This window comes from Somniosus microcephalus, chromosome 7 (genome assembly GCF_052327205.1).
Source record: "Somniosus microcephalus isolate GS21.2 chromosome 7, FLI_Smic_1.0, whole genome shotgun sequence".
Classification (NCBI taxonomy): Eukaryota; Metazoa; Chordata; class Chondrichthyes; order Squaliformes; family Somniosidae; genus Somniosus; species Somniosus microcephalus.
The window spans coordinates 237,873,506-239,026,938 of record NC_140993.1 but is presented as its reverse complement, the minus strand read 5'-3'; the positions used below and the strand labels follow the sequence as shown (position 1 = coordinate 239,026,938).

Sequence of the window (1,153,433 nt, the reverse complement as noted above, 5' to 3'; positions counted from 1 at the left end):
GACAGGGCTGGGGAAGTTGGAGAAGATAAGGGCGATCGCAATCCCTGATAAGAGCCGCGGTGAAACGCGCGAGCGGGTAAGCCAGAGCCCGGGAGGGAGCGAGCAAGAGCCGGGCGAGCGGGTGAGCCAGAGGCCGGGAGCCGCTTCAAGTGCGAGGCGCAGCGCGGGCCAGCGATCGGGACCAAAGATAAGGGCCGCACTCGGACTGAAAGGCGCGGCGGCTGCAGAAGCTCAAGGTGCGAGAGCCGCGGTGCACAGCGCGGGCTATCGATCGCGGCGAAGATAAGGGCCGCACTCGGGGGCTGAAGGGAGACGGCGTCGGGGGACGGGTGAAGACCGCCAAGCGCGGGAAAACCGCCATTTTGTGGGCGGAGGACGACGGCAAGAGCGGGAAGCCGCCATCTTTGATAACAAGTAAACAAAATAAAATCTGAGAAATTGCAAATCTACAATGCCTAAACACGGGAATATTAGCACCTTTGATAGTGACCTCGAAGATTGGGCCATATATGTTGAAAGAGTAAAAAATTATTGTAAGGCCAATAAAATTCATGACCAAGATAAAGCTCTAACATTATTAAATTTAATGGGTGCGAAGACATACGGGCAATTGAAACACCTGTTATCACCAGATGAACCGGCGGATAAGACGTTCGATGAGATTGTTACTGTCCTGAAAGATCATCTAAACCCCACGCCGCTGATGCTAGCGGAACGATTTAAATTTTACGACAGAAGGCAGCTACAGCATGAAAGCAATGCTGAATATTTGCTGGAATTGCGTAAATTAGCGAAATATTGCCAGTTTGGAACGGGACTGACAGAGGCACTTCGAGACAAATTTGTGTGTGGTTTATTTAAACAGGATACACAAAAGCGACTGCTCGAGGAGAATGAGCTGACGCTTGAGAAGGCGGTCACTATGGCAGCAGCACACGAAGCCGCAGCGAGAGGCACGGCAGTAATGCAGCTACAGTCACCGGAGCTCAGTGCACACAAATTGGGTGTGAGTTCTGGCAAATGTTATCGTTGTGGAAAGACAACGCATGATCAGAACCAGTGTTGGTTTAAAAACCAAGAATGTAGAACTTGTGGTAGGCTTGGACATATAGCTAGAGTATGCAGGTCAGCGAAGAAGACCAGCAACAAGAAGTCGCCGCAAGGAAAATACGCAAAGGTACACAAGGTGACCGAACAGGAGTCCGATTCAGACGCTAGCAGTAATGAACTGGCTAGCTTAAGAGTACTCAACGCTGGTAAGGGTGCAGACCTCCAGACAATTTGGGTCACTCTTCAGATAGAAGGAGTCCAAGTAAAACTGGAATTGGACACTGGATCGGCATTGACGGTCATAAATAAGAAAGATTACGGAAAGTTATTCCAACATATTCCCCTACAGGATACGGGGATTATATTGGAAACATACACGGGGCAAAGAGTGTACCCCATCGGGAAAATAGAGGTTGCAGTGGTCCACAAGGGCGAAGACAGTCAAATAATGGACTTATATGTGATATCTGAAGGAGGTCCTCCACTACTAGGATGGGAGTGGATTAGGAAAATGAATATGGATTGGCATTTCCTACAAACAATAACGAGTGAGAACTCGGTGAAGATAGTCGGCCCAGACTCTGGAACGGATGATGGTAAGCCCAACTCAGGTGCAAAAGACAAAGTTTCAGCACAGAATTCCACTGAGCAACAACAACATAGTTTAACTGTGGATTCTGAGTCTGGCAAGTCTACTGATGTGCCCATTTCTGAGGGACACCGGGCTCGAACTCAACTCCATTTCAAACTACAACAGCAATTAGAACAAATGCTTCGCCGTTTTGAGCAAGAGTTGAATGCAACGAAAGAGTTCTTTGATATAGAGTTGGAGAATCTGGAAAGACAACAGAAGCAGCTGATGGAGAAAATGGAGCAGGAGCACACAAAACGTCTGATGTCAGAGGAGTTAACGGTCAGCCAACTCCTGCATATGCTGAAGGACAGGACTCTGAAATGGGAAAAACTTGAACATGAACTTCAATATTCAAACGAAAGGGGTTCGGAGCTCTCAAAGGTTATTGGAAGAGCTGAGGTGGCAACACAGACTGAGATGACTGCAACAGAGCAGCCCTTGGATGCCAAAAGTACGCTGACTCACGTCAACGTAGAACAACAGACCGCTGAAACAGCTGCTCCGGTAGAGGGATTGCATAGTCCGATCAATCAATCTCCAAAGGAAGTTGAAGTATTAAAATCACAAATGAGGTCACTAGTAAACGACTTGCTGAAAGCCCAGAAAAAGCTGGATGCAGAGGTACACATGAAGAAGTCTCTTCAGGAAAGATGTCTGGATTTGGAACAAGAGCTGGCTAACGTCCAGCTGGGTATGGAGGAAATAGACGACCCTCTCACTGGTCTAGCTCAGGACGACACCGAATATTACTATGACCTGGTGGACGACACTGAATATTACGATGTCCTGTCCTGCCCAGCTTGTAACTTCGACTCCCAAAGTGCAGAAATCATGGAGGAGCACCAAAAGTCTACGGAACATCGGGAGAAGCTGGCTCTACGACGGAAACAGGAGGAAGAGAAGGAGGAACTGCGCATGCAGCTGGCAGCTGTGGCAGCTGACAATGGAGCCCAGAGAGTCTCCAAGAAGCAGAAAAGGAAAAGTCGAAACAGAAGATGACCCATCTGAACCATTATTACCTCTACCAGATCACACACGTGGTCCCTCCGAACGGAGCCAATTCAGTTCGGAAGTTCAAACTGTTAAATCCATGGAAGGACTATTGAATGAGTCACTCCAGCAACGTGAACCGACTCCACCACAGAGATTGAATCTGTGAACTGTTTTCCGCAGAGACTGAATCTGTGATCTGTTTTGACATGAAGTTATCTATGTATCTATGTTATTCTGTTATGTAAACCTGAAGTTATATATGTATATATGTTATTACGTTATGTTAAATGGGGAGATGACTGTAAAGCTAGGAAGGGAGGAATGTTGTGTATGTAATATCTGTGCTACTTTGAACCTATGGACAGGACTGCACTACTTGTTGGGTGTAGTGATACGCAGTACCACTCCTGGCCATAGGGGTATAAATAGTACTGTGGGTACTGATCTCCCCTCAGTTCCCGCCTGTGGGCATGAAGTAAAGACCTACGTATAGTCCCTACCTCCAACCAGTAAAGACCTGTTTGAGTTATACGTTTAAGTCTTTGTGTTAATTGTTCAATACAATACACATACTTAACAATAGCAACTGATGTAACGGCTTCAGCAATGTTGCTAAGTCTGGAATAAACTTCCCATAGTAGTTAAGTAGCCCCAGAAATGAACGTAACTGGCTCACATTCTGGGGTGCTGGGGCCTCCACGATCGCCTTGACCTTTGACGGCGCCTTATGCAGGCCAGTAGCGTCAATCACATGCCCCAGGTACTCAACTGAAGACTGAAAGAATTCACATTTGTCTTTACAAACTCTGAGTCCATACTCTTTCAGTCGTTGTAGTGTCGCATCCAAGTTCAGAAGATGATCCTCCTCATTTGTCCCAGTGACAAGGATGCCGTCCAGGTAGCACTGGACTCCTGGCAGTCCACTCAAAATCTGATCCATTACCCTTTGGAATAGAGCAGGGGCCGACGTAATTCCAAACGGAAGGCGGCAGTACCTGTATAGCCCCTTGTATGTCACAATTGTCAGCAGCTCCTTTGATTTGTCATCGACATGCATTTGTAGATAAGCCTGGCATAAGTCTATTTTGCTGAACTTTTGCCCTCCGGCCAGGCCCGTAAAAAGATCATCAATGAGGGGAAGAGGGTACTGTTCCGCAGACAGCACCGGGTTAATAGTCACTTTAAAATCCCCGCAGATTCGAACAGATCCATCCTTTTTCAGGACAGGAACAATGGGTGTGGCCCATTTGCTCATGCTCACAGGCTCCAGGACTCCATTCTCGACTAAGGCCTCCAAGTTAGTCTCAACTTTTAGCCTAATTGCATAGGGTACAGGTCGGGCTTTGTGAAACTTCGGCTTGCTGTCAGGTTTAATGTCCAGTCTCACGCTGATCTTTTTCATGCTCCCAAGTTCCCCATTGAAGAGTTCTGCATGTTTGTTTAACACTACAGTCAGACCTGACTCCCCTTTTGACATCATGCGGACTGCAGGCCAGTCCAGCGTGATTTTCTCTAGCCACGCACGTCCCAGTAGCGATGGGTAATTTCCCTTTACCACATATAGTGGCAGTTTTGCAGTCTGTCCGTTCAATTTAACTGTCACCTCAATGACGCCTCTCATGGCCACAGGTTCGCCGGTATACATCTTTAGCACAATGTTTGTTGGCTGAAGGGTAAGATGCTTTAGCATTTTGTTGTAGACAGTGTCTGAAACAAGGGACACAGCCGCGCCTGTGTCCACCTCCATCCGCACTGATTGTCCCTCCACCAGTGGTGACACCCAGTAGCCATTTAAATCACCTGCAACCGTCAGTATGTGCACCTCTTCCTCCTCAGAGGTGTTGCTCCCCTCTGTTTTGCTTGTTCCATCATACTGCACTGAATGAACACTCTTTTTCCTCTCTTGTCCAAATACAGACATTTTGCTTCCATGCTTCCCAGCTCTGTCTGTTCTTTTTTTGTACCTCTACAGGCGCGTTCAATGTGACCCTTTTTGCCACAATTTCGGCATTCCAGCTCCGTACACCAGCAGTCATTAGCGTGATGGCCCGTTTTCCCACAACGGTAACATGTGCCGTTCCGCGCACCTTTAGGCTCAGACGACACCTTGTGAACTCTCCCTGTTGAACTCAACTGGTGAGCCTCCTTTTCCGCCATCTCCATGGAGACACTAACTTCAATGGCCTTTTCAAGAGTAAGGTTGTCCTTAGTAAGAAGGCGCTTCTGTGTGGCTGCATTTTGCAGACCACACACAAGTCTGTCTCTAATGGTGTCATTCAGCACCTCTTTGAACTGGCAGTGTCCGACAACCTTTTTAAAGCAGCAATAAACATCGTCACTGATTCCCCCTCCTCTTGATTCCGTTTCTGAAATCTAAATCTCTCAGCAATAACCAGAGGTTTTGGTGAAAAATGTGCTCCAAGAATTTCCACTAGTTGCTTATATGTTTTAGTTCCTGGCTTATCTGGTTGCACGAGGCTGTGAAGTAAATTGAATGCCTTCGGCCCGATTACACTCAAAAAGGTAGGCACGACCTTTTCATTTGCCACCGCATTCGCCAATACAAAATAGTCAAAACGTTCTGTATAAGCGCTCCATTGCTCCACATTTTCATCAAAATCACCAATGTTTCCTAATATAGTAACCATCTCACGTTTCAACTTAAATTTTCTGTTTACTCACTGCACCCGTAACGTACGCAGATTCATCCGCTCCTCGTTGCCACTTGTTGTGTTGGTACCTTTCTACCTAGACACAATTTAGGACTCAGAACTCAGAGATTCAAACATGAAGTGCTTTATTGGAAGGAAAGGAAGTTCTGGCAAGTTCCAAACAAAGAGAGCTAAACTTAACAGAGAACACCCAACCATTTATCTCCTGTGACAGCGCCACCACAGGTGGGAGGAGAACACACCATAGAACACACAATACATAACAGACTCGAAGTCACTGGAAACAAAGTCTGATGAGGCGTGTTATGTCTGACATTGGTGATAGGTACTAGATTGCCTTGGCCTGAGCACATGGAGTTTGATAGTGCTGTTATCATTGTATTGTGTATAGGTATTTGATTGCTTTTGCCTGAGAGTGTCTGTGTGTGGATCAGCCATTAAAAAGCAACATGAACTGAACTCTGTTACGGCCTCTGGATTATCTTTGCAACGTAACAAGGCGGTCATGGAGTGACCTTGCAGAACACCGATTGAGTGGCTGCCTCCTCCGTTGCTGCTGTTCATCCTCCTGTTCCTCCTGCTCCTCTTCTTCTTCCTCCTCCTCACCCTCGCCCTCGTCCTCCTGCTCCTCCTCCTGAGGTGGTGGAGTTATCCCTGGTGGCAATGGCCGGGCCCTCATGATGGCCAAGTTGTGGAACATGCAGCAGACGATGACGAAAAGTGACACCCACTCAGCCGAGTACTGGAGGGCTCCTCCCGAGCGGTCAAGGCAGCGGAACCGTTGCTTAAGCACTCCGATGGTCTGCTCAGTGATGTTGCTGGTGGCAGAATGGCTCTCATTACATCAGTGCTGGACAGGATTGTTGGGGTTGTGGAGGGGAGTCATGAGCCAGGTGGAGAGTGGATAGCCCTTGTCTCCAACCAGCCAGCTGCAAGCTTAATGTGGTGGCTGGAAGAATACTGGCACACCAGCCTGGCGCAGGATGAAGGCATCGTGGCTGCTGCTAGGATAGCGGGCATTGACGGTCATGATTCGCCGTGTGTGGTCGCACACCAACTGCACATTAAGTGAGTGGTAGCCTTTGCGGTTACGGAATACCTCAGGATTATTACCGGGGTGCACAGAACGGGATTAAAACGGAGTGTACTTAAACAGAGTGTTTTATTTGGGAATTTGGAAAGTGTGGGAATTCGGAGGGGGAAGGAGTTGCTGCTTTTTGCCTACACTACTTGTAGTGCTTTGTGTTACAGGTAGATATTGAATTTCAGTACCCATAACTTAATCTAGATCAAGTAAGCAGTCAAGAAACTACACTGTAAACTAAGTTACCTAATTACAAATTGAATTAAATAAAACAAGGTCATATAGGGATGGCAGTGCAGGTGGTGTGCTGCAACTGCAGCATGTGGGGGTTTGTGGAGAGCATTGTGATCCCGGACAACCACGTTTGCAGTAAGTGCCTGCATCTTGAGGAACTTCAGCTCAGAGTTTTTGAGCTGGATTCTGAGGTGCAGACATTGTGGGGCATCAGGGATGGGGAGAGTTACCTGGACACTTTGATCCAGGAGGCAGTCACACCCCTTAGGCTAGGTAGTGGTACAGGTCTGGTTAGTGGTACAATGTACAGACTTAGTGAACATAGCCTGGCGATCGAAAAAGGTAGACACAGGCAGACCCGGCTACCAAGAGAGGACAGGATATGCTCTCACTGCAGTCAGGGAGTGGTGGAGACAGAGATGCACTTCCTCACAGCTTGTAGAAAATATCAGGGCATAAGGGAGAATTTCTACCCAAAATTCACAAAAATATGCCCGGAATTCAGAAATCTGAATGACGACCAAAAACTCCCATACCTACTAGGGGAAGAGAGAAATTGTGTAACATTAGCGGCACACTATGTTACAGTTTGCCATAAACAGAGGGACAACCATTAAATATAAGAAAAGAGTATATATAAATTATATGAATGTATATTTATACACTCAGGGATATATCTGTTTATACACTGTATGGATAGATCTGTATTTTTGTGTACAACCATGAATGTTTTTCGATGCTTTGGCAACATAAGATGTACCTTGTCATGCCAATAAAGCGATTTGAATTTGAATTTGAATTTGACAGGAGGGTGTGACTGCAACTCAGGCAGGTAAGGGGTCCCCAGGTGCAGTGCTGGAGGAGCCTCAGCCTTTGCCCTTGTCCAACAGGTATGAGGTCCTTGCTGCCTGTGTGGATGAGGGAAAAGCCTGCAGGATGGATAAGCAAGCTGGCCATGGCACCATGGAGCAGGAGGCCATTCAAATCGGGGGAGTGAAAGGGAATGAAGTTGTGGTAGGGGACAGTATATTCAGGGGGAGATACTGTTCTCTGCAGCCGCGACCGAGAGTTCCGAAGGCTGTGTTGCTTGCCCGGTGGCAGGGTTAAAGACATCTCCTCGCGGCTGGAGAAGAACATGGAGTGGGAGGGGGAGGATCCAGTTGTCGTGGTCCATTTAGGAACCAATGACATAGGTAGGACTAGGAATGAGGTTCTGCTGAGGGAGTTTGAGGAGCTAGAATCCAAATTAAAAAGCAGAACCTCAAAGGTAATAATCACTGGATTGTTACCTGAGCCACGCACAAATTGGCATAGGGACAAACAGATTAGAGGTTTAAATGCGTGGCTCAAAGAGTGGTGTGGGAGGAAGGGGTTTCAGTTCATGGGCCATTGGCACCAGTACTGGGGAAAGAGGGAGCTGTTCCGTTGGGACGGGCTCCACTTAAACCGGGCTGGGACCAGTGCCCTGGCGAACCAAAAAACGAGGGCAGTAGATAGAGCTTTAAACTAATGAAGGGAGGCGGGGGGGTGGCGGGGTGGAAGGATTCAGGAAAGAGTAAATTTAAAAGCAGTGAGAGAAATGTGAAGGTTCTAGAGCAGAGTATAGTTTTGGATAAAAATAAGCAGAGTGGGTCAGGAAGGGACAGAGAGAGTAACAAAGGTAATAAGGCATCAGTGACTACAGTGACATCAGGGAAAAATAGAAATAAGTCAAAGCTAAAGGCACTATATCTGAATGTGCAAAGCATTCGCAACAAAATAGATGAATTAACAGCGCAGATAGAAATTAATAGGTTTGATCTAATAGCAATAGAGTGACTGCCCTTGACATCAAGGCAGCATTTGATCGAGTGTGGCATCAAGGAGCCCTAGCAAAACTGAAGTCAATGGGAATCAAGGGGAAAACTCTCCATTGGTTGGAATCATACCCAGCACAAAGGAAGTTGGCTGTGGTTGTTGGAGGTCATTCATCTCAATCACATGACATCACTGCAGGAGTTCCTCAGGGCAGTGTCCTAGGCCCAACCATCTTCAGCTGTTTCATCAATGACCTTCCCTCCATCATAAGGTCAGAAGTGGGGATGTTCGCTGATGATTGCACACTGTTCAGCACCATTCGAGACTCGTCAGATACTGACGCAGTCCGTGTCCATATGCAGCAAGACCTGGACAACATTCAGACTTGGGCTGACAAGTGGCAAGTAACATTCGCACCACACAAGTGCCAGGCAATGACTATCTCCAACAAGCGAGACTCTAACCATCTCCCCTTGACATTCAATGGCATTACCATCGCTGAATCCCCCACTATCAACATCCTGGGGGTTACCATTGATCAGAAACTGAACTGGACCAGCCATATAAATACTGTGGCTACAAGAGCAGGCCAGAGGCTGGGAATTCTGCGGCGAGTGTCTCACCTCCTGACTCCCCAAAGCCTTTCCACCATCTACAAGGCACAAGTCAGGAGTGTGATGGAATACTCTCCACTTGCCTGGATGAGTGCAGCTCCAACAACACTCAAGAAGCTCGACACCATTCAGGATAAAGCAGCCCGCTTGATTGGCACTCCATCCACCACCTTCAACATTCACTCCCTCCACCAGCGGCGCACTGTGGCTGCAGTGTGTACCATCTACAAGATGCACTGCAGCAACTCGCCAAAGCTCCTTCAACAGCGCCTTCCAAACCCGTGACCTCTACCACTTAGAAGGACAAGGGCAGCAGACGCATGGGAACATCACCACCTACAAGTTCCCCTCCAAGCCACACACCATCCTGACTTAATAATAATAATAATTCAATAATAATCCTGGAACTCCCTTCCTAACGGTGTGGGTGTACCTACACCGTATGGACTGCAGCGGTTCAAGAAGGCGGCTCACCACCATCTTCTCAAGGGCAATTAGGGATGGGCACTAAATGCAGGCCTAGCCAGCGACGCCCACATCCCATCAATGAATTAAAAAAAAATTTTTTTTAATTACGGAGATGTGGTTGAAATGTGGCCAAGGATGGGAACTAAATATTCCAGGATACTTAACTTTTAGAAGAGATAGGCAAAATGGAAAAGGAGGAGGGGTAGCCCTGATAATAAAGGATGCGATAAAGACAGTACAGAGATAGGATCTTAGCTCCGAAAATCAAGAAATAGAATCAGTTTGGGTAGAGCTAAGAAACAGCAAGGGGCAGAAAACATTGGTAGGAGTTGTTTATAGGCCCCCAAACAGTAGTTATAATGTAGGGTAGTGTATAGTGTCAGCTGTGGCTCAGTTGGTAGCACACTCACTTCGGGGTCAAAAGGTTGTGGGTTCAGTCCCACTCTAGGGACTTGAGTACATAAAGCTAGGCTGACACTCCAGTGCAGTGCTGAAAGAGTGCTGCACTGTCGGAGGTGCTGTCTTTCAGCTGCGATGTTAAACTGAGGCCCCGTCTGCGCTCTCAGGTGGGCATAAAAGATCCCATGGCACTATTTCGAAGAAGAGCAGGGGAGTTATCTCTGGTGTCCTGGCCAATATTTATCCCTCAACCAACAAAAACAGATTATCTGGTCATTATCACATTGCTGTTTGTGGGACCTTGCTGTGCGCAAATTCGCTGCTGTGTTTTCCACATTGAAACAGTGACTCCACTTCAAATAATACTTCATTGGCTGTCCGGGGGTCGTGAAAGGCGCTAAATAGTCTTTCTATAAATCAGGAAATTATGTAACAATGTAATAAAGTAATCATGATGGACTTTAATCTACATATAGACTGGGCAAACCAAATTTGCAGTAAGTGTGGAGGACGAATTCATGGAATGTATGCTAGATAGTTTTCTAGATCAGTATGTTGAGGAACCAACTAGGGAACAGGCTATTTTAGATCTAGTATTGTGCAACGAGAAAGGGTTAATTAATAACCTTGTAGTAAAGGGGCCTTTAGGGAAGAGTGACCATAATATGATAGAATTTTATATTGAGTTTGAAAGTGATTTAATTAAATCTGAAACTAGGGTCTTAAATCTAAACAAAGCAAACTACGTAGGTATGAGGCGCGAGTTGGCTAAGGTAGATTGGGAAACTATATTAAAAGGTATGATGGTAGAGAAGCAATGGCTAGCATTTAAAGAATTCATACATAATTTACAACAAATATACATTCCTTTAAGGCACAAAACCCCACAGGAAAAGTGTTCCAACCGTGGCTAACAAAAGAAGTTAAAGATAGTATTAGATCAAAGGAAGAGGATTATAATGTTGTCAAAAAGAGTAGTAAGCCTGAGGATTGGGAGGATTTTAGAATTCAGCAAAGGAGGGCCAAGAGATTGATAAAGAAAAGGAAAATAGAATATGACAGTGAACTAGCGAGAGACATAAAAACAGATTGCAAAAGCTTCTATAGGTATGTAGAAAGGAAAACATTATCAAAAGTAAATGTGGGTCCCTACAGACTGAGACAGGAGAAATTATAATGGGGAATAAGGAAATGACAGATAAATTAAACAAATACTTTGCATCTGTCTTCATGGAAGAAGACGCAAAAAACTTCCCGGAAATAGTGGAGAACCAAGGGTCTAGCGAGAATGAAGAACTGAAAGATATTGGTATTAGTAAAAAAATAGTACTGGAGAAATTAATGAGACTGAAAGGCAATAAATCCCCTGGACTTGATAGCCTACATCCTAGGGTTTTGAAAGAGGTGGCTATAGAGATAGTGGATGCATTGGTTGTCATTTTCCAAAATTCCATAGATTCTAGAATGGTTCCTGCAGATTGGAAGGTAGCAAATATAACCCCACTATTTAAGAAAGGAGGGAGAGAGAAAACGAGGAACTACAGGCCAGTTAGCCTGACATCAGTAGTAGGGAAAATGCTAGAATCTACTATTAAGGACATGGTAACAGGGCACTTAGAAAATAATAATAGGATCGGGCAGTCAACATGGATTTATGAAAGGGAAATCATGTTTGACAAATCTGTTAGTTTTTTGAGGTTGTAACTAGCAGAATAGATAAGGGGGAACCAGTGGATGTGGTGTATTTGGATATTCAGAAGGCATTTGATAAGGTGCCACACAAGAGGTTATTAAACAAAATTAGGGCTAATGTACTAGCATGGATTGAGGTTTGGTTAACAGACAGAAAACAGAGAGTAGGAATAAATGGGTCATTTTCGGGTTGGCAGCTATAACTAGTGGGGTACCGCAAGGATCAGTGTTTGGGCCTCAGCTATTCACAATCTATATCAATGATTTGGATGAGGGGACCAAATGTAATATATCCAAGTTTGCAGATGATACAAAGCTGGGTGGGAATGTAAGTTGTAAGGAGGATACAAAGAGGCTTCAAGGAGATATAGACAGGCTAAGTGAATGGGTAAGAACATAGCAAATGGAAAATAATGTGGAGAAATGTGGTTATCCACTTTGGTAGGAAAAACAGAAAATGTAGGGGGTGGTGTGGGGTGGCGCGTGCACCCAGTCAGTTATGCCCCTGACTGTTTGTGAGCAGTTCGAATCGCTCCCACGCCCCTGGGTTCTAGACACCGGACTTAGGTACAGACAGCGATACAGAAAACTCGAGTAGACAGGTGGTTTGGATGCAAGCAAAACCAAGATTTTATTGAACAGGAAAATTAATACAGTCTTGAAAGAAGTTACTAATATAAAATTACAGGCAAATACAAATAACTACACTTATGCAGGGAATGGGGAACACACGGCACATCGAGGGAAAACAATTATCTTAAGAATCCCCTTATTCTTATCCCACCCCTATACCTAACTAGATTAAGCTATGAGGGGCCAGAATTCATGCTCACCAATCCAAAGATAAAAGCCAACTGTTAACGAGTGCGAGTTTTGAAGTCTGGTTTCTGGTCCTTCTAGGTACCTCATCGCCACGTGGTCCTCAGGGGTGCGGTGCTGGGTCGGTTACTGCGACACACCCTCTCCCCTCCGCTGCCGTCGTTGTCTCGTCGCGATGGGTTCTCCTCTTCTTCTCCCTCGGGCGGTCGTCGGCGGTAACGTTACGTCGATGAGACGATTAGCAGTTTTTACTGCTTAGATTTTACTACCCATCCTTCGAACACCAGCATATTCATTATGGCGTGGACACCTGCGTTTATTTGCAGTGTTCAACAAGATACTTGTCTTCACCGTCCTTAAGGACTTTCTTCCCCAAGTGTCAGCTTATAACTAGGCGCTTGGTTTAATTATCGATACGTTTTTCGCTGCGCTGCTCTGCCCTTATCGAGTTATTATCGTCTTCTTCGTCTCCACTCGTCTCGTCTCGTAGGACTACTATACGGTTCCTGGGCTACCTGCTCAACTTCGTCTTGCTCACTTTTGCGGCCTGGGCGTCCTGGATGGCTGTGGACTTGGGCCTCGCTCCCCTTCCTAGCAGTTGGTATGGTGTCTTTGGCTACTGAAAATCTGCTCCGGGGAGAGAACCCGCCACGAGGCCAGGGCACGAGTACGAGCGGCAGCCTAAGAGGCCGGAGCCACGAGAGCAGGATCAAGGGCAAGAGCAAGAGAGATCGCTACCCGGGGCCTTCAGTTATACCTTTTCGAAAAATCCTTATCTTCGCGCCAAATCAGGTTAGTTCTTTGTCTTAAACTTGGCGGGCTAGTTTAAACAATGGTAGCAATCTATACTGACGGGTTTTTAGATGGCCGGTAATCGCATCTACCGGTCCAATAATTGACTTGTATTGTCCTGAGAGTTCTTTGATGGGCTTGTCCAGCCTCGATGGCTGTGTTTAATCTGTTTCCAATTATGTATGCAGGCTGTGTGATGGCTTTAACTATAGGCCTCACTGAATTTAGATCTGTCTCCAATTCAAAGTCCTGTCTCATTCCAAAATACAAAGTTTCTCTTCACAGAAAGCCTGCAGCCTTAGTTTTGATTTCTCCCAAGCTGTCTGTGCTGCAGAATCCATTTTGGAACCCCACAGGCTTTCTGTCACGAGGCACGGACCCTTGGGTACCCTTTTATTAATAATAACCTTCGGGGAGATGCAGAAATTTTGCAAATCTTACAAAAAGCAGAGTATTTTTTAAATGGTGAGAGATTGGGAAATGTTGGTGTTCAGAGGGACCTGGGTGTCCTTGTACAAGAAATGCTGAAAGTTAACATGCAGGTACAGCAAGCAATTAGGAAAGCAAATGGTATGTTGGCCTTTATTACAAGAGGATTTGAGTATAAAAGTAAAGACGTCTTACTGCAATTATATAGGGCCCTGGTGATACCACACCTGGAGTATTATGTACAGTTTTGGTCTCCTTACCTAAGGAATGATATACTTGCTATAGAGGGAGTGCAACGAATGTTCACCAGACTGACTCCTGGGATGGGAGGATTGTCCTATGAGGAGAGATTGTGTAGACTAGGCCTATATTCTTTAGAGTTTGGGAGAGTGAGAGGTGATCTCATTGAAACATACAAAATTCTTACAGGGCTTGACAGGGTAGATGCAGGGCGGATGTTTCCCCGGGCTGGGGAGTCTAGAACCAGGGGTCACAGTCTCAGAATAAGGGGTCAGCCATTTAGGACTGAGCTGAGGAGAAATTTCTTCACTCAGAGGGTGGTGAATCTTTGGAATTCTCTACCCCAGAGGGCTGTGGAGGCTCAGTCATTGAGTATATTCAAGACAGAGATCAATAGATTTTTGGATATTAAAGGAATCAAAGGATATGGGAATAGTGCAGGAAAGTGGAGTTGAGGTCAAAAATCAGCCATGATCTTATTGAATGGCGGAGCAGGCTCAAGGGGCCAAATAGCCTATTCCTGCTCCTATTTTTTATGTTCTTATGTTCTTATTTCCTTCCTCATGGCCAGAGAAAAGCAGCACAAGTGTACATGTGGCTTTGCCAGGACAGCGGGCTTCCCCATGGTACAGGGCGCCATTGACTGCACCCACATCCCTTCTCCTTCTGTACAGAGCGTCTGTGACCTGGCGGATGGAGCAATGGACGGCAAACTGGGAGATGTTGGAGATATCGCCTGTTGCACACTGGAATGATCCGCTGGCGTAGAAATTGAGAGCGACGGTGACCTTGACTGCCACTGAGAGAGCCGTGGTGCTTCTAATCTTGAGGCTCGAGGTCTGGCTGCAGGAGGTGGCAGAGCTCTGCAACCACGTCCTTGCTGAAGCGGAGCCTTCTAACACACTGGTCCTCAGTGAAATTCATGTAGGAGAACTGCTGCCGGAATTCCCTGGGTGGATAAGGCCTCCTGTTGAGAGCCCTGTTGGCCCTCCTACCTCTGGCCACATTTTGCACTCTTTCTCTGTGCCTCAGTTGCCTCCGACATTGACGCTGGAGGCCGAGGTCCGGTGCCAGTACAGCCCCCATGAAAGGATCCAAATATTGCAGTTCCAAATCTCCCCTCAATGAAACTGAAGAATCTTTATGTGCCAGAACCCTCATCAAAATGCAAAACGTTCAAATCGGTCAAAAGGCCTCTTTGCTTATATGAAACTAACAATGCAGCATTGTTGGCTGACAAAAACTAAACCAGATGTGGACGCCTTTAAATAGCGCTCCTCCAGGGGACCTCCGACTGGAAGCCGCCTCCTCTACCTGTCGTTGTTAATGGCGGGCGCACAAGCAGGGGGGCGAGAGGGAATTTTATCCGGGGGTGCTACCGGGGCGCTGCGCACGGCAATGACATCACGATCTCCAGGCGCAGGAGATCGGGGCGCAACGTCTTATCGTCGCCATGCCCGGTCGCAAACCAATTTGCACCCCCTTATGGCGCCCCCCCCACCCCGAGGCGCTAACGGGAGGCACGAAGGAGCCCAATTTATAGCCCCTGATCTCCAAAAGGAACATACAAATACGGTAATAAAGAAGATGGGCTACTTGGTGACATCAAGAGAGTGAGCATGCAGGAGTTGAGGGAGGAGGTAACACAAGGAAGAGGAATATTAGCAGATATGTAGAACATGGCCAGAATGTTAGTTTGGCGCCTGCTAGATATAGGGAGCAACATCAGGAATTTGGTGGATGCAATTGAGCTGTCAGGCTTTGAATTCTCTGCAATCTACAATATCCTCCATCTGTACTATGATCGTATAGTCCAGAGTACTGCAGATCAGATTCACTAGGACACAGAAGGACAAACCTTCACTGGGCGGTTAGTTATATTTAAGGTTTCCCGACCAATTAACAGGAGCGGGCGAGATGACGTCACACATGGCTCCAACTCAGCTCAGATATTTAAAGGAGCACTGCACAGGTGACAATTGAAGGTTGGTGGAGGTGCAAGAGAAGTTGTTGGGGAAGAGAGTGGATTGTGTGGATAGTGAATTGCTTATTGGTAAAGACATTTATATTGCCGGAGAAGAAAAAATGCAGGCTCAATGCCAAAAAGCTGCCCTGAGATTCAGTGATGCCTCCCTGGAAATCCTGCTCCAGGGAGTCAGGGCCCACAGGGAGGTCCTCTTCCCTGCTGATGGGAGGAAGAGGCCAGCTGCCTAGACCAAGAAGGCATTGCTGGAGATCTCTACAGGAGTGTAGTAGCCAGGTCGTGGATCCAGTGCAGGGAGTGCTTTAATGACCTCATGAGGGCAGGAAAGGTGAGTACAATGCCACATTCAACTACATCCTGATGTGCGTGTCACCCCAACCCCCTCACTCTGCCTTCCCAAGCTTCCTCCTGCACATCACTCCTCACACTAACCATCCCTCCCTGTCTACACACTTACTCACATCCCCATCTGACCATCCACCACTGACACTCGCCCTCATCTTAATGCAATGTCACGTCTCTCCCTCGGTCATCCTCTGCAGATGTTGCCCATCCATCCCTTCCAGTCATTCCATGACTCTCACTCAAAGGTCTCTTGTTTCCTTCCTTGCAGGAGAAGAGAGCACAGAACACCCGGGAGAGGCCCTCCAGTCATGACACCACTGACTGCAGCAGAGGAGGAGGCGCTAGGGATCAGCGGAGTTGCGGAGCTGCTGGTGGTGGGAGATGGAGAGAAGGGGAACTCCCAGTTACCTGGTGACAGAAGTAAGTATCACACAGCCATATGGCATACAACAGTCACTCATGTTGACTTGATGCCAGCAGCCAGTGAAATGTGATCATGTGCATAATGGTAACATAAAACATTTTTATCATAACAGTTCTAATTCATATCTTTACTCTCCCACAGGCCCATCAAGTGTCCCCGAGAAGAGGAAGACGACTCCTCAGAGGAGGTCACGGACTCTGTGGGGCACCATCACAAGGCCCATGTACACCGAGCATCAGCACAGATACACACATGTCGTTGAGACCACTAAGTCAGAAAGTAGTGTTGTCACCTGGTGTCTCACACATCACGTGAGCAAGAGCAGATGGTGGAGACAGGGGCAGCAGTGGAGAGTCCTCGTCGGAGGGCGCAGGACGCTCCAAGCTCTGCTCAGCTAGACTCAGATGCTGAACCTCGGAGGCTGCCGACAAAGCGGATGATTCTGGAGGAGCAACAGAAAATACGGGAGGCTCTGGCAGGATTTCCAGCCGCGATATGCTCACTTGCAGGGAGAGTGGAGGAGTCCATCTCCAGCATGATGTCACAGGCCATGGCTGTGATGTGTTCATCCATGGAAAGGGTGGCCACCTGCATGGAGCATCAAACACGGCATTCAGACAAGTGTGTGCTTGCTCTGAGCAACAGTTTGCACACTCTGAATGCCACCTTAACTAGGATGGATAGAAACCTAGACTTGGCTGTTCGTTGCCCCAGTGATGTGCAGCAAAGTGCTCTCCAGCTCCTTGCTAGCAGGGAAGTGCGGGTGAGCCATGAGAGGGATGATCGTGAAAGGGGACATGGAAGTGGGGACTCTGCTCAAAGTGCTCCCCCGTTGACCCCCTCAGTCAGAGCCCCTACATGCTGCCTCGTGTCCCGATGGCTCAGTCTGCCCCTGCACAGGTGCAGTTGGAGCAGTCTTTGGCGGGACCCTCACGGGTTCCAAAACCCAGAGGACGTCGGCCAAAAGCATCTCAGCAGTCAGACGAGGCATGTGAGCAGCCTGCCTTTACCTCTGCTGAAGCCACAGGGGTTGCACAGCGTAGGAGTTGTAGGAAGAGGAAGATGAAAGAATTCTAGATGCACAAGGGATGCACATGAGTGTGTTACAAAATGTTAGATTGTTAAGTTTCTGTTTACATTTTGAGCCACATAAAATTATTTCTTTGCACCACTTTCCCGTCTTGCCCATTTCTGCCAGCTGTCTGGCAAGTGGCCTTGTCAGTTGGAGTGAATGGTAAGACAAGACTTAACTGCAAGCAATGGGTGTGTGTGACAGGAATGGTTTGGTCATTTTAGGACTGCTTTATGGTGGTGGAGCGGGGTGGGAAGTTGGTTCAGCATCTGGGTGCCATATGGGTGCACTGGTGCGACCTAACTAAATCTGGCCATTATGAGGCCATCCTGGGCATCCCAGGCAGCAATGTGCACCACTGCTGGTGCCATGTCCACTTCAGGTTCCTCCTCCTCCTCCTGTTCCTCCTGTACCTATTCCTCCTCCGAAGAGGTTCTGTGCGCTGCGCCTTGCTCGTCCTGCAGCTCCAATCCTCGCTGCTGTGCTATGTTGTGCAGTGCACAGCAGACCACAATAATTCTGGAGACCCTGGTCAGTGCTTATTGAAGAGCTCCTCCACATATGTCAAGGCTTCGGCAGTGCATCTTCAGCATCCCGAATGCTTACTCTATTACACATCTCGTCCTCATTTGGCTTTGATTGTAGCGTTCCTTAGCCTCATTTCTTGGACTCCTCAAGGGTGTCATCAGCCACGTCTTCAGTAGATAGCCCTTGTCTCCAAGCAGCCAGCCAGTAAGTCTGTTTGGAGGTGCGAAGAGCTGAGGGAAGGTGGACTGGCGCAGGACGAAAGAGTCATGACAGCTCCCTGGGAATCTGGCGCACACATGCATGATGATCTTCTTGTGGTTGCAGACGAGCTGCACATTGATGGAGTGGAAGCCCTTACAGTTTGCGAACACACCTCGGTGATCTGGGGGTGTCTTGATGGCCACATGTGTGCAGTCGATGACACCCTGCACCTATTGAAAGCCAGCCAGAGCCGCAGAGCCGAGCGCTCGCCCATTCTGACTGACTTCATCAGTGGCAAAGTGTACATAATTGCCTGCCCTGGCAAACATGGCATCAGTCACCTGTGTGCTGCATTTGTGGGTGGCTGACTGCAGGATCCTGCAAATATCTCCTGCAGATCTCTGGAAGGAGCCTGATGCGAAGAAGTTGAGGGCAGTGGTCACTTTGACAGCCACTGGTAATACGTGTCCACCAGGTCCACTTGGCAGCAGGTCTTCTTCCAGTAGGCTACAAATGTCTTCCACGACCTGACACGATAGCCTGAACCTCCTGGGGCACTGGTGTTCAGTCATGTCCAGGAAGCTGATCTTCTGCTTATATATAGAAAAATAGAAGATGGGAGCAGGAGTAGGCCATTCGGCCCCTCGAGCCTGCTCCGCCATTTAATGAGATCATGGCTGATCATCCAAATTCAGTACCCGGTCCCTGCTTTCTCCCCATACCCCTTGATCCCTTTAGCCTTAAGAAATATATCTAACTCCTTCTTGAATATATTTAATGAATTGGACTCTACTGCCTTCTGTGGTAGAGAATTCCACAGGTTCACCACTCTCTGGGTGAAGAAATTCCTCCTCATCTCAGTCCGAAATGGCTTACCCCTTATCTTTAGACTGTGACCCCTGGTTCTGGACTCCCCCGCCATCGGGAACATCCTTCCTGCATCGAGTCTGACTAGTCCTGTTAGAATTTTATAAGTGTCAATGAGATCCCCTCTCATTCATCTAAACTCCAGCAAGTATAAGCCCAATCGACCCAATCTCTCCTCATACGTCATTCCTGCCATCCCAGGTGTCAGTCTGGTGAATCTTCGCTACACTTCCTCCATGGCAAGAACATCCTTCCTCAGATAAGGCGACCAAAACTGCACACAATACTCAAGATGTGGTCTCACCAAGGCCCTGTACAACTGCAGCAAGACATCCTTGTTCCTGTACTCGAACCCTCTTGCTACGAAGGCTAACATACCATTTGCCTTGTTAACCGCCTGCTGCGCCTGCATGCTTACCTTCAGCGGCTGGTGCACAAGAACACCCAGGTCTCTTTGCACTTCCCCTTCTCCCAATCTATTGCCATTCAAATAATAATCTGCCTTCCTGTTTTTGCCACCAAAGTGGATAACCTCACATTTATCCACATTATAGTGCATTTGCCATGTTTCTGCCCAATCACCCAACCTGTCCAAATCGTACTGGAGTTTCATGACATCCTCCTCACAGCATACCCTCCCACCCAGCTTTGTGTCATCTGCAAATTTGGAGATATTACATCCAATTCCCTCGTCCAGATCATTAATGTATATTGTGAATAGCTGGGGTCCTAGCACCGATCCCTGCGGTACCCCACTAATCACTGCCTGCCACTCGGAAAAAGACACGTTTATTCCAACTCTTTGCTTCCTGTCTGCCAACCAGTTCTCTATCCAAGTCAGTACCTTGCCCCCAATCCCATGTGCTTTAACTTTACACACTAATCTCTTATGCGGGACCTTATCGAAAGCCTTCTGAAATTCCAAATACACCACATCCACTGGTTCTCCCTTATCTATTCTACCAGTTACATCCTAAAAAAAAAATTCCAGTAGATTAGTCAAGCATGATTTACCTTTTGTAAATCCATGTTGACTTTGTCCGATCCTGTCACTGTTTTCCAAGTGCTCTGCTATTACATCTTTTATAATGGACTCTAGCATTTTCCCCACTACCGATGTCAGGCTTACCAGTCTATAACTCCCCATTTTCTCTCTACCACCTTTTTGAATAGTGGGATAACATTAGCTACCCTCCAATCCATGGGAACTGTTCCAGAGTCTATAGAATTTTGGAAGATGACCAGCAATGCATCTACTATTTCTAGGGCCACTTCCTTAAGTACCCTAGGATGCAGATTATCAGGCCCTGGGGATTTATCGGCCTTCAATGCCGTCAATTTCCCCAACACCATTTCCCTACAAATACTGATTTCATTCAGTTCCTCCCTCTCATTAGACCCTATGTTCCCCGACATCTCCGGGATGTTATTTGTGTCCTCCTTTGTGAAGACAGAATCAAAGTATGTATTTAATTGGTCTGCCATGTCTTTGTTCCCTATTATAAATTCCCTTGATTCTGACTGCAAGGGACCTACGCTTGACTTCACCAATCTTTTCCTCTTCACATATCTATAGAAGCTTTTACAGTCAGTTTTTATGTTCCCTGCAAGCTTACTCTCATACTCTATTTTCCCCCTCTTAATTAATCCCTTTGTCCTACTTTGCTGAATCCTAAACTGCTCCCAATCCTCAGGTTTGCTGCTTTTTCTGGCCAATTTATATGTCCTCTCCTTGGATCTTATGCTATCCCTAATTTCCCTTGTTAGCCACGGTTGAGTCGCCTTTTTTGTTTTATTTTTATGCCAAACAGGGATGAACAAATTCTGTAGTTCATCCATGTGATCTTTAAATGTTTGCCATTGCCTATCCACCATCAACCCTTTAAGTAACATTCCCCAATCCATCCTACCCAAATTGTGCCTCATACCATTGTAGTTTCCTTTATTTAAATTCAGGACCCTAGTCTCTGAGTCAAATACTTCACTCTCCATCTTAGTGAAGAATTCGATCATATTATGATCGCTCCGCCCCAAGGGGCCTCGCACAACAAGATTGCTAATTAATCCTTTCTCATGACATAATACCCAGTCTAAGATGGCCTGATCTCTGGTTGGTTCCTCGACATATTGGTCCAGGAAACCATCCCGTATACACCCCAGGAATTCCTCCTCCACAGTATTGTTACTAATTTGGTTAGCCCAATCTATATGTAGATAAATGTCACCCATGATAACTGCTGTGCCCTTATTGTACGCATCTCTAATTTCCCGTTTAATGCCATCCCCAACCTCGGCATTACTCAGCATATCCTGTGTTGGGGGTATTACTTCCTGTGAGCTGCACCCCTGTGCTCATCCCCTTTCACCTGTGGAGCAGCAGGTCAGTGAGGAGAAGGTTGCTGCTGCTCTTGCTTGTGTTGCTGGTGTTGTTGCTGCTGGTGCTCATCTTGGTCCTCATCTGAGATCCAAGGTGAAACATCATAAGCGGCACCCATGCTGATCTGATATTTGACAGATGTAAAGTTGAGATCAGATGCACAATCCTCCAATGTAGTGAGGATGACCTCCAATGTAGTAAGAGTGACCTCCAAAAGTTGTAGAAATCACCTGCAATCTCCTGAAAGCAAACTCTCAGAACAAGTGGGGTCAGCAAAAGCCTTTCCCTCAGGCAAGGAGGCAGGTGTGAGGTCTGAGTATTTATGTGATTTTTTTTGCCTACATTTGTTCAGCTCCCTCAATTGACGCTGTGCTCTCGCCTTACTTTCACTGGCGAGTTTCAGCAAGCCCGTGAATCCCGTGGACACCCAGTAAAAGCTCAAACCACAGGTAAAAAAGGCTGTTAATAGCCTCATAACTATCTCTTAATTTGTTTAAATAGGTAGCCCACCTCTCTCGAAGGGGTCCCTCGCGCGCTGCTTAACCTACTCGAGTTAAAGGTGGAAGCCGGCGGGTTGAATCCAGCTTCCCGATGTGCTGTCAATTTCAGCACTTTTAACTGCCTGCTCCCAAACCCACTCACTCTTTAATGTTAAAATTCAGGCCAGTGTATCAGTTTGAGCATGAGAATTCCCTAAAATCCAGCGAGTGCTGTCTCAGTAATCCAGGCAGATCCAGATTCGGGTCAAGCAGTTTGTACAATGGAGGTTGTAATGCGACAGGCAAGTTGATGAGTGCTGCTGAATGTTTTAAACCTTCATAAATCTATTGCTTTATCTTCAATCTTGGATTATGATGAGCCCAAAAATTAATGTCACATATAAACAACACCCATGTGTTTTCTATATCAATTTAAAAAATATTTTTTGTTTTTATATGACATCAACACGCCTGGACATTTATTTTATGCATACTTAATTTTCAAATCAATAATAAAAGCAACTTAACCGTTGTCCTTGAAATAAGTTATATTTTCATTTCTGTGAGTAGACTGCTTTTCAGAATGTTCTTGGCAGTGAGCCCTTTTCACTGTGTTCATCTTTGTAAATAGATTCTGTGGTACAGCTATTCTATCTGTAAGTACATGTGCCCATTATTTTTCTCCATTAACAGCGCACTGCAGCAGGACTGAATACTCTTAAATGTTTTGTGTGTAACAGCATCACTGATGCCCCTAGCAGCCACGTTATCTCATTGTGCACCTCCCGCTGGGGCTTCACCTTAGCTGACACTTCTGACAGGCCCACCATATACCCTGTAGGGTTGCTATGTTAAACTAAAAGAAATCGGAAACAAAGTACAGTAAACTCAAGTTTCTTTAGCCTACAGTGTGATGTCTAAACAACAGAAATGCATTTTCAGCATCCCAAATTGTGCATGTTATTACTACTTAAACAGATATAAGTGCATTATTATACCATTCTCAGCTTCGTTTTTGGGGTTCAGGGCCCACAACAGGACTTTGAGCTCATAATCTGGACTGGTCCTCCCGTGCAGTACTGATGGAGTGCTGCAGTGCCAGAGGTAAAGACACATTAAATTGAATGTGCTGTCTGCCTCTTCCAGTAGTTCAGGTGGACATTAAAGATCTCACAGTATTATTTGAAGAAAGGTGCGGTCTCTGTGTCCTGGCCAATACTTCTCCTTCAACCATTATCATCAAAAGATATTAACTAGTCACTCAACCCATTTGCTGTTTGGGGGACAATAGCTGGCATGTTTGGATACATGGTGACAGTCACAGCACTTCAAAAGCACTTTGTTATATATAAGATACTTTGAGATGTTTTTTGCGTGATAAAATGCTAAATAAATGTAAACATTCTTGTTATTATGTTTGGTACTAAAGCCTCTGTTAGCTGAAAAAGAACAGAAGGGCACAGAAATTTCCAACATACAGGAAACTTCGCGATATCCAGCACCGACGGGACGGAGCTGCTGCCGATCTATCAAAACTTCCGGATAGACCAGCGCTAATGTTGAAGGATACGGAGGTTTTCATCTCCGTATCTGACAACAAACACTGTTGCTTAGCAACAGCTTGTAAACACTCGGCCCGTACCTTGGAAGCGTCTCTGAAGCTGTTGCTAAGTTACAGAGATGCTTTCCAGAGCCTGACTGTTAAAAAAATGCTAGGAGAAGAAAAAAAAACTAACCAAAACGGCTGCTGATTTCTGCCGTTAGATCGAGGTTTCCGGCCATACAACCTCCGGATAAACCAAAGTTTCCTGTAGTTACTTAACCAGCAGCCAGCCCCATTCAGTTCTCTATCCTTAAAGCCTTCCAGCTAGTATATACAAAAGAAACAATTGTGTTTGGAGTTTGAGCTATTCACAGATATCTGTGCTGATATTCTTAGCCCTGTAAATCTGCTGGACTATTATTGTTAAAGTAATCTATTCGCTGTCATTACACAGATACCTGCAACTGATACCAGACAGGCCTTTAGGGTGTTCTCCTGAGCAATGTTATGATGACTAGAGAAATAAGGCATTATTGTGTTTCTGATGGACCTACGGCCACTCCAGCAGGCAACTGAGAAATGCAGTAAAACCTGTAAGCTATCTTTTTCCTACACTAGTAATATAGAATTTATAGGAGTCTGTCACTTGAAGTCCTTTTAACAAACACCTCACAATATGACAGCTATTTAGAGAGTACAAAACAACTGTACCTGACCAATCAATACAAATCAGGGGAGACAGTAGATTGTGATGGACGATTGCCCCTCCTCAACATGATTGGGACAGCATCTTCAGTAATCGTTTACTATTTAGAAATTTATTCTCAGACTCAATGAACATCTCTTTGTTTATCCCATTTTCTGGTGGAATTAACAGTAGCATAGAAACTGGGTCATTCTCAGGCCAACATCCCCAGCATCGAAGCTTTGACCATGCTCAATCAGCTCCGATGGATGGGTCACATTGTCCGCATGCCCGATACGAGACTCCCAAAACAAGCGCTCTACTCGGAGCTCCGGCATGGCAAGAGAGCCCCAGGTGGGCAGAGGAAACGCTTCAAGGACACCCTCAAAGCCTCCTTGAAAAAGTGTAACATCCCCACTGACACCTGGGAATCCCTGGCCCAAGACCGCACAAAGTGGAGGAGAAGCATCCGGGAAGGTGCCGAACACCTTGAGTCTCTTCGCTGGGAGCAAGCGGAAGCCAAGCGCAGGCAGTGCAAGGAGCGCACGTCAACCTAAGCACCCCACCCACCCGCCCCTTCAACCACCGTCTGCCCCATCTGTGACAGAGACTGTAGGTCCCACATTGGACTAATCAGTCACCTGTGAACTCATTTTTAATGTGGAAGCAAGTCATCCTCGGTTCCGAGGGACTGCCTAAGCCTCTCACCTCTGATTTTACTTTACAGAATTACAACTTCAGACAAACCTGATGTTATTTGTTTGCATAAGTGAAGAATGTGCCAGCACAAAAAATTTGCCCGAGTTCACAGTGGGACTTTAGAATGTTCCACAATGTTAATGAAGGTGGAAAAATGCTGGCTGCCAACTCACGCTACAAAACGCCAACTTCACACATCTAAAACTAGAAGTTCTCTTGGCAACATTAATGAACAAATGCTTAACATGTTCATATAACATTCCTCTGTCTGCTGTTTTAAAAGCTGTGTTAACCCAGTTACAATAAACTAGTTCATCCCTCCATTAAAACAATGGATAAAGGAATGTGATTTGGTGTTTGCCTACTAGCATCAGCGACAGTGATGTCTAGCCTATAATATCCACTGAAATTTAGCCCATGATGTTCATCCCTGTAAGACACACTTTAAAATATCAGCTTGAACAGATCATTGTTTTGTAGTTTTGCACAAAGCAGATTTCTGTGTCTGCTGTGTTGCCTACAGCGACACATTCCCATTCTCCTTCATTACTGTTGCCTTCCTCACTTCTGTAACACCCTCACCCTGTCACAGCATTGGTCATTGTTTATGACAGGACCAAGGGATGAACAGCCATTTCCATGTAACATACAAAATAATGAATGGGCAGGGGATGAAATCGAGGTGTGCAGGCACTCTCCTGTCTTGAACTTGTACATGGATTTGTAGCTCAAGCAATCATACAGGTTGCTGCATTCAAGAACAGCCTGTGACTGCATGCACCTATTATTCATAGCTAGCCATTGCTTTATATTTTAATTGATCTGCTTGTAAGTCCTTAATAATTTTAATTCAATATCAGTGGTGTGCTTGTTGTCTTGTACTGTAATTATTTGCATGTGCTGGTTTAGCCTGATTGCAGATGAGTCTGCCTCACTTCCAACTAAACTAATGGCCCGGATTTTGCGGTCAGCACGAAGGAATGGCGCTCACCGTTCATCACGCTGACAGCTGCCCACAAACATTTGGTGAGCTTTTGAGCGGCAACTTGCGCTATTTAGAGATCATTTCCAACACGGCTCCCTCTCCAGGGGATCTGTGGCATCTGTGAGCAGGTCAAGCAACAGCGAGGTTATTCAACTAATCAGATTGAAGAATCTTCACTGAGACACACAGGGGTAGATTTTCCCGAACCTGTCGGGAAGAAGGCGGAACTTCCCATTTCGGGTTTTTGACCCGCCTACTTCGACGTCCGGCCAATCCATGCGATTTTCCCTTGATTGACCTTGTTGAGCCCGCCCAGCAGGCCAATTAAGGGCCACCCAACAACAGGCGACATCACAGACTGCAATTTCATCTGTCAAGAGTTCTTGACAGATGAAATATCAGTGTTTCACAGCTGTTTGAAGCTGTGAAACACTGGCAGTCTCAGTTCTAGCATGAGTCATTCTGCACAGACTCAGTTAGAACTGTCAGCAGCACTCAAAGCTGAAGGCTGTCACTTTTCACAGATCGCAGCCGTTCAGCTTTAAGTGCCGGCTGAGTGATGCGCTCCCGATGGTTACAGGAAGGAAGGCTGTTAAGATAAGTACAGGTAAGTAAAAGTTCTTTACACACTTTAGACACACCAAACACACTTACCTTTACACTCATGCACCCATCACTCACCTGAGCGCTGACATCGCGACCCCTCCAACTCCTTCAACCCGACGGCCCGCCTGCTCTACCTGGCGTGGTTTGGAGCCGTCGAGAAACCCAAACGAAACCCCTCAAAATAGGGATTAGGCTAAAAACTGCCTGTTAACTACCTGTTAACAGGCAGTTAATTGGCACTAATCCCTTCCCGCCTGGTTTCGGCGGGTCCCAGTGCGGGGCGGGTACCCGCTGCCCCTGAAACTTACGTGGGGCGGGGTTTGGGGCGGGATGGTGTCGGGACCCCCAAATTCGGGATTTCCCCCCACCCGACACACCTGAAACCCCGCCTGATGGCTCCACGAAAATCTAGCCCACAGAGTCTAAACCAGGAAGTATAAATCAGGAAATATAAATTAGATTTAATTCAATGTCAAATCATGTACAGAAAGTGAAATAAAGATTGGGAAAGAAAGATGGGAATAAGAGAAAGATAAAAGAGACAAAGAAAAAGTTAAAAAAAAGTTCTTTTTAAATCTCCAACACGAATTAAATTCTGAAGGACTGAGACAACACACCTGTAAAATTAAATTTTATGGAGCAGAGAGGTTGTTTGGCACTAATTATCACTTATCACAGTGTTAAAAATTCACTTACTCCTCAATGGTTCACTAATGTCCTTTAGGGAAGGAAATCTGCCGTCCTTACCTGGTCTGGCCTATATGTGACTCCAGACCCACAGCAATGTGGTTGACTCGTAACTGCCCTCTGAAATGGCCTAGCAAGCGACTCAGTTGTAATAAACCGCTATGAAACACAATAAGAAGAATGAAATGGGATGGACCACCCGACATTGACCTCGGCACCAGCTACGGACACGGCAACAGCAAACCCAGTCCAGTCAACCCTGCAAAATCCTCCTCACCAACATGTGGGGACTTGTGCCAAAATTGGGAGAGCTGTCCCACAGACTAGTCAAGCAACAGCCTGACATAGTCATACGCACAGAATCATACCTTTCAGCCAATATCCCAAACTCCTCCATCACCATCCCTGGGTATGTCCTGTCCCACTGACAGGACAGACCCACCAGGGGTGGTGGCACTGTGGTATACAGTCTGGAAGGACTGGCCCTGGGAGTCCTCAACATTGACTCCGGATCACATGAAGTCTCATGGCTTCAGGTCAAGCATGGGCAAGGAAACCTCCTGCTGATTACCACCTACCGCCCTCCCTCAGCTGATGAATCAGTACCCTTCCATGTTGAACACCACTTGGAAGAAGCACTGAGAGTAGCAAGGGCCCAGAATGTACTCTGGGTAGGGGACTTCAATGTCCATCACCAAGAGTGGCTGGGTAGCACCACCACTGACCGAGCTGGCTGAGTCCTGAAGGATATAGCTGCCTATGACAGGTGGTGAGAGAACCAACACAAGGGAAAAACCTACTTGACCTCATCTTCACCAATCTACCTGTCGCAGATGCATCTGTCCATGACAGTATTGGTAGCAGTGACCACCGCACAGTCATTGTGGAGATGAAGTCCCATCTTCACACTGAGGACACCCTTCATCGTGTTGTGTGGCACTACCACCGTGCTGTGGGCCATCAGCAGCAGCAGAATTGTATTCCACCACAATCTGTAACCTCATGGCCCGGCATATCCCGCACTCTACCATTACCATCAAGCCAGGGGACCAACCCTGGTTCAATAAGGAGTGTAGAAAAGCATGCCAGGAGCAGCACCAGGCATACCTAGAAATGAGGTGCCAGCCGGGGAAGCTGCAACACAGGACTACATGCATGCTAAAAATCGGAAGCAGTATGTTATAGACAGGGCTAAGCGATTCCACAATCAACGGACCAGATCAAAGCTCTGCAGTCCTGCCACATCCAGTCGTGGGCCATTAAAAAACTTCAGCCAGAAGTGCCGAGTGGATGATCCATATTGGCCTACTCCTAAGGTTCCCACCATCACAGAAGCCAGTCTTCAGCCAATTCGATTCACTCCACGTAATATCAAGAAACGGCTGAGCGTACTGGATACAGCAAAGGCTATGGGCCCTGACTATATCCCGGCTATCATGCTGAAGACTTGTGCTGCAGAACTAGTCGCGCCTCTTGCCAAGCTGTTCCAGTACAGCTACAACACTGGCATCTATCCGACAATGTGGAAAACTGCCCAGGTATGTCCTGTCTACAAAAAGCAAGACAAATCCAATCCGGCCAATTACCGCCCCATCAGTCTACTCTTAATCATCAGCAAAGTGATGGAAGGTGTCATCGACAGTGCTATCAAGCGGCACTTACTCACCAATAACCTGCTTACTGATGCCCAGTTTGGGTTCCGCCAAGACCACTCGGCTCTTGCCCTCATTACAGCCTTGGTCCAAAGATGGACAAAGGAGCTGAATTCCAGAGGTGAGGTGAGAGTGACTGCCCTTGACATCAAGGCAGCATTTGACCGAATGTGGCATCAAGGAGCCCTAGCAAAACTGAAGTCAATGGGAATCGGGGGGAAAACTCTCCACTGGCTGGAGTCATACCTAGCACAAAGGAAGATGGTTGTGGTGGTTGAAGGTCAATCATCACAGCCCCAGGACATCGCTGCAGGAGATCCTCAAGGCAGTGTCCTAGGCCCAACCATCTTCAGCTGCTTCATCAATGACCTTCCTTCCAACATTAGGTCAGAAATGGGGATGTTCGCTGATGATTGCACAGTGTTCAGCGCCATTAATAACGCATCAGATAATGAAGCAGTCCATGCCAGCATGCAAAAAGACCTGGACGACATTCAGGCTTGGGCTGATAAGTGGCAGGGTAACATTCGCGCCACACAAGTGCCAGGCAATGACTATCTCCAACAAGCGAGAGTCTAACCACTGCCCCTTGACATTCAACGGCACTACCATCGCTGAATCTGCCACCATCAACATCCTGGGGGTTACCATTGACCAGAAACTTAACTGGACCAGCCACATAAATACTATGGCAACAAGAGCATGTCAGAGGCTAGGTATTCTGCGACGAGTGTCTCACCTCCTGACTCCCCAAAGCCTTTCCACCATCTACAAGGCACATGTAAGGAGTGTGATGGAATACTCTCCACTTGCCTGGATGAGTGCAGCTCCAACAACACTCAAGAAGCTTGACACCATCCAGGACAAAGCAGCCTGCTTGATTGGCACCCCATCCACTACCTTAAACATTCACTCCCTCCACCACCGGCGTACCGTGGCTGCAGTGTGTATCATCTACAAGATGCACTGCAGCAACTCGCCAAGGCTTATTCAGCAGTACCTCCCAAACCCGTGACCTCTTCCACCTAGAAGGACAAGGGCAACAGGCGCATGGGAATACCACCACCTCCAAGTTCCCCTCCAAGTCACACACCATCCTGACTTAGAAGTATATCACCGTTCCTTCATCGTCGCTGGGTCAAAATCCTGGAACTGCCTCCCTAACAGCACTGTGGGAGTACCTTCACCACATGGACTGCAGCGCTTCAAGAAGGCGGCTCACCACCACCTTCTCAAGGGCAATTAGGGATGTGTAATAAATGCTGGCCTTGCCAGCGATGCCCACATCCCATAAACGAATAAAAAAAATGCACCAGCTCTAACTTTTTCTGGTGTGTTTAGTAGGTAACCAGTGGGTAAGTACCGCAACCTGACACCATTACATTGATTTCCGTGCCGTGTCTTTGGGAAAGGCCTGTTACAGCGCAGCCTGTGGAGGAGCAGGGTAACTCAGACCACAACTTCAGGATTTCCGCATTTAACTGCGCATGTGCAGACGCTGGAAGTTGCTGTCCGATTTACTCCTTAGTAACGGTGAACACTGTTAGCCTCACTGTTATTCTTAACACAAAATCCAGGCCAATATGCTTTCCTTGTTAATGATTTCATCACTGCCAGTATGTCTGAGCCTGGTTCCACATAGTGTGAACAAATTTACTTTAAATAGAAATTCTTGTCTTATCTAATTGATTATTTATCATGAATCAGCATTACACTTGTCATTTTATTGATTGGCAATGGGTCATCAAAGTGACCTTCCACATCTCGGAACTAGGATCAAAGAGTGTCAATCAACAGCACAAAACTGCCCAAAAATTGGCAATCTCACCCAGAGAGGTCATAAATGGCTAGTGTCTGAAGTAGAAAAACTGACAGTGGTGCAGCAAGGGCTCTTTGGGGCTGAAGCACCGTGGAATTTAGCCCATGGTGAAAGGGATATTTACTCGGCATCTGTACCTGACTCGAGAGTCCTGGCTATTGGACAACCAAAATGGTAACGCTTGCATTACTTCCCAGTGGAATAAACAACAGCATAGGAATAGAGCAATGATCTCCTCTGAATCATTTTTTCAGAATTACAACTTCATACTAACTTCCATTCACAAGCACCAGCATTCTCTCGCCCCGAGAGAGCGGAGAGGCGGCGGACCTGCGAGGGAGCACCAGAGGCGGCACATAAAGAGCACCAGAGGCGGCGAGCAGTGAGGCCCAGAGCCCTGAGAGAGCGGAGAGGCAGCGGACCTGCGAGGGAGCACCAGAGGCGGCACATAAAGAGCACCAGAGGTGGCGAGCAGCGAGGCCCAGAGCCCCGAGAGAGCGGAGAGGCGGCGGACCTGCGAGGGAGCACCAGAGGCGGCACATAAAGAGCACCAGAGGTGGCGAGCAGCGAGGCCCAGAGCCCCGAGAGAGTGGAGAGGCGGCAGACCTGTGAGGGAGCACCAGAGGCGGCTTACCAATCCAGGTTCCGGGAGAGGGAAGCAAAAAGTAATTGAAGTGTGATGTCACCAAGAAGCAGGTAAGTGATTGGTTGGTGAGTATTTTCTTTCTAAATTTTTCTAAACTTAAATTTTGTGGCTTCTAAGGTCTCTGTTGTGTAGCGGGGGCTACTATTAAGCAAGGGCCTTTGAGTATATCATTTAATTGAAGTGAAATTGGTGGGATTCATTTAATTTTAATTAATTATTAAAGGGTAAGTCATGGCAGGACAGCCCAGCCCCGTAGTGTGCTCCTCCTGCTCAATGTGGGAAATCGGGGATGCTTCCTGCGTCCCTGATGACCATGTGTGCAGAAAGTGTGTCCAGCTGCAGCTACTGACAGACCGCATAGCGGCACTGGAGCTGCGGATGGATTCATTTTGGAGCATTCGCGATGCTGAGGACGTCGTGAATATCACAGTTAGCGAGTTGGTCATACCGCAGTTAAAGGGTGTACAGGCAGGAAGGGAATGGGTGACCAGCAGGCAGAGTAAGAGGCGCAGGCAGGTAGTGCAGGAATCCCCTGTGGCCGTCCCCCTCTCAAACAGATATACCACTTTGAATACTGTTGGGGGGGATGACTCAACAGGGGAAGGCAGCAGCAGCCAACTTCCTGGCACCATGGGTGGCTCTGCTGCACAGGCTGGGAGGAAAAAGAGTGGAAGAGCTATAGTGATAGGGGACTCAATTGTAAGGGGAATAGATAGGCATTTTTGCGGCCGCAATCGAGACTCCAGGATGGTGTGTTGCCTCCCTGGTGCAAGGGTCAAGGACGTCTCGGAGCGGCTGCAGAACATTTTGGAGGGGGAGGGTGAACAGCCAGTTGTCGTGGTGCACATAGGCACCAACGATATAGGTAAAAAACGGGATGAGGTCCTAAAAGCAGAATATAGGGAGTTAGGAGGTAAATTAAAAAATAGGACCTCAAAGGTAGTAATCTCAGGATTGCTACCAGTGCCACGTGCTAGTCAGAGTAGAAATAGGAGGATATTTCAAATGAATACGTGGCTAGAGGAATGGTGCAAGGGGGAGGGATTCAAATTCCTTTGACATTGGAACCGGTTCTGGGAGAGGTGGGACCAGTACAAACGGGATGGTTTTCACCTGGGCAGGGCCGGGACCGATGTCCTAGGGGGAGTGTTTGCTACTGCTGTTGGGGAGGGTTTAAACTAAAGTGGCAGGGGGTTGGGAACCTGAGCAGGGAGACAGAGGAAAGGGAAACAAGGAAAAAGCAAAAGACAGGAAGGAGAAAAACAAAATTAGAAGGCAAAGAACTCAACGGTTTAAATCAAACATGGTCACAGTAAATAATAATTCATATAGGTCTGTGAGCATTAAAAAAACAAGCCTGAAGGCTTTGTGTCTTAATGCAAGGAGCATTCGGAACAAGGTGGATGAATTAGCTGCGCAAATAGAGGTAAATGAATATGATTTGATTGGGATTACAGAAACATGGCTCCAAGGTGGCCAAGGCTGGGAACTCAACATCCAGTGGTATTCAATATTTAGGAAGGATAGGCAAAAAAGGGAGGTGGGGTAGCATTGCTGGTTAAGGAGGGGATTAACACAATTGAAAGGAAGGATATTAACTCTGATGATGCGGAATCTGTATGGGTAGAACTGAGAAATATCAAGGGGCAGAAAACGTTAGTGGGAGTGGTATATAGACCTCCAAACAGTAATACGGAGGTTGGGGATGGCATTAAAAGGGAAATTAGAGAAGCATGCAGCAAGGGCACAGCAGTCATCATGGGTGACTTTAATTTACATATAGATTGGGCTAATCAAATTAGTAAAAATACTGTGGAGGAGGAATTCCTAGAATGTTTACGGGATGGTTTTCTGGAACAATATGTCGAGGAACCAACCAGAGATCAGGCCATCTTAGACTGGGTATTATGTAATGAGAGAGGATTAATTAGCAATCATGTTGTACGAGGCCCCTTGGGTCAGAGCGATCATAATATGATAGAATTCTTCATTAGGATGGAGAGTGAAGTAGTTGACTCGGAGACTAGTGTCCTGAATTTAAATAAAGGAAACTACGGTGGTATGAGGCGTGAATTGGGTAGGATTGATTGGGGAATGTCACTCAAAGGGTTGACGGTGGATAGGCAATGGCAAACATTCAAAGACCGCATGGATGAACTATAGAAGTTGTTCATCCCAGTTTGGGATAAGAATAAAACAAAAAGGGTGACTCAACCGTGGCTAACAAGGGAAATTAGGGATAGCATAAGATCCAAGGAGAGGGCATATAAATTGGCCAGAAAAAGCGGTAACCCTGAGGATTGGGAGCAGTTTAGGATTCAACAAAGGAGGACAAAGGGATTAATTAAGAGGGGGAAAATAGAATATGAGAGTAAGCTTGCAGGGAACATAAAAACTGACTGTAAGAGCTTTTATAGATATGTGAAGAGAAAAAGATTAGTGAAATCAAGTGTAGGTCCCTTGCAGTCAGAAGCAGGGGAAGTTATAATGGGGAACAAAGAAATGGCAGACCAATTAAATGCATATTTTGGTTCTGTCTTCACAAAGGAGGACACAAATAACCTCCCAGAGATGTTGGAGAACATAGGGTCTGATGAGAGGGAGGAACTGAAAGAAATCAGTATTTGTAGGGAAATGGTGTTAGGGAAATTGACGGGATTGAAGGCCGATAAATCCCCAGGGCCTGATAATCTACATCCTAGGGTACTTAAGGAGGTGGCCCTAGAAACAGTAGATGCATTGCTGATCATCTTCCAAAATTTGCTGGAATCTGGAACTGTACCCATGGATTGGAGGGTAGCTAATGTTACCCTACTATTCAAAAAGGGTGGTAGAGAGAAAGTGGGGAATTACAGACTGGTAAGCCTGACATCAATAGTGGGGAAAATGCTAGAGTCCATTATAAAAGATGTAATAGCTGAGCACTTGGAAAACAGTGACAGGATCGGACAAAGTCAACATGGATTTACAAACGGTAAATCGTGCTTGACTAATCTACTGGAATTTTTTGAGGATGTAACTGGGAAAATAGATAAGGGAGAACCAGTAGATGTGGTGTATTTGGACTTTCAAAAGGCTTTCGATAAGGTCCCGCATAAGAGATTAGCGTGTAAAGTTAAGGCACATGGGATTGGGGGCAAGGTATTGACTTGGATAGAGAACAGAACAGAAAGCAGAGAGTAGGAATTAACGGGTCTTTTTCCGAGTGGAAGGCAGTGACTAGTGGGGTACCGCAGGGATCGGTCCTTGGACCCCAGCTATTCACAATATACATTAATGATCTAGATAAGGGAACTAGATGTAATATCTCCAAGTTTGCAGATGACACAAAGCTGGGTGGGCATGTGTGCTGCGAGGAAGATACCGAGAAACTCCAGGATGATTTGGACAGGTTGGGTGAATGGGCAGAAGCGTGACAGATGCAATATAACGTGGATAAATGCGAGGTTATCCACTTTGGTGTCAAAAACAGAAAGGCAGACTATTAGCTGAATGGCAATAGATTGGGAGAAGGGGAAGTGCAACGAGACCTGGGTGTCCTTGTGCGCCAGTCACTGAAGGTAAGCATGCAGGTGCAGCAGGCGGTGAAGAAGGCAAATGGTATGTTGGCCTTCATAGCGAAAGGGTTTGAGTACAGGAGCAAGGATGTCCTGCTGCAGTTGTACAGGGCCTTGGTGAGACCACACCTTGAGTACTGTGTGCAGTTTTGGTCGCCTTACCTGAGGAAGGATGTTCTTGCCATGGAAGGAGTTCAGCGAAGATTCACAAGGCTGATCCCTGGGATGGCAGGAATGACGTATGAGGAGAGATTGGGTCTGTGACGGCAAAATCGCCATGGCTGATAAGACCCATACCTCAAAAATTACAGGTTTCTGCGCGGTTATGTTGTCGGTAAAAGGCACTGATTACAGAGATTTTAAACTATTGATAATGCCAGATCTCTGTGTGAGTGTGATCTTGGGTCTGGACTTCCAGTGCCACCACCAAAGTATCACGCTCACCTACGGTGGGTCCCAGCCGCCCCTCACAGTGTGCGGTCTGGCTACCCTGAAGGTCAAGCCGCCCTCTCTGTTTGCCAACCTCGCACCCAACTGTCGACCCATAGCGACCAAGAGTAGGCGGTACAGCTGGGAGGACAGACGGTTCATTGCGTCGGAAGTAGAAAGACTCAAGCGGGAGGGTATCATTGAATGCAGTACCAGCCCGTGGCGCGCCCAGGTAGTAGTAGTTAAGGGTAGCGAAAAGAAGCGGATGGTGATAGATTATAGCCAGACGGTTAATCTATACACCCAGCTAGACGCCTACCCTCTGCCCCGCATAGCGGATATGGTTAACCAAATCGCGCAATACCGGGTGTTTTCCACCATCGACCTAAAATTGGCATACCACCAGCTCCCCATTAGGCCGGAGGACCGTCCATACACCGCCTTCGAGGCGAACGGACGCCTCTACCACTTCCTCAGAGTCCCCTTTGGGGTAATGAATGGGGTCTTGGTCTTCCAGCGGGAGATGGACCGCATGGTCGATGAGAACCAGTTAACAGCCACCTATCCATACCTAGACAACGTCACCATCTGCGGCCACGACCAGCAAGACCACGACTCGAACCTTGCGAGATTTCTGAAAACCGCCCTCAGACTCAATCTCACCTACAACGAGGATAAGTGTGTCTTTAGCACCACGCGCCTCTGTATCCTGGGCTGCGTGGTGGAAAACGGGGAAGTCGGTCCGGACCCCGACCGATTGCGCCCCCTACGGGAGCTACCCCTACCAAACACTCCCAAGGCCCTGAAAAGGTGCCTGGGGTTTTTCTCCTATTACACCCAATGGGTCCCCAATTATTCCGACAAGGCCCGTCCCCTCCTGAAATCAACGTCCTTCCCGCTCACGGCCGAGGCCCACGCCGCCTTCAACAGCATTAACCACGACATTGAGAAGGCCGCGCTGCAGGCAGTGGATGAAAACATCCCTTTCCAGGTCGAAAGCGATGCGTCCGTCTTCGCTTTAGCAGCCACCCTCAACCAGCATGGGCGGCCCGTAGCCTTTTTCTCAAGAACCCTCCAAGGGCCCGAGATCAGGCACTCCTCGGTAGAGAAGGAGGCCCAGGCCATAGTGGAGGCAGTGCGGCACTGGAGGCACTACCTAGCCGGCAAACGCTTCACCCTGCTTACCGACCAGCGGTCGGTAGCCTTCATGTTTAACAACAAACAGAGGGGGAAGATCAAGAACGACAAAATTCTCAGGTGGCGGATCGAACTCTCCACGTTTGAGTACGACATAATATATAGGCCGGGGGCCCTCAACGAATCCCCCGACGCCCTATCACGAGGGATGTGTGCCAGCATCCAGGGGGACAGGCTACAGGGCCTCCACAATGGCCTCTGCCACCCGGGGGTCACCCGGCTATTCCACTTTATAAAATCCCGTAACCTGCCCTATTCCATCGAGGAGGTCCGGTCTATGACCAGGGACTGCCGCACCTGTGCGGAATGCAAGCCCCATTTTTTCAGGCCCAACTGAGCCCACCTGATCAAAGCTACATGGCCATTCAAGCGCCTGAGCTTAGATTTCAAGGGACCACTCCCCTCCACCGACCGCAATGTGTACTTTCTCAACATTGTGGACGAGTACTCCCGCTTCCCATTCGCCTACCCCTGCCCAGACATGACCAGTGCCACGGTCATCAAGTGCCTCGGCAGCCTGTTTTGCACGTTCGGCATGCCTAACTACATCCACACTGACAGGGGGGCGTCGTTCATGAGCGACGAACTGCGCCAATACCTGCTGTCGAAGGGGATAGCCACGAGTCGGACCACTAGTTATAACCCCCGGGGTAATGGGCAAGTGGAGAGGGAGAACGCGACGGTGTGGAAGGCGGTCACCTTAGCACTAAGCTCTAAAGGCCTCCCCACCTCCCGCTGGCAAGAGGTCCTCCCAGACGTACTCCGCTCGATAAGGTCACTACTGTGTACTGCTACTAACGCCACTCCTCACGAGAAGATGTTTGTTTTTCCCCGCAAATCAACCTCAGGAGTGTCCCTACCTTCATGGCTCTCCACCCCAGGGACAGTCCTATTAAAATGGATCCCCTCGTGGAGGCAGTACACCTACTCCACGCAAACCCACAGTACGCATACGTCAAGCACGCCGACGGGCGTGAGGACACCGTGTCCATAAAGGACCTCGCCTCGGCAGGAAGCGACGACAACCCATCCTCACCACCCCCAGAAGAACCTCCACCATCCCCAGAGGTATCCTCACCACCCCCAGAAGTACCTGCAACACCCCCAGCACAGGGGTATGCCCAGGAGGGCACCACGGACTCCCGGTCGGAACCCGAGGTACTGTTGCGACGTTCAGGAAGGACTATCACACCCCCGGACAGACTAAATCTGTAGAAGGGGTGAATGTGATGAAATATATGCCTTCATCAGCCCCTGTGTTTTACCTGCATTGTATTGTGTGCACCGCCCCCTTTTTCCTATTGTGTCTATTGGCTCCGCCCCTGTCTTTTGTCATATAAAGGTCTCAAGAGCTGTATGAGTCATTTCTGCCAGACGAATCCGATGTGGAAAGACATGCAATGTTCCTAGTGATTAAAAGCCTTCAGTTGAATCCTTTAATTCCTTGTCTGAGAGTTATTGATGGCACATCAGGGTCGATTGGGATTATAGTCGCTGGAGTTTAGAAGAATGAGAGAGGATCTCATCGAAACTTATAAAATTCTGACAGGTCTGGACAAACTAGATGTAGGAAGGATGTTCCCGATGGCAGGGTGTCCAGAACCAGGGGTCACAGTCTAAGGATAAGGGGTAAGCCATTTAGGACAGAGATGAGGAAGAATTTCTTCACCTAGAGAGTGGTGAACCTGTGGAATTCTCTACCACAGAAGGCGGTTGAGGCCAAGTCTTTAAATATATTCAAGAAGGAGTTGGATATATTTCTTAGAGCTAAAGGTATCAAGGGATATGGGGAGAAGGCAGGTACGGGGTACTGAGTTTGGATGATCAGCCATGATCTCATCGAATGGCGGAGCAGGCTCGAGGGGCCGAATGGCCTACTCCTGCTCCTATCTTCTATGTTTCTATGATGAGGGCAACATTTCAACAAAAAAAACTTACGGCAAAATTTTTTTTTAAACGCCCAGTTTCCTAAGCTGGACAATGCGCGACATTGACGGCCTATTATTTTGAATGTATGCGTAGAGCAGGGAGTGAAACTAAAGAATGATTTTGTGAAACTATTATATTTGTAAAGAGAACAGAGAAATTTTTGTCGGACCACCTCCAGCATATTATCACCAATAAAATCGCACAAGTACAATATCTGAATTGAATGCTTCCAGCATAAACCAGCTATTACCTGTGAGCTTGGAGAAATGTGGATGAAGTAGTGCTGGGAAATGAACACCATAACTGTTATTAGAAGGAGACTGTTCTCTCTGTGCACTGTTTAAGGAAAGTAAAGGAATCATATCAATGGATGAAAATATAGGCCTGGATTTCGCAGTCAGCAGTGAACGAATGGTACTCACCATTCATTACACTTACAACTGCCCACAGACTTTTTGTGAGTTTTTGTGCGGCCACTTGCGATTATTGGAGATCCATTTTAGTGCAGCGCCTTCTACAGGGGATCTGGGACCTGTGAACTGGGCAAGCAACAGCTTCAACAAATCAAACTGAAGAATCCTCACTGAGACACGCTGGGATCGATTTTCATTAAGCTGTCGGGAAGGAGGCGGGACTACAACTTTGGGGTTTTAGTCCCGCCTACATTGACGTTCGGCCAATTCACGTGATTTTCCCTTGATTGACCTTGTTGAGCCCGCCCAGCGGGCTCAGCAGGCCAATTAAGGGCCACCCGGCAACAGGTGACGTCACAGACTGAAATTTCATCTGTCAAGAAGTCTTGACAGATGAAATATCAGTGTTTCACAGCTGTTTGAAGCTGTCAAACACTGACAGTCTGACTTCTAACCTGAGTCCTTCTACACAGACTCAGTTAGAACTCACACCGGCAATGAAAGCTGAAGGCTGTCTCTTTTGACAGCTCGCAGCCATTTTGCTTTCAGTACCGGCTGAGTGATGGACTCCCGAAACCTAGAGGAAGAAAGGCTGTTATGGTAAGTACAGGTAATTTAAACTTCTTTACACACTTTAGACACACCAAACACACTTACCTTTGCACTCATGCACCCATCACTCACCTGAACACTGACATCGCGACCCCTCCAAGTCCTTCAACCCGACAGCCCGCCTGCTCTAACCTGGCATGGTTTGGAGCCATTGGGAATCCCACACGACACCCCTCAAAAATAGGGATTAGGCTAAAAACTGCCTGTTAACTACCTGTTAACAGGCAGTTAATTGGCACTAATCCCTTCCCGCCTCGGGTCGGCGGGTCCCAGTGCGGGGCGGGTACCCGCCTCCTCTGAAACTTATGTGGAGGCGGGTTTTGGGCGGGATGGTGTCGGGACCCCCGAATTCGGGACTTCCCCCCCCCCCCCACACGCCTGAAACCCCGCCTGACGGCTCCAGGAAAATCGACCCCGCTGAATCTGAACCATGATATGTAAGTTAGAATATTTAATTCAATGTAAAATCATGTACAGAAAGGGAAAGAAAGGTGGGATTAAGTGAGAGAGAAAAAAGAGACAGAAAGAAAAAGTAAAACTTTTTTTTTCATTTTTTTAAGATCTCCAACAATAATTTAAATCTGAAGAAATGAGACTCCACACTTGTAAAAGTTAATTTTCAGTGCCAGAGAGGTTGTTTGGTAGTAATTATGACATCACACCATTAAAAATTCACTTACACTTGAATGGACAAGCCATAACTTTTTCTGGCATGTTTAGTGGGTATCTCGTGGCTAAGTACTGCATCTTCACGCCCTTCATGTGTTTGAATGGCAAATCTCTCGGCCAGATACTGGTAGAGCGAAGCTTGTGGAGGAGCAGGGCAAATCAAACAGCAACCGCCTGATTTCCGCGTTAAGATACGCATGTGAGAATGCTGGAAGTTGCTATCCAATTTAATCCATAATAGCCTCAACATTATTATTACCACAAAATGCGGGCCATAATGTTTGAGATTGTACACAAACCAGTGGTTGGTGTGACCAAAAATAGTTCCATTTAAAAGCAAAAGACAAATTCTGTTCTTCTGTGTAAGCTGTTAAGCATGTGATGCACAGTGCTGATTTCAAAGTAGGTTTATTTTGGATATGTATTCCGGTGCATTATCCCCCTAAATTCCTCACCTTTTCTCTCCTTTGTGTAGCAAAGGTATTACCTTTGGCCTAAATATCCCTGAGTTAGGAGGACATAAAATCAGCCATGTTTCCTGCTCCCGATTGCTACTCAGTGACTCCCACTGAAAATGTGTGTAGATATTCCATGTGATGCCATGTTACAAGTTTTGGGTCTTGCTTAGATGTTATCTCAGGTCCAGTGGTGCTAGTCACTCCTATAAGTGACCTGAGCACCTTACATTTAAGGATGTGCCCAATATATAGAATAGTGTTCTGTAGAAAGGTTTCGACCCAAAACGTTGACTCTATTTCCCTCGCAACGGATGTTGCCTGGCCTGCTGAGTTTTTCCAGCGTTTTCTGTTGTTATTTCGGATTTCCAGCATCTGCAGTATTTTGCTATCGTATTAGTGTTTGGTTCACTGCCACCCCTCTTCTAGAAATGCCCACCTTGAAGAAGTTCTGCTCTTCTCTTCGACGAGATCTCCGTTTGGCTCTTCAACCTTGTTCATCTTCATTGCTTTCAGTTTCCCTTCTCATGTTTGATCAGGTATCTGCCAAGACTCGGTTTCACAGCCACGTCATTTTCCTCAGCAACTGTCTCCGGTTCCGACTTATTCCACGTGGATTCCAACTAAACTTCCACCCTTCGTGTTTCGGATCCACCCAGGATTACAAATATCTCCAAGATATTCATCGTTCCTCGAACTACTGCTCTCGCCGCATCTTGAGATCCACGTTCAATGCCATGCGGCACCACATGAACACTCTCGACCTCTCTCTTCAGCAGAACCGGCGCACTCTATCTCAAAGCTGTCCGGGTCTACAGTTCCATTTCATCCTTCGACTCATCCGACGCTTCAACAAAAAACTTTTTTTCTTCCTTTCCGATGTCAAGGATCGCAAGCTTCATCAACTCTTGAACACCAACGCCCCTCCGGAACCTTCTTCCCCTTCACTTTCCTCTGACCCCGCTTCTCCCAATCTCACCACCTGCTGCGTTTTCACTATCCTCTCTGACCTTCCCCTCTCTGACCCCGAACGATCAGTCCTCAGCAAAGGCCTGAGCTTCATCCCCTTACGCCCCACCTCAATGAATTTCGAGCTCGACACGATGCTGAGCTCTTTTTCGGCCGCATTTGTCTCCATGCCTGTGGTGTATGTAACCTGTTCCACCTTAAGAGAACTACCTTAAGAGATGTACTACTTTCTCTTGGCTGCTGTATACTGTAATACCGGTGGTGACCACACCGGTATATAAGTGTTGTGTAGGGATTTGCTGGGCAGTTCAGCCCTGACCTCCGAATAGTAAAGACCTGTTAAAGTTATTCTTGTGGTCTGTGTCCAGTGATTTATAATAAGCATAACTGGGACACACAGACTTAACAGTGGCGACGAGTCCGCTCTTACCCTGCGGCAGTTTTACATCCAAGGCAGCTTCGTCCTCAGAACGGGCGTCGAGAAGAGGCATCCGCCCTCATCATCCTGCTGAGCACCATCGCACGGGAGGCATCGAGAACCCGGGTTAAAAAGAAAAATTCTGACCACGAAGCCCTCCATCAGCGACAGGCAGTGATCATCCCTTCTACCACGGTGGTGGGTAAGCCGATCAGCGACACGAGCAGAAAGTCGGCCGTGTTGACTGTGGAGTGGGGGAGGGAAAACGGAGGAAAAAGGGCAGAGAACTCGACCACGGCCGGTGAAAAGGGCCGGGCTGCAATCGAGGCCAAGAGGCGCAGCGACTGGGGCAGCGTAAGGCACGAGAGCCGCGGAGAACTCAAACGCAGCCGGTGTAAAGGACCGGGCTGCATGCGGGGCTGAGAGGCGCAACAGCAGGGGAAGCGTGAATGCCCACGGGAACCGCGGGGGAGTAAAAGCAGCGTCGGGGAATTGAGAACCGCTGGGGAGGCGAGAACGGCAGCAGCACGGCAATCGCCATTGCAGCCAGCGGGGGAAGAAGGCAAACGCGGGAATCCGCCATTGTAGTCGGCGGGGGAAGAAGACGAGCGCGGGAAAGACCGCCAAGTGCGGGAAGCCGCCATTTTAGTAGGCGGGGGAAGAAGACAAGCGCGGGAAACCGCCATTTTGAGAAAAAGAAAAATTTAAAAACTTGCAAGGATGCCTAAACATGGGAACATTAATACCTTTGATAGTGATATCGAAGATTGGACCACGTATGTAGAACGCATGGAAGTTTATTGTAAAGCAAATAAGGTACCAGATGATGAGAAAGCACTAACCTTATTAAGCTCAATGGGTGCGAAGACATACGGGCTATTGAAGCACCTTCTATCACCAGATAAACCGGCGGATCAGACTTTCGCGAATATTGTTACTGTCCTGAAAAATCATTTAAACCCCAAGCTGCTGATGATAGCGGAACGATTTAAATTTTACAGAAGAACGCAGCTGAAAGACGAAAGCAACGCTGAATTTTTAATTGAACTGCGTAAGCTATCAAAGTACTGTCAGTTTGGAACAGGACTAGCAGATGCGCTGAGAGATAAATTTGTGTGTGGATTGTTAAAAGAAGGAACACAAAAGCGACTGCTTGAGGAGAATGATCTTACGCTTGATAAAGCTGTCACTATTGCAGCATCGCACGAAGCCGCAGCGAGAGGCACTGCGGAAATCCAGCTACGGTCACCGGAACTCAGCACCAATCAAATGGTCTTGGGTACAGTAAAATGTTATCATTGTGGAAAGACAACGCACGATCAGAACCAGTGCTGGTTCAAAAATCAGGAATGCAGAAAATGTGGCAGGCTTGGTCACATAGCTAAAGTATGCCGGTCAGGAAAGAAGACCAGCAACAAAAAGTCACCGCAGGAAAAGTACAGAAAGGTACACAAGGTGACAGAGAACAGTTCAAATGAACAGAAGTCAAATTCAGACTCCAGCAGTAATGAACTGGGTAGTCTAAGAGTACACAATGTTGGTAATGAAGCAGACCTCCAAACAATCTGGGTCACACTTCAGATAGCAGGAGTCCAAGTGAAGATGGAATTGGACACTGGATCGGCATTGACGGTCATGAATAAGCAAGATTACAAAAGGTTATTCCCACATATTCCCCTACGGGATACGGAGATTGTATTGAAAACATACACGGGGCAAAGAGTATACCCTATCGGGAAGATAGAGGTAAAGGTGGTCCACAAGGGCAAAGAAAGCCGAGGAATGGACTTATATGTGCTACCTGAGGGAGGTCCACCACTACTGGGACGGGAGTGGATTAGGAAAATAAATATGGACTGGCATTCCTTAAAAGCACTAATGGTAGATTCCAGTAAAAAGGATGTCAAACCTAAACGATTGTCCAGAATATTGGACGATGCTAAAGAGGTGTTCCAACAGGGACTGGGAACACTGAGAGGAATTACGGCAAACATCAAGGTTGAAGAACATGCAAACCCGAAATTTTTCAAAGCCAGACCGGTACCTTATGCGATACGACCTGCTGTGGAAGCTGAGCTGGAAGGGCTAGAACGTTCAGGAGTACTGTCTAAGGTAGACTGGAGTGAGTGGGCCACGCCCATTGTCCCCGTCATGAAGCGTTCATCGAGCAACAAGCCGGGGGAACCGGGGAATGTTCGCATCTGTGGAGATTTCAAGATCACTGTTAATCCGGTGCTTCACACGGTGCAGTATCCGCTTCCGCGGATTGAGGATATCTTCGCTTCGTTGTCTGGCGGGAAACACTTCACCAAGATAGACCTGGCGCAGGCGTACTTACAGATGGAAGTTGAGGAAGAGTCACGCCAGTATCTCACAATCAACACGCATAGAGGCTTGTACCGGTATAATAGACTGGTTTTTGGAGTGGCATCGGCTCCAGCAATTTGGCAGAGGGCCATGGAGCAGGTATTACAGGGAATTCCAGGCACACAATGTTACCTGGACGATATTCTGATTACAGGAGATGATGACGAGGAACACCTTGCAAATTTGGAACTGGTGCTCACCAGATTGAAAGAATATGGACTTCGAGTTAATCGCCAGAAATGTGAGTTCTTTCAGAAGCGGATCTTGTACTGTGGTCAGGTCATTGACCAGGAGGGGCTTCATAAGTCTCCTGACAAGATCGAAGCTGTTGTGAAGGCTCCCGCTCCGGATAATGTATCCCAGTTGAGGTCGTTCCTAGGGTTGATTAACTATTACCATAAGTTTCTGCCAAATTTATCCACGGTGCTGCACCCGCTGAACGCTCTTTTGCAGAAGGGAGTACCATGGAAGTGGAGCGAGGACTGTAAGAGGGCCTTTCGCAAAAGCAAGGCATTGATCACCTCAGAGGAAGTGTTGGCTCACTTCAACCCAACGCTGCCTATTCGTTTGGCTTGTGATGCTTCTCCATATGGTATTGGGGCAGTACTCTCACACAAGTTGCCAAATGGCCTGGAGAGGCCAGTTGCGTTCGCATCCAGATCATTGACCTCCGCTGAGCGCAACTATGCTCAGATAGATAGGGAGGCTCTCAGCCTTGTGTGGGGAGTAAAGAAGTTTAATCATTACCTGCAGGGCCAAAAGTTTACGCTTCTGACAGACCACCAGCCGTTGGTATCCATTTTTAACCCTAAGAAGGGTGTTTCGGTGATGACAGCACAGAGACTCCAGAGATGGTCCCTTTTCCTAGGGGCACATCAATATCAGATTGAATTCAAAGGTACAAAGCAGCATGGTAATGCTGATGGGCTGTCGCGCCTGCCACTACCTACAGAGGAGGAGGCACCGACGGTTGACCCTGTTGAGTTATTTCACTCGACCATCATCGAATGTTTACCAGTCACCAATGCAAGTATTGAAAGAGAAACCAGGAACGACCCGACACTGTCCCGGGTCTACGAAGTGACAGTGAAGGGATGGCCAGCACATGGTGATCCACTGTTACCGGCATTCTCAGCAAGACGAGAACAGCTGTCCGTCTGTCAAGGAACATTGATGTATGGAACAAGGGTGATTATTCCTCCTAAGTTAAGAGAGAGAGTTCTAAAGGAACTGCATGAAGGTCATCTGGGGGGAGTCAAGATGAAAAGCCTTGCTAGGGCTTATGTGTGGTGGCCGGGTATCGACCAACAGATAGAGGATCTGACGAAAAGCTGCTCAGGGTGCCAAAAAGTGCAAAATGCACCTCCGATTGCACCGCTGCATCCATGGGAATGGCCTTCAACCCCATGGCAACATGTACATATTGACTTTGCTGGTCCATTCATGGACTCCATGTTTTTAATTGCGGTGGACGCACATTCTAAATGGCCAGAAGTGATTAAGATGACTACCACTACCTCGGAAAAGACAATCGCGGTGCTAAGAACGATATTTGCAAGAAATGGATTGCCAGAACAAATATGTTCAGACAACGGACCGCAGTTCATGTCAGAAGAATTCCAGAAATTCATGAAGAAGAATGGGGTGAAACATTATACCTCTGCCCCATATCATCCGGCTACAAACGGGTTGGCCGAGAGATTTGTACAAACGTTCAAAAAAGCAATAAAGGCCATGAGCGAAGATCAGATTCCACTACAACACAAGGTGGACAAATTCCACTGGCATATCAAAACGCCAGTCATGCAGTGACAAACCAAAGTCCTGCCATGATGTTCTATAACAGGAGGTTGCGGTCCAGGTTGGACTTGTTAAAACCAAATGTGCGGAGGGAAGTTGAAAACAAACAGTTCCAGCATATAAATAACAAGACCACTCAGAGTTTCGAATTAGGACAACCAGTGTTGGCCCGGGACTATAAAAACGAGAAATGGCAATCTGGAACAATTCGGGCCAGACAAGAACCCCTGATGTACATGGTAGATATTGGTGAAAATGTAATACGGCGTCATGCTGACCAACTGGTAGAATCGAGAACAAGGGTCGAACCCAGGGTTACAGCAGAGACAACCGTGGAAGAAGTTAGTGAACCTGAAGCATCTACCTCAGAAGTGAATGTACCTGAGGATGATGTCCAATCCATAAGAGATCAACTAGATGAGTCACCCCAGCAACGAGAATCAGAGACCCCTGAAAGGCGTTATCCAACTCGAATCAGGAGGCCTCCTCAGAGACTGAATCTTTGAACTGTTTTGCATGAAGTTGTATCTATATCTATCTATATATATAAATCGGTACTTCTGTCTGTCTGTCATTCTGTCTGTCTGTCATCGCGTGTGCGTCTGTCGGGTATGCGCTCAAAAGTTACAGGGCGTACCTACGCGCGCGTTACCTCCAAAGAAAGCTTACGCTTCCGAGACGGTTTTAAGCGTATTTACGTTTCGGCCGGGCTAAAATTGCGCCCGCGGTATCCGAAAAACCTTAACATTCCGCTCATTAGCATCTCATTATCCGCTCATTAGCGACAGAGTGACCTCGAGCTCGACCAACCGTAGGCCGGGTTGCTGGCGTGTGCCGCCGGGCCAATCGGTGCGTGTGTGGCCGGGCCTTATCGTTCTGAACCGAGGTGAGTCGCCGCCATCTTGATTCCAAACTTTTCCTTTCTTTTTCCCGCTTTCTGCGTCTTTAAAAAAAACGTTGCTTTTAAAACACATATTGTTTTTTAAAAAAATGATTTCGAAAAGAATTAACTTATCTAATCTCATTAATTTTCCTACCTTTCCCCGTTTTTCCAGGTAGGCCTCGAAGCCTCGGCTTCTCCTTCGCACCCACGCCCGAGCTAGGCACCTCCCGGCCCCACTCGAAGGCTGGAGGGCCGAGCCTCAGCCCAGCGCCGCTAGGGTGCGCGCGCAGCAGGAGCTGAGACGCGGTGTCTCTCTCTGGCTCGGCCGGGGGGCGGGGCTTGCTGAGCGTCAATCGTCACCCTGGCAACCGGCCCCCCGGCCGTCTCACACAGCCGCAATCGGCGGTCTTCACCTCGGGGGGCGGGGGGGGCGCGACCCTCGGGGGGAGGGCGCGACCCACGGGGGAGCCGCGACCCTCGGGAGGGGCGCGACCCTCGGGGGCCGCGACCCTCGGGGGGGGGCGCGACCCTCGGGGGGGCGCGATCCTCGGGGGCCGCGACCCTCGGGGGGGGGCGCGACCCTCAGGGGCCGCGACCCTCGGGGTGGCGCGCCCTCGGGGAGGGGGCCGCGACCCTCGGGGGGGGCCGCGACCCTCGGGGGTGCGACCCTCGGCGGGGGCCGCGACCCCCCGCCGCGACTCTCAGGGGGCCGCGACCCTCGGGGGCCGCGACCCTCGGGGGGGGCCGCGACCCTCGGGGGGGCCCCCCGCCCTCCCGCCCCTCCCCCCGCGTCCCCCCTCCCCTCCCTCCCCCCCGCCTCCCCCTCCCCTTCCCCCCTCCCCCTCCCTCCCCCCCGCTCCCCCCCTCCATCCCTCCCCTCCCCCCCTCCCCCTCACCTCCCCTCCCTCCCCATCCCCTCCCTTTCCCCGCCCTCCCCCCCGCCCTCCCTTCCCCCCCGCCCTCTCTTCCCCCCCGCCCTCTCTTCCCCCCAGTTGCTCTCTCTCTCTCTCTTCCAACAACAACATGCCCTCGAAAAAGCCTCGGCACCGCCGGGCACTTTAGCTAGTCTATATATATAAATCGGTCGATCTGTCTGTCCTTCTGTCTGTCCTTCTGTCTGTCCATCTGTCTGTCCGTCATCGCGTGTGCGTCTGTCGGGCTATGCGCTCGAAAGTTACAGGGCGTACCTACGCGCGCGTCACCTCCAAAGAAAGCTTACGCTTCCGAGACGGTTTTAAGCGTATTTACGTTTCGGCCGGGCTAAAATCGCGCCCGCGGTATCCGAAAAACCTTAACATTCCGCTCATTAGCATCTCATTATCCGCTCATTAGCGACAGAGTGACCTCGAGCTCGACCAATCGTACGCCGGGTTGCTGGCGTGTGCCGCCGGGCCAATCGGTGTGTGTGTGGGCGGGCCTTATCGTTCTGAACCGAGGTGAGTAGCCGCCATCTTGCTTCCATTCTTTTTCCTGCTTTCTGCGTCTTTCTTTTCAAATATACATTTCCAGCAAAATAAAATTGAATTTATTAAATTGTTTTAAAATAAATCACTCATTTGTAAATATTTTATCTAACCTGAAGATTCTTTTTCCTACCTTTCCCCGTTTTTTTCTTAGGCCTGAAAGCCTGGGCCTTTCTTGCCCAGCCAGGCCCGAGCTAGGTAATTGGGCTGCTGCTAAGCTCCTCACGCCCCCCCCCCGGTGCCACGTTACCCGGGGCAACGGCGTCAGCCACGAGGGTCAGGGTGCGCGCGCAGCAGGAGCAGGTGAGACTCTGTTCCGCGCTCGGCTCGGGAGGGGGGGGCGGGGCTCTCGAGAGTGCGGATCTCGGCCTTGGTGAGCGGGAAGGGTTACCCCGGCAATGGGAGTGCGGGGCGGCTGGGGCTTGGAGAGCGGGGCTCTCGGGAGTGCGGGGCGGGCTCGGAGAGCGGGGCGGGGCGGCTGGGGCTTCGAGAGCGGGGCTCTCGAGAGTGTGGGGCGGGGCGGCAGGGTTACCCCGGCAACCGGGCGTGGCCGTCTCTCAGCCTCAAGCCCTCCCTTCCCCCCTCCCCCCTTCCCCTCCCTCCACCCCTTCCCCTCCCTCCCCCTTCCCCTCCCTTCCCCCCACCCCCCTCCTCCCCCGCCCTCCCTTCCCCCCTCCCTTCCCCCCCGCCGCCCCTCCCCCGCCCCCCCGCCGCTCGCCCCCCGCCCCTCCCCCCCTGCCCCTCCCCCCCCGCCCACTCCCCCCCTCCGTCCCCCGCCCTCTCCTCCCCCCCGCCCTCTCTTCCCCCCACCCGCGCTCTCTCTCTCTTCCCCCCGTCGCTCTCTCTACCCCCCAGTCGCTCTCTCTCTTCCCCCCTAGTCGCACGCTCTCTCTCTCTTCCAACAACAACATGCCCTCGAAAAAGCCTCGGCACTGCCGGGCACTTCAGCTAGTCTATATATATAAATCGGTACTTCTGTCCTTCTGTCCTTCTGTCTGTCTGTCATTGTGTGTGCGTCTGGCGGGCTATGCGCTCGAAAGTTACAGGGCGTACCTACGCGCGCGTTACCTCCAAAGAAAGCTTACGCTTCCGAGACGGTTTTAAGCATATTTACGTTTCGGCCGGGCTAAAATCGCGCCCGCGGTATCCCAAAAACCTTCAACATTCCGCTCATTAGCATCTCATTATCCGCTCATTAGCGACAGAGTGACCTCGAGCTCGACCAATCGTACGCCGGGTTGCTGGCGTGTGCCGCCGGGCCAATCGGTGCGTGTGTGGCCGGGCCTGATCGTTCTGAACCGAGGTGAGCCGCCGCCATCTTGATTCCAAACTTTGCCTTTCTTTTTCCCACTTTCTGCGTCTTAAAAAAAAACGTTGCTTTTAAAACACATATTGTTTTTTTAAAAAATGATTTAGAAAGTAATTAACTTAACTAATCTCATTAATTTTCCTACCTTTCCCCGTTTTTCCAGGTAGGCCTAGAAGCCTCGGCATCTCCTCCGCACCCACGTCCGAGCTAGGCACCTCCCGGCCCCACTCGAAGGCTGGAGGGCCGAGCCTCAGCCCAGCGCCGCTAGGGTGCGCGCGCAGCAGGAGCTGAGACGCGGCACCTCTCTCTGGCTCGGCCGGGGGCGGGGCTTGCTGAGCGTCAACGGTTACCCTGGCAATCGGCCCCGCCGGCCGTCTCGCACAGCTGCAATCGGCGGTCTTCACCTCGGTGGGGGGGGGGGGCCGCGACCCTCGGGGGGCCGCGACCCTCGGGGGGGGCGCGACCCTTGGTGGGGCCGCGACCCTCGGGGCGGGCGCGACCCTCGGAGGGGGGGCCGCGACCCTCGGAGGGGGGGGCCGCGACCCTCGGAGGGGGGCCGCGACCCTCGGGTGGGGCCGCGCGCGCAGCAGGAGCAGCTGAGACGCGGCGTCTCTCTCTCTGGCTCGGCCGGGGGGCGGGGCTTGGTCAGCGTCACGGTTACCCTGGCAACCGGGCCCGCCGGCCGAGCCAGAGAGAGACGTCGCGTCTCAGCTCCTGCTGCGCGCGCAATCGGCAGTCTTCACCTCGGCGGGGGCCGCGACCCTCGGGGGGGGGCCGCGACCTTCGGGGGGGCCGCGACCCTCGGGAGGGGCCGCGACCCTCGGGGGGGGGCCGCGACCCTCGGGGCGCCCCCCGCCCTCCCCCCGCCCTCCCTTCCCCCCCTTTTCCCCCCCCTTCCCCCCTCCCTTCCCCCTCCCCCTCCCCTCCCCCTCCCCCCTCCCCTCCCCCCTCCCCTCCCCCTTCCCCCCTCCCCCCTCCCCCTCCCCCTCCCCTCCCCCCTCCCCTCCCCCTCCCCCTCCCCTCCCCTCCCCCCTCCCCTACCCCCCTCCCCTCCCCCCCTCCCCTCCCCTCCCTCTCTTCCCCCCAGTCGCTCTCTCTCTTCCCCCCAGTCGCTCTCTCTCTTCCCTCCAGTCGCTCTCTCTCTTCCCCCCAGTCGCTCTCTCTCTCTCTTCCAACAACAACATTCCCTCGAAAAAGCCTCGGCACCGCCGGGCACTTCAGCTAGTATATAAATAAATTGGTACATCTGTCCTTCTGTCTGTCTGTCTGTCATCGCGTGTGCGTCTGGCGGGCTATGCGCTCGAAAGTTACAGGGCGTACCTACGCGCGCGTTACCTCCAAAGAAAGCTTACGCTTTCGAGACGGTTTTAAGCGTATTTACATTTCGGCCGGGCTAAAATCGCACCCGCGGTATCCCAAAAACCTTCAACATTCCGCTCATTAGCATCTCATTATCCGCTCATTAGCGACAGAGTGACCTCGAGCTCGACCAATCGTGCGCTGGGTTGCTGGCGTGTGCCGCCGGGCCAATCGGTGCGTGTGTGGGCGGGCCTTATCGTTCTGAACCGAGGTGAGTAGCCGCCATCTTGCTTCCATTCTTTTTCCTGCTTTCTGCGTCTTTCTTTTCAAATATACATTTCCAGCAAAAAAAAAGTTGCTTTTAAAACACAAATTGCTTTTTAAAAAAGTTAATTAATTTGTAAATCTTTTGTCTAACCTCTATAATTCTCCTACCTTTCACCGTTTTTCCAGGCCCGGGGCCTAGGTTTCTCCAACTGCCAGCAGTGCAACTATAGACCCAGGCTCCCGGCCTAGACAGAGACAAACACTGGCAGAGGGCAGAGGGTGTGCTGCCTCAGCTCCATTCCCGGGGTCAGTAGGTGGGGAGGCTTCATAAGCAACTGGGGTAAGGTTGCAAGCCCCAAATAATAATCTGAAGATCCTGTGTTTGCAGCTGAGGAAATTTCTTCTGCAGACAGCCCCCGGTTAACGGCAGCCATGTTTGTCAAGGAGGGCAAAAAGTTTCAGTGCGACGCCATTTTGATTCAGTGTGTAACAGAGTGCATGCGCGGCCATCTTAGTACAGGAACATATAGTGGGTGGGGCTTCTGTGCTCCAAATCTGTGTCTGTGACAGACAATCCACTGTGTAGCTGTGCAAGGTCTGTAGCTATAGCAACAGCTTTAGCTACAGAGCTGCAGGGCCACACCTGAGTGTTTAGAAGCTGTTGCTAAGCAACAGTGTTTGTTGTTAAATACAGAGATAAGAATCTCTGTATCTCTCAACATTAACTCTGAAGAGTGGGTGCCAGATAGCACAAAATTTCCTGTACTTTAAGTTTATCTCCCCCCTCCCTTTCCACCCCCACTCCCCCCTCACACCCCCTTCCCCCCCAAGCCCCCTTCCCCCCCTCCCCCCCACACCCCCTCCCCCCCACACCCCTTCCCACACCCACTTCCCCCCAGCCCCCACCCCCCACCCCCCATCCCCCAGTCCCCTCCCCCCCACACCCACTTCCCCCCCCAGCCCCCACCCTCCTCCCACACTCCCTTCCCCCCACACCCCCCCTTCCACCCCCCTCCCCGTCCTCCCCCCTTCCTCCCCTTCCCCCCCACCCCCCCGCCCTCCCTCCCCCCGCCCCTTCCCCCCCGCTCCCCCCCGCCTCCCCTCCCCCCCGCCCTCCCCCTCCCCCCCGCCCCCCCGCCCTCCCTTCCCCCTTCCCCTCCCCCCCCGCCCTCCCTTCCCGCCCCCCCGCCCTCCCTTCCCCTCCCCCCCCGCCCTCCCTTCCCCTCCCCCCCGCCCTCCCTTCCCCTCCCCCCCGCCCACCCTTCCCCTCCCCCCCCGCCTTCCCCTCCCCCCCCGGCCTTCCCCTCCCCCCCGCCCTCCCTTCCCCTCCCCCCTCCGCCCTCCCCCCCGCCCTCCCTTCCCCCCAGTCTCTCTCCCTCTTCCCCCCGTCGCTCTCTCTCTACCCCCCAGTCGCTCTCTCTCTTCCCCCCCAGTCGCGCTCTCTCTCTCTCTCTCTCTCTCTCTCCCCCCCTGCCCCCAGTCGCTCTCTCTGTCTCTCTTCCAACAACAACATGCCTTCGAAAAAGCCTCGGCACCGCCGGGCACTTCAGCTAGTCTATATATATAAATCGGTACTTCTGTCTGTCATTCTGTCTGTCATTCTGTCATTCTGTCATTCTGTCTGTCATCGCCTGTGCGTCTGTCGGGCTATGCGCTCGAAAGTTACAGGGCATACCTACGCGCGCGTTACCTCCAAAGAAAGCTTATGCTTCCGAGCCGGTTTTAAGCGTATTTACGTTTCGGCCGGGCTAAAATCGCGCCCGCGGTATCCCAAAAACCTTCAACATTCCACTCATTAGCATCTCATTATCCGCTCATTAGCGACAGAGTGACCTCGAGCTCGACCAATCGTACGCCGGGTTGCTGGCGTGTGCCGCCGGGCCAATCGGTGCGTGTGTGGCCGGGCCTTATCGTTCTGAACCGAGGTGAGTAGTGTAAGGGGGGTTATCTTACACCCAGGTAGTCCTGGGTACCTCAGGCTGATGTACAGTCCCTGAGGAGTTTGGGGCTTTTGACTGTTTATAGCAAATCACAGTCCTCAGAGAATTTCTCTGAGTAAGTGTTTCTTGGTTGTTTATACCAGATACAACCCCAGGCAGAGTTTCAGCCTGTCCCACTTAATCTAACTGCTCATTCCCAATTGCAGCTCATCCCCCAAATTACTGGCGTGAGGTTTTGAATCCCACTTCCCCCACTACTGTTCTACAACGCGAATTGCAGCTTGGACATTTGTGACAGATTCAAATTGCAGTAACCAGAAGCAGACACCGGATAAAAGATACAACTCACTTTATTTGGACACGTGAAACACAAGCAAGGCAATAATCTCAGTACCGAACTCCACACAGCACTTCCCACTGAAAGTTCCTTGATGTCTTTAAACCTGAACAAGTTCTTAAAACAGCACCTTAAACATAGAACTTTAAACTTAACCAATCGTTCTGGGAAGGGAAAACATAGGGTGAAACCGAACTAAAATGACCGTAAACCCTATTCCTATTACCACAAGCCTCCCATCCTCCTATCACTAAGTGGGGTGATCCTCATTGAGGAAAGCTCATACTCACAGTCCCCTTTCGGACGGTTTTGAAAACGCTTTCGGTCCGGAACAGCGCGCTTTTCTCCCCCCTCGCTCTCCGGTCTCTGGTTCCGATGCCTCCGTGGTCCGCGGGCTTCTTCTTCCTTCCTTCTCGTCGGGCGTTCCTTCGACTCTGCCTCCACACGCACATGCTGTCTGTGAGATTCTCACCCCAGTTATACTGTATCTGGGCTTGAGAGTCCTTTGTCTTTAGATACCAATAATGGTCCGGTGATGGCTGTCCCTTTGTGTCCGGTCCGGTGCTCAAAGTGTGAGTAGGTGCGAAGTGTAGACTAGATTGTCCGTTAATCCTTTTCCTTTGTCTTGTTTGGCTTTGGAAGCTCCTGGCTCTGACCAGTCTGTTCCCTCTTTGTGAGGTTTGTTTTGGGTTGAGCTCTTGCCCTGTAGAGGTGTTGCATCTGGTGTTTTGGGTTGGGGTGACCAGGGCCTTTAGATGCTAATGGCCCCCAGTTCACCCTTCCTTCTGGAATGTTCTGTCGGTTGGGAATGATGTGTTGCCTTTTTAAAGAAAATGTTTTTCATGGGATCCAAAAAATCCTCCTTTTCCGGGGACCCCTTCCAACTCTGGGTAGAGGTTCTCGTATGGCCTCTCCCCAACTGGGAGACCCCCACCTTCCCCTCAGCTTAAACTAGAAATTACCACGCACACACACATTTCAAAATCACACAGTTTAAACAGGTTTCTGGGGAAATGCCCCCTTCTTAGCTCGGGCAATCCGCAGCTTTCTGGGACCCTGCTGTGTCCTTGGGATCCTTGTGACCCTTACAGGCCCCCGTTTGACACTCTCCAATATAGAGTGTCACCAAGCGAGGGAGCAAGGATCCTGGTTTCCTTACAAAGTAAACGGACATTTTGTTAACACTCTAATTACAAATGTACATATCTAGGGTACACACACAATATCCAAATAACATTTCCCAATACACCAAATCACTCCACACATTATTTCCATTATACACTGCTCCATATACGACTTTTCTCTGCTTTGCGTCAGAGTCCTATTTGGCTTTTCCATCATTCTGTAACACAAAACAGAGGGCCTTGCCTTAGGTTCACCCAGGCTTGGCTCGTATAACATAATATCCTCAAAAATACTCTTTCACATCATAATTTATTACAAAATGTTACAATCTTAGTTACACAATGTACTCTAAAATTATCGCAAGCACGGAGAGGGTCCTACGCCTTTGCTCAACTTGGAGTTGTCACAAACTGGTCCCAAGCACGGAGAGGACCTCACGCCTCTGCTCAACTTGGGGCTGCAACACAAAATACAAAAAATCATTGAACAACATGCTTAAATGAACCCCGATCATCACGTGCCGATGATGGGTCGCGAAATTCGAGTGGGTATTGCTCCTCCCACTCGGGCAGTAAAAGTACCTTCCACCCCCCTTTGATCAGCTTAAACTTTAAAACAGGCAGAATGGATTTAGCGACCAGCCTGCTCCGACAGCCCCGAACCGTTCCCTTGTCCCTTTGTGGAGGCGGGGTACCCCTCACGTTTAAAATTTACCTTGGCACAGACCGAGACCGGGGAGTATGGGATCTCATGACTCCCAGTCCCTCCCCCTCCCGTCTTCCCTCGACTGGCTGCAGAAAATGATGGGTGCCTGTGTGACGGCACTCCCTGGCCCCACACTGATCCGGCCACCCACTCATCCTTCCCAGCCACAACTTCTCTACTTTGCCCGTGGGCCCCCGGGTGAGTTCCTCCCTCCCCCGACCGCACCCACGCGACTCTTGGGTCTCCCCCTCCTCTATAAAATCATTCCCTGGCCATCACCACCCACCCCCGGGGAACGCGTCCCTATGACCAGGCGCCCGCGCTTCCCCACCGTGACTCCTCAACAGCGAGGTCTCCCGCACGTGAACTTCGGTCAGGATAGTGCTGGGTTGGGGGCCATGCCCCACCCAGCTGGGGCCATCTCCTCCCCGTAGGAAGAGTAGGCAAGTTCCTCCGGACTCTGTCCGGTTTTTCCCGAAGATCGCTGCGGGGTCTCCTGGATTCGTCCAGTGGCGAGGTGATCCCCAACATTCCGTATCTTCATTCGATGTCCAGCTCGGGCTGGGCGAACATGGCTGCTTCATTTTCCCATCTCCTGCAAAAACTTAAAAGGGACATGCAGCCTGGTCTCACTGACCTGCTGCCTTAGGTGGAGATATGGTCGGGTCCCTCGACCTCGGACCAAAATACAAACATTTGGGCACACATGTAAACTTAAACTCTTTAAACATACTTAACAAACTAGTTAAATCAACAAAACTTAAAATACACCTTCCAAGCACGCTATATACACACACATAGCTATAATACAAATACCGCCCGTCTCCGGACAGCCAGTCTAATCTCTGGCACTGTCGCAGATTGCTGCTGACTGCAGCAAAGCTGGACTGCCTCCTGTCTCTGGTCCCTCGCAGCTTATGGCTGTTGAGTGGGGGCCTCTGTTCTCTGGCTTTTCCCTGGCTCGGGAGACCGCCCTACTCCACTGTAAAGTGGGTGACCATGCTTTCTTAGGCTGGGGCACCCGCTGAGACCTTCTGAGGGGTGTCTCTACGGGGGAAACTTTGGCTGGCAGACCCTGAGCTTGGGTCACAGCCCCAGCGGGCTGGGAACCTGCTCCCCCATGCCCAAATAGCCCGCACTGTATAATGTACCTGGCAGCCTGCTGGTACAAATCTCTCTCTCCTGATCCAAAACCTGGTGTCAGCTCCCCTGCAAGAGGAATTGCTATCCCTGCACCCCCAGGGTCCCACATCATGGGGAAAACCATTCTAGAGGCTGGCTGGGAAGCTGGTCCCTTTAAACAGGCGAGTGCGCCTGCGCAAACCTCCTGCAAAAGAGCCACTGTGGTCCCGCCGGCAACTGCGCATGCGCAGACCTCCTCTTCGCAAAACTCTCCCCTCGGGCGCGTGACTGCGCCTGCGCGAAACTTCTGCTCAGACGACTGGGAGATTCCCGTCTCCAGACCAGCGACTGCACATGCGCGGGCAGTCTCCAACCGATCTGTGAATGGATAGGCAGCAGCCTGCTGATTTCTGATCCCAGGCTGCTGTTTCTCCATTTCTAAGCCACATAACCTTTCCAAATTTAAACTTTGGTTTCAATTAGGGTCCCACTCGGGTAGGGAAGTGTCCCAATTTGTGGGCTGGACAACTTTACCCTTAAAACAAGCCACAGTGCCTGTCTTTACAGGCGGTGAACTTGAACTTGTCTGGTGGACAAACTCATGTTCTCTTACCCGGGTGGCTTTAAATGGGGAATTTTGGACTCGGACCTGCCTTTGGTCTGGGTCCAAAACTATCCCCTGTGTGCCTCCCTTGTCCCGGATTTCTGCTACTGGACCTGCTCTACGGTGGCCATGATCTACTTCCTCAATCCTTAGGTCCCAGGCCAGCTTATAAGCTGCCTTTACCTCCCTAACCTTCTCCTCCTGCTCTGTTACTTCTGAGGTGAGGCGGGCATTCTCTTCCCGCAGCCTCATCTCACTCCTCTTTGCTTCTATGATTTGGTACTTTAGGAATTCTGTCTCGTTTCTTGCATGGCTTTTTCCCTCGCTAGCTCCTTGGGTGAGGTGTGCAATTTCCTCCTGTAGCCTCATCTCACAGTCCCTTGCCTCTGCTACTTCCTGCACAAGGCGCTCTATAAATGCCTGGCATTTCGTGACCTCTAGTGTGAGGTGTGCATTCTCTTCCCGCACCCTCATACCACTAGCTCTGGCCTCATACACCTCTCTGAGGCGTTCTACCTCCGCCTGGCATTTTTCAAGCTGGGACTCCCGATTCTTGGCATCTTTAACCTCCTCCTTGACTTGGGCGAATGTGTTCCTCCCTATCTTACTATCAGAGGAGAGGTTGTCGGCCACCTCCTCTTCCAGGGAAAATAGTAGCATCTTGGCTCTCTCTCCCTGGTCGCAACCGTTTAAATCCCCCGCCTGCTCTACTTTAAGAAAGTGAGCAGTGGCATCCCCTTTATATCCCAGTTTAGAGAAGTGGGTGACCATCGCCTGTAACTGAGGCACAGAGTGGGGCAGAACGAAACGGCTAGTCACTGCTCCCGGGACCCCATTTACAGCTGGACCAAATTTAACGTGGGCGATGGGACACACTGGCCCTGGTCCCACCGGCTTGCTTGGCTCCTGTGGCCCAAGCTCCGGCTCCATTACAGGGGCTGTGGGGAGGGGTCTAACCTCCTCTTCCTCCTCCTGCCCCCTTTCTGGGGCCGGTGTGACTGAACACACTACGCCTCTCTGGGACTTAGCTATAGCTTGGGTGAGGTACTTGATTTGGTCCAGGCAGGGGCCGTGGTCCGTGGCCGGGGCTTGACTCGCCTCCTGCCACGTGAGCTTCCCGTTTTTTTCTTAGGCCTGAAAGCCTGGGCCTTTCTTGCCCAGCCAGGCCCGAGCTAGGTAACTGGGCTGCTGCTAAGCTCCTCACCCCGCCCCCCCCGCCGTGTCACGTTACCCAGGGCAACGGCGTCAGCCACGAGGGTCAGGGTGCGCGCGCAGCAGGAGCAGGTGAGACGCGGCGTCTCTGTTCCGCGCTCGACGGGGGGGGGGCGGGGCTCGGCCGCTGGCCGTCTCTCAGAGTCGCAATCGGGCTCGGCCGGGGGGGGGGCGGGGCTCGGAGAGCGGGGCTCTCGGCCGGGGGGGGCGGGGCTCGGAGAGCGGGGCTCTCGGCCTGGGCCCCCCCCCCGCCGCCCCCCCTTCCACCCCCCGCCCCCCCCCTTCCACCCCCCGCCCCCCTCGGCCGGGCTAAAATTGCGCCCGCGGTATCCCAAAAACCTTCAACATTCCGCTCATTAGCATCTCATTATCCGCTCATTAGCGACAGAGTGACCTCGAGCTCGACCAATCGTACGCCGGGTTGCTGGCGTGTGCCGCCGGGCCAATCGGTGCGTGTGTGGCCGGGCCTTATCGTTCTGAACCGAGGTGAGTCGCCGCCATCTTGATTCCAAACTTTTCCTTTCTTTTTCCCGCTTTCTGCGTCTTTAAAAAAAACGTTGCTTTTAAAACACATATTGTTTTAAAAAAAAATGATTTAGAAACGAATTAACTTATCTAATCTCATTAATTTTCCTACCTTTCCCCGTTTTTCCAGGTAGGCCTCGAAGCCTCGGCTTCTCCTTCGCACCCACGCCCGAGCTAGGCACCTCCCGGCCCCACTCGAAGGCTGGAGGGCCGAGCCTCAGCCCAGCGCCGCTAGGGTGCGCGCGCAGCAGGAGCTGAGACGCTGCGTCTCTCTCTGGCTCGGCCGGGGGGGGGCGGGGATTGCTGAGCGTCAAGCGTTACCCTGGCAACCCGGCCCGCCGGCCGTCTCGCACAGCCGCAATCAGCGGTCTTCACCTCGGGGGGGGCGCGACCCTCGGGGGGTGCCGCGACCCTCGGGGGGGCCGCGACTCTCGGGGAGGCCGCGACCCTCGGGGAGGCGCGACCCTCGGGGGGGGCCGCGACCCTCGGGGGGGCGCGACCCTTGGGGGGGCGTGACCCTCGGGGGGGGCCGCGACCCTCGGGGGGCCGCGACCCTCGGGGGGGTTGCGACCCTCGGGGGGCCCCCCGCCCTCCCTCCCCTCCCTCCCGCCCCCCCTCCCCCCCTTCCCTTCCCCCCCTTCCCCCCCGCCCTCCCCGCCCCCCCGCCCTCCCTTCCCCCCTCCCTCCCCCCCTCCCCCAGTCGCTCTCTCTCTCTCTCTTCCAACAACAACATGCCCTCGAAAAAGCCTCGGCACCGCCGGGCACTTCAGCTAGTATATATATATCTATATGTTATTATGTTATGTTAAATGGGGATATAACTGTTAAGCTAAAAAGGGAGGATTGTGGTGTATGTAACCTGTTCCACCTTAAGAGAACTACCTTAAGAGATGTACTACTTTCTCTTGGCTGCTGTATACTGTAATACCGGTGGTGACCACACCGGTATATAAACGTTGTGTAGGGATTTGCTGGGCAGTTCAGCCCTGACCTCCGAATAGTAAAGACCTGTTAAAGTTATTCTTGTGGTCTGTGTCCAGTGATTTATAATAAGCATAACTGGGACACACAGACTTAACAATGCCCACTTCTTTGGCCAGGAGTCTTCCCCTCGCACGGTTGACCCTTTCTCCCGCTTTCAGAATTTTTGTTCTACCTGGACCCCTCCCTCTGGCCTCTTACCCTCTCTAGATCTTTTCATTGCTGACTGCTGCCGCGACATCGACCATCTCCATTTCTCTGCTCCCCTCACTCCAACCTACCTCCCTCTGAACTTGCAGCACTCCATTCTCTCAGATCCAACCCCGACATTGTCATTAAACCTGCTGACAAGGGTGGTGCTGTTGTTGTTTGGCGAACCGACCTCTACCTAGCAGAAGCTGAACACCAACTCTCCGATACCTCCTCCTACCTCCACCTGGACCATGACCCCACTACCGAACATCAAACCACCGTTTCCAAGACGAAACGCTGACTCTATTTCTCTCTCCATGGATGTTGCCTGGCCTGCTGAGTTTTTCCAGCATTTTCTGTTGTTATTTCGGATTTCCAGCATCCGCAGTATTTTGCTATCGTATAGAATAGTGTAATCCAGGGATGCAACTATAGTACCTTCTTGTGATCTGAACCAGATATTCATGTCTTTCACTTGCTATTCCAAGAAAGCACTTGATAGGACTAGGCCAGATATGAATTGTTAAGCTGCTTTATTTCACAGCAAGTGAGCAAACAGATTCAGTTACAATCAGACTTCCTTAATTCAATTAGTGCAACTTGGCTTTGGAAAGTAATATAAAATAATGAACATGCTATGCTTCTGCATATCAGAGCATCATCTTACTTGATTTAAGCAAAATAACTGCCAGCTATTCTTCTTCATTCTCCTTCTGAGACTGACCAAAGCTTGTCCACACAGCTTTCTGTTTAAAAACCTGTCTGGGTTTGCAGCCTTTTCTGGACCTTATTGCCTGTGTCTCTGGCTCTTTGTCTCTCTGTTCACAACCCACAAAGGGAGGCCTACAGCAAACAACGCCTTATGAGCACCTGGGACCAGTGATCTCCCTACACAGTGGGTGTGAGGTGTTTATCGATTGCTGAGGCAAGCTAATTGATTATTTATCATTTGCAGTCTTTGAGGAAACAACATCAAAGCTTATTTCATTAACACTAAAGCATCTTTCATCTCGGTGCCTTTTTAAAACTTATTTTAATACACTTTGCTTTAAAACACAACCATTAAATGTAATTCTATTTTTCCAAATCCTTTCTGTGGAAAAATGGTCAGAAAATCTTGAGATGTGTCTTGCTGCCATGGTCGAACAGGCTGTTGGTGCTCACTGTAATGAAGAACAGGAAACTTTGGTTTATCCGGAGGTTATATGTCCGGCATACTCTGTTGTATCCGTGTGTTAATGGAGACACGGAATGCAGGAGTTGGTTTAACAGGTGTTTACTGAACAAAGTCTGGAGGTGAACTAAAAGATACAAGACGCTATACAGGCTTATATACCCAAGTGGTCACTACCAGTATTACAGTACACAGGGGCTCTTAAAAGGTACATACACTACAATTCCTCCCCTTTTAGATAATTAGTACATAACATTTTAAGTAATCATTAATTAACATGTTTACAAGAACAATAATCTACACATTTGCTGCGGTTAATCAATTATAAGTCAGTCTCTCTGGAGGCTTTCTGACTCGGTCCGGATAACGCCTCGGTGGTGTAGTAGTTTTTGGTGGTGTAGTAGGTTCTCTTGGCAAGGTCGATTCGGCTTGAATGCCAGTGTCGGGTTCATCTGGTTCCAGTATCACCGGATCGGAGGTAGATACTATGGGTATCTCTGCTTCATCATTAGGCGTATAGAGTTGTGGTGTAGGTTGTCCCTTTTCGGATGACTCTATGATCTGGTCAGCATGGTGCCTTATTATGCTTTCTCCAATGTCCACGGTATACATCAGCGGTCCTAGTCGTGTACAAATAGTTCCAGGCTGCCATTTCTCAGTACGGTAGTCCCGGGCCAAAACTTGTTGACCTATCTGGAAGGTTCTAGTTGGCCTTTCATTCATGCCTTGAAATTGTCGGTTCTCTACGTCCCTTCTGATGTTCGGCTTGATCAAATCCAGCCGGCATCTTAGTCTTCTATTGAAAAACATCATGGCGGGAGTTTGGTTTGTAACCACATGTGTTGCATTCCTGTATGCAAACAAGAAGTTATCTACCTTATGTTGTAGATTTATGTCTTCATTACCCATGGCCTTTATGGCCTTCTTGAAGGTCTGGACAAACCTTTCAGCCAATCCATTGGTGGCGGGATGGTATGGGGCGGACGTGTAGTGCTTAACCCCATTGTTTTTTAAGAACTTCCTGAATTCTTCGGACACAAGTTGCGGTCCATTATCAGAACAGATCTGTTCAGGCAGCCCATTCCTGGCAAATATGGTCCTTAATACTGTGATGGTTTTTTCCGTGGTGGTGGAGGACATCTTTATTACCTCCGGCCACTTGGAGTGTGCATCAACCGCGATTAAGAACATTGAGTCCATAAATGGAGCAGCAAAGTCGATATGTACCCTTTGCCATGGAGATGAGGGCCACTCCCATGGATGTAGAGGGGCTTGTGGTGGGGCGCTTTGGACCTTCTGGCATCCTAGACAGCTCTTGGTCATTTCTTCGATGTCTCCATCGATACCTGGCCACCACACAAACGCTCTGGCTAGGTTCTTCATTTTCACTCCACCCAGATGCCCCTCGTGAAGCTCCTTTAGCACTTTATCCTGGAGTTTGGGTGGAATCACCACTCTGGATCCACACATCAAGGTTCCTCGGCACACTGACAGCTGTTCTCTTCTTTGCGAGAATGCTGGCAACAGTGGTTCGCCATGTGCTGGCCATCCCTTCACCGTTAAATCGTAGACTCGTGAGAGAGTCGGGTCATTTCTCGTTTCCTTTTCAATGGTAGAATTTGTTACTGGTAGACATTCCACTATGGTTGAGTGGAACATCTCCACTGGGTCCACTGTAGGTGCCTCTTCTACCGTTGGCAACGGTAGGCGCGATAAACCGTCAGCATTCCCATGCTGTTTTGATCCTTTGTATTCTATGTCATATTGGTGTGCCCCTAGGAAAAGGGACCACCTCTGTAGCCTTTGCGCTGTCATAATGGGAACGCCCTTTTTAGGGTTGAATATGGAGATGAGGGGTTGATGGTCAGCCAACAAGGTAAATTTTTGTCCGTGTAGGTAATGGTTGAATTTCTTCACTCCCCACACCAGGCTGAGTGCTTCCCTGTCGATCTGGGCATAGTTACACTCAGCTGAGTTCAATGAGCGTGACGCAAAAGCTATCGGCCGCTCCGAGCCATCAGGGAATCTATGCGATAATACCGCTCCTACACCGTAAGGGGATGCATCGCACGCCAGTCTGATTGGCAGTGATGGGTTGTAATGAGCCAACACTTCCTTGGACGTGATCAAGCCTTTGCATTTATGGAAGGCACGTTTACAGTCTTCGCTCCATTTCCAAATTACTCCCGTTTGTAGCAGTGCGTTAAGAGGGTGCAGAACAGTTGACAAGTTCGGTAAAAATTTATGATAGTAATTTATCAATCCCAGGAATGACCTTAATTGTGAGACATTTTCAGGTGCTGGGGCTTTTATGACCGCTTCAATTTTTTCAGGTGACTTATGCAACCCTTCTTCGTTAATTATATGGCCACAATATGATATTTGTTTCTGGAAAAATTCGCACTTGGGGCGATTTGCTCGTAGGCCCCGTTCTCTCAGCCTAGTGAGCACCTGCTCCAAATTGGCAAGGTGCTCGTTGTCGTTTTCTCCTGTTACAAGGATGTCGTCTAGGTAGCATTGAGTCCCCGGAATCCCTTGCAGGACTTGCTCCATAGCTCTTTGCCAGATAGCTGGAGCTGATGCTATTCCGAAAACCAGTCAATTGTACTGGTACAGGCCTTTGTGTGTGTTTATCGTGAGATACTTTTTAGAGGCCTCCTCAACCTCCATCTGTAGATATGCCTGTGCCAAGTCAATTTTGGTGAAACGCTTCCCTCCGGATAGTGAGGCGAAAATATCTTCTATCCTTGGAAGAGGATACTGTATCGTGTGAAGGACCGGGTTTACAGTCACCTTGAAGTCCCCACAGATGCGAATTTTTCTCTGTTCTTCAGATTTATCATTATTCAACGTTTTCTTCATGACCGGGACGATGGGTGTTGCCCACTCGCTCCAATCTACCTTGGATAACACGCCTGCTTTTTCCAAATTCTCCAGCTCTGCCTCGACTGCTGGACGAATTGCGTATGGCACCGGCCTTGCCTTAAAAAACTTGGGAATTGCCGCATCTTCCACTTTTATTGAGGCGGTGACGCCTTTCAAGGTTCCTAGTTTCTGTTGAAACACTTCTTTGGCGTTAGCCAAGATGTCTTTTAATCGTTCAGGTATGACATCATCATCATTTTTTTCTTACTGGTCACCGTCAGTGCCTGAATGGAGTGCCAGTCGAAACGTATCTTCCTGATCCATTCACGTCCCAACAACGGTGGACCACCATCTTGCAGAACGTATAAATACAACTTCTGTATTTCCTTGCCGTTGTATACAACAGGCACCTTTATTTTCCCTCTGGGGTATACTTTCTGCCCCGTATATGTCTTCAAGATAATGGATGTGTCTTTCAAAGGTATATGCGGAAATAGCCGCTCGTAATCCCGTCGACTTATGACGGTCAGAGCTGATCCTGTATCTAGCTCCATTTTAATTGGGGACCCCGCTATCGTGAGGGTAACCCAAACGGTCTGGTAATCCTCTTTGGCAATTACATTATGTAATTTGAGACAGCTTAGTCTCTTGTTTCCGGAGTCGCTATCGCTCTTCTGGTCTTCGGAGCTACTGTCCGTCATCATTTGTACCTTTCTGTACTTTTCCTTATTGATTTTTTTTCTGTCAGTGGATTTTTTGTTTCCAGTTCGGCATACACGTGCAATGTGTCCCATCTTTCCGCATTGCCTGCATGCTTTGTCTTTGAACCAGCAGTCCCTCTGGTCATGGGTGGATCTGCCGCAGCGATAACATCTCTCGAAACCCCGTGTCATTTCATGGGTGCCGAAGTCCTGTGGCTTTTGCTGTATCTCTGCAGCTCCTCTTGCTGCTGCTTCGTATGATACAGCCACACTGAAAGCCTTGTCCAGTGTCAAATCTTTCTCAGAAAGTAGCCTTTTCTGTGTTCCTTCACTTAGGAGACCGCAGACGAATTTGTCTCGTAGAGAATCTGCCAGTCCTGCCCCGAATTGGCAGTGCTTTGACAGCTTTCTTAATTCGGTGAGGTAATCAGCGTTACTTTCATTCTTGTGCTGATTCCTCCTGAAGAATTTGAATCGTTCCGTTATCAGCAGCGGTGTTGGGTTTAAGTGCTGCTGTAGGGTATCAACAATCTCCTTAAAATTCTTGTCCATCAGTTTGGCTGGAGTGATTAAGTTTCGTAACAGCCCGTATGTCCTTGCGCCCATCAGATTTAGAAGTACCGATGCCTTTTTATCATCCTCTACTTCATTCGCCTTGCAATATACCTCCACTCTTTCCACATATGTGGTCCAATCCTCTATATCACTATCGAAAGCAGTAATATTGCCAGTCTTAGGCATCCTGAAAAAAAAAAATGGCGCCTCCCGTGCTTTCCTTTCTTCCCTGCCGAGAAAAATGGCGCCTCCCGCGCTTTCCCGCCGCTGCCGCTGCTGACAACGCTGTTCTCCGCAGTTTTTTATTTACACAGATATTTTTAATAGTTGGAGACTCATTCCCGCCGGACTCTCTGGGACTTTTCCCTCCCTCTGCTTGGTCCGAATGTCGACCTGCTTTGCAGCGCCGGCCGTCTCCCGAGTGCTCCACCCTCCGTCTGTGTTTGCCTCCGCCTTCCGACTCGCTGCTCGGCCCCGCTGCAGAGCCACACGATCGAGCCCCAGCCCGCCGCCCAGGAAGGATTAGTGCAGTACCTGCCACCAGCCCGGCTAGCTGGTGAAACCACAGTTTTTTTTTCTTTTTTTTTCTTTGACCTTCGTCTGAGGAATCGATCTCCTTGAGGTGCTGCCGAATTGCAGGTAAGTCCATTTCCAATTCATCACCATTGTTGTATCCGTGTGTTAATGGAGACACGGAATGCAGGAGTTGGTTTAACAGGTGTTTACTGAACAAAGTCTGGAGGTGAACTAAAAGATACAAGACGCTATACAGGCTTATATACCCGAGTGGTCACTACCAGTATTACAGTACACAGGGGCTCTTACAGGTACATACACTACATACTTGATCTAACGGCAAAAATCAGGAGCCGTTTTCTATAAGTTTTTTTAGTTCTCGTTGCTTTTTTTTTCCCAGTCAGGCACTGCAAGGTCTGTAGCTATAGCAACAGCTTCAGCTAGAGACGCTTGCAGCTGCAGCCGACTGTTTTGAAGCTGTTGCTAAGCAACAGGGTTTGTTGATTCACACAGAGCTTTTCAGTTCCGTATCTCTCTACATTAACGCTGGTATGTCCGGCACTTTTGATGGTACGGCACCAGCTCGATCCCGTCAGTGCCGGATATCAGAAAGTTTCCTGAATAACCATTTGGGTGAGGTACCTGTGAAATTCACCCAAGCACGAGTTGGTTGCCTTTAGCAGATGATGGTAGAAAATTGGAAAAACAGAAAAAGAGATTTTTGTTCACAAGGCTTGTGCCTTTTTCTACAAAGTTTTTGTTATTTTAATTTTATTCTTATGAAATATTAGTTGTTGATGCTTTGTTGACCTTCATTTCAGCCTTGGCTTCTCCTTTACCATTACCTAATTTCAAAATGCGCTGTTTTGACTGGGACTGGCCCAGTTATGCCGAGTTGGCCTGGTAAATCTTTCTGGGACAACTTAGTGTCCTAGTTTATTTTAGTAGAATTTTTTTCAGCTGCAAAGTTTACATTGCTGGGTAAGACTTGCTACATATAAGGTACAGTTCACTCATAAATAGATAGAGACAAGTGTATAGATGCAAAAGCAAAATACTGCGGATGCTAGAAATCTGAAATAAAAAACAGAAAACGCAGGAAACACTCAGCAGGTCAGGCAGCACCTGTGGAGAGAGAAACAGAGTTAACGTTTCAGGTCAATAACCTTTTGTCAGAACTTTTTATTTCAGGTATATAGATAGCTGTGTAAAGTTAGGCAGTACAACACATAGGTAGAGTAGCTGGAGACTGGATAAGGGAGACAGGAACTGGCTTAGTAGCCACTTGGCATAAATCGCAGAGGCAGCTCTGCTGTTTGAGCTGTTGATTCTTTTCCCTCACGGTTGGCCTTCCGAGGATGGGGTTCCAATGAGAAATGGAAGGGCAGGGGTGGGGGGAACAGGAGGCAAGCAAGTAAGGTAGAATAAGCCCATAGGTTGAGGCCCATGTGTCTCAGCACTTTTCCAGCTTCAGCCACAGGCTGTATATTACTTTTTTGGGCTAGCGTAATTACTACAGGTGTTTTGCCCATGTGTTTTTATCGGATGTGGTGATACTTTGGAAGAAACTTGGGAATTATGTTATTGGGTTGGTTAAAATAAAGCACTATGTTGTCAGCATACAGCGATATTTCTTGTTTATTCCCTCCTGCCTGTACTCCAAGGGTGCCTGGGTTCACTCTGATACGTGCAGCTAGGGTTTCTATGGCTAGAACAAACAGGGGAATATGGGACATCCTTAGCTAGTCCCTCTGTGCATTAAGAAGGTAGGGGAGCTGAGGCCTCTGGTACACACTTTAGATGTGGGATGTGAAGATAAAATTGTAAGTATCACCAAAACCCATTCTCTCGAGTGTCTTGAAGAGGAAATTCCACTCAACTTGGTCGAATATCATTTTTGCATTCAGGGAGAATATTAGGGCAGGTGTGTTAGTACCATTACAGTGGTGCACTGCATTGAAGAATCCGCCGTGTTGTCCCTTGAGAGGCGGCCCCACATAACCCCTATATGGACCACCCCAGGGATGACTGTATCCAGCCTGGAGGCTAAGATACTGACCAGTATTTTATAGTCAGCATTGAGGAGCAATATAGGTGTCAGGACAATCCTTATCATTTTAACACAATGCAGGCACATGGACTCGAGACAGAGAATTGACTGATGAATAATCTTTATTTATCAAATCAATAGAAACCCAACACATACAGTCCTTATGAGATAGGCATCTTGATACTCACAAGTGACAGACTCATCGGGGATTCGTGAACTGAACCTCTGACCGCTCACGGTAATCTCATCAAGAGAATTTAGGGTTCCTGCAGTTTCCAGGTGTGCTCTATGTCATATATAGTTCAGTACGTAAGCTTAGTACATAAGTACGCCAGCAGTCACACAGACAACTTCCCCTTCTCGCGTGTGTGCATTGTGGCTCAATCTGTTTATTGTTCTTCAGACATTTCACACGCTTGAGTGGTTAGGCTGGCCTTGGGGTTGGCACTTTCATATCTTTTCAGTCATTTTTCACACTCAAGCATCTGCTCGTCCCTGAATTATAACCACTTTTACAGACATGCTGGCACCTAATTCTCTCTGTCAGCTATATTCCCAGCTTTCTGCTCAAAGCACTCAAAGTCCCCCATTGTTATCCCCATAATTATCACGACCACTATTGGACCTTACTTATTATTCCTAACAATAGGTTTGTATGATGGACATTGGGTGGGGTCCTCACCTTTCTTAAGTATTAACACAACTGTCACTGTGGCTATCCGAGAGTGTCTGAGAGGGGCTGTGTCTGTAGCAGATTGTGTTGGAGGTCCAGTAGCAGAAGAGTAAGCTCTGGGAGTAAAGCCTTGTAGAACTTGACAGGTACCCATAGACCCTTTAGCTTTCCTCTGGGAGAGTTGGGGGAGGGGGGGAGGGTGGGTGGGTAGTGTGCAGTCTCTTGTGTCATGGTCTGGCACTTGGAGGAGTATAATGAGGTGTATAGTTTGCTAACGCTGTGTTTATCACAGTAGGGTCTCAGGTGACGTTACCATCAACTCGCTAAATTGATGCAACAGTCCTGCTATGAATTTTCTGTCAAAGGGTGGATACAAGGAGTTTATCACATTGTTCATAACATTTGGCTTTGGTATCCCAGAGGACCTTTCCAGTGCCCATTGATAGAGGATATTTAGTTCCCCTCCGGTCCACATCAGGGGCCTTTCATTGCTTTCCAAATGGTGCCTCTTTTTGGGGAATCAATGTATTTTTTCTGTAATTGAACAGAAATCAGAAGGTTTGCTTCAGTTTATACACTTCCATCCATTCAGTCTACCTTCTGAGTTCAAAATAAAAAGTACCCACTCTGTAAACTTGGTTCAAATCTAAAACCCTTTGCTCTAATTTTGAACTTGGGATATTCCAGCTTTTGTAAATTGGTCAGTTTATTGTCCTACAAGATATCAGGGTCGCCCACAAGTAGCTGCATCAAAAGGTACCATTTGCTGGGTAATCAATAGACCTCTCAGTTGAAAAGGGAAAGTATTTTTAGAGAGCTTGGCTTAGAAATTCATTATCCCCTGAAAACGGGTGCGGGGAGCACTGCGATAGCAACCCGCGCCCATTCGGAGGACTGCAGGTAGCACGTAAATTCATGCTGCCTGTTACTTTGTATGATAGTAGCATTCAGCCAAGCACTGAACACACAGCTGAGTGGCTGAACGCTCAGCAAGGGATCCAAGTTTGTGCCAGGCTAGCACCAATTAAAGCTAGCCTGCACTACTTAAAGGAAGTCTGCACCTCTTAAGAACATAAGAACATAAGCAATAGGAGCAGGAATACGCCACTTGGCCCCTCGAGCCTGCTCCGCCATTCAATAAGATCATGGCTGATCTAGGGCTCAAAGCCACTTCCCCGCCTGCTCCCCATAACCCTTCACTCCCTTATCTTGCAAAAATATGTCTATCTCCACCTTAAATGTATTTAATGACCCAGCCTCCACGGCTCTCTGAGGCAGAGAATTCCACAGATTTACGACCCTCTGAGAGAAGAAATTCCTCCTCATCTCAGTTCTAAAAGGGCGACCCTTTATTCTGAAACTATGCCCCCGAGTTCTAGATTTCGCCACAAGGGGAAACATCCTCTCTGCATCTACCTTGTCGAGCCCCCTCAGTATCTTGTATGTTTCAATAAGATCACCTCTCATTCTTCTAAATTCCAATGAGTATATAGGCTCAACCTGCTCAACCTTTCTTCATAAGTCAACCCCCTCATCTCAGGAATCAACCGTGTGAATCGTCTCTGAACTGCCTCCAATGCACGTATATCCTTCCTTAAATAAGGAGACCGAAACTGTACGCAGTACTCAAGGTGTGGTCTCACCAATACCTTGTACAGTTGTAGCAGGACTTCCCTGCTTTTGTACTCCAACCCCCTTGCAATAAAGGCCAACATTTCATTTGCCTTTTTGATTACTTGCTGTACCTGCATGCTAACTTTTTGTGTTTCATGCACAAGGACCCCCAGGTCCCTCTGAACTGTAGCATTTTGTAATCTCTCCCCATTTAAATAATAATTTGCTTTTTTATTTTTCTGCCAAAGTGGATAACCTTGCACTTTCCCACATTATACTCCACCTGCCAAATGTTTGCCCACTCACTTAGCCTGTCTATACCCCTTTGCAGGTTCTTTGGGCAGGATTTTCATTGGGCCGTGGAGGCGGGATTGGAGGCGTGTGGGGGGTTAAAATCCCGAAATTGGGTGGCACGAACCCATCCCACCTCCAACCCGCCTCCATGTCAGTTTCAAGGGAGGCGGGTACCCGACCCGCACTGGGACCCGCCTCCCCAAGGCGGGAAGGGGATTAGTGCCAATTAATTGCCTGTTAACAGGTAGTTAACAGGTAGTTTTTAGCCTAATCCCTATTTTCATTCTTGAAGTGTGGGATTCCCGACGGCTCCAAACCACACCAAGTTAGTGAGGCGGGCCGTCGGGCTGAAGGGCTTGGAGGGGTCGAGATGTCAGTGTTCAGGTGAGTGATGGATGCATGAGTGCAGAGGTAAGTGTGTTTGGTGTGTTTAAAGTGTTTAAAGAAGTTTTACTTACCTTTACAGCCTTCCTTCCTTAAGGTCTCGGGAGTCCCTCATCTCACCAGCACAGAAAGCAGAATGGCTGCGATCTGTCAAAAATTGCAACATTCAGCTTTCTGTTCCGGGGAGATCTCTAAATCATCCTGAGAGGAAGGAATTAATTTAGAGTACAGATTGTCAGTGTTTGACAGCTTCAAACAGCTGTGAAACGCTGATATTTCATCTGTCAAAAGGTCTTGACAGTTGAAATGTCAATCTGTGACGTCACCTGTTGCCGGGTGGCCCTTAATTGGCCTGCTGAGCCCGCTGGGCTGTCTGTTAGTTAGCCAATTCTCTATCCATGCTAATATATTACCCCCAACCCTGTGAGCTCTTATCTTATGCAGTAACCTTTTATGTGGCACCTTATTGAATGCTTTCTGGAAATCCAAATACACCACATTCACAGGCTCACCTTTATCTACCCTGCTCGTTACATCCTCAAAGAACTCCACCAAATTTGTTAAACATGATTTCCCTTTCATAAAACCATGCTGACTCTGTTTGACTGCAGTATGTTTTTCTAAATGCCCTGCTACTGCTTCCTTAATAAAGGACTCCAGCATTTTCCCAACGACAGACGTTAGGCTAACTGGTCTATAGTTTCCTGCTTTCTGTCTCCTTCCTTTCTTAAATAGGGGTGTTACATTTGCGGTTTTCCAATCCGCTGGGACCTCTCCAGAGTCCAGGGAATTTTGGTATATTGCAACCAATGCATCCACTATCTCTGCAGCCACTTCTTTTAAGACCCTGGGATGCAGGCCATCTGGTCCAGGGGACTTGTCGTCTTTTAGTCTCATTATTTTACCAATACTTTTTCCGTAGTGATAGTGATTATCTTTAGTTCCCCCCTCCCTGTGGCCCCTTGATTATCCATTATTGGGATGTTGTTAGTGTCTTCTACCGTGAGGACAGATACAAAATATTTGTTCAGAGTCTCTGCCATTTCCCCGTTCCCCATTATTAATTCCCAGTCTCATCCGCTAAGGGGCCAATGTTTACTTTAGCTACTCTCTTCCTTTTTATATACCTGTAGAAGCTCTTACTTTCTGTTTTAATATTTCTTGCCAGTTTACTCTCATAATTCATCTTTTCTCTCTTTATTTTTTTTTAGTCATCCTTTGCTGGTTTTTAAAAATTTCCCAATCCTCTGGCCTCCCACCAATCTTGGCAACATTGTATGCCTTCGTTTTCAATTTGATATCATCCTTAGTTAGCCATGGATAGTGCTCCCTTCTCTTAAAATCTTTCTTTCTCACTGGAATATATTTCTGTTGAGAGTTATGAAATATCTCCTTAAATGTCCGCCACTGTATTTCGACTGTCGTACATTTTAATTTAATTTTTCCAGTCCACTTTAGCCAGTTCTGCCCTCGTGCCATTGTAATTGCCTTTGTTTAAGATCAGGACACTGGTTTGAGATACAACTTTCTCACCCTCCAACTGAATTTGAAATTCAACCATGTTATGATCACTCTTACCTAGAGGATCCTTTACTGAGAGTTCATTTATTAATTCTGTCTCATTACACAGTACCAGATCCAAAATAGCCTGCTCCCTGGTTGGTTCCATTACATACTGTTCTAGGAAACCATGCAGATACACTCTATGAACTCCTGCTCAATGCTACCATGGCCAATTTGATTTGTCCAATCAATATGGAGATTAAAATCACCCATGATTATTACCATACCTTTTTTACAGGTCTCCATTATTTGTTGATTTATACTCTGTCCAACAGTATTGCTACTGTTCGGGGGCCTGTTGACTACGCCCCCCAAAGACTTTTCCCCCTTATTATTTTTTATCTCCACCCAAACTGATTCTACATCTTGATCTTCTGAGCCAATATCACTTCTCACCACTGCACTGATCCCATCCTTTACCAACAAAGCCACCCTACCTCCCTTTCCTTTCTGTCTATCCTTCTGAATTGTCAAATACCCTGGATTTTCAGTCCTCAGCCCCTGGTCACCTTGCAACCACGAGAGGAAGAAAGCAAGAAATAGAGAAATACTCACCAACCAATCACTTACCTGCTTTCTGGTGACAGCGCACTTCGATTACTTTTTACTTCTTTACACTCACTGGTCCGCGCTGCCTGGTCTCCCGCTGTTTTAAGTCTTGCCACTGATACCACCTTAAAGGGGAGGTGCCTTCTGCCTGCAACAGGTGATTGATATGCTTGTGGGGGCTACTGTCATAAACAAGAAGACTGAGTAATGGCGCAACAGGCCAGTGAAAGTGCTCCAAGGTTCTCGGATGCAGCACTGGAGGCGTTGGTCCAGGACGTCAACTCCAGGAGAGAGGTCCTCTTCCCACAGGGGGCCAGGAGGCCTTCCAGGCAACAGACAAGACTGCAGTGAGAGCAGATGGCCAATGTGGTCAATGCCAGGAGTACAGCCGTGAGGACCTGGACTCTGTGCAGGAAGAAGTTTAATGACCTCACACGAGTGGTCAAGGTCAGTGAATTCTTCTTCAATTGCCATAACCCACCAGCTGCACCATTAGCCCCACACATGGCTCAATGCACTACACCCCCATCACTCACCTACCAACAACCTCTACCAAACACTCATACCTCACATTCATCGCTTCACCTCACCTGCACACACTGACCATTGCTGCAAGCCTCACACCCACACCTTACAACTTGAACATACTGTCAGCTATTCAACCACGACAGGCACAACACCCAAACACATTGCATCACACTCATTGATACACTTCCCCTTCTCTTGCAGGGAAAAGTGCCACATAACAGATGCCAGTAGACCTTAACCGGTGGGGGACAGGCTCACCTGCATCACCTCACCCCCTTGAAGGAGATGGTGTGGACCATTCTTTGCAGGGGCATGGTTGAGCCCGTGGCCATCGGCAGGGCTGAAGGAATACAAGATGCCAGTATCTTCATAAGTTATCCTCCTTCTCACATCCCACTTCCCCCTCATCCTACAATCACTTCTGATTTACAATCTGCACATGGTGTAAGCATGCACCTCTTGCATTCCCCCCCTCACCACCACCCTACCCTTATGCCTTTCTCACTTCAAGAAATCCAGCCTGCCCAGCCAATGGTTGAACAACAAGAGGGAGAGGAGAGTGAAGAAGAAGAAGAAACACCGTCACTCGATTTCACACTCCCAACCAGCAGCTCAGATACTGACACTCCGCGTACTTTAGATAGGTTAGACATGGGATCTACATGTTGCTGACACACTGGGCATGACTGGCCTGCAGCCAGGGCAGGGAGAAAGGGTAGCTCAGGTGCCAGGTCCCCGTAAGGTAAGGTTGCACACGAGTTCTGCTGCACAGGACTCATATGAAGACCTCGATGTGGTGGCCTGCAGAAGAACGCTGATGGGTATGCACAATGAAATGCTTGGTGCATTGGCAGGCCTGCCAGAAAGCCTGAGTGCAATGTCAAGGAGCATGGAGGAGTCCAGCACCAACCTTGCACAGGGCATGGCGCAGAGTTTGGAGCCCATCCTTTCCAGCATGGAAGGACTGGGCAGATCCATTAACGCACTTGTGGACCCAACTGATGTGCCATCAATAACTCAAAGACAAGGAGTTTAAAGGATTCAACTGAAGGCTTTTAATCACTAAGAACATTGCAGGTCTTTCCACATCGGGTTCGCCTGATAGAATGACTCATACAGCTCTTGAGACCTTTATATGACAAAAGACAGGGGCGTAGCCAATACACACAATAGGAAAAAGGGGGCGGTACACACAATACAAAGCAGGTAAAACACAGGGGCTGATGAAGGCATATATTTCATCACACCAACCATCATACAGCGTCTGATGACCGAAGTCTGAGCTTCCATTGCCGCACAAGCAGAAGCCGCCCAACGTCTGAGTGCTGCAATGGTAGCTCAGACTGAAGTCATGCAAGCTCAAACTGCTACCATCATGGCTGGGTTTATCAGTGTTGAAAGGGGCTTGGAGCGTGTCACAGCAGTCCAGTAATCTCTCCTCCAACAAATTACTAGGATGGCTGAGGCGCTGCCCCAGGGGAGTGGCAATGGATCCGTGGAGGCCGACCCTCCTGTCCTCTCTCAGGATGACAGCATTCGTCCTCCTGCCACTGCCATTCCACCAATGCCCTTGCTGTTGCCTGTCAGTCAGCCAGCCCAGATTGCTGCCACGCTTGCCAAGGTGGTGCAGTCCAAAGCTGGGCCTACTAGGCCCAGAGCTTCTCGAGGTCATCCTGCAAGGCCATTGCAGTCTCCCTCACTGAAAGTCAGCAGCCTTCCACCAGCCATGCTGCAGCCACTGGGGTAGCACTGCATTGGAGCACTAGGACTAGCAAAGGTACACTGAAGACAGGCACTAAGGGAATGCACAAGGGTGATTAGTTGATTTTTTGATGTAATATTGGATGGATCGATGGATAACGTTTGATTGGAATGTTTGCTTTGTGGTGGCTTTTATTTCAGCATTGTGGCCAAGATGATGCTGTGATGGTCAGTAACAGAAGGAAGGTATGGGACAAATGTTAAATGGGGAATCGAGGTTGCGTTCAATTGTACCGCAGGTGGATGATTTGCTCCCGGATATCCCAGCCAGAAAGGAGCTGTCTGGGTTGCCTCCTTCCTTCCACTTCCTCCTCTTTCTCTTCTGCTTCCTCCTCTAACACCTCCTTCTCGACCTCCTTCTCCTCTTCTTCCTCCTCCTCTTGCTCCTGAGCAGCTGGCCGTATCCCTGGTAGCAAGGGCTGTGCCCTCATGATGGCTAGGTTGTGGAGGATACAGCAGACCACCAGGAATCGGGACACACGCTCCGTTGAGTACTGTAGGACTCCTCCAGAGTGGTCCAGGCAGCGGTACCATTGCTTGAGCACCCCAGTAGTCTGCTCTATGATGTTTTCTGTCGCAGCATGGCTCTCATTGTACGCATGCTGGCTACATGTGGTTGGGATGCAGAGTGGTGTCATGGGCCAGGTGGTCAAGGGATAGCTCTAGTCGCCTAGTAGCTACCCTCTGGTTTGTCTTGATGGCTCAAAGACTGAGGGAATGGCGGACTGGCGCAGAATAAAAGCATCATGACTGCTACCAGGATGCTGGGCATTCACCATCATGATGTGCTGAGCATGGTCACACACCAACTGCACATTCAGCGAGTGGTAACCTTTGCAGTTGTGGTACATCTCAGCATTTAGATGCGGTGCCCGCAAAGCCACGTGCGTGCAGTCGATGGCACAGCGCACCATTGGGCAATCTGCTATCCTGGCCAAGCCACGTGCACACTCCACCTGCTTCTCTCCGGCCAGGGAGAAAACAATGAAGTCCCCTCTCCTGCCATAAAGAGCATCTGTCACCTCTCTTGTGCAGCAGTAGACGGCGAACTTGTAAGATGTTACAGATGTTGAAGGATCCCAATGTGAGGAAATTCAGGACCATGGTCACCTTCACAGCCACTGGCAGTGCTGTCCTTGCCCTGGAGTGAGGCTGCAGATCTAATTGCAAAAGGTGGCAGAGTTCTGTGAGCACCTCCTTCGTAAAGCGCAGATGCCTCGCACACTGCTCCTGGCTCAGGCTGAGGTAAGAGAATTGCTCTCAGAAGACCTTAGGTGGGTAAGGCCTCATGCTGAGAGCCTCCTCTTCCTCCCTCTGCGACCAGCTTGTCCTCTTCTTTGCTGCCTCGGCTCCATCTCGCTGTCATGCTGCAGCCCAAGGGGGATGACAACTAGAGCACCCATGACTGGGAGCAAGTGGTCTGACCAGAACCCTTGAAGTCAGGAGCAAGGCCTTCTCCACTCCCTGTCACCTCACCAACTTCAAACAACTCTGGAAAGCTCCAAACTCTTCCACAAACTTACACGGAACCAATAGAAATCAAAAGGCAAGTTACCGGAAAGACGCTGATTATCCCTTTAAATAGCGTGGGTGGGGGGTCCTTCCTGCTGCTGAACACATGTTCAGCTGTGCGAGGTTAAGAGAGGGCATTTGCTCCAGCGATGAGGACGAAAATGGCAGCATTGGCGTCAAATCAGCGTTGCACGCTGATTGATAGCACGCTGATCTGCCTACTTACCATACTTTTAGTGCACTCTCCTAACGGTCGCCCTACCGCCCTCACCAAGATGGCATCCGGGGCAGCCCGCACCAGAAGTGTGCGTGCGCTACTCAGACACCATTTTGGTCCCAATTCGGCACCCGTAGTACCTAAACAACGGGTGCTACGCAATCAAATTTCTAGGCCCTTGTTTTTTTAGCTCATTGATTTATTGCATTTTTATCAAATCTAGTTGATTAATTCACATTTTTTCACATGAAGACAATGTCTGAATAGCTTGCAAATAATTAAATAGGAATCTCAGAAATGTGATTGAAAATGGCCATATTTATAAATTCATAGACTGATATGATATCTACAATGGAGTTAACCCATTTCTTGTCTTAAATATATTGATATTCCAATATAAGAAATTGTCAGAATGATTTAGACCTATTGGACAGCGTTGATTTAATCATTCCCCTGGGGCTAAACTACACATGCTCCTGGCATTTTGCACGTCTCTGGTTTCTCACTGCTCGAGACTAATTACTCACCGGTAAGCTCAAGTTATACTGTCTTAACTTACATAATAGTGCAACCGCCACAGGAAAAATAATAACAGAACAGCTAATCACACCACTTATGTAACCAATTCATTGGACTATTACCAGCTAAAACCAGCTCCCAGGTAAAAGACAAAATAAATATGTTTAAACAGTTCCTAGTATTCAACAACTAAAATTAAATAAATTAAAGTCAAAATACTTTGGGGTAGAAATTGCGGTCAGAGGCGTACCTCTGGAGCACGCCTCCGATCCGCAAAACAAATCCCAACCTAACTCCAGGCGTCCCGGCTACAGAGAGTTGCGGTCTCGGGCCTCCAGGCATACGGTAGCGTAAAAGGCCCACGGATCCCAGGGATGCAGGTGGTTCGGAAGCGTACCTGGGATCACGTGGGCCAGGTCCGCCAATCACAAAGGAGGATTCAATTTCAATCATTTCCAAATGGAATCCCCAAATAATTATAAAATGTTCAGAATTCTAATAAATATAAATGTCCTGAAATTCAATTTTATTCATAAGTCCCTTCATTGCACTAACCGCAATAAAAATTAAATTTTTTGCTAAATAATTTTAAACATCTTAATCTGGGCCAATATTTGCATAAACTAATTTAAAGTGTATGGGCATAATTTTTTGATTTTTAAATGTTTAATTTAAGGCTTATATATACCCTTACGCTGATGAAAGCAGGCCCTAAGCCTGCTTTTACCAGCCGTAAGAGTTGCGTGGACGGGGCGGGTGTTGGGTGAATAGCCCAACTTTGCGCTAGTGATATTGACTTTCCATGCGTTTCGGATGATCTGTCCAGGCGTACATTAACAGATCGCAAGTTCCGGATTTCGAGCATGCGCAAACGCATGCGGAAACCCGGAAGTTGCGGGGCCTTTCAGATGGATCAGGGAGACCGCAATTTCAGGGCCAATCTAACCTATTTTTTAAAATGCACTACTCATGTTTCAATCACTCCTGGTGCGGCTAAACTCCACAATCAGAAAATAACTTTTTGGGATACAGTATATGAGTAATTTCAGACATCACAAGTGGTGAGTGTAGCATGCTTGGAAAGAAAATGGAGACTTTGGACCTATGGGGGAAACTTTAACCTAAAAGAATGGGTGGGTTGGGGTCGTGTGGGAAGGTAAAGTGTTAAAAATCTGAATCACGACTAGAGCCCGCCTCCAACCCGCCCAGCTCCCGATTTAACAGAGGCGGGACGAGGGGGGGGGGTGGGGGGCAGCCAACCTGCGCCCAGGAGGCGGGCCGTCTATTTAAATATTATAATGAGGCTGGAAGCCTCTGATAACCTCCATTTTGAATTTAACTTCAGCTGGTCGGGTTTTGCAGATCTCGTGAAACCCATCAGCTAAAGTAAGGCGAGGACTGCGGGATCCAGGATGTACACTTTACACTTACCTCCTGGATCCAGCGTCCCTACCTAACCCAGTCCCCGCAATTGTAGACCCCCCACGAGGCCTCTGATTCCCCCCGCCCCCCCAGGTCTCCAATTCCCTCCACGTAGCCTCCCCCACCCCCACGGGGGCTCCGATTTCACCCCTCCCCCGGCCACAGATCACACCCCATCCCAGGTCTCTGATTCACCCCACGAGGCATCCCCCACCCCCACCCCGTGCTGCTCCTGGCCCCCAATCTCACCCGCCCCCACCCCATGCTGCTCCTGGCCCCCGATCCTCACCCACCCCCCCACCCCGTGCTGCTCCTGGCCGCCGATCCTCACCCGACCGCCCCACCCCACCCCGTGCTGCTCATGGCCCACGACCCTCACCCACCCCCCCACCCCGTGCTGCTCCTGGCCCCCGATCCTCACCCGGCCACCCCCCCACCCCGTGCCGCTCCTGGCCCCTGATCCTCACCTGACCAACGCCCCCCCCACCCCGTACTGCTCCTGGCCCCTGATCCTCAACTGACCACCCCCCCACCCCTTGCTGCTCCTGACCCCCGATCCTCATCAGCCCCCACCCACCCACCCCATACTGCTCCTGGCCCCCGATCCTTACCCGACCGCCCCCCCACCCCGTGCTGCTCCTGATCCCCGATCCTCACCAGCCCCCACCCCCCCACCCCGTGCTGCTCCTGGCCCCCAATCCTCACCTGACCAATGCCAGCCCCCCGCCCCGTGCTGCTCCTGGCCCCCAATCCTCACCTGACCAACGCCCCCCCCCCGCCCCGTGCTGCTCCTGGCCCCCGATCTTCACCTGACCAACCACCCCCCTGCCACCCCCTGTGCTATTCCCGGCCTCCAACCCTCCCCACCCACCCCCCATGCTGCTCCTAGCCCCCAATCCTCCCCCCCCCCCGCTGCTCCCGTCCCCAATCGTTTCTGACCCCCTCCCTCTGCTCCTCCGACCGCCGCCCGGCCCCCCACGCGATCCCTCCCTCCCGCCTCTCTGCAGCCTAGTGCCACAGGCCTACCCGCACACAGCCAGCCAGCCTCTCAAACATGGGTTTCCCATGCAAATCAGGCCCTGCTGTTAAATTGGGCAGGGTCTGTGGGAAACCCGTTTGTGATGAAATAACTCTGTGTTCTGGCATTTGTATTGTCTGTTGTTGTTGTACTTGCTAATGTCTGGAATGTTCTACAGATGTAACCACTAATGCTCCTCCATAGCCCCGCCCCTCTGGATCCTCCGGATTGGTGTGAGTCTTACTCATAAGGGCTGGGTCGGTGATGAATGATGGCTGCCTTGTGTTAACTCGATGCCATGTTCTTACTTAATAAAAGCCTTTAGCTTTAAGCTTTAACCTCTTGGATTCAGGCAGTTATTTGGCACATCAATTTTATTAAGTAAGAACATGGCATCGAGTTAACACAAGGCAGCCATCATTCATCACCGACCCAGCCCTTATGAGTAAAGAAAAGACTTGTGGTCGATTATAGCCAGACTATAAACTTGTATACCCAATTAGACGCCTATCCTTTGCCTCGTATTTCTGAGATGGTGAACCAGATAGCTCAGTACCGCGTGTTCTCCACCATTGATTTAAAGTTTGCCTACCATCAACTCCCCATCAAAATAGAAGACCGACTTTATACGGTCTTTGAAGCTAATGGGCGCCTGTACCAATTCCTTAGGGTGCCCTTTGGAGTGACGAATGGGGTATCCATCTTCCAACGGGAGATGGATCGTATGGTGGATGAATACGCGTTGGAAGCAACATTCCCGTACCTGGACAATGTTACTATCTGTGGGCACGGCCAACGGGAGCATGATCAAAATCTCGCGAAATTCCTAGAGACTGCAAAAAGGTTAAACCTGACCTACAACGAAAACAAGTGTACCTTCAATACTACACATTTGTGTATTCTTGGTTGCGTTGTGAAGAATGGGGTGATCGGGCCAGATCCTGAAAGATTACGCCCACTTAAGGAATTACCTTTACCTCACACTGTAAAAGCTTTAAGAAGGTGTCTGGGATTCTTCTCGTACTATGCCCAGTGGGTGGCTAGCTACTCAGATAAAGTCCGACCTCTTATTAAGTCGACGTCTTTTCCGCTATCGGTGGAAGCTCAGGAGGCTTTCTTTAATATCAAACGGGACATTGAGAAGGCAGTGGTATGTGCCGTGGATGAGAAGATCCCTTTTCAAGTGGAAAGTGATGCATCTGATTTTGCGTTGGCAGCAACTCTTAACCAAGCTGGTAGACCAGTAGCTTTCTTCTCTCGTACATTGCAAGGACCAGAAGTTCGACATTCTTCAGTGGAAAAGGAGGCACAGGCGATTATCGAAGTAGTCAGGTATTGGAGACATTATCTCGCTGGCCAACGTTTTACGCTTATTACGGACCAGCGATCTGTGGCCTTAATGTTCAATACTAAGCAGAGAGGCAAGATCAAAAATGATAAGATTTTAAGATGGCGAATAGAACTGTCAACATATGACTATGATATTCAGTACAGGCCTGGAGTATTCAATGAGCCATCGGATGCTTTGTCACAAGGAGTATGTGCTAGTCTAGGTATAGATAAGCTTCAAAATCTCCACGACGCACTCTGCCACCCTGGGGTTACCAGAATGAACCACTTCATTAAGTCCCACAATCTACCCTACTCTATTGAGGAGGTCTGGACAATGACCAGAACCTGTCGTGTTTGTGCTGAATGCAAACCCCGCTTCTATAAGCCGTCCGAGCCAGCTCATCTTATTAAAGCAACTCGACCATTTGAGCGTTTGAGTCTCGATTTTAAAGGTCCCCTTCCATCGAGCGACTGTAATGTCTATTTTCTTAATATTATAGACGAGTACTCTCGGTTCCCTTTTGTTATCCCCTGTCCGGATGTGACCAGTGCTGTTGTAATTAAATGCCTCTGCCAACTGTTTTCCTTGTTTGGCATGCCTAACTATATACATAGTGATAGGGGTTCTTCCTTTATGAGCGAAGAATTGCGACAGTTTTTGCTATCGAAAGGGATTGCAATGAGTAGAACTACCAGCTATAACCCTCGTGGTAATGGGCAGGTCGAGAAAGAAAATGCGACAGTGTGGAAGGCTATCGTACTGTCTCTGATGTCGTGAGGCCTGCCGACCTCTCGCTGGCAGGATGTCCTGCCAGACGTGCTGCATTCCATAAGGTCTCTTTTGTGTACAGCGACGAATGCCACCCCTCATGAAAGGATGTTTAGCTTTCCAAGAAAAGCTACTAATGGAGTATCGTTACTCACATGGTTGACGACCACGGGCCTTGTGCTGTTGCGCAGACATGTGAGAGGCCACAAGACTGATCCACTGGTGGAGGAAGTACAACTCCTCCATGCTAATCCCCAGTATGCATACATTCAATATCCGGATGTGTGAGAGGATACGGTCTCTATTAAAGATCTTGCACCTGCTGGAGCTCGAAAAAAGTTCGACTCTGAGAGTAGAGTTTTCAATCGTGGTATTGGACCTTCAGAGACACAAATCCTCAGTGTGGAAAACACTGATGATTCTGGGAATTCGAATGAACCGGAGTTAGTACTCCGGGAGGAGCCTCAGCAAGAGTTACGTCATTCCCAGAGGACTATCAGACCTCCTGACACACTGAATCTATAGCAGGGGGTGAATGTGATGAAATAACTCTGTGTTCTGGTATTTGTATTGTCTGTTGTTGTTGTACTTGCTAATGTCTGGAATGTTCTACAGATGTAGCCACTAATGCTCCTCCCTAGCCCCACCCCTCTGGATCTTCCGGATTGGTGTGAGTCTTACTCATAAGGGCTGGGTCGGTGATGAATGATGGCTGCCTTGTGTTAACTCAATGTCATGTTCTTACTTAATAAAAGCCTTTAGTTTTAAGCTTTAACCTCTTGGATTCCGGCAGTTATTTGGCACATCACCGTTCTCCCAGGTTCCTGACTGGTTCGGAGCCCCCCCTACTCCCAACCTGCCTTCCCCTTTAAAATGCAGGCCATGGTTCCCAAAGCTTTCCACGTCTCATGTCTGGGTGTGTTGTAGACTAATTGACACAGATTGATTGCTATGATTAGTCAACAACTCAATTATCGTTGTATCAGGCGACTACCAGGATGATAGAAGGTGAACTAGAGGGACCTTGGTCTTTTTTTGTCCAGCACTTCCTATGTTCCTATTCTCCTGGCTTTTCCCCTCTGGTCCAAATCCTAATCTCTTGCTGCTCAAGACAACTCAACTTAACAGCTTGCAAAAGACAATTTCTGGGAAACTCAGCCCTATTATCTGTGGTATCCTGATGCAATCAGCAGAGATAAGTATTTGATTTTCTTTGTTTCCAGTGGGACTGAGTTAGAAAATATATCTCAGGCAGACTTACCCCAATTCAACAGTCCTTATGAAGCCAACAGAAAGAGTGAGGCGGGAGACTTTGTGAAACTTAGCAGTTGAATCACAATGGGCCAGAATTTGCATTCGGAGGCGTGCCTCCGGAGTACGCCTCCAACCCGATAAAAAATTCCGCACCTATCTGCTGGCTCCCGAGCTTCGGAGACTTCGAAGGGCTGGATTTTATCAATGGAGGCTAGTAGGAGGCGGGACTCCCACTTTTGGGGTTGTAGTCCCGCCTCCATCGAGTTGTGGCCAACCCACTCGATTTTCCTTTGATTGACCTTGTTGAGCCCGCCCAGCGGGCTCAGCAGGCCAATTAAGGGCCACCCGGCAACAGGTGACGTCACAGATTGACATTTCATCTATCAAGAGCTTTTGACAGATGAAATATCAGCGTTTGACAGCTCTTTGAAGCTGTCAAACATTGACAATCTGTACTCTAATTTAATTCCTTCCTTTCAGGCTGATTTAGAGATCTCTCCAGAACAGAAAGCTGAATGCTGCAGCTTTTGACAGCTCGCGGCCATTCTGCTTTCTGTGCCGGTGGGCTGAGGGACTCCCGAGACCTGAAGGAAGGAAGCCTGCATTAGTAAGTAAAGGTAAGTAAAACTTATTTAAACACTTTACACACACCAAACACACTTACCTCTGCACTCATGCACCCATCACTCACCTGAACACCGGACATCTCGAACCCTCCAAGTCCTTCAGCCCGACGGTCCGCCTCGCTAAGTTGGTGTGGTTTGGAACCGTCGGGCAGCCCACACTTCAGGGATAAAAATAGGGATTAGGCTAAAAACTGCCTGTTAACTACCTGTTAACAGGCAGTTAATTGGCACTAATCCCCTTCCCGCCTCGGGGAGGTGGCTCCCAGCACAGTTTGGGTACCCGCCTCCTGGGAAACGGGCATGGAGGCAGGTCGGGGGCGGGATGGGTTCGTGCCCCCCGATTTTGTGATTTTAACACCCCACACGCCTCCATTCCCACCTCCACAGCCCTGGGAAATTCTAGCCCTTCGGGTCCTGGGCCTGCAGGCGTACACCTGCGCAAAGTCCCAGGGACGCAGGCGGGTCAGAAGCGTCCCAGGCCCTCTAATCAGAAAGGAGGATTCCTAATATACTTATGGGAATTCCATTTACGAATGGATATGAGGAATCCCCAAATAATTAAATAATTAAATAATTTATACAACTGGTGTAAAAATAACTTCCCATTTTCAAATTTAATTAAAAGTCCCTTCAATAAAGCATTTACAATAAAAATATAATTTTTTGAAAAATGATTTTAAACACTTTAATCTGGGCCAAAATTTACATAAACTAATTTTAAATGTTTGCGCATGATTTTTTATTTAAATTTTTTTAATTTAAGACTTATATTAACCCTTACACTGGTGAAAGTGCAATTTTACCAAGCGTAAGGGTTTCGTGGGCATTTGCTGGGCAGTACTGCGCCAGCAAAAGTGATGTTTGGGTCGGTGGGGTAGATCTGTCAAGGCGAACTTTGACAGGTCGCAAGTTCCGGGTTTCCGCGTGTGTGCAGCGTATGCAGAAACCCGTAACTTGTGGGGCCTTTTACAAGGCTTGCCACACAGCGCATGCCGTCATCAGCACTGCAAAATCCGGGCCATTGTAAAGTTAAAGTCAAGGACCTTGTTTCAAGTCCAATTAACGGTGCGTTTTAGTGCAAGAAATGAAACATTTTGTTATGTTCTCAGGATGAATCGTTAGGTTCTGTATATTACTGTAAGTTTGCTGTTCATCGTTACTACTGTTTTCTGACCAATTTATGGCTAATACATTTGTTCTGTAGTTTTTAGTCTATGTCATGATCTGCTGGAGTGTGTATCACTTTCTGAAATCAAGTAGATCACGTGTGGCCATTTGCTGTATTGAGTAAACCATAAGCAGAGAGAAGGGTTTTTGTCTGGGTGTATAAAGGTAGTCTCTGGTTTGTAGGGACTGAGGGCTCACTTACGGAAGCGGGTTTTGGTACTGAAAATGAGGAAAGCATCTGAGGCAAAAGTCCAAAAAAGTAACACCCCACGTATTAGCAACAGTGTGATAGCAGCCTGATCTTTTTAGTAGCATGGTCCTGTGATTAAGAGCATCAGGCTAAGGATATAAATATGCACGGAATAAGGAAAAAGATTCTTCACTGATCTAGCCAGTTCCTTTCACCGATATTGTACAACCTGTTCTAATGTGGCCGCACTGAGTTAAGTTCCTGAGTCAAAGTTCTGTATAAATACTCACTGATCCCCAAAGGTTAAGTAGCCAAACTCCAGACTATTTTTATCTGTCCTCGCAGCACCTCTATTTAACCCTGTCCTAAACAAAAATGGCAATATAAAGCTACTGTTAAAACACTGTGAGGTCAAAATTGGTGTTGACTTCAATGGAAATGAAAATCGTTGGGGTGTAAAATGGGCTGCTGATTTGTGATCACCCATTTTGTGCTACCGCCGAAGATCAATTTCACCCCCAGCGTGTTGCTTCACTAATATTTACAATTCAGTTTCATTCGGATGTAATGCAGAGTGTGGCCTTTGCTTTACTTGCCATCTTTTGCCTTTTCCTGCCAGAGTAAATGTCAGCCTCTTCATTTCCAATTGTCAGGGCAGTGCATTTGAATATTTTCAGTTTACTTCCCAGCAGACGACTCGACTAGTCAACCGTGGTGAATTGAGAAGTCGCAAATTAAAATATTGGGTGTAAGCAACTTAGTGGTAACTGAGCACAGTTAATGATGAGCTGTCACTAAACACGATAGTCTGAACATAGGGCCCCGGAGATTTCAAAACAGCCGGTATTGGTTTATATCAAATCTGAAGGGGATGAATGTCGTTGAAGTGCGTTACACAGCTGTTACACCTTTTAAAAACGTCTTGTGCCAGTGGCCTGTTTAAGGAATTATACACAAGTTTCCAGAGTCTGCTCATTTGCATACCCATTGGAATTGATATTGGCATAAAACCTGTGCTGAACAGGTGTAAGTAGCTGAATTGCAAGGAAACTCACATGCAACCTTTAAAAACACTGTTCAGCCTGCACATTTTAGCAGCGGACTCGGGGGCACCTGGTAAGAAAAATCAACAGAGCATGGCTCTCACACTTCACCTCCCAAACCCATGGCCTCTTCCACCTAGAAGGGCAAGGGCAGCAGGCGCATGGGAACACCACCACCTCCAAGTTCCCCTCCAAGTCACACACCATCCTGACTTCGAAATATATCAGCTGTTCCTTCATCGTCGCTGGGCCAAAATCCTGGAATTCCCTCCCTAACAGCACTGTGGGAGTACCTTCACCACACGGGCTGCAGCAGTTCAAGAAGGCGGCTCACCACCACCTTCTCAAGGGCAACTGGGGATGGGCAATAAATGCTGACCTTGCCAGCAACACCCACATCCCATGAATTAATAAAAAATCTCTCTACTAACTTCACTGCATGCCTTAGCAATATTTTTTATTATACTTTTCAAGAAGTATGACAGCATCAGCAGCATTAGCACCAAGAAGGCAGCAGGGTATGGCACTGAGACAGAGAAGAGGAATACAGTACCTCACTCATTCAGACCTCCCAGCCTTCCTTTCGGGGATTGAAGGCAGGAGGAACAGACTCCTGGCTATGGGTGCCACGAAACTACCCAGAAATATTAGTCAAATACCAGGGATTAGAAGTAAAAGTACAAGGAAGTTAGGAGGAAGAAGAGAAGTCAGGCATAACTTTTTTTACCCGAAGTTGTGAAGTAAGTTACCAGGCGGGACCACTGAAACAGACTGTATAAATGAGTTCAAGTTGGACATCTTTCTACAAAAGAAGGGATTAAGGGATATGGTGAGAACAGGATAGGTGCAGCTAATTTGTCATTATTTGGGCCAAATGGCCTTCTCCTGTTACTAAATTTTTTATGGTCTTATGTACAATATTAGCTGTATAAATATAGAGGTTAATCACTTGCCTTTCTGAAACGGAACGTATCTTTACTCAGTTCCCAGGCACAGCAAAGAGGACATGGGATGGCCATGCATTGGGTTTGGTCTCCACTCTCACAATGCTGACCTGGGATTTCCTTGGTATCCCTAAAACAAGGTCACTGGGCCTGTGCTGATAGTAGGCGCAGGCCCAACAGAAGCATGCAGCTGCAATGGGAGGAGGGTTTCTGACCTAAGTTTCCTCTTCATCTGACCACTGGGCACCCAAACAGAGGGGTGCCTGAAGAAACCCAGTAAAGGGGCTTGTGATGGGACCCTCCCTGGACCTTGCAGGATCTTGGCGGGGAGGGGTGGGAGAAGGGAAGTCCAAAGATTCATGGAGGCAAGTGATCATTTTTAGTCAGGACTAACCTCCCTCTCCCCCTCCCCCCCCGCCGCCCCTGTAAAGTCCGTGCCTCAATAATACATGGACTTCGGGAGAACAGTTTAACAGGTACTTTACTGAACAAGAGGCAGCTTGAAACTGAAACTACAGAAGCCTGCTAGGGCCTTTTATACAGGGGTGGTCACTGCCGGTACTGCAGTCTAAGACCAGTTATTCCCTTAAAGGTACATATACAACAATTCCTCCCCTTTTAGATAAACAGTACATAACATTCATTTAACAACTAAATAATAACTAATTACAATTACAATTTTCTCAGTAATATATACATCAACTGAAATAGTCATTTATAAGTTCAGTCTTTGAGGAGGCTTCCTGATCCGGACTGGATAGCGCCTTTCTCAAGTATCCTGTTCTGGCGGTGGAGTCAACTCTGGCTCATTGTCATTGGTTGGTTCGTCAGCTTCCAATACCCCTGCTTCTGAGGTAGATGCAATCTGTACTTCGGGCTCATTACCAGGTGCACATGCTTGTGGTACAGGTTTGGCTTGTTCCTGTGACTCTAGAATCTGGTCAGCATGGCGTCTCACGATGCTCTCTCCAACGTCCACTGTGTACATTAGTGGTCCCTGCTGTGTGCATATCGTGCCTGGCTGCCATTTTTCTGTTCGGTAGTCGCGGGCCAAGACTGGTTGCCCTATCTTGAAGCTCCTGGTTGGCTTCTCATTTATGTGCTGGAACTGCTTATCCTCAACATCTCGTCTTATGTTTGGTTTGAGCAAATCCAAGCGACATCATGGTCTCTGGTTGAAAAACAGTACGGCTGGAGTTTGGTTGGTTACTGCATGTGTCGCATTCCGGTAAGCAAACAGGAAGTTATCCACCTTGTGTTGCAGTGGTATGTCGTCATTATACATTGCCTTTATGGCCTTTTTAAAGGTCTGAACAAACCTCTCAGCCAATCCATTTGTGGCTGGATGATATGGGGCAAATGTGCAATGTTTCACCCCATTATTCTTCAGGAACCTCCGGAAATCCTCAGACATAAACTGTGGGCCATTGTCGGAACAGATCTGTTCTGGCAACCCATTCCTGGCGAAGATGGTTCTTCGGACTGCAATAGTTTTCTCCGTGGTGGTGGAGGACATTTTAATGACCTCTGGCCATTTCGAATGGACGTCCACAGCAATTAGAAACATTGAGTCCATAAATGGACCAGCGAAATCAATGTGTACCCGTTGCCATGGAGATGAGGGCCACTCCCATGGATGTAGCGGGGCCTGTGGTGGAGCGTTTTGGACCTTCTGGCATCCTGTGCATCTCTTGGTCATATCCTCGATTTCTTTATCGATTCCCGGCCACCACACAAACGCCCTGGCTAGACTCTTCATTTTTACCCCTCCCAGATGACCCTCGCGAAGCTCATTGAGTACTCTATCTCTCAACTTGGGTGGAATTACCACTCGGGATCCACACATCAAGGTTCCGCGGCACACTGACAGCTGTTCCCTCCTTGGCGAGAATGCTGGCAACAGTGAGTCGCCATATGCTGGCCATCCCTTCACCGTCAAATCATAGACCCGAGAGAGTGTCGGGTCATTTCGGGTTTCCTTCTCAATACTTGCGTTTGTAACAGGCAAACATTCGACTATGGTCGCATGGAATATCTCCACCGGGTCCACTGCAGGTGCTTCTTCCGCCGTAGGCAACGGTAGCTGCGACAGCCCATCAGCGTTTCCATGTTGTTTCGTACCTTTGTACTCTATGTCGTACTGATGTGCCCCTAGAAAAAGTGACCATCTTTGCAGCCGTTGCGCCGTCATCACTGGAACGCCCTTCTTTGGGTTAAAAATTGAGACCAGGGGTTGATGATCAGTCAGTAGGGTGAATTTCTGCCTGTGCAGATAGTGATTGAACTTCTTCACCCCCCACACCAGGCTGAGGGCCTCCCTGTCAATCTGGGCGTAGTTACGCTCAGCTGAGGTTAGTGAGCGCGATGCAAAGGCTATTGGCCTCTCTGAACCATCACAGAATTTGTGTGACAGCACCGCTCCAATGCCGTAAGGTGACGCATCACATGCCAACCAAATCGGTAGTGTTGGGTTGTAGTGGGCCAATACTTCTTTTGAAGTGATTTGGCATTTACATTCCTGAAAGGCACGCTTACACTCATCACTCCATTTCCATGTTACGCCAGTTTGAAGGAGAGCATTCAGTGGGTGCAGAATTGTAGATAAATTCGGCAAGAACTTATGGTAGTAGTTCACCAACCCGAGGAACGACCTCAGTTGCGACACATTTTCTGGTGCTGGAGCCTTGACTACAGCCTCAATCTTGTCCGGCGACTTATGCAACCCTTCCTCATCAATCATGTGGCCACAATACGAGATTTGTCTCCTGAAGAACTCGCATTTGGGACGGTTGGCTCGTAGCCCATATTCCTACAATCTCGTGAGCACCTGTTCCAGGTTGGCAAGGTGTTCATTGTCATTTTCGCCCGTAACCAGGATGTCGTCCAAATAACACTGGGTCCCCGGGATCCCTTGCAGGACTTGTTCCATTGCCCTCTGCCACATAGCTGGGGCCGATGCTACCCCAAATACCAGTCGATTGTACTGGTAAAGGCCTTTGTGAGTGTTTATCGTGAGGTATTTCCTAGATGCTTCTTCCACCTCCATTTGTAGATACGCTTGAGCCAGGTCAATCTTTGTAAAACGTTTCCCTCCAGATAGCGAGGCGAAAATATCTTCTATCCGCGGAAGCGGATACTGTACTGTGTGCAGGACTGGGTTCACAGTCACCTTGAAGTCCCCACAGATGCGAACCTTCCTTGGCTCCCCAGGCGTGCTGCTCAATGCTTTCTTCATTACAGGAACGATGGGTGTGGCCCACTCGCTCCAGTCCACCTTAGACAGCACCCCCGAACGCTCCAGGCTCTCCAGTTCAGCTTCCACAGCTGGGCGTATCGCGTATGGCACCGGTCTGGCCTTGAAAAATTTTGGGGTTGCGTTATCCTCAATCTTTATGGTTGCCTTTACTCCTTTTAGAGTCCCAAGTCCTTGTTGGAACACCTCTTCTGCGTCAGATAGAATTTGTGACAGACGTCCAGGTGCGACGTCATCATCTTTTTTGTCAGTCACAGTTAGTGCCAGAATGGAATGCCAATCCAATTGTAGTCTTCGGATCCATTCACGTCCCAATAATGGTGGTCCTCCATCTCGTAGTATATACATGTATAGTTTCTGTGTTTCCTTTCCGTTATATTCAACTGGCACCCTTATTTTTCCTCTGGGGTAGACCTTTTGCCCCGTGTATGTCTTCAATACAATGGACGTGTCCTTTAAGGGTATGTGTGAGAATAGCTGCTCATAGTCTCGTCGATTCATGACAGTTAGGGCTGATCCTGTGTCCAATTCCATCTTCACTGGGGACCCTGCTATCATGAGGGTGACCCAAATGGCTCGGTGATCTTCTTTTGTGATCACGTTGTGTAACTTTAAACAACTTAGTCGCCTGCTCCCGGAGTCCTTATCACTCTCCTGATCTTCTGAACTACTATCTGTCAGTTTCTTTACTTTCCTGTACTGTTCCTTAATAGTTCTTGTCGTGTTGGTCTTCTTTCCCGACCTGCAGACTCTTGCTATATGTCCCATTTTCCTGCATTGCCTGCATATTTTGTCTTTAAACCAGCAGTCCTTCTGCTCATGGGTTGTTCTGCCGCAGCAATAGCACTTTTCGGCTCCATACGCCATTTCGTTAGCGCTGTATTCTTGTGGTTTCTGTTGTATTTCCGCAGCTCCCCGTGCTGCTTCTTCATAGGATACTGCCACGCTGAAAGCCTGTTCTAGCGTCAGGTCCTTTTTTGAAAGTAGTCGTTTCTGGGTTCCTTCCCTCTGGAGCCCACAGACAAACTTATCCCGTAAGGTGTCTGCCAGTCCTGCTCCGAACTGGCAGTGCTTCGATAACCTGCGTAGTTCCATAAGATAGTCAGCATTGCTCTCATCTTTGTGCTGGTTCCTTTTATGGAACTTGAATCTTTCTGCTATCAGCAGTGGTGTAGGGCTTAGAAGTTCCTGTAAGATATGAACAATCTCCTCAAAACTTTTCTCCATTGGTTTAGCTGGGGTAATTAAATTCCGCAATAGGCCGTACGTACTCGCACCCATCAGATTTAATAATACCGACGCCCTCGTTCCATCAGCCACCTCATTTGCCTTGCAGTACACTTCAATTCTTTCCACATACGTGGTCCAGTCTTCTACCTCGTTGTCGAAAGCAGTGATACTGCCACTTTTTGGCATCTTGGGCGATTTAAAATGGCGCCTCCCGCGCTTTTGCTTCTTCCCCAATGGAATAAAATGGTGCCTCCCGCGCTTTTGCTTCTTCCCCAACGGGATAAAATGGTGCCTCCCACGCTTTTGCTTCTTCCCCTTACTGCCACGCTGCTCCTAGCATTCTACGGGGTAATGGCGGCGACCCGCAGCTTCGGCGCGTCTCGCTTTCCTTCCCCCCCGTTTAGTTTCTCTCCGCTGTCCTGTTCTCAAGCACCGACTGCGCCCTGTGCGCTCCACCCTCTCTCTCTTGTTTTCTTTTCCCGGCGACGCTGCGCGGCCCGATTTGTAGAGCCGCTCGATCGAGCTTGAGTCCGCCGCAGTCCGGAAGGGTCAGCGCGCTACCTGCTATCAGCACGATTCGCTGGAACCACAGTCTCTCCCGCAATTCTCCAAACACCGATGGATTCTTTGGGCGGTTGCCCTCGGTCGACGCCTGTTGCTCAGACTATGACCTTCCAGGACCTTCCTTTCAGGCGAGATCCCTGTGAGATGATGCCACACTGCAGGTGAGTTCGAACTTACTCGTCGCCACTGTAAAGTCCGCGCCTCAATAATACATGGACTTCGGGAGAACAGTTTAACAGGTACTGTTGTGTATGTACCTTTAAGAGAATAACTGGTCTCAGACTGCAGTACCAGCAGTGACCACCCCTGTATAAAAGGCGCTAGTAAGCCTCTGTAGTTTCAGTTTCCCGATTGACTCCTTTCAGTAAAGACTTGTTTTGTTCAACTCCTGCTGTCCGTGTCTCAATCATACATGGACATAATACTGGCGACGAGCAGATACGAACTTACCTACAGTCTGCACCACCTCCTGGGATCCATTCCTGCAGCGAAGTGAGCAGAGGTCGAGGCCAGAAGGCAGAAAGAAGCAGTAGAAACGGGCGTCGACCGTGGGCATCCGCCCCTGTGTTAGCGGAGTTGAAGATTGCTGGAGAAGCTGTTGAAAGCGGGGCCTGGTTCCTGTCGACGGTGCTTCAGCTAATCGGGCTGGTGGCAGGAACACCTAAACCCTGCACCGCTGTTGATAGCCGAAAGATTTAAATTCCACAGGAGAACTCAGCATAAAGATGAGAGCAATGCTGAGTACCTTACGGAACTACGCAAGCTATCAAAGCACTGCCAGTTCGGAGCAGGACTGGCAGATACACTACGGGACAAATTTGTCTGTGGACTCCTGATTGAAGGAACACAGAAGAAGTTACTCTCAGAGAAAGAGCTGACGCTAGATAAGGCTTTCAGCATGGCAGTATCGTACGAAGCAGCAGCCAGGGGAGCTGTGGAAATTCAACAAAAGCCACAGGAATACGGCACCCACGAAATGACACGGGGATTTGCAAAATGTTATCGCTGCGGCAGAACTAACCATGACCAGAAGGACTGCTGGTCCAAGGACAAAATATGCAGGCAATGCGAAAAGATGGGACACATTGCACAAGTTTGCAGGTCTGGGAAGAAGACCAGCGACAACAAAAAGGCTACTAAGGAACCGTACAAGAAAGTACAAAAGATGACGGACAGTAGTTCCGAAGACCAGATGAGCGATAGTGAATCCGGGAACAGGAGACTAAGCTGTCTCAAACTTCACAATGTAATCGCAAAAGAGGATCACCGAACCATTTAGGTCACCCTCACGATAGCAGGGTCCCAAGTTAAAATGGAATTGGATACAGGATCAGCGCTAACCGTCATGAATCGACGAGACTACGAGCGGCTATTCTCACACATACCCTTGAGAGAGACATCCATTGTCTTGATGACATATACGGGGCAAAAAGTATACCCCAGAGGAAAAATAAGGGTGCCTGTCGAATACAGCGGCAAGAAAATACAGAAATTGTATCTCTACATACTGCAAAATGGTGGACCACCGTTATTGGGACGTGAATGGATCAGGAAGATAAGCTTAGATTGGCACTCCATTCATGCAATGACGGTGGACGGTAAAAAAGATGAAGACGTCACTCCTGGACAATTGTCAACAATCTTAGCTAACGCCAAAGAGGTATTTCAACAAGAACTGGGCACTGTTAAAGGCGTAACCGCCTCGATAAAAATAGAAAAGAATGCAATTCCCAAGTTTTTCAAAGCAAGACCGGTACCGTATGCAATTCGCCCAGCCGTCGAGGCAGAGCTGGAGAATCTGGAGAAGGCAGGCATGTTGTCTAAGGTCGACTGGAGCGAGTGGGCGACACCCATCGTTCCTGTCATGAAGAAAACGTTAAGCAATAAGTCTGAGGAGCCAAGGAAGGTTCGCATCTGTGGAGATTTCAAGGTGACGGTGAACCCAGTCCTTCACACAGTACATTATCCTCTTCCAAGGATAGAAGACATCTTCGCCTCACTGTCTGGAGGGAAGCGTTTTACAAAAATTGACCTAGCACAAGCATATTTGCAGATGGAGGTTGAAGAATCCTCTAGGAAGTATCTCACGATAAACACTCACAAAGGTCTTTACCAGTATCATCGATTGGTATTCGGAGTAGCATCGGCTCCGGCGATATGGCAAAGAGCGATGGAACAAGTCCTGCAAGGGATTCCGGGGACTCAGTGTTACTTGGACGACATCCTTGTGACAGGTGAAGATGACAGTGAACACCTTAACAACCTAGAACAGGTGCTCACTAGACTACGGGAACATGGGCTACGAGCCAACCGCCCCAAGTGCGAGTTTTTTAAGAAACAGATATCGTATTGTGGCCACGTGATTGATGAAGAGGGGTTACATAAGTCCCCTGACAAAATTGAAGCGGTTGTTAAGGCCCCAGCGCCTGAAAATGTGTCGCAACTGAGGTCATTCCTCGGATTGGTGAATTACTACCATAAGTTTTTGCCGAATTTGTCGACAATCCTGCACCCACTGAACGCCCTGCTACGAACGGGAGTAGCATGGAAATGGAGCAATGACTGTAAGCGGGCCTTTCAGAAGAGTAAGGACTTAATCACTTCAAGAGAAGTATTGGCTCACTACAACCCAGCACTGCCGATCAGACTGGCGTGTGATGCGTCTCCCTACGGCATTGGGGCGGTACTGTCACATAAATTCCTTGATGGTTTAGAGAGGCCGATAGCTTTTGCGTCACGCTCGTTAACTTCTGCCGAGCGTAACTACGCCCAGATTGACAGAGAGGCCCTCAGCCTAGTGTGGGGGGTGAAGAAGTTCAATCACTACCTGCACGGTCAAAAATTTACTCTACTAACCGATCATCAACCTCTTGTCTCCATTTTCAACACTCAGAAGGGCGTACCGATAATGACAGCGCAACGGCTGCAGAGGTGGTCCCTTTTCCTAGGGGCACACCAATATGACATCGAGTACAAAGGAACTAAACAGCATGGGAATGCTGATGGATTGTCACGCCTACCGTTGCCGACGGTGGAAGAAGAAGACCTTGCAGTGGATCCAATGGAGTTATTCAACTCGACCATAGTCGAATGTCTCCCTGTGACGAATGCAAACATAGAAAAGGAAACACGGCATGACCCGACACTATCACGGGTCTATGATTTAACGGTGAAGGGATGGCCAGCACATGGCGAACCACTGCTGCCAGCATTCTCGCCGAGAAGAGAACAGCTGTCAGTGTGCAGAGGAACCTTGATGTGTGGATCCAGAGTAGTAATTCCACCTAAGTTGACGGATAGAGTGCTCAATGAGCTTCATGAGGGTCATCTGGGTGGGGTAAAAATGAAGAACTTAGCCAGAGCATTTGTGTAGTGGCCGGGAATCGATAGAGAAATCGAAGAGATGACCAAGAGCTGTGCAGGATGCCAGAAGGTCCAAAACGCCCCACCACAAGCTCTTCTACATCCATGGGAGTGGCCCTCATCTCCATGGCAAAGGGTGCACATTGATTTTGCTGGTCCCTTCATGGACTCGATGTTTTTAATTGTGGTGGATGCACATTCAAAGTGGCCAGAGGTAATAAAAATGTCCTCAACCACCACGGGAAAAACTATCACAGTTTTACGAACCATATTTGCCAGGAATGGGCTGCCTGAACAGATTTGCTCTGACAATGGACCACAGTTTGTGTCTGAAGAGTTCTGAAGGTTCTTAAAGAACAATGGTGTTAAGCATTACACATCCACCCCATATCATCCAGCCACCAATGGATTGGCCGAGAGGTTTGTTCAAACATTCAAGAAGGCTATCAAGGCAATGTGTAATGAAGATATACCCCTACAACACAAAGTGGACAACTTCTTGTTTGCCTACCGGATGACACATGTGGTTACCAACCAAACTCCAGCCATGATGTTCTTCAATCGAAGACTACGATGCCGCTTGGATTTGGTTAAGCCAAACGTCCGAAGAGATGTGGAGAACAGGCAGTTTCAGAATATGAATGAAAGGCCGACCAGGAGTTTTAAGATAGGTCAACCAGTTTTGGCCCGGGACTACCGCACTGAGAAATGGCAGCCAGGAACGATTTGTACACGGCAAGGACCTCTCATGTATACCGTGGACGTTGGAGAGAGCATTGTAAGATGCCATGCTGACCAGATTCTAGAGTCACTGGAAAACGTCAACTCCACACCACGATCTGATACACCTGGTAATGAAATCGCCGTACCAATTGCAGCTACCGCAGAATCGGCGATATTAGAAGCAGATGAACCAAACAACGACATTGATCCCGACTCAACCTTGCCAGAGGAACCTGATACCCCACAGAGGCGTTATCCAGACAGAATCAGGAAGCCTCCTCAAAGACTGAACTTATAATTGCTTAAACCTAACCAATGTATCTAGCAACCGTAATTGTGATTGTAATTAGTTATCATTTAGTTGGTAAATGAATGTTATGTACTGTTTATCTAAAAGGGGAGGAATTGTTGTGTATGTACCTTTAAGAGAATAACTGGTCTCAGACTGCAGTACCGGCAGTGACCACCCCTGTATAAAAGGCGCTAGTAAGCCTCTGTAGTTTCAGTTTCCAGATTGACTCCTTTCAGTAAAGACTTGTTTTGTTCAACTCCTGCTGTCCGTGTCTCAATCATACATGGACATAATAGGTACTTTACTGAACAAGAGGCAGCTTGAAACTGAAACTACAGAAGCCTGCTAGGGCCTTTTATACAGGGGTGGTCACTGCCGGTACTGCAGTCTAAGACCAGTTATTCCCTTAAAGGTACATACACAACACCCCCGCCTCCACCCACGCCCTCAGAAATGATCTTTAGTCCACAGGGAATGGTAATGTAGTGGTAATATCATTGGGCTAGTAATCCAAAGGCTTGGGCTAATGATCCAGAGATGTGAGTTCAAATCCCAACATGGCAGCTGGCGAATTTAAATAAAAAGCTAGTATCAGTAATGGTTACCGTGAAACTATCAGATCGTTGCAAAAACCCATCTGGTTCATTAATGTCCTTTTGGGAAAGAAATCTGCTGTCCTTAACTGGTCTGACCTATATGTGACTCCAGAACCACAGCAATGTGGTTGATTTTTAACTGTCCTCTGAAATGGCCGCGCAAGCCACTGCGAAACACAATAATAAGAATGAAACTGTACGGACTACCTGGCATCGACCTCGGCATCAGCTACAGACATGGCAAATGGCACACCCAGCCCAGTCAACCCTGCAAAGTCCTCCTCACCAACTTATGGGAGAGTTGTCCCACAGACTAATCAAGCCTGGCATAGTCATACTCACAGAATCATACCTTTCAGCCAATGTCCCAAACTCCTCCATCACCATCCCTGGGTCTGCCCTGCCGGTGGGCACAGTGGTATACAGTTGGGAAGGAGTGGCCCTGGGAGTCCTCAACGTTGACACCAGACCCCATGAAGCATCATGGCTTCAGGTCAAGCATGGGCAAGAAAACCTCCTGCTGATTACCACCTACCACTCTCACTCAGCTGATGAATCAGTACACCTCCATTTTGAGCACCACTTGGAAGAAGCACTGAGAGTAGCAAGGGCACAGAATGTACTCTGGGTGGGGGACAGCAACACCACTACTGGCTGAGTCCTGAAGGACATAGCTGCCAGTCTGGGCCTGTGACAGGTGGTGAGAGAACCAACACGAGAGAAAAACCTACTTGACCTCATCCTCACCAATCTACCTGTCACAGATGCATTTGTCCATGACATTATTGGTAGTAGTGACCACCGCACAGTCATTGTGGAGACGAAGTCCCGTCTTCACACTGAGGTCACCTTCCATCATGTTGTGTGGCACTACCACCGTGCTAAATAGGATAGATTCAGAACAGATCTCGCAGCTGAAAACTGGGCATCCATGAGGTGCCATCAGCAGCAGCAGAATTGTATTCCACCACAATCTCTAACCTCATGGCCCAGCATATCTCTCACTCTACCATTGGCATCAAGCCAGTGGGGGCCAACCCTGGTTCAATGAGGAGTGTAGAAGAGCATGGCAGGAGCAGCATCAGGCGTACCTAAAAATGAGGTGCAAACCCGGGGAAGCTGCATCACAGGACTACATGCATGCTAAAAAGTGGAAGCAGCATGCTATAGACAAGGCTAAGCGATCCCATAATCAACAGATCAGATCAAAGCTCTGCAGTCCTGCCACATTCAGTCATGAATGGTGGTGGACCATTAAACAACTAATGGGAGGAGGAGGCTCCATGAATATCCCCATCCTCAATGATGGTGGACCCTGGAACGTGAGTGCAAAAGACAAGCTGAAGTGTTTGCAGCCATCTTCAGCCAGAAGTGCCGAGTGGATAATCCATATCGGCCTACTCCTGAGGTCCCCACCATCACAGAAGCCAGTCTTCAGCCAATTCAATTCACTCCACGTGATATCAAGAAACGGCTGAGTGCACTGGATACAGCAAAGTCTATGGGCCCCGATAACTTCCCGGCTATCGTGCTGAAGACTTGTGCTCCATAACTAGCCAAGCTGTTCCAGTACAGCTACAACACTGGCATCTATTCGACAATGTGAAAAACTGCCCAGGTATGTACTGTCCACAAAAAGCAGGACAAATCCAACCCGGCTAATTACCGCCCCATCAGTCTACTCTCAATCATCAGCAAAGTGATGGGAGGTGTCATCGACACTGCTATCAAGAGGCACTTACTCACCAATAACCTGCTCACTGATGCCCAGTTGGGGTTCCGCCAAGACCACTCAGCCCCCAACCTCATTACAGCTTTGGCCCAAACATGGACAAAGGAGCTGAATTCCAGAGGTGAGGTGAGAGTGATTGCTCTTGACATCAAGGCATCATTTGACCGAGTGTGGCATCAAGGAACCCTAGTAAAACTGAAGTCAATGGGAATCAAGGGGAAAACTCTCCACTGGCTGGAGCCATACCTAGCACAAAGGAAGATGGTTGCGGTGGTTGAAGGTCAATCATCACAGCCCCAGGACATCGCTGCAGGAGTTCCTCAGGGCAGTGTCCTAGGCCCAACCATCTTCAGCTGCTTCATCAATGACCTTCCCTCCAACATAAGGTCAGAAATGGGGATGTTCGCTTATGACTGCACAGTGTTTAGTGCCATTCACAACTTCTCAGACAATGAAGCAGGCCATGCCTGCATGCAACAAGACCTGGACAATGTTCAGGCTTTGGCTGATAAGTGGCAGGTAACATTCACGCCACAGAAATGCCAGGCAATGACTATCTCCAACAAGCGAGAGTCTAACCACCTCCCCTTGACATTGAACTGCATTACCATCGCTGAATCCCCCACCATCAACATTCTGGGGGTCACCATTGACCAGAAACTTAACTGGACCAGCCACATAAATACTGTGGCAACAAGAGCAGGTCAGAGGCTAGGTATTCTGAGGCGAGTGTCTCACCTCTTAACTCCCCAAAGCCTTTCCACCATCTACAAGGCACAAGTAAGGAGTGTGATGGAATACTGTCCACTTGCCTGGATGAGTGCAGCTCCAACAACACTCAAGAAGCTCGACACCATGCAGGACAAAGCAGCCTGCTTGATTGGCACCCCATCTACCACCTTAAACATTCACTCCCTCCACCACCGGCGTACCGTGGCTGCAGTGTGTACCATCTACAAGATGCACTGCAGCAACTCGCCAAGGCTTCTTCGGCAGCACCTCCCAAACCCGCAACCTCTTCCACCTAGAAGGACAAGGGCAGCAGGTGCATGGGAACACCACCACCTCCAAGTTCCCCTCCAAGTCACACACCATCCTGACTTAGAAGTATATCGCCGATCCTTCATCATTGCTGGGTCAAAATCCTGGAACTGCCTCCCTAACAGCACTGTGGGAGTACCTTCACCAGACGGACTGCAGCGGTTCAAGAAGGTGGCTCAGCACCATCTTCTCAAGGACAATTAGGGATGGGCAATAAATGCTGGCCTTGCCAGTGACGCCCACATCCCATAAACAAATAAAGAACAAGGGCCTTCTGGCTGGCAACCGAAATACCCCATTGCCATCAGCCAGTGCAGAGCTGCAGGCCTCTCATGCCTGCGGCTACACTCCTATTTCTTCCCACTGATCTCATGCTTGGGGGTTGGGGGTGTGGGCTGACTATGTGGGCCATGCAAATAGTCCGGGCCAGTAAAATTGTGGGCAGTCCTCCCCTCTAAGACACAGCTCATCCAGTAGCTGTGCCTCCTGAGCACCCAGCAGGGGCCCAGAGAGGTTTGTGCTTTTTTAATTAAAATTATTTATTTTCTTAACTATACAGACAGTAGCCTGAATATTTGTGTGCTCGAAAGAATACAAGATCACAAACAAAATAACAGTTAGAAGGAACAGGCAGGAGTAAACCGGGGGATTGATTAAGTTCTCACTCTAAGAAGAATAAATTAGCACAATCAATCATTTATGATATAATTTATTGATTTTGCAAAAGCATTTTAACAATTTTCTTATGGATTTGTTGTAAAAGATTCTGGAAAGAAAGGGAATGTCACATAAATTGTTGGAGAATGTTTTATTTTACAATTAGACCAACAGTAGGGATTATATAGATGATCAGCTAACATCATAACTGTTTAATGATAGTAGATTGGCTTTTTCATGCTATTTAATACCATTGCTAGATATTGAACGAGCCTGTTGATGAAAATGGGGAGGCTAACCATTCCCTTGTAGATATTGATCTTTCAGATGTTAGTGCAAACCTTGCTGAATTGTGAAGTAGAATCAAATAATGGATTAAAGATACTTTGGAAATGTTAGAGGCCAATGACTTAGAGTCCCCTGGTTCATGGCCTTCTGTGAGATGTGCAGCCTATTGGAGGGGCAAGGTGCTGGCATTTCCAGGCTAAGCCTTTGTGAGCCTGGATCAGTCAGTTGATCCAAGGTGATTTAACATCCTTGCTGATCTCAGTCCCAGCACAAAGACACAGATTCATGAGGTGGGGTGAGTGTCATTAATGAAAAACATTCACCTGTGAAAAACTATCAACAGAAACAGCTGATAATAGGAAATGTGAGCTGGGATTAGACCGCCGTGAGACAGGTTAGTTTTACCCTAATGCTGAGGTCTTGTTGTAACAATAATCCTGCTCAGTACTAGAGGAACCGCAGGTTCAGACTTGTTTGTGAGAATTAAGCAGATCACAGACAGTGGTACCCGGCTTTCTCATCTGATGCCCATTAGACTGACAGGCGTCTCTCACTCCTAACAGTGCTGCTCTCCTCTTTCAGTCAAGACCTCCCACACTGTGAATTCCTGGTGCAGGTCTGATTCAAGGAGACAAGCGGTGATGCTGGGAGCGGGAGGCATGTGCCTGTGATTTTCTTTAGAAATTCCAATGACCCCATTGGCAGATCTTGGGTCTTCTGGTGCATTTTTTCAGAGGTGAGTGCTTCTCATTAAAGGAAAATCCAAAAGGCAGGACTGCGTGGGCCAAATAAAATCAGAGGTGGTTGGCCCAAATGTTGGACACCCCTAGACTCATTATTTGCAAGTTAATTAATATACAGAAGCTAAGTAATACAACAAAACATGAATCAGCACAATACTAAAAGCAACAATATTGGAATCAGTTCATAAGAGGGTAAAATTCCCTTTTTGGAATGTATTTCTCACACAGTCTATAAGCAACAAGACAAGATGAAACAGGTTTGTCTCTTGGTAGATCTTCCAGTTGTGATGTTGTATATAGCTGACGCAAATTTCAGTTTACCTACAGAATTTGGATTTTAGCCAAAACTAAAACCTATTGCATAATTCACCAGTAATTACCCAGTCCAAAGATCCCTGGATCTGTCAATCATTCATGATTAAAGACATACGTATTGTAGGTAAGAATTATTGTATTGAATATTAATGAGCAAGCGCTCACGTGTCATCTGGCGGAGAGTGTCTGATATTGCGTTGACCATGTACAAATTATTGTGCACCTAGGATGCAATGCCCCATATCCTGATAATCTTCCCGGTCTGGCCCCAAAGACAAGTAGTTTCCTGGCCTTCATTTTGTAATTGATAAGGAAATATAGGCTGGAATTTTCCCATTGCCGAGCGTGCAGGTTTGGGGGGATGGGTCCTGGAAATAGCGAGTGCATCGGGAGCCCGCCGTCATCCCGCCGCCTCGCGCATTTAACTCAGGCGGCTTTGAAGGCGCGACACGGACCTGATCGGCAGAGGCAGGCGACCTCATTGAAGTTATTAAATGCCTGTTGAGAGACCCTTAAGAGTGTTTTTAACGCCAGCTTTGACTTTTACTACAGGAGCACGGGATTCACGGAGCTCGGGTACCTCACCTGTGAAGGGGAGGCGGAAGCGCAAGGCCATTGGCGAGTTCATTCATTGAGAGCTGGGAAAAGCACATAAACACTGCAACATTACATCTCATTTCTTGCCTCATGGAAAGGTTCTTGCTCACTCCATTTTGTCCACAGATTTGGGTGTCTGCAGTTTGCAGGTCATTTCTGAAACCTCGGAAGCCACTCTTACCACATTGCTACTCACTATCACAACATTGAGGGATTGGCCCTCTGATTTCCACTTGCCATCTACTACATCAGCATGGGTGCTGCTTATACTGTCTCACCTTGGTCCTCAGACTCGGACCAAGATGAGCCCCACCACCAGCAGCTGCAGCCACATCAGCAGCCTTCTCCTCAATGACCTGATGCTCCACAAGAGAGAGGGGGCACCACAGGGCTGCACCGCGCCAGAGGTGATACCCCCAACAAAGGGTATACCAGCAGAGGATGAGCTTCCTCAACATGACTGAGCAGCAGTGCTTCAGGAGGCTCAGGCTATCATGCCAGGTCATCACGGACATTTGTAGCTTGCTGGAACAAGACCTGCAGCCCAGAGGTCCTGGTGGACACTCCTTACCAGTGGCTATCAAAGTCACCGCCACCTTCAACTTCCTCGCCTCAGGCTCCTTCCAGGGATCTGCAGCAGCCATTTGCGGCATCTCGCAATTGGCTACCCACAATGCATCACCCAGGTGACTGATGCCATGTTTCACAAGTCAGCCAATTATATCAACTTTGCCACTAATGAGGCCAGTGTTACTGAGCAGGCGCTCGGCTTTGCGGCTCTGGTTGACTTCCCACAGGTGCAGTGCATCATTGACTGCACACATGTGGCCATGGAGGCATCCCATCATCACCCAGGAGTGTTTGTGAACCACAAGGGCTTCCATTCCCTCAATGTGCAGCTCATCTGCAACCATAAAAAGATGATTTTGCATGTATATGCCAGATTCCCAGGGAGCTGTCATGACTCTTTCGTTCTGCGCCAGTCCATCCTCCCTCAGCTCTTCACACTTCCAAACAGACTTACCGGCTGGCTGCTTGGAGACAAGGGCTATCCACTGAAGAGGTGGCTCATGACACCCTTGAGGATGCCAAGTACTGAGGCCGAGGAGCGTTATAATGAGAGCCACATCGCCACCGGATGTCATAGAGCAAACAATAGGCATACTGAAGATGCGCTTCAGATGCCTTGACAGATCTGGAGGAGCCCTTCAGTACGTATCAGCCAGGTCTCCAGAATCACTGTTGTCTGCTGCGTGCTGCACAGCATAGCGCAGCAGTGAGCATTGGAGCTGCAGGAGGAGCAAGGCACAGAGTGCACAGTCTCTTCAGAGGAGGAGGAGGAGCAGGTGGAAGATGAGGAGGAGGAGGAGGATGAACCTGAGATGGAGATGACACCAGCAGCGGCGCACATTGCTACCTGGGAGGCCCGGGATGACCTCATCATGGCCAGATTTACTTAACTTGCTCCAATGCAGCCACATGGCTGCCACATGCTGTACTAAGTTCCCCCCTCCCCTCAACAACACCATGAAGCATCACTACAATGAACAAGCCATTCCTCTCACCCAAAGCCCTAGTGCTCGAGGTTAAGTAATGTCTCACCATTCAATCCAAGTGGCAAAGCCACTTCCAAGATAGCAGGCAAAAATGGACAAGACCAGAAAGTGGTGCAAAGAAATACATTTACGTGTGTGTCATCAAAATAACTGAAACTTAACACTAACATTTTTTCATACACCCATATGCATACCCGTGTCCATCTACTTTTGTCTCATTTTTCTTTTCCGAGTGCTTCTATGAGGTGCAGCCCCTACAGCAGAGGTACAGGCAGGCTACTCACTTCCCTGCTGCGACTGGTTAGACACTTTTGGCGGGCGTCCTCTGGGTTTTGGAACCTGTAATGGCCCCGCCAAAGTCTGCTCCTTCTGCAACAGTGCAGGGGCAGACTCGGCCATCGCAATCTGAGGAGGCATCTGGGGCTCTGACTGAGGGGAGGCAACAGGGAGAAGTGTGAGCGCTTTGAGAAGAGCCTCCACTTCCATGTCCCCTCTCACCATCATCCCTTTCATGGGCCACCCACAATTCCCTGGTAACAAGGCTTGCTGCGTAGCAGTGGGACAATGAACACCCAAGTCTAGGCTTATATCCCTCCTAGAGAGGAGCTCTCTGAACACCTGCCATCTGTTCTCCACAGCTAGCATGTGCTCATGTGACTGGTGTATTTGCTGCTCCATGCAGGTGGCCATCCTTTCCATGGAGCAGCACATCATCGCCATCGCCTGCGACATGGTGGTGCTCATGTTGGAGATGGACTCCTCCATTCTCTGCACATTTGCAGACATCGTGGCTGCAAAAGATGCCAGAGCCTCATGCATTTCTTGCTGCCCCTCCCAGATCACCCTCTTTCTCGATGGCCCCTGAGGTTCAGTGTCTGCATGCAGCTCAGCAGAGCTGGGAGCATCCTGCGCCCTCCAGCGAGGAATCTCCGCTGCTGTCCCTGTCAACACCATCTGCTCTTGCTCACATGTAATGTGTGAGACACCAGGTAACAACTCTACTTGATGGTGCACAGGACCCAGCGAGGTGTGCGTATCTGCACTGGTGCTGGGTGCACTTGGGTCTGATGACTGTGCACCCTCAGAGGTTGGAGGCTCCTCTGAGGAGTCGTCTTCCTCCTCCAGCTGGACAGTGGGGGGGAGGGGGGCACTTGATGGACCTGTGGGAGAGTAAATAAATGAATTAGAAGTGTTATAATAAGAATGGGTAACATTACCATTATCCACATGATGTCATTTCACTGACTGCTGACATCAGTCACCATATGAGTGACTGCTGTATGCTATGTGGCTGTAAGAGATGTAATTCTGTCACCAGGTTGCTGGGATGCCCCCCTCTCTCCGTCTCCCACTGCCAGCATCTCTCCAACTCCCGAGATCTCCAGAGCCCCCTCCTCTGCTGGTGTTAGTAGTGTGAAGACTGGAGGGCCACCTCCAGTTCTCTGTCTCTCCCGCGTGTTCTGAGCTCTTCCCGCAAGGAGGGAAAGAAGAGAAGTTTGAGTGAGAGTGATGGAATGAGTGTAAGGAATGAATGGGTTACATCTGTAGAGGGTGACTATGAGAGAGTGGGGTGACAATGCCAAATGGCCTCCTTCTGTGGTGTTAGTTGCTATGATTGCATTAGGATTAGGGTGAGTGTCAGGGGTGGTTAGTCAGATGGGGATGTGAGTATGTACATAGAGAGAGAGGGATGGGTGGACCTGGAAGGTATGTTGGTGTGAGGAATGATGTGCAGGAGTAGGCTTGGGAAGACAGAGTGATGGGGCACATCAGGATGAAGGTGAGTGTGACATTTCACTCACCTTTCCTGACCTCATGAGATCATTGAATTGTTTCCTGCACTGGATCCAGGTCCTCCTCACCATATTCCTGCTGCTGACCTCCTCAGCTATATCCAGTCAGGTTCTTTTGGTCTCCTTTGGAGGTCTACTTTGCCTATCAGCAGGGAAGAGGACCTCCCTGCATGCTCTGACTGCCTGCACCAGGGTATACAGCAATGCATCTGTAAACTGTGGTGCGGCCCTCTGCCTTTGACTGTCCATCATTGCTGGTTTAGAAGATTACTCAGCCCTCTGGATTTCAGGTTACACCCTCCTCTAGCAACTGTTATGTTCATTAATAACTAGTCGTATTTATTAAGAACAGCTAGCTTTTGCTAGACACTTTATTGAGCACATGTGGACTAGGTACAGTATCTGTAGAGGCCTCCATCTTGACTTCTGCCTTGTGGGTAGCCTAGTGCATTGTGGGTAGCCCACTCTTATATACATACAGCACCACCTAGTGTACCATTCCAGAATGACAGGTTGCTGATCATTACATCCCCCTTTCTTTGAGGTTAAACAAAATCAGTATCAATCAGTATCAATCAATATCAATCAATAACAACATAAACATCTTCAACAGTCAATACATTTTCAATGTAGTTTTCTTTGTACTCAAAGATTAAGTCTATCAGGCTTTTTTACTTCACGTGTGGATCTTCTCAGCACAGGTAAGTCTGATGTGTTTTCATGAGAGCCTGTATGTGTATTTGTGTTAGATTGTTCTGGTGGTGAGTGACAAGATTCAGTTGCGGCATTGTCATCGATTTGCTCTTCGATAGTCTCTGGTGTTTTTAGGAGGGAATGGCGGTTCCTCCTGAGAATCTGTCCTTCCTCAGTTCTAACAGTGTATGACCTTGGTCCTACTTCCTCAAGAACTGTAGCTTTCCTGTTCCATGCATCTGGATCCTCAATCCTGACAACATCATCCCTTGTCAATGGTTTCAGAGTTTTGGATGACTTGTCATAGTATGATTTCTGTTTCAGCTTTAACAGTTGAAGTCTCTGTCTCAGTTCCTTACTCTGCTTTTCTTTTGCACAGCAGGGTAGCATGGTACGCAACTTGTGACCCATTAGGAGTTCAGCAGGTGAAGAACCACAGTCTAAAGGGGAGGCTCGGTAGCTCAGCAGGGCGAGATAAGGATCAGACTTGCTTTCTGTCGCTTTCTTCAGTAGCTGCTTGAGAACTTGAACACCTTTCTCTGCCTTACCATTTGACTGAGCATACAAAGGACTGGATGTGATGTGTTGAAAGTCATAATGTGCTGCAAACTGCTGCCACTCCTTACAGTTGAAGCACGGACCATTGTCGCTAACGGCAATCCTGGGAATTCCATGTCTGGTGAAGATGGATTTCACATGCATTATGACACTGCTTGCTGTGGTGCTTGAGAGCAGCGCCATCTCAGGATAGTTAGAATAGTAGTCAATCACTATTAGATAGTCTTTACCATTTAAATGAAAAAGGTCCATACCAACCTTTTGCCATGGTGCTGTTGGTATGTCAGCTACTATCATTGGTTCCTTTGCTTGTTTGTTTTGGTGTTTCTGACATGTCTCACATTTGCCTATCATGTTCTCAATGTCCTTATTTATGCCAGGCCAATAAACAGTGTCTCTTGCTCTCCTTTTGCATTTTTCAATTCCGAGGTGTCCCTCATGAATCCTTTTGAGCATGTCTTGACGTAGAGCCTGTGGAATGACTATTCTGTTCTGTTTTAGTAATAGTCCACTTGCGACACTCAATTCTGACCTTATGTGAAAATATTTTGGACAGGAACCTTTTGGCCAACCATGATGAATGTTCTCTATTACTGTTTGTAATACTGTATCTTTTACTGTTTCTTCTGCTGTTTGCTTTGATTTTGTGTCTGACACGGGCAGTGCAGCAGTGACCATACTCACATGAACATCCACGTCTTCTTCAGTAGAGCTCACGTGACTCATTGTGGGTGCTCGGGATAGTGCATCTGCTAACACTATGTATTTGCCTGGTGTGTAGATCAGTTCAAAGTCATATCTTTGCAGCTTCATCATGAGTCGTTGAATCCTTGGAGACATCTCATTCAGGTTCTTTTTTATGATGGCAACCAGTGGGCTGTGGTCTGTCTCAACTGTGAAGGTGGGAAGTCCATATATGTAGCCATGGAACTTTTCTAGTCCAACTACCAAGCCTAGACATTCCTTTTCAATCTGGGCATATCGACACTCAGTATCAGTCATAGACCTGGAGGCATAGGCAACAGGCTTCCAATCTTCACCCTCTGCTTGTAGCAAGACCGCACCTAGACCATCTTTTGATGCATCCGTTGACACTTTGATTCTTTTTGTTGGGTCAAAGAAGGTGAGTACAGGTGTGGTTGTCAGCACTGTTTTGAGGTTGATCCACTCTTGTTCATGTCTTTCTGTCCATGCGAACTCATTTGTTTTACGTAGCAGGTCTCGCAGACAGGCTGTCTTGGCTGACAAGTTAGGAATGAACTTTCCAATGAAGTTTATCATCCCCATGATGCGTAGCACTCCTTTTTTGTCAGTGGGTCGGGGCATTTTGAGTATGGCGTTTACTTTTTCCATATCTGGCTCTATTCCTTTACCAGATAGATTATCTCCTAGGAAAGTGACTTCCTGGACGCCAAACTGACACTTGGCTTTGTTCAGCTTCACTCCATTCCGGCGTATGCTCTGTAGCACTTTAGTCAGTCTCTCATTGTGTTCTTTCAGTGTGGAGCCCCAGATGATGATGTCATCAACATAGACCCGAACTCCTTCCAGACCTTCAATTATGTGTTCCATCGCTCTATGAAAGATTTCAGATGCAGATATTATCCCGAAAGGCATTCTGAGGAAACAATACCTGCCAAATGGTGTGTTGAAGGTACAGTATTTGGTGCTCTCATCATCCAGTTTTAGTTGCCAAAATCCTTGTGAGGCATCGAGCTTTGTAAAGTACCTGGCACCTGACATTTCACTGGTGATTTCTTCTCGCTTGGGAATCTGGTAGTGTTCACGTTTTATGTTTGCATTTAAGTCCTTTGGATCCATGCATATTCTTAGATCATTGTTCTTTTTCTTTACACATACCATGGAGTTAACCCAGTCTGTTGGCTCTTCAACTTTCCTGATGACTCCTAGTGTGGTCATTCTGTCCAGTTCATTCTTGAGCCGGTCACGCAGGGGTGCTGGAACTCTTCGTGGAGCATGTACCACTGGCTGAGCATCCTCCTTTAGCTGGATCTTGTAAGTGAATGGTCGAACTCCAAATCCTTTGAACACATCCTGGAAATTATTCACTACAGAATCCACCGAGTCATCTGGTCTGCTTATGGCACAGTTTATATGGTAGACTCTCTTGACCAGTTCTAAGTCCTCACAAGCTTTGTCACCCAGTAGTGAATCAAGTCCTTCAGCCACAACAGAAAACATGAGATGATGCACTTTGTCTTTGACTGTCACTTTAATCTGCATACACCTAAGCTATCTATTTTCTGTCCATTATAGTCCTTCAGTAGTACTGACTTTTTCTGTATTTTGGGCTTTTCTTTCATATTGTTAATGTCACTCATACTGATTAAGTTTGCTTTTGGCCCAGTGTCTAGTTTCAATCTAACTAATGCTCCATTTACCTGCAGTGGGATCATCCATTTGTCCTCTTTTACTGCATTAACTTTATGTTCAGCATTGTTAATTCCTGAGGGCTCCACATTTTCTGTATCCTTTTTGATGTTGTCACATGACACCATTCCTACAAAACATGTCTCACTTAAATCAGTGTCCTCAATTACATTAACTCGTTGCCCTTTCTTAGTTTTTACTTTTGAAAAGCATTGTTTGGCAAAGTGATTCTTTCCATGACATTTTGTGCACATTTTTCCAAACGTTTTAACTGGTGTTTGTAACCACAGCATTTACAATTAAAAATTCCTTCCTCCGATTGCTTTTCACTTCTGTTCTGCCCATGTTTCTTCCCCTTGGAGGACACAGCACCGACAGCAGCACTTACTGCAATCGCATCATCATTGATTTCACTGAAAGTCTTGGCATGCTTTTGAGCTAGCTCGCTAGCTTGCCATATTTTCACAGCAATTTCCAATGTTAGTTCGGTTTCTCTCAACAGACGTTCCCTGACTTTTTTTATCATGAATACCAAACACAATCTGGTCATGAATCATGGATGCTTTGAGCTCAGAGAAATTACATGTCTGTGCTTTCAGTTTCAGATCAGTCAAAAAGCTATCAAAAGTCTCATTTTGCTGCTGTGTCCGAGAACGGAAGATGTACCTCTCATAGGTTTCATTCTTTTTGGGAGAACAATGTGTATCAAACTTCTTTATCACATCTTCTAATTTTTCTCTGTTCTCCTCTGGATTAAATACAAATGTATTAAATACCTCTATCGCCTGTGGGCCTGCAACCATGAGCAGCAACGCTATTTTCCTTGCGTCTGGCTTTGTACCATACCCGATGGCAGCAATCTAGAGTTCGAATTGTTGTTTAAAAGTCTGCCAATTGTAGTCGACATTCCCTGTGAGTTTCAAACGCTCTGGTGGCTTCAAATTCTCCATGTCGCATTGCACAATATTCAGCAGATCTTACCAATCCTGGTACCATGTTATGTTCATTAATAACTAGTCGTATTTATTAAGAACAGCTAGCTTTTGCTAGACACTTTATTGAGCACATGTGGACTAGGTACAGTATCTGTAGAGGCCTCCATCTTGACTGCTGCCTTTTGGGTAGCCTAGTGCATCATGGGTAGCCCACTCTTATATACATGTAGCACCACCTAGTGTACCATTCCAGAATGACAGGTTACTGATCATTACAGCAACCTTCAAATGAGTTGAGTGCAAAGCTGCTTTAAATATCAGCGCTGGAAACGAGTCATCAATGACATCATCAGACCTGCTCCATTTAATTGGGCCAGGAAACACGCAATACTGCTTTAAATGGGGCCATTAAGTGAAAGTCACCCTGAAGAACACGCAGAGCAGAACATTACATTCCCAACCCGTTACGTGGCCCGCACGCACCCAACCCGACTCCACGGTAATAATTCTGGACATAGCTTCTGTTTTAGCTCCAGCTATTTCAAAACGATGTGAAATAAAATATTGCCATCTCCCTATTTTGTCTGCACTGATATGCCATCATCTAACACATAAGGGAAGTTCTTACTCATATAATATCTTTTTATCGCAAAACCAAGGTGAAGGGCCAATGTTAATAGTGCGGAACACTAACAAGGTTAAAAAGAATAAAACAGAAGACAAGGTAAATCAAGAAGTAGTGATTAGGTGACCCCCAATCTTGGTTTTTAAAGTAAAAGATCATAGGTGGAAGGTATCACTGAGAGAGGTAATGAGCACCATAGATTTGCCCTGGGAACAGAAAAGTTAGAATAGGAGACATGATGAATCTCAATCGTGGGGTGTAGGTTGGAGGAAGAGCATATTGAATGGCATATTTGGAGCTTGGAAGGAACAAGAGACAAAATTTCAGAGGAACACTGAGCACAATATTATTGATCAAATGGAGAAAGATATGAAATGTTTTGATGGAGAGAGAGGTTCAGGCTATCTGCTCAGCCCTATCAGGCTATCTCCCCTGCCTCAGCTCATCTTCTGCTGAAGCCCTCATCTATAGTTTTGTTACATCCAGACTTGACTATTCCAACGCTCTCCTGACCGGCCTCCCATCTTCCACCCTCCGTAAACTTGAGCTCATCTAAAACTCTGCTGCTCATAACCTGACTCGCACCAAGTCCCGTTCATCCATCACCCCTGTGCTCACTGACCTACATTGGCTCCCGGTCCAGCCACGCCTCCATTTTCAAATTCTCATTCTTGTGTTCAGATCTCTCCATGGCCTCGCCCTTCCCTATCTCTGTAACCTCCTTCAGCCCTACAACCAACCTTCCCTCTAAGCTGGGCAGCCGAGTGGCCGTGTAGCTGTCTGCCGGTCCTGCGCAGCCCGGGACCGGCTTTTCAAATGTGAAATTTAGCGTCTGCATGGAACTTTGAATGGGCCGCACAGACCATTAAAGGGAAGATGCAGCCATAAAAGAATTAGGTGGAACATTGCCTACAAACCTCTGAGAGTTCTGCGTTCCTCCAATTCTGGTCTCGTGCGCATCCCGATTTCCTTCACCCTTCCATTAGCGACTGTGCCTTCGGCGGTCCAGGCCCTAAACTCTGGAATTCCCTCTTGAAAACTCTTTGCCTATCTCTTCTCCTTTAAGATGCTCCTTAAAGCCTACCTCTTTGACCAAGCTATTGGTCATCTCTCTTAGTATTATGTGGCTCTGTGTCAAATTTTGTCTGATAATGCTCCTGTGAATTGCCTTGGGATGTTTTACTATGTTAAAGGCGCTATATAAATGCAAGTTGTTGTTGTTGTAGAGCAGAAAGATGAATTGTCTATTAGCTGTCAAGATTTGTCCCGGTATTGTGTGCAAGAGTGTGAGAAAGGTGCTAGAAGATCCTATTCAGTTACACGAGCATTATTGAAGCCTTGGACAGAATTGGACTTTGTAGAGATGTCAAGGGCAAAGGAGAAGCCAATTTTAGCAAAGAATGAGATGTGGAAGTTCCGCTTGAGGCCAGAAGAGATAATGAGGCCAAGAATGGAAATAAATGAAGAATCACTAAAGGCGAAGCCATCTGATGTAAGTGCTAGCAGCTGTTTGTTAGACTGCTGAGCTGAGAGCCATCAGGAAAATACATTGTTGAGGAATTTAAAGAAACTGATTTTAAGTACACGGAGAGATCAAGATGTAGGGATTCAGCCATTGCACTCCAAGATTATGAGCAGAGGACGCGTAATAGGAAGAACATTGATGAATATAGAGGGGAATCATCAAGCAAAATGTAAAATAAAGTAAGTCATTGATATGGAGAAGGAATAATGAAGGCAATGACAGCCTCCAAGTTAATGGAAACAGAGTCAAAGGATAAGCCATCAACCACAGCACAGATAGAGAAATTTGAGAGAAAACTAAATAGCTATGAACGGTGGGATATCACGTGATGGTAATTTGCTTAGAAGTGCCTGATGCAGGTAAAATGTCTGTAGACGATAGTGCGCAGTGATCAGGACAATAATTAGCTGTGTGAGCAAACCAGTATAGGAAACCTGTGTCAGGTATCCTGAATCATTTATTGTTGTGTGGGGAAGAAATCCAATTTCCAGGAAAGGTTGGATAGTAACAATATTTTAAAAATCAATATTTTACAAATGTACCTTTGGTTGGCGAGACTTCTGAAGGCCTGATGCCTGCCCCGCTCAGTGAGAACTCATTTCTGAAAGGGGTCCTTTAACAGTGTAAGGGGTTTTCTTAGATCGCAGAGGTCTCTCTCTCTCCAGAGGCCTCCCTCTCTCTTGCACTGTAAAACCTTGAGTGGGTCGACCCACTCGCCCCTTAGGTTCTAGACACTGGACTTTGAGGCAGGAACTACAATGCAGAGAAATCTCTATAGACCAGGTTTAATGAAAACGAAATGAAACTTTATTGCATAAAGGAACAGATCAAACTGCAAGCCAATAAGGTACATGGGAGGGAAAAACAAATCATAATACAGTACTGGCTAAGATATATACAGGCATATTATACTTTACAAAGGTCATCACGAAATGGGGAAACACACGGAACATCGAGGTACAACAACTCATTGTTAAAATTACCCCTTAAATGCCCACCCCCTAAGCCTATCTAGATCAGATTGTGAGGGGCCAGAAACATGCTCACCAATCCAGTTGGAAAGTATAGAGTTTTGAAAAAGGTCTGCGTTTTGATCCTTTCAGGCGTCCTGTCTCCACGTGGTCAGCGCTGCGGGCTGCAACACTCTCTCTTCTTCCTCGAGGTGAAGGTCACGGACAGGCTGGATGTCAGCAGGCCTGGAAGTCGGTGCGGGGAGAGACCAACTATTTTACCATTTTCGCATGGGTTTCGTCGCACAGCCCAGTTGGTTCACCGTTTTCATATAGGTTTCACCTATACTTGTCAGCGTCCCGGGGTTGGTTGATGATCTCCCGACAGTTACCCTGGGGCTAGATGCTGACTCAACCTCCCATCTCGAACCTTGATCCTCTGTCGTCTCTGCTTGAACTCCGTACCGATACCGAAAAGGACTGCGTTTTTCGATGGCTCACGATGTAAAGATGTAGAAGCCCAGCTGAAGCCCAAGATGAAGCCCCTCCAAATCCTTTGAACTTTCTCCAAATATAGATCGCTACCCCGGGTCCCCAGATATACTTCTCAAAAGAGGCCTTTATCTCCCGCCAAAGCAAGGTTAGTCTTTGTTTAACTTTTGGCGGGCTTGTAGCACAGCGGGGTAGTTATTATGTTTTAAACTACTTTGGGATGGCCGGTAACGGCCATCTCTGGTCTGGAATGACCCTGTATTGTTTTTAATGTCCTTCTGATGTCTTAAACGGTCCTTGATGTTCCCCCTATGAATATGAAACTGTTTTCCTTTGTCTGGGTAATCATCCAGATGGCCTTTATCTACAGGCCGATCTGACTGGCTCTGCATCCAATCCATATGTATGTGGTTCTGTCTGGTTTTGTTTTCTCCGAAATGGCCTTCCAGAACTTACTGTGGGTTGAATCCACAAAGGCTGTCTGGGGACTGCAGGAACCATTTTAAAGTGTCCCAAAAAGCTGGTCACGGGGTCTGGTGGCCATTTTGTATGCCCCTTTTTCTGGGTTTCTTTTAAAACAGTCTTTAAAATTAAGGCCTCTTCTGCCAATAGACCCTTATAGGACAATGTTCACATTTTGCAAATCTTACAGTTCCCCCTGATGATACTATAACTTGCTTGAAGTATCATAATTCTGGGTGACCAAAATTTTTTGACTCTCCATAATCAAACCATCCCCTGTATTTACCTATCTACAACTCCACGACACATGCATTTCCCATTTCAGAAAACCCGCAGTGTACATTAAGCATCTATAGATGGCAATACATTGGAATTGAAATCTGACACACACATTTCCAGGTGTGGAGGGGGGCCTAATACCCCTACACCACCTGGTTCATACATATTCTCTTTTATTAATAGCAACACATATAATAAAACTTCAATAAAAATACCATAAAGAAAGAAAAATACACACAAAATCATACATGAATACTATCAAAAATAGAGGAGGGAGGGAAACTTTAACTTTATACATAGCAGCAAAACTAAATGGGTGTCTCCTCTTCTACCCGCACATAATGCTCTCTCCATTCTCCTCTGTTCTCATACTTCTGGACACGCTTGTCCCTCTTACAATGTACAAACAGTAGATAAATCACAATAAAAACCTGACACACTACAAGGATGTGGGAGGCTATCCTAATCCAAGAAGGGACTTCTATATTAGTGAACAGGCCCCACCACTGTGGGGTCACTATATCCAATATGTCTGCCCCTATTTCTAACGTCTTCTGCTCCAGCATGTAAAAATGTTTCTGTGAAACGGCAACGGCCTTAGTATCTTGGTGAGGTGTTCAGGGAGAGGGGGAATGATATACCCAAAATGTGCACCGAATCGTTGCAGATCGGTGAAATGTTCTTTAACAGTGATGTGAACCGTGGAAGGTTCAGGAATGGGGACAATTCGCTCTTGGGCCACTTGAACTTCTGCCTTGGGTTTGAAGCAGAAACTGCTGTCACTGACCAGACACCAGCTGTGCTGTCCATGTTCGTAGTGGGGCGCTGCAGTGGTGACACAGTATGTCCCACCTCCTATATATGCCACCTGCGTGGGCGCATGGCCTTGTGCCATTGCCTCCATGGTGCAATTTATAGGCTTCGCGCCAGCAGTTCTGAACCCGCACTGTGGTTTCGAATAGGCATTCAAGTGCTGGGGACACAGGATGATGTGTGCTCCCCGGCTCCGGCACCCCGAGAGGTTGGTACCCGTCATTGCATGCTCCCATCGAATGACGTACGGTGGGACCGCTGTGTAGCGAATGTGTGCACCCCCTTGAATGACTCCAATGTTCTGCACCCTGTATACCGGGGTGGATTTAGCTGTTTTTCCCATTATCGGCATTCTTACCACTATACCCATAATGGTATGATTAGACCTCCCACAGTCCACTGGGACTGGGTAGGCCTCTGAAGCTAGTCTGAGCTGGCACGGACTCAATGCGTTCTCAAAAGGGTGGAGGGCTGCGAGGTGCTTATTGCTGATCCAGGAGGGGACCAAACCTTGTTTTAAATCCTCCAGATAACTGCGGCCCTCGCCCAGTAACCACGCCTCGTACAGCACGCACGCTTCGTTCTGCGCAGCCTGATCTGACGCATTCCGATCCTCCCTGATGAGAGCATTTACCGTTTTCGCATGTTTCTCCAGCTCAGCTATAATTTCTTTCAAGTGTAGTGTCATGGCCTGGTCCTCATGTAACTCAGAACCCACTACCTTATTCTCGTCCGTCAGTATCTTTCTTAACCACCCTTTTAAATCATTGATCTGAGTCTGCAGCTCCACGTCATCCAGAGTGTTGATGACGGAAGTCCCTGTGTTAAAGGCTGTAAAAATATCATTTACTGTACCCCTTCTTTTTCTCCCTACCCTGTCCAAGACCTCATGTGGTGTGGTGTACAGTCCGGCTCTGTCGACATCGGCAAAGTCGAACTCATAAAACTGTCTGAACATGTTTGTTAACAGGACCTGGTACAATTGCTCCGTTTCCTTGGGGCACCACTCTGGCAATCGCACCTCGGTGAGGTTTAAAATCACCGAGGCCACCACGTAGTGCCCCCCTTGGTACAGCACCTGCCCTGTGGGCACTAATACCAATCTGTTCCCGGGTCCCTTGGTAGTGGTGGGGCACCCTTCCTTGCAGGCTTTGGCTACCGGAATCGTGAGCAGGGGCTTGCGGGGGCGGGTGATGAGCTCAGTGGCGTTTACCGGGATCTGAGAGTATGGGACTCCGCACGCCCGTGTGCTGATGTCCCACCTCATTCCTTTCCCAGCATCCTGCCACTGTCTTTGGAAAAAGATGGAGACGCCTGTGGGGCAGATGCGTTCTGAACCCCACATACAGATGTAAATTCCCTCATCTGGTTCCCACCATTTGTCCCAACAGACACTCAACCCCCCATGAGTCCCCGTAATAGTCCGATGGGTATTGTTACCCAGTCTCTCCCACTCGACCGTGGAGTTCTTCATGGTCTTACTCAGCTTCCGCAGCCACCACCATCGGTCCAAAGGAACATGTCCCGTGCAGACCAAACAAATCTTCTTCCCGATGGTAGCGCTGACTCTGGGTGCGATGATCCTCACCCTGGGACACATTAGAGAAGTCTCTCTGTATGCGAATCCCGACTGGCTGGAGTATTCCGTAGAGTTCGACCCCAGCCATCCTGGCCACCTCCCTTCGTGGAAGTAGGTGGCTGTCTCCTCAACGTCACGCGCGCCTAACCCATCCGTCGCGATGGGGGCTGTGTCCCCGAAACACCCATAAACTATGGAGTCCTTGATGTAGCCCCGATAGGCCAGCTACACCCGATCACCGCGAGCGCGATGAGAATCTTTTCCATGGTACCTTTTGTTCCTGCAACAGATTAAACGATACAGCCAGGCTCCCGAGAGATTCTGGCCTAGGTGAAGGCATGATCGGGTCTTTCGACCCCGATCCCAAACAAACACACATGCTGGGCAGATTCCAAACTACTACTTATACATACTATCGCCTTAAAATTACACACCTTAAACTTAAACTTAAACTTAGACTAAACTTATGTACAGCGCCGCCCGTCCCCGGGCGGCCTACCTAATCCCTGTTTGGACTGCAGCTCACCGCTCCCTGTGGCGGGGCTGCACTGACCTGTAGCTTGGGTCCCCCGCAGCCTTTTGCTGCCAATTGGGGACTGCGTTTTTCCAGGGGTTTCCCAAGTCGGTGTCTGCTGACGTAGGGGAGATCTGGCCAGGTTTTCCTTGGCTGAGGCGTCCGAGACGACCTGCGAAGGGGTGTCTCGGGCGAGGCTCCCTTAGCGAGTGGACCTGTGGTTGGGACTTTAGCCCTCACAGCCCGTGGCTCCACCATGACTGCCGGCTTCGGCTCCCTTCCCTCAGGCTCCGTCCCTTTGGGATTTGGGTCTGTGGCAGACGACTTCTCCCTACCTATCCCTACAGGTGGAGAATTTCCGCCCCCAAGTTCTACCTCCCCCAAGCTTGAGTCGAGGGCGGGACCTCTGTCCTCCGACTCCACCTCCTCCAGAATCGTGTCAGGGGCGGGGCCTAGCTGTTCGGGCTCCCCCCTGATGGCATTCGGATCAGGGGGAGGGCCCTGGTCTTCGGGCTCTTCCCCGTCCGAGTCCCAGGCCAATGGGGAAACCTCCCAGGTGGGCGGGATAGCTTCTCCCCTCAAGCAGACTGCGGTTCCAGCCTGTGTGGTCTGCGACTCATCGTGTGCCTCAGGCTGAGGATTTTTACCCTCAGACCTGGCTTCAGTTGTTGGCTCTTTAGCTCCCGGCTTAAACAGTTTGCACTGATTGATGTGAAACCATTTAGTGCGTCGGGGCAACTCCACTACGTAAACCATGGGGCTGGCTTTGTCTACAATACTGTAGGGCCCCATGTACAGTGGTTCTAAACTCCCTATCGGGCATAGTTTCTCACCATGACCTGATCTCCTACTTTCCACTCCTGTGTCTTACGGGGCTCGAGCAGCAACCGGTTGCCCTGATGCTGCTTTCCCATGTTCCCAGCCGCTTGCCCATAAACCTGTTTCAGGCGCTCAAAAAGGGTCCGGGCAAACTTGTCCCGATTTACCTCTCGGAGCTGACCTTCAGTGAGCACCGGGGCCAGTACATGGGTGGGGGTTCGCATGATTCTCCCAGTCATCAATTCATGCGGGGAGTACCCCGTACTTTTGGACTGGCTAGCCCGGATCCCCATGAGGACTAAAGGCAGGACCTCCGCCCATTTCTGTGGCGAGTCCCTCGTCTCTTTCCTCAGTTTTTCTTTGAGGGTGCGGTTCATGCGTTCCACAATCCCAGATGACTGCGGATTGTGGGCCACGTGCCACTTCCCTTCAATGCCTAAGAGCATGAGGGTGTTCTGCATCACTTGGCCGGTGAAATGACTCCCTTGATCGGACTCCACAAATCGTGGTAGTCCCCACCGCGAAAACACTTCCCAGACCAAGAGCCTGGCAGTACTAAGTGCCGTGGCTGTTTTGCAAGGGAAGGCTTCTACCCATTTGGTGAACACATCCACCAGGACAAGGCAATACTTATAGCCTCCCTGGGCAGTGGGCAGGGGCCCGATGTAGTCGACCTGTATTGACTGCCATGGTCCCTCTACTCTCCTGATGTGTCCCATGGGCACCTTCCTTTTCTGGGGGTCTGGGTTGTTTGCAGCGCACACAAGACAATTAGCACAGAACTCGCGGACATCGTCCCGAAGTCCCGGCCACCATCCTGCCTGTTCTACCCGTTGCCAGGTGACCTCAGGCCCGGGGTGTCCCACTCCTGGACCCTCATGGGCCAGTTGAAGGAATTCCCTCCGGTGTTGCTGCAGCACAACCCACTTTTCCCCTCGGAACAGCATGCCTTCCTTGATGGAGAGGGCTGCTGTACCGTACGGACCCTCTACTTCCTTGCCCTCAGTGATGGCCTTGAGGACTGTTTTTAGGGTGGGATCTAGGGTTTGGACGGTCTTGAGGTCTGGGGGCAGTGTTACCCCTGTGGTCCCCTGATTCCCATCCCTGCCTTGGATTACTGCCATGGGTTTGGACCCATAGGGATCCCATAAAATGCCGGTGCGGGCACCTTCCCGGGCTAGCGTATCCGCTTGCTGGTTACCCTGGTTGCGGGGTTCCGTGGAGGAATGGGCCTTCACCTTGTGGATAAAGACTTCCCCTTCCTCCCCCACTGCAGCCAGGATCTTTTCTAACAGGGGTTTTACAGTCAAGGGTCGCCCGTCCGCAGAGGTATATCCGCAGCGGGACCAGATGGCCAGGTATTCCGTACATGAATTGCACGTGAACATGCTGTCCGAGCAAATCGTGTATGGGGTGGGGAAGATCTCGGGGTGTGTAACGACGTACACTACCGCGGACAGTTCAGCCTGCTGGCCGCTCATAGTGCTGGGGAGCGTTCGCCAGCAGATACCGTGCTGGAACCGTCTACGTAGATCTCGCGGCCCGTGGGATGTATCCCGGCCCGTAAACCTACGTTCACTTCCCATACCCCTTCTACAGAACACCGATGGGCTGTTCCGGGATATACCATGTTGGCCGCGAGCTTGGGCTCGCAGAGACCCTTCACCTTCAGATCCATCTGTGAAACGAGGAGGGTCCAGCGCGCAATGCGGGCACTGCTTACTGTCCCATCCTTAATCCTTCCACCCAGAAGCATCCGGGTGGGTGTGTGATGGGTGAGGAGAGTGATGGGAGAGGTGCCTGTGAAGATCAGTGACCTTTTCACAGCCCAATGCATGGCCAAAAGATGCCGCTCGCAATTGGAAAAACTCCTTTCCACATCTGTGAGCACTCTGGAGGAGTAAACCACCGGCCTTAGCTTGCCGTGTCGCTCTTGAAGCAGTACAGCGCTCAAGCTATCCCCGCTAGCCGCTACCTCCAGGAAGAACTCCTCCCCCCCATCTATGGCCCCCAGAGCTGGCGCGGTCTGCAAGTCCCCCTTGAGTTTTTCAAATGCTGCCTGGCAGCCCTCATCCCAGGACCACTCCACTCCCTTGTGTAGGAGTCAGAGCAGCGGGGCCGCTGTGGCTGCATAATCTTTAATGAAGTCTCTGCAGTACCCGGTCAGTCCCAGAAAGGACCTCACACCCGTTACGGTGGTGGGGATCGGTAGATCTTGCACCGATTCCTGTCTAGCCTTGTCTATGGCTCTCTCTCCAGCGCGGATGGTCAGACCCAGGAATTTTACCTCCTGCTGGCCGATCCGTGCCTTCTTTGGGTTTACCTTGAAACCCTTTCTGCCTAACAGCTCCAATAGCTCGGCCAATAGTGGGCCGTGCTCCTCTCTGGAATCTGTGAACAGGAGCAGGTCGTCCACATACTGCACTAGCTGATTGGGCTGGCTGAACTCCTTTAAGCTTCCTGCCATGCATTGATGGAAAATGCTGGGGCTGTTATGGAAACCCTGTGGCAAGCAGTTCCAGGTGTACTGTTGCCCTTTAAAAGTAAAGGCAAACTTGTACTGATCCTCCCTCCTTAAAGGGATGGACCAAAACCCATTGGAAATATCCAGCACCGCGAACGTGGTCGCGGATGCTGGGATACTCCCTATCAGGTCGGCAACTGCTGTTACCATCAGCGCGCAGGCTGGGATGTTGCTATTGAGGACTCTGCAGTCCACCGTGGCTCTTCAAGAATTGTCCGGCTTCTTCACCGGCCACAAAGGAGAGTTTACATGGGTGACTATCGGTCTCAACACGCCCTGCTGCACCAGTGAAAACATTGCTGTCTCCATGTCGGGCTCCGCTTCCCTGGGGAAGTTGTACTGTTTTTGGGGTTGGGTCATGGGGTCCCCATCTACTCTGACCTCAAACCCGGTGACCCTCCCGCAATCGTGTTTGTGAGTGGCAAACGTAGTCAAGTGGTCTGACACGAATGCCTGCAGATCTTGTGGGACACTGGCAACCATGAGCTCGAGGTCGTAGCCCTCTTTTGGCTTCACGGTACACAGGGTCCCCCTTTCTCCCTTCCCTGGGATGACTACTACCTCGCCCTTCTTACCCTTACCTGCTCCCCAGAGACAATGATTTCTTAGATCCAAGAGGATCCCGTGTTCTGCTAAGAAATCAGACCCAAGGATCCCTTTTCCACCCCCCACCTCCCACTTCATCAGTATACACTTCCACTTGGTGTGGAGTGGTCCTAAACGAATGGAGAGGGGGATGGAAAATGCGCCAGCCTGTTCTTTGCCTGTTAAGCCCGACAGAATATATGGGACCCCGGTGGACAGAGGTGAGGTGGTAGGGTTGTCTGTGTGAATCACGGTGCACGATGCCCCCGTATCCAACAGATAGGTTCCCTTTTCCTGCTCTACCTCCATCTCCACGAGGGGTTGCCTCCATACATCATATCGCAGCGCACACAGGTAAACGGGCTGCGCTGGCTCTAGTCATTGGGGTGAAACGGTCGGGTTTGCGAGAACGACAGGACCGGTGGTGGCTGCTACCCTCCCCTGCGAGATCATAAGAGACCGCATTGTCTCTAAAATTGACTCTATTGCAGCGGGATCCATAGCTGCACCGGTTCCCTTTTCTGGGACAGGGGCTGCGGTCTGGACCTGGACTCGTGCTGGGGCAGCGGTCTGGGCTTGGGCTTGGGCTGTGGGAAATTTTCCCTTATTATCCTTCCACAGATTTTTACAGTCCTTGCGCCAATGTCCATCCTTCCCACACTCGTAGCAATTGAGCTTGGCTTGGGTAGGGCGATTCCCTTCCTGATGCCACTCCTTTTTACTTGGGGCTGCGGGTCTTGCCTCATGCACTTTTCCCTTAGAGGGAGGTGTCTCCTGACTCCTACAATTCTTGTATGCAATGGTGAGCTGTCGGAGCACCGTCTCCTCCGTGACACCGGGACCTTGGGGGTCAAACCAAGATTTGGCTTGGGCCTTTATCTGTGGCAGGCTGTTGGCAACCAGACAACGGAGCCAATTAACCCGCTGGACATTGTTCATTGCGGCCCGTTCAGGCATGCCCGGGCAGCTGCGCCGATACACTGGCCACAGCCTTTCTGCGAAAACCCATGGGGGTTCTCCAGTTAGCTGCACAGTCCCTTCCACACGGAGGAACGGATTACCTTCGTCCACTCCCAGAACTTCCAGGACCTCATCCCTGAGTTCCACATATCCTTTCTGTCCCCTCTTGCTCCCTGCTGAGAGGCACTGAAGGATTGTGCTATCCAGGGAGAATAGTAACATCTTCGCCTGCTCAAGATCATCACAATCATTGATGGCGGCTGTCTCCTCTACCTCCCTGAAATGGACTGAGGGATCTCCCTTCTCGGTGAGTTTTGGGAGGTGGCTCACCATCGCCCTGAGTTGTTGGGCACCGTGGGGCAGCACGATCTGGTTCATGTGGGGTCCGTCCGCGCCATTGGCGGCGTTGGGACCATACCTCTGGTGCCGAATGGGGCACATTGGTGCCGGCTCCGGCTTTACTACCAGGGGTTGTTCCTCCTCCTGTTCCACCTCGGCTTCCTTTTCTTCCACCCCCCCCCCTTCGGGCCAAACCTCACTATAGCTCGGCAGTGCTGAGGGCTCAACTACTTTGCATGGAATCAGGGTTTTGGATTCCTTCAAAAAGTCTAAGGCCTAGAAATTCAGTATAGCCACTTTTGGGGCGGTAAAGTCGGGCGGCCGCTAAAGTTTGCGCCCGGCGCAAAGTCGCGCCCCGTTCGCCGATATTCAGTCGCATCGCCCCAAGAGGTTGCTGCTGCGCAAAAACAGGCGATGCACGACTATCTTTAGGCGCTAAGCCGGCGGTGCTGAGCGATACCCCCGAGGCCGGGCGCAGCGCAGGTGCGGCGAGTTCTTGATTGACGGCAGACACTTTGGCGCCAGTCATCTCTTAAAGGGGGAGGGTGTATTTGTTTGCCTGCCACGCCCTGCACACTGAAGCCCTCAACCTAGGCCTGACCACTTCAGCTTCACCTGTACAACGCCCAGGACTATGGAGAAGGCCAGGGAGAGAGCGCAGCGCTTCAGTGATGGTGACCTGAGGCTGCTGGTTGGCGCAGTGGAGCGCAGGCGCCATGTTTTGTACCCAGAAGGGGGCAAAAGGCTGCTGCCCAGCGCCTACCGGAAATCCTGGAGGGAGGTGTCCAACAGGGTGTCTTCCAACAGCGTGGTTGCCAGGACTCCTGTACAATGCCAGAAGAAGTTCAACGACCTCACTCGGATTGTCAGGGTGAGTACCCTTTCCAGTGTCCTCCTCATCCTTGCATGTGCACCTCACATTATGGGCAAAGGGACCTGAAAGCCCTAATGGCCAGCCCTCACCCAGCAGCTATGGGCCTGGCATGAAAATCAATTGCACATTCAGCACTTTACACACTGTCCAAGCTATTCGACCATGGGAGGCATTGCAGACAAGATCAGGGCTACACACTGTCCAAGCTATTCGACCATGGGAGGCATTGCAGACAAAATCAGGGCTACACACTGTCCAAGCTATTCGACCATGGGAGGCAGTGCAGACAAGATCAGGGCTACACACTGTACTTAGAGGCCGTCCTTTCTCTTGCAGGCCAAGGTTGCGCACAACCGGCGCAACCAAACTGAGACCGGGGGAGGCTGTCCTGACCTCAAAGAGCTCTCCGACCTCGACCAGCGTGTGGAGCGCATTATGGGAGGCCGGCTGATTGGCCCCGTCGCCACTGGAGATGCCGACCCTGTTCTGGGCACCAATGGTAAGGGCATCACCTTTTGGACCTCTCTCGTTCCACTTGCGCATCAGATCAGCATCCTTTGCCACTGTCCGACCAATGTGGTGAATGGCACCACTCATGCCTCCCTCGCTGCTGCCCTGTCCTCACTCTAAAGCTACTCTTGTGCCTTCCGGCTTTCAGATGGTGAATCGCCAGGTGAGGAGGCGGGCCCTCAAGCTGCCACTGTCAGCCCTTCGGAAGACGAGGAGGAGGAAGAGGAAGCCGGCCCATCAGTGCCACCCTCAGCCGTGCCAGCCCATGGCGATGTAGGGGACACGTCTTCCCTGGAGGGGAGCCGGGGGGAAGGGTCGGAGGAGAGTGAAGCTCCGGGGCCCGGTGGCCTGCAGCAATGCGGGAGGGGTGGGGAAGCTCGGCGGACTTCTCCCCAGAGGGTGAGTGCGGCCTCCAGTCCTGCGACGGTGAGCGCAGAGGAGGTGCGCCTCCTAGAGGAAATGGCCGTCCAGGCTGAGCGCAGGCACACTGAGCTCATGGCTGCAGTGGGAAGGATGCTTGACTCCATAGAGTCACTGGCAAGGAGTGTCCAGGAATTCGGGGCAGCACAGGCCAGGAGTCTGCAACAATTCAGTGCAGCACAGGCCAGGAGTCTGGAACAGTTCAATGCAGCACAGGCCAGGAGTCTGCAGGACATCAATGCAGCACAGGCCAGCAGTCTGCAGGACATCGCGGCAGCACAGGCCAGGGGTCTGCAGGACTTCGCGGCAACGCAGTCGGCTTCTAGCCAAGTGCTCAGTCGTGCCGTCCATTCACTGGCTGGTGTGATGCGGACACAGACCAGGGCCACACGGGCACTAACTGCTGCCACCCTCGCTGGATCAGCCAGGCATCGCCAGGGCACTCGCCGCACAGCAGCAGCCCAGCAGTCTGTCCTTCAGCTGTTTGCTGCGCATGCTGCAGTACTGGCCCGTGCGAGTGCCAATGTGTCAGGCGACCAGCGAGCACCTGCGATCTGCCAGGTTGCCACCATTCCTGCAGCCAACACTGCCACTCCGCCATTGCAGCTGCCAGGAGCTGCTGGACACACAGCTGCCGCCCAGCCAGAGTTGGAGCAGTCAGCAGCCGGCCACTCCAAGGCCAGAGCTGGTGCAGGCCGACCCCCAAGGGCATCTGCCGTCTCGCCATCTGCCCCTCAGCAGCCTTCCCCCAGCCTTGCTGCAGCCGCTGATGTCCCATTGAGGAGGAGCTGCAGGGCAGGAAGGGGCCACTCGCGGAAGCGAGGTGGATCACCCTCGCAGGAGAAAAAGTAGAAGGTGTGGCCATGTGTTTTTTTTATATATGAGGCCGAGAAGGTTTTGTTATATATGAAGGCTGAGGCTGTTGTTTTTTTTTGATATATGAAGGCCGAGACTGGTGTCTATCTTTTTTTGTGTAAGGCCGAGACTGGTGTCTTTCTTTATTTGTGTAAGGCCGAGACTGGTAGTTTTGTGTTTTTGGAGGGGGCTTCTCCACATGAGCATGTAATGTGGGAAGGGCAGAGGTGTTCAATAAATTTTTGTTGTTAAATTGCAGTGTGCATGGTTTTTTGGTTAAGTCCTGGTTGCCCTGCTCGGCTGAGGGCTTGTGGAGCGGCTACATTCATCTGCTGACATTGGCACAAGCCAGTCCCTGAGAGGGGGGCCTAGAACCGACGTTCAATAAGCCGGCGATGGGCGGCCCTTGCACTTTGTGCCTCCCTCCTGTGCTGGTCCTCCTCCTCCTCCTCCTGCTCCTCCTCCTGAGGTGGTCCTCCAATCTGTGGTGGCAGTGGCTGAGTCCTGCGGATAGCCAGGTTGTGCAGCATGCAGCAAACGACCACAAAATGGGAGATTCTCTCCGGAGAATACTGCAGGGCTCCACCGGAACGATCGAGACAGCGGAACTGTTGCTTCAGGACGCGATTGTTTGTTCGATGATGTTCCTGGTCGCTTGATGGCTCTCGTTGTATCGCTCTTCAGCAGGGGTGCTGGGCGCACGGAGCGGGGTCATCAGCCAGGTACACAAAGGATAGCCTTTGTCCCCGATAAGCCATCCTCGTGGGCGAGGCTGTGCCTGGAACATGTCTGCCACAGAAGTCTGTCGCAGGATGAAGGCATCGTGGCTGCTGCCTGGAAAGCGGGCATTGACAGCTAGGATGAGCTGCCTGTGGTCACACACCAGCTGTATGTTCAGCGAATGGTAGCCCTTCCGGTTGCGGTAATCCTCGGCATTCTCCAGAGGTGCCCGCAAAGCCACATGCGTGCAGTCAATGGCGCCCTGCACCATGGGGAAGCCCGCGAATGCTGCAAAGCCCATTGCACGCTGTTGCTGCTTGTCAAGGGCCATGGAGAAGGAGATGAACTGACGTCTCCTTTTGAAAAGGGCATTGGTCACCTGGCGGATGCAGCAATGCACGGCGAACTGGGAGATGTTGGCAATGTCCCCAGTAGCGGATTGGAAGGAGCCGGTGGCATAAAAGTTGAGAGCCACCGTCACCTTCACTGCCACCGACAGAGACGTCCTGCTCCTCAGCTGTGGCTGCAGATCAACGGCAAGCAGCTGGCAGATCTCTGTGACCACCTCCCTTCTGAATCGCAGCCTCTGAACACACTGCTCCTCAGACATCTGGAGATAGGAGAACTGCTGGCGGTATACCCTGGGTGGGTAAGGCCTCCTTTGCCGACGCCTGTTGCCCCCTCTCCGTCTAACCAGGGCTGCCACTCTCTCATGGCGTCTGTGAGCCCTTTGGATGTAATTGAGAAAGCCTGCGTTGACACCCATTGCAGCCCCCATAATATGCTGGCAAACAATGAGATGTCAATGAAGGCAAAAACTTTTTGAAAGCTGTGGCCTGAAGCCTAGAAGTACCTGTCCGAGTGTTGGGCCAAAGCAGAAAGCTATCTACCTTGGTCTCTCTCCAAAGATCCGTTTCGCAAGAAGGTGTGCTGCAAAATGGCAGCCTTTTATATTGCAGGATGAGTGCCCTTTAATTTGCGCCCCCCCGCGCCCCGCATCGGCTGAGCACCGTTCCACTTCACAGTCGCTAGGGGCGCCAGGCGCACAATGGGGCGGCGTGACTGAAGTTCCGGTTGGGGGCGCACAAAGGGCGTTGCACGAGGAAATGACGTCATGATCTGCGCGCGCAGCTGAGCGCGCGCAAAGACTTTGCACCGGCGCTAAATCTCTAGTGAAGTTGGGGCGAGGCGCAGTTCGCGCTGCGCCCGGGCGCAACCTGCCTAGCGCCCGACATCTACTCCTCCTAAGGCGCTAACGGCTGGCGCAGCCAACTGAATTTCTAGGCCCATGCCTTTTGCCTTAACCAAGGCCATTCTTAGGTCTTCTATCGTCTTTTGACAGGGGCCATGGTCTGCACTCTCAAACCCGTGCTCGAGGGCCAGCTTGTAAGTTGCCTTAACCTCTACTACTCTCTCCTCCTGCGCTCTTAGCTGTTGTGCGAGGCGGGCGTTTTTCTCCCGTATCCTCGTTTCATGAATCTTTGCCTCAGCAACCTGGCATTCCAGGTACTCTATTCTAGCCTGATGTTGGCTGGCTACAACTTGGCGTTCCTGATTCAGCGCGTGAAGCGCTGTGATGAGTTTTTCCCCACCCATGGCCTTCTCCTCTATCTCTGTATCTTGGGTTTTGATCCTGGCTGCCTGCGCTGCAATGACCCTGTCCAAAATCTGGACTTGTCTTTTGTAGCACATCAGCCACACTGCCTTCTTGACTGACTTCTTATGTTCTTTAATCTCTGTCCACCTGATGGCTGCGTCCACCGGACGCCCATCCCGTAAGAGATCGGAAATCCACTGCTTAGTGAGATTTACCTTTCCAAAGACATAATCCGCTATCCTCTCATCCATAACATTTCGTCCATTCAAACCTGGGTCTAATACATTGCAATCCTGCTGCCAGTGTCCTGCCGCGGTCGCCATTTTCTGTAAGGGGTTTTCTTAGATCGCAGAGGTCTCTCTCTCTCTCCAGAGGCCTCCCTCTCTCTTGCACAGTAAAACCTTGAGTGGGTCGACCCACTCGCCCCTTAGGTTCTAGACACTGGACTTTGAGGCAGGAACTACAATGCAGAGAAAACTCTGTAGACCAGGTTTAATGAAAACAAAATGAAACTTTTTTGCATAAAGGAACAGATCAAACTGCAAGCCAATAAGGTACATGGGAGGGAAAAACAAATCATAATACAGCACTGGCTAAGATATATACAGGCATATTATACTTTACAAAGGTCATAACAAAATGGGGAAACACACGGAACATCGAGGGACAACAACTCATTGTTAAAATTACCCCTTAAATGCCCACCCCCTAAGCCTATCTAGATCAGATTGTGAGGGGTCAGAAACATGCTCACCAATCCAGTTGGAAAGTATAGAGTTTTGAAAAAGGTCTGCGTTTTGATCCTTTCAGGCGTCCTGTCTCCACGTGGTCAGCGCTGCGGGCTGCGACACTCTCTCTTCTTCCTCGAGGTGAAGGTCACGGACAGGCTGGATGTCAGCAGGCCTGGAAGTCGGTGCAGGGAGAGACCAACTGTTTTACCATTTTCGCATGGGTTTCGTCGCACAGCTCAGTTGGTTCACCGTTTTCATATAGGTTTCACCTATACTTGTCAGCGTCCCGGGTTGGTCGATGATCTCCCGACAGTTACCCCGGGGCTAGATGCTGACTCGACCTCCCATCTCGAACCTCGATCCTCCGTCGTCTCCGCTTGAACTCCGTACCGATACCGAAAAGGGCTGTGTTTTTCGATGGCTCACGATGTAAAGATGTAGAAGCCCAGCTGAAGCCCAAGATGAAGCCCCTCCGAATCCTTCGAACTTTCTCCGAATATAGATCGCTACCCCGGGTCCCCAGATATACTTCTCAAAAGAGGCCTTTATCTCCCGCCAAATCAAGGTTAGTCTTTGTTTAACTTTTGGCGGGCTTGGAGCACAGCGGGGTAGTTATTATGTTTTAAACTACTTTGGGATGACCCTGTATTGTTTTTAATGTCCTTCTGATGTCTTAAACGGTCCTTGATGTTCCCCCTATGAATATGAAACTGTTTTCCTTTGTCTGGGTAAACATCTAGATGGCCTTTATCTACAGGACAATCTGACTGGATCTGCATCCAATCCATATGTATGTGGTTCTGTCTGGTTTCGTTTTCTCCAAAATGGCCTTCCAGAACTTACTGTGGGCTGAATCCACAAAGGCTGTCTGGGGACTGCAGGAACCATTTTAAAGTGCCCCAAAAAGCTGGTCACGGGGTCTGGTGGCCATTTTGTATGCCCCTTTTTCTGGGCTTCTTTTAAAACAGTCTTTAAAATTAAGGCCTCTTCTGCCAATAGACCCTTATAGGACAATGTTCAAATTTTGCGAATCTTACAACAGGCATCAGGCCTTTACATATTCAAGGGGCCGAATGCCTGTTTTAGGCATCCACCCAGGATGGTTAAAAATGGGCCGACCATCCCACTGCTAAATTGGTATGCTTCGTGTCTGTTTTAAGCTGAAATGACGGGTGCAACGAGCACCATATCAAGATAAAGCTCGAAATGATTGATTGGGGGGTTTAAAGCAAATGCAAGGGAAAAGCAAAAATCCTTTAAATGATATAATAAGTTCGGAATGATTGTTGCGTGGAATGGAAAAGTAAGTTCAGGATTACTGAAAGGAAAATGAGGTAATAGTAGACTATTGGATAAACAGATTCCTGTGGGTAGCAGGAAAAATAAGAGATTCTTTGAATATATCTGAATCAGGCGACACACTGCAAACATAGAGGAAATCGAAAGGATAAAAATGGAAGCCTAGAGATGGAAGATGGAGGTTTAATTGTGCTTCTTAAATTAGGCCATCTCATCAGTATTCACAGGAGAAGATTGCAGCAATATACCTGATGCTGCAACCTAGTTATCTGTGACTGCATCAGAGCATACAGAAAGAACTGAGATAACTAGGAAATTGTCATTAAGAAACTGGAACAAATGAAGTTTCATAAAGCAGCAGGCAGAGATGGCAAGTATCTTAGAAAATTAAAGGAATTGAAGGATGATGACAAGCTTTGACTGAGGTCCTGTCTAATTTGTTAAAAACTGTGGTGATGAACGGCATAAACTAGAACATAAAAAACACCATGGGGTGAACTTGGTCTTTGCCAGTAGCGCTCATAGCTTTAGGTGTCAGCTGTGGCTCTTGCCTCTGAGTCAGAAAGTTGTGGATTCAAGTCCCACTCCAGAGACTTGAGCATATAATCCAGGCTGACATTTCAGTGCACGACTGAGGGGATGTTGCATTGTCGCAGGTGCCGTCTTTTGGATGAGATGTTAAGCCGAAGCGTGTCTGTTCTCTCGGGGGGGCGGGGGAGGGGGTTCTCCCTGCTGTTCTGGCCAATATTTATCACTCAACCTATATTAGTAAACCAGATGATCTGATCATTTATTTCATTGTTGTTTGTGGCACCTTGCTGTGCACAATTTGGCTGCCGTGTTTCCTATGCTGCAACAGTGACTGCACTTCGGATGTGCTTCATTGGTTGTAAATCGCTTTGGGACATTCTGAGGCCGTGAAAGGCTCTATATAAATGCAAGTGTTTCGTTTATCGCAAATTGGTAGCCTATTTTACATGGAATCTGACTTTCCTTACCAGGGTGTAAGACGGGTTGTCGATTCACTATGGCCTGTCTTGCACTGCCACCCAAGACTAGTTTTACCTCACGCTCCCCATCTTCATTTTCAAAAATGCCCAGAGACATGACCATAGTATTTACAGGCTGATAAACTTACCAATGCACCAATAATTGGGTAATGTTATTCAATACCATCTCTAAAATGAATAACCAATTGCTGTGACAATAAAAATGAGAGGAAGGCTATAAAAAAATATCTAGAGCCGTCTTTTGTCTCTTTACTAGTCCTATCACCATCTCGTCGCGTCTTGAATACCTTTTAATGTCTCTTCACTTCTCTTTTGTTCTTTCATCCCCATTTCCCAGCCCCCAAACTGGTCTTTTAATGTGTTTCATTTTCTGTGTTTTCTCTCAGTCCTGACGAAGGGTTTCGACCTGAAACGTTGACTCTATTTCTCTCTCCACGGATGTTGCCTGGCCTGCTGAGTTTTTCCAGCATTTTCTACATAAGAACATAAGAACATAAGAAGTAGGAGCAGGAGTAGGCCATACGGCCCCTCGGGCCTGCTCTGCCATTCAATAGGATCATGGCTGATCCGAACTTAGACTCATGTCCACTTCCCTGCCCTCTCCCCGTAACCCCTTATTCCCTTATCAGCTAGGAAACTGTCTATCTCCGTTTTAAATTTATTTAATGTCGCAGCTTCCACAACTCTCTGAGGTAGCAAATTCCATAGATTTACTACCCTCTGAGTGAAGAAGTTTCTCCTCATCTCAGTTTTGAAAGGGCAGCCCCTTATTCTAAGATTATGCCCCCTAGTTCTAGTCTCACCCATCAGTGGAAACATCCTTACCGCATCCACCCGATCAAGCCCCCTCACAATCTTATATGTTTCGATAAGATCGCCTCTCATTCTTCTGAATTCCAATGAGTAGAGGCCCAACCTACTCAACCTTTCCTCATAAGTCAACCCCCTCATCTTCGGAATCAACTGAGTGAACCTTCTCTGAACTGCCTCAAGAGCAAGTATATCTTTTCTTAAATATGGAAACCAAAACTGTACGCAGTATTCCGGGTGTGGCCTCACCAGTACCCTGTATAACTGCAGCAAGACTTCCCTGCTTTTATACTCCATCCCCCTTGCAATAAAAGCCAAGATTCCATTGACCTTCCTGATCACCTGCTGTACCTGCATACTAACCTTCTGTGTTTCATGCACCAGGACCCCCAGAACCCTTTGTACTGTAACACTTTGCAGTTTCTCTCCATTTAGATAATAACTTGCTCTTTGATTTTTTCTGCCAAAGTGCATAACCTCACACTTTCCAACATTATATTCCATCTGCAAAATTTTTGCCCACTCACCCAGCCTGTCTATGTCCTTTTGCAGGTTTTTTATGTCCTCCTCACTCACTGCTTTCCCTCCTATCTTTGTATCGTCGGCAAACTTGGATATGTTGCACTCGGTCCCTTCCTCCAAATCGTTAATATAGATTGTAAAGAGTTGGGGTCCCAGCACCGACCCCTGCGGAACACCACTAGTTACTGATTGCCAACCCGAGAATGAACCATTTATCCCAACTCTCTGTTTTCTGTTAGATAGCCAATCTTCCACCCATGCCAGTATATTGCCCCCAATCCCGTGATTTTTACCTTGTGCAGTAATCTTTTGTGTGGCACCTTGTCAAATGCCTTTTGGAATTCCAAATACACCACATCCACTGGTTCCCCTTTATCCACCCTGTTTGTTATGTCCTCAAAGAATTCGAGCAAATTTGTCAAACATGACTTCCCCTTCGTAAAACCACGCTGACTCTGTCCGATTAAATTATGCTTATCCAAATGTCCTGTTACTGCTTCCTTAATAATGGACTCCAACATTTTACCAACCACAGATGTTAGGCTAACTGGTCCATAGTTTCCAGCCTTTTGTCTGCCTCCCTTTTTAAATAAGGGCGTTACATTAGCAGTTTTCCAATCTGCTGGGACCTTTCCTGAATCCAGGGAGTTTTGGAAAATTACCACCAATGCATCCACAATCCCTACCATTACTTCTCTCAAGACCCTAGGATGTAAGCCATCAGGTCCAGGGGATTTATCCGCCTTTAGTCCCATCATCTTACCGAGTACCACCTCCTTAGTGATTTTAATCGTGTTTAGCTCCTCCCCCCCTATAGCCCCCTGCTTGTCCAGTGTTGGGATATTTTTAGTGTCCTCTACTGTAAAGACTGATACAAAATATTTGTTCAGCGTTTCTGCCATCTCCATGTTCCCCACCATTAATTTCCTGGTCTCATCCTCTAAGGGACCAACGTTCACTTTAGCCACCCTTTTTCTTTTTATATAGCTGTAGAAACTCTTGCTATCTGTTTTTATATTTTTTTGCTAGTTTACTTTCATAATCTATCTTCCCTTTCTTAATTAATCTTTTTGTTATTCTTTGCTGGCTTTTAAATGCTTCCCAATCTTCTATCCTCCCACTAGATTTGGCTACTTTATATGTCCTTGTTTTCAGTCAGATACTATCCTTTATTACTTTACTTAGCCACGGATGGCTGTCTTTTCTTTTATGCCCCTTTTTCCTCACTGGAATATATTTTTCTTGAAAGTTGTGAAATATCTCCTTGAATGTACACCACTGCTCATGTACTGTCTTACACTTTAATCTATTTTCCCAGTCCACTTTAGTCAACTCTGCTCTCATACCTTCATAGTCTCCTTTAATTAAGCTTAGTACGCTGGTTTGAGATCCAATTCTCTCACCCTCCAACTGAATTTGGAATTCAACCATGTTATGGTCACTCATTCCAAGGGGATCCTTTACTAGGACATTTTTTATTAATCCTGTCTCATTACACAGGGCCAGATCTAAGATTGCCTGCCCCCTGGTTGGTTCAGTTACATACTGCTCAAGGAACCCATCCCTAATGCACTCTATGAACTCTTCCTCAAGGCTGCCCTGCCCAATTTGATTTGTCCAGTCAATATGAAAGTTAAAATCCCCCATGATTATAACTGTTCCCTTATTACAAGCCCCAACTATTTCCTGATTTATACTCCGACCAACAGAGTTGCAACTGTTCGGAGGCCTATAGACTATGCCCACGAGTGACTTTTTCCCCTTCTTATTCCTTATCTCCACTCAAACTGTTTCACTATCCTGATCCTTTGACCCAATATCATTTCTCACTATTGCAGTGATTCCATCCTTTATTAACATAGCCACCCCGCCCCCCTTTCCTTCCTGTCTGTCCTTCCTAATTGTCAAATACCCCTGGATGTTTAGTTCCCAGTCATGGTCACCTTGCAGCCATGTTTCTGTAATGGCCACCAGATCATACTCATGTGTAGTTATTTGTACCGTCAACTCGTCTATTTTGTTACGAATGCTGCGTGCATTCAGATAAAGAACTTTTAAATATGTTTTGTGACAACTTATTCCTGCCTTTACCCCCTTTACTACTCTACCTTTATCTTTATACATTTTCTGTTGTTATTTATAATAAATATCATTTGGGAATGAAATGATGCAACTAAGAAAACTGCAAAACTAACAATGAGGTTTCTTTTTCCCTTTTGGAGGTAATTCCATTTTAAAATGACTACATCCACGGCTATGGTAATCTTAATAGGATTTTTATCTAAACTGCTTAAATAACTTGGCATCTGAAAGATTTGCTGAGCATTTTCCAAATTTCAAGTAAAGCCCAAAGATGGGATGTTGACAATTTCAGAGTCGCTCCTGCCTACGGTTTGAGTGTACCCATGCCAGCAACAGGAGGGTAGGCCAGGCCAAAGGTTGGGAGGCCAACCCCTCTCACAAATTGTAACCGGCCCAGCAATCAACAATACTGTAGGAACGGTTGGTAAAATAAAAACAAAGAAAATATGTAAAAGTAGTTGCTTTTGTTTTGGATCTTGAGATGTGGGCAACACTGACAAGGCCACATATATTGCCCATCCCCAGTTGCTTTGGGGGCATTAAGGGGGAGAAATTCAGTATCGCCCCATTTGGGGCGCAATTATCGGCCGGGCACAAAGTTTAGCGCCTGGTGCTAATTATTGCCTCCGACTGCAAACTTGGCTTCTATTGCCCCTGGAGGTGATTGGAGCACTAAATCAGGTGCTACACACCTCTCTTTAGGCGCTAACGCCAAGGAGCGAGGCGCTACCTCAGAGCACTGGCAAAGCTCATGTGATGTCAGTCAGCAATGGAACACAGACACACTGGCGCCGGCCAGTTCTTAAAGGGGAGAGTCGATCTTGCTCTCCATCCACACTCTGCTCATTGCAGCCTTGAATCTCGGCCTGGAGAAACCTGTACATCAAATCTGCTGGAAAGAACAATGGAGGGGCCCAGGGAAAGAGCTCAGAGTGCAGCCCCCATAGTCTCTTCTAAATTGATGCAAGGAAGGTCAAATCAAAATGAACCTGCAAAGTGCTGCTCAGTACCCAAAACTCCTTCACAGAGTGTTGAATCTCTCCAGAAGTCTCTCTCTCTCTCTCTCTCTCTCAGAATGCATGGTGCAAAAATGTCGCCAACAAAAAAAGGCAGGAAGCGGTCGCCTTTAAATAGAGCTTCCCCCAGTCCCTTCCCGACTGCAAAACGCTCCCCTCAACCTGTCATTGCTAGCGGCAGGCGGTAAGGCAGGGGGCGCCACTTAATATCCAGTCCGGGGCGCTACCGGGGTGTTGCACGCTCGACTGACGTCACGATCTGTGGGCGCAGGAGATCATGGCGGTAGTGTTTGGCGCTGTCGCAAAATGTCTGGTCAATTTCACAAGCGGCGTAAACATCGCCGCGCACGGGCTCTAGTTGCTTTGTGCCTCATTATCACCCTCTTAGTGCGCTAACGGGAGGTGCAAAGCAACCGAATTTTTCCCCGTAAGAGTCAACCATCTAGTGTGGGACTGGAGTCACATGTATGCCAGACCAAGTAGGTGTGGCGGGCCCCCATTCCTGATAGTCATTCGTGATCCAGCAGTTTTCATGGTCATTTTTTTTGGTCTGTCCCACAAATGACCAGATTTATTGCGTTCAGTTTCACAATTTGCTCCGGTGGGATTTAAATTTATGATCTCTGAGTTGTTCGTGGAGTACCAGAACCCCTAACACACGTTGAAATAGCCTAATGCAGAGAGCAAAGGACAACTAAATGTCTATGCTTCCACCAAAAACCAACACAACTTATCGGGGGAGAAATTCGTTATCGCTCCATTTGGGGCGCTAAATTTTGAAATTGTGATAAATTAGCACCAGGCGTTAATGAGTATGAGGTTCCTCTAAATTGGCTGTTAGCGCTCCAGGAGAGAGCTAATGACCTCATTAGGGCGCTACAGGGGGCTACCAGCAGAGCGATAATGAATTTCAGGGGCTATGCAATCGGGAATGATCCTTCACACTGGCCGCTTCCAACTCTTAAAGGGAAGGTTGCATCATTGTGCAGGTCCTCATTATCAGCAGTGCTGGCTGTGAAGGTGACCTGCAAGGAACTCAATCCCCTGATCATGATGGCTGATCCCACTCCCAGGGAGAGAGCTCGTTGTTTCACGGACAAGGCTTTGGAGGCATTGGCCATGGGAGTGGAGCGAAGGAGGGCAGTGCTGTTCCCGGGCACTGGAAGGAGGCCATCGCCCCAGGTCTTCAGGGCAATGTGAAGGGAAATGGCCCAGGAGGTCTCGGCCAATAGTGTGGTCATATGCAGCCTGTCACATTGCCGCAAGAAATTCAATGACCTCAGTCAGGTGGTCAAGGTGAGTACATTCTTCAACAGGTCCGACATACCAGCATCTGAACCTCAGCCTGTGCGCACAAACAACCACACCCCCACCACTCACCCACCAAGCATCTGCACCTACTCAAACTCACATCCACATCTCACGCCTTGCCTACAATCACAGCTATTCAACTATGGCATGCATATATACCAACCACATAGCTGGACTCTAACTCACACACATTTGTTTCTCTTGCAGGCCAAGATGACCCACAATAGGAGGGAGCAGCAGAGAACAGGCGGGGGTGATGCGCAGCTCCAGCAGCTCTCAGACCTGGAGGAGCGATTGCTGCGACTCATTGGTCAGCAGGCGGTGGGCGGCGTGGCCATCAGCAACGCAACCCCCTTGGGGGAAACAACGGTATTTTCACCCCCTCTCCTTCTCTCATCCTACTTCCCCCTCACACCACAAGCCTTTCCCAATTTCCAGCACCTGATACTGTCTGCATTCCTTGCTCCCTTCCTGCCTCCCTTCCCTCACCTTAACCTGAGTCTTGTGCCTTTATGCTTTTAGAGAATCAGCAACCAGATGACCAGTCTATTCCTGAGCCTCCCACTGAGAGTTGTAAGAAGTCACACAACACCAGGTTATAGTCCAACAGCTTTATTTGAAATCACAAGCTTTCGGAGCGCTGCTCCTTCGTCAGGTGAAGTGAAGAGATGCATATAGACACAGCATATATAGTCAGAGAATACTGCCAGATGATTACAGGTAATCTTTCTAACTGCCCTTTATCACACCTCGGCAGAGAGATAATCACAGCAATCAAAGGTGTGAATGGTGTCCAAACAGGTCAGTCAGGAAAACATTACATCAAAGAACAATGAGGTGAGGTCACAAGGGGTCATATGTTGCAGATGCTGGGGTCTGTATGAAAAACAAAAAAGACAAAAAACAATATTAAATTTTTTTTTTTTTTGCTGGAAATCACAGCAGGTCCGGCCGCATCTGTGTAGAGAGAACAAGCCAACGACGACTCGAGTCTGGATGACTCTACGTCAGGTGGGGTTACATGTAGCGTGACATGAACCCAAGATCCCGGTTGAGGCCGTCCTCATGAGTGCGGAACTTGGCTATCAGCTTCTGCTCGACGATTTTGCGTTGTCGTGTATCTCGAAGGTCACCTTGGAGAATGCTTACCCGAAGATACCCACTGAGAGTGAGGAAGGAGAAGAGTAGGAGGAGCAAAGCACCACATCACTGCATGTCTCACCCACAGACACCGCCTCAGATACTGGCACTACGCGTTCTTTAGAGGCAGATTTAGTAGAGGGGTCTGCACAGGGTGATGCACCGGGGATGAGTGGGCTGCAGCCAGGCCAGGGGGAAAGGGTAGCTCGGAAGCCAGCTCCCCAGAAGGCGAGTTTGCGCACGAGTTCTGCTGCACAGGACTCAGATGAGGACCTTGATGGGGAGGCATTCACAAGAAGGGTGATGGCCATGCACACCAAGATGATAGGAGCAATGGCAAGGGTGCCCGAGAGCCTGTCAGCAAAAGTAAGGTGCATCGAGGAGTCTACCTCCAACATTGCACAGAGCTCTGCGCACACCATGGAGCCCATCCTTGGCAGTCTGCAAAAGATGGTGGACTCCCTGAGAGACCTTGGGGACCCAGACCTCAAGCCGCGTGTCATAGGTGATGTGGCAGTATCCATTGCAGCACCGGCGGAAGCTACGCAACATCTTAGTGCTGTAATGTAGTCAATGGTTGATGCCATTCAGCCTCAGACTGCTCTCATGCAATCTCAGCTTGATGCCACGAAAGCTCTGACTGCTGCCATTGTCACTGGGTCCACCACAGTCCATCGGGGATCCCACGGTGTCATAGCATCATAGAATCATAGAAATGTACAGCACAGAAGGAGGCCATTCGGCCCATCTTGTCCGCGCTGGCCGACAAGGAGCTATCCACCCTAATCCCACTTTCCAGCACTTGTAGGTTACGGCACTTCAAGTGCATATCCAATTACTTTTTAAATGTGGTGAGGGTTCCTGCCTCTACCACCCTTTCAGGCAGTGAGTTCCAGACCCCCACCACCCTCTGGGTGAAAATAGTTCTCCTCAAATCCCCTCTAAACCTCCGACCAATGACTTTAAATCTATGCCCCCTGGTTATTGATTCTTCTGCTAAGGGAAATCAGTCCTTTCTATCCACTCTATCTCGGCCCCTCATAATTTTATACACCTCAATTAGGTCTCCCCTCAGCCTCCTCTGTTCCAAAGAAAACAACCCCAGTCTATCCAATCTTTCCTCATAGCTAAAATTCCCCAGCCCAGGCAACATCCTCGAAAATCTCCATTGCACCCCACCTAGTGCAATCACATCCTTCCTGTAATGTGGCGGCCAGAACTGCACACAGTATTCTAGCTGCAGCCTAACTAGTGTTTTATACAGTTCAAGCATAACCTCACTGCTCTTGTATGCTATGCCTCGGCTAATAAAGGCAAGTATCCCATATGCCTTCTTAGCCACCTTATCTATCTGTCCTGCTACCTCCAGGGATCTGTGGACATGCACTCTAAGATCTTCTGCACTTCTCAGTGTCCTACCATTTATTGTGTATTCCCTTGCCTTGTTCGCCCTCCCCAAATGCATTACCTCACACTTCTCCAGATTGAAATCCATTTGTCACTATTCTGCCCACCTGACCAGTCCATTGATATCTTTCTGCAGTCTACAGCTTTCTTCTTCACTATCAACCACACAGCCAATTATTGTATCATCTGCAAACTTCTTAATCATACTTCCTACATTCAAATCCAATTCATTGATATATACGTACCACAAAAAGCAAAGGACCCAGTACTGAGCCCTGCGGAACCCCACTGGAAACAGCTTTCCATTCACAAAAACACCCTTCGACCATTACCCTTTGTTTCCTGATTCTGAGCCAATTTTGGATTCAACTTGCCACTTTGCCTTGGATACCATGGGGGGAGAAATTGGGTGGAGCCGCAAACGGGGCGCCAAGCTCGCCTGGGCGCCAGATTTTGCGCTGCGATCGGAGCAGCAGCGATCGCCGGAAATTCAGCTTGAGCGCCCCAAGAGGGACACGGGGCGAGGCTCGAGGCGCTCCGCGTCCCTCTTAGGGCGCTGAAACTGAATATCGCAGCGCAACGTGCCGCAGCGCCACACGCTGCGGCACGGCGCGCTGCGGTACTGCAGGCCTTCCTCCCATTCTTAAGGGGGAGGGGCCTGCACCAGCGCGATGAGCGATCGCGAGTGCCGGCAAAAGAGCCCAGCACCGAGGAGAAGTGCCGGGCTCTCGGAAAACAACTGGCAATGCCGCGGGGGGAGAACAGGAGGCTGGGGACGGAGGTGATGGCAGGCGGCCGCTGGAAAAAACGGCCGCCCCACACCTCCACCTTAATTTGCGCCACTGCCGCCACAGGCAGGCCCCGTGAACCGGGCGCGATTAGCGAGCGGCGCGACAGAGGCGGTCGCTGCCAAATATCGCGATCGGGGCGGTGGCGGGGCGCTGCGCACACTGATGACATCATCGGTGGCGGCACAGCGCAACAGGCTAACGCTGCCATTAGCGCCCCAGCTAAATATTGCGGGAGGCATGGCCAGTGGTGCTAAAGCCACTGAGTGCCCTCTTTAGGCGCTAACTGGTGGCGCAGCCCACCGAATTTCTCCACCCGGGCTTTTACTTTCGTGACCAGTGTGCCATGCGGGATCTTAGCAAAAGCCCTGCTAAAATCCATACTGACTACATCAAACGCACTACCATCATCGACCCTCCTTGTTAGCTCCTCAAAAAATTCAATCAAGTTAGTCAGACACGACCTTCCCTTAACAAATCCATGCTGAATGTCCCTGTCACAGCAGCCCAGCAATCTGTGATGCAGCAGATTGGTAGGGATGCTGAGGTGCTGCCCCAGGGGAGTGGCAGTGTGTCAATGGAGCAGGAACCTGCCGTCCTCTCTCAGGATGACAGCATTCCTCCTCCCACCACTGGCACTCCGCCATTTCCCTTGCCGCTGTCTGTCATCCAGCCAGCCCAGACTGCCGCCGCCCATCCTGAGGTGGTGTAGTCTACAGCCGGGCCTTCCAGGTCCAGAGCTGGTTCAGGGCGTCCTGCAAGACCATCTGTAGTTTCTGGCACCGACGCTCAGCAGCCTTCCACCAGCCCTGCTGCAGCCACTGGGGAGGCACTATGTAGGAGCACTAGATTAGGAAAAGGCACAGTAAAGAGGTCAAGTAAGGGTTTGCACAAGGGTGATTTGTTAATATTGTTGTATATATGTGGTTACTGCTTGTGGATAAATTTATTATTGGAATGTTGCAGAAATGGTGCTGTGTCTCATTTCATCTTTGGGGTGTGGTATGGAATGAGAAATTGATGGAATGATGGAGACTGGATGAGCAACCAGGAAGTGGCCTTGAATTCATTGCAACCACAGTCTGATGAGGCAGTCACGGGCTGCCCTTCCACAAGGCCGATGGAGTGGCTGGCTCCTCCGTCGCTGCTGTTCTTGCTCCTGTTCTTCCTCCTCCTCCACCTCCTCCCCCTCCTCCTCCTCCGCATCCTTGTCCTCTTCCTCCTCCTCCTCCTAGGAACATAGAAACATAGAAGATAGGAGCAGGAGTAGGCCATTCGGCCCCTCGAGTCTGCTCCGCCATTCAATGCGATCATGGCTGATCATACAAATTCAGTACCCTGTTCCTGCTTTCTCCCCATACCCCTTGATCCTTTTAGCCTTAAGAAATATATCCAACTCCTTCTTGAATATATTTAATGAATTGGCCTCTACTGCCTTCTGTGGTAGAGAATTCTCTGTGTGAAGAAATTCCTCCTCATTTCTGTCCTAAATGGCTTACCCCTTATCCTTAGACTGTGACCCCTGGTTCTGGACTCCCCGACCATCGGGAACATCCTTCCTGCATCTAGTCTGTCCAGTCCTGTCAGAATTTTATAAGTTTCAATGAGATCCCCTCTCATTCTTCTAAACTCCAGCGAGTATAAGCCCAATCGACCCAATCTCTCCTCATACGTCATTCCTGCCATCCCAGGTATCAGCCTGGTGAATCTTGGCTGAACTCCTTCCATGGCAAGAACATCCTCCCCCTCCTCCTGAGGTGGTGCGGCTATGCCTGGTGGCAATGGCTTTGCCCTCATGGTGGCCAAGTTGTGCAGCATGCAGCAGACAACGACGAAAAGGGACACCTGCTCAGTCGAGTGCTGGAGGGCTCCTCCCAAATGGTCAAGGCAGAGGAACCATTGCTTGAGCACTCCGATGGTCTGCTCAATGATGTTCCTGGTGGCAGCATGGCTCTCATTGTATGAGTGTTGGGCACGAGTGTTGGGGTTGCGGAGTGGAGTCATGAACCAGGTGCAGAGCGGATAACCCTTGTCTCCCAGCAGCCATCCGCTAGCTTGATGTGGTGGCTGGAACAGAGCTGGCACACCAGTCTGGCACAGGATGAAGGCATCGTGGCTGCTGCCAGGATAGCGGGCATTGACGGTGAGGATGTACTGTGTGTGGTCGCACACCAACTGCACATTAAGTGAGTGGTATCCTTTGCGGTTACGGAATACTACGAAAAATTCAAAAATGGGTTTAGAATGCATGTACGTAAACGCACAAAGTGTGGTGAGTAAGGTTGGTGAGCTACAAGCACAAATAGCCATGTGGCAATATGATGTGGCAATAACGGAAACGTGGCTTAAAAACGGTGAGGACTGGGCACTTAATATTCAAGGGTACAAGGTGTTCACAAAAGATAGGGAAGGAAAAAAGGGAGGTGGGGTGGCAGTGCTGATTAAGGAAGACATTGTAATGTTGGAAAGGGAGGATGTTCTTGAGGGGACAAGGACATAATCCATTTGGTTAGAGTTGAGGAGCAAAAAGGGTATGATCACGCTATTGGGGGTATTCTATAGGCCTCCAATTAGTGAGAGGGAGGTAGAGGAGCAAATCTGCAGGGAAATCGCAGAGATTTGCAAGAGCTATAGAGTGGTGCTATTGGGAGACTTTAATTACCCAAATATCGATTGGGATAATGCTAGGGTAAAAGGAAAGGAGGGGGAGGATTTTCTGAAATGTGTTCAGGAGAATTTACTTGCCCCGTATGTTCTTGGCCCAACTAGGAAGGAGGCATTGCTGGATCTGGTGCTGGGGAATGAGGTGGGCCAGGTCGATCAAGTGTCTGTGGGAGAACACTTGGGTACGAGTGATCATTGTATCATACAATTTAGATTAGCAATGGAGAGGAGCAAGGAACAATTTAGAGTGGAACTTCTAAACTGGAATAGGGCTAACTTCAATGGGATGCGAAAAGATCTAGCCAGGGTAAAATGGAACCAAAGACTGACAGGAAAAACTGTAACAGAACAATGGATGATCTTTAAGGAGGAGATGTTCCAAGTACAGGCTAGGTACGTTCCAACAAGAAGGAAGGATAAGGGAACCAAAGCAAGGGCTCCTTGGATGACGAGGGAGATAGAGAAGATGATAAAACAAAAAAAGAGGGTGTATGATGAATATCAGGTGAATTCTTCAAGGGAGAATCAGACCAAATACAATAAGTTGAAAGGGGAAGTGAAGATGAAAATAAGATCGGCAAAGAGAGAATATGAGATTAGAATGGCTGTTAACATAAAAGGGAACCCAAAGATCTTCTACCGGCATGTCAACAGTAAGCGGGTAGTAAGAGGCGGGGTCGGGCCTATTAGGGACAAAAAAGGTGAAATATGCTTAGAGGCACAGGGCAAGGCTAGAATACTCAATGAGTACTTTGTATCGGTGTTTACTAAGGAGGTGGATGCTGACAAAATATCGGTAGAAGTGGAAAAGGTAGAAGCAATGGAAGGGGTGAAAATTGATAGACAGGATGTACTAGACAGGCTGGGTATGCTTACAGTGGATAAGTCACCTGGTCCAGATGGCTTGCATCCCAGGTTGCTAAGGGAATTGGGGGAGGAGATAGCGGAAGGGCTTGCCATAATTTTCCAATCTTCCCTAGATGCAGGGGAAGTGCCTGAGGATTGGAATGTGGCAAATGTGACACCGTTGTTCAGGAAAGGGTGTAAGGACAATCCTAGTAACTACAGGCCAGTCAGTTTAACATCAGTGGTGGGTAAAGATTTAGAAACAATAATCAAGGAAAAAATTAATGGGTACTTGGAGAGGTTGAAGCTAATTAAAGAGAGCCAACACGGATTTGTAAAAGGAACATCGTGTTTGACTAATCTAATTGAATTTTTTGATGAAGTAACAGAGAGGATTGATGTAGGGAATGCAATGGATGTTGTCTACATGGATTTTCATAAGGTGTTTGACAAAATACCACATAGAAGGCTGGTGAACAAAATTGAGGCTCATGGAATAAGTGGGTCAGTGGCAGCTTGGATGAGGAATTGGCTTAAGGACAGAAAACAGCGAGTTGTGGTAAATAGCTGTTTTTCAGACTGGAGGATGGTAGACAGTGGTGTTTCCCAAGGGTCAGTGCTGGGGCCACTGCTGTTTTTGATATATATAAATGACCTGAATATTGGAATACAGAGTAGAATTTCTAAATTTGCCAATGACAACGAATTTGGGGGTGTGGCAAACAGTGAGGATGATACCAATTGACTGCAACAGGACATAAAAAGGCTAGCAGAATGGGCAGACAAATGACAGATGGAATTTAATACAGAGAAGTGTAAGGTGATGCATTTTGGCAGAAGGAAGAGAGAGAGGCAATATACACTTAACGGCACAGTTTTAAAAAGTGTGCAGGGACAGAGGGACCTGGGAGTTAATGTGCATAGGTCCCTGAAGGTGGCAGGACATATTGAGAGAGTGGTTAGCAAAGCATATGGGATCTTGGGCTTCATAAATAGAGGTTGTTATGAATCTTATGATCCATGAAGAAAGACTCATGAAATAACAATGGACAGCCAGCTGGTGGCGCCGTCCAAGGAGTATAAATACTCGGGCGTGGGCCCAGCTTGCTCAGGACATTGTATAAACAGGAACTAGTGAAAGATAACTAGACCTCCATGTTTTGAAACAAGCTGATTAAAGCCTTGCTTTATACTCGAACCAAGTGCGTAGTGAGTTTTATTACGTCAATTTAATCAACTTGATATCGACTCCACGCTCTGAGTGATTTCGGGAACAGCCAGCTACGACTTCAACTGCAGAAGGCAACTCCAGCGTAGAAATCAATCCATCATGGACAAACTACTCAGACCCACCCGTCTTGACCTGGACCCAAATTCACCGACAACTGCTAAGGTATGGAAACACTGGTATCGTACCTTCAGCAACTTCCTCAGGGTGTGTGGTGAGAATGTTCCTGATAAATTAGAGATACTTGCCAATTATGTATCTCCTCATGTGTTTGATTATATCAAAGATTGTGTAGACTATGACTCCACTATCCTAATATTACAGCGACTATATGTAAACGCCCCAAACAAAATTTTTGCTCGGCATCTATTGGCCACAACTCGACAACAACCCGGGAAATCACTTGACGAATTCCTTCAAAAGCTTCACAGGCTCAGCAAGCATTGTAACCTTAAAGCGGTCACAGCTGAGCAGTACCAGAAGGGGCTAATTCGCGATTCCTTTATTAATGGAATTACGTCTCCCTTCATACGGCAGCGTCTGTTGGAGAATAAAACCCTTGAGTTACAGGCTGCCTATGACCAGGCGTGTTCCCTGGACTTAGCAAAGAGGAATGCAGATACCAATCTTTTACCTCGTGTACGGGCTGCTGCTATCAATTTTAATGACTCCTTCGATAGGTCTCGGGCAGAAGCCCTCACTGATGATGATGCTAACCTAGCAGATGACAACCCTACCCTAGAAGCCTTCACTGAAGATGACCCTGCCCTAGCGGCATCTTGGCAATCTGGAAGGAAGTGTTTCTTCTGTGGAAGTGCATTCCATTATAGGAAATTTTGTCCTGCTCGTAACGTAACCTGCAATCATTGCAGCAAGAAAGGTCACTTTTCTAAAGTATGCCAGTCAAGCGCCTCTGTTGCTAAGAAAGGCCCCTTTTCTAAGGTATACCGGTCGAGAGCTCCTGTTAGTTTTGCAGCTGCTATCTATGAAACTGCTCCTCCCCCAAGAACCACTACTAAGGTTACAGCTGTCAAGGGTAAAATTGCCCCTCCTCCCATCACAGCTGTTTTTCCCCAAAGTCTGTCCCATGCAGCCATGAAGGTTTTGGTAAATGGACACATTCTGAGCGCACTAATCGACTCATGCAGCTCTGACAACTTCATTAGTGAGCGGGCTGTCAGTAAGTTAAAACTGCGTATTTACCCCTTGGACAGGGAAATTGCAATGGCTCTGACGACACTGACCACCAATTCTTCCGGCTTTTGTCTTGTCGACCTTATTCTCAATGGCCACACTTATTTCGCCACCCGGCTTGGGGTGCTCAAAAACCTATGCAAAGATGTGCTCCTTGGACAGGATTTCCAGAAACAACACAAAAGACTCACTTTCGAGTTTGGAGGGTCAAAGCCGGAGCTTACTATTTCCAAAGTACCGTTTTGTGCACTTTCGGCGGCTTCGTTCGACGAGCCCTCCTTGTTTCCCAATCTTTGACCCTGATGTGAGCCCATAGCCACTAAATCACGATGTTTCAGCCAAGATGATCGATCCTTTATCGAGGCAGAGATCTCTCGCCTTCTAGCTGACAGTATCATTGAGCCATGCTCATCTCCCTGGCGGGCTCAAGTCGTCGTTGTTAAAAGTCCTCTGAAGCAACACAAGAAACGTCTTTGCATCGATTACTCGCAAACTATTAACCAGCATACCGACCTGGATGCCTACCCACTACCACGCATCGATCACATGGTCAATAACCTTGCCAACTACAAGGTATTTTCAACTTTTGATTTAAAGAGCGCATACCATCAAGTACCGTTAAAGGACTCTGACAAAAAGTATACGGCCTTTGAGGCCAATGGTCAGCTTTACCAGTTTTGTCGCCTTCCATTTGGGGTCACCAATGGGGTGGCCATCTTTCAACAGGCAATGGATAGCCTAGTCAAACAGGAGAACTTAATGGACACTTTTCCATATCTAGATAATATCACCATTGCTGGTCATGACCAAAAAGAGCATGATGCCAACCTCCAGAAATTTTTTGGCGTTCTCCGTCGTCGCAACTTAACCTTAAATGAGTCCAAATCTGTGAAATCAGTACCATCAGTCAACATCCTTGGCTACTGGGTGGGCAACGGTGTCATCAAACCGGACCCAGAGCGACTTCGTCCACTTCAGGAGCTCCCTCCCCCTATGAATCTCGGCTCTCTTCGTCGGGCACTCGGCATGTTCGCCTATTATGCAAAGTGGATACCCCACTTCTCCGACAAGATCCAGCCCCTGCTTCACGCAAAGTCATTTCCATTGGAGGCAACGGCTATTTCAGCTTTCAACCTCCTCAAGCGACAACTGGAAAAAGCCACGCTTCGTTCCATCGATGAAAACATTCCTTTCGTTGTCGAGTGCCATGCATCGGAGGTGGCGATCTCGGCTACCTTGAATCAAGGTGGTCGACCCATTGCATTTCTGTCCAGAACTTTGCAGGGTAGCGAGCTCCATTATCCTCCTGTCGAGAAGGAGGCTACGGCCATCATCAAAGCTGTACGTCAATGGAGTCATTTTCTCGCTCGTCGCCATTTCACACTTATAACCGATCAGCGCTCCGTGGCCTTTATGCTGGATAACCGGAAACGCACTAAGATCAAGAATAACAAAATACAACTCTGGAGGATGGAATTGGCCGCCTTTGGATACACCATACATTATCGACCCGGCAGAGAATGTGGCCCCGGATACCCTCACGCGGGCATTCCGTTCTTCTATGTCAGCTTCGACTCTTGCGGATCTTCACACTGACTCATGCCATCCTGGCGTTACCCGTATGTTGCACTTTGAGTGATCTAAAAATCTCCCATTTGCTACGGAAGATGTGAAAAGAACATGCTCCTCCTGTAGAATTTGTGCGGAATTAAAACCGCAAATTCTTCCGTCCATCGGATGGCTCGCTGATAGACGCTATGCAGTGACTCAGCATTGACTTTAAAGGGCCATTGCCTTCCTCAACGCGAAACACCTACTTACTTATTATGGTGGATGAATATTCACGCTTTCCCTTTGCTTTCCCCTGTCCCAATATGCTTACTTCCACAGTGATCAAATGCCTCGATCAAGTCTTTTCCCTTTGCGGTACGGCCAATTTCATTCACTCTGATCGGGGTCCCTGCTTCATGTCAAGCGAACTCAAAAGTTATCTTTCCCAACGGGGAATCGCCACAAGTAAAACGACACCATATCATCCCATCGGTAACGGACAGGTTGAGAGATACAACGCTATCATTTGGAACGCTGTTCGTCTTGCACTGAGGTCACACAACCTACCAGGCCAGCAGTGGGAAACTGTGCTCCCTGACGTGTTGCATTCCATCAGGTCTCTTCTTTCTACGTCCACCAATGTCACGCCTCACGAGCGATTCTTCAGCTTCCGGCGTCGCTCCACACATGGGACGTCCCTACCGTCATGGTTGGCAGCTCCCGGCCCAGTGTTGCTCCGAAGATTCGTCCGATCTGCCAAAAATGATCCCCTCGTTGATGAGGTGGAGTTAACGGATGTTAATCCCACTTACGTGCACATGCGGTACCCTGATGGCCGGGAGTCCACTGTTTCGCTCAGAGATCTGGCTCCCTGTCCAACCGGTCCCACGGACCCAAATGATAGAGGGTTCCACGGTAATGATGCCGACACTCTGCGCTCCTTTGAAGATGACGCCCTACCTGGGACATCAAGAGATCTGCCGGCTACTCCACCGGATCAACTCAGGAAGCCGAGCGCTCCCCATGGGATGGCCATCCGAAGCAAGGACGCCAGTCAATCCTCGGCTATCAAACAAAATGAAGCCAGCTCTGCGCCTGTGGGGACCCGCACCCGAAGACACCATCTCCCCAGTCTCCCTCACGTCGATCAAGGTGACACGGGCCCTGTCGACCTACCAGTATGGATCAAGCGACCCAGGGACCCAGACACGGTCCGGGGAGACGTGCCTTCCAGCCACAAGCGAAGAGCTAAAAGACTGCAGCTATTTGTAGTCTGGCTAATCCGTTAAAAGGAAGTCAACGGACTTCCAAATCTTTAGGGAGGAAGAATGTTATGAATCTTATGATCCATGAAGAAAGACTCATGAAATAACACTGGACGGCCAGCTGGTGGCGTCGTCCAAGGAGTATAAATACTCGGGCGTGGGCCCAGCTTGCCCAGGGCATTGTGTAAACAGGAACTAGTGAAAGATAACTAGACCTCCATGTTTTGAAACAAGTTGATTAAAGCCTTGCTTTATACTCGAACCAAGTGCGTAGTGAGTTTTATTACGTCAGAGGTATTGATTACAAAAGTAGAGAAGTTATGCCGAACCTTTATAAAGCACTGGTTAGGCTACAACTGGAGTACTGCGTCCAGTTCTGGTCACCACACTTTAGGAAGGATGTGAAGGCCCTTGAGAGGGTGCAGAGGAGATTTACCAGAATGGTTCCGGGGATGGGGGTTCTTAGCTACAAGGACAGGTTGGAGAAGCTGGATGTTTTCATTAGAGCAAAGGAGGTTGTGGGGTGATTTGATAGAGGTGTACAAGATTATGACGGATTTGGATAGGCTAGATGGGGAAAGGCTGTTCCCACTAGTTGATGGTACAAGGACTAGGGGACACAGATTTAAGGTTTTGGGCAAGAGATACAGGGGGGATGTAAGTGAAAACTTTTTTACGCAGCGAGTGGTGAGGACCTGGAATTCGCTGCCAACGGAAGTGGTGGAAGCGGAGACACTCAATGTTTTCAAGGGGAGACTGGATAGGCACTTGAGGGAAATAAACTTGCAGGGCTACGGGGATAGAGCGGGGGAATGGGACTGACTGGATTGCTCTACAGAGAGCCGGCATGGACTCAATGGGCCGAATGGCCTCCTTCTGTGCTGTTATGACTCTATGGGGGAAAAATTTGGTATCACCCATTTTGGGGCGCTAATATCGGCTGGGCGCAAAAGTTAGCGCCTGGTGCTAATTAACGCCTCCGACTGCAAAATTCACCTCTATCGCCCCTGGAGGTGATTTGAGCGTTAAATCAGGCGCTACACACCTCTCTTAAGGCGCAAACGTCAGGGAGCAAGGCGCTACCTCAGAACGCTATCGAAGCTCAGGTGATACCAGTTACCATGGAAGCCAGACAGACTGATGCCGTCCAGTTCTTAAAGGGGAGGGGCCATCTTGCTGGCCAGCCACACCCTGCTCATTGCAGCCTTGAATCTCAGCTTGGAGAGACCGCAAAAGCAATTGTGTTGGGAGCACTAATGGATAGGGCCAAGGACAGAGTTCGGCGCTTAGGAACCTCAAAAGTGCTGCTGAGGGCCAAAACTCCTTAGGACTGCGTTAAAACCAAAAATGTTGCCGACAAGAAAAGGCAGGAAGCGCCCGCCTTTAAATAGCACTCTCCCAGCCCCTTCCCGACTTGAAAACGTTCCCCTCTACCTGTCATTCCTAGCGGCAGGCGATAAGGCAGGGGGCCCGACTCAATATCCGGTCTGGGGAGCTACCGGGGCGTTGCACGCTCGACTGACGTCACGATCTGCGGGCGCAGGAGATTGTGGTGATAGTGTTTAGTGCCGCCGCAAAACGACTCGTCAATTTCATGAGCGGCGCTAAAATCACCGCGCTCGGGCACTAGGTTCCTAGCACCCCATTAGCGCCCCCCAGAGGCGTTAAAGGGAGGCGCTAACCAACCGAATTTTTCCCCCTATGACTCTATGACCTCAGGATTGTTAAGAGGTACTCGCAAAGCGACGTGGGTGCAGTCAATGGCGCCCTGCACCATGGGGAATCCCACTATCCTGGCAAAGCCACATGCATGCTCGCGCTGCTCCTCGTGGGTCATGGGGAAGGAAATGTAGTCCCTTCTCCTTCTGTAGAGAGCATCTGTGACCTCGCGGATGCAGCAATGGATGGTGAACTGCGATATGTTAGATACGTCTCCTGTTGCACACTGGAAGGATCCGCTGTCGTAGAAATTGAGGGCGATGGTGACCTTGACTGCCACTGAGAGAGACGTGGTGCTCCTGATGTGAGGCTCGAGGTCTGGCTGCAGGAGGTGGCAGGACTCTGCGACCGCATCCTTGGTGAAGCGGAGCCTTCTAAGACACTGCTCCTCAGTGAGATTGATGTAGGAGAAATGCTGCCAGAATACCCTGGGAGGGTAAGGCTTCCTGTTGAGAGCCCTGTTGGCCCCCCTCCCTCTGGCCACGTTTTGCAATCTTTCTCTCTGCCTCCGCTGCCTCCGCATTGATGATGGAGGGCGAGGTCCAGTGCCAGTACAGCCCCCATTAAATGATGGAAATGTTGCACTATCAAATGTAACCCAAATGAAAGTGATAAATTTTTCTGAGGTAGAAGACTCCTTCAAGTTGAAAACGCTGAAATCACACAAAACGCCCATTTGCCTATGTCAAACTGACAAGGCAGCATTCTTTGCCGACAAAAAAACCCGGAAGTTGACACCTTTATATTGCGCTCCTCCAGCGCTCATCCGACTGCATTCTGCCTCCTCCAACTGTCGTTGCTAACGGCAGGCGCTCAGGCGCGGGTGAGCGTGAATTTCAGAGCTGGGGCACTACCGGGGCGCTGTACACCCGGATGGCGTCACGATCTCCGGGCGCATGAGATCGTGGCGCGCGTGGTTACCACCGCCACAACCCTCCTCCTCAATTTCGTGGGCGTCGATACTGTCACTGTGCCCGGTTGCAAAGCTGGTTGTGCCCCGTTAGCGCCTCCCGGAGGCACTAAGGTGCCCAATTTCTCCTCCATACTTTCAGAATGGAAAGGTAGCTTTAAGACTTCAATTTCTGCCAGCCAAACCATTGGATTACTAATTCACCCATTTTATAAGGGCTCAGGAAATGCCACATAATGTGAATTTCAGTGTGGGACTTCAGAAGCATAACTTCTTCACCAGGAGGCTGATGCTGGCCAGCAGTGTGGCATCTTTTTTATAATCCTTCATTACCTGTTGCAAATATCAGTGACTGGGGTTCACATGGGTGCCTGAATACCCAACCCAAACTCGCCCACATCCAGTGGAACCTAGCAATTTTGAGGCTTAAATAAAAATAAAATATCTTAATATGGCAATTAATGCACCTATCTTTCAATAGTTTATTCAATCGACAAAATCCGCTCCTAGCTGTTCTGAATCATGGGTTCCTGTATTATGCAAAAATAGAGCTCGATGTTGTTTCCGTATCTTCACACTCTTCCCTTGTACAATAGTGTGAAGTAATGAAAGGAGGCTGATTTACAGACTGACAGGCCACGATGTGACCGCTCCTTCAATGGCCGTAACTATCTTTATACCAGTCACCAGGGTGGTTAGTCCTATGTGGCGAGAGGATTTTCTGGGCTCCCACAACCCATACGATGATGGTGAGCAATCCACACCCACCCGTATCCCGCTGGATGTCAACCCAGGATTCAGAGTCGGAGCTCCAGTCTCCACTCGCTGGGACTGCCTGGAGAAGGGTTCAAACCCTGCACCGTCTGAGTCAGAGGTGGGACTGCTGCTGCCAAGCCAAAGGCTCACTCCGTAGAGCGAGTAAGATTCCATTTTGTTTTGCCAGCAAGCCCGAGCCATTGCTTCTCATCCATGTAATATATCCTGAGAAAGATAACATAATTGTAGCCAGCTTATGCTATAAAGTCGTATTGTAAAACTGTTTTTAAAATGTTGGGTCATAAATAAGGGAGAAATAACTTTGTACAATAATTTATAGTACAAATATAGAGTAAAACTCTGCCTACAGTGATATTAACTTTCACATAAAGGACTGTGTGGTGGAGCAGCAGCAGCATCTCGGTGACGATGAAGACAAACAATGGTGTGTCCTACACAAGGCAACACACGGTCTGGAACAGGTGTTAGGTCACTTTGTTTACAAATTATCTCTTGTATTTTACACTTTTTCAAATAGGATAGAGGTCCTCTTAAACCACGCACTGAAAAATATAACATTTGAAGAGATACGCAGATTTCGTCAGACCATCAGATCCAGAAATCTCTCATACTTTTCAATTATTTCAGATACGGATTTTTGGACTAATTCTTCCATATACTTATCCTTGACTTCATTTTTGTAAATTTTGGGTGAAGTTTCTGCACACAAAAGCAAATTATGTTGGTGCTTGGTGTATGGCTCCAACTGGTGTGCAGGGATTCTGTTGTAGCTGGCGCTGTTTTAATTGATGCTCAGAAGTCTTCTAATGTCATTTTAATGTTCTTTATTGCAATCATAAGTAAGAACCAGTTACATTAATGCATATGTGCATTTCCTGTTGGCGAGCCCGCATAGGTTCGCCACCCCAGAGGACGCCCGCCAAAGGCATCAAGACAGGAGCAGCAAGAGAGTGAGCAAGGGACCTCCACATCTGCTGAAGCCACAGGGGATTAAATACATGGGGTTACGGGGATAGGGTGCGATATGTGTCGGTGCAGGCTCGATGGGCCGAAATGGCCTCTATCTGCACTGTGGGGATTCTGTGATTCTGTGATCTGCAATATTCAATGTGCATGTAACCTTGGCCTCACATCTCTAACTCTTTCCTTTACTCCTCCACAGGACCATCGAAAGCCCCCGTCCCCACTATCCAGGAGGAACAGCCTGAGCCTCCAGACTCCTCAGAGGAAGTTGTAACCTCTGAGGATGCAGCGTCAGCAGATTTCAGCACACCCAGCACCAGCGCAGACACTTACACCTCGGTGGGACCTTCGCGAGATAGAGTAGTGTTGTCACCTGGTGTATCACAGCTCACAAGTGAGCATCAGCAGATGGTGGAGACAGGGACAGCAGTGGAGAGTCCTCGTCGGAGGGTGCAGGACTCTGCCAGCTCGGCTCCGCTGCATGTCAACCCTGTGCCTCCGGGTCCATCCAGAAGGAGAGTGGTGCTGAAACTCCAGGAACAAGTGCAGGAGTCTCTGGCAGGTTTTGTCTCCAGGGTCGCTGCGAGTGTGGAGCGAATGGAGGAGTCCATCGCGAACATGAGCAGAGCCTTTGTGGAGGCATTGGCGCATGAACGCATCACCACGGAAAGGATGGCAACCTCCGTGGAAAGGGTGGATACCTCCACGTTAAGGCTGGCTACCGTAAAGGAGAGGATGGCTACGGTAGAGGAGAGGATGGCTACATCCATGGAGGAGCTTAGTCGCCAGGGTATTGAAAACATGGTCATTGTTCAGAATAGAATGACATCTCTTGAGGAGAGATGGTCAGCTATTGAGCAAACAAACCAGACCTTCATGCAAGACCTCTGGAGTAGGACTTCCAGTGCAGAAACGGGTCCTCATGGCCTCCCTGCAGTGCAGCAAAGTGCTGTCAAGCCACTTGCTAGCTCTGAAGTGGGGCTGACCCATGAGTGGGATGTTGGTGGCAGACAACAAGGAAGTGGAGGCTCCTCTCCAAGTGCTCACACGACCATGCCACAGCGAAGCCCTCGGTCAGAGCCCCACCAGAGTCCTCACCCAACTGAGATGGGCATCTCAGCCCCTGCACAGCTGCAGGAGCAGCAGACTGTTGGCGAGCCCGCATAGGTTCGCCACCCCAGAGGACGCCCGCCAAAGGCATCAAGACAGGAGCAGCAAGAGAGTGAGCAAGGGGCCTCCACATCTGCTGAAGCCACAGGGGAAGCACCACATAGGAGCACACGTAAGAGGAAGATAAAGCACAAGTAATCACAAGGGTAGTCACTTGGGTGCTGTGTAGTTTTTGGACCAGCCATCATTGTGATTGTATTATAAAGTGTTTTGATGGCAAACTGTTGAAGTTGTGGCCTGTGTCATTTCGCAAATGGGACTTTCAGATTGAGGGCTTAGGGCGCCTAGCGATTGTCAGAATGGTGGTCAGAGTGAAAGGATTCCGCAGATTCTTGTCCATTGTTGATGCTCTGGTAAGAAGGAGCGAGACTAAAGTGTTTGATTGTGCAGGCTAAACAAATCTGGGCAGGATGAGTGCGTCCCTTGCATCCCGGGCAGCAATGGTGTCGCGCGCTGGTGCCTTCTGGCCTGTGCATCTTCAGGTGGGTGACTAGCAGCTTGGCGCTCCTGTTGATGCTCCTGCTGTTGGTGCTGCTGTTGTTCATGGTTCTGCTGCTGCCGCAGCTGGTCTTCGTCCGAATCTGATGTCCAGGAGGAAAGGAATTAAATGGTCGCCATGCTTCTGCTATATGTCTCAGTTGAGGAAGCGCTTAGTCAAGGTGGGGAGAGGGGTTTCCCAGGAGGTCACACTGGAGATGGGTGTCAGGCTCCAAACTTCCACAACACTGAGTATGCCTGCTAAAAGTTCCCCCAGACCTGAAACAACAAAGTTCTGCCACCTGCAAATGATCATTGGTGAAAACGCCTTTATAATGGTGGAGCTGCAGCTGTTAGTAAGCAATCCACTTGTGAGGCCACCAGCATTACCTGGCGTGTTCCAGAAGAAGCATGTAGGATGGGGGGAATGTCTAAAAATCGGAAAGGCCTCTCAAAATGGGATTATAGAGGCAATTAAGTGGATGCTAAGGGCCTTAAGGGCCTATCCCACCTCTTGGAGGTGGGATGGAAAGGGGATCAGAAAACATGCATTTGGGAAAATTGCTCAGAGGTGGGATGGATACGGGAACAGGCCCGCCCACCATTTTTGGCGCTTTTAACAACTCGCACGCCTCCAAACCCGCTTCCTCAGGGCTGGTAAAATCCAGCCCTCAATGTTTTCAAGGGGAGACTGGATAGGCACTTGAGGGAAATAAACTTGCAGGGCTACGGGGATAGAGCGGGGGAATGGGACTGACTGGATTGCTCTACAGAGAGCCAGCACCGACTCAATGGGCCGAATGGCCTCCTTCTGTGCCGTTATGACTCTATGGGGGCTAAATCCGGTTGATTTATGCCTCCCGTTTCAGCGAGAGATTAGCGGCTGCCCGCCACCTCCCCTTTAACTAGCGCCGCCCCAGCCTCAGGTAGGCCCCCCTGATCCCGGTGGGCATAGCATCCGGCGGTAAGTCGGGGGGCGCCACCCAATATTACAGACGGGGCGCGAGCGGGGCGATTAAGTCATCGCCGGCGGCACAGGGCTGCTGCTAACCTCCCAGTGAATTTCATGGGAGGTGCTAGCAGCGCCCCGCCCAGGCACTAGTTGATTTGCGCCCCGTTAGCGCCCTAAGGTGCAAATCAACTGAATTTAGCCCCCTAAATCTCCCTCCACACAACTCCTGGAAATGTGCCTGAGTCCAATGTTATTTCATCAGTTCCATGAGGCAAGGTCACTGAAAAAATATTCTGCAGCAATCATTTTTTTTTAAATGGAGTGTCGGCAAGCCTGGTGCTAGACAATGTAATGCTGTTAAAATTCAGGTTTTTGATGGTAAATTCAACTGCCTGGTTGCGGCGGGGGAATCAAGTTTACTCTGACAGTAACCCTGTCTGGCTTCTTTGAACACAGTGGGAGCAGGCTGTCAGACTGGAAAAACTAAGAACTGCTTTCGAAAAGAGCCTTGAAAAGCTCTTCAAGATCATTCAGTCTCAATTAGGTTCATTAGAGAGGGAGCGAGCGGAAGACAACACTGGCAGGCTCTGACTTGTTTGGCACACGTCAATTTTTGCTGCCTTGCCGGTGTGGTCTGTAGTTGTTGCTTCTGTAAAAGGATGAGCTCCTATTAATGCTGCGAAGCCTTTAGATAAATTCAAAGCACATTATTTATTTTCTCTGCTCTGCAGATTCATTTTTCCAGCGTTCTTTGTAAGATGGACCATGTGTGGACCTGTTGGCAGCATCCAGGTACTTTACTTCTACTTTCAATCAAGTGTAATCATAAACAATACAACAAAAAGATACATTTTTATGTTTAAATTATGAAAATCGGCCTATTTAACTGCATATGCAGTGCTGAACCATGCAAACCCATGAGGTCCCAGGTGCGTGTCCTGGTCTGTGCTGAGTCATCAGGTCCCAGCCAGGGTACAAGTTGGAGCACTATAATTAATCTCAGCACCCCAGGGCTGGGGAAGGGAAAAATCAGATACAGAATCCTGCTCTTGATCCCGATCCAACTTCTGGAAAGTGTGCACCATGCTTCTGCTGAGCAAAGTTAGCCCCTCCTATTAGGATTTTAAAAGTGAGTCAGTGCTGGAAGGATAACAATAAATGAAAGTTACTTGCTGGGCGGTGGCACCACACATCCTTGCCAATCCCACCAGTGCCCCACCAAAACTGTTCCCGACAGCTTCTGTTTATTGAATGATTGCTGCAGAAAGGGTAAATATTCTCGGCATGCTATTCCCCTGAAGGTGCAGGTGATGAACATTTAGATTTGGCCCATGCCTTCTAAGGACATAGATGCACGTGTACAAAGGTGTGCACACTGTCATGAATCTTACCATTCATGTAGAAATGACTCATGAGATAACACTGGGCGGCCAGCTGGTAGCGCCGTCCAAGGAAAGTAAAAATACTTGGGCGTGGGCCCAGCTTGCTCAGGATGTTTTTGTAACCAGGAACTAGCGATGTAAACTAGGACTCATGGTTGTGAAACAGTTGATTAAAGCCTTGGTTTATACTCAGACCAAGTGCTCAGTATAATGTCCGAGGATCAATAATACTCAGACTGCAGGAGAACAATAAAACAGGTATTTACTGAACAGAGAGTAATTCAAGACTGAAATACAGAAGCCTGCTATGGCTTTATATACAGGGGTGGTCACTGCCGGTACTGCAGTATAGAATCAGTTCTTCTCTTAAAGGTACATACACAACAATTCCTCCCCTTTTAGATAAACAGTACATAACATTCATTTAACAACTAAATAATAACTAATTACAATTACAATTTTCTCTGTACTATATACATCAACTGAAATAATCATTTATAAGTTCAGTCTTTGAGGAGGCTTCCTGATCCTGACTGGATAGCGCCTTTCTCGAGTATCCTGTTCTTGCGGCGGAGTTGATTCTGGCTCATTGTCATTGGTTGGTTCGTCAGCTTCCAATACCACTGCTTCTGAGGTAGACGCAATCTGTACTTCGGGTTGATTACCAGGTGCACCTGCTCGTGGTATGGGTTTGGCTGGTTCCTGTGACTCTAGAATCTGGTCAGCATGGCGTCTCACGATGCTCTCTCCAACGTCCACTGTGTACATTAGTGGTCCCTGCCGTGTGCATATCATTCCTGGCTGCCATTTTTCTGTTCGGTAGTCGCGGGCCAAGACTGGTTGCCCTATCTTGAAGCTCCTGGTTGGCTTCTCATTTATGTGCTGGAATTGCTTATCCTCAACATCTCATCTTATGTTTGGTTTGAGCAAATCCAGGCGACATCTTAGCCTTCGGTTGAAGAACATTATGGCTGGAGCTTGGTTGGTGACTGCATGTGTCGCATTCCGGTAAGCAAACAAGAAATTATCCACCTTGTGTTGTAGTGGCATGTCGTCATTATGTATTGCCTTTATGGCCTTTTTAAAGGTCTGAACAAACCTCTCAGCCAATCCATTTGTGGCTGGATGATATGGGGCAGATGTGTAATGCTTCACCCCATTATTCCTCAGAAACCTCCAGAAATCCTCTGACACAAACTGTGGCCCATTGTCGGAGCAAATCTGTTCTGGCAAGCCATTCCTGGCGAAGATGGTCCGTAGGACTGCAATAGTTTTCTCCATGGTGGTGGAGGACATTTTGATGACCTCTGGCCATTTCGAATGGGCGTCCACAGCGATTAGGAACATTGAGTCCATAAATGGACCAGCAAAATCAATGTGTACCCGTTGCCATGGAGATGAGGGCCACTCCCATGGATGTAGCGGGGCCTGTGGTGGAGCGTTTTGGACCTTCTGGCATCCTGTGCATCTCTTGGTCATATCCTCGATTTCTTTATCGATTCCCAGCCACCACACAAACGCCCTGGCTAGGCTCTTCATTTTTACCCCTCCCAGATGACCCTCATGAAGCTCATTGAGCACTCTATCTCTCAACTTGGGTGGAATTACCACTCGGGATCCACACATCAAGGTCCCCCGGCACACTGACAGCTGTTCTCTCCTTGGCGAGAATGCTGGCAACAGTGAGTCGCCATGTGCTGGCCATCCCTTCACCGTCAAATCATAGACCCGAGAGAGTGTTGGGTCATTTCGGGTTTCCTTCTCTATACTTGAGTTTGTAACAGGTAGACATTCATCTATGGTCGCATGGAAGATCTCAACAGGGTCCACTGCAGGTGCTTCCTCTACTGTAGGCAACGGTAGGCGCGACAGCCCATCAGCGTTTCCATGCTGTTTCGTACCCTTGTACTCTATGTCGTACTGATGTGCCCCCAGAAAAAGTGACCATCTTTGCAGCCATTGCGCCGTCATCACCGGAACGCCCTTCTTTGGGTTAAAAATGGAGACCAGGGGCTGATGATCAGTCAGTAGGGTGAATTTCTGCCCGTGCAGATAGTGATTGAACTTCTTCACCCCCCACACCAGGCTGAGGGCCTCCCTGTCAATCTGGGCGTAGTTACGCTCAGCTGAGGTTAACGAGCGCGACGCAAAGGCTATTGGCCTCTATGAACCGTCAGGGAATTTGTGTGACAGCACCGCTCCGATGCCGTAGGGAGACGCATCACATGCTAACCGAATCGGTAGTGTTGGGTTGTAGTGGGCCAATACTTCTTTTGAAGTGATTAGGCATTTACATTTCTGAAAGGCACGCTTACACTCATCACTCCATTTCCATGTTACTCCAGTTTGCAGTAGGGCGTTCAGTGGGTGCAGAATTGTGGATAAATTGGGCAAGAACTTATGGTAGTAGTTCACCAACCCAAGGAACGACCTCAGTTGCGACACATTTTCCGGTGCTGGAGCCTTGACTACAGCCTCAATCTTGTCCGGCTACTTATGCAACCCTTCCTCATCAATCATGTGGCCACAATATGAGATTTGTCTCCTGAAGAACTCGCATTTGGGGCGGTTGGCTCGTAGCCCATATTCCTGTAATCTCATGAGCACCTGCTCCAGGTTGGCAAGGTGTTCACTGTCATTTTCGCCCGTAACCAGGATGTCGTCCAAATAACACTGGGTCCCCGGGATCCCTTGCAGGACTTGTTCCATCGCCCTCTGCCAAATAGCCGGGACTGATGCTACCCCAAATACCAGTCGATTGTACTGGTAAAGGCCTTTGTGAGTGTTTATCGTGAGGTATTTCCTAGACGCTTCTTCCACCTCCATTTGTAGATACGCTTGGGCCAGATCAATCTTTGTAATGCGTTTCCCTCCAGATAGTGAGGCGAAAATATCTTCTATCCGTGGAAGTGGATATTGTACTGTGTGCAGGACTGGGTTCACAGTTACCTTGAAGTCCCCACAGATGCGAACCTTCTTCGGTTCCCCAGGCGTGCTGCTCAATGATTTCTTCATTACAGGAACGATGGGTGTGACCCACTCGCTCCAGTCCACCTTGGACAGTACACCCGAACGCTCCAGACTCTCCAGCTCTGCTTCAACAGCTGGGCGGATCAAGTACGGTACCGGTCTGGCCTTAAAAAATTTTGGGTTTGCGTTATCTTCGATTTTTATCGTTGCCGTTACTCCTTTTAGAGTCCCAAGTCCTTGTTGGAACACCTCTTTCACGTCAGTTAGAATTTTTGAGTCGCCCAGGTGTGACGTCATCATCCTTTTTATCAGTCACAGTTAGCGCCTGAATGGAATGCCAATCCAATTGTATTTTTTGGATCCATTCACGTCCCAATAATGGTGGTCCTCCATCTGGTAGTATATATAGACACAGTTTCTGTGTTTCCTTGCCGTTGTATTCAACTGGCACCCTTATTTTTCCTCTGGGGTAGACTTTTTGCCCCGTGTATGTCTTCAATACAATGGACGTGTCCTTCAAGGGTATGTGTGAGAATAGCCGCTCATACTCTCGTTGATTCATGACAGTTAGGGCTGATCCTGTGTCCAATTCCATCTTTACTGGGGACCCTGCTATCATGAGGGTGACCCAAATGGTTCGGTGATCCTCCTTTGCGATCACGTTGTGTAACTTTAGGCAACTTAGTCTCCTGCTCCCGGAGTCCTTATCACTCTCCTGATCTTCCGAACTACTGTCTGTCAATTTCTTTACTTTCTTGTACTTTTCCTTAGTAGTTCTTGTAGTGTTGGTTTTCTTTCCCGACCTGCAGACTCTTGCTATGTGTCCCATTTTCCCACATTGCCTGCATACTTTGTCCTTAACCCAGCAGTCCTTCTGATCATGGGTTGTTCTGCCACAGCGATAGCACTTTTCTGCTCCATACGCCATTTCATTAGCGCTGTATTCCTGTGGTTTCTGTTGTATTTCCGCAGCTCCCCGTGCTGCTGCTTCGTAGGATACTGCCACGCTGAAAGCTTGTTCTAGCGTCAGGTCCTTTTCCGAAAGTAGTCATTTCTGGGTTCCTTCACTCTGGAGCCCGCAGACAAACTTATCCCGCAAGGTGTCTGCCAGTCCTGCTCCGAACTGGCAGTGCTTCGATAACTTGCGTAGTTCCGTAAGATAGTCAGCATTGTTTTCATCTTTGTGCTGGTTTCTTTTATGGAACTTAAATCTTTCTGCTATCAGCAGCGGTGTAGGGTTTAGGTGTTCCTGTAAGATATTAACAATCTCTGCAAAACTTTTCTCCATTGGTTTAGCTGGGGTAATTAAATTCCGCAATAGGCTGTACGTTCTCGCACCCATCAAATTTAATAATACCGACGCCTTCTTTCCATTGCCCACCTCATTGGCATTGCAGTACACTTCAATTCTTTCCACATACGTGGTCCAGTCTTCTACCTCGTTGTCGAAAGCAGTGATACTGCCACTCTTCGGCATCTTGGGTGATTTAAAATGGCAGCTCCCGCGCTTTTTCTTCTTCCCCAATGTAATAAAATGGCGCCTCCCGCGCTTTTCCTTCTTCCGCAATGGAATAAAATGGTGCCTCCCGCGCTTTTCCTTCTTCCCCTTCCTGCCACGCTGCTCCTAGCATTCTATCCTCTCCAAGAAGCTTCTCTTCAGGGAAAAGATCCCCGTGAGGTGATGCAGTACTGCATGTAAGTTCAAACCTGCCCGTCGCCAGTGTAATGTCCGAGGATCAATAATACTCAGACTGCAGGAGAACAATAAAACAGGTATTTACTGAACAGAGAGTAATTCAAGACTGAAATACAGAAGCCTGCTATGGCTTTATATACAGGGGTGGTCACTGCCGGTACTGCAGTATAGAATCAGTTCTTCTCTTAAAGGCACATACACAACACTTAGTTTTTTTACGTCAATTTAATCAACTGTGTATCGGCTCCACGCTCTGAGCGATTTCGGGAACAGCCAGCTACAACTTCAACTGCAGAAGGGAACTCCGACGTAGTAATCAATCCATCAATGACAAACTACTCACACCTGCCCGTCTTGACCTGGACCCGAATTCACCTACAACTGCTAAGGTATGGAAACACTGGTATCGTACCTTCAGCAACTTCCTCAGGGTGTGTGAGAATGTTCCTGATAAATTAGAGATACTTGCCAATTATGTATCTCCTCATGTGTTTGCCTATATCGAAGACTGTGTAGACTATGACTCCGCTATCTTAATATTACAGCGACTTTATGTTAAGGCCCCAAATGAAATTTTTGCTCGGCATCTACTGACCACAACTCGACAACAACCCAGGGAATCACTGGACGAATTCCTTCAAAAGCTTCGCAGGCTCAGAATGGATTGTAATCTTAAAGCTGTCATAGCTGAGCAGTACCACGAGGAGTTAATTTGTGATTATTTTATTAACAGAATTGCATCTCCCTTCATACGCCAGCATCTGTTGGAGAATAAAACCCTTGAGTTACAGGCTGCCTATGACCGGGCATGTTCTCTGGATTAGCAAAGAGGAATGCAGATACCTATCTTTTATCACGTGCACGGGCTGCTGCTATCACTTTTAGTGACTCCTTCAATAGGCCTCGGGAGGAAGCCCTCACTGATGATGACTCTAACCTAGCTGATGACAACCCTACCCTAGAAGCCTTCACTGATGACGATCCTGCCCTAGAGGCAGCTTGGCAATCTGGAAGGAAGTGTTTCTTCTGTGGAAGTGCATTCCACTATAGGAAATTTTGTCCTGCTCATAACGCAACTTGCAATCATTGCAGTAAGAAAGGTCACTTTTCTAAGGTATGCCAGTTAAGAGCCTCTGTTAGTTTTGCAGCTATTATCTATAAAACTGCTCCTCCCCCAAGAGCCACTACTAAGACTACAGCTGCTATCTATAAAACTGCTCCTCCCCCAAGAACCACTACTAAGGTTACAGCTGTCAAGGATAAAACTGCTCCTCCTCCCATCACAGCTGTCTTTCCCCAAAGTCTGTCCCATGCAGCCACAAAGGTTTTGGTGAATGGACACGTTTTGAGCGTACTAATTGACTCATGCAGCTGTGACAGCTTCCTTAGTGAGCGGGCTGTCAGTAAATTAAAACTGAGTATTTACCCCTCGGACAGGGAAACTGCAATGGCTCTGACGACACTGACCACCAACTCTTCCGGCTTTTGTCTTGTCGACCTTATTCTCAATGGCCGCACTTATTTCTCCACCTGGCTCGGGGTGCTCAAAAACCAATGCAGTGATGTGCTCCTGGGACAGGATTTCCAGAAACAACACAAAAGACTCACTTTCAAGTTTGGAGGGTCAAAGCCGGAGCTTACTATTTCCAAAGTACCGTTTTGTGTGCTTTCGACGGCTTCGCTCGACGAGCCCTCCTTGTTTGCCAATCTTTCCCCTCGATGTAAGCCCATAGTCACTAAATCACAACGTTTCAGCCAAGATGATCTATCCTTTATCGAGGCAAAGATCTCTCGCCTTCTAGCTGATGGTATCATTGAACCATGTTCATCTCCCTGGCGGGCTCAAGTCATCGTTGTTAAAAATCCTCTGAAGCAACACAAGAAACTTCTTTGCATCGATTACTCGCAAACTATTAACCAGTATACCAACCTGGATGCCTACCCATTACCACACATCGATGACATGGTCAATAACCTTGCCAACTACAAGGTATTTTCAACTTTTGACTTAAAGAGCGCGTACCATCAAGTACCGTTAAAAGACTCTGACAAAAAGTATACGGCCTTTGAGGCCAATGGTCGGCTTTACCAGTTTTGTCGCCTTCCATTTGGGGTCACCAATGGGATGGCCGTCTTTCAACGGGCAATGGATAGCCTAGTCAAACAGGAGAACTTAATGGACACTTTTCCATATCTGGGTAATATCACCATTGTTGGTCATGACCAGAAGGAGCATGATGCCAACCTCCAGAAATTTTTTGACGTTCTCCGTCGTCGCAACTTAACCTTAAATGAGTCCAAATCTGTGAAATCAGTACCATCAGTCAACATCCTTGGCTACTGGGTGGACAATGGTGTCATCAAACTGGATCCGGAGCGACTTCGTCCGCTTCAGGAGCTTCCTCCTCCTACGAATCTCGGCTCTCTTCGTCGGGCACTCGGCGTGTTCGCCTATTATGCGAAGTGGATACCCCACTTCTGCGACAAGATCCAGCCCCTGCTTCACGCAAAGTCATTTCCGTTGGAGGCAACGGCTATTTCAGCTTTCAACCTCCTCAAGCGACAACTGGAAAAAGCCACGCTTCGTTCCATCGATGAAAATCTCCCTTTTGTGGTCGAGTGCCATGCATCGGAGGTGGCGATCTCTGCTACCTTGAATCAAGGTGGTCGACCCATTGCATTTCTGTCCAGAACTTTGCAGGGTAGCGAGCTCCATTATCCTCCTGTCGAGAAGGAGGCAACGGCCATCATCGAAGCATTACGTAAATGGAGTCATTTTCTCGCTCGTCGCCATTACACGCTTATAACCGATCAGCGCTCCATGGCCTTTATGCTGGATAACCGGAAACGCACTAAGATCAAGAATAACAAAATACAGCTCTGGAGGATGGAATTGGCCGCCTTTGGCTACACCGTACATTATCGACCCGGCAAACAGAATGTGGCCTCGGATACCCTCACGCATGCATTCTACTCTTCTAAGTCAACTTCGACTCTTGCGGATCTTCATACTGACTTATACCATCCTGTCGTTACCCTTTTGTTGCACTTTGTGCGATCTAAAAATCTCCCATTTTCTACGGAAGACGTGAAAAGAACATGTTCCACTTGCAGAATTTGCGCGGAATTAAAACCGCAATTCTTCCGTCGGTCAGATGGCTCGCTCATACACGCTATACAGCCTATGCATCGACTCAGCATTGACATTAAAGGGCCATTGCCTTCCTCAACGCGAAACATCTATTTGCTTACTATGGTGGACGAATATTCATGCTTTCCCTTTGCTTTCCCCTGTCCCAATATGCTTACTTCCACGGTGATCAAATGCCTCGATCAGGTCTTTTCCCTTTGCGGTACGGCCAATTTCATCCACTTTGATCGGGGTCCCTCCTTCATGTCAAGCGAACTCAAAAGTTATCTTTCCCAACGGGGAATCGCCACAAGTAAAACGACACCGTATCATCCCATCGGTAATGGACAGGTTGAGAGATACAATGCTATCATTTGGAATGATGTTCGTCTTGCACTGAGGTCACGCAACCTACCAGACCAGCAGTGGGAAACTGTGCTCCCTGACGTTTTGCATTCCATCAGGTCTCTTCTTTCTACGTCCACCAACGTTACTCCTCACGAACGACTCTTCGGGTTCCAGCGTTGCTCCACTCATGGGACGTCCCTACCATCATGGTTGGCAGTTCCCAGCCCCATGCTGCTCCAAAGATTCGTCCGATCTTCCAAAAATGATCCGCTCATCGACGAGGTGGAACTAACAGACGTTAATCCCACATACGCGCAGGTGCGGTACCCTGATGGCCGGGAGTCCACCGTTTCACTCCGCGATCTGGCTCCCTGTCCAACCAGTCCAATGGACCCCACCGATAGAGGGATCCATAGTAATGATGCCAACACTCTGCGCTCCATTGAGGATGACGCCCTACCCGGGACATCAAGGGATCTGCCAGCTACTCCGCCGGATCAACTCGGGGAGCAGAGCATTCCCCACGGGATGGCCACCCGAAGCCAGGACGCCGGTCAATCCCCGGCTACCAAGCAAGATGAAGCCAGCTCTGCGCCTGTGGGGACCCGCACCCGGAGTCACGATCTCCCCAGTCTCCCTCAGGTCGAGCAAGGTGACACGAGCCCTGTCAATCTACCAGTACGAACCAAGCGACCCAGGGACCAAGACGCGGTCCGAGGAGACGTGCCTTCCAGCCACAAACAAGATCTAATAGACTGCGGCTATTCGTGGTCCGTCTAATCCGCTAGAAGGAAGTCGTCAGACTTCCAAATCTTTCAGGCGGGAAGAATGTCATGAATCTTACCATTCATGTAGAAATGACTCATGAGATAACACTGGGCGGCCAGCTGGTGGCGCCGTCCAAGGAAAGTATAAATACTCGGGCGTGGGCCCAGCTTGCTCAGGACGTTTTTGTAACCAGGAACTAGTGATGTAACTAGAACTCATGGTTGTGAAACAGTTGATTAAAGCCTTGGTTTATACTCAAACCAAGTGATTAGTAGTTTTCTTACGTCACACACTTACCTTGGAACTTCTCCTAATGCCACTGAACCGACGCCAACACAACAGACCTGGGAGACTGTATTCACTTGCTCAGCAAGCAACATCCGTGCAGCCTGTACACGGCTCGAAAGAAGTCCATTCTCCTTTTTTTTTTGCATTTCCTACAGCAGGAACTCTCAGGAATCATCGCTAAATGAGAGAGTCTTCCCTACATCCCTCATATCCCTCATACGCATATTGTGCCAACCAGGTCCTAGCACACTCCTTCATGATAATGCAAATAACTGGAGTGCTCCGCTTCAATGGCGAGCAACAACACTTTAAGAGTTTCGTTGAATTTTGTGACTTCCTGCAGGCCTGGTTCCCTGCACTTGCAAAACATGCGCAGAGAGCAAAATGAAATGAAGTGGAGGGGTTTACCTCACAAAATCCAGCAAGGCCAGTGCTGCATGCTGCCAGAACACATACATCAATGCCACGGGCAAGTACAGCCCTGATGTTGCTGCTTTCGCAAAACTTGGACTAACATTCCCCTTCTGGAGATTAGAAAGTTCATTACCTGCCTAACTCTGCACCTCCATTCTGCTGTAAGCTGACTGCTCCACTGATCTAGGCCACGCTAACAAGTACGTTGTCATTATCACCTATCAGAATTGAAGCAATTTTGAGGAACCCTTAGTTGTATATCTTTTTATATAATAGAGGCTGTTTGTTGGGAAGCTGAGGGCTTTACTAAATAAGCAGCTGAGTGGCACTGACTATGTAGCTCAAGGGTGCCACAGACATGAATGGGTTTTGACAGCAGTGACATTAGCGATTTATTTTGTTTAAACTCCCACTCCCTGATGTATTTTGACTAAACAATATATTGGAATGAAATTAGATATTTTGGACAGTTTAAATCAAGTTTTACTTCATTTTTCACAGAATTTGAAAATATTTACAAGTGCAGATGCAGTGATGATCTGCGGAATGAAACATATGGTGATATAATTATATGAACTAGCTTGGAATTTGCAACAAAACAGCAAGAAAAATTAATAAACTTTCTCTCAAAAAATGAGATTCTGACTAGGTGATTTACAAAAATTAAACCACCTCTTTCTGGGTACTTCAGAATAACAATTTTTCCCAGTGATTTTATGAAAGTATAAATTACTGGAATGCACCAATCATCGTATAACTCATAATAATTACACCTGTAAGTGTATTCAAAGGTATAGTGCCATCATTATTTCTCCTACCCAATGTATCTGTGCTCTGTTATGTTATCCTACTTCGTTCAAAACTAATAAAAAGTAAATCATAGAATGATACAGCACAGAAGGAGGCCATTCGGCCCATCATGCCGGTGCCGACTATTTAGTCGAGCTATCCAATTAGTCCCACTCTCCTGCTCTTTGCCCTTATCCCTGTAATATTTTTTCCCCCATCAAGTATTTATCCAATTCTCTTTTTGAATGTTACTATTGAATCTGCTCCCACCAGCCTTTCAGGCAGTGCATTCCAGATCACAACAACTCGCTTTGTAAAGAAATGTTTCCTCCTGTCGCCTCTGGTCCTTTTACCAAAGACCTTGGCCTGTAATTTGCGGTCAGCGGCGAAGCAAAGGCGTTCGCTGCTGGCCCCCGAAGTAAGCTTCCCACAAAGATCTCCCGAACTCTGTGGTGAGGAGTTCGGCTTTTCCGACATGCAATTGAAATCAACGCAAGTTAATGGGGAATCCCAAACGTGAGCTGTTGTGATGTTAACAAGCTGCCTTAGCAGCCAATCAAAATGCAGAATTCTCAGACAGCGAACCAGGAAGTGAGTAAGCTCCTTTCATTCTAACTTTTTAAAAATGTTAGAGAGAGCAAAACAAAGATTGGGACTCTCACATGGGGAAAAGGAAAACCTGAAATTAAAATGAACAAACTTTCTTTAAATTTTTAAAAAAAATGTTTTTAAAGTTTCTTAAAAAATTATTTTTTATTAAAATGGATTTGACACTCCACAAAATTAAAATTAGTTTTCCAGGGCCATAAATTTTGTTTAGCAGACTGTTAAACCCCAAGTTACACCTAATCCAAAAGGGCCTAACATTTAATGGGGTATTTAACAGCGATATTACCACTGAAAAGCCCAAGTTTTCGACAGTTTCATGATTTCACTGATTACATTGATTGCCGGTTATTGGGGGGAGGGGTGGGGGCCACAGCGCAACCAGTGTCAGAGCAGTGAATGACTAACTGCAACTTCAGGTGTTACATTGTTATAGTATCACATCGTTAAATGGAACTACTTTGGTATGGAACTACTTTGGTATGGTGTAGTTATACTGCTATGTGGCACACTGTGCACGGGCAGTGCACAGTGCAACGTCGGACATCTTGGATCACTCCGCACCATGCGGCAGCACAGAAACAAAGCAAGAATACAGCTAGTAAAAGCAGTAACTAAAATGAGCTAAAAGTGTTTGTATTATTTATAGTATAAGAACACAAGGAGACACAACATGGTGGCAGCGGTATAAGTGAGTACAAAATTGTGCTATACGAACTACGAATAAGACGAAAAGTGATTTTATGAGCTGATTGTGAGTGCCGATGTCTGCAGTGATTTGAGAGTGAATCGTACGGGTAACTAAAATGACGGCTGCCGCTGCACTGACTGTGCAAATGCAACCCCTCATGAACTGGGAAGCCGACGATATAGTAGAAGCATTCCGCAAGTTCAAACAGAAATGTGAGCTTACATTCAAAAGCTTCCTGAAGGGTACTACCAATGAGGAAAAGGTTAGTTACATTCTGTTGTGGACAGGAGAAAAAGGTCTAGATTTGTATAATAGCTGGAGTTTGACTGAAGAGGAAAAGGAAAACCCTGAGACAATTTTTGATAAATTCAGCAACCATCTAGAGCCTAAATCCAATCACTGCATACACAGATATAAATTCCAGAGTCTAAGACAGGAACCCGGTAAAAGAGCTGACAATTTCCTGACAAGGCTGAGAAATGAAGCCAGCAAGTGTAAATTTAAGGAAATGGAGGAAAGGCTTGTGGACCAGCTAATATGGGGGTCAGCGCATGTAGAGGTACAAAAAGCCCTGATAGGAAAAGAAAAGCTCAGAATAACAGAGGCTATAGATACTGCGAGAGCTCATGAAGCCATGAAGCAGCAAATGAAAATGCTGATTTCTCAAACGGCTGACATGCGGACGGCTTCTGAGACGGACAACAGAGTGGATGCAGTGAGAGAAAAGTACAACACACAAAGACATGCACATGACAACGGGGGAAACATGTGCAGAAATTGTGGAAGACCGCACGATTACACAGACAAGAGGAAATGTCCAGCATATGGAACAAGCTGCAATGCATGTGGCAAACTAAACCACTGGGAAAAGAGGTGTAGAACGAAGAAAGAAGGAACATACATCAAAAACAAAGGCGGACAGCAGAACCAGAGAAAGAAACACAATATCCATGCCATGGATGAGCAGGATGATGATGATGATCACGACAATGCACTAAACATCGAAACCATAAAGATATGGCTTCACGAGATGTCCAGAGCGGAAAATACTCCGAGGAGAGAATTGCACACCATCATCCAAATCAAAAAAAAGGTCAAAGGTCGGCCCACAACCATCAACTTAAAGTTGAAGCTGGACACAGGGGCTCAGAGCAACATTCTCCCATTGAGACTGTACCAGCAGATCTTTCCCGAAAACCTGAGAGAAGATGGCTACCCGAAAAATGGTTGTTTAAAGGCAAGTAATGTCACGCTGACAGCATACGGGGGGAGTGAGATTAAACAACTCGGAATAACCTTTATCAAAGGGACACATAAAAGAAAGAACATCAACTGCATGTTCTATGTCACCGACACTGAGGGGCCAGCGATCCTGGGATTAAACAGCTGCGAGAAGTTGAGATTGATCTCAGTGCATCACGAGCTGACGGAAATGCCACTGAAGATAGACAGCAACACCCCACTGGAGAACCACCCACAAATCAAGAGTAAAAAAGACTTGATAGACATGTATCCGGAATGTTTCGATGATACAGTGGGATGTTTCGGAGGTTTCCAATACCATATCAAATTCAAATTCAAATTCAAATTCAAATCGCTTTATTGGCATGATAAGGTACATCTTATGTTGCCAAAGCATCAAAATACATTTATGGTTGAACACATAAACGCAGTTCTCTGCTGTAGACCCTCCTTAGTTGGTGACAGCAGAACCAGGTCGTCTGCATAGAGGAGGAATTTAACCTTGGATTCATATAGGGTGAGGCCGGGTGCTGTAGATTGTTCAAGTAGTTTTGCCAATCCATTTATGTAAATATTAAAGCGTGTCGGTGAGATTGGTGAGCCCTGCGTCACCCCCCGCCCCTGTGGGAAGTATTTTGTTTGTTTGTCTCCAATTTTAACTGCACATTTGTTGTTTGTATACATTGATTTAATTACATCGTATGTTTTCCCTCCTACCCCGCTTTCGATAAGTTTCAGGAATAAACCGTCATGCCAGATGGAGTCGAAAGCCTTCTGGAAATCTACAAAGCATGCGTAGATTTTGCTTTTGTTATGGTGAACGTGTTTGTCAATTAGGGTCTGTAGGGTGAAGATATGATCGGATGTTCTATAGTTTGGCAGGAATCCAATTTGGCTTTTACTCAAGACATTGTGCTCCTCAAGGAAGTTTATAAGTCTTTTGTTTATGATGCTACAGAATACCTTCCCCAGGTTACTGTTTACACAGATGCCTCGATAGTTGTTTGGGTCAATTTTGTCCCCACTTTTGTATATGGGCGTTATGAGTCCTTTGTTCCAGATATCAGGGATCCAGAGGTAAAGCCTGTTATCCATGCTCCACGAAAAGTACCCATCGAGCTGAAGACAAAGCTTGAAAGAGAGCTAAAGGAGATGAAAGAAAAGGGAGTGATCATAAAGGTCACTGAACCCACAGACTGGGTAAACTCAATTGTGGTACGAGAAAAGCCAAATGGTCATCTCAGAATATGTTTGGACCACAAAGATCTAAACCAGGCGATAAAGAGGGACCACTATCCCACCCTAACACTAGAGGAGATTACGCCATCACTGGCAGGAGCCAAGGTTTTCTCAAAACTAGATGCCAGAAATGGATATTGGAACATGAAGTTGGATGAGGAATCAACAACACTGACAACATTCAACACACCATTTGGGCATTACAAATTCCTGCGGCTACCATTCGGGCTAAAGGTCAGTCAAGATAACTTTCAACAGAAAATAGACGAGACATACAGAGGCTGTGAAGGAGCTACAGGAATAGCTGATGATATTCAGATCTATGGAGCAGATGAAAGAGACCATGACATGCACCTACATGAGGCCATGGAGAGTACCAGGAAGGCTGGCATCAAGTTAAATGCAGATAAGTGCATAGTTAAACTCAAGGAATGCCAATTCTTCGGTATGATTTATACACCAGAGGGAGTCAAGCCAAATCGAGAGAAGATTGCGGCGATTGCTGAAATGAAACCACCCAAAGACAAGAAAGAGCTGAGGAGTTACCTCGGCTTGGTCCAATACATGAGTTCTTTCATCCCACACATGTCGGAACATACAACAAATCTCAGAGAGTTATTGAAAGAAGACGCCGAATACCAGTGGTCTGAATCACACGAAAGGAATTTCAAACAACTTAAAGAACTGTTGTGCAAAGAAACAAGTCTGATGTGGCGGAACCATCAGAGGATTACATTTACAGCAATGTAGTACAGCTGGGGGCTGCACCTTTAATGTATCTGTTAACTGTACTAGGGCTTCTTTCCTGTACTCCGCGTGATGACGTCATGCCGTCCGTCACGTGATCTCTCAATGCTGGGAAGAACATGATGACGTCATGACGTCAGAGCTCGGAACCTTCTAGCAGTAGAGCTCGGAACCTTCTAGCAGTTGAGCTCGGAACCTGCTAGCAGTTGAGCTCGGAACCTTCTAGCAGTTTCCAGAGAGGCTTTCAAGCAGACCAGACCTATTTGCATTGTATCCTACAGTTTCCTGTACAGCTTCGTTTGTTCATTAAATTTTATTGTTTTTGATTTTCTGAGTTGATCTCAATTCTTCGGCTAGGAACCCCAGTTCCTACATCGGTGACCCCGATTTCTTCGAACAATTTTCGTTGAAGTTGCATCATGGACATGAACGCCGTCACCCTCAAACTGCCGCAATTTTGGGAACAACAACCGGCCGCGTGGTTTATCCAGGCGGAAGCCCAATTTGCAATCCAGGGAGTAGCAGCGGATTCAACCCGTTATTATTACGTGGTCTCCACCCTCGACAGCGCCACGGCCTCGCAGGTCGTCAGCCTCCTCAAGAGTCCACCGAACGATGGCAAGTACGAAGCTTTAAAAGCACGTTTACTGCAGATTTTCGGTCTGTCCAAGTCGGAGCGCGCTCGCAGACTTATCTCCATGCCCGGCCTCGGGGACTCAAAACCCTCAGAGCTCATGAGCCAAATGCTCACGCTTTTGGGCTCGGAATCGCAATGTTTTCTGTTCTGCGAGCTGTTTCTCTGTCAACTACCAGAGCCAATACAGATGGCCTTGATCAATTCCGTGATCACGGATTGTGCTGAACTCGCCGTGGAAGTGGATAAAATATTCACCATCTCACAACAATCCTGTGCAGCCACGAGGCGCCCATCCCCCACAAGAGTGAATCCGACTCCTCCTCCTGCAGGCTGGTGTGCATACCACGCTCGTTTCGGCGCGAAGGCCAGAAATTGCCGTCCGCCCTGCAGTTTCTCACCAAAAAAAAAAACCTACCTCAAACTAGCGGTTTCTGAGAAGATCAATAAGGCCTAAGGGACGCGCTGGAGTTGCGATGGCCGTCGGGTCTGCAGGGAAACTCCTATACATTACAGACTCCCTGTCAGGGTGACGTTTTCTCTGTGATACTGGCTCCCAGTGCAGTATCCTACCAGCGTCGAAGCTAGATCTTCAATCCAGCGGTCAAGGTCCCCCACTCGAGGCAGCCAATGGTGCGGCCATTCGCACGTTCGGAAAGCGTAGGGTCCAGTTGAGTTTTGGCAGCCAACGTTTTGTTTGGGAGTTCATCACGGCGAAAGTCTCACAGGCCATCCTGGGGGCAGATTTCTTCTGCGCAAACGGGTTTCTCGTCGACATCCGACACTGCCGGCTAATCAGTGCCTCCACTTTTCACTCGGTCCCCTGCCACCGAAGCACCGCGATGTCTTGGTCAGTTGCCTGTGCAGTCCCATCTCCAAATGAGTTTTCTCGTCTTCTCAGTGAGTTCCCTGAGCTCACCAGGCCCACATTTTCTTCTTCAGTCGTGAGGCACGGTGTGGCGCACCACATTACCACGACAGTATCCCCTGTTTATGCGAGAGCTCGAAGGCTGGAACCCGGTAAACTCGCGGCCGCCAAGGCGGAGTTCCATACAATGGAACGCCTGGGTATTATTCTACGTTTGAATAGTCCTTGGTCCTCGCCATTACACATTGTTCCTAAGCCGGGTGGCGGATGGCGGCCATACTGCGACTACAGATGCCTGAATGAGGCTACCACACTGGATCGGTACCCAATGCCTCATATTCAGGATTTTTCGGCCCATCTGGCAGGGAAATCCATCTTTTCCAAAGCAGACCTCATCCGAGGCTATCATCAAGTGCCCGTGCATCCTCAGGACATCCCCAAAACTGCTGTCATCACACCTTTCAGGCTCTTTGAGTTCCTTCGTATGCCGTTTGGGCTGAAGAATGCAGCACAAGCCTTCCAACGTCTCATGGATTCCGTGTTGCGCGATCTGCCGTTCATCTTCATCTACCTAGACGACATCCTTATTGCCAGTAACAGCACGAAAGAACACATTACGCACTTGCGTACCCTTTTTTCTCGTCTCAGCCAACATGGCCTTATCATCAACCCAGCCAAGTGCCAGTTTGGGTTGCACAGCATTGATTTCCTGGGACACAGAATCACCTCAGAAGGCGCCGTCCCGCTGGCCACGAAGGTGGAAGCAGTCACCTCGTTCCCTCTTCCTCAGACCGTCGGGGCCCTCCAGGAATTTCTGGGAATGGTCAATTTTTATCATCGGTTTGTTCCCAAGGCGGCATTGTTGATGCAACCTTTGTACGAGGCCCTCAGAGGTAAATCGGGCAAAGACCCAATCGATTGGACACCCCAGATGGACCAGGCTTTCCTCGACACTAAGAACGCTTTGGCTGCTGCGACCATGTTGGCACATCCCCTTCCGGGCGCAACCATTGCTCTTACCACCGACGCATCTGATTATGCCATCGGGGCAGTACAGGAGCAGTGGGTCGACGGCACATGGCAACCACTGGCTTTCTTCAGCCGCCAATTGCGGAAGAACGAACGCAAGTATAGTACTTTTGATAGGGAGTTGTTGGCATTGTTTCTGGCCATCCGCCATTTTCGCTTTCTACTGGAAGGACGCCCATTCACGGCTTTTGTAGACCACAAGCCACTTACTTTTGCGATGGCCAAGACAGCGGAAGCATGGTCGGCACGGCAACAACGTCATCTTACGTACATATCTGAATTTACAACCGACATACAACATGTCTCGGGCAAAGACAACCTGGTGGCGGATTGTCTATCCCGCGCCCAGCTCCACGCAGTACACCTGGGAGTCGACTATGTTGGTTTGGCAAAAGAACAGAAGGCAGACCCTGAAGTGCAGACATACCGGACCGCACCTTCCAGGCCAGAGGGACCACACTCCTGTGTGACAACTCGATGGGCGTCCCACGTCCAATCGTTCCAGTCGAATGGCGCAGGAGAATTTTCGACATTATCCACGGGTTGTCACAACCTGGCATGAGAGCATCACAACGACTCATAGCAAAGAAATTTGTCTGGAAGGGCATGCATCTCGACGTCCGTGACTGGACCAATACCTGCGTGAGTTGCCAGAAGTCCAAGATACAACGCCATGTTAAGGCCCCAGTTGCCACTTTTCCGGTTCCGGAGCATCGATTCGACCATGTGCACGTGGACCTGGTTGGTCCTCTCCCTTCCTCTCGCGGGTACACTCACCTCCTCACCGTGGTAGACTACACCACCAGGTGGCCAGAGGCAATTCCTTTGGTTGCCACCACAGCGGCAGACGTCTCCAGAGTCTTCATCTCGTCGTGGGTAGCTCGGTTTGGGGTACCGGCTGATATCGCCTCCGACCGGGGGCCTCAATTTACCTCTGAGTTTTGGAACGCCATAGCTCAAGGTTTGGGCACCAAGCTTCATCGTACCACCGCCTACCATCCACAGGCGAATGGTCTGTGTGAAAGACTCCACAGGTCCCTTAAAGCCACACTGCGTGCTAGTCTCCGTGGGCCTAGTTGGGTGGACAGGCTCCCTTGGGTGCTGCTAGGTCTTCGCACGGCACCTAAGGACGACCTGAATTCTTCTTCAGCAGAGCTGGCTTATGGCCAACCACTCAGAGTGCCTGGCGATTTTCTTCCTCCTCACACGGAACCCTGGTCCCCAGCTCAGCAGCTTGTCAGCCACCAGGAAGCGGCTAGGAATTTCATCCCAGTGCCTTCGTCGCATCATGACCTGCAGCGCTCCCATGTCCCGGTGGATCTTAAGAGCGCAGAATACGTGTTCATTCGGCAGGATGCTCGCAAAAACCTGCTCAAACCACCTTAGACAGGTCCGTTCCACGTCATCTCGTCAGGTGACAAGTCCTTCACAGTCGACATCGGCGGTAAGCCTGACCACATCTCCATCGACCGGTTGAAACCGGCGCATCTGGATCTGAGCGAACCAGTCGTCACCACTCAGCCACCTTGTCGTGGTCGTCCACCGTCGACTGCCGGTCCAGTACAGCCACAGTCATCCGTCGAGTCGCCAGTGCCCGCCTCACCGGGTCGACCACAGGCGGCCTCCTCTTCTCCTCCGCCTGCGGCATCATCCCAACCACAGCCAACGGTCAGTTCGTCTTCTAGCTCTCCGTTCCAGCTGCCGGGGTATCGCAGTTGGTCGGACAGACTCGTCAGACCCCCTTCTCGCCTTACCTTCTCTGTTAAAAGCAATTCTGGGGGGACGCATGTGGCGGAACCACCAGAGGATTACGGACAATTGTATATAATTCCTTTTACAGCAATGTAGTACAGCTGGGGGCTGCACCTTTAATGTATCTGTTAACTGTACTAGGGCTTCTTTCCTGTACTCCGCGTGATGACATCATGCCGTCCGTCATGTGATCTCTCAATGGCGGGAAGAATGTGATGATGTCATGACGTCAGAGCTTGGAACCTTCTAGCAGTAGAGCTCGGAACCTTCTAGCAGTTGAGCTTGGAACCTGCTAGCAGTTGAGCTCGGAACCTGCTAGCAGTTGAGCTCGGAACCTTCTAGCAGTTTCCAGAGAGGCTTTCAAGCAGACCAGACCTATTTGCATTGTATCCTACAGTTTCCTGTACAGCTTCGTTTGTTCATTAAATTTTATTGTTTTTGATTTTCTGAGTCGATCTCAATTCTTCGGCTAGGAACCCCAGTTCCTACACTGTCATTTTATGACAGAAGAAAATCAGTCACTCTGCAAGTAGACGCTTCTACCAGAGGACTAAGGGCAGCTCTGGTGCAGGAAGGAAAGCCGATAGCTTTCGCATCAAAGGCCTTGACGTCAGCTGAGACGAGATACGCCAACATAGAAAGAGAACTATTAGCAGTAGTGTACGGATGCGAGAAATTCCATACATACCTATATGGCAGGCGATTTACAATAGAGAGTGACTATCGTCCACTAGAACAGATCTATAAGAAGAATCTGTGCAAAGCACCTGCAAGACTGCAAAGACTACTTCTAAGGATCCAAAGCTATGACTTCACGCTTAAATATAAGCCAGGAAAGGAAATGGTGCTAGCAGATGCGTTCTCTCGATTGTCACCATATGAGAAACACGAGGTGGAGGTGAAGATGGCTGCCGTCCTTGCGGGCTCCGTGCGTACCAGCAGCTAAGTGTCCTTTGCTGCTTGGTGCGCTCGGCTCGTTAAGGAAAAAGCATTTCACTGACTGGATTTCACTTGTTGTATTTGGTTATGTGACAAATAAAATTGAAATTGAAATTGAAATTGATTAACAGTAAAAATCCACCACCTAGTGAATGTTACCCCTACAAAGCTCAGTCAAATCAGAGATGAGACTAGCAAAGATGAGGAGTTGCAACTACTCACACAACAAGTAATACAGGGGTGGCCGGAGAGAATCGAGCAGGTACAGGCGACAATTCATCAATACTGGACGATTAAAGACGATACTGCAGTAGAAGACGGTATTCTCCTTGCTGGATCGAGGATCATCGTGCCAAAGACGATGCAGACACAACTTCTCCATCTCATACATGAAGGCCACATGGGAATGGAGAAATGCAAGCTGAGAGCCAGATCAGCTGTATACTGGATAGGCATATACAAAAATATCGAACAGATGGTCTCTGCATGTGGTATATGCCAGAAATACAGAAATGCACAACAGAAAGAGGAGATGATACCTAGTGAAATACCGTCAAGACCATGGCACACTGTTGGGGCAGATCTCTTCATGTGCAATCAAGAATGGTATCTCATAGTGGCAGATTACTATTCCAAGTTTCCTTTTGTGAGAAGGATGAAAGACTTGAGAGCCACAACTACCACCAGGATTGCAAAGAGCTTGTTTGCTGAACAAGGAATCCCGGAAAAGGTAATCTGTGACAATGGAACCCAGTTCACATCGAGTGAATTCAGAGCTCTGGCAGAAAAGTATGGGTTCAAAATAGTAACCTCATCCCCACATTTCCCAAGGGGACACGGGTTCATCGAAAGACAGATCCAGACTGTCAAGAGAACTCTCATCAAAAGTAGTGAGATGGGGGAAGACCAAAACCTTGCCCTCCTATCACTCAGATCAACACCACTGAAAGCAGACATGAAATCACCTGCGGAATTGCTGAATGGGAGGAAGTTTAAGACTACACTACCAGCAAAAATACATCCTCCCCAGGACCAGGAGGACTTCAGACAAAAGCTGTCAGAAGCACAAATCGTAGGAAGCAAACATTACGATAAACATGCAAAGACGCTACCAGAATTGCTGAATGGACAATCAGTGCATGTGCAAGACCCGGTGTTGAAAACCTGGAATCCAGCCAAGGTCATTGGAAAAGCTGATACTCCAAGATCTTACTTCGTAGAGACTGAACCTGGTAACCAATACAGACGGAACAGACTCCACATCAGACCTTCACCTGAACTGGATAAGAAGCAGACAACATCAGCAACATTGACAACACCAGCTACCACAAGCAGTACAACACCAGAAACAAGCGCTACAAATCAAACAACCATGAGCATGCACACTCCAACTCCAAAGGCGACAGCAACAACAACAACGAGAGCGGAACACACCAAAACACCGCAGAGAGGAATGGTCACCACCAAATCCACAAGATGGAGGGACAACATCCAACCACCTGAGCGATATCGCGAATAAAAAAAAAACTCACGATTCTTTGTAGTTGATAATAATAGTTTAAGTTGATAATAATAGTTTAGATATAATATTTGTTAATTTAAATTGTTAAATTTCATGTTTTAGTTTTTTGAGAAAGAGGGATGTTACATTGTTATAGTATCACATCGTTAAATGGAACTACTTTGGTATGGAACTACTTTGGTATGGTGTAGTTATATTGCTATGTGGCACACTGTGCACGGGCAGTGCACAGTGCAGCATCGGACATCTTGGATCACTCCGCACCATGCGGCAGCACAGAAACAAAGCAAGAATACAGCTAGTAAAAGCAGTAACTAAAATGAGCTAAAAGTGTCTGTATTATCTATAGTATAAGAACACAAGGAGACACAACTCTATCCAATTAGTCCCACTCTCCTGCTCTTTGCCCTTATCCCTGTAATATTTTTTCCCCCATCAAGTATTTATCCAATTCTCTTTTTGAATGTTACTATTGAATCTGCTCCCACCAGCCTTTCAGGCAGTGCATTCCAGATCACAACAACTCGCTTTGTAAAAAAATGTATCCTCATGTCGCCTCTAGTTCTTTTGCCAAAATTTGAACATATTTACAAGTGCAGATGCAGTGATGATCTGCGGAATGAAACATATGGTGATATAATTATATGAACTAGCTTGGAATTTGCAACAAAACAGCAAGAAAAATTAATAAACTTTCTCTCAAAAAATGAGATTCTGACTAGGTGATTTACAAAAATTAAACCACCTCTTTCTGGGTAGTTCAGAATAACAATTTTTCCCAGTGATTTTATGAAAGTATAAATTACTGGAATGCACCAATCATCGTATAACTCATAATAGTTACACCTGTAAGTGTATTCAAAGGTATAGTGCCATCATTATTTCTCCTACCCAATATATCTGTGCTCTGTTATGTTATCCTACTTCGTTCAAAACTAATAAAACGTAAATCATAGAATGATACAGCACAGAAGGAGGCCATTCGGCCCATCATGCCGGTGCCGACTATTTAGTCGAGCTATCCAATTAGTCCCACTCTCCTGCTCTTTGCCCTTATTCCTGTAATATTTTTTCCCCCATCAAGTATTTATCCAATTCTCTTTTTGAATGTTACTATTGAATCTGCTCCCACCAGCCTTTCAGGCAGTGCATTCCAGATCACAACAACTCGCTTTGTAAAGAAATGTTTCCTCCTGTCGCCTCTGGTCCTTTTACCAAAGACCTTGGCCTGTAATTTGCGGTCAGCGGCGAAGCAAAGGCGTTCGCTGCTGGCCCCCGAAGTAAGCTTCCCACAAAGATCTCCCGAACTCTGTGGTGAGGAGTTCGGCTTTTCCGACATGCAATTAAAATCAACGCAAGTTAATGGGGAATCCCGAACGTGAGCTGTTGTGATGTTAACAAGCTGCCTTAGCAGCCAATCAAAATGCAGAATTCTCACAGACAGCGAACCAGGAAGTGAGTAAGCTCCTTTGATTCTAACTTTTTAAAAATGTTAGAGAGAGCAAAACAAAGATTGGGGCTCTCACATGGGGAAAAGGAAAACTTGAAATTAAGATGAACAAACTTTCTTTAAAATTTTTTTTAAATGTTTTTAAAGTTTCTTAAAAAAATTATTTTTTATTAAAATGGAAAAATGGATTTGACACTCCACAAAATTAAAATTAGTTTTCCAGGGCCATAAATTTTGTTTAGCAGACTGTTAAACCCCAAGTTACACCTAATCCAAAAGGGCCTAACATTTAATGGGGTATTTACCAGCGATATTACAGCTGAAAAGCCCAAGTTTTCGACAGTTTCATGATTTCACTGATTACATTGATTGCCGGTTATTGAGGGGGGGGCGGTGGGGGCCACAGCGCAGCCAGTGTCAGAGCAGTGAATGACTGACTGCAACTTCAGGCTTTCCGCGTTAGGATGCGCGTGCGCGACATCCTGAAGGAACAGCATCTCATCTTCCGATTAGGCACTTTGCAGCCTTCCAGACTCAATATCGAGTTCAACAATTTCAGATCATAACCTCGGCCCCTATTACATTTTTACTTATAATTTTCCAGCAATTTCTGTTGTTATCCTGAAGTTACTGTCAGTTTCAAAGGTGTAATAATAGGGAACGCTGTTCGTTTGCCATTATTACCCACCGCAAATTCCAGGCCATAAAATCTGTGTCCTCTGGTTACCGATCCTTCTGCCACTGGAAACAGTTTCTACTTAGTCTATCAAAATCCTTCATGATTTTGAACATCACTATTAGATCTCCTCTTATCCTCATCTGCTCTAAGGAGAACAACCCCAGCTTCTCCAATCTCTCCAAATAACTGAAGTCTCTCATCCTTGGTGCCATTCTCATAAATCTCCTCTGCACCCTCTCCAAGGCCTTGACATCCTTCCTAAAGTGTAGTGCCCAGAATTGACCACAATACTCCAGCTGAAGCATAACCAATGTTTTATGAAGGTTTAACATAATTTGCTTGCTTTCGTTCTCTATTCCTTTATTAATAAAGCCATGGATCCCATACACTGTTTTTAAACAACCTTCTCAACCTGTCCTGCCACCTTCAAAGATTTGTGTGCATACACCCTCAGGTCTCCCTGTTCCTGCACCTCCTTTAAAATTGTACCATTTACTTCATATTGCCTCTCCTCATTCTTCCTACCAAAATGTATCACTTCGCACTTCTCTGCATTAAATTTCATCTGCCACGTGTCTGCCCATTTCACCAGTCTGTCTATGTCCTCCTGAAGTCTGTTACTATCCTCCTCACTGTTTCGTGTCATCTGCAAACTTTGAAATTATGTCCTGTATACCCAAGTCCATGTCATTAATATATATCAAAAACAGCAATGGTCCTAATACCAACCCCTGGGGACACTCCCTTCAGTCTGAAAAACAATCGTTCACCAGCAATGTTCCCCCTAACTTTTTTTGGGTGCACGGTCCCTTTAACGGGCTGTGGGGTCCATTCAAAATTTCACGCATGCGCAAATCTCCCATTTGAAAAGCTGATCCCAGGCTTTGCGGGATCTTCAGCTTAGCGGGAACATTGTACACCATTACTCTCTGCTTTCTGTCCCTTAGCCAATTTTGTATCCATGCTGCCACTGTCTCTTTAATCCCATGGGCTTTAATTTTGCTATCAAGCCTATTATGTGGTACTTTGCCAAACGAATTTTGAAAGTCCATATAAACAATATCAACTGTACTACCCCCATTAATCATCTCCGTTACTTCATCAAAGAACTCAATCAAGTTAGTCAAACATGATTTGCCTTTAAAAAGTATGATGTAGAATTACACAGAATCAAAATGGAAGTAGACATTGTTGAAGTTGGGAAACCATGGGGGCGATTTTCCCAGCCCCGAGGAGGCAGGATTGGAGGCGGGCCAGTAGGCAAAATGGCAAAAATTGAGGGCGGGTTCTGAACCCGCCTCAACCCGCAATTTTGCAATTTTGCTGGAGGCAGGTTTGATGGGTGCGATTTGGTCACGCCTCCATCAGTCAGGAGAGGTAGTTAAGATCCTTAAATAGTAGTTAGCCTCTATAATCCTATTTTGACAGGCCTTTGTTATTTTACCACATTTTCAGCATGTTGCACGACCCTCCTAAACCACGCCAGCTAATCCTGGTGGGTTGACAAGTGGGTGGCCTCCTCACAGCTACAGCTCCACCATTAAAACGGAGCTTTCAGGTGGTAGAACTTTTGTTCCACAGGTCTTTCAGCACTTTTAGCAGGCCTACCAAAGTCAGAGGTGCTGCAGCTTCTATCTCCCAACTGTGGGACCTCCTTGGAAGACCCTCTCCCCGCTTGGACTGAGCGCTTCCCCAACAGAGGTATCTGCCAGCAGCATGGGAACCATTTATTTCCTTTCACCGTGGACCTCAGATTCGGATGAGGAGCAGCCACGGCAGCAGCAGAACCAGGCAGCTCAGCAGCAGGAGCCCCAACCTTTTGCTCACCCACCTGATGCTGCACAGGGCAGAAGGCACCAGCGCATGGAAGCACGTCGTGCAAGGAATGCACTCGTCCTGGCCAGATTTGTATAGGTTGCCCATTGTGGCACATGAGCTTGGCTCCTTCTTAACACATGATAGACAATGGACATGACTCTCTGGCCTCCTTTCACTCTAACCACCAACCTGACCACACAAGTGTCGTGGAGCCTGCAATGTGGAGCTGCCTAAGCAGCTGACCTGGGAGTGCAGTGAGGAGCGAGGCCCGACCAGAGCGGACCTGCGTGAGGTACGAGGCGAGGCGGCAGTTAAAAGGAGGAGTGAGGCCCGACCACAGCGGCTGACCTGGGAATGCAGTGAGGAGCGAGGCCCGACCAGAGCGGACCTGCGTGAGGTACGAGGCGAGGCGGCAGTTAAAAGGAGGAGCGAGGCGAGGCCCGACCACAGCGGCTGACCTGGGAGTGCAGTGAGGAGCGAGGCCCAACCAGAGCGGACCTGCGTGAGGTACGAGGCGAGGCGGCAGTTAAAAGGAGGAGCGAGGCGAGGCCCGACCACAGCGGCTGACCTGGGAGTGCAGTGAGGAGCGAGGCGAGGCATACCAATTCAGCAGCAGGGGAGAGAGGTAAAAAGTAATCCAAGTGTGACGTTACCAGGAAGCAGGTAAGTGATTGGTTGGTGAGTATTTCTTTCTCCTTTTCATTACAAGCTTAAATTCTGCGGTTTATATTTTCTTGGGTCTCTGTGGTGTAGTGGGGACAGTTGGTAAATAAGCGCCCTAGAGTATATCTTTAACTGGTGGTATTGAATTAATTTAAGTTAATAAAAGGGGTAAGTCATGCCAGGAGAGCCCAGCCCCGTGTTATGCTCCTCTTGCTCTATGTGGGAATTCAGGGACGCTGCCAGTGTCCCTGACGACCACGTGTGCCAGAAATGCATCCAGCTACAGCTACTAACGGGCCGTATTGAGGCGCTGGAGCTGCGGATGGATGGGTTGTGGAGCATTCACGATGCTGAGAGGGTCGTGGATTACACGTTTGATGAGTTGGTCACGCCGCAGGGTAGGGCTGCATAGGCAGAAGGAAAATGGGTGACCACCAGGTGGAGCAATAGAAGCAGGCAGGTAGTGCAGGGGACCCCTGTGGCCATCCCCCTTTCAAACAGGTATACCAATTTGGATACTGTTGAGGGGGATGACTCACCAGGGGAAGGCAGCAGCAGCCAACTTCCTGGCACCAGGGGTGCTTCTGCTGCTCAGGAAGGGAGGAAAAAGAGTGGGAGAGCAATAGTGGTAGGGGATTCTATCGTAAGGGGAACAGATAGGCGTTTCTGTGACCGTAGACGTGACACCAGGATGGTTTGTTGCCTCCCTGGTGCCAGGGTCAAGGATGTCACTGAACGGCTGCAGGGCATTCTGAAGGGGGAGGGTGAACAGGCAGAGGTCGTGGTTCACATTGGGACCAACGACATAGGTAGGAAGAGGGATGAGGTCCTGCAGCAAGAATTTAGGGAGCTAGGTAGCAGATTAAAGAGTAGGAACTCAAAGGTTGTAATCTCTGGATTACTCCCGGTGCCACGTGTTAGTGAGTATAGGAATAGGAGGATAGAGCAGATGAATGCGTGGCTAAAGAGTTGGTGCAGGAGGGAGGGCTTTAGTTTCCTGGATCACTGGGCCTGCTTCTGGGGAAGGTGGGACTTGTACAAGTCAGATGGGTTGCACCTGAGCCAGAGCGGGACAAATATCCTTGCGGGGAGGTTTGCTAGCACTGTTCAGGGGGGGTTTAAACTAAAATGGCAGGGGGTTGGGAACCTGAGCAGGGAGACAGAGGAAAGGAAAACAGCGAGAAAAGCAAAAGATAGGAAGGAGAAAAACAAAAGTAGCAGTCAGAGAAATCAACGGTTTAAATTAAACGCGGCCACAGTAAATAATAATTCTAATAGGTCTAAGAGCGTTAAAAAAACAAGCCTGAAGGCTTTGTGTCTTAATGCGAGGAGCATTTGTAATAAGGTGGATGAATTGGCTGTGCAAATAGAGGTAAACGAATATGATTTGGTTGGGATTACGGAAACGTGGCTCAAGGATGGCCAAGACTGGGAACTCAACATCCAGGGGTATTCGATATTCAGGAAAGATAGGCAAAAAGGAAAGGGAGGTGGGTAGCATTACTGGTTAAAGAAGGGATTAATACAATTGTAATGAAGGATATTAGCTCTGATGATGTGGAATCTGTATGGGTAGAATTGAGAAATACTAAGGGGAAAAAAACATTAGTGGGAGTGGTATATAGACCTCCAAACAGTAAGTCGGAGGTTGGGGATGGCATTAAAAGGGAAATTAAAGAAGCATGCAATAAGGGCACAGCAGTCATCATGGGTGACTTTAATCTACATATAGATTGGGCTAACCAAATTAGTAACAATACTGTGGAGGAGGAATTCCTGGAGTGTTTACAGGATGGTTTCCTGGACCAATATGTCGAGGAACCAACCAGAGATCAGGCCATCTTAGACTGGGTATTATGTAACGAGAAAGGATTAATTAGCAATCTTGTTGTACGAGGCCCCTTGGGTCGGAGCGATCATAATATGATCGAATTCTTCATTAAGATGGAGAATGAAGTAGTTGACTCAGAGGCTAGGGTCCTCAATTTAAATAAAGGAAACTACGATGGTCTGAGGAGCGAGTTGGGTAGGATTGATTGGGGAATGACACTCAAAGGGTTGACGGTGGATAGGCAATGGCAAACATTCAAAGACCGAATGGATGAGCTACAGAATTTGTTCATCCCAGTTTGGCATAAAAATAAAACAAAAAAGGTGACTCAACCGTGGCTAACAAGGGAAATTAGGGATAGCATAAGATCCAAGGAGAGGACATATAATTTGGCAGGAAAAAGCAATAATCCTGAGGATTGGGAGCAGTTTAGGAGTCAACAAAAGAGGACAAAGGGATTAATTAAGAAAGGGAAAATAGAATATGAGAGTAAGCTTGCAGGGAACATAAAAACTGACTGTAAAAGCTTTTATAGATATGTGAAGAGAAAAAGATTGGTGAAGTCAAGCGTAGGTCCCTTACAGTCAGAATTAGGGGAATTTATAATGGGAAACAAGGAAATGGCAGACCAACTAAATACATACTTTGGTTCTGTCTTCACAAAGGAGGACATAAATAACCTCCCAGAGATGCTGGGGAACATAGGGTCTGATGAAAGGGAGGAACTGAAAGAAATCAGTATTTGTAGGGAAATGGTGTTAGGAAAATTGATGGGACTGAAGGCTGATAAATCCCCAGGGCCTGATGGTCTACATCCCAGGGTACTTAAGGAAGTGGCCCGAGAGATAGTAGATGCATTGCTGGTCATCTTCCAGAACTCGATAGACTCTGGAATGGTACCCATGGATTGGAGGGTAGCTAATGTTACCCCACTATTCAAAAAAGGTGGTAGAGAAAAAGCGGGGAATTATAGACCGGTAAGCCTGACATCGGTAGTGGGGAAAATGCTAGAGTCTATTATAAAAGATGTAATAGCAGAGCACTTGGAAAGCAGTGACAGGATCGGACAAAGTCAACATGGATTTGCAAAAGGTAAATCATGCTTGTTTAATCTACTGGAATTTTTTGAGGATGTAACTGGTAAAATAGATAAGGGAGAACCAGTGGATGTGGTGTATTTGGACTTTCAGAAGGCTTTTGATAAGGTCCCACATAAGAGATTAGCATGCAAAATTAAGGCACATGGGATTGGGGGCAAGGTATTGACTTGGATAGAGAACTGGTTGGCGGACAGAAAGCAAAGAGTTGGAATAAACGGGTCGTTTTCCGAGTGGCAGGCAGTGACTAGTGGGGTACCGCAAAGATCGGTCCTAGGACCCCAGCTGTTCACAATATATATTAATGATCTGGACGAGGGAATTGGATGTAATATCTCCAAATTTGCAGATGACACAAAGCTGGGTGGGAGGGTAAGCTGTGAGGAGGATGTCGTGAAACTCCAGCACGATTTGGACATGTTGGGTGATTGGGCAGAAACATGGCAAATGCACTATAATGTGGATAAATGTGAGGTTATCCACTTTGGTGGCAAAAACAGGAAGGCAGATTATTATTTGAATGGCAATAGATTGGGAGAAGGGGAAGTGCAAAGAGACCTGGGTGTCCTTGTGCACCAGTCGCTGAAGATAAGCATGCAGGTACAGCAGGCGGTTAAGAAGGCAAATGGTATGTTGGCCTGCGTAGCAAGAGGGTTCGAGTACAGGAACAAGGATGTCTTGCTACAGTTGTACAGGGCCTTGGTGAGACCACACCTTGAGAATTGTGTGCAGTTTTGGTCACCTTACCTGAGGAAGGACATTCTTGCCATGGAGGGAGTGTAGCGAAGATTCACCAGGCTGATACCTGGGATGGCAGGAATGGCGTATGAGGAGAGATTGGGTCGATTGGGCTTATACTCACTGGAGTTTAGAAGATTGAGAGGGGATCTCATCGAAACCTATAAAATTCTGTCAGGTCTGGACAGACTAGATGCAGGAAGGATGTTTCTGATGGCCGGGGAGTCCAGAACCAGGGGTCATAGTCTAAGGATAAGGGGTAAGCCATTTAGGACTGAAATGAGGAGGAATTTCTTCACCCAGAGAGTGGTGAACCTGTGGAATTCTCTGCCACAGAGGGCGGTGGAGGCCAGTTCATTAAATATATTCAAGAAAGAGTTGGATATATTTCTTGAGGCTAAAGGGATCAAGGGATATGGGGAGAAGGCAGGGACAGGGTACTGAATTTGAATGATCAGCCATGATCTCATTGAATGGCGAAGCAGGCTCGAAGGGCCGAATGGCCTACTCCTGCTCCTATCTTCTATGCCGAAATAACAGATGCCATCACGCCAACAGTTTGCCATCACCTAATTTTAATACATTCCCACAGGGATGGCATTTCATCAATAAACAGAAACAACACCTAATCTGCACACAGATCTGGAGGTTATATCCCTTGCCAGCTGGACCCACACAGCCTTGGTTTCTTTGGGAAGCCTCTTCCTCCCAGATGAGGGGAAGAGCACCTCCCTGCTAGCTCTCGCCCCCCTCAACCAGCATACCCAGCGCCTCATCCGAGAACCTCGGGGAGGCCCTTGTCTTAGAGCTGGCCATTCTTCAAGGAGATAACAGCTTGGAGGTGGTGCAGCATCGACCAAAAACCAGTCGAATGAGCCAAGGCAGCAAGCAGCCCTTAAATGAAGCTGGATAAGTGACATCAGCAGAGGCGAGTTTCAGTCCCAAAACACTAATTGGCCCAGGGGAACCCACACCTCTGAAATCAACTGGCCAATTAGGGGAAAATCGGAAATTTTTCCCACCTCTCTGTGGGGACGGGTTTGGAACCCACCCAAACCGAAACCCGCCTCCAACCTGTCTCCATTGGGAAAATCGCACCCAATGACTGAAGAGAACCCAAGTGCCAGGGTTTGTACTATTAATAATCTTCATATAAGTGACCTTGACAAAAGTATTTCAAGCAGAATAGTGTCTGCTGAAGATACAAATTGTGTGGCAGAGAAAGTGTGTCACTGAGTCAGCTGTTATTCAAACAGGTTTGGGGAGAATTATCACCAAGGAGCATAATTGGCATTCAGTATGGATAAACATAAGGTAACCGTTATAGGTGCTAAAAGAAAATCAAATAACACCACACAATGACGAGTCTAATACAGCAGAAGACGGAACAGGAAAAGTAGTTGAGCCTACAATATGCCGCGTTTTACAAGTGTCTCTACAATATGAAGTAGCAGTTTTAGATAGCAACAGAATGTTAGATTCTGTAGCCAGAGTATAGGGGGTAATTTCAACTTTTCACAATAGTGCATATCGGATTGGCCATCCGCTGTACACCTCTCCCGATTTTCTTTTCCAGTCGCTATTGCACGATTTTCACTATCGCCAAAAGTTAAAATGAACCCCATAGAGTATCAATCAAATCAAATAATGAAAATAAAAACAGAACGTGCTAGAAACACTCAGCCGGTCAGGCAGCATCTGTGGAGAGAGAAACAGAGTTAACGTTTCAGCTCGATGAACTTTCGTCAGAACTGAAATGAAATAATTCTGTCATTAATTTCAATTTCTGTAATAAAAGTTTTGAGTCTTCCTGTTTTTATGATTATCTGTCATGCTAATTCTATCACATCTGAGTGTTACCTCTGCCTATCATGGGTGAGTATCATATGTGAGTGTTCGAGTTAGGCTGTAAGGTTTGTATGTTCCCATTGTACAGTAGTTACCTTTCTGTTCTCCTGAATTGGTAATGTGGCACCAAGTTACACAGCAACACCCGCTTTTCTTCCTCTCTCCGATCCCAGCCTGTGGCTCTGGTCAGATCACTTGCCCCACCCTGCAGCCCTGTCTGCAATTCCTGCCACTTCCAGATGCCAGCCTGTGGCCCTGGTTGGATCTCTCCACCCACCAGCAACCCGAAAGCTGGCCTGAGGCCGTGGCTGGATCATTGCTCCACAGGCAACTTGGCACTTGCCACATCCCGCTGGCCTATGGTGCTGGTTAGATCACTCCCCCACTAGCCACCTTCCACCTCCCAACCGAATTGAGAGCACAAGAGACAGAGAGAAGTAGAAGGGTACAGAGAGAAAAGAGAAAGAGATATAGAGAAGCAAAGGGGTAAGCAGAAGAGAAGAGAAAAAGAGAGAGGCCAGCATAAACAGAAGAACTAAGAGAGAGAAGCAAAACAGAGCAGAGAGAGAGAACCAGAAGATGAGCCACAGAACAAGTAAAGGAGAGAATGAGAGAACTACTGAAATTAGGAAATAAAGAGAGAGAGAAACAGCAACATGATGACAGAGACGGGTAAGAAAAAGATACTTCCTACTCACCATGAGCAGTGCCATGGAAGGCCGACTTGAATGATAAATAAATGTTTTGAGACAGATTTGTCAAATATCAGATGTCACACATGCAAATATAACTGTGCCACATGGTATGACATAAAAATACCCATCTGCAGTGCCACCACTAGCGGGAGTGGCAAGTTTACATCGGCAGTTTCGATTATAAATTTGGGCATAAGAATTTGTAATGGAAATATTCAAATAAGGAAAGAATGCATAGCTTTAAAATGGGGACTGAATTAAGTCTGCACATATTGATTAAGAAAGGGAAGATAGATTATGAAAGTAAATTAGCAAAAAATATAAAAACAGACAGTAAAAGTTTCGATAGTTATATAAAAAGAAAAAGGGTGGCTAAAGTAAATGTTGGTCCCTTAGAGGATGAGACTGGGAAATTAATGGTGGGAAACATGGAGATGGCAAAAACACTGAACAATTATTTTGTATCAGTCTTTACAGTAGAGGACACTAAGAATATCCCAACACTGGACAAACAGGGGGCTCTAGGGGGGGGAGGAACTAAATACAATTAAAATCACTAAGGAAGTGGTACTTGGTAAAATAATGGGACTCAAGGCGGATAAATCCCCTGGACCTGATGGCTTGCATCCCAGGGTCTTGAGGGAAGTAGCGGTAGGGATTGTGGATGCATTGGTAATAATTTTCCAAAACTCACTGGACTCAGCAAAGGTCCCGGCAGATTGGAAAACTGCTAATGTAACACCCTTATTTAAAAAGGGTAGTAGGCAGAAGGCTGGAAACTATAGACCTGTTAGCCTAACATCTGTGGTTGGTAAAATGTTAGAGTCCATTATTAAGGAGACAGTAACGGGACATTTGGATAAACATAATTTAATAGGGCAAACTCAGCATGGTTTCATGAAGGGGAAGTCATGTTTAACAAATTTGCTTGAGTTTTTTGAGGAAGTAACATACAGGGTGGATAAAGGGGAACCAGTGGACGTAGTGTATTTAGACTTCCAAAAGGCATTTGACAAGGTGCCACACAAAAGATTATTGCTCAAGATAAAAAATCACGGGATTGGGGGTAATATTCTGGCGTGGGTGGAGGATTGGCTCTCTAACAGAAAGCAGAGAGTTGGGATAAATGGTTCGTTCTCAGATTGGCAACCAGTAACTAGTGGTGTTCCGCAGGGGTCAGTGCTGGGTCCCCAACTCTTTACAATCTATATTAACGATTTGGAGGAGGGGACCGAGTGTAACATATCAAAGTTTGCAGATGATACAAAGATGGGACGGAAAGTAGTGAGTGAGGAGGACATAAAAAACCTGCAAAGGGACATAGACAGGCTAAGTAAGTGGGCAGAGATTTGGCAGATGGAATACAATACTGGAAAGTGTGAGGTTATGCACTTTGGCAGGAAAAATCATAGAGCAAGTTATTATCTTAATGGCAAGAAACTGGAAAGTACTGTAGTACAAAGGGATCTGGGGGTCCTGGTGCACGAAACTCAAAAAGTTAGTATGCAGGTGCAGCAAGTGATTAAGAAGGCCAATGGAATGTTGGCTTTTATTGCTAGGGGGTTGGAATATAAAAACAGGGAGGTATTGCTGCAGTTGTACAAGGTATTGGTGAGGCCGCACCTGGAATACTGCATACAGTTTTGGTGTCCATACTTAAGAAAAGACATACTTGCTCTCGAGTCAGTACAAAGAAGGTTCACTCGGTTAATCCCGGGGATGAGGGGGTGGTCATATGAGGAGAGGTTGAGTAGATTGGGACTCTACTCATTGGAGTTCAGAAGAATGAGAGGCGATCTTATTGAAACATATAAGATTGTGAAGGGGCTTGATCGGGTGGATGCGGTGAGGATGTTCCCAATGATGGGTGAAACTAGAACTAGGGGGCATAATCGTAAAATAAGGGGCTGCTCATTCAAAACTGAGATGAGGAGAAACTTCTTCACTCAGAGGGTGGTAGGTTTGTGGAATTTGCTGCCCCAGAAAGCTGTGGAATCTACATCATTAAATAAATTTAAAACAGAAATAGATAGTTTCCTAGAAGTAAAGGGAATTAAGGGTTACGGGGAGCGGGCAGGAAATTGGACATGAGTCTGGGTTCGGAATGGTCATGGCCCTGTGGGTAGTGGAGCGGGCCCAGGGGCCGTGTAGCCTTGTTCTGCTCCTACTGTGTTCTAATTCTGTTAGATTTCAGGAGATGGTTTTATTCCTGTTCCTGGCTGGGGTGGAGATCGCCTTTACAGAAGGTAAGTACTGTAGAAAATATAGGGACAGAGTGATCTCCTGGAAGAATTTCGATCGCCTAGATGGGTCGGAGAGGAATTTCCCAGATTTTTTTATCCCAAATTGGCCATTGGGTCTTTATCTGGTTTTTCGCCTCTCCCGGGAGATCACATGGGTTCGGGTGGATGCAGAGTGATAGAAGATTTGAGGTTAGGATCAGATCAGCCATGATCTTATTGAATGGTGGAGCAGGCTCGAGGGGCCGATTGGCCTACTCCTGCTCCTATTTCTTATGTTCTTATATTGGTCCAATTAACACCTGCCCTCTAACCCTGCTTCACCTGAAGATGACAATTGGTCTTGACTTTTCATGTGCTCCGCCACAATAGATTGAGTGGCATATTATTTAAAATCCTGTGTGGGGGATGCACATCCTGTCCTTGAACCTCATTTCCTGCTGTTACAGTTTTTGTTGTTTTTCTGTTGTACGATAGTAAATTGCAATGTCAACATTTCCCAATCATCAATTTTGTGACGTCACGGTCATGATGTAGTTGTAGGCTCTATGCACCAGGTGGCTCTGTGGAGGGAGTTTCTGATGTCTCTCTCTCTCTCAACTCCATTGCCATCTTATCTACAAAAAACTTACATTCATCAACTGGCTGTGGGCAATGCCACTGGCTTAAAATTATTGGCCTGGATTTTATGGTCGGCGACGTAACTACAGATTACGCCGCCGGCATCCGAATGGAATGCGCATTTACCTGAGGGGAACTTGCTGGCAGCCGTTGCGTAGTAGAGGGCAGCGGAGTGGCCCACGGATTCCAGGGGCGCACCGTGTGCTGAGGCGACCCTGGATCGATGCTCCAATCAGCAAACAGGAGGTCTCTCATTATTTATAACACATAGATAGATGTTTGTGTACATCAAATCCCAGAAGGCTCTAACAATGAGGGTTTTTTTTCCCTCTTTCCTCCACTTTCTGAATGTTTTTTTTCAGTTTATGCTCCACATAAATGCAAAACAAAATAAGTAAAACCCTCAATGTAGCAACCGCTTCCTCCGACCTTTTCATTGACAATAAATACATTTCATGGACAAAATCCTAAAATGCTTCCATGTCCGGCCTCAGGTAGTTTTTAAAATGACTTGGATTTGTCAGGAGGTATCCCCTTACGCTGTGCAAACAGGCCCTGCTCCTGTTTGCACCAGCCGTAACATTTTTGTATGTAATTGCTGGGCAGTTGGTGGGCAATCAGCCCACCTCTGCACCAGCCAGCAATTAGGATTTCCCCGTCGGTGCGGATCATCTGTCAAGTCGGAACTTGACAGATCGCAAGTCTGGGATTTAGCGCATGCACGGACTTGTGGTCCATTTCAAAGGCGGTGTGGCGGCGTCAGAGTACGCCGTCAAACCCATCGCAAGTTCTGGCCCAATGTTCTTCCCTCGAGGAAGCCTGGCAAATTTTTTTGTGTCCTTCCCTCCTCAGCTGTTTAGGGCGTGGATGCTTTTACCACCAATTTCCTTTTTTTTGCATTATGATCTGCTCACGCTCCCAAAATTAATAATCAACAATTAAGCCAGTAATGAAGAGATGCAACAATCTCAAATAAATAAAATTATTTCCTGCTACTTATTTGAGCACAAAATATCCCTGAGTGCTATCAAAGGATAACTATGCTATGGTTCAATACAGCATTTCTGTAAAATGAATGCTTGATACCAATTTATCTCCTGCTAAATATAAGATGCTGCTATTACCATAAATATTACAAATGAACAATGCCTGTCAGCAATCACAGAGGAGCTTTACAATTACTAAGCAGCCTGCGATTTTTACAAAGTACCTATATAAAATCAAGCTGTAATGTTATCTGAACCCTGTGATGTTACTGCCTTGAAATACATTCCTTTTATTGTTTGTAAAATATACAAACTTACTGTGCTACAAGTACTTTTAACAATGAGTTTAATGATAGCCGACCCACAACATCCGTGTCACGTGCATTAATGACTAGGGTTTAGTTCAATGCAAACAGTTCAAATACTCAGCCAATACCAAACTTTAGGAGGGGGACCGTTGAATTTAAAGTACAGTAACAAGCAAGGACCTTCAAATTAAGTCAAATAAAATTTGTAAGTGGGTGGACTAATGGCAAATGAAATTTAACAGATAGGTATTGCACATGGAAAGAAAAATGGATGACTTACGTACTGAAAAATGGCATTGGGATAACTAACGATGCAGTTAAGAGATCTAGGGGTATTAGTAGACTTGGATTCATGGCTTGGATTTTCCACATTGATGGATTTGCTGTCAGAAGTGCAGTCGGGTGGGACTTCTGCCCGCCCGGAATGTGTGCTGCTGATTCTGTCTAATTTTTCAGGGCCAACATAGTTTGTAATATTGAAGGTGGGCTCCCTCCCAACAGTATTTTCACCTCCTAGTGGGAGCTCACCACTGGGAGCTCAGGCCACAGGATTTAAACACTGTCTATAGGCCTCAGCCCCACTGAGAGCAAGGGAGGAAAAAGGCGAAGGAAGTCCAAGCCGAAGGCAGAAACAATTACCACCAGGGTACCGAGCCCCCAGATTTATAGATGTCTCCACAAAAGTTCTTCCCCATGATATTTGGGACAGGAGAGAGTTCCTGTTCGACTCCGAAGGGAGGAGGCCATTGAAAAGCAAAGTGCAGGCACAATAGAAGAAGGTGGTCCTGGCCACCTCCAGAATCCATCCAAAGCTACTCAGCGACACACAAAGTTCAATGACCAGCTACAGTAAGAAGAGTGAATGCCTCTCACTGTGTTGCACAGCTTAAATCTTCCCACTAATCTCCTGGAGGAGCTGTTGCCTCCTTGACACACCGGGTTAGCCCCCATAAACGGGTGCGGGGATCGCGATGCGCGATTAACCCGCGCCCGTTGAGTGGAATGCAGGCAGCACGCCAGCTTTATGCTGCCTTATAAGTAGAATGATTTCTACATGCAGCCAGCATTTCATTGGTGGCTTGCATCAGCAAGGGGCCCAATATCGTTAGTCACTTGCACTTCATAAAACTAGCCTGCACTACTTAAAAGGGAGGTGCATTGTGACTGCGGCAGGTGCTCGGAGTCGTTCTGTAACTGAATCTGACTTGGGAAAGAGAGAAGAATGGCTGTCCATGGGAGGGAGCGGGCCCCCAGGTTTTTGGATGCAGCACTGGAGGTCTTGGTGGAGGAGGTGGAAAGGAGGAGAGATGCTCTGTATCCTCAGGGGAGCAGGAGGCCCTCCAGACACATGATGAGAAGGCAGTGGGAACAGACAGCCGTGGAGGTTAATGCCAGGAGTGTAGCCCCAAGGAGTTGGAAGCGGTGCCGGAAGAAGTTTAATGACCTCACACGAGTGGTCAAGGTCAGTGAATGCATCTTCATATCCTACCAACTGCACCACTAGCCTCAGCCACTGCTCAATTCATCACACCCCATCACTCACCAACCAACAATCTCTACCAATCAGGACTCATACCTAACATTATATGCTTCATCTCAGCATCACACACTTAGCACTGTTGCAAGGTTCACACCCACATCTCACAGCTTGCATACACTGCCAGCTATTCAACCATGACAGCCACATCGCCCAAATATATTGCACAACTCTCACTGACACACTTCCCTCTCTCTTGCAGGAGAAGGTGGCGCACAACCGGAGGCAGCAAAAAACTGATGTGGCTGTCATGGTTGTATAGCTGGCAGTGTGTGCAAGCTGTGAGATGTGGGTGTGAACCTTGTAACAGTGCTAACCAAAGGGGGTGAGCGTGCCTGCATGCTCTAACCCCCATGAAGGAGACGGTGCTGGCCTTTGTGAGAAGGGCCATGACTGAGGCCTTGGTCACTGGCGGGGCTGAAGCCATTGAAATTGATGGTATCCTCATACTTAATCCTCCTTCTCACATACCACTTCTCCATCATCCCATAGTCTCTTCTGACTTATAAACTGCAAATGGTGTAAGCATGCACTTCTTACTTTCTCCTCTCCTCTCACCACAATCCAATCCTTGTCCCTTTTTCATTTCAGATACCCAGGAACTGCAACCTGCCCAGAAGTGGTGGAAGAGCAGGAAGATAGTGAAAATGAAGGGACATCATCACTCGATTTCACAGTCGCAGCCATCAGCTCAGATACTGACACTGCGCATAATTTAGAGAATAGCCTAGAGGCGGGATCTGCACATAGTGAGACACCGGGCACAAGTGCACTGCAGCCAGGGCAGGGTGAAAGGAGAGCGCAGGTGCCAGCTAGCCAGAGGGCGAGGTTGCACACTAGTTCTGCTGCAGAGGACTCTGATGAGGACTTTGATGGGCCAGGCTACAGAAGAAGGCTGATGGGTGTACACAGCAAAAGGCTTGGTGCATTGGGAAGTCTACAAGAATGCCTGCATGCAATGTCAAGGAGCATGGAGGAGTCCAGCACTAATTTGGCACAGGGCTTTGCGCAGAGCTTGCAGCCCATCCTTTTCAGCATGGAACAGCTGGCCAACTCCATCAACACACTTGTGGAACCATCCATGATGCAGCATCTGATGGCCGATGTCTCAGCTTCCATTGCAACACAAGCAGCAGCCACCCAGCGTCTGAGTGCTGCAGTGGAAGCTCAGACTGCTGCCATCATGGCTCTGGATACCAGTGTTCAAAGGGGCTTGCAGGGTGTCACAGCAGTCCGGCAATCTGTCCTCCAACAGATTACTAGGATTGCTGAGGCACCACCCCAGGGAAGTGGCAGTGGCTCCGTGGAGCACAAACCTGCCCTCTCTCTCAGGATGACAGCATTCTTCCTCCCACTCAACCACTCCACCAGTGCCCTTGCTGTTGCCTGCCAGCCAGCCAGCCCGGACTGCTGCCACCCATGCTGAGATGGTGCAGTCTGAAACCGGGCCTACTAGGCCCAGAGCTGCTCGTGATCGTCCTGCAAGGCCATCTGCAGTCTCCCCCACTGAAAGTCAGCAACCTTCCACCAGCCATGCTGCAGCCACTGGGGTAGCACCTCGTAGGAGCAGTGGGACAGGCAAAGTCACACGGAAGACAGGCACGAAGGGAATGCACAAGGGTGATTAGTTTATTTTTGAATGCAATATGGCATGATTTAATTTATAAATTTGCATTGGAATGACTTTTATTTTTGCATTGTGTCCAAGAGGACAATGTGATGGTCAGTGACAGAGGGAAGGTAAGGAGTGTGGGAGTGTTGGTGAATGGAGAATTGGGGTTGAGGTTACTGGTATCGCATGGGAATTAGTTGTTCATGTACAACCCGGGAAGAAAGGGGCTGTCTAGGTTGCAGATCCTTTTCCTATTCCTGCTCTTCCACCTCCTCCTCCTCCGCTTCCTCCTCACATGCTCAGCTTCTCGCCTGGTAGGTGGTGGCAAGGGCTGTGCCCTCATGATGGCAAGGTTGTGCAGCATGCAGCATACCAGGACAAATCATGAAACCCACTCTGCCGAATTCTGCAGGGCTCCTCCAGAGCAGCAGAATCATTGCTTCAGGGCGTCAATGGTCTGCTCGACCACATTTCTTGTGTCAGCATGGCTCTCATTGTATGCATGCTGTGCACGTGTGCACCGGAGTCATGGGCCATGTCGTCAGTGGATAGCCCTTGTCGCCCAGTAGACACCCTTTGGTTTGCTGTGGTGGCTGATATACAGCTGGCACAGTGGACTTGTTGCAGAATGAAGGCATCATGACTGCTGCCAGGATACCGGGCATTGACCTGCATGATACATTGCCTATGGTCACACACCAGCTGCACACTGAGGGACTGGAAACCCTTTCCGTTCAGGTACACGGCAGAGTTGACAGGAGGCGCACGCAAAGCAATATGCATGCAGTCAATCGCACCCTGCACCATCGGGAAGCCTGCAATCCTTGCCAACCCTCGTGATCGCTCCGCCTGCTTCTCTCTGGCAAGTGGGAATGAGATGAAGCTGTTCCTCTTTTCATACAGAGCATCAGTGACTACTCTAGTGCAGCAATGCACTGCAAACAGCGAGATGTTGCCAACATCGCCAGCAGCAGTCTGGCAAGAGCCAGACGCATAAAAGTTCATAGCCACGGTCACCTTCACAGTCACTGGCAATACAGTCCTTGCCCTGCTCTGTGGTTGTAGTTGTGGCAGGAGCAGTTGACAGATTTCAGTGATGACCTCCTTAGTGAAACGCAGAAGTCTCAAACTTTGGTCATCGCTGAAGTTCAGGTAGGAGAATTTCTCTCCTGCTGAGAGCCCTTTCCCCCCTCCTCCTCCTCCCTCTTCTAGCAGCTTGTCCTGCTCCGCGGGGCCTCTGCCCATTCTCCCAGTCATGCTCAATTCCAAGAGGAAGGTCTACAAGGCCACCCATGTCTGGAAGCAACTGATTTGTGCACAAGCCTTTAAGTTACCAATAAAGTACTTCAGCTCCAGCCAAACCACTCCCTGTCAACGACTGAAACTTTTAACAAGTATGGAAAAGCACCCAAATGCGTAGAATTGCAGCAACAGCCAGGAGAAACAATCCAGCAACTAATCTGTAAGTAGTTGATGATCCCTTTAAATAGTGCTCGTGGGAGTTCCTTCATGCTGTTGAACACGTGTTCAGCTGTGGGAAGTTAAGAGAGGGCGTAGGCTGGAACATGGAGCTCCAAAATGGCAGCGCGGGTGTCATTGACGTCATGACCTGCCTGCTCTACATCCAGTTGATGTTAGGTGCGCATGCTAACCCCTTTACCAATATGGCGTCCGGTGCACTTCGTGCCAGAAGTGCGCACGCATACCGCAGACGCCATTTTGGAACCTTAAGGGGCTTAACGGGCGTTACCGAGCCCAATTTCGCCCCCCCTCCCCCTGCAGTCTTCACCTCCAGCTGCCGCTTCACGGTCGGCCTTGCATGAGTGGACCCCACAGACAGCTCCAGCTGGTATTCATTAGCTTGATTAATACACCTCTCCCCAGCCCACTGGCGTCTGCCTGCTGACATCTGGGTTCAACTGAATTTGATGGCAACCAGAAGGCAGTTACACTGTCTGCTTTCTATTTAAAGGAGAAAACAGCCCATAACCACCAGGAAGGATTGGGAACAACCAATGGATCCGCAACACTGGCGCTGTTAACCTAGTTGAGGAGGAAGCATTACAGCTCCTGAGGAAGCATATCAGAGAGGATGTAAGAGCCATAGCATTCATAGGGCAGTTGCCAACTGCTGGTTATATTTCACATTCCACTTCCCTTCCTCCTTATAATAGCTGGAAGATGACCAATACTGTGACTGCAACATTGGGTCAGATTTTGCTGAAAAAATAACGGCACCTGAACGACGCACACTGTTAGTAATGCACAAATTGGCCAGCGACTTGTAGCAAGGAAGAGATATCTCGTGAATTGCAAATCGCCACAAGTTGTTGAACGATTTTCATTGCTCCGCTGTTAGCTTTGCAAAAATGGCATCTCGCTCTTAACCTCCCCGTGAGTTCATGAAGATACGGCAGTTGTAGATTACTGCTCATTAAACTTGCCACAAAAAGTTAAGTCTTGTAATTAACAGTGTAAGTACACTTTTAATGATGGTATAATTGTTAATGACTGCCAGTCAACCTCTCTGGCCCAGAAAGTAAACAGTTATTAGTATGGAATCTCATTCCTTCAGGCTGTGAACTGTTTTCGGAGATTTTAAAAATGTCAAATTTTAAATCTTACATTTTTTTTCTTACTTTTCCTTTCTGTCTCTTTTTCTTCTCTCTCTTAATCTAATCTTTCTTTCCCTCTCTTTATTTCTCTTGCTGTACCTGATTTGACGTTGAAATCACCCACTCTAATTCGCCCTCCTTCTCAGCCCTTCCTCTATTTATTTTCTCAATCTTTAAATCCCATTGGTTAAGGAGGTCCCATTGTTCACCGAGGTCCAGATGCCCTATTCCCCTCATCGCACCGTTATCAGTTTGCACTTGCAGCAACTTTGTGGGCAAAAAATAAAAAAACCTAAGCGTGCACAAACAAGTCTAACTAACAGGGCACAACCTGAGGTGCTACATAGCCCGCTCCAGCAACATCTGGCCTGATGTGTTTATTGTTGTATTCAGCTTTAGTTTGGGCAGACTCCATTAAACTTGTCCACGATTCAGATATCTAGCAGCTTTTATTCAGAGCTTTAAGAACATATTTCAAAATGTAATTTAAACAAAAATGTAAAATTATGAGCTAAAATTATCACTGGGCACTGCGGTTGCCCAGACCTGGAAGGTTATGCATGCACAAAGGCCTGAGAATAGTCAGGAGGGAAGACCCAGGGGGAGAAAGCGAGGTTGAGGAATGGAGCAAACACGTGTACTAGCCCCCTGAGGGAGGGGAATCCTCTGGGGACAAAGTTTACTGGATGGTTTTCCAACAGGACTTGGACAATTTGATGGGTAAGTTTAAATTTTTTTGTTGAATTATTTTATTTTTCAGTGCATATAATTAGCCAGCTGACGAAACAACATGGTAGTTCAAAGAAGCTGGGGAAACTGTTTGGTTGATTTACTGATAGTTACCGATGATGAATGTCAGCTTTGAAAACATTTCAATTTGATTGCTTGGATTTGTGGTGATTACTGACTGTTGATTGGTAGTCTAGTGAATGGAAGTGGGTTTTGATTGGTTTGTATTTAGCAGGCGAGATATGTGAGCCAATCAGCATAGGTTATTTATCAGAGGTTGGCAGGTTGAACCAACATTATTTTTTAATGCTGACGTTTGTTGCTCTTTAGATGCACACTGAAAGTAAGACTTTTAATCATATAGGTAGGTTTACCGACAGATTGTAACACATCATAAGGTAGTAACACGTTGAAGGGTTCAAATCACATCATAAGCTGCAAGATGTTTCTGACTTAAAGCATAATCCTACATATTTATTTTATCCTTTTAATATAAACTATAAAATACTTGCCAGAGGTAGTGGAGCTAACCAGTAACAACATAGAATCAGTAACTTATTTTTATTAGTTCCGGGATGTGAGCGTCACTGGCAAGGCCAGCATTTATGGCCCATCCTTAGTTGCCCTTGAGAAGGTGGTGGTGAGCAGCCTTCTGAACTGCTGCAGTCCGTGTGGTGATGGTACTCCCACAGTGCTGTTAGGGAGGGAGTTCCAGGATTTTGACCCAGCGATGATGAAGGATCAGCGATATATTTCCAAGTCAGGATGGTGGGTGACTTGGCGGGGAGCTTGCAGGTGGTGGTGTTCCCATGCGCCTGCTGCCTTTGTCCTTCTCGGTGGAAGAGGTCGCGGGTTTGGGAGGTGCTGTCGAAGAAGCCTTGGCGAGTTGCTGCAGTGCATCTTGTAGATGGTACACACTGCAGCCACGGTACGCCGGTGGTGGAGGGAGTGAATGTTTAAGGTGGTGGATAGGGTGCCAATCAAGCGGGCTGCTTTGTGCTGGATGGTGTCGAGCTTCTTCAGTGTTGTTGGAGCTGCACTCATCCAGGCAAGTGGAGAGTATTCCATCACACTCCTGTCTTGTGCATTGCAGATGGTGGAAAGGCTTTGGGGAGTCAGGAGGTGAGACACTCGCCGCAGAATACCCAGCCTCTGACCCGCTCTTGTAGCCACAGTATTTATGTGACTGATCCAGTTAAGTTTCTGGTCAATGGTGACCCCCAGGATGTTGATGGTGGTGGATTTGGCAATGGAAATGTTGTTGAATGTCAAGGGGCGGTGGTTCGATGCTCTCTTGTTGGAGATAGTCATTGCCTGGCACTTGTGTGGCCCCAATGTTACCTGCCACTTATCAGCCCAAGCCTGACAGTCGTCCAGGTCTTGCTGCATGCGGGCATGGCCTGCTTCATTGTCTTAGGAGTTGTAAATGGAACTGAACACTGTGCAATCATCAGCGAATATCCCCACTTTTAACCTTATGATGGAGGGAAGGTCATTGATGAAGCAGCTGAAGTTGGTTGGGCCTAGGACACTGCCCTGAGAAACTCCTGCAGCGATGTACAGGGGCTGAGATGATTGGTCTCCAACAACCACAACCATCTTCCTTTCTGCTCAGTATGACTCCAGCCAGTGGAGAGTTTTTCCCCCGATTCCCAATGACTACAATTTTACTAGGGCTCCTTGATGCCACACTCGGTCAAATGCTGCCTTGATGCTTAAGATAAAAAATCACGGGATTGGGGGTAATATTCTGGCATGGATAGAGGATTGGCTATCTAACAGAAAGCAGAGAGTTGGGATAAATGGTTCATTCTCAGACTGGCAATCAGTAACTAGTGGTGTTCCGCAGGGGTCAGTGCTGGGTCCCCAACTCTTTACAATCTATATTAACGATTTGGAGGAGGGGACCGAGTGTAACATATCAAAGTTTGCAGATGATACTAAGATGGGAGGGAAAGTAGTGAGTGAGGAGGACATAAAAAACCTGCAAGGGGACATAGACAGGCTAAGTAAGTGGGCAGAGATTTGGCAGATGGAATACAATACTGGAAAGTGTGAGGTTATGCACTTTGGCAGGAAAAATCGTAGAGCAAGTTATTATCTTAATGGCAAGAAACTGGAAAGTACTGAAGTACAAAGGGATCTGGGGGTCCTGGTGCACGAAACTCAAAAAGTTAGTATGCAGGTGCAGCAAGTGATTAAGAAGGCCAATGGAATGTTGGCTTTCATTGCTAGGGGGATAGAATATAAAAATAGGGAGGTATTGCTTCAGTTGTACAAGGTATTGGTGAGACCGCACCTGGAATACTGCATACAGTTTTGGTGTCCATACCTAAGAAAAGACATACTTGCTCTCGAGTCAGTACAAAGAAGGTTCACTCGGTTAATCCCGGGGATGAGGGGATGGACATATGAGGAGAGGTTGAGTAGATTGGGACTCTACTCATTGGAGTTCAGAAGAATGAGAGGCGATCTTATTGAAACATATAAGATTGTGAAGGGGTTGGATCGGGTGGATGCGGGGAGGAACTAGGGGGCATAGTCTTAGAATAAGGGGCTGCTCTTTCAAAACTGAGATGAGGAGGAACTACTTTACTCAGAGGGTGGTAGGTCCATGGAATATGCTGCCCCAAAAAGCTGTCGAAGCTACATCATTACATAAATTTAAAACAGAAATAGACAGTTTCCTAGAAGTAAAGGGAATTAAGGGTTACGGGGAGTGGGCAGGAATTTGGACATGAGTCTAGGTTCGGATCGGACATGGCCCTGTGGGTAGCGGAGCGGGCCCAGGGGCCGTGTAGCCTGATCCTGCTCCTATTTCGTGTGTCTAATTCTGTTAGATTCAGGAGATGGTTCTGTGATAGTAGATTGGCGGTTAGGATCAGATCAGCCATGATCTTATTGAATGGCGGAGCAGGCTCGAGGGGCCGATTGGCCTACTCCTGCTCCTATTTCTTATGTTCTTATGTTCTTATGTCAAGGACAGTCACTCTTACCTCACTTCTGGAATTCAGCTCTTTTGTCCATGATTGAAGTGTTTAAGTTTTATTTGATTAAATGCCTTAAATGTATTACTACAAGATACACTGAATTCTTGATTCCATTTTGACTGGAAAATAATTTATTTAGTGTACCCTCCTGTTATGACGATATTACTCTGCAATAATGGCATCATAATAACTTTGAACAGGTTTCAATCAGTGTAGTTTTGGGAAGTCATTGAAGCATATGGAATAAATATGTTTAAGAGACTGATTATATTTCTACAGAAAGAGAGGATTGAAGGATATGAGAGGAAGATGGGGTCCACATGAAGCAAAAAGGGATGGGTTGTCAGGCCATGGGCTCAATTTTAATAACGGATGCGGGTTGAGGGCAGGCCCGCTGCTCGGCAGCTTTCGGACCCGCACCAGGCTGCCGCCTCCCAGCACTTCCGACTTTGGCTTCATTGGCCTCGTTACAGGTCCCTCCAGGCAATTGCTTGCAGGATGTCAGTTTCTCGCATCTGATGACGCGTTGCTTGTTTAAAAATGTAAAGAGGCTGTGTCCCCTTTGCATACAAATGTCAATGGTGTGGCTTGGTGCTTTATTATGTTGAAAGGGGAGTTGACAGCGTCTGTTCTGAGCAAAATTTAATGAATGATATTGCTGGTCATAATATTCCAGAAAGAGATTCATGATTTTTTGATATATGACTTTATTATCTGACTATGAAATGAAAAAGATGCCTGATGTGTTCCAATCATTGGCTTAGTAATATTAATGTTTTTTTCTCTTAAAGGTGCTGGGAGCTGCAGGAATGGCAGCCCCAAAAACTAAGGCTGCAGCCAGGTTCAATTAGGGTGCTCTCCATGCTATTGTTGAGGGAGTTAGAGGACGTCAGGAGCTCCTCTTCCCTGGAAACGGAAGGAAGAGGCTGTAACGTCCGAGTGTAATTGAGACACGGACTGCAGGAGTTGGTTATAACAGGTGTTTACTGAGTGGAGACAAAACTGGAACTACTATACAAAGTTACTACACAGGCTTATATACCGGGATGGTCACTACTGGTACTGCAGTATAAAGGGGCTGCAGAATATAGTTCCTTCTTCAAGGTACATACACTACAATTCCTCTCCTTTTAGCTAAACAGTACATAACATTCGATTAATAATTAAATAACATATTTACAATTACAGTTGCTATATACATTAGCTGAAGTTAAACAATTATAAATTCAGTCTTTGAGGAAGCTTCCTGATTCTGTCCGGATAACGCCTCTTTGGGGTATCAGGTTCTTCTGGCAAAGTTGATTCGGGATCAACGTCGTTGTTTGGTTCGTCTGCTTCCAATATCACCGATTCTGAGGTAGATGCAATTGGTACTTCGGTTTCATCACCAGGTGTATCGGATCGTGGTGTGGATTTGACGTTTTCCAATGACTCTAGAATCTGGTCAGCATGGCGTCTTACAATGCTCTCTCCAACGTCCATGATATACATTAGCGGTCCTTGCCGTGTGCAGATCGTTCCTGGCTGCCATTTCTCTGTGCGGTAGTCCCGGGCCAAAACTGGTTGACCTATCTTAAAACTCCTGGTTGGCCTTTCATTCATATTCTGAAACTGCCTGTTCTCCACATCTCTTCTGATGTTTGGCTTAACCAAATCCAAGCGGCATCTTAGTCTTCGATTGAAGAACATCATGGCTGGAGTTTGGTTGGTAACCGCATGTGTCGCATTCCGGTAGGCAAACAAGAAGTTATCCACCTTGTGTTGTAGGGGTATGTCTTCATTACACATTGCCTTGATAGCCTTCTTGAATGTTTGAACGAACCTCTCAGCCAATCCATTGGTGGCTGGATGATATGGGGCGGATGTGTAATGCTTAACACCATTGTTCTTTAAGAACCTCCGGAACTCTTCAGACACAAACTGTGGTCCATTGTCGGAGCAAATCTGTTCAGGCAGCCCATTTCTGGAGAATATGGTTCGTAAGACTGTGATGGTTTTTTCTGTGGTGGTTGAGGACATTTTTATTACCTCTGGCCACTTTGAATGTGCATCCACCGCAATTAAAAACATCGAGTCCATAAATGGACCAGCAAAATCAATGTGCACCCTTTGCCATGGAGATGAGGGCCACTCCCATGGATGTAGAGGGGCTTGTGGTGGGGCGTTTTGGACCTTCTGGCATCCTGTACAGCTCTTGGTCATCTCTTCGATTTCTCTATCGATTCCCGGCCACCACACAAACGCTCTGGCTAAGTTCTTCATTTTTACCCCTCCCAGATGACCCTCATGAAGCTCATTGAGCACTCTATTCTTCAATTTGTGTGGAATTACTACTCTGGATCCACACATCAAGGTTCCTCGGCACACTGACAGCTGTTCTCTTCTCGGTGAGAATGCTGGCAACAGTGGTTCGCCATGTGCTGGCCATCCCTTCACCGTTAAATCATAGACCCTGGAGAGTGTCAGGTCATTTCGTGTTTCCTTTTCTATGTTTGCATTCGTCACAGGTAGACATTCGACTATGGTCGAGTGGAATATCTCCACAGGATCCACTGCAGGTGCTTCTTCCACCGTCGGCAACGGTAGGCGCGACAATCCATCAGCATTCCCATGCTGTTTAGTTCCTTTGTACTCGATGTCATATTGGTGTGCCCCTAGGAAAAGGGACCACCTCTGTAGCCGTTGTGCTGTCATTATCGGGACGCCCTTCTGAGGGTTGAAAATGGAGACAAGAGGTTGATGATCAGTTAGTAGAGTAAATTTCTGTCCGTGCAGGTAGTGATTGAACTTCTTCACCCCCCACACCAGGCTGAGGGCCTCTCTGTCAATCTGGGCGTAGTTACGCTCGGCTGCAGTTAACGAGCGTGACGCAAAAGCTATCGGCCTCTCTGAACCATCAAGGGATTTATGTGACAGTACCGCTCCAACGCTGTAGGAAGACGCATCACACGCCAGTCTTATCGGTAGTGATGGGTTGTAGTGAGCCAATACTTCTCTTGAAGTGATCAGGCCTTTACACTTCTGAAAGGCCCGCTTACATTCATCGCTCCATTTCCATGCTACTCCAGTTTGTAGCAAGGCGTTCAGTGGGTGCAGAATTGTGGACAAATTTGGCAAAAACTTATGGTAGTAATTCACCAATCCAAGGAATGACCTCAGTTGCGACACATTTTCAGGCGCTGGAGCCTTAACTACCGCTTCAATTTTGTCAGGGGACTTATGTAACCCCTCTTCATCAATCACGTGGCCACAATACGATATTTGTTTCTTAAAAAACTCGCACTTGGGGCGATTGGCTCATAGCCCATGTTCTCTTAGTCTAGTGAGCACCTGCTCTAGGTTGGCAAGGTGTTCACTGTCATTTTCACCTGTCACTAGGATGCCGTCCAAGTAACACTGAGTCCCCAGAATCCCTTGCAGGACTTGTTCCATCGCTCTTTGCCATATAGCCGGAGCTGATGCAACTCCGAATACCAGTCGATTATACTGGTAAAGACCTTTGTGAGTGTTTATCGTGAGATATTTCCTCAAGGATTCTTCAACCTCCATCTGCAAATATGCTTGCGCTAGGTCAATTTTTGTAAAACGTTTCCCTCCAGATAGTGAGGCGAAAATATCTTCTATCCTCGGAAGAGGATACTGTACTGTGTGAAGGATTGGGTTCACAGTCACCTTGAAGTCCCCACAGATGCGAACCTTCCTTGGCTCCTCAGACTTATTGTTTAACGTTTTCTTCATGACAGGAATGATGGGTGTCGCCCACTCGCTCCAGTCTACCTTAGTTAGCACGCCTGCATTCTCCAGATTCTCCAGCTCTGCCTCAACGGCTGGGCGAATTGCATACGGTACCGGTCTTGCTTTGAAAAACTTGGGAATTGCATTCTCTTCTATTTTTATCGAGGCAGTTACGCCTTTAAGAGTTCCCAGTTCTTGTTGAAATACCTCTTTAGCGTTAGCCAAGATTTTTGACAATCGTCCAGGTGTGACATCGTCATTCTTTTTACCAGCCACCGTCAGTGCCTGAATGGAGTGCCAGTCTAAACTTATCTTTCTGATCCATTCACGTCCCAATAACGGTGGTCCACCATCTTGCAGTATGTACAGATACAATTTCTGTATTTCCTTGCCGTTGTATTCGACAGGCACCCTTATTTTCCCTCTGGGGTATACTTTCTGCCCCGTATATGTCTTCAAGACAATGGATGTGTCTTTCAAGGGTATGTGTGAGAATAGCCGCTCGTAGTCTCGTCGATTCATGACGGTCAGGGCTGATCCTGTATCCAATTCCATTTTGACTTGGGACCCTGCTATCGTGAGGGTTACCCAAATGGTTCGGTAATCCTCTTTTGTGATTACGTTGTGTAGTTTGAGACAGCTTAGTCTCTTGTTCCCGGATTCACTATCGCTCTTCTGGTCTTCGGAACTACTGTCCGTCATCTTTTGTACTTTCCTGTACTTTTCCTTAGTAGTCTTTTTGTTGTCGTTAGTCTTCTTCCCAGACCTGCAAACTCGTGCAATGTGTCCCATCTTTCCGCATTGCCTGCATGTTTTGTCCTTGGACCAGCAGTCCTTCTGGTCATGGGTTGTTCTGCCGCAGCGATAACATTTTTCAAATCCCCGTGTCATTTCATGGGTGCCGTATTCCTGTGGCTTTTGCTGTATTTCCGCAGCTCCCCTTGCTGCTGCTTCGTACGATACTGCCACGCTGAAAGCCTTATCTAGCGTCAGCTCTTTCTCTGGGAGTAACCTCTTCTGGGTTCCTTCACTCAGGAGTCCACAGACAAATTTGTCCCGTAGGGTATCTGCCAGTCCTGCTCCGAACTGGCAGTGCTTTGATAGCTTGCGTAGTTCCGTAAGATACTCAGCATTGCTCTTATCTTTATGCTGATTTCTCTTGTGGAATTTAAATCTTTCTGCTATCAGCAGCGGTGTAGGATTTAGGTGTTCCTGTAGGATATCAACAATTTCGTTAAAACTCTTCGCCATCGGTTTGACTGGAGTGATCAGGTTCCGCAATAGGTCGTACGTTCTTGTGCCCATTAAGTTTAGTAGTACTGATGCCTTTTTCTCATCGGCTACTTCATTTGCCTTGCAATATACTTCGACTCTTTCCACATACGTGGTCCAGTCTTCTATTGCATTATCGAAGGCAGTGATATTGCCAGTCTTCGGCATCTTGGAGATCTAAGATGGCGCCTCCCGCACTTTGCCTTCTTCCCCGATTGAACAAAATGGCGCGTCCCGTGTTTTGCCTTCTTCCCCGCTGGATTAAGATGGCGCCTCCCGCGCTTTCTGTCTTTTCCGCTGCTGCTAGCGCTGTTGCTGGCGTTTTTATGCCTTGATGGTGACGCCCTATGGTCTTCGCGCACTTCCCCCCCGCGCTGCTGCCAACGCCGCTCTCCGCGGTCCCCGTGGCAAACTGCAGCTCCTCGCGGCTTTCTGCGCTTCTAATTTCTTTTATTTTAATTACTGTTCCCATCGTCAGAGCAGACCCTATGGGACACTTTCCTCCCTCTTCTCGGGTCTGTACGCTGCCCGGCTTCGTAGCACCGGCCGCGCCCTGTGTGCTCCACCCTCTCTCTCTCTCTCCTCTTCCCGACAACGCTGCTCGGCCCCGTTGAAAAGCCACCCGATCGAGCTCTAGCCCGCCGCAGCCCAGAAAGGATCAGTGTACTACCTGCCACCAGCCCGATTAGCTGGAACACCATAGACTGGATAACCAAGCCCAGCTCTCGACAGCCTCTCCTGCAAATCTTCGAATTTGATGAATCAGAGGGCGGTTGCCCACAGTCGACGCCCGTTTCTTCTGTTTGTTTTTTTTTCTTTTTGGATTTCTTCCTTCTGGCCTCGACCTCTAACAACTTAGCTTCAGGGATGGATCCCCGTGAGGTGGTGCAGAACTGTAGGTAAGTTCGGATCTGTTCGTCGCCAGTGTAACGTCTGTGTGTAATTGAGACACGGACTGCAGGAGTTGGTTATAACAGGTGTTTACTGAATGGAGACAAAACTGGAACTACTATACAAAGTTACTACACAGGCTTATATACCGGGGTGGTCACTACTGGTACTGCAGTATACAGGGGCTGCAGAATATAGTTCCTTCTTCAAAGTACATACACTACAGAGGCCTCCTCAGCAAACCAAGGCAGCTTGGCTGAGGAGGTGAGCTTGAGGTCTGTGTGCAGACGCACATGGTTTTAGTGTCGAAAAAGGTTTAATGATCTGCTGAGATCACCTAAAGTGTGGTCTCTGTGTTCTGGGAAATGGAAGTTCAAGAGTTAGGGCTCAGGGCGATTTCCATGTAGAATGATGGTGGTGTCACTGAGTGCAAACCACCGTTTATTGGACAGATGATGCCTGGGGTTTGAGTTTACGCAAATCTGGCATGGCTGAGTGCATCCATTGCCTGACGGCCATCAATGTGGTCACCTGCTGCTGGATTGGCAACATCCAGCCCCGCAAGATGTCACTCCCCGTCCTCCTACGCATCCTCCTCCTCGTCCTCTTCCTCGTCCTCTTCATCTTCCTCCAAGGAGGCTGTGTGCTGAGCCACTTGTTCATCCGGCAGCACTAAGCCGCGCTGCTCTTCCTCTGACTCTGGCAACCAGGATGAGAGGATGTAAATGGTTCCCCCCATCCCGTTGTTAGATTTCAGTTGAGGCAAGAAGCTTGCAAGCGCACACTCAAAGTGGCCTGAAATTATTCCAATCAGTTCAAACAGCAGACGGGTGTCAGCTTGACCAGTCACAAGGTCATTAGATTTGCAAAATCTTAACCCAAACCTCCAACAACAAAGTTGTTGCATTTGAATGCCAGCCATGTTACAGGAGTGCTTTTAAGGTTCTGCACCAATAATGACTACAGATCATGTCCTCTACCAACTCGTCTCCTTGCAGCTGGACTGTTTCTGACAAGACGGGAAACAGGAGCCAGAGACAAGAAAATGGGAAACCTCTATCAAGGCAGTTAACAGGCTCTTAACTGCCTTAACTACCTGTCCCACCAGTTCCCGTCGGGTCAGTTTGGGAGCAGCTGACCCAACACTCACGAAAATCAGGTGGGGGGCGAGATGGAGGCGGGTTGGGTGTCTGAAGCCATTTTTTCCGATTTTCGCAGCTGACCCGCCTCCAAACTTGCCTCCTCAGGGCTATTAAAATCGAGCCCCATATCCCCTTTTCCTGTTCCTAAAATTCCCTAATTTTAACACTTTTTTTCAGAGATATGCATCATCTTGCCTTGAAGTTATGCTGTGGGATACTAAAGCATGAATGGTTAATACATTTGTCTGAAATTCCTCTCTCCAGTATTTCATTGGCAGTGTTAACCCTTTTAGAATAAATGAGTTAAACCTTCTAGTAAAATATAAAATAGCAGAGAGAAATATCATACATTAAACATTCATCCACTGATATTAAATAATTTCATAGCATCTCTCAAGTCATTCCTCCCCTCAGCTTTTCTGTTCCACACACCTGCTCTCGGCATGCACAGCTACGCTGCAGCCAGCCATGAGGGACCGGAGACCAACTCTGTGGTGACTCTCCCTTGATTTTCCTCTTTTTTTACCATTCAAGTGGGAAAGCATTTGATGTGCCCACAGCAGCACACATACTCCACCAGGCTATCCTGCAGATACCCCATGATAGAGCCACAAACAACATCAGTCACGTTCGGTGTTGTGGGAGATTGTTCCACTGATTCATGGCCCCATGTTAAAGTATATAAGGGTACACGTTATCTTAAGGGATCAGGTGAGATGCCAATAAACCACCTGAGACTGCCAATTGTGGTTTATGGTGTCATTTGAACCCCTAGAGTCAGTTGCAGCCTCACTACTTACTGCTGATCTCATCCATCATTCTACAAAATGATGCAAACACACAGCAGGTCTGTAAGAATCTGAAAGAGAAAATACAGGTTAATGTGTGGATGGTTCTAACAAAGGAGCTCCCTCTAAAACTTTAACCCTGGGTGTTCAAATTTCAGCCTGTGGGCCAGATGCAATCTTGCCCACTTAGCCCAAGCAGCTCAGTCCTATATATTTTGCTACAGGGAGTGGTTGAGGCAGAGACCATTGCATCTTTTAGGGGCACGTTGAATACACATTTGAAGCAGGGAAAGATACATGGCTATGGGGAGATCCTGGGAAAGTGAGATCCATTTTGGATTGCTCTGGCAAAGAGCTGGCACAGGTAAGGCTGGCCGAAAGGCCTCCTTCTGTGCTGTAAACCTTTGTAGTTCAATGTGCTTATATTTCTAATTTACTGGTTTGTCATTTGTTGAATTTTGTGGGCCCCGATGTTTGGAAGGGCTATTCTTAACACTCATACCACCAAGATCTGTTAGTATCAGCAAATTGAGATTTATGTAAATTAACGGAGTTCAACTTTATGGTTGGTGGTTTCTGCCTCTATGCTCATTAAAGTGAATTGTGACCTGAAAAATGCAGAAGTGGAAAATCCTGGATTACTTCCCCAGCCATGCGCTAGATTAGGGAAGGACAGGACGATTAGAGAAATCATTGCATGGCTAAAGGAGCGGTGTCAAGAAGAGGCATTCCACTTTATTGGGCATTGGACCAGTTCTGGGACAAATGGGAGCTATTTTGTAAGAACTTGCTGCATCTGAACAGGCAGGGTATTAATGTACTCAGGGGCGACGTTTGTCTTGCGAGGGCTCTTAAATTTTACTAGACAGCGATACTAAATACTACCTACTTAACCTGGAGTCAAATCTGCAGCAGCATCTGAGTAAAGAAAAGTATTTTCTGGAAAGGACTCAACTTAAAACATTATTCTGTCTCTTCAAATACTGACTGAGCCACTGCATAAATTCCAGCATTTGCTGGTTTAGCTGCGAAGAGTTGAGTAGTAACTAGCTTGTATATTTTTAGTTGGATTCACATTTGGAGACATTCCTTAAATGAATGCGGCCTGAGTACTAACCAGCAGCATGGGATGGGGGAGGAGCATTTCCCAGCAGCACGGAAAGGGATCTGTGAGACAATAAGAAAACAGGTTAAAAGTGGGATAAGGAAAGCTAAAGAGGGAGTATGAGGAAAAAAATTCAAAAACATCAAAAGGATTGGTAAGATATTTTACATGTATATCAGTAGAAAGAGAATGATTAAAAGCGAGGTAGCATCCCTGAGAAGAAGGGATTTGTAGAGGATGAGCAAAAAATGGCAGAGGTATTTAATAAGTATTTTGCATCGGTCTTTATTAAAGATAAGGATATTTGAGAAGAGATAAGTCCGAAGTGGTTGAGAGTGAGATGAGTAATATTGTGGTGGATAAAAGGAAAATTTCAGGTAAATTACTGAAGCTAAGGGAAGACAAAGGGCCTTATTGGATCCATCCAAGGATCGTAAAAGAGTTGGAAGAAAATGCCGAGGGCTTAGAAATTATATTTCAGGGCTCTATTGAGTTTGATGTGTGCCAGAGGACTAGAGTGTACCAATTTTAGAAAGTGTAACAGAGCTAAACTGAGTGGCCTAGAAATTCATAGTGTAAGCGCTGGCCGTTAAGGCCCGTTTCGGGGGAAAAAATGGCGGCCGCCGCACTTCCGCCCGCTGCCAACATGTCCCACGGCTGCTGCCATTTTTGGTTGGGCAGTAGCGCTGCCGATATCCGCGCTCACTAACAATATGGAGATTATGCAGATCGTGATGTCAGCGAGTGTGCAACGCTCACCTGATGCCCGATCTGCCATTTTGGAGTGTGCCGCTCAACTTACTGGCCCGTGTTAATTGTGACCAGCTGACCAAGCGTTGACAAGCAGGAAGGAGGCTCCAACTGCGTTATTTAAAGGGATCATCAGCAACTACTTGCAGCTGACATGTTTGTTTAGTTTGAATGGCTCTGTGGAGTTTTCTGCAACTCCAGCAACTTTCTAAACTTCTTTCAAGGTACTAAGGTGACGGGGAGTGTTGGGGAAATTGGAGAATGCCTTCATTCTTATTTAAAAGCTTCTGCTCACAATACTTGTCATGGGGCAGTCCCCCTCACGCTCGAGTATCTTCGGGAGAGGGAGCGCAGGCAGTGAAGAAGAGGAGAAGATGCGCACAGAGGGAGGAGGAGGAGGGTCAGGAGGGCTCTCAGTAGGAGGCCTTACACACCTAGGGTCTTCCGAGAGCACTTCTCTTATCTCCACTTAAGCGAGGAGCAGTGTATTAGGAGGCTTCGCTTCACCAAGGAGGTGGTCATAGAACTCTGCCACCTCCTACAACCAGACCTGCAGCTTCAGAGCAGGGTGAACACGGCTCTCCTAGTAGCCCTCAAGGTCACAGTGGCCCTCAATTTCTGCGCCAGCAGATCCTTCCAGTCTGCAGCAGGAGACATAGCTAACATCTCCCAGTTCATCGTCCATTGCTGCATCCGGGAGATCACAGAGGCTCTCTACACCAGGAGAAGGGACTACATTTTCTTCTCTCTGAGCAGAGAGAAGCAGGAGGATCACACATGTGGCTTTGCCAAGATAGCAGGCTTCCCTATGGTGCAAGGCGCCATTAACTGCAAACACATGGCTTTGTGGGTGCCGCATAACAATCCTGAGATCTTTCATAACCGCTAAGACTACCACTCATTTAATGTGCAGTTGTTGTGCAACCACAGACAGCAAATCCTGATGGTTAATGCCCGCTATCCTGGCAGCAGTCATGATGCCTTCATCCTGTGTCAGTCCAGTGTGCCAGCAATCTTCCAGCAACCACGTCAAACTCGAGGGTGGCTGCTCAGAGACAAGGGCTATCCACTCTGCACCTGGCTCATGACTCCCCTCCGCAACCCCACACTCATGCCCAGCACTCACATAATGAGAGCCATGCTTCCACCAGAAATGTCATCGAGCAGACCATTGGGCTGCTGAAACAATGGTTCCGCTGCCTTGACTGCTCGGGAGGAGTGGGTGTCCCATTTCGTGGTGGTCTGCTGCATGCTTCACAACTTGCCCATCATGAGGGCACAGTTCCTGTCACCAGGGATTGTGGGACCACCTCAGGAAGAGGATGAGGGAGAAAGAAAGAAAGACTTGCATTTATATAGTGCCTTTCACGACCACCAAACATCCCAAAGTGCTTTACAGACAATTAATTACTTTTTGAAGAGGAAGAGGAGAAAGAGGAAGAGGAGGAGGACAAGGAGGGAGGGAGGAGGCAGACAGCAAATCCCCCTTTGGCACGGGCTGTTGTTAGCACCTCATCAGACTCCAATTCGAGTGAATGAAACTCCAGATCCCCGTTGATCACCATATCCTTATCAACCACATCCCCATCATACCATCCCTCTGTCACGGAATATCACAGTGTTCTCCCGGGCACACAGCTGAAATAAGAATCACCACAAAACAAACATTCCAAACAAAATTAATAAATTCATAACTATTCAATTTCCATTATAATATCAACTAATCACCCTTGTGCAATCCTGTAGTGTATGTGCCTTTAAGACAGAACTACTTTTACAGCTCCTGTATACTGTAGTACCGGCAGTGACCACACCTGTATATAAGCCTTGCGCATGCCTCTGTACCCCCAGTCTTGAGACTACCCTCCTCCAGTAAATACCTGTTTATTGTTAAGTTACAGCATCCGTGTGGTTATTGAAAAACAGCATACTCTCAGAATCACGGATCTAACAGTGGCGACGAGTGTCGATTCGAATCTACCTGCAACTCTGCATTTCCCTTCGAGGATTCGCTCCGGGACGGCGGTGTAACAAAAAAAACCCAAAAAAAGTCGAGGCCAGGAACACGGGCGTCGACCACGAGCAACCACCCAGTCGTCCGGCAGAGAGTGAACATCGCAGGGCAGGCTGTGGAGAGCCGGGCTTGGTTCCCCAGCCACGACGATCAGCAAGAGACTGACGACAGGTCCAGCGTAGACCCTTCCCGGACAGCGGTGGCGGGAGCTGACCGACGGCGGAGAGAAAGCCGAGCAGCGTCGACGGGGTAAGACAGAGGGTGAAGCGCACAGGGCGCAGCCGGGGGTTGAAAACCGAGCGACGTCGAGAAAAAAAACAAACAAACCGGAGAGAGAGAGGGTAAAGCAACAGCCGGGTTCAGGACCGAGCGGCGTCGAGAAAAAAAAAGAACGCGCAGAGCACAGCCAGGGCTCAAGGGCTGAACAGTGTCCGCGGGGAGAAGAAGGGAGAGCACGGGAGACGCCATTGAGCCGTGGAGAAGAAGGAAGAGCGCGGGAGATGCCATTTTTAGAAGCCGCAGCGGAGAAGAAGGGCGAGCGCGGGAAGGAAGGAAAGCACGGGAGATGCCATTTTCTGCCAGCGGAGAAGAAGGGGAAGCGCGGGAGACGCCATTTTTGACAGTTAAATCACACCCAGGGATGCCGAAGAGTGGCAGTATCTCTACATTCGACAATGAAGACGAAGATTGGGCGACATATGTGGAACGTATTGAGGTGTACTGCAGGGCGAATGAAGTGCCAGATGCTAGTAAAGCACTGGTTTTGTTAAATTCCATGGGTGCAAAAACTTATGGGTTACTGCGAAATCTAATAACCCCAGAGAAGCCGGTGAACAAGAATTTCGAAAGCATAGTAGAAATCCTACAGGACCACTTAAACCCCACACCGCTGCTGATAGCAGAACGATTTAAGTTCCATAAAAGGAACCAACACAAAGACGAAAGCAATGCTGAGTACCTAACGGAACTGCGCAAGCTATCGAAACACTGCCAGTTTGGAGCGGGACTAGCAGATACGTTAAGGGACAAGTTTGTGTGTGGGCTACAAAGTGAAGGAACCCAGAAACGGCTTCTATCAGAAAAGGATCTTACGCTGGACAAGGCTTTCAGTATGGCAGTATCACACGAAGCAGCCGCAAGGGGAGCTGCAGAGATACAATGGAGACCGCAAGAATATGGCACCAATGAAATGTCCTATGGAACAGGGAAGTGCTATCGCTGCGGCAGAACAACACATGACCAGAAGGATTGTTGGTTCAAGGACCAAGTGTGCAGACAGTGTGGAAAAGCAGGACACATAGCAAGAGTCTGCAGGTCTGGGAAGAAAACCAACAGTAAGAAATCTCCACAGGAGAAGTACAAAAAGGTACACCAGGTGATGGACAGTGGTTCAGACGAACAGAAAAGTGACACAGACTCCGGAAGCAAGGAGCTGGGTTGTCTGAAACTACATAAGGTAACCAAAATGGAGGATCACCAGACTATCTGGGTTACACTCAAGATAGACAGAGTCCAAGTGAAAATGAAATTGGACACAGGATCAGCCCTAACAGTCATAAACCAAAGGGACTACAAGCGGCTATTTTCACATATACCCTTGAAAGCTACAGAGATTGTCTTGAAGACGTATACGGGGCAAAAAGTCTACCCCAAAGGAAAAATAAGGGTGAAAGTGATATATAAAGGCCAGGAAATACCTAAAATGGATATATATGTATTGCCAGATGGAGGACCACCACTGCTAGGACGTGAATGGATCCGGAAGATACAATTAGATTGGCATTTCATACAGGCACTGAAGGTTGAGGCCAAAAAGGATGACGACGTCACACCTGGACGACTGTCAAAAATGCTAACTGACGCAAAAGAAGTGTTCCAGGAGGGACTAGGAACACTAAAAGGCATAACAGCAACGATTAAAATCGAGGAAAATGCAAGCCCAAAGTTCCTTAAGGCCAGACCAGTGCCTTATGCGATCAGACCAGCTGTCAAAGCAGAGCTGGAAGGGTTGGAACGTTCAGGAGTACTGTCCAAAGTGGACTGGAGTGAGTGGGCTACACCCATCGTTCCTGTAATGAAGAGGTCGTTGAGTAATACGCCTGGGGAACCAAAGAAGGTCCGCATCTGTGGGGATTTTAAGGTGACAGTGAACCCAGTCCTTCACACGGTACAATATCCGCTTCCACGAATTGAGGATATTTTCGCCTCGCTATCTGGAGGTAAACGCTTCACCAAAATTGATCTAGCCCAGGCGTACTTGCAAATGGAGGTAGAAGAAGCTTCGAAACAATACCTTACGATTAACACTCATAAAGGTCTCTATCAATACAACCGGCTGGTGTTCGGGGTAGCCACGGCTCCAGCTATCTGGCAAAGGGCAATGGATCAAGTCCTGCAAGGGATTCCAGGGACCCAGTGTTATTTGGACGACATCTTGGTCACGGGCGAAAATGACAGTGATCACCTCGCCAACTTGGAGAAGGTGCTCACCAGATTAGAGTATAGGCTACGAGCTAATCGCCTCAAGTGCGAGTTTTTCCAGAAACAGATCTCGTATTGTGGCCACGTCATCGATGAAGAGGGGTTACATAAGTCCACTGAAAAGATTGAGGCAGTAGTCAAGGCTCCAGCACCGGAAAATGTGTCACAACTGAGGTCGTTCCTCGGGCTGGTAAACTACTACCACAAGTTCTTACCAAATTTGTCCACGGTATTACACCCACTGAACACCCTACTGCAAACAGGGGTACCATGGAAGTGGAATGACGCACGTAGACGAGCTTTCCAGAAGTGTAAAGAATTGATCACATCAAAAGAGGTGTTGGCCCATTTCAACCCAGCGCTACCAATTCGTTTGGCATGTGATGCATCACCATATGATATTGGAGCGGTGCTGTCGCACAAATTCCCAGATGGGTTGGAGAGGCCAGTAGCCTTTGCGTCTCGGTCACTAACCTCAGCCGAGCGCAACTACGCACAGATTGACAAGGAGGCCCTCAGCCAATATGGGGAGTAAAAAAATTCAACCACTATCTGCATGGGCAGAAGTTCACCTTGCTGACTGACCACCAACCACTTGTCTCCATCTTTAATCCTAAGAAGGGCATTCCAGTGATGACTGCACAATGGTTACAAAGATGGTCCCTGTTTCTAGGGGCGAATCAATATGAAATAGAATATAAAGGCACGAAACAGCATGGGAACGCTGATGGGCTATCACGCCTGCCACTGCCTACTGTGGAGGAAGCACCAGCAGTGGACCCTATCGAGATATTTTATTCGTCAATAATTGAACGATTGCCAGTAATGAACGCGGATATAGAGAAGGAGACCCGCAATGATCCGACGCTGTCTCGGGTATATGATTTGACGGTGAGGGGATGGCCAACACATGGCGACTCACTGTTGCCAGCATTCTCATCCAGAAGAGAACAGCTGTCAGTATGCCAGGGGACAGTGATGTGTGGATCCAGAGTGGTGATTCCACCCAAGTTAAGGGAGAGAGTGCTAAATGAGCTACATGAAGGTCATCTGTGGGGAGTGAAAATGAAAAGCCTTGCTAGGGCTTATGTGTGGTGGCCGGGAATCGATCAACAAATCGAAGACCTAACTAAGAGCTGCTTAGGATGCCAGAAGGTCCAAAATGCACCACCACAAGCCCCTCTACATCCATGGGAGTGGCCCTCCTCTCCATGGCAACGGGTGCATATTGATTTTGCTGGTCCATTCATGGACTCAATGTTCTTAATAGCAGTGGATGCTCATTCGAAGTGGCCTGAGGTGATAAAAATGTCCTCAACCACTACAGAGAAAACGATTGCAGTCCTACGGACCATATTTGCCAGAAACGGTTTGCCAGAGCAGATTTGCTCTGATAATGGACCACAGTTTGTGTCCGAAGAGTTTCAAAAATTTATGAGAAGGAATGGGGTAAGGCATTACACATCCGCCCCGTATCATCCAGCCACAAATGGATTGGCTGAGAGGTTCGTACAAACCTTTAAGAAGGCGATAAAGGCCATGTGCAACGATGAAATTCCACTGCAGCATAAGATGGACAATTTCTTATTAGCCTACCGAAACGCGACACATGCAGTTACCAACCAGACCCCGGCCATGATGTTCTTTAACCGAAGGTTGAGATCTCGTCTGGACTTGCTCAGACCAAATGTGCGAAGAAATGTGGAGGACAAACAATTCCAGCACATCAATGAGAAGCCGACAAGGAGCTTCAATGTAGGACAACCAGTCTTGGCCCGTGGCTATCGAACAGAGAAATGGCAACCCGGAACGATATGCACAAGGCAGGGGCCATTAATGTACACAGTGGATGTCGGGGAGAACATTGTGAGACGCCACGTCGATCAGATCTTAGCATCACAGGAACACGTCAACCCCATGTCTCGAGTACCTGGGGATGAACCCGACATACCGGTAGCATCTACCTCAGAACCAGTAGCAGTGGAACCTGATGAACTACCCGATGAAAAGGGGTCAGATCGCCTCTGCACCAAGAACAAGAACCTCAGGAAAGGCGCTATCCCGAAAGGGTCAGGAAGCCGCCCCAAAGACTGAATCTATAAATGGACTATTGTTGTTTAATGTACATGTTAAAGTGTTAATTGTTATTTGAATATTAGGGGTACTACTAATCTAAAAGGGGAGGAATTGTAGTGTATGTGCCTTTAAGACAGAACTACTTTTACAGCTCCTGTATACTGTAGTACCGGCAGTGACCACACCTGTATATAAGCCTTGCGCATGCTTCTGTACCCCCAGTCTTGAAACTACCCTCCTCCAGTAAATACCTGTTTATTGTTAAGTTACAGCACCCGTGTGGTTATTGAAAAACAGCATACTCTCAGAATCACGGATCTAACAAATCCCTTAGTGCCTGACGTTTGGGTGCACTTTCCTGATCTTGTGCTCCTATGAAGTGCTCCCCCAGTGGCTGCAGCATGGCTGGTGGAAGGCTGCTGTGTTTCCGTGCAGGAGACTTCAGATGGCCTTGCAGGATGAACTCAACCAGCTCTGGACCTAAAAGGCCCGGCTGTAGACTGTACCATCTTGGCATGGGCGGCAGCTGTCTGGGCTGGCTGGCTGACAGGCAGCGGCAAGGGCAATGGCGGAGTGGCAATCGTGGGAATAGGAATGCTGTCATCCTGAGAGAGGACAGCAGGGTCCTGCTCCACTGACCCACTGCCACTCCCCCGGGGGAGCACCTTAGCATCCCTAACAATCTGTTGGAGCACAGATTGCTGGCCCGCTGCGACACACTGCAAGCCCCGTTCGACACTGGTAAACCCAACCACGATGGCAGCAGTCTGAGCTTGGCTGGCAGCAAGCTGAGATTGCATGAGAACAGTCTGAGCTTGGGTGGCAGCAAGCTGAGACTGCAGGATAGCAGTCTATGCTTCCACTGCAGCACTGAGACATTGGGTCGCTTCCGCCTGTGCTGCAATGGAAGCCGCGACATTGCTCATCACACGCAGCATCATGTCTGGTTCGACGTGGTCTCCTGGAGTTGTCCATCATTTCCAGCCTGGAAATCACGGGCTCCAAGCTATGTGCAAAGCCCCGGCCAATGTTGGAGCCTGACTCCTCCATGCTCCTTGACATTGCCAAGAGGCTCTCCGGCAGGCTTGCCATTGCACCTAGGATTTCCGTGTGTGTGCCAATTACCCTTCTTCTGAAGGCTGCCCCATCAAGGTCCTCATCTGAGTCATATGCAGCAGAAATCACACGTGAGCTCGTCCTCCAGGGAGCTGGCCCCCGAGCTACCCTTTGCCCCAGCCTTAATGCGTGTCCGGTGCCTCACCCTGTGCAAATCCTGCATCTACATTACCCTAGTTGAATAGCTGTCAGTGTGTACAAGGTGTGAGTTGTGAGTGTGAGTGTTGCAGCAGTGGAAAGGTTGTGAGGGTGAAGTGAAGCTATGATTGTGTGGTTTGAGTGGTGATAGGTAGAGATTGTTGGTAGGTGAGTGATGGGGGGGGGTGTATGCAATGCTTGTGATGCATATGGTGTGATATGGCATTTGCTGAAGCCTTCACTCACCTTGACCTGCCGTGTGAGGTCATTAAACTTCTTGTGGCACTGTATCCATGATCTGGAAACCACATTGTTGGCCGTCACATATGCAGATATCTCCTGCCAGAGTCTTCTAGATGTATGGGCAGATGGTTTTCTGCTAGTCTGCGGGAAAAGGACAGCCCATCTCTGCTCCATGGCCACCACCAGTGCCTCCAGAGCCACATTTGAGAACTGTCGGGCTCTTTCCCTCTGCTACTGCTCAGCCATCTCTTGCAAATTCACGACTGAATCCAAGCGGAGCTCCAAATACAATGACAATGAGGTGCTGCTGCATCAAAACACCTCCCCTTTAAGTAGTGAAGAAAGCCTAGACCAAACATTACTGGCCATTAGACTGCACCCGATTTTGTCCCACCTGTTGAGCGGTAAGTCAATCAGCAGCTGAGATCAGCACTATAATCATTTGAATAAGCACTCAGCATGAATTTTGCGTGCTACCTAGACCACTTCGACCCGGTGCAGCGAAATAGTGCTGGGCCATGTCACCGCCCATTTTTGGGCCCTATCCAATTTCTAGGTCAGTAATTACAGGCCAGTTAGCCTAACATCTGTTCTGGTGAAGCTTTTAGGGTCTTTAATTAAGGATGAAATTACCACTATCTAGATAAAGAGAAAATAGTTAGAAGTAACCAACATAGATTTCAAAAGGGACAATCGTGCATGACAAACTTTATAGAATTCTTTGAGGAGATAACAGACATGGTAGATGTAGTACACGTGGACTTTAGGAAAGCCTTTAAAAATGTATCACTTGAGAGATTACTAGAGATTAAGGGCTATGGAATTAGGGGGAGGATAGCAAACTAGATTGGTTTGAAGGGTGAAAACAAAGCAATAGACTTCAGGGCAGTTTTTCAGAGTGGTTGGAAGTGGGTATTGATGTCCCTCAGGGTTCAGTTCTGGGGTCACTTCTGTTCACTGTGTATATCAATGATTTGGATACAGGCCTGGAGGGAGTGGTGTCCACATTTGCAGATGATGTAAAAATAGGAGATAAAGTTAATTCTTCAGAAGACCAAACGAAGCTGCAAAGGGTTACTGATAAAATGGAGGAATGAGATTTTCAAAGAAGTTCTAGATAGAATTTAATGTAAGTGTGAGGTGATGCATTTTGGTAAAAAATATAGTAGCAGTAATTATACTCTGAATGGAAGAAGACTCACTCGGTACTGTGGTAGAGCAGACAGACTTGGGATTCTTTAGGTTGATTAGGCTGTTTAAAAAAAGCAAATAGAGGCAGAAGGGTCGGTAACCAGAGGACAAAGATTTAAGGTAATTGGCAAAAGAACCAGAGGTGAGATGAGGAGAATTTTTTTTATGCAGCGAGTTGTGATCTGGAATGCACTGCCTGATAGGGTGGTAGAACCAGAGTCAATAATAACTTTCAAAAGGGAATTGGATAAATACTTAAAGGGGAAAAATGTGCAGGGCTATGGGGAAAGGGCAGGGGAGTGGAATTAATTGGATAGCTCTTTCAAAGAGCCGGCATAGGCACGATGGGCCGAATGGCCTCTTTCTGTGCTGTGTCATTCTATGATTCTAGGTTTTATGTCAAGAGGTATAGAATATAGAAGCCAAGAGGTAATGATCAACCTATATAAAACCTTAATAAGACTTCAGTTAGAGTACTGTGTGCAGAATTGGGCTCCACAGTATAGGAAGGATATTGAACCTTTAGAGAGGACTACAACACAGATCCGCTAGGATGCTGTTTCGCATGAAGAAAAACAAATATGAATAAAAACTTGATAAATTGTATTTTTTTTGTTCAAACAATAACAACTTGCATTTATGTAGCGCTGTTAACATAGTAAAATGTCCCAATGGGCATCATAGGAGCGTTATGAGACAAAACTTGACATTGAGCCACACAAGGAGATATTGGCCCGTAATTTCCGATCCCTACAGCTGTGTACAAGCTGTGTACACACCTGTAGGGACCTCGCAAGTGCCGGTTTCAGGCATGCGAAGCGCATGTGCTGAAAACCGGCATTTCCGATCTGTCAAGAATCCTCTTGACAGATCCTCCGCCTGCCCTGGAGAGGGGCCTCTGCGGGTGGAGAGTTCCGCTTTCTGTAGACCCTCCGCCTGCTGAAGTCCCTTAAAAATCTTACGCCTGCTTTTACCAGCACAAGAGATTAAAAAAGTAAAAAATAAAATGTTTTCACTCACTTATAATTTAAAAATACTTTTAAAAAAGGTAAGTTTATTTTTAGCCCCATAAGAAACTATAATTATTTTTTTCAAAAAATTTAATTTTTGTTTAAAATATTTAATTAAATGTAATTTTAACTCATTTAAAAAATGTGATGGTTTAAAAAAAAATTATTTAATGTTTTGATGTCTTTTTTCAGTGGTCCTCATTCATACTTTTGATAGGTCTACCTGTCAAAACTATGAAGGAGGATTCCCATCTCCCATTGACTCGCCTGGCCCACGTGATCCCAGGGATGCTTGCAAACCGCCTGCGCCCCTGGGATACTTGGGCCTCTGCACGCACGCACCGGGAGGGGCCCAGGATCAGAAATGGCCGGACCTCAGGAGCCCTCAGGTAAGGGCGTAGATTTTTTCCCGATAGGAGGCATCCGCATGCAGGAAGCCTCCTATCGGAAATTACAGGCCAATAGAACAGGCAAACAACAGCTTGGTCAAAGAGGTAGGTTTTAAGGAGCGTTTTAAAGGAGAAGAGAGAGTTGGAGAGGCGGAGAGGATTAGGGAGGGAATTCCAGAGCTTAGGGCCTTGTTGGTCGAAGGCACTGCCGCCAATGGTGAGGCGAAGGAAATGGGGGGAGGGAGGTGCGCAAGAGGCCAGAATTGGAGGAATGCAGAGATCTCAGGTTGTAGGGCTGAATTAGGAGGGGCGAAGCCATGGAGGGATTTGAACACCAGGATGCGGATTATGGGGCAATATCATAGAAGAGTTTAAAATTATTAAAGGATGGGACAGGGTAGATAGAAGCAGACTGTTCCAGTAGTTAAAGGGTCAAGAATGAGGGACCATAGATACAACATTAATTGTAAGAGATTTAGAACAAATATCAGGAGAAACCTCTTCACAGAGAGAGTGGATAAGCTGTGGAATTCACTTCCAGGGTTAGTGGTTGAGGCAGAAACAATGTCAACATTCAAGATTAGATTGGATATGTGGATAAAGGAAAAGGGGTTTGAAGGGATATAGGAACTAGGTGATTAAATGTGATTGGAACTACTTGCTCGCATGGAGGGTAAATGCTGACATGGGCTGAATCACCTGTTTTTGTGTTGTAACTTATATGTACTTTTATATGTGGCCCTTGAGGCTTCATGTTACGCACCTATGTGGCCAGTGAAGACAAAAAGCTTGGTCAGCTCTGCTTCATTTCAGATTTCTGGTATTCGATTTTTCTTGTCATCCATAATTCAATATGTGCTTTGTAGATTCCATCACAAAATGTTAATAATGTTTTGTAAAAATCACCACTTATCAAGGATATGGAGCAAGCTGGTACTTGCCAGCAACCTAAGATTATTAAATTCTAATTAATATTTGGCACAAAGAAAATCTTATCCGTAAATGTCAGGGAAGAAGTTCAGTCTGACCCAGGGATCCGACGATAGTAATCAATAAACCGTGAGAGCAAGAAAATCCTTGATTAGATTACAGTGTCGTAACTCACTCCCATGTACCTGTTATTTTCTGTAAAATGTACTTTCTCCACAGCACTGACACAGCCCTCATCAAAGTCACAAATGACATCCTATGTGGCTGTGACCGTGGTGCATTATCCTTCTTGACCTGTCTGCAGCTTTTGACATGGTTGACCACACCATCCTCCGCCAATGCCTATCCACAGTTGTCCAGCTGGGTGGGACTGCCCTTGGCTGGTTTCATTCTTATCTGTCTAGTTGTAGCCAGAGAATCTCCTGCAATGGCTTCTCTTCCCGCTCCAGCGCCATTACCTCTGGAATCCCAGACCTATCCTTGTTCCCCTCCTATTTCTCATCTCCATGCTGCCCCCTCGGAAACATCATCTGAAAACACAAGGTCAGGTTCCACATGCATGCTGATGACACCCAGCTCTGCCAAACCACCATCTCTCTCGACCCCCCTCCACTGCCTCTGATTTGTTACACTGCTTGTCTGACATCCAGTATTTGATCAGCAGAAATTTCCTCCAATTAAATATTGGGAAGACCAAATCCATTGTCTTCAGTAGTAAAAAACAGAAAATGCTGGAAATCCTCAGCAGGTCAGGCAGCATCTGTGGAGAGAGAAACAGAGTTAACGTTTCAGGTCGATGACCTTTCTTCAGAACTCCCATGACATTTCATCAGGTCATCGACCTGAAACGTTAACTCTGTTTCTCTCTCCACAGATGCTGCCTGACCTGCTGAGTATTTCCAGCATTTTCTGTTTTTATTTCAGATTTCCAACATCCGCAGTATTTTGCTTTTGTACCATTGTCTTCAGTCCCCGCCACAAACTCCGTTCCCTAGCCACCAGCTTCATTGCTCTTCCTGGCCTCTGTCTGAGGCTGTATCAGGCTGTTCGTAACTTTGACCCTGAGCTGAGCTTCCGACCCCATATCCTCTCCATCACCTCCTACTTCCATCTCCGTAACATTGCCAGTCTTTGCCTCTGCCTCAGCTCATCTGCTGCTGAAACCCTCATCCATGCCTTTGTTATCTCTTGACTCACTATTTTAATGCTCTCTTGGCCGGTCTCCCACCTTGCACCCTCTGTAAACTTGAGCTCCACCAAAACTCTGCTGCTCGTAGCCTAACTCACACCGTCCCATTCACCCATCACCCCTGTGTTCGCTGATCGACATTGGCTCCCAGTTCAATGCCTTGATTTTAAAATTTTCATCCTTGTTTTCAAGTCCCTTCACGGCCTCTCCCCTCCCTATCTCTGCAACCTTCTCCTGCCCTACAACCCTTCTAGATCTCTGCGCGCCTCTGATTCTGGCTTCTTGCGCATCCTCGATTTTCTTTGTTCCACCATTGGCGAATGTGTATCCAACTGCCTCGGCCCAAAGCACGGCAATTCCCTCCCTAAACCTCTCCGCCGGTCTCTCCTCCTTTAAGACGCTCCTTTAAACCCTCTTTGACCAAGTTTTTGGTCACCTGCCCTAATATCTCCTTACGTGGCTCGGTGTCAAATTTTGTTTGATAACGCTCTTGTGAAGCAGATTGAGATGTTCTACTACATTAAAAGCGTTATATAAATGCAAGTTGTAAATGTATTTGGGGGCACTCTGTTGACAATATCTAAAGGGAATTGGATATATATGAAAAGGAAAAAATTGCAAGGCAATTGGATATACACACAAGGATACACATATAAGGAAAAAATGCAGGGCTACGGGAAAAGAGCTGAAGATTAGGACTAATTGGATAGCTCCTTCAAAGAGCAGGCTCAGGCACGATGGGCCGAATGGCCCCCTAGAAAAGAAAGACTTGCATTTATATAGTGTCTTTCACGACCACCGGACATCCCAAAGAGCTTTACTGCCAATGAAGTACTTTTGAAGTATAGTCACTGTTGTAATGTAGGAAATGCAGCAGCCAATTTGCGCACAGCAAGCTCCCACAGACAGCAATGTGATAATGTCCAGATAATCTGTCTTTTTTGTGATGTTGATTGAGGGATAAATATTGGCCATGAACCGGACACTCAGCTGCTCTTCTTCGGAATAGAACCGTGGGATCTTTTACGTCCAACTGAGAGAGCAGACGGGCCTCGGTTTTAACGTCGCATCCGAAAGACGGCACCTCCGACAGTGCAGTACTCCCTCGGTGCTGCACCGGAGATGCCAGCCGAGATTTTGGTGCTCAAGTCTCTGGGGGGGTGGGGGGTGGGGGACTGTGAACCCACAACCTTCTGACCCAGAGGCCAGGGTGCTACCCAACTGTGCCACAGAAAAGGTATTAAAATCTTTTTTTTTCATTCCCTTGGTAGAATGATTAGTTTTTGCATCTCACTGACGTTGATCCTGGGAGGGTTAGGTGTGGCTGCTAGAGGTGAGTTATATACAACTGGGGGAGGCTGGGGTGGGATTGAAGTTGTGGTGAGCGCCCTCCTTCTGTCACGTGTCGGCCCCTAACAATGGCCCCCGGCTGACCTGCAATCACACGCCTGGCCGCGCGTCACCTGACTGGCGCCCAATACCCTTTCCCCCCTCTCTTTCTTTCTCCCTCCCCCTGCCAGCTCCTTGTTTAGCGGCCAATCGGACGGCTCGTTACAGACGCCGAGAGGCTGTGCGGGCGCAGCCAATAGCGAGGCGGCTTTTATCGGTAGGGCACATCAACAGTAAGATGGCGGCGGCGACTGCCTGCTGAAGCGGCGGGTGTCAAAAAAAAATAGAGAACAACCGCTGTCTGGTTACAAACGTTTGGGAGACGGTACAAAAAGAAAAATCAAAAGGAATAACTTTCTAAATCAGAGATTTATTTATTTGTTTCCCTCCCCCACCCCCCTTCCCGGTCTGCTGGCGCCGCGCGGGTTCGGCCGCTTCGCTCTCTCCCCTTTCCCTCGCAGCCCGCCCGCCATGACGACCATTCACTTTGTGGTGCATCCCTTACCGGGCACCGAGGATCAGCTCAACGACAGGTGAGCGGCGGGCCCGGCACACGCGGCCTAGGCCCCGGGGTGTGTGTGTGTGTGTGTAAGGGGAAGAAAGGCGGATGTTTCCGCGGATGCGGCCCTTGCCGAGGGCCTGGTCTGGTCTGGGCGGAAAAGTTACCGAGACAATGCGGCTTCGAAGAAGGGAAGGGAGTGGATGGACGGAGGGAGAGGAGACTGGCCACCCGTGCGAGGCAGATTGCTCCCGCTCTCTCTCTCCCAAGTAATAAGAGCCCCCCCCCCTTCCCTTCCTAGAGGACAAAGACTTGTTTTTACCGTCTGGTCTGGCTCCCGTCCCTGTCGGTGGAGGCCCGGGCCTGATTGCCCGTCGCTTAGCCCCCTGGGGGTGCGGAGAAGGAGCTCCGTGCTTTAATTGGACATTTTTTTGTTGGGTGGGGGGTGGAAATAACGCAGGGAGCACATGTCTTGTGTGATATTTGCGCTAGGGCGAGCTCGAGCTGGTGCCGGCTCCGGCCGAGGGTGTCTGAGAAACGGGGTTGTGTAGATCGATGCGTCATTTGCAGAGCGATTGTTGCCCTACTTCCCTAACCCCCTCCCCCGGTTATCGAGCCGGTAACACACGGTTCTAACTCCATATCGGCCATCCGGTTGTATCCATCCCAATAATCGGCGCCGATTTTTAGTTCTACTTTCTGGCGTGTGATGTCTCGAAATCATGTAGAAGGGGAAAGAATTTCAAATTCTGTTTTTTTTCTCTTAAAAATTAATCGCATTGTTTCTAAAGCTTTGGTTCTAGGAGGAAGTTGTGCTTTTTTAGAGCTACTAATCTTGCTAAATATTTGCCATCTGCATACTGTAAAATTAGTTGCCGTCTTTAATGCATTATTTGATCTTGTAATTACCTATTAATGAACTTGAAATGTCTGAGTAGATCTGTGTACGACCAGTTTTCATCAGGTACATTTAGGATGAAGTACATAATGCATTTTATAAACGGTCAAAATTATAGGGATCTGAGCCAGTCTTGTGGAATGTTCAATGTGAATTTCATAACATAATCACATTATATTCTATTTTGTATATACAAAATTAAATTTTGATTTAAATTCAACATTCTGATGTCTTGTTAGCTACATCTCAGGTTAAGAAATACACAGATTTGTTTTTCAAAATAAATTCAGTTTAAATGTATTTTTAAAAACCTGTTTAACCAACTGCATTAAAAATGCTTTTTTCCTACATACCAGATCTGTAGAATCCTTAAAAAGAAGGAACCTAACTCTAAAAGTTGTAACATTCCTGAGTTATTTTGGTCATGCAGTGTTTCATAACTTGATATTTTTGTCATGCTTGCTTTGCTTCAAAAGAAAAAATGAACTAATTAGACCACAATTAGCCTTGGTGCTCCTGGCTTCAGAGGGAGAGGGGAAAATCAGTTGAGGTTTTTTTATTTTCTGCAGTGACGGCCATGCATCGTTAACTGACTCTTGCTGACACATGAACAATGTCCACTTGGCAAAGTACAGGAGGGTTGCTGCCTTCCGAGAAGGTATCGGAAGGAAATGGGAGAAAATTGAACTTTTTACTGTAGTACAATCCAAGATAGAGGACAGATGTGGTTAGGTCAATCCCAGCAGATTTTGCAAAATTGCTTGGATCAAGAAAATGGAGACTAATGTTCATTCATGGGTGGTGTGGTGTAATGTGTTTTGCTCATGCAGTCCAATAAAAAGGATGCTGCAGTATTAATCTATTTGGATACTGGTTTTTTATATAATAAAAGTAATACAGACTTAACTAATTTTAAAATGAGTGTCAAATTTTCCTAAACTGCAGTGAAATCAAATAAAATCTTTCTGAAAAATTGATCTTTTGTGGCAGTAGTAGGACAGTCACAATGTGAAGTGTAAAATACAGTAATAAAATGCATGTTTTTGTAAAAAAAAGTCACTTTACACAATTCAGTTGTGTACTTTTATTTTACATTTAGATAGGAACATGTATTTTAATACTCCAGTGGTGGCAGCTCTGACTTGGATATGGTCACCCCTGGTGTGCCCCAAATTGTAGCCTACCGCTATGTCAAGAGGCAGCACCTGAATAAGGAGATGTCATTCCAAACATGAAGTAATTTCCATGTACATGCTGATACCCAGTGCAACCTATCTGCATTTACTCTAGATTCCACAATTGTTACCATCCTTTCCCCCTACTTATCTGACAACAACCCCAGGATGTCAGAATTCTGCTTCATTGTCAAAGCCATACTGTGCAGTTCGTGTCTCCGATTCAGATTCTCTATCCTTCTGGGGCTTCTCACTCAGATTGAACCCACAGGTGCACAACCCTGGTGTGTCCTTAGCTGAGCTTCAAGCACCACATGTGGTCCAGTGCCAGGATGCTTATTTCTGAAGCATTACCTACTGCCTCAGCTGACACCTTCATCTGTGCTTTTTATCAAATCAAGGCTCAAGTTTCTGCAATGCTCTCCTGGACCGAGCTGCGGTCTACACAAATTCCCAAGTCCTTCAAATTCTAGGGCAGGTATCCTGTATATTTATTCTCGCACATTTGCTGACCATGCCAGTGACTTCCTATCCCATAGCCTGTCCGCCTCAAAATCCATGTATTTGAATTCTCCATGGACTTGCTTCACCCTGTCTCTAAAAAGCACCTGCAATACATTCAGCTGCACCTGCCCTTTGGTCTCCTGTGCCCCTTCCCTCTCCTCCTGTAGGTGAAAGAAGCCTCCAGCTGCCATATCTTGTACTCTGGATTTTTTTTCCTACACTTTACTGTACTATCTTCTACCCCTCTCCACCTTTATAAGCCTCCTGAAAACACACCTCTGTCATCTTCTGTAAATTTCCTTTACTTCCACTGTGCCCACTGTTCTCCATTGGGAAGTTTTGTTAGGAAAAGTACTTTTTTTATAGCAAATTACTGCTATCAAAAATACAAACATTTGACGTGTATGGTTCCAGCAATCATTTTTTCTTGCTTTTTCTCTTCCTCCCCTCAAGGCAGCTATCTGTTAGTCACCTGCTCACTTAAAGTTTTATCAATTGGAATTTTATATCCAGTTTAACTTGTACTCTTCAAAACAGAACCTAAAATTGTATTAAGTAGGTAGTTTTATGGACTAAAAAACCCCCAGAAATGTGTTTGTTGGTATACCCATCCTTGCTCTAAGACAAAAATGGAGTGGTTGTGTTTACTTTCCTTGTTAACCTTTTTACTGACCAATTGTGTTTGTAACAACCTAGTGTTCCCATAGTGAATGCAAATGTATGTTAATAGATTTTTTTACCGTATTAAATACTTTAATGGCGGAAACTTTAATCTCTGTTATGCTGATGGGCTCAATTTGCTAATCTGTTAATATATGCATTTTGATTGGTCACTCTGGTCTGGTTTGACAGACCCTGTTCTGCAAGATTGCTACCTGTGAGTTGAAACATGTGAATTCTTTTTGCCCTGGGCAATGGGCAGATGTTTAACAGGATATTCTCAAATGTCTAAAATGCTGGAGTGGAAAAAGTGAATAAGATGTTAAAAAACTTGCAATGGGTGGAGTACTCACTCTGGATAACCCAGGGCGAACCCTTGATTTGACTTAGATTGCAATTTGAAGAAGCTAAGGTTCATGGTGTGACAGTACATTAAAAGCAGGAATTTCATTGACAAATTTGGCCACTTTTGATCAATTGCTGTATTTGATAACAGTATTAAAATGTGGCATAATTCCTGTTGAATAGAATAGGTCAGATTTATATTAAGTGTGTTTGCATTTGTAAGCAGTGATCCAAATCAAATTAAACTTATGCCAGTGGATTGTGCAGAATATTGTTGGGCATTTGTTTTTTCATGCTTTTCTTCAGCTCACTTTTTTAGAAAGCAATATTTGTTTACAGTTTATTAAATGGGTTAACGTAGGCCATGTATATATTTTTATAAGGGCAAAACTGATGATTAAAAAAAAAAAATCTTCCTGCTCAATCTTATTCCTCCTAATTCTCCCCATACCGCACATTCTGAAGTTGACCTGCATCTGGTGCTGCTCCAAGCCTGTTGGTGAGCAGCATGGCCCATGGGTGACTCTTCTGATTCTCCCCCACCCCTCCTTTTCTCCATAGCCCTTCTCTGAGCTACCTGGTTGGCGCTTCTATCCCAAACAAGCACAGTTGACATAAGGTCAGCAGAATAGGGGAATCAAGCTTGGGAGGTTAGCAGAATAGCTGAATCAAGCATGTTAAAACCAATGTGAAAATTTGGAAGACTAAGGCACCAGTATTTCATCTTTGGGACCAGTGATAATTGGACATATAAAGTTTGATTTAATGCAAGCATATGAATTTTTATACCTGCTGGTAAAATTCATATTGCATAACTTGCATCAGCAGGTTTGTGCTCCATAAAGACCTGAATGAAGATGCTGCAGCAGATTTTAGGTACAAATTACTGTATATGCTGTTTTATGAAATGTGAGGAAATATTAATGAGACTTGTGTAGGATGTAATGTCATTTCTGTAATAAGTCAGGAGAAAATGAGTATTCATAATATTTGTTAAAATTGCATGTTCTGTTCCCTCCTGTGATATTCCCCAGCTGACTTGTTCTTTGGCCACTACTGCTCAGTAACTGCGTGTTGCATCTAGGCAGCTCCTTGTGCCTCTCCCACTTCCTCTTCCCACAGGGAAATGCTTGGCGTGCATTTGCAACTTGTATTTTCTGATGGCAGGAATGAGATTGGGACCTCACTTTTTGTACTGAACTCGTTGGCCCATTGTAAATTTAACAATTGTATTTGCTTTGCTCAGGTTATCTTAAATTTAGTGCAGTAAGAGGCTTGGCAGGTGTGATGTCAGAGTTGCGTTGCAGTTTTGAGTGGAATTCAAAAGGCAGAACTTTCCTTTTACTAGCATCATGTTAGGGCTTGACTTTTATGTGAAGTGGATTGTGCAGTTACTGGTACTAATATTTTATAGAGTCACCTCACAATCCTGTGCAGTGATTTCCTTTGATTGTCTGTTTTGCAGACTTATAAGGTAACTCTGCTTAGCAGTAGTTGTCATAGGAAAACAGTTGGGGATTTAGTCTCATCAGTGTATATTTTTAGGGATGTTTGTTGACCAAAGTAGTAAGGAAAACATATAATGAAACAGTGATGCACTTAAGTTTTCAGTTGAGTTGCAGTTTTATTTCTATAGTTCCTATTCCCTGCTAGATCATTGATTTTGCAGAAACTATGATTGATGGGAATTATACTAACCTACATTTTTCACAATTAAGTACAATAATTAAGTACAGTTAATGAACTAAGCTATGGTTTATATAAGAAATCGGACGAGATTGAAATGCAAAAAGCCTAATACAGCTTGACTACATTCAGACTTCTCTCGTGTACAAACATTTAAATCACTCTTTGGAGAATTACTCATTGAGTTTATCTTGCAAGTTCTGACACTTGTACTTATGTACAGCCACTTGTATGTCTAGTGATCACTGTTTATTGAAAAAAAATTGGCATACTAACTGGATACTTAATCTGTATGTGTCAGCTCCTTTCAGTACTTGATGCAAACTGGTTTAGTTATGTAGCAAAGTATCCACATTTTTCTCTTGCTTCAGCAAAGAAAACGCTTGCCACAAATTTGATCACACATAGCTAAATAATTCATTCCAGAGAACGTTTGTTACTTACTTGGCTATGTATCCACCAGTCCTTTATCACACGGACTGTATCATTAGATGTATTTTTGTTGAGACTTGCATTTCTGCTCAGATTGGCAAATGAGCACTTAGCTAATTTTAATTTTTTTGCCACAGTAGAAATGCTGAGGAGGTATTTTCTGCATCTTTTGGTTAGTTGCTTTGAATTAACAATTTAGGAATTTGAGTAAAGTTAAAACAGGCAGTATTTGGGTATTTTGTGGATTGTCAGTTGATGTACTTTAGTAAATTGTAGGATTTTCAAAGCCAGAAAAATATTACCTGCACAGCAGAGACAGACCTGACCTCTTGTTGATGCTGCCACTGGGAATGTCCCAAAGTGCTTTACAACCAATGAAGTATTTGGTTGCCCCTGTTAGGTTGATTGATGCAACATCACTGTACCTTTTTGGATTAATTGATTTTTCAAATGTGGTTATTACTTTTTCTGATTAGTCAATTTTGATGCCATAGAATTTGGGAGCAATTTAGTTCTATTCCTTAATCAAATAGTGTAGTACATGTTAAATGCAGTGTGAAAACAACAGAAAATGCTGGAAAGTGTGGTAAACCACTGTTTGTATTCCACTGTGTACATGCCTCGGCTGACTCCTCCCACAAGTCCTAGTATAAAGGTGACTGCTCCCCAGCCCTTTGTATTTCTGGACCGGTCGACCACTCGAGGCAGACCTTCATTCTTTTGTTAATAAAAGCCTTTAGTTACTCTCTTAACTCTCAGTCTTTTATGAGTAATTGATAGCGCATCAATTTTATTAACAAAATTTTTATAATGGAGAAGATCCTCACACCAGCATGCCTGGACTTAGATCATCGGGAGGCGGACTCATCCACCAAGTTTACTCACTGGCTTAAGTGTTTCGAAAAATTCCTGACCGCCTCCGCAGCAATCAAATCGGACGAGGACAAACTGGATGTTCTGACTTCCAAAGTGAACCACCGAGTGTACTCGGTCATCCAAGACGCGACCTCGTACGCGGACGCTATCAAGCTCCTCAAGGACCAGTACACACGCCCAGTGAACGAAGTGTACGCCAGGCACCTTCTGGGGAGTCGTAAACAACAACCTGGGGAATCGACCGTGGAATACCTTCAGGCACTGTCTGTGCTTGGCCGGGCCTGTGGTTGTAAGGATGTAAAGGCCGCCGTGTACACAGAGGAACTGATCCGGGATGCTTTTGTAGCGGGCCACAGATCCAATTACACCCGACAGCGACTGTTGGAGCAGAGTGACCTCGACCTCAACAAGGCCTCTGAACTCGCACTATCATTGGATGCAGCCTACCGGGGCATGGATGCCTACTCCTCTGCACCGTGGACGCCGTGGGGAATGACAGCCTGGGACACGGTAGGACCGCCTCATAGTGCCGTGCCACCCCAGCCACACCCCAACTACCGCAGCAGTGTCCCAAGGCCAGAAATGCTACTTCTGTGGCCAGGCAAAACACCCCAGAGCACGCTGCCCGGCGAAAAACGCGATCTGCTTGGGCTGCGGGAAGAAGGGACACTACGCTAACGTCTGCAGGGCCAAAGCCACCCCGAACCCCAGCAGCGCCGCGTGTGGGCCATGCGGGCCGCCATCTTGGGCCTCTCCGGCCCTGTGCGAACCACCGGTACAGCAGCCATTTTGGACGCCTACAGCCACATGGGGATCATGGACGCCGCCATCTTGGACGACAGCCGGAACGCAGCAGGCCCCCAACACCGCCTCATCTGATACCCGCAGCGACACACCGACCCCTACGCTGGCATCCGTTACACTGGACCAAGCGAGACCGCACCAGCTGGCCAGTTGGTAAATGGCCACGATACAATCTGCCTTTTTGACTCTGGGAGCACGGAGAGCTTCATCCACCCCGACACGGTGCGGCGTTGCTCTCTCCCAGTCCTGCCTGCGCACCAGCGGATTTCTATGGCCTCCGAGTCCCAGTCGGCGGACATCGGCGGCTACTGCGTAGTGACACTCGTAGTAGACGGGACCGTGTACGATCATTTTAAACTTCTGGTCCTGCCCGACCTCTGCGCTGCCGTCCTGCTGGGGTTAGATTTTCAGTGCCACCTTAAAAGTGTTACGATGGCGTACGGTGGACCCCTACCCCCACTCACAGTCCGCAGCCAGCAGCTCCCAAATTGCCCGCCGCGCACCAGGTGCAACCTCTCCACACTCAGAGTCACCCCCCCCCCCCCCCCACTGTTTGCTAACCTCACCCCCGACTGTAAGCCCATCGCCACAAAGAGCAGGCGATACAGTGCCGGGGACAGGGTTTTCATTAAAACCGAAGTGGAGCGGCTCCTGAAGGAAGGGATTATTGAGGGCAGCACCAGCCCCTGGCGAGCCCAGGTTGTGGTCGTTAAGACCGGCGAGAAGCAGCGCCTGGTCATCGACTACAGCCAGACAATAAATCGCTACACCCTGCTGGACGCCTACCCACTCCCCCGCATAGCTGATATGGTCAACCAGATCGCGCAGTACCGCGTCTTCTCGACCATTGACCTGAAATCAGCGTACCACCAGCTCCCTATCCGCCCTGAGGACCGCCAGTATACTGCCTTTGAGGCAAACGGCCGCCTCTACCACTTCCTTAGGGTTCCCTTTGGCGTCACCAACGGGGTCTCCGTCTTCCAAGGGGAGATGGACCGGATGGTAGATCAAAATGCGTTGCAGGCCACTTTCCCATATCTGGACAATGTGATCATCTGCGGCCGTGACTTGCAGGACCATGACGCAAACCTCGAAAAATTCCTCCGCACCGCCCAACTCCTGAACCTGACATATAACAAGGAGAAGTGCATATTCCGCACAAACCGCCTCGCCATCCTTGGCTGTGTTGTGGAACACGGAGTCATCGGCCCCGACCCCGACCGGATGCGTCCCCTTATGGAACTCCCACTGCCTCAAGGCCCTGAAGAGGTGCCTAGGGTTTTTCTCCTATTATGCCCAGTGGGTCCCCTACTATGCGGACAAGGCCCATCCGCTGATCAAGTCCACCTCTTTTCCCTTGATGGCAGAGGCCCGCTTAGCCTTCCACCGTATCAAGGAAGACATTGCCAAAGCCACCATGCACGCAGTGGACGAATCCATCCCCTTCCAGGTGGAAAGCGACGCGTCCGACTTTGCCCTGGCCGCTACCCTCAATCAGGCGGGGAGACCCGTGGCCGCCTTTTCACGAACCCTCCAAGGCCCGGAGACCAGACACTCCGCTGTTGAGAAGGAGGCCCAGGCGATTGTGGAGGCTGTGCGTCATTGGAGGCACTACCTGGCCGGAAAACGATTTACCCTGCTCACTGACCAACGTTCAGTCGCTTTCATGTTTAACAACAAGCAGAGGGGCAAAATCAAAAATGACAAGACCTTGAGGTGGAGAATCGAACTTTCCACCTACAATTACGAGATCTTGTACCGGCCCGGGAAGCTCAATGAACCCTCGGATGCACTATCGCGTGGCACCTGCGCCAGCGCGCAGATCGATAGACTGCGGGCCCTCCACAATGACCTCTGCCACCCGGGGGTCACCAGGTTCTTCCACTTCATCAAGGCCCGCAACCTGCCTTACTCCATTGAGGTCAGGACCATGACCAGGAACTGCCAAGTCTGCGCTGCGTGCAAACCGCACTTTTATAGACCAGACAGGGCCCACCTGATAAAAGCCACTCGCCCCTTCGAGCGCCTGAGCGTTGATTTTAAAGGGCCTCTCCCCTCCTCCGACCACAATGTGTACTTCCTCAATATTATTGATGAGTACTCCCGTTTCCCGTTCGCCATCCCCTGCCCGGACATGACCAGTGCCACGGTCATTAAATGTCTGAACGACCTCTTCACCCTGTTCGGTTTCCCCAGCTATATCCATAGTGACCGGGGCTCATCGTTTATGAGCGACGAACTCCGTCAGTACTTGCTAACTAGGGGTATTGCCACAAGCAGGACCACCAGTTACAACCCCCGGGGGAACGGACAGGTGGAAAGAGACAATGCGACCGTTTGGAAGGCCGCCCTGCTAGCCTTAAAGTCTAGGGGCCTTCCAACCTCCCGCTGGCAGGATGTGCTCCCCGATGCGCTCCACTCTATTCGGTCACTGCTCTGCACTGCCACTAACGCCACCCCTCATGAGAAAATGTTTGTCTTCCCAAGGAAGTCCACATCGGGGACATCGCTACCGCCATGGCTGACGTCCCCAGGGCCGGTCCTACTGAGAAGACACGTGAGGACCCATAAAACGGACACCCTGGTCGAGAGGGTCGACCTCCTCCACGCCAACCCCCAGTATGCTTACATTGCATACCCGGACGGGCGGGAGGACACAGTCTCCATAAGAGACCTTGCACCCTCGGGGGCCGCAGTAACCCACTACTCACTACCACACCCCCCCCACGATCCGATATCCAGCCCCAGCAGACGGCAGGCCTGGGCCCCGTGACCCGCTCGACATCTACGAGGACGACACGCCTGTGCCACAGCCCACGCAGGACTCGACGCCGGAAGCTCCACTACCCCTGCCGTTGCCACGCCGATCACAGCGGCAGACAAGACCTCCGGAGAGACTCCAATACACTACCTTTTAATACACTTCACCCTGCCGGACTCAATTTTAAACAAGGGGTGAATGTGGTAAACCACTGTTTGTTTGTATTCCACTGTGTACATGCCTCGGCTGACTCCTCCCACAAGTCCTAGTATAAAGGTGACTGCTGCCCAGCCCTTTGTATTTCTGGACCGGTCGACCACTCGAGGCAGACCTTCATTCTTTTGTTAATAAAAGCCTTTAGTTACTCTCTTAACTCTCAGTCTTTTATGAGTAATTGATAGCGCATCAGAAAGGCACAGCATCTGTGGAGAGAAGCGACAAGTTAACGTTTCGAGCATCTTCCTGTTAGATGATCGGCAATGCCTGAAATGTTGACTTGTCACTGTTCACGGATGCTGTGCCTGACTTGCTAAGTATTTGCAGCAATTTTTTAATTTGTTTCAGATTTCTAGCATCTGCAGTATTTGGGTTTTAGTTAAATGCAGTGTATTTTGGTAACTTTTTAGGCTATAACTATGGTGTTGAAGTGGAAATTGCAATTGAGTGTTCTGAGATGTTTCTGTCATCTGTTGATAGAATATGGGCATTTGTGCAATATCTCTCTGCAATAGAGATGTACTCCGAGTTTGTAAGTCACAAATTTATTTGACATCAAATCTTTGTGGAGTAGTAAAGTTCAGGGATCTATCAGGGAAATCAAAATGGTGATGGGCAGAAAGAAAGACTTGCATTTATATAGCGCCTTTCATGACCACCGGGCGTCTCGAAGCGCTTTGCAGCCAATGAAGTACTTTTGGAGTGTAGTCACTGTTGTAATGTGGCAGGGTACAAAAGCATGAGGGGTGGAAACTGGTTAGCACAGGAATTTTGGAAACCTTTGTTCAGCAGCTGATATCCATGAATAAGACTTCCACGGCATTATCTCCCTAGTCACAAAGCATAACTATCATTAATTTTATAAGTTGGTATGCACCAATTGAAGAATGGATCAAATTGGACAATTTGAGAGGGAGTGGTAACTATAATAGTGTTGACCTTCCATTCGGAGCCCAGACTTAAATAGGAGTACTTTGCGGATTCTCTGATGTACACAAGACTCATGCTCTCTGTAAGAAAATCTTGTTTGCCCTTGGTAAAGTTGGAGGAACGCAGAGTTCTTGGAGGTTGTAGAGGCTGGAGGAGGTTGGAGATGGGGAGGAGCGAAGCCATGAAGGTTTAAATACAATTTTAAAATGGAGGTGTTGCTGGACCGGCAGCCAGTGTAGGTCAGTGAGGATGGGTGAATGGGATTTAGTGCGAGCTAGGATATGGGCAGCAGAGTTGTGGATGGGCTTCAGTTTATGGAAGGTGGGAGGCTGGCTAGTAAAGCATGCGAATAGTTGTCTGGAGGTAGCAAAAGCATGGATGAGGGTTTCAGCAACAGATGGGATGAGGTCGAAGTGGTGATGGGCGATATTGTGGAGGTAGAAATAGACGGTCTTTGTGATGGTGAGGATATGGGGTTGGAAGTTCTGCTTGGGATCAAATAGGACACCGAGGTTGCAAACAGTCTGGTTGAACCTGAGCGGGGTGGTATTGGTGGTGAGGGAGCAGAGTTTATGATGGGATTGAAGACAATGGCTTCAGTCTTCCCAATGTTTAATTGGAGGAAATTTCAGCTAATTCAGGACTGGATGTCAGACAAGCAGTTTGACAATAGAGGCAGTGGAGGGGTGGTGAGAGAGAGCTGGGTGTTGTCAGTGTACATGTGAAACCCAACATTGTGTTTCAGATAATGTTGTCAAAGGGCAGCATGTAGATGAGAAATTAGTGTGGGGGGGTGGCAAGGATAGATCCTTGGGGGACTCCAGAGATAATGTGGCGAGAAGAGAAGACATTGCAGGAGATTCTCTACCTATGACTGGATAGGTAAGAATGGAACCAGGCAAAGGCAGTCCCACTCTGATGGACCATGGAGGAGGATGGTGTGGTTAAGTGTCAAAGGCTGCCGACAGGTTGAGATATATGAGGAGGGATAGTGCACCATGGTCACAGTCACAGAGGATGTTATTTGTAAATTTGGTTAGGGCTGATGTGCTAGCTACAAAATGTTATATATGTATAATTTTTAGGGGAAAATGTTGAGGGTCAGGCAATGTATTTTATTGTACCTGGACCTTTCGTGCAGCTTGTAAGCTGACAGCGAAGAATTAGAATAGGATCTAAATGTGAGATGCTATTTGGCTTGCAGATTGCCTCTTCGCAGTACTGTGAGCCTACACCAGAGAGTTTTAATGACAGTTGCAAAGGTAAATGGCAAAGTACAACGTATATCTTGTTCCAAGAGAATCCTGGTGTAGCACCATGTAGCTCAAGATAATGGCCCATAATTTGTCCTCCGCTGCAAAGCAAAGGCACTCTCCGCGGACATCGAAGAAAGCGGTCCACAGAGATCTTGCAATATCTGTGGCAAAAACGTGCGGTTTCTCGACATGTAATTGATTGTAGCGCTGTGACTAGGGGATTCCTCGAGTAATGCAGCTGTGATATTATCAAGCTGTCTAAGCAGCCAATCACATTGAAGAATTCTCACAGACTGCAAACCAGGAAATAAAAAGCAGCTTTTATCCTTGCTGTATAAAAATGTTAGAATGAAATATAAACTTTCACATGGGGAATAGGTAGAAGCTGAAATATGAACAAAATTGTAAGTTTTATCATAATGGAGAAATTTGACATTCCACAAATATAAAAATTAGTTTTTCGGGGCCAGAATGGTTGGTTAGCAGTCACTACGCTGTTCACCCCAGTAACACCTATTCCAACAAGGCTTAACATTTAATGGGGTACTTAACAGTGATGGTGCGGGAAAGCTTAAGTTTTCGTCGGTTACACAGATTGCTGGCTTTTTTGCGGGGGGGGGGGCGGGGGTAGTCCACAGGGCAGCCTGCGTCAGAGCAGTGAATGGCCGACTGCAACTTCAAGATTTCCGCATGCACTAAATCCTGATGTTGCGGTCAGTCTCAGTGGGGTAATAATGGCAAACGCTGGCAGTTTGCTGTCTTTATCCACTGCAAAATCTGGGGCATTGAGGCATTACTGCTTCAAAATTAAAACCCTTGGGTTTAAAAATCAACATTATACTGAAGTTAACGAAGATTTAAATATTTTGTGAAATGAAGCTGCTTATTAGTTTTATATGTGGTGTCAATAATCTTGTGTGGCTCCATCTTCAAAAAGTACAAGGCAAATTAAATGTTCTGCATTGTAGTTAGTATGGTAACAAAATTTATAGTGGACAAAAAAGTTAATTAGCATATTTTGTGCAGTGTAGAAATTTTCCATAGTCGGTCTTCAGCAGTCGAGGTAAACTATATAGTTCAACACCAGTAACATAACATGTATTGAAGTTGGAGCTGTAAGATGTATCCTTATTAATTAGCGCAGGATGGTGGCGGACCACTGAGTAACTGAAATTATAAATTTTATTATTGCACTGCTTCAACTAGACTTATTTCTTTTCAGATTACGGGAAGTATCGGAAAAACTCAACAAATTCAATCTTAGCAGGTATTGTGAATATTTCATTTCCATTTTTATTTTGTCGCTGTACTCCGCTCTGCTTGCTTTAAGGAGATTTAGATCTTTTACTTCACTGGCTAATTTTAGTGTGGCCAGATCTTAAGCACCTGTTGCAGATTGGGTTTGTAGAATTAAATTTCATTGACGAGGAGTGGAGTTTTACAAACTGAGATAGAAAATTGTCTTTTTGAAATGTAAATGTTCAGTGCCTAGGATTAATTTAGTTTGTGCAGTAAATGTTGGAATTTTAGAATAGGGAGGAATTGTTCTTTGCGCAGAGATCTGTTGTACACAGGATTTTTGTACTCTGGAATAGACCAGTGATGCAGTCTAAAAGTTGCCAACTCTGGGTTTAGTCCTATCTGCTGACACTTTAATGTCACGTATATTTTACATCTGTAGCTTTTGTAAACAGACCTGGATTTGGCAACCCTCTTTGCATTTAGATTATTTCTCAGTACTGATGAATGCACTACTGGTGTCTCAATGATACTGATTTCAGTGTAGTAGATTTTTCTATACTGAGTTGACAAACTTAATTGGTCTACCTAAAAACTTTTAAATTTGTCTTAATATTTACTTGTATAAGCAATGAAAATTCCCTTAAATTTAATCCATTTTAATTAAAAGATGCAATGGGCTGGAAATTGCAGTTGGAGGTGTACCTCTGGAGCACGCTTTTGACCCGATTTAAAAATAAATCCGCACTTACCTTCAGGCTTCGGGTCCTGGGCCTGCAGGCATACGTCTGCGCAAAGGCCCAGGGACGCAGGCGGTTCAGCAGTGTCCCTGGGATCACCTGGGCCAGGTCCTCCAATCAGAAAGGAGGATTCCTAATATACTTATGGGAATTCCATTTATGAACGAATCCCCCAAATAATTAAACAATTTATACAACTGGTATAAAAATAACTTCCCTTTTTCAAATTTAATTAAAAGTCCCTTCAATAAAGGATTTACAATAAAAATTGAAAATAATTTTAAACATTTTAATCTGGGCCAAAATTTATATTAACTCATTTTAAATGTTTGTGCATGATTTTTATAATTTTTATTATGCCAGCGAAGTGATTTTTGAGGCAGTGCAGTAGCTCTGTCAAAGTGAACCATGACATCGCAAGTTCTGGGTTTTCGCGCATGCGGAAACCTGGAACTTGCGGGGCCTTTTACAAGGCTTACGATGAACGCAAAAATCCAGGTCAATATATTAATTGGTGCTTATCGTTGGTCATAGCAAGGTTAGCTGTAGAAACTGCAAAACCGTGCCATTAGTTTTCTCCATTGGCAACTCCTTTCCATTGTTACCCTTCGGCCTCTGGTCTTTCCCCACAGTCTTGGCAACTCCGCTTTGGCCCAGTGTCAGCTTCGCTCAGTTATTGGCACTTTTAGCTCTTGAGTTTCAAGGTTGTAGGTTCAAGCAACACTACAGGACTTGAACACAAAGTCTAGGTTAACACAGTGCAGTATTGAGGAAGTGCTGCGTTGTCGTGATGCTACCATTAAACTAGGCCGTCCGCCTGTTTTGGTGGATGTGAAAGATCCCATAGCCATTGTTTCTGCTAAGCTGTGCGGCCGTGCAGCGATCCCAAGGTCCCGCGCAGGCTGCTCACTGGCTTTTACATGGAAGAAACTATGCATGCATGAAAATTTGAAATGGCCGTGCAGCCAGTTAAAGGGACTGCACACAAAATTAGAGGGAGCTTTGCCCATGGCACTACTCAAGAAGGGTTCTTCTGGTGTCATGTCCAACATTCTGGCCTCAACTGACACCATCATTAAAAAGAGATTAAATGCTCAATTCACCTCATTTGGTATTTGTGGAACTGTTGCTCTGTGAAATTGTCATTTGACTTCACTCTAAAAGTTATTGATAGGTGTGAAGTGCTTTGCGATGTCATGAGGCTGTGGTAAGATGCTATAAATGCTCTTCCTTACAAGTGTAGTTGAAATTCTCAAGTGGTGTAGCAGGTGATCAGAGCAGCCTGCAGAGGTGTGTATGCATTTGCCTATTGTCATAGATACTGGTAGATGCACTGGGCTTACCTGTAACATATGTCCTTCAAGTTATGTTAAAGGGAAGTGGGACCAATGTCTCTTCTCGCCCTCTCCCCCACATTTTTTTTGGATCCGCGGCCCCTTTAACGTGCTGCGTGGCCCATTCAAAGTTTCGCACGTGCGCGGAATTTCACATTGGAAAAGCCGGTCCCGGTCTGCACGGGACCGGCAGACAGCTGAGCTTGGAGGGAATGTTGGGTGGGACCAGCTGTGTGAGGCATTTGTTAATTTTAAGCCCATGAGGAATGAAGTGTTTTAGCATTTTTTAAAAAAGCTGCTCTTTGGGCCGGAACTGAATCAACAGTGGCAGTACGAAAGGTACCAAGAAGCATGTAGGTTTAGCATTTGTCTCTGCTGCAAATGCTATGTCATTTACAATTGCAAAAGGTGGATGTTGTGTCAGTTACAGTACCACATGTTTGGCCTGTCTCTGGAAATGTGTTAATTGGAAATCCAGTGATTTAAAGGAAAAAATGGTATCAAGATTATCTGTATATCAATACTTGAAAATAGGGTCATTGTTAATTACATAGAATTTATAGTGCAGAGACAAATGTTAAACCTTCATGTTTCTTGGTACCTGCAAAGCCACTGAGAACCTTGCCTGCATTTTGATAATGCTACACGTTGGTAGGATCATGATTCTCAACAGGAAGGAGCTCATGCTGCTTACTGTTGCTTCAGTACCGGGAGCAATCCAGGCATTATTTGCTAAAATAGGCATACGTCTCGCATGTGCTCATTCTGTATTTGTTATGTGCATTGTCAGTTAGGAGTATACATCTTGTAGAGCAAGTGTCCCCTCTGCTGCAAGTAGAGTAAACACGAAGATAAATTGCAATAAATAGAGTAACAGGTAGTAAGGCCAGCCATGGTTTTATTGAGATCCAGAATTTGATGAGTCCTGACCAGAGCATTTAAACCTGTAGTTACAGCATAACCTGCACTTGTCTGTCAGGCCAGGGTGGTGGTCAGGTTCATTGCACGATTCTCAGTTGACCACCTGGAGTGTTCCTTTTACAAATGAGCTCCAAGATACTGAGAATTCCTACTTGGAGTGCAGTAAATTTCAAGCATATTTCATCAGTCACTTTTATTGTAGTAAATGCTTGCTCTGTGACTTAATGTGAGGTGAGTAGCTGAGTTTTGTTTCCATTGCTGGGGTAAATTTGTGTACAAAAGCCTGGGAAGGTGGCAACTTGCATAAAATCCTCATGGAGATCAGTATCTGCTTCGTTCTCCATCAATTGTGTGCAAGACTTGTGCATTTCAGTTACATTTACAGAACTTGGTACATAAGCATTGTGCGCAATTAGTTTTGTTTGTCAAGCAGGAAATAAGTTACCAAAAGTTGGCTGGCTTTGGAGTGAATGGCAACAGATATTCCCATTGATTAGTGTACACATGACATTCTGCACAGATGGTCGATCCTAGTTTGTAATTAGGACTGCAGTGACGTTTTGTCTGTTCAAAAGCTTTGGAGCCCTGCACAGGAACTGCAGTAGGAACTTCAAAGTTGCATTTTTGGCTTTGAACCTGCAGGGAGTGAAATGACATTTGAAACCTGATTACAAATCTGTGTTTTCTCAGCTGTGGGGGTAGGAGTGAGTTGCTAACCAGTCAGGTACATAGCTTGACATTGAAATGACTTATTGCAGATGAAAACTAGCAGCATTTAACACTTAAAATCTAATGGTTTTTCATGTTATAAACATTGGGAGTGGAGATGGAACAGTTAGAAATTTAAAAAAAATATATATATTAGTCATGCGTATAACATGCATTATGTTTGACTACGATTCCCTCCTCTGGTATTGTCTGCCTCCCTTTCAAATCTGCCATCATCCCCGCTTCAAAAAAACACCTTTGACCCCTCTGCCCTTGAAACTACATTCTCATCGCTATAACGTCCCTTTCCTCTCGGGTACATTAACACGTTGTCGCTTCCCAAATCTGTGCCCATCTTCCCGCAACTCCAGGTGTGAACCTCTCGAATTAGGTTTCCATCCCTCGCAGCACTGAAATGTCCCTAAGCAAAGTCACAAATGACATCCTCGTCCTTCTCGAGGCTCCTCACCCTCTTCCAATGCCTCTCACTAGTTGTCCAGCTCAGTGGGACTGGCCCTCACTGCCTATCCAGTCATAGCCTGAGATTCCCGTAACAGTGCCTCTGGAGACAGCCAAGGATCTATCCTTGGCCCCCCTCCTATTTCTCTTCTGCTTGCTGACGTCAGGTTTCCCCATGTATGCTGATGATACCCAGCTATACCTCACCACCACTCTCGACCCCTCCACTGCCTTTGTCAGACTGCTCATTCGACATTCAGTCCTGGATGAGTCGTAATTTGCTCCAATTAAACATTGGTAAGACCATGGCCATTGTCTTAGTGTCTCCCCCACCCCCTGGCCACAAACTCCGTTCCCTTTCTGCCAATTCCATCCCTCTCCCTGGCTATGGCCTCGGGCTGCACCAAACTGTTTGCAACCATAGAGTCCTATTTGATCCTGAGCTGAGCTTCCGACCCCATATCCTCCATCTCAAAAACCGCCTACTTCCACTCGGTAACATTGCCCGTCTCTGTCCCGGCCTCCACTTATCTGCTGCTGGAACCCTCACCCGTGCTTTTGTTTTCTCCAGTATCGACTATTCAGCACTCTCCTGGCTGACCTCCCATCTTGTACGCTCATTAAACTTGAGCTCACCCAGAACTCTGCCCATATCCTAAACCGCACCGCGTTCCATTCACCTATCACCCCTGTGCTCGCTAACTTACATTGGCTCCTGGTCCACCAATACCTCCCATTTAAAAGTCTCATCTGGGTGTTCAAATCGCTCCATGGACTTCCCTTCCCCTCCCTATCTCTAACTTCTTCCAGCCCTACAACATTCCAAGAACTCTGTGTTCCTCAAACTCTGGCCTTTGGTGCATCCCCTCTCTTTCTCCCCCCCCCCCCCCCCCCAAAAAAACTCCCTTCGTCCCACCATTGGCAGGCGTGACTTCAGCTGTCTAGGTCCTAAACTCTGGAATTCCCTCCCTAAACCTCTCTATCCTCCTTTTAAGATGCTCCTTAAAACCTACCTCTTTGACCAAGCTTTTAGTCACCCGTTTCAATATTTCCTCCTTTGGATCAGTGACAAATTCATGTCTGATAATGCTCCTGTAAAGTGCCTTGGGAAGGTTTCCTACATTAAAGACGCTATATTAATGCAAGTTGTTGAACATGTTTATATAACGTAAATAATCGGCCATGCTTTCGATCTGTGAAATTTAAGCCCCCCAAATAAATTCACTAGCTTTCGGGGCTCCTCGCATGTAGTAAGTAACCTTCCCCTCCTGCGAATGTGTGCCTGCCTTGCTGACTCGGCATGCTCCATGTATATGTAAAGCCATCTGGATTATGTCACATCTAAATGACTGCTTCAAAGCTGTGCACCTGCTTGGTTGAGCAGACCTCTAACGCGACACATTCTTCTCAGACAGAAACTACCTGGGGTTACGATCCACTGCACCACCACCACAGTTGACCTCTTTGTCTGAAGTCTTCCTTCAACATCCTGGCGCTTTTGGTTAGTTTCTGGGGAATTGAGGGACTTCTTCGATTAAAGGAATTTGGGATGAGGGAAAAGACAAGTTCCACAGTACTCTTAAATCACAACAAATCTACTAGGCAACGAGAGGCCAGAATACAGAAAGTTATTTTTTGTATAATCTCCCAAGCACACTCCCACCGCACTGCAGCTCCACAAATGTTTTTCTTTCGAAACTTTTTACTTCCATCATGTGATACAGCTGTACTAGTAGTCATTTGAAATTCACTGTTCGCGCAATGCTCGGTGGAACAGCATATCTTTTAACTCTTCATGAGCAACATCATGGGAAATCCATTAATATTTTTATAACATTAAATTGTGGTGGGTGTGGTGAGGGAATAAAATTGGCTGTCTTGTATCTTCTGGCACAATGGTTTTTAAACTCTTTTTATGCTGGGAGGAGGTCCCCATGCAAATATTGGCACACTCCAAAAGGCCTTGTCCGCTACCCAAAGGAAAAGGGCTATTCTTGCCGGAAGTTTTTTATTAGTATACAGCATCAGAAATAACATGCTAGTAAGTCAAGATACAGAAATATCTGCTCTCGTCAAAGCAATTGATTTTTTGATTCAAAAGCATTGGATTCATATGATAGTGTAATTTCCAGACTCTACAATATAGAATTCTCGGCACTGCTCATGTGGGTGATATCTCTGACCCCAGACAGAGAGAAATCCGCTGACCCCAGTTTGATAACCCATTTTTTTTTTTGGCTAGCTGGGCCAACATATGTAAATACAATTAAAGGTTAAGTGTAAAATTAGTATGGAAGCAAGAACCAAAAGAGGGGATACTTGTTAAATGGAACAGTAGTGCAGTATCCTGATTAGAAGCCCAAAAAGAACCTGGACAGTAATAGTACCACATTGAAGTATCAATTTAGATTATGTGCTCAAGTCCTAGAGTGGGATTTGGACCTGTAACTACTGTTTTCTTTCCATTTTCTCTCCCCATTCCCTTTTCAGTACACCAGTTCGAGGGGAATTAGACCTAATACGTAGAGTACACTTTTCTTTGACTTGTGAATTATCAGCCTTCCGTTATTTAAATAAAAATGCTTTGCATGTAATATCCCTAATGCAAGTTAATTTAGTTACACAGCCAATTAGAAGTTATGGTGAATTGTGGGTGACTTCACTTTAGAACATTTCAAAACTTGCTTTTAATCTGTTGCACAATTTTCCTATGATTTTTGCCAAGCACGCCTATATTTTTTGTACTGCCAATAGTTAGTAACTACTGCTGGTATCACTAAGCAATATTGTAACTATTTCATTTAAGTAGTTAAAAGGTTGAACAAAAAGTTGTGAATTAAGACTAAACCTGATGTACCAGAAGATTTTTTTCGTTAATGCTATTTTTTCACTGCTGTGTTTTATGCATTGTTCATGAAAATTGCAGTCCATCATTAAATATATGGTTTCAAAACCATCACTTCTGTTTCTGAAATAGAAGTTTAATTTGTCTTGCTGATGTGCACAATCCAGCTGTCATCAAAAATTTATATTGTTTTCTTCCAATTTTAAATGTCATTGTGTTGAATTTCTAGCCTAATTATAAATGTAGTTGAGTGCTGCATTCTATAACAGATAATGCCACACTCTGATAAACTTGCACATTGCCATCTCATTGTTTTGATACCGAGCCAGAATTTCTTGATGTAACCCATTTTCTTGTCAAATCCTTTCTCCCAGAGCCTAGTTGGTAACATTTATGGGATAAATAGAACATTGAGGGTTTGTTTTTAAAACAGCTAACACTGGCCCGTCATTTCTGATAGGCTTCCTGCGTGCGGATGCCTCCTGTCGGAAAAAAATCTATGCTCTTGCCTGAGTGCTCCCGAGGTCCAGACATTTGCGCTCCTGGGCTGCTCCACAGTCGAAAAGTGCAAGGCCCACGTATCCCAGGGGTGCATGCGGTTCGCAAGCGTCCCTGGGATCACGTGGGCCAGGCGAGCCAATGAAAGGGAATCTCCCTTCATACTTTTGACAGATAGACCTGTCAAAAGTATGAATGGGGAATCACTGAAAAAAGACACTAAAACATTAAATACATTTTAAAAATTACATTAAATTAAATATTTTAAACATTAAATTTTTAAAAAAATTTTACAAGGCTAAAAATAAACTTTTTAAAATTATAAATGAGTGAAATTAAAAAAAAAAAAAAAACTTTTAAAAACTCTTATGCTGGTAAAAACAGGCCTTTTACCAGGAGTAAGATTTTTAAATGACTTCAGTGGGCGGAGGTTCTGCAGAAAGCGGAACTCCACCCGCAGAGGCCCTTCTCCAGGGCAGGTGTCCGATCTGCAAAGAGGATGCTTGACAGATTGGAAATGCCGGTTTTCGGCATATGCGCTTTGCATGCCTGAAACCGACATTTCTGACGTCCCTACGGCTTGTACACACCCGTAGGCATCGGAAAATACGGGCCATAAAATCACAAAGTATTGTTGACATCTTCAGATGATCTTGCTAATTTTCAATCATTTACTAGGAAGTGTCTGAACCAGCACTAAATTTCTGACTTGTCTGGGGAGGGAAATGCACTACAGCTACAATGCGATATGTAGCTTATTCCAGTAGAGGTGGTTTTCAAATTTGCTAGTTTTAATCTACTATTAGAAAAGGACTACTGAGACATTTGTCGCAGGATCTGAAAATCACTGTGTTGTTTGACTCTTGGCACTAGGCCAATATGACCTACTGCTATAAGTGCTTTATTTGTATAAATGTCTTGCACTTGCATGAAAAGGCTTATTCTGAGGCATTGCCTTCAAGCTAAAATGATTTGCTTGCAAGTCCTAATGTGCTTTGATAATAGTGAGCTCCTTTTGAAGCAAAACATAATTGCTAGTGTTTTACTACAACTTAACAATTGATAATACTGCTCCACGAATGTGGATAATTTTACAATTTTTAACATGTTCTATTGTGTTAGACCTAGATAAATTAATTTTGATCATGGCATTTGGTAGTTCAGGAATAGTGCAGTGTGTTTGGAATTCAGCAGATAATGTTAGAATGCAGCTTTATGGCTGCACTTGGTCACGTGACTTTTCATTCTTGACCCATGCAGTTGTGCTGTGCTGCCACGCGGAAGCCAGGTACTTCCCTTCAGGGCAGAAGATTTACCTTTGGGTGCTCACTAGTAAGCTATTAAGTGACATTGAAGGTTTGGGAGTAGGTCTCCAATTTCTTCTTTGTGACAGGAAAATGCACGGTGCGAGTAGGCTTGAGCAATGGATAAGAGCGCAACGTATTTTAAGCATTTTGTACAGTGTTTTACATTTTGAGTGACTTTGTAATTTCTTTCCAGTCACCCGCCTCTGAATGCTTTGGAACAGGCCACAATTAAGCAGTGTGTGGTGGGACCAAACCATGCTGCATTTCTCCTAGAGGTAGTGTATATTTATTACGAATGCCTATTAAATGATTAAACCTATAATGTTTATCTGCAGTGATAATTGTGCATGAATTTTCATTTTTAATTAGTATTCCGGAGGTGGCTTGTACTTCGAAGGGAAAGAGAATCAAAAATTAAGACCATATAAATATTTGAAAATGTGGTTAAAAATTAAATTTGTTTGCAACGACGAGGCAAATTAACTGGGGTCCAACTTGAGTATGTAATCATTTAACTTAAATATGTATTCCAACAAAAGGAAATGTTTAGGGTAACTTGTATACAGTGTCATAAATTACTTTCCTCAATTAAGATGTACTGCAGTTTTTTTTCCCTGGTGTTTTGTGAATTCAATTTTGTGATTCGTCCATTTTTTTTCCTGTGAAAATCATACACCAGTGGTCCTAATTATCCAGTACTTGCTTCCAGCTCTGCTGCTGTTTATGCCACACTATTTATATTGCACAGTAATTCTACAGCAGCCAAGTCCACAACTGGGTGTACACAGTTCTGAAATCGGTGTTTGCCTTCCCAGCACAGAGGTTAGCAGGAGCATCAACTATTCAGTTTTTAGCTGGCTCGCCAAAATGAGAAAGCTGCATGTTTGATGGAAGTACTTGTAACAATTTTTCCCTTCCACCTTTATGAAGCTAATCAACTTTTCACTGCGTATATTTGTATATAAACAAGCTGCAACTCATCTGATTTAAATGGGACTACATATCCCACTGTCTTAAAATTAGAAGAAAAACTGGATGTAGACATTTAAATTTTCTAGCACCCTTCGCAGATGAAAGACCGACAAGTATAGATGATGAGGATGGCATTTCAATCCATATAGCTCATCCTTGTATAGAAATGTATTGTTCCCCTATTACACTGTCCAATTGATTTTGAATGATTTGAGTTTTTGCCTGCCAGGAGGACTGTTCCTGGTATCCTTGGCCCCTTCCTATTTCTCATCTACATGCTGCCCCTCGGCATCTGAAGACACAGTTTTGCATGTAGGCTGTCCCTTCTAATGTCTCCTTCTTTGGCTTGGTGTCTGTGTTTGTCTGATTATGCTCCTGTAAAGCGCAGTGAGACATTTTACTATATTAAAGACACTATATAACGGAAAGTTAAACGCTCTTAACATCACTCTGCTTTTTCCTTTTAGCAGTTGATGCATATGTCTTGTCCTGTAATAGTGGATTAACTTGGTAGTTTTCCCGATCTACCTTTTCTATTTTGCTTGTCTTGTATAGTGTATCTCTATTAGAACCTGTCTTAAGTTACCTCATGGATGAAGTGAGTTTTTGTAGCATACCTTTATACATTGGACCTTTTGATTCTAGGGTTCAGTCTTGTGGTTCTTCTCTGCATTGCCTCAGGCCTAGGATGTTTTCCTTGTATATTTGATGACCTACACTGAAGTGAAAGAACTAGCCGACTATTGGGACAGGAAGCAATAGTTGGGGAATGTTGAAATTTTTTGGGACTGACCATCTTAAAGCACAACACAACACAAGCTAGTTGAGCATCTTTTTGTATAGGTTGTCTGACTGGGAGTGGTTGCTATATGGATCATAATAAAGGAAAATATATAATGAGTCTTGTTCAAAAATCTTAGGGCTTCTAGACTCTGCTGCTACAGTTGGCTTCAGTCGGGAGGAATTTAAAAAAAAAAAAAAAAACCCCACAAGATTTGTGTTGAATGTTGTCCAGTGATCTTTGCATGTTGGGCAAGGATACAATTGAGCTCAGCGATGATGACTTTTGTGGTTCAGCGCTTGCTAACGTAGGCTCACGAATGAGGTGTAGGATGATCGATTGAGCAATGTTTGAATTTCTGATGCCATGGAAGCATGTTTCATCCTCCTGAAGAGGGGGGAAAAGCTGGTTAATGGCAGCCCTGATTATGTTTGTGGGAGGGCGAGGGAAAGGAGAGATACTAACCTAGAACTGACTTTGTAAGCGGGAGGGAGAATTGTTTGACTCTGCTCATTGATCTCACTAATAATGTAACTTTGGAAAACTGCATTTACTCCGTTAAATATTCTGGATTTTATTTCCACCACTAAGTGTCCTCTCATCAAGAAAAGCACATACTTTCAATCATTCTAGGCTGTCTGCACCATCTGATCAGGTTTCACACTGGGGCAACTGCTGCCTTCTAGACCAGAATCTCTTCAGGATTGGGGTTTAGGGGCAAAATAAAGAGTAAGAAAATTGTTATCGCAGAGTTTTTACTTTTGTTCTAGTTGACCAGTTGTGGTGTTGCGCAAAAGAGTTGAGACCAAGTGTAGTCTTCAGGTGAACGGAGGTCATGCTGCAGTTACATCCTCCTGCCAGTGATAGCTGTAAGCAAGAGGTCTCTTTTTGGTGGTCGTGAGTGGTAAATTGGGAGTTTGGGTTGACTGAAGGGGAACAGTGAAAAGTTAAGGGATGAAGTAGCGGGAAAGTTAGGGGCGATAGAGTGCAAAGGAGATAGATGAGATGTGGGGTGAATCTCAAGGAGAGAGACTGGCTGGCAACATATTTGGCCCTGAAGAATTTGCAACCAAGAGCTAGGAACAGTCTTTACATTTTAAAAAAAACCTTCCTATTTTTGGCCATCTCCATTTCCCAACTCCCTGGGCCAGGAACAATATGAATTTTTTCATTATATTTGGCAAAGTCAGCCTGACCTCTTATTTCCCAGCCCAGAAATGGGAACAGTGTAACTTTTTAAGTGCAGTTTTTGGGGTTGTGAGCCAGGAGCAGTTAACATTTTTTAACAATACTGTCGGCTGTTGGGAAAGCTTGACAGGAGGTTTGCTGACAAATGAAGGTGCAGTTAAATCCTAACTCTTCGTGACCCCCGAAGGCTGCATTGAAAAGTAAAAGCACACTTCCTTGCTTAGTGCCCGGAACCTAGGTACTAGAGTGTGCTGGCACCAAAGAGATATAAGTAGAAAATCTGCAGTGTTCAGCTCAGGGGTGGGAACCTTGGGGCAAGTCAGCTTTGCCAAATATAATATATATATATATATATAAAAAATGTAGACTGTTCCTGACTGGGAGCCTGTGGGCAGTAAGTCTCATGGCTGAAGACACAATGGATGTGTTGAAACTTAGGCACCAACAGGATCACCTAGAGTTGAGAGATGGAACAACAGAGTTGGGGAGGACCAGAGGTCACATTGGAAGCAGCAGCTAATCACAGGTAAGTGGAAGTAGCAAGCTTTAAAATTATTGTTCTAAAGCATTTGAGGTGTGATAAAATGATACAGGAAGTAATTGTGACAACAGGAAGTGCATACAAGTGCAATAATTCAAATATAACGAATCCTCTGCTGCTGGGTTGGAGTTTTTGATGCTGGGAAATATTTAATTGCACAATGCCACATCAAACATAAGGATCGGTGAATTTCATCTGATGTGCAGTGTTCTTTGGGCTAAAATGATGGATTATTGGAACGTTTACTTGAATAGCCTTAGAAAATTGTTTTAATTTTGTTTTGCTATTGCGACAAGGTTAGATTTTTGCCTACAAAAAGTTAACCCGGGTACACCATCTTTTGACATCACATTTAAAGCCAGGAGGCATGGGATTAGGGTAATTTCATGTGTTGAGCTCCCAAAGGGAGATGGGACAGCCATCAAACTGTTTACTTTGCCTGTTAGTTCAACTTGGGGAATAGTTTTCATTCATTGTGTCGAGCAAGGAGCTGAGCTGCACAGAGACTGGTGCCACAAGACCCCACATCAACATTGACTGCTCAGTGGGCCAATCTCCTTTGCATACTGATTTTGAGGAAGGGGTTAGAGGATCTCTCTCTCCTGCCTGTAATAAAAGATAGTTAGATTTGGGGAGCAGTTAGCTTAAAAGCAAATTTCTGCTTAGAACATTGTCAATTTTATGGTACCAGAAGTGGCAGGAAATGGATGAATCTTGCTGTATAAACTAATATAGTCGTCTTATTTTATGTAAAATAAACCACTTTGATTTATAATCTCTCATCTCGAGTGCTTTTCCGCCTGTCTTCAAGAAACGGGACAATGCACATGTATGATTTCACTAGTTGGTATATACAGCAAAGCATCTATGTTACGCTTCCTGGGTAAGTGCTACAGTTCAGCTAGATATTGGGCAGTAAAGGTGCACCTTACGAAAGTGGCGCTGAATCCCTTTCAGTACCTCGTGCATGATGCACAAAATATGTAACTTGTGGAGAATGTATAGTTTCTTGCTAGCTGCATTGAGATCATTTTTCAAGGATTTTGATTGCAAATGAAGCATAAGAATATAAGAACATAAGTATTAGGAGCAGGAGTAGGCCATTCGGTAAGATCATGGCTGATCTTGGACCTCGACTCCATTTTCCTGCCTGATCTCCATATCCCTCGATTCCCCTAAAGTCCAAAAATCTATCTTAGCCTTGAATATATTCAACGATTCAGCACCCACACCCTTTGGGATAGAGAATTTCAAAGATTCACAACCCCGAGTGAAGAAAGTCCTCCTCCTCTCAGTCTTAAATGGCTGACCCCTTATCCTGAGACTATGCCCTCTAGTTCTAGATTCTCCAGCCAGGGGAAACAGCCTCTCAGCATCTACCCTGTCAATCCCCCTCAGAATTTTATGTTTCAATGAGATCTCTTCTCACTCTGCTAAACTCCAGAGAGTATAGGCCCATTCTACTCGATCTCTCCTCATTAGGAGAACCCTCTTTTCCCAGGGATCAATCTAGTGAGCCTTTGTTGCATCGCCTATAAGGCAAGTATATCTTTTCTCCGATAAGGAGACCAAAACTGTGCACACTACTCCAGGTGTGGTCTCATTAAAGCCCTGTACAATTGTAGCAAGACTTCCTTACTCTTGTACTCCAGCCCCCTTGCAATAAAGCTAACATGCCATTTGCCTTCCTAATTGCTTGCCGTACCTGCATGCTGACTTGAGTTTCCTATACGAGGACACCTAAATCTATTTGAACACTGACATTTAATAGTTTCTCACCAGTTTAAAAAAAAAAATATCTGTTTTTCTATTTTTCCTGCTGAGGTGACTAACCTCACATTTCCCCACATTATACTCCATTTGCCACCTTATTACCCACTCATTTAACCCGTCTATATCCCTTTGCAGGCTCTTTCTGTCCTCCTCATGGCTTACTTTCCCACCTAGCTTTGTATCGTCTGCAAACTTGGATACAAAGCACTCGGTCACTTCATCTAAGTCATTAATATAAGCACTGATTCTTGCAGCACCCCACTTGTTATAGCCTGCCAACCTGAAAATGACCTGTTTATTCCTACTCTCTGTTTTGCCCGTAACCAATCCTCTCTCCATGCTAATATATAACCTCCTGTTGCCACTTCCTTAATAATGAATTCCAGAATTTTCCTGATGACTGATGTCAGGCTAGCTGGCCTGTAGTTCCCTGTTTTCTCTCTCCCTCCTTTCTTGAATAGCGGGGTTACATTCGCAACCTTCCAAATCTAGAATCTTGGGAATTTTGGAAGATCACAACAAATGCATCCACTATCTCTGCAGCCACCTCTTTTAAAACCCTAGGATGTAGGCCATCAGGCCCAGGGGATTTGTCAGCATTTAGTGTTATTAGTTTCCCAAGTACTTTTTCTCTACTGATCTTATTTACTGATCTTATTTCATAGTGCATTAATGTAGGGGTGTACAACTACTGATTTTATTTATTTAAAGTTCCTCACTCATTAGTCACTTGGTTCCCCACTACTTTTGGTATTTTTTGGTCTTCTACTGTGAAGACAGATACAAAATATTTGTTCCATTTCCTTATTCCCCATTATAATTTCTCCTGTCTCAGCCTCTAAGGGGACCAGCGCTTATTTTTGCTACTCTCTTTTTACATACTTGTAGAAGCTCTTCCAATCTGTTTTTATAGGACCTGTACTGCTGCCTAACCTATGCCTTCTGGATCAAGACTATTGCAGCTTCACTAATAGCCATTGATAATTGAAGGCTAGCTGTTCAGTGTTAGTTGAGGAGCTGTGGTAGCAAAAGACCTGCTGTGGGATTATCACTTGTCCAGTTTTCCTCTAAGGCTGCTGTTTTCTCTAGAGGGATGAGAGTACAAGAATTACTTTTGAAAGGATTAAAGTTTTTGCAGGTTATTTTTTAATTCAAAGCTGCAACTCATCAAGTATTTTCCACCGTAAAACTCAAAGGAAATGCAGGTTGCATTGATTGGTATGTATGTTTGTCAATCCATGTTTTTGGTAGAACTTTACAGACAAGAACCAAGATTTGACAACAAATCCAAATTTCAACAATTTCTTAAAGCAAATGAACAGGATTTTTAAAATAGTTTTCATATGCAGCTTGCCATTCCTGACATCTAAAGTGAGAATATCAGAAATGCCAGGTATGGGAGCTGGGTGGAGCAGTGGATTTTAGACACTGACAATTCACTTTGGTTCAAATTCAGCCCAGCAATACAAATCTTTCTGCTGCCTAGCATGACATGAGTTTGAGCAATCTTTCATTCAGTTCCTAGTGAGAAAGGGTTCAGGATAGAAAACTACATGCAATTACTAAATTAACAGTCTCACTTAGGCTGGAAGATGGCTGTGGGAAAAACACAAATGTCAACATAGTGCATTAATATAGGCGTGTACAGCGTGCAGCCCAAGGGATATGTGCCCAGCAATCAGCCCTCCAAACCCAGGCAATTCACTTCTGTTTGTGCTTAGATTTCTTCTTTGTGCTGTGAATTTTATGGATTTGGAAGGTTGTAAAGGACTGTTTAGCACTGTTGCCTCATTCTTGAATAAATCCTAAATCTCAACTAAAATCTGTTGTTAGCATCTTGACATGTATGCACTTTAACAGCGAAATTAATTTAAACTTTATATGTGATATCCAAGGCTCCATGACACTCCACTGTGTGACCCACAAAGACAAACTTCTGCACCCGTGTATTAGTTTGATTGGGGACTGAAGCATGTTGGAATAGTGTCTTTAGCCTGCATCCAACTACTCTACCTGGGTGGGTTTTTTAATCCTTTCATGGGATGTGTATGTCGCTAGTAAGGCCAGCATTTATTGCTCATCCTTAATTGCCCTTGAGAAGGTGGTGGTGAGCTGTCTTCTTGGACCGCTGCAGTCGGAAGTAAAAGAAACTCCCACAGTGCTGTTGGGGAGGGAGTTCCAGGATTTTGACCCAGTGACGATGAAGTATTTCCAAGTCAGGATGGTGTGTGACTTGGAGGGAAGCTTGCAGGTGTTTGATGTAGGAAGTGTTCTGTTATCCAGTACTGATCACTCATCTTGATGAGCCCAAAATTCAGATGTGAAAACTCGTGTTGCCATAACTGTCGTTTGATTTAACATGCACTATATTGGTATATTGTCTTACCAAAAAAATGACTCTGGTAACACGGGGGAAGCTTAAAACTGCACAAAGCAAATTGTTTTGGTGTACTGGTGGTTTTTATGGCATAATAGATCTGTTCAACAGTGTGGTGATTGGCTGAAAATGCACATCAAGCTTTGCCTTCTAATTCAATCATTTTATAAACTGTGTGTTTCTGGGGCAAGGTCTACATGGTTTCAGTATAGAACTGCTGAAGGTGCTGGAAAAATGTTTTCAAGTCCAGAAATTTTAATGTTAATGTGCCACAAATGCATTGATTGAATCTTGATAGCTTAATGGGTTGTAATTATTTGGCTAACGACATTAATGATTCACTTGTCTTCCCTTAAGTGAAAACTTTGGCTTTAGTAGTATGTGTAATTACAATTTATTTTTAATTTTTAGCTGTGTTAAAGAAATCGCATGTTTTGAAGTTCAGTGCACAATTTTATGGTATTTCATGCTGGAATCTCTCTCTTTTCTTTCGCCTCCACACCCCAGGATGGCCGCATCTGCAGAATTAGCTTTGCTGTTCAACCGGACAGATTGGAGCTGGGAAAAACCGATACTAGTGATGGGTAAGTTTGTTTCCACTGATTTTGTTTTTGGTTTGGTCATCTCTGTATATGCTTAATTTGCAGTTTATCCATGTTTTAAAAGGTGTATATAAACATGTAATTCTTTAAGATCTGCATGCAAATTCAGTGCTGACATTTTTTGGTAGTATACCAGTAATTTTTACATGTGCATGTAAGCATTGAAGGGAGGCCAATACATAGTGTGTAGCTTTTATTTTTTATACAGAACTTTGCAGTTGAACTTTTTATTTTTTCATTTAACTGATCACCATAAAATTGTAATCTAATCTGGCATTAAATGTATGATGCACTATTCTGTTTATTCCCATTATGTTTTGATTCAAGAAAACCTTTCTGGTCAATTTTGTGCTTTTTATCATGATTGTAGAATTAAAATTAGGTGACACATTTTGGCTAAATTTGTTTTATGAAAGATCTTGTACCATCTGACCAAACTCTGTCTTGCTTAAATACACAACTGCACATTGCAGCAATAGTGTCTGCTTTGAAGTTTAGCTATGATTTATTACAACATGTCTAGCAATCTTAAGCTGCTTGTACAAATGTTCAAGTATTAAAGATGGTTGTTCCTGACACACACATGGCTGCAAAATGGTGATGCATTGTACGCCAACAACTTTGGAACTGATTAGGTTTTGTTCTCTGCTAATCTGAAAATGAAGCATATCCCAAATTGTGCTTCATATTTGAAGGTCACTTTTTTCTGGACAGATTTCAGTCTTCCAAAAAAAATGTTTACAAAATTGTAAACAGCTACTTTTTTTTAAATAAAGTCCACTATGAATTAAGATTTATAAGATCATGGTGACATCTGACAACTAGCCATGCTAATGAGCCATTTCCTGACAATGAAAATTTTATTTTAGAGCTAATGGGTATTCGAACTAAATGGAGATACTTAATTTTGAATAGTTGTACATTGCATATTGTCCAGTTATACTTGTTTAAAAATATAAGCTTAATTGTAAGTTTTTCCAAATTTTGATTTTAGAAGTAGTTTGCAACATTGCCTTGAGCTGAAAAGAAAGGAAACTTTCCATTTAAATGCAAAGGCAGAATTTGTTTTTAATACTATTTAATTTTTTTATTGGGCAGCGAGCCACAAAAAGTAACAAATCGGTATAAATTTTGAATGCTAAAAATTGCCCAAGGGTGTTGCTCTGGCTGGTCATTCACCAGTTACAGCAAATGTAAAGTCCCTGAGCTGCAAGGCTTGGGATACCTGTGTTGTAACCCATCTCCCATCTTTGTTTCCAGTTCAAAGTTGAGCAGTGGTTCAGGCACAGGAAGGACTTCCAGGCCAGGCAGGAGTAGTGATTCCCCATGGTTTCTGTCTGGTTCTGATGCTCTGGGCAGACTGGCAGGCAACCCCCTTGGGTAAGTTTTGGCAGGGTTCCAGGTCAACATGACCTATAAGTCAACCCGTGTGCCAAAGAAATGTGCATTACTAGGGTGGTTAAAAATTGTTTTGAAAACTGCTTGCTGTAAATTTTAGCTGTTATTTATAGTGCATGTCATTGGTGCATTCAGGAATGTGACTTATCATTCCTCACGGCTAAAATGGGTTGCTTGGTTTCCCCTTGTGTATGGGCTTTCTGCTGCTAAATGTTATGAGCATACATTACCAATTACTGTGTTAACAATTCAGTTGGACACATAGTGGCAATGAAATGGTACTTGCACAAGCATATTCTTTTGAATTCATGAATGGGGATCTTGGTGACTGCTTTTCTAACACTGCCACTCACCTTAAATTTGCGCAGCAATAGATGCTTTATGCTGTTCATATGCAAACTGTTGACTTGAAGTGTTTAGTGTGCATCATTAACAATTAAAACTGTGAAGCATTGTAAATGATCTGTGAAATGGGATTTAACATGACTAAAATATGGGTATACCTGTCAATGAAGTACTAGAATGGAAATTTCAGCTGCCAAAATCTACTGTCATTATGAACTATAGAAAAATACTGGGATCTTGAGAAGGTAGCTAAAATAGTACACATTTGTAAAGAAAAACTGGTTAGGGAGTCTTTTGAAATGAAGTTGGATATCATCTGATATGCAATGCAGGTTCAATTACATTGACTATTACATTGTGCATTCTCTCATTACCATGGCACCTTGACTATGCATCTGAATATTTTTGAAACTTAACACAACCAGAATTCTTTAATAAAAACAGTCTAACATAAGTTTACAAAAGAGTTGAGGACTCCATTATCTGCCAATTTTGAATATCCTCTGAGGGTGGCCTTGGTCCCCCCAACCTCCCCATATTAAGACAGATAATCAAGATTCCCCTCCATCTGGAAGAATCTGCCCCTTGAGATGTTGGAGTATTTGCGTTGCATATTCCGTTTATCCTAGCTGGACACGATACAGAAATATAGCTAGTAGGCACATTTCTTAAAAAAAAAAACTCCCAAGACTTTCTCAAGCTAGTTTGTCATAAATTTTTCCACTCTCCCTCCCCCTACAACCAATTACAAAGCTGTGTTTTTTTGTTACTGGATTCACTGACTGATATACCCATTGTTGAGTAACAGATTTTGACCAAAGTTCCCCATGCATGTTTGAATTTCATATTTGCAGTTCATTTTTCGAGGCTAAGTAAAGCACTTGTTAGAAACTGCGGTTGGCTGATCTAGAATGCATTATTTTAACCATTTTACCTGTTACTATTGAAAAGTTATGAAGCTTCTGGGTAAATCATTATGTATAAAATGCTCCTGGAGCATCTCTAAAGATGGTTTGTACTTTTTAATCTCTCATGGTGTTTACAGGTTTCTTGTATGAATCTTCGCTTTCATCCCTTTCTAATTCCAGTTATACTAGTTTAACTAATTTAGACTTCATGAATTACACATTCAGGAGCCGTTGGAGTTCTGGAGTGAGCGGCGGGGCCTCAGGAAGATCATCAACAGGGGCAAGAGATTCAAGGAGACAGACTAGAGTGATACGTACTGGTCGTGATCGAGGATCTGGACTTTTGGGAAGCCAACCACAGCCAGTTATACCAGCATCAGTCATTCCAGAGGAACTTATCTCTCAGGTAATATGACAGCAACTGCTAGGTATTTGTCCTGTGTGCTCCATTTGGCATTGGGCTATGCAAGGGACTTGATCCCATTGGGCCAAGTAAAGGCTGAATGTGTTTCAAACAATGTAAATTGAGCTGGCACTGATGAGAGATTTTGGGGAATGGGACCTGAAATTCAGTGAGCAGGGGTTGAGACAGGATGAATTTGACCTTAAGAGCAATGGCTCAACTTGAAATGTTGAGCTACAAATTCTAAAGGTATGATATTGAGCATTCAATTCCAGATAATAGAAGTGTGATCGAGATGATTAGCAGCACCTGCATAATTACTAATGGCGAGGTTTAATAGTTGGATTTCAGCTGTAACATTTTCAGGTGTAATAGCTGGGCAGTTGGTGGGCAATTAGCCCAACTCCGCGCCAGCAATGAGGTTTTCCCTGTTGGAAGTTGGCAGAGTGCAAGGGGGGGGGGGGTGGTGGTGTGTGTGTGTGTGTGTGAGATTAAACTGGGGCCCTGCTCGGTGGATGTGAAAGATCCCATGGTACTATTCAGAGAAGGGAAGCTCTCCCTGGTGTCCTGACCAATATTTATCCCTCAACTAACATTAATAGAGTAGATTATGTGGCTATTATCTCATTGCTGTCTGTGTGTTTCCCTACAACCGTGACTACCCTTAAATGTACCATTGGCTATAAAGTGTTTTGGGACGTCCTGAGGTAACGAAAGCTGCAATATAATTTCAAATTCTTTCTGCCTTTATTTATTACAGCAAATGCTATATAACGTGCAAAATTGTGCTCAAAGTTAGAATCACTACATTTTTTTAAATTTCCCACTACTTCTGGGTACTGTGCAGTGCTTGGCTCTTCTCGAATAGTCAAAAAAAGTTTGGTAACATGGCCTTGATATACTCCAGGGATTAGCAGTTTTCCTGCAGTTTTTCATACTATTGGGCAATGAGGGTAGCGCGTTTGATATAGTCTACATGGATTTTAACATGGCTTTTGACAAGGTCCCACATGGCAGACTGGTCAGAAAAGTAAAAGCTCATGGGATCCAAGTAGAAGTGACGAATTGGATCCAAAATTGGGCTCAGTGGCAGGAAGCAAATGGTTCATTAAATATATTCATTCATTAAATATACTTAAGAAGGAGTTGGATATATTTCTTAAGGCTAAATGGATCAAGAGGTATGGGGAGAAGGCAGGGTACTGAGTTTGGATGATCAGCCATGATCGCATTGAATGGCGGAGCAGGCTCGAGGGGCTGAATGGCCTACTCCTGCTCCTATCTTCTATGTTTCTATGGTCAACGGGTGTTTTTGTGACGAGAAGGCTGTTTCCAGTGGGGTTCCATGGGGCTCAGTACGAGGTCCCTTGCTTTGTGGTATATATCAATGATTTAGACTTCAATGTAGGGGGGCAGATGATACAAAAATTGGCCGTGTTTGATAGTGAAGGAAGAAAGCTGTCGACTGCAGGAAGATATCAATGGACTGGTCAGGTGGGTAGAAAAGTGACAAATGGAATTCAACCTGGAGAAGTGTGAGGTAATGCATTTGAAGAGGGCTAACAAGGCAAGGGAATACACAATAAATAGTAGGATACTGAAGTGTAGAGGAACAGAAGGACCTTGGAGTGCATGTCCACAGATCCCTGAAAGGTAGCAGGGCAGGTAGAAAAGGTGGTTAAGAAGGCATACAGGATACTTTCCTTTATTAGCCGAGGCATAGAATGTAAGGGTTGGGGGGGGGGAGGTTTATGCTTGAACTATATAAAACACTAGTTAGGCCACAGCTAGAGTACTGCGTACAGTTCTGGTCACCATATTACAGGAAGGATGTGATTGCACTCGAGAGGGTACAGAGGAGATTTACGAGGATGTTGCCAAGACTGGAGAATTTTAACTGAGGAACGATTGGGTAGGCTGGGGTTTTCTTTGGAACAGAGGAGGCTGAGGGGAGACTTGATTTGATGTGTATAAAATTATGAGGAGCCTAGGAGAGTGGATAGGAAGGACCTATTTTCCTTAGTAGAGAGGTCAATAACCAGGGGGCATAGATTTAAAGTAATTGGTAGAAGGATTAGAGGGGAGTTGAGGAGAACTTTTCCCACCCAGAGGGTGGTGAGGGCCTGAAACTCACTGCCTGAGTGGGTGGTAGAGGCAGAAACCCTCATCACATTTAACAAGTACTTGGATATGCACTAGAATTGCTGCAACCTACAGGGCTAAGGACCAAGAGCAGGAAAGTGAGATTAGGCTGGATAGGTTTTTTTCGGCCAGCACACAGACGATGGGCCGAATGGCTGCCTTCTGTGCCATAAATTTCTCTGATTCTAATAAGTATGTTAAGAATAAAAATGACTTTGGATTCATGGTAATTTAACAGTGAACTTGAGCTAGTGAGTTAATAGTGACAATAATCATATACACTGTAACATCAATGTGCTAAACATCTCTCACTTTCGATGCTTTTTTGAACTCATTCATGCTGTCATTGAGCCAATTTGATGAAAACTGTAGGTGTAATGCAAAGCGGTGCAGAATTTCAGTTTTCATTCTAACGTGTATCCTATAGATTCTGTCATCCCTTGGGTAAACTGGAAGTGATGTGCTCACGGAGCATAATCCCACCGTCATGGCAACTGGGACAGAAATGGATTGTTGACCATTTCACTTAATTTTACAGCACTCCTGCTTGACAGGAGCTCTGGTTTCAGCAGCAATGCTGTAAGAAATTGAAGTGCTGGTGCTTCCTCTAGAGGCCGAGATGTTAACCAAAATAGGTTGCTATTGATGGTTCGACTAGGGGAAGAGACCGCCTCTTTGGCTGTTGACTCACCCTGTTCATCAAGCCCAGCAATGCAGAATTTCATTTGGCTCATCTTCCCTAGCTAATGGGGAAGGTCTGGTAGCCAGAAAATGATGCCGTGAACTGCAACTTGAGCAACTCCATCTGTGCTAGTTTGTGCATGCATGTTTTATGGTTTTCCAGTGCTATGGAATCTGCCCTTCAATATAAACGTAGTGAATGCCCCAGTAGCCAGGATACTTGGGCTATATCGTTGAGCAGTTCTGTAATGTAAGTGCAACATGAAGCACTTGTATGCTAAATGGGTAGTACAGATGTCTGAAAGATGCATGTATAATTGAAAGAGAGGCATCGTTTATTTTTGGCCTTGGGCATTTTCAGCTAAAGTTATTGCTTGAATGCATTATTTTAGTGTTTGCCAGTAGCATAATCCATCTTTTCAGGAATATTTATGAAATATTTAAGAACACCCTTTATCATCGCTGTCAATCCTGGAACTCCCTACTTCTCAACATTGTGAGAGTACCTTCACCGCAGGGACTGCAGCAGTTCAAGAAGGCCCACCATTACTTTCTCAAGGGCATCTATGGATGGGCAATAAATGCTGGCCTTGCCAGCAATGCCCATATCCCAGGAATGAATTAAGAGGTTTTGTACCTAGTTAAATGGATAGTTAGACAGCTGAGCTGTTTACAGACTTGATTCTTGATAATATTGGCTAGACCAATTCAGTAAGTGAATTCTTAAAATAGCTAAATATTAAAGTTAGTGTCTGGACATCAAAGTTCTAGTTTTCATCTTTACTTGGATGCTTTCTTTAGTTGAAAAAACAGCAACTAAGATGGCAGTTCTTACTTTAGAGAACTGATGCCATCTTGTAAACATCTTATGAAAATTTTAACTTTTAGAAAGTTAATTAGATCTGATCTTAACTAGTGTTTCACATTTTTATTTTAAACTGAATTCTCCATTCTATACTACAGTTTAGTCTTTTCTCTTGTAAACAGGCACAAGTTGTATTGCAAGGCAAGTCTAGAAGTGTTATTATCCGGGAACTACAGAGGACTAATTTGGATGTCAACCTTGCTGTAAACAACCTACTTAGCCGTGATGATGAAGATGGAGATGATGGTGATGATACAGCAAGTGAATCGTATTTACCTGGAGGTTTGTGAGCTTGATACTGGAATTTCAGGTTCAGACTTGTTTTTTCTTCTGGTGTTATTAGCTGACCTAGAATTGTGAAACGAGAAAATGGCAATATCCTGCAGCAGCGTGACCAGTTTTTTGTTTTTGTAGGGCGCATAAGTGCGTATCAAGGAGCCTGAGGGTCACATGTAAAGTACCAATCCATATCCCTATCAATTCACATCTGTCTCAGATTGCTGTTTCAGAAAAAGTGTTGTAAATCATAGAACTCACCCCCCCACCCCATTCCCCCTCTGAAAGATCTTGATGTGTAGCTTGTCTGACGAAAGTTGCTGTTTGAAATTTCTTTCTACAACTCATTTTGTGTGTAAAATAACTGCAGTCTTTCAGAGATAATTTCCCCATGTCTCAAAATTGCTTTACTGATTCTACAAATAACATGGATGGGCACCTTGTAATATTCCAATGTAAGAAATACTATTCATATTCAATCATTTGAAAATAATATTGTACTAAAAGTGTATAGTAAATTTTACCACGGAGAACGTTTGTAACAAAGATCCTTTATGTTCCGTTCAGATGCTCATGTTTTTTCCTTTATTGATGGAGGAATGTATGCTACTCATTAATGTCAACTACATTCTTCCTATTGCATGTGTTTTGTTTTAACAAATTTACTTGGGAAATTTTTTTGATATTATTGACATTGCTATGTTCCCTTCTCAGAGGATCTTATGTCATTGCTGGATGCAGATATCCATTCTGCACATCCGAGTGTCATCATAGATGCTGATGCTATGTTTTCTGAAGATATCAGCTATTTTGGTTATCCTTCCTTCCGTCGCTCTTCTCTCTCCAGACTAGGCTCATCAAGAGGTATTTTGAAGCCAAGATCATTTTGCAAGCTTTTGTGTCTTTCTAGGTGTTGCCTCTTTATCCTGTGCTTTTCAAAAATTAATTGTATTTTGCTTCTGGTGGTAACAGTAGTGAATAATGTAGTGTAATTTTTTTTTTTTGGTAAGCTGTAGATAAACCAGATAATTAGGTATATCTCCAATAGCAAGTATAAGATAGAAACCTAGAATTTGCCACTGTTTTCAAAATCCCTCCATGATAAATTGTTAACAGCGAAACTTGAGCAAATTATTTTACCCCGTACTAATCTCCTCTCATCTCTGAGCACTCTCTAATGGTGTTACTAGAAGACACAATTTCAGGGTGTTTTGCTATCTGTTTCTACATTTACACAGGAGTTTGCTTTAACCACAACTCTGTGATCAAGTGGTCTGCTTTCTTTACTAGTTGTGGTTTAGAGTTCTTTGGTATTTTTTAAATCTAGACCTAAAAAGAAACTTGGCATTTCCCAGGTGTACATACATATGAACAATGACTTGACAGGAAAAGACTCTCTGGTCCATCCAGCCTGTCCCATGCAATTGTGATACCTATATACACTCTGTGCCCTGCCCAAAACTGTGATCTCCTGGGAGGGGTGAAAACCCCAGGCCAATATTGGGGGTGGTGGGTTAAAACTGGAAAATTCCTCTCTCCAGCCCCCTGCCCCACCAGCGATCAAAACCAGTCCAGGAACTCACGCTGGCCCTGAGAATTCTATACAGTTACCTACCTTTTGTACAGGGTGATCTCCACCCCAGGCAGAAACCGGTCCAGCTCTTGCATGAAGGAATTCAGCGAATCGGGGTCCGCCAGCAGTCTGTTCCAGAGGCCTGCTGTTCTCTGGCCATCTCCTGACATCTAACCTAGATCTGGCCTTGTATGACTTAAAATTGTGATCCTGGTCCTCCCTAACCCCTCTACTTGGAGAAAACTCTGAAGTTGAACACCATCTATTCTGTTCATCATTTTGTAAACCTCGATCAGATCACCCCCAAGTCTCTGCTTCTCTAAAATGTAGAGTCCCAGAGCTCTTTTAGCCTACTTGATAACTAAGATACTTTAAACTGGGAATTAGTCTAGTGGTCCTCCTCTGCACCCTTTACAAAGCCTCGGTATAACCCAGCATATGAGACGACCAAAACTGGATACTGTAGTTTGAGGCCTGCCCAAGGTCTTCTACAAGAACAAAATAGTATGCTTTGTCTTATAGTAGAAATTGGACAGGAGAGAAAAATTCTAATTTACAGAAACTTGTACACTTAATTTTTTTAATATTCTAAATATTTGCCTAGATTCTTTTAAGTTAAATGTACAAGTTTTTTGCAGGTGTGCTGGAGAAATGTATGGTATCAGATGCAGCCCCTGTGCACCTACAGGTTGTACACTAAATCAAATCTCTTGATCCTCACACAAACTACAATTTTCAGAAAACTGAGTTTCCAAGTCTGTGTTCGGGTGAAAATCAGTACAAATTGATTATGAATGCTTCTAAAGTTGGGTAATTGGTTGAAAAAGATAAGGAACGTTATTTGGTCATTGATACACTGGTGTCTTAGTAACTATAATCATTGACGTAGGCTTACATCCTGAAGAAGTGTTGCTGTTTTAAAAGTGAAATATTCATGGTTATGGTAAGGTGCAGGAAAGAAAAGGCTTTATAAATTCAAATCATGGCACAACTGTGAAATATCAAATATTGTTAATTGCATGCTTATTCCACATTATAAATCAAACCGTTACTTCAATTAGTGCAGTGAGATGTATACAGTAACATGGGCAGTGATGAATCAGTATATTTGGTTTTGGCCTGCATTGCTACATGTACAGTGTCCCAGGACAGAAAGGTAATGGACAAACTCTTGCCCATTTGTCACGAGTCTAAAGTGTACAAGTGTCACCTTGTGAAAACTGGTATGTTCAAGTGATCTAGATCCAAAGTTGAAGATGCTGTTTCTTTAATGAAGAAAATAATGGGTGGTGCAACGATAACTGATTCAAGATAAATGGTTTCTATTGGATGTGCAAAACAAGAAAAAATATGCAATTTGCTGTTCTGTTCAAACTTCACCCTTGCAGATATTTTCAAAATATTACATTTTTCATTTTGGCATTCACTTGTGTAATTTTGCATGTCAAGCTTAAAAATTAAAATTCAATTCTTGTTTGTGCCTGAAATAGAAAGGGGCAAGAGAGTTTGAGTGGAATTGAGGGTCTTCCTTCCAAGAAATGAGGGAGTTACCAGACAACATTCAACTTCTGTGCTCTTAAACACCTTCTAGCAGTCACTTACAAGTAGGCATTGGCAGTATCCTGGCAGGCATTTGGCTGCCCGTCCTCTTGACCAGGGAATGGTAGGTAGCTTGGGTAGACCTTAAAATTAGAATTTTTTTTTAATATATTGGGGAGGAGAAAATAATTAGTTGAGATACTTTGGAAGAGATTCTCCTTTTTCAGTAGTAGTCTTCATTCTATTTGATTTGGCTTAGTGCAGGGTTGTTATCCACAGCTTTTGTGTAACACTGCTTTTAGTTGTACTGTGGAGGGTTTTCCTAGAGATTGGCTTATTTTTATTCCACTGGTGTGACCCCATTGCATACCAGTTCTCCTTCTTCCCTTAGAGAGAGACTCCGATCTGTTGCGTGAACGTGAGTCAGTTTTACGCTTGCGCGAAAGGAGATGGCTTGATGGTTCCTCATTTGATAATGAACGAGGCTCCACAAGCCGAGAAGGTGAATCGAGCTTGGATAAGAAAAGCCTTCCGGTCCAAAGCCCTGTCTCCTTGGGAGAGGAACTGCAGTGGTGGCCTGATCGGGTGAGTTTTTTAAAAATGCGTTGGTTGACTGAAGCTAAATCCTAGGTTTTGGAAGTGGCACTACGATTCAGTAACAGTTTTGAATGTGTACATTATTTTATTTCTTAAACACAATCTGAGCATAATGGTCACCATAAAGGATTTTTTTTGAGCCTCTGATTGGACCAAGGAGTTGAATGCATGTTAAACATGATAGTGATTCTAATATACTGCATTTACTAGTTTGAAACATGGCTGGCAGCTTGAGTAATACGACTGGCTTCATGTCACATTCTAGTCAAGGGAAATTGAGCATGCGGGCATGGAGCACAACTCGGTAGCATCTTGCTGCCAATTAAGTAATCGGCTGCTGATGTTTAAGTTTGTGTTTTTAAAAACTTAAATCCTATTACAGTTGCAAAGCTGAAGTGGTACAAGCCTCTATCCTGGCATAACTCAGCGCTTGTTTAAATTTGATTTTAGCTAGTTTGCACCCAAATTACACTGCACAGTTTGAGTGGCTGCAAGACCAAAACTGAAAATGTGTTGTATAACAGGCCTGTATGTTAATTCCGCTCCAAGTGTCCAACCAGCCAGTACCACAAAATGTTAACGCTCACTGTCTAACCAAAAATGTAGTACAGGTAGATTATCCTTTATCCAAAAACCTCGGGACCAGCCATGTTTTGGTTTTCGGGAAATTTCGGATTTCGGAAGGTGAGCGAAAACACTTCGGTTTTCAGAGTAATTCGGTTTGCAGGAGTGTGGATAAAGGATACACTATCCCTTATCCGAAGGGGTGGGGTGGGGGCGGGGTTCGGGTGGGGGTCGGGGTCGTGCGCACGACTTACGCTGAGCGATTTCGGTTTTCAGAAGTCATGCTTTGCGCCACTTTCGGCTTTCAGAGGTTTTCTGGTTTCGGATGTGCGGATAAAGGCTGGTACACTTACGCTGAGCGATTTCGGTTTTCAGAAGTGCGGAAAAATGCTACACTATCCCTTACCCGGCTAGGCCTGTAAGTCGTGCGCCACTCTGGTCATGTCGTGCGCACGACTTACGCTGACCGAAAAAACCTTCGGTTTTTAGAGGGTTTCGGTTTTCGGAAGTTCGGATAAAGGGTAGTCTACCTGTATAGCCAAATTGGATAGAAAATAGCAAAGAATTATCATTATTTGTAATGGTTGATTTTTAAAAGGATCCTACTGTTGCTGCGCATTCTAATTTGAGGTGGGAAATAAATTAGGCAATTTACAGCTTGTGGAAGTGCGTGATATGAGTGAAGAGATTGAAAGGGTCGAGTGCCACATCCATTTTGTTATGACTACCATTGCAACTTCAACATTACTTTGTCAGGGGAGAGGTAAATATTTTTGTTGCTTGTGGGGAAGATGTTTTAGATCACTGGTATGGTCCATGAGTTTCCGGAAGACTTGGTCTTTAAGGACATTTAACTGAAGTATTCATATGGGACTTGATTAGTTTTGTTAATGGCTGAGGTCTGCCTTGACTCATCAAAATTGTTAGCTACAATAGAGGCTAATATTTCATGGATATAATTCTTCTGCCTCTAAAATTTGTAGTGTTAAGTTTCATTTTGGTCTGAATCATGCAAGTTCAGGTTAAACAAAATCGCCAGGTGGGTCAGAGGATGTACCATAATAACCGGTACAAAATTTGCTGCTAGAAAACTGGATTCTGCAGAGCAGTTGAAGCAAATCCTGGACAAGTAAATGTAATCAAATCCTGTGTTTTTTCAGGATGGCACCAAATTTGTAGCGATCGGAGCCCTGTACTCTGAGCTTGTAGCTGTAAGCAGCAAAGGTGAATTGTATCAATGGAAGTGGAATGAATCTGAACCTTATAGAAATGCACAGGTATGAATATTTTAACTTTTGCTTCACTTTACCTCTGATTCTTGTCTAATTGCATATTGTTGTTTACGTGCTAACTGAATTTTAAAATCTTCTCCGTCCCCTAAAGAATCCCTCTGTGCACCATCCTCGAACCACACAGTTAAGTTTAACCAATGAGAAGATTGTCCTGCTGGCTGCTAATAGTATTAGAGCCACAGTTGCTACAGAGAACAACAAAGTGAGTATAATTGAACTGTTAGACGTGGAAGCTGATAAGTTATCTCTTTTTCAGACTGTCACCAACTCTGTTTTGTTCCTTGCATGCTCATAATGGCTTTGTTGGGCTAGTCCTGAATACAGATCTGGTTTTAAATAATTCCTAGGCTGTTCTGTAGTTTGGGATTTTGTTTTGGATGTTTTAGTTGTGCTTCTTGATTAACTACTTAAAGATGGGTGGAAATAATTACTGTACAAAAATTTCCTCCAATTTGGTGTGATGTCTAGAAGTCGAGTGTGTTTAATCTGGTTGTTCAAGGTACCTTCTGAAAATGAAAGCTTTGTTTTCAATGACATTTGCTTGGATTCCTTTCCCTCTTTATTCCCTCCCTTACTTGCCTTCACCACACTCCTTCCCTGTAGCAATCATTTCAGTTCATTCTTGTCAGCAAGGCATGCATATATTGGGTTGAGATGCCACAATGTGTTCTCTATTTCCACACAGCACTTTGCTTTAGCAAAAGGTTTCATATGCTGACCCAGCAGAGATCTGGTGAAGCTGGATCCATTGTGCTAGGTGGCTATGAGTAACAGCCTGGGAGATGATGTGCAATCAATATGTAATAGTTCCTGTCTCACACAACTGATTGGATTGCATAAAATTACTTGAATATAAAGTAGCTTAATTTTTGCCAAAATAACACTATATTTAGTGGAGCAGTTTTTCAAGAGATTACATGTGCATTTTTGTGCCAGTTTTCTCCCCTCCTACCTGAAGGTGCTAACTCCTGCTTGGGCTATAGTTCCATGGGTGCCAGCAACCTGTGGTTATCAAGTGGATCATTTTTCATGTGTGAGCTGATGCATTGTGTTGGGAGGTTATTTGACTATGGAGGATACCGCAGCTGAACCTCATTCTTGTCTGTCCAAATATTTGCGCTTTCTGACCAGATCCACTAGATAGCAATCAGGTAGGAATCTCCTACCTTTTTTATTGTAGTCAATTATAGTGCCCTAACCACTCTTCGGGCTACAATCAGCAAATGAGGTACAGATCTGTACTGACTCTGGTACTGTCTGGTCTCTATAGCGTAGTGTTACACTGGAAGATGTCGTTACTCATTTGCAATTGGAGCTTCTCATTTAACCAATAGTTAACATCTTTTTCACTGCAAACAGATGAATACTAGAGTTTTTTTTAGTGTTTAGCAAACAATACGAACCAAGTGTTTTAAGCGCCTGTTGCATTTGTGATCTGTTGCTGCAATGAATATCTTCGTGTACATCAAAATTTTGGGAATCAACTACATCCTGTGTGTGGGTATATTATATGGGGCAATTCTTAACTCTGGAAGGGGAGGCTGTACATTTCTCTACCAAAATGATTGCAATATATGCTTGTACTTTTTGTCTTAGGTTGCCACATGGGTAGATGAGACGTTATGTTCTGTAGCTTCTAAACTGGAGCACAGTGCCCAAATTTTTCCAGAGTTGCAAGGAGAAAAGATTATGTCTTTATATTGTTGTGCCCTATATACATGTGTCCAGCTGGAAAATGGCCTCTCTTGGTGGTAAGTGTTGAATGCATTTGTAAACTGTCACCATATTGGTGAAGTACATATGTTGGCTTTAGTTAAGTCAATAATACAGAATATAGTGTAGCTTACCTGCTTTCCTTTTCATTATGTTGACATTGGATTCTGTTTAAATGGATAGCTATGTTTGTTCATTTAAAATAAACTACTTGCCCAAATGTTTCAAATGGGAGAATAGTGATCAGCATGATACTCCAGGAACAGGTTGATACTTGCAAGCTTTCATAAACTTGACTAAGAATGTTAACGTTCATCCGAGCTCTGTACAGATGAATACTTGCCAATCGGCCATTCTGGGCACTATTGCTTTCAGATGTTAGCATCATGCAAGAGCAGTCTTGGTCAATGTTGTTGTATCCCCATTCCATCATACCACTCCATTCTTTCTCTAAAGTTGGTAGCAATTCTAACGGTTCCTATCCGTGATTAATATTATTTGCCCATTCTTTAGCAGAACTCTTTCCTGTGCAGGTTTAATTTAGTTTTTTGCTAGCTTCCAAGGAGACTTTGATTTTGCAAAGTCATTGTTGCTGCACTTGCAAAAGTTAAGTTTCTTTTCCCTTTGTTTCAATGTTCTGACAGCTGACTTGAGGCCTGCACAACAGTTGATACTCAGTTAACTCAGTCTTCACAGAATCACAGAAACCCCACAGTGCAGATAGAGGCCATTTCGGCCCATCGAGCCTGCACCGACACATATCCCACCCAATCCCCGTAACCCCTACACCAACACATATCCCACCCTATCCCCGTAACCCCACGTATTTAATCCCCCTAACACTAAGGGTTAATTTATCATAGCCAATCAACCTAACCCGCACATCTTTGGACTGTGGGAGGAAACCGGAGCACCCGGAGGAAACCCACGCAAACACGGGGAGAATGTGCAAACTCCACACAGTCACCTGAGGCCGGATTCGAACCCGGGTCCCTGGTGCTGTGAGGCAACAGTGCTAACCACTATGCCACCGTGCTGCCACCGTGTCTTGATTTTGATCGGCGTTGCTCTTTCAAGATCTCCAAAAATTCAATAGAATGAATCCACGAGGCACCCACCATCTTTATGTTCCTTGCTGATGCAGCAGGAGCCAGTCCTAAGCATCAGATTTGCTTGGAGAAATGCTTTAAACCAGGATAATGTCAATAGGACTTTTGTTGAGTAATGTTGGACATCTGCTTAAAAGCAGTATTATGATTTTGCCCTTTCTGACTAGGAGAATGCATTTTGAGCTATATTTGCAAAATGGTGACGTATTGGTGGCAACTGGTCTGTCCTTGGTGTTGGGAGCAATTTAAGAGCCATTGCTCAAGGAGCATTGATGCAGCATTGAAGGCAGATGTTCTTTTAATTTGAAGTTACTTAATTGAAATTCTTTTAATTCAAATTGAAATTGTGGAAAGAACACCAATGCTGATTTATTCAAATTATGAAATCTGACTAACTCAGCTGAATTTTATAAAGCAAAACCTGACTAACAGGAATACACTGTACTAGTTTAAGCATGTTTCTCTTTATTTCCCCCCCCCCTCCATATAGTATGTAAGTGTTATGCCTCTTCAACAAAAAAGTACCTGCAGCTTAGAATGGAGTTCAGATATGGTCTGTTCCCAAAGACGCCAACAATATTGATTGTCACATTTAGTGGCCCCTGAGACAGGGCAAGGATACTCTGAGAACCCCTAGCTCCAAATAAAAGACCACATGTCCCAAGGCTTCAGTAGCTGCTTAGCTACCTTCTGATATAAGAGGTCAAACCAAGGTATCCAAGTGTTGATCTTCAGCTGGACAGCCAGGGTTGGCTTCAGTAATTGCAATTAACAGGATAATTACAGATGAGGAAGGCCTTTTGGCCCATCTCCTTTCATCCACCCAGAAAGACTCTACAATCCCCCCCATCCATTTTAGCATCTCATTTCTTAATTTATTCTAGGGTTTTTGACTACCACATCTGGAAGTCTGTTCCAGATGTTCACACTAAAGTTGTGCTTCCTGATATCCATCCTAAATTTACCGAGTTTGAACCAATTGTTGGAATTTAAATTAATATTCTCACTTACCTTCTCCCTTAACACTCTTCTGTATATTTCTATAAGATCACCTCCTTTCTAGGTAGTGGATAACTATCCAGCTAGGTTGAAATACTGGAGCTGATTCAGCTGTAAATTGCAGAGCTCTTGTTTAGATGGTAGTAAAATAATATTTTGGGCAGGAGAAGACCATTTGGTCCATCTAGTCAATCATCCAAACCACCCATCGGAGTCCATACTATGATTCTAGAGCTAATGGCCCTGAGTGCTGTTACTGGAGGGAAAAAAAGTTGCCAGAATTTATTTTCTGTTTACGCTTTGAACTTTAAACTGCGTCTCCCTAGTCACCAATCTGTGGAGCGTCTGCCATACTGGGGTTCTGTAGTATGTGAACCGAATAGTCTGTCCTTTCCATGGCAATGCATGTTTGTGTCTCCTACATTCTTCTTGATATGCTAATCGGATTAGATGAAGTGGGTGGGAGGAGGCTCGTGTGGCGCATCAACACCTGCACAGGCCAGTTGGGCTGGATGTTTCTGTACTGTAAATTCTGTGTGAACCAATCCCCATGGTACTCGATGAGTTACCTCTGCTGCTTCCCTAAGGACTACCCTTTTCACCCTGATTTAGCCCATTGATTACCCACTTCAAAAGCTTCATCCCATTACATGCCTTTCTACATGCAAAAATATGTGGTGCTGCCAAAGGCTTTTACTGAAGTCCAGGTATATTCAATCTGCTGCATTCCCCAGGTCAACTAACTTCCCTGATACACTCCGAAGTCTGGTAGATTTGTTGAACAAGATTTACCACCTAAAGAGCCATGCTGACTAATTATGCATCTCCTAACAGCTCACTACTCCCTTTCAGGACACTTTCTATTTTACTTAGTACTGTATTGATGTCAAGCTAATTGATCTATAGTTCTAGTTTATCTTTGTTAATTTTATAAATTGGAACCACACTCTTTCTCATAACTTGTGTATTTAGTGACCTCACTTATAATATTTGTCAGGATGTGACTGAGTTCATTTGCCACCTCTATGTAAACTACCAACCTGGATGCAATTTGGTGTCCTTCTATATCTGTTTTCTTGCCCTCTCAATTTTAACCCTTTACGGGGAAGGCAGTCATCCGATTCATTGTCACAAATGAAATCAAGGGCTCCTGCCATTCTATGTTCATTTAGTATTGAAAGTATGTACTTCAGTTTTTTAAGCTGCTTTCAAGTTTAATAATATACTTTTTACCTCAGTTTACTGAATCAGGTGACTTTTTTTCCTCAGGGGAGTAGTGCCTTTCAGTCAACGAAAAAAGATGCTCGAGAAGGCCAGAGCCAAAAACAAAAAGCCAAAGTCCAATGCAGGCATTTCCTCAATGCCCAATATCACTGTTGGAACGCAGGTCAGGAGAACCTTTGTGCCTTTTGAAAAAGTTCTAAAACATTAACTCCATTCTAATCTAGAATAAAATGAACCTCCAATGTCTTTTGCCATTTAATTTTGTAAAGTTATGAATTAAATACGGTAGATGTATTGTAGGAAGGAGGGAAGGGACATTTTAGACCAGATAAACTTGCATTGTGCTTTTGTGCAGATGGTTCCACTGTGTGCATTCAACTCAAAGGAATAATTTCAATTTAGATATGCAAAGATTGAATAAGTTAAATTGGGTCAATTAGTTGTGTCTAAATTGAGTGCCAAATAAAGAAATATAATTTTATTCCATTAGGTGTGTTTGAGAAATAACCCACTTTACCATGCTGGAGCAGTAGCTTTTTCCATTAGTGCTGGCATTCCAAAAGTTGGTGTATTGATGGAGTCAGTTTGGAATATGAACGACAGCTGTCGATTCCAGCTGCGATCACCAGAAAGTTTGAAAAACTTAGAAAAATTGTCCAAAAGCACTGAAAATAAGTAAGTCGTTGATGTAATGCTATACCTTGTTTGTACTTAAAATGTCTTGGGCTGGGTATATGTAATGTCCTTAATTCACCTCCTATGCATGCAGTGCCTTAATGCAGATTGAACTATAATTATACATACAATGTGTTAATTGGGTGAAAACAATTGGCTTTGATTTATAGTAACCACACTCGTATTTATCTAAAGCATGGATAAATGTGTCTTGCTAAAACAACTTGTAAACCCTACACTAATTTTGTATGTTCCAAACTGTATTAAAAGCAAAATATTGTAGAAGAAAATGTTTTAAATCCTTATAGATGATGGCAAATGTAATTATTAAAATCCTTTTTGGTTTCATGTTTTTTTCCATTCTTCAGCTTAGCTCATTTGGTAGCATTCTTGCTTCAGAGTTAGAAGGTTGTGGGTTCAATCCGCGTACCAGGGTTTGAATGCGCTATCGAGACTAGCACTTCAGTGCAGTATTGAGGGAGTGCTGGTTTGTCAGAGATGCCATTCTTCAGATGAAACATTCAATGGAGTTGCTACCTGAAAGCTTTTAACATGAAAGACAAGATTTAGATTGAAGTATTTATTCTTCAGTATCCATACATGCTCCCTCAGGATTTTTCTTACCCTGCATTAGGGACTGTCTTTTCTCTCCACATGCTTGCTTGCGCTCTCCTCCCTGCCACCAGATAAAACATTAATTGTTTACAATCACATTTTGTCCCATGTTGTGCTGATCAGGCAAAAATGAGCCTGTTTTAGCTGCACTTAGCATCAATTATTAATTTTAGTTGGTCCAAAACGCTCTAAATGGGCTCCTTTTGAGCACTGTTGGGCCAAATTTTGCTCTCCGCAGCTGTTCGTTAGACTTGCACTTACCCATAAACGTTCTGTGGTTTTGCACTGGGGCTTAGTATAAATTAGAGAGCCAAAAAGTGCAGCGCCCTCTACAAAGCATCTGGGATTGTTTAGGATTATTTGATCAAATAAGTAAAATCTAAGAGAATTAGACTCCACACGTGTCGAAGTTAATTTTCAATGCCAGAGAGGTGGTTTGGCAGTAATTAAGACTTGCCACGCCTTTAAATGGGTACTTGCACTAGAATGGACAAGGCCCAACACACTCTAGTGAGTTTAGTGTGTATATATCGTTAAGTACAGCTACTTCATGCCGTTCAATGTATTTGAATGATGTCAGATGGTGAAATGCTATTTTCGGGAAGCTTTTGGTGGAACGTCGCATCTTGGATTCCAACTTCCAGATTTCCACGTTTAACTGCACGTGTGCAGTTGCTGGAAGTTACTGTTCAATTTCCACGTAACTAATGGTGAGCGCAGTTGGCCATGCCACTATTTCTACTGCAAAATCCAGCCCATTATTTCTCAGTTTGAGGGCAAAATTTATAAGAACATAAGAAGTAGGAGCAGGAGTAGGCCATACGGCCCCTCGGGCCTGCTCCGCCATTCAGTAGGATCATGGCTGATCCGAACCTAGACTCACGTCCACTTCCCTGCCCTCTCCCCGCATTCCCTTATCCGCTAGGAAACTGTCTATCTCCGCTTTAAATTTATTTAATGTCGCAGCTTCCACAGCTCTCTGAGGTAGCAAATTCCATAGATTTACTACCCTGAGTGAAGAAGTTTCTCCTCATCTCAGTTCTGAAATGGCAGCCCCTTATTCTAAGATTATGCCCCCTAGTTCTAGTCTCACCCAGCAGTGGAAACATCCTCACCGCATCCACCCGATCAAGCCCCCTCGCAATCTTATGTTTCAATAAGATCGCGCCTCATTCTTCTGAATTCCAATGAGTAGAGGCCCAACCTACTCGACCTTTCCTCATAGGTCAACCCCCTCATCTCCGGAATCAACTGAGTGAACCTTCTCTGAACTGCCTCGAGAGCAAGTATATCTTAAATATGGGAACCAAAACTGTACGCAGTATTCCAGGTGTGGCCTCACCAGTACCCTGTATAACTGCAGCAAGACTTCCCTGCTTTTATACTCCACCCCCCTTGCAATAAAAGCCAAGATTCCATTGGCCTTCCTGATCACCTGCTGTACCTGCATACAAACCTTCTGTGTTTCATGCACCAGGACCCCCAGATCCCTTTGTACTGTAGCACTTTGCAGTTTCTCTCCATTTAGATAATAACTTGCTCTTTGATTTTTTTCTGCCAAAGTGCATAACCTCACACTTTCCAACATTATGTTCCATCTGCCAAATTTTTGCCCACTCACTTAGCCTGTCTATATCCTTTTGCAGGTTTTTTATGTGCTCCTCACTCACTGCTTTCCCTCCCATCTTTGTATCGTCGGCAAACTTGGATACGTTGCACTCAGTCCCTTCCTCCAAATCGTTAATATAGATTGTAAAGAGTTGGGGTCCCAGCACCGACCCCTGCGGAACACCACTAGTTACTGATTGCCAACCCGAGAATGAACTATTTATCCCAACTCTCTCTTTTCTGTTAGATAGCCAATCTTCCACCCATGCCAGTATATTGCCCCCAATCCTGTGACTTTTTATCTTGTGCAGTAATCTTTTGTGTGGCACCTTGTCAAATGCCTTTTGGAAGTCCAAATACACCACATCCACTGGTTCCCCTTTATCCACCCTGTTTGTTACGTCCTCAAAGAATTCGAGCAAATTTGTCAAACATGACTTCCCCTTCGTAAAACCATGCTGACTCTGTCCTATTAAATTATGCTTATCCAAATCCAAATGTCCTGTTACTGCTTCTTTAATAATGGACTCCAACATTTTACCAACCACAGATGTTAGGCTAACTGGTCTATACTTTCCAGCCTTTTGTCTGCCTCCCTTTTTAAATAAGGGCGTTACATTAGCAGTTTTCCAATCTGCTGGGACCTTTCCAGAATCCAGGGAGTTTTGGAAAATTACCACCAATGCATCCACAATCCCTACCGCTACTTCTCTCAAGACCCTAGGATGTAAGCCATCGGGTCATGGGGATTTATCCGCCTTTAGTCCCATTATCTTACCGAGTACCACCTCCTTAGTGATTTTAATCGTGTTTAGCTCCTCCCCCCCCCCCCCCCCCCCCCATAGCCCCCTCTTTGCCCAGTGTTGGAATATTTTTAATGTCCTCTACTGTAAAGACTGATACAAAATATTTGTTCAGCGTTTTTGCCATCTCCATGTTCCCCACCACTAATTTCCCGGTCTCGTCCTCTAAGGGACCAACATTCACTTTAGCCACCCTTTTTCTTTTTATATAACTGTAGAAACTCTTGCTATCTGTTTTTATATTTTTTGCTAGTTTACTTTCATAATCTATCTTCCCTTTCTTAATTAATCTTTGTGATTCTTTGCTGGCTTTTAAATGCTTCCCAATCTTCTATCCTCCCACTAGATTTGGGTACTTTATATGCCCTTGTTTTCAGTCGGATACTATCATTTATTACTTTACTTAGCCATGGATGGCTGTCTTTTCTTTTACGCCCCTTTTTCCTCACTGGAATATATTTTTCTTAAGTTGTGAAATATCTCCTTGAACCGTCTTACACTTTAATCTATTTTCCCAGTCCACTTTAGTCAACTCTGCTCTCATACCTTCATAGTCTCCTTTATTTAAGCTTAGTATGCTGGTTTGAGATCCAACTCTCTCACCCTCCAACTGATTTTGGAATTCAACCATGTTATGGTCACTCATTCCAAGGGGATCCTTTACTAGGACATTTTTTATTAATCCTGTCTCATTACACAGGACCAGATCTAAGATTGCCTGCCCCCTGGTTGGTTCAGTAACATACTGCTCAAGGAACCCGTCCCTAATGCACTCTATGAACTCTTCCTCAAGGCTGCCCTGCCCAACTTGATTTGTCCAGTCAATATGAAAGTTAAAATCCCCCATGATTATACAGGAAACTTTGTGCTATCCGGCACCGACGGGACCAAGCTGTTGCTGTCCCATCAAAACTGCCGGACAAACCAGTGCTAATGTTGTAACATAGAGATTTTGAGCTCCATATCTGGCGACAAACCCTATTGCCACAGCTTCTAAACAGTCGGCTGTACCTTGCAAGCGTCTCTGTAGCTTAGCAACAGCTTCAGCGAGACCTTGCAGAGCCTGACTGGCGGGGAAAAAAAAGCAACGAAAAGAAAAAAAAAACTAATGAAACGGCTCCTGCTTTTTGCCGGTGGCTCGAGCATTCCGGACAGTTAACCTCCGGATAAACCAAAGTTTCCTGTAGCTGTTCCCTTATTACAAGCCCCAACTATTTCCTGATTTATACTCCGACCAACAGAGTTGCAACTGTTAGGCCTATAGACTACGCCCACTAGTGATTTTTTCCCCTTATTATTCCTTATCTCCACCCAAACTGTTTCACTATCCTGATCCTTTGACCCAATATCATTTCTCACTATTGCAGTGATTCCATCCTTTATTAACATAGCCACCCCACCTTCCTTTCCTTCCTAATTGTCAAATACCCCTGGATGTTTAGTTCCCTGTCATGGTCACCTTGCAGCCATGTTTCTGTAATGGCCACCAGATCATGCTCATGTGTAGTTATTTGTACCGTCAACTCGTCTATTTTGTTATGAATGCTGCGTGCATTCAGATAAAAAAAACTTTTAAATATGTTTTGTGACAATTTATTCCTGCTTTTACCCCCTTTACTACTCCCTTATCTTTATATACATTCTGTCCCTTCCTGACACATTCTGGTTTTTAATTCCCCCACTGCTACCTTGCTCTATTCTTCTCCGTTGACATTTTAATTTTTCGCTCTCTTGAAACCTCCCCCCCACTAATTAGTTTAAAGCCCTCCCTACAGCCCTAGTTATTCGATTCGCCAGGATTCTAGTCCCAGCACTGGCCAAGTGAAGTCTGTCCCAACGGAACAACTTTCTCCCATCCCAGTACTGGTGCCAGTGTCCCAAGAAGCAAAACCCATTTCTCCCACACCAGTCTTTGAGCCATGCATTTAACTCTGATTTTATTTACCCTAGCCAAATTTGCTCGTGGCTCAGGTAGTAATCCAGAGATTATTACCCTTGTGGTTCTGCTTTTTGAATTTGGCCCCTAGCTGCTCATGCTCGCTCAGCAGAACCTCTTTCCTTGTCCTATCTATGTCGTTGGTACCAACATAGACCACGACAACTGGATCCTCCCCCTCCCACTCCAAGTTTCTCTCCAGCCCAGAGGAGATGTCCTTAACCCTGGCACCGGGCAGGCAACACAGCCTTCGGGACTCTTGCTCTATCCCCTACCACTACAACATTTCTTTTTACTTCCCCCGCCCCCCCCCCCACTTGAATGGCCCCTCGTTCCACAGTGCTGTGGCCAGGTTGCTCATCCTCCCTGCAGTCCTGTTCCCGTCCTCACAGGGAGTAAGAGCCTCGAACCTGTTGGACAAGAGCAAGGGCTGCGGCTCCTCCAACACTACCTCCTGGATCCCCGTACCTACCTCGCTCATAGTCACACCCTCCTGTCCCTGACCACGGAATACATCTGAATTAGTTAATCTAATTGGTGTGACTACTTCCTGGAACAGAGACCAGGTAACCCCCCCCCCCTCCTCCCTGATGTGTTGCAGTGTTTGAAGCTCGGACTCCAGCTCATCAACGCGGAGCTGGAGTTCCTCGAGCAGCCAACACTTACTGCAAATGTGATCATCGTGAACATCAATGGTGTCCACCAGCTCCCACATATTGCAGCAGTAACACGTCGCCTGCTCTGCCATTCTATGTAATTAATTAAATTTATTAATATTTTTAAATACCCTCTGCCCCAATTTTAGATGATGAATATCACACCTATTTAATTGAACTTACCAACTTATAAAGGTTTAAAAGGGAAGGAAAAGTACTCCCCAACCAGCCAATCACCTACCAGCTTGGCTGTGATGTCGCGCTTGAATTCTGACGTCCCTTTGGAATGTTGCCTGTTTAGGCTGCCTCGCCTCGCTGCTCCGACTCGACACCCGCTGCTGCTCCCGGCTGCCTCGACTGGGCCTCGCCTCGATGCTCCGCCTCCGCGATGTCTGCTAATCCTGAGACTGGCAGGAAAAACAAAAACAGCACCTCACACCCCACTCACCCTAACTCTCTCACTTACCCAAACTCTCAAAAGGCACTCTCTGCTGCTAGCGCTCCATACTGCTTGCACTAACACTGGTCTTTTTAAACTTCTGATATTCAAAGATTTAAAATTATACATAAATATCTTCAATAAATAACTTCAGATCAACTGCTAATTCAACATGCTCAACAACATTCCAGGCATTACCTGATTATGTAATATCCAGGGCAAGCCTTCATATGAAAAAAAGACGTGTAACAGTTTTTAGAATAAATAATAACTCCAGTGGATTCTGGATACATAAAACAATGGTTTTTTAATTAAGGGTTGATTTTAGTTTATTTAAAGTGATTCATCTTTGATTTTCACTTGTCCATATCCGAATAAACTCTTTTAGTTTTACTTGGTATAACTACATGGTGGAATGTTCTACATCTTTGTTTTGAAATGTAGCTAACTTCAATTTTCTTGTACAGGACTGAGAGCAAACAAGAACCCGTGAAGACTGAGATGGGACCACCACCGTCTCCAGCGTCCACTTGCAGTGATGCATCTTCTATCGCTAGTAGTGCATCACTACCCTACAGTAAGTATTCCAAAAGAGAGGTTCCAGAATTTCCCTGTTTACAAGTTGTTTTTAAATGATTAGTTTTGATCTGGAATGCACTGCCTGAAAGGGTGGTGGAAGCAGATTCAATAGTAACTTTCAAAAGGGTATTGGATAAATACTGAAGGTGAAAAAATTGCAAGGCTATGGGTAAAGAGCAGGGGAGTGGGACTAATTGGAAAGCTCTTTCAAAGAGCTGGCACAAGCATGATGGGCCGGGTGGCCTCCTGTGCTGTATGATTCGATGATTGTCAGCTGCTTCTATTTATAGCATTTAATATCTTTAGTACTAATAGTCATGTTAAGTGAATTGTGCATGCCTTGTAATTGTTCAGGTATGATTAGTTAATTCTTTTAATACAGAACGTAGGCGTTCCACTCCAGCACCTAAAGAGGAAGAAAAAGTGAATGAAGAGCAGTGGCCACTTAGAGAAGTGGTATTTGTTGAAGATGTTAAAAATGTACCAGTAGGGAAGGTATGAAACTTAACAAACATATTTGGTGTTGCAACAATACTGAATAGTAAACTTAATGAAACTATTGTAATCTGAAAATGTGAGGGGAGTGACTTCAAATGTATAATCATTTATATAAAAAAATTACTTTGTGGTTCACAAATAACTTGACAAATTTTTGTATGCCAGAGTGGTGTATAAAAACTACAGAAATTGTTTGAAATTTATGCTTTAGACATATTTTGCCATCTAATCTATTTTATAGTGAAAGCCAATTAACATCAGTTTCTCATGTTCATTGGCTGTATACTGAATAACATTGCTATTAAAATGACAGCCTATTTACAGTGATGGCTTGTGCACCACTTTTAATTCTTTAAGTAGCAGTGGAATGCACTTCTCCAATCAATGGAAACTTGACATTTCCAGGCATAAAAAGCCAGAGTCAATGCATTGGTTCTAAAGATTTTTGTCATTGCAGTAGTTTAAAATTCAGCTGCAGGAAACCATCTTGGAAATGCAGGTTTTTTAAACAAAATATGTAGGTGTTTTCAAGCCATACAATGAACATGAAGCCGAGAATGTAGCAGTTTCCGAATCCATCAGTAGCAGAGTGCAATAGTTTTGGGTTGAACTGATAGCTTATTGTAACTTGCTCATTTATTCATTTTGTTAAAATGGCAGTAACACTTAAAATATCTCCTGGTTTAGTGAAATACAATATTTCACTCGATTCCCATGGTATAAATATTTTTCCTGAATTGGTGAATAATTCTTCAGCGATTCTATGGGCCGGATCTTGCTCTAGCGGCATGCCCTCTTAGTTGGATTTTTTTCTGCACCTTTCAGTTCAAAAAATTTTTGTGCTGCAACTTGCTGGAAGTGCAAGCTGATAGCGGTGTAGCGAGGGCAAAGGGGTACCTTGGTGAACAGCGGGACCAACCGTGTTCTCCTTGTCCAATGAGATTTAAGGATTGAGAAAAAAACAGCAACAGAGGAGGAGGAGGGTAAATTAGAGTGGGTGAATTAGTCAAATCAGGTACGGAAAGAGAAGGAAGTAAAGATTGGATTAAGAGAGGGGAAAAAAGACCGAAAGGAGAAGTAACGAATTTAAAAATTGAATAAATACAGGAATGAGATTAAACACTTTAAATTGTTCCCATTCTGGTCCAGAGAGGTCGATTAGCATTGCATAAACAATTATCACATCGTTAAAAGGATACATACGCACTTAATCACTGGCCCTAGCTTGCTGCGGTGAGTTTAATGGGCAATTAATGTGCAAATCCAACAAGTTCTTAAAACTAATCTGGAGGCTAAGGACGAGGTGCCGTAAGTCGACCAGCAAGTTTGAGATTTGCAACTCACACAGAACTTTGAACTTGCTGGCCAATTTGCACATTGATAACAGTGTGCGTTGTTAACACGCCGTTATTTTTCCAGCAAGATCTGGCCCTGTGTTATGCCGGACATAATTCCAGCAGCGTTTGTCAACAAAATGCACTTTAATTTCTCCAAAAGGTATTGAAAGTGGATGGTGCCTATGTTGCTGTGAAATTCCCTGGGACTTCGAGCAGTGTCAGTAATCAGAGTTGTACTAGTACAGATGCTGATCCAACTTCGCTCTTGCAAGACTGTAGGCTACTTCGAATTGACGAACTTCAAGTAAGCATTCTAAAACCAATTTTTAAATGGTACATAACTGTTTTATACGTGGAATAGCTGACTTGTGGAAATACTGGAGAAGTGGGCATTGAGTTGTAGATTTATAGCTGAGAGTTCAAGGTATTTTCTTTAATATTGGCAAGACAATTTTAAACACTTGGAACTGTAGCTTTAGTTTTTAAAGCTGTATTTAATGCTCTCCATTTTGATTTAGCTAAATTTAGTAATTATTAGCAGCTCAGCCAACCAAAATGAGTCAAGGACACCAAAAGACCTCTGGTAGCTTGCTTAAATGGCTGTTCTTCGGGTCTAGAATATATTACAGGGACAGAAATCCCAGCAGAGCCAAATATGTAAACTTTCCTTTTTTAGAATCGGATTTGGGAGCCCTGCCTATTTCTCTTCCACTCCTACTTGCCCTCCCCAAACCCACTCCTACTTGCCCTCCCCAGTCCCGTTATCAGAAAGTTCTTGTGCTAACACAGTTGTAGCACTCCACATTTGCCTTTGCTTGATGAAACCAACATACCTTCCTCATCTGTGTGGCCCAGTGCCAAAGAATTTTTATGGGAATCTGCTAGTTGACTGTCAAAGCATCAGCCAAATGCATTCCTAGTGTGAAACTTGCACTTTAGGGACTTCAAAAATGAATAAACACGATAAGCACCTTCAGATTGCCCTTTATAACGGCCAATCTAACATTTATGATCTTTCTCATCTCAAACTCCTATTTTTCTGCTCTAATTTGGGTACTTGTCAAATTGAATGGTTCAATTAAGTTAATTAACTGCTTTAGGTGTCAGTTTATTCAATAAATCAACAATTCTTAACTAAAGTTATTGATTTTAAGCAGCGGTAGATTTAACTTGGAGCTGAAGCTCTGCACAAAGCATAACATCAATTCCATTTTTTTAAAAACACACACTTGGGTCATGTCTCTCTCCTTTTCTCCAATGAGAAATTAGTTTCTCAAATATTAAATCATAAATCAACAATTTAAAACTTGAAGCCGTATTGGTATTTTCAGTGGAAGCTTTCAAACAACTTTGATTACTGTATTTTTGGATCAAAATTTAAGCATGCCATTTTTCTCTCCCATCTGAATACTAACAATTTGAACAAATTAACCTGAGCAGAAAGGGTTTCTCACTATATAGAGGACTCTTTGGAGCCGATTTTTACTGAGCATAATGGCATGGGAAAGGGGTGGATACCTGTAATGCGGGTTCTCTACCCCTTTGTGCATGGCACACGTTTTTGGTTCTAATTTGGCCACTTGTTAAATTTTCTTGCTATCAAACTGGGTCAGCACCAGGTGCAAATTCTGCTTGTATTTAATAGGCATCCAGGTTGTTGAGCGCTGACCTGTGTATGACAGTAAGTTTAAAAGACATTCAACAATCTTTGTCATCTCTGAACCGGTTTTATTTTTTTTCTGCTAGCATTTAGGAAATCTTGAGCCTTTGTGACAATTAGAGTATTTTTTTTTTACTCCCAGCACTATTATTGGTACCAATGGGTTCTCCAGTGGGAATCCTCCCTATCTAACGTGTTTGGAAAACGAGGACCAACGGAAGGATGCCAACCAGGTCAGACTGCACGTGAGGTATTCTGTGCCCACCCAGCAGTACCCTCACACCCGAATCTGCAGACAGAGGTGACTAGACCTTGCTTTGGCAGATAATTAGTGCATGTGGTGGCTCCTATTTCCATAAGAAACTGGGATACCCGACCCAATGGTACTATTGACATGTTAATGCTTGACTACCTGTTATGTTAGATGGTTCTTTAGAAGGCGCCCAATCACAGTATATCACGCTTTCAGTGGTACGTCTTAAAAGAAGGCATGCCAGGGTGATTATAGTCAGCAAAAGCACACCTGCCAAGCATATTTACAGGCATTATCGCACTTACCTGGCAATGCTTGTAGGAAATTCTCTTGACAGGGCCTGGGTCAGCACAGAGCCAGATGTAGAACGAGGCCACCTGCAGCTACTGTGCAGCCAAGAGTTGGCGCAACCAGTGATGGTAGGAGTCGGCTGCCGCCACTTCCTTTCTGGAATGCTGCACTTCTGACTTGTGGGGATCATGCTGCGGAGTGACCGAGGGTAACTCCTCTCTCAGCCACCATGTGCTGTACGACCTTCACTTCAGCAGCCATGAAATGTGGTCAGGCACTGGGCTGATCTGTCATTTGCTTGCAGACTTGTGCCCATTCCCCTTTCCGCCTTGGCAAAGGCCATAAGTGGGTTGAGCTACCTTTTGGATCCTTTCAGATTCTCGAAGAATTTTTGTTCCTCTATTCTTTGACTTCTGCATGGCTTTAAAATTTCACTTGCACACCATTATTTGCTCTCACCACTGTGGTTCCTGCATTTGTCCAAGTTGGCACCTGGAGTTGTCAATAATTATATGTGGGCTGATGGCATGGAATTTGTGGTGTGAGCACATTCTATTCTCGTGAAATTTTCACCAGCTCTCAGAAGTTTAGAACTCATTTACGCTAGTATGTGAAAACAGGCCCATTATTATTAATAAAATGTGACAGTACAGAAACAGGCCTTTTGACCATCAACTCTGCACCAGTTTCTTAATCCACACAAGCCACCTAGTCTAATTTCGCTCTCCTCCTTGCTCCTCGCACCCTTTAATATTGCTGTTTTTCAATCAACCATCTAATTTCATTTGATGAGAATTTATGGACTCTGCACAAAGGGTGATTAGAATTTACACTTCTCGGTCAAAGAATATTTTTTCTAACCGTCCATTAAATTTTTTTTGTGGGGAAAAAAAATTACATTTATGCCACCTTGTTGCTGTCTCACTGACCAGTGGAAACAATTGATTGTTATCTTATTATTACCCCTTTATAATCAGGTCACCCCTTGGCTGTAGTGAAAAAATCCCTAAAATAAGTCTCCATAACCTCTCAACCCCCAAAACATACTAGTGAATCTGCACTGCAACTTTTCCATTGCTTTTATGTCCTTCTAATGGGGTGTCCAAAACTGTACATAGTACTGCAACTGAGGCCTAACTAAGGTCTTGCTTTTATGTTCTAGATATAAAATCAAGAATTGCATTTGCCTTTTTATGACTGCTCATACTGCCACTCTTAATGACCTGAGCATCTGCAGACCAAAGTTTGCTCCTTTATACCACTTCAAATATTAGCATTTGAAGTGTATTCCTTCTGTCTGTCTGTGTCTCTCTTTCTCTCTCGTTCCAAAATATATTGCTTCATATTTTTCCACATGGAACTGTATTTGCCACCTATCTACTCATCCTGTTAGCCTATTTCGGTCCGTCTGCAATCTTTTCACTATCCTCCTCACCATGTATGATGGCCCCCACTTGGTATCATCAGCAAATGTCAATATTATTCCCTTCAATTGCGAACTCCCGATCATTTTATGTATATAGTTAATAAAAGCAGCTCCAGCACAGCCCCGTCGAGCATCACTGACCAGATCTTTCCAGTCCAAGAAACTTCCTTTTCCAGCTACACTTTGCTTCCGGCCCTCTAACTATCTCTACCCATCAGGCCACAATATCCTGTGTTCTCATTTCTTGTGGCACATTATTAAATGCTTTTTGAAAATCCTGATAAACCACATCTTCTGCACTTTTAGCTGTTCCCTCTGGTTTTTTCTTCAAAGTATTCGGTAAGGTTGTCGAGCATGATCTCTATTTTAGAAGTCCATAGCGAATGGCCCTAATAAAGATTTGTTTCGCCAAGTGCTTTAGTAATTGCATCCCATATTATGCAGGTCAGTAGTTTGCCAACAACTGAAGTAACTAGCATATAATTTCCTGACTTAACCTATCCCCCATTCCTTTTGAAAAGGGAGTTCCATTCCCACTCTTCAGTTCTCTGGCAAAATTTTCCTTTCCATCAAATTTTGAAAAATTGTCTGCGTATTTGCTATTCCTTCCTAGTTTCCCTCGAGATTCTCAGTTCCCAGTGATTTGTCTGTGTCTATCTTAAGTTTGTGTAACTACTTTGTTACAATTTCTCTAAAAAGTGACCTCTGCTAACAGTTCTTCACCCACCTCTAGTGATTCTGCAATCATAGTATCCACACCTCTGAAAACTGAGGCAAAATACTCATCTCGTATCTACCATTTTCTCCACTCAAAGCTTGCTTACTTCATCTCATGGCAGTCTGCTTCCTCTTACTAATGTGCTTGTATAAAGCCTTTTAATTCCCCAGATAATTTAATAACTTTCTCAGTCCAATTTTTTTAAATTTCCCATTTATAAAGCTTTCCTGTATCTTATGAAAAGTTGAGTCTGCGCCACATGACGTTCCTTTGTCACATTTTTGTCAACTTTTTCCCCATTATAATTTCCTTTATGCATTTCATTGTGTTTTGACTATAAACCTGCTGCACTATAATTGCACAATCTGGCCCCTTGGGATTTGTGCCCAATCTGCGCATCAGAGAGCACCTCTGAGAAATTTGAGTTGGCATCTGCCAGCTTATGTCACCGCTGGGTAAGTTTTGGTGTCAAGGTTTAGGTTTATCTTCAGTTATTTCAGAGTATAATTTCAAGCTAGTCGATCTTCTGTGGTATTGCACACTGGGAGTATAACCAAATGCTGCCTGCAGGTGAAATGGAGCTAGGGCCGGGGATAATTGGACTTGGGGGTAGAGACACAAATCATTCTTCTCTCCCTCTCCCAGTATCAGGTTATCCTTGTTGTCACCTATTTAAACTCCTTGCCCACTAAGCAATTTAACCTGGTAAACATCCCAATCTCCAATTCCTTTTTGAAATACCCACTGAGCTGTATACTTAGCTCTCTTCTTCCTCCCCCTCCATCCCTTCTTCTGGCCCTATCACCTCTTTCCTCCCTCCCTTCTTGAATCTCTCACTGCCACTGCGTTTGTGCACTTAACTCTTTCCTCTTCATCCCCCCCACCCCCCCCCTCCATAGCCACCTGCTTCTTGCTGATATTGCTCATAGTTTTTCTGGACACCTTCATCTGTGCTGTAGGTCACCCACACTGTGTACCTATTCTTTCTCCATGATACAGAATTACAGTGATGGACATGTTATACAGAGCTGTGGTGTATTTTGTTGTTGGGTTGTAAAGTTTGCATGTAGAATAACGACTTTATGTTGCTTATAGTGAAGTTATTGTAACTGAAAACCTTAGCGGAGCTTCTCTCGTAGAACATGCTGAGTGCAATTTTTATGTTTGTGCTCCTCTACATTGCTTCAGGTGGTGAAAACGGGCGGGACACCAAAGATTCCAGACTGTTTCCAACGCACGCCTAAAAAGCTTACTATGCCAGACAAAGCAGAGATCCTTGCAGTGAATGTGGATTCCAAGGGTAAGTGCAGCAGCTGGCCTTATACTCCATAAATTTATTGGTATAACTTTTTTCTACAGCAAATGAAGCACTTTTATTATCAGTGCCACAATATAACCAAGCTCTCACCATTGGCCATGATCAGCTGAAGCAAATGTCAAAGAATGTTAATTTTTAATAATGTTGATCTAGAAATGCAGTAACTTCAACCTACAATTGTTTACGAAGGCCATTAGTGAAATTGCTAAAACACTATCGTTAAGAACTATATTGACAGCAGTGTATTTGTGAAGGGCGGTTTAATATGAATGAACAAGTCAATCAAAGGGTTGCCCTCTTAACAGAAGTGGAACTAACCTAATTCTGTTTTGAACATAGCATAGAAGGGACAAATATATGTGGTTGGCAGAATCGCTATAAAAGAACACTTGTCAGTTAATGACATTAGAAAATTGTTTGAGTAAATTATCTGTAATGCTAAAAAGGAAAATCACTATTGGGCTGTTTCTATATTATTTTGTACCTTGTTTTCTGTTTTAAAACTGTTGGAGCTACCTGATGGCTTAATGGGTAAATGTACTGTTAGTGTAGGGCTGAGCCCTTTCAGCCCTGGTATCATTTATGTGAATCTGTGCTGTATCCCAAGGCCAGGAAGATCAATTGTTCAATCCCTGGTCTGCAATGATCTCTGCATGGGCAGTATTTGGGATGCTAAGATTGGCTTCTGCAACCCTGGAGAAAAGCAGATAGGACTTCTGTTCTGAACACTGATTAGCGATCCCTTCTGGAAACACACATGATGAATGAGAACAGGAGTCGACTTGACAGGATATGCCCTCTAAATTCAAATCACCTATCAACATACACTGCGTATGCTTAAACATGACATTTGACTACTTGGGCAAGGCATTAGAAAGCAGTTGGACCTATACTCCAGCATGCATTGGAGCTGTTACATAGGAACATGAGTAGGCCATTGAAACCCTCTGGCCGGTTCTGCCATTCAATTAGATAATGCCTGACTGTACTCCCAACTCCATTTACCTGACTTTGGTACTTATCATTTGATATGCTTACCTAACAAAATTCTATTAACCTTGGTCTTAAAATGTTCAATTAATCCAGCTGTACAGCCTTTTGGGGAAAGAGAGGTGCAGATCTCTACTTCCCTGAAAAGGCGCTTCCTGATTTCACCCCTAAACGGCCTTGCTCTAATTTTAAGATTGTGCCCCCTTGTTCTGGATTACCTCACCAGAGGAAATAGTTTCTCTATCTAGCTTATTGAATCCCTTAAATCAGATTAAACATCTCGATTAGATCACCCCTCAACCTATTAAATTCAAAGGAATACAAGCCACGTTTATGAAACACGTCCTCAATTTAACCCTTTCAGTCCTGGTATCATTTAAGTGAATCTGTGCTGTACCCCAAGGCCATTATATTTTTCCTGAAGTGTGGTGCCCAATACTGAATGCATTACTCCATGTGCAGTCTGACCAACGCTCTGCGCAGCTAAAGCATAACTTCCTCCCTTTGTATTCCAGTCCCTAGAGATAAAGGCCTTTTAACTTTTCCATTAGCCTTTTTGATTACTTTTTGAACCTCTGCACTAGCTTGTAATGATTTGTGTACATGGGCACTTAAATCCCTTTGGTCCTCCATAGCGCCTAGTATGTCACCATTAAGAAAATATTTTGATTTCTCTTTCTTGAATCCAAAGTAGATGACCTCCCTTCCCTACACTGAACTACAGCTGCCATAGTTTTGCCCATTTACTTAGTCTATGTCCCTTTGTAACTTCCTGCTTCCGTCTACACAATTTACTGTGCCTCCCAACTTAGTGTCATCTGCAAACTCTATTTCTTCAGCTGTATATATTATTTTATATATATATTTTATATATATATGTATATATGTATGTATATATATATATATATGTCACTAATCAATCCAGTAAGGAATCTGGAGAAACGTATTCATCCAGAGTGTGGTTCAAATATGGAACTGGCTACCAAATTGAGTAGTTGAGACAAATACCATAGATGCTTTTAAGGGGACACTAGATAAGTACATGAGGGAGAAAGGAATAGAAGGCTATGCTGATGGGATTAAATGAAGTAGGGTGGGAGGAGGTTCCTGTGGAGCATAAACACCAGCACAGACCAGTTGGGCTGAATGGCCTGTTGTGCTGTAAATTCTACGTAATTAGTTAAATGTGAACTATCCTTCATAAATCCCTATTGACATTTAGTTGATCTTTGATCAGCTAATACTTGTCCAAGTACTCTGTCTGAAATTGCAATAACTTCCCCACAACTGACGTTAAACTGACGATATTCAGGAAAGATAGGCAAAAAGGAAAGGGAGGTGGGGTAGCATTACTGGTTAAAGAAGGGATTAACACAATTGTAATGAAGGATATTCGCTCTGATGAGGTGGTATCTGTATGGGTAGAATTGAGAAATACTAAGGGGGAAAAAAACGTTAGTGGGAGTGGTTTATAGACCTCCAAACAGTAAGGCGGAGGTTGGGGATGGCATTAAAAGAGAAATTTAAGAAGCGTGCAATAAGGGCACAGCAGTCATCATGGGTGACTTTAATCTACATATAGATTGGGCCAACCAAATGAGTAACAATACTGTGGAGGAGGAATTCCTGGAGTGTTTACGGGATGGTTTCCTGGACCAATATGTCGAGGAACCAACCAGAGATCAGGCCATCTTAGACTGGGTATTATGTAACGAGAAAGGATTAATTAGCAATCTTGTTGTACGAGGCCCCTTGGGTCGGAGCGATCATAATATGATCGAATTCTTCATTAAAATGGAGAATGAGCAGCACGGTGGCATAGTGGTTAGCACTGTTGCCTCACAGCGCCAGGGACCCGGGTTCGAATCCAGCCTCGGGCGACTGTCTGTGTGGAGTTTGCACATTCTCCCCGTGTTTGCGTGGGTTTCCTCCGGGTGCTCCGGTTTCCTCCCACAGTCCAAAGATGTGCGGGTTAGGTTGATTGGCTATGATAAATTGGCCCTTAGTGTTAGGGGGATTAAATACATGGGGTTACGGGGATAGGGTGGGATATGTGTTGGTGTAGGGGTTACGGGAATTGGGTGGGATATGTGTCGGTGCAGGCTCGATGGGCCGAAATGGCCTCTATCTGCACTGTGGGGTTTCTGTGATTTCTGTGAAGTAGTTGACTCGGAGACTAGGGTCCTCAATTTAAATAAAGGAAACTACGATGGTCTGAGGAGTGAGTTGGGTAGGATTGATTGGGGAATGGCACTCAAAGGGTTGACGGTGGATAGGCAATGGCAAACATTCAAAGACCGAATGGATGAGCTGCAGAATTTGTTCATCCCAGTTTGGCATAAAAATAAAACAAAAAAGGTGACCCAACCGTGGCTAACGAGGGAAATTAGGGATAGCATAAGGTCCAAGGAGAGGGCATATAAATTGGCCAGAAAAAGCAATTATCCTGAGGATTGGGAGCAGTTTAGGATTCAACAAAGGAGGACAAAGGGATTAATTAAGAAAGGGAAAATAGAATATGAGAGTAAGCTTGCAGAGAACATAAAAACTGACTGTAAAAGCTTTTATAGATATGTGAAGAGAAAAAGATTGGTGAAGTCAATTGTAGGTCCCTTGCAGTCAGAATCGGGGGAATTTATAATCGGGAACTAAGAAATGGCAGACCAACTAAATACATATTTTGGTTCTGTCTTCACAAAGGAGGACACAAATAACCTCCCAGAGATGCCGGGGAACATAGGGTCTGATGAAAGGGTGGAACTGAAAGAAATCAGTATTTGTAGGGAAATGGTGTTAGGAAAATTGATGGGACTGAAGGCCGATAAATCCCCAGGGCCTGATGATCTACATCCCGGGGTACTTAAGGAAGTGGCCCTAGAAATAGTAGATGCATTGCTGGTCATCTTCCAGAACTCGATAAACTCTGGAACGGTACCCATGGATTGGCGGGTAGCTAATGTTACCCCACTATTCAAAAAAGGTGGTAGAGAAAAGGCGGGGAATTAGCTTGACATCGGTAGTGGGGAAAATGCTAGAGTCCATTATAAAAGATGTAATGGCAGAGCACTTGGAAAGCAGTGACTGGATCGGACAAAGTCAACATGGATTTACAAAAGGTAAATCATGCTTGACTAATCTACTGGAATTTTTTGAGAATGTAACTGGTAAAATAGATAAGGGAGAACCAGTGGATGTGGTGTATTTGGACTTTCAGAAGGCTTTCGATAAGGTTCCACATAAGAGATTAGCGTGCAAAATTAAGGCACATGGGATTGGGGGCAAGGTATTGACTTGGACAGAGAACTGGTTGGCGGACAGAAAGCAAAGAGTTGGAATAAACGGGTCGTTTTCTGAGTGGCAGGCAGTGACTAGTGGGGTACCGCAAGGATCGGTCCTAGGACCCCAGCTGTTCACAATATATATTAATCTGGACGAGGGAATTGGATGTAATATCTCCAAATTTGCAGACGACACAAAGCTGGGTGGGAGGGTATGCTGTGAGGAGGATGTCGTGAAACTCCAGCATGATTTGGACAGGTTGGGTGATTGGGCAGAAACATGGCAAATGCACTATAATGTGGATAAATGTGAGGTTATCCACTTTGGTGGCAAAAACAGGAAGGCAGATTATTATTTGAATGGCAATAGATTGGGAGAAGGAGAAGTGCAAAGAGACCTGGGTGTTCTTGTGCACCAGTCGCTGAAGGTAAGCATGCAGGTGCAGCAGGCGGTTAAGAAGGCAAATGGTATGTTGGCCTTCGTAGCAAGAGGGTTCGAGTACAAGAACAAGGATGTCCTGCTGCAGTTGTACAGGGCCTTGGTGAGACCGCACCTTGAGTATTGTGTGCAGTTTTGGTCGCCTTGCCTGAGGAAGGACGTTCTTGCCATGGAAAGAGTGCAGCGAAGATTCACCAGGCTGATGCCTGCGATGGCAGGAATGACGTATGAGGAGAGATTGTGTCGATTGGGCTTATACTCACTGGAGTTTAGAAGATTGAGAGGGGATCTCATCGAAACCTATAAAATTCTGTCAGGCTTGGACAGACTAGATGCAGGAAGGATGTTTCTGATGGCCAGGGAATCCAGAACCAGGGGTCATAGTCTAAGGATAAGGGGTAAGCCATTTAGGACTGAAATGAGGAGGAATTTCTTCACCCAGAGAGTGGTGAACCTGTGGAATTCTCTGCCACAGAGGGCGGTGGAGGCCAGTTCATTAAGTATATTCAAGAAAGAGTTGGATATATTTCTTAGGGCTAAAGGGATCAAGGGATATGGGGAGAAGGCAGGGACCGGGTACTGAATTTGGATGATCAGCCATGATCTCATTGAATGGCGGAGCAGGCTCGAAGGGCCGAATGGTCTACTCCTGCTCCTATCTTCTATGTTTCTATCTGTAGCTACCTGGTTTCTCTCCCCATCCCTCCTTAAATAATGGAGTGACATTTGCAGTCCAAAAGGCGCAATTCATGAATCCGGAGAATTTTGGAAAATTATGACTAATGCATCTGCAGTTTCCTCACCAATTTTTTTAAGGGGTATGGTAGTGTATTGGGTATTTACCGGACTGGGAATCCAGAGGTTGGACTAATAGTCCAGAAAATGAGTTCAAATCCCACCATAGCAGTTTGAGAATTTGAATTTGTAGAAACAGGAGTAGGCCATTCTGCCCCTCAAGTCTTTTCTGCCATTCAGTGAGATCATGGCTGATCTGTATCCTAACTCTTTTTATAAAAAAAAAACTTTTTAAAAGTAGCAGGTTGTCCCATACCCAGTCTGGTTTATGACTCCATTTCCATACCAACGTGATTGACTCTTAACTGCCCTCTGAAGTGGTCTAGCAAGCCACTCAGTTGTATCAACTAGGGATGGGTAATAAATGCTGGCTTTGCCAGCAATACCCACATCCTGAAAAAGAATAATACTCTGAGGTGGAAACCAACAGGATCTGAAGATTCGTCTATCTTAAATCCCATTATTTTCCTGTTATCTTTGATATCGTTGGGAGTTTTTTTTAATATTCCCTTATTGCAACTTTGTTTGCCATACTTTCATTTAAAACCATGGTTTGTTACTCTCCCTGCTCCCCCTCAAACCTAATATCAAATTGTTGAGAGAGAAAATAACATTGGAAGAGTTGCTTTTTGGGAGCACACCTTGTGTAGAACCATTGTGATTTGGCACTATAAATTGAGAACTTAGAAGGTGAATAGTGACTATTCTACCACAAGTGGCATTACACCTAAATAAAGGACTGGTTTGGTACCACAGGTTCCAGCTGCCTTCCAGTACCTTGCTGAAGCCAAAAGCCATGTGCAAGCTTGCTCAATAACTGACGGGTTGTTTGAAAATTAGTTGCTTGGGGATGTTAACTCTTCAATTTAAGATTATGGTCAAAATGCAAACAGTAATTTTTAACAGGGCTTGGTATGTAATTTGAACCTGTTGTTAGTTGATATAATTGTGATAAATTCATACAGATGGTCACCTAATAAGTGTATGAGTTAACTATCTATTGTGGCTATTCGACTAGGTGTTCATACTGTGCTGAAGACGGGTAGCTGGGTACGCTACTGTATCTTTGACCTAGCTACAGGAAAAGCTGAACAAGAACATAACTTTCCTACAAGCGGTGTTGCTTTCCTTGGGCAGAATGAGCGCAATGTGGCAATTTACACAGCTGGGCAGGTATGTACTGTTTTAATTTGCTATCTCTTCACAGATTGTAATCCAATAGCATAACCATTAGTTAGGTTGGTGGTTGTTACTGGACGAACAAGCCACAGGCTGTGCATTTAGATCCACCATGGCAAGTTGTGAAATTGAATTTAATAAAGTTGGTAACTTTTGGACAGGCCCCAGAAAATAACAAAAGTGCCTGGATTGTTGTAAAAAGTCAATTCCTTCACTATCGCTTTCATAGAAAGGAATCTCCTACTCTTACTTGGTGGCACATACATGTGATTGTAGTCCCATGCTATGTACAGGAAACTTTCTTTTATCCGGCACGGATGGGACCGACGTGGTGCCGGTTCATCAAAAATTCCGGATAACCAAACGCTATAGTGAAAGATACGGAGCTGAGAGCTCCGTATAAAGCAACAAACCCTGTTGCTTAGCAACGGGTTCAAAACAATGGCCACAAGTTGCAAGCGTCTCTGTAGCTTAGCAACAGCTGCAGCCACACCCTTGCACAGCAACACATGGAGCAAGGCAAGTAATAAAAGTTACCTGAACCTACTCCTGAATTTTGCCGGTTAACCGACATTTCCGGTTATTTTGGGGCCGGTTAATCTCAAGTTTCCTGTAGTATGCTCTTGGGCAACTTGAGATGAGTAATAAATGCAGCTTTGCCAGTGTCGGCTAGAGAGAAATTTGGAAAGGGAGGCGGAAAATTCAGTTGTCGTGGTCTATGTCGGAACAAACGACATAGGTAGGAACAGGGAGGAGGTCCTGCTGAGGAAGTATCAGGAGTTGGGAGCTAAATTAAAAAGCAGGACCTTGTGCGAAATAATCTCTGGATTATTACCTGAGCCACGTGCAAGCGGTAGCGGGTTCCACACTCTCACCACTCTGCATTGCTGTACAGACAGTTTAACACAGTATACGTAATAAAACAGGAGAATGGGAGGCAATAATACGTTGCGAGGAGCGTAGTAGGGATTACTGAGATATGACTGGGAATTAAACATTGCAGGGTATAACATTTGGAAAAGATAGGCGGGGTGGAAAAGGGAAATGGAGTTGCTATAATTATTGGGGATAACAGAATGGCAATAGAAAAAGTGATGCAGCTATCACTAATAGGGGTGGTCTACAGACCACCTAATAGTGGAAGGGAGGTGGAGGAAGAAATATGCAAACAAATTAGGGAAATAAATAATAATAATCATGGAAGATTTCAACTACCCTGATATTAATTGACCAGAAGAGTTGGTAAAGGGGATATGGAATGGAGTTGCTACAATATGTACAGGACTCCTTTCTAGCCCAAAATGCAAGAGCCTGACATGGGAGCATTCGCTGCTGGATCTAGTAATGGGGAATGAACCAGAAGCAGATAAGAAGTAAAAGTAGGGGAACATCTAGGCAATAGTGACCATAATATAGCACATTAAGATAATTGAGAAGAACATAAGTATGACGAAGACCAGGGTAATAGATTGGAGAAAAGCTGATTTTGAGGAGCTGAGAATAGAACTCGGGGGAAATAAAGTGGACATCAACATTGGCAAACAATGATGTAGAACAGCAATGGGAAACATTTAAAACGGTGTTCAACAGAGTCCTGGAAAAATATATTCTAAAAAATAACGATAAACACTATTGAGACACCATGGATGAATAAAGATAGATGGGAAAAATGGAGGGTAATGAAAGAGGCATACATTAAGTACATGGAAAGCAGGGGAAAACATGAAGAGGGAGAATACAAAGAGATTAGAGAAGTCAAAAAAAATAGAAAGGCAAAGAGGAACAATGAAATTAAATTATCAAGGAACATAAAACAAAATAGTAAAATATTCTACAGGCACATAAATTTAAAAAAAGGAAAGTCTGGATGGGAATAGGGCCACTAAGGGATGGACAGGATAATATCACCAGCAGCAATAGAGCAATGGCAGAAATAATGGCCCAGAAATTCGGGTCTCCACGGGTGAGTACGCATGGGGTACTCGCCCGTAAGCCCAATGGAAGTGCCGGTTTTGTGCATGCACTGTGCATGCGCGGGAAACCGGCACTTCCATTCCCCTGAAAGAAGGGGTTCAGAGGTCGAACGCGTGCGCATCGAACTTACGTTTTTTTTTGCAGGTTTTCCCGGGAGGGTAAGACTCCAGAAGTTAGACATGTAAAAAGTAGTCGCAAAGTCTGCTTTTTACAAGGTAAGTGGTGAATTAATTAAAATTGAAACATTTTTCCCACAAGTTTATTATTTTTAAATGCTTTAAAGAAAGGTAAGTTTATTTTTAGCCCCGTTAGAAAATGTAATTAATTTTTTCAAAAATTTAAATTATTGTTTAAAATAGTTATTTCATGTAATTTATAGTTTAAAATTGTGATGGTTTTTAAAAAATTTATTTGAAGATTTAGTGATGTTTTGGGGCGTATAGTATTTATAGGTTTGACAGGTCTGTCAAACTTATGAATGAAGCATTCCCTGCTACCATTGGCTCCATGGCCCACGTGATCCCAGGGGACACATCGAACTAACTGCGCCCCTGGGATACGCAAGCACTGCGTGCTGGCCGTTGGAGGAGGCCCAGGATCGGAATCCCACACGGGCCCACAGCTCAATGGCCGGCGCGGTAGGTAAGTGCAGGCCGGGGGCTTGCACCCGCGGGAAGCCCCTGACCCGAATTTCAGGGCCATTAAATAATTACTTGCTTCAGTATTTACCAGGGAGACCGATCAGGTAGACATGAATACGGATGATAAGATTAGAAATGAGATAACTGCATTTAAAAATAGAGGAAAAATAAACTAATCAAACTCGGGATAAAATCCCTGGTCCGGATGGATTACATCCGTGCATTTTAAAAGAATCTAGGGAAGAGATGGCAGTGGCACTATTACACGTATTTAATAATTCGTTAGAAAAAGGTGTAGTGCCAGAGGACTGGTGGATAGCTAATGTAATAATAACTATATTTAAGAAGGGAGATAGAACATGTCCAGGGAACTATAGATCAGTCAGCTTAACTTCGTTGGTAGGAAAAAATAATGGAATCCCTACTGAAGGGGAAAATAAAAGATCTAGAAACCAAAAATATAATAATGATGAATAGCCAGCATGGATTTCAAAAGGGAAATTACAAGATATTAATAAACTTGCAGAACAGGCATATAATTGGCAAATGAATTTCAACACACAAATGTGAGGTATTACATTTTGGTAAGAAAAATAGGGAGGCCGCATATTACTTGGAAAATAAGAATCTAAATGGGGTAGAAGAGCAAAGGGATCTTAGAGTACAACTACACAAATCGCAAAAAGTAGCGATGCAGGTTAATCAGACCATTTAAAAGAAACAAGCACTAGGGTTTATTTCTAGGGGGATAGAGTTGAAAAGTAGAGAAGTTATGCTAAACTTGTATCGAACCTTGGTTAGACCACACTGGAGAACTGCGTACAAATATGGCCGGCATATTATAAAAAGGATATAGAGGCACTGGAGAGGGTACAAAAAAGATTTAAAAGGATGATACCAGAAATGCAAGGGTATACCTATCGGGAAAGGGTGAACAGGCTGGGTCCCTTTTTTTCTCTTGAAAAGAGAAGGCTGAGGGGTGACCTAATAGAGGTCTTTAAAATTCCAAAAGGTTTTGATAGAGTGGATAGTGAGTGTTTCCACTTGTGGGGAAAAGCAAAACTAGAGGCCATCAATATAAGATATTTGCCAGAAAATCAAATAAGGAATTCAGCAGCAACTTCTTTACCCAGAGAGTGGTGAGAATGTGGAACTTGCTACCACAGAGTGGTTGAAGTGAATAGTAGAGATGCATTTAAGGGGAGGCTAGATAAGCATATGAGGGAGAAGGGAATAGAGGGTTATGCTGATAGTTAGATGAGGAAAGACGGGAGGAGGCTCGAGTGGAGCATAAACACTGGCATGGACTGGTTGGGCCAAATTACCTGTTTCTGTGCTGTATATCCTATGTAAGTGTCACCCATGAACAAAATATTAATAATTTGGATTATGCATTTTCTTCCTCACTTAGTCAGTCTCTGCATAAGTTAATTTAGTTGCTGGAAATCGTTCAGTGGTACTGTCCCTTTTTGAGAAATCTTAGCCCTTGTGTTGGCATTTTTATTGGGTGATTTTCCTGTACTTCATCAATACCCCCTCCCAATGTCAAATCAAAGACCAAGTCCCTTATAGTCATGATATGGTACCCACTTTCTGGGTAAGAAACTTTCTTCTGAATTCCCTGAACAATAAGGGGCTAAAGCAGACACCTAGACCTCCAGTCAATTAGAGCAGAGTAGTGAAATTCATTTGGCACAGAAAGTTTGAGAAAATCTTGCAATATTCTAGTTGGGGGAATTGGATCATTTGTTTTCAAAAAAACAATCTTGTCCAAGATTTGGTGCCGCACAGTTGGGATCGTTTCACAATTGGTCAATAGCAAGGCATTAATCAAATTAATCATTCTTTTCTTTTTGTGCCTCAGGAGATTACATGGCTACGGGGGTGAGAGAGGGGGGAATGGAAAGTTGACCCATTGTGATGTGGGGTAGGATTGTTGGACCAGCTGGGCTTTTCCTGCACGTCATTTTTTTAAATTCGTTTCTGGGATGTGGGCATCACTGGCAAGGCCAGCATTTATTGCCCATCCCTAATTGCCCTTGAGAAGGTGGTGGTGAGCTGCTGCCTTGAACCGCTGCAGTCCGTGTGGTGAAGGTACTCCCACAGTGCTGTTGGGGAGGGAGTTCCAGGATTTTGTCCTAGCGCCAGTGAAGGAACAGCAATACATTTCCAAGTCAGGATTGTGTGTAACTTGGAGGGGAACTTGTGGGTGATAGTGTTCCCAGGCACGGGTTTGGGAGGTGCTGTCGAAGAAGCCTTGGTGAGTTGCTGCAGTGCATCTTGTAGATGGTACACACTGCAGCAACGGTGCGCCGGTGCTGATCAAGCAGGCTGCTTTGTTCTGGATGGTGTCGAGCTTCTTGAGTGTTGTGACAAGTGGAGACTATTCCCTCACACTCCTGACTTGTGCCTTGTAGATGGTGGAAAGGCTTTGGGGAGTCGGGAGGTGAGACACTCTCCACAGAATACCCAGCCTCTGACCCGCTCTTGTTGCCACAGTATTTATGTGGCTGGTCCAGTTAAGTTTCTGGTCAATTGTGACCTCCAGAATGTTAATGGTGGAGGATTCAGTGATGGTAATACTGTTGAATATCATGGGGTGGGGGTTGGACTCTCCCTTGGAGATAGTCATTGCCTGGCACTTGTGTGGCACGAATGTTACTTGCCACTTATCACCCAAACCTGAATGTTGTCCAGGTCTTGCTGCATGCAGGTGTGGACAGCTTCATTATCTGGGGAGTTGCGAATGGAACTGAACACTGCAGTCATCAGTGAACATCTCCACTTCTGACTTTTTATGATGGAGGGAAGGTCATTGATGAAGCAGCTGAAGATGGTTGGGCCTAGAACACTGCCCTGCAGAACTCCTGGGGCTGAGATGATTGACCTCCAACAACCACAACCATCTTCCTTTGTGCTCGGTATGACTCCAGCCAGTGGAGAGTTTTCCCCCCTGATTCCCATTGACTTCAGTTTTACTAGGGCTCCTTGATGCCACACTGTCAAATGCTGCCTTGATGTCAAGGGCAGTCGCTCTCACTTCACCTTTGGAATTCAGCTCTTTTGTCCATGTATGGACCAAGGCTGTAATGAGGTCTGGAGCCGAGTGGTCCTGGCGGAACCCAAACTGAGCATCGGTGAGCAGGTTATTGGTGAGTAAGTGCCGCATGATAGCACTGCTGACGACCCATTCCATCACTTTGTTGATAATTGAGAGTAGACTGATGGGGCAGAAATTGGCCGGATTGGATTTGTCCTGCTTTTTGTTGACAGGATATAGCTGGGCAGTTTTCCACATTGTGGGATAGATGCCAGTGTTGTAGCTGTACTGGAACAGCTTGGCTAGAGGGGTAGTACTTAAACTCAAGTCTTCAGCACGACGGCCGCGATGTTGTCAGGGATCATAGTCTTTGCTGTATCCAGTGTGCTCAGCCATTTCTTGATATTATGTGGAGTGAATCAAATTGGCTGAAGACTGGCTTCTGTGATGGTGGGGACATCAGGAGGAGGCCGATATGGATCATCCACTTGGCACTTCTGGCTGAAGATGGTTGCAAATGCTTCAGCCTTGTCTTTTGCACTCACTTGCTGGGCTCCACCATCATTGAGGATGAGGATATTCATGGAACCTCCTCCCATTAGTTGTTTAATGGTCCACCACCATTCACAACTGGATGTGGCACAACTGTAGAGCTTTGATCTGATCTGTTGATTGTGGGATCGTTTAGCTCTGTATAGCATTCTACTTTTGCTGTTTAGCATACATGTAGTCCTGTGTTGCAGCTTCCCCAGGGTAGCACCTCATTTTTAGGTACGCCTGGTGCTGCTCCTGGCTTGCTCTTCTGCACTCCTCATTGAACCAGGGTTGGTCCCCTGGCTTGATGTAATGTTAGTGTGAGAGATATGCTGGGCCATGAGGTTACAGATTGTGGTAGAATACAATTCTGCTGCTGCTGATGGCCCACAGTGCCTCATGGATGCTCAGTTTTGAATGCTAGAACTGTTCTGAATCTATCCCATTTAGCACGGTGGTAGTGCCACACAAGATGATGGAGGGTGTCCTCAGTGTGAAGACTGTGCGGTGGTCACTACTACCAATGCTGTCATGGGCAAATGCATCTGCGACAGGTAGATTGGTGAGGACGAGGTCAAGTAGGTTTTTCCCTTGTGTTAGTTCTCACCACCTGCCGCAGGCCCAGCCTGGCAACTATGTCCTTCAGGGCAGTAGTGGTAATGGACATAAGTCCCCCACCCAGAGTACATTCTGTACCCTTGCTACGTTCAGTGCTTCATCCAGGTGGTGTTCAACGTGGAGTAGTTCTGATTCATCAGCTGAGGGAGGGCGGTAATCAGCAGGAGGTTTCCTTGCCCATGCTTGTCTTCATGGGGTCCGAGGTCAATGTTGAGGACTCCCAGGGCCACTCCCTCCCAACTGTATACTACTGCACCGCCACCTCTGGTGGGTCTGTCCTGCCGATGGGACAGTACATAGCCAGGGATGGTGATGGAGGAGTCTGGGACATTGGCTGAAAGGTATGATTCTGTGAGTATGACTGTCAGGCTGTTGCTTGACTATTCCATGTGACAGCTCTCCTAATTTTGGCGCAAGTCCCCAGGTGTTGGTGAGGAGGACTTTGCCACATCGACTGGGCTGGGTTTGCCTTTGTTGTGCCCAAAGTCGGTGCCGAGGTTGATGCCGGGTGGTCCTTCCACTTATTGTTTTCTATAGCGGTTTGTTACAATTGAGTGGCTTGTTAAGCCATTTCAGAGGGCAGTTAAGAGTCAGCCACATCGCTGTGGGTCTGGAGTCACATATAGGCCAGACCAGGTAAGGACATTAGTGAAAGAGGTTTTTACGACAATCTGATAGTTACTGATACTAGCTTTTTATTCCAGATTTATTTAATTAACTGAATTCAAATCCCCCATCTGCCGTCGTGGGATTTCAACTCGTGTCTCTGGATCATTAGTCCAGGCCTCTGGATTACGAGTCCAGTAACATAACCACTATGCTACCATTCCCGATGTATGTTCGTATTTTAGGGTTTGTCACAAGTCCTGAGAGGCAGATGTTTTTTTAATTTATTCATTCACAGGATGTGGAGATCACTTGCAGGCTAGCATTTATTGCTCATCCCAAATTGCCCTCGAGAAGGTCTAGTAAGCCACCTTCTTGAACTGCTGCAGTCCGTGTGATGAGGGAACTCCCACAGTGATGTTGGGTCGGGAGTTCCAGGATTTTAACCCAGTGACGATGAAGGAAAAGTGATATATTTCCAAGTATGTGGTGGGAAAGGTCGTGGGTTTGGGAGATGCTGCCGAAGAAGCCTTGGCGATTTGATGCAGTGCATCTTGTAGGTGGTTCACATTGGAGCCACGGTACGCACCAGTGGTGGAGGGAGTGAATGTTTAAGGCGGTGGATGGTGTGCCAATCAAGCGGGCAGCTTTGTCCTGGATGGTGTCGAGCCTCTTGCGTGTTGTTGGAGCTGCACTCATCCAGGCAAGTGAAGAGTATTCATCACACTCCTGACTTGTGCCTTGTAGATGGTGCAAAAGGCTCTGGGGAGTCAGGAGGTGGGTCACTTTCCGTAGAATACAGTTACAAATTTTATTCTTCTTGTAATAGCATACAAGTACTGTTGGACAATGGGACAGGTCCAAAGATAGAGGTTGAAAATCAAAAACTGAAGGCTATATGTGCAGTAGGAAATCTAATGTTTTCTGATAGCCAATTGTTAACAATATAGCTCCTATCGATTTTTTTTTTAACTTTAGACTTGGTAGAATTAGGCCTAATGTTTGTTAGTGGATGGCAATGAATCAAGAGAGTTGTGTTTTTTAGTATGGAGCTGAAGGTTGCTCAACAGAACCATCTATTGCCTAGAGGCTGCAACTACATTATGACAGTTAACGTGGCATATTGAATGGTAAATGTTGACCAAGCAATTTACATTGGAAAATGTTGACGGAAAAGTGTGACCAAAAATTATTAATGGACAGGAAGTATGGGTATCCTCATCACCGGTATTATGGTTGACCCCTTAGTCAAGATTTTTAATATTTGTATTTTTAATGGCAAGTTAAATTTTTAACATACTGCTTCCTTTCAGGAAAATGTAATTTTTTTTCTTAATGTGCGAGCATGGCAAATGATTACTAAAATTCAGCTTCCTTTTGAATAGCAAATTTCAGCTGAAGCATTTTGTGTTGAGTAAGGTTGCACTGTGAATCAGTCTCTGGCATTTTGGTCATATGCTCTCCCAGTTGGTGTGACACACAAGATCAGATAACTGAATAACGAGTTGTTGTGTGCTTCAACTGTTTGACCTATCTTTGTATTTTGTGATGATGGGCAGTTCACCTATAAGTTGTGTGAAATGTACGGAAATTTGTGCAGCTAATGTTTAGCATATTCAAGAATACATTTTTCTGATTGCTTATTTTTATATTTCTAGGAATCTCCCATCATCCTCAGGGATGGAAATGGCACAATTTACCCAATGGCTAAAGATTGTATGGGTGGAATCCGTGATCCTGACTGGCTAGATCTCCCACCAATTACTAGCCTCGGAATGGGTATCCATTCTTTGACAAATCTTCCTGCAAATTCATCCATTAAGAAGAAAGCAGCTGTCATAGTAATGGCTGTAGAGGTAGGTTGATTGACATAAAGCAAAGGTTAAATATCCCAAATTTAGTTTTGAGTTTTGGATTCATCACTATGTACTATATTGATGTACAAAATATTAATTAGGTTCAAAGAAAATCATCTGTGTTTTACTAATAGACCAAGTGTAATTTGTGACTGAATCCGGGTTGGAGGGTGACTGGTAGTCAGACTGGGCCATGCGGATGTAAATCAGTAATTTTAGTCCTAATTCTGTCCTTATTTTTATATATAATACTTTCAATCCATCATTTATAGTTAAATAACAAAACTGAGGGAAATTTGGGAAGCAGAGGAGTTTCTTTGCTGTACAGGCGGATAGCAAGGAGATGCAAAATTGAGATGCAGTGACTGCTGGGAGGATGTAATAAGAATGTGACAAGTTTACATAATGCAGTTTCCACTATATATGTGGACATAGGAAATTATGACGGGAAAAGTTGACAAGTAATGTGTACAGGCGTAATTTTTTAAATAATTAACATCTGTACTGCATTTTGTGATGTGCTTGTCAGGCATGCGTAGGTGTTTAAACTAGGGAAATGCATGGCTTATGTAAATTTCTTGTAATGTTTGGTGCTACTTGTTCAGGTTAAATTAAATTTTGAGGTACTAGATCTGTCCAAGAAATTTTTCTAAAGAACACAATACTTTTGTGAATGTATGAAAACAGATGGGAAAAACTGTGAGCCTGTTCTGCACAGTCGTGGTGCAACTTTAGCATACACTGTGGCCAGTAGCCAGGCATGCAATCTCCTGGGAAAGAAAAAAGTAACCAAGATAGATATATCCCACCCATCCTTCGTGGTGTGATGTTAGCCACAGTTAGGAACTTGTCCGGTTCTTCGCCCCAGACTGTTTGCATGAGCCGGCAACATGCTGCAAAGATCATCAACACTTTGTTTCTTCTCTTCCCACCCCCAAGCCCCCCAGAAAAGAAATAACCCCGAACATCCAACATGACTCCATGCATGTCCCCTAATCTTTCCCAAACCAAATTGCCTATCCAATCCCTTCATCACACCTTAAGATCTCATTCAAATCTCTTTGACATGCATACCTCTCCAGAGGAAAACATCCCAGCTCTCCAAACTTATTCTGGTAACCAAGGATCTTTATAACTGGTATCAACAAAGTGGCCCTTTTCCCAGGCCTCCGCACCACTTGCCATGAAAGGACCAAAACCTGCCACAGCAGTCTAGATGAGGTGCAGTCAGAGTCCATTACAAGAACACAGTACTCCCTGTTCTATTTTCAATTGGCCGTGTGATGCAGCTTAACACCCCAGCTACCCCTGCCTCAGCACTGCGACATTGGTCACAAACTCCGAGACCCGTACACCGCAACACCTAGATGACTCTCCTAAGCAGCTCCAAGCTCGCAATTCCACGTGGTGCTCACGTGTCCGACGCCAGCGCCACGCATTTGCACAACACTGGATCCATTTACACTAAACTGACATCTGCCAGAAGCAGGCCTATCTCCCTCATTGAATCCAGATTCACTCACAATCCATCTCTCCCATCTGAGGTCACCCACACAAATCCCTGTACCATCCCAACATCCTTATCTAGATTATTGACAAAAGGTGGTGAAGAGCAGCGGCCTCAACACCAATCACTGTGTGACAAACAACTAGTCCCCACATCCAACCACTGCCACCAATAAAAACCCTCTGCTTAGAAGAATGTTCCCCATCCAACCCAAAACCTACCTGCCAATCCCACAGGACTCCATTGTACCAAGCGGCCCACTGTTTGGCACCCTGTCAAAAGCCCCTGAAAATCCAGGTATACAGTAAACCTGGGTGTTGGTCATGTTTTTATTTTTTAGATTTTCTAGACTTGATTTATTCCAACGCACTCCTGGCTGGCCTCCCACATTCTACCCTACGTAAACTTGAGGTCATCCAAAACTCGGCTGCCTGTGTCCTAATTCGCACCAAGTCCCGTTCACCTATCACCCCTGTGCTCACTTGACCTACATTGGCTCCGGGTTAAGCAACGCCTCGATTTCAAAGTTCTCATCTTTGTTTTCAAATCCCTCCCTGGCCTCACCCCTCCCTATCTCTAATCTCCTTTAGCCTCACAACCCCCTGAGATATATGCGCTCCTCTAATTCTGCCCTCTTGAGCATCCCTGATTCTAATCGCTCGACCATTGGTGGCCGGGCCTTCTGTTGCCTAGGCCTTAAGCTGTGGAATTCCCTGCCTAAACCTCTCTACCTCTCTTTCCTCCTTTTAAGATGCTCCTTAAAACCTACCTCTTTGACCAAGCTTTTGGTCACTTGCCCTAATTTATCTTTATGTGGCTCAGTGTCAAATTTTTTGTCTTTTAATACTCCTGTGAAGCGCCTTGGGACGTTTTACTATGTTAAAGGCGCTGTAAAAATACAAGTTGTTGTTGTTTAGATATTTCTTATCGTATTGTCATTAAATTGCTCCAAGGCAAATGTTAGTGTGTCCATGGCGTTGGTGATAAGCATGAGATGAATATTGAAGCTGCATGTGGATTTAAAATTCAACCTCCAATTTAATTTCTGAATTGCAGTACTGTATTGGTCTACATTTTGGCCATGAATTTTTGAGATGAGAAGCTCTAATTTGTCAGCAGCCTTTGATCCTAGTTACATTCATAAACTTTGTAGTACAATATTACAACAACTTGCATTTATACAGTGCCTTTAGCATAGCAAAATCGCCTCTAGGTGCTTCACAGGAACATTATCAAAAAAGAAGACATTAGTAAACTGGGAGAATGGGCATGTAATTGGCAAATTAATTTCAATATAGGCAAGTGTGAGGTGTTACATTTTGGTCAGAATACTGCTTGGATAATAAATCTAAATGGGGCAAACGAGCAAAGGAGTCTAGGGGTACAGATACAAAAATCACAAAGTAGTGATGCAGGTTAATAAGGTCATTAAAAAAAAAAAAGCAAACCAAGCACTTGGTCATTTCTAGAGGGGTAGAATTGAAAAGCAGAGAAGTTATGTTAAAATTGTGTAAAACCTTGGTTAGACCACACTTGGGAGTACTGTGAACAGTTCTGGTCTCCATATAGCATTGGAGAAGGTGCAAAAATGATTCACAAGGATGATGTCAGTACTGAGAGGATATACCTATCAGCAAAGGCTGAACAGGCTGGGACTCTTAACTCGAGCAAAGAGGAAGCTGGGAGTGACCTAATCGAGGTCTTTAAAATTATGAAGGGATTTGATAGGGTAGACGTAGAGAAGATATTTCCACTTGTGGAGACCAAAACCAGGGGCCATGAATACAAGATAGTCACCAGTTCTGTGCTGTACATTCTATGTAAAATTTGACACCGAGCCACATAGAGATAGTAGGACAGGTGACCAAAAGCTTGATCAAATAGATCGGTTTTAAGGATCGACCTAAAGGAGGTTGAAGAAGCGGAGAGGTTTAGGGAGGAAATTCCAGAGCTCAAGGCCTAGGCAACTGAAGGCACGGCCGCCAATGGTGGAGTAATGAAAATCGGGGATGTGCAAGAGGTCAGAACTGGAACAGCGCAGAGATGCCGGAGGGTTGTAGGGCCGGAGGAGGTTAGCGATGGGATGGGCCAGGGCCATGGAGGGATTTGAAAACCAGGATGAGAGTATTAAAATTGAGGCATTGCCCATGTGGGTCAGCGAGCACGGGTGATGGATAAATGGGACTTAGTGCGAGTTAGGATACAGGCAGCACAGTTTTGGATTAACTCAAGTTTACGGGGGTGGGGGGGTGGGTGCGGGTGGCGAGGGAGAGAGGAGCTCAGCCAGGAGAGCATTGGACTATATCTCTAACAATGAATGGATTTGGAGGAAATTTCCTCCAATTTTGGAACCTGTTTTAAAGGAATTGGATTACTTTTGGATCCATTTAAGTGCTTACTCAGCCTATACCTGACATCAGCTGGGTACTACTTGCTGCACTGAAATATTGGGTCTCCAGAAGGGTGCATGGCATGGATTTAAGTGAAAGATTTTGTCTTAGTGGATTGGAAATGATTTTTTAAAATAAATCCTACGTTTGAGACCCAAAGAGGAACATTTTGCTTTGAAATAGTGCCCTATTTACCCCACCTCCCCAGCAAAGAAATGATCTTAAATATTCTGCCACATGGTTGCAAAGGCAATTACTAAAGTTTAAAAACTAGCACTCGTGATTGATAATTGATAGAAATTGAAAAGAAAAGTTATTTTGCTGTTCTTGCGCTGAGCAAGAGGTCGTTGTCTGGAAGGTTCTTTAAATAAAATTGATTAATTGTGGCACTGTTAATTTATTAAAAGGCTACAATAGATTAATTTTTTTACTTCAGTAATTTGACAATTAAAAGACATTTTTTAAGTAATTACTGGAAATGCATTCATCAAATTTCAAGACATTTTTACTTTCCTCATTTTGTTTCAAAGTTCATTGGTTTTAAGATGTAAAAATTTGATTTCAACTTTTATCAGATCTTTTGGTTCTTTAATGCCATTATGTTGGGCATTTTTTTTGCTTGAGGGTTTTGCTGTAACTTGCATACAGGGAAGTTTACATGTTGCTCTTACATACTGTGTAGAACCCCAGTCTTGAGTCTTCAGTGCAATAATACTGAAAGTGAAAATTTTAATTAATATACTGTATGAAAAAGGCAGAGAAATTTACATGTGCGTGTATGTATTATATTCTTACCAGGATAGTTACTAAACTATTATGCATATTGTGCATAAAATCTTCCAACATAATTAGTCATGTGTTTTTTGTTTATTACCTTCTACAGAAGCAAGCATTAATGCAGCACATACTGAGATGTGATTATGAAGCCTCCAGGCAGTACTTGATGAATCTCGAGCAGGCTGTTCTGTTGGAACAAACACCGCAAGCACTAAATACATTCCTAAGCAATCGGTGTGATGGGAATCGTAATGTCTTGCATGCCTGTGTGTCTGTCTGTTTCCCCACAAGCAATAAAGAGACGAAAGAGGAAGAAGGTGAGTTAAAGCTGTTTATATGATCTGTTATTTGCACACACAAGCTTTTATGGTGAATTTAGACCTGAAAGTTTCAGAGAAATATGAATTTTCCTCTGCTAATGTAGCTGCATTAAAGATTAGATTGGGTTGTTTAATGCCTGTCTAGTCCCATCAGTCTTTTTAGAAATGCACAGATTAAATACTAGTGTGGATAGTATTTTGCATAGTTTATCTGGTGAGGAAAGACTGCTCTATAACCAGTTCTGAAAGTATAATGCATCTGCAATTTGGCATTCTACTAGAAGGCTTTCTTTTCAAAAGTTTTGTTGAATCAGTGAAAAATTGAAACTGGATATCATCTATTTCTGGAGTGGAGTTTGCAGGTTCTTCGCCATTTATTGCCGGTCAGTTATCAGGATGGGACTATTTTATTTTTGGCCTCCTTGTCTCTTCCTCTTGATTATTCAGCTTCTGAGTCTCCGACTTAGTAAAGGAGATTGTGGCACACCATACTATTCAAAAAGAAAGAAAGACTTGCATTGCTATAGCACCTTTCACAACCACCGGACGTCTCAAAGTGCTTTACAGCCAATTAAGTACTTTTGAAGTGGAAATCACTGTTGTAATGTGGGAAACATGGCAGCCAATTTGCGCACAGCAAGCTCCCACAAATGGCAATGTGAAAATGACCAGATAATCTGTTTTTGTTATGTTGGTTGAGGGAGAAATATTGGCCAGGACACCGGGGATAACTCCTAATCTTCTTCGAAATAGTGCCATGGGATCTTTTACGTCCACCTGAGAGCAGACGGGGCCTCGATTTAATGTTTCATCCGAAAGACGGCACCTCCGACGGTGCAGCACTCCCTCAGCGCTGTACTGGAATGTCAGCCTAGCTTTGTGCGCAAGCCCCTGGAGTGGGACTTAAACCCACAACCTTCTGATTCAGAGGCGAGCGAGTGTGCTACCAACTGAGCGACAACTGACATTCAGCCTGGAACTGACGAGACAATCTATTCAAGCCTTATTCTGGGATATTGATCATTATTCAGAAACCTTTTCACCTGAGGACATGGAAGTTTGTTGCCAGAACTGGGTTTTTAATTAAAAAATGACTGCTTTTGGGACTTTTCAAATTCTGTGCTCCCATAGGTTGGTGGCTCAATGGGAACAAGCTGTTTTAATATCTGGATGATTGAAGATATGGACAAGACTTAAAATTCGGAGCTGAACTTAGTATAGCGCTCTTACCCTACTGCGCTTGTGGCACCTTGTGACATCAAATTTATGACTTGGAATATCATCAATTCTGGTGAATATGACTTCTGCTAGAGGGATCAGATGAGGCTCGAATTTCTCTTACTTTTATTCTGATCTCTGCAAGTCATAGTTGGAACATTAATAGTAATGATGCAATTGAGGCTTTGTCCTCACTCACTAAGCAAATTGCCTTTTACATAATCAGACCCACATCCCTATGATCTAACAATTAGGATCTTTAGACATGCTGTGAATGGGAACAGTATGGCTCAGAATCGACAATTGCCCTTTTACCAATATACTTTTCATTGGAAGTCGCATAAGTTACCCACTATATAACCCTTCTCTTCGATAAGTGAAAAAAGACAACCCGACAGTTTAATACAAGCTAGTAATTAGGATTTCAGAGAAGCTTTAAAAAGTTAGAAACTAGTAGTACGAATAAGTCAAAACAAAGATCTGAATCAGTCCACAAAGCTTTGAAAGTATTTTGTCTATACTGTTTAAAAATCCAATAAACTGCAAGACTTCTAGATAGATGTTTACATTAGAAAGGCAAATGTTGCAGCTTTCTCCACTGAACCCAGTATTGTCTTGCATACAACAGAAACGGATTTTGTTTTAAAACGGCCTGCAGAATATATCCCAGACTGAGGCCTCTGGGCACAGTCATTAAAACCAAGTCAAACACCATGGAATATTTTGAACATTAATCCACCTGATGAACAGTGGTTCACACCTTGCATGCCCCATTAATGTTTTAATACAGCATAGTCCAATTAGCCCTGGATGAGTAGTTCTTTGTGCCCTGACTCAGCGCATTTGGCTCGCTGCCCATAAAATCCAAGTTTATTTTCGATGGCTCAGCCATTCACAACAAAAAAAAAACAAAAACATTTTTTTTTTAATTTAAATTGTAATCTCTAATTTTCTGGCACCTGTCTGATTGCTCGTCAAAGAGTTTATAATTTGCTGAAAGGCGACTGGGCGTTCAGCTCCTAAGCAGTGCTTCTGAAGCTACAGCAACTGTAGGCTTTCCCCTAGAGATATTGCTGGCCACTTATACTTCCATTGTCCACTTGCATTGATTTAGCTTAAAAAGGGGTCATGATAATATCATACAAAAACTTTATCGTTTGTAGCAAGACAGCTTTGCTTCTGTTCATACTGAAGTAAATTTTAGAAATGTATCCTAATAAAATGTTAATGTAATTCTTCTTTTACTCAACACAAGGGTGTCCCCGAGTGTTTTAGCTCCGTGGGTCTTATAGCCATGGAGGCTAAAGGGTCACATCGGAAGTTAAAACCATGTTTCTATTAATTTACATATATTTCAAGTTATTGATGCTGACAGGTCTTGACATTATGATTTAGGATGAGACACCAGTACGAAGAACAGGCCTTTCTAAACCCCCAGGCCCACAACATTTTTTTAAAAATTGCAAGCAAATAATTGAAAATAGATTGAGTTGCTTTGGCTTCGAGGGCAGGATTGTATGGGCTTAGGGATTATGTAGGCTATGGGTCACAGTTTGGTAAACCCCTGCTCCAGCATTTTGATTATTGAACAAAAACTGGAGTAATAAATTAAGCAGGCGCTGGTATCTACATGGTGCAAATCTCTCTCTTTCACCAGATAATAGTTTGGCCAAAGTCTTTCCTTATCAAACGTCTTTAAACGATGCAACTTTCAGAGCATTCATTCTAATGTATTCTGGGTAATTTATCATCTTACAGTGGTATAGTTTTTGAATAAAATTGTCAACTTTGCCACACTGTTTAACTGTTGATCTGGCCAAGGAAGGGGCTTATTCTGTTAATACAAAACTGTTTTATCAAGCCTGGTAAAATTTATGGCAGTCTAACATAAAAGCTTTGCACACTTGCTAAATTTTTTAACTATGTATGCATATTTTGAGGACATGGAAGTAACCTTTCCATTCATTAGCAAACATGTGAAATTTGTATTGGCTGTTGAAAATTATTTGGAGTAGTGGGAGGAAAAGAAGGTGGAGAACCATTTGATATGTACTCTTCAAGGATCCTGAAAGCATGTCCAAAATGCTCCACTGTTTCTCCTGGGAAGTTGATCAGTGTGCCATGAAACATCTCGACTGGAGAATTCCATCTTCTTGATGGGAGGAAAATTGGGATAGGGGGAGGAGCTTTTGAAAAGTTTTTAAATGCAAATGAGTTTCATACAAAGTTCACTATTCTGAATTCATTGCTGTGCCAAGCACATTTCAGGAAACCTACATTGAATGAGGTGGAACCTAAAATAAATTCTGTATTAAGAGGTGTACTTTGAGACTTGTGGTTTGAATTCTATTCCTTTTGTATAATTGTTACTGAGACCTTGTGACTTAAGTATTTCTGTCCCACAGAAGCAGAGCGCTCGGAGAGGAATACATTTGCAGAGAGATTATCTGCAGTTGAGGCCATTGCAAACGCCATTTCAGTGGTGTCGAGTAACAGCAGTGGTAACAGGACGGGGCCATCTAGCAGTCGTAGGTATGTGTAAATACAAAGATAATCTGTTAAATTCTGTTCTCATTGCCAGATATATTAATTTTGTGCCAATCATCCAAATGCAGCATGGACCCACCCTCTCAGCTGGAGCTCTCTGGAAGCTGGAGCTCTGGCTGAATATTATTAGGGGGCGGGGTAGTAGAAGCTGGGGTAAGAAAGAAGTTTATGCCACTTATTACCATTTCAATTCTTTGGGTGAAGAGATAGCAAGTGTGTTTTTTTCATTCATCAGGGATCCAGAATAAATTGGATGTTTTGGTGTCTTCTGGAAAGAAAGGGAAAGCCTTGCAGTGCATGCCAAAGTTTTTGAGAGCACATTAACAGCTGAAGCTGTCTAGATCTGGTCAATAAACCAGTACCTGCATAGTCCACTTGGACTGCAAGATAAGCCAATTTGATTCCAAATGTAATTTGATTTGCAGTGGATATATTGAGAGTAGAATTTTGTAAAAATTGTTTTTTATTAGCAAAGCCAAAGGACCTAAGAGTGCTCCAACTAATGATCATAGCAATTAATTGGGTCATACCAAGAAATCAGGTTCCCCCCACCCCCAAAAATAAATAATGTGCCTTACACTAATTTTTCCTCCAAGTTTAAGATTACGTGAGATGATGAGGCGCTCACTACGAGCTGCGGGCTTAGGACGTCATGAGTCTGGTGCTTCATCCAGTGACCATCAGGACCCAGTATCTCCTCCTATTGCTCCACTTAGCTGGGCACCAGATCCACCTGCAATTGATCCAGGTTAGTGTTTCCTGATTTACAAGAAAATAATTTGCTGAATGCTAGATCCTGGTTAAAGTTTTAGCAAAAATACATGAGAATTTGAAGCGTAATTTCACCATGAAAATGGTTTATCTTTGGCTGCAATAAAATGAAGTTTCATTAGGTATTGGTATGCATTTACAATGTACACTGACATCTAGGGCAAAAACTGCATCCCTGTAGTTGATGCACACGTCATTTTGAGTGCACATACAAAAAGCATTTGATTGTGCTGAGGAGACAAAATGGTCGTCATCCCTTTCTGTACAGATGCAGAAAATTTGTCAATAACCATTTTGGTCTTGTAGCCAGTGTTCTCGTATTTCTAGACAAAGTAAGAAAGAAGTGCCTGAATAAGAATGAATGACTTGCATTTATATAGCGCCTTTCTGGACCTCAGGACGTCCCAAAGTGCTTTACAGACAATTAAATAGTTTTGAAGTGTAATCACTGTTTTAATGTAGGAAACGCAACAGGCAATTTGTGATCCCACAAACAGTAGTGAAATAAATTGAGATTTTTGGTGGTGGTCGTTAAAGGAGAAACGTTGGCCAGGACACCAGGGGAACGCTGCTGCTGCTCTTCAAATAGTGCCGTGAATTCTTTTATGCCCATCTTAGAGTTGACGGGACCTTGATTTAACATATTTAAAAAGCCTCTGACAGTGCAGCAGCACTCACCTAGTACTACACTGATGTGTCAACCTAAATTATGTGCTCAAGCCTCTAGTGTGGGGCTTTATCCCACATCTGTCTGACTCCGGTCAGAGTGCTACCACTGAGCTGAGGTGGGCACTTGTCCTTACCCCACAAAAGACGTCATAGTGGCATGTTCAATTTACTTTTGAGTGGTGCACTCTTAGTTGTTTACGTGCATTTCACTATCTAGATTTTATGCAGGCCTGATTCTGGGACCATATTTCTGGTTCTATTCTTCCATGTTCAGTAGCTTTGGAAAGCAAACCACTTTCACAGAGTTAATCTTCCAATGTTAATGTAGGTTTAAATATTTTGCTGTGCTTAGCAAGGTTTTCAGTGTTGTTTTTTGTTCAGTCATTGACAACATGTAGTTTTGAGATGATTTCTTTTTCATAGCAAATTCCTTGGTTGAGGCATACATCAGTGTTATTCAAACATTGCCCGTTGATGCTAGGATACAGCGATTTGTTTATTTAGTTGGATCATTTATGATGCGGGCCTACAAAAGTGGCAGGACATCAAAATAATCCATTGATTCTAAAGCACTTTGGAGATCCTGAGGATGTGATGAGGTGCTATATAAATACACGTTTTTGTCTTTCTGACAGCCTTCATGATATTGGTCAAGGGGGTGGCAGCCTATTCTGTGCAATGTACTGGTATTGTGAATGGTTAAAACATTGGAGAAAGGATAGTATACAAATAGTGATGACTCAACCTTTTTCAAAGTGACTGGAATCAGACTCTTCAAGAGCCACATAATAGGCTTGCCAGCAAAGTTGAAGCCCATGGAATAAAAGGGACAGTGGCAGCATGGATACGAAATTGGCTAAGTGACAGGAAATAGAGAGTAGTGGTGAACGGTTGTTTTTCAGATTGGAGGATGGTACACAGTGGTGTTCCCCAGGGGTCGGTACTAGGGCCACTGCTTTTCAGGATATATATTAATGACTTAGACTTTGGTGTACAGGGCATAATTTCAAAATTTGCAGATGAGATAAAACTTGGAAGTATAGTGAACAATGATGAGGATAGTGATAGATTTCAAGAGGATATGGACATGCTGGTGGAATGGGCGGACACGTGGCAGATGAAATTTAACGTAGAAAAGTGCGAAGTGATACATTTTGGTAGGAAGAACGAGGCGAGGCAATATAAACTAAAGGGTACAATTCTAAAGGGGGTGCATGAACCAAGAGACCTGGGGGTATATGTGCATAAGCTGTTGAAGGTGGCAGGGCAGGTTGAGAAAGCAGTTTTTTAAAAAAAACATATGGGACCCTGGGCTTCATAAATAGAGGCAGAGTGTACAAAAGCAAGGAAGTTATGATGAGCCCTTATAAAACACTGGTTCAGCCTCAACTGGAGTATTGTGTCCAATTCTGGGCACCGCACTTTAGGAAGAATGTGAAGGCCTTGGAGAGGGTTCAGAAAAGAATGGTTCCAGGGATGAGGGACTTCAGTTACGTGGATAGACTGGAGAAGCTGGGGTTGTTCTCCTTGGAGTAGAGAAGGTTGAGAGGAGATTTGATAGAGGTGTTCAAAATCATGAGGGGTCCCTGAAAGGGTGGTGGAGGCAGATTCAATCGTGGCTTTCAAAAGGGAATTGGATAAGTACCTGAAGGGAAAATAATTTGCAGGGCTACGGGGAAAGGGCAGGGGAGTGGGACAAGCTGAAGTGCTCTTGTTGGGAGTTGGCACGGGCCGAAAAGCTGCCTTCTGTGCTGTAACCATTCTATGATTCTAATAACAAGTAGAATTTAGCACAGTTCATTGAGGTTGTTCAGTGAACAGTCCAAAATAAAAGCAACAGTGGAATTGTGTTTTGTGTTCACAAGACTACAGAGAAGGTGACATTGTCTGGAGTTAACAACCTGTTTTGTAAAAAAAAAACCTTTACGGTTGCTAATGTAGTCATTTTTCTGGCACCAGAGCACTGTTCACCTGAGTGTTGGGGTTAGCTGACACTCCCATTGCTAGTTACCAAAACAGTGTGACTGGATCATTGAGTGACAGTATTCCTCTAAGAAGTAAGTTAAAATAAATTTCTGATCCCATCTCTAGCTCTGCAAGTCATCATGTCATTTGTGACTGGACTGTAAGAGATCTGGTCCTTGGTCAGTATAATTGGGAGCAGGAGGGATGAAGGGATGAGTGTAAGAGGATCGCACCACCAGTATCTGCCAAAACACCACCATGTTATAAAACAGTATCTGTCATTTCCAACCATGTACTCATAAATGGCTCGGGTCACCTTCAGCTTTGGTTGAGTCTGACAGTCTGGAGTTGTACTGGCAATGGAGGAAGCTCTAATTTGTATGTTGTGGGTTCCACATTGTTCATGTATAGACCAGTAAGACGTATATTAATGTTAGACCCATAAGACATACATTAATGTCGGCAGGTAAAAAAAATGTTGAATTATAGAAATGTAATCAAAAAAGGTAAATGCATGTCCAGATTGCAACTCTTCAAATCCAGGTGTTTATTTTCCAGCTAATGGTTCAGATTAGTACACCACCGAGTCAGGCACTTTGTGCTATAAAGGACAATGTGTCAATGTAATCAACTTTATAAATTTTTCATAAGCCTTGGACTAGTTATGTAATTTTTGCTTTTAAAGTGGACGTAATCCCAGGAATTTTGCTCTGCAGGCCTGGTTTAAAATTTCAGGTATTCTATAAACTGGCATGTGAAGGAGTTAAATTGTCCCATTTCAGGGAGAGTTATTCTGTAAAATAAAAAGATGTGATGGAAGTTTTTAAAATGCCATTAACGCCTCATGACAATCTCTGGCATAGTTTGCAAGGTGGCATGTGCTGCACTGAGAAGCTAGTTATTTACCTTTCGGAGGAAGTTTCTCACTGGGTTAAAAGAGCCAGGCGTAGGTCCAGAAAGTGTCCTTCACTAATGCTTCCATTCCCATGCCCCAGCACTGATTTACTGACTCTATTCCCTTTTCTGACCATTGCCAAAAGGGGCCCAAATCGCATTGAACAGTTCAGAGAAACCGAATTCCTCTATTTTACTAGAATCAGCTGCAGTTCAAAGGAATAATTGTGCAGTTAAGAGTGCTGCTACCAAGGAACTTTTGACTTTAAAAGCCAATTCCATGTAAAGTAGAACTATTGTCATGAACGTTTAAACTGCTGGAGAGGGATTCTTCCTTTGGAATGATTGAACCTTGCAAAAAGTTATCTTGGAGTCACTCAACAAAGGAGGGCACCAACTTCAGAAGAGTTAGTGAATTAAGCACAACTCGCTGGAGTTGTTCACCAATCAGGCAAAAATTAAAGCTACAGAAACTTGGCCTTCTCAGACTGTAATGCAGATTTGCTTGGGTCAGTAAAGCTCATTGTTTTACTTTTGCTGCTTTGTTCTACCACCATGGAAATGATCTGTTATGGATGTGAGGTCTTGAACTCCACACTGAAAGGCAAGTCCGGGCGGGTGTTACAAGTGATTTGGGAGACTGGCAAGATGTCTTGGCATGTTTATTTTTACATTGGGATAGGAGGATATTGCAGAAAGTGCTCGATTTCAATGTAAAAGAAGAAAGACTTGCATTTAAATAGCGCCTTTCACGACCACCAGAAGTCTCAAAGCACTTTACAGCCAATGAATTACTTTTGAAGTGGAGTCACTGTTGTAATGTGGGAAATGTGGCAGCCATTTTGCGCAGGACTGGAGCCAGGGGGCGGTCTGGCTTTTAAAGTTTTAATATAGTCCAAGTAAACGACCAGTCACAGCTCACAAATTTGGCACATGTTCGCAATCAGAATATTCAGAAGAATTATCTCCAGTGACTGTCTTTCTCAAATTGTAGCATAAACAGTACATTCTGTTCTTAATTTGCCAAGTGTACTGGGGTTTTGTGATCAACAGTAAGAAAGAAAGACTTGCATTTTATAGCACCTTTCATGACCACCAGACATCTCAAAGCACTTTACAGCCAATGAAGTACTTTTGGAGTGTAGTCACTGTTGTAATGTGGGCAACGTGGCAGCCAATTTTCGCAGGACTGGAGCCAGGGGAGGGTCTGGCTTTTAAAGTTGTCTAGCTGCATTGTTGTTCTGATTACCTTGGGACAATACAGTCTGAACCTACATATGCTGCAGTATGCAGAATTATACCACAAGTACATTCCAGCCTGAGGTTGTTGCAGCTGAACTTTTCTGCGTAATTGTCCCAGAACTACTTCAACCAGGATACTGCTAATGCTTTACAGTCATGGTTTTGAGAATTATTCTAAGCACATTGTAGTTGTAAATTGTGCTTTTGTGTAGCTGTGATAACTTTTCCTTCAAAGGATGTGGTGCCCACTTCTAGGGATCATGGTCTCAAAATGCATAGGCTAGCTATGGTAACATAGCACATAAAGCAATAGAGCTTTGAGCAATATTGCTCTTATGATGGAACAAGTCTCACAAATCAGTGTAACTGAGGGCATCCATCACTGCTGTAATGAAGATTGTAAAGAAAACCATTCTCATTCTGCACCATGCCAGAATGGCCCTGGTATTATTAGGACCTCACCATTATTTTTGTGTATTAGCTCCAAGGTGTGTAGAACTGTCTGGTGTACACCTTACATATGACTAAAATTTGACCTTGAGTGACCTAGAGATGACCAGTATCTTAAATATTCAAAGTTACCTCAAGATGAATCTATGGATCTTGTGCCAGTCCTCAAATATAAGATTACTGAGCTCTTTCTGCAGGTGCCAGGACAGTCCACCCCTGACCTTGCTGACCTACATTGGCTCCCTGTCTGGCAACACCTTGATTTTAAAATTGTCATCCTTGTTTTCAAATCCCTCCATGGCCTCACCCCTCCCTATTTGCAACCCTCTCGGATCTCTGCGCTCCAACAATTCTGGCCACTTGCACAACCCCGATTTTTATCAGTCCATCGTTGACAGCCGTGCCTCCAGCTGCCTAGGCCCTAAGCTCTGGAATTCCCTCCTTAAACCTCTCTGCCGCTCCTTTAAAACCTACCTTGTCCTAGTATCTCATTGTGGCTTGGTGTCAAATTTTGTTTGACAGAACTCTTTTGAAGTGCCTTGGCATGTTTTACTATGTTAAAGGCACTATATAAAAGCAAGTTGTTGTTGGGCAGCATCCATCTTGAATGAGTTGTCATCTCACCATTTCCTCTCGTGGTCCACACTTTTAGTTTTTACCACAGTGAGTGTTTTAACAGTTGTACACAGTGAGATTAATTATCCTTGCCTGTTAAATACTGAATTTTTGATAGTCAAGATGAGATACTATTTTGTTTGATTTCTGTTGTCTGGAGTTACTGCTTCTTTCCTTCACACATTTTGTTTTGTGTAGTTTGAAGTATTTTAGAAGTTTGTTTTGATTTACTGCTACTGTTTCTGAAAGATTTGTAAATGCCGGGAACAAGTTTCTCCTGATATTTTTGGAAACCAAGAGCCTTTAGTACTTAGCTCTGACATAGTTCGTTCATTTTGAAAGCATTAAATTTTGAAATGAGTACTCTGTGCAGAATGCAGTCAATTAACGAACATTTTTGGAATCCCCACATAAAACCTACAGGTTCAGAGAGCATTGTATTAAACTATTGAATTTTACCATCCAGTAAAGTGGAGTGCAGGGAAGGAGCATTTTTTTATCATTAAAGGGTCTTTGCCAGGGGATTGTTTTGTTCTATTGATGAACATCTGTTCTGTTTACTGAAAGATGGTGACATTGATTTTATCCTGGCCCCCGCTGTGGGATCTCTTACCACAGCAGCGTCTGGCACTGGACAAGGAGCAAGCACCTCTACCATACCAGGTGAGGATTTTCTACTTCTACCTGAAGGTTTTTGACTTCTGTTGTAGTTACCTTGTCCAAATAACCTTTCTTGTTGTGTGATCCTAGTCATCGAGTGAGTGCAGGCTTTACAACCCTTGGGGTGAGGGGATGAGGAAAGCGCATCAAAGCTGTGCCTGATCCTAACCTCATCTGTCATGCACTCCAGCAGATGTCATTGAATAGTATTCAGGAGTGGAACTCCTGTGTAATTTTCACCTCATTGGCCATGGGGCAGGCACTAAGACTGCCTATAGCATCCCTACTACCACTTTTTCCTGAGAGGTCAAATCTTTACCAATGGAGCCATTGTGAGGTGGGGGGGAAGGCGGGACGGTGGCAGATTAAAATAATTTGAATAGAATATCAGGCTTCAGATTTCCTGTTCCATTGGCCTTCACAAACTAAATATTTGTCACTTGCATATCATTCCCAAAATGTTTACTTTAATGTGTATTGATATGCTTATATATCAAAAAATATATAATTTGAAATATAGACTCGTGAAAGGCTACATTGAATCTCCACATATAAATCATTCAAGTTGGGGAAAACTATTGAACATTTGGCCCTAAGAGTACTTCTCCGAGGATCTCTGCAGGATTCCTTCTTTTAACCACGGGCACTGAAGCCAGTTACTTTCCAGCACCCCTGTTGTTGGCCTGGCTGTGATCACCGAACTCTCAGCACTGATTGGGGAATAGAACCTGGGATCATCCTGGTTCAGCTACTTTATTAGCCAGCATAGCCAGAAAGGGTTGCAGGCTTTGTCCTCAATTAACCAACTGAACTGTTTGACTGCAGTACAGCAGTTAATTCTTGTTTCTGCACATTATGATAAAAATTGTAGAAAATTCAGTAATAGACCACAGTTTAGCATTTTGTGAAATGGCTAAATTTTTTAGTTTCTATACCTTGTAATGTTTTGCACAGTCTGTTTGTATAAGTGCCTAAGCCAAGACTTTTTTGTTGGCTGGCAATGTCATTTTTGTTGAAAACACAACACAGTGGCTCATTTTAAGAGCAAGGCACATTATTCTCGTCTTCCCTGGTCATAGGATCCAAATCTGCTTCATGTCTTGCCTTCCAGTTTGTCATACCTTTGAATACATTTTAGCAAACTATCTAGAGGCTCATTTTAAATGCAAAAATGTGATTCTGAAGGAAAGAATAAGGCTGCATTTAAACAAAATCTCAGGAACGTTCTAATCTGGAAGTTAGTGCTTTAGAAATCAGAATGAGAGGAATAAACGGACATTAATTTCCTTTAAAAAGCGATGCATCAAGGGTGAATGAGCGATTCCAGATAGAAGAGAAAATAATAGATTTTAATATTAAACGGTAAACTAGAATTGCTGGACAAGTTAGGTACATATATTGAAAGATGACACCTTCCAACAGTGCAGTACTCCTTCAGTTTTTTTCCTGATGACTTGTTTGGAGCATAAACACTGGTATAGACCAGTTGGGCTGAATGGCCTGTTGCTATACTGAATTTATATGTCTTTTTTTTAAGTAATGTATTCTCCTTGCGTACATTTTCTCAACTCATCCGCTTCTTCAGGTCCTCATGGGCTGCTCATTGTTCAGAAATACCACTCTTAAGCTTGCCACAAGGAGCTGAACGAGTGATCCTGGGGTTGTTTCATCCCTATGCAACATGTAATCAGTGAATAACTGCAGCACGGTGGCATAGTGGTTAGCACTGTTGCCTCACAGCGCCAGGGACCCGGGTTCGAATCCGGCCTCAGGTGACTGTGTGGAGTTTGCACATTCTCCCCGTGTTTGCGTGGGTTTTCTCCGGGTGCTCCGGTTTCCTCCCACAGTCCAAAGATGTGCGGGTTAGGTTGATTGGCTATGATAAATTGACCTAGTGTTAGGGGGATTAAATACGTGGGGTTACGGGGATAGGGTGGGATATGTGTTGGTGTAGGGGTTACAGGGATCGGGTGGGATATGTGTCGGTGCAGGCTCGATGGGCCGAAATGGCCTCTATCTGCACTGTGGGGTTTCTGTGATTCTGTGAAAACACTATAGTCTGAAAAAAATCTAGTATAAAAGCATACTTTTTTCTGCTTCTCACTTTAAATGTAGTTTTGTTTTTTCCATTCCAGGTCCTCCTTCTGAGCCACCTGTAGTGGAGTCAAAGGACAGAAAAGCTAATGCTCATCTGATTTTAAAATTGCTTTGTGAAAGTGTGGTACTGCGACCTTATCTTCGAGAATTGCTTTCAGCCAAGTAAGTATAGTGTATAATTCAAATGGCTTTTGTAACAAATTTGAAGGTCAGCAGGATGTAAACTTGGTATAAAAAAGCTAAATTCTTGGGACATACTTGTGCATAGACTAAGAATGTGATATGTAACGATAGTAATCACTTTGATATATTTTGAAGCATACAATCCATAACTTAAACCTGGTTTTGCAGTGTATTGTAGGTGGATACCAATAAAACAAAGCAGCTAACTTAATTTTAACCATGTCTGTTTCTTAAACGGTTATAATACACATTAGGTACTGGGTTTCGACCAAATTGGGAGCTTTTCCAATTACCATTGTCTAGTATAAAAGAAAGTGGGACTGGGCGGTCAGGGAACAGAGGATTGAGTATGCATAGTAAAGGTGTTTTCCTAATATTCAAATGAAGTGCATGAAAGCGCCCTCTTCTAAAGAAGTTAGCATTTATCTTGATGAAAATATACATGTTGTCTTGTGAGGAAACACTTCACTTCAGTTTTCTAATGAGTTTGTGTCTTTTATATCCCATTTTTCAGAATCTCCTGTAGTCTAATTTTGGTTAACCCTAGTTCCTAATTTAATGCAGTTATACTGCAGGGCAAATGCAAGAAGCTAGCTGGAACAACTGTACACATGCAAAAGTCATGAAGCTTTCCTGTCCCCAGTGCGAGAGGCACATCCTACATGCCAGTATACTGTAGTAGAAACTGGCCTGAATAGACAGGCAAAGCTTTCAGCACACCCTTGAAATAGCAAACCTGATGGTCAATGCCAGTGGTGATATTATCTTTGCCTCCAGATGTGTGCATACTGTCCCATTTATATTGCAATACAGCCTTTGGAAGTAGAAACTGCAATATAAATGGTGTATTAAAGCGGCTTAAACAGTTTTACATTAGTTGATGTGATGGCCTTTTTTTGGTAAAATTCACTTTTTTTCCCCCTTTCAATAAAATATATTTGTCTGTTTCAGGTATGTTTTCTTTAACCATTATCCTGCCACCATCCAAATTAATTTCTTTCCCTCAAAGATAGTGACTTATATTAGGATATAGTTCCATGGCTGTCTGTAGCCTCGGTATCTTACCTAAATAGCCATGAATGGTAGGCTAAACGATGGAGGGAAGGAAGGGGGGGTGGGTGGGAAGCATCATAAGAGCCCATTCCTAAACTTGCCCCATGTCCACCCGTGCATTTTTCAGCAAGGCAAGATAGTGGTCATAAGGACAGTGGTTTTTCTTCTTCTCCCTTTCCTTCGTCAAAGGGGTGCTGCAGTAAATTATCCTCACCGTTTCCAAAAGGTGATAATTTATAGCCAAGTACAGGAAACTCTCGTTTAAACGGCACCTAAATATCCAGAATTCTCTATTAACCGGCAAAATTCTCATTCTGAAAACAACACCTCAATAACCGGAAATGTGTCCGTGGCCGAGTTAGTCAGTGGGGGTAATTTTCCAAACTGCCACTACTTGGCTTCTTGGCGCTGTCGGAAGTCGGAACACCCCAATAACGAGTCTGACTTTCCCGTGCTGCCGGTAGTCTCTTCTGATCCGCCATTTTACAGGGGTACTGTGTGTCTCCCACGCTGCTGGTAGTCATTGCATTGCATTACCCTCAACTGGCAGTACTGTACTTAATCAAGCATCTTCCACCATCCATTTAACACAACATTCTGTAGGTGAGTACCCAATTACTGTATACTGCACATTTCTTGATTTTTTTTGTTTTTCTTTGTTAAAAATAGCCTCGGTAGATAACCCTCTCCGTCATCTGGAATTTTTGATCAACCGGCAACACGCCGGTCCAGTCGGTGCCGGATACCAAAGAGTTTCCTGTAGTAGAATTTTAGATTCATTGTGCATTTTTGTGTCAATTATATTTTGTTTTTAAATCCTTTATCTAAATCTGCTTTATTGTTCATCTTGACTATGCATTTTCAGGGATGCAAGAGGAATGACTCCTTTTATGCTAGCTGTTGGTGGAAGAGCTTATCCAGCCGCAATTACTATTCTAGAAACTGCTCAGAAAATAGCCAAAGGTAACCTGTTTTGTCATCTCAAGAAAATGTACAGTATAATGTACTTTTCTGAATGCTTTCAAGTTGTCTGCTCAGTTCAAAATGGTTTGGATGCAATTCTTTAATACTGTCTTTTTTTGACACTTGAGTCTTCCACGTGTACAATCCCTACATGTGTTTGCACTGGACTTTAAGAACAAAGCTTGAGCAAGTCACAAATATTGCCCCCCCCCCCCCCATATAAGGTCATGCTTCAAACAAGGAATTATATTACTGTTGGTCTGAGATCAGATTGATCCTTGGTGATCTTGGTCTTTTCTCCATCTCCTATCTGGAATGGGAGACTATTCCAAGGAGGAAGCTTCAAGTATGGGTTGAGATTGTGTGGTAAACCACTGTTATACCTGTCTGTATGTGTATGGCGCATCAGATTGCTCCTAAGGTTTTATGAAACTATTTAAAGACTCCTACTTTAAACAAAGAAGTCTTTTTGTCTACACTTCTGTTAATTACAAGGAACTAAAAGCTCCATGGCTATAACCAGAGCCCAAGAATCCTGCGGATAGCAAGTTTTCTAATCACACTCCTAGCTTTTCTAAGAGTTTATTTTAAGACTAACTGGAATTAGGAGAGCCAGAAGTGTCAAACTTATGAGGCAAGGAAGGATCAAGCTGATGGCGTTATCATGTTTGGGGAACAGGTGGAAACTACCCTTTAACTTCAAAAAGCACCAACAAAACCTGTGGGCTGTTCAGAGTATGTAATTTAGAGTCCAACTGGGCAGCACGGTGGCATAGTGGTTAGCACTGTTGCCTCACAGCGCCAGAGACCCGGGTTCGAATCCGGCCTCGGGCGACTGTCTGTGTGGAGTTTGCACATTCTCCCCGTGTTTGCGTGGGTTTTCTCCGGGTACTCCGGTTTCCTCCCACAGTCCAAAGATGTGCGGGTTAGGTTGATTGGCTATGATAAATTGACCCTTAGTGTTAGGGGGATTAAATACGTGGGGTTACAGGGATAGGGTGGGACATGTGTTGGTGTAGGGGTTACGGGGATCGGGTGGGATATGTGTCAGTGCAGGCTCGATGGGCCGAAATGGCCTCTATCTGCACTGTGGGGTTTCTGTGTGATTCTGTGATAAGCAAGCACAGTAGCAAACCAGGCTTTCTTCAGCTAAGAAGCAATTGCAAGAGTAACGTCACAACCATATTGAAGCTTTGTTCTGCAAAGTTTATTTTTGATTTGGGCATCCAAAGCATTAGCTGGAGAGCTGCTTAGCTGACAGTACCTGCCTTTGTTGGTGAATGCCTTAATTGAATGTTAATATTTGATTCTTTTAAATCCTGAATATTGATCCAAATGCTTTAGTGCTCTTAAAATCCAGCATCAGCTAAGTTCTTTGTGGTTTTGTTTTAAAGGAGATAAATAGCTTGTGGGCCATTTATTAGCTGTTTGAACTGCAGCAGAAACCTGGGGACAAGTCAACTGCTTGCCCCTGTGATGTTGCAGAGAGAACAAGATAAAATACAAAACTGACATCAATGGAGATTTTGTTGCTTAAGCTGCTTCGTTTATTAAAAAAAAAAAAAAAAATCAGGTTCTGATGCATTGCACTCCAGGGTTTAGTTGGCTGTTACGGGTCACAAATTAAACCATTTGCCTTGAGGTTGTGTCGTTAAATTTACATTTGCAGCCATCGGGTCCAACACTTTTAAAAATCCTTTGTTTTGTCCCCTGCCTCTAGCTGCAGTAATGTTTTATGGTTTGAGTGTTTCCAGTGAGTTCATTCTATAATTATAAGGGACAATTTTTCCCTCTCAGGCGATGTCTCGGGTGAAAAGGAAGAGGATGTGTTTATGAGCATTATTTGTCCACCTGGTACTAATCCGGATGACTCTCCATTGTATGTTTTGTGCTGCAATGATACTTGCAGTTTTACCTGGACTGGAGCAGAGCACATTAACCAGGTACTTGGAACAGACAAACTTAATTTTATGTGAATACAGCTAGTTGAAACCAGAGTTCAAACGACTTAGACTGGCAGTCAATGGTTAAATAAGCCCTACATACTTTGTGTATGTAGTTTTATTTCTGTTGTTCAATCAAGTCCAGGGTAATCCACACTTTTTTTTGTCACATTGTTGTCTTCCTCATTAGTTCAAACTCCATAAACAAATGAACAGATATTCTGGAGTTGGGGAAGATCATGTACTTCCAAGTGCCAAATTCCCAATGATCATGCTGCATTGGTTTCCCCTGTTTGGGTAATACTGTATATATTTATATATGGAAGTTGAACTATGAAAATATAGATGGTTGGCTTTACTAAAGAATTTGAAAATCAAATATGCTTGCATAAATACACCTGTATACTCTAACTCATTCTTTCCTTTACCCTGACAATCTACAGCCTTTGCTTCACTTAGCCGTAGCTTCTTGATTTGTCTTGGCCCGACAACCCTCCGAGAACTCTACATTCCTCAAACTGTGGCCTCTTGTGCACCCCCACTTCCTTCACCAACATTGGTGGCTGTGCCTTCAGCCGTCTAGGCCCTAAGCGCTGGAATTCCCTCCCCAAAATTCTTTACCTCTCCTCCACTTTCTCCTCCTGAAGACTTGGCTTAAAACCTACCCCTTTGACCAAGCGTTTGCTCACCTGTTCTAATTGCTTCCTCTGGCGCAGACAGTTTTTGTCTGATTATGCTCCTGTTACGAGCCTTGGGACGGCTTACTACGTTAAAGGCTCTACATAATGCAAGTTGCTGTCGTTTGTCTTCTGTTGTACTGTCTTCACCTTTGGCAGTGTCCTGTACTAAGGGCCTAAGTTTCTTAATAAAATAATATAGCATAAGTATATTCTGAATATCACTTGGTATAAATGGTATGTACTGACATGTTATGCTAAAATTTACATAGGATATTTTTGAATGTCGGACATGTGGATTGCTGGAGTCTCTCTGCTGCTGTACAGAGTGTGCAAGAGTGTGTCACAAAGGGCATGACTGCAAGTGAGTAACTAGTTTTAAATTGCCTGAACATAGCATTGATTGAAACCAAAGAAATTGTTTAAATACTTGTACTCTTTTTAAAGATACTAAAAACTGTTTTGAAAGCAAATCATATGTTGAGAACAATTACTTACGCACTTTATTAAGCTAACTACCATTTCTCCCTTCTTAATCTCCCAAGTATCACCCCAACTATGTGAGCAGGTGGGTAATCTGCTGCCATGTCTCTCTCAGGAATACTATGTAGCCAGCTACATGGGAGACACATGAGCAGTTTGAGATGAGATGTGCTAACCTGCCTGTAATTTTCAATCTCTAACATGGCCAAGATCAACATCTTACCATGTGGGAAATCATGGACATGGATCTGTATATTATCCAGTGATGCCTCATATTGGTGCTTCAGTTTTGCTCCTATGCCACTGCTAACCTTTCTGTCTTTGGCTACAATATCTGCAGATCTGGCTAACCAACTTCTTTCAAATTGATCATTTGTACCACCAGTTTAGTGCTTTTCTCGGATTCTGAATCATTCGGAAATGTAAAATTCTATAAATTTGTTATGTGGAACTCCATCTTCAGGCTGAAAAGGACATCCCCTACTGCATATTGTGACTGCTGGGAGAAGTGCAAGTGTAAAACATTGATTGCAGGACAGAAGTCTGCACGTCTTGATTTACTCTACAGACTCCTTACTACAACCAATCTCGTGACTTTGCCGAATAGCAGGCAAGTATTTAGAATGAAGAAGCTATACAAATAGATCTAAACCAGGTGGCAGAAATCCAGTTCTATTATTGACAAATATATTTGAGTTTTTTGCATGATACTATAATTTTATATACTAACCACCTAGAATTTGTTAAATTGAGCTTGCATCATAGTGAGTGCAGAAAAAAAAATTAGGATTTGTGTGTGATGAAATTGGAATCATCAGAGGTATCGAAGAGACAACTTTGTGCGAATCATGTGTTTTACATTTCTGTATTGGTCAGCTAAGATTTAACCTCATAATGATCTTTTCTGGTTAAATCACCTTTAACTCTGGCTTCTTGTTTTAAACTTACGTCATGAACTTGCCCAGTATTTAATGTTTATTTGGTTTTGCAAACCTTTGCACAACGCCCAAAATTGTGAAGCTCCGAATAGGGCTCGAATATGACGGAAGATAATTCTTATGGCAAGAATACCCTCCCTTGATGTTCCACATGGATCTTTAGTTCTGTTTCCTCTGAGAACTATAGCATCATGCACAGCATGGGACAGGTCTTAAATGCAGTCAAAGTGGTTAGCACCAGCCAGGCCCTATTTTATTTGGCTTGGGGGGAAAATGTATCTGGGTCCTCTGGAACTCGCACAGCTTCTAGTTCCAGTAACAAAACTGAGTCTTTGACCTCTGTGGAGCCATTGGTCCACTCTAATATAGCTGCTAGCAGCTCAATAACTACCAAAATTCCAGTCCCAATGAAATCATTCTGAAGTACAATTGCTACTGGTTTGAAGGGCACAGAATTACGAGAAACTGACTTAGAGTAGTAAATCTCATGAATATAGTTCCTTTAAACACAGAAAAATTATGTGTGTGCCATAGTCGTGGAGAGAGTACTCAAAGTCATTAAAAATTACAGTTTTGTCGAACGTGAATGAGGTAGGGATTAAAGATAAACTAGATTTGGGCTGAAAAGGGCATAAATGCAAAAATAGAAATTAAAAAAAAAAAAAAAAGTAGAACTAACTCTCCAACCCTTCCGCTTATGAAAGCTGCCACAATATTACTTTGTCACCAATTTTTCCAAATTGGTGCACTAAAAGATTTCTGCCACAACACCTGCAAGTCCATTCTACAATTTACAAATTTTCATCGAAATGTTTAAACCTTTTCAGGGGTGAACATTTGCTGCTCTTTTTAGTGCAGACAGTTGCTAGGCAAACTGTGGAGCACTGCCAGTATCGGCCACCACGGATAAGAGAGGATAGAAACCGCAAGACTGCAAATGTTGAAGGTTTGTACAATTTGTGGACCGCTTCTTCTAGAATTAAAGTATACATGTGTGACATTTCTGTAGGATGCCCCCGGTGCTTTGAGAGCTGTTTGTACCAAGATTATATAACGTGTAGTAAGTTCAGTTAGTCAATTAAAAAATCTAGTGGACAGATTGAGGAATTTTTCCACAGTTATGATTTGTGGATATGTTTATTCCAGATCCCGTTTGAAAATTTGATGAAAACTAATCCTATTCATATTTCTATAGCTTGTCGTCATAGGGTGGGGGGATGGAGAGAAACAAAAAGAACGTGGTGGGGGAGGGTTGGCGCCAAACGTTCTACTGTATTTGCAAGGTTAAGGAAGAAGAGCTCTTTCAGTGTAAATTATTCTTTCCTATTGCACTTTGCACTGCTCAACATTTTATACACACTATTTAGAGAAATGATTTCTACTTTTTGAGGCTATTAAAATTTGGTGGAAACTAATCGGTGAGTACCTCCATTAATGTAGCTGGGACCAATATCCCTTGATTCTCATTTGGTAGATATTGCTGACTAGTTAATCCAGTACTGGCTGATATAACCTAGCAGTATTAAACAACTAATTGTCAACAAATGACCAAATTGTTTACAACATAAGTAACCATTGAATACCCTTCACCGTCAGTTTTCAGCTGCCATCTAATGCTTTGGTTATGCTTTTTCTACTCCTGTTGGATTTTCTATTCTGAACTACCGGTGTCTGAGCAATAGAGCTAGAGAATGGAGCAAGAACATTTATTTCTAATCTCTCAAATTAAATGTTTTTGCCTCGTTTCAAATTTTATACTCTCGTCTCCGCATTCCAATTATCATTTCCTTGCAAGCAGGTGACCTGTTCCAATGTCCATGTTAACGTTGTGCCTACAGAATCCAACATCCTATCTTATTAAATGGTGCAGTGTACCACCCAGTTGGCTAGTTGATGCCTCTAGCTACTGGAAGATCAATTTTCAGAAAGCAGGTTCTTAGCTGGCCACCACTTGTAGTTCTGCAAGAAAAATTGGCAAATGGGCTCAAATGTCCCAAGGCACTTTAGATGCACAATCAGATAAAAATGGATGCCGAGCCAAAGCGTGGGATATTAAGAAGTGTGACCAAATACTTGCTCAGAGGTGGGTTTTAAAGGGGGTGGCGGGCGGGGGGAAAGATCTTAAAGGAGGAGTGGGAGGTGGAAAGACTGAGGTTTGATGGGGGAATTGTGTTGCCAGGGCTTTTCGTCTCACTAGATGTTGGTCTTGTGTATATTAATCTGTGGTGCCTGTACGGTATTCAAGTAAAAATGTTGTCTTGTATCAACCACTGCTCAAACTTTGTGACTAGTTAGAGTGGTTAGGATATCATTGCCCTTACAGTGGTTGCCATGCTTTGGAGTACATTGTAAGGATAAATGCTGTCTTCAGGTATTGGTCATTTCACTGTGGTAGGATTTTTTTTTAAATTGGTTTTGAGTGGATGTGTATACTAATAGCAATGTAAAGTCTATTACATTCCTTTTACTCTACTTACTCACTCAGATTCTGATATGCCTGATCATGATTTGGAGCCTCCTAGATTTGCTCAGTTGGCTTTGGAGCGTGTCCTTCAGGACTGGAATGCACTGAAATCTATGATCATGTTTGGTTCGCAGGAAAGCAAGGACCCGTAAGTAGATGCAAGTCACTATTTAGTGCATTGTATACAGTGTGAAAACAAAGGAAAAACAAATTCTCTGTTACACTTTTTTAGGCTTAGTGCAAGCAGTAGGATAGCTCATCTGCTACCAGAAGAGCAGGTATACCTTTCTCAACAAAGTGGCACAATTCGACTGGACTGCTTCACACACTGTCTCATTGTAAAGTGTACTGCTGACATTTTAGTAAGTACCCTTTGAAGATCTAGTAGTTCAGTACTTTTGCACAAGGCAGGTAACTAGCTCTTTAAAGTCTCGTAGGTTAATTTCAGAGGAACAATGCAATAGCATTCACTCAAGATTAGCTCAATTAACTTTGTGCTACATGTTTATTGGGGTGGAAATGGATACTATATTTTTGATGAGGGCATTCCTGGATGATGATGTAAACTGCTTTGCTGTATCAAATTCTGCTAAATGTCACCTTTTCAGTAGACAAATCTTTGTTTTGCTTTCCCTTCATGGAGCTTTCAAGTGTGTATCAAAAAAAGTGTAAACAAACTTTATAATGTACTTAATCTTTTTTAAAATATTTTGAAGCTTTTGGATACTTTACTTGGAACACTGGTGAAGGAGCTACAGAATAAATATACTCCAGGGCGACGAGAAGAAGCCATCACCGTCACCATGAGATTTCTGCGTTCAGTAGCGAGAGTGTTTGTCATACTTAGTGTAGAAATGGCTTCATCCAAGAAAAAAAAGTAAGTAAATGTTTATATACAGAAATAGTGACAACCTTTTCATGTATCAGAAATTATGCATCTTCTGATCTACCGATACACAACATGTGTTTCTAGAACTTTGGTCTCGTTAAATTTGTGTTTCAGATAAAAACACTAATAATAAACCTGCTGAACTAAAAAAAGGTTTATTTCCTTCACTCTTGGCTGCTTCCTAATAACCGTCCAATTTACTGCTAACTTGTACGTTAATATTTTGTTAAGCTAACAATTTTATCTAGCTAGAATAAACAGTATACAGGAAACTTTCTGGTATCCGGCACGGACGGGACCGACTTATTGCCGGTTCATCATCAATTCCGGATAACCGAACGCTACAGTAAAAGATACGGAGCTCAGAGCTCCATATAAAGCAACAAACCCTGTTGCTTAACAGCTTCAAAACAATCGGCACAAGTTGCAAGCGTCTCTGTAGCTTAGCAACAGCTTCAGCTACACCCTTGCACAGCAACAAATGGAGTAAAAAAAAAATAACTAAAAGTAAAAAAAGAGTTACCTGAACTGACTCCTGAATTTTGCCGGTGGATAGAGCGTTCCAGTTATTTAGGGGCCGGTTAATCGAAAGTTTCCTGTATGTCCCTTTTCTGGGTTATTCATTTGTGTGAAAGACTTGTGCTTGCAGGTGGTGTCGCAGTAGTGTTAAATTTGCGATAAAATCTTGTGTGTTTCTGAAAATTTAACTACCTGTTTGAATTGTCCTTGCACCCAAGTTTACTGAAGGGTTTACACTACCTAATAAATCTATGCCATTTCAACAATTGTTTCCCATTCTTTTGTAGCAATTTTGTACCTCAACCAATTGGCAAATGCAAGCGGGTATTCCAGGCTCTGTTGCCCTACGCTGTAGAGGAACTCTGTAATGTAGCAGAATCCCTCATTGTTCCTGTTAGAATGGGAATTGCACGTCCAACAGCTCCCTTTACGTTGGCAAGCACCAGTCTAGATGCTATGCAAGGCAGTGAAGAACTGTTCTCTGTAGAGCCGCTTCCTCCGAGGCAGTCCTATGATCAATCCAGCAGGTAACTTTACAACTGTCATTTTGTGTCTGCTGAGCCAATGATTTTTCAACTAAATGATTTCAGCTGTAGGGCAACGAACTTGTGTTCTAGTAATTCACCATTTGTTACAGTTCCAGCCAGTCACAGTCTTCTTACATCATTCGCAATCCTCAACAAAGACGCATCAGTCAGTCACAACCTGTTCGTGGCAGGGATGAGGAACAAGATGACATCGTGACAGCAGATGTGGAAGAGGTAAGCCTATTTGGTACATAGTTTACCATAGATTCTTACTCCCTCAAAGTTGAGCTCTACCAAGTGTTGCAGCTTTTTAATTATCTTTTTATTTGCAGTGCCATCTCTTTCACTTGTTTATTCAGGTGTCTGTTGAGCACATAAGCCATCATGTTTGAGTCTCCAAACAAGATACAGTACTAAGATATGAAAAATTCCCCAAACAGACACTCTTGAATTTGTCCCTTGCCATATCATTCAACATGTTTTTGATGTAGACTACAAATAGGGTGGGTGAGAATGGACATCCTTACCTTACTGTAGAGAGAGTGGGGGGGGGGGGGGGGGATTCTGGGAGTTTCTAATCTACCTGTGCACAGTTCTTGGAGCTGGAGAGCATATCCTGGATAAAACCCCAAAACAATTTGTATTTATATACTGTAGCGCCTTTAACGTAGTAAAACATCCCAAGGCACTTCACAGGAGCGTTATCAAACAAACATTGACACCGAACCACATGAGCTATTAGCAAAGATGACCAACAGCGTGGTCCAAAAAGTAGGTTTTAAGGAGTGTCTTAAAGGGGGGGGAAAGAGAGGCAGAGGGGTTTATGGAGGGAATTCCAGAACTTGGGTCTTGGCAGCTGAAGGCACAGCTGCCAATGGTGGAGCGATTAAAATTGGGGATGCTCAAGAGGCCAGAATTGAAGGAGCGCAGTTATCTCTGAGTGTTGTAGAGCTGGAGGAGATTAGAGATAGGAAGGGGCAAGGCCATGGGAGTATTTGAAAACAAGGATGAGAATTTTAAAATCGAGGCATTGCCTAACTGGGAGCCAATGTAGGTCAGTGAGTTAGGGCAGAGTTGGAATAGTCAAGTCTAGAGGTAACAAAGGCATGAATGAGGGTTTCAGCAGCAGATAAAGTGAGGCAGGGGCCAGTCGGGTGATGTTACGGAGGTGGAAATAGGTAGTCTTAGTTATGGCGCAGCTATGTGGTCGGAAGCTTACTTCGGGGTCAAGTATGACAGCAAGGTTGCAAACAGTCTAGTTCAGCCTCCGGCAGTTGCCAGGAAGAGGGATCAATTCAGTGGCTAAGGAGCAGAGTTTGTGGCGGGGACAGACTTTGGCTTTTCCAATATTTAGTTGGATGAAATTTCTGCTCATCCAGTCCTGGATGTCGAACAAGCAATCTGCCAATTTAGAGACAGTGGAGCAGTCGAGAAAGGCGGTGGTGAGGTAGAGTTGGGTGATGTCAGCTTGTGGAAACTGATGCTGTTTTCGGATGCTGTCGCCAAGGGGCAGTATGTAGATGAGAAATAAGAGGGGGCATGGATAGATCCTTGGACACCAGAGGTATTGGTGCATGAGTGGGTAGAGAAGCCATTGCAGGTGATTCTCTGGTTACGACTGGATAGATAAGAATTGAACCAGTCCTACCCAGCTGGATGACGGTGGAGAGGCATTGGAGGAGGATGGCGTGGTCAACCATGTCAAAGGCTGCAGACATGTCAAGAAGGACGAAGCGGGATAGTTTACCACCATTAGTCACCTAGGATGGCATTTGTGACTTTGGTAAGAGCTGTTTTGGTACTATAGCAGGGGCGGAAACCTAATTGGAGGGATTCAAACATGCAGTTTCGGGAAAGATGGGCACGGATTTGGGATGCAACAGCATGTTCAAGGACGTTGGAGAGGAAAGGGAGGTTAGAGATGGTAGTTTGCAAGGTCAGGTGTTGGTTTTTTGAGAGGGGTGAGGCCAGCAGATTTGAAGGCGGGCGGGGAACAGTACCTGTGGAGAGAGAACCCAAAATATAGCCATGATCAAAAGTATTACGATAATTGATGAGACCAATGTAATTGGGATTACCCTAAATTTTACAATGCTCTATCAACTCATCTACAGTCACAACCTGCTTGTTCCTCTGATTACTCTATGGGCCTCACAGCATCTGATATCCGTACTATGACAACTGCAATAACCACCTTAAAACCTACTGAGATCTATGAGAGTTCTCATTAGTTTTCAGGCTCACTAGGAGCTGTAAACAATTGGTTCTGTAAGTGATTTCTTATTTTCAAATTATACATTAAATGAGTAACTCATTCCTAATTGGGAAACTACTTTTAGTTCAGGTAATGGAGAACATATTTTGGGAAGTGAATTATAAGCTGTTTTATTTCTGAATACTTATTTACCCATAATTCCTAAAGATTACTCGTTGAGGATATTGTTCAAGGTGGAAAGATATTTTGCATACCATGAGCTGCAAAATTATTTGAAAAGGGGGAGTAAAAAGTCAAAATAACAAGGTGAAGTACAACTCCATGTTTTAGTGTTATTGCAGGTGGCAGGCATCATAAGTGAGAAACTGCTCGTTAGATGTTAAATGACAGTAACCGTGGGGTACAAAAAACATCTTATCTTCATTTCTTGTAAAAACCCAGATACAGATACACACATTTGATGGATGTAGATAATTGTTTTTAGGGCTGTCTTCGCAAAATTTCTTACCTCAATCTATCTATATCCTGTATTTGGAGTTATTAATAGATTAAAGTTTTTGTAAAATTCTAATCCATTACACATGTTGCTGTTTTAGTAGCCCTGCACTTGCTGCTATTGAATAGCTTCTGTAGATTTCTTAAGTTGTCTGCAAGAGCAATGAAATGAGTTTTTTTTTGCATTTTTGTTATTCCTGGGTTTTTTAACGTCCATCTTCAACTTTTTAAAATCAGTCTACTAATTTTAGTAGAAAACGCCTTGCGTACACACATTCAGTACAGAAAGTACTTCACGTGTATATTTAGTAAAGCTCTACCACCATTCAGTAACCAAGGAAGTAAAGCACACCAATCAAAAAACACCGCTTTGCCAACAAATGCACAAAAAGATTGTGAAGTACACATGCATATGTTGTGTGAATTATTATGGAGATCACATGCCCAACGATGGCAACTATTACTCATTTTTTGTTTACTAATTGGACATAATTTGCCACATCTGGATTTGCAATTAGCCCCATGTGACTTTTGGCAAATGAAATGGACAACACTGCTGTAACCAACAGCTCCAAAAGCAACAGGTTAACTGATGAATTATGTAATTGCTGTTTGTGCGATCTGGCTATGTGCAACTTTGCTGTTTTGTTTTCCTACATTGTAGTGACTACACTGTTTTTAAAAAATAAAAAAAATAAAAAAAAATTCACGAGCTGTGAGGCACTTTGGGAGGTGCTGGGAACATGAAATGTGCTCTATAAATGCAAGATTGTTCTTTGAAGGATTGTGATGATTTTCATGGCTATTTAATCTACCTGCAAGATTTTACAGTTGCATATAATGCATTGTGTTCTAGGTTGAGGTGGTTGAGGGGGTAGCTGGAGAGGAAGATCATCACGATGAGCAAGAAGAGCAGGGTGAAGAAAATACTGAAGCTGAAGGGCAACATGATGAACATGATGATGATGGTATGGAACTTGGGCTTTATGTTTTGAGAATGTAACTGGTAAAATAGATAAGGGAGAACCAGTGGATGTGGTGTATTTGGACTTTCAGAAGGCTTTCGATAAGGTCCCGCATAAGAGATTAGCGTGCAAAATTAAGGCACATGGGATTGGGGGCAAGGTATTGACTTGGATAGAGAACTGGTTGGCGGATAGAAAGCAGAGAGTTGGAATAAACGGGTCGTTTTCCGAGTGGCAGGCAGTGACTAGTGGGGTACTGCAAGGATCGGTGCTAGGACCCCAGCTGTTCACAATATACATTAATGATCTGGACGAGGGAATTGGATGTAATATCTCCAAATTTGCAGACGACACAAAGCTGGGTGGGAGGGTATGCTGTGAGGAGGATGTTGTGAAACTCCAGTACGATTTGGACAGGTTGGGTGATTGGGCAGAAACATGGCAAATGCACTATAATGTGGATAAATGTGAGGTTATCCACTTTGGTGGCAAAAACAGGAAGGCAGATTATTATTTGAATGGCAATAGATTGGGAGAGGGGAAGTGCAAAGAGACCTGGGTGTTCTTGTGCACCAGTCGCTGAAGGTAAGCATGCAGGTGCAGCAGGCGGTTAAGAAGGCAAATGGTATGTTGGCCTTCGTAGCGAGAGGGTTCGAGTACAGGAACAAGGATTTTTTTCATGCAGTTGTACAGGGCCTTGGTGAGACCGCACCGTGAGTATTGTGTGCAGTTTTGGTCACCTTATCTGAGGAAGGACGTTCTTGCCATGGAAGGAATGCAGCGAAGATTCACCAGGCTGATACCTGGGATGGCAGGAATGACGTATGAGGAGAGATTGTGTCGATTGGGCTTATACTCACTGGAGTTTAGAAGATTGAGAGGGGATCTCATCGAAACCTATAAAATTCTGTCAGGCCTGGACAGACTAGATGCAGGAAGGATGTTTCCGATGGCCGGGGAGTCCAGAACCAGGGGTCATAGTCTAAGGATAAGGGGTAAGCCATTTAGGACAGAGATGAGGAGGAATTTCTTCACCCAGAGAGTGGTGAACCTGTGGAATTCTCTGCCACAGAGGGCGGTGGAGGCCAGTTCATTAAATATATTCAAGAAGGAGTTGGATATATTTCTTAAGGCTAAAGGGATATGGGGAGAAGGCAGGGACAGGGTACTGAATTTGGGTGATCAGCCATGATCTCATTGAATGGCGGAGCAGGCTCGAAGGGCCGAATGGCCTACTCCTGCTCCTATCTTCTATCATTTATAAATATCCAGTCCTGGTACTGATTATTAATGTGCTGTAAGGCATATAAAATTATTTTAGCTACTAATTAGTGAGGGTTCCTTCTGTAGTACTATCCAGTGACCCCTGCTGGAAAGTTTGCTTAAGATGTTTGGTTTGCCTGGGTGAGATTCTTTCCTGTTAACCCTCCATACTTGACTCATTTCTGCTGGCATTCACAGTGTGTGCACACAATGATGTTGAATGGACTTAAAAGGATAATAGTTGAAAATTGACCAGAAAAAAAATCATCATTCGTGCTTGATTCAAGTTCTCATGATCTGTATTGAGAAATTTTGTTTTGTTTGACTCATTTAGGGAGTGATATGGAGCTTGATCTCTTGGCGGCAGCAGAGACTGAAAGTGACAGTGAGAGTAACCATAGCAACCAGGACAATGCCAGTGGACGCAGGAGTGTTGTCACTGCAGCTACTGCAGGGTCTGAAGCAGGTGATTTAATTATAATTCTGTTAAATTGCTAAAATTCAAAATGTTAAACAGCTGCTGCTCAAAGTTAACTATGTAAATACTCGGAGAGTGGTGATTGCTATTTGCTCTGCACCTTTTTGTTCAAACAATCCTATTTACAGGAAGTGTATTTTCTCTCTGGTACTATTTAATGGGATATCTTAATTGGGATTTATTTTTGTGCTGATCACTGTCATGTACAAAAGCATATTTAATTTGCATTGTGGTATATCCAGATGCTCTGCGGTATATTGTATTTGGCAGTCTTTGCTGTTGACATTAATTTTTCTAAAATAGATTGAGAGTAAACTAGCAAGAAATAGAAAAACAGACAGTAAGAGCTTCTACAATTATATTAAAAGGAAGAGAGTAGCTAAAGTAGACATTGGCCCCTTAGCGGATGAGACTGGGGAATTAATAGGAAACCAGGAAATGGCAGAGACTTTGAACAAATATTTTGTATCTGTCTTCATGGTAGAAGATACTAAAAGCATCCCAATAATAGTGGAAAATCAAGGGGTAAAAGGGAGGGAGGAACGCAAAGCTATCACTAGAGGAAAAAGTATTGGGCAAACTAATGGGACTAAAGGCTGACAAGTCTCCTGGACCTGATGGCCTGCATCCTAGGGTCTTAAAAGAAGTGGCTGCAGAGATAGTGGATGCATTGGTTGTAATCTTCCAAAATTCCCTAGACTCTGGAAAGGTCCCAGCGGATTGGAAAACCACAAATGTAACTCCCCTATTCAAGAAAGAAGGGAGACAGAAAGCAGGAAATATAGGCCAGTTAGGGGAAAATGGGAAAATGCTGGAATCCATTATTAAGGAAGTAGTAGCAGGACATTTAGAAAATCATAATACAGTCGAGCAGAGTCAACGTGGTTTTATGAAAGGGAAATAGTGTTTGACAAATTTACTAGAGTTCTTTGAGGAGGTAATGAGCAGGGTGGATAAAGGGGAACCAGTAGATGTAGTGTATTTGGATTTCCAAAAGGTATTCGATAAGGTGCCACATAAAAGGTTACTGCACAAGATAAGAGCTCGCTGGGTTGGGGGTAATATATTGGCATGGATAGAGGATTGGCTAACTAACAGAAAATAGTGAGTCAGGATAAATGGGTCATTTTCAGGTTTGCAAACTAACTAGTGTTGTGCCACAGGGATCAGTGTCAACTATTTACAGTCTATATTAATGACTTGGATGAAGGGACCAAGTACTGTAGCCAAATTTGCTGACTATACAAAGATAGGTGGAAAAGCAAGTTGTGAGGAGGACACAGTTTGCAAAGGGATATAGATAGGTTAAGTGAGTGGGCAAAAATTTGGCAGATGGAGTATAATGTGGGAAAATGTGAGGTTATCCACTTTGGTAGGAACAATAGTAAAGCAAAATATTATTTAAATGGAGAGAGACTGCAGAATGCTGCGGTAGAGGGATCTGGGTGTCCTCGTACATGAAACACACAGTTAGCATGCAGGTACAGCAAGTAATTAGGAAGGCGAATGGAGTATAAAAGTAGGGAAGTCTTGCTACAACTGTACAGGGTGTTGGTGCGACCACACCTAGAGTACTGCCTTCAGTTTTGGTCTCCTTATTTAAGGTGGGATATACTTGCATTGGAGGCAGTTCAGAGAAGGTTCACTTGGTAGATTCCTGGGATGAAGGGGTTGTCTTATGAGGAAAGGTTGGGCCTATACACATTGGAGTTTAGAAGAATGAGAGGTGATTCTATTGAAACAAAAAGATTCTGAGGGGGCTTAACAGGGTAGATGCTGAGAGGACGTTTCCCCTCGTGGGGGAATCTAGAACTAGGGGTCATCGTTTCAGAATAAGGGGTCGCCCATTTAAGACGGAGATGAGGAATTTCCCCTGAGGGTTGTGAATCTTTGGAATTCTGTACCCCAGAGAGCTGAGGAGGCTGAGTCATTGAATATATTCAAGGCTGAGACAGACAGGTTTTTGAACTACAGGAGAGTCAAGGGTTATGGGGAACAGGCGAAAAGTGAAGTTGAGGCCAAGATCAGATCAGCCATGATCTTAGTGAATGGCGAAGCAGGCTCGAGGGGCCGAATGGCCTACTCCTGCTCCTATTTCTTATGTTCTTAAATCCTAAATTTCTGTAATTTGAAAGTATCTGTTTCACATAACTTGTAGATCAGCTTTTCCAAAGTACAAAGAAGGCATTCTTGTAGTCATGCTGTTCTAATTAAACCTAATTAACAGATCATGGTTACTCTACTTGCCTTTCTAACCTGAATAATCAATATCTTGCCTGATCACTAAGGTGCCAGCAGTGTTCCAGCATTTTTCTCGGAGGATGACTCTCAATCCAATGACTCCAGTGATTCTGACAGTAGCAGCAGTCAGAGTGATGATGAAGAACAGGATACATTTTTGCAGGATGAGCCATTGGAGCGAACCACCAGCAGCTCTCATGCAAACAGTGCAGCACAGGCACCACGCTCCATGCAATGGGCTGTACGCAGCACCCAGAACCAAAGGTCAACTAGTACCACCCCATCTAGTACTAGCACTCCTGCAGGTAAGTCCTAATGGAAAATTCTTTGTTGCGTTTATAAAATTCATAAAGCTTCTCAAATGTGGATTTCTGTAACTTAATGCATACTCTAAGAATTATCCAATGAAATTGACATTTTCTAAGGGCTCAATTACTGCGATTTTTTTTTAAATTTTTTTTTTTACTCTAAGCTTAATTGGTAATTTCCAAAATCCATAGGAGTATATTGTAACTGAGAACTAATGTCTTATTGTAACTGGCTTTAATTCTTTTTAACTTGTGTATAAAAAGATTGAGGTGTGGGAAAATATGCCAACTTTTATTTGGCATATACCTTGATTGATTTAAGTAGAATTGATATTTTATAGAGAACAGTGATCTGATCCCTTATCTATCTTTCAGGGGGCTCAGCGGGTTTAATTTATATTGATCCTTCCACCTTACGACGCAGTGCTACAATCAGTACCAGTGCAGCTGCAGCTGCTGCAGCTCTGGAAGCGAGCAATTCCAGCAGTTACCTCACATCAGCAAGCAGCCTGGCACGAGCCTATAGTATTGTCATACGGCAGATCTCGGACCTCATGGGTTTAATCCCAAAGTATAATCACTTGGTGTATTCTCAGATACCAGCTGCCTTGAAAATAACATACCAGGATGCCATTAACTTACAGGTTTGTTCTGTCACGTGCTAATAAAATAGAACAAGTAAGAATATGCAATGCCCCTTTTTGTCTTTAATGATCTGTTGTTGTGAAATCTTAATATTTAGTCTCTCTTTCTTAATTCCTTGTCTTCAGACATGCACTAGTAAAGGTCCAGTAATCCCCTGCACTCTTCTTTTGTTCCTGATGTACTCAAAACCTTATATCCTTCATAATTTCCACTACATTCTTTTGTTTCCTCTTTGCTTCTTTTCAGTTTCTTGTATTTCATTTTATAGTCTCGCTGCCCTGTTCCTTCACTATATATTTCAGAATTTTACATACTGGTGCCTTCCATGACTCCTCATTTCATCCATATTATTGCACTAGTTCTTCTCGAATCTATGCCATGAGAGAGCTCATCTTGTCCATGAGACCAACTTCCCTTCCTGACCTCCATGCTAGCTGACATTGTAAATGGTTGCCTCTCCTCAGCTACTGTCCTCCTCCCTTTCTAATCAGCTGTCATAACCTCCCCTCAAACAAAATGTCCTATACCTCCACCTCCAATCTCCCTTACCTCTACAAAGTCCTTTAACATAAATAACAACAAAGTGCTGGAAACACTCAGCAGGTCAGGCAGCATCGAAGAGAGGAGAAACAGAGCCAACGTTTCGGGTCGAACCCTTGTCAGAACTGGAAAAGGTTAGGGAGGAGAGGTTTTTAAGCAGGGGCAGGGAGGAAAGAACAAAGGGAATGTCTGATGGGATGGAAGGCAGGAGAGATTGAATGACAAAAGGTTTGATAGTGCAAGGCAAAAGGAGAGGTCATGGGACATTTAACATTTTGGCTCCCAATTCTATGCCCATCTCTCCTGCAATTCTGTTTGAATCTCTTTAATCAGGTTTCCACCCCTCCTGCAGCACCGAAATATCCCTAACCAAAGTCACGAACAACAATTTCTGTAACTCTGACCATGATGCACTATCTCTCCTCAACTTCTCTAGCCTTTGACATGGTCAACTACACTATCCATCTCCAATGCCTTTCCTCTGTTGTGCAGCTAAGTGGGACTGCCCTTGCTTGATTCCATTCTTTCTTGTCCAGTTGTAGCCCCCACACTGTTAACTGAAGGAGCTGTGTTTTGCTCCCTCCTGTTTCTCATCTAAATGCTGCTCCTTGGCGACATCAACCGAAAACAGTGTCAGTTTCCACATGTACGCTGCCGATACCCAGCTCATCTGCAGACAGAGTCAGCTTCCACATATGCATTGATGACACCCAGCTCTACCTCCCCACCACCTCTATCTGCCCTCTACTCCATCTGTGTGTCTGAGAGGCAATTTCCTGCAGCATTCCAACATTGGGAAGACCAAAGCAATCTTCAACCTCAGGCCCAAGCTCCATACCCTTCCCAACAACTCCCATCACCTTCCCCAACCAATGTCTCGGGCTGAGCCAGACTATTCGCAAACTCTCTGTCCTATTTGATTCCGAACTGAGCTTCCAAGTGCATATTCTCTCCATCACAAAGACTGGCTACGTCCGCCTCCACCCCCGTCTCAGCCCATCTGTTGCTGAAACTTGCTTCTATGGCTTTGTCACCTCCAGACTCAACTGTTTCAATGCCCTGCTGGGTGACCTCCAATCCATCACCCTCCGTAAACTTCAGCTCATCTGAAATTCTGCTACCTGTATCCTGTCCTATCCTCCAATTACCCCGTCCTTGCTGAGCTACATCGGCTCCCAGTCCACCAATGCCTCAAATTCAAAATTCTTATCCTTGTGTTTAAATTACTTCATTACCTTAATCTCCCTACCTTTGTACCCTCCTTCAGCACTACAACTCCCACCCCCTGAAGTTTTCCTCTGAGCTCTTTGCATCCTCTTTGTTGCAAAGCACCACTGGCAGCCTTCAAGGCCCTACCCACTGGAATTCCATCCCTAAACCACTCGGCTTCTCTACCTTCCTCTCCTTTTAAAGATTCTTCTTAAAACCCACCTCTGACCCCTCCCAATATCCCCTCCTTTGGCTCAACATCCTTTTTTTGATTGTGTCTGTGAAGCACTTTGAAATGTTTTTCTATGTTGAAGGCGCTATATAAATGAAAATTGTCGTCTCATGTTTGGTCCTAGATTTTTTTATAATAAATATATAAAGTTCTGGAATAAAATATATACGTAATGTGGGAGAAAAAACTCAAAATACTCCAATTTTCCTCCCAAGTTCCTTTTAAATAGCTCTAACTGTTTTATTTATATCTGTTGTCCTGAAATCCAATTTCTTTTTCTGCTCTGTTGCAATTTAAAACTTAAATTAAAAACTTTATGATCACTGAACCCCAATTTTCCCTTTATTGTTTCTTCTTTAGTTAGGAGAAAATCTAATACTGTTCCCTTTGTGGTTCTCCTAGCTGCTGTTTAAGAAAAGATTTTTAAGTGCTTTAGTAAATTCCCTCACACACATTGTCTCTTGTAAGCAGTGCGGACTGCAGCGGTTCAAGAAGGTGGCTCGCCACCACCTTCTAAGGGCAATTAGGGATGGGCAATAAATGTGACGCCCACATCCTGTGAATGAATTTTAAAGAAAAAGTTAGACCTGTACTGGTGCTACGGTAACGAGTTAATATGAAAGAGGTTTTTCTTGAGCTCATCTACATAGCAAAATACAGTAATATGCTTTCACAAACAGTTACCATTTTAATCTGACAGATCATGGTGTCAGGAGCTTTGATGCTACTGTGTTCTAAACTGAACTTCACATTTAGTCCTGGCCGTTCAAATTTTTTCTTGCTGTAATTTGCGATTGGGGAATACAAGTCTAGTCATTACTTAAACAATGAACGTAGTTCAGCAACAACAACTTGTATTTATATAGCGCCTTTAACGTAGTAAAACGTCCCAAGGCGCTGCACAGGAGTATTTTAAGCCAAAAAACTTGACACTGAGCCGATAAATTAGAGCAGGTGACCAAGAGCTTGGTCAAAGAGGTAGGTTTTAAGGAGTGTCTTAAAGGAGGAAAGAGAGGTTTAGGAAGGGAATTCCAAAGCTTAGCGCCTCGGCAACAGAAGGCACGACCACCAATGGTTGAGCGATTATAATCAGGGATGCTCAAGAGGGCAGGATTTGAGGCGCGCAGATAACGTGGGGGGAGGGGTGGTGTGGGCTGAAGAAAATTACTGAGATAGGAACAGCAGTAAGCTATTTGGCTCCTCGAGCCTGCTCCACCATTCAATAAGATCTTGGGCTCTGCTCCATTTCCCTGCCCGCTCCCCATAACCCATCACTCCCTTTATTGTTCAAAAATCTGTCTCTCTCCACCTTAAATATATTCAATGACCCAACCTCCCCAGCTCTCTGGGGCACAGAATGCCACAGGTTTACAACCCTCAGAAAAAAAAATTCCTCCTCATCTCAGTTTTAAATGGGCGACCCCCTATTCTGAAACTATGCCCCCTAGTTCTAGATACCCCCATGAGGGGAAACATCTCTGCATCTACCTTGTCGAGCCCCCCTCAGTATATCTTTGTATGTTTCAATAAGATCACCTCTCATTCTTCTAAACTCCAATGAGTATAGGCCCAACCTGCTCAACCTTTCTTCATAAGTCAACCACTTCATCTCGGGAATCAACCTCGTGCACCTTCTCTGAACTTCCTCCAATGCAAGTATATCCCTCCTTTAAATAAAGAGACCAAAACTGTACGCAGTACTCCAGGTGTGGTCTCACCAATACCTTGTATAGTTGTAGCAGGACTGCCCTTCTTTTATACTCCAACCCCCTTACAATAAAGGCCAGCATTCCATTTGCCTTCCTGACTACTTGCTGTACCTGCATGCTAACTTTTTGTGTTTCATGCACAAGTACCCCCAGGTCCCTCTGTACTGCAGCATTTTGTAATCTCCATTTAAAAAATAATTTGCTTTTTTATTATTATTAACAAAGTGGATAACCTCACACTTTCCCACATTATACTCCATCTGTCAAATGTTTGCCCACTCACTTAGCCTGTCTATATCCCATTGCAGACTCTGAGTCCTCTTCAGAACTTGCTTTCCCACCTATCTTTGTATCCTCAGCAAATTTGGCTACATTACACTCTGTCCCTTCATCCAAGTCATTAATATAGATAGATTGTAAATAGTTGAGGCCCCAGCACTGATCCCTGCGGCACCCCACTAGTTACCGTTTGCCAACCTGAAAATTACCCATTTATCCCGACTCTCTGTTTCCTGTTAGCCAATCCTCTACCCATGCTAATATATTACCCCAACCCTGTGAGCTCTTATCTTGTGCAGTAACCTTTTATGTGGCACCTTATCGAATGCCTTCTGGAAATCCAAATACATCACATCCACTGGTTTCCCTTTATCCACCCTGCTCGTTACCACCTCAAAGAACTCCAGCAAATTTGTCAAACATGATTTCCCTTTCATAAAACCATGCTGACTCTGCTTGACTGTATTATGATTTTCTAAATGCCCTGCTACTGCTTCCTTAATAATGGACTCCAGCATTTTCCCAATGACAGATGTTATGTTAACTGGTCTATAGTTTTCTGCTTTCTGTTTCCCTCCCTCCCTTAAATATGGGCGTTACATTTGCGGTTTTCCAATCCACTGGGACCTCTCCAGAATCCAGGGAATTTTGGTAGATTGCAACCAATGCATCCACTATCTCTGCAGCCACTTCTTTTAAGACCCTAGTATGCAGGCCATCAGGTCCAGGGGACTTGCCCACGTTTACTCCCATTATTTTACCGAGTACTTTTTCTTTAGTGATGGTGATTGTTTTAAGTTCCCCCCTCCCTGTAGCCCCTTGATTATGTATTATTAGGATGGTTTTAGTATCTTCTACCGTGAAGACTGATACAAAATATTTGTTCAAAGTCTCTGCCATTTCTCTGTTCCTCATTATTAATTCCCCATCCTCTAAGGGACCAACATTTACTTTAGCTACTCTCTTCCTTTTTATATACACCTGTAGAAGCTCTTACTATCTGTTTTTATATTTCTTGCTAGTTTAATCTCTCAATCCATCTTCTCTCCCTTTATTATTCTTTTTGTCGTCCTTTGCTGGTTTAAAAAAATTTCCCAATCCTCTGACCTACACTAATCTTTGCAACATTGTATGCCTTTTTTTTCAATTTGATACCATCCTTTATTTCCTTAGTTAGCCACTGATGGTTCTCCCTTCTCTTAAATATATTCCAGTGAGAAGGAAAGACTTTTTGTTGAGTTATGAAATACCTCCTTAAATGTCTACCATTGCTTATCAACCGTCTTACCCTTTAATCTATTTTCCCAGTCCACTTTAGCCAACTCTTCCTTCATACCTTTGTAATTGCCTTTATTTAAGATCAGGACACTGGTTTGAGACCCAGCTTTTTCACCCTCCAAGTGAATTTGAAATTCATCCATGCTATGATCACTCTTTCCTAGAAGATCCTTTACAACTTGTTCTTCTGAGCCAATATCATTTTTCCCTACTGCACTGATCTCATCCTTTATTAACAGAGCTACCCCACCTCCTTTTCCTTTCTGTCTATCCTTCTGAAATGTCACATACCCCTGAATATTCAGTTCCCAGCCATGGTCACCTTGCAACCACGTCTCTGTAATGGCTATCAGATCATACCCATTTATATCTATTTGTGCCGTCAACTCATCTATCTTGTTATGAATTCTGCGTGCATTCCGATAAAGAGCTTTTAATTTTGTCATCTTACTATTTTTCTGTGCTATGACCCCACTTTCTGATGCACTCTTATTTTTATACGTTCTGTCCCTTCCTGTCACTCTGGTTACCATTACCCCCATTGCTACCCTGCTCTATTGCCTTCTCCTTTCTCTTTGACTTTTTAAATTCTCGCTCCCCTGCACCCTCCCCCCAACCCCCCCACTATTTAGTTTAAAGCCCTCTCTGCAGCCCTAGTTATTCGATTCGCCAGGACACTAGCCCCAGCATGGTTCAAGTGACGCCCATCCCAACGGAACAGCTCCCTCTTACCCCAGTACTAGTGCCAGTGCCCCATGAATCGAAACCCATTTCTCCCACACCAGTCTTTGAGCCACGCATTCATCTCTCTGATCTTATTTACCCTATGCAAATTTGCTCATGGCTCGGGTAGTAATCCAGAGATTATTACCTTTGTGGTTCTGCTTCTTAATTTAGCCCCTAGCTGCTCATACTCCCTCAGCAGAACCTCTTTCTCTGTTCTACCTATGTCATTGGTACCTACGTGGACCACGACAACTGGATCTTCCCCCTCCCACTCCAAGTTTCTCTCCAGCCCAGAGGAGATGTCCTTAACCCTGGCACCGGGCAGGCAACACAGCCTTCGGGACTCACGCTCTCTGCTGCAGAGAACAGTATCTATCCCTCTAACTATACTGTCCCCTACCACTACTACATTTTTTACTCCCCCCAACTTGAGTGGCCCCCTGTACCACGGTGCTGTGGTCAGTTTGCTCATCCTCCCTGCAGTCCTGCTCTCGTCCACACGGAGTAAGAACTTTACCTGTTGAACAAGTGCAAGGGCTGAGGCTCCTCCAATGCTACCTTCTGGATCCCCATGCTTGCCTCGCTCATAGTTGCACCCTCCTGTCTCTGGCGACGGACCAATTTTTGAATTATTTAACCTAAGTGGAGCGACTGCCTCCTGGAACATAGTGTCCAGGTAACTCTCCCCCTCCCTGATGTATCGCAGTGTCCGAAGCTCGGACTCCAGCTCATCAACTCTGAGCCGAAGTTCCTCGAGCCACCAACACTTGCTGCAGATGTGGTCGCTGTGGATCACACTGGTGTCCACCAGCTCCCACATGCAACAGCTGCAACACATCGCCTGCCCTGCCATCTCTATTATATTTTATTTAATTAATTCGGTTTTCAAGTTTTGAAATATCAATTATCTATGTTTAGTTTTTAATCCCGGCTCTTAATTTAAACCAATGCCCAAGTTTAGAAAAAAGGGAACACTACTCACCAACCAATCACTTACCTATTTTCCTGTGATGTCACACTTTGATTTCTCTTCTCTTCTCTTCCCCACCCCCCCTTTCAGGTCAGTACGCGTAGCTCCTTTTACCCCCGCTGGTGTCGCTCCTTAGATCCCACTCTCGCCGCTGGGGCGAGGCCTTGGAGGGATTTGAAAATGAGAATGAGAATTTTGAAATCGAGGCATCGCTTAGCCGGGAGCCAGTGTAGGTCAGCAAGCACAGGGGAGATGGGCGAATGGGACTTTGTGCGAATTTGGACACGTTCGGCCGAGTTTTGGATGACCTCAAGTTTATGTAGGGTAGAATGTGGGAGGCCAGCCAGGAGTGCGTTAGAATAGTCAAGTCTAGAGGTAATAAAGACATGGATGAGGGTTTTAGCAGCGGATGAGCTGAGGTAAGGGCAAAGACGGGCAATGTTACAGAGGTGGAAATAGGCAATCTTTGTTACGCTACGGATATGTGGTCGGAAGCTCCTTTCAGGGTCAAATATGACACCAATTTGCGAACAGTGTGGTTCAGCCTCACATGTTAGGGAGAGGGATGGAGTCAGTGGCTAGGGAACGGAGTTTGTGGCAGGAACCAAAAACAATGGCTTCGGTCTTTCCAATATTTAATTGGAGAAAATTTTTGCTCATCCAGAACTGTATGTCGGACAAGCAGTCTGACAATTTAGAGACCGTGGAAGGGGCGAGAGAAGAGGTAGTGAGGTAGAGCTGGGTGTCGTCAGCATACTCGTGGAAACTGATGCTGTGTTTTCAGATGATGTTGCCAAGGGGCAACATGTAGATGAGAAATAGGAGGCAATAGTTCAGCATGCATATACAAAGTTGCCTCCCTACTTGTCCTCCAGTTCGTCGTCGAACTTGTTGTGAACTAAGGAGTCTTTGTCTGCTCAACTTTCTTATGTCAACTCTGACTCATTACTGCTGCCTTCCAAAAGAACTGAGATATGCTGATGGAATGAGCACCACATCTACACAGCATGGTCACCAGCGTTCCCTATCTGCCGGTCTCTTGCAGCCGGAATCAGTTTTTGCAATGTTAAAGCTCGCGCAGGTGAGAAACTGAATGGGCCATGCAGCCCCTTAAAGGGTCACGCGCAAGTGTAATGAACCCCAACTGCTATTGAGCTGTGAAGGAGATACTGTTTCTTTTCCCTCCCCCAATTAGATGGCAGTATATTATTTATATGCGGAAGTTGAACTAATTTTTATAAGATGCAGACTATTCCTAAGGCAGCTAGGCATCCAACCGATACATTATTTAAGATTTTGATTCACTTATTTCTACAGAATTATGTGGAGGAAAAGCTTATGCCTACATGGAATTGGATGGTCAGCATCATGGACTCCACTGAGGCTCAGTTGCGGTATGGTTCAGCATTATCCTCTGCTGGTGACCCTGGTCATCCTAGCCATCCTTTACATGCTTCTCAAAATTCTGCCAGGCGAGAGAGATTAACAGCACGTGAAGAAGCCAGTCTGAGAACATTAGAGGGAAGAAGGTGAGCACTCGTTTCATGGAATCTCTTTAATGTCATCGCTTAATCGAGATGGACTGTTGAACACAAAGCGCTCCCTCATTTTACAGAACAAAATAGTCCAAGCAGAATTTTTTTGGGGAGTTTTTAAGTAACCGTGCTCACTCTGGAGTAACCCCACCCTTGGAAACTTTACTTGCTGGGGATGCCAATATCCCAGTTAGTAACCTGGTTTCTAGGCTGCCTTGGCAGCTTCTCGGGCCGATTCATCATCTAGCAAACCTGCTATTTTCTATGGAGTTGCTCAGAGATACTCTACCACTGGCATCAGTGGAGTGGTCTAGCAAGGAGGACTGCCATACTTGGTTTTACTTAAATGCCCCCTCCGCCCAAAAGAAAAATCTGTTCAGATTATTTTCATCCAAAAATGGGAGCGTACTTCAAACAACACAACCCTCTTTCCAGCTCCTCCTCCTACATGAAGAGTTTTGTTAAACTCATTCTTTATATATATATATATATATACTGCTTTAATTTACATCATGACAAAACAAGTGAAGTTAAAAAGCCCGCGCAACCACTTAAATACTCCCCAGACAGGAAGTGCTCCCGGCAGCCTGTCCCTGCGGGAAACAAGTTGCCGGAAGAAAGGGCCCACGGCTGGGGGCAGCTGCTGCCGGCAGTGCGCCTGCGTAAACTGTCCGTGCCGCCGTGAGCGGATTATGTCCAGTGGTGGCGTGTCGCCACAGAGCTCCCCCCAGAATCCGCTTAGGAGGAGTGGACGCGTCGTGACGGTGGTCTAATGGTTCTGCCGGAGTGGCCGCCGGTCTAGTTGGTGGGGCCGGGCGGTTCACCGCTCGCTGGCTTGCTGGCAGGACGGCCTCTAGTTGGAGGTCGGGCCACGGGGACCTGTTCCCCTGGTTCTGTGTGTGCTGGTTTGAGTCGGTTGATGGAGACCGTTTCGACCCTGTCGCCGAGTCGCAGCTTGAAGACCTTGTCCCCGGTTTGTAGTACCTCGTACGGGGGTCGCAGGGGTCTGCGGTGTGCGTCGTGTCGCACGAAGACGAAGCGTGCCTGCTGTAAGTTTGGCGGGACGTGAGGTGCGTGTTCGCCGTGTCTGTTAACCGGAAGTGGGGCGAACTGTTGAGCGGAAGAGAAAGAGTTGAGCCGCTGCTGTTCGGCCGACCAAGGCGTGGTAGCCTCCGGGAGGAATTCGCCTGGTACGCGCAGCGGTTGTCCGTAGACTAACTCCGCTGCTGAGGACTGGAGGTCTTCCGTGACCGCGGTGCATAGGCCTAGTAACACCCACGGTAGGCGGTCGGTCCAGGTACTGTCCTGCAGGCTGGCGCGGAGTGAGGCCTTGAGTGACCTGTGGAAGCGTTCACACAGCCCGTTGGCCTGCGGGTGGTATGCCGTGTTTCGGTGGAGTGTCACCCCGAGGTTGCGTGCTGTGGCCGTCCAGAGTTCGGAGGTGAACTGGGCGCCTCTGTCGGAGGTTATGTCGGCCGGTACGCCGAACCTCACGATCCAGGTGTTAACGAACGCCCTGGCGATGTCGGCTGTGGTGGTGGAGGTCAGCGGCACTGCCTCAGGCTAGCGTGTGTAGCGGTCGACCATCGTGAGGAGATAAGTTTGGCCTTGCGATGGCGACAGAGGACCGACAATGTCGACGTGTACGTGGTCGAAGCGGCGGCTGGGTACCTCGAAGTCTCCCAGGGGTGCTTTTGTGTGCCGCTGCACCTTAGCCCGTTGGCAGGCGAGGCAGGAATTGGCCCAAGTCCGAACATCTTTGCTAAGGCCGCGCCAGACGAAGCGCTGGGAGAGGAGTTTGACGGATGCGCGGGAACCCGGATGGAAGAGCCCATGGAGCGCGTCGAAGATGCGGCGGCGCCAGGTTGCAGGGACAACCGGCCTGGGTTGGCCGAGTGAGACGTCGCAAGTGACTGCTGTGGCTTTGGGCCCGTGCGCGACCTTGGCTAGGCATAGCCCTGGCAGGCTGGTAGTCGCCGAGAGGAGGTCTGGGTCCGTGAGCTGGGCCGCTGCTAGTTGCGCGTAGTCGACCGCTAGGTGATTCGCGCAGATGGTGGGACGGGAAAGGCAGTCGGCGACAACGTTGTCTCTACCGGAGACGTGCTGGATGTCCGTAGTAAACTCGGACACGGCCGCGAGCTGGCGTTGCTGCCTAGCGGACCAGGGGTCGGTGTTCTTGGCCATCGCGTATGTGAGCGGCTTGTGGTCCACGTACGCGGTAAAGGGGCGGCCCTCCAGGAGGAACCTGAAATGGCGGACCGACAGGTGGAGCGCGAGGAGCTCGCGGTCGTAAGTAGAGTATTTGACCTCCGGGGGGTGCAGTTGGCGGCTGTAGAAGGCAAGTGTCTGCCACGCGCCATTGACCCACTGCTCGAACACGGCTCCGACCGCATGGTCGGAGGCGTCGGTGGTGAGCGCGACCCGGGCATCAGCCCTCTGGTGCGCGAGCAGGGTGGCGTCGGCGAGCGCGTTTTTGGTGGCGTCGAAGGCGGCTAACGTGTCAGCGGGCCAGGCTACGGCCATCTTGCCGGATTTACCTCGGAGGGAGTCGTATAGGGGCTTCATGAGGGCTGCAGCTCTGGGGATGAACCTGTTGTAAAAGTTCACCATCCCGAGGAACTCCTGGAGGCCCTTGATGGTTTTAGGGTGGGGGAATTGCTGGACGGCCTGCACCTTGTTGGGCAGGGGGACGGCCCCAGCAGGGGTGATGTGGTGGCCGAGAAAGTTGATCTCGGCTAGGCCGAATTGGCACTTCGCCGGGCTGAGGATGAGCCCGTGTTGGGCTCGGCGCCCGAACAGGATGCGAAGGTGTTCGAGGTATTCCTGTTTGGAGGAGCTAGCCACGAGAATGTCGTCTTAATAGACGAATAGGAAGTTCAGGTCCCGAAGGACTGAGTCCATAAGGCGCTGGAAAGCCTGGGCTGCATTCTTGAGGCCGAAAGGCATCCTCAGGAACTCGAACAGGCCGAATGGGGTGATGACGGCCGTTTTGGGGATGTCCGCGGGGTGTACGGGGACTTGGTGATAACCACGCACCAGGTCGACCTTGGAGAAGACGGTTCGTCCGGCCAGTCGGGCCGAGAAGTCCTGGATGTGCGGCACCGGGTATCGGTCGGGGGTGGTGGCGTCGTTGAGACGGCGGTAGTCCCCGCAGGGGCGCCAGCCTCCGCCGGGCTTGGGGGCGATGTGGAGGGGCGAGGCCCAAGGGCTGCTGGAGCGGCGGATGATGCCGAGTTGCTCCATGGTGGTGAACTCGGCCCGCGCAATTTCCAGCTTGGCCGGGCCGAGTCTGCGGGCGTGGGCAGAGACCGGGGGGCCGGTGGTGGGGATATAGTGCTCCACACCGTGTTTGGCGGCTTTGGCCGAAAAGGTCGGGTTAGTGAGGGCGGGAAACTCGGCAAGTAGTGCCGAGTAGTCGTCCGTGGCTCTGGCGAGGCAGTAGGTCGTCAGGCCGGCCGAACGGGCCGGGGTGAATGCACCAGGGATGGGGGCCATAGTGTTGATGTCGACGAGGCGGTGCGTCGGAATGTCGACAAGGAGGCCGTGGGCGCATAGGAAGTCGGCGCCAATGAGTGGGCAGAGGACCTTGGCTGTGAGGAACTCGTAGCGGCGGCCTGTGAGGTCGAGCGTGACCATGCGGGTGCCGTATGTGCGGATGTCAGCCATTGGCTGCGGCCAGCGTGATACCCCGTGCGCCGCGTTGGATTTCGAGGCGGGGGTGATGCTGTGCTGGGCTCCTGTGTCGCACAGAAATCGGCGGTTGGTGCTGTCGTCGGTGATGTACAGTAGGGGCCCCTTTTGCCCTGCGGCCATCATGGGGGCCGGTGCGGGGGGGGGGGGTTTGAAAGTGCACGGCAGCGTTGGGCCCTCGTGCCCAAACGGGTGTGGTAGTAGCAGTGACCCGGAATGGAAGGGCGGTCGGGCCGGGGGGACCGCGTGGTCGTTGCCGTGAGGTCGGGTGCGCCGTCGCAGGCGGTCTGCGCGGAGAGCAGCCGGTCGGCCTTTTCGGCTATCTCATTCAGGTCCATGGAGCCAGACTCCACAATGAGCGGGCGGATGCTGGCGGGGAGCTGCCGAATGAACGTGCGAAAGAGGGCGCCAGGTTTTTTGTCGTCCGAGAGGGACAGCATGTGGGAAAGCAGGTCTGATGGTGAAGTGCCACCAAGGCCTGGGAGGTCGAGGAGTTGGCAGTTGCGCTGGTAGGAGGACGCCTGAAATTTTTTAAGGAGCGCGGCCTTCAGATGTTTGTACTTGCCTTCCTCTGGTGGATCCTGCAGCGCTGCTCAAACCTTGGGGACTGTGGCGCAGGTGAGAGAGGCGACGAGGCAGTCGTACTTCGTGACGTCGACTGTAATGCTTCTCAGCCGGAATCTGGACTCTGAACGAACCAGGCCTCGGCTAGGTTCTCCCAAAAGTCCGGTAGTTTAACCGTGACTGCGTTTGTATCCGCCATGCTAGCTTAGGATTCGTCCTGAGCGTCGGGGTCACCAGTGTTGAGATACCGCGGCAAACGTGGGAGTCGAGACCAGAGTTGATGGAACACAACTGCTTTAATTTACATCATGGCAACACAAGTGAAGTTAAAAAGCCCGCGCAACCACTTAAATACTCCCCAGACAGGAAGTGCTCCCGGCAGCCTGTCCCTGCGGGAAACAAGTTGCCGGAGGAAAGGGCCCACGGCTGGGGGCGGCTGCTGCCGGCAGTGCGCCTGCGTAAACTGTCCGTGCCGCCGTGAGCGGATTATGTCCAATGGTGGCGTGTCGCCACAATATATATATTTTTTATTATTAATGATTTTCACAGCCTTAAATCTTCCAATGCAAGAGTCATCAATTTGGGATTATGCTGGTAAAGACTGATGTGGTACAGTACTATATATACACTTTAATTGGGTCATTCGAATTTTCTACCGAGACTGATGTTACTGAGATGAATGGCATTTTGGAAGGGAGTGAGGGGGGTGATTGGCCTCAGATTGGAATGAACATTGGCACCATGTTGTTTGAGAACTTCGTGGCATCACTCATTACTATACAGTCTGATCGAAAATGTCACCTACTAAATGACTTTCTTCACTAAGGGGTCAGCAAGCCCTTTGCTCCTCCTGGATTACTTAATGAATATTTGTTTTTATCCTTTTCAGGGTTTTAGTGCATTGGTATAAAAGTACGGTACCGGGCAGTTTAGTTATGTGAAGGGGAAGCTGTAACATTGGTTAAATCCAAAGTGGTGCTAATTAACACTGTCTTGCTAGATTTCAGACTGGTGTATTGGAAGTGTTAATCTGATGGGTCAGTGTATGTTCATTGCACTATACTGTCGCATGCAGTAACCTGGACTTTTTAAACAAAAGTTCCATCAAATATTTAGCTCTGTATAAAGTATTAACAGTATTTTTAGCTGCTATTATGTTAGCCCAACTTTTTTGCAGAATAATAACTGGCAGCTTGTGGTTCTGGAGCTCAAATTTAAACCTGGTTGAAGGCATTATATGCTAAAGTGATATTTTTGCAAGTAGGTTATTAGGAAATGTGCATATAATTTTGGCTGAAATTGTCATCTGAATAAGCTCTTTATGCTCCGAGTGAGAACGTATTAACACGTCATGCATGGCGATCAATGTGATTTGGCCAGCAGAATAATGTTTTAGAAAACATTTTTGAGCACGTGAAAATCTTAACCATTTAAAATTCTATAGCACAGAAGTGTTAATATTCTAATTTGTCAAATTAAACCAAATGCAGCTTTGAAGGCAAACTTATGTTTATTTGGTCAGATTCAGACTTGTGTTGAACTAATTTGTTGATATTAAATATTCTTGAATATTAAATATGCTTGCCAATGTTTTTATTCTCCAACCCCCCCCCCACACAGACGTGCTACCTTGTTAAATGCTCGCCAAGGAATGATGTCTGCACGTGGTGATTTTCTCAATTACGCCCTTTCTCTGATGCGTTCCCATAATGATGAACATTCTGATGTCCTTCCAGTGTTGGATGTTTGTTCACTAAAGCACGTAGCGTACGTTTTCCAGGCACTTATTTATTGGATTAAAGCAATGAACCAGCAGACAACGTTGGATACACCGCAACTAGATCGAAAACGGTACTTGTGTTCACTTTATAAAAATTTACTATAGGATGAGAGTTGCTGGAAAAATTGATTTATAAAAAAAAAAAAATTATCCACCCCTAATTGGCCGCCTTGTAGTCCTTATGCTTATGGTGCTCCAACAATGGTATTGGGTAGGAATTGCCAGGATTTTGACCCAGCAGCGATGAAGGAACAGTAGTATATGTGTGAGAATTCTGGGAACTTGGAGGTGATGGTGTTCCCTTGATCTTGCTGCTCTGTCCTTCTTGGTGGTAGAAGATTGCAGGGTTCGGTTTTCTGCAGTATATCCTGTAAATATTATGTGCTGCAGTCCAGTGAGCTGATAGTGGAGGGGGTGAATGTTGAGTCCAGTGGAAGGGGCACTACCTAGTAGACTGCACTGTCACTGATAAAGTGGACTGCTCTCTTCTGGATGATGTTGAGCTGCTTGTGTTCTTGTGCCTTTCGGATGAGACGTTAAATCAAGGCCCTGCCTGTTCTCGCAGCTTGACGTAAAAGAACCTATGGCACTATTTCGAAAAAGGGAAGGGGCGTTAGTTATCCCTGGTGTCCTAGCCAATATTTATCCCTCAATCAACATCACAAAAAAAGACATTATCTGGTCATTATCACATTGCTGTTTGTGAGATCTTGCTGTGCGCAATTTGGTTGCCATGTTTCCCACATTACAAGGGTGACTACACTTCAAAAAGTACTTCATTGGCTTTAAAGCGCTTTGGAATGTCCGGTGGTCGTGAAAAGCACTATATAAATGCAAGTCTGTCTTTCTCCTTTTTCTCTCTCTCTCCTTTCTCTCTCTCCTTTCTCTCTCCTTCTAAGTGAGAATTCCATCACACTCCTGACTTGAGCTTTATAGATGGTGGGGAGGCTTTGAGGGGAGAATAGGTATGCCACTCATTGTAGAGTCCCAGCCTCTGCCCTGCTCTTGTAGCCACATTGTTAATATGGCTGTTACAGTTACGCTTGTTGATGGGGGATTCAGCAATTGTGGTGCTGTTGAAGATCATGTAAGGTGGTGAGGCATTTTCTTGGTCATTAACCACCTCGTATGTGATCCTGGTGTAGGCTGGCATGGCTGCTTCATTATTGAAGAAATGATTGTGCTGAATGCTATAGAATCTTCAGCAAAAAAAACTTCACTCTGACCTTCTGATGGAAGGGAAGATCTTTGAGTTAGCAGAAGATGGTTAGGCTGAGAATCCTTCCCTGAGGAACTCCTGCATCAGTGTTTCGAGGCTATGTTTGGCCTTCGACAAGCACAAACCATCTCCTTTGTGTCATTATGACTCGTCACGGAGCTGTAATTTTCCTCTTGAATTTTTACATTTGCAGTAGTTTTCTGAAATTCAAATTAGGTTTAGAAAGTACTTATTGGAATTTTATTTTCCTTCTATTATTTCCACATCCACCTCTCCTCGCATCAGAAAAATCAATTTTGTTATTTGTGTGCTTCACCCCGGTTTAAAATCTGATGGGTTTGCACTTCACATGGTTCTTCAGATGTTGGATTTTAAATGATGTCCTGAACTGAGACTTGCAATAGTCATCTGAAAATCAAAGGAGATTGCAGCTTTAAAGTAATTAGATGTAAAAACTTATTTATATGCTAGCTTATCAGATCCTCAGATCTTGCTGAAGTGTTTCATAATCAATGAATTACTTGTCATCCTTGTTTTGTAGACAAATGCAGCAGTCAGTTTGCAAGCAGCAATTGAGATGAATGACCAATTAATGGTTTTTGGTGGTTGACGAGAGTGCTGTTGGCCAGAACATCATCAATCATCATGCTTTTCTTTGAGTACTATCCAGGGATCTCTGTACATGCAGATAATGGGACCTTGGTTTCATCATAAGATGGCACCATTTCATCTAAACACGAGCACTCAGTCAGTACTGTACTCGTAGGTCAGCTTAGATTATGTGCCCAAGTCCTGGAGTGTGGCTTTTACCCACCACTTTAAGGCAAGAATGCTACCAATTAAATGATACTTGTAGTTCATGTATGCTACGAGGCTTGTGGAGTCTGTTTTGTTTCTATTCTGTGGGTCGTGGTCATTTGTTCATTGGTTTCATGATGGATGTTGGCATAGATTCTTGTGTAGCTGAGTAATCAACATCACACTAAAGAATTAACATTGGTGATAAATTTGTAATGATTCCATCAAGTAATAGTTAATTACTAGAGAAAAAAGACTTGGCATATGTTTACAGGATTTTACTATTTTTAATTTAAATACTTCTGAACCTTCAAAGGTAATTCATCTTTGACGTGGAATGTGCGCTATATAAGTGCAAGCTCTTTCCTTCCTTTATAAGGAGGGAGAATCACCTTGTTGCTGCTTTGTGTTTGGATATGGAATGGCACTACCATAGACTCTTGACCTAATGAATGGTGTTTGAAACGTGGAAGGGGATAAACAATGCCGTAAACATTTTCAGCTTCTACTATTTAAACCAAATTATTCAAAAACACCTAACATAAATTGATGAACTGCTTGATATGTATTTCTGGAGTACATTATAGTATTTGGGTGTTCTCAAATAATAGGGTGGAGATGTATGGTTGAAATGGGCCATATGATTTTTTTCAAACGGCAATGAAGGGGACATTTGGAATAAAATCTAATTGTTCTTGGGTTTATGGGTAGCATGGTATTCAAAACCAAAGGTGATCATCTGTAGTTATTTTAAAAGCTATTCACCTTTCTATGTTTAATATATTTGTAAATTAAGTTCATTTTTACCAACAATCATTAAAACTAGAAGACCTATGGTTTTATATTTGGAACTAAATCTGTAATGTGCCACTCTTCCTAGGACTCGAGAGTTGTTGGAGCTGGGTCTTGACAATGAGGATTCGGAACATGAAAACGATGATGATACCAATCAAAGTGAGTGTTTTTGTGCGTAGCAAGAGCCTACAAGCTATTATAGTTCTGTCTTTTTTAATTCTGAAATTTTTCATTGCCTCTATGCAACTGTGAATGGACTTTTGATAGCATGCACTTGGTGATTGACTTCTGCAATAGGTTCCAGCAGAGACAATTACTCCATTGTGGCTGAAGTACTTTTTTATTATTTTTAAATGGTATAATATGGCAAATGTAGACTCTGGGATAGAAATTGGACTTTGTTGCGCCTGGTTTAAAGGTCTAAAACTGGTGATGTGGAGCCCAATTTCAGGGACTGTGCCCAAGGATGCCCGAAAAACATTCGACCCAAAATTAGGTCCAGACATTTTTTCAGGTGTACAGGGCGGATGTCTAAAACAGGCATTGAAACCATTAAATATGCTAATAATGGCCTAATGCATGTTTTGGGATTTGAAGAAAAAATTGATCTGGAGACGGGAGGAGCAGGCGTACACCAGGCTCTGCAGAACTCCTGCCGGCTGCAATCTTTCTCCGTCCGCCCCCCCAGCTATGTTCTTTTTCTCCCTGTTTCCGCTCCCAGCACTTACCTGAGGGCCACTGCCAACAATGTTCCCTTTAATTTTCTATGTACTGAGCGGGCCACGAGATCCTTTGAGCGCTCCCTTTTTATTCGTCGGCAAATTTTACAACAACAGCCAACACTTAAAAGCACATAAACAGTAATTCCATATTGCCACCTTGAGACAATTAGACAAACTCCCTTAAATCATGAAATCAGTTGCTCGCTCTTGGTTTATAAACCTCATTAGTGGCTGTATTTAATCTCCATCAGGCCACAGCACTTACAAAAACTATATTACACTTGTAACAACAGAAAATACTGGAAAAACTCAGTAGGCCAGGCAACATCCGTGGAGAGAAAATAGAGTCAACGTTTCGGAAACCCTTTGTCAAGACCCGAAACGTTGACTCTCTTTCCTCTCCACGGATGTTGCCTGGCCTGCTGAGTTTTTCCAGCATTTTCTGTTATTTCGGATTTCCAGCATCTGTAGTATTTTGCTATCGTATATTACACGTGTCTCGTGTTAGAATTTGCTCCGTCAGGTGTCCCATTAAAGTTAATCGGAACATTCAGCATCAATTGTCCGATTAGGATATGCTAATATTGGAGATTAGTCAGGACAATGGGGGGAGCGCTTGTTTTGGGAGTCTCATATCGGGCATGCGGACAATGTGACCCGTCCATCGGAGCTGATTGAGCGTGGTCAGAGCTTCGATGCTGGGGATGTTGGCCTGAGCAAGAACACTGACGGTGCGCCTATCCTGCTAATGGATTTGCAGGATCTTGCGGAGGCAGCGTTGGTGGTACCTCTCCAGTGCTTTGAGGTGCCTGCTGTACATGGTCCATGTCTCTGAGGCATACAGCAGGGCAGGTATCACTGCTGCCCTGTAGGGGGGAGTAGGAAGAAGCAGACGGGTCGGCAACATCTCGTGAGATGTAAATAGCAGATTGGCCAGAACAATGGAGGCACCGAAGCTAACTCATTAGTAACTATTAGCGCGGTCACATTAACTATTTAGGATTGTCCAGGTCATCTCTTGTTCCTTTGTAAATTCAGACAGGAAACAGCAGGTTAAATTGGTTAGCAGTTTGGCCATTATGTCAAGGCCTGGCGGTTTGGTGAGAAGGAACCTCGCTTCAATATACATTCTGGGCATCATGTGATATGACTCGCATTAAAGTCCTACGGAAGCCAAGTTTGAACACCTTGGGTCTATCTCTCTCCTCGAAGAACCTCCTGAAAACTCATTTCTTTGACCAAGCCTTTTGACACCCAATTCTGATATCCCCCTTCTTTGGCTCTGTGTCCATTTGCACCTGATTACTCCACTGTGAAGCGCCTTGGGGTGTTTTACCACGTTAATGGTGCTATATGAATGCAAATTATTCTGAATAAACAGTAAGTCTGAACAGTTATATGGTAAATAGCCCTTACCCTGCTGAATAAACCGTATCTCTAGTTATAATTCCAAGTGTACTGTGCAGAGCGGAGCAAGGTTTGCCCTTTTGCACTGTACCGGAATGATCTGTGCGTTACTGGCCTGAAATTTACTGATTTGAAGTTTGTTTTGCCTCGTTTTCCCTGACGATAATATATTTTAAAGTTCTGCTAAACTCTTTCGTGAGCTGTCAATCTTTGACTGGTTTGGGATTTGTTTAACACCACTCGGATGTTGGCAGCAGCCACTGCTCCGTGTGTTGGTGCAGTGCCTGCCGACATGCAAGCCATGATCCTGACCAACGGTTTCACCACAGACCAACACGTACGCACCGGGGTCAAGCAAGGCTGTATCATAGCACCAATGTTCTTCTCGACTTTCCTTGCTGCACTGCTCCATCTCGCCCTCAGTAAGCTCCCCGCTGGAGTGGAGCTAATTTATAGAACAAACGGGAAACTGTTCAACCTCCGTCGCCTCCAGTCCAGATCCAAGGTCGTCGCGTTACAGTATGCAGATGGCGCTTGCGTCTGCGCTCGCTCGGAGGTCGAACTCCAAACCATTGTCAACACCTTCACTGAAGCGTACGAGAGCATGGGCCTTAACATCCGTAAGACAAAGGTCCTCTACCTACCTGCCCCCCCCCCCCCACACAGTACTGCCACCCGATTATCAAAATTCATGACGACTGCCTTGGACAACGTGGACCACTTTCCATACCTCGGGAGCCTACTGTCAACAAGGGCAGACGTCGATGGCGAAGCCCAACACCGCCTTCAGTGTGCCAGTGCAGCCTTTGGTCGCCTGAGGAAAAGAGTGTTTGTTTGAAACCAGGACCTCAAACCTGGCACTAAGCTCATGGTCTACAGAGCAGCAGTGATACCCGCCCTGCTGTATGCCTCAGAGACATGAACCATGTACAGCAGGCACCTCAAAGCACTGGAGAGGTACCACCAACGCTGCCTCCGCAAGATCGTGCAAATCCATTGGCAGGATAGGCGCACCAACGTCGGTGTTCTCGCTCAGACCACGCTCGATCAGCTCCGGTGGATGGGTCACATTGTCCGCGTGCCTGATACGAGACTCCCCAAACAAGCGCTCTACTCTGAGCTCCGACACGGCAAGAGAGCCCCAAGTGGGCAAAGGAATCACTTCAAGGACACCCTCAAAGCCTCCTTGGAAAAAGTGCAACATCCCCACTGACACCTGGAAATCCCTGGCCCAAGACCGCACAAAGTGGAGGAGAAGCATCCGGGAAGGCGCCGAACACCTCGAGTCTCTTCGCCGGGAGCAAGCGGAAGCCAAGTGCAAGGAGCGCACATCAACCCAAGCACCCCCACCCACCCGCCCCTTCAACCACCGTCTGCCCCACCTGTGACAGAAGCTGTAGGTCCCGCATTGGACTCCTCAGTCACCTGAGAACTCCATTTTAATGTGGAAGCAAGCCATCCTTGGTTCCGAGGGACTGCCTAAGAAGAAGAAGGTGCAGTGCCTGACTAACTGTACTGAAAGCTTTGGAGGCTGCAGCATGTTAATAAATGTGCACAGTGGATCAGACAGTGGAGAGAGACTTTCTTAATCAACTGGAAGGAAAACCCCAGGGTGACCTCAAGCCAACTTCTTCCTGCTCTTTTGCTGATACAGGTAGACTATCCTTTATCCGAAAACCTCGGGACCAGCCGAGTTTCAGATAAAGGAGAATTTCGGATTTCGGAAGGTGTGCCGGCAGGGGTCCGCGGGGGGGTCGGCGGGGGGTCGTGCGCACGACTTACGCTGACGCTCAGCGTAAGTCAGTCGGGGCCGGCGGGGTCCGCGGGGGGGGGTCGGCGGTTGTCGGGGCCGGGGGGGTCGGCGGTTGGCGGGGCCGGCGGGGTCCGCGGGGGGGTGGGGGGGGGGGTCGTGCGCACGACTTACCCTTTATCCGAACTTCCGAAACCGGAACCCTCTAAAAACCGAAGGTTTTTTCGTTCGTACGCACGACTTACGCTGAACGAAAAAACCTTCGGTTTTTAGAGGGTTTCGGTTTTCGGAAGTCCGGATAAAGGGTAGTCTACCTGTACCTGCACCTGCTCCTCTCATTCATGCTGTGTTTACTTCACTGCTTCTTGCTCTAAATCTGACTCTACCCCTTCCCCCAGAGTGAATATTCCTGGGTTGTTGCTTACTGCATATACAGCAATTGATGCTGTATCATGCAAAATGAATGAGTCTACACCCTTAAGCCCTACTAGCTGATGCTGCTTAGCTGTCCCTATGGAAACACAACGGGGGAAAAAGCATCTATTGCAATCTGTAAAATGTTGCTTGTAACACAATTTGGTAGCCAACACATGCTGTGCTGTGGTGCCTGGTTAAGTTGCCTACGGATAGAATACCTGAGTTTATGACATATACATGGAGGGAATCAAAAATTGCAAGAATGTGTACTAACCTCCAGCTACAGGGTGGCTACTCGTGTGCCCCTCAATGGACTCGAATCAGGTCAACAACAACTTGTATTTATATAGTGCCTTTAACGTAGTAAAACGTCCCAGGGTGCTTCACAGGAGTATAAGACACAAAATTTGACACCGAGCCACATAAGGAGAAATTAGGGCAGGTTGGTTAGAGGTAGGTTTTAAGGAGTGTCTTAAAGGAGAAAAGAGAGGTGGAGGGGTTTAGGCAGGGAATTCCAGAGCTTGGGGCCTAAGCAACAGAAGGCCCGGCCACCAATGGTTGAGTGATTATAATCAGGGATGCTCGAAGACAGAATTAGAGGAGCGCAAATATCTCTTGGGAGGGCGGGGGGTGCTGAAGGAGTTTAGAGAGATGGGGATTCAGACATGGCTTTCCTTTAACAAATCTGTTCTGGCTGTGCCTTATTAATCCATCTGACCCACTGGAGCAGATTTAACGCCTCATCCTAAAAACAAATAGACTGGATATTATTGGTGGAAGGAAAATACTTGAAGCAAATTACTTGTTCTGTTAAGTTTTCTTATTACACCTAACATTAGCAATAACTTTGTTTCCAACACTTGTTGGGAGTTGGTGAGAAACTAAAGCTGGAGTTAATGTGCACTCGGTGCAAACATAAACCCGTACGAGATTCATGCCTCACGTCTTTAGCACCCTCAATTATCTCTTAGGTTATGCCACCACTTTTTGAAGTGCACCCAAAACCACTTTCCATGGGAGCAAAAGTGATTGTAGAACTGCGGCCTAATTTAAAATGAAAACGAGCTTCCCTCCCCCTCCCGCCTTGGTATTGTTCAGCTTTAATCAGACACTCATTCACATCAACATTTCCAGTTCAGGGCCATCTTCTTGGGTTACATATCCACAGCTCACCTTTGTCTGCATTACACCGCATGAATTGAAACGTGAAACATAAAAAAAAAAGTTTGCTTGAAGTGGTTAACCAAGCCACTCACCATCTAGAGATCGGGAAAGTTCTGAAACATCGAGGGGCGATCCGTTTGTCAATAGTCCACTTCTCACAAAGCTGCAACCCGTTGTTGTCGTCTTTTTGACTTCAGTTTCAAAAAACTGTTGGACATTTTTTTTAAGACTTTAAAACCCAAGCGGCATTTAGAAAAATAAACACCGTTGGATGTTGACATTTCTTTACTTAATAAACATTTACATTAAATATACAGACATTAAATGGGTTTTTAAAGTTAACCTAAAAATATATTCTAAATATAACTAATTCTTTCCTGTCTGCTGCACACATTGAAGTCTCTGAGCTGTTCGGTAAAAAAACACCCTGGTTACTGCAGAAGCCTTTTCCTCAACTTTCTCCGATCAATAACCGGCTCCCGTGGCGTGTTGTTCCAAAGTGCAGCCGCCGCTCAAGCCCCAGGAACCGACTACATGCGTCTCTGCGAAAAAAGTACTGACAGAATCCAGAGACAATGCTCACCGGGTTCTAGGGCTCTCTATCTTGACATACGTCATTCCAATTTGAATCGGCTCTGAGATCTCAAACGACTCTCCCTGTGAGGATTCCCGGACCATTCTCTCATCTCTGACCTTTTCCTGCTCGCGCTTTGGCCGTTGGATAGTGGGCCCCTTCCCCCGGTCCAGCTCACTGTGCGCGGCCTGTGAATTTCCCTGCGCGGGACCTTGCAGGTCGCTGTGCAGCCGCACACCTTAAAGGAAACATTGACTGCCAGTGAAGCAAGCGGCTTGAAATTAGTTGTCTGAACTGGGCGAGCTACCTATTTAGTTGCGATGGGTAGCTCGCCCATTATTTCGATGAGACCTGACGCCCAATTTTGTGCGGGCCTCGGGCTTTGCGTCGCACCGAGTCTGGGCGTAAAAGCGGGCCCAGATGAATTTCTACCCCTATATTCTGTAAATGAACTGTTTGTATTGCAAATAAAGGCAGCTGCACGCAGTCACATTTTTCTAAATTCCACTCTGATGTATCCATAGGTACGAATGCCTCTATATTAACTGTTCCTGATTGGACTTGTTTGCATAACAAGCTTTCAGTCATTTACCTAACCTGCAGCACCAGTTGTTTCATTTTTCTGATTCTCTAATTGCTGGCATAAATTGGTCTTTCCAAAACTGAGTTTTACTCATCCTGGATGTCCTTTGATGCATTGGCGTGCTATTTTTAGTTCAACCATGTTCTAGCTTGTTCTGTTCAAGATTGCAATTTCATAAACCTGTCTTAAGAAAGCTGTTTTTAGGCTTTATTTGAAGGGCAAGTTTAGTTTAAGGGAAATGTTAAGTGCTTCGCCCAGATGAACCTTGGGACTGTTCCATCCTGGGGTTCTGTTCATTCACTTCACATACTAAGCAGTAGAGCAGACATGCCAGTGACCTTGATTGAGGGGTTGACTCAGTGTGCTGATTTATTATGTTTATTTATGGATATAACTGGGATTTCCCCCATACCTCATCTCCCATTTTTCCTAAATACCTTGCTGTGTTTGATATGTGCTTGGATTGGGGAGAGAGGTAGAGGTGCCTAGTAATTAATGTATTATACAAGTGCCATACATTAAATGCAACAGCTGTTTTCAAAGCCCAATGACATTTTGAAAACAGTTGTTCCAATTAGGTGCAGACATAGTCGTTGCACAGCTTATATCGACTTAATAAATACCTTTTTTTGTGAGCAATATTAATATTTCCAGTTTTATCCTGTTGGATAAGTCCATTTTTGTTTGTCTTGCATATCATTACTGAACTAGTTAGTTTGTTCATAGGTGTGACTGCATGCATGCTGTGATCTCAGTGATTTTATTTTTTCCATTCAGGTTCTGGTCTCCATGACAAGGATGATGAGACACTGTCCACAGAAGCAGGCCAAAATCACCCATTCTTCCGACGTTCTGATTCTATGACCTTCCTCGGCTGTATTCCACCAAATCCATTTGAAGTTTCTCTAGCTGAAGCAATTCCTCTAGCAGACCAACCTCACCTTTTACAGGTAAATGCAGTAGCACTGAATGGTCTATTCACGGACACTTTTTTGTAAGTTTCTTACTGTAACAGTGCTAATAAACTGAAGTAGCAGCTACCTATGCAAATTGTATTACTGTGCTTGAGCTTTCGGAGAAGATTCATGTTGGAAAGACTTATTAATTTTCTGGGGGGAGGAATGTTTTTAGTTAGGTGTTTGAGTTCTTTCCCTTTTCTTTCTATAGCCCAATGCCAGAAAGGAAGATTTATTTGGTCGCCCAAGCCAAGGACTATATTCATCCTTTTCGGGCCTTGGAAAAGGTATAACTGAAGTAACTGTGGATAGAAACTGCTTAGAGGTAAGATTTTCATGAATACTTGTAATTCAGTATCTTCAAAAATAGCTTTCTCATCTGTGTATCATCTTTGTTCATTTTGACTCTTGGGACCATCCTGTGTTACTATAACGGGAGATTTATGAAGCTTAACTAATTGACATATTTTTGTTACATGTTAATGCGTTATTTTCTTCAAAATAGTGTGAAATGCAGGTTTAAAAAGTTGCTTGTTTACCAAGACCCTTTTTATATTAAAAAAAAATGTAGTTTGGCCAGGTTCATTATTTTTTGCAGTAGTCAGTAGAGGTTAGGATCAGCATTTGGCACATCAGTGCATGCAGGAAGTATAGCAGTAGGGAACATTTGCACAGTTGTACCTGATTACATATTTAGGAAACTTTAGTAAAATTCTGAGAACTCCTGTTTTTGCCTTTCGGAAAGGATAGCCAACTCATCAGAACACGCGCAATCAGAACATTTTCAACCCAATCTGATAAGTTACGACTTTGTACCTGTTGGTCTGAATTAAAAATTGAAACTTTCTATGTTGAATCAAGATCCAGGCCAAGAGTTTCCACTTTGGGTGCAATCTGGGCAGAAGTTGCGCCCAAAATGGCACTAATTTTGGCAGTTTTTTTCTTGCTTAAATTTTCACGTAAACACCTCCATATATCGCCAAATGTAAAATCTGCCATGAACCAGCGCAATCAGGAAGTGTTCTACAACATAATTTTTATTTTAAAAATAGCATTAAAATCGTATTTATTAATGCAGCTGAAAATGGGTTAAATCACAGAATAAGCATTTTTAATCAGTGTCTAGTTCACCACCTGTGAGTAACCCGATTTTAAATAACTGAAAATGGCTTTAAAATGCTATACAGAACCATTTACTAGTTACATTGGTGTACAGTAGTCAGTTACTTAGTACATTTTTAAAAAGTAAAAGCTTTTAAAACATGATTATTAGTGTCCTTGTGCCAAAAAAGTTTAATTTTAAAAGCCTCCTCAAAGGCCGGCAAACAGGCGCAATTAGAAACACTGGTGATTGATTCAATCTGGGGGCGAGGCCAGCTTCTAGTGCGTTTATTAAACTAGCACAAAAGATCGCGGTAACTCAATTTGCACTTGAAATTCCGTGATCTTTTGCGCTGGTTTGGCCAATTTTGGGTGAATTACGCTGACAAAACCAGCGCAACCTAGCGGAAACTCCGTCCCCATATATTTAACTGAACATAAATTCTCCCAGTGATCTTTGTCACCCATAGACTAGCCACAGGCTGTTTAAAAATATTTACCCTGACCAAGTTCCAGTCAACTACTTCCATCTTGTTTTAATGCACATGCAAAGAAATGCTATTTAAGGTACTCTTAAGATTTTCTTGGCATTTTCATACTCAATAGCATTTTGAGTGATAATCAAAACCTTATTCTAGAACTTTCCACGCTGTGGGCTACATTCTGGATCTATTTTGGGTGTCGTGTCGGTCTTCAAAAGGGTAATTATAGAAGATTCTACTACAGGCCCTTATGGAACCTTTTTATAATTCCTCCTCTCATAACAAAGACTTGCATAACATTCTTAACTGCAGTTGTTCAGACGTTAACTGTCTTCTATTGTCACTATACAGTATTTGGTCTTCTCACTGGTTGACTTTTTACCAACTGCTTTTAGTAGTTTGCTGTTGATCGCAAATTGGATTTTTCTGGGAGGCTCGTAGAGAAATTGGAACCCTTCTTCATGCTGGGTGTTGCATATTAAAGACACTTCTGGGTCTATTTTTCAACTCTGCAGCTGACCACACAGTGCTTCCCAATACATCAATTGTGCTCTATGAAGAGTGCCCCTGCGGGGCTGTTGGCCTTCATGTAGTCTTACTACAGCTGCTCAAAACTTAATCATTCTGCTTAAAATTTATTCAGCCTGCTCACTTGGTAAAGGCAAGTGAACTAGAAGCTCTTAACTTTGATTGAGTTTGTGCTGTATTAGCTCGTGACCGCTAGGTTGGCTTCAGCACCTCTGGGCTGTGGAAGGAAAAATCAATCGGGGCTACTGTTCCTGATAGCTATCCAGTCACCTATGTTAGAAAGTGTGCACGTGCTTGTGTGGATGTTGGGTGAAGACACATGACAGTTTGGTCACTGATGCTGATTCAGCCATAGATTATCTCTTCAGGTCAGACAGATAATCAACTGCTCTCAAATGTTTTAAAGAAAATTTATTGCCCGAGTGGTGGTCTGTATTATTTGATATGGCAAGAAGCTTGGGTTTTCCAGGACGTGTTTCCTCCTTGAACCTAGGGGCTCTGCAGTCATTGGTAATAACAGTTAAGAGTGAGTGACTGAGTCATCCATTACTAATAGTTTCAACACTAACTGTTGGCATGATCTGATGATGTCACTTCTGACTTGGCACTGATTTTAATTCTAATTAGTATAGAAATGTGAAAGTGGTTTCAGCCGCTAAGTACCTCCAACTGAGCAGCTTTTACAAAAGAGTAAGGTGTTGGGCAAGGGACCTCCTGTAAGACTTTCTGAAGTACTCCTTCAGTACTATTTGTTCTGCCATTTCCTGCCACAGCATCTGACTGCTCATCTCTCTGGATTTTGTTCCGGAGAAGACACAGCAAAGAACAGGTTTTTGTATTTCCCAAGTTTATTTTCCCCCTCAGCTGTAAACACTAGTTTTTCTACAGGGTGGGTGGAGTACACTCTTAAGGTTCCCTGTAGAGAGAGGAAATTGAACTCAAGAATGTTGGCCCTTTTGAGCTTAATTCCTGTATTATTTTTCAGCAAGGAATTGAAGGGCTAAAACTTTCTGATGCCCAGTATTTAGGGAGCTATCTTGTGATCAGCTACAATTTTTAAATTTCTCAGTCAGTTAAGCATACTTATGTTTTAACTTTATTTATGGAAACTATCCTGAGAAAAGGCAGTTGGTACACAACAGTGGTTCCTTTTGTGGTATTCACAACATCCCAAAATATAGCATGGCATTCACTGGCTTAACTTTACTAGGCTTTCATCTACATTCTATCAAAACTCCTGGAAGTGATTCAGTCTTCTGCTTTTGGTTATTCTATCCTTTCTCTGCCTCCTTCAAGAAACAGAGTTTACTGCAAGCATAGTTCATTAAACTTTGAGCCTAGTTAAATAAATGTTTTTTTAATCCGAACATTGCTAATCTACTGCAATACTGTGGTCCTATTCTTCAGGTGCTTCCCACAAAAATGTCTTACTCTTCTAACCTGAAGAATGTTATGAGTATGCAGAATCGGCAGAGGAAGGCAGTCGATGAGCAAGTATTACCAGAAGATGAATCTGAAAACTCGCGAATCGGGCCATCTGCTCAAGACCTTGCAGCACAACTAAAAAGCAGTTTACTAGCTGAGATTGGGCTTACTGAAAGTGAAGGACCACCACTTACATCATTCAGGTAACTGTTCTTCACAAACTTGCAGTAACCTGGGTTTTCTATTAAATTCTAGTTGACTTTCAAAATGGCTCAAAGCTATGTTAAAGGACTATTTTGCCATATTCTCCAATTCAAACTATATAGCTTACACTTGGAAATTCATCACTCTTTCCTTGTTATTTTTATTAATTCCCAGGCCACAGTGTAGTTTCATGGGAATGGTGATTTCTCATGACATGTTGTTAGGACGTTGGCGCCTGTCTTTGGAACTCTTTGGGCGAGTGTTTATGGAAGATGTAGGAGCTGAACCTGGATCGGTAAGGATGACATTTAAAACAGCATTCCAACACCAGTATAGAAAACTGGATAATTCTGAAATTAGTCATTATTTTTAAACTTAATGTAGTTTTATGCAGCACTTCAAATAATGTAGAGTGAAATTTTCCTCCGACAGATTTTGACTGAGCTTGGTGGGTTTGAAGTGAAAGAGTCGAAATTCCGGCAAGAAATGGAGAAACTAAGAAATGCTCAGTCTAGAGACCTAACTTTAGAGGTAACAGAAAAGTTAGCTTGATTTCATGATTGCTGATTGGATACCTCCTACATGTTTTTCTTGTCTCTGGCCACCTGTTTGTCCCTTTTTTAAACCTGGTTAGGAGGTAGTATAAGATTATTTATTGTATGTTTACACAGTGGTTATTATAGTCTTGTAAGTTTTTTTTAATAAACACACAAATGTGTTTATTATTGTAATAAAAGTAACTCGTACATGAATTTGTATTCCCATTTTTCCCCCCCGCTCTTCTGGAGCTGGTGACGTTTGCATGGGTGCTGGCAGCTCTTCAGTCCTTTGCTCACGTAGCCATTTACACAAATGAGCCTGGGCAATGAGCGTCAGTAGGGTACGTGACCGTAGGGGGCATCACAGTTAAGGCCACTTTCACCCAACCCCAGTTCCCATGTGCACATTTTCCAGCATGGGTAACTTGGTGACAGTCAGCACTGAGAAACCTGTGATTAGTTTCTTCTTTCCTGGCTTAAAAATGTAAACAATTATAGTGCCCACCTTTTAGCTAGTTACAATAGTTCTTTCATGCAGTCCAAGAATAAAACCTGGGAACTTCCTGGGTTATGTAAGATTTTTGCCAGTTTGTAGATGCCTTAAACTGAATTTAGCTGAAATATTGATGTCCCAGCTATTAAACAGGGATGAATGTATGCTGTTTAAAAGCCTGTTTTAATCGGGACCTGTCTGTTTCTATCATTTTTTTCACAAGTTTTTTTTTTAAACAATGGAAGTTTCCTGTACTCATTGGGATAGTACTTGCACTCATTTCATTATTGTAAGTCGTTCACAGCATTTTGGAAATATTAATTAGAGCCAAAAAAAAAAAGAATGTTGACAATTAATTTCTGTGGTGTTTCAGGTTGATCGTGATCGTGATCTCTTGATTCAGCAAACAATGAGGCAACTGAATAATCACTTCGGTCGCAGATGCACTACAACTCCAATGACTGTGCACAGGGTGAAGGTCACTTTCAAAGATGAGCCAGGAGAGGGTAGTGGAGTGGCTCGAAGTTTTTACACCGCAATTGCACAAGCATTTCTGTCCAGTGAAAAATTGCCAAACCTGGACTGTATACAGAATGCTAGCAAGGGATTACAAACCAGTATGTGATTTTTTAAGTATTTCACAAAAAATATAAACCGTATGTGTGTGCAGTCACTTAAGTCATTGGCCAATTCACTTGTCATTGGAAGAAAACTTAATGGCTGTACCAGCATCTTAATGTTGAATGCCATAAACATATCCTGCATCTTAATCAATATGAGAAGTTTGGTGGGCATAACTAGTATCTGCAATACTCCGGAAAAATTGCAGTACCTGTTACTTGCTGATCAATCATACCAGGCCATCATTAATCCTCGAGTGGATGCCTTTTCCACGTCATTTTGCCTCAAACCCCACTGATCGTTATTACATCAAAGGAACAGATAATGAAACAACCAGAACATTGAAAATAGAATTTAAAATGGCAAATGCTTTGCCAATGTCTGTGAATTATTGTTTGTTAGAACTTGGTCTCTGTTTCTTAAATAATGAAGCATGTGATGGTCAAGCTGCTGATGTCCCTCATGACCAAGCTATCTTTGCAAATTCATTGCATAATCTTTTAAGCAAAAACAGTTGTTAGATCACTTCAACCCTAGGGTTAGTACTTTGTATTTTGTGTCTATAATGCAGGACAGGATTTACAAAATCTACCCTGTTGGATCTTCTAGTTTCATAGTGGTATGTACATATGGAGAGAGATGGGGTTCGGATCATCTCAGAAGTAGAAATATATATTGCAGTTAGAAATATATTTGTAGATTTTTCAACATAAACTTTGAAATCTGGAAAAAATAAAAATGTTGTGGTCCTGTAAAATTAATTGAATCAGTGGTACTGGCTGTTTTTCTTAAATAAGTATTGTAAACAGAACTAATTAAACTGAGCACAGAAGTTAAATTTTTAAATAGTTGTTTTTGGTTTAGGTTTAATGCAGCGACTGAGGAACCGAGAGAGAGAACGGGAAAGAGAGAGAGAAAGGGAAATGAGGAGAAGTGGTGGAATGCGAGCAGGCTCTCGCCGAGACAGAGATCGGTGAGTATGAGCTGTTAGATTATAACTGTTCTCGGATGCAAACGGCTTAGTATGATATGAAGCGACAATTGACTTAGTGTCTTTGCTATTATATATATCAAGGCGGAAAGAAAGGTGTGTGTGGCTCACTGTTGTATACTGTTCCTTTGCCTGTCTTAAATAAAAACGTTTGGTTCAGAGGCCGGGTCTTGGTGTGATATGAGTGTATATTCAGTCCCCTAATTGACGAGAGGAGAATTATGTGGTTCAACCCTAAACAATTTTATGACCTTACATTGGTGTTCTCGGTTCAAATTCAAGTAAAGTAATATTATAGCATTGCCACTTAAATATATTTAACAAAATAGTTTTCTTGGCTTTCTCAAAATTGCAGTTTGCAAAGAAACCCAACAACGGCAGAATTTTATATCAGCGATTATAAATGAGCTTGTTTTTTCCTCAGTTGCATGAAACCTGATTCCAGCTTATGTAGTATATACCCACTGCCAACTTGACAGCTCAGCCTAAAAATCTTTCCTATTTGCTGTCCAATCTTGTCCCCTCTTCACATCCATGTTCTTTACATGTAACATGAATGATCAGTACTGTCCAGTTGCTGTCTCAATGATTGAAACTAATTGTCATAAAACTTGACAAGTGATCTGTTATGTAGATTCTTTTTTGAAGTATGTTTGCTGGGAATGGTTAGTGCATCTGTAAAACATGTGCTTCACTAACTTTGTCAGCTTACAAGCTTGTACTCCCAATTGTTTCAATCCAATTGCTAAGATTATGCCCCTATGACCAGGGTTTGTGAAAATCCAAAGCATGGAATTTTCATGATATTCTGTATTTTTATAAACCTTTTGCAGTAACCACAAATCCAAAACATTTAATCAGCTTTCATGATGTCCCACTAAACTTAAAATGGCCATCTGATAATGGCCAGTGTCATCCTTTTTAACTACACAATGTCTGGCAGGCACCTGAGCCAATAAAATGCTAGCACTGTAGAATTACATGACAAACATCAACAAGGCACTGAATAAACTTGTCAGCACATTTTCTACTTGCTGTACTGAATTGGATTGGATCCTAAAAGATAAGTTGATGGGTTGAATAGCCTATTTCTTGCTCGATGTAAAGCTGTATAACAAATGAGTCCAGCTCTTGTGTGACCTTTTTTTAATTGAGCAATGTCTTACAGTATTCTATGCAGAAAGCATGCACAAATGTTAATTTTATTACTTAGGTAGATTTCCACATTTTTTGAGATATTTAATACAGTAGGAGGATGCTACCGCTCATGTTTCCAGGTTAGTTTTAGTGGCGTATTGAAGAAATAATGCGAGTATAAATGTTCTGAAGCCAGTTGTTCCGATATAATACAATCCATGATTAGTAAAGTCAGTCTTTGTTCTCAATTTTGTAGGGAATCGCGAAGGCAGCTTTCCATAGATACCAGACCTTTCCGGCCAGCATCAGAAGGAAATCCTAGTGATGACCCAGATCCGCTGCCAGCCCATCGGCAAGCACTTGGAGAACGGCTGTATCCTCGGGTTCAAGCAATGCAGCCAGTATGTATAACGTACTGTAAATTTAGTCAATCCACTTTGTAATAATCTTTACTTGTAGATTCTTATCAAGGATGGATTTATTTTGGAAAATTTTCTAAAGTGAATTATGTAAATTTAACTTGGAATAAAAAGTTGTAATGTATTAATTGAAATTATTTATTTCAGGCATTTGCCAGTAAGATCACAGGAATGTTACTGGAATTGTCCCCTGCACAGCTCTTGCTGCTTCTAGCTAGTGAAGACTCATTAAGAGCAAGGGTTGATGAGGCCATGGAACTTATCATTGCACATGGAAGGTAAAATACATTTGAAAAATTATAACCCTAGCTAATGCTGTATTTGTGTTTTTAAAATATGTCCCATTAAATGTTGCAATTTTTTTTTTTTTTACAGGGAAAATGGTGCCGATAGTATATTGGATTTGGGATTGCTCGATTCATCAGAGAAATCTCAGGTAGAGGAAAATTGCATTCCTGTGACTAAATCAAACCATTTGTGTTTTGAGACTATAGAAGTGTTACAGTAAAGGAAAACTTTCCTTAATGAAAAGTACACGTTAAGTACTATTATCTGGCTGTGTTATTATATATTTTGTATGACCTCCATGTTCATGGTTCTGTTTTCATCAGCTTTTATTGCTAGTAATCAATCCATTGTTGGCAACAAACTGAATTTTCGACTACAGAAGCCAGCAGTAGCTGGTTTGAGTTCCAGTGTTAACGTTTTATATTTATTCTCTGGCCTAATGTTTGAGTTGTTAGTCTATGCTTACACTGCTGAGAGTTCCTGGGCTATTTTGTTTTGGGGTTCTGGTGAAGCAGAGGAGGAGAGAAAAGCAAGAGTTTAAATTAGCGAACAAATGTGTAGCATTGCTCCAACTGATGCTTCTTAAAGCTGTAGATGATTTTTTTAAATTGATCTGCAGCAGGACACTAGAAAACGGCATGGCTCTAGTCGAAGTGTGGTCGACATGGAATTGGATGAGCCAGATGATGGTGATGACAATGCGCCGCTCTTCTACCAGCCTGGAAAGCGAGGATTCTACTCACCAAGACCAGGCAAAAACACAGAAGCACGCCTCAATTGTTTCCGTAATATCGGCAGGTAAATTGAGATGCGACAGTATTATGGAGTTATACCCCTAGCAATTATGAATATATTGTATTGGGGATATTGCCGGTTCATACTTTAAAATTAAACATCATTAATATACTCTTGCGTTCCTTTCAGGATATTGGGTCTATGTCTACTACAAAATGAACTCTGCCCTATAACCCTAAATAGGCATGTTATTAAAGTTCTGCTAGGAAGAAAAGTAAGTATCAACTTCTATTAAGTAGTTTTAGATATATAGTATATTGTTTCAGCCTGTTCTTGCCCCACGGAACTTATCTCTTCCTATCTTGACTCTATCTTTTCTCCCCTTGTCCAGTCTCTTCCCACCTACATCCGCGACTCTTCGGATGCCCTCCGCCACTTTAACAGTTTCCAGTTTCCTGGCCCCAACCACTTCCTTTTCACCATGGACATACAATCCCTCTACACCTCCATCCCCCACCCGGATGGCCTGAGGGCGCTCCGCTTCTTCCTTGAACAGAGGCCCGACCAGTCCCCATCCACCACCACCCTCCTCCGCCTGGCTGAACTTGTTCTCACATTGAACAACTTCTCCTTTAACTCCACTCATTTCCTCCAAATCAAAGGTGTTGCCATGGGTACCCGCATGGGTCCTAGCTATGCCTGCCTTTTCGTGGGCTATGTGGAACAATCTTTGTTCCAGTCCTACTCTGGTCCCCTCCCTCGCCTCTTTTTCCGATACATTGATGACTGTATCGGTGCCGTTTCCTGCTCTCGCCCCGAACTTGACAATTTCATTCACTTTGCCTCCAATTTCCACCCTTCCCTCACCTTCACATGGTCCATCTCTGACTCTTCCCTTCCTCGACTTCTCCGTCTCCATCTCTGGGGATAGGTTATCGACCAATATTCACTACAAGCCCACTGACTCCCACAGCTACCTGGACTACACTTCCTCCCACCCCACTTCCTGTAAGGACTCTATTCCATTCTCCCAGTTTCTCCGTCTCCGCCGTATCTGCTCCGACGATGTCACCTTCCACACCAGTGCTTCAGACATGTCTTCCTTTTTCCGCAACCGAGGATTCCCCTCTACCGTGGTTGACACTGCCCTCGACCGTGTCAGTTCTATCTCCCGCACTTCTGCCCTCACCCCTGCCCCTCCCTCCCGGAACCACGATAGGGTTCCCCTTGTCCTCACCTTTCACCCCACCAGCCTCCACATTCAACGGATCATCCTCCGGCATTTCCGCTACCTCCAAAGTGATACCACCATCAAACGTATCTTCCCCTCCCCTCCCCTTTCAGCATTCCGTAGGGACCGCTCCCTCCGAGACACCCTAGTCCACTCCTCTATCACCCCAAACAGCCCTTCCCCTTCGCCTGGCACCTTCCCGTGCAAGCGGAGGAGATTTAACACCTGCCCCTATACCTCCCCCTTCCCACTGTCCAGGGCCCCAAACACCCCTTCCAGGTGAAACAGCGATTTACTTGTACTTCTCGCAATCTAGTATACTGTATTCGCTGCTCACGATGCGGTCTCCTCTACATTGGGGAGACCAAACGCAAATTGGATGACCGCTTTGCGGAACACCTCCGTTCAGTCCATAAGGGTGACCCCGAGCTTCCGGTCGCCTGTCATTTTAATTCACCGCTCCATTCTCACTCTGACCTCGCCGTCCTTGGCCTCTTGTATTGTTCCACGGAAGCTCAACGTAAACTCGAGGAACAGCACCTCATCTTCCGATTAGGCACTCTGCAGCCTTTCGGACTCTATATCGAGTTCAACAATTTCAGATGATAACCTCGGCCCCTATTACACATTTTTTCTTGTAATTTTTCCACTCCTTTCCCCCCCCGCCCCCCCCTTTCCTTTTGTTTCTCTCTCACACCTGGCAGCTATCTCTTGCCCTGCCAGTACACTTTACACCTAATCTCAGCCTATTACCATCTCGTCTAGCTCTTTTGTTTCTTTCACTTCTTTTGTCCGATCGCAGCCCTGCCTTCGATCTGTTTTCTTTCCAGTTTTGAAGAAGGGTTCGACCCGAAACGTCAACTCAAATTTCTCTCCACGGATGTTGCCTGACCTGCTGAGTTTTTCCAGCATTTTCTGTTGTTATTTAGTATTAGGACTTACTTGATTTGAAAATAATTTCTTTTAACTTTCCAGGTGAATTGGCATGATTTTGCTTTCTTTGATCATGTGATGTATGAAAGTTTACGCCAACTTATCCTCGCCTCTCAAAGCCAAGATGCATATGCAGTCTTTGCAGCAATGGACCTAGCTTTTGCTATTGATCTTTGTAAGGAAGAAGGTGGAGGGCAGGTAGGATGGCTTTTGTGTGACACTTTGCAGTTAGTAAAATTAGTTTAATTTTTAAAAGATGAATGAGAACATTAATGGATTTGTTGCAAGTTGCAATTATAACTACTACAGAATGAATGTGCGACATTTATGGCATGTATCACTTTAAAAGCCTTGTCTAATAACACGATCTAATTTGGTATAATTTTGTAATAGATATTATTTGGGATAAGTTCACCAAGTGCCTGCTTGATACCCTTGCCTAACAAAATCTATCCTAAAATTTTAACGGGAGGGTAGAATGTAATTCTGCCATAAACAGTTAAAGCCGAGTTTAAACATTATTTTATTAGAGAATTAGTTGCTTGAAAGACTTTTATAAAAAAAAAATATTTTATAGGGTATGGGGAGTGAGCAGGAGAGTATGATTAGACTAAGTGGCCCATGTTGAGAAATACACTGGGGCAGACTTACAATGGCCCATCTCTGTGCCATAGTGTTCTGATTCTACTAGTCTGTAGAAAGTTCATCAGTATGCACAAGGTTCGTAGGCTACCAGTTGCTCTGTTTCCTGACTTTCATTGTTGCACACCTTTTCAAAGTGTATAGCATGTACCAAATTCAGTACAAGAGCTTAGTGTAGCTGACTTGTTTGCTGGTAGGCAAGCCTACTTACTTGAATGTAAAAGCTCGATTCTTCTCTGCACAACTCCAGGGTTTCCAACTGATGGAGAAGCACGCCTCCTAAGCTGCCACACCAAGATGCAGAGTTGAGCAGTAGGCATGAAGTATTCAAAGAATTATTCTCACTAAGGTGCCCTATTCAAGCCCAAGTTTTATGTTTGCACAACTAGAGAGACGATTGAATCTCTCTCAGCCTCCTCTAACATCAGTCAAAGAATTTGCCTACTCTCTCTCACGTGCTGAGTAGTATTTCTCTTGAAGTGCTCAGAGCATCCAGTGACTCATCGTTTTTATTTCCCCCTTCCCAGTTGGATAGTAGCCTATTCATTTATATGTGGAAATTAAGTTATGTTCGAAGGATAAGAAAGACCATGCTTATAATCAAACAATTAAATAGATTGTACACATAGCCAATGCCACAAAGTTTGCACACAGTTTATGTTCCGTTTTGTTTTCATTGATTTGATTAGGTTCTTTTATGAAAGGATGCGATTAAAAGTCTCTTATTTGACAGCAATTTCCTGTTGTAAATAAAGCTGTAGACTTTTTTTTGCTTTGAACAGTGATATTCTACTGTCCAAAGGAAAGGCATTCTGATCCAGTGCTTCTGTAGATTAAAAATATAATATCCTTTCCTAACTTTTCAGTAAATGTAGCGGTTTACTCGTGTCAAAAAAAAATTCTGAAGATGTTTTTCTTCTCTGCAGGTTGAACTTGTTCCTGGTGGAGCCAACATCCCAGTCACTCCTTTGAATGTTTATGAGTATGTTAGGAAATATGCAGAGTACCGAATGTTGGTGGTTGCTGAGCAGCCTCTTCATGTAAGTCCTTCTATTTCTAATGCAAATTTGTTGCTTTTGTTGGAAAGAACACTTCTGAAATCAATTCATTGAGACCACCATAAACAGCAAATCTGTTACAGTGCTATGGAAACACTTTGTTGTATAGAAACTGTGCTTCAGCGATTCTTGTTAATGAGGTTTGGAAATTCCCAAGATTATAAAAGGATTTAAATGTGTTATTCTGGGCTCACTGCAATAAGAATGATGCAGGTATCAGGTGTTTCTTCAATTTTTGCAATAACAATTGACAGAAAAGTAATCCTATACCTTAAATGCTATTCCTGCCAAGTATAATTGAATGATTAGCTGAAGTCTACATTTGAAAAGGAGCACAGGGGGAGGGGGGGGGGGGTGGAAACAACTGCATCTACCTGCACCAACTTCCCTCTTCACCCCCCCCAACGCCTTTACATAATCTCCTGGGAGATGCAAAAAAAAAAGAGAAAAACAACCCTGGACCTATTTAGGAAGTAAATCTGAGGAATTTTATCTCTGACACCCAAAAGCAATCTAACAAGCTCCAGAAGTCTGCAGTAACGTTGGTTTTAGATTGTTGTAGCAAAGAGCCTGTACAGACACGCTGGATTAAATGGTCTCTGTGCTATGCGAAGGTACAGAAGCAATGGACACGAAAAGGACAGCTGGACCATCAAACCTGCCCCATATTGTTGTGCTGCAACTTATGCATACCATGTGCTCCATCTTTGGCCCCCTACCCTCAATCCAGCCACACACACTTCTGGGAAAGGCAAGAAAGAGATAAGAACCCTAGGCCAGTTGAGATGGGGAGGAAACACTGGGGAAATTCCTCAGCCCAAAGGTAATCAAACCAGTTCCAGGAGGCTACAGTGACTGGAAGATACATCCCCAATATCCCAGCTACATTTTATATGTTGTGATGTCAGTCAGTTAGGAGTTCATCCAGCTCTCTTTTGAACATTTGAATCCACACTCGCTGCACAAGCCAGCAACATGTTCCATAGGTTCATGACTGTAAAAAGAAATACTTTCTGACATCTAACCTACGTATTCGGGTGTTCTCTGGTCCTTCCTAACCTATCTAACCCATAGTCTATCAACATGGACCGAATGAAATACTTTCATTATTTTAAAGATTTGTTAAATCTCCTTGAAGTCTATGATTTTTTCTAGAGTTAAAAAGCCCAAGATATCTCAGCCTGTGGTAACTAAGGTTTTTTAAAACTAGGTATCAATCTAGTGGTCCTCGTTTGAACTTTTTACTTTTTCTGGGGCCTCTATCACCCCCCCCCCCCCCCCCCCCCCAAATGTGAGGGGACCAAAACTGGACACCGTATTCTAGATGAAGTCTTATTAAAGGGCAGTATAGTGGGGTTTTTTATTTGTTCATCCTGGCAACACATCCTTGCACTCTTAGTTGATTTTGTTAGAACCTCATGGGACTGGTTGTGAACCTTTAGAGATTCATGTACTATGATACCTAGGCCTTTCTCGTGCTCAACAGCCTTAAGTTCTCAACTCTGCCTGCTGTATATATGGGTCCTACCCACGTGCGTAACACTACAGTTAACTATATTAAATGACATGTCAGATGTGAGACCATCTCCTATCTCATCTAGATCATGGAATCTTAGAATTTTAGCTTTTACAGCACAGAAGAGGGCCACTCTTTGAAAGAGCCATTAGTCCCACTCCCCTGCTCTTCCCTCGTAGCCTTGCAAACTTTTCCTTTTCAAGTATTTATCCAGTTCCCTGTTGAAAGTTACTATTGAATCTGCTTCAACCACCCATTCAGACAGTGAATTCCAGATCATAACACGCGTCAAAAAAATATGCCTCACCTCTGGTTCTTTTACCAATTATCTTGAATCTGTGTCCTCTGGTTACTGATGGTCCTGCCAGTGTAAACACTTCATAATTTTGAACATTTAGATTTAGATCTTCTTGGAATCTATTTTTCTCATCCACAGTCCGAACACCCACACAAATTTTGCATGTAATTTCCCTGATTCCTTCATCCACATCATTTATAAAGATGATGAAGAGTAACAGCCCTAACACTGATCCCTGTGGGACTCCACTAGTGACAGTCCACACAAAACCACTACCATTATTAAGAACCTTCTACTTAAAAGAATGCAACCAATTCCTTTTCTAACCTAAAGTCTGCCCGCTAATCCCACAGGGCTCCCGTTCATTAGTTAGCCTATTGTGCGGCACCTCGTCATCCACCAATTTAGTAACTTCTCAAAAAAATTCAGAAGCAGTGTTCAGAGTCTTTAATAATCCCTTCTCTGTCATGGTTGTCATACAGTACATCTGTAATGACCTCTTGCAGCATCTTGCCTATAACTGAATTCAAGCTAATTCCTTGGTTCTGACTTATTGTCCTTTTTGTATATTGACACCACATGGGCGTCCGTCCATTGGAACAATCCAGACCCTAGCAAGCTGTTAAATGAGTAATGCGCTCACCAAGCACAGCTCCCGTTTCTTTTAGCACCCTCTAATAAATGCGATCAGGACCAGCAGCCCGATCTGTTGAAACCCCATAGCCAGGACTATATCCGCATTAGTTTTGACACCTTTTACTTCAGTGTCAACTGTACCGTGTACTATTGGTAACTCAGTATTGTCTTCTCTGATGCAAAGAAGCCATTTTAAAACCTCTGCCATATTCTGAGAGTCCACTTGAATCTGCCCTAAGGAATCCTTCAACGAACTGTGCAGTCCTTAATGGCTTTCTAGACACTTAGCAAGATTTTTTTTTTTTTTAACTGTTATTACTACCATAGTTACCTGCTATCTTCTCCTTTTGGCTGCTCTGATAGCAGCTTTCATTACCTTTGGCTGAGACTGTGCCGATCCCTGTTCTCCTGAGAACTATTTTCTTTTAAGTCGGTAAAATATCTTTGCTTAGCTGATTTGTCCTTGCCAATTTGGCTTTGTTTTAATGTGTACCCTTATTTCAACACTTTCTTTTGCATTTGGATGGTTTTAAATAAATTTTAATGGGTTTTTTTCTTCTCTGGTAATGTCCCTGCCAAGTAGGGCTTCCTGATTAGATTTGCAATGATGGCAGATAATCACCTTGAAATCTGATACTAGAATTAAATTTTCTAACAAGATTTTGGTTACTGTTGCCTCTGCAGTTCTATATAACTAGCCACAACTAATCCCACCTACCTTCTGTTATGTTTAGTAAAAGAATCGAGCAACAGTGTCTTCACTGTCTTTTTTAAATAGTTTGCTGGATTTTATCCCTTGCCTGAGGTACAAGCACCATTTTTTTAATTCGTTTTTATGGGAGGTGGTGGTGAGCTGCCTTCTTGAACCGCTGCAGTCCGTGTGGTGAAGGTACTCCCACGGTGCTGTTAGGGAGTTCCAGGATTTTGACCCAGCGACGATGAAGGATCGGCGATATACTTCTAAGTCAGGATGGTGTGTGACTTGGAGGGGAACTTGGAGGTGGTGGTGTTCCCATGTGCCTGCTGCCCTTGTCCTTCTAGGTGGAAGAGGTCGTGGGTTTGGGAGGTGCTGCCGAAGAAGCCTTGGCGAGTTGCTGCAGTGCATCTTGTACATGGTACACTGCAGCCACAGTACGCCAGTGGTGGAGGAAGTGAATGTTTAAGGTGGCAGAGGGGGTGCCAATCAAGCGGGCTGCTTTGTCCTGGATGGTGTTGAGCTTCTTGAGGGTTGTTGGAGCTGCACTCATGCAGACAAGTGGAGAGTATTCCATCACACTCCTTACTTGTGACTTTTAGATGGTAGAAAGGCTTTGGGGAGTCAGGAAGTGAGACACTCGCTGCAGAATACCCCGCCTCTGACCTGCTCTTGTTGCCACAGTATTTATGTGGCTGGTCCAGTTAAGTTTCTGGTCAATGGTGACCCCCCCCCCCAGGATGTTGATGGTGGGGGATTCGACGGTGGTAATGCCACTGAATGTCAAGGGGTGGTGTTTAGACTCTCGCTTGTTGGAGATAAGTCATTGCCTGGCACTTCTCTGGCACAAATGTTACCTGCCACTTATCAGCTCAAGCCTGAACGTCGTCCAGGTCCTGTTGCATGCGGGCATGGACTGCTTCATTATCTGAGGAGTTGTGAATGGCACTGAACACTCTGAAGTCATCAGCAAACATCCCCATTTCTGACCTTATGTTGGAGGGAAGGTCATTGATGAAGCAGCTGAAGATGGTTGGGCCTAGACCACTGCCCTGAGGAACTCCTGCAGCGATGTCTTGGGGCTGTGATGATTGACCTTCAATAACCACAACCATCTTCCTTTGTGCTAGGTATGACTCCAGCCAGTGGAGTGTTTTCCCCCCGATTCCCATTGACCAGTTTTACTAGGGCTCATTGATACCAGACTCGGTCAAATACTGCCTTGATGTCAAGGGCAGTCACTCTTGCCTCACCTCTGGAATTCAGCTCCTTTTGTCCATGTTTGGACCAAGGCTGTAATGAGGTCGGGAGCCTAGTGGTCTTGGCGGAACCCAAACTGGCATCGGTGAGCAGGTTATTGGTGAGTAAGTGCCACATGATAGCACTGTCGATGACACCTTCCATCACTTTGCTGATTGAGAGTAGACTGATGGAGCGGTAATTGGCCGGATTGGATTTGTCCTGCTTTTTGTGGACAGGACATACCTGGGCAGTTTTCCACATTGTCGGCTAGATGCCAGTGTTGTAGCTGTACTGGAACAGCTTGGCTAGAGGCATGGGTAGTTCTGGAGCTCAAGTCTTCACGATAGCCGGGATGTTGTCAGGGCATATCTACACAGTGATGCTTCTCCTTGTCATCCTTGGTAGCAGGTGAGGTTTTTTTGCTGGGAAGTTGGAGAATTTGATACTTTGCCCAAACTAGTTTCAGGAGATTTTGGTTGCTGGCAATTCTTCATTTGTTCCTTGTTGACAGGAATGCTGTTTTACTCCCATCCCACTGATCATGTGGTAGTTGAGCTGTTTTGGCTGGAAAACAGATTTGTAATGGTAAACTGAAGTGTAAATCATGTTAAAAATAACAACAGAAAATGCTGGAAAAACTCAGCAGGTCAGGCAACATCCGTGGAGAGAAATTTGAGTTGACGCTTCGGGTCGAAACCCTTCTTCAAAACTGGAAAGAAAATCATGTTGTTGGGTTTAAAATAAATTGAACTGAAATGCCGCCATGGTGTTTTTAAAAATGTTTGCTGCCTTTTATCTGACTCGGGTAAATTTTAGATGCCCCCAGCCTGTAAAGAACAGTGCAGATAGTGGGGCTGTCAGAGCACGTTCCCAACGCATTCCTGCCCCCACCATCTTTACTTATCATAATTCAGGCACAGGATAGCATTTTAACTTCTGCACGGGGCCAAACCTAACAGCAAAACCACAGCAGGAGTCCGCGGAGTGGCTAGAAATTTATTTAAAAATCACACTTCTGTGGAATCCTTGTATGCGAAGAGAAGCAGGTGTGCTGCCTGCAGGCCTGGCAACGAGTCCTTGAACCTCCCCTGCCCTGGCCTTGTGCCTCCCTCCCAGTGCCAGCATAAGGGGGGGGGTTCCTTCCTGCCCTATGCCTCCAGTTAGAATCGACCCCTATGGCTTTAAAATAGGGACTGAATTACATCTATGCACTGGTCCAATTATTCCATACCCCTTCACTTGCTTCACCTGAAGGCTGCACATAGTCTTGACTCCTCTGTGCAACGCCACAGGTGATCAACTAATTTTTGTCTCTCTTCTGTTCAGAGTCTGATCGGTGAGTCGACCTATCACATTCTAGAAGAAATTTCTCTCCACTACAAAAGCAAAAACTGATTCACATAATTAATTTAGTTGCTTTTTGAGACATTGCTGTATGTAAAATGGCTACTGCTTTTGACCACCTAATTAACTACACCAGAGTAATTTATTGAGTATGAAGCTCTTGAGGATGTTTCTGACGCATGAAAAGGCACTGTTTAACAAAAGTTTTTTCCCCACTTTTATGGTTCCCATTAACTGCTCAAAATGGAATTTAACATGTAATAAACATTGTGAGCCACCCCCAAAAAATGAACAAACTTGCACATCGTCCAGTCAACCCAATAACTTCCCTACCACCTTTCCTTATAAAACTTAACACATCCATGACTGTGCTCTTGTCCATACATACAAGCTCCCTCACTCGTATATAACCCCAGACTTGCCCACGTCCTGTCCTGTACTTGGCGCCCTGACTTGAGCAACCTGTGAGCACAGAGACTTTTGTGTGTTCTCTTTCTGGTTGCCTTTTACACATGTGCAAGTAAATAATTTTCAGGGCTCTTTTTTTTTACCCTTTTTTGTTTTCCATTTGTACCATGTGCAAGTAGAGAACTCCAGAGGAGCAGAGCAACACCATTGCACAACAGACAAGTCCCTTGACTCTTCTGACATCATACCACAGTTTGGTAGTGCAGGGTCATGGCAGTTTTTTTTTTAAACAAAGGAAAATTAAATTGTGCTCCCACATCTATCTCTCAGACCCCCAGTTCTTGGGTCCCAGTGTTGTGCTCTTCTGGTATCAGTGGCAAGACGCCATGTTCTCCTGGACTCTTTCTCCTCTCCCCACCACCCCACACCGCTCTCATAAAATCTCAAAAGATCCCGCATTTAGTAGAACAACAAGTTGCACTTGCGTAACACCTTTCGCATCCTCCGGACGTCCCAAAGGGATTCACATCGACTGAAATACTTTTGAAATGTAGTCACAATTGTTATGTCCACAAACCTGACAGCTAATTTGTACACAGCAACATCCCACAAACAGCAAATGATATAAATGCCCACTTAATTTCTGATGGTGGTGTTGATTGAGGGCTAAATGTTGGCCAGGAAAACTCAGTGATTAATACCATGGGGTGTTTTAGGCCCACCTGAACAGACAGACAAGACCTCAATTTAATGCCTCGTGCAAGAAAATGCAATGCTTTTTTTTTAGTACACTGCCAAAAGTTATTCAAAGTTATGTACTCAAGTCCTAGAGTGAGGCTTGAACTCAAACATTAGACTTGGAGGTGAATATGCTACCACTTGGTCTAACTGACACTTAACAATATCTGGTGGGTCTTCAAAAAACAACTCCTCACAAAAGACAGTACCACTGGTTTAAAATGTAGTTTTCTTTGACTTTACACTCTTTTGTTTGCGTTTCCTCCTGTCCTCTCCTGAAAGTATTAGCTCTTTTTATTTTGATACGGTTCCATGTACACTGGGCACCCTTCAGTACCATAGTTCGCCTTGACTAAGTGTCAGCAGGCTACACAACTTTGTGATTATCACAGCAGCGACTAATCTCGTCATCTCATTCTATATCCACATGTGTACGTAAGGGTCTGGGTAGTGATCAGGGAATGGAACCTGGGCTAACTGCACCTAGTGATGCCTCAGCAGAGATTGGCTGAGTGTAGATTGAGGTTTGAATTTAGAATCCTCCTAAGTTCATGTGGCTGAATTTACTGATTTAAGCTCACTGAGCCTAAAGCAGCAGTTTGTTTCCACATCTGTATTTTAAGGGAAAGTGTACAAATTGAGAAAGAATAGGGAAAATAACTTTAGCAGGGATATAAAGAATGGGGTGGGGGTTGGAGAGATGAGGATTATTCTAGAGTTGAATTATGGGATTCTAAAGCCAGGACATTAATAGAAACAAATAGAAAATGTTTTTTTAGTGTACAAGATGATGGTAAGGAGAAAGACTTCAGAAACTTTTACAAAGTTACCTACTGGCCAGAGCCTGAACTGCATTGTTACAAGTAATTTTTTACATGTTTACATAGACAATGTCCGTGCTAATTGGCACACAAAACGTGACAAACTTCTGACCGTGGGAAGTTAGACAAGAAATGTGTGCTTGCAATATTTTTAATGTACTGGGATGCCTCTCATGGCATTGTACACTGATTCAAGACCAAGTGTTGTGTACAGTTAAAGTGGGGTCAGAGTGTGGAGGATAATTGGACCACAGCACGCAGATATGATTGTCGCCATTTTAATGTCATGCATTCTGTCCTTAACTTTATATTTCAATTATCAATTCCTATGTCTACATTTAAAATGAACCTGCTTATGTAAATTTCTCACTAATTATATATCCCCCCACCAGTAACCTAGGCTGACTCATCAAACTGAAGAAGTGCTGCATTGTCAGGTGTCATTTTTTGGATGAGATGTTAAACCAAAGCTCCATCTGCCAGTTCAGCTGGATATAAAACACATCCCATAGCACTATTTGAAGAAAGGCAATTGAGTTCTTCTCGTGTCCTGGCCAATAGTTATCCCTCAACCAACACTTTCAAAACAACCAACACTTTCAAAACAGAGTAACTGGTCATTTTCCTGATTGTTGTTTGTGGGACCTTGTGCACAAATTAACTGCAGCATTTGCCTACAAAAGTGACTACACTTCAGCACTTTTGAACATCCTGGAAATGTGGAAGGTGCTATCTAAAAACAAGTTTGTTCATTACCTATAATGTGGTATCTTGTTAAAACATTAGCAAATTTCAATGCACAGGGCATTTATGGAAATGACCCAAAGATTAATGAGGTGCTTCAGTCTCAGTTTTATATTGTATTTCTATTTAGCAAAATTGTTTCTATGATTACAGTTTAAGCTGTAACAATACTTTGGTGGTATGGCATGCATCAATAATAGCTTTTTTTCCCACAAACTGAAAGCTGCTGGTAATTTGTTTTTCAAAAAATAGTTCTGTGGTTGTAAAATGCAGCTTAGTGCTTTAATAAAAATTGGTAATGTTATCATTCATATGTACACTTGTATTCACAGCAATTGATTATATACTTGAGTTAATCTCAAGTTTATTAATTTTACTTAACCTGAGCATTACTAAAATGACACATCTGATGTTTTGCTAATATTTAAGTGGAGTTGAGCTAGTGTGGAGACAGAGGGAAGTGAGTGAGAATTTAGTGGTCACTCTCCACTGCTAGTTATTCCTATTTTCTGCTGTTTTTGTTATTTATATATGAATCACTGGATGGAAGTATGCAATAAATACAAAATGCAAGGAATACAGCAGTCTGGATCTGTTAAGAGAAAAGACGGGTTATGATTTGAGTTTGTACCTTTCATCAGAACTGAAGACTTGGAGATTTCCAGCATTCAGATTTTCCCTCTTAATTTTTAAGGCAGTCATTTTTTGTCCAAGAAACAAGATTTTGCATTTTTTTTCCCCCAAGTGTAATTAAACTACATTTTTTGTTGGAATGGAGGCCGAAATCACAACATATTTGTGTATTCGTAAATGGCAATCTTGTAGCTTGATATTTACACTTCAGATACATAGGAACAGGAGTAGGCCATTCAGCCCCTTGAGCCTGTTCTGCCATTCAATGAGATCATGGTTGATCTGTGACCTAACTCCATATACCTGCTTTTACCCCATATCCCTTAATACCTTTGGTTAACAAAAAGCTATCAATCTGATTTAAAATTAACAATTGACCTAGCATCAATTGCTGTTTGTGTGTAGAAATGTTTCCTAACTTCAATCCTGAAAGGTCAGGCTTTAATTTTTAGACTATGCCCCCAGTCCTAGAATCCCCAACCAGTGGAAATAGTTTTATATCTCTCTACCCTATCTGTTCCCCTTTAATAGCTTGAAAACTTCGATCGGATCACCCCTTAAACTTCTAAATTCTAGGGAATACAACCCTAATTTGTGTAATCTCTCCTCGCAACTTAACCCTTGAAGTTGTGTATCATTCTGGTAAACCTATGCTGCATTCCGTCCAAGGCCTTTATATCCTTCCTAAAGTGTGGTGCCCAGAACTGCTCACAGTACTCCAGGTTTGGTCCAATCAGGGTTTAGTAAGCAGCAGCATAACTTCTGCACCCTTGTATTGTCCTCTAGATATAAAAGCCAGCATCCCATTAGCCTTTTTGATTATTTTCTGTACCTGTTCATGACATTTTAATCATCTATGTACCTGGACCTCCACTGTTTTTAGCTTTTCACCATTTAGCAAGTACCCTGTTCTATCCCTTTTAGGATGACTTCACATTTGCCTACATTGAAATCCATTTGCTGCAGTTTTGCCCATTCACTTAATCTATCAATATCCCTTTGTAATTTTATGTTTTCATCCACACTGCCTACAATGCCATACAAATGGCATAAGTGATCTGTGAATGGGATAATTCCTTTGTGAGATCCCCCTGACCTAGCTGTGACCTCTCTAAGCATTTTTGAGCAGAACTTAAGTTCACAGACTGCGTCCTCAACACAGTAGCCTGTCCTAACAAACCAATCAATCATACGTTGGTTAATTTCATCTAGTTCAATGCAAATTCTTCTGTTTTTAGCCATCAATGTAGGTCATTTTTTTAAGCTGCTGATCTCCTGTACAGTGGACCTCTAAGGGCCTCCTTAAAATCATCACTGTTTCTGTAAACTCATTTTTTAAATGTTGCAATTTGTACACTGATCGCAGTTGCTTTTTATTTAATAAATATTGCTATTAGTGATAATAGTATTTGCCAATTTACAGGCTATGCGGAAAGGACTGCTGGATGTACTTCCTAAAAATTCACTAGAAGATCTAACAGCAGAAGATTTTAGGCTCTTGGTCAATGGATGTGGAGAAGTGAATGTTCAGATGCTAATTAGCTATACATCTTTCAATGATGAGTCTGGTATGGAACAACTATCTACTTTGGGCTAAGTAGGGGAAGTTGAGATGAATTAATAAGTTTTAATTATTGGATACAAGTCTTGTGTATGGAACAATGAATATAAAACAAGGATATTTAGAATTATGTATTGCATCAACCTGTGTGAAGCAAACTGCTCAAGCTTCTTTAGAATTTCAGATGAATTTTATAAAGTCATTTTAGGTAGTGGGAAGGTGGTAGTGCTTAATGAATTTGAACATAATTTGCCTGCTCATTGTGAATGAGATGGTGTGAAGTTTAAATTTGTATTTTCTGTTCCTCCATCCTTGGGCAGTATCCTGGCCTAACTAGTCACACACAACTGCTGCTTGGTGTCTGCTGGTCCAGCTTACTGGCCTGCCGTCAGAGTGGCTGGGGTGATTTTTTTTCTTCCTCCTGATGGGAAAACATCTGGCCTTTTGGGGGGGGTTTCTTCCCCCCCCCCCCCCCCCCCCCCCGCAACCTTGAAATTGCCTGTGTAATTACCTCTCCATGGGATACTTCTGTTTTCATCAACACTGCCATCCCTTCACTTGTGCTGTAAATCTTGTTTGACTCCCCCAGTAGTTGAGGACATTTTCCCCAGAGGAGTCAGAAGGTTGCATTCTTTCTCGCTTGTAATTTCTTAAGTTGAGTCTTTTCAGTAGAGACGTCACTAAGCATTTCAGACATGGGATTAATATTTCCAGGCTAGTCCCAGACACAAGAATGTAACATTTTAAAACTTACTTTTTTGCAATAGGGGAAAATGCTGAGAAGTTATTACAATTCAAGCGGTGGTTCTGGTCCATTGTGGAGAAGATGAGCATGACAGAAAGACAGGATCTGGTATGACTCTGAAGTGAATTTTTATTGGGCTTGGAAATTATAGTGTTGTAGATTTTAACCAGAAAAAGTGCATTTAATCTTGGTAAAACAGGTAACAATAGCACTGAGGGGTGAATTGTATTGAAATTAATTTGCTGATGGATGTGATTTTTTTTTCCTGGACTTTTAGGTTTACTTCTGGACATCAAGCCCATCATTACCTGCCAGTGAGGAAGGTTTCCAACCAATGCCATCAATCACCATTAGACCACCCGATGATCAACACCTTCCAACTGCAAACACCTGCATCTCACGTCTATACGTCCCACTTTATTCCTCCAAACAGATTCTCAAACAAAAACTGTTACTAGCCATTAAGACCAAGAACTTTGGTTTTGTGTAGAGTATAATAAAATGTGTGTATTGTGTGTAATAATATAACTAGGTCCAGGTTTTGTAGATTAATTTTTTCATTTGTCTATAAAATTTATGGAAGTTAATGCTGTCACACACCTGGAGGTTCTGTGGTGGTAAACATTCCTGTATTTGGCTTGTAGCTGAAAGTCCAAACCACAGGCTGTAGTGGCTTTGACTGTAACCTCCTAGGCTTTTGGCTAGTCAGTAACCTGTTAGCCTAACCCCAGCCAAAGATGACAGCAGATCATGTATTGTTACACTGTGATTATGGTCATTTGGCCTAGGAGAACTGAAAATGTTTCTGAAATTTCACTGCTGCCTTTGTCGAAAGTTTCATCAAAGGTTCTTGTATAGAGGGAAGTAGGGAAATTCCAAATAAAACAAGAGAATGCTTTACATTTTGTGTGTGACTATTAAACCTGATGGGAAAAGCCCTTTTGTTTGCCTCATCCATTCATCATTGGATAAATTTTAAATTAAGTGTTATGATTTCTTCATTTTAATAGGGCCCGAGAGGTGAAATATATTCTCTTCGTCCTTCTGCCAAGCCATGGTTAAACTGATTTAAAACTGGTATACAATCTCCTCATTTAATTTATACGGATATTTAGTTTGGTATTGACGGTACATTTCAGTCACAAAATGTAAAACTGAGCCTTGCTATTGTGCAGGTTGTACAGTATGCTTCTGTTTATCCAAACTACTAGAAAATCATTGGTTTGGGTAATCACGTTAAGTTTAACAAATATGGTTTATTAAATTGAGGTTCCAAATATCAAATAGTGTACTGTACCAAAGAGTTGGCAAACCAGTGCACATGTAGAAAAGTGCATTTTTGTATTAAAATAAAGGAAATTTGCGTTCACTGTACTTGCTGCAGTTCACACACTCCTGTTGCTTCCTTCATAAGCATATTTAGAATAGCAACTTATTCAGCTACTTTCGTGACAGCTAACAGCTTATTAGTGTTGCAATATTTAATGCACTTTCCAATGTGTGCAAAAGAGACAAAATTGGAGTGATCAAACCTTTTCTGTAATGTACATAATATGAACACAAACTACTTGTATCTGCGTAGTCTAAATAATACAGCTCTTGTATAATAGAAAAAAATGTGGTACCATATTGATCCTACTTTGTAGAGCATCACACCATGTAGATCTTGAGCTTGTCTATTGACAATAGCTTTTTTTCACCTCCAACCGTACGCCTGTAGAATGGTTCCTTGGTCCATTGAAAGTTAATCTAACTGCAACCAGTGGTGCATTTGTGCAACTTTTACAGTGTTTGAGTTGCCAATGGTCTAAAGGTGGTCACTTGGAAAGCATCAACTGTTAACTCTGGTAACTCTAAGAAGAACCAATGAACACCCGATAATGCTGATGGGCCAAACCAGCTTGTACATTGGGCCTCAACATTGCCATAGTTTCACAATCTAAATTCATCCACAAAGCAGTGTCTGCATTCTGTCTATCCGAAGAAATAGTCTCCTCTATTTCCACCTCTAACTCTCTGGAATTGGAGTGGGTTTTTTTTCATTTAAGTGAACTTTTATGTAAACCATAATGAATAGTTTTATAAATTTTCAACACTAGGCTTTCAGAATGGTTAGTGGAGTGTGCGCTTAGTTTTTTGGAGGGGTCTTGGAGCGGTGGCGGCTATCCCGGTCTTTACATCTTCATCAGAACATAAGAAATAGGAGCAGGAGTAGGCCATTTGGCCCCTCGAGCCTGCTTCGCCATTCAACGAGATCATGGCTGATCTGATCTTGGGCTCAGCTCCATTTCCCTGCCCACTCCCCATAACCCTCCACACTCTTATTCAAAAATCTATCTCCACCTTAAATATATTCAATGACCCAGCCTCCACAGCTCTCTGGGGCAGAGAATTCCACAGATTTACAATCCTCAGAAGAAGTTCCTCCTTACCTCAGTTTTAAATGGGTGACCCTTATTCTGAAACTATGCCCCCTAGTTCTAGATTCCCCCATGACATTAACAACATTAACAATGTTGAATGCAGACATTAGCACTGTTGAAAAGACTCGGCGAGAAGATGAAGTAAATTGGGAAATGGTGCTTGGGTGATGCAAACATAAGTCTTAAAAGTGTAAAAGGAGGGGAAGACTTGGGGAGGTAAGGAGTTTCATAGTTTTGAGTTTTAATTTTAACACTTTCAGGAGCAGCAACCATAGTATCAATGGAGCAAAGACTGAGAGATTGCATCAAAGTAGTCGCGGTGACTGGGGAATTGCTTGTTGGATTCCCTTGTCTTGTATCTTATCCAGGCGTGCAAGAGATGTGCTACAGCTTTCCCTAATTTGGGGACAATATTAGACTTGGGCATTCTATGTTAAGTGTCAATTAAAGAATATTGTGTTCCATAACCCAGTATTTGTCTTCTATAAGGCATCCCATGTGGAATAATTCTTGTTCAACGATGCACTTTGTTTCGTCTGTCTCCTTTTTTAAAAGGCCTCTATAACATCCTTTACAGCAAGCATTAAAAATAACCCAAAGGTCTAACCTCACCTTTGGTTCTGCATTTCAACTTGCCTTGGTTTTTAAGTCAAAAGTCAAATTTAAGTCTCAATCCAGGATTTAAACATATAAAAACAGAAAATGCTGGAGATACTCAGCCGGTCAGGCAGCATCTGTGAAAAGAGAAACAGAGTTAATGTTTCAGGTCGATGACCTTTCGTCAGAACTATATGATCTAGGCTGATATTTCATTGCCATATTGAGGAAGTACTGCATTGTCACATGTTGCCCTTTGAAATATTAAACCTGTCTGCCTGTTTGAGATTCAGATGAATGTTAAAGATCCCACAGCACTATTCAAACACACATTCTCCCATGTAAACTAGTCAAGTATCCACTTGCGCTTTATGGGATCATGTCATACTTGCCTGGAAGTCATTCTACTTCAGAGTATGTCATTGTGTATGAAGTACAATGGGATGTTTGAGAAGGGTTAGGTGCTATAAATGGGTTATGCAAGCCTTTTTCTCAATAATGAATTCATTGCCATGAACAAGATGCAAATTAAGGAAGACCTTTTTTTTGTTTTGTAGTGTTTTCAGTTTTATCTTTTGCTGCCTGAAGAATATATATGTGGGTCTATTTGAAGTTTTTGTGGCAGCTTCACAATAGAACTGTTGAGCATATATAAGATACTGAGGGGGCTCGACAAGGCAGATGCAGAGATGATGTTTCCCCTCATGGGGGTATCTAGAACAAGGGAGCATGGTTTCAGAATAAAGTGTCACCCATTTAAAACTGAGATAAGGAGGAATTTCTTCTGAGGGTTGTAAATCTGTGGAATTCTCTGCCCCAGAGAGCTGTGGAGGCTGGGTCATTGAATATATTTAAGGTGGAGATAGATTTTTGAACAATAAGGGAGTGAAGGGTTATGGGGAGTGGGCAGGGAAACTGAGTTGAGCCCAAGATCAGATCAGATCAGCCATGATCTCATTAAATGACGAAGCAGGCTCGAGGGGCCAAATGGCCTACTCCCCCTATTTCTTATGTTCTTATGAAGATGTAAAGACCGGGAAAGCCGCCACCGCCCTAATTAATAAAGATCTGTAGATTTGGCATTGGTAGTGGACTCATTCTTTCTGCTCAAGATTTTGCAATAATGCAGAATGTTGTAGGTAGACACTGTGAACAGTGATAAAAGTCCAATCTCATGAACTCTCCATCTAGTCAACTTATTCTTGAGTGGTGTTGTCCAGCAGTGGTATTGTAGCCTTTCAGGAGAAAAAAAGTTGCTGAGGTATTGTTGTAGAAGCTAGGAGAGGAAGGCAGCCACTCGGTTGCTGACAATTTTGTTGACTTTGTATGCCCAAATCAGACAAGGTTCTTTAATTTTTTTTAGAATTAAATGCTAGCTGGCCCAAAACACTCCCACACAGGTAGTCATTGTCAGATGGAGGGCCCGATATGATGCAGTTTCTGATGCCATGGTTCTTGAAATTAGTGACTCACCTATGTAAGGGAAATATAACTTGTATGTGTATAGAGTGCCGTTCACATCCACCGGATGTTGCAAAGCATTGCATAACCCATGAATTACTTTTGAAGTGTAGTCATTTGAGAGTTTTTGTACAGTGTTACACAATTTATTGACCATTTACAGTGTATTGGCTGTCCTAAGCATGAAATACTGGCATCACACCTTCAAAGTTACTTGGAATTGAAGTTTGGCCAGTGTGATTTGACTGTTTTGCATAAACCAACATCTGAACTCATTTTTTTAAACTACTCATTAACTGGCTTCCTGGATTGAAAAGTGACTTGGATATGGCATGTATACCTTTTTTCTGAAGTTAGTGAGCAGTGCATTTCCTGATGTGTTCTGGATGCCCTACTGTTCACATCATTTATAAATTTAAAAAGTTTTTTTTAAAGTGTTATGTGCTCAATGACCTTAGCTCTCCTTCACAATTCTGCAGTGATAATCTAGGAGATTCCAAGTATTTACGGGAGCTGGATTTACTCGATTGAGAAAATTCCAAGTTGAGTAGTGCAGGCTCTGTCCTTCACGGTCTCAATTTGGATGTTATGGGACCAATTTTCTTGTCACTAATGCCCCATGTGCACCAGTTTCTAGGGTGTTAAACAGGAAATGGGGGTGGCGACCCATAACGGTCTAGCACCTTCCGTGGGGTGTACATTTCCTCAACCCAATAGGCAGAGTTGGACAATTCCCATTTAACTGATACATAAGTGAAAGCCTACATCATTTTCTGGGGGTAAGTCTAGACAGATGCCTGCCCTGAAGGCTATGAAAACTCAGCGGAAACCGTTTACATGGTTATAACTGCAAACCCTTTGAAGTTTAATGAAGTTCTGTAAAGTGGAACCCAGTACTTTCTACCTGGGATGGCTATATTTCAAATTCTTTGTGCAGCAGGACTGCACTGTGTGGTTGGAGGCAATTTGCCTGAGTGACAGCAGCCACCAGACCAGTGTTATATTGATGCTTTGTGTACACCACCACCTGCCCTTGTTTAGAGAGAGTGCCAAATCTAAGGCACTTGCCCAACACACGTAAATTAGCTAAACCTGATTTTTAAATGCCAGAATCTGCGGAATTCAAAGCGGGCATAGGGGAAAAGTGCACCACCTGAATAACGAGGAAAGAGGACCTCAAGGGAAATAAAAATTGGGCGAGGTGTAAAATGGGCTACTGATGCACTATCACCTGTTTTACACTATCGCACAAAGTCAAAATCTACCCCAATCTCTTTACAAGACTTTCACAAAAATTGTGTTCGCGTACACTAGAGTTTAAGCATAATGCTGAACTTTGGCTACTTCTGGATCTTTGGGTTGATAGCAGTATTTTTGAACTGGATGCAAGGCTCTTGATTATAACATTCCAGCTAAGCATTTTCAGACAAGAAGTCCTTGACGCTTTCTCCCTTGGTTTAAAAGGTCAAGATACACCAAGAAACATATTACCTAATCTGCTGGCCTTGAAGCATGTATTTGAAGCAGATTGTTGTGATAAACTCTGCAACTCAATGTGCTGTTGGATGCTTTGTGTGTGTCTACCTTCAGTTTGTGTGGTCTCAAAAGAATGCAATGAACAATATGGTTATCTTGTTCAGGTAAGATTATCAATCAGACAATACAAGATGCATAAAGGGCTCAGACATCTTTAATACTTGATTGTGACAAGAATCTACTGGGCACTTAACCTGAGTGATAACCTGAGCAGTAGTGGACACCTCCAATACTTGTAACAGTCTTGGTTATTGACACCCAAAGTTAGCTCAGTCACTTTCTAGAATAAACAGCTTTCAAAGTCTACAGTGTCTATTCCAAAAATAGGAAAAGATTTTTAAAAAGTTTCCTGCTCAAAAATATAGAATCCCAGCCAACTAAATAATGTAACTGGAAAAATTTAATGGAGAGAGACAATCATTCCTGGTAATTATGAAAACAAGTTGTTACACATTTTGGGTGTGCCTTAGATATTCTTTTGAGAGCAGTGATACTGGTCAGTCCTGTAGGTGGCCTGCATGTCTTGTGTTCAGGAGTGTACCTGTATGCTCAATATAATTATACAATAATGTAACACAGGTGTAATAATAGGACCCTCTTGTGATCTGAACTAGATATCATGTCTTCTGTACACTCGCTTCGCCAATCTTTCTAAAGGCAGTTTGGAACATATGGTGAGACAAAGCCAGATATGAATCATTAAGTTGCATTATTTCACAGCAAATGAATGTACAGCATAACAGTCAAAGCAGGTTTTACTTAGTTCAATTCTCACTTGTGTCCTTGGAAAATAGAAAAAAAATAATGAACCACATGCCCTAACTTTTGTGTGGGCTAGCTGACTTATTTTTGACATTTTCTTTCAGAATACATTGCAACAATTGACCTGCATTTTAGCTTCCAGGAGAGCCTTAACTTGCACCTCTCAGTCTCTTGGTAGAACCTGCCTGCACCATGTACCTTTATTCCTTTTCCCTGTGTTCTCACCCTGGAGAGGGTTGCAACATTGACTTCCTCCCTATTTGTGATTCATCAGTAGGCTTACCAATAAAAACCAGCAATATCTCCTTAATCCCTTAGGTTGTTAGTTTAAAGAAAACAACATCTGTTGTACTCAAAATATATATGGGGTGGGGTAGGGTGCTATCCTGATTATTGGGCCTAGATAACCAGATGCAAACTGGCCCATCTGGCTTTAATACAAATCGTCAATGTCTGCAGCCAATGGGTTTTGTATATTATTTCACTTACTCAATTACATAAAATTCTACCCAAAATCCTTCACATTTTTTGAAGTCCAGAAATGTGATACAAGTCTTGGCAAAAAAAATTAGGAAAATCTAATTTTTAGAATTGAAGAGATCAACCTAATTTAGATTCAGGGATCACACCGGTGATGACCTTCATCTATTTAGCTAACATTCTTTTATGCTAAAATCAAACTGAAAAGAAATCCCCAAAATGTGAAAGTAATATACAAAATTGTAATTGTTATAAATAAAAACAGGAAATAGTCTAATGTATCACAGAGTGTCAGCTGTGGTTCAGTGGTTGGCACACTTGGCTCTGAGTCAGAAGGTTGTGGGTTCAAGTCCCACTCCAGAAACTTGAACATATAAATCTAGGCTGACAATCCAGTGCAGTGCTGAGAGAGTGCTGCACTGTCAGAGGTGCCGTCTTTTGGATGAGATGTTAAACTGAGGCCTGTCTGCACTCTCAAGTGGACGTAAAAGATCCCATGGCACTATTTAGAAGAAGAGCAGGGGAGGTATTCCTGGTGTCCTGGCCAATATTTATCCCTCAATCAATGTAACAAAAAGAGATTATCTGGTCATTATAAAATTGCAGTATGTGGAAGCTTGCTGTGCGCAAATTGGCTGCTGTGTTTCCCACATTACCACAGTGACCACGCCAAAAGTACTTCATTGGCTGTAAAGTGCTTTGGGACATCCAGTGGTCGTGAAAGGTGCTATATAAATGCAAGTTTTTTTCTTTATGGATAATTATATATAATTTCCAAAATTCTCCATGCAACTTTCAGTTTAATCAAACACAAAAACATGGGAAATTCCCAGAATTCAAAATACATATTTTAAAACTGGGATATTCTATCTGAATGTGCTGTGTTTAAAACATGGGGTAATTAGAGAAAATAAGATTCAGTTCCAAAAACAGAAATATCAAATAGCTTCGGAATCCAAAAAGAAAACTAGCGCAAAATCAAAGGTTATGTTATCGGGGTGACTGAAAGCTAGTTCATTACTAAACTTACATTTCCAGGGATCTGTAGAAAAACAAAAATCTGATTCTGGAGTAATTACAAAGAGTGATAGCTAGAAAAAAAATTATCACAAATTTAGAAGAAAAAAAATTGGAAAGTGAATTAATTCAATATATAAATTCACTTTGTTGTCGCAAACCAATTGTGGACAAAGTATGAATCAAACCATTTGCCTTCTTGATTTAATAAAATCATGGGTAGGCCAACCCACGCGCTCACGTTTCAGGTAAAGCAACGTACAAAATTGTTAAAGTCGGAAGAATCACAACTACCCAGGGAAAACTGAAACAAGCCCTTTGGATGCCATTGACTTTCCGGGGATCAAAAATGATTTTAGAAAGAGATTAATCTTACAATTGAAGGAAATTGAAAAATCTCAATATAAAAGATTCTACAGAAATAAACTAAATCACAAAATCTCTCAGGAGTTAAACATATCTGCAAAGTTCTCAGAAATTTGAATAAATCGCAGTATTTTTTTAATGGGGTAAAGATAGAAAAAAAATTGTCAGAAAAAGAAAACGCATTGACATTTTTTTGAAAGACAAATATTTAAAATTTATATTAGTAAGTCTTCCTGTAAGAGGATGTGTTGGTTTTATAAGGACAGGAACATTATACCATGTAAAATAGAATATAAGCTGGCTATGATAAATTGACCCTTAGTGTTAGGGGGATTAAATACGCGGGGATAGAGTGGGATATGTGTTGGTGTTGGTGTAGGGGTTACGGGGATCGGGTGGGATATGTGTCGGTGTAGGCTCGATGGGCCGAAATGGCCTCTATCTGCACTGTGGGGTTTCTTGTGATCTTGTGATAAGCGTGTGTCTCTGGAAGATGCAGTATGTTCTGTATTCTTGAAATGAATTATGTGTTCACCCAAAGGTTAAGTTGCAGATCAGAACCTTGGGTTTGTTTGATTGGCAGCTCAGTTAAGCAGTTCTATACATTGTGGATCCCATTTGTTCTTGTAGAGTGCTGAAACACAACATTTTAAGATTGTTTTGCATCTATAAGAAAGAGCACAAAGTAGAAGGTGTACAATTAAAAAGCAAAATACTGTGGATGCTGGAAATCTGAAATAAAAAAGATGCTGGAAATACAGCAGGTCAGATAGCATCTGTGGAGAGGAAGGTAGGGTTAACGTTTCAGGTTGATGACCTCTTGTCAAAAGGTGGAAAGCAGCCAGTGGCTCAGTTGGTCGCACTCTCGACTCTGAGTCAGAAGGTTGTGGGTTCAAGTCCCACTCCAGAAACAAAATCTAGGCTGACACTCCAGTGCAGTGCTGAGGGAGTGCTGCACTATCGGAGGTGCCGTCTTTCGGATGAGACGTTAAGCTCTCTCAGGTGGACGTAAAAGTTCCCATGGCACTATTCCGAAGAAGAGCTGGGGAGTTATCCCCAGTGTCCTGGCCAATATTTATTCCTCAATTAGCATAACAAAAACAGATTATCATGTCATTATCACATTGCTGTTTGTGGGAGCTTGCTGTGCGCAAATTGGCTGCCGCATTTCCTACATTGCAACAATGACTACAGTTCAAAAGTACTTCATTGGCTGTAAAGCGCTTTGGGACATCCGGTGGACATGAAAGGCGCTATATAAATGAAAGTGTTTTTTAAAAGTTTAAGCAATCCTGCATTTACACTTGGCTTGGAACTGTTCAATTGATTTTCATGTTTCCACTTCGGCCTAGTTTCCTGCAGCATTTGAGGAAGCAGAAATCAGGGCTGCTGTCAAGCGTGTGGCCCAAACAAGTGTGGTAAAATAAATTTGCCACAGTAAGAATAAATGTATCTGTGATTAAGAGTGACTAAGAAGCGTGATGGAAAAGGGTGACATTACTAGCAGATCTCTTGTGCTGTTGCTCATGGTGAATTGGATGATACAATGGGCTGGATTTTGCTCTCAGTGTTACTCTTGCATTTGTCCATAAACTTTCTATGGGGTTTTGCACTGAAACTTACTGTAAATTAGAGAGACAATAAGCGCAGCATCCTCTACAGAGCATCTGGGACCTATGTGAACAGGGCAAGCAACTGTGTATATTCAAGGTTGAGAGATAGATTTTTGGAGTCATGGGGAATCGAGGGATATGGAGATAGGGCGGGAAAATGGAGTTGAGGTCGAAGATCAGCCATGATCTTATTGAATGGCGGAGCAGGCTCGCGGGGCCAAGTGGCCTACTCCTGCTCCTAATTCTCATGTTCTTGCGTATCTCCTTAACCAATCAGATTGAAGAATTGTTCATGAACAGTGCAGAGTCTAAACAAGGAAGTGTCCATTAGAATAGTGAATTCAATGTCAAATCTGGCACAGAAGGCAAAATAAAGAGAGGGAAAGAAAGATTGGATTCAGAGAGAATGAGATAAGAGAGACAGATAAAGAGTTTTTTTTAATTACATTTAAAAAATCTCAAACAATAATTAAAATCTGAAGGAATGAGACTCCACACTTGTAAGAGTTCATTTTCAGGGCCAGAGAGGTTTGGTAGTAATTAATGCCTTTAATAGGGAACACTGGAATGGACAAAGCCAAACTTTTTCTGGCGAGTTTAGTTAATATCTATGAGGTAAGTACAACAACTTCACACCGTTCAGTGTATTTGAATGGGGAGTCAGATGGCGGGATGCCATTTTCTCATCGCATCTTGTACAGCAACTTCTGAATTTCTGCATTTAACTGTGTATATGTGATCGCCAGAAGTTGCTGTCGAATTTCAATGGGGAGTGCTGTTAGGATGGATTTTGAGCCAAAGAAGGAAATATTAGGAGGCATGACCAAAAGCCTGGTCAAAAAGGTGGGTTCTAAGTAGGCTCTTAAAGGAGGTAGCGATGCAGAGGATTTTAGAGAGGGATTTCTGAATTTCAGGCAATTGAAGACACAGCTGCCAATGGTGGGGCAATGGGAGGGAGGGTGGCACAAGAGGTCAGAGTCACAGATGGGGAGGGGTGAGGCCATGGAGGAATTTAAACACAAGGATGCAAATTTTAAATTTGTGGCAATGGGCAGCAGGAGCTAATGTAAGTTAGTGAGGACAGGTGGGATGGACAAGTTGGACTTGGTGCGGATAAGATATGGGCAACAGAGTTTTGGATGAGCTGAAATTTACGGGGGTGAAAGACCAAACGGGACTAATCAAATCTGGAGATGGAAAAGGCCTCTCTGAGGGTTTCAGTGGTAGGTGGGCTCTGGTATGAGCGAAGACAAGTCTTTGTGATGGAGAGGATATGGAATCAAAATCTCAGCTAGGGGTCAAACAGGATGTTGAGCTGGCAAACAGTCTGGTTCAGCCCAAGAAGGACAAGGATACGGACTTTCTTCCCAATGTTTAGCTGGAGGAAATTACAGCTCTATATATTACCAGGGCCACTGATTTATGTTGATTAAACAAATGAAATATATTCCACACAAAATGTTATGGGATTGCTAGTGGTATTTTACATGATTATACCCAAGTGTTTGTGTAAATTGTAAACCAGTGTCCTTGATAAATCTTATATTTTTTTCAGCTATATATTTAATTTTTTGTCTTACCCTTATCTTAAAATCTAGGATCCACAGGAAGATGGTAGGGAAGATATTCCATGTCGCAGGTTGGTAGCAGATGTGTAAAAGTACTGGGGGAAGGGGTGATGTCATTTAATAGTATTAGGAAGGTGATTCACGGATCTGGGAGCAGTGGGCAGGGTGGAGAAGTGTGTGAGTATTGGGGATGGGGGTCGTTGAATCCTAGAATAATAGACTGTCGATGTTCTGGGGTCTGGGTGTGTTCGCTGCACCGTCTCCACTGCCTGAATGTCTCCCTTGTATCTCAGCAACTAGAACTGGACACAGTATTCAAGGTGAGATTTGATGAGAGCAGTATTATAATAGTCTTGTGACACCACTTTGTTGTGAGTCTGTCATCCGGTGTAATTACGTCATCAGGTATCACACTTCTGTTTTCACTCTTCTACAATCAGACCACCTATAAAAATGACAAAGAAAATACCAAACCATAAAAAACACAACTCCGCCAGCATTACAACAGTGACTACACTCCAGTAGTACTTCATTGGCTGTAAAGCGCTTTGAGACGTCCGGTGGTCGTGAAAGGTGCTATATAAAGCTGTAAGTCTTTCTTTTTCTTTCACGAAAATGTTGACATAAAGTTAAACTTGTGGAAGCATTGTAAAAAGCCCCTAAAAAATGAATCAAGATCCATCCCTTTGTGTTCAAACATATTACTATTATCCTCAGATACAAATCTACATAAAAAGCCACCCAATAATTTCAGACGTGTGAGACTATGATGGAAACAGAGTCCTCCTCTTGCAGCAAATGAGCATGCGTGGACAGTAATCATGCTCTATGCCCAAAAGCTGCTCTAGGTCACGGGCAGGGGCAGTAGCGGCTTGAAAAGGGTGTTTTTGCCATCTTGCGTAGGGTCCTGAGATTGGCAGCAAGGATGTCCAACTGTTTCAGGCGGGAGGGCAGTTGTAATATACAAATCGGAGTCCGATGACATACACAGGGCCCCAGTTGCAATTTTGAGGCACAAATGGGCAGCGCATGTGCCATGCAAGATGTGCCCATTTGTACAGAGTGGTGAGCAGTCTAACCAGGAGTTCTTAAAAGGGACTGATGGAGGCTGCTCACAAAGTGGCCCAGAAAATGTTGTTTTTTTTGGTGGGGCCAGGAGGAGCAAGAGTGCTCCTTTGGGCCCACAAATAAAACTTCAGGACGCTGCTGTTCCATCCGAAGACACCCCCAGAATCGCATCCCCACCCCCTCTGGTTCTGCCTGTTGGCCATCTCAGTGTTGGAGCTGGCCAACTTCCTGTCGTCCTGGAACTGGCAAACTGCAGCTGAATGTAGAAAAGGCTCGGCTTCACTCCAGTAAGAACGGGCAGGCAGTAGGCATGATCCACCCACTCCTCAAGTCTGTAACAGAATGAAGTTGTGTCCATTTTTATAAAATTATCTTTTGAGTTCAAATCTCCTCCATGTAGGCCGCAAATTTAATAGAGGAGGTGGGTTGGAGTCAGGTTGCCTGGTGGGCAGGTTCCGGTACCACTGCCGGTTTCAGCTGCTCCCGAATTGAGATTTTAATTTAAATGGACTATTAAGTCCCGTCATGTGCGCTGCCCGGTCCAATGAGTGGGATCGGGTCTGTTAGTTGCCTCTGATGACGTCATTGCTGCAGTTGTTTTTAAGGGGCCCATGCAGCCTCAGCCTTACATTTCTCCTTTCTGCTTGTGTTCGAATGGGCCCAGGCTACAATAGGTGCTGCCAAAGCCAAGGCTGCTCCAAGGTTTAACGAGGGCTCCCTCCAAGCTCTTGTGGAGGGAGTAAGAGGGTGCAGGGAGATTCTGTTCCCTTCCGATGGCCGGAGGAAGCCTCCTCAACAAACAAAGGCAACCTGACTGCTCATTGCTGAGGAGGTCAGCGCAAGGTCCATATGTTCACACACCTGGGTCCAGTGCCGGAAACGGTTTAATGATCTTCTGCGATCATCAAAAGTGAGTATCACATCACACTTACCTTCAATCTGCTTCCCTTCTCTTCTCGTCACCAGCACTCTGCTTTGTAAGCCTGCTCCTTCACATCCCACCTTACCCTTACTTCCCTTGCACCCTTACCTATCCTTCCCTGTCTCTGTACTGGATCACTTCACCAACCTACTATGCACCCCTCACACTCGCTATCACTGTTATGCAATAACAACTAACAACGCACAGGGAGGCAGCTTCCTCTTGGCACCTCACTCCATCTTGGTCTCCCTCTAAGCTTCTATGTTATGGATTCTTCACAGTCACTCCATCACCCTCGCTGAAACTCCACTTGTGTCCCTCCTTGCAGGAAAAGATAGCCCACAATAAGAGGGAGCGCAAAGACAAGAGGAGGCCCACCATCCCTGGCGACATTGAAAAGTGCTGAGGAAGCTGCGCACGAGATCGTGGGAGGTGGCAAGGATCTGGAAGTGGGGGATGGAGAGACGGGCGCACTAGATGAAGCTGGTGACGGAATAGATTTTCAACCCTCGCATTTAGATTTCATGATTGACTGCAATGGCACATGATGTTCACAGAAATTCACTTTGTATCATCTGCAGAAAAGGACGTGTCTGCTACCTAAAAATCAGATCTCTAACTCATGCCTTTACTCTCCCACAGGACCATCGAGAGCCCCCCTCCCCACTGTCCAGGAGGAAGAGCCGGACGACTCCTCAGAGGAACCTGCAGCCTCTGAGGGAGCAGCGTCACCATGACTCAGCACACCCAGCACCAGCGCAGCAACGCACACCTCGGTGGGGCCCTCGCGAGTTAGAGTAGTGTTGCCACCTGGTGTATCACAGCTCACAAGTGAGCATCAGCAAATGGTGGAGACAGCAACAGCAGTGGAGTGTCCTCGTCGCAGGACGCGCCTAGCTCTGCTCAGCTGCATGTAGACGCTGTGCCTCTGGGGACATCCAGAAAGAGAGCGGTGCTGGAACTCCAGGAACAAGTGCTGGAGTCTCTGACAGGGTTTGTATCCAGGGTAACTGCGAGTGTGCAGAGAATGGAGGAGTCCATCTCGAACATGAGCACTGCCTTTGTGGAAGCAATGGTGCACGAACGTGCTGCTGTGGAGAGGGTGGCAACTTCCATGGAGACATGAGTCGCCAGACTCAGGAGAACATGGTGACTCTTCTAAATAGATGGTCTGCTATGGAAGATAGATGGGCATCTATTGAGGAGAGACACCAGAGGTACATGGACGTCCCCGTTATGAGGATTGTCAGTACAGAGACGGGTCCTCATGGCCCCACTGATGTGCAGCAAGGTGCTGTCCAGCCACTTGCTAGCACTGAAGTGCGGGTGACCCATGAGAGGGATGTTGGTGGCAGACAACAAGGAAGTGTGGGCTCCTCTCCAAGTGCTCACACGACCATGCCACTGCAGAGCCCTCAGTCAGAGCCCCAGATTCCTCACCCAACTGAGATGGCTGTCTCAGCCCCTGCACAGCTGCAGGAAGAGCAGACTGTGGAGGAGTCCTCCCAGGCTCCCAAACCCAGAGGACGCCTGCCAGAGGCATCTAAGCAGGCACAGCATCAAAGTGAGCAAGGTGCCTCTACCTCTGCTGAAGCCACAGGGGAAGCACCATGTAGAAGCATGCACAAGAGGAAGCTAACTCAGAAATAGTCACAAGGGTAGTCACTTGGGTGTTTTGTTCTGTTGTATATTTTCGATTGTCATCCTTTTGTGATGTGACTAAACAAAAGTGATGGCAAGCAGTTGAAGTTCTGGCCTATGTGTTCTGGGAAATGGAAGTTGCACATTGAGGGCTCAGGGCGACTTGCATTTGTAATGATGGTGCTGAGAATGATAGGAAAGCACCGTTTATTGGAAAGATGATGTATGGCATGTTAAGAAGGTTGACCACACATTCATAGCTGTATGCCAGCCACCTGTGGTTGAAGCAGGAGTTGAAGCCTGACGGCCAGCAATGTGGTCGAGTGCTGCTGAATTGGCCATATCCGGCCCTGCAAGGTGTGCCTCTCCCTCCTCATCCTCTGCCTCCACCTCATCCTCTGCCTCCCCCCTTTCTTCCAAGGATGCTCTGCACTGAGCCACTTGTTCCTCAGGCAGCGCTAAGCCACGCTGCTGTGTGATGTTGTGCAGGGCACAGCAGATGACGATGATTCTGGACACCCTGGCTGGTGCATACTGCAGGGCTCCACCAGATCTGTCGAGGCATCGGAATTGCATTTTGTCCAAGCCGATGGTTTGCTTTATGATGCTTCTGGTGGAAATGTGGCTCACATTGTAGAGCTCCTCAGCCTCGTTTGATCGCTTCCTCATCGGTGTCATGAGCCACTTTTTTAGGGGATAGCCCTTGTCCGAAAGTTGGGTTGTCGGATTGAACAGCTGAGGCACAGTAGACTGCCGCAGGATGAAGGAGTCATGGTAACTGCTAGGGTACTTTGTGCAAACATGCATGATGATGTTCCTGTGGTTACACACCAGCTAGACATTAAGGGAGTGGAATCCCTTGCGGTTGACAAAAACAGTTGGGTTATGATGGAGTGTCCTAATGGCCACATGTGTGCAGTCTACGACACCCTGCACCCTTGGGAAGCCTGGCATATTTGCAAAACCAACCGCATGCGCAGTTACACTTGCTTCATCCGTGGAGAAGTGGATATAATTGTGCACCTTTACAATGAGGGCATCAGTAGTCTGCGTGATGCAGGCGTGTGTGGCCGTCTGGGAGATGCCGCTGATGTCTGCAGCTGATCCCTGGAAGGAGCTTGAAGCAAAGAAGTTGAGTGCGGTGGTGACTTTGACAGCCACTGGTAAGGAGTGTCCAAATGCTCCTCTAGGCTCCAGGTGTTGGTGCAGCATTGCACAGATGTCAGCGACTACGTCTCACGGAAGTCTCGGCCTCCTTTGGCACTGCTGCTCACTCATGTTGAGGAAGCTCATCCTCTGCCTGCAAAGCCTGTGTTGGGAGTATCTCCTGCGGTGAGGTGTAGGCCCGCGTTGACGCTCTGTGCAGCATCAGGTGGGTGAGGAGAAGGTTGGCGCTCCTGCTGTGCCTGGTTGCGCTGCTGCCGCGGCTGCTGTTCCTCCGAATCCGACGACCAGGATGAGAGGATATAAAAGGTTCCCATCCCGCTGGTATATATCTCAGTCGAGGGATGGAGGTTGTTTGCTCTCAGACAAAGTGGCCAGAGGGTATTCCAAGGAGGTCACACAGCAGATGGATTTCAGCCTCAACACTCACAAGATTAGTTGAGCTGCAAAATGTCTCCCAAACCTCAAAGCACTAAGTTATGGCATGTGAAAGAATGAGAGATTGCAGGACCGCTTTTAAGCTGCTCGTGCTGCTGGCAAAAATTCAGGTCCTCGCTCAACCCCGCTCGATTCACCTGGCGTGTTGTTATGAAGAACATAAGAACATAAGCAATAGGAGCAGGAGTAGGCCAATCGGCTCCTCGAGCCTGCTCCGCCATTCAATAAGATCATGGCTGATCTGATCCTAACCGCCAATCCACTATCACAGAACCATCTCCTGAATCTAACAGAATTAGACACACGAAATAGGAGCAGGATCAGGCTACACGGCCCCTGGGCCAGCTCCGCTACACACAGGGCCATGACCGATCCGAACCTAGACTTGTCCAAATTCCTGCCCGCTCCCCATAACCCTTTATTCCCTTTACTTCTAGGAAACTGTCTATTTCTGTTTTAAATTTATGTAATGATGTAGCTTCTACAGCTTTTTGGGGCAGCATATTCCATGGACCTACCACCCTCTGAGTGAAGTAGTTCCTCCTCATCTCAGTTTTGAAAGAGCAGCCCCTTATTCTAAGACTATGCCCCCTAGTTCTAGTTTCACCCATCATCGGGAACATCCTCCCCGCATCCACCCGATCCAACCCCTTCACAATCTTATATGTTTCAATAAGATCGCCTCTCATTCTTCTGAACTCCAATGAGTAGAGTCCCAATCTACTCAACCTCTCCTCATATGTCCATCCCCTCATCCCCAGGATTAACCGAGTGAACCTTCTTTGTACTGACTCGAGAGCAAGTATGTCTTTTCTTAAGTATGGACACCAAAACTGTATGCAGTATTCCAGGTGCGGTCTCACCAATACCTTGTACAACTGAAGCAATACCTCCCTATTTTTATATTCTATCCCCCTAGCAATGAAAGCCAACATTCCATTGGCCTTCTTAATCACTTGCTGCACCTGCATACTAACCTTTTGAGTTTCGTGCACCAGGACCCCCAGATCCCTTTGTGCTTCAGTACTTTCCAGTTTCTTGCCATTAAGATAATAACTTGCTCTACGATTTTTCCTGCCAAAGTGCATAACCTCACACTTTCCAGTATTGTATTCCATCTGCCAAATCTCTGCCCACTTACTTAGCCTGTCTATGCCCCCTTGCAGGTTTTTTATGTCCTCCTCACTCACTACTTTCCCTCCCATCTTAGTATCATCTGCAAAGTTTGATATGTTACACTCGGTCCTCTCCTCCAAATCGTTAATATAGATTGTAAAGAGTTGGGGACCCAGCACTGACCCCTGCGGAACACCACTAGTTACTGATTGCCAGTCTGAGAACGAACCATTTATCCCAACTCTCTGCCTTCTGTTAGATAGCCAATCCTCTATCCATGCCAGAATATTACCCCCAATCCCGTGATTTTTTTATCTTAAGCAATAATCTTTTGTGTGGCACCTTGTCAAATGCCTTTTGGAAGTCTAAATACACTACGTCCACTGGTTCCCCTTTATCCACCCTATATGTTACTTCCTCAAAGAACTCCAGCAAATTTGTCAAACATGACTTCCCCTTCATAAAACCATGCTGACTTTGTCCTATTAAATTATGATTATCCAAATGTCCTGTTACTGTCTCCTTAATAATGGACTCCAAAATTTTACCTACCACAGATGTTAGGCTAACCGGTCTATAGTTTCCAGCCTTCTGTCTACTGCCCTTTTTAAATAAGGGTGTTACATTAGCAGTTTTCCAGTCTGCCGGGACCTTTGCTGAGTCCAGGGAGTTTTGGAAAATTATTACCAATGCATCCACAATCCCTACCGCCACTTCCCTCAAGACCCTAGGATGTAAGCCATCAGGTCCAGGTGATTTATCCACCTTGAGTCCCATTATTTTACCGAGTACCACTTCCTTAGTGATTTTGATCGTGTTTAGCTCCTCCCCCCCTATAGCCCCCTGTTTGTCCAGTGCTGGGATACTCTTAGTGCCTTCTACTGTAAAGACTGATACAAAATATTCATTCAGTGTTTTTGCCATCTCCATATTTCCCACCATTAATTTCCCGGTCTCATCCTCTAAGGGACCAACATTTACTTTAGCCACCCTTTTTCTTTTTATATAACTATAAAAACTCTTACTATCTGTTTTTATATTTTTTGCTAATTTACTTTCATAATCTATCTTCCCTTTCTTAATCAATCTTTTTGTTATTTTTTGCTGTCTTTTAAAGTTTTCCCAATCCTCTATCCTCCCACTAGATTTGGCTACCTTATATGCCCTTGTTTTTAGTCGAATACTATCCTTAATTTCTTTACTTAGTCACGGATGGCTGTCTTTTCTTTTACACCCTTTTCGTTTCAGTGGAATATATATTTTTTGGAAGTTGTAAAATAACTCCTTAAATGTACACCACTGATCATGTATCGTCTTACCCTTTAATCTATTTTCCCAATCCACTCTACTCAATTCCGCTCTCATACCTTCATAGTCTCCTTTATTCAAGCTTAGCATGCTTGTTTGAGATCCAACCTTCTCACCCTCTAATTGAATATGGAATTCAACCATGTTATGGTCACTCATTCCAAGGGGATCCTTTACTAGGACATTTTTAATTAATCCTGTCTCGTTACACAGGACCAGATCTAAGGTTGCTTGCCCCCTGGTCGGTTCAGTTACATACTGCTCAAGAAACCCATCCCTAATACACTCAATGAACTCATCCTCAAGGCAGCCCTGCCCAATTTGATTTGTCCAATTAATATGATAGTTAAAATCCCCCATAATTATAGATGCTCCCTTATTACAAGCCTCAACTATTTCCTGATTGATACTCCGTCCAACAGAGTTGCAACTGTTCGGAGGCCTATAGACTACGCCCACTAATGTTTTTTTCCCCTTATTATTCCTTACCTCCACCCAAACTGTTTCATTATCCTGATCTTTTGACCCAATATCATTTCTCTGTATTACACTGATTCCTTCCTTTATTAACATAGCCACCCCACCTCCACTTCCTTCCTGCCTGTCCTTCCTGATCGTTAAATAACCTGGTATGTTTAATTCCCAGGCATTGTCACCCTGCAGCCATGTTTCTGTAATGGCCACAAGATCATACCCATATGTAGTTATTTGTGCCATTAACTCGTCTATTTTGTTACAAATGCTACGTGCATTCAGATAGAGAACTTTCAAATATGTTTTGTGACACTTAGTTCCTGCTTTTGCCCTTTTTTTTACTTTACCTTTTACTCCATACCTTCTGCCCCTTCCTGACATGCTCTGGTTTTTAATTTCCCCACTGCTACCTAAGTCTATGACCTTCTCTGTTGTCATTTTTATTATTTGCTCTCTAGGAACCTCCCCCCCACTAGTTAGTTTAAAGCCCTCTCTACAGCCCTAGTTATATGATCCGCCAGGACTCTAGTCCCAGCACTGGCCAAGTGAAGCCAGTCCCAACGGAACAGCTCCCTCCTGCCCCAGTACTGGTGCCAGTGTCCCAGGAAGCAAAACCCATTTCTCCCACACCAGTCTTTGAGCCACGCATTTAACTCTCTAATTTTATTTGTCCTAGCCAAATTCGCTCGTGGCTCAGGTAATAATCCAGAGATTATTACCCTTGAGGTTCTGTTTTTTAATTTGACCCCTAGCTGCTCATACTCCTTTAACAGAAGCGGCTTCCTAGTCCTATCTACATCGTTTGTACCAACATGGACCACGACAACTGGATCCACCCCCTCCCACTGCAAGTTTCTTTCCAGCCCAGAGGAGATGTCCTTAACCCTGGCACCGGGTAGGCAACACAGCCTTCGGGACTCTCACTCTCGGCTGCAGAGAACTCTATCTATCCCCCTAATAATACTATCCCCTACCACTACAACATTTCTATTTACTCCCCCCTCTTGAATGGCCCCCCGTTCCACTGTGCTGGGGCCAGGTTGCTCATCCTCCCTGCAGTCCCTGCTCCTGTCCCCACAGGGAGTAAGAACCTTGAACCTGTTGGTCAAGAGCAAGGGCTGCGGCTCCTCCAGCTCTACCTCCTGGATCCCCGTACCTGCCTCACTCGTAGTCACACCATCCTGTCCTTGACCATGGGCTACATCTGAATTACTTAACTTCATAGGTGTGACCACCTCCTGATACACAGAGTCCAGGTACTTCTCCCCCTCCCTGATGTGTCGCAGTGTCTGAAGCTCAGACTCCAGCTCATCAACACGGCGCTGGAGTTCCTGTAGCAGCAGACACTTGTCACAGACGTAATCACCGTGAGCCTCAATGGGGTTCACCGGCTCCCACATCTCGCAACAGTAACACATCACCTGCTCCATTCTATGTAATTAATTAAATTTTTTATTGTTAGTTATGGACACCCTCTGCCCGATTTTAGATGCTAGTATCCCCTTTAATTAATTGGATTAAAATTAAATCAATCCCTCTAGTTACACCAGTTAAATGGTTTACCAACAGTCACTCTGCACCAGAAAGTCCTTGGTACACCACAGCAACCTTAAAAACTATAAACCACAGATTAAAGTTTTAAAACGAGAGAAATACTCCAACCAATTACCTACCTGTTTTGTGGTGACGTCACACCTTGAATACTTTTTACCTCTCTCCTTGCCTGAGATTGGAGATTGGTGGGGCCTACCTGAGCCTCTGGGGTCTCTTGTAGTCGCTCTGCCGCTCTGCTCCGCCTCCACCCGCTGCCGATGCCGCACTGAGGCCTACCTGAGCCTCTGGGGCCTCTTGTAGTCGCTCTGCTGCGCTGCTCCGCCTCCACCCGCTGCCGATGCCGCACTGAGGCCTACCTGAGCCTTTGGGGCCTCTTGTAGTCACTCTGCCACGCTGCTCCGCTTCCACCCGCTGCCGATGCCGCACTGAGGCCTACCTGAGCCTCTGGGGCCTCTTGTAGTCGCTCTGCCGCGCTGCTCCGCCTCCACCCGTTGCCGATGCCACACTGAGGCCTACCTGAGCCTCTGGGGCCTCTTGTAGTCGCTCTGCCACTCTGCTCTGCCTCCACCCGCTGCCGATGCGGGCAGCATACTCAAAAAACTCCAAAATCTGAACAGGCAGTTAAAATAGGATTATCCAAGCAGTCAACAAGCTGTTAACTGCCTTAACTGCCTCTCCCGCCGTTTGGTGTCGGGTCAGTTTGGGAGCGGCTGACCCGACACTTGCCAAAGTTGCGTGGAGGCGGGATGGCGGCGGGTTTGCAGCTCGCCATCAATTTTTCCGATTTTCGCAACCGACCCGCCTCCAAACCCGCCATCTGAGGTCAATTAAATTCGCAGCCGTAGTGTCGGACATCCAGAGGGCCTAAATCTGAATCCCACTCCGAAATGTCACTTGCCTTGCGCTCCTCCCTCAGTGGGTGTGTTTCACTGTATCTGGGCTAAACTTATAGGTGGAGCACTCTGTAGGTTCCTTGGGGGTAGTGGGAGAAAAGGAGGCAGAAAAAACACTCCACCCCACAAAAGCCAGACTTCCTGTCACCTGATCACAGTGCACCATCAGACACAGTTATGAAGGAGCCTGTAACGTAGAGGGTCGCAGTTAGAGGAGGAGGGTTGGCAGTGTGTGCCTGTCTAAATGATGTAATTTTATTAACTGTTTCCAAACAAATTTTTTTAATGATTCAAAACTGTAAGTTAGTTTTGTGAATGAAGGCAGTGGCTGTCTAATTGGAGGAAGCCTATTGACAGTACCCTGGAAATTACAGTTGGGTTGCTGTGCCACTGGGAGAGATGCACTCCTACCAGCCTAATGCGTGAGCCTTTGGCTCATAAGAACATGAAAGAACATAAGAAATAGGAGCAGGAGTAGGCCATTCAGCCCCCCGAGCCTGCTCCACCATTCAGTAAGATCATGGCTGATCTGATCTTGGCCTCAACTCCACTTTTCTGCCTGTTCCCCATAACCTTTGACTCCCCGTAGTTCAAATATCTGTCTATCTCAGCCTTGAATATATTCAGTGACTCCGCCTCCACAGCTCTCTCGGGCAGAGAATTCCAAAGATTCACGACCCTCTGAGAGAAGAAATTCCTCCTCATCTCTGTCTTAAATGGGCGACCCCTTATTCTGAAACTATGCCCCCTAGTTCTAGATTCCCCCATGAGGGGAAACATCCTCCCTGCATCTACCCTGTCCAGCCCCCTCAGAATATATGTTTCAATACGATCACCTCTCATTCTTCTAAATGAATATAGGCCCAACCTGCTCAACCTTTCTTCATAAGACAACCCCTTCATCCCAGGAATCAACCCAGTGAACCTTCTCTGAACTGCCTCCAATGCAAGTATATCCTTCCTTAAATAAGGAGACCAAAACGTTACACAGTACTCCAGGTGTGGTCTCACCAACACCCTGTACAGGTGCATTGAGGTGCTGCAAAGCTGGAGCTTAGAAGAATGAGAGGGGATCTCATTGAAACTTATAAAATTCTGACAGGACAGGACAGGACAGACTAGATGCAGGAAGGATGTTCCCGATGGTGGGGGAGTCCAGAACCAGGGGTCACAGTCTAAGGATAAGGGATAGGCCATTTAGGACAGAAATGAGGAGGGATTTCTTCACCCAGAGAGTGGTGAACCTGTGGAATTCTCTACCACAGAAGGCAGTAGAGGCCAATACATTAAATATATTCAAGAAGGAGTTGGATATATTTCTTAAGGCTAAAGGGATCAAGGGTATGGGGAGAAAGCAGGGACCGGGTACTGAATTTGGATGATCAGCCATGATCGCATTGAATGGCGGAGCAGGCTCGAGGGGCCGAATGGCCTACTCCTGCTCCTATCTTCTATGTAAACACTGACAATGACTGTTCACAGGTGAGCTCTTGCGCCCAGATTCTCCAATTACTCCCTCCATAGGCTACAACAGATGGCAGTTGCAGGTGAGGTTACAGAAGCGACCTGTCACTAGTGAGAGAGATTCTCCCAATGAGGTGGGACTAGACAGCCAATTCAAAACTTGTTACCTACAGAAAAGTGTAAATGCATTAAAAATGATTTTCCCAACATTTCCTTACCTCTGAAACTCACCAGTGCACCATTGGATCCTTCACACCACTTCTGCAGCTGTCATAGAGTTATACAGCACAGAAAGAGGCCCTTCGACCCATCGTGTCCACGCCGGCCATCAAGCCCTGTCTATTCTATTCCCATATTCCAGCACTTGGTCCATAGCCTTGTATGCTATGGTGTTTCAAGTGCTCATCTAAATGCTTCTTGAATGTTGTGAGGGTTCCTGCCTCTACCACCCTTTCAGGCAGTGAGTTCCAGATTCCAACCACCCTCTGGGTGAAAAAGTTTTCCCTCTAAACCTCCTGCCCCTTATCTTGAAACTATGCCCCCTGGTTATTGACCCCTCTACTAAGGGAAAAGTTCCTTTCTATCAACCCTATCTATGCCCCTCATAATTTTGTACACCTCAATCAGGTCCCCCCTCAGCCTTCTCTGCTCTAAGGAAAACAACCCCAGCCTGTCCAGTCTCTCTTCATAGCTGAAGCGCTCCAGCCCAGGTAACATCCTGGTGAATCTCCTCTGCACCCTCTCCAATGCAATTACATCCTTCCTATAGTGTGGTGACCAGAACTGCACACAGTATTCCAGCTGTGGCCTAACTTGCGCTTTGCACAGCTCCATCATAACCTCCCTGCTCTTATATTCTATGCCTCGGCTAATGAAGGCAAGTATCCCATATGCCTTTTTAACCACCTTATCTACCTGTCCTGCTGCCTTCAGGGATCTATGTACATGCACACCAAGGTCCCTCTGATCCTCTGTCCTTCCTAGGGTCCTACCATTCATTGTGTATTCCTTTGCCTTGTTAGTCCTCCCAAAATGCTTCCGCTCACACTTTTCAGGGTTAAATTCCATTTACCACTGTTCTGCCCATCTAACCAACCTGTCTATATCGTCCTGTAGCCTGAGGCTTCCCTCCTCACTATTTACCACTCCACCAATTTTCGTGTCATCTGCGAACTTACTGATCATACCTCCTACATTCATATCTAAATCATTAATGTACACTACAAACAGCAAAGGACCCAGCACCGATCCCTGCGGTATATCACTGGACACAGGCTTCCAGTCACAAAAACAACCTTCGACCATCACCCTCTGCCTCCTACCACTAAGCCAATTTTGGATCCAATGTGCCAAATTGCCCTGGATCCTATGGGCTCTTACCTTCTTGACCAGTCTCTCATGCGGGAATTTGACAAAAGCCTTGCTGAAGTCCATGTAGACTACATCAACTGCACTACCCTCATCCACACACCTAGTCACCCCCTGAAAAATTCAATCAAATTGGTTAGACATGATCTCCGCCTGACAAAGCCATGCTGACTATCCTTGATTAATCCTTGCCTCTCCAAGTGGAGACTAATTCTGTCCCTCAGAATTTTTTCCAATAATTTTCCTACCACTGATGTTAGGCTCACTGGCCTGTAATTCCCTGGTTTATCCCGACTACCCTTCTTGAATAATGGTACTACGTTAGCTGTCCTCCAGTCCTCTGGCACCTCCCCTATGGCCAGAGAGGTTCTGAAAATTTGTGTCAGAGCCCCTGCAATCTCCTCCCTTGCCTGGGATACATCTCGTCTGGGCCTGGGATTTATCCACTTTTAAGCCCGCTAAAACCGCTAGTACCTCCTCCATCTCAATACTAATTTGTTCAAGTATATCACAATCCCCCTGCCTGATTTCTATGCCTACATCGTCCTTCTCCATAGTGAACACAGATGCAAAATATTCATTTAAAACCTCACCTACATCTTCCGGCTCTACACACAGATTGCCACTTTGGTCCCTAATGGGCCGTATTCTTTCCCTGGTTATCCTCTTGCCCTTAATATACTTATAAAACACCTTGGGATTTTCCTTTATTTTGCCCGCCAGTGTTTTTTATGCCCCCTCTTTGCTCTCCTAATTTATTTTTTAAGTACCCCCCTGCACTTTCTATACTCCTATAGGGCTTCCACTGTTTTTAGTCCTTTGTATCTGCCAAAAGCCTCCCTTTTTTTCCTAATCCATTCTTGTATATCCCTTGACATCCAGGGTTCCCTGGGCTTGTTGGTCCCACCCTTGACCTTTATAGGAACATGTTGGCATTGTACTCTCTCTATTTCCTTTCTGAAAGACTCCCACTGCTCTGATGTGGATTTTCCTACAAGTATCTGATCCCAGTCCACTTTGGCCAGATCCTGCCTTATATTAAAATCGGCCTTCCCCCAATTTAGAACCTTTATTTCCGGTCCATCTTTGTCCTTTTCCATGACTACCTTAAATCTCACCGAATTATGGTCACTGTCACCAAAATGCTCTCCAACTGACACTTCTACCACTTGCCCGGGTACATTCCCTAGAATTAGGTCAAGTACCGCCCCCTCTCTTGTAGGACTTTCTACATGCTGGCTCAAAAAGCTCTCCTGGAAGCACTTTAAGAATTCCGCACCCTCTAAGCCTTTCACACTCTGGCTATCCCAGTTAATATTGGGGAAGTTGAAATCCCCTACTATTATACCCTATTATTTCTACACTTCTCTGAGATTTGCCTACATATATGTTCCTCTATCTCCCCCTGACTGTTTGGGGGGCTATAGTACACTCCCAGCAAAGTGCTTGCCCCCTTTTTGTTTCTAAGTTCTACCCATATGGCCTCATTAGAGGAACCTGCTAAGATATCATCCCTCCTTACAGCAGTAATTGACTCCTTGATTAATATTGCGACACCCCCTCCTCTTTTACACCCCCCTCTGTCTCGCCTGAAGATTCTATACCCCGGAATATTGAGCTGCTAGTCCTGCCCCTCCCTCAACCATGTCTCTGTGATAGCAACAATATCATACTCCCATGTGTTCATCAACACCTTCAATTCATCTGCCTTACTCGCAAGACTCCTTGCATTAAAATAAATGCCATCCAGCCTTGCCATACTCCCTTGTGCCGTTACATATTTGCTCTGCCTTCCAGGCGGACTTATTTTTTCCTCTATATTTGGCTGTGCATCACCCCCTACTATAGCTCCACTCTGTATCCCATCCCCCTGCCAAGTTAATTTAAACCCCCCCCCTGCCCAACAGTACTAGCAAACCTCCCCACAAGGATGTTGGTCCCGTTCCGGTTCAGGTGCAACCCGTCTGACTTGTACAGGTCCCACCTTCCCCAGAAGCAGACCCAGTGATCCAGGAAACTAAAGCCCTCCCTCCTGCACCAACTCTTTAGCCACACATTCATCTGCTCTATCCTCCTATTCCTATACTCACTAGCACGTGGCACCGGGAGTAATCCAGAGATTACAACCTTTGAGGTCCTGCTTTTTAATCTGCTACCTAGCTCCCTAAATTCTTGTTGCAGGACCTCATCCCTCTTTCTACCCATGTCGTTGGTACCAAGGTGAACCACGACCTCTGACTGTTCGCCCTCCCCCTTCACAATGCCCTGCAGCCGTTCAGTGACATCCTTGAACCTGGCACCAGGGAGACAACATACCATCCTGGAGTCACATCTGCAGCCACAGAAACATCTATCTGTTCCCCTTACAATAGAATCCCCTATCACTATTGCTCTCCCTCTCTTTTTCCTCCCCTCCTGTGCAGCTGAGCCACTCGTAGTGCCACGGACTTGGCTCTTGCTGCATTCCCCTGAGAAACCATCTCCCCCAGCAGTATCCAAAACGGAAAATCTGTCGGAGAGGGAGATGGACACAGGGGACTCCTGCACTACCTTCCTACTTCTTTTACTCTGTCTGGCGGTCACCCATTTCCTGTCTGCCTGTGCACTCTTTTCCTGCGGTGTGACCACCTCGTTAAACATGCTATCCACGAAGATCTCAGTTTCGTGGATGCTCCACAGTGACTCCAGCCGCAGCTCCAGCTCTGAAACGCGGATTTCGAGTAGCTGTAGCTGGAGACACTTCCTGCACATGTGTTCGCCCTGGACACCTAAAGTGTCCCTGACTTCCCACATAGCACAGGAGGAGCACTCCACGGTGCCAAGCTGCCCTGCCATGGCCTACCCTTAATTTACTCCCTTTAAATGAAAGAATATTAAATACACTAGGGACCTTACTTCCCTTTAAACACTACTTACTCTAAACTAGAGACCTTACTTTTACTTTAACGACTGGACTGTAGAAATACTCACCAGGTCCTACTTACCAATCAGCTCCTTCCCTGGTTGTGACGTCACTTTAGCAGTTTTACAGTTGTTGTTTTTGTTTGACTGCTCCCACTCTCGGACTCTTTCCTTGGTGTACAGTAAGAACCAATTCCTACAGGGCGAAAAGTTAGAAAAAACAAAGGCAAAGCAAGGGAGCTCCTCCTTCCACTCCTCACTTAACTCCCTGACTCACCCAACTCGCAGCACTCTGTTCAAACCGCACTCATCAATGCAGAAACATTACAGCAGACTCACAACATGCCACACTTACCTGGCGTGGTGTCCGGATGTTGGGGAACCCGAGGCAGAAGCGGCAAAATTGAAAAAGAGCCTGTTAACAAGTATCAAGTACCTGTTAACAGCCAGGTAAGTGGCTATAATCCTCTTCCCGCCGCTAGGTGTCGGGTCCATGCACAAATCGGGGACCCGACACTTGGGAAGATTGATTGGAGGCAGGTTGATAGTGGGTTTCCTGCCCACTGGAGGGTGGGTGCAGGCCAGTCTGGCCACAGTGGCCAAGGGTAACATTTTGAGACCTGAGATGCCTTTTGCTGTTGTTGCTGCATTCCTAACGGCAATTTATGACTCAGAGATCGATTGTCATTGGGATACAGCATTGTAGGCTCCACCTACAGCGATTGTACAGCTGTTATCCTGCATTGTACGCTGGGCACAACTGGCAGGGTATCTGGAAAGGACTCTCATTCCACCAGTCCTGCCTCTTACTGTGATGTCACCACATTGAGAAATTCTGGAGCAGAAAAGTACCCATTCCTTCTCTCCACTGAATGTGTGGAGAAACAGACAGATATCATTGGTTTCCTTCGCAGATTCCTCCTCCCCTTCCCAGATTGTGCTATCTTCATGATTCATGTCAAAAACAGGCAGGAATTTTAGGGCTTTTTTTTGGTTGAAACCGACTAGTTTCCCTTTTCTGCTGACTTATTCCGCCATCTGGTGGCACATGTACAAGTAAGCCAGATGAGAGCAGAATTAAACCGAGTTTCTGCACTAATGGGGTGGAGTGAGATTTGCTGCTGAAGTACCACAGTTTTTGCACAAAAGTCAGGGAAGCAGTGAAACATCAGTTTCTGAGTGGATCTGAACGTTGCTAATTAACTCACTATAACAAATCGGGCCCAATTTTAACCCCGCCAAACTGATGGCTGGCTAAAAATGATGGTTGGCCAATTTCCGCGACGTACCCGACGTGCTCGCTGCCATTTTAACCAGGCTATTTTCGGCCTGGGGTGGCGGGGGAAGTGCCCGACAGCAGCCTTACTAATATACAAATGTTGGGGTGCTATGAAGCGATTAGGATCCCGACACAATTTTAACTGGAGATCGCGGCAGTCGTGCACAGTGCCAGACTCGCTAGAGAAGCCTGACAACAAGCAGGAGCCAGGCCTGAAGAAAGCCAGGCAGGTTAGTCACCTTTTATGGTTTGAGGGATCCACTCCTGACCCCGTGAACTTTAGCAGGGTCACCTCTGGAGGTCTCCGGCGGGCTCATCCTGGCACTTCGAGCCCCAGAGTGTATTTGCGTGTCCAGGAGATCCATCGATTTGTTTCCAAAGCACGGCCTCTGCAATCGTTCACAGTTACTCCTCTGTGGTTTGCACTATTATCAACAACGTGAAAACTTCCTGATAAAATTTTCCCAGAATGGCAGTGTCTATGTGCAAGAAGCACACCCACTGTGGAGAGACAGCACAGACTAGTGGCACAAGACAAGGCTTGGGGGATCTGTCGGAGGCTAACCTGCTAAAGCCATGCAGACTCTCGCCACAGAGCACTGCTTAAGCTTCCTGAAGCCTGTCCACCCAGGATCACCCCATCTGTTAGAGCGTTGGCTGCCAGGGTTATCTGAAGCAGAATGGGAAAAATTCTAGCCCCCAGCAACATGTCCAATCCTCCATAATTCCTGAGGAGTGTTGCTTACAACAACAACAACTTGCATTTATGTAGTGACTTTAATGTAGGAAAACGGCCCGAGGCGCTTCACAGGAGAGTAATCAGACATAAATTAACACGGAATCAAAGAAGGAAATATTAGGAAGGGTGACTAAGGGCTTGGTCAAAGAGATAGGATTTAAGGAGGGTCTTAAAGGAGGAGAGAGATGTTTAGGGAGGGAATTTCAGAGCTTCGGACCTAGATGACGGAAGGCACAGCTGTCAATGGTGGAGCGATGAAAATCGAGGATGCTTAAGAGTTGGAGGAACCCAGAGTTCTTGAAGGGTTGTTGGGCTGGAGGAGGTTACAGAGAGGGGGAGGGACAAAGCCATGAAGGGATATGAAAACAAGAATTATAAATTGGAGGCACTTGGGGACCAGGAGCCGATGTAGGTCAGGGAGCACAGGACCAATGTGGGACTTGGACTTGGTGCAAGTTAGGATCCAGGCAGCAGAGTTTTGGATGAGCTGAATTTTATGGCGGGCTGAGGATGGAAGGTTGTCCTGGAGAGCTGAGGATTAGCCAAGTCTAGAGTTAACAGAAGCATGGATGAGGGTTTCGCCAGCAGCTGGGCTGAGACAGGAGCGGATACAGCCGATGTTACAGAGGTGGAAGTACGTGGTCTTTGTGATGGAGATGATATAGTGCCAAAAGCTCAGCTTGGGGTCAAATAGGATGCTGAAGCTGCAAGCAGGCTGCTTCAGCCTGACAGTGACCGAGAAGCGGGATGGCATCGGTGGCGAGGGAACAGAGTTTGTGGCGGGGACCGAAGATGACAGCTTCAGTCTTGCTAATGTTTAATTGGAGGACATTGCGGCTCATGAAAGAAAATGTAACCCATGGTGCCTCAGTGCAGCTTGGTAACATGTCATAGTAACAGGGCCTACTGAAGTGCCTGTCATTTTATCAATTGAAAAGAAAACAATCATTCTGCTGCTAGTTTATTTGCTAAGTATATTTAGGAAGGGTGACTAAGAGCTTGATCAAAGCAATAGGTTTTCAGGAGGATCTTAAAGGAGGAGAGAGAGGTGGAGTGATTTAGGGAGGGAATTCCAGAGCTTCAGACCAAAACGACTGAAGGCACGGTTAATGTGGAACTAATCTGTACTGATCAGCAAGATCCCTTGTTTGATTCCTGATCTGGGTGAGCTGGCTTCTCTTAGCTGGGTCAGTGATAGGGGAAGGGGAAAATTCAGTGAAAGGTTCCTACTCCTGATGGCTAGCCAATGACTTCAGCTGGAAGTGCCTGTCAAATGGAGATGGCATTGGGCTCAGTTGTGATGCCTTCTGTAGAGGAATAGCCTGCTGACGGTCACTGATGAGGTTCTCCCAAGATGAAAGTCAAACCCCAGCATGACTCAGTGCCTTCGGAAGAGCGAGGTAAAATCAGTTTTTAAAAAGTTGAATAATTGCAGTGAATCATGTGCGAGTTCCCCAATCTTTGCTATCCAGACAGTAGCAGCCATATTCACCTACATATTTCAATATTAACTTTCGGTCTCAATATCGAGTTCAACAATTTCAGATCATAACCTCGGCCCCTATTTCATTTTCACTTATATTTTTCCACTCCTTTCCTTTCCCCCCCCCCTTTCCTTTTGTTTCTCTCTCACACCTGGCAGCTATCTTTTGCCCTGCCAGTACACTTTACACCTAATCACAGCCTATTACCATCTCGTCTAGCTTCTAATCTCTTTTACTTCTTTTGGTTCTTTTATTCTTTTGTCCGATCGCAGCCCTGCCTTCGATCTAGTTCCTTTTCTCTCCAGTTTTGAAGAAGGGTCAAACCCGAAACGTCAACTCAAATTTCTCTCCACGGATGTTGCCTGACTTGCTGAGTTTTTCCAGCATTTTCTGTTGTTATTTTAACTTTCACCAGGTGATTTCTGAATAAGTTGTCTAATTAAGAGAATTAGAGTGTTCAAATTAAACATTGGGTTTTAAGCATTTTAAGCCTAAACTGTTGATGTATCTATTGGTTTCCCTTTCAATAGATGTGATGCATTCTAAACTGGTTCAGTGCCAATGGCTCCGAGTGTTGCTGGCCACAGTTCTGCCAGTGTAATTGCTGTTCCCGTGTCTGCCTGCAGATGGGGCGCTTGAGCCAGGTGCTGCAGGATCCAGAGCCGCGCCGCTTCTTTGGCTAGATTCTCATGGGCAAGGTCCACTCGGAGATGTTTGCCTTCTGCTTGACACTTGTACCAGAAACCCCATACACAGGTAACACTGGAGTGGCTGACGATTCTTGCAGTAGCCCAGTAATGACCTTCACCTACAGTGAAACACACAGCAAAGTTTGAACAAAGCAGATGGGATTGGGTTTCATTTATAATAAAGTACTTGTTTGTTATTCAAAGCAGGACTGTTGACAAGGTACTTGAAATGAGCTTTGTACTTCTTTCTGCAAGTCAGAATGGGGCCCCGGCAGTTTTCAGCGTTGTTATCACACCTGTCAACACTGGGCTAATTCCAGCTTCGATTTAAGCATTCCCAAAGACATCACCTTGCGCCTAAAACAAGTGCTGGTTAAAAGTGGCAAGCTGACCCACCCCACGGTCACTGGGAACCTGTGCTTTGATGTGACTTTACTTTCCTGTGACCACTGATGTGGCAGCTTCAAGTCACATGCACTTCGGTGATCGATAAAGTGATCGAGTCGCATCTCCTGGTAACGACAGGACCAATGGGCTGGATTTTGTCAATGGAGGCGACTTGGAGGCGGGACTGCTACTTGTCGTGTCAATGTCCCACCTCCATCCTCACCTGACCATTCAGAGGGATTTTCCCCTGATTGAGCTTGTTAACCCCGCCTGGCGGGCTCAGCAAGCCAATTAGGGAAGAAGTCACTGACAGATCACTTCAACGTCAGACGTGCTCTCTGTCAAGACTTCTTGAAAGAAGAAATGACAGCGTTTGACAGCTCTGTGAAGCTGTCAAACACTGACAATCTCTTGAGTTTGATTCGTTTTTGTGGTGAGGACTGAAAAAACATTGTAAAAATGTAAATGTCAGATGTCTGATGGATCGGAGGGTCCATCAGCCATTACCTGAAATTGACAAGGTGGATGTCCGCTCTCCTGATCCAGCACAGCTAAAGGCTACAGAAGTAAAAAAAAAGGTAAGTGAACACTTTTTTTAACTTATCACTCACCTTGCATACTTACCACTCCACACTTGCACCCATCACTCACCTCTACACCTTACATCCAGGTGCCTCTGACCGCCGCAGACCTCCTCCGCGTCTCCTCCAACCCGGCGGGGTTCTCTGAGGTCAGGAAGCCTTCACCTGTGAAGGTAAAATGGCACGAATCCCTTTTTCTACCTGTTAAAGATTAAAAGCCTTTCCCACCTCCAGGAGACGTGACCCGAAGCTGCACATCTTCCCGCTTCCTGGCAAAAGGGCACGGAGGCGGGATGGGGCGGGTTTGCCACCCGCCCCCAATTTCTCCAATTTTACGTGCTGTCCCGCCTCCATGCCCGCCTCCTCGGGGCTTGGAAAATCGAGCCCGTTAACTCTGTTTCTCTCTTCACAGATGCTGCCTGACCTGCTGAGTATCTCCAGCATTTTCTGTTTTTATTTCAGATTTCCAGCATCTGCAGTATTTTCTTTTTTTTTTCATTGGCTGTAAAGAGCTTTGGGACGTCCTGAGGTGGTGAAAGGCGCTATAGAAATGCAAGTCTTTCTCTTTTCTTGCTTTCAAACAAGACAAAGCAGCAGAATAACCTGAAGCTACAATTCACTGGCACACAGGAGATCCAGCTGGTGGACTTGGCTTCACAGCCCAGAAGAAAAGATCGATCTTGTCTCAGAGATCTGGGAGGATAATGCAGCTTCATTACCAGCCTGCAACCTCTCACTTTCTCCTCTTCCCAGACAGCTTTTGTTTAAGGCCATCAAGACGATGCATTGGGTGAAGAGGAAAGCTGAGCGGGCCCCTGCGCTGGACCTCGGACAGAAATTGTGTCTTTGGTACGATTCATCTTACTTTTTGACAGCATAATGTTGACATTAAAAACAAGTGAACTTTTTACTAAAGCGGTTGGACAGTGTTTATGAATAAAGGCAGGCATGACATTGAAGCCACCTCATCATGGTTGCAACTACCAATTTATTATTTTAATCGTAGTTAAAACACATTGGTCCAGAAATTCTGATCGCAGGCCTCCCGCGGGCGGAGGGCTGCGATCTAGAAAAACCTGCGGCAAGACCGGAGGGCTCCCGGGAGGCGCAGAGTTCCGTTGCTGGGCCTCTCCAAACTCCAAGTGCGCAGGGCCCACGTATCCCAGAGGCGCAGGCGGTTCGCAGCATCCCTGGGATCATGTGGCATGGGGAGCCAATCACAGAAGGGAATCTCCATTCATACACTTGACAGGAAGACCTGTCAAATATATGAATGGAGATCACCCCCAAAACATAGTAAAACTTTAAATACATTTTTTTTAAATCACATTTTTAAAATTACTTGAAATTACATAAATTAATTACTTTAAACAAAAATTTAAATTTTTGAAAAAAATAATTATCTTAACAGGGTTAAAAATAAACTTACCTTTCTTTAAAGTATTTTTAAATGATAAATCAGTGGAATTTTTTTTTTTTTTACTTTTTTCAACTCTTATCCAGGTGCAAGAATTGTAAGTGTTTTCTGCGGGCGGAGGGTCTCCAAAAAGCGGAACTCTCCGCCCGCAGAGGCCCTGCTCCAGGGCAGCCGGAGGATCTGTCAAGAGGATTCTTGACAGATCGGAAATGCTGCTTTCCAGTGCATGCCTGAAACCTGCATTTCCGATGTTCCTACGGGTGGGTACACAGCGCGTACACACCCGTAGGGATCAGAATTTCTGCACCATGGGATGAATCAACCTGACAGGGGCTTGGAGTGGGGTGTCTGTCTTACTGCTCTCTTGATAGGAGTGACCACTTTGAACCTCTCCCTGTCTCCTCCTCCCCCCCCCCCGCCCACAATTTTCTTCTCTGCCATATATTTTTTTCATTTGGGTGGGGTCTTTAGTCTGAGTGAGTGGGGGACATAACATAATGTTTTAATATTTTTAATGTAGTTTAATAAACTCAATAGCCTTTATTTTGTACTGAATGTTAAATAAAGAACCATTCAGCTTTACAACTGGGAACATTAAGGGAATCTTATTTACTAAACAATGACAACATATTCACCAATTTTTCATACACAGTAAACTAGAAAACTACTAAAAGCTGACACGGCCCCAGAAAAGCTGACAGCTCAAAAGCTGCCTTTAATCATCTCTGTCACCTCCAGAGTCCCTGAAAGATCCATTCTTGGTCCTGTCCTCTTCCTCATCCGCGCTGTCAGACTGCTTGTCTGACATCCAGGCTTGAATGAGTCTTAACATTCCTCTAGCTGAACACTGGAAAGATTAAAGTCATTGGGCTATGCATTCGGGGGCTTTACATAAGAACATAAGAACTAAGAGCAAGTGTAGGCCATACGGCCCCTCGAGCCTGCTCCGCCATTCAATAAGACCATGGCTGATCATCGACCTCAACTCCACTTTCCTGCCCCATCTCTGTATCCCTTGATTCCCCTAGAGTCCAAAAATCTATCTAGCTCAGCCTTGAATATACTCAAAGACTCAGCATTCACAGCCCTCTGGGGCAGAGAATTCCAAAGCGTCACAACCCTCTGAGTGAAGAAATTCCCCCTCAGCTCAGTCTTAAATCCTGAGACAATGCCCCCTAGTTCTAGACACTCCAGCCAGGGGAAACAACCTCTCAGCATCTACCCTGTCAATCCCCTTCAGAATCTTGTATGTTTCAATGAGATCACCTCTCATTCTTCTAAACTCTAGAGAGTATAGGCCCATTCTACACAATCTCTCATCATAGGACAGCCCTTTCATCCCAGGAATCAATCTAGTGAACCTTTGTTGCACCGCCTCCAAGACAAGTATATCCTTCCTTCGATAAGGAGACCAAAACTGTGCACCCTTTACCAGCAAAAAGTTGCATTAAGAGGGCGGCTGCCGCTCTTTCGCCAGCTGGTGACGGGTCCCACGGTGTCCTCCATTTCCCAGGCCCAGCAGTGCTGCCAGTACGATCCATTGCCCGGCAAATTAAAATGAGGGAGCGGTGACAACAGTCAGCATACAACGCCGACTTAACGTCACCACGACAAACTTTGACCTTTGCGCTGAGTTCAGGTAAACCCAACTTGCAAGCAGACTGACGGAGGTGCTGTCAGCACCTCTTAAAGGGACACACACAGCTTTCAGGTAAGTTTGCATTTAAGCTTTTTGACTTTTTGATTTTATTGAAGTAGTTACTTGGTGCAATAGATGTTAAAAGTTTTTTTAAGTGTGCAGGGAGTGCTATGGGCGGCTTGCAAGGCCTCGGATGGTAAAGGAAGGCCTCTGAGAAGACAAAAATTGCTACAAATACTCAGCAGGTCAGGCAACATCCGTGGAGAGAGTAACAGAGTTCATGTCTCAGGTCGAGATGCTGCCTGACCTGCTGAGTATTTCCAGCATTTTATGCTGTCATTTTAGTTTTAAACCATCCGCTCGCAGAGGGACGAGGAAGACGCTGAAGAGGAGGAAGCAGAAGGAAGGGTATAAGGCAGTAAGGGCTGAAAACTGCATTTTTTCACTTCACTTTAATTTTTATTAGTTCTGAACGCATCGCCCCTTTAATTCATAGCCCTTTAATAACCCACAATTCCTTGCGAACTCCACAGTCTCGCTCCCAGAGTCTGTTGGAAGCTGGAACTTCACTTCAGGTTGGGAACTTCGACTTCCAGGCCCGCACTAACGCCACCAGGAGGACGTTACACGGTAAGTTAGCGCTGGGCTAAATATCTTTACCCCGCCCAGCGCGAATTTTTCTCGGGTAGCGCTTCGTCCATTTTCAGCGGCCGTTAACCCGAGTTGCCGACAACTCTCATGGCAGTCACAAGTCCCCCCCCCCCCATTGTCTTTTGGCCTTGACAAGGAGATTCGGCTCCGTCACCACAGACTCCATCCCCCTCTTCAGCCAGGGCTCTTCTCAGGTTGGACCAGATATTGGTAATATCAGTATCCTGCTGGGGGATGTCATCCATATGGACTCTCAGAGAGAATTTGATAAGGTTACGCACAAGAGATCAGCAAAAATGAGAGCACACGGAATTTGAGGTAACCTTGTGACGTGGGTGGGTAATTGGTTGGCAGGTAGGAGACAGACAAGGGATAAAAGGTTTGTTCTCTGATTAGCCCGATGTGATAAGTGTACCCCAGGGATCTGGACTAGGGCCTCAGCTTTTTACCTCATACATTAATGACCTCGACGAAGGAATAGGATTTTCGTCCGGGCCCAGGCGCACAAACCGAGGATTGGCAGGAATGGTCTCCGGGCCTTAGTCAGTTGTATCAAAGCGCTACAGAGAGCAGCGGTTCAAGAATAGGCAACTAGGGACGGGCAATAAATGCCAGCCTTGCCACCGACGCCCACATCCCGAGAATGAGTTTTTAAAACTGAATTAAAACTGACAAATATTGATCGAAACAATTAGAAAAAAAAAATAAAGAAAATTGAGAAAGGCATTGGAAATGAGAAAGGATCCTGAAGGCAATAATCCAGGCACCCAAGGTAAAAACAGTACTGCTCTCACAACTACAGCTAGACTAATTGTTCCAATGACTGACATAATAATAATAATCAACTTTATTGTCATTGTTAGTGCACAAGTGCAGTACAACGAAATGTAAGCTTGCGGCTCCTGAGAGTGTACATTTTGATTAAGACATTTAACATACATTTGGCTTGTAACATAAACATAAACATAATAAAGTGCATTGACAGATGTGCAGGCTTTAGAGTTAATTTATGGGTTATGTATCTCTAAATTTCTCATGAGAATAACATATTACGGGAGGAGTGCCATAATATCATTACTTAATCTTGTCAGTATATTTAACAAGAACCAATGGAGGAATGGAAACTTGTTGGAAAGACGTATTAATATGGACTATAGTTTACATACCTCAGTAACTACTCACTATTTCATTTAGCTTTGTTCATAAAGACGATGAACATTGCAGGCTCTGGTCTCACATCTGTTGGTTGCACAGCAGACGCTTGTTTCCTGTTGCATGCTCGTGTGCATGTTATCATTTACAAAGTTTTTATTTTGCACAACAGAATGGTTTGTGGGGTGCGGGGAACTCCACGAAAGGGGTAAGGCCCAGATACAAGTTCTCCACAAAGCTAGACATTGTAGCAAGTATGAATCTGCAGCAATATTTTACATTGTGTGTTAAAAAAATCTGTTTTTAAAATTATTTTAAAAATAGCAATATATATTTGTAATTTTTTTATATAATGAAAATGAAAAAATTCATTATTACATTGAAAACCCTTTTAAAATGTATGACTTTTTTGGGGGGGTGCTGAGCAATTGAGCTCTGATCTTTATTGTTGTTAGTAGTGAATTAGTAAATTGAAATGATCAAATAGTTCACAGGACGTATGGTTCATGTGCTTCTGGGGCAGTGGGAGGATGTGGGGTGAATGAATGTTATCTATAGAGGGTGACACAAACCAGGGTTATGTGGGGATCAATAAATATTCTGAAGTGTTGCTTGATAATCTTTGGGAATCAGTGAATATTTATGTAGAATTTTCCATCAGCAGATTACATGGGTGGGGTAGGGTCCATGATGGGGTAATTGTGGAGGGTGCAGGTTTGGTGTCTGAATTGATTTTTCTTATTTTATGCTTCCTTATGCGCTTTTGTTGCGAGGCCCGACCACTCGGAGCAGCAGGGAGCAGCGAGGAGGAGCCCGGCTTAAAAACCGGCGGCAGTTGCGAGGCCCGACCACTCGGAGCAGCAGAGAGCAGCGAGGAGGAGCCCGGCTTAAAAACCGGCGGCAGTTGCGAGGCCCGACCACTCGGAGCAGCAGGGAGCAGCGAGGAGGAGCCCGGCTTAAAAACCGGCGGCAGTTGTGAGGCCCGACCACTCGGAGCAGCAGAGAGCAGCGAGGAGGAGCCCGGCTTAAAAACCGGCGGCAGTTGCGAGGCCCGACCACTCGGAGCAGCAGGGAGCAGCGAGGAGGAGCCCGGCTTAAAAACCGGCGGCAGTTGCGAGGCCCGACCACTCGGAGCAGCAGAGAGCAGCGAGGAGGAGCCCGGCTTAAAAACCGGCGGCAGTTGCGAGGCCCGACCACTCGGAGCAGCAGAGAGCAGCGAGGAGGAGCCCGGCTTAAAAACCGGCGGCAGTTGCGAGGCCCGACCACTCGGAGCAGCAGGGAGCAGCGAGGAGGAGCCCGGCTTAAAAACCGGCGGCAGTTGCGAGGCCCGACCACTCGGAGCAGCAGAGAGCAGCGAGGAGGAGCCCGGCTTAAAAACCGGCGGCAGTTGCGAGGCCCGACCACTCGGAGCAGCAGGGAGCAGCGAGGAGGAGCCCGGCTTAAAAACCGGCGGCAGTTGCGAGGCCCGACCACTCGGAGCAGCAGGGAGCAGCGAGGAGGAGCCCGGCTTAAAAACCGGTGGCAGTTGCGAGGCCCGACCACTCGGAGCAGCAGAGAGCAGCGAGGAGGAGCCCGGCTTAAAAACCGGCGGCAGTTGCGAGGCCCGACCACTCGGAGCAGCAGGGAGCAGCGAGGAGGAGCCCGGCTTAAAAACCGGCGGCAGTTGCGAGGCCCGACCACTCGGAGCAGCAGAGAGCAGCGAGGAGGAGCCCGGCTTAAAAACCGGCGGCAGTTGCGAGGCCCGACCACTCGGAGCAGCAGGGAGCAGCGAGGAGGAGCCCGGCTTAAAAACCGGCGGCAGTTGCGAGGCCCGACCACTCGGAGCAGCAGAGAGCAGCGAGGAGGAGCCCGGCTTAAAAACCGGCGGCAGTTGCGAGGCGTACCAAATCAACAGCAGAGGAGAGGGGTAAATAGTAATCAGTGTGTGACGTCACCAGGGAGCAGCTGGTGCAGTCGGGAGAGCAGGAGGCCAGTAACTCTTATATAGGTGGAGCTGTTGCTAAACCCGAAACACTACAGTGTAGTGTCTCCCACCCTTCCACCTCCTCTAACCTTTTAGGGGGAGGGGGATCAGCCAGTTGTCGTGGTACATGTAGGTACCAACGATGTAGGTAAAAAGAGGGAGGAGGTCCTACAAGCTGAATTTAGGGAGTTAGGAGCTAAATTGAAAAGTAGGACCTCAAAGGTAGTAATCTCTGGATTGCTACCAGTGCCACGAGCTAATAAGTTTAGAGAGAGTAAGATAGATAAGCTAAATACGTGGCTTGAGCAGTGGTGCAAGGGAGAGGGATTTAAATTCTTGAGGCATTGGAACCAGTTCTTGGGGAGGAGTGACCTGTACCAAGGGGACGGTCTACACCTGAACTGTGAGGGAGCCGATGTCCTCGGGGTAATATTTTCTAGGGCGGTTCGGGAGGATTTAAACTAATTTGGCAGGGGGATGGGAACCTAGGTAGTGGAAAAGAGGGAAGTCATATGAAGTCAGAAATAGATGGTAGAAAGGTGAGAAGCAATAAGCAAAGGAGAGAAACACAAAGGGCCAAACTAATTCATAATGAGAGTGTGAAAAAAGCAAGCCTGAAGGCTTTGTATCTTAATGCTAGAAGCATTAGGAACAAGGTGGATGAATTAGTTGTGGAAATAGAGGTAAACAAGTATGATTTGATTGGGATTACAGAAACGTGGCTGCAGGGTGGGCAAGGCTGGGAACTTAACATCCAGGGATATACAATATTTAGGAAGGATCGGCAAAAAGGTAGGGGAGGTGGGGTAGCATTGCTGGTAAAGGAGGGGATTAATGCAATGGAAAGGAAGGATATTAACTCGGATGAAACGGAATCTGTATGGGTAGAAATGAGAAATAGCAAGGGGAGGAAAACGTTAGTGGGTGTGATATATAGGCCTCCAAATAGTAATATGGAGGTGAGGGAAGGCATAAAAAAGGAAATTAGAGAAGCGTGCGATAAGAGCACAGCTGTCATCATGGGTGACTTTAATTTACATATTGATTGGACTACCCAAATTAGTAAAAATTCTGAGGAGGAGGAATTCCTGGAATGTTTTCGGGACGGTTATCTGGACCAATATGTCGAGGAGCCGACTCGAGATCAGGCCATTTTAGACTGGGTATTGTGCAATGAGAAGGGACTTATCAGCAATCTTCTTGTACGAGGCCCCTTGGGTCAGAGCGATCATAATATGATCGAGCTCTCAGTCGAGATGGAGAGTGAGGAAATTGAATCAGAGACTAAGGTCCAGAACTTAAATAAAGGGAATTACGAGGGTATGAGACAGGAATTGGGTAAGATTGATTGGGTGGTGTTTCTGGGGGGATTGACAGTGGATAGACAATGGCAAGCATTCAAAGATAGAATGGAAGAATTCCAGAACATGTTTATACCGGTTTGGCATAAAAATAAACCTAAAAAGGTGACTCAACCGTGGATAACGAGGGAAATTAGGGACAGCATAAAATCAAAAAAAAGGGCATATCAACTGGCAAAAAAAAGCACCAGACTGGAAGATTGGGGGCAGTACAGGATACAGCAAAAGAGGACAAAGGGATTAATCAGGAAGGGGAAAATAGAATACGAAAGTAAACTTGCAGCAAACATAAAGACAGACTGCAAAAGCTTTTATCGGTATATCAGGAGGAAAAGACTGGTAAAATCCCAAGTCGGTCCCTTGCAGTCCGATTCGGGAGAATATATAATGGAGAATAAGGAAATGGCAGACCAATTAAACTCATACTTTGGTTCTGTATTCACAAAGGAGGACACAAATAACCTCCCAGGAATATCGGCAAACATAGGGACTAATGAGAGGGAGGAGCTGACAGAAATTAGTATCTCTAGGGATATGGTGTTGGGTAAGTTGAGGGGACTGAAGGCCGACAAATCCCCGGGGCCTGATAAACTACATCCTAGGGTACTTAAGGAGGTGGCCCTGGAGATAGCAGATGCTCTAAGGATCATCTTCCGGAACTCCATTGACTCGGGAACAGTACCCGTGGATTGGAGGGTAGCTAATGTTACCCCAATATTTAAAAAGGGGGGTAGAGAGAAAGCAGGGAATTATAGACCAGTAAGCCTTACATCGGTTGTGGGCAAAATGCTAGAGTCCATTATTAAGGATAAAATAGCGGAGCACTTGACAAATGGGGAAAGGATCGGACAGAGTCAACATGGATTTACAAAGGGTAAATCGTGTTTGACTAATCTGCTGGAATTTTTTGAGGAAGTAACTGGTAAAATAGATGGGGGAGAGCCAGTGGATGTGGTGTACCTTGACTTCCAGAAAGCCTTCGATAAGGTTCCACACAAAAGATTATCATGCAAAATTAAGGCTCATGGAATTGGGGGCAAAGTATTAACGTGGATAGAGAACTGGCTGGCGGATAGAAAACAGAGAGTTGGAATAAACGTCTCGTTTTCGGAGTGGCAGGCAGTGACCAGCGGGGTGCCGCAAGGATCTGTCCTGGGACCCCAGCTGTTCACAATATATATAAATGATCTGGATCAGGGAATTGGATGCAATATTTCCAAATTCGCTGACGACACTAAACTAGGAGGAGGGGTGGGCTCTGATGAGGATGTCAGGAGGCTACAGTGCGATTTGGACAGGTTGGGGGAATGGGCGGATACGTGGCAGATGCACTATAATGTGGATAAATGCGAGGTTATCCACTTTGGGGGTAAAAACAGGAGGGTAGATTATTATCTAAATGGCAATAGATTGGGAGATGGGGAAGTGCAGAGGGACCTGGGTGTTCTTGTGCACCAGTCACTGAAGGAGAGCATGCAGGTGCAACAGGCGATTAAGAGGGCAAATGGTATGTTGGCCTTCATATCAAGGGGGTTCGAGTATAGGAATAGGGATACCTTACTACAGCTGTACAAGGTGCTGGTGAGACCGCATCTGGAGTATTGTGTACAGTTTTGGTCGCCCCATCTGCGGAAGGATGTTCTTGCCATGGAAAGAGTGCAACGGCGATTCACCAGGCTGATACCTGGAATGGCGGGAATGACCTACGAAGAGAGATTAAATAGTTTGGGCTTGTACTCACTGGAGTTTAGAAGATTGAGAGGGGATCTCATCGAAACATATAAAATTATGGCAGGCCTGGACAGGCTGAATTCAGAGAGAATGTTTCCAATGGCCGGGGAGCACAGAACCAGGGGCCACAGTCTAAAAATAGCGGGCAAATCATTTAAAACAGAGATGAGGAAGAATTTCTTCACTCAAAGAGTGGTGAGCCTGTGGAATTCCCTGCCACAGAGGGCTGTGAAGGCTAATTCAATAAATATTTTCAAGAGAGAATTGGATATATTTCTGAAGGCTAAGGGGATTAAGGGTTACGGAGAAAAGGCGGGGACGGGGTACTGAACTGGTAAGATCAGCTATGATCTCAGACGAAGATCAGCCATGATCTCATTGAATGGCGGAGCAGGCTCGAAGGGCCGAATGGCCTACTCCTGTTCCTATCTCTATGTTTCTATGTTTATTCATTAGAAACAATCAAATGACAGATTGGAAGTCACACTAAACTGAATGTGTAGTCATAGTATTACAAATATTTACCGAAAGTAGTCCTTTCATACTTCAAGTTTTGTACTGTTTGTGTCTTGAGGGGTGGGGGGGGTGCGGTTGTGGTGTAGTTTTGCTGTAAGTGGACAGAATTTGGAGTGTAAGCCAGACACATCAGGGTTATACCCATTCTAAAGTACAGGCTAAATTCCGGTGGAACTGGGTGCAGGCAGAAGATGTACTTCCCCCAAATTGGTGCTTGTTTGCAAATGACGGAATAATGATGGCAAAAGCTATTGTCCTAGAAATTCTGCCATTTACTCCAAAAATGTGGCAGGTTTAATTTAACCCTGTAGAAAACAAAGTAAGTTGCCCGCATGACTTGTCAAACCAGCAAGTGGTTGAGTCATAGGCTTTCAATGTTCACAACCTTTGTCTAAACTATCAGCTTCAAACAATGCTCTGTGGTCTGGAGGGCTCTCTTGTCAGGGGAACAGATATAGATGCTCCCAGTGCTGCCACCTGGGCTCCAGGTAGCGCTGCATGGTGTCAATTCCTTTCCTGATATTGGCACTCACAATGGCATTGGACTCTACCATGAGCCCTGCCATTTGTCCCAAGTCCTCCGAGATGGTGCTTAGTGCATCAGTATGAGTGTGATGCTCAACCAGCATCTTTGTTTTTAGAGCAGGACCCCAGAGAACTGAGACTACAATCTCTAGAGCCAGGGGGCTGTCTTCTGTGGACCCCTATTGGGTCCTATTCCCTCGCCCCTCCCCCCGACTCCTCTGGCGCCCTCATGTTGTCTCAACCAGTAAAAAACCCTCACTGGAACTATCTACGCCACTCTTGGAAAATTTCTCTGGGCTGGTAAATATGAGAGAGTAATGGGGAATGTTGAGGTGGTGAGGATGTGGCTGGTTGGGCAGAGGTGGAAGGTTGCTCATCTCCTTCTTCCTCACCAACATCTTCCTTTGGGTTATCTAGAGGAAAAGAAAATGAAGAGACATTATAATGTTGTGGAGCTACCATGGTAGTTCCTTTTTTTGAAGGTGCGCACCTCACGTCTTTGCACTCCCGAAACATTATTCAGGTAAGCGGCACATCGTTCTGACAAACCTGCAGCTACCATTGGCCCGCCTATATCGCCATCCCTAACAAATTAGCCATTTGGCTCCCGAGGATATCCAAGTTTTCTTCCTCAAGGGATATGGAGAAAAGGCGGATAAATGTTAAGGCACAGATCAGTGAATGATCTAATCAAATGGTGGAACAGGCTCCACGGGCCGAATGGCCTGCTCCTGTTCCTATGTTCCTTGAGGGGTCAAAGGTCTGTTGTCGGGGGGACTGGGAAGGGATGGATAACCATCATCCATGGCCTGAGATTCACGGCGGTTGTGCACAGTGAGTGTGCAGGGTACAATTATGGAGGGCTGTATTTGTATTACTAAATCTAAACTATGGGGTTATTATATTTCAAAATTTTGGATAACCAATGTGGACAGACAGGTAGAATTGCTGCTTATTCTAACTTTAGGAACTTAACAATGACAGTGTTAATGCTGCGATTGTAAAGGTGGGGTATACTGACTCAGATCATTGATTTCAGATTTTTAATTTTGTTTTCCACACGCCTCTGTGCAAACACTCTGACAGCTGCTACTGTGATTCATCGTTATTCAAAGTTCAATACAATGATACTGAATGTTAATCAATACAGGATTTGATGGCCATGATGAACACAAAGTTGAACCCATTTTAGGTATTTTTTTGTAACTTTGTATTGAAAATTTCTCCAGATAAGTCGCACAGATGCAGTAAGAAACATGCAATAAACATATTTAATACAAGCAATAACATGTGACTGCAGTGACTATACATGTGACCTTGCCAAGAGGAGGAAAGCAGAAAACATCTGCACAATAGCCAGCTAACATCAGCAGCAGAGAAAGGTTCAGTATAGCGACATGGCCAAGTTACACACGGCAGTTGTCCCAGGCTAGCAGAACAAGCAGTTCGACAGGTCTGAGCAGAGTGTGCATGTACCCATGAATGGCCCATAAGGTTCATCTGCCATGTCAGTGCACATGTATATATCAGGATAGTCACTGAAATAGTAGCCCCTCCCACCCCATTTTCATTTATTAATTAAATAATACAAGCAGAGCTTAGGCCTACAGTCTGTACATACACATGCACATACAGCCTATGCCCAACTATTAGCACCATGTTTAAGGTATATCTACATTCTTTGCTGTTGTCTAATTTAGCTTGGTGGTGGTTTACTCAACTCAGCATAAACTGTGCTTGGTAAATAACCTGGAAATAAGCAGATCTATATCTTCCTGGTGTAAGAACACTGGGCTTCGGTATCAAACCATCAATAAGAAGTAAGACTAAAAAATCACAATTATCAGTTCTTTAAAATTAAACATGAAGCATACTAACAATGAATAGATATAAAGATTTATAGATAGGGTTACCTAGTAATTTGAATAACAAATACTTAATAATCACTTAATAAGAACATAAGAATTAGGAGCAGGAGTAGGCCATAAGGCCCCTCGAGCCTGCTCCGCCATTCAATAAGATCATGGCTGACCTTCAACCTCAACTCCACTTTCCTGCCCGATCCCCATATCCCTTGATTCCCCTAGAGTCCAAAAATCTACCGATCTCAGCTTTGAATATACTCAATGACTCAGCATCCACAGCCCTCTGGGGTAGAGAATTCCAAAGATTCACAACCCTCTGAGTGAAGAAATTGCCCCTCATCTCAGTCCTAAATGGCTGGCCCCTTAATCTGAGACTATGCCCCCTAGTTCTAGACTCTCCAGCCAGGGGAAACAACCTCTCAGCATCTACCCTGTCAATCCCCTCAGAATCTTATATGTTTCAATGAGATCACCTCTCATTCTTCTAAACTCCAGAGAGTATAGACCCAATCTACTCAATCTCTCATCATAGGACAACCCTCTCATCCCAGGAATCAATCTAGTGAACCTTTGTTGCACCGCCTCTCTAAGGCTTGTATGTCCTTTCTCAAATAAGGAGACCAAAACTGCACAGTACTCCAGGTATGGTCTCACCAAGGCACTGTACAATTGTAGTAAGACTTCCTTACTCTTATACTCCAAACCCCTTGCAATAAAGGCCAACATGCCATTTGCCTGCCTAATTGCTTGCTGTATCTGCATGCTAACTTTCTGTGTTTCCTGTACGAGGACACCGAATATAATGCAACAGAGGTTGTAAAGGCAAATCATTGTAAATCAGCATTAACTGGATCACTGATTATCAAATTATAGTTGACATCAGTATGTGAGACTAATTGGCGAGACTACTCTAGGAGTAAGCTCATTCGATAGCTGACAAGTTAACAGTATTGGATAGCCAATCTATTGCTGGTGGTTAGCAATGTTTCCAGAACTTATACAATCTTGTCCTTATGAGCAGCCTCTGGGATGTGGAGGTGCTGAGCACCTTTAGAGCAGGGTTATCTATTCCACTCGGATCCTTTATTCCATTATCCCCCTTACCCTCGCGAGACGATATCTGAGCTGGCTGGGTTAACTCTCGCTTTCCTTGACCTCAGATAACTCGTACTGTTAGGTGACACACACATCTCTGCCTCTAACTAGCTAGTATCGCAATACAATTGACTTTCATAACCTCTTTGTCCTAAATATACTTTGTACTTGTAAAGGTAACCTTCTACACCTGCCAGGTACAGATTACTACAGATAAAAAGAGTATCTTCTAACAACAAATAGAAACTACATCTAATGAAGACAAAGAGAATCTAACAAAAGGTGTGCCAAGCAACCCTTAATATATCATAAATTCAAAGAAAACCCCCTTTCCATACAATTGACCAATCTGTGTGAACATGTGTTCAAAGGGTTCATCTCTTTCAGCGCTGAGCACTTCTAAAAGACACGTAAAAGTTTTGGACACCTAGGCTTGCCAAATTCTACTTTTCACTCCCCTGGCTTTCCAATCTTCCTTCAAAAAAGGGTCCTGCACAGAACCAGATAAGGTGTGGCATATTTATGTCCCATTAATGAGCTATTCCTTAGCTCAGTCTTAACGTTAGGTATCTTATCTTTTGTAAGAAGTCACACAACACCAGGTTATAGTCCAACAGCTTTATTTGAAATCACAAGCTTTCCGAGTGCTGCTCCTTTGTCAGGTGAAGTGAAGAGATGCCTATAGACACAGCTTATATAGTCAGAGAATAATGCCAGATGATTACAGGTAATCTTTCTAACTGCCATTTATCACACCTCGGCAGAGAGATAATCACAGCAATCAAAGGTGTGAATGGTGTCCAAACAGGTCAGTCAGGAAAACATTACATCAAAGAACAATGAGGTGGGGTCACAAGGGGTCAAATGTTGCAGATGCTGGGGTCTGTATGAAAAACAAAAAACAGACAAAAAATTTTTTTGCTGGAAATCACAGCAGGTCCGGCTGCATCTGTGTAGAGAGAACAAGCCAACGACGACTTGAGTCTGGATGACCCTACGTCAGGTGGGGTTACATGTAGCGTGACATAAACCCAAGATCCCGGTTGAGGCCGTCCTCATGAGTGCAGAACTTGGCTATCAGTTTCTGCTCGACGATTTTGTATTGTCATGTGTCTCGAAGGCCGCCTTGGAGAATGCTTACCCGAAGATCGGAGGCTAAATGTCCTTGACTGCTGAAGTGTTCCCCGACTGGGAGGGAACACTCCTGCCTGGCGATTGTTGCGCGGTGTCCGTTCATCCGTTGTCACAGTGTCTGCATGGTCTCGCCGATGTACCATGCTCCGGGGCATCCTTTCCTGCAACATATGAGGTAGACAACGTTGGACGAGTCACATGAGTATGTACCTGGTGGGTGGTGTCCTCATGTGTGATGATGGTATATGTGTTGATGATCTGGCATGTCTTGTAGAGGTTGCCATGGCAGGGTTGTGTGGTGTCGTGGTTGCTGTTCTCCTGAAAGCTGGGTAATTTGCTGTGAACAATGGTCTGTTTGAAGTTAGGCGGCTGTTTGAAGGCGAGTAGTGGAGGTGTGGGGATAGCCTTAGCGAGGTGTTCGTCGTCATCGATGACATGTTGAAGGCTGCGAAGAACATGGCGTAGTTTCTCCGCTCCGGGGAAGTACTGGACGACGAAGAGTACTCTGTTGGTTGTGTCCCGTGTTTGTCTTCTGAGGAGGTCTATGCGGTTTTTTGCTGTGGCCCGTCGGAACTGTCGATCGACGAGTCGAGTGTCATATCCCGTTCTTACGAGGGCGTCTTTCAGCTTCTGTAGGTGTCCATTGTGTTCCTCCTCGTCTGAGCAGATCCTGTGTATTCGCAGGGCTTGTCCGTAGGGGATGGCTTCTTTAACGTGGTTAGGGTGGAAGCTGGAGAAGTGGAGCATCGTGAGGTTGTCCGTGGGCTTGCGGTAGAGTGAAGTGCCGAGGTGTCCGTCTTTGATGGAGATTCGTGTGTCCAAGAATGAAACCGATTCTGAGGAGTAGTCCATGGTGAGTTTGATGATGGGATGGAACTTGTTGATGTTATCGTGTAGTCTTTTCAGTGATTCTTCGCCATGGTCCATAGGAAGAAAATGTCGTCGATGTATCTGGTGTGTAGCGTTGGTTGGAGGTCCTGTGCAGCGAAGAAGTCTTGCTCGAACTTGTGCATGAAGATGTTGGCGTATTGGGGTGCGAATTTGGTCCCCATGGCTGTTCCGTGTGTTTGGATAAAGAACTGGTTGTCGAAGGTGAAGACATTGTGGTCAAGGATGAAGCGGATGAGTTGTAGGATGGCGTCTGGAGATTGGCTGTTGTTGGTGTTGAGTACTGAGGCTGTTGCAGCGATGCCGTCATCGTGGGGGATACTGGTGTAGAGTGCCGAGATGTCCATCGTGGTGAGGAGTGTTCCTGGTTCAACTGGTCCGTGGGTGCTGAGTTTCTGTAAGAAGTCTGTAGTGTCGCGACAGAAGCTGGGGGTTCCCTGTACGATGGGTTTTAGGATGCCCTCAACGTATCCAGAGAGGTTCTCACACAGGGTTCCGTTGCCTGATACGATAGGACGTCCGGGTGTGTTGGCTTTGTGTATCTTTGGGAGGCAATAGAAGTCTCCCACGCGGGGAGTACGTGGGATGAGAGTGCGTAGGATGCCTTGAAGGTCTATATCGAAGGTCTTGATCAGTCTGTTGAGTTGGCGGGTGTGTTCTTTGGTCGGATCTGCGGGTAACTGTCTGTAGTGTTCCTGGTTGTCCAGTTGTCGGTATGCTTCTTTGCAATAGTCCGTTCTGTTCTGTATGACGATGGCTCCTCCTTTGTCTGCTGGTTTGCTGACGATGTTGTGGTTGGTCTTGAGAGCGTGGATGGTGTTGCATTGTGCTCGGGCGACATTCTGGACTGTCTTGTGAGTGCGGCTGATGAATCTGGCGTTGATGCATCTCCTGACAGCTTGAGCATACATGTCAAGCTTAGGGCAGCGACCCTCTGGAGGGGTCCAATTTGACTCTTTCTTCTTCGGTTGCTGCACTGCGGATCCCTCTGTCTGCTGTTCCAGATCATTGATTGTCTCATTGGGTTCGCTGCTGACATCTTGGGATTTGTGGAAGAATTCCCGGAGCCTCATTCTCCTGATGAATTCCTCTGTGTCTGCCGCGAGACCGATGGGGTCCATTTTGGTGGTGGGGCAGAAATTGAGCCCTCGGCTGAGAACTTCAATTTCGTCTGGTTGAAGGGTGTGGTCGGACAAGTTGACGATGGACTTCCTTGTGGTTTCAACCATGGTACCGGGGGAGGCTTGGTTGCTGCTGGTGGTGATGCCGAGTTTCTCAAGCTTCCTGTTCTTGGTGTGCATGTAGGCAGCGTAGTTCCGTTGCCTCGTCTGTTTGGCAGTGTCTCGTAGCTGGTCTGCTGTGTCCTGAGCACAGGCTGAGAACATGGACTCTATCTCGGTTTCGAGGTTGCGGCGTCTGCTGTAGAGCTGGTGTACGAGATGGTTGAGGAGTTTGCGAGAGGTACGACGGCAGAGTCTCTCAGCGTAGTCTGTGTTGTAGGTCGACTTGAGTGGGTTCGTGATCTGTAGTCCTTTCGGGATCTTGTCTGCTTTCTTGCATCTCTGTAGAAACTTGATGTCTGTGTCGATATGTGCAATCTTCTTGGAGATCCTCTCCACTTTGAGCCGGCAGTTTGTGGTGTCGATAGTAGCCATGGTGTGGAGATGCCGGTGTTGGACTGGGGTGGACAAATGTAAGAAGTCACACAGCACCAGATTATAGTCCAACAGCTTTATTTGAAATCACAAGCTTTCCGAGCGCTGCTCCTTCATCAGGTGAAGTGAAGAGATGCATATAGACACAGCTTATATAGTCAGAGAATAATGCCAGATGACTACAGGTAATCTTTCTAACTGCCATTTATCACACCTCGGCAGAGAGATAATCACAGCAATCAAAGGTGTGAATGGTGTCCAAACAGGTCAGTCAGGAAAACATTACATCAAAGAACAATGAGGTGGGGTCACAAGGGGTCAAATGTTGCAGATGCTGGGGTCTGTATGAAAAACAAAAAACAGACAAAAAAACATTTTTTTTGCTGGAAATCACAGCAGGTCCGGCCGCATCTGTGTAGAGAGAACAAGCCAATGACGACTTGAGTTTGGATGACCCTACATCAGGTGGGGTTACATGTAGCGTGACATAAACCCAAGATCCTGGTTGAGGCCGTCCTCATGAGTGCGGAACTTGGCTATCAGTTTCTGCTCGACGATTTTGCGTTGTCATGTGTCTCGAAGGCCGCCTTGGAGAATGCTTACCCGAAGATTGGAGGCTGAATGTCCTTGACTGCTGAAGTGTTCCCCGACTGGGAGGGAACACTCCTGCCTGGCGATTGTTGCGCGGTGTCCGTTCATCCGTTGTCGCAGTGTCTGCATGGTCTCGCCAATGTACCATGCTCCGGGGCATCCTTTCCTGCAACATATGAGGTAGACAACGTTGGACGAGTCACATGAGTATGTACCATGTACCTGGTGGGTGGTGTCCTCATGTGTGGTGATGAGGACCCCAGCATCTGCAACATTTGACCCCTTGTGACCCCACCTCATTGTTCTTTGATGTAATGTTTTCCTGACTGACCTGTTTGGACACCATTCACATCTTTGATTGCTGTGATTATCTCTCTGCCGAGGTGTGATAAATGGCAGTTAGAAAGATTACCTGTAATCATCTGGCATTATTCTCTGACTATATAAGCTGTGTCTATATGCATCTCTTCACTTCACCTGATGAAGGAGCAGTGCTCCGAAAGCTTGTGATTTCAAATAAAGCTGTTGGTCTATAACCTGGTGTTGTGTGACTTCTTACATTTGTCCACCCCAGTCCAACACCGGCATCTCCACACCATATCTTATCTTTGGTAAGGAATGCCCTGTTTAAACAAACATCCTCATGATTTTAATTAGTTTTGTTTCCCAGCCATTTCACAGCATTCAGTTTAACTACAGACTCCATATTGTGTGGCCACTTTTACTGAAACTCCATCTTGAGACACAATTCAAGCAGTTCACAGGGCATTTTCCCTACACTGTGGATCTCTATTCTGTTTTACCTGGTGCTCCGTTTTCAGAGTTCCTGATAGAGATATGCCAATACATCAAAGTAACCTGGTACCATTGCAGAAATGTTCCTGCAGCAAGATATACCTCCCTGATATTTCTATTTTTTATGCTTTTCTTTTCATGTAATTTTTCTTGTAAATATGCAACTCATATGAAGAACTATACCGAACAGGGATCAAGTCAACATCAATCCCTACTTCATGGTTCTGAGTGTTAAAAAGAAAAAACTTGCATTTATATAGCGCCTTCCACGACCTCAGGACATCCCAAAGCACTTTACAGCCAATGAGCTGAATGTCCATGCTCTTACAGTGCGACTGGCTCATTCTCACAATTCTTTCTTATGTCCTTTCAGCCCTTTATACTTTTCTTCCACCTGTATATCTGCATATTTAGGTATCTTTTTCTTTCATCACTTTATTGATTTTTTTCATTCCTAAATCTGAAATTTGCTCAAAAATGTATGTATAACAGTTTGATAAGCCATATTCACCCACATTAAAGCGTGTGAATAAAAATTATCGTCATTTTGAATTTTTACAGCACACCTTCACAGAACAAATCTACCCAGACTGAAACATTCTGGTAACAATTACCATCATTGTGTAGTACAATGAAACAAAGTACAGTTGGTACAACACTGTGGTCAATGTAGAAAATAAAAATTGCCAAAAATAACTGGATGTTGCATAGTTACATGAAACCGTGCAGAATTTATCTGATGCATTAAAATTTCAGACAATAGCTTATTATTAAATCTCTTGCCTTTGACATTTCCTTGACCCTCCTACTGAACTTCAACATTTCTTGTTGCCATGGTACTTTATGCATCCAAAGTATATATAGATAATAGATATCAACGCTGACTTTTACTGCACCAGCGCTCTGTTCATCCAATTTAGCTTTATGGATAGCTGCGACATGTCACAGAGAACATTGTGCTGATCTTCCTTCTGATAGCATTATAAATCTAGCCACTTTAGACCAATAAAATAAGATACTATATTACAAAAATGCACTTATGATGAGAAACTTATGTTGTATAGACGATGTGGCTCGTGGATGGGGAGACCATTAAATTTTTTAGCTTATATTGAATAAAACTAAATTTAATAAATCAATTGTTTTTAAGAATAAGTTGTTCATTCCCAGTGAAAACCAAGCTCTTGACTGAAACGGTTCTTGTGTGGAATTACTCATCGTTTACTGCATTTTGTGGACTGAACTATTGAGACAGTATTTGAAATTAATGACTCAAGCAAAGCTGCTTACAACTTGAAAGGTAAGACTTAAAGATGCAGTGAAGCATGATGTACCAGCTTAAAATGAGAGATAATAACAGATAGCTGGGAGCGAGTATACAGAGAGCCAGTATATCAAAAGTTTGGGAAATTAAGCTCCTACAGAATGTGGCTCGCTACCTCTGTATGGAAGTCATAAGATATTGAACCATTACAAGTCCAAAGGAGGGAGACTGCTAGTAAGTGGGAGGGATTCTCCTCTTAAAAAACATCAAGGAAACATCAAATGAACGTCCAAAATTGCCGTTTGAAAACCAAACTTGATTTTGAAGTCACAGTGAAGTATGTAAGGCTAACTATCACTGTCCAACTTTGTGAGCACTTAGACAGAGGCAGCTTAATTGCAAAGGGGATTTCTGCAAAAGGGTACCATCTCTAGTGAGTGGAGGGGAGGTTGGAGGCTGGTGGAACTTAAACGAAGGTAACTGGAGGACAAGCTGAACATGCATTGCAGCTTGTGTATGTGCAAGGTCCAAAAATGGAATGTGTACACATGACCAATTCTAATACAATAAAGTGTGGCGGTACCACCGGTTGTCCCTTACATTGAGATACATAATTCCCTTTAACTTACCTTACTGTATGTATAACTTACCTGTTTGGGCTGTTGCCCCTTTAACCTACCTGTTTGGGCCTTGCCCCTTTAAGACGCGCCCTAGCACGCTGACGTCACGTCACGTACCACGTGACGTACGTGCGGCGGCCGCCGGCCCGACTCGGCCTTCCAGGACGGCCGCCGGCACAGCCCGGCCTCGTGACTTCGGCCATATCGGCCAGCCGACGGGAGCGACGCGATCTTCCGCTCCCGCGGCAAGCACCGGCTCAGCCTGGCCTCCAGCTCCCGCTCCCGCGACTTTGGCCTCAACGGCCAGCGACGCAATGACGCACATCACGTGACGCCCTAAGCGCGGGAAACGCGAACAACGTGATGACGTCACAACACAAACGCGATGATGTCATCACGCTCTCCACAGGACTGCGAACTCAGTCCTCGTGGTGTCCCCGCTGGGGAAAGACCTACACCACGGTGCTCCTACAGTCAGCCATCTTACCTGCTACCTTACCTGTTGTATTTAACCTGTTCCTGTAAATAAACAACTTATTTATAGTTCGTCGAAGTCGAACTCGATTCCTTAGTCGCGATGCACATGAATCGCTACATTGGTGACCCAACGACGTGAGTACGGGAGCTCATCAATTCCAACACTACAATTGGTGAACCCGTATCCGTGAACGATTTTCACGGTAGCAACGCGCACCTGAACCTTGTCTTCCAACAAGACGACCGACGCACAACCGACGAACAACCACGGAACAACAACCGCCTAACACCGATTCCTCCAAAGGTGACCCCGTCTTTGCGAACGTATTCACAAGGTAAGCGCAGTCTGGAGCAGATCCTGTTTGACACGGACAAAACTCAACCGGACCCCATTTTTTCTTGTGAGCAATTTTCACAAAAGAAGCACGCCATGGAAGCGCCAGCCGTTTTGTTGTCGCTACCACAATCCAGGGAGCCACAGTCTCCCTCATGCTTTATAAAGGTAGAAGCCCTGTTCGACGAGAACATCGATGCGGCGCCGACCACGCACTTGCTTACGGTCCCCGTACTCGTCTTTCCTACCGCCACACAGATCGTCCGCTTCTACGTCCAAAGCAACAGCAAGTATTTATCTCTCCAAGCGTGGGGTACAGCATGTTCGGGCCCACAAAATCGGAGCGCACCCTGCGGGGATACCACGAGGGCTCACCCCCACGAAACACAAGGACGCACTCCTCGCGCACGAGGACCCATCCCTCGCGAACCACGATACCTATCCCTTGTGAAAAACGACGACTCCTTCTCCGCCGATGACGCACCAGCCCTTCAGCCTGCTGGTTGTGTTACCTACTACACGATTCGGCGTGAACAAAAAGCGTGCCGCCCTCCCGGTTGTGTTCTCCTAAATCTACAACAGTTACAAGTGTTGCCGCCCTCCAGGCAGAGTTGCCCCCTCCTGAAAGCAACAACAACCCAGACCGTTGCCATCCTTTCTCCAGTTTTCCCTTTAACAAACGCAAACCTCTACTGACGCTGCACACATCGAGGACGGGTCCAACGGGCATCCTGCGGCCGTGATCAGCCATGTGAAAGTTGCTGGCCTCACTGATCACTGATCAATGCAGCAACTCTTCATCCTCTGTTGTGTTAATGTTGTAGCACTATGGCATGCACTGTTCCGTGCGTTCCAGCCTCCTGAAGGTTTCGCTCACCTGTCGGCGAGTTCACTGACCTCGCCAGTCAAGCCCTTCTGGATCGCCCGTCAGCGTTCCTGCAGATTTCGTCAGAACAAGGACTTGTTCCAACATCAATAGAGTCATCGCCCGTGTCCGCCCGACTTGCCCGTCACTCTGACAAGGCCTGCTGTTTCGCACCTCTCCACGGTCCTTCGCCTGATGGATACACTTTATTCGCCACGACGCGCGTAAGGATCTGCTCACGAGCAGCATCTTCAGACCTCGCCTACCAAGTCGAGACAGCACGACCACCGTGACCACCAGCTCGTCAGACCATATCATCCTTCGACTTTCGTTAAAGCGAATTCTGGGAGGGCCTATGTGGCGGTACCACCGGTTGTCCCTTACATTGAGATACATAATTCCCTTTAACTTACCTTACTGTATGTATAACTTACCTCTTTGGGCCGTTGCCCCTTTAACCTACCTGTTTGGGCCGTTGCTCCTTTAAGACGCGCCCTAGCACGCTGACGTCACGTGACGTACCACGTGATGTACGTGCGGCGGCCGCTGGCCCGACTCGGCCTTCCAGGACAGCCGCCGGCACAGCCCGGCCTCGCGACTTCGGCCGCATCAGCCAGCCGATGGGAGCGACGCGATCTTCCGCTCCCGCGGCAAGCACCAGCTCAGCCTGGCCTCCAGCTCCCGCTCCCGCGACTTCAGCCTCAACGACCAGCGACGCAACGACGCGCATCAGGTGATGCCCTAAGCGTGGGAAATGCGAACAACGTGATGATGTCACAACACAAACGCGATGATGTCATCACACTCTCCACAGAACTGCGAACTCAGTCCTCGTGGCGTCCCTGCTGGGGCAAGACCTACACCACGGTGCTCCTACAGTCAGCCATCTTACCTGCTACCTTACCTGTTGTATTTAACCTGTTCCTGTAAATAAACAACTTATTTATAGTTTGTCGAAGTTGAACTCGATTATTTAGTGGCGATGCACACGAATCGCTACAAAAGTATATTTCTTCCATTCATTTTATTTTCACTATTTCTTTTTCCTCCAAATGTTATCTCCTCTTGCGGATTGACCTATAGAATCATAGAATAGTACAGCAGAGAAGAAGGCTATTCGACCCATCGTGTCATGTGGATAGAGATAAAAGATAATACAGGATCAATCACACTAATGGGGTAGTCTACAGACCACCTAATAGTGGAAGGGAGGTGGAGGAAGAAATATGCAGACAAATTAGGGGAATTAGTAAAAACCATAGAATAATAATCATGGGGGATTTCAACTACCCCGATATTAATTAGCCAGAAGAGGTAGGTAAAGGGGATAGGGGAATAAAGTTCTTGCAATGTGTACAGGACTCCTTTCTAACCCATTATGTAAGAAGCCCAACAAGGTAAAATGGCAGAAATATTAAATAATTACTTTGCTTCAGTATTTACCAGGGAGGCAGATCAGATGGACATGACTTCGGAAAATGAAATTGGAAATGATATAACTACATTTAAAATAAAAAGAGGAGAACTATTAAATGAACTAATCAAAAAAAACCCTGGTCCGGATGGATTACATCCACGCATTTTAAAAGAATCTAGGGAAGAGATAGCAGAGGCACCATTACACATACTTAATAATTTGTTAGAAAAAGGTGTAGTTCCAGAGGACTGGTGGATAGCTAATGTAATACCTATAATTAAGAAAGGAGATAGAACATGTCCAGGGAACGATAGACCAGTCAGCTTAAAGTTGGTGGTTTGAAAAATAATGGAATCTGTACTAAAGGAGAAAATAGAAGAACATCTAGAAACCAAAAATATAATAATGAATAGCATGGATTTAAAATGGGAAATTCTTTCTTGACCAACCTCATTGAATTCTTTGAAGAGTTAACAGAGAGAGTAGACAATGGTAATGCAATAGATGTAATTTATCTAGTACTCAAAAAAGGCCTTCGATAAGGTACCACATAATAGACTAAAGAATAAGGTCAGAGAATGTGGAGTTAGGGGACAAGTGCTTGGACTTGAAGTGCTGTAACCTACAAGGCTACAGACCAAGAGCTGGAAAGTGGGATTAGGTTAGATAGCTCTTTTTCGGCCAGCACGGACATGATGGGCTGAATGGCCTTCTTCTGTGCCATAATTTCTATGATTCGAAGTAGCAGAATGGATAGCTAGCTGGCTTCAAGACAGAAAGCAGAGAGTAGGGGTAAAGGTTAGCTATTCAGAGTGGCAGAAGGTGGAAAGTGGGGTCCCATAAGGATCAGTGCTGGGACCAATATTGTTTACAATTTATGTTAACGATTTAGACTTTGGAATCAAAAACACAATGTCTAAATTTGCGGATGACACCAAATTGCGGAGGGGGGATAGTCAATACTGAGGAGGACTGCTACAAATTACAAGAAGACATTAATAAACTTGCAGAATGGGCATATAATTGGCAAATGAATTTCAATACAGATAATTTTGAGGTGTTGCATTTTGGTAGGAAGAATAAGGAGGTAACATATTACTTAGAAAATAAGAATCTAAATGGGGCAGAAGAGCAGAGGGATCGCGGAGTACAAATACACAAATCACTAAATGTACCGATGCAGGTTAATAAGGCCTTCAAAAAAGCAAACCAAGCACAGGTTTATTTCTAGAGGGATAGAATTGAAAAGTAGAGAAGTTATGCTAAACTTGTATCGAATCTTAGTTAGACCTCACTTGGAGTACTGTGTACAATTCTGGTCGCCATATTATATAAAGGATATAGCGGCATTGGAGAGGATGCAAAATAGATTTACAAGGATGATACCAGAAATGCGAGGTTTTGTCTATCAGGAAAGGATGAACAGGCTGGTCCTCTTCTCTTGAAAAGAGAAGGCTGAGGAGTGATCTAATAGAGATCTTTAAAATTATGAAAGGTTTTGATAGAGTAGACACAGAGGGCTGAATTTTGCTGACGCTCAGAGGAAGAATTTGGAGGCAGGTCAGCTGTCAAAATAGCAAAGATTGACAGCGGGTAGGGAACCCGCTGTCAACCTGCCTCCACGCGAGTCTCCCAGGTGTCGGGTCTGTCGGCGCTGAACAGTCCCGACACCAAGAGGCAGGGGAGGAAATTCACATCATTAAATGGGATGTTAATATCCAATTAACCGTTATTTTAAGCCTACATTTCAATTTTATGTGCTGCCCCACGGGTTACCCGCTGCTCGGGGAACACGTCAGCTCAACATGTCGTGAGTTGATTCAGCATTGAATTATCTCATGATCTGACAGCTGCCAAAGTTGTATAAAAGATCCCATGTTACAGCTGTTCACTTTCAAAGCTCAGAAACTGTTGATTACTGCATTTGAAAGACAGATTGAGCTTTCTGCAGCTTGCAAGTGTTTGGAGCCAACTCTCTATCCTGTGCCACCTCATTGGAACAACTTCCCACACCATTGACAGATCGGGCTCGATTTTCATTGAGCCGTGGAGTCAGGCTTGGAGGCGTGCGGACGGTTAATATCGCAAAAACTGGCGGGCGGGACCCCCCCCGCCCCCGCCTGGTTCCCGACACCGAGCAATTTTATCTCAGGCGTGTCTGATGGTCCCGACTCCGTCCCGCATCCAACAGGCGGGACTGGTCTTTAAGGCCCTTAATTACCACTAAATGGCCTCTATAATCCTATTTTAACAGGCCCTTGCAAATTTAACCCTTTTCCCACGTAAAACACGCCTGCTGGGAATCACGAATGTGAAACCTGGCGGAAGCACCATTGGATTGCTGACTATCAACTGCAGGTCAACCATTAAAGAGGAGATTTGATCAGCCATCATTTGCAGGTGGCAGGACTTAGTGGTCTCAGGTCTGGGGCAACTTTTCGAAGGCTTAACCACACGTGTGAAGGTTGGAGCCTCACACCCATCTCCAGTGTGGCCTCCTGGGAAACCCCTCTCGCCACCTTCACTCAGCGCTTCCTCAACAGAGGCATATACCAGAAGCATGGGAGTCTTTTATTTCCTTCCCATCTGGGCATTAGAGCAGCTCGAGCACCAGCCACGGCAGCAGCAGAACCAGGAACAACAGCAGCAGCAGCAGGAGCACCAGGCTGCTGCTCACGCACCTGAGGCTGCACAGGCCAGAAGGGGCCAGCGCCTGGAAGCCCGCTGGCGCAGGAGGTACCCCCCAAACAGGGTCTACAGATGCAGGGTCACCTATCTCAACATGTCTGAGCAGCAGTGCCAAAGGTGGCTCCGACTTTCGCGAGAGGTAGTGACTAACATCTGCGCAATGCTACAGCAAGACCTGCTGCCCAGAGAACCAGGTGGACAAGTATTACCAGTGGCCGTCAAAGTCATCACCGCACTCAACTTTTTTGCCTCCGGCTCATTCCAGAGATCAGCAGCAGACATCAGCGGCATCTCCCAGGTGGCCGCACACACTTGCATCACGCAGGTAACCGATGTCCTCTTTGCCCTCGCGCACAATCACATCCATTTCACCAAGGATCGAGCAAGTGTCACGGCGCGAGCGGTTGGATTAGCTCATCTGGCAGGCTTTCCAAGGGTGCAGGGCATCGTTGACTGCACACATGTGCCCCTTAGGGCACCCCATCGCAATCCAGGTATTTTTGTCAACCGCAAGGGCTTCCACTCCCTCAACGTTCAGCTGGTGTGTGACCACAAGAAGGAAATTTTGCATGTTTGTGCCATGTACCCTGACAGTTGCCATGACTCCTTCATACTGCACCAGTCTAGTGTGCCTCCGCTATTCAGTCCGCCAGACCAACTTTGCGGATGGCTACTTGGAGACAAGGGCTATCCCCTGAGGACGTGGCTAATGACGCCGTTGAGGAGCCCAGCCAACGAAGCTGAGGAGCGCTACGACTCCAGCCACATTTCCACCAGAGCTATAATCGAGCAAACCATCAGTTTGCTGAAGATGCGCTTCAGATGCCTGGATAGATCAGGTGGAGCCCTGCAGTACTCAGCAGCCAGGGTCTCCAGAATCGTCGTAGTTTGCTGTGCACTTCACAACATGGCACAGCGTCGTGGCTTGCAGATTCCTGAGGACCAAGTGGCTCCTCACATATCCTCCTCAGATGAGGAGGAGGAGGGTGAAAACGAACATCCTGCAGAGGCCCATCAACCAGCGGCAGCATTACACGAGAACATTGCTGCCCGGGATGCAAGGAACGCACTCATCCTGGCCAGATTTGCTTAGCCTACTCAATCAAACACTTTTGCCTCGCAGCTTCTTACCAGAGCATTGACAATGTCCAAGGACCAGAGGATTCCTAACACTCTGACCACCATACTGACAGTTGCAAGTATTCCTAAGGCCTCAATGTGGAAGTCCCAATAGGGAAATGACAGACGCCACAACTGCAACATTTGCCATCAGAATTTTTATGCACAATTATGACATGATGGCATTTTTACACTAAACAGAAAATTCCACCCAAGTGACTACCCTTGTGATTACTTGTGCTTTATCTTCCTCTTACGCGTGCTCCTACGTAGTGCTTCCCCTGTGGCTTCAGCAGATGTGGAGGCCCCTTGCTCACTTTCCTGCTGCTTCTGTCTCGACACCTTTGGTGGGCGTCCTCTGGGGTTGCGAGCCTGTGAGGGCTCGTCAACTGTCTACTGCTCCTGCGGCTGTGCAGGGGTTGAGACGTCTATCTCACTTGAGGCTCTGACCGAGGGCTCTGCAGTGGTATGGAAGTGTGAGCACTTGGAGAGGAGCCCCCACTTCCTTGAGGTCTGCCAACAACCTCCCTCTCGTGGGTCAGGTCTCCCTCAGCGCCTGCAAGTGGCTGGAGAGCAACTTGCTGCACATCAGGGGGGCCATGGGGACCCGTATCTGCAATGGCAGTCCTACTCAGAAGGACTTCCATGAAGGTCTAGTTTCTCTGTTCAATGGATGCCCATCGCTCCTCAAGAGATGTCAATCTATTCTGAACAATGACCATGTTTTCCAGACCATGGCGACTAAGCTCCTCCATGGCCGTAGCTCTCCTCTCCTCTACCATAGCCATCCTCTCCTCTACGGTAGCCAGCCTTACCACGGAGGTAGCAAGTGTTTCCACTGAGGTAGCCATCCTTTCCGTGGTGATGCGTTCATGCGCCAATGACTCCACAAAGGCTCTGGTCATGTTCGCTATGACTCCTCCATTCGCTCCACACTCGCAGCGACTCTAGAGACAAAACCTGCCAGAGACTCCTGCATCTGTGCTTGGAGTTCCATCACCTCTGATCTTATGGATGGACCCAGAGGCAGAGGGTCGACATGCTGCTGAGCCGAGCTGGCAGAGTCCTGCGCCCTCCGACTGGGACTCTCCACTGCTGTCCCTGTCTCCACAATCTGCTGATGCTCACTTGTGAGCTGTGATACACCAGGTGACAACACTACTCTATGTCCCGAAGGTCCCACCGAGGTGTGAGTGTCTGCGCTGGTGCTGGGGGCGCTGAATTCTGCTGACCCTGTGCCCTCAGAGGTTGCAGCTTCCCCTGAGGAGTCTGGCTGCTCAGCCTCTTCTTCCTGGCTAGGGGGGACAGATGCTTGCGATGGTCCTGTGGGGGAGTAAAGGAAAGAGTCAGAGATGTGATGCAAAGGCTACATGCACATAGTTTTTTGCAGACGCTCATAACTGCATCTGTTAGAGCTTCACAATCATTATCGGCTACTCATGCAATGTCAAAGAGAGAGATGGGAAACTTTTCTGTCACCAGCTTGCTGTGTTGCACCCGTCTGTCTGTCCCCCACGTGCGAATTCATCCTCAATGCCCATAATTTCCAGGACGGCCTCCTCCCAGGGGGTCAGGTGGGCTATTGAGGGTGGCCCTCCTCCTGTCCTGGCTCGCTCTCTTTTGTTGTGAGCTCTCTTTTCCTGCAATGAGGGAGACGTGAAGGTTGAGTGAGAATGAAGGAGTGAGTGTAGAGATTGCATAGCATAGATACTTAGAAGGAGACAAAGATGGAGTGAGGTTTCAAGACCAAGGGCCCTCCCTGTGTGTTGTCAGTTGTGTTCAAAGCATCAGAGTGATAGGGAGTGTGAGGGCTGCATGGTGGAATAGTTATGTGAATGTGAGCATAGAGAGAGAGGGAATGGGTAAGGGTGCATGGATGTCAGTGTCAAGTGGGATGTGGAGGAAGAGATTGCTAAAGCTGATGGCTGGTGAGGAAAGGCAATGGGGATCAGATTGAGGGTGATGGGAAATTCATACTCACTTTTCCAGTGCACAGAAGGTCATGAAATCTTTTCTTGCACTGTATCCAGGTTCTGCGGGTGACTCCCAAGGAGTTGACCTCCTCAGCCACCTGCATCCACACAGCCTTGGTCTGCGTGAAGGCCTCTTCCTCCCTGATGAAGGGAACAGGACCTCCCTGTTGGCCCTAGCCCCATCGACTAATGCCTGCAGTGCCGCCTCATCAAAGCGAGGAGCTGCTCTTGCCCTCCCGCTTGTCATCTTTCCTGCAGGTCCCTCTGACACCAAATGGAGAAAGCTTGGAAGCCTGCAGAAGAAGCAAGGCTTGCTGTGGACCTTAAATGCAGCAGCAATGAAAAACCCCTTTGCAAAGGCTTCCCACATGTTGGAAATCAATTGGCCAATTGAGTTAAAATTGCATCAATCTCCCACATCCATTTAGATTCGTGTGAGAAACACGAAATTCGGATAACACGACAACAGCCCGCACCTGAGTTAAAATCGAGCCCATCATCGTGTCTGTCATCTCAACCTCACCTGCCATCTGTTCCATCAGCATCATTGCCCTTGAAAATATCTCACCTTGGTCCTCAGAATCCCACCACGATCAGCCCCAACGCCAACATCATCGGGCACACCAGCAGCAACAACAACACTAGCCTTCTTCGCAATAAACTGATGCTGCACAGGACACAGGGCCCCAGCACCCGACCACATTGCTGCCCAGGACGCCACAGATGGCCTCACCATGGCCAGATTTACTTCACTTGATGCTATACACCCTGGATGCTACATGATGTCATCAGACCTGCTTCGTTTTAATTGGCTGGGAACCTCGCAGGGCGGGCTTAACAAGCCCCATTAATGTAAAATCACTTGGCGAGTGCGGGCTGCAGTAGGCAGCGGGCTGGGACCGCGACACCGAACCCGGCCAGTGAAATCGCAGCTAGAGTGTTTCCACTTGTGGGGAAGAGCAAAACTAGAGGCCATCAATATAAGATAGTCACCAAGAAATCAAATAGGAAATTCAGAAGAAACTTATTTACCCAGAGAGTGGTGAGAATGTGGAACTCGCTACCACAGGGAGTGGTTGAAGCGAATAGTATAGATGCATTTAAGGGGAAGCTAGATAAGTATATGAGGGAGAAGGGAATAGAGGGTTACGCTGATAGATTTAGATGAGGAAAGACGGGAGGAGGCTCGAGTGGAGCATAAACACCAGCATGGACTGGTTGGGCCTAATGGCCTGTTTCTGTGCCGTATAGCCTATGTAATCCTATGAGTCTGCGCTGGCTCTTTCGAAGAGCAATCCAGTTAGTCCCATTCCCCCAATCTTTCCCCATATCCCTGCAATTTTTTCTCTTTCAAGTATTTATCCAATTTCCTTTTGAAGGCTACTATTGAATCTATATCCACTACCCCATGAGGCCGTGTATTCCAAATCCTACCTGCTCGTTGCATAAAAAAGTTTTTCCTCATATCGCCTCTGGTTCTTTTGCCGATCACCTTAAATCTGTGCCCAGGTGAAACAACGATTTACTCGTACTTCTTGCAATTTAGTCCATGTATTCATTGCTCACAATGCGGTCTCCTCTACACTGGGGAGACCAAACGCAGATTGGGTGACCGCTTTGCGGAACACCTCCATTCAGTCCGTAAGAGCGACCCTGAGCTTCTGGTCGCCTGTCACTTTAATTCACCGTTCCACTCCCACTCTGACCTCTCCGTCCTCGGCCTCTTGCATTGTTCCAATGAAGCTCAACGTAAGCTCAAGGAACAGCACCTCATCTTTCGATTAGATACTTTACAGCCTTCTGGACTCAACATCGAGTTCAACAATTTCAGACCATAACCTCTGCCCCTACTTTTGTTTTCATTTTCATTTATTTATTTATTTATTTTATTTTTCTCTCTCACATGGCAGCTGTCGATCATTCTGCCATTGCCATTTACACCTCATCTAGAGTCATCTTTTGTTTCTTAACTTGTCCCATTACCATCTCCTTTTGCCTTGCACCATCATCCCTTTTGTCTTTTAATCTCTCCTGCCTTCCATCCTATCACAGACCTTCCCTTTTGTTCTTTCCTCCCCTCCCCCCTTTCCCTGCCCCTACACTTGTTTAAAAACCTGTTCCATCTCCAACTTTTTTCCAGTTCTGACAAAGGGTCATCGACCTGAAACGTTAACTCTGTTTCTCTCTCCATAGATGCTGCCTGACCTGCTGAGTATTTCCAGCATTTTCTGTTTTTATTTTAAATCTGAGCCCACTGGTTATCAACCTTTCAGCCATTGGAAACAGTTTCTCTTTATTTACTCTATCTAAACTCTTCATGATTTTAACCGCCTCTATCAAATCTCCTCTTAGCCCCAACTTCTCCAGTCTATCCACGTAACTGTAATCCCTCATCACTGGAACCATTCTAGTAAATCTCTTCTGTACCCTCTCCAAAGCCTTCACATCCTTCCTAAAGAATAAATAAAAAAAATAAGCCTATGTTGGGACGCCATTCCATAAGTATCTGTCGCTTTTCATTGCCTCACTCAAGTGACCATTCTTCCATCTGTGAGCCTAGACAATGGGTGCTGGTGGGATATCATAACTGAACCTGATACTGTTCTCACCTAACAGGCACTTTTCAGGAGTGACTGATTTCCCCTTCTTATACCAAGAGGTCGAGTCTAGTTAATTTTACTAGCCTTCTGTAGGAAAGTTAGGTAGATGTGATGGGCTATTAATACATTTAATGCTATAGAAGTTTTATTTATTCATCTGAGTTTACAAGTGGCTGATTCTCCCAGAAGAAGCCATGTTAGAGGAGTGGCTTCAAGTGAATCGAACATTACCTCAGTACTATGCAAGTTCCAGCAGTTAATGAGTGAGCTCGGTCCTGACTTGGTAGTTTGATAATAACAACACCAGTAACTTGGATGTCCTGGTACCAATGGTGGGATTGATTGTATTATATAGAATACCAGATGCCTGGGAATGATCCAATTGAGAAATGGTCTGATCAAGGATAGAGGAATGTTACATCAACACGTTAAGCAGTTGTCCGTTAATATTGCCAGCAGTCACTATTAGGTTTATTATTTTTAATATACACTAGGGTATATTTTTTGATCAGTGCTGTTTTAATACGAATGCTTAACGTGCTTGTATCAAATTCCTGTCTGTACTATTTTAACAAAGGTTTTAAAATAGTTGGTGCCTGCATTACAATAGCACAGACAAGAATTTGGCATAAGCATGTTAAGTGTTTGTACCCAAACAGCGGTGATCGGAAAATATGCTCTACTGTTCCTGTTTATCTGGATTCTATTCTGGTTTTCTGCTGTCTATATAGACACTGACTTTGCTGATTCTTTTCTGTACAATGACATTCTTGTAAGAGAATGGTGACATCATTACTATAGCTTTATCAACAATTGTATGTCCAGGATTCACCGAAAGCAGAAGGATCTTCGAGCAGGCTCGAAGGGCCGAATGACCTACTCCTGCTCCTATTTCTTATGTTCTTATGTTCCTTAATCAGCATTCCCTGGGGATGTCTAATGGACCATACTGATCAGGGGTTTCCCTGTGAAAGAGAACCAAAAGACTAATAGAATCTGTATAGCAGTACACTAATCAATCATGAGCCAAGGGCATTCCAGAACTTTGTGCTTATCGTCAACCCTGGGGTTTCCTGTAAAATGATGACAGAGCGGCATTTCAATAAAAATAAAATAGTTCAGCTAGAACTCACGTAAGTCTGCATCTTCTGCCAGTTCACCCATAATTAGCTTATAAACCTGGAATATTTAGGTAATATTTTCTGTCCATACCTATTACTTAATCAATGAGTGTTGCCTCACCTAAAGATATTCCTTCACATTAGTCTTCTTGACATCTCTTCCAAGTTGCCTTCAATTCATGCTAACCTGCCATCCATGGTGTTCTCTCATCAGTGCGGGTATATTTGGGAAGATGAAGAAAGACCTAGATTTATACATCACCCGATCTCACATCTCAGAAATATCACAAAGTGATCCACATAGAATGACTTACTTTAAAGTGCAATGACTGGTGTAATGTAGGCAAATATGGCAGTCGTGGTGCGCAGAGCAAGATCCCACAAACGACAATGAGGTGACTCACCAGCCTCTCTGAAAGTGAGGCTGTGATTTCAAAAAGCACTGTTGGTTTCTTAAAGGGGCAATGCCTTCTGAAATGAAAAAAAAATAAAATGATGCAAAAATACACAGTTTTTAGCCCTTACAGCTCAACTGCCTTCTGAAAAAAGATTAACAATAAAAAGAATTCCCAAATGGGAGTCTTCAGCTCTTAAAGCTGAATTCTCTTCCGCACCTAAAAAAAGGGAAAAGTGCTTCAGCACCAACACAAATGGCTCAGCAAACCAGGGAAGAGGCACGCAGGGTCTCGCACGCAGCACTCCAGCTTTGTGCAGGGGGTCAACACTCCAAGAGAGGTCCTCTAATCCACAGGGGCCAGGAGGTCCTCTAGAAAGAACGATGTGAGACCACATCACCGAGGCCGTCACTGCCAGCAGTGTTGCCCCACCACCTGGCTCCAGTGCCCAAAGAAGCTTCATGACCTCAGACGAGTGGTCAAGGGCAGTGAATGCATCTTCAAAATCCGTCTCCTACCAACTGCACCACTAGCCTCACACACTTCTCAATGCACAACTCCCCCTAATCCCCCTTCACTCACCTACCAACAATCTGTACCAAACATGAGGCACGCCTCCCATTCCTAACTTCACCTCACCCACTTGGAGGAGACGGTGCTGGCCATTCTTGGCAGGGGCATGGCTGAGCCCTTGGCCAGCGGCGGGGCTGAAAGGATACAAGATGCTGGTAACCTCATCCATTATCCTCCTTCTCACATGCACCTCTTGCTTTCCCGCCCTCCCTTCACAACTCCACCCTTGTGCCTTCCTCATTTCACACACCCAAGAAATGCAGCCTGCCCAGCTAGTGGTTGATCAAGAAGAGGGTGAGGAGAGTGAAGAAGAAGAAAAACTGTCACTTGATTTCACACTCCCAGCCACCAGCTCCTCAAGGCCCACCAGAAAGGCGATTTGCAGTGTCCCCCGCTGAAAGTCAGCATCCTTCCACCAGCCATGCTGCAGCCACTGGGGTAGCACTGCATGACATCAGTAGGATAGGCAATGGCTTACACAAGACAGGCACTAACGGAATGCATAAAGGTGATGAGTTGATTTATTGATGTCATATTGGATGGATAGATTTATCAAGTTAGATTGGAAAGTTTGCTTTGTGGTGGCTTTTATTTCAGCATTGTGGCCAAGAGGATGTTGTGATGGTCAGTAACAGAGGGAAGGTAAGGAGTGGGACTAATGTTGAAAGGGGAATTGGGGTTGTGGTCACTGGTACCGTAGGGTGGATGATTCCATCCCGGATATCCCGGCTAGAAAGGGGGTGTCTAGGTTGCATCCTTCCTTCTGCTTCCTCCTCCTCTGTGTCTTCCTCTTCTGCATCTTCCTCTTCCCTCTGCGAGTGGTTGCTGTAAATCTGAAATAAAAGCATAAAATGCTGGAACTACTCAGCAGGTCAGGCAGCATCTTGACCTGAGACGTGAACTCTGGTTCTCTCTCCGCGAATGCTGCCTGACCTGCTGAGTATTTCTAGCATTTTCTGTCTTCTCAGAGGCCTTCCTTTACCATCCGAGGTTTTGCAAGCATCCAGCAGCACTCCTTGCACACTTAAAAAACTTTTAACATCCATTGCACCAAGTCACTACTTCAATAAAATCAGAAAAACCCAGTCCAAAAGCTTAACTGCAAACTTACCTGAAAGGTGTGTGTGTCTCTTTAAGAAATGCTGACAGCATCTGTCAGTCTGTTGAGCGCTCGGTTTTCATGGCAAGCTTAGGACCCAGCGCTGAATTCAGCGCTAAGGTCGACGTTCGCTAAGGTGACGTTAAGTCGGCGTGCATGTCACGCTCTCTTCATTTACATTTCCAGGGCCAGCACTGCTATCCCTCTCCTGCTCCCATGTCTGCCAATGCAGCACCCCTACTACCTCGCAGCATGTTGTATCCCTCGGTGTTACTCTGCCAACTCCTCTGCCGCTGCTGTCGGGCCAGGTTTATTTTTAGCATGAGTTATACCTCTAGGAAGTCCAAAGCTATGGAATTTTGCACAATTGGCCTTTAGCAAGGCATAAACAGGCGCAAGATGACTTACCCCAAGACTGTGAGTAACTGTTGGTCAGTGTTGGAGGAAGTTCTGGGTGCAGTGTGGCACATTTCCTTAATGCATTACTAAACAAACCCCTCCACATTAAAGCATAATCTGTGCAGAGGACAAATGTCGCGACTGCAGGAATTTCTCTCTCCCTAAGGTTCCTATTTTCCAAGTGCCAATTCCCCGGACACAATAACTAACCCTGCACACATTAATAACTTTACCGTTCCAGCCTTGCTCTTCTCACTGGGAACTGTGCTGCAGCATCTCCAGCCATTCCTGCTACCTTTACCTTTGTGTTACTGGGAAATGTGTGCCTGATGTTGGAGCTTTGCAGAGCCAGGGGCTGGCTCTGGATTTGTAATGTTTTACACTCCTGCTGTGTTGACAGATATTTTCTCATCTCTCCAGTTGCTTCTCCATTGGCCACACATGTGGGAATAGGGTGACGTCAGTCTGTCTTTCGTTATTTTATTGAGCGGGATCCATCGTGGGGGGAGAGAAAAAGGGCTTTAGATCTGTGCTGGGAGAGGCAGCATTAAAGAGAGTCGACGTCCAGCAGCGCTGTGCCACTTTGCACCCTTGCCTTGAGCCGGCTCTGCAGACTGCTGTCTGGTTTGGGTGAGTTTGATTTTTGAGGTGGGTGTGTTGAATGGAGCGGGGGGTTGCACTGCGCGCTCTCTCTCTCTCTGGGTCTTGCCGTGTTGTGAATGGGACTGGCTGCACCAAATCAGAGCGGCAGCTCGGAGCGGTGTAGCCGGCAGACAGCGGCCGCGGCCACCAGCAGCGTCTCCCTCCCTCCCTCGTTGGCAGTGCACATCCATGGGGAGAAGGGGGCTGCTTTGTACCCGTGTATCTTTTATTGTGCAATCGGCCGGCTCTGGCAATTCCAGATTCAACCCCCCCCCCCCGGATTCATCGTTTGCCCGTGCCCATTAACACTTTTTTTCATACTATATATATATTGGGGAATATCTTTGGTCATCCTCAGCAGGCAGTTATTGAGAGGAGAGTCTGCAAAAGGGGACAACTCGGGATTCAAATCCGCAAACGGTGATGAGTTTCTGTGCTTGAACTTGACGGGAAAAGGACTCGTTACTTCTGTAATGTTCTGTGCACGAGGTGTTTGCCAATATCAGGGCGGTTTTCCTCACTCCTGCCTCTTTTAATGTCCACCAGCTAATTAAGGCAATTTAAGGAGTCCATATAGGTTCTAATTAAAACAAACCAAGTTAAGCGGTTTGTACAGGCCAATGTACACCCAAGAATGCGTTACTGCATCATTTTTTTCAAAGAGGGATATTTCATCTGTGTCTTATTACAAAATCGTAATTTTATAAATTGGTTTACAAATGTTACACCTAGCGCACACACGTTTTCCGTGCAACAGTAGTTCTCTCCGATGCCTCCCTTCAGCTCTATGCAATATACAAGACAGTATTGTCTAACCAATGCTTCCCAGCACACTGGAATGCATGGAGAGTGAATCAGTTCCCTTTTTAAGCAAGTGTTTCATCAATATATACTGTCACTGCCTGGCTTGCTCTTTTATATACACAATGTGATTTCATTTTTCTATGTGTGTGTGTGTGTGTGTGTGTGTGTGTGTGTATATTTAGAAGAAAAATTCCCTGTTAACGATCTGGGAACTCTAAAGAGGAACTGATTGCTGGAAATCTGAAATGAAAACAGAAATGCTGGAAATCCACAGGAGTCAGTCAGTGATGGCTTGATAAACCATTCATTCAGGGGGACCCCCTCATCAGAAGCAGACTTTTTACAAAGCAGCAGCTGATGGGGTTTGTGGTTTAAAGTGTATTACATGTACAAAGCTCATTGCAGTCAATAAGTTCTGATGCAGGGTCCCATGAGAATCATTAACCTGCCTTTTCTTCTTTAGCTCCTGGTTGCCTTGCTGTGATATTTCTACCACTCTGGTTTTATGTGGGAACTTCGAGTTCTTTATTCCCTGCCAGTGGTGGTTGTGTAACATAATTGAGTATTAAAAGCTGTTCTAGTGTAAGAGTGCATGTTGCAGATTCCATGCCACTGGTAGAGGTGTATTATATGGTTCTTCCTGATATTTGGCTACTGGTCACTGCATACCGTTGTTATTATACAGTAATCGCAATTTGACCAGTTATGAGGCTGGGGAAATATTTGTGCACATGTTGGCTTAGTGGGGCCAAGCGACAACATTGGCCAATGGATAGCTGCTAAATGAAGCTGCAGTCAAATAGGATTGGCTGTCGGTGTTCTCCGCCTGATTCTGGCATTTGCGTCTGCGTTGTTCCTGTGCAGAAATGGCTAGCAGTGACGTGATCACTGAAATGACGTTGTATATAATATTAGCGGATAACCGAGCAGGTGCAGCCGCCGCGCCCCCTCCCCCTCCCCCTCCCCCTCCTTCAAACGATTGGCTGCCATCCATCCACTAACGTGAATTTGGCGCAAAATAAAGAGATCCAGCGGTTCACGTGGTGTCATCCCTTTTTATGAGTGAAATAAAGATGGTTTAGAATACATTCGTTGTCACATAAATAATCATATCCGCAAATGAAATGCAGATTTATTCTGTTTTTAATGTGTGTCCAGCGTTACTTGCGTTCACATAAGTGGGACTAAATTGGAACGCTTTCACAGAGCCACGACGGGCCGAATGGCCTCCTTATATGCTCTAAGATACTATTCTATGATTAATTAAAGTACAACTACATTTTTTTTTGTTTTAGTAAAGCCAGTCAAATTAATTTGCTGTACTGTCCATCTGGTTTGACCTACTTTATTATATTTACTAGCTGGGGGAGCCTTTTGAATGTACGTAGCACATTTTTATGACAAGCCTGCAGATCAGAGAAGCACCATTTGTGATCCGCAGACCGGATTGAAAAGATAACCTGGCAGTAATGTTCCCTCATTTTATTTTCGTGTGCAGGCCCTTTAAATTTGCTGTGTGGCATCTTACTAGTGGCTGCAACTGGTAAGTGGCCTGTGATGGACCTCACGATTGATCCTTAGGGGAACATTACCTGGCAGCAACACGTATTATGGCAGTTTTATTGTTCAGTAAAAATTAAATAAGGAACACGTGCCAGTCTGGTTCAAATAATATAATATATAAAATCTGAATGGGGTTAAAATGAATGACCAGTTCACCGTTGAAGCCGGGTAGCAGAATGGATTGAAAGATGGCGACAAAACAGAAGCCAAGATTTGAGCAAAGTTTTTTTTTTGGACAAGCAGAAAGTGGGAAGTAGTGTCCTGCAGGGATCCGTGCTGGGACCATTGTTGTTTACCATGTACATCACTGATTTGGACTTGGGAATTGGAGATATCATGTCAAAATTTGCAGATGATATCAAATAATGGTGGTGCAATGGACGGACACGTGGCAGATGAAATGTAACAGAAAAGTGTGACGTGATTCATTTTTGGGAGGAAGAATGAAGAGAGGCAATATAAACTAAAGGGTACAATTCTGAAATGGGGGGGGGGGCGCATGAACAGAGACTTGGGGGTATGTGCACAAATTGTTGAAGGTGGCAGGGCAGGTTGAGAAAGCTGTTTTTAAAAAAAAAAAAAGCATATGGGATCCTGGGCTTCATAAATAGAGGCCTAGAGTACAAAAGCAAGGAAGTCATGATGAACTTGGTTTGGCCTCCACTGGAGTATTGTGTCCAATTCTGGGCACCGCACTTCAGGAAGGATGTGCAGGCCTTGGAGAGGGTGCAGAAAAGATTTACGAGAATGATTCCAAGGATGAGGGACTTCAGTTACGTGGATAGACTGGAGAAGCTGGGGTTGTTCTCCTTCAAGCAGAGAAGGTTGAGAGGGGATTTGATGGAGGTGTTAAAAATCATGAGGGGGTCTAGACCGAGTAGATAGAGAGAAACAGTTCGTTCCCATTCGCAGAAGGGTCGAGAACCAGAGGACACAGGTGATTGGCAGAAGAAAGGGTGGTGGAGGCAGATTCAATCGTGGCTCTCAAAAGGGAATTGGATAAGAACCTGAAGGAAAATTTTTTGCAGGACTCTGGGGAAAGGGCAGGGGAGTGGAACTAACTGAAGTGCTCTTGTTAGGAGCTGGGTGGGCTCAACAGGCCATCTGCTGTAACCATTCTATGATTCTATATTCTAAATAAATGCAGAGAGTACAAAAGCTCAACCTTTATAAAACACTCGCTAGGCCCCAGCTGGAGTATTGTGGCCAATTCTGGGCACCGCACTTTAGGAAGGATGTCAAGGTCTTGGAGAGGGTGCAGAGGAGATTTACTAGAATAGTACCAGGGATGAAAGACTGCAGTTACATGGAGAGACTAGAGAATCTGAGACAGTTCTCCTTAAGGTTAAGGGGAGATTTAATAGAAGTGCTCAATCTTGAAGGAGTTTAATAGATTAAATAAGGAGAAACTGTTTCCAGTGGCAGAAGGGTTAGTAACCAAAGGACACAGATTTTAAGATGATTGGCACAAGCAGTAGAGTGGAGATGAGGACAGCATTAAATACGCAGCAAGTGGTTATGATCTGGAATGCATTGGCTGAAACGGTGGTGGAAGCAAAATCAATAATAACTCTCTTGATAGGGAATTGGATAAATATTGGAAAGGTTATAATTTAGTGGGCTATGGGGAAAGTGTGGGACTGATTGGGGAAAACTCTTTCAAACAGATGGCCCAGGCCTGAATGGCCTCCTTCTGTGTGGTATAATTCTGTGATTCATTCTTTAAACCTTTGATCAGTGCCATACAGCTCGAATTGAGATTTGCTGTTTGAACAGTTAGCCATTTCACTGCCATAACTAGCGCTTCCATTAGAGCAGGACGGTTGTTTTTCAGAACAAAGCTAGAGGCCATCAATATAAGATAGTTACCAAGGAATCCAATATGGAATTCAGAAGGAACTTCTTTACCCAGAGAGTGGTGAGAATGTGGAACTTGCTACCACAGGGAGTGGTTGAAGTGAATAGTATAGATGCATTTAAGCGGAAGCTAGATAAGCCTATGAGGGAGAAGGAATAGAGGGTTATGCTGATGAGGGTTAGATGAGGAAAGACGAGAGGTGGCTCGAGTGGAGCATAAATGCTGGCATGGACTAGTTGGGCCAAATGGCCTGTTTCTGTGCGTTTTTTTTAATAAATTGGGTGGGGGGGTATAGAAAATATTGTGGAAGACTGCAGCAAAATACAGGACGACACAAACCGTCTTGCATCTTGGGTGGAGACAGTGTAGGAAAGATTTACAAAGTTATTACCAGAATTGAGGAATGATTAAGCAGGCTGGGGCTTTTTTTTTCCTCTGGAAAAGGGACGATTAAGAGGAGACTTAACATTGGTCTTTGACATTATGAAGATTTTTTTTAATAGTGGCTGTGAAGTAAAGAATCAAAATATGTTAAACAGAAGTGTTGCGTTGAGTAATCAGGAAAGAAATCCTGGGTTTATAATTGCAAAATCTATGAAAGCTGCAGCATTGCGTGGTACAAACCATAAAAGAAATACTGGGTTCCATTAACCGATGGATAGAATACAACTAATAAGAAATTATATTTGTTGCTGTATAATACTGGCCAGATCCCACTTGCAATACTGTATGGTATCCTGGTTACCTAATTGTAGGAAGGACATTAATAGCCTTCTAAAGATATAGATGAGCATCAAAGATGATTCTGGATTTTAATGAAGGAAAAAGTTAAGGAAATTGGGCTTGTTTCTTTGGGAAAAGAGAAGGCTGTAACAAAATGTTGACCTGCTGTAGATTCCTTCTCTGGTTCAGTAACATCAGTCACTTGCTTAAATGGTCTTGACATCTTGCTTTTTTGAGAATTGACTCGCACTGCTCAATATTGTACAATAACCTAAACTGTGGATGTAACAAAACCATCCCCTTGTGATCAGGACAGGAGACTCCTGTCTTTCCTACATGTACCTTTTCAATTTCAAGAACAACAGACTGAGCTAGCAGTACATGAGGCAAAATTAATTCAAATCACAAGCTGCTTTAGTTCAAGCTATAGTGAGCTGTACATAGTGACAGCAACAGGTAAAATCTGATTCCCTTGGTTCAATCACTACTTATCTCCATCATAACAACATAAAAATACTGAACATGTTTTGCTACCCCACTTCGGTAGCATCTTGCTCGACTTAAATGGACCAACTCTTCTGTCTTACCATCCAGGTCAGAACCTTTCTCCCTGCAGTCTTGTCTTTTTTAACCTTCTTTGCTGCCTAACTTTTTTGGTAAATATGTTCTGATTTTTAAAAGTCTCACTCACTGTGTTAAACTTCTATCCCCACGCACGCACCCCCACCCCATCCCATCCCCAGATCAACAGGGTTTTCCAGCAGAATGGTGAATACCCAGACAAGCTAATGACTTGCCAATGTTTTTAGCTTCTGAAAGAAACAACTTGTGCTTGGCCTATTAACTGCCTTTTGTCTGTCTGCCTATACTTATATATTTAGGAAAAAAACAACTTGTGAGAATATACACCCAGTGTTTAAAGTAATTATTTTCCTATCCTTTCTGTGTGGGGGGGGGAAAAAGTCAAAAATATCTGAGCAATTTGACAAGAGACCTTGAAATTCTGAGGGGTTTCTACTGGTCTCCCACTGTAACTCTAGCTGGCGATTGTCTGAACTCAAGAAATGGCATAAACGGCCAATTATGCCTTTTTTTCTTGGGTATTCCACCTGTCTCCCACCAGAATCCCCATGGAATTTCGTGGCTAGAGACTTTGAGACGATCCAATTTCCTTCAGGATTACGAAGGGAGTCGATGCAGCTGTTCAGGAAAATGAATTGTTTGGGGGGAGGTTTCAAATACCAGTGGGCACAAGCTAAAATTAAGGAAGTTAGGACCTAAAGAGTAATGACATTGTGTAACAGAAGGGATTGTGTGGTAGTAAGAAGACCTGTAAGTGAGATTGATTCTTGAAAAGGAATGGCTTACTGGGGCTAAAGGCATTTTCTTGTTCCTCAAAATTCTTGTGTTGTAGCACACAGCAAACCCAAAATTTATCACCAGTTAGGATGACATTAAGCAGTGCAGTCACAGTGACCAAGGTTGTGCAGTAAGCTCTGCTATTCTGAGTTCAGAATTGAGTCATGTTGTTGTGGTAAAGTGGAAGAAAATTGTTACATGAGAACTGTTAAACCTAAACTGGGCTGTGACTGTTTAGTGCCTATACTTGATACCAAAATTCCATTTTCAGTCTTTAAAATAGCATTTTTAATTTCCCCAATTATTGTTCTTAAATTGGTGTCTTCATACAGGTAGACATCTCTGTGAATCTTGTAAGGTATGTATATTACTTATTGAGAAAGTAAAACAACACATCCAGTTATAAAAACAGAAAATGCTGGAGAAACTCAGCAGGACAGGCAGCATCTGTGAAGAGAGAAACAGAGTTAACGTTTCAGGTCGATGACCTTTCGTCAGCACTGGAAAAAAGCAGGAAATGGAACAGATTTTAAGCAAGTGTAGAGGCTGGGACGGGGGAGGGGATTCCTTCCACCCTTCGTGTTTTGGATCCACCCAGGACTACAGATATCTCTGATATTCAGCGTTCCTCGAACCACTGCTCTCAAAAAAAATTTCTTCCTATCTTGACTTTTTTTTTTCTCTCCCCTTGTCCAGTCTCTTCCCACCTACATCCGCGACTCTTCCGACACCCTCCACCACTTTAACAGTTTCCAGTTTCCTGGCCCCAACTGGATGTACAATCACTCTACACCTCCATCCCCCACCAGGATAGCCTGAGGGCGCTCCGCTTCTTCCTTGAACAGAGGCCCAACCAGTCCCCAACCACCACCACCCTCCTCGGCCTGACTGAACTTGTTCTCACATTGAACAACTTCTCCTTTGACTCCACTCTCTTCCTCCAAATCAAAGGTGTTGCTATGGGAACCCGCATGGGATCTAGCTATGCCTGCCTTTTCGCGGGATATGTGGAACACTTTGTTCCAGTCCTACTCGGGTCCCCTGCCTCACCTCTTTTTCTGGTACATTGATGACTGTATCGGTGCCGTTTCCTGCTCTCGCCCTGAACTAGATAATTTCATTCATTTTGCTTCCAATTTCCACCCTTCCCTCACCTTCACATGGTCCATCTCCGACTCTTCCCTTCCCTTCCTCGACTTCTCCGTCTCCATCTCTGGGGATAGGTTATTGACAAACATTCACTACAAGCCCACTGATGCCCACAGCTACCTGGACTACACTTCCTCCCACCCTGTCTCCTGTAAGGACTCTGTTCCATTCTCCCAGTTTCTCCATCTCCATTGCCGCATCTGCTGACTATGCCACCTTCCATACCAGTGCTTCTGACATGTCTTCCTTTTTTCCTCAACCAAGGATTCCCCACTACAGTGGTTGACACGGCCCTTGACCGTGTCCGTTCTATCTCCTGCACTTCTGCCCTCACCCCTGCCCCTCCCTCCCAGAACCATGATAGGGTTCCCCTTGTCCTCGCCTTTCACCCCACCAGCCACCACATTCAACGGATCATTTTCCGCCACCTCCAGCGTGAACCCACCACCAAACGCATCTTCCCCTCACCTCACCTTTCAGCATTCTGTAGGGTCTGCTCCCTCCGCGACACCCTAGTCCACTCCTCTATCACCCTTTTGCCCGGCACCTTCCCGTGCAAGTGCAGGAGATACAACACATGTCCTTATACCTTTTTCCCCCCCCCCCCCCCCCCTTCCCACTGTCCAGGGCCCCAAACACCCCTTCCAGGTGAAACAGCGATTTACTTGTACTTCTTGCAATTTAGTAAACTGTATTCGCTGCTCATGATGCAGTCTCCTCTACATTGGGGAGACCAAACGCAGATTGGGTGACCGTTTTGCGGAACACCTCCGTTCAGTCCGTAAGGGGGACCCCTGAGCTTTTGGTCGCCTGTCACTTTAATTCACTGCTCCACTCCCAATCAGACCTCACCGTTCTCGGCCTCTAGCATTGTTTCACGGAAGCTCAGTGTTTGCCCGAGGAACAGCACCTCCTCTTTCGATTAGGCACTTTACAGCCTTCCGGACTCAACATAGAGTTTAACAATTTCAGATCATAACCTCGGCCCCTATTTTTTATATATCTATATCCACGCTCTGTCTTTTTTTCTTCTCCCACACATGGCAGCTGTCTTTCATTCTGCCAGCGCAATTTACACTTCATCTAGAGCCATCCTTTGTTTCTTAACCTGTCCCATTACCACCCCCTCTTGCCTTGAATATCTCTTAACCTCTTCCGCCTTCTATCCTATCACAGACCTTCCCTTTTGTTCTTTCATCTCCTCCCGCCCCCCCCCCCCCCATTTCCCAGCTTCTACACTTGCTTAAAAATCTGTTCCATTTCCTGCTCTTTTCCAGTTCTGTCCAAAGGTCATCGACCTGAAACGTTAACTCTGTTTCTCTTCACAGATGCTGCCTGACCTGCTGAGTTTCTCCAGCATTTTCTGTTATTATTTCAGATTTCCAGCATCTGCAGTATTTTCTTTTTGTATTAACACTTCCAGTTAAGTCAGGACACGAGCACAGAGTCAAGGTTGCAAAGAGCAAATTTAGGACAGATGCTAAAGTATTTCTTTAAACGGAGGCTAAGCAACAGCTGGAACACGACACCAGGTACAGTGGTTAAAAACACTGGACTCCTTTAACAATCGGCTCAATGCTATAATGAGAAGCTGGTAGAGTTGTTCCAGAAGGATGACATCTGAGTGATTGAAAGGCCTTCTTCCTATCTTGTGATGAGCTTTACAGAATACTTTATATTTTAACGATGCATGAACCTTCCTACAAATGGGCCAGTCCACAAGTACAAATGGACTGTCGAGGAATCATTTTAAATGATATAAAAAGCAAAATACTGCAGATGCTGGAAATCTGAAATAAAACCAGAAAGTGCTGGAAACGCTCACCAGTCCAGGTAGCATCCGTGGAGAGAGAAACCGAGTTAACGTTTCTGGTCGATGACCTTTCGTCAGACCTTTGCAATTTGCATTTCAGGTCAGTGACTGTTCTGACGAAAGGTCATCGAAACGTTAACTCTGTTTCTCTCGCCACAGATGCTGCCTGACCTGCTGAGTATTTCCAGCATTTTCGTTTTTTTATTAAATTAAATGTGTAGTTTCCGAGGAAGAAGAACTCCGTTAATCGCAGCCACGTCCTCCCACATTAACTTGGAGTGCTGTGAAAACCAAGCCAGGAGATATCAGTGAGGGCAAATGCTGGGGAAATAAAAATATTAATTTAAAAAGGAGGGGAAGTGTAGATTTGGAAAAAGAAACGTTTTTTTTATAGTGATTTGCCTTTGGGTCACAAGTATAATTTTTGAACATTCCATTAATATTCAGCGAGTTCCTGTCTGGTATCTTCTATATTTATTCTTCCTCCAACAGTCAAACTCGATCACTGCAAACGTTCTAAACCATTTCTTCAGCTGTTAACTATATACAAAGCAAAGCCTTCTCGGGCAAGTTATTTTCCTGTTTAACAAATCCTAAACATTATGATTGTTCCTTAATTTGCTGTGTTTAAGACTCATTGGTAATTTGCTTTGCTGTCACAGGCTGAACACTGTGTTCATTCATGATCAGTACTGCAGCATTTAGTAATTGCTGTAGCTATAATTGAATCTCCGCGATGGAATGTGTACGCGGAGCAACCCGTCAAAAATGATTCCCTAATTAAAATATCAATAATTCCTAATTACTAAGCAGCTGTGATTGTCCCAGTTGGTCTACAGGGCGACCTGCTGAGAAACCATGAGTTGTTGTACGACTCTGACTTGCTACAAGGCTGAAAGATTTGTGGAAGTCACTGATACACTCCAGTTTAAGCAACTCCTGCAAAAGCACAGCTTGGGTCCATTTAGTTTCTGAGATCTCCCAACAGAAGTTGGTTTGAATGCAAGGCCACTTTTTTTTGCTTCTGTGCCACATGCACCTCCAAATGCCATTCGTTAAGTTACTGCCCATCAAGGAATCTGATCTGTAGCCTAATTGTATATCAAACTGGTCACAGGCTGCACTTTCTTGGCACCATCTGTGATCACTATGGGTAGAATTAAGTAGCTATGGAGGGTTGCTAAAGCAGCGATGAGGAACTGCAGGGTTGTGGGTGGGGGGAATATATGAGCGTAAATTTTCTGATCTGTTGGGAGTGGGGTGAGCTTTGCACCAACCTGTCTCTGACCGCTGCGGAAGCTAATAAACCTTCTGAAGTCCAGCTCATTTAAATGTATTTTTTTGGTGATATTTCTACTGCCGCTGAGACCTGATCTTGGATGGGATTGGGGAGGTGGGTAGAAGGTGGAGGAAAATGACTGCGTTACCAGCTGCACAGTAGCTTGGTTGTCGGGGCTGGGCAAAATCTATTTTAAAAATCACCTCGGCATTCAATTACATTAAGTAAGGAAGCCCTTTTTAAAAAAAAAAAAAAAAAAAAACCTCCCGCCCCCATCCCCAACCCCATTGTTGCCCATCCCCATCCCCATTGTTGCTTGGCCACCGGGAATGCAATGACGTTTTGGCACCCGGCAGTGCTGAGGTGATACTGACAGGGAAATGAAAAATTCCCCATTCCCCAATCGGGTGGCAGCAGAGCGGAAAATTCAGCCCTTGCAAATCTCAAGGGTCAAAATAAATGAACTGAAATGCACTGTTGCCAAAAACTACACCAACTTTACCAGCTCGCAAAACTTGCTACCTGCCCAGGGTAAGAAGGTTCAAATCTTGGGCCTAGTAAATTTAATGGGTTTGACTGAGAGGAGAAGAAGAATTTGTAGCTCAGTATTTGACCCATTTTGTTGAAACCATGACATTGTCAGCATTCTTATAATGAGGCTGCACCTGGTTTATGTAACTGCACACCATAAAATGCATGGAATACCTTGGCCTAGAAATTCAGTTGGTTGCGCCAGCAGTTAGCGCCTTAAGAGAAGTGAATTTCGGGCGCTATGCGTGTAGCGCCCGGGTGCAGCGCAGTTTGCACCTCGCCCCAAATTAAGTTGACCCTTAGCGCCGGCGCAAAGTTTAGCGCCCGCCCGGCTGCACGCGCGCAGAAATTGACGTCACATCCTCGTGCAACGCCCTTTGCGCGCCCCGATTCCAAACTTCAGTCGGACCGCCCCATTGTGCGGCTGGCGGCCAGAGCGTTTGTAAAATGGAACGCAACACAGCCGACGCGGGCCCCGGGGAGCGCAAATTAAAGGGCACGTACCCTGCAGTATAAAGGGCAGCCATTTTGCAGCAAACACTCTTGTGCAACGGATTTCTGGACACACAACAAGGAGGAGAGCTAACTGGTTTCGCGCAGCAATAGCTCAGGTATTTTTGGACTCAGGCCAAAGCGCTGCAAGTGCCCTGTTGGAAATTTGACTGTTTGCCAGCATTTGATGGGGGTTGCATGGGGTGCCAACGCGGAGTTTCAGCGCCATGTGCGTAGGGCTCGCAGACGCGGGGTCAGAGGGGCAGCCCTGGCTAGAGGCAGAGGGGGCAACAGGCGTCAGCAACATAGGCCTTACCCAGTCAGGGTATACCGCCAGCAGCGCTCCTACCTCCCCATGAGTGGCGCGCGATGTGTAAGAAGGCTGAGATTCCGAAAGGAGGTGGTTGCAGAGATCTGCCACCTGCTTCGCAGAGATCTGCGTCCAAAGCTCAGGTGCAGGACGTCTCTGTCGGTGGAAGTGAAGGTGACGGTGGCATTGAACTTCTATGCCACCGGCTCCTTCCAATCCGCTGCTGGGGACATAGCTAACATATCCCAGTTCGGCGTGCATCGCTGCATCCGCCAGGTGACCGATGCCCTTTTCAGAAGGAGACGTCAATTCATCTCCTTCCCCATGGCCCTGGAGAGCCAGCATCAGCGTGCAGTGGGATTTGCAAGACTCGCGGCCTTCCCCTTGGTGCAGGGCGCCATTGACTGTACGCATGTGGCTTTGCGGGCACCTCTGGAGCATGGCGAGCAGTATCGCAGCCGGAAGGGCTACCATTCTCTGAATGTGCAGCTGGTGTGTGACCACAAGCAGCGCATCCTGGCTGTCAATGCCCGCTTTCCAGGCAGCTGCCACGATGCCTTTATCCTGCGGCAGAGTACTGTGCATGACATGTTCGAGGCACAGCCTCCCCCAAGAGGATGGCTACTCGGGGACAAAGGCTATCCTTTGTGTACCTGGCTCATGACCCCGCTCCGCGCGCCCAGGACCGCTGCTGAAGAGGCATACAACGAGAGCCATCAAACGAGCAGAAACATCATCGAGCAAACTATTGGGGTCCTCAAGCAGCGGTTCCGCTGCCTTGATCGTTCCGGCGGATCTCTGCAGTATTCGCCGCACCGGGTCTCCCAATTTGTCATAGTTTGCTGCATGCTACACAACCTGGCTCTCCGCAGGATTCAGGCACTGCCACCTGACGTTGGACCACCACCTCAGGAGGAGGAGGAGTACGTTCCCAGGAGGGAGCGACAAGGTCCAAGGGCCGTCCGTCGCCAGCTTATTGAACGTAACTTCTAAGCCCCCTGTCAGGGAATGCCTTGTGGCCATGAAGGAAGATGAATGCAGCCGCTCCGCAAGCCCTCAGCCGGCGAAGGCAACAAAGACTAACAAGAACAACCATGGACACTGTCTGAATAAAGATAAATTTTTTTTTGATAAAAATGAAACCCCTTCCCACATGAATCCCAAAAACAATCAATGGCCCCCACAAAAAGTGCAACAAACGACTCACTCCCACAACCTGGGGAGGAGTAACTCCACATTTGAACAAACCAGGCCTCAACCTCGGCCTTAACGCAAAAAACATACCCATAAACAAAACAACCATGGCCAAAATAAAGATGTCCACCGCCATATAAAATGAAAGCTGGCCACACCCTCTACTTAGTGGCCCGCGAGGGTGAGACCTTGTCCAGCCTTTTGGCGCCCCTGCCCGGCCTGCTGCTCCTCTGCAAGCTCTGCCCAGTGGCTGCTGCGAGGCTGGGGGAAGGTGCCTGAGGGTCAGATGTCCTTCTGCCAGATGGCCTTGGGGGGCGGCCTACACGGGCTTTGGGCCTCGAGGGGCCGGCTGTTGATTGGCGCACATGTGCCTGCCCACCATCAGCTCCAGCCGCTTGCCGTTGACGCTCCACTGGGGGAGTGGCGGCGACGGATGGCGCAATGTGGGCAAGCTGGCGTATTGCAGGCGCTGGCTGGTGATGTCGCACGCTGGCACTCGCCCGGGCCCGCACTGCAGGATCCACACCAATCAGCCGAAGGGCGGATCGCTGTGCTGCTGCAGCGCGGTGGGTGTCCTGGCGATGCCTGGCTGAGGCAGCGCGTGTGGCAGCAGTGAGTGCCCCTGTTGCCCTGGTCTGCGCCCGCATCACATCCGCCACTGACTTGACGGCATCAGCCAGCGACTCCATCGCCGGAGGCATCCGTTCCACTACCTCCATCATCATCCGGCCACTCTCGGCATTTGATGCCCCAAACTCCCGCACACTGGTCGCCAGCGACTCGATGGCCTCAGGCATCCATCCCACCACCTGCATGAGCTCTGTGTGGCGGCGGTCCGAATCCTCGGCCATTTTGTCCAGCTGGCGCGCCTCCTCCGAGGTGAAGGTGGCCGGACCGGAGGCGGGACTCTCCCGCTGGGGAGCAGGGGTCTGAGCTAGGCGACCCTTGCCACGTTGCTGGCGCCGAATGTCCGCAGCAACTGCACTCCCCTCCGATCCTTCCCCCCCCTCTGGGGGGGGAAAGCCGCGGCCCACCCGCAGCCCTCCTGGGTGGCTGGACGCCACTGGTCCCAGCAGCTGCACTCCCCTCCGAAAGTTGCTCCAGGCTCTCGTCCAGGGAAGACGTGTCCAACACTTCGCCCTCTGCTGCGGGACCTGAGTCCTCCCCTGATGGTCCGGGTGGTTGTTCCTCCTCCTCCTCCTGTTCGGAGGGGCTGTCACTGGCAGCTTCAGGGAGCTCTTCGTCACCAGCTGAAAGCAGGAAGGCACAAGAGTAGCTTCAGAGTGAGGAGAGGGCGTCAGCGAGGGAGTCATGACTGGTGGCATTCAGCGCATTGGTGGCACAGTGGCAAAGGAGGTAGCTCGGATGCGCAAGTGCGACGAGAGAGGGCCAAAAGGCGAGGTCCTTACCATTGCCGGGCAGTGGAGGGTTGGCTTCTCCGCACGCTCTGGGCACAATCACCCGGCCTCCCATGAGGCCACTCACGCGCTCCTCCAGGGGAGTGAGCTTCTGGAACTTGGGGCGGCCTCCCCCGGTGATGTCGCGGCGCTTGCGATTATTCGCAACTTTAGCCTGCAAGAGAAAGGACGGGCTCTAAGTACGGTGTGTAGCCGTGATGTAGTGTGCACTGCCTCCCATGGTGGAATAGCTTGGCCAGTGTGTAAAGTGCAGAATGTGCAATTGATGCTCATGACTGTCCCAAAGCTGCTGGCTGAGGGCTGCCCATTAGGCCTTTTCAGGTCCCTTTGCCCATCATGTCAGGTGTACATGCAAGAATGAGGAGGAGAGTGGAAAGGGTACTCACCCTGACAATCCTGGTCAGGTCATTTTATTTCTTCCGACATTGCACCTTGTCCCTGGGGGCATCGCCGTAGGACGACACCCTGGTGGCGATCTCCCTCCAGGCTTTGGTGTAGACGCGGTGGGTGGGATTCCTGCCAGTGTCTGGGAACAAGATCCTGCGCCTCTTCTCCAATGCTGTCAGCATGATATCCACATCACGCCCTGAGAAGCGCAGGGCACGCTCACGGGCCTTCTCATGCGTTGCCATGGCTCCTTGGGCTCAGCAGCAGTGTTGAGGCCTAGTTTGAAAGCTGCAGTGTGCAGGGCGTGGCAGCAGACCAAATCGTCCCTTCCCCCTTTGACAGCAGACCCCGTGGCGCCGGCCAGCTCTTAATCAAAAAATGACCGCACCCACGCTGCGCCCCGCCTTGGCGCTATCTCTCTGCACCGCCGGCTTAGCGCCTAAAGATAGTCGTGTAACGCCTCTTTTAGCGCTCCAGCAACCTCTTAGGGCGAAGCGACTGAATTTCGGCGAAGGGGGCGCAACTTTGGGGCGGGCGCTAAAGTCGGGCGGGCGCTAATGTTAGCGCCCCAAAACTGGCAAAACTGAATTTCTAGGCCCTTGTGTTTTAAAATAGATTTGAATCGAATCCAAATTTGAATCTAATTAATTGGCTGGCAGGCACCATTTGTAGGGTAGAAATTCATCACGGACGGTATCGGATCGGCCGCACTTTATAGGCAGCGCCTGATATTCACTGCAGTCAATGGAATCGAATATCGGGCGCTGCCTATAACGGGCGGACAATCACACACCGCCCGTCTGGCGCCACCGATTGAAAATGGATTACCCGTAGAATTTAATGGCTTACCCGCAGAATTTAACGGCAGGGCCTGATTTGCATGGGGAAACCTCTGTTTCCCACCTGCAGCCAGCCACATTGAGAGACTGGCTGGCTGCGAGCGGGTAGGCCTGTGGCACTAGGCTGCAGAGGGGAGAGAGGGATTGCGTGGGAGGATGGGGATGGAAATGATCGGGGGCCTGGATCAGCACTGGGGTGGGGGGCAGTCAGGGATGGATCGGGGGCTGGGACCAGCACGGGTGGTGGGAGGGGGTGTTGGAGATGGATCGGGGGCTAGGACCAGCACGGGCAGGGGTGTGGTCGGAGAGGGATTGAAGGTTGGGGTTGGGTAGGCTAAGTAGGTTTTGCTGGATCCTCCTGGACCCAGCAGTCCTCGCCTTGCTGTAACTGGCGGGTTTCACAAGGCCTGCAAAACCTGACCAGTTAAAGTTAAGTTCAAAATGGAGGTTAAAGCAGAGGCTTCCAGCCTCATTATAATATTTAAATAGACCACCTGCCTCCTGAGAGTGGGTTGGATGCCTCCCGCCTCCGTTAAAACTGGAAGTGGGTGGGTTGGAGGCGATTCTTTTTGGGATTCCGGTTTTTAACACTAACTTCCCACACGGCCCCCAACCTACCTGGTATTTTGGGTTAAAATTCCCCCCAATGGCAATGTATAAACAAAGATGGCTCTAGCATTTAAACATCACTTTTAACCTGTTGATCACACAAGCTTGTAAGGTCATAGCTGCAATGGCCTGTCTGTTTGAGTACAAGCATTTAAAGATTATTTTAAGTATCAATCTTTCAATTAAACAACAGCTGTTCTAGATTCAGAGTGGACAAGTGAAGTTTGTAAGATGCGAGTTTGTAAGCTTGCACTGAGCTGCTGAATGTTGTTGCATGTTAATTATTTTCCACCATAGTAAATCTAGTTTATTGTCTGGCACTGGATTATTAGAAATCCTAACAATAAGATAATAGGGCAAAAGAAACTTTTTTTTTCTCTCTACTAAATTTTCTGTCACTTTCCACTAGTCCAGTAATTCCAGATTTGTTGGCGAGGCAGAGAAGAAAATATGCCACAAACTTGCATTCGATCTACAGTGTTGTGAAAGAACAGTATGGATCAGGATATGCATTAAAGTGCCATTATAGTCAGGAATTGATGAGTTCACAAGTCCATATGCATAACTGTAGCCAGTTCAGAGTGGTAACATTGGTAAACTTTTTAAGATATTTGTTCTGAATGTGGGTGATGCTGGCAAGGCCACATTTATTCCCCCCCCCCCCCCTTGGTTGCCCTGTGAAGGTAGACGTGGGCTGCCTTGTTAAACTGCTGCAGTCCCTGTGGTGACTGTACTCCCACAATAGTGTTAAGTAGAGAATTTTGAGATATTGACCCACTGACGAGGTGATGCATGTCCAAGTCAGGATTATGTGTGACTTGGAGGGGAACTTGGAGATAATGGTGTTCCCATGACATTGCTGTTCTTGTCCTTCTTGGTGATGGAGGTCAGGAGGTGCTGTCCAAGTAACCTTTGGTGAGTTACTGAACCTCATTGTGTGGTTGGTGCACCAGTGATGAAGGGGGTTAATACCGAGTCCAGTGGAGGCTGCTCCTTGTCCTGGATGAACTTCTTGAACTCTTGTTGCTGTACGCATCCAGGTGTGTGTTGAGTATTCCATGACTTGAGTCTTGTATATGGTGGAGATGCTTTGGGAGATGAGTCATTCATTGTAGAGATGCCCACCTCTGCCCTTTTTGTTGATTTTTGGCTGGTCCAGTTCAGCTTCTGGTCAGTAGTGGTGCCACTGAATTTAGTGGAGAGGGTTAGACCTTTTCTTGTTGGTGATTGTCATTGCTGGGCATTTATGTGGCATCAATGTTACTTGCAGCTCGTTGGCTCAAGCCTGGATGTTGGCCAGGTCCTGCATTGACTGCTTCATCTTCAAAGGATTTGAGTGGCATTGAACACTGAAATCCTCAGTGAACAGCCACACTCTTGACCTTGAAATAGAAGGAAGGTCAATGATGAAGCAGCTGAAGATGGTTGGGCTGGGCAAGCTTCCTTTCAGAAAATAATATATTGGGATATGAGTAATTTGTGTCATGACATATGGTAAGTGTAGCATTCTTGGGAGGAACAGGTGACTTTGGACCATGATTTCCAAAGCTCTCCATCACTGGGGTTTTCCTAGCCTTGTGTCTAGTTCTGTTGTAGACTAATTGCGAGAGATTGATTGCCACAATTAGTCAACAATTGTATTGGGCGACTGCCAGGATGGTAGAAGGTGAACTAGATGGACCTGAGTAACTCCTAGGGCACAGATTTATGGTGATTTGGCAAAAGAACCAGAGACGACATGAAGAAAAACTTTTTTACACAACGAGTGGTTAGGATTTGGAATTCACTGCCTGATAGTGGTGGATACAGATTCAATAGTAGCCTTCAAAAGGGAGTTGGATAATTACTTGGAGGAAAAAATTGCAGGGATATGGGGAAAGAGCGGGGGAGGAGGACTAACTGGGTTGCTCTTTGAAAGAGACTCGCTAGGCTGAATGGCCTCCTTCTGTGCTGCACTATTCTAGGACCTAGGACTGTGATGATTGGCCATGGCCATCTTATCTTGCGTCGGTAATGACTACAATCATTGGAGCGTTTCTACCTTTTTTTACTTGGTTTTTTATCTTGGTTTTGCTCGGGTCTTTAACAAGACGTTGAACATTTTCAAATCTGTGATCTGTCCGCAAAGCCCATTTGCCACTGACAGTGGTGTGGTATCTTTAATGTTATCAGTTCACATTTTAACACTGCAGTAATAGAATAGCAAGTAACAATTAAAACACCAATTTAACAATTTTTTTTAGTGAGTATATCTCAGAATATGCTTAAACTGTCATTTGATTTTTGTGCATTAAAAATGGTACTGTAACACCCATCTGATTAGCGTTTAATAACACTCACTGTTGCACTAATTCCAATACAGAAATATATTTTTGCTAGGTATGAATCATATAACTATAGGGCTTTATTAACTCACTACAAGGGAATCATGGATGTCTAATCAGCCTCTTGGGAACAGTGTATGGCTGCAGTTATACTGCATTATAGTCTGAGATTAGTAGCCATAGACTGAAGTTTAGCTGGCAATTGCTTAAAAATATGCACTGAGCTCCAGTGGTTATTTTTTAATGTTAGGAATGTATGGGTAGAAGTGCCCACTCATTACTTTTAATTTTTTTTAAAAAAAAGGCCCCTTAGTAAGTTTATAAATTGCTCAGGAAATTCAAACAGACCACCTGAGCACTTTGTAAAACCAGCTTCACACAGGACTATACTCCAACCGGCATGAAGCCCAAGCAGTATTGGGTGACCCCCTCAGGCATTCTCACAGGTGGTTAGCTTTAGTGCTCACTGGAGCCTTTTGCATTAATGCACACTCAAAACTACTTTGTGCTGACGTGGAAGTGGCAGTATAACTTCAGCCGAGGCTCCCTAAGCACAACTAACGTGATTTATATTGAAGGATACTGTCCCGCTCGAGAGATGGAAGCGGCACTGCAGACAGCTATTTTTAATAAACTACCCAGCACAAGGCAAGAGGGCAACTTCTACACTCTCTCTCAAGTTAAGGAAATCAACCCCAGTGTGCCATATGTGTCCGAATACCCCAACTGAACCTGCTAGATATAGGTCCTCATCAAAGCAAGAGATGAAATCGTAACAGCATTGGGGAAAAGTCCAGTTGGGATGCAGAAGTGATATTCATAATCTTGGGATGGAATTTTCACGGGGGTCTCCACGTAACTGTGGCGCAAGGGCCGCCGTCTGAGTTTCTGTGGATCATCTGCCAAAGTTACAGCGGACGATTGGGAGAAGTCCTGTGGAAATGAATGGCACTTTTGTTTAGCAATTCTTCAATTTAAAAAAAAACTTTATAGCATTTCAGCAATTTAAATCATTCATTTCACTTCTAATTTATGCTAATCATACTGTAAACAAAATTGGATTTATAACTTTGTGACTCATGTACATTTGGAAGGAGCCTCCATAGAGTCACCCTTTAACTGCAGTAGGAGATCAGCCACAGTAGTAGGCACATCTAATGCTGCAATCCTAAATACTTTACCCCAACTATTTAATCTCCTTGAAGAACTGAACCCTTAAGGTAACCAAGAAGAACTCCCAAATATTTACCCATCGACTGAGCTACACTTTTAACCCTGGCTTGCTGTCCTCCACAGGCAGCTCCCCTCTGCAGAAACACACTGACCATTATGTCCCATGGAGTACTGGATCATGTAACTTTATACCTATCCCTATAAATTCCAATCCAATATTTATCCTGTTTGTATTTTGGGGGGAAAAATTGACACGAAGACTTTTTGAATTCTGTTTACTTTCCTTCAGGAATGCAGATACCAAGGGACCGTGCATGTTGTGTAGGTGTTACAATGTGCTGTCTCAAGTTGTCGTCGTACGTGTCTTCACACTGTTCCCTTTGGGGAACTGTATGAAGTGGTGGAAGGATTTGTGGCCGCGATTAACGCTCCTTCTGTGACCGTAACCATCTTCGTACCAGCCATTAGGGTGGTTAGTCCTAATGGCGGGAGGGTTTTACGGGCTCCCACAACCCATACGAGGGGGGGGGGTGCCACCCACACCCACGGACGCAAGTATCCCGCTGGATGTCAACCCAGAATTTAGAGCCGGAGCTCCGACTCCACTTGCTGGGACTGTCTGGAGCGGGGTTCGAAACCCTACTCCTTCTGGCCCAGCGGCGGGGATGCTACTGCTACACCAAAGGCCCACTCCGCTGTCTCAAGTGATATGCATTCATATCAAATTGTCCATAATGCATGTAATTGATATTTCTGCCCAGGAGTCAGTAAATAGTTGTACTTCAATCATGATGTTTGAAATTAGTGGCAATTTCTGTTCAGTTATTTATCTCTCTCAAGGACATTTGCACCCTTGTCTGAAATCAAGGGCTCAGTTTAGTGGTGCCATTCTATTTGAGGTCAGCTATATTTTCCATTTGTTGGCTGATGCGCTATCAATAACTCAAAAGACTGAGATTAAGTGAGTAATTAACAGGCTTTTATTAACAAGAGAATGAAGGTGTGCCTCGAGTGGTCGACCGGTCCAGAATACAAAGGGGCTGTGGAGCAGTCACCTTTATACCTGGATTCGTGGGAGGAGTCAGCCGAGGCATGTACACAGTGGAATACAAACAGTGGTTTACCACATTGGCATCATGGAAAAATGGACACTGCAACCTTTGGTTTATCTTGGTCCCATCACTCTGATGCCAAGAATGATTATTTTGTTCTTTTTCAATGAAACTGGGCATTCCGAGGAGATTTTCCTAACTTTACTTTTACCATTGGCTATAAATTACCATGGCATAGTATAAAAATACCCTTGTAATGGCTCACTTTGGAAATATGTGCAATTTACAAATTAATGCATTTGTGCAGCACAGTATTCCAATCAATGCCAGGGGAAACACTGGGGCCGATTTTTTTTTTTTTCTCCTCCTTTACACCCCAAAACTTAAATGCAGATGAGGCATAATGGAGCACTAAAGTCATCAGAAACCAGTTCTCCATTCACTTCTGCCTCTTGGATTCGCTGGTTGTGCCTGGGGCAGCCAGTGAAAGCACCCATCCAAAGCAACTGGAGGTTCTTTTGACTGACTATTAATTGGGGATTGTGGGGCAGGGACATCCTGCATGGATTTCCTGGCGTATGGATGTGCAGGATGCCAATTCCAACTCGTACCCAGGAAACATGGTGTCCACAGTGGTTTGTGGGCAGCTCGGGCAGATGAGTCATTCAAACAGTCTGATATGGTTTTTCAGAATCACAGAAACCTCACAGTGCAGATAGAGGCCATTTCGGCCCATCGAGCCTGCACCGACACATCCCACCCGATCCCCGTAACCCCTACACCAGCACATATCCCACCCTATCCCCGTAACCCCACGTATTTAATCCCCCTAACACTAAGGGTCAATTTTATCATAGCCAATCAACCTAACCCGCACATCTTTGGACTGTGGGAGGAAACCGGAGCACCCGGAGGAAACCCACACAAACACGGGGAGAATGTGCAAACTCCACACAGACAGTCACCCGAGGCCGGATTTGAACCTGGGTCCCTGGCGCTGTGAGGCAACAGTGCTAACCACTATGCCACCGTGCTGGGCCACAGATGGTGCCCATCCTCTGAATAGCGATGCTGACACTTGTAGCGTTTCATTGAAGTTCCCAGTGGCAGCGTGAATTGTGTGTGAGGATTCTGTTGCCATTTTCCTCTAAGTTTTTCAGTGGTGATGACATTCTTTGCTGTTTAGCAGCTGTCTTTTAACAGGAGCTTCAAATATCCTCTAATTGCAGCTATTGTCTAAGGCTTGATTATCCTCACTTCAAAATGTTTCTTTGAAGTGCTTCAGCTGCCTTTATTTAACTGAATACTTGCTAATAAACAAACAATGGATTTGGCATGACGTACATTATTGGCATTGTTATGACTCCTGTCATGTAGTGAAAGCATGTTTTTAAAAATAAAGCCCTCTTGTCCAATAAAATTATGACAGCTTACCAATTGTATTATGACTCAAACAGTGCAAACCTATTCCTTGCAGGGAAGCATGACTTGAGTATTTTATAGAAAGATAGTTTGAATACATTTATGCAAATGAGTTGTAAGGGTGCTAGGAATGGTGTGCGTTTCCACTTTTGTCACGCTGTCACCATCAAGCACTCCTGTGTCAGGAGCATAAGCTAGACTATTTTATTCATTCGCAGAATGTAGACGTCGCTGGCATGGCCAGCATTTATTGCCCTCGAGGGTGGTGGTGAGCCACCGCCTTGAATTCAGCTGATTGGCTTGCTAGGCCATTTCAGAGGGCAGTTAAGAGTCAATCACATTGCTGTGGGTCTGGAGTCACACATAGGCCAGACCAGGTAAGGACGGCAGATTTCCTTCCCTAAAGGACATTAGTGAACCAGATGGGTTTTTACGACAATCTGGTAGTTTCATGGTCGCCATTACTGAGAGCTTTTTTTTTTAAATGCCAGATTTATTTAATTGAATTTAAATTCCCCAGCTGCCATGGGAGATTTTGAACTTGTGTCTCTGGATCATTAGTCTAGGCCTCTGGAATATTAGTCCTGTAACATAACCACTACGCTCCCGTCCCCAATACAAGGTAAAGCTCCCCCTCTACTCTTGCTCAATAATGTGTCTTATCCCAAGCTCTCTATTGCAGACATGGGATTCTTTCTCTTTCCCAGAGCAGCCATCCAAGTGTGCTTTGTAAGTGAGACTGGCAATTTAGTGCCATATTGTAGAGTCTTTGGCCAGGAATATCCTTGAAGCTGCTCCCGCACATCTGGCGATGTTGTAGAGTGGGAGCAGCTTGGAGGAAATTCCTGGTCATTTTTCTCCAAATGCATTTCACGTGGTACTCTTATCCGCTGACGGGGAGAGGAGATTTTCCTTTTAAGATGAGGCTGAATTTGAATATGCCACTTGGCGCACATTTCTCCATTTCCTCCCTGCCTTCCCCTTCTTGTGCTCAATCGTCTTGCAGGAGTAAATGGAGCACAGTGCCCACCCAAGGCACACCACCGATGGGGGCATCATCACCTTTAAACACCTTGTGCCATACAAGGAGAAAGCCATCAAGCCAATGGGGCGGCACTCTGCTCTTGCCACGGGAGATGATCAGGTCGGCAGCATATTATCAGCGTCACATTAGTGACTGAACACCTACACTGTTGCCCTGGCATTCCTGTGAAACACCAATTTCCATCTCCTCAATCCCATGGGGGTAATGCTCACCCATTCTTCGTTTCTACCCTCCTTTCCTGCAGATCCAACATGGCACTGGTGGGGGGAACAGGAGGAGGGAAATGATGAAGCATGACGCAACTACCTCCTTGTCAACTACAATAATGGCGAGGATGATGATGCAAAGGGAGTGGAGTGGTCTACAGCCCACCTGTTTCCTCTAGAAACCTCCTGCCCCATGTTCCTCTGTCCCAATCTTCCCCCCCCCCCCCTCACCACCTTTGTCCCTTGCTCCCACACACTAACTCCTGATACTTTCACCCAAAAACAATTAGATAGTGTTTGTGAGGATGTGCCACTGGGTGATTCACAGAGCAAGAGGGATCTGAAAGATTAGGAAGTGGGTGAAGAGGCACCACTTTCCCAGCAGAGGCTGAGAAGAAAGCTGCCTATGGTGTCAAAATTCACAATAGCCCATCTGGAAAGAAGGCTACATCTGCCTACAGACTCTGAAGCCGGTCTCCGAAGATGTGTGGCAGCTGACAGTTGAGACTTTCTGGTTTACAGCCCTCCCTTGCGGCAACATCACTGAAGCTTTGTCCTCATTGTAGGAACCAATGGCGCAGATGACTGCTTCACTGGAATCTGCAGCAGATCCTCCGCTAAGAAGCGGCCAGGGACCAGTTGGGGCCTCTACCTTCATGGAAGCACAGACTGCAGCTCTGGTGGCAATAGGGGAGAGAATAGAGCAGCCGGCACAGCAGCTTCCAGTCTGTGGCAGCCATGAGGCATGCTGCGGTGTCTTGGGGCTTTCAGGATCTTAAAAGCTGCCATTAAACCAGCCATCCCATAGCTATGTGGGGGATACTGACCCAGGGCCCACTGGAATGGCACCTGCTGGAGTCCGCCTGCCTGATACTGCCGGCTCTCTCGGGACGGCAGCACATAGGAGGATCACGCCAGTGGAATGTGTGTGAGGCAACACTAGGCTACCTCAGGAGCAAGCTACCATGAGTGGGACCACCTCGACACGGGGGCCCTTAGGTTGCACCTCGTGTCACTAGAATAGGTGATCGAAAGGCACATATAGCAGTAAACCTGAGGATTGGGAACAGTTTAGGATTCAGCAAAGTAGGACAAAGGGATTAAGTAAGAGGGGGAAAATAGAGTATGAGAGTAAGCTTGCAGGGAACATAAAAACTGACTGTAAAAGTTTTTATAGATATATGAAGAGAAAAAGATTGGTGAAGTCAAGCGTAGGGCCCTTGCAGTCAGAATCAGGGGAATTTATAATGGGGAACAAAGAAATGGCAGACCAATTAAATACATACTTTGGTTCTGTCTTCACAAAGGAGGACACAAATAACCTCCCAGAGATGTCGGGGAACATAGGGCCTAATGAAAGGGAGGAACTGAATGAAATCAGTATTTGTAGGGAAATGGTATTCGGGAAATTGACTGCATTGAAGGCTGATAAATCCCCAGGGCCTGATAATCTACATCCTAGGGTACTTAAAGAAGTGGCCCTAGAAATAGTAGATGCATTGCTGGTCATCTTCCAAAATTCTATAGACTCTGGAACAGTTCCCATGGATTGGAGGGTAGTTAATGTTACCCCACTGTTCAAAAAAGGTGGTAGAGAGAAAACGGGGAATTATAGACCGGTAAGCCTGACCTCGGTAGTGGGGAAAATGCTAGAGTCCATTATAAAAGATGTAATAGCAGAGCACTTGGAAAACAGTGACAGGATCGGACAAAGTCAACATGGATTTACAAAAAGTAAATCGTGCTTGACTAATCTACTGGAACTTTTTGAGGATGTAACTGGTAGAATAGATAAGGGAGAACCAGTGGATGTGGTGTATTTGGACTTTCAGAAGGCTTTTGATAAGGTCCCGCATAAGAGATTAGCATGTAAAGTTAAGGCACATGGGATTGGGGGCAAGGTACTGACTTGGATAGAGAACTCGTTGGCAGACAGGAAGCAGAGTTGGAATAAACAGGTCTTTTTCTGAGTGGCAGGCAGTGACTAGTGGGGTACTGCAGGGATTGGTCCTAGAACCCCAGCTATTCACAATATATATTAATGATCTAGATGAGGGAACTAGATGTAATATCTCCAAGTTTGCAGACGACACAAAGCTGGGTGGCCATGTGTGCTGTGAGGAGGATGCCGAGAAACTCCAGGATGATTTGGACAGGTTGGGTGATTGGGCAGGTGCAGTATAATGTGGATAAATGCAAGGTTATCCACTTTGGTGGCAAAAACAAGAAGGCAGATTATTATCTGAACAACAATAGATTGGGAAAAGGGGAAGTGCAATGAGACCTGGATGTCGTTGTGCACCAGTCGCTGAAGATAAGCATGCAGGCGCAGCAGGCGGTTAAGAAGGCAAATGGTATGTTGGCCTTCGTAGCGAGAAGGTTAGTGTACAGGAACAAGGATGTCTTGCTGCAGTTGTACAGGGCCTTGGTGAGACCACACCTTGAGTATTGTGTGCAGTTTTGGTCGCCTTATCTGAGGAAGGATGTTCTTGCCATGGAGGGAGTGCAGCGAAGATTCACCAGACTGATACCTGGGATGGCAGGAATGATGTATGAGGAGAGATTGGGTCGATTGGGCTTATACTCGCTGCAGTTTAGCAGAATGAGGGGATATCATTGAAACTTATAAAATTCTAACAGGACTAGACAGACTAGATGCAGGAAGGATGTTCCTGATGGCGGGGGAGTCCAGAACCAGGGGTCACAGTCTAAAGATAAGGGGTAAGCCATTTAGGACAGAGATGAGGAATTTCTTCACCCAGAGAGTGGTGAACCTGTGGAATTCTCTACCACCGAAGGCAGTTGAGGCCAATTCATTAAATATATTCAAGAAGGAGTTAGATATATTGCTAAAGGGATCAAGGGAGAAGGCAGGGACAGGGTACTGAGTTTGGATGATCAGCCATGATCGCATTGAATGGCGGAGCAGGCTCGAGGGGCCGAATGGCCTACTCCTGCTCCTATCTTCTATGTCTAGGGGAAGCACGGTGTTCTCTCCTGTCCACTTTGGACTTCGTTGTATTAAAATAGAATGTGCAGTGACATTGAGCTTTGTTATTTATGGGAGACTAGAGTCGGGCAGGAAAGGGCACATTTATTTGGGGCGGACTTATTGGGGGTAATGTTAACCTAACCCGCCCATCGGGAAACGAGTGGAATCTGGTGAAATGCCGGTTTTACATCCCTCCCAATATTGCCCTCCATTGACTGAATGGAGAGTGAAATCGGGAGGTGTCAAACCAGCGTTGCTGCCGATCCAGTCATTTACCTGATGGGTGGGTTAGGACTCGGGTGCTAATGATTGGCACGTTTGTGTAGGGGCAAAGAGGGCTGGTGTGTTGTCATGTTGTAGGAAGCGCAGTGGATTGAAGAAATATCCCCTTTATTGCAAAGTAGGGGAGAAAGAGAGAAGGCCGTGGTGTCCAAGGTAGACTGTGTTACATAGAAGACCAGATGTGAGCTGATGCCCCTTGCAGCAGTCACTGGGTGCAGGTCATCATGCTCTCCTCCGTGCAGTTCTGTCTCCAACACAGCCAGGGCCATCTCTCCCAGTGTCCGAAGTCCAGCCCTTCGCAAATGGCAACATTGGGAAAGGTAGAGCAGGCAGTAACTGTTTGTGTTGTGACCACACGATCTGGAGCATACTACAGAGTCCCTCCCGACCTGTCCAGGCAGCAGGATCGTGTCTTTACCCTGATGGTCCTCTCCATGAGCAGTCTTGTGCCTCATTGTAGGATTCCTCTGCTGCTGTTTGTGCCACTCTTAATGGGGTCATTCCATGGGAGCCGGGGGTAGGTGTCCTCACCCGGAATTGGTGACTTTCTTCCCTGAAAGGTGAGGAATTCCCCAGCTCTCGTCAGTCACCTGATGAATGAATGCCCAGCTGATGTTACATAGATTCCTTTTAAGGCTGCCCTAAATGACCCCTTGGTATAAAAGTCGGGCGCAGTGATCACCTTCGTAGCCACAGAGCAGTGCGGCCAGATGAGCGTGGCTGCAGGGCCTTGTGCAGGAGGTAAGAGCTGCCCTGTTGCCTCTGATGAGGCGCACTCTACTTTCGCACAAGTGTGTGTGTGTGCGTCATAGTTGTAGCCTGCACAATTTTGCAATCCAAAGAGGCCTGGACATGGATGTCCCTGGGGAGGTGGCCCAAGCTGCATGGAGAGCACCAGAGTGAAAGTCATGCTGAGGACTCCGTGACGTAAAGGGCATCTTGGCACAACCGAACGATGAAGTATTCCGATCTGTTTAATACACTCATCTGTTTGTCACCACTACCCCCCCCCCCCCCCAATCTTGTAAATGACAAATCTTTCAATCCAGTACCCACCCTAAAACCTCATCACATCAGATCTCTTTGGCGCTACATGACTGCAGATCTTGAGCATCTGACTGAAGAAGTCAGCATAAAATAAGTGCTTCCTTTTTCTGTATAACTAATTTCCGTGAATAACAATGCACCACACGAGTGCAAGCTTTCCTTTCATACAGCCAACTACAAAATAAACAGAAGCTAACTTCTTACTGTTTCCCTACATCCCGCTTCCCTGGATGTCTAAACATGCCTTCCCTTTTAGGCACAGCCCGAGGGCCAGCATCGCCTGTGCTGCGAAAGGGTCATGGGAGTGAGGTGTTCTTGCTGTCGTGGCCTCTTGCTCCTGGGAGCATTTCCGGAACTTGTACCTGGGCAGCTTGGTGCTCTGAAGGGGGCAGGCTAAATGCTTGGCGTCTGCTGCTGTCCTGAGAAACGGTAGCCACTGGGAGGTTGCCTCTATTCCAATGGGCCCTGGATCTGTAACCCCACTAATTTGCTGGTCTAATGGCAGCTATCCGATATTGAGAGGCAGCTGCCTGCATCCTGGCCCCCAGGGTCTGGAAGCTGTATGCTTTTGCACTATCCAATCTGTCCCCCACTGCCCCAAGAGCTGCAGTCTGTGTTTCCATTGAAGAGGAGGAGGAGGCACTAACTGCTTCTGGGGTCTGCTGCTGCAGGAAGCTGCCACCTGCTCCAAAAAGCTTCCCTGATGTTCCAGCAAAAGAGAGCTGTAGACTCCAGAATCGTAGCTGTGAATTACCACACATCCTCTGAAACTGACTTTCGAACTTTTGTGTAGGTGTGCCGACAGTAACGGTCCTCACGTCCTGCCTTTCAGGCGAATACCTATGAATCATCTGGGTTGGGTGATTTCAAGGCCACGGGCAGCTGCATTCTCCACCTCCGGGGAGGAAGGTCGCATATCCTTATTCACTCTCGCAGTTCTCTGAATCACCCAATGCCGCATCATCACTAACACTGGGAGACTGTGCGCGGGAGTGAAAAAGCCAGGGGTGAGATCCACGTGGTTGTGACAAGAACATTTGTCAGCATCTTGGGCTACAAACTTCTGGGTGAGCTTGACGTCCACATCCCTTCCCTCATCATCGTCGTAGTTAACAGTTTTCTTCCCTCCTCCCTGTCTTTATTGCTATGAGGCATCTGCAGAAAAGGAGGGAATAAACTAAGGATAACCTCTTTGGGATAAAGACGAGGGAGCGGGACTTGGAAGCTGGAGACTGTATGATGCTTCATGGGGATGCCTTGGCGACTGTAGGTGTGCACCCACTAACCTGGAGCCTGCACTATCTCCCTCACCTTGCCATCTGGAGCTGAGTGCCTCCCCAGCCACTTCGTGGCCTGCTCCTCATAGGGGGTGAACTCAATGTCAGGGAAGCCCTGTCTCTCTCAAACATTGTGCACAGATTTCTCCTATAACAAGGCTGAGTGAATTGAGTCCAGGTTCGAATTTGAAGGCTGTCTTCCTGGTGGCACTAGGCAGCTGGTCTGATTGTTTCACCCTGTTAAAATGGCACTCTTGTGGTTCAGAGAACGCACAGCGCTGAGACAACCGAGTACAGAGAACGAACAGCACTAATAGCAGTAACCTTGAAGCAGTGGTGCCCACAGCAGCACTCTGTTGTCAGGTAGGTGAGGAAGCTGGTGTGCTGTGCTCCACTGTTATGCCACACAGTAATTTACAGATCCTAGAATGTTACAGCACAGAAACCGGTCATTGGGCTCATCACATCTGTGCTGGTGGTTTTCTCCACGTTATCTATCCCACTCTCCTTCCAGCTCTACAATTCTTTAATACTCCTCTTTCCAGAAACAATCGAATTCCCGTTTTTTAACGAACCGGAAGCTGTGCAGAAGCATTCTGCACATAAATGTCAGGTCCCAAATATGAAAAAGTAACATTCCCCACAACAGGCCGAGGAGCTGATGGCGATAAGCACACTCGGCGAGAGTACACTCAAACTCTCAATCTGACAACATCCTGATATCCCCTTCAAGTCACCTGTCCTCGTTCAATTGTACTGGAAGTTTCAGCAGTTCATTTTGACGAATTAATCACACCGCTGCCACTCTCTCTCTCTCTCTCTCTCTCTCCTCGCGTTCCTTCTCCGCCCTCCCCCTCGTTTTCCTCCCCAGTCTCCTTGTCTGGCGCTCCTCTCTATCTCGCCGCACTGTCTCTTTCTTTCTTTCTCAATGATCCCTTTCCCAGCCGATTAAATCCGAACATCCTCCGCCTGCATTCTGTTCACCAGCCGCCTGTTCAAACCACGACAGGCAGGTCGCCATAAACACACACACGGTGAGGGTACAACAAAACTCTCAGAAGCTGACAACATCCTAATAACATCTTCAAGTCCCATTACAGACCTCACAATACCTGAATGTTCTCTCTCTCTCTCTAATCTGTGGGACGTCCGGCGAGAACAAACAAAAAAACCACTCAACTGCGCATGCTCAACTGTTGGCAGCAGTCGCGTCCTTTTTTAAAGAATTTATGGACTCTGTTTCAACAATGGTTTGTGGCAGAGAATTCCTCACTTCTATTTTAAAAAAAAAAAAGCTTTTTCTAACCTCCCCTCTAATTCTTCGTCTCACCCACCCAGTAAAACAGTCCTTCATTATCAGGTCACTCATTAACTTCCTTGGCTCCTGTCAAAACGGCTCTGACCTCTCCAATCTCTTAACGAGTCACGTCTGGTGACATCCCAGTGAATCTGCTCCACCGTTTTTCTGCTGCTTTTTATATCCTCCTATTCAACAACAACAACTTGTTGCCTTTAACATAGTAAAACGTCCCAAGGTGCTTCATAGGAGGGTTATCAAACAAAATTTGACACCAAGGCACATGAGATATGCGGACAAGTGACCAAAAACTTGGTCAAAGAGGTTTCAAGCAGAGAGGGGCAGAGAGGCAGAAGCTTGGGGAGGGAATTCCAGAGCTTGGCGTCTAAGCAGCTGAAGGTAGGCTGCCAATGATGGAACGATTAAAATTGGGGATGCACAAGAGGCCAGAACTGGAGGAGTGCAGAGCTCTCGGATGGTTGTAGAGGCTGGAGGAGGTTATCAAGATCGGGAGGGGAGAGGACATGGCATGAGCATTAAAAAAAAATCTAGGCATTGTTGATCAGGAGCCAGTGTAGGTCTGTGAGCATGGGTGACCGGGACTTGGGTGCAAGTTAGGACACGGGCAGCAGTTTTGGATGAGCTCCAGTTTACGGAGGGCGCAAGGTGGGAGGCCGGCCAAGATCACATTGGAATAGTCGAGTCTAGAGATAGAGGCACGGATGAGGGATTCAGCAACAGACGAGTTGAGAGGACGTGCGATGTTACGGAGGTGGAAGTAGGCGGTCTTGGTGATGGAGAGGATATGGGGTCGGAAGCTCAGCTCGGGGTCCGATAGGGCGCCAAGGTTGTGAACAGTCTGGTTCAGCCTCAGACAGTGGCCAGGGAGAGGGATAGAATCTGTGGCTAGGGAACTGAGTTTGTGGTCGGGACCGAAGACCGTGTTTTTAATAACTAGATTTGTAATAGTCTGTAAATGAATTAGGTATTGGAAAAGACAGTGGAGCAAAATTTGTGCTTTGATGCAAATACAGCTCGTAATTGAAACCGGATCTGCTCCACTACAGGCAGCGATGGTATATACTGTGGCGGTAGCATTTGTGCTTTGAAAGGGAGAAGGAAAGGCCTGTTGGCAGAGGGGCGGGTTGTTACTCGTTGCTGTCAACTGTTTGGCAGGGAATTTCCTCAGAGATGCTCTCGCTCACAACATGGCTGGAGGAGCAGCTGTAACCCAGTTTATGTGTAACCATGCTTCCCGCTGCCTGACATTACCACAGTGGAACAGCAGCAGCTCCAAGGAAATTTCCGGCCTTTGTTTCTCCCAATGATTGGAAAGGCCACAGAAGATGTGTGAACTCCTGTCTGCAACGTAACAGGAACCCAGGCGAGCCTTTCCTTTAACGCAGATTTTCAGTGGTGATGACTCCAACATGGCTCCTGCAGCAGAACAGATGCATCGTATTTGAATGTATTAACAACACTGGGGTGCAAATGTTTTTGGTCCTTTGCACCAAGTAAGCACCATATTGTGCAAATATTCTATCCACAATATCCTGAGTGCATTTTGGGTGTTTGAAGGCTTGCTGTATTCTTCCAAAAGATACAGCAGAAAAACGGAACCTGCTCGTCCAACACTGTTGTTTATTTCTGTCCCTTGCATAGTTGTTGCCTTTTATTGATACCTGAATATTGTAGTAGCGAGTATTTCCGAAGATGCGAACATGACAGCAGGCAGGAAAAGACCAGCCAGTCCATCAAGCCTGCCCCACACCACGATGGCTCGACCATCAGGGCTAATCATTTCTTGCTCACCTCCCTGACCTCGATGGGTATTATCCGAACCTGGAGCCCTATCAATTTTGAGTTTTCTTAATCTATCCAAAATGACATTACTATCTATTTTAATAATAACGCTATTCAACGCAGAGCATGCCCAGCTGGAACATGAGCAGTATCTGCAGGAGTATAGACTGATTTGAATTAATCATTTAGCAGCTCTGCCATAACCTGAGAATCGGTTTGAATCTGTCCTGCAGTATCTTTAGTGGCCCAATACGATCCTCAATGGTCTCTTGCCTTCTGACCTGGCTAAAAAACCTTTTGCCATTACTGCCACAATTATACACCATCATTTGAGGATGATAACTGTAGCATTGCTGTTCTTGGCCAGAATCCCAGTGTGATCAATCACAAGCAAAATAAATTTATTTCAGTGTAAAAGCAGAAAATGCTGGAAATGCACAGAAGGCAAGTTGGCACATGAAAAAGAAAGATAAGTTAATGGCCCGGATTGCAGTGAGTAATAACAGCGTTCGCTGTTATTGCACCTTTTGAAATGGACCGCATCTTCAGGATGTAGCACATGCACATCCTAATGCGGAAATACTGAAGTTGTGGTCAGTCATTCACTGCTCCTACACCGGCTGCGATGTGGCTCACCACCACCCCACCCCCCCCCCTCCCCCATAGCCGGCAATCAGTGAAACTGATGACAAACTTGGGCTTTCTGGCAGTAATACCTCTCTCAAATACCCCATTAAAAGTTAAGACTGGATGAAATTAGATGTTGCCTGACCTGCTGAGTGTTTCCAGCATTTTCTGTTGTTTCGGATTTCCAGCATCCGCAGTATTTTACTATCATAAAAGTTAGACCTTGTTGGATTAGGTGTAACTGGGGTTTTAACAGCGTATTGACTGCTAAACAAACATTCTGGCCCTGAAAAACGAATTTTATGGAGTGTCAAATTTATCCATTTTAATAAAAAATGTTAAACTTCACTTTTTTAAAGAAGTTTGTTCATTAGTTCAGGTTTACCTTCCCCCCCCCCCCCTATGTGAGAGCCTCAATCTTTGTTTTGCTCGCTAACATTTTTAAGATGTTGGAATCAAAGGAGCTTGCCCACTTGTCCTGACGAAGGGTTTCGACCCAAAACGTTGACTCTATTTTCTCTCCACGGATGTTGCCTGGCCTGCTGAGTTTTTCCAGCATTTTCTGTTGTTGTTTTGAGCTTGCCCACTTCCTGGTTCTCGGCCTGTGAGAATTCTACATTGTGATTGGCTGCTGAGCTAGATTGTTGACACCACAGCAGCTCATGCTATGGGATTCCCACTAAACTATGCTGATTTCAACTGCACGTTGGAAAAGCCAAACTTCTCGCCACAGATCCCGAGATCTTTGTGGGAAGCTTCGCCGCTGACCACAAATTACGAGCCATTATTTTTGTGGGACACGTCATCAGAACATTGGACTACTTTAAAGGTGGGATAGGAGCAAAAGTGAAAGAAGTATGTGAATTTTAAATAACTAGAGCCTATAAATTATACTGCAATTAATGCCATGCATATTGTACAACATTTCTTTATCTGTTTTAGATGAGGCATTACCTGTTCTAGTAAATAATACTTTAGCATTTACTTCTGCTAAGGATTATTCTAATTGGTTAACTCCTCCTCTAAAGTAGCTAATCAAGGAATCCCATACAAGCGTGTTTGTACGCCATTATTGCACAATATAATTTCCTAGCCTATAAAATTACATTTAAATTAATTCCAGACAAAGAAATGCTGTAGAGCAAAATTTGTGTTTTGGTGCAATGATGCAAGTGCCTTTGTTAAAATATGTTCAGACCTGGCCATTAAACTGAGACTCTGCTCTACTGCAGGCAGAGAAACTATCTTTTCTTCCCAAGCAATGGCAATAGTGGAGAGGCAGCAATTGTGTTACGAAAGGGTGGGGGGGAGCAAATAAGTGGTCAAATCTCCATTTCTGGAGAGAGAAGCAAAGTGCAGCCCTAGTTTGGGGGGGTGGGGGGAATGGTGGCCTGTATTCATGGCTGCTTATGGCCACAAGTGATCGTTCTATCAACCGCTCTGTATCTTGGGCAGGCTGAAAATTGCAGTCATTGGTCTGAAGTGTGGTTAAATTTAAGTGTGCTTGAGGATGAAGAGGAATGTAGGGTTCTCCTGTCGCTAACATTGAACTTTCAAACTCATTTGTTTCACACTTGTCTCATCAGTAGTCTGTTTCCATCAATGCATGAATTGTAAATATGGCGAATGTTGTGCTATGTCAAATCTCTCTGTAATTATTGAAGATTGTTCTCCTGTGAGTTACCTTGGGTCAGTGGTTTTAAACCTTTTTTCTGTGTGGATGTCCCTTGCAAATAGTGGCACACTCCTGAGGCCATCCTGTCATAACTTCCAAAAGACCATGCCATCTAACCAAAGGAAAAGAATGTTATCACTGCAGGAAATGTTTCCTTGCAACAAAGGTAATGCAATAAGCTTGGGGGACTTTAATCTTCATATAGACTGGACAAATCAAATTTGGCAAAGGTAGTCTGGAGGATGAGTTCATGAAATGCATTTGGGATAGTTTCCTAGAACAATATGTCATGGAACCAACCAGGCAACAGGCTATTTTAGATCTTGTATTGTGTAATGAGACAGGGTTAATTAGCAATCTCATAATAAAGGATCCTCTGGGGCAGAGTGATCATAATATGATAGAATTTCACGTTAATTTTGAGAATGACTTGCCTAAGTCCGAAACTAGAGTTTTAAACTTGAATAAAGCCAATTATGTGGGTATGAGGGGTGAGTTGGCTAAGGTAGATTAAAAGGTATGGTGGTAGATAAGCAGTGGCTAGCATTTAAAGAAATATTTCATAATTCTCAACAAAAACATATTCCATTGAGAAACAAAAGTGATTCAACCGTGGCTAACTAAAGAAGTTAAGAATAGCATTAGATTGAAAAAAGCTTATAATGTTGCAAAGAATAATAGTAAGCCTGAGGATTGGCAGAGTTTCAGAACCAGCAAAGGTTGACCAAAAAATTGATAAAGGGGGAAAAAATAGAATGAGAAAACTAGCAAGAAACATAAAAACAGATTGTAAGAGTTTCTACAAGTATGTAAAAAGGAAAAGAGTAGCAAAAGTAAACGTTGGTCCCTTTTAGAGGCTGAGACAGGAAAAATTATTATGGGGAATAAGGAAATATTTTGTATCTATCTTCACAGTAGAAGACACAAAAAGCATACCAAAAATGGTGGAGAACCAAGTGTCTAATGAGGGTGAGGAACTTAACATAATTAATATAAGTAGAGAAACTAATGGGACTAAAAGCCGACAAACCCCCTGGATCTGACGGCCTACATCCTAGGGTTCTAAAAGAAGTGGCTGAAGAGATAGTGGATGCATTGGTTTTGATCTTCCAAAATTCCCTAGATTCTGGAATGGTCCCAGTGGATTGGAAGGTTGCAAATGTAACACCCCTGTTTTTTTTTCTCCCTCCTTGCTTGAATAGCGAACTACAGGCCAGTTAGCCTGACATCAGTCGTCGGGGAAAATGCTGGAATCCATTGTTAAGGAAGTGGTATCAAGTCACTTAGAAAATCATAACGTGATTAGGCAGAGTCAACATGGTTTTATGAAAGGGAAATCGACTTTGACAAATTTATCAGAGTTGTTTGAGGATGTAACTAGCAGGGTAGATAAAGGGGAACCAGTGGATGTAGTATATTTGGATTTCCAAAAGGCATTCGATAAGCTGCCACATAAAAGATTATTACACAAGATTAGGGCTCATGGGGTTGGGGGGCATGGATAGAGGATTGGTTAACGGAGAGAAAACAGAGTAGGGATAAACGGATCTTTTTCAGGTTGGCAGGCTGTAACTAGTGGGGTGCCGCAAGGACCAGTGTTGGGGCCTCGGCTATTTACAATCTATATTAATGACCTAGATGAAGGGACCAAGTGTAATGTATCCAAGTTTGCTGATGATACAAAGCTAGGTGTGATAGTAAGCTGTGAGGAGAACAGAGTCTGCAAAGGGATATAGATAGACTAAGTGAGTGGGCAGTAAGGTGGCAGATGGAGTATAATGTAGGGAAATGTGAGGCTATTCACTTTGGTAGGAAGAATAGAAAAACAGAATATTTTTTAAATGTTGAGAAACTTTCAAATGCTGGTGTTCAGAGATGTGGGTGTCCTCGTGCAAGAAACACAGAAAGCTAGCATGCAGGTACAGCAAGCAATAAGGAAGGCAAATGACATGTTGGCCTTTTACTGCAAGGGGGTTGGAGTAGAAGAGTAAGGAAGTCTTGCTACAATTGTACAGGGCCTTGGTGAGACCACACCTGGAGTACTGTGCACAGTTTTGGTCTCCTTATCTAAGGAAGGATATACCTGCCTTGGAGGCGGTGCAATGAAGGTTCACTAGATTGATTCCTGGGATGAGAGCTGTCCTATGATGAGAGATTGTGTAGAATGGGCCTATACTCTCTGGAGTTTAGAAGAAATGAGAGGTGATCTCATTGAAACATACAAGATTCTGAAGGGGATTGACAGGGTAAATGCTGAGAGGTTGTTCCCCCTGGCTGGAGTGTCTAGAACTAGGGGGCATTGTCTCAGGATAAGGGGTAGGTCATTTAAGACTGAGATTAGGAGGAATTTCTTCACTCAGAGGGTTGTGCATCTTTGGAATTCTCTGCCCCAGAGGGCTGTGAATGCCGAGTCTTTGAGTATATTCAAGGCTGAGAGATAGATAGATAGCTAGATAGATTTTTGGACTCTAGGGGAATCGAGGGATATGGCGATCGGATGGAAAAGTGGAGTTGAAGTCGATGATCAGCCACCCTGGCTTGACCGTCAAACCCTGGCTTGACAGCCTATCCGACTGACTGACTTCAATAGAAAGTAAATTGGGCGTAAGAATGGCATTTGCTTCTCGCGGGGCAGATTAGGTTAAAATTACTCCCATAAAGTAGGAGTTGGCAGGACCATTACACCGAGCCGTGGTGGCTCCTGAATTAAAATGACCCCTTGTGTTTCTACTGCTATTGAATAGTGGAGCAGGCTCGAGGGGCCGTATGGCCTACTCATGCTCTTATTTCTTATGTTCTTTTACTAGTAAATAGTAACCGAAATAGCCTGCTCGTAAATTCAACAAATAAACCTTGCAGACTTCCTCGGTTCCCCTCGCAGACCCCCATTGTATTACAAGGAAATATGGATACATATTTTTCCCTGCTTTGAGTGGATTAAACACATACCGCAAACCTATCAACTGTCGGTGTTTTATGTAGACATCTGCGCTTTGATCCCAGTGTCCCTCTGCCTTCACCTTTGCGGATGAAAATCAGCTGGCATTCAGACGATCTGTGTTTTACTTTGGTTGCCCCATGAGCCACCATGGCTCAATTGTAATGGTCCTGCTCCACTGCCAACTCCTATCTCACAGGTGTAATTTTAACCTAACCCGCCCAGCAGGAAACTGGTGAGATTGGGTCAAACCCTGGCTTGACAGTCCATCTGACTGACTTCAATAGAAAGTAAATTGGGCGTAAGAATGGCGTTTGATTCTCGCGGGGCAGGTTAGGTTAAAATTACTCCCATAAGGTAGGAGTTGGCAAGACCATTACACCGAGCTGTGGTGGCTCCTGAATTAAAATGACCCCTTGTGTTTCTACTGCTTTGCTTGTGGTTTGAAGTTTGCTGCATGCTGGAGGACATCAAGATGGCAACAGGAAATTATGTTGCAGGAAAGTGGCCTTAACTGCTTGCGTTAAATTTATGAAATAAACTTTTTATTGACATCTGAACCTTGGGGGAAAGGGGATGGAAATTCTTTGTCACGATAGCTTTGTGAGATCAGTCCCTAATAAATCCAATAGGGAATTCAGGAGAAACTTCTTTACCCAGAGAGTGGTGAGAATGTGGAACTCGCTACCACATTGAGTAGTTGAGGTGACTAACATAGATGCATTAAAGGGGAAGCTAGATAAACACATGGGGGAGAAAGGAATAGAAGGATATATTGATTGGGGTTGTTGAAGAGTGGGAGGAGGCTTGTGTGGAGCATAAACACCGGCATGGACCTGTTGGGCCGAATGGCCTGTTTCTGTGCTGTAAATTCTAAGAATCCCTGTCCCTAATATTGTGTTTGCATATGGTTAATTGAACACTAGAGGCTCCCTAATGGGAGCAAACCAATTGTAGCAATTACACTCCAGGGTCTCCTCTCCTATTGAATGTTATATGCACAGAATACTGCAGAGTCTGAAATAAAAGTCGCCATTATATTGCCACACCAGCTTAAGTGTTTATCAGACACAAGCCGGTGCAGCAGTGTTTGATTACCTAGAGCAGTAACGGCATCAGGTGGAGCCCAAAGCATCGGTGAGGGGTGAATTGGGGAAGAATGGCAGCATAAACTTGGGCAAGGAGAGGAGTTGGAGGAAGAGTGACAGGATGAGAGAAAAGTGTCGGCATGAACTAGGCATTGGGGGAGTAGAAAATGTCTTTGAACAGGGGAGGGGAAAGTAGCGGGTCTTGTCACTTGTGACAATGGAAGAAACCATTTTGAAAACCGTTCACATTAGTAATGGAGAGTGCCACTACATATCCGCAATAGACTGCAGTTTCTCCACCAGAAATGAGGCAAAAACCCTGCAATTTGTGCCATAAATCAATGGAGTGGTGAGCTTGTGTTCAGTCTTGACGTGCCAGTTTTCTGTTGTGGCGTTTCCAGTGTTTTAGTTACGGAGCAGCTTTGGCAGAGGCCTAGGGTCAGGCTGCTTGCTCACCCTCTGACACTAGTAATGCTTTCAAAATGTGTTTGGATGGGGCCTAACTAGTGACTGCAGAGGAGGAAGTGATCCACATGGGGATCAGCCTTGCTTCACAATCCTGTAATGAAAAGAAAATTACATCTGTGCTTGGGCACTGCCCTAAGTAATAAAAGCACACAAGGCGCTGAAAGCAATGAATAAATCACTTCCTGATGTTTTTATTGCATTTTTCTCTCAAAATGACACATTGTGTAGTCTGTCAGATCAGCGGGGATTTTGGTTAGTGGTGGCTGGCTTGGGGGACCAAACTGTGATGAAGGGGGAATTACTCTGAAATTGGGACTTGAGACATTTATTCAATGAAACGGTATTGATGTGTTTAGAGGTTGGCTTCGAAGACTGGAGTTCAGCTTTAGGTTGACTGAATATAATTGAGCCTGGATGCAGCCTCCCACTCTCGACCACTGAACGCCTTGGCCTTTGGGAAGTCTGAAACCTCACATTAAGCATGTCCAGTGTATTTATTTCTGTTGATGGTAAAACTCCTTCTCTAGGTATTTTTCTCCCCTCCTTGGGCATCCCCATGGCATGCAGCTATGATGTATGTGGCCAACCTGCTTGTTTGCCTCCAACATTGCTACTTTCTGATTCCCAGCTCTCCCTCCTTCCCACCACTAAGTGCTGCCTGAATGAAATTGTTGTATTTAGAATTTACTGTGATTTTTGTATCTTTTTTATAACTGTAGGTCATAGTGCGATATTAAATGACCAGTGTTGTACGAATGATTGAACCGTGTTATGGCCTGAAAATAGATCAATGTTTTGAGATGTATTTTCAATCATTTGTGCCAAGCACTGGATCCAAAGGTGTTGCCTTTTTGGCCTCGACTTCCTATGGATGACAGAGGATTTTAAAGTTTAAATGGCCCTTAAGCTTTTGCAATTCATTGTTCGCATAAGCTTATTTTGTGTGCTTACTTTCAGTTTTTTAAAACATTTCTTGCCACCACTGCTGGCATTGCAATGCTTTGAAACATAGAAACATAGAAGATAGGAGCAGGAGTAGGCCCTTCGAGCCTGCTCCGCCATTCAATGAGATCATGGCTGATCATTCAATTCAGTACCCTGTCCCTGCCTTCTCCCCATATCCCTTTAGCCTTAAGAAATATATCCAACTCTTTCTTGAATATATTTAATGAACTGGCCTCCACTGCCCTCTGTGGCAGAGAATTCCACAGGTTCACCACTCTCTGGGCGAAGTAATTCCTCCTCATTTCAGTCCTAAATGGCTTACCCCTTATCCTTAGACTATGACCCCTGGTTTTGGACTCCCCGGCCACCGGGAACATCCTTCCTGCATCTAGTCTGCCCAGACCTGACAGAATTTTATAGGTTTCGATGAGATCCCCTCTCAATCTTCTAAACTCCAGTGAGTATAAGCCCAATCGACACAATCTCTCCTCATACATCATTCCTGCCATCCCAGGTATCAGCCTGGTGAATCTTCGCTGCACTCCCTCCATGGCAAGAACGTCCTTCCTCAGGTAAGGTGACCAAAACTGCACACAATACTCACGGTGCGGTCTCACCAAGATCCCCTGAGACCTGCCATTGCCATCCTTCCCGCTCCCCCACCTCCCCCCAAGTGGGATCCCTGCCAGAGGCTTGGTTCTGCTTGTGTCCCCAACCCCAGAAAATCAATAGGGGTGAGGGGAAAGTCTTTGTGGTGGGTAGAAGTCCAAACACATTGCAGATGTGCCCTAATTCCATATAAGCCGAATATCTGAGCTGAGATGTTTTAGGCGGAGTCAATCCCAGAATCCTATTTATCTTTTAATAATGTGCTTACTTACACTTTTTATATGGTTCATGTTGCTGAGGTAGAAGTAAGCAGCCCTGACTATGAAAGGGATGTAGGGTTTGAAGCTCCATAAGGCTTTGTGTGGTCTGGTTCAGCTTGAGTGAGCAGGAAGGCAAGTGAAGCTTAACGTGGGGAGAAAGCTATGGCTTCAGTCTTGCACACAGTGAAAGTGAAGCTTTTTAAAAAAAAACTTGTGTTTTTCTATTGGTTTTCATATAGATTTCCTTTTTGCAAATCTCTTTAAATGCACATTTTTTTTCCTGCTGTATTCCTGGGTCATGCAGTGACTGGCTTGAGGGAAGAATTGGTGACGTCCTGCTAAGCCTTTGCCCGTGCTGCTCTGAGCTGGACAGCAGGAGGTGATTAATAATGGCTGCTGGGTGGCTCTCCCTGAGATTACCCACTTCTACCAGCTCATGGGGAAGCAGCCTGGACTTCTTGAGGTGCCTCCCTACATCAGAGACTGCCACGTCAATAGAATAATGGGTATTAAAAAAAACTCTGCATAAAAATAAAGGTTTATAAGGAAATCCCATTTAAGTATTTTTTTTACTCTCTCAGTAAGTACAACATTATTCTTTACGCCACATGCCCAGTTCATCAACTTTTAAGGTAAAGTATTCTTGAGCTATTAAAGTTTAATATGTGCCGCAGGACATCGTTCTGCGCTTTATAAGCCAATTGTTATAGTTGTTGCCTCGTCTGTTGTGCTCCATGGCAATATTTTGAGAGCCATATGTTCATGCTTTCAGCTATTATTAGATTAATTGAATGCGCAAGTACATCTGAATAATATAGTATTGTGGAGTATCTCCCCGTAAGAACTTTTATCATGCAGAATTTATAACCCTGCAGCTTCAGGCAATGCACTTTAATGTTGAAATATTTATTTAACTTGGCCAGTGAGTCCAGAAATAAGAACACCCATCTATTTACAGAACTAAAATTCTTATTTAATAGCCTGCATCCATAAAACATAACAGCTGTCCCATTTTAATTGTCTTGTGTTGCATAGCTGAGTAGTTTAGTTTAAATACTACTGGCCCAAATTACTTGTGGCGTTCTGCCAGACCCCTGCCATAACTCTGGCAGAAACGAGACAGAGCCCACTGAGAAGTGACCGGGAACCTCGACCAGCCCCGTCCCAGGCCAATTACATGGGGGGGGTTGCCTCGGGGAGAGGGAAATGGCCCCCCTCCCCCAGGCTAGGAACTCTTACTTCCCTGTCACACTGGGGGTCTGGTGCAGGACTGGAGCCATTGGAGAGGTGGGCCCTACCAGACCAGCCTCTAAGTGGATGGAAGAGGGGGCCAACTGGTTTGGGGAGGGCTGCTGGTGTCCAGGCCAGGGAAAAAAGACATGGATCTGGATGGGCGCCCTGACGAATCCCTTCGCTGGCAGGCGGGCACCAGATTTTACAGCTCCATAGGGCAGACTGGCACCAGAGAAGGACCCATTGTGACTCGTGTGCCTGCTGATTCTCTGTAGATAAGCTGTCCTTCTGGTGACCCTTCAAATTCCCTAAAGTTTTTTTTCTTCCTTCCACCAGTTTGTTGAATCGCAGCCTGCAGACTTTCTCTTCAGTTGTGTTTGTACCGCTATACACAACTACATAAAATAATAAAGCAGCAGAGACTGAGAGTAACTTCAAGTGATCTTTACTGGTTAACTGAAACTTCGGCACTGACTATACAAATCGATACGCGTCTGTTATATACGCTCGCAACTAAGGATGTACATCCGTAAAACAAAGTAGTCCCTTCAATGTTGTATACATTACATTGCTGATTTGCACAAAAGTAAAATCGGCAGCGGTAGCTTTTGTTGCCTGTCTGTTGATGATTAAAACCAGCAATCTGAGCAACACGCACGGACAGTGGCCTAGTCTGGCCATATTGGTTTTTCCCAAAACTGCTAGTTGTAAACACAAAAAAATAAAGGGGTTCATTTTCAAACTCTACCCCACCCGACAGTTAAACATGAACAGGTTGCTTACCCACTCCGATCCTGGCCCTTTCTGACAGTTTATGGTGTTAGCCTGCGGGCGGATGAGCGGCTACCTAAAGCCTCATGTAATTAGGACCCCAATTTTCATAAATCTGTCAGTAGGCGAGGGTTCCCAACCCTCCCGGAATGACGGGGGATTCTTCCCCTGAACCCTGTCTCCAGCAGCCCCTTCCCCCGTGAGATCACTCTCTCCTGTTCGAGAAACCTCCAGCTCAGTAACGTTATCTGCAGAGCCGTGACTGTGGACTGCCGTCGGGAGGGAGCTGGAGATGGGCGGGAACAAGAGATGGGGAATGGCGGGTTGGGGGAAATGAAGGCTTGAGGGGAGATGGGGGATCGAGGGAGAGACTGGGACAGGGGGAGGGGTTGGGATTGGGGCTCAAGCGAGTGGGGGAAGAATGGGGTGGTTGTTGGGCCAGCATTTTCCACAGAGCCGGGAGCAGCAGCAGCAGCAAAGTGGTGAGTGGGGGCAGCACTGAATGGAGCAGCCACTAAAGGGGTGAGTGAAACCTGGGGACTTAGTGTGGTGAACAGTGGAAGGTTGATTCCACTGCTGGGCGAATGGGGAACTCGGAAATGAAAACCAAGGATTCTCATTGGAAGAAACGAGGCTGGTTCTTGAAGTGAGGGATTTTAGACCATGGAATAAGCTATTGAGGCCGGGACTAAAACATAATTTTAAAGGGAGTGGCGCGAAACCACAAGCAAAAATACTCAGCTAGAATGCATGCAGTTTTATTTTAATGTTACATGGTACAATCTCCTGGCTTTTTTGTTGGGGTGTTGCACTTTTTGGCTTCAAAGCCCATTTTGAATGGGTACAAATACACCTCCACATTCATTGAAGCACTTAAAGGGAAATCAGTTCCCAACAGTTATTTGCAGTACCTTTTTACTTATTTTTATTTGTATTGGATCTTTCCAGTATTAAGATTTTATATATGTTGCAATATTTTGTTGGCAGTACTTTGTATTTACTCATTACAGGAATTAAAAAAAAAAAAAACTTGCTGTATATAATTGTCCCTTATTATTTCATGCCTGTAAATGAAGCACTTTGAACAGGAACTGATGGGGAGAAAAGGCAAATCCAGTTCTTCTGATGCCAGTTTTCATAGGAGCTCAAGGGACCACATGGCATCTGGGAGCAAGCTAGAGAGCCCTGCGGTAGACGGCAAGTCAAGATAAAGTTCATGACCGGGATTGATTTTTAGATACTTTCCAAAAGCAGTATTTTAGGGTTCAAGTGGTGCAGGATGACAGCAGGTGTGCCAGAGAGATCAGCAGGTCCCTGATCTTCACAGATCCACATTGCCTGTCTGGACCAGCAGGGAGCTTCATGCTGGTGTGAATAGTGATCATTCTGCACTACAAGCCACTTGATTCTCCTTGCTCTGTGTGAAGAACCGAGGGTACATTATGAGCACATAAGCATATTTATCCTTTTGGGGATTGGATTAGACTGGATTGTCATTGCATGATCTGTTAAACACGTGTCTATGATTGGTGTGCATGGACAAGTTGATGTAGCAAATTGTCAAATATATTAATATGGTGCACACCACTTGGTTTGTGTGTCTGTCCAACCTCATCAGGCCCAAACCTTCAGAAGCCTCCCTCCCAAGTAATTGTCCTCTTATTAAAAACCAGCTTTGCCCTTGGCAAGGGAATTGGATTGAGCAGTGTAAACACAGGAAGCTGGCTCCTGGGCTCATTGGCCTCCAGAAATCTGACCAAAATGATCGTCCGTGTAAAAGCAGCTTTTCCTCTCCAATGATGTGCCACTTTTGAGTTTAAAAGGTAAGGGCACTATAGATTTAAGGCAGCATGATTTTCACTTTGAAACTTAGATATTTCTCATTCTGTAAGAACACAAATACTGGAAATGTGGACAGGTCAGTTGATATTGCTTCTGATAAAAGGCCCCACCCAAAATGATAGCTTACCTTCCACATGCTGACTTACCTACTTTGTATTTCCAGCATTTTCTATCTTTGTAGTCCTCTTATGACAACATCCAGTTTACATGAATTTTTTTTTTACTATGTTCTTTAGCGACTCCACGTATTTCAACCTCTGAGTGGAATTGGCTTTTGTTATGAATCTGTAATTTATTCTAACTCTGTCTACGCATGTGAGAGATTCAGGAAGCTAATCTAACTTTCATTATAATGTGAGTTCTGCTTAGTTGCTTCCAAAGTGACCGTTGACTGCAGTGAAATTTAAAAAATTTATTCATTTGTTGCAGTCAGTTACCAAATAATATCTGCTATGTAGCCCTTACACCAGAATGATTTTGAAAGATAATCAATTTATTTCAGCTGTGTCAATGTGTGTATCACCAGCGAGAAAGCGCCGGACTTAATCATTCACTTAAACTGTCTCTTGGAGCTCCTATGCACTCACAGGGCTCTGCCTCTTGAGTTGTGGTTCTGTTATACTAGTGAAATGGAGCCTTGATGCGCATAACTGGGTGCCATGAACTATGCAAAGGAACCAGTGGCAATAAAACTATTGGGAGCAGCACTTTTCACAGCTGTGTACAGTCCTAATCATTTCCTGAGCAGCTCAAAGCTGCTTATTACAGTACCATGGAGAGTGAACACAGAATAAATTGATCTCCATTTTAATCTAAAAAGCGCAGCCCTCCTTTCTTGTGATGAAAGTTACCACTGTGTTTTCATGAGACTCCAATCTTTCTCTCAGCATGCTGTTGCAGCTCTAGACTGTACTGATTGACCTATGTCCACTACAGCACAATAAATAAGATTCCCATTTTTTCCTTCCAAGTGAATTGACAGCATTTTAGTACTTGTAGTACTAGGGCACTCCATCTCTCCTACAGTAACTCTGAATGGAATGCTCTCGAGGCTGTAATTGAGCCCACAACCTTGCTGTAGTTATTATCTATTCCATCTAAGCTTACGCGCTCTCTCTCATTACACTTTGGATTTAGTAGTAGTTAAAAGTGAAATTTGTTCAGAGCGACTTTCTTTTAAATTAGCCTCGCCACTCCCAGCCCACGATGTTTCATAACTTTTGACTCCAGCCTTTGTCCCTTTTTTTCTTTTTAAGGGAATTAAAACTTTCTTCACCCAGTCGTTGTCAATTTTATGAACTTTTTAAAAAAAAAATAGAAAAAGTATTAATCCACAGTATTCTTTTTAAAAACCCATTAATTGCAAATAGCAGATTCAATTCCTAGCCTTGGCCATAGGGTTTCAATCCCTATTTTCCCTTTAAGAGACATTTTTCTATAAGGGCTGTTTCTTCCATATACATTTTAAAAATGGGATTTTGAATTTATAAAAGTTTTCCCCTAGTAACAGTAGGTTTTCAACGAATGCACAATGGGGAAATAGCGAATCAGCAGTTTATGCCCTGCCTGATTTTACCATAGATGGGCGTAGTGTAAAACGGACTGCCGATTTTGCTATTGCCCCATTATGCCCTTTTGCCAAAGACCAATTTCATCCTCCATAAATTTGAAGCTTTGTTCACCAATAGGTGACTTGCACTATAATCTTTTCTAAACCATAGTTTTATTTAACCCATTTATTTAATTTTAAATGGATACCAAAAGCCAGTTGATGTAGGACAAAGAGCAGTGGTGTGCTATTGCTTGTGGGTTCTGCCAGAACCAAATATAATGAATGTGGTATAATCTTTGCTGTTTGACCTTTCTTCTAAATCATTCCACCATGAACTCTCCCAGATAAAAATGTTCCCTCTAGCTGTTTTCATATTGCACCATGTTAGTTCTGCTAGCTGGATTTGGAGTTGACCTCTTGTGAATTATATTTGAAGATGAATTTTGAATGTTTGCCTCTAATTTCTGGCAATCTTTCAGCCTCAATTTTCTGCTCTGGTTGAAATTTATACCTGAATGGTTGGTTGGTTTGAAATGGCTGTGAGGGTGGCACTAACCCAAATTGCAATGTACCCAATTTTGCATGATCTTTTCATGATGATTATGCATAGCTTCAGATACAGATTTGGATGTGTGGTGGGAGAGGAAAATTGCATACAGGCAAAGTTTAAATGGAATGCATAGAATTAAAAGGAAGTGGCGGAACAGGGGGACAAAAATCCTTGCCTCCTGAGCCTTACCCAAGATGGCAATCAGCCCAATGGTAGCCTGTGACGAGGTGGGGTGGGAAGGGAGGACTAAGAAATGACAGTCTGTGGAGGAGGAGGCACTGACTGGTCCCTGGCCGTTTCTTAGGCGGGGCCCTTCCCTGATGTGTCAACAAATGATGTCTGTCGACTCCAGAGTCACGACCTTCAATTGCCGAACCCCCTCAAGTACTGACCCGAGAACTTTTGTAGGTGCAATGATCCTTGCATCTCCTGCTCAAGCAAGTACCCATGAATTCTGGGTCCAACAACTCTGAAGCCATGGGCAGCCTTCACCTGGGCCTCCAATGGGAAGATGACTCATCCTGACCCACTCCCTGGACTTATGATTCCCTCTTGAAGATTTAATCACCTGGTGCCACATCCTCACTAACACTAATTCCCCTTGTGACTGTATCTGAGATGGTGTGTGCGAGTGAAAAGCGCATGATGCAAGGGGTAAAATCAGAGGTTGTGGCAGAGGAACACTGGGCAGGATCTGTGTCCAGGGACTCCTTGGTCGGCTTGACTTTGACATCCGGTCCCTCTTCATCCTGCGTGCCTTCACCATCCTCCTTGTCTTTGTTATCCTCCTCGTCAACAAGGAAGAAGTTCCATCTCTCCTCCTTCTCATCCCCTCCCCCTCCCTTTTTAAGACACAAGAAAACCTACCTCTTTGACCAAGCTTTTGGTCACCTGTCCCAATATCTCCCTATGTGGTTCGGTGTCACATTTTTGCCTGATCACGCTCCTGTGAAGCACCTTGAGATGTTTTACTATGTTAAAAGGGCTATATAAATAATGTTGTTGTCTCTCCGGTAACATTGCAAAGCTGCTGTAGGAAAGGCTGTGGTATCACCGAGGTGGGGGAAGGGGTTTAAAGGTTGTGCTTTCAACTAAGTGCTGTTAGGGGAGATGGCTGCACATAAGGTGCCTAGTTAATGTCCCTTTTAACCAGAGTGCAGAATGATGGGTTAGTTGTACAGCTCTTAATTTTAGAAGGTGAATGGTGTACAGGTGCCCAATGAAGAAAAGGGAGAGTGGCCAGTGTGTTGCCTTGCCTGTTCTAGTCAAATGTGGAACTTCAAGCTGAACTGATTTGCAGCCTTGAAGGTGAGATTTGGCACTTGGTCAGTGCACCTCCCTCAGTGGTCGGAGACTTAAAGAAAAGTCCTCCCATGAAGACCAGCATTCTGTCTTTTTTTTTCTCTGTTTACTCCTCAGATTGTTGGTCAGTCTGACTGAAATTGTGAGCTCCTCTTGATCCTCCCTTGCATTGTGCTTGTTTGCATTTTTTCTGCTGTCTTTGCCAAATCCTCCAGTTAAAGGTATTCCTGAAAAGATCCCTTCTTTAAAGGGATGCAGCAACTATTTAAAGGCCATGGACTTTTTTGCAGGCAAATATTCTTGACCACCAAGGCAGAGCCTGGATATATGGCTGCAGCAATAGTGGTACAGCTGCAGGAGCTGAGGGAAAGGGAGGTTGCTCAGTTTGTCACTCCATGGCACTCTTCCTACAGAAGAGGAGTAGAGGGTGCCTGCCAGAAGGAGGAATGCATCACCCATAGACTCTGGCAGGAAAAACCTGAAAAGATTTTAGACCTTGAAAAAAGAGGTGAGGTATCAATGCCATATACAAAGTACTGTAGAGGGGCAAATAATACAGGTCACAACTTGTACCCTGCTGCATGTTGACTGCTGTTCCATGCCTTGCAGCCTTTGTTCTCGGGATGTGGCCAACGCTGGAAATTTATTGCCCATCCCTAGACTGACTGAAAAGTTTGCATTGGGCCTTCTGTAGTGATCAGCCTTGCAGTGGAGTGGTGTACTCGGCCATTTAGAGGATTGAATTTCCCTGGGGACTCTCCTGATCGCCTGTCGTAATTTTGCTGGAAAATCCCTGGAAACCCTGTCATGAATGCCATAGGGCCATTTCTCTGCTGTTTCTGCTGACTTTCTGCCTGAATTACAGCGGAAGATCGGGAGAACTCCCGCGGAAATTCATCCGCTAGTCAACTACTTGGGCTGGTTGAGTGTAGGCCAGAGCAAGTAGGGGTGGCAGGTTCCTTTCCTTGAACATTATCGAAATCAGTTGCCATTTTACATCAATCCAGCAGCTAGGATTTTTTTTTTCAGGAGCCAGCCCACCAATTACCAGACTTATTGGATTAAATGTTCTGACTTGCCATGCTGGATTTGAACTCCATTCTTCCCATTGCTTCCCCAATCACTGAAACCGTTGGCATAATAAGGTCTCTATCTCTAAAGGGCTTCACAAGGAGGTGAGGGGCCGGGATGGCGGGGAAACCTCTGACAAAACCTAGCTGCATCATGTATGTTCATGCACTCCCACTCCTTGTGGCCTGCAGCACGAGCTCTTGGATGTCAATCTGTGTATTCCTGATGCTTCCAACCTTTCAATACTACTCGACTTGCAGGGCAAGTAGGCATATAAGCAAAGGGAGCAGACTGGAACTGGAGGCGGGCTCTGGTACTATAAGTTTTTATGGATCGAGAACGTACTGAGGCAGAGTGAGGCCTCTGCCATGCTGGCAGCTACTGTCCTCCTTCTCGTTGCTGCTTTTCTGCTCACTCCTTCACTCAATCATTCAGTGACCGTGAAGCTATTGGATTGTCGTAAAAACCCAACTAGTTCGCTAGTGTTCTTTAGAGAAAGCAACCTGAGGCTCTTAGCTAGTCTGGTCAAGATGTGACTTAGTCTCACACCAATGTGGTCAACTCTTAACAGCCCTCTGAAGTAGCCTAACAAGCCACTCAATTTTATCAAACCACTACAAAGAATAACACTAGAATAAAACCAGATGGACCAGTTGGCTGCGCAGGACACGACAAAGAGCCCAGTTGACCCTGCAAAGTCCTCCTCACTAACATCTAGGACCTGGTACCAAAGGTAGGAGAGCTGTCCCAAAGACTAGTCAAGCAACAGCCTGACATAGTCTCGCACTCAAAATCACACCCATCAGCTATGTTCCAGACTCTTCCAGTACCATCTCTGGGTATGTCCTGTGATTGGCAGGTCACACATGCCAGAGGTGGTGGCACAGTGGTATACAGCCAGTTGGAAGTGGCCCTGGGTGTCCCAATATTGACTCCAGACCCCATGAAGTCTCATAGCTTCAGGTCAAACATGGGTAAGGAAACCACCTGCTGATTACCATTTACCGCCCTCCCTCAGCTGATGAATCCGTACTCCTCCATGTTGAACATCACTTTGAGGAAGTACTGAGGGTAGCAAGGGCACAGAATGTACTCTGGGTGGGGGAACTTCAATGTGCATTACCAAGAGTGGCTTGGTAGTACAGTCACTGAATGAGCTGGTCGAGTCCTGAATATAAACGCTGTGGCTGCTAGAGCAGGTCAGAGGCTAGGTATTCTGCACCAAGTGGATCACCTCCTCACTCCACAAAGCCTCTCCAATGCATAAATTAGCTGTGTGATGGAATTACTCTCCACTTGCTTGAATAGGTGCAGCTGCAACACCACTCTAAATTGGACAGCACCCCAGACAAAACTTTCCGCTTGATTGGCGCCTCATCCACTAGCCTAACCATCTACCCTTTCCACCATATGTGCGCCGTGGCTGCAACGTGTGCTATCTACAGGATGCACTGCAGCATCATCAAGGCTTATTCAGCAGCACCTCCCACTTAGAAGGACAAGGGCAACAGGTGGATGGAAACGACATCTCAACATGGACATATATCGCCGTTCCTTCATCGTCGCTGGGTCAACATCCTGAAACTCCCTATCTAACAGCACTATGGGAGCACCTTCGCCACACAGACTGCAGTGGTTGAAGAAGCCTCACCACCACTTTCTCCGCGCAACTGGGAATGGGACATAAATGCTGGCCTTGCCAGTGACTCCCAGATCTCAAGAATGGAAAAACAAACTCACACTGTCACTGTCATTACTCGCGTACACAGTATATTGCTATTTAAATACTATTTCAAGGTGTTTGCAGCTAGCGTTCCAACATATCTTCCTGTTTTTTTTTATGCGTCTTAAGAACCAGATACAACCATCTTGACCAGCAATCAAAATTCAAAATGCTTTTTTAAGAAGGGACGTAACATGCTTGGCCTCTGTAAGGAATCCCCTGGGGGAGAGGAGCTGGGAGCCTGTGAAATGTGCTATTGCACATTCTGCCAAACACAGAGCATCCACCCAGTGGGAATGATCCCATCAAGTAGAATTATAGAGTGGCCTCCTTCTGTGCTGTAACCATTCAACCCTTCGAACCCATGCCGGCTCTAAGAGCACTTCAGCTAGTCTCACTCCCCTGCCCTTTCCTTGTAGCCCTGCAATTTTTTTTCCTTCAGGTACTTATCCAATTCCCTTTTGAAAGCCATGATTGAATCTGCCTCCACCACCCTTTCAGGCAGTGCATTCCAGATCCTAACCACTCGCTGCGTAAAAAAGTTTTTCCTCAGAACGCCTTTGGTTCTTTTGCCAATCACCTTGAAATCTTTTGTCCTCTGGTTCTCGACCATTCTACCAATGGGAATAGTTTCTCTCTCTCTACTCTGTCTAGACCCCTCATGATTTTGAACACCTCTATCAAATTTCCTCTGCTTGAAGGAGAACAACCCCAGCTTCTGCAGTCTATTCACGTAACTGAAGTCCCTCATCCTTGGATACATTCGCGTAAATCTTTTCTGCACCTCTCTAAGGACTTCACTACCTTCCTAAAGTGCGGTGCCCAGAATTGGACACGAGACTCCAGTTGAGGTTGAACCAGTGGTTTATAAAGTTTCATTATAACTTCCTTGCTTTTGTATTCTATATGCCTCTATTTATGAAGTCCAGGATCCCGTATGCTTTTTTAACCACTTTCTCAACCAGTCCTGCCACCTTCAACGATTTGTGTACACAAACCCCCAGGTCTCTTTGTTCATGCCTTTAGGATTGTACCCTTTAGTTTATATCGCCTCTCCTCATTCTTTCCACCAAAATGTATCACGTCGCACTTTTCTGCATTATATTTCATCTGCCACGTGTCCACCCATTTCACCAGCCTGTCAGTCGTCTTGGCGTCTGTCACTATCCTCCTCACTGTTCACTATACTTCCAAGTTTTGTGTCATCTGCAAATTTTGAAATTGTGCCTCTACGTCAAAGTCATTAATATATATCAAGGAAAGCAGTGGTCCTAGTACCGACCCCTGGGGAACACCACTGTATACCATCTTCCAGTCCAAAAACAACCGTTCACCACTGCTGTTTCCTGTCACTTAGCCAATTTCATATCCATGCTACCACTGTCCCTTTTTAGTCCATGGGCTTCAACTTTGCTGGTAAGCCTATTATGTGGCACTTTATCAAACGCCTTTTACAAGTCCATGTACACCACATCAACCGCATTGCCCTCATCAACCCTCTGTTACTTCATCAAAAAACTCGATCAAGTTAGTTAAACATGATTTGCCTTTAACAAATCTGTGCTGGCTTTCCTTAATTAATCCACACTTGTCCAAGTGACTGTTAACTTTGTCCTGGATTAATGTTTCTAAAAGCTTCCCCACCACCGAGGTTAAACTGACTGGCCTGTAGTTGCTGGGTTTATCCTTGCACCCTTTCTTGAACAAGGGTGTAATATTTGCAATTCTCCAGTCTTCTGGCACCACCCCCATATCTAAGGAAGATCGGAAGATTATGGCCAGTACCTCCGTGATTTCCTCCTTAACTTCCCTCCGCATCCTAGGATGTATCCTATCCAGTCCTGGTGATTTATCTGCTTTAAGTACAGCCAGCCTTTCTAGTACCTCCTCTATCAATTTTGATCTCATCCAGTATCTCCACTACCTCCTCTTTCACTGACTTTAGCAGCATCTTCTTCCTTGGTGAAGACAGATGCAAAGTACTCATTTAGTACCTCATCCATGCCCTCTACCTCCATGTGTAGGTCTCCTTTTTGGTTCCTAATCAGCTCCACCCCTCCTTACTACCCGTTTATTATTTATATGCCTAAAGAAGACTTTTGAATTCCCTTTATGTTGGCTGCCATTCTATTCTCATACTCTCTCTTTGCCCCTCTTTATTTTCTTTTTCACTTCCCCCCCCCCCCCCCCTCCTGAACTTTCTATATTCAGCTTGGTTCTCACTGGCATTCTCAACCTGTCATCTGTCATATGCACACTCTTTTTTCTGCTTCAGCTTGCTCGCTATCTCTTTCGTCATCCAGGGAGCTCTGGTTTTAGTTGCCCTACCTTTCCCCCTCGTGGAAATGTACCTCGACTGTTCCCAAACCATCTCCTCTAAAGGCGGCCTTCAATTACAGTTTTGCCTGCTAATCTTTGATTCCAATTTGCCTGGACCAGGTCCGTTCTCAACCCACTGAAATTTGCTTTCCTCCAATTAAGTATTTTTATTCTAGATTGCTCCCTGTCCTTTTCCATAGCTAATCTAAGCCTTATGATACTATGATCACTGTTCCCTAAATGTTCACCTACTGACACTTGCTCCACTTGAGCTACCTCATTCCCCAGAACCAGATCCAGCAAAGCCTCCTTCCTCGTTGGGCTGGAAACGTACTGATCAATAAAGTTCTCCTGAACACACTTTAGAAATTCTTCCCCCTCTCTGCCCTTTACACTATTACTATCCCAGTCTATATTATGATAATTGAAGTCACCCATTATCACTACTCTATATAGTTCTTGCACCTCTCTGTAATTTCCCTGCAAATGTGCTCCTCTCTATCTTCCCACTAGTTGGTGGCCTATAGAATACACCTAGTGTAATGACCCCTCTATTTCTTAACTCTAACCAGATAGATTCTGTCCTTGACCCCTCCAGGATATCCCCTTTCTCCAGCACTAACATTCTCCTTAACCAATACTGCCACCCCACCTCCTTTCTGACCCAAAATCTGTTTACTCCCAGACCGCCTCTAGCCTGCAGTTCTAAAGTAAAAAACAAGGTAACAAGAGGTGTCTGAGAAACATCAAAGTGTACAGCCACCTCTTTCTATAACCGTCAATGCTATGAAGTAATTCAGTAGTATTATGCCCCATTTAATTTCTGCCCCATCGGGTACAGCAGCTTACTTCGGCACGTGGTGATCTGGCCATATTTTTTTCACAAGATGAGCATATGTATGTTTGTACAGCATTCTTGCTCGAGCATCTGTGGCTTTACAAATTGTACACTAATGTTGTGCACATAATAACTCTTCAGACTCTTATTGGCAGTGCTGTGCATTTTTTTTAAAGGCATCTTGCTATATTAAAGCTTGCTTGCTGTATGCACCCTGCCATTGGAATGACTCCATTCCACACATTCAGAATACATGAGGCACGGCTGAACAGCTAATTTAATTTTAAAATGCTTCATTCACAAAAAATGCAACGCTAAATCCCTCGCTAGACTGCCAGTGGAAAATGTGCTATCCTGACACAATGATAATATGATGGGATATTTCAGTGGCTATACATTTTCCAGAAATAACATTAGTGGAAAGTTTTGAAAAAAACTGTACATTGGTTAGCAATACTTGGCTGCAGTTTGTCCTGGACTCCTTTTTAAACTTCCAGGATCACCCAAGTCAATTTCAAGTGGGGGAGGGGGGGGGGTGAAATCAGTCATTTTTTAGATTTGGATTATTTTAAGACTCTTGGCATCTTCCAGTCCAGTCCGATGTAATCGCTTTCTGTTTGAATAATTACTACCGTAAAATATGGTGACCACCATTTGTAACTGTTTCCATGAGTGGCCCACATTCAAGCATTGTCCGTTATGGGCAAATCGATACCATCGGGTAGATTATCCAAGTCCTCACTTGTGGTGAGGTGCAGGCGTGGATAGGAAAATTGTAGGAATGCTGCGGTCTATTCAAACTGTGAATGGAAAAACACAAGCACATATCCCTGATTTCATGTTCTGCTTTCGCTGTGGGCCTAGTACTTCACTGCAGGAGCGCACTCTGAAAAATCTATCCTTTTAACTGATTTCTAATGGTGTAGTTGCTGTATACTTTGTGTCACAGAAAGTGGTTTCGGCATTGCACTGATGTCGATGTTAGCTCGGTATTTGCTAGTTGGCTGTGGGACACCCTTGAAGTTGGTCTCTCGCTGCTTCAGTTTTGCACTAGTTGCAGATACCTCCACCTGTAACTAGTGCCAAAAGAACTTCAGTTTAAAAAAAAAAAAAAAAAAAGTTTTTACGTGAGCCCATCGGGTCTGCTGGACCGCCTTTACATTCTAATGGTGGCAAAGTGCCTGACCAGTTAGCACTTTACTATCATTAAAACTGTCATTGGCCAGTGAGCAGAGTTCGGCACGTACATTTAAATAGATATATGCAGAGCAGGTACAACCTCCAGAATGCTCTCCTACTGGTGGTGCAGGATAACTACATGGGATGAAGCTACCAGATTTAACTCCCAAAATTAACTCAGAAAATGCTGGAGATGCTCAGCAGGTCAGGCAGCATCTGTGAAGAGAGAAACAGAGTAAACGTTTCAGGTCAATGACCTTTTGTCAGAACGGGGAAAAAAGCAGGAAATGGAACAGATTTTTAAGCAAGTGTAGAGGCTGGGAAAGTGGGGAGGGGATGAAAGAACAAAAGGGAAGGTCTGTGATAGGATAGAAGGCGGAAGAGGTTGTTACATAGTTATGTTGGGACTACATTGTACAAGTGTACTAATGCTCAAATCAAGTGTAGCAGCACTACAATGCTGGGAAAGTAGTGCACAGGCGCCGCACAGGGCACTTGGAAATATCACCATGCGGCAGGCAGCCATTACAACTCAAATAAAACAGTAGTTTATAATTACAAACTACCGAGTCCAGAAGCGTCTTTACAAAGCACTACGAGCGCTAGAAGACATGAGGTTAAGAGACATTGGCCTAGAAATTCAGTATAGCCACGTTTGGGGCACTACAGCCGGGCGGCCGCTAAAGTTTGCGCCCGGCGCAAACTTCGCGCCACCTTCGCCAATATTCAGTGGCATCGCCCCAAGAGGTTGCTGCTGCGCTAAAACAGGTGATGCACGACTATCATTAGGCGCTAAGCCGGCGGGCCGGGGTGATACCCCCGAGGGCGGGCGCAGCGCAGGTGCGGCGAGTTGCTGATTGACGGCAGACACTCTGGCGCCGGTGAGCTCTTAAAGGGGGAGGGTGGATTTGTTTGCCTGCCACGCCCTGCACACTGCAGCCCTGAAGCAAGGCCTGACCACTTCTGCTTGATCTGTGCAACGCCCAGGGCTATGGAGAAGGCCAGGGAGAGAGCGCAGCGCTTCAGCGACGGTGACCTGAGGGTGCTGGTTGGCGCAGTGGAGCGCAGGCGCCATGTTCTGTTCCCTGAAGGTGGCAGGAGGCCGCTGCCCAGCGCCTATCGGAAAGCCTGGAGGGAGGTGTCAAACAGGGTGACCTCCAACAGCGTGGTTGCCAGGACTCCTGTGTAATGCCGGAAAAAGTTCAACGACCTCACTCGGGTTGTCAGGGTGAGTACCCTTTCCAGTGTCCTCCTGATCCCTGCATGTGCACCTCAGTTTATGGGCAAAGGGACCTGAAAGCCCTATTGCCCAGCCCTCATCCAGCAGCTATGGGACTGTCATGAAAATCACTTGCACATCCAGCACTTTACACACTGTACAAGCTATTCGACCATGGGAGGCAGTACAGCCAAGATCCGGGCTTCACACTGCCAGGGCTAGTCCACCATGGGAGGCAGTGCAGACAAGATCAGGGCTTCACACTGTACTTAGAGGCCGTCCTTTCTCTTGCAGGCCAAGGTGGCGCACAACCGGAGGCAGCAGCGTGACACCGGGGGAGGCCGTCCTGACGTCAAAGAGCTCTCCGACCTGGACCAGCGTGTGGAGCGCATTATGTCAGGCCGGCTGATTGGCCCCGTCGCCAGTGGAGCTGCCGACCCTGTTCTGGGCCCCAATGGTAAAGGCATCACCTTTTTGACCTCTTTCCACTTGCGCCTCAGAACAGCATCCTTTGCCACTGTCCGACCAATGCAGTGTATAGCAGCACTCATGCCTCCCTCGCTGCTGCCCTGTCCTCACTCTAAAGCAACTCTTGTGCCTCCCTGCTTTCAGATGCTGAATTGCCAGGTGAGGAGGCGGGCCCTCAACCTGGCACTGAGTGAATCGGAGGGCGAGGAAGAGGAAGCCGGACCATCAGTGCCACCCTCAGCCGAGGCAGCCCATGGCGATGATGGGGACACGTCTTCCCTGGAGGGGAGCCGGGGGGAAGGGTCGGAGGAGAGTGAAGCTCCGGGGCCCAGCGGCCTGCAGCAACGCGGGAGGGGTGGGGAAGCTCGGCGGACTTCTCCCCGGAGGGTGAGTGCGGCCTCCAGTCCTGCGACGGTGAGCGCAGAGGAGATGCGGCTCCTAGAGGAAATGGCCGTCCAGGCTGAGCGCAGGCACACTGAGCTCATGGCTGCAGTGGCAAGGATGCCTGACTCCATAGAGTCACTGTCGAGGAGTGTGCAGGAATTCGGGGCAGCACAGGCGGCTTCTAGCCAAGTGCTCAGTCGTGCCGTCCATTCACTGGCTGGTGTCATGCGGACACAGACCAGGGCCACACGGGCACTAACTGCTGCCACCCTCGCTGGATCGGCCAGGCATCGCCAGGGCACTCGCCGCAGCCCAGCAGTCTGTGCTTCAGCAGATTGCTGCGCATGCTGCAGTGCTGGCCCGTGCGAGTGCCACTGTCTCAGGCGACCAGGGAGTACCTGTGATCTGTCAGGTTGGCAGCATTCCTGCAGCCGACACTGCCACTCCTCCATTGCAGCTGCCACCAGCTGCTGGACAGACTGCTGCCGCACAAGCAGAGTTGGAGCAGTCAGCAGCCGGCCCCTCCAGGGCCAGAGCTGGTCCAGGCCGACCCCCAAGGGCATCTGCCGTCTCGCCATCTGACCCTCAGCAGCCTTCCCCCAGCCTTGCTGCAGCCACTGGGGTCCCATTGAGGAGGAGCTGCAGGGCGGGCAGGGGCCAGTCACGGATGCGAAAGGCATCACCCTCGCAGGGCAAAAAGTAGGTGTGCCCAAATGTTTTGTTTCACATGTAAAGGCTGAGACTGTTCGATTTGTGTTTTTTGAAAGGCCGAGACTGTTCGATTTTGTGTTTTTTGGGGGGGCTTCTCTCCATTAGTTTGTAATGTGGGAAGGGCAGAGGTCTCAAAGTAATAAATGTTCTTAAATCGCACTGTCCATGCTTTCTTTTGGAAGCCCTGGTTGCCCTGCTCGGCTGAGGGCTTGTGGAGCGCCTACATTCATCTTGTGCCATTAGCCATTCCCTGAGAGGGGGCCTAGAACCGACGTTCAATAAGCCGCCGACGGGCGGCCCTTGCACTTTCTGCCTCCCTCCTGTGCTGGTCCTCCTCCTCCTCCTCTGGTGGTCCTCCAATGTCTGGTGGCAGTGGCTGAGTCCTGCGGATAGCCAGGTTGTGCAGCATGCAGCACACGACCACGAAATGGGAGACTCGCTCAGGTGAATACTGTAGGGCTCCTCCGGAATGATCCAGACAGCGGAACCGTTGCTTCAGCACGCCGATTGTTTGCTCAATGATGTTCCTGGTTGCTTGATGGCTGTCATTGTATCCCTCTTCAGCAGGGGTGCTGGGCGCACGGAGCGGGGTCATCAGCCAGGTGCACAAAGGATAGCCTTTGTCCCCGAGAAGCCATCCTCGTGGGTGAGGCTGGGCCTGGAACATGTCTGGCGCAGGATGAAGGCATCGTGGCTGCTGCCTGGAAAGCGGGCATTGACAGCTAGGATGAGCTGCCTGTGGTCACACACCAACTGGACATTGAGCGAATGGTAGCCCTTCCGGTTGCGGTAATCCTTGGCATTCTCTAGAGGTGCCCGCAAAGCCACATGCGTGCAGTCAATGGCGCCCTGCACCATGGGGAAGCCCGCTAATGCTGCAAAGCCCATTGCACGCTGTTGCTGCTTGACAAGGGCCATGGAGAAGGAGATGAAATGACGTCTCCTTTTGAAAAGGGCATTGGTCACCTGGCGGATGCAGCAATGCACGGCAAACTGGGAGATGTTGGAAATGTCCCCAGTAGCGGATTGGAAGGAGCCGGTGGCATAGAAGTTGAGAGCCACCGTCACCCTCACTTCCACCGACAGACGTCCTGCTCCTCAGATGTGGCTGCAGATCTCCGCGAAGCAGGTGGCAGATCTCAGTGACCACCACCCTTCGGAATTGCAGCCTCCGAACACACTGCTCGTCAGACATGTTCAGGTATGAGAACTGCTGCCGGTATACCCTGGGTGGGTAAGGCCTCCTTTGCCGACGCCTGTCGCCTCCTCTCCGTCTGGTCATGACTGCCACTCTCTCACGGCGTCTCTGAGCCCTTTGAATGCAATGGAGAAGGCCAATGTTTGCACCCATTGCAGCCCCCATTATATGTTTCCAATCAATGATATGGCTCTGAAGTTAAAGACAAGTGGAAAGCTGTGGCCTGAAGCCACAAGTACCTGTGCGAGTGTTGAGCCAAACCTTTGTCTCTCTGCAAAGATCCGTCTCTCACAAAGAAGGAGTGTTGCAAAATGGCTGCCTTTTCTACTGCAGGAGGAGTGCCCTTTAATCCGCGCCCCGCAGCGACTGGGAACCGTTCCCCTCTACCAGTCGCTAGGGGCGCCAGGCGCACAATAGGCCGGCGCCACTGAATTTCCAGTTTGGGGCGCACAAAGGGCGTTGCACGATGAAATGACATCAGGACCTGCGCGCGCAGCTGAGCGCGTGCAAAGGCTTTGCGCCGCCGCAAAATCTTTACTGAAGTTGGGGAGAGGCGCAGATCGCGCTGCGCCCGGCCACTAGCCGCCTAGCGCCCAACATCTCCTCCTCCTAAGGCGCTAGCGGCTGGCGCAAACAACTGAATTTCTAGGCCATTAAGAGATATTCAAGGCAAAAGGAGATGGTAATGGGACAGGTTAATAAACAAAGGGTGGCTCTAGATGAAGTGTAAATTGTGCTGGCAGAATGAAAGACAGCTGCCATGTGGGGGAGAAGAAAAAAACACTGTGGATAAAAAGGATATAATGATGGGGGCTGAGGTTATGATCTGAAATTGTTGAACTCTATGTTGAGTCCAGAGGGCTGTAGAGTGTCTAATCGAAAGATGAGGTGCTGTTCCTCGAGCTTACGCTGAGCTTCCGTGGAACAATGCAAGAGGCCGAGGACGGTGAGGTCTGAGTGGGAATGGAGCGGAGAATTAAAGTGACAGGCGACCGGAAGCTCGGGGTCCCCCTTACGGACTGAACGGAGGTGTTCTGCAATCTAGGCGACCGCTTTGTGGAACACCTCTGTTCAGTCTGTAAGGGGGACCCCGAGCTTCCAGTCGCCTGTCACTTTAATTCTCCGCTCCATTCCCACTCAGACCTCACCGTCCTCGGCCTCTTGCATTGTTCCACGGAAGCTCAGCGTAAGCTCGAGGAACAGCACCTCATCTTTCGATTAGACACTCTACAGCCCTCTGGACTCAACATAGAGTTCAACAATTTCAGACCATAACCTCGGCCCCTATCATATATATATTTTTTATCCACACTCTTTGTTTTTTTTCTTCTTCTCCCACATGGCAGCTGTCTTCCATTCTGCCAGCGCAATTTACACTCCATCTAGAGCCATCCTTTGTTTCTTAACCTGTCCCATTACCATCTCCTTTTGCCTTGAATGTCTCTTAATCTCTCCTGCCTTCTATCCTATCACAGACCTTCCCTTTTTGTTCTTTCATCCCCTCCCCCCTTTCCCAGCTTCTACACTTGCTTAAAAGTCTGTTCCAGTTCTGACGAAAGGTCATCAACCTGAAACATTAACTGTTTCTCTCTTCACAGCTGCTGCTTGACCTGCTGCGTATCTCCAGCATTTTCTGTTTTATTTCATATTTCCAGCATCTGCAGTATTTTCTTTTTGTCCCAAAATAAACTCTCTGGCCATTTTGGAACCAGTGGCACACTGCCGAGATCGAGCATTTCCTATGGCTGGTTGGGCCTCAGCTGTTGGAGCTGAGAACTTTCCGGTGACCTTGACCATAAAAGGGTCCTGTACATTAATCTCGAGTCCCATTCCAGATGCCCAGCGTCTAGTTTTACCTGAGTCGACCAGTCTGCTGCTGGTCTACAGAAACCAAATCCAACAGCAGAAATACTGGGAGTTGGCTCCCAGCTGCGGAGTCCTGGAATCTAACTTTGAAAACAGCCAATATAACGGTTTGAATTCAGTTTGTTCATTGCACTGTCAAACAGCTCCTCTGGCACCATTCGTTTGATTCTCAATGATGGGAGTTAAAGCTGTGAATGGTATCTGATGAGGAACTTGGCTTGAACCCAATTCAACAAACCTTTTATTTGGCTTCTAAAGCCAAAGTACATTATTTTGGGATCAAAGCTGCTTCTATGACTGTGACCTAACCACATTATATTGCTTCTAAATAATGCTGGTGGCTCTTACCTAATTAGTTAGGCATATGCCAACTCCAATTCACCGTAAATATGGCATTTTTTTTCTCTGGTTAATCTATTCTAACACTAAGCCTATTAATTGTCTTAGTGACGCATTGCTTACTTCTGCCTCACAGCCAGTGTAGTTTTACTTCTACCATGTAACTAATTCCTCAAAGAACAATAGGACATCCTCATTATTATATTATATTCTGGTATTTTTGTACAACATTGTTGCAAACACGTTTTGACACTTAAAGTAGGAATAAATACAAGGAAAGAACTGGCTTTTTTTATATAGCACCTTGCTTCCTCGGGACACTTCCAATCGGAAAAACCAGTAGATTACTGTAGTCGTTGCTGTTATGTATACAAATACAGCAGGCAATTTGCACATGGCAAAGTCTCCAACAGCAAATGCGATCGAAGACCAGTTAATCTGTCGTAAGTGGTGTTGGTTGAGGGAGGAATGTTGGACAGGACCCCAGGATAAGTCCCTGCTCTTCTTTGTGTAGTGCCATGGGACCATTTGCATCCACCTGAACAGGCAGGTGGGGTTTTCCATTAAACACCTCCCCTGAAAGATAGCACTTCTGACAATGCAGCAATTCATTAGTGATGTGTCGGCCTGCATTATGTGCTTAAACCCTGGAGAGGGGCTTGAAGCCGCATCCGCTGACTCTGATGAATAGAACAGAAAGAAAGGAAAATGAAGACAAAACAACAACTTGCATTAATATAGCGCATTTAATGTAGCAAAATTGTCCCAAGGCGTTTAACGAGCGATTATCAATAAAAAAACATTTTTCACACCCAGCCACAGAAGGAGATATCAGGACAGATGGCCAAAAGCTTGGCCAAAAGACATAGGGGGAAAAATTCGGTCTTGCCCCCATGTTAAGTAGCGTCGCCCCAACTGCAAAAATGCCAACCTGACCCTGTCAGACATATCGTGTGGCGATAGGTCAGGGGGCGCAACCCAAGTTTGTGGCTGGGGCGATGTGCACGGCGATGACATCATTGGTGGCGCAGCGCCGCGGGGCGCTACCGGATTCATCATGCTAACCTCCCTGCTGAATTTCGTAGGAGGCGTTAGCGGCGCCACGCCCGGACGCTAGGGGATTTGCGCCCCGCCAGAGGTGCTAACGAGAGGCGCAAATCAACCCAATTTTTCCCCTGTAGGTTTTAAGGAGCGTCTTAAAGGAGGACAGAGAGGCTTAGGGAGGAATTCCAAAGCTTGGAGCCAAGGCAGCTGAAAGTACGGCCGACAATGGTGGAGCAATTATAATCGGGGATGCGCAAGAGACCCAAATTGGAAGAGTGCAGAGATCTTGGAGGGTTGTGGGGCTGGAGGAGGTTGCAGAGATGGGGCAGGGTGTGGTCATGGAGGGATTTGAAAATGAGGAAAAGGATTTTAAAATTAAGGTGTTGTTGGACTGGGAGCCAGTGTAGGTTAGCAAGCACGAGGGTGATGGCTGAATGAGCCTTGGAGCGAGTTAAGATATGGGCAGCAGAGTTTTGGATGAGCACAAAAATACAAGAGATAAATGGAAAAGCAATGAGACTTTATTTGCAATTTCATAACAGCAAAAAAGAACAAATTCAAACATTGGCACTTTCAGCATTTTCAGTTTTTTTTTCTCTAAAATGTTTAATTCCCTGGTGTCATGCCTTTTTTTCTTATGTCTTTTAGGCTTCCTTTTGGCATGTGCAACACCCTGGCCCAAGAAGGTCAGCAGACACACTACTGTCAATGCTGCTCAGTTGCTGATGCAAGCATGTGAGGGAGAATGCACCATCTCTCCCTGACGGCACAGCCGAGATCAGAAGCGTCCCACCGGGGGGGGGGCGGCGGAGACTGCACACATTTTTGCGACGAAGTGTTAGCCTCCTCGAGGTGCAAAATGTTTAGGGAATAGAACGTTTTCCAATGTCCGCATCAAGGACTCCCAGGTCAGGTGCAGCTTGGATGACATAGTGAAACTCTGGTCTACTTTGCTGAAATAAGACGCATCAATCTACAACCTTGGAGCAATTTATTTTCCATTTCTCACATTGGCCAACCTCTGACTCACGCGCGAGTAAAATTGCAAAATGTACAGAATTGTGGACAGTGTTTATACCCATTTGAGAACTGTTGGAACTGCCTGAACAGGTTTCACATAGAATATTTACAGGCAACTGCGAACTCATTTTCTGATTCACTAAGCTGTTACTAGATTAGCCTTTTTAACAACATAGCCTCTTTTTTAAATTTGTCTTATTGGTCCATTACTTCTCTCTCTCAGCAGTTTATTTTTTATCATTGCTTCCACTGTGTAACTCCTTCTCCCAGCACAATGGGACACCCTGGTTATTGCAGAGCAGTCTGATACTTGGTACAGCGTTGTTGCAGATGCTTGTTGATGCTCCTAAAAGTAGGAATTCATAGAAATTGGATAGAAGGAAAAGAAAACTAAGACTGAATACAACAGATGGATTCTCTAATTACTTTGCGGTACACTATAATGGTGCTGGAATCATGGAAATAGCAGTGGGAAAAACCCGGCTAGGGTTGAATATGGCAGATTGTGTGGTCAGATGGATATGCTGGCATTTTGCTTGAATAGTTTGTGTCTGGGAGAAATTGTGGTCTACAATGGTGCATGATGATATGTGGAAGGAGTGTATGTGTGTCTAATTCTTGTGCTTTTATACACATGTCAAACATGAATAGGGAAAAAAGAACAAAATCTTGCATTTATATAGCGCCTTTCATTACTTCAGAATGTCCCAAGTGCTTTACAGCCAATGAAGAACTTTTTTTTTTGCAGTGCCGTCACTGTTGTAAAAAAAAAAGGCAAGCTCCCACAAACAAATGACCAGGTCATCTGTTTTAGTCTGACGCAGGGTCATCGACCTGAAATGTTAACTCCGTTTCTCTCTACAGATGCTGCCTGACCACCTGAGTATTTCCAGCATTTTCTGGTTTTTATTTCATCTGTTTTAGGTGTTGGTTGAGGGATATATGTTGGCCAGGACATTGGGAGAACTCCCCTGCTCTTCTTCAACTTGTGCCATGGGATCTTTTACATCCACCTGAGAGGACAGGTGGGGCCTCAATTTTAATGTCTTGTGAAAGACGGCACCTCCGACAGCGCAGCACTCCCTCAGTCTGGATTTTGTGCTCTAGTCTCCGGCGTGGGAATTGAACCCACGACCTTTTGACTCTAGAGGCGAGAGTGGTACCCACTGAGCCAAGGCTAACCTAATGAGGAAAGAGTTCTTTTGTGCACCAGGTGTCGTGAAATTGCAAGCCTGTTCCTTATGTGAGAGGTGCATTTATGCTGGCACTGCTTTGCTTGCCAGTTTACATGCAGGACTGGCTTCCTAGTTATAACACTGTTCTGGAACCCAACCCCAGAAGGGAGTGAATGTATTGTACTAAATTTACAGCTTAATCCTGAGGGGTCTCATTGTAGTTATGACCGATTTGTATCTGTACAATAAATTAGACTTTTGTTCTGAGGGGAAACAACCTCTCGGCATCTACCCTGTCAATCCCCCTCCGAATCTTATGTTTCAAAGAGCTCACCTCCCATTCTTCTAAACTCCAGAGAGCATAGACTCAATCTCTCCTCGTGTGACAACCCTCTCCTCCCAGGGATCAAGTGAGTGAACCTTCGTTGCACCGCCTCCAAGGCATGTATGTCCTTTCTCAGATAAGGAGTCCAAACTGTGCACTGTACTCCAGGTGTGGCTGGGTGTCAAATTTTGTTTGATAATCGTGCCTGTGAAGCACCTTGGGACGTTGAACTACGTTAAAGGCGCTATATAAATGCAAGTTGTTGTTGTTGTTGAAGGCATTTCTTGCTCTGCTGTAATGAGTATTGCCTTGTGTTCTAAACAAAAAGGTGGAAGGCCATACTTCAGAAGTGTGATTGTCACATTAAAAATTGTAAAAAGACTCTTGCTATATATTTATTTATGGGATTTTGGTAGTCACTTTAATTTTTTTTTAATGCTGACTGGGCACAGCCTAGCTAATTGGAATATCAGCACATAATCTAGGCTGGTACTTCAGTACAGTACTTGAGCTGCAACCTGTTTATTGGATGAAGTGTTAAAATAAGGTTCCATTTTCCTGCTCGGATGGATGTAAAAGATCCTGTGACAGTCTTCAAAGAAGAGCAGGGAGTTCTGCTGGTGTCCTGACCAACATTTATCCATCAACCAACATGAGCAAAATACAGATTAACTGGTATTTTATATCATTTGCCGTTTGTTGGACCTTGCTATGCGCAAAAAATAGCTGCTGCTTTTGTCCATGATTCAAAAGTAAATCATCATTAGTTATAAAGCACTTTGGGATGTCCTGAGGATGTGTAAGGCACTCTTTTATAAAAACAACTTCTTTCTTGTTTTATACTAATAGTCTGAACTCTAGCTACCACCATCTGCGGCATATGATAATATGGTGCCTGTGGTACTGAACTAACGACCAGAGGGCATGATTTCAAATGCCCCAGTGGCAAGCTGTGAACTTGGTAGCACCTGGAAAATAACTACGAAAGATGCCAGATTGCCATATAAAGTAAACTGCTTCACTGATATCCTTTGGGGAAGGGAGCATTATGTAGTTGCTCTTGATGCCCTCTGACGTGGCCTAGCAAGCCACTTGGTTATAAATAATTACTACAGAGCTCAAAAATAATGAGAAAATCAGATGGACCCATTGGCGATGAGCCAGGCCATGTATTCGTACACAACTTGCGCAATCACACTCCCTGTCGATCCTTATCCCTAACATCTAGGGCTGGTGGCAAGGTTGGGAGACCTGTCGTCCGACTAGTTAAGCAACAGCCTGACAGTTACACTCCCAGAATTATATTTCTGTCAGCCAACATCCCAGACTCCTGCATCACTCATTACTGGATATGTTCTGTCCCATCGGCAGGAAAGATCCACCAGAGATGGATTGGGGACACAGCGGTATATATTCCAGTGGGAGCACTTAACATTGCCTCTGGACCACATCACCCACCCCAACTGATGAATCAATGCTCCATGTTGAACATCACTTGGAAGAAACACTGAATAAAGGCATGGTAGGACACCTCAGTCCTGTGGAATGCACATCTTGTGCCATATAGGAAATCCAGGACACTTCCCATGTCCTGGACAACCACATGTGCAGGAAGTGTCGTCAGCTGGAGGAGCTCGAGCTCCGGGTTTCTGAGCTTGAGCAGCAGCTAGTGTCACTGCGGTGTATCCGTGAGGCTGAGAGCTGTGTGGATAGCATGTTTCAGGAGGTGGTCACCCCGCAGATAGTGTGCAGGCAGAGAGGGAATGGGTGACTGCCAGACCGAAAGGAGGACCAGGCAGCTAGTGCAGGAGTCGCCTGAGTGAATCTCGCTCTCTAACCGGTATTACTGAATACTGGTGAGAGCAATGGTTCCTCTGGTGAGTACAGCCAGAGCCAAGTCCACGGCACCATGAGTGGCTCAGCTATACGGAGGGTGGGGGAGGAGGAAGATCGGGAAAGCAATAGTGATAGAGGATTCAATAGTTAGGGGAACCGACAGGCGTTTCTGTGGCTGCAGACGTGATTCCAGGATGGTATGTTGCCTCCTTGGTGCCAGGGTCAAGGATGTCACTACGCAGCTACAGAATATTCTGAGGGGGGAGGGTGAGCAGCCAGAGGTCGTGGTCCATATCCATATCAACGACATAGGTAGAAAAAGGGATGAGGTCCTGCAGGCAGATTTTAGGTAGCTAGGAAAAAGATTAAAAAGCAGGACCTCTAAGGTAGTAATCCCCGGATTACTCCCGGTGCCACGCGCTAGTGAGTTTAGAAATGGGAGGGGTGAGATGGTGCAGGAGGATGGGTTTTAGATTCCTGGGACATTGGGAATGATTCTGGGGGAGGTGGGACTTGTACAGGCTGGACGGGTTGCACCTCAACAGAGCCGGGATCAATATCCTCGCAGGGGGATTTGCTAGTGCTGTTGGGGAGGGTTTAAACTAATTTGGCGGGCGGGTGGACACCAGGATGTAGTAGGAGAAACATGGTGCACAAAAGAGTGGGAGATACAGATAACAGAGTAAGAGAAAGCACGGTATTAGGTGGGGTCAGACTAAGAGCAAATACAAGAAGGTTTCCGAGGTTTACAGTGCACGTATGTAAACGCACGAAGTGTGATAAATAAGGTTTGTGAGCTGCAGGTGCAAATAACCACATGGGAATATGATGTCATGGTGATAAGAGACCTGGCTCAAAGGGCAGGATTGGGTACTAAATATTCCTAGATATAAGGTGTTCAGGAAAGAAAGGAGGTGGGGTGGCAGTATTGATTAAGGAGAATATTATAGTGCTGGAGAGAGAGGATGTCCTGGAGGGGTCAAGGACAGAATCTATTTGGTTAGAGTTAAGAAACCATAGAGGTGCCATTACACTACTAGGTGTATTCCACAGGCCACCAACTAATGGGAAGGAGATAGAGGAGCAAATTTGCAGGGAAATGGGTGTAAGAACTATAGAGGAGTGATGATGAGGGACTTCAATTATCCTAATATAGACTGAGATAGTAATAGTGTAAAGAGCAGAGAGGGGGAAGAATTTCTGAAGTGTGTTCAGGATAACTTTCTTGATCAGTACATTTCCAGCCCAATGAGGAAGGAGGCATTGCTGGATCTGGTTCTGGGGAATGAGGTGGGTCAGGTGGATCAAGTATCAGTAGGGGAACATTTAGAGAACAGTGATCATAGTATCTTAAGGTTTAGGTTAGCTATGGAAAAGGACGGGGAGCAAGCTAGAGTAAAAATACTCAATTGGAGGTAGGCAAACTTCAGTGGGATGAGAATGGATCTGGCCTGGGTAAATTGGAATCAAAGATTGGCAGGCAAAACTGTAATTGAACAATGGGTTGTATTTAAAGAGGAGATGGCTCAGATACAGTCAAGGTACATTCCCACAAGGGGGAAAGGAGAGGGACAACCAAAACCAGAGCTTGAATGACAAAAGAGAGAGCGTAAGATAAAGCAGAAAAAAGCCGTCTGATAGAATACAAGTGAGAACCAGGCTAAATACAGAAAGCTCCGAGGGGAAGTGAAAAAGGAAATAAGTTGCAAAGAGGGAGTATGAGAATAAACTGGCAGCTAACATATAAAACGGAATCCAAAAGTCTTCTATAGGCATATAAATAGTAAACTGGTAGTAAGAGGAGGGGCGGGGCCGATTAGGGACCAAAAAGGAGACCTGCACATGGAGCAGAGGACATGGCTAAGGTACTAAATGAGTACTTTGCATCTGTCTTTACCAAGGAAGAAGATGCTGCCAAAGTCGTAGTGAAAGAGGAGGTAGTTGAGGTATTGGATGGGATAAAAATTGATCGAGAGGAGGTACTAGAAAGGCTGGCTGTACTGAAAGTAGATGAGGACTGGATAGGATGCATCCTAGGATGCTGAGGGAAATAAAGGTGGAAATTGCAGAGGTACTGGCCATAATCTTCCAATCCTCCTTGGAAGCGGGGGTAGTGGCAAAGGACTGGAGAATTGCAAATGTAGCTAAACCCAGCAACTAGAGGCCAGTCAGCTTAACCTCGGTAGTGGGGGAAGCTTTTAGAAACGATAATCCGGGACAAAATTAACATTCACTTGGACAAGTATGGATTAAATAAGGGAAGCCAGCATGGATTTGTTAAAGGCAAATTGTGTTTAACTAACTTGATTTGAGTATTTTGATGAGGAAACAGAGGGTTGATGAGGGCAATGCGGTTGACGTAGTGTACATGGACTTAAAAAAAGGCGTTTGATAAGGTGCCACATAATAGGCTTGCCAGCAAAGTTGAAGCCCATGGAATAAAAGGGACAGTGGCAGCATGGATATGGTTAAAGGACAGGAAACAGTAGTGGTGAAAGGTTGTTTTTCGGACTGGAGGAAGGTATACAGTGGTGTTCCCCAGGCGTTGGTTCTAGGACTACTGCTTTTCTTGATCTATAATGATTTGGACTTGGATGTACAGGGCACTATTTCAAAGTTTTGCAGATGACACAAAACTTGGAAGTATAGTGAACAGTGAGGAGGATAGTGATGGACTTCAAGAGGACATAGACAGGCTGGTGGAATGGGTGGACACGTAGCAGATGAAACTTAACGGAGAAAAGTGCAAAGTGATACATTTTAGTAGGAAGAACGCGGAGAGGCAATATAAACGAAAGGGTACAATCCTAAAGGGAGAGGAGCGGAGAGATCTGTGGATATGTGTGCACAACTCATTGAAGGTGGCAGGGCAGGTTCAAAAAGTGGTTTTTAAAAAAACATACAGGATCCTGGGCTGCTTCAGTAGAGGCATAAAGTACAAAAGCAAGGAAGTTATTCACCTCGGAGACTATTGACTCGGTTGATTCCTGAGATTGGGGACGTTGACTTATGAAGAAAAGTTGAGCAGGTTGGGCCTATTCTCATTGGAATTTAGAAGAATGAGAGGTGATCTTATTGAAACATGTAAGATACTGAGGGGGCTCGACAAGGTAGATGCAGAGAGGATGTTTCTCCTCGTGGGGAAATCTAGAACTCGGGGGCACAGTTTTAGAATAAAGGGTTGCTGTTTTAGAACTGAGATGAGGAGGAATTTCTTCTGAGGGTCTGCCCCAGAGAGCCATGGAGGCTGGGTCATTAAATATATTTAAGGTGGCGATAGATTTTTGCAAGATAAGGGAGTGAAGGGTTATGGGGAGCAGGCAGGGAAGTGGCTTTGAGCCCTAGATCAGCCATGATCTTATTGAATGGCGGAGCAGGCTCAAGGTGCCAAGTGGCCTATTCCTGCTCCTATTTCTTATGTTCTTTGTTCTTAAGTTATCCTTTATAAATCTTTATGGACCTTTATAAACACTGGTTCGGCCACAACTGGAATATTTTGTCCAATTCTGGGCACCGCACTTTAGGAAGGATGTGAATGCTTTAGGGAGGATGCAGAAAAGATTTACAGGACTGGTTCCAAGGATGAAGGACATCAGTTATGTGGATAGACTGGAGAAGCTGGGGTTGTTCTCCTTAGAGCAGAGAAGATTGAGAGGAGATTTGATAGAGGTGCTCAAAATCATGAGGTGTCTAGACAGAGTAGATAGAGAGAAACTGTTCCCATTGGCGGAAGGGTCAAGAACCAGAGGACACAGATTTAAGGTGATTGGCAGAAGATCCAAAGGCGACATGAGGAAAAACTTTTACACAGCAAGTGGTTATGATCTGAAAGCACTGCCTGAGAGGGTGGTGGAGGCAGACTCAATCATGGCTTTCAAAGGTGAATTGGATAATTACCTGAAGGAAAAAAATTTGCAGGGCTACGGGGAAAGGGTAGGCAATTTTGGACAAGCTGCAGTGCTCTTGCAGAGAGACAGCATGGACTCGACGGGCCGAATAGCCTCCTACTGTGCTGTAACCATTCTATGATTCTACCTGATGGGAGGGAGAAGGCCTCATGGTGGGGATCGGAGGCCATATGAGGGGGTCTCCGATCGCGGGGCAGTGGGTTAGGTAGGGACCCTGGATCCAGGAGGTAGGTATAAAGCCACTCACCTGACTGCAGCAGCCCCGCTCAGTTTAACTGCCGGGTTTCACGAATTGTGTGAAATCCGTCCACAGGATGTGAAAAGAGGCTTCCAGCCTCATTATAATATTTGAATTGACGTATCTTCCCCCTGGGAGCGGGTTGGTTGCCCATCCCACCCCCGTTAAAACCAGAAGTGTGCTGGTTGGAGGCGGGATCAGGTCGGGAATTTTTACCAATTTAACTGCCCCCAAACTCCAACCCCGCCCCCAGTTTTTTTTTATGGGGAAAATTCTGGCCCAAATAGCAGTAGGCTATAGACAGAGGTAAGCAGCCCCACAACTGATGGATCAAAGTCTCTAGCCGTACCACATCCTGTCAAATAATGGTGGACAATCATTGGGAGTAGACGACTCCATGAACATCTCCATCCTCAACCAGGGTGGACCAGAGCACCTGCAAATACTTCAACCTTGTCTCATGCAAGAGTCTTCGAAGGCTTAGAAATTCGGCTGTTTAACGCCAGCCGTTACCGCTATAATTGGGCAAAAAAATGGCGGCTCTGGCGTCAGCTAGCGGTGGGTCTCGTGGCGACTGCCATTTTGCGATGGCCAGCAGTGTTGCTGATATCGCTGAAGTGATTGAAATGCACCAGATTGTGACGTCAGTGAGTGTGCAACGCTCACTTGACGCCCGATCTGTAACATTGGATTTTGCCACTGCACTTACCAGCATGCCTTAACAATGACAGGCAGAGAAAGTGTTGAGAAGCAGGAAGGAGGCTCCAGCAGCGCTATTTAAAGGGTTCATCAGCAGCTGCTTGCACCTGACATGTTTGTTCAGTTTGACTGGCTCTGTGCTACTTTCTGCAACTCCACCAGCTTTATTAACTTTCAAGTTTCTACGGTAACAGGGAGTGTTGTTGCAAGTGCAGAACACATTCATTATTTTTTTTATAGCCTTCTGCTCACAACACTTGCTCACAATCATGGGGGCTATACTGGCAGTCGACCTCACGCTCCAGGATCTTCAGAGGGAGCGGAGACAGCGAGGAAGTCGGGAACATGTGCACAGAGGGAGGAGAAGGAGGGCCATGAGGACTCTCAACAGGAGGCCTTGCCCGCTTAGGGTCTTCCGACAGCACTTCTCCTACATCCACTTAAATGAGGAACAGTGTATTAAGAGGCTACGCTTCACCAAGGAGATGGTCACAGAACTCTGCCACCTCCTGCAACCAGACCTGCAGCCTCTGAACAGGGCGACCACGGCTCTCCCAATACCCCTCAAGATCACCCTGGCCCTCAATTTATTTGCCAGCAGATCCTTCTACTCTGCAGCAGGAGACCTAGCTAACATCTCTTAGTTTGCCATGCATTGGGGAGGTCACTAAGGCTCTCTACTCCAGGAGAAGGGACTTCATTGTCTTCTCTCTCTCTCAACAGAGAGAAGCAGGACGAGCACACGTGTCTTTGCCAGGATAGCGGGCTTCCCCATGGTGCAAGATGCCATCGACTGCACACACGTGGCTTTGCGGGCACCACATAATAATCCTGGGATCGTCCATAACCGCAAAGGCTACCATTCACTTAATGTGCAGGTGGTGTGCGACCATGTCCAGTGATTCCTCAATGTCAATGCCCGCTATTCTGGCAGCAGACACGATTCCTTCAGCCTGAGTCATTCCTGTGTGCCAACAATCTTCCAGCAACCACAGCAAACTCAAGCGTGGCTGCTCGGAGACCAGGGCTATCCACTCCACCTGACTCATGACTCCCCTCCGCAACCTCAACACTCATGGCTCACATTATATGAGTGCTGGGCATGTTTCCACCAGGAGCATCATCGGGCTACTGAAGCAATGGTTCAGCTGCTTTGACCGCTCTGGAGGAGCCATCCAGTACTCAGCGGAGCGGGTGTCCCATTTCGTGGTGGTCTGCTGCATGCTTCACATTGGCCAGGAATTGCGGCACCACTTCAGGAGGACGATGAAGAGGAGGGAGGAGGCAGGCAACCAATCGTCCTGGACGGGCTCTCCATGAATGGCTCATGAGACTCCGATTCCAATGAATAAAACCCCAGATCCCCATTGCTCACCACATCCCCATCGTACCATCCCTATCTCTCGGCGTTCTCCTGGGCACAAAAGATTCATAAGTTTATTGATTTTGTTTGGAATCTTTTATCAAAAAGAATTCACACATATTTACATTAACTAATCACCCTTGTGCAATCTCTTAGTGCCTGTCATTCGTGTGTCTTTTCCTGATCTAGTGCTCCCTATGAAGTTCTCCCCCAGTGGTTGCAGCATGGCTAGTGGAAGGCTGCTGAGTTTCCGTGTGGGAGACTTCAAATGGCCTTGCAGGATGACCTCAAGCAGCTGTGGCCCTAAAAGGCCCGGCTATAGACTACACCACCTCGGCAGGGGTGGCAGCAGTCTGGGCTGGCAGATGGGCAGCGACAAGGGCAATGGCAGTGTAGCAGAAGTGGGACCAGGAATGCTGTCATGAGAGGACAGCAAGGTCCTGTTCCACTGACCCACTGCCACTCCCCCGGGGCAGCACCTCCGCATTCCTAGCAATCTGTTGGAGCACAGATTGCTGGCCTGCTGCGACACCCTTCAAGCCCCGGTCGACGGTGGTAAACCCAGCCACGATGCCAGCAGTCTGAGCTTGGGTGGCTTCAAGCTGATACTGCATGAGAGCAGTCTGAGTTTCGATTATGCCAAACAGACAGCATGAGAGTAATCTGTGCTTCCGCTGCAGCACTAAGACTTTGGGTTGCTTCCACCTGTGCTGCAATGGAAGCTGCGACATCACCCATCACATGCAGCATTATTTCTGGGTCAACACTATCTCTTTTGGGAGTGTACCATCATCTCCAGGCTGGAAATCCTGGGCTCCATGCTCTGTGCAGAGCCCCGTGCAATGTTTGAGGCGGACTCCTCCACGTTCCTTGACATTGCCGAGATGCTCTCTGGCAGGCTTGCTATTGCACCATTAATTCGGTGTGCATGCCAATTACTCTTCTTCTAAAGGCTGCCCCAGCGAGGTCCTCATCTGAGTCCTGTGCAGCAGAACTCTTGCACGAACTCTCCCTCCGAGTAGATGGCTCCTGAGCTACCCTTTCCCTCTGGTCTTTCTGCAGCCCACTCGTGCCCGGTACTTCACCCTGTGCACATCCCCGCTTCTACACTAGCCTCTAAAGTACGCGTAGTGCCAGTTTGAGCTGGTGTCTGCGAGTGACTGATGCAGTGTCTTCTTTCTTCTCCTCCTTCACTCTCTACGGTGCCCTCAGGGACAGGCTGCTCAGGTGCTTGTGCCTTTCTGCTTTCAAATAATCAACAAGAGTCTGGTTATGGTGAGGGGAGGGAGGGAGGGGGTGAAGCCAGAAATGCATGCATACAGCATGAGTAACTTCAAAGTGAGAAGAGATTGTGGGCTGTGGGGGAAGTGGGATGTGAGAAGAAGGATTAGGAATGAACATCTGCTGTTGTCCCCAAGGGGTTGAACCTCATCTGTTGCCACGGCCTCTATGATCTGCCGTCCAATGATGTCAAGCACACTCTCCTCCAGCTGGCTGAGGTCATGGATGTCAGCCTGGCCCCTGCCTATCTGTCGCTGCTCCCTCTGGTTATGTGCGACTTTGGCCTGCAAGAAAAAGTATGAGTGTGGTGCAATATGTTTGGGTGATGTGCCTGCTATAGTTGAATTGCTGTCGGTGTGTGGTGGATGTGAAATGAGAGACCACAAAATATTCACAACGCAATTAATAAGTTTATCTATAAACATATTGCATATATCACATGAATTCTAATAACTAATGACCCTTGTGCCTGCCATAGTTGAATAGCTGTCATTATGTGAGATGTGGGTATGAGTGTTGCTAGGTAGAGATTGTTGGTGGGTGAGTGCTGGGGGTGTGGTTCATTGAGCAGTGTAAGAAGTTTGCGGTACAGATGTTGGTATGTTGCATTTGTTGAAGCCTTCACACACCCTGACCACCCGTGTGAGCTCGTTAAACTTCTTCCTGCACTGTGTGTGGGTCCTGGGGACCACAGTGCTGCCCGTGACCTGGTGTACCACCTCCCTCCACATAGTCCGGCAGACTTGTCTCGAGGGCCTCCTGCCAGTTGGCGGGTACAGGATCATCCGCCGCCTTTCCACCGCTAAAACCAAAACTTCATTGGAAAACCTCCAGGCTCTCTCCCTGGGGCAGCGATCTGTCATCAGGATTTGTTAATAAGTGCTCCTTCTCCTTGTCCTTCCTATGGTTGTTGAGGCAGTTGCACACCCAACAATACTGAGAATGAGGTGCTACAGCATCAATGAACATCCCCTTTAAGTAGTGGAAAAAGTCTGTGGCAATCATTACTTGCGTTTAGACTGCTCCCGATATTGAACCCTCTTTTCAGTGTAATGCCAATAAGCTTGGGTTTTTAGACGAGAATCACGACTGCAATCATTTTAATGAGTGAGGATGGATTTTGCAGCCTAGATGATTTTCAACTGGTGCTACCTAACCATTTTAGATCTAAACACTACCCATTTCTTGGCTATAACGAATTTCTAGCCTTGGGAATTAGAATGGACCCGATATTGGCCCACCTGTTGAGTGTTAAGCCAATGAGCAGCAGTATTAGCACTGAAATCAAGACTACAATCATTTTAATGAGGGTTGTGCACGAATTTTGCATGCTACCTAGACCATTTTGAGGTGGCGCAGCATAACATTGTTGGGCCTTAACACTGCCCATTTCATGGCCATATCCAATTTCTAGGTCTTCATTCAAAGCGAGTGGATGAGGATGCCAGTATCTAGGCAATTTGTTGAGCGCACTGGCCACAGTGAGGGCTATAGGCCCTGACAACATTCCGGCAGTACTGATGACTAGGGCAGCACGGTGGCATAGTGGTTAGCACTGTTGCCTCACAGCGCCAGGGACCCGGGTTCGAATCCGGCCTCGGGTGACTGTCTGTGTGGAGTTTGCACATTCTCCCCGTGTTTGCGTGGGTTTCCTCCGGGTGCTCCGGTTTCCTCCCACAGTCCAAAGATGTGCGGGTTAGGTTGATTGGCTATGATAAATTGACCCTTAGTGTTAGGGGGATGAAAATATGTGGGGTTACGGGGATAGGGTGGGATATGTGTTGGTGTCGGGGTTACGGGGATCGGGTGGGATATGTGCCGGTGCAGGCTCGATGGGCCGAAATGGCCTCTATCTGCACTGTGGGGTTTCTGTGATGTAGACATGAGCACCAGAGCTTGCTTGCCTCCCCAGCCAAACTGCCAGTACAGCTATGATACTGACATTTAGCCTTCCATGTAGAAGATTGTCCAGGTATGCCCTATTCGCAAAAACCCAGCCAATTACCATCCTATCGGCCTTCATTACAATTATTAGTAAAGTGACGGAAGAAGTAATCAATACATCAACCTACTTACCAGTAATGTGCTTACTGATGCTCAGCTTACCATAACTACTCGGCTTCGGATCTCATCACATCAGTTATCGAGACATGGATGCAAGAGCTTAATCCCAGAGGAGAGGTGAGAGTAGCTCCCTTTGACATCAAGGCATCATTCAACTGACTATGGCACTAAGAAGCCCGAGTAAAACTGAGGTCAGTGGGAAAACTCTCCAGTGGCTGGAGTTATAGCTGAAAGGAAAATGATCATGATTGTTAGGGGCCAATTATTACAACCCCAGAAAAGGGCAAGGGAGGTTCAAGCACATGAAAGGAGCACCACAAGGATCCACTAATACCGCACTCCTCTTTGACACTCTAACGCCCACCTCTTTGATTAGGTTTTTGGTGACCGATCCGGATATCGTCATCTTTGGCTGATGTCCATTTTTTCCTTGGTCTGATTTATTTACAGGTTAATTAATGCACAGAACCCAAATGGTACAGAAAGACTGAATCTAGCACAATACTTTAAACATTGGAATCAACCCAAAGGGGTTAAAGTACCCTTTTTCTGAATGTACTATATTTGGTGGTGAGAAGACTCTGGATGAAAGTCTTGGTAAGGTTTCCAGATGAATGGTTGGTTGTACATGGAAAATGTAAATCTCCCTTTGAATTTCCTGCCAGATCTAAAAACTGGACGAATTCCCTGGTAATTATTCAGTCCCACTAATTTTGAAGTCAGTTGTTAATCATCGACAGAATGGTACAAGAAAGAAGCACGTGCATTTATATGGCACCTTTCACAACCTCTGCACCAACAAACACTTCAAGCCAAAGAAGTATTTTTGAAGTGTAGGCACTTTACAGCATGGTCTCACAAACTGCAATGAGATAAATTACCAATTCAACAACAACTTGCATTTATATAGTGCCGTTAACATAGTAAAACATCTCGACGCTTCACGGGAGTGTTTTCAAACAAAATTTGACACCGAGCCACATAAGGAGATATTAGGACAGATGACCAGAAGCTTGATCAAAGAGGTAGGTTTTAAGGAGCATCTTAAAGGAGGAAAAGAGAGGTAGAGAAACATAGAAGATAGGAGCAGGAGTAGGCCATTCGGCCCTTCAAGCCTGCTCCGCCATTCAACGAGATCATGGCTGATCATCCAAACCCTAGCACCCGGTCCCTACACCCATCCCACCCACGCCCTATCCCTGTAACCCCGTAACCCCACGTATTTAATCCCCCCTAACACGAAGGGCCAATTTTTTTATCGTGGCCAATCAACCTAACCCGCACATCTTTGGACTGTGGGAGGAAACCGGAGCACCTGGAGGAAACCCACGCAAACACGGGGAGAATGTCTGTGTGGAGTTTGCACAGTCACCCGAGGCCGGATTTGAACCCGGGTCCCTGGCGCTGTGAGGCAACAGTGCTAACCACTATGCCACCGTGCCGAGGTTTAAGGAGGGAATTCCAGCGTTTAGGGCCTAGGTAGCTAAAAGCACGGCCGCCAATAGTGGAACGATTAAAATAGGGGATGCGTAAGAGGCCAGAGTTGGAGGAGTGGAGAGATCTAATTTTAATGATGTTTGTAGTGTATGTACCCGTCTACCTTTAAGGGAACTATTGAATGTAACCGTTCACCTTTAAGAGAACTACTTTAGGTGTGGCACTATTTGTTTGGCTTCTGTATACTGTAATACCGATAGTGACCACACCAGTATATCAGTGTTGTGGCAGGATTGCTGGGGCAGATTCGCCCGGACCTTCGAATAGTAAAGACCTGTTTGTTTGTTAATTCTGAAGTCTGTGTATTTATTAACTGCACAACCCACAGACTTTACAGTGGCGACGAGTCCGATCGTACCCTGCAGCAAGATTACCAAAAGCAACGAAGGGCGTCGAAGAGAGACAACCGCCCTCGTCGTGCTACCAAAAGAAAACACGAGGCTGCAACAACAGAAAGCAGGAAGACTAACAACAAAAGCTGTATCAGCAACAGGCACTGACTACCCTTCTGCCACGGTGCGGAGTGAGCCGACCAGCAAGAAACAAGGCGGCCGAAGAGACTGTGAGTAGGGGAAGGTGTAGAAGTATCCGGAGGATAAGGGCAGAGCACTCGACCTCGGTCGAGGGGGAGCTGTGCCGGCCAAAAGTCGGGTCCAACGGCGTCGGGTGACAGCCGGACCGCGATCGGCGGGAAAAATCCGGGCAGCGACTGCAGCCACGAAGCGCTGAGCCTGCGAGTAGGCGCGGGAAGAGAAACCCAGCCGCAGCCGGGGAGGGAAACACCGGTCTGCGAGAGGGCTGGGGAGGCGAACGGGAACCGTGCGGGTGAGAGCCGGGTGCGGAGAGAGAGACTGCGAGGAGCCAGTCCAGCGGCTGAGCTGTTCTCCACCAACGGGGTACTCAGAGCCGGCAAAACCGAACGTGCGGGAGTGGGTGAGAGACACAGCCGAAAACGGGGTGAGAGACTGCGCGAGAGCCAGTCCAGCGGCTGAGCTGTTCTCCACCAACGGGGTACCCAGGGCCGGTAACACCGAACGTGCGGGTGAGAGAGCGACAGAGCCAGGTACGGAGAGAGAGACTGCGCGAGAGCCAGTCCAGCGGCTGAACTGTCCTCCGTTAACGGGGTGTACCCAGCGCCGGTAGAACCGTGCGGGCGGGAGGAAAAGACATAGCCGAGTAAGGGGAGCTGTGCGGTAGCCAGCCAGCGGCTGAACCTGTCCGCTGTGGGGGGAAGCGTACCCCTTCCACCGGGAAGAAACGCGGGAAGCCGCCATTAGGCGGAGAAGACGCCAGAAGCGGGAAACCGCCATTGAAGTGGGCGGGGCGAGAAAGGAAGAGCGGGAAACCGCCATTTTTGTGGGAAAACTGCCATCTTGATTGACATACCGCCATTGAAGTGGGCGGGGAGAGGAAAGGAAGGTGAAAGCATTGGAGGGAAAGGTGGATGAAATGGTGAAGACTCTGATCCACAGAGTCCCCGCGGAAGAGTTAACGGTCAGCCAACTCCTTCACATGCTGAGAGACAAGACTCCACAATGGGAACACGAGCTTCAATCTGCAAAGGGAAGGAATTCGGAGCTCCCAAAAGTTACAGAAATAACTGAGGTGGCAACACAGATTTTGTGTTACAGTTTACTCTATGCAGAGTTCGTTGAATCACGTCAATGTGAACAGAAGAATGTTGAAACAGCTGCTTCAGTAGAAGGATTAAATAGCCTGATACCGCAATCCCCGGTGGAAGGGAAGGTATTGAACTCACAAATGAGGTCAGTAGTGAAGGAATGGCAGACAACCCAGGAAGAGCGGGATGAATATGAATGCATGAAGAAGTCTTTTCAAGAAAGATGTCTAGGGAAGGAACCACCGTCAGCTAACATCCAGACGGGTGAGGAGGAAGAAGAAGGCTCTCTCGCTGGCCTAACTCAGGACGAACCCGAATATTACCATGACCTGTTGAGTGACACTGAATATTACGAGGATGTGGTCTGCCCAGCTTGTGATGAAAACTCCCAAAGTGCTGAAATCCGGAGGAAGCACTTAAGGTCTAAGGAACATAGAGAGTTGGTGGCGCTACAGCTGGCAGCCGAGAAAGGAGCTCCGAGAGTTTCAAAAAGGCAAAAGAAAAAGAAGAAGCAGAAGATAATAACTGTCTAAAATATTAGCACTTCTACCATCTCAGGCGGAACACTACAAAAGGAGCTAAATTAGTTGAAAAACTGGAAAATGTCAAGACAGCCAGTTGGTTGTAAAAGTCCGCACTGCTGGTTCAACAGGACGAAAGTTCAAGCTGTTACGTCAAGAAAAAGGCTATGGAGGAGTCACGCTAGCCAGGTGAACCGGCTACACCAAAGAAATGTTGTTCGGAACGAGTCAAGATCAGAGACTGAATCTATGAACTGTTTCCGCAGAGACTGAACCTGTGAACTGTTCCCACCGAGATTATATCTGTAAATTGTTTTATATGACATTGACTCCACCGAGATTATATCTGTAATTTGTTTATAGGAAGTTGAAGATATGTATGTTTAACGGAGACTCTGTAAGTAATAAGCTAAAAAGGGAGGATTGTAGTGTATGTACCCGTCTACCTTTAAGGGAACTATTGAATGTAACCGTTCACCTTTAAGAGAACTACTTTAGGTGTGGCACTATTTGTTTGGCTTCTGTATACTGTAATACCGATAGTGACCACACCAGTATATCAGTGTTGTGGCAGGATTGCTGGGGCAGATTCGCCCGGACCTTCGAATAGTAAAGACCTGTTTGTTTGTTACTTCTGAAGTCTGTGTATTTATTAACTGCACAACCCACAGACTTTACAATGTTAGTTCAGGGATAGATGTTGGCCAGGGCACTAGGAAAACTCTTCATCTCTTCAGATAGTGCCATTGGATCTTTTACATCTACTTGAGAGGGCAGAGCCTTCATTTAGCATCTCACTTGAAAGACAGCACTCCCTCCCTCAATACTGCACTGATGTACCAGCTGCGATTATGTGCTTGAGTTTCTGGAATGTGGCTGGAACCCACAACCTTCTGACTCGGAGGCAAGAGTGCTACCACTGAGCCAAGGCTATTGCATGGAATGCTGTTGAGAAATTGGTCACACGTCTGAGGACCTGTTAATATGTCGATAATGTACAATATGGTTAGAACCTAGAATAAAGTCCCTCTGTCCTGATTAATTTCTAAATGAGTTTATCTGGCCTAATCCCATAAACAATTTGAGTCCATTCGTTATTACAAAATTATTACAGCTATTCAAAACTATATGAAATAAAATACAGAAATCTCTGTTTTGTCACAACCAAGTATGCATCGAACAAATGAATATTTTAAGCTGTGCTTTTTTGCCAGCAGGATAGATGTATGGCCTCGTGCTTACTTGAATGTAAAGTGCCAAGCCTACAGTAACATCCCATGGCACTATTTTGAAGAAGAGCAGGGGAGTTATCCCCAGTGTCCTGGCCAATATTAACCCCTCCATCAACATCACAAAACAGATAATCTGGTCATTATCGCATTGCTGTTTGTGGGAGCTTGCTGTGCGCAAACTGGCTGCCGCATTTCCTACATTACAACAGTGACTATACTGCAAAAGTGCTTCATTGGCTGTAAAGCACATTGGGATGTCTGGCGGTGGTAAAAGGCGCTATATGAATGCAAGTCGCTCTTCTCTTTTCTTTCAATCGCAGCAGGTTACTGGATTAGTTCAGGTTAAGCATTCTAAGGTAAACTTGTCCTGATACTGATACCCATAATTTACTTTGATATGAGTGCCTAGCTACATATATAACTCTCATTTCTCATCTTTCCAGCTTGTCTTGGTACGTGAGCTTGCTTTGATTGCCTGTCACTTCTGTTTTAGCATTGGTGCTTTGTTCCTCTATTGTGTAGAAAGCACTGCACCATGTGCTTGCACTCTCTGCTAAGATCTGTAGATGTTTATCCATAAATCCAATAGTGTATTGGCAAAACTAAGAGCAGGAACACTCAACATCCAACAAAATATCACATGATCATTGGATCATATGTAATACAGTGAAAGAATCCAAATAACAGTTTGGCTTAAACAAATATTTATTACTTTTACATAAATATTATAACAATTATGCTACTGCAGGAGATCGAGAAAATGTTATCTATGAAGCAAGTTACAGTCACTGAGCTGAGTTCCAGGAGCGTGTAATAACTAGTTGTGGATGTACCGTTCAAGTCCTGGCGACATCTGCAGACCTGCGGGATTGAAGCCAGGTCCTTACACATGGCTGTGGATTTAGTGTAGACTGGAAGCGCGCAAAGTCTGATAAACCTCGGGGGGGAGGGAAACACGTGCCCGATGAGTAGTAACTATATTTTGTGGTCTTATGAAGTATGGGTCTTAAGGAATAAGGAAAAAAGGCTAGGATTGGAATTAAAAGATACAACGGCCATGGCCAACAAAATGGCAGTGTAAACTCAAATTCAAGAAAGTGGAGTTGGAACAACAAGCAGGTGAATTCAAATTTGTAACCTCCTAGTACATTTATGCACAGGCAAATATAATAGAATAAAGTAATAGACTTCAACAGGACATAGGCAGGTTGGTGAAATGAACAGACAAAATTTCATGCATTTTGGTAGGAAGAATGAGGAAGTTATGCTGAACCTATATAAAACACTCCACCCTTCCCTCACCTTCACATGGTCCATCTCCGACACTTCCCTTCCTCAACTTCTCTGTCTCCATCTCTGGAGACAGGCTATTGACAAACATTCACTATAAGCTCACTGACTCCCACAGCTACCTGAACTACACTTCCTCCCGCCCTGCTTCCTGTAAGGACTCTATTCCATTCTCCCAGTTGCTCCGTCTCCGCCGCGTCTGCTCTGACGATGCCACCTTCCATACTAGTGCTTCTGACATGTCTTCCTTTTTCCTCAACCAAGGATTCCCCTCTACTGTGTCCATTCTATTTCCCACACTTCTGCTCTCACCCCTTCTCCTCCCTCCTGAAACCACGATAGGGTTCCCCTTGTCCTCACCTTTCACCCTACCAGCCTCCACATTCAACGGATCATCCTCCGCCACCTCCAGCGTGATCCCACCACCAAACACATCTTCCCCTCGCCCCCCCCCGCTTTCAGCATTCCGAAGGGACCATTCCCTCCGTGACACCCTGGTCCACTCCTCTTTCTCACCCCCAACACTCCTTCCCCTTCGCCCGGCACCTTCACATGCAAGTGCAGGAGATGCAACACATGCCCCTTTACCTCCTCCCTTCCCACTGTCCAGGGTCCCAAATACTCCTCCCAGGTGAAACAGCGATTTAATTGTACTTCTTGCAATCTAGTATACTGTATTCGCTGCTCATGATGCGGTCTCCTCTACATTGGGGAGACCAAACGCAGATTGGGTGACCGCTTTGCGGAACACTTCCATCCGTAAGGGTGACCCCGAGCTTCCGGTCGCCTGTCACTTTAATTCTCCGCCCCACTCCCACTCTGACCTCTCCATCCTCGGCCTCTTACAATGTTCCAATGAAGCTTAACGTAAGCTCAAGGAACAGCACCTCCTCTTTCAATTAGGCACTTTACAGCATTCTGGCCTCAACATAGAGTTCAACAATTTCAGACCATAACCTCTGCCCCTATCTTTTTTTCTCTCTCTCACATGGCAGCTGCCGATCATTATGCCTTTGCCATGTGAGAGAGAGAGAGGAAAAAAAGATAGGGGCAGAGGTTATGGTCTGAAATTGTTGAACTCTATGTTGAACTTATGGAGAGGTCCGCTTACTGTTGAAAGCATGCGATGCAGCATTTAAATCTGGCGACGCGGCGGCTTACAGTGCAGCTAGGACCAACCTAAAAAAGGGTATCAGGACTGCCAAAAGGAAACAGACACTGCGGATAGAGGATCATTTCCACAACAACTCGGACCCCCGGCGCATGTGGCAAGGCATCCAGTCCATCACTGACTACAAGAGCAAAAACACCAGCCCCCCGGTTAGCGATGCCTCCCTTCCGGAGGAGCTTAACAACTTCTACGCTCGCTTTGACAGGGACAATAGGGAGCCGGCTACCAAAGCCTTGCCACCCCCGGAAGACCAGGTGCTCACTCTGTCGACCTCCGACGTAAGGGGTGTTCTACGCGGAGTGAACACACGAAAGGCTGCTGGACCGGATAGCATCCCTGGACGGGTACTCAAGGAATGTGCTGATCAGCTGGCTGATGTCTTCACCGCCATCTTCAATCTGTCATTGGCCCAGGCAGCAGTCCCTACATGCTTCAAGACCGCTACCATTATTCCTGTGCCAAAACAAACGGCTGTGACGTGCCTGAACGACTATCGACCTGTCGCACTCACACCCATCATAATGAAGTGTTTCGAGAGACTGGTCTTAGCCCACATCAAAGCCCGTGTTCCCGCCTCTCTTGACCAACACCAGTTTGCCCATCGTGCAAACAGATCAACGGAGGATGCAATCACAACTGCTCTACACTCGGCACTGAATCACTTAGATGGTAAGGAGACCTACATCAGAATGCTGTTCATAGACTACAGCTCAGCATTCAACACTATCGTCCCCAACAAGCTGGCCACCAAACTCCAAACTCTTGGCCTGAACACTTCCCTCTGCAACTGGACCCTGGACTTCCTAACAAACAGACCCCAGTCTGTCAAATTAGGTAACCACACCTCCCCCCCCCCCCCCCCCCCCTCCCTGACCCTGAACACGGGGGCCCCACAAGGATGTGTGCTGAGCCCCCTCCTCTACTCCCTCTTCACCCACGACTGTGTGGCTGTTCATGGTTCCAACACCATCATCAAGTTTGCGGATGATACCACGGTAGTAGGCCAGATCACCAACAACGATGAGTCAGCCTACAGGGAGGAGGTCCAGCATCTCGTGAAGTGGTGCGCCGATAACAACCTGGCCCTTAACATCAAGAAAACCAAAGAAATCATTGTGGACTTCAGGAAGTCCAAAGGCGGAAGTCACACCCCCATCCACATCAATGGGGCTGTGGTGGAAAGGGTGGACAGCTTTAAGTTCCTCGGAGTCCACATCACGGAAGACCTCTCCTGGTCCCTCAATACCTCCTCTCTGGTGAAGAAGGCCCAGCAGCGCCTATATTTCCTAAGGAGGCTGAAGGGATGTAACCTGTCACCCCTGATCCTCTTTAACTTTTACCGCTGCACAATAGAGAGCATCCTGACTAACTGTATCACAGTATGGTATGGCAGCTGTAGCTACTATGACCGGAAAGCCCTGCAGCGGGTAGTCAAAACTGCCCAACGCATTACCGGCACCCGGCTACCGACCATAGAGCACATATACCAGAAACGCTGTTTACGGAGGTCACGGTCCATCATCAAAGACCCTACCCACCCCAGCCACAGTCTGTTCGCCCTCCTGCCATCTGGGAGACGCTACAGATGCATTCGCACCCGTACGACCAGATTTAGGAACAGCTTCTTTCCCAGGGCGGTCATCCTACTGAACTCCACAAATAAACTCTAAAGCCTGCACATCTGCCAATGCACTTTATTATGGTTATGTTTATGTTAATGTATTACAAGCCAAATGTATGTTGAATGTTTAAATGTCTTAATCTAAATGTACACTCTCGGGAGCCGCAAGCCTACATTTCGTTGTACTGCACTTGTGCACTAACAATGACAATAAAAGTTGATTTGATTTTGATTTGATTTGATGTACACTTCATCTGGAGTCATCTTTTGTTTCTTAACTTGTCCCATTACCATCTCCTTTTGCCTTGCACCATCACCCCTTTTGTCTCTTAATCTCTCTTGCCTTCCATCCTATCATAGACTCTCTCTCTCCACCTGCCTGACCTGCTGAGTATTTTCTGTTTTTATTTCAGATTTCCAGCAGTATTTTGCTTTTGTATATACTGTAATGCAATAGTTCGGTCCCAGCTGGAGTATTGCATCCAATTCTAGGAAGGACGTGAAGGTATATGTGCTCTATGGTCGGTAGCCGGGTGCCGGTAATGCGTTGGGCAGTTTTGACTACCCGCTGCAGGGCTTTCCGGTCATAGTAGCTACAGCTGCCATACCATACTGTGATACAGTTAGTCAGGATGCTCTCTATTGTGCAGCGGTAAAAGTTAAAGAGGATCAGGGGTGACAGGTTACATCCCTTCAGCCTCCTTAGGAAATATAGGCGCTGCTGGGCCTTCTTCACCAGAGAGGAGGTATTGAGGGACCAGGAGAGGTCTTCCGTGATTTTGGAGAGATTTATGAGAATGGTTCCAGGGATGAGGGATTACAGTTACATGGATAGACTAGAGAAACTGGGGTTCTTCTCCTCTGAGCAGAGAAGGCTAAGAGGAGATTTGATAGAGGTGTTCAAAATCATGAAGGGTTTAGATAGAGTAAATAAAGAGAAACTGTTTCCAATGGCTGAAGAGTCAATAACCAGAGGGCACAGATTTAAGGTGATTGGCAAAAGAACCAGAGGCGACGGGAAGAAAAACGTTTTTACACGAGTGTTAGGATTTGGAATCCACTGCCTGAAAGGGTGGTGGAAACCAAGTCAACAGTAGCCTCCAAAAGGGAATTGGATAAATACTTGGAGAAAAAAATTGCAGGGATATGGGGAACGAGTGGGACTAACAGGATAGCTTTCGAAAGAGCCAATGCAGACTCGATGGGCCGAATGGCCTCCTCTGTGCTGTACTATTTTATGACAGGTGACCAAGCTGACCTGATGACTACACGCCCATTAGCTTAGCATCAAAGCAGTTCAAGTAATATAAACGATTCTGAGGACAGATTGAAGAGGTATGGTGCTTGATAGCCAGAACTCAATCAAAAACAACCAGAGAAGATCGTGCCAAACAAATCTTGATTTTTTTTTCAGGATATCACCACTAACATAGATAGTGGCACTCCCTATGACCGTTTACTTGCACTGTAGGAACGCTTTTGACAAGATTCCATTTGAAAGACTTGTAATTGAACTGAAACCCATATGAATCCCTGGTGCAACATGAGGCTGCATAAGAAATTGGTTTAAAATAAAAGTCGAGACTTATGAAAGCTGTCATTTCAGATTACGAACAAGAGGGGGTTGACTGATGGCACCAAAAATCAATCTTTTTCTCATCTGCATAAATTGTCTGTATACCAAAAGCAACTGTTGGATGGCCAAATCTGTTGACAACACATAAATAGGGAGAGAAGAGCGCAGCAAGACTTAAAGGCGAAAGGATATAGATCAGTTATGAAAATGGGCAGACACATGACACATTAATTTTGAAGAATGGAAGAATTTGCATTTATATAGCACTGTTCACATCCTTGGGATGCCCTAAAGTCGTCTTGGGCAGTCCCTCGGAACCGAGGATGACTTGCTTCCACACTAAAAATGAGTTCAGGTGACTGGTGAGTCCAATGCGGGACCTATAGTCTCTGTCACAAGTGGGGCAGATGGTGGTTGAAGGGACGGGTGGGTGGGGTGCTTGGGTTGACTTGCGCTTGGCTTCCGCTTGCTCCCGGCGAAGAGACTCGAGGTGTTCAGCGTCTTCCCTGATGCTTCTCCTCCACTTTGTGCGGTCTTGGGCCAGGGATTCCCAGGTGTCGGTGGGGATGTGGCACTTTTTCAAGGAGGCTTTGAGGGTATCCTTGAAGCGTTTTCTCTGCCCACCTGGGGCTTTCTTGCCATGTCGGAGCTCTGAGTAGAACGCTTGTTTTGGGAGTCTCGTATCAGTCATGCGAACGATGTAGCCCGTCCATTAGAGCTGATCGTGCGTGGTCAAAGCTTCGATGCTGGGGATGTTGGCCTGCACAAGAACACTGACGGTGCGCCTATCCTGCCAATGGATTTGCTGGATCTTGCAGAGGCAGCGTTGGTGGTACCTCTCCAGTGCTTTGAGGTGCCTGCTGTACATGATCCATGTCTCTGAAGCATATAGGAGGGCGGGTATCACTACTGCTCTGTGGACCATGAGCTTGGTGCTCGGTTTGAGGTCCTGGTCTTCAAGCACTCTCTTCCTCAGGCGACTGAAGACTGCACTGGCACACTGAAGGGGGTGTTGGACTTTGTCATCGACGTCTGCCTTTGTTGACAGTAGGCTCCCGAGGTATGGAAAGTGGTCCACGTTGTCCAAGGCCTCGTCATGGATTTTGATAAACTGGGAGCGGTACTGTGTGGCAGGGGCAGGTTGGTAGAGGACCTTTGTCTTATGGATGTTTAGTGTAAGGCCCGTGTTCTCGTATGCTTCGATGAAGGTGTTGACGATGGTTTGGAGTTCGGCCTCAGAGTGTGCGCAGACGCAAGTGTCATCTGCATACTGTAATTTGATGACAGAGGATGGGATGACCTTGGATCTGGACTGGAGGCGACGGAGATTGAACAGTTTGTTCTGTAGATTAGCTCCACTCCAGCGGGGAGCTTACTGAGGTTGAGATGGAGCTTCACAAAGTGCTTCACAACTAATGAATTACTTTTGAAGTGTAGTCACTGTTGTAATGTAGGCATATATGGCAGCTAATTTGTGCACAGCAAGGGCTCCCAAATGAGAAATCTTTTTTTTGGTGGTGTTGGTTGAGGGATAAATGTTGGCCAGGACAGTGGGAAATTCCATTGCTCTTCTTCCATCTAGTGCCATGGGATAGTTTTTACTTTCACCACACATATATAAAGAGACTGCAAGGAAGGTTCCGGTAGCTTACCTTGGCTGCTGTGGTGTAGTCGTTAAACTACTTTGTGCAATGCAAAGGAGTTTTGGGGATCACTGCCACAGCCATCATCGGCCCCAACCCCAAACCGACTGTTCCTCCTCCCTATCCCCATTAAGGACAGGTTGGTCTTGTTATGTTCATTAATAAATAGACATTCTTATTATGAACACAGCTAGCTTCTAGCTAGTCATTTATTCAGTACACGTTCTCTAGGTACAGTATCTGTACAGCATCCAGCCTCGGGTGACTGTCTGTGTGGAGTTTGCACATTCTCCCCGTGTTTGCGTGGGTTTTCTCCGGGTGCTCCGGTTTCCTCCCACAGTCCAAAGATGTGCGGGTTAGGTTGATTGGCTACGATAAATTGACCCTTAGTGTTAGGGGGATTAAATACGTGAGGTTACGGGGATAGGGTGGGATATGTGTTGGTGTAGGGGTTACGGGGATCGGGTGGGCCGAAATGGCCTCTATCTGCACTGTGGGGTTTCTGTGATTCTGTGATTCCACAACTCCCCTCTAAACCTTCTACCAATTACTTTAAATCTATGCCCCCTGGTTATTGACCTCTCTGCTAATGGAAATACGTCCTTCCTATCTACTCTTATCTAGGTCCCTCATAATTTTATACACCACAATCAAGTCTCCCCTCAGCCTCCTGTTCCAAAGAAAACAACCCCAGTCTATCCAAAATAACAGAAAACGCTGGAAAAACTCAGCAGGCCAGGCAACATCCATGGAGAGCGAAACACAGTTAAAGTTTCAGGTCGAAACCCTTCTTCAGAACTGAGAAAAAAGCAGGAAATGAAACAGATTAAAAGGCCAGTTTGGGGGCTGGGAAATGGGGGAGGGGATGAAAGAACAAAAGGAAAGGTCTGAGAGGTGAAGAGACATTAAGAGATATTCAAGGTGAGATGAGATGGTAATAGGACAGGTAAAGAGACAAAGGATGGCCCTAGATGAAGTGTGAAATGCGCTGGCAGAATGAGATGGCTGCCATGTGGGAGAGAAAAAAAAGGAAAAGGCACAAACCAAAGGTGTGGATAAAAAATATATAAAAATGTAATAGGGGCCGAGGTTATGATCTGAAATTTTTGAACTCGATATTGAGTCCAGAAGGCTGTAAAGTGCCTAATCGGAAGATGAGGTGCTGTTCCTCAGGCAAACGCTGAGCTTCCGCGGAACAATGCAAGAGGCCGCGGACGGTGAGGCCTGAGTGGGAATAGGGCGGTGAATTAAAATGACAGGCGACTGGAAGCTCGGTCACCCTTATGGACTGAACGGAGGTGTTCCGCAAAGCGGTCACCCAATCTGCGTTTGGTCTCCCCAATGTGGAGGAGACCACATTGTGAGCAGCGAATACAGTATACTAGATTGCAAGAAGTACAAGTAAATTGCTGTTTCACCTGGAAGGGGTGTTTGGGGCCCTGGACAGTGGGAAGGGGGGAGGTATAAGGGCAGGTGTTGCATCGCCTGCGTTTGCATGGGAAGGTGTCAGGGGAAGGGGTGCTGGGGGTGACAGAGGAGTGGACTAGGGTGTCTCGGAGGGAGCGGTCCCTACGGAATGCTGAAAGGGGAGGGGAAGATGCGTTTGGTGGTGGGATCACGTTGGCGGTGGCAGAAATGGCGGAGGATGATCCGTTGAATGTGGAGGCTGGTGGGGTGAAAGGTGACAACAAGGGGAACCCTAGCGTGGTTCTGGGAGGGAGGGGCAGGGGTGAGGGCAGAAGTGCGGGAGATAGAACGGACACGGTCAAGGGCCATTTCAACCACGGTAGAGGGGAATCCTCGGTTAAGGAAAAAAGAAGACATGTCGGAAGCACTGGTGTGGAAGGTGGCATCGTCTGTGCAGATGCGGCGGAGACGGAGAAACTGGAAGAATGGAATAGAGTCCTTACAGGAGGCGGAGTGGGAGGAAGTGTAGTCCAGGTAGCTGTGGGAGTCAGTGGGCTTGTAGTGAATGTTGGTCAATAACCTATCCCCAGAGATGGAGACGGAGAAGTCGAGGAAGGGAAGGGAAGAGTCGGAGATGGACCATGTGAAGGTGAGGGAAGGGTGGAAATTGGAGGCAAAGTGCATGAAATTGTCGTCTACAGGGCAAGAGCAGGAAACGGCACCGATACAGTCATCAATGTACCGGAAAATGAGGTGAGGGAGGGGACCCGAGTAGGACTGGAACAAAGAGTGTTCCACATATCCCACGAAAATGCAGGCATAGCTAGGACCCATGCGGGTACCCATAGCAACACCTTTAATTTGGAGGAAATGAGTGGAGTCAAAGGAGAAGTTGAACAAGTTCAGCCAGGCGGAGGAGGGTGGTGGTGGATGGGGACTGGTTGGGCCTCTGTTCAAGGAAGAAGCGGAGCGCCCTCAGGCCATCCGGGTGGGGGATGGAGGTGTCGAGGGATTGTATGTCCATGGTGAAAAGGAGGCGGTTGGGGCCTGGAAACTGTTAAAGTGGCGGGGGGGCATCAGAAGAGTCATGGATGTAGGTGGGAAGAGACTGGACAAGGGGAGAAAAGATAGTCGAGATAGGAAGAGATAAATTCTGTGGGGCAAGAACAGGCTGAAACAATGGGTCTAGCAGGGCAGTCCTGTTTGTGGATCTTGGAAAGAAGGTAGAAGTGGGCTGTGCGGGGTTGGGGAACTATGAGGTTGGTGGCCGTAGGGGGACGATCTCCAGAGGAGATGAGGTCAGTGACAGTCTTGGAAACGGTGGCTTGATGTCCGGTAGTGGGGTCATGGTCCAGGTGGAGGTAGGAGGAGGTGTCGGAGAGTTGGCGTTCAACTTCCGCTAGGTAGAGGTCAATTCGCCAAACAACAACAGCACCACCCTTGTCAGCAGGTTTAATGACAATGGCGGGGTTGGATCTGAGAGAATGGAGTGCTGCAAGTTCAGAGGGAGGTAGGTTGGAGTGAGTGAGGGGAGCAGAGAAATGGAGACGGCTGATGTCACGGCGGCAGTTAGCAATGAAAAGATCTAGAGAGGGTAAGAGGCCGGAGGGAGGGGTCCAGGTAGAACGAGAATTCTGAAAGCGGGAGAAAGGATCAGCCGTGCGGGGGGAAGACTCCTGGCCAAAGAAGTGGGCACGGAGGCGAAGGCGGCGGAAAAAGAGCTCAGCATCGTGCCGAGCTCGAAATTCATTGAGGTGGGGCGTAAGGGGATGAAGCTCAGGCCTTTGCTGAGGACTAATCGTTCGGGGTCAGAGAGGGGAAGGTCAGCGGGGATAGTGAAAACGCGGCAGGGGGTGAGATTGGGAGAAGAGGGGTCAGAGGAAAGTGAAGGGGAAGAAGCTTCCGGAGGGGCGTTGGTGTTGAAGAGTTGATGAAGCTTGCGATCCTTGACATCGGAAAGGAAGAAAAAAAGTTTTTTGTTGAAGCGTCGGATGAGTCAAAGGATGAAATGGAAATGTGGATTCGGACAACTTTGAGATCGGGTGCGTCGGTGCTGCTGAAGAGAGAGGTCAAGAGTGTTCATGTGGTGCCGCATGGCGTTGAGCGTGGATCTCAAGATGCGGTGAGAGCAATAGTTCGAGGTACGATGAATATCTTGGAGCTTGCTATCGTCCCAGCCTATCCAATCTTTCCTCATAGCTAAAATTCTCCAGTCCTGGCAACATCCTCGTAAATCTCCTTTGCACCCTCTTTAGTGTAATCACACCTCTCCTGTAATGTGGTGACCAGAAATGTAGCAAGTATTCTAGCTGCGGCCTAACTAGTGTTTTATACAGTTCTAACATAACCTCTCTGCTTTTATATTCTTTGCCTCGGCTAATAAAGAAAAATATCCCCTATGCCACCTTAACCGCCTTATCTACATGTCCTGCTACCCTTCAGGGATCTGTGGAGATGCACTCCAAGGTCCCTCTGTTCCTCTACATTTCTCAGTATCCACCATTTATTGTGTATTCCCTTGTGTTGTTAGCCCTCCCCAAATGCCTTACCTCACACTTCTCCAGATTGAATTCCATTTGTCATTTTTCTACCCACCTGACCAGTCCATTGATATCTTCCTGCAGTCTCAGCTTTCTTCCTCACTATCAACCACACGGCCAATTTTTGTATCATCTGCAAACTTCTTAATCATGCCCCCTACATTGAAGTCTAAATCATTGATGTATACCACAAAGCAAGGGACCTAGTGCTGAGCCCCGTGGAACCCCACTGGAAACAGTCTTCCAGTCACAAAACACCCATCAACCATTATCCTTTGCTTCCTGCTTATTTACATAATTTACTAATAATTTAGGTCTGTCTTTCATAATTGGGGCTGCATTGTCAGGCGAGGGTGTCAAGGGAAGGGTTGCGGGCTGGCCCTGTGTGTTAGGACTGAGATGAGGAGAAAGTTCTTCACTCAGAGGGTGGTGAACCTGTGGAATTCTCTACCACAGAAGGCAGTGGAGGCCAAGTCACTGAATATATTTAAGAAGGAGATAGATAGATTTCTAGACACAAAAGGCATCAAGGGGTATGGGGAGAGAGCGGGAATATGGTATTGAGATAGAGGATCAGCCATGATCATATTGAATGGCAGAGCAGGCTCGAAGGGCCGAATGGCCTACTTCTGCTCTTATTTTTCTATGTCAGGCACTTTGCTGACATGGCGGGGGGGGGGGGGGGACAAAGGCCGAGGTGCCCAAATTATTTTTACAAATTGGAATGGTGCCCTCCCCTTCAGTACCCAGTCAATGGGTGCTCAATGGCTGAAGCGCTGCTCAGGTGATCCAGCTGCATTATGGGGCTGTGGCCTTATTTGAAGTCAGGTGCCTAATGAGTCTAGCACGCAGCTTGTGTGGAGACTCCCAGCCCCCACATTATTTGCTATTCAGATTGAGGCATGCCGAGTGCCTCACGTGTACTATAGAGCTCTTTCTGAGGAGTGGATACCCAATGTGTTTCAGCCCCACTGCATTATCTTCCCCTTAATGTACCGAAAAAGATGAGTTTTGATGAACTGATAACTGATTATCCTTATGTTTGTGAGACAGTCACAGGAATCTGTTCTGGCTGGCTCACATTCTCATATTTCCATTTTTGAAGCTTTTCAGTCTGCAAAAAAAGCCTCCCAAAGATTGGTGATGCAGTAATCTTCCTCCCTCCTCCTCGCCTCCCTCCTCCCCTCTACCACTCGCATTCTAACTCCCTACCCCTTTTATTGTACCGGCTATTCAGGTTGAGCAATGATGTAGAACAGAGCTAAAATCCCCAGAGAAATGCACTCCAAACTGAGAGCACACCTGCCAACATTGCAAATGCAAGAGGAAAGGCACATAATTTTAGGCCCTTATCATGATTGCGCCAAGTACTGACATTTACAAGGTCAACACTTAGCTTTCAGTGATTGACAGAGTGTGAATATGCAGTCAAGGTAAGTGGCAGCACCTGAAGCAATCACATTTAGATTTCATTTTTCTTGCTTCGATAAGTGGTTACAGTGTTTTAGGAAAGTGACTTGGATGTGTGAGGTAGATGCTGAATCGTGACTGGTGTGAGAAAACTGTGATAGGTGGCAGGTGTGCAGGAGATTCCTGGTTATGTTCTAATATCTGGATTTGTGTTACTTTCAGTAGAAGGAGTGACATGTGTGTTTCATGAGCTTGTGTGCCTACAGGTAATGTGGAGTACAGTAGGATAGCAAAGAGAAGGAAGGAAAAGTCATGATAAACCTGCCTCCTTAGTTCCTGTCTCTGAATCACTGTATTGCCTTCCTAGGAGCTTTAAAGCTTCCTCCTTGTATGGGGAGGGTGGAGTTTGGGGGCCCATCACCTATTGCCAACCTGTCTTTGGTATTATGGCTAGTCTACTTTAATATAATTCAAAAAGTGAGAATGACCTCTGGTTACCATGTGATGCTGTCCAACCGAAGGGTCAGCATGCAGACCATAGTGGGGGTTGTAACATTTGCACATTGAATTATCATTGGCCTGCAGGCATCTGTAAGGAATACCTATTATATTCACATGTGATCACATGCTGAGTTGTCATTGGCCTGCAGGCATCTGTAAGGACTACTATTGTTTTGAAGACCCAGGCTAGGGGTCCTAATGCCAGGCTTTTTCCACTGTGCAGCTATGAGTAAGATCAGACCTAATGCTTAATAAAAGAGTTAAACTGTAATACTCCGTTGTCCTGCAAGTTGTTATTTTTGTACAAAGTGTGCAAAACAAGACAGGGGTGATGATAGTGTGTAAACCAAGCAACTACATGCAATGTGAGGCTATTAGTAGGTCTGCATGTAAGGCTGAGAGAAGGAACACTTCCACATAAAGGACTCTGGGCTATCTCCTGGGTGTTGATGAGAAGCTCTTCAAGTGCTTTAACACTGTGAGGGGGAGGTGGTTTTAAATGGCAGACATGTTTAGTACAGTGAATTCTTGGAAGGCTTGACTGGCTCAAGTTACCATGCCTGACCTGCCAAGATCATTTTTATGGCACTGAATTGCCATGCGTGGGATCAATGAATTGGCTCTGACTGGCCCAGCATCTCCTTCCACTGGGCATGAGTAGATCTCTTCGGGGACTTCTGCCACACTTTACCAAACAGGGTCCCACTTGCCTGCCTCATTTGATCCAGCAGCACTTGCACTTGCTCTGCTGCCTTGGAGCGACAGCAGGGCTCTGGGGAAAGAGCAGGGGCCCGGGACTAATTGGATAGCTATTTCAAAGAGCCAGCACAGGCACTATGGGCTGAATGGCCTCCTTCTCTGCTGTATGGTTCTGTGATAACCTGACGACGCTTCCTTTCTGTAGAACCAACGGACCGTTTCTGTTTACATATCTTAAGGCTCTGCTCCCAAGCCAGTTTTCAATGTCCCTGGCCCTTTTAAAGTTTCTGGAAGTATTTGAATCCTGCAGCAGTATGCTATTTCCTGTGACCCTGGGTGAGTTCCCATGGGAGGTGTTCACAATGACAAGAACTTGCTCTCAGTATTATAATTAAGCTGACCGCAGGAACTTTGGTGAGGTCAACTTTGAAGGAACAGTTTGAGGGGTGGAGTTGTACCTCACTACACTTCCAGTGGGGATGGTGCCCAGTCAGAAAATCTGGGCTGTTCGATCAGTGTGCGGTCCTGCAGCTGGTATGTAAGTAGAATATATAAATACAGTATTGGTACAAGATCGTGGATTTTATGTGATTAGAATTTGGCTGGAGCCGGTGTGTCCAGCTTGAAGTTGCGGAAGTCCAGAGGGTGGCTGGTGGCTGCAGTTGTCTTTGCTGATTCTCTGGCTTTTATATCATTTTGACTCGTCAATGTTCACTTCATTTAATTGACAACTGGCTTTAGGCACAAACCACTAGTATTGCTGTAATTAGGTTAAAGAATCCGAATTTAATCTCGGCTAATGAAATTGTGCCCAGATTAAGAATTTGAAATATCGTTGCAGATTTTGTGAAAGGAAATCAGTGTCATTTCCAATTAAATGGATCTCTGCTCCAGCTGCTTTAGTTTGTCAAAACCTGGCTTTTTTTTTTACAGTTATTCTTTCAAGAAAAAAGGAAAATGATGTGTGTTTTATAGTCAGTGTAATTGGGGTGGGGGGGTGTGCATTGTTACCAAGGTTGTGGGTTCAAGTCCCACTCCAGGAAATTGAACATATTGTAGGAATGTGAGTTCCTAACTAAAAGACTGAGTTCTACTCGGGCGATCAAACAAAAACGAAGTTTAATGAAACAAACAGGTTTAACCAAGAAACTGCAGGGGAACATCGAATACAAGTCTGCTCTGTTCGGAGGCTCCACGAGGACTGAGCCGGAGGTCCCCGGGTCGACGTCATCACGTTTTTCCTGCCGCTAGAGGATCACGTGATCAACGTGATGACGTCATTGCGTTTGGCCGCGCTCTTAAAGGGACCGCGCTATTTACATGCAAACAATATAAATAAAGATACAGATTCGGTCTGTAGCTAACATGTTGTTAAAGGAATTATATACAAACGATCTGAGTCCTTTGGTGGCTCCGCCACAATATAATCTAGGCTGACACTCCAGTGCGGTACTGAGGGAGCGCTGCACTGACGGTGGTGCTGCCTTTCGGGTGTGACGTTAAACTGAGGCCCCGTCTGCTCTTTACGGTGGACATATTTGACGAAGAGCAGGGAGTTGACCCCTGGCCAATTTCTATCCCTTCACCAACATCACTAAGTCAGATTATCTGGTCATTGCTGATTGTGGGACCCAGCTGTGCGCAAACTTGGCACATGTAGTGACTGCACTTCAAAAGTACATTGGTTGTAAAGCGCTTTGGGATGTTATATAAATGCAAGTCTTTTATTTTTAATACTCTATGATCCTATCCAGTATGAAGCATCCCCTCTCCCTCTCTGTAATTTTATTTGTTTTCTTCTCTTTAGGACCCGCTAAGTCTTACGCCCACTTCCCCCTCCTCCCTCACCTGAGGGCAGCCCGAGGACCTGCTGCTGGGCTTTCACCAATACTGTTACTGAGCTGATGACTGGAAGGTGCATGAGAACAGCTTGGGCTGACCCGTTCCATGTGGGGAAGTGCCGGGCTTTACTTGGTGCCTCCCTCCTGATAGCGTGGCTGAAGCTGGGAATAAGCTGTGTTGAGAACTGTGGGCACAGTATACACAGCTGGGCAGATTGTGCTTTATTCTCTGTTTTCAGTGGAAAAGTACGCATGGGTATAATGTGCTGCTCCCACTTTATATTACATTTTTTAAAACTAAAATTAAGCAAATGGAACCCAACATGTTTTATACAAGTGCAGTGATTATTTGTATTCTTCTGCGTGAATTTAGAGAAACCCTGAAAGGTTTTCTTAATTAGGGGCTGTATAACTGAATACAGAATCAGAGAATCATACAGCACAGAAGGAGGCCATTCGGCCCATCTTGTCCATGCTGGCCGACCAAAGAGCTATCCAGCCTAATCCCACTTTCCAGCACTTGGTCCATAGCCCTGTAGGTTACAGCACTTCAAGTGCATATCCAAGTACTTTTTAAATGTGATGAGGGCCTCTGCCTCTACCACCCTTTCAGGCAGTGAGTTCCAGACCCCGCACCACCCTCTCCTCAAATCCCCTCTAAACTCCGACCAATGACTTTAAATCTATGCCCCCTGGTTACCGACCCCTCTGCTAAGGGAAATAGGTCCTTCCTATCCACTCTATCTCGGCCCCTCATAATATTATACACCTCAATAAGGTCTCCCCTCAGCCTCCTCTGTTCCAAAGAAAACAACCCCAGTCTATCCAATCTTTCCTCATAGCTAAAATTCCCCAGCCCAGGCAACATATAGTTAGCTTCACTTGTATATTGTTTACAAACCGGAGAGATGTCATGCATCTAAGTCTGGGAGAGGACGGAGCTTAATAATTGACCAGGGAGCTTGCCACCCAGCTCTGCCAGTCTGGAGTTAATGCCCGATATGATGCATTGTGAGCCTCACTCGGAGTAATCTGTGTTTTATGTGTTACATAGAAACATAGAAGATAGGAGCAGGAGTAGGCCATTCGGCCCTTCGAGCCTGCTCCGCCATTCAATGTGATCATGGCTGATCATCCAAATTCAGTACCCTGTCCCTGCCTTCTCCCCATATCCCTTGATCCCTTCAGCCTCAAGAAACATATCCAACTCTTTCTTGAATATATTTAATGAACTGGCCTCCACCGCCCTCTGTGGCAGAGAATTCCACAGGTTCACCACTCTCTGGGTGAAGAAATTCCTCCTCATTTCAGTCCTAAATGGCTTACCCCTTATCCTTAGACTACATTGGTAAATTATAGATTAATTGTTATAGTCTCCATAACGACTGCCCTTGTATATGCACTGTAATTGTGTAGATAGGTCTCTTTTAAAATGGAGTAACGTCTGAAATGTATAGTTACTCATACTTCTAGTGTTTTAATGTGCTTTAGTGAGCCATCCAGTGACCTGGTGACAGGTTTGCTGAAACATTATAGCCAAACTCCTATGCCTCCTACTAGCGTCAGACTTTTAAAAAAAAACAAAAAAAAACAAGCCTGATGTCACCTAATAATTACTTCCTGATTTAACTTGTTCTCTACTCTAACAGCTAACTAAACTAAAGGCACTTTTTCTATCATAAAATTACAAGCTGATGACTATTGGGCCATTTTCTCACCACCTACACCAAGACGTACAAGAGTGTCAACTTAGCTTGTTCTAGTGGCAGTGGGAACTGTGTGCCCTGTGAACTGACTGGTTTTGCCAACCCCTCATCTGCTCGGTCCCTGGTGGGGAAAGTGCACGGGTAGCAGATGGAGTGGTTGGTTGGTTGCAACACTGCCTACCAAAATCAGAAGCCCCAATAAACTGTGAATCGAAGCTGGGGCTTTCTGGTCTGAAAACTCTGAATGCTTCTGTTTCATGCCAGGCTGTGCATTTACCAACAACTTACTGAATATTTTGCTATATTTAAATCTCTGCACTCCTCCAGTTTTGGCCTCTTGCACATCCCCAATTTTAATCGCTCCACCATTGGCGGCTATGCTTTCAGTCACCTAGGCCCTAAGCTCTGGAGTAAGCTTTCTGCCTCTCTACCTCTCCCTACTCCTTTTAAGATGCTCCTTAAAACCTACCTCTTTGACCAATGTCACCTGTCCTAATACCTCCTTATGTGGCTCAGTGTCAAAATTTTGTTTGATAATGCTCCTGTGAAGTGTCTTGGGATGTTTTACTACATTAAAGGTGCTATATAAATACAAGTTGTTAAATTAACCATTCGGTGAAAATAACAGTTGCATTCTAACAAAACTTAACTAAATTGTCAACAAGTCTTATACTTAGATTTGAATGATTTGGGAAAGGGGGGACTTATACAAGAACATAAGAAATAGAAGCAGGAGTAGGCCATTCGGCCCCTTGAGCCTGCTACGCCATTCAATAAGATCATGGCTGATCTTCTACCTCAACTCCACCTTCCCGCACAATCCCCATATCCCTTGATTCCCTTAATATCGAAAAATCTATCGATCTCTGTCTTCAGTTTACTCAACGACTGAGCCTCCACAGCCCTCTGAGTAGAGAATTCCAAAGATTCACCACCCTCAGTGAAGAAATTTCTCCTCATCTCCGTTCTAAATGGCCGACCCCTTATTCTGAGACTGTGACCCCTGGTTCTAGAGTCCCCAGCCAGGGGAAACATCCTCCCTGCATCTACCCTGTCAAGCCCTGTAAGAATTTTGTGTGTTTCAAGGAGATCACCTCTCATTTTTCTAAACTCTAGAGAATATAGGCCCAGCCTACTCAATATATAGGCCTAGTCTACTTCTGCATGTGGGGTTGAATGGTGACAGTGGTATAGAATTCTGTATTTGTATATACCTCCAGCCAATTCTTTGCACCCCCATCGACATCAGTGACTGGGTCATGCTTATAACAGACTTTCTTTGTTTCTTGCCAATCTTCTGCTCTCCTTCCCTCCTGAAGGGGCTGACTCCTTGCTGGGGTTCATTTCCACAGGTGGCAGCTCGCCCTCATTATTCATATGAGGGTCTGTTTTATCTTGGAGATCGCCCCAGTAATATCGTAACCTGTTCGTAACATGCGAATTTCCAACAAGATTGCTGGATAGCGATCCGTCATGGGCAGCCCGGCTGATTCCTCCCTTTCTAATCCAGAGCTCTTGAGACCCTACTGTCACCCTAGAACTCCGCATAAAAATGGATCCAACTTGAGAGCCTCCTGGTCTGTGTGGCTCAGCTACTCAGTGTGAACACGTTGAACCATTGGTGGGTGAAGTTTCACATGGTCTTGTGAATTGCTACCTGCAGGGAAATGGATGTTGAATTACACCCTGCTCTCATTGAGCGAGTGCACATTTTTTTTCCTCTTTAGTGTAAATTGTGGGTCAGTTTCATGAACTAACAAGTATTTTTGTTGTAAACATGACATTTTATAAAGCTCATTTGTTTCCTTCAAAAACAATTGTAAAAGTGGCTGCCTTACCAACACTCGGTGTGGTGAGGCATAGGAATGAACAAGATGGCTGAGGTTCAGCTCAGTTTTGACCATCCATTCTTTTAGCCATAGCTCCAAAACTTTCCAGAGAATTTTGGCTCGTAACCAAAACACACATAAAAAGAACTGTCTTGTTTTGTTCGGTAGCCAACTTTCTCTGGAAAGTTTCATAGTACAGAGGTCACAGCGATGCTCCTTCACAGGCTGCGTTCCATAAAGGTAGAAGCAGTGGTGGCTCCTGATGGTAAAAATAAACATGATGAAAGCCTCCTTTACTTCAACACTTTGTTTTAAAGAGGTGGTTGGTCTCCTTTCAGTTTTGATCAGCCAAAGAGAGAAATTCTATATATGGGGTCATTTGGCATAATATACATTAACGTACAAATGAAAGTTCTCCCACAATGCCCAACACAACCCAAGCTAAAATCTCCTGCTTGAAGAAAGCACAATTTATAGAATATTAAAAGTCTTAATACTACGTGCACATGTAGACTTGTCACTATAATTACACTCTGTTTCCTGCCCTCCCCGCGCCCCCCCCCCCCCCCCCCCCCAGTGGAAGGTGTAATTACAATGTGACCAGTTTACAAATTTGGACGTAGGAATTTATATATTTTTAAAATATTTGTTTATGGGATGTGGGTGTCGCTGGCAAGGCCAGCATTTATTGGCCATCCCTAGTTGCCCTTGAGAAGGTGGTGGTGAGCTGCCTTCTTGAACCGCTGCAGTCCGCGTGGTGAAGGTGCTCCCACAGTGCTGTTGGGGAGTTCCAGGATTTTGACCTAGCGACGATTAGGATCGACGATATACTTCCAAGTCAGGATGGTGTGTGACTTGGAGGTGGTGGTGTTCCCATGCGCCTGCTGCCCTTGTCCTTCTCGGTGGTAGAGGTCACAGGTTTGGGAGGTGCTGCCGAAGAAGCCTTGGCGAGTTGCTGCAGTGCATCTTGTAGATGGTACACACTGCAGCCACGGTGTGCCGGTGGTGGAGGGAGTGAATGTTTAAGGTGGTGGATGAGGTGCCAATCAAGCGGGCTGCTTTGTCCTGGATGGTATCGAGCTTCTTGAGTGTTGTTGGAGCTGCACTCATCCAGGCAAGTGGAGAGTATTCCATCACACTCCTTACTTGTGCCTTGTAGATGGTGGAAAGGCTTTGGGGAGTCAGGAGGTGAGACACTCGCTGCAGAATACCTAGCCTCTGACCTGCTCTTGTTGCCACAGTATTTATGTTGCTGGTCCAGTTAAGTTTCTGGTCAATGGTGACTCCCAGGATGTTGTTGATGGGGGATTCGGCGATGGTAATGCCATTGAATGTCAAGGGGAGATGGTTAGACTCATGCTTGTTGGAGATAGTCATTGACTGGCACTTCTGTGGCGTGAATGTTACCTGTCACTTATCAGCCCAAACCTGAATGTCATTCAGGTCTTGTTGCATGATGTATAAAAATAAGGACAGATGTATGACTTTAAAATGGGGATGAGTTACATCTGCATCTTGGTCCAATTAGTCCTGCCCTCTACTCCCCTTTCCCTTGAACACTGCACTTAATCTTCACTCCCTTGTCTGCAACGGGAGATTGACTAGTATTAGAGCTTCCTAGTTTTATATATTGAAAAGGGGCTTTCTCCACTACTGCATCCTGTTAGATACTTGGCTTACATCCACAATATATTTTAAGGTTAAAAACAATTGTTTAAAAATGATACCCTATGATATTAAACATGAATGCATAACATTATGCAATGACTTTCTCTACTGTTTGAACAAATTGACTTCTCTGGTTAAATACTGGTAAAAGTAACCTTTATGCTGATATGGCACAGCTTAATTGCTAGGTTTATATAATGGGGGTAATTTTTACCCAGTCCGTACTGATGATGGGGAACCTTGCCTGTGGGCGGAACAAATCAGAAATTTTGGGAATGCACGACCCACAATAATTTGGTAGTTTGGCCCTGTAAAATTACCCACACATCACCTTTACAAACTTTGTAGCCTAGAAATGACTATGGTCACCATTAATGGACAAATACCATTCCTCTGTACACTGTTTTAACCCAGTGAAATTTACATCTGGTAGGCTTGCTTTAATTCTACTCCGGGGAGAAAAAGGAAGAATAAAAAAACCTGCACTTTACGACTTCGGGGCGTCCTAAATGAAGTGGTATTACTGCTCGTCTATATTTTCCAATAAGGGTTAACACAACTGTAAATGCTTAACACTTGTGAACATAGGACTTATTGGGGCTGGTAATGCAATGGGGGCAGCTGGTATTCATGGGGCACTGATGCCCTGTTTATCTAGCACATGCCAATTTGGCCAGCCCGGGGGCTGGGGCACTGGGAGGTGCTCAAGGTGCCACATTTAACTAAAGTTGGGGAGCTTTCCCGTCATGTGACTTGAGCGCCAAAATGGTGCACCAGTTGCTAAGAACCACTATTCATTGCCCACTTAGCTGTGGCTTTCAAAGTCTGGATGCAGCAAGAGGATATAAGCCCTCAGTGGCTACAATTTAAGTATTCAATGGAGTGCAGGGAGATGTCCTCGTGTCCTAGTAACATTCTTCCCTCAACCAATGCAACCAAAAGTAGATTAACTGGTCATCCATCTCATTAGCTGTTTTGGTGTGTGTAATACAGGCTGCTGTGTTTACCCACATATCAGCATTGACTCTATTTTAGAGTAATTCAAATCAAAATCAAATCAAATCAAATCAAATCAACTTTTATTGTCATTGTTAGTGCACAAGTGCAGTACAACGAAATGTAGGCTTGCGGCTCCCGAGAGTGTACATTTGGATTAAGACATTCAACATACATTTGGCTTGTAGTATATTAACATAAATATAACCATAATAAAGTGCATTGGCAGATGTGCAGGCTTTAGAGTTTATTTGTGGAGTTCAGTAGGATGACAGCCCTGGGAAAGAAGCTGTTCCTAAATCTGGTCGTACGGGTGCGAATGCATCTGTAGCGTCTCCCAGATGGCAGGAGGGCGAACAGGCTGGGGTGGGTAGGGTCTTTGATGATGGACCGTGACCTCTGTAGACAGCGTTTCTGGTATATGTGCTCTATGGTCGGTAGCCGGGTGCCGGTAATGCGTTGGGCAGTTTTGACTACCCGCTGCAGGGCTTTCCGGTCATAGTAGCTACAGCTGCCATACCATACTGTGATACAGTTTGTCAGGATGCTCTCTATTGTGCAGCGGTAAAAGTTAGAGAGGATCAGGGGTGACAGATTACATCCCTTCAGCCTCCTTAGGAAATATAGGCGCTGCTGGGCCTTCTTCACCAGAGAGGAGGTGTTGAGGGACCAGGAGAGGTCTTCCGTGATGTGGACTCCGAGGAACTTAAAGCTGTCCACCCTTTCCACCACAGCCCCATTGATGTGGATGGGGGTGTGACTTCCGCCTTTGGACTTCCTGAAGTCCACAATGATTTCTTTTGTTTTCTTGGTGTTAAGGGCCAGGTTGTTATCGGCGCACCACTTCACGAGATGCTGGACCTCCTCCCTGTAGGCTGACTCATCGTTGTTGGTGATCTGGCTTACTACCGTGGTGTCATCTGTAAACTTGATGATGGTGTTGGAACCATTAACAGCCACACAGTTGTGGGTGAAGAGGGAGTAGAGGAGGGGGCTCAGCACACATCCTTGTGGGGCCCCCGTGTTCAGGGTCGGGGGGGGGGAGGTGTGGTTACCTAATTTGACAGACTGGGGTCTGTTTGTTAGGAAGTCCAGGGTCCAGTTGCAGAGGGAAGTGTTCAGGCCAAGAGTTTGGAGTTTGGTGGCCAGCTTGTTGGGGACGATAGTGTTGAATGCTGAGCTGTAGTCTATGAACAGCATTCTGATGTAGGTCTCCTTACCATCTAGGTGATTCAGTGCCGAGTGTAGAGCAGTTGTGATTGCATCCTCCGTTGATCTGTTTGCACGATAGGCAAACTGGTGTTGGTCAAGAGAGGCAGGAACACTGGCTTTGATGTGGGCTAAGACCAGTCTCTCTCAACACTTCGTTATGATGGGTGTGAGTGCGACAGGTCGATAGTCGTTCAGGCATGTCACAGCCGTTTGTTTTGGCACAGGAATAATGGTAGCGGTCTTGAAGCATGTAGGGACTACTGCCTGGGCCAATGACCGATTGAAGATGGCGGTGAAGACATCAGCCAGCTGATCAGCACATTCCTTGAGTACCCGTCCAGGGATGCTATCCGGTCCAGCAGCCTTTCGTGTGTTCACTCCGCGTAGAACACCCCTTACGTCGGAGGTCGACAGAGTGAGCACCTGGTCTTCCAGGGATGGCAAGGCTTTGGTAGCCGGCTCCCTGTTGTCCCTGTCAAAGCGAGCGTAGAAGTTGTTAAGCTCCTCCGGATTAATTGGATGTGAAAAGCTTTGGGAAATCCTGACTGACAAAATAAAGAGCTGTATGGGTGCACGTTTTTTCTTTGGTTTCCACACATGAGGAAAGTGGCACCCTCTTAACAACCAACTTGTGCTTAATTTTGGAGTGGAAAATGTAAAAAACGTATTGGTATTGGTGTCCGCTATGGCTCAGTTGATCGCAATCTCACCTCCGAGTTAGCAGGTTGTGGGCACAAATTCCACTCCAGAGACTTGAGCACAAAATCCAGGCTGACGCGCCAGTGCAGTGCTGAGGGAGTGCTGCACTGTCTGAGGTTCCGCCTTTAAGATGAGATGTTAAACCGAGGCCCCATCTGCGCGCTCAGGTGGACGTAAAAGATCCCATGGCACTATTTGAAGATGACAAGGAGTTCTCCCCAGTGTCCTGCCCAATATTTATCCTTCAACTAACATCACTAAAAAAAAACTATTATCCGGTCATTTATCCTACTGCTGTTTGTGGGAGCTTGCTGTGTGCAAATTGGCTGCTGTGTTTCCCACATTACAACAGTGGCAACACTTCAAAAAGTACTTCATTGGCTGTAAAGTGCTTTGGGACGTCCTGAGGTAGTGAAAGGCGCTATAGAAATGCAAGTTTGCTCTTTCATCTCCAGACTGGCTATTTAGTTAACAGTCAAACACTTTAAAATCTTTAATGAGTAGGGGTAAAAAGCAATTTTTAAATTTTATCTATATGATGTGACTAATAGTCTGCAGAGTATACATTAATGTGTAGAATGTATTTTTGGATGTGAGGGTTGTTTTTTATCAAATTACTGTAGTCAGCTGGGGACACTCATCCTACAATTTGTAATCCAACTAGATGTCTGGTGCCTGGAGTTGGGTCTGGTCATTTATAATATGGAGAAATGATTGTATGTGCGTGAGCTGTTAGTTCTGCTTTGCTAAGTAGAGGAACACTTCTTCAAACCATTTTATAGTCATTGCTGGAGAGCGGATGGAGAGGGAAAGTAGTGAGTGAGGAGGACATAAAAAACCTGCAAAGGGACATAGACAGGCTAAGTAAGTGGGCAGAGATTTGGCAGATGGAATATAATACTGGAAAGTGTGAAGTTATGCACTTTGGCAGGAAAAATCATAGAGCAAGTTATTATCTTAATGGCAAGAAACTGGAAAGTACTGCAGTACAAAGGGATCTGGGGGTCCTGGTGCACGAAACACAAAAAGTTAGTATGCAGGTGCAGCAGGTGATCAAGAAAGCCAATGGAATGTTGGCTTTTATTGCTAGGGGGATGGAATATAAAAACAGGGAGGTATTGCTGCAGTTGTACAAGGTATTGGTGAGACTGCACCTGGAATACTGCATACAGTTTTGGTGTCCATACTTAAGAAAATACATACTTGCTCTCGAGGCAGTACAAAGAAGGTTCACTCGGTTAATCCCGGGGATGAGGGGGTTGACATATGAGGAGAGGTTGAGTAGATTGGGACTCTACTCATTGGAGTTCAGAAGAATGAGAGGCGATCTTATTGAAACATATAAGATTGTGAAGGGGCTTGATCGGGTGAATGCGGTGAGGATGTTCCCAATGATGGGTGAAACTAGAACTAGGGGGCATAATCTTAGAATAAGGGGCTGCTCTTTCAAAACTGAGATGAGGAGAAACTTCTTCACTCAGAGGGTGGTAGGTCGGTGGAATTTGCTGCCCCAGAGAGCTGTGGAAGCTATATCATTAAATAAATTTAAAACAGAAATAGACAGTTTCCTAGAAGTAAGGGGAATTAGGGGTTACGGGGAGCGGGTAGGAAATCGGACATGAGGCTAGGTTCGGATCGGTCATGGCCCTGCAGGTGGTGGAGCGGGCCCAGGGGCCGTATAGCCGGTCCTGCTCCTACTTCTTGTGTTCTAATTCTGTGTTAGATTTCAGGAGATGGTTCTATTCACAGGGATTAGTGGAGACCTCGGGAACAGGCTGCCAGCTAGGAGTCTTTCAAGAGTAAATTGGGCCTGTTCCTGGCTGGGGTGGCGATCACCTCTTACAGAAGGTAAGTGCTGCAGGAAATACAGGGACAGAGTGATCTCCTGGACGAGTTTCGATCGCCTAGATGGGTCGGAGAGGAATTTCCCAGATTTTTTCTCCCAAATTGGCCATTGGGTTTTTTATCTGGTTTTTCGCCTCTCCTGGGAGATCACATGGGTTCGGGTGGGATGGAGAGTGAAAGTAGATTTGAGGTTAGGATCAGATCAGCCATGATCTTATTGAATGGCGGAGCAGGCTCGAGGGGCCGATTGGCCTACTCCTGCTCCTATTTCTTATGTTCTTATGTTCCATCGAGTAGGTCCTAATGAGAAGCAAAACAACAGCAGTAGGTTTATCTCAGTGTATTGGACAAGGTAATATTATACGATAGCAAAATACTGCAGATGCTGGAAATCCGAAATAACAGAAAATGCTGGAAAAACTCAGCAGGCCAGGCAACATCCGTGGAGAGAAATTAGAGTTGACGTTTCGGGTCGAAACCCTTTTTTCAAAACTGGAAAGGAAATAAAATAGATCGAAGGTAGGGCTGCGATAGAACAAAAGAAGTAAAAGAGACATTAAGAGGTATTCAAAACCAGACGAGATGGTAATAGGACAGTGGAGACAAAAGATGGCTGAGATTAGGTGTGAAGTGTACTGGCAGGATGAGAAACAGCTGCCATGTGGGAGAGAGGAAAAAAAGGAAAGGTGGGGGGGAGGGAAGACCCAAAACAAAGGGGTGGAAAAAAATATAAGTAAAAATGTAATAGGGGCCGATAAATGTAATAGGGGCCGATTAATGTAAGGTAATACCATACGTTGTTTGACATTGGCAACAAATCACAATCCATTTGAGCAGTTCTTTAATTTTTAATGTGTTCTGTTCACCTCACCAAGTACCTCCGTGATGTTATTTTTAATTATTTTTCTTGTCTATTAATTGTTTTTCCTCCAGTTTCCCTATATTACAACAAGTTCTACACTTCACTGGCTTCGAAGCGCTGTGGGCGTCCTGAGGTTGTGAAAGGCGCTATGTAAATACATGCTTTTTTTTTCTTTTCTCTCCGTCTGTCCTGATTGCTGCAGCAGGGGTCAAAGGACATCTGGAACCCTCCAGCCTCTCATCAAAGTGACCGAGATGGCGAGGATATTTGGCTGTGGAGGATGTTGCGGCCGACCCAGATCTTGCCCTCTCCCAATGTGTTGGGGGCAGAGTATAGGCAGTTTAACTCTGTATTGAATTGAGCTGTACCTGACCTCCAAGGGCTTGATGCCAGTTTCCGACCAAAAACAACATGTTGGAGATGGTAGCTGTGGTGTATGTGCCTTTAAGAGCAATTGTGGTGTATGTGCCTTTAAGAGCCCCAGGTGTGCGTAATGCCGGTAATTGCCACTTGGGCTATATAAGCCTGTGTATTGTGTATATCCTTTAGAACCCCCCCCCCCAGACTTGCTTAGTAAATACCTATGAACCAACTCCTGTCTTCAGTGTCTTTATCTACACACGGACACTACAGTGGCGACGAAGTGGAAACGGACTTACCTGCAATTCGGCAGCACCTCAAGGACATCGATTCCTCCAGCGTCCAGAAGACTCAAGGAAGTTATAGAAACTGTGGTTTCACCAGCTGGCCAAGCTGGTGGCAGGTACTGCGCTAATCCTTCCTGGGCGTCAGGCTGGGGCTCCAGCGTCGGGCTCTACAGCTGAGACAGGCAGCGAAATCGGAGGCAAGCAATAACAGACTGGGAGGGTGCACTCGGGAGACGGCCGGCGTGGCAAGCAGGTCAGCGTTTAGACCTCCGTCGGGAACGAGTCTCCAACAGTGAATAAACGGAAACCACAGTAAAACAGCGTTGTTATCGGTAGCAGTGGCGGGAAAGCGCAGGAAGCGCCATATCGTTGCTACAGAGAGAAAAAAAAAGCGCAGGAAGCGCCATTTTTTTTTGAAATGCCTAAGTCTGGCAATATTGATGCTTTTGATAGCGAAACAGAGCCTAACTTTGGCAATATTGATGTTTTTGATAACAAGATAGAGAATTGGACCACATATGTAGAAAGAGTGGACGTGTTTTGCACCGCAAATGGAATAAAAGATGAAGAAAAAGCTTCAGTGCTTCTGGATCTAATGGGCGCAGAAACATACAAGCTGTTACGCAACTTAATCACTCCAGCCGAACCGATGGACAAGAAGTTTGAGGAGATTGTTGATACCCTACACTGCCAATTCGAGGCAGGACTGTCAGATTCTCTGCAAGACAAATTCATCTGCGATCCCCTAAGTGTAGAAACACAAAAAAAGGTATCTTCTGGAAAAGATTTAACACTGGACAAGGCGTTCAGTGCAATAGGAGCGGCAAAGATAAAGCAAAGGCCACAGGACTTCGGCACCCATGAAATGACACGGGGTTTCAAGAGATGTTATCGCTGCGGCAGATCCAACCATGACCAGAGGTATTGCTGGTTCAAAGAAAAAGCATGCAGGCGATGCGGAAAGATGGGACACATTCCACGTGTATGCCGATCTGAAAATAAAAAATCCACTAACGGGAAAAGAATCAATAAGGAAAAGCACAGAAAGGTACAAATGATGACGGACAGTAGCTCCAAAGACCAGAAGAGCGATAGCGACTCCGGGAACAAGAGACTAAGCTCTCTCAAATTACATAATGTAATTGCCAATGAAGATTACCAGACCATTTGGGTTACCCTCATAATAGCCGGGTCCCCAGTTAAAATGGAGCTAGATACAGGATCAGCTCTAACCGTAATAAATCGACGAGATTACGAGAGGCTATTTTCGCATATACCTCTAAAAGACACATCCATTATCTTAAAAACATATACGGGGCAGAAAGTATACCCCAAAGGAAAAATAAAGGTGCCTGTGGTATACAACGGCAAAGAAATACAAAAGTTGTATTTATACATTCTACAAGATGGTGGTCCACCGTTGTTGGGACGTGAATGGATAAGGAAGATCCGTTTAGACTGGCACTCCATTCAGGCACTGACGGTGACCAGTAAGGAAAAAAACAATGATGACATCATACCTGAACGATTAAAAGACATCTTGGCCAACGCCAAAGAAGTGTTTCAAGAGAAACTAGGAACCTTGAAAGGCATCACCGCCTCAATAAAAGTGGAAGATGCAGCAATTCCAAAATTTTTTAAGGCAAGACCGGTGCCATACGCAATACGTCCGGCAGTCGAGGCAGAGCTGGAGAATTTGGAAAAGGCAGGCGTATTATCCAAAATAGATTGGAGCGAATGGGCAACACCCATCGTTCCAGTCATGAAAAAAGCATTGAAAAATAACTGAGGAACAGAGAAAAATTCGCATCTGTGGGGACTTTAAGGTGACTGTAAACCCGGTCCTTCACACGGTACAGTATCCTCTTCCGAGGATAGAAGATATTTTCGCCTCACTATCCGGAGGAAAACGTTTCACAAAAATTGACTTGGCACAGGCATATCTACAGATGGAGGTTGAGGAGACCTCTAAAAAGTATCTCACAATAAACACACACAAAGGCCTGTACCAGTACAATCGACTGGTTTTTGGAGTAGCATCAGCTCCAGCTATCTGGCAAAGAGCTATGGAGCAAGTCCTGCAAGGGATTCCGGGGACTCAGTGTTACCTAGACGACATCCTTATAACAGGAGAAAACGACAACGAGCACCTTGCCAATTTGGAGCAGGTGCTCACTAGGCTGAAAGAACGGGGCCTACGAGCAAATCGCCCCAAGTGCGAATTTTTCCAAAATCAGATATCATATTGTGGCCACATAATTAATAAGGAAGGGTTGCATAAGTCACCTGAAAAAATTGAAGCAGTTATAAAAGCCCCAGCACCTGAAAATGTTTCACAATTGAGGTCATTCCTGGGATTAATAAATTACTATCATAAATTTTTACCGAACTTATCAACTATTCTACACCCTCTTAATGATCTTCTACACACAGGAGTGATTTGGAAATGGAACGAAGACTGTAAACGTGCCTTCCATAAATGTGAAGACTTAATCACATCCGAGAAAATTTTGGCTCATTACAACCCATCACTACCAATCAGACTGGCGTGCGATGCATCCCCTTACGGCATAGGAGCGGTATTGTCCCATAGATTCCCTGATGGCTCGGAACGGCCGATAGCTTTTGCGTCACGCTCATTGAACTCAGCTGAGCGTAACTATTCCCAGATAGACAGGGAAGCACTCAGCCTGGTATGGGGAGTGAAGAAATTCAACCATTACCTACACGGACAAAAATTTACCTTGCTGACTGACCATCAACCCCTCATCTCCATATTCAACCCTAAGAAAGGTGTCCCCATTATGACGGCACAAAGACTACAGAGGTGGTCCCTTTTTCTAGGGGCACACCAATACAACATTGAATACAAAGGGTCAAAACAGCATGGGAATGCTGACGGTTTATCGCGCCTGCCGTTGCCAACAATAGAAGAGGCACCTACAGTAGACCCAGTAGAGATATTCCACTCTACCATAGTGGAATGTCTACCGGTGACAAATTCTGCCATTGAAAGGGAGACCAGAAATGACCCTACTCTCTCACGGGTCTACGATTTAACAATGAAGGGATGGCCAGCACATGGCGAACCACTGTTGCCAGCATTCTCGCAAAGAAGAGAACAGCTGTCAGTGTGCCGAGGAACCTTGATGTGTGGATCCAGAGTGGTGATTCCACCCAAACTCCAGGATAAAGTGCTAAAGGAGCTTCACGAGGGGCATCTGGGTGGAGTGAAAATGAAGAACCTAGCTAGGGCGTTTGTATGGTGGCCAGGTATCGATGGAGACATCGAAGACATGACCAAGAGCTGCCTAGGATGCCAGAAGGTCCAAAATGCTCCGCCACAGGCCCCTCTACATCCATGGGAGTGGCCCTCATCTCCCTGGCAAAGGGTGCACATCGACTTTGCTGGTCCATTTATGGACTCAATGTTCTTAATCGCAGTTGATGCACACTCCAAGTGGCCGGAGGTAATAAAGATGTCCTCCACCACCACGGAAAAAACCATCACAGTATTAAGGACCATATTTGCCAGGAATGGGCTGCCGGAACAGATCTGTTCTGATAATGGACCGCAATTTGTGTCCGAAGAATTCAGAAAGTTCTTAAAGAACAATGGGGTAAAGCACTACACGTCCGCCCCATACCATCCCGCCACCAATGGATTGGCTGAACGGTTTGTCCAGACCTTTAAGAAGGCCATAAAGGCCATGGGTAATGAAGACATAAAACTTCAGCACAAGGTGGATAACTTCTTATTTGCATATAGGAATGCAACACATATGGTTACAAACCAAACTCCCGCCATGATGTTCTTCAATAGAAACCTAAGATGCCGGCTGGATTTGGTCAAGCCCAACATCCGAAGGGACGTGGAGAACCGGCAGTTTCAGGGCATGAATGAAAGGCCAACTAGGGCCTTCCAGATAGGCCAACCGGTTTTGGCCCGGGACTACCGTACCGAGAAATGGCAGCCTGGAACTATCTGCACACGACTAGGACCACTGATGTATACCGTGGACATCGGAGAAAGCATAATAAGGCGCCATGCTGACCAAATCATCAAGTCATCCGAAAAGGGACAACCTACACCACCACGCTATACATCTAACGATGAAGTAGAGATACCCATATCTACCTCCGATCCGGTGATACTGGAACCCGATGAACCCGACACTGGCCTTCAAGCCGAATCAGCCTTGCCAGAAGAACCTACTACACCACCAGAAACTACTACGCCCCCGAGGCGTTATCCGGACCGAGTCAGGAAGCCTCCTGAGAGACTAACTTATAATTAATTAATACAGCAATGTATATTACTTTGCATATAACATGTAATTAATAATTACTTAAAATATGATGTACTGGTTAGCTAGAAGGGGAGGAATTGTGGTGTATGTGCCTTTAAGAGCCCCAGGTGTGCGTAATGCCGGTAATTGCCACTTGGGCTATATAAGCCTGTGTATTGTGTATATCCTTTAGAACCCCCCCCAGACTTGCTTAGTAAATACCTATGAACCAACTCCTGTCTTCAGTGTCTTTATCTACACACGGACACTACAGTAGCAAGATGAGCTTGGAGTCGTTGCCTCTGTGCCAGGAATGAGATTTCTCAACACAGAGCCTTTCGCTTATAGTTTTATTAGAGAAAATGATGCTCACAGACAGCACATGTCATGATGTGAAGGCTGTGCTGAGCTCAGTAGCAGTTTGGCCAATCCTCGATTTCCCTAACTTTACATTATAATGGTCTGGTTATTATACCCTCAGCTGTAGGCTATTATATCATCTACCTTCCATGACCTTGACACTTAGTTTACATTAACGTCCATTAGCTTGGCATTCCAGAGACTCGATGTCTCCATGGTATTAATGGGCGAGAGATCCAGGGCCTTCACTCATCTTTGTGTATGGTGCAAGCTGCCTGTCTAACTACATCTCGGGGAAAGTAACCCTATATATGGTTGTAAGACCGATAGAGTTATCTCACAATGCGGTCTCCTCTACATTGGGGAGACCAAACGCAGATTGGGTGACCGCTTTGTGGAACACCTCTGTTCAGTCCGCAAACGTGACCCTGTCACTTTAATTCTCCAGTCCACTCCCACTCCGATCTCTCCATCCTCTGCCTCTTCTACTGTTCCAACAAAGTTCAACGTAAGCTCGAGGAACAGCACCTCATCTTTCTATTGGGCACTTTACAGCCTTCTGGACTTAACATCGAGTTCAACAATTTCAGACTATAAATTGGCCCCTTTATTTTATTTTTTTTCTCTTGTTTCCTCACATGGTAGCTGTTAATGTTGCTGCCATCATCATCCACACCTCATCCAGAACCATCTTTTGTTTCTTAACTTGTCCCATTACCTCTCCTTTTGCCTTGCACTATCATCCCTTTTGTCATTCAATCTCTCCTGCCTTCCACCCTATCACAGACCTTCCCTTTGTTCTTTCCTCCCCTCGCCCCTGCTTAAAAAATCTCTCCTCCCTAACCTTTTCCAGTTCTGACGAAGGGTTCAACCCGAAACATTGACTCTCTTTCTCGCTCCTTGATGCTGCCTGACCTGCTGAGTGTTTCCAGCACTTTCTGTTGTTATGTTAGATTTATCTATCAGAAGGTCAGAACTACACAAAGAACAAACCACTTTCTTTCTGATTCCAACTTTTACCAGCCACAAAGGGATCTTGAGGATTTGGGCTGATTTGGATACGTTCCACCTACTGCTAGCTTCTGTTTCCTGAAAGATGTTTGTTTGCTACCAAATGGAGTCTTTAACATAAAATGGGTTCCTTAATACAACCTTTCTTGCCAGTGCTCCAACACCTCCGTTTGATAGTAAAAGATGTTCACATTTTTCAAAAGATCAGGGGGAGTTTGAAAATCCACAATACATTAGAGCAAGTACACATGTGGTGTATTGAGGTATAGGTCTTTTCTGTGTAACATCAAACGAGTGGTCACCCTCCAAATAATGTTATTAGTCAAACTTGGTGTTGGCATTATTTGGTTGTTAAGCAGCAGTTAACATGGAACGTGTAATTTGTACATGTAATGTATATACCTTTTTAAGGGGGGAACTACTTTTTACAGCTCATGTATACTGCAGTACCGGCAGTAACCACACCTGTATATAGCACTGAGTAGTAATCTGTACAGTTCAGTTCCAGAGTGAGCCACGTTGAGTAAACACCTGTTGTACCGTTCTCCTGCAGTCTTGTGTCTTATTACTCTCGGACACAACATTGGCGACGAGACAAATTCGATCCTACCTGCAACTCTGCATCACCTCCCAGGGATTCGTTCCTGGAGACCAGTAGATTGGAGGTCAAGGCCAGAGACACTGGCGTCGACCACGGGCAACCGCCCAGTCATCCAGCAGAGACTCGAGAATTGCGGGGGAGGCTGTTGAGAGCCAGGCTTGGCTTTCCAGTCACGGTGGTCCAGCGAAACGGGCTGGCAACAAGTAATGCGCAGACCCTTCCCGGACAGTGGCGGGCTAGAGCCCGACCGAGCGGCACAGCAAAGGGCAAAGGGCTGAGCAGCGTCGACGGGGGAGAGAGAGGGCAGAGCACACAGGGCGTAGCCGGTGTTCAGGGGTCGAGCAGCGTCGAGGCGAGGGAGAGAGACGTGCAGAAATCTGCGACGTGCCGCCATTGCCACGAGGACCGCCGAGAGCGGCGTTGGCAGCAGCGCAGGAGAAGCGTGCGAAACCTACAGGGCGCCGCCATTGCCACGAGGACCGCCGAGAGCGGTGTTGGCAGCAGCGGGGGAGGAAGGAAAGCGCGGGAGACACCATTTTAAACCACACCCAAAATGCCGAAGAGTGGCAGTATCACTGCATTTGACAATGAAGTTGAAGATTGGACTACATATGTCGAACGAATAGAGGTATACTGCAAGGCAAATGAGGTGTCAGATGACAAGAAAGCGCCGGTATTGTTAAATTTAATGGGTGCAAAGACGTATGGCTTATTACGAAATCTAGTAACCCCAACGAAGCCAGTGGAAAAGAGTTTTGGAGACATAGTGACGATACTACAGGAACATTTAAACCCCACACCGCTGCTGATAGCAGAAAGATTCAAGTTTCACAAACGGAACCAGCATAAGGATGAAAGCAATGCTGAATATTTAACAGAACTGCGCAAACTATCGAAACACTGCCAGTTTGGAATGGGACTAGCAGATACCTTAAGGGACAAGTTTGTGTGTGGGCTTCAAAGTGAAGGAACCCAGAAACGGCTTTTATCTGAAAAGGACCTTACGCTGGACAAGGCTTTCAGCATTGCGGTATCATATGAAGCAGCAACACGGGGCGCTGCAGAGATACAACAGAGACTGCAAGAATATGGCACAAATGAAATGTCATACAGAACAGAGAAGTGCTATCGCTGTGGCAGAACAACACACGACCACAATGATTGCTGGTTCAAAGACAAAGTGTGCAGACAGTGTGGAAAAGTAGGACACATAGCATGAGTCTGCAGGTCGGGAAAGAAAACCAGTAATAAGAAATCGCCACAGGAAAAGTACAAGAAGGTACATAAGGTGACGGAGAATAGTTCAGATGAACAAAAGAGCGATACCGACTCCGAAATCAGGGAGCTGAGTTGTCTGAAACTACATAATGTGATCAAAACGGAGGATCACCGAACCATTTGGGTCACTCTCAAGATAGCAGGAGTCCAGGTAAAAATGGAATTGGACACAGGATCAGCCCTAACAGTCATAAACCGACGGGACTACGTGCGGCTATTCTCACACATACCCCTGAGAGACACACAAATTATTTTGAAGACGTACACAGGGCAAAAAGTCTACCCCAAAGGAAAAATAAGGGTGACCGTTATATATAACGGTAAGGAAACACCAAAACTAGACCTGTATGTATTGGAAGATGGAGGACCACCATTACTGGGACGTGAATGGATCCGGAAAATACAGCTGGATTGGCATTCCATACAAGCACTGACTGCGGCTGCCAAAAAGGATGACAACGTCACACCTGGGCGACTGTCAAAGATCCTAACCGACGCGCAAGAAGTGTTCCAGCAAGGACTCGGAACACTAAAAGGCATGACAGCAACAATTAAAATCGAAGAAAACGCAAGCCCAAATTTTTTTTTAAGGCCAGACCGGTACCTTATGCGATCCGCCCAGCTGTCGAAGCAGAGCTGGAGAGTTTGGAACGTTCAGGAGTACTGTCCAAGGTAGACTGGAGCGAGTGGGCTACACCCATCGTCCCTGTGATGAAAAAGTCGTTGAGCAGCACGCCTGGGGAACCAAGGAAGGTTCGCATCTGTGGGGACTTTAGGGTAACAGTGAACCCAGTCCTTCACACCGTACAATATCCACTTCCGCGGATTGAAGATATTTTCGCCTCGCTATCTGGAGGGAAACGCTTCACTAAGATTGATCTGGCCCAGGCGTATCTGCAAATAGAGGTAGAAGAAGCATCAAAAAAATACCTCGCAATCAACACTCATAAAGGTCTCTACCAATACAACCGGCTGGTGTTCGGGGTAGCATCAGCTCCGGCTATTTGGCAAAGGGCAATGGAACAAGTCCTGCAAGGGATCCCAGGGACCCAGTGTTATTTGGACGACATCCTGGTCACGGGCGAAAATGACAGTGATCACCTCGCCAACCTGGAGCCGGTGCTCACTAGATTGAAGCAATATGTGCTCTGAGCTAACCGCCCCAAATGCGAGTTTTTTAAAAAACGGATCTCTTATTGTGGCCACGCTATCGATAAAGAGGGGTTACATAAGTCCCCAGAAAAGATTGAGGCAGTTGTCAAGGCTCCAGCACCGGAAAACGTGTCACAACTGAGGTCGTTCCTCGGGCTGGTAAAGTACTACCATAAGTTCTTGCCAAATTTGTCCACAATACTACACCCACTGAACACCCTACTGCAAACTGGGGTGCCATGGAAGTGGAGTGACGAATGTAAACGAGCTTTCCAGAAGAGCAAAACACTAATCACATCGAAAGAGGTATTGGCCCATTTCAACCCAGCACTACCAATTCGGTTGGCGTGTGATGCGTCATCCTACGGCATTGGAGCGGTGCTGTCGCACAAATTCTCGGACGGCTCAGAGAGGCCAATAGCCTTTGCGTCACGATCACTAACCTCAGCTGAGCGTAAGTACGCCCAGATTGACAGGGAGGCCCTCCGCCTAGTGTGGGGAGTGAAATCGTTCAATCACTATCTGCACGGGCAGAAATTCACCTTGCTGACTGACCACCAGCCTCTTGTCTCCATTTTTAATCCGAAGAAGGGCGTTCCGGTGATGACTGCGCAACGACTACAAAGATGGTCACTCTCTTTCTAGGGGTGCACCACTGAGATTGAATATAAGAGCACGGAAATGCTGATGGGCTATCACGCCTGCCACTGCCTACTGCGGAGGAAGCACCAGCAGTGGATCCTGTCGAAATATTTCATTCAACTATAGTTGAATACCTACCGGTAACTAACGCTCATATAGAACAGGAGACCCGAAATGACCCGACACTGTCTCGGGTATATGATTTGACGGGATGGCCAGCACATGGCAACTCACTGTTGCCAGCATTCTCGACAAGAAGAGAACAGCTGTCAGTGTGCCGGGGGACCTTGATGTGTGGATCTCGAGTGGTAATTCCACCCAAGTTAAGGGATAGAGTGCTCAATGAGCTTCATGAGGGTCACCTGGGAGGGGTAAAAATGAAAAGCCTAGCCAGGGCTTATGTGTGGTGGCCGGGAATCGATAAACAAATCGAGGACCTGACCAAGAGCTGCTCAGGATGCCAGAAAGTCCAAAATGCACCACCACATTCCCCTCTACACCCATGGGAGTGGCCCTCATCTCCATGGCAACGGGTGCATATTGATTTTGTTGGTCCATTCATGGATTCAATGTTTTTAATAGCCGTGGATGCGCACTCGAAATGGCCTGAGGTCATCAAAATGTCCTCCACCGCCACGGAGAAAACTATTGCAGTCCTACAGACCATTTTTGCCAGGAATGGCTTGCCGAACAGATTTGCTCCGATAACGGACCACAGTTTGTGTCCGAAGAGTTCCGGAGGTTTATGAAGAAGAATGGGGTAAGGCATTACACATCCGCCCCGTATCATCCAGCCACAAATGGATTGGCTGAGAGGTTCGTACAAACCTTTAAGAAGGCAATAAAGGCCATGTACAATGACAACATTCCGCTGCAGCATAAGGTGGACAATTTCCTGTTCGCCTACCGGAATGCGACACATGCAGTCACCAACCAGGCCCCGGCCATGATGTTCTTTAACCGAAGGTTAAGATCTCGCCTGGATTTGCTCAGACCAAACGTACGAAGAGATGTTGAGAGTAAGCAATTCCAGCACATCCATGAGAAGCCAACAAGGAGCTTCAATGTAGGGCAACCAGTCTTGGCCCGCAACTACCGAACAGAAAAATGGCAGCCAGGAACGATATGCACACGGCAGAGCCCACTAATGTACACAGTGGACGTTGGGGAGAACATTGTGAGATGCCATGCTGACCAGATTCTAGAGTCACAGGAACAAGTCAACCCCATGTCTCGCCCATACGTACCTGGTGAGGAACCCGACGTACAGGTCGCATCTACCCCAGAAACAGTAGCATCAGAAGCTGATGACCCAACCGACGACAGGGTGCCAGAATCGCCTCCGCACCAAGAGCGAGACACTCGGGAAAGGCGCTATCCAGAAAGGATCAGGAAGCCTCCCCAAAGACTGAATATATAATGGACTATTTTCAGCGAACGTTCTATGTTAAAAGTGTTAATTGTAATTAGTTTGATATTTAATTGATAAATGAGTGTTATGGTACAGTTAATCTAAAAGGGGAGGACTTGTAATGTATATACCTTTTAAGGGGGGAACTACTTTTTACAGCTCATGTATACTGCAGTACCGGCAGTAACCACACCTGTATATAGCACTGAGTAGTAATCTGTACAGTTCAGTTCCAGAGTGAGCCACGTTGAGTAAACACCTGTTGTACCGTTCCCCTGCAGCCTTGTGTCTTATTACTCTCGGACACAACAGTACATGCTTGCCTTCAAGTGCACATAGCTGGCGTGAGAGGTGGTGCCCAGTCAGCAGAGAGATGACGAGGAAGAGCAGAGACATTGTAAGGAGCAACTCGACTGTTTAAATCCACACAGGCCAATTCCGGCCTCTTGAGCATCCCTGATACTAATCACTCCACCGTTGGTGGCCGTGCCTTCAGGTGCCTAGGCCCTAAGCTGTGGAAGTCCCTCCTTGAACCTATGCCTCTCTTTCCTCCTCTGTCCTAATATCTGCTTATATGGCAAGGTGTCAACTTTTGTTTGATAACGCTCCTGTGAAGCACTTGGGACGTTTTACTATGTTAAAGGTGCTACATATATATGCAAATTGCTATTGAGTAACATGAGTACATCAGCAAATCCATGTTGAAGGAGCAGCAGAGGAGGGCCAAAGGTTGGAGGTCATAGCCAGAGCGTTGTACTACCCTAAGCAGCATTTCTAGTGCCAAAGACAGAGCTAGCTCAACTTCACCGAGTGATCGGTCTGAGGACGTTGTACCTCACCAGGAAAGTCATGGATGAATTGTACCATCTCCAGATTTGGATCCAAGGAGCAACATCAGCTTTTAGTAGCAGTTTAAAAGTGGTAACAGGGTTATGATTTGGGCTTTTAAAACATTGCTGTTTCTTTCCAAGCAGTTTCACATGGCTGCTCATGAGCAGAGCTCATCTCCCTCGTGAACAAGAAATGCACTGATTAATTTAACATAGTACCAGTAAGTTGTGTACTGAATTTTACAGAGTCACATTCTACTTTCTTGATCGCTTTGGTCAACTTAATATTAAACACAGATCAGACTTACTCAGGCTAAAATCACCTACTGTATTGTACTTATAGTTAATTATAATATATACAGGAGTAAATATATTGGGTGAAATGCTAGTAAATACAAGCCAATATTGTCATACACACATTTACGAGGGGCTAACTCCCAAGGTATTTGCTTCTGTTCTGGAATTCAATTTTCAACCCTACAAAAGACACAATAAGCAGGCATGGTAAATTCCTCGAGGCCCATCAGCGCATGTCCCAACTGACAGGCCCAAGGCCAGCCTGAAATTGGGCTTTGGACCTCATTAACATTTTAGACATGAGCTGCTGATGCCTCCACAGGTAGCTTGCGCATTTGAACAGCACGAATATCGCGCTGCTTGCCTCGTCAGCAGTGGCCCGAAGGTAGGTAGGTTTTTGGGGGCGGTGGGGGGTGGGTGTGATTGCGATGACTGGAGTCGGAGGAGCACTCCTGTTCCTTTGGCCTCCACGGGAAGGTTTTTTTTAGTCCACTGGCACATCGCATTAATCACTGTGTTAAATCTGTGTAATACTGTCCAAAGTAGCCTCAACACCTTTTAAAAAAGATTGTATTAATCAGCTAGCAAAACATGAAAAATGCACTATATATTCTGGTCAGTACTATTTGAAGTTAATCACACTACCATCTAGCTACCTGTAATGAAGCATTATAACCTCTATCTCCAAAGAGCAAGTATGCCGTGGAGTGAGAGATGATCACCTGAAGGCTCTGAGCACAAGTTTTTTTTTAAGGGACAGTGTCCAGGTGAATTTCCCCCTTAAGTTACTGTTTGTATGTGGAGGTTGAACATCTTTTACAGAAAGGAGGCCATACCTTGACTCGGCAATTTAAAAGAACTTGGAATATATGGCGATGGAGCGGGGGCAGCTCCATAGAAATTCTCTGCCATCGTTTCTTCAAATCTAATTAAGGACATCAAAGAGGAAAAAGAGCTTGAAGTCTCTTTGTTTACAAAGCTATGATTCATAGGCGGTGGGAGCCCTTGTCCAGATAAGTGTGTGTTCCATCTGGACTGGTTACTCCCAGCCATGCAGCAGCCAATGTAAAGTGATTGCCATACAGACCAGACACCAACTCCCACAAAGAAATATTAAAAATATGGAGTATCGTAAGATTCAAAATAAGACGGGTCTCTAGTCTTGTGTTTATGTTGCTGTCGCCACTGTATCCTGGTTTTAATGTTACCAGCATTTGTAATTTAAAAGCAGAATTCTGTACTGGTTACTAGCTATGCCTAGTTGCCTCTATCATTCCATGATTCATCTCCGAGCTTTCATGTATTTCTTTTGGGGAGGAAGTTGTTTCATATTCTCGAAGCAGCAGGGTGTTTTGTTCGTGACATCCTTCGAAGTTCAAAAGAAATATAATTTTGAAAGCCTTCAATGTATTTAAAAGCAAAGCTTTTTTTCCTGATTGTGCCATTATTGTGTACTGTATTCACTCAAAACAAGACAAGTATGTGTACATATGCCTTGGGTATGTATGAAAACTTTTTAAAAATGCTTCCAAGGGCACTGCAGTGAACTCAGAATTATTATTTTTGTGTCAGTAGGGGCCTCACTGTGCAGGCTCAGTCAAGAAGCATGGGCCTAGAAATTCAGAGCACTGGCCGTTAACACTGGTTCTCTGGGGGGAAAAAAAAAATTGACGGCCGCCTTCGGCACGGTACACAGTGACTGCCATTTTGGTAAGGGCCATAGCGCTGCCATTGACAGCGCTGGCCCCTGAAATGTAAAGTAGCAGATCGTCACATCAATCGGCATGCAACGCCTGACTTGACACCATGTCTGCAAACTTGGACGTTCTCACTCTTTAGTGCTGCGTCCTAAGCACATGCAGAAAAGCATGCGTGAAGCAGCCCTATAGAGATGCTGTCAGCACTTCTTAAAGGGACACACACATCTTTCAGGTAAGTTTGGATTTAAGCTTTTGGATAGGTTCTTTTATATTTTGTTGTTGTAGTAGTGACTTGGTGCAATAGACTTAAAATGTTTTGAAAGTGTGCAGGGAGTGCTGCTGGACGCTTACAAGCCTTCAGATGGTAAAGGAAGACCTTTGAGAAGACTGGAAATACTCGCAGGTCAGGCAGTATCCGTGGAGAGAGTAACATAGAAACATAGAAGGTAGGAGCAGGAGTAGGCCATTCGGCCCTTCGAGCCTGCTCCGCCATTCAATGAGATCATGGCTGATCATCCAAATTCAGTACCCTGTCCCTGCCTTCTCCCCATATCCCTTGATCCCTTTAGCCTTAAGAAATATATCCAACTCCTTCTTGAATATATTTAATGAACTGGCCTCCACCGCCCTCTGTGGTAGAGAATTCCACGGGTTCACCATTCTCTGGGTGAAGAAATTCCTCCTCATTTCTGTCCTAAATGGCTTAACCCTTATCCTTAGACTGATCCCTGGTTCTGGATTCCCCGGCCATCGGAAACATCCTTCCTGCATCTAGTCTGTCCAGGCCTGACAGAATTTTATAGGTTTCGATGAGATCCCCTCTCAATCTTCTAAACTCCAGTGAGTATAAGCCCAATCGACACAATCTCTCCTCGTACGTCATTCCTGCCATCCCAGGTATCAGCCTGGTGAATTTTCGCTGCACTCCTTCCATGGCAAGAACGTCCTTCCTCAGATAAGGCGACCAAAACTGCACACAATACTCAAGGTGCGGTCTCACCAAGGCCCTGTACAACTGCAGCAAGACATCCTTGTTCCTGTACTCGAACCCTCTTGCTACGAAGGCCAACATACCGTTTGCCTTCTTAACTGCCTGCTGCACCTGCATGCATACCTTCAGCGACTGGTGCACAAGAACACCCAGGTCTCTCTGCACTTCCCCTTCTCCCAGTCTATTGCCATTCAAATAATAATCTGCCTTCCTGTTTTTGCCACCAAAGTGGATAACCTCACATTTATCTACATTATAGTGCATTTGCCATGTTTCTGCCCAATCACCCAACCTGCCCAAATCGTACTGGAGTTTCACGACATCCTCCTCACAGCATACCCTCCCACCCAGCTTTGTGTCGTCTGCAAATTTGGAGATATTACATCCAATTCCCTCGTCCAGATCATTAATGTATATTGTGAACAGCTGGGGTCCTAGGACCGATCCCTGCGGTACCCCACTTGTCACTGCCTGCCACTCGGAAAACGACCCGTTTATTCCAACTCTCTGCTTTCTAGCTACCAACCAGTTCTCTATCCAAGTCAATACCTTGCCCCCAATCCCATGTGCCTTAATTTTGCACGCTAATCTCTTATGTGGGACCTTATCGAAAGCCTTCTGAAAGTCCAAATACACCACATCCACTGGTTCTCCTTGATCTATTTTACCAGTTACATCCTCAAAAAATTCCAGTAGATTAGTCAAGCACAATTTACCTTTTGTAAATCCATGTTGACTTTGTCCGATCCTGTCGCTGCTTTCCAAGTGCTCTGCTATTACATCTTTTATAATGGACTCTAGCATTTTCCCCACTACTGATGTCAGGCTTACCGGTCTATAATTCCCCGCTTTTTCTCTACCACCTTTTTTGAATAGTGGGGTAACATTAGCTACCCTCCAATCCATGGGTACTGTTCCAGTGTCTATCGAGTTCTGGAAGATGACCAGCAATGCATCTACTATTTCTAGGGCCACTTCCTTAAGTACCCTAGGATGTAGATTATCAGGCCCTGGGGATTTATCGGCCTTCAGTCCCATCAATTTTCCTAACACCATTTCCCTACAAATACTGATTTCTTTCAGTTCCACCCTTTCATCAGACCCTATGTTCCCCAGCATCTCTGGGAGGTTATTTGTGTCCTCCTTTGTGAAGACAGAACCAAAATATGTATTTAGTTGGTCTGCCATTTCTTTGTTCCCCATTATAAATTCCCCTGATTCTGACTGCAAGGGACCTACGCTTGACTTCACCAATCTTTTTCTCTTCACATATCTATAAAAGCTGTTAGTCAGTTTTTATGTTCCTTGCAGGCTTACTCTCATATTCTATTTTCCCCATCTTAATAATCCCTTTGTCCTCCTTTGTTGAATCCTAAACTGCTCCCAATCCTCAGGCTTTTTGCTTTTTCTGGCCAATTTATATGTCCTCTCCTTGGATCTTATGCTATCCCTAATTTCCCTTGTTAGCCACGGTTGAGTCACCTTTTTTGTTTCATTTTTATGCCAAACTGGGATGAACAAATTCTGTAGTTCATCCATTCGGTCTTTGAATGTTTGCCATTGCCTATCCACCGTCAACCCTTTGTGACATTCTCCAATCAATCCTACCCAACTCGCTCCTCAGACTATCGTAGTTTCCTTTATTTAAATTTAGGACCCTAGTCTCTGAGTCAACTACTTCATTCTCCATCACAAGATTGCTAATTAATCCTTTCTCGTTACATAATACCCAGTCTAAGATGGCCTGATCTCTGGTTGGTTCCTCGACATGTTGGTCCAGGAAACCATCCCGTAAACACTCCAGGAATTCCTCCTCCACAGTATTGTTACTAATTTGGTTAGCCCAATCTATATGTAGATTAAAGTCACCCATGATGACTGCTGTGCCCTTATTACATGCTTCTTTAATTTCCCTTTTAATGCCATCCGCAACCTCCGCCTTACTGTTTGGAGGTCTATATACCACTCCCACTAACGTTTTCTGCCCCTTAGTATTTCTCAATTCTACCCATACAGATTCCACATCATCAGAGCTAATATCCTTACTTACAATTGTGTTAATCCCTTCTTTATCCAGTAATGCTACCCCACCTCCCTTTCCTTTTTGCCTATCTTTCCTGAATATCGAATACCCCTGGATGTTGAGTTCCCAGCCTTGGCCATCCTTGAGCCACGTTTCCGTAATCCCAACCAAATCATATTCGTTTACCTCTATTTGCGCAGCCAATTCATCCACCTTATTACGAATGCTCCTCGCATTAAGACACAAAGCCTTCAGGCTTGTTTTTTTAACGCTCTTAGACCTATTAGAATTATTATTTACTGTGGCCACGTTTGATTTAAACCGTTGATTTCTCTGACTGCCACTTTTGTTTTTCTCCTTCCTATCTTTTGCTTTTATCCTTGTTTCCCTTTCCTCTGTTTCCCTGCTCAGGTTCCCAACACCCTGCCATTTTAGTTTAAACCCTCCCCCAGAGCACTAGCATACACTCCCCCTAGGACATCGGTCCTGGCCCGGCCCGGCCCGGCCCAGGTGCAAACTGTCTGGTTTGAACTGGTCCCACCTCCCCCAGAACCGGTTCCAATGTCCCAGGAATTTGAATCTCCCCCTCGCACCATTCCTCTAGCCACGTATTCATCTGAAATATCCTTCTATTTCTACTCTGACGAGACGAGTTCACGTCTCCGGTCGAGATGCTGCCTGACCTGCTGAGTAGTTCCAGCATTTTCTGCTTTTCTTTCAGATTTCCAGCATCCGCTCGCAGAGGGAAGAGGAAGACAGCATCCTCTTGGCCACAATGCTGAAATAAAAACCACCACAAAGCAAACTTTCTAATCCAACTTTATACATCAATCCAACAACAACAACTTATATTTATATAGCGCCTTTAACGTAATAAAACATCTCAAGGCGCTTCACAGGAGCATTATCAAAGAAAAAAGCAAAATTTGACAGAGCCATGTAAGGAGATGTTAGGGCAGTTGACTAAAGCTTGGTCAAAGAGGTAGGTTTTAAGGAGCGTCTTAAAGGAGGAAAGAGAAGTGGAGAGGCAGAGAGATTTAGGGATATCCATCCAATATGACATCAAGAAATCAACTACAGGAAACTCTTTGGTATCCGGCACTGACGGGACCGGCGTGTTGCCGGTTGATTAAAAATTCCGGATGACGGAGAGGGTTATCTACTGAGGCTATTTTTAACAAACAAAAATTTAAAAATCAAGAAATGTGCAGTATACAGTAATTGGGTACTCACCTACAGATTGCTTGATTAAGTACAGTACTGCTAGTTGAGGGTAATCCATAACTCTTTAATTACTTAACAGTAAAACAAAACTTATACAGTAAACGACTGTATACAGCGCGGGAGAGTCAGACTCCTGTTATTGAGGTGTTCGGACTTCCAACAGCGCCAAGAAGCCGAGTAGTGGCAATTTGGAGAACTACCCCCACTGATTAACTCGGCCACTGCGGGAGACTCTGACTTGGCAACATTTCCAGTTATTGAGGTGTTGTTTTCGGAGTATGAATTTTGCCGGTTAATAGAGAATTCTGGATATTTAGGTGCCGTTTAAACGAGAGTTTCCTGTAATCACTATTGTGCATTCCTTTAGTGACTGTCTTGCATCTGCCTTTGCCTATCCTTGTGACATTACGGAGTGCTACCCTAGTGGCTGCAGTATGGCTGGTGCAAGGCTGCTGACTTTCAGTGGGGGACACTGCAGATGGCCTTGCAGGATGACCTCGAGGAGCTGGTGGCTGGGAGTGTGAAATCGAGTGACGTCGTTTGTTGTTCTTCACTCTCCTCCCTCTTGGTCAACCACAGGCTGGGCAGGGATTTCTTGGGTGTGTGAAATGTGGAAGGCACAAGGGTAGAGTTGTGGTGAGGGGAGGGCGGGAAAGCTAGAGCTGCATGCTTACACTGTGCGCACCTTGTAAATCAGAAGAGATTGTGGGATGAGGAGGAAGTGGGATGTGAGAAGGGGGATAACGTATGAGGATACCATCATCTTGCATCGTTTCAGCCCCACCGCTGACCAAGGGCTCAGTCATACCCCTGCTAAGAATGGCCTGCACCGTTTCCTCCAAGGCGGTGAGGTAAAGCTAGGAATGGGAGGTGTGCCTCGTGTTTGGTACAAATTGTTGGCAGGTGAGTGATTGGGAGGGGGCGGCATGGAATGAGCAGTGTGTGAGGCTAGTGGTGCAGTTGGTAGGAGACGGCCTTTGAAGATGTATTCACTGACCTTGACCAGTGGTCTGAGGTCATGAAGCTTCTTTGGGCACTGGAGCCTGGTGGTGGGGGCGACACTGCTGGCAGTGACGGCCTCGGTGATGTGGTCCCACATCGTCCTTTCTGGAGGGCTTCCTGGCCCCTGTGGATAGAGGACCTCTCTTGGCAGTGTTGACCCCCTGCACAAAGCTGGAGTGCAGTGTACGAGACCATGGGTGCCCCTTCCCTGGCCTGTTAAACCATTTGTATTAGTGCTGAAGCACTTTTACCATTTTTTTTTAACGTGTGGAGGCGGTTCAGCTTTAAGAGCTGAAGACTGCCATTTAGGAATTATTTTTGATGTTTTTTTTCAGAAGGCAGTTGAGCTCTAAGGGCTAAAGAATGTCTTTTTTAAATTATTTTTTTCATTTTAGAAGGCGATTCCTTTTAAGGGATCGACACTGCTTTCCAAAATGACAGCCTTGCTTTAAGAGAATGCTGCCTCGCTCCAGGGATGCTACAGCCAGGCTACATTGGGCCTCCTGCTGAGACTACTGCCCAAAACAGCACGTTACACTGCAGGTTTTGCGCTACGCTAATATAACCAGCAGGCAGCACCAAAATACCAGTGCTGCCTGCGCTTTTATTGCGGGCGGCTGTTAACTTCGGCCCACGATGGCAGGTTTCTGGCCAACTCAAATTTCTAGGCCACAGTGAAGGAAAGAAAGATTGGATTGAGAGAGAGAGAGAGAGGAGGGGGCAGGGGGGCGGGAGAGCCAGGGGAAAAAAGTAAGTCTTTTTACATTTTTGAATTTTGGAAACCTCTGGGAACAATTTACTATGTGCAAGAGTGACATTCCACAGTTTCAGTTGTTCCCTTTCTGGGCCTCCTAGGTTGAGTGACATGTCAGGACCAAAAATCACCCCATTAACAGGGTCCTTACTCCATGAAATAGCGCCACTAACTTTCTGCAGCAAGTTTAATTCGTATTCACCACAACGCAAATCGAGCAATTTCTTGACACTTCACGGGGAGGTTGACGGCGAGCTCCCGTTTTTGTGACGCTAACCGCAAAGTGCTGCAAATCGTCCAGCAATTTGTGGCAATTCGCAACTCCCGGCATATCTTCCCCTCCACTAATAATGCCGTGCGCCGCGAACCCACTGTTATTTTTCCAGCAAATTCTGGGTCCGTTGGCTGAGCCAATGCCCATTTCAAGACTGATATTCTACAAAAGGCTGAAACCAACTATGCTTTCCCTTAATAACAGAAAATGCTGGAAAAACTCAGCAGGCCAGGCAACATCCGTGGAGAGAGAAATAGAGTCAACGTTTCAGGTTGAAACCCTTCCCTTGCTTTCCCTTGCCTTGCCTTTACCAGCTTCCTTTTGGCACTTCACCTTCTCCTTCAAGTTTAAACTGTGATATGGACTTAAGGTGCATTATTGGTTCCAAAGCTTTCTTATGAATGGTGCACTTTCCCTTTGGCCCAGTTACTGACGCATAGAGGGCATGATGGGTAAGAAGGCAAGTTATGCCTCTGTCATTCATAAAGGATCTGCATGTGGGCTAGTGCCTCCACTTACATTGGCTGTCCTTGTGAGGTCATTAAACCTCTTCTTTCACTGTGCGGCAGTTTGAGAGGTGGGGGAGACTGTACTTACTGCAAAAACCACCTTCCTCCACATTATCTGCACTACCCTCTTATGGGGATTCCTGCTCTCAATCTCAAGGAGTTGTTCCTTTCTTGCCCTTCAGTGAGTAAAACATCCATGAAATCATCTGAAAGTCCAGGGCCCTTCCTGCCGCCCCTTCCCCCCCCCCCTTTTTGATGCGGTGTTGCCCTTTGCTGTTGCTCTCTCCAAAACAAAAGAGCCCCTTTTAATTAGCTTAAGCATTTTAAACAGAATTTTCACCCCCCACCGCTTTGAACAGTTAATGAGGCCTGCACAAGTAAAATCCGTCAGGTTAGCCTTTGATGTTATGTGGTTGGGTAGGAGACACACCTCACAGCTAACTTGCTGACCTGCGGGAAATCGAACCTCCAAACTCCGCTTTCACTGTGGGGAGGTGCTGAGCAAAAGCCAATCTATTCCTCAGAAGAACTGTGACAAAGACAAAACATTTTATCACATCCATTTTGGATTATTTACTGGATTTTTTTCTCTTGCTAGTCACCGCTCGCACATGGGTAAATGTGGTTAATGCTAGTGGTTTCTGCAAGCTGTAGACTTGCACATCCCAGACTTGCTGTGCATTGGATGATTGCTGTCATTGTCCTTGAATAGGGATCCTTTTAACAGGTCATTCAGAGTGTTTGGAACAGATCAATGGGTCAAGCCATTTCATTCAAATACAAGCATCCAGTGGAGCTGTTTATGGTACATGTTTGTTTAGCAGCTGTATTTGTGTGGGCATGTGCTATTTTGATTCTGATAAGAGACTAACCACCTAATCTGTTAGGTTGAATTCTCCTCCTTGATCCCGCCCAGAAATTGGGCAGAATAGTGGCACAAAATGAGGCAACATTCAGACGATGAAGCCTATCGCCTTCTCACTGCCCCGCCTACATTTCCTTCCACTGCCCCCACCACTGGCCACTCATTCCCCACCCCATCGCGTTGCGAATGGTGGTGGGGCCCAGGGTCCCCGGTGGATTTCCCTCCAATGTTCCCGTGTTACTGCCATTTTCCAGGGTCGCCATAGGGAAGGTGACCTCTACCACCTGGAAGGACAAGGGCAGCAGGCACATGGGAACACCATCACCTGCAAGTTCCCCTCCAAATTACACACCATCCCGACTTGGAAATATATCGCCGTTCCTTCATCATCACTGGATCAAAATCCTGGAACTCCCTCCCTAACAGCACTATGGGAGTACCTTCACCAGATGGACTGCAACGGTTCAAGAAGGCGGCTCACCACCACCTTCTCGAGCAATTAGGGATGGGCAATAACTGCTGGCCTTGCCAGCACCGCCCACATCCCAGGAATGAATTTAAAAAAAAGTCGGCCCCAGAGAGTGACGATAACGGCCCCAAGGTGCCCCCAGGGAGGGAAAGGGCCTTTATAGCAGTGCCCTCCACCTCCTTTTCAGCCTCCTCATTTACCTGCTGATGGCCTTGTTCTGGGCTGAGGCCTTGAGGAGTGGGACAATCTTTGGGCTGCTTCTTCCCCTTTTAATGCAGTTCTTGCCTCTTCTGGTGCCGTAGCTCCAACACAGTTTTCCTCTGCTGGGAGGGCTCCCTCTTGGTGGCGATCCCAATGGGAGTCCACCCGACCTAACAAATAAAGCCTTTATGCTGAGGTTATGGTGAGCAGAAGTCTCACCTCACCAGAACCCTGCCTCTGGGAAGGACGGCCCAGTCATAATTTTTAATCTCCTTTGTTCTGGGATATCTTCAAAGAAATTCCCAGCCTTGTGTTAGTCAGTATTGCATGAAGACAGCAGCCGGTCTGGAGCTGTCATGGATACAAGGCTAGACAGACTGCTCTGAGGTAGCAGCTAGCCACAGAAGTAAGTAACAGTGTGTCGAGGGTGATTTTAATGTTATGGGGAAGAGTGACATTTCAAGGTGATTAGTAAAATTTGTAATTGCTGCATTTGTACTGCTTGTACTGAATATTTACTAGTTTACTGTTGGTTTATAGCTCTGAATGATTACATGGCAGTATGTGATAAATTCCAGAATGTACTGTGACAAGGGTTCTCTGTTCAACCCTGGATCTCACTACATTTATCTAGATATTGGGCAGGTAAGGACATACTCTGGTGTGTAGAGGGTACAAGGTCTGCTTACGGGAGTGGCCATTGACACTGAACCCAAGAAAATAACTCATCTAAAAACCTAATAGGAAGGGAGAGCAGATTACATAGAAACATAGAAGATAGGAGCAGGAGTAGGCCATTCGGCCCCTCGAACCTGTTCTGCCATTTAATGAGATCATGGCTGATCATCCAAATTCAGTATCCTGTCCCTGCTTTCTCCCCATATCCCTTGATCCCTTTAGCCTTAAGAAATATATCTAACTCCTTCTTGAATATATTTAATGAATTGGCCTCAACTGCCTTGTGTGGTGGAGAATTCCACAGGTGAAGAAATTCCTTCTCATCTCAGTCCTAAATGGCTTACCCCTTATTCTTAGACTATGACCCCTGGTTCTGGACTCTCCTGCCATCGGGAACATCCTTCCTGCATCTAGTCTGTCTAGTCCTGTTAGGAATTTATAAGTTTCAATGAGATCCCCTCTCATTCTTCTAAACTCTAGCGAATATAAACCTAATCGACCCAATCTCTCCTCATACGTCATTCCTGCCATCCCAGGTATCAGTCTGGTGAATCTTCGCTGAACTCCCTCCATGGCAAGAACATCCGTCCTCAGATAAGGTGACCAAAACTGCACACAATACTCAAGGTGTGGTCTCACCAAGGCCCTGTACAACTGCAGCAAGACATCCTTGCTCCTGTACTCGAATCCTCTTGCTATGAAGGCCAACATACCATTTGCCTTCTTAACCGCCTGCTGCACCTGCATGCTTACCTTCAGCGACTGGTGCACAAGGACACCCAGGTCTCGTTGCACTTCCCCTTTTCCCAATCTATTGCCGTTCAGATAATCTGTTTTTGCCACCGAAGTGGATAACCTCGCATTTATCCACATTGGGCAGATGCATGGCAAATGCAGTATAATCACCCAACCTGTCCAAATCATACTGGAGTTTCTCTGCATCCGCCTCCCAGCACACACGCCCACCCAGCTTTGTGTCGTCTGCAAACTTGGAGATATTGCATCTAGATTGGCGAGAGAGGTCACCATAGGCCTCCTTGTGGTCAGCTACGGAATTATTGGGAGCCGGTTTACCAGCCCATCCGACAAGATAGAGAGAAAGTGTGTGACAAAGGAATGCTTCAGGTGGTGAGGCAGGAAAGGAAGTACATTCTTTGATATTTGTATGTGAGGAATCTATTTTGCAGCAGAGATCCATTTCAGAAGCATACAGTTGTATACTCGCATTTCTAACCTCTGCTGTTTGCCCTGGATTTCTTGCCAGTCAAAGAATCAATGGAAAGTGCAAAGCACTGACTGCAGCGCTATGAGTTCACAAAAGCGCACATTTTGGAAATTGCCTTCCACTGTGAAAGCTATTGTCTTGTGGCAAGTAGTTACAAGCAGATCATTGTTTAAAAGTAAAGCTTCTTCAGGAACATATTGATAAAATAAATCATGACATCGCTTGAACTTTAAATGGCAATTGAATAATTAAACATGATTAATGGATTTGATTTTAAACATTCATTCTCTGGATGTGGGCATTGCTGCCAAGGCCGGCATTTATTGCCCATCCCTAGTTGCCCCAAGAAGGTGGTGGTGAGCCGCCGCCTTGAACTGCAGCAGATTCTTTGTTGCAGTGTCATACAACTAGTGGGTTGCTATTCGATTTCACAGGGCAGTTAAGTGCCAACCACGTTAGTGTGGGACTGGAGTCACAGAGAGGCCAGAATGAGTAAGGACAGCAGATTTTCTTTCCTAAAGGACATTAGTTAACCAGTTGTGTTTTTATAACAACCAAATAGCATCGTGGTCACTTTTTAACTGACACCAGCCTTTTCATTTCCAGATTTTTTTAATTGATTTCAAATTCTCAAAATGCCATGGAATGATTTGAACTTTCATTCTCTGGATCATTAGTCCAGGCCTTTGGATTGCTAGTCCTCTTGCTAAATCTCTCTCTTATTGATTTAAAAACAATATAATGTATTGATTTAAAAACAATATAATGTATTTGGTTAAGAATCTGTGATGAATATTATTTCCTGATGCAAAAAAGGTATATCTCAGTTATATAAGACCGTCTGCAGTGAAATGCCTTGAGAAATTCAGTGGTTAGCCGTGTCCTGTTCACCCATATCCCCTGTGCTCGCTGACCTACATTGGCTCCCGGTTAAGCCTCGATTCAAATCCCTCCATGGCCTCGCCCCTCTCCCCTCGCCATCTCTGTAATCTCCTCTAACCCCCTGAGATATCAGCGCTCCTCTAACTCTGCCCTCTTGAGCATCCCTGATTATAATCGCTCAACCTTTGGTGGCCGTGCCTTCTGTTGCCTAGGCCCTAAGCTCTGGAATTCCCTGCCTAAACCTCTCTGCCTCGCTACATCTCATTCTTCCTTTAAGACGCTGCTTAAAACCTACCTTTTTGACCAAGCTTTTGGTCACCTGCCTTAACTTATCCTTATGTGGCTCGGTGTCAAATTTTTTGTCCTGCAATGCTCCTGTGCAGCACCTTGGGACATTTTACTACAGTAAAGGTGCTGCACAGGAGTATTGGAAGACAAAAAATAAATAGACGTTGTTGTTGTTGTTGTTGACTATTGTCTCAGTTACAGAAATAGTGGATGAGATGAACCATTACAATCAAGAGCTGATCTCTGACTGCAGCTGTATTGTAGGACCCACGGAATGTCTGTTACGCGGTGAACTGTAGTAACCTTGCAACGTACGAGTGAATGCAGTTGTTTTTGGTATAACATGGAAAAAATGATTCTGCTGTGCAGTGTCGGCTTCACTTGATTTGTTTAAGTGGTTCTGTCTTAGGCTCTTCTTGAGACAAGTTGACTGAACTGGTGTAGCAGAGTGTCTTTACAGCCAGCTGGCTTACAGTCACTCCGTTTCCACTGGGGCGGGGAAATTTGTAGGAAATGACTTGTCTGCGTGCTGCACAGCCTCTGATGCAGCTACACTGGGCAAGGCATATACAAATACATGAAATTGTAAGATACAAGCTCCAAAAACCTGGTAAAAGTCCTGTAAAATCTCGTACGCCCACGTAATAAAAATGGAATTTGATTTATGCCATCACTGTCCTCCAGTGGTCCTAATTATGAACAGACAGAATCATGAAATGCAGTCCCCAAAACATTAGTAAAAGTCCCGGAATCCCATGTAATAAAAATATGATTTTTGACTAATGTAGTCACCATAAATCTACGGCTCTAGTCTTGGGAGAACTCCTGGCTTTGACAGTGGGGAGGAGATTGTCCCACTCCTTGCAATTCTCCCTTAAGCACAGAAACAATTAGCACAATTTTCCATTTTGGAGAATGGATGAAAATGCTATTTTACAAATAATTAATGCTGGTGTTTTATGTAACATCTTACTATGGTGAAACCTTTCTGAAAGTGCTTGACACAATCACTTTTGAAGTGTAGTAATTGCTATTTTTCCCCATCAACACTGTCCACCTTGCAACTTCCCACCCTGCCACTGATCAGTTTAAATGTTCACGTTGGTACCAGGAAGTTAGTGCCAGGGTTGTTCTGCGGTGGGGGGAAGGGGTGTGGAGATTGTCAAGATAGGAGGATACGTTGTACACTAGTGGTTTACAAACCTTGCTATGTGTGGGGACCTCCTGCGAATGCAGTCTAGAAATTCTGCCCTTATTTGTACAGAATTACAGTGGACTGGGAGCAGTAAGGTAGGAAACTGGGGCGGATCCAATTCCACCAGGTACCCGCCAGTTACTCGCTCTGAGAATTTGCGGGGGGGGCGGGGGGGGGGGTGATGTTTCTTACACACACACACACACACACACACACACACACACACACACACACACACACACACATTCTGTCCTTGAAATCGATTTTGAGGGCATGTCCAGTGGGACCCTGGAGCCACTTGTCTGGCCAGCAGTAGGTGAACAGGGCTGTCTGTGGGCTGGTGCCTAATGCTGCGTTCAAATGGCAGTCGATCAAAGAGAGATCAGTTACTGTTTGCATGGAGTGGACCCACCAGTGAAGGAGCTGCAGTGAATGACATTGGAGGCTTCAACATCATTGCCCTTTGACGGAACGGCAAGGGATTTGGGAGGGGGTCACGGCGAGGCCAGACGGGGAGGGGAGGCAGAAGTCTCCCTCTGCCGCACTTCTAGGCTCAAGTTTGGAAAAATTCTTGCTTGGTTCCCGAAAGCAATTGTTACTTTTTTTGACTATTTATCCCTGTAGTAATGGCAACCAAAGGCCTCCCCTCGCTGACGTTCATTACATACACATTTCCCTAGTGCTTATAGCAAAATACTGCAGATGCTGGAAATCCGAAATAACAATAGAAAACGCTGGAAAAACTCAGCAGGCCAGGCAACATCTGTGGAGAGAAAATAGTCAACGTTTCGGGGCAAACCCTTTGTCTGAATCCACGTGGAATAAGTCGGAACTGGAGACAATTGCTGAGGAAAATGATGTGGCTGTGAAACCCAGTCTTTGCAGATACCTGATCAAACACGAGAAGGGAAACTGAAAGTGTTAGATCCGTGTATCTTGATGTTGTGTGTCCTTCAATAACTAGACAAGAGACTGCAGGGAACAATCAACAGGTGTTTACTGGATGAGGGTTACTCTAAAACTAACTGTACAGATCCCTACTCAGGGTTTATATACAGGTGTGGTCACTGCCGGTACTACAGTATACAGGAGCTGTAAAAAGTAGTTCTCCCCTTAAAGGTACATACACTACAATTCCTCCCCTTTTAGATTAACAGTACCATAACATTCATTTAACAATTAAATATCAACTAATTACAATTAACACTTTTAACATGCAACATTAACTGAAAATAGTCCATTTATAAATTCAGTCTTTGGGGCGGCTTCCGGATCCTTTCTGGACAGCGCCTTTCCTGAGTGTCTTGCTCTTGGTGCGGAGGCGATTCTGGCCCCCTGTCGTCGGTTGGTTCATCAGCTTCTGATGCTACTGTTTCTGGGGTAGATGCTACCTGTATGTCGGGTTCATCACCAGGTGCGCGAGATATGGGGTTGACTCGTTCCTGTGACTCCAGGATCTGGTCAACATGGCGTCTCACAATGTTCTCCCCAACATCCACTGTGTACATTAGTGGCCCCTGCCGTGTGCATATCGTTCCTGGTTGCTATTTCTCTGTTTGGTAGTCGTGGGCCAAGACTGGTTGCCCTACATTGAAGCTCCTTGTCGGCTTCTCATTGATGTGCTGGAATTGCTTATTCTCAACATCTCTTCGTACATTTGGTCTGAGCAAATCCAGACGAGATCTCAACCTTCGGTTAAAGAACATCATGGCCGGGGTCTGGTTGGTGACTGCATGTGTCGCATTTCTGTAGGCTAACAGGAAATTGTCCACCTTATGCTGCAGTGGAATGTCGTCATCGCACACGGCCCTTACTGCTTTTTTAAAGGTTTGTACGAACCTCTCAGCCAATCCATTTGTGGCTGGATGATACGGGGCGGATGTGTAATGCCTTACCCCATTCCTTTTCATAAATTTTCAAAACTCTTCGGACACAAACTGTGGTCCGTTATCAGAGCAAATCTGCTCTGGCAAGCCGTTCCTGGCAAATATGGTCCGTAGGACTGCAATAGTTTTCTCCGTGGTGGTGGAGGACATTTTGATCACCTCAGGCCATTTTGAGTGCGCATCCACGGCTATTAAAAACGTTGAGTCCATGAATGGACCAACAAAATCAATATGCACCCATTGCTATGGAGATGAGGGCCACTCCCATAGGTGTAGAGGGGCATGTGGTGGTGCATTTTGGACCTTTTGGCATCCTGAGCAGCTCTTTGTCAGGTCCTCGATTTGCTGATCGATCCCTGGCCACCACACAAGCCCTAGCAAGGCTTTTCATTTTCACCCCTCCCAGATGACCTTCGTGAAGCTCATTGAGCACTCTCTCCCTTAACTTGGGTGGAATTACCACTCGGGATCCACACATCAAGGTCCCCTGACATACTGACAGCTGTTCTCTTCTGGATGAGAATGTTGGCCATCCCTTCACCGTCAAGTCATATACCCGAGACAGCGTCGGGTCATTTCGGGTCTCCTTCTCTATATCAGCGTTAGTTACTGGCAAGCGTTCAATTATAGTCGACTAAAATATTTCGACCGGGTCCACTGCTGGTGCTTCCTCCGCAGTAGGCAGTGGCAGGCGTGATAGCCCATCAGCGTTTCCATGCTGTTTCGTGCCCTTATACTCGATTTCATATTGGTTCGCCCCTAGAAAAAGGGACCATCTTTGTAGCCGTTGCGCAGTCATCACCAGAACGCCCTCCTTTGGATTAAAGATGGAGACAAGTGGTTGGTGGTCAGTCAGCAAGGTGAACTTCTGCCCGTGCAGATAGTGGTTGAACTTTTTCACTCCCCACACTAGGCTGAGGGCCTCCCTGTCAATCTGGGCGCAGTTACGCTCGGCTGAGGTTAGTGACCGAGACGCAAAGGCTACTGGCCTCTCCGAGCCGTCCAGGAATTTGTGTGACAGCACCGCTCCAATGCCATAGGGTGATGCATCACACGCCAACCGAATTGGTAGTGCTGGGTTGAAATGAGCCAACACCTCTTTTGATGTGATCAATTTTTTGCACTTCTGGAAAACTCGTTTACATTCGTCACTCCACTTCCATGGTACCCCCGTTTGCAGTAGGGTGTTCAGTGGGTGTAGTACTGTAGACAAATTCGGCAAGAACTTATGGTAGTAGTTCACCAGCCCGAGGAACGACCTCAGTTGTGACACATTTTCCGGTGCTGGAGCCTTGACTACTGCCTCAATCTTTTCAGGGGACTTATGTAACCCCTCTTCATCAATAACGTGGCCACAATACGAGATCTCCTTCTGGAAAAACTCGCATTTGTGGCGATTAGCTCGGAGCCCATATTCCTTCAATCTAGTGAGCACCTGCTCCAGGTTGGCGAGGTGATCACTGTCATTTTCGCCCGTGACCAGGATGTCATCCAAATAACACTGGGTCCCTGGAATCCCTTGCAGGACTTGATCCATTGCCCTTTGCCAAATAGCTGGAGCTGATGCTACCCCGAACACCAGCCGGTTGTATTGGTAGAGACCTTTATGAGTGTTGATCGTGAGGTACTGTTTCGAGGCTTCTTCTACCTCCATTTGCAGGTACGCCTGGGCCAGATCAATCTTAGTGAAGCGTTTCCCTCCCGATAGCGAGGCGAAAATATCTTCAATCCGCGGAAGCGGATATTGTACCATGTGAAGGACTGGGTTCACTGTCACCTTAAAGTCCCCACAGATGCGAACCTTCTTTGGTTCCCCAGGCGTATTACTCAACGACCTCTTCATTACAGGAACGATGGGTGTAGCCCACTCACTCCAGTCCACTTTGGACAGTACTCCTGAACGTTCCAAACCTTCCAGCTCTGCTTCGACGGCTGAGCGGATCGCATAAGGCACCGGTCTGGCCATAAAAAAAAAAAAAAAAAAAAAACTTTGGGCTTACATTTTCCTCTATTTTGATCGTCGCTGTTATGCCTTTTAGTGTTCCGAATCCCTCCTGGAACACTTCTTGTGCGTCAGTTAGCATTTTTGACAGTCGTCCAGGTGTGACGTCGTCATCCTTTTTGGCATCTACAGTCAGTGCTTGTATGGAATGCCAATCTAGCTGTATCTTCCGGATCTATTCACGTCCTAGTAGTGGTGGTCCTCCATCTGGCAACACATATAGGTCCATTTTTGGTGTTTCCTTGCCGTTATATATAACGTTCACCCTTATTTTTCCTTTGGGGTAGACTTTTTGCCCCGTGTACGTCTTCAAGACAATCTCTGTATCTCTCAAAGGCATATGTGAGAATAGCCGCTTGTAGTCCCTTCGGTTTATGACTGTTAGGGCTGATCCTGTGTCCAATTCCATTTTCACTTGGACTCCGGCTATCTTGAGCGTGACCCAGATAGTTTGGTGATCCTCCGTTTTGATCACATTATGTAGTTTCAGACAACCCAGCTCCTTGCTTCCGGAGTCTGTATCACTCTTCTGTTCGTCTGAACTACTCTCCGTCACCTTATGTACCTTCTTGTACTTCTCCTGTGGAGATTTCTTGCTGCTGGTTTTCTTTCCCGACCTGCAGACTCTTGCTATGTGTCCTACTTTTCCACACTGTCTGCACACTTTGTCCTTGAACCAGCAATCATTATGGTCGTGTGTTGTTCTGCCGCAGCAATAGCACTTCACTGTTCCGTATGACATTTCATTTGTGCCATATTCTTGCGGTCTCCGTTGTATCTCTGCAGCACCCCGTGCGGCTGCTTCGTGTGATACTGCCATGCTGAAAGCCTTGTCCAGCGTAAGATCCTTTTCTGATCGAAGCCGTTTCTGGGTTCCTTCACTTTGAAGCCCACACACAAACTTGTCCCTTAAAGTGTCTGCTAGTCCCGTTCCAAACTGGCAGTGTTTCGATAGCTTGCGCAGTTCCATTAAATACTCAGCATTACTTTCATCTTTATGCTGGTTCCTTTTGTGAAACTTAAATCTTTTTGCTATCAGCAGCGGTGTGGGGTTTAAGTGGTCCTGTAGGATTGACACTATGTTTTCAAAATCCTTTTCCACTGGCTTCTCTGGGGCTACTGGGTTTCGCAGTAAGCCATACGTTTTTGCACCCATTGAATTCAACAATACCAGCGCTTTCTTGTCATCTGGCACTTCATTCGCCTTGCAGTACACTTCTATGCGTTCGACATATGTCGCCCAATCTTCGGCTTGATTGGCGAATGCTGTGACACTGCCACTCTTCGGCATCCCTGGGTGTGGTTAGACTGGCTCAAAATGGCGTCGCCCGCGCGCTCCCTTCTTCTCCGCTGCGGCTCAAAATGGCGTCTCCCGCGCTGTCCCTCCTTCTCCGCTGCGGCTAAAAAATGGCGTCTCCCGTGCTCTCCCTTCTCCGCTGCGGCTCGGCCCTTGAACACCGGCTGCGCTCTGCGCGTTTTCCTGTGCACCTCTCTCTCTCGTTGACGCTGCTCAGCCCTTGAACACCGGCTACGCTCTGCTCTCTCTCATTGACGCCGCTCGGTCCTGAACACCGGCTGCGCCATGTGCGCTCTACCCTCTCTCTTCTCCCGTCGACGCCGCTCGGTCTTTTTCTGTGCCGTCGGTCGGCTCTAGCCGCCGCTGTCCGGGAAGGGTCTGCGCCGTAGCTGTTGCCAGCCCGTTTCGCTGGACCACCATGACTGGAGAACCAAGCCCAGCTCTCAACAGCCTCCCCTGCGATGCTCCAGTCTCCGCTGGGTGGTCGACACCCGTACTTCTGGACTCGGCCGCCTTCTTTCACTGTTTTCCAGGAGCGAATCCCTGGGAGGTGATGCAGAGTTGCAGGTAGGTTTGAATCTTCTCGTTGCCAATGTTAGATCCGTGTATCTTGATGTTGTGTGTCCTTCAATAACTAGACAAGAGACTGCAGGGAACAATCAACAGGTGTTTACTGGATGAGGGTTACTCTAAAACTAACTATACAGATCCCTACTCAGGGTTTATATACAGGTGTGGTCACTGCCGGTACTACAGTATACAGGAGCTGTAAAAAGTAGTTCTCCCCTTAAAGGTACATACACTACAGAAAGTATTGAAGATGAACAAGGTTGAAGAGCCAAACGGAGATCCCGTCTAAGAGAAGAGCAGAACTTCAAGGTAGGCAAACCCACAAAGGGTTTGCCCCGAAACGTTGACTATTTTCTCTCCACGGATGTTGCTTGGCCTGCTGAGTTTTTCCAGCATTTTCCCTAGTGCTTATGTTGACGGGGATATCATTTTTTGTGTGAGGATTTGCTAAGAGGACAGTAGGGCCCAATGTGTCGGTCAATAAAGCGAATGTGATGAACAAGGCTCCTGTGTTCGTTTAATGGGGACCTTCTCAAAAAAAGTGGTTAAAGCATTAGTCAAAGACATGCTCATCACCACTAGGACTGCAGCTTGAATAAAGCAGTGTTTCAGCAGCCTTATACAAAAAAATCATTACATTTGACATCTTTTTTGTATAAGTATACTGTTTTAAAAATATTCCGAGTAAGTGGTAATGACAGACTGGGGAAGCTGGCTTGGGAGAATCCTGACTACGTGAGGGTGCTGAATTATCAGAAGTTGAACACTGTGTTAATGACCTTTTGCTGGATTTGTCTTGGCTGCAGTAATGTTTTCCCAGTTTGGCACTTAAAGCAGAATGTTGATGAAAGCTCCTTTTTGATGTGACTGTTGCAAACTGGGATTTTGTGCAGGTAATTAAGAATATGTTTAATGCATTAGTGCATGTGTAGTAACTAACCAATTATTAAGGGATGGACAAGTTAACATTTCAGGCGTAACCTTTCTGATGAGTGTTAACGTGTCCGTTCTCTCCACAGATGCTGACTGACCTGCTGAGTATTTCTGGCATTTTCTATTTTTATTAAAGGCCTGATTGAATTGAACCAATGAGCAGTTTTATGCGTCATATCCCTCACCACTGATCCCTATGCTCCAAGTGTGAACTGTGCAACAATTGACGCAGGGTTAATGGTGCTTGCCCACACAGAAACTTTGAGTTACGTTACAGACCAGTAGTAGCATTTCATCTGAGTGAAGTATTCAGTTTTGGCAGCAGCTGCATTATGGCAGCAGAGAAATAACAAGATGACAGAGAATATGGGGGATGGAGAATTATTCTTTCTAAGGAATTTATTGGATCAGAACCAACTATTTAGCTTTTAAGAAAACAGCAGCATCTGCATTGCGTTAGCCTCTGTCGGAACCTAGCAGGAGGGGTAGACACTTGACCCATCAAGCCTACTGTCATTTTGATTTTCAGGGCAACTCTTTGATCTTTTTAATCCCAAATCTCTGCCCTTGCTTCATATCCCTTTAATATCATTATGTCCTAACTAAGTCTCTGGCTGGAATTTTGTGGAGGAAGATGGGCTGGAGGGTGGGGGATGCTCCGATGCAGCAGGGCCTGATTTGTATGTGAGGCCTCGGTTTTCTGCCCACAGCCAGTCAGATTGAGAGGCTGGCTGGTTGCAGGTGGGTAGGCCTACGGCTGCACAGAAGAGGGTTCGCGTGGCGGCCGGGCCTCGAAATGGATTTAGTGGGGGGGTGGGGGGAGGGAGAGAGAGAGGATTGGGAGTCAGGCTGAGGGTCGGGGGTGAAAAGGATCGGAGGTCAGGCCGTGCTGTTTAATGGATCGGGGCGAGGGCGAAGAGAGAGGATCGGGGCTGGATGATGGGGATTGGGAGGTAAAGGGAAGTTTGTGACCGGCCTGAGAATCATCGTTGCTGTGGGAGGTGATCGGAGGCCTGGGAAGGCAATCGGAGGCCTTGTGGGGTCACCGATTGCGGTGCGGGGTGAGTTACGTAGGGACCCTGGATCCAGAAGGTTGGTATAAAGCCACTTGCCTCCTGGATCCAGCAATCCCCACTTCTGTTTAACTGTCTGGTTTCACGAATTGTGTGAAACCCGTCCACATGCAGTTAAAAACAAAATGGAGGTTAAAAAAGAGTCTTCCAGCCTCATTATAATTAAATTGAGGTTCCGCCCCGCTGGGAGCGGGTTGGTTGCTGTCGCCCGCCCCGTGATGCCCTCCTGTCCCGCCTCCGTTAAAACTGGAAGTGGGTGGGTTGGAGGCGGGATCAAGTCGGGAATCCCATTTTTAACAATTTAACTGCCCGCACGCTCCAAACCCACGTTTTTTAAGGTTTAAATTCCTCCCTCTATCTTCCTTTTAAATGACTCGGTTGATTCTGCATCTATGGCCTGCTGGTGCAGTGCATTCCACATTCTCACAATTATTTGCACGAAGAAATATTTTCTGGATTTGTTTTTTTTACTGGTTTAGTTCGAGTTTTTCCTTGCCTTGGATTCTCTTACTAGAGGGAAGTCTTTCCCCATCTACCTGGTCAATTTGTTTTACTATTTAAAACACCCATGAAGTAGGTTTTCCTCTTCCTTGTGCCTGGGGAGTTGGGATTTCCGCAGACTTCCCCAACCAGAGTGAGTGAGCCTGCGTAAGTAGTGACATACCCGCTTAAGTTGGGGGGGTGGGGGTGTGTGTGTGGGGAGGAGATCCCAGCCTCCGCACCTCACTCCTCTCTCTCTGCACTCCATTGGGTGCCCCTGTGGAGGGGGGCTTGAACATTGCTGGTGCTGTGGCTTGCTCTGGTCCCCCTGTGGACCAGTGGACCAGAGGGTCTTCGAAGCGTTCCAGGGGCAGGCTGAAGATGTGGCGGGCAGTGAGATGAATTTTAGGTAAGCCCCTCAGGACAATCTGAAGACTGCTGCTCTCCAGAAGCCACAAGGTCCCTATGTCAGTTAAAATAATAGTTACTGGACTACAGGCTAAACCTCCATTTTATCTGCACTAATACAGAAGTGGGCTGCAGTGCAGCTGTCATTTTTCTGTGTGCAAGTTTGAATAAAGTCCTACAAAGGTGAATTCCCAGACAATGTGCAGACCAGTTTTGGTGGTTTATATTTCTTAAATTTTTCACTGCACCTCACCTTGTACATTGGCCATCTCGGTGTGTAAGGCCGGAGTGCTTTGCTGCTTTAAGATCCTTATACCCCATGTCTGTTTCCACATCCTGCTGATTTCCATTTCTGAAAACATGTCCTGTGGTATTGAACCATCAACCTGTGGCTGTGTCTTTTCTTCATCATGAGATATTGTCATCCTCCACGGAGCTTGTCAGATCCTCAGAAGTTGGAATGTGCTGTTGTTGTACTGGAGATGGTGTGGATGGCGATGTTCTGGTGCATATTCCCCGGCACCGTGCTCCTCTTGCACGTCCCCGATTTTCCTTGGCTGCACCATTGGTGGCTGTGCCTTCAGCTGCCAAGGCCCTAAGCTTTGGAATTCCCTCCCTAAACCTCTCCAATGCACGATCTCCTTTTTAAGTCTCTGCTTAAAACCCATCTCTTTGACCAAATGTGTCTTAGTATCTCTCTGTCTCTGTGTACAGACCCCCAAACAGTAATGCTAAGGTTGGGGATGGCATTAAACGGGAAATTAGAGACACGTGCAATAAGGGCACAGCAGTTATCATGGGTGACTTTAATCTACATATAGATTGGGCTAACCAAATTAGTAACAATACTGTGGAGGAGGAATTCCTGGAGTGTATACGGGATGGTTTCCTGGACCAATATGTCGAGAAACCAACTAGAGATCAGGCCATCTTAGACTGGGTATTATGTAATGAGAAAGGATTAATCAGCAATCTTGTTGTGTGAGGCCCCTTGGGGCGGAGCGATCATAATATGATAGAATTCTTCATTAAGATGGAGAGTGAAGTAGTTGACTCCGAGACTAGGGTCCTGAATTTAAATAAAGGAAACTACGATGGTATGAGGCGCGAGTTGGGTAGGATGGATTGGGGAATGTTAATTAAAGGGTTTATGGTGGATAGGCAATGGCAAACATTTAAAGATTGCATGGATGAACTACAGAATTTGTTCATTCCTGCTTGGCATAAAAATAAAACAAAAGGTGACTCAACCGTGACTAACAAGGGAAATTAGGGATAGCATAAGATCCAAGGAGAGGACATATAAATTGGCCAGAAAAAGCAGCAAACCTGAGGATTGGGAGCAGTTTAGGATTCAGCAAAGGAGGATAAAGAGATTAATTAAGAGGGGGAAAATCGAGTATGAGAGTAAGTTTGCAGGGAACATAAAAACTGACTGTAAAAGCTTCTATAGCTATGTGAAGAGAAAAAGATTGGTGAAGTCAAGCGTACGTCCCTTGCAGTCAGAATCAGGGGAATTTATAATGGGGAACAAAGAACTGGCATACCAATTAAATACATACTGTCTTCACAAAGGAGGACACAAATAACCTCCCAGAGACATAGGGTCTAATGAGAGGGAGGAACTGAATGAAATCAGTATTTGTAGGGAAATGGTGTTAGGGAAATTGACTGGATTGAAGGCCGATAAATCCCCAGGGCCTGATAATCTACATCCTAGGGTACTTAAGGAAGTGGCCCTAGAAATAGTAGATGCATTGCTGGTCATCCTCCAAAATTCGATAGACTCTGGAACAGTTCCCATGGATTGGAGGGTAGCAAATGTTACCCCACCATTCAAAAAAGGTGGTAGAGAGAAAACGGGGAATTGTAGACCGGTAAGCCTGACATCGGTAATGTGGAAAATGCTAGAGTCCATTATAAAAGATGTAATAGCAGAGCACTTGGAAAACAGTGACAGGATCGGACAAAGTCAGCATGGATTTACAAAAGGTAAATCGTGCTTGACTAATCTACTGGAATTTTTTGAGGATGTAACTGGTAGAATAGATAAGATAGAACCAGTGGATGTGGTGTATTTGGACTTTCAGAAGGCTTTTGATAAGGTCCCGCATAAGAGATTAGCGTGTAAAGTTAAAGCACAAGGGATTGGGGGCAAGGTACTGACTTGGATAGAGAACTGTTTGGCAGACAGGAAGCAAAGAGTTGGAATAAACGGGTCTTTTTCCGAGTGACAGGCAGTGACTAGTGGGGTACCGCAGGGATCGGTCCTTGGACCCCAGCTATTCACAATATGTATTAGTGATCTGGACAAGGGAACTAGATGTAATATCTCCAAATTTGCAGACGACACAAAGCTGGGTGGGCGTGTGTGCGGTGAGGAGGATGCCGAGAAACTCCAGTATGATTTAGACAGGTTGGGTGATTGGGCAGATGCATGGCAGATGCAGTATAATGTGGATAAATGCAAGGTTATCCACTTTGGTGGCAAAAACAGGAAGGCAGATTATTATCTGAACGGCAATAGATTGGGAGAAGGGGAAGTGCAATGAGACCTGGGTGTCCTTGTGCATCAGTCGCTGAAGGTAAGCATGCAGGTGCAGCAGGTGGTTAAGAAGGCAAATGGTATGTTGGCCTTCGTAGCAAGAGGATTCAAGTACAGGAACAAGGATGTCTTGTTACAGTTGTACAGGGCCTTGGTGAGACCACACCTTGAGTATTGTGTGCAGTTTTGGTCGCCTTATCTGAGGAAGAATGTTCTTGCCATGGAGGGGGTACAGCGAAGATTCACCAGACTGATACCTGGGATGGCAGGAATGACGTATGAGGAGAGATTGGGTCGATTGGGCTTATACTCGCTGGAGTTTAGAAGAATGAGAGGGGATCTCATTGAAACTTATAAAATTCTAACAGGACTAGACAGACTAGATGCAGGAAGGATGTTCCCGATGGCGGGGAGTCCAGAACCACGGGTCACAGTCTAAGGATAAGGGGTAAGCCATTTAGGACAGAGATGAGGAGGAATTTCTTCACCCAGAGAGTGGTGAACCTGTGGAATTCTCTACCACACAAGGCAGTTGAGGCCAATTCATTAAATATGTTCAAGAAGGAGTTGGATATATTTCTTAAGGCTAAAGGGATCAAGGGATATGGGGAGAAGGCAGGGACAGGGTACTGAATTTGGATGATCAGCCATGATCTCATTAAATGGCGGAGCAGGCTCGAGGGGCCGAATGGCCTACTCCTGCTCCTATCTTCTATGTGTCGAATTTTGTCTGATAACGCTCTTGTGAAGTGCCTTGGGACGTTTTACTACATTGATGGTGCCATATAAATGCAATTTGTTGTAGTGCTGGTGGTTGAGGTGGTGCTGATTGCAGTAGTGGAGCCTTTGGTTGCCTCTCCGCTGGAGAAAAAAAGTGTAGTTCATAAGAATTATATAATGAACTTACGTACTTGCACAGCTACAGAATATTCATATAATTGTCATAGAAGTTTACAAATTGTAAGCACCGTGCCACCATTTAAAAAACTGTAAGGAATATATGAGCTTGTGGTGAAGATTGTATTTTACACACAATAGGGGTAAGTTTCTGAATTTGCATTTCCAATGGAGAACTTCCGCTGCTGGAAGCACATATTGAAAAGCCAGGCACATGTGGCGCTTTATATTCTAACTGTTACTGTTAGAATTTCATCCATCACACTCGACCACATTTCAAATATGTGCTCCCAGCAGGCAAGGCTCCCCGTCAGAAGCGTGAACTCGTTTCATTGTTTTGTATATTCACCAGACTGAGAATGTTGTTGTTTCTGCCTCTTACAGTGAAGAGAAGCCCAAGACTCCAGCTCTGGAGAAGAAATAAGTGAAGATAAATTCCAGGTAGGAAAAAAAATGAAAATAAAATGAGCATTAATTAGTGAGTGGCTGCAGGTTCTGTGTGGTGATGTACTTGGTGGCAGGATCGTGTATATAGATTTAAATTTTATGAATTTGTGGCAGTCTTTCACATGAGACATTAAACCAAGGTCCTGCCTGCCCTCTTGGGTGGATATAAAAGATCCCGCAGCACTATTCGAAGAAGATCAGGGAAGTTCTCCTGGTGTCCTCGTCAACATTCATCCCTCAACCAACACCATCAGAAACAATTTAATTGGTCATTTAACTCATTGTCATTTGTGGTAAACAAATAGTATTCAGTGCAATGCAGCGTATTAGCAAACCCTCTGTGTCCCCTAAAACATCAACGTGTCAGTTCTTTCTTCAGATGCTGACTGACCTGCTGAGTGTGTCCAGCATTTTCTGCTTTTGTTTCAGATTTCCAGCAACTGTGGTTTTTGTGCCGTTTTCTTTATTTGCAAACTTTGCTATCAATCATGAAACATGTATCAAAGGCAATAAAGGTGCAAACAGTTGCTCAGTTTTTCCATGGCACAATGCAGCCAGTGTCAAACTAACATTGACTCACTGCTAACTGTCCTCTGAGGTAAGCTGACCCACAGAGTATTGTTCAAAATCTTTTCAAACAAAGCCCATTCATAACAAACTGCATTTTTCATCGTTAAATTAAAGTGCTGATTGTCAGACACTCTTTGATGGAGTCAAAGGACATTGTCCCCCAGTTGAAATATCTGAGATAATTGGAAAGCCATCAAGGATACTATAAAACAGGTGCTCTGTGTTCAATTGACATTAGCATATTAAAACCATTTATTTTTCAACAGGAGCTAGTCATGGACTTTCTGATATATATTGTAGTACCCCATTGATTCTCATCCAAGCAGCCTACTTGGAGTCCACACTGAATGTGTATGGAACCGGCTAGCCATTTTCGGTGTGAACCCTGGGCATTAACCCCTGGTGTGTGATTACTAGTACAGGAAACTCTTTTTTTATTCGGCACCAACAGGACCGGCGTGGTGCCGGTTTATCAAAAAGTCCGGATTACAGAGAGGTATAGTAAAAGGTACGAGAGCCCCGTACACGGCCACAGATCCAGGCGTCCCTGTTGCATGGCAACAGGTGCAGGAACCCTGACCACAGATCCAGGCATCCCTGTTGCATAGCAACAGGTGCAGGAACCCCAGTTACACGGCCACAGATCCAGGAACGGCCACTAATATGAAGTAAAATTTACCTGAACCTACTCCTGAATTTGGCCGGTTAACAGAGATTTCCGGTTATTTAGGTGCCGGTAAATCGAGAGTTTCCTGTAGTTAGGAATTCAAATCAGTAATCTAATACAGACAAAAATACTTTTTGTCGTGGTGATGTATGATTTAGTTTTTACATCATTGATGGGTTTAACAGACCATACATATTACAAACCTAAGCCTGGAATGTGCAAACCATTAATCAGTTTCTATGAAATTGCTCTGTCCCCTATTGCACCAGAAGCATTAACTCATTTACTTGTCCTGGCCAATGTTTCTCCTTCAACCAACACTACCAAAAATAGATAACTGATCACTTACCTCATTGGTGTTTTGGGGATCTAGCTGTGTTCAAAATGGCTGCCAAATTTGCTTACACAAGTCATTCTACTTCATTGTACATGAAACACTTTGAGAAGTCTGTGAGAAACACGTTGGCCCGTAATTTCCGATGCCTACGGGAGTGTACGAGCTGTGTACATACCCGTAGGGACATCGGAAATGCCGGTTTCAGGCATGCAAAGCGCATGTGCTGAAAACCAGCATTTCCGATCTGTCAAGAATCCTCTGCAGAACCTCCGCCTGCTGAAATCCCTTAAAAATCTTACGCCTGTTAAGGCCTACTTTTACCTGCATAAGAGTTTTAAAAAGTTTAAAAAAATTTTTTACTCATTTACAATTTTAAAATACTTTTAAAAAAGTTAGTTTATTTTTAGCCTTGTAAAAAAAACTTTAATTATTTTTTCAAAAAATCAAATTTTGTTTAAAATATTTAATTTAATGTAATTTTAACTCATTTTAAAAACGTGATGAGTTTTAAAAAATTTATTTAATGTTTTGATGTCCTTTTTCAGTGATTCCCATTCATACTTTTGACGGGTCTATCTGTCAAAAGTAAGAAGGGGGGAATTCCCTTCTCTCATTGGCTCGCCTGGCCCACGTGATCCCAGGGACGCTTGCGAACCGCCTGCGCCCCTGGGATACTTGGGCCTCTGCGCACCAGGATCAGAAGTGGCCGGACCTCGGGAGCCCTCGGGTAAGGGCGTGGATTTTTTCCCGATAGGAGGCATCCGCACGTAGGAAGCCTCCTATCGGAAATTACAGGCTGTTATAGTGCGATTATAAATGCAAGTCTTTCTTTCAAGTATTCGAGTGGTTTAATTCCACCTTTTTAAAATAGTGGACAGAGGAAAGGCATATTAACTTGTTAAGCATTTGTGCACTAACAGTAGCTACATTCAGTTCTAAACTTTTTTGCAAAATGGACAGATCTTTCCAATAGGATAAGGGCCGATTTTCTAAATTAACTCTCAGAAATATTGGGCCGGATTTTGTTGTAAAAGTAACGGTGATGCTATCCGCACTCACTGTTATTTATGTGCAAATCAAACAGCAGCTTCCAGTGTCTGTACATGCGCAGTTAAACACGGAAATCCAGAAGTTGCTGTCTGAGATGCTGTCCAGCTCCTCCAAAAGCTTTCCGAAAATGGCATCTCTCCATCTGATTCACCATTCAAATACATTGAGCAGCGTGAAGTTACTGTACTTACCTCTCCGATACAGACTAAACTTGCCAGAAAAAGTTGGGGCTTGTCCATTCCAGTGTAAGTATCCTTTTTAATAGCGCGATAAATCTTAATTACAACCTCTCTAGCACTGAACTTTTACAAATTAACTCTTATTTCTTCAGCTTTTAATTATTGTTGGAGATTTTTTTTAAATTTAAATAGACTTTTTTGTTCTCTGTCTTGTTAATCTCTCTCTCTCTCTCTCTCTCTCTCAATCCAATCTTTCTTTCCCCCTCTTATTTTGCTTTCTGCACCTGATTTGACATTTAATTCACCATTCCAACTTGCACTTCCTGGTTCAGACTCTGCACTGCTCGTTAACTATTCTTGAATCTGATTGGTTAAGGAAATATACAGTTGCTTGTCCTGTTCATGCAGGTTGCAGATGGCCTGTAGAGGGCGCTGTGCTTTTTGGATGGTTGTCTGAGAGGAACTTGCTGTGCAAAAGCCCATAGAAGTGCAAGTATAACGAATGTCTGGCGCTGTTTGCTCGCCGCTCACGGCAAAATCCGGCCCAATAGATGTTCCAGTTATGTGCTCCCGTCAGACAAGGCTCCATGTCGGGAGTGTGCACTTGCAAAATCAACCCTATAGTTTAAGACAGCTTATCCTGAGATTTATTTTTTAAATGGTCTAATGCAGATGTAGTGGAATCTTTACAAAAAACCAATCCAGCCTGGGATAGGAAATACTTTGGAGATGCCCACAGTAAATGTACCATTCTTTCACTTCTCTGACTTTGGTTCAAATCCAACTCCCAATAAATTGGCCTTTTACTCTTGACCTTCAATGTGAAGTGTGTGGGTAATTTCAACACAATTTAAAAAAAAATGCAAATCTCACTCAGTGGCCGTAAGAGTTGCTGGTGGAGAAACTGGAAACATACCAGGGATTCTCTTGAGTTTGGACTCGAGTCATGTTAACAGGGCAACATAGAGGGAGTTCTACTCTCCATTTGACCATGCTGAACCAGACTTGGGAGTGCTTGAAGTCGACACTGATGACAGAATTGGAAAACGGTTCCATCTCCCCAGCACCGATGTTCCTCAACTTGATCAACACAAAAGTTCATTTTTTAAATTAAATTTAAAAAAAAAAATTAAAATCCAACAAAAATGTGAAAACAGATTAGTTTTCCTCAGTGCATCATTGATAAAATTACAACAGACCTTGTGCCAAGTGCAATAAACTAAAGGCCAGCATAGTTAGACATCCCAAAGTATCTACTTTCAGCACACACAAGTGTAGCTCTCAAGAGCGATACTCCCTTTTCCTTGGGTTACAGCGTTTAACTTCTTTCTGTCTAACAAAGTGAAAACCAATGGGTTTGTAATCAGCTTCTCGCTCTCTTTTTATGGAGTCCTACTCCACATAATGAACTTCTCGACAGCTGTCTGTGATCTACAAACAAAAAAAGTGTTTATAATGAAAATAAAAGGATGTGGAATAAAGTGTTATTTCCTTGTGGCACGCTCAGTTTCTTGCCCTGATGCTTTAGTTGAACACATGTTGACACTGCATCTGCTATTTTCTTTAACCTTGGTTGAATGACACCATATATAAAACATTTCTAACTGCATTACTAATCACTACTTGATCTGAGACAATAAGGAGATGCAATGAAGTGTTGCCAAAATTCTGCCTCCTTATTTTATAAAAGAAGTGGTGTTGTGCAGCTTGGTACCCATCCTCTGGGATCTATATGATTGGTGCAGAAATAGAGTAAGGAGAAATCTGCTTTTGTGACATATTAGAGAAAAAGGTGAAGATCCAATGACCTAAAGTTTAATAAAGCAAGAGCAAAAGCTGAGTCCACTATTTAGAATCATAGAATAGTTACAGCACAGAAAGAGGCCATTTGGCCCGTCGAGCCTGTGCCAGCTCTCTACAAGAGCACTTCAGCTAGTCCCACACCCCACCCTTTCCTCATAGCCCTGTAATTTTTTTTTCTTTCAGGTACTTATCCAACTCCCTTTTGAAAGCCACAATTGAATCGGCCTCCACCACCCTTTCAGGCAGTGCATTCCAGACCCTAACCACTCGCTGCGTAAAAAGGTTTTTCCTCATGTCGCCTTTGGTTCTTCTGCCAGTCACCTTAAATCCATGTCCTCTGGTTCTCGACCCTTCCGCCAATGGAAACAATTTCTCTCTATCCACTCTGTCTAGACTCCTCATGATTTTGAACAGCTCAATCAAATCTCCTCAACCTTCTCTGCTCTAAGGAAAACAACCCCAGCTTCTCCAGTCTATCCACATAATTGAAGTCCCTCATCCCTGGAACCATTCTTGTAAATCTTTTCTGCACCCCCTCCAAGGCCTTCACATCCTTCCTAAAGTGCGGTGCCCAGAATTGGACACAATACTTCAGTTGAGGCTGAACCAGTGTTTTATAAAGGTTCATCATGACTTTCTTGCTTTTGTACACTCTGCCTCTATTTATGAAGCCCAGGATCCCGAATGCTTTTTTAACTGCTTTCTCAACCTGTCCTGCCACCTTCAATGATTTGTGCACCTATACCCCCAGGTGTCTCTGTTCATGCACCCCCTTTAGAATTGTACCCTTTAGTTTATATTGCCTCTCCTCATTCTTCCTACCAAAATGTATCACTTTGCACTTTTCTGCATTCAATTTCATTTGCCACGTGTCCGCCCATTCCACCAGCCTGTCTATGTCCCCTTGAAGTCTATCACTATCCTCCTCACTTTTCACTATACTTCCAAGTTTTGTGTCATCTGCAAATTTTGAAATAGTGCCCTGTACACCCATGTCCAAGTCATTGATATATACCAAGAAAAGCAGTAGTCCTAGAACAGACCCTTGGGGAACACCACTGTATACCTTCCTCCAGTCCAAAAACAACTGTTCACCATTACTCTCTGCTTCCTGTCACTTAGCCAATTTTGTATCCATGCTGCCACTGTCTCTTTTATTCCATGGGCTTCAACTTTGCTGGCAAGCCTATTATGAGGCACTTTATCAAACGCTTTTTGGAAGTTACAGCAAAACGGAGGGGGAAAAAAAACATGCCCTGAAATTACCCCACGTGATACTGAAATTTATCCAAAGTTTAATTCTCTGTTACTTTACCCTATTTATTTGTTTAATACCTAAGCTGAAATAGCAGGGAGAGGAATTTCAGGACAAGGTGTTAAGTCTATCCTGCAGCAGAAAGTCGGGGCCATAACCAAATATTCAATTTACGTTTGCCGTTGTTATGAAAATTGCACCCTTTCATTTCACCTGTTGGGTTCTCACCTTTTTTGAGCTTTGAAACGATTACAGTGTTTGGAAATGGTGGGTTGGCAATTCACCGTTTTGTACCACGCTCGATGGAAATGTTTTGTGGTGAAGCCAAAGTCACTTTGCTAAAGTCTTAATTTACAAAACGCAGATCCTTCTGGAGTAAACCTGACTGTATCCACTCCGAAGAGCATTCTTACATGTGGCCCCCTGCACACCACTTTGTCTCTCTGAATACTGGTAATACAACAGGCAAACCAGAAACTGTCTGTGTGGAGTTTGCACATTCTCCCCATGTTTGTGTGGGTTTTCTCCGGGTGCTCCGGTTTCCTCCCACAGTCCAAAGATGTGCGGGTTAGGTTGATTGGCTATGATAAATTGACCCTTAGTGTTAGGGGGATGAAAATATGTGGGGTTACGGGGATAGGGTGGGATATGTGTTGGTGTAGGGGTTATGGGGATCGGGTGGGATGTGTCGGTGCAGGCTCGATGGGCCGAAATGGCCTCTATCTGCACTGTGGGGTTTCTGTGATTCTGTGATCTGCACTCTTTGAATCCAGGAAAGAGTGAATGGATGCAATATTGTTGGACTGTGGTTTGTCAAGGTACCAGGTGCAATGTATATTTTGAGATTGGTGGTATTATTAACACTGCAACCACCACATAGAACCGGTAGCCAGAGTGAAATGTATTGGAATCGCCTTCAGATGTAAACACAGCTTAAGGTTACATCAGCAGACCTGTGAAGTCTCTTATTTCTAGTGATAGTCACTGCATTTTGTTTTAAAAAAAATTCTTTCTATATGTGCCTCACTGCTTCAAAGAAAAACTTAAGTTGGGAGGGTTTGCAGCCTAGGTCACAGCTTCTATCAGAAGTCCCAATGGGCTGGCCACGGCACCTGGTTGCAGAAGCGCTTGAAAAATGTCAAGTTCTGTATTCAATAAATCTGTAGCTGTTGTGCTGTTTCTGCACTTGTTACCTGACTTGTCGATTTGATTATATTGATCTTACACTGTCAAAAATAGTATCTGTAACTGTGTTAGATGTGCCACGTGTAGACTCTGTGTGAAAGATTCAGTAGCCTGTGGAAAAGTAGCCCTGAGTATAAGATACTCCGTGTAATTTATATATAAACATGAGGCAACAGAGTAACTTGTTGGGCAATTGTTGTGTATGTCCCTTTAAGGGAATAACTGGTCTCAGACTGCAGTACCGGCAGTGACCACCCCTGTATAAAAGGCCCTGGCAGGCTTCTGTAGTTTCAGTTTCCAGATTGTCTCCATTCAGTAAAGACTTGTTAAACCAACTCCTGCATTCCGTGTCTCCATTAACACACGGATTTAATACTGGCGACGAGTAAGAAACGAACTTACCTGCAACTCGGCAGCACCTCAGACGATGTTATTGAAGGTCGAAGCCAGAAAAAAAAAAATAAATAAATAAATAATCCAAAGAAACTCGAGAAACGGGCGTCGACCGTGGGCAACCGCCCTCCAAATCATCGGATTGAAAACTTGCAGGAGAGACTGTCAAGAGCCAGGCTTGGTTCCCCAATCTGTGGTTTCCCAGCTAATCGGGCTGGTGGCAGGTAGTGCACTGATCCTTCCTGGGCTGCGGCGGGCTACAGCTCGATCGGGTGGCTCTGCAACGGGGCCGGGCACCGAGTCGGGAAGCAAAGAGAGAGGGTGGAGCACACAGGGCGCGGCCGGTGCTTCGCAGCCGGGCAGCGTTCGGACCTAAGAAGAGGGAGGGAAGTGTCCCAGAGGGTCTGCTCCACGACGGGAACGGTTAAAAATAAAAATACCGCGGAGAGCGGCGTTGACAGCAGCGGCGGGAAAGCGCGGGAGGCGCCATCTTAACTCGGCGGGGAAGAAGGAAAAGCGCGGGAGGCGCCATTTTGATCTATCGGGGATGAAGGAAAAGCGCGGGAGACGCCATCTTAGATTTTCAAGATGCCAAAGACTGGCGATATCACTGCCTTCGATAATGCAATAGAAGACTGGACCACGTATGTGGAAAGAGTCAAGGTATATTGCGAGGCAAACGAAATAGCCGAGGAGAAAAAGGCATCGGTATTGCTAAATTTAATGGGCGCAAGAACGTACGGCCTATTGCGGGACCTGATTACTCCAGCCAAACCGAAGGCGAAGAGTTTTAACGAAATTGTTGCTATCCTACAGGAACACCTAAATCCTACACCGCTGCTGATAGCAGAAAGATTTAAATTCCACAGGAGAAATCAGCATAAAAATGAGAGCAATGCTGATTACCTTACGGAACTACGCAAGCTATCAAAGCACTGCCAGTTCGGAGCAGGACTGGCAGATACCTTACGGGATAAATTTGTCTGTGGACTCCTGAGTGAAGGAACCCAGAAGAGGTTACTCTCCGAGAAAGAGCTGACGCTAGATAAGGCTTTCAGCGTGGCAGTATCGTACGAAGCAGCAGCAAGGGGAGCTGCGGAAATACAACAAAAGCCACAGGAATATGGCACCCACGAAATGACACGGGGATTTGCAAAATGTTATCGCTGCGGCAGAACAAACCATGACCAGAAGGACTGCTGGTCCAAGGACAAAATATGCAGGCAATGCGGAAAGATGGGACACATTGCACGAGTTTGCAGGTCTGAGAAGAAGACCAACGACAATAAAAAGGCTACTAAGGAACCGTACAGGAAAGTACAAAAGATGACGGACAGTAGTTCCGAAGACCAGATGAGCGATAGTGAATCCGGGAACAAGAGACTAAGCTGTCTCAAAATTCACAACGTAATCGCAAAAGAGGATCACCGAACCATTTGGGTCACCCTCACGATAGCAGGGTCCCAAGTCAAAATGGAATTGGATACAGGATCAGCTCTAACCGTCATGAATCGACGAGACTACGAGCGGCTATTCTCACACATACCCTTGAGAGAGACATCCATTGTCTTGAGGACGTATACGGGGCAAAAAGTATACCCCAGAGGAAAAATAAGGGTGCCTGTCGAATACAACGGCAAGAAAATACGGAAATTGTATCTCTACATTCTGCAAGATGGTGGACCACCGTTATTGGGACGTGAATGGATCAGAAAGATAAGTTTAGACTGGCACTCCATTCAGGCACTGACGGTGGCTGGTAAAAAGGATGACGACGTCACTCCTAGACGATTGTCAACAATCTTAGCTGACGCCAAAGAGGTATTTCAACAAGAACTGGGCACTCTTAAAGGTGTAACCGGCTCGATAAAAATAGAGGAGAATGCAATTCCCAAGTTTTTCAAAGCAAGACCGGTACCATATGCAATTCGCCCAGCCGTCGAGGCAGAGCTGGAGAATCTGGAGAATGCAGGCGTGTTATCTAAGGTCGACTGGAGCGAGTGGGCGACACCCATCGTTCCTGTCATGAAGAAAACGTTAAGCAATAAGTCCGGGGAGCCAAGGAAGGTTCGCATCTGTGGGGACTTCAAGGTGACCGTGAACCCGGTCCTTCACACAGTACAATATCCTCTTCCAAGGATAGAAGATATCTTCGCCTCACTATCCGGAGGGAAGCGTTTTACAAAAATTGACCTAGCGCAAGCATATTTGCAGATGGAGGTTGAAGAATCCTCTAGGAAGTATCTCATGATAAACACTCACACAGGTTTTTACCAGTATAATCGACTGGTATTCGGAGTAGCATCAGCTCCGGCGATATGGCAAAGAGCGATGGAACAAGTCCTGCAAGGGATTCCGAGGACTCAGTGTTACTTGGACGACATCCTAGTGACAGGTGAAGATGAGAGTGAACACCTTGCCAACCTAGAGCAGGTGCTCACTAGACTACGTGAACATGGGCTACGAGTCAATCGCCCCAAGTGCGAGTTTTTTAAGAAACAGATATCGTATTGTGGCCACATGATTGATGAAGAGGGGTTGCATAAGTCCCCTGACAAAATTGAAGCGGTAGTTAAGGCTCCAGCGCCTGAAAATGTGTCGCAACTGAGGTCATTCCTCGGATTGGTGAATTACTACCATAAGTTTTTGCCGAATTTGTCCACAATTCTGCATCCACTGAACGCCCTACTACGAACGGGAGTAGCATGGAAATGGAGCGATGAATGTAAGCGGGCCTTTCAGAAGAGTAAGGACCTAATCACTTCAAGAGAAGTATTGGCTCACTACAACCCATCACTACCGATGAGACTGGCGTGTGATGCGTCTCCCTACGGCATTGGGGCGGTACTGTCACATAAATTCCTTGATGGTTCAGAGAGGCCGATAGCTTTTGCGTCACGCTCGTTAACTTCAGCCGAGCGTAACTACGTCCAGATTGACAGAGAGGCCCTCAGCCTGGTGTGGGGGGTGAAGAAGTTCAATCACTACCTGCACGGTCAGAAATTTACTCTACTAACTGATCATCAACCTCTCGTCTCCATTTTCAACCCTCAGAAGGGCGTACCGATAATGGCACAATGGCTACAGAGGTGGGCCCTTTTCCTAGGGGCACACCAATATGACATCGTGTACAAAGGAACTAAACAGCATGGGAATGCTGATGGATTGTCGCGCCTACCGTTGCCGACGGTGGAAGAAGAACTGGCAGTGGATCCAGTGGAGTTATTCCACTCGACTATTGTCGAATGTCTCCCTGTGACGAATGCCAACATAGAAAAGGAAACACAAAATGACCCGACACTCTCCTGGGTCTATGATTTAACGGTGAAGGGATGGCCAGCACATGGCGAACCACTGCTGCCAGCATTCTCGCCAAGAAGAGAACAGCTGTCAGTGTGCAGAGGAACCTTGATGTGTGGATCCAGAGTAGTAATTCCACCCAAATTGAAGGATAGAGTGCTCAATGAGCTTCACGAGGGTCATCTGGGAGGGGTAAAAATGAAGAACTTAGCCAGAGCGTTTGTGTGGTGGCCGGGAATCGATAGAGAAATCGAAGAGATGACCAAGAGCTGTACAGGATGCCAGAAGGTCCAAAACGCCCCACCACAAGCCCCTCTACATCCATGGGAGTGGCCCTCATCTCCATGGCAAAGGGTGCACATTGATTTTGCTGGTCCCTTTATGGACTCGATGTTTTTAATTGCGGTGGATGCACATTCAAAGTGGCCAGAGGTAATAAAAATGTCCTCAACCACCACAGAAAAAACCATCACAGTCTTACGAACCATATTCACCAGAAATGGGCTGCCTGAACAGATTTGCTCTGACAATGGACCACAGTTTGTGTCTGAAGAGTTCCGGAGGTTCTTAAAGAACAATGGTGTTAAGCAGTACACATCCACCCCATATCATCCGGCCACTAATGGATTGGCCGAGAGGTTTGTTCAAACATTCAGGAAGGCTATCGAGGCAATGTGTAATGAAAATATACCCCTACAACACAAGGTAGATAACTTCTTGTTTGCCTACCGGAATGCGACACATGCGGTTACCAACCAAACTCCAGCCATGATGTTCTTCAATCGAAGACTACGATGCCGCTTGGATTTGGTTAAGCCAAACGTCAGAAGAGATGTGGAGAACAGGCAGTTCCAGAATAAGAATGAAAGGCCGACCAGGAGTTTTAAGATAGGTCAACCAGTTTTGGCCCGGGACTACCGCACAGAGAAATGGCAGCCAGGAACGATCTGTACACGGCAAGGACCTCTAATGTATACCGTGGACGTTGGAGAAAGCATTGTAAGACGCCATGCTGACCAGATTCTAGAGTCACTGGAAAACCTCAACTCCACACCACGATCTGATACACCTGGCGATGAAACCGAAGTACCAATTGCATCTACCGCAGAATCAGTGATATTGGAAGCAGACGAACCAAACAACAACATTGATCCCGACTCAACCTTGCCAGAAGAACCTGATATCCCAAAGAGGCGTTATCCAGACAGAATCAGGAAGCCTCCTCAAAGACTGAACTTATAATTGCTTAACTTCAACTAATGTATCTAGCAACCGTAATTGTAATTAGTTATTATTTAGTTGTTAAATAAATGTTATGTACTGTTTATCTAAAAGGGGAGGAATTGTTGTATATGTCCCTTTAAGGGAATAACTGGTCTCAGACTGCAGTACCGGCAGTGACCACCCCCGTATAAAAGGCCCTGGCAGGCTTCTGTAGTTTCAGTTTCCAGATTGTCTCCATTCAGTAAAGACTTGTTAAACCAACTCCTGCATTCCGTGTCTCCATTAACACATGGATTTAATAGCAATCACTTAAAAATGAATATAGGCCTTGCATCTAGGTAGCAAGCACCGTACCAGCAAGCCTGTAACAAAGTCAGTTTTTTTTATTCATTCATGGGACGTGGGCGCCGCTGGCAATGCCAGCATTTATTGCCCATCCCTAATTACCCTTGAGAAGGTGGTGGTGAGCCGCCGCCTTGAACTGCTGCAGTCCGTGTAGTGAAGGTACTCCCACAGTGCTGTTAGGGAGGGCGTTCCAGGATTTTGACCCAGTGATGATGAAGGAACGGTGATATACTTCCAAGTCAGGATGTTGTGTGACTTGGAGGGGAGCTTGAAGGTGGTGGTGTTCCCATGCATCATCTGCCTTTGTTCTTCTAGGTGGTAGAGTTCGCAGGTTTGGGAGGTGCTGCTGAAGAAGCCTTGGCGAGTTGCTGCAGTGCATCTTGTAGATGGTACACACTGCAGCCATGGTACGCCAGTGGTGGAAGGAGTGAATGTTTAAGGTGGTGGATGGGGTGCCAATCAAGTGGGCTGCTTTGCCCTGGATAGTGTTGAGCTTCTTGAGTGTTGTTGGAGCTGCACTCATCCAGGCAAGTGGAGAGTATTCCATCACACTCCTGACTTGTGCCTTGTAGATGGTAGAAAGGCTTTGGGGAGTCAGGAGGTGAGACACTTGCCACAGAATACCTAGCCTCTGACCTGCTCTTGTAGCCACAGTATTTATGTGGCTCGTCCAGTTAAGTTTCTGGTCAGTGGTGTCCCCCAGGATGTTGATGGTGGGGGATTCGGCGATGGTAATGCCGTTGATTGTCAAGGGGAGGTGGTTAGACTTTCTCATTGGAGATGGTCACTGCCTGGCGCTTGTGTGGCGCGAGCATTACTTGCCACTTCTCAGCCCAAGCCTAAATGTTGTCCAAGTCTTGCTGCATGCGGGCACAGACTGCTTCATTATCTGAGGGGTTGTGAATGGAACTGAACAGTGTGCAATCATCAGCGAACATCCCCACTTCTGACCTTATGTTGGAGAGAAGGTCATTGATGAAGCATCTGAAGATGGTTGGGCCTAGGACACTGCCTTGAGGAACTCCTGCAGCGATGTCCTGGGGCTGTGATGATTGACCTCCAACCACCACAACCATCTTCCTTTGTGCTAGGTATGACTCCAGCTAGTGGAGAGTTTTCCCCCTGATTCCCATTGACATCAATTTTGCTAGGGCTCCTCGATGCCACACTCAGTCAAATGCTGCCTTAATGTCAAGGACAGTCGCTCTCACCTCACCTCTGGAATTCTGTTCTTTTGTCCATGTTTGGACCAAAGCTGTAATGAGGTCTGGAGCGGAGTGCTTCTGGTAGAACCCAAACTGAGCATCGGTGAGCAGGTTATTGGTGAGTAAGTGCAGCTTGATAGCACTGTCGATGACACCTTTCATCACTTTGCTAATGATTGAGAGTGGACTGATGGGGCGGTAATTGGCCGGATTGGATTTGTCCTGCTTTTTGTGGACAGGACAAACCTGGGCAATTTTCCACTTTGTCGGATAGATGCCAGTATTGTAGCTGTACTAGAACAGCTTGGCCAGAGGTGTGGCTAGTTCTGGAGCACAAATCTTCAGCACGACAGCCGGGATGTTGGTGGGGCCCATAGCCTTTGCTATATCCAGTGCGCTCAGCTGTTTCTTGATATCATGGAGTGAATCGAATTAGCTGAGATGGATTCTGGTTGAAAATGGTTGCAAATGCTTCTGGGCTGCTAGATCTGTTCTGAATCTATCCCATTAGTATGGTGGTAGTACCACACAATGCGATGGAAGGTGTCCTCAGTGTAAAGACAGGACTTAATCTCCACAATGACTGTGTGGTGGTCACTCCTACCAATACAGTCATGGACAGTTGTATCTGCAATGGGTAGATTGGTGAGGACGAGGTCAAGTAGGTTTTTCTCTCGTGTTGGTTCTCTCACCACCTGCTGCAGTCCCAGTCTGGCAGCTATACCCTTCAGGGCTCGGCCAGCTCGGTCAGTAGTGGTGCTACCGAGCCATTCTTGGTGATGGATGTTGAAGTTCTGTGCCCTTGATACCCTTAGTGCTTCTTCCAAGCGGTGTTCAACATGGAGGAGTACTGATTCATCAGCTGAGGGAGGGCGGTAGGTGGTAATCAGCAGGAGGTTTCCTTGTCCATGTTGACCTGATGCCATGAGACTTCATGGTGTCCAGAGTCAATGTTGAGGATTCCCAAGGCCACTCCCTCTCGATTGGATACCACTGTGCGCCACCCCTGGTGGGTCTGTCCTGCCGGTGGGACAGGACATACCCAGGGATGGTGATGGAGGAGTCTGGGATATTGGCTGAAAGGTATGATTCTGTGAGTATGAATGTCAGGCTGTGGGACAGCTCTCTGAATTTTGGCCCGGTTGTTCATGAAGAGGACTTTGTAGGGTCGACTGGGCTGGGTGTGCTGTTGTCGTGCCTGAATACGGTGCCTAAGTCGATGCCGGTTTTATTCTTAGTTTTTTGTAGCAGTTTTGATACAACTGAGTGGCTTGCTGCACCATTTCAGAGGGCCGAGTCAACCACACTGTTGTGGGTCTGTAAGCTGCACAGTGCTCCAGGGAACCTACACAGCCGGCTTTTCAATACAAAACCCACGCATGGGGCGGTTAAAGGGGCCACGCAGTACCAAACAAAATTAGAGGGAACATTGGTCTGAAGTCTGAGAGATTTAGGTGTCCTCGTGCAGGAATTGGAGAGAGTTAGCATGCAGGTACAAAAAGCAATTAGGAAGACAAATGGCATGTTGGCCTTTATTGCAAGGGGGTGGAGTACAAGAGTAAGGAGGTCTTGCTACAATTGTACAGGGCTTTGGTGAGACCACACCTGGAGTACTGTGCACAGTTCTGGTCTCCTTATCTAAGGAAGGATATACTTGCCTTGGATGTGGTGCAACAAAGGTTCACTAGGCTAATCCCTGGGATGAGAGGGTTGTCCTATTAGGGGAGATTGAGTAGATTGGGCCTATACTCTCTGGAGTTTAGAAGAATGAGAGGAGATCTCATTGAAACATATAAGATTCTGAGGGGGATTGACAGGTTAGATGCTGAGAGATTGTTCCCCTGGCTGGAGAGTCCAGAACTAGGGGGCATAGTCTCAGGATAAGGGGTTGGCCTTTCAAGACAGACGAGGAGGAACTTCTTCACTCAGAGGGTTGTGAATCTTTGGAATTCTCTGTCCCAAAGGGCTGTGGATGCTCAGTCGTTGACTATATTTGAGGTTGAGATAAATTTTTGGACTCTAGGGGAATCCAGGGATATGGGGATCAGGCAGGAAAGTGGTGTTGAGGTCGTAGATCAGCCATGATCTTATTGAATGGCGGAGCAGGCTTGAGGGGGCCACATAGCCTACTCCTGCTCCTAATTCTTACGTTCTTCGGCCAGACCAGTTAAGGATGGCAGATTTCCTTCCTTAAAGGACAATAGTGAACCAGATGGGTTTTTATGACAATCCGGTAGTTTCATGGTCACTATTACTGGTACTAGCTTTTTATTCCAGATTTATTTAATTAATTAATTGAAATTAAATTCCCCAGCTGATGTGGTGGGATCCAGGCCTCTGGGTTGATTCCTGAGATGAAGGGGTTGTCTTATGAAGAAAGGTTGAGCAGGTTGGGCCTATACTCATTGGAGTTTAGAAGAATGAGAGGGGATCTTATTGAAACATATAAGATTCTGAAGGGGCTTGACAGGGTAGATGCAGAGAGGATGTTTCTCCTCGAGCGGGAATCTAGAACTAGGGGGCATAATTTCAGAATAAGGGGGCACCCATTTAAAACGGAAATGAGGAGGAATTTCTTCTCTCAGAAGGTCATGAATCTTTGGAATTCTCTTCCCAGAGAGCTGTGGTGGCTGGGTCATTGAATATATTTAAGGTGGAGATATACAGATTTTTGAATGGTAAGGGAGTGAAGGGTTACGGGGAACAGGCAGGGAAGTGGAGTTGAGGCCAAGATCAGATCAGCCATGATCTTATTGAATGGCGGAGCAGGCTCAAGGGGCCAAATGATCTACCCCTGCTCCTACGTCTTATGTTCTGATGGATTAGTCCAGTGACCTAACCACTATGCTACCATACCCCTGCACCTAAACCAACCTAACTCTTTGTCAGCTTTACTTACAAATGTACAGGTTAGTTCAGTTAGGAGCATTCTTCCCTCTGTCAGAAGGTTGTAGATTCAAGTCTTACTCCAGAACTTGAGTATATAATCTAGCCTGACACTTCGGTGTAGTATTGAGAGAGTGCTGAACGGTCAATGGCGCGGTCTTTTGGATGAGTTGTAAAAGTCCCAGGGTATTATTTGAGGAAGAGCAGAGAGTTGTCCTGGCAATTGTTCCTGCCGCACTCAACACCACCAAAGGCAGGGCCCCTGGCTATTCATCTCCTCTATTTGTGGGATCTTGCCATGTGCAAATTGGCTGCAACGTTTGGCTACAAAACAGAGACTATAGTTCAAAAGCCATTCATTTGGGATGTCCTGGAGATATGAAAGGTGCTAAATAAATATAAATATTTAATTACCTGTTATAAAGAGGGAAAATTAAACATATTGGTTCCAAAAGTCCATGGAGCAGGTTGAGGGGGTAGTTTCCCTAATTTCCCTGAAAATGGTGGGCACCACACGATTAGGGGCATTTTTTTAAATATTCATTTTATGGGATGTGAGCGTCGCTGGCAAAGTCAGCATTTATTACCCATCCCTAGTTGCCCTTGAGAAGGTGGTGGTGAGTCACCACCTTGAACCGCTGCAGTCCGTGTGGTGAAGGTACTCCCATAGTGCTGTTAGGGAGGGAGTTCCAGGATTTTGACCCAGCAACGATGAAGGATCGGCGATATACTTCTAAGTCAGGATGGTGTGCGACTTGGAGGGGAACTTGGAGGTGGTGGTATTCCCATGCGCCTGTTGCCCTTGTCCTTCTAGGTGAACCCCCAGGCTGGGAGTGACCTCAGCCCTGCCTCGGTATTGTAATGTGTATATATACCTTAAGGGAGAGAACTACTTTTTACAGCACCTGTATATTGTAGTACCGGCAGTGACCACACCTGTATATAAACCCTGAGTAGTGATCTGTATAGTTAGTTCTAGAGTAACCCTCATTCAGTAAACACCTGTTGAATCGTTCCCTGCAGTCTGTTGTCTGATTATTGAAGGACACAATATTAAGATACACGGATATAACAGGTATCAGCTGGTATCTCGGGTGAGCAGAGGCATTCCTGCTGGGTGGAGGAAGTGGAACCCACCTGGGGGTCCAAGCCTGGGACTTGGTCTGGACCATCAGCTTTTTTTCAGCCCTCTTTTATAAAGGGCTGTGGGTGCTGAATCGTTGAGTGTATTCAATGCTGAGATAGATTTTTGGACTCTAGGGGAATCAAGGGATATGGGGGTCGGGTGGGAAAGTGGTGTTGAGGTTGATGATCAGCCATGATCTTATTGAATGGCAGAGCAGGCTCGAGGGGCCGTATGCCCTGCTCCTGCCCCTGCTCCTAATTCTTATGTTCTTAAAGGGGACAGTGGGAGTTCTGTTTGGCTTCTTCTGGTCCACTGGTGCTTGCTGGCCCATAAGTAGCTTGACAGCATCGCATTTCCCACCCCCTTCCTGTGGGATGTGCCCGTAATGACGTGGGTATCCATTAGTAATATTTAAGTTGGGGAATTTCTCCTGACCCTACACACTCTGGTGAGCGCATCATGGCATTTACACCAGGTTGTCGGCCCTGCAGATTTTTGGTCCCATTTTAAGTTTGCAGTGGAGAAGCTTTCTGCTAAGAGGCATTCACCATAATTGAGGGACAACTCGCGGGAAGGCTCACAAAAAACAGACGAGCCTTCACTGAAGAACTTTGGTGTCAGCTGTGGCTCCGTGGGTAGCACTCTCTCCTTTGAGTCAGGAGGTTGTGGGTTCAAGTCCCACTCCAGAGACTTGAGCACAAAATCTAGGCTGACACTGCAGTGTAGTACTGAAAGTGTTGCACTATCGGAGATACTGTCTTTCAATTGAGACATTAGGGTGGATGTAAAAGATCCCATGGCACTTTTTCGAAGAAGAGCAGGGGAGTTCTCCCTGGTGTCCTGGCCAGTATTTAATCTCTCAACCAACATCACTTAAACAGATTATCTGGTCATTATCACACAGCTGTTTGTGGGATCTTGCTGTGTGCAAACTAGCTGGCGCGTTTCCTACATTACAACAGTGGCTACACTTCAAAAGTACTTCATTGCCTGTAAAGCGCTTTGGGAATTCCTGAGGTCGTGAAAGGCGTGATAGAAATCCAAGTCTTTTAACTAAAAAGTAGCTAAACCCAGAATTTAGACATTTTATATTTGTTTTAATACACTAAAGGCTGTACTGTATGGCAGAATGCTCCTTTTTGCAGCCGTCTGAAGTGACTCATAAGACTCATAATGAAAGGTCTACGCGTTTTGCCCACTGGCAGGGCTGTGCACGCTCAAAAGAACATTGTAAGTTGGTGCTCCGTCCTGTTAACGTTTGGGAATGCCCGAGTCAGTGTCCAGCACTCGTGTATAATTACAGAAATGGGTGCAGGAATAGCTACTGCCATCCACCAAATGGGATGACTGTTGGGTTAGTATAAGCATATTAAAATAGTCTCTTGTACCTCATAAAGGAGGCCTGATGAATAAAATGTTTCCCTCGGTCATGCTTCAGATCACAAGGTAGTGTTGGATGAAAAGGGCTCTTCAGCCTGTTTCTGTGTCACCTTTCTAGTACCCACCGTCTCCCCATTCCACTGTTTAAATTGAACCAGTGTCCTGGCATGAACCATTCTTCCTGGAAACCCATTCCAGCGCTTGATCACCCACTATAGAGAGAAATCATATTCTGTTCTCCCTTTACTGGCTCACATTCTTTTCCCCTTTTCCCACGCCTCACTTCTCTGGCACCTCTGACAGTGCAGTACTGCACTGGAGTGTCAGCCTAGACTTTTTTTGTGCTCAAGCACACTTGATCTCTTGGGGCCAGAATTTCCGCGGAGCCGCTTCCGTTCTGCCGCACTCCTGATGAAGTTATGGCAGGAGCAGCTCTGGGGGAGTTCTGGCCCATTGTCTACATTTGGTTCTCCTGACCAGTTCCCTAAACTACTTCTTCTTCTACTCTTCCCTGTCCTCTGGTCTACATGTGACTTTTTATACATGAGGAAAGTCTTTCTGACTTTACCCCCTACAGTACTTCTCTTATTGCCCGTGTTGATTTTCCAATCCCTTTTTTCTCTGCAGCACTTCTTTCCAAGTGGTAAATAAGTACTTTGTATTGACAGCACTGTATTGCTGAAAGTGTTCCACATTTCCTCTGTGCTCCTCCCTTGTAAATATTGGGTCCAGTCTACCACTTCAGCTCGCCCCTCTCCCTCAAAACTTGCTTTGTGAAAATTGAGAGTTTATATAGTACCCCACTAGTGTAAGCCTGACTCTAAGCCCCACCATACCGTGGCCATTTCTGAGGTGCTCCAGCATCACCACATTTAGGTTGTATAACAGTGCGTTTATAATTTTCAGAGACTTCTTTTGTCTCTTTGTTATAGCAGAAAGTGTGGTCCTGCTAAATTTTGACGGTTAAAAGAATTTTTTGATGCAGTGGCCACAGCTGTGCTGAAGGGAGGGACTTGCCCTGATTGACACAGGCTACAACCAATGGGAAAATGCCCGCGCATTCCTGTCCCTAGCTGCATAACGGCTATTAAAAACGTTGAGTCCATGAATGGACCAACAAAATCAATATGCACCCATTGCTATGGAGATGAGGGCCACTCCCATAGGTGTAGAGGGGCATGTGGTGGTGCATTTTGGACCTTTTGGCATCCTGAGCAGCTCTTTGTCAGGTCCTCGATTTGCTGATCGATCCCTGGCCACCACACAAGCCCTAGCAAGGCTTTTCATTTTCACCCCTCCCAGATGACCTTCGTGAAGCTCATTGAGCACTCTCTCCCTTAACTTGGGTGGAATTACCACTCGGGATCCACACATCAAGGTCCCCTGACATACTGACAGCTGTTCTCTTCTGGATGAGAATGTTGGCCATCCCTTCACCGTCAAGTCATATACCCGAGACAGCGTCGGGTCATTTCGGGTCTCCTTCTCTATATCAGCGTTAGTTACTGGCAAGCGTTCAATTATAGTCGACTAAAATATTTCGACCGGGTCCACTGCTGGTGCTTCCTCCGCAGTAGGCAGTGGCAGGCGTGATAGCCCATCAGCGTTTCCATGCTGTTTCGTGCCCTTATACTCGATTTCATATTGGTTCGCCCCTAGAAAAAGGGACCATCTTTGTAGCCGTTGCGCAGTCATCACCAGAACGCCCTCCTTTGGATTAAAGATGGAGACAAGTGGTTGGTGGTCAGTCAGCAAGGTGAACTTCTGCCCGTGCAGATAGTGGTTGAACTTTTTCACTCCCCACACTAGGCTGAGGGCCTCCCTGTCAATCTGGGCGCAGTTACGCTCGGCTGAGGTTAGTGACCGAGACGCAAAGGCTACTGGCCTCTCCGAGCCGTCCAAGAATTTGTGTGACAGCACCGCTCCAATGCCATAGGGTGATGCATCACACGCCAACCGAATTGGTAGTGCTGGGTTGAAATGAGCCAACACCTCTTTTGATGTGATCAATTTTTTGCACTTCTGGAAAACTCGTTTACATTCGTCACTCCACTTCCATGGTACCCCCGTTTGCAGTAGGGTGTTCAGTGGGTGTAGTACTGTAGACAAATTCGGCAAGAACTTATGGTAGTAGTTCACCAGCCCGAGGAACGACCTCAGTTGTGACACATTTTCCGGTGCTGGAGCCTTGACTACTGCCTCAATCTTTTCAGGGGACTTATGTAACCCCTCTTCATCAATAACGTGGCCACAATACGAGATCTCCTTCTGGAAAAACTCGCATTTGTGGCGATTAGCTCGGAGCCCATATTCCTTCAATCTAGTGAGCACCTGCTCCAGGTTGGCGAGGTGATCACTGTCATTTTCGCCCGTGACCAGGATGTCATCCAAATAACACTGGGTCCCTGGAATCCCTTGCAGGACTTGATCCATTGCCCTTTGCCAAATAGCTGGAGCTGATGCTACCCCGAACACCAGCCGGTTGTATTGGTAGAGACCTTTATGAGTGTTGATCGTGAGGTACTGTTTCGAGGCTTCTTCTACCTCCATTTGCAGGTACGCCTGGGCCAGATCAATCTTAGTGAAGCGTTTCCCTCCCGATAGCGAGGCGAAAATATCTTCAATCCGCGGAAGCGGATATTGTACCATGTGAAGGACTGGGTTCACTGTCACCTTAAAGTCCCCACAGATGCGAACCTTCTTTGGTTCCCCAGGCGTATTACTCAACGACCTCTTCATTACAGGAACGATGGGTGTAGCCCACTCACTCCAGTCCACTTTGGACAGTACTCCTGAACGTTCCAAACCTTCCAGCTCTGCTTCGACGGCTGAGCGGATCGCATAAGGCACCGGTCTGGCCATAAAAAAAAAAAAAAAAAAAAAACTTTGGGCTTACATTTTCCTCTATTTTGATCGTCGCTGTTATGCCTTTTAGTGTTCCGAATCCCTCCTGGAACACTTCTTGTGCGTCAGTTAGCATTTTTGACAGTCGTCCAGGTGTGACGTCGTCATCCTTTTTGGCATCTACAGTCAGTGCTTGTATGGAATGCCAATCTAGCTGTATCTTCCGGATCTATTCACGTCCTAGTAGTGGTGGTCCTCCATCTGGCAACACATATAGGTCCATTTTTGGTGTTTCCTTGCCGTTATATATAACGTTCACCCTTATTTTTCCTTTGGGGTAGACTTTTTGCCCCGTGTACGTCTTCAAGACAATCTCTGTATCTCTCAAAGGCATATGTGAGAATAGCCGCTTGTAGTCCCTTCGGTTTATGACTGTTAGGGCTGATCCTGTGTCCAATTCCATTTTCACTTGGACTCCGGCTATCTTGAGCGTGACCCAGATAGTTTGGTGATCCTCCGTTTTGATCACATTATGTAGTTTCAGACAACCCAGCTCCTTGCTTCCGGAGTCTGTATCACTCTTCTGTTCGTCTGAACTACTCTCCGTCACCTTATGTACCTTCTTGTACTTCTCCTGTGGAGATTTCTTGCTGCTGGTTTTCTTTCCCGACCTGCAGACTCTTGCTATGTGTCCTACTTTTCCACACTGTCTGCACACTTTGTCCTTGAACCAGCAATCATTATGGTCGTGTGTTGTTCTGCCGCAGCAATAGCACTTCACTGTTCCGTATGACATTTCATTTGTGCCATATTCTTGCGGTCTCCGTTGTATCTCTGCAGCACCCCGTGCGGCTGCTTCGTGTGATACTGCCATGCTGAAAGCCTTGTCCAGCGTAAGATCCTTTTCTGATCGAAGCCGTTTCTGGGTTCCTTCACTTTGAAGCCCACACACAAACTTGTCCCTTAAAGTGTCTGCTAGTCCCGTTCCAAACTGGCAGTGTTTCGATAGCTTGCGCAGTTCCATTAAATACTCAGCATTACTTTCATCTTTATGCTGGTTCCTTTTGTGAAACTTAAATCTTTTTGCTATCAGCAGCGGTGTGGGGTTTAAGTGGTCCTGTAGGATTGACACTATGTTTTCAAAATCCTTTTCCACTGGCTTCTCTGGGGCTACTGGGTTTCGCAGTAAGCCATACGTTTTTGCACCCATTGAATTCAACAATACCAGCGCTTTCTTGTCATCTGGCACTTCATTCGCCTTGCAGTACACTTCTATGCGTTCGACATATGTCGCCCAATCTTCGGCTTGATTGGCGAATGCTGTGACACTGCCACTCTTCGGCATCCCTGGGTGTGGTTAGACTGGCTCAAAATGGCGTCGCCCGCGCGCTCCCTTCTTCTCCGCTGCGGCTCAAAATGGCGTCTCCCGCGCTGTCCCTCCTTCTCCGCTGCGGCTAAAAAATGGCGTCTCCCGTGCTCTCCCTTCTCCGCTGCGGCTCGGCCCTTGAACACCGGCTGCGCTCTGCGCGTTTTCCTGTGCACCTCTCTCTCTCGTTGACGCTGCTCAGCCCTTGAACACCGGCTACGCTCTGCTCTCTCTCATTGACGCCGCTCGGTCCTGAACACCGGCTGCGCCATGTGCGCTCTACCCTCTCTCTTCTCCCGTCGACGCCGCTCGGTCTTTTTCTGTGCCGTCGGTCGGCTCTAGCCGCCGCTGTCCGGGAAGGGTCTGCGCCGTAGCTGTTGCCAGCCCGTTTCGCTGGACCACCATGACTGGAGAACCAAGCCCAGCTCTCAACAGCCTCCCCTGCGATGCTCCAGTCTCCGCTGGGTGGTCGACACCCGTACTTCTGGACTCGGCCGCCTTCTTTCACTGTTTTCCAGGAGCGAATCCCTGGGAGGTGATGCAGAGTTGCAGGTAGGTTTGAATCTTCTCGTTGCCAATGTTAGATCCGTGTATCTTGATGTTGTGTGTCCTTCAATAACTAGACAAGAGACTGCAGGGAACAATCAACAGGTGTTTACTGGATGAGGGTTACTCTAAAACTAACTATACAGATCCCTACTCAGGGTTTATATACAGGTGTGGTCACTGCCGGTACTACAGTATACAGGAGCTGTAAAAAGTAGTTCTCCCCTTAAAGGTACATACACTACAGAAAGTATTGAAGATGAACAAGGTTGAAGAGCCAAACGGAGATCCCGTCTAAGAGAAGAGCAGAACTTCAAGGTAGGCAAACCCACAAAGGGTTTGCCCCGAAACGTTGACTATTTTCTCTCCACGGATGTTGCTTGGCCTGCTGAGTTTTTCCAGCATTTTCCCTAGTGCTTATGTTGACGGGGATATCATTTTTTGTGTGAGGATTTGCTAAGAGGACAGTAGGGCCCAATGTGTCGGTCAATAAAGCGAATGTGATGAACAAGGCTCCTGTGTTCGTTTAATGGGGACCTTCTCAAAAAAAGTGGTTAAAGCATTAGTCAAAGACATGCTCATCACCACTAGGACTGCAGCTTGAATAAAGCAGTGTTTCAGCAGCCTTATACAAAAAAATCATTACATTTGACATCTTTTTTGTATAAGTATACTGTTTTAAAAATATTCCGAGTAAGTGGTAATGACAGACTGGGGAAGCTGGCTTGGGAGAATCCTGACTACGTGAGGGTGCTGAATTATCAGAAGTTGAACACTGTGTTAATGACCTTTTGCTGGATTTGTCTTGGCTGCAGTAATGTTTTCCCAGTTTGGCACTTAAAGCAGAATGTTGATGAAAGCTCCTTTTTGATGTGACTGTTGCAAACTGGGATTTTGTGCAGGTAATTAAGAATATGTTTAATGCATTAGTGCATGTGTAGTAACTAACCAATTATTAAGGGATGGACAAGTTAACATTTCAGGCGTAACCTTTCTGATGAGTGTTAACGTGTCCGTTCTCTCCACAGATGCTGACTGACCTGCTGAGTATTTCTGGCATTTTCTATTTTTATTAAAGGCCTGATTGAATTGAACCAATGAGCAGTTTTATGCGTCATATCCCTCACCACTGATCCCTATGCTCCAAGTGTGAACTGTGCAACAATTGACGCAGGGTTAATGGTGCTTGCCCACACAGAAACTTTGAGTTACGTTACAGACCAGTAGTAGCATTTCATCTGAGTGAAGTATTCAGTTTTGGCAGCAGCTGCATTATGGCAGCAGAGAAATAACAAGATGACAGAGAATATGGGGGATGGAGAATTATTCTTTCTAAGGAATTTATTGGATCAGAACCAACTATTTAGCTTTTAAGAAAACAGCAGCATCTGCATTGCGTTAGCCTCTGTCGGAACCTAGCAGGAGGGGTAGACACTTGACCCATCAAGCCTACTGTCATTTTGATTTTCAGGGCAACTCTTTGATCTTTTTAATCCCAAATCTCTGCCCTTGCTTCATATCCCTTTAATATCATTATGTCCTAACTAAGTCTCTGGCTGGAATTTTGTGGAGGAAGATGGGCTGGAGGGTGGGGGATGCTCCGATGCAGCAGGGCCTGATTTGTATGTGAGGCCTCGGTTTTCTGCCCACAGCCAGTCAGATTGAGAGGCTGGCTGGTTGCAGGTGGGTAGGCCTACGGCTGCACAGAAGAGGGTTCGCGTGGCGGCCGGGCCTCGAAATGGATTTAGTGGGGGGGTGGGGGGAGGGAGAGAGAGAGGATTGGGAGTCAGGCTGAGGGTCGGGGGTGAAAAGGATCGGAGGTCAGGCCGTGCTGTTTAATGGATCGGGGCGAGGGCGAAGAGAGAGGATCGGGGCTGGATGATGGGGATTGGGAGGTAAAGGGAAGTTTGTGACCGGCCTGAGAATCATCGTTGCTGTGGGAGGTGATCGGAGGCCTGGGAAGGCAATCGGAGGCCTTGTGGGGTCACCGATTGCGGTGCGGGGTGAGTTACGTAGGGACCCTGGATCCAGAAGGTTGGTATAAAGCCACTTGCCTCCTGGATCCAGCAATCCCCACTTCTGTTTAACTGTCTGGTTTCACGAATTGTGTGAAACCCGTCCACATGCAGTTAAAAACAAAATGGAGGTTAAAAAAGAGTCTTCCAGCCTCATTATAATTAAATTGAGGTTCCGCCCCGCTGGGAGCGGGTTGGTTGCTGTCGCCCGCCCCGTGATGCCCTCCTGTCCCGCCTCCGTTAAAACTGGAAGTGGGTGGGTTGGAGGCGGGATCAAGTCGGGAATCCCATTTTTAACAATTTAACTGCCCGCACGCTCCAAACCCACGTTTTTTAAGGTTTAAATTCCTCCCTCTATCTTCCTTTTAAATGACTCGGTTGATTCTGCATCTATGGCCTGCTGGTGCAGTGCATTCCACATTCTCACAATTATTTGCACGAAGAAATATTTTCTGGATTTGTTTTTTTTACTGGTTTAGTTCGAGTTTTTCCTTGCCTTGGATTCTCTTACTAGAGGGAAGTCTTTCCCCATCTACCTGGTCAATTTGTTTTACTATTTAAAACACCCATGAAGTAGGTTTTCCTCTTCCTTGTGCCTGGGGAGTTGGGATTTCCGCAGACTTCCCCAACCAGAGTGAGTGAGCCTGCGTAAGTAGTGACATACCCGCTTAAGTTGGGGGGGTGGGGGTGTGTGTGTGGGGAGGAGATCCCAGCCTCCGCACCTCACTCCTCTCTCTCTGCACTCCATTGGGTGCCCCTGTGGAGGGGGGCTTGAACATTGCTGGTGCTGTGGCTTGCTCTGGTCCCCCTGTGGACCAGTGGACCAGAGGGTCTTCGAAGCGTTCCAGGGGCAGGCTGAAGATGTGGCGGGCAGTGAGATGAATTTTAGGTAAGCCCCTCAGGACAATCTGAAGACTGCTGCTCTCCAGAAGCCACAAGGTCCCTATGTCAGTTAAAATAATAGTTACTGGACTACAGGCTAAACCTCCATTTTATCTGCACTAATACAGAAGTGGGCTGCAGTGCAGCTGTCATTTTTCTGTGTGCAAGTTTGAATAAAGTCCTACAAAGGTGAATTCCCAGACAATGTGCAGACCAGTTTTGGTGGTTTATATTTCTTAAATTTTTCACTGCACCTCACCTTGTACATTGGCCATCTCGGTGTGTAAGGCCGGAGTGCTTTGCTGCTTTAAGATCCTTATACCCCATGTCTGTTTCCACATCCTGCTGATTTCCATTTCTGAAAACATGTCCTGTGGTATTGAACCATCAACCTGTGGCTGTGTCTTTTCTTCATCATGAGATATTGTCATCCTCCACGGAGCTTGTCAGATCCTCAGAAGTTGGAATGTGCTGTTGTTGTACTGGAGATGGTGTGGATGGCGATGTTCTGGTGCATATTCCCCGGCACCGTGCTCCTCTTGCACGTCCCCGATTTTCCTTGGCTGCACCATTGGTGGCTGTGCCTTCAGCTGCCAAGGCCCTAAGCTTTGGAATTCCCTCCCTAAACCTCTCCAATGCACGATCTCCTTTTTAAGTCTCTGCTTAAAACCCATCTCTTTGACCAAATGTGTCTTAGTATCTCTCTGTCTCTGTGTACAGACCCCCAAACAGTAATGCTAAGGTTGGGGATGGCATTAAACGGGAAATTAGAGACACGTGCAATAAGGGCACAGCAGTTATCATGGGTGACTTTAATCTACATATAGATTGGGCTAACCAAATTAGTAACAATACTGTGGAGGAGGAATTCCTGGAGTGTATACGGGATGGTTTCCTGGACCAATATGTCGAGAAACCAACTAGAGATCAGGCCATCTTAGACTGGGTATTATGTAATGAGAAAGGATTAATCAGCAATCTTGTTGTGTGAGGCCCCTTGGGGCGGAGCGATCATAATATGATAGAATTCTTCATTAAGATGGAGAGTGAAGTAGTTGACTCCGAGACTAGGGTCCTGAATTTAAATAAAGGAAACTACGATGGTATGAGGCGCGAGTTGGGTAGGATGGATTGGGGAATGTTAATTAAAGGGTTTATGGTGGATAGGCAATGGCAAACATTTAAAGATTGCATGGATGAACTACAGAATTTGTTCATTCCTGCTTGGCATAAAAATAAAACAAAAGGTGACTCAACCGTGACTAACAAGGGAAATTAGGGATAGCATAAGATCCAAGGAGAGGACATATAAATTGGCCAGAAAAAGCAGCAAACCTGAGGATTGGGAGCAGTTTAGGATTCAGCAAAGGAGGATAAAGAGATTAATTAAGAGGGGGAAAATCGAGTATGAGAGTAAGTTTGCAGGGAACATAAAAACTGACTGTAAAAGCTTCTATAGCTATGTGAAGAGAAAAAGATTGGTGAAGTCAAGCGTACGTCCCTTGCAGTCAGAATCAGGGGAATTTATAATGGGGAACAAAGAACTGGCATACCAATTAAATACATACTGTCTTCACAAAGGAGGACACAAATAACCTCCCAGAGACATAGGGTCTAATGAGAGGGAGGAACTGAATGAAATCAGTATTTGTAGGGAAATGGTGTTAGGGAAATTGACTGGATTGAAGGCCGATAAATCCCCAGGGCCTGATAATCTACATCCTAGGGTACTTAAGGAAGTGGCCCTAGAAATAGTAGATGCATTGCTGGTCATCCTCCAAAATTCGATAGACTCTGGAACAGTTCCCATGGATTGGAGGGTAGCAAATGTTACCCCACCATTCAAAAAAGGTGGTAGAGAGAAAACGGGGAATTGTAGACCGGTAAGCCTGACATCGGTAATGTGGAAAATGCTAGAGTCCATTATAAAAGATGTAATAGCAGAGCACTTGGAAAACAGTGACAGGATCGGACAAAGTCAGCATGGATTTACAAAAGGTAAATCGTGCTTGACTAATCTACTGGAATTTTTTGAGGATGTAACTGGTAGAATAGATAAGATAGAACCAGTGGATGTGGTGTATTTGGACTTTCAGAAGGCTTTTGATAAGGTCCCGCATAAGAGATTAGCGTGTAAAGTTAAAGCACAAGGGATTGGGGGCAAGGTACTGACTTGGATAGAGAACTGTTTGGCAGACAGGAAGCAAAGAGTTGGAATAAACGGGTCTTTTTCCGAGTGACAGGCAGTGACTAGTGGGGTACCGCAGGGATCGGTCCTTGGACCCCAGCTATTCACAATATGTATTAGTGATCTGGACAAGGGAACTAGATGTAATATCTCCAAATTTGCAGACGACACAAAGCTGGGTGGGCGTGTGTGCGGTGAGGAGGATGCCGAGAAACTCCAGTATGATTTAGACAGGTTGGGTGATTGGGCAGATGCATGGCAGATGCAGTATAATGTGGATAAATGCAAGGTTATCCACTTTGGTGGCAAAAACAGGAAGGCAGATTATTATCTGAACGGCAATAGATTGGGAGAAGGGGAAGTGCAATGAGACCTGGGTGTCCTTGTGCATCAGTCGCTGAAGGTAAGCATGCAGGTGCAGCAGGTGGTTAAGAAGGCAAATGGTATGTTGGCCTTCGTAGCAAGAGGATTCAAGTACAGGAACAAGGATGTCTTGTTACAGTTGTACAGGGCCTTGGTGAGACCACACCTTGAGTATTGTGTGCAGTTTTGGTCGCCTTATCTGAGGAAGAATGTTCTTGCCATGGAGGGGGTACAGCGAAGATTCACCAGACTGATACCTGGGATGGCAGGAATGACGTATGAGGAGAGATTGGGTCGATTGGGCTTATACTCGCTGGAGTTTAGAAGAATGAGAGGGGATCTCATTGAAACTTATAAAATTCTAACAGGACTAGACAGACTAGATGCAGGAAGGATGTTCCCGATGGCGGGGAGTCCAGAACCACGGGTCACAGTCTAAGGATAAGGGGTAAGCCATTTAGGACAGAGATGAGGAGGAATTTCTTCACCCAGAGAGTGGTGAACCTGTGGAATTCTCTACCACACAAGGCAGTTGAGGCCAATTCATTAAATATGTTCAAGAAGGAGTTGGATATATTTCTTAAGGCTAAAGGGATCAAGGGATATGGGGAGAAGGCAGGGACAGGGTACTGAATTTGGATGATCAGCCATGATCTCATTAAATGGCGGAGCAGGCTCGAGGGGCCGAATGGCCTACTCCTGCTCCTATCTTCTATGTGTCGAATTTTGTCTGATAACGCTCTTGTGAAGTGCCTTGGGACGTTTTACTACATTGATGGTGCCATATAAATGCAATTTGTTGTAGTGCTGGTGGTTGAGGTGGTGCTGATTGCAGTAGTGGAGCCTTTGGTTGCCTCTCCGCTGGAGAAAAAAAGTGTAGTTCATAAGAATTATATAATGAACTTACGTACTTGCACAGCTACAGAATATTCATATAATTGTCATAGAAGTTTACAAATTGTAAGCACCGTGCCACCATTTAAAAAACTGTAAGGAATATATGAGCTTGTGGTGAAGATTGTATTTTACACACAATAGGGGTAAGTTTCTGAATTTGCATTTCCAATGGAGAACTTCCGCTGCTGGAAGCACATATTGAAAAGCCAGGCACATGTGGCGCTTTATATTCTAACTGTTACTGTTAGAATTTCATCCATCACACTCGACCACATTTCAAATATGTGCTCCCAGCAGGCAAGGCTCCCCGTCAGAAGCGTGAACTCGTTTCATTGTTTTGTATATTCACCAGACTGAGAATGTTGTTGTTTCTGCCTCTTACAGTGAAGAGAAGCCCAAGACTCCAGCTCTGGAGAAGAAATAAGTGAAGATAAATTCCAGGTAGGAAAAAAAATGAAAATAAAATGAGCATTAATTAGTGAGTGGCTGCAGGTTCTGTGTGGTGATGTACTTGGTGGCAGGATCGTGTATATAGATTTAAATTTTATGAATTTGTGGCAGTCTTTCACATGAGACATTAAACCAAGGTCCTGCCTGCCCTCTTGGGTGGATATAAAAGATCCCGCAGCACTATTCGAAGAAGATCAGGGAAGTTCTCCTGGTGTCCTCGTCAACATTCATCCCTCAACCAACACCATCAGAAACAATTTAATTGGTCATTTAACTCATTGTCATTTGTGGTAAACAAATAGTATTCAGTGCAATGCAGCGTATTAGCAAACCCTCTGTGTCCCCTAAAACATCAACGTGTCAGTTCTTTCTTCAGATGCTGACTGACCTGCTGAGTGTGTCCAGCATTTTCTGCTTTTGTTTCAGATTTCCAGCAACTGTGGTTTTTGTGCCGTTTTCTTTATTTGCAAACTTTGCTATCAATCATGAAACATGTATCAAAGGCAATAAAGGTGCAAACAGTTGCTCAGTTTTTCCATGGCACAATGCAGCCAGTGTCAAACTAACATTGACTCACTGCTAACTGTCCTCTGAGGTAAGCTGACCCACAGAGTATTGTTCAAAATCTTTTCAAACAAAGCCCATTCATAACAAACTGCATTTTTCATCGTTAAATTAAAGTGCTGATTGTCAGACACTCTTTGATGGAGTCAAAGGACATTGTCCCCCAGTTGAAATATCTGAGATAATTGGAAAGCCATCAAGGATACTATAAAACAGGTGCTCTGTGTTCAATTGACATTAGCATATTAAAACCATTTATTTTTCAACAGGAGCTAGTCATGGACTTTCTGATATATATTGTAGTACCCCATTGATTCTCATCCAAGCAGCCTACTTGGAGTCCACACTGAATGTGTATGGAACCGGCTAGCCATTTTCGGTGTGAACCCTGGGCATTAACCCCTGGTGTGTGATTACTAGTACAGGAAACTCTTTTTTTATTCGGCACCAACAGGACCGGCGTGGTGCCGGTTTATCAAAAAGTCCGGATTACAGAGAGGTATAGTAAAAGGTACGAGAGCCCCGTACACGGCCACAGATCCAGGCGTCCCTGTTGCATGGCAACAGGTGCAGGAACCCTGACCACAGATCCAGGCATCCCTGTTGCATAGCAACAGGTGCAGGAACCCCAGTTACACGGCCACAGATCCAGGAACGGCCACTAATATGAAGTAAAATTTACCTGAACCTACTCCTGAATTTGGCCGGTTAACAGAGATTTCCGGTTATTTAGGTGCCGGTAAATCGAGAGTTTCCTGTAGTTAGGAATTCAAATCAGTAATCTAATACAGACAAAAATACTTTTTGTCGTGGTGATGTATGATTTAGTTTTTACATCATTGATGGGTTTAACAGACCATACATATTACAAACCTAAGCCTGGAATGTGCAAACCATTAATCAGTTTCTATGAAATTGCTCTGTCCCCTATTGCACCAGAAGCATTAACTCATTTACTTGTCCTGGCCAATGTTTCTCCTTCAACCAACACTACCAAAAATAGATAACTGATCACTTACCTCATTGGTGTTTTGGGGATCTAGCTGTGTTCAAAATGGCTGCCAAATTTGCTTACACAAGTCATTCTACTTCATTGTACATGAAACACTTTGAGAAGTCTGTGAGAAACACGTTGGCCCGTAATTTCCGATGCCTACGGGAGTGTACGAGCTGTGTACATACCCGTAGGGACATCGGAAATGCCGGTTTCAGGCATGCAAAGCGCATGTGCTGAAAACCAGCATTTCCGATCTGTCAAGAATCCTCTGCAGAACCTCCGCCTGCTGAAATCCCTTAAAAATCTTACGCCTGTTAAGGCCTACTTTTACCTGCATAAGAGTTTTAAAAAGTTTAAAAAATTTTTTTACTCATTTACAATTTTAAAATACTTTTAAAAAAGTTAGTTTATTTTTAGCCTTGTAAAAAAAACTTTAATTATTTTTTCAAAAAATCAAATTTTGTTTAAAATATTTAATTTAATGTAATTTTAACTCATTTTAAAAACGTGATGAGTTTTAAAAAATTTATTTAATGTTTTGATGTCCTTTTTCAGTGATTCCCATTCATACTTTTGACGGGTCTATCTGTCAAAAGTAAGAAGGGGGGAATTCCCTTCTCTCATTGGCTCGCCTGGCCCACGTGATCCCAGGGACGCTTGCGAACCGCCTGCGCCCCTGGGATACTTGGGCCTCTGCGCACCAGGATCAGAAGTGGCCGGACCTCGGGAGCCCTCGGGTAAGGGCGTGGATTTTTTCCCGATAGGAGGCATCCGCACGTAGGAAGCCTCCTATCGGAAATTACAGGCTGTTATAGTGCGATTATAAATGCAAGTCTTTCTTTCAAGTATTCGAGTGGTTTAATTCCACCTTTTTAAAATAGTGGACAGAGGAAAGGCATATTAACTTGTTAAGCATTTGTGCACTAACAGTAGCTACATTCAGTTCTAAACTTTTTTGCAAAATGGACAGATCTTTCCAATAGGATAAGGGCCGATTTTCTAAATTAACTCTCAGAAATATTGGGCCGGATTTTGTTGTAAAAGTAACGGTGATGCTATCCGCACTCACTGTTATTTATGTGCAAATCAAACAGCAGCTTCCAGTGTCTGTACATGCGCAGTTAAACACGGAAATCCAGAAGTTGCTGTCTGAGATGCTGTCCAGCTCCTCCAAAAGCTTTCCGAAAATGGCATCTCTCCATCTGATTCACCATTCAAATACATTGAGCAGCGTGAAGTTACTGTACTTACCTCTCCGATACAGACTAAACTTGCCAGAAAAAGTTGGGGCTTGTCCATTCCAGTGTAAGTATCCTTTTTAATAGCGCGATAAATCTTAATTACAACCTCTCTAGCACTGAACTTTTACAAATTAACTCTTATTTCTTCAGCTTTTAATTATTGTTGGAGATTTTTTTTAAATTTAAATAGACTTTTTTGTTCTCTGTCTTGTTAATCTCTCTCTCTCTCTCTCTCTCTCTCAATCCAATCTTTCTTTCCCCCTCTTATTTTGCTTTCTGCACCTGATTTGACATTTAATTCACCATTCCAACTTGCACTTCCTGGTTCAGACTCTGCACTGCTCGTTAACTATTCTTGAATCTGATTGGTTAAGGAAATATACAGTTGCTTGTCCTGTTCATGCAGGTTGCAGATGGCCTGTAGAGGGCGCTGTGCTTTTTGGATGGTTGTCTGAGAGGAACTTGCTGTGCAAAAGCCCATAGAAGTGCAAGTATAACGAATGTCTGGCGCTGTTTGCTCGCCGCTCACGGCAAAATCCGGCCCAATAGATGTTCCAGTTATGTGCTCCCGTCAGACAAGGCTCCATGTCGGGAGTGTGCACTTGCAAAATCAACCCTATAGTTTAAGACAGCTTATCCTGAGATTTATTTTTTAAATGGTCTAATGCAGATGTAGTGGAATCTTTACAAAAAACCAATCCAGCCTGGGATAGGAAATACTTTGGAGATGCCCACAGTAAATGTACCATTCTTTCACTTCTCTGACTTTGGTTCAAATCCAACTCCCAATAAATTGGCCTTTTACTCTTGACCTTCAATGTGAAGTGTGTGGGTAATTTCAACACAATTTAAAAAAAAATGCAAATCTCACTCAGTGGCCGTAAGAGTTGCTGGTGGAGAAACTGGAAACATACCAGGGATTCTCTTGAGTTTGGACTCGAGTCATGTTAACAGGGCAACATAGAGGGAGTTCTACTCTCCATTTGACCATGCTGAACCAGACTTGGGAGTGCTTGAAGTCGACACTGATGACAGAATTGGAAAACGGTTCCATCTCCCCAGCACCGATGTTCCTCAACTTGATCAACACAAAAGTTCATTTTTTAAATTAAATTTAAAAAAAAAAATTAAAATCCAACAAAAATGTGAAAACAGATTAGTTTTCCTCAGTGCATCATTGATAAAATTACAACAGACCTTGTGCCAAGTGCAATAAACTAAAGGCCAGCATAGTTAGACATCCCAAAGTATCTACTTTCAGCACACACAAGTGTAGCTCTCAAGAGCGATACTCCCTTTTCCTTGGGTTACAGCGTTTAACTTCTTTCTGTCTAACAAAGTGAAAACCAATGGGTTTGTAATCAGCTTCTCGCTCTCTTTTTATGGAGTCCTACTCCACATAATGAACTTCTCGACAGCTGTCTGTGATCTACAAACAAAAAAAGTGTTTATAATGAAAATAAAAGGATGTGGAATAAAGTGTTATTTCCTTGTGGCACGCTCAGTTTCTTGCCCTGATGCTTTAGTTGAACACATGTTGACACTGCATCTGCTATTTTCTTTAACCTTGGTTGAATGACACCATATATAAAACATTTCTAACTGCATTACTAATCACTACTTGATCTGAGACAATAAGGAGATGCAATGAAGTGTTGCCAAAATTCTGCCTCCTTATTTTATAAAAGAAGTGGTGTTGTGCAGCTTGGTACCCATCCTCTGGGATCTATATGATTGGTGCAGAAATAGAGTAAGGAGAAATCTGCTTTTGTGACATATTAGAGAAAAAGGTGAAGATCCAATGACCTAAAGTTTAATAAAGCAAGAGCAAAAGCTGAGTCCACTATTTAGAATCATAGAATAGTTACAGCACAGAAAGAGGCCATTTGGCCCGTCGAGCCTGTGCCAGCTCTCTACAAGAGCACTTCAGCTAGTCCCACACCCCACCCTTTCCTCATAGCCCTGTAATTTTTTTTTCTTTCAGGTACTTATCCAACTCCCTTTTGAAAGCCACAATTGAATCGGCCTCCACCACCCTTTCAGGCAGTGCATTCCAGACCCTAACCACTCGCTGCGTAAAAAGGTTTTTCCTCATGTCGCCTTTGGTTCTTCTGCCAGTCACCTTAAATCCATGTCCTCTGGTTCTCGACCCTTCCGCCAATGGAAACAATTTCTCTCTATCCACTCTGTCTAGACTCCTCATGATTTTGAACAGCTCAATCAAATCTCCTCAACCTTCTCTGCTCTAAGGAAAACAACCCCAGCTTCTCCAGTCTATCCACATAATTGAAGTCCCTCATCCCTGGAACCATTCTTGTAAATCTTTTCTGCACCCCCTCCAAGGCCTTCACATCCTTCCTAAAGTGCGGTGCCCAGAATTGGACACAATACTTCAGTTGAGGCTGAACCAGTGTTTTATAAAGGTTCATCATGACTTTCTTGCTTTTGTACACTCTGCCTCTATTTATGAAGCCCAGGATCCCGAATGCTTTTTTAACTGCTTTCTCAACCTGTCCTGCCACCTTCAATGATTTGTGCACCTATACCCCCAGGTGTCTCTGTTCATGCACCCCCTTTAGAATTGTACCCTTTAGTTTATATTGCCTCTCCTCATTCTTCCTACCAAAATGTATCACTTTGCACTTTTCTGCATTCAATTTCATTTGCCACGTGTCCGCCCATTCCACCAGCCTGTCTATGTCCCCTTGAAGTCTATCACTATCCTCCTCACTTTTCACTATACTTCCAAGTTTTGTGTCATCTGCAAATTTTGAAATAGTGCCCTGTACACCCATGTCCAAGTCATTGATATATACCAAGAAAAGCAGTAGTCCTAGAACAGACCCTTGGGGAACACCACTGTATACCTTCCTCCAGTCCAAAAACAACTGTTCACCATTACTCTCTGCTTCCTGTCACTTAGCCAATTTTGTATCCATGCTGCCACTGTCTCTTTTATTCCATGGGCTTCAACTTTGCTGGCAAGCCTATTATGAGGCACTTTATCAAACGCTTTTTGGAAGTTACAGCAAAACGGAGGGGGAAAAAAAACATGCCCTGAAATTACCCCACGTGATACTGAAATTTATCCAAAGTTTAATTCTCTGTTACTTTACCCTATTTATTTGTTTAATACCTAAGCTGAAATAGCAGGGAGAGGAATTTCAGGACAAGGTGTTAAGTCTATCCTGCAGCAGAAAGTCGGGGCCATAACCAAATATTCAATTTACGTTTGCCGTTGTTATGAAAATTGCACCCTTTCATTTCACCTGTTGGGTTCTCACCTTTTTTGAGCTTTGAAACGATTACAGTGTTTGGAAATGGTGGGTTGGCAATTCACCGTTTTGTACCACGCTCGATGGAAATGTTTTGTGGTGAAGCCAAAGTCACTTTGCTAAAGTCTTAATTTACAAAACGCAGATCCTTCTGGAGTAAACCTGACTGTATCCACTCCGAAGAGCATTCTTACATGTGGCCCCCTGCACACCACTTTGTCTCTCTGAATACTGGTAATACAACAGGCAAACCAGAAACTGTCTGTGTGGAGTTTGCACATTCTCCCCATGTTTGTGTGGGTTTTCTCCGGGTGCTCCGGTTTCCTCCCACAGTCCAAAGATGTGCGGGTTAGGTTGATTGGCTATGATAAATTGACCCTTAGTGTTAGGGGGATGAAAATATGTGGGGTTACGGGGATAGGGTGGGATATGTGTTGGTGTAGGGGTTATGGGGATCGGGTGGGATGTGTCGGTGCAGGCTCGATGGGCCGAAATGGCCTCTATCTGCACTGTGGGGTTTCTGTGATTCTGTGATCTGCACTCTTTGAATCCAGGAAAGAGTGAATGGATGCAATATTGTTGGACTGTGGTTTGTCAAGGTACCAGGTGCAATGTATATTTTGAGATTGGTGGTATTATTAACACTGCAACCACCACATAGAACCGGTAGCCAGAGTGAAATGTATTGGAATCGCCTTCAGATGTAAACACAGCTTAAGGTTACATCAGCAGACCTGTGAAGTCTCTTATTTCTAGTGATAGTCACTGCATTTTGTTTTAAAAAAAATTCTTTCTATATGTGCCTCACTGCTTCAAAGAAAAACTTAAGTTGGGAGGGTTTGCAGCCTAGGTCACAGCTTCTATCAGAAGTCCCAATGGGCTGGCCACGGCACCTGGTTGCAGAAGCGCTTGAAAAATGTCAAGTTCTGTATTCAATAAATCTGTAGCTGTTGTGCTGTTTCTGCACTTGTTACCTGACTTGTCGATTTGATTATATTGATCTTACACTGTCAAAAATAGTATCTGTAACTGTGTTAGATGTGCCACGTGTAGACTCTGTGTGAAAGATTCAGTAGCCTGTGGAAAAGTAGCCCTGAGTATAAGATACTCCGTGTAATTTATATATAAACATGAGGCAACAGAGTAACTTGTTGGGCAATTGTTGTGTATGTCCCTTTAAGGGAATAACTGGTCTCAGACTGCAGTACCGGCAGTGACCACCCCTGTATAAAAGGCCCTGGCAGGCTTCTGTAGTTTCAGTTTCCAGATTGTCTCCATTCAGTAAAGACTTGTTAAACCAACTCCTGCATTCCGTGTCTCCATTAACACACGGATTTAATACTGGCGACGAGTAAGAAACGAACTTACCTGCAACTCGGCAGCACCTCAGACGATGTTATTGAAGGTCGAAGCCAGAAAAAAAAAAAAAAATAAATAAATAATCCAAAGAAACTCGAGAAACGGGCGTCGACCGTGGGCAACCGCCCTCCAAATCATCGGATTGAAAACTTGCAGGAGAGACTGTCAAGAGCCAGGCTTGGTTCCCCAATCTGTGGTTTCCCAGCTAATCGGGCTGGTGGCAGGTAGTGCACTGATCCTTCCTGGGCTGCGGCGGGCTACAGCTCGATCGGGTGGCTCTGCAACGGGGCCGGGCACCGAGTCGGGAAGCAAAGAGAGAGGGTGGAGCACACAGGGCGCGGCCGGTGCTTCGCAGCCGGGCAGCGTTCGGACCTAAGAAGAGGGAGGGAAGTGTCCCAGAGGGTCTGCTCCACGACGGGAACGGTTAAAAATAAAAATACCGCGGAGAGCGGCGTTGACAGCAGCGGCGGGAAAGCGCGGGAGGCGCCATCTTAACTCGGCGGGGAAGAAGGAAAAGCGCGGGAGGCGCCATTTTGATCTATCGGGGATGAAGGAAAAGCGCGGGAGACGCCATCTTAGATTTTCAAGATGCCAAAGACTGGCGATATCACTGCCTTCGATAATGCAATAGAAGACTGGACCACGTATGTGGAAAGAGTCAAGGTATATTGCGAGGCAAACGAAATAGCCGAGGAGAAAAAGGCATCGGTATTGCTAAATTTAATGGGCGCAAGAACGTACGGCCTATTGCGGGACCTGATTACTCCAGCCAAACCGAAGGCGAAGAGTTTTAACGAAATTGTTGCTATCCTACAGGAACACCTAAATCCTACACCGCTGCTGATAGCAGAAAGATTTAAATTCCACAGGAGAAATCAGCATAAAAATGAGAGCAATGCTGATTACCTTACGGAACTACGCAAGCTATCAAAGCACTGCCAGTTCGGAGCAGGACTGGCAGATACCTTACGGGATAAATTTGTCTGTGGACTCCTGAGTGAAGGAACCCAGAAGAGGTTACTCTCCGAGAAAGAGCTGACGCTAGATAAGGCTTTCAGCGTGGCAGTATCGTACGAAGCAGCAGCAAGGGGAGCTGCGGAAATACAACAAAAGCCACAGGAATATGGCACCCACGAAATGACACGGGGATTTGCAAAATGTTATCGCTGCGGCAGAACAAACCATGACCAGAAGGACTGCTGGTCCAAGGACAAAATATGCAGGCAATGCGGAAAGATGGGACACATTGCACGAGTTTGCAGGTCTGAGAAGAAGACCAACGACAATAAAAAGGCTACTAAGGAACCGTACAGGAAAGTACAAAAGATGACGGACAGTAGTTCCGAAGACCAGATGAGCGATAGTGAATCCGGGAACAAGAGACTAAGCTGTCTCAAAATTCACAACGTAATCGCAAAAGAGGATCACCGAACCATTTGGGTCACCCTCACGATAGCAGGGTCCCAAGTCAAAATGGAATTGGATACAGGATCAGCTCTAACCGTCATGAATCGACGAGACTACGAGCGGCTATTCTCACACATACCCTTGAGAGAGACATCCATTGTCTTGAGGACGTATACGGGGCAAAAAGTATACCCCAGAGGAAAAATAAGGGTGCCTGTCGAATACAACGGCAAGAAAATACGGAAATTGTATCTCTACATTCTGCAAGATGGTGGACCACCGTTATTGGGACGTGAATGGATCAGAAAGATAAGTTTAGACTGGCACTCCATTCAGGCACTGACGGTGGCTGGTAAAAAGGATGACGACGTCACTCCTAGACGATTGTCAACAATCTTAGCTGACGCCAAAGAGGTATTTCAACAAGAACTGGGCACTCTTAAAGGTGTAACCGGCTCGATAAAAATAGAGGAGAATGCAATTCCCAAGTTTTTCAAAGCAAGACCGGTACCATATGCAATTCGCCCAGCCGTCGAGGCAGAGCTGGAGAATCTGGAGAATGCAGGCGTGTTATCTAAGGTCGACTGGAGCGAGTGGGCGACACCCATCGTTCCTGTCATGAAGAAAACGTTAAGCAATAAGTCCGGGGAGCCAAGGAAGGTTCGCATCTGTGGGGACTTCAAGGTGACCGTGAACCCGGTCCTTCACACAGTACAATATCCTCTTCCAAGGATAGAAGATATCTTCGCCTCACTATCCGGAGGGAAGCGTTTTACAAAAATTGACCTAGCGCAAGCATATTTGCAGATGGAGGTTGAAGAATCCTCTAGGAAGTATCTCATGATAAACACTCACACAGGTTTTTACCAGTATAATCGACTGGTATTCGGAGTAGCATCAGCTCCGGCGATATGGCAAAGAGCGATGGAACAAGTCCTGCAAGGGATTCCGAGGACTCAGTGTTACTTGGACGACATCCTAGTGACAGGTGAAGATGAGAGTGAACACCTTGCCAACCTAGAGCAGGTGCTCACTAGACTACGTGAACATGGGCTACGAGTCAATCGCCCCAAGTGCGAGTTTTTTAAGAAACAGATATCGTATTGTGGCCACATGATTGATGAAGAGGGGTTGCATAAGTCCCCTGACAAAATTGAAGCGGTAGTTAAGGCTCCAGCGCCTGAAAATGTGTCGCAACTGAGGTCATTCCTCGGATTGGTGAATTACTACCATAAGTTTTTGCCGAATTTGTCCACAATTCTGCATCCACTGAACGCCCTACTACGAACGGGAGTAGCATGGAAATGGAGCGATGAATGTAAGCGGGCCTTTCAGAAGAGTAAGGACCTAATCACTTCAAGAGAAGTATTGGCTCACTACAACCCATCACTACCGATGAGACTGGCGTGTGATGCGTCTCCCTACGGCATTGGGGCGGTACTGTCACATAAATTCCTTGATGGTTCAGAGAGGCCGATAGCTTTTGCGTCACGCTCGTTAACTTCAGCCGAGCGTAACTACGTCCAGATTGACAGAGAGGCCCTCAGCCTGGTGTGGGGGGTGAAGAAGTTCAATCACTACCTGCACGGTCAGAAATTTACTCTACTAACTGATCATCAACCTCTCGTCTCCATTTTCAACCCTCAGAAGGGCGTACCGATAATGGCACAATGGCTACAGAGGTGGGCCCTTTTCCTAGGGGCACACCAATATGACATCGTGTACAAAGGAACTAAACAGCATGGGAATGCTGATGGATTGTCGCGCCTACCGTTGCCGACGGTGGAAGAAGAACTGGCAGTGGATCCAGTGGAGTTATTCCACTCGACTATTGTCGAATGTCTCCCTGTGACGAATGCCAACATAGAAAAGGAAACACAAAATGACCCGACACTCTCCTGGGTCTATGATTTAACGGTGAAGGGATGGCCAGCACATGGCGAACCACTGCTGCCAGCATTCTCGCCAAGAAGAGAACAGCTGTCAGTGTGCAGAGGAACCTTGATGTGTGGATCCAGAGTAGTAATTCCACCCAAATTGAAGGATAGAGTGCTCAATGAGCTTCACGAGGGTCATCTGGGAGGGGTAAAAATGAAGAACTTAGCCAGAGCGTTTGTGTGGTGGCCGGGAATCGATAGAGAAATCGAAGAGATGACCAAGAGCTGTACAGGATGCCAGAAGGTCCAAAACGCCCCACCACAAGCCCCTCTACATCCATGGGAGTGGCCCTCATCTCCATGGCAAAGGGTGCACATTGATTTTGCTGGTCCCTTTATGGACTCGATGTTTTTAATTGCGGTGGATGCACATTCAAAGTGGCCAGAGGTAATAAAAATGTCCTCAACCACCACAGAAAAAACCATCACAGTCTTACGAACCATATTCACCAGAAATGGGCTGCCTGAACAGATTTGCTCTGACAATGGACCACAGTTTGTGTCTGAAGAGTTCCGGAGGTTCTTAAAGAACAATGGTGTTAAGCAGTACACATCCACCCCATATCATCCGGCCACTAATGGATTGGCCGAGAGGTTTGTTCAAACATTCAGGAAGGCTATCGAGGCAATGTGTAATGAAAATATACCCCTACAACACAAGGTAGATAACTTCTTGTTTGCCTACCGGAATGCGACACATGCGGTTACCAACCAAACTCCAGCCATGATGTTCTTCAATCGAAGACTACGATGCCGCTTGGATTTGGTTAAGCCAAACGTCAGAAGAGATGTGGAGAACAGGCAGTTCCAGAATAAGAATGAAAGGCCGACCAGGAGTTTTAAGATAGGTCAACCAGTTTTGGCCCGGGACTACCGCACAGAGAAATGGCAGCCAGGAACGATCTGTACACGGCAAGGACCTCTAATGTATACCGTGGACGTTGGAGAAAGCATTGTAAGACGCCATGCTGACCAGATTCTAGAGTCACTGGAAAACCTCAACTCCACACCACGATCTGATACACCTGGCGATGAAACCGAAGTACCAATTGCATCTACCGCAGAATCAGTGATATTGGAAGCAGACGAACCAAACAACAACATTGATCCCGACTCAACCTTGCCAGAAGAACCTGATATCCCAAAGAGGCGTTATCCAGACAGAATCAGGAAGCCTCCTCAAAGACTGAACTTATAATTGCTTAACTTCAACTAATGTATCTAGCAACCGTAATTGTAATTAGTTATTATTTAGTTGTTAAATAAATGTTATGTACTGTTTATCTAAAAGGGGAGGAATTGTTGTATATGTCCCTTTAAGGGAATAACTGGTCTCAGACTGCAGTACCGGCAGTGACCACCCCCGTATAAAAGGCCCTGGCAGGCTTCTGTAGTTTCAGTTTCCAGATTGTCTCCATTCAGTAAAGACTTGTTAAACCAACTCCTGCATTCCGTGTCTCCATTAACACATGGATTTAATAGCAATCACTTAAAAATGAATATAGGCCTTGCATCTAGGTAGCAAGCACCGTACCAGCAAGCCTGTAACAAAGTCAGTTTTTTTTATTCATTCATGGGACGTGGGCGCCGCTGGCAATGCCAGCATTTATTGCCCATCCCTAATTACCCTTGAGAAGGTGGTGGTGAGCCGCCGCCTTGAACTGCTGCAGTCCGTGTAGTGAAGGTACTCCCACAGTGCTGTTAGGGAGGGCGTTCCAGGATTTTGACCCAGTGATGATGAAGGAACGGTGATATACTTCCAAGTCAGGATGTTGTGTGACTTGGAGGGGAGCTTGAAGGTGGTGGTGTTCCCATGCATCATCTGCCTTTGTTCTTCTAGGTGGTAGAGTTCGCAGGTTTGGGAGGTGCTGCTGAAGAAGCCTTGGCGAGTTGCTGCAGTGCATCTTGTAGATGGTACACACTGCAGCCATGGTACGCCAGTGGTGGAAGGAGTGAATGTTTAAGGTGGTGGATGGGGTGCCAATCAAGTGGGCTGCTTTGCCCTGGATAGTGTTGAGCTTCTTGAGTGTTGTTGGAGCTGCACTCATCCAGGCAAGTGGAGAGTATTCCATCACACTCCTGACTTGTGCCTTGTAGATGGTAGAAAGGCTTTGGGGAGTCAGGAGGTGAGACACTTGCCACAGAATACCTAGCCTCTGACCTGCTCTTGTAGCCACAGTATTTATGTGGCTCGTCCAGTTAAGTTTCTGGTCAGTGGTGTCCCCCAGGATGTTGATGGTGGGGGATTCGGCGATGGTAATGCCGTTGATTGTCAAGGGGAGGTGGTTAGACTTTCTCATTGGAGATGGTCACTGCCTGGCGCTTGTGTGGCGCGAGCATTACTTGCCACTTCTCAGCCCAAGCCTAAATGTTGTCCAAGTCTTGCTGCATGCGGGCACAGACTGCTTCATTATCTGAGGGGTTGTGAATGGAACTGAACAGTGTGCAATCATCAGCGAACATCCCCACTTCTGACCTTATGTTGGAGAGAAGGTCATTGATGAAGCATCTGAAGATGGTTGGGCCTAGGACACTGCCTTGAGGAACTCCTGCAGCGATGTCCTGGGGCTGTGATGATTGACCTCCAACCACCACAACCATCTTCCTTTGTGCTAGGTATGACTCCAGCTAGTGGAGAGTTTTCCCCCTGATTCCCATTGACATCAATTTTGCTAGGGCTCCTCGATGCCACACTCAGTCAAATGCTGCCTTAATGTCAAGGACAGTCGCTCTCACCTCACCTCTGGAATTCTGTTCTTTTGTCCATGTTTGGACCAAAGCTGTAATGAGGTCTGGAGCGGAGTGCTTCTGGTAGAACCCAAACTGAGCATCGGTGAGCAGGTTATTGGTGAGTAAGTGCAGCTTGATAGCACTGTCGATGACACCTTTCATCACTTTGCTAATGATTGAGAGTGGACTGATGGGGCGGTAATTGGCCGGATTGGATTTGTCCTGCTTTTTGTGGACAGGACAAACCTGGGCAATTTTCCACTTTGTCGGATAGATGCCAGTATTGTAGCTGTACTAGAACAGCTTGGCCAGAGGTGTGGCTAGTTCTGGAGCACAAATCTTCAGCACGACAGCCGGGATGTTGGTGGGGCCCATAGCCTTTGCTATATCCAGTGCGCTCAGCTGTTTCTTGATATCATGGAGTGAATCGAATTAGCTGAGATGGATTCTGGTTGAAAATGGTTGCAAATGCTTCTGGGCTGCTAGATCTGTTCTGAATCTATCCCATTAGTATGGTGGTAGTACCACACAATGCGATGGAAGGTGTCCTCAGTGTAAAGACAGGACTTAATCTCCACAATGACTGTGTGGTGGTCACTCCTACCAATACAGTCATGGACAGTTGTATCTGCAATGGGTAGATTGGTGAGGACGAGGTCAAGTAGGTTTTTCTCTCGTGTTGGTTCTCTCACCACCTGCTGCAGTCCCAGTCTGGCAGCTATACCCTTCAGGGCTCGGCCAGCTCGGTCAGTAGTGGTGCTACCGAGCCATTCTTGGTGATGGATGTTGAAGTTCTGTGCCCTTGATACCCTTAGTGCTTCTTCCAAGCGGTGTTCAACATGGAGGAGTACTGATTCATCAGCTGAGGGAGGGCGGTAGGTGGTAATCAGCAGGAGGTTTCCTTGTCCATGTTGACCTGATGCCATGAGACTTCATGGTGTCCAGAGTCAATGTTGAGGATTCCCAAGGCCACTCCCTCTCGATTGGATACCACTGTGCGCCACCCCTGGTGGGTCTGTCCTGCCGGTGGGACAGGACATACCCAGGGATGGTGATGGAGGAGTCTGGGATATTGGCTGAAAGGTATGATTCTGTGAGTATGAATGTCAGGCTGTGGGACAGCTCTCTGAATTTTGGCCCGGTTGTTCATGAAGAGGACTTTGTAGGGTCGACTGGGCTGGGTGTGCTGTTGTCGTGCCTGAATACGGTGCCTAAGTCGATGCCGGTTTTATTCTTAGTTTTTTGTAGCAGTTTTGATACAACTGAGTGGCTTGCTGCACCATTTCAGAGGGCCGAGTCAACCACACTGTTGTGGGTCTGTAAGCTGCACAGTGCTCCAGGGAACCTACACAGCCGGCTTTTCAATACAAAACCCACGCATGGGGCGGTTAAAGGGGCCACGCAGTACCAAACAAAATTAGAGGGAACATTGGTCTGAAGTCTGAGAGATTTAGGTGTCCTCGTGCAGGAATTGGAGAGAGTTAGCATGCAGGTACAAAAAGCAATTAGGAAGACAAATGGCATGTTGGCCTTTATTGCAAGGGGGTGGAGTACAAGAGTAAGGAGGTCTTGCTACAATTGTACAGGGCTTTGGTGAGACCACACCTGGAGTACTGTGCACAGTTCTGGTCTCCTTATCTAAGGAAGGATATACTTGCCTTGGATGTGGTGCAACAAAGGTTCACTAGGCTAATCCCTGGGATGAGAGGGTTGTCCTATTAGGGGAGATTGAGTAGATTGGGCCTATACTCTCTGGAGTTTAGAAGAATGAGAGGAGATCTCATTGAAACATATAAGATTCTGAGGGGGATTGACAGGTTAGATGCTGAGAGATTGTTCCCCTGGCTGGAGAGTCCAGAACTAGGGGGCATAGTCTCAGGATAAGGGGTTGGCCTTTCAAGACAGACGAGGAGGAACTTCTTCACTCAGAGGGTTGTGAATCTTTGGAATTCTCTGTCCCAAAGGGCTGTGGATGCTCAGTCGTTGACTATATTTGAGGTTGAGATAAATTTTTGGACTCTAGGGGAATCCAGGGATATGGGGATCAGGCAGGAAAGTGGTGTTGAGGTCGTAGATCAGCCATGATCTTATTGAATGGCGGAGCAGGCTTGAGGGGGCCACATAGCCTACTCCTGCTCCTAATTCTTACGTTCTTCGGCCAGACCAGTTAAGGATGGCAGATTTCCTTCCTTAAAGGACAATAGTGAACCAGATGGGTTTTTATGACAATCCGGTAGTTTCATGGTCACTATTACTGGTACTAGCTTTTTATTCCAGATTTATTTAATTAATTAATTGAAATTAAATTCCCCAGCTGATGTGGTGGGATCCAGGCCTCTGGGTTGATTCCTGAGATGAAGGGGTTGTCTTATGAAGAAAGGTTGAGCAGGTTGGGCCTATACTCATTGGAGTTTAGAAGAATGAGAGGGGATCTTATTGAAACATATAAGATTCTGAAGGGGCTTGACAGGGTAGATGCAGAGAGGATGTTTCTCCTCGAGCGGGAATCTAGAACTAGGGGGCATAATTTCAGAATAAGGGGGCACCCATTTAAAACGGAAATGAGGAGGAATTTCTTCTCTCAGAAGGTCATGAATCTTTGGAATTCTCTTCCCAGAGAGCTGTGGTGGCTGGGTCATTGAATATATTTAAGGTGGAGATATACAGATTTTTGAATGGTAAGGGAGTGAAGGGTTACGGGGAACAGGCAGGGAAGTGGAGTTGAGGCCAAGATCAGATCAGCCATGATCTTATTGAATGGCGGAGCAGGCTCAAGGGGCCAAATGATCTACCCCTGCTCCTACGTCTTATGTTCTGATGGATTAGTCCAGTGACCTAACCACTATGCTACCATACCCCTGCACCTAAACCAACCTAACTCTTTGTCAGCTTTACTTACAAATGTACAGGTTAGTTCAGTTAGGAGCATTCTTCCCTCTGTCAGAAGGTTGTAGATTCAAGTCTTACTCCAGAACTTGAGTATATAATCTAGCCTGACACTTCGGTGTAGTATTGAGAGAGTGCTGAACGGTCAATGGCGCGGTCTTTTGGATGAGTTGTAAAAGTCCCAGGGTATTATTTGAGGAAGAGCAGAGAGTTGTCCTGGCAATTGTTCCTGCCGCACTCAACACCACCAAAGGCAGGGCCCCTGGCTATTCATCTCCTCTATTTGTGGGATCTTGCCATGTGCAAATTGGCTGCAACGTTTGGCTACAAAACAGAGACTATAGTTCAAAAGCCATTCATTTGGGATGTCCTGGAGATATGAAAGGTGCTAAATAAATATAAATATTTAATTACCTGTTATAAAGAGGGAAAATTAAACATATTGGTTCCAAAAGTCCATGGAGCAGGTTGAGGGGGTAGTTTCCCTAATTTCCCTGAAAATGGTGGGCACCACACGATTAGGGGCATTTTTTTAAATATTCATTTTATGGGATGTGAGCGTCGCTGGCAAAGTCAGCATTTATTACCCATCCCTAGTTGCCCTTGAGAAGGTGGTGGTGAGTCACCACCTTGAACCGCTGCAGTCCGTGTGGTGAAGGTACTCCCATAGTGCTGTTAGGGAGGGAGTTCCAGGATTTTGACCCAGCAACGATGAAGGATCGGCGATATACTTCTAAGTCAGGATGGTGTGCGACTTGGAGGGGAACTTGGAGGTGGTGGTATTCCCATGCGCCTGTTGCCCTTGTCCTTCTAGGTGAACCCCCAGGCTGGGAGTGACCTCAGCCCTGCCTCGGTATTGTAATGTGTATATATACCTTAAGGGAGAGAACTACTTTTTACAGCACCTGTATATTGTAGTACCGGCAGTGACCACACCTGTATATAAACCCTGAGTAGTGATCTGTATAGTTAGTTCTAGAGTAACCCTCATTCAGTAAACACCTGTTGAATCGTTCCCTGCAGTCTGTTGTCTGATTATTGAAGGACACAATATTAAGATACACGGATATAACAGGTATCAGCTGGTATCTCGGGTGAGCAGAGGCATTCCTGCTGGGTGGAGGAAGTGGAACCCACCTGGGGGTCCAAGCCTGGGACTTGGTCTGGACCATCAGCTTTTTTTCAGCCCTCTTTTATAAAGGGCTGTGGGTGCTGAATCGTTGAGTGTATTCAATGCTGAGATAGATTTTTGGACTCTAGGGGAATCAAGGGATATGGGGGTCGGGTGGGAAAGTGGTGTTGAGGTTGATGATCAGCCATGATCTTATTGAATGGCAGAGCAGGCTCGAGGGGCCGTATGCCCTGCTCCTGCCCCTGCTCCTAATTCTTATGTTCTTAAAGGGGACAGTGGGAGTTCTGTTTGGCTTCTTCTGGTCCACTGGTGCTTGCTGGCCCATAAGTAGCTTGACAGCATCGCATTTCCCACCCCCTTCCTGTGGGATGTGCCCGTAATGACGTGGGTATCCATTAGTAATATTTAAGTTGGGGAATTTCTCCTGACCCTACACACTCTGGTGAGCGCATCATGGCATTTACACCAGGTTGTCGGCCCTGCAGATTTTTGGTCCCATTTTAAGTTTGCAGTGGAGAAGCTTTCTGCTAAGAGGCATTCACCATAATTGAGGGACAACTCGCGGGAAGGCTCACAAAAAACAGACGAGCCTTCACTGAAGAACTTTGGTGTCAGCTGTGGCTCCGTGGGTAGCACTCTCTCCTTTGAGTCAGGAGGTTGTGGGTTCAAGTCCCACTCCAGAGACTTGAGCACAAAATCTAGGCTGACACTGCAGTGTAGTACTGAAAGTGTTGCACTATCGGAGATACTGTCTTTCAATTGAGACATTAGGGTGGATGTAAAAGATCCCATGGCACTTTTTCGAAGAAGAGCAGGGGAGTTCTCCCTGGTGTCCTGGCCAGTATTTAATCTCTCAACCAACATCACTTAAACAGATTATCTGGTCATTATCACACAGCTGTTTGTGGGATCTTGCTGTGTGCAAACTAGCTGGCGCGTTTCCTACATTACAACAGTGGCTACACTTCAAAAGTACTTCATTGCCTGTAAAGCGCTTTGGGAATTCCTGAGGTCGTGAAAGGCGTGATAGAAATCCAAGTCTTTTAACTAAAAAGTAGCTAAACCCAGAATTTAGACATTTTATATTTGTTTTAATACACTAAAGGCTGTACTGTATGGCAGAATGCTCCTTTTTGCAGCCGTCTGAAGTGACTCATAAGACTCATAATGAAAGGTCTACGCGTTTTGCCCACTGGCAGGGCTGTGCACGCTCAAAAGAACATTGTAAGTTGGTGCTCCGTCCTGTTAACGTTTGGGAATGCCCGAGTCAGTGTCCAGCACTCGTGTATAATTACAGAAATGGGTGCAGGAATAGCTACTGCCATCCACCAAATGGGATGACTGTTGGGTTAGTATAAGCATATTAAAATAGTCTCTTGTACCTCATAAAGGAGGCCTGATGAATAAAATGTTTCCCTCGGTCATGCTTCAGATCACAAGGTAGTGTTGGATGAAAAGGGCTCTTCAGCCTGTTTCTGTGTCACCTTTCTAGTACCCACCGTCTCCCCATTCCACTGTTTAAATTGAACCAGTGTCCTGGCATGAACCATTCTTCCTGGAAACCCATTCCAGCGCTTGATCACCCACTATAGAGAGAAATCATATTCTGTTCTCCCTTTACTGGCTCACATTCTTTTCCCCTTTTCCCACGCCTCACTTCTCTGGCACCTCTGACAGTGCAGTACTGCACTGGAGTGTCAGCCTAGACTTTTTTTGTGCTCAAGCACACTTGATCTCTTGGGGCCAGAATTTCCGCGGAGCCGCTTCCGTTCTGCCGCACTCCTGATGAAGTTATGGCAGGAGCAGCTCTGGGGGAGTTCTGGCCCATTGTCTACATTTGGTTCTCCTGACCAGTTCCCTAAACTACTTCTTCTTCTACTCTTCCCTGTCCTCTGGTCTACATGTGACTTTTTATACATGAGGAAAGTCTTTCTGACTTTACCCCCTACAGTACTTCTCTTATTGCCCGTGTTGATTTTCCAATCCCTTTTTTCTCTGCAGCACTTCTTTCCAAGTGGTAAATAAGTACTTTGTATTGACAGCACTGTATTGCTGAAAGTGTTCCACATTTCCTCTGTGCTCCTCCCTTGTAAATATTGGGTCCAGTCTACCACTTCAGCTCGCCCCTCTCCCTCAAAACTTGCTTTGTGAAAATTGAGAGTTTATATAGTACCCCACTAGTGTAAGCCTGACTCTAAGCCCCACCATACCGTGGCCATTTCTGAGGTGCTCCAGCATCACCACATTTAGGTTGTATAACAGTGCGTTTATAATTTTCAGAGACTTCTTTTGTCTCTTTGTTATAGCAGAAAGTGTGGTCCTGCTAAATTTTGACGGTTAAAAGAATTTTTTGATGCAGTGGCCACAGCTGTGCTGAAGGGAGGGACTTGCCCTGATTGACACAGGCTACAACCAATGGGAAAATGCCCGCGCATTCCTGTCCCTAGCTGCATAACTCACTGAGTTGATCTTCAGCGCTCGCTCACCGTGTCGCAAACTCCCATTTCAAAATTTCAGAAATAAAACATTGGCCCAGGTTTTGCTGGAACGGGGCATCTCGTGGCGTTCACCGTTAGTTAGACATTTTCCCTCATCCTTTAGCTCAAACTTTTTGCCCTGCAGGGCAAATGGGGTATCTTGGTGACAACAGGACCAACAGTCTTATCTCCTTAACCAATGAGATTTGAGGATTGAGAAAGAGACAGAGGAATGATGGGGAAGGAAATAGGGTGAATTACAGTCAAATCAGGAACAGAAAGAGAAATGGAGAGAGGGAAAGAAAGATTGGATTGAGAGGGGAAAAAAGACAGGAGAAGTAAGAAAATAAATTTTAATTTAAAATTTTAAAAAATGTACTGCCTGTAGAAATGAGACTCCACAGTTTCAATTGTTCCCTTTTTGGGCCAGAGAGCATTGCAGGAACATAAATTTTGTCACTTAAAGGTACTGTTAAGTTGCCGTCCTAACGTTCTGCCGTGAGTTTAAATGGCAGTTAATGCGCAAATGCAGCAATTTCATGAAACTCACGGGGAGGTTGAGGGCGAGCTGCCATTTTCGCGAGGCTAACTGGGGAGCGCCGCAAATCATTCAGCAACTTGCGGTGATTCGCAATTCATGGGGTATCTCCTATCACAAGTTCCTGGATGATTTAGACATTAATAACAGTGAGCGCCAATAAACCCGCCATTATTTTGACAGCAGAATCTGGGCCATTAATTTGTGACTGGAAAACTCCCATACCTACTAGGGGAAGAGAGAAATTGCGTAACACTAGCGGCGCACTATGTTACAGCTTGCTATAGACAGAGGGACAACCACTAAATATAAGAAAAGAGTATATATAAATTATATGAAAGTATATTTATACACTCAGGGATATATCTGTTTATACACTGTATGGATAGATCTGTATTTTTGTGAACAAACATGAATGTTTTCCGATGCTTTGACAACATAAGATGTAACTTGTCATGCCAATAAAGCGATTTTGAATTGAATTGAATTGAATTGGATGCCCACCCCTGGCAGGTGCAGGCGTGAGTCCCTATCATCATTCGGGGCAAAAAAACCTAATTGGTACTAACTTTTGGTTACAAACAATTCGGCTTCACTCTGTCATACTCAATCCTGTGTGCGTGTTTCTAATTGCTTACACTGACTACCTAAAGAGAGTGATCCCTTTGTGTCTCTGACTGTTCCAGACTGCCTCCTGTAGAGAGGGAGAGAAAGAAAGACAAATACTGTCTGTGTTGAAATTTGGTCAGCTGAACTGCCAAGAAATGTTGCAGTCAGATACGGGGGAATATATAATGGGAAATAAGGAAATGGCAGATCAACTAAATGCATACTTTGGGTCAGTCTTTACGAAGGAAGACACAAAAAACCTCCCTGGGATATCGGGAAAAATAGGGACATTGGCAAAGGAGGAACTGACGCAAATCAATATCTCTAAGGATATGGTGTTAAGGAAGCTAAAGGGATTGAAGGTGGACAAATCCCCAGGGCCTGATAACATGCATCCTAGGGTACTGAAGGAGGTGGCCCTAGAGATAGCGGATGCACTAAGGATGATTTTTCAGAATTCATTAGACTCGGGAACAGTGCCGATGGATTGGAGGGTAGCTAACGTTACCCCACTATTCAAAAAGGGGGGTAGGGAAAAAGCAGGTAATTACAGACCTGTAAGCCTTACATCAGTTGTGGGCAAAATGCTGGAGTCCATCATTAAGGATGAAATAGCGGAGCACTTAGCAAATGGGGACAGGATAGGACAGAGTCAACATGGATTTACAAAGGGTAAATCGTGCTTGACTAATCTATTGGAATTTTTTGAGGGAGTAACTGGTAGAATAGATGGGGGAGAGCCAGTAGATGTGGTGTACCTGGACTTCCAAAAGGCCTTCGATAAGGTCCCACATAAAAGATTAGCATGGAAAATTGAGGCTCATGGGATAAAGGGGAAAGTTTTGGCGTGGATAGGGAACTGGCTGTCAGATAGAAAACAGAGAGTTGGAATAAACGGCTCATTTTCTGAATGGCAGGCAGTAACAAGTGGGGTACCACAGGGATCTGTCCTGGGCCCCCAGCTGTTCACAATTTACATTAATGACCTGGATCAGGGAGTCGGATGCAGCATTTCCAAATTTGCAGACGACACTAAACTAGGAGGTGGGGTGGGCTCAGAGGAAGAGACCAGGAAGCTCCAGAGCGATTTGGACAGACTGGGCGATTGGGCGGATAAATGGCAGATGCACTATAATGTGGACAAGTGCGAAGTTATCCACCTTGGGTGCAGGAACGGGAGGGCAAATTATTATTTAAATGGCAATAGATTGGGAGAGGGGGAAGTACAGAGAGACCTGGGTGTTCTTGTACACCAGTCACTGAAGGCGAGCATGCAGGTGCAACAGGCGGTCAAGAAGGCAAACGGTATGCTGGCCTTCATAGCAAAAGGGTTAGAATACAGGAACAGGGATACCTTGCTGCAGCTGTACAGGGCACTGGTGAGACCACACCTCGAGTACTGTGTACAGTTTTGGTCGCCTCATCTGAGGAAGGATGTTCTTGCCATGGAGGGGGTGCAGCGGCGATTCACCAGGCTGATACCAGGAATGGCGGGAATGACCTATGAGGAGAGACTATGTAGTTTAGGGATGTACACACTGGAGTTTAGAAGATTGAGAGGGGACCTCATAGAAGTGTATAAAATTCTGACAGGTCTAGACAGACTGGATGCAGAAGGAATGTTTCCCTTGGCGGGTGAGAACAGAACTAGAGGACATAATTTAAGGATAAGGGCTAAACCATTTAGGACAGAGATGAGGGGGAATTTCTTCACTCAGAGAGTGGTGAACCTGTGGAACTCATTGCCACAGAGGGCAGTGTACGCCAGCTCATTAAATATATTTAAGAGGGAATTAGATATATTTCTACGGGCAAAAGGGGTTAAGGGTTACGGAGAGAAGGCGGGGACGGGATACTGAATTAAAGGATCAGCCATGATCTCATTAAATGGCGGAGCAGGCACGAAGGGCCGAATGGCCTACTCCTGCTCCTATCTTCTATGTATCTATGTATCTATGTAACTGTACCTCCTCCTTGTTGGGGAAGCTTATAGCTCAGTTAATGTCATCACTCCCCTGCTGGGCATATTGAGTGAAAACCCATTCTAACACCAGTTGTGTGAATTGTTATGGCATGTGTTCAATGACTTCCCATAGTCTCGCAACTTGAATGTAGTCTAAGCGCTGTCTCATTTCCTTCGGGATAGCTCATTAACATTCTCAAAAAAGAATGCTGCAACCCTGGGAATTTACCCTTTTAGATACTGAATCTAATTGTATATCAGCATCATAACATAAATTAAAACAAAATCCCTTTCAGTCCATAAAGGTGAAAGGCAAGAAATGTTAGAATGTGGTTGGATGCCCATCTCTGGACGGTGACGGCACATGTCTGTGGGCAAGTGCCAGCACCCGAGCCTCTGCTTGGTGGCTGTTGAAGTGGACGTGGTGCTCTGAGGTGGTTGTGAGGAGGGTCACCGTGGCACCATCCACAAAGGTCAACATTGTTTGGAACAAGGTGGATCTAAGTATCAGGCAGCAGCTGACCGTTATTGTCACTGGATGTGTAAGCTCCATGCAGTTGCCCTTGAAGCAGATGTCCCAGCTCTGCATCTGGCTCTCTGATGAACTGCACCCTCTGAAGACAGACCCCCACAGTTGTTAGCTGGTAGGTATGCCAGGGCTTGCAGATATGATTCTCGATCACTTAAGCATGCTTTCTTTCATTCAGTGCAACTGAAAACATGATCTATTGTGATGGTACTTCCAATGAAGCATCCCCAACATTGCTGCTAGACATTCACGCACCTTAGTGGTGTCATTGCTGTTCCAGCTTCCTTTGGGAATCGGAGTTTCTGCATGTATTAATCATCTGCAAGCTATGTTCATGTCTGCCTCCAATTTTTGACATGTGGGTACCAGCAGGTGGGCACAGAACAACTCTAGTGCAAGCTGACCCTACTTGCATCCCTCCAATGGTCCTCCTTTTCTTCTTCTGAACACCTCATTCTCATTGGGAAATCCATTGGCGGAGATAATGTGTGGGGGAGGGCAAGAAAAAAGTGGAACAATTGGCACAACGATTCACGAGACCCTAAGTACCAGAAGGGGGAAAAGAACAAAAATGATCAATGGTTAAGAAATGGCTTTTAAATGGTAGAATCAATGGGCCCAATTTTGATCTTTTCACGACCCTATTCATGTCCGAAAATGGAGCGGTGTCAATTGAAAATTGGAGTGGGATTTAGTCCTGTCCACGCAGTACAAATTTCTGGGGCTGCACAATTTACGGGGGTGCGGGCGGTAGGGTGGGAGTTTGGATTTCTGAACGCAGAGTTCCCGTCTGAAACAGGTGGAGTCTCATGAATATATACAAATCAGGATCACATGACATCAGTATGACATGATTTGCTGACCTTTCCTCCTCAATATTGTCACTTCCTGGTCCTGCCAGAAACCATGGGTAATGGTACTCGGGCTAATGTTTCAAATTGTATTTAAAAGGACCAAGAACTGTCCCCAGGTGCTGTTGTGAATGACTTTTCCTTACAGTTCCTCCAAGTTTATTCCTTGATATTATAGGCTCAGTGTTGTGAAGGGGGTTTTGGCACCCAAGTTGTTAAGATTTTAGAAACTTATATAGCCAACCCTGTTTCTGCATGGGGTACTTCTTGGACCCCCACACTGGGTAAAGGGGAGACCCATTTGCATTTGTAATAAAAAGCAACATATGAATTGTGCCATCTGGAATGTGACAGATGGTTTTATATAATGGGTCAGGATTACATGAGCCACCCATTAATGCTTAGGTTTGGCTCTTGTACTTATGGGGATCTTTGATACAATGCTCAGAAGTTTTGATCATTTTCTCATTTGTTTCTTTGATTCTGTTTCATTGGGGATGAGTTCTCTCCGATCTGGGTCCTTAAGTCAGTGGGGCTAAAATTGGTCTTTGGCAAAAGCTCAAAATGGGCATTAGTGAATTTGCAGCCTGTTTTACACCCTGCTCGAGTTTCTTTTCCATTGACTTCGCTGGAAACAAAAATAAGGCGTGGTGTAAAATTCCCACTAATTGCTAGTTTCAGTGTTTTTGGAATACGCTAGTATAATTTATGTTCAGATTTACAAGCACTTGAAACTTAAATTTATAATTCTATAAATCTTATCAATTTGCTCTTTGCTTTGGAGATTGTAGACTCACTGTTGGCCACAATGATTTTATTTGACAGTCTGTATGACATTGGGAAAATTGAAAGCTGATTTACATGCTTTCAGGCTTCTAACTGATTAACAGAACACCCAAGGAACTGCATCCTAATGTTAGTCAGCACCTGCAAGAAAGCAGTAAAAGGAAAGAATTAGAGGAAGAAAAAGAGTTTGGTGATATTGTAAATGTCTTTTATGCATTCCTGAAATAATTTTCCACATAGATCATAACACCATAGTATGTGCATCTTCTCCTGTTGCTTTACATGAAATAGGAACGGAACTGGTAGCCACTGATCAGATTTGTGAGGAGTTTCTGTATGGGATCCCCCAGTATTGCTTGTGTCGTTTTGATGGGCTTAACATCAAGTTGCATTTCTGCCTAAGGTTGGGAAATAATTATTGTACCTTCCCAGTTTTGAGCTACAGTTGGGGAACTAATGTAAAATCAAGAGCTTCCATACAAGATCTGCAATTGTTTTTAATTAGCTGGATGGTACTAGATCAAAAATATAAACCATTTGCTCAAAGTAATAAACGGATAAATGTGGGACCATGGTATAACAGCTTCTTAAAGTAGTTTGATTAAGGATCCTTGGACCATGACGTAATGTGAGTTATGAGAAGGGGAAGAGAATATTTTTTGTCAACTGACGTATTTCAAAATGGCAGTGTAATTACTGTGGAAGATAATACGAATGGAGGAGGGCACTACATTAAATTGAGAAGGAAAATTAGAAAATACATTTGTGTTGACAGGGCTACATGAAATTAATGTCTATGTAGTAGTATCATGAAATGTTCTAGAGGACATATTTTCAAGAGTAGGACCAACAGCGAGACTATAGGTGAGATATGTGCTGGGAAAGAGTGTAGGATTACCAACCTATGGTGTTGTAGAATGATAGGAGTTCAGGTGCTTGCCCACAGGGACGAAAAGAGTTGGATGTTATGCCCCTTTATACCATCAATTGTAAACTGGCAGTATAAATGACCCGATGTCATGCTATCGGAGGAAACAAAATTCTGCTCAAATCAGATTTTCATTCATTGAGTTACAAACGGCAAATATGAAGAACCTGCACAAATATAGTGCCGCAGTGCACTTTCATCATTCCTGGCCTATTGGGACTATCCCCCCCCCCCCCCCCACATATCAGGTACAGTCCATGGTCAAACCAGCAGTGTCACAAATACGACCTTGGACTCACTAGCCATATGCAAAGTTTGTTCACGTTACGTAGTGTTAAAATCATGGGGGTAATTTTCAACTTCAACGTATGCAGAAAACTGGCGGCGGCAGATTGACCGCCCGTTATTCGCCGATGATGAAACTTACCCCCGCATTTCTTCAATTAGTGTTAAAGCCACGTGAATCTCATGCATGCACAGTTCACCATGGATGAATCAACCCCACAGTATGAACAGGCCACGTTGATCACATGGGGAAAGGAAGTCTCTGCTCCTGATTCGGGCTGTGTGATTTTCTGGTCATTGTGCGCCTCCGTAATAAGGAGCCCATGCAACAGGAGACCCAACTTGTCAAATTTACCCGAGCCTGATTTTAAATGAAGCAGCAGTGTAGTGGGAAGCGTTGCCACAAAGAGTTCCTGCACTTTCTTGCGCATAAAGACAAGGGCCCTGAAATTTCATGGGTGTTCTCCCAAATTGGTGGGAGACTGACACAGCCCCCCCAGAAAAGTAAGCTGGTCACACTGGGTATCTGCTGGGTTTTTTTGGGGCGGGGGAGGTGCACTCTTGTGGCGGGAGACCCGAGAACCCTTGCAGAATTTCAGGCCTATAAAACCATTTTCTCGTGTGAGGTAACATTGTTGTTGTTCAAAGTTTGGACCTACCATGAAACGTTAATTGGATCAGCCACCTGTGGCAAAGCCCTCTTAGTCTAGCTCAACACCCTAAGGTAGTATTCTCTGCATACACTGTCACTGAGAAGCTGAGGGACTGCAGACAAAGGTGAATGATTGACTAAAAGCGCGTTGTATCCCTCTAACTGACATTGATGGTAATAAATAACATCTTGCTTCTAAAGAAAATAACCAGGTTGACCTTCATAGAAACCACTGATGCGAAAGCAATTAAGTTGAGCCCACACTGGGCTGGTTGAGATTTGTTGGAGGAGGAAGGCGCAGAGCAATGGAATGATTGGTTGATAAGACGTGTGCATGTAAGCCTGACATAGACCTTCAGCACGCTCAAAGAAAACTGTTGAGATCAAACACAGCTTAAAGGGAATAAGGGATGTTCATTGATTGGAAGAGGAATTTTCGGTTTGGTTCAGGTGCCTAGAACTGGTTGCTCCAAGCCTTGTACTGCCCCAGCCCATGTCTGGACCAATGACCAGTTTATACTACAACAGGTGAGATAATCTGCAGCCGCAGAAAACTTTGTAAAATAATATTTTTGCAAAAACCGAACCAAAAGTAAGCAGCTTATTTGAGGTTAGAATGTCAACAATCACATCATTGTTTTTGAACATGATAAAGTTCTTGGACAACACTCTTTTCGAGGAACCCTGCCACTTTAAGAATAATAGTTATGTAATTTATCAATTAGTTTGAGATGGCAAATTCAGCCCAAGGCCATTTTAAACAGGAACGGTGTTTATGAATATTGTTTGTAAATTTGTTTGCGCATACCATGCAGTGACATACATTGCAGGAAACCCATCGTCACATCACCTGCATGTTAAGTCATGACGACAATTATGCACAGGTCTTCTCCCTTCTCAGGCTCCTCAACTACCTTTTTAAATTAAGATTTAAAAAAAGGTACATGCATGACAATAATTGCTTCACCTTCACAGACCTCCTATTCTTAACCCGGTGCTGTTGAAATTTTACCTTATGACATTACTGTTAGAGGTAGGGATGGGACAATGCTGGCACTACATGCATTTTGAGGAATATACCGTAGTCATTTGTAAGGGGGGCATCTTTTAACTGGTTTAAGGTAATTTAGCTGGCCAGCAGCCTTTGCCTCTGAGCTCTGACCAATTCCAACCTTTTACCTGGTTTACAATAATTCACCTGGTCAGCAGGCTTTTGCTGCTGCACTCTAAACCAATTTACAAACAGCGGTTTCGTATCGCTACCCCTCCTTCAGTTCTGAGTGGAGGAACTTATAATTAATGATTTTAATACGGACAAGTGGTTTGGATGAGAGAAAAATCAAGTTTTATTACCTAAATAAACTACAATCAAAAGAATAAACTATATCACACGAACACAGTAATTACAGTAAAACTATATAACAGGGGGTTGCAGACGGCGAAAACGAGGGATACAATGGCTACAATGTTATTTAAACAATCTTAGCAATACCCTTAAATCACCACCCCTTAACTCCTGCTAGGCTGCCTTGCCGAGGAGTCAGAACACCCTGCTCACCTGTGGTCCAGCAAAGGAAAAGAGAGAGATAGCTTCTCAGCAGCTATCTTTATACCTGGTGAGGTCCTGCCATTCTGCCCTGCAAGGGCTGTGTGCAAAATTCCCCGCCCAAAGGGTCCAATACACAAGAGAAAGCTGTGATTGGCTAACTCAGAGTGGTTAGACTGGGTTAATGTGTCTTCCGGAGCTCCCTGGGCTGAAACAAAAGGGAAATACAACTGCTCTATTGTCCAGAATGCTAGGTGATTTAGACCCATTCAATTCTTAAACAGATCCCATTCAAGATACAAAAGTCTCTTCTGCAGTTTAGATGTATCCACTCGATATACAAACAAATGCTAATAGCATTCAATTGCTTTGTAAACAAAGCATTGTCCTTTGTCTTCGGCCATGTGGTGACAGCCATTTTTATCCCTGGAAATTTAAAAGCACAACGCCCAGGGATTCTTTAATCAAAAAAATTAATCTTCAGAACTGTAAATTATTGCGAATTCTTACACATGTCATCGCTTCATGTAGTCTTTCATTTAGCTGCATTATTTCCTATACTTTTTTTTAATCGAGAACTGCATTTTAAATGAAGCAAAAAATGAAGTAGTATGAATTATATCTAAAGCTCTTTTCTACTGGATTTCTCCTTTTGATTGCTTTCTGTCTTCTCATTTTGTTTACTTTGAGGTACTTTGGTACTTTACTCTAATTTTCTATTTTTCAGCAATGAGCTAGTTAATGCCGCGCAGGTGACTGGTGGTCTTGTGTAAGGAGAAGAGGGTTCCAGGGAGAGAGAATATCAAATACTGAGCTGCTAATAAACCTTGCCTCTCACGACAGTGGGAGAGCACAGTGCTGTTAACCAGATCACTTACTAACATTCCCCAGACAAATACTTGTCTAGCAAATTGAAATCTACGAGCAGAACGGTTGTGCTGACGTGTGCTGTGATTTTCACATTCCCATCTCGCATAGTAAGGATGTAGTACTCACTGTAACACTTCATTACAAGCGACTGCTTAATGTGCTTCAAAACTGCTGCGGTTGCATAAATATCACTTTAATATCATTGCTGTAAGCAACTATATTTTTAATAAAAATATTGTTGCACTAGTGTAATCAAGAATCAAATTTCTGGTTGTTAATGAGAGGAGAGATATGTATACAGACCCCCAAACAGTAATGCTGAGGTTGTGGATGGCATTAAACGGGAAATTAGAGATGCGTGCAATAAGGGCACAGCAGTTATCATGGGTGACTTTAATCTACATATAGATTGGTCTAACCAAATTAGTAACAATACTGTGGAAGAGGAATTCCCAGAGTGTATATGGGATGCTTTCCTGGACCAATATGTCGAGAAACCAACTAGAGATCAGGCCATCTTAGGCTGGGTATTATGTAATGAGAAAGGATTAATTAGCAATCTTGTTGTGCGAGGCCCCTTGGGTCGGAGCGATCATAATATGTTAGAATTCTTCATTTAAGATGGAGAGTGAAGTAGTTGATTCAGAGACTTGGGCACTGAATTTAAATAAAGGAAACTATGATGGTATGAGGCGTGAGTTGGCTAGGATGGATTGGGGAATGTTACATAAAGGGTTGACGGTGAATAGGCAATGGCAAACATTTTAAAGATCGCATGGATGAACTACAGAATTTGTTCATCCCTGTTTGGCATAAAAATAAAACAAAAAAGGTGACTCAACTGTGGCTAACAAGGGAAATTAGGGATAGCATAAGATCCAAGGAGAGGACATATAAATTGGCCAGAAAAAGCAGCAAACCTGAGGATTAGGAGCAGTTTAGGATTCAGCAAAGGAGGACAAAGGGATTAATTAAGAGGGGGGAAATAGAGTATGAGAGTAAGCATGCTGGGAACATAAAAACTGATTGTAAAAGCTTCTATAGATATGTGAAGAGAAAAAGATTGATGAAGTCAAGCATAGGTCCCTTGCAGTCAGAATCAGGGGAATTTATAATGGGGAACAATTTGTTTTTTAATAGCACTTATGTGGGAATCCAAACAGTTTAAGAAATTTTTCATTCTCATTTTATTAATGTTTAGGAAATATGACTGCTTTATACGTCACTCAGTCACTCTTTCCCTCTCCACAGCTTCTCGGCCACAAAACCTGTTCCTCAGTTACTAAATGTGAGAGCCAGATGATTGCGGCAGTGTGCGCACATTAAACTGGGCAGAACTGACTGATGGGTCTGTTAAGTGGGAAGTTTAAATGGGTTTACCCTCTGGCAGGGGCATAGAGGTCCAAATGCTGACTGTCCATGTAAAGTGGGGACGGTTATCCAATCTGGGACCTTCCTCACTGGTGTAGCACAGATGCTCGCTGGGCAATGCCACTAATAAATGAGTCAGGTGCAGTGACTTTTATGTGTTACTTTTCCACCAAACAATAGAGTAAATAATAGCAACATACTGCGGATGCTGGAAATCTGAAATAACAACAGAAAATGCTGGAAATACTCAGCAGGCCAGGCAGCATCTGTGGAGAGAGAAACAGAGTTAACGTTTCGTTTCGTTAACTCTCTTTCTCTCTCCACGGATGCTGCCTGGCCTGCTGAGTATTTCCAGCATTTTCTGTTATAATAGAGAAAATAATATCACTTACACACACAGGCAGAAACCTTTCAAGCTATATAGCTTCTGCAATCTGATAATATCCCCAACTTAACACCTCACCTGTAATTCAGTTTTTTTTAAATAAGGCGCTTAAAAGAAGAAAAAACCGTATAGTTGAAGCACAGATTTCTGACTTAATACCAATTAAAACTTTGGCATTTTTTATACATTAATTTTTAAAAAAAACAAATGCAGAATCCAACTAATATCATGATTTGGGATTGTGCCCCCGTATGTCACTCAGGGTATCTGGAGTTGCTGCGTGCTTTCTGGTTCTGTTCAATTCACTTCTGAACTCCGAAGCTGCAGGTCTGAGATGCAGATTTTGTTTTTAAAAGCCTGATTGACTAAGTCATTGTTGAGAGATAAAGATAAAGGGGGAAGGGATGACAGCCAGCTGTTGGCTGTCAAATGTGTGGTGAATGGTTTGCTGGCAACCACAAACTACAAATGACAAAGTTATTGCACTTGATACCTTGGATCTACCCTGCAGATCTTTGCTTTCAGCCCTTTTTACCCTGTCTGGGACTTGCATCTCATTTATCCACAAGTTCTAAGACAGACTAAGGATGAGATTGGTGAGCTGTTGACAGTCATGATGAGGAAACCCGTTTTCAAAGAGTGACAAATCTGAACTAGGCAACCAGATGCTTAGTGCATAAGAACATAAGAAATAAGAGGAGTAGGCCCTACGACCCCTCGAGCCTGCTCCGCCATTCAGTAAGATCATGGCTGATCTTCTACCTCAACTCCACTTTCCTGCACTATCCCCATATCCCTTGATTCTCTTAATATCCAAAAATCTATCGATCTCAGTCTTGAATATACTCAATGACTGAGCCTCCACAGCCTTCTGGGATAGAGAATTCCAAAGATTCACAACCCTTTTGAGTGAAGAAATTTCCCCTCATCTCAGTCCTAAATTTCTCCTCATCTCCGCCCTTATTCTGAGACTATGACCCCTAGTTCTATTCTCTCCAGCCTCTCGGCATCCACCCTGTCAAGCCCTTGAAGTATTTTATCTTGCATTAAATAATGGAATCAATTATCAGGAGCAAACTTGAAGATTACAGGGCGATGTTCAACTGCTGGCCACCTGTTTCTAGCCTGAAAAGTGGGTAGCCGGCAGTTGAAATTCATGGGGGAGACCTGTGTTGCTCCATTGATGTGCAAGGCTTGCTTGCTGCAATTTTCAGGCAGTCCTATAAATGTCGGTTTCGGGTGGGAAGCTGCTTAAATATGCAAATCGGGAGAGCTATGCGAGTTGTCGGACTCTGATTGTAATTTTCAGGTACAGCTGAGTGCAGCGTGGGCTGCACATGTTCTCTCCATTTGTACCAGGCATTGAGCAGCCTAATCAGCAGTCCTTAAAGGGACTGCTTGAGGCCGCTCAAAAAAACTTCGCCAGAAATTTTGAATCTTTTATTTTCCTGAGCCCACCAAAAAAAACCGACTGATCAGTTGCCGGCCCATGCGACACCCATCCACCCGGGATCACCCACCACTCCCGCCCCACCCCCACCCCCAGGCCTGGTTTGTCGGCCTCCTGAACATAGGAGCTGGCTGATTTCCTCCTCATCGCCCCCGTCCCCTGCTCACCCCACAACTGGCAAGCTGCAGCCTGGCTCCCACAGCTTGACCACTACATTTAAACGGGGCCCGAGCCTGAAAATGGTTTGGGTGGGCAGCGTGGCCACTCCACCAACTTCATGCTCATTTCAGGCGAAAGTCGAAGATTACCCCCTGCCTGTTCAATAGTAACTTGGAAACAGCAGCCAACATGGAGTCAAAAGGTGAAGACTCTGCTTGACTTAACCACCTTGACATTTTTGTTAGTTCTACTCGAATTATCGCTATTTAGGATGAGCGCTTTCCTAATGTCTGCCCTAGTGAATATACGGAGGGCGTAATCATCGAGTGTATTAACTACCTTCTGCCTGTCAGCAGCTTCAGCCCTGTTCGAATCCTTTAAGGTTCTCATCTTTTCTCTAACTGCTCTCCCTTACTGAAAGAATGGCCTAGAAATTGCGGTTTGAGGTGCACCTCGAGTGCGCCTCCGACCCGCGAAACGTTTACAAATTTACCTCCTGGCGGCCAGGCTGCAGAGAGTTGCAGTCTCGGGCCTCCAGGCAGACGTCAACATGAAACATAGAAGATAGGAGCAGGAGTAGGCCATTCGGCCCCTCGAGCCTGCTCCACCATTCAATGAGATCATGGCTGATCATCCAAACTCAGTACCCTGACCCTGCCTTCTCCCCATATCCCTTGATCCCTTTAGCCTTAAGAAATATATCTAACTCCTTCTTGAATATATTTAATGAATTGGCCTCAACTGCCTTCTGTGGTAGAGAATTCCACAGGTTCACCACTCTCTGGGTGAAGAAATTCCTCCTCCTCTCAGTCCTAAATGGCTTACCCCTTATCCTTAGACTGTGACCCCTGGTTCTGGACTCCCCAGCCATCGGGAGCATCCTTCCTGCATCTAGTCTGTCTAGTCCTGTTAGAATTTTATAAGTTTCAATGAGATCCCCTCTCAATCTTCTAAACTCCAGCGAGTATAAGCCCAATCGACCCAATCTCTCCTCATACGTCATTCCTGCCATCCCAGGTATCAACCTGGTGAATCTTCGCTGCACTCCCTCCATGGCAAGAACATCCTTCCTCAGAGAAGGCCCAGGGATCTCAGGGATGCAGGTGGTTCGGAAGCGTACCTGGGATCTCTTGGGCCAGGACCTCCATGAAAAAGGAGGATTCCATTGCAATCATTTCCAAAGGGAATCCCCTAATGGGATGCAATGGAACCCCCAAATAATTATACAATGTACAGAATTCTAATAAATATACAATGTACTGAAATTCAATTTTATTCATGAGTCCTTTCATTGCGCCCTCAAAAATTTTATTTTTTGATAAATAATTTTAAACATCTTAATCCGAGCCAATATTTGCATAAACAAATGTAAAGTGTATGTGCATAATTTTGGATTTTTAAATGTTTTATTTAAGCCTTCTCTATACCCTAATACCCTTGTACTGATGACAGCAGGCCCTATACCTGCTTTTACCAGCCGTAAGAGTTGCGTGGGCAGTTGTTGGGCAAATAGCCCAATTCTGCACCAGCGATACTCATTTTCAGTCGGTTCGGATGATCTGTCAAGGTGAACCTTGGCAGATCGCAAGTTCCGGATTTCGTGCATGCGGAAATCCGGAAGTTGCGGGGCCTTTGAAATGGATTACGACGCCGTACTCTGAGTGTGCACGCCGTCACGGAGACTGCAATTTCTGCCCCAATGTCTTAGTCACGTTCTGCACCTGCCCAAGTGGTTCTTTGCCCCCACTGACCACCCTTTTGACATGTTTCTGCATGTTCCTGTGCTCATCCCAGCGGATCCCCTCAACTTTCTTCCTGCAGGGTTTGTATAGGATTGTCATTTTGTCTCCTTCATGTCTGATTGATTTTGTTTACCCATTTGAGGTCATGCCTGTTTAGTCTACACAAATTAATACTAGGTGTGTATTTTCCCTGCATGCTCAGCATTATGCCTCTAAAGGTGTTCCATTCGTCATGTACTCAAGTGTCGATGAACAAACCCCTTCCTCAACCAATTTACTCAAGCTCCTCCCTCAGTTCCTTCAGGTTCGTTTTTTTGTAAAATGTATAGGAAGTTGCCCTGATGGTTGCCTACAATCAGTTGCTGAATACAATTTTACTTTATATATACAATGGCTCCAGAGTCGGGAGAGAGACTTCAGGAGTCAAATTTGTGAAGTCCACACCCTACGCAAAGCTTTTAATAATAGATACCTGGCTCCTAGTGCTTGACATTTGATGCTTTTAAAGTTTATTTTGTGTCAAATAATTGCAACATATTACAAAGTACAGTATTACCAATATTTTGTTTATAACTGGTTATAATTTAATATTGACAGTTTTACTGAATATTACTACTTAATCATTCTATAAAGCTATGTCAACTTCCACTCATTGGGAGTGACCGCCACTCATTTTGGTGTAAAAGTGTGACCGTTTTTGACACCTGTTGCTCAACGCGTTCCTATCATCCTGTTTAAGAATGGCGTTAACCCACTGAAATCTTGTGCAAATTCGTAGTTACCCCAAAATTCGAACTTTGTGGTTCTGCTAGAAAATAGTAAGTGTGACTCCTTCACTTGATGGAGATCGTGCGGATGTAAACATTGTTGCTGGAGGCCAGGATCTGTCTTTTTTCTGGCTACCAGTGGCCTGAGCAGACTAACCTATTTGTCTGAGTGAGAAACCATCGGCAGAGCTTTCAACTTCAGCGGGGGTGTAAAGCGGCCGATAGCAGATCAGCCGCCCGCTCTGCACCCCGCCTGATTATATCGAAGTCAATGGAAAGGAAAGTCAGGTGAGCTGTATAACCGGTGACTGATTTGATATCACTCGTTTTACACTCCTGCCGAAGTTCAAAGTTCTGCCCCATATGTCAGCCATTATGTCCTTTTTCATAAGATTGGGGAAGGTATGGCAACAGAATACAAAACCACACATTTCTAGTAACTAGCCCCGGACAGCTGTTCTTGTGTAGTTCCACTGAGAAATTCACCCAGTAATTAAATGGTTGTGATTTCTGTAGCACCAGAAACCTAGGAGTAATGTTGCAGATCCACTTCTTAAAGCAGTTCTGCAGTATAAATAAGCCATACCCCTCAATGGGCTTCTGAAAATCTTTTATTGCAGCACCAATTTCTCCTGTGGAAGAATTGCAGATGTGCTGATCTGTTTAGTGTGCCCATGGGTGTCTGGTGTGCCCAGGGGCTGCAGTTGTACTTCTTCTTCTTAGGCAGTCCCTCGGAACCGAGGATGACTCCCTCGGAACCGAGTTGTACAGGGCCTTGGTGAGACCGCACCTTGAGTATTGTGTGCAGTTCTGGTCGCCTTATCTGAGGAAGGATGTTCTTGCCATGGAGGGAGTGCAGCGAAGATTCACCAGACTGATACCTGGGATGGCAGGAATGATGTATGAGGAGAGATTGGGTCGATTGGGCTTATATTCGCTGGAGTTTAGAAGAATCGGAGGGGATCTCATTGAAACTTATAAAATTCTAACAGGGCTAGACAGACTAGATGCAGGAAGGGTGTTCCCGATGGCCGGGGAGTCCAGAACCAGGGGTCACAGTCTAAGGATAAGGGGTGAGCCATTTAGGACAGAGATGAGGAGGAATTTCTTCACCCAGAGAGTGGTGAACCTATGGAATTCTCTACCACAGAAGGCAGTTGAGGTCAATTCATGAAATATATTCAAGAAGGAGTTAGATATATTTCTTAAGGCTAAAGGGATCAAGGGATATGGGGAGAAAGCCGGGACAGGGTACTGAATTTGGATGATCAGCCATGATCTCATTAAATGGCAGAGCAGGCTCGAGGGGCCGAATGGCCTACTCCTGCTCCTATCTTCTATTTTTCTATGGTAGAGACCTGATGGGAACAGGTGCAGTGGCCTAGTGGTTATGGTAGTGGACTAGCAACCTAGAGATCATGAATTCAAATCTTGTAAAATTGTACTCAATAAATCTACTAATTTGTGGGCTCTTACCACAAAAGCTGCTGGATTGTTGTAAAAACCCTTTCACTAATATCCTTCAGGGAAGGGATCCTGCCAACTTTACCTGGTCTGGCCTACACATGACTCCAGGCCCACCCAATGTGTAGGCAACTAGGGACGGGCAATATATGGGAAACTCCTTGCCAGTGCCAAAAACATTTAAACATTTTAAGGAAGCTCTACGGAATAGATTACCAGGCAGCTGAAGGTGGTGTATAGGCAACAGAGGGTTTCATGGGAGAGAATTGAAGTGGGGGGGGGGACCCATTTTTAACAAGATGTGTTGAAGTCTTCATTTCAGTCCATTCCCAGAATATATCACAGGTATCTACTGAGATATACCAAGGGGACATGCCGTATTTTCACACACATCCAAGGAAAGTTCAGAGGAAATGCATGGTTAATGCTCCTTGACTACTTTATGGCTATCTATATTGATAAATTCTACTGATTTTTACAATGTGCTTTTAGGAAGGGACAAGCAAAAGACATAAATAAGGATGGCCACTAAATGTCCCAGTACTTTCCAATGCCAAAAATGGCAGTGGCCAGTTCTTCCTCCTGATCTGCTCTGCGGGCTGAGGCTTTCCACTGGTCCCACTGCTGCCTCTCCTTGCTGATACCACGCCTGGTGTTACTGCTGCTTCATGTTCTAATGTTACCAAAACCACTGCTGGTTTAGGAACGATTCTTGCTGCCACAAATAGACCTCCATTTCGGGTGCTGGCACTTTGAATTGTTAAGTACAGGCCAAATGGATTGAAAATGATCACTTCTCCATTCTGACGAAGGGTGAGGCCTGAAACATTCTTTCTTTGCAGATGCAGCCTGGCTTGCTGAGTGCTTCCAGCAGTTTTAGTTTTAGTTTTTATTTCAGACTTCCATCATCTGTAGTATTTCGCCCCCCCCCCCCACTTTGATTGGTGGAGTGGCAATGGAAAGGCCACTGTCTCCAATGGTGTTAACCCAATGACAGAGAGGATTATGGAATATGAGATTATAGCAGCTGGTTTACTGAGATGTACTTTAACACAATTGCACTAAATCCAGGAGCGTTTCCAAAGCCTCCCTATTCAATGAGTCCGTATGCCATGATATCGTTAGGCTGTACTGTATATCGGTTTTCAGAAAAATGTATGTTGCTAAAAAATTTGGAAAACTTAAAAGTATCCCAATAAACAGTTAGCTTTATTTGCTGTTCGGGAATAGTTCCCAATTGGTTGTTTATCCATCTGTCTTGTTTGTTCCGTATGTTAAACCGTACTTCCACACCCCTGTTAGGAGAAAAGCTATTTGTAACATCAGTGATTAGAGGAGTCGCAGGTTGGTCACAAAGCACGTCGAGATGTGCGAGGTGTTGATGTCACCTGCTGCTTTTTGTCTTCCAACAGAAGTGAAGCCCAGATTTAAACAAAAACCCGCGAGTGCTAAAAACAGAAAATGCTGGAAACACACAGCAGGTTTGTCAGTTCTGAGACTGCTGATAAGCTGCTGATGCAAAGTGGATTTGGGTGTGCAGCGTTACTCAGGAGGCAGGTCCTGATCAAATGGATTACCTCCAATGGGTCGCTTCCTAACACTTTTGCTTGGCACCGGGTGCAGTATAGCTCTAGACTGGAGGGAAGTTACATTTGAGTCTACTGCGCAGAACAAGGCCATTCGACCCAACTGGTCTATGCCGGCGTTGATGCTGCACACGAGCTCAGGTGGTACATTCGAGCTATTGTGTGTTTCCTAAACTTAGCAGTGAGTATTTTTAAAGTTATAAAAATGGAGGCAAGTTTTTGAATTCCATTTTTCTGAACTCTTCTGTGGTGCAATTAAAGAAACCGAAGACCCCGTTGCAAATGACAGCTTCTGGCACACATAACGTAACTTAGAAACTTAACTATAAGTCAGTCAAAGGTGTTCGGTAAAAATCCTGGCCCGTTACCTGCAGAAAAAACAAGTATTCTGGCTTTTCCATGGGGGTTTAACTGTACCTTGGCCCTTTTAATAGTGCTGCTACCTTTTAAGGCACAAACTGCTCCTGACCTTCCTGTCCCTGTGCCCAATAAAGTACTTCCAGCAGCCACCACGAAATCCAGTGTTTTCTGGGGCGCGGTGTGGCAAATTGGTGATGTAAATTCCAGTGCCATATAGTGCTTGCTCACGAATTCACCCAGAGTCACTCCAAAAGAAATTCCCTGTTTCAGCCATATTGTCAGGGAGTGATGGAGGGCCAAGGGGAAATCAAAGAATGATGCACCCTACCACTCTGCTATACTTGCTACCAGCCAACTCCAGAGTGGCAACAGCAAAAGCATGGGAACACAACGCTTACCTATTCTCTTGCACAAAGACTGCCGTGTGGCTTGGGGAGACCCAAAAGAGACAGGGGAGGGGGTCCTTTTTAACTTTGCCACCTGGGCGGTAACCTGGCAGAGCGGATTGTCCACCTGAAATCAATGGGCTGAACATTGGGCAGGTTCTATAACGGGGCAGGGGCGATTTGCTCTGCTAGTTTACCGCTCGGGGATGAAGTTTAGTTACCCCCAGCAAATCCAAAAAGCTTTGTTGAAATTCAATAAAAAATCTAGTTTGGACTTTTGTACCATTGGGACTGGCTCCTCATAAAGGCCCACGTCTGTCAATCTGTATTTAATCGAAGTACTTTTCCCCCAGCATTTGCAGTCCAAGCAACATTGTCGGGACTGGAGAAGGTAAAGGATTTGTACGGCAATGGAGGCATTTGGTGAAAAGTCTGTAGTGTTGATGAGGTCCCATTGTTCTGATAAATGAACATCTAATTTGCAAGTACATTTGTTTTGGGCAAATGAGGTCCTTCTAATTAAATGAAGCAGTCAGGTGTGTTTGTAGTGTCCGCTGTGGCTCAGTGGGTAGCACTCTTGCCTCTGAGTCAGAAGGTTGTGGGTTTACGTTCCACTCCGGAGACTTGAGCACAAATCTAGGCTGGCACTCCAGTGCAGTGTTGAGGGAGCGCTCCACTGTCGGGGGTGCTGTCTTTCGGATGAGACGTGAAACCGAAGCACCATCTGGTGTCTCAGGTGGACGTAAAAATCCCATGGCACTATTTCGAAGAGCAGGGGAGTTATCCCTGGTGTCCTGGCCAATATTTATCCCTCAATCAACATCTAAAACAGATTATTTGGTCATTATCACATTACTGTTTGTGGGAACTTGCTGTGAGCAGATTTGCTGCCACGTTTCCTACATTACAACAGTGACTACACTTCAAAAAATACTTCATTGGCTGTAAAGTGCTTTGGGATGTCCGGTGGTCATGAAATACATGATATAAATGCAAGTCTTTATTTTTTCTCTCCCTTTTGTTGCTGTAAAAGTTGATAATCATGCAACCAAGGTGCCATGGCAGAAAAATGTACAATTGTTTGACAACAGAGAAAAGTTTAGATGAAAAACACTGGAACTGTAGTATAAGGATAAAGAGGAAGGAAGGAATAAGCAAACTTAAATCATCAGTGACTAAGTCGCTTTAATCGTACAAAATAATTTTTTTCTGTTCTCTGGCAGTCAGCGTGCTTCACACTTTCCCACCTAATCGTTCCAGCAGTTTGCCAGTTTTCCAAACAGTAATTGATTTAATTGTTGTATTTGAATAATTTTGTGGTGTTTGTTGTTCTGGTTGCAATGAACTCTTTCCTTTCTGTATAGATGTCAGAACTGAGGCAGATGTCCTAGTGGCCTTTTGTTTATCGGGATAGGCCTCCAAATCTGAATTGCACTGAATTTCCCCCAGATTCAGACCCATTTGGTTTTTGGTGTCATTTGTGCGGTAGGGGGCCACAGAGGGTTTGAGAGCTTGAAGGCAATGCATGTCTTGTAGCAATAGAGTTTATATTGACCCTCAAGGGCAGGCTCACCAGTAGCAAGATATTGGCGTGGCTTTCTAACTGTGTTGATGAATGCACCATGCCAGAACATTCACATCATAAAATTTGTGTTGATGTTTCAAAAGTTTATTGCTACAAAAATACATTTTTATCCCTTGCATGAGACGTTATTTTGACAAAAACCATGCTGAGCTCTTGCAGGCACTTTCCAGCGATTTTCTATTTTTGTCTTGTAAAGGTATCAAGGGATAGGATATGGAGTTGAGATACAGATCAGCCATAATCTAATTGAATGGCAGAGCAGGCTCGAGGAGCTGTAAGGCCTACTAAGAAAGAGTGATAAAGAAGAAAGAAGAATCTGTTTTAGTGATGTTGGTTGAGGGATAAATATTGGCCAGGACACCACGGAGAACATGCCTGCTCTCTTCAAAATATTGTGACGGGATCTTTTATGTCCATCTGAGAGAGCAGATGGGGCCTCGGTTTAATGTCTCATCCGAAAGATGGCACCTCCAACAATGCAACACTCTCTCAGTACTGCACTGGAGTGTCAGCCTAGATTATATGCTCAAGGCCCTGAAGTGGGGCTTGAACCCACAACCTTCTCGCTCAAAGGCGAGAGTGCGACCAATTAAGCCACAGCTGATCTCCTACATTTCCCTTTAAAACAAAGACTCCTCTCGGCAGAGCTGGTGCAGAGTTGCCACAATTGGCCTCAGTACTTTTGGGATAGAGGGGGAAAAACAGCAAAGATTCCTGCTCCTGATCACTCTGCTCCAGTGGAAGGTATACTTGTGTAAATGTCATGCGATCACGTACTCAGCTGTGATGCGCCCCATGGTCGACATTCACTGTATACACTCTAAACACGCGTGCTGCATGCTTGTGGATTTGTACTTCAGCCGGAGTTAATGTTTTCAGGAAAGGAATAAGAAAACAATTTTTAGCAGAGGAAAGAGGGTAGCCAAGATATTACACACTGAGTCACTCGCCCAGGAGCAGCTGCACAGCTGACCCTGCATTGCTTCCTTCTTCATTGAGGTGCCATTTTAACAAAAACAAGGCTGAGTTCTTCCAGGCTCTTTGCAGCAATCCATCTTTAACGCAAAGGCTGATCTCGGCCGAGGTGGAACTGTTCCCGTAGGAAAAATGGGTGAGCGTGATGATATCCAATTGCATTTTATTTAATCTTTGCATTCATGAACCTGAAGGGCCAATTCTAATTAAGTTGGTCAATTTTCACACTTACTTTTTATATTCCATTGGATGCCTTAATTACTTGACACTTGGATAACCACATAAGTATGCAGAACAGGCCATACCAATGGTTCAATGGCAACTGTGCCTGATTAGCACTCAGTTACAGCCAGAATTACTTCAACTCCCACAAACACATGAACACAGCCAAAAAGAATTGAGTCTGGGAATTATGATTGATATAGAACAAGATTTCACTTATTCCATTTAATAATATTTATCTAAGCTGAATTTCTTCTTCTAAGTGCTTTTGCTTGTAAGCCAGATTCTTTGTATCTGTCACTGTAAAGCATATCTATGCCAAACTCATATATCAAGTTTCAGTCTTTTGGCCTGGCTTATTGTTCAGGTACTTATAGCACGCTCTGGTTTTCACAGAAGTTTCCATTTCTTTACATGGCAGTAGCTTAACCGCAATTGTCAGGTTTGTGGCACCTTCCACAGATCCAGATAACTCCACCCAAAAGAAAAGCAAATATATCAAACAATTCCTCGTCACAAAATAGCGGACATTATACCTCACTTGAGTAATATCAAGGTTCGAGGCTGCGGTAAATTGAGTATACAAAACCTTGGGTTTACACCACACCCTCATGCGGAAGAATTTTGCAGCATTTTGCAAAGTAGCACGGATACAGCCGAGCAGGAGATGGGAAGATTACTGAGGTTTTTAAGAGGCTATGGAAGGGAGAGAAAGAGGTAACAAGGCAAAGAAATTTATAGGGCAATAGTTGCTTTAAGCAGGTTACCTACTGCCTCTCAGGGTAGAGGCATTGGTACTCAGTGTAGTGGTATTGGTACTCAGTGTAGTGGTATTGCGACACTCAGGCTAGAGATATTGGTAATCTCAGGGTCGAGGTATTGGGACTCCTAGGTTAGAGGTATTGGTAATCTTAGGTTAGAGGTATTGGTAATCTTAGGTTAGAGGTATTGGTAATCTTAGGTTAGAGGTATTGGTAATCTCAGGGTAGAGATATTGGCAATCTCAGGGTAGAGATATTGGCAATCTCAGGGTAGAGGTAATCGGGACTCCCAGGGTAGAGGTATCGGGACTGTCCAGGTATTGGTACTCTTTGTAATAGTGAGTATCTTCAATTGCCATCTTTATAAATGATCTTCACGTACAAGGAGAATGTTCATGGGAACCAAACGCTCTTGACTGAATCATAGGTTGAAGGTTCAGGCGCAGAATTCGCTCTGTGAGGAGAAGACTTCCTTTGTTTACCATTTGTAATGAAATTGTAAACACATTGTTTATACATGCATTTGAACAGAGGAAATCTTCTCCCAAGCTGAAACGTCCCATTGGCGGCTGTATGTGGTCCGAAGCCAATATGGACCGGTTTAACTCTGGGCACGTACAATGTAAGTGATTCATTATAGTTTTTTTGATTATATGTGTACAGTGAGCCACAAAAGTATTTGTAATAAATGAAATGTCAAATTAAACACAGATGTCTGCGTATTGTTTTCTTTAGCATATGTTTCTTTTTTTCCATACACAGGAACTCTCTGTTAAAAATATATATTTTTAGAAGAAAATAATTTTAGAAACATTTACTTAGTAAGTTCCTACGTATTTGGGCTGTTGGTATTTGGCGGTGCCACCCTTGACCCTGCAGTTGCCTGGGCATAGAGCCAACCTGAGACTGTAGCAGTTGCCTCCATTCACTGTCAAGGCTGCAGGCTTCTAATCGGCCTTTTACCAAACTGTTCCAGTGTGGCTATAAACTGTTTCATACGTATTCTCAAAAGCTAAAATATAACCAACGTTGAAATTCCGGCACTTTTGGTAAATAATAAATACAATCTGTTCAGTGCTCCATAAGGAGCTATTCATTATCTGCATCACAAAAATAACAAATCAAAGCATAAGGTCGACACCAAAGTTCAAATAAAAATGTTATGTTGTTGCCAGCCTGACATTCCCTGCTTCAGGAAGTGACTATATGCTTAAACGCACCTAAATTTGCTTTAATTGCCTGAGGATAAATAATAATTAGCTATGGAATGTTTTACAGATAGCCTTTATTTATCATTTAGCAAAACGCAGCAGTAACAGTGTTTTCAGGTGGCGGTTAATGAGAGGAGCTGGCCATCACGTTGGTCGCTCCTGCTGATCTGGGTTTGAGGTATTGAAGAGAGAGTGCAACAAAAGTGAAAACTTTTAATTAAAAGGTAGCTCTGGAGGGGCAGAAGTAGAATGGACCCTTATTTGAATGCTGCCGTCAACACTGCCCTCCTCCACCCCAGAACACTTGATAAGTCAAAGCAGACTGTCTGAAGACACCTATGTGGGCTTGCTGCAGTTGTGGGAGACGGTTTTGCTTCTGTCAATTTGAGCAAAGGCACATCTTCCCTTTTTCTTTGAATAACCAGAAAATCAGACCGGCCATTCCAGGCAATGACCAGCTGTTTCCTTACAGCGTCCTTTTATGAGTAACAAGCCCATTTGTCGAGTCAACGTCAAAATGGAATGTATAGTATCTTCCCAACAGCTTAGTCACAGATGGAATTGGCTGGCTCTGGGAAATGTCCTTGTCTTGGGGGGCTTGCTGGCCAATATCAAACTACAGTAGAGATTTCAAAGATTAGGAATTTCATGTACTGGCCACCTTTGAGTTCATAGAACAGCTGATGCTAACAGCCCAAAGAATACACCGATGGAAAATCATTGTTCAGGGTCATTAGAACAAACTTGGTGAAAGTTGTAGCCCTCTGGTCGTTCAGAGTTTCTCTTCCGTCTCCCCCAGGTGTAAATGTCTTTATGGACTATTCATATAGAATAATAAACTCCTGTCGTGAGCCCCCGTAGAATCTCACTTTAGACCTTTAGAATCAATTAAATTTCAACACGAGGCCATTCAGCCCATCACACCTGTGTAAGTGCTAGTTCTACATCGGAGCTGTCTCTCTAATCCCATTTTCCTGCTTTTTCCCTGCAATCTTTAATATTTTTCTTAAAGTGTTTATCTCATTCCCTCTTAAATGTGATTACAAGTTGAATGAAAGATATAATACTAGACCTGGTTCTGAGTAATGAGCTTGGATATCATAGCTTCCCATAGTAATTAATTCTAGTTGCCTGATTTGATTTTATTCCTAATGTTTCACACATTCATATATAGACACTTTGGCTGAGATTTTCCTGACCTCAGCAGGTCCGGGGCGGGCAACATCGGTGGCGGGTCTTGACCCTGCTGCTGGCTCCATCCCACTCTGGAAAATGAATTTCCGTTGATGGGGCTTGTCCAGCGTGTTTGTCGGTCCAATTAGAGGAGGCGGGTCTGGTGACGTTCATGACGGGTCATCAGCCAGTTCCCTTAAAGGGATCATGGGCAACTTCCTTTTAACATTTGTGCTGTCGGTGTTCTACAGCATTGAAGTGCTGCAAACACTGACGAGCACTGCACAGAGGTGCAGGGCTTCACCCAGTCACAGCACGCAGGGAGGTCCTCTTCCCTTCTGATGGGCGGAAGACACCACCTCAGGAGAACAAAACAACCGGTTTGGAGATTCCACAGGAGGTCTTAAGCAGGGATGTAGTCAGAAGGACCTGGGTGCAGTGGCGCAAACCTTTCAATGATCTCATTAGATCATGAAACATTAGTACAAAGCCATACTCAACCTCATCCTGCTGTGCCACTCATCACATCCCCATCACTCTGCCTTCCCTACCCTACTCCTGCACATTCTTATTCACACCAACTTACCTTGTACCTCCACCCATCCCTCTCTATCTACATCATCACTTCCCCATCTCACTAGCCACCTCTCACACTCACGCTCATCCTAGACCAATCATAACAACTAACAACACACAAGGGTAGGCACTTGGGAGTTTTATCCATTGTTCATTTAAAGTTTCTGTTAATGTGGTGTCAAACATTGAAACCTTTATTTTCAACACTTTCTGTTCTTGGACAGATTTGTGTGCACCTTTGGAAGTGGCTTAGTGAGTTGCAGTGAATGGTGAGACATAACGGTACCCCCCCCCCCCCCGCAATGCTGGTGAGTGTGAAAGGAATGACTTGGACATTGTAGGGATGCTTTATGGTGTTGGTGTGGGGTGGCCATCATGTGGCAGCCAGGGTGTACAGCGCCAAGTGAAGTAAATCTGGTCATGGTGAGGCCATCCCAGGCAGCAATGTGCTCGGGTGCTAATGCCCTCTGTTCTGAGCAGCATCAGGTGATTGCGGAGAAGGTTGGTGGTGTTGTTGGTGCTGCTGGTGTTGGGACTGATCGTGGTCGGATTCTGAGGACCAAGGTGAGATAGTATAAAGGGCACCCATGTTGATGGAATAGATGGCAGGTAAAGTAGAGATGACAGAAGCAATCTGTCAATGGTGAGAGAGCTCTTTCAATGAGGTGAGAGTGGATGGAAAGTGGAAAGCCTGCGGAATCTGTGCTGGAAATGGACTGAGAAACAGTTTGTTAATTAGTTTAATTGGGTCGCCGGCCACTGCCTGTCCGGTCTGCTCAGCGCTGACAGACCCGACATTGGGAAAGGCGCCTTGCAGCGGGTTGACAGCAGGTTCCCGACCCGCTGTCAAAAAAAACATTTTCCTGCCCGCTGACCCCCGGAAAATCTCTGCCTTCAACTCTGTTCCACTGTTGCTCCCTAGTCGCCTTTTTCCTTCTATTATTTTCCTTTATTCTCTCACCCACTATCCTAATTGTTAACTTCTCCCCCATCTGCTTTAAGATAGGTCTTTGCAATCCAACTACAGCTCTATCAACTCTTGCTGCCGGGGCACTGGCACTGGTTTGATGAAGTCTGTCCCTGATGTACAGTCATCTTTTCCAAAACAGGTCACAGTGCCCCACAAACCTGAAACTGTGGGGGGGGGAATTTTAACCCCTGAAAACGGGTGAGAGGTTAAAGAGTTAAAAAACTGAATCCCGACCCCAACCCACCTCAAACCCGCCCACTTCTGTTTTTACCGGGGGCGTGCGGCCAACCCGCTCCCAGGAGACCGATCGCTCATTTAAATGTTATTGTTATGTCTTCTAGCACTCGTAGTGCTTTGTAAAGACGCCTCTGGACTCGGTAGTTTGTAATTATAAACTACTGTTTTATTTGAGTTGTAATGGCTGCCTGCCGCATGGTGCGGGGTGATATTTCCAAGTGTCCTGTGCGACGCCTGCGCACTACTTTCCCAGCATCGTAGTGCTGCTACACTTGATTTGAGTGTTAGTACACTTGTACAATGTAGTCCCAACATAACTATGTAACATCCCTCTTTCCCAACAAAACTAATTACATCAATTTTTCTATTTTACAATGTTTCCAGTTGAATAACGTTAACAAAATACAGAACATGAGCTTTCTTTGCTCAATTTATATACAGATATTTGTCCATGATGTTTTACTGTTCTGTGCGAATTATAATTGTCTTTATAATTATTCGCGATACCGCTCAGGTGGTTGTATGTTACTCCTCCATCTTGTGGACTTGGCTGTAACTATTCCTTTCTGCGGTGTTTTGGTGTGTTCATTTCTTGTTGCCGGTGCTGTCATGTTTGGCTCTGGAGTGTGCATGTTTGCAGTTGTTGTATTTGAGGTGTTTGTTTCTGGCGTTATATTGTTTTCCGTGTCTGGTACCGTAACTGCTGTTAATGTTGTCCGCTGTTTGACAGCTTCAGGTGAGGGTCTGATATGGATCCTGTTTCGCCTGTATTGGTTTCCAGGTTCTGTCTCTACCAAGTAAGATCTTGGAGTATCAGCTTCTCCAATAACCTTGGCTGGACTCCATGTTCTCAACAACGGATCTTGTATATGCACTGATTGCCCATTTAGCAGCTCCGGTAGTGGTTTTGCATGCTTGTTATAGTGTGTGCTCCCCGTAGCTTGTGTTTCCATCAGCTTCTGCCGAACGTCCTCTTGGTCCTGGGGAGGATATATCTTTGCTGGTAGAGTTGTTTTGTATTTTCTACCGTTTAGTAGTTCTGCTGGTGATTTCGAGTCTGCTCTCAAAGGTGTCTGATTGCCAAAAGGGCGAGGTCTTGGTCTTCTCCCATCTCCTTGCTTTTAATGAGAGCTCTTTTGACTGTTTGGATCCGTCTTTCAATAAATCCGTGTCCCCTTGGGTAATGTGGGGATGAGGTAATTATTTTAAATCCGTATTTTCCAGCCAGTGCTCTGAATTCGCTGGAGGTGAATTGTGTCCCATTGTCGCAGATGACCTTCTCTGGGATGCCCTGTTCTGCGAATAAGTTTTTTGCAATTTTTGTGATTGTTGTGGCTCTCATGTCATTTATCCTTCTGATAAAAGGAAATTTTGAGTAGTAGTCTGCTACTATGATGTACCACTCCTGGTTGCACAGGAACAGATCTGTTCCGACCGTGTGCCATGGTCTCGGGGGTACTTCCATTTGAATCATCTCCTCCTTCTGCTGTGTGTTTCGGTATTTCTGGCATATGCAGCGTGTGGAGACCATTTGTTCTATGCTTTTGTACATGCCTATCCAGTACACAGCTGATCTGGCTCTTAGTTTACATTTCTCCATCCCCATATGGCCTTGGTGTATTAAGTGGAGAAGTTCCGTTTGCATCGTTTTTGGTATTATGATTCTTGAGCCAGCAAGGAGAACACCGTCCTCCACCGAGATGTCGTCTCTGATTGTCCAGTACTGTCGGATTTGGTTTTGGACCTGCTGGATCTTCTCCGGCCACCCCTGTATTACCTGTTGCATGAGTAGTAGCAACTCCTCTTCTTTACCAGTCTCCTCTTGAATTTGGCTAAGCTTTGTGGGAGTAACATTTACGAGGTGGTGTATTTTTACTGTCAGGCCCTTCATCTCGTGTTTTTCGTGTGGTGACAATCGAGACATTGCATCTGCCAGTGCCATTTCTTTTCCTGGCCGGTATTTTAATTCGAAGTCATAACTTTGGAGTCTTAACAGTAACCTTTGCAGTCTTGCTGGGGCCTTGCTTAGGTTTTTCTTGTAAATTTGTTCGAGTGGACGATGGTCACTCTCTACCTCGAATTTTCTTCCGTATAAGTAGGTGTGGAACTTTTCGCATCCGTATACTACTGCCAATAGCTCTCTTTCGATGTTTGCGTATCTTGTCTCTGTTGATGTCAATGCCTTCGATGCGAAAGCTATTGGTTTTCCTTCCTGCACGAGGGCTGCCCCTAGCCCCCTGGTAGAGGCATCTACCTGTAGGGTGACAGGTTTTCTTCTATCGTAATAAGACAGGCTGGTTTCTTTAAATAATAATTCCTTTAGGTGTTTGAAGTTCCTCTCATGGGATTCTGACCATTGGTATTCGGTGTCTTCTTTTAGTAATTCTCTTAGGTTCGCTGTGTAGCCTGACATGTTCGGGATGAAAGAGCTCATATACTGGACCAAGCCGAGGTAGCTTCTCAGCTCCTTCTTGTCATTTGGAGGTTTCATCTCTGCTATCACCTCGACCTTTTCGGGATTAGGCTTGACACCCTCCGGTGTGTAGCTCATACCAAAAAATTTGCATTTCGGACTTTTAACGATGCACTTCTCTGTGTTCAGCTTGATGCCAGCCGTTCTGGTGCGCTCCATGGCCTTGTGCAAGTGCACGTCGTGGTCTCTTTCATTTGATCCGTAAACTTGGATGTCATCAGCGATTCCAATGGCTCCTTCACAGCCTTTGTATGTTTCATCGATCTTTTGTTGGAAGATGTCTTGGCTGACTTTCAACCCGAATGGCAGCCGCAGGAATTTATAACGCCCCAATGGTGTATTAAAAGTCGTCAGGTTAGTTGATTCTTTGTCCAGTTTTACGTTCCAGTAGCCGTTTCTGGCATCCAGTTTGGAGAAGACTTTGGCTCCTGCCAGTGCTGGTGTGATTTCTTCTAATGTTGGTGTGGGGTAGTGGTCCCGCTTTATTGCCTGGTTTAAGTCTTTGGGGTCCAGACAGATTCTGAGCCGCCCGTTCGGCTTTTCCCGTACCACAATCGAGTTTACCCAATCTGTGGGTTCAGTGACCTTTGCGATTATTTCTTTCTCTTCCATTTCTTTTAGTTCGGTGTATAATTTTTCTTTTAGCTCGATGGGTATTTTTCTTGGAGCGTGGATGACGGGTTTTACCTCTGGATCTATTGTTATATGGTACTTGAACTCCCCGAAGCATCCTACAGTGTCATCAAAACACTCTGGATACATGTCCATCAAATGTTTCGTGTCCATGATTTGTGGACGATTTTCCAGTGGGGTGTTGCTGTCGACTTTCAGATGTTTTTGTTAGTTCGTGGTTTACCGAGATTAACCCCAGCTTCTTGCAGCTGTTTAATCCCAGGATCGCCGGTCCCTCAGAGTCGGTCACATAGAACATGCAGTTGATCTTTCTGCTTTTGTGTGTTCCTTTTATATAGGTTGTTCCGAGTTGTCTGATCTCGCTCCCCCCATACGTTGTCAGCATGACGTTGTCTGCTTTTAAACATCCTCTTTTCGGGTATCTATCTTCGCCCAAGTTTTCGGGGAAGATCCTCTGGTATAGCCTCAGTGGAAGAATGTTTCTCTGAGCTCCTGTGTCCAACTTTACTTTTAGATTGACGGTTGTGGGCTGTCCTTCGATCCTCTTTAATCTGGATGATAGTGTGCCATTCTTTCTTTGGGGTGCTTTTCGCTCTGGACGTTTCGTGTAAGAGAACCTTTATGGTTTCAATGTTCAGAGCTTTGTCGTACCCGCAGTCTTCGTCATCTTGCTCACCCATGGTATGGATTTTGTTTTTCTTTTGTTGGTTCTGCTGTCCACCTCTGCTTTTGGTGTGTAACCCCTCTCTTTTAGCTCTGCACATCTTTTGCCAGTGGTTTGCTTTACCACATGTGTTGCAGCTTGTTCCATACGCTGGGCATTTTCTTCTGTCTGTGTAGTCGTGTTGTCTTCCGCATTTTTTACACGTATTCTTCCCGCTGTCATATACTTGTTTTTGTGTGCTGTGCTTTTCGCGCACTGCATCTACTCTGTGATCCGGATCGGGAGTTGTCCGCACATCAGCCGTATGAGTATTCAGCGTTTTCATCTGTTGTTTTGTGGCTTCGTGAGCCCTCGCTGTATCTATGGGTTCTGATATTCTGAGCTTTTCTTTTCCTATTAGTTCTTTTTGCACTTCTGTATGTGCTGATCCCATATTAGTTGGTCTACCAGCCTTTCTTCTAGTTCCGTAAACTTGCATTTGCTGGCTTCGTTTTTTAATCTCGTCAGGAAATTGTCAGCCGTTTCACCAGGTTCCTGTCTTAAGCTTTGGAATTTATACCTGTGTATGCGGTGGTTTGGTTTAGGCTCGAGATGGTTACTGAACTTTTCATAAATCTCCGTAGGGTTCGTTTTATCCTCTTCAGATAAACTCCAGCTGCTATAGAGATCTAAGCCTTTTTCTCCCGCCCACAGTAGAATGTAGCTGACTTTTTCCTCATCGGAGGAGCCTTTCAGGAAACTTTTAAATGTAAGCTCGCATTTTTGCTTAAATTTCCAGAAAGCTTCCACGATATCGTCGGCTTCCCAGTTCGTGATGGGGAGCATATTCGCGGTCAGTGCATTGGATGCCGCCATTTTAGCTGCCTGTACTATTCGCGGTTAAAACGCTGCAGAGTTTACTTTTAAATTTCTTTCTTCAATCTGATATCGTTTTTATTTGCGTAAGTTTTACTCAGTTATACCGCTGCCACCATGTTATGTCTTCTAGCGCTCGTAGTGCTTTGTAAAGACGCCTCTGGACTCGGTAGTTTGTAATTATAAACTACTGTTTTATTTGAGTTGTAATGGCTACCTGCCGCATGGTGCGGGGTGATATTTCCAAGTGCCCTGTGCGGCGCCTGCGCACTACTTTCCCAGCATCGTAGTGCTGCTACACTTGATTTGAGTGTTAGTACACTTGTACAATGTATTCCCAACATAACTATGTAACAGTTATAATGAGGCTGCGTGCCTCACGGTGATCCACCATTTTAAATTTAACACTGGGCTGGCGGGTTTCCCAGGCCTCGGAGAACCCGCCAGCTAAAGGGAGGTGAGAACTGCTGGATCCAGGAGGAAGGTGCCTTTCCACTTACCTGCTGGATCCAGCGTCCCTGCCTCGCGAACCCACCGTCATCGGACAGCTCCTGAGGTCTCCGATCTGCCCCCAACCTTTCTGATCTCTCCCCGACTCCACACCACCTCAATGAGGCCTCCAATCTCTGATTTCCCCCTCTGGCCGATCCTCGGTCCCTGGCCCCGATTCTCCTCCAGCCCAAATCCTCTCTAACTGTTAAATTCGGCAGCGTCTGTGGGAAACCCATTCTCCCGGGTTACCCGACCTCTTTCCAGTCCCCCCTGCCCGCCCGTCCCCCGCTCCCCACCTGCCTCCAAATTAAAATTCTGGCCTAATATGTCTAACATATTTGTCTAACCTTCCCCTGCCTGTCTGGCATAGCATGTGGCACATTAGTATTCCCGAAATTATTAGATTTTAAGTCATGCTTTTTAGCTATCGGCCCAACTCCTCACATTCTCTTTGCAGGACCTCTTCCTCAGTCCTGCCAACGTTGTTACTTCCCACAAGAACTACAATGCTGACTGCTCACTCAACTCTCCCAAAAGTTGGTCAGCACACACCGTGATGTCCACCCTGGCACCAGCGAGGCAATATAGCATTCTGGACTCCATAATTTCAGCAACTGTTTATCCTCTGATCTTTGAGTCTCCCACTATTAGCAGCAATCTCTTCTTATGCTCATTGCTTGCAAAGTTGTGCTAAGCTTGCCGGTTAGTGATTCGCCTTGGGCTAGAAGTTGTGGTCGGAGGCGTACCTCCGGAGTACATCTCCGACCCGCGAAACAATGATGAAAGTACCTCCTGGCACCCAGGCTACGAAGATTTGTGGTCTCGGGCCTCGAGGTGGAGGGCAGTGTAATGACCCACGGATCCCAGGGACGCAGGCGGATCGGAAGCATACCTGGGATCATGTGGACCCGGTCCTCCGATCAATAAGCAGAATTCCATTTCAATCATTTACCAAGAAAATCCCCTAATGAGATGTAATGGAATCCCCAAATCTAATCTAATAATTATACATAGAAACATAGAAGATAGGAGCAGGAGTAGGCCATTTGGCCCCTCGAGCCTGCTCCGCCATTCAATGAGATCATGGCTGATCATCCAAATTCAGTACCCTGTCCCTGCCTTCTCCCCATATCCCTTGATCCCTTTAGCTTTTAGAAATATATCTAACTCCTTCTTGTATATATTTAATGAATTGGCCTCAACTGCCTTCTGTGGTAGAGAATTCCACAGGTTCACCACTCTCTGGGTGAAGAAATTCCTCCTCATCTCTGTCCTAAATGGCTTACCCCTTATCCTTATACTGTGACCCCTGGTTCTGGACTCCCCTGCCATCGGGAACATCCTTCCTGCATCTAGTCTGTCTAGTCCTGTTAGAATTTTATAAGTTTCAATGAGATCCCCTCTCATTCTTCTAAACTCCAGCGAGTATAAGCCCAATCGACCCAATCTCTCTTCATACGTCATTCCTGCCATCCCAGGTATCAATCTGGTGAATCTTCGCTGCACTCCCTCCATGGCAAGAACATCCGTCCTCAGATAAGGCGACCAAAACTGCACACAATACTCAAGGTGTGGTCTCACCAAGGCCCTGTACAACTGCAGCAAGACATCCTTGTTCCTGTACACGAACCCTCTCGCTACGAAGGCCAACATACCATTTGCCTTCTTAACCGCCTGCTGCACCTGCATACTTACCTTCAGCGACTGGTGCACAAGGACACCCAGGTCTCGTTGCACTTCCCCTTCTCCCAATCTATTGCCGTTCAGATAATAATCTGCCTACCTGTTTTTGCCACCAAAGTGGATAACCTCGCATTTATCCACATTGGGCAGATGCATGGCAGATGCAGTATAATCACCCAACCTGTCCAAATCATACTGGAGTTTCTTGGCATCCTCCTCACAGCACACACGCCCACCCAACTTTGTGTCGTCTGCAAACTTGGAGATATTACATCTAGTTCCCTCGTCTAGATCATTAATATATATTGTGAATAGCTGGGGTCCTAGGACCGATCCCTGCGCTACCCCACTAGTCACTGCCTGCCACTCGAAAAAGACCCGTTTATTCCAACTCTGCTTCCTGTCTGCCAACCAGTTCTCTATCCAAGTCAGTACCTTGCCCCCAATCCCTTGTGCCTTAACTTTACATGCTAATCTCTTATGCGGGACCTTATCGAAAGCCTTCTGAAAGTCCAAATACACCACATCCACTGGTTTTCCCTTATCTATTCTACCAGTTACATCCTCAAAAAATTCCAGTAGATTAGTCAAGCACGATTTACCTTTTGTAAATCCATGTTGACTTTGTCCGATCCTGTCACTCTTTTCCAAGTGCTCTGCTATTACATCTTTTATAATGGACTTGAGCATTTTCCCCACTACCGAAGTCAGGCTTATTGGTCTATAATTCCCCGTTTTCTCTCTACCACCTTTTTTGAATAGTGGGGTAACATTAGCTACCCTCCAATCCATGGGAACTGTTCCAGAGTCGATAGGATTTTGGAAGATGACCAGCAATGCATCTACTATTTCTAGGGCAACTTCCTTAAGTACCCTAGGATGTAGATTATCAGGCCCTGGGGATTTATCGGCCTTCAATCTCCACCATTTCCCTACAAATACTGATTTCATTCAGTTCCTCCCTCTCATTAGACCCTATGTTCCCCGACATCTCTGGGAGGTTATTTGTGTCCTCCTTTGTGAAGACAGAACCAAAGTATGTATTTAATTGGTCTGCCATTTCTTTGTTCCCCATTATAAATTCCCCTGATTCTGACTGCAAGGGACCTATGCTTGACTTCATCAATCTTTTTCTCTTCACATATCTATAGAAGCTTTTACAATCAGTTTTTATGTTCCCAGCATGCTTACTCTCATACTCTATTTCCCCCCTCTTAATTAATCCCTTTGTCCTCCTTTGCTGAATCCTAAACTGCTCCCAATCCTCAGGTTTGCTGCTTTTTCTGGCCAATTTATATGTCCTCTCCTTGGATCTTATGCTATCCCTAATTTCCATGTTAGCCATGGTTGAGTCACCTTTTTTGTTTTATTTTCATGCCAAACGGGGATGAACAAATTCTGTAGTTCATCCATGCGATCTTTAAATGTTTGCCATTGCCTATCCACCGTCAACCCTTTGAGTAACATTCCCCAATCAATCCTACCCAACTCTCGCCTCATACCATCGTAGTTTCCTTTATTTAAATTCAGGACCCTAGTCTCTGAGTCAAGTACTTCACTCTTCATCTTAATGAAGAATTCAATCATATGATCGCTCCGCCCCAAGGGGCCTCGCACAATAAGATTGCTAATTATTCCTTTCTCATTACATAATACCCAGTCTAAGATGGCCTGATCTCTAGTTAGTTCCTCGACATATTGGCCCAGGAAACCATCCTGTATACACTCCAGGAATTCCTCCTCCACAGTATTGTTACTAATTTGGTTAGCCCAATCTATATGTAGATTAAAGTCACCCATGATAACTGCTGTGCCCTTATTGCACGTGTTTCTAATTTCCCGTTTAATGCCATCGCCAATCTCCGCATTACTGTTTGGGGGTCTGTATACAACTCCCACTAACGTTTTCTGCCCCCGGTATTTCTCAGCTCTACCCATACAGATTCCACATCATCAGAGCTAATATCCTTCCTTACAATTGTGTTAATCGCCCCTAAAACCAGCAATGCTACTCCACCTCCTTTTCCTTTCTGCCTGTCCTTCCTGAATATTGAATACCCCTGGATGTTGAGTTCCCAGCCTTGGTCACCCTGGAGCCTTGTTTCCGTAATCCCAATCATATCATATCCGTTTACATCTATTTGCGCAGCTAATTCATCCACCTTATTACGAATGCTCCTCGCATTAAGACACAAAGCCTTCAGGCTTTTTTTAAAAAACTCTTAGACCTTTTAGAATTATTATTTACTGTGGCCATGTTTGATTTAAACCCTTGATTTCTCTGACTGCCACTTTTGCTTTTCTCCTTCCTGTCTTTTGCTTCTATCCTTGTTTCCCTTTCCTCTGTCTCCCTGCACAGGTTCCCAACCCCCTGCCATTTTAGTTTACACCCTCCCCCACAGCACTAGCTAACACTCCCCCTCGGACATCGGTCCCGGTCCTGCCCAGGTGCAAACCATCCAGTTTGTACTGGTCCCATCTCCCCCAGAACCGTTTCCAATGTCCCAGGAATTTGAATCCCTCCACCTTGCACCATTCCTCTAGCCATGTATTCATCTGAAATATCCTTCTATTTCTACTCTGACTAGCACGTGGCACTGGTAGCAATCCCGAGATTACTGCCTTTGAGGTCCTATTTTTTAATTTACCTACTAACTCCCTATATTCAGCTTTTAGGACCTCATCCTGGTTTTTACCTATATGCACCACGACAACTGGCTGTTCACCCTCCCCTTCCAAAATGCTTTGCAGCCGCTCCGAGACATCCTTGACCCTCTCACCAGGGAGGCAACATACCATCCTGGAGGCTCGTTTGCGGCCGCAGAAATGCCTATCTATTCCCCTTACAATAGAATCCCCTATTACTATAGCTCTCCCGCTCTTTTTCCTCCCGTCCTGTGCAGCAGAACCACCCACGATGCCAGGGAGTTGGCTGCTGCTGTCTTATAAGCCATCTCCTCCAACAATATCCAAAGCAGTATATCTGTTTGAGAGGGGGATGGCTACAGGGGACCCCTGCACTACCTGCCTGCGCCTACTACTCTGTCTGGTGGTCACCCATTCCCTTCCTGCCTGTGCAGCCTTTACCCGCGGTGTGACCAACTCATTAAACGTGATATCCACGATGTCCTCAGCATCGCGAATGCTCCAGTATGTATCCATTTGCAGCTCCAGTGCAGCAATGCGGTCTGCCAGTAGCTGCAGCTGGATACAATTCCCGCACACATGGGACACAGGAAGTGTCCCTGATTTCCCACATAGTGCAGGAGGTGCATACCAAGGCGCCGAGCTGTGCTGCCATGACTTACCCTCTAATTAATTCAAATAAAATTAACTCAAATCAATCCCACCAATTACACTACAATTAAATGATATACTCAAGGGCCCTTGTTTACCAGCAGTCCCCGCTACACAACACAGACCCTAGAAACTATAAACCACAAAATTTAAGTTTGGAAAAAGAGAGAAATACTCACCAACCAATCACTAACCTGCTTTCTGGTGATGTCACACCTCGATTACTTTTTACTTCTCTCTCCCGCTCTCGGCTCTGTTTAAATCCGCCTCTCCCGCTCTCGGAGCTCTGTGCCTCTCGCAGGTCCGCCTTTCCCACTCTCGGCTCTGTTTAAATCAACCTCTCCCACTCTCGGAACTCTGTGCCTCTCGCAGGTCCGCCTCTCCCGCTCTCGGCTCGGTTTAAATCAGCCTCTCCCGCTCTCAGAGCTCTGTGCCTCTCGCAGGTCCCAATGTATGTACAATGTACAAAATTGGAATTTTATTTATAAGTTCCTTCATTGCACCAACCTCACTAAAAATTTAATTTTTTGAAACTGTAATTGGGCAAATATTTGCATAAACTCATTTAATACAGTGCATGTGCATAATTTTGGTTATGAAAATGTTTAATTTAAGCCTTAGATATCCCCTTACGCTGATGCAAGTAGGCCCTGTCCCTGCTTGCATTAACCGTAGGACTTATGTGGGCAATTGCTGGCCAGTCGCTGGGCAAATAGCCCAACTCTGCACCAGCAATTGCTTTTCGCGGCCCCCACGGATAGCCTGTCAACACATACCTTGATAGGCCGCAAGTTCCAGATTTCGCACATTCGCAAGCGCGTGCGTAAATCCTGAACTTGGGCATTTCAAAGGGAATACGATGGCGTACTCTGAGAGTACGCTGTCACAGATGCTGCAGTTTCAGGGCCAATGTTTCTCGGGGGGCCTTTATATCTTCAAAAAACAGCCTCAGGAGACTGCTCCTCTACCAACTCCTCACATTCTAACCCTGTGAGGAAGCAAGATAGTTTCATCCTCATGGGGCCCCTAACCTGACGGCCTATCTCCTACCCTGCACATTCAGGTTTCTTCTCTTCTGCCTGTTACCTTCTCCCGGGTTTTCTCTTCACTTTCCATAGCCATGCAATGGAACATTATGTTGAAAAATCTCTCCCTGGCCTCGATATAGCATGACATATCAAGCTGTTACTCCAGTTCAGCAGCCTGTTGCTCAAGTATGGTGACTCGATGACGGTATATTGCAAGCATATTCAACCGGTGCCTTGCTCAGTTCGGAACCAAGTCAAATAGGAATCAAGCAAATCATAAATGTTTTTGTACTGGAGTACAACTGGAATTTTCCACATGATCCGAGAATACTACTGGAGCTCCAATAGAAACGACTCCTGGCTACTTGTGCATTCCATTCAGCTAATGCTGCAACACCACTGCAGTTTCACTGTATTGTGTTGCAGGGAATAGAAAATATGATTGCACTGATGATGCAGCACATTTTTTGCAAGCTTCCACAATGCATTCTGCATTAAGTTGATTGATAATTATCTTTAACTTGCATACAGAGCCAGTATTCCTATCTTGGGTGGTTCCCTTGTGTAGTGGCACCCTCTGTGTTGGATTAAGTATTCCGAACGAGTCCTACAACAGCCATTTCACATTCTAACAGTCTCTTGAATGGGAGATATTGGGAGTAATCCCGATGGTGAATGTATTCAGTCAATTTCAAGTCATCCTACAAATTTCCGATTCAGTCATCCAGTGGTGTGCGTCACAAAACTACAGCATTCCCGACATTTGGTGCTGGTTTTAGAATGATCTGTAATTCGAACACGTAGTAAGACAGAGATTTAGAAAATAGTCTTCTAAAAGTAGCAAATTAAAATGCATCTTGTTTTTCTGCATTTGACTATGTTCTGGTGGTTTTCCATTTAATCCTTGGGAGATTCCCATAGTGCCTTCAACCCTCACATCACAAATCCAGGTTGCATATCATTGCCACTACTCGTGCAATGTTCTATATATTCTGTGGACTTGAATGTTTAAAAAAAAATTAAATGACAAGTTTCTTAAAATTTGTTTATGGGATGTGGGCGTCGCTGGCAAGGCCAATATTTATTGCCCATCCCTAATTGCCCTTGAGAAGGTAGTGGTGAGCCACCTTCTTGAACCGCTGCAGTCTGTGTGGTGAAGGTACTTCCACAGTGCTGTTAGGGAGGGAGTTCCAGGATTTTGACCCAGTGACGATGAAGGATCGGCGATATACTTCCAAGTCAGGATGGTGTGTGACTTGGAGGGGTACTTGGAGGTGGTGGTGTTCCCATGCGCCTGCTGCCCTTGTCCTTCTAGTTGGAAGAGGTCGCGGGTTTGGGAGGTGCTGCCGAAGAAGCAGTGGCGAGTTGCTGCAGTGCATCTTGTAGATGGTACACACTGCAGCCACGGTATGCCAGTGGTGGAGGGAGTGAATGTTTAAGGTGGTGGATGGGGTGCCAATCAAGCGGGCTGCTTTGTCCTGGATGGTATTGAGCTTCTTGAGTGTTGTTGGAGCTGCACTCATCCAGGCAAGTGGAGAGTATTCCATCACACTCCTTACTTCTGCCTTGCAGATGGTGGAAAGGCTTTGGGGAGTCAGGAGGTGAGACACTCGTTGCAGAATACCCAGCCTCTGACCTGCTCTTTGTGGTAAACCACTGTTTGTATTCCTGTTTGTCCTGTTTGTATTCCACTGTGTACATGCCTGGACATGCCTCGGCTGACTCCTCCCACAGGTCCTAGTATAAAGGTGACTGCTCCCCAGCCCTTAGTATCATGGACCGGTCGACCACGCGAGGCAGACCTCCATTCTGTTGTTAATAAAAGCCTTTGGTTACTCTTCTAACTCTCAGTCTTTTATGAGTAATTGATAGCGCATCACTCTTGTTGCCACATTATTTATGTGGCTGGTCCAGTTAAGTTTCTGGTCATTGGTGACCCCCCAGGATGTTGATGGTGGGGGATTCGGCGATGGTAATGCTGTTGAATGTCAAGGGGAGGTGGTTAGACTCTCGCTTGTTGGAGATAGTCATTGCCCGCATTATCCTCACCTCTTTTTCTGGTGCATTGATGACTGTATCTGTGCCGTTCCCTGCTCTCGCCCTGAACTAGACAATTTCATTCATTTTGCCTCCAATTTCCACCCTTCCCTCACCTTCACATGGTCCATCTCCGACTCTTCCCTTCCCTTCCTCGACTTCTCCGTCTCCATCTCTGGGGATAGGTTATTGACCAACATTCACTACAAGCCCACTGACTCCCACAGCTACTTGGACTACACTTCCTCCCACCCCGCCTCCTGTAAGGACTCGATTCCATTCTCCCAGTTTCTCCGTCTCCGCCGCATCTGCTCCGACGATGCCACCTTCCACACCAGTGCTTCCGACATGTCTTCCTTTTTCCTCAACTGAGGATTCCCCTCTACCGTGGTTGACACGGCCCTCGACTGTGTCCGTTCTATCTCCCACACTTCTGCCCTCACCCCGCCCCTCCCTCCTGGAACCACGATCGGGTTCCCCTTGTCCTCACCTTTCACCCCACCAGCCTCCACATTCAACGGATCATCCTCCGCCATTTCCACCACCTACAACGTGATCCCACCACCAAACGCATCTTCCCCTCCCCTCCCCTTTCAGCATTCCATAGGGACCGCTCCCTCAGACACCCTAGTCCACTCCTCTATCACCCACAGCACCCCTTCCCCTTGACCCAGCACCTTCCTGTGCAAATGCAGGCGATGCAACACCTGCCTTTATACCTCCCACCTTCCCACTGTCCAGGGCCCCAAACACCCCTTTCAGGTGAAACAGCGATTTATTTGTACTTCTTGCAATCTAGTATACTGTATTCGCTGCTCACGATGTGGTCTCCCTCTGCATTGGGGAGACCAAATGCAGATTGTGTGACCGCTTTGCGGAACACCTCCGTTCAGTCCCCAAGGGTGACCCCTGAGCTTCCGGTCGCCTGTCATTTCAATTCACCGCCCCATTCCCACTCAGACCTCACCGTCCTCGGCCTCTTGCAGTGTTCCACAGAAGCTCAGCGTAAGCTCGAGGAACAGCACCTCATCTTCCGATTAGGCACTTTACAGCCTTCCGGACTCGATATCGAGTTCAACAATTTCAGATCATAAGCTCTGCCCCTATCATATTTTTATATATTTTTTATCCACACCTTTGGTTTGTGCCTTTTACTTTTTTTTTCTCTCCCACATGGCAGCTGTCTCTCATTCTGCTAGCGCATTTCACACTTCATCTAGAGCCATCCTTTGTCTCTTTACCTGTCCTATTACCATCTCGTCTCGCCTTGAATATTTCTTAATGTCTCTTCACCTCTCAGACCTTCCCTTTTGCTCTTTCATCCCCTCACCCATTTCCCAGCCCCCAAACTTGCTTTTTGATCCGTTTCATTTCCTGCTTTTTTCTCAGTTCAGACGAAGGGTCTTCGATCTGAAACGTTAACTCTCTCCACGGATGTTGCCTGGCCTGCTGAGTTTTTCCAGCGTTTTCTGTTGTTGTTTCGGATTTTCAGCATCTGCAGTATTTTGCTATCGTCATTGCCCGGTACTTCTGTGGCGCGAATGTTACCTGCCAGTTATCAGCCCAAGCCTGAACGTCGTCCAGGTCTTGTTGCATGCAAGCATGAACTGCTTCATTATCTGAGGAGTTGTGAATGGCACTGAGCACTGTGCAGTCATCAGCAAACATCCCCATTTCTGACCTTATGTTGGAGGGAAGGTCATTGATGAAGCAGCTGAAGATGGTCGGGCCTAGGACACTGCCCTGAGGAACTCCTGCAGAGATGTCCTGGGGCTGTGATGATTGACCTTCAACCATCACAACCATCTTCCTTTGTGTTAGGTATGACTCCAGCCAGTGGGGAGTTTTTCCCCCTGATTTCCCATTGACTTCAGGTTTCCTAGGGCTCCTTGATGCCATACTCGGTTAAATGCTGCCTTGATGTCAAGGGCAGTTACTCTCAGCTGACCTCTGGAAATCAGCTCCTTTGTCCATGTTTGGAGCTAGGCTCTAATGAGGCCGGGAGCCGAGTGGTCTTGGCGGAATGCAAACTGGGCATCAGTGAGCAGGTTATTGATGAGTAAGTGCCATTTGATAGTACTGTCGATGGCATCTTCCATCACTTTGCTGATGATTGAGAGTAGACTGATGGGGCGGTAATTGGCCGGCTTGGATTTGTCCTGCTTTTTGTTGACAGGACATACCTGGGCAGTTTTCCACATTGTCGGATAGATGCCAGTGTTGTAGCTGTACTGGAACAACTTGGCTAGAGGCGCGGCTAGTTCTGGAGCACAAGTCTTCAGCACGATAGCCGGCATGATGTCAGGGCCCATAGCCTTTTCTGTATTCAGTGTGCTCAGCTGTTTCTTGATATCACATGGAGTGAATCGAATTGGCTGAAGACTGGCTTCTGTGATGGTGTGGACCTCAGAAGTAGGTCGATATAGATCATCCACTCGGCACTTCTGGCTGAAGATGGTTGCAAACGTTTCAGCCTTGTCTTTTGCACTCACGTGCTGGGCTCCACCATCATTGAGAATGGGGATATTCATGGAGCCTCCTCCTCCCGTTAGTTGTTTAATGGTCCACCACCATTCATGACGAGATGTGGCAGGACTGCAGAGCTTTGATCTGATCCGTTGATTGTGGGATTGCTTAGCCATGTCTATAGCATGTTGCTTCTGCTTTTTAGCATGCATGTAGTCCTGTGTTGCAGCTTCCCCAGGTTGGCACCTCATTTTTAGGTACACCTGGTGCTGCTCCTGGCATGCTCTTCTACACTCCTTATTGAACCAGGGTTGGTGGTTATGGTAGAGTGAGGGATATGCCAGGCCATGAGGTTACAGATTGTGGTGGAATACAATTCTGCTGCTGCTGATGGCTCACAGTGCCTCATGGATGCCCAGTTTTGAGCTGCTGTTCTGAATCTATCCCATTTAGCACAGCGGTAGTGCCACACAACACGATGGGGGGTGTCCTCAGTGTGAAGATGGGACTTCATCTCCACAATGACTGTGCGGTGGTCACTGCTACCAATACTGTCATGGACAGATGCATCTGCGACAGGTAGATTGGGGGAGGATGAGGTCAAGTAGGTTTTTCCCTCATGTTGGTTCTCTCACCACCTGTTGCAGGCCAAGACTAGCAGTTATGTTCTTCAGGACTCGGCCAGCTCGGTCAGTAGTGGTGCTATCGAGCCACTCTTGGTGATGGACATTGAAGTCCCCACCCAGAGTACATCTGTGCCCTTGTTACTCTCAGTGCTTCTTCCAAGTAGTGTTCAACATGGCGGAGTACTGATTCATCAGCTGAGGGAGGGCGGTAGGTGGTAATCAGCAGGAGGTTTCGTTGCCCATGCTTGACCTGAAGCCATGCATCTTCATGGGGTCCAGAGTCAATGTTGAGGACTCTCAGGGCCACTCCTTCCCAACTGTATACCACTGTGCCACCACCCCTGGTGGGTCTGTCCTGTCCAGCCGGTGGGACAGGACATACCTTTCAGCCAAAGTCCCAAACTCCTCCATCACCATTCCTGGGTATGATTCTGTGAGTATGACTGTCAGGCTGTTGCTTGACTAGTCCGTGGGACAGCTCTCCCAATTTTGGCACAAGTCCCCAGATGTTGGTGAGGAGGACTTTGCAGGGTTGACTGGGCTGGGTGTGCCATTGCCGTGTCCATAGCCGGTGCCGAGTTTGATGTCGCGTGGTCTGTCCGGTTTCATTCTTCTTATGTTTCGTAGCGGTTAGTTACAACTGAATGACTTGCTAGGCCATTTCAGAGTCAACCACATTGCTGTGGGCCAGGAGCCAGACCAGGTAAGGACAGCAGATTTCCTTCCCTAAAGGACATTGGTGAACTAGATGGGTTTTTATGACAATCCAATAGTTTCATGGTTACGATTACTGATACTAGTCTGTTATTACAGATTTATTTAATTAACTGAATTTAAATTCCCCAGCTGCCATGGTTACTCTGGGTTACTAGCCCAGTGACGTAACCACTGCGCTACCATTGACATAAGACATAATGGACTGGAATTTGCGGTCAGCGGTGAAGCAAAGGCGATCGCTGCTGGCCTCGAAGAAAGCTGCCTGCAGAGATCTCACAATCTCTGTGGCAAGAAGTTTGCCTTTGCAGCGCCCAGTCATGGGGATTTCTCTTGTGATACTGCGGTGACATCAACAAGCTGTCTAAGCAGCCAATCACATTGCAGAATTCTCACAGGCAGCAAACCAGGAAATGAGAAGCTGCTTTTATCCGGACTTTTAAAAAATGTTACAGAGAGTGAAACAAAGATTGGATCTTTCAAATGGGGATAAGCTGAAAGCTGAATATCATGAACAAACTTAAATTTATTTTTAAAGATTTTTAAAATTGGTAATTTTTATCATATTGGAGAAATTTGACACTCCACAAATATTAAAAAAATAGTTTTTCAGGGCCATAACGTTTGTTTACCAGTTAATACGCTGCTAAAACCCCAGTTACAGCTATTGCAACAAGGCTTAATATTTAATGGGGTATTTAACAGCGATATTACTGTGGACAAACCCAAGTTTTAGTTAGTTTCACTGATGGGCGGCTGTGGGGTTTGCTGTGGGTCGGGGGCCGGGCGGCCACAGCGCAGCCTGTGTCAGAGCAGTGAGTGACTGACTGCAACTTCAGGATTTCTGCGTTTAGATGCGCATGGGCTACATCCTGAAGTTGCAGTGAGTTTCAAAGGGGTAATAACGGCCAACGCTGTTAGTTCGCCGTTATTACCCACCGCAAATTCCAGGCCCATTATTTTCAAACACTTCTGCATGAAGAGTGGGATCAGTGGCCGTGACTGCCGTAGGAGATGAGGCCGGAGTATTTGTACACTCTTTAGTTGTCTCTGATAGCATTGTTCGTTTCACGCAGAGTGGTGTTTTGACATGCGTGTGAATTTATCATTAACTATAGAAAATATCAACACAGGAGTGTCGTTTCTTTAGTATCTGCAGAGGTTACTGCCCCGATAGCAACCTGTTACTGGATTTTTATGGAATAACTCATAATTCATCAGTGCTCCACACATGACTGAATTGTGAGGCCTTTTCTCCAAGTATAATAAACCCAGTAACACAGCTTAGGTACTCGTTATAATGCTTAAAATAGTGTGTGAAAATGATGGTCACCAATATTTAAAAAAATAAATTATTACATTTCTTCCCTTCAGTTTCTCTCCTGCTTCCCTGAAGGTGCTGGTACAGGACCTTGTCCACGTGGCCATTTGCCTGGGTGTTCCGCCAGTCTCTCGGCAGAGCTACGGCGGGAGATCCCTGTGGGTTTTCAGGGCCTGAATATCTGCAAGCTATGGGGGGCCATTGCTGTTGAGCGCCATCTTGCCCCATCATCTGATGCCCACCTACATTCATTTTCCAGCACACATCACTGGATAGCAATCATTAGTGGGAGCCCTGGCGTTCTAGCCTGGGCCACTGATGCCAAGTTGTAGTGCCCTTCAGACAACCCCAGCTAAGATCAGTGAAACCAGCTGGGGGCCGGGAGCTTCCTGGTGTGCAGGCTCAGTTCAACACCGGACCTTGAATTTTAATGTTTTATTTAATAATTTTAAATGGTTTGTTAATAGAGATGTAGGGCTGGATTTTACCAACCACGGCGGGTCTGTGGCGGGTGACATCAGTGGCAGGGTCCCGGCCTCGCTGCCGGCTCCAGCTCGCTGTCGAAAATGATTTTCCCCTGATTGGGTTTGTTAGGCCCGGCCAGTGCGTTTCCCGGGTCAATTGAAGGAAGCAGATTTGATGACTTCATTTGATGATGCATCATCAGCTGGCTTCCTTTTAAAGGGACCATGCGCAAATTGATTTTGACATTTGTGCTGTTGGTATTCTACAGCATTGAAGTGCTGCAAACACTGACAAGCACTGCATAAAGGTGCAGAGGGCTGCACCCAGTCTCTCCCATGACTCCCTCCATGGGCTTATGGAGGGAGTCAGCAGGCAGTGAGGTTCTCTTCCCTTCCAATGGGCAGAAGACCAATGCTGCCTGGTTGCACATTGCAGAAGAGGGCACAAGCAGGGATGTGGTCAGGAGGACCTGAGTGAAGTGCCACAAACCTTTCAATGATCTCAGTAGATCACACAACGTCACTGCAAAACCACACTCGACCTCATCCTGCTGTGCCACTCATCACATCCCCATCACTCTGCCTTCCCTACCCTACTCCTGCACATCCTTACTCACACCAACTTACCTTGCACCTCCAGCCATCCTTCTCTATCTACATTATCACATCCCCATCTCACTAGCCACCCCTCACACTTACCCTCATCCTAGTGCAATCATACCAACTAACAACATACAAGGGTAGGCACTTGTATGTTTTATGCAATGTTCATGTAATGTTTCTGTTAATGTGGTGTCAAACATTGAAACCTTTATTTTCAACACTTTGAGTTTTTGGACAAATCTGTGTCTTGGACAGTACCTTTGGAAGTGGCTTAGTGAGTTGTAGTGAATGGTGAGACATAATGGTACCCCCCGCAATGGTGGTGAGTGTGAAAGGAATGGATTGGGCATTATAGGGATACTTTATGGTGTTGGTGTGGGGTGGTGCCAACCTGGCACATCATGTGGCAGCCAGGGTGTACAGTGTCAAGTGAAGTAAATCTGGCCATGGTGAGGCCATCCCTGGCCTCCCGGGCAGCAATGTGGTCGGGTGCTGATGCCCTCTGTCCTGTGCAGCATCATTTGATTGCGGAGAAGGTTGGTGCTGCTGGTGTGCCTGGTGCTGCTGGTGTTGGGGCTGATTGTGGTGGGTTTCTGAGGACCAAGGTGAGATAGTTTCAAGGGCAGCAATGCTGATGGAATAGATGGCAGGTGAAGTAGAGATGACAGCAGCAATCTGTCAATGGTGAGAGAGGTTGTTCCAATGAGGTGACACTGGATAGAGAGTTTGCTACAAACACTTGCAACCTGCATAAAGCTCAATCTGTCTTCCAAATGCCGTAAGTAACAGCTTCTGAACTTGGAAAGTGAACAGATGTGAGATGGGAGCTTTTATAGCACATTTGCAGCTGTCAACTAATGAGATGATTCCATGGCCATTCAACTCCCGACCTGCTTACCTGACGTGATCCCGAGCAGCGTGGGCTCTGAAGGTGAGCTGAAAATAGTTCTTAATCTTCTGTTAACAAGGTCATAATGACCTGAATTGCCTCCCCTGCCGCTGCATGTCGGGTCTGCTCAGCGCTGACAGACCCGACATCTGGGAAAGGCGCGCGTTGACAGCGGGGTCCCGACCCGCTGTCAAAAAAAAACATTTTCCCACCCAACCCGCCTTTGAACGCACCCGCTGACCCCCCAGAAAATCCCCCCCCCCCCGTAACTTCAGTACCTGTTCTAGTATTGGTGGTCCTTTGTTCTTGCACCATTAGTGGATGGAGGACTACTCCTGCCACCAGGTGGTCTTACACAGATTTTCCATTGCAGCCATCATATTGTGATCTGAAGTACTACATTACATGACTGGTATATATTACATAGAAATATTTCCGCCTTTCTCTGCGTGTTCCAAATTTCAAGCCTGCACCAGATATTCTCCAGCGTCACCAATCTCTTTCATAAGAGGACCGGTGTCCCTTACGATCAGGAGTTTACCTTTACTGCCCAATAACTAATCATACAATTCCTGGGTCATGCTATTGTAACAGTGAAACCCCTTGTTACATGAATTGGATACTGTGATCTCGCACATGCGACCACAGGCAATCCAAATCCATGTTCAATCTTCTGAAAGGTGGTCTGACGAACACTTGAGTGAGACGAGGCCAAATGTAAATAAACAAGCTTAGTTATTTTACAAGCAGTAAGTGAACAAACAAAGTGTCATTTCTGGCAGATTTCGCCTTGCATCAACTTAATTCCGTAACACTCCTCTTAATATAGAAAGCAGCATAGTATGCATCACTGTCCCTGGCAGTGGGCTAAATGTACTCTTCTGCCCAGAGTCTCCTCTGAAACAGGTCGGCTCTCAATGTAAATGAGGGGACTTCCTCTCTAGGCCTGGCTTCCTTACCCATTCTCCCGGACTAACCCAAGACTTTGCGTTCCTTGTTCTTTCTTAGCTGGACAGGAAAACAGGGGCTTGACCCCTGACCCAGCTCTCTGTGTCCGGGGATTGGTCAGTTGAGCTTCCACTAATGGGCTCACTCTTTCCAAAAAGCGGTCCATCGAACCTTCTTTCGCTGCCCCATGGATTAAGGCCACCCCTCTCCTGGCAGTCGAAGGGGGGGGGGGAGGTGGCGGGATCAGTGGCGGATAGGGGGGAAATGCGGAGGGTTGCTAGGCTACACCTGCATGCTGACATTTATATGTAGTGGACGGAGACAAGGCAGCCAGTGGACTTCCTGGCTGGAGTAGGAATGTGGCAATAGGCGTCGCCGCCTGATTTTCCCATCTTTTCCAAATCAGGAGGGATGGTGGAGGTAGAGGGACATCCAGAGAAATATCTCCAGTTATATTTCAAGATAGAAAATGGGTGTGACAGCACCTGGTTTTCTTTCTGTAATTAACCCATTTGAGCATTATTAAAGCTAACTGAAAGCTATTAAAATGTGAAAAGCATCCATATCACACTGGCTCTTATATTCTACTAACTCGAAGCTTTAATGATACCATTACCATCTTATTCTCACATGAAACAATTGAACTCCAGGTGCTGCATCTCTTTAACTGCTTAATTCTTTCCTGGAGCCCTCTACTGGACACAGAGGGAAGCACAACATTGCGCTAAGTTTAATTTTTCATCTCGAGTAACAGTAGTCATGGCTTCAGTTTACCGTTTACTAAATTTGTCCCCTTCCAACTCTGTAGACTCCTCACACGACATACCATACACCATTTCCTGGGTGAGAGGGCAGAACGATTACCTGTTTGCACTCGGGCTCCTGCTGCCACTGCAGCATAAACAACAGCAGGAGATGCACAGGAATGCCCCCAGGACACAGTGACTGTCCCATTTCCTCTTTATTTCACCACAATTTGAATTGTTTTTGCTATTAGCAGAGCCATTGGAAAACTGTGGCAGAGATTGTAGGGATTTTCCCTCATTTTTTTGCAGCAGAAATTGCAGGCCATTGTGGGTATGCATTGGTACTCTTGAAAACTGATGGGCAAATTGTTTTCAAACAGTTCAGTCATTTCCCACTTCACAGAACCATTCTTCTTCCTCCACTTGCCCTCCATTCACTGGGTGCTACTTCTTCCTCTTCTCACACCCCCCTCTCCCAGTTCACGATAGAACTCTTTTACCCCTTCCTGTGCTCCCAGTTAACATTGGTACTCTTTCCAAACCCCGCCTCCCCCCTTAATCCTAGTTGAAGCTGGCTGCCTTCTTCCCCTCTTTCACTCTAATTCACACTGGCACGATTCTCTTTATCCCAGTTCATGCCGGCACGCTTCTCTTTATCCCAGTTCATGCCGGCACACTTCTCTTTATCCCAGTTCACACTGGCACGCTTCTCTTTATCCCAGTTCACACTGGCACACTTCTCTTTATCCCAGTTCACACTGGCACGCTTCTCTTTATCCCAGTTCACACTGGCACGCTTCTCTTTATCCCAGTTCACACTGGCACGCTTCTCTTTATCCCAGTTCACACTGGCACGCTTCTCTTTATCCCAGTTCACACTGGCACGCTTCTCTTTATCCCAGTTCACACTGGCACGCTTCTCTTTATCCCAGTTCACACTGGCACGCTTCTCTTTATCCCAGTTCACACTGGCACGCTTCTCTTTATCCCAGTTCACACTGGCACGCTTCTCTTTATCCCAGTTCACACTGGCACGCTTCTCTTTATCCCAGTTCACACTGGCACGCTTCTCTTTATCCCAGTTCACACTGGCACGCTTCTCTTTATCCCAGTTCACACTGGCACGCTTCTCTTTATCCCAGTTCACACTGGCACGCTTCTCTTTATCCCAGTTCACACTGGCACGCTTCTCTTTATCCCAGTTCACACTGGCACGCTTCTCTTTATCCCAGTTCACACTGGCACGCTTCTCTTTATCCCAGTTCACACTGGCACGCTTCTCTTTATCCCAGTTCACACTGGCACGCTTCTCTTTATCCCAGTTCACACTGGCACGCTTCTCTTTATCCCAGTTCACACTGGCACGCTTCTCTTTATCCCAGTTCACACTGGCACGCTTCTCTTTATCCCAGTTCACACTGGCACGCTTCTCTTTATCCCAGTTCACACTGGCACGCTTCTCTTTATCCCAGTTCACGCTGGCATGCTTCTCTTTATCCCAGTTCACACTGGCACTCTATTTTCCTTTTTACCCCCGTTCACACTGACACATTTCTCTTCCCCCTTTACTCTCTCCCACTTCATGTTGGCATTCTTTTCTCAGCTCCGCCCCCTTTCCCACTGGCACTATTTCCCCCCCCCAAACCCCCTTCGTGCTGGCACTGTTCACCCCATCCTCCCCTGCCCTCCAGTTCAGAGATCCAAAACTATTACCTTGATCAGTATATGGGTGTACTCCACCACTGATGTTTTAAATTGTATTTTAAAGAGCTTGCTTTCCTGTGAATATTTTATGAAGCCTTTCTACCTTTTCATTACAAGGTATGTTTATACAATAAGGTTTTTTGGTGTAATTGGTGCTGGTGCCGAGAGCAAAAATCTTAACGGACATCGAGACGTCTAGAACTGAAACAGCCCCCGCCATGGCCCAGTGCCAATGGGAAATAACTAGAATATAGAATACAAGTGCCAGTAAACCCAGTTACTGTAGAAGCCACTTGTCAGTTTGATCAGATCACTCTTATACTCTTGATTTTCTTCAATAGATTGCCAGTCATTTTGGATCTAATGGCCCTTTTTAATAAAAACAGAAAATGCTGGAAATACTCAGCAGGTCAGGCAGTATCTGTAGAGAGAGAAACAGAGTTAACGTTTCAGGTCGATGACCCTTCGTCAGAACTGGAAAAAGTTGGAGATGTAAAAGGTTTTTAAGCAAGTATAGGGGCAGAGAGAGGGGGGAGGGGAGGAAAGAACAAAAGGGAAGGTCTGTGATAGGATGGAAGGCAGGAGAGATTAAGAGACAAAGGGATGATGGTGCAAGGCAAAAGGAGATGGTAATGGGACAAGTTAAGAAACTTTCTGTGAAAAGATGACTCCAGATAAGTGTAAATGGCACTGGCAGAATGATCGACAGCTGCCATGTGAAAAAAGATAGGGGGCAGAATGATCGACAGCTGCCATGAGAGAGGGAAAAAAATATATTGGGGCAGAGGTTATGGTCTGAAATTGTTGAACTCGATTTTGAGTCCAGAAGGCTCTAAAGTGCCTAATCGAAAGATGAGGTGCTGTTCCTCGAGCTTACATTGCGCTTCATTGGAACAGTGTAAGAGGCTGAGGACAGTGCGGTCTGAGTGGGAGTGGAGCGGAGAATTCGTGACAGGCGACCGGAAGCTCGGGATCACCCTTACGGACTGAATGGAGGTGTTCCGCAAAGTGGTCACCCAATCTGCGTTTGGTCTCCCCAATGTAGAGGAGACCGCATCGTGACAACATAAGTAGTAGGAGCAGGAGTAGGCCATACGGACCCTCGGGCCTGCTCCGCCATTCAATAGGATCATGGCTGATCCGAACCTAGACTCACGTCCACTTCCCTGCCCGCTCCCTGTAACCCCTACTTCCCTTATCAGCTAGGAAACTGCCTATCTCCGTTTTAAATTTATCTAATGTCGCAGCCTCCGCAGCTCTCTGAGGTAGCAAATTCCATAGATTTAGTACCCTCTGAGTGAAGAAGTTTCTCCTCATCTCAGTTTTGAAACGGCAGCCCCTTATTCTTAGATTATGCCCCCTAGTTCTAGTCTCACCCATCAGTGGAAACATCCTCACCGCATCCACCTGATCAAGCCCCCTCACAATCTTATATGTTTCGATAAGATCGCCTCTCATTCTTCTGTATTCCAATGAGTAGAGGCCCAACCTACTCAACCTTTCCTCATAAGTCAACCCCCTCATCTCCAGAATCAACCGAGTGAACCTTCTCTGAACTGCCTCGAGAGCAAGTATATCTTTTCTTAAATATGGAAACCAAAACTGTACGCAATATTCCAGGTGTGGCCTCACCAGTACCCTGTATAACTGAAGCAAGACTTCCCTGCTTTTATACTCCAGCCCCCTTGCAATAAAAGCCAAGATTCCATTGGCCTTCCTGATCACCTGCTGTACCTGCATACTAACCTTCTGTGTTTCATGCACCAGGACCCCCAGATCCCTTTGTACTGTAGCACTTTGCAGTTTCTCTCCATTTAGATAATAACTTGCTCTTTGATTTTTTCTGCCAAAGTGCATAACCTCACACTTTCCAATATTATATTCCATCTGCCAAATTTCTGCCCACTCACTTAGCCTGTCTGTCCTTTTGCAGATTTTTAATGTCCTCCTCACTCACTGCTTTCCCTCCCATCTTTGTATCGTCAGAAAACTTGGATATGTTGCACTTGGTCCCCTCCTCCAAATCGTTAATATGGATTGTAAAGAGTTAGGGTCCCAGCACTGACCCCTGCGGAACACCACTAGTTACTGATTGCCAACCCGAGAATGAACTATTTATCCCAACTCTCTGTTTTCTGTTAGATAGCCAATCTTCCACCCATGCCAGTATATTACCCCCAATCCTGTGATTTTTTTATCTTGTGCAGTAATCTTTTGTGTGGCACCTTGCCAAATGCCTTTTGGAAATCCAAATACACCACATCCACTGGTTCCCCTTTATCCACCCTGTTTGTTACATCCTCAAAGAATTCGAGCAAATTTGTCAAACATGACTTCCCCTTCATAAAACCATGCTGACTCTGTCCGATTAAATTATGATTATCCAAATGTCCTGTTACTGCTTCCTTAATAATGGACTCCAACATTTTACCAACCACAGATGTTAGGCTAACTGGTCTATAGTTTCCAGCCTTTTGTCTACCTCCCTTTTTAAATAAGGGTGTTACATTAGCAGTTTTCCAATCTGCTGGGACCTTTCCTGAATCCGGGGAGTTTTGGAAAATTACCACCAATGCTTCCACAATCCCTACCGCTACTTCTCTCAAGACCCTAGGATGTAAGCCATCAGGTCCAGGGGATTTATCCGCCTTTAGTCCCAATATCTTACCAAGTACCATCTCCTTAGTGATTTTAATCGTGTTTAGCTCCTCCCCCCTTATAGCCCCCTGTTTGTCCAGTGTTGGGATATTTTTAGTGTCCTCTACTGTAAAGACTGATACAAAATATTTGTTCAGCGTTTTTGCCATCTCCATATTCCCCACTACTAATTTCCCGGTCTCGTCCTCTAAGGGACCAACATTCACTTTAGCCACCCTTTTTCTTTTTATATAACTGTAGAAACTCTTGCTATCTGTTTTTATATTTTTTGCTAGTTTACTTTCATAATCTATCTTCCCTTTCTTAATGAATCTAGTTATTCTTTGCTGGCTTTTAAATGCTTCCCAATCTTCTATCCTCCCACTAGATTTGGCTACTTTATATGCCCTTGTTTTCAGTTGGATACTATCCTCTATTACTTTACTTAGCCACGGATGGCTGTCTTTTCTTTTATGCCCCTTTTTCCTCAGTGGAATATATTTTTCTTGAAAGTTGTGAAATATCTCCTTGAATGTACACCACTGCTCATGTACCGTCTTACACCTTAATCTATTTTCCCAGTCCACTTTAGTCAACTCTGCTCTCATACCTTCATAGTCTCCTTTATTTAAGCTTAGTACGCTGGTTTAAGATCCAACTCTCTCACCCTCCAACTGAATTTGGAATTCAACCATGTTATGGTCGCTCATTCCAAGGGGATCCTTTACTAGGACATTTTTTATTAATCCTGTCTCATTACACAGGACCAGATCTAAAATTGCCTGCCCCCTGATTGGTTCAGTAACATACTGCTCAAGGAACCCGTCCCTAATGCACTCTATGAACTCTTCCTCAAGGCTGCCCTGCCCAATTTGATTTGTCCAGTCAATATGAAAGTTAAAATCTCCCATGATTATAGCTGTTCCCTTATTACAAGCCCCAACTATATCCTGATTTATACTCCGACCAATAGAGTTGCAACTGTTAGGAGGCCTATAGACTATGCCCACTAGTGACTTTTTCCCCTTATTATTCCTTATCTGCACCCAAACCGTTTCACTATCCTGATCCTTTGACCCAATATCATTTCTCACTATTGCAGTGATTCCATCCTTTATTAATACAGCCACCCCACCTCCCTTTCCCTCCTGTCTGTCCTTCCTAATAGTCAAATACCCCTGGATGTTTAGTTCCCAGTCATGGTCACCCTGCAGCCATGTCTCCGTAATGGCCACCAGATCATACCCATGTGTAGTTATTTGTACCGTCAACTCGTCTATTTTGTTACAAATGCTGCGTGCATTCAGATAAAGAACTTTCAAATATGTTTTGTGACAGTTTATTCCTGCTTTTACCCCCTTTACTACTTTACCTTTTATCTTTATATATTCTGTCCCTTCCTGACACGCTCAGGTTTTTAATTCCCCCACTGCTACCTTGCTCTATTGCCTTCTCTGCTGACATTTTTATTATTCGCTCTCTTGAAACCTCCCCCCCCACTAATTAGTTTAAAGCCCTCTCTACAGCCCTAGTTATTCGATTCGCCAGGATTCTAGTCCCAGCACTGGCCAAGTGAAGTCCGTCCCAACGGAACAGCTCTCTCCTGTCCCAGTACTGGTGCCAGTGTCCCAAGAAGCAAAACCCATTTCTCCCACACCAGTCTTTGAGCCACGCATTTAACTCTCTGATTTTATTTACCCTAACCAAATTTGCTCGTGGCTCAGGTAGTAATCCAGAGATTATTACCCTTGTGGTTCTGCTTTTTAATTTGGCCCCTAGCTGCTCATACTCGCTCAGCAGAACCTCTTTCCTTGTCCTATCTATGTCGTTGGTACCAACATGGACCACGACAACTGGATCCTCCCCTCCCACTCCAAGTTTCTCTCCAGCCCAGAGGAGATGTCCTTAACCCTGGCACCGGGCAGGCAACACAACCTTCGGGACTCTCGCTCTCGGCTGCAAAGAACCCTATCTATCCCCCTAATGATGCTATCCCCTACCACTACAACATTTCTTTTTACTCCCCCCACTTGAATGGCCCCTCATTCCACGATGCTGTGGCCAGGTTGCTCATCCTCCCTGCAGTCCCCGTTCCCGTCCTCACAGGGAGTAAGAGCCTCGAACCTGTTGGACAAGAGCAAGGGCTGCGGCTCCTCCAACACTACCTCCTGGATCCCCGTACCTGCCTCACTCATAGTCACACCCTCCTGTCCCTGACCGCGGACTACATCTGAATTAATTAATCTAATTGGTGTGACTACTTCCTGAAACACAGAGTCCAGGTAACTCTCCCCCTCCCTGATGTGTCACAGTGTTTGAAGCTCGGACTCCAGCTCATCAACACGGAGCCGGAGTTCCTCGAGCAGCCAGCACTTACTGCAAATGTGATCACTGTGAACATTAATGGTGTCCACCAGCTCCCACATATTGCAGCAGTAACACATCACCTGTTCTCCCATTCTATGTAATTAATTAAATTTATTAATATTATTTTTAAATACCCTCTGCCCCGATTCTAGATGATAAATATCACACCTCTATTTAATTGAACTTACCAACTTATAAAGGTTTAAAAGGGAAGGAAAAGTACTCACCAACCAGCCGATCACCTACCAGCTTGGCTGTGATGTCACTTTTGAATTCTGACCTCCCCTTGGAATGTTGCCTGTGGAGCCTGTTTAGGCTGCCTCGCCTCGCTGCTCCGGCTCGACACCCGCTGCTGCTCCCGGCTGCCTTGACTGGGCCTCGCCTCGCTGCTCCGCCTCTGCGATGTCTGCTAATCCTGAGACTGGCAGGTAAAACAAGGCCAGAAACAAAACAGAAACAGCACCTAACACCCGTGAGCAGCGAATACAGTATACTAAATTGGAAGGAGTGTTTGGGGCCCTGGACAGTGGGCCAGGAGGTGCAATACCTGCCCTTTTACCTGTGCTTGCATGGGAAGGTGCCGGGCGAAGGGGAAGGGTTGTTGGGGGTGATAGAGGAGTGGACCAGGGTGTCGCAGGGGGAGCGTTCCCTTCGGAATGCTGAAAGGGGAGGGGAGGGGAAGATGTGTTTGGTGGTGGGATCACGCTGGAGGTGGCGGAAATGGCGGAGGATGATCCGTTGAATGTGGATGCTGGTGGGTTGAAAGGTGAGGACAAGGGGAACTCTATCATGGTTCAGGGAGGGAGGGGAAGTGGTGAGAGCAGAAGTGCAGGAAATAGAACGGACATGGTCAAGGGCCATTTCAACCACGGTAGAGGGGAATTCTCAGTTGAGGAAAAAGGAAGACATGTTGGAAGCACTAGTATGGAAGGTGGCATCATCAAAGCAGATGCAGCAGAGACTGAGAAACTGGGAGAATGGAATCGAGTCCTTACAGGAAGCGGGGTGGGAGGAAGTTTAGTCCAGGTAGCTGTGGGAGTCAGTAAGCTTATAGTGAATATTTGTCAATAGCCTATCCTCAGAGATTGAGACAGAGAAGTCGAGGAAGGGAAGGGAAGAGTCGGGGATGAACCATGTGAAGGTCTTTTTTATTGCTATTTCATTTAATCCATGGAGTCTTTGCACAAAATTTACTGACCTATTCTTTTCCTTTCAGTATAACTGCGCATCACAAGACATGAAAAGACTTTTGAGTTGGTGGATTTTTTATTCATTCTTTTGATTGTTTGGGGATTATCACTTTTCTTTTTCAAAATGTGGTTTGATAAGACCTGTACTAATGTAGCACCTTTCATGTCTAGACATCTCAGAGCACTTCACACAATGAATTACTTTGAAATGCATGACTGTTGTGAAGTAAGCCTTCTGCACCAGCAGTTCCTATGAACAGATATGAGATGAATGACTAATCACTCTGGTTTTTTTTAGTGCTACTTAGCTGTGCTGACCAGGACAAACTTCCTGCGGTTTTTCGAATAGTGCCATGGGAGTTTTAGTGCGCACCAAATAGGTAGACAGGGCCTTCTCACCATCTCCACCAAAGGACAGCGTCTCCGACAATACAGCATTCCTTCAGTACTGGAGTGGCACCCTGGTTTGTTGTGGGGCTCGAACCCACGACCTTCTGATCCATTGGCAAGAGCGCCACTAACGGGGCCGAGGTTTCATATGATCTGCAATGTTTGAGGAAACCGAAGAGTATATTTTTTGATCTGTATCACTAGTGGCACTAAGGAATTGGGAAGAAACCGATCCTGCCGGATCTCTGCCCATTCTACACAATGTGAAGTCATCCAGTCATGCCTGTGGGGGGGGGGGTGGGGGCCTAAAGGAGCTCTCGCATAAAACAGGCGAGAACTTAACGTTAAACTTAATGATCTAATTTAATAGGATGCATTTTAGCACGTGTGCAATTCCTGTGATTGTTGCCAGGGAAACGTTATGCGCGGAGTTCTCCCATAATGCCGACTGGCATATTTTGGCCCAACAGGAAGTTTCTGTTGTTTATTTAGCTCACACAAATGTTATTTTTTTCACCACTTTCCCGTCTTGTCCATTCTTGGGTGCTGGATGGTAAGTCGTCTTTTAACTTGTGAATTGATGGGAACCAATGGGAGGATGTTCAAGGGGTGGTTGGTTGGGAGGTGGGGGGGGCGGTGAGAAGAGTGGCCGTTATTATTATTAATAAGCGTATCCATGGCATTCTGGGCAGCAGTCTGAGCAGCTGTGGGTGCATGCCCTCAGCAACAACCTCCTCCTCCTCCCCCTCCAAATCATCTGAGGAGGACCTGAGCTCTTCGCCTTGTTCCTCCTGCAGGTCCCCAAGTCTCGCTGCTGCACAATGTTGTGCAGAGCGCAGTTAACCATGACCATTCTGGAGACCCTGGTTGGTGTGTACTGAAGGGCGCCTCCAGATCTGTCCAAGCACCTGATCCCATCTTCAGCATGCTGGTGGTGAAATGGCATTCGTTGTAGTGCTGCACATCGATGGAGTGCAAGCCCTTGCGGTTGACGAATACTCCTGGTTGTTCTGCGGGTGCCTGGATTGCCAGTTTTCTTTCTGCTTTTCTCTTTGCTCTCTGCCGTTCCTCTTCCTTTTCTTTTGTTGTTTTTCTTTTCGTTTTATCTCTGTTATCATCTCTCGTTCTCTCACCTTATCTTTTCCCCTCTCCTTCACTTTTACTATTCTCTCATGCTCCATGAGGCCCCGCGCTTCCTCACTCCTTCCCAAAGAATGAATACACCGTTGAAGCGAGCAGGTCCCGGCAAGATGTGACCCACGCCTGCCCTAATGTGACTTATTGACTTAGCTTGACCTAGATGTTCCTTGCTATGCAGTAAGGGGATTAGCAGCCTCTTCCAAAGGACCAAAATAGATATCCCAAGGAACTCCGGGTGTAGCATGCCATCCTCCAGCTCTGCACCGTGACTGCCACCCACACTGTTGAGCATGTGGACTGCAAAGCTGAAAAATGCAAACTACTTGAGCGATCACTCTGACTGAGGAAGCTGCAAACTGTTGGTTTGTGTCTCTTTGCTGCTGGATAAACAGGTGAAGGGGAGTTCCAGTAACACGACTGGTTACTACGAGAAATATCTAGATGTTGTTCATAGCCATGGGGATCTCTTTGCTCTCTGGCGTAATTAAATAGCTTCTTATTTCCTCACAAAAGGTTTCAATGTTTTGCTAGTTAGATGCTAAACCTTTGGAGGTGTTCTCGAAGGAGATTAGCATGGAAGTTCCTGCCGATTGAATGCAAGATATTGCTTACTTAAAAATATAGGAGTAAGATAGATTGAAAGTGACTTAGAAATGGATATGTAAATAGCGAAAAGCTAAAAGATACAACTTTTATCTTACTGTATTATCATACAACAGATTATTCTTCACTCTGGAATAATTTAATTCTGAAAATGTTACACTACATTAATATTCACACATTAAAGGAGACTTCCTTGCTGCACTGGGTATTGTACTTGATTAATTGGGGTTCTGCTTTCTGTCTTCAAGGCCTAGAAATTTGAAGTGTTTGCACTGGCCTTCTGGCCCATCTTGGCGGGGGGAAAATGGCGGCTGTCATTTTTATTCGGAGCGTGACGTCAATCGGCATGCAACGCTGAGTTCTCACCTGCTTATCCATTTTGGGTATCGCTGCTCCTCTTGCCGCCCTCTCCAAAGCACGCGCGCGCATGTGCAGCCGCTAAAAGCGCTTCACCAGCAATTCCACGAGGGCGCCTCAAGTGACAAATGTAAGACAGCCAGAAAGTAAAGATAGAATTATCTCCACATAGCTAATGTAGTGTATATATTAATCGCAAACCTAGGTCTTGATAGTTAACCCTTGAGATTTGTAGGTAAAGTTTAAGGTTTTTTTTTGGTGGTTTGCTTCTTTGAAACTGTCTTACCTGAGATTGTAATGCTGAATGTAACAAATGGGAAGATGCAGAATATTGCAAGTGATTACTTCTGAGTGACTATAAGAGTAAGCTTGAGGTTTGGATTAGGAATCACCAATCTGAAGTGTGAATTCAAATTTTTTAAGTTATCAGCAATGAGTACTCTGTCCTCACCGTGGAATAGTAAAAAGCCCTCAGTTGTCGGGCCCTCCTAAGCCAGTGACTAAAGTGACCTTAGCATATCAATGAAATTATGACTACAGTATAACGGTTTCAAAAACTACAAAACGCTGGATTTGATCATTCCTGTGCTATTATCTTTCTCTTCCTGCTTCATGAAAATGTAAACAAGCATTTAAAATAAAGAGCTTTGCTTACTCTCTATTCCTTTTGAATGAGATGTGTGAGTAAAGTGATAGGGGAGAGTTCTTGAAAGCATTAAATGGGCCATCTTGGCTCAATGTCAAAAAAAATGAACAGTGTTCCCTTTCAGCTATGGCATCTGCAGGGAATGGTTTCTCTTTAAACAACACTGAATGCTCCATGACCTCTTCAGCACAATGAGAGGTACAGACTTCAGTACAAACAAAGATAGTTAATTTGCCCTGTTTTACACCCACACTATCCTCCCTACTCCTCCGATCCCATAAAACCCGAATAACGATCAAACCATAGACTTCCCTGGCGCAGTCGACAGAAATTTTGCAAGCCAGAGCCTGAGCTGATTTTTAAAAATGACTTTCATAGATAGGTTCCGGAGCTTTACTTGTGTTGCTTTGATGCGCTTTAAACGAGAGCTTTCTCCACAAATGCTAAATGCAATGCTGTAACATTGATTGGGGAGCGGATGGATTGTTGTAACAAATACAGCAACTGTTCCATACATGGCCTACAGGTTCACTCGTTGGAAAACCTAAAGATGTTTTATAAATATATTAAGAGTAAGAGGATAACTAAAGAAAGGGTAGGGCCTATTGGAGATCATGAGGGTAATCTGTGTGTGGAGGCGAGAGAGCCGGTAGGGTTCTTAATGAATACTTTGCATCTGTTTTCACAAAGGAGAGGGGCGAAGCAGACATTGCTATCGGGATGGAGGGGGGGAGGAGTGTGAAATATTAGATGAAATAAACATAGTGAGAGAGGAAGTATTAAGAGGTTTAGCAGCTTTAAAAGTGGATAAATCCCCAGGCCCAGATGAAATGTATCCCAGGCTGTTAAGCGAAGCAAAAGAGGAAATAGCAGAGGCCCTGGCCATCATTTTTCAATCCTCTCTGGCTTCAGGTGTGGTACTGGAGGACTGCTAATGTGGTACCCTTGTTTAAAAAGGGAGAAAGGGATAGACTGAGTAATTACAGGCCAGTCAGCCTAACCTCGGTGGTGGGAAAATTATTGGAAAGAATTCTGAAGGACAGGATAAATCTTCATGTAGAAAGACACGGATTAATCAAGGATAGTCAGCACGGATTTGTTAAGGGAAGGTCGTGTCTGACAAACTTGATTGAATTTTTTGAGGAGGTAACAAGGAGGGTAGATAAGGGTAGTGCGTTTGATGTAGTGTATATGGACTTTAGCAAGGCTTTTGATAAGATTCCACATGGCAGACTGGTCACTAAGTTAAAAGCCCATGGGATCCAGGGCAAAGTGTCAAGTTGGATTCAAAACTGGCTCAGAGACAGGAAGCAGAGGGTAATGGTTGATGGGTGTTTTCGTGACTGGAAGGCTGTTTCCAGTGGGGTTCCGCAGGGCTCAGTACTAGGTCCCTTGCTTTTTGTGGTATGTATCAACGATCTTGACTTGAATATAGGGAGTATGATTAAGAAGTTTGCAGGTGATACTAAAATCGGCTGTGTGGTTGATACTGAAGAAGGAAGCTGTAGACTGCAGGAAGATATAAATAAATTGGTCAGATGGGCAGAACAGTGGCAAATGGAATTCAATCCGGAGAAGTGTGAGGTAATGCATTTGGGGAGGGCTAACCAGGAAGTGGAATACACATTAAATGGTAGGACACTGAGTAGTGTAGAGGAACAAAGGGACCTTGGGGTGCATGTCCACAGATCCCTGAAGGTAGCAGGCCAAGTAGATAAGGTGGTTAAGAAGGCATATGGAATGCTTGCCTTTATTAGCCGTGGCATAGAATACAAGAGCAGGGGGTTATGCTTCAACTGTATAAAACAATAGTTAGGCCTCAGCTAGAGTACTGCGTGCAGTTCTGGTCACCACATTGCAGGAAAGATGTGATTGCACTAGAGAGGGTACAGAGGAGATTTACAAGGATGTTACCGGGAGCAGAGAATCTTGGCTATGAGGAAAGACTGGATAGGCTGGGTCTGTTTTCCTTGGAACAGAGGAGGCTGAGGGGAGACCTTATTGAGGTGTATAAAATTATGAGGGGCATAGATAAAGTGGATAGAAAGGGCCTATTTCCCTTAGCAGAGGGGTCAAAAACAAGGGGGCACTGATTTAAAGAAATTGGGGGAAGGTTTAGAGGGGATTTGAGGGGAAATTTCTTCACCCAGAGGGTTGTGGGGGTCTGGAACTCACTGCCTGAAAGTTTGGTAGAGGCAGGAACTCTAACCACATTTAAAAAGTAATTGGATGTGCACTTGGGACGCTCTAACTTGCAGGGCTACGGACCAAGAGCTGGGAAGTGGGATTAGGCTGGATAACTCTTTGTTGGCCAGCGCAGACACGATGGGCCAAAATGGCCTCCTTCCGTGCTGTAACTTTCTTTAATTCTATGTTTCTTCCTCGTTCTCCTTAAATGCAAGCGGGAGACAGACGTGACCTTCGGCCTCCTGCTGAGCTAAGCGCCGGAAAAAGCGCGATACACCACAAATTCTCCGCACCACTGATGCTAATTAGCCGGCAGCACCAAAATACCGGTGCTGCCTGCGCGCTCTCTCTGGCTGGCTGTTAGCCATGGCCCACGCTGTTACCGGCAGCCTACTCGAATTTCTAGGCCACTATGTTTGGTAATTCTTCCAAGACATTTGCACTCACTTCCTTGAGGTTTTCTCATGCCCTGATACTGTAAGATGCTGGGTTTACTAGGATTTTGGAATCCATTCCATTTGCATTGTGTGGCAGATTCCATAGCACCACTGGCAATGGAGAAGCATCTGCACGTGAGTAAGCTTGTACAGATGTTTAAATTCATTTTCTAGGCTTGGACCTCTGTCAATGATGGAGAAAGCTCTACAGGCCAGCAAATTAAACACGTCTTACATTTACCACTGGGGGGAATGCTGCCTATGGAGAAGTATCAGAAGACCATCTTCAGGAGTGGTTCTTGGCACCTCTGCTGGAAGCAGCACTGCAACGTTTGCATCACTGGAGTTGAACTTGCCATTTTGCTTTACTTTAAGAGGGCATCAACGTTTTAAGTGGTTTTCAATAACACTGTTAGGTTTAGATTGCCATTTAAAACTCTCTGAATATTTATTAGCATTCCTAAATGTTCATTTCTGCTTTCCCCGCCTCCACCCTGCCCCTCCCTCCACCCTACCCCTCCAACCAATTTTCTCCCTTCCTCCTCTGAAGCCACAAACTCAAGTTGGGCTTTGGTTTCACAGCTGCCAGCTGTCCTCAAGTACTTGACCCAAGACACCATTCTTCACTTCTAATGATGGTCCTTTCACATCTGGCTTCATGTTGAGGATTGCAGTTGTTTTGGATAGATTCTCCTATTTCTGATTCTAAGTTGTGTTATCTTGGATAGGTTCTCTTCAGGTTGTCATTACTGATTCTAAATTGGGTGATAAATCAAACAATGGTTGCTCTTTTTTGTATGACATCAGCCTGGCTCAGTGGCAGCACTTTTGCCTCTTAGTTAGAAGGACATGGGTTCAAGCCCCACTCCAGAATTGGAGCACATAACCTAGGCCGACACGTCGGTGCAGTACTGAGAGAATGCTACATTATTTGAAGTTCTGGCCTTTGAATGAGAAAGTAAACTGAGGCCTTGCCCATCTGTTCAGGTGGATGGCACTATTTGGAGAAGAGCAGGGGAGTTTTCCCACTGTCCTTGCCAACATTTATCACTGAACCAAAATAGATTAGCTGGCCATTTATCTTATTGCTATTTATGGGACCTTACTGTGTGCAGTTTGGTTCCTGGGGAGATGAAAAGTGCGATACAAGTTCTTTTTTCCTAAGGTCAGTGCATATAATTTTGTTAATCCCTTGAAGTGCTGTTTGTGTTTAAAATTTGGATCTAATCCTGTTTTGAACTCTTAATTGCTGAGTTCATTAGGTGTATTTTCTCCTCTTGCTTTATGTTGCTTTGCATTGTTTTTGGCTGTATTACCCGGTGCTTTGGGAGAATATTTTAGCTTTACCTATGTTTATACTATGGCCTAGAAATTCGTGGCCGCCACAAAAGCTGCCGGTGCCGCTGAAAATGGTGGCGCTGGTAGGACCGAAAAGTTGGCACTGGGGACTAATTATCATTAGCCCAGTGCTAAACTCACAGTGTAGCACCGTCCTGGTGGTGTTAGTCCTGGCAGCAGGCCCCAAATGGCGTTGCTGCTTCAACAGCCTCTCAAAGTGAGGCTGTGATTTCACAAAGAATTGTGGGATTCTTAAAAGGGCAATGCATTGTCGTTTTCTTAAATTGTCACCTTCTGAAATGATAAAAATAAAAATGATGTAAAAATATGCAGTTTTTAGCCTACAGTTCAACTGCCTTCTGAAAAAAAATTAACATTAAAAATAATTCCCAAATGGGAATCTTCAGCTCTTAAAGCTGAATTGCCTTCCGCACCTCAAAAAAATGGGGAAAAGTGCTTCAGCACTAACACAAATGACTCAGCAAGCCAGGGAAGGGGCACTCAGGGTCTTGCACACAGCACTTGTGCAGGGGGTTAATACTACCTCTACCCACAGGGGCTAGGAGGCCCTCCAGAAAGAAGGATGGGGGACCACACTCCAGCAGTGTCACCTCCCACCCCCTGGCTCCAGTGCCCAAAGAAGCTTCATGACCTCAGACCAGTGGTCAAGGTCAATGAATGCATCTTCAAAAGCCGTCTCCTGCCAACTGCACCACTAGCCTCACACACTTCTCAATGCACAACTCCCACCCCCCCACCACTCACCTACCAACAATCTGCACCAAACTCGAGGCACACCTCCCATTCCTAGCTTCACCTCACCCCTTGGAGGAGACGGTGCTGGCCATTCTTGGCAGGGGCATAGCTGAGCCCTTGGCCAGCGGCAGGGTTGAAAGGATACAAGATGCTGGTAACCTCATACGTTATCCTCCTTCTGGCATGCACCTCTTGCTTTCCCGCCCTCCCGTCACCACAACTCCACCCTTGTACCTTCCTCATTTCACACACCCAAGAAATGCAGCCTGCCCAGCCAATGGTTGACCAAGAAGAGGGAGAGGAGAGTGAAGAAGAAGAAGAAACACCGTCACTCGCCATTTGCAGTGTCCCCACTGAAGGTCAGCAGCCTTCCAGCAGCCACTGGGGTAGCACTGCGTGATATCAGTAGGACAGGCAAAGGCACACACAAGACAGTCACTGAGGGAATGCATAAGGATTGATTTCTTGATGTCACATTGGATGGATAGATGTATAAAGTTGGATTGGAAAGTTTGCTTTGTGGTGGCTTTTATTTCAGCATTGTGGCCAAGAGGACGCTGTGATGGTCAGTAACAGAGGGGAAGATAAGGTGTGGGACAAATGTGGAAAGGGGAATTGGGGTTTGTGGTCACTGGTACCGCAGGCGGATGATTCCATCCCGGATATCCCGCCAGAAAGGGGCTGTCTGGGTTTCATCCTTCCTTCTGCTTCCTCCTCATCTGTGCCTTACTTAACCTCCATGAGCAGATACTGTAAATCTGAAATAAAAGCATAAAATGTAGGAAATAGGTGGCAGGTCGGGCAGCATCTTGACCGGAGACGTGAACTCTGTTTCTCCCTGCACAGATGTTGCCTGACCTGCTGAGTATTTTCTGTCTTCTCAGAGACCTTCCTTTATATCCGAGGCCTTGCAAGCATCCAGCAGCACACCCTGCACACTTTAAAAAAAAACTTTTAACATGTATTGCACCAAACCACTTCAATAAAATAAAAACAATCCAGTCCAAAAGCTTAAATGCAAACTTACCTGAAAGATGTGTGCATCCCTTTAAGAGATGCTGATAGCGTCTCTGTCGGTCTGCTGAACGCTCGGTTTTCATGCGAACTGAACTCAGTGCTAAGGTCGAAGTTCGCTGAGGTGACGTTAAGTCGGCTTTGCCGCCAACAGACGTCACCCTCTATTTACATTTCCAGGGCCAGCGCTGCTTTCGGCAGCGCTAAGGACCTCACCAAAATGGCAGCCGCCGAGTCCAGCGCCAGAGAAGAGCGCTAGAGTGGCAGCCGCCATTTTTACACCAGATCGCGGCGAAAGCTCATGGCGGTAAGTGGACCAATTTCTAGGCCTTTAATTCTTGTTGGGCTTCTTTGCCAAATCTGTTCCCATTTCTATGTATGTTTGGTGGCACATATCAGTCAGTGGAATCCTTCACGACTATCCCTAGAATGGTGATTCACGATTATCCCTAGAATGGTGATTCACGGCCAATCTCATGGCACTTACTGTCAATTTCAGTTTGTGGTTGAGCCTTTATAACCTGTCCTTGGCTGGACTCTAAATTTGTCACAATCACAATCCATACGCATCATTATCTGCTTTTCTAGCTTTTACATTATTCTCTCCAAAAGTTCTGGCGAGGAACCAGTAGTGACAGAAGTGATTGGCTTTATGCTGCCTGAATCACACTCTTGCAGCAGGTGGGAGTTCTGTGACTGTGTTGCACAGAGCACCACTCTGCAGGCAGTACATTTTGAATGTTTTGAGATCACAGTGGGAGCACAAACACTTAAAAAAATGTAATAAAAACATTCTACTTCTGTTTATAAGTATCCGCCTGTGGGAAGTGTGATTAGGTCGGCATGGGGGCAGGGTGGGGGGGGGTTAGCTGGCTCCAAGATTATATACCTCACGATAGAAATTCAGAATCAAGTTAACCTTCTGTATCAGACTCTGTAGTCTGACTGGCGTTGCTAACGCTGGTTGGAGGCATTCCTGGAAATTTGATCACGTGACATTCTGAACTCATGATGCCTGACCATGTGATGCCTGATCACACGACATGCGATCACACGATTACAAAGGTTGGGTCCTCTGTAGTTGAGTATTTTTGCTTGTGGTTTCGTGCCACCAGCTGCTGTATGCCAAGTTCCAAGAACCAGGAGGGCACCTGTGAGCAGGTGAAGAGGAGAAACCGGAGGAGCTCTCCCACTTCAGAGACCCCTGATTCCACTTTCCTGCACTATCCCCATATCCCTTGATTCGCTTAATATCCAAAAATCTGTTAATCCCTGTCTTGAATATTCTCAATGACTGAGCCTCCACAGCCCTCTGGGGTAGAGAATTCCAAGGATTCACCAACCTCTGAGTGAAGAAATTTCTCCTCATCTTAGTACTAAATGGCCAACCCCTTATTCTGAGACTGTGATCCCTGGTTCTAGACTCCTCAAGAGTCTGGGAGGTTGCCAAGTACTTTTTAAACCAGATTTGTCATTGCACTGGAATTATACTGCATGTGGTGTCAGATCCAAGTGGTGGGTGATGGTCTCCCTGAGCAGATCTCACACAGCTACTGCCAGAATCAGATGGGCACCTCACTCTGGAGTTAATGGCCCAGAAGTTCAGGTCGGGGGCTTCCTGCGGGTGCAAGCCCCCGACCTACACTTACCTAGCGCGCCGGCAGTTGACCTCTTAGCCTGCGTGGAATTCCTCTCCGAGGCCTGTCCCAGAGGCCGGCGCGCTATGCTGGCGTGTCCCAGGGGCGTAGTTAGTGCGATGCTTCCCCTGGGATCACGTGAGCAACAGGCAGCCAATCGGAGCAGGGAATGCTCCATTCATAAGTCTTGACAGATAGACCTGTCAAAACGTATAAATGCTGAGGCTGTAAAACTGTACTTTACCTTCAAATAATTTTTTTTTTAAATCACACTTTGTAAATAAACTATAAATGACATTAAATAACTATTTTAAATAAAAATTTAAATTTTTGAAAAAAATAATTTTATAAAAAAACAGGGCTAAAAATAAACTTACCTTGCTTTAAAGTATTTAAAAGTAAAAAACCTGTGGAAAAAATGTTTTAATTTTAAATAATTGACCACTTACCTTTGAAAATGAAGTCCTTACGGCTGCTTTTTACATTTCTTAAATGTACAGACGTACCCGCACGTTAAAACCTGAAAAAAAAGGAAGTTCAACGCGCACGCGCAGACTCCCGCGCGCACGCGTTCGACCTCTGAACCCCTTGGTTCAGAGGATTGGAAGTGCCGGTTTCCCGTGCATGCGTAGTGCATGCAAGATTCCGGCACTTCCATCGGGTCCACGTGTGAGTACTCCGTCCGTACTCACACGTTGGGACCCGAATTTCTGGGCCGATGTTTTCTGTCACTTTTGCGTTTCAGCATCACTTTACATTTTACCTTCCCTCACCCTCGACCTGCATTTTCAGTGAAAATATTTCCCAGTTGAAATAAATAAGTCCTGCTCTAATTTCCTTGTCCTTTTTCAACTTAAAAGTTGAAGGAGCCACTGATTGCTCAGTGGGTAAGATTGTGATATTGGGCCGTTTCAAATCAAATCAAATCAAATCAAATCACAGGGGATTCACCTGTGACGGTGCACCCATTTCAGCAATTGGGAGGGATCGTCTGCCTGGAAATAATGAAGATCTCCCTTTCTCCCTAATTGTAATGGGTTCCCCTGCCTAGAAGACTAGGCTGGAAGTGTAACTAGTTGGTGTGGGGTGGGGTGGTTTGGGGGGTAGTGCAGGCTCCTCAGTGAGATGCCGGCTTTATAAAGGGCTATTGCTTGCTTTTAAAGGGATGTGCTTGTTTCTGGATTTACAGATAGAAGTTTTGTGGAAGCTGCAATAAGGCCTAAGGCAATGTGGGGAGACCTGGCATTTCCAGGAAGGGGCATTGGAGGTGCTAGGAAGAGGGCACTTTTTGGAGTGCAAGTCTACCCTCCAGTGAAAGCAGTGGTGCAAGCTGAATGGGTAAAAGTAGGAGATGGGGTCTCAGATCCGTAGGACTTGGACGAAAATAAGGAAAAAGATTTAATAGAATTGGTGAGGCGTGCCAAAGTAAGCATGGATACCTTTTTGAGTAGTTTATTCACAAAAGGGTGCAGTTTGCATGCCATGAATCAAAATTGTGAGTTGTAGCTTCTCAGGGAGCTAGCATCTAAGGCATCCGAACAAACTTTCCACTTTTCTATACAATTTCAGAAAAGCAGCAGGGCGCAATGACTGCACGGCACACATCTAGAGTGTACTGTGGCATCTAAATGTCCAAGGGTCTGCACTTAACCGACGGGGTCACCAGATCCCAGACGTGTGCTGCACTGGATTATATTTGCACATGGAGCAATATGTACTGCCCACAGGGCTGACTTGTCTGGATGCTGTGCCAAACCACTAACATCTGGATACCTTGTGTTTACTCACAACCATTGCAAGGGAATACATACAAGAGAGTGGTTGGGGGCGGGGTTCTACCACATTTGAAACTGCTGACCCAAAATGAGGAGATGGCCCTTGGTGACCTATACTGATGGTACATGTGGCCCTAAGTCTGTGTAAGGAGCAAGGGAGGGAGAGTTCAGAGGCGTGCTGCCCCCATTTCCATAGCTCCCTGTTTGCAAGAATGCTAACCTTTGGCAACTGTTTCAATCTCCCTTTGGCCCCTTTTCTTGCCTGCAGTGAATTTCAGTGCATGGCAATACGGGCACATATTTGTGTGCGGCTGAAATCCCAAGCCGTGATCACCCGTGCTGAGACCCCGCAGTGCAGTCCTGGTGCTGTAGTGTCCAGTGAGTCACTCAGCTGTACAAACCAGGACTGTGCTGAGCTATCTGATCTCAAGAGTGGTAGAGATAGGTCTACAATCAGGATTGGTGTCACTGGGCTAGAAAGGAAGAATCAACCAGAGTTCCTGCTCCTGAGCACTCTTCAGGTACCCCTGAATGATCCACCAGTTCTGCCTTTTCTGTGTTCAATATAAAGTACACCTTCATTGCTGCAGCAAGGTGTAAGTGGGGCCCACAATTTAGTTTCCCAATGGCAACTGTACACTGGAGATTTTTTGGAAGATTTTTTTCTACCTTGAGCTGCAATGCGCCCGCCTCTCCACCCCCCCCCCCCCCCTTTCCCTCTCCAGTGCTGCTCCGACACTCCTGGTCCCTGTGGGCGGATGGCCAGGAGATAGCATAAATGACACAGGACCATACCCATTTTATGTAAATAATGCCATCCTCAGGATTAGGGACAGGGTTAATGCCAAGCCAGACTGGTGACTGGAAGGTCACAAGGTCACATGGTAATTAGGGATAAGAATGACCATTCAGCCCATATTACTTCATCCATTCAGTACCAGCCAATAGTCCTCCTTTTTGCTGCATCTAACTGTTTCTTAAATAATTCCAGGGTTTTCATTTCCACCACCCAGCCTGGAAGTCCATTCCAAGTGCTGGTCACTTTCTGCATGAGAATGAAGATCCTCCTGACATCACTAAAGTTACTTTATCCTACTCCCATGATTTAAGTTAAAGTAATATTCCAGATTTGCCTTTTCCATGCCATTTACTATCATGTAGAGAAAGAAAAACTTGCATTTATATAGTGCCTTTTATGACCTCAAGCGCTTTACAGCCAATGAAGTAGTTTTGAAGTGTTGTCACTGTTGTAATGGAGGAAATGCAGCAGCCAATTTGTGCACAGCAAGCTCCCACAAACAACGGTGAAATAAATGACCAGATCATCTGTTTTAGTGATGTTGGTTGAAGGATAAATGTTGGCCAGGACGCCGGGAAAACGCTCCTACCGTTCGTCGAGGCTGTCCTCATGAGTGCAGAACTTGGCTATCAGTTTCTGCTCGATGATTTTGCGTCGCATAGACCTCCTCAGAAGACAAACACGGGACACAACCAACAGAGTACCCTTCGTCATCCAGTACTTCCCCGGAGTGGAGAAACTACGCCATGTTCTTCGCAGCCTTCAACATGTCATCGATGACGACGAACACCTCGCTAAGGCCATCTCCACGCCTCCACTACTCGCCTTCAAACTGCTGCCTAACCTCAAACAGACCATCGTTCGCAGCAAATTACCCAGCTTTCAGGAGAACAGCGACCACGACACCACACAACCCTGCCACGGCAACCTCTGCAAGACATTGCCAGATCATCAACACAGATACCATCATCACACGTGAGGACACCACCCACCAGGTACATGGTACATACTCATGTGACTCGTCCAACGTTGTCTACCTCATACATTGCAGGTAAGGATGCCCCGGAGCATGGTACATCGGCGAGTCCATGCAGACACTGCGACAACGGATGAACGGACACCGCACTACAATCGCCAGGCAGGAGTGTTCCCTCCCAGTCGGGGAACACTTCAGCAGTCAAGGACATTCAGCCTCCGATCTTCGGGTAAGCATTCTCCAAGGCGGCCTTCGAGACACACGACGCAAAATTGTCGAGCAGAAACTGATAGCCAAGTTCCGCACTCATGAGGACAGCCTCAACCGGGATCTTGGGTTCATGTCACACTACATGTAACCCCACCTGACGTAGGGTCATCCAGACTCGAGTCGTCGTTGGCTTGTTCTCTCTACACAGATGCGGCCGGACCTGCTGTGATTTCCAGCAAAAAAATGTTTTTTGTCTGTTTTTTGTTTTTCATACAGACCCCAGCATCTGCAACATTTGACCCCTTGTGACCCCACCTCATTGTTCTTTGATGTAATGTTTTCCTGACTGACCTGTTTGGACACCATTCACACCTTTGATTGCTGTGATTATCTCTCTGCCAAGGTGTGAGAAAGGGCAGTTAGAAAGATTACCTGTAATCATCTGGCAGTATTCTCTGACTATATATGCTGTGTGTATATGCATCTCTCCACTTCACCTGATGAAGGAGCAGCGCTCCGAAAGCTTGTGATTCCAAATAAAGCTGTTGGACTATAATCTGGTGTTGTGTGACTTCTTACATTTGTCCACCCCAGTCCAACACCAGCATCTCCACACTATCTCAAATCCTGTGTAATAGTAAAACCTGGGGACAAATGTGAGCAAATTTATAATTTTAAATGTTGGCTCTCTGTGCAGTTTGCAACCAAATTACATCAACAGTGGCAGTTGCTATGTGTGTAATTATGTTGTATGTGTAATTGTGTTGATTGGAAACCCTCAGAATTGGTGGGGGCAGGAAACACACCAATAAATAGAAAAGTAATTTTTTGCTAAAGTAATTGTGAATTCTCTGTTTCTATTGTCTGTTTATTCTTGTGTTCATATCAGTAGATGTAGCCAAATGGCAGCAGTGAATAAGTGATATTAGCCATGCTTTGACACATGAAATATGCACAAGCAATTTGCCTTTCATATTCTGATATGTTCAGGATTTGTGTGAAAGTGGCCTACTCCTGCTCCTATTTCTTATGCTATGAATTTATTATAGCTTTTTGTTGTCCTCTCTTTGGTTTGACATTAACAAAAACACGTTTCCTATTATAGTAGTGTTATGTGAAAAGGTAGTTTAATGCAGATCGGTTAAATTGAGTTTTCCGGTTAACCCTGGATTCTTTGGGTTTTTTGGCAGCTAATAGAAGGACCTTTTTTTTTTGGATGGCTAAAGAGAGCAGAGGTAAAACATGTTCACTGACTGCTAATAATGGTGCAGTTCCAGTTACATTTTCTGCTGTATCTGCCCTGCTGTGCGGCCACATAGCAGCACCCCTGACTTTTCAAACCTCCGCAAATATTTGTTGTTTCTTCCTTCCCCTGAACAGCGATGGATTATTACGCCTCCTGGAGTATTTAATTTCATTCTACGTATACTTATTCTATTAATCTGTAATGCCTTTCCTAACCGGGGCCTTAAATTCTGCACGGGTTCAACCGGTCTGTCACTGTGACTCTGGAGGGAAACTGGCCGAACCCCGAGGGAAATGGTGTAAACGGCTGGTTTCGTAAGGATCCGCCAAAGTTATGGCAGGAAACCAGGAGAGCCCCCTATGGAATTTCAGGGCTGGGATGTTTACTCAACTTTTTTGAAGGTACTTTCCCTACATTACAACAGTGACTACACCTCGAAAGTACTTTATTGGCGCTTTGGGTTGTCCTGACGTTGCGAAAGGCGCTATATAAATGCAATCTCTTCTTTCTTTTATTCACTGACACGACGGTGTTTGTTTTTGCTGAGACTTTGCTGCTCAGAATCCATAGAAAATAATGCGTTAAAATCGCAAGCAGCAACCAATTCCTTGTTCATTTAATTTACTGAACGGAAGTAGAATTCTATTACTCAGAAGGGAAAAGTGAGAGCCAGGCCTGTGGCTGGCAGGGAGGCATTTTGAATCATGACTTGTGTTCTGTTGAGCGAAAACTACAAAGAATTCATAACGGCCCAGATTTTGCTGTCAAAATAACGGTGAGGCTAATGGTGCTCACCATTATTTTTGCACAAATGATACAGCAACTCCAGGCGAGGAGCAGATGTGTGGATAAACTCAAATATGCAAAAGTTGCTGTCCGTGTTGTGCCACTCCGCCATTAGCTTTGCTAAAACGGCATCTCCCTGTCTGCTTCACCATTGAAATGCATTAAATGGTGTGAAGTTGCTGTATTTGCCCGGTAGATACGAACCAAACTTGCCAGAGTTAAGTCTTGTCCATTCCAGTCTAAGTACCGTTTGACTGATGTGATAAGTGTTACTTACTGCCAAGCAGACTCTGACACTAAAAATTAACTATTACAAGTGTGGAATCTCGTTCCTTCAGGTTTTAATTGTTGTTGGAGATTTAAAAAATTTCAAATTAAAAATTCTGAACTTTTTTTTACTTTTCTTTTCTATCTTTTTTCTTTCTCTCTCAATCCAATCTTTCTTTCCTGTTTATTTCTCTTTCTGTACCTGATTTGACATTGAATTCACCCACTCTAACTTACACTTCCTTCTCTGTCCTTGCGCTGTTAATTTCACAATCTTTCAATCTGATTGATTAAGGGGTTACACAGTTGCTTGCCTTGTTCGCTCAGATGCCTTGTTTCCTTCGCTATGACGGTATCAGCTCATGCTTCCAGCAACTTGCCACACAAAAAAAATTAAAAACCTAAATGTGCACGGGCAAGTCTAACTAACGGCAGGCGCCATTAGATGCCCTACTACAGCAAAATTTGCCCCCATAAATTTGAAAGACAAGTAGTTGGATACAGAAAATTATCATTCACAATCTGGGACTTACTATTCAGGACTGGTGCAAGGAAACTAAAGCCTAGAAATTGCTGTTCGTGTGCTATTTGGACTTTAACTGTGGGTAACGAAAGATTTATAGGAGAAATCTTGCCGGCATGTTAAACCTTTGATATTGCTGTTTTCAGCTGCACGTGCAAACTGTGCAATCTTCTACCCGGAAAGTGGGCTGTCCAACGAAGTGATTGGATCGAATACACAGTGCGGTGCTTAAGTACTCGGGATAGAGCAGGCCAGTGTTTAAAGCCACAGGATTCCTGTAAATGGAGGCTACCAGAGCGAAAGCGCTGACTGTCCTCATTTATGAAAAGTGGGAAAGGAGGGATGTCCTGTATGGGAAGAAGGGCATCATCCTCAAGAGAGGCTGGTCCAGCAAGCCTGAGAGCTGATTGCAAACAGAGTCAGTGACGTTTGCAGGATCCATCAATCTGCATACAGAACAGGAAGAAGGTGTCTGACCTAAATAAAGTTGCCAAGGTAAAGCTCGAGTTTTCTGTTCCAGACACCTGTTCCGAGCATGCACGCCACAATGTTTACCTTCATAACCCATTTTATATTGACCATTCCTAAGAGCATTCATAGAAGCTTATCGTGTGTAGTCCTGCCATCACAGGAATAGGTTGCCTAATGCTTAGCATGCATGACTCTACTTCAGAGCAATCTCCAGCAGCAGCACAAGGCCTTCTGAAATCATAACTGGCTCCCACTGAAACCTTGCAGCCAGGTAGGGCACAGGGAGGGCAGTTAGAAAACAAATCAGAGATTAGGAGTTGGGTAGTGCACACAGTATGCCAGGTCTAAGGAGGAGGTGCATTATAGTAAACTCAAATGACATCCCTCACACTTTAGGACCTGAAGTTGTGCCCCCACTTGCACCAGTGGTGCGGGCTCAAGTACGGCGCAGAGGGAGCAGAAAATTGGGGTTTTGATTTGTCTGCCATCTGTGTCTGCAATGGGTTTTGTGCTGGGTCTACGCCAGGGGCAAATGAGGCTCCGTGGCGCAAGCCTCATTATTATATGCATTTGGGAGCATTCTGAAGGCTTTTCCTGTCTTCTCTGGAAATTGCAGTGCTTTGCTCCATTGTAGCAAGCGCATCCGGATGTGCCGAAAAAAGCTATAGAGCTACAGGAAATGCCTCCAAGCACCTTTTAAAGTTGTATTGCTCTCAAACTGGTAAGTAAAATTTTCTTTTTTAAATTTATTTTGTGGCTTTCTTCAGTTCAGTTGAATTAGAAGCATTGCCTTTTCTGGGTCGTTTCCCAATTCCAGTTACTGTTTAATTTGAAATAACAACAGAAAATGCTGGAAAAACTCAGCAGGTCAGGCAACATCCGTGGAGAGAAATTTGAGTTGACGTTTTGGGTCGAACCCTTCTTCAAAACTGGAAAGAAAAGAAGATAGATCGGAGGCAGGGCTGCGATCGGACAAAAGAATAAAAGAAACAAAAGAAGTAAAAGAGACAATTAAAGGTATTAGAAGCTAGACAAGATGGTAATAGGCTGAGATTAGGTGTAAAGTGTACTGGCAGGGCAAGAGATAGCTGTCAGGTGTGTGAGAGAAACAAAAGGAAAGGGGTGGGGGGGGGGAAGGAGTGGAAAAATTACAAGAAAAAACGAAATAGGGGCCGAGGTTATGATCTGAAATTGTTGAACTCGATATTGAGTCCGGAAGGCTGCAGAGTGCCTAATCGGAAGATGAGGTGCTGTTCCTCGAGTTTACGTTGAGCTTCCGTGGAACAATACAAGAGGCCGAGGACGGTGAGGTCCGAGTGGGAATGGAGCGATGAATTTAAATGACAGGCGACCGGAAGCTCGGGGTCACCCTTACGGACTGAACGGAGGTGTTCCGCAAGGCGGTCACCCAATCTGCGTTTGGTCTCCCCAATGTAGAGGAGACCGCATCGTGAGCAGCGAATACAGTATACTAGCTTGCGAGAAGTACAAGTAAATCGCTGTTTCACCTGGAAGGGGTGTTTGGGGCCCTGGACAGTGGGAAGGGGGGAGGTATAGGGGCAGGTGTTACATCTCCTCCGCTTGCACGGGAAGGTGCCAGGCGAAGGGGAAGGGCTGTTTGGGGTGATAGAGGAGTGGACTAGGGTGTCTCAGAGGGAGCAGTCCCTGCGGAATGCTGAAAGGGGAGGGGAGGGGAAGATACGTTTGGTGGTGGGATCACTTTGGAGGTAGCGGAAATGCCGGAGGATGATCCGTTGAATGTGGAGGCTGGTGGGGTGAAAGGTGAGGACAAGGGGAACCCTATCGTGGTTCCGGGAGGGAGGGGCAGGGGTGAGGGCAGAAGTGCGGGAGATAGAACTGACACGGCCGAGGGCAGTGTCAACCACAGTAGAGGGGAATCCTCGGTTGCGGAAAAAGGAAGACATGTCTGAAGCACTGGTGTGGAAGGTGGCATCGTCGGAGCAGATACGGCGGAGACGGAGAAACTGGGAGAATGGAATAGAGTCCTTACAGGAAGCGGGGTGGGAGGAAGTGTAGTCCAGGTAGCTGTGGGAGTCAGTGGGCTTGTAGTGAATATTGGTCGATAACCTATCCCCAGAGATGGAGACGGAGAAGTCGAGGAAGGGAACGGAAAAGTCAGAGATGGACCATGTGAAGGTGAGGGAAGGGTGGAAATTGGAGGCAAAGTGAATGAAATTGTCAAGTTTGGGACGAGAGCAGGAAACGGCACCGATACAGTCATCAATGTATCGGAAAAAGAGGTGAGGGAGGGGACCCGAGTAGGACTGGAACAAAGATTGTTCCACATAGCCCACGAAAAGGCAGGCATAGCTAGGACCCATGCGGGTACCCATGGCAACACCTTTGATTTGGAGGAAATGAGTGGAGTTAAAGGAGAAGTTGTTCAATGTGAGAACAAGTTCAGCCAGGCGGAGGAGGGTGGTGGTGGATGGGGACTGGTCGGGCCTCTGTTCAAGGAAGAAGCGGAGCGCCCTCAGGCCATCCGGGTGGGGGATGGAGGTGTAGAGGGATTTGACCCTTGTTACTACTTACAAGTCATGATGGGTGTTTCACTGTCAAGTGCAATTGTCCCTGCTGGTAGGATGGGCATTCCTTTGGAATTCTTCTTGCCCTTTGGATGGTGGAGGACCAGGAGGATTTCCAGTGGCTTCACCAGAGAGATGCCTGATGTCTGCCTGCAGCTGATGTGGTGGCACAGACCCATCACCCAGGTGGAGAGGTCCACAAATCCCACTAGAGCTTCTTAAATATATCAGGAGAGATCTGATGAAGGAGGTTGCTCTCCAGGTTAGGATTGAGTACTCGGGTAGCATTCAGTTATCTCAGCAGAAATGTCACCTCAAGAGGTTAGAATTTAAAGGAGCACGTGCACAGAGACAGACATGGGCACAACCTGCCTGTTGGTGAGTGACTGTGCATCGCCGTTCCTTCATCGTCGCTGGGTCAAAATCCTGGAACTCCCTCCCTAACAGCAATGTGGGAGTACCTTCACCACACGGACTGCAGCGGTTCAAGAAGGCGGCTCACCACCACCTTCTCGAGGGCAATTAGGGATGGGTAATAAATGCTGGCCTTGCCAGAGATGCCCACATCCCATAAACGAATTTTAAAAAAATGCAGCCACGTTGTTCTAAAATTACTTGAGCTGTTAGGGTCTGGCAAGATATGAGTGTGGCAAAATTTCCGATTCTATAATGCATCTGGAAGATGTGCCTTTCTGAGGCGTGGGTATGTATGAGATGCAAAGAACAAGTTGTAAGGTTGAGGAGTACATGTGAAACGGGCAGAACTTTGCTGCAAGCAACCTTTTGGGCTATCCACAAGATAAATAGCATAGTTGAGTATTATTTCCTTGCCAGAATCTTTTGTGTGCTGCCTTTTCCATCTGGTCCCAGATCCTGCAGGTAATATGCACAGAACTGAGCCTGCTTACCACCTGTCACCATGAATGGGAATAGGAAAGGACTTGCATTTATATAGCGCCTTTCATGACCTCAGGACGTCCTAAAACACTTTACAGCCAATGAAGTGTTTTTGAAGTGTAGTCGGTGTTGTACTGTAGGGAAACACAGCAATCAATTGCGCACAGCAGGGATCCATGAACAGTAATGAGATAAATGACCAGATAATCTGTTTTAGTGCTGTTGGCTGAGGGATAACTGTAGGCCAGGTTACCAGGAGAACTCCCCTGTTCTTCTTTGAAAAGTGCCATCAGACCTTTTACTGAGAGGGAAGACGGCTTAACATCCCATTGGAAAGACTGCACCTCTGACAGTGCAGTACTCCTTCAGTGCTGCACTGGACTGTCGGCCTGGATTTTGTGCTCAAGTCTCTGAAGTGGGGCTTGAACCATGAATGGTGCCCTGTTATCCTGGTGCCAAACTAACCAACACTCTACCCACCCACCTGATGCAGTTGAATGTTCATTAGCCCTCCCTGAAACAGGGGAGCAACTACCATACAATTCATTCACTTGTCCACAGTGTTGTACTTACACATTGGGTTTTATTTCACTTTATTCATGTCTAAATTTACTTTCCACCCCTCCCCTTCTGGCCTTGGCCAAGGCTCACAAATATGTGCAACTGATTTTGAATAGCAAAGTTCTAGATCATGCAGTGGATGATCATCATCATCATTTTGGAGACCCTAGAAGGTGGGGGTGCAAGGAGGGGCTGTACAATAAATCATCCTTATGTGTTAACATATCTGAGGCAGTGTGTTAATATGTCAGTGGTGTGCTCAATAATCATCCTGCTGGTTGCATGTGGACTGTTGTATCTGTGCTCAGCATTGTCTGTGATTGCCATGAGGGTGTTATTAGCCATAAGTTGAAGAGGGTAGCCTTAGTCACCTCTCTTCATCGTCTGTTTATCTTCAGATAGCTGGCTGAGATAATTGGCACAAAATGAAAGCATCATGGTTGTTGCTTGGGAATCGGGCATTAACCTGCATGGTATAGTGCTAGTGGTCACTGACCAGCTACACAATGATGAGGTAGAACCCCTTTCTATTCCTGCAAGCCATTGCATTTTGGCTAGGTGCCCAGGCACTTGCATGGGCACCATCAATCACCTCCTGTACTTTTGGAAAGCCAGTAGTCTGGTGGAATTGGGCAGCCCCCATCATTGCTGCTCTAGCTGGTTATTGGGTAAGGAGATGGAGGTGTTGCCCCTCCTGGGTAAAGCACCAATCAGCTCTCTGTCACACCTATGGGCAAGAAATTGGCAAATGTTCTGGTAATGTCCCCTCTGCTTGCATGGAGAGAGATGGAGGCATGAAAATTTGGGGTCATGGTCAAGTCAACTTTACAGCCACTGACCGTTCTGTCCCTATGTCCAAGGTTGCCTGCTGGTCTTCCTCATGCAGCTCTGCGACTGTCTCCCTATTAAACCACTTGCAGCACCATTCTTCAGTCATTGCCAGATAGCTGTGCCAGGGTATGTAGATGATTAGCATAGCAGAAGGTCTGGACAGTGTGCCTTTGGTGTCATTTGACATCTGCAGCAGTTCTCTGCTTATGTTCGTGTTCCTCCAATAAATCAAGGGATGGAAAGCACTGAAAGCTGCCTCAACTGTAATGGTTTCCTGTCTGCATAAACTATGAAACTGCAGAAGGTCATTTCCCATTCCTAACATGCAAGAGCCTACCTCCGCTATAATGTCCGTTTCATATGGGTGGATTTTAGCATATCAAATGTGCAATGTGTTCAGATTGGAATTTTGTCGGTTCTGTCATTGACAATCAATAATCTGGCTGCAAAACAATCTAGGCACTACAGTGTGCCAGCTCAAAAGTGCTACGGCTTTTTTTTAATTCGTTCCTGGGATGTGGGTGTCGCTGGCTAAGCCAGCATTTACTGTCCATCCCTAATTGCCCTCGAAGGTGGTGGTGAGCAGCCTTCTTGAACCGCTGCAGTCCGTGTAGTGAAGGTACTCCCACGGTGCTTTTCGGGAGGGAGTTCCAGGATTTTGACCCAGCGATGATGAAGGAACGACCCAAGTCAGGATGGTGTGTAACTTGGAGGGGAACTTGGAGGTGGTGGTGTTCCCGTGCGCCTGCTGCATTTGTCCTTCTAGGTGGTAAAGGTCGTGGGTTTGGGAGGTGCTGTCGAAGAAGCCTTGGCGAGTTGCTGCAGTGCATCTTGTAGATGGTACACACTGCAGCCACGGTGCGCCGGTGGTGGAGGGAGTGAATGTTTAAGGTGGTGAATGAGGAACCAATTAAACGGGCTGCTTTGTCCAGAATGGTGTCAAATTTCTTGTGTTGTTGGAGCTGCACTCATCCAGGCAAGTGGGGAATATTCCATCACACTCCTGTGCCTTGTAGATGGTGGAAAGGCATTGGGGAGTCAGGAGGTGAGTCACTTGCCACAGAATACCCAGCCTCTGACCTGCTCTTGTAGCCACAGTATTTATGTGGCTGGCCAATGGTGACCCCCCAGGATGTTGTTGGTGGGGGATTCGGCGATGGTAATGCCATTGAATGTCAGGGGGAGGTGTTTAAAATTTCTCTTGTTGGAGATCATTGCCTGGCACTTAGGTGGTAAGTAACATTCACACCACACATCAGCCAAGCCTGAGTGTTGGCCAGGTCTTGCTGCATGTGGACATGGACTGCTTCATTATCTGAGGAGTTGCGAATGGAATTGAACACTATGCAATCATCAGCGAACATCCCTAATTCTGACCTTATGATGGAGGGAAGGTCATTGATGAAGCAGCTGATGATGTTTGGGCCTAGGACACTGCCCTGAGGAACTCCTGCAGTGATGTCCTGGGGCTGTGATGATTGACCTTCAACCACCACAACCATCTTCCTTTGTGCTAGGTATGACTCCAGCCAGAGGAGAGTTTTTCCCCCCAATTCCCATTGACTTCAGTTTTACTGGGGCTCCTTGATGCCTCACTCGGTCAAATGCTGCCTTGATGTCAAGGGCAGTCACTCTCAGCTCACCTCTGGAATTCAGCTCTTTTGTCCATGTTTGATTCAAGGCTGTAATGAGGTCTGGAGCCAGGTGGTCCTGGCGGAACCCAAACTGAGCATCGGTACGCAGGTTATTGGTGAGTAAGTGCTGCTTGATAGCACTGTCGACGACACCTTCCATCACTTTGCTGATGATTGAGAGTAGCCTGATGGGGCGGTAATTGGCCGGGTTGGATTTGTCCTGCTTTTTGTGGACAGGACATACCTGGGCAGTTTTCCACATTGTTGGATGCCAGTGGTACAATTATACTGGAACACCTTGGCTAGAGGCGCGGCTAGCTCTGGAGCACAAATCTTCAGCACGACAGCTGGGATGTTGTTGGGGCCCACAGCCTTTGCTGTATCCAGTGCGCGCAGCCGTTTCTTGATATCACGTGTACAGTGGGAGGTAATGGAGCAAAATGATGGGCTCCTGACGTTACTGGTCAGCAAAGTTGAATTGCTGATAGTATAATGCTTTATGCCAACTGTGATTGCTTGGGTTAATTGGCTCAATTTATCATGGCAGAGAAAGCAAGAAAAATAGGCAAGGGACAGGTTTTCTCTTTCAGGGAAATCCATACAGTAAGAATGTCAGTGGTGATGCTTTAAGGTCACAGAGGCACTGAATTGAACCTGCTGCCAAAATAACAGTGAGGAACGTGACAGAATGGTTAATGCTCTCATAGGGTTCCTCTTTTCCAAATTAAGGCAGCCTTTACACCTGTCATCCCTACTGAAACCAGTTTTACCTGGTTCCAGAAACGTTGAGAGCTTTGTTTGGAGGCAGTGTATGTGAAGAAGCAAGACATCACTGCAGGCCATCAGAGGGGAAAAAAGCATTTTGTTCAATCAGATTTCGGAATTAATTCTATAGAAAGGCTTTGTCTGCTAATATATGTAGATCTTGTATGCTGCAGAGTTAATTGGCTTACCTTTGGAGAGATTGTTAGGATTTGCTTCAATTATTATCGGAGCAGCTGTTCGAGGGATGCTGTCGTCCGGAATTTCAGCTTTCCCTACTGTCATAGATGTATCTTTATGGAAAACCTTCTGTATGCAGGAATCCATTGGAAAGTTTCTTTGTTAAAACTGTGCCGTCCTTTGCTGCTATCAAGATATAATAGACTTGCTTTTATTTTTCATTTTTAGTTTACAAGCTAGAAATTTGTTCAGACGCAGTTTCTGCTTTAACTGCATGTGTTAAATTTGAGGGGGTTCCTATTTATAAAGAGGATACTTCATGGAGATTTGAGAGAGATTTTAATATAAGCGGTGAAGGCCCAGTCGATAAAGGCATTGGTTGGTGCAGCACTAGGCTGTACAGACCAGAAGCTAAGAGGTTTGATTCCTAATCTGTGGTGGATTTGCTAATCTCAGCTGGGGTAACAGTTGGATTAGTGTAATTGGCCTGATCTTCTCTGGATTTAAGAGGATTGAAAATCAGCCTGGGCTCTTGCTCTAAATCATTATCTAGAGTCCATCTGATTCAGTTGTAGCACTTTTGCCTGAGTTAGACGGTCATGGTTTCAAGTCCCACTCTAGGATTTGAGCGCACAATCTCGGCCAAGGGTGGGCAATTATTTGGGCTGGAGGGCCACTTAACAAGTTTTGGTGAGCTGTTGAAGGCTGCGCACCAATGTTCCCTCTAAGGTGCGCGGCCGCACGGTCCCGCACCAATGGCGAGGTCCCGCACAGGCTGCTCACTAGCTCCTGCCGCTAGAAGAGATACCGCGCAGCAAAGTTAAAAGGATTACGCACGTTGGTGAGAGCAAAGTGTTAAATTGGTAAATTTGAAACAGGCCAACTCATAGTGTTGATCATCACTCCCACTTCTACCCTCCCAATAATTTGTAAACATAAATTCAAATAGTAGTCAGATACTATCTTAAATATACACTACGTAGTGTAAAAGAGTAAAATCTTCCATTACTAAATGAATGAAATGATTGATCGATCGATCGATTGTATGTTGTACTGAAAGTCTACGTGGCTGTTTGGCAGAGCGGCTCGAGTCTGTGGCATCTGACACGAGAGGTGTGCTGAGTACGGGAGCCCGAGGCTTCACAAGGCCTGAACTACAATCATGTGCCTGGAGTCCTTGTGCTCCGGGATCCATTCCCGTGTCAAAGACGGCGATGAGAACCCCCCTGCCATCATACTCTAGCTGCTGGGAGAGGAAAGACTCAACGCTGGTCTCTTTCTTCGGTAAAAGAGTCATCGAGATGAGCAGCCATGACTCGACTCAGACTAATGTGCAGCTCGAGCTCTGGCTCGCCTTCTATTTCTGCCCCGTCCAGCAAGCCGGATAGAAGGAACTGGTGGGTCGGATACAGCCCGTGGGCCGTACTTTGCCCACCACTGGGCTAGAAGCTCCCCCGCTCTTTCTTGAGGAAACTCCCAGAAACGGCAGGGACCCGACGTGACTGGGTCTGCGCCAGAGTTACGCCAGGAGACTGGCAGCACCCTCGCGGAATTCAGACAACACCTTTCGCCCAATTGCATAAACATAAATAGCATTTTAAAACTCACTGGAATGAAATCAAGCCCAGGACTAACTTTAAATTAGTCGCTAAAATTCCTTCAGAGACGAGCGGAGGCTAAAAACTCGCTGCGTTTATAAAAAAGTTCTAAGTAATCAATCTTCCAATCGATTGGATTGTGTCAATTCCAAGTCATGCTGCCAATGGCGTTATTTTATATATTTAAAGTATTTATGTTATCGTGCACTTATCTGGAAAGTTTGCACAGATTTATGGAAACTGAACCCACAAACTGTGTAACTGACCTTTCACGTTGCAGTGATGGAACAGAAACTGAGGTTTTGTTGTGATAATGACACATTGATGCAGCAAACGGCAGATCTGATTTGCCCGCCTCTGTTTTTGGTTATGATTCCCCTGCTGGCTCGGAGACAATGACCACCCTCCTGACATTGCGTGGGGCGGGGTCAGGCTAGGGGTCAGGTGCAGCGGAAGTTTGGCCTCGAAGCCAGGCCTCGGTGGGCTGGATTGAATCCATTGGTGGGCCGGAGGGCGTATTTTGCTCGCCACTTATCTAGGCTGACACCTCAGTGCGATATGGAGGCGGTTCTGCATTGCCTTTTGGATGAGATGTTGAACCAAAAGCACTTTTTGTCTTTCGGGAAGATATAACTAGTTCTTTCTCACTCTAATTGTTTCTGTCGTCTTCTTTCTGTCATTCTTCCCTGTTCAACAGCAGCAAGAAGGCCCTTGGCTGGTGGCCAGGCCTGTAGCTGCAGGTCTTGTCGGCCTGCCATTGCGCTCCGGTTTCCTTCTCTGCTTCCAGGCACAAGGCTCTGTCAGGGAGTAGACACGTTAATAGTTGGCTCACCAAATTTGGGAACATTGCACTTGTCCAGCATCAATCTGGGAGGTGGGGTGGGGGGTGGATTCCAGGAAAATCAGCCCCAGTTGGTACTATTTCAGTAGCAGCTTGTAGTTCTGGAGAGGAGATGAATAGTAAGTGATATTTTGGCAGTTTGTGTTGTTTGGATGAAATCCTTTTGCTCCATAAGAGTTCTGTCTGCTGATTTTACAATTTAGTCACCATGGCCACATCGTCTCAGCAGAAAATAAATGGAAACCTGTAGGAAGCAAACTGGATTAAAATCTGGTTTGAAAAGATTCTTGAGGTCGAGCATTTCATTAAATTGACTTCAAAATAAATATCGCAGTTCACATTTGTGTGATTTGCCTGGAAGGAAACTCAGAGGGTGGTGAATCTTTGGAATTCTCTACCCCAGAGGGCTGTGGAGGCTCAGTCGTTGAGTATATTTAAGGCAGAGATCGATAGATTTTTGGATATTAAGGGAATCAAGGGATATGGCGATAGTTCAGGAAAGTGGGGTTGAGGTAGAAGATCAGCCATGATCTTATTGAATGGTGGAGCAGGCTCGAAGGGCCAAATGGCCTACTCTTGCGCCTATTTCTAATGTTCTTGTGTTCAAACCATGTTGGGCTAATTTGGCTATCTGAGGGCATATTGTGCTACAGTACTTTGGTTTTGCGAGCTAAATAAACCATGCATGTGGTAGTTTACAACATAATAGCCTGGAAATTACTGTTGATAGTGCATGCATTTGTCTGACATTCCTCTGTCTGCTGTTTTAACACAGGCGTTAAAATAGAGACAGAGGAATGTCATATGAACATACAGTATTAAGTTGCTCTTATCACCAGCAGTCTTTCCAGCCCAATGTGTTTATGCCATTTTAGTGCATGAATTCAAAGTTTTCTCAGGGCACATTGTGCTGGAGTACTTTGGCTGCTCTGGAACCTTGTTCCCATAAGTATCTCAGAATGCAAGTCTAATCTGCAAAATAGTCGCAACCTTTTTTGATAAGAATGCTGTAGGTTTTTTTCAATAGATGAGTAGGAATTCAGAGATGTATATCAGTGAGCCTTCAACATAATAGAACGAGCATAACATTAAAAAAAATTAAAATGCCTAACCTCTTGTCTTTTGCATCCTTGGAAATCTTTTGTGATTGTTTACATGATTCATTTATGTAGATTTCGGTATTAGATGCTCTGTGGAAAGGCGAAAAATAATTCTTAATGAAGTTGGGGTTGAAAAATAAGCAAGAAAAGTGTTTGTTGCTTCACTCAAACTTATATAGTGAGTTACAGTTGTGGGACGTTGATCCCCGTTTCCAGTTTAAATCAGGATAGTGGTTGGAACAAATTAAATAAGTAAACAGAAGTGCCCTGCATGTGAAAGAATAAACATTAGCAGCATGTGTTAGAAAGAGGTTAAATAAATAACTGGTAACATCGGAGCCCGCAAAGAACTTTCTGCAGGGGGTGGCCAACCGTGAGGTTGTACAACTGTGGAGGCTTGAACATTATCAGGCTGAAATCCCCAGCAGTAGAAAGCAAACGCCAGCAAAGGAGCAAAACTCAAGGCTCCTGACATCTAGGAGCATTCGGATCAGGAGTAGGCCATTCAGCCCCTTGGTCCTGCTGTGGCATTCTGAGAAAAGGTAGGCTTCTGGGGACAAAACTTACTGGATAGATTTTCAACGGGGCGGGGCAATTTTATGAGCAAGTTTAACTAATTTTTGTGCATATGGGTAATACAGCACAGGAACTGGCCATTTGGCCAAACTAGCCTGTGCTGGTGTTTATACTCCACACGAGTCTCCTCCATTTAATCTATCTCATCTCAGCCTTTCAGCACATCTTTCTATTCCCTTTTCTTTCATGTACTCGTCTAGTTTCCTTTTGTAAGCATCTAAGCTATTTGCCTCAACCATTTCCTGTGGTAGCGAGTTCCACATTCTAACCACTGAGTAAAGAAATTTCTCCTTATTACCCTATTAGATTTATTGGTAATTATCTTGTATTTATGGTCCCTAGTTTTGGATTCGCCTACAAGTGGAAACATTCTCTCCACATCTACCCTGTCCAACCCATTCATAATTTTAAAGACCTCTATCAGGTCTCCTCTCAGTCTCATCGTTTCTAAAGAAAAAAGAACCTCTTCAATCTTTCCTGATAGCTGTAATCTCTCAGTTCTGTTACCAGCCTTGTAAATCTTTTTTGCGCTTTCTCCAGTGCTTCTATGTCATTTTTATAGTAAGGAGACCAGAACTGTGCACAGTACTTTAAATGGGGCCTGACCAGGGTCTTATACAGGAAACTTTGTGATATCCGGCACCGACGGGACCGAGCTGTTGCCGTTAGATCAAAACTGCCGGACATGTTGAAACATACGGAGATTTTCAGCTCCGTGTGAATCAACAAACCGTTGCTTAGCAACAGCTTCAAAACAGTCGGCTGCAGCTTAAAAGCGTCTCTAGCTGAAGCTGTTGCTTAGCTACAGACCTTGCAGAGCCTGACTGGGGAAAAAAAAGCAACGAGAAGTAAAAATACTTATAGGAAACGGCTCCTGAATTTTGCTGGTAGCTAGAGCTTTCCGGACTTTTAACCTCCGGATAAACCAAAGTTTCCTGTACAAGTTTAACATAACTTCACTACTTTTTAATTCTGTACCCCTGGAAATAAATCCCAGAGTTTGGTTAGCATTTTTAATTGCTTTGCTGACCTGTGATGCTGCTTTTAATAATTTGTTCACTTGTATCCCCAGATCCCTTTGCTCTTCTATCCCATTCAGTTTCTTATTTTCTAAGGTGTAGGTGATGTTTCTGTTTTCCCTACCAAAGTGCATCACCTCACATTATGTTAAAGTTCATTTGCCACTTAACTGCCCAGTCTGCAAATTTTGTCATTTATAACACTGTTCACAGTGTTTGTAACACTAGTATCTCCACAAAAATGGTAGGCAGTGCATTGCCATAGATTTTATAGGAGTGTGAAGCTATGATAATAGGATTCTCACTGTTTCAGCGAGGGTCATGGCGGAGCAGCACAGGAAATGTTGGTGTGACTTAAGTAATGACTTGAGTAACCTACGCTGCATTTTTCTGGAAAATCTGCGACATAGCAATGTTGTATGCTGAAGCAAGTTTCCAGCAAATTCTAGCCCAACATCACTACATACTGTAACGCATAACTATCAGCAGGCTACTGTCATAAACACTGCACCACTCATTCTACTTTCAAGGCACTAATTAGATCGAATAATCCACCAACAAGGGGTTGAGGGACTTTGCAAGAGCAAGCAGCATCAGAAACTTTCAAAACAAAGTACTTATTACAACTTATAAAATGGTTACACTAATTTGCAAAAAGTTTGTGATCTTAATAGCATGCATTTACCTTTACTTTGAGCGTGTAGTCCCATGGCGTGCTCTGACGCTATACTGCGCAAACAGTTGACAGTTCTAGCGCATGGAAGAGAGCTTTGAGAAGACACATTATAAACTGAGGAAATAACATGGCTGCTAAAGTTTGGATTGATAGGTTCATTTTGCAGTGGCTGCTCGTTGTTGGCATGTCGCTTTTCCCACCTGTCTAGTGAACAGAATTGGTTTTTGATTGGTTCACATTTAGTCAGTGGAATATTTGAGCAAAATATGATATTTTGTCCTCTGGATGCTTTTGAAGCCTTTCAGGTGGTTGAGGGGAGATAGAAAAAAAACCAGAGGCCTAGACCTAGGAGGAAGCCATTTAAATCTGCCAGCATTTGCCAAGTGATGGAGCTGGGAAAAACACACGATTGAATTGGCACTGTTCGGCCTCATTCCCATAACAGATTCTACCACGGAAGTAATATAATTGCAGCATAAAATGAAATATTGAATAACTTTATGGTTAAGCATATGTTTGTATGCTCAGCCCAGCAGGGTACCTGTGAAAACTCTGGTAGATATTTGCTTTCTAGCTAAGGGGTGATGAAGCCTGTTGTCATACTGCAACTGCTGCCTCCACAGAGATCAGGAAAGTCAGCTCAGGCGAGAGGAACACCCGTCAGAAGACAGTGGGGCCCTTCATTGAAATTACAGTTTGGGCTCCAAGTACATCATCAGGCCCTGACTGAAATTTTAACCAGAGGCCTGTACTGAGAATCGGCTTCCCTGCCAGGCCAACCTGGTGACAAGAGGAGCCGGGGTCAGAGAGGGCCAGGAAACAAGTAAAATTATTATTTTCTGTTCCCCTCATGAGCCAGGAGGAACATTAGTGCTCCTTTAGGCCCCACAAAGATACCTTGAGCCTCTCCTGCCCCAGGCTTCCGTTACCTCCCGCCCCCACCCCCAATGTTGCCCCTAATTTTTTTAGGTCCGGTTGCACGGCCCATTCACAGTTTTGCGCGTGCGCGAAATTTAACGTTGAAAAAGCCGGTCCCGCGCAGAGAGATGCGTGGCCGTGTAGCTTAGAGGAAACGTTGTCCGCTCCTCCTGTCGCTGCTTCCCCCTTTCCCCCAACCACTTACCCAAGTGCCGGGGCTGTTTCTTTGGGTTCTGTTCAGCGGCCTCCCACTGCCTGAAATCCTGCTCCTGCCTGTTAGCCAGCTAATGCTTCTCGCCGGGTTTAGGTGGGATGCAGACAAGGCCCGGGAGTAAAACATCTGACTCTCGGTCCCCATAGGGAGTTAAAATTGGCCCTTGGGACTTTCTGGTCTTGTATGGTTCAGTACTACATTGGATGGTGACTAGACATCAGGGAGCATTTATATCAGAACTTGACAACAAGAAGAATGCTCTTTTACTTGTAAGAAGTTGTGTCAGAGAGCTCTTGAATTGAACAGGCAATATTCAGTATTTTTCTTCTGCACTTTGGAAAAAAATGTTCAGTGGGCGATACCTCACCTTCATTCTTCTCATTATGACTTCTAAGTATACAGAATGAAATTGAAAGTGGAGAGCTACAGCAATGTGCTGCCCACAAATGGTCGATTAAGTGGTTCCAAGTTAGACACTCAATGAGAAAGATAAAAGATAGAGATGTTTTCTGCTCTTTTATCTGTATGCAACCTGAAACCATGTATGCTCCCAAAGTGAAATGTTGTCAATAAGATGTGTAGAGATAATGCAATGTTGCTGTGATAGTGATTCCATGGCCACCGTTATCCTGCTTCTTCAGAGAAGTACTATTTAAGATTCCTAGAAGCACGAAAAATGTCATGATAACAAGTTATATGTTTTAAATGGTCCTCACAGATCAAGACAATTATAAGGTAATGGGCCAGAATTTGCTGTTCAAGTAATGGCAAGGCTAATGGCACACTTATTTATGGGTAAATGCCACAGCAGCTTCAGATGAGGAGGAGATGCGCGGTTAAATGTGACTATGCAAGAGTTTCTGTCCGAGTTGCGACATTCTGCCGTTAGCTTTGCGAAGACTGTGTCTTGTCTTTAGTCTCCCATTTTTTTTTTTAGGAACTTGCTGTATTTGCCCATTAATTTCCCATTAAACAAGCCACAGAAAGTTAAGTTTAACGACCTCTCTGGCACTGAAAATTAATTATATGTATGGAGTCTCATGCCTTCAGGTTGTGAATTGTTTCAGGAGATTTTTAAAAAGTCACATTTTACACTTTACATTTTTTTTCAACAACAACAATTTGTATTTATATAGCGCCTTTAATGTAGTAAAACGTTCCAAGGCGCTGCACAGGAGTATTTTAAGACAACAAATATGACACCGAGCCACAGAAGGATAAATTAGGGCAGGTGACCAAAAGCTTGGTCAAAGAGGTAGGTTTTAAGGAGTGTCTTAAAGAAGGAAAGAGAGGTAGAGAGGCGGAGAGGTTTAAGGAGGGAATTCCAGAGCTTAGGGCCTAGGCAACAGAAGGCACGACCACCAAAAGTTGAGCGAGTATAATCGGATGCTCGAGGGCAGAATTAGAGGAGCACAGATATCACGGGCGGTGGGCGAGGGGGGGGGTGGTTGTGGGGCTGAATGAGATTAGAGATAGGAAGGGGCGAGGCCATGGAGGGATTTGAAAACAATGATGAGAATTTTGAAATCGAGGCGCTGCTTAACCGGGAGCCAATGTAGGTCAGCGAGCACAGGGGTGATGGGCGAATGGGACTTGGTGTGGGTTAGGACACGGGCAGCCGCGTTTTGGATGACCAAGTTTACGTAGGATGGAATGTGGGAGGCCAGCCAGGAGTGCATTGGAATAGTCAAGTCTAGAGGTAACAAAGGCATGGGTGAGGGTTTCAGCAGCAGATGAGCTGAAGCAAGGGCGGAGACAGGTGATGTTATGGAGGTGGAAGTAGGCGGTCTTTGTTATGCTGCGTATATATGGTCAGAAGCTCATTTCAGGGTCAAATATGACACCAAGGTTGCGAACAGTGTGGTTAGCCTCAGACGGGTGTTAGGGAGAGGGATGGAGTCAGTGGCTAGGGAACGGAGTTTGTGGCGGGGACCGAAAATAATGGCTTCGGTCTTCCCAATATTTAATTGGAGAAAATTTTGCTCTCCAGAACTGTGTGTCGGACAAGCAGTCTGACAATTTAGACACCGTGAAGGGGTCGAGAGAAGAGGTAGTGAAGTCTTGCTATTCCTTTCCGTCTTTTTTTCTCTCTCTCAATCCAATCTTTCCCTCTTTATCTTTCTGTACCTGATTTGACGTTGAATTCACCTCCTTTAATTCTCAGTCCTTCCTCTGATTATTTCCCAATCCTTAAACCTCATTCGTTAAGGAAATTGCCCTCACTCGGGTCCCAGATGCCCTGCTTCACCTCGCTGCGCCATTATCAGCTCGCACTTTCAGCAATTTAGTGGGCAAATATGTTTTGAGCTGAAGGGTGCAGGGGCAAGTTTAAGTAACGGCAGATGCCGTTAGATGCCCTGCAACAGCAAAATCTGGCCCATTATTGTTTGAGCCCTGTACCTCACACAAAATATTCCACTTTATGAAAAAAACAGTCTTTATAGTCCTGTGAAATTCTAAAGGCAATAATATTTAATCTTTTGTGCAGTACTTAAGGTGTGCACAGGTTTGTGTACAGTGTCATACAATGCAATTTCTGTAATTATCGATGTATTTGATGCCAGTTAATCATCTGCTAATTTAGGATGGTTTTTTTGTACAGGTTATTGGTGCTTTGCAGCTTGAGGTTGAGCCTTTCTGTGACTGTCGAAGACGTGCCGTGAATTCAAGTTGAACTGGTGAGTTTGATGTTTGGTTTATTGTCAAATGTAGAGGGAACAAAATGTTGCTTTGAGGGCTTGCACATATGTTGAATGCTGATATGGAAACACCAACAGAAGAAACATGCTCACTTTCAAGAATTAAAAACAAAAGCAGTGTTATTTTATGGTCTGTTTCTTGTTTTGTTTCTTCCCCCCCTCTTTAAATTTTAAAATTTGGATGGATATAATTTCTACAGGACATATCTGATATTTATGAAATATTTCTCATTTCCTGGTTTGTAGGCAGATTATTTTCAACAAAACATTTATTGGCATTGACAAGATTGAGCTGAGAGCACCGTTACCTAGCAACATTTAAGATATGCCAGCATGCAATGCTTGTTATTTTTCTTAATTGCATATGACAGGACTATAATGATTTTTCAGAAAATAAAGGGATGTTACACTCATTTTCTCCTCCTCTCCAATTTTCTCCCCATCTCTCCTGCAGGCACTGACGGCTGGGGTACTGTTCAATGGGCACCAGTTGCCCTCCAATGTACTTGTCCAGAGTTCTTGTCCATAGTGCCAATGCTTGACTTGAGATATCAGAATGCACGTGTCAGTTGCCTATTTGGGTGGCCAGGGGGGGTGGTGGGGTGTTGGAAGGAGGATGTCATGGCTGAACCTGATCGTCTCTTCTCATGACATGCACGCATTTTAGAAGGAATCACTGGATAGCAGCAACATAGAAAAAAAATAGAACATAGAAAAATCAGAGCAGAAGTAGGCCATTCAGCCCTTTGAGCCTGCTCCACCATTCAATATGATTATGGCTGATCCTCTATCAATACCATATTCCCGCTCTCCCCATACCCTTTGATGCCTTTTGTGTCTAGAAATCTATCTATCTAGCTCCTTCGTAAAGATATTCAGTGAATTGGCCTCCACAGCCTTCTGTGGTAGAGAATTCCACAGGTTCACCACCCTCTGAGTGAAGAAATTTCTCCTCATCTCAGTCCTAAATGTCCTACCCCATATCCTGAGACTGTGACCCCTTGTTCTAGAGAAGGAGACCAAAACTGCACACACTACTCCAGGTGTGGTCTCACCAAGGCCTTGTATAACTGTAGTAAGACATCCTTGCTCCTGTACTCAAATCCTCTTGCAGTGAAGGCCAACATACCATTTGCCTTCCTAACTGCTTGCTGCACCTGCATGTTTGCTTTCAGTGACTGGTGTACAAGGACACCCAGGTCCCTTTGTACATCAGCATTTCCCAATCTAGCACCATTTAAATAATACTCTACCTTTCTGTTTTTCCTACCAAAGTGGATAACTTCACATTTATCCACGTCATACTGCATCGGCCATGTATTTGCCCATTCACCTTGTCTAAATCACCTTGAAGCCTCTGCATTCTCCTCACAACCCACAATCCCACCCAGTTTAGTGTTGTCAGCAAACTTGGAAATATTACATTTGGTTCCCTCATCCAAATCATTGATATATATTGTGAATAGCTGGGGCCCAAGCACTGATCCCTGCGGTACCCCACTAGTAACTGCCTACCACCCCGAAAAAGACCCATTTATTCCTACACTCTGTTTCCTGTCTGTTAACCAATTTTCAATCCATGTCAGTATATTACCCCTAATCCCATGTGGTTTAATCTTGCACAGTAACCTCTTATGTAGGACTTTATCAAAGGCCTTCTGAAAATCCAAATACATCACATCCACTGGTTCTCCCTTATCTATTCTACCAGTTACATCCTCAAAACTCCAATAGGTTTGTCAAACACGATTTCCTTGTCATAAATCCATGTTGACTTTGTCTAATCCCGTTGATATTTTCTAAGTGTCCTGTTATCACACCCTTTATAATAGACTCTAGCATTTGTTAGGTTAACCGGTCTGTAGTTCCCTGTTTTCCCTCTCCCTTTTTTAAAATAGTGGGGTTATATTTGCCGCCCTCCAATCTGCAGGAACTGTTTCATAATCTATAGAATTTTAGAAGATGACAACCAATGCATCCACTATTTCCATGGTTACCTCTTTTAGTACTCTGAGATGCAGATTATCAGGCCCTGGGGATTTATCGGCTTTCAGTTCCATTAATTTCTCCAGCACACTTTTTTTACTAATACTAATTTCCTTTAATTCCTCCTTCTCGCTAGACCCTTGGTTCCCGAGCATTTCTGGGAAGTTATTTGTGTCCTCTTCCGTGAAGACAGAACCAAAGTATTTGTTTAATTGCTCTGCCATTTCCTTGTTCCCCATTATAAATTCTCCTGTTTCTGTAAGGGACTGACATTTGGCTTCACTAATCTTTTTACATACTTGTAGAAGCTTTTACAATCCGCTTTTATGTTCCTTGCAAGTTTACTCTCGTACTCTATTTTTCCCCTCTTAATCAATCTCTTGGTCCTTTTTTGCTGAACTCTAAACTGCTCCCAATCCTCAGGCTTGCTACTTTTTCTGGCAACTTTATATGACTCCTCTTTGGCTCGAATTCTATCCTTAATTTCTTTTTTTAGCCATGGTTGGGCCGCTTTTCCTTGTGTTTTTGCGCCAGAAAGGAATGTATAACTGTTGCAATTCATGCATTCGTTGCTTAAATGTTAGCCATTGCCTATCTACCGTCATGCCTTTTAATGAAGCTCCCCAATCTATCATAGCCAACTCACTCCTCATACCATCGTAGTTTCCTTTGTTTAGATTTAGGACCCTAGTTTCAGATTGGACTTCTTCACTTTCCATTCTAAATGAAGAATTCTATCATGTTATGGTCACTCTTCCCTAAAGGACCCCACACAACAAGATTATTAATTAACCCCTTCTCATTGCACAATACCAAATCTAGGATAGCCTATTCCCTAGTTGGCTCCTCAACGTACTGGTCTAAAAAACCATCTCGTACACAGTCCAGGAATTCATCCTCCACAGTATTATTGTTAATTTGGTTTGGCCAGTCTATATGTAGATTAAAGTCACCCATGATTACTGTAGTACCCTTGTTACATGCATCTCTAATTTCCTGTTTTATGCCATCCCCTATATTACCACTACTGTTTGGAGGCCTATAAACAACTCCCACCAATGTTTTCTGCCCTTTGGTGCTTCTTAGCTCCAACCCAGGCTGATTCTACATCTTGATTTTCTGAGCCAATATCCTTTCTCATTATTGCTCTGATTTCATTCTTTACTAACAAGGCCACCCCACCTCTTTTTTTTTCCTTTTTGCCTGTCCTTCCTAAATATCGAATATCCTTGGATATTCAGCTCCCAGCCTTGGCTACCCTGCAGCCATGTCTCCGTAATCACAATTATATCATATCTATTTACATCTATTTGTGCTGTTAATTCGTCTACATTATTATGAATGCTTCGTGCATTCAGATACAGTGCCTTTAGATTTGTCTTTAACATTTTTAGACATCTTAACATTTTTCTGTACTATGGCCCCATTTTTTTTATTACCATTTTTACTTACCCGGACCCTATTTGTTGGTGCACTCCTTTGTTTCTACGCTCTGTCCCTTCCTGACAATCTGGTTATCCTTATCCCAATCACTTCCTTGCACTGCTTCCTTGTCTTTTCTCTTTAGCATTCTAGATTTCTCTCCACCAGGACCCCGCCACCCCCCCCCCCTTATTTAGTTTAAAGCCCTATCTACTTTCCTAGTTATTCAGATCGCTAGAACTCTGGTCCCAGCATGGTTCAGGTGTAGTCTGTCCCAACGAAACAGCTCTCTCTTTCCCCAGTACTGGTGCCAGTGCCCCACGAATCAAAACCCACTTCTCCCACACCAATCTCTGAGCCACGCATTCATCTCCCTGATCCTATTGACCCAATGCTAATTTGCTTGTGGGCCAATCAAATTAGTAACAATACTGTGGAGGAGGAATTCCTGGAGTGTATACGGGATGGTTTCCTGGACCAATATGTCGAGGAACCAACCAGAGATCAGGCCATCTTAGACTGGGTATTATGTAATGAGAAAGGATTAATTAGCAATCTTGTTGTACGAGGCCCCTTGGGTCGGAGCGATCATATGATCGAATTCTTCATTAAGATGGAGAATGAAGTAGTTGACTCAGAGACTAGGGTCCTCAATTTAAATAAAGGAAACTACGATGGTCTGAGGAGCGAGTTGGGTAGGATTGATTGGGGAATGGCACTCAAAGGGTTGACGGTGGATAGGTAATGGCAAACATTCAAAGACCAACTGGATGAGCCACAGAATTTGTTCATCCCAGTTTGACATAAAAATAAAACAAAAAAGGTGACTCAACCGTGGCTAACCAGGGAAATTAGGGATAGCATAAGATCCAAGGAGAGGACATATAAATTGGCCAGAAAAAGCAATAATCCTGAGGATTGGGAGCAGTTTAGGATTCAACAAACGAGGACAAAGGGATTAATTAAGAAAGGGAAAATAGAATATGAGTGTAAGCTAGCAGGGAACATAAAAACTGACTGTAAAAGCTTTTATAGATGTGAAGAGAAAAAGATTGGTGAAGTCAAGCGTAGGTCCCTTGCAGTCAGAATCAGGGGAATTTATAATGGGAAACAAAGAAATGGCAGACCAACTAAATTCATACTTTGGTTCTGTCTTCACAAAGGAGGACACAAATAACCTCCCAGAGATGCCGGGGAACATAGGGTCTGATGAAAGGGTGGAACTGAAAGAAATCAGTATTTGTAGGGAAATGGTGTTAGGAAAATTGATGGGACTGAAGGCCGATAAATCCCCAGGGCCTGATAATCTACATCCCAGGGTACTTAAGGAAGTGGCCCTAGAAATAGTAGATGCATTGCTGGTCATCTTCCAGAACTCAATAGACTCTGGAACAGTACCCATGGATTGGAGGGTAGCTAATGTTACACCACTATTCAAAAAAGGTGGTAGAGAAAAAGCGGGGAATTATAGACCAGTAAGCCTGACATCGGTAGTGGGGAAAATGCTAGAGTCTATTATAAAAGATGTAATAGCAGAGCACTTGGAAAGCAGTGACAGAATCGGACAAAGTCAACATGGATTTACAAAAGGTAAATCATGCTTGACTAATCTACTGGAATTTTTTGAGGATGTAACTGGTAAAATAGATAAGGGAGAACCAGTGGATGTGGTGTATTTGGACTTTCAGAAGGCTTTCGATAAGGTCCCACATAAGAGATTAGCGTGCAAAATTAAGGCACATGGGATTGGGGGCAAGGTATTGACTTGGATAGAGAACTGGTTGGCGGACAGAAAGCAAAGAGTTGGAATAAACGGGTCGTTTTCCAAGTGGCAGGCAGTGACTAGTGGGGTACCGCAAGGGTCAGTCCTAGGACCCCAGCTGTTCACAATATATATTAATGATCTGGACGAGGGAATTGGATGTAATATCTCCAAATTTGCAGACGAATGATCTGGACGAGGGAATTGGATGTAATATCTCCAAATTTGCAGATGATAAAAAGCCGGGTGGGAGGGTAAGCTGTGAGGAGGATGTCGTGAAACTCCAGTACGATTTGGACAGGTTGGGTGATTGGGCAGAAACATGGCAAATGCACTATAATGTGGATAAATGTGAGGTTATCCACTTTGGTGGCAAAAACAGGAAGGCAGATTATTATTTGAATGGTAATAGATTGGGAGAAGGGGAAGTGCAAAGAGACCTGGGTGTTCTTGTGCACCAGTCGCTGAAGGTAAGCATGCAGGTGCAGCAGGCAGTTAAGAAGGCAAATGGCATGTTGGCCTTCGTAGCAAGAGAGTTCGAGTACAGGAACAAGGATGTCTTGCTACAGTTGTACAGGGCCTTGGTGAGACCGCACCTTGCGTATTGTGTGCAGTTTTGGTCGCCTTACCTGAGGAAGGACGTTCTTGCCATGGAAGGAGTGCAGCGAAGATTCACCAGGCTGATACCTGGGATGGCAGGAATGACGTACGAGGAGAGATTCTGTCGATTTGGGCTTATACTCACTGGAGTTTAGAAGATTGAGAGGGGATCTCATCGAAACCTATAAAATTCTGTCAGGCCTGGACAGACTAGATGCAGGAAGGATGTTTCTGATGGCCGGGGAGTCCAGAACCAGGGGTCATAGTCTAAGGATAAGGGGTAAGCCATTTAGGACTGAAATGAGGAGGAATTTCTTCACCCAGAGAGTGGTGAACCTGTGGAATTCTCTGCCACAGAGGGCGGTGGAGGCCAGTTCATTAAATATATTCAAGAAAGAGTTGGATATATTTCTTAAGGCTAAAGGGATCAAGGGATATGGGGAGAAGGCAGGGACAGGGTACTGAATTTGGATGATCAGCCATGATCTCATTGAATGGCGGAGCGGGCTTGAAGGGCCTGCTCCTATCTTCTATGTTTCTATGTATGTTTCGGTAATAATCCAGAGATTATGACCTTTGTGGTTCTGCTTTTTAATTTAATCCCTAGCTGCTCAAACTCTCAGCAGAACCTCTTTCTTTGTCCTACCTATATCATTGGTACCTAAGTGGACCACGACAACTGGATCCTCCCCCTCCCATTCCAAGTTCTTCTCCAGCCTAGAGAAGATGTCCTTTAGCCTGGCACCAGGTAGGCAACATAGCCTTTGGGACTCACACTTCTGGCTGCAGAGAACAGTGTCTATCCCCCTAATTATACTATCACCTACTACAACCACCTTCCTTTTTACTCCCCCCACTTGAACGGCTTCCTGTACTACAGTGCTGTGGTCAGTTTGCTTGTCATCCCCGCACTGGTCCACAAGGGTTGCAAGAACCTCGAATCTATTGGACAAGTGCAGGGACCGAGGCTCCTGCAATACTACCTCCTGGATCCCTGTACCTGCCTCACTTGCAGTCACACCCTCCTGTTCCTGACCACGTGTCAATTCTAAAGTATTTAAGGGGTGTGGCTGCCTCCTGGGGCAAAAGATCCAGGTAACTTTCTCCTCCTTGATGTCTCGTAATGTCTGCAGCTCGGACTCCAGCTCCTCAACTCGGAGCCAAAGTTCCTCGAGTCGCAGACACTTGCCGCAGGTGTAGTCGCCCTGGACAAAAATGTCCACAAGCTCCCACATATTGCAGCAGTAACACATCTCCTGTTCTCCTATTAATTCGTTTAGTATTAATCAAATTATTTACCTCGTTTAGTTTATTAAATCCCCCCCCCCCAGTTGTTCATTCTGTGCTGCTGCACTCACAGGCCCTTCTATTTATACTGTTTGTGAATCAGATGAGTCACCAATGCTCTGCTACTGTTTCAGGTACCAGTTTAATCCAGTTAGCTAACTAACTACAGCAGCTCTCCAGCAGGAGATCTTGATTGTTTGTCTCTGCTTAAGCCTGAAGAAACTTAAAATTTTTAAGTTTAAATTTGAACTTAAACAGTTGATCTTACTTAAGAGCTACTAGCAATTAACACTAGATTTTGAAAGAGATTAACCCTTAAAACTCCAACACTTACCAAACTCGCAGTTGTTCACTCTGTGCTGCTGGAGGGCGATCCCTGGGTGATCCTTCCCCCTCCCTAGCCCAGGATGCTGAAACCAACTGTAGATTCTCAGTTGCTGCCCCAGCTAAGATCAGAAAACTCCCCATGATAATAGAAGCCAGCAGTTATAGAGAACCAAGCAACCCGGACACATGCTCAGCTCGAAAGACATGCAGTTATTGAAAAAGTAGGACTGAGCCAGACCCAACACACGGAGAGCGGGAGTGGGCCGGACCCAACACACGGAGAGCAGGAGTGAGCCAGACCCAACACACGGAGAGCGGGAGTGGGCCGGACCCAACACACGGAGAGCGGGAGTGGGCCGGACCCAACACACGGAGAGCGGGAATGGGCCTGACCCAACACACGGAGAGCGGGAATGGGTCAGACCCAACACACGGAGAGCGGGAGTGGGCCTGACCCAACACACGGAGAGCGGGAGTGAGCCAGACCCAACACACGGAGAGCGGGAATGGGTCAGACCCAACACACGGAGAGCGGGAGTGAGCCAGACCCAACACACGGAGAGCGGGAGTGAGCCAGACCCAACACACGGAGAGCGGGAGTGAGCCAGACCCAACACACGGAGAGCGGGAGTGAGCCAGACCCAACACACGGAGAGCGGGAGTGGGCCAGACCCAACATACGGAGAGCGGGAATGGGCCAGACCCAACACACGGAGAGCGGGAGTGGGCCAGACCCAACATACGGAGAGCGGGAATGGGCCAGACCCAACACACGGAGAGCGGGAGTGGGTCAGACCCAACACACGGAGAGCGGGAATGGGCCAGACCCAACACACGGAGAGCGGGAGTGGGCCAGACCCAACATACGGAGAGCGGGAGTGAGCCAGACCCAACACACGGAGAGCGGGAATGGGCCAGACCCAACACACGGAGAGCGGGAGTGGGCCAGACCCAACATACGGAGAGCGGGAATGGGCCAGACCCAACACACGGAGAGCGGGAGTGGGTCAGACCCAACACACGGAGAGCGGGAGTGAGCCAGACCCAACACACGGAGAGCGGGAATGGGCCAGACCCAACACACGGAGAGCGGGAGTGGGCCAGACCCAACACACGGAGAGCGGGAGTGGGCCAGACCCAACACACGGAGAGCGGGAATGGGTCAGACCCAACACACGGAGAGCGGGAATGGGCCAGACCCAACACACGGAGAGCGGGAGTGGGTCGGACCCAACACACGGGGAGCGGGAATGGGCCGGACCCAACACACGGAGAGCGGGAGTGGGCCAGACCCAACACACGGAGAGCGGGAGTGGGCCAGACCCAACACACGGACAGCGGGAGTGGGCTAGACCCAACACACGGAGAGCGGGAGTGGGCCAGACCCAACACACGGACAGCGGGAGTGGGCCAGACCCAACACACGGAGAGCGGGAGTGGGTTGGACTTGGTGTACTCTTTTGATAGGACCAAAAACAAATTGACTGTAAATTAACAAAACTTCAAATAAACCTTAACAAATCAAATTATAATTTGGTTCCCGGTGGTGATAATGCACTCCAGTCCCCGCGGCGCCCACCGCTCACGGAAGTACTCAAGCATGCCGGCGGACACCGCGTGCTCCATCTCCAGGGCCACCCGGGCACGAACATGGCCGCGGAAGAGAGGCAGGTTGGACTCGGTGTCTGGAGAGCGGGAGTGGGTCGGACTCGGTGTAGGGAGAGCGGGAGTGGGTCGGACTTGGTGTATGGAGAGCGGGAGTGGGTCGGACTCGGTGTAGGGAGAGCGGGAGTGGGCCAGACCCAACACACGGACAGCGGGAGTGGGTCAGACCCAACACACGGAGAGCGGGAATGGGCCTGACCCAACACACGGAGAGCGGGAGTGGGTCGGACTCGGTGTAGGGAGAGCGGGAGTGGGTCGGACTCGGTGTAGGGAGAGCGGGAGTGGGTCGGACTCGGTGTCGGGAGAGCGGGAGTGGGTCGGACTCGGTGTCGGGAGAGCGGGAGTGGGTCGGACTCTGTGTCGGGAGAGCGGGAGTGGGTCGGACTCGGTGTAGGGAGAGCGGGAGTGGGTCGGACTTGGTGTATGGAGAGCGGGAGTGGGTCGGACTCGGTGTAGGGAGAGCGGGAGTGGGCCAGACCCAACACACGGACAGCGGGAGTGGGTCAGACCCAACACACGGAGAGCGGGAATGGGCCTGACCCAACACACGGAGAGCGGGAGTGGGTTGGACTTGGTGTATGGAGAGCGGGAGTGGGTCGGACTCGGTGTAGGGAGAGCGGGAGTGGGTCGGACTCGGTGTAGGGAGAGCGGGAGTGGGTCGGACTCGGTGTCGGGAGAGCGGGAGTGGGTCGGACTCGGTGTCGGGAGAGCGGGAGTGGGTCGGACTCGGTGTAGGGAGAGCGGGAGTGGGTCGGACTCGGTGTAGGGAGAGCGGGAGTGGGTCGGACTCTGTTGGTGACATTTTTCATCATATACTTTTATAAGAATGGTTGACCAGATTGGAATACAATCAAAATATTTGCAATAAAGTATTATAGTGTTTATTTACTGTATATAGATAAATGGTAGCTTATCATAAAAGTACACCACCAACAGATGTTAATTTTCAATCACCTCGGTGTGATTATATCTTGATTTGAATAAAATATAAATATACCTTTTGGTATTGTCCAGTATTTGTTTTAATTTATTTTTTCAATAATAATTAAGCTTTGCTCTATTTAAATCACAGTATATCCTTTCTCACAAATAGACTGGAGAAGCTGGGATTGTTCTCCTTAGAGCAGAGCAAGTTGAGAGGAGATTTGATAGAGGTGTTCAAAATCATGAGGGGTCTAGACACAGTAGCTAGAAACTGTTCCCATTGGCAGAAGGGTCGAGAACCAGAGGACACAGATTTAAGGTGTTTGGCAGAAGATCCAAAGGCGACATGAGGAAATACATTTTTACGCAGTGAGTGGTTAGGGTCTGGAATGCACTGCCTGAAAGGGTGGTGGACGCAGATTCAATCATAGCATTTAAAAGGGAGTTGGATAAGTACCTGAAAGAAAAAAAAATGCAGGGCTATGGGGAAAGGGCGGGGGAGTGGGACTAGCTGAAGTGCTCTTGCAGAGAGCCAGCACGAACTGGACAGGCCGAATGGCCTCCTACTGTGCGGTAACCATTCTATGAAATACTCTGTCTATGAACTGTAATGGTTTTACATGACAGTTCAAACAGTTTGGCCTCAGTTTGATGAGAGCAGGGGTCCTCTAAAATCATTCATGAATTAACTTCTCAATGACAAGTACAACGCATTATTTTTTTAAAATTCAAAGGCAGCCACTGCCCAAATGAGATAAAAGACCAGTTAATCAACAGATTAACTGTCCATTCATTTAATTTGCTATGTGTGGGACCTTGCTTTGTGTGCCGCGTTTGTTGACATAACAACCATGGCCTCACTGAAAAAGCAATTAATTGGTTTTGAAGTACATTGGGACATTCTAAAGCTGTAAAAAGGTACTACAGTATGTAAATGCTTTTTCTTCTTCTGCTATGAATCAGACCTAATAAGCAGGAATTGTTCAACCTCATGAAATGGTTAGTAGGTGTAAGTAACTGCCCAACATTCAGGACTAATTGGCCTGTTTGGCAATTACAGAGAATCAGTAATGAGTGGGAAGTGTAAGAATTTGCACTTGTGCAGTTCGATTGCTTCTTTAAAGTTTCAATTAATGCGTATTTTTGTGTAGAGTGGTACAATCGGCTTTCATTTGGCCCATCGTGTACCTGACCCGCGAATGCTTGATGTTGATGACGGTGGCCTTTGAGTGGCGATCTGCCAGTTTAGTGTCCCTTGTGTCAAATTGCAGATATATTTCTGCTGTACGTTTGCAGTCCTCTTTGTATGTACCTGCATGTATTGTGTGCTCTGTAGCATGTACGCTTCATCAAACCAAGTCATCAGAGAATGTGAACTTCTTGTACAAAAGGGGGAGGGGAGAAATCAGTTTAGCCATTTAGAAACTGCAAGTACCCATTACTTAATCCTAAATACAACCTTTTTAAAATTTAAATTCCCCATATAATATTCCAGTGTTCAATAAATAATTAAACCTGTAAGCGGTTTTGATCCTAGCCCAATTGCTACACGGACAGTTCGAATCGCCCCCGCCTTACGAAAGTTCTATACCCGGGAATTATTATTCAGAGTGTAAATGGAATAAGTCACGGACAGGAATGCTTCGGTGAAAAATCATACTTATATTTATTTGGTCTAACATACAGTGGCTAAAACATGCACTGTGGAGAATAAGATCCAGGTTACAAACAACATACATACCGTACACAACTGGGGACTAAAACATATTGCTATGGTGGACTCTAACTCCACCCCTACCAACGAATTACCCAGTCGCATAAGCCCCTTTGCCTGGCTGAACCAAACGAAACTTTCACCCCAGAATAGCCCAAAAAAACTTCTCTTCTGAGGAAAAACCCTGAGCCCTTACACACCACCCAACTTGCCTGGGATATCTGGTTACCAGCTTGGGACACTCGAGACCATGTTTACCATCACACACAGGCGGTCTCGATCGCTCTGCTCCACTGTGGGAAGTCACTGCCCGGCGGCCATTCCCTGTGAGGGGTATGCGATTCTCAGTCTCAGCGGCTTCTTCCTCTGGTACTTCTTGTTAGGTCGATCTTGGTAGAGCGAGAGCGAGAATGGTGGAAAAGGATCTATTATAGGAGTCTTGCTACCCCTATCTTTCCTGCCAATCTTTAAAATCCTTTTGTTTCTAAGCACTCCGGTGCTTAATCAGTGATGGGCCATCATCAGACCCATGAGTATTCCGTGATTGGACTAATGGCCCTAAGTCTGGGACATATTTCGGTCTTTGTGTTGGGAAAAACTGGCTTCTCTTCGGCTGGCTAGGCTAGTGGGTTCATTGTTCTGCTTCTCTTCTAAGATGGAGGTGAGAAGTGCTTTTGCATATTCGAGTGGCTTTCTACTAGGTTCAAGTTCAACCGGTGCCTCAGGGTCCTCAGCCCTTTCGTCAATGGCCCCCCCCCTTCCTTTTTCCAGGACAGTCGGGCGAACCCATACATTCTGGATGACTGACAGTTCTTTTGTCACAGCCAACCGCCATGCGTTCTCTGGAGCTTTAACAAACCAGTGTTTCACGTATCTGCACAGGGTGATCCCATCACAGGGAAAATACCCTCAGAAAAATCCCATAAAGTCCACAAAATATTCTCGACTGAGCCCATTCTTCAAACAGAGACTTTGCGATCTCTTCAGTCCCACGTTTGATGCTCTTCTTTCCACAAAGCATCATTCGACGAGAGAGCAAAAGCCAAAGTCTCCCACAAGTGAAGCTGTTTTCCTGATTTTTACATTTTAAACCCCAGAACTGTAACCCTTACTGCGTGTCATAGTTCCCTTCTACCGAGTCAAAACATCAGCGAAACGGCTTCTTAACACATTCAAACGGCTGGGTTCCAATTCCCACTGACAAACTTCAAGTCAAAATGCAGAACATTAATAAGATCCACAGGACGTTACCAAAAAGTCACTGCGCACATCACACAATACAGCATTGACAGGTGGTAACACATTACAAAAATACAACAGCGCACATCGTGCAATACGGAGTGTAAAACTATAACCAGAATACAATACACTTGCTTTCAGAACTTTGGTACATTACAAGTTTTGGCAGGGAGAAACCATCATCAACACCTTTCCGGATCGATCTAACACCCCTTGCCACCACGCTCGGAGCATCTGGCTCCGTTGCCTGCAGCTAGTAAGCTAGCAACAATTGTATGATAACTAATGCATGGGAACAGATGCGGATCCAGGGAGGAATCTCTATACTCAGACCGATGTCCCACCATGGTGGCGAGACAATCCCCTTGATCTCCTCAATAGAAAGTGCTGGAATAACTCAGCAGGCCAGGCAACATCCATGGAGAGAAAATCGAGTCAACGTTTCGAGTCAAACTCTTTGTCAAGACTGATTTCCAGCATCCGCAGTATTTTGCTATCCCCCTTGCTCTCCTCCCCCACTTCTACTGTCTTTTGCTCTAAAGTGTAAAAATGTTTCTGGGAGAGCTCAACGGTCTTTATTAACTCTGAGGTGTTCCGGCGGAAAAGGAATCGGGTACCCGAAATGCTCCACATAGTCCTGAAGACGTGTGAAGGTGTTGTTCACAGTGAGGTGAATGGTCGAGGGTTCGGGGATGGGAGTAATTCGCTCTTGTGCCACTTGAACCTCAGCCTTGGGTTTGAAGCAAAGACTGCTCTCGCTCACCGGACACCACATGTCCTGGCTGTACCGGTAGTGGAGCGCACTTGTGGTGACACAGTATGTCCCACTTCCCTACGTATGCTACCTGTGGAGGTACGTGATCTGGTGCCATCACTTCCATGGTGCAATTGATAGGTTCCGCGCCTGCAGAAGCAAACCCACATTCTGGTCGCGCAAAAGCATTCAAATGCTGGGGACACAGTATTACGTGTGCACCCCGGCTCTGGCATCCGGAGAGGTCAGTGCCTGTCATAGCATGCTCCCACTTTATGACATACGGCGGGACCGCTTTAAAACAAACATGTACTCCTCCACGAATGACCCCGATATTCTCAACCCTGTATACCGGTGCCGGCCGGGATGACCCGCCCATTACCGGCATCCTCACTACATTTCCCATCACTGTATGGTTGGACCGCTCGCAATCTACAGGGACAGGGTAGGCTTCAGAGGCTAAACGAAGCTGGCACGGGCTCAATGAATTGTTATACGGGTGCAGCGCGGCGAGATGCTTGTTGCTTAACCATGAAGGAACGCGACCTTGCCTCAGGTCCTCCAGGTTACTGCGGCCCTCGCCCAGCAACCATGCTCCATACAACACACACACCTCATTCCGTGCAGCCTGCTCCGAGGCGTTCCTGTCCTCCCGTATCAAATCATTAACAGTTTTTGCGTGCCTCTCCAGCTCCGCAATGACCTTCTTTAAATGAACGGTCATTGCCTGGTCCTCATGAAGCTCTGAACCCACCACTGTACTCTCTTCCCCTAGAATCTTACCCAGTGATCTGCATCTGGAGTTGTGCATCATCCATACTATTAACAATACCCGTTCCTGTACTGAACACTGTGGCTACATCGTTCCAGGTCCCTCTTCTCTGCCTCCCGGACCCCACACTATCCCCAACATTCAGATTATAAAGCTGTTCTTTCTCTAAATTTCCATAGTCCAGTTCATAAAATTCCTGAAACATCGCTTTTAACAGAGCTTCATAAAGCTTCTCCGTCTTCCTTGGACACCACACAGACAGATGGACTTCAGTCAGGTTCAGGATCACGGATGCCACGGCGTAGTGCACGTTCTGAAACAACACTTTGTCCATAGGGATTAACACCAACCCAATCCCTGGACTCCTGGTGGTGGTGGAACACCCATCTACAGTCAGCTATACTGTCGGGGCTCTGGGAGGGGGCTTCCTGGTGTATGAGATGAGCTGTGTGGCATTGATGGTGTTTGGGGGTTTTGGGATCACACAGGAGTCCACACTCCGGTCCCAACCGATCCCACCCCCGGCGTCCTGCCATCGCCTGCTAAACGCGATCGACACACCCACTGGGCAGATCTTTTCCGACCCCCACATACACACATAAATCTCTTCCTCAGATTCCCACCACTTATCCCAACACACATTCACTCCTCCCTGAGAACCCGTGATCGTCCGGTACGTGTCATTACTTAGTCTTTCCCAGTCAGCTGTCTGGTCCCCTGTATCCGCGCTCAGTTTCCTGAGCCACCACCACCTTCCCAGTGGAATGTGTCCCCTACAGCTAAGGCACACCCGTTTACCCTCTGTTACCCTAATCCGAGAGGTGGTAACCCCTATTCTCGGGCATGGGATGGACGCTTCACCATAGGTGAACTTGTCATGGCTGGAATACCGGGTGGAATTTGACCCCAGGCATCCAGGCCATCTTCCTTCGAGGAGATAGACGCTCGCCCCATCCTTCGAGCCACCTCCAGTGGTCATGGTCGGTCCGTCTCCGCCGGTGCAGCTGAAGACAACCGATTCCTCGATGTCGCCCCTGTGACTCGTGCTGGCTTCAATCATGACGATCAGGACTACCATGGCTGACTTCATCTTGTTCTTAGGCGTTCCCTGAAAACACACAGAATGCAACGTTGTCCTTGGGTGATGCCTCACCTTTCCAGACGCAGCTACACACGATTACATTTGGTATCCACAGCATACATGTAAATCCAAACTATACAGGCAAGCTAAGGCAACAGACAGGAGAGAAAGAAGTTATGTACAGCGCCACCCGTCTCCGGGTGGCCACACCAGGTCTCCTCAACCCTGGGCCTCTTATGACTCCGGCTTCCTTCGTTCAACGGTGTGAAAGGAGGCGTCCACGGCACCCTCGGCCATGGGATCCTGGCACTCCTTCTCACTCCTGCCCCCACAGGCGGAACGACTGGTCCCTCTGTGGGCTCCACACAGTCCCAGATTAGGGGCTGGAGACCCACACCTGTAGTGCAGCTCATCACTCCCTGCATTTTCCTCCTCTTATCAGCTCTTTCCCCAGGGTTGAAAAGCTTGCACCGATTGATATGGAACCACTTAGTGCGTCGGGGCATTTTGACCACACATACCATCCGGCTTGCCCTATCCACGATATTGTACGGTCCCATGTATAGCGGTTCAAAAGTCCCTACCCGGCGAAGTTTCTAACCATTACTTGATCTCCGACCTTCCACTCGTGGTGCCTCTGAGGCTCAAGCAATAATTGATTTCTACGATGTTGCTTCCCCATGTTACGGTCAGCCTGCCAATGGATCTGTCTGGGGTGCTCAAGCAAATTCTTAACAAACCTGTCCCGGTTCACCTCTCTCAACTGACCTTCCGTGAGAACCGGGGCCAGTACATGGCTGGGCGTTCTCATGACCCTGCCAGTCACGAGCTCATGCGAGGAATACCCTGTGCTTCTAGACGGGCTGGCTCGGACCCCCATCAGAACTAACGGCAAGACCGCCATCCATTTTCTAGGCGAGTCTCCCGTCTCCTTCCGTAACCTCTCCTTGATGGTCCTATTCATCTGCTCCACAATCCCCGATGACTGCGGGTTGTATGCAACGTGCCATTTACCCTCTACACCTAGCATCTTCAGAGTCGCCTGCATGACTGCCCCTGTGAAGTGACTCCCCTGATCTGACTCCACATACTGTGGTAGCCCCCACCTAGAGAACACTTCTCTCACTAGAATCCTTGCAGTCCCCAAAGCTGTGGCTGTTCGGCAGGGAAAGGCTTCTACCCATTTAGAGAACACACCCACCAGGATCAGGCAGTACTTGTAACCCCACTGTGCGGTGGGCAGCGATATAATCGACCTGTATGGACTGCCATGGTCCCTCCACTCTCCTAGTGTGTCCCATGGATACTTTCCTTTTTTGGGGGTCAGGGTTGTTTGCAGCACGCACCAAGCAATCCGCGCAGATGTCCTCGCTCAGTTGCGGCCACCACCCTGCCTGTTCCACCCGTTGCCAGGTGGTCTCCGGCCCGGGGTGCCCCGCTCCTGAACCCTCGTGGGCCAACTGAAGGAATTCTCTCCAGTGCTGCTGCAGAACTACCCACTGTTCCCCTCTGAAAACCATCCCTTCCTTTACCGTAATACCTGCCACTCCGTATGGACCCTCTACCTTATCTCCCTTAGCCAGCATCTCCAGAACAGTCTTTAGGGCGGGATCCCGTGCCTGGACCATCTTTAGGTCCGGGGCCAATGCTACCCCTGCACTGCCTTGGGTCCCACATCTGTCTCTGATTGCTGCTACCAGACTCGACCCATATGGATCCCAAAACGTTCCCGTTCGCGCACCCTCTTTGGCCAGCATGTCGGCCTGCTGATTGCCCTCCGCACGTCTTAGAATGGGCCTTGACTTTGTGGATATAGAAATCCCCCTGGGTTCTTATCGATGTTATGATCTGTTGCAACAATGGCTTGGTTGCTAGGGGTTTCCCGTCTGCAGATATGGACCATCTGATGTGAACGAGACCAAATGGCTAAATATTCTGTACACGAATTGCAAGTGAACATGCTGTCCGAGCAAATCGTGTAGGGTGCAGGGAACTCTTCAGGGTGGGTAACCACATACACCACCACCGACAGTTCAGCATGCTGGGCGCTCATGGTGCTCGGGAGTTTAATGGCCTTGGCAATGCCTGCCTTTGGATCAAAAATCCCGCATCCAGTGAGTCGCTCCCCGGCCACCACTGTACTGGACCCGTCTACATAGACCTCACGGCCCGTGGGATGGATCCCAGCCCGAAACCCTATGTCTACGTCCCACACCCCATCAACAGAACATTTGTGGGCCACCCCTGGGTAGATCAAATTTGCGGCGAGCTTGGACTCACAGAGGCCTTTCACACTCAAATTCGTCTGAGAGGGCAATAAAGTCCAGCGAGCAATGCGTGCACTGCTCACTGTGCCGTCCTTTATCCTCCCATCCAGAAGCATCTGAGTGGGCATATGATGGGTTAAGAGAGTTATTTGGGATGCCCCCATGAAGATTTGTGATCTCCTCACGGCCCAATGTGTGGCAAGCAGGTGCCTCTCACAATTGGAGTACCCACTCTCTACATCTGTGAGGATTCTTGATGAGTATACCACAGGCCTCAGCTTGCCGTGCCACTCCTGGAGCAGCACTGCGCTCAAACTGTCCCCTGTGGCAGCTACCTCCAAAAAGAACTCCTTTCCCCCATCAATCGCTCCTAAAGCCGGTGCGGTCTGCAGAGCTCTCTTCAGATGACTAAAAGCTGCCATGCAGTCCTCATCCCACTCCCAGCCCACTCCCTTGTGGAGGAGCCGGAGTAGAGGGGCTGCCCTGGTGGCATAGTCCTCTATGAAATCCCTGCAGTACCCCGAGTCCCAGGAGTTACCATGGTCGGGGCAGGTAGCTCCTGTACCGCCTCCCTCCTCGCCTCATCGATGGCCCTCTCCCCAGCCGCACGGTCAGCCCGAGGAATTTTACTTCCTGCTGGTCGATCTGTGCTTTCTTGGGATTAACCTTGAACCCAGCTTCCTTTAACAGACTCAGCAGCTCAGCCAGCAGTGGGCCATGCTCCTTCCCCTCATTGGAGAACAAAAGCAGGTCGTCCACGTACTGCACAAGCCGCTGCGGTCTGCTGAACCCTTTTAAACAGTTGGCCATACATTGGTGAAAAATAGAAGGACTGTTGTGAAACCCTTGGGGAAGGCAGGTCCATGTGTACTGCTGACCCTTGAAAGTGAATGCGAACTTATACTGGTCCTCCCTTTTGAGAGGGATCGACCAGAATCTGTTCGAAATGTCCAGCACCGTGAATGTTTTCGCGGATGCTGGGGTACTCCCGATCAGGTCGGCTACAGCTGCGACGGTGAGGGCACAGGCTGGGATATTCTTGTTAAGAACCCAATAGTCCACAGTGGCTCTTCACGAATTGTCCGGTTTCCTAACCAGCCAAATCGGAGAGTTCACATGGGTTGCTATGGGTCTCAACACACCCTGCTCAACCAGTGATCCCAATGCCGTCTCTAAATCCGCCTCTGCCTCTCTGGGGAAGTTGTACTGTTTCTGTGGTCGGGCCATGGGGTCTCCTTCTACTCTGACCTCCACCCCTATTACCCTCCCACAGTCGTGCTTGTATGTAGCGAATGCAGCGAGGTTGGCTCGTACATCCGCTATGTACTCCGCCGGGGTAGAAGTGACCAAAAGTTCAAGGTCATAACTACCCTTGGGCTTCATCGTACACACGGTTCCCTTGCCTTACTTCCCTGGTATAACTACCACCTCCTTCTCCTTTCCCATGCATACTGCCCCCCAAAGACAGTGATTCCGGAAATCCACCAATATCTTGTGGGCCAGTATGAAGTCTGCTCCCAAAATGCCTAATCCCTCCCGCTCCCACCGCATCAGGACACATTTCCACTCCATATGGAGTGTGCCTAGATCGATGCCTAGCGGGATGGAGAAAGACTCAGCCTGTTCGTTCCTGGTGAACCCTACTAAGTTATATGGGACCCCGCTCGATAGAGGTGATGTGGTCGGGTTATCCGCAGAGACAATGGTGCTTGAAGCTCCAGTGTCCAGCAGATAGGTCCCTTGCACCTTCTCCATCCCCCATCTTCACGCACGGACTCTTCCAAGCATCATAACTTAGTGGGCACAGGTAAACGGGCTGAGAAGCCCCTAGTCATGGGTCGGGATTGTTCGGGGCAGGTGGGAGCCCGCTGCTGCGTTCATCCTACCCTGCCCTGCCGGAAAGACTGCACGGAGAGCAGCCACTAATACCGCAAACAGATCAGTGCTGCTTCCTGCCACAGCTGCGGCTTTCTGCACTGGCGCTGGAGGATCCCCTTTCCCGCTCCTTTTGTCAGAGACTGGGCAGTCTTTCCTCCAGTGCCCTTTACTCCCGCACCCATAACAACCCTGCTTCTTCTCTGAGCTACCCCCTTCCTGGCGCCACTCTCTTCTAACGTTGCCTCCACTAGGCTTTAACTCGTGTACTCTGCCCTTTGGTTTGTCACCCTCACCCCTACCATTCTTAAAAGAGAGAGTTAACTGCCGGATCACACTCTCTTCTGTGGTCTGGGGATCCCTGGAATCGAACCACCCCTCTGCTTTGGCCTTGATCCTGGGCAGGCTGTTCGCCACCAGGGTTCTCAGCCAATGAGCTCTAGGCTCCCCCTGCAGCTGTGCCCGGTCAGGCACCCCCGCACAGGCACTCCGGTAGACGGGCCAAAGCCTGTCCGCAAAAGCCTGCACTGCTTCCCCAGCTGACTGCAGTGTCCTTTCCACTCGGGAGAAGGGACTTCCATCATTGAGGCCCATAGCCTGTAGGATGTCATCCTTTATACCCTCTAACGTACCCTTCCCCCTCTTGCTACCCGCTGAGAGCAACTGGTACAACCTACTGGTACAACCTACTATCCAGGGAAAATAAAAGTAATTTGGCTGTCTCAGCTTCGTTACAATTATTGATCCCCCCACCTGCTCCACATCCGTAAAATGGACAGATGGGTCCCCTTTGCTGGTCAGTTTGGTCAGGTTAGAGACCATTGCCTGCAGCTGGGGTGTCGTATACGGGACCACGAAGTCACTCTGCAGTGCTCCTTGCGCTTGACCGTCTACGGGCGCACCATATTTCCGCTGCCGGACAGGGCACGTGGGTCCTGGTCCCGGCACTTCGGGCAGTGGTCAAGCGTCCTCCTCTGCCTCACAGTCCTCCTTATCTCCCTCCTGCTCTTCCTTATCTACCCGGGCCATTCCCGGAGCTACTAAGCAGACCATCCCTTTGGCCTTAGATAGAGCATCGGTCAAATTCTGGATCTGCTCCTGGCAAGGACCATGATTACCCGTATCAGACCCTCCAGCGCTGGCGACTCTGTATGCCACCTGAATATCCTTCAACTGCTCTCCCAGCACCTTTACCTCACTCGACAAGCGAGCGTTCTCCTCCCTAACTACCCTCTCATCCACCTTTGCCTCAGTTACCTGGCATTGCAGGAACTCCTTATGATAACGGAAGGTTTCCTCCTGGCTTATACTTCCCTGCTTCTCATCCCTTAGCTCCGTGCATAACCTGCTCCCTACTACAGCCCTTGCGTCTGACTGTGCCTCGGACTCCCTGAGCTCTGCCTCTAACTTAGCAACCTGCTTATCTAGCAATTGGACTTGTCTTTGTAGACAGACGAGCCATATCGCCTTTTCAATGCTGTGCCTATGCATCTTGCCCTCCGTCCATTCTGCCGCTGCATCCACCGGACGCTCAGCACAACAAGCCTAGCACCCACTTCTTAGTGACGTTAACCTTCTTAAACACCTGTGAAGAAATCCTTTGCTCCATTTGGGATCCTTTCGCCAGAAGCGCTGTCCATGACTGATTTACACTCCTTTAACCCAGGTCCTGCCACAGGTCGCCAAGAGATGTAAGTGGTTTTGATCCTAGCCCAATTGCTAGACGGACGGTTCGAATTGCCCCCGCCTTATGAAAGTTCGATACCCGGGAATTATTATTCAGAGTGTAAATGGAATAAGTCACGGACAGGAATGCTTCAGTGAAAAAATCATACTTATATTTATTTGGTCTAACATACACTGGCTAAAACACGCACTACTAAATGAAATCACTGTCTCTGTGGAGAATAAGATCCAGGTTACAAACATAACTGGGGACTATAACATGCAGTAATTCTCTTGTTGCTATGGTGGACTCTAACTCCACCCCTACCAACGTATTACCCAGTCGCATAAGCCCGTTTGCCTGGCTGAACCAAACGAAGCTTCCACCCCGGAATAGCCCAAAAAAACTTCTCTTCTGAAAAAAAACCCTGAGCCCTTACACACCACCCAGCTCGCTTGGGATATCTGGTTACCGGCTTGGGACACTCGAAACCATGCTTACCACCACACACAGTCGGTCTCGATCGCTCCACTCAGCTGTGGGAAGTCACTGCCCGGAGGCCGTTCCCTGTGAGGGGTTTGCGGTTCTCAGTCTCAGCGGCTTCTTCCTCTGGTACTTCTTGTTAGGTCGATCTTGGTGGCGCGAGAGAGAGAGAGAGAATGATGGAAAAGGATCTATGTTTATAGGAGTCTTGCTACCACTATCTTTCCCGCCAATCTTTAAAATCCTTTTGTTTCTAAGCACTCCGGTGCTTAATCAGTGATGGGCCATCATCAGACCCATGAGTATTCTGTGATTGGACTAATGGCCCTAAGTCTGGGACATATTTCGGTCTTTGTGTTGGGAAAAACTGGCTCCTCTTTGGCTGGCTAGGCTAGTGGGTTCATTGTTCTGCTTCTCTTCTGAGATGGAGGTGAGAAGTGCTTTTGCGTATTAGAGTGGCTTTCTACTAGGTTCAAGTTAATGGGTGCCTCAGGGTCCTCGGCTCCCTCGTCAATGGCCCCCCTTCCTTTTTCCAGGACTGTCGGGCGAACCCATACATTCTGGGTGACTGACCGTTCTTTTGTCACAGCCAACTGCCATGCGTTCTCTGGAGTTTTAACAAACCAGTTTTTCACGTATCTGCACAGGGCGATCCCATCACAGGGAAAATACCCTTAGAAAAATCCCATAAAGTCCACAAAATATTCTCGACTGAGTCCATTCTTCAAACAGAGACTTTGCGATCTCTTCAACCCTAAATCAATCTCAAATCGGTTTGTAATTTCATGACGGTGTTTGTCAGGAAGAGACGAACTAACAATGTACATTTTGTGAACTATGCAGCACGGCTGCTCATCGAACCCAGTAGCTTTGTTACGAGCGCTGTGCAAAGCCATTGTCTAAAACCAGACATCTGATCAGTTCTCTGCACACGTGCTCTGGAATTGAGCCACATCAGGCACTGAGCTAGGGCGAACAAGACAGAAACAATGATAATCTGCACCATTACCATCTTGACGACAAAAAAACTTTTGATTTAATAGAGTTAGCTTGGAAATGAGAGTACACCTCACACTTGAGCCGGTCACATCCGTGTTGCCGCTGCCATTAAAGCTGCTTTTCTTCTTCTTAGGCAGTCCCTCGGAACCGAGGATGACTTGCTTCTCTGGTGTTCAGATGAGTTCGCAGGTGACTGATGAGTCCAATGCGGGACCTACAGCCTCTGTCACAGGTGGGGCAGACGGTGGTTGACGGGGCGGGTGGGTGGGTGGGGTGCTTGGGTTGACGTGTGCTCCTTGCGCTTGGCTTCCACTTGCTCCTGGCGAAGAGACTCGAGGTGTTCGGCGCCTTCCCGGATGCTTCTCCTCCACTTTGTGCGGTCTTGGGCCAGGGATTCCCAGGTGTCGGTGGGGATGTTGCACTTTTTCAAGGAGGCTTTGAGGGAGTCCTTGAAGCGTTTCCTCCGCCCACCTGGGCTCTCTTGCCGTGTCGTCTGCATACTGTAATTCGACGACAGAGGATGGGATGACTTTGGATCTGGACTGGAGGCGACGGAGGTTGAACAGTTTCCCGTTTGTTCTGTAAATTCGCTCCACTCCAGCGGGGAGCTTACTGAGGGCGAGATGGAGCTTTGCAGCAAGGAAGATCGAGAAGAGCGTTGGTGCGATGATACAGCCTTGCTTGACCGTACATGAATTGGGTCTGTGGTGGAACCGTTGGTCAGGTTTTTATATTGTTCATAAATAAAAACAGAAAATGCTGGAGATACTCAGCAGGCCAGGCAGCATCTGTGAAGAGAGAAACAGAGTTAACGTTTCAGGTCGATGACCTTTCTTCAGAACTTGGAAAAAAGCGGGAAATGGAACAGATTTTTAAGCAAGTGAAGAGGCTGGGAAAGGGGGGAGGGGATGAAAGAACAAAAGGGAAGGTCTGTGATAGGATGGAAGGCGGAAGAGGTCAAGAGACATTAAGAGATAGTCAAGGCAAAAGGAGATGGTAATGGAACAGGTTAAGAAACAAAGGATGGCTCTAGATGAAGTGTAGATTGTGCAGGCAGAATGAAAGACAGCTGCCATGTGGGGGAGAAGAAAATAAGACACAGACAAAAAGTGTGGATAAAAAATATATATGTTGAGTCCGGAAGGCTGTAAAGTGCCTAATCGAAAGATAAGGTGCTGTTCCTCGAGCTTACGCTGAGCTTCCGTGGAATAATGCAAGAGGCCGAGGACGGTGAGGTCTGAGTGGGAATGGAGCGGTGAATTAAAATGACAGGCGACCGGAAGCTCGGGGTCCCCCTTATGGACTGAACAGAAGTGTTCTGCAAAGCGGTCACCCAATCTGCGTTTGGTCTCCCCAATGTAGAGGAGATCACATCGTGAGCAGCGAGAAGTACAAGTAAATCGCTGTTTCACCTGGAAGGGGTATTTGGGGCCCTGGACAGTGGGAAGGGGGGAGGTATAAGGGCATGTGTTGCATCTCCTGCGCTTGCACGGGAAGGTGCCGGGGGAAGGGGTGCTAGGGGTGATAGAGGAGTGGACTAGGGTGTCTCGGAGGGAGTGGTCCCTACGGAATGCTGAAAGGGGAGGTGAGGGGAAGATGCATTTGGTGGTGGGATCATGCTGGAGGTGGCGGAAATGGCGGAGGATAATCCGTTGAATGTGGAGGCTGGTGGGGTGAAAGGTGAGGACAAGGGGAACCCTATCGTTCCGGGAGGGAGGGGCAGGGGTGAGGGCAGAAGTGCGGGAGATAGAACGGACACGGTCAAGGGCCGTGTCAACCACTGTAGAGGGGACTCCTCGGTTGAGGAAAAAGGAAGACATGTCAGAAGCACTGGCATCATCAGAGCAGATGCGGCGGAGATGGAGAAACTGGGAGAATGGAATAGAGTCCTTAAAGGAGACGGGGTGGGAGGAAGTGTAGTCCAGGTAGCTGTGGGAGTCAGTGGGATTGTAGTGAATGTTTGTCAATAACCTATCCCCAGAGATGGAGATGGAGAAGTCGAGGAAGGGAAGGGAAGAGTCGGAGATGGACCATGTGAAGGTGAGGGAAGGGTGGAAATTGGAAGCAAAGTGAATGAAATTATCTAGTTCAGGGCGAGAGCAGGAAACGGCACCGATAGTCATCAATGTACTGGAAAAAGAGGTGAGGGAGGGGACCTAAGTAGGACTGGAACAAAGAGTGATCCACATATCCCACGAAAAGGCAGGCATAGCTAGGACCCATGCGGGTTTCCCTCTTCACAGATGCTGCTTGACCTGAGTTTCTCCAGCATTTTCTGTTTTTATTTCAGATTTCCAGCAGCTGCAGTATTTTCTTTTTGTTTTATATTGTTCATGTGCCACCACCTCTGAACACATGGGTCTCGTGCAACTAACGACAACCAGAAACAAAACTCGCTGAAGCTTTTTAAGACTGTCGACCAGAAAGATCTGCTTTTCACTTGGTCTTCCTGACTGCTGCCAGTTGTCTTGGGCACTGTAAATGCGTCTGTTCGAGTGGCATCCCTGTAGTGACTTCACATTGCAATGTGCCATAATTTGCTGTAGCGGGACAATGAATGGCACCGGCCGTTGGTTAGACTTACCCTTGCCCGTTTAATCGCAATGATACTTTGTGCCGCAAGTTGTTGGAGGTGCAGATAACATCGCAGTGAGGGAAACCGGCACCTGGGACTTGAGTGAACAGGGCTACCAACTGAGCATCTCCTTAACCAATCAGATCGAAGGATTGTGAAATTAACAGTGCAAGGACTGAGAAGGAATTGTAAATTAGAGTGAGTGAATTTATTGTCAAATCAGGTACAGAAAAAGAAATGGAGAGAGAAAGCAAGATTGGATTAAGAGAGAGAGAAAAACAGAGACCGAAAGGAAAAGTTAAAGTTTAAAATTTAAAATTTTACATTTTTAAAATCTCCAACATTAAAACCTGAAGAAATGAGACTCTACACTTGTAATAGTTAATTTTCAGTGGTAGAAAGGTTGTTTTGGCAATAATTAACACTTACCACTTTGTTAAAATGGTATTTAGACTGAACTGGACAAGACTTAACTTCTTGCAGCAAGTTTAATTTGTATCTACCGCATAACTACAGCAACTTCACTCCATTCAATGCGTGTCAATGGTGAGGCAGACAGCGAGACGCCGTATAGCAAAATGTGGAGCGGCACATCTTGGACAGCAACTTTTGTGTTTCCGCGTTTAACCGCCCATCTGCCCCTCGTTTGAAGTTGCTTTAGCATTTGAGCATAAATAACATTGAGCACCATTAGCCTCACCGTTATCTTGACAGGAAATTATGGCCCATTATCATCAGCAATTCACATATGTGAAATAGTCAAACTGTCACAGCCGGTCTGCACCTGCACAGCACACCAGGATCCACTTTGCGACCAATGTAGGCGTGCAGCACATTTGGGTCGTGCTTCCAAGATCCGGAAAAAGCAACTTCAAACTGCAAGGTAGTGTAGTGAGAAATGTTACTGCTCTGCATCAGGCTCTTGTCACACAACAGAATGAGATTCCGCCCTTGTATTCTCCACTCATGTTCTGAAGGTGCTGGGGTACAGTTCCACGTGTGCGGCCAGCTCGCTGGTGCTTCATCCAATTAGCCTTTTGCATGTTTGAGGCTCGATGGTGAGAGTCGGCAAGTTATTCGATGTGGATAGAAACATATCTTGTACTTACCATGTTCACACATGCATGCACTTTCCAGCAGAAGCCACTGATTGTGATTGGAAATGGATGACCATTTTTTTCCCCTTCTGAGGCCAGTGATACCTCGTCAATTTTAGTACTCATAAGAACATAAGAAGTAGGAGCAGGAGTAGGCCCATACGGCCCTTCGGGCCTGCTCCGCCATTCAATAGGATCATGGCTGATCCGAACTTAGACTCATGTCGACGTCCCTGCCCTCTCCCCGTAACCCCTTATTCCCTTATCAGCTAGGAAACTGTCTATCTCCGTTTTAAATTTATTTAATGTCGCAGCTTCCACAGCTCTCTGAGGTAGTAAATTCCATAGATTTACTACCCTCTGAGTGAAGAAGTTTCTCCTCATCTCAGTTTTGAAAGGGCAGCCCTTATTCTAAGATTATGCCCCCTAGTTCTAGTCTCACCCATCAGTGGAAACATCCTCACCGCATCCACCCGATCAAGCCCCCTCACAATCTTATATGTTTCGATAAGATCGCCTCTCATTCTTCTGAATTCCAATGAGTAGAGGCCCAACCTACTCAACCTTTCCTCATAAGTCAACCCCCTCATCTCCGGAATCAACCGAGTGAACCTTCTCTGAACTGCCTCGAGAGCAAGTATATCTTTTCTTAAATATGGAAACCAAAACTGTACGCAGTATTCCAGGTACCCTGTATAACTGCAGCAAGACTTCCCTGCTTTTATACTCCATCCCCCTTGCAATAAAAGCCAAGATTCCATTGGCCTTCCTGATCACCTGCTGTACCTGCATACTAACCTTCTGTGTTTCATGCACCAGGACCCCCCAGATCCCTTTGTACTGTAACACTTTGCAGTTTCTCTCCATTTAGATAATAACTTGCTCTTTGATTTTTTTTCTGCCAAAGTGCATAACCTCACACTTTCCAACATTATATTCCATCTGCCAAATTTTTGCCCACTCACTTAGCCTGTCTATGTCCCTTTGCAGGTTTTTTATGTCCTCTTCACTCACTGCTTTCCCTCCTATCTTTGTATCGTCGGCAAACTTGGATACATTGCACTCGGTCCCTTCCTCCAAATCGTTAATATAGATTGTAAAGAGTTGGGGTCCCAGCACCGACCCCTGCGGAACACCACTAGTTACTGATTGCCAACCAGAGAATGAACCATTTATCCCAACTCTCTGTTTTCTGTTAGATAGCCAATCCTCCACCCATGCCAGTACATTGCCTCCAATCCCGTGATTTTTTATCTTGTGCAGTAATCTTTTGTGTGGCATCTTGTCAAATGCCTTTTGGAAGTCCAAATACACCACATCCACTGGTTCCCCTTTATCCACCCTGTTTGTTACGTCCTCAAAGAATTCGAGCAAATTTGTCAAACACGACTTCCCCTTCATAAAACCATGCTAACTCTGTCCGATTAAATTATGCTTATCCAAATGTCCTGTTACTGCTTCCTTAATAATGGACGCCAACATTTTACCAACCACAGATGTTAGGCTAACTGGTCTATAGTTTCTAGCCTTTTGTCTGCCTCCCTTTTTAAATAAGGGTGTTACATTAGCAGTTTTCCAATCTGCTGGGACCTTTCCTGAATCCAGGGAGTTTTGGAAAATTACCACCAATGCTTCCACAATCCCTACCGCTACTTCTCTCAAGACCCTAGGATGTAAACCATCAGGTCCAGGGGATTTATCCACCTTTAGTCCCATTATCTTACCGAGTACCACCTCCTTAGTGATTTTAATCGTGCTTAGCTCCTCCCCCCTATAGCCCCCTGTTTGTCCAGTGTTGGGATATTTTTAGTGTCCTCTATTGTAAAGACTGATACAAAATATTTGTTCAGCGTTTTTGCCATCTCCATGTTCCCCACTACTAATTTCCCGGTCTCGTCCTCTAAGGGACCAACATTCACTTTAGCCACCCTTTTTCTTTTTATATAACTGTAGAAACTCTTGCTATCTGTTTTTATATTTTTTGCTAGTTTACTTTCATAATCTATCTTCCCTTAATTAATCTTTTAGTTATTCTTTGCTGGCTTTTAAATGCTTCCCAATCATCTATCCTCCCATTAGATTTGGCTACTTTATATGCCCTTGTTTTCAGTCGGATACTATCCTTTATTACTTTACTTAGCCATGGATGGCTGTCTTTTCTTTTATGCCCCTTTTTCCCCACTGGAATATATTTTTCTTGAAAGTTGTGAAATATCTCCTTGAATGTACACCACTGCTCATGTACCGTCTTACACTTGAATCTATTTTCCCAGTCCACTTTAGTCCACTCTGCTCTCATACCTTCATAGTATCCTTTATTTAAGCTTAGTACGCTGATTTGTGATCCAACTCTCTCACCCTCCAACTGAATTTGGAACTCAACCATGTTATGGTCACTCATTCCAAGGGGATCCTTTACTAGGACATTTTTTATTAATCCTGTCTCATTACACAGGACCAGATCTAAGATTGCCTGCCCCCTGGTTGGTTCAGTTACATACTGCTCAAGGAACCCGTCCCTAATGCACTCTATGAACCCTTCCTCAAGGCTGCCCTGCCCAATTTGATTTGTCCAGTCAATATGAAAGTTAAAATCACCCATGATTACAGCTGTTCCCTTATTACAAGCCCCAACTATTTCCTGATTTATACTCCGACCAACAGAGTTGCAACATGACAATCTGGTTAAGCTCAGCACACAAAAAAAGGACAAACCTGGGATATCTGCACTGGGGTCTGCGTTTACCAACTCCGACACTGAGGAGTATGGGATTCATGTGATGTGTTGGTCAATATCAGTGGTGGCATATGCAGATTACCCTGTGTTACAGACACACGGGCTTTGTTTTTTTCAGTAATTACTGGCGGATCTCCCAGGGTGAGGCTTACGGTGAGGCAGAGGATATGCTGTTTGATAACAGATTACTAACCCCGATAGCAACCATCCTTCCAGCAGAACCAGAGACACCCCAGTACTGGGGTTCCTCTCCCTCTCTCTTCCTGCACACTCACTCCCTCAACAGTTGCTTACTCCCCCTTGTCTTAAGAGTCTCTCCCCCCACTGCACCACCCCCCCCCCTCTCCCCCGGCCCCGCCATCAACAGAGTACTCATTCTTCAACAGGTTCTCTCCATCTTTCACAACAGGCTACTTATCCCTCTCTCTCCTGGAAGGGTGTATTTCTACCCCTCCCTATCTCTCCCTCCCTCACCACACCCCTGACCCCCCAAGCAGGTGCCTCACTGTCCCTCTGCAAAACCCTCCCCTCCGCAACCAGGCCCTCAAGATCATCTCTCTCGCCCTTCTTGCCCCTCACCTTTATAAAAGGTCTCACTCCATTTCTCTTGCTCCACTAAAGAAGCTCCCTCCTACGACAGCATTTGTTTCTCTTTCCTTTCCCCCGAAGGTTACTGAAATAAATAAAGTTGGGACTTTGGTCATTGGATATATTGCTTTTCCCAGCCATTTCTTCCTTTACTTTTCCTTTCCTCTCATTGTTCCTTTTTTTACTTTTCACTTTGCCAGTCCCTCCGCTTTCTTACTCTGCTGTTTGTTTCTGGAGCACTTCCTGTTTCCTGTGATGCTCATTCCACTGCATTGAGTGATTGTTGGGGTGGGGAAAGGCGCAGGCCACAGAAAAGAGAGAAATCAGGGAGAGGGTGGTGAAACACAGTAAAAGTAGGAATATATGGGAAGGGAGAGGGTTGCGGTAGTGGCTGAAGGGGCGGGGGGGTGGGTGCACCTAGGAATTGGGGGTCAGGAAATAGCTGAATATACTTCAGCAAATGTACTTGGGAAGAATGGCTACATGGTGGCTCATGAGAGCTCCCCTGCTTAAGAAATGCTCCTTGGAATTGTAGTCCTGAGGATGTGACTAAATAAATTTGAAACAAACATTGTCCAGTTGAGGACATACCTAACAAGGGAAGGATGTACAGTACCTGGAATTCAGAATGTTTAAAGGCCTGACAGGGTTCATTGTGCTGCTTCTGGACGGTGGTGGGGAAGTTGTCGGAGCCATATTTATGGAGAAGTTTGTGATTTTTCCTATGACACTTTTATCTGATAGATTTTACTGTTTGGTGGGTGCAGAGCTGTTAGACCCACTGTATCTCAGTCTTTTTTAACAATTTGTTTCCACTGGAAAGGGTAGAATTTTCTTTTTGCTGAAATGCGACGGGGGAAAAAGTTAAAATTGAGGTGCAGGCTTTTCCATTATTATATTCAGGCAATAACGGACATAGAGGTAATCAGTTAGAAAAGAGAAAAACCAAGATACTTAACCAATGAGGAAAAAGAAAATTGGTGGGCGTTCAGAAGAAAATTGATGGACAGATGCTATGGTCATGGCATTCATGCAGCTAAAAACATTTAATTATATATAGATGGATTATATAGATAAACAGATAAATATAAATATCTGCCAGTTGTACTTGCTGAGTTTGAAGGAAACATTTATAAATTTGTTCTTAAATTAAATTTCATATTACATTTTTAATAACAAATATATGGGGGGGAAATTTGGTTGCTTTGCGCCTCCTGTTAGCGCCCTAAGAGGGCCCTAATGGGGCACAAAGCAACTAGCGCCTGGGCGCGGCGATGTTTGCACCGCTTGTGAAATTTTTTAATTTTTAAAAAATTAATTGATGGGATGTGGGCATCGCTGGCTAGGCCTGCATTTAGTGCCCATCCCTAATTGCCCTCGAGAAGATGGTGGTGAGCCGCCTTGAACCGCTGCAGTCCATATGGTGTAGGTACACCCACAATGCTGTTAGGAAGGGAGTTCCAGGATTTTGGCCCAGCGACAGTGAAGGAACGGCGATACAGGTCCAAGTCAGGATGGTGTGTGGCTTGGAGGGGAACTTGTAGGTGGTGATGTTCCCATGCGTCTGCTGCCCTTGTCCTTCTAAGTGGTAGAGGTCGCGGGTTTGGAAGGTGCTGTTGAAGGAGCTTTGGCGAGTTGCTGCAGTGCATCTTGTAGATGGTACACACTGCAGCCACAGTGCGCCGGTGGTGGAGGGAGTGGAGGGAGCGAATGTTGAAGGTGGATGGAGTGCCAATCAAGCGGGCTGCTTTATCCTGAATGGTGTCGAGCTTCTTGAGTGTTGTTGGAGCTGCACTCATCCAGGCAAGTGGAGAGTATTCTATCACACTCCTGACTTGTGCCTTGTAGATGGTGGAAAGGCTTTGGGGAGTCAGGAGGTGAGACACTCGCCGCAGAATTCCCAGCCTCTGGCCTGCTCTTGTAGCCACAGTATTTATATGGCTGGTCCAGTTCAGTTTCTGATCAATGGTAACCCCCAGGATGTTGATAGTGGGGGATTCAGCGATGGTAATGCCATTGAATGTCAAGGGGAGATGGTTAGAGTCTCGCTTGTTGGAGATGGTCATTGCCTGGCACTTGTGTGGTGTGAATGTTACTTGCCACTTGTCAACCCAAGTCTGAATGTTGTCCAGGTCTTGCTGCATATGGACACGGACTGCGTCAGTATCTGACGAGTCTCGAATGGTGACCAGACATTTTGCGGCGGCGCTAAACACTACCACCACAATCTCCTGCGCCCGCAGATAGTGACGTCAGTCGAGCGTGCAATGCCCCGGTAGTGCCCCGGACCGGATGTTGAGTGGCACCCCCTGCCTTCCCGCCTGCCGCTAGCAACGACAGGTTGAGGGGAGCGTTTTGCAGTCAGGAAGAGACTGGGGAGCACTATGTAAAGGCGACCGCTGCCTGTCTCTTTCTTTCGGCGACATTTTTGCACCACGCATTCTGGAGAGATTCAACGCTGTGTGAAGGAGTTTTGGGTACTGAGCAGCATTTTGCAGGTTCATTTTGATTTGACCTTCCTTGCATCGATTTAGAAGAGACTATGGGGGCTGCACTCTGAGCTCTTTCCCTGGGCCTCTCCATTGTTCTTTCCAGCAGATTTGATGTACAGGTCTCTCCAGACTGAGATTCAAGGCTGCAATGAGCAGAGTGTGGATGGAGAGCAAGATCGACTCTCCCCTTTAAGAACTGGCCGGCACCAGTGTTTCTGTGTTCCATTGCTGACTGACATCACACGAGCTTCGTCAGCGCTCTGAGGTAACTCCTCGCTCCTCGGCGTTAGTGCCTTAAGAGAGGTGTGTATCGCCTGATTTAGCGCTCCAATCACCTCCAGGGGCGATAGAAGCCAAGTTTGCAGTCGGAGGCGATAACTAGCACCAGGCTGATAATTGCACACCAAATGGGGCGGTACCGAATTTCTCCCCCTATTTAGTGACATATCATTTGAACATTGAAATTGACTATTAACCAGTGTTTTTATTTTAATTAATATTTTTCAAAGCATGTTGAATTATGAACTAAGCAATTTAATACGAACGTGTTGGACCTGGTGCAGTACAACGGGTGGGTTGAGAAACATGATTTTTAAAGACACAAATACATCAGTACTTAGTTGGTGTGGCACAATATGTTGGATATTGAATCTTGTTCAATCATCGGCAATTATCAATATTATGGCTAATGTCAATTGTTCAAATTGATTTTGTCCTCTTGTATTTTCTCTTGTCTGGGGAAGAAGTGTACGCTGTGATTTGATAAAAATGTCACACTCGGGTTGTGTCATTAGAAACCAATATCATGTGAACCCAGCTGAACATGTGTTTATTGAGGTACTGGCAGATTATGCCTCATGATTTGAAAGAATTTGATGTAATATTGTGACGTACTTTGCAGTTACATGGCCATTAAATGCCAAGTAAATACGCTAAATGGTTGCATCTAATAAGAGCGACAAACTGAAACCTTAATCATCATCAGGCGAGCTCAGAGGGTAAAAGAGTCTTGCTGATGGTCTTGTAAGTAATTCAGAACGGCAGTCTCATCCATTGGTTTAAGTGGTCAAACCTTATGGAAAGACTTGTTCATCCTCTTTGAACCGTATAGAAATAATGGCGTAGGAGATGCAGTCAAAAATAAACAATTGTGATTGTGTGTTGTGTTGATTAACAAGCAGATTGTAACAAGGAGCGTCTGCAACAACAACAACTTGTATTTATTTAGTGCCTTTAACATAATAAAATGTCCCAAGGCGCTTCACAGGAGTGTAATAAGACAAAAAATTGACACCGAGCCACATGAGGAGAAATTAGGACAGATGACCAAAAGCTTGGTCAAAGAGATAAGTTTTAAGGAGCGTCTTAAAGGAGGAAAGCGAGGTAGCGAGGCGGAGAGATTCAGGGAGGGAGTTCCAGAGCTTAGGGCCTTGGCAACAGAAGGCACGGCCACATATGGGTGAGCGATTATAATCAGGGATGCTCAGTAGGGCAGAATTTGAGAAGCGCAGATATCTCCAGGGGGTGGGGCTGAAGGAGATTACAGAGATAGGGAGGGGCAAGGCCATGGAGGGATTTGAAAACAATGATGAGAATTTTGAAATCAAGGCGTTGCTTAACTGGGAGCCAATGTAGGTCAGCAAGCAGAAGGGTGATGGGTGAACGGGACTTGGTGCGGGTTAGGATACGGGCAGCCGAGTTTTGGGTCACATCAAGTTTACGTAGGGTAGAATGTGGGAGGCCAGCCAGGAGTGCATTGGAATAATCAAGTCTAGAGTTAACAAAGACATGGATGAGGGTTTCAGCAGCAGATGAGCTGAGGTGGGGCAGTGACGGGTGATGTTACGGAGGAGGAAATAGGTGGTCTTTGTTATGCTGCGGATATGTGGTCGGAAGCTCATTTCAGGGTCAAATATGACACCAAGGTTGCAAACAGTGTGGTTTAGCCTCAGACAGATGTTAGGGAGAGGGATGGAGTCGGTGGCTAGGGAACGAAGTTTGTGGTGGGGACCGAAAACAATGGCTTCGGTCTTCCCAATATTTAATCGGAGAAAATTTCTGCTTATCCAGTACTGGATGACAGACAAGCAGTCTGACAATTTAGAGACTGTGGAGGGGTCGAGAGAAGTGGTGCTGAAGTAGAGCTGGGTGTCGTCAGCATTCATGTGGAAACTGACGCTGTGTTTTCGGATGATGTCGCCAAAGGGCAGCATATACATGAGAAATAGGAGGGGGCCAAGGATAGATCTTTGGGGAACCCCAGAGGTAACGATGTGGGAGCGAAAAGAGAAGCCGTTGCAGGTGATTTTCTGGCTACGATTAGATAGATAAAAGTGGAACCAGGCGAGTGCAGTCCCACCCAGCTGGATGATGGTGGAGAGGCGATGGAGGAGGATGGAGTGGTCAACCATGTCAAAGGCTGCAGACAGGTTGAGAAGGATGAGGAGGGATAGTTTACCTTTGTCACAGTCACAAAGGATGTCATTTGTGACTTTGATGAGAGCAGTTTCAGTACTATGGCATGGGCGGAAAACAGATTGGAGGGATTCAAACATGGAGTTTGCAGCTGTTGAAGATGTCTAGTCATTTCTGTGAAAAGCAATCCGTGTTAGCTGACAGAAGGAACATCAACTGCGTGCAGCTATTGCTCTCAAGGGAGGTTTCATTGCTGTCTTCAACCACTTACTTTTTCTTTATGTTTTACAAATTCCCAGCTGGGCATGAGGAGTGGTTGGTTATAAAGGAATGGCTTCCTTCTATTGAAATGTTAGACAAATAAGAACACATGGTGTGCTTTAGAGGGGGGCTTAAACTTGGGACTTACTTTCAGAGCAGATGTGTCTGTTTCTTTTCTTATTTTCTTTCTTTATATTAAGTGTTGTTTCAGTCTGCAATTAAATCGTTTCACTGCAAATAGCCTTGTGTCAGACGACAGCATTTGCGGACTGGAGTACAGAAGACCACAGAAAATAATATAAAAGACAATCTAGGGACACCGAGAAAGATCAATAGCAGGAAGTTATTACTACTGTGGTTGTAAATTAAGGGCAAAAAAAAATTACTTTTCCAAGGTGGAACTGTGGCTTCATGCACAACACGATGTTGTAAATTGCAGTTACCATGGGAAAATGACATGTAAACGTTCAGTGTCTTCACCCTACCCACAAAAAAAACAGTTTCTACAAATGCTTTTTCATGGAAACAATCCTCCTTTAAAAGGAGAAAGAAAAAAGTCAGGTAAAATCATTTAGGTATCGAACATTTAATCTTAGCAAAAAGAGGTAATATGTTCATATGAGATTCCCTTGTCTGCTATTTCGATGAAGGCACTAAGCCATTTTTGGTCTAACAGCTTTATTAAAAGAACGATAGAAGAAATTCATATGAAGGAGTTACTGCATTGTGAAATGTCAACCCAGGAGCAATTTATTCCTTTATCAAGCCACCCCACTTATACTGTTAGATGATGAGCGGAGATGCGCAGTGGCTACCACCAGCCCACTTTGTCCAGCTGCAATTCACACTGGCTTCAATAGGACTTGAGCTTTTGTGTGGTTTCTCTTGGCAATGCTTAAAAATGGAACTTAAAAAAAATGTTGCTCACACAATTTTTATTTTAAAACTTCTCTTTAAAGCTGTTTTTTAAAAAAATAGTATTAAAAGGAGCCTGGATACCTGCAAGGTGGAACCCACATATGCCAGTATGTCTGGCCTCACCAGTGATTTACCAGGTCCCTCTAAGAACCGGGGACGTGGGAACTCCTGTTGTTGGAAGTTGCTGGCCCCAACCCCATTCCTTCCTAGAACATTGGTGTTGTGAGGGGCGGGCGGACATTCCACCCCTTCCCAGGCCCATGGAATTCCTGACGTAAGGCTGGCCAAGTGTACAGTATTTCCAGCACACTTTCACTGCAGTTTCGGTGATAGTGTACCAGAAGGGCCACAGATATTTGGCTCCTCAGTCTATAGACCAGCTAGAGAATATGGTTAAAACAAAGTTGCGATTAGCAGACACAAATATTTATTGTGCAAAAGAAAGTAACGAAGCAAGTGAGAACTGAACTGGTAATGTAGAAACCATCCTGAGCATCGCTGAATAATGTCCACTGCAAAAGTTTGCACGAGGATTCCTAAAAGTCTGCCGGATTTCCGGACCGCTTCGAAGCCCCATCCCATCCCCCTCCCTCTCCCCTTGGTCCCAACCTGCCTTCCCCATTAAAATTCAGCCCAATGGGTCGGAACTTGTTGAAAAAGTAACGGCTTGTGAATGATGCACACAGTTATTAATGTGCAATTCAGCCAGCAAGTTCAGGGAATTAAGAGATATGCCATGAGTTGTTAATCTTCAGAACTTGCTGGTCGATTTATGCCATTCCGCTGTTTGCTTTGCACTAACAGCATCACGGCCTTAGCCTCCACATTTTTAAGAACTTGCTGGATTTGCTCATTAATTGCCCATTAAACTCACCGCAGAAAGTTAAATCAACAACATCAACTTGTATTTATATAGCACCTTTAACGTAGTAAAACGTCCCAAGGCGCTTCCCAGGAGTGTTATAAGACAAAAATTTGACACCGAGCCAATAAGAAATTAGGGCAGATGACCAAAAGCTTGGTCAAAGAGGAAGGTTTTAAGGAGCGTCTTAAAGGAGGAGAGAGAGGCGGAGAGGTTTAGGGAGGGAGTTCCAGGGCTTAGGGCCTAGGCACGGCCACTGATGGATGCTCAAGAGGGCAGAATTTGAGGAGCGCAGATATCTCGGGGTTGTGGGGCTAAAGGAGATTACAGAGATAGGGAGGGTGAGGCCATGGAGGGATTTGAAAACGAGGATGAGAATTTTGAAATCAAGGCGTTGCTTAACTGGGAGGCAGTGTAGGTCAGCAAGCACATGGGTGATGGGTGAACGGGACTTGGTGCGAGGTAGGACACGGGCAGCTGAGTTTTGGATGACCTCAAGTTTACGTAGGGTAGAATGTGGGAGGCCAGCCAGGAGTGCGTTGGAATAGTCAAGTCTAGAGGTAACAAAAGCATGGATGAGGGTAGTAATTAATAGCGTAAATACCCTTTATGATGTGATGATTCTACATGACTGCCAGCAAACTTGGATATGCGGCTCTCTACTCCTTGATCTAAGTCATTGATAAATATAGTGAAAAGTTGAGGTCCTAGTACAGATCCCTGGGGGACACCACTAATCAAGTCCTGCCAATTGGACTACACACCCTACCCATTATCCCAACTCTGTCTGCTACCTCCTAACCAATTCTCTACCCTTGTCAATGGGTTGCCACCAATTGCATGCGCTTTCATTTTCGTTAACAGTCTCTCGTGTGGAACTTTATCGAATGCCTTCTGGAAGTCTAAAGAAGTCATAGACACTCCCTTATCTATCGCGTCAGTAACCTCCTCAAAAAATTCAACTAGGTTTGTTAGACATGAATTACCTTTACAAATCCATGCTGGCTCTCTCTGATCAGCTCATATTTGTCTAAAATGATCAAATTTACTCCTCATAATAGGGTAAGTCATCAGATTTTGACACTATGCAATAAGAAAGTTTTGCCCAGTTTAACATGGATGGATTCAGACTGCCAGAAATACAACCAAAACCCAGTTTTTTCAGTTCAATTTCCAATTTGCTCTTGGGGAGCAGAGGGAAGAGGGGTGGAAGTGGGGTGAGGGAAGAGACTTACTGAGACCTAGTTTAAAGATTCATAAAAAGCAAAACCCATTAATTATAGAGTTCCTGCCAGTAGGTACATCAGAAGGTTCTAGAGTGTAATCATTACAGCTTCCATAAGCCCCTTCCCATCCTCCTATCTTTCTGCTTCTATCCCAATCTTCAAGGCCAGTCTCAGGATTTTAGGGGCCCCTAGCAAATTTAGTCAAGGCAGCCACCCTGCCCAGCTTATCAATTTCCACTCCATCACTCATTTAAAAAAAAAACATTTTCTCCTTAACCATTGAGAATTAAGGATTGAGAAATAAAAAGATGAATGACTGAGAAGGAGGGTGAATTTGAGCCAAATCAGGTACAGAAAGAGAAATAAAGAGAGGGAAATAAAGACTGGATTAAGAGAGGGGAAAAAAAGAGACAATAAGGAAAAGTTTTTTAAAAATTAATTTAAAATTTGACATTTTAAAAATCTCTAACAACAATTCACTACCTGAAGGAATGAGACTCCACAGTTTGAATTGTTCACTGGAGCAGAGAGGTTATTAGGAGTAAATTTGATCATTTTAGATAAATATGAGCTGATCAGAGAGAGCCAGCATGGATTTGTAAAGGTAATTCATGCCTAACAAAACTAGTTGAATTTTTTGAGGAGGTTACTGACGTGATAGATAAGGGAGTGTCTATGACTTCTTTATATAGACTTCCAGAAGGCATTCGATAAAGTTCCACACGAGAGACTGTTAACAAAAATGAAAGCGCATGGAATTGGTGGCAACCTATTGACAATGGTAGAGAATTGGTTAGGAGGTAGCAGACAGAGAGCTGGGATAATGGGTAGGGTGTGTAGTCCAATTGGCAGGACTTGACTAGTGGTGTCCCCCAGGGATCTGTACTAGGACCTCAACTTTTCACTATATTTATCAATGACTTAGATCAAGGAGTAGAGAGCCGCATATCCAAGTTTGCTGATCACACCAAGTTAGGTGGCACAGTAAATGGTGTATATAGAAGCAGAAAGTTGCAACAGGACACTAATAGATTAAGTCAGTGGGAAAAACTATGGCAGATTAAGTTCAATGTGACAAAGTGTGAGGTCATCCACTTTGGACCTAAGAAAGATAGATCAGAGTATTTTCTAAATGACAAGAGGCAAGGAGCTGTGAATGAGCAGAGATTTGGGGTTTCAAGTATGGAAATCACTAAAAGCTAGTGGACAGGTACAAAATTAATTAAAACGGTTAATGAAATGTTGGCCTTTATCACAAGAGGGCTGGAATACAAAGGCGTGGAAGTTATGTTACAGCTGTACAGAGCTCTGGTGAGACCCCATCTGGAGTACTGCATTCAGTACTGGACACTGCACCCCAGGAAGGATATATGGGCCTTGGAGGGGGTGCAGCACAGATTCACCAGAATGATACCGTGACTAAAAGGGTTATATTATGAGGACAGGTTGTGTAGACGAGGCTTGTACTCCCGTGAATAAAGAAGATTAAGGGGTGATCTAATTGAGGTGTTTAACATGATTAAAGGATTTGATAGATTTTTGTTCGGCAAGGGTATTAAGGGTTACGGAACCAAGGTGGTTAAATGGAGTTAAGATACATATCAGCCGTGATCTAATTGAATGGTGGAACAGGCTCGAGGGGCTAGAAATTGGCACATTCCTCCAACATGATTAATGCTTTCCAGCATATGTGGAATTTAGACCTACTCTGAGTTGGTTCAAAACTATGCAAGATCTCTTCCTCTAATGATTCTATTCACGTTCATGCATTTTACATGCTATAGGTGCACAGAGCCATCATTCCTCTCTCAATACTATGTTTGAATCACCACATCTTGACCTCCTCCATGTCTTTCAATGGAACAATAAAAATCTTGGATGAGAATTTCTTCAGAACTGCACCCGCTCCACCGCCATAACTTCACCAGAAGTGTGATTGGAAACTCTGTCGATGAGATGAAATTCCCGGCCCTTGTTTCATTCAGGGGGAGGGGGGGGTGAGGCTGTCATGCTCTCCCCCTGACAAAGCTATGCTGACTATCCTTGAGTAATCCTTGCCTCTCCAAGCGGAGACTAATTCCGACTGGGCCTGGAGATTTATCCACGTGTAAGCCCGCTAACACCGCTAGTACCCCCTCCTTCTCGATACTAATTTGTTCAATATAAACAATCCCCCTGCCCGATTTCTATGCCTACATCGTCCTTCTCCATAGTGAACAAAACACCTTGGGATTTTCCTTTATTTTGCCCGCCAGTGTTTTTTCATGCCCCCTCTTCGCTCTCCTAATTTCTTTTTTAAGTACTCCCTTGCACTTTCTATACTCCTCTAGGGCTTCCACTGTTTTTGGTCCTTTGTATCTACAAAAAGCCTCCCTTTTTTCCGTAATCCATTCTTGTATATTGTAGTGTATGTACCTTTAAGAGGAACTATGTTTTTGAAGCCCCTGTGTACTGTAGTACCAGTAGTGACCACTCTGGTATATAAGCCTGTATAGCATCTTGTGTAGCTAGTTCACCTCCAGACTTTGTTCAGTAAACACTTGTTAAATCAACTCCTGCATTCCGTGTCTCCATTAACACACGGATCTAACAGTGGCGACGAGTTAGAAACGAACTTACCTGCAATTCGACAGCACCTCAAGGAGATCGATTCCTCAGACGAAGGTCGAAGCCAGATGCAAGTAAAAAAAAAACTGTGGTTTCACCAGCTAAACGGGCTGGTGGCAGGTAGTGCACTGATCCTTCCTGGGCTGCGGCGGGCTGGGGCTCGATCGGGTGGCTCTGCAGCGGGGCCGGGCAGCGAGTCGGAAAGCAGAAGCAAAGAGAGACAGAGGGTGGAACACTCAGGAGGCAGCCGGTGCTGCAAAGCAGGTCGGCGTTCGGACCGAGCAGAGGGAGGGGAAAGTCCCAGAGGGTCTGCTCCACGACGGGAACGGTTCTCCAAGTAACGGAGAAACTGTTTAAAAGATATATATAAAAAAAAAGAAAAATAGAAATACCGCGAAAAGCTGCAGGTCGCAACGGGAACCGTGGAGAACAGCATTGGCAGCAGGGAAAGCGCGGGAGGCGCCATCTTGACTCGGCGGGGAAGAAGGAAAAGCGCGGGAGGTGCCATTTTTGATTTTCAGGATGCCGAAGACTGGCAATATTACTACTTTCGATAGTGATATAGAGGATTGGACCACATATGTGGAAAGAGTGGAGGTATATTGCAAGGCGAATGAAGTAACGGATGATAAAAAGGCATCGGTACTTCTAAATCTGATGGCGCAAGGACATACGGGCTGTTACGAAACTTGATCACTCCAGCCAAACTGATGGACAAGAATTTTAAGGAGATTGTTGATACCTTACAGGAGCACTTAAACCCAACACCGCTGCTGATAGTGGAACGATTCAAATTCTTCAGGAGGAATCAGCACAAGAATGAAAGTAACGCTGATTACCTCACCGAATTACGAAAACTGTCAAAGCACTGCCAATTCGGGGCAGGACTGGCAGATTCTCTACGAGACAAATTCGTCTGCGGTCTCCTAAGCGAAGGAACACAGAAAAGACTACTTTCTGAGAAAGATTTGACACTGGACAAGGCTTTCAATGTGGCTGTATCATACGAAGCAGCAGCAAGAGGAGCTGCAGAGATACAGCAAAAGCCACAGGACTTCGGCACCCATGAAATGACACGGGGTTTCGAGAGATGTTATCGCTGCGGCAGATCCACCCATGACCAGAAGGACTGCTGGTTCAAGGACAAATCATGCAGGCAATGCAGTAAGATGGGACACATTGCACGTGTATGCAGATCTGGAAAAAAATCCGCTGACAGTAAAAAGGTCAATAAGGAAAAGTACAGAAAGGTACAAATGATGACGGACAGTAGCTCCGAAGACCAGAAGAGCGATAGCGACGCCGGAAACAAGAGACTAAGCTGTCTCAAATTACATAATGTAATTGCCAAAGAGGATTACCAGACCATTTGGGTTACCCTCACGATAGCGGGGTCCCCAGTCAAAATGGAGCTAGATACAGGATCAGCTCTGACCGTCATAAGTCGACGGGATTACGAGCGGCTATTTCCGCATATACCTTGGAAAGGCACATCCATTATCTTGAAGACATATACGGGGCAGAAAGTATACCCCAGAGGGAAAATAAGGGTGCCTGTTGTATACAACGGCAAGGAAATACAGAAGTTGTATTTATACGTTCTGCAAGATGGTGGTCCACTGTTGTTGGGACGTAAATGGATCAGAAAGATACGTTTAGACTGGCTCTCCATTCAGGCACTGACGGTGACCAGTAAGAAAAAAAATGATGATGACGTCATACCTGGACGATTAAAAGAAATCTTGGCTAACGCCAAAGAAGTGTTTGAACAGGAACTAGGAACCCTGAAAGGCGCCACCGCCTCAATAAAAGTGGAAGATGTGGCAATTCCCAAGTTTTTTAAGGCAAGGCCGGTGCCATACGCAATTCGTCCAGCCGTCGAGGCAGAGCTGGGGAATTTGGAAAAAGCAGGCGTGTTATCCAAGGTAGATTGGAGCGAGTGGGCAACACCCATCGTCCCGGTCATGAAGAAAACGTTGAATAATGATAAATCTGAAGAACAGAGAAAAATTTGCATCTGTGGGGACTTCAAGGTGACTGTAAACCCGGTTCTTCACACGGTACAGTATCCTCTTCCGAGGATAGAAGATATTTTCGCCTCACTATCCGGAGGGAAACATTTCACCAAAATTGACTTAGCACAGGCATATCTACAGATGGAGGTTGAGGAGGCCTCTAAAAAGTATCTCACGATAAACACACACAAAGGCCTGTACCAGTACAATCGACTGGTTTTCGGAGTGGCATCAGCTCCGGCTATCTGGCAAAGAGCTATGGAGCAAGTCCTGCAAGGGATTCCGGGGACTCAATGCTACCTAGACGACATCCTTGTAACAGGAGAAAACGACAACGAGCACCGTGCCAACTTGGAGCAGGTGCTCACGAGGCTGAGAGAACGGGGCCTACGAGCAAATCGCCCCAAGTGCGAATTTTTCCAGAAACAAATATCATATTGTGGCCATGTCATTAACGAAGAAGGGTTGCATAAGTCACCTGAAAAAATTGAAGCGGTCGTAAAAGCCCCCGCGCCTGAAAATGTCTCACAATTAAGGTCGTTCCTGGGATTAATAAATTATCATAAATTTTTACCGAACTTGTCAACGGTTCTGCACCCTCTTAACGCACTGCTACAAACGGGAGTAGTTTGGAAATGGAGCGAAGACTGTAAACGTGCCTTCCATAAATGCAAAGGCTTGATCACGTCCAGGGAAGTGTTGGCTCATTACAACCCATCACTGCCAATCAGACTGGCGTGCGATGCATCCCCTTACGGCGTGGGAGCGGTATTATCGCATAGATTCCCTGATGGCTCGGAGCGGCCGATAGCTTTTGCGTCACGCTCATTGAACTCAGCTGAGCGTAACTATGCCCAGATCGACAGGGAGGCACTCAGCCTGGTGTGGGGGGGTGAAGAAATTCAACCATTACCTACACGGACAAAAATTTACCTTGTTGACTGACCATCAACCCCTCGTCTCCATATTCAACCCTAAAAAGGGCGTTCCCATTATGACAGCGCAAAGGCTACAGAGGTGGTCCCTTTTCCTAGGGGCACACCAATATGACATAAAATACAAAGGATCAAAACAGCATGGAAATGCTGACGGTTTATCGCGCCTACCGTTGCCAATGGTAGAAGAGGCGCCTACAGTGGACCCAGTGGAGATGTTCCACTCGACCATAGTGGAATGTCTACCGGTGACAAATTCTACCATTGAAAAGGAAACGAGAAATGACCCGACTCTCTCAGGAGTCTACGATTTAACGGTGAAGGGATGGCCAGCACATGGTGAACCACTGTTGCCAGCATTCTCGCAAAGAAGAGAATAGCTGTCAGTGTGCCGAGGAACCTTGATGTGTGGATCCAGAGTGGTGATTCCACCCAAACTCAAGGATAAAGTGCTAAAGGAGCTTCACGAGGGGCATCTGGGCGGAGTGAAAATGAAGAACTTAGCCAGAACGTTTGTGTGGTGGCCAGGTATCGATGGAGACATCGAAGAAATGACCAAGAGCTGTCTAGGATGCCAGAAGGTCCAAAACGCCCCACCACAAGCCCCTCTACATCCATGGGAGTGGCCCTCATCGCCATGGCAAAGGGTACATATCGACTTTGCTGGTCCATTTATGGACTCGATGTTCTTAATCGCGGTGGATGCACACTCCAAGTGGCCGGAGGTAATAAAGATGTCCTCCACCACCACGGAAAAAACCATCACAGTATTAAGGACCATATTCGCCAGGAATGGGCTGCCTGAACAGATCTGTTCTGATAATGGACCGCAATTTGTATCCGAAGAATTCAGGAAGTTCTTAAAAAACAATGGGGTTAAGCACTACACGTCCGCCCCATACCATCCCGCCACCAATGGATTAGCTGAAAGGTTTGTCCAGACCTTCAAGAAGGCCATAAAGGCCATGGGTAATGAAGACATAAATCTACAACATAAGGTAGATAACTTCTTGTTTGCGTACAGGAATGCAACACATGTGGTTACAAACCAAACCCCCGACATGATGTTTTTCAATAGAAGACTAAGATGCCGGCTGGATTTGGTCAAGCCAAACATCAGAAGGGACGTAGAGAACCGGCAATTTCAAAGCATGAATGAAAGGCCAACTAGAACCTTCCAGATAGGTCAACCAGTTTTGGCCCGGGACTACCGTACCGAGAAATGGCAGCCTGGAACTATTTGCACACGACTAGGACCGCTGATGTATACCGTGGACATTGGAGAAAGCATAATAAGGCGCCATGCTGACCAGATCATAGAGTCATCCGAAAAAGGACAACCTACACCACAACTCTATACGCCTAGTGATGAAGCAGAGATACCCATAGTATCTACCTCCGATCCGGTGATACTGGAACCAGATGAACCCGACACTGGCATTGAAGCCGAATCGACCTTGCCAAAAGAACCTACTACACCACCGAAACCTACTACACCACCGAGGCGTTTTCCGGACCGAGTCAGGAAGCCTCCAGAGAGACTGAATTTGGAATTGATTAACTTCAGCAAATGTGTAGATTATTGTTCTTGTAAAAATGTTATTTAATGATTACTTAAAATGTTATGTACTATTTATCTACAAAGGGAGGAATTGTAGTGTATGTACCTTTTAAGAGGAACTATGTTTTTGAAGCCCCTGTGTACTGTAGTACCAGTAGTGACCACTCGGGTATATAAGGCCTGTATAGTATCTTGTGTAGTTAGTTCACCTCCAGACTTTGTTCAGTAAACACTTGTTAATCAACTCCTGCATTCCGTGTCTCCATTAACACACGGATCTAACATATATCCCTTGACATCCAGGGTTCCCTGGGCTTGTTGGTCCCACCCTTGACCTTTACAGGAACATGTTGGTGTTGTACTCTCTCTATTTCCTTTCTGAAAGACTCCTACTGCTCTGATGTGGATTTTCCTACAAGTAGCTGATCCCAGTCCACTTTGGCCAGATCCTGCCTTATCATATTAAAATCGGCCACCCCCAATTTAGAACCTTTATTTCCGGTCCTTTATCTTTGTCCTTTTCCATGACTACCTTAAATCTCACCGAATTATGGTCATTGTCACCAAAATGCTCTCTGACTGACACTTCTACCACTTGCCCGGATACATTCCCTAGAATTAGGTCCAGTACCACCCCCTCGCTTGTAGGACTTTCTACATGCTGGCTCAAAAAGCTCTCCTGGATGCACTTTAAGAATTCCGCACCCTCTAAGCCTTTCACACTCTGACTATCCCAGTTAATATTGGGGAAGTTGAAATCCTCTACTATTATTACCCTATTATTTCTACACTTCTCTGAGATTTGCCTACATATCTGTTCCTCTATCTCCCCCTGACTGTTTGGGGGCTGATAGTACACTCCCAGCTAAGTGCTTGCCCCATTTTTGTTTTTAAGTTCTACCCATATGGCCTCTTTAGAGGAACCTGCTAAGATATCATCCCTCCTTACAGCAGTAATTGACTCCTTGATTAATATTGCGACACCCCCTCCTCTTTTACACCCCCCTCTGTCTCGCCTGAAGATTCTATACCCTGGAATATTGAGCTGCCAGTCCTGCCCCTCCCTCAACCATGTCTCTGTGATAGCAACAATATCATACTCCCATGTGTTCATCAACACCTTCAATTCATCTGCCTTACTCGCAAGACTCCTTGCATTAAAATAAATGTCATCCAGCCTTGCCATACTCCCTTGTGCCATTACATATTTGCTCTGCCTTCCAGGTGGACTTGTTTTTTCCTTTATATTTGGCTGTGCATCACCCCTTACTATAGCTCCACTCCGTATCCCATCTCCCTGCCAAGTTAGTTTAAATGCCCCCCCAACAGTACTAGCAAACCTCCCCACAAGGATGTTGGTCCCGTTCCGGTTCAGGTGCAACCCGTCCGACTTGTACAGGTTCCACCTTCCCCAGAAGCAGACCCAGTGATCCAGGAAACTAAAGCCCTCCCTCCTGCACCAACTCTTTAACCACGCATTCATCTGCTCTATCCTCCTATTCCTATACTCACTAGCACGTGGCACCGGGAGTAATCCAGAGATTACAACCTTTGACGTCCTGCTTTTTAATCTGCTACCTAGCTCCCTAAATTCTTGTTGCAGGACCTCATCCCTCTTTCTACCTATGTCGTTGGTACCAATGTGAACCACGACCTCTGACTGTTCGCCCTCCCCCTTCAGAATGCCCTGCAGCCGTTCAGTGACATCTTTGACCCTGGCACCAGGGAGGCAACATACCATCCTGGAGTCACGTCTGCGGCCACAGAAACATCTATCTGTTCCCCTTACAATAGAATCCCCTCTCACTATTGCTCTCCCTCTCTTTTTCCTCCCCTCCTGTGCAGCTGAGCCACTCGTAGTGCCACGGACTTGGCTCTTGCTGCATTCCCGAGAAACCATCTCCCCCAGCAGTATCCAAAACGGAAAATCTGTCGGAGAGGGAGATGGACACAGGGGACTCCTGCACTACCTTCCTAGTTCATTTACTCTGTCTGGCGATCACCTATTCCCTGTCTGCCTGTGCACTCTTTTCCAGCGGTGTGACCACCTCGTTAAACGTGCTATCCACAAAGATCTCAGCTTCGTGGATGCTCCACAGTGACTCCAGCTCCAGAACACGGATTTCGAGTAGCTGCAGCTGGAGACACTTCCTGCACCGAAAGTGTCCCTGACTTCACACATAGCACAGGAGGAGCACTCCATGCTGCTGAGCTGCCCTGCCATGTCCTACCCTTAATTTACTTCCTTTACTTCCTTTAAATTAAAAAATATTAAATACACTAGGGACCTTACTTCGCTTTAAACACTACTTACTCTAAACTAGAGACCTTACTTTTACTTTAACGACTGGACTGTAGAAATACTCACCAGGTCCTACTTACCAATCAGCTCCTTCCCTGGTTGTGATGTCACTTTAGCGGTTTCGCAGTTGTTGTTTTTTGACTGCTCCCGCTCTTGGACTCTTTCCCAACTCGCAGCACTCCGGTGTCGGGCCTCCTCTGCAGCGCTCTTTTATGGCCGCTCCGCCTTCTCTCAGGTCCCGCTGCTGCTCCCACACAGGTCCGCCTCCTCCATTGTAGATCCCGCCTGATTTTCATTCCATTGAAATCAATCTATTTTAAATTGTCAGATAAGCACATAGGGACTGAATTTACAGTATCTCGCCTCTGCCAGCGAAAGTGCAGAGGAACAGGATTCTTGCAGACCCGTGGACAAGGACACAGATGGGGGTAGGGTCATTAACTTAGTCAGGGAGGCAGTTTGCACATGGAAGGGAACATCACAGGTGGTTGCTCCGATCCACCACTGGAAGTCCTAAGGGAGCCAAAAGGCACTTGTCTTGGAAATCTTTGAGGCATTTCTTGAGTCCTCAATGGAACTCATGCCAGCTTTCAGTTGGTGAGAGTTCTGTTAGGTCTTACAAGGGCGTAATAGGTGCAGTGTCATTAGACTGCTGCACTGAGAGGCAGTGCGTGGGGTCGTGGTGTTGGCACTTACAGTCCTGGCTACCTTTCTCCACCGGCCCCAAGTTGTCCTGATTGGGGCCATCCGCCTCTCCATTCCAAAGAGCTCTTCCACAACTGTATCAGCAAATCTGGGTGCTTTGTGCCCTGCAGCAGGCCTTTCAGACATCCACGTAGCCGATCTTTGTGGTCAGCATGTAAAACTCAAGTGTCCCTTTAAGCTGCTGTAGCATTTAAAGCCTGCAGCAGTATGTTAATTTCCTCCCCTAAACAAATAAGATGTTAATCACAGGCCTTGAGCCAACTGGTGCCAATTCCTAATCCAGTGTTTCAAATCCCAATTGATATAAGATTTTATCTTGTGAAGTAACCTAGTGTGAGATACCTTATCAGATGCTTTCTGAATATCCAGGTAGACAACGTCTACCAGATTTCCTTCATCCATTACCCTAGTGACTTCCTCAAAAAACTCTATAGATAAGGTATTGTAGGGGCTGGTGTGTGGGTCAGCTTTACCTCTGACTTGTGAGCGGTTCGATCGCTCCCACTCCCTTGGTTCTAGACCTGGGACTTATTTGGGGGTTGTGACGAAAAGTGCAGTAGACAACTGAATTTTGGTGAAAGGAATAAGATCTTTATTGAGAGAGAAAATACACAATACAATAATCTTAACACTCTAAATTGGGGGAACACTTCGGAATATACGAAGGAAAATAACAATAGACAGAATGCTACACCCCTCCCAATCCCACTTCACTAGCTAAGTTGGGCTCCAGAGGACCAGGGATAATGCTGACCAAAACGACGTCTTTTGGCAGTTGTAGAGGTTCGCGATTTCGGGGTTCTCTAGATGTGTTGGTTGGGGCCTGCCGTACCCCGGACGCGGTAGAGGGCTTCACCTGCGTGGCTGGTCAGTCTTCGCGAGTCTGTTGATGCGGTAGGGTGCGTATTGGATCTATCAGGTAAGTACCCAATTTCTTTTGGTTAGAGGTAGGGTTTAGAGTCTTTTCAGTAAAATCTTACCCAGGGGTAAGTCAGGATAGATTGTAGAGTGGAAAAACTTGCGGATCTTCGGTTTTCTTCTGAGTTGGGTTTTGTTGGTCGCGGTGGCCCAATATTACCCGGTTGTTGGTAATATTTGGTTGTTTGTTTCGTGGGGCCCTGGTCTGCCGCGAGGTCTCCGACGGTGTGTTACTTCTTCGAGAGGGAGCTTCTTCTTGGACTGAACCTGATGACTTGACTTGACATGAATGATGAAGCGAAACTCTTTTCTTTAACTCGTCTCCGCTCCTTGAACATTCCTCTCACTCAACTGCTTGAACCGCTTGACCCGAACTGGACCCGCACTCCTTGAACCGAACTCTGGACCCGCACTCCTTGAACCGAACTCTGGACCCACACTCCTTGAACCGAACTCTGGAACCGCACTCCTTGAACCGAACTGGACCCGCACTCCTTGAACCGAACTCTGGAACCGCACTCCTTGAACCGAACTGGACCCGCACTCCTTGAACCGAACTCTGGAACCGCACTCCTTGAACCGAACTCTGGAACCGCACTGCACCTTTGTTGAACTTGTCGTCTTCTTCTTCGAACTGAACTACTCTGAACTGTAAAAACAGGCCCTCAATTATACTGTTTGAGGCCTGCTAATCTGCGCACCAAATCAGTTCTGTCTCTTTGTTAGTTTTAGCGGGCTCGTTAACATTGATGGGTTAAAAATTGTTTAATATGTTTCGGGGTGGTCCCATCGATTCTTAATTGGTTTAAGCGATTGTTTAACCTCTTGCTTAATTGCAGTAACATTTGTCTTTTCCTGTGGGGCCCAAGGTTCTTTAGTTGGTTGGTGGCATGTTCTGCATTATGTATACTTTGGATGGTTCTGTAATTTTGGGCGGGAACTGCTCTTCCGTTGGTCTATTGTCATTTTGTAAAATGACTGAGACAGTCCAGATAGTCCCCAGACAGCTTGGCTAATGCCAATGCTCAAAACTGTCCATTTACAGAGGCCAATCCCAATTCCTTTGTTGCAGCCCCCTTTTCTTCCACAGGCTCGAACATGCTTTTAAAATAAAACCCAAAATCCTGGGGTCCTTGATTTTTAAATCTCCCTTTAGGCCCAATATTCTTATACCATTCTGACATGGTTTATTAACAGTCCAAAAATCCCTTCTTTAGGGTAATCATCTTGGTTTTGGGGAATCTGTTGAATTTTGCGAATGATACAGTATGGAAAAGGTTAATCCAGAATATTAGTTTAAAGTGAATTGTGAGAGTAGGACAAGGGGATACAGGTTCGAATTAGTAAAGGCAAATTTAGGACTCATATCAGGAAATTCTCCTTCACACAAAGAGTGATCAATACTTGGAATGGATCCCAGATAAAGTAGTGGAAGCGAAAACCTTAAAATTATTTAAGAGATGACTGGATGTTGCAATGGGAGGACTGTAGGGTGCTTCTCGATGGACGAATTAAGATGGGCTGAATGGCCCTCCTCATCCATAATTATTTTGTCATCATTGCTGGAACATGTGGCTGTGCGTGAACATCAAGTGAGGACCTGATCAGATATGGCTGTAATGCTGCCTTCTGTGGTACATTCCTGCTTGCCAACACTCAATACCCAGGATCGCAAAGAGGAATAGCAACTTAAGTTCCATTATCGCCAATGGAATGTCCCGCCAGGGCGAGTCAGCACCTTCTCCCTCTCGAGGAGGGGAGAAAAAATACATTGAAGGCAGCAATTTTGAAGCCACAGCCACTAAGACAGTGGGCTGAATTTTAATGTGAAATAGCGCGTGGGTTTGGGAGCGATTGGGGGGGGGGGGGGTAAAACCCGCAAAATTGACAGCGCATCGGGAAGCCAATTCCAACCCGCCGATGTCCGCGTTTAATTACAGTGCGAGCATCCCCCTCGGGAGAAGCGGGTTGTCAATTTCAATATGTTAATAGGTCAATTACAGCAATATTAACATGGGTTTTGGAGTTTAACTTTGGCTCCACGGATTTTCTGGGCTTGCTGGAACTTGCCAGTGAAAGCAAGGCGAGAACAAAGCGGCAATTGAGGGGGCTGAAGCCATGACAGAGAAATATGCCAATAAGTACTGAGTACTCTCAGCCGCTTTCTTACCTGCTATGTGAAAGTGTTTGTTCACAGTACTTGCGATGAAAGGTTACTTTACACACTTTGGTGGTGTCATCTAACTTTGGAGCTTCGGCGGTCTGATCTGCATTTTGGAGCTCTGTTCTATCATATAATGGGTGCCGCTTACACTGTGTTACTTTGGACCTCAGATGAGGACCAGGATGACCACCAGCGGCAGCAGGACCTGCACCAGCAACAGTCAACAAAAGCAAAATACTGCGGATGCTGGAAATCTGAAATAAAAACAGAAAATGCTGGGATACTCAGCAGGTCAGGCAGCATCTGTGGAGAGAGAAACAGAGTTAACGTTTCAGGTCGATGACCTTTTGTCAGAACTGGAAAAAAGTTGGCGATGTAACAGGTTTTAAGCAAGTGTCGGGGCAGGGAAAGGGGGGAGGGGAGGAAAGGACAAAAGGGAAGGTCTGTGATAGGGTGGAAGGCAGGAATGATTAAAAGACAAAAGGTATGATAGTGCAAGGCAAAAGGAGATGGTAATGGGACAAGAAAAGAAACAAAAAATGGTCCTAAATGAAGTGTAAATGGGAATAGCAGAATCATGAACAGCTGCCATTTGAAAAAATAGGGGCAGAGGTTATGGTCTGAAATTATTGAACTCGATGTTAAGTCCAGAAGGCTGTAAAGTGCCTAATCGAAAGATGAGGTGCTGTTCCTCGAGCTTACGTTGAGCTTCGTTGGAACAGTGTAAGAGGCCGAGGACAGAGTTGTCAGCATGGGAGTGGAGCGGAGAATTAAAGTGACAGGCGACCGGAAACTCGGTGTCACGCTTGCGGAGTGAATGGAGGTGTTCGCAAAGCGATCGCCTAATCTGCGTTTGGTCTCCCCAGTGTAGAGGAAACCGCATCGTGAGCAGCGAATACAATATACTAAATTACAAGAAGTACAAGTAAATCGCTGTTTCACCTGGAAGGAATGTTTGGGGCCCTGGACAGTGGGAAGGAGGAGATAAAAGGGCAGGTGTTGCATCTCCTGCGCTTGCACGGGAAGGTGCTGTGGGAGGGGAAGGGGAGGGGGTGTTTGGGTGATTGAGGAGTGGACCAGGTGTCGTGGAGGGAGCGGTCCCTTCGGAATGTTGAAAGGGGAGAGGAGGGGAAGATGTGTTTGGTGGTGGGATCACGCTGGAGGTGGCAGAAATGGCAGAGGATGATCCGTTGAATGTGGAGGCTGGTGAGGACAAGGGGAACTCTATTGTGGTTCTGGGAGGGAGGGGAAGGGCTGAGAGCATAAGTGTGGGAAATGGAATGGACATGGCCGGGCCATGTCAACCACAGTAGAGGGGAATCCTCGGTTGAGGAGAAAGGAAGACGTATCGGAAGCGCTAGTATGGAAGGTGGCATCGTCAGAACAGATGCGATGGAGAAACTGGGAGAATGGGATAGAGTCCTTACAGGAAGCGGGGTGGGAGGAAGTGTAGTCCAGGTAGTTGTGGGAGTCAGTGGGTTTATAATAAATATTGGTCCAATCTCTGCAAGCATGCACAGTGCAGCTGAAACGCCTGCCAGTACATCGCACATTCTCTGCTGCTGCTCCAGAAGTATCCTGTTTGTCGACGGCCCCCGGGGTACAGCATCTGTGTCCAGCTGAGCAGAGCTTGGAGCGTCCTGCGCCCTCTGACGCACTGCTACCCGTTTCCACCATCTGCTCATGCTCACTTGTGATGTGCGAGTCACCAGCTGAAAACCCAACTATCTGTCTTACTGGTCCCACCAAAGTATGAGTATCTGAGTAATCCATGGTCTGCATGATTCCTGAGATGGTGCACCCTCAGAAGGATTGGCCTCCTCTGAGAAGTCGGTGTTGGCCAGCTGGACCACCTCCTATGGGACACGTGAAGGCCCTGTAGAAGATAAAAGACATAGATGAGTATTGTCAAGGTAAGAAATGTTGACGTCATCATTATGCACATGGTCATATTTTAATCGCTGTTGACATCAAGTCAACATGAGTGAGTGTTGTATGCCATGTAGCTGTCTGATATGTAATTTCGTCACCAGGTAGCTGGGAGGCCCCCATCTCCCCATCTCTGACAACCAGGCACACCGAGACTCCACTTATATCCAGTGCCTCCTTCTCTGCACTTGTTAGCTGTGAGATTTATGGAGGGCAACCTCCGGTTCACTGTCTTTCCCTTGTGTTCTGTGCTCTCTTCTGTAATGAGGGAAAGAAGAGACCTATGAGTTATAGCATATGTTGAACGGATGGATGGAGAGCATTTGTCGAGTGTGTCTGAGGGAGAGGTGTGACATTGCATAAGCATAAGGATGAGGGTGAGTGTCAGTGGTGGATAGACAGATGGGGATGTGAGGAAACGTATAGACGGAGAGGGATGGGTGTACCTACAAGGTAAGTTGGTGTGAGGAGTGATGTGCTGGAGTAGGTTTCTTAATGCAGAGTGAGGGGGTTGGGGTGACATGCACATCAGGATGTAGGGCAATGTACCATTGCTCTTACCTTTCCTGCCCTGCTTAGGTCATTGAACCGCTTCTTACATTGTATCCAGGAGCATGGCACCATGCTCCTGCTGCTGACTCCTCCACTACCTCCAACCATGTCTTCTTGGTGTACCCAGCTGGCTTCTTCCTCCTGTCACTAGGGAACAGTATATCTCTCCGGGTCCTTACAGCCCCCAGCAGCACATCCAGGGAGGTGTCACTGAACCGAGTTGCAGCTTTTGTTCTCCTTGACTCTATTCTCCCACTTGCTTCCCTTGGCTCACAACTTTAAACTCTTTCAAATTGCATATTTGGAGTGTCCCTTTAAATACTGCAGTTGAAATTGCGTCATGCGGGTCGTCATCACACCAGCTGATGCTAATTGGTCAGGAAACCCAGAAATGATATGCTAATACAGTGGTTGGTTTAAAAAGCCACTGACTTCCGGATTTCCTGCGCACTACCGGACCCCCCACCCATTCCCAGCGCATCGCGATCTTAAAATCCAACCCAATGTCTGTGCGGTGTTGAGCTGCAGGATATTCAGAAATTGAGCTGTGCATTCCTTTCAATCTGTGCTGGGTCTCATCAATGTGACATCTACGTCCGACACAAGCAAGCTGCATTCATGAAAAGTCACAATTACGGTGATGATTTGCAGTGTCAGATACAGTTCTACAGTTGCGCTTTACACTGTTGAATCTGTTGAAGGCTATCAGGAAGTAAAAACATAAATATTCTGTCTGGAAAAATAATGATAGGCACAAAACTCTAACTGTGACTAATCTGAGGCTAAAGTTCCCATAAATTATTCAAGAATTAATACAAAAAAATTCAAAGAATGTCTGACTTTTGCTAAGCATTCAGCTCAACACAGTAATATCAAAAAAAATGAAGATAATTGACTAAAAGATAATTGAATTGCCAAGATAACAGAATCAATTTTAACACTACATTTATTGGTTTTACTTTTCTTGTTACATTATTCAGCCATTGCAAATAAAGTTAAGCTGAAAGATAGTTTTAGCATCTGCAAAATAGTACAGTATTGCAATTACAATATTATTTATGATCTATTATAAAATAGTATTTCCCCCCACCTTAACTCCACTCTTTCCTGAAGGCACTGATTTATTCAAGGCTATGGCTCCAGTTATCTCCAGTACCTTGCTGCAGAGTGGGAACTGGCTGATTTTATTTTCCCTTGTCTAGCCCACTGGCATTGAGGCCAATTATGGCACTCCTACTGCGCCTCAGCTGAGATCAGCTAACACTGCACATGGATGAAGGCAAGGGCCTCCTCGTCTGTACGAATGAGCACTACACTGGGTGGTGTATACTTCAAAAAGATTTTTGAGACGCAGTGAATTGTATTATTGGTCCCATTGCTGAGTCTTGAAGTCAAATAAAATCTCTGGCATTGCAATAACAATTAGTACAAAACAATTATATTATAGCGAGAGGATTGTTTCTTCTAATTGTAAATATGCCTTGTGATAATTGAACTGTTGATCCCTAGTTAGCTCTTAACTGTTCAAGACTCCGCTGTCACTGGTACAGATTTTATAGCACTCTCCATTGTTGAGAACTTGCTGGAATCCTCAACATCATGTCCTGCACATAAGAAATGGGAGCAGGAGTAGGCCATTTGGCCCCTCGAGCTTGCTCCGCCATTCAATAAGATCATGGCTGATCTGCAACCTAACTCCATATACCTGCTTTTACCCCATATCCCTTAATACCTTTGGTTAACAAAAATCTATCAATCTCAGATTTAAAATTAACAATTGATCTAGCATTAATTGCAGTTTGCGGAAGAGAGTTCCAAACTTCAGTCACCCTTTGTGTGTGGAAGTGTTTCCTAATTTCACTCCTGAAAGGTCTGGCTCTAATTTCTAGACTATGCCCCCAAGTCCTAGACTCCCCAACCGGCAGAAATACTTTCTCTCTATCTACCATATCAGTTCCCCTCAATATCTTGAAAACTTCAATCAAATCACCCCTTAACCGTCTAAATTCTAGGGAATACAACCCTAATTTGTGTAATCTCTCCTCGTAAGTTAACCCCTGGAGTCCGGGTATCATTCTGGTAAACCTACGCTGCACTCCCTCCAAGGCCAATATATCCTTTCCAAGGTGTGGTGCCCAGAACTGCTCAGAGTACTCCAGGTGTGGCCTAACCAGGGCTTTGTATAGCTTGCCAGCATTCCATTAGCCTTTTTGATTATTTCTGTACCTGTTCATGACATTTTAATGATCTATGTACCCGGACGCTCAAGTCTCACCGTTATTTTTAGCTTTTCACCATTTAGAAAGTATCCTGTTCTATCCTTTTTAGTTCCAAAGTGGATGACCTCGCATTTTCCTACATTGAAATACATTTGCCGCAGTTTTGCCCAGTCACTTAATCTATCAATATCCCTTTGTAATTTTATGCTTTCATCTACACTGCCTACAATGCCGCCTATCTTTGTGTCATCGGCAAATTTGCATATGTGGCTTTCTATCCCATCAAACAAAGTCGTTGATAAATACGGTGAATAGTTGAGGCCCCAACACAGATCCTTGCAGGACACCACTAGTCACATCCTACCAATTAGAGTACCTGCCCATTATCCCTACTCTCTGCCTCCTGCCGCTCAGCCAATTTCCTAACCAGGTCAATAATTTGCCTTCAATTCCATGGGCTTCAACCTTAGTTAACAGTCTCTTATGAGGGACTTTATCACATGCCTTCTGAAAATCCATATAAATAACATCCATAGACATTCCCCTGTCCACTTTATTACAATTGACAAACCATTTTATGTAATTATTCTGTTTTTAAAAATAAACAGCTGACATTTTGTGGACCTTGGTGTTTCAAATATTCTTGGATTTTGCCCAAAAAGGAATGGAATTACCAAGTTCTAACAGGATGCCAGCATCTTTTTTTTACAAAATAATTAGTTGAAAAATAGTTTGTCAATTCTAAAATTGTTAAAATACATAGCCTAATGTTATTACTAAAATAGAGAAAGGAATGTAATGCAAGTGTCCGTTACTAATATTATTCATCAATATTGCACCCCATTTGTTTGTCAAACTGATCAAATAAGGTAAAACTCATCAGTGTATTACTGTACTCCAACATTGCTAACCTTGTAGTACCCCTTCACTAACATTATGGAGAGTGAAGAACCCTTTGTTTACTTTGAGAACATTACCGCCCCCCCCCCCCCTCTCAATTATATTAATTTGCAGAGATGACAGACGATCCCTGGTTGTAGTCTGCATCTCTGCACAATACTATGGTCCATAGAAATCTTAGCTACACAATAGAGATTGTCAATCGCATTCCAGTTAGATTTTTGCAGAAGAGAGTCCTTAAACATGCAGCATAATTGGGCTGTGTAGGCTGCAGAAACTTGTTTTTGATGTGATGAAGAGAGAGCGTGTTTCAGTTCCTTAGAATTGTTACTTTTAGGCATTTTTTGAGCTTTCACTGTCCCGTCGCTAAGCCACCCCCCCTCCCTTTGGTTCTCTTCATACGGAATCCAGATGGTATTTGAATTAGGTCAACTGACCAAACGTGCAGCCGACTATAGAACTAGGAATCTTTCGACTGCAGAAGCTGAAATTCCTTTGGTTACTAATGATGGGGAAGCGGGGGGAGGGCTAAATGTACCTTGCTGAATATAATCACAACAGGAAAAGTGCCTGAGTGAGGTGCTTGCTGTTTGCTGAAGAGCTTTTAGCTGCAGGCAGTGCATCCTCAAGATGAGAGACTGTCTTGACATAGATTAACCTGTTCAGGAGTGTTGCCCAGGCGAAAGCGTCCCTCACCTCCAAAAAAAAACACAAAAAAAAAACAACAAAAAAACATCTGGAGTGAAAGAGGAAGGATTTAGCCGGCTGGGCTGAGCAGGCTCCGGGATGACAGATTGGCCTATTCAGAAATCAGTGCAGTTCAGTGCGCCGGTTGCCGTGGCAACGCTGGCTAACTGCTTGCTCCGCCCACGTGACCGCCACAGTGACGCAAGGCGAGAGTGGCTCTTCAGTTTCACTGTGAGTGAGAGAGTGTGTACAGTCCAGGCTCTGAGGGAAGGAAAGGGCCTTTGCTCAACCAGGTGGACCCTGACTGCCAGCTGCCGCCTCCAAGAACTTGCCAGCTACCATGGGCTGTTAAAAAAAAAAAGACACACAACAACAACTCCTGAGGGTCTGCATATAGTGTGTGAGGTAACTGATGTCTTCAACTCTCCCCACCATCCCACCCCACAGTATCTTAACCATTTGTCCTCGCCACAATGTAGAATCACCTCCCTCAATCTTTGTGGTAAGAGGGGGAGAAAGGAAAAGTTTTGAGGCAAAGGTTTCAGCGTGCTGTGCTAGCTTTGTTCTCTGGGTTTCTCTTTTCCCCCCCCCCCCTTCCCCATTCTTTACTCTGTAAAACAGTTGAATCAGTCTGACAGATGGAATAACAAAATAGTGAAGGAAAAGTATATGTTTGCCCAAGTAGCTTTGGAGCTGGCGTGTGAATGGTGGATCAGGTCTGCAACCAGCGGAGGTGCCCACATACAAATGAGTATAAATCTGAGCCCAACAATATATATGTTTGTGCCTTGAAAGACTTTTACCTGTGCTACTTGGTGGACTGTTTGGAAATAAGAAGTTGAGTGCAAAATGTCAGAGATGCAAAATTACAGGGAGTGTTACTCTCTAAATGTGCTAAGTGACGTTATATTTGCCTTCTGAAATAAATTAAGGATTTACGTGTATTTTTCTGCAATAAGGCAAAGCAGTCCTGGCAAACTGATAGTCTGCATTCCACTCTCGCTTTGTAATTTTAGTTTTTACAATGTGTATATCTTCTCTTGATGGGGTTTTTGTTTGAGAATTTCTAACACTGAATATTGTCAACAAAGAAAGGAAATGTGCAGAAATCTGTTCTAGCTTTCTACATGCAAGAATGACTGAACAACATTAAGATGCTGTAATAAAAAATTTTTTTTTAAATGTTTTACTTTAGCACAAATCTTATACAAATTCTTGGACGGGTGTAGACAGTAAAAGATGTATAGCTTCATTCTAATTGTTGGTGAATTCTTACAACAGTTTCTGCACAGCAGACCAACCCACAGAGTACAACACATTGCAGTGTTTGATAGCTTACGGTGTGATAGATAGATATAGATAAAATGTACGTGAAAGGGGTTAACAAATTCTCCCCAGGGTCAAGTAAAATAACCCCTTTATTTAATAGTTTCTATCAAACAGAGCCGGTATAAGGATTGAATGAGTGCCTAAGCAAAACCTGTTTGAATAATTTAATCAAAGAGCTTTGCTTAGACGCTGATTCATGTCCTACACAGTTGAGTGCTTGTTTGATGGGAGCCATCAGATAAAAGCCACATCTTGGTTGCTGGTGAGTGGGGGAATTTCTCATTAAAGGCTTCTAATGAATTACATTTTCAAAAAATTAAGAAGCTTATGACCCTCTGGGTGCTTTACTTCATTGATCATAGCAGTTTGGTAAACTTACAATTAAAAAAAAGTCTGGAACCTCAGCTGCTGTTGGGAGAAGCAGGGAGAGAATCAGCGATCCCACAAGATTACAGTGTGTGTTGATGCCAGGGTCGTTGGAAGTAGCATGTTGGCTACTAATCTATTACTGGGATGCTTTGTTCTTTGATTTTTCACCAAAATTCTGTCCATTAGTGGGAGATTTTCTTTTGTTAAGGGCAAAGGGTGAGAGACCATTCAAGTCAAACAAAGCTTTGATGAAGCTCCTGGGCAATGGGCCAATCTTACAGCAGGATGAACTCTGTTAAACATATGGCCAAGAGATGAAGTATCAAACATCAAAGCGGTGATAATTCCTGTCTGCACTTCAACAATGCATAAGTAAGAGAGTTTAAAAAAAAACTTAGTTTAAAATATGTATATATATATAGTATATATAAATAGATTGTTGATCTACACCTCTCAGATCCAGGTTCTAATCCAACCTAGACTGACTGGATGACATCTGTAAAGATCATACTTGAAATGGGCCAGGGCAGTCTCAATTCAGCTTCTAATGGTGTAATCCTATAGCCCAAATTAAGAAAAGAAAGAACTTACATTTATATCGCACCTTATCGCACCTCTCAGAACATCCCAAAGGGCTTTACATACAACTAATTACTTTGAAGTAATTTTTGCTACAAACTATCTATAATACCGTACTAAAATATCAGTCTCATTCAGCGAAACATCAAGGATGGCTGGTGTAAGAAATGGGAATACCACATTAATGTAGTAAGTGATGCTATTCTGAGGGCAGGACAAAACCACATTTTTGAGGCAGAGTAACCAGTTTTACTTTGCACCTGGCTATGTGATTCCTGGACTTGCTAGATGCAAAAAGTGTGCAGAATGTTTCGTTGCACAGGACTGACATTCCTCATCTTAATGAATGACCATACAACTATCAAACAAAACAGTAGTCTGTCTATCAATTGTGTGCTCATATTTATGCTTAGTATGTGCTTACAATAGATTTTTCATGGTTTGTAAAGGTTAAAGGAAATGATCTCAAATGACTTTCGTGCTGGCTGCTGGTTTTGCTTTCTGTTTATTTTGAATGATCATATGATATAGTGGTTTAGGCTTGTTGGCCCAGTCACACTGGTTTTCCCACCAGTTTTCTGGTGGATCCAAAATGGACATGACTGGAAATGTGCTTTGGAATGCTCTCTGCCATGTCCCTGCTCCCCCCCCCCCCCCGGCCCTTTTCCAGAGGGCAGTTCAAATGTTGGACACAGAGCCAACCTGTTACATAGAATTACATAGAATATATAGCACACAAACGGGCCATTTGGCCCAACTAGTCTATGCTGGTGTTCATACTCCACACGTGTCTCCTCCCATTCCATCTACCTCATCTCAGCCTTTCAGTATATTTTTCTCTCGTACACGCCTAGTTTCCTTTTAAAAGCATGCAAACTATTTGTCTCAACCACTTCCTATGGTAGCGAGTTGAGTTCCACATTCTAACCACTCTGAGTAAACACATTTCTCCTTATTACCCTATTGGATTTATTAGTAACAATCTTGCATTTATGGCCCCTAGTTTTGGATTCTCCCACAAGTGGAAACATTCTCTTCTCATCTATCCTCCCAACCTATTCATAATTTTAAAGACCTCTATCAGGTCTCTTCTAAGTCTTCTCTTTTCTGAAGAAAAAAGCCCCAACCTGTTCAATCTTTCCTGATAGCTGTAATCTCTCAGTTCTGTTACCATTCTTGTAAATCTTTTTTGTGCTTTCTCCAGTGCTTCTATGACCTTTTTATAGTAAGGAGACCAGGAATGTGCACAGTACTCTAAGTGGGGCCTGACCAGGGTCCTATACAAGTTTAACATAACTTCACTACTTTTTAATTTTATACCCCTGGAAATAAATCCCAGTGCTTGGTTAATTGCTTTGCTGACCTGCAATACTGCTTTTAATGATTTATTCACCCGTATCGATAGATCCCTTTGCTGTTCTAGCCCATTCTTATTTTCTAAGGTGTAGGTGATGTTTCTGTTTTCCTACCAAAGTGCATTCAATGACGTGTCATCAGCCGGTTCCCTTAAAGGGACCATGCACAAATTAATTTTGACAGGTGTGCTGACAGTGTTCTACAGTATTGAGGTGCTGCAAACACTGCCGAGCACTGCACAAAGGTGCAGGGCTGCACCCAGGCTCTCCCATGACTTCTTCCATAAGCATAAGCATATGGAGGGAGTCACAGCATGCAGGGAGGTTCTCTTCCCTTCCAATGGGTAGAAGAGACCTCCCCAGGAGATCAACGCAGCCTGGCTGCACATTGCACAGGAGGACACCAGCAGAGATGTCGTCAGGAGGACCAGGCTGCAGTGGCACAAACTTTTCAATGATCTCAGTAGATTACGTAATGTTACTGCCATGCCACACTCAACCTCATCCTGCTGTGTCACTCATCACATCCCCATCACCCTGCCATCCTTACTCACACCAACTTACCTTGCACCTCCACCCATCCCTCTATCTACATTATCACATCCCCATCTCACTAGCCACCCCTCACACTCACCCTCATCCTAGTGCAATCATACCAACTAACAACACACAAGGGTAGCCACTTGTGTGTTTTAGCTAATGTTCATGTGAAGTTTCTGTTAATGTGCTGTCAAACATTGAAATCTTTATTTTCAACACTTTGCGTTCTTGGACAGATTTGTGTAAACCTTTGGAAGTAGCTTAGCGAGTTGCAGTGAATGGTGAGACATAACGGTACCCCCGTAATGGTGGTGAGTGTGAAAGGAATGACTTTGGCATTATAGGGATGCTTTATGGTGTTGGTGTGGGGTGGTGCCAACCTGGCGCATCATGTGGCAGCCAGGGTGTACAGCATCAAGTGAAGTAAATCTGGCCATGGTGAGGCCATCCCAGGCCTCCCGGGCAACAATGTGGTGGGGTGCTACTGCCCTATGTCTTGTGCAGCATCAGTTGATTGCGGAGAAGGTTGGTGGTGTTGTTGGTGCTGCTGGTGTGCCTGGTGCTGCTGGTGTTGGGGCTGATCATGGGGAGATTCTGAGGACCAAGGTGAGATAGTTTCAAGGGCACTGATGCTGTTGTAATAGATGGCAGGTGAACTTGAGATGACAGAAGTGATCTGTCAATGGTGAGAGAGGTTGTTCCAATGAGGTGACACTGGATAGAGAGTTTACTCCAAACACTTGCAACCTGCATAAAGCTCAATCTGTCTTCCAAATGCAGTAAGCAACAGCTTCTGAGCCTGGAAAGTGAACAGATGTGAGATGGGAGCTTTTATAGCACATTTGCAGCTGTCAAGTAATGAGATGATCCCATGGTCATACAACTCCCAATTGCTTACCTGATGTGATCCCCGAGCAGCATGGACCCTGTGGGCGACATCGTAAAATGTAAAGGTGAGCTCAAAATACTTCTTAATGGGCTGTTAACAAGGTCATAATGACCTGAATTGCCTCCCCCACAGCTTTGTGTCGGGTCTGTTCAGTGCTGACAGACCCGACATCTGGGAAAGGCGCATGACAGCGGGGTTCTGACCCACTGTCAAAATAAAAACATTTTCCCACTGACCCCCCTGAAAAATTGCCCCCTTTGTTTTTCAAGATTTCCTCCTAGTTTACCTTCTTTAGTTACACCTTCATTTCCTCATAATTTGCTCTTTTCCAATCTATTACCTTAGTCTTTGTCCTATGTCACTCTTGATCCTAATCTTGACCCTTACTATGTTGTGAGCACTACTACGATGCTCTCCTACTCTTACTTCTCCTATCTGTTCTGGTTCATTACCCATTACAAGATCCAGCAGTGATTCTTTTCTTGTTGGACTGATGTACTGAGTGAGGAAGGAGTCCTGTACATACTGTAAAAACTTGAAGCCCTTTTCTCCTTTCGCCACTACTACTTGCCAGTTTTTTTGGGGGTAGTTCAAAGCACCCATGATTATTATTCTATGCCTGCTACTCACCTCGTAGGATTTCCCATCATATTTCTTTATCCAATTGCCCTCCACTATTTGGTGGTCTATAGTGTACCCCAATAGGGTGATGGATCCCTTATCTTTTAACTCAATCTGTCTGGATTCTGTATCTATCTTACTGCTAGTTACAGTACATCATTTTTTTTCTACTGCCATTATGTTATCTTTAACTAGTATAGCTACTCCATCTCCCCATCTTCCTTCCCTTTCCTTCCTAATTGTGTTATATCTGGCAATATTTAGTTCCCAATCCTGTTCTCTATGTAGCTATGCTTCAGTCATCCCTACTATATCCTGATCTTCTCTACAAATAACTGCCACCAGTTCATCCATTTTGTTTTGAATACTACGTATATTGTTATACCAACAGTTTAAATTATTTTTATCTATTATTCTTCTCTCTTTGTTTTTAGTAGTTATTTTACCTTTACGCTCTATGATTTCTTCTGATCTCTGGCATTTTGTGTTATCCTCATTCCTTCCTTTAGTTTGTCCTTTACTCTCCCTTCCTGATTCTTTTATTGTTAGGTTTCTGTGATTTCTAGCAGTCCCCTGCCCCCATGTTATTAGTTTAAAGTCTTATTTACAGCTCTAGTTATTCTTTCCACTGGGATTCCAGCACGGTTCAGGTACAGCTCCTTCCTGTCCCAGTACTGGTGTCACTGGCCCGTTGGGCCCCAGGTTCCAGTGTTTAAAGGTCACTGGAGGGGGCCTGAAAGGTGACATTCAAGAGAGATCTGTGAAATCAGTGTAAGAGTGACGTAGTGCATGGGTCCCAAGAGCAGCCTCAGGAATTTCAATTAAAAAATTGGTTGCTTTTTTTTTTTAAGGCAGCTCGATTGCTACCTCTTTCTCCCACTGCAGCCGTCTTGGTCCTTTTCTCCCCTTCTATTTGGCTTGATCCTCCTCCCAATGCATATTACCCCAGGGCCGGAAATACGGCCAGGGTCAGTAAGATAGCTCCGGGATGGGTGGAAGTCCTGCCCTGCTGGAGATATCCAGCCAATCAGAAAACCTAGGTCAGTACACATTTGAAAGGTGACTTGATGCATGTTACTTGATTTCTCAATACACAGCAAATGAGGCAAATACCACTAACTATAGTCGCGAGTAATTTTAGTGCCTATTGGTTGCCTGAACTTGTGATTCCTCTTCTCGGTAGAGATAGGCTGTAAACTAATAAGTAAATCAGAGCACTAGAAATACTACCTGGAGCCAAGGGACAAATAAAATAATGTTTGACAAGTAAATATTTAGCGATATGAACAGTTAAATACCTCCTTTATATTGGGTTGTTCTCTGTATCATTGGTGCCTGCCAAACTTCCACTTTATAAATAGTGCAGATCTGGGTAAATATTATTCTGCCTTAGTATTTAAGTTTATTTTCAGGATATTATACCGAATACTTGGCCAGCTAGAGACTTCTACACAATTATATATCAAACATTTTTGATTGCTTTTACAACAAAAAGCTTATGACTAGAAACTTATGCAAAATTTATTTTCTTAAAAGCCTAATTTCTTAAAGGGGAAGTGTTAAGGGATGATTGTGTTAATGGGACGTTCCCAGAGGGAAGGGGCTCTCACAGGGAATGCATCTCGGAGACTTGCCTGTGATTTTCATGCATTAATCACTGGCTGAAGCCATTTTTCAGCATATGCTCACTGTGAATATCGGATCGTGGAGTCACCCAAACAGTCTACTGAATTGCCACATAGTCCTAAAAGTTGTGAAAGGAGGCAGCTGTACACTTACTGCTGTTTCTCAGTTACACTTAGCTGACTGTTTAAGGACTGCTGGCTAGAGACAGCCTGGGAACAGACATTTTCACCTAGAAGTTTTTTGATCAGTGTCTTTTTAATAGCGGTGGTAACCCATTTAAAATGGGACATTAAAATAAATGGGTTACCGCTGGCATTAAGGTAACCCTGATTGGAAACGATCAACCTTGTGTGGAACTCCCCCTTGCATGACATGATGAATGGAGAATGCTGACTACAATCCAGTTTCCATATTCATGATGTCACTGAAGTGGAACGTCTTAATATAAGGGACAATTCTAGACAAAATAGCTCTCTTTCTAGTTGCCCTTTAACACCAATTCTAAATAAAAGTGCAACAAGAGATGAGGTAATACCAGGCGTACCTAAAAATGAGGTGCCAACCTGGGGAAGCTGCAACACAGGACTACATGCATGCTAAAAAGCAGAAGCAGCATGCTATAGACAGGGCTAAGCGATCCCACAATCAACAGATCAGATTAAAGCTCTGCAGTCCTGCTACATCCAGTCGTGAATGGTGGTGGACCATTAAACAACTAACGGGAGGAGGAGGCTCCATGAATATCCCCATCCTCAATGATGGTGGAGCCCAGCACGTGAGTGCAAAAGACAAGGCTGAAGCGTTTGTAACCATCTTCAGCCGGAAGTGCCGAGTGGATGATCCAAATCGGCCTACTCCTGAGGTCCCACCATCACAGAAGCCAGTCTTCAGCCAATTCGATTCACAATTGGGCCCCGACAACATCCCGGCTATCGTGCTGAAGACTTGTGCTCCAGAACTAGCAGCGCCTCCAGCCAAGCTGTTCCAGTACAGCTACAACACTGGCATCTATCTGACAATGTGGAAAACTGCCCAGGTATGTCCTGCCCACAAAACGCAGGACAAATCCAATCCGGCCAATTACTGCCCCATCAGTCTACTCTCAATCATCAGCAAAGTGATGGAAGGTGTCATCGACAGTGCTATCAAGCGGCACTTACTAACCAATAAACTGTTCCGTCATGCCCAGTTTGGGTTCCGCCAAGACCACTTGGCTCCCGACCTCATTACAGCCTTGGTCCAAACATAGACAAAGGAGCTGAATTCCAAAGGTGAGGTGAGAGTGACTGCCCTTGACATCAAGGCAACATTTAACCGAGTATGGCATCAAGGAGCCCTAGCAAAACTGAAGTCAATGGGAATCGGGGGGGAAAACTCTCCACTGCTGGAGTCATACCTAGCACAAAGGAAGATGGTTGTGGTGGTTGAGTGTCAATCATCACAGCCCCAGGACATCGCTGCAGGAGTTCCTCAGGGCAGTGTCCTAGGCCCAACCATCTTCAGCTGCTTCATCAATGACCTTCCCTCCAACATAAGGTCAGAAATGGGGATGTTCACTGATGACTGCACAGTGTTCAGCGCCATTCATAACGCCTCAGATAATGAAGCAGTCCATGCCAGCATGCAACAAGACCTGGACGACGTTCAGGCTTGGGCTGATAAGTGGCAAGTAACATTCGCGCCACACAAGTGCCAGGCAATGACTATCTCCAACAAGCAAGGGTCTAACCACTGCCCCTTGACATTCAACGGCATTACCATCGCCGAATCCCCCACCATCAATATCCTGGGGGTCACCATTGACCAGAAATTTAACTGGACCAGCCGCATAAATACTGCGGCAACAAGAGCATGTCAGAGGCTGGGTATTCTGTGGTGAGTGTCTCCCCTCCTGACTCCCCAAAGCCTTTCCACCATCTAAAAGGCACAAGTAAGGAGTGTGATGGAATACCCTCCACTCGCCTGGATGAGTGCAACTCCAACAACACTCAAGAAGTTCGACACCTTCCAGGACAAAGCAGCCCGCTTGATTGGCACCCCATCCACCACCTTAGACATTGACTCCCTCCACCACCGGCGCACCGTGGCTGCAGTGTGTACCATCTACAAGATGCACTGCAGCAACTTGCCAAGGCTTCTTCGGCAGCACCTCCCAAACCCGCGACCTCTTCCACCTAGAAGGACAAGGGCAGCAGGCGCATGGGAACACCACCACTTCCAAATTCCCCTCCAAGTCACACACCATCCTGACTTGGAAGTATATCGCTGTTCCTTCATCATCACTGGGTCAAAATCCTGGAACTCCCTCCCTAACAGCACTCTGGGAGTACCTTCACCACACGGACTGCAGCGGTTCAAAAACGAGGCTCACCACCACCTTCTCGAGGGCAATTAGGGATGGGCAATAAATGCTGGCCTTGGCAGTGACGCCCACATCCCATAAAACAAATTTTAAAAAAAATTACACAGGTGTTTCTCTTTTATAACATGTAGAATTATGATGAAAATCCTGTAGAATACACTTCCCATTCTAACTCCATCGCTGTCAACACAGTATTAAAAAGCATGTACATTGTATGGACCAGCCAGGGTTTAAAGTGCTGAACCCATGTGTAAGAGCCATAAAAGCTTAAGAAAATACTTTAAAATATTGGTTAAATAGCATAATACAGTTAATTTACCTGATTGACTTATTGTATTAAGAAACCCCCTATTTTCTTGCTCCAGTAGTATAGTCCGAGACACCCCCTTCATTCTTGCCACAATGGTACAGTCCCTAAGCCACACATGGTATGCAGCCATTTTACAGTTTAAACTCCACGTGGCTGAAGGAGGCAGAAGTTGTGAGGTTTGGAGCAATACAGTTTTTGAACGTGTTCGTTTATGCGTGTTTGCTTTGTAATTCCGTTTGTGAAGTGTTATAGTAAACAGTTTAAAAGACAAAGCTACGTTTGGGAACGTTTTATTTCGACACGCGTCTACTCGTTGTTAAAAGCCCCACAGCTCAGTGGCTGCCTGTTTGGAAACTAAGAAGCGCCACTACATTAGTCAAAAACTTGCTCCCTAAGAAGGAAAGGACGGAATCGTCGGCGAACGTATACATGAATGGTCACGGAGCCAGACGACAATATAAGAAAGCGAAGGTACAGTGACTGTTACTTGCTTTGTTCATTCTATTGAGAAGCTAAATAAGAGCTGCGGGTAAAATGGCCGAGGCCTTACGGAGCCAGGAGCTTCCCCCAGCCAGAAGGATTGCTGGCCAAAAGAGGGAAATAAAGCTCCCCCCAAAGGCAATGGAAGAGAAGTTACATAGAAGCATAGGTGCAAGGAAGGCTAAATTAGCTCAGATAACTGGAAAAATGAAGATAATTGATCGTCTCATGGAAGATAATGCTAATATTAAGAAAGCTGAAGACATAATGTATTACGATTTCTCCAAGCTGCATGAAGAATTTAATGTACTCAATGAAGATGTATTAGCACTTCTGTCTGAAGAAGAGGGAAACGCTGATCAGCACAACTGGTTTGATCTTCAATCAACCAGCATTAAGGACTATATCAAGGCCACAGAACAGTGGATGTTAAAGATTCGTCAAGATGCTGATACAGCAGAGAAAGATAAAGTTGACGATGAAGTCGGACCAGACGATAGCATTTCAGAGACTTCCGCCAGACCGAGCAAAAATCGAAAAGAAGGTAGCTCTGTTTCTGGACGCAGGTCAGTCGCTTCTACCACAAGCTCGTCGCGACGCATGAGAGAGGAGGTTGAACGGGCGGTGTTGATGGCGCGCGCAGCATCTTTAGCGGAGAAGCAAGCTCTTGAACGGGAAGAGGCCCAACTGCAGGTCCAAGAGGCCCAACAGGCCCAACAGGCCCAACTGCAGGCCCAAGTACAGGCCCAACTGCAGGCCCAACAGGCCCAGGTGCAGGCAAAGAAAGAACAGCTGGAGATAAAAACAGCTATCGCGGTCTCAGACGCCAGGTTGAGTGCGTATGAAGATTATGAAGGCTCACGGGACGGCGGGAGCGAATACTGCCAGTCAATGTTGTCACATAGAGTTGGATCCAGGGCACCTTCAAGAGTTACAAGAGAGTCTGAAGGCAATCCCCTGGCATTACAGCGTGGAAGAGTGGCCTCTCCACTAACAGGAGCACGTGATGCTACCCCAGACGTCAGACGGTCTAGACTAGACCCTGCTGATGACCACCAGAGGCCTGAAGACACAGGGAGAAGCCTATACCGAGTGATGCAACGTCAGAACGAAATTACAGAGATGCTTGTAAAACAACAGAATCTGTTTCGACTCCCTCAAAGAGACATACCAGTGTTCCAAGGCGACCCACTCAAGTATAAGCCCTTCATCAGATCCTTTGAACAAGCCATTGACTCCAAAACAGAGAGCAGCAGTGATAAGTTGTACTACCTGGGACAGTACACCAGTGGTAAACCACAAGACCTGGTCAGAAGCTGTGAACACATGAGACCGGACCGGGGATACATAGAAGCCAGGAAGTTGCTGCAGGAGCACTATGGTAACGAGCTGAAGATAGCCACTGCATATATTGAAAAGGCTACCAAGTGGCCACACATCAGATCGGAGGACGGAGAGGCATTGAACGCATATGTTCTTTTCCTCATAGGATGTCGCAACACCATGGAGGATGTTGAATTCATGGAAGAGATGGACAATCCTACGACTATGAGAATCATCATCTCTAAGCTTCCTTACAGGATGAGAGAACAATGGAGAAGAACAGCCTTTGAGATAATGGAGAGACGGAAAAGTAGAGCCAGGTTTGCAGACTTAGTGAATTTCATAGACAAACAGGCTAAAATTGCTAGGGACCCATTGTTTGGAAACATCCAGGACGCCAGCCCGACCACCGATGGAAGAGTGAAAGCCAAGCCTGTTGAATCAAAGACTCTCAGGAAAGGTGGTTCCAGGGGAAGCAGCTTTGCAACTATCGTCACTCAGGCCGAGGAAGAAAGGCCCCAGAACTCATCTCCCAAAAAGAGCAGCACAGTGACGCCTGCTAATGCCTTTCAGAAGCCATGCTTATTCTGCCAGAAGAATCATACATTGGATTTCTGCAGCGACATCAAAGCACAGCCACATAAGGACAGAATCGAATTCCTGAAGTACAACGGCCTATGTTTTGGATGTCTCTCTCAGGGGCACCTGAGTAGAAACTGTAAGCAAAGAACAACATGCAGAGTGTGCACTCGGAAACATCCCAGTCTGCTGCATATCCATAAAGAAGAACAAGTCTCTAAGAAGAGTGAAGAAAACAATACCGACGAGAAGGTTGTTTCAAGTGCTCTGGTGTCGCTAGAACCAGAGACTTGTGGACTCACTGGGGCCGGTGACAGTGATTGTATTCTTGCCATCGTACCAGTAAAGATCAAGCCTAAGAGGAGCGAGAAGCTTGTGGAGACTTACGCCTTCATGGATCCAGGTAGTTCAGCAACGTTCTGCACAGAATCACTCATGCGACAGCTGAACGTTAGAGGCAGAAGAACAGAAATCCTATTACGCACCATGGGTCATGAGAAGTCAATGCAAAGTTATATCCTGTCAGACTTAGAAGTGTGTGGACTTGAAGAGAAGGACTTCATAGACCTGCCTAATGTTTTCACACAGAGGGAGATTCCTGTTAGAATAGGGAACTTAGCCCTGCAGAAGGATGTGGATAGATGGCCTTACCTAGAAAAGGTGCGTCTCCCATACATTGAAGCAGAAATTGGCCTATTAATTGGAACCAATGCCTACAAAACTATGGAGCCATGGCAGGTGATAAACAGCAAGGATGACGGACCCTATGCCGTCAGGACAGCCCTTGGATGGGTAGTCAATGGACCGGTAAGGAGAGATGATGGCAACAAGTCGAACAAGGAGGAACGACAAAATGTCACAGTTAATCGCATCTCTATCGCAAGCATTGAAGAGCTGTTGATACAGCAGTTCAACGCAGACTTTTCAGAACGCAGCTGTGAGGAAAAGACAGAGATGTCACAAGAAGACCATCAGTTCATGGATTTGATGACAAGGTCTACACAGTTCATTGATGGCCACTATCACATTGGTTTGCCACTGAGAAGACAGACCGCGAAGATGCCGAACAATCGCTGCATAGCAGAGCAACGCGCCATCAGTCTAAAGAGAAAGCTGAACAAGAACCCCGACTTTCACGAAGACTACAAAGGCTTCATGAGAAACATCATAGCGAAAGGCTATGCTGTAAAAGTGCCCGAGGAACAGTCGAACAGAGACGATGGAAGGGTCTGGTACATTCCTCATCACGGTGTGTATCACCCAAAGAAGAAAAAGATCCGTGTAGTGTTTGACTGCGCCGCCTCATTCAGAGGAACTTCACTGAATGACCAGCTGCTTCAAGGTCCTGATCTTACTAATACCCTCATTGGCGTCTTGACTAGGTTTAGACAAGAGCTCATTGCCATGATGGCAGACATAGAGTCAATGTTCTACCAAGTCAGAATCCCTGATGAAGATGCTGATCTTCTGCGTTTCCTTTGGTGGCCAGATGGCGACGTTAGTCAAGCGATGGTGGAATGTAGAATGGCCGTACACTTGTTCGGAGCCACATCATCTCCCAGCTGTGCAAGCTACGCTCTCAGGAAAAACTGCAGAAGATGGCAAAGGCAAAGCACCATCAGAGGCTGTGGAGACAATCTTCAGAAACTTTTATGTCGATGACTGTCTGAAGTCCGTGTCAACAGAAGACGATGCCATCGCACTGTCAAGAGACCTTAGAACTCTGTGTTCGAATGGAGCATTCCATCTGACTAAGTGGATAAGCAACAGCAGAGCAGTTCTAGCTTCTATCCCAGAAAAGGAAAGAGCCACTGAAGTCAAAGATCTGGACCTGAGCCATGATGTCCTTCCTATCGAGAGAGCTCTTGGTGTACAATGGTGCATTGAGTCAGACACGTTCAACTTCAGGATAATGGTGAACGAAAGACCATCCACAAGACGAGGGATTCTCTCCGTGGTCAGTGATGCGCTATCAATTACTCATAAAAGACTGAGAGTTAAGAGAGTAACTAAAGGCTTTTATTAACAAAAGAATGAAGGTCTGCCTCGAGTGGTCGACTGGTCCAGAAATACAAAGGGCTGGGGAGCAGTCACCTTTATACTAGGACTTGTGGGAGGAGTCAGCCGAGGCATGTCCAGGCATGTACACAGTGGAATACAAACAGTGGTTTACCACATTCACCCCTTGTTTAAAATTGAGTCCGGCGGGGTGAAGTGTATTAAAAGTTAGTGTATTGGAGTCTCTCCGGAGGTCTTGTCTGCCGCTGTGATCGGCGTGGCGACGGCAGGGGTAGTGGAGCTTCCGGCGTCGAGTCCTGCGTGGGCTGTGGCACAGGCGTGTCGTCCTCGTAGATGTCGAGCAGGTCGCGGGGCCCAGGCCTGCCGTCTGCTGGGGCTGGATATCGGATCGTGGGGGGGGTGGTAGTGAGTAGTGGGTTACTGCGGCCCCCGAGGGTGCAAGGTCTCTTATGGAGACTGTGTCCTCCCGCCCGTCCGGGTATGCAATGTAAGCATACTGGGGGTTGGCGTGGAGGAGGTCGACCCTCTCGACCAGGGGGTCCGTTTTATGGGTCCTCACGTGCCTTCTCAGTAGGACCGGCCCTGGGGACGTCAGCCATGGCGGTAGCGATGTCCCTGATGTGGACTTCCTTGGGAAGACAAACATTTTCTCATGAGGGGTGGCGTTAGTGGCAGTGCAGAGCAGTGACCGAATAGAGTGGAGCGCATCGGGGAGCACATCCTGCCAGCGGGAGGTTGGAAGGCCCCTAGACTTTAAGGCTAGCAGGGCGGCCTTCCAAACTGTCGCATTTTCTCTTTCCACCTGTCCGTTCCCCCGGGGGTTGTAACTGGTGGTCCTGCTTGTGGCAATACCCCTAGTTAGCAGGTACTGACGGAGTTCGTCGCTCATAAATGATGAGACCCGGTCGCTATGGATATAGCTGGGGAAACCGAACAGGGTGAAGAGGTCGTTCAGACATTTAATGACCGTGGCACTGGTCATGTCCGGGCAGGGGATGGCGAACGGGAAACGGGAGTACTCATCAATAATATTGAGGAAGTACACATTGCGGTCGGAGGAGGGGAGAGGCCCTTTAAAATCAACGCTCAGGCGCTCGAAGGGGCGAGTGGCTTTTATCAGGTGGGCCCTGTCTGGTCTATAAAAGTGCGGTTTGCACTCAGCGCAGACTTGGCAGTTCCTGGTCATGGTCCTGACCTCCTCAATAGAGTAAGGCAGGTTGCGGGCCTTGATGAAGTGGAAGAACCTGGTGACCCCCGGGTGGCAGAGGTCATTGTGGAGGGCCCGCAGTCTATCGATCTGCGCGCTGGCGCAGGTGCCACGCGATAGCGCATCCGGGGGTTCATTGAGCTTCCCGGGCCGGTACAAGATCTCGTAATTGTAGGTGGAAAGTTCGATTCTCCACCTCAAGATCTTGTCATTTTTGATTTTGCCCCTCTGCTTGTTGTTAAACATGAAAGCAATTGAACGTTGGTCAGTGAGCAGGGTAAATCGTTTTCCGGCCAGGTAGTGCCTCCAATGACGCACAGCCTCCACAATCGCCTGGGCCTCCTTCTCAACAGCGAAGTGTCTGGTCTCCGGGCCTTGGAGGGTTCGTGAAAAGAAGGCCACGGGTCTCCCCGCCTGATTGAGGGTAGCGGCCAGGGCAAAGTCGGACGCGTCGCTTTCCACCTGGAAGGGGATGGATTCGTCCACTGCGTGCATGGTGGCTTTGGCAATATCTTCCTTGATACGGTGGAAGGCTAAGCGGGCCTCTGCCGTCAAGGGAAAAGAGGTGGACTTGATCAGCGGATGGGCCTTGTCCGCATAGTAGGGGACCCACTGGGCATAATAGGACAAAAACCCTAGGCACCTCTTCAGGGCCTTGAGGCAGTGGGAGTTCCATAAGGGGACGCATCCGGTCAGGGTCGGGGCCGATGACTCCGTGTTCCACAACACAGCCAAGGGTGGCGAGGCGGTTTGTGCGGAATATGCACTTCTCCTTGTTATATGTCAGGTTCAGGAGTTGGGCGGTGCGGAGGAATTTTTCGAGGTTTGCGTCATGGTCCTGCAAGTCACGGCCGCAGATGGTCACATTGTCCAGATATGGGAAAGTGGCCTGCAACGCATTTTGATCTACCATCTGGTCCATCTCCCCTTGGAAGACGGAGACCCCGTTGGTGACGCCAAAGGGAACCCTAAGGAAGTGGTAGAGGCGGCCGTTTGCCTCAAAGGCAGTATACTGGCGGTCCTCAGGGCGGATAGGGAGCTGGTGGTACGCTGATTTCAGGTCAATGGTCGAGAAGACGCGGTACTGCGCGATCTGGTTGACCATATCAGCTATGCGGGGGAGTGGGTAGGCGTCCAGCAGGGTGTAGCGATTTATTGTCTGGCTGTAGTCGATGACCAGGCGCTGCTTCTCGCCGGTCTTAACGACCACAACCTGGGCTCGCCAGGGGCTGGTGCTGCCATCAATAATCCCTTCCTTCAGGAGCCGCTCCACTTCGGTTTTAATGAAAACCCTGTCCCCGGCACTGTATCGCCTGCTCTTTGTGGCGATGGGCTTACAGTCGGGGGTAAGGTTAGCAAACAGTGGGGGGGGGGGGTGACTCTGAGTGTGGAGAGGTTGCACCTGGTGCGCGGCGGGCAATTTGGGAGCTGCTGGCTGCGGACTGTGAGTGGGGGTAGGGGTCCACCGTACGCCATCGTAACACTTTTAAGGTGGCACTGAAAATCTAACCCCAGCAGGACGGCAGCGCAGAGGTCGGGCAGGACCAGAAGTTTAAAATGATCGTACACGGTCCCGTCTACTACGAGTGTCACTACGCAGTAGCCGCCGATGTCCGCCGACTGGGACTCGGAGGCCATAGAAATCCGCTGGTGCGCAGGCAGGACTGGGAGAGAGCAACGCCGCACCGTGTCGGGGTGGATGAAGCTCTCCGTGCTCCCAGAGTCAAAAAGGCAGATTGTATCGTGGCCATTTACCTTAATGTCCATTGTGGAACTGGCCAGCTGGTGCGGTCTCGCTTGGTCCAGTGTAACGGATGTCAGCGTAGGGGTCGGTGTGTCGCTGCGGGTATCAGATGAGGCGGTGTTGGGGGCCTGCTGCGTTCCGGCTGTCGTCCAAGATGGCGGCGTCCATGATCCCCATGTGGCTGGAGGCGTCCAAAATGGCTGCTGTACCGGTGGTTCGCACATGGCCGGGGAGGCCCAAGATGGCGGCCCGCATGGCCCACACGTGGCGCTGCTGGGGTTCGGGGTGGCTTTGGCCCTGCAGATGTTAGCGTAGTGTCCCTTCTTCCCGCAGCCCGAGCAGATCGCGTTTTTCGCCGGGCAGCGCGCTCTGGGGTGTTTTGCCTGGCCACAGAAGTAGCATTTCTGGCCTTGGGGCACTGCTGTCTGGCCTTGGGACACTGCTGCGGTAGTTGGGCCGTGGCTGGGGTGGCACGGCGCTATGAGGCGGTCCTACCGTGTCCCAGGCTGTCATTCCCCGCGGCGTCCACGGTGCAGAGGAGTAGGCATCCATGCCCCGGTAGGCTGCATCCAATGATAGTGCGAGTTCAGAGGCCTTGTTGAGGTCGAGGTCACTCTGCTCCAACAGTCGCTGTCGGGTGTAATTGGATCTGTGGCCCGCTACAAAAGCGTCCTGGATAAGTTCCTCTGTGTACACGGCGGCCTTTACATCCTTACAACCACAGGCCCGGCCAAGCACAGACAGTGCCTGAAGGTATTCCACGGTCGATTCCCCAGGTTGTTGTTTACGACTCCCCAGAAGGTGCCTGGCGTACACTTCGTTCACTGGGCGCGTGTACTGGTCCTTGAGGAGCTTGATAGCGTCCGCGTACGAGGTCGCGTCTTGGATGACCGAGTACACTCGGTGGTTCACTTTGGAGGTCAGGACATCTAGTTTGTCCTCGTCCGATTTGATTGCTGCGGAGGCGGTCAGGAATTTTTCGAAACACTTAAGCCAGTGAGTAAACTTGGTGGATGAGTCCGCCTCCCGATGATCTAAGTCCAGGCATGCTGGTGTGAGGATCTTCTCCATTATAAAAATTTTGTTAATAAAATTGATGCGCTATCAATTACTCATAAAAGACTGAGAGTTAAGAGAGTAACTAAAGGCTTTTATTAACAAAAGAATGAAGGTCTGCCTCGAGTGGTCGACCGGTCCAGAAATACAAAGGGCTGGGGAGCAGTCACCTTTATACTAGGACTTGTGGGAGGAGTCAGCCGAGGCATGTCCAGGCATGTACACAGTGGAATACAAACAGTGGTTTACCACAGTCAGTTCCATCTACGACCCTCTTGGATTCCTGGCACCACTCATTCTGCCGGTGAAGCTGATGCTACGAGAGCTGTGTAGAGACAAGAGAGGATGGGATGAAGATATCCCAGAAGGTCAAGCTCAGAGATGGCACAGATGGTTGACAGATTTGCAACAACTTTCTAGCTTCAACGTCAGTAGATGCATCAAGCCCGTGAGTTTTGGCGTTACAAAGACGGCTCAACTACATCATTTCTCGGACGCCAGTGAGGACGGCTATGGCACGGCTACTTACCTCTTGCTGACAAATCAACAGGGCCAGAAACATTGTGCCTTCCTCATGGGGAAATCCAGGGTGGCTCCGCTGAAGCAGGCCACCATCCCGAGACTGGAGTTGACGGCAGCGGTTGTTGCAGTTAAAGTTGACCAGGCGATGCGGAAAGAGTTACAGCTCCCACTAGAAGAATCTGTCTTCTGGACGGATAGCACGACGGTGCTGAAGTATATAGAGAATGAGAAGATACGCTTCAAGACCTTCGTAGCAAACAGAATCTCATCCATTAGAGAAGCTACACAACCATCTCAATGGAGGTATGTAAACACCTCATTAAACCCAGCAGATCAAGCCTCACGGGGATTGAAGGCTGAAAACTTCATGAGGAGTGAAACTTGGATACAAGGCCCAAGTTATCTGCTGGAAACAGAGAGATCATGGCCAGCAAGACCAGATATGCCAAGTCAGATTGCTGAAGACGACGTCGAAGTCAAGAGATCAGTCACAGTAAATCTCATAACTGCAAAAGAGAACTTTGACACAGTGAACAAGCTTGTTAACCATTTCTCAGGATGGCACCAGTTGAGGAAAGCAGTTGCATGGTTTCTAAGGTTGAAAGAGTTGCTGCTACACCTGAGCGGTAAGAGAAAAGAGTACCGAGCCACTATCAGTCAGTCTGAAAGTAACCCCGATAAGCAGAGAATGCTTCTACAGCAGTATATGCATCAGCACAAGACCACATTGGGTAAGAATTCATTGACCGTGGAGGATTTGGCCAAGGCTGAGATGGAGATAGTTTGCTTCAGTCAAAGACAAAGATACCCAGAAGAAATCGAAGCTTTACAGCGAAATACTCCAATCAAGAAAGGTAGTCATATCTACAAGCTGGACCCTACACTGCAAGATGGAGTACTGAGGGTGGGAGGGAGACTAAACAAATCTGCTATGCCAGAGGAGGCCAAGCATCCTGCTATCCTTTCTAAGGACCTCCGGGTTGCTACTCTCATTCTTCAGCATATACACCAGAGTATTGGACACAGTGGGAGGAATCACGTGCTTGCGAAGCTAAGACAAAGATACTGGATTCCAGGAGCTAATTCTGTAATAAGAAAAATACTCTCTGAATGCATTGTTTGCAGACGGTTACACGCTAGAGCTGGGGAGCAGAAAATGGCAGACCTGCCTGAAGACCGTTTGTTACCAGACAAGCCCCCATTTACAAACGTAGGGGTGGACTATTTCGGGCCTTTCGAGGTAAAGCGAGGACGGAGCCTTGTCAAGAGATATGGTGTGCTTTTCACTTGTTTGACCATCAGAGCAGTTCATATTGAGGTGGCACACATGCTTGACACTGATTCCTGTATTAACGCCTTGCGGCGCTTTGTCTGTAGAAGAGGTCAGGTGTCCATTATGCGTTCTGATAATGGCACTAATTTCGTCAGAGCGGAGAGAGAACTACGGGAAGCTATTGAAGGTTGGAATCGGCTTAAAATACAGGAAGCCATGATGCAAACAGGAATTAAGTGGATCTTCAATCCTCCGGCTGCATCCCACCATGGAGGTGTCTGGGAAAGACAGATACGCACCGTAAGAAAACTACTCAGTTCTGTACTGAAGCAGCAAGCGCTCGACGACGAGGGACTCCAAACCGTTCTGTGCGAGGTCGAAACCATCATTAATGACCGACCGATAACTAAGACATCAGATGATCCCAATGACCTCGAAGCCCTGACTCCGAACCACCTGTTGTTGCTGAAAACACAGCCAGCCATGCCCCCGGGAGTCTTCAAAAAGGAAGATCCGTATGCCCGTCGGAAGTGGAGGCAAGTTCAGTATATGTCAGACCTTTTCTGGACCAGATGGACAAGAGAATACTTACCTCTGCTATAGGAGCGTCAAAAATGGTCCAAAATAAAGAGGAACTTCATCGTCGGAGACATTGTCTTAATCGTGGATGATTCAGCCCCTAGAAATTCTTGGTTGATGGGAAAAATAATTAAGACCATGCCAGACTCCAGAGGCGCCATTCGTCGCGTTTGTTTGCAAACCAAGACCAGTACCCTGGAAAGACCGATCACAAAGCTCTGCCTGCTACAAGAAGCAGCGTGAAAAGCTCCTGAACGAAAAAAGTGGACACTTATATTGTAAATATGTTGAACTCATTAGTTTATGACTCTTAATGTTTGAGTAATTGATACACTTCATGTGCCTAGTCAATTAGGGGCCGGAATGTAAGAGCCATAAAAGCTTAAGAAAATACTTTAAAATATTGGTTAAATAGCATAATACAGTTAATTTACCTGATTGACTTATTGTATTAAGAAACCCCCTATTTTCTTGCTCCAGTAGTATAGTCCGAGACACCCCCTTCATTCTTGCCACAATGGTACAGTCCCTAAGCCACACATGTTATGCAGCCATTTTACAGTTTAAACTCCACGTGGCTGAAGGAGGCAGAAGTTGTGAGGTTTGGAGCAATACAGTTTTTGAACGTGTTCGTTTATACGTGTTTGCTTTGTAATTCCGTTTGTGAAGTGTTATAGTAAACAGTTTAAAAGACAAAGCTACGTTTGGGAACGTTTTATTTCGACACGCGTCTACTCGTTGTTAAAAGCCCCACAGCTCAGTGGCTGCCTGTTTGGAAACTAAGAAGCGCCACTACACCATGTTCTAAAGCTTCAAAGACTGAACATCTCTAGTGTCTAAAAAAAAAATGTGATGCCGTCACTGAGCCTTCCTTGAATTTGTCAGCTGCCTGTTTTAACTTGACTGAGATTGTTTCATTGGACCTGATCCTGTTTAATCCTCTGAGTATTGGATGTCCTTTGCAGTTTACAGTAGAACTTTGTGAAGGCAGTGAGAGATATACACACCCCCAAACATTAGTGTAGATTTCTGTCTTTACCGGCTGGGTGGTAAAGATCAAAATCTACCCCATTCTCTCATGCTGTGGACACGTGAACCATCTAGAATACACAGAAGGAAGTTGAAAGAATGCATTCACAAAATAAAGCCCCCTTGTTCACCAGTTGCTGTTCTATTCCAATTGCCAGCACGTCCCAATTCCTTGAAAAGGTGATAAGACAATGTGTTGCCTGTGATGGTACCACACTCCGATACTGCCAAGTTCTACAAAGATGTTCTAGGACCCCCGATGGTTCTGTAGATTTACACAATAAAAAGCTGAACCATAAACATCAGGCAGTTTCCTTAAGCCTGTTTGTGAAGTGTCTTGGGATGCTTCCTTACATTAAAGGTGCAAGTTGTTGATGACAATGATGAAGAAGATCCCAGTTTGATCCCTGCTTTGTGCTGAATTAGCTGATCTTTGCTAGGGTGGCAGAAGGAATGCTACAGTTGGCAATGGCGCACCAGGTTAGAGAAGGATCCAGTAACCTTCACTAGAAATGTGTAGGTGAGGATCAGGTTTGGTTGTGATGCCTTCCCCTGCCATGGTAAAATAGCATTCACTATTAAAGCTCACATTAAGAATGACCACTTAAGGGTGAGTCAGTGGAGGGTGCTCATCACCCATGGAGCCATGCCCCAGCAAAGAATCGATGCTGTCAGAGGAGATGGGGAGAGGAGAAAATTGTCAAAAATAAAAAGAATGTTCAGGTGTCCAAGATGGTTGCCAGACTTTTTTTCCCCCATACCTCTATTTCAAACTTAGGGGTGTCGTACACTCTGGGCCTTGACCCTTAACTTAGGATTAACAATTTAAATGTATTCCTTTGTAGTACTATATGCCCAGACATGTTCTGTAGAAGTCTGGTTACATTAAACGTTATTGTCCAGTCCACCTCGCTGCATATCATAGCGACTCTACTGTTAGCACCTAGAGCTGCAGTTTAAATAATAAATCATTAATCTGCTTGGGGGAGAAAGACATTTTGAGAGCTGACTGGCTAAACATTTATATTAAGTATTATAAATTTATAACTTCTCATCCTGAAAAGTTTTTCCGCCCTGAGCAGATTGTTCTAGCTGGTAACTGCTGTTGGAAAAGCACAGCATTCGTTGCTTTGCAAGTGCAGGGAACTGGCAAGTTTCAATGGTTTTATAATGCCTGTTCCAACAGGTGTAGGAAAAGGAAAATAGTATTGTAGTGGGATGTGATTGCAATGCAAAGTTACATCTCCATTAAAAGTTTTGTTTAAAGGGAAGCGTATTATTGGTGAGGAGTAAAGAAAGAACTTATATATTTATATAATAATGCCTTTCATGTCCTTAGGACATCCCAAAGTACTTTGCAGCCAATGAAGACCTTGTGAAGCGTACTCTGTCGTAATGTAGGTAAATGTGTCGGGTAATTTGTGCACAGCAAGGTACCACAAACAGCAATGAGATAAATTACCAGATAGTGGCCTAGAAATTAGATCGCGCCTGAATCGCGGCTTGATCCAGGTGCCGTGCACGCAGCTAAAGATACTGGTGGTAGGACCATTGGTCCACTGGCCACATTAAAATAGTGCTGCGGATGCCATTCGAGGGTACTGGAGGCTGGTTGTGGTGAAAGAGTGAGATCAGCCGGTTGGGACGCTGGCTGAAGGCAGCAGGCGAGTCCAGGGGGTGGAGGGGAGCCAACTGCAGACGCTCGCAGTTGTAATGTGGAGCTCCTCTGCTCCTCCTGGCTCTACATTCAGGTAAGTAAAATTTACTTACCTTTTTGTTGACGGCCTCTAGCGGTCTCTTTCGAGAGGCTTGGACCACTGTGCGCCTGAGAAAACTGACCGCAGCATGATTGGCCCATGCTGCAGTCAGTTGCGAACCAATTTTGGAAAGGGTCCTGCAACAGATGTTAGGCCCCCGTTTTGTATAGGCATTGGGCCTAATGCCAGTTTCAGGTGGGCACACTGGACGAGTATAGGGCGCTCTAACCAAATGGCAACTTCTGGCATGGTTGAAAGACGAATCGCGTCAGTCGCAAGATGTAACCAGTGGCTGTCGGAACCAATCAGATTGGTTGGATGGTGGAACTGCAGCCTGTCGGAAGCGATCAGATCAATTAGAATGTGGGACTGGAACCTGTCAGAACCAATCGGATGTTATTTTCTCCCTCTGTTGGTTGCATACAAATTTGAGGCAAAAGAGCTTAAAATGAGCTGATGTTTTCTGAGAGTCACAGTTCCAGGTGTGTTGATTTAGTTATGAGTATTTGTTCCCAAATAAATTATATATAACAAATGTGCTGGTAAAATGCAGCTTTGAAAAACATGTTATTGTCTTGACTGGATCTTTCCAGGGTATGTTCGGCTCTTTTCTTATGTAACAGTTTATTTTCTTTCAGACAGGTTGCAGCCAATGTTTTGAGATAAGGAACATGTTTCCCTGTGTGAATGTATTAACTGTAATTATTTGAACATTCTTATCACTGCACTTGTGCAATTCTCAGGGCTTGGAAATAACACAGGAGTGATGATAAAAAAAAAATTATCCTGAGATTACCATATCTATGATTTTACAACAGCATAATATTTTGATGTGATTTGCATGCAGCCCCCACTGGTATTCTGTAACTTTGAATGTTGTTTTCAGTTTGTTTGTGCCCTTGTGGCGGAGGTCCTTTTGTTAGCACGCAGTAACTGGGGAGAGAGCCCGCACCAACCACATCCAAGAAGTCAACATCCACACACAAATGTGAGGAGAGACATCAGTAATCAGTAGGAGTTTAATAGATTGCAGATCCCAGGCTGGAAATAGTCAGGACCACCCAAAAGCACTCGACGCAGCTCCACATTCCTGTTCCTGCAAATCAAGTTTTTGTGTAATTTAATATTTTTAAAATGATTGTAGTGTACAATGCTTTCTGATAAATGAAAATATGTCTTTTCGACATGGTCAGAAGAGCAATAGAGGATAGAAGTTACTGTTGGTGATAACAGCAGACGAAAGCTTCATGTGTTCGTATGGCATGCCACAATCTTTATGGAGGCAGTAGTCTGTTTATTTTAAATGGGTTAACGCCTCTGTTAAAATAGTAGGTTGTCATACAAACAGGTTAAGTGTTCACCCACTATTATAAGAGCAGCAGTAGGCCATACGGCCCCTCAAGACTGCTCCGCCATTCAATAAGATCATGGCTGATCATCAACCTTAACTCCACTTTCCCGCCCGATCTGCATATCCCTTGATTCCCCTAGAGTCCAAAAATCTATCTATCTCAGCCTTGAATATACTCAACGACTCAGCGTGCATAGCTCTCTGGGGCAAAGAATTCCAAAGATGCACTACCCTCTGAGTGAAGAAATTCCTCCTAATCTCAGTCTTAAATGGCCTACTTCTTATCCTGAGACTATACCCCTTAGTTCTAGACACTCCAGCCAGGGGAAACAACCTCTCAGCATTTACCCTGTCAATCCCCTTCAGAATCTTGTATGTTTCAATGAGGATGTAGACCGTCAGGTCCAGGGGATTTGTCAGCTTTAGTCCCATTAGTTTCTCTAGTTCTTTTTTCTCTACTTACATTAATTACATTAAGTTCCTCACCTCTCATTCTTCTAAACTCCAGAGAGTATAGGCCCATTCTACACAATCTCTCATCATAGGACAGCCCTCTCATCCCAGGAATCAATCTAGTGAACCTTCATTGCACCGCCTCCAATGCAAGTATATCCTTCCTTGGATAAGGAGACCAAAACTGTGCACAGTACTCCAGGTGTGGTCTCACCAAGGCCCTGTACAGTTATAGCAAGACTTCCTTACTCTTATACTCCAACCCCCTTGCAATAAATGCCAACATGCCATTTGCCTTCCTTATTGCTTGCTGTACCTGCATGCTAGCTTTCTGTGTTTCTTGCACGAGGACACCCAAATCTCTGAACACCAACATTTGAAAGTTCCTCACCATTTTAAAAAAAAAAAAATGTTTTTCTATTCTTCCTACCAAAGTGAATAACCTCACATTTCCCTACATTATACTCCATCTGCCACCTTACTGCCCACTCACTTAGTCTATCTATATCCCTCTGCAGACTTTTTGTGTTCTCACAGCTTACTGTCCTACCTAGCTTTGTATCATCAGCTAACTTGGATACATTACACTCGGTCCCTTCATCTAGGTTATTAATATAGATTGTAAATAGCTGAGGCCCCAACACTGATCCTTGCGGCACCCCACTAGTTACAGCCTGCCAACCTGAAAATGATCCATTTATCCCTACTCTCTGTTTTCTCTCCGTTAACCAATCCTCTATCCATGCTACTATATTACCCCCAACCCCATGAGCACTAATCTTGTGTAATAACCTTTTATGTGGCACCTTATCGAATGCCTTTTGGAAATCCAAATATACTACATCCACTGGTTCCCCTTTATCTACCCTGCTAGTTACATCCTCAAAAACCTCTAATAAATTTGTCAAACATGATTTCCCTTTCACAAAACCATGTTGACCTTGCCTAATCATGTTATAATTTTCTAAGTGACTTGATACCACTTCCTTAACAATGGATTCCAGCATTTTCCTGACGACTGATGTCAGACTAACTGGCCTGTAGTTCCCTGTTTTTTCCTCTCCCTTCTTTCTTGAATAGTGGTGTTACATTTGCGACCTTCCAATCCATGGGGACTATTCTAGAATCTAGGGAATTTTGGAAGATCAAAACCAATGCATCCACTATCTCTTCAGCCACCTCTTTTAGAACCCTAGGATGTAGGCCGTCAGGTCCAGGGGATTTGTCGGCTTTTAGTCCCATTAGTTTCTCTAGTACTTTTTCTCTACTTATATTAGTTACATTAAGTTCCTCACCCTCATTTAACCCTTGGTTCCCCACCATTTTTGGTATGCTTTTTGTGTCTTCTACTGTGAAGACAGATAGAAAATATTTGTTTAACGTTTCTGCCATTTCCTTATTCCCCATAATAATTTCTCCTGTCTCAGCCTCTAAGGGACCAGTGTTTACTTTTGCTACTCTTTTCCTTTTTACATGCTTATAGCAACTCTTACAATCTGCTTTCATATTTCTTGCTAGTTTTCTCTCATTCTATTTTTCCCCTTTTTAATCAATTTTTTGGTCAACCTTTACTGGTTTATGAAACTCCCAATCCTGAGGCTTCCTATTATTCTTTGCAACATTATAAGCTTCTTCTTTCAATCTAATGCTCTCCTTAACTTCTTCAGTTAGCCACGGTTGGATCACTTTTCTCGTGGAGTTTTTGTTTCTCAATGGAATGTATTTTTGGTGAGAATTATGAAATATTTCTTTAAATGCTAGCCACAGCTTATCTATCGCCACACCTTTTAATCTATTTTTCCTATCTACTTTAGCCAACTTGCTCCTCATACCTATGTATTTGGCTTTATTTAAGTTTATGGGCTGGATTTTAATACTGGAGGCGGGTAGAAGGCGGGACTACAGCTTTCGGGGTTGTAGTCCCGCCTCCATTGAGTTGTGGCCAACCCACGCGATTTTCACTTGATTGACCTTGTTGAGCCTGCCCAGCGGGCTCAGCAGACCAATTAAGGGCCACCCAGCAACAGGTGACGTCACAGATTGACATTTCATCTGTCAAGAGCTTTTTGAAGCTGTCAAACACTGACAATCTGTACTCCAAGTTAATTCCTTCCTTTCAGGCTGATTTAGAGATCTCTCCAGAACAGAAAGCTGAATGCTGCAACTTTGATAGCTCGCGGCCATTCTGCTTTCTGTGCCGGTGAGAGGAGGGACTCCCGAAACCTGAAGGAAGGAAGGCTGTAAAGGTAAGAAAAGGTAAGTAAAACTTCTTTAAACACTTTATACACACACACCAAACACACTTACCTCTGCACTCATGCACCCATCACTCACCTGAACAACGGACATCTGGAACCCTCCAAGCCCTTCAGCCCGACGGTCTGCCTCGCTAACTTGGCGTGATTTGGAGCCATCAGGAATCCCACACTTCAGGAATAAAAATAGGGATTAGGCTAAAAACTGCCTGTTAACTACCTGTTAACAGGCAGTTAATTGGCACTAATCCCCTTCCCGCCTCGGGGAGGCGGTTCCCAGCACAGGTCGGGTATCCGCCTCCTTTGAAACTGGCTTGGGGGCGGGGTGGGTTTGTGCCCCCGCCCCCCCCCCCCCCCCGATTTCGAGATTTTAACCTCCCCACACGCCTCCAATCCCGCCTCCACGGCCCAATGAAAATCCTGCCCTAAGACTCTAGTTTCCGACTTAGGCAAGTCACTCTCAAAATTAATGTAAAATTCTATCATATTATGATCACACTGCCCCAGAGGATCCTTTACTATGAGATTGCTAATTAACCCTGTCTCATTACACAATACAAGATCTAAAATAACCTGTTCCCTGGTTGGTTTCATGACATATTGTTCTAGGAAACTGTCCCGAATGCATTCCATGAACTCGCCCTCCAGACTACCTTTGCCAATTTGATTTGTCCGGTCTATATGAAGATTAAACTCCCCCAAGATTATTGCATTACCTTTGTTGCAAGCTCCTACTATTTCTTGATTAATATTCTGTCCAACGGTATAGCTAATGTTAGGGGGCCTATATACTACTCCTACCAGTGTTTTCAGCCCCTTGTTATTCCTCATTTCCACCCATACTGATTCTACTTCCTGATCTTCCGAGCCGAGATCCTTTCTCGCTACTGTCCTTATGTCATCCTTTATTATCAGGGCTACTCCCCCGCCTTTTCCATTCTGCCTGTCTTTTCAAAACGTCAAGTACCCTGGAACATTTAGGGGGAAAAATTCAGTTGGTTTGCGCCTCCCTTTAGCGCCTTAAGAGGGCGCTAATGGGGCGCAAAGCAACTAGCGCCCGGGCGCGGCGATGTCTGCGCCGCTCGCGAAATTGACCAGACATTTTGCGGCAGCGCTAAACAATACCGCCCCGATCTCCTGCGTCCGCAGATCTTGACATCATTCGAGCATGCAACGCCCTTGTGGCGCCCCGGACCGGATATTGAGTGGCGCCCCCCTCCTTTCCACCTGGCGCAAGCAATGACAGATAGACTGGAAAGTTTCCCAGTCGGTGTGGGGCTGGGGGGGAGCTATTTAAAGGTGGCCTCTTCCTGGCATTTTCTGTGATAGACATTTTTGTACCACTCATTCTGACACAGAGAGAGAGATTCTGAGAGAGAGAGAGAAGGAGAGACTTCTGCATAGAGTCAATGCTGTGTGAAGTAGTTTTGGCTACTGAGCATCATTTTGCAGGTACTTTTGTTTTTGACCTTCATTACTTTGATTGCCAAGAGACTATGGGGGCTGCACTGATTCGGGGCGTCGTCCTGTGCCTGCAGATTCGGAGGCCACAGAGACGCAGAGAGAGAGTTACAATCATGGCCAGACGGAGGAGGGCCAACAGGCCTCTGTACAGGAGACCTTACCCTCCCAGGGTATTTCGCCAACAATTCTCCTACATTAATTTGTCTGAGGAGCAGTGTTTGCACAGGCTGCGCTTCAGCAAGGAGGTGGTCACTGAGCTCTGCCACCTGCTGCAGCCAGATCTGCAACCTCTACCGAGGACCAGGACGTCTCTGTTGGTGGCAGTGAAGATCACAGTGGCTTGGAACTTTTATGCCACCGGCTCCTTTCAAGCAGCTACTGGGGACATTGCCAATATCTCCCAGTTCACGGTCCATTGCTGCATCCGTCAGGTCACAAATGCCCTCTATAAAAGGAGATGCCAGTACATCTCTTTCCCGATGACCTGGGCCAAACAGAGAGCGGACCTGAATTAAAACAGAGACAGCGGCGAGAGGATAAAGAGCGGCCCGAGAGTGGACCTGAATTAAAGCAGCGGCAGCGCGAGGCTCTGATTCAAAAACAACTTTAAAGAGTGATGTCACTGGAGAGCTGGTAAGTGATTCATTGGTGAGTATTATAGCTCTTTTTTGCTCCCTAAGTTAGGGAAGGGAGTTAAATTAAGAGCGGAGAAACTAACTTGCTAGTACTTATTAAATTACTAACTTAAATTAAATTAAATAATCAAACAATGAACCTAAAATATTGATTGAATAAAATCTTTAACTAATTAATTAATAAATAAAACAAGGTTAGAGATGGCAGGGCAGGTGGTGTGTCGTAACTGCAGCATGTGGGAGTCTGTGGAGAGCATCGCGATCCTGAACAACCACATCAGCAGTAAGTGTCTGCAACTCAAGGAACTTCAGCTCAGAATTGTTGAGCTGGAGTACGAGCTACAGACATTGCGATGCATCAGGGAGGGGGAGAGTTACCTGGACACTTTGTTCCAGGAGGCCGTCACACCCTTTAGGTTAAGTAGTACTTTAGAGTTTGTCAGTGGGCAGGGACAGGAGGGTGTGACTGCGAGTCAGGAAGGTGTGGGGACCCAGGATGTAGTGATGGAGGAGCCTCAGCCCTGGACCGTGTCCAACAGGTACAAGGTACTTTCTACCTGCATGGATGAGGAAAAGGACTGCAGGGAGGATGGGCAAACTGACCACGGCACTGTGGTACGGGGGCCATCCAAGTCTGGGGAGAAAGAAGGAATGTGGTAGTAGTAGGGGGCAGTATAGTCAGGGGGAGATACTGTTCTCTGCAGGCGCGCAAGAGAGTCCTGAAGGCTGTGTTGCCTACCTGGTGCCAGGGTTAAGGATATCTCCTCGTGGCTGGAGAAGAACTTGGAGTGGGAGGGGGACGATCCAGTTGTCGTGGTCCATGTAGGAACTAATGACATAGGTAGAACAAACAATGAGGTTCTAGGGTCTAAATTAATAAGCAGAACCACAAGGGTAATCGCTGGATTACTACCTCAGCCACACAAAAATTGGCATAGGGTCAAGCAGATCAGAGAGTTAAATGCGTGGCTCAAAGAATGGTGTGGGGAAAAAGGGGTTTCAATTCATGGGCACTGGCACCAGTACTGGGGAAAGAGGGAGCTGTTCCGTCGAGACGGGCTCTACTTAAACCAGACTGGGTACAGCGTCCTGGAGAATTGAATAACTGGAGCTGTAGATAGGGCTTTAAACTAAAAAAGGTGGCGGCGGGGGTCAGGTGAGGGGAAATTTAGAAATCTAAAGAGAAAGGTCAATGCAATAGAGCAGTGTAGTGATATGGGTAAAAATAAGCAGAGTGTGGCAGGAAGGGACAGAGGCCTAGAAATTCAGTGCCCTTAGCGCCGATTTTGCGGCGCTAGAGGGCCTAGCGCTGCAATTGGCGCCGGCGCCGAAATTGCCTGGGGCCCTTCCGCCGCGGTAGACCGGTAGCGCTGCGCCGGCACCGATGACGTCATCGGTGTGCGCAGCGTCCCGGTTGCCATGCCGACGGGCCCCAGCGCCGAAATTCAGTTGCGGCCGCCTCGCCCGTGGCAGCCGCAACTAAGACTCTGGCAACAGAGTCTTACATGACTTTGCGCCGGCGCATTAAAGGCCCCGCGGCGGCCGGCCGCTTTCCCGCCGGCCGCCTGGCCGCAGCTCCCTCCCCGGACTCCCCCCCCCCCCCCCCCCGGAACAGAAGCAAGCCCGGCACTTGTCCGAGGTGCCGGGCTCATTTTTAAAAAGATTTTCGCGGGCCGCGGCCGGGTGCAGGCAGCTCCTCCTTAAGGGAAGGAGGAGGCCTGCACTTCCCGAACCTGCCGCACCGCAGCGGGCGCCGCAGCGCCGGAATAGCTCCGATATTCAGCGCGTAGCGCCAGTTTTCAGGCGCAAACAGCTCTCAGCAGCGCCGGCAGCCGTTTGGGCGCAGGACTATTGAATTTTTGGCCCGCCCAGCGCGACTTAGCTCCGGCGCTAAAGCCGTCGCTGCGCCAAAACCCAATTTCTAGGCCAGAGAGTTTAATGGTAGCAGTGCAGCAGAGAATAAGGTCAAAGCAGGGAATAATGGTAAAACATTTAAATTAAAGGCTCTTTATCTGAATGCACGAAGCATTCGTAACAAGATAGACGAACTAGTGACACAAATAGAGATAAATGGGTTTGATCCAATAGCCAATACAGAGACATAGTTGCAAGGTGGCCAAGGTTAAGAACTAAGGGGGAAAAATTCAGTATCGCCCCGTTTGGGGCGCGATTATCGGCCGTGCGCAAAGTTTAGCGCCTGGCGCTAATTATCGCCTCCAACTGCAAACTTGGCTTTTATTGCCCCTGGAGGTGATTGGAGCGCTAAATCAGGCGCTACACACCTGTCTTAAGGCGCAAAGGCCGAGGAGCGAGGCGCTAACTCAGAGCGCGGGCGCAGCGCAGGTGATGCCAGTTAGCGATGGGACACAGACACACTGGCGCTGGACAGTTCTTAAAGGGGAGGGCCGATCTTGCTCTCTAGCCACACCCTGCTCATCGCAGCCTTGAATCTCGGCCTGGAGAGACCTGTACCTAAACCTTCCAGCCAAGGACTATGGAGAGGGTGAGAGAACGAGATCAGCGCTTCAGCGAGCGGGCCTTGGAGGCTCTGGTTGGCGCGGTGGAGCGCAAAAGATCTATACTCTACCCTGAGAGTGGCAGGAGGCCTTTGCCGCGCAAGTACAGAGGAGTGTGGAGGGAGGTGGCTCAGAACGTCTCCTCCAGGAGCATGGTGCCCAGGACCCATACTCAATGTCGAAAAAAGTTCAACGACCTCACTCGGGTCGTCAGGGTGAGTGGCTTTTTTTCAATACCTCGCCATCCCTCCATCTCAACCTCACTTAATGGCTAGAGGGTCTTAAAACCTCAATGCCCAACACTCATTCAACACCTATGGCCCTCTCATGAAACACACACACACATTCCACACTTTGCATACAGTAAGGGCTATTCACCTATGGGAGGCACATCAGGCAAGACCATGGCTGTGTATTTACTCAGACGCCGTCCCTTTTCTTGCAGGCCAAGCTATCTCATAATAGGAGACAGCAGTAACGGACGGGTGGAGGGTGGCCTCCGCTCCCAACCCCTCAGCGATCTTGAGGCACACGTCCATAGGATTGTGGCAAGCCGGGTGATTGGTCCCGTCGCCCCTGGAGAGGCCGACCCCATTCTGGACAGCAATGGCAAGGTCATCACCTTTTTGTCCTCGCTCCTTCCACTTGTTCCTCACAACACCAGCCTTTGACACATTCAATCCAACTTACTAAATCGCTGCACTCATTCCTCCCTTACTGCAACCCTATCCTCACGCTAAAGCCACTCTTGTACCTCCCTGCTTTCAGATGGTGATTCCCCAGCTGAGGAGACGGGCCCTCAAGGTGCCAGTGGGAGTGAAGCTGCAGGCGAGGAGGAAGAGGAAGCCGGAGCATCAGCGCCACCCTCTCCCGAGGAAGCCCATGTCCACACTGGGAACACGGCTTCCCTGGGGGGGAGCAGGGGGGGAAGGGTCTGGTGAGGGTGAAGCTTCAGGACCCAGCAGGCTGCAGCAATGCGATGGGGATAGGGAAGCTCGGGGGCCTTCTCCCCGGAGGGAGAGTAGGCCAGCGAGTCCTGCTGCACTGGACGCAGAGGAGGAGTGGCTCATCGCTGAAATGAACACCCAGGTGGTGGACATGCACACTGAGCTCATGGGTGCAGTGGGAAGGGTGCCCGAATGCATTGAATGACTGGCAAGGAGTGTGGAGCACTTCGCTGTAGCACAGGCGGATGCCACGCTAAAGCTTAGTGCTGCAATTCAGTCACTGGCTGCCATGAACCCATCTCAGACTGCTCTCATGCAGACTCAGATTGAGGCCATGCAAGCACTGACTGCTGCCATTGTCGCTGGTTAGGACACATTTCCCCAGGGCTCTCACCGCGCCACAGCAGGCCAGCAATCTGTGCTCCAGCAGATTACTCTGGATGCTGATGTGCTGCCCCGTGGGAGTGCCAGTGTGTCGGTCGAGCAGGGAGTTGCTGCTGCTTAAATTCAGCTCCGCTCTCGGGCCGCTCTTTATCCTCTCACCGCTGCCGCTGCTTTAATTCAGGTCCGCTCTCGGGCCGCTCTTTATCCTCTCACCGCTGCCGCTGCTTTAATTCAGCTCCGCTCTCGGGCAGCGCTTTATCCTCTCGCCGCTGCCGCTGCTTTAATTCAGCTCCGCTCTCAGGCCGCGCTTTATCCTCTCGCCGCTGCTGCTGCTTTAATTCAGGTCCGCTCTCGGGCCGCTCTTTATTCTCTCGCCACTGCCGCTGCTTTAATTCAGCTCCGCTCGCGGGCCGCTCTTTATCCTCTCGCCACTGCCGCTGCTTTAATTCAGCTCCGCTCTCGGGCCGCTCTTTATTCTCTCGCCACTGCCGCTGCTTTAATTCAGCTCCGCTCGCGGGCCGCTCTTTATCCTCTCGCCACTGCCGCTGCTTTAATTCAGCTCCGCTCTCGGGCCGCTCTTTATCCTCTCACCACTGCCGCTGCTTTAATTCAGGTCCACTCTCGGGCCGCTCTTTATCCTCTCGCCGCTGCCGCTGCTTTAATTCAGGTCCCCTCTCGGGCCGCTCTTTATCCTCTCGCCGCTGCCGCTGCATTAATTCAGGTCCACTCTCGGGCCGCTCTTTATCCTCTCACCACTGGCGCTGCTTTAATTCAGGTCTGCTCTCAGGCCGCTCTTTATCCTCTCACCGCTGCCGCTGCTTTAATTCAGCTCCGCTCTCGGGCCGCTCTTTATCCTCTCCCCGCTGCCGCTGCTTTAATTCAGCTCCGCTCTCGGGCCGCTCTTTATCCTCTCACCACTGGCGCTGCTTTAATTCAGGTCCGCTCTCGGGCCGCTCTTTATCCTCTCACCACTGGCGCTGCTTTAATTCAGGTCCGCTCTCGGGCCGCTCTTTATCCTCTCACCACTGCCGCTGCTTTAATTCAGGTCCGCTCTCGGGCCGCTCTTTATCTTCTCACCGCTGCCGCTGCTTTAATTCAGCTCCGCTCTCGGGCCGCTCTTTATCCTCTCACCGCTGCCGCTGCTTTAATTCAGGTCCGCTCTCGGGCCGCTCTTTATCCTCTCACCGCTGCCGCTGCTTTAATTCAGGTCCGCTCTCGGGCCGCTCTTTATCCTCTCACCACTGCCAGTGCTTTAATTCAGGTCCACTCTGGGGCCGCTCTTTATCCTCTCGCCGCTGCTTTAATTCAGCTCCACTCTCGGGCCCCTCTTTATCCTCTCGCCTCTACCGCTGCTTTAATTCAGGTCCGCTCTCGGGCCGCTCTTTATCCTCTCACCGCTGCCACTGCTTTAATTCAGCTCCACTCTCGGGCCGCTCTTTATCCTCTCACCGCTGCCGCTGCTTTAATTCAGGTCCGCTCTCAGGCCGCTCTTTATCCTCTCACCGCTGCCATTGCTTTAATTCAGCTCCGCTCTCGGGCCGCTCTTTATCCTCTCACTGCTGCCATTGCTTTAATTCAGCTCCGCTCTCAGGCCGCTCTTTATCCTCTCGCTGCTGCCATTGCTTTAATTCAGCTCCGCTCTCGGGCCGCTCTTTATCGTCTCACCGCTGCCGCTGCTTTAATTCAGGTCCGCTCTCGGGCCGCTCTTTATCCTCTCACCGCTGCCGCTGCTTTAATTCAGGTCCGCTCTCAGGCCGCTCTTTATCCTCACACTGCTGCCGCTGCTTTAATTCTGGTCTGCTCTCAGGCCGCTCTTTATCCTCTTGCCGCTGCCACTGCTTTAATCACCAATAGTACTTTTTTTTTAAATTTGTTGATGGGATGTGGGCATTTATTGCCCATCCCTAATTGCCCTTGAGAAGGTGGTGGTGAGCCGGCTTCTTGAAGCGCTGCAGTCCGTATGGTGAAGGTACTCCCACAGTGCTGTTAGGTAGGGAGTTTCTTACAGTTTTATGTAGCGGTTTTGATACAACTGAGTGGCTTGCTAGGCCATTTCAGAGGGAAGTTAAGAGTCAACCATATTGCTGTAGGTCTGAAGTTGCATATAGGCCAGACCACGTAAGGACGGTAGATTTCCTTCCCTAAAGGACATTAGTGAACCTTCAAACAAGGATGGGCTTGTTTGGCCCAAAGGTCTTTGTCTGTTGCTAAAATTCCTTATGTTCTTGTGACTAATAATTGGATTTCTGGACAGTGAAAGGTTGAATCTAGTTCATTGCAATTTTGTACAGTGGAAGTGAATAGAGAAACATGATGTCCATTAAAATTCTATTCAGTGAGTCTATATAGCAGGACTGAAGGGAAATTGGTTTGGGTCATTGAATTCTATATGATTGGGCCAAATGGGAAACATTGTGGTCCACTGCAAACAATAAGAGCATAATTATACTTGGACTGTGTATCTGTTTACCTGGAGAGTCTTCTATTTACAAAATATTTAACACTAAAATTTGATGGGAGTCCTAAGGAGTAAATTTGGAATTTTGACTTGTATTATCTCTGCTGCCAAGCAGTCAGATAAAGGCAGAAAATAGATATTCTTTGTAAAAGACAGAGTGAAATGGGTTTAATTTTAATTTGTCCCAAAAGGTAAAATTGTGGCAGCCTCAAATACTAGATAATGAAAGAAATAAAAAAAAAAAAGAAATCCTTGCATTTCTATAGCGCCTTTCACAACCTCAGGATGTCTCAAAGTGCTTTACAGCCAATGAAGTACTTTTGAAGTGGAGTCACTGTTGTAATGTAGGAAACGCAGCAGCCAATTTGCTCACAGCAAGCTCCCACAAACAGCAATGTGATAATGCACCAAAGAGCGTCAAACTCAAACTTTTCTGGCTGAGGAGTGGATTCCTCGGCTTTCCTTGGAAAATAAATCTCGTACCTTCAGCATTCAAATTACCGTTTGGTCATTTCTAAATTTGCCCCCATGCTACGTGCTTAGGGCTCGGAAATCTATCCTGACACAAATGACTTCAAAATTCTGGAAAATGTGCCAGATAAAATACTACATTTTTATATAGTTCTTTAAAGTAGAAAAATGTCAGTCGCAAAGACCTTTTTTATGAGGGCGAGAAGACAGCAGTAAGTTTCTGTAAATTTTCATCCACCCATTGACCTGTTCACGTTGAAAAACAGGACAGTAAGTAGACAAAGTTCACCCGCTGGTCTTCTATTACAGGTTCTAATTCATCTAATGAAGATTGGTCACTATAGGAAGAAAGAACTGGCAATTTCTTAGCACCTTCTCGCACCTTCAGGACTCCCCAAAATACATCACAACCAATGGATTACTTTTGAAGTGCAGTCATTGTTGTTGGGCCAGCAAACAGAGCAGGCAATTTGCGCACAGCAACATCTCACAAACAGCAAATGAATGAATCTTCAGAGAATCTATTTTTTGGTGCCGTTAGTTGAGGGAGGACTGTTGACCTGTTCACCAGGAAATTTGCCCTGCTGATCTTCAACTAGTGCCATAGGATGTTTACATCAGCTGAACATTGGTAAATTTTTGGTCAGTGCATGGAATGAGAATTTAAACCAATGTGCCAATGAGGATGAGCAGGGCAGTCTGATATGGCACATCCTACAATGCAGTCCTGCACTGAAGTTTTGGGTTATATGTTCAAGAGCTGATGTGGGGCTTGAACAACTCATGACCTAACTCAGGCAAATGTGCAACCAGCTGACCCAAACTAAATATGGTAGTTTCCTATTCTGGTGATCTTTAAGACACTGAAATGATTTTCTGTATATTTCTATCAGTGTGGATTATCAAGCAAAATGTACATAAACAATGAATAATGTTCAGTTTGCGATAGCATTAAAAAAAAAATCTTGTTTTTTTCCCTATTTTTACTGGAAAGTGAAGTGTTACACTTGAACTTTCTGAAAATGTTTGTTTCTGTTCGGACTCTTGACACCTTTTCTACTCGGGTTCTAGTATAATAATGTACATGAAATATATAATCATTTAGAATCGTGCGCTATTTTTTCTTAGCATTGTTTCCACAGTCACAAAATGTTATCCTAGAGTGTTTGTTGCACTGATTTCTTGTTTCATGGTTATTTCTTTCTGAATTTTGACTGACTGTTTTGTCGTGACTGCCTTTGCTTTGCATGTGTTAGCATAGGTTCAAATAAAGCTAAATAGATCTGTTTATTGGTATAGGCTGGCACAGCCCCGGATGTTATCTGTTTCTGTTTAGCTTATCACAGATAGTTGATTTGCTCATCCTCATTGGCACATTGGAAAATTTTTGCTCGGTGCATGGAATGAGAACAAGCTATTTGGCAAATCAACCCTGCTCCTTCACAAACTATGGGGGCTAAATTCGGTTGACTTGCACCTCCCGTTAGCACCCTAAGAGGGCGTTAACAGGACATAAATCAACTCTTGAGTGCCGGGCTCGTTTGCAGGCACTCCCGATCCCTGGTGGCCCAGCTGGGTGCCGGGACGTGCTGCACCAGGCCCCTCCCCTTAAAGAAGGGGAGGAAGGCCTGCAGTACTGCGGCGCGACGTGCGGCGATATTGCCTCGCAGCGCCCCAAGAGGGATGTGGGGTGCTTCCAGTAGGGCTCCTCCTCCCTCTCGGGGGTGCTACCCAATTTTTACCCCATTAGTCGTCCCATTCGTGACCATGCCTTCAGCTGGCTAGACCCTAAGTTCTGTAATTGCCTGTCTAAACCTCTCTGCCTCTCCACTTATTTCTCCTTCATTAAGACTCTCCTTTAAACCTACCTCTTTGAACAAGCTTTTGCTGACTTGTCGTAATGTCTCCTTCATTGGCCCAGTGTAAATTTGTGTCTGATTGCACTCCTATGAAGCATAGAAACATAGAAGATAGGAGCAGGAGTAGGCCATTCGGCCCCTCGAGCCTGCTCCGCCATTCAATAAGATCATGGCTGATCATCCAAATTCAGTACCCTGTCCCTGCCTTCTCTCCATATCCCTTGATCCCTTTAGCCTTAAGAAATATATCCAACTCCTTCTTGAATATATTTAATGAATTGGCCTCTACTGCTTTCTTTGGCAGAGAATTCCACAGGTTCACCACTCTCTGGGTGAAGAAATTCCTCCTCATCTCTGTCCTAAATGGCTTACCCCTTATCCTTAGACTGTGACCCCTGGTTCTGGACTCCCTGACCATCGGGAACATCCTTCCAGTATCTAGTCTGTCTAGTCCTGTTAGAATTTTATAAGTTTCAGTGAGATCCCCTCTCATTCTTCTAAACTCCAGCGAGTACAAGCCCAGTCGACCCAATCTCTCCTCATACGTCATTCCTGCCATCCCAGGTATCAGCCTGGTGAATCTTCGCTGCACTCCTTCCATGGCAAGAACATCCTTCCTCAGGTAAGGCAACCAAAACTGCCCACAGTACTCAAGATGTGGTCTCACCAAGGCCCTGTACAACTGCAGCAAGACATCCTTGTTCCTGTACTCAAACCCTCTCGCTACAAAGGCCAACATACCATTTGCCTTCTTAACCGCCTGCTGCACCTGCATGCTTACTTTCAGCGACTGGTGCACAAAGACACCCAGGTCTCATTGCACTTCCCCTTCTCCCAATCTATTGCCATTCAGATAATAATCTGCCTCCCTGTTTTTGACACCAAAGTGGATAACCTCGCTATATAATCCACATTACATTGCATCTGCCATGCATCTGCCCAATCACCCAACCTGTCCATTCGGCCTAGGGATGTTTTCCTACGTTAAAAGTGCTATATAAATGCAAGTTGTGTTGTTATCATGGACTCTACCCCACCCATTTAATCTCTTGAGGGAACGTTCCACACAAATATTGTCTAACTGTCATCTCAGGCTAAGTCACCGATTGGGGCCCACATTCACCTATGTAGAGGCCAGTACTTCTTTCACACAAATCCAGGTACTGACTGAGCCTGAGGAGCAGGAACTCCCAGCGTAGGGAGTTCCTGCCCCTTGTTTCTGTCTCCCGGCATCATCCCCAGCCATCATTTGTCTTGCAAGAGGTTCTCCCCCCACCCCCCCCTCCAAAGTAACCAGACATGGCAAAGACCCGGTGCAACTGGGTCTCTGCAGGTTTCCTAGGGGTTTAGCTGGTCTGCCCACGGAACCTTTGGAGCCAAGATATTTACCCATCCTGATGTGCTATTATTAGAAGTGATGACCTAGATCTTCTGCCGACTGCTACACTGGTGGAACTATGTCATGGTGGGACTTGCGCCTACCGTAAGGATGACTTTCTGGCTTGAGGTTATTTGAATAATTTTGGTGGCCACCTTGACCTCTACCGGGGCTGGCTGGAGATTGGTTGTGGCAGGCCTTGGAAGCTGACTGCAGCGTAATGTAGTTGATGGGCTCCTGGGCTGAGTGGAGATATGAAATCTTTTGTCTTGAAAGCGGCACTGGTTATAGTGAGTCAGAGATATGCCGTTTCTAGCAATAGGGGTATAATCAGCAAAATGAGATGGGAAAGAGTTAGGAAATACAGAATATCACTACAGGAAATGAGTATAATACACACAAGTTTTAAAAAATGACCAAACGCTGCAATCGATTGTATCGGCCTTCTAGCCCTTTAATTTTTAAATATCCCATCCACCACCCATATTTATGCATCCTGCAAGGAATGCAGAAGTTTTCCTTGTATTAAGCCCTGCTTGGGTGCAAATAACAAAAATGATGCTGTATGACTTATTTCCATCATTTGCAACACGTTTGGAACTCCCTGTTTTGCTCGAGTTCCGCCGACTGCCCAACATAACGCCAGAGAAAATTCCAGGTCGATATATACCTGGGGATTTAAGACATAGTCCTGGAAGGGTGGTGGAAATGTATTTCATCTTATCTAATAATATTTGATATTGTAATAACGCATTTGGTTTTGTACCAAGCATTGGAGGTTCGAAGGTAATCGTTTCTAGTTCAAAGGAAGAATCGTTCTTCACAGCCGTCAGGAAGGTATAAACCGAGTGCCAACAAAGCATCATCCCAAATGGCAGTTTTGAAAATCCTGCATAGTCTTTTCAATAATGCTGCTTTTTATTAGTTTGACCAGTCTGAACCGCATAAAGATATTTCTGTAGGAAGGTTGCACTGTTTAAAACTATAACAGGTTTTCAAGATATGCTGTTTATATGGCAGAACTTAGCTAGAAATTAGCCATTTCAACAAATGTCCTATTTACACTTATAACATACAAATAATTCTCCTACACCACTGCTCACAATAAGTCAGAAGATGCACTGATATTTAAGCTTTCTTTCATGTAATGCAAAATATATTATCCGAAAGTACAGATGTTGTCCTGTTAAGGGTTCAAAGTGTAATTGAGCTACAGGAAACTTTCAATTAACCGGCCCCTAAATAACCGGAAATGTCGGTTAACCGGCAAAATTCAGGAGTCGGTTTCAGGTAACTTTTATAACTTTTATTACTTGCACAGCAACAAATGGAGGAAGGCAAGGGTTTGGCTGCAGCTGTTGCTAAGCTACAGAGACGCTTGCAACTTGTGGATGTTGTTCTGAAGCTGTTGCTAAGCAACAGGGTTTGTTGCTTTATACGGAGCTCTAAGGTCCGTATCTTTTACTATAGCGTTCGGTTATGCGGAATTGTTGCTGAACCGGCACCACGTCGGTCCTGTCCGTGCCAGATACCAGAAAGTTTCCTGTACATTCTGTTGTTTTTGTGTTGCTGTTTCTCTGTCTCTCTCTCTCTCTCCTGCTTCTCTCGCTCTCTTTCACTTCTGTTCCATTTCTCTTCCTCTCTCTTTTCTCCTCTCTCTGTCCATTTCTGCTTCTCTCTGTCCTTTCAAGTAGGAGATGGTGGGGAAGGGAACCACTGAGGGCTGCAGCCTGCATTTCCTGTGGTGGGTGTGGGGAAAATGCAATCTGCAGCCTTCAGCAGCGATCTTCCCATCTCCTACCCCATACCTCTTGTTTACCCACACCCTCTTGCTCCCATCATTTTCCCTACCTCTTCGCCTTCCCAATTACCCTCCACTTCCCACCATCACCTCACCGCTATTACATCCCCATCCCTTCCCTTTGAACAACCCACTCAATGCCTTTTCCTTCTTTCCCTTCACTCCCCTGTCAATTCCACTGCCTTTTATTGCTCCACCCACTCCTCCCTTGCCACTCATTCCATCTGTTCTCACCCACTATCCCTTCTGACTCCCCCATCCCTATCACCTGCAGTCAACCCCACAGCCTCTCCTCACCCTCCCTTTGCATTTGCTCCCATCTATGCCATCTTAGCCCCATCCTCCCACCTCCTAACCCTCCCAAACATTCCCTATGACCTCCCCACTCCTCCTACCCATCCTATCCCACCATGTACCCCTATGGATGTCTTGACTGGGTGTTATCTCATGCTTCCTAACAGTTGACCATAGGGAACCTTGGAAGCGGTCTGACAGCATAATATCAACCCACATGGCAAAAGAGATACAATTCTAGACTGACCTAAGGTGATAAAACATGGACATAAATGACAGATGTTTAAAAGGAAGGTAATTTTGGTTGTTAATAGCTTTTAATTGTCAAAGGAACATAGAAATTCAGCAAGTTGGATTGGCGTAGAGTGAGCTTTAGGCACTGGTTGTTCCCGAACTGGGGCCTAGGAACGTTTCAATTGGAGACTGTTCAGCCAACCAAGCCAGTTAGTAATTAGTTAGCACAACAGAAAATGTGTCTTTACCATAGTTACATATAAACAGGACAACACGTCTTCAGGACAGAGTTCAGACTGGGAAGGATCCCAGTCAGCTCAGCAACATTCCTTGTCATATAGAGGAGCGCTGTTGTGATTATCCCAATTATATTGCCAGACTGATATCAAGTGACCCCTTAATTTGCCCTTTTTTTTTTTTAAAACGAAATTAGAATGCTGAAGTTGGAACAGTTGATAAGGTGCAGGTGGTGGAATTTGTTTTTGTGTAGCTCAGTTGATCGAAAAAAGGTAAAAAAAAAAATGCACAAGTTCGCTCTTTCACTGTCTATCTTTATCTGTCCTGTTCTTTGTGAATCCTTTTCATTGTCTGATCCTCCCAAACTCTCATTGTCTGTCATATTGGCTTTGTTTCTTTACATTTTAAAATCTGTTTCTCTATTTCACCATAAAGTGTTATCCACTGTCTGTTGCTCCTTGGCTTCCTTCCTGTCAGTCTCACATCATTTCTACATCTTCTTGTAATAACTGTAGCCTGTGGGATGCATCCTATCCAGCGCAGTGCACAGCTGCACTGGTGGTAGAATACGGGCTCCCCTCCTGATCACCAGAACATGCATATATAAAGCACCTTTCACAACTTCAGGATGCCACAAACTACTTCACAGCCAGGTAATTTTGTAGTGCAGTCATTGTTATAATATCAGGAAATGCCGCTGCCAATTTGTGCACTGCAAGGTCCTACAGACAGCTATGAGATAATTTACCAGATAATCTGTTTTTGGTAGTATTTGTTGTTGAGCACGGCACTGAAGTGTCAGCCAAGATTATGCGCTCAGGTCCCACGACCTAGACTATTCCAACGCACTCCTGACCTGCCTCCCATTTTCTACCCTCTGTAAACTTGAGGTCATCCAAAACACTGCTGCCCGTGTCCTAACTCGCACCAAGTCCGGTTCGCCCATCACCCCTGTGCTCACTGACCTACATTAGATCCCGGTTAAGCAATGCCTAGATTTTAAAATTCTCATCTTGTTTTCAAAACCATCCATGGCCTCGCCCCTCCTTATCGCTGTAATCTCCTCCAGCTCTACAACTCTCTCAGATATCTGTGCTCCTCCAATTCTGACCTCTTGAGCATCCCCGATTTTAATCGCTCCACCATTGGTGCCTTCAGCTGCCAAGGCCCTAAGCTCTGGAATTCCCTCCCTAAACCTCTCCGCCTCTCTACCACTCTTTCCTCCTTTTAAGACGTTCCTTAAAACCTACCTCTTTGACCAAGCTTTTGGTCATCTGCCCTAATATGTCCTTATGTGGCTCAGTGTCAAATTTTCTTTGATAATGCTCCTGTGAAGTGCCTTGGGACTACTATGTAAATACAGCTTGTTGTTGTTGGATGGGAGAGTGCTGCCACTGAGCCAAGGCTGACAGTTCAAAACTTGATCCATAGATATGAAGGTTACCATAGCATGAAGCTTTCATGCTACCATATCTTCCAAACCATCCCAGGAGACATCTGCTACCTTAGGCAGTCTGCAGTGCACACATGTATCTGGAAAATGACAACCACTATGTTTGCAAAGACAACACCATCATCACTTTTCATGTGGAAAAGAGTCATCAGCCTGAAGAAGAAGAAAGCTTTTAGGAGAACAGGTCTATAATCTATGTCCATCTATGTTGATCACACTGAGATACTCTCCAACAGCAGAGCAGCACCCTGGTCTGAATGCATTAGCATTAGTTTACATAGGATATACAGCACAGAAACAGGCCATTTGGCCCAACCAGTCCATGCCGGCGTTTATGCTCCACTCGAGCCTCCTCCCGTCTTTCCTCATCTAAATCTATCAGCATAACCCTCTATTCCCTTCTCCCTCATATGCTTACCTAGCCTCCCCTTAAATGCATCTTTTCTATTCACTTCAACCACTTCCTGTGGTAGCGAGTTCCACATTCTTACCACTCTCTGGGTAAAGAAGTTTCTTCTGAATCCCCTATTTGATTTCTTGGTGACTATCTTATATTGATGATCTCTAGTTTTGCTCTTCTTCACAAGTGGGAACATTCTCTCTGTATCCACTCTATCAAAACCTTTCATCATTTTAAAGACCTCTATTAGGTCACCCCTCAGTCTTCTCTTTTCAAGAGAAAAGAGACCCAGCCTGTTCATCCTTTCCTGATGGGTGTACCCTCACATTTCTGGTATCATCCTTGTAAATCTTTTTTGCACCCTCTCCAGTGCCTCTATATCCTTTTTATAATATGGCGACCAGAATTGTACGCAGTACTCCAAGTGTGGTCCAACCAAGGTTCATTACAAATTTAGCATAACTTCTCTACTTTTCAATTCTATCCCTCTAGGAATAAACCCTAGTGCTTGGTTTGCTTTTTTTATGCCCTTTTAACCTGTGTCACTACTTTCAGTGATTTGTGTATTTGTACTCCGAGATCCCTTTGATCCTCTACCCCACTTAGATTCGCATTTTCCAAGTAATATGTGACCTCCCTATTTTTCTTACCAAAATATAATACCTCACATTTATCTGTGTTGAATTTCATTTGCCAATTATATGCCCATTCTTCAAGTTTATTAATGTCTTGTAATTTGTTGCAGTCCTCCTCAGTATTGACTGTCCCCCCAATTTGGTGTCATCTGCAAATTTAGAAATTGTGTTTTTGATTCCAAAGTCTAAATTGTTAATATATGCCACCTCCACCTTCAAGAAAAGTGTACCATGCATCTTGGACACAATGGAAGGGCAATGGTTGTGTATAGTGCTTCAAATGGTACCTCCCACAGAATAAGACAGTTCTCAACTTGGGTTTATGCCATGCTTGATGGGACCCAACACAACATGTGCATGAAAAGGTGAGCAACAGACTCTCCTTTACCTTGCTGCTGATACCAGCATCCTTGTTCTTCACTTGCAGCTGGTTAAAATGGAGCTAGGTGCTTACATTGACGCTGTCAGTGGCCTCCTGGCATCTATGCTTTTAATGAAGTTTGGCCTTCAACCCCAGAGAGAGAGAACCATCCTCCTTTGGTGCACCTCCTAGAGCAAGACCAACAAATTTTAAGCATCAAAGGGAACAGTGTTGGCCACATGTCTTTACTGTCCCATTGTGTCCAACTAGTCCACTTTTCTGTCGTCACCACAACTTCCCATTTATGGTGAGCCAGTCCTTTAAGAGCTGCTGCAGTGCTGGATTTTGGGCTTTCCAACCCAAGTGTGCTACAGGCCAAGCTCGCTGAGTACCTTTCTCATCCACCTACTCAAATTATGGCGTGAACCTTTTCTGTAAAATTTGGCGTGCCCTAGCTCCAGCACTTGGGTTTAGATGTACATGTGCATTGGGCCAGCACATGCCCACTTTTCCTTCAGAGAATCATGGCAAAATTCAGTGAAAGAAAGTAAGAGGCATACTAGAATTACTGGCACAATCAAATGATATGTGAGATCACAGTCCTGAGGTGTTGTGGTACTGATTGCAAATGAGGTGGTAGGCCATTCATTTTAGTGGACATAAAATTGTACAGGACGTGCTGTCTTCAACGCTTGAATTCCTGATAGGCGCTTCTGTTCTGCCACAGGATTGTGATCTCAGACATGTTTTGACTGTGCTAGTCATTCCTGGCATGACTGCTTTCTCTCTCTGAATCCATAGTTGTAAACAGGGACTTTCATTATCTCCAGGGATGTGTTGTGTCCGTGTGTTAATAGAGACACTGAAGACAGGAGTTGGTTTCACAGGTGTTTACTGAACAAAGTCTGGAGGGGAACTAACTGATACAACACAATATACAGGCTTATATAGCCCGAGTGGCCATTACCGGCATTACAGTACACAGGGGGCTCTTAAAGGCACATACACTACAATTCCTCCCCTTTTAGCCAACCAGTACATAATATTTTAAGTAATCATTAATTACATGTTACAAGAAAAATAATCTACACATTGCTGCAGTTAATCAATTATAAGTCAGTCTCTCTGGAGGCTTCCTGACTCGGTCCGGATAACGCCTCGGTGGTGTAATAGTTTCTGGTGGTGTAGTAGGTTCTTTTGGCAAGGCTGATTCGGCTTGAATGCCAGTGTCAGGTTCATCGGGTTCCAGTATCACCGGATCGGAGGTAGATAATATGGGTATCTCTACTTCATCATTAGGCGTATAGAGTTGTGGTGTAGGTTGTCCCTTTTCGGATGACTCTATGATTTGGTCAGCATGGCGCCTTATTATGCTTTCTCCGATGTCCACGGTATACATCAACGGTCCTAGTCGTGTGCAGATAGTTCCAGGCTGCCATTTCTCGGTACGGTAGTCCCGGGCCAAAACTTGTTGACCTATCTGGAAGGTTCTAGTTGGCCTTTCATTCATGCCTTGAAATTGCCGGTTCTCCACGTCCCTTCTGATGTTTGGCTTGATCAAATCCAGCCGGCATCTTAGGCTTCTATTGAAGAACATCATGGCGGGAGTTTGGTTTGTAACCATATGTGTTGCATTCCTGTATGCAAACAAGAAGTTATCCACCTTATGCTGAAGTTTTATGTTTTCATTACCCATGGCCTTTATGGCCTTCTTGAAGGTCTGGACAAACCTTTCAGCCAATCCATTGGTGGCGGGATGGTATGGGGTGGACGTGTAGTGCTTAACCCCATTGTTTTTTAAGAACTTCCTGAATTCTTCGGACACAAATTGCGGTCCATTATCAGAACAGATCTGTTCAGGCAGCCCATTCCTGGCAAATATGGTCCTTAATACTGTGATGGTTTTTTCCGTGGTGGTGGAGGACATCTTTATTACCTCCGGCCACTTGGAGTGTGCATCAACCGCGATTAAGAACATTGAGTCCATAAATGGACCAGCAAAGTCGATGTGTACCCTTTGCCAGGGAGATGAGGGCCACTCCCATGGATGTAGAGGGGCTTGTGGTGGAGCGTTTTGGACCTTCTGGCATCCTAGACAGCTCTTGGTCATTTCTTCGATGTCTCCATCGATACCTGGCCACCATACAAACGCCCTGGCTAGGTTCTTCATTTTCACTCCACCCAGATGCCCCTCGTGAAGCTCCTTTAGAACTTTATCCTGGAGTTTGGGTGGAATCACCACTCTGGATCCACACATCAAGGTTCCTCGGCACGCTGACAGCTGTTCTCTTCTTTGCGAGAATGCTGGCAACAGTGGTTCGCTATGTGCTGGCCATCCCTTCACTGTTAAATCGTAGACTCGTGAGAGAGTCGGGTCATTTCTAGTTTCCCTTTCAATGGCAGAATTTGTTACTGGTAGACATTCGACTATGGTAGAGTGGAAAATTTCCACTGGGTCTACGGTAGGTGCTGCTTCTACCGTTGGCAACGGTAGGCGCGATAAACCGTCAGCATTCCCATGCTGTTTTGATCCTTTGTATTCTATGTTATATTGGTGTGCCCCTAGAAAAAGGGACCACCTCTGTAGCCTTTGCGCTGTCATAATGGGAACACCCTTTTTAGGGTTGAATATGGAGATCAGGGGTTGATGGTCAGTCAACAAGGTAAATTTTTGTCTGTGTAGGTAATGGTTGAATTCCTTCACTCCCCATACCAGGCTGAGTGCTTCCCTGTCGATTTGGGCATAGTTACGCTCAGCTGAGTTCAGTGAGCGTGACGCAAAAGCGATCGGCCGTTCCGAGCCATCAGGGAATTTATGCGATAATACTGCTCCTACACCGTAAGGGGATGCATCGCACGCCAGTCTGATTGGCAGTGATGGGTTGTAATGAGCCAAAACTTCTTTGGACGTGATTAAGTCTTTGCATTTATGGAAGGCACGTTTACAGTCTTCGCTCCATTTCCAAATTACTGCTGTTTGTAGTAGTTCATTAAGAGGGTGCAGAAGAGTTGATAAGTTCGGTAAAAATTTATGATAGTAATTTATTAATCCCAGGAACGACCTTAATTGTGAAACATTTTCAGGTGCTGGGGCTTTTATGACCGCTTCAATTTTTTCAGGTGACTTATGCAACCCTTCCTTATTAATTATGTGGCCACAATATGATATTTGATTCTGGAAAAATTCGCACTTGGGGCGATTTGCTCGTAGGCCCCGTTCTCTCAGCCTAGTGAGCACCTGCTGCAAATTGGCAAGGTGCTCGTTGTCGTTTTCTCCTGTTACAAGGATGTCGTCTAGGTAGCATTGAGTCCCCGGAATCCCTTGGAGGACTTGCTCCATAGCTCTTTGCCAGATAGCTGGAGCGGATGCTACTCCGAAAACCAGTCGATTGTACTGGTACAGGCCTTTGTGTGTATTTATCGTGAGATACTTTTTAGAGGCCTCTTCAACCGCCATCTGTAGATATGCCTGTGCCAAGTCAATTTTGGTGAAACGTTTCCCTCCGGATAGTGAGGCGAAAATATCTTCTATCCTCGGAAGAGGATACTGTACCATGTGAAGGACCGGGTTTACAGTCACCTTGAAGTCTCCACAGATGCAAATTTTTCTCTGTTCTTCAGATTTATCATTATTCAATGTTTTCTTCATGACTGGGACGATGGGTGTTGCCCACTCGCTCCAATCTATTTTGGATAATACGCCTGCCTTTTCCAAATTCTCCAGCTCTGCCTCGACTGCTGGACGAATTGCGTATGGCACCGGTCTTGCCTTAAAAAACTTGGGAATTGCCGCATCTTCCACTTTTATTGAGGCGGTGATGCCTTTCAAGGTTCCTAGTTTCTCTTGAAACACTTCTTTGGCGTTGGCCAAGATGTCTTTTAATCGTTCAGGTGTGACGTCATCATCATTTTTTTCCTTACTGGTCACCGTCAGTGCCTGAATGGAGTGCCAGTCTAAACGTATTTTCCTGATCCATTCACGTCCCAACAGCGGTGGACCACCATCTTGTAGAACGTATAAATACAACTTTTGTATTTCCTTGCCGTTGTATACAACAGGTACCCTTATTTTTCCTTTGAGGTATACTTTCTGCCCCGTATATGTTTTCAAGATAATGGATGTGTCTTTTAAAGGTATATGCGGAAATAGCCGCTCGTAATCCCGTCGATTTATGACGGTCAGAGCTGATCCTGTATCTAGCTCCATTTTAACTGGGGACCCTGCTATCGTGAGGGTAACCCAAATGGTCTGGTAATCTTCTTTGGCAATTACATTATGTAATTTGAGACAGCTTAGTCTCTTGTTTTCGGAGTCGCTATCGCTCTTCTGGCCTTCGGAGCTACAGTCCGTCATCATTTGTACCTTTCTGTACTTTTCTTTATTGATTTTACTTTTCCTGTCCGTGGATTTTTTTTGTCCAGATCGGCATACCCGTGCAATGTGTCCAATCTTTCCGCATTGCCTGCATGCTTTGTCCTTGAACCAGCAGTCCCTCTGGTCATGGGTGGATCTGCCGCAGCGATAACATCTCTCAAAACCCTGTGTCATTTCATGGGTGCCGAAGTCCTGTGTCTTTTGTTGTATCTCTGCAGCTCCTCTTGCGGCTGCTTCGTATGATACAGCCATACTGAAAGCCTTGTCCAGTGTTAAATCTTTCTCAGAAAGCAGCCTTTTCTGTGTTCCTTCACTTAGGAGACCGCAGACAAATTTGTCTCGAAGATAATCTGCTAGTCCTGCCCTGAATTGGCAGTGCTTTGATAACTTTCTTAATTCGGTGAGGTAATCAGCGTTACTTTCATTCTTGTGTTGATTCCTCTTGAAGAATTTGAATCGTTCCGCTATCAGCAGCGGTGTTGGGTTTAAGTGCTCCTGTAGGGTATCAACAATTTCTTTAAAATTCTTGTCCTTTGGTTTGGCTGGAGTGATTAAGTTTCGTAACAGCCCGTATGTCTTTGCGCCCATTAGATTTAGAAGTACTGACGCTTTTTTTTCATTTTCTATTCCATTTGCGGTGCAATATACCTCCACTCTTTCCACATATGTGGTCCAATCCTCTATATCGTTATTAAAAGCATCAATATTGCCAGACTTAGGCATCCTGGAAATAAAAAATGGCGCTTCCCGCGCTTTTCTTTTCTGCAGAAAAGATATGGCGCTTCCCGTGCTTCCCCGCCGCTGCTGCCGATGACAACGCTGTTTTCCGCGGGTTTCCCTTTTTATTTATTTATTTACAGGTGGAGACTCATTCCTGCCGGACTCTCTCTGCTAGGTCTGAACGCCGACCTGCTTGCAGCGCCGGCCGTCTCCCGAGTGCTCCCTCCCCGTCTGTTACTGCTTGCCTCCGTCTTCGCTGCTTGGCCTAGCTGTAGAGCCAGCCGCTGGAGCCCCAGCCCGACGCCCAGGAAGGATTATTGCAGTACCTGCCGCTAGCTGGTGAAACCCCAGCTTTTTCATTTTCTTTGGACGCCAGAGGAATCGATGTCCTTGAGGTGCTGCCGAATTGCAGGTAAGTCCGTTTCCAATTCGTCGCCACTGTTGTGCCCGTGTGTTAATAGAGACACTGAAAACAGGAGTTGGTTTCACAGGTGTTTACTGAACAAAGTCTGGAGGGGAACTAACTGATACAAGACAATATACAGGCTTATATAGCCCGAGTGGCCATTAGCGGCATTACAGTACACAGGGGGCTCTTAAAGACACATACACTACAGGATGCTGGAATTGCTCTGCCATCATAGCTGCAACAGTGACCAAAAGTACTTCATTGGCTGTAAAACGCTTTGGGACGTCCTGAAGTTGTGAAAGACGCTATATAAATGCAAGTGTTTATTAATGTCACATTCTGGTGGGCTGTGAAAAGAAGTGGAACTACAGTCAAAGGAAAAGAGAAGTGTCATAGATGGAAATGCCATAAAAGGGCACTCCATTGTGTCAAGGTCTGACCCTCAACGTCATCAGAGATTCTTAATCCAGTCCTCCATAAATTTACTAAAACTCCTTTTGAACTTGAGGAGTAAGTGCGCACTCGCTGCGGAGAGTTGTGTGGTGGGAACGCACATCAGGACTTTGGGCATGCAGGGCGGGGCACGCCAAATGATTTTCTGTCATTCATTTTTACTGGACATAAAATTGTGCGGCACATGCTAGTCCAGTGCCTGAATTCCAATAATGCACTCCCCTTGGGCAAAGCTCTGCACCAGGAGTGCTAATTGGTTCAAATTTACCTGTTCTCTCGTGGCCTTATATTTCCATACTTAAGACAGTCACGCCCTGTCCTTAGAATATTGGAATGTCAAGTCATAATTACCATATTTTATTTGCACTCCGATCTGTCCAATGTCAAACCTCAGCTGAAGCTTTTACTCCGAATTTTCTCAGTATTCCATACTTCTGATGCCAAAATCCTTTCCACCACCACATTCCTCCGATATCAAACACCGATTTCAGTGTGTAGATATTTTAGAGCTTTGACATACTATATCCTCTATATGTTTATACAAACTTGGATAATACGTCACTTTATTTGGAAATAAAACTTTAATTAACCAATTTATCAAGTAACATATTGATCTGGCTAGAGAGCCATCAAGTAAATGGTTACCTTGTAGACCAGTGCCAAAAATGTGCTCAGGACTCCAGTACCGTAGTGATCAAGTGGAGTCCACTTGAAACGGGGCTAACTAGGAAATGGGCTAATGGGAAAGGATAGGACTCAGTCCCTAGGGAAGATCAGCTGAGAGTAGACGGGCATAAAAGAATGGAAGGCTTGGGTGGAGCTCGTACGTAAAGGAAGGAAACCAAGGACAAGAGCTGGTGATTGTTCTTTTTTAAGTCTTGAGTTTATTTCTGTTAAGTTAGTTAATAATCTATTAAATAGAGGCATGGCAGGGCACCTCAATCCTGAGGAATGCACATCTTGTGCCATGAGCCACGCTTCCTGTATCCCGGACAACCATGTGTGCAGGAAGTGTCATCAGCAGGAGGCGCTCAAGCTCCAGGTTTTGGAGCTTGAGCAGCAGCTGGCATCACTGCGGTGCATTCATGAGGCTGAGAGCTACGAGGCTAGCACGTTTCAGGAGGTGGTCACCCCGCAGAGTAAGGGTGTGCAGGCAGAGAGGGAATAGGTGACTGCCAGATAGACAAGGAGGACCAGGCAGGTAGTGCAGGAGTCCCCTGAGTGCATCTCACTCTCGAACCAGTGGTGAGGGCAATGGTTCCTCTGGGGAGTACAGCCAGAGCCAAGTCCATGGCACCACGGGTAACTCAGCTATATGGGGGTGGAGAGGAAGATCGGGAAAGCAATCATGGTAGGGGATTCGATAGTTAGGAGAACAGACAGGCGTTTCTGTGGCCGCAGACATGATTCCAGGATGGTATGTTGCCTCCCTGGTGCCAGGGTCAAGGATGGCACTGAGCAGCTGCAGAACATTGAGGAGGAGAAATAGCCAGAGGTCATGGTCCATATCCGTACCAACGACGTAGGTAGAAAGAGGGTTGAGGTCCTGCAGGCAGATTTTAGGGAGCTAGGAAAGGGATTAAAAAACAGGACCTCAAAGATAGTAATCTCTAGATTACTCCCGGTGCCACGAGCTAGTGAGTATAGAAATAGGAGGATAGAGCAGATGAATGCGTGGCTGGAGAGATTGCGCAGGAGGAGAGCTTCAAATTCCTGGGACATTGGACCGGTTCTGGGGGAGGTGGGACCTGTACAGGCCAGACGGGTTGCACCTCAACATAGCCGGAACCAATGTCCTCACGGGGGTTTGTTCGTGCTGTTGGGGAGGGTTTAAACTAATTTAACGGGGATGGGCAACAGGATGTAGCATTAGAAAGGAGAAACAAAGTGCACAAAGGATGGGGAGAGACAGATAGCACCAGAGTAAGAAATAGTAAGGTATTAGGTGGGGTCAGACTAAGAGAGAATACAAGAAGGTTTAGGATAGGTTTATAGTGCATATGTGTGAATGCACGAAGCATGGTAAATAAGGTTGGTGAGTTGCAGGCTCAAATAGCCACATGGGAATATGATGTTGTGGCGATAATGGAGACCTGGCCCAAAAAAGGGCAGGATTGGGTACTAAATATTCCTGGGTATAAGGGGTTCAGGAACGATAGGGAAGGAAAGAAAGATGGTGGAGTGGCAGTATTGGTTAAGGAGAATGTTACAATGCTGGAGAGAGAGGATGTCCTGGAGGGGTCAAGGACAGAATCTATTGGTTAGAGTTAAGAAATAATAGAGGTTCCATTACACTACTACATGTATTCTATAGGCCACCAACTAGTGGGAAGGATATAGAGGAGCAAATTTACAGGGACATTAGAGGTGCAAGAACTAGAGAGTAGCGATAATGGGGGATTTCAATTATCTTAATATAGACTGGGATAGTAATAGTGTAAAGGGCAGAGAGGAGGAAGAATTTCTGAAGTGTGTTCAGGAGAACTATCTTGATCAGTATGTTTCCAGCCCAGGAAGGAGGCATTGCTGGATCTGGTTCTGGGGAATGAGGTGGAGCAAGTATCAGTAGGTGAACACTTAGGGAACAGTGATCATAGTAGGTTTAGATTAGCTATGGAAAAGGACAGGGAGCAATCTAGAGTAAAAATACTTAATTGGAAGGCGGCCAATTTCAGTGGGTTGGGAATGGATCTAGCCGGGTAAATTGGAATTAAAGATTGGCAGGCAAAGCTGTAATCGAACAATGGACTGCCTTTAAAGAGGAGATGGTTCGGGTACAGTCGAGGTACGTTCCCACGAGGGGGAAAGGTAGGACAACTAAAGCCAGAGCTCCCTGTATGACTGAAGATGAAGCATAAAAAAGCGCGTATAACAGATGTCAGGTTGAGATTACAAGTGAGAACCAGGCTGAATATAGAAAGTTCAGAGGGGAAGTGAAAAAAAAAATGAGGGGCAAAGAGAGAGTATGAGAATAGATTGGCAGCTAACATAAAAGGAAATTCAAAAGTCTTCGATAGGAATATCTATATATATATATATATAAACCGGTACGTCTCTCTGTCTGTCTCTCTGTCTGTCTCTCTGTCTGTCTCTCTGTCTGTCTCTCTGTCTGTCTCTCTGTCTGTCTCTCTGTCCGGCTATACAATCAAAAGTTATAGAGCGTACCTACACGTATGTTATATCGAAAGAAAGCTTATCGTTAGGGGACTCTCGTAGGCATATTTACTTTTTCGTCAGACAAAAATTGTTTGGACAGTATACAAAAAACGTTCAAAAATCCACTCATTAGCGGTTGACCAATCCTACCTCTCATTAGCGTTGAGTGACGTGCTGCTTGACCAATCCTACAGTTCACTCACCTGATTGACCAATCAGTGCGTCACGGGCGGGTCCTAACCCTCCACTCTCCCTAAACTTCGCCGCCATTTTTTCCATCCCCACAGGGACAGCAGCAGCAAAAGAAACCCCCACATTGCGGCTCCCGATCCTGCTCCCGCCCCGCCGGAGCGGCAGGTAAGTTGGGCTCACTTGGGCCGTGCCTCCCAACCGCTCGGCCCGACACACACAGCGGTCGGGGGAGCGGCAGCGGCCAGCCGCGCCATCCGCGGGGAGCTCAGCTGGGGTCCGTCTCGGCCCCACAGCCCGGCCGGGCCTCAAGCGCTAGGCCCCGCACGGCCGATATCACAACCGCACCAGCCCTGAGGCGCTAGGCAGGGAGAGGGGAGGGAGGGACAGAGAGAGGGGGAGCGACGGGGAGGGAGGGAGAGGAGAGGAGAGAGAGGGGGAGCGACGGGGAGGGAGGGAGAGGAGAGGAGAGGGAGGGAGAGAGAGAGAGAGAGAGAGAGGGGACAGACAGGGGCAGGGAGACCGCGTGGCCCAAAATTGCCCTGGCAACGCCGGGCACCCCCTGGTAGTAAATAATAAACGAGTAGTAAGAGGAGGGGTGGAGACAATTAGAGACCTGCGCATGGAAGCAGAGGGAATGGCTGAGGTACTAAATGAGTACTTTGCACCTGTCTTTACCAACGAAGAAGATGCTGCCAAAGTCATAGTGAAAGAGGAGGTAGTGGACATACTGACTGAGATTAAAAATTGATAAAGAGGAGGTACTAGAAAGGCTGGCTGTACTTAAAGTTGGTAAGTCACCAGGACCAGATGGGATGCATCCTAGGATGCTGAGGGAAGTTAAGGAGGAAATTGTGGAGTTACTGGCCGTAATCTTCCAATCTTCCTTAGATATGGGGGTGGTGCCAGAGGACTGGAGAATTGCAAATGATACACCCTTGTTCACAAAAGGGTGTAAGGATAAACCCAGCAACTACAGGCCAGTCAGTTTAACCCCCATAGTGGGGAAACTTTTGAAATGAAAATCAGGGACAGTCACTTGGAGAAGTGTGGATTAATTAAGGAAAGCCGGCACGGATTTGTTAAAGGCAAATCGTGTTTAACTAACTTGATCGAGTTTTTTTGATGAGGTAACAGTGAGAGTTGATCAGGGCAATGTGGTTGATGTGGTGTACATGGACTTCCAAAAGATGTTTAATAAAGTGCCACATAATAGGCTTGCCTGCGAAGTTGAAGCCCATGGAATAAAAGCGACAGTGGCAGCATGGATACAAAATTGGTTCAGTGACAGGAAACCGAGAGTGGTGGTGAACGGTTGATTTTTGGACTGGAGGAAGGTATACAGTGGTGATCCCCAGTCGGTACTAGGACCACTGCTTTTCTTGATATATATTAATGACTTGGACTTGGGTGTACAGGGCACAATTTCAAAATTTGCAGATGACACAAAACTTGGAAGTATAGTGAACAGTGAGGAGGATAGGGATAGACTTCAAGAAGACATAGACAGGCTGGTGAAATGGGCGGACACATGGCAGATGAAATTTAACGCAGAAAAGTGTGAAGTGATATATTTTAGCAGGAAGGACGAGGAAAGGACATATAAACTAAAGGGTACAATCCTAAAGGGAGTGCATGAACAGAGAGACGGGGGGTATATGTGCACAAATAGTTGAAGGTGGCAGGGCAGGCTGAGAAAGCGGATAAAAAAGCATAAAGGATCGTGGGCTTCATAAATAGAGGCATAGAGTACAAAAGCAAGGAAGTTCTGATGAACCTTTATAAAACACTGGTTCGGCCTCCACTGGAGTATTGTGTCCAATTCTGGGCACCGCACTTTAGGAAGGATGTGAAGGCCTTAGAGAGGGTGCAGAAAAGATTTACGAAAATTATTCCAGGGATGAGGGTTTTCAGTTATGTGGATAGACTAGAGAAGCTGGGTTTGTTCTCCTTAGAGCAGAGAAGGTTGAGCGGAGATTTGATAGAGGTGTTCAAACTCATGGGTCTAGACAGAGTAGGTCGAGAGAAACTGTTCCCATTGACAGAAGGGTCGAGAACCAGAGGATACAGATTTAGGGTGATTGGCAAAAGAACCAAAGGAGACGTGAGGAAAAACTTTTTTACATAGCGAGTGGTTAGGATCTGGAATGCACTGCCTGAAAGGGTGGTGGAGGCAGGTTCAATTGTGACTTTTTAAGGGAACTAAAGGGAATTGGATAAGTACCTGAAGGAAAAAAAATTGCAGGGCTACGGGGAAAGGGCGGCAGAGAGGGACTAGCTGAAGTGCTTTTGTAGAGAGCTGACACGAGCTCCACTGGCCGAATGGCCTCCTTCTGTGCTGTAACCATTCTATGATTCTATGACGGGAATGAATGGGAGCTGTTAATGTCAAGTTGGATTCTAACTAAACAGGTAAAAAAACAAAAACCCTGAAAGTTGGTGGTTTGAGGAAAAGTAGAAATAAAATCATAGAACCATAGAATGTTACTGCACAGAAAGAGACCATTCAGCCCATCAAGTGTTTTTCTCCACGAGTCACCTTGTTTAAATCTAGTCTGCTGCTTGCTTCTCAGACCCGTTAGTATTTCTGTCTTTCAAGCAACCACCTGATTTCCTTTTAAAAGTATGTATGTACGGATTCTGTTTCAGTGATGGTGCTACATTCTAACCACTTTTCTAATCTCCCCTTTAATTCTTTGATTATCGTATATTTGGTACCATCTTACTTACAGTGCAAACAATCTACCACTTTTTACCTTATTATAACACTTCATAATCCTGAAGACCTCTATCAGGTCAATCTTTAACCTGCTCCGCCTTAGTGGAAATAGTCCTAACTTCTCAAGTCTCTCGTCGTAACTCTCCATCATAATCTTCAACCCTGGTAATATCAGAGTGAATCTACATGCACCTTTTTTTATTGCTTTTATATATTTCTGATAATGGTGTGCCCAAAACTATACACAATACTCCAACTGTGGCCTAACTAAGGTTTTGTGAAAATTCAACATTACCTCCTTGCTTTTCTATTCTATGCCACGGTGTCAGCCGTGGCTCAGTGGGTAGCACCCTCGGCCAAGGTTGTGGGTTCAAGTCCCATTTCAGAGACCTGAGCACTGTCAGAGGTGCCGTCTTTCAGATGAGACGTTAAACCGAGGCCCCGTCTGCCCCCTCAGATGGACGTAAAAGATCCCATGGCACTATTTTGAAGAAGAGCAGGGGAGTTATCCCCGGTATCCTGGCCAATATTAACCCCTCAATCAACATCATTAAAACAGATTATCTGGTCATTATCACATTGCTGTTTGTGGGAGCAAATTGGCTGCCACGTTTCCTATTCTTCTCTTCTTAGGCAGTCCCTCGGAACCGAGAATGACTTGCTTCCAAATTAAAAATGAGTTCTCAGGTGACTGATGAGTCCAATGCGGGACCTACAGTCTCTGTCACAGGTGGGGCAGACGGTGGTTGAAGGGGCGGGTGGGTGTGGTGCTTGGGTTGACGTGCGCTGCTTGCGCTTGGCTTCCGCTTGCTCTCGGCGAAGAGACTCAAAGTGTTTGGCGCCTTCCCGGATGCTTCTCCTCCACTTTGTGCGGTCTTGGGCCAGGGATTCCCAGGTGTCCGTGGGGATGTTGCACTTTTTCAAGGAGGCTTTCAGGGTATCCTTGAAGTGTTTCCTCTGCCCTCCTGGGACTCTCTTGCCGTGTCGGAGCTCCAAGTAGAGCGCTTGTTTTGGGAGTCTCGTGTTGGGCATGCGGACGATGTGACCCATCCATCGGAGCTGATCGAGCGTGGTCAAAGCTTCAATGCTGGGGATGTTGGCCTGAGCGAGAACACTGACGTTGGTGCGCCTATCCTGCCAATGGATTTACAGGATCTTGCGGCGGCAGCATTGGTGGTACCTCTCCAGTGCTTTGAGGTGCCTGCTGTACATGGTCCATGTCTCTGAGGCATACAGCAGGGCGGGTATCACTGCTGCTCTGTAGACCATGAGCTTAGTGCTGGGTTTGAGGTCCTGGTCTTCAAACACTCTCTTCCTCAGGCGACCGAAGGCTGCACTGGCATACTGAAGGCGGTGTTGGACTTCGTCATCGACGTCTGCCCTTGTCGACTGTAGGCCCCCGAGGTATGGAAAGTGGTCCACGTTGTCCAAGGCCTTGTTGTGGATTTTGATCATCGGGGGGCAGTACTGTGTGGCAGGGGCAGGTTGGTAGAAGACCTTTGTCTTAAAGATCCTTCCTCAGATAAGGCGACCAAAACTGCACACAATACTCAAGGTGTGGCAAATGGATTTCAATGTAGGCAAGTGTGAGGTCATCCACTTCAAATCTAAAAAGGATAGAACAGGGTACTTCCTAAATGATAAAAAGCTAGAAACAGTGGAGGTCCAAAGAGACTTGGGGGTCTAGGTACATAGATCATTAAAATGTCATGAACAGGTACAGAAAATAATCAAAAAGGCTAATGGACTGCTGGGCTTTATATCTAGAAGACTAGAATACAAGGGGGTAGAAGTTATGCTACAGCTGTACAAAACCCTGGTTAGACCACACCTGGAGTACTGTGAGCAGTTCTGGGCACCACACCTTAGGAAGGATCTATTGGCCTTGGAGGGAGTGCAGCGTAGGTTTACCAGAATGATACCTGGACTCCAAGGGTTAAATTATGAGGAGAGATTACACAAACTAGGGTTGTATTCCCTAGAATTTAGAAGGTTAAGGGGTGATTTGATTAAAGTTTTCAGGATATTAAGGGGAACTGATATGGTAGGTAGAGAGAAAGTATTTCTGCTTTTTGGGGAGTTTCGGACTAGGGGACATAGCCTAGAAATTAGAACCAGACCTTTTCAGGAGTGAAGTTCCACACAAAGGGTGGTAGAAGTGTGGAACTCTCTTCCGCAAACCGCAGTTGATGCTCGGTCAATTGTTCATTTTAAATCTGAGATTGATAGATTTTTGTTAACCAAAGGTATTCAGGGATATGGGACAAAGGCAGGTACAGGAAACTTTCTGGTATCCGGCACTGACGGGACCGAGTTGGTGCCGTCCCATCAAAACTGCCGTATAAACCAGCGCTAATGTTAAAACATATGGAGCTTCTTAGCTCCGTATGAAACAACAAACCCTGTTGCTTAGCAACAGCTTCAAAACAGTCGGCCGCAGCTTAAAAGCGTCTCTGTAGCTAAGCAACAGCTTCAGCTAGACGCTTGGGTGCCACGACTGGGGAAAAAAAAAAGCAACGAGAAGTAAAAAAACTTACAGGAAACGGCTCCTGAATTTTGCCGGTAGATAGAGCTTTCCGGACATTTAACCTCCGGTTAAACAAAAGTTTCCTGTATATGGAGTTAGATCACATATCATTAAATGGCGGAACAGGCTCGAGGGGCTAAATGGCCTACTCCTGTTCCTATGTTCCTATGATTTTTGTTCCATGGATTCTCAGTGTGACTTTAACACCAGAAAAAATTAAAGGGAAATCCTCATTTATTTTTGGTCACTGGCAGAAATCCAGCACCTTGTTTGAGTCTCCAAGTCAAGCCACTGACAAATCTGCACTACTTTGTAGGGTCTCTGTTTGCCACATACTGGGAGAGAGAGTACATTCTATAGAGCAGTGGTTCTCAAACTTTTTTGGTTGAAGAACCCCTTTTCAAATCGATTAGTAATCTTGGACCTTCCATCTAAATTATAATACTCATAATAATATGAAACGGCTACATGTAAAGAGTGTTTTAATAATGCTTTTAAAGAAACGGGTATTTATTTACAGATATCAGTGAGATGGGTGAGCCTGCTTGTCACATCAATTCTGGGTACTCCGCAGCAACAGATGGCCACTATTAGCCACTTGGTGCTGGACAGTTTATAAAGCTGTCAGCAGGCTGGCCAAGATGAGTGAGGGCACGAGCCCCATGCACATGCTGGGATGCTCCTGGAGGCACGACTCGCCGCCACACTGTCCCACTGGCACGTTCTGTAACAGCTGCACTGTAGGATTGTACGTGTTTGCGTGACCACGTCCAGGCACGTGTTTGAAGGGCCCCGCAGGCGCTCTAATCATGTGTTGGGAGGATGGCACAGGGTCACGGCGCCAGGGAGCGGAAATCGACTCGACCGGCAGGGAGCGCTCGTTGCAAAGTAAGTGAGAGCTGTGGGCCTTTGTAGGGAGGTGATGCGCTATCAATTCTAATAAAAGGCTAGGCAGAGTTCAGAACAACAGGCTTTTATTAACTACTGAATTGCACTTCAGACAGATCAGGACTATGCCTCTAGTGGACGACCGAATGCCAGGAGCTGCCATGCGGCTGCTCTTATACTCGGTAGCCCAGGGGCGGAGTCAGCTGAGGCATAGTCAGGCACAACAGTGAAACAAGAGTGAACGACAACAACAACAACAACAACAGTGAACACAGTGAACTACAGTGGTTTACCACAGGAGGCAAGACCAGCCGTGCCGTTGAGAATAATTCGCAAAAACTGAATCGGTGTCGGTATAATAAAGAGGAGCAGGCTTGAAATTACCTGATTCTATGATCACTGAAACTATTGAAGAGTTTCACGAATCAGGCTGACTTTTGGTACCATCAACATATTGGATAAGACATGCCGATCGCCACCGACAGGTATACTTCTTCTCCCAGCACTATTCCTGATTAAGAAGGCAGGCACACGGCCTGCTCACAAACCTCTGCCACTGGAGCTGGGCGTAAACAGATGTGTAAAGAGTAGCGTAGTTCATTCACCTCCTGCTGCAGCCTCCACACTCGAGAAAGGATCTCCCTCAAATCAAGAACTCAGACCCACACAGCCCATCAAAGGGGCACCATGTGCACGCAAATAGTTTCGAGTCACAAAGCCCCGGTGTGCCAACCCCCCCCCCCCCCCCCCCCCGCCAGTAATGGAATCCCTTTTCCCCCCCCCACCCGATGGATCACAACTTAGTGGCCTGGCCTCAAACCAAATAAAATCAGCCGGCATTTAACCGTGCCCGGGGACTGGCTGCTGGCAAGTCTCGGAGTAACACAATATGAGTAACCGGGGTGAATCGGTGCAACTCCACCGCAACCGGGGTGGCAGCCACTCAAGAACCCTGATTACAGGGTGGGGAAGGGAAGAAGAGTTGGCCCCCAGGACAGGTCCGGCCCACTGGCCATTCAGTGATTTCCACCACCCTCCCCCCCCCCCCCACCCCCGCCGCGGCGCGGCTCGGCTCAGGCTCCAGTCATCGTCCCCTAGCCCCGGCTCGCAGGCCCAAGCAGTGGCTGTGGCTCCTCTTCCACAGTCTCACTAACAACAAGGTGCACAGCATGGGACTGAACTGGTTCCGGTGCTTGAGGAAAACCATGGCCCCGGCAGCGTGGTTCAGTACGGGGCAGGGCGGCGGAGAGCAGACAGGCTGCGGACCCCCTGGAAAGTCTCTGCGGATCCCAGTTTGAGAAACACTGCTATAGAGATGCACCTCACTTAGTCAAGTCCAGAGAACCTATGTGCTAGGTTTAGCTTAAGGACACTCAAGTGTGTGCATGCAGCTAGAATTTAACCAGCTAAAACTGCAGCTTACTTGAGCAGAACACTGGTAAGCTTCCTGCTGATTATCCAGCTAGGACTACCCTATCCAGTGACTTGTAGGGTTACCTGGTGTCCACTAGGACGAATCAGAGCCTCCATTGATGGGTCTACCCCTCCAAGTTCCATTGGTGAACCAGATTGGCTGGTCAATCTTCAGCAGCAACCTGTAGTTCTGTGGAGCTCCCTGTTTTAGATATTGGAGTACCAACTCAGCTATGGCAGGTTGATTGCTCTGAATTTCTATTGCAAGGCATGCCACCTCAGCCACCATGATCCCAAAGAAACCACAATTACCTCCCATCCCCTTCACAACAAGTTGGTTGTGAAACAACTGACAAGTGTGGGTTTGAGTCCTTGCAATGTGGACAGCAGGTACCAAGAGCACCTCACAAGACACGTGGTAAGCAGCACAACTCACCATGACGTATGTGAGTGCATTGCCACCGTCCTCATGACCACACCACATGGACTTAAACCATACCTCATCGAGGATGGTTCTACCAGTTGGAAACAGTTATACCATGCGTAATATTTGAGAAGAGGTGAGAGAATAGGCAAGCAGAAATAGATTTTTTTTTAAAGTAGAAACAGAAAGTAATATAAAGGAATGATGTGAAGCCAGAGGGCTAAAAATTCAGCTCCTTTGTGCCTGCTGTTAGCGCCTCTGGGGGTGGGGGTGGGGCGCTAACGGAGCAGGAAGGGCTTATCGCCGGGGGGGGTGAAGAAAGCGCCATCCGAAAAATTCGGCAGGGCGTTGCTGAGGAGCTACCTGATAGCGCCCCCAGGCCGCTGCGCTGCTGGTGATGACATAATTGCCGTGCGCTGCGGCCCCTTACCGCCCCGCGAAACAAATTTCAGCTGCGCCCCGCGAGGCTGCCATGGGTGACGTCAGCGCCAGCCTCGCGGGTCACAAACCGGGCCGACTTCCGTTTGCTCGGTGGTATTTAAAGGGGAGGTGCGGCCGCAACCCGCGCCACCATTTTAGAAACATAGAAGATAGGAGCAGGAGTAGGCCATTTGGCCCCTCGAGCCTGCTCTGCCATTGAATGCGATCATGGCTGATCATCCAAATTCAGTACCCGGTCCCTGCTTTCTCCCCATACCCCTTGATCCCTTTAGCCTTAAGAAATATATCCAACTCCTTCTTGAATATATTTAATGTATTGGCCTCTACTGCCTTCTGTGGTAGAGAATTCCACAGGTTCACCACTCTCTGGGTGAAGAAATTCCTCCTCATTTCTGTCCTAAATGGCCTACCCCTTATCCTTAGACTGTGACCCCTGGTTCTGGACTCCCCGACCATCGGGAACATCCTTCCTGCATCTAGTCTGTCCAGTCCTGTCAGAATTTTATAAGTTTCAATGAGATCCCCTCTCATTCTTCTAAACTCCAGCGAGTACAAGCCCAATCGACCCAATCTCTCCTCATACGTCATTCCTGCCATCCCAGGTATCAGTCTGGTGAATCTTCGCTGAATTCCTTCCATGGCAAGAACATCCTTCCTCAGATAAGGCGACCAAAACTGCACACAATACTCAAGGTGTGGTCTCACCAAGGCCCTGTACAACTGCAGCAAGGCATCCTTGTTCCTGTACTCAAACCCTCTCGCTACGAAGGCCAACATGCCATTTGCCTTCTTAACCGCCTGCTGCACCTGCATGCTTACCTTCAGCGACTGGTGCACAAGGACACCCAGGTCTCGTTGCACTTCCCCTTCTCCCAATCTATTGCCACTCAGATAATAATCTGCCTTCCTGTTTTTGCCACCAAAGTGGATAACCTCGCATTTATCCACGTTATATTGCATCTGCCATGCTTTTGCCCAATCACCCAACCTGTCCAAATCATCCTGGAGTTTCTCGGCATCCTCCTCACGGCACACACGCCCACCCAGCTTTGTGTCGTCTGCAAATTTGGAGGTATTACACCTAGTTCCCTTGTCTAGATCATTAATATATATTGTGAATAGCTGGGGCCCAAGGACCGATTCCTGCGGTACCCCACTAGTCACTGCTTGCCACTCGGAAAAAGATCCGTTTATTCCAACTCTTTGCTTTCTGTCTGCCAACCAGTTCTCTATCCAAGTCAATACCTTGCCCCCAATCCCATGTGCCTTAACTTTGCACGCTAATCTCTTATGCGGGACCTTATCAAAAGCCTTCTGAAAGTCCAAATACACCACATCCACTGGTTCTCCCTTATCTATTTTATCAGTTACATCCTCAAAAAATTCCAGTAGATTAGTCAAGCACGATTTACCTTTTGTAAATCCATGTTGACTTTGTCCGATCCTGTCACTGTTTTCCAAGTGCTCTGCTATTACATCTTTTATAATGGACTCTAGCATTTTCCCCACTACCGATGTCAGGCTGACCTCCAGGTCGGCCCTCCATGGTAGGCCGTGCTGTGGTCCTGGCCGCCATTGCGCAGCCCGGCACCACGTCTCACCACCTGGCTGCGGCACCACGCCGCCCTGGTCGCCTAGTTGGAGCCATTGGAGGCCCAGCAGAGTGCGCAGCGGCCTGCCCTTTTAACTGAAGGGGAGGGGTGTTGAAATGCGGCAGCTGCCGATTGCGCCCTGACATCGCCTCGGGTGCTAAATGTTCGGCCTTAGCTCGGTTACTGCCCCCAAACGGGGCATAACCAAATTTCGTGTCCAGAGAGTTTGTTGGAAGAAGAGCACACTAGAAAAATCACTGGGCATGTTAAGGTTTTTGTGGAATTAGACTGCATTAAACACCTGAAACTACTCATTAAATTAAGTACTGCTGAACCCGACAGTGTGCACCCTTAATGTCCTGTTTGACTCTGAGCTGAGCTTCAAGCTCCATATTCTATCCATCACCAAAGCTGCTTAATTCCACTGTAGCATCACCTGCCGCTATTTATACCTCATTCACACTGCTGCTGAAAATCTCATCCATACCTTCATCTCCAGCCATCCATATGCACCCTTCATTCTCCAAATCTGACCGTGCGTTCCATCTCCCTCTGCATCCTCAAAATGTTTTTTTCTCTTTATTCTTTTATGGGATGTGGCCGTCGCTGGCAAAGCCAGCATTTATTGCCCATCCCGAATTGCCCTTGAGAAGGTGGTGGTGAGCCGCCTTCTTGAACCACTGCAGTCTGTGTGGTGAAGGTACTCCCACAGTGCTGTTAGGTAGGGAGTTCCAGGATTTTGACCCACCGACGATGAAGGATCGGCGATATACTTCTAAGTCAGGATGGTGTGTGACTTGGAGAGGAACTTGGAGCTAGTGGTGTTCCCATGCGCCTTGTCCTTCTAGGTGGAAGAGGTCGCGGGTTTGGGAGGTGCTGCCGAAGAAGCCTTGGTGAGTTGCTGCAGTGCATCTTGTAGATGGTACACACTGCAGCCACGGTACGCCGGTGGTGGAGGGAGTGAATGTTTAAGTTAGTGGATGGGGTGCCAATCAAGAGGGCTGCTTTGTCCTCGATGGTGTCGAGCTTCTTGCGTGTTGTTGGAGCTGCACTCATCCAGGCAAGTGGAGAGTCTTCCATCACACATGTGCCTTGTAGATGGTGGATAGGCTTTGGGGAGTCAGGAGGTGAGACACTCGCCGCATAATACCCAGCCTCTGACCTGCTCTTGTTGCCACAGTATTTATGTGACTGGTCCAGTTAAGTTTCTGGTGGATTCGGCGATGGTAATGCCGTTGAATGTCATTAACATTAATTCTTAAACCAGACCTGTCACCATGAGGGAAATGTGAAGAGTGAATTTTATGCTCAATAAAAGTGACACGGATATCAAATATCAAACTGAATTAATCATATGGAGCTGTGTTAATTTTGCAGAATGACATACTGTGAAATAGATTATATTTTTAAACCAGCATAAATGACTGAGACTCCTTATGATTTATGTGTGCCAAAGCTGTCTTATAAATGGACCTTTTGTTAATGTTTCATGTTGTAGGCAAACAGCAGTTTTCAAAAATGAGTTTTGTGGGTGGCAAGGGAACCTTTGAACACTATACTGTACCGTTAGTGTGGAACAGCGGTTCAAGCCCATGAGTTTCCGATTGAGCTGTGCCATCACACGAATGCAGTTAGCAGAAGCCAGGTGCTCACCCATGGAGGTAAAGGAGAAATCGGAGGCTAAGTGACAGGAAACAGAGAGTAGTGGTGAACAGTGGTTTTTCAGACTGGAGAAAGGTATACAGTGGTGTTCCCCAGGAGTCGGTACTAGGACCACTGCTTTTCTTGATGTATGTTAATGACTTGGACTTGGGTGTACAGGGCACAATTTCAAAATTTGCAGATGACACAAAACTTGGAAATACAGTGAACAGTGAGGAGGATAGTGACAGACTTCAAGAGGACATAAACAGGCTGGCGGAATGGGCGGACACGTGGCAGATGAAATTTAACGCAGAAAAGTGCGAAGTGATGCATTTTGGTTGAACGAGGAAGGGCAATATAAACTAAAGGGTACAATTCCAAAGTGGGTACAGGAACAGAGAGACCTGGGGGTATATGTGCACAAATCATTGAAGGTGGCAGGGCAGGTTGAGAAAGCAGTTAAAAAAGCATATGGGATCCTGGCATTTATAAATAGAGGCATAGGGCTGGATTTTAACTCGGGTGCGGGATGGTGTCGTGTTATCCGCATTTCGTGTTATCCACCCGAATCTAAATGGATGTGGGAGATTGATGCAATTTTAACTTAATTGTCCAATTGATTTCCAACATGTGGGAACCCTTGGCAAATGGGTTTTTCCTGACTAAAAGTCGCTTCTGAAGGCGTCATCATTGCTGCTGCATTTAAGGTCTACAGCAAGCCTTGCTTCTTCTGCAGACTGCCAAGCTTTTTGCCTGTGGAGTATGAGAGACCTGCAGGAAAGATGACTAGCGGGAGACCCAGATCAGCTCCTCGTTTTGACGAGGTGGCCCTGCAGGCATTAGTAGATGGGCTACAGCCAACAGGGAGGTGCTCTTCCCTTCTACAGGGAGGAAGAGGCCTCCCAAGCAGGCCAAGGCAGTGTGGATGCAGGAGGCTGAGGAGGTCAACTCCTTGGGAGTCACCCGCAGAACCTGGATACAGTGCCGCAAGAGATTTCATGACCTCCATACTGGAAAAGTGAGTATGATTTTCCCATCGCCCTCAATCTGATCCCCATTGCCTTTCCTCACTAGCACTCAGCTTCAGCAATCTCTTCCTCCACATCCCATTTGACACTGACATCCCTGCACCCTTACCCATTCCCTTTTCTCTCTATGGTCACATTCACATAACTATTCGACTATGCAGCCCTCACACTCCCTATCACACTGATGCTATGCAAACAACTGACAACACACAGGGAGGGCCCTTGGTCTTGCCACCTCACTCCATCTTTGTCTCCTTCTAAGTATCGATGCTATGGAATCTCTACACTCACTCCTTCATTCTCACTCAACCTCCACTTGTCTCCCTCATTGCAGGAAAAGAGAGCTCACAATAAAAGAGAGCGAGCGAGGACAGGAGGAGGGACAGCCTCATTAGCCCACCTGACCCCCTGGGAGGAGGCCATCCTGGAAATCGTGGGAGTAGAGGAGGATGCGCAAGTGGGGGATGGACAGACTGGTGCAACACAGCAAGCTGGTGACAGAAAAGTTTCCCATCTCTGTCATTGGCATTGCATGAGTCGCTGATAATGATTTTGAAGCTCTAACAGATGGACTTATGAGCATCTGCAATATGCAATGTGCATGTAATCTTGGCATCACATCTCTGACTCTTTCCTTTACTCCCCCACAGGACCATCGCAAGCATCCGTCCCCACTAGCCAGGAAGAACAGGCTGAGCAGCCAGACTCCTCAGAGGAAGCTGCAACCTCTGAGGGCGCAGCGTCACCAGAATTCAGCGCCCCCAGCACCAGCGCAGACACTCACACCTCGGTGGGACCTTCGGGACATAGAGTAGTGTTGTCACCTGGTGTATCACAGCTCACAAGTGAGCATCAGCAGATTGTGGAGACAGGGACAGCAGTGGAGAGTCCTAGTCGGAGGGCGCAGGACTCTGCCAGCTCGGCTCAGCTGCATGTCAACCCTCTGCCTCTGGGTCCATCCATAAGATCAGCGGTGCTGGAACTCCAGGAACAGATGCAAGAGTCTCTGGCAGGTTTTGTCTCCAGGGTCGCTGCGAGTGTGGAGCGAATGGAGGAGGCCATAGCGACCATGAGCAGAGCCTTTGTGGAGTCATTGGCGCATGCACGCATCACGACGGAAAGGATGGCAACCTCCCTCGAACAGATGGCAACAGTAGACGAGAGGATGGCTTCGGCCATGGAGGAGATAAGTCACCAGAGTGCTGAAAACATGGTGAGTGTTCATAATAGAATAACATCTCTGGAGGAGCGATGGTCATCTATTGAACTGAGGAACCAGACCTTCATGGAAGTCCTTCTGAGTAGGACTGCCATTGCAGATACGGGTCCCCATGGCCCCCCTGATGTGCAGCAAGGTGCTCTCCAGCCACTCGCAGGCGCTGAGGGGGACCTGACCCATGAGAGGGAAGTTGGTGGCAGACATCAAGGAAGTGGGGGCTCCTCTCCAAGTGCTCACACTTCCATACCATTGCAGAGCCCTCGGTCAGAGCCCCACCAGAGTCCACACCCAAGTGAGATAGGCGTCTCAACCCCTGCACAGCCGCAGGAGCAGCAGATTGTTGACGAGCCCTCACAGGCTCACAACCCCAGAGGACGCCCGCCAAAGGTGTCGAGACAGGAGCAGCAGCAAAGTGAGCAAGGGGCCTCCACATCTGCTGAAGTGCACCACATAGGAGCACGCGTAAGAGAAAAATTCTGCACAAATAGTCACAAGGGTAGTCACTTGGGTGAAATGTTGTGTTTATTGTAAAAATGCCATCAGTTGGTTTTTGTACATAAAAATTCTGATGGCAACTGTTGCAGTTGTGGCGTGTGTCATTTCGCGAATGGGACTTTCACATTGAGGGCTTAGGATTACTTGCAACTGTCAGTATGCTGGTCAAATAGCTAGGAATCAGCAGGGTCTTGGCCATTGTCGATGCTCAGGCAAGAAGCTGCGAGGCAAAAGTACTTGATCGGCTAGGCTAGGCAAATCTGGCCAAGATGAATGCGTTCCTTGCATCCCGGGCAGCAATGTTCTCACGTAATGCTGCCGCTGGTTGATGGGCCTCTGCAGGATGTGCGTTTTCGCACTCCTCCTCCTCCTCATCTGAGGAGGGTATGTGAGGAGCCACTTGGTCCTCAGGAAACTGCAAGCCACGACACTGTGCCATGTTGTGAAGTGCACAGCAAACCACGACGATTCTGGAGACCCTGGCTGCTGAGTATTGCAGGGCTCCACCGGACCTATCCAGGCATCTGAAGCGCATCTTCAGCATGCCGATGGTTTGCTCGATTATGGATCTGGTGGAAATGTGGCTGTAGTTGTAGCTCTCCTCAGCTTCGTTGGATGGGCTCCTCAACGGCGTCATTAGCCACGTCCTCGGGATAGCCCTTGTCTCCAAGTAGCCATCCGTTAAGTTGGTCTGGCGGACTGAATAGCGGAGGCACAGTAGACTGGCGCAGTATGAAGGAGTCATGGCAACTGCCAGGGTACTTGGCACAAACATGCAAAATTTCCTCCTTGTAGTCACACACCAGCTGAACGTTAAGGGAGTGGAAGCCCTTGCGGTTGACAAAAATACCTGGATTGCGATGGGGTGCCTTAAGGGCCACGTGTGCAGTCAACGACACCCTGCACCCTTGGAAAGCCTGCCAGATTAGCTAATCCAACCGCTCGCGCCATGACACTTGCTTGATCCTTGGTGAAATAGATGTGATTGTGCGCAATGGCAAAGAGGGCATCGGTTACCTGCATGATGCAAGTGTGTGCGGCCACCTGGGAGATGCCGCTGATGTCTGCTGCTGATGTTTGGAATGAGCCCGAGGCAAAAAAGTCGAGTGCGGTGGTGACTTTGACGGCCACTGGCAAGGCTTGTCCACCTGGTCCTCTGGGCTGCAGGTATTGTTGCAGCATTGCGCAGATGTCACTCACTACCTCTCACGAAAGTCGGAGCCGCCTTTGGCACTGCTGCTCAGACATTTTGAGGTAGTTGACCCTGTGTCTGTAGACCCTGTTTGGGGGGTATCTCCCGCGCCGATGGGCTTCCAAGCGCTGGCCCCTTCTGGCCTATGCAGCTTCAGGTGGGTGAGCAGTAGCTTGGCGCTCCTGTTGTTGCTGTTGGTGCTGCTGTTGTTCCTGATTCTGCTGGTGCTGCATCTGGTGCTCGAGCTCATCTAATGCCCAGAAGGGAAGGAAATAAATGGCTCCCATGCTTCTGGTATATGCCTCAGTTGAGGAAGCACTCAGTGAGGGTGGCGAGAGGGGTTTCCCAGGAGGTCACACTGGAGATGGGTGTCAGGCTCCAAACTTCCACAGCTGTGGTTATGCCTTCCAAAAGTTCCCCCAGACCTGAGACAACAAAGTCCTGCCACCTGCAAATGATGGCTGATCAAATCTCCTCTTTAATGGTTGACCTGCAGCTGATAGTCAGCAATCCAATAGTGCTCCCACCAGGTTTCACCATCGTGTTTCCCACCAGGCGTGTTTCACGTGGGAAAAGGGTTAAATTCGCACGGGCCTTTCAAAATAGGATTATAGAGGCTATTTAGTGCTTGTTAAGTGCCTTAACAACCTATCCCGCCTGTTGGAGGCGGGACGGAGTCGGGACCATTAGACACGACTGAGTTAAAGTTGCTCGGAGTCGGGAACCAGGCAGGGGGGTTCCCGCCCGCCAGTTTTCACAATTTTAACCCCCCACGCGCCTCCAATCACGCCTCCACGGCCCATTGAAAATCCAGCCCATAGAGTAGAAAAGCAAGGAAGTTATGATGAACCTTTCTAAAACACTGGTTCGGCCTCAACTGGAGTATTGTGTCCAATTCTGGGCACCACACTTAGGGAGGGGGTGCAGAAAAGATTTACAAAAATGGTTCCAAGGATGAGGGACTTCAATTATGTGGATAGACTGGAGATGCTGAGGTTATTCTCCTTAGAGCAGAGAAGGTTGAGAGGGGATTTGATAGAGGTGTTCAAACTCATGAGGGGTCTAGACAGAGTAGACAAGGAGAAACTGTTCCCATTGGCAGAAGGGTCGAGATCCAGAGGACACAGATTTAAGGTGATTGGCAGATGAACCAAAGGCGACATGAGGGAAAACTTTTACGCAGCGAGTAGTTAGGATCTGGAATGCACTGCCTGAAAGGATGGTGGCGGCAGATTCAATCGTGGCTTTCAAAAGGGAATTGGATAAGTACCTGAGGGAGAAAAAAAAAGGCAGGGCTATGGGGAAAGGGCAGGGGAGTGGGACTAGCTGAAGTGCTCTTGCAGAGTGCCGGCACGGGCTCGACGGGCTCAATGGCCTCCTACTGTGCTATAACCATTCTATGATTCTAACTTCCACCACCGCCTTAGAGATAATTTTAATTGGTGATAGTAAATTAATTTAAATTAAGTAAAGGGAAGGTCATGCCAGGTGAGCCCAGCCCCGTGATATGCTCCTCTTGCTCTATGTGGGAATTCAGGGACCCCGGTGCCCCTGATGACCACGTGTGCCAGAGATGCATCCATCTGCAGCTACTAGCAGACCGCATTGAGGCGCTGGAGCTGCGGGTGGATGGGTTGTTGAGCATTCACGATGCTGAGAGGGTCGTGGATAGCACGTTTAGTGAGTTGGTCACACCGCAGGGAAGGGATGCACAGGAAGACAGGAAATGGGTGACCACCAGGCGGAGCAATAGAAGCAGGCAGGTAGTGCAGGAGACCCCTGTGACCATTCCCCTCTCAAACAAGTATACCGCTTTGGATACTGTTGAGGGGGATGACTCACCAGGGGAAGGCAGCAGCAGCCAACTTCCTGGCACTGGGGATGCTCCTGCTGCCCAGGAAGGGGGGAAAAAGAGTGGGAGAGCAATAGTGGTAGGGGATTCTATAGTAAGGGGAACAGATAGGCGTTTCTGTGGCCGTAGACGTGAATCCAGGATGGTTTGTTGCCTCCCTGGTGCCAGGGTCAAGGATATCACTGAGCGGCTGCAGGGCATTCTGGAGGGGGAGGGTGAACAGCCAGAGGTCGTGGTCCACATTGGTACCAACGACATAGGTAAAAAGAGGGATGAGGTCCTGCAGCAAGAATTTAGGGAGCTAGGTGAAGGATTAAAGAGCAGGACCTCAAAGGTTGTAATCTCTGGATTACTCCCGGTGCCACGTGCTAGTGAGTATAGAAATAGGAAGATAGAACAGATGAATGCGTGGCTAAAGGGATGGTGCAGGAGGGAGGGCTTTAGTTTCCTGGATCACTGGGTCTGCTTCTGGGAAAGGTGGGACTTGTACAAGTCGGACGGTTTACACCTGAACCAGAGGGGAACCAATATCCTTGCGGGGAGGTTTGCTAACACTGCTGGGGGGGGTTTAAACTAACTTGGCAGGGGGATGGGGTACAGAGTGGAGCTATAGTAGGGGGTGATTTACAGCCAAATACAGAGGAAAAAACAAGTCAGCTGGGAAGGCAGAGCAAATATGTGAAGGCAAAAGGGAATATGGCAGGGCTGGAAGGCATTTATTTTAATGCAAGGAGTCTTGCAAATAAGGTGGATGAACTGAAGTTGTTGTTGAACACATGGGAGTACGATATTGTTGCCATCACGGAGACATGGTTGAGGGAGGGTCAGGACTGGCAGCTCAATATTCCGGGGTATAGAATCTTCAGGCGAGACAGAGGGGGGTGTAAAAGGGGAGGGGGTGTTGCGATATTAATTAAGGAGTCAATTACTGCTGTAAGGAGGGATGATATATTAGCGGGTTCCTCAAATGAGGCCATATGGGTAGAACTTAAAAACAAAAAGGGGGCAAGCACTTTGCTGGGAGTGTACTATAGGCCCCCAAACAGTCAGGGGGAGATAGAGGAACAGATATGTAGGCAAATCTCAGAGAAGTGTGAAAATAATAGGGTAATAATAGTGGGGGATTTCAACTTCCCCAATATAAATTGGGATAGTCAGAGTGTGAAAGGCTTAGAGGGTGCAGAATTCTTAAAGTGCATCCAGGAGAGCTTTTTGAGCCAACATGTAGAAAGTCCTACAAGAGAGGGGGCGGTACTGGACCTAATTCTGGGGAATGTAGCCGGGCAAGTGGTGGAAGTATCAGTAGGAGAGCATTTTGGCGACAGTGACCATAATTCGGTGAAATTTAAGGTGGTCATGGAAAAAGACAAAGACGGCCCGGAAATAAGGGTTCTAAATTGGGGGAAGGCCGATTTTAATATGATAAGGCAGGATCTGGCCAAAGTGGACTGGGAGCAGCTACTTATAGGAAAATCCACATCAAAACAGTGGGAGACTTTCAGAAGGGAAATAGAGAGAGTACAGCGCCAACATGTTCCTGTAAAGGTCAAGGGTGGGACCAACAAGCAAAGGGAACCTTGGATGACAAGGGAGATACAAAAATGCATTAGAAATAAAAGGGGGGCTTTTGGCAGTTACAAAAGACTAAAGACGGAAGAAGCCCTAGAGGAGTATAAAAAGTGCAGGGGCATACTTAAAAAAGAAATTAGGAGGGCGAGGAGGGGCCATGAAATAACACTGGCGAGCAAAATAAAGGAAAATCCTAAGATGTTTTATAAGTATATTAAGGGCAAGAGGATAACCAGGGAAAGGGTAGGGCCCATTAGGGACCAAAGTGGCAATCTGTGTGTAGAACCAGATGATGTAGGCGGGGTTTTAAATGAATTTTTTGCATCTGTGTTCACTATGGAGAAAGACGATGCAGACATAGAAATCGGGCAAGGGGATTGTGACATACTTGAACATATTAGCATCGAGAGGGAGGAGGTGCTAGCGGTTTTAGCAGGCCAAAAAGTCGATAAATCCCCAGGCCCGGACGAGATGTATCCCAGGTTGCTGTGGGAGGCAAAGGAGGAGATTGCAGGGGCTCTGACACAAATTTTCAGAACCTCTCTGGCCACAGGGGATGTACCAGAGGACTGGAGAACAGCTAATGTAGTACCATTATACAAGAAGGGTAGCAGGGATAAACCAGGGAATTACAGGCCAGTGAGCCTAACATCTGTGGTAGGGAAATTATTGGAAAAAATTCTGAGGGACAAAATTAGTCTCCACTTGGAGAGGCAAGGATTAATCGGGGATAGTCAGCATGGCTTTGTCAAGGGTAAATCATGTCTGACAAATCTGATTGAATTTTTCGAGGGGGTGACTAGGGAGGTGGATGAGGGAAATGCTGTGGATGTGGTTTACATGGACTTCAGTAAAGCTTTTGACAAAGTCCCGCATAGGAGACTGGTCAAGAAGGTAAGAGCCCATGGGATCCAGGGTGCCTTGGCGCGTTGGATCCTAAACTGGCTGAGTGGCAGGAGGCAGAGGGTGATGGTCGAAGGTTGCTTTTGTGACTGGAAGCCTGTGTCCAGTGGGGTACCTCAGGGATCGGTGCTGGGTCCCTTGTTGTTTGTGATCTACATAAATGATTTGGATGAGAATGTAAAAGGGATGATCAGTAAGTTTGCAGATGACACGAAAATTGGTGGGGTGGTAAATTGCAAGGGGGAAAGCCTCAGGCTACAGGACGATATAGACGGGTTGGTCAGATGGGCGGAAAAGTGGCAAATGGAATTTAACCCTGAAAAGTGCGAGGTGATGCATTTTGGACGGACAAATAAGGCAAGGGAATACACAATGAGTGGTAGGACCCTAGGAAGTACAGAGGGTCAGAGGGACCTCGGTGTACATGTACATAGATCTCTGAAGGCAGCGGAACAAGTAGATAAGGTGGTTAAAAAGGCATATGGGATACTTGCCTTCATTAGCCGAGGCATAGAATATAAGAGCAGGGAGGTTATGATGGAGCTGTACAAAACGCTGGTGAGGCCACAGCTGGAGTACTGTGTGCAGTTCTGGTCGCCTCACTATAGGAAGGATGTGATTGCTTTGGAGAGGGTGCAGAGAAGATTCACCAGGATGTTACCTGGGATGGAGCGCCTCAGCTATGAAGAAAGACTAAACAGGCTGGGGTTGTTTTCCTTGGAGCAAAGAAGGCTGAGGGGGGACCTGATTGAGGTGTACAAAATGATGAGGGGCATAGATAGGGTAGACAAAGAGGAACTTTTCCCCTTAGTAGGGGGGTCAATAACAAGGGGGCATAGATTCAGGGTAAGGGGCAGGAGATTTAGAGGGGATTTGAGGAGGAACTTTTTCACCCAGAGGGTGGTTGGAATGTGGAACTCAATGCCTAAAAGGGTGGTAGAGGCAGGAACCCTCACAACATTCAAGAAGCATTTGGATGAGCACTTGAAATGCCATTGCATACAAGGCTATGGACCAAATGCTGGAAAATGGGATTAGACTGGACAGGGATGGATGGGCGGCGCAGACACGATGGGCCGAAGGGCCTCTTTCTGTGCTGTAAAACTCTATGACCCCCCCAACCCAGTTTCCTGCTGCCTCCCTGTAGGTCCTGATGGAGGAAATCAGGGCAAGGGGGAAGGTACTGTTTCCCTGCCGCATGGGCATCCACAGGGACCTAGACTGAGCGGGGCCAGTGCCGCCAGCATCAACCCCAGGACCTGGTACCTTTCACAGCCACTGGCAAAGCAGGACTCCCCTGGTCCAGCAGGCAGCCGGTCCAGCAGGCAGCCGGTCCTGTTTGAGGAGGCAGCCGAGACCTGTGACAGCCTGCCTGGAGAAGGACAGCACCCTGAGGCACTGCTCTTCAGACAGATCCAAGAAAGTGATTCTTGGCCTGTGCGCACCCTGTGTGATGGATGTAGCCTCCGACAAGCTGCCCCCCGCACCTGCTGTCTTCTGATGGGCCCAGCTTCTGCTGGTTGCTGAGGCTGCTGCTCCTCTTCCTCTAAGTGTTGCTCCATACAAATGAAGTTGGTAATAATAGCACAATTGATAATGAGATAAAGATTACTGAAACAGTGAGAAAGAAGCGAGCTAGAAACTGGAAACGCTCCTGGCAATCCAAATAACTCAAAGATCCTGTGATCCAATTAGTTGCAGCTGAGTGCCCCTTTAAATACTGCTTCAGTGGCTCTGAGAGACCCATCCTACCAGGTTTTACTGGCGGATCTGGCATTGGACAGAACTTCTGTGATTTTTAGTTAAAATGGCATCATAGGACCCCAATTTAAATGTATTCATGAGCATGTGGCAGGTCGCTCGGCCATGGTTAAAATGGCAGTGGGCATTTCGGGACCGCAGCGTAAATGCTTTACCACTATTTTAACCACCAGCCCATTCCATTCCCATCGGGTAGGCAGGGTTACAACTGGTCCTTCTGACTCTCTGCCTCCCCATGATGCGCAACTGCAAAGAGGAGTGCTCTGTGTGGGGAACTAGTGCAATCCTGCAGTGATACCACTCCACAGCACAACATGGCTGAACAGCAACCTGCTGTGCAAATTAAGTGACATCTGTTCGGTCCATATTTTTATTCAAAAAGCCTTTTGAATTGAAGCATTGTATTATCACAGGATTATTTTGTATTAGTTTGAGTTATCTATACAGCAGCAGCCTTGTTTACCCAATGCACTTGGTGCCAATATAGTGAATCAGTCATCGCTCTTATTTACTGCTATATACTTCACCTAAAAGGTATGCACTAACATGTTATTTGTTATTATTCAAAAGGTTTTGTGGCTCAGTTTTGAAGAGTTCAGAGTCAGACTAGTATGTATTTGGAGAAATCCCAACAGGATGCATGTTTTTTTCTCTGTTGGAATCATATTTTGCCCATTAGTGAATTTTATTGCTTCTGTATTTTAGTTTTATGGTTAACATATTTCTCTTTCTCCTCCGCCTTCCCGTCCCTCTCCAGTCAACCTTAAATGATTCATTAACTCTTTTGTGTGTCAATCTCTCTTGGCGATTGTGCAGTGGAGGTAATTTTATGAGCCCACACTGTATCGATGGGGAGCTCCTTTTCCATCCACACCCCCGCCCCCAGACAGCTCAAACCCGAAATTCTGGCACGCACTGCCCACATTTATCCAACCATCAAAAGGAATTGTTGGAATATCACGGGCGGTGCGCGCTTGGATTTCTGATTTGCGCAGTTGGTGGACGGTCTTGTAAAATTGTAGGGTTAAGGGTAGACAGAGGTGGTCAAGTATTCCATGGAACGCTATGGTTCCTGTGCAGCTAGGAATGGAACTATAATCCAATGAAAACAGCCAGCCATGTTTGAATATTGAAGATTGTAAGATTAGAAAGGTTTCTGGTATTCCACATGGGAGAGTAAATTCCTAGCACACTCATTCTGAAGAAATGGCCGTTCCTTGTTCCATGCTTATGAAAATTGTGAGTGAGCCCATGGGGGTGAGAGGCGGTGGGACGAACAATCTGCATCATATATGAGTACGTATGAGAGATGGAAGGTCTCTTGGCAATAATGTCAGGTAATACTTTGTTTACTGATTACTCGGTGAACTGCATTGGAAAGCCACTAGGCAGTAACTCTCAAATCAATCAACACCAAAATACTCTTAACAACACTTCAAACCAAGCAGAACAATCTATGAAGAAACTGAGGCTGTAAAGGGACCATTAATGTTCATGCAGTGGAGCAATTAGGAGTACAGCTTTCTTTTTTTTAACTGCTATTTATTCTCTGTTTCCATGGCAAATGGTCCCAACAAAATGCATATGAGGGTCAATAGAACCATAGAAGCAGCTGAGCAATTATCTTGTCAGGTTTCATCACTAGTTATGTTTTATTACCACCAGACTCTGTTGGCAAAAAAATCAAAGGCAGTAAAGTGGACTTTAATAAATAATTCCATGCTATTTCTGTTCACTGTTGTTTGTCATAAGTATGGGGGAAACTTTAGTGTTTTTCTTGGAGATTTGTATTTTACAAGCTCTGATGTCAGAACATGCATTTGAGTTATCCTGTAATTTTTTAGTGCTGCCCATTCTAATTTAGTGTCTCTTTCATGTGGATTATTGTTAATCACAATTTACCAATGTATTGTAGTCACTGTAAAGATAATTGGAAGATCAGCTGTCTACATATCTATCTATCCATCTATATTAGAAAAACTCTACATCAAATGGTCACTATCTGTCCATCTCCCTTCAGATGTCATAAGAACATCAGAGTCAGGACTAGAAAAGACCATTTTGATCTATCTGGCTAGCACCAGAAATTACTCTCAGAATATACAGCTCACTAACCATATCCAGGAGCCAGTGTCAGACAGGAGTGATGGATGAGCGGGATTTGGTGTGGAATTAGACACTGGCAGCAGAGCTTTGGATGGGCTGAAGTTTACAGACTGCGGAGGACAGTAGGCCGGCCAGGAAACCACAGGAATAGTTGAGTCTGGAAGTGGCAAAGGCATGGGTGAGTGTTTCAGCAGCAGATAGGCTGAGGCGGGCGATGATAGGGTGCTGGATGCCGGCGTTTTTTGTGACAGGCTATATGGCGTTGGAAGCTCTGCTCAGGGTCGAATAGGACACCAATATTGGAAACAGTCTGGTTCAATCTGAGACAGTGGCCGGGGAGGGAGATGGAATCGTGTCAATGGTATGGAGTTTGTTGCTTGGGCTAAAGACGAAAACTCCAGTCTTCCCGGTGTTTAACTGGGGGAAATTGTGGTTCATCCATGGCTGGATGTCAGACAAGCAGTATGACAACACAGGCAGTGAAGGGGTTGAGCGAGCTGATGGAGAGGTAGAGCTGGGTGCCGTGAGTGTATATGTGGAAGCTGAACCCATTTCTGTGGATGATAACACCAAGGGGCAGCATGTAAATGAGGACAAGAAGGCAAAGGATAGATGCAGAGGTGACGGCGTGGGGGCAGGAAGAGTAGCCATTGCTGCAGATGCTCTGACTACGATCGAATAGCTAAGAGTGGAACCAAGCATTGGCAGTCCCACTGAGCGGGACAATGAAGGAGAGATAACAACAGAAAATGCTGGAAAAACTCAGCAGGCCAGGCAACATCCGTGGAGAGAAAATAGAGGCAACGTTTCGGGTGAAAACCCCTTTGTTAAGACAAAGGGGTTTTCACCCGAAACGTTGACTCTATTTTCTCTCCACGGATGTTGCCTGGCCTGCTGAGTTTTTCCAGCATTTTCTGTTGTTATTTCGGATTTCCAGCATCTGCAGTATTTTGCTATCGTACTAATGAAGGAGAGATGTTGGAGGAGGAAGGTGTGGTCGACTGTGTGAAAGGCTACAGATGGCGGAGCAGGCTTGAAGGGCCATATGGCCTACTCCTCCTAATTCTTATGTTCTTATGTTCAAGGAGGGATAGTGCACCACAGTCACAGAAGATGTCATTTGCGACTTTAATTTAGGGCTGTTTTAGTGATGTGGGAGGGGTGGAAACTTGATTGGAGAGATTCAAACACAGAGTTGAGGAAAGATGGGCACAGATTTTGGAGCCAACAACATGTTCAAGAAATTGGGAACTGAAAGGGAAGTTGGCAATGCAGCGGTCGTTTGTAAGAACAGAGACATCAAAGGTGGGTTTATTGAGTAGGGTGTGATGATGGTGCCTTTGAAGGGTGGGGGGTGGTGGTTGGAAGAATGCTTAAGGAGAAGGAACCATTTATAATGTCAGCTAGCATGGGGACCAGGATGGAAAGTTGGTTGATCAGCAGTTTAGTGGGAATGTGGTCAAGAGAGCAGGAGATGGATCTCATGGATGTGATGAGCTCTGAGAGGGCATGAGGGGAGATAGAAGAGAAAGTAGAGAAAGATACAGGATCGGGGCTAGGGTAGGAGGGAGTATACAGGGAGGTTTGGCTTGATGGGCAAGGTGAAGGGGGTAGGGAAGCAGCAGAGGCAACTGGTCTCAGTTGTAATGGCAATGAAGTCTATGAGCTCCTCACACTTGCTGTTGGAGGTGAAGATGGAGGGGGTAAGGGGAAGGGTTTAGGAGATGGTTGGTAGTGGGCAGGTGCAGAAGGAAATAGGGTTAAAAGGGGGAAGGGAGATGTGGTGGCGAGAGATACAAGGTGGTGATCAGAGATGGGCTCATGATTGAGACCACGTGAGATAGCAAGATTGAGGATGTGGTTGTGAATATTGGTAGTAGAGTTTATATGGAGGGAGAAGTTTAGGGAGGACAGGAGGGCAGTGAAATCTGAGGAGAGAGGGCAAGGTGAGTTGAGACGGTGGTTGAAATCACTAAGGATGAGCATTTGCTAATTGTAGAGACTGAGGGAGGAAGAGGAGGTAGACTATCTTGGGGAGAAACTCAGGATAGGACTTGGGGGGTCAGTAGAGAACAATGATTTTAAAGGAGAGGTGAGGAGTGGAACAAGCTGAGGTGCCCAAAAGAGTAGAAGGTGCCAGAGGAGCAGGGGAAGAGACCAAGATGTGATTTGCTGATAATGGCCATGCTGTCTTTGTGGTAGTTTGAGCGGGACAGGTATAGCCAGGCAGGGAGGCTTCAGTCAGGGGAACCAGTGATGAAAAATGGAGTGAAATCTGGCAGCAAGATCTACTGTCACCTCCCTGCCCCAACATTAATTTCCCTCCCATCACCCTTGGCCCCGCCACAAGCAAATACGAACACAGAAGCGGGTCCCAGGCTTTGGCAGATGTTCCTGCCATTGTATCTGCTTCCACTGCATTCTATGAATGCCAGGAGAAGTCTGGAGTAGTGGAGCGAAGGCCCCAGAATATTAGGATAGAGCAAGAGGGCCTAGTAATAGCCTCCTCTGCCTCCAAATAGGCCCAAAAACCTATCTTTGTGGGCTTCAGTCTCAGCTGAGGCCTACAAAAATTTTATCTAAATTCTTCCTCACAGCTCATCTGCCCTTTTAAGTGCCCTCTCCACCTCTTTTGGTGCTGACGCAGCAGTCCCACTGCAGCACCACTGGATTCCCCTATAAGGCTGTGGAAGACTCTCTGTTGGTGGCGGGAATTCTGCTGGGAGCTCCCTCCCACTGCATCATAACGACCTCCAACCTAGGAAAATGGGTTGGGGTCAGACAGGTGAGCAACCCTGATGGAAAGGGAAGTATCTAACTCCTGATGTGACTGAAGAGTATCGTAAAACATCTAGAAAAGTATGAAGTCATCAGGGAAAGTCGGCATAGCTTTACATTATACTTAGAGCACAGAAACAGGCCATTCGACCCAGCAGATCCACACCGGTGTTTATGCTCCACACGAGCCTCCTCCCACCCTTCTTCATCTAACCCCATCAACATTTCCTTCCATTCCTTTCTCCCTCATGTGTTTATTTAGCTTTCCCTCAAATGCATCTATGCTATTCACCTCAACTACTCCTTGTGGTAGCACGTTCCACGTTCTAACCGCTTTCTGGGTAAAGAAGTTTCTGCTGAATTCCCTGTTGGATTTATTCGTGACTATCTTATATTTATGGTATTAGTGACTATCTTCTATTTATAGTCCCTAGTTTTGGTTTCCCCCACAAGTGGAAACATCTTCTCTATGTCTACCCTATCAAACCCTTTCATAATCTTAAAAACCTCTATCAGGTCACCCCTCAATCTTTTATCTAGAGAAAGGAGACCCAGCCTGTTCAATCTTTCCTGATGGGTATTACCTTTCAGTTCTGGTATCCAAGAATTGGATTCAAGAAAGGCAGGAGAGAGAAAACTATTCAAGAAAGGAGAGATGGAGAAAACCAGGAACTATAGACTAGTTAGCTTGACAGTAGTAGGGAAAATGCTAGGGACGTGGCAACAGGGCACTTAGTAAATGATAATAGGATTGGGCAGAGTCAACATGGTTTTATGAAAGGGAATTCATGTTTGACAAATCTAATAGAGTTTTTTGAGGTTGTAGAACTGGGAACCGCAATCCCAACTACACCGTGTTCCTTTCACATCATGTAACCTAATGGTTCTGCTACCAATGTGTACAACAATGGGGACAGGGGACAACCCTGTCTCACTGACCTCTGTATCGGAAAATACTTGGATAAAAAACCATTACATTTAACACAGCTAAATATGTTTGAATAAAAAATCCTTATCCACTCAATGAAATTTATCCCAAAAGCAAATGCTTCCAAAACCATCAATAAAAACTCATGAGAGACCCTATCAAAGGCTTTCTCTTGATCGATCTTTAATACATAAGCCTCCCTCTCACTCTCTTCCATGAGCTCTATCGCATCTTGGATTGAGACCACAGAGTCTGCGATGTCCCGGCCTATGACTTCATAGGACTGAGAGGGCAAAACTATCTGCCTTCCTTCCCTTCCCTTACCCACTTTTGATAAAATTAAATTACACCTGGCATTCTGCTTAAAAATCCTTACTAAACTTTGCACACAACCAACTTGACAACTGCAACCTCAAGGATAAGACTTGGATGAAATGGTAAAATGCTGGAATAATTTACTTGGTATGGGCTTGGGTGCCACCACTTAACTAGGGCAGATAAAGGGGAACCAGTGGATGTAGTATATTTGGATTTTCAGAAAACATTTGATAAGGTGCTACACAGCAGGTTATTACACAAAATTAGGGCTCATGGGATTGGGGGTAATATATTAGCATGGATTAAGGATTGGTTAACGGACAAAAAACAGAGATTTGAAGGGACTGAGTGTAATGTATCTAAGTTTGCTGAAGATACAAAGCTAGGTGGGAAAGTAAGTTGGTGAGGAGAATGCAAAGGGATATAGACAGGTTATGTGAGTGGGCAAGAACATGGCAGATGAAATATAATGTGGAGAAATGCGAAATTATCCACTTTGGTATGAAAAATAGAAGAGCAGATTATTTTTAAATGGTGAGAGATTGGGAAATGTTGGTGTTCAGAGGGACCTAGGTGTCCTTGTACAGAAATCGCTGAAAGTTAACATGCAGGTACAGTAATCAATTAGGAAAGCTAATGGTATGTTGGCCTTTATTACAAAAGGATTGGAGTATAAGAGTAAAGAAGTCTTACTGCAGTTATATAAGGCCTTGGTGAGATCACACCTGGATTACTGTGTACAGTCTTGGTGTCCTTACCTAAGGAAGGATATACTTGCCTTAGAGGGAGTGCAACAAAGGTTCACTAGACTGATTCCTGGGATGGGGGTATTGTCCTATGAGGAGAGATTTGAGTAGACTAGGCTTATATTCTATAACATTTAGAAGAATGAGAGGTAATCTCATTGAGACGTATAAAATTCTTACAGGGCTTGACCGGGTAGATGCTGGGAGAATGCTTCCCCGGCTCAGGAATCTAGAACCAGGGGTCACTGTCTCAGAATAAGGGGTTTAGGACTGAGACGAAAAATGTCTTCACTCAGAGGGTGGTGAATCTTTGGAATTCTCTACCCCAGAGGGCTGTGGATGTCCAGTCATTGAGTATATTCAAGACAGAGATCGATAGATTTTTGGATATTAAGGGAATCAAGGGATATGGGGATAGTGCAGGAAAGTGGAGTTGAGATAGAAGATCAGCCATGATCTTATTGAATGGCGGAGCAGGCTTGAAGGGCTGAATGGCCTACTCCAGCTCCTATTTCTTATGTTCTTTATGTTCTTATCATTCTAGTAAATCTTTTTTGCACCTTTGCAGTGCCTCGATGTCCTTTTTTATAATATGGAGACCAGATCCGTTCACAGTACTCCAAGTGTAGTCTAACAAAAGTTCTAGACAAGTTTGTCTGCCAGGTGTAATTTAATTTTTATATCAAAAGTGGGTAAGGGAAGGGAAGGAAGGAAAAAAGCCAAACAGTCCCCACTACTTGCATCGTCCAAGTTTATTCCGGACACCGTCTATATCAGGCAAATGTTACTAGCCATTTGTCATTACCATAGGCGCCAATTACTAAGGCGAGGCTTGAACCGTATTGAGCGAGCCGGCTATTTTGCACAGTTCAGCACCTTCTTGCACTTCGTTAAAGTGTGATTATCTGTCATTACGTCCTGTGGAGGTTGTATTGTTGCAATCACCTGCTTTCACAGCAGGCTTCATTTGATCTATTCCCAAAATCTAAAGCATTGCAAGGGAAAGCAACAGGCGTGATTAAAAGGGAACTCTACCCTTCATTCTTTGTAATTAGGTTTGATAATGATCCTGGCACACAAACCCAGCCTAGTGAACTTTTAACGACCGATTGATCTTGGTGAAATCAACCCTGTAACAATTTCTCTCGCACGCGCTCTCGTCCGATCTCGCTGGAAAAGCTGTAAGGAGTTTATATGGATAGTTATTCAAGCTTCGTCAGTTTCACACAGTGCCTGGCGGGTTGTAAAAATTTTCAATTATACTTTTATCAGCGTCAAAAGCAGTAAAGCAGAATATTTTTAAAAGATGAGAGACTAGAAATTTGGGTGTTGTACACGAATCACAGAAAGTTAACATGCAGGTACAGCAAGCAATTAGGTAGGCAAATGGTATGTTAGCCTTTATTGCAAGGGGTTTGGAGTACAAGTGTAAGGAAGTCTTGCTGCAATTATGTAAGGCTTTGGTGAGACCACACCTGGAGTACTGTGCACAGTTTTGGTTTCCTTACCGAAGGAAGGATGTACTTGCCTTAGAGGTGCTGCGACGGAGGTTCACTGGATTGGTTCCTGGGATGAGTGGGTTGTCCTATGAGAAGAATGGACCTATTTTCTCTGGAGTTCAGAAGAATGAGAGGTGGTCTCATTGAAACATAAAATTCTTAGAGGGCTTGGCAGAATAGATGCTGAGAGGCTGTTTCCCCTGGCTGGGGAGTCTAGAACTAGGGGACATCATCTCGGGATAAGGGGTCGGCCATTAGGACTGAGATGAGGAAAAGTTTCTTCACTCAGAGGGGTGAGATGCTCAGTTGTTGAGTATATTCAAGACTGAGATTGATACATTCGTGAGTAGTAATGGAATAGAGGGTTATGGGGATAGGGTGGTGTGGTGATAGTTACCCTCCACCCCAGTAGGGGGCGGCGGAGGGTAAACAGAGAAAGGAGATAAATAAAGAAGCCTCGTGTTGATGGCTGAAGGAATACATTCCGTGTCCGTGTGTTGAGTACATTACATGGTGACAGAAGTGGCAAGTACCCAAAATACCCTTGTTAAAGACTGTCCGCATCAATGGAACTAACTTTCCCAGTGAAACCAGTCAGCTCCCGGTGAGTGAAAGTTTACGATACGGGTGTAGCATAGTAGCTAGTTACGCCAGGACATGGATAAACAAGAGAGACTGAGGGAAAAAAAGTGTACTTACCTCACGTTGCTTACTATCATGACCACTCAAAGTCATGCATTCTTTCAGATTTCTCCCCCCTCCGAATTTGATTTTACACGGCCGGAAGAGTGGCCGTTGTGGCTCAGCAGATTTGAACGCTTCAGACAGGCTTCAGGCCTTGATAAACAGTCACAGGAAAAACAGGTCAACACGCTATTATATTCCATGGGAGCGGAGGCTGAAGCGATCGTCCGGTGCAGGAATATTACGGCTGATCAACTGAAAAGCTATGACACAGTTAAAGCAGAGTTGTCTAATCATTTCATCCCGTGGAGGAATTTGATATTCGAACGCGCAAGATTCCCTAGGCGCGTGCAGGAGAGAGGGGAATCGGGTGATAGCTTCATCAAAACGCTATATGAGCTCATAGAACACTGTGAATATGGAGCTATGCGGGACGAACTAATTCGTGACAGATTGGTTGTTGGACTAAGGGATCTTAAACTCTCTGAAAAATTACAGATGGATCCAGACCTCACGGTTGACAAAGCAAAAACACAGGTTTTCCAAAGTGAAGCAATAAAGAAACCGCAATCAATGCTTCGGAAAGATAGTAATGAGGAGGAGGAGTCCATTGAAACCATAAGTGCCCCCCGACAATCAGCCCCCCAAAAACATTTTTCTACCAAATCAAGACAAACTGACTCACATGAATATGTACAGAGGCCTCGCACTGGAACTCACTGGAACACATTTCCAACAATAAAAGCGGAGTTGCAGATGGTGTGGCCGGAGTACACACAATAGACAAATCTGTCCAGCCAAAGATGTTAGCTGCAGGAATTGCCAGAAAAAGGGACATTTTGCTGCAGTTGCTGATCCACACCTGCGGTTGCTGAAATATCAGAGGACGACGACAATGAGATAGCGTTCCTGGGGTCAATTGGAGATGGGCAGGACTAGCCATGGGCCATCACCCTAAGCCTGTGTGGTCACATGACTGAATTCAAACTCGATACAGGGGCTGATGTCACTGTCATCCTGGAGTGCCTCTACAACGACCTAGGTCAAGAGGCTCTTCAGAGCACCACTAAGATTCTTCAGGGGTCTGGTCAAGTCCTGTTGAATGTCAGAGGAAAATTTTCAGCTACCCTGACCCATGGTCCACGGTCTACAAAACAGGACGTGTATGTGGTACGCGGTCTACGAACCGTGCTCCTCGGTCGCCCCGCCATCATTTCCCTGCGTCTGGTGTCCAGGTTGGACCCACAAGTAGCAGAGACAGTATCTACGGACCTCGAACTGGAGGTCAGACAGCGGTTCCCCAGACTGTTTCAAGGCATTGGGCGACTGCAAGAGGAGTATCACATTCGCCTTGAGCCGGATGCTAAACCTTTTGCTCTCTCTACACGCCGACGTGTCTCGCTCCCCCTTATGTCCAAAGTTAAGGAGGAACTCACCCACATGGAGCAACTGGGGATAATTGCAAGAGTTGAGGAACCCACAACCTGGTGCTCCGGAATGGTTGTAGTCCCAAAACCCAACGGAAAAATCAGAATCTGCGTAGACCTAACAAAACTCAATGAAAGTGTCTGTAGAGAGCTGCATCTCTTACCCTGCGTAGAGCACACTCTGGGGCAGCTGAAAGATGCAAAGGTTTTTACAAAGCTTGACGCTCAATCTGGTTTCTGGCAAATACCCTTGTCGGAGGAGTCAAAACGTCTCACCACGTTCATCACGCCATTCGGATGTTCCTGTTTCCACAGACTGCCCTTTGGAATATCCTCCGCCCCTGAACATTTCCAGCGCCGCATGTCCCGCCTCCTTGAGGGACTTGATGGTGTCTTATGCCAAATGGATGATGTGTTGGTGTTTGGCGCAACCCAAGAACAGAACGATCAGCGACTTTTTGCAATTCTCAGTAAACTACAGCAAGCTGGACTTACTCTCAACTCCAAATGTGAATTCGCCAAAACGCAGGTGAAATTTCTCGGCCAGGTCATCGATGGGACCGGTGTCAGAGCAGACCCTGACAAAGTCAAGGCCCTCGCACACCTGGCCGCGCCAAGGAATGTATCTGAAATACGCCGCTTCATGGGCCTGGTCAATCACTTGGGCAAATACATACCCCATCTAGCCGATAAAACCAAGCCACTCCCTGATCTCCTCAACAGGCAGACCTCATGGTATTGGGGACCCCAGCAGTCCCAAGCTTTCACTGAGATAAAGACGGAGCTAACCACCCCGCCAGGCCTTGCACTGTATGACCCCAATGCACTCACTAAAGTGTCAGCTGATGCCTCATCGTTTGGCTTGGGTGCAGTCCTTTTACAAAAGAGACCTGACACTGACTGGTGCCCTGTAGCCTATGCTTCACGAGCCCTTTCAAAAACAGAGCAGCGCTATGCGCAGATTGAAAAAGAGGCCCTGGCCATTGCATGGGCATGTGAGCGCTATAGAGACTTCCTAATAGGCATGACATTCCAGGTCGAAACAGATCACAAGCCCCTCCTTACACTATTGGGATCTAAAAACCTGGACAAGTTGCCCTCCCGCATTCAGCGCTTTCGGATGCGACTCATGCACTTTCACTTCACTATATCACATGTGCCAGGGAAGAGCCTAGCAACTGCCGACGTCCTCTCCAGGGCTCCCTACCAGCCGCCGGTGGATGATTCCCCTGAGGTGCAGTGCATAGAGAATTATGTACACTCAATACTCACTGCACTGCCCATTACCGAGAAACGCCTGGCTGCACTTCGTCAAGAACAGGAAACGGATGAACTACTTCGTCAGGTCTTCACATACTGCCGTGAGGGCTGGCCAGATCATGCGAAACTTGACAACGCTCTTAGACCTTACGCGGCCGTTTCAGGTGACCTCACTATTGCACAAGGATTGCTGCTACAAGGGTGCCGGTTGGTCATTCCAGCATCAATGCAGAAAGACATTCTGGACAAACTGCATGATGGCCATCAAGGGATCACAAAATGCAGAGCACGAGCCAGGTGTTCTGTCTGGTGGCCTGGATTAAGCGGTCAACTACAACGTAAAGTACAACAATGCCCAGGCTGGCCCGACCTCCAGAATTTTACAGACAAGGACAAACAATCTAAACTAAGACAACAGGCCAACTTTAACAGTCGCCACAGAGCTAAACCCTTGTGTCCACTCCTTCCAGGTGACTATGTGTGGATACATGACTCCCGCAAAAGAGGCATTGTGCAAGGACAGGCCAACACCCCAAGATCGTATCTGGTTGATATCCAGGGCCACATTGTTTGCAGGAACCGCAGACACCTCGCACTTACCCAGCAGCCCCCAGACGCTGCTGATGAGCCTTCCATTCCCGATGACTACAATGGGGATGCGGGTCCTGGAACTCCTCCACCCACAGGGGATACCCCACCTTCATCAGGTTCCAGACGATACCCTGAAAGGGTCCGCAATCCTCCTTCATACCTCCAGGATTTTGCAATATGAATAGCTTAAGAACCAAGACACCTCATTGGGTCAGAATAATACCCGAGGTACTTGGTGGAGGGTTCAGGCAGTCACCTTGTCCCTCCAAGCTTACTCTGCTTGCATTATTCGTGTTTCTCTTAAAAAAAAAAGAGATAAATTGTGCATTAGAGATGTTATGTTTGTTAGAGTTTGTTATTTCTTAAGCACAGTAAAAAAGTAATGATTTGAAAGAAGGTCATTTGAAATGTTAATAGTAAAGGAATAGTATTCAAAGTCTGTTTAGAAAGGGAGATGTGGTGATAGTTACCCTCCACCCCAGTAGGGGGCGACGGAGGGTAAACCGAGAAAGGAGATAAATAAAGAAGCCTCATGTTGATGGCTGAAGGAATACATCCCGTGTCCGTGTGTCGAGTACATTACAGGTGGGAAAGTGGAGTTGATTTAGAACTCCGGCCATGATCTGATTGAAGGACGGAGCAGGCTCGAGGAGCCTTATGGCCTACTCCTGTTCCTATTTTTTTTATGTTCTTAAAAGAGGAACCGTGCAATGATATCACAATCATTGGCATTTCAGAAATATGTAAATATAAAACCTTTTTTCCGCTTCCTCAGCACAAAAATGTCAGTTCCTACAATGCACTCTATTGGGACTCCCTTTCCTTATCTACGATGTATTGTAGATAACTGTTGGAGCAAAAGTGGAGAGACTGCCTCCAAGGGGCCACTTCCTGACCGCTACTTTAAAGATTCTCATCTGTTCTGCTTGAAATTGATCTAATCCGATACACCAGCCACCGCACATAGTGGGCAAATCGCATCCCCACAAACTGGCCCACTGTAAATGGTGGGGACTGTACTTCACTGCTGCAGCCCTTGAAATTGCTGCAGTTGTGCCCAGAAAGCTTGCCTTTGTGCATGTAAGCAGCCTGTGCAGCAGATGGGAGCTTGCTATGCATACATAATTAGAGCGTAATTGGAAGATCCAGTAGGAATGGCCACGTGCAGTCTGTTGGGCGGTTGTCCTGCTCCGCACTGTTTCCACCATGGAGTGACGTCATATCTTTTAGCCAGTTTTAAATCATGGTAATTTTTTCACTGGTAATTGTACAAACCATAACTAAATATGAGTAAAACTGAATTTTCTTTTGTTGATTCCTACTATGTCATAATTGTTAATTTGTGGCATATGAAGAACCAATTTTGGTAAATATTTATTTCTTGATTTGATCAGAAGATTGGGGTGTGAAGCCCATGGAAATAGAAAATCAGGCAGAGTGTAAAATGGACTGCAGATGCACTATCGCCTGTTTTGCGCTACTTTCATCCTCTTCCGTTTTGGCCAAATGCAGAGCATTACAACGCAATACATCCACCGAGACTGCATGTGCTAACATTTTAAAGATGCTGATCTCTTCCATAAAAAATCAAGCTTAAACCGAAGAGGATGAGAGAACAGCTGTGGGTTTAAGTTAAGCTAGATATAATTTGAATACCATCCTACAATCCTGAAGGCCATGTTTTTGCTACTGACTGCCTTCAGTTGATTCAAGCCACGTTCAAATTGAAACTTACAGCCTGAGACACTTGTGTGAATTGGCGACAGGCGGATCGATGGGAGAGATTTGATGCATTATTTCTGTGAGAGAGCTGATCTTGAGCAGAATTCATGTGCAGAACTTTCAACATTGACAAATCCTAGGTATGTGATGTCGAATCACGAGAGGTACATCTGACTTGTGGCAGAAACAAAATCTATATATTTAAAAAGCTGTATCTGCCACATCGGCTGCAGAAACATTAAAAATTCTTTTTACTCATCCTCTTTTCCGTGCCTTTTTTTCCCTTTTCACTGGGTAGAGTTTCAAATTGCCCGCCCGGGTGTGAAACTGTTGGGGGCCGATTTTCACTTGGAATATTGGTATTAACAGGGCAGTTATGGCCTAAAAATGGGGTTGGTAGCCCTTCGCCCCATTAACCCTGAGGATTGGCCTGCTGGAGCTTTCACGGGCCTACAGTTGGGTGGCTGAAGGTCTGCCTGAAGGTTTGCCTGGTAGATCGGGGTCTTAAGGATATCTTTAGGACCCCGATTGCAATTTTAAGAGACAATGGGTGGAGCTTGTGAGACTGTGCCCATGTGCACTGGCGTTCTGATCAGGAAACGGCCGGAACATTTTTTTTAAAAATGTTTATTTTGTGGAGCTGGAAAGAGCGCATCCTCCTGCCTCCTCAAAAACACTGTGGGCCGCTAAAAGCCCCGGCCTCGCCCAACCTCAGTATTGCGCCTTCACCACCACCACCACCCGCCGCCCCCTCCCTCCCCTCCCCTCCCCCCCTCCCCTCCCCCTCTCTCCTCCCCCCCTCAACCTCCCTTCCTCCCCCTCCCCCCCCTCTCTCTCCTCCCCCCTCCCTTCCGCCTCCTCCCCCCTTCCCTTCCTCCTCCCCCTCCCATCCTCCTCCCCGCCTCCCTTCCTCCTCCCCCCCTCCCCTCCTCCTCCTCCTCCACCCCCCCCTCCTCCTCCACCTCCTACTTCCCTCCACCCCCCTCCACCTCCACCTCCTCCTCCTCCCCCTCCCCTCCCCCCCTCCACCACCCCACTCCACCCTCCCCCCCCCTCCCCCCCTTCCATCCCCCCTTCCTTCCTCCTCCACCCCCCTTCCTTCCTCCCCCCCCCCGCATCCATCCCCCCTCCCCCTCCTTCCTCCTCCCCCCTTCCTTCCTCCTCCCCCCTTCCTTCCTCCTCCCCCCCTTCCTTCATCCTCCCCCACCTTCCTTCCTCACCCCCCCACCTCTTCCTTCCTCCTCCCCCTCCTCCTCCCCCCTCCTCCTCCTCCCCCCCTTCCTTCCCCCTCCCCCTTCCTTCCTCCTCCCCCCCTTCCTTCTCCCCCTCCCCCCCTTCCTTCTCCCCCTCCCCCCTTCCTTCTCCCCTCCCCCTTCCTTCCTTCTCCTCCTCCCCCCTTTCCTTCCTTCTCCTCCTCCCCCCTTTCCTTCCCCTCCCCCCTTCCTTCCCCTCCCCCCCTTCCCCCCCTCCCTCCTCTCCCCTCCCCCCTTCCTTCCTCCTCCCCCTCCCCCTTCCTCCTCCCCCTCCCCCTCCCCTTCCTTCTCCCCCTCCCCCCTTCCTTCACCCCCACCCCCCCTTCCTTCACCCCCTCCCCCCCTTCCTTCTCCCCCTCCCCCTTCCTTCCTTCTCCTCCTCCCCCCCTTCCTTCCCCCCTTCCTTCCCCCCTCTTCCTTCCCCTCCCCCCCTTCCTTCCCCCCTCCCCCCCTTCTCTCTCCCCCCCCTTTCTCCCCCCCTCCCTCCTCCCCCCCCCTTCCTCCCCCCCTCCCTCCTCCCTCCCTTCCTTCCCCCCCTTCCTCCCCCCCTCCCCTCCCCCCTTCTCCCCCCCCTCATCCTCCCCCCCCTCCCCCCTTCCTCCCCCCCTTCTCCCCTCCCTCCCCCTCCCCCCCTTCTCCCCTCCCTCCCCCCCCTCCCCCCCTTCTCCCCTTCCTCCTCCCCCCCTCCTCTTCCTCCCCCACCCTTCCTCCTCCTCCCCCTCCCCCACTTCCTCCTCCCCCTCCCCCCCTTCCTTCCTCCTCCCCCTCCCCCCTTCCTTCCTCTCCCCCCTTCCTTCTCCCCCTCCCCCCCTTCCTTCTCCCCCTCCCCCCCTTCCTTCTCCCCCTCCCCCCCTTCCTTCTCCCCCTCCCCCCCTTCCTTCTCCCCCTCCCCCCTTCCTTCCTTCTCCTCCTCCCCCCTTTCCTTCCTCCTCCCCCCTTCCTTCCTCCTCCCCCCTCTACCTCCCTCCTCCCCCCCACCTCTTCCTTCCTCCTCCCCCCTCCTCCTCCCCCCTTCCTTCCCCCTCCCCCCCTTCCTTCTCCCCCTCCCCCCCTTCCTTCTCCCCCTCCCCCCCTTCCTTCTCCCCCTCCCCCCCTTCCTTCTCCCCCTCCCCCCCTTCCTTCTCCCCCTCCCCCCTTCCTTCCTTCTCCTCCTCCTCCCCCCTTTCCTTCCTCCTCCCCCCTTCCTTCCTCCCCCCTTCCTTCCTCCTCCCCCCTTCCTTCTCCCCCTCCCCCCCTTCCTTCTCCCCCTCCCCCCCTTCCTTCTCCCCCTCCCCCCTTCCTTCTCCCCCTCCCCCCTTCCTTCTCCCCCTCCCCCCTTCCTTCATTCTGCTCCTCCCCCTTCCTCCCCCCCTTCCTTCCCTCCCCCCCCTTCCTTCCCCCCTCCCCCTTCCTTCCCCCCTCCCCCCCTCTCTCTCCCCCCCTTTCTCCCCTCCTCCCCCTTCCTCCCCCCCTCCCTCCCCCTTCCCCCCTTCCTTCCTTCTCCTCCTCCCCCTTCCTTCCTTCTCTTCCTTCCTCCCCCCCTCCCCCCTTCCTCCCCCCCTTTCCCCCCCTTCCCCCCTTCCCTTCCTTCCTCCCCCCCCTGTAGTGTATGTATCCGTCTACCTTTAAGAAAATCATTGTATGTAACCGTTCACCTTTAAGAGAACTATTTTAGGTGTGGCACTACTTTGTTGGCTTCTGTATACTGTAATACCGACAGTGACCACACCGGTATATAAGTGCTGTGTCAGGATTTATTTGGCAGATTCGCCCTGACCTTCGAATAGTAAAGTCCTGTTTTAAGTTACTCTGGTAGTCTGTGTATTAATTAACTAAACAACTCACAGATTTTACAGTGGCGACGAGTCCAATCGTACCCTGCGGCAACAATACTTCCGAAGCAGTTAACGAGCGTCGAGAAGAGGCAACCGCCCTCGTCGTTCTGCTGGGAGAAAACTCGAGGCTGCAGAACTAGAAAGGAAGAAGAAGTTAGAGACAAAGACTTCCATCAGCAACAGGCACTGACTGTCCCTTCTGCCACGGTGAGGAGTGAGCCGATCAGCACGAGAAGCAAGGCGGCTACGGTGACTGTGAGTAAGGGAAAGTAAAAAGAATAACCGGAGGATAAGGGCGGTGCATTCGACCACGGTCGAGGGGGAAAGGAGCCGGACAGAAGTCGGGTCCAGAGGCGCTGAGACTGGGGCAGCGTGGAGCAAGGAAGCCGCGGTACAGACAGGCTGGGGGACGCAACGGCGTCGTGAGACAGCTAGACCGCGACCGGTAGAAAAAGGCCGGGCAGCGACCGAAGCCACGAAGCGCTGCGACCGGGAGCGTAGGCGCGGGAAGAGAGAAACTCAGCCGCAGCCGGGGAGGGAAGCACCGGACTGCAAGAGGGCTGGGAGGCGCGATTGGGAGCCGAGTGAGCGGGAGAGGCAGAGCCGACCAAGGGGGAACTGAGCGAGAGCCAGTCCAGCGGCTGAAACTGTTCTCCGTCAACGGGGTGTACCCAGCGCCGGTAGAGCCGAGCGAGCGGGAGAGAGACAGAGCCCGAGCAAGGGGAACCGAGCGAGAGCCAGCCCAGCGGCTGAAACTGTTCGCCGTCAACGGGGTGTACCCAGCGCCAGTTGCCCTGCCGAGAAAAGGGAAAGCCCTGAAGCCGACGCGCAGGCTGTGAACCTGAAAGCCAGCGGCCGTCGCCCGTGGGGAAAGTGTACCCCTCCCGCTAGGGAAGAAACGCGGGAAGCCGCCATTAGGCGGGGAAGAAGACAGAAGCGGGAAACCGCCATTGAAGTGGGCGGGGAGAGAAGATAAGTGCGGGAAACCACCATTTTCGCGGGAACCGCCATCTTGGAAAAAAAAATAAAAGAAAATTTAAAGAAATAATTCGTGGTGTTATCAGGAAGAGAGGAAGATGCCTAAGCGTGGTAACATCAACGATTTTAATTCCGAGGTAGAAGACTGGGCCACGTATGTGGAACGTATTGAGATCTGTTGTGAGGCCAATAAAATAGAAGATGACAAAGCTATAACCTTGCTAAACTCGATGGGCGCGAAGACATACGGGCTCTTGAAGCATCTACTAGCACCAGCTAAACCGGCGGATCAGACTTTCGATGATATTGTGACTGTTCTGAAGGATCACTTGAACCCCACACCGTTGATGTTGGCGGAACGATTCAAATTCTATGCGAGAACGCAAAGGAAAGACGAAAGCAACGCAGAATACTTGGTCGAACTGCGTAGACTAGCGAAACACTGCCAGTTTGGAGGGAATCTGACAGAGGCATTGCGAGACAAGTTCGTGTGCGGGTTGTCAAAGGAAGGAACGCAAAAGCGACTACTCGAAGAGAACGACCTTACACTTGACAGGGCTGTCCTTATTGCAGCATCGCACGAAGCCGCAGCGAAGGGAACTGCGGAAATGCAGCGGCACTCAGTGTGGATCAAATTACCTCGAGTACAACAAAATGCTATCGTTGTGGGAAGACAACACACGACCAGAACCAATGCTGGTTTAAGAACCAGGAATGTAGGAAATGTGGCAAACTGGGTCACATAGCTACGGTATGCCGGTCAGGGAAGAAGACCAACAACCAAAGGAAGCCATCACAGGAAAAGTACAACAAGGTACACAAGGTGGCTGAGAAGAGTTCAGACGAACAGAATTCGGACTCAGACCCAAACGGCCAGGAGCTGGGCAGTCTGAGAATTCACAATGTGAGTAAGGAAGCTGACCTACAAACTATCTGGGTCATGCTAAAAATAGCTGGAGTCCAAGTGAAAATGGAGTTGGACACTGGATCAGCTCTATCAGTCATAAATCGAAGGGATTACCACCGGCTATTCTCACATATACCCTTAAGAGATACCAAGTTCGTATTGCAGACATACACGGGGCATAAAGTATACCCCATGGGGAAGATAAGAGTCAAGGTGAGAGATGGGGGTAAAGAACACCCAAGAATGAACTTACACGTACTACCTGAGGGAGGACCACCACTTCTGGGACGGGAGTGGATCAAGAAAATAGACATGGAATGGCACTATCTAAAAGCCATAACGAGTGAGGACTCGGTGCAGACAATCAGCTCAGATTCTGAAACGGATGACGATAAGACCAACCCAAATATGAAAGACAAGGCTAAAATGGACTTGCCGACTAAGGTTGGAAGAACGAAGGCATGCATAAAGGCTTATGCTCCAGAGAAGAACAAAGTTTCAGAACAGAACTCCACCGAACAACGACAACATAGTTTGACAGAGAATTCTGAGTCTGTTCAGTTTACGGACATATCCATGACTGACGAACACCGAGCTCGGACTCAACTTTATTTCAAATTACGACAGCAAGTAGAACAAGTGAGTTACCGTCTCGAACAAGAGATGAAAACAATGAAAAAGTTCTATGACACCGAATGGGAGAATCTGGAAAGACAACAGAAGCAGCTAGCTCAAGCAGAGAGCGACCATAGAGCCATTGTGACCAATTACCGATCACATCTCCCTTATGCTGTTCAGGAGTTAGAATATTTGCAGGAAGGAGCAAATGAAGAGGAATCTTCAGGAAGCCAGGATTTTATTCCCGTTCTTCTCTACGACTCCTTACAAGCAGAGTTTGAGAAGTTGAAGGAACAGTAGGAACAGGCCCAGGCTACAATCCTGGAGGGGATTAACTCGGCAACCTCCGAAAAGCTAGTTTCAGTAGAAGCATATGAGCAACTAAAGGTTGAACATGAGCAAGAAGTCCAAAGGCTGCAGGAAATTCTTGATGAGCTCAAGGCCAAGACAGACTCATCGGTAGAAGTTCCATCCATAGATGAGAAATTAGAGGTGAAAGACATGGCAGAACATGAAAGACAAGATGTCCAAGAACTCATAAAAATATTGAAGGAAACCCAAGACAAATATGAGGCGGCAATGACCGAGGTTCAACAACTTGAAGAACAGATTCAACTGGGAATCCTTTCAGTGGAAGAAAAGGAAACTGTAAGAAACACAGAGACTGTAAGAATGACCCCTGAACATGAGCTAGAGAGCATCAAGGCGCAACTTCTCCGAGCGCTGAAAGCCAAAGTACAAGAGGAAAAGAAGGTGAAAGCATTGGAGGAAAAGGTGGATGAAATGGAGAAGACTCTGATCCACAGTGTTCCCGTGGAAGAGTTAACGGTCAGCCAACTCCTTCATATGCTGAGGGACAAGACTCTGCAATGGGAACAATCTGAACACGAGCTTCAATCTTCAAAGGGAAGGAGTTCGGAGCTCTCAAAAGTTATGGAAATAGCTGAGGTTGCAACACAGATTTTACTGGGATGCCAAAAGTACGCGGAATCACGTCTATGTGAACAACAGAATGTTGAAACAGCTGCTCCAGTAGAAGGATTGAATAGCCCGATCAATCAATCCCTGATAGAAGGGGAAGTGTTGAAATCACAAATGAGGTCATTAGTGAAGGATTTGCAGGAAACCCAAGAAGAGCGGGATGAATATGAACGCATGAAGAAGTCTCTTCAGGAAAGATGTCTAGGGAGGGAACAACAGTCGGCTAACGTCCAGTTGGGTAAGGAAGAAGTAGCAGGCCCTCTCGCTAGACTAGTTCAGGACGACACCGAATATTACCATGACCTGTTGAGTGACACGGAATATTACAAGGACTTGGTCTGCCCAGCTTGTGATGAAAACTCCCAAAGTGCAGAAATCAGGATGAAGCACTTAAAGTCTAAGGAACATAGGGAGATGGTGGCGCTACAGCTGGCAGCTGATAAGGGAGCCCCGAGAGTCTCCAAGAAGCAGAAAAGAAAAAGACGAAGCAGAAGGTGATAACCATCTAAATCATTATCACTTCTACCAGATCATGTACGTGGGCCCTACGAAGGGAGCCAAATCAGTTGGCAAGTAGGAAAAATTACCAAGGCAGTCCAGCTGTTTGTAAAAGTCAGCACTGCTGGTTCAGCAGGACGGAAGTTCAAGCTGTTAAGTCAAGGGAAAGACTATTGGATGAGTCACGCTAGCAATGTGAACCGGCTACACCACAGAGATGTTGTTCGGACCGAGTCAAGACCAGAGACTGAATCTGTGAACTGTTCCCACAGAGACTGAATCTGTAAACTGTTTCCCGCATAGATTATACCTGTGAATTGTTTTACATGAAGTTGAATATATGTTATGTTTAATGGGGGACTGTGGTAAACCACTGTTTGTATTCCTGTTTGTCCTGTTTGTATTCCACTGTGTACATGCCTGGACGTGCCTCGGCTGACTCCTCCCACAGGTCCTAGTATAAAGGTGACTGCTCCCCAGCCCTTAGTATCATGGACCGGTCGACCACGCGAGGCAGACCTCCATTCTGTTGTTAATAAAAGCCTTTAGTTACTCTTCTAACTCTCAGTCTTTTATGAGTAATTGATAGCGCATCAATTTTATTAACAACATTTTTATAATGGAGAAGATCCTCACACCAGCATGCCTGGACTTAGATCATCGGGAGGCGGACTCATCCACCAAGTTTACTCACTGGCTTAAGTGTTTCGAAAAATTCCTGACCGCCTCCGAAGCAATCAAATCGGACGAGGACAAACTGGATGTCCTGACCTCCAAAGTGAACCACCGAGTGTACTCGGTCATCCAAGACGCGACCTCGTACGCGGACGCTATCAAGCTCCTCAAGGACCAGTACACGCGCCCAGTGAACGAAGTGTACGCCAGGCACCTCCTGGGGAGTCGTAAACAACAACCTGGGGAATCGACCGTGGAATACCTTCAGGCACTGTCTGTGCTTGGCCGGGCCTGTGGTTGTAAGGATGTAAAGGCCGCCGTGTACACAGAGGAACTTATCCGGGACGCTTTTGTAGCGGGCCACAGATCCAATTACACCCGACAGCGACTGTTGGAGCAGAGTAACCTCGACCTCAACAAGGCCTCTGAACTCGCACTATCGTTGGATGCAGCCTACCAGGGCATGGATGCCTACTCCTCTGCACCGTGGACGCCGCGGGGAATGACAGCCTGGGACACGGTAGGACCGCCTCATAGCGCCGTGCCACCCCAGCCACACCCCAACAACGGCCCAACTACCGCAGCAGTGTCCCAAGGCCAGACAGCAGTGCCCCAAGGCCAGAAATGCTACTTCTGTGGCCAGGCAAAACACCCCAGAGCGCGCTGCCCGGCGAAAAACGTGATCTGCTCGGGCTGCGGGAAGAAGGGACACTACGCTAGCGTCTGCAGGGCCAAAGCCACCCCGAACCCCAGCAGCGCCGCGTGTGGGCCATGCGGGCCGCCATCTTGGACCTCCCCGGCCATGTGCGAATCACCGGTACAGCAGCCATTTTGGACGCCTCCAGCCACATGGGGATCATGGACGCCGCCATCTTGGACGACAGCCGGGACGCAGCAGGCCCCCGACACCGCCTCATCTGATACCCGCAGCGACACACCGACCCCTACGCTGGCATCCGTTACACTGGACCAAGCGAGACCGCACCAACTGGCCAGTTCCACAATGGACATTAAGGTAAATGGTCACGATACAATCTGCCTTTTTGACTCTGGGAGCACGGAGAGCTTCATCCACCCCGACACGGTGCGGCGTTGCTCTCTCCCAGTCCTGCCTGCGCAACAGCGGATTTCTATGGCCTCCGAGTCCCAGTCGGCGGACATCGGCGGCTACTGCGTGGTGACACTCGTAGTAGACGGGACCGTGTACGATCATTTTAAACTTCTGGTCCTGCCTGACCTCTGCGCTGCCGTCCTGCTGGGGTTAGATTTTCAGTGCCACCTTAAAAGTGTTACGATGGCGTACGGTGGACCCCTACCCCCACTCACAGTCCGCAGCCAGCAGCTTCCAAACTGCCCGCCGCGCACCAGGTGCAACCTCTCCACACTCAGAGTCACCCCCCCCCAACTGTTTGCTAACCTCACCCCCGACTGTAAGCCCATCGCCACAAAGAGCAGGCGATACAGTGCCGGGGACAGGGTTTTCATTAAAACCGAAGTGGAGCGGCTCCTGAAAGAAGGGATTATTGAGGGCAGCACCAGCCCCTGGCGAGCCCAGGTTGTGGTCGTTAAGACCAGCGAGAAGCAGCGCCTGGTCATCGACTACAGCCAGACAATAAATCGCTACACCCTGCTGGACGCCTACCCACTCCCCCGTATAGCTGATATGGTCAACCAGATCGCGCAGTACCGCGTCTTCTCGACCATTGACCTGAAATCAGCGTACCACCAGCTCCCCATCCGCCCTGAGGACCGCCAGTACACTGCCTTTGAGGCAAACGGCCACCTCTATCACTTCCTTAGGGTTCCCTTTGGCGTCACCAACGGGGTCTCCATCTTCCAAAGGGAGATGGACCGGATGGTAGATCAAAATGCGTTGCAGGCCACTTTCCCATATCTGGACAATGTGACCATCTGCGGCCGTGACTTGCAGGACCATGACGCAAACCTCGAAAAATTCCTCCGCACCGCCCAACTCCTAAACCTGACATATAACAAGGAGAAGTGCATATTCCGCACAAACCGCCTCGCCATCCTTGGCTGTGTTGTGGAACACGGAGTCATCGGCCCCGACCCCGACCGGATGCGTCCCCTTATGGAACTTCCACTGCCCCACTGCCTCAAGGCCCTGAAGAGGTGCCTAGGGTTTTTCTCCTATTACGCCCAGTGGGTCCCCTACTATGCGGACAAGGCCCGTCCGCTGATCAAGTCCACCTCTTTTCCCTTGACGGCAGAGGCCCGCTTAGCCTTCCACCGTATCAAGGAGGACATTGCCAAAGCCACCATGCACGCAGTGGACGAATCCATCCCCTTCCAGGTGGAAAGCGACGCGTCTGACTTTGCCCTGGCCGCTACCCTCAATCAGGCGGGGAGACCCGTGGCCTTCTTTTCACGAACCCTCCAAGGCCCGGAGACCAGACACTCCGCTGTTGAGAAGGAGGCCCAGGCGATTGTGGAGGCTGTGCGTCATTGGAGGCACTACCTGGCCGGAAAACGATTTACCCTGCTCACTGACCAGCGTTCAGTTGCTTTTATGTTTAACAACAAGCAGAGGGGCAAAATCAAAAATGACAAGATCTTGAGGTGGAGAATCGAACTTTCCACCTACAACTACGAGATCTTGTACCGGCCCGGGAAGCTAAATGAACCCCCGGATGCGCTATCGCGTGGCACCTGCGCCAGCGCGCAGATCGATAGACTGCGGGCCCTCCACAATGACCTCTGCCACCCGGGGGTCACCAGGTTCTTCCACTTCATCAAGGCCCGCAACCTGCCTTACTCTATTGAGGAGGTCAGGACCATGACCAGGAACTGCCAAGTCTGCGCTGAGTGCAAACCGCACTTTTATAGACCAGACAGGGCCCACCTGATAAAAGCCACTCGCCCCTTCGAGCGCCTGAGCGTCGATTTTAAAGGGCCTCTCCCCTCCTCCGACCGCAATGTGTACTTCCTCAATATTATTGATGAGTACTCCCGTTTCCCGTTCGCCTTCCCCTGCCCGGACATGACCAGTGCCACGGTCATTAAATGTCTGAACAACCTCTTCACCCTGTTCGGCTTCCCCAGCTATATCCATAGCGACCGGGGCTCATCGTTTATGAGCGACGAACTCCGTCAGTACCTGCTAACTAGGGGTATTGCCACAAGCAGGACCACCAGTTACAACCCCCGGGGGAACGGACAGGTGGAAAGAGAAAATGCGACAGTTTGGAAGGCCGTCCTGCTAGCCTTAAAGTCTAGGGGCCTTCCAACCTCCCGCTGGCAGGATGCGCTCCACTCTATTCGGTCACTGCTCTGCACTGCCACTAACGCCACCCCTCATGAGAAAATGTTTGTCTTCCCAAGGAAGTCCACATCGGGGACATCGCTACCGCCATGGCTGACGTCCCCAGGGCCGGTCCTACTGAGAAGACACGTGAGGACCCATAAAACGGACCCCCTGGTCGAGAGGGTCGACCTCCTCCACGCCAACCCCCAGTATGCTTACATCGCATACCCGGACTGGCGGGAGGACACAGTCTCCATAAGAGACCTTGCACCCTCGGGGGCCGCAGTAACCCACTACCCACTACCACCCCCCCCCCCACGATCCGATATCCAGCCCCAGCAGACGGCAGGCCTGGGCCCCGCGACCCGCTCGACATCTACGAGGACGACACGCCTGTGCCACAGCCTACGCTGGACTCGACGCCGGAAACTTCACTACCCCTGCCGTCGCCACGCAGATCACAGCGGCAGACAAGACCTCCGGAGAGACTCCAATACACTAACTTTTAATACACTTCACCCCGCTGGACTCAATTTTAAACAAGGGGTGAATGTGGTAAACCACTGTTTGTATTCCTGTTTGTCCTGTTTGTATTCCACTGTGTACATGCCTGGACATGCCTCGGCTGACTCCTCCCACAGGTCCTAGTATAAAGGTGACTGCTCCCCAGCCCTTAGTATCATGGACCGGTCGACCACGCGAGGCAGACCTCCATTCTGTTGTTAATAAAAGCCTTTAGTTACTCTTCTAACTCTCAGTCTTTTATGAGTAATTGATAGCGCATCAGGGACTAAGTATGTTGTAAGCTAAAAAGGGAGGATTGTAGTGTATGTATCTGTCTACCTTTAAGAAAATCATTGTATGTAACCGTTCACCTTTAAGAGAACTATTTTAGGTGTGGCACTACTTTGTTGGCTTCTGTATACTGTAATACCGACGGTGACCACACCGGTATATAAGTGCTGTGTCAGGATTTATTTGGCAGATTCGCCCTGACCTTCGAATAGTAAAGTCCTGTTTTAAGTTACTCTGGTAGTCTGTGTATTAATTAACTAAACAACTCACAGACTTTACACCCCCCCCCTCCCTTCCTTCCTCCCCCCCCTTCCTTCCTCCCCCCCCCTCCCTTCCTTCCCCCCCCTTCCTTCCTTCCTCCTCCCCTTCCTTCCTCCCCCCCCCCCCTTCCTGGCCGGCCAACATTCCTGAGGCCGAAGAGCGGCAAGCTCTTTCAGGACACCTGACAAATTCAAATGAGGCGGGGGCTCTTCGCCGCCGGCGTACTCCGCCTGTCGGGCGCCCAAAGGTCACAGTCGTACCCGATTTATGGATTGGCCGCCCATTATAGAAACCACACGGAAGTGAAAATCGGGCGGTTTCTATAATGGACAACACCAGTTTTACGCCCGGTGGCAAGTTGAGAATTTACCCCTCTGTCTGCCTTTTTCTGTATTATTTCTCTTGCATGCCCACCCAGCTGTAAGATTTGTAAGTGTTTTCTATCATAACAGTTGTAATAGAAGGCTTTCGTGACTGCTGGGATTAGCCGCACTTACTTACCGTTCCCTTGCTTTTTCTTGCTCTCCAATGAGAGATGGCAATTGGAATTGTCAGACATTACCGGCACAGTCCATGCTGGTGTCCGATCGTGATCCTGAAGTGGGAAATCGTGATCTCACCTTGAATGATAGCGTTGGTAAGACTGCATTTGCTGCTTTCTTAGTAATACAGAAGAGTAAGAGTGAAAACAGCATTAACCGTACTGTGAAGGAAGTGTAATATGCTTGTCAGAGATTGTAGGCACTGCTTTGTGAAGCATTTCAGCTTCACTCTACTGATAGTTCATGTGAAGACTGCACAAAATGAATACTGATTTTAGTTTTTTATTGTTTTCTTTGTCAACTTTTTCTCCTCCCTGCCTTGCTGGGTACACTTCCACAGCCACTACTCGCCCTTTTGTACCTGACCTAACTGGTCATTTGTCACATTTGGACCTTCAACAGTGATTGTTCGCACTCTATTCGACTGAAGTATTTAGCACCATCGAACCCGATCCTTTCCTCATACAATGTCTACAAATGTGCACTTTCACTAATGGTCACTGGATAGCGATCTGTAGAGAGAGCCCTGAACAATTTTTCCCCTCCCCAACATGGGGGTGCGGAAGGCAATCCCGCATTCCTGCACCCCCTGGCTTAAATCAGCTGATTCAGTACAGACTGGTATCAAATCTGGGACCTTCCTGGCCTATATAGCTCGGTTATTCACTGGATAAGTCCACTCGCCCCAGTTTTACAATAATGGAAAAAATGCAGTTGATTTGGCCCAATATGTAGCCAAGCTTGTGCCTGGAGCAGAGAGAGCTGCCCTGGCTCTGTTGTTTGATGGAAATGTGCCCCTCCCTCATAATTGACACAAATGTAAGAAGTCACACAACACCAGGTTATAGTCCAACAGCTTTATTTGAAATCACAAGCTTTCGGAGCGCTGCTCCTTCTTCAGCAGCGCTCCGAAAGCTTGTGATTTCAAATAAAGCTGTTGGACTATAACCTGGTGTTGTGTGACTTCTTACATTTGTACACCCCAGTCCAACTCCGGCATCTCCACACCATAATTGACACAGACTACTTGTGCAGTGGGGGAGGTTGTATTTTGGTGTATTCGGGATTCCAGCCACTGCATACTACAGGCAGGAATTCTAAGGGGAACAGGAGCCCCTGACCTTTTGGTCTAACCCACCCCACTTCCTCCTCCCACGCCCCACCCCGGGGCTTCGTGGGCTGCAGCAACCTTTCACTGGTGGTGGATACCCAAAACTTTGGGCCTTGCCCCCTGTGCACCTCACAATACACCTAGCGTGCCAGAATATTCAAATATACTTTGGCCTTGGATTATTGGCTGAGGACAGTCAGTTCATTCCTGCAGTGATTGCCGGAACAGTCACAGCATCATTGCTGTACAGCAGCCACATAATCAGCCTGTAATTATGTGGAGTGATATTTTCTATATTAAGTGTCTTCAGTGTTGAACAGTAGCATTGAGGAATTCTCAGTAAAATATTGACAGATGTTTATTAAAAATGCTTTAAAAAAATTGGTAGGTAAGGGTATCAAGGGATATGGAACAAGGGCGGGTAAATGGTGTTAAGATACAGATCAGCCATGATCTAATTGAATGGCGGAACAGGCTCGAGGGGCTGAATGGCCTGCTCCTGTTCTTATGGCGCACAAGCACGCACCATATCTGTCTGCACGTGCCTCTTGTGGTGGAGCACTGTGTAAAGCAGATGATCAGAAGGTATAGTACAGGCAATTCATGGCATGGATTGGCCCAAATTCATTGTGCAATTAATCTGTAAAATACAGCTTTCTGTCTTTTTGCTGGTGACTCATTGCCAAGTGATAACATAAAGATGCAGTGGGCACATGCTTTTCTTTAAATTTCTAAATAAAACTAGCATGTAATTGAGACCTTCATCTGAAACCACATTTTAGAAAAGAAAATTTAGCTGAACGAGATGACATCATGCATGCTAACTGTGGGATTTCACGCTGACGGTCACGTTTTGCGGGCCCAGACCATGTGTCCGTGTTTGTTGGCAAAAATCAGCACAGACTTGGTGATTCCAGCCATTGCATACTACAGACAAGAATTCTAAGGGGAACAGGAGTCCCTGCCTACAGTATGTAGTGGTGCAAAATCCTGTTGCAACAAATAGGTAGAACTAAAAAGTGGATCTTTTAAACCTTATGCTATAAACTAGTTTATGATATTAATTATGTGATCTTATCAAATTTGGGTCAAAAGAGAAGCCAAATCCGGATTACCCAGCCAAGTGTTTTAAACAAAAACAGAAAATGCTGGAAATGCTCAGCAGGTCAGGCAGCATCTGTGGGGAGAGAAACAGAGTTAACGTTCAGAGTTTCAGGTCAGAGTTCTGACGAAAGGTCATCGACCTGAAACGTTAATTCTGTTTCTCTCTCCACAGATGCTGTCTGACCTGCTGAGTATTTCCAGCATTTTCTGTTTTTATTTCTGATTTCCAGCATCCGCAGTATTTTGCTTTTGTAAGTATTAAACCGTTGTTTTTGTTAGTTCTAGAGAAATACAGTATCGCAGTCAAACAATGCCAGAATTGAGCTTTCATCCAGCCTGCCTTTTATGTTCTCAAAAGTCAATCCAGTCTTGCTCTGTCAGTCACACATAAGGCCAACCATGTTCTCACTCTTGAAGTGTCAGCCACAGACAAGGAAATCCTTGCTCCCAATCCGGTTTGGTCAGTCATGTACAAGGCAAACCATGCTTTCAGTCCTGTTTAGTCAGTCACGCACAAGGCAAGAATACTGCTAGCCTTAGTCAGTAAGTCACATATGTGACCATACTTATCATCCAAGACGATCAATCCTTTTACTGCTGCTTCCATGAATGAGAGATTTACTGTTTATTATTGCCTATATTTTCTTTTGCGTTGGCCTCATCTCTTTACTTATCTCCACCCTGCACTAAAATGATCCTAACCAAAGTCAGACAACTTTCTCTGACTGTAACTATGGTGCATTATCCCTCCTCATTCTCCTTGACCACTCTGCGACCTTTGTCATAGTCGACCACACTTTCCTCCTCCAGCACCTTGCCTCTGTTTTCTAGCTCAGTGGGTGTGCCTTTGCTTGGTTCAATTTTGGATCTAGACGAGGGAACTAGATGTAATATCTCCAAGTTTGCAGATGACACAAAGCTGGGTGGGCGTGTGTGCTGTGAGGAGGATGCCAAGAAACTCCAGTATGATTTGGACAGGTTGGGTGATTTGGCAGATGCAGTATAATGTGGATAAATGCGAGGTTATCCACTTTGGTGGCAAAAACAGGAAGGCAGATTATTATCTGAACGGCAATAGATTGGGAGAAGGGGAAGTGCAACGAGACCTGGGTGTCCTTGTGCACCAGTCGCTGAAGGTAAGCATGCAGGTGCAGCAGGCGGTTAAGAAGGCAAATGGTATGTTGGCCTTTGTAGTGAGAGGATTTGAGTACAGGAACAAGGATGTCTTGCTGCAGTTGTACAGGGCCTTGGTGAGACCACACCTTGAGTATTGTGTGCAGTTTTGGTCGCCTTATCTGAGGAAGGATGTTCTTGCCATGGAAGGAGTGCAGCGAAGATTCACCAGACTGATACCTGGGATGGCAGGAATGACGTATGAGGAGAGATTGGGTCGATTGGGCTTATACTCGCTGGAGTTTAGAAGAATGAGAGGGGATCTCATTGAAACTTATAAAATTCTAACAGGACTAGACAGACTGGATGCAGGAAGGATGTTCCCGATGGCCAGGGAGTCCAGAACCAGGGGTCACAGTCTAAGGATAAGGGGTAAGCCATTTAGGACAGAGATGAGGAGGAATTTCTTCACCCAGAGAGTGGTGAACCTGTGGAATTCTCTACCACAGAAGGCAGTTGAGGCCAATTCATTAAATATATTCAAGAAGGAGTTAGATATATTTCTTAAGGCTAAAGGGATCAAGGGATATGGGGAGAAGGCAGGGACAGGGTACTGAGATTGGATGATCAGCCATGATCTCATTGAATGGCGGAGCAGGCTCGAGGGGCCGAATGGCCTACTCCTGCTCCTATCTTCTATGTCTATGTTTACATGCTTCCCCTTGGCGATACAACCATGGGGTCAGCTTCAGTGTACATTGATAACATTCACCTCTACCCCTCCACTGCCTTTCTCGACTGCTCAGTTATCTCTGAGCTGTCAGACTGCTTGTTCAACATCCAGTCTTTGATGAGCTACGATTTCCTTTAGCCATGGCATGCCACCGACTCCATCTCCCTGCCTGGCCACTGTCACGGGCTGAACCAAACTGTTGCCCATTTTGCTGTCCTATTCAACCCCAGGCTGAGTTTCTGACCCTAAATCATCTCCATCAGAAAGACTACTTATTTCCACATCTGTAACATTGCCTACTTCCCACCTTACCTCAGCCCATCTATTGCTAAAACACTCATCCATGCCTTTGTTACTTCCAGACTTAACTATTCCAATGCTTTCCTGGCCAGCCTCACATCCTCCATAAACTTCAGCTTATCCAAAACTCTGCTACCTGTATGCTATCCCGCACCAAGTTCCACTTGCCCATCACACTTACATTGGTCTTAGTCCCCCAGTGTCTCAAATTTAAAATGATCACCCTGCAGTTTAAATCCCTCCATGACCTTGACCCTCCTGATATCTCCTCCTTTGGCTCAGGGTCATTTTATTCCTTGTGCCTCCGTGAAGCACCTTGGGATTTTTTCTAAGTTAAAGGTGCTATATAGATGTTGTTATTAACATTGGTGGTTGCAGAAACCTGCTGGATATGGTGAATCCATGTTTAGATTCTCAGTGCCAGTTTTTTGTGCAATTGTTTGTTTGATGCTGGTGTGTAGTTCTGCTGTGGTCTATTTATGAAACAAAAAATCAGTTACCCGAGAACAAAAATTAATTTGAATAATGTATCAAAGACAAAAAAAGCAAATTTCATAATAGTTATAATTATACATCTGCAATTGTTATAAATTTGGATTTGTCAGTTGAGGGGTCCTGCGTTCTCATTTTTAAATGATCAAAGGTGCTGATGTACCCGGTATGTCCATAATTAGAAGTGTGATCTACCTCAAAATTCACCAATGTAGAATGGCGCAGATATTATCGGCCCTGATCCGCAACATGTTTATGCCTATATTCTACTGGTGGAAATACCCATGATGTATTAATATTTAACTCCCCATTGCTGCTCAGTCCACTCCTGCTGGCATCGGTGGAGTTGTATCCCAGCAAGATGCCAGGAGATGAAGGCAGAAAAAAAGGAGAATATTGTGGGGAGTTTTTAAAAGCAAACCAGGCACAATGCGAGATAAAAATAACTTTAAAAAAAAAAAAAAAAAAATGAAACTGGATGGAAAATGGAACCCGAGTTTGGGTGCAGCCTGAGCCTGGCCATCTGCACAAACAGTTATGACTGGCACTTACTGAATCTTAATATTTCAGTGTGAAGTGCTGGTGTGTAGTATAAAATGAAGCAGATTGCAGCATATAAATATTACAAATGTCAGCAAGGGGCAAATGGAGCTAAATATGTAGTGCAGGGAGAGACGAGAAATACCATATTCAACTTGTTTCACGGCTTTCGGGTGACTCCAGCTGCATGTTGCTTTGCCAGCTTTCTAAACTGCCATTCAATCTCCTCATGCCCCACTGTGTACTCATGTGGCACGCCTTGAATTAAACGTTCTGGTAAATGCTTTATTTAAGGGAATGTTTAAAACAGTGTTCTTGTGACATGAGACGTACAAAATAGAATAATGTAAAATTTGTCATCACACTGAATAAAACTCTTGGGGCTGGATTTTCCTTGCAGAGGTGGGATGGCGGTGGGAGAGCTGGTTGGTGGGTTCCGGTCCCGCTCCCGTCTGCAACCGCTCTCTGAAAATGATTTTCCGTAGATTGGCCTTGTTAAGCCCGCCCTTCGGGGTTCCTGGCCGGTCATCAGCCGGTTTCCTTAAAGGGACCACGGCCACATTGATTTTGACAGGTGTGCTGTCAGTGTTCTGCAGCATTGAGATGCTGCAAACACTGACAAGCACTGCACAAAGGTGCACGTCTGCACCCAGGCTCACGCATGATTCCCTCCATATGCTTATGGAGGGAGTCACAGCACGCAGGGAGATTCTCTTCCCTTCCCATGGGCGGAAGAGACCTCCCCAGGAAATCAACGCAGTCTGGTTGCACATTGCACAGGAGGGCACAAGCAGGGATGTCATCAGGAGTCCCTGGCTGCAGTGGTGCCAACCTTTCAATGATCTCAGTAGATCATGAAACATTAGTGCAAAGCCACACTCAAACTCGCCCTGCTGTGCCACTCATCCCATCCCCATCACTCTGCCTTCCCTACCCTACTCCTGCACATCCTTACTCACACCAACTTAACTTGCACCGCCACCCATCCCTCTCTATCTACATTATCACTTCCCCATCTCACTAGCCACCCCTCACACTCGCCCTCATCCTATGGCAAGCATACCAACTAACAACACACAAGGGTAGGCACTTGAGAGGTTTAGCCAATGTTCATGTGAAGTTTCTGTTTGTGTTGTCATACATTGAAATCTACATTTTCAGCCCTTCATCTTATTGGACAGATCTGTGCACACCTTGAAAAGTGCCTTAGTGAGTTCCAGTGAATGTTGAGACTTAACTCCCCCACCCAGCTATTGTGATGAGTGTGAAAGGAATGGCTTGGACATTATAAGGATGCTTTATGGTGCTGGTGTGGGATGGTGTCAATCTGCCGCATCATGTGGCAGCCAGCGTGTACAGTGTCAGGTGAAGTAAATCTGGCCATGGTAATGCCATCGCTGGCTTCCCGGGCAGCAATGTGTTTGGGTGCTGATGCCCTGTGGTCTGTGATGGCGGAGAAGATTGGTGATGATGGTGTGCCTGGTGATGTTGGTGTTAGGGCTGATTGTGGAAGGATTCAGAGGACCAAGGTCTGATTTTTTTTTCAAGGGCATCGATGTTGCTGCAATAGATGGCAGCTGCAGTTGAGATGACGGAAGCGATCTGTCAGTGGTGAGAGAGGTTGTTCAGTGAGGTGCCACTGGATATACAGTTGGCTCTAAACACTTGCAAGCTAAAGAAATCTCAATATGTCTTACAAATGCAGTAACCAACAGTTTCTGAGCTCTGAAACTGAACAGCTGCAACATGGCATCCTTTATACCACTTCTGCAGCTGTCAGGTTATCTGATAAATCAAAGCAGACTCGACTCACACCAGGGTGAGCTGGTGTGTTCCCCGAGCAGCAGGTAACCCGTGGGGAGCATGTATAATTACACGGTAGGCTCAAAATAGCATTATATTGGCTGTTAACAAGCTTGGTGTTGGGTCAGTTCTGCGGAGACAGACCCGACACCTAGGAGATTTGCGTGGAGGCGGGTTGACAGCGGGTTTCCTACCAGCTGTCAGTCTTTGCTATTTTGACAGCGGACCCGCCTCCAAACCCGCCCTCTGAGCGCCGGCAAAATTCAGCCCTTAGTATTTAAGTACTGCCTGTGATGTGTAGCTTTAGGATCAATTGAAAATCATTTGTGCATTTGTCAATCCTCCCAACAATCATATGCCACTTGCTGACAACATTCCATTTATAAATCAGTCCTGTTATTAAAACAAGTATTGTTTAAAAAAAGATTAAAATTATACTCATCAACATATTCGCATGAAATTCGGCTGTGCTTTATTTTAATAAAGGCATTAGCAGATTTGAAGTAAATGAGTTACCATGTCGGTTAAAATATCAGTCAGAGAAATTGCATGCAAATGTGTTACTAATTTCACACAGTGAAATGTCAACCCAAAAAAGAGTCTCAAAACAGTCAGTAATAGATGACTTATATAAATCGGCTTTATTGTCATTTGCAGCATTTACACTGCAGCACTATTCCCCCTGGAATACGTGAGACTGCTGATGTCCTGGAATTTGAACCTTCAGAGCATTGATTCCAACACTGAATCGACTACTCGTGCAGAGTTGTTTTATTGTGACTTGAATTTTCTGACGCAGTGTGTCCAATGTCTGGCCAGGCCAGTAATGCAAAAAGTGAGAATCCAGCACGTCCGTGGCCTCCAGTGCCCGTTTTTGTCTGCTCTCAATGTTGCTTTGCCTCTGACATTTCAGCAAGAAATCAACTTCTGCTGTGAAAGGCAATAGTACCTCCTTGTTTATATTACAGCACGACCAGCAGAGTCGGAGCACTGCTCAAAATATAAATGCAACGGTTGTTTACGACATATTCCGAACCTATAGTTCACCTTTTAATGTATATACTGACAGCATTAGCTCCCGTTAACCAACTGTGGGCTTCACTTGATAGACTTGTGATTATTACCTCACAATTATTATTTCCTTCAACTTGCTCTTCATTATGCAGTAACGAACGTAATATGCTGGCCAGTAACTACCATGCCATAATTTGCTGGCAGAAGACAACTTGTCACCTGATCCTCGAGATGAGATGAGATGACATTACATTACAAACTGTCATTTGAGAGCACTGCCAAGAGTATCAGTTCTCTCAGTAGCTCTTTGTCAGGAATCTACCCTTCTGTATGTAGTAATGTAGCTATTAATCTATGGTTAGCTTGGCACATCAAGTGACAACCGTGCAACATCTAAAAGAAAATGCAACAGGGGGGTTGCCAACTCCATAACGTGGAACATTCGTTTTTGGGGTAAGTGCTTAAAAGTAAACTACTTACTCTTGCATGTATCCTATAATAGGTTTCCAAATCAGACGCACCATTTAATATAAACTGTTAATTTGAAGATCTCAGGAATTTACAGTGACTCTGCTCTGCTACTGAGTCGCTTCAAGTTTTACTGTAACTTTTTCCAGTCTACAGCCCACTCCCCAACTGCTGCTGTTACCTGCTGAGCTTCTGCCTGTACTCCAGTGCACAGCTGGTTTCTCAGCTTTATTTTGCTGCTGCGTTGGTGCTAGACAGAAATCCACTTTCTCTTGGATCGAAGTCCATTTCTCCGCTGTTTCTGGACATTATAGTGACCTCCAGCTTCACTGCTGTTTTCTACAGAGACAGTTGGCCCATCTGGATTCTAGTTTCTGACCTGCTCCTACGTTCTCCTTTTTCTGCTCCTCTGCTGGGAATTTTCCACTCTACTCTGAGCTAGCTCTGACCCTGTCGGTTCGTATCCTGCTCTGGATTCTGCTCCACTGCTGCTGAATGACCTTTAATCATCTGCTTTCCGCCTGCTGCCCATTGTCACCGACTCCATTCATCCCTCCGCTGGTATGCTATATCCACTCGTGTGCCTTGCTTATCACCAATGCCACTACTCGCCTCTGCTGAAGCCTTGGCACTGGCTCATGGTCGATTCGTCAAGCCTCCTCTGCTCTCCATTTTCCACGGGAAAACCTCCAGCAGTGCATCCACTTGTACTCTGCCCCTCAAACAGCTCCTGGACTCACTCACCCTCCACACCTATCTCTGAACCTGGACATTAGTTCATTGATGCTCCAAGCTGACTTCACCCTATCTACAAGTCAACTCCTTTCACCACGGGACTGCTTAACTTTCGACAATATATTGTTTCCTCCCTATTCTCAATTTACAACTGGAATATGTCTATCCTAATCTTTGCCATATCTAGGTAACCCTGGTTTTCCCTGTGTCCATTTGTGTGCGCATTTTGGCTGCTGCACCGGACCTGAGCCCATTACTTCTTTCTCCCTTTTTCTTTTCTCTTTAGGAACAGGAGTAGACCATTCAGACCCTCGAGCCTGTTTCGCCATTCAGTTAGATCATGGCTGATCTGTGTCTTAACTCCATCCACCTGCCTTGGTTCCGTAACCCTTAATACCCTTGCCGAGAAAAAATCTATCAATCTCAGTTTTTAAATTTTCAATTGACCCTCAGCCTCAATAGCTTTTTGGGGAGAGAGTTCCAGATTTCCACTACCCTTTGTGTAAAGTGTTTTCTGACATCACCCCTGAACAGCCTAGCTCTAATTTTAATGTTTATAACCCCAACAGAGGAAATATTTTTTCTCTCTCTACCCTGTCAAATCCTTCAATCATCTTAAACGCCTCAATTATATCACCCCTTAATCTTCTGTACTCAAGGGAATACAAGCCTAGACGATGCAACCTGTCCTCATAATGTAACTCTTTTAGCCCTGGTATCATTCTGGTGAATTAGGGCTCTTCTCTCCTGTCTCTCCCCTCCCCCTCCTGTCATGCCTCCTTTTATTTCTCCCATCTCGGGTACTTTTCCCGCCAAATCCCTCCCCCAATCCTTCATTATTCCTCTAGCTTCCTACTCTCCTGCCACCATCCCAGGCTTACTCCTGGATAAGCCCACAGATTCCCTCTGTGCCACTTGTCATTCTCTGAAGAGCCCATTGTGGCACTCGTCGCTTTTTCCTTACAAGCAGCAACCTCAACTTCCCCATCCTCTTCTCTTGCTGACCTTCCCACCCAGTGCGCCTGCTGGGGTCTAACCTTGCCAACCTCCTTCCTGTCCCACTCACCCATCCCACCGCTGACCCCATGGACTCTGCCAGCGGATTAACAATCACCGCCCCTCTCCGATCTCCCTCCAGAGTGTCCATTCACTTGCGAATAAGGCCATTGCCATCCGTTACCTTATTATGGATGGTTGCATTGACATCATAGCCTCGACGGAAACTTGGCTTACGAGTGATGACGCCTTTCCCATTATTGAAGCCTTCCCACTTGGCTATACCTTCCAACACCTGCACCACCCAAACCACGGCGGTGGTGGTGTGGCCCTTAATACCAAATATCACTTTGGACAGTCCCCCCTACTCCTCTGGTACCTTCTCCTCCTTTGAGCACCTCACCTTGTTCCACCTCTCTCGCCTCTCCTTTAAAATCCTCATTCTCTACTGCCCACCCAAGCCTCATCCCAAGTTTCTCTCCAAAATATCCTCACTCTTTTTCCTCCCTTAGCCTCTACCCTGAGCGACTTCTCATCTTTGGTGATTTCAATCTCCGTCTCAACTCACCTTGCCCTCTCTCCTCTGAGTTCACTGCCTTCCTGTCCTCCCTTAACCTATCCCTCCATATAAACTTTCCTACCCACATTCACGGCCATACCCTAGAATTTGCCATCTCACGTGGCCTCTCTATTCCCATCGACTCAATTACAGACAAGACCATCTCTGATCACTTCCTTTTGTCCCTCAACACTCACATCTCCCTTCTAAGCCCACCTTCTTCTGCATCCGCCCTGAAAAATAAGTCATTTTCAATGGTTTTTTCAAATTCCCAGCTGTCTAGCCTTTGGCCCTCCATTCTACTGATCTGCCCAATCACACCCTCACCTCCAGCTTTGATGCCTTTGCCCCCAGTAAAGCTCTTACTCTCTCCCACCCTGGCCATTCCTCTTGGTACAGCCCCCATTTTCACTCCCTTAGGTCCAAGGGAAGTTGACTTGAATGTGCACAACTGATTTAGCCATTCATCGCCAGATCTGGCTGGACCACATCAAGCACTATCAGGCCCTGCTCTCTGTCAAAACTGTTAACTGCTCCTGGATCATCTTAGAATGTAAAGATTCTTTTCTTCACTTCCAACCATCTCCTTAAACCCCTCTCCCTTATCTCTTCCACCCTCACCTCCAACAAGTGCAAGAAGTTTATTGACTTCTTTGTTACTAAGATTAAGACACTCCATTCAGCTGCCTCAGCTGCAGCCCTCCCTTCCCTTTGCTCACCAAGCCATGCTTCCCCCAAGGTTCCACACTGCCCTAGCTCTGAACCTAACTTCCCTTCCTAGCCCCCATGCTAGCTGATATTGTAAACAGGTCCCACTCACTTTCAAATCTACCGTCATCTGTCTCGGGCTCTACCAGACTGTTCGCAACCTCGGTGTCCTATTTGACACGTGAGTTAAGCTTCTGACCCAATATCCTCTCCAAGACCACTACATCCATGTTCATTATATCTCCTGTCTCCACCCCGTCTCAGCTCATCAGGCAATGACTATCTCCAACAAGCGAGAGTCTAACCATCGCCCCATGACATTCAATGTCATTACCATCGCCGAATCACCCACCATCAACATGAAACTTCACTGGACCAGCCACATAAATACTGTGGCTACAAAAGCAGGTCAGAGGCTGGGTATTCTGTGGCGAGTGTCTCACCTGCTGACTCCCCAAAGCCTTTCCACTATCTACAAGGCACAAGTCAGGAGTGTGATGGAATACTCTCCACTTGCCTGGATGAGTGCAGCTCCAACAACATTCAAGAAGCTCTACACCATCCAGGACAAAGCAGCCCGCTTGATTGGCACCCCATCCAACACCCTAAACATTCACTCCCTTCACCACCGGCGCACCGTGGCTGCAGTGTGTACCATCTACAAGATGCACTGCAGCAACTCACCAAGGCTTCTTCGACAGCACCTCACAAACCCGCAACCGCTACCATCTAGAAGGACAAGGGCACCAGGCGCATGGGAACACCACCACCTCCAAGTTCCCTTCCAAGTAATACACCATCCTGACTTGGAAATATATCGGTGTTCCTTCATCAGCGCTGGGTCGAACTCCTTCCCTAACAGCACTATTGGGAGTCCCTTCACCATGCGAACTGCAGCGGTTCAAGAAAGAGGCTCACCACCACCACCTCAAGGGCAATTAGAGATGGGCAATAAATGCTGGCCTTGCCAGCGATGCCCACATCCCAGGAATGAATAAAAAAAAAAATATATATATATATATATATACAGTATCTGCTGCTGAAACCATTATCCAGGCGCCACTATTTCAGTGCTCTCCTGGCCAGCCACTCATCTTCCACCCTCCATTAACTTGAATTTAGCCAAAATCCTGCTGCCCATATCCTAACTCACACCATCACCGCTGTGCTCGCTGACCTACATTGGTTCCCCGTCCACCAATACCTCGATTTAAAAATTCTCATTTTTGTGTTCAAATCCCTCCATGACCATGTTCTTCCCTATTTCTGTAACATTCTCCAATCCTACAACCCTCCAAGAACTCTGCGTTCCTCCAACTCTGGACTTGTGCATCCCCCATCACTTTGCCAGACCATTGGCAGCTGTGCCTTCAGCCATCTAGGCCCTAAGCTCTGGGATTCTCTCCCTAAACCTCTCCACCTCTCTTTCTTTTTTTAAGATGCTCCTTAAAACCTACCTCTTTGACCAAGCATTTAGTCAGCCATCCTAATATTTCTTTCTTTAGCTCGGTGTCAACTTTTTTCTCACTATGCTCCTATTAAATGCCTTGGGCCATTTTCCTACATTAAGGATGCTATATAAATGCAAGTTGTTGATTTCTTGCCAGTCATCATGACACCTTCACACCATGCCAGTCTACCCCCTCTCTTCCACCCAGACCATCAGGTCAGAGACTGGCTACTTGGGGACATCGGGTATCCCCTTAACACCTGGCTCGTGACTCTTGTGTGAAACCCAGACAGAGACCTGGAACAGTCACTGCAGATTATAGAGGCCTTGAGGCAAAGAGTCCATTGTCTTGACCGCTCAGGAGACATGTTGCAGTATATGCCAGAGTGAGTGTCACAATTTGTCATTGTCTACATGCTGCACAATTTCACACTGCAAAGGGGTGAAGGCTTGAAGCCACCACAGGAGGAAGATCTGGAGCAGGAAGAATAGTAAGGGGGCGAGAAGGCTACCTGCCAGAACTGTCGGGCAGAAAATTATTAGAGCAGTTTTCATGAAGAATCCCTTCACTCCCCAATACACTGACCTCCCCTCCCTAATTCATCCACTCCTTACACCCACCACCTGAATCCCTGGGTATTGCTTTTACTGCAGTATGAATATGATGCCCAACAGCATTCTAAAAATAATAGTTTACTGCTCCTCATTTGAGAAATGATAATATTGAACATAGAGTACTAACAATCACTCTTGTGCAAAACCCCTGTGCGCATTCATCTATTCTCTGGCTCTTACAAGGTGGTTCTCCAATGGATACAGTTTGGGAGGTAGAAGACTGCTGAACTTCTGCTGAAGGCACTTGAGATGGCCGTGTTGAGCTACCTCAAGGAGTTCTGGGCCGAGAGGGCCCACCCGCAGACTGCTGGAACTCTGCTTTGGCCGGGGCATTCTGGCCACCTGTCATAGAAACATAGAAGATAGGAGCAGGAGTAGGCCATTCGGCCCCTCGAGCCTGCTCTACCATTCAATGAGATCATGGCTGATCATCCAAATTCAGTACCCTGTCCCTGCCTTCTCCCCATATCCCTTGATCCCTTTAGCCTTAAGAAATATATCTAACTCCTTCTTGAATATATTTAATGAATTGGCCTCCACTGCCTTCTGTGGTAGAGAATTCCACAGGTTCACCACTCTCTGGGTGAAGAAATTCCTCCTCATCTCTGTCCTAAATGGCTTACTCCTTATCCTTAGACTGTGATCCCTGGTTCTGGACTCCCCGACCATCGGGAACATCCTTCCTGCATCTAGTCTGTCTAGTCCTGTTAGAATTTTATAAGTTTCAATGAGATCCCCTCTCATTCTTCTAAACTCCAGCGAGTATAAGCCCAATCGACCCAATCGCTCCTCATACGTCATTCCTGCCATCCCAGCTATCAGTCTGGTGCATCAACAAAAGCACAGCAGTGCCACAGAGCTGGCCACTCTATGGTTAACTGTAGGGCATTTCAGGGGACATTAGACAGTCTGCAGTGCACACGTGCATCAAGCAAGTGACAACCACTGTGGTTGCAAGGAATAACGCCTACATCACTTTCCCTGTGGAAAGGAGACATCAACTGGATAGGACTCACAACGTTCACCAGATGACGGGGTTCCCTCAAGCTTAGTCCATGAGGGCATTGGAGCTCTTCATGTTAAACTCATGGTCTTCTTAAACATTAAGGATTTGCACTCAGTCACTTTTCAGGTGATATCTGATCACAGAAACATGAAACATGCATGCTGAAGAAAGACATGATACTTTCATTGTGTGCCATTCCAAGGTGCCTGCACCAGTTGAAGAAGAAAGAACACTAGGTTCTTAGAACAAGCCTTTTTTTTGCAACTGGCATTCGCAACCCCAATTTTTTCAGAATTGCAAAATCACGGCATTGCTGTCTAGGAGACCTACAGGCAGCTGTAGAGCTTTAATCCGGCAGGAGTCACAGCTTCAAGAAACAAAGGGACAAAATTGGAGGAAAAAATAAAACTCCAGCAAGAAGTTTAAATACACCTAGAACTACACAAGGAAGTAGGGTTTTGTATTCAGGTTTTCCATCTAGTGGCTATCACTTATTAGAGAAGTGCAGAGAGTTACAACTGTTAATAAATGATCTTGTGTTATGACAGCCAAAGGAGTCCTTAAAGGCCCCACAATGAGTCAGAGTTGAGTGATATAATAACAGTCCAATTACAGTATCTCCATGGACCTAATTGTCCCCAGATAGAAACAAGTCTTTGAATAATAGACTTAATTGGGAAACAAATGTCAGAAAAACCATCAAGCTGCCTCACCTCCAGTTAATATCATGTTTCTACATAACTTTATAGAAATTTGGCAACTAACACTTAGCAACATAGCATAGGGGTAGAATTGCCTCTCAAGTTACGCCCAAACTGCAGCATCATAAGCATGTGACAGCTTTCTTGACTATAAAAGATAGAGGAAATTCGGGCGTAAGTGAATGCGAACAAAATATCAACAACACTAAATCAGATTATCTGGTCATTATCACATTGCTGTTTGTGGGATCTTGCTGTGTGCCATTTCCACTGTTTGGGGAGTCTAGGACTAGGGGCATAGTCTAAAAATTAGAGCCAGACCTTTCAGGAGTGAAATTAGGAAACACTATGCACAAAGGGTGGTAGAAGTTTGGAACCCTCCTGCAAACAGCAATTGATGCAAGATCAATTGTTAATTTTAAATCTGAGATTGATATATTTTTGCTAACCAAAGGTATTAAGGGATATGGGGCAAAGGCGGGTATATGGAGTTAGGTCGCAGATCAACCATGATCTCATTGAATGGCGGAACAGGCTCGAGGGGCTCAATGGCCTACTCCTGTTCCTATGTTCCTGTGTTATGTTCCTAATTGGCTGCCACGTTCCTACATTACAACAGTGACTCTACTTCGAAAAGACTTCATTGGCTGTAAAGAGCTCTGGGACGTCCTGAGGCCGTGAAAGACGCTGTATAAATGCAAGTCTTTCTTTATTGTGCAGACAACTCTAAATAAGAATAAACATTTTGTTCAGAATTATTTCATTTTTATTTTCTTATGCTATATATGCTACTTATACTCAAACTTTCTGCTGAGGGAAAACCTCAAGATGGCAGCTCAAACCAACTTTATATATAGATAGATAGAGAGGTAGATTATAGTAACAGCTTCCCTAATTTGGTCATCTTTGATTCCATGTATAAGTGTTCAGTTACAGAGTGTCTAGGTTCTGTGCCTTGAAATGCATGGGATTTGAATTTTGCTGTACTGTGTAAATATGATACAGTTGGACCGAATGGCAGATGAGTGGAATTGGTGCCTGAAAATGTTCAATGGGTAAGTCAACATATGGCATATTCTTTGAATTAATACATTGCCCACTTTATGTAGCGGGTGGTGTGACCTGACGGCCGAAATCCTGGAGGTGGCAGGCAACCTGTTACCTTGTACCCTCTTCAACACACCTATTATAGTCTGTGCAAAATATGACCACAAATCATTCAAACGTTACTTCTCAAGCGTCTTCTGACACTTGCCATTGTAGCACGGGTGCGGTTTCTGTTACAGTAAAGGATACATTGAACTCAGTAGAATATTTGATTCCAAGCTTTTTAATAATAATCAACTTTATTGTCATTGTTAGTGCACAAGTGCAGTACAACGAAATGTAAGCTTGCGGCTCCCGAGAGTGTACATTTTGATTAAGACATTTAACATACATTTGGCTTGTAACATAAACATAATAAAGTGCATTGGCAGATGTGCAGGCTTTAGAGTTTATTTGCAGAGTTCAATAGGATGACAGCCCTGGGAAAGAAGCTGTTCCTAAATCTGGTCGTTCGGGTGCGAATGCATCTGTAACGTCTCCCAGATGGCAGGGGGGCGAACAAACTGCGGCTGGGGTGAGTAGGGTCTTTGATGATGGTCAGTGACCTCCGTAAACAGCGTTTCTGGTAGATGTTCTCAATGGTCGGTAGCCGGGTGCTGGTAATGCGTTGGGCAGTTTTGACTACCCGCTGCAGGGCTTTCTGGTCATAGGAGCTACAGCTGCCATACCACACTGTGATACAGTTCGTCAGGATGCTCTCTATTGTGCAGCGGTAAAAGTTAGAGAGGATCTGGGGTGACAGGTTACATCCCTTCAGCCTCCTTAGGAAATATAGGCGCTGCTGGGCCTTCTTCACCAAAGAGGAGGTATTGAGGGACCAGGAGAGGTCTTCCGTGATGTGGACTCCTAGGAACTTAAAGCTGTCTACCCTTTCCACCACAGCCCCATGGATGTGGATGGGGGCGTGTCTTCCGCCTTTAGACTTCCTGAGGTCCACAATGATTTCCTTGGTTTTCTTGATGTTAAGGGCCAGGTTGTTATCGGCGCACCACTTCACGAGGTGCTGGACCTCCTCCCTGTAGGCTGACTCATCGTTGTTGGTGATCTGGCCTACCACTGTGGTATCATCTGCAAACTTGATGATGGTGTTGGAACCATGAACAGCCACACAGTCGTGGGTGAAGAGGGAGTAGAGGAGGGGGCTCAGCACACAACCTTGTGGGGCCCCCGTGTTCAGGGTCAGGGGGGGGGAGGTGTGGTTACCTAATTTGACAGACTGGGGTCTGTTAGTTAGGAAGTCCAGGGTCCAGTTGCAAAGGGAAGTGTTCAGGCCAAGAGTGTGGAGTTTAGTGGCCAGCTTGTTGGGGACGATAGTGTTGAATGCTGAGCTGTAGTCTATGAACAGCATTCTGATGTAGGTCTAATGCTGTTAGGATTCTGATGTAGGTTTAAAGTAGCTAATTAATGTTACATTAATTAATTTTGGCAAGAGTTCAATCTGCACATCTACGGGAATACAAATAAAAGGTTGCGAGGGATATCTAGGACAACACTAAAGTTTTTTACCAATGTATTGAGAGAAAAAGGGTGGCTAAGGGTAATGACAGACACAGGTAATCTTGTAATTCAAAATCCAGAAATGGCAGATTTACTAAATAGCTACTTTGTATCAGTCTTCACAGTAGAGGATGAGGATAAAGTACCAAAGATACAAGGAAAACTAAAAATAAATCATGGAGAGGAACTAACTAGATTCAATATAAGTGGGGAAAAAAGGTAATGGCGAAACTAATGCGATTAAAGATGGAAAAATCTCCAGGATCCGATGGTTTTCTCCCCAGGGTATTAATAGAAGTAGGTGAGGAAATTGTTGACTTGTTAAGTTATGATGTTCCAAAACACACTCCATTCAGGAAATGTCCCCTTGGATTGGAAATCTGGCAATGTCACTCCATTATTTAAGAAGGGTAGGAACGATAATCTAGGAAATTCTAGGCCTATCGGTCTAATGTCAGTTGTGGGGAAGTTACTAGAATCTGTTATTAGGGACGGAGTGACTGAGCACTTAGACAAATATGAACTGAAAACAGAGAGCCAGCATAGATTTGTATAGCAAAAAGTTGCAAAGGGACATTGATAGATTAAGTCAGTGGGAAAAACTGTGGCAGATGAAGTTCAATGTGGCAAAGTGTGGACCTAAGAAAGATAGATCAGAGTATTTTCTAAATGGTGAGAAGTTAGGAACTGTGGAGGAGCAGAGAGATTTAGGGGTCTCAGTACAGAAATCACTAAAAGCTAGTGGACAGGTACAAACATTAATTGAAAAGGCTGAAGACAGGCGCTGCATGAAAGGACTTTAATAACGAACACTTTAAAGAGGTGCGAACAGCTGCTTAAACTGCCTGAAATAGTTGGCATGCTTAATATGGTTTATGCGATGCCTTTGTAATTGATGCCTATGGAAATGGTTAGCACCGTTTACAAGATGTAGGCAATTTTACGCTACAAGCGGGGACTGTACTATGCATTGTAATAGTTTAACAGGAAGTGCAGTTTCATGGATGCTTCTGATGACCTTGCTCCTTTGAAAGAACTTACGCATTTTAATAATAACTATTGGTAATAATTAATTCTACAGCCCTAGTCCACAAACAGGATAGCCAAAGTAGCTAATAATGAATGCCTTTTAAAGCATCTCTGTAAACAAAAGTGACCAATCTTTTTTTTACTTTTCTATTGAATTATGTGGTGCCATAAACTGCAATCGAATTCATCATTACTTCACTTGTGTTTGATTCTACTACGACAATAATAATGCATTTTCTTCTGGTTGCACTCCGTTGCCAAATATAGCATGGAAAAAGACTTGACAAATATATCTCATTATTACAGCATCTCTTTAATATCCAGCAAGCCCTCCCTCCTGAGATGGTTATGATAGAGTTCCTGTTGGTAATACATACAGTTCTCTCAAATAAAGTCTTACTGTGGTTCCCAACCAGGATATTAACTTATTTTTATCCTTCAGTTACTGACTGACCTACTGTACATTTCCAGAATTTTTTGTTTCTGTTTCTTGCATATTTTTCAATATATGTGTTTTTTTTTAATCTTTGATATCATGCAGTTGCTGCTGAGGAATATCATTTTCCTTGGTGGATTGGATTGGATCTCACTCTAACTCTAGCTCATATCAATGTTCTTTTGGAATTGTTCTGCAGCTGAAGACCTCTAAATTCAAGATGGGGAAGCAAAATAGCAAGCTACGGCCTGAGGTGATGCAGGATTTGTTGGACAGCACAGACTTCACAGAGCATGAGATCCAGGAGTGGTACAAGGGTTTCCTCAGGGATTGCCCTAGTGGGAACTTATCAATGGAAGAATTCAAGAAAATTTACGGGAACTTCTTTCCCTATGGGGATGCTTCCAAATTTGCTGAGCACGTTTTTCGCACTTTTGATGCCAACGGAGATGGGACAATAGACTTCCGGGAGTTTATCATTGCACTAAGTGTCACATCGAGAGGCAAACTGGAGCAGAAGCTAAAGTGGGCATTCAGTATGTATGATCTAGATGGAAATGGATATATCAGCAAGTCAGAAATGCTGGAGATTGTTCAGGTAACCCTTCAATTATTGTAATTTATTATAGATTATTATAATATATACTTCAAATGTTTTGATGATTTGGGCCCCTTTTGACTTTCTTGTGCTCTTTGTCTACACTTGTGGTGGTGAGCTGGGTTTAAACCTTGTGAACTTGCGAGGCCAATACTACTGTGCTCTGAATCATTGAAAGGTGTATGCTTCTTGCCGAGTTAAACTGTGTGTCAGTTTTTGCTAAGGATGTGTGAACTGCTTGGAAATGAATTTGCCCATGAGAGAATAAGGCTTTGCGTAGACGTCGCAGAGCACAAGATTCAAGAGTGGTACAAATATTTTCTCGGTCTTCATTTTGGATTTGTCAGATATTTGCCTGCAGTGTTGTTTTCAAAAAAATAGTCATACCTTGTGATCTTTTCATCATAATTGCCATGGTAACAAGTTAAGAGGGGAGCATTACTTATGAGATTCAACAATTTCAAAATGAAGCAACAAAGGACTCGAATGAGAACTGTCAGGTGATGTTTCCATGACTCAAACTGTTCCATTTTGACTCCAAGTGTCAAATAAAGTGTGTCAACTATGGCAACATGAAGCAAGCATCTTATATTAGTGACTCCAATAAGCTCACGACAGGCACTAGTCTGGGATCGGTTGCCTTAAACCATTGAAAACCAGTGTGCAAAGTAAATATGGCAATCTGAGGACTTCAGTTTAGATCCCATGCTAAGACATCACAGAATGATAATGGTATTGGTGGTGTGAGGCAAAGATAGAATAGAATGTAAGTTATTGTATTTTCTTCTATTCCACTCTTTAGGTCACCATGTACCATCTATAATAGCTCATTATTTTCACTATTTGGCATATGATTATACTTGGAATGAATAGTTAGAGGCCACAATCAGGAGAGTGGATAGAGCCCGCAATTGAGAGAAGGGTAAGCGCCCGCAATCGGGAGTGGGGGATAGAGGCCGCGATCGGGAGGGGGTATAGAGCCCGCGATTGAGAGAAGGGTAAGCGCCTGCGATTGGGAGTGGGGGATAGAGGCCACGATCGGGAGGGGGTATAGAGCCTGCGATTGAGAGAAGGGTAAGCGCCCACGATCGGGAGGGGGGATAGAGGCCGCGATCGGGAGGGGGGATAGAGCCTGTGATTGAGAGAAGGGTAAGCGCCTGTGATCGGGAGGGGGGATAGAGGTCGCGATCGGGAGGGGGGGGGATAGAGCCCGCGATTGAGAGAAGGGTAAGTGCCCGCAATCGGGAGTGGGGGATAGAGGCCGCGATCGGGAGGGGGGTAGGGGAGGGGGGGTATAGAGCCTGCGATTGAGAGAAGAGTAAGTGCCTGTGATCGGGAGGGGGGGAAAGAGGCCGTGTAACCGTTTTTTGCGGTGGCCAATTTCCTATGGCCCCTGCCACAATCGCCAATTATTGTAAGTGGTTTCGCCCCGCCCGTAGCGAGCAATCAAACCCCCTTACTACAAGTTCTGGACGATAGGGATTACTGAGGACAGATTTGAACACGGACAGCGTTTTCGGGCTCACCCGTACAGTGTTTATTAAGGTTGACAAAAACCACTCCACTTGCATACAGTACAAGCGGTGTGAACACAACAGTACAGTTTAAAACAGTACAACCCTGACTTGTCCAACAAGCCCCTGCCGTGCTGACTTACCACGGCCTAAAAACACCCTCCCGTGAACTAAACTATCACAGGACCCTTCCAACGCTAAACCCCTTCTGGTTTGGTAGGAACATACAGGCACCCCCTCACGCAGCTAAGTGATCTTGTGGGTGTGTAGGCTTGGCAATGCTCACCTAGATTGCCCTTTTTGATCTTGCTTGCAGCTTCCTCCCGTACGTCTCGGCTACCTGGTTCCGTACCGGCCTTGCGGCATGCGAGTCCCAGCCTTAGTCGAAGTCCGTCTCGGTTGGAAGAGCAAGGCTCTGCTCCTCTTGACGTTCCGTTGTGTGAAGGGCAGGAGAGAGAGAGAGCGCTATCCAAACTGCTCTCTGATATACACCCCCAATACACAGACCGCTGTCTGTGGTTTTAATGGACACATGGCCTCAGTGATGATTTGAATGGTCTTCGAACTCATTTCGATCTTCCAGCTGATTAACTTAACGAGTTCATCTTGACCAGAACAATGAGTCGTCAGCCTTGTTAGACTTGGGAGTGGGCCTCTCGGGCCATTGTTCCCAAGGACAGTTTGTTTCCATACAAATACAACCTGGTTACGTGAGTCACCTCCAGCTTGAGTGCTTTTTTCACTGCTTACCCCGTCCCCCCCCCCAAACTGCCTGTCCAATTTTTAAAAATCCTTATGTTCAAAATCCATGGAGTCTGCGCCGACTGCTTACAGGCCCCCCCTTTTGATATTTCAACTTTTCCCATCAGAAATATCATCAAAAGTTCTGTCGTCTTCCGCTGCGGGAGGCGCACTGTATATCCTAACCAAACCGTACATCAAATTTTACCCCAGGGTCCTGTATCTCACGTTATATAACAAAATCACATCACAGTTACAGGTGTGGTTTCGGAGTGTTTTACTTCGCTTTTTGTATGACAACCGGAGAAGGTAAAACACTAACACACATTGAACTACTACAATCACATGAGAATCACACGAATCCATGGGGGAATCTCAATATTCAGACCGATGTCCCACCGTGGCAGAGAAACCAGTTCTTTTATCTCATTCCCCGTTTCCCTGTTCCGTTGCTCAAGGGTATAGAAATGCTTTTGGGAGAGTTCAACTTCCTTTACTAATTTTGTGAGGTGTTCGGGCAGAGGAGGAATTTCATACCCGAACCGCGTTACGTATTGCTGCAGGTCCTGTACCGTGTCGTTCACCGTGAGGTGTACCGTGATGGGCACTGGAATGGGAATGATGCGCTCTTGAGCCACCTGAAGCTCTGTGTGGGGTTTGAAGCAGAAAGTCTTATCGGTGACCGGGCACCAAGTGCCGTTGTGTACCCGGTACTGGTCCACGCTTGTCGTGACGCAGTACGTCCCTCTGCCCGCATATGCTACCTGGGGTAGAACGTGGCTTTGGGCCATCACCTCCATGGTGCAATTAATGGGCTCCACACCCTCTGATTCTAACCCGCACACTGGCCGATTAAATGCATTCAAATGCTGGGGACACAACACCATGTGCGCGCCCCTGCTTTGGCATTCATTGAGGTCAGTGCCAGTCATGGCGTTCTCCCACTTTACAATAAATGGTGGGGCCCTATGATGTCCCTTAGGACGCCAATATTCTCTACTCGGTATACTGGCGCTGGCCGCGGTGACCCGCCCATTCCCGGCATCCGGAGTACAATCCCCATTACAGTGTGGTTGGACTGGCCATAGTCAACTGGGACCGGGTATGCCTCTGAGGCCAGTTGGAGTTGGCACGGGCTCATTAAATTTTCGTACGGGCTGAGTGCAGTGAGGTGCCGGTTGCTGACCTATGAAGGGACGCGACCTTGCTGTAGGTCCCCCAAATTACTGCGCCCTTCGTTCAGCAGCCACGCACCGTACAACACACACACACATCGTTTTTCGCTGCCTGCCCCGAGGCATTCTGATCCTCCCTGATCAAACTATTGATCATCTGAGCGTGTGTCTCCAGCTCGGCTATGACTTCCTTTAAATGTATAGTCATAGCCTGATCTTCCTGTAACTCCGACCCCTCTAGCTCGTTACCTCCCCCAGTATCCTTTGCAGCTGGTCCCTTAAGGTGTTGACCTGCATCTGCAACTGTGCATCGTCCATACTGTTGATAATGGACGTGCCTGTGCTGAAGGCTGTAGCCGCATCATTAAATACCCCCGTCTATATCTCCCCGAACCAACACGATGGTTTAACAGTTAAATCATACAGACTTTCCCGATTCACATCCCCGTAACTTAATTCATAAAATTGTCAGAACATTTCCTTCAATAGGGCCTCATATAATTTTTCCGTTTCTACCGGACACCACCGGGGCAGTTGTACCCGGGTTAAATTTAGAATGACCGACGCGACTTCGTACAAGATCTTGCCGGTCAGGACTAACACTAACCCATTCCTCGGTCCCGGTGTGGTGGTGGGGCAACTAATCTGTGTATCCTGTACTGGTGGGGCTGTAGGCAGGGGCTTCCTCTCGTGTGCTACCAGTTCTGTGGAATTTACTGTGTTGGGTGGGTCTGGGATTACGCAGGAGTCCCCACTCTTATCCCATCCGATGCCGGCCCCGGAATCCTGCCACCGCCACAAGAAGGCGATCGACACACCCGCCGGGCAGACCCGTTCCGACCCCCACACGTAAATTCCCTGTTCCTTTTTCCACCATTTATTCCAGCACATTTCTACTCCCCCTCGCCCCCGTAACCTGTCAATACGTATCGTCTCCCAGTCCGTGGATCTGTTACCCTTGGCCTGGCCCAACTTCCTTAACCACCACCACTGTCCCAAGGGAATGTGTCCCTCGCATCTTAGACAGACGCGTTTCCCCTCAGTCACCCTAACCCGTGTGGCTGTGACCTGCAGTTTGGGACACGGTATGGAAGTTTCTCCATACGTGAAACCCTCGCTGCCGGAGTACCAAGTCGAGTTTGATCCCAGCCACCCTGGCCACCTTCCCTCGTGGAAGTAAGTGGCCATTCCATCCGTGTCCCCTATCCTACCCCCCCGTGTCACGGTAGGCCCATTCCCTCCTGTGTCGCCGTAGAGGAAGGACACCTCGTCTCCTCTTTCCATGCTGCCAGTCCTGATCATCATTAGGAATAGAAGTACGATAAATTTGTTGGCCATATCCCCTTGTTCCTCCGATTTCCTTTTGTTCCCCGCCAAAACAAAAGCAAAACAGTTCCGTTCTGTGAGAGGGTTTTCCTCCATGGATCTGGTTTTGGTTATTTACAAAATATTTAGTGTTCCCTGCCGCATTAACGAGCGCCCCATTTAAGACCTCTCCCATCGGGGCCTCTTGTGGCTCGTGGTCGGCGAGTAGGAAGGCGTCCACGGCACCCTAGGCCGTGAGACCCGACTGATCCTCCTTACCGCCCCGTCCTCCGGGTCATCATCGTCCCACACCATGGGAGGAAGACCCGCGTCCACCAGGCTCATGACTGTGCCCTGGTGCCTCTTGGCTTTTGTTTTCCCCTCCTCGGGGTTAAACAACTTGCACTGGTTTACATGAAACCATTTTGTGCATTTCGGGAGTTTTACTGCATATACCATGGGACTCGTTTTATCCACGATATTATAAGGCCCCATGTACAGCAGCTCGAACACCCCTACTCGGGTGTAATTACGGACCATTACCTGGTCTCCCACCTCCCACTCGTGGGTTCTCTGGGGTTCTAACAGCAGCCGATTTTTCTGGTGCTGGCTCCCCAGGTTACTGGCTGCTTGGCAGTGAATCTGTTTTAAAGTCTCTTGCAGATTCTGGACAAACCTGTCCCGGTTTACCTCCCTGACCTGCGCTTCTGTGAGGACCGGCGCCAACACATGGGTTCGGGTGCGCATAAGCTCGTGTGGGGAGTACCCTGTGCTTCTGGAGGGGCTGGCCCGGACACCCATTAAAACTGGAGGCAAGACCTCGTCCCATCTCTGCGGGAACGGGCTTACCTCCTTCCTCAGTCTTTCAGTGTCCGGTTCATGCGCTCCACAATCCCCAATGCCTGGGGGTTGTAAGCCACATGCCACTTCCCTTGCATTCCCAAGAGTTTTAAGGTGGCCTGCATCACCTGCCCCGTGAAATGGCTCCCTTGGTCGGACTCCACGACCTATGGCAGCCCCCACCAGGAGAACACTTCCCTCACCAGGATTCTAGCTGTTGCTAGTGCCGTGGCTGCTCGGCAGGGGAAGGCTTCCACCCATTTGGAAAATACGTCCACCAGGACTAAACAGTACTTGTTGCCTGCTTTAGTGGTGGGCAGTGGTCCAATGAAATCGACCTGCAGGGACTGCCATGGCCCCTCTACCCTCCTGGTGTGTCCTATGGGAGCTTTCCTGCGCTGCAGATCGGGGTTATTAGCTGCGCACACCAAACAGTGCACACAGAAAACTCGGACATCCTCCCTGAGCTGGGGCCACCACCCTGCCTCCTCTACCCTTTGCCAGGTAGTTTCTGGCCCTGGGCGTCCCGCTCCCGGGCTCCCATGGGCCAACTGGAGGAATTCCTCTTGGTGCTGCACTGGGACTACCCACCGATCCCCTTTGAAAAGCATCCCCTCTTTGATACTAATGTCCGCTGCCCTGAACAGACCTTCTATGGACTCCCCATTCTCTCTCTTTACCAGGACGGCCTTAAGGACGGGATCCTGGGCTTGGACCTGCTTTAAGTCTGGGGCCAAAGCTACCCCCTGTGTGCCTCCCTTGTCCCGGATTGCAGCTACCGGACCTGCTTTGTACGGATCCCAGAATACTTCTTCCCCAGCCCCCTGTTTGGCCAGCTCGTCTGCCTTTTGGTTGCCCTCCCACTTGGGCTCTGTCTTTGAATGGGCTTTAACTTTGTGAATATAGTGATCTCCCCGGGTACCTGTGGCCTCCAAAATTTTACCGAGCAGCGGTGCTGTTGCTAGGGGCTTCCCATCTGCGGACTTGAATCTGCGCCTGGCCCAGATTGCCAAGCATTCCGTGCATGAGTTGCACGTGAACATAGAGTCCGAGCAAATGGTGTAGGGGGTGGGGAACTCACGGGGTGGGTGACCACATACGTCGCTAGTTCGGCGTGCTGAGCGCTCAGGGTGTTGGGCAGTTTAATGGCCTTCGCTATTTTAGCCGTAGGGTCATAGATTCTGCACCCGGTGAGACGCTCCCCCTTCACGACCGAACTGAACCCGTCTACATAGATGTCCCGGCCCGTCGAGTGTATCCCAGCCCGGAATCCTTTATCTACATCCCACACCCCTTCTACCGTACACGTGTGGGCCGTCCCTGGAACAGCCCCTAGCAACAGCACCGCTGCTAGTTAAAAATCATGTTGGCTGCTAGCTTGGGCTCGGTCAACCCCTGCACTCTCAGATTAATCTGCGAGAGCAATAAAGTCCAGCAAGCAATGCGAGCACTGCTCACTGTCCCGTCCTTTATTCTCCCGTCCAACAACATCTGAGTGGGGGTATGGTGGGTGAGTAGAACTATCAGGAATGATCCCGTAAAGAGCTGTGAGCGCTTTACGGCCCAATGCGTGGCCAGGAGATGCCTCTCGCAGTTGGAATATCCCCGTTCTACCTCGGTGAGAACCCTAGATGAGTAGACCACGGGCCGTAGCTTGTCGTGTCGCTCCTGGAGCAACACTGGCTGCTACCTCTAAGGAGAATTCTTCCCCACCGTTAATGGCTCCCAATGTGGTGCCGTCTGCAAATCCCCTTTGAGGTGAGTGAACGCTTCCTGGCAGTTCTGATCCCACTCCCACTCGACTCCCTTGCAGAGGAGCCGAAGCAGAGGGGCTGCCGTGGCTGCGTAACCCTCTATGAAGTCCCGGCAGTACCCTGTGAGTCCCAGAAAAGACCTTACCCCGGTCACATTCTTGGGGGCTGGTAGCTCCTGTACTACCTTCCTCCTAGCCTCGTCTATGGCCCTTTCACCAGCCCTTACGGTCAGCCCGAGGAATTTGACTTCCTCCTGGCCGATCTGGGCTTTCTTGGGGTTGACCTTGAACCCCGCCTCCTGCAACAGCTTTAGCAATTCGTCCAGCAGTGGCCCGTGGTTCTCCCCCTCTGCGGACAACAAAAGCAGGTTGTTCATGTACTGGATTAACTGGTGGGGTCGGCTGAAGCCTTTTAATGCGTCTGCCATGCATTGGTGAAATATGGAGGGGCTGTTGTGGAACCCCTGGGGAAGGCATGTCCATGTATACTGCTGCCCTTAAAAAGTGAATGTAAACTTGTATTGGTCTTCCCGTCTGAGGGGAATCGACCAAAACCCGTTGGAGATATCCAGCACTGTGAATGCGGTTGCTGGAATGCTCCCTATCAGATCGGTGACAGCTGCGACTGTGGGCGCGCAAGCTGGGATGTTCTTATTGAGGACCCGATAGTCCACGGTGTTTCTTCACCGGCCAGAGTGGTGAGTTCACGTGGGTGGCTATTAGTCTCAACACCCCCTGTTTTACCAGGGATCCCAGTGCCGTCTCCAGTTCGGCATCCGGGGGAAACTATACTGCTTTTGTGGCCGTGACATGGGGTCCCCTTGCACCCGGACCTCTACCCCAGTCACCCTGCCACAATCGTGTTTATGGGTGGCGAATGCGGCGAGGTTGTCCCGCACATTTGCCTGGTACTGGGCAGGGGTGCTACTAACCAACTGCTCCAGGTCGTAACTCCCTTTGGGTTTCATGGTGTTTCACACTACCCCCTCCTCCCTTATCTCTGAGGATCACTCACCTCCTCTATCTTGTCCGAGACCACTGCCCCCCCCCACAGGCAGTGATTCCTCAGGTCCACAATGACCCGGTTGGCTAACATAAAATCAGCTCCGAGGACTCCCCACCCTTGTTGCTCCCATTTCATTAGCACGCACTTCCACATGGTGCGGAGGGACCCTAGCTCTATTCTCAGGGGTTTGGACATTGCCCCCGCCTGCTCGTTCCCTGTGAATCCCATTAGGCTCAATGGGGACCTTGTTAGACCAGGGTGAATTGGTCGGGTCTTCCGAATGGACCACCGTGCTGGAAGCTCCGGTGTCCACCAAATATCTCCCCTGCACCGTCTCCACCCTCATCTCAACACAGGGCCTGTTCCCCTCATCATAAGTGAGCGGACACAGGCACTCAGACTGGGCGCGTTCTAGTCAGAGTGGAGGGGGACATGCGGGTGCAGTTGACGTTCTGCTGCTCACGGCAGCGTCTAGCCTTCCTTTGTCCTTCACCAGCACCGTGCGAAGGGCAGCCACCAGAACAGCAAACGGTTCATTCTTCGCCTCGGTGACCTGGGGTTTTCGCACGGGAGGACCCCCTCGGCCTGATCCCCCCCCTTTTGGGCCGGGCAATCCCGCCTCCAGTGTCCCGTCTTCCCACACTTGAAACAAGTCATTGACTCGTCGGTGTTACCCCCTTCCTGACGCCATTCCTTCCTATCCCCCTTACTGGCCTTCATCTCATGTACCCTCCCCTTGTGTTTGACCTCCTCCCCGGAACCGGCCTTAAAAGCTAAGCCCAATTTCTGGAGCACGCCTGCCTCCGTGTTCGCAAGGTCCTCGGAGTCAAACCATGCTTCTGCCTTGGCTTTAATCCATGGCAGGCTGTTTGCTACCAGGGTCCTGAGCCAGTGATTTCTGGGGACCCCTATCAGTTGCGCGCGGTCTGGCACACCTCCAGTTGCCTTTGCGTACACCGGCCATAGCCTGTCCGCAAATGCAGCCGGTGCCTCGCCGGCCAACTGTAGAGTCCGTTCCACTTGTGAGAATGGACTACCCTGGGTGTGCCCCATGGCTCTCAGGATCTCCTCTGTCAACCCCTCTGTGGTGCCTCGCCCCGCTTTTGTGGCTGCGGACAGGCTCTTGTACAGTTTCCTGTCAAGGGAGAGCAGCATCAGCCTGTGGGTCTCGCCCTCGCTACACTCGTTGATCCCCCCTACCTGCCCGACCTCCATAAAGTGAACTGAGGGGTCCCCGTCCTGTTTTAGTTTGGACAACTCTGCTACCATGGCTTGCAACTGCGGGGTAGTGAATGGGACCACGTAATCGCTCTGCAGCGGGCCCTGGTCACCGTTTGGTGTGGGTGGACCGTACTTTTGCTGCCGCAGAGGATACATTGGTCTCGGTGGCGCTTCCGGCGCCGGTGGAACTTCCCTGTCCTGAACCTTTATCCTCTGCTTCCTGACCCTCCTCGTCCCACTCCACAAGGCTTGGGTCAATTTTGTAATCCTTTCTTCGCAGGGACCGTGATCAGAGTCTTCATAGCACCTACTTCTAGCTACCTTATGAGCTAGTTTAATGTCCCTTAGCTGACCCTCCAAACCGTCAGCTCTGCGTTCTCCTCCCATAAAACCTGGCCTCCGTAACCTGGCACCGCAGGTATTCCCCCATATTACGGAAGGTCTCTTCCTGCGTGCGTCTTTCCTGTCTTTCCTTGCGCAACTCCTCCACTAGTCTACTCCCGACTATCCCCCTTGCGTCTGACTTGTCTTCAGACTTCTTCAGCTCATTTTTGAGCTTTTCAACCTGTTCCCGGAGTAGTTGAACTTGCTTTTGTAAGCACAGGAGCCAAATCGCCTTCTCTTTGGACTTCCTGTGCTCCTTGCTCCCTGTCCACTCTGTGGCCCTATCCTGGGGACTCTCCGAGCGCAACATCTCCAGCACCCATTGTTGGGATACGTTAACCTTTTTAAACACGTAGGAGGAAATTCTGTCCTCCATTCGGCCGCCAATTCTGTAACCGGTTTTTGCGGTGGCCAATTTCCTATGGCCCTGCCGCAATCGCCAATTATTGTAAGTGGTTTCGCCCTGCCCGTAGCGAGCACGCAAGCCCCCTTACTACAAATTCTTGACGATAGGGATTACTGAGGACAGATATGAACATGGACAGTGTTTTCGGGCTCACCCATACAGTGTTTATTAAGGTTGACATAAACCACTCCACTCGCATACAGTACGAGCGGTGTGAACACAACACTACAGTTTAAAACAGTACAACCCTGACTTGTCCAACAAGCCCCTGCCGTGCTGACTTACCACAGCCTAAAAACACCCTCCCATGAACTAAACTATCACAGGACCCTTCCAACGCTAAACCCCCTCTGGTTTGGTAGAAACATACAGGCACCCCCTCACACAGCTAAGTGATCTTGTGGGTGTGTAGTCTTGGCAATGCTCACGTAGATTGCCCTTTTTGATCTTGCTTGCAGCTTCCTCCCGTACGTCTCAGCTACCTGGTGCCTTGCAGCATGCGAGTCCCAGCCTTAGTCGAAGTCCGTCTCGGTTGGAAGAGCAAGGCTCCGCTCCTCTTGACGTTCCATTGTGTGGAGGGCAGGAGAGAGAGAGAGAGAGAGCTATCCAAACTGCTCTCTGATATACCCCCCCAATACACAGACTGCTGTCTGTGGTTTTAATGGACACATGGCCTCAGGGAAGTGGTTTCCAAGCTTCCTCTGACGTTTTGAATGGTCTTCGAACTCATTTCGATCTTCCAGCCGATTAACTTAACGAGTTCATCTCGACCAGAACAATGAGTCGTCAGCCTTGTTAATCAAGACTTGGGAGTGGGCCTCTCGGGCCATTGTTCCCAAGGACAGTTTGTTTCCATACGAATACAACCTGGTTACGTGAGTCACCTCCAGCTCGAGTGCTTTTTTCACTGCTCCCCACCCCACCCCAAACTGCCTGTCCAGTTTAAAAAAATCTATATGTTCAAAATCCATAGAGTCTGTTCTGACTGCTTACAGCCGCGATCGGATGGGGGGATAGAGCCCGCGATTGAAAGAAGGGTAAGCGCCCGCGATCGGGAGGGGTTGATAGAGGCCGCGATCGGGAGGGGATGTGGAGGCCGCGATTGAGAGAAGGGTAAGCGCCCGCGATCGGGAGGGGGTGATAGAGGCTGCGATCGGGAGGGGATGTGGAGGCCGCGATTGAGAGAAGGGTAAGCGCCCGCGATCGGGAGGGGGTGATAGAGGCTGCGATCGGGGGGGGTGGAGGCCGCGATTGAGAGAAGGGTAAGCGCCCGTGATCGGGAGGGGGTGATAGAGGCTGCGATCGGGAGGGGATGTGGAGGCCGCGATTGAGAGAAGGGTAAGCTCCCGTGATCGGGAGGGGGTGATAGAGGCTGCGATCGGGAGGGGGGGTGGAGCCCGCGATTGAGAGGAGAGAGAAGCCGCGATCAATGGAGGGGGGGTAGATAGAGGAGGCGGGGGGTGGGGTGGAGATAGAGGAGGCGATCGGGAGTGGGGGAGAGAGCCTGCAATCGAGAAGGGTGGCGTGGCAATAGCAGGCACTAGGGAGGACTCTGGGTAGGGGGTGGGGTGGGTAGGGAGTCTGGCGATCGGTGCTGGGGAGGCCGAAGGCGGCTTTGAGAGACTGGGGGAGGCACTCCTACTCCTCCTGACCGACCAGGAGTGCTGAAAAAGCCACTTCCCTTGTGGATCCGGCAGCTACCATATCTGCCGCCATAAAAAAGGTGTTGGGCGCGTGCACGGCGGTTTGGGGACCCGTATTTAACTCTAGCAACCCCTCCCCCCCACCACGGCCCTCTCCTGCCCGCCGTGCGGGGATTGATATCAATGCTATGACTCTATTGAACATAAAGGAGTAGAATTTCTGTGGGGGGTTTTCTGATAGTTCACCGTAACTTTGATGGAAATGGCGGGAACAGCCATTTCTGCCATTTCTCCAGGGTTTTCACCAATCTTTCACTGCAGTTACAGAACTCCCGTGGAAACTCCAGGTGAAAGTTCACTGAGTTTCTTGTTACAAATTTAGATACTAATGGTCAGAGAGGGGCTCAGTGTCTTCCCCCAATACAAGAAATATAGCCCACCCTTGTTATACGTCTTTAAGGACCAGCAAAGTGTAATTTGCAAGGAATTTCCTCAGTACTGTGCGTGTAAACAGTTACAGTTACCAAAGTTATGGCTGTGGAGAAGTCCCAAGGACATTCCTGGCGATAGTTTTTATCTACAGTTTAAAGCATTGAGTTTTGAGTTAGTTGAATTACCTTAATGGAACCTCAGCCAAAACTTTGGGGATGATGTACTGTAAGAGGTAGCTTGTATCATTTAAAAAAAAATTATTTAGATTTGAGATGTGGGCAATGCTGGCACGGCTGCATTTTCTGCCCGTCCTTAATTTCCCTCTGAAGATGGTGGTGAGCCAACTCTCGAACCGCTGCAATCCTTGTGTCGATGGTGCTCCCACAAGGTGTTAGGTAACACATTCCAGGATATCGGAATGGTGATGTATGTCCAAGTCAGGATGGTGTGTGGCTTGGAGGGGAACTTGGAGTTGATGGTGTTCCCATGACATTGCTGCGTTTGTCCTCGGTGGTAGAGGTCACGGGAGAGGGAGGTGCTGGCCAAGTAATCAGCGCATGATATAACAAGATTTGCTCATGCTGGCTCTTTATTGAAAAGTTTAGTAAAATTGCCATTTGGCTTGGGCTTCATGGTGATTGCAGTAAGATTTTTTTTACAAAGCTTATGGGCAGATTAAGAGACAAATGATCTCAGCTGTTACAAGGGAATTGTAGATTTTTTGCCGAAGTGCATTGTACCAAAACATGCAATCACAGACTGTATAATCTGTTCCAGACAGATGTTTTAATCTCCCATGCTAAATACTGAGCGGCAACTGTGCCTTCGAAGTGGGATCCTCCGTAAATCGGCTCTGTGTGACCGATTTGTATAGAAGATTATTTAGTGTTTCCTTCTCTTTTTTTACAGAATGCACAGCTGTGCCAGTAATTGAGTCAGAAACATTATTTTGACCCATGTAATGTTCATTGTTTTAATGGTGCTTATCTCTTTGTTTTAAATTTTTATTCCACCCCTCACTTTCCCAGCTGGGAGGGTGAGGGAGAGTCACGGCTACGTACTTCCTTGTGGGTTTCATTAATGCTGCTCCATGTTTGGAGATGCAATTTAAATAGAGCAAAAGATAATTCATCGGTTTTTCCTTCCCATATGGTGCTCTTGTGTAGTGGCTTAACTAAGAATTCATAAATCTCACCCAGACTAAGTCAAATCAGTCAGAGTAATTACCAGTCCTTGCACTCCAAAGTGGCACATTGCATTGGACTCATCTGCCTCTTAATGATATCTTTGACTCTATCCAAACCCATAAGGTAGTAATTTATGCTAATGTCCTAACAAAACACTTGTGCAACTTTGTTGGCAAGTTTTAATTTGATATTTAATCAATGGACAAAATCTTGACCTGTTCTGATTGTAATAAGTCACACAATCTTCTGTTTTCAGTTTCAGAATGATTGGTGACTTTCCTCAACTAAGTTAGGCCTCACAATCAACTGGGCCTGTCTCATTTGAAGTAAAATCCCATTAGACCTCACTGCCAAACCTTCTCTGAGGGCAGTTCAGATCACTACCAGGTCATCTCTCGGAGTGAAATGTCTCAAGATGGTAGAGACCCCCACCAGACTTCCTGTTTTTACCGACAGAGATCCATAGCAACACAGAGGTTTCACCTGAGCAGGTTGTTCTGACGTGGGTTGAGTAACAACAACAACTTGTATCTATATTTTAAAAGGACAGTTATTCTTTTCAGCTGTCCATCAGAATCCTGTTCAGAGCAAAGGTATGTGAACAAGATGCGCAAATGTAGGATTAAAAGGGCTTGGACATCAGTCCTGATGCCTTTATCCTGTTTTCTGCTTCATTATATCACAAAGCTTTGTCATTATAGACTATGGGGGAGAAATTGGGTATGTAGCGCCACCTATTAGCGCCTAAAGAGGGCAGTCAGTGGCTGTAGCGCCACTGGCCGCGCCTCCCGCGATATTCAGCGGGGGCGCTAATGGTGGCGTCAGCCTGTTGCGCTACGCTGCCACCGATGACGTCATCGGTGTGCGTAGCGCCCCGATCGCGATATTTGGTACCGAACGCCGCTGTAGCGCCATTCACGGGGCCTTGTTGTGCCGGCAGTGGCGCAAGTTAAGGTGGAGATGCGGGGCGGCCGCCTTTTTCGGCGGCCGCCTGCCAGCACCTCCGTCCCCGGCCTCCTGACCCCCCCCCCCCCCCCGGCTGTTTCCCGAGAGCCCGGCACTTCTCCTCGGTGCCGGGCTCTTTTGCCGGCAGTCGCGATCAGGGATCGCGCTGTTGCAGGCCCCTCCCCCTTAACAGTGGGAGGAAAGCCTGCAGTACCGCAGTGCGCCGTGCCGCAGCGTGTGGTGCTGCGGCACGTTGCGCTGCGATATTCAGTTTCAGCGCCCTAAGAGGGACACGGAGCGCCTCGAGCCTCGCTCCGTGTCCCTCTAGGGGCACTGAAACTGAATTTCTGACGTTCGTTAATGCTCTGAACGCTGCGCAAAAATCAGCGCCCAGGCGAACTTGGCGCCACTTTGGCGCCTCAACCCAATTTCTAGGCCTATGTTTTTTCATCCTTTTATGATTTCTTTTTACATTTCCACGGTAGTAAGTGCCACAGGGCACATGGCACAGTTACTCTCTCTTCCATGCTGCTTTCCACAGCAGTAGCGATTCAGCTTGTTCTTGCAGGCAGGCTCATTTCCTGGGACAAGCAGTGTTTTATCTTTGTGAATCTTTAAGGAGAAGCCTGGCTGTACATGAGAACACTTGGTGTACATGAGCCTGCTGCCTCAGTCCACGCTTGCTCCCCAGCTCTCTCAATGTACACACGTATACATCGGTACAGGTAATTGGTTAGAATGTACACGCGCTAGCTCTGGGCTTGGAATCAGTAGCAGTAGTTGCTTCAACCTCGAGAGTTACCTTGCTGCAGCTGAGAACATTCTCTTTGGAGAACTCCACGTTAGATATTGGGGAACCGTGTGTTCTTAGAAAATGTTATTATCTGCTGTAGATTCTGATTTTCATATGTTATTTTTTTTCTGCAAATGCGGTTAAAGTAAAAAATATGTGTAATCAGGAAACTCTTTTAACTGGCACCTAAATATCCGGAAATCTCTCTTAACCGGCAAAATTCGGGAGTAGGTTCAGGTAAGTTTTACTATATGTTAGTGGCCGTGTAACCGGGGCTCCTGCACCTGTGGCCGTGTACGGGGCTCTCGTACCTTGGTAAGTATACCTCTCTGTAATCCGGACTTCTTGATCAACCAGCACCACGCCGGTCCCGTCGGTGCCGGATAAAAAAGGGTTTCCTGTAATAGGCCAAAAAAAGACAGACTTGCATTTATATAGCGCCTTTCACGATCACCACATGTCCCAAAGCGCTTTACAGACAATGAAGTATTTTTGAAGTGCAGTCACTGTTGTAATGTAGGAAACGCGGTAGCCAGTTTGCTCTCACAACAAGCAACGTGATAATGACCAGATAATCTGTTTTTAGTGATGTTGGTTGAGGGATAAATATTGGCCAGGGACAACTGCCCTGCTCTTCTTCGAAATAGTGCCAGAGGATCTTTTACATCCAGCTGAGAGCAGATGGGGGCCTCGGTTTAACGTCTCATCCGAAAGTCGGCACCTCTGACAGTGCAGCACTCCCTCAGTACTGCACTGGAGTGTCAGCCTAGATTTTTGTGCTCAAGTCTCTGGAGTGGGACTTGAACCCACAACCTTCTGACTCAGAGGCGAGGGTGCTACCAACTGAGCCACGGCTGACAGTAACTACTGTGATGTTAACAAACCACCAATCTCATCATTGTGTGTACAAAAACACAGTGGCAGTATCCCTTTAAGGGTCCTCCGCATGTAATGAAGTGATGTGGGCTCAGTTTGCAGCTTGTGTAACCAGCTGAGTCCAAACCATTTCCTCTCCCAGAAGGCGTGTTGTATAAACACTGCACTGTAAGTGCTTCCACATCATGATCCAACTTTTTCCGTATGCTGCAATTTTTTCCTTTTACTTGGCTCCTGCTTTTTCTGTAGATTATCCTGTTTAAACATATTTTGTTTTCACCTGTCTGGATACTACGATACTGCTGGGTGCTTACTCTGTGAGAAATCATGGGCACAGATGTTTTGAGAACATTTCAAATTGATTTTGCATGGAGTTGAGGCCAGTTTACTTTTATCGAGAGAGAGGCGAACCCGATTAGCGTGTCCCAGTGACAGCTTACTAGTCTAGTGCTGGGGAAATTCCAAAGGTGTCTTGTTCTTGCACTGGTTCCTGGCACAAAATACTATTCACATCATTGCACTAGAATAATCCATGCAAGATTTACATTTTGTGTGCAAAAACCACTGGGTTTATGCCCCATTTAGGTTCCAGCGGAAATGAAGGCAAGAGGAAGATGCATCGCCCTAGCAAGAATGCAGCCAATCAAATGAAGGGTTTAGAACTTGCTGCTCCTATGAAAGTCTCACCTTGTTTCCACCCTTCTCACCTCTCTAAAATTCTCCTTGTTTACTGCTTACCCCCACCCCCAAACCCACCTTGAGTTTCTCCCCAACATATACTCTTGCCTTTCTTCCCTCGACCTCTGCTTTGCGCGACTCCTCATCATCAGTGATTTCAATCTTTATCTCAGCTCACCTTGCCCTCTCTCCTCTGATTTCACTGCCCATCTGTTCTCACTATATCTCTCTCCATATAAACTCTCTGACCCATATTCACAGCCACCGCTTCGACCTTGCTATCTCCCATGGTCTTGGTCACGACAAGACCATGTCCAAACACTTCCTTTTATCCCTCACCACCAACATCTCCCTACTCCTTTCTAACCCCAGTTCCTTCTGCATCCATCCCTGGGAAAAACTCTGCTACAAGTTATTTACAACATCATTTTCAAACTCCCTAGCCTTGGGCCTTCCATTCACCACAATAGTTTTGCAGCTCTCAATTTGCTCAACTACTCCCTCACCTCCACCTTTGATGTCCTTGTTCTCAGCAAAACTTTTACTCTCTCACATTCTGGTTGTTCCACATGGCATGAGCCCCCATCTTTGCTCGCTCAAGTCCAAGGGGTGCAGACTTGAGCATATCTGGCACGCAACTGGTTTAGTCAACCATTATTAGATCTGACTCCACTATATCAAGTGCTATTGGGTCTCGCTCTCCTCTGCTAGACCACCCACGACTCTAGGATCATCTTAGTGAGCACAGAGCTTCTCTTCTCCACTATTGAATGGCTCTTTAAGCCCCTCTCCCCTGCCCTCTCCTCCCTCACTTCCAAAAACAAATGTGAGGAGCTCATAAACTTATTTGTCACTAAGAGGCCATTGGTTGAGTTGCATCTGCTGCTTTCACCCTTCTCCTGCGATAGCCCTGATCCCACATCTCTCCCATCTCCCCTAATACCTTCTCTGAGCTCATTACATCCATGAGACCCACTTCCTACTCCTTTGAACTCATTGCCATGAACTGCTGAGCACCCAATTTTCCTTCCTGGCCCCATGCGATGCCTACTTCCACCCCGACCCCTACCTCAGTCCATCTGCTGCTGAAACCCTCATCCATACATTTATTACCTCCGAGATTCTAGTGCCTTACTAGCTGGCCAATCCTTCACTCTGTATCGTTCAGCTCATGGTAAACTTTGTTGCCCATAACTTATCCCACAGCAAGTGATGCTCACCCATCACTCCTGCCCTTGCTGACCTACATTGGCTCCCAGTCCCCCAGTGCCTCCAATTTAAAATTCTTATCCTCATGTTTAAATCCCCTCATGGCCTTATGCCACCCTCTCTCCTCCAGCCCTACAACTCGGCGTTCCTTTGACTGGCCTCTTGTGCACCCCCCTCCCTTCGCCTGGCCATTGGCCATTGGCAGCCGTGCCTTCAGCCGCCTAGGCCCCACACTCTGGAATTCCCTCCCTAAATCCCACCACCTCTCCTCCTTTAAGACCATCCTTAAAATCCACCTCTTCAACCAAGCTTTTGGTCACCCCTCTTACTATCTCCTTCTGTGGTTTGATGTCCATTTTTTCCTTGCACCTTTTTTTTCTACGTTAAAGACCTTCTATAAATGCAAATTGTTGTTGCCTTTGGATGATGTCAGCTGTCCTCAATTGTGTCTTTTATACCCTAAGATAAGCCATCATAAAACAAGGGAATCTTAGAGCAACAGCGGAGAAAAGTTTATGCTAGATTTTTAAAGGTGAATTGCAGTGTGTAATATATAGTTATTACTTTGGAGTGCTTTTTTTTATAAAATGGTTTTGAACTTAACTTTTCAGGCTCCTAGCTTCATTAAAAAAATTCTCTCAGAATGTTTTTAGTTTGGGGAATTTCCCTAAAACATTGTGCAAGGCCACAAGCATGGGTTTCCCAGTGGGAACTCTCCTCTTTGTATATAGCTGGTGAGAGGCAGAGGAGGAGGAACCACATAGAAGCCAGGTTGTCTGGCTCATAAAGCAGCATTGCAGGAGGTCCAGAATATCTCACAGATAACCAGCTACCAGGCTGTACTGACCCAGAAGATCTTAGTTGAATATCTCGCTGGAGTTCTGCACAAGGAGGATGTATATCAGCCCAGAAGACCTGCTCCATCCTACAGGGAGATCTGCAAACTTCCTCAAGAAGCAGGGCAACATTTACTGCAGTTCAGAAATTAATTATAGTGCTTAATTTCCTTGGATCATTCCAAAGGGCAATAGGCAACATCTACCAGGTCAGTTAATTTGCTGTTCATTCTTGCATAAGGCAAGTTAAATAAAGCTCTGTTTGCCAGGGCAGCCCAGTTCATTACATTTGACGCAGAATCAAGATAAATGCATGAGCTTATCATGGTGCTAGGTTACCACAAATGTGTGAGCAATATACTGCACTCATAGCCTTATGATTCCCTACTGTCAACCCACACAATTATGTGAATTGAAAGGGATTTCACTTCCTTAATGTCCAATTAGTGTGCGACTACAGGCATTGCTGGCCAATGCCCAGTATGCAGGGAGTTACCATGATTCATTCATCCTTCAGCCGCCCAGTGTCCCTGCACTCTTTCAGAATCAAGGTGCTTGCTGGCTTCTTGAAGATAATGGATATCTAGTATTACTTTGGTTTCTAACACCATTGAGCAGCACCACCAATGAACAAGAGGAACACTACAAGGTGGCTGACATCACACTTGAATTAAAATTGGACAGACAATTGGCATACCGAAGGAAAGATTCAAGTGCCTAGATAGACCCGGGGGCTCCCTCCAGTATGCTTCCAGTGTTGTCTTGTGAATTTTGTTGACCTGTTACGTCCTGCACAGTTTCACTCTTCATAAAGCCCCATAAATTGAGATTCCTGACGAGGAAACTGAATGAGAAGCTGAACCTCCTGAGAGAGAAGACATGAGGATGACACAGCAGGGTCACGAACAGCTGCTGGGAGAGAGCTGCAAGACAAACTCATCAGAGAGTCGTTCAGTAATGCCTGATCATAATAGAGCTGTACAACATCTGTAATAAGCAGGATGCGCCATGTAATTTAAATCTATAATCCTTCAAAACACTCCATTCACCATTAAAAGTAGATGTCCCATGGGGTCCCCAACTCCATAAATATCTTTTTCCATTACAGTACAACTTTATATTTACAACAAAAAAAATATGAACAATATCTCTGACAACAAAAACCATATAAGCTTTCTGGAACTGTATAACTGAGGAGTCACTAGACTCACTGCTACACATCATTACCCTTGTGACGTTTAAATTTTTCCTCGGTTCTTTTCTAACACTCATTCTAAGTGTCGCCTGAGGACCTGTGATCCAAGATGTGGACAGCTGCTCTATATGCATCTTAGGGTGACAGACTGCTTCTCTGGGTTTGGAATATCTACAGCCTTAGTCTGCTGACTTTTTACCGCCTGTTAAGGCTTCTGATGGAACTGAAGAGAGAACTCTGGTGCTGCTGTCCTGAGGGAATGATAGAATGCTTGGAGCCATATCCTGCTCTCCCACTAGGCACGGGATGAGGATATTGGTTGCCATTAATCGTCAGAAGAACAAGCCTTCTGAAAATACTTATGTCCCTTAATCCCTGGGAGAAAGAATACACAATATCCTGCTAACCCTCTGAACTAGTACCCTGGAGATCTTGGTATCCAGTAGATATTGCTCTCTCCATTCTGTCACTGAAGACCTGAATGCCACCAATCAAAGTTTGCACATTGGAGGTTATAACTTGCCTCCGGACCTCTGTGTTTTGTGAGGTATAAGCACAGGGTCTTGCATTGATCCTGTTCTAGGCTGTTCTGCACTGTTGGGATGCCCTCTCAGATATTCCCATAAAAGAGAGCTTTGGTCTCTGGTGCCAGCTTTGCCATCAGCTGCACATTTCAGAGAGGTTTGCAGTGCCTTCATGAGTTTGATCGAGCATCCTTTTTTCATGGCATGACCTCAGAGATCATCATCTGAGTGCTTTCCAGCCACTGACAGCTGTTTCCTTAATCATTTTCCATTGTGTTGTGATTACACTTTAAACATGACAATCTCTGAGAAGGATATCTCGGTCATGCTAACAGACACCACAACACTACTGTACTCCAAGGCCTGACTTAACTTGGGGCTCAACATCCTCAGGCCTGACAACAAGGACGTACAGTTATACAGCAGACCAAAGGTGTACATATGGCAACAACTCTATCCTTCCATGCCCTCGGCTGGTGGCTCTGGGAACTCCATAGTTTCCCGCTTGTCCCCTCCTGAGGCTTTTCACTTTTCAGCTCCCGCCGTTCCCCACTCTCTGTGGTAGCTCTGTTCACGGCTCCTGTGGTTCTTGCCCTGAATTTTTCTGAATGGGGGTCGCAGAGATGTGAGAGCAAAATACAGCAATTGGCAGAAATCACTGAAGTAACAGAGAAATCACCAGCTCAGCGAGAGAACAACAACGGCACAGTAAGAGAGTAATAGTGAGAGACACAGAAAGGCAGAGGGTAACGAAATAAGGAAAAAGCTCAAATAGAAAAGGAGAGAGTAACACAGACATGGGGGGGGGGGGGGTGGATTACAAAGTAGCTCTCCATGGGACCCCCAAACCTCTTGACATGGCCCTTCTACTGGGCTCTGCAGTATGGACACCCAAGCCACCGTGTGGGTAAAGTCTTGTCTAACCCACAAATGTACACCATGTAGTGTTCCACTAACAGCACCAGCAGAACCTGTTCACCCGTAGCTTTTACAGGTCCGAAGCCCATCGCCGCCCCGCTTCAAGTGCACTCAGTCCCCATATCTATCCAAACAGTTAACTGAAGCTCTCGAGAGACAACCTCAGTGAGAAACAAGAAACTGCCATTAGCTCAGTACTTACTCAAACTACTCAGAAACATGGTCATGGGAGATCCACTATTCATTCGAAGAATAGACTGAAAATGAACATTAATTTTTGAAGTGGAATTTGGGCTGGACAGAGTCTGAGCAATTGGTTTCTTTCCTATATCCATCTGTTTAGCCAATCGCGTCTCACAGAGGAAACAAATCAGCTGAACAGCCACCATTTAATTGGCTGGAAAATAAGCAGACGCAAACAAAATCAATCATTAGCTACTGGGGAAAGGGATTGGCAGGCAACAGAGCCAGCTGCAACTAAAAAAGAGAAGGTTTTTAAAACATTTAAAATAAAATCCAAGGTATCTTGGTTGTCTGGGGAATATGGAAGGACACCACGATGTCTTTCACTTTTTATGGTGGTATTGCTTTCGGTTCCTTCTTTCTTACTTTGAGGTGTGCCTGCACCAAAATAATGGCAGACAAATAACTCAAAAAGGACTTCTCCAGTCCATCAGACACAGGAGGGAACTCACTAAACAATAAAAATATTGGAAATACACGGCAGGTCCAGCAGCTTCCTAAAAGAGAAAAGACAGGGTAATGTTTTGGGGAGGCATCCTTTGCTGCAGCTCAATAATAAGGATAAAACCAGACAGACCACCTGGCATCGACCTAGGCACCGGTTTCAGACACGACAACGGCACACCCAGCCCAGTCAACCCTGCAAAGACCTCCTCCCTATTATTTGGGGACTTGTGCCAAAATTGGGAGAGCTGTCCCACAGACTAGTCAAGCAACAGCCTGACAGTGTCATACTCACAGTATTGTACCTATCAGCCAATGTCCCAGACTCCTCCATCACCATCCCTGGGTATATCCTGTTCCACCGGCAGGACAGACCCACCAGAGTGGCATCACAGTGGTATACAGTCGGGAGGAAGTGGCCCTGGGAGTCCTCAACATTGATTCCGGACCCCATGAAGTCTCATGGCTTCAGGTCAAGCATGGGCAACGAAACCTCCTGCTGATTACCACCTACCGCCCTCCCTCAGCTGATGAATCAGTACTGCTCCATGTTGAACACCACTTGGCAGAAGCACTGAGAGTAGCAAGGGTACAGAATGTACTCTGGGTGGGGGACTTCAATGTCCATCACCAAGAGTGGCTCGGTAGCACCTCTGCTGACCGAGTCCTGAAGGACATAACTGCCAGACTGGGCTTGTAGCAGGTGGTGAGAGAACCAACATGAGGGAAAAACCTACTTGATCTTGTCCTCACCAATCTACCTGTCGCAGATGCATCTGCCCATGACAGTATTGGTAGCAGTGACCACCGCACAGTCCTTGTGGAGATGAAGTCCTGTCTTCACACTGAGGACACCCTCCATCGTGTTGTGTGGCACTACCACCGTACTAAATGGGACAGATTCAGAACAGATCTAGCACCTCAAAACTGGGCATCCGTGAGGCGCTGTGGGCCACCAGCAGCAGCAGAATTGTATTCCACCATAATCTGTAACCTCATGGCCCGTCATATCCCTCACTCTACCATTACCATCAAGCCAGGGGGCCAACCCTGGTTCAATGAAGAGTGTAGAAGAGCATGCTAGGAGCAGCACCCGGCATACCTAAAAATTAGGTGCCATCCTGGGGAAGCTGCAACAAAGGACTACATGCATGCTAAAAAGCGGAAGCAGCATGCTATGGACCGAGTGAAGCCATCCCACAATCAACAGATCAGATCAACGCTCTGCAGTCCTGTCACATCCAGTTGTGAATGGTGGTGGACCATTAAACAACTAACAGGAGGAGGAGGCTCCATAAATATCCCCATCCTCAATGATGGTGGAGCCCAGCACGTGTGTGCAAAAGACAAGGCTGAAGTGTTTGCAACCATCTTCAGCCAGAAGTGCCGAGTGGATGATCCATGTCGACCTCCTCCTGAGGTCCTCACCATCACAGAAGCCAGTCTTTAGCCAATTCGATTCACTCCATGTGATATCAAGAAACGGCTGAACGCACTGGATACAGCAAAGGCTGTGGGCCCCAACAACATCCCAGCTGTCGTGCTGAAGACTTGTGCACCAGAGCTAGCTGCGCCTCTAGCAAAGCTGTTCCAGTACAGCTGCAACACTGGCATCTACCCGACAATGTGGAAAACAGCCCAGGTATGTCCTGTCTACAAAAAGGAGGACAAATCCAATTACCACCCCATCAGTCTACTCTCAATCATCAGCAAAATAATGGAAGGTGGCATCGACAGTGCTATCAAGGGGCACTTACTCACCAATGCTCAATTTGGGTTCTGCCAGGACCACTTGGTTCCAGACCTCATTACAGCCTTGGTCCAAACATGGACTAAAGAGCTGAATTCCGAGGTGAAGTGAGAGTGACTGCCCTTGACGTCAAGGTAGCATTTGACCGAGTGTGGCATCAAGGAGCCCTAGTAAAATTGAAATCAATGGGAATCGGGGAGAAAACACTCCAATGGCTTGAGTCGTACCTAGCACAAAGGAAGGTGATTGTGCTTGTTGAAGGTCAATCATCACAGCCCCAGGGCATTTCTGCAGGAGTTTCTCAGGGCAGTGTCCAAGGCCCAACCATCTTCAGCTGCTTCATCAATGACCTTCCCTCCATCATATGGTCAGAAGTGGGGATGTTCGCTGATGATTGCAGTGTTCAGTTCCACTCACAACTCCTCAGATAATGAAGCAGTCCATGCTTGCATGCAGCAAGACCTGGATGACATTCAGGCTTGGGCTGATAAGTGGCAGGTAACATTCATGCCACACAAGTGCCAGGCAATGACTATGTCCAACAAGAGAGAGTCTAACTACCGCCCCTTGACATTCAACGGCATTACCATCGTAGAATTCCCCCACCATTAACATCCTGGGTGTCACCATTGACCAGAAATTTTACTAGATCAGCCACATAAATACTGTGGCTACAAGAGCAGCTCAGAGGCTGGGTATTCTTTGTCGAGTGTCTCACCTCCTGACTCCCCAAAGCCTCTCCACCATCTACAAGGCACAAGTCAGGAGTGTGATGGAATACTCTCCACTTGGCTGTATGAGTGCACCTCCAACACTAGAGAAGCTCGACACCATGCGGGACAAAGCAGCCCGCTTGATTGGCACTCCATCCACCACCTTAAACATTCACTCCTCCACCACCGGCGTACCGTGGCTGCAGTTTGTACCATCTACAAGATGCTCTGCAGCAACTCGCCAAGGCTTCTTCAACAGCACCTCCCAAACCCGCGACCTCTACCACCTAGAAGGACAAGAGCAGCAGGTACATGGGAACACCACCACCTCCAAGTTCCCCTCCAAGTCACACACCATCCTGACTTGGAAATATATCGCCGCTCCTTCATCGTCGCTGGGTCAAAATCCTGGAACTCCTTACCTAACAGCACTGTGGGAGTACCTTCACCACACGGACTGTAGCGGTTCAAGGCGGCGGCTCACCACCATCTTCTCAAGGGCAATTGGGGCTGGGCAATAAATGCTGACTTTGCCAGCGAGGCCTACATTCCAGGAACACCTGAGGCATTAACCTATGTTTCACGTTTCAGAATTTGGTGTATTTGCTGTGAACTTCCAGTATTTTCTGGTTTTATATCCTAGTTCCAGCGTTTGCAGTTTTTAAGTTTTATTCCCACATGATCAGTTTCTTTGTTTTTGGTAAAATGATAATATTTAAATGAGGAAACATCATCTACTGAATTATCCTAGAGGGTGACATTCTTCGAGACGCCACATCACTGGCAGGGACTCGCACGCAGCAGGCGCGTCACCAGATTTTCCAATAAGCCGCCCACTGTGCAAAAAATCTCTCCTCCTTTAAGACGCTGCTTAAAACCTACCACTTTGACCAAACATTTGGTCACCTGGCCTAATATCTCTTTATGTGGATCAGTGTCAGATTTTGTTTGATAACGCTCCTGCGAAGTGCCTTGGGACATGCACGGTGGCATAGTGGTTAGCACTGTTGCCTCACAGCGCCAGGGACCCGGGTTCGAATCCGGCCTCGGGTGACTGTCTGTGTGGAGTTTGCACATTCTCCCCGTGTTTGCGTGGGTTTTCTCCGGGTGCTCCGGTTTCCTCCCACAGTCCAAAGATGTGCGGGGTTAGGTTGATTGGCCATGATAAAAATTGACCCTTAGTGTTAGGGGGATTAAATACGTGGGGTTACGGGGATAGGGTGGGATATGTGTTGGTGTAGGGGTTACGGGGATCGGGTGGGATATGTGTTGGTGCAGGCTCGATGGGCCGAAATGGCCTCTATCTGTACTGTGAGGTTTCTGTGATTTCTGTGATTTTACTACATTAAAGGCGCGATATAAATGCAAGTTGTTGTTTTGAGACCCGAAAATTTCACCCATATTGTTAACTGTTATAACATGTGACACCTGTATACTGATTGGCAGCCCTCAATCACCCTTTAGCACTGGCAGGCCTCCCTAACTCTCACTCAACAGGAGTGACACTCAGCCACTCTGATTTTAAAAAAAAATGTATTGATATAGATTACTGTTTAAAAACTGATCACCCACCCCATCTATTTGCTTGGTTTGCAATCCCTGTCATTCTTACTGAGTGCAAATATTCCTCCTAACATTGCCAATATTCCTGGTTAGAGATCGTCTGGGAGCAGCTGTTTTGTGTAATGTTCCCCATGACATAACAGTGTGAAGCTCTACTGGGTGGGGGGCAGAGAGGGGAAATTCCATATGTCAGCTAAGTGATAAAGGAAATAAGAGGGGCAAAGGCACAATATGAGAATAGATTGGCGGCTAACATAAAAGGGAATCCAAAGGTCTTCTGACAATCCTTTCTGTTAATATGCCTATCGAAGAATGCTGGGGCCAATTAGGGACCAAACTGGAGATCTTGGGTTGGAGGCAGAAGGCATGGGTATTAAATGAGTACTTTGCATCGGTGTCTACCAAGGAAGAGGACTTTGCAAAAGCTACGGTAAACGAGGAGGTTGTTTGGATGCTGGATGAGATAAAAATAATAAAAAGGAGGTACTAGAAAGGCTGACAGTGCTTAAAGTGGATAATTTACCCGGTCTGGATGGGATGCATCCTAGACTGCTGAGGGAACCGGGGGTAGAAATTGCGGAGGTGCTGACCACAATCTTCCAATCCTCCTTAGATGCAGGGGTGGTGCCAGAGGACTGGAAGATTGCAAAAGTTACACCCTTGTTCAAAAAAGGAGAGAAGGATAAACTTGGCAATTACAGACCAGCCAGTTTAATATCAGTGGTGGGGAAGCTTTTAGAAACAATAATCTGGGAGAAAATGAACAGCCACTTGGACAAGCATGAACTAATAAAGGAGAGCCAGCACAGATTGGTTAAGGGCAAATCGTGTTTGACTAACTTGATTGAGTTTTTTGATGAGGTAACAAAGAGGGTGGATGAGGGCAGTGCAGTTGATGTTGTGTATATGGACTTTCAACAGGCGTTTGATGAAGTACCATATACTAGGCTTGTTAGCAAAATTGAAGCCTATGGGGTAAAAGGGGCAGTAGCAGCATGGGCACAAAATTGGCTAAGGGATAGAAAACAGAGTTGTGGTAAATGGCTGTTTTTCGGACTGAAGGGAGGTACACAGTGGAGTTCCCCAAGGTTCAGTACTGGGACCATTACTGTTTTTCATATATATTAATGACTTGGACTTGGGGCTACAGGGCACAATTTTGAAATTTGCAGATGACACGAAACTTGGAAGTGTAGTAAACAGTGAGAAAGATTTAAGAAGACATGGACAGGCTAGTGGAATGGGCGGACACATGGCAGATGAAATTCAACACAGAGAAGTGTGAGGTGATACATTTTGGTAGGAAGAATGAGGGGAGATAATGCACACCACGTGGTACAATTTTAAAGGGGTACAAGAACAGAGACCTGGGGGTGTTTGTGCACAAATCTTTGAAGGTGGCAGGACAGGTTAACAAAGCAGTTAATAAAGCATATGGGATCCTGGGCAGAGAGTACAAAAGCCAGGAAGTTATGCTAAATCTATGTAAAACATCAGCTGGATTATTGTGTCCTAGTCTGGGCACCACACTTTAGGAAAGACGTGGAGGCTTTGGAGAGGGTACAGAAGAGATTTACTGGAATGGTTCCAGGGATGAGGGATTACAGTTACGTGCATATACTGGAGAAGCTGGGGTTGTTCTCCTTGGAGCAAAGAAGGCTGAGAGGAGATTTGATAGCGGTGTTTAAAATCATGAAGGGTTTAGATAGAGTAAATAAAGAGAAACTGTTTCCAATGGCTGAAGGGTTGATAACGAGAGGGGACAGATTTAAGGTGATTGACAAAAGAACCAGAGGCGACATGAGGAAAAACCTTTTTGCACAATGTGTGGTTAGGGTGTAGAATGTACTGCCTGATAGGGTGGTGGAAACAGATTCAGTAGTAGCCTTCGAAAGGGAATTGGAGAAATACTTGAAAGAGAAAAAATTGCAGGGATATGGGGAGAGAATGGGACTAACTGGATTGCTCTTCGAAAGAGCCGGCGCAGACTCGATGGGCCGAATGACCTCCTTCTGTGCTGTACTATTCTATGATTCTAACTTGTTGTGAAACATGAAAGTATTTCTGAAGAGGTCATGCCACTGAAATTTCCTCTCAGCATCCCTATTGCTGTCCCATTATTCAAGCTTAGCAGATGGTTTTGAACCAACCGCAGCAGAACAGCAATTATCACAGTTTTTCAGCTGAGGCTTTTGACCCTTCTAAGAAACCAGCAAGCTTTTTCCCATTGGAAAGGATAGTGGCAGCTGCCGGAGGGTAGCTTTCAATTATGCTTCACTGGGCTTCGAGAAGATATTGTGCACCGAGTTGCCAACTCTTAGATCAACCACACATGCCAGCAATACACAGAAACTGCAGTGCGGACCAGTTAATTGGATCTTCCAACCTCTCCTTACCCCCCAGGTTAACAAGCGCAACTAATGCTTTTATAACCGTTTTTTGCAGCCTGTAAGAAAGTGGTATTGAAAGTTGTCACTTCTAGCTCAATGGGCAAAATGACCACGGAAATTTCTAGGTGTCATTCTACTGTCGGAAAAAATTCCAATACGCAAAATTTGGTCCTTTCCCACTCCCAGTTTGAATGGTGGGCCGCAAATCACTCCTGATTCAGTATCAGAAGAGGGGTGCTCTTCAGAAAAAATTGCTTCCATTGCTCCAGGCTGCCTCTAACCAGCAGTTTTACAGCAAACAGTAACCAAGGGGCACAGATGGTCAGTGTACATTTATCTCCCCTTGATAACATTTAAGAATATCGGACAGAATACCATTTATTTCTCCTGAAGCACAATCCATTTTGTGTGTGGGATAACTTACAAACATAGCGCCATCTGCAGTCCAGAAAAGTAAAAAACACATTAGGATTCAGTGTTTTAATGTAGAATTTTCTCCTGGTTATGAACAAGCAACGAGTAAAGCACATACTTTGCAACAAAAAAAATAAGGTTGGGAAGTTGTAATCTCTGCCCTGTGGGTGCACATGTTGATCCATCGCCACAGCAGTTTCTGCTGTCAGAAAAAGTTTGGTTTTGCAGTTTCCAAATGTCACTTCTAGCCCATAAGTTCAGCTAAAAGCTGGCAATAAGAAGTTGACATATTTGCTAAACGAAGTGACAGCACAATATAATTGGAGTTCGTCCTGTGGTGGCTGCCATCTTCTGTAAGGAGCAAGACAAAGGCGGGGTTCAAGAAGATCCTTTTAGCATCTATTTCATCTGGAAGATAGGCAGGTTTTAATAGTCTCTTAACCCTTAGACTCCTGGCTTCTTCACAAGATATCTACCCCTGAGCTGGCTGGTTTTTGTAAAGATTTAATGTTGCATGCATCAAGACCATCTATTCCAGTCTAATTCAGGATAAACTCTCTACAACATACATTGGAAAGGTCTATAATATTATTGGTAAAGCTTGCCAAGATGTCAATGCAAACTCCATCATTTTTAACGCAGAATTGGAATAAATTCCGTAACAACCGTACATCACTAATTGAATGAATAAAAGGAATTTTTTTTTGATACAACAAATCCATTAAACCTGTAAATGTAACCAAGCACACTGGCCTGCCACCACACACTGCCACCACACACTGCCATCTACACCTTTCTGCCCCCTTGTATGCCAACCACCACTACGTACATTGTCCTACTGCCATGGACTTACTGTATTGTTATGCACCGTACCTTTTTGCGTTCATTCTCGGGATATAGTCATCGCTGGCAAGGGTGGCATTTATTGTCTATCCCTAATTGCTGCAAAAAGATGGTGGTAGGCCTTCTCTCTTGAACCGTCGCATTAGTAGCTGCCTAATACAACCGAGTGGCTTGCTAGACCACTTCAGAGGGCAGGCAAGAGTCAACCATGTTGGTATGGGACTGGCACATATAGGTCAGATCGGGTAAGGATGGCAGGTTTCCTTCCCAAAAGGACATTAGTGAACCAGTTGGGTTTTTATAACACTCCGCTTCATGGTCACTTTTTACTGATACAAGCTTTTTAATTTCCAGATTTTTGAAACTGAATTCAAATTCACAAACTGTCGTGGTGGGATTTAAACTCACGTTCTACTGGATTATTAGTCGAGCAACATAACCACTACACTACTGTACCTGCCACCGTACACACCTCCCTGCAGATGTGTATGTCAACTACCACTATGCACATCACTCTACCACCGCACCCATGATCTGGCACCAGGCATGCTACCTGTTGTCATGCACGCCACTAGACAGAATGTTGTGCAGGCACACACCTATCACTCATACAGTCAGTTACTAACTCGCTCACTGAAGAACTAGTTTTTATTATATTTTCTAATTATTTTCCTACCTGGAGTGTGATCCTTACTTAATCGCTTTCCAGAGCTGGAAGCCTGGGCTAATTCACTGTAATGAGTTAGAAAAATTAATTTCTAAATCATAATGTATGGGACTGGAAGAGACCAGTATGGTCCATTTGGCCTTTCCCAGTGTCCAGGAAATATTCCACAATACCACATAGCCCTCTTATCAAATTATTCACCGGGTACTTATCCAACTCTCTCTTGAACAGCACCTAATTCCTTCCTTGTCAATCCATTTCTTACCGTTATCATTCTTTGTGTAAAGTAATTAAATCAAAGCTGTCTTTTCACCCTTCCTCTAGCTTGACACTATGTTGACTTTATTAAATATATTGATCTGATCTTATTCCTTTAAGATCTTGAATAAGATCACCCCTCAGCCTTCTCTTCTCCAGTGCAGACATTTCTAGTTTTTGCAGCCTCTCCTCATAACTCAATTGCTTAATCTCGACTATCAATTAAGTTGTCATTTGCTGCACTCTCCCCAGTGCCTGGATGTCTTTCACAGAGTGCAGTTACCAGAATTGTACACAGTACTCCATGTGGGGCTTGATAACTCTGTACAAACTTAGAATCACTAGCTGAGATGTGTGCTGTGTACCTCTAGCTATACAACCAGAGATCCTATTTTCTCTCTTTACCTCTGCCGCACACCATGGTGATGATTTCAGAAATCTATTCACCAGAACCCACAAGTTTCTGTCTTGCTTCGTGTCTTGTAGAATAACGCTGTTTAGCTCATACTGTCACTGCTTATTATCCTTCCTCAATCTCTTGGCTTTGCATTGACCACATTAAACGACATCTACCACTCATCAGCCCAGCTCCCCAATCTATCCAGATCACTTCTGTATTTGATCAACCTGTTTCTGGTTGTTTGCAGTCCCTCCCAATTTGATGATATCTACAGATTTGGAGAGCTCTGTTTGTGTCCCCGCTCCAAGCCATTTATGTTCATTGTAAACAGCAACACCAAAAGCTGTGATCTCTGAGGCACCCCACTAGCTAACTCTTCCAGTTCCACTTACAGTTGCCGTTTGAAACCTCCACTTTAGCTACATTGTGATCCAGTTCAGAAGCCGTGTCCTGTAACCTTGTGGCCCAGTGTTGTATGTGACACTCTATCAAATGCTTTTCTGAAATCTAAACAGACAACAACCACTGAGTTCCCCCATCCACAAGGTTTGTTATCTCCTTAAAGAACGATGAGATTTGGCAGGCTTGCTCTCTGTCCCATAAAGCTATGTCGGCTCCCACATGGCAGCTGCCTCTCATTCTGCCAGAACATTTCACACCTAATCTGAGCTGTCTTTTGTCTCCACTAGTCCTATTACCATCTCGTCTCGTTTTGAATACTTCTTAATGTCTTTTGAATACCTTCTTTTGTTCTGTCCCAGCCCTCCTTTCGATCTATTTCATTTCCTTTCCAGTTTTGAAAAAGGATTTGACCCGAAACGTCGACTCTAATTTCTCTCCACGGATGTTGCCTGGCCTGCTGAGTTTTTCCAGCATTTTCTGTTGTTATTTCCCACTTATGGTTCTGTATTTCTTCAGGTGGTTCATCATTCGTTCCTTCAGGGTGCCTTCCCAACAGTGGATGTTGGGTTGATTGGCCTATAGTTCTCTGGACTACCTCTTTGCCCCTTTTTGTAGACTGGCATTACATTCTCTTTTCTCCGATTGTCAGGCATTGTTCCTGTTTCCAAGGACTGCCTAAAGATAGAATCTGTGCACTTTTAATAGCTACTTCATTAAACATCCTTAGGTACACTCTGTCTAGACCGGAGACTTCCACTACAACTGTCAGTGAGTGCAGGGGAGAGCCAGGGTCGCAGCAATTTAACTTGGCAGAGACTTGTTGAAAAATGTTATGATTTAATCTGGGTCAAAGTGAAGAGGCAAAATTTGATGCGATTTTTGTGTGCCAAAAAGGTTGCTGGGTGCGGGGGGGTGGAAGACCTGCGGAATAAGAGCCAGGTCAGAGATTTCACTCGAATGAGTTAACTCGCAATAGCGCTGCCATTTCCTTCCCCTTTAAGAAGTACAAAAGCATGTATGTTCAAAAATGTAAATATACCAGTAGCAGTTCCTGTGCAGTAGAATGATGAATTTCCATCTCAATTGTGCGATTGGAGAGCATTAGGGGATACATTTGTTTATGATTATGTTCCATCTATTCCTCATAATCAATAAGGTTCTTGAAAAGTAAATGCCAAATGTTCACAAGGTTTATTAAGTATTTAGTACATGCAATAATACGAAAGCATACACTTAATCTTATAGTACCTACAGTCACACTAATGATTGAGTTAGGTAAGACCCCAATGCCATGTTAACAGGCATTGTCTCAGAATAAGGGGTCGCCCATTTAAAACGGCGATGAGGAGGAATTTCTTCTCTGAGGGTCGTGAATCTTTGGAATTCTTTACCCCAGAGAGCTGTGGAAACGGAGTCATTGAATATATTCAAGGCTGAGACAGATTTTTGAGCAGCAGGGGAGTCAAGGGTTATGGGGAGCGGGCAGGAAAGTGGAGTTGAGGCCAAAATCCGATCAGCCATGATCTCATTAAATGGCGGAGCAGGCTCGAGGGCTGAATGGCCTGCTCCTATTTCTTATGTTCTTATGATATAAAACTGCTTGATGTACCTTTAATTTTATATAGGCAATCTATAAGATGGTTTCTTCTGTGATGAAGATGCCAGAAGATGAGTCTACACCTGAGAAAAGGACAGAAAAAATCTTCAGACAGATGGACACCAACCGTGATGGTGAGTTCATGGATTCTACCTAGGGCTTACTTTTTGATTTATCTCCAGCTTTTAACTCTTTCAAAATGTCTTCAAACAGTAGCCCATCATTATAATCTTCTCTCATACAAGACACGCCGGGGTACATTTTCTGACTGATGATGTTCACATACAAAACACTTAAAATAACTTGATTAATACCACAGATTAAAAAGGAATGAAAGGAATTTAGTACAAGCATATTCAACATTTGTACAGAAGCAGTGCTGGTTGGAAACTATAACCCGTTGGCTATGGCTCTATTTTTATAAGAGTACTTGCAGAATGTGCTGGCTTTTAATAGTACACCCCTTTTATAAGAAGTTTCTTATACAGCTCTCGGAGAGTGCATTGTATTTAAGAAAAGGGGAAACAAAGGTTAACCGTAACTATGTTGCACATTTCTTGCCAATTTGACCAGTTGAAGAGCAGTAAGTAAACAATAAATGTTAAGTTAAATCAGTTTTCTTTATACACGCATGAATTTAAATCCTGCTGTACACTATTTTTAGCACACTTTTTAACTTCATTATAAAAATTCCTGTCTGTGATATTTTAACGTAGATGTTGACCCGATTGTTTATATACGCAAAACGATGCTGTTTATGAGGTAATGAATGTACTAAAAATAACCGAAAGGATTTAACTGCCTCCATGTTCTAGTGGCCTTTTATATTGCTTTACGTTGGAAAGTTTTCATCACATTTAATATCTGCCATGCCTCCCTTTCTCACCTGAAGACAGTGACTCCTGCTAGACCACTGATCTACAGGCACTCACAGTCCTCTGATGCTTAGGCCTAAGTAGCCATTTTTCATATGTGAGCCTGACACTGAGTGCTTTTCTTTTCCCCTCCAATTTTGCCCACCTTTCCTGAAGAGGTTGGGTACTACAAGTCCCTTTCAGTAGCAGCTCAAGTGGACATTTTTCATGTATGGGCCTTTGAGCATTGGCAGGTTGGTCAGTCATGGGGAAAAGGACTGTCACAGCTGAGCACACGCATGCCCTCATCCATTGTGCACACATGTACCTTTCCAGAAGGGGCCATTGAATAGCAATCAGGAGTGGGAACCATAGCTGGTTCCAATCATGAGCACACCCCAGCTAAGACCAGCAATTGGATGTGGGGCCTTTGGGTCTTGATGGGTCAGTTATATGCAGCCTTTACAAATCTGGGAGTGTCACACTGCGAGTGTTATCAGACTGTATGCTTAAGGGCTAATATCACAGGTGAGCCTGATGCTTTCTCCATGAACCATCCACATATATGCACTTCTAGCAAGATCAGGAGCAGGAATCCTGGCTATCTTTTTCCTCTCCCTTGCTTGGGACATGAAGGCCGCCCCCACATCTAATGCTGCAGAGAACAGCTAACTCTGTACAGATCAGAGACCAAAGCTGTAATTTACCTGATATTTTTCATAGGCAATTTTACGATTTGGGCCTTCTCCAATTTTTACCTTGCATTCACAGCAGAAAGGCACTTTCACTAAATAGACAAGCTCTCCTATGAACTGAAACTTACATCCTTATGTGTGGTATGAGTGGAATAGCATGTTGTAGGACTAACAGTTATCACTTAACTATGGTATAATGCACCTATGTGGAATACCCCATGCTTTCTCCTGTCTACTATGAAAGACAGTAAATATCACGGTTTTAGACCGTCACTTTCAGGCTAAAACTAATAATCAGGTTTTTAATTTAAGATAATTAAACAAAAGCAGACTAACACAAGTTGCTGATGGTAGAAAATAATAACGATAGAATATCCACAGGAGTTAAAATATCTTTTTCCAGAATGCATTTCTTAAACAATTTATTACACAGTAAGGTATTTTGATAAAATAGTCTTTCATAAACTTTCACTGATGTGATGCTGTACGTGGGCAACACAATCTCATGTTGGCCCATGAAGTTCAATGTCAATTTCAGAAACCGAACTGAAGATGGTGAGAAAAGGTACAGTATATATTCCAGACCAAAATACAGCCAATCAATAATCTTTTTGCATTCCATGCTAATGAGAAAATTGGATTGATGTATTAATCTACATTCAAGAAAAGTCTCCTTGATGGTTCAGCCATTTATTTGTAATACATTTGTAAGCTTACATAATTTAACATTTCCCAGCAACTGAAACCAAATCTGTGCCTGACTGGCATGATTTAGAATCTATAAATAAAATACCCATTGTCTTTCAAAGGACCAATAATTTGATTAGCACCTCAAAACCAGGTTTCTCCATCTTGGCTAATCTGCAGATCAAAGAACCTGCCTGTAATTTTCAACATCTGGTCTGCGTTTTGAAGTTGAATAGGAAAAAGAAGCTTCCATCCTAACTCTAGTTATTTTTCAAATGCATTTACCCTGTATATCTACGATGATATGAAATATATAATAGAGGTCAGCTAAATCATCACAATTGCAACCATGAGGAGGGGACATGAGGATGAGAGGAACATGTGCCCACCAAATATTTTAGTATAGGTTATATCTCCCTTTTTTTCTTCCTCCAAACCTATAATTACTCCTGATGTTTCCCCAACTCTTTATACAGGAAACTTTGTGATATCCGGCACCGACGGGACCGAGCTGTTGCCGTCCCATCAAAACTGCCGGACAAACCAGCGGTAATGTTAAAACATACGGAGCTCCATATCTAGCAACAAACCCACCTTCTAAACAGTCGGCCGTAGCTTGCAAGCGTCTCTGTAGCTAAGCAACAGCTTTAGCTAGACCTTGCAGAGCCTGATTGGTGGGAAAAAAAAGCAACGAAAAGAAAAAAAAAACTTACTGAACCGACTCCTGAATTTTGCCGGTGAATCGAGCATTCCGGACAGTTAACCTCCGGATAAACCAGTTTCCTGTATCCGGTTGCACTTATAATGCATTGACCTACTCGGGCATCAGGGAAGGCCTCCTCCCTCATTCTTAACAGGCAAGATATTTCAGTTGGGAATGCCCTGCTGGTGATCTAGATTAATTCATGGTGAAAGGGTATTGGGACCACGCAGCAACATAGGGTGAGAGATTAAATGAGATTTGAGTACATATTTTTGTAGTTCAGTGATGGAAAGGGCTTGCCTGAAATACATAGTTATGTCTGACACTGCTCAGGGAAATAGAGTGGCTGTTCTGAAACATTTTTTAATAAAGTATTAAAAAAATTACTCAAAACATTGTGTTCGGAATAACCAGTACTTCACTATACAGCATATGTCCGTTCGTCTGTACTTGACACTCTTCCAGTCAGTTTGATTAACCTTAAATGGCTCATGTTTAAAAATTCTTCTTGTTTTATTCTAGGAAAGCTATCCCTTGAAGAGTTCATCCGAGGTGCCAAAAGTGATCCTTCCATCGTCCGTCTCCTTCAGTGTGATCCCAGCACTGCTGGTCAATTCTAATTCCAAAATGAAGAAAATGACATTTAGTGTGGCTGTGTTTCTGCTTCCTGCCATTACATCACTGGTGGCTCGTCACCTCTTCATGGCCAAATCTGCCATCTTTTAGCCCTGTTTGCTTTTTAATTCTGAATTTGTAAATGGCTGTTTAATTAAACACTGTGTTTGGAAATATTACAGAACCATTTTTCAGCTGTGTGAATGTATTACAATAATTGTAATTCCTTTGATCAGAAATCTCTCAGATATTTGATATTTTTAATTTGAACTAGAAAGGGATGGGGAAGTAGTTTATAAGACTTTGATTTTATTTCTATTCAGGAAGGACTTGTATCCTTGTGTCTCTTAATCACAGAACTGGAAGAGAGCAGATACTTGTGTCTGTGAGAGACGTGTCCTAGCAGATCAGACGCCAGTTACTCTTCATCCCACTGCATTCAGAGAGAAAGCAAAGTTGTCAATGTTGTTAAAAGCAAGCAGAAGTCAGTCAGGTGAATGTTTATGCTGTAGCCCTTGTATGAGAGATGTTAATACTCTAAGTATATTGGGAGTCAATTGGACCCAGTGTTGTTAGAATGAAGAGAGTTGGTCTATTATAAATGTGAGATCCAATTCCTATAGAACTGATGATGGGGGTAGTCATGTATTGGAGCTGGAGCTGCCTTCTGCTAAACTTGTGTTAGATGAAGCCATAGTCTGACAAATATGAGTTTAAAGAAGTATGGAGGAAAAACAATCAGGATTATTCTGCACCCCTATTATAAAGCTCTCTGTCATAAGGCTGCAGGAGCTTCACTGCCAATATTTTCATGTCACACTTCATGCTATACTGGTCGCTCCCTGTGACATTGCACACCGGGTGAAACCTTCAACTTCGGCGGGGGGCATAAAACGGGCAGTAGTGGGTAGGTTGCCCGTTATACACCTTGCCCCCCCCCCCCCCCCCCCCCCCTTTTCTTTTCCATTGACTTCATTAACCCGCCAAAGTTGAAAGTTTTGCCCAGGGAGTCGCGAGCAAGTGTAGTCTTCAGGTGAAGAGAGCAAGAGATAATTGGACCAGAGCACACAAACACAAATCAGTCTCCATTTTAAAGCTGTACATTCTGTACTTGTTTTAATATAATACTTTGATTTTATATTATTATTTATAGTTAACTAACAAAACTTGCAGCAATTTGGGAAGTAGAGTTGGTTGAAGTATAGGAGTCTCTTTGCAGTCTCCTTCTTAGGCAGTCCCTCAGAACCGAGGATGACTTGCTTCCACATTAAAAATGAGCTCGCAGGTGACTGATTAGTCCAATGTGGGACCTACATTCTCTGTCACAGGTGGGGCAGACAGTGGTTGAAGGGGCGGGTGGGTGGGGTGCTTGGGTTGACGTGCACTCCTTGCGCTGCCTGTGCTTGGCATCCGCTTGCTCCCGGCGAAGAGACGCGAGATGTTCAGCGCCTTCCCGGATGCTTCTCCTCCACTTTGTGCGGTCTTGGGCCAGGGATTCCCAGGTGTCGGTGGGGATGTTACACTTTTTCAAGGCGGCTTTGAGGGTGTCCTTGAAGCGTTTCCTCTGCCCACCTGGGGTTCTCTTGCTGTGCCAGAGCTCAGAGTAGAGCGCTTGTTTTGGGAGTCTCGTATCGGGCATGCAGACAATGTGACCCGTCCATCAGTACATGCTGAGATACACAAAACTACAGTGCCACCACTCGCAGGAGGTTGTAATTCTAGTGTGACATGTTTACATGGGCAGGGTCCATCATAAATGTGGACATAGGAATTTATCATGGAAAAAATTTGCACAGGAACAAGTGCATGTAGATGTAAGATTTTTAATATATTATACTTTATAGGACATTTACTGTAGTGCATACCTCATTATATAACATACAAATGATTGGCTCCCTTAAATCATGTCATAATGGTAGAATATATCTGCATCCTAAACAAATCTTTTTTTTTTCTTTGATTTTATCTGGCAGATTAAACTTGAAACAGTTCATAACATATCCATATGTCTTAGTGTGACAATTTAACCCAGCGCTACTCACTATTTCTCAAGGGCCACAGTCCTAAAAAGCAGCTTACTAATGGGACAGTCTCACATAGAATATGCACTGAGGATAGGCAGAGTGGGAAATGCAAATATGCTCTGGTGCAACAGGGAAAACAGTTCAGAAGTTAGAGTCAGAAACATTAATGGGGTAAATAGGTCGATGTAGAGAGCGCGCTACATAGTACTTAAAGGGGAAAATTTAACGCTGTCATTGGATTTCCTGCAACAGTTATCTCTCGCATCAATCAGCATTCAAATCATTAATGCTTGCGTTTTCTAATCAGTAGATCAGTAGGTAATGTGGCTTTGCAGGATTTATTTATCTTGAAGTTGAGAATTACATGCCCACAGTTCAGTCTAAGAGGAACTGGCAGCTGTGTTTGTCATTGAAGTCATATCTAATTTATAAGCTCTCAGTTACTGAGTATTCAGATAATAATTGGTGGCCAAACTACCAACAAGAAACTTCTTTGTATTAGTACCTGCCTGGTTAAATTTATATTAGGGTTGTAAGTACTGAATTGCTTATTCTAATGTTATGGATAAGTGCTGTACATTGGCATACAACATTAAAGGAGAAACACTAGTCATTCAAAAAGTAATTGGTTTCTGTAGTTTACCTGCAAACAAATCCCTTCGGCAAGTGTTTTGAACTGCATGTTGCTTGTAATGTTCTCACACACAAGTGGTTGCTGCTCTTTCTTCTGTCTTCATTGCATTCTGGGCAGAATGACCTCACCATGGCCAGCTTGTGCTATGTAGCTATGCTGTGTAAACTTTCTATAACATGTTGGCTTGAAAATAAGCAAGATGTTTACTGGGATTTTGTTTGCGAGTATACTGCTGAAATTTGTTTTTTGCATTTTGTTCAAAATGGGGACAGAGTTCCCTTTTAAATTGTGTGTCTCTTGCGTGACTGTTTCCATTAGACAAGATAATCCGAAGCTTTACAAGTGTAGAATTCCAATCAGTAGCTCTCCTTAAGATAAGAATCAGTTTCTCTGTTTGTAGTGTATCAGTGAGATAACAATTATGTTGGTGAACCTCTTCAAATATATTAGTTAATTTTAATATATGCATGCATCTTCCTATAATAACAGGAATAGCGATTTTACTGTTTTATTGTATGAGGAAAATCAAAGGACAATACACTGCTGTTTGTGAAATTCATTTTTGAAAGCGTTGAATCTCAAGGAAAGTAGTGATGACAAGTCAGCCACTTTTAAACCTGTAAGGCATTTTATCTTTGCAGCTTAACATCATACTGCATATTTCATAAGTATTGGGTGAGGTTTGATCACGTTTACAAATTCATGCTGATACACAAAGATGTTGTTAAAATGATGTTTTCCAGACTAATTAAATTAAACTGTTCCATTGTTTCCTCACACAATAGCATAAATTTTCCTATATACAGTAAATGAGTTCTTAGTTTCACTGCGAATGGGGAGTGGGTAGCTCCTCAGTACAACAGTATTGTAATGTTGGAGAAAACAAATTGGCATTTAAAGATGCAACGTGAAATAGTCACAAGCTACTTATTTTTAATCCCGCTGATGGTTTTCTATTTAATTATAAGGCTATGAAGTCATTTTGAATTATATATTTTTTTCAATCTACAATTAAAGGTAAAGGTCATCCATACTTTTGAGCTGTGAAATCCTGAAAGAGTTTTGTGTCACGATGATACCACATACAAGTAACATGGCAATGTTTTTGAAACATGAGATCTTTCCAATGTGGTTTCTGTTTGTCACATGTTTTGTCAACAGAACCGGAAAGTTTTCCGAACAACTGTGCAGAGGTGACGCTGGCCATTTAAATCAGTATTAGTGATTGCCTACATGGAGTGGCTGACTTGTCCAAACTATTTTTTTTCTTCTCGCTTTTCTTTCAGGAAATATATTTTGTAACCAGTAAGGAACATAGGAACAGGAGTAGGCCATTCAACCCCTCGAGCCTGTTCCACCATTCAAATAGATCATGGCTGATCTGTATCTTAACTCCATCCACCCGTCTTGGTTCCGTAGCCCTTAATATCCTTGCCTAACAAAATCTATCAATCTCAGTTTTGAAATTTTCAGTTGACCTAGCCTCAACAGCTTTTTAGGGGTGAGAGTTCCAGATTTCCACTACCCTTTGTGTGAAGAAGTGCTTCCTGATGTCACCCCTGAATGGCAGAGCTGTAATTTTAAGGTTATGCCCCCTTGTTCTGGACTCCCCACCAGAGGAAATAGTTTCTATCCTATCAAAGCCTTTAATAATTTTAAACACCTCAATTAGATCCCCTCTTAATATTCTATACTCAAAGAAATACAAGCCTAGTCTATGCAACCATTCCTCATAATTTAACCCTTTAGCTCCAGTATCATTCTGGTGAATCTGTGCTGCACTACCTCAAAGGGCTAATATACCCTTCCTGAGGTGCGGTGCCCAGAACTGAACACAGTACTCCAGATGGGGTCTAACCAGAGCTTTTTACAAATGTAACATAACTTCCACCACTTTCAACCCCCTTGAGAAAAAGGCCAACATTCCATTAGCCTTTTTAATTAATTTTTGTACCTGTCCACTAGCATTAAGTGGTTTCTGTACTGAGACCCCTAAATCTCTCTGCTCATCCACAGTTTCTTCCTTCTTGTCATTTAGAAAATACTCTGATCTATCTTGCTTAGGTTCAAAGTGGATGACCTCTCATTTCACCATATTGAACTCCATCTGCCACCGTTTTGCCCACTCACTTAGTCTATCAATGTCCATTTGCAACTTTCTGCTCCCATCTATACTATTTACTGTGCTACCTAACTTGTTGTCATCAACAAACTTGGATATATGCAACTCTATGCTTCATCTAAGTCATTTATAAATACAGTGAAAAGCTGAGGTCCCAGTACAGATCCCTGGGGGACACCACTCGTCACATCCTGCCAATTGGAGTACATACCCATTACCTCTACTCTCTGTCTCTTACCTCCTAACAAATTCCCGACCCATGTCAATAAGTTGTCTCCAATTCCATGTGCTCCCATTTTTGTTAGCAGTTTCTTATGTGGAATCTTATTGAATGCCTTCTGGAAGTCCATATAAATAACATCCACAGACACTCCCTTATCTACCACCTTGGTTACCTCCTCAAAAATGGAACTATGTTTATTAGACATGACTTACCTTTACAATCCATGCTGGCTCTCTGATCAGTTCATCTTTGGCCAAGTGCTCAGCCACTCCGTCCCTAATAACAGATTCTAGTAACTTTTTCTTGTATCTCTAGTACTTTATACTGTGAAGACCAATACAAAGTAAGTATTTAGCAAGTCTGCCATTTCCTGATTTTCAATTACAATATCACCTGTTTCTGTCTTTAGGGGGCCCACATTACTCTTAGCCCACACTTTCTCTTAATATACTTGTAGAATCCTTTAGTGCTGTCCTTGATAGCCCTCAAGTTTTTTCTCGTATTCCCTTTTTGCAGCTCCTACTACTTTCTTTATATCCCTTTGCTGTTCTTTGTATCTCTCCCAGTCCGTGGAATCTCACTGGTTTTTGCATTTGTACAAGCCCTTTCGTTTAGTTTTATACTATCCCTCACTTCTTTTGTTGACCAAGGTTGTTTAGGCTCTTGCCCTTTAGCGAACAACTCGCACTGTTCATCTGTAGTTTTATCTATTAATAGTTCTGCCCAGTCTATTGTCAAATTCTGTCACATCCCTCCAAAATCCACCTTACCTAAATTTAAAATCTTATTTGTGACTCACCCTTCTCCCTCTCAAACCCAGTATCGAATTCAATCATGTTATGGTCACTCTTAGCTAGGCGGTCCCTTAACGTTAGCCATTGTCTTCGGTCCCCGCCACAAACTCCGTTCTCTAGCCACTGACTCCATCCTCTCCCAGACAACTGTCTGAGGCTGAACCAGACTGTTCGCAACCTTGGTGTCATATTTGATCCTGAGATGAGCTTCCTACCACATATCCACGCCATCACTAAGACCGCCTATTTCCACCTCCGTAACGTTTCCCAACTCCACCTATGCCTCACTCATCTGCTGCTGAAACCCTCATTCATACCTTTGTTACCTCTGGACTTGACTATTCCAGTGCACTCTTGGTCGGTCTCCCACTTTCTACCCTCCGTAAACTTGAGGTCATCCAAAACTCTGCTGCCCGTGTCCTAAGTCGCACCAAGTCCCGTTCACCCATCACCCCTGTGCTCGCTGACCGACATTAGCTTCCGGTTAAGCAACGCCTCGATTAAAAAATTCTCATCCTTGTTTTCAAATCCCTCCATGGCCTCGCCCCTCCCCATCTCTGTAATCTCCTCCAGCCCTACAACCCTCTGAGATATTTGCACTCCTCCAATTCTGGCCTCTTGAGTATCCATGATTTTAATCACTCCACCATTGGTGGCCGTGCCTTCAGCTGCCAAGATCCTAAGCTCTGGAATTCCCTCCCTAAACCTCTGACTCTCTTTCCTCCTTTAAGATGCACCTTAAAACCTACCTCATCTGCCCTAATGTCTCCTTATGTGGCTCGGTGTGTAAATACGTTAAAGGCGCTGTAGAAATAGAAGTTGTTGTTGTTTATTTACTAATTCCAGCTCGTTACTCATCACTAAATCTAATATGGCCTGTTCTCCTGTTGGTTCAAGAGCATATTGTTCCAGAAAACTCTCTCAAATGCACTCAAGAAATTTGCCGCTTTTGGAATTCGAGCTGTTCTGCTTCTTCCAATCTACGTGAAAATTAAAGTCTCCCATTATTGTCACTCTGTTTTTGCAACAAGCTTCTCTGATCTTTGTGTTTATGCATCCCGCTACTTCCTCACTGCTATCAGGTCTGTAGACAACTCCCACCAAAATCTTGCATTCTTTTCTATTCCTCAATTCTACCAAGAGCGTTTCTGCTGCCTGCTCACTCAGCCTACTGATAGCCCCTCTTTCTAATGCTGTAATAGTGTCCTTTATCATTATTGCTTCTCCTTTTCCAATTGCCCTTTCCTTTCTATATTTTTCATTACTCCTGTGGTATTTTTATCAGTTATTTTATTATTATTTCCTATATTCTTTTCTGAACCTGAAGTATTTATATTACCTTTAACACAGTTTATGATTTGGACTTCACGCTCATCCCTTTTTCTTATCTTTAGGCTATTTTCATTTTTATTTTCATTTCTACCCAAGCCCCCCCCCCCCCCCCACTATTGGTTCAAAGACCTTTATAGCTGTTTTGGGTTTCCAACACTGCAAAACTCAGCTTTGTATAAAACAGTTCAAGTTCTGTATTTACGTGATTTTGTCTGATCTGGAGCCTTGTATGTTCTGGGAAGTAGAGCAGTCATGTTGGAAAGTGGATGGGAGGTGCGAGCCTGTTACTATCCAGTGGTCAGTCACGACTCTTCGCCATGGCTAAAACTGCTACTGCTCAAGTAGTGCGTGTGAGTAACTCACCATTTTATCCATACAAAACGTATCCCTAATTGGGGCAAAGAAACCACTTGTACAATCATTTTAATTGGCCCTGTCTGCAACTACACTTCTTGTGCTATTGATATATATAATATATACACCATATATGTTACAGTATTTTAAAAAATTCTTTCTTTCCTGTAATGCATAGATTTTCAAACTGAGGGCCTCGGGGCTCTACAAGAAGATCCTGGAGATACACAGTCATCAAAATTTTGTCCACATGTCATCAGATATCTATATTTTTCTATATTTGTTGGCTTGCTAACACTTCTGTTGCTGTATATTAATGGCAGCAGTTTTATTTCAGGTAATTAGTGTTCTTTTTGGATGTTAGGAGAGGGAGGGTCCATAGGAGTGTGTCACTATTAGCAGGGATCTGCCACACAGATGTTTGAAAGCCACTGCTGCAATAGGATGTGATACAGCCAAGAACTTTTACTATAACCTTCTTCGGTCACGTGCCATAAAATGTCAGAAAGCAGTCACGGCAGCATCCTCCGAACCAGTGTAAAATTACCAACTCCATTACCCCAGAAAACTACTTAATAGTGCATCTAGTGGGAAATCAGCAGGAAATCATGGGAGCACGCTTGTGATCTTGCTTGTGATCTTACTTGCATTACTTTTCTAGAGTACAGAATCCTCCCTATGGAGTATATTTTCATCTTTAGCACTCCCAATGCATATCGGAAATCTGGGCAAGAAAATTTACCCCAGTGCATTTTATCCTAAAGCAACTGTTTGGTTGCAGTGAGTCCAAATGTGCGCTACAGATGAGCCTCGTCTGTTGGTACCGCCTAACAGGAAATCACACTGGAATTCTCTTCAAAATCTTCTTTACATGTCTCCTCCCTCCCAGCCTTCAAAAGCCTTGAGGCCTTTCTTTAAGTCTGCTTTTACTCCTCCCAGAAATTCTCTGCCTCTATTTTTTCCATCTTGGTGGACACCTTTTTTCCTACCTTGTCGAGCACATGTGGCATTTTCTTTACACGAGGAGTCCTATGAGGGAATTGGATATATACTGAAAAAGGGGAAAAACTGCATGGCTATGGGGGAAAGTACAAGGGAGCGGGACTAATTGGATAGCTCTTTCAAAGAGCTGGCAAAGGCACAATGAGCTGAATAATCCAATTCTGTGTGGTATGATTCTGTAGGCATGCAAGTTATAGTCTGCGCTGAGTTAGCCAAGCTCAGCTCAGGCAGCAATGAGAACACCACACTTGTGCTCAGATTTCCCGGCTTTGGGAGTGGGAGGAAAACTGGCCAACACTTTTTGCTTCTGATCTTTATCCAGCATTCCACTAGAAATTGTGTATGTCTGAACATCATTTCAGGAAAAGAGCAGGCTTGGTTATAATGGCTCAATGGTTGAATAGCTCACCAACACTTGATGTCCAGTCTCACATATGAAGAATGCTCACTTTGGCAAGGTTCTTGGCACCTGTGGAATTGTATCACAGCAGCAATGACTGGGGGGGAAATCAGAAGGAAAATTAGAGGAAAGAAAAAATATATAATTCTCTAGCTCTATAATTCTCTTGTATTTTTGTCCAGAGATTGCTCCTGTTGTTACGTTAGAGAGACTGTATGCCATTCTAGTTCTTACCTTAAGTACTTTGTATTACTGCTTCATGCTTCATAGAATTACATAGAACTTACACCATACAAACAGGCCATTTGGTCCAACTGGTCCATGCCAGTGTTTATGCTCTACACGAGCCTACTACATCTAACCCTTTCAACGTATCCTTCTATTCCTTTCTCCTTCGTGTGCTAATCTAGCTTCCCCTTAAATGTATCTATGCTGTTTGCCTCAACTACTCCTTGCGAGCTCCACATTCTTACCACTCTTTGGGTAAAGAAGTTTCTTCTGAATTCCCTATGCCATTTATTAGTGACTATCTTATATTTATGGTCCCTAGTTTTGATCTCCCCACATGTGGCCTGATGAACTGTACAACCCTGTCATTTCTGAGATTGGTGATTAATTCCTGGACCAATCGTCCACCTGTGAGCCTGCCCTGTCTCCAGTGTGGGACCAGGCCATGGCTTGTACTTGGTCCTCTTCCACGCTCACATCTCCATGGAGCAGTGGGAACTACCATCCTCTGCAGAAATCTTAAGAATATTCCCCACTATTATGTGAGGTCTCTCTCCCTGCTTTAAACTCTGTCACATGGTACAATTAGCCCTTTTAAGTGTGTGGAGTTTGAAGGAGAGATTAAGGATGTGTTGGCTAAGCTTTTATCGGAACAGGAGCCACTGTGCCTTTCCTCCCCAACTGGTATTACAATGTTAGTATCATTTAAAATAGCTGGAAACACTCAGCAGGTCAGGCAGCATCTGTGGAGAGTGAATCAGAGTTAATAGCTAGAATTTTGCCTACCTCGATGGGTCCAGTGCGGGCGGTTGGCGTGGTAGGTCGCGACCCCATTGCTGGCTCCATCCCGCTGCTGAAAAAGACTTTCCCTTAATAGAGCCTATTAAGCCCACCCAGCGCGTTACCCGGCCCAATTAAATGGAGTGGGTCTGGTGATATCATTTGTGATGCGTTTTCATCCGGGATCTTTAAAGGGACCATGGCCACATTTGACGTATAATCTAACACAGTGCTGTCAGTGCACTGCAGCATTGGAGTGCTGCAAACACTAAATGACTGCACAGAGGCAGAGGGCTGCACCCAGGTTCTCCTGGGAGGTCCTCTTCCCTTCCGATGGGCAGAAGAGACCTCCCCAGGACACCAAAACAGTCTGGTTGCAGATTGCAGAGGAGGTCACAAGCAGGGATGTGTTCAGGAGGACCTGGGTGCAGTGCCGCAAACGTTTCAATGATCTCTTTAGATCAGGAAACATTAGTACAAAACTACACTCAACTTCATCCTGCTGTGCCTCTCATCTCATCCCCATCACTCTACCTTCCCTACCCTACTCCTGCACATCCTTACACCAACATACCTTGCACGTCCACCCATCCCCCTCTACATTATCACATCCCCATCTCACTAACCACCCCTCACACTCGCCCTTATCCTAGTGCCATCATACCAACTAACGACACACAAAAGGGTAGCCACTTGGGTGTTTTATCCAATGTTTATGTAAAGTTTCTCTTAATGTGCAGTCAAACTTAAAAATCTTTATTTTCAACTCTTGGACAGATTTGTGTGCAACTTTGGAAGTGGTTTAGTGAGTTGCAGTGAATGGTGAGAGATAATGGTACCCCCCTACAATGGTGATGAGTGTGAAGGGAATGGCTTGGTCATTGTAGGGATGCTTTATGGTGTAGGTGTGGCGTGGTGCCAACCTGGTGCATCATGTGGCAGCCATGATGGTGCCATCCCTTGCCTCCTGGGCAGCAATGTGGTCGGGTGCTGATGCTGTGTCCTGTGCAGCATCAGGTGATTGTGTAGAAGGTTGGAGTTGTTGGTGCTGCTGGTGTGCCTAGTGATGCTGGTGTTGGGGCCCAGCCTGGTCCGATTCTGAGGACCAAGGTGAGACAGTATAAATGACATCCATGTTGATGGAATAGAGGGCAGGTGAAGTACAGATGACAGAAGCATTCTGTCAGTAGTGAGAGAATTCTTCCAATGAGGTGAGACTGGATGGAGACTTTGCTGGGAAGACTTGCAATCTACAGAATCTGTGCTGGAACTGGACTGAGCAACAGCTTCTGCCTGAGGAAAGTGATCATCTGTCAGGTGGGAGCTTTTACTGTACATTTGATGCTGTCAAGTAATCAGCTGGAACAATGGCCATGGAACTCCTGCCTCAGGTTGACAGACATGGTTCCCAAGCTGAGTGAATCCCGTGGCCATGCAGGGAAACTTAAAATGTGGGGGTGGGGGAAGGCTCTTGAGTGCCTGTAAACTACCTGATAATGATTTCAATTAGGTCACCTGCCACTGCCAGTTGGGTCGGCTCAGTGATGACAGAAGCGCCTGGGGGAATGGTTCCTGACCCGCTGTCAAAAATAACAACTTTCCCACCCGACCCGCCACCCATCGTGCCCGCTACCACCCCCAGAAAATTCCGGCCAATGTTTCAGGTCGAAATATGATCCCAACATTTTCAGTTTTTATTTCCGATTTCCAGCATCTGCAGTATTTTGCTTTTATTTTAGTATCGTTTAATCTACCTCTTCTCAGCATAATCTAATTACTGAATTTTTGGCCTTTTATCCACTGCAGCTAAATGGTGCTCAAGTTCACTTTTTTAAGCCAGATTCATACTTTCAGCCTTTTTGGCAACATTTCCAATTAAAGTGCCAAATTCAGTTTTTAGCAAGTTAAAACTTACCTAGAAATCTCTCAGACTGGGAGAACCTGATCCTTTTGATATATTTTAGCTCATCCACGACACAGTAAAGCACCTCTTTCTGCATTGCCAGACATTGGTGACGAACTTAACGATGGTTTCATGGAATCCCTCCAACACTTGCCTACTTAATTAGCTGAACCAGAAGTGATTCGAAACTGGTATGTGTGGGGGGTGGATTCCAGGAATCTAGACCAACAAATGGGAAACAGTAGTTTGAAAACTTTTTTTCAGTACATTTACAGTATGGATGGTGTTAGTAGCTAATATAAGATGCAACTCTTGCTCAGTTGCCTAGTGACTTTCATCTATTTTTATTCCCCAGTTATAACTCTTACTGCATTCGTATGTGTCTGTCTGTCAAGGTGTTTCAGTTCCTACAGTATTTTTCCTTTATAACTAGTCTTTTTATTTCCCTCCCCATAGTTTCTTTTTACCGCACATTGTTCCCCGCTGAGAGGGCTGGCTGGAGCCAAGCTCAATAGGAGTTGCGAGTGGCCAAGGGTGCCCACTGTGATACTGTCTTTCTCCCCATTGTATCTTCCCATAGTAGAATAGTTGTGACTGGGAACTTATCACATAGTGAGTTACAGCTATGCCAATTACAATATTACCCGAGAAGAAAGGTTGCAACTACCGGCTTTATTTTATTGAACATTAACTTTTTGCACAAAATTTAATGAAGTACCTTTTTTTTCTGTTCGCTTAAAACACTGAGAAGGTTTACTGAATGTCCTTCCCTACTGAAACAATTCTGATTTTTTTTTTAAAACATCTTACGATAATGAACTTTACCGAATACTACCTTTAAGGAAATCCCACCATGATAAATTTTACTGAACAGACACTAAGGCCAAAAGCACCCACTGTGGTGGTGCGAAAGCTAACGGACAGGGTCAAAGGTTATGAAGGGGGGCAGTTGAGTACAAATTCCACTCTTAACCACTGCTCTTCGGTTGGTATAGCGAAGTAAGCCATTGTTGTTTATAAAGATTCCAAAACTATACAGTATACTTCTGGCTGTATTAAGAGAAGTGGATATGGAATGAGGAGTAATCAAACTTAATGACAGTACTAATAACTGCCCTTCCCTTTGAAAAATAGATGTGTGGCAACTGAACTAGAAAAATTCCTAATGGTCAGTCACATACACATTTGAGAAGAAACAAATGAAATATCCCAGTGGAAACCTTGTCTTGCTCCAAAATCTGGTTTCTGTGCTGGCCAAAATAAACTCGGCTGATTTATTAGCTTTCAATTGGAACTACACATTGATTGTTCAATGCATTCTTGTACAGTACCTCACAGGAGCTGAAATTATTTTCAGTTTAATATTAATAAAATGTACACTGTGTACAGAGGCTATCTAATGCTAAACATTTCAGCAGTGTTATGAACATGCATCTGTAGGGAGGAATGCACTGTGTGTAGTTCACACTGACTGACTCCTGTCGTAGGGCATACATTCAGCCCTTTGTTGTGTGCAGACAGTTAATTCAGGTTTTAGGAGAAATGTGTACTGCAAAATTGGAGATATCCATAGTTTAGCTTTACAGGACAAAAAGATTATTTTGCTACGATTAGCATGTTTTTGTAATAATTTGATGCTTCCCTTTCTGTGTTTATTTTTTTACTTGTACAAACAAGCACATATGATTTCCCATACATTGGTACATGGTGCATTGCCATAGTATGTACGTAGCATGCTTATACCACATTATTCTGATTGTTACCTTGTGGATGTTGTAAGGAGAGCAGCTACAAAGCTCATGTGATACTAACTGCACCATGTTTAGCAGATGGGTACAAGTACGCTTTAATACTTCATGGGGCTGAGTATGTTTTAAGCTGTGATTAATGATTTTTTTTAAAAATGCTTACTTTTAATTAAATGTCATTTTTTTGTGTATTTTGCAGTTAAACTTTCTATTTTTGATGTTGTCAAATGTGTTGAAAACAGAGATCCTCTTTACAAAAATAAGCATTTGTAAAAGAAAAAAAAATGTTCCATTTGATTAAAATGTTGGGGGAAAAAACTGTTGTGGCACTTGGCATGATTCTGTGTTGAACTGAGTAGTGTGAATAAAGGAAGTGCAAGGTGATGGTTCCAGGTACGGAATCATAGAAACTTACAGCACAGAAAGAGGCCATTTGGCCCATCGTGTCTGTGCCGGCTTTCCAGCTCTTAGTCCGTAGCCCTGTAGGTTACGGCACTTCTAGTGCATGTCCAATTACTTTTTAAAATGCGATGAGGCTTTCTGCCTCTACCACCCTTTCAGGCAGTGAGTTTCAGACCCTCACCACCCTCTGGGTGAAAAAAATTCTCCACAACTCCCCTCTAATCCTTTTACCAATTACTTTAAATCTATGCCCCCTGGTTATTGACCGCTCTGCTAAGGGAAATAGGTCCTTCGTCACTCTATCTAGGCTCCTCATAATTTTATACACCTCAATTAAGTCTCCCCTCAGCCTCCTCTGCTCCAAAGAAAACAACCCCAGCATATTCAATCTTTCCTCATAGCTAAAATTCTCCAGTCCTGGCAACATCCTCGTAAATCTCCTCTGTACCCTCTCTAGTGAAATCACATTTTTCCTGTAATGTGGTGACCAGCACTGTACACAGTACTCTAGCTGTGGCATAACTAGTGTTTTGTACAGTTCAAGCATAACCTCCCTGCTTTTATATTCTATGCCTCAGTTAATAAAGGAAAGTATCCCGTATGCCTTCTTAACCACCTTATCTACCTGTCCTACCTTCAGGGATCTGTGGACATGTACTCCAAGGTTCCTCTGTTCTACACTTCTCAGTATCCTACCATTTATTGTGTATTCCCTTGTCTTGCTAACCCTCCCCAAATTCATAACCTCACACTTCTCCGGATTGAATTCCATCAGCCATTTTTCTGCCCACCTGTCCAGTCCATTGATATCTTCTTGCAGTCTACAGCTTTCTTCCTCGCTATCAACCACACAGCCAAATTTTGTATCATCTGCAAACTTCTTAATCATGCCCCCTACATTGAAGTCAAAATCATTGCTACATAGCACAAAAAGCAAGGGACCTAGTACTGAGCCCTGTGGAACCTCACTGGAAACTGTCTTCCAGTCACAAAAACATCCGTCGACCATTACCCTTTGCTTCCTGCCACTGAGCCAATTTTGGATCCAACTTGCCACTTTCCTTTGGATCCCATGAGCTTTTACTTTTCTGACCAGTTTGTCATATGGGAGCTTGTCAAAAGCCTTGCTAAAATCTATGTAGACTACATCAAACCTGCTACCCTCATCGACCCTCCTTGTTACCTCCTCAAAAAATTCAATCAAGTTGGTCAGACACGACCTTCCCTTAACAAATCCATGCCTACTGTCCTTGATTAATCCGTGCCTTTCTAAATGATAAATTATACTGTCCCTCAGAATTTTTTCCAATAATTTGCCACCACCAAGGTTGGGCTGACTGGCCTGTAATTACTCGGTCTATCCCTTGCTCCCTTTTTAAACAACGGTGCAACGTTAGCAGCTCTCCGGCACCACACCTGTAACCAGAGAGGATTGGAAAATGATGGTCAGAGCCTCCGCTATTTCCTCCCTTGCTTCTCTTAACAGCCTGGGATACATTTCATCTGGACCTGATGATTTATCTACTTTCAAAGATGCTAAACCCCTCAATACTTTCTCTCTCACTATGTTTATCTCCTCTAATATTTCACACTCCTCCTTAGCTACAATGTCTGCATCATCCCTCTCTTTTGTGAAGACAGACACAGAGTATTCATTAATAACCATACCCACACCTTCCGCTGCAACACACAGGTTAGCTTTTTGGTCTCTAATAGGCACTACTCTTCTTTAGTTATCCTCTTGCTCTTTATGCATTTATAAAACATCTTTGGGTTTTCCTTGATTTTACTTGCCAATATTTTTTTCATGCCTTCTCTTTGCTTTCCTAATTTCCTTTTTAATTTCACCCCTATGCTTTTTATACTCCTCTAGACTTTCTGCAGTGTTGAGCTCTTGGTATCTGACATAAGCTTTCCTTTTTTGCCTTATCCTACCCTGTATATCCCTTGACACCAGGGTGCTCTAGATTTGGGAGTCCCACCCTTTTTTCTTGTGGGAACATATTTGCTCTGAGCCCTCACTATCTCCTCCTTGAATGCCTCCCACTGCTCTGACACTGATTTACCTTCAAGTGGCTGTTTCTAGACTACTTTTGCTAAATCACATCTCAGCTTAGTAAAATTGGCCTTTCCCCAATTGAGAACTTTTACTCCTGATCTATCTGTCCTTTTCCATAACTACGCTAAATCTAACTGAATTATGAACACTACCAACAAAATGCTGTCCCGCTGATATCCCTTCCACCTGCCCAGCTTCATTCCACTAAAACCAAGTCCAGAACCACCCCTCTCTTGTTGGGCTTGCTACATACTGGCTAAAAAAGTTCTCCTGAATGCATTTTAAGAATTCTGCACCCTCTATACCTTTTACACTGATTCTATCCCAGTTAATATTAGGGTACTTGAAATCCCCTACTATTACTGCCCTATTGTTTTTGCACTTCTCAGAAATTTGCCTACGTATTTGCTCTTCTATCTTCTTCTGACTATTTGGGGGTCTATAGTACACTCCCAGCAGTGTGATTGTCCCTTTTTTGTTCTTCAGTTCCAACCCATATGGCCTCATTTGATGATCCTTCTAACATATCATCCCTCCTCACAGCTGTAATTGTTTCTTTAACCAACATTGCGACCGCCCCCCTCCTTTTTTATCCTCCTCTCTATCTCATCTGTAAACCCTGTAACCAGGAAGATTGAGCTGCCATTTCTGCCCTTGTTTCAGCCATGTTTCAGTAATAGCTATATCATACTTCCACGTATCTATCTGTTCCCTCAGCTCATCTGCTTTATTCACTAGACTTGCATTGAAGTACATACCATTAAGCACTGCCAATTCCTTTTGTTGTATATTTTCTAGTCTTCATTTCCTCTGCCTTCCAAACTCACTTACTAAATACTCTGCCTTCCATTTCCAGCTTTGCTTCTCTCCTTTCTGAATCTATGCTCAGGTTCCCATCCCCCTGCCAATCTAGTTTAAAACCTCCCCAATAACACTAGCAAACCCCCCTGCAAGGAGATTGGTTCCAGCCCTGTTGAGGTACAACCCCATCTGGCTTGTACAGGTCCCACCTCCCGCAGAACCGGTCCCAATGCCTCAGGAACATACCAGGCTCAATAATTCACTCAAAGGAATTAGGAGCCAGCACCTCACTCGATACTGAATGGCACCTGATTTATTCTAGATTCATCCATAAATGCAAAGAACAGCAGCGGTCCCACGAAGTGAGAGCTATAAAGAACAGCAAAGGGACATAAAGAAAGTAGTAGGAGCTGCAAAAAGGGAATACTAGAAAAAACTTGTGAAGGATATCAAGGACAACACTAAAGGGTTTTACAAGTATATTAAGAAAAAGAGGGTGACTAGAGTAATGTGGGCCCCTTAAAGACAGACGGAGGTGATATTGTAATTGAAAAACAGTAGAGGAGGAGAATGTACCAGTGATAAGGTAAACTAATAAATCAAGGGGAGGAACTAACTAGGTTCAGTATAAGTAAAAATAATATTATAGGCCTATTAGTCTAACATCTGTTATGGGGAAGTTACTAGAATCTCTTATTAGGGACGGAGTGACTGAGCACTTGGACAAATATGAACTGATCAGAGAGAGCCAGCATGGATTTGTAAAGGGTGAATCATGTCTAACAAACCTAGCTGAATTATTTGAGGAGGTAACCAACGTGGTAGATAAGGGAGTGTCTATGGATGTTATTTATACAGACGTCTAGAAGGCATTCGATAATGTTCCACATAAGAGACTGTTAACAAAAATGAGAGTGCATGGAATTGGAGACAACCTATTGACATGGGTAGGGAATTGATTAGGAGGTAGGGGAGAGAGTAAGGATAATGGGTATGTAGTCCAATTGGCAGGATGTGACTAGTGGTGTCCCCCAGGGATCTGTACTGGGTCCCCAGCTTTTCACTGTATTCCTTCATCTAAGTCATTTATAAATAGAGAGCCTCATATCCAAGTTTGCTGACGACACCAAGTTAAGTTAGGTGGCACAGTAAATAGTGTAGATGGGAGCAAAAAGTTGCAAAGGGACATTGATGGATTAAGTGAGTGGGTAAAACTGTGGCAGATGGAGTTCAATGTGGCAAAGTGTGAGGTCATCCACTTTGGACCTAAGAAAGATAGATCAGAGTATTTTCTAAATGTGAGAAATAAGGAACTGTCGGAGGAGCAGAGAGATTTGGGGGTTCAAGTACAGAAATCACTAAAAGCTAGTGGACAGGTACAAAAAATAATTGAAAAGGCTAATGGAATGTTAGCCATTATCTCAGGGGGACTGGAATACAAAGTTATGTTACAGTTGTATAAAGCTCCAGTTAGACCGCATCTGGAGTACTGCCTTCAGTTCTGGGCACCTCGGGAAGGATATATTGGCCCTGGAGGGGGTGCAGCGCAGATTCACCAGAAAGGGCTAAAATTATGAGGGCAGGTTGCATAGACTAGGCTTGAGTATAGAAGGTTAAGGGGTGATCTAATTGGGTGTTTAAGGTGATTAAAGGATTTGATAGGGTAGATAGAAACTATTTCCTCTGGTGGGTGAGTCCAGAACAAGGGGGACACAACCTTAAAATTAGAGCTAGGCCGTTCTGGGGTGATGTCAGGAAGCACTTCTTCACGCAAACGGTAGTGGAAATCGCACCCACCCCCCCCCCCCCCCCCCGCCCAATAAAAAAATTGCTGTTGAGGCTGGGGGTCAACTGAAAATTTCAAACCAGAGATTGATAGATTTTTTGTTAAACAAAGGTATTAAGGGTTACGGAACCAAGGCAGGTGGATGGAGTTAAGAAACAGATCAGCCATGATCTAATTGAATGGCGGAACAGGCTTGAGTGGTTGAATGGCCTACTCCTGTTCCTATGTTCCTATGTTCCTACATTAGTGTTGAAAGTGTGCATGTGTGGGGAATGAATGCTAAATTTTGGTTAAAAGCATGTAAAATCAATATTTACAAGGGTTTGGAAAGCACTGATATGTTCATTGAGAATCGTGCAAAATAAATATGGAGTCCCCTCTTTAGACTTGTACTATCTCCTCTTAATTTGTAAACAAACAACCATCCATATTGATCATATCATCATTATATAGGGTTAAGCAAATTACCAGTGTGTTTTAAGGTGTGTGATTAGGTCCAAGCCTGCCACTATGTGGCAGAACTATGCCTTACTTTTCCCATCTCACATTATACCTGAAAGCCCTTACAACTATCCAGAAGAGATGGAAGTGCTCTACAGGCAGTTTGATACACACACTTCCATTTTACTCTTTCTTTGTTCTGCCTTCCAATTAGAGCCAGGGTTAACCCACTGAAAACAACAGTCCTGATTTCTGCACCAAAGTAAAAAATAGACCATTACAGATTTTTGGTTCATTCCAGAATCAAGAAATACATTGGTGTGTTTCTTTTCCCAATCTATCTTCTATCTATCTTCTATCTATATATATAAAGCGGTTCTTCTGTCTGTCATGCCGTCTGTCTGTATTGAATAAACTCTCAAGTTATAGAGCGTACCTACACGTGCGTTACGTCGAAAGAAAGCTGACGATTCCAGAACCGTCCTAAGCGTATTAACGTTTCGGCCAGACAAAAATTGCGCCCGCGGTATCCAAAAAACGTTCAACATTCCGCTCATTATCCGCTCATTAGCATCGAGTGACGTCGAGGTCGACCAATCGTATGGCGGGTTCCTGGCACGTGCGGCCGGGCCCTCCTACGGTCGAGTGACGGGACGATTGACCAATCCTATGCTTCGGTGACCTGATGGTCGACCAATCGGTGCGTGTGTGGGCGGGCCTTATCGTTCTGAACCGAGGTGAGTCGCCGCCATCTTGATTCCAAACTTTTCCTTTCTTTTTCCCGCTTTCTGCGTCTTTAAAAAAAACGTTGCTTTTAAAACACATATTGTTTTTAAAAAAAGTTAATTACTTTCTAAATCTTTTATCTAATCTCATTAATTTTCCTACCTTTCCCCGTTTTTCCAGGTAGGCCTCGAAGCCTCGGCCTCTCCTCCGCACCCACGCCCGAGCTAGGCACCTCCCGGCCCCAGTCAACAAGCGGCCCCCGATCGCCGCCATCTTTGTGAAGGCTGGAGGGGCGGGCCTCAGCCGAGCGCTGCTACCGCCGCCATCTTAGTAAAGGTTGAAAAAAATAAAGGTTTTTACGGGGCTAAAAATAAACGTACCTTTTTTAAAAGTATTTTTAAATGATAAATGAGTGAAAACATTTTTTTCTTTTACTTTTTTCAAATCTTATGCTGGTAAAAGCAGGCCTTATGACTGCTTTTACCAGGTGTAAGATTTGTAAGGGTTTTCTGCGGGCGGAGGTGCTCCAGAAAGCGGAACTCTCCCCCCGCAGAGGCCCTTCTCCAGGGCAGGTGTCCGATCTGTCAAGAGCATTCTTGACAGATCGGAAATGCCAGTTTTGAGTGCATGCGCTTGATATGCCTGGAACCGGCATTTCTGATGTCCCTACGGGTGTACACACCTGTAGGCATCAGAAAATACAGTTCACTAGCTCTCCATGCCAACACACGTCCAAGTCTACCTTGGGCATAATTGTTAATAAAAGATTGTAGCAGGAACCACTCTCGTGGGGGGAACATTTGAGCCCATCGATTTACAGGCAACACTCGGACACAAACAATGATTTTGTACAGAGGTTCCAGTGGCTAAAAAGATGTTTTTGTTGGTGTTGGGGGCAGAGATTTGTATCATGGAAATGGTGCTGATCTGTCTGTACTATCTTAGAGAAAAGTAGACACAACAGGGAACTAATCTAATCAAAGGGCTCAATAAAACATCGAAACCAGAACAGAGCACAGGTGCTTTATAATTTAACTGGACACCTCATATGAACTTATAGTATTGGACTCATTCTAAGCTATCTTTTTAATAGCACATATAGGCCTAGAAATTGGCTCACTTACCACCACGATCCGGTCTAAAAACGGCGGCTGCTACTCTAGCGCCCTTCTGTGGCAAGGGACTTGGCGGCCGCCATTTTGGTGAGGGCCTTCGCGCTGCCGATAAAACAGCTGGCCCTAGAAATGTAAATTAAGAGTTGATGCCAACGCTGACTTAACGTCACCGCAGCGAACTTCGACCTCAGCGCTGGGTCCTATGCTTGCCATGAAAACCCAGCTGTCAGCACCTCTTAAAGGGACACACACATCTTTCAGGTAAGTTTGCATTTAAGCTTTTGGACTGAATTTTTTTTATTTTACTGAAGTAGTGGCTTGTTGCAATACATGTTAGAAGTTTTTTGAAGTCTGCAGGGAGTGCTGCTGGATGCTTGCAAGACCTCAGATGGTAAAGGAAGGCCTCTGAGAAGACAGAAAATGCTGGACATACTCAGCAGGTCAGGTAACCTCCATGGAGAGAGAAACAGAGTTCATGTTTCAGGTCGAAATGCTGTCTGACCGGTTGAGTATTTCAGCATTTTATGCTTTTATTTCAGATTTACAGCATCTGCTCGCAGAGGGAAGAGGAGGAAGCAGAAGGAAGGATGCAACCCAGACAGCCCCTTTCTGGCAGTTGAGCTGTAAGGGCTGAAAACTGCCTATTTTTACATCATTTTAATTTTTATAATTTTTAAGAAAACAACAATTAAGATCCCTCGATGCTTTGCGAAAGCACAGCTTCGCTTTCAGAGGCTGTTCAAAGTTGCACCGCTGCTTGTGGTCGCACACTCACAGAATCAGAAATTTATGGCACAGAAGGAGGCCATTCGACCTATCTTGTCTGTGCAGGCCGAAAAATAGCAATCCAGCCTAATCCCACTTTCCAGCTCTTGATCCGTAGCCTTGTAGGTTACGGCACTTCAAGTGCATATCCAAGTACTTTTTAAATGAGGGTTTCTGCCTCTACCACCCACTCAGGCAGCGAGTTCCAGACCCCCACCACCCTCTGGGTGAAAAAAAGTTCTCCTCAACTCCCCTCTAATCCTTCTACCAATTACTTTAAATCTATGCCCCCTGGTTATTGATCTCTCTGCTAAGGGAAATAGGTCCTTCCTAGCCACTCTATCTAGGCCCCTCATAATTTTATACATATGCAGGGCAAGTGAAAAACCATCTACTTTGTATGTTGTACAGTGCACCATAACAATCAACGCCAGGGACTTGACAGTAGGAGAGTGCGTTAAACTGAAGGTATTTTAAGCATAGCCTCCTCCTCACATATTTGTTTTATGCGGGTGGACCTGATCGTGCAGACCGGAGATGATTGTTAAAGATGCAGCACCCCATTTCTGTCCACAACAATGGCAGTCAGGAGGTGAGGGAGGGAGGCACCGATTCCGACCCCCATGTTATTGAGCTACCATGCTGCTGGACAGGTGCAGAGGAATTCAAGAGCAAATTTAGCTTTAACATGTTCAATTTTATTTTTGTAGTGTGTTCTCAGAACCTCCTATGGATCAAAAGCCACCTCAGGAGGGACTCAGAAAAGGCTGTTGAATCCCATATCCTATCCACCGCCAAGACTGCCATCAGCACTTCTGTCCTTACCTCACTCTCCCCACTGTTGAAATCTTCATCTACGTCTTGGTCACCTCTAGGTTCGCCAACATTTTCACAAGATCATTATCGCCTATCCCAAATGGCTCTAAAGTCCCCACACTGCAACAACTAATTGGTTCTTAAAATAATTTCAAGGGTTTTATCTCCACTATATTTGGGAGTCCATTCCATGTATTGACCCCTTTATGAAGAATTTTCTGATGTGAGTTTAAATTTGCCTTTTACTAGTATGAACCTGTGTCCCCTTGTACTCTCAATTTTCTGGACTTACTGTTTTCATGCCATTTACTGTCTTATACACTTCTGCTTTTAAAACAGAAAATCCCAAGTTTCCTTATGACTCACACTTCGAACACTAGGGGCTCAATTTTGCCAGTGTGGGCGGACTGGGGCGTGTCCGGTGTTTTTAGAGTCCTGAACCCGACTCCAGTGTGATGTGGGGAAAAAGAGCGATTTTCCCTTAATTGGGCAATTGATTTCCAGCATGTGGGAACCCCTGGCCCAATTAGTCTTTCCATCCTGAAAGTCGCCTCCGATGACGTCATCAGTGCTGCTGGATTTAAGGCCTGCAAGCAGCCTTGCTTCTTCTGGAGACTGGAAACACTTTGGAAATTGTATGAAAGACTTCATTTACTGACCATGTCCACCAGCAAGCAAAAGTGTGCACCTCGATTTGATGAGCCCTCCCTCCAAGCTCTGGTGGACGGAGCAAGATCTAATAAGGAGGTGCTCTTCCCTTCCTCAGGGAGAAAAAAGCCACCACAACAAACTAAAGCTGTGTGGCTGCAAGTGCCAGGGAGGTCAATGCCATCTCTATGTTCCGCAGAACCTGGCTGCAGTGCAGGAAGAGGTTTCATGACCTGCGCATTGGAAAAGTGAGTATGACTTTCCCTTCACCCTCAATCTGATCCCCATTGCCTTTCCTCACCAGCACTCTGCTTTGCCAACCTCTTCCTCCACATCCCACTTGACACTTACATCCCTGCACCCTTACCCATTCCCTCTCTCTCTATGGTCACATTCACTTAACTATTCGACCATGCAGCCCTCACACTCTCTATCACTGTGATGCAATGACAACTTACAAGACACAGGGAGGGCCCTTTGTCTCCTTCTAAGCATCTATACTATGGAATCTCTGCACTCACTCCTTCATTCTCACTCAAACGCCACTCGTGTCCCTCATTGCAGGAAAAGAGAGCCCACAATAAGAGGGAAAGAGCGAGGACAGGAGGAGGGCCACCCTCTAGCCCAGCTCACCACCTCGGAGGAGGCGGCCCTGGAAATTGCCGGGATCGAGGAGGATTCCCAAGTGGGGGACGGATAGGCAGGCGTATCACAGCAAGCTGGTGACAGAATAGTTTGGCATCTCTCTCATTGACATTGCATGAGTCACTGATAATAAATCTGATGCTCTAACAGATTGACTTACGATCATCTGCACTATACAATGTGCATGTAACCTTGACCTCACATCTCTAACTCTTTCCTTTACTCCCCCACAGGACCATCGACAGCCCCCGCCCCCACTCTCCAGGAGGAAGAGCCTGAGCTTCCAGACTCCTCAGGAAGCTGCAACCTCTGAGGGCGCTGCATCAGCAGAATTAAGCGCACACATCACCAGCGCAGACACTCACACCTCGGTGGGACCTTCTGGACATAGAGTAGAGTTGTCACCTGGTGTATCACAGCTCACAAGTGAGCATCAGCAGATGGTGGAGACAGGGACAGCAGTGGAGAGTCCTCGTCGGAGGGCGCAGGGCGCTCCCAGCTCGGCTCCGCTACATGTCGACCCTGTGCCGGGTCTATCCAGAAGGAGAGCGGTGTTGGAACTCCAGGAACAGGTGCAGGAGTCTCTGGCAGGTTTTGTCTCCAGGGTCGCTGCGAGTGTGGAGCAAATGGAGGAGTCCATCGCTAACATGAGCAGAGCCTTTGTGGAGGCGTTGGCGCATGAACGCATCACCACGGAAAGGATGTCAACCTCCGTGGAAAGGATGGCTACCGTAGAGGAGAGGATGGCTATGGCCATGGAGGAGCTTAGTCGCCAGAGTCGTGAAAACATGGTCATTGTTCACAATAGACTGACATCTCTTGAGGAGCGATGGTCAGCTATTGAGCATACAAACCAGACATTCATGCAAGTCCTCGGGAGTAGGACTTCCAGTACAGAAACGGGTCCTCATGGCCCCCCTGAAGTGCAGCAAGGTGCTGTCAAGCCATTTGCTAGCTCTGAAGTGGGGCTGACCCATGAGAGGGATGTTGGTGGCAGACAGCAAGGAAGTGGGGGCTCCTCTCCAAGCGCTCACACGACCATGCCACTGCAAAGCCCTCGGTCAGAGCCCCATCAGAGTCCCCACCCAACTGAGATCGGCGTCTCGACCCCTGCACAGCCGCAGGAGCAGCAGACTGTTGCCGAGCCCTCACAGGTTCGCAACCCCAGAGGACGCCCGCCAAAGGTGTCAAGACAGGAGCAGCAGGGAAGTGAGCAAGGGGCCTCCATATCTGCTGAAGCCACAGGGGAAGCACCACGTAGGAGCACGCGTAAGAGGAAGATAATGCACAAGTAGTCACTTGGGTGTAATGTTATGTTTAATTTTGAAAAGCCATCAGTTGGTTATTGCCATTAAAAATTCTGATGGCAAACTGTTGCAGTTGTGGCATATGTCATGTTGCTAATGGGACTTCCACATTGAGGGTTTAAGATTACTTGCAATTGTCAGTATGGTGGTCAGAGTGATAGGAATCCGCAGGTTCCTGGCCATTGTTGAGGGTCTGATAAGAAGGTGCGAGGCAAAAGTGTTTGACTGTGCAGGCTAAGCAAATCTGGCCAAGATGAGTGCATGCCTTGCATCCTGGGCAGCAATGTGCTCACATGCTGCTGCCGCTGGTTGATGCACCTCTGCAAGCTGTTCATTGTCGCTCTCCTCTTCCTCCTCCTCCTCATCTGAGGAGGCTATGTGATGAGCCACTTGTTCCTCAGGCATTTGCAAGCCACGATGCTGTGCCATGTTGTGAAGTGCACAGCAAACCACGACCAATCTGGAGACCCTGGATGCTGAGTACTGCAGGGCTCCACCTGATCTATCAAGGCATCTGAAGCGCATCTTCAGCAAGCCGATGGTTTGCTCTATTATGGATTTGGTGGACATGTGGCTGGAATTGTTGCGCTCCTCTGCTTCGTTGGAAGGGCTCCTCATTAGCCACGTCTTCAGGGGATAGCCCTTGTCTCCAAGTAGCCATCCGCAAAGTTGGTCTGGCAGACTGAAGAGCGGAGGCACACTAGACTGGCGCAGGATGAAGGAGTCATGGCAACTGCCAGGGTACTTGGCACAAACATGCAAAATTTCCTTCTTGTGGTCACACACCAGCTGTACGTTGAGGGAGTGGAATCCCTAGTGGTTGACAAAAATACCTGGATTGTGATGGAGTGCCTTTAGGGCCACGTGTGCAGTCAACGCCCTGCACCCTTGGAAAGCCTGCCAGATTGTCAAACCCAACCGCACGCGCAGTTACACTGGCTTGATCCTTGGAGAAATTGATGTGATTGTGCGCGATGGCAAAAAGGGCATCGGTTATCTGCGTGATGCAAGTGTGTGCGGCCGCCTGGGAGACGCCGCTGATGTCTGCTGCTGATCCCTGGAATGAGCCTGAAGCTAAAAAGTTGAGTGCAGCGGTGACTTTGACGGCCACTGGTAAGGGATGTCCACCTGCTCCTCTGGGCTCCAGGTCTTGCTGCAGCATTGCGCAGATGTCACCCACTACCTCTCGCGAAAGTCTGAGCCTCCTTTGGCACTGCTGCTCAGTCATGTTGAGGTAGCTGATCCTCTGTCTGTAGACCCTGTTTTAGGGGTATCTCCTGCGCTGACGTGCTTCCATGCGCTGGCGCCTTCTGGCCTGTGCAGTTTGGAGCTCCTGTTGTTGCTGCTGCTGTTGGTCAGGGTTCTGCTGCTGCCGCGGCTGGTCTTTGTCCGAGTCTGATGTCCAGGAGGAAAGGAAATAAATAGTTCCCATTCTTCTGGTAAATACCTCAGTTGAGGAAGCGCTTAGTCAAGGTGGGGAGAGGGATTTCCCAGGAGGTCACACGGGAGATGGGTGTCAGGCTCCAAACTTCCAGAACAATGAGTATGCCTGCTAAAAGTTCCCCAGACATGAGACAACAAAGTTCTGCCACCTGCAAATGATGATTGGTGAAAACTCCTTTATAATGGTGGAGCTGCAGCTGTTAGTAAGCAGTCCACTTGTGAAGCCACCAGGATTCATTGGCATGTTCCAGAGGAGGCGTGCAGAAAGAGTTAAAATCGGAAAGGCCTCTCAAAATGGGATTATAGAGGCAATTAAGTGGTTGTTAAGGGCCTTTACGGCCTATCCTGGAGGCGGGATGGAAACGGGTCAGAAAACTCGCATGTGGGAAAATTGCTCGGAGGTGGGATCGGGCCCGCCCACCATTTTTTGCGATTTTAACAACTCACACGCCTCCAATCTCGCCTCCTCGGGCCTGGCAAAATCAAGCCCTGGATCTCAGTCTGTGTTCTTCTCTGCAGTGCCTCCAATGTGTGAATGTCTCCTATTTGCCTTGGTGACCAAAATTGGACAAGGTGCTCAAGGTCACGCTACATCATTGCCAGCCTTCCAAGCTCAATCATCCATAAAATTCATCTCAGTGCAAAATTCCACTGCCTATATCCAATCCTGCACTAAATTTCATTTGCCTTGCACCACTGTGCATATGGATCACCATTGGCTCCCCATCTGCCAATACACTGAATTCAAAAGCCTTGTTCACAAATCCATCCAGTCTTGCTCCCCCTCTAGCTGTAAACTCCTCCAGCCCTACTTGCCATTGCATGGCCCTCCTCCACTCTTGAGTCTGGCCTCCTGTACATCCCTCCTCCCCCTCTGTTTCATTGTCCCGCCCAAGCCCGGCCCTATGCTCAAGCTTCTTAAACCCTTCTGCCTTGCTACAGTACCTCTCTTCCCCACTATTAAAAACCTCCACCCTTCACTCCTCAACAATGCCTTCAGTCACCTCTCAAAACTCTTCTACTTTTACTCTTGGGGCCTGATGCCGGGACGAACGCCACCGGGAGGACGTTACACGGAGAGTTTAGTGCTGGGCTAATAATCATTAGTCCCCAGCACCAAATTTTCAGCCACCATTTCGTGTCGCACTTGAATTTTTAACCCATAGTTTTGATGGCACCGGGGGTTAGCAATATTTAGTCAGCTATGGGACAGCAGCTGGAGAGCAGTGTGAGAAAAACAGTCCAGCGAGAGAGGGGGGAAATAGAGCAGTGAGAGAGAAGCAAGAGAGAGCAATGGGAAAGAAACATCAGAGAGAGAAAGAGATGGGGAGGAGTGTAAATGGGGAAGGAATGGGAAGAGCAGGGAGCAGAAGGGGGAGATGGAGGGGTAAGGGGAGGAGAGAAGGGAGGGGAGGAGAGAAGGGAGGGGAGGAGATGACGCAAAGGGCAAGGGGAGGGGAGGGGAGAGAAGAAGAGGGAAAGAGCGGAGGGGAAAGAAAGAGAGCGAGAGTGAAAAAGAAAATTCAGCCAATGTTTGAACTCTTGATCCTGATTGCGTGTGTGTATGTCAAGGGAGGACAGGATTGGCCTCAGCTACGATGCCCTTTCCCCTTGTATAAAAATGATAATGGAAGTCCATGTACATTCTGAAGTTTATTTTGCTCTTTAAAAAAAATTGTACAAAAAATAAAATACAACTGTCTTTTTAAAGTCTGAAAAGATCCCGACTCCCATTTCCAAAAATATTACCTTGTATACAGTTTTTCTCAATTTGTAAAAACGTTCAAGTTTCCCAAATCCTTTAAATACCCTGGATAGCAGTTTATACAGTCATTTTGTAAAATCTCATGATGCCTTTCAAACTTAATATATAGACAAAAAGGAAACAGGTTTTATATTAAAAAATTAAAATACACAACTACAATGAAAGCCCTCAACCCAAAGAAAGCATAATGGCAGTAAACATGCCTTATGTAAAATTTAATATTGCACATTATAGACATTTTTTACAATTATATATGCTAGTCTCTATTTCAGTTAGTGTCAGATTCTACTAAAGATGATGTTACTGGTCCTCAGTGCTACATAGAGAACCAAGGCAGACACACAGATGGCTCTGTATGGCCTGCTGGAGTGTTAGGTGTATGTCAACCTTATCGCATAAATGCATTTGGCCAACATGCAATCACATGATGTACAAGTTCTCACAATTACCTTAAAAAGCAATGAAACAAGTCTTATTGCTCTCTGATTGAAGAAACAACTGGAGTGACCTTTACTTTTTCCTTTCACAATCTTGTCTTGAGGTATTGTTGGATGCATCTAGTGTGGAAAAACTGGTATGTGATTGGAATGGATGATTGAAACACAAAACTGATTGCATTCAGCACAGGGAAAAAAGAGAGGAGGATACCAGGCAGAGTTGTATCAGACGTCCGTACCAATTATCCGACTAAGCTAAAATATTGTCCTCCAAGTAACAATATTGTCCATTCTGAAGTCTTTGGGACAATACTTCAGCACTGTCAAAAACAGTCCATATTTGTATATTATGAAGTAAAAGGTAAAAAGAAACGCCAGTTCAGCTTCATTGATTTCTGAAGTATGTACAAAGATTGTCCACTTGACGGGAGCAAACTCCTTTTCACCAGTCATTTAACAGTTAACTAGCAGTCAGGTTTGTGACTGTAAGATTGTCAACTTGTGATCCATCTCTCAGAGAAGGACGCTTTGTTGGAAGTGACTCCAAGTCCCTGTTAAATTTCAGTCAGTGTAATTTTGAAGCTCTCACCCAGGTTTTCAATATTGAGAATGAAAGTGTCTTCGTTGGAGTAGTGTTCGATGATGTTGTCATCCATGTTTACCAAAATTCTAGTTTAACAAAAGAAAAAGGTTAATATCTTTTCTTTTTAAATGCCTCTTTAGCTTCCATTCCCAACTCCTCCTTCTGTGCACTGGGCTGAAGCATTTCTTTGAAGAACATCGCCTAGTTGTGTTATTCACAGTGCTCTGTACAATATCCAGCTCTTGAAACAGCTACGCAAAGCTACGCAAAATTTATTTTGTAAATTTAACAGACACAAAAAGTATTCCCAGATAATTCAGAATCGTCAGATCAAATAAACCATCAGCTGAACTTTTGCCGCACGAAACGTGCTGAGCCAGTTCAGTATATCAGAGCACTCCCATCAGGACACAAACAGTACAAGGACATGAAAAAACTCGGCGCCAATTCCTAAAACTGATGTGCTGTTCCGAGGATCGCGTATCCAATTTAAAAATAAATTGTGGTGGCAATTAAAAGAACAATCTTTTATATTGTCATTTGTGTTATGTAGGCCCATTGAAGGCCGATTCAGATTACATGATCCCATTTTTCCGTGTGTCTTTTTGTGCTGGGGAGGATATTACAGAAAGCGCACAGGAAATCTTCAGTTGAAAAATGGTAGTTCCTTAAACCTGTAACTTATTCTGGAACAGCAAAGTGATAGGGTAAGAGAATGTCTGCTACTAGTTTAAATTCTTGCTTTCATCATCTCCTCCATTTTACTAGCTGTAATGTATGTACCTTTAAGGGGGAGAACTACTTTTTACAGCTCCTGTATCCTGTAGTACCGGCAGTGACCACACCTGTATATAAACCCTGAGTAGTGATCTGTACAGTCAGTTGCAGTTTGAACCCTCATTCAGTAAACACCTGTTGATCGTTCCCTGTCGTCTTTGTCTGATTATTGAAGGACACAACATTAAGATACACGGATCTAACATTGGCGACGACGCAGATTCGAACCTACCTGCAACTCTGCATCACCTCCCAGGGATTCGCTCCTGGAGAACAGTGGAAGGAGGTCGAGTCCAGAAGCATGGGCGTCGACCACGGGCAACCGCCCAGTCATCCAGCGGAGATTTGAGCATCGCAGGGAAGGCTGTCAAGTGCCAGGCTTGGCTTTCCAGTCATGGTGGTCCAGCGAAACGGGCTGGCAACAGGTACTGCGCAGACCCTTCCCGGACAGCGGCGGCTAGAGCCGACCAAGCGGCACAGAAAAAGACCGAGCAGCGTCAACGGGGGAGAGAGGGCAGAGCGCACAGGGCGCAGCCGGTGTTCAGGACCGAGCGGCGTCAACGAGGAGAGAGACGAGAGAGAGCAGAGCGCAGCCGGTGTTCAAGGGCTGAGCAGCGTCAACGGGGGAGAGAGGCGCGCAGGAAAACGCGAGGAGCTGCCATTGCCACGAGGACCGCAGAGAGCGGCATTGGCAGCAGCGCAGGAGCGCGCACGAAACCCACAGGGCGTCGCCATTTGCCACGAGGACCGCCGAGAGTGGCGTTGGCAGCAGCGCGGGAGACGCCATTTTAAGCAGCAGCGGGGAAGAAAGGAAAGCGCAGGAGACGCCATTTTAAGCTGCAGCGGGGAAGAAAGGAAAGCGCGGGAGATGCCATTTTAAGCCAGTCTAACCACACCCAAAAATGCCGAAGAGTGGCAGTATCACAGCGTTCGACAATGAAGTCGAAGATTGGACGACATATGTCGAACGCATAGAAGTATACTGCAAGGCGAATGAAGTGCCAAATGACAAGAAAGCACTGGTATTGTTGAATTCAATGGGTGCAAAAATGTATGGCTTACTACGAAACCTAGTAACCCCAGAGAAGCCAGTAGAAAAGGATTTTGAAAACATAGTGTCAATCCTACAGGACCACTTAAACCCCACACCGCTGCTGATAGCAGAAAGATTTAAGTTTCACAAAAGGAACCAGCATAAAGATGAAAGTAATGCTGAGTATTTAACGGAACTGCGCAAGCTATCGAAACACTGCCAGTTTGGAACGGGACTAGCAGATACTTTAAGGGACAAGTTTGTGTGTGGGCTTCAAAGTGAAGGAACCCAGAAACGGCTTCTATCAGAAAAGGATCTTACGCTGGACAAGGCTTTCAGCATTGCAGTATCACACGAAGCAGCAGCACTGGGCGCTGCAGAGATACAACGGAGACCGCAAGAATATGGCACAGTGAAGTGCTATCGCTGCGGCAGAACAACACACGACCATAATGATTGCTGGTTCAAGGACAAAGTGTGCAGACAGTGTGGAAAAGTAGGACACATAGCAAGAGTCTGCAGGTTGGGAAAGAAAACCAGCAGCAAGAAATCTCCACAGGAGAAGTATAAGAAGGTACATAAGGTGACGGAGAGTAGTTCAGACGAACAGAAGAGTGATACAGACTCCGGAAGCAAGGAGCTGGGTTGTCTGAAACTACATAATGTGATCAAAACGTAGGATCACCAAACTATCTGGGTCACGCTCAAGATAGCAGGAGTCCAAGTGAAAATGGAATCGGACATAGGATCAGCCCTAACAGTCATAAACCGAAGGGACTACAAGCGGCTATTCTCACATATACCTTTGAGAGATACAGAGATTGTCTTGAAGACGTACACGGGGCAAAAAGTCTACCCCAAAGGAAAAATAAGGGTGAACGTTACATATAACAGCAAGGAAACACCAAAAATGGACCTATATGTATTGCCAGATGGAGGACCACCACTACTAGGACGTGAATGGATCCGGAAGATACAGCTAGATTGGCATTCCATACAAACACTGACTGTAGATGCCAAAAAGGATGACGACGTCACACCTGGACGACTGTCAAAAATGCTAACCGACGCACAAGAAGTGTTCCAACAGGGACTCGGAACACTAAAAGGCATAACAGCGATGATCAAAATAGAGGAAAATGCAAGCCCAAAGTTTTTTACGGCCAGACCGGTACCTTATGCGATCCGCCCAGCCGTTGAAGCAGAGCTGGAAGGTTTGGAACGTTCAGGAGTACTGTCCAAAGTGGACTGGAGCGAGTGGGCTACACCCATCGTTCCTGTAATGAAGAGGTCGTTGAGTAATACGCCTGGGGAACCAAAGAGGGTTCGCATCTGTGCGGACTTTAAGGTGACAGTGAACCCAGTCCTTCACACTGTACAATGTCCGCTTCTGCAGATTGAAGATATTTTCGCATCGCTATCTGGAGGGAAACGCTTCACTAAGATTGATCTGGCCCAGGCGTACCTGCAAATGGAGGTAGAAGAAGCCTCGAAACAGTACCTCACGATCAACACTCATAAAGGTCTCTACCAATACAACCAGCTGGTGTTCGGGGTAGCATCAGCTCCGGCTATTTGGCAAAGGGCAATAGAACAAGTCCTGCAAGGGATTCCAGGGACCCAGTGTTATTTGGATGACATCCTGGTCACGGGCGAAAATGACAGTGATCACCTCGCCAACCTGGAGCAGGTGCTCACTAGATTGAAGGAATATGGGCTCCGAGCTAATCGCCACAAATGCGAGTTTTTCCAGAAGCAGATCTCGTATTGTGGCCACGTTATTGATGAAGAGGGGTTACATAAGTCCCCTGAAAAGATTGAGGCAGTAGTCAAGGCTCCAGCACCGGAAAATGTGTCACAACTGAGGTCGTTCCTCGGGCTGGTGAACTACTACCATAAGTTCTTGCCGAATTTGTCTACCGTACTACACCCACTGAACACCCGACTGCAAACGGGGGTACCATGGAAGTGGAGTGACGAATGTAAACGAGCTTTCCAGAAGAGCAAAGCATTGATCACATCAAAAGAGGTGTTGGCTCATTTCAACCCAGCACTACCAATTCGGTTGGCGTGTGATGCATCACCCTATGGCATTGGAGCGGTGCTGTCGCACAAATTCCCGGACGGCTCGGAGAGGCCAGTAGCCTTTGCGTCTCAGTCACTAACCTCAGCCGAGCGTAACTACGCCCAGATTGACAGGGAGGCCCTCAGCCTAGTGTGGGGAGTGAAAAAGTTCAATCACTATCTACACGGGCAGAAGTTCACCTTGCTGACTGACCACCAACCACTTGTCTCCATCTTTAATCCAAAGAAGGGCGTTCCGGTGATGACTGCGCAACGGCTACAAAGATGGTCCCTTTTTCTAGGGGCGCACCAATATGAAATCGAGTTTAAGGGCACGAAATAGCATGGAAACGCTGATGGGCTATCACGCCTGCCACTGCCTACTGTGGAGGAAAACACCAGCAGTGGATTCTGTCGAAATATTTCATTCGACTATAATTGAATGCTTGCCAGTAACTAACGCTGGTATAGAGAAGGAGACCCGAAATGACCCGACACTGTCTCGGGTATATGATTTGATGGTGAAGGGATGGCCAGCACATGGCAACTCACTGTTGCCAGCATTCTCATCCAGAAGAGAACAGCTGTCAGTATGCCAGGGGACCTTGATGTGTGGATCCCGAGTGGTAATTCCACCCAAGTTAAGGGAGAGAGTGCTCAATGAGCTTCACGAAGGCCATCTGGGAGGGGTGAAAATGAAAAGCCTTGCTAGGGCTTATGTGTGGTGGCCGGGGATCGATCAGCAAATCGAGGACCTGACAAAGAGCTGCTCAGGATGCCAGAAGGTCCAAAATGCACCACCACATGCCCCTCTACACCCATGGGAGTGGCCCTCATCTCCATGGCAACGGGTGCATATTGATTTTGCTGGTCCATTCATGGACTCAATGTTTTTAATAGCCGTGGATGCGCACTCGAAATGGCCTGAGGTGATCAAAATGTCCTCCACCACCACGGAGAAAATGATTGCAGTCCTACGGACCATTTTTGCCAGGAACGGCTTGCCAGAGCAGATTTGCTCTGATAACGGACCACAGTTTGTGTCCGAAGAGTTTCGAAGATTTATGAAAAGGAATGGGGTAAGGCATTACACATCCGCCCCGTATCATCCAGCCACAAATGGATTGGCTGAGAGGTTCGTACAAACCTTTAAAAAGGCAGTAAGGGCCATGTGCGATGACGACATTCCACCGCAGCATAAGGTGGACAATTTCCTGTTAGCCTACAGAAATGCGACACATGCAGTCACCAACCAGGCCCCGGCCATGATGTTCTTTAACCGAAGGTTGAGATCTCGTCTGGATTTGCTCAGACCAAATGTACGAAGAGATGTTGAGAGTAAGCAATTCCAGCACATCAATGAGAAGCCGACAAGGAGCTTCAATGTAGGGCAACCAGTCTTGGCCCGCGACTACCGAACAGAGAAATGGCAACCAGGAACGATATGCACACAGCAGGGGCCACTAATGTACACAGTGGATGTTGGGGAGAACATTGTGAGACGCCATGCTGACCAGATCCTAGAGTCACAGGAACGAGTCAACCCCATGTCTCGGCCATACGTACCTGGTGAGGAACCCGACGTACAGGTCGCATCTACCTCAGAAACAATAGCATTGGAAGCTGATGAATCAACTGACGACAAGGTGTTAGAATCGCCTCCGCACCAAGAGCGAGACACTCGGGAAAGGCGTTATCCAGAAAGAATCAGGAAGCCTCCCCAAAAACTGAATTTATAAATAGACTATTTTCAGTTAATGTTGCATGTTAAAAGTGTTAATTGGAATTAGTTGATATTTAATTGTTAAATGAGTGTTACGGTACTGTTAATCTAAAAGGGGAGGAATTGTAATGTATGTACCTTTAAGGGGGAGAACTACTTTTTACAGCTCCTGTATCCTGTAGTACCGGCAGTGACCACACCTGTATATAAACCCTGAGTAGTGATCTGTACAGTCAGTTGCAGTTTGAACCCTCATTCAGTAAACACCTGTTGATCGTTCCCTGCAGTCTTTGTCTGATTATTGAAGGACACAACATTAAGATACACGGATCTAACACTAGCCACCAGTTTGGATTCAGAGGCCTCGCTGTTCCTTACCCTTTTTTACTCTTCTTGTAAATCTTTCCGATCTTTTCTGCTGGAAATCCATACTTATCAGATAACTGTCATCACAGAGAAAAAAAAGAGGGAGAATTAGCATTCCTTGCCCATCAGTTCTTTGGGCCGATCTGTTCAAGGGCTCAAAGATTAGTGCCTTCAAAAGTCAAATTATTCAGGAATTCTTTGGATATGATGGGTTTCCCAAACTGGGAATTTTTTTTTTAAACAATGGACAGCCTTTCTCCTAGGCCCAGAGTCAAGACTGAAAAATTCAAAACAAGTTTCAATGGTTGAATATAACATGGAAACCCATACCCAACCATTCCATTGCCCAATGCTTAGTGTGTAAGTGTCCTCTATTTCCGTGCCCCTCCTCTCGCTCTTTAGTCATTTACCAATCCAACAGGATGGGTGGACTACTTGCTCCAAGACCTCTGCCAACACCCACTAATTGCTACAAAAGCAAAATACTGCCGATGCTGGAAATCTGAACTAAAAACAGAAAATTCTGCAAATATGGAGAGAGAAACAGAGTTAACATTTCAGGTCAATGGACCCTATTTTGCCAGTTCTGACGAAGGGTCATCGACCTGAAACAATATTGGGCTAGATTTTCGGGGAGCCGTCAGGCGGGGTTTCAGGTGTGTGTGTGGGGGGGGAAATCCCAAATTTGGGGGTCCCGCCCAAAACCCCGCCCCACGTAAGTTTCAGGGGCGGCGGGTACCCGCCCCGCACTGGGATCCGCCGAAACCAGGCGGGAAGGGATTAGTGCCAATTAACTGCCTGTTAACAGGTAGTTAACAGGCAGTTTTTAGCCTAATCCCTTTTTTGAGGGGTTTTGTGTGGGTTTCCCGACGGCTCCAAACCACGCCAGGTAGAGCAGGCGGGCCGTTGGGTTGAAGGAGTTGGAGGGGTCGCGATGTCGGCGCTCAGGTGAGTGATGGGTGCATGAGTGCAAAGGTAAGTGTGTTTGGTGTGTCTAAAGTGTGTAAAGAACTTTAACTTACCTGTACTTACCTTAGCAGCCTTTCTTCCTGTAGCCGTCGGGAGTGCATCACTCAGCCGGAACGTAAAGCTGAACGGCTGTGATCTGTCAAAAGTGACAGCCTTCAGCTTTGAGTGCCGGTGACAAATCTGAGTCTGTGCAGAATGACTCAGCTTAGAACTCAGAGTGTCAGTGTTTCACAGCTTCAAACAGCTGTGAGACACTGATGTTTCATCTGTCAAGAACTCCTGACAGATGAAATTTCAGTGTGTGATGTCATCTGTTGCCGGGTGGCCCTTAATTGGCCTGCTGAGCCCGCTGGGCGTGCTCAAGGTCAATCAAGGGAAAATCGCGCGGATTGGCCGGACGTCAAAGTAGGCGGGTCAAAAACCCGAAAGGGGAAGTCCCGCCTTCTTCCCGACAGGTTCGGCAAAATCTACCCCAATAACTCTGTTTCTCTCTCCACAAATGCTGCCTGGCCCACTAGTTGCTTTCATGCACACACTGGACCCGATTATGATGGGGGGGAGGGAGCAGAAATGTTGTGTGCGAGCCCCAAAGCGGGCAGTGCACCAGAGAGTCCATTTAAATAGAAGTTCCCAGAGTCCCGCCCAGAATCACACCCTGGCTGCCGAGCGTGAGCGGGAATTTGGCAGCAGGAGGCTGCAGCCGGGGATCTGTGGGACCCACTCATCGGTCAGTGGGAGGAGGGGTCTGGAAGCAATTGGGGGGGGGGGCAGGGGAGGTGGTCAGGGTGGTGCAGAGGTGTTTGGGGAAGGTTCCACCACGATCAGGGGGGAGGCTAAGGTTGGGAAGATCCAAGGACTCCTTGTGGGGTCTAGGGGAGCACTCCTTATCCTGCTCCTGGCCCACAAGGAGTTCTGTCAAGTAATTTTTAAAAACTTACCATGGCGTCTTCTGGCCAGTCAGTGCCTCCCACCGGGCTCCAGTGCAGGACTCCCCCAGACTTTTTGTTAAGATCAGTTTGCGGCATCATCGGGCCATGACTTTTGAATTTAAAGTAGGACCCCACCTATCTATAGTGGGAGCCTTGGCCAACCGGTAAGTCAACTCGGCCTGATTTTAACACCTCCCACACACCATTCTCGCTGGACGAGGGGGTTTAAAATCGAGGTCACACACTCACTTCCCCCTCCCTCTAATTCTGCCTCTGTCTCAGTGCAGAAACAGCTGACATTAGTAACTCACACCTACATCCTACTGCTTGCTTCTCCAGCATGGCATCCTGCACTTAAATTTGAAGTCAGGGAGCTGCTCAGATTTTAAGATAAAAGTAACGCACTTACTGCATCCATCAGCCCCTTCACCGTCGGAGACTTCAGCATCAAGGCATCAAAGACCTCATCAGACTCTTTCCGTACGTACAGCAGGACTAGAAATACAAACATTTCAACGCTGAAAATGCATTTATAAATTTGCCAGTGTCGCAGGGAAATAAATCACCACAGAACTGCAGTAGAATTTTGATTTCATAGTTATTTTGATTAATAACAGAGCTCATTTTATGAAATCATGCTCCCAGAGTGGAGCCTTGCCATCTGAAGCACCTGTCAGCAACCAAGAATGCACTCTTTGCCATTTTCTGCCGATTAAAACTAATGGCTGGAAAATCATGTGGTGTAGAAGCCCAAATTACCAATACACTATATGCTTCTGGTGAGTGAGGCTCTGCAGCAAGGACTCAATTTTGTAAAATTAGCCTGAATATCTTCTAATCACCGTGTAATCTCGGATTCAGTCAGTATCAGTCAGTCAGGTTGGAACAATGCACCATTTTGTAATGCGAAATTAATTTAAACTTCATTCCCTCTATCCCATTTTCCTTGCATTCATCAGTAGTAACGGCCCATAAACCAGATTTAACAAGTAATATGTTTAAATAAGTTGAACTAATCTCTTCCTATTCAAAGGCAGGATCTCCAGAGCGCCGGAGTTTATCAGTGACTATCCAACGTTGTGCTTTTCATAACACTGAAGATCTGTGGGACCCTGGTCACAAGCAAGAGGCAGGCTACACACTGAAGAGCGGCCTTGTGGGATCAGTCAAGTATTTAGTCTTCACCTCACCCATACTTTTGAATTTCAAACTTTTATGTTTGCAAACAGATATAATCAGACCTCCAAATGACAATGATTTCTCTAATCAAAATTTGACCCAATAAGATGTGTTCAAATGAGAAATGTATACTTTTATTTTGATGAGGTCATTTGCAAGTAAAACAACGAGGGCGATTTTCTGAGCCCTGAGGAGGCAGGTTTGGAGGCGGGAAAGGCGGGAAAATCGGAACCCACCTCCGTGGGATTTTGCCGGTGCCGGTTTTGCAGGGCGGGAAAGTCCCGCCTCCAGCTGGCCAGAGAGGTTGTTAAGAGGCTTAAATGCGCGTTAAGGGCCTCTCTGCCTATTTTGAGGGGCCCTCGTTATTTTTCGACCATTTTGGCGTGTTCCACGACCATCCTAAACCACACCAGCTAAACCTGGCGGGTTGACAAGTGGGTGGTCTCCTCACAGCTGCAGGTCCAACATTAAATCGGAGATTTCATCAGGGATTAGTTGCAGGTGGCAGAACTTTGCTTTACAAGGTCTTTGAGCACTTTTAGCAGGCCTTCCGAAGTCAGAGGTGCTGCAGCTTGAATCTATCAACTGTGGGACCTCCTTGGAAGACCCTCTCCCCGCTTGCAATGAGCGCTTCCCCAACGGACCCATCTGCAAGCAGCATGGGAACCATTTGTTTTCTTTCACCATGGAGCTCAGATTCGGATGAGGAGCATCCACGGCAGCAGCAGAACCAGGCAGCACAGCAGCAACAGCAGCAGGAGCCCCAACCTCCTGCTCAGCCATCTGATGCTGCACAGAGCAGAAGGCGCCAGTGCATCGAGGCACCTCGCCTCAGGAGATACCCTCCACAGAGGGTTTACAGACAGAGGGTGAGCTACCTCAACATGAGTGAGCAACAGTGCCAAAGGAGGCTGAGACTTTTGCGAGAGGTTGTCTGAGAGATCTGCGGACTGCTGCAGCAAGACCTGGTGCCCAGAGGAACGGGTGGACACCCCTTACCAGTGACTGTCAAAGTCACCACCGCACTCTACTTCTTCGCCTCAGGCTCCTTCCAGGGATCATCAGCAGACATCAGCGGCATCTCCCAGTCAGCTGCCCACAGTTGCATCATGCAGGTTACCGATGCCCTTTTTGCTAAGGCCCACAATTACATCCAGTTCTCAAGGGATCAAGCAAGTATAACCGCGCGTTCGGTTGGCTTTGCAAATATGGCAGGCATGCCAATGGTGCAGGGCATCATAGACTGCACACATGTGGCCCTTAGGGCACCCCATCACAACCCAGCTATCTTTGTCAACCGAAAGGCTTCCACTCCCTCAACGTACAGCTGGTGTGTAACCACAAGAAGGCGTTTTTGCACGTTTGCGCTAAGTTCTGTGGTAGTTGCCATGACTCTTTCATCCTGCGGCACTCTAGTGTTCCTCTGCTTTTCAATCCACCAAACCAACTTAACGGATGGCTCCTTGGTGACAAAGGCTACCCCCTGAAGAGGTGGCTAATGATGCCGATCAGGAGGCCAGCTAACGAGGCTGAAGAGTGCTACAATGCCAGCCACACTTCGACCAGGTCCATCATCGAGCAAACCATTGGGTTGTTGAAGATGCGCTTCCGATGCCTTGACCGATCAGGTGGAGCCCTGCAGTATATACACCATACAGGGTCTCCAGAATGATTGTGGTCTGCTGTGCACTGCACAACATCGCACAGCGTCGTGACTTGCAGCTGATGAGCAAACGGCTCCGTTCCAGCTCTCCTCAGATGAGGAGGAGGATCTGGAGGAGGAGGATGTAAGAGCACCGGTGTATCGACCAGCGGGAGCACACGAGCAGATGGTTACCCGGGATGCAAGGGATGAATTTATCCTGGCCAGATTTGCGTAGGTTGCCCAAGTTGGCACATGTCCTTGGCTCCATCTTAAGACATCATAGACAATGGACAGGACTCTCTGGCCTTCTTTCACTCTGGCCAACCTGCCAACGCAAGTGTCGCGGAGCCCGCAACGCGGAGCTGCCCAAGGTGAAAGAACAGATGCCATGACGCCAACATTTTGCCATCAAATCATTTTAATGCTTTCCAACAGGGATGGCATTTCATCAATACACATAAACATTCACCCAATCTGCACACAGATCTGGACTCTTCGGACGCCCTCCGCCACTTTAACAGTTTCCAGTTTCCTGGCCCCAACCGCTTCCTTTTCACCATGGACGTACAATCACTCTACACAACCATCCCCCACCCGGATGGCCTGAGGGCACTCCGCTTCTTCCTTGAACAGAGGCCCGACCAGTCCCCATCCACCACCACCCTCCTCCGCCTGGCTGAACTTGTTCTCACATTGAACAACTTCTCCTTTAACTCCACTCGTTTCCTCCAAATCAAAGGTGTTGCCATGGGTACCCGCATGGGTCCTAGCTATGCCTGCCTTTTCGTGGGCTATGTGGAACAATCTTTGTTCCAGTCCTGCTCGGGTCCCCTCCCTCACCTCTTTTTCCGATACATTGATGACTGTATCGGTGCCGTTTCCTGCTCTCGCCCCGAACTTGACAATTTCATTCACTTTGCCTCCAATTTCTACCCTTCCCTCACCTTCACATGGTCCATCTCTGACTCTTCCCTTCCCTTCCTCGACTTCTCCGTCTCCGCCTCTGGGGATAGGTTATCGACCAATATTCACCACAAGCCCACTGACTCCCACAGCTACCTGGACTACACTTCCTCCCACCCCGCTTCCTGTAAGGACTCTATTCCATTCTCCCAGTTTCTCCGTCTCCGCCGTATCTGCTCCGACGATGCCACCTTCCACACCAATGCTTTAGACATGTCTTCCTTTTTCCGCAACCGAGGATTCCCCTCTACCGTGGTTGACACTGCCCTCGACCGTGTCAGTTCCATCTCCTGCACTTCTGCCCTCACCCCTGCCCCTCCCTCCCGGAACCACGATAGGGTTCCCCTTGTCCTCACCTTTCACCCCACCAGCCTCCACATTCAACGGATCATCCTCCGGCATTTCCGCTACCTCCAAAGTGATCCCACCACCAAACGTATTTTCCCCTCCCCTCCCCTTTCAGCATTCCGTAGGGACCGCTCCCTCTGAGACACCCTAGTCCACTCCTCTATCACCCCAAACAGCCCTTCCCCTTCGCCTGGAACCTTCCCGTGCAAGCGGAGGAGATGTAACACCTGCCCCTATACCTCCCCCCTTCCCACTGTCCAGGGCCCCAAACACCCCTTCCAGGTGAAACAGCGATTTACTTGTACTTCTCGCAATCTAGTATACTGTATTCGCTGCTCACGATGCGGTCTCCTCAACATTGGGGAGACCAAACGCAGATTGGGTGATCGCTTTGCGGAACACCTCCGTTCAGTCCGTAAGGGTGACCCCGAGCTTCCGGTCGCCTGTCATTTTAATTCACCGCTCCATTCCCACTCGGACCTCACCGTCCTTGGCCTCTTGTATTGTTCCACGGAAGCTCAACGTAAACTCGAGGAACAGCACCTCATCTTCCGATTAGGCACTCTGCAGCCTTCCGGACTCGATATCGAGTTCAACAATTTCAGATCATAACCTCGGCCCCTATTACACATTTTTTCTTGTAATTTTTCCACTCCTTCTCCCCCCCCCCCCCACCCCTTTCCTTTTGTTTCTCTCACACCTGGCAGCTATCTCTTGCCCTGCCAGTACACTTTACATCTAATCTCAGCCTATTACCATCTCATCTAGCTCTTTTGTTTCTTTCACTTCTTTTGTCCGATCGCAGCCCTGCCTTCGATCTCATTTCTTTTCTTTCCAGTTTTGAAGACGGGTTCGACCCGAAACGTCAACTCAAATTTCTCTCCACGGATGTTGCCTGACCTGAGTTTTTCCAGCATTTTCTGTTGTTATTCTGGAAGTTATATCCCTTGCCAGCTGTACCCACACAGCCTTGGTTTCTTTGGGAGGCCTCTTCCTCCCAGATGAGTGGAAGAGCACCTCCCTGCTAGCTGTGACCCCCCTCAACCAACATTTGCAGCGCCTCATCCGAGAAACTTGGGGAAGCCCTTGCCTTGGAATTGGACATAGTGGGGGCGATTTTCTGCTGTCGGAGGAGGCGGGAAAATCAGATTCAATGAGGGCGAGTTCGAAACCCGCCTCCGTGGGATTTTGCCGGTGCCGGTTTTGGAGATCGGGAGATGGTCCCGCCTCCAGCTGGCCATAGCAATACTTGTGATCATTAAATGCTCGTTAAGAGCCTCTCTATGCCTATTTTGAGAGGCCCTTGTGATTGAGAGGATTTCAGCGTGCTCCACGCACCTCTTGAACCACGCCAGATAAACCTGGCGAGTTGACTCATGGGTGGCCTCCTCACTGCTGCAGGTCTAACAAGACATCCTTTACTGCAGCAAAGATTACTTGCAGGTGCCAGATCTGGGCTTTAAAAGGTCTCTGAGCACTTTTAGAAGGCCTTCTGAAGTCGGAGGTGCTGCAGCTTGAATCAATCAACTGTGGACCTCCTTGATAGACCCTCTCCCCGCTTGCAATGAGCACTTCCCCAAAGGAGGCATCTGCAAGCAGCATAGGAACCATTCGTTTTCTTTCTGCATGGACCTCGGATGAGGAGGAGGAGGAACAGCAGGAGGTCAGAGCACCAGTGTATTGACCAGCGGCAGCACGCGAGCACATGGCTGCCTGGGATGCAAGGGATTAACTTTTCCTGGCCAGATTTGCATAGGTTGCCCAAGTTGGCACATGTCCTTGGCTCCATCCTAGGACTTCATTGACAATGGACATGACTCTCTGGCCTCCTTTCACTCAGGCCACCAACCTGACAATGCAAGTGTGGCGGAGCCTGCAATATGGAGCTGCCTAAGGCGAAAGAACAGATGCCATAATGCCAACATTTTGGCTTCAAATCATTTTAATGCTTTCCAACAGGGATGGCATTTCATCAATACACAAACATTCTCCCAATCGGCACACAGATCTAGAGGTTATATCCCTTGCCAGCTGTACACACAGAGGTTTCTTTGGCAGGCCTCTTCCTCCCAGATGAGTGGAATAGCACCTCCATGCTAGCTGTCACCCCCTCAAACAACGCCTTATCAGAGAGCCTCGGGAGGCCCTTGCCTTGGAATTGGACATAGTGGTTTCTCAAAATATGTTGCAGGTGGTGCAGCATAGGCAGAAATGCTGTGGAATGAGCCAAGGGAGCAAAAAGCCATAAAATCAGACTGGAAAAGTGTTGTCAACAGAGGCGGGTTTCAGTCCCAAAACACTAACTGGCCAAGGGCAACCCACACCTCTGTAATCAAGTGGCCAGAGGAAAATCGCAATTTTTTCAAAACTATCAGTGTAGGCTGGTTTCAAACCCACCCAAACTGAAACCCGCCTCCAGTGAGAAAATCGCCCCCAATGTTTTTACAATGTACTGATGTGTTGGGATCCAATTTACATTGTCCGTTCATGCTTAGGTACCTGATTTTTAGTTTTTTTTCTCCAAGTTTGGGTAACAATAACAAAAGAACATTTCTGGCTTAATCAGTAACAGTTTGAAAGGAACCAATAAAATACTTGGACCTAATAAACTCTTACAATGGTCTTCAAAAAGTAACATGCTAAAAGGAGCTGTCATCCATTATTAGCTGCTGCCTCCCCTATGGAACGTTGTTGAGCATCTGTATGTGAAGCAGGCAGGGGAAGGTGTGCTGTACAATGGCAAATGGAATACAATGTGGGGAAGTGTGAAGTTATCCACTTTGGTAGGAAAAACAAAAACGCAGAATATTTTTTGAATGGTGAGAGACTGGGAAATGTTTGCATTCAGAGGGACCTGGATGTTCTTGTACATGAATCACAGAAAGTTAGCATGCATGTACAGCAAGCAATTAGGAAAGCAAATGGTATATTAGCTTTTGTTACAAAGGGATTAGAGTATAAGAGTAAAGAAGTCTTAGTACAATTACACAGGGCATTGGTGAGGCCACACCTGGAGTACTGTGTACAGTTCTGGTCTCTTTATCTAAGGAAAGACATACTTGCCTTAGAGGGAGTGCAACAAAGGTTCACTAGACTGGTTCCTGGGATGAGGGGATTGCCCTATGAGGTGAGATTGAGTAGACTAGGCCTATATTCCCTAGAGTTTAGAAGAATGAGAGGTGATCTAATTGAGACATATACAATTCTTAAGGGGCTTGACAGGGTTAATGCTGAGAAAATGTTTCCCCTGGCTGGGGAATCTAGAACATGGGGTCACAGTCTCAGAATAAGGGGTCGGCCATTTAGGACAGAGATCAGGAGAAATTTCTTAACTCAAAGGGTTGTAAATCTTTGGAATTCTCTACCTGAGAGAGCTGTGGATGCTCAGTCGTTGAGTATATTCAAGACAGAGGTCGATAAACTTTTGGGAACAAAGGGAATTAAGGGATATGGTGATAGTGCGGGAAGGCGGAGTTGAGGTAGAAGATCAGCCATGTGCTTATTGAATGGTGGAGCAGGCTCTAAGGGCCAACTCCAGCTCCTATTTCTTTGACCACACCAGAACTGCAGTGTGCTTGTGCTGAGGTTACATCTTTATCCGCTTTAACCCTCATTTTGCTATTCATCTTTCAGGTGATAACTATTGAGCTTAATCCCCAAATCAGAAGACTTATTCATGCTGATAGCAGACCAAAAAAAATCTGCCAAACACATATTCATGATGGTAGTGTCCTTTTAACTGCACTGAAATTGAATATCCCCAAATCATTTTCTAATCACGTTGGTTACATTCACTGCTGGCTATGGAATCATGTTAACGGTAAATTCCTGTGAACAGTTTTAAACCCAGTTTACCCAGGTTTACTCTTTGAATAGAGTCTCTCACTTCACCTTTTTACCAAAATCCAGTAACAAAATCATAAAACTATTTCTCGATTATGTGATCAAGTTTTCCCATTCTAGAGGCTTGAGCACATAATCTGTGGTGCCACTTCAGTGCAGTACTGAAGGAGAACTGCAATGTCGGAGGCACTGTCTTTTGGATGAGACATCAAACTGAGATCGTATCTGCCCTCTCAGGTGAACGTAAAAGATCCCATGACACTATTTGAAGAGGAGAAGGGGCATTCTCCCAGTATCCTGGCCAACATTTATCCCCCCAACCAACCTCACTAAAAAAAACAGATCATTTATCCCACTGCTGTTTGTAAGACCATGCTGTGCGCAAATTGACAATCACATTTCCCTACATTACAACTGTGACTACAATTCAAAATATTCCAATGGCTGTGAAGTGTGTTGGGACAGCTCGAGGTTGTGAAAGGCGCTATGTCAATGCAAATTGTTATTTCTATTTTGAAAAATCTTCCACCACTTTTAAAAGTGGGTAGTCTTGATGTTCACTAATGGCTAGGCGTGGTACTGAACCACCACATCTCAACCACAGTGACAGTGGGAGTGGTACTCCATACCTTGGCACCTTTGGCAGAGGTAAGAGGGTGGAGTTGGTGTGGGGGGGAGGTGAGGGGGAACACAGACAGACTTCCACCCTCCTGCTATCCAGTTACCTTTGCTGGTAAGTTCTTATGGGCAGGATGGCCTTGGATGCAACCTTCCCCAAAGTCAAATAGCCTGTCAACGTATGAGCACACATGAAGAATTGTGACTTGTGTGAGATACTAGAGTGCAGCTGGCAACGATGGAACTATCTCAGCTCCTCAGAGCAATGGACAGCAAAAAGTGCATATTCCTGATAAATGTAATCAAACTTTGCAGCAAAGCAGCGGTTTGCCTTCTGAAAATGACAGACCAGCTTTGGAGGAAATGGAAAAAATAGTTCACAAGCGCTTCCCTATTTCTTTGTCAGTAAGCGGATCATGTGGTGAGCTACACAGACAAAGAAAGTTGGAGATGAAGAAATGCCTGGTCTGTGCGGAGTTAGTAGATCTCAGCCGGTCTGACAATAGGGATACTACAGTTGCCCTACAGCAAAGAAGGTGAAAAGGAAATCTGTTCGAGGCATTCAAAATTATACGGTAAATTGGGAAAGAAACTATTTCAACTCATCAGTATCTAGCGGATATAAATTCAGAATCATCACAAAAAAAGGGGAGGGATTAGGAGAATTTTTTTAATATATATAATATCACACACACACACATGTCCTACCAGAAACAGCAGTGGAAGCAAAATCCATAACTTTTAAAACAGAAGTCAATAAACATTTGAAAAAAATAACACGGTATAGGGAATGGGCCTGTGGCTAGCTCTTTCAGAGAGCTGGCATGGCACAATGGACCAAACAGCCTTCTGTGCTGTAAAATTCAATGGTTCTAATCCTGCTGGCAGATTAACTCGCATTACAGCAGCTGACAGATCAGCTCTTTTCGCCAGCTCACAGCTCCCCGCACATCCACCTGTGGATGCATTCCCGCTGGCTACACAAGAATTTATGAAGTGTGAAATTATCAATGGAATCTGTACAGGCGACTGAGAGATCCTTCGTAAAGCCCCTGTAGGTGGCCGTCAATATGGAATTAAAAGTAGAGCAGCAGTTTAACATTCTACACAAGAACAGCACTTTACTAAAAAAAAGAGAAAATGCTGGAAATACACAGCAGGTCTGCCAGTATCTATGAAGAGAAAGACAGGTGACGGACGTTTCAGGAGTGTACCCTTAATCAGAATTTTTTTTGGGGGGCATTTTCTGTTATTTCAGGTTTGTAGTTTTTATTTTTATTTACACAGATCTTTTCTGATCAGATAGAAAAACAATTTAGGTGGGGGCACATCTTCCATTCATCTGCTTGAGAGAGTTAATGTGGAATATGTAGTACACACAGCCCCTGTAGAAATAGTAAACCCATAATTCTCCCACACTGTAACCTGACTGCAACGTGGGTTACTGACCTCAGAAATGTGGGACATCGCTTTATTCTCTCTGCTTATCATTCTTTGATTTACAGTCCAAATCTTGGTCTAGGAGTCAGGATAAATTGATGAAGGCCTCTTGGTTTTGGCTGGGTCTGGGGGTAACAGGTGTTAGCCTTGGCTCAGTCATAACACTCTTGCCTCTTGAGTCCGAAGGTCGTGGGTTCAAGTCCCACTTCAGAGATTTGAGCATATAATCTGCACTGGTGCCATCTTTCAGATAAAATGTTAAATCAAGGCCCCATCTGCCCTCTTGGGTGGACGTAAAAGATCCCATGGCACTATTCGAAGAAGAGCAGGGGAGTTCTCCTTTGTTACTTGGCTCATATTTATCCCTCACCCAACATCATTAAAATAGATTATCTGGTCATTTTCTCATTGCTATTTGTGGGAGCTTGCTGTGTGAAAATTGGATGCCACATTTTCTACATTATTTTTACAACAGTGACTACACTTCAAAAGTACGTCATTGGCTGTGAAGCTCTTGAGATGTCCTGAGGCCGTGAAAGGAGATATATAAATGCAAGCTCTTATTTTCCCTTTCTTGCACACATGTACGTTGGGGCATTGTACTAGGAGGGGGCTGTTAGTTTGCAGCTCCACTCTGACTTCCTTTGTAATGGTCGAGGTCTGTGTGGGAAATCCCTGGATTTTGAGCTTTCAGGAAGCATTTCCTGACTGCTCGTTAGTTCCCGAGTTCCATGCAGAGTCCATGAATCACCCTTTGTGATTAGCATATGCCCCACGAATGTTTATTGTGGGGAGGATTGTGATCATTGCATTGTCTTGCAGTTACAGTTCTGCTACCTTGCTTGTTTTGGGATGTATCTGTTCCCTACGGGATATACCCAGCAGACACGAGCTCAATAATAACGACAACACTATTTACTGCATTTCCTTGAAAATCCCTCAGGACCTACTGGCCGTTTCAGTCTAGCATAATGAGGAACTTACTGCACTGTGTGTGGGATCTGAATGTGGCATGAGAAAGGCATTGCAGACTCAGTCAGCTCCTTGACAGAGGATAGATCATTCCCTTCCAACAACTTGCACCAAATTCCAACTCCCATTACCTATCTGACTACCTCAAAACTAAACATCTCCTCCAAGGCTTGGCCACGCTCCAAAAATCCAACATGGGTCAGCCCTCCTAGAGCTATATCTCAACTCCCCAACAAACCCTTTCAGCCACATCTCCATTCTTTGTACCAAATTAGTTTCCAGTTCAAAAGACAACGTAGAGAGTCTTAAAGAGGCCTAAGAGCAAGATCTGGGCCTCAGATAACAGAGATGGATGGATGAGAGGATTGGAAACAGACCGTCACATCTGTGCAGCAGAATGTGCGAGGTCCAGTTCAAGATAATTCATCTCGTATACTACACACCAGATTTGTTCCTGCCTCCCAGGGGGAAGAATGCTGGAGAGGCTGTGGCCAGAGGAGTGTAATACTGCACATGTTCTGGTCCTGCTCCCTCCTTTGGCTGCTTTGGGCAACAATCTGGAAGGTCGGCGAGAGCACAACAGTCCTCATAATCCCTGCAGATCGCTCCAATATTTGCCTTCCCTCTTTTCCCATACCCGTCACTCTCATTCCCTCTCCTCTTCACTCTCCTGCAACTGAGCCCCCCACCCACCCTTTAACCCCTCCTTCATTTTCACCATTCCTATCTGCTTCCTCAGATCTTTGAAGTGCTGTTTTCAAGATGTGAAACAAATTAGTACAAACCATCCCTATCCCACTGCATGATGCATAGCAACATCTTGAAAATAAGATTGATCCATTTCTTACTTAAATAAATTACCCTTGGATAAACACATCGTAAAACATGCGCTTAAATTAACTTATTTCATAAATACATTTAGTATTGTTCCCATTTTAAAAAAAACTCATGATTATAGTGTATCTGCATCATTCTTTTCAATTCTTGTTTTGACAATTTTGGGAGTACAACCACACCAAACACTGATCGCTCTGGAACTGAGCTGGTTTGCTGTGAGCTCACTGGAAAATTGCTCATTGGCTGATAAACATTTTATGAAAATCAACAAGAATCTGCACTTAGGATGGGGGAAGTTGCTGACGATTTTAAACTATCGGATCATCCCACCCAATCCAAAACCGAGTCAAGGAGTTTGATTGTTGATGGTTATGGTTGCACGGTTATAGTTACTAGTTTCCTGCGGATCTTCACCAAAGGTTGTGGTGGCTGATCGGAAAACCCCCCGCGAAAAGTTTAAAAAATGAAGTTTAAATTTCTTGTGGCCATCGTGAAAGTTCACTGCACACTGGAATGCATCTCGGATGTACATTACCCCTTAACAAAATTCAATGCAGTTTGGCAACTTAATTCCCCCAGTTAAATATATTTTAATGGGCCGCAAGATTGCATTTGTCCTAGAGTGACATTTCTGCCAATTTCAGCAGGAAACTCAAGACACAAGATCCGCAAAGCACCATTTTAATCTCTAAATAAGATAATGAAGGCGGTCGGGAAGGTACCTTTTTTATGCACTTCCTCTCTTAACTGTTTGGTAGCTGTTGGGGAATACTCATCTTCTAGCGATCGGAACATCCTTTTCACAAGGACACTGGAAAAAAAACTCACTTGTTAGAACTTCAAGCCCGCTCTGGAACACTTTTCAGTTAGACTCAATTAAAGATATAATTTTTCATGCACAGAATGCTTTGCCCTTTCACAAGATAATTATGGATAATTATGGCCCTCTTACTTCATTAATCCAGAATAGCCCTGAAGTCCCTCCCATAGCAGTATGCAATTGGTTCTTAAAATGATTCCGATAATTTTGCCTCCACTACTCTATCTGGGTGTCCATTTCATGCGTTGACCGCTCAGTGAAGATAAACTTTTTCCATTGTTTTCAATGCAAACTGAGTGGCTGCTTTGAATTTCTTTCTTTGCTATCGAAGCTGAAGATATATTTAAGCAGCAAGTTTCTGGACACACCTTATGGTCAAGGTGAAAGGCCATTAGTAAACCGACTGACAGGATCTGAAGTACAGTAACTCCTTATAAAACCCTTGTGCATAGAACGGCTGCAGATCTAGTCCAGTTTGAAGCACTTCGGTTTTTAAACCACCCTCCCCTTGTAGTGATCAACTAGTTACATATTTAAAATAAAAGGGCAACCATGATGGCTCAGTGGGCAGTATGGTGCAGTGCAGTACTGAGCCACACAGACCAGAAAAAGCCTAGGGCTGGGCAGAGTTAATCGATGTTAGCTGTAAAGCACCAATCATGACTAGCTTGGTCTGTATCTCATGACCATTGTGCACTGCCCTACTCCCTTTTTTTTGGAAAATGAACTTTTGTGAACATCAGGTGGGGAGAGGATTGAGCTCAGTGTTGATGCTACCCCCTCATTGAAAGATCTACTGACACTCACTGTCTAGATTCACACGTGAAGAACGTTCAACTCTGTTGAGGAACTGGAAGTGTGCTGACACTCAAGGAACCGTACCATAGCAAGAGTCAGCGCCTTCAGGAAAGGAGAGTAAAGGGGCAATTCCGTAGTTAGTCTCCGAAATTAAAAATTAAAGTAAGATACTGTACACAAAGTGCTGCCCCACTGGCTTAGTCCATTAATACTCAGCTCCTGCCAATTAGTTAGGCCCACAGTAGCTGCAACAGCTTTTAAGTGTCCTGCTGCTATTTTCTAGTACTGTTCATAGGATAGACCAAATCAATCCAAGTGTTTACAACTGAACATGGAGCGGGGGGTGGGGAGGTGGGAGTCAAAATTGACATTTGTGTTAAAAAGAAATGTTTTTCATTACTTCAGAATTCCTGTGTCTTCTGTTTTAATGCAGTTGTGAAGTCCAGAATATGCATATTGGTGGTTCTGATGATTGTATGTCAAATCCTGGAGGTCCATTATCACTAAATAGCCTGTATGCACAAACAATCATTCCGCTAGGCCATAAACAAGGCCACTGATGGTAAAATGTGCAGACGACTGTGAATGTCATTCCGAAATACACTGGTTAGGTCCTGGAATTGCATGTAATAAAAGTGTAATTTTTAGTCACTGCAATGGCCCTGGCCATAAGGAAACGTATCTTGTTTTTTGAAACAAAGTGCATTCTTCTCTTGTTGAAATTCAGCCAGTGTCGCAATTGTCTGGCCTGAAGGCTAAAATATTCTACTCCTCAGCACCATCACCTTTGACCCAGACGAATATGCACAAAAGACCAACGGAATGCTTACCCTTCCCTCTCCATGTCGTCCGTGCTGACACTGTACATCTATGAAACGGAAGAACACGTTGTCAGAAACTGGACACAAGGAAAATCTGTATTGTGCTCGAGTGGAACGGGAAGCCCCAAAATTATGCTAATCAGTTTGAAACCTCCTCACCATTGATAATTTCCAGTTCTGCCTTTTCCGGCAAATGTGACTAGTTTGAGGGGAGTGGCTTTGCAGTTCATCCCTTTGCCAGCAGCATTTTATTTTCCAACATTTGAGCCTACAAATGACTGTTTGCATTCACCTTAAATGGGTTAACGCCTCCATTAAATTGTGGACAGGGGAATGTCATACAGGAAACTTTCTGGTATCCGGCACGGACGGGACCGACCTGATGCCGGTCCATCAACAATGCCGGATAACCGAACGCTATAGTTAAAAGATACGGAGCTCAGAGCTCCGTCTAAAGCAACAACAGCTTCAAAACAATCGGCACAACTTGCAAGCGTCTCTGTAGCTTAGCAACAGCTTCAGCTACACACTTGCACAGCCACAAATGAGTAAAAAAAGTAACTAAAAGTAAAAAAAGTTATCTGAACCGACTCCTGAATTTTGCAGGTGGATAGAGCGTTCCGGTTAATCGAAAGTTTCCTGTACATTCTTGTGCACATATCACAAACACTCATTTCTAGGCTATGGACAATTTTTAAAAACCCTTAAAGCTATCAAATCGGCACTGAAAATGTATTTTTTCTTCCATTTTCAATGGAATATGTGTATAATGAGGTAAATCATATCAAAATGTGATGTCAGGGTGAGAATAGGCCTTGGCTCTTCTCCCTTCAGAAACAAAAGATTCCCAAAGACTTTTACAGGTATACGGTACTCCCTTTAAAAAGTGTACAATAGGCCAGAAACTCAGGCACGCACATTGGGCCGCAGGGTATATTTCCTGCGCGTGAATGGTGTAGTCCCAAGCTCCCCAGATTATTGAGCCTCATTAAACTGGAGCCAACGCGCATCAGAGTCTACCGGTGAAGAGCTGTGCAATATCGGGACACTACTCACACTACCGTGGCCCTCGGGTAAGTGTGTCCACGAAGCATGCCCGGGTTTGGGTAGGGGGCTGAGGAGTGTAAGGGCTGATCGGGGGTTGGCAGAGAAAGCCCGCTGGGGGAGGGAGCAGGGGAGGGGGGAAAAGAGACCAGGGATGATGGGGTAGGAGCAGTGGCAATCAGTTCCTCTAACGTGAGGTCTGAAGGAGCATCCAGTCCCTTCTGGCTCCACATTCAGGTAAGTTACTTCCCCTTGGTTGGCAGGTGATCCCCTGCCTCAGGGGAAACCAATCTTTGGGAGCAAGCCTCTAGCGGGTGTTAAGCCCCTTATTTACATATGCAAAGGGCCTAACACCTGCTTCAGGTGTGGGTAAAGGACAGCTATTTTTTTCCCTTCCCAATATGACAGAGGGTGCACTTCTGGCCAGAAATGTGCAAGCTTCCTGCCTGCTATACTGGGGGCTTAGTAGGCCAGTTAGCGGCCAAATTTTTAGGTCCATATCTTTCCACCTCCATCCGCTGCAAGATTTAAGTTTTTGAAATAAACGGTCAACTTTCCAAAATAAAAAATGCACGTTGGATATTCACATCCCTTTTCCCTGGGCTCCTGTCAGTTACAGAACCCAGGGCAGACAGTGGGACTGAACACCACCCAATAGACAAGACAGCAAGTGAACAAGGATAACAGGTAAGAACTATAACAAAACAAGCTGACTCTTCCCTTCACTTTCCACACTCCCTTTCTCCCCCCACCCCAAAATAAGCTCAGTGGGCAAATGCATTATATGGTATGGTACTGAGACATACAGATCAGATCACAACAGTCCCAGGTTCAATCCCTGTTCTGTTTCATGTTAACTAATCTCAGTGGACTGAGATGAGCAGAAATTTCTTCACTCAGAGGGTGGTGAATCTTTGGAATTCTCTACCCCAGAGAGCTGTGGAGGCTCAGTCGTTGAGTATATTCAAGACAGATCGATAGATTTTTGAATATTAAGGGAATCAAGGGATATGAGGATAGCGCAGGAAAGTGGAGATGAGGTAGAAGATCTTATTGAATGGCGGAGCAGGCTCGAGGGGCCAAAGGGCCTACTCCTGCTCCTATTTCTTATGTTCTTATGGAAGCTACAACTGACATTGACACCCTTGGGTTAAGGGCGGGGAAAGATCAAGGGAAAAGTCAGCCACCCTTTCTGCTCCTGATCATTATCCAGTGACTCCGGCAGAAAAGTACCCTGTGCATTAGGGTGTCAATTATCAGGCTCAGCTTTGATACCTCCATTGTCGGTCAACCAACTACACCTCAGGGGGCAAGGGGAAGACAAATGGGGGAAAAAACCATGCAGAAACTAAATGTAAATATTACTCTCAAAGCCTTTAAAATAAAGACCCTCGAGTGGTGTACAACTCCGCCAGGAGATGGAAGGAGGATTGTGCTTACCTGCCCACTCCTCTGAAGGTTCCCAAAGTGAATGTCTGGTATGAAGAGAACTGGCTGGGAATCCAGGTCGATCATGGTTTTGAAGAAAGTAGCATCACTTCTCTTCTGCAAGGCTGCAGTGCTCAATTTGCCTTCTGACGCTGAGTGCCAGGGAGGAAACACATTTTTATCCCAAAGGAATTCCACTCCTGAGGTAATACTGCCTTTTCAAATCAGAACTTTAAAAAAAAAAAAGCATCTTGTTAATGAAATCTGCTTACAAGGGTTTGCTTGGTTCGCAGTTCCTGAAGTTTTTCCTTTCTTCCGGTTCTGTTTCCGTTCTTCATCTCGGATTTTCCTCTCAGCGCCCTGCAAATAAGAACAGGGATTTAACAGAAATAAAATGTTCTAGGTTACAACAGTGAGACTGTCGAGCATTAGGAAGTGGGTTATTTTTGGGATATGAAGTATAGAGATTCTTTTTAAAAATTTAAATTCTTTAATATTCCTCCTTTGAAAACTTCTTCAGCCATGTGACTGCAGGGAAAGTTGGGAGTGTGAGAGGCACATGTAAAAGGAATACATGAACATGTGTACGGTAGTGTAATGGTTATGGCACTGGACTAGCAACCCAAAGAGCATTATTTCATGTCCCACAATGGCAGGTTGTCAAAATATCAGGTCATTTGTGAGCTAATACCGGGAAAAATAACCATGAAAGCTGCCATACTGTTATAAAAACCCAACTGGCTGAATAATTTCAGTCAGGGCAGGAATCTGCCATGCAACTCCAGTCTCACACTATGTGGTTGACTCTTAAGGCGCTCCGAAGTGACCTAAAAACAATCACTATGAAACTGAATAATAAAAGAAATATTTGATGGACAACAATCTAGACATTGGTACAAAAAGAAAATACTGCAGATGCTGGAAATCTGAAATAAAAACAGAAAATGCTGGAGAAACTCAGGTCAAGCAGCATCTGTGAAGAGAGAAACAGAGTTAACGTTTCAGGTCGGTGACCTTTCGTCAGTTCACAGATGCTGCCTGACCTGCTGAGTTTCTCCAGCATTTTCTGTTTTCATTTTAATCTAGACATTGGATCAGGCAATCGACACTGCAAAATCCTCCTCACTAAAGTCTGGGGATCAGTGCCCAAGTTCAAAGAACTGTCCCGTAAACAAGATCCAATCACAGTTGTGCTCTCAGAATCATATCCATCAGCCAACCTTCTAGATTTCTCGATCACCATCCCTGGGTATATCCGGTCCCACTGGCAGGACAGACCCACCAGAGGTGGGGGGGCACAGTGGTATACAGTTGGGGGGGAGTGGCCCTGGGAGTTCTCAACATTGACTCTGGCTATAGATCAAACTAGAAGGAAACCTCCTGCTCATTACCACCTACTGCTTTCCCTGAACACCACTTGAAGGAAGGGCACAGATGAGGAAGAGGCACTTCAATTATGCACCATCACCGACAGAGCTGGTCAAATTCTGAAGGGCACAGCTGTCAGACTGGGAATCAACAGGAAGGAGTAGCCAACTTGACCACATCTTCACCAATCTACTTGTCTATGGGCCCTGACAACATGCCAGCTGTAGTACTGTACTGAAGACTTGTGCATCAGGTCTTGCTGCTCCTATACCCAAGCTATTCCAGTGCAGCTAGGACACTGGCATCTGTCTGATAATGTGTAAAGTTGCCCAGATACGTCCTAGCCACAGGAAAAATCTAACCTGGTCAATTACTGCACGTCAGCTGCTTCCCAAAGCTAATGGAAGGAGTTATCAATAGCGACACCTACTCACAATAACCTGGTTGGTTATTGGTTAATCTGATACTCATTCCGGGTTCCACCTGAACATTGGGCTCCAGACGTCATCATAGTCTTGATCTAGACATGAACGCAAGAGCTGAGTGCCAGAGGAGTGGTGAAAATAACTGCCGTTGACCTCAAATCAGCAACCGGCTGATTATTGGCTCTAGCAAAACGGAGGCCAATGGGGGAAGACCCTCCAGTGTTTGGAGTCCCATCTGATGCACGTGGAAGATGGTCATAATCATTGCAGCCCTAGGACTGCGCTGCAGGCAGGAGTTCTTCAGGGAAGTGCTCTTGGCCCAACCATCTTCAGCTGCTTCAATAATGATTTTCTCTATGATAATCGGGAGTGTTGCTGTCCATTGACGATTCCACAACTCCTCCTATAATGAAGCAGCCCATGCCAGCCGACGGCAAGATCTGGACAATATTTAGGCTTACAAATTGTAAGCAATATTCCCACCACATAAGTGCTGGGCAATAACTTGTAATGTATATACCTTTAAGGGGGGAACTACTTTTTACAGCTCATGTATACTGTAGTACCGGCAGTGACCACACCTGTATATAGCACTGAATAGTAATCTGTACAATTCAGTTCCAGAGTGAGCCACGTTGAGTAAACACCTGTTGTACCATTCTCCTGCAGTCTTGTGTCTTACTACTGACGGACACAACATTGGCGACGAGGCAAATTCGATCCTACCTGCAACTCTGCATCACCTCCCAGGGATTCGTTCCTGGAGACCAGTAGATTGGAGGTCAAGGCCAGAGACACGGGCGTCAACCACAGGCAACCGCCCAGTCATCCAGCAGAGACTCGAGAATTGCAGGGGAGGCTGTTGAGAGCCAGGCTTGGCTTTCCAGTCTCGGTGGTCCAGCGAAACAGGCTGGCAACAGGTAATGCGCAGACCCTTCCCGGACAGCGGCGGGCTAGAGCCCGACCGAGCGGCCCAGCAAAGGGCCGAGCAGCGTCGACGGGGGAGAGAGAGAGAGAGAGGGCAGAGCGCACAGGGCGCAGCCAGTGTTCAGGGGCCGAGCAGCGTCAAGGAGAGGGAGAGAGACGCGCAGAAACCCGCGAGGCGCTGCCATTGCTATGAGGACTGCCGAGAGTGGCGTTGGCAGCAGCGCAGGAGAAGCGCGCGAAACCTACAGGGCGCCGCCATTGCCACGAGGACCGCCGAGAGCAGCGTTGGCAGCAGCGGGGGAGGAAGGAAAGCGTGGGAGACGCCATTTTAAACCACACCCAAAATGCCGAAGAGTGGCAGTATCACCGCATTTGACAATGAAGTCGAAGATTGGACTACATATGTCGAACGAATAGAGGTATACTGCAAGGCAAATGAGGTGTCAGATGACAAGAAAGCGCCAGTATTGTTAAATTTAATGGGTGCAAAGACGTATGGCTTATTACGAAATCTAGTAACCCCAGCGAAGCCAGTGGAAGAGAGTTTTGGAGATATAGTGATGATACTACAGGAACATTTAAACCCCACATCGCTGCTGATAGCAGAAAGATTCAAGTTTCACAAACGGAACCAGCATAAGGATGAAAGCAATGCTGAATATTTAACAGAACTGTGCAAACTATCGAAACACTGCCAGTTTGGAACGGGACTGGCAGATACCTTAAGGGACAAGTTTGTGTGTGGGCTTCAAAGTGAAGGAACCCAGAAACGGCTTTTTATCTGAAAAGGACCTTACGCTGGACAAGGCTTTCAGCATTGCGGTATCATATGAAGCAGCAGCACAGGGCGCTGCAGAGATACAACAGAGACCGCAAGAATAAGGCACAAACGAAATGTCATAAAGAACAGAGAAGTGCTATCGCTGCGGCAGAACACACGACCACAATGATTGCTGGTTCAAAGACAAAGTGTGCAGACAGTGTGGAAAAGTAGGACACATAGCACGAGTCTGCAGGTCGGGAAAGAAAACCAGCAATAAGAAATCTCCAAAAGAAAAATACAAGAAGGTACATAAGGTGACGGAGAATAGTTCAGATGAACAAGAGTGATACCGACTCCGAAAACAGGGAGCTGAGTTGTCTGAAACTACATAATGTGATCAAAACGGAGGATCACCGAACCATTTGGGTCACTCTCAGGATAGCAGGAGTCCAGGTAAAAATGGAATTGGACACAGGATCAGCCCTAACAGTCATAAACCGACGGGACTACGAGCGGCTATTCTCACACATACCCTTGAAAGACACAAAAATTATTTTGAAGACGTACACGGGGCAAAAAGTCTACCCCAAAGGAAAAATAAGGGTGACCGTTATATATAATGGTAAGGAAACACCAAAACTAGACCTGTATGTATTGCAAGATGGAGGACCACCATTACTGGGACGTGAATGGATCCGGATAATACAGCTGGATTGGCATTCCATACAAGCACTGACTGTGACTGCCAAAAAGGATGACGACGTCACATCTGGGCGACTGTCAAAGATCCTAACCAACGCGCAAGAAGTGTTCCAGCAAGGACTCGGAACACTAAAAGGCATGACAGCAACAATTAAAATCGAAGAAAACGCAAGCCCCCAATTTTTTTTTTTTTTAAGGCCAGACCGGTACCTTATGCGATCCGCCCAGCTGTCGAAGCAGAGCTGGAGAGTTTGGAACGTTCAGGAGTACTGTCCAAGGTAGACTGGAGCGAGTGAGCTACACCCGTCGTCCCTGTGATGAAAAAGTCATTGAGCAGCACGCCTGGGGAACCAAGGAAGGTTCGCATCTGTGGGGACTTTAAGGTAACAGTGAACCCAGTCCTTCACACTGTGCAATATCCACTTCCGCGGATTGAAGATATTTTCGCCTCGCTATCTGGAGGGAAACGCTTCACTAAGATTGATCTGGCCCAGGCGTATCTGCAAATGGAGGTAGAAGAAGCATCAAAAAAATACCTCACAATCAACACCCATAAAGGTCTCTACCAATACAACCGGCTGGTGTTCGGGGTAGCATCAGCTCCGGCTATTTGGCAAAGGGCAATGGAACAAGTCCTGCAAGGGATCCCAGGGACCCAGTGTTATTTGGACGACATCCTGGTCACGGGTGAAAATGACAGTGATCACCTCGCCAACCTGGAGCAGGTGCTCACTAGATTGAAGGAATATGGGCTCCGAGCTAACCGCCCCAAATGCGAGTTTTTTAAAAACAGATCTCGTATTGTGGCCACGTTATTGATAAAGAGAGGTTACATAAGTCCCCAGAAAAGATTGAGGCAGTAGTCAAGGCTCCAGCACTGGAAAACATGTCACAACTGAGGTCGTTCCTCGAGCTGGTAAACTACTACCATAAGTTCTTGCCAAATTTGTCTACAATACTACACCTACTGCAAACTGGAGTGCCATGGAAGTGGAGTGACGAATGTAAATGAGCTTTCCAGAAGAGCAAAACATTAATCACATCGAAAGAGGTATTGGCCCATTTCAACCCAGCACTACCAATTCGGTTGGCATGTGATGCGTCACCCTATGGCATTGGAGCGGTGCTGTCGCACAAATTCTCGGACGGCTCAGAGAGGCCAATAGCCTTTGCGTCACGATCACTAACCTCAGCCGAGCGTAACTACGCCCAGATTGACAGGGAGGCTCTCAGCCTAGTGTGGGGAGTGAAAAAGTTCAATCACTATCTGCACGGGCAGAAATTCACCTTGCTGACTGACCACCAGCCTCTTGTCTCCATTTTTAATCCGAAGAAGGGCGTTCCGGTGATGACTGCGCAACGACTACAAAGATGGTCACTCTTTCTAGGGGCGCACCACTATGAGATTGAATATAAGGACACGAAACAGCATGTAAATGCTGATGGGCTATCACACCTGCCACTGCCTACTGCGGAGGAAGCACCAGCGGTGGATCTTGTCAAAATATTTTATTCGACTATAGTTGAATACCTACCGGTAACTAACGCTCGTATAGAAAAGGAGACCCAAAATGACCCGACACTGTCTCGGGTATATGATTTGACGGTGAAGGGATGGCCAGCACATGGCGACTCACTGTTGCCCGCATTCTCGACAAGAGGAGAACAGCTGTCAGTGTGCCGGGAGACCTTGATGTGTGGATCCCGAGTGGTAATTCCACCCAAGTTGAGGGTCATCTGGGAGGGCTAAAAATGAAAAGCCTTGCCAGGGCTTATGTGTGGTGGCCAGGAATCAATAAACAAATCGAGGACCTGACCAAGAGCTGCTCAGGATGCCAGAAAGTCCAAAATGCACCACCACATGCCCCTCTACACCCATGGGAGTGGCCCTCATCTCCATGGCAACGGGTGCATATTGATTTTGCTGGTCCATTCATGGACTCGATGTTTTTAATAGCCGTGGATACGCACTCGAAATGGCCTGAGGTCATCAAAATGTCCTCCACCACCACGGAGAAAACTATTGCAGTCCTACGGACCATTTTTGCCAGGAACGGCTTGCCAGAACAGATTTGCTCCGATAACGGACCACAGTTTGTGTCCGAAGAGTTCCGGAGGTTTATGAAGAAGAATGGGGTAAGGCATTATACATCCGCCCCGTATCATCCAGCCACAAATGGATTGGCTGAGAGGTTCGTACAAACCTTTAAGAAGGCAATAAAGGCTATGTACAATGACAACATTCCGCTGCAGCATAAGGTGGACAATTTCCTGTTTGCCTACCGGAATGCGACACATGCAGTCACCAACCAGGCCCCGGCCATGATGTTCTTTAACCGAAGGTTAAGATCTCGCCTGGATTTGCTCAGACCAAACGTACGAAGAGATGTTGAGAGTAAGCAATTCCAGCACATCCATGAGAAGCCAACAAGGAGCTTCAATGTAGGGCAACCAGTCTTGGCCCGCGACTACCGAACAGAAAAATGGCAGCCAGGAACGATATGCACACGGCAGGGCCCACTAATGTACACAGTGGACGTTGGGGAGAGCATCGTGAGACGCCATGCTGACCAGATCCTAGAGTCACAGGAACAAGTCAACCCCATGCCTCACCCATACGTACCTGGTGATGAACCCGACGTACAGGTCGCATCTACCCCAGAAACAGAAGCATCGGAAGCTGATGACCCAACCGACGACAGGGGGCCAGAATCGCCTCCGCACCAAGAGCGAGACACTCGGGAAAGGCGCTATCCAGAAAGGATCAGAAAGCCTCCCCAAAGACTGAATATATAAAAGGACTATTTTCAGCTAACGTTGGATGTTAAAAGTGTTAATTGTAATTAGTTTGATATTTAATTGCTAAATGAGTGTTATGGTACTGTTAATCTAAAAGGGGAGGAATTGTAATGTATATACCTTTAAGGGGGGGAACTACTTTTTACAGCTCATGTATACTGCAGTACCGGCAGTGACCACACCTGTATATAGCACTGAGTAGTAATCTGTACAGTTCAGTTCCAGAGTGAGCCACGTTGAGTAAACACCTGTTGTACCGTTCTCCTGCAGTCTTGTGTCTTACTACTGACGGACACAACAACTCATCCTTATTCTGTTGAGCCAGGCTGTCGTGTGTACTCTCAATTTAAATCAGCGCTCTCTCCAGCCTTTTTGCAGTTGATCGCAAACTCACACTTGAATGACACAAATTGCACCAAAATACATCATTGTGACATCCTATATGACAGAATGAGAAGACACGTCTAACTTTTCTCCTTTACCCTGCCAAAACTTGTGTGGCACGCACGTTTTTAATGAACATTTTCAAGCAAAAGATCAGCAAAACTGACTCGTTAATGTATGATTTTCACTCTATTACCCAGCCCAGAAATAGTGCGCACTAACCGTGGAGGACCTTTGCGAGAGCCTCATTAATGAATGATAACTAACAAGAAATTATAAAGAGGAACAACCTCATTACATTCTAAAGAACAGATTTTAGAACATGAATTCATTTTAGAATTTCACCACTAGCCCTGCTGTGTAATTCTGAAAAATCAACACTAGATGGTGCTGCCACATTGATTTAGCATCAACAAAAAAATGGCCCAGAAAGCTCCAGCTTTAGCTGACTGTTCTATACACATTTGCACATTGTGAAAACTTAATTGTTTGTGGTCTCACACAATCTACCGTGCTATACTGTACCAGAAATGTCATAAATCAAGGAGATCTTGGTTTGAGAAAGGAAATTAAAAAAAAACATGCTCAAGAAACTCCGATGGCTCCCCAGCCTGTAGGATTAGAGGGTGCAGATACAGCATGCCCATACATTTTATTTTGCCAATAATCATACAAGTCATTATTTTCCTTTGAGAAGGGAACTCCTGGTGTGGATTTGTGATTGCACAAAAGCCCTCTAAAGATAATAAACCTGTTGTTCCTACACAATGTTTTGGGAACTTGAGCGGTTTCAAAAAAACACAGAAAAATAATCCCTGCTCTGGCCGGCCTGCTTTGTGCACCACACCTTGTCACAGAACACTTTGATCTGGCAGTAGGCCCGGTGGATGGGTTTGTTGCTGCGATTGTTGTAGCTGTAGGTGTCGATCTGTATCATGAGGGGAAGTCCTTTTACCCCCTTTTGTGAAGAGAAATCTGTGCTGAGGCAGTTCACAGTGATGAATATCTGGAGGGGAAAATAAAAATCAGGAACATAAATGTGAATATTGACAAAACAGTGACATCAACATATTCAATGGCTTCCTAGGCAACAGACGCCACCCATTAACGGATTATGAAATCAAAAGAGCAAGATGGGCCCTGCTTGTTTAGTAAACACAATGGGGTTTCATGTTCCATGGCGCAGGTGCAACACAGCTGTGAACTAGAGGTCACCATGAAGTAATCTCACCTTACAAGGGAAGGCATTTCTGGCTACCACCTCCCCTCATCCCCTTTTGGGGCCCTCACTTTCTTGTTTTGCTAAACCGATGGAACAGTCTTAAGCCACCAAAGCAAAACCAGCTGACAGGGCTTTTCCCCTCCCAAGATGAAGGGCTACATTTTCCACTGGAGCCTAGATGTCACTTATGGCTGGAATTGGAATTTGAGACTTCAGTTGAGAATTCACCGACGTGTCTGTCCAACCACATACAGCAGTGGGGGTGGGTGGGTCCTTGTGATGCAACTAAGGAGTAGGCCAGGTCCAATTAAGAGTGCATTTATATACTATAACTTTACAGTGGGTGTAAAATGTTGTACTGTAAATGTACCATCGATTTCTCTCCCCACCTTCACTTCAGGAACCCAGGAACAGGAGTAGGCCATTCAGCCCCTCAAGCCTGTCCCGCCATTCAATTAGACACAGCTGATCTGTGCTTTCTGACATCACCCCTGAACGGCCTAGCTCTAATTTTAAGGTTATGCCCTCTTGTTCTGGACTGCCCCACCAGAGGCTATTCACTACTGTCTCTCCCCCTCTTTGTTCTTTTACTTTTTTCACTTTGATGCTCTCCCGTTTTTACTAGTCTCTGCAGAGAGAGGCAGCATCGGGACTCAGATAAGTGGCCAAGTTAGAGGCAGCAGGAGCTTGGGTGGCATACAGAAGCAGCAGCACCGATAGTCAGGAGTAGGCATGATGAGAAGGGATGCCAGTGATGCTGCTCTATGCTGGGGCCGGGGTCAGAGGACCTCTTGATTGGTGGCCACCTGTAGGGGCCAGGGGTGCCAGGATTCAGTCAGTTGCTCTAAGGAGGGCTACACTTCCATTCCCACAAACAATAAAAATAGTAATGGAGAAAATAATAAGACTTAAGATAGACGAAGCTCCAGGACCTGCTAGTTTTAGAAACATAGAAGATAGGAGTAAGAGTAGGCCATTCGGCCCCTCGAGCCTGTTCCGCCATTTAATGAGATTATGGCTGATCATCCAAATTCAGTACCCTGTCCCTGCTTTCTCTCCATATCCCTTGATCCCTTTAGCCTTAAGAAATATATCTAACACCCCAGGTTATTAAAAGAAAGAGATGAGGAAATTGCAGATGCGCTAGGCATAATTTTCTAAAGCTCTCTACATTCATGAACTGTTTCTTTGGATTGTAAAATTGCAAATGTCACTCCATTATTTAAGAAATGAGGCAGGGAAAAACCAGGAAACTACAGACCTGTCAGTTTAACGTCAGTGTGGACAAGTTACTGGAAACTATCAGGGACAGAATGATTGAGCACTTGAAAAACTATGAGCTGATCAGAGATTTGTGACGGGTAGATCATATCTAATCTAGTTGAATGTTTTGAGTAGGTAACTAACACGGGGGGGGGGGGGGTCTATGGATATTGTCTATATGGAATTCCAGAAGGCATTTGTAAAGGTTCCACACAAGAGATTATTACAAAAATGAGAGAGCACAGGATTAGCTACCCTTCCATTCCCACAACCAATAAAAATAGTAATGGAGAAAATAATAAGACTTAAGATAGACGAAGCTCCAGGACCTGCTAGTTTTAGAAACACAGAAGATAGGAGCAAGAGTAGGCCATTCGGCCCCTCGAGCCTGCTCCGCCACAGGATTGGGAACCTGAGCAGGGAGACAGAGGAAAGGGAAACAAGGATAGAAGCAAAAGACAGGAAGGAGAAAAACAAAGGTGGCAGTCAGAGAAATCAAAGGTTTAAATCAAACATGGCCACAGTAAATAATAATTCTAAAAGGTCTAAGAGCGTTAAAAAAACAAGCCTGAAGGCTTTGTGTCTTAATGCGAGGAGCATTCGTAATAAGGTGGATGAATTAGCTGCGCAAATAGAGGTAAACGAATATGATATGATTGGGATTATGGAAACATGGCTGGGAACTCAACATCCAGGGGTATTCAATATTCAGGAAAGATAGGCAAAAAGGAAAAGGAGATGGGGTAGCATTGCTGGTTAAAGAGGGGATTAACACAATTGTAAGGAAGGATATTAGCTCTGACGATGTGGAATCTGTATGGGTAGAACTGAGAAATACCAAGGGGCAGAAAACATTAGTGGGAGTGGTATATAGACCTCCAAACAGTAATGCGGAGGTTGGGGATGGCATTAAAAGGGAAATTACAGAAGCATGAAATAAGGGCACAGCAGTTATCATGGGTGACTTTAATCTACATATAGATTAGGCTAACCAAATTAGTAACAATACTGTAGAGGAGGAATTCCTGGAGTGTGTATGGGATGGCTTCCTGGACCAATATGTCAAGGAACCAACTAGAGATCAGGCCATATTAGGCTGGGTATTATGTAATGAGAAAGGATTAATTATCAATCTTGTTGTGCGAGGCCCCTTGGGTCGGAGCGATCATAATATGATAGAATTCTTCATTAAGATGGAGAGTGAAGTAGTTGACTCAGAGATTAGGGTCCTGAATTTAAATAAAGGAAACTACGATGGTATGAGGTGCGAGCTGGGTAGGATTGATTGGGGAATGTCACTCAAAGGGTTGACGGTGGATAGGCAATGGCAAACATTCAAAGATTGCATGGATGAACTACAGAATTTGTTCATCCCAGTTTGGCATAAAAATAAAACAAAAAAAGTGACTCAACCGTGGCTAACAAGGCAAATTAGGGATTGCATAAGATCCAAGGAGAGGACATATAAATTGGCCAGAAAAAGCAGTAAACCTAAGGATTGGGAGCTGTTTAGGATTCAACAAAGGGATTAATTAAGAAGGGGAAAATAGAGCATGAGAGTAAGTCTACAGGGAACATAAAAACTAACTGTAAAAGTTTTTATAGATATGTGAAGAGAAAAAGATTGGTGAAGTCAAGCGTAGGTCCCTTGCAGTCAGAATCAGGGAAATTTATAATGGGGAACAAAGAAATGGCAATCCAAGTAAATACATACTTTGGTTCTGTCTTCACAAAGGAGGACACAAATAACCTCCAAGAGATGTCGGGGAACATAGGGTCTAATGAGAGGGAGGAACTGAAAGAAATCAGTATTTGTAGGGAAATGGTGTTGGGGAAATTAACGGGATTGAAGGCCGATTAATCCCCAGGGCCTGATAATCTACATCCTAGGGTACTTAAGGAAATGGCCCTAGAAATAGTAGATGCATTGCTGGTCATCTTCCAAAATTCGATAGACTCTGGAATGGTACCCATGGATTGGAGGGTAGCTAATGTTACCCCACTATTCAAAAAAGGTGGTAGAGAGAAAACGGGGAATTATAGACCGGTAAGCCTGACATCGGTAGTGGGGAAAATGCTAGAGTCCATTATAAAAGATGTAGTAGCAGAACACTTGGAAAAGTGACAGGATCGGACAAAGTCAACATGGATTTACAAAAGGTAAATCATGCTAGACTAATCTACTGGAATTTTTTGAGGATGTAACTGGTAAAATAGATAAGGGAGAACGATAAGGTCCCGCATAAGAGATTAGCATGTAAAGTTAAGGCACATGGGATTGGGGGCAAGGTATTGACTTGGATAGAGAACTGGTTGGCAGACAGAAAGCAAAGAGTTGGAATAAATGGGTCTTTTTCCGAGTGGCAGGCAGTGACTAGTGGGGTACCGCAGGGATCGGTCCTAGGACCGGCTATTCACAATATATATTAATGATCTGGACGAGGGAACTAGATGTAATATCTCCAAGTTTGCAGACGACACAAAGCTGGGTGGGCGTGTGTGCTGTGAGGAGGATGCCGAGAATGTCCAATATGATTTGGACAGTTTGGGTGATTGGGCAGAAGCATGGCAGATGCAATATAACGTGGGCAGATGCAATATAACATGGATAAATGCGAGGTTATCCACTTTGGCGGCAAAAACAGGAAGGCAGATTATTATCTGAATGGCAATAGATTGGGAGAAGGGGAAGTGCAACGAGACCTGGGTATCCTTGTGCACCAGTCGCTGAAGGTAAGCATGCAGGTGCAGCAGGCGGTTAAGAAGGCAAATGGTATGTTGGCCTTCGTAGCAAGAGGGTTCGAGTACAGGAACAAGGATGTCTTGCTGCAGTTGTACAGGGCCTTGGCGAGACCACACCTTGAGTATTGTGTGCAGCTTTCGTCACCTTATCTGAGGAAGGATGTTCTTGCCATGGAGGGTGTGCAGCGAAGATTCAAAAGGCTGATACCTGGGATGGCAGGAATGACATATGAGGAGAGATTGGGTCGATTGGGCTTATACTCGCTGGAGTTTAGAAGAATGAGAGGGGATCTCATTGAAACTTATAAAATTCTAACAGGACTAGACAGACTAGATGCAGGAAGGATGTTCCCGATGGGCGGGGAGTTCAGAACCAGGGGTCATAGTCTAAGGATAAGGGGTAAGCCATTTAGGACAGAGAGGAGGAGGAATTTCTTCACCCAGAGAGTGGTGAACCTGTGGAATTCTCTACCACAGAAGGCAGTGGAGGCCAATTCATTAAATATATTCAAGAAGGAGTTGGATATATTTCTTAAGGCTAAAGGGATCAAGGGATATGGGGAGAAAGTAGGGACAGGGTACTGAATTTGGATGATCAGCCATGATCTCGTTGAATGGCGGAGCAGGCTCGAGGGGCCGAATGGCCTACTCCTGCTTCTATCTTCTATGTACAGGAAACTTTCGATTTACCAGCACCTAAATAGCCGGAAATCTCGATTAACCGGCAAAATTGAGGAGTAGGTTCAGGTAACTTTTATTACTTGCCTTCCTCCATGTGTTGCTGTGCAAGGGTGTGGCTGCAGCTGTTGCTAAGCTACAGAGACGCTTGCAACTTGTGGCCATTGTTTTGAACCTGTTGCAACAGGGTTTGTTGCTTTATACGGAGCTCTCAGCTCCGTATCTTTTACTATAACTTTCGGTTATCCGGAATTTTGGATGAACCGGCACCACGTCGGTCCCGTCCCGTGCCGGATAAAAAAAAGTTTCCTCTATCTATGTAGTGGTAACTTTGTGACATTTGTTCATAATTGGTTGGGAGGTTGGAGACAGAGGGAGTTATTTTGGGGAAAGGGTGAAAACAGGCACTAAGTGGGTGCTGTACTAATAAGATATACCTGCTTAAAAGTCTGGTTTTAGCCTGCAATTTTAAGGCTGATTACCATGGTTTAATTGTGCCTGGAGTTGCTAAACCGGAGACCTGTACATATAGCACACAAGCGCTGATTAGCAGCTGAAGGTGTGGAATGCAATGGCTGACAGACAATGGCACATATCAGAATGGCTTAGCGACCAAGGGAGAGGGGTCTCAGGTTCTCAGAAGCAGCACTGGAGGTCCTGGTTCAGGAGGTACAGAAGTGGAAGGATGTCCTGTACCCACAGGGAGGGGGGGGGGGTGGGGGGGGAAGGAGGCCACAGTGGCAACTAATGCAGCGGATGTGGGAGAAGATTGCCGAGGAGGTTACACAGCCAGGAGCACTGTCCCCAAGACATGGCTATAGTGCCACAAAAAAATTAACAATTTCACACAAGTGGTCAAAGTAGGATCATAGAATCATAGAATGGTTACAGCACAAAAGGAGGCCATTCCGCCCGTCGAGCCTGTGCCGGCTCTCTGCAAGAGCACTTCAGCTAGTCTCACTCCCCTGCCCTTTCCCTGTAGCCCTGCAATTGTTTTTCCTTCCAGTACTTATCCAATTCCCTTTTGAAAGCCACGATTGAGTCTGCCTCCACCACCCTCTCAGGCACTGTATTCCAAATCATAACCACTCAACCAATCATAACTTATAAAATTCTAACAGGACTAGACAGACTAGATGCAGGAAGGATGTTCCCGATGGTCGGGGAGTTCAGAACCAGGGGTCACAGTCTAAGGATAAGGGGTAAGCCATTTAGGACAGAGAGGAGGAGGAATTTCTTCACCCACAGAGTGGTGAACCTATGGAATTCTCTACCACAGAAGGTAGTAGAGGCCAATTCATTAAATATATTCAAGAAGGAGTTGGATATATTTCTTAAGGCTAAAGGGATCAAGGGATATGGGGAGAAAGCAGGGGCAGGGTACTGAATTTGGATGATCAGTCATGATCTCGTTGAATGGCGGAACAAGCTCGAGGGGCCTACTCCTGCTCCTATCTTCTATGTTTCTATGATTTGCCTTTAACAAATCCATGCTGGCTTTCCTTAATTAATCCACACTTCTCCAAGTGAATGTTAATTTTGTCCCTGATTATCGTTTCTAAATGCTTCCCCACTACTGAGGTTCAACTGATTGGCCTGTAGTTGCTGGGTTTATCCATTTTTGAACAAGGGTGTAACATTTGCAATTCTCCAGTCCTCTGGCACCACCCCCGTATCCAAGAGGATTGGAAGATTATGGCCAGGACCTCCGCAATTTCCACCTTAAACTTCCCTCAGCATCCTAGGATGCATCCCATCCGGTCCTGGTGACTTATCTACTTTAAGTACAGCCAGCCTTTCTAGTGCCTCCTCTATCAATTTTTATCCCATCCAGTATCTCAACTACCTCCTCTTTCACTATGACTTTGGCAGCATCTTCTTCCTTGGTGAAGTCAGATGCAAAGTACTCATTTAGTACCTCAGCCATGCCTCCTGCCTCCATGTATAGGTTTCCTTTTTGGTCCCTAATCGGCCCCACCCCTTTTCTTACTATTCGTTTACTATTTATATGCCTATAGAAGACTTTAGGATTCCCTTTTATGTTAGTTGCCCATCTATTCTCATACTCTCTCTTTGCCGCGGTTATTTCCTTTTTCACTTCCCCACTGAACTTTCTATATATAGCCTGATTCTCACTTGTAATCTCAACCTGACATCTGTCATACGTCCCCTTTGTTTGCTTCATCTTACTCTCTATCTCTTTCGTCATCCAGGGAGCTCTGACTTTGGCTGCCCTACCTTTCCTCCTTGTGGGAATGTACCTCGACTGCACCCGAACTATCTCCTGTTTAAAGGCAGCCCATTGTTCAACTACAGTTTTGCCTGCAAATCTTTGATTCCAATTTACCTGGGCCAGATCCATTCTCAACCCACTCAAATTGGTCTTCCTCTAAATTAACTATTTTTATCTAGATTGCTCCTTGTCCTTTTCCATAGCTAATTTAAACCTTATGATATTATGATCACCGTTCCCTAAATGTTCCCCTACTGACACTTGCTCTACTTGACCCACCTCATTCCCCAGAACCAATGCTTCCTTTCTCATTGGGCCGGAAACATACTGATCAAGAAAGTTCTCCTGAACACACTTCAGAAATTCTTCCCCATCTCTGCCCTTTACACTATTACGATCCCAGTCTATATTAGGATAATTGAAATCCCCCATTATTACTACTCTATAGTTCTTGCACCTCTCTAATTTCCCTGCAAATTTGTTCCTCTATATCTTTCTCACTAGTTGGTGGCCTATAGAATACACCTAGCAGTGTAATGGTACCTCTATTATTACTTAACTCCAACCAAATAGATTCTGTCCTTGACCCCTCCAGGACATCCTCTCTCTCCAGCACTGTAATATTCTCCTTAACCAATACTGCCACTCCACCTCCTTTCTTTCCTTCCCTATCTTTCCTGAACATATCCAGGAATATTTAGTACCCAATCCTGCCCTTTTTTGAGCCAGGTCTCAGTTATCGCCACATCATATTCCCATGTGGCTATTTGCACCTGCAGCTCACCAACCTTATTTACCATGCTTCCTGCATTTACACACATGCACTGTAAACCTATCTTAGACCTTGTATTCTTTTAGTCTAATCCAACCTAATACCGTACTATCTCTCACTCCCAATTCTTTGTGCACTTCGTTTCTTCTTTCTAATGCTACATCCTGGTACCCATCCCCCTGCCAAATTAGTTTGAACCCCCCCCCCCCGCCCCCCGCGAGGATATTGGTCCCAGCTGTTAGGTGCAACTCGTCTGGCCTGTACAGGTCCCACCTCTCCCAGAACCAGTCCCAATGTCCCAGGAATCTAAAGCCCTCCCTCCTACACCATCTCACCAGCCACGTATTCGTCTGTTCTATCCTCACTAGTTTGTGGCACTGGGAATAATCGGAGATTACTACCTTTGAGGCCCTGCTTTTTAATCTCTTGCCTAGCTCCCTAAAGTCTGCCTGCAGGATCGCATCCTTCTTTCTACCTCGTTGATACCGATATGGACCATGACCTCTTGTTCACCTTCCCCCCCTTAGAATGATCTGCAGCTGCTCAGTGGCATCCTTGACCCTGGCACCAGGGAGGCAACATCCCATCCTGGAATCACATCTGCCGCTGCAGAAACGCCTGTCTGTTCCCCTGACTATTGAATCCCTCGTCACTATTGCTTCCCCAATCTTCCTCCACCCCACCCCTACCCAACCCTGTACAGCTGCGCCACCCGTGGTGCAGTGGACTTGGCTCTGGCTGTATTCCCCAGAAGAACCACCAGTATTCCGATCCCATCTCACAAACACACTTCTCAATAACTGCACCACTACCAGCATCAGAACCTTATCACACTACATCCACCATCTAACTATACACTGACAATCACACAACCCACTATTGCATCCTTCACAGGCACTGCTCACACCTCAGACACATCTCTTCAACCATGTGAGGCATCGCAGGTACACACAAACACACCTGCCAATACACTCATTCAAGGTCACGTATTAGTTCTGCTATAGAGGAGTCAGATGAGGGCTCCACAGGGCCAAGCTTCAAAAGAAGGCTGATGGTTTTGACAAACCAAATGCTTGGTGCAATGGACAACCTGCCTGAAAGCTTACAGGTCGTGGCTAGGGGTGGAGGAGTCCACCTGCAGATTGGCCCGTGGCTTGACGCAGAGCTGGGAACCCATCCTCGCCAGCGTGAAGGGGCTGGCCAATTCCATCCAGCGACCTGTGGAGCCCACCATCTTACAGCATCTCATGACTGAGGTTGCAGCTTCCATTGTAGCCATAGCAGATTTCATGGAACACCAAACAACTTCCATGGAGCGGCAAACTGCTGCAATGAAAGCTCGGGCAGCTGCCATGGTGGCTCTGGGCTCCTGGGTTGAAAGGGGCTTGCGGGGTGTCTCGGCTGCCCAGAGATCTGTCCTCCAGATCATCACTGGGCGGGCTGAACAGAAGCCCTGAGGTAGTGGCGTGGGAATCATGGAGCAGGAACCTACTGGCCTCTCTCCGGGTGGCAGCATTGCTGCTCCCTCCCCCGCCACTGCACCATTGCCCTTGCCGTTGCATGTCAGCCAGGCGGCCCTGACTGCTCAAGTCCATGCTGAGATGGTGCAGTCTAAGGCTGGGCCATCACGGCCCACAGCCACTCGAGGGCAACCCAGGAGAACATCTGAACTGCCCTCTTCAGACTTTCCGCAGCCATCCACCTCGCCAGCAGCTTCCACTGGGGTTGCACTTCGTAGAAGCATCAGAGTAGGTGAGGGCACTTGTAGATAGCCACCAAGGGTAAGCACCAGGGTGAATCATTGAATATTTGTAAGTGCTGTTGGTTATGTCATGTGTTCATTGTTTATTTTTGCTGTACACAATGTTCTCCCTAATTTTAAATTTGGATGCATGGTCCTGTTAACGGGCTGCGCGGCCCATTCAAAGTTTTGCGCATGTGCCAAATTTTACATTGGAAAAGCTGATCCCGGTCTGCGCGGGACCGGCAGACAGCTACACAGCCATGCAACTTCGAATGAATGTTGCGCCTTGCCGTCCGGTCCCTCCTCTTCCTCCAGCAGCTGGTGCTGCTCTGCCTGGCCTCATCTTCTCCTCCCATTCCTCCTCCGGCCCTAGGGGGACCCCTAGCAAGAGCCCCATGACCAAGCACTCCCTTTCTCCTGGTGACTCCTAAAGGGTCTCCAATAAGGTACAGTAGTACAGAACTCACTCTCTTTTGGTGAAGTCCTCAGAGAATTTGCAAAATAAATGTTAGGGTGTTGGTGAAGTCTTGACAAAGTGTTCCAGAAAGTCTCCTGATGTGTATCTAAAGTCCTCTTCAAACGCAGTGTAGTCAGTCAATCTCCAGCAGCAAGTGAACAGTGAAAGCTGAGCATGGCTCTAAGTAGCGCTGGCAATCCTCAGCAACGACTTCTTTACTCCTGTTCAGCTGGTTGCTGTTAGAAGAGGTCCTTATTTGCAGCGCTAGCCAGCAAAATGATGTGAAGCCTCTTTAATAAGCATTAGGAGCCACTTTAATTGGTCCATCAGAGCCTTAATCATCCTCGGGACAGCTGATCCTAGCACGCTCTTCAACTCCTTTACCAAGATGGCATGTTGTGCTAAAGACGGGCTAACTAGCTCAAGGCCCCATCTTGGTCACCTTGGAGACTGTGCAGCGCCTAAAGTATCAGGAGAAAATAGCCCCCAGAAAGTAAGTATAAAGGGATTTTACTCTGACTGGTGGGTTGTGAAAAATGGTGTTCCCTAGGGATCTGTACTGGGGCCTCAGCTTTTCACTGTATATATGACTTAAATGAAGGAAGAGAGAGCTGTACATCCAAGTTTGCAGATGACACTAAGTTAGTCGGCACAGTAAGTTGTACATAGATAGATTGAGTGGGCAGAACTGTGGCAGATGGTATCAAAAGTGGATGACCTCAAACTTCCCCATAAAATGCCAAGTGTTTGACAGAGTAGATACAGAGAAGCTATTTCCTCTGGTGGGGGAATCTAGAATAAGGGGGCATAATCTTAAAATTACTGCTAGGCCATTCAGGAGTGAAATCAGGAGGCAGTTTTTCCACACAAAGGGTAGTAGAAATCTGGAATTCTCTCCCCCAAAAGGCTGTGGATGCTGGGTCAATTAAAATTTTGAGGTAGACATGGGTATCAAAGGATATGTATCCAAGGCGGTTATGTGGAGTTAAGGAACAGATCAGAAATGATGTCATTGAATGGCGGAACAGGCTTGAGGGGCTAAATGGCTACTCCTGTACTTGTGTTCCTAGTTATTTACCAGTTATTAGGTAATAAAGGCTTTTACAAATGGACCGGACCATCACTTGTGGGACATTTTGAAGCTCACAATCTCAACCGCCTGAAAGTCTACACTTGCTGCGTACCATACCGTATATAAACTTTAACTAGGAGAACACACTTTCCTGGGCGCTGTGTTGGTTTTACGGGCTGGGTTGGTTTTACAGGCGTGCCTGGCTCCCGGAAGTCAGTGTTAAGTGCAGATTCACCCAAGACCAAGCTCCGGGATCCAGTCACATCCCATAAAACCCAAACCCAGGAAAATACACTCATCTATTTTAAGTTAACTAAAACAAGCTATTAAGGTGACACCACTGCCAAGTTAGCAAATAGACAGGTCTCTGCCATTAAAAAAAATGTCTACTAAAAAGTCATGGGGTCAGGAGGTCACAAGGCCATCAGATGTAATACATTGAGGTACAATTTCTGCAGGGGTTTTCCTGATCTCCCGCCATAACCTCTGTGGAAACCCCAGAGAAACAATAGGAGATCAGGAGATCACCCAGCCGGAAATTCCAGGCAATTATTTTGGTTGCTGTTTGCGAAGAAAAAACATTTCCTTCAATGATGGCATTTTTTTTTCTCCTTTGGGTAATTGACGTTTGGAAGTTCAACTAAGGGATTCCCTATGCAGGAGTCACCACACAAAAGATATGAAAGCCATCGACTAAATGTTATATTGAGTTCGAGAGTGATTTAGTTAAGTCCGAAACTAGGGTCGTAAATCTGAACAAAGCAAACTACGTAGGTATGAAAGGCTAGTTGGCTAAGGTAAGTTGGGAAACTAGATTAAAAGATATGATAAGCAATGGCAAACATTTAAAGAAATAATTCATAACGAAAATACATTTCCTTAAGGAATAAAAATCCCATGGGAAAAATGGTCCAACTGTGGCTAACAAGAAAAGGTAAGGATAGTATTAGATTAAAAGTGTCTTATAATGTTGCCAAAAAGAGTAATAAGCCTGAGAATGGGAGGATTTTAGAATTCAGCAAAGGAGGATCAAGAAATTGATAGAGAGAGAAAATAGAATGAGACTAAAACTAGAAAGAGACATAAAACCAGATTGTAAAAGCCTCTATAGGTATGTAAAAAGGAAGAGATTCGCGAAAGTAAACGTGGGTCCCTTACAGGCAGAGAAAGGAGAAATTATAATGGGGAATAAGGAAATGGCAGAGACATTAAACAAATACTTCGTATCTGTCTTCATGGAAGAAGACACAAAAAACATTCCAGAAATAGTGGGGAACCAAGAGAGAATGAGCAACTTAAAGAAATTAGTATTAGTAAAGAAATAGTACTGGAGAAATTAATGGGACTAAAAGCCGACAAATCCCCTGGACCTGATGACCTATATCCTAGGGCTTTAAAAGAGGTGGCTACAGAGATAGTGGATACATTCGTTTTGATCTTCCAGAATTCCCTAGATTCTAGAACGGTTCCCACAGATTGGAAAGTAGAAAATGTAATCCTGCTATTCAAGAAAGGAAGGGAGAGAGAAAACAGGGAACTATAGACCTGTTAGCCTGACATCAGTAGTAGGGAAATGCTAGAATCTATTAGGGACGTGGTAACAGGGCACTCAGAAAATCATAATTATGATTGGGCAGAGTCAACCCGGATTTATGAAAGGGAAATCATGTTTGACAAATGTAAGAGTTTTTGTGGTTGTAACTAGCAGCGTAGATAAGGGGCAGCCAGTGGATATAGTGTATTTGGATTTTCAGAACGCATTTGATAAGGTGCCACACAAGAGGTTATTGCGCATGGGATTGGGGGTAATATTAGCATGGATTGAGGATTAGTTAATGGACAGAAAACAGAGTAGGAATATAAATGGGCCATTTTTGTGTTGGCAGGCTGTAACTAGTGGGGTACCACAAGGATCAGTGCTTAGGCCTCAGCTATTTACAATCCATTTCAATGACTTAGATGAGGAGACCGAGTGTAATGTATCCAAGTTTACTGATGATACAAAGTTAGGTGGGAAAGTAAGTTGTGAGGAGGATGCAAAGAAGCTGCAAAGGAATAGAGACAGGTTAAGTGAGTGGGCAAGAACATGGCAGATGGAATATAATGTAGAGAAATGTGAAGTTATCCACTTTGGTAGGAAAAATAGAAAGGAGAGATCGAGGAGACTAGGCCCATATTCCATAGAATTTAGAAGAATGAGAGGTTATCTCAGTGAAACACATTGGACCGTATTTTCCGATGTCTACGGGTGTGTATGGGCTGTGTACCCACCCGTAGGGACATCGGAAATGCCGGTTTCAGGCATGCAAAGTGCACGCGCTGAAAACCAGCATTTCCGATCTGTCAAGAATGCTCAATGACGCCTGCCCCGGAGAAGGGCCTCTGCGGGTGGAGCGTTCCGCTTTCTGCAGAACCTCCGCCCGCTGAAAACACTTAAAAATCTTACGTCTGGTAAAAGCAAGCGTAAGGCCTGCTTTTTCCAGCATAAGAGTTGAAAAAAAGTTTTTAAAAATTTTTCACTCATTTATAATTTTAAAATACTTTTTAAATTGGTAAGTTTATTTTTAGCCCCGTAAAACACATTAATTGTTTTTTTCAAAAACTTAAACTTTTGTTTAAAATATTTAATTTAATGTAATTTTAACTCATTTAAAAAAAAAATTATTTAATGTTTTAGTGTTTTTTTGGGGCGATCTCCATTCATATATTTGACAGGTCTATCTATCAAAAGTATGAAGGGTAGATGCTGAGGGGATGTTTCCCTGGCTGGGGAGTCTAGAACTAGGGGTCACAGTCTCAAAATAAGGGGTCGCCCATTTAGGACTGGGATGAGGAGAAATTTCTTCACTCAAATGGCTGTGAATCTTTGGACTTCTCTACCCTAGAGGGCTTTGGATGCTCAGTCGTTGAGTATATTCAAGACAGAGATCAATAGATTTTTAGCTATTAAGGGAATCAAGGGATATGGGGATAGTGCGGGAAGGTAGAGTTGAGGTAGAAGATCAGCCATGATCTTATTGAATGGCGGAGCAGGTTCAAGGGGCCGAATAGCCTACTCCTGCTCCTATTTCTTATGTTCTTAAAAGCAAAATAATGCAGATGCTAGAAATCTGAAATAAAAACTGAAAATACTGAAACACTCAACAGGTCAGGCAGCATCGGTGGAGAAAGGAAAAAGTTAACGTTTCAAGTCAATATGACTTCTGCCAAAGATCAGAAATCTTGAATCGTTAACTTCTTTCCTTTCTCCAATTCTTACAAGAATAATATGAGTTGAAAAACATTGTTTCTTGGATATAGCTTTGTGACAGCCATGAGAAACTTGCCCAAAATCAGTTTTACAGATGTCAAAAGAAAAGGGCAGTAAAGTAACGCAACACTAACTATCATAGGCTTCATTGTGCACATACTTCCAACTTTGAAAAGGTGCAGCAGCACTTGCTGCATTTAGACTTGGTGTAGAGCTCTAACAAGAAGGATGATAAGCTCCGTGGAAACAGCCAACGGCAAAACAACTGAGAAAGGTGAAGAAACCCAACGTCAAGACTCAGTTTACCCCGGGCTATCGTGTGTGTTTTTAAAATGTAGTCAGCAGCCAAGAGTACTTCCAGGCTGCCACCCTTGTAGTTTGCGGTCAGGAGGCGCCAGAGACCACATCGCTGTGACTTTCTTTTCTGATCTTCACTGCCTGCAACTGGAAGACATCATTAACTCAATTTCCTGAGCACCTGGCTCAACGCAGCTCAGAATGGTAACCAGCTCAGAATGGTAACCGTGAAAAGCGGGACTTGAACATTCCTCCATCGATGCTGTGCCACAGAATGTTTACACATTCATAGCACTGCCCATTGTGCACAACCCAATTGAAAGGAGCAATCTTTGTAGCTGCCATGTTTTACCAATGTGTGCAAGTCATTGCAACTATTTCTGGCAGACAGGAGCAGCAGCGTCCTGTGTCAAAGACTCTCATATCTGAAAGGACCGAGTGAAAGAGCCAGGTTTGTTCATAATATGTACCTGACAAACTTTCTTCCTGCAGTAACCTTTTAAGTCAGTTCAACTATGACTGTATCCTAGCAACATGAAATGTCATAGCAAGTTTAATTGTAACCCTTAGTCATGCAGACAATGCCTGTCTGGAGAGGTAGAGTGGAGACTTAAAAGTTAAGCCACATTTTAAGAACTGGATTGAAATGTCCTAGTTTTGTTTAAATAAATCGATAATTTAGTTATCTTATATTCTGAACAGCTAGTCTCAAACCCATCAATGGTGTTGCAAACCATTTTTGCATAAGCCTCTTAAAAAAGTTAAAAGTCAATACAGAGACCACTGCCTATCCATTTACCAGAGGAATGCTCATTCAATGGCAGTTACTCAATACTATCAAAACACAACCCTTCCCTTAATGGCCTAAATGGAAGAGAACACAAGAGGAGGGAGTTACTGATAATAGGGAAGTCTGCCAGTAATGCGACAGCTCAGGATAATCGGAAAGTGGGACATGTTCAATTGAGGCTTTCACAGACCTTACACGTGTCACTTCAGCTGTGCCTTCTGACCTAGTGGAAAGGCTGGAGGTTTTAACCCATTGACCCGAACCCTCAGTCTCTCCCCTGAACTTTCCTGCCTCGTGGAAACTGTACATCTTAGCTTTCTGTGGAAATTCAGACTGTTCTATAAATGGACACAATCAGACCACATACACGTAGGTGTGGCAGGGCACAAAAATGGCAGATCATTCTGGAGTACATGTACTTTTCCTCAAAAGGATCTAACAAGACACACACACACCACACTAAATCGGCTTAATGATACATTTTTGTTTCTCTACACAACCCTAAGCACGAAGACATTTTGTGAATTATTCCTAAACAATACATTTCCAATACTGGCCACATCCTTCCATGCCATTTAAAAAGAAATAATTTTGGATTTTCCTACAACGCTGTAATGGCAGAGTGGACTGGCAACAGTCTCTTAGCCGAGCAGGCCAGACTATAATTACAATTTTTTCTCACCCCCATCCCCTCCCCCGCACCCCACTGGCTCCCCGCACCCCACTGGCTTCCCACTTTTATGAATGGGATCACATTGACTTTGACTGTCCACCTTTATTGGTTCCTTGTCAAATGATAAGCTAACAAGGGGGTAATCAATTACGTTTAAAAGGGAGAACTCCCTAAGCTCTACTTCAAGTTTACCCCTTCTATATTTATGATGATGGACTTCTCAATCACAGCCAGTGAATACCTGGCAGCAGACTGGCGTAATGAAAGCTTACATTTCTGCTCAAGATTAATGACATTCCATCGAGTTTATTCTGATGAGATCAGAGTGCAAATATTGAAAAAAAACGCACAAAGAATTAAAAATACTTTTATAGTACGATCAATTTGAGACAACAATTTCCTTCGAGCTGCTGCCACTCCACTGCCGTAACTTCGCTGGAGGTGCAGTGGAAACCCCATATACACACGGAGACAGGGCTTTCTGTACGTCTGGCTGAGTTACTGCAGCAGCAGCTCCTAGGAAATTCCCAGCCAATAGAATTCTGCATTGCCATTTGAGAATTTGCTACTGCGTTGACGAAATAAGCCCTTTGACCTCACCTTTCAACTGCTAGCTCTAGGTCTGCAGACACAGACTGACCAATACCTGGTTTGGTCAGGACAACATAGTGAAAACAAGAATCTTCGTCAGAAATGCCGCACATGGTTAGTAAAACTAGGGGCTGCGTGAAGAGGGGGCATCCAAATATCAACAAGGATCGTTCATTATATTTTTAAAAAAACTCACCTTGGCTTCCTCGTTCACATCCCAGGTGAAGGAGATGGCATTGTAGGCAATTTCTTCAATGTTTCCAATGGTGTTGAAGCTCTCTTTGTAATCAGCTGGAGGGGGAAGAAAAGAACAAACAGCAACGTTAAGTCACCAAGCATAAAAGCATTGAGTTGTGGAGGAAGAAGTGTGACTCAAGGATGACGTCAGGACTAACATTAAAAAAAGGACAGGATCTAATGTGGTGCCTCCCTGGCGTGAAGAGCCAGCTGACAACATCTAAGCTCACAGACAAAGAATGACCAATTTGGCAAGGTACTGGAGAATGGCCAGCACCAGAAAAAATGACCCTGAAAATCTGCGGGATTGTCGTAAAAGCCCAACTGGTTCAGTAATGTCCTTCAGGGATGGGAACCTGCCATGCCTACCTGGTCTGGCCTACACGACTCTAGTCCCACACTACGTAGCCTCTTAATGTCCTCTCAATTGACCCCACCACCTTCTCAGAGCAACCAGGGATCCACGCACATCCCAAGAACATTTTTTTTAATAGCCTGCTGGCAATCATTGTCCACGGTCGTATTCCAGTGGTTATTTGGGGACGGTACTAGAGGACAACGAGTGTCTATTGAACCATGCCACAGCAAGGAGTCCACACCTTCAGTAGAGAAAGGGACAACATTTATAAGGAAGGAAAGTAAAAAATGTTGTTAAAAGTAATTGAATGGATGAGCATGGATCAAGATCTTAAAATCCATGTTTTAATGATGACAGGTACTCTTTTGTTCTGAGTGTTGCAGATTAGATGACAATATCCCAGTTTATTCAGTAAGGGAGTAACCCGAGACAGCAAATGATGTTACTTTTCATTGCACATTACCTGCATCACTATCTGATAGCATAGTTCAACGGTAGCAGCGTTTAACTGATGCTATGCAAACCCACAGAACTGCAAACGTTGCAGACTAATATCCAGACAAAAAGAGCTCTGTATGTATGACAAGATCACAAGATAAATACAGGGGAGGAAGGCTATTTTCTAGATACAGCCTGCATTGCCAACCCCAATCATGTTTCTTAAATGATTCCAGGGTGTTGGCCTCCACGGCTCTATCCACGTATTGATCGGTGTGTGTATGTGTATGTGTGATATATAGAAGAACTTGCTGCTTGTCTCCATTAAACCTGGAAGAGGGCGGGTTCGGATTTCAGATTTTTATAAGTTTTATCATCTCACCCGACCCCCAACTCACCCCAATGTTTCTGAGCTGCACTCCTGCTGAGCAAGAGGCTGCATCAGAAGTGGAGTTTTGCAATTTCAGGGCTATGGGGGTAAATGTTCAACTTGTTGCTCAGGCATAAAACCGCCATTGTGGATCGACTGCCCATTACAGAAACCCTCCCATTTAACTTTCAATTGAAACCAATGGAGATGAAAATCAGGCGGTTTCTATAACAGATGGTCGATCTGCAACAGCACTTGATGAACGTCTACCCCATCATGTCTCCACAGCATAGTATAATAACCTACCCCGATGGTGGGGAGTGTGTTCAGGAACCCAAGTTAATATATCTATTACCCATCCTCTACCAATAACCACGTTAACATCTTTACAAATTTATGGCCCCATACCTTCCTACAATTTTACTTTTGGTAGCTCAGTTGTATTTTGGTTTGGTATTTTTTTTTTTTTTTTAAGACAACTAAATTAAACATTTGGACTGATTCCTGTATTTTTCCTATTGTTTTAATTATTTTCTTCCCATCAATTCTTTCCCATCCCCTGTTGGGGCATTTACGCCTTGCTGGAGCACAGTTCTTTGGATGCTGGGGACCCTCTAGCACCTCACGCCTCACGGCCAAGGTTCATATCTGAGCCTAGACAGAGAGTGTGGGGAGGATATTCAACTGCAAGGAGCCAAGCCTGATCCTGTACTCACTGTCCAGTCACGTGGACTACCAGCAGGGGTTGCTGGATAGCAATCAAGAGCAGCGAACCTGGCCATTTTCTCTGCCTTGACACAGGCTCACTGGGATCAATGCTGGCACCCATACCACTGACCCAGCTGAAACCAACTAACTCAGGACAAACCTGGGATCAAATACAAGATCTTGCTGGTTCTCTATGGTTCAACTACTTGCTGCATATACTCATTGAGCCAGCAGAGGAACTTAGTAATTGAAAGTGAAGATTTCCCTCTTTGTTTTGTCAATTCCCCCAATCCCAGATTTCTCTGGCCTAGCACCACAAAAAACTGAGCAAACAGTTGAGTGGCTTGCTTTCAGGCTTCAAGCTACGATGGGTTACAGGATGAGCTTCTTTATCGACAGATTCTGAACTCTTTGGTGAGACAAAGAAAGAAATTGCAATTATGTGCAAAAGCAAAATACTGCGGATGCTGGAAATCTGAAATAAAAGTGCATTTATATAGCACCCTTCACATTTTCAGATGTCCCAAATAGCTTCACAGCCAAATAAGTACTTTTGAAGTCTGGTCACTGTTATTATGTAGTCAAACGCAGCAGCCAATTTACGCACAGCAAGGTCCCACAAACAGCAATAAGATAATGACCAGTGGTGTTGGTTCAGGGATAAATGTTGGCCAGGGCATTGTGAAAACTCCCCTGCTCTTCTTCAAATAAGGCCATGGGATTTTTTTTTTTACATCCACCTGAATGGGCAGTTTAACTTTTCATCAAAAAAACCCCCAGCATCTCAGCACTGCCCTGAAGCGTCAGCCTAGGTTATGTGTTCAAGTTCGGGAGTGAATTTTGTACCCAAGATCTTCTCATTCAGAAGTGAGTGTGCTGCCACTGAGCCAAGCTGACACTACCTTAGAATACACTGCAGAATGTGCGTTTGTCCAGGAAAGGGACATTTTTTTATTCCTTACAATACGATGATCTGTTGTACAAAACCAAGGTGAAAAAGTGTGTGAATACTCAGAAGAGTTAATTCTATTGGCATTTTGTAAGGGTTTAACATCCTTATAGAGATTGGCCATGTCACTGTGAGCTTGTCATCTGTAAAAAAAAGTTGAAGTTCAGTAGAGTGGGGCCTCAAGCCCACAGTTGGAGAGGAGTTGGGAGAATTAATTTTTAATTCTGCAAAAAGCTCTGGACACTGACCACTAAATCACCAGTTGGTGTGGATTTTAAAGGATCAGCAATGGCTCTAGCATATTAAAACAATCACCAATCGACTACCAGTCTGGGGAACCAGCATATTTATCTACACAAATTGCTCCGCTCATCCCACCCAATAATTTTGTATGCTGATAGCATAACGAGTTTAATGTATGCACAGTCCCTAACTCACTGGAGTGTGGATGTTATTGTTCAAAATCTAAGTCAACTATTAAAAAATCCTGAATGAGTGAATGCAGTTTATACTGAAAGAGGTGACCATAAAAATCGAACTTAAAAAAACACAAAATGGAAACCTCCACCCCAGTGGCCCATATCAAATGAGTTGTGGCTGAACGAGTCCATGATCAAACAAAGCAGCCTGCTCCTAGCTGACAGCATGTTAGCTGATTGTATCAGGAAAGGTCCCGTTAACCTTGAACAAAGGCAAGTAAAGCTACTTAACAATTCCCGAGGACCACAACTTCCTGACTGCATTTGCTTTGGTGCTTGATCAGTGCAGGGTAAATAAGATCAAATATATGAGTATCAGAAGCCCCCTGTTTGCACTACTGTGGAAATCAGACTGCCCACCTAGGCCTGCTCCAGGTTATGATCCCTATCTCCACTCTGCAATGCTTATCGTCTTTTCTAGCAGCGTTTCCTGCTCAGAGGCTGAAATGTGTGACCATGAATATCTCCACAGCTTCTTTGGTCAGCCTGTAGAGGATACTGAACTACAGGCGGAGGTGGGGAGTGCAAGCGGAATTCTCACCACCTCCAGGCTACAGTGCTTCATACTAATATGCTCTTATCAGGTTAAGTTACCCACAAACTAACGAGTCAGCTTGGTCCAAGTCAGCAAGTGCACCAGTCACTGGTATACTCTGCACCCACTAACTAAAACACTCGGTACGGATTCTCCTGAAAGCTCAGTTGGTTAAGGAAGTGAGTAACTCAGTCACAGAGACCAGGATGGTCGGAGGTTCCATCTCTGGTCTGCGCTGAATTAGTTGATCTCAGCCAAGGTGTCAACAGGTGTGCCCTAATTCGCTTCAACACCCTTGGGTTATGGAGAGGAAAATAAAACGGCATGGTTTCCTGCTCCTGCATACTATCAAGCAACCAGTGCTGGAAGTATCCACAAATGGCCACTGGCACCAAAAACCATAGCCCAGCAAGGAGTCAACATCTTCAAGAGAGATGGGGGAAGGGGAGACGAAACATAAAAAAGGAGAGAAAAAACAGCATCCTAACCAGGCTAAGCTGAGGCTCCCTTAATGACTCAGTTGGCAAGTAAAGTGCCCAATATACAATTGAACAGAGAGTCCTGCAATCGATCCTGGCGCGGGCCGAGTTAGTTCATCTAAGCCTAGGTAACGGTATGGGTGCTACCAGCAACCTCAGCACAGCTGGAGTAAGAGCAGAAGTCTAATGTAAACTGTCAGAGGCGCAAAGAGAAACCTAGAAATAAATATAGCTGTAGATGCAAAATAAAGCTAAGAAATTATGGCCTAGAAATTCAGTATAGCCACGTTTGGGGCGCTACAGCATGGCGTTCGCTAACTTTTGCGCCCGGCGCAACTTAGCGCCACCGTCGCCGATATTCAGTTGCATCGCCCCAAGAGGTTGCTGCTGCGCTAAAGCAGGCGATGCACGACTATCATTAGGCGCTAAGCCGGCGATCCGGGGCGCAAACACCGAAGATGGGCGCAGCACAGGTGCAGCGAGGTGCTCATTGAGGGCAGACAGTCAGGCGCCAGTCAGCACTTAAAGGGGGAGGGTGGAATTGCTTGGCTGCCACGCCCTGCACACTGCAGCCCTAAGGCAAGGCCTGAACACTGCTTCTGGAACAGCTCCACGCCCAGGAGAATGGAGAAGGCCAGGGAGAGAGCGCAGCGCTTCGGCGAGGGTGACCTGAGGCTGCTGGTTGGCGCAGTGGACCGCAGGCGCCATATCCTCTTCCCTGAGAGTGGCAGGAGGCCGCTGCCCGCCGAATATCGGAAAGCATGGAGGGATGTGGCAAACAGGGTCACGTCCAACAGCATGGTTGGCAGGACACCAACCCAGTGCCGGAAAAAATTCAACGACCTCACTCGGGTTGTCAGGGTGAGTACCCTTTCCAGTATCCTCCTCATCCCTGCATGTGCACCTCACTTTATGGCCAAACAGGTCTGAAAGCCCTAATGGCCAGCCCTTATCCAGCAGCTATGGGACTGTCATGAAAAGCACTTGCGCAATCAGGACTTTAGACACTGTCAGGGCTAATCGAACATGGGAGGCAGTGCGGGCAAGATCAGGGCTTGACACTGTACTTAGAGGCGGTCCTTTCTCTTGCAGGCCAAGCTGGCGCATAACAGAAGACAGCAGCGACAAACCGGGGGAGGCCGTCCTGACCTGAAACAACTGAGCGACCTCGAGCAGCGAGTGGAGCGGATCATGGCAGGCCGGCTGAGTGGCCCCGTCGCCACTGGAGATGCTGACCCTGTTCTGGGCACCAATGGTAAGGTCATCACCTTTTTGACCTCTCCCTTTCCACTTGCGCCTCACACCAGCATCCTTTGCCACTATCAAACCAATGCAGTGCACAGCAGCACTCATGCCTCCCTCGCTGCCACCCTGTCCTCACTCTAAAGCAACTCTTGTGCCTCCCTGCTTTCAGATGGTGACTCGCCAGGTGTGGAGGCGGCCCCTCAAGCTGGCACTGTGTCCGAGTCAGACATAGAGGAGGAGGAAGAGGAAGCCAGCCCATCAGGGACACCCTCAGCCGAGGCAGCCCATGGCCATGATGGTGACATGTCTTCCCTGGAGGGGAGCAGGGAGGAAGGGTCGGAGGATAGTGAAGCTCCGGGGACCAGCGGGCTGCAGCAACGCAGGAGGGGTGGGGAAGCTCGGCGGCCTTCTCCCCGGAGGGCGAGTGCGGCCTCCAGACCTGCTACGGTGAGCGCAGAGGTGGTGCGGCTCCTAGCGGAAATGGGCGCCCAGGCTGAGCGCAGGCACACTGAGCTCATGGCTGCAGTGGCAAGGATGCCTGACTCCATAGAGTCACTGGCAAGGAGTGTGCAGGAAATCGGGGCAGCACAGGCCAGGAGTCTGCAACAATTCAGTGCAGCACAGGCCAGGAGTCTGCAACAATTCAGTGCAGCACAGGCCAGGAGTCTGCAACAATTCAGTGCAGCACAGGCCAGGAGTCTGCAGGACATCGCGGCAGCACAGGCTAGGAGTCAGCAGGACTTCGCTGCTTCACAGGTGGCCTCTAGCCAAGTGCTCAGTTGTGCCGTGCATTCACTGGCTGCTGTCATGCAGACACAGACCAGGGCCACATGGGCACTAACTGCTGCCACACTCGCTGGATCGGCCAGGCATCACCGGGGCACTCGCTGTGCCGCAGCAGCCTAGCAGTCTGTGCCTCAGCAGATTGCTGCGCATGCTGCAGTGCTGGCCCGTGCGCGTGCCAATGTATCAGCCGACCAGGGAGTGCCCGTGATCTGTCAGGTTGGCAGCATTCCTGCAGCCAACACTGTCACTCCTCCATTGCAGCTGCCACCAGCTGTTGGACAGACTGCTGCTGCCCAAGCAGAGTTGGAGCAGTCAGCAGCTGGCCCCTCCAGTCCCAGAGCTGGTCCAGGCCGACCCCCAAGGGCATCTGCCGTCTCATCATCTGACCCTCAGCAGCCTTCCCCCAGCCTTGCTGCAGCCACTGGGGTCCCATTGAGGAGGAGCTGCAGGGCGGGTCGGGGCTAGTCACGGAAGCGAAACGGATCACCCTCGCAGGGGAAAAAGTAGAAGGTGTAGCCAAATGTTTTGTTTTACTCATAAAAGCCGAGACTGGTATATTTGTTTTACTTGTAAAGGCCGAGACTGGTGTATTTGTGTTTTTGGGGGGGGTTGCTCTCCATTAGTTTGTCATGTTGGAAGGGCACAGAGGTATCACAGTAAAAAAAATTCTTAAATCGCACTGTCCATGCTTTCTTTTGGAAGTCCTGGTTGCCCTGCTCGGCTGACGGCTTGTGGAGCGGCTACATTCATCTTCTGCCATTGGCACAAGCCATTCCCTGAGAGGGGGCCTAGAACCGACTTGCAATAAGCCGCCGACGGGCGGCCCTTGCACTTTCTGCCTCCCTCCTGTGCTGGTCCTCCTCCTCTTCCTCTGGTGGTCCTCCAATGTCTGCTGGCAGTGGCTGAGTCCTGCGGATAGCCAGGTTGTGCAGCATGCAGCACACGACAACAAAATGGGACACTCGCTCAGGCGAGTACTGTAGGGCTCCCCCGGAACGATCCAGACAGCGGAACCGTTGCTTCAGCACGCCGATTGTTTGCTCAATGATGTTCCTGGTTGCTTGATGGCTGTCATTGTATCCCTCTTCAGCAGGGGTGCTGGGCGCACGGAGCGGGGTCATCAGCCAGGTGCACAAAGGATAGCCTTTGTCCCCGAGAAGCCATCCTCGTGGGTGAGGCTGGGCCTCGAACATGTCTGCCACAGAAGTCTGGCACAGGATGAAGGCATCGTGGCTGCTGCCTGGAAAGTGGGCATTAACAGCTAGGATGAGCTGCCTGTGGTCACACACCAACTGCACGTTGAGCGAATGGTAGCCCTTCCGGTTGCGGTAATCCTCGGCATTCTCTAGAGGTGCCCGCAAAGCCACATGCGTGCAGTCAATGGCGCCCTGCACCATGGGGAAGCCCGCTAATGCTGCAAAGCCCATTGCACGCTCTTGCTGCTTGTCAACGGTCATGGGGAAGGAGATGAACTGACGTCTCCTTCTGAAAAGGGCATTGGTCACCTGGCGGATGCAGCAATGTACCGCAAACTGGGAGATGTTGGAAATGTCCCCAGTAGCGGATTGGAAGGAGCCGGTGGCATAGAAGTTGAGAGCCACCGTCACCTTCACTGCCACCGACAGAGACGTCCTGCTCCTCAGCTGTGGCTGCAGATCTCAGTGACCACCGCCCTTCTGAATCGCAGCCTCCGAACACACTGCTCCTCAGACATGTTCAGATATGAGAACTGCTGGCGGTATACCCTGGGTGGGTAAGGCCTCCTTTGCCGACGCCTGTTGCCCCTTCTCCGTCTGGCCATGACTGGCACTCTCTGACGGCGTCTCTGAGCCCTTTGAATGCAATAGAGAAGCCCAACGTTTCCACCTATTGCAGCCCCCATTATATGTTTCCAATCAATGCTATGACACTGAAGTTAAAGACAAGTGCAAAGCTGTGGCCTGAAGCCACAAGTACCTGTGCGAGTGTTGAGCCAAACCAGAAAGCTCTCTACCTTTGTCTCTCTCCAAAGATCCGTCTCTCACAAAGAAGGAATGGTGCAAAATGGCTGCCATTTATACTGCAGGAGGAGTCCCCTTTAATTAGCGCCCCCCGCGCCCCGCAGCGACTGGGAACCGTTCCCCTCTACCAGTCGCCAGGGGCGCCAGGCGCACAATAGGCCGGCGCCAATGAATTTCCGGTTCGGGGCGCACAAAGGGCGTTGCACCATGAAATGACGTCAGGATCTGCGCGCGCAGCTGAGCGTGCGCAAAGGTTTTGCACCGCCACTAAATCTTAACTGAAGTTTGCGAGAGGCGCAGATCGCGCTGTGCCCGGGCGCTAGCCGCTTAGCACCCCACTTCTCCTCCTCCTAAGGCGCTAGCGGCTGGCGCAAACAACTGAATTTCTAGGCCTCTGTCTGTAATTTCAACAGTAAGGTAGCAGTCAGAAGAGCTGTGAACCATAAAGGGGCAAACTGGCTCGTCACGGTGGCCAGAACCTTAGCCAAAAAGAGTTGGCTTTAAGGAGAGTCTTAAAGCAGGAAAGGGAAGTGTAGAGACGGAGGCATTTAGGGAGGAAATCCCAGAACATAGGGCCTAGCTGAATTTGTGGTTAAATTGTGTTTGTCATAAACATTGTGGGCTTTAAATTTACTACTTAAGCTATTAATATTTGATTAAAATAATGGTTCAGTTACGTTTGATTGTAATTATAGTTGAGTAAACATTTATTTTTATGTGGCATTTTTCAATAAAAAATGCCATTAAATTTTCTGAATGTTAAAATAAGTTTAGAATACTTAGTAATGTGACTCTAGAAATTGGACAGGCCTGCCACAGAATTTACATTTTTCTGCCACAGAAACTGACATCAAGGTTGCATTGTATTCTGAGGACCCTGATGATAGGCAACTCAGTAGATAACTAGTGAGCATGACTGGAAGGGCAAGTCAGCTCTGCACCTGTATTGTACCTCAGCCCTTCAATGTTTGTAGTGCTGCACTATAAACAATGTACAGACAAACACAGATGCTACCTCAATGCTCAAGCACGCTTGCACCAACTTGGTAAAACAGCAATGGGCAGGATGCTCCCAGCCTAGAGCTGTACCTTCCAGACACTTGTATCGCAGTTCCGCAGAGTGTATGGGACTGAAAGCGAAAGAAGCCTCTCATTGCTGTGTTCCTTCTCTATGGCCAATACAGGGCAACAAACTTGTAGGCAGGATCCGATAAAACTGGCCACCAGCCTTAGCGAATTGGGGCGTGAGACCTACGCATCAGGAAGCAGCTAGCGTCAACCTCTTTGGCAGACTTGATAATCCAATACCGGAGTAAACCAGGTCTGCAGTATTCTACAGCATTGGTGATGGTTGAACAGCTCACTGTCCAATGCACCCTGGAGAGAAAGGCCTGTGATCTGCAGTGAAACCTTGAGGTCACTTTCTGTGGCAGGAAAAGGTAGATTCTGTGGCAGGCCTGTCCAACTTCTGAGTCACATTACTGCTGGGATTCTAACCACTCGGCTCCAAATAACCCTGCAAGCCAGTGCGCGAATAAAAAAAGCAATCCTAGCTGGACAAGCCATAGTAAGTTTGTGCTCTTGTGCTGGCTTTAGTTGCTTAAACTCCAGCACCATCGATGTACACATTACAATGGTGACCACTCTTCAAAAAATACTTAATTGGCTGTAAAGCTCTTTGGGATGGCCTGATATCGTGAAAGGCGCTATATAAATGCAAGTTCTTTCTTATGCGCTTGGAGGTCCCTGAACCTTAACCCATGCCAATCTGCACCTTCCTTCTCTGGATTACAGTATCAGTGAGATCTGATGTGTGGATTAAGTATCCATTTATCTGAAGTTAACTAATTAAAACTAATCTAGCAAAAAGGTTGCCAAATAAGCGTAAATCAAATATTTGCGACATCTGACTGGGCCTCACAATGATCAATTGGAAGTAAATAACCAATAAAAGACATTTAAAACATATTTAGCTCCTAGTACATGATGGATTGGTTAGTGGCTGTGTAAATAAACAAAGACGTAATTAATGGGAGTTAACAGTTAGCACAGCATGGCTACGGTCATTAGGGTTCAATAGGGTTTCTAAATAACAAAAGGAACAAACACTGTTAAACAAATCAAGTGCACTTGAAGCCCTTTCAGAGAAGCTCACTGTGATCCGAAAACAGAGCTGGACAGAAAGCTTGCTTTAAAAGCACAATCCAGTGAACAGTTTATTTAATTCATGTTTCTGGCCGATGCGATGAGGCGCTATACAAATACTAGCTTTAACTTTTCTTTCTCCCTCAGACTGTCACTATTGCTTCTTCTGTGCTGTCATTTAGCTTGAGAATACCGCACTGTCCTTATTTTTAAAAATGGGCTGGTGAACTGTCAAGACACACCATTGCTGTCATGGACTCTAGCATTATGATGCATGATTTTTCAAACAGGTTTCCTTTGAACTAACTATACTGCAGTTAAGGGAACGGAAAGGCTAAACTGTAAATTAAATAGTATGGCGATTCACTGATTGTTTGTTTTTTTTCCTTTTAATTTAGTTTTTTTTTAAAAATAATTTCTCCCCCAATTACATTCTCATTACATAGCGCAGTATTACCACAATTGTGTCACAGATCGTAGGCCAGAAATTCCCTAGCTTTGAGCATCCCCAAAACAAGTTTTGGTGAGCTGTTGAGGGCCGCACCAATGGCGAGGACCCGCGCAGGCCGCTCACCAAATTTAGAGGGAACATTGTATAAACATAAATTCAGATGGTAGTCAGATACTATCTTAAATACACAAAATGTAGTGTAAAATAGTAAAAAATCTTCTGTTATTAAATGAGTGATCGATCGACAACCTGTTGTACTGAAAGTCTACTTGGCTCAAGTCTGCGGCGCCGCTGATGCGAGAGGTGTTCTCTTTTTAGTGTGCCAAGTATGGGAGCCCGAGGCTTCGCAAGGCCTGAACTGCAATGGAGTGGGGCGAGTTCAGGGCTCGGAGAGTGTGGGACCAGTTCAGGGCTCGGAGAGTCTGGGGCGAGTTCAGGGCTCGGAGTGGGGTGAGTTCAGGGCTTGGAGAATGTGGGATGAGAGTTCAGGGCTCGGAGAGAGTGGGGCGAGTTCAGGGCTCGGAGAAACATAAGAAATAAGAGCAGCTGTAGGCCTTACGGCCCCTTGAGCCTGCTCCGCCATTCAATAAGATCATGGCTGATCATCGACCTCAACTCCACTTTCCCGCCTGATCCCCAAGTCCCTCGATTCCCCTAGAATCCAAAAATCTATCTATCTCAGCCTTGAATATACTCAAAGACTCAGCATTCACAGCCTTCTGAGGCAGAGAATTCCAAAAATTCACAATCCTAAGTGAAGAAATTCCTCCTCATTTCAGTCTTAAATGGCCTACCCCTTATCCTGAGGCTATGCCCCCTAGTTCTAGACACTCCAGCCAGGGGAAACAACCTCTCAGCATCTACCCTGTCAATCCCCTTCAGAATCTTGTATGTTTCAATGAGATCACCTCTCATTCTTCTAAACTCCAGATAGTATCGGCCCATTCTACACAATCTCTCCTCATAGGACAGCCCTCTCATCCCAGGAATCAATCTAGTGAACCTTCATTGCACCGCCTCCAATGCAAGTATATCCTTCCTTAGATAAGGAGACCAAAACTGTGCACAGTACTCCAGGTGTGGTCTCACCAAGGCCCTGTACAATTGTAGCAAGACTTCCTTACTCTTATACTCCAACCCCCTTGCAATAAAGGCCAACATGTCATTTGCCTTCCTTATTGCTTGATGTACCTGCATGCTAGCTTTCTGTGTTTCTTGCACGAGGACACCCAAATCTCTCTGAACACCAACATTTGAAAGTTTCTCACCATTTAAAAAATATTCTGTTTTTCTATTCTTTCTACCGAAGTGAATAACCTCATATTTCCCTATATTATACTCTATCTGCCACCTTACTGCCCACTCACTTAGTCTATCTAGGTCCCTTTGCAGACTCTGTGTTCTCCTCACAGCTTACTGTCCCACCTAGCTTTGTATCATCAGCAAACTTGGATACATTACATTCGGTCCCTTCATCTAGGTCATTAATATAGATTGTAAATAGCTGAGGTCCCAGCACTGATTCTTGCGGCACCCCACTAGTTACAGCCTGCCAACCTGAAAAAGATCCGTTTATCCCTACTCTCTGTTTTCTGTTCATTAACCAATCCTCTATCCATGCTACTATATTACCCCAACCCCATGAGAGAGTGGGGTGAGTTCAGGGCTCGGAGAGTGTGGGATGAGTTCAGGGCTCGGAGACTGTGGGGTGAGTTCAGGGCTCGGAGAGTGTGGGGTGAGTTCAGGGCTCGGAGAGTGTGGGGTGAGCAAGTAGCACCCGGGCGCGGCGCTGTTAGCGCCTCCCACGAAATTCAGCGGGAGGTTAGCGGCGGCAGTAAGCGCTAGCGCCCCGCTGCCGGCGATGATGTCATCGCCATGTGGAGCGCCCCGGTTGCGATCTTCGGTAGCGTCCCCTAACTTACCGCCGGACGCTATCACCGACGGGGTCAGGGGGGCCTACCTGCGGCGCTAATTAAAGGCGAGGTGCCGGGCAGCCATTTTTGTTGCTGGCCGCCTGCCAGCACCTGCCTCTGTTGCCGCCCCTGGCCTCCCCCCCCCACCCCCGCGCGGTGTGCTGGCTTCGCTCCATCGCGGTGGCCCAGCTGGGCCCCGGGTCGCATTCCACAAGGCCCCTCCCCTTTTAAGAAGGGGAGTAAGCCCTGCAATACTGTGGCACGTAGCTCCGCGATATTCCCTCGCAGCGTCCCAAGACAGAGGCGGTGCGCTTCCAGTAGCACCCCGCTTCCCTCTTGGGGTGCTACCGATGAATTTCGGCCACGGGGGCGCTAATTTTTTGGGTGTAGCGCTCCGGCGAAGTTAGCGCCCCAAAAGGGGCACGACTCAATTCCCCCCCCACATCTTTTATAAATCAAAATGGCATCTTACACATGCCACAAATGTGACAGTAGGACACAGGACGAATAATGCGCCAGGGACCACATAGGATGCCCAGCACCTTCGCCATGCCTTGGCCAAATATACTTAGATTAACACCCAGGACAAAGCTTCCACAACCTGCCTCCTCTACAGATCATTTTTGTAGACAGCAGGACTCCAACTTTTAGTTGTGTAAGGAAAGGCAGGTTCAATCTTAACGTTAGCTATTTCTAAAACACAGTTATCTAATATATTAATAATTACAGATGCTGTATAGAAACTCTTCTTTGGCAGAGGCCCAAGACTAAAATCTGCCATGGGACATCAGTCTAGTCTCTACACACTCCTGTCTGGAATGGATGTTGACAGGGATCCACAAAGGATTAACTGAAAAGCCAAAGCCTTATAAAGGATTTATCACCAAGCAGTAACTCTTTGGGCAAGAACTTGTCAACAGTGGAAGAGGAGGGTCTCGGAGTAGGTAATTACCTCTGATAATATTCAGCTTTAGTTACTGTTCCCTTTAACCGATCAGCACGGGTCTCCCAATATTAACAGTGTTTGTGCTGGAGAGCACCAGCAGCCACATTTACATATAATTCAAAAGTGCTACTAAGGGCAATTAAATATTAAAATTACATTTTGGGATAGCAGCGCAATGAAAACTGCACTGCAACTTGACAATTAAATCAGGTCTATAAAAAACATTATTTGACCATTAACAAAATTAGAATGGCTTAAAATTTGAACCACATGGCTCAAGAGAGTTTATGTAGCAAGTCAGTTAAGCCATCGGGACCAGGAAGGTCTTGGGTCAATGCAGAGTTAGCTGATCTTGACCAGTGTGGTTGTAGGGCTATAGGTCGAGTCGGACCAGACCTTGTATTAATTCTACATGTGAATTTGCCCAACTCCAAAACAAATTTAAACTGGCATGTACATGCAAATGATTTGATGAAGTCATGTTAGACTGCGTCAGGTCTAATGGAAGCAGCTTGTTGAAACATGTAGTTGGAAGTACGCATCTCTGACATGTATAGACACAGGCAGCACCTTGCAAATAAAACCTGGCGATATATTGTTCAGGCATAATGAGGCTCTACACAAGTTGCTCTATTTACCGCCTCCCCCCCCCCCCCCCCCCCCCCAGTTTCTTTCTCCTTTTCTCCCCTCCTCCACTGAAAGTTGTGACTTATTTTGGAACACAGTACCAAGTACCAAAAGCCATTCTACATGTGTAACCCAAAACAGTGAGCATCAGCAGTGTGGGGGGAGGGGGGTCAAATGTGAGGGGCATCGCAGCCAAGCCCAATCCAAAATAATACCTGCATTATACAGGAGCTTATGTTGACGGATCTCAAACCAAGATTAACCACCAGCATAGACCAGAGGTCAAACTGGAGACCTTGCCATACTCTATGAGTGATTACTTCCCTGATAGTTCTGTAGTATTAAGTCAGTCTTTAGAACAACCAACACTGCACCAAGAGAATGGAAGCTATTAAAATGCAAATACCGGAGCACCGAATCTTACTTAAATGAAAGATGTTTTTAAAAAATGCAAAAGCTGTGGTGGTGGGGAGTGGGCGGGAAGGTTTCCAGAACATTGCATAAATTATTATTCTGCCACTAAGCTGTTTAACTCTCAAAAAACAGCAACAACTATTGGTTAACCCTTGAGGATGAAACTGAAGTTTCCAAAATCAGGACAGGGTTAAAAGGCTTTTAATTCTGCTGTCACAGGTTGCATATTCTGATCCTTACAAAGCTGCAAAAATGTCACCTCCCTTTCTGATGACTCACGGAGTAAATTCACTGCAAGGTGTAGCATGAGTTGTACAGATCAAGATTACGTTCAACCTTGCGCCCACCCCCCCCCCCCCCCTTCAATGTTATTTAGTGCACTTGAATTGTTAGCACCTCAAATTGGAAGGGAATGACAAAGTATTTACCAGGGAGACTAACAGGGTGGACTTCACATTAGAAGAAGTGATCAAAAAAGTGATCAAGACATTTAAGATAGAAAGGGGGAGGGGAGAGATAATTGATAAACTAGTCAAATTTAGAGAGGATAAACGTCTACTTTGGATGGATTGCATCCGTGCATACTAAAGGAAGCTAGGGAAGAGATAGCAGAGGCATTATTATATATATAAATTAATTAGAAAAGGGAATAGTGCAGACAGCTAATGTTATTCCTATATTTTAAAAGGGAAGAAGTCGAGGGAACTATAGACCAGTTAGCTTAACGTCGGTGGTAGGAAAGATAATGGAATCTTTACTCAAAGATAGAATATAAAAACATCAAGAAACCAAAAATATAATAAGGAGTAGTTAGCACAGATTCCAAAAGGGAAGGTCATGCTTGACCAACCTTATTGAATTCTTTGAAGAAGTAACAGAAAGAGTAGATAAGGGTAATGTAATAGATGTAGTATACTTGGATTTTTAAAAGGCCTTCGATTAGGTACTGCAAAGTAGACTCATGACTAAAGTCAGAGCCTGTTGAGTCAGGGGACAAGTAGCAGAATGAATAGCAAGCTAGCTACAAAACAGAAAACTGAAAGATGGGGTTATTGGTAGTTACTCAGACTGGTAAAAGGTGGGAAGTAGTGTTCCACAAGAATCGGTGCTGGTTGTTCACCATTTACATGAACAATTTGGACTCGGGAAGCAGAAGAACAATTTCCAAGTTTGCAGCTAACATAAATTGGGATGTTGAAGGTGCTATAGAAGTGCAAGTTGTTGTTGTTGTAGTATAGTTAATATTGAGTAATGCGACAAAATACGAGAAGACGTTAATAAACTTGCAGAATGGGCATGTAAATGGCAAATTAATTTCAATGTAGATAAATGTGAGGTGATGTATTTTGATAGGAGAAATAAGGAGGCCACATATTACTTGGAAAATAAGAGTCTAAATGGGGTAGAGATGCAAAGGGATCTAGGGGTACAGATTCACAAATCATTAAAATTAGTAACGCAGGTTAACAAGACCATAAAAAATGCAAACAAAGCACTGGGGTTCATTTCTAGAGGAACAAAATTGAACCTGTATAGAACCTTGGTTAGACCACACTTAACTATGCATAGTTCTGGTCTCCATATTACAAAATGATATAGAGGCACTGGAAAAGATGCAAAAAAGAATTACAAGGATGATACCAGAACTATCAGCTGGGGCTCTTTTCTCTAGAAAACAGAAGGCTGAGGAGTGACCTAATGGAGGTCTTTAAAATTCTGAAGGGGTTTGACAGGGTAGACGTAGAGAAGATGTTTCCACTTGCGGGGGAGAGTCCACAACTAGGGCACATAATTACAAGATAGTCACTAATAAATCCAATACAGGAGAAACTTCTTTACCCAGAGAGTGGATAGAATGTGGAACTCACTACCACAGGGAGTAGTTGAGGCAATTAGCATAGATGCATTTAAGGGAATGGTAGATCAACACATGAGGGAGAAAGGAATAGAAGGATATGCTGATAGGGTGAGATGAAGAAGGGTGGGAGGAGGAGGCTCCTGTGGAGCATAAACACCTACATGGACCAGTTGGGCCGACTGGCCCGTTTCCGTGCAGTAAATTCTATCTAATTGGCCATGGTTCCTACTCCTAATCGATAGCCAGTGACTGCCTCTTGCCATCGGCTACATTTCTAAACACAAACAATCTGACTTTTGTTGTTCCAGTGACAATAAAGATAGATTTCCTTGAGGTTCCCAAGCAACTCCTGGGTCTCTGTTTAAATGTCAAGGTGCAGATCCAGATTCCCCCTTTTACCAGTGGTAATCACGGTTTCTAACAGGTGTCCATCAGGGGCAGTGGCACTGGGTAAATTAAGCAGGGGAGAATGGTACACAGAGAGCACGGGTGTCTGTCTGAGTGCCACTGTCCCTGGGATCATTTTGCAATAAAATGTACTGTGATGGCTCTCACAGCTGAATATCCTGTTGACACTAAGGCCTCGATTTGTATTTGGGGGGGGGGGGGCGCGGTGGGGGCAAGTGATGGGTGCGCACTAGCCCGGTAGTGGGCGGTGCACCCAGACAGGACAGGGCCGAGAGCAGGAATTTGGCCACAGCAGGGCATCTGTGGCAACTCCTTTTCACATGCCATCAATTCACTGTTACTGTAAATCTCTGGGATCCAGCCAACCATAACCTCAGGGAAAAACAGCCAGCAAGTGCTAACCAGCCTTACACCTGTCTGATTTACACACAGCCTATAAATCTCAGACCTTTTTAATCTCACACAGGAAAAAAGTAATGCTTGTCTCAAGTGCAAAATTGCTTCATTAGACTACATGGGTGGACTGAGCCAGTTAGCAACACTTGTATTATTGCTGGAGGGACAGCTGCCTCTGGAGTTGCTGACGAAAGCCATCTCTTAAGTGGGTTTTGGCACCTCCAAAGTCAGAAGCACTGCTTTCTTTATCTTACAGAACTCCTGTCCTTGTCTGGGCGGTCATCGGCAACAGTAATCCAAGTGACAGCAGTGCGAGTAGGCAATAGCTCGAGACCACCTGCCCCCGCCGACAGAACTGCTTTATCTCAGTTTCAAGTCAGAAATTGCAGTTCTATCAATTTAAAGTGACAAGAGGATTGATGCTGGGAAAAATATGATCAGCATCTGCTACTGTATATGAGGGTCTGCTTAATGCCAGAGCATCTGGGTGGTGCTGTGGGCAAGTCCTGCTGGTATCACTGTGGGCAAGTCCTGCTGGTATCACTGTGGGCAAGTCCTGCTGGTATCACTGTGGGCAAGTCCTGCTGGTATCACTGTGGGCAAGTCCTGCTGGTATCACTGTGGGCAAGTCCTGCTGGTATCACTGTGGGCAAGTCCTGATAATATCACTGCACTTCCCTTGATGAGAGAACAATGTACGAGGATTTATTTTGTCCATTACACTGCACCGATCATCTTTTGGTGAAACTCCATGGAAAGACCTCGGTGCGGTTTGTCAGTGTCCTGCCATCTCAGTCATTCATACATTAATTTATCAACAGCACCAGCACTTCTATGCAATGTCCAAACTTGGCCCAATATTAATTTTTTTAAAGGACAAATTTAATTTTTTGGTAATCTTGGGTTTAAAATTAAGTATTACTGGTTGATCTCTCATGGTGTTGCACACAGTAAGTTTCAGAATATGACCCGTCTCTGATACCTTCACATTGCTGGTTCTCTCAGTCACTCCTCTTCAGCTTCTGTCCGTCTGCTCTCTGCTGCTTCTCTCCCCTCAACTCTTTTTCCATCTCTTTCTGTCTGCTTCTCTCTCTTTTTCTATTTTTTTTCCCTTTCAGAAGGGTTGTGTGATGTGGTGTGGTGGGGAAATGACCCACAACGGTTGCAGACTGCATTTGGGGGTGGGGGGGTTACAGGTAAGATGTGGCCCTCAGGGGCTCCCATCACATCCTTTCCCCAAAACACTGCTGTTGCCCCCCAACACCTCGCCACTACCCATTACCCTCCTACCGCCTTTACTCGCATCACTATGCCTGCCTTGTCCTCTATGAACAACCCATTCAACCCTATATGCTCCTCTCCCCCATCCTTCACGGTCATTCACTTCACCCTTAACTCTTCATCCCCTCCGCCATGGGTGGGTGCTAAGAGGCCCGAGCCCTCCTCGCCTTCAACCAGTTTCCCATCTCCTCTCCATTGCCCTCAAAGTGGTATGTTTGCTTTCAAAATTCAACTTGATTTTTTTAACCAAAAAATCATTAGGATGTAGGAAAAAGCTGCTTTTCTCTGTCTCACAGCTGTTAAGGAGAATCTCTGGGGCACAGATGCACGTGTTGATCCTTTCTAGCCAACAGGTTCAGATAATTAGCTGGCTTCAAAATTAAACTTTTTTTGAAAGTTAAAGCATTGTTAAATGAAGAAACAGCTCATTCTTCTTTCTCCCTGACTCCACTCTCTCTGCTCTGTCCACACACACACACACACTAATGCACTTTTTAGCATTTAAAGAACATTAAACAAAAGCTGTGTAATGAGAAGTAATTTCTCTCTTTCGCATAAATACACACACATCTCTTTTTAAATAAAAAAAAGACAAGTTTTACTTCACATAAGAAATAAGAGCAGGAATTTGCCATTTGGCCCTTTGAGCCTACCCTGCCATTCGATAAGATCATGGCTGATCTTCTACCTCATCTCCACTTTCCTGCACTATCCCCATATCCCTTGATTCCCTTAATATACAAAAATCTTTCGATCTCTATCTTGAATATACTCAACGACTGAGCCTCCACAGCCCTCTGGGGTAGAGAATTCCAAAGATTCATCGCCTTCTGAGTGAAGAAATTTCTCCTCATCTCCGTCCTAAATGGCCGACCCCTTATTCTGAGACTGTGACCCCTGGTTCTAGAGTCCCCAGCCAGGGGAAACATCCTCCCTGCATCTATCCTGTCAAGCCCTGTAAGAATTTTGTATGTTTCAATGAGATCACCTCTCATTCTTCTAAACTCTAGAGAATATAGGCCTAGTCTACTCAATCTCTCTTCATAGGACAATCCCCCCATCCCAGGAACCAGTCTGATGAACCTTCGTTGCACTTCATCTATGGCAAGTATATCCTTCCTTAGGTAAGGAGACCAAAACTGTACACAATACTCCAGGTGTGGTCTCACCAGGGCCCTATATAACTTCAGTAAGACGTCTTTACTCTTATACTCAAGTCCTCTTGTAATAAAGGCCAACATACCATTTGCTTTCCTAATTGCTTGCTGTACCTGCATGTTAACGTTCAGTGATTCGTGTACAAGGACACCCAGGTCCCTCTGAACACCAACATTTCCCAATCTCTCACCATTTAAAAAATACTCTGCTTTTCTATTTTTCCTACCAAAGTGGATAATTTCACATTTCTCCACATTATATTCCATTTGCCATGTTCTTGCCCACTCACTTAGCCTGTCTATATCCCCTTGAAGCCTCTTTGCATCCTCCTCACAACTTACATTCCCACCCAGCTTTGTATCATCAGCAAACTTGGATATATTACATTTGGTCCCCTCATCCAAATCATTGATGTAGATTGTGAATAGATGAGGCCCAAGCACCGATCCTTGCGGTACCCCACTAGTTACAGACTGCCAACCTGAAAATGACCCACTTATTCCTACTCTCTGTTTTTTGTCCATTAACCAATCCTCAATCCATGCTAGTATATTAGCCCCAATCCTATGAGCCCTAATTTTGTTTAATAACCTCTTGTGTGGCACCTTATCGAATGCCTTCTGAAAATCCAAATACACCACATCCACTGGTTCCCCATCATCTATTCTGCTAGTTACAACCACAAAAAACTTCAACAGATTTGTCACATACGATTTCCCTTTCATAAATCTGCGTTGACTCTGCCCAATCCTATTATTATTTTCTAAGTGCCCAAGCTGTGCAAGACCTTTAAATTTGCTGCACGGTATCTCTTCCAGTGGCAGCAGTTGGTGAGCGGCCTGCGCGGGACCTCGGGATTGATGCATGGCTGTGCACCTTAGGGGGAACATTGGGCAGAGTTTGCAGGGGGGGGGGCGGCGGTCAGTGGGCGCATTCGGTGGCGGGTCAGGTGGGAAAGTGGGCTTTTTTGACAGCAGGCCACGCGCCTTTCCCAAATGTCGGGTCTGCCAACGCTGAACAGACCCGACATGCAGCGTAGGGGGAGGCAATTGAAATAATCAGTGGCTTGTTTACAGCCACTTAAAAATGCTTTTTCCCCAGCTTTTTGGCTTTGACAGGTCACCTACCGATTTCCCGCTGTGCCTAGACCTCGTCAATGAAGCCGAGGTGGGAGGTCAGTGGCCAGTGAATCAGCTGATGAGTTGACAGCTTCAAATGTCACGCCAAATCTCCCAGCTGATTGAAATATGTTCCCTTAACCACTAGCCTCTCTAAACTGCATTTCCACTACAGATTCAGAATGCTGCAAGTCTTTACACAAGTCTCCATCCAGTCTGACCTCATTACCTCTCCCACCATTGACTGATCGCTTCTGTCATCTCGACTTCACCTGCCATCTATTCCATCAGCATCGGTGCCCTTGAAACTCTCTCACCTTCGTCCTCAAAATCTGACCACGATCAGCCCCAACACAGGCATCACCAGGCACACCAGCAGCACCCACAACACCAACCTTCTCCACAATTGCCTGATGCTGCACAGGACAGGGGGCATCAGCATCCGACCACATTGCTGCCTGGGACGCCAGGGATGGCCTCATCATGGCCAGATTTACTTCACTTGATGCTGCACACCCTGGCTGTCACATGATGTGCCAGGTTGGCACTACCCCACACCAACACCATAAAGCATCCCTACAATGACCAAGCCATCCCTTTCACACTCATCAGCATTGCAAGGGGTACTGTTAGGTCTCACTGCAACTCACTAAGCTACTTCCAAAGGTGTATACAAGTCCAAGAACTGAAAGTGTTGAAAATAAAGATTTCAATGTTTAACAGCACATTAACAGAAACTTCACATGAACATTGGCTAAAACATACCCTTGTGTGTTGTTAGTTGGTATGATTGAACTAGGATGAGGGTGAGTGTGAGGGGTGGCTAGTGAAATGGGGAAGTGATAATGTAGATAGAGAGGGATGGGTGGAGGTGCAAGGTAAGTTGGTGTGAGTAAGGATGTGTAGGAGTAGGGTAAGGAAGGCAGAGAGATGGGGATGTGATGAGTGACACAGCAGGATGAGGTTGAGTGTGGCTTTGCAGTAACGTTTCGTGATCTATTGAGATCATTGAAAGGTTTGTGCCACTGCAGCCTGGTCCTCCCGACAACATCCCTGCTTGTGTCCCCCTGTGCAATGTGCAACCAGGCTGCGTTGGTCGCCTGGGGAGGTCTCTTCCGCCCATTGGAAGGGAAGAGAACCTCCCGATGTGCTCTGACTCCCTCCATAAGCATACGGAGGGAGTCATGAAAGAGCCTGGGTGAAGCCGTGCAACTTTGTGCATTGCTCGTCAGTGTTTGCAGCACCTCAATGCTGTAGAATACGGTCAGCACAAATGGCAAAATCAATTTGTGCATGGTCCCTTTAAGGAAACCGGCTGATGGCGCATCATCAAATGACATCATCAGACCCGCTTCCTTCAATTGGCTGGGAAACACGCTGGGCGGGCTTAACAAGCCCTATCAGGGGAAAGTCATTCCACACAGCGGGCTGGAGCCAGCAGCAAGGTCGGGACCCGCCACGGATGGTAAAATCCAGCACACTGTTGCTGATGCATCGTGTGCAATTAGATACGCTGCACATGCTCAGACTGCACAATTTAAATTTAGCTCGGAGTCGCAGCACTGGGCAAAATGATCAAGCCCAGGCTTTTGGGAGAGGTTTCGACCTTCAATTAAAAGCTTTAGTGAAGGCATTAAAAAACCACAAAAGACAATTCAATGAGTAGATTTAATCATGTTATTGTGAGATATTTAACTTTTTGATTTTTAACTATTTTTATTTGAACCCTTATTTTGGACATTAGAAACTTTCGATACGGAGAAAGAAAATTGCTACTGAAAAATTTTCAGAAAGCATTTTGAACAATTTGTGGGAACCCGGTGGCCAGACTGTGCACTCACAGCGTGATATACTCTCACTATTGAATAGCAGCTATAGTGTCTCGCATCGTGTAACATCTTTAACATTAAGCAACATCTCAATTGTAAAATTCTGATCCTCGTTTTCAAATCCCTCCATGGCCTCGCCCCCCCCTCTAGCTCTGTAATCTCCTTCAGCCACACAACCACCCCCCCCCCCCCACACCGAGATATCTGTGCTCCTCCAATTCTGACTCTTGAGCATCCCTGATTATAGATCGCTCCACCATTGCTGGCAGTGCCTTCAGCTGCCCAGGCCCCAAGCTCTGGAACTCCCTCCCTAATCCTCTCCGCCTTGCTACCTCTCTTTCCTGCTTTAAGACACTCTATAAAACCTACCCCTTTGACCAAGCATCTGCCCTAATATCTCCTGATGTGGCTCGGTGTTAAATTTTGTTTTATAAACACTCCTGTGAAGCGCCTTGGGATGTTTTACTACATTAAAAGGTGCTATATCAATATATAAGTTGTTGTTGTAAAGGCTCATCACAGCACCACCTGCAGGAGTAACAGGTTCTGCCAGTACTTAGAGTTTTCAATGAAATACATGCCCCACATACCAAATTTATTGGCCCAGAAATTCGGGTCTCCATGGGTGAGTACGCACGGGGTGCTCACCCGTAGGCCCAATGGAAGTGCCGGTTTCCTGCATGCACTGCGCATGCGCGGGAAACCGGCACTTCCGTTCCTCTGAAAGCAGGGGTTCAGAGGTCGAATGCGTGCGCGGGGGAGGCAGCGCGTGCGCATGGAAGTTCGTTTTTTTTTTTTGTTTACAGGTTTTTCCGTGAGGGTAAGTCTGCAGAATTTAGAAATGTAAAAAGCAGGCACAAGGCCTGCTTTTTACAAGGTACTGTAAGTGGTGAATTAATTAAAATTAAAACATTTTTTCCACAGGTTTATTATTTTTAAATACTTTAAAGCAAGGTAAGTTTATTTTTAGCCCCATTAGAATATAAAATTATTTGTTTCAAAAATTTAAATTATTGTTTAAAAGCTATTTCATGTAATTTATAGTTTATTTAAAAAATGTGAGTTAAAAAAAAAAAAAATTATTTGAAGGTTTAGTGCTATTTTGGGGCCGTAGTATTTATAAGTCTTGACAGCACTTCCTGTCAAGACTTATGAATGGAGCATTCCCTGCTCCGATTGGCTGCCCATGGTCCACGTGATCCCAGGGGATGCTTCGAACTAACTGCGCCCCTGGGATACGCAAGCACTGTGCGCCGGCAGCTGGAGCAGGCCCCAGATCGGAATTCCACGGAGCCCTACAGCTCAACTGCCGGCGCGCTAGGTAAGTGCAGGTTGGGGGCTTGCACCCGCGGGAAGCCCCCGACCCGAATTTCTGGGACATATGTAATAGATGGAGCATGCAGTTAGTGTGCTGCGAGTAACAGCTGCCTTGACTTCAGTAGTAAAGTGAATGAGGTGGCACTGCTGTATCTGAGACACATCATAAGAGTTAGTTTCTTAAAGCAGCATTCCCAAAACTCAAGGGGGGAGAAATTGGGTCTGTAGCGGCACCTATTAGCGCCTAAAGAGGGCAGTCAGTGGCTTAGCGCCACTGGCCGCGCCTCCCGCGATATTCAGCGGGGGCGCTAATGGTGGCGTTAGCCTGTTGCGCTGCGCCGCCACCGATGACGTCATCGGTGTGCACAGCGCCCCATTAGCGCCCCGATCGCGATATTTAGCAGTGAACGCCTTTTTCGGCAGCCGCCTGCCAGCACCTCTGTCCCCGGCCTCCTGACCCCCCCCCGCCGCGGCATTGCCGGCTGTTTCCCGAGAGTCTGGCACTTCTCCTCAGTGCCGGGCTCTTTTGCCGGCACTCGCGATCGCTCATCGTGCTGTTACAGGCCCCTCCCCCTTAACAATGGGAGGAAGGCCTGCAGTACCGCAGCGTGCACGCGCTGCGGCACGTTGCGCTGCGATATTCAGTTTCAGCGCCCTAAGAGGGACGCAGAGCGCCTCGAGCCTCGCCCCGTCTCCCTCTAGGGGCGCTGAAACTGAATTTCTGACGTTCGTTAATGCTAAGGAAGGCTGCGCAAAAATCAGCGCTCAGGCGAACTTGGTGCCACTTTGGCGCCTCAACCCAATTTCTAGGCCAAGGAGTCTTGAAACTGAAAGTTATGCTTTCTGGTCACTTGCAGTTGCTCAGGTGGTTCATTACAGGCCAGCAATACTGTTGCTTTTTTTAAAAAACATTACTGGATTAGGAAAAGCCACTGGGAAAAATACAACGATGAGAGACAAAGTCACGAATTGTGATTTAAAAACAGCTGTACACAAAAATGGCATCCAAACTGCCCCACAATATAAATAGGGCTGTTTCCACAGCACCAGTAACCCCGAGGGAACATAATGCAACAAACTCAGGTATATGATTCCGTGTGAATGTTTTGAAGAGTCACTGTCTTCATGAAAATATATTTATAAAGAGGAAAAGCGCTGCCAAACACATGATGCAATCATCAAGTTGAAACACATCCTCACATCACTTGCATATGACTTAAGTCTGATGAGGAAAGACATGCACAGTCCTTTCCAAACAAAAAAATAGTTGCTTAGGTTTTTTCACAAAGACAATACACCTTTAAAGAACTCACTGCTGTGAGAAGGAGCCTGAATCTGTGCAAAAGTTTGTCACTATCCTCCGCCTGCTTCATGATGACATGCAAGCCGTGATCCTGACCAACGGTTCCACCACAGACCCAATTCAAGTACGAACCGGGGTCAAGCAAGGCTGTGTCATCGCACCAACACTCTTCTCGATCTTCCTTGCTGCAATACTCCATCTCACCCTCAGTAAGCGCCCCACTGGAGTGGAGCTAATTTACAGAGCAAACAGGAAACTATTCAACCTCCGTCGCCCCCAGGCCAGATCCAAGGTCGTCCCATCCTCTGTCATCGAATTACAGTATGCAGACGATGCTTGCGTCTGTGCTCACTCGGAGGTCGAACTCCAAACCATCGTCAACACCTTCACCAAAGCGTATGAGAGCATGGGCCTTACACTAAACATCCGTAAGACAAAGGTCCTCTACCAACCTGACTCCACCACACAGTGCTGCCCCCCGATTATCAAAATCCACGACAAGGCCTTGGACAACGTAGACCACTTTCCATACCTCGGGAGCCTACAGTCAACAAGGGCAGACGTCGACGACGAAGTCCAACACCGCCTTCAGTGTGCCAGTGCAGCCTTCGGTCACCTGAGGAAGAGTGTTTTTGAAGACCAGGACCTCAAACCCGGCACTAAGCTCATGGTCTACAGGGCAGCAGTGATACCCGCCCTGCTGTATGCCTCAGAGACATGGACCATGTACAGCAGGCACCTCAAAGCACTGGAGAGGTACCACCAATGCTGCCTCTGCAAGATCCTGCAAATCCATTGGCAGGATAGGCACACCAACGTCAGTGTTCTTGCTCAGGCCAACATCCCCAGCATCGAAGCTTTGACCACGCTCAATCAGCTCCAATGGACGGGTCACATTGTCCGCATGCCCGATACGAGACTCCCAAAAGAAGCGCTCTACTCAGAGCTCCGGCACGGCAAGAGAGCCCCAGGTGGGCAGAGGAAATGCTTCAAGGACACCCTCAAAGCCTCCTTGAAAAAGTGTAACATCCCCACCGACACCTGGGAATCTCTGGCCCAAGACCGCACAAAGTGGAGGAGAAGCATCCGGGAAGGCGCCGAACACCTCGAGTCTCTTCGCCGGGAGCAAGCAGAAGCCAAGCGCAGGCAGCCCAAGGAGCGCACATCAACCCAAGCACCCCACCCACCCGCCCCTTCAACCACCGTCTGCCCCACCTGTGACAGAGACTGTAGGTCCCGCATTGGACTCATCAGTCACCTGCAAACTCATTTTTAATGTGGAAGCAAGTCATCCTCGGTTCCGAGGGACTGCCTAAGAAGAAGAAGCTGTGCAACAGAGACTCCTGCTTAGGAGAATGGGTTGTTCTTTTTCACAAGGCTCCATTACAACAGTAATCATTTGTTGCTTCTCACAAATCAACCACCTCAAACTTGATCATGACCAGCAAGAAATGGCCATTATAAATGAAGTTAAAATCCACTATGCAGAAAGTCTAATACACAAGTACATATTTACAATGCCTAAACTTGTAGGGATGTGGTGCAACATTTGTTCCAGGTGCCTGCAGAGTTTCAGTCTGCAATTTCTCAGGAAGGTTCAAGAGACTGAAGGTTTTCCCCAGCTGGGTGAACGTTCTTCAGTATAAAGTTATGACTGAGCAAGAGAAACTTGAAAATACATGTCTCCTTTGGGCATTTTACACTTCAAACTATTTGCTTTGGAATTTCCAACCTGACAAAAATTCTTGAAATTTCACATATAAAGCCTTCACTGATACAACAAAGGCTAAAACCCATTAATGCTACTTCATCCCCGGTGATATCTGGGCAATCAGCAATGGCAGCAGGCCAATGGAAATGTACAACCACATGGGGTATAGCATGTTCAGTTGGTATTAAGGAAAAGAGAGAAAAATTAGAAACGAATCTGGCATCACACCAAGCTCAGGCTATCTCAGCCCAGTTAAAGTCCTCCCCATGCATCTGGAGACCGGTATCTGTAGTGTATGTATCCGTCTACCTTTAAGAAAACCATTGTATGTAACCGTTCACCTTTAAGAGAACTATTTTAGGTGTGGCACTACTTTGTTGGCTTCTGTATACTGTAATACCGACGGTGACCACACCGGTATATAAGTGCTGTGTCAGGATTTATTTGGCAGATTCGCCCTGACCTTCGAATAGTAAAGTCCTGTTTAAAGTTACTCTGGTAGTCTGTGTATTAATTAACTAAACAACTCACAGACTTTACAGTGGCGACGAGTCCGATCATACCCTGCGGCAACAATACTTCCGAAGCAGTTAACGAGCGTCGAGAAGAGGCAACCGCCCTCGTCGTTCTGCTGGGAGAAAACTCGAGGCTGCAGAACTAGAAAGGAAGTAGAAGTTAGAGACAAAGACTTCCATCAGCAACAGGCACTGACTGTCCCTTCTGCCACGGTGAGGAGTGAGCCGATCAGCACGAGAAGCAAGGCGGCCACGGTGACTGTGAGTAAGGGAAAGTAAAAAGAATAACCGGAGGATAAGGGCGGTGCACTCGACCTCGGTCGAGGGGGCAAGGAGCTGGACAGAAGTCGGGTCCAGAGGCGCTGAGACTGGGGCAGCGTGGAGCAAGGAAGCCGCGGTACAGACAGGCTGGGGGACGCAACAGCGTCGTGAGACAGCTAGACCGCGACCAGCGAAAAAGGCCGGGCAGCGACCGAAGCCACGAAGCGCTGCGACCGGGAGCGTAGGCGCGGGAAGAGATAAACTCAGCCGCAGCCGGGGAGGGAAGCACCGGACTGCGAGAGGGCTGGGAGGCGCGATTGGGAGCCGAGTGAGCGGGAGAGGCAGAGCCGACCAAGGGGGAACTGAGCGAGAGCCAGTCCAGCGGCTGAAACTGTTCTCCGACAACGGGGTGTACCCAGCGCCGGTAGAGCCGAGCGAGCGGGAGAGAGACAGAGCCCGAGCAAGGGGAACCGAGCGAGAGCCAGCCCAGCGGCTGAAACTGTTCGCCGTCAACGGGGTGTACCCAGCGCCGGTTGCCCTGCCGAGAAAAGGGAAAGCCCTGAAGCCGACGCGCACGCTGTGAACCTGAAAGCCAGCGGCCGTCGCCCGTGGGGAAAGTGTACCCCTCCCGCTAGGGAAGAAACGCGGGAAGCCGCCATTAGGCGGGGAAGAAGACAGAAGCGGGAAACCGCCATTGAAGTGGGCGGGGAGAGAAGATAAGCGCGGGAAACCGCCATTTTCACGGGAACCGCCATCTTGGGAAAAAAAAATAAAAGAAAATTTAAAGAAATAATTCGTGGTGTTATCAGGAAGAGAGGAAGATGCCTAAGCGTGGTAACATCAACGATTTTAATTCCGAGGTAGAAGACTGGGCCACGTATGTGGAACGTATTGAGATCTGTTGTGAGGCCAATAAAATAGAAGATGACAAAGCTATAACCTTGCTAAACTCGATGGGCGCGAAGACATACGGGCTCTTGAAGCATCTACTAGCACCAGCTAAACCGGCGGATCAGACTTTCGATGATATTGTGACTGTTCTGAAGGGTCACTTGAACCCCACACCGTTGATGTTGGCGGAACGATTCAAATTCTATGCGAGAACGCAAAGGAAAGACGAAAGCAACGCAGAATACTTGGTCGAACTGCGTAGACTAGCGAAACACTGCCAGTTTGGAGGGAATCTGACAGAGGCATTGCGAGACAAGTTCGTGTGCGGGTTGTCAAAGGAAGGAACGCAAAAGCGACTACTCGAAGAGAACGACCTTACACTTGACAGGGCTGTCCTTATTGCAGCATCGCACGAAGCCGCAGCGAAGGGAACTGCGGAAATGCAGCGGCACTCAGTGTGGATCAAATTACCTCGAGTACAACAAAATGCTATCGTTGTGGGAAGACAACACACGACCAGAACCAATGCTGGTTTAAGAACCAGGAATGTAGGAAATGTGGCAAACTGGGTCACATAGCTACGGTATGCCGGTCAGGGAAGAAGACCAACAACCAAAGGAAGCCATCACAGGAAAAGTACAACAAGGTACACAAGGTGGCTGAGAAGAGTTCAGACGAACAGAATTCGGACTCAGACCCAAACGGCCAGGAGCTGGGCAGTCTGAGAATTCACAATGTGAGTAAGGAAGCTGACCTACAAACTATCTGGGTCATGCTAAAAATAGCTGGAGTCCAAGTGAAAATGGAGTTGGACACTGGATCAGCTCTATCAGTCATAAATCGAAGGGATTACCACCGGCTATTCTCACATATACCCTTAAGAGATACCAAGTTCGTATTGCAGACATACACGGGGCATAAAGTATATCCCATGGGGAAGATAAGAGTCAAGGTGAGAGATGGGGGTAAAGAACACCCAAGAATGAACTTATACGTACTACCTGAGGGAGGACCACCACTTCTGGGACGGGAGTGGATCAAGAAAATAGACATGGAATGGCACTATCTAAAAGCCATAACGAGTGAGGACTCGGTGCAGACAATCAGCTCAGATTCTGAAACGGATGACGATAAGACCAACCCAAATATGAAAGACAAGGCTAAAATGGACTTGCCGACTAAGGTTGGAAGAACGAAGGCATGCATAAAGGCTTATGCTCCAGAGAAGAACAAAGTTTCAGAACAGAACTCCACCGAACAACGACAGCATAGTTTGACAGAGAATTCTGAGTCTGTTCAGTTTACGGACATATCCATGACTGACGAACACCGAGCTCGGACTCAACTTTATTTCAAATTACGACAGCAAGTAGAACAAGTGAGTTACCGTCTCGAACAAGAGATGAAAACAATGAAAAAGTTCTATGACACCGAATGGGAGAATCTGGAAAGACAACAGAAGCAGCTAGCTCAAGCAGAGAGCGACCATAGAGCCATTGTGACCAATTACCGATCACATCTCCCTTATGCTGTTCAGGAGTTAGAATATTTGCAGGAAGGAGCAAATGAAGAGGAATCTTCAGGAAGCCAGGATTTTATTCCCGTTCTTCTCTACGACTCCTTACAAGCAGAGTTTGAGAACTTGAAGGAACAGTATGAACAGGCCCAGGCTACAATCCTGGAGGGGATTAACTCGGCAACCTCCGAAAAGCTAGTTTCAGTAGAAGCATATGAGCAACTAAAGGTTGAACATGAGCAAGAAGTCCAAAGGCTGCAGGAAATTCTTGATGAGCTCAAGGCCAAGACAGACTCATCGGTAGAAGTTCCATCCATAGATGAGAAATTAGAGGTGAAAGACATGGCAGAACATGAAAGACAAGATGTCCAAGAACTCATAAAAATATTGAAGGAAACCCAAGACAAATATGAGGCGGCAATGACCGAGGTTCAACAACTTGAAGAACAGATTCAACTGGGAATCCTTTCAGTGGAAGAAAAGGAAACTGTAAGAAACACAGAGACTGTAAGAATGGCCCCTGAACATGAGCTAGAGAGCATCAAGGCGCAACTTCTCCGAGCGCTGAAAGCCAAAGTACAAGAGGAAAAGAAGGTGAAAGCATTGGAGGAAAAGGTGGATGAAATGGAGAAGACTCTGATCCACAGTGTTCCCGTGGAAGAGTTAACGGTCAGCCAACTCCTTCATATGCTGAGGGACAAGACTCTGCAATGGGAACAATCTGAACACGAGCTTCAATCTTCAAAGGGAAGGAGTTCGGAGCTCTCAAAAGTTATGGAAATAGCTGAGGTTGCAACACAGATTTTACTGGGATGCCAAAAGTACGCGGAATCACGTCTATGTGAACAACAGAATGTTGAAACAGCTGCTCCAGTAGAAGGATTGAATAGCCCGATCAATCAATCCCTGATAGAAGGGGAAGTATTGAAATCACAAATGAGGTCATTAGTGAAGGATTTGCAGGAAACCCAAGAAGAGTGGGATGAATATGAACGCATGAAGAAGTCTCTTCAGGAAAGATGTCTAGGGAGGGAACAACAGTCGGCTAACGTCCAGTTGGGTAAGGAAGAAGTAGCAGGCCCTCTCGCTAGACTAGTTCAGGACGACACCGAATATTACCATGACCTGTTGAGTGGCACGGAATATTACGAGGACTTGGTCTGCCCAGCTTGTGATGAAAACTCCCAAAGTGCAGAAATCAGGATGAAGCACTTAAAGTCTAAGGAACATAGGGAGATGGTGGCACTACAGCTGGCAGCTGATAAGGGAGCCCCGAGAGTCTCCAAGAAGCAGAAAAGAAAAAGACGAAGCAGAAGGTGATAACCATCTAAATCATTATCACTTCTACCAGATCATGTACGTGGGCCCTACGAAGGGAGCCAAATCAGTTGGCAAGTAGGAAAAATTACCAAGGCAGTCCAGCTGTTTGTAAAAGTCAGCACTGCTGGTTCAGCAGGACGGAAGTTCAAGCTGTTAAGTCAAGGGAAAGACTATTGGATGAGTCACGCTAGCAATGTGAACCGGCTACGCCACAGAGATGTTGTTCGGACCGAGTCAAGGCCAGAGACTGAATCTGTGAACTGTTCCCGCAGAGACTGAATCTGTAAACTGTTTCCCGCATAGATTATACCTGTGAATTGTTTTACATGAAGTTGAATATATGTTATGTTTAATGGGGGACTAAGTATGTTGTAAGCTAAAAAGGGAGGATTGTAGTGTATGTATCCATCTACCTTTAAGAAAACCATTGTATGTAACCGTTCACCTTTAAGAGAACTATTTTAGGTGTGGCACTACTTTGTTGGCTTCTGTATACTGTAATACCAATGGTGACCACACCGGTATATAAGTGCTGTGTCAGGATCTATTTGGCAGATTCGCCCTGACCTTCAAATAGTAAAGTCCTGTTTAAAGTTACTCTGGTAGTCTGTGTATTAATTAACTAAACAACTCACAGACTTTACAGTATCCAAGTAGGGAGAGATGTCCCATAGACTAGTCATGCAGCAGCCCGACACAGAATCATATCTAACAGTCAACATTCCAGTCTGAATCACCGTTCATGGGTATGCCTGGTCTCACTGGCAGGATGAAACCAACAGAGATGAAAGCACAGTGGGAGTGAGTGGGAGTGGGCTCGAAAGTCCTCAACATTGGCTTTGGAACCCATGAAGCCCGATGGTCACCACATACCACTCCCTCGTCCTCCACCCGCCGCCACCAAATCAGTACTCCTCCATATTGGATGAGCTAATTACGGTCACTGTACGTGTGGGAGCTGACCCCATGGCTGCAGATGATGTCACCAAGAGGCAGCATGGTGATGAGGAAGAGCAGGGGAGCAAGTCTAAATCATTGGGGACTTCAAAGGTAACTGTGTAATGGGCAATAAACATGGCCTTTGTCAGAGTCATCCACATCCCAAGAGCAAATTAAAAAATGTAGTGGTTGCCAGGCTCATTGCAGCCTTCAATCTCGGCCTGGGGAGACCTCTAAAGCAATTGTGTTGGAAGCACTAATGGATAGGGCCAAGGACAGAGCTCGGCGCTTAGGAACCTCAAAAGTGGTGCTGAGGGCCAAAACTCCTTAGGACAGCATTAAATCTTTCCAGACAGTTCTCTCCCTCTCAACCTGCATGTGGAAAAGATTTTGCCGACAAGAAAAGGCAGGAAGCGCCCGCCTTTAAATAGCGCTCCCCCAGCCCCTTCCCGACTTGAAAACATTCCCAACTACCTGTCGTTCCCAGTGGCAGGCACTAAGGCAGGGGGCGCGACTCAATATCCGGTCTGGGGCACTACCGGGGTGTTGCATGCTCGACTGACGTCACGACCTGCGGGCACAAGAGATCGTGGCAGTAGTGTTTAGCGATGCCGCAAAATGACTGGTCAATTTTGCGAACGGTGCTAAAATCACCGCACTCGGGCACGAAGTTCCTAGCGCCCCATTAGCGCACCCCACCCCCGGAGGTGCTAAGCAACCGAATTCCCCCCCCTAGTCTTTAGTTGCTCACTCGCCCTTTATTCACAGAGACACTCATTACATACTGTGCATCCTCAATTAACACTCAATTCCTATACACCAATTAAGCACAAGTAACATCTGGGCTTACTCATGAAGCATGGTACTGGAAGACTGTTGGGGTTCACACCCAAACAAGACTCAGTGCCTTAATGAGAGAAGGGGAGAATACTGGCCAGAAAAAAGAGAGACCTAATTAAATATAAAAACTCTACACAAAATTAATAAAAAATCCCCAGTAGGACCAGCTCATACATTTAGTACAACTTCATAAAAATTAAAATACATCAAATTTTGTATAGCAATACCATTACAATTACAGATGCTTGTTTTAATTGTCATAATGACTCCTTTGCAGGTAGGCACCATTTGGACAGTCACTTACCGATATCAAGGACCCTCTGTTTGGCAGTGTGCTGTCGAGAATGCCAGTATTTCCAATATTTCAGTTGCTCATCACGATTCTTATCTTCACTGAATACCACCATTATTACGCTCTGGGAAAATGGATTATTCAGGTTATATTCTTAGGATCATATCTCCCAATAACTAACAAAGCATACAGATTTATAGTCTATAGTCTACTGATATTTTCCCAACCACAGGACAATTACTCCATAACTAGCTGCTGTTCCTCACCGTTAGCAGGGAGTGGGCCAGAGATTTCATTCTACAATAAAACTTTCCAAAGATAAAAAGTGCAATGGGAGACATGGAGACATATTAAACGACTTCATCTGTGCATTGCTCCCATTCACGTCCTCAATATTTAAAATCCCCATTATTCATATTCTGGTCCCTCAACAAGAACCCATCCCCTGCCCTCAAAATCATGTTTTTGTACGCAGTTTGTCTCATTTGCCCATGACTTACCATTTACATAGACCCTACAGCCAGCTCCACCGAAACATAGCAAGCTGTAGTTTTAAGAGAAAAAAATATATATAGCAAAGAAAGAAAGGAAATGACCGGAGGATCAGTGGTGGGGGGGCAAGTGGAGATCGGGGTCTCGGGAGGACCGAGGGGGCCAAGTGGAGATCGGGGCCGTCGAAGGACCGGGGTGGGGGTGGGAGGCATGTGGAGATCAGGGGAAGGGAGGCCTGGGGGGTGATTGGAGGCCTCGTGGGGCGGGGGGCAGTCTCCAATCACAGGGCTGTGGTAGGTAGGGACTCTGGATCCAGGAGATAGGTATAAAAGGCACTTACCTCCTGGATGAAACTTGCTGAAACTGCCGGGTTTTACGAAATGCATAAAACTCGACAAGATGCAGTTAAAAACAAAATGGAGGTTAAAGAAGAGGCTTCCAGCCTCATTGCAATATTTAAATCGACGGCCCACCTCCTGGCAGCGGCTTGGCTGCCCGCCCTGTTAAAACCGGAAATGGGTGGATTAGAGGCGGGTTCAGGTCGGGAATCTGATTTTTAACTATTTAACACCCTTTTTTAGGTTAAAATTCCCCCCCTAGGTGTCAAAAGGTAGAAAATATTCCATTTTATTGACATTCCTCAGAAAAGATTCAGACTGTCGAACAGAATTTTAAATACTTCCCAATGTGCTATTGTAAATGTGGGGAAGGAAGAGAGATAAACTGCTTTATGAAACTATGTATTTCGGAGGGATAGACCCCCATTTGACCAAATTTAAAGAATTATAAGCTAATTATCCACAAAATAGCACTATCAGGAAACATGGGGCTTTGGGAGAGAAGAATGGTGAACTTTTACTTTACATTCAAGATGGCAGAATGTTACAGGTGGGGCAGCTAAACAGATTTCAGGAATTCCAGACACCGATGTAACAAGGACAGACTATAAGTTGGGAATGTTGCCACTAGAGAAAAGGCAATTAATCGACGTTTTCACAATATTAAAGGGTATAGATACCCTTTGCCTCATAAATTGTGTGACTGAAGCTGGGATGGGGAGGAGAAAGGTGAACAATTTAGATTTAACTGCTTCACACGGGTGATGAATGCGTGGAATGGAGTGTAGGGGGAGATAGTGGAGCTGGATGGTAACAGCTAATTCAAGAGCAAGTTAGATCGTTTTTAAGCAAAAAGAAGCGACTGAGGGGTAAAAGGGATAGAGCAAGGTATATTCTGAACTTTGGAAATGGCCAGCTGGACCAGTTCTGCGCATGCCTAAGCTTCAAAAATGGGCTTTCCTTGATCTTCCAGCTGGCCTTACATTATGTGGGCTCTGCTGATCAGCACAGAAGCAAGTCTCAGCTGCATTATGAATGCAGGCCTCTCACTCAGTGCTGTTGAAACTGCCAATCGGATTACTTTACTTTTTGCTACTGCATATAACTCCAAACATCAGGTGTGGTTTTGACTGTATTGGAGGCTGACAATGAGGTGTAAATGAGACGTTTTGTCTGTTAAAACCATTTGGTATCTGTTTAAAACTGGTTTTGCATTAACACCATAGGCGGTGGTTTTGGTTTCTAGGTTCTGTTCCATAGATAGAAATGATGTCCATTCGAATTACAGCCACTTTAAGTGCGAACAATTGTATATAGCATTTTCAATTTGGTAATTTTTTTCCAACTACAGAGTTGAAAAAAAATTGCACATGTTCCTGAATCACTTTGTATCAAATTGGTATAGAAAGAAAAAACTGGCAATTATATAGCACCTTTCATGAGCTCAGGATACCCCAAAGTGCTTTTACAACCAATTAAGTCCTGTTCTTTTAAGTGTAGTCACTTTTGTAATGTAGGAAACACGGCAGCCAATTTGCACACAGCAAGCTCCCACAAACAGCAATGTGATAATGACCAGATAATCCGTTTTAGTGATGTTGATTGGGGGATAAACCTTGGCCAGGACACTGGGGAGAACCTGCTTTTCTTCAAAATAGTGCCATGGGATCTTTCTCGTCTGCCCGAGAAGGCAGACAGGGCTTCAGTTTAATATCTCTGCCGAACGACGGCACCTCCGACGGTGCGGCACTCCCTCAGCACTGCACTGGGAGTGTCAACCTAGAGTTTGAGTGGAACTTGAATCCACAACCATCTGACTCAGTGGCGAGAGTGCTACCACTGAGCCATGGCTGACACCTTGGGTATATGGGGCCAAGATGTCTCCATGAATGAAGGTGACATGGTACTGAGCCATTCAGGACTTAAAGTTGCTGTTTGAATTTGTGGTCTGCGCTGAGATAGCCGGTCTATGTGGGGGCAGCAGTATAGTTGCTATGATTGGCCATAGTAGGTTGGGGTGGGGGGGGGGGGGGGGAGGGAAATGAAAAAAAGGGCTTCTGAACACCACCTAGTCACCTCATGCTGGAACATCTCCATGTGGGAGACACTAGGTTGGACTGTGATGGGCTCGGGTTCAAAAAGCCTACCCATACAAAAAGTGGTGAATATAAATGCCTATAATGTAATTAAGGTGAGATACTGGAGGGCTGTTGACACCCCTAGAACAAGATCTCTTTCAGCAATGGAGGGGGCAGGTGAAGGGATGTGTGGGTGGGTTGTGGTGGAGGGGGGGAAAAGAGAAGATAAGGGAAAATGCTATTTGGAGGAGATTTTCAAGATGGCTGGCAGTCATCCCTGGAGAGAGACTGGAGCCAGGTCGCATGACCAAATGACCAGTTTTAATGCACTCACAATAGTCCCCATACAAATTAAAATAAAACACAAAGAACAATAAAATGTTATTTTAAAGCAGGCAGCATAAACTGAATAATTAATCATTGACCATGATAAATCCTTCCACTCCAGTGCCAACTAATTTATTTTCAACTTTGTGACTTGAATTATTTGGGTGCCGGACTTGTGGAAAATATTTATTTTGCACGAATCGAATTCATTTGGATTTTGTGAGGAGACACCCTCTCTCTTTCCTTGCCCCCCAGCGCCCTTTTAAGTTCTTAGAGTCATAGAGTCATAGAGTAATACAGCACGGATAGAGGCCCTTCGGCCCATCGTGTCCGCGCCGGCCATCAAGCCCTGTCTAATCTAATCCCATATTCCAGCATTTGGCCCGTAGCCTTGTATGCTATGGCATTTCAAGTGCACATCCAAATGCTTCTTAAATGTTGTGAGGGTTTCTGCCTCCACAACCCTTTCAGGCAGTGAGTTCCAGACTCCAACCACCCTCTGGGTGAAAAAGTTCTTTCTCAAATCCCCTCTAAACCTCCCGCCCTTTACCTTGAATCTATGCCCCCTAGTTATTGACCCCTCTACTAAGGGAAAAAGCTCCTCAGCATCCATCCTATCTATGCCCCTCATAATTTTGTACACCCCAATCATGTCCCCCCTCAGCCTCCTCAGCTCCAAGGAAAACAAACCCAACCTGCCCAGTCTCTCTTCATAGCTGAAGCACTCCAGCCCTGGTAACATCCTGGTGAACCTCCTCTGCACCCTCTCTAACGCGATCACATCCTTCCTGTAGTGTGGCGACCAGAACTGCACACAATATTCCAGCTGTGGCCTAACCAGTGTTTTATACAGCTCCATCATAACCTCCTTGCTCTTATATTCAATGCCTCGGCTAATGAAGGCAAGTATCCCATATGCCTTTTTTACCACCTTATCCACCTGTTCCGCCGCCTTCAGGGATCTGTGTACTTGCACACCCAGATCCCTCTGACCCTCCGTCTTGCCTAGGGTCTTTCCATTCATTGTGTATTCCTTTGCCTTGTTAGTCCCCCCAAAGTGCATCACCTCGCACTTTTCCGGGTTAAATTCCATTTGCCACTGTTCCGCCCATCTGACCAACCCATCTATATCGTCCTGCAGACTGAGGCTACCCTCCTCGCTATTTACCACCCTACCAATTTTTGTATCATCCGCGAACTTACTGATCATACCCTTTACATTCATATCCAAGTCATTAATGTAGACCACAAACAGCAAGGGACCCAGCACCGATCCCTGTGGTACCCCACTGGCCACAGGCTTCCAGTCACAAAAACAACCTTCGACCATCACCCTCTGCCTTCTGCCACTAAGCCAGTTTTGTATCCAATGTGCCAAGGCACCCTGGATTCCATGGGCTCTTACCTTCTTGACCAGTCTCCTGTGCGGGACTTTATCGAAGGCCTTACTGAAATCCATGTATACCACATCCACTGCGTTACCCTCATCCACACACCTAGTCACCCCCTCAAAAAGTTCAATCAAATTAGTCAGACATGATCTTCCCTTGACAAAGCCATGTTGACTATCCCTGATTAATCCTTGCCTCTCCAAGTGGAGACAAATTTTGTCCCTCAGGATTTTTTCCAATAATTTTCCTACCACTGATGTTAGGCTCACTGGCCTGTAGTTCCCCGGTTTTTCCCTACTACCCTTCTTGAATAATGGTACTACATTAGCGGTTCTCCAGTCCTCTGGCACATCCCCTGTGGCCAGAGAGGTCCTGAATATATGTGTTAGAGCCCCCGCAATCTCCTCCTTTGCCTCACACAGCAGCCTGGGATACATTTCATCCGGGCCTGGGGATTTATCCATTTTTAGGCCAGCTAAAACCGCCAATACCTCCTCCCTCTCGATGTTAATATGTTCGAGCATATCACAGTCCCCCCGCCCTATTTCTATGTCTACATCGTCCTTCTCCATAGTGAAAACAGATGCAAAAAATTCATTTAGAACCCCTCCTACATCTTCCGGCTCCACACACAGATTGCCACTTTTGTCCCTAATGGGCCCTATTTTTTCCCTAGTTATCCTCTTACCCTTAATATACTTATAAAACATCTTCGGATTTTCCTTTATTTTGCTTGCCAGTGTTATTTCATGGCCCCTCCTTGATCTCCTAATTTCTTTTTTAAGTATCCCCCTGCACTTTTTGTACTGCTGGCTCAAAAAGCTCTCCTGGATGCACTTTAAGAATTCTACACCCTCTGAGCCTTTCACACTCTGACTATCCCAGTTAATATTGGGGAAGTTGAAATCCCCCATTATTATTACCCTATTATTTGCACATTTCTCTGAGATTTGCCTACATATCTGTTCCTCTATCTCCCCCTGACTGTTTGGAGGCCTATAGTACACTCCCAGCAAAGTGACTACTTAAACAATCCCAGCATAAATTATTTACTCAAAAGCAATTCAGAGAGATAAACGAGGGGGAAAAACACAAAACAAATTTACACAAAATAAAATGAAACCCCGCCACTGCAGGGTACCTCATGCGCAGGCCAAACCGCACTGGTTTTTTTTTTAGTCTTTCCTCCCACCCTGCATCCATTTTTTACTAAAAAAAAGAACATGTTGAAACACCCTGAGCACGTGAACAGAAGATTTGTTCACTGGGTTTTTGCCTTCTGGCGATCTTGAATCCTGTATGGAAATCTCTTGCATGATGCCTCCTGTGCCTTCCATTTTCTGCTAAGTTCCAATGAAGCCACTGGATTCATGTTGGCATTTAATAATCTTTATTGTTCTTTGTGTTTTATTTTAACTTTTATGGGGATTATCACGAGTGCATTAAAACTGGTCATTTGGTCATGCGACCTGGCTCCAGTCCCTCTCCAGGGATGACTGCCGGCCATCTTGAAAATCTCCTCCAAATAGCATTTTCCCTTATCTCCCCCTGCCACACCCCTTCTGTGCAAGATGGCATTTGAATTATGCTACACTGCCTTGCCAGTTTACCTAAACCACAAACATAACCTTATACCACAGGAGCACTTATGCAAAGCTGTAAACTACTAAATAGCCATCTGAATTGGACACTTGTGGTTTGAAACCACATTGTGCAATATTAGTAATTACCATATTAACAAGTTTAATATCACAAAATCAATGTCGTCGTCCCCGCTCCCGATTCTCTCCCCTCATCTAAAGGTACTGATTAACGGTGGGGTACCTCGCCCAAGTGGCCATTCTACACACGAGTCTAGACAGTGTGTGTCGGCATCCTATTCCACTGTGTGGGGACATCACAGCTGAGCCCAACCCCTGTCCACACGCTATAGTCATGCATGTGCACTTCCCAGCAGGAATCTCTAGACAGCAATCGGGATCACAAATTCTAATCAATCTTAACCCTCCCTTACCCAAAGGCCAATTATACCACTGCCACCCCACCTCAGCTCAGGAATTGGAAACTTGCACTGAAGCCCAGCAGAAATCTGAAATCCTGGATGCATTTCCGCACAGCACTGAAGTCAGGAACGCAGTTCATTCTGTGCAACGCTGAGTGCTCTAAGACAATCTCCTTCAAACACACACATCTTTATAAATTGCACTGTAGTTATAAGGTCACTGTGACTACATGTGAACCGCCTGAAGGCCAACATCGTTCCATTCAATATAGCCAAGCTGAAGAGAAATACAGCAGCTTACCCTAACTTTGCTGATTGGATGGCGAAGGCATTTGTTGGCTCCAGTCTCCCTGAGTGTTATGGCGTAAAACTGTCCTTTATTCAGGTATGTCATCGGCCCTTCCCCCTGCTTCTGACGTAAAGATTTTGTGGCTTCCAACGTGTAATGGAATGAATCTCTGGAACAAAGCAAGAATTAATGATGGGCGGACACGCAGTTCAAGGAAACATCTATACAGGATTCCTAAAAATCCAGTAAGAGACTATTTAGTAATTTGGTTTTGGACTTGGATTTAATTTCTGTTAAATCAGTATGATTAGTACAGGTCCTTATTATATAGATCTCACGAAGATACAACTTCAGAATCTCCGAAACGACGAATGAGAAATTTTACTTTCCATAAAATGCAGGACATTAAGTTAGGATTGCAAGTCTAAAACAAACTAGCTTGTAGTTAGCTTTATAAAATATATTAAAATATTGCAATTGGTAAAATATACTAAGCAGCAAAGCTTGCGGAGGCTGTGAAGGAATTGAACCTCAGCCAGTAATGTGAGGAATTTGCATCCCAGGGCCCTTGTTTGCCTTTGAAGAGTTTTGAGCAGCCAGAGGAGGCACCTGAACAAGTGTTCCTTCCTGGGGTAAGGAATCGAGAAACTGGTTAAAGACAGAAAAGGCTGGTAACACACAGCAGGTCAAGACAGTCGAACTTTCAGCTGCTCAACCTTCATCAGAATCCTTCTGACAAAAAGCACGGACCTAAAATGTCGATGTTCTGTTCTCCCTAATTGATCTGCTGTGTGTTCCCAGCCTTTTCTGTTTTTACAGCATTTTGCTCTTCATTTGCTGGAAACTGATTACATTTCTCAGTTTGGCTGGTAGATGCAAATCTTCGGGCTCCCCTCCACACTTGCACCAACTTCACCTGGAGAACATGCAAAGAAAGGAGGGGAGGGGGGAGGGGTCAATGGCAAGGGAAACATACCAGTATTTGAAAGAGTACAACAATAGTTCAACAATGACAACCTTCAATTCATTTCATCTTAAATTTCCTTTCTCTTCCTTCTCTCGAGGCCATTAGCTCCTTGCTGGGATATTGTTCTTTCAGCTCTGGGTTGGGCACCCTTCAGTACCTCACCCAAGTGCCCAGAATTCACACAAGGACCTAGACAACAAGTTCAGTGGGCTATTTTACCGCAGGGGCATCACAGCGGAGCCCGAACCAGTCCTCATCCGATGTTCACACTTGCAGGGCTGACCACAGAAACCATTCAACCCACATAAAGCACTGGGTCAAGAAATGAATGAATAGGATCTAAGGCACATTCTGCCTGACCATGGCACCTGGCTACTTCCCATAATGGGGAGTTACTATAACCATAGATTGTTCTTTCTCCTGGAGATTACAATGCCTTACCCTCCTGCATGCTCATAGATGAATTCTTCATCCCCTAACGAAGGGCTGCGGTATTTCTGCAGTTAACGGAAGCAAAGGGCATGGCATTAGCAGCACATTCAGTAATTGGTTACATATTATGAAGTTAAAGATTTTAAAAGTATATCATTATGAAAGCTTAGACCGACTCTTTCCCCAGTTACCAGAGTGAGAGAAGTCCCAATTACCATCACTTTCAGCTTATCAACCCAAGTTGTGATGGAAAGCACAAAATGACTAAGAGAATTTCACTGTCATACATTGTACTTCTCCTTTGCAGTACGGCCACAATAAAATAAGCAGAGACTTCTTGCAGTGGCTGCTGGGTCAGTTGGAAGGAATTGTGCATCACAATGCTTATTTGGGAAGGGTGTACAGACCCTTAACACTTTGGTTTCTCTTGATATGAAAGGGGATAATTTTTACATATATCTCCCCCCTGTGACATTGCCCACTTACAGTGCAGTTTCTGATGTTTATCTGATGGTCAGGCTGCAGCCCAAGTGTGAGAATAGTTCACTCATTAGCAAATTTACTCAAGTAACGTGTCCAGTGACACTAGGTAAAAATATTAGACACCTTACCAACACTGAAGGATACAGGCCTTATGTTTAATAGTTGCAACACTATTTCCCTACCACTTTGCAAAACTTGCTTAAGTTGCAAGTAATTTAGTTTGTTCTTCCCTATCCACAGCCTCTTATTTCCAGCTTTAATTGTTTTGTTCCACTTCCCCGATGGATGCTTAAGCTTCAAGTGTTTTATTACTTTATCTTCGCTACTCCGTCCCCAAAAACCTATTACATGATTATGAGAATTTTATTTTTTTATTGTTCTGGAATGTGGGCATCGCTGGCAAGGCCAGCATTTATTGCCCATCCCTAATTGCCCTCAAGAAGGTGGTGGTGAGCTGTCTTCTTGAACTGCTGCAGTCCGTGTGGTGAAGGTACTCCCAAAGTGCTGTTTGGGAGGGAGTTCCAGGATTTTGACCCAGCGACGATGAAGGCACGGCGTTAGATTTCCAAGTCAGGATGGTGTGTGACTTGGAGGGGAAATTACAGGTGACGGTGTTCCCATGCGCCTGCTGCCCTTGTCCTTCTAGGTGGTAGAGGTCGTAGGTTTGAGAGGTGTTGCCGAAGAAGCCTTGGCGAGTTGCTGCAGTGCATCTTGTAGATGGTACACACTGCAGCCACAGTGTGCTGGTGGTGGAGGGGATGCCAATCAAGCGGGCTGCTTTGTCTTGGATGATGTCGAGCTTCTTGAGTGTTGTTGGAGCTGCACTCATCCAGGCAAGTGGCGAGTATTCCATCACACTTCTGACTTGTGCCTTGTGAAGTCAGGAGGTGAGACACTCACCACAGAATACCTAGCCTCTGAGCTGTTCTTGTTGCCACAGTATTTATGTGGCTGGTCCAGTTAAGTTTCTGGTCAATGGTGACCTGCAAGATGTTGATGTTGGGGGATTCGGCGATGGAAATGCCATTGAATGTCAAGGGGCGTTGGTTAGACTCTCACTTGTTGGGAGATAGTCATTGCCTGGCACTTGTGTGGTGCGAATGTTACTTGCCACTTATCAGCCCAAGCCTGAATGTCATCCAGGCCTTGCTGCATGCAGGCATAGACTGCTTCATTATCTGAGGAGTTGCAAATGAAACTAAACACTGTGCAATCATCAGCGAACATCTCCACTTCTGACCTTATGATTGAGGGAAGGTTATTGATGAAGCAGCTGAAGATGGTTGGGCCTAGGACACTGCCCTGAGAAGCTCCTGCAGCGATGTCCTGGGGCTGAAATGATTGGCCTCCAACAACTACAACCATCTTCCTTTGTGCTAGGTATTACTCCAGCCAGTGGAGGGTTTTCCCCCTGATTCCATTGACTTCAATTTTACGAGGGCTCCTTGATGCCACGCTCGGTCAAATGTTGCCTTGATGTCAAGGACAGTCACCCTCACCTCACCAATTCAGCTCTTTTGTTCATGTTAGGACCAAGGCTGTAATGAGGTCTGGAGCAGAGGGGTCCTGGTAGAACCCAAACTGAGCATCGGTGAGTAAGTGCCACTTGATAGCACTGTCGCGACACCTTCCATCACATTGCTGATGATGGGCGGTAATTGGCCGGATTGGATTTGTCCTGATTTTTGTAGACAGGACAAACCTGGGCAGTTTTCCACTTTGTCGGATAGATTCCAGTGTTGTAGCTGTACTGGAACAGCTTGGCTAGAGGTGCGGCTAGTTCTGGAGCACAAGTCTTCAGCATGGCAGCCGGAATGTTGTTGGGGCCCATAGCCTTTGTTTTATCCAGTGCGCTCAGCCGTTTCTTGATATCATATGGAGTGAATTGAATTGGCTGAAGACTGGCTTCTGTGATGGTGGAGACCTCAGGAGGAGGCTGACATGGATCATCCACTCGGCACTTCTGGTTGCAAACGCTTCAGCCTTGTCTTTTGCACTCACGTGCTGGGCTCCGCCATCATTGAGGATGGGGATTTTCATGGCGCCACCTCCTCCTGTTAGTTGTTTAATTGTTCACCACCATTCACGACTGGATGTGGCAGGACTGCAGAGCTTTGATCTGATCTGTTAATTGTGGGATCGCTAAGCTTTGTCTATAACATGCTGCTTCCGCTTTTTAGCACTGTGACCCTGGTTCTAAAAGTCCCAGCCAGGGGAAACATCCTCCCTGCATCTACCCTGTCAAGCCCTGTATGAATTTTGTATGTTTCAATGAGACCACCTCTCATTCTTCTAAACTCTAGAGAATATAGGCCTAGTCAACTCAATCTCTCCTCATAGGACAACCCCCCATCCCAGGAATCAGTTTGATGAACCTTCGTTGCACTCACTCTATGGCAAGTCTATCCTTCCTTAGGTAAGGAGACCAAAACTGTAAACAATACTCCAGGTGTGGTCTCACCAGGGCCCTATATAATTGCAATAAGACATCTTTACTCTCATATTCAAATCCTCTTGTAATAAAGGCCATTTGCTTTCCTAATTGCTTGCTGTACCTGCATGTTAACTTTCAGTGATTCGTGTACAAAGACGCCGAGGTCCCTCTGAACACCAACATTTCCCAATCTCTCACCATTTAAAAAATACTCTGCTTTCCTGTTTTTCCTACCAAAGTGGATAACTTCACATTTCTCCACATTATATTCCATTTGCCATGTTCTTGCCCACTCACTTAGCTTGTCTATATCCCCTTGAAGCCTCTTTGCATTCTCCTCACAACTTACATTTCCACCCAGCTTAGTATCATCAGCAAACTTGGATATATTACATTTGGTCCCCTCCTCCAAATCATTGATATAGATTGTGAATAGCTGAGGCCCAAGCACTGATCCTTGCAGTACCCCACTAGTTACAGCCTGCCAACCTGAAAATGACCCGTTTATTCCTACTCTCTGTTCTGTCCATTAACCAATCCATGCTAGTATATTACCCCAATCCCATGAGCCCTAATTTTGATAAATAACCTCTTGTGTGGCACCTTATCAAATGACTTCTGAAAATCAAAATACAGGAAGCTCTTTGGTATCCGGCACCGACGGGACCGGGATGTTGCTGGTTGATTAAAAATTCCAAATGACGGAGAGGGTTATCTACTGAGGCTATTTTTAACAAACAAAAATAAAAAAATCAAGAAATGTGCAATATACAGTAATTGGGTACTCACCTACAGAATGTTGTGTTAAATGAATGGTGGAAGATGCTTGATTAAGTACAGTACTGCCAGTTGAGGGCAATCCATAACTCTTTAATTACTTAACAGTAAAACAAAACTTATCCAGTAAACAGAAAAATGGCGGATCGGAAGAGACTACCGGCAGCGCGGGAGAGTCAGACTCCTGTTATTGAGGTGTTCAGACTTCCGACAGCGCCAAGAAGCCGAGTAGTGGCAGTTTGGAGAACTACGCCCACTGACTAACTCGGCCACCGCGGGAGACTCGGACTCGGCAACATTTCCGGTTATTGAGGTGTTGTTTTCGGAGTATGAATTTTGCTGGTTAATAGAGAATTCTGTATATTTAGGTGCCATTTAAACAAGAGTTTCCTGTACACTATAGCCACTGGTTCCGCCTTATCTATTCTGCTAGTTACAACCTCAAAAAACTCCAACAGATTCGTCAAACACGATTTCCCTTTCATAAATCCATGTTGACTCTGCCCAATCCTATTATTATTTTCTAAGTGCCCTGTTACCACGTCCTTAATAGATTCTAGCATTTTCCCTACTACTGATGTCAGGCTAACGGGTCTGTAGTTCCCCGTTTTCTCTCTTCCCTCCTTTCTTAAATAGTGGGTTACATTTGCTACCTTCCAATCTGTGGGAATCGTTCTAGAAACTATGGAATTCTGGAAAATGACAACCAATGCATCCACTATCTCTATAGCCACCTCTTTCAAAACCCTAGGATGTAGGCCATCAGGTCATGGGGATTTATCGGTTTTCAGTCCCATTAATTTTTCCAATACTATTTTTTTTTTTTTTACTAATGCCAATTTCTTTCAGTTCCTCATTCTCGCTAGACCCTTGGTTCTCCACTATTTCCGGGAAGTTTTATGCGTCTTCTTCCGTGAAGACAGACACAAAGTTTTTGTTTAATTTCTCTGCCATTTCCTTATTCCCCAATATAATTTCTTCTGTCTCAGCCTGTAAGGGGCCCACATTTACTTTCGCTAATCTTTTGGAGGTGCAACCCGTCCGTAGGGCCCACACAGAAGCACAGAATTGTGTGGGTAGGGGGAAGCTTCTTGCAGCTATTTCTAACATTAAATGACCGATTTTTATGGGCATACTTCGTGATTTTCTTTCAGAATTCTGTAACTTTGTGTGTTCATAATCATGCCAGAAATATTATTTTAAACTCCTTTACGCTGACTGAAGTGAAGGAGAGCGCAAAACAATGAAGAAATTATTTCAGTGATATCATGGGTTGGTTTTGTGATTCTTGCTGCTTTGTGAACAGTAACTTTGGAAAAAAAAAGACAGGGATCTAATTTTTTTCATTTTCTGTTCATTACTTGCTGGTACTTTATGTCATTCTTGACTCGTTCATATTTCATCACAGATTTGAGTGATGACAGATCAGTGAATTATTTTGCTCTGGTGGTGTGTGACAGCAGGAATGTGCAGCCGATGCAGGATTTTTTAACTGCATTACCAAGTTATTTCTCATGCCATTATACATGGAGGGGGAGATTTTAATGATCAGATGGCCAACCAGTGAAGCACCGCCGCCCGATAGGTTCGATGGGAGGCTGAGTCTCATTACCACATGGGTGGCGGGCAGAAAACGAGTGCCCTGGAGCAACCCGCCAGCTCTGGGCCAGAAGAAGGTAGTTCTGGGGGAGGGAGTCCGTCCTCCAGGGCAGAAAGATGGCCGGGTCTGTTTTTTGTGCAGCCCCCAAAAAGTAGTTACGGCTTACCTGCTAGGCTCCTCTTTGGCTGGAACCCCAGCTGTTGCTGTGTGGCGTGTGTACAGCGTATGCCCAGTCCTAAAATGGCAATCGGGCTCATACATATATCATAGGATCCCCATTTGTAGATTAAATAGGCCTACCTCCCGACTCAGGCAGACACTCCAGCCGTCCCAAGTTGCCGTCCGCATAATTGGGAGCGGGAACATGGTTGTCAGCTTTCCATTGGCACCCCCCCCCCCCAACCACCATATTAGGGGTACTACCGCCCTGTTTTCACCAGTGAAAATCTACCCCCGAGTCAAGATCTGTACAGTCTTGAAAAGTGTTATGTCTGTGCCCAAAGAAGGCAATTATAGTGCACCCTGCAACAATGGACAGCAGAAGCTGTTACTGCAAGAACATAGAATCAGTCAGCACAGGAGGTGGTCATTCGGCCCATCATGCCTGTGCCGGCTCTGTGAAAGAGCTCTCCAATTAGTACCACGCTCCTGCTCTTTCCCCACAGCCCTGCAGATTTTTCCTTTTTAAATACATATCCAATTCCCTTTTGAAAGTCACCATTGAATCTGCTTCCACCGCCTCTTCAGGTAGTGCATTAGAGATCACAACAACTCGCTAAGTAAAACATTTCTCCTAATCTCCCCTCCCCTCGCTAGAGATTAAAAGAGAACAGAATGAACTGAAGAATTTAAATGATAACAGAATGTTTTTTGACACTATGCAGCTCACAATAGAAAATAACCACGTGCACTGCCAACAATGAAAGGTACTGAAACACAGCAGCACAGCCAAGCAGGCATCAATGAATTCCTAAATTGAGCGCACCGGCTATCAATGAATCAATAGGGCAGTGGGTACTCGCAAAATAAATTGATGGAAGAAGTGAACAGCATTAAATTAATGGACCAACATGTACACCAACTCAATAAATTAACGGATCAGCATGCACACCAAATCAACGGCCCGGAATTTGCAGTCGGGATGCCGGCGAACCAGCAGTGTTTGCAGTCATTCCGCCTTTGAAACTGATCCCAACTTCGGGATTTGGCACATGCGGAAATCCTGAAGTTGCGTTGTGTCATTCACAGCTCCCCCCCGCCGGCAATCAGTGAAATCTCTCAAATCAGGGAAACGAACGAAAACTTCGACTCTTCCGCAGTAATTGCGCTGTTAAATTCCCCACTAAAAGTTAGACCCACACTAAAAGTTAGACCCAAAGGGATTAGGTGTAATTGGGGTTTTAACAGCGTCTTCACTGCTAAACAAAGGTTACGGGCCTGAAAAACTAATTTTCATTTTGTGCAGTGCGAAATTTGTCCATTTTAATAAAAATTAAAAATGTTAAGAAACTTTAAAAAAAAAACATTTTTATAATTATTTTTAAAGTTTGTCAATCTTTATTTCAGGTTTGCCTTTTCCCCATGTGAGAGCCCCAATCTTTGTTTCACTCTCTAACTACTTTAAAAAGTTAGAATTTTAAGAGCTTACTCACTTCCTTGTTCGCTGTCTGAGAATTCTGCCTTTTGATTGGCTGCTTAGACAGCTTGTTGTACAGGGGAATCCCCACTACAGTCCGTTGATTTGAACTGAATGTAGGAAAACCTGAAGTTCTTGACACAGGGATTGCGAGATCCTTGTACGAAGCATACTTCGGGGCCAGAGGCGAATGCCTTTGCTTCGCCGCTGACCGCAAATTCCGGGCCAATAAATGAATGGGTCAGCGTGCATCAGTGACTTACTAAATTAATGGAATAGTGAGAACCAGTGAATTAATAAATTCATAGAGCAGTGGGCACACCAAAAAATTAATAAGTTAATGAAGCAATAATGCATTATTCAGTTTATTATATATTTGTAATATTATTAATGAGTTTGAGTTCTTGTAAAAGACACTTTCTAGCTGAAATGAAGGAAGGTCAGTGGTAAGAAAGCTCCCAGGAGGAAGGAAGGGCACAGGTAAGTAATGGGGTGGTGGGACATTGGGGGAAGGGGTCGGTGAGGAATGCAAGACTTGCATTTATATAGCGCCTTTCACAACCACCAGACATCTCAAAGCGCTTTACAGCCAATTAAGTACTTTTGGAGTGTCATCACTGTTGTAATGTAGTCATTGTAAAAGTCCAAGATGCTGGGCTTGGGGCCAGCTGCTATAGCACCAGGCAAAGGTGCTTGCCTGAACAATCGGGCAATCAGCCACTACAACACCATGAGAAAAGATGGAGCACTTACGCTGTCACCCAAGGCAGCCACCCAATTTTGAGCAAGTGTGTCGGGAGGGAGGGGAGAAGTCCACAAATGAACTGGGGGGAGGGGGGGGGGGGGGGCGGTCCCAGAGCTCCATTTACCAGGAACACAGGGAAAATATACCTGAAAATTGGGTAAACCTGGGCGATTCACTGTACAGTACAGAGCCAACAGTGGTAGGGGGTCTGTAAAAACCAAATGGCAGGAAATTAGACTTTCTCCCATTATAAAATGTGAACATACTTTTCATACCACCCCCACACTTTTTAAATGTTTATATAGTGATTTCCATTCTAAATGTTGATACAAATTACATTACTCAAAAATGGTGACAAGAAGTGAGGTTTGTGGACATGAAGTACATGCCATGTTCAATTAAAAAAAAAATATATAAATGTCTTGTATACAAAAAGGTAAGAGTAGGCGGGACTCTACTGCTCTCGCCATTGCTCAAACATAAATGAAAGTAAATGTGGTGAATGGAACTGCTGAACAAAGAGCAGGAGAAAGAAAAATAAGCATTATTGCATTCAGGTGAAAAGAAACAGATAGTGACATGTGACTTAAAGGTACTCGGTATCATAAGTCAGACATTACTGTTGTTGAGGGGTCACCGTCAATAACCAGGAGACAAAATATTAAGTACAGAAAATAATCTCCAAATTTTCCTCCTTGTCTTAAAAAGAAAAATGCAACAATGAAACCACTCTCCCACCTGGGTCATCACTGCAGTAGATAGTCACGAGGCACAAAATTACTCAGACTTTGCAAAAGTAATTAACCATGAAAAAAAAACTTATATATAATGTATTACAATGTCTCAATTCTAGCAGCTCCATCATGCAAAAGACATCACATTTTGTTATAGATAAAAATTAAAAATCTTAAAAATAGAAAGCCAGTCATTGGCTTGGCGCCTAAAATTTACACGCAGTCACAGAAGCTGCATGATTGATCTCAGTAGTTTACAACCAGCTACAATTACCTGGATCTGCCTATATGGAGCAGTGGCCTTAAAGGGAAAGGCCGAGTTAAACATAAAAAGCGTGCGCCAGGGCCAAATCTGCCCATAAGCAATGCCACACGCGGAATATCTACTAGTTCATACATTTAAAGATGCAACAGCGATCCTTAAACAAGAAAGCGTGTCATTGCGAAGGAAAGGAGAAAAACGTTCTTGCTGTGATGAGTACTAACCCTACAAGTTCCTGGCTGTGATTAATGGTATTTAAATAAATTATTATTGATCCCTGCCAATCAGCAAAAAAAACATTTGATGAAAGTGCAAGCATCCTCCCGAGGTTGTAGCCAAGTCTAGTCAGAGAAAAAAAGATTTTCCATATTTTTGTTTTCCTTCACCAATGTTCTCCTCCTCTCTCCAGAAGGACCTGCTGGTGCATAGTTCCAGAGGCATCGGGTCTTTCTGGTTCCTCAACCATGTAGCCATTCTTTATACCAGAGCCTCGACAGTGAATGTAGACAGGCAATTCAACAACAGGGGCATCACAGGTGAACCAAATGCTTTCCTCACCAGTTGTTCACCCTTGCAGACTTCCAGGAGTCCACTGTATGCAGTCACAGGTTTAGGAACCCTTGCCAATATTCCACTCCCGGGGTGCTGAAAAACACCAAATAAATCCCATCCCCCACTCCTCCTGTACGCTACATCGCCCAAAGAATGAAGCCACAATGCTCCCCTTTATGTTGGTATTATCTTTATTAAGTATCTCACTCCAACCATTCAAATAAAAAATGGAATCTGCCATCAGAAAGTAATCAGCCGTATAAATTAAGAAAAATTGTTCAAATGCTTGTTGCAGAAGGGCCATAAAGAGCTGCTGTGGTCTTCAGTCTGGATGGCCCTGTCCTGCATAATTTTTAATACTGGATTTTAAGAAAAACATCTCAATGGTGGGGTCAGATTTGTCTGGAGCTAGTCGTCCACAGTCAGTCAGCTTTCATGCCAAGTCATGCATTAGTGTTTAATGTACCATAATTTACTTTCACCTCATAACTTACAAAGAGGGTTTATTTTGTTTCTGTTAAACCATTAACAGAAACTTCAGATTTGAATTTAATACAGAATCCAAAGTTTTATCAGCATTTCTCAGGAAAATATTAAACAATTACTTTCCGGCAAATTGGAACATAAACCGCACGTCAATATTAATTCACTAGAGGTATACGAATACATTTCCTCCCTCCGTGCAGTTAATTGTGTATTGCACTCCATGAATAAAGGGTTAGCCAAATTGCAGATCTTCAGAACAAGCCATCAATAAGCCAACGTTCGTAAAACCAGCCAATCATAGCTTGCTATGGCAAGCACAGGCACGAATTGTGACAAATTCTGCTTCACAACGGGGTTCCTGCTTTAGTTTATCCTGATTCATTTATTGCTCTCACAAATAGTGCAGTCTCTCAGGTTCCAGTCTTTTAAAGCTATACTCCAAAGAGGCTCAAAGTTAATACATTTCTGACCCTTCTTATGTACAGCCAGCCACTAGTGCGTGAAAGGTTGCATTGATAATATGTGAAGTTTTGCTGCCACTTACCTTCATCGAGGTACTTCACATGTTAAGTCCAATAGCTATCCCAGTATCGGGTCAGGTGCAGTCACTATCTGATTTCTACAGTAAGATGTAGGGGTAGAGTTGCTACTCCTTTACACCAGTAATACCAGTGCAATCCGGATGGAATCGGCCGGACCAACGCAAAAATCGGGGAATTTTAAACATAAGTGAGTTACGCCCAAAACCACATACATTCGTGTTTTCTGCGATCTTTTAAGCTGGTTTAAGATTCAATTCGCCCGCCTGCAAAACTGGCCACACCCCCGGTCAAAATTGTGAGATTCCGATGATTGCGCTGGTTCGGGAGGGCTCTTCAAATTGCGCTCATTTTATTCGGCGCACAGGCACTAGTTGGCATGTTTTAAAAGGTTTTTCGTATCAAAAAATATTTAACTCTCTAAGAAACGGACTACTGTACACCAATGGGTCAGTATAGTTTTTTAAGTAATTTTCAGTGATTTTAAATCAGGTTACTCACAGGTGGAGGACTGGACACCCTTATTAAAAATGCTTTTATTTGGTGATAAACCCATTTTCAGCTGTATTAATAAAACTGCACCAGGTTACCACTCTTAAATACATCAAAGAACACTTTTTAAATGAGAAGAAAAAATAAACAATTTTGTTCTATTACACTGCCCAATTGCGCTGGTTCATGGATGAATTTAAGTTTGTGATTATGCTAATGAATTTAATCAGAAACTTGAACTGTAACCTGAACAGTGCAATTTCGAGTGCATTTTGGGCGCAAAAGCAGAAACTCTACCCCATAACGTCTAAAGGCTCTGCTCGCTGGCAGGCAGTATGCCACTGAAATGAAATGCAACAGAGACTCTTCAGCTGACTGCAGCACTGAAGTGAGGAGAGCTGGATTCAGCATCTGCCACTCACATGTCACTACAAATCATTTGGAAGCAACAGAATGTTTCAGATATAGGCAGTTACTCAAATAACTAAAAAAAAAGTTAAACACCCAAGAAAGGCAAGTTCGCAAGATGTCAGTAGCTACCAGAACATGAACAAACAGTACAATTTATCACAGTATTTCTTGGAATATCCTTCTGTAGTTGTTTAATTAAAATATAATTTACCCCAAATGGCCCAGTGGGCAAGGCACCACATGGTGTACAGTCCCTGGTTCAGTCGCCAGTCAGTGCTGAGTTAGCAGATCTCTGCTCATTTGGGGGTGGAGGCATTACAATTGGCTACAATGAAGTAAAGTCAGACAGGGTTCCTGCTCCAGGTAGCTATCCAATGACGCCTGTTCTGGAAAATCTAAGTGTATGGGCATCAGTTGAGGTTGGATTCAGGCTCGGCTGTCAACAACGCTGTTGATGCTCACTGTCCAGCTTCAGATATGAATAGACACTTGGAGGGGAGCCAGCACCCTGGAAACTACACCCCAGTACGAGTCAGCACTTCCACAACAGGAGGGGAGTAAACTGGGGAGTGGGGGCAGGGGGGGAAAAAGGAACAAAACCAAACAAAAAGGTTTTAGTAAACTTATTCAACAGTAAAACTGCTCCACACTTCCCCACAGCCATTGCCCAAACTAGCAAGCGCCACTAACTCATCACAAACCACTTCTCTTCCTCCCTTATGACAAATCTCACTTCTATTCCATTCTCAGTTAAACACACTTTTCATTGGCGATGTACGAAACAGTCGAGTCAAATGAGACTTTGCGGAGGGTGCTGGGAGCAGATTTAGGAAGTACAAAGCTTTAGTTACGCTCAAGGAATCAGAAACACACCACACTCTTAGCAGCACAGCAAGAATGGTCAGGTTAATTATGTCCCAAGGTAGACTGCATTTAAACAAAACGTTTCTGTCTAGTAGTGATCCATGACTTTGTGAACCTACCGTCAAGGGGAACTTGAGCCCATTTTAAAAAAATGGACTGCAATGGTTTACTCACAAACCGCGCCCCCCCCCCCCCCGCCACCCCCACCAATCTAAACAGTGTGCAGCTCTATTGTGGAGGAATCCACCTCATTACGCTGCAATTTTTCCCCCCACCACCTAAGTAATGACACTTTCTCTTTCTGGGCACAGGCTGATTTCATTGTCAATGGGTTTCCCCAGTCGAAGAGCTCCCATTTGGGATGCACTGGATTACGAAATAAAATTTCACGTCAACTACTTCAAGCAATGGTTTCCACCTTTTTTTAAGTGGAAAACCTGGCCATAATAAAAAAAGGTAACCTGCAACCAGGAAGAAGCCAATCACACTGACTACGAGGTCAAAGGAAACATAGCATAGATGCAATTAAGGGGAAGCTAGATAAGTACATGAGGGAGAAAGGAGTAGAAGCCCATGTTGATAGAGTGAGTTGAAGTAAATAAGAGTGGGAGGAGGCTCACGTGGAGCATAAGCACTAGCCAAATGGCCTGTTCCCGAGCTATAAATTCTATGTAGTTCTCTAACATGTGTAATAGAACCTCCAATGAATGCCTTGTGGAGCAATTCACTGTCTGGTGTAGTAGAGGGCCACACCGTCCAAGGAAGTCCAGGTTCGTGTGTGGGTTTAACTGATCCAACAATCATATCAAGGGTTATGGGTCAAATGCGGGTAAATGGGGTTGAGGTACAGATCAGCCATGATCTAACTGAACGGTGGAACAAGCTAGAGGGGTTGAACGACCTACTCCCATTCCTATGTCTCTGCAATGGGTATAGTGGGAGCATTATAATTGGCTCAGAGCCTGAGCTAGGGCAGAAAAACAAAACAGCCAGGGCTCTCCTGCTCAATCACTATCAGTGCCGTTGCTACATAATCTGAGCGGGTGGAGGTCAAGGCAAAGATAGGACTGAGCTGAGCTGTGGTGCTGTCCATAGGCTGCCTAATCTCGCCGTCTAGGCTTACAGAGAGCTGATGACATGCTGCGAAATTGTAGCTCAGAGTGAGTCAGTGCCTTTAGGGGAAGGCAGGGGGAGGAAGGAGGAAACAAATCCACTCCTACCCGAGGAGAATATTTTCATTTTGCCACACCAAAGGCAGACTAAGTTACGATCTCTTGGCCTGGGAAATGACAAATTCAGATGATATACCTGATGGGGCTATCGCTGTCCTACTTCCACTATAGGGAATAAGGATAGACATTCCTGTAGTCCTGGATGCTGATCCCACTGCAGCAACATCATGAGTAGCAACCCTCTAAAACAGAACTTCTGTGCCTGAATTAGAGCCAAGGGCTATAATACAGAAAAGAAATATGGGTTACTTATCCCAGCTGGAACCCTCGCCCCTCCTTACCGACAGCCCTTTAGCTTATATATTCTAGCCTTTGGTAGACAAATGAGGGTAAGCTAGTTTGACATTTATTGTGGGTTGATCATTTTTTTCATTGCTGGTTATTTTTTTTTATTCGTTCATGGAATCTGGGCGTCGCTGGCAAGGCCCGCATTTATTGCCCATCCCGAATTGCCCTCGAGAAGGTGGTGGTGAGCCGCCTTCTTCAACCGCTGCAGTCCGTGTGGTGAAGGTACTCCCACAGTGCTGTTAGGGAGGCAGTTCCAGGATTTTGATCCAGCGACGATGATGGAACGGTGATATATTTCCAAGTCAGAATGGTATGTGACTTGGAGGGGAACTTGGAGGTGGTGGTATTCCCATGCACCTGCTGCCCTTGTCCTTCTAGGTGGAAGGGTTTGGGAGGTGCTGCCGAAGAAGCCTTGGCGAGTTGCTACAGTGCATCTTGTAGATGTTACACACTGCAGCCACGATACGCCGGTGGTAGAGGGAGTGAACGTTTATGGTGGTGGATGGGGTGCCAATCAAGTGGGCTGCTTTGTCTTGGATGGTGTTGAGCTTCTTGAGTGTTGTTGGAGCTGCACTCATCCAGGCGAGTGGAGGGTATTCCATCACACTCCTTACTTCTGCCTTGCAGATGGTGCAAAGACTTTGGGGAGTCAGGAGGTGAGATACTCGCCACAGAATACCCAGCCTCTGACCTGCTCTTGTTGCCACAGTATTTATGTGGTTGGTCCAGTTAAGTTTCTGGTCAATGGTGACCCCCAGGATGTTGATGGTGGGGGATTCGGCGATGGTAATGCCGTTGAATGTCAAGGGACGGTGGTTAGACTCTCGCTTGCTGGAGATAGTCATTGCCTGGCACTTGTGTGGCGCAAATGTTACCAGCCACTTATCAGCCCAAGCCTGAATGTTGTCCAGGTCTTGTTGCATGCGGGCATGGACTGCTTCATTATCTGAGGAGTTGTGAATGGCACTGAACACTGTGCAGTCATCAGCGAACATCCTCATTTTTGACCTTATGATGGAGGGGAGGTCATTGATGAAGCAGCTGAAGATGGTTGGGCCTAGGACACTGCCCTGAGCATTGAGAATAAATCTCATTATTTTTCTTTTCCCCCTCACTCTTAATTGTTTAAGAACTCGGACTCTGTTCTTGGATCAGGTTGATGACTGCTGGTGAACTAGCGAGAATCTTCACTTAGTATAATGTACATAGGACAGTGCACAGTTTGTAATGTTTTACAAGGTTATAACACATCAAAGAGTTGAAAGAATATGACACTGTGTGAGTAAAGCTGTGTGTTATTCTCTGTTACACATACAAACAGAATTATTTTTCACTGGTTTTAATTTATTGCTAGGAGGGATGCCATTGCAACAACTTAGATCTGCTGGTGTTCAGTGTGATTTGAAAGCAGTGGCATTGGGACTTAGTCATAGAGACATAGCGGCACAGAAGGAGGCCATTTGGCCCATCAAGTCCGTGCTGGCTCTCTGTAGAGCAATCCAGTCAGTCCCATTTCCCCCCTGCAAGTTTATTTCCCGCAAGTGCCTATCCAGTCTCCCCTTGAAAACATTGAGTGTCTCCACTTCCACCACTTACGCCGATAGCGAGCTCCAGGTCCTCACCACTCGCTGCATGAAAATGTTTTTCCTCACATCCCCCCTGTATCTCTTGCCCAAAACCTTAAATCTGTGTCCCCTAGTCCTTGTACCATCAACTAGTGGGAACAGCCTTTCCCCGTCTAGCCTATCCAAACCCGTCATAATCTTGTACACCTCTATCAAATCACCCCTCAACCTCCTTTGCTCTAATGAAAACAAATCCAGCTTCTCCAACCTGTCCTTGTAACGAAGATTCCCCATCCCCGGAACCATTCTGGTAAATCTCCTCTGCACCCTCTCAAGGGCTTTCACATCCTTCCTAAAGTGCGGTGGCCAGTACTGGACGCAATACTCCAGTTGTGGCCTAACCACCTCTCTACCTCTCTTATTTAACTAAATGTCATGGGAACAGCACAGCTTACGTTTATAATGGTGGAATGTTTTACAGTATGTTATGAAGGGCTTGTTACAGGTCTCTAGTGTATTTGTAACATACACCACGCACCCTCTATAATTTGAAAGGATTCTACTGTTATACCCAGTCTTAAATCATCCCAAATGAATTCCCGAGGAGATGATTATTCACACTTTAACTTTTAAAAATAAATTCAATTAGCAACAGTAATCCAGAGGCCTGGACTAATGATCCGGAGACATGAGTTCAAATCCCACCACGGCAGCTGGGGAATTTAAATTCAATTAATTAAATAAATCTGCAGCAACAACAACTTGCATTTATATAGCACCTTTAACATTCACAGGAGTATTAAAAGACAAAAAATTTGACACTGAGCCACATAAGGAGAAATTACAGCAGACGACCAAAAGCTTGGTCAAAGAGGTAGGTTTTAAGGAGCGCCTTAAAAGAGGAAAGAGAGGTAGCAAGGTGGAGTGGTTTAGGGAGGGGATTTCTGAGCATAGGGCCTAGGCAACAGAAGGCACGGCCACCAATGGTCGAGCAATTATAATCAGGAATGCTCAAGAGGGCAGAATTAGAGGAGTGCAGATATCCCAGGGGATTCTGGGGCTGGAGGAGATTAGAGAGATAAGGAGGGGCGAGGCCATGGAGGGATTTGAAAGCAAGGATGGGAATTTTGAAATTGAGGCGTTGCTTAACCGGGTGCCAAAGTAGGTCAGCGAGCACAGAGGTGATGGGTGAACGGGACTTGGTGCAAGTTAGTACACGGGCAGCCGAGTTTTCGATGACCTCAAGTTTACATAGGGTAGAATGTGGGAGGCCAGCCAGGAGTGCGTGGGAATAGCCAAGTCTAGAGTATCAAAGGCATGGATGAGGGTTTCAGCAGCAGATGAGCTGAGGCAAGAGCGGAGACGGGCGATGTTACGGAGGTGGAAATAGTTGGTCTTAGTGATGGCACGGATATGTGGTCAGAAGCTCATTTCAGGGCCAAATATGACACCAAAGTTGCGAACAGTGTGGCTCAGCCTCAGACAGATGTTAGGGAGAAGGATGGAATCAGTGGCTAGGGAACGGAGTTTGTGGCGGGGACCGAAAACAATGGCTTTGGTCTTCCCAATATTTAATTGGAGAAAATTTCTGCTCATCCAGTACTGGATGTCAGCCAATTTAGCGACAGTGGAGGGGTCAAGAGATGTGGTGGTGAGGTAGAGCTGTGCGTCATCAGCGTACATGTGGAAACTGACACTGTGTTTTCAGATGATGTCGCCGAGGGGCAGCATGTAGATGAGAAATAAGAGGGGGGGGGGGGTGGGGAGGCCAAGGATAGATCCTTGGGGGACCCCAGAGATAACGATGTGGGAGTGGGAAGAGAAGCAGTTGCAGGTGATTCTCTGGCTATGATTAGATAGATAAGAATGGAACCAGGTGAATGCAGTCCCACCCAGCTGGATGATGGTAGAGAGGCGTTGGAGGAGGATGGAGTGGTCAACCGTGGCAAAGGCTGCAGACAGGTCAAGAAGGATGAGGAGAATAAAAAGCTATTATCATAATATTATCATAAAAACCTATCTAGTTCACTAACATCCTTTGGGGAAAGAAATCTGCTGTCCTTACCCGGTCTGGCCTATATGTGACTCCAGACCCACAGCAATGTGGTTGACTCTTAGCTGCCCTCTGAAAGGGCCTAGCAAGCCACTCAGTTGTCAAGAAGGCTGCTCACCAATTAGGGATGGGCAATAAATGCTGGCCTTGTCAGCAACTCCCACATCCCGTGAACGAATAAAATACAGAGAAATTCCCCCTCTGCTCGTTGCCATAGGTCTCTTGGACTGTTCCACGAGCAAATTACAACTGCATTTACATTGCAGCTGTCTCTTTGAGACCAATAGGTGCAGATTCTGCTTCCAGGTTGGCAGAACACTGTCAACACTGTTTGGCTCCTGCCTGGCTGGAACTCTGGTGACTGCCCTGTACAGGATGCTCTGCACATGCTGGATACACACATGCACAGAGCTCACTCCTAAAAGTCAATGGACCATAATTTGCGGTGGATAATAACAGCGAACGAACAGTTGTTATTACCACTTTGAAACTGACCGCAACTTCAGGATGCAGCACATGTGCATCCTAACGCAGAAATCCTGAAGTTGCAGTCAGTCATTCACTGCTCCGACACTGGATGCGCAATGCACCTCCCCTCCCCCCATAGCTGCCAATCAGAGAAATCTCTCAAATCAGGGAAACGCTTTGACAAAAGCTTTGGCTCTTCTGCGGTAATATCGCTGTTAAATACCTCATTAAAAGTTAACTCTTCTGGATTAGGTGTAACTGGGGTTTTAACAGCGTATTGACTGCTAAACAAACGTTATAGCCCTGGAAAACCAAGTTTAATTTTGTGGAGTGTCAAATTTCTCCATGATAATAAAAATTACAATTTTTAAGAAACTTTAAAAAAATATTTTTTTTTTTTTGAAGTTTGTTCATATTTATTTCAGGTTTTCCTTTTCCCCATGTGATAGCCCCAATCTTTGTTTTGCTCTCTAACATTTTTTTAAAGTCCGAATAAAAGCAACTTCTTCACTTCCTGCTTCCCTGTCTGAGAATTCTGCATTGTGATTGGCTGCTTAGTCAGCTTGTTGACGTCACAGCAGCTCGCACTATGGGATTCCCACTATACTACACTGATCTCAATTGCATGTCAAAAAAGGCGAACTTCTCGCCACAGGGATCAGGAGATCTTTGTGGGCAGCTTAATTCGGAGCCAGCGGCGATCACCTTTGCTTCGCCGCTGACCACAAATTCCGGGCCAATGATTTAATTGTTCGGAGAGTGGGAAGAGGAGACTTCTCTTTTTTTTTAATTCATTGATGGGATGTGGGCGTCGCTGGCTGGCTAGGCCTGCATTTAGTGCCCATCCCTAATTGCCCTTGAGAAGATGGTGGTGAGCCGCCTTCTTGAACCGCTGCAGTCCATATGGTGTAGGTACACTCACAATGCTGTTCGGAAGGGAGTTCCAGGATTTTGGTCCAGTGACAGTGAAGGAACGGCAATACAGGTCCAAGTCAGGATGGTGTGTGGCTTGGAGGGGAACTTGTAGGTGGTGATGTTCCCATGCGTCTGCTGCCCTTGTCCTAAGTGGTAGAGGTCGCGGGTTTGGAAGGTGCTTGTGATAAAAATAATAACTTCCGGGAAGTTATGTCATCACTTCCTGTGAACTGTGAACTATGAACTGTGTACATACCTCACTTCCTGTCATGTGTCACTTCCTGTTGGACTGGTATAAATACTGGTCTGTTCAGTATTGTAAGAGGCTTCTACCAGAGGCATGGTAAAGACCTCTCTTGTATATAGTGTGTTTATAAGTTACTTAAAGCTTACTTTAAAGTTACTTGATGGTAAGCCTCCTTTTTCTTACATCAGTGCTGTTGAAGGAGCTTTGGCGAGTTGCTGCAGTACATCTTGTAGATGGTACACACTGCAGCCACAGTGCGCCGCTGGTGGAGGGAGTGAATGTTGAAGGTGGTGGATGGAGTGCCAATCAAGCGGGCTGCTTTATCCTGAATGGTGTTGAGCTTCTTGAGTGTTGTTGGAGCTGCACTCATCCAGGCAAGTGGAGAGTATTCCATCACACTCCTGACTTGTGCCTTGTAGATGGTGGAAAGGCTTTGGGAAGTCAGGAGGTGACACACTCGCCGCAGAATTCCCAGCCTCTGGCCTGCTCTTGTAGCCACAGTATTTATATGGCTGGTCCAGTTCAGTTTCTGATCAATGGTAACCCCCAGGATGTTGATAGTGGGGGAATTCAGCGATGGTAATGCCATTGAATGTCAAGGGGAGATGGTTAGAGTCTCGCTTGTTGGAGATGGTCATTGCCTGGCACTTGTGTGGTGCGAATGTTACTTGCCACTTGTCAGCCCAAGTCTGAATGTTGTCCAGGTCTTGCTGCATATGGACACGGACTGCATCAGTATCTGACGAGTCTCGAATGGTGCTGAACAGTGTGCAATCATCAGCGAACATCCCCACTTCTGACCTTATGATGGAGGGAAGGTCGTTGATGAAACAGCTGAAGATGGTTGGGCCTAGGACACTGCCCTGAGGAACTCCTGCAGTGATGTCATGTGATTGCGATGAATGACCTCCAACAACCACAGCCAACTTCCTTTGTGCTAGGTATGATTCCAACCAATGGAGAGTTTTCCCCTTGATTCCCATTGACTTCAGTTTTGCTAGGGCTCCTTGATGCCACACTCGATCAAATGCTGCCTTGATGTCAAGGGCAGTCACTCTCACCTCACCTCTTGAGTTCAGCTCTTTTGTCCATGTTTGGACCAAGGCTGTAATGAGGTCAGGAGCTGAGTGGCCCTGGCGGAACCCAAACTGAGCGTCAGTTAGCAGGTTATTGCTGAGTAAGTGCCGCTTGATAGCACTGTCGACGACACCTTCCAGCACTTTGCTGATGATTGAGAGTAGACTGATGGGACGGTAATTGGCCGGGTCGGATTTGTCCTTTTTGTAGACAGGACATACTTGGGCAATTTTCCACATTGCCGGGTAGATGCCAGTGTTGTAGCTGTACTGGAACAGCTTGGCTAGGGGCGCAGCTAGTTCTGGAGCACAAGTCTTCAGTACTATTGCCGGAATGTTGTCAGGGCCCATAGCCTTTGCAGACTTCTCTGCTCTCCAAATAATTAAATTAAGGACTGGTAGGTCTACAAATGTACATGATATACTTTTGACAAAACTAAAATGACCCACACTTTGCAAACTTGGTTTGACAGCACACTGGATTTGATCCTCATGCAGTGTCAAACTGAAGCAGTGAGGAACTACCCCCTCCAGGGAGTCACATGCTGGAGTCACATTAGGCCTGAACTCCAGATTTAGGCAACTAGCTCAGCACAGCATGAAGCTGAAATTGTTTTGCACTAACACTAAAGCGGTCGTATAAATGCACCCTTAGAAAGTTTCTAGTAATCCCGAGTAATGAGATTGGACGATTGTTCCACAACTGAGATTAAGCTCCCAATTATGAAGAAGATAATAACACACATTTTACTCCATTAACTTCAAAGAGCTATTTCTACATAGGAATTAAAATATTCCTCTCATCAAAAAACTGTTCGTCTGAAACAATCTTTTAGAATTCAAAAAATTTCTATCTTAATATTAAAATGGGATTAAACGCAATCAGGTTCAGGGGCCTATAGAGTACAGTGCACATCAAATAAGTTGCAAAATACTGAAATTCAGCTCTTCATTATATCCTTAGTCATGATGTTTTAAGTGTCTCTTTTTTACATGCAATACCAAGATTATTCCTCTCTCTCTACCACATCTAACTTGGCTCCTCAATGTACTGCTAGTTATAGTAACAGTCTTTCTTTCCTGATGCAGAAGTTATACTATAGGGCGACAGTCTTAAGCTCGATTCGCTTTACCTGCCAAAAGAAAGTTTTACAGTCAGATCCATTTTTACTACAATGAAAATAAAGTCCATGGTGTCCAACCTACTTCATATCACTCGACACTATCTGCTCATTTTGAACTGCTACAAGCCTTTTATTCAGAATTTAACATTGTTAAATGTCTGGTGTCCTTCAGCAAAACTAAATGGTCTAATGTACCTAAACTGAGAATTACCTGACACATATTTCAAAGGAGCCCTGCAAGTGCGCTGGTCCCTGAAAGTGCTTCAGGCACACACTCCTGAATCTGCAACCAAAAACATGGCCAGCAACTTGTCCATTTGTTCCCCAACTTGTGGCCAGTATTTCCACACATGCCCTTTACCTGACTGACTTTGGCTGCTGCACAGGGACTGGACGGGCTGAGGGAAAGCTGCAGCTTAAAAACAATCAAAATCACCAAGTATACACAAGTAACTGTTTACATGTCCACATGGGGTGGTCATTTTTCTTTCTAATTTAACCTTTGTTTTCCCAAGCTTCACATTTCCTCAGACAGGTTTTGCAATAACCCCGATAAGACAGGAAGACTCTTTGCTAGAAGTGGGAAGGAGGGGCATCAAACCAACCCCAAAACTCATAGGGTAATTCAGCAGTTTTCAGAGCCAAGAGTTACAAGAATGTAGAATTAAAAGCAAATCCAATGCCTGATTTAATCTTAATTACGGTGCAGGGTTCAAAATGCTGTCACAAAGAACCCGTTTGCAGTCCGATCAACCAAATGATTGTGGTATGCAAAGGGGGTTAGGTTAACTGAACATTTATACTGTATACTGTTCACCGTGTCTGTTCCATTTCCCGCACTTATGCTCTCACCCCTGCCCCTCCCTCCCAGAACCACGATAGGGTTTTCTTTGTTCTCGCCATCCACCCCACCAGCCTCCACATTCAACGGATCATCCTCCGCCACCTCCAGCATGATCCCACCACTAAACACATCTTTCCCTCCCCTCCCCTTTCAGGGATGGACTCTCTCCGCAACACCCTGGTCCACTCCTCTATCACCCCCAACACCCCCTCCCCTTCCCACAGCACCTTCCCGTGCAAGCGCAGGAGATGCAACACCTGCCCTTTTACCACCTCTGTCCCCACTGTCCAGGGTCCCCAAACACTCCTTCCAGGTGAAACAGTGATTTATCCCAGGAGTGCATGAGGTGCGCAAGCGTCCCTGGGATCACGTGGGCTGGCTCAACCAATCAAAGGGGATTCCCATTCATGCTTATGGGGATTCCATTTTAGTACGGAACCTCCATAAGAATAAATGGAGATCACATAAAAAACACATTTACTCACCAAATAAATAAAATAATAAATTACATATTTAAAATACAATTTAATTAAATATTTAAAAACAAAAATCTAATTTTTTGAAAAATAAATGTAAATGTTTTAAAGGGGCTAAAAAATAACCTGAACTTATTTTACGGGTTTTTTTTATGTTTAAATAATTTTGTTTAAATTATTTTCATGTACATTTAAACTCTTACGCTGGTAAAAGTAGGCCTTACCAGGCGTAAGAATTTCACGGGCATTCGCTGGGCAGGAGTTGGGCAAATAGCCCAACTCTCCGCCCGCGGATGCCCTTTTCCCGGGGATGCGGATGATCTGTCAAGAAAATTGCAAGTTCTGGGTTTTCGCGCGCGCCATGTACGCACCCATAGGTCCCGGAAAATCCGGGCCAATGGCTTCGGTCTTCCCAATATTTAGTTGGAGGAAATTTCTGCTCATGCAGTACTGGAGGTTGGACAAGCAGTCTAACAATTTAGAGACAGTGGAGGGGTCGAGAGAAGTGGTGGTGAGGTAGAGCTGGGTGTCGTCAGCATACATGTGGAAAGTGACTCTGTTTTCAGATGATTTTGATGTGGCAGCATATAGATGAGAAATAGGAGGGGGCCCAGGATAGATCCTTGGGGGACCCCATTTGTTTCCTTTTGTTCTTTCCTCCTCTCCCTCATTTCCCTGCCTCTATAGTTGCTTAAAACCGGTTACATCTCTAACGTTTTCCAGTTCTGACGAAAGGTCATTGGCCTGTTAACTCTGTTTCTCTCTCCACAGATGCTGCCTGACCTGCTGAGTATTTCCAGCATTTTCTGTTTTTATTTATATACCATATACTGTTAGTTCAGTCATTTAAAGTCAGAGGCTGTCCTAACGTGACCACCATATCAACTCTCCCTGATATAGGAAGATAGGGCTGGCGGCCATTCAACCCCTCGAGCCTGTTCCGCCATTCAGTCAGATCATGGTTTATCTGTACCATAACTCCATTTACCCACCTTTGCTCCATATTCCTCGATATCCTTAAGTAACAAAAATCTATTGAGCTCACTCTTGAAAATTTCAATTGAACCAGCATCCATCCACAGCCCTTTGACGTGGGGAACAGCCCCCAGTGCATCATGATCAACTCCCCCCCCCATCCCCCATACAAAAAAAGTGGGTGGGGGGGGTTGTCGGAGAATGATCGGGGGCCGGGACCAGTACAGGGTGGGGTGGGGGGAGGGACGACGCAGTGAGGATCGGTGCTGGAGGAGCAGTGGGGGTGGGTTAGGGAACGATCAGCGGCCAGAGGAGCATGGCGTGGGGGGTGGGCCTCATGGGAGGGATCGGGGGCCTTGGGTGGGGGTCTCCGATCGTGGGGATCGGGGTTGGGTTCAGTAGGATCCCTGGATCTGGGAGGTAAGTGTAAAGACACTTACCTCCTGGATACAGCAGTCCTCATCTCACGAGGTCTGCAAAACCCAATCAGCTAAAGTTAAATTCAAAATGAAAGTTAAAGCAGAGGCTTCCAGTCTCATTATAATATTTAAATAGACAGCCCGCCTCCTGGGAGCGGGTTGGCCGCCCACCCCACAAACCGCCATTGTTAAAACCGGAAGTGGGCGGGTTGGAGGCGGGTTCTGGTCGGGTTTCAGATTTTTAACACTTTAACTTCCCACACGACTCCAACCCACCCATTTTTTTAGGTTAAAATTCCCCCACAATAAATAAAGCACATCTTCATAAATATAACATATATATATATATGTATATATTTTTAAATCACAACTTACTTCCGCTATTCCTTCCTTAAATGTTTCACTGTAGCTGCTGTCAGGTGTGCTGCGCTGGTCATCTTTGAGGTAGTTGGTGTGCGTGACAGTGAGCACTTCGTACTGGTTGCTGCCGAGGTTCGGTTCAAAGATCACCCCTCTCTGTTCATCGCTCTCGGCTCTACTATAGTGCACAGTGGGGGTCAGTGCCCCCGAGTAGCTCGTGGGATAAGCCTCCGTTTTGATGCTGACCACCGCTACCCCTGCCACCGACACAGGTGTGTTCTCAGCTGGATGTGCACTGTATGTCTCCCTCTTTGAAACATCCAAGTGCTCCGGGTGCAAGGACAGGTTCACCGGGAGGGACTTAAGAACTTGCACTCGATTGTCTTGTACTTCTATATCGTTCTGATTATCAGACGATGCAAGGCAATTTCTGATCAATTAAAAGAGACAGGAAAAAGGTCATCAGAAAAAGAACTTGCGTTTGAAACTGATCCAAAGAAAACAACTTCACTTATACTTATACGATAGCAAAATACTGCAGATGTTGGAAATCCGAAATAACAACAGAAAATGCTGGAAAAACTCAGTACTTCTCGCAATCTAGTATACTGTATTCGCTGCTCACGATGCGGTCTCCTCTACATTGGGGAGACCAAACGCAGATTGGGTGACCGCTTTGCGGAACACCTCCGTTCAGCCCGTAAGGGTGACCCCGAGCTTCCGGTCGCCTGTCATTTCAATTCACCGCTCCATTCCCACTCGGACCTCACCGTCCTTGGCCTCTTGTACTGTTCCACGGAAGCTCAACGTAAACTCGAGGAACAGCACCTCATCTTCCGATTAGGCACTCTGCAGCCTTCCGGTCTCAATATCGAGTTCAACAATTTCAGATCATAACCTCGGCCCCTATTTCATTTTTACTTATATTTTTCCACTCCTTTCCTCCCCCCCCCCCTTTCCTTTTGTTTCTCTCTCACACCTGGCAGCTATCTTTTGCCCTGCCAGTACACTTTACACCTAATCCCAGCCTATTACCATCTCGTCTAGCTTCTAATCTCTTTTACTTCTTTTGGTTCTTTTATTCTTTTGTCCGATCGCAGCCCTGCCTTTGATCTAGTTCCTTTTCTCTCCAGTTTTGAAGAAGGGTCAAACCCGAAACGTCAACTCAAATTTCTCTCCACGGATGTTGCCTGACCTGCTGAGTTTTTCCAGCATTTTCTGTTGTTATTTCACTTATACTTAGTTTACACGGAGTGGCAGTGACATAGTGCGTTTGTATTCTCAGTATTTGTTTCACTTCTTGTAGATTTTATGGACATGAACAGACTTTTTATTGTTTTTTTTTAATTGTCAATTTCTTCCCCTCCCCTTGCCCAATGATCTAGGTTTATCCAGTCATGCACCAGGAAAATCAAAGGTTCAAAGCTTGGTCTGTGCTAAATTAGCTGGAGTGGTGGCTCACAAAGAAAAGAAAGACTTGCATTTCTATCGCGCCTTTCATGACCACCGGACATCCCAAAGCGCTTCACAGCTAATGAAGTGTGGTCACTGTTGTAATGTGGGAAACGCGGCAGCCAATTTGCACAGAGCAAGCTCCAATGTGATGCTCTGTTTTTTAATGATGTTTATTGAGGGATATTGGCCAGGACACCGGGGATAACGCCCCTGCTCTTCTTCGAATAGTGCCATGGGATCTTTTACATCCACCTGAGAAAGCAGACGGGGCCTCGGTTTAATGTCTCATTCAAAAGCCAGCACCTCCCTGGCAATGCAGCGCTCCCTCAGTACTGCACTGGAGTGTCAGTCTAGATTTTTGTGCTCAAGTCTCTGGAGTGGGACTTGAACCCACAACCTTCTGACTCAGAGGCAAGGGTGCTGCCAACTGAGCCACGGCTGACACTGAAAACAATGCCAAAAAAAAGGAACAGCCAAGGTTCTCATTCCCGATAGCCACCTAATGACTCCAGCCACAATTGCGTACGAGTAGATTGGGCGAGGTCAGAATGGGGCTTGGCCGTGATGCCCTCCCACTCTCTCCTATCGAACAGTCCACCAACACTTGCTGTCAATTCAAACAGATGAATATGGCCACTTGCGTGATGGTACCAGAGAGAACCAGACACTCATGGAACCATACCCTACCAAGAAATGAACATCGTCGGGAAAGAAAGTGGAAAGAAAAAAAGTTGACAATGAAACAAAAATAAAGCACTGCCTCTTAATTGGATGCAGTTCCATGGGCAATAGGCTCAGTTCCAGTACCTTGCCCAAGTGGCCATTCTTTATGTGCGGGTCTCATGCCATTGTAGCAATAAAGACTTTCAAAGAGAGTTCACCAAATGCCAATCAGTTCAAAAACAGGTACTACAGCTGATTTTGCCCAACTAGTTCATGGGCACCAAGACTAATTGTAATTCCCAAATGCTGCCCTAGCCAGAATCAGCAGCGACCTGGAATCAAACTTGTGAGCTTTCTGGTTTGCCCGGCATTATATTACACTGGATGGTGCCTTTACCCGCCAAGGCCCTGCTAGAATTCCTTTAGTTTCATTTTAAATGCTGTCAGCCAGCTGACTCAGTTGTGACATAGGGAATGGATGTAGTTGATCATGGCGTGAAGTAGATAATCAAAAGAGATAATCGGCATCAAAAGTCTAATACTGGCTTACTCCAATAATCATCTAAATTGGCACTGCCTTGAAATTGAATCAAGAGGGCTGTGGCAATTCAAAGCTCATAACCAGTTCTGAGGAAGGGTCTTTTGAAACGTCGAATTTTGTTCTTTCCACAGATGTTGCCTGACTTACTGGGTGCTTCCTGCATTTTCAGTTATTGTTACAATGGTTTATGGTGACTGACTGGGGCAGATTGTCCACTTCTATTGATTGGGCATAAAGTATCACCCAGGTGGAGTACAAAGAGAAAAACTTGAGTGAATGGACAGAAAATTGGGCGGGTCCCATTACAAGTAACATTTTATTTCGAGGGATCTGGCCTACCATGGGGCTACGTGCAGATCAGAACAAAATGGTGGTATAAATGGGGAGAATGGAACATGCAGGCCAGTGTACCTAGCCTGTGACAATTAAAATAAGGTACCGTTCCCACTGCTTATAGCGGGCATATTGGTGTTAACGCGACCAGCCGCAATAAGCGCTGGACGGTGTATCATCTTTTACAGTGACTAAGACCTTCCTCTCCAACAGAGGACTGAGAGCAGTGAACGGGGCGGGATGCACATACTCGCTCTCGCAGCAAGGAGTCACTCCACACCCGATTGTTGAACCTTCTTCCCTTCACAGAAGGTGAGATTCCCTCAAGTTGAGCGCACTGCCCCGTTCTTGACTACATCCCTCTGGAACTGACCGCTCTATTCATCTACAACATCGGGGGAAACCTCCTCTCCCACATCTACTGGCTGATGAGTGAACCCTACAACTCTGACGACCACCAATTCTAACTTAATAAAACCCACTGAGACCCGGAAAAAATAAAACCCAGACACAGAATGATCCGCGGAGGGATTTAAATACAAATACAGTATGATAACAAGGTGGGAAAAGCTTATTGAATTGCCCGAAATAGCTGGCACACTTAATGTGTTACAGACTTGATATCAGGAGAGGTCCATACAGGCCAGCAATGGAAGTTCCCAGCCCATCTGTGAAAGAATTTTTTTTAATTGACTTGAGCCCAAATGGTTAGTGCCATTTACCCGATATAGGTGGCTGCCGCGATAAGCGTGGACAGTGTAAGTAGTGGGGTCTGTCATATAATAGGGTCTCCAGCTATTCAGTGGGTAAACTCACTGACCTATCACCAGAGGAAGCTAATTTTCTTTTTGATTTTTCTCCTTTCCTTTCAGGAAAGTGATTCATGCTGACATCCATTTCCGAGAGCACTGGTAGCTCCTCGATACCTTGCCCAAGTGGGCACTCTTGTGTGAGCCTGTGCAGTGAGTGTTAGTGCACTATGCAACTGAAAGAAAGACTTGCATTTACATAGTGCCTTTCACAATCTCAGGACGTCCCATAGCGCTCTACAGCCAATGAAGTACTTTTTGAAGTGGAGTCACTTGTAATGTAGGAAACGCGGCAGCTAATTTGCGCACAACAAGCTCCCACAAACAGCAATGTGATAATGACCAGATAATCTGTTTTTTTGTGATGTTGGTTGAGGGATAAACATTGGCCAGGACACCGGGGATAACTGCAGGGCCATCAAAGCCAGGCCTAGTCATGTCCTCACCTCTCATCCACATTTCAGTGTAGGATCACTGGATAATGGGATAGGGACTGCTTAATTTTCCCTTCTTAGAGCAGGAACGTGAGGCCAATTGTTGCCCTGCTACTGCTGCTTCCTCCTCCCAACTGCCATCAGCTGATTAAGTAGGCTAGTGATCGAAGCTAAGACTTTATCGGCCTATATAACTCAACACTTAATCACCTGGTGCATCTTCTTGTTGAATGTCAGAAGAACTGCTAATGTATTTGAATGATAGCAAAATACTGCAGATGCTGGAAATCCAAAACAACAACAGAAAAACTCAGCAGGCCAGGCAACATCCGTGGAGAGAAAATAGAGTCAACATTTTGGGTGAAAACCCTTTGTCAAGACTAGAGAAGCACAGGAAATGAAATAGATTAAGAGGCCAGGCTGGGAGAGAACAAAAGAGAAGAGACATTAAGAGGTATTCAAAACGAGACGAGATGGTGATAGGACTAGTGGAGACAAAAGACGGCTCTAGATTAGGTGTGAAATGCGCTGGCAGAATGGGAGACAGCTGCCATGTGGGAGAGAGGAGAAAAAAAGGGGGGGGGGGCGGAAAGGCCAAAACAAAGGTGTGGATAAAAAATAAGTAAAAATGTAATAGGGACCGAGGTTATGATCTGAAATTGTTGAACTCGATATTGAGTCCGGAAGGCTGTAAAGTGCCTAATCGGAAGATGAGGTACTGTTCCTCGAGTTTACGGTGAGCTTCCGTGGAACAATGCAAGAGGCCAAGGACGGTGAGGTCCGAGTGGGAATGGAGCGGTGAATTAAAATGACAGGCGACCGGAAGCTCGGGGTCACCCTTACGGACTGAACGGAGGTGTTCCGCAAAGTGGTCACCGAATCTGCGTTTGGTCTCCCCAATGTAGAGGAGACCGCATCGTGAGCAGCGAATACAGTATACTAGATTGCAAGAAGTACAAGTAAATCGCTGTTTCACCTGGAAGGGGTGTTTGGGGCCCTGGACAGTGGGAAGGGGGGAGGTATAAGGGCAGGTGTTATATCTCCTGCGCTTGCACGGGAAGGTGCCAGGCGAAGGGGAAGGGGTGCTGGGGGTGATAGAGGAGTGGACTAGGGTGTCTCGGATGGAGCGGTCCCTACGGAATGCTGAAAGGAAAGGGGAGGGGAAGATGCGTTTGGTGGTGGGATAACTTTGGAGGTGGCAGAAATGGCGGAGGATGATCCGTTGAATGTGGAGGCTGGTGGGGTGAAAGGTGAGGACAAGGGGAACCCTATCGTGGTTCCGGGAGGGAGGGGCAGGGGTGAGGGCAGAAGTGCGGGAGATAGAACGGACACAGTCGAGGGCCGTGTCAACCACGGTAGAGGGGAATCCTCGGTTGAGGAAAAAGGAAGACATGTCGGAAGCACTGGTGTGGAAGGTGGCATTGTCGGAGCAGATGCGGCGGAGACGGAGAAACTGGGAGAATGGAATAGAGTCCTTACAGGAGGCAGGGTGAGAGGAAGTGTAGTCCAGGTAGCTGTGGGAGTCAGTGGGCTTGTAGTGAATGTTGGTCAATAACCTATCCCCAGAGATGGAGATGGAGAAGTCGAGGAAGGGAAGGGAAGAGTCGGAGATGGACCATGTGAAGGTAAGGGAAGGGTGGAAATTGGAGGCAAAGTGAATGAAATTGTCTAGTTCAGGGCGAGAGCAGGAAACGGCACCGATACAGCCATCAATGTATCGGAAAAAGAGGTGAGGGAGGGGACCCGAGTAGGATTGGAACAAAGAGTGTTCCACATATCCCACGAAAAGACAGGCATGGCTAGGACCCATGCGGGTACCCATAGCAACACCTTTGATTTGGAGGAAATGAGTGGAGTCAAAGGAGAAGCTGTTCAATGTGAGAACAAGTTCAGCCAGGCGGAGGAGGGTAGTGGTGGATGGGGACTGGTCGGGATTCTGTTCAAGGAAGAAGCGGAACACCCTCAGGCCATCCTGGTGGGGGATGGAGGTGTAGAGGGATTGTACGTCCATGGTGAAAAGGAAGCGGTTGGGGCCAGGAAACTGGAAACTGTTAAAGTGGCGGAGGGGGTCCGAAGAGTCGCGGATGTAGGTGGGAAGAGACTGGACAAGGGGAGAAAAGATAGAATCGAGATAGGAAGAGATAAGTTCCGTGGGGCAAGAACAGGCTGAAACGATGGGTCTAGCAGGGCAGTCCTGTTTGTGGATCTTGGGAAGGAGGTAGAAGCGGGCTGTGCGGGGTTGTGGAACTATGAGGTTGGCGGCCGTGGTGGGGGGGAAGATCTCAAGAGGAGATAAGGTCAGTGACAGTCTTGGAAATGGTGGTTTGATGTTCGGTAGTGGGGTCATGGTCCAGGTGAAGGTAGGAGGTGGTGTCGGAGAGTTGGTGTTCAGCTTCCGCTCGGTAGAGGTCGGTTCGTCAAACAACAACAGCACCACCCTTGTCAGCAGGTTTAATGACAATGTTGGGGTTGGATCTGAGAGAATGGAGTGCTGCAAGTTCAGAGGGAGGTAGGTTGGAGTGAGTGAGGGGAGCAGAGAAATGGAGACGGCCGATGTCACGCCGGCAGCTTGCAATGTAAAGATCTAGAGAGGGTAAGAGGCCAGGGGGAGGGGTCCAGGTAGAACGAGAATTCTGAAAGCGGGTGAAAGGGTCAGCAGTGCAGAGGGAAGACTCCTAGCCAGAGAAGTGAGCACGGAGACGAAGGCGGCGGAAAAAGAGCTCAGCATCGTGCCGAGCTCGAAATTCATTGAGGTGGGGCGTAAGGGGATGGAGCTCAGGCCTTTGCTAAGGACTGATCGTTCGGGGTCAGAGAGGGGAAGGTCAGAAGGGATAGTGAAAACGCGGCAGGGGGTGAGATTGGGAGAAGGGGGGTCAGAGGAAAGTGAAGGGAAAGAAGGTTCCAGAGGGGCGTTGGTGTTTAAGAGTTGTTGAAGCTTGCGATCCTTGACATCGGAAAGGAAGAAATGTATTTGAATCATTCCATTTGCACTGTTAAAAATGGCTCTATTCCAAGTAAAATGAAAGCAGTGAATGCTGGAAATATACAACAGGTTTGTTAAATGTGTGAAGTGAAAAGACAGGTTAACATTTCTAATGTACCCATTCATCAAGATTCAGGATATCAGCAGAGAAATACTGTCTCATTCCAACACTGCCTACAAGATTGCCACTTTGTTATTTAAATGATATGAATGCCCTGCCTACACTCAAAATGTGCAAATGTCTTTAAGGGTTTTAATGGGTCAAATAAAACATCAGCATTAATACAAGGTAGTGAGTTTAATGGCCTCATTCACACTTGCTTTAAGGCATTATCCTGATCTGCACAAAGCTGTACCATCAATGTATGAATTAGAGACTTAAGTGAGGGACAGTTGCTTTGTATTGCAACACCGGGAAAGTATTCTTTCATTTAAATTGATGTTTAAAGTTGGGAGTTAAAGTTTGGGACCCAAGAAATCATATGTTCTATCCAATACAAGTGTACTCTTCTGGTTGGGTGATTAAACAAATCGTCTGTAACTTAATAAAACATTAAATAAAAATTAAATTTAATTAAAATTGTGTTGGCCGGGGTGATGATGCACTCTAGTCCCCACGGCACCCACCGGTCGCAGAAGGCCTCGAGCGTGCCGGCAGACACCGCGTGCTCCATCTCCAGGGCCACCCGGGCGCGAACACGGCCGCGGAAGAGATGCAGGCAATCGGGCTGAACGACCCCCCTCGACCGCCCGCTGCCTGGACCCAATACATGTGTAAGGAGACTTAGAGAGAGCATTATAACAAGGGTCGACCAGAGTTTGGAAATTGGAGATTTCTGAATGAAATTAACTGTATTATGTGCTTGAGGGAATTCCTTACAAAGTAATGGGGGAAGGGGAATTCTAGTCTCAGATCTGGTCTCTTGTTTATATTACAGCAATGCAATTAGTCTGGAGCCAATAATTCTGACAGCAAATAAAAAACACCGACCTCCAGTAGCATTCCAAGTCACTGGGCACCATTTTTCTGGCGACAGATGGGCTAAGAACTCCCGTTGCTGACCTGTATGGACCTCACTGATACTGAGGGTAATCAGGATAATTAAAAGTATCGAATGCAACTTTTGAATCACTGCTCATGCACAATGTTACAGGTGCGCAGTGGCTTCATCATTGCCAGAGATGCTTTGATTCTACCCTGCAGTGCACGTGCAACAAATGCAAGTCCCAGCAGCCTTTTGCACATTGCAAATTACCACTGGTAGTGGTTCCGTCAGTGTAAAGTGCCCTTAGACTCAATTCAGGTCGATGACCTTTCATCAGAACTTCTGAACAGCAGTCTTGACGAAAAGTCATCAACCTAAAGCTTTAACTCTGTTTCTCTCTCCACAGAAGCTGCCTGACCTGCTGAGTATTTCCAGCATTTTCAGTTTTTATTTCAGATTTACAGCGTCCACAGTATTTTGCTTTTGGCATCTCCCTAGACGTGGATAGGCTACATCCTCTGCGAATAGTGAGGAATCTTTCTTGTGCAGTTTAATGTGACCTTGCTGAGCGGTGGAGGATTGCATTGAGGCTGAGAGCGGTCTACCCAGAGAGATTATCTGCCCGCCAATTCAGCCTTTCCATACAGCTGTGGGCACCACTGAAACCTGGCCAGGAATTCATTAACGCAACCGTTTCATTCCCCCTCCCCCACCCGTCCCCATCTGCCAAAAGATCGTAAAAATTATAAATCTACCTTTTTTCTTGATCATCTTGTGCATCAGCTACTTTACCAATTGGCATGAGTCTCTTTTCCCTGGGGACCTAACAACAGAACAAAATCCAAGTATGAAAATAACGACAGCACGGGTCCAGAAGAGAAGACTGGGTGGAAAACAGTAACTGATATTTATAAGCAGACAAACCTTGTAGTAATCATAAAGCAATCCTAAGGCAGCAGCACTGTCTTCATCGCCGTTAATGCTCATCATCGCTTTTGTGGCAGCTGTCAATGGGTTTTCAAGGTATGACTTCCAGGCCTCATCTTCGCTTGTATAGGCTCGTCTGGGATGGAAGTTGGTGTCATTCTGTAGTACTACTACCAAGCGCTTGCTGTTGGCAAAAGAAGAGAATCGGTTTGATTACTGCTCGGTGCAAATGTGAACAGGTATTACTATGGGTATGATAGTGTAGTGTTTTTGTAGTAATAGGCGAGCAACCAGAGGTCACGATTTCAAATTCTACCAGAGAAAGGTGTGAAACTGACTTCAATAAATTTGATCATTTGTGCGTTGGCACCAGGGAGAAGAAAAAAATTACCATGAAAGCTGCCGGATTGTCGTAAAAATGCATAGGTTCATGAATGTCCTTCGGGGGCGGGGCGGGGGATCCTGTCACTCCCCTACTCAATCTGGCCTACACATGACTCTAAACCGCCTAACGAGCTACTCATTGTAAAAACAATTCCATCACCCCCTCAGGGTAACTGGGGACTGGCAATAAATACGGCCTCATCAGCACATCCTCATCCCGAGTGTAAAGTCTGTAGGTATTATGGCGAATTAATACACAGACTACAAGAGTAACTTTAACAGGACTTTACTATTCGAAGGTCAGGGCGAATCTGCCCAATAAATCCTGACACAGCACTTATATACCGGTGTGGTCACCGTCGGTATTACAGTATACAGCAGCCAAGATAAAGTAGTGCCACACCTAAAATAGTTCTCTTAAAGGTGAACGGTTACATACAATAGTTCTCTTAAAGGTAGAACAGTTACATACACTACAATCCTCCCTTTTTAGCTTACAACATACTTATTCCCCATTAAACATAACATCATAACATATATCCAGCTTCATGTTAAAACAGTTCACAGATGTAGTCTCTGCGGAAACAGTTCACAGATTCAGTCTCTGCGGGAAACAGTTCATAGATTCAGTCTCTGCGGAAAACAGTTCACAAATTCAATCTCGGTGGATGCGCCTTCCGTGCTTCTTGACTCGGTCCTGACAACACCTCAGTGGTGTAGCAGTTCCCTGTGGTGTAGTCGGTTCACGTTGCTGGAGTGACTCATCCAATAGTCCTTCACTGGACTTAACAGCTTGAACTTCCGTCCTTCTGAACCAGCATTGTTGGCTTGTAAAAACTTGAGTACCTTGGGAAGTTTTTCTACTTCCAAACTGATTTGGCTCCGTTCGAAGGGACCCCGTGCGTGATCTAGTAGTGATGATGATGGTCCAGATGATCATCATCTTCTGCTTCGTCTTTTCCTTTTCTGCTTCTTGGAGACTCTCTGGGCTCCACTGTCAGCTGCATGCACAGTTCCTCCTTCTCGTCCTCCTTTTTCCGTAGTAGCGCCACCATCTCCCGATGTTCCTTAGACTTTGTGATTCTTCATGGTTTCTGCACTTTGGGAGTTTTCATCACAAGCTGGGCAGAACAGGTCATCGTAATATTCGATGTCGTCCAACAGGTCATGGTAATATTCGGTGTTATCTTGAGCTAGGCCAGTGAGAGGGTCTTCTATTTCCTCCATACCCAGCTGGACATTAGCCAGCTTTTGTTCCAAATCCAGACATCTTTCCTGAAGAGACTTCTTCAGGCGTTCAGCTTCATCCAGCTTTTTCTGGGCTTCCTGCAAGTCTTTTACTAATGACGTCATTTGTGATTTCAATACTTCAACTTCATTCGGAGATTGGTTGATCGGACTATTCAATCCCTCTACTGCAGCAGCTGTTTCAACCTTCTGTTGTTCAACATTGACGTGAGTCAGCGTACTTTTGGCATCCAAGGGTTGCTCTGCTGCCATCTTCTCAGTCTGTGTTGCAACCTCAGCTATTTCAATAACTTTTGGGAGCTCCAAACCCCTCTCCTTTGAAGATTTAAACTCATGTTCAATTTGTTCCCATTTCAGAGTCTTGTCCTTCAGCATATGAAAGAGTTGGCTGACCGTTAACTCTTCTGACCTCATACGTTTCCCAGTAGCTGCAGGGCTGTTTATAACCTTGCCCTGGGGCTCCTTTGCTGTTTCTACTTCGCCATCATCCGCAGCCTCCACCATTCGAATTTCCCCACTTGAATCGTCCGGTGATGCTGCACCCAACTTCAGTAGGAGCTCGGAGTTCATGGCGACCAAATCAGTCTTTTCTGCCTGCAATCCGCTAACAAGCGCTTTCAGTTGCTGAACCTCTTGCTCCACCAGATTAAAGCACGCACCTTCTGAAACCGAATCAGCTTTGATTCGTTTGGCCTCCTTGCCCCGACGGTTTGTGTGCTCCTGCTCCTTTTTCTCCATCAGCTGTTTCTGTTGTCTTTCCAGGTTCTCCCACTCTGTGTCACAGAACTTTTTCATTGCTTTCATCTCTTGTTCGAGACGGCAACTCAATTGTTCTAATTGCTGTTGTAATTTGAAATGGAGTTGAGTTCGAGCCCGGTGTTCCTCAGAATTGTGCATATCTGTAAACTGGACAGACTCAGAATTCTCTGTCAAACTATGTTGTTGTTGTTCAGTGGAATTCTGTTCTGAAACTTTGTTCTCCTCTGAAACATAAGCATTTATGCACTCCTTCGTTTTTCCAACCTTAGTCAGCAAGTCCATTTTAAACTTGTCTTTCGCACCTGGGCTGGTCTTATCGTCATCCGTTTCAGAGTCTGAGCTGATTGAGAACTCGGTGAAGACACTCATTATTGCTTTTAAATAGTGCCATTCCATGTTTATTTCCCAGATCCACTCCCGTCCCAGAAGTGGTGGACCTCCCTCAGGTAGTACATATAAATACATTCCTTGGTGTTCTTTGCCCCTGTCTCTCACCTTGACTTTTATCTTTCCCATGGGGTATACTTTCTGCCCCGTGTATGTCTGCAATACGATCTTGGTATCTCTCAAGGGTATGTGTGAGAATAGCCGGTTGTAATCCCTTCGATTTATGACTGATAGGGCTGATCTTGTGTCCAATTCCATTTTCACTTGGACTCCGGCTATTTTTAGCATGAACCAGATAGTTTGCAGGTCAGCTTCCTTACTCACATTGTGAATTCTCAGACTACCCAGTTCCTGAACGGTTGGGTCTGAATCCGAATTCTGTTCATCTGAACTCTTCTCAGCCACCTTGTGTACCTTATTGTACTTTTCCTGCGGTGACTTTTTTTTGTTGTTGTTGGTCTTCTTTCCTGACCGGCATACCTTAGCTATGTGACCAAGTTTGCCACATTTTCTACATTCTTGGTTTTTAAACCAGCATTGGTTCTGGTCGTGTGTTGTCTTCCCACAATGATAACATTTCGATGTACCCGAAGTAATTTGATCCACACTGAGTACCGCTGCCTTCAGCTGCATTTCCGCTGTGCCTCTCGCTGCGGCTTCATGCGATGCTGCAATAAGGACAGCCTTATCAAGTGTGAGATCGTTCTCTTCTAGCAGACGCTTTTGTGTTCCTTCCTTCGACAACCCGCACACGAACTTGTCTCTCAATGCCTCTGTCAGATTTTCCCCAAACTGGCAGTATTTCGCTAGTCTACGCAGTTCGACCAAGTATTCCGCGTTGCTTTCCTCTTTCCGTTGCGTTCTCGCATAGAATTTGAATCGTTCCGCCAACATCAGTGGGGTGGGGTTCAAATGATCCTTCAGGACAGCAACAATATTAGCGAAAGTCTGATCCGCCGGTTTAGCTGGTGATAGAAGATGCTTCAATAGCCCGTATGTCTTTGCCCCCATTGTGTTTAATAAGGTGAGAGCTTTATCATCATCTGCTATCTTATTGGCCTCACAATATATCTCGATACGTTCTACGTACGTGGCCCAATCTTCCACCTCGGAATCGAAGTTGTTGATGTTATCATGCTTAGGCATCTTCACTATCTCTCACTATCTTTCTGCGAAACAAACACGAAATTTTTCTTTAACTTTTTTTTTCTCGAAATGGCGGTTTCCCGCGCTTGTCTTCTTCCCCCGCCCACTTTCAAAATGGCGGTTTCCCACTTCTGTCGTCTTCCCCGCCTACTGGCGGCTTCCCGCGTTTCTTCCCCTGGCGGGAGGGGTAAGCTTTTCCCTCGGGCGACGACCGCTGGCTTTCGGGGTTCGCAGCCTGCGCGTCAGCTTCAGTGCGTTCCTTGTTCCCTTTTCTCGGCAGGGCAACCGGCGCTGGGTACAACCCGTTGACGGCGAACAGTTTCAGCCGCTGGCTGGATCTCGCTCAGTCTCCCTCGCTCGGGCTCTGTCTCTCCCGCTCGCTCGGCTCTGTCTCTCCCTCAGCGGCTTCCAATCGCGCCTCCCAGCCCTCTCGCAGTCCGGTGCTTTCCTCCCCGGCTGCGGCTGAGTTCTCCGTGATTTATTTATTTTTATATCTTCCCGCGCCTTACGATCCCAGTCGCAGCGCCTCGTGGCCTCGGTAGCTGCCCGGCCTTTTTCGCCGGTTGCGGTCTAGCTGTCTCACGACGCCGTTGCATCTCCCAGCCCGCTTGTACCGCGGCTTCCGTGCTCCACGCTGCCCCAGTCTCAGCGCCTCTGGGCCCGACTTCTGTCCGGCTCCTTTCCCCCGACCGTGGTCGAGTTCACCGCCCTTATCCTCCGGTTATTTTTTTATTTTCCCTTTACTCACAGTCACCGTGGCCGACTTGCTTCTCGTGCTGATCGGCTCACTCACCACCGTGGCAGAAGGGACAATCAGTGCCTGTTGCTGATGGAAGGCTTCGTGTCTGAATTCTTCCTTCTTCCTTGCTCTGCAGACTCGAGTTTTCTCTCAGCAGAACGACGAGGGCGGGTGCCTCTTCTCGACGCTCGTTAACTGCTTCGGAAGTATTGTTGCCGCAGGGTAAGATCGAACTCGTCGCCACTGTAAAGTCTGTAGGTATTATGGCGAATTAATACACAGACTACAAGAGTAACTTTAACAGGACTTTACTATTCGAAGGTCAGGGCGAATCTGCCCAATAAATCCTGACACAGCACTTATATACCGGTGTGGTCACCGTCGGTATTACAGTATACAGCAGCCAAGATAAAGTAGTGCCACACCTAAAATAGTTCTCTTAAAGGTGAACGGTTACATACAATAGTTCTCTTAAAGGTAGAACAGTTACATACACTACACCGAGAACAAAAGTTTTCAAGATAGCGGGGTAGAAATTCGTCTTAGGCAGTTATCACATCTACCGCCTGTTAGACGCCATGCCCGATATTCAGTTCTACTGAAGTCTGAAACTGAATATCTGGCGGGGTGTATAACGGGCGGTCGATACGATAGCCCTAATTTGCACTCCCATCCAAGATGAATTTCTGCCCCAGCAAGTCTACTGCAGGATAAATCCTTTTAGAAATAGCTTACATTGTTGTAGATTGTTGATCTTAGGCTCACCATCACTGATTAGTAGAATTACTCTCCATTGCCAAATACAGATACCGGAGGAAGAGGTGGTAACACCTTTTGTGGTGCCCTAAATCAAGCTTAAAAAATGCAGATCAGATAGGTATCGTCTTAACTTACAGAAAGTGATGTGTACATGGACGCCAAGTCCTGAGCCCCTGGTTTATTTTTTTCACTCAAAAGTTAATTTGGTTCATTTTATTGCATTTATTAAAAACATTTCTCCCCTCCGTACCATGTACTTGAAGGAGAGGGAGGACAGCTGACTTGCAACTAAGCTTTTGCCAATATTGCTCAAGTAAGCTGGTCAGAGAACTGCTGGAGATGGCTCATCTCGGAGAGAATGAGGGAGGTCCCACATGGGGAATATCAAAGCCACAAACCCACATCCCAGCAAGGGATCGATGCCTTCGGAGGAAAAGAGGATGGGAGAAAAAGATTCTGAGAGTTAAAAAAAACGTCGTCGCAAACCGCAAACTTAGAACTTCACCAACAGTTCGTTAGATTGCATTAATTTGAAAAATTCACAGAAATATTCCAGATGTGAGAATTAAAAGTTGATCAACATCTAATTTAAAAAAAATGTAACTCTGGAGTTGCCATGGCAGAGGGTCAGACCTGGATCCAGTTCAGTTTTTTTACTGGAACTTTAACAGAAAACTGATCATCAGAAGACCTAAACAATGGTACCGAAAGAATAAATCTACCATGCATGTGCAGGGTTATTTTTGGACCATTTCCATCCAGTTAAAGGCCATACTGAAAACCTGGCTCTTAATGACAGCCAAGCAAGTTTTTTTTTTACTTGAGAAACCTAATTGGACAGCCATGACCCATAGTGCAGGATACTACTTGGGATGAAAAAGGTAGGAGAGGCAGTAGTGACTAGATGGAGCAAGGCTTGGAAGAGTGAGTTAAGGTAAGATGCTCCAAAGTTCTGAGGCCCTTAGACGGAATCAGTAAGACACAGTGCAATAGGTCTTGGTTTCAAAACATTGAGAATCCACGAAACAGGAAGAACATGTCACATGTGTATTTGGAGCTTAGGGGAAGTAAGAGAGGAAAACTTAGAGAAGTAGCAGCACAGACAACACAGAGCGAGGAGTGAGAGAGAGAGAGAGAGAGAGAGAGAGAATGGAGAGGGCGGGAGAAGCCACATCGAACCACACGCCAGCAAGTAATCAATGCTTTAGCTATCCTTGCCAATGAGAGACACTAAACAGCTTAGAAAAGTTAGTTCCTCATAAGAGCAGTGTCAGGATAATAAACAAAAGCTGCCATTGCTTGTGCTGGGAGATGATTTATAAAAAAAGCAAAATAAATATAGAGCAGCAGAATCAAACTCTGCCTTTCTAATGGCCTAAATGAAAAATGGCTGAAGTGAAAAGGAAGTTTTATGAGTGGGAACAAGGAAAATTTGGTTACATAGAATACTTGGTCCACTTGAAGTAAAATATTCTCTTCGAATTTTCAGTATATTACTTTCTCACACTTCAATAAGATCCTACAGCCCCTCACTTTATGAAGATGTTACAGTCCCCCGCCCCTACACATGCCACACACCAGTATTGGACAGGCCAAGTGAGCTGTTTACTGACCTCTGTTGCCCTTATATTTGATATCGCCCTCTAACTTGTAAAACAGCACCTTTAAACATAAAAATCTCCCCTCCCCTCCTTTGAAAGTGCTGACATCATGGTTCTACAGAGATGCAAGAAAGCAGACAAGATCCCGAAAGGACTACAGATCACGAACCCACTCAAGTCGACCTACAACACAGACTACGCTGAGAGGCTCTGCCGTCGTACCTCTCGCACACTCCTCAACCATCTCGTACACCAGCTCTACAGCAGACGCCGCAACCTCGAAACCGAGATAGAGTCCATGTTCTCAGCCTGTGCTCAGGACACAGCAGACCAGCTACGAGACACCACCAAACAGACGAGGCAACGGAACTACGCTGCCTACATGCACACCAAGAACAGGAAGCTTGAGAAACTCGGCATCACCACCAGCAGCAACCAAGCCTCCCCCGGTACCACGGTTGAAACCACAGGGAAGTCCATCATCAACTTGTCCGACCACACCCTTCAACCAGACGAAATTGAAGTTCTCAGCCGAGGGCTCAATTTCTGCCCCACCACCAAAATGGACCCCATCGGCCTCGTGGCAGACACAAAGGAATTCATCAGGAGAATGAGGCTCCGGGAATTCTTCCACAAATCGCAAGATGTCAGCAGCGAACTCAATGAGACAACCAATGATCCGGAACAGCAGACAGAGGGATCCGCAGTGCAGCAACCGAAGAAGAAAGAGTCAAATTGGAACCCTCCGGAGGGTCGCTGCCCTAAGCTCGACATGTATGCTCAAGCTGTCAGGAGATGCATCAATGCCAGATTCATCAGCCACACTCACAAGACAGTCCAGAATGTCACCCGAGCACAACGCAACGCCATCCACGCTCTCAAGACCAACCGCAACATCGTCATCAAACCAGCAGACAAAGGAGGAGCCATCATCATACAGAACAGAATGGACTATTGCAAAGAAGCATACCGACAACTGGACAACTAGGAACACTACAGATAGTTACCCGCAGATCCGACCAAAGAACACACCCGCCAACTCAACAGACTGATCAAGACCTTCGATCCAGACCTTCAAAGCATCCTACGCGCTCTCATCCCACGTACTCCCCGCGTGGGAGACTTCTACTGCCACCCAAAGATACACAAAGCCAACACACCCGGACATCCTATCGTATCAGGCAACGGAACCCTGCGCGAGAACCTCTCTGGATACGTCGAGGGCATCCTGAAACCCATCGTACAGGGAACCCCCCCAGCTTGTCGCGACACTACAGACTTCTTACAGAAACTCAGCACCCACGGACCAGTTGAACCAGGTACACTCCTCACCACGATGGACGTCTCGGCACTCTACACCAGTATCCCCCACGATGACGGCATCGCTGAGACAGCCTCAGTACTCACCACCAACAACAGCCAATCTCCAGACGCCATCCTACAACTCATCCGCTTCATCCTTGACCACAATGTCTTCACCTTCGACAACCAGTTCTTTACCCAAACACACGGAACAGCCATGGGGATCAAATTCGCACCCCAATATGCCAACATCTTCATGCACAAGTTCGAGCAAGACTTCTTCGCTGCACAGGACCTCCAACCAACGCTATACACCAGATACATCGACGACATTTTCTTCCTATGGACCCACGGCGAAGAATCACTGAAAAGACTACACGATATCAACAAGTTCCATCCCACCATCAAACTCACCATGGACTACTCCTCAGAATCGGTTTCATTCTTGGACACACGAATCTCCATCAAAGACAGACACCTCAGCACTTCACTCTACCGCAAGCCCACGGACAACCTCAGGATGCTCCACTTCTCCAGCTTCCACCCTAACCATGTTAAAGAAGCCATCCCCTATGGACAAGCCCTGCGAATACACAAGATCTGCTCAGACGAGGAGGAACGCGATGGACACCTACAGACGCTGAAAGACGCCCTCGTAAGAACGGGATATGACACTCGACTCGTCGATCGACAGTTCCGACAGGCCACAGCAAAAAATCGCATAGACCTCCTCAGAAGACAAACACAGGACACAACCAACAGAGTACCCTTCGTCGTCCAGTACTTCCCCGGAGCGGAGAAACTACGCCATGTTCTTTGCAGCCTTCAACATGTCATCGATGATGACGAACACCTCGCTAAGGCCATCCCCACGCCTCCACTACTTGCCTTCAAACAGCCGCCTAACCTCACAGACCATCGTTCGCAGCAAACTACCCAGCTTTCAGGAGAACAGCGACCATGACACCACACAACACTGCCACGGCAACCTCTGCAAGACATGCCAGATCATCAACACAGATACCATCATCACACGTGAGGACACCACCCACCAGGTACATGGTACATACTCATGTGACTCGGCCAACGTTGTCTACCTCATACGTTGCAGGAAAGGATGCCCCGGAGCATGGTACATTGGCGAGACCATGCAGACACTGCGACAACGGATGAACGGACACCGCGCAACAATCGCCAGGCAGGAGTGTTCCCTCCCAGTCGGGGAACACTTCAGCAGTCAAGGACATTCAACCTCCGATCTTCAGGTAAGCATTCTCCAAGGCGGCCTTCGAGACACACGACAACGCAAAATCGTAGAGCAGAAACTGATAGCCAAGTTCCGCACTCATGAGGACGGCCTCAACTGGGATCTTGGGTTCATGTCACGCTACATGTAACCCCACCTGACGTAGGGTCATCCAGACTCGAGTCATCGTTGGCTTGTTCTCTCTACACAGATGCGGCCGGACCTGCTGTAATTTCCAGCAAAGAAAATGTTTTTTGTCTGTTTTTTGTTTCTCATACAGACCCCAGCATCTGCAACATTTTAACCCTTGTGACCCCACCTCATTGTTCTTTGATGTAATGTTTTCCTGACTGACCTGTTTGGACACCATTCACACCTTTGATTGCTGTGATTATCTCTGCCGAGGTGTGATAAATGGCAGTTAGAAAGATTACCTGTAATCATCTGGCATTATTCTCCAAATATAATCTGTGTCTATAGGCATCTCTCCACTTCACCTGACGAAGGAGCAGCGCTCTGAAAGCTTGTGATTTCAAATAAAACTGTTGGGCTATAACCTGGTGTTGTGTGACTTCTTACATTTGTCCACCCCAGTCCAACACCGGCATCTCCACACCATCATGGTTCTAGGCAGTCATTTCCCCTGCCCTCTCCCTTAAGTTGCCATTATTCATGCACAGATCTGGAACATCATCAGGCCATTGGATCATGGAGTGGAGGGCGCATCACTAAACGGGCTCAGCTGACTAACCCCACACACACACATTTTCCAGCTGGCGTCACTGAAGTCATCAATAACAACCATTCTGAGCCCACAGTGCAGAGGTCAGTTGTGGTACTCCAACAGCTACCATAGCTGAAGTCAGATAACTCAATATCGATTGGATATGAAACCTGGGACTTCCTGGTCCGGCTGAATAAACAATCCCATTTTATAGGTGAAAGAATATGCAGCTAATAAAACAGAGGCACCACCAATCCCATTGCACTAAGCCCTCCTGCTCTTCCTGTACCTTGTGAATATTTTTCCCTTAAACTGAGTTGAAGAGTTACAAGTTACTGGTAAAACTATTATGTACAGGGGAATGTGGGGGGGGGGGGGGCCTTGAGGTAGCCATGTTTTTGATATTCCGAACTTCCCTTTTACCTCCACACTTTACACTAACCAAAAGAAAGATATTTGATCTGGTACCTTGGACATTCGGAAAGCCATCAAGAAAAATGGCTTCCTTTAAGCCACTTAAAAAAAAGTTGCATCATATACAGTGTCTAATAGGCGCTGAATTGTGTGTTAATTGAGTTCCTTTTGCTACGATAAATGGCCTATTAAACTGGTTGCTTTGAGTTGCCCAAGAGCACCCTCTTTTCTCAGGGCTAAGACCATCATTACACAGCCAGATTGAACCTGCTGTAGACAGGGTGGGGGGGAGGGGGGGGGGAAGAGAGGGGAGAGAGGGGGGTTACAAAGGTCAGGCAGTGAAAATGTTTATGATCCCACGATCCCCTGAACCAAGTATTTAATCTACAGCAGTATCTTACCATCTCTAGTTAAGGATATCCAAGGCAAAAGAATTTAACATAAACGTGTTTCATTCAGTTTCATTGGTGGTTCTCGGGTTCAAAACAACGGGTGTAATAACAATTAAATATATCATCTTTAACACAAAATGTACAGAGAGAGAGAGAAAGGGGGGAAAAAACAAGATAAAAAACAGATAAAATGAATAGAGATCAAGCGACAGAGAGATTAGCAGGGGCGACCAAAAAAATCCATTATAAATAAATAAGACTTACATTTATATAGCGCCTTTCACGACCACTGGACATCTCAAAGCACTTTACAGCCAATGAAGTACTTTTGGAGTGTAGTCACTGTTGTAATGTGGGAAACACGGCAGCTAATTTGCGCACAGCAAGCTCCCACAAACATCAATGTGATAATGACCAGATAATCTGTTTTAGTGATGTTGATTGAAGGATATATATTGGCCAGGACACCGGGGAGAACTCCCCTGCTCTTCTTCGAAATAGGATCTTTTACGTCCACCTGAGAGAGCAGACGGGGCCTCGGTTTAACGTCTCATCCGAAAGACAGCACCTCCGACAGTGCAGCACTCCCTCAGCACTGTACTGGAGTGTCAGCCTATAAGAGGTTTTTAAAGGTGGTGATAAGTAGAGAGGGAGAGATGTTTAGGGAATGCCAGAGGGCAGGGCCAAACTGGCTAAAAAGGCTCTGCCACCAATGGTGGAATCAACAACAACAACTTATATTTATATAGCGCCTTTAATGTAATAATACATCCCAAGGCACTTCACAGGAGTGTTCTAAAAAAAAATGACACCGAGCCATAAAGGAATGTTAGGGCAGATAACCAAAAGCTTGGTCGAAGAGGTAGGTTTTAAGGAGCGTCTGAAGGAGGAAAAAGAAGTGGAGAGGCGGAAAGATTTAGGGAGGGAATTCCAGAGCTTAGGGTCAAGGCAGCTGAAAACACGGCCACCAATGGTGCAGCAATTAAAGTCAGGGGTGCTCAAAAGGCTTGAATAGGCGGAGCACAGAGATCTAGGGGGATTATAGGACTGGAGGTGGTTACAGAGATAGGGAGGGGCGAGGCCATGGAGAGATTTAAAAACAAGGATGAGAATTTTGAAGTCAAGGCGTTGCTTATCTGGGAGTCAATGTAGGTCAGCGAGCACAGAGGAGATGGGCGAGCAGGACTTGGTGCGAGTTAGCACACAGGCAACATAGATTTGGATGACCTCAAGTTTATCAAGAGAGGCGAGCATGCACAGAGTTGAAAGACCAAAATGAGGGGATGCAAGTTTGGAGGAGGTTGCAGAAATAGGATTTAGTGAGGCCATGGAGAAATTTGAAGACAAGAATTTGAAATTTAAATGTAGATAGTATGACGGGGGGCGATGATCAAATTTTAGTCAAGTTGGAGTCTATGGAGGATGGGTGAGGAGAGGCCAGCAAGGAAAACATTGGAGAAATCCAGTCTCGAGGTGACAAAGACATGAATGAGCGGCTGACGAATGGTTAGAGGTGGGCAATATTACAGTAGTGATCTTGGTGGTGGAAAGGATGTGAGGCTTAAAACTCAGCTCCGTTACAGCCGCAAGTTTTACATTAAATGGTAAGAATTTTTTTAAATTCCAGATTTGCATAAAAAGTTGGGTATTTTTTAATTAAATATTGGATTTTACAGTATAACAAGTTTCAATTATATTGCTGGATGTTATTTTACTGTAAACCTCTGACTCAGTACTGCTGTCTCATGGCTCTGCCCCCTTCATTTCAAGCCCAATAGATCAAGGGTGTACTAAAATATTCTTCTTCAAATAATTTTATTTTCCATTTGCCCCATCTTCTCTGCTGCTCTCTGAAGGTGTTGATTTATACTGTGGTGCAGTTCCACGGGTATTGACTGCCCTCTGCCATCTCGCACCAGTGAACGAGTTTGGCAAGTTTACTTTCTGGTTGGCACTTGCAGCACAAGATCCATGTGCTGGGAGACACTGGCAGTGCAGCAGTATAAAAGCAGCTTTGTTTTCTTTCCCCCTTGCACCCGCGATAACACACTGCTGAAATCCTGTCCTGCTGGCGACAGCTCTCCAGACAGTGGAAAGGTACAAACTGGGTCTGGCAGTGTAGCAGGGGAAGAACAGCTTCTTTCCCAGCCCCTTCCCTCTTCTGAGGAAAGAATCAACTCCCTAAGTGGGGTAGGGTTGCAATGACAATGGGCATCCTCCAGTGTCTTGTCCATTATTCAGTGCGCGTCAGCAGGGTGTCAGGATATAGAGGAGCACATTATAGCTGATCTTGCTCCTATCCTGACCCTCCATCCACACACATGCACTTCCAGCAGGGGTCACCAAACAGAGAACAGGAGTGGGCAACTTTCCCTTCCGCGTAATTAATTATAGCACTCCTACCAACAACAAAAACTTGTATTTATATGGTGCCTTTAACGTAATAAAACATCCCAAGGTGCTTCACAGGAGCGTTATAAAACAACATTTGACACCGAGCCACATAAGGAGAAATTAGGGCAGATGACCAAAAGCTCGGTCGAAGAGATAGGTTTTAAGGTGCGTCTTAAAGGAGAGGCGGAGATGTTTATAGGAGGGAATTCCAGAGCTTAGGGCCTTGGCAGCTGAAAGCACAGCCACCAATGGTGGAGCGATTAAAATCGGGGATACTCAAGAGGCTTAGGAGCGTAGATATCTCGGGAGGGTTGTGGGAAGATTACAAAGATAAGGAGGGGCAAGGCCATGGAGGGATTTAAAAACAAGGATGAGAATTTTAAAATCAAGGCATTGCTTAACTGGAAGCCAATGTAGGTCAGCGAACACGACCTCACAATTCTCCCTCCCTCCACCCCCTCCCCCGCCCCCTCAGCTCAGATCAACTAACTCAGCACAGCTCAAAATGAGCCATGGACTTTCCTGGTCCATATAGCTTAAAAATTATGACTTTACCTCTAAGCCATTGGGAGAGTCTTTAGCCCAGCCTTTAACTATTGGTTTCCCTAACAACAGCAGCAATATACAAAGGAGAAAATTGGGTAGAGCTGATATTGGAGGGAGAAAGGGAGGAATGTCAGGAAGCTTTGTCGTAGTTTGTCTTTAAACATTTTACATTGAACTGGGTTATATTGTCCTTTTTCACCCATGATATCCCATTTAAGTTGTGGAGTTGCTACTTGTATTTGCATATGCACATTTAGTCGAAACACACATTTGCAAACTTTACCATTCTGATTATAGATGTTCCCTAAGATCAAAGGTAACTCGATTCAAGCCAGCAACGTGAGGATCTGCCATTAAATTGACAATTGCACACAGAAGCCTAGATTTTCAATTGCCATTTTTGTAATGCCGGCAGCAGCTATCGATATTAAAATGGCATTGATGGGAAAATCCAGGCTGGAGAGACCTGAAGGGCGCTGATATGGGAAGTGAAAAAATTCACGCTGCTATAGTATAGGGTTGCCAACTCTGGTTTGATGTATTCCTGGAGATTTCCTCACATGATTTCCCATCTTCTACCACCCCACCCTGTCATATGGCCTTTTTTTCCCCCCGTCTCCAGTAAGTTTAAATCTAATAATCAAAAGTGTGAAGAAAAAAGAAAAGAACACACAATTTTTTTGCATGGCCCTATGATTTTTCTCCTGGGTTGCTCACAGCTAACTCCCCCGATGGTCTGGAGGGTAAAGGCACCGCCCACTGCAGCACTAAACCATATGACAAGACGCAGAGGACACGAAACTTGGAAGTGTCATAAACAGGGAGGAAGATAGTGATAGACTTCAAGAGGACATAGACAGGCTGGTGGAATGGGAGAACACATGGCAGATGAAATTCACTGCAGAAAAGTGTGAGGTGATGCATTTTGATAAGAAGAATGAGGAGAGACAATACTTGCTAAATTATACAAGTTTAATAATGGGGGTGCAAGAGGAGAGAGACCTGGGGGTGTTTGTGCACAAATCTTTGAAGGTGGCTGGACAGCTTAACAAAGCAGTTAATAAAGCATATGGGATCCTGGGCTTTAGAAATAGAGGCACAGAGTACAACAGCCAGGAGGTTATGTAGGTACTGTCCCCCATCCCCCTCAAGTCTGCTGTCATCACCCCCCTCCTCAAAAACCCCACCCTTGACCCGTCCTTGCAAACTACCACACTATCTCCAACCTCTATTTCCTCTACAAAGTCCCTGAATGTGCTGTCGCCTCCCATATCCGTGCCCATCTTTCCCGGATCTCAATGATTGAATCCCTCCGATCAGGTTTCCGCCCCTGCCACAGTACTGAAATGGCTCTTATCAAAGTCAAAAAAGACATCCTATGTGATTGTGTCAAAGGTAAACTATCCCTGCTCGTCCTTCTTGACCTGTCTGTAGCCTCTCCTAACACCTCTCTATCATCGTCCAACAGGATGGGTCAGCACTCGCCTGGTTCCATTCTTGTCTATCCATGTCGTAGCCAGCGAATCACCTGCAATGGCTTCTCTTCCCGCTCCCACATCATTACCTCTGGTGTCCCCCTTCTATTTCTCACTTACATACTGCACCCCAGTAACATCATCTGAAAGCACAGCGTCAGGTTCCACATGTATGCTGACAACACCCAGCTCTATCTCACCACCACCTCTCTCGACCCCTCCACTGTATCTGATTTCTCACGCTGCTTATCCGACATCCAGTACTGGAGGAGCAGAAATTTCCTCCAACTAAATGTTGGGAAGACCAAAGCCATTGTCTTCAGTCCCCGCCACAAACTCTGTTCTCTAACCACCGACTCCATCCTCTCCCTGGCAACTGTCTGCGGCTGAACCAGAATGTTTGCAACCTTGGTGTCAAGATGAGCTTCCAACCACATAGTCATAGAGTCACGATAGCAAAATACTACAGATGCTGGAAATCCGTCATAGAGTCATAGAGTTATACAGCACAGAAAGAGGCCCTTCGGCCCATTGTGTCTGCGACAGCCATCAAGCCCTATCTATTCTAATCCCATTTTCCAGCACTTGGTCTGTAGCCTTGTATGCTATGGTGTTTCAAGTGCTCATCTAAATGCTTCTTGAATGCTGTACGGGTTCCTGCCTCTACTACCCTTTCAGGCAGTGAGTTCCAGATTCCAACCACCTTCTGGGTGAAAATGTTTTTCCTCAAATCCCCTCTAAACCTCCTGCCCCTTATCTTGAAACTATGCCCCTTGGTTATTGACCCCTCTACTAAGGGGAAAAGTTCCTTTCTATCTACCCTATCTATGCCCCTCATAATTTTGAACACCTCAATCAGGTCCCCCCTCAGCCTTCTCTGCTCTAAGGAAAACAACCCCAGCCTGTCCAGTCTCTCTTCATAGCTGAAACGCTCCGGCCCAGGTAACATCCTGGTGAATCTCCTCTGCACCCTCTCTAATGCAATCACATCCTTCCTATAGTGTGGCGACCAGAACTGCACACAGTATTCCAGCTGTAGCCTAACTAGCATTTTGTACAGCTCCATCATAGCCTCCCTGCTCTTATATTCGATGCCTCGGCTAATGAAGTCAAGTATCCCATATGCCTTCTTAACCACCTTATCTACCTGTCCTGCTGCCTTCAGGGATCTATGTACATGCACACTAAGGTCATATCCACGCCATCACTGAGACTGCCTACTTCCACCTCCATAGCATTGCCCGACTCCACCCCTGCCTCAGCTCATCCGCTGCTGAAACCCTCATCCAGGCCTTTGTTACCTCTAGACTTGACTATTCCAACGCACTCCTGGCTGTCCTCCCATTCCACCCTATGTAAACTTGAGGTCGTCCAAAATTCTGCTGCCCATGTCCTGACTCACACCAAGTCCCGTTCGCCCATCTCCCCTGTGCTCACTGACCCACATTGGCTCCCAGCTAAGCAACGCCTAGATTTTAAAATTCTCATCCTTGTTTTCAAATCCCTCCATGACCACATCCCTCTTTAGCTCTAACCTCCTCCAACCCTATACCCTCCGAGATCTCTGCGCTCCTCCAATTCTGGCCTCTTGCGCATCCCCGATTTTAATCGCTCCACCATTGGTGGCCATGCCTTCAGCTGCCTAAGCCTGCCTCTCTTTCCTCCTTCAAGACGCTCCTTAAAACCTACCTCTTTAACAAGCTTTTGGTCCACTGCCCTAATATCTCCTTATGTGGCTCAGTGTCAAATTTTGCTTGATAATGTTCCTGTGAAGTGCTCTGGGATGTTTTACTACATTAAAGGCACTATATAAGTACAAGTTGTTGTTATTAAGTCTATATAAAACACTAGTTCGGCCCCAGCTGGAGTATTGTGTCCAATTCTGGGCACCACACTTTAGGAAGGACATAAAGTCTCTGGAGAGGCTACAGAAGAGATTTACTAGAATGGTTCCAGGGATGAGGGATTACAGTTATGTGGATAGACTGGAGAAGCTGGGGTTGTTCTTCTTAGAGCAGAGAAGGCGAAGAGAAGATTTGATAGAGGTGTTCAAAATCATGAAGGGTTTAGATAGAGTAAATAAAGAGAAACTGTTTCCAATGGCCGAAAGATCTATAACCAGAGGGGAAAGATTTAAAGGGATTGGCAAAAGAACAGAGGCAACATGAGGAAAAACTTTTTATGCGACGAGTGGTTAGGATTTGGAATGCACTGCCTGATAGGGTGGTGGATACAGATTCAATAGTAGCCTTTAAAAGGGAATTGGATAAATACTTGAAGGAGAAAAAATTGCAGGGATATGGGGAAAGAGCGGGGGAGTGGGACTGACTGGATTGCTGTTCGAAAGAGCCGGTGCAGACTCGATGGGCCAGATGACCTCCTTCTGTACGATTCCTAGCCCGTTCTAAGTCAGTTAGGCATCTACAAATGGCTCCCAGTGCCCCTAGGCTAGGGACAGAAAAACTCAAAAGTCAGGGTTCCAGCTCAGAGGCACTGGAACAAGGAGCTTTGATGCGCCAAATGGCCCTGTCTTGGCATTGACTTTTTTCCCGGCATTGTGACCCCATTGAAAGCGCATGTGTGGACAGAACAGCATTCAAACACAAAGCCATTTGCAGTTGAACAGCCTGTTGACACTCACAGTCCAGGCTCACATATTGTGACTTGCCCAGATACCAAAGGGCTCCCAGCACCCACAGAAATTTATCCCAATGAAAGGCAGTGCAGATAAGGAAAAAGGGGAAGAAAATTGGGGGAAATACTTTTAAAGGGGAAAGAAATAAGCAGGTTCTTTTATCAAGTCTTCAGCTGGCAATCCCTTTTGAAAATGTCAACGCTTTCAAATTGCACGATGGCACCTCTTTGGTACAGGTCTTCAGTCAATGATCTCAAAAACAAAAATAGGAAAAGATAGCCCTTGTTGAGGCAGACAGCCCCGAGTGTCCTTGTACACAGATCACAGAAAGTTAACATGCAGGTACAGCAAGCAATTAGGAAAGCAAATGGTATGTTAGCCTTTATTACAAAGGGTTTGGAGTATAAGAGAAAACAAGCCATACTACAATTATATAGGGCCTTGGTGAGATCACACCTGGAGTATTGTGTACAGTTTTGGTTTCCTTACCCAAGGAAGGATATACTTGCCTTAGAGGGAGTGCAACAAAGGTTCACCAGACTGACTCCTGGGATGGGGGGATTGTCCTATGAGGAGAGATTGAGTAGACTAAGCCCTTATTCTCTAGAGTTTATAAGAATGAGAGGTAATCTCATTAAAACATATAACATTCTTAAGGGGCTTGGCAGGGTAGATGCTAGCAGGATGTTTCCCCTGGCTGGAGAGTCTAGAACCAGGGGTCACAGTCTCAGAATAATGGATCGGCCATTTAGGACTGAGACAAGGAGAAATTTCTTCACTCAATGGGTTGGGAATCTTCCAATTCTCTACCCCAGAGAGCTGTGGATGCTCAGTCGTTGAGTATATTCAAGACAGCGATCGATAGATTTTCGAATATTAAGGGAATCAAGGGATATGGGGATAGTGCAGGAAAGTGGAGATGAGGTAGAAGAACTCCACAACTCTACTGAACTCCACAAATAAACTCTAAAGCCTGCACATCTGCCAATGCACTTTATTATGGTCATATTTATGTTAATATGCTACAAGCCAAATGTATGTTGAATGTTTAAATGTCTTAATGCAAATGTACACTCTCGGGAGCCGCAAGCCTACATTTAGTTGTACTGCACTTGTGCACTAACAATGACAATAAAAGTTGATTTGATTTGATTTGATTTGATTTGAAGATCAGCCATGATCTTATTGAATGGCGGAGCAGACTCGAAAGGCAAAATGGTTTATTCCTGCTCCTATTTCTTATGCTCTTACGTTCTTATGTGACTTTTAATAAAGTTAAATGCATTTCAGCAGGAGTTCTCCCAATCTCCTGCCGTCTCTTTGGTGGGAGATCGAGGAACCCCGCAGAAATTCTACCCCAAAGTTTTAAAGAATATTTTACCCCATCTAAGACAAAATAAGTTCTTCAACAAAATTTGACAAAAATCACACAAGAAAAACATCTGACATTAAGTAAAGTGCTTTATTGTCTGAGCATCATGAGACTGAATTTTAATAACTGTCATCCCAGTGAGCAACACAGAAGCTTAATGCAGGGGGAGTGATAAACAAAGGCAGTGCCAAGAATAGACAGGATGCTTTGTGTGAACAGACTGTTTTTATATTATGGAATAGCCTCAGGACCTGCTGCATATCACTGCTCAATATGTTAGGAACCCGGTGCTATATGATGCCTGGCAACAATTCTGTAGCAATAGCAATAAGACAAATTACTAGTAATTTACCCCTCAGAATCACTTGGTACAACTCAGCCACTGTAACAGACTGCCCACATTAAAAACGGGAGCAACCTGCCCCCTGTCTGCATGGGTCCCATTTAATCATTTCTCCAGGAACTAACTTTAATCCCACTCTTTCATTGTTGTCCTACTAGGATCCTAAAACCAAGCATCTATCTAAAAATCAGATTATTACAGATATACGCCCATCAATTCAACTAGCATTATTATTGCATCAATACCTGTTCCTCCCCCAGTATTGTTTTTAAAGAGATTTGGGGGGGAAAATTGAGTCGCGCCCCCTTTGGGGCGCTAACTTCGCTGGGGCGCTACTTTTAGCGCCCCCAAAAATTAGCACCCCTGCGGCCGAAATTGAGTGGTAGTGCCCCAAAAGAGAAGCGGGGTGCTACTGGAAGCGCCCCGCCTCCCTCTTGGGGCACTGCGAGGGAATATCGCGGCACGCTCTGCGGCACATCGCACTGCGGTATTGCAGGCCTTCCTCCCCTTCTTAAAGGGGAGGGGCTTGCACAGCGCAACCCGGGGCCCAGCTGGGCCAGGGATCGGGAGTGCCGGCAAAAGAGCCCGGCACTCAAGAGAAGTGCCGGGCTCACGGAGCGCAGCCGGTACTCCACGGGGGGGGGGGGGGGGAAAGAGGGTGCTCAGGAGGCCAGGGACGGCAGCGGAGGCAAGTGCTGACAGGTGGCCAGCAACAAAAATGGCCGTCCGGTATCTTGCCTTTAAATAGCACCGTCCTGGCATAGCGTCCGGTGGTAAGTCAGGGGGCGCTACGTCAGGGGGCGCTACCGAAGATCGCAGCCAGGGCGCTACCGGTTACTGCCGCCACTAACCTCCCACTGATGGGCGCTAACGGGAGGCGCCGATGAAGATGGCTGCTGTCCTTGCGGGCTCCGTGCGTACCAGGCAGCTAAGTGTCCTTTGCTGCTTGGTGCGCTCGGCTCGTTAAGAAAAAAGCATTTCACTGACTGGATTTCACTTGTTGTATTTGGTTATGTGACAAATAAAATTGAAATTGAAGCAACCAAATTTTTCCCCTCAAGTATTCACTCTGAGCACCATGCTTTGCAGTTGGGTTACCCATCAAGATGCATTTTGAAGCCATTTTTTTTTCTCTCCAATTCTCCCCCCTCCCCTCCCGAAGGTGTTGACACATTACAGGAATTCAGCTTCAACCAAATGCCCTCCAGTACTTTACCCAAGTTCCATTTATTCGTGTCAGCTTGGACAGTGAGTGTTAGCAGACTTTGACTACAAGGTACATCACAGCCAAGACCAACCTGTCCTCACCCAATGTTGACATAGATGCACTTCCAAAAGGGGTCATTAGACAACAACCAGTAGCGGTAATCTGGGCCAGTTTTCCCCTTAAATAACGTGGGGAAAGTTCATGCAACACTCTTGCTGTGCTCCAGCTAAGATCAGCTAAATTAACACAGATCACATTCCTGGTCTACATAGCCTCGCTTCTCACTGAGGCACCAGGAGAACTAAGCCAATTATTTAATACACAAACTAGTTGTCATTATGTTCCCCAATGGCCTGGTAGGTAATGATACTGGCTGGTCTCCAACATCCAAGTCTCACTTTCTGTAAGTGCTCTCAGCCAAGCAATTATTGGACAGCTGGTGCCCATGGGACCATGTCCCAATAAAAGTCAGCACCTTCAGGACAGGAAAGCAGAAAATTGGAGGAAGATTTATCTCAATTACAATCCATTCAAAAGCCAATTACAGAAACGTACTGCTTGATATCTGGGAACAGTTTGCTGATATCTTATTCTTAGTCAGAGAATGGATTTTCACAAGATAACTATGGATGAGGATGGTCATTCAGCTCATCTTAGTTATATCCATTCAAAAAGATCCTAAAGTCCTCGCATTGCAGCATCCAATTGTTTCTTAAATAATTCCAGGGGTTTCACCTCCACAACTCTATCTGGGAGTTAGTTTCATCTGTTAACCAATCTTTGTGTGAAGAACCTCCTAACAGCAGTACTAATTTTGCTTTTTACTAGATCAAACCAGTGTACCATTGTCCTAACTTTTTGCAATTTTTCAGATTTATCTTTTCCATATGGTTTACTATCCTGTATGTCTACAAGATCAACTCTCAGACATCTCCTTTCAAGGCTGAAAAGTTTTCCTCAGTCTTTTCTCATTACTCAGACCTCTGACACTAGGTCTTGTGGCTCTTCTCTGCACTGCCTCCAGCACTTAAATGTCTCCCTCGTGTCTTTATGAACAAACCTGAACACAGTACTCAAGGCATGGTCTACCAGAGCATTATATACTTTGAAGATGACTTGTATTCTACTGTTCTGGTTATATAGTTCAAGATTCTGTTAATTGCTGCGCTGCAGCGGTTGGACATGTTTCGTGTTCAGTCTACTAAGGCTCCTGGGTCTCTTTCAACTTCATCAGTAGCCATTTCCACACTATTCATGGAGTCCATTAGTTACCCACTTTCCCTTCCTTTGTGCAGTACTTTACACTTATCCAAATTAAATTTCATCTGTCATTGCTCTGCCAATTTATATATTTAATTCCTGACTCATTTTGCAACTTCTGAATTACAATCCCCAATTTCCCTGTCTCTCCTAGTTTGGTATCATCTGGAAATGTGACCACTTTTCTTTGAGTTTCTAAATCCAAATCATTGATGTGAATTAGAAACACGAGTGGCCCTAACACTGGGCATCCCTCTCAGAAGAATTATGTTGGGCTGGAGTACTAACAACTCCCTGTTGCTGTTTTCTGCCCATCAGCCAATTTTTTTAATACGATAGCAAAATACTGCGGATGCTGGAAATCCAAAATAACAGAAAATGCTGGAAAAACTCAGCAGGCCAGGCAACATCCGTGGAGAGAGAAATAGAGTCAACGTTTCGGGTTGAAACCCTTCTACCCGAAACCTTTCGACCCGAAACGTTGACTCTATTTCTCTCTCCACGGATGTTGCCTGGCCTGCTGAGATTTTCCAGCATTTTCTGTTGTTATAGCCAATTTTTTAAATCAATTTCCAAGATTTACCCTGAATCCCCACAGCTTTGATCTTGACTAATAGCCTTTCATGTGGAACCTTGTCAAATTCGTTTTAGAAGCCTAGGCACAACACCCCATAGGGCTTTCCATAGTCCACTTGGATTAACACTTCCTCAAAAGGAGGCTGATCATCTAGGATCTTCCTCCTTCTGAATCCATGTTGACTGTTGTTTTACTGGGTTTTTATTATACTGATATTCTTCAAGATAATCAAGTTAATTATTCTACACAGGATTGAAGTAAAAACTAATGTCTGTAGTTCCCTTTTACCACCCTTTTTGAATGTGGGAACTTTAGCCTGTTTCCAATCTATTATAAAGGAAATACAATTTATTAAAATGGGTTATATCCATTGTGGCTCTTCTCTGCACTGCCTCCAGCACTTAAATGTCTCCCTCGTGTCTTTATGAACAGATCTGAACACAGTACTCAAGGCATGGTCTACCAAAGCATTATATACTTTGAAGATGACTTGTATTCTACTGTTCTGGTTATATAGTTCAAAATTCTGTTAGCTTTGTTAATTGCTGCGCTACCGTGGTTGGACATGTTTCATGTTCAGTCTACTAAGGCTCCTGGGTCTCTTTCAACTTCATCAGTAGCCATTTACCCAAAATAACTCAGTGGGTAAATGCACTACAGGGTACTATGCCACCCAGATAAGATCTGATGTTCAATTTATAATCTACGCTTAATTATCTGATCTCAGCTAACACAATGGTACAGAAACACAATGGCCCTTGGTACTGAACACCACATTTGGCCTCAGTGTCCCTGAGCTAAGGAGACAAAGGAAGATTCAACCATGGTTCAGGCACCTGACCACTATCCAGTGACTGCTGCCAAGTGCATGTGTGTACTCAGAATTGGGCTCATCACCCCCAATTAAAACTACCTAGGCTCACAAAGGAATCATCTGAATGACATAGCTTCTTCCTCCATTCTTAGGCAGTCCCTCAGAACCGAGGATGACTTGCTTCCACATTAAAAATGAGTTCGTAGGTGGCTGATGAGTCCAATGCGGGACCTACAGTCTCTGTCACAGGTGGGGCAGACGGTGGTTGAAGGGGCGGGTGGGTGGGGTGCTTGGGTTGACGTGCGCTCCTGGCACTGCCTGCGCTTGGCTTCTGCTTGCTCCCGGCGAAGAGACGAGGTGTTCAGCGCCTTCCCGGATGCTTCTCCTCCACTTTGTGAGGTCTTGGGCCAAGGATTCCCAGGTGTCGGTGGGGATGTTACACTTTTTCAAGGAGGCTTTGAGGGTGTCCTTGAAGCGTTTCCTCTGCCCTCCTGGGGCTCTCTTGCTGTGTCGGAGCTCCGAGTACAGCGCTTGTTTTGGGAGTCTCGTATCGGGCATGCGGACAATGTGACCCATCCATCGGAGCTGATCGAGCGTGGTCGAAGCTTCGATGCTGGGGATGTTGGCCTGAGCAAGAACACGGACGTTGGTGTGCCTATCCTGCCAATGGATTTGCAGGATCTTGTGGAGGCAGCGTTGGTGGTACCTCTCCAGTGCTTTGAGGTGCTACTGTACATGGTCCATGTCTCTGAGGCATACAGCAGGGCAGGTATCACTGCTGCTCTGTAAACCATGAGTTTAGTGCCGGGTTTGAGGTCCTGGTCTTCAAACACTCTCTTCCTCAGGCGACCGAAGGCTGCACTGGCACACTGAAGGCGGTGTTGGACTTCGTCGTCGATGTCTGCCCTTGTTGACAGTAGGCTCCCGCGGTATGGAAAGTGGTCCACGTTGTCCAAGGCCTTGTCGTGGATTTTGATAATCGGGGGGCAGTACTGTGTGGCGGGGGCAGGTTGGTAGAGGACCTTTGTCTTATGGATGTTTAGTGTAAGACCCATGCTCTCGTACGCTTCGGTGAAGGTGTTGATGATGGTTTGGAGTTCGACCTCCGAGTGAGCGCAGATGCAAGCATCGTCTGCATACTGTAATTCGACGACAGAGGATGGGACAACCTTGGATCTGGACTGGAGGTGACGGAGGTTGAACAGGTTCCCGTTTGTTCTGTAAATTAGCTCCACTCCAGTGGGGAGCTTACTGAGGGTGAGATGGAGCATTGCAGCAAGGAAGATCGAGAAGAGCAATGGTGCAATGACACAGCCTTGCTTGACCCCAGTTCGTACGTGAATTAAAACTACCTAGGCTCACAAAGGAATCATCTGAATGACATAGCAAAGGGCTACTGGCACCTATGAAACCATACTCCACTGTGGGTCAAGAAAGGAGGGAAGAAAACCAAAACCAAAAAATCTGTACCCATTAACAATTTGGTCTGGACACAATGACCTTCTGTCGGATTACTAATGTTGGGCAAGGATCACTAATGTCAATTTTCACTGTACATTCTTGACATTTTTAGGTGGATCAACAAGAGCCAATTCATCCCTGCTTTTGTGGGGGGGGGGGGGGGGGGGGAAATTCTCCATTCTGCACATTGAAAATCAGACACCAAGATGCATTTGTGGTATTATCACACACAGCATACAATATGCACAATCACATCTCAAATGCAATAAACACACATCTTGGGACTGGATTCTCAGCACCAAATTTAACTGGAATTGTCTTCAGGCGAATTCGGTTATCTATCTTCTAGGCTTGTCCACAGCAGTGTCTAAGTTTTCTTTTTAAATTGGGAAAAAATGCTGTTACTTTTTCTCCCAGTGAATTTGCTGCGCTGCTTCACCCTAACTGTTCCTAATCTCAAAATTGGTACTTGTGGCAGTATTGTATACTCCCTGGTTTACCCATGTTATGTGCCACTACTAGAACAAATTTGTCTTGCTACATCCACGATTCCAAGCAAACATTGTTTAATACAACTGCTTCAACTATACCCTTGCTAGACCACTTGAAACGACCATTGAGGCCCATAAGAGTGGTGTCCATAAACCGTATAAACAATTTTGGTGTCATTTTAGCTTAAGTGTGACTTTTTTAAAGAACTTTATTCGTTTTAGCGATAGTCCAAATGAAGAGCATTTTTTACTGATTTTCTCTGAATTTGCCCCACTTGTTGGGGCCCAGAGTTCTTCTGTTTTTTTATGCTAAAAATAAAACTTTAAAAAACAAGACTTTTAATTCGGCAATAAAAACCGACTTTAAATGATTATTTATGGATAATACACAATTATCCATCTGCTGGGAGTCAGACTCGTGACAGCATGCTAGCTTTAGGTCTGATCTGGTGTTGTCATAATGCTGCAACAGGATTCTGCCATCTCCCAGTGCAGGCTGTTGCCAATCCAGGTGTTTCCAGCTCGTCATTGTAAAGAGTCAAAGTGAGGCAGGTGGTCAATATGGAAAAAACACACACTCCGGAGCAAACAGGGTGGAATACAAAATAGCCTTCTATTAAATCTTCCACAAGATTATTTGGTGTGTGTGTTCCTCTGGTTGATGAAACTTTTTAAGTGTTTTTTTTTTAAAAGGTTGCTTGTTTTGGCTTGTTATCCACTTTTTAAACTATGGTAACTTTAGGAACCCCACCCCCCCAAAAAAAACACGCGTCTACAAGGGGTGGGAGCAGGCAGCAAACAAGAAAAACGCCAGCAGGCAGGCGCTGCCCTTTTTAAAGGTTGGCCGGGGTCTGTTGTTCTGTGACAAGAAGCGCTCATTCCGCAAGCCGCTCTCTGCTGGCAAACAGAACCTGGCTTTACAGCGAGGAGCCTGCAAGAGGCTCAGACCCATAGTCTTGGCCATAGTCAAACTCGGCTGTAGGAAGCCTCTCCCATCGCTGTGTCCCTGAGCTTGCAGATGTTCAAGCAGTTGGGCGGTGACTTGAAAAGGGGGGTCAAAATGTTTGGACTGGAATTCTAATCTGTTGCCACATTTCTTAAAACAAAAATCAAGAGTGTATAAAATCTTAATGAACTGCGTCTTTCGAAAATTATTTAAATGCTAATAAAAAAAATATATAGATATAGTGGATGTTGTTACCAATCGAGACAACTTAAGAGGATGGCGTTAATTGAAATAATGAGAAGCGGAGTGGTGTGGATTGGGTTAGATGGAAACGGCCTGTTGGTTTGAACGACCCTGGGAAGCGGTCAGCGACAGAAGCAACAGCGGGCGGGTCCGGTCAGTCTGTGCTGGCTGCATATTTTTGAAATAAAAGTAGCAGTTTCAAATTACTTCACACAATATGGGAGAAGGGGTGTGTGTCGGTGTCTTTTCCCCTCTCTCTCTTGTAGTTTAACAATTTTAAAATAAGCAAGTTTTGATGCAAACGGAAAGAGGAAAGAGAGAGAGGAAAAAGGGAAATAAATGGCAGTCTTGACCGCACTGACTGTAAACCAGTCGCGCCCAACCTCCCGATACACTCGATGGTGAATCCTTCCTGTTTTAGAGATCTCCGCCGCGGGTTTAAGTTGTTGGCCGCTTGTGTTGTTAGTCTGGGGCACATGGTGCTGAGCCGGGCCGGGGCTGGGCTGAGCCGGGCCGGGGAGTCAGTCCCAGGTGCGCGGCTGCGATGGCTCCGGCTGCCCAGGTAACAGCCGCCCAGCCCCGGCTCTAGGAAGCCCACAAGACAGGCTGACAGGATCCGACACACTGGACAGACTCGCCACCCCGCCTGAGCCACAGCAGCGAGCCAGGGAAACCATCAATCCAAGAACAAAACCAACAAGGTTCACTTCTTGTATTTCGAAAAAAAATAAAAGTTGTTGAAGCCCCCGAACTGTCCGTCAGAAAATGGCCGATGAAGGTGCTGGTGGGTGTTTTTTTTGTTGTTGTGGGACTTGGAAAAAGCTCTTTGTACCAAACACCACGCTTATTACTAACCTGCAGTTTAATAATATTTTAATCGTTATTAATTTAAAAAATCCTAATCACAAAATAGTCCATGTGTGGGTAAAGACACCGGTTTGTCGAGTTAAGCAGAGGAGGTGGTGGTGGTGTGGGGGGAGAGAGACCATTAAAGATAAAGAGACAGCCAGAACCAGTAGGTTCACTTACTTGTCCATCTCCTGTGACATATTTCTCCAGCTCTTCCTCGGCTTCTCTTCTTGCGAAACTGGACTTTCAAGTCGGTGCGGTGCGGTCTGACGGCAGAACCCGGGCTACAGGTAATTCCTCTTTTCCACTTTCTGCAGAACCGGTGCGATGAGAGCAGTCCCACGATGTACCTGGACTACATGAGACTTACAGGACTGCGGCGGGGGGGGGAAACCAAATCAAAACTTTTTAAAAATAATATATACAAGGGCAAGACTGTAGCTGGGTATGCAGAGTAATAAATGATAGGGGAATTACTAAAAAAAAAGTGATTTATATTTAAAGGTGTGTGTGAGAAACTATAGATTTCAGTTGGGTGAGGTGCTGGAGGTAAAAGTTGCGTTTTTCCAGGCTGAGCGCTTTCAGATTCCAGTGGGCGGCACCCGCCGTTCGAAACCAGGTAAGTGACTGGATGAAAGGTGCATGGATCCGCCCACCTTAAATTCACACACACACACACATTCAGAGACAGAGAGGTACTGTACCCGAGAGAGAGAAAGAGAGCGAGCAAGGGTATCTAATCTTGGAGAATAACACACCAAGAGGTGAACACAGATTTTGACACACACCTGAAAGACGGAGGAGAGTAGAGAACTGGTAATATGAAATAAAAAATAGACAGTGCTGGAAATATGAAGTTTAATGTCTAGATTGAAGGAAAGTGCATGACGATAAATTGTACAATAAGATGAAGCCAAGCAACTGAGAGAAGACCGTGTGTTAATAGTGGAAAAACCAAACTTCCCAGAGAGATTACAAGTACTGTTTATATTATAATAACATCACGCAGATCTTCCTGAAAGAGAATATCCACAACCTACTGACTGGAGGAAACGGAATATGTTAACAGTGTGCTTGGAGCTTGAAAGAATGTAATGGTGCTCTTTGTTATGTGTGGCTGCAGAAATGTCTGGTAACTTCCTGCAAAGTATTTGTTGGTTAGGATTGCAACACAATTGTTAATCATTCAGTCCGTGTATCAACAACATGAGGTATACTGTCAATCACCATCTGTTCTGACAGCTGTTGTTTGCACTGAAATGGACTCAAAACTGAATAAAATCACTCCATGAAGTTTACAGTGTATACTTTTTTCAAAAAGCAACAACCTGGAGTAGTTTCAAGGCAGTAATCTAATCTCAGGATTCAGATGACAGTTATAAACCACTACAGTTTTGCTTTTATGTTTTATAGCACTACTTGATTACTTGATTAGATTACTGCTCTGTAATTGCTCCCAGGTATAGTATCCATTATT

The 1,153,433-nt window shown here is 46.1% G+C and overlaps 3 protein-coding genes across 15 annotated transcripts; 2 read left to right on the top strand and 1 right to left on the bottom strand.

The window, feature by feature from the left end:
* Positions 1–227,697: 227,697 nt before the first annotated feature.
* ubr5 (ubiquitin protein ligase E3 component n-recognin 5) lies at positions 227,698–395,055 on the top strand. 10 transcript variants are annotated; one of them, XM_085993473.1, is made up of 61 exons: positions 227,698–228,022; positions 241,754–241,798; positions 250,776–250,857; positions 258,722–258,798; positions 260,077–260,196; positions 261,693–261,873; positions 265,681–265,840; positions 266,549–266,698; positions 269,320–269,531; positions 271,268–271,384; positions 271,491–271,601; positions 272,996–273,150; positions 276,490–276,607; positions 276,935–277,119; positions 283,644–283,753; positions 284,138–284,250; positions 285,751–285,894; positions 287,393–287,551; positions 291,127–291,238; positions 297,777–297,931; positions 307,009–307,206; positions 311,987–312,197; positions 315,827–315,950; positions 316,562–316,713; positions 323,139–323,234; positions 325,367–325,490; positions 327,430–327,527; positions 329,325–329,470; positions 330,420–330,511; positions 331,094–331,240; positions 332,396–332,514; positions 334,054–334,180; positions 334,265–334,394; positions 334,749–334,909; positions 335,728–335,967; positions 336,078–336,201; positions 339,534–339,645; positions 341,240–341,371; positions 343,672–343,929; positions 344,308–344,576; positions 352,838–353,049; positions 358,930–359,160; positions 361,987–362,060; positions 369,296–369,468; positions 369,686–369,799; positions 371,214–371,276; positions 372,993–373,213; positions 373,389–373,509; positions 373,647–373,745; positions 374,620–374,863; positions 375,717–375,840; positions 377,252–377,396; positions 377,562–377,692; positions 377,790–377,850; positions 378,322–378,500; positions 378,627–378,711; positions 380,644–380,799; positions 382,170–382,283; positions 392,799–392,943; positions 393,704–393,789; positions 393,959–395,055. In XM_085993473.1, the coding sequence occupies exons 1-61, from the start codon at positions 227,961–227,963 to the stop codon at positions 394,169–394,171; spliced, it is 8,619 nt and encodes a 2,872-aa protein (XP_085849599.1). In that variant the 5' UTR covers positions 227,698–227,960; the 3' UTR covers positions 394,172–395,055. The 10 variants fall into 10 exon arrangements, with proteins under 10 accessions (XP_085849599.1, XP_085849598.1, XP_085849601.1 ...); XM_085993472.1 differs by having other exon boundaries at positions 315,824–315,950; XM_085993474.1 differs by having other exon boundaries at positions 227,699–228,022; positions 315,824–315,950; positions 375,732–375,840.
* Positions 395,056–463,380: 68,325 nt separating this feature from the next.
* Positions 463,381–969,829, top strand: LOC147115167 (neurocalcin-delta). Of its 4 annotated transcripts, none has more exons than XM_085993470.1 (5): positions 463,381–463,526; positions 752,386–752,461; positions 932,436–932,834; positions 966,128–966,233; positions 969,561–969,829. In XM_085993470.1, exons 3-5 carry the CDS (start codon positions 932,457–932,459, stop codon positions 969,656–969,658), a joined length of 582 nt encoding a protein of 193 aa, XP_085849596.1. In that variant the 5' UTR covers positions 463,381–463,526; positions 752,386–752,461; positions 932,436–932,456; the 3' UTR covers positions 969,659–969,829. The 4 variants fall into 4 exon arrangements, with proteins under 4 accessions (XP_085849596.1, XP_085849595.1, XP_085849597.1 ...); XM_085993469.1 differs by lacking the exon at positions 463,381–463,526 and adding an exon at positions 641,022–641,084; XM_085993471.1 differs by lacking the exon at positions 463,381–463,526 and adding an exon at positions 749,750–750,052.
* Positions 969,830–997,791: 27,962 nt separating this feature from the next.
* LOC147115166 (grainyhead-like protein 2 homolog) lies at positions 997,792–1,153,073 on the bottom strand. Its single transcript, XM_085993467.1, has 16 exons — positions 1,152,137–1,153,073; positions 1,124,240–1,124,426; positions 1,124,071–1,124,138; positions 1,115,127–1,115,541; positions 1,091,064–1,091,119; positions 1,089,668–1,089,824; positions 1,082,751–1,082,862; positions 1,048,902–1,048,996; positions 1,031,769–1,031,927; positions 1,023,826–1,023,913; positions 1,023,566–1,023,705; positions 1,021,091–1,021,128; positions 1,019,365–1,019,453; positions 1,007,207–1,007,292; positions 1,004,912–1,004,976; positions 997,792–999,022 (listed from the first exon to the last, which is right to left on the bottom strand). Exons 1-16 carry the CDS (start codon positions 1,152,154–1,152,156, stop codon positions 998,908–998,910), a joined length of 1,890 nt encoding a protein of 629 aa, XP_085849593.1. The 5' UTR covers positions 1,152,157–1,153,073; the 3' UTR covers positions 997,792–998,907.
* Positions 1,153,074–1,153,433: the final 360 nt, after the last annotated feature.

Excerpts from the sequence above, each read along its gene's own strand:
- LOC147115166 (XM_085993467.1), bottom strand. The coding sequence starts at position 1,152,156 with ATGTCACAGGAGATGGACAA. Across the intron at positions 1,091,120-1,115,126 it reads TTAAGGAAGGAATAGCGGAA|AAATACCGCAGCCCTTCGTT; the intron begins GTAAGTTGTGAT and ends CGTTAACTGCAG. Across the intron at positions 1,031,928-1,048,901 it reads ATGTGAACGAGGAAGCCAAG|ATATTCATCACTGTGAACTG; the intron begins GTGAGTTTTTTT and ends TTTCCCCTCCAG.
- LOC147115167 (XM_085993468.1), top strand. The coding sequence starts at position 810,070 with ATGACAGATTGGCCTATTCAGAAATCAGTGCAGTTCAGTGCGCCGGTT. Across the intron at positions 932,835-966,127 it reads AAATGCTGGAGATTGTTCAG|GCAATCTATAAGATGGTTTC; the intron begins GTAACCCTTCAA and ends AATTTTATATAG. Across the intron at positions 966,234-969,560 it reads GATGGACACCAACCGTGATG|GAAAGCTATCCCTTGAAGAG; the intron begins GTGAGTTCATGG and ends GTTTTATTCTAG.
- ubr5 (XM_085993472.1), top strand. The coding sequence starts at position 227,961 with ATGACGACCATTCACTTTGTGGTGCATCCCTTACCGGGCACCGAGGAT. Across the intron at positions 374,864-375,716 it reads TAGCAAGGGATTACAAACCA|TTGTTTTTGGTTTAGGTTTA; the intron begins GTATGTGATTTT and ends ATTTTTAAATAG. Across the intron at positions 393,790-393,958 it reads TGACAGAAAGACAGGATCTG|GTTTACTTCTGGACATCAAG; the intron begins GTATGACTCTGA and ends CTGGACTTTTAG.